This window comes from Sciurus carolinensis, chromosome 12, assembly GCF_902686445.1.
Source record: "Sciurus carolinensis chromosome 12, mSciCar1.2, whole genome shotgun sequence".
Classification (NCBI taxonomy): domain Eukaryota; kingdom Metazoa; phylum Chordata; class Mammalia; order Rodentia; family Sciuridae; genus Sciurus; species Sciurus carolinensis.
In genome coordinates, this window is record NC_062224.1 from 57,068,412 (window position 1) to 58,221,844 (window position 1,153,433).

At 36.3% G+C, this 1,153,433-nt stretch overlaps 4 protein-coding genes, 1 non-coding gene and 1 pseudogene across 12 annotated transcripts; 3 read left to right on the top strand and 3 right to left on the bottom strand.

The window, feature by feature from the left end:
* Nucleotides 1-253,702: 253,702 nt before the first annotated feature.
* On the bottom strand, nt 253,703-385,583 carry Cep170 (centrosomal protein 170). 8 transcript variants are annotated; one of them, XM_047520483.1, is made up of 21 exons: nt 385,249-385,583; nt 353,615-353,760; nt 345,365-345,454; nt 326,177-326,255; nt 318,211-318,269; nt 317,955-318,117; nt 317,054-317,188; nt 311,153-311,629; nt 306,792-306,955; nt 306,312-306,605; nt 297,324-297,473; nt 294,817-294,943; nt 290,280-292,097; nt 284,244-284,478; nt 271,821-271,998; nt 269,086-269,256; nt 264,088-264,176; nt 257,942-258,035; nt 257,168-257,219; nt 255,364-255,489; nt 253,703-254,895 (listed from the first exon to the last, which is right to left on the bottom strand). In XM_047520483.1, the coding sequence occupies exons 2-21, from the start codon at nt 353,717-353,719 to the stop codon at nt 254,885-254,887; spliced, it is 4,617 nt and encodes a 1,538-aa protein (XP_047376439.1). In that variant the 5' UTR covers nt 353,720-353,760; nt 385,249-385,583; the 3' UTR covers nt 253,703-254,884. The 8 variants fall into 8 exon arrangements, with proteins under 8 accessions (XP_047376439.1, XP_047376438.1, XP_047376437.1 ...); XM_047520482.1 differs by lacking the exon at nt 253,703-254,895 and having other exon boundaries at nt 254,902-255,489; nt 284,244-284,370; XM_047520481.1 differs by lacking the exon at nt 253,703-254,895 and having other exon boundaries at nt 254,902-255,489; nt 271,902-271,998; nt 385,249-385,582.
* Nucleotides 280,396-281,019, bottom strand: LOC124961639 (E3 ubiquitin-protein ligase RNF114-like; annotated as a pseudogene).
* Nucleotides 385,584-386,253: 670 nt separating the features above from the next.
* On the top strand, nt 386,254-627,801 carry Sdccag8 (SHH signaling and ciliogenesis regulator SDCCAG8). The gene is given in 19 exon segments (XM_047521464.1): nt 386,254-386,440; nt 397,464-397,616; nt 398,663-398,742; nt 402,696-402,809; nt 409,130-409,211; nt 409,214-409,254; nt 422,102-422,242; nt 431,775-431,839; nt 435,150-435,338; nt 443,413-443,551; nt 468,381-468,533; nt 476,484-476,618; nt 479,564-479,680; nt 510,428-510,570; nt 542,616-542,743; nt 544,878-544,986; nt 554,171-554,302; nt 617,009-617,135; nt 627,398-627,801. Coding segments are annotated over 19 exon segments (2,145 nt in total). The 5' UTR covers nt 386,254-386,373; the 3' UTR covers nt 627,428-627,801.
* Nucleotides 428,931-429,037, top strand: LOC124962515 (U6 spliceosomal RNA). Its single transcript, XR_007104522.1, has one exon. It is a non-coding gene; the product is annotated as a U6 spliceosomal RNA (small nuclear RNA).
* A 1,479-nt stretch (nt 627,802-629,280) lies between the features above and the next one.
* Akt3 (AKT serine/threonine kinase 3) lies at nt 629,281-924,138 on the bottom strand. Its single transcript, XM_047521463.1, is given in 16 exon segments — nt 629,281-633,003; nt 639,715-639,817; nt 663,759-663,846; nt 670,592-670,649; nt 670,652-670,805; nt 681,493-681,621; nt 694,363-694,461; nt 694,463-694,486; nt 727,409-727,477; nt 728,650-728,715; nt 748,313-748,444; nt 755,457-755,601; nt 764,448-764,559; nt 797,304-797,429; nt 912,465-912,622; nt 923,475-924,138. Coding segments are annotated over 15 exon segments (1,437 nt in total). The 5' UTR covers nt 912,511-912,622; nt 923,475-924,138; the 3' UTR covers nt 629,281-632,917.
* Nucleotides 924,139-1,124,895: 200,757 nt separating this feature from the next.
* Nucleotides 1,124,896-1,132,646, top strand: Zbtb18 (zinc finger and BTB domain containing 18). Its single transcript, XM_047521152.1, is given in 5 exon segments — nt 1,124,896-1,124,947; nt 1,125,586-1,125,674; nt 1,127,344-1,127,427; nt 1,129,781-1,130,932; nt 1,130,935-1,132,646. Coding segments are annotated over 3 exon segments (1,593 nt in total). The 5' UTR covers nt 1,124,896-1,124,947; nt 1,125,586-1,125,674; nt 1,127,344-1,127,414; the 3' UTR covers nt 1,131,363-1,132,646.
* The last annotated feature ends 20,787 nt before the right edge of the window (nt 1,132,647-1,153,433 follow it).

The following is a 1,153,433-nucleotide window of genomic DNA, read 5'->3' on the forward strand; positions in this document are numbered from 1 at the left end:
AGCATTTGTGCAATGCGATCCCCTGGAGAGATGACCATAATTCCTTTTGGTGAAGAGACCAAGGCTTTTATTTGTCCAGTGAAATCAGGATCAATAACCCCTGGGTGTACTATAAGTCCTTTTAGTGTTGAGGAACCTCTACCTAGTAATAGTCCTACACTCTTCTGTGGGATTTTTTCATGCCAATCAGTATCAATCATCTGCACCCCCATATCTGGGGTTAGTATAAGTCTGGAGGTGGCACAGATGTCCAATCCGGCACTTCCTGAGGTGGCTCTGCACTCCCCTTCTCTGTGGGAGGATACCACCGTCGGGGAACTTGTTGAATTACCCCGTATATTTGTTGCGGGCCCCAGGGAGGGCCCTGTCTCCCGTTTTTTTGAAGTTCAGGATTCGACCCTAGGAAATTATCCTCCCTATCTCTAATAGGCTGACAGGCACTATTCCGATGACTTCCTCTTCTGCATCTTGGACATAGCCCAGGTCCAGTTCCCAGGTTATTCTTTGTATAGATGTTCCCACCCCGGGCAAAAGGTGGCCTTTTGTTTGGACAAGTGGCTTTTAGATGTCCCTTCTGTCCGCACACAAAACATGATCCTAAAGACTCTTTATTAGTTCTTGAAGGGAACCTCCCCTGGGCTTGTGCAAGTGCAGCAGACAGCAAGGTGGTTTGTCTGTCTATGGCTGCTACAAAGGCACTGCTCTGCGCCGAAGTATCATTTACATCTCTACACACTTTTAAGTAGGCGGACAAGTCTTTGTTTCTCCATGGTCTTATGGCCTCCCTACACCACCTGTTAGCTTGTTCGTAAGCCAACTGTTTTACTAGGGGCATGGCTTGCTCTGCATCTCCAAAGATGCGTGATGCTGTCTGAATTAGCCTATCGACAAAATCCGCATAGGGCTCACTAGTCCCTTGAGTTACCTTTGACAACTGACCCTGCAAATCTCCTGCTCCTTGTAATGTTTTCCAGGCCTTGGTTGCAGCCACGGCAATTTGCGCATAGACTGCTGGATGATAATTAAGCTGTGCCTGAAGGGTTTCATAAGGTCCTACGCCCATAAGCATGTCCCTATCGATTTGGGGATTCCCCGCTGCTGCATTTCGGCGGGCGGTGTCCGTAGATATTTCTTGCCATGATGTTTTCCACATAAGGTACTGTCCCCCAGACAGAGTGGCCCTAGCAAGATTAGTCCAGTCCTGAGGCACTAAGTTTAATGATGTCAAGGTATCTAACAAGGCTATAGTAAAAGCTGACTGAGGACCATATGTGCTAACTGCTTCTTTTAACTGTTTCACTATTTTAAAGTCTAAGGGTTGGTGGAATCTTTGATTTTGAGCATCCTCAAAAACAGGATATGCTACAGATCCAAGATGACTCCATTCTGAGCGTAACCCGAAGCCGGACGCTTCATGAGGGGGTTCCCTATTTATGGGAGGTGCACTAGGCAACACGGACACTAGAGGGGGCTTTTTATCTAGTCTTAATCTTTGTACTCTTTTTTCCAATTCCTCTCCCGATAATTCCCCTTCCGATAGTTCCTCATCTGAGTTAGTTCCTTTTTCTGAATTTTGAGAAAGATATGAACGTTCCTCTTTTATTTCTTCCAAAACCTGTCTTCCCTCAGCTAAAGTTTCGATGAGTGAAGGTTTTTTGTTTTTATCTTGCAGACAGGATTTAATAAGAGACCAAATAGCCATAGTGCCTACTGGCAAAGGATTTTGCCTATCCGCTATACGAAGGTCTTTCCCCAGCTGTTCCCACTGTAGGGTATTCAAAAGGCCCTCATCCAAAAACCAAGGGGAAATCCTTTCCACAGTATCAAGAAATACTTTAGCTGTTTTTTTCCTTTAATGGCGTCCCATGGTTTTTTAATAACTCCCTAAGGGGTTGCTGCATTCTGAATTTAGACGTTTCAGACCCCATTGTTACTAATTTGAATAGCTTTAGTTATGGTAATTACAATAACAAACAGTAGCCTAGCCGCCAGGAGCAACAAAATTACTGAAGGGAAAACTATCAAGTGCGCATTAGAATTTTTATACCGGCTTTTCACGTACTACCTAATTGGATCGCTTCAAACGTGTTTCTACTTTCACTTTAATTAGACCGCGTTCCACGCGTCAGGACCGCTGATGGCGTGTCCCGATACCCCCCGACCCGCGTTCTACGCGTCAGGATCCCGATACCCTTCAACCCGCGTTCTACGCATCAGGACCGCTGATGGCGCGTCCCGATACCCGCGTTCTACGCGTCAGGATCCCGATACCTTTCAACCGGACCGCACTCCGTGTGTCCCCAGGACCGCCGATGGCGCATCCTGACACCCTTTTTTTTATAACCGGTTTAACTTGTATACAAAAAAAAAATTTTTTTTTTTTCAAATATCTTACCTTGTTTTCTTTTATAAGGCCTTCATCTTTCCTTCATGTCCCGGGTTTCGGCACCAGTTATCGCGTCCCCTCTGGCCGCAGAGAGAGACACGACAAATGTCTGAAGCTTTGGAAGTTTATTGTGCACAGTCCCTCTCCTACGCTTCTCTTACTCCTAGCTTCTGCGCACTCCCAGCTTCCAGCTTGGCTTCAACCTCCGCCTTCGCCGCTTCTTCCGCTTCTTCCTCTTCTTCAGCCCCCGCCGCTTCTGCCGCTTCCTCAGCTTCTCCCTACTCTCCCACCCACCAGGCTTATATACACTTCAACCAATCAGGGGAGAGTACACGAGATAAACGCGGACAGCTGCAAGCATAGGATGGGTACACGAGGGGGGCATGCTCTAGTCACATCGTTAACTAGCCAATCATTGGAATTCGCTGGTTGTTTACTGTATAGCTGGCCGCTTTTGGCTCAGCGTCAGGCGCCATCTTGACCATGCCTAAGGCTGGGGGTCTCAGAAACCCCGACAATAAAATATGGTCTATTTTAGAGAAGGATCCATGTGTTGCTGAGAAGAAAGTGTATTCATTCTTTGTTGGATGGTATATTCTATATATGTCCGTTAAGTCTAAATTGTTGATTGTGTTGTTGAGATCTATAGTTTCTTTATTCAATTTTTGTTTGGACGATCTATCCAGTGGTGAGAGAGGTGTGTTAAAATCGCCTAGTATTATTGTGTTGTGGTCTATTTGATTTCTGGAATTGAGAAGGATTTGTTTGACGTACGTGGATGAGCCAATGTTCGGGGCATAGATGTTTATGATTGTTATGTCTTGCTGATTTATGCTTCCCTTAAGCAGCATGTAATGTCCTTCTTTATCCCTTCTGACTAGTTTTGGTATGAAGTCCACATTATCTGAAATGAGGATGGATACTCCAGCTTTTTTGCTGTGTCCATGTGCATGGTATGTTTTTCCCCATCCTTTCACCTTTAGTCTATGGGTGTCTCTTTCTATGAGATGAGTCTCTTGCAGGCAGCATATTGTTGGATTTTTCTTTTTAATCCAATCTGCCAGTCTATGTCTTTTGATTGATGAGTTCAGGTCATTAACATTCAGGGTTATTATTGTATATGATTTGTATTCCCAGTCAATTGACTCATATTTGTTTTTTGACATGATTTGGTTTCTCCTTTATTTGGCTATTCCTTTAGGCTAGCGCCTCCTGTTACTGATTTGCATCGTTGTTTTTCATCTCTTCCTCATGGAATATTTTGCTGAGAATGTTCTGTAATGCTGGCTTTCTTTTTGTAAATTCCTTTAGCTTTTGTTTATCATGGAAGGATCTTATTTCATCGTCAAATTTGAAGGTAAGTTTTGCTGGGTATAAGATTCTTGGTTGGCATCCATTTTCTTTCAGGGCTTGGTAAATGTTGTTCCAGGCCTTTCTAGCTTTTAGGGTCTGGATTGAAAAATCTGCTGATATTCTTATTGGTTTCCCTCTGAATGTAATTTGATTCTTTTCTCTCGCGGCCTTTAAAATTCTGTCTTTGTTTTGTATGTTAGGTGTTTTCATAATAATGTGCCTTGGTGTGGGTCTGTTGTAATTTTGTATGTTTGGAGTTCTATAAGCCTCTTGTACTTGGTTTTCCATTCCATTCTTCAGATTTAGGAAATTTTCTGATATTATTTCATTGAATAGATTGTTCATTCCTTTGGTTTGTTTCTCTAAGCCTTCCTCAATCCCAATAATTCTTAAATTTGGCCTTTTCATAATATCCCATAATTCTTGTAGATTCTGTTCATGATTTCTTACCATCTTCTCTGTTTGGCCAACTTTGTTTTCAAGATTAAATAATTTGTCTTCAATATCTGAGGTTCTGTCTTCCAGATGTTCTATCCTATTGGTTATGCTTTCTATGCAGTTTTTAACTTGGTTTATTATTTCCTTCATTTCAAGTATTTCAGTTTGTTTTTTTTCAGTATCTCTAACTCTTTATTGAAATGATCTCTTGCTTCCTGTATTTGGTCTTTTAACTGTTGATTGGTGCGATCATTTAATGCCTGCATTTGCTCTTTCATCTCCTCATTTGCTTCCCTGATCGTTTTAATTATGTACATTCTGAACTCCCTTTCTGACATTTCTTCTGCTGTGCTGTCATTGGGTTTTATTGATGTAGTATCTAGGTTTGTTTGGGACATTTTCTTCCCTTGTTTTCTCATATTGGTCAGCTGTCAGTGGGACCCTGAGATATTGCAGATTTCCGCTATTGGCTTATAATGTCCTGGTAGATTTCCAGTGTATCACCTCCCAGCCTTCAGTAGCCTGATTTCTTGGAGGAATTTGATAATGCAGTGCATCCGAAGAAAGCTGCCCCTAGTCCCCTACTGGTTCCAGGGTTTGGAGCTGGCTCTGTGCGGAAAGGCTCTCCCTGGGGGCCTGCACCGTGCAACTGGTTGTGTGGGAGGAGCCCACTGCCGGAGTGTGGAAGGCTACCTGGGGAAGACTCTAGCTGCCCTGCCCTGCTCTGATAAGCCACCTCTATCTGTGCCTGCCACCCGGGCCGAGCTTTATCCAGTGGGCAGACTCACCCATGGCTCTATTTCAGTCCGAGTCTCTCAATGCCTCCCCTTCTTAACTCCTGGGTTCTGGAGCGACTGGGGGTGCAGTCACCCTCTAGGCCGCCATCTTGGATTGCCCCGTGGAAAGAGCCTGCGGCCGGAGTGGGCAGAGCCTCCTGAAGAGGTCTCTGGCTGCACTGCCCTGATCCCAGAGGCTGCTTGCGGATCGAAGCTCTCCGTTGGTTCAGGGACTTGTGGCTGGTTCTATTTAGAAAGCCTCTCACTGGGCGGTCTGGTCCGAGAAGCTAGCCTTGAAAGGCACCTCCCACTGCAGGGGTCCAGGCTGCTTGGGGAAGTCTCTGGCTGCCCTATCCTGGTCCCTGAAGCTGCTTGCATGTCGGAGTATGCTGGGAGTACGCTGCGCTGGCTCCGGGACTTGGAGCTTGTTCTGGTCAGAAAGGCTCTCACTAGGGGACCCGCTCCGAGAACCTGGAGAAGCTGGCTGTGTGGGCAGGGCCCACCGCCGGAGTGTGCAGGGCTGCCTGTGGAAGACTCTAGCTGCCCTGCCCTGCTCCGATAAGCCACCTCTATCTGGGCCTGCCACCTGGGCAGAGCTTTACCCAGTGGGCAGACTCACCCGTGGCTCTATTTCAGTCCGAGTCTCTCAATGCCTCCCCTTCTTAACTCCTGGGTTCTGGAGCGACTGGGGGTGCAGTCACCCTCTAGGCCACCATCTTGGATCCTCACATTTTCTTGATGTGAATTATCATTTCTTCTGGACCGGTGTTCTTTGACTATGCTCTTTATTTCCTGAAGCAGTGCTTGTTCAAAAATCAAATGTGCATTAAGATCACATGGGCAGCTACTTAGACTTGTTATTGCCAAGGCTCAGTGGACTCTGATGCAGGAGGTTTGAGAACTCTGCCTTGAATATATTGTCCCTCGCTGTCACATGATTGGGCTCAGGAGTCTGTATTGGAATCATCTTTAAATTTTAAAATTTTTAGGAAGAGAAACCAAGGTCACAACCTCAAATGTAGCTATGAAAGAAATGCATGGCAGCAGGAACAGATAGCAGGTGTTGTTTTGTTCTATGGCACCAGAGTACAATTAAGTGGTTTTGTCAGTTAAAACATGACTGAACATCATGAAGGTTAAAGGTGAGACTACTCCACTTAGTAATAATCTATGTTGCCATGGTATGCTTATAAATTGTTACTGATTCAGAGGACTCTAAAATATATCTTCCATTATATGACAATAAGGTTAGAGGAGCTATTTTACTTTTTACTTCATAAACAACCTTCCTTTGGAACTCAGTAAATGAAAAGTCAGGAGTTCATGACCAGCTGATCATGGATCAAAACCTCTAAACCTGTGAACCAAAACAAACCTTTTCTCTTTTTGAATTGATTATCTCAAGTTTCCATTACAGCAATAAAAAATTGACTAATACACTTAGCAAATGTGCTAAGGAACACTTTATATACAGGAAAAACGGACCAGTATTCAGAGTTGGTTAGTCAAGCATAAAAGTGAAAATAAGAATACAGTGGTTCTTTAATCACCTGGTGCTGGTTTTTGCATTGCACTCTAAGTTTTCATTCAGAATCTTTTTTTTCCCCTGAGGTACAATGCAATAAATAATGTGATATTAATTGGGCATAATGATAGCCGAGGGAGTGGATTTCCATTTTCTCTTATCAAGCAAGTGATATCTCCTATGGGCAGTAAGTAATCAACCCCAACATATCATTAGCTTCATCATTTTAGCAAATCAGTTCTGGCTAATAGCTGAAAATTGGTTAAATGGGATGTTCTATGACAGACAGCCCTGGGAGTGATGAGAAAATAATGGGTCTCTTCTTTAGGCAAAAACATAATTAGCAATAAGGAGTTGTCCAAGTTCAATTAAGTAATGATTTGCCAACACAGTGAATGATACATTGGAATATAGAGTGTCCAGGTCAGGATTGATCTGAAGCAAAATGAATAAGCAAACGCAAACACAAGGACACTCATTAGCTGTTTCTTTTTATTCTGTTTAGTCTGACCTCAAGGCATTTGTCAATCAAAATCTTATCTACCTGAGAGAGCAATAATGAAAATTTTCCTCTGATGTAAGCTATTTCTTAAGATCTTTAGGCCTTTATAGAGTTTGCAAATTTCACAGATTTATTACTAATTCCCCAAATATTATATCCCTCAAATCCACCCTATAAATCCTGGATCAGGAGGCATATAATTTCAGGTGTTAGTTAACTGGTAAAGAAGCTGCCTCCTGCTGGGAATACTCCCCAGTTAAGAGTATTCTATCCACCAAGGTCATGAGAACTGACTTTGGAGAATGCCAGAGTTGACCACAGAAACTTGATCAAATGCCACCAGTATCTCACAAACTTACCATTTCCTTCGTGTGCATGTAAATGTGACCTCCTTATTTTCACACAGGGGATATAAGTGGGCAAAAGAAGCTGTATTGAAGATTAATAGGACATATGCCAATATTTGGACTTCCTGGATGAAAGACGCTTTTGGTAAGTTATCCTTCAGTCTGGCTCATTGTTAAGACCACTGGGGAGCTTCTTAAAAATAAGTTTCCCAGCCCATGTTTCTCAAACTTTATTATGCATAATAACCCCAGGGGATTTTTGTTACATTTCAGATTCTGCTTCTGCAGGTCTGGGTTGGAGCCTCCAATTATATGCTTCTGACAAGCTCCCAGGCAATGCTGATGCTGCTGATCCATGGTTTTGGAAGTATCACTGTAAGTTTATTTTGAAATACAATAATTCTTGTGAACATGCTTTATAAATGATAATTTGCATTATGTAAATCAAAGTCTTTCAATAAATAGGGCTTGTATTATTAAATAACCAAACGAAAGTCTATTTTACATGTGATGTAATATGGGCTTCAAAACATTTCATTTTCTCTCTTAATTGCCTGGTATTTTTTAATACATTCTATTCGGTCAACAGTGTTTTCTCTTTATTTGAATTATTTTTTAGTTATCAAAGGACTTTATTTATTATAAGTGGTGCTGAGACTCAAACCCAATGCTTCACATATGCTGGGCAAGCACTCTACCACTGAGCCACAACCCCAGCCCCTCAACACTACGACATGCCTCTTTAATTCAATAATGTTGTAAGACTCATGTTGTGCATAGCTACAGTTAATTCATGGAAAAACTGTGTTTTGATATAAACAATATAAATTTATATCTCAAAAGGCCACATTCTACTAAACTCAGATTGGGGAAAATTATTAGTAGAAAATATAGAAAAATATTTTTATAGATCCAGAATTGGAAAGGGTTATTCCACAATATCAAATGTACAAGTTTCAAAAGTAAACATTTATAGAATTGATTGTATAATGATTTAATTTTGCAGCCATTTTTTGGATCTCCAACCCTTTTTATATCTTTATTTTGAGACAGGATCTTTCTAAGTTACTTAGGGCCTTGATTAGTTGCTGAGGCTGGCCTCAAATTTGCAATCCTCCTGCCTCAGCCTCCCAAGTCACTGGAATTACAGTCACATACCACGTGCCATGGAGTTATGATTATTTTAAAAAGCACAGTTGAGATGATCAACAATAGTTACAGTGTGTACCTTATTGCAAAAGATTAATGTTCACAATTCATAAAGGAATCATAGACATTCATAAGAAAATGGTAAATGATATCCTAGAAAAGGAGTTCAAGAGCAGGCAAGTCATATATGAGAAAAATTACTGAATTTCTAATTATGTTAGTCAGATTTCTGCCACTGTAACAAAGTACCTGACATCATCTAATTATGAAGTAAAGAGAGGCTTATTTTGCCTCCTGGTTTTGGAGTTTCAAGTATAGGACTGAGTGGTCTCCTTGGTTTGAGCCTCCTTTGCATGAGGCAAGACATCATGATGGAAGTACATGTCAGAGCAAGTGCTCACATCTCAAGCCAGGAAGCAGAGAGAGGAACAATGTCCCAATCCCCTTAAAGGGCACAGCCCCAATGACATAAGGATCTCCTATCAGGCACAAAGAGTAAAACATTTAGCTACCCATACTCATCAGATTGGCAAAAATATAAAAATAAAAAAAAATAAAGACTGTAAATTGGAAATGCCATTTCGTAGAGCAATCTAGCAATTTCTAACAAGCCTATATTCCTTTCCACTCCCAGATAAGAAGACATATAAAATGTTCATTTCAGTATTGTTTATATTAATATAAGATAATGACCACTAAACTGATCGATAAAGAGCTTATTTGCTTGCCAGATAAGAGCAGGTTTGTAAATCAAGAAATTCAATTCAATGAATTGTTCTGGGGAGTGGAGGTGGGGAGAATGAAGACGATTCATGGAGGCTGTGCAGGTTATGGATTAGTGCTTCCACTCTGGAAAAAGTTAAATGGTTCTATAAATCCTTGCATAGTTGATTAAAATAAGTTGGTAGTTCATGTTAAAAGAGGAATACAACACTCAACATCTGAAACCAAGAAGCTGAACTTACTGTTACTTAAATAAGGAGCAGTTATGCTGGCCAGATATAAATAAGCAAAGCATCTCATTTAGAAGGTTGCTTGAGAAGAGTTCATTTTGGGAATTGATGGTGCAGATGCAGGAGTAGGTTGGTGTTAGTTGAGAAGCATGGGTCATGCTGGCTATAGAAGCAAAGCGTGTGTTAGTTATAGAAGTGAAATGGATTGACGCCGGTCTTAGAAACATGTTAGCTGGAGTATGTCTAGTGCCAGCTGGCTGCCTTTCCAAGCATGAGTCTGTCACGGATTGACACGTTTCAGGTGTTCCTTCATTGAAGTGAGTTGCCATTGACCTAGTAGAGTGATTTAAAACCAATTCTGGTGTTTACTTGTTTTCATAGCTGTAGACCTATCGTTGATTGACTAAATAGATTTGAACCAGTTCTGATGTTTACTTAGTACTTCTAAGAATACAGACTTCTGTTTTCCTTATCATCAGGTAAGAGCTTTTAGTTAAGCCACTGAAATTTTGATATACCAAGGTAGCTCTAAGTTACAGCAATCAATCAGTTTCAGACAGAACCAACTGCAGTGAAACAGCATCTGGTATGTTATCTCCTAAGCAAGGTTTTCTGGAAGTGTAAAGTTCTTTCATATTTGCAATAGGAAAAAACTAGAGATCAAATGTGTGCTTTTCAATAGAAGAGTAGATAAATTATAGACTACACCTATGAAATACTCTACAGTCATTAAATGAAATACCCTGATGTTGTTAAAAATGAACTGCATCCAAATATACCAACATAAATAAATATTTAAAATAGATTGTCTGGTCAAGAAAGGAAACTACAAAATATTACCTATAATATTTGTGTAATTTTAAAAAAAGTGTATAACATTGTGTTTGTATGTGTGTGTGTTGCATACAGTAAAATAAGAAAAATCAGACTATATACACTCTAAATTCATATTTTGTCTAACTCTGGGGACAGTGGAAAATATATAGACTCAGGGAAGGAAACAAAGACTTTTGAATGTGATAATATTTAATGTTATGGTTGATGTATTTTGTGTGTTTTTGTATATTTCACATATCTCTAAAACGAAATAAAATATAGGGTTTAATTGTTCTGCTTTCTAAATAACTGCACAGATAATAATATTAATTTTTTTCTAAAATTATGGCTTGTTGTGCCTGTAATACAAACATACAACTGGAATTAAATCTGTACCACTAATTTAAAATTGTGACGGGTTGACATATTTTACTCCATGGAAATGTTATAGGCCAGGCTATATGGGCGATGACTAAACAGACCCCATTTTATCCTAAGACTCCATGTTATGTAGGAAATGCTTCTCCCATGGGAACGCCCCACCTCTAAACCCGTCAACAGTTGCTTAGTATGACTCTTTTGGCAATACAAAATGATAAAATGGCAATTCTTGTATAATGAAAAATTCTTCTCTTTTTGAGTCCCAGTTTCCTAAAAAATGTACTATGTTAACGGTGATGTCAACAGTGACTGTTTAGATATTAGTAACCATTCTTTAGTTTGTACCTAAGTAAGGTCATTTTGACCCACTTCCCTCTCTGCTAATTGTTTCAGATCCCGTGATGTTAGTTTGTAATTTTGAATCATAGCAACAGACACTTATGATTGATGTACTGATTTATGGTATAAAACCCCCTGCAACCCTATGGTCGGGGCTGTTCTCCCAATAGCCATTTTTGGGACATTGTGTGAGACAGTCGGCTGGCTTAATAAAGACTCCCAAATTTAGACTTCTCAGTGGTGATTGGTCTGTTCTTAAATTGCACCCCACAACAAAGTCACAGGCAAAAAAAGTTTTAAGTAGAAGGAGAACCTCCTTTCCCTAGAGCTTTATTCTAGCTCTGTTGAATTCTGGCTGTGCCATTCTCAGTTTCTGTGATTTCCAGTTTAATAGGGGTAAACATGGTCTTCTCTGAAAGTTTCCCTTACAGGTTTTTTCCTTTACAAACAAACAAACAAACCTGAATCTTCTAAAGGAAAAATATTAGGAGCATAAATAACCCCCCACCATGCTATTAAAAATTTATTGAGATAATTACAGAATAGATTTATAGGAAGGTAGAAAAATAGTACATTGAGATCCCCTATAAACTTGAAGCAGATTTCCTTGATGGAAATTTTGTAAATCTCTAGTATGCAAATGTCCACCATATTGACATTGATATAATGCACCTATTTCATTCAAATTGCCCCAGTTTTACTTGTGTTTGTGAATGTGTATGAGAGGCAGGCAGACAGAAAAAGAGAGGAGAGTTAGGTGCTTTCCACCTCCATCACACATAGCCTTCTGCATCACCACAGCAGTCAAGACACTGAATAATTCCACCACCACATAATTCTCTGGAGATTCATTTAAGTTGCTCTGTACATCAATAGTTTCTTCCTCTTTATTGCTGACTTATTCCATGAATGTGCTAGTTTGTTTAACCACTTACCTACTGAAGGATCTCTAGAATTTGTCCAGTTCTGGCTAGTATGAAAAAAAAATGCTGCTATCAACATGTGTATAAAGGTTTTTGTGTGGACATAAAATTTTATTTCTTTGGGATAATTAAATGAGTGACACGGTGAGAAATAGCACTGAACATACATTATTCCTAGAAAAAAACAGTATTTTAAGTCCAAGTGGTTAAAGTTCTTGAAAAACATTTAGAGGAGAGGCAAATAGAAAAGTGATGAAAAAAAAATGAGCTTTGAAATCTAACAGTCTTGAATTTGAAATCCTTGCTCTACATTATAATATTTCCAACTGTTTATAGAGTTCTTACCAGGGTCTGGGTACTAGTCAGAATTATTTGTATTAAATCTTTTTTGTGTGTGGGGGGGAGTGTACCAGGGATTAAACTCAGGGGCACTCAACCACTGAGCCACATCCCCAGCCCTACTTTGTATTTTATTTAGAGACAGGATCTCATTGAGTTGTTTAGTACCTCACTTTTGCTGAGGCTGGCTTTGAACTTGGGGTCCTCCTGTCTCAGTCTCCCAAGTAGCTGGGATACCAGGCATGCACCACAGTGCCCAGAAAATTATTAAATCTTTATGACAAACGCTGGGGGGCAAGCATGAGATACACATGATTATTTGTTCTTAGTCGCACAGTGAGTGCCCAAGTAGGGGTAGGAATTCAGACAGTCCAATTCCAGAATCAGCACTCTTAGCCGTCAGCTTTTTCTGCCAGGTTACCCATGAGACTGGGAAAGGTACACTCTCTCAAGACTCCACCTTCCCATATCTAGTGATCCTACCTCATACAGTTATGTTAAACACAAATGAACTAATATGGGTAACACTGAGTACAGTGCCTAAAGTTTTATAAGTACTCAATGGATCAAAGTTCTACTTAATGTTACAATTATTTTCTTTTGTAAAGGTGTATTCAGTATTAAGAGGGGAAGGCTAATATGAGTGAAGTAAAAATAGGTCACATCCAGCCCTCTGTGTGCATGATATCTGACATCTCAATACCTCAAGGTTTTAGATTTATAGATGTTCATGTTCCCATTTCAAGAACATCTTGCCTTATCCATCAAAATCTTGTGGCAGAATAACTGAGTGTGAATGATCTATAACAAACAGAATCTGGAGCTATAAACTAGAAGCAAAAGTGAGAAATAAGTTGCTAAATTGTGAAAAGCATTTAGATAATCTAATATGCTATTCAATGCAGCAATGTCGAGGAAAAATGTCTCACTGATAGCTATCTTTCTTGCGACGCAATACTTGCTCATTGCATGCAAATACTCATCTGCATTTAAATACCCACCCTGGGTAAATATATTAAGCCTAATTTTAGATACAACAGCAATGTTAAGCAAGCATGTTTCTTCCTAACTTGTAGAATATTTTTATGGATTTTCTGAATTATGAATATATCAGAGCCAATCTTTTCTTACCCTGAAAAACAACCAATTGGCGCAATCAGTTTGAAAAACTCTTTGGCAAAATTTAGTAATGTTAAAAATGCTCACACTATATATCCATAATTTTCCCTTAAGATCCTGTCTGCCCCTCAGGACCCATGGACTTTTTTTTTTTTTTTTCATGATATTACTCTTACTGAAGGGCACTAACTTATCCCCAAATAAACAGATTCCCTCCTGGGGAAGCCTATATCCAACATGGAAGTATGAAGACTAAATCTTCTTGCTCTACTTTGGGACAACTTAGAGCACCACCTCAGTTACAGAACTTTATAACTACATCATGGTTTAATTTCTCCCTCTCTTCAATCCTGTTTCATTCAGTTCCTCACAGGTGATATTTCAAAGAGCACTACCTGTTAAATATCCTATATATATGCAAAGCTCATAACCCTCCCAAGGAACAAAATCTAGATAAATTCCTAGTAAAATGCATCCATCTTGCAAAAAGGTTCATATACATAGTCATTGCAACAACAGCAAAAACTCAGGAACAACAAAAAGCATCATTATCAAGAAAATGGGCTGGGTATAGTGGCATATGCCTGTAATCCCAGCTGCTCAGTAGGCTGAGACAGGAGGATCCCAAGTTCAAAGCCAGCCTCAGCAACAGGGAGGCACTAAACAACTCAGTGATATCCTGTCTCTAAATAAAATACAAAATTGGGCTGGAGATGTGGCTCAGTGGTTGAGTGCCCCTGAGTTCAATCACTGGTACCACCAACAACAACTACAAAAGAAAATGGCTAAATAAACAAAATATTTATATAATGTAACAAAGCGAAATGTTATTAAGCTCATATTAAGTGTTCACTTCTAAGTGTACTTCAGTGAACAAAATAAAACCTTACCCTGATGGAACTTACTTCTAGTGAGAGAGAAAAAGAGACAGAGATGGCAGACAGGTAGATACAGGTAGGAAGGGAGGGAGGTAGATGATAGATAAAGAGGGAGAATGTTAAGATTCTAAGTGCTTAAGAGGAAAAAGAGTAAAGATAAGGGTTATAGTTTTAAGTAATGTAGTCAGGACAGGCCTCACTAAGAAGTTAATATTTGAGCAAAATAATGAAAGTAAGAGATGGGGCATAAGGCTATCAAGGGAAAGAGTAGTCTACACAGAATGAATATCCAGTGCAAACAACCTGAGGAGGAATACTTCCTGGCAACTTTGAAGAACAGTATGGATAGAGTGGCAGAGTAGAGTAGGTGAGGGGGCAAGGAATAGAAGCTGGGGGAGGACGAGACCATTTAAGGATTTTGGCTTTGCCCTGAGGGAGATGAGAACCAGTGTAAGAGTTTTGAGGGGATGAGTAGCATGAGGCAACTTAGTTTTTGAAAAAGATCATTCTCTCCACTGGGCTATGAATACACCATAAGACATGATGTAAGTCAAACTAGGAGGTTCTTGCAAAAATTCAGGCAAGAGTCCATGATGCAATAATTAGACCGGTGGAAGTGGAAAGGAAGAGAAGTGGTTATATTTGGCGCACAATAAACCTCAGGGTTTCAACTAACTGATGTGGTGTTTCAGTCATCTTCTTCCCCAGTGTGACCAAAACACCTGAAATGAACAATTTTATAGGAGGAAAATTTTATTTGGTGCTCACAGTTTCAGAGGTCTTGGTCCACAGACTGCTGACTCCTCTCTGCTCTGGGTGACCGTGAAGCAGCATGTGTGTGGAGAAGGAAAGCAGTCCAGGATATAGTGATCAAGAAGCAGAGAGAGAGCTCCACTCATCAAGGACAAAATATGTACCCCAAAGCCTCACCCCAGTTACCCACCTCCTCCAGTCACACCCTACCTGCCAATAGTCACTGTGCAGTTAAGCCCTGTGGGTGGATTAGGTAAGGCTCTTGTAACCCAATCATTTCACTTCTGAGTGTTTCCTGCATTGTCTCACACATGAGCTTTTGGGACCCCTCATATCTAACCCATAACATGTGGCAAGCAATGAAAAAGACTGGGGAAATGACACTGAGGTGGTCAGCCTGGTGAGCTAAAAGTCTAGGGTTGTCATTAACTATAGTTGCAATCACAGTGGGGGCACAGAATAATAAGGAAAAAAATCAGAAGTTTGACTTTGAACTTGGAAAATTTGAGATACCCATTATACATCCAAGGATATGTGTTTAATATGCAATTGAATATATGAGTCTGAAGTTCAAGGAGAAATCTGGGCTAGAGAAATAAATTGAGTTTTCATTGATATGTAGATGGCATTTAAAGGCAGATGAGCTCATCAAGATAATTAGTTTAGGTAAAGAAAAGAAATACAGGACTGAGCTCTCTCTCTCTCTCTCTCTCTCTCTCTCTCTCTCTCTCTCTGTATATATACATATATATACATATATACACAAATATATGGTGGTTTGTAAACCACCATACACGTTGAAGTATACATAAAGGGAACCTAGATTAATTGGAAGTGTTCTGATTAATAAAGTTTACTCAAGTATTAATTAGAACCAATAAGACCAAAAATATGTAGAAAATTTAAAAAAACATGATTCCATGGGACTACAGAATCAGATCACAACAAAGAGTGAGTAATATTGTCAAATATTACATTGGTTCAAAATAAAAATTGAAAATGTCCCTTCGAATTAGAAAACTAGAAGTCATAGATCATCTCAGCAAGCAAAATTTTCAAACGAATAAATGAGAACCCATCAGGGTAAACTAAAATGGTTGTGAATGTGAAGAGAAAACTCAAGTTGTGGCTAGATATGAAAAATACAGATCATGTGACTGATGGAAAGGAAGTAGGAGAGAGGACAATAACATCCAAAGACAGGGAGTAATTGATCCAACTACTGATTGTTGATGTGAGAGGGGAAAGATTCAGGTGAGACTTGCTTTAGCTCAGAGAAGGAAATAATGAGTTATAAAGGTATGTTCAGGAATATTTCTTCAAAGAGATGATCAGGAACTTAGACTGCATTTTTCTATACGAATTAGGAGACGGTCTTTAAAGAATGTTATGGTTTAGATATGAAGTGTTCCCCAGAAGCTCATATGGCAATGCAAGAATGTCCAGAGGTAAAATTATTAGATTATGAGAGCAGTAACATAGTAGGTGTGTTAATCCTTTTGTTGGATTCATAATTTGAATGAATAACTGGGTGGTAACTGTAGAAAGGTAGGGTGTGGCTGGAGGAAGTAGGTCCCTGGGGGCATGCCCTTAGGAAATAAATTATCTCTTAATCCTTCTCCCCCACTCTTTCTCCCTCTCCTTCTCCCCTTCCCTCTCCTTCCCAGCTGCCATGATTTGAGCAGTTTTCTTCCACCTCATCCTTCTGTCACAATGTTCTACCTCATTTCAGTTCCACAGTAACAAATTGACTGATTATGGACTTACCATCTGAAACCATTTGCAATAGTACACTTTTCTTCCTCTAAAGTTGCTTTTGTCATGTATTTTGGTCAAATGATGAAAATCTAACTAGCAGAAATTGGTACTGAGAAGTGAGATTGTTGCTGTGACTAATCTGACTATGTAGTTCAGAAGATTTTGAAACTGATTTGCTCAGGAGTTTGGAAAAGTTTGGAGATGCAAGGTGGATAAACCTTAATATATTGAAAGGAGAGTTTAATGGGTGATTCATGTGGAAACTTCAAAGACCAGAATATTGATAGGAATGCAGACAGTAAAGACAATGCTCATAAGGTTTCAGAGGAAAATGAGGACTGCACTGGGAAACTGACCTAGGAGGCATTCATACAACCTTCTGGCAAAGAACTTATCCACATTTTGTCCATGTCCTGAGACTTTCTGTAAGGCTGAATGTGTGGACCAATTAATCTGGCAGAGGAAATTTCAAGTCAGCCCAGCTGGTCAAGTCATCCCAGTTGGTGATATAGGTATTGCTGATAACTTTTAGTAAGATTTACTGTGAGAATTGGGAGGAAAGAGCAGAGAAGAAAGATTTGAAAAACTTGTAGTTTATACAGAAAGTATGAGCATGTAAAACTGGGGCTAAGGAAGATGTGTTGTTGAAGATTACTGCCACTAAAGAGAAGCTAAGTACTTTTCACAGAGACATTAGGAATGGTACCTTGAGGATATCTCAGGAATCATTTCTTCAGGAATGCAGGATACTGGAATGAGGGGGATTACAGAAGCTTACACTAAGATTTCAAAGGAAGGCCTGGTGAGCCAGGCAGAGTGCAGCAGAGTCAGAATTCCTGTGGGCAGCCCATGAAAGGGCAGTGAAGAAAGTCAAAGCTGTAGTAGAGCCCCCCAAGAATAGGAGATGCCTGCATTGTCAAATATATGCTGCCAACTGCAGACAGAACCTGCTTAAAAGAGAGGCCATGTGGGCTGCAACCAGCAAGGCCAAAAGAATGGGACTTCCCAAACTCTTTAGAGATTCCATCATGCCACCATGTGCTCCAGATGTCAGACATAGAACTATAGGACTTGTTTGCCCTGCTGGGTTTCAGTCTTGTTTTGGTACCTTCCCTTCTTTTAATGCCCCTATTTCTCACTTTTGGCATGAGAATGTTTACTCTGTGCCACTACATATTTTACCTATGTAACTTATTTTGAATTTTACAGGGGTTAACAGGCAAGAGTTTGCCTTGTATCTTGAAAGAGACTTTGAATTTGGATTTTTGGCCAGTGCTGAAACTGTTTAGACTATGGGGACTCTTGAAGATGGATTGAATGCATTTGTATTATAAGGTAGACATGAGTTTGGGGGGACTAGGGTAAGAATATTATTATGGTTTGAATATGAAGTGTTCTTCAAAAAGCTCACATGGCAATGCAGGAATGTTTGGAGATGAAATTGTTGTATTATGAGGGCAGTAACCTAATCAATGTACTAATTCATGGATTGGATTAATAACTTGAGTGAATAACTGGGTGGTAACTTTAGACATGTGGGGTGTGGAAGGAGGAAATAAGCTTCTAGGGACTTGCCTTTGCCAATTATATTTTTCCCTAATTCCTGAATTCACCCTCTGTTTCCTGTCTGCCATGAACTGAGCAACTTTCCTCCACCGCAACCTTTGATCATCTCTGGTCAATAGCAATGGAGTTGGACAACCACGGATTGACACTCTGAAACCATGAGCCCAAACTCAACTTTTCTACCTGCAAGTCATTCTTGTCAGGTATTTTAATCAGAGAACAAAAAGCTGATTAACATAAAGAGTATGATTAATATTTTCAGCATATTTCAGCTCCCCTGAGAGTCAGAAGGCTTTGCTGAGGTTTATCTGAGATCAGAGACAGTGACGTTATGGTGACATCAATTGGAATAGTTTTGTGATTTTCATCAGAAATCCTTCGTAATGTGGATATAGAAGCAGAGGTGAAAATTGATTGTAACAGTTCTCAGGGTTGGGGATTAAGCCAAGAATGGGGGAAAATCAAAGGGATGAGAGAGTAGTTGAACTGATAAGCTATTAGACCAGGAAAAATGTGAATATTTAAAAGTATCTATTACATAGAAGAAAATGGGGAATTATAGGATTGAAATTTGTATGAAATTAAAGAGTGGATAGGACTGAAAATATAATTGAAAGATTTGGAAATCTGAGATTATTTTCAGAAAGAGTGACATTGCAGTTCAGAGTTTGAGACATAGATAGGTTCTGGACAATGAGAGAATACAGGGAGTTCCCAGGTGTGTGTGGGTATGTATTAGAGATGAAGGATATTGATGCCAAAGGAGTCAAATATCTGCAAGGATATTTGATGAGCAATTCAGTTCCAATACCCAGATTCACAAGAGTAATGGCAGAACCAGAAGGATGGAGGAAACTATTGCTAGAGAAGACATTAGTAGAAGAATGAGTCAGGGATCAGGAATTTTCAAGTTCTTTGGGAATGCCCATAAAGAGAGAGAAGTTTGCAAGTCTAATATAGTCAGGAATGTAAGCATATCAAGTCATCTGGCCTCAAAGATCAAGATGAATCTCATGTAAAGTTATTCATTACTAGCACATGCCTCTCATTCTTGGTTTCCCATCTACCCACTCTGATAACATTTCAAGATTCTCCAGGTAGTTGCCATGGTTTGAATCCAGTTTATTCCCCTCCAAAACTCAAGTGAAATTTAATAATAATAATCATTATTATGAGATATTAAGAGTGGGACAATGTGGGACCTTTAAGAGTTAATTTGGACTCTAGATTAATGAGTCAGTGGGTTATTTCCAGAGTGGGTCTGCTATAAAAGCCAGTTTAGCTAGGTCTTTCAAGTGTTCTCAGTCTCTGGACATGTGATGCCCTATACTGTGTCAGGACTCTGCCAACAAAAAGGCCATTACCGGATGTGGCTCCTTGACATAGGATCAGAACCATGAGCCTAATTATTTTCTTTATAACTTACATAGACTGTGGTATTATGTCATTAGCAGTAGATAATGGACAAGACAGTAGTTCTACTAGTCCTCTCATTTTCCTCTACAGCAAGGTCCTCCTCCCTTGACACTCTTGAAATACTCATGAGTCAAACCAAGATGAGTTCAGGGGTTTCTCCTTGGCCCTGAGTTGACTCTAGTTGACTTGAGTTCATCACACAGATGTACAGGTGGCTTATTTATAATAATAATGACAATAATAAAGCTAATACATGGAATAGGGTTCAAAAGTTAGCTTCATGTGATGCAAAACGTGCTTAAGTATATTTTGGCAATATTACATTTTAAAAGGAAGAGGGAAAGGCAAGAGAAATGGAAATTTCTGCAGAAGAATAATGTTTTAATCTTGTATGATTTGTCTTTTAAAAATAGATAAGCTATAAAATGTTTTTAGATATTCTAAATATTTTATCACTATTGAGATTGTCTGTAAATATAGAAATGGACCTATCCAAAATAGAAAAATCACAAAACTGTTCTGAGTATTTTGTACGGATAGTTTTGCATATGTGGTGTTAAGGATGGAACCCAGGGATTTGTGCATGCATGGAAAACTCTCTACCTCTGATCTACATCCCCAAACCTGTTATGAATTCTTCTGTAACCTGTTAGGCAATCAGAATGTGTGCTATGCCTCAGCTGTTTAGTTCATAGATTAAAAGATTCAGTCCTTCTTCCAAACTTCTTTAGAATATAATGAAGAATTGGGTCTGAACTTCATATAACCTTTAGCAATGAAAGAATTATGAAAACAGAGAAAGAATTCCATAGTGACTCAGGATCTACTCGGCAGGTAGGAGGTGGAGATGATGTGATTCTAAGGAGGTAAAACTGAAACTACTATTTGAAGGAGGGGGTTTTCTTTTGACAAACAAAAGAAAGATATTTGAACCATCTGTCACCTTGAGGGGTAGGTCCAACAGTCTTAGAAGTGAAGGCAGAACTGGAGCTTACTGCCCAGTCTCATGCTACAGCTCATCCTATCATCCAACTTGCACCACTCTGACATCAAGCATCTTTTCCTACTGCCCAGAAGGCCATCTTGAACTCCACCCTGGCCCCTGGACAACTGTTCCATCCAGACGTCCTCTCAGGCAATGTGGAAGAGGCATCCTACAGGTAAAAAATTGGTAATAGCCCCAAAGCAATGACAATTAGTAATATAAGTATTTATGCATTTAGTAAAGACAGTGATGTAATGATTTGGATAATGAAGTACCTGGAGGGAATGACAGGACCAATCTTCAAAATGGGGTTCCTCAGAGGTTCACAAAGAAAGAGATGTGCCCCAACCCTGCTGACAACAGGTTACATGAAATAAACCAACTGGGAATGGGGAGCTATCTATTTTTATCATCCGTATCACTTATGGTATGGTGTGAGAGTTTCATCACAGAATTCTGATGAATCATTTCCCCAAGACATAGTTCTAAAGTGAACATTCTCATTCACATGTGTACCAGATAGAAATTTCATTAGCTGTTTATCCTCAGGTGTGTGCTTTGGACCAATATTCCTTACAGACACAGATCTGAAGCCAGAACCCTGAGTTCTGGTCCCTGCCTCACCTCCCACTGGCTTATAAAAGAGCCATGTGTGATTCTTTCCCCAGACAGCAAGAGCATATGTTCCTCTCCAAAGAGCATCAGCAGATCTAGAAAAAAAGGAACATTTCTCTCTCATTATATAGGGAAAAGGAACAATGTTTTTCTCTCTCATTATACATATCTTCACATATTTAAACATTTATAAAGTGCACACACATACACATGCACACACATCAACAACAACAACAACAAAAAACAAAACAGACCTAAATCTAATAAAGCATTACTAAAACTGTGGCAATGCACTTCCATTTTATTGCCCAGAAGATGTGTTATGGGTTTTGAACTCTAATGATTCTATGCTGATTGAGATGCCTATTGCCCTGGGAGACTAGACAAAAAATATGTATATATATAATAAATCACTTCACCTTTTATTTAAAATATCTATTGAACAATTACAACCTTCACAAAATGTCTTCAAAGCATGTTGTTAGCTTTGCAAATGCTCGTTTTTTAGGTAAAATGCCTTTAGACAGCACTAGCTCAGCTCCTATGCTAATACCATCATCAAAGTCTGCAGAAAAAAAAATTCAAATGGCAATCTTGACTTTGTCTATAGCAAATAGTCTTGTTGCCACAGATAAAGTCTCAGCAATGATTTGATGTGTCAATTTTCAAAATAAATTAAAAATGAATATTGCCATCCTCTGATCTCCATGTCATGTTTATTTTCTGGGTTTTGTTATAACATACCTACAACTCAGAACAATACAGGAGAGATATGGACAGGAATGAAGAGTATTTCTAGATGTAGATATGTATGCCTAGACAAAGAAAGAATAGATGGCAAAATATTAATCACTGGATTATCACTAGGGTATCTCTGGATGTTTGTGATCAATTTGTTTTCTACCCCTGCTTCTTCTATTTTGGCATATTTGAAGTAAACACAATCAAGTAAGTGTCATTAAAATGTCTGAAGTACTTCCTCTTTTCCTTTCTTCCTCATTCCTTCCTGAATAACTCATGCTCAAATTATGAGGTAAAGCAGAAGAAAAAGGGTTGATAGAGATGGGATGGGTCACAGAGCCTCAAATCAGGGTATCAAATCCCCCTGGCAGGAGGAGAGCATCCACATAGGAGGGATGTCTGATTTGGAACACCAGCATCCAAGCAAGGTGAGGATGTCCATGAGGTGTGTTGGCACAAGTCAGAGCCCAGGGAGGTGAGTAGGGCATATCTGCAGAGGGTAGCCTGGTATTGGGAGTCAAGAGACAAGCAGGGAAAGGAAGATGTTCACACCAGGGAGCCAGACCTGTGCAGGTGAGGAGACCAAGCTGGGTTAGGAGGACATCCATACAAAGAGGCAGCCTGGCATGCAGTGTCAGAGTCGAAGCAGAGTGAAAAGGTGTACACAAATGGTTAAAGATTGACACCGTATATCAAGGCCTGACAGGTGAGGCAAGTGCCATGTAGGCAGGTAGACATGGAAAGGAGGGTTGGAAGCATAAAACTGGGTGACAGAAACCAAGTGGGGTCGAGAGGGCTAAACATAAGTTGTTTTGTTTGTCCCCATAAACCAGAGTGTCTCCCCCACTGCTGATATTTTGCATCTCAATTATATCTCCCAAAGACAGGAAAAGGAGACATGGATGTATGTCAATGTGACAGTGATGACATAGAAAAAGAAGAAAATCCACCACAAAAGTCACTTGATGGCATTAAATATGCTAAGTGAAATAAGCCAATCCCCCCCAAAAACAAAGGCCAAATGTTCTCTCTGATATGTGGATGCTGATCCACAATAGGGGGGTGGGAGAGATGAATGGAGGAACTTTGGGTTGGGCTGAGGGCAATGAGGAGAGAGGATGGGGCAGGGGCATGAGAAAGATGGTGGAATGAGACTGATATCATTAACCTAGGTACTTGTGTGACTGCACAAACGGTACAACCAGAGAAATGAATGGTTGTGCTCCATTCATGTACAATGAATCGAAATGCATTCTGCTGTCATGTATAACTAACTAGAACAAATAAAAAGAAAAAAGAAAAAAAAATTCTGTCACTTTTCATCTGAGTTTTTGATCAGTCTCTTTCAGTTTCCCTAAGGCTTGAAGGGAAGACTCCCCAGCTGCAGCTACTCTGTCAGGCTTGTGAGCTCAGATGTATTACACTTGGCATTCACACTCAGGCAGAATAAAGGCAATTATGATGCTTGATTCAACCCACAGGGCTCTGATAAAGGAGAAGGGCTTTGGAAATTGGTAAACAATCAGTTGACACAAGACAAACATGCTATCCCACCTTGGTATATAGATAAAGTATCAGGTGTATAATAGATAATGATAATTGGGAAAATATGCTTTACCACTAGGAACTAATGCCTCGGAGTCTTTTTCAACACAGGACACCAGTTTTCATGACCAGTTAATAGAAGTTGGTACAAAAGGTAAAATTTATTTGCCAACCTTAGAATAAAAATAATTGAAGATCTTGTTTTACATGATCAGTGTCCTACATTGAGGCAACTAAACTCTAGCAAGAGATCAAAATTTGCTCCAAGATTTGTGTGGAAGGGCAAGATGGGGACTAACAACTGTGGAAACATTTTTAAAATCTAGAATTTGTAAGGTGCAATTCTTGTCAAATTAAACATTAGCTTTACCCAGCCCAAGGAACTCTTTAAGTGCCCATTTAGCCTACATGGAAGGGATATAATAATCAGATGAATCACAATCATCTGAAAGTTTCACATCCATCAAGAGCAAAGCCCACACCACTTTCCCAGAGGCACACTGGTCTTTTCTAAAACCAACAATTCAATAGCCATGCAACATCCAAGGAATCAGCTCCTTCTAAGCACAACCATTTGTTTCAAAGCCCTTGAGAGGCAATGAAGAATGCAGGAGGTTGGGAGAAAGGAAAGGTATAAAATTACATGATGACTCTCTTTGTGAAATGCAAGAGAATGTATGTTAATAACATTAAAGCTTTGAGTGATAATGGTAATAGCTAACATTTATGGAGAACTTCTAATGGACTGGGCACTTTAGAAACATCGTGTCATTTAATACACAATCAACCCTTTGAGGTAGGTAGTTTTAGGTCCATTTTTACAAATAATGTACTTCAGCTTACGGGGATAAATAATTGCTCAAGGTCACAGAACTGGAATTCAAACTCAGGCTTGTCTGGCTTGAAGCCTGAGTTTTTAACCATTTGTAAAATCACTCCTCTACCCTATGCAAAAATGAAGAGGAGGGATTTTTAGAGAAGGCAATTGCAAATGCCATTTGGCATATTAAACCTCCATTGCTCACAAAACTGGGCATTTCCCTGGCAGACTTTTTACCTCCTATTGGAAATTAAATATTAATCCATGTGAAACTGTCATTTGGGCAAAAGAGAATTATAAACATTGTCTCCAAGAAGGAAAATGTTTTCATGGGGGAATGGGAAGAGTTTGTTGCTATCACCTAAGAGGTAGGGGAAGAAACGAAGCAAGGTTTAGGAAACACTGCAATCCTCTTTTGACTAAGCCAGATAGAGGCAGACCTGTAACCAGAGTTCCTCAGACCTATGGGACAAGTCACCAGCACCAGTTCTCTGACTGGCTTATAACTATCCAACAGAGGGAGCAAAAGGGGAATAAAACTACCTGTTGAAAAGAATGAAGGAATAAGTATCTCTCTAAACATTATTTAACTTGCAATGGATATAAACGAAAGGTTACCCAGTTATTCCAAAAGAAGGGGGGTTTAAACTGCATTATGTTTAAAGTGGATTCTCATCTTAAATTATGAAAACAGAAAAATGTAAGTATAGGGAAGAGGAATGAGCACAAGTATGAAGAAGGGAGCCAGGAGGGGCAATCATGAAGGATTCCAGAGTGGGACCATGAGAGGTAACAATGGTAAATAATGAGAAGGGAAGTGCTATGGTCTGAGTGTAGCCATACATTAGAGTTGGTACTTTACAAATACTGATTTAATCCTTATAATAATTCAACGTTTAAGATAGGAAGTATTGTTAACCCAATGAACAATTGAGAAAATTGAAACACAGAGAGCTGAAATACCCTGCCAAGTTTACACAGGTGGTACATGGTAAAGACTGGAGTCACACATTGGCAGTAAGATTCCAGAATACCCACCCAGTAGTCTTAACTACTCTCCTTTTTGGCCTTCCTGGTATATTATATATCAAAAATAGACAAGACACATTATTTGGTATGAAGGGTTACATGTAACATGAAACTTTTTTGTTATGATTTATAACCATCTATCAAACACAGAGAGTATGCATTAAAAGCTGAATTACATCCTCCCCCAAGATTCATATTTTGAATTCTTATCCCTAATAACTCAGAATATGTCTGTATTTGGAGACAGAATCTTTAAAAAGATGATTAAGTTTAAAATGAGTTTTAATCCAATACTACTTGTGACCTTATTAAAAGAGGAGATGCATACAAAGAGAATACCATGTGGAAATATAGGGAGAAGAGAGCCATCTGCTAGCCAAGAAGCCTCAGGAGAAACCAACCCTGCCAACATCTTGATCTCAGACTTCTTGCCTCCAGAACTGTGAGAAAACACATTTCTGTTGTTTAAGCCACTCAATCTATGATGCTTTATTGTGACAGCCCTAACAAACTAAAACCATGTCTAACTATCTACACTAATCTCTGATATTCTTAACTGCTCATAAAAGGGTCTCTGAAAAAGGTAAATGAATAAAGTGCAATATAGATTCAGACATATTCAGACATATTTATAGTTACAAGAAGACTAATTACTCTTTTTATTTATGAACTTCCATAAGCTAGCCCAGAGACAGAGGATGAACTGAATTCAACTGTTATAATAATGTTACATTGTCTAGGAAATGAAAAAAGTAGTAACTGAAAGTTTATGAAATTAAGTCGCAGATGCATATTATAATCTAGTTACTGCTAAAGGATAATACAAAAAAAGCCAACAAGTAAATGATACAAAATTACAAAAAGGAAAAAAAAAACTGCTTATTACTTAAAAAAAAAAAAGAAGAAGAAGAAGAAGCAAATGAAAAGAAAAAGAGCAACAAAGGAGAAAAGAACAAATGGGATAAATAAAAATTAAGTAGCAATGTGGTAGACCTAAACACAACTATACCAGTAATTACAATCACATTGAAATGCACTATATAAAATCAAACAAAAAAAAAAATCTCGAATGAGCGAAACACACACATACCCACCCACCCACCCACACAGAGAGAGAGAGAGAGAAAGTTTACAAGATATCCTTTAATTAATTGAAAAATAAGGATACAATTCAATAAAAGAATAAAATTAAACCATTAAAAAAGTAGCCCAAAGACAGCTAGTGTGACTATACTAATGACAAAAGTATACTTTAAGTCAATATGCACTACAGAAAAGATGGATGTGTGATAGTGATAAAAGAACCATGATAGGAATCTATGATCCTAAATTATTTGCACATAATAATGTAGATTCAAATATATGAAGTAAAAATTGACAAAAAGTAGAAAGAAGCAAACTCAAAATGACAGGTGGAAATTCAAATATACCTTTCTCAAAAACATACATATGGAGGTTTCAAGATGGCGAACTGGAGGGTGGCTGCATTTCATGTTGCTCCAGGACTCAGGATTCAAAAGAGGAGATATTGAGAGACTTGGGACCAACTCAAAGCCGCCGGGTGAGTCTCTCCCGTTGGGGAGGCTTCACGGATGGGGCGGTAGTCCCAGAACGCAGGGAACTTTGTGAAGTAGAGGTGCCCAGCGAGACACCCCTCCCCCTGCTGGAGCAGTGAACACGGACAACTGGGAGCCTCGTAGAGGAGGTGGCTCAGCACAGTGCTTGGACTCGGAGCAACCACTGGGGCTACAGGCCACTGCCCAGAGGAGGAGCTGCACGGCAAGCTGTTTGGACTCAGAGCGACCGCACCTGAACACGCGCAGAGGAGGAGGAGGAGGAGCGCGGCGGGTCACTTGGACTTGGAGCGGCTACACCAGAGCTCCAGGCCACTGCCCAGAGGAGGAGGCGAGTGGTGAGTTGTTTGGACTCAAAGCGACCACTCCTGAACACCGGGGGCCTGGCCAGAGGAGGAGGAGGAGCGCAGCGGGTCACTTGGACTCGGAGTGACTGCCCAGGGCTACGAGCAGTTGGCGGGAGGAGGAGGCACGCAGCGAGTTGCATGGACTCCTACCAACGCACCGGAACACCTGGCGGCTGCCAGGTGGAAGAGGCATGCAGTGGGTTGCTGGGACTCAGACTGTACAGGGTTCCAGGGGGCTGCTCAGAGGAAGGGGCCACATAGCCAGGCGATTAGGTGCAGAGCAGGGTCCCAGGACCTAGGTGGCTTCTTGATGGAAGAGCCACACAGAGTCAAGCTGAGAGGTGGAGCGAAGTTTCCAGGACTGTGGGCAGATTCTCTGAGGAGAGGCAGCCTAAGGAGACTCGTCTGCAAAGGGTGAGACTCCCAGGCCCAGGAGGTAGGTACGGGCCCCTGGGAACATTGCAGATGAAGGCAGCCCAGCTCAGGCGGTAGTTGTGGATTGAGGGGAACCTCTAGGAGGGGAACTGACCAGTGAGACCTCCCCACCGCTTGAGTCTTCCCTGCCGGGTGAGGTTTTCCCACAAGGACGGTAAAACCAGAGACACAGGCCCAAACAGGCCTTGCCCCAGCCCGCAGCCTAGTTCCCCTTTGGATGAACATTGGTCAACAAGTGGAGGCACCTTTGCCCACTAGCAGGGAATATACCCCACCTGAAGGCCACCACCCCTAGAGAGACAGCTTCCTTGTGGAGCACCGCACTATCAACTTCCTCCAAGACTTCAGGCTTCTGAAGGCTAAGAAGGGATATACTAGAAATCTTCAGGGATATTATAAGTCAATAGAGGAAATCTGCAATATCTTAGCAGTCCACTGTTACCAGAACAATATGAGAAAACAAGGGAAGAAAATGCCCCAAACAAATCTAGATTGTTACATCAATAAAATCCAACAACACCATGGCAGAAGAAATGACAGAAAGGGAGTTCAGAATGTCCATAATTAAAATGATCAGGGAAGCAAACGATGAGATGAAAGAGCAAATGCAGGCATTGAATGATGAGATGAAACAGCAAATGCAGGCATTGAATGATTGCACCAAGCAACAGTTCAAAGAGCAAATACAGGAAACAAAAGATCATTTCAATAAAGAGTTTTAGATATTGTAAAAGAACCAAACAGAAAACCTTGAAATGAAGGAAACAATAAACCAAACTAAGAACTCGATAGAAAGCATAACCAAAAGGATAGAACACCTGGAAGACAGAACCTCAGATATTGAAGACAAAATATTTAACCTTGAAAACAAAGTTGAACAAACAGAGAAGATGGTAAGAAATCATGAACAGAATCTCCAAGAACTATGTTAGATCATGAAAAGGCCAAATTTAAGAATTACTGGGATTGAGGAAGGCTTAGAGAAACAAACCAAAGGAATGAACAATCTATTCCATGAAATAATATCAGAAAATTTCCCAAATCTGAAGAATGAAATGGAAAATCAAGTTCAAGAGACTTATAGGACTCCAAATACACAAAATTACAACAGACCCACACCAAGGCACATTATAATGAAAATACCTAACATACAAAATAAAGACAGAATTTTAAAGGCTGTGAGAGAAAAGAACCAAATTATATTCAGGGGGAAACCAATAGGGATATCAGCAGATTTCTCAATCCAGACCCTCAAAGTTAGAAGGGCCTGGAACAACATTTTTCAAGCCCTGAAAGAAAAGGGATGCCAACCAAGAATCTTACACCCAGCAAAACTTACCTTCAAATTAGAGGATGAAATAAAATCCTTCTATGATAAACAAAAGCTAAAAGAATTTACAAAAGAAAGCCAGCAAAATATTCCATGAGGAAGAGATGAAAAACAAAGAAGCAAATCAGCAAAGGGAGGAATATTCCTAAAGGAACTGTCAAATAAAGGAGGAACCAAGTCGTGTCAAAAAATAAATAAATAAATAAATAAATAAAATTTTAAAAAAGTGAACCAAATGACCAGGAATACAAATCATATCTCAATAATAACCCTGAATGTTAATGGCCTGAATTCATCAATCAAAAGACATAGACTGGCAGATTGGATTAAAAAGAAAGATCCAACAATATGTTGCCTGCAAGAGACTCACCTCATAGAAAAAGATAACCATAGACTAAAGGTGAAAGGATGGGGAAAAACATACCATGCACATGGACTCAGCAAAAAAGCTGGGGTATCCATCCTCATTTCAGATAATGTAAACTTCAAGCCAAAGTTAGTCAGAAGGGATAAAGAAGGACATTTCATACTGCTTAAGGGAAGCATAAATCAGCCAGACATAACAATCATAAACATCTATGCCCCAAACAGTGGCTCATTCATGTATGTCAAACAAATCCTTCTCAATTTCAGAAACCAAATAGACCATAACACAATAATACTAAGTGATTTTAACACGCCTCTCTCACCACTGGACAGATCTTCCAAACAAAATTGAACAAAGAAACCATAGATCTCAATAACACAATCAATAATTTAGACTTAACAGACATTTATAGAATATACCATCCAACCAAGAGCGAATACACTTTCTTCTCAGCAGCACATGGATCCTTCTCTAAAATAGACCATATATTATGCCACAAAGCTACTGTTAGCAAATACAAGAAGATAGAGACACTACCTTGTATTCTATTGGATCATAATGGATTGAAATTAGAAATAAATGAAAGAGTAAAAAACAGAAACTACTCCAACACCTAGAGATTAAACAATATGCTATTATATGATGAATGGATAACAAAAGATATTAGGGAGGAAATTAAAAAATTTTTAGAGGTAAATGAGAACAAAGAAACATTATATCAAAATCTCTGGGACACTATGAAAGCAGTTCTTAGAGGAAAATTTATTTCATGGAGCATATTCAATAAAAGAAGTAAAACTCAACAAATAAATACCCTAACACTACAGCTCAGAGCCCTAGAAAAAGAAGAACAGACCAACACCAAAAGTAGTAGAAGACAGGAAATAGTTAAACTCAGAGCTGAAATCAAGGAAATTGAAACAAAAAAAAAAAAAATACAAAAAATTGACAAAATAAATAGTTGGTTCTTCGAAAAAATCAACAAAATTGATAAACCTTTAGCCACACTAACAAAGAGAAGACGAGAGAAAACCCAAATCACAAAAATTCGGAATGAACAAGGTAATATCACAAAAGACATGATTGAAATACAAAACATAATTAGAAACTATTTTGAAAATCTATACTCCAACAAAATAGAAAATTTCGAAAACATCAACAGGTTTCTAGAGACATATGAATTGCCTAAACTGAACGAGGAAGACATACACAATATAAATAGACCAATTTCAAGTAATGAAATAGAAGAAGTCATCAAAAGCCTACCAACAAAGAAAAGTCCGGGACTAGATGGGTTCTCAGCCGAGTTCTACAAAACCTTTAAAGAAGAGCTCATTCCAATACTTCTCAAAGTATTCCATAAAATAGAAGAGGAGAGAACTCTCCCAAACTCATTGCATGAAGCCAATATTACCCTGATTCCTAAACCAGACAGAGACACATCGAGGAAAGAAAATTTCAGACCAACATCCTTAATGAACATCAACGCAAAAATTCTCAACAAAATTTTAGCAAATCGCATACAGAAACATATTAAAAAGATAGTGCACCATGATCAAGTGGGTTTCATCCCAGGGATGCAAGGTTGGTTCAACATCAGGAAATCAAAAAACGTAATTCACCATATCAACAGACTTAAAGTCAAGAATCACACGATTATTTCAATAGATGCAGAAAAAGCATTTGATCAAATACAGCACCCCTTCATGCTCAAAACACTAGAAAAAATAGGGATAATGGGAACATTCCTTAACATTGTAAAGGCCATCTATGCTAAGCCCATGGCCAATAGCATTCTAAATGGTGAAAAACTGAAAGCATTCCCCCTAAAAACTGGAACAAGGCAGGGATGCCCTCTTTCACCACTTGTATTCAATATCGTCCTTGAAACTCTAGCCAGAGCAATTAGACAGACCAAAGAAATTAAAGGGATACGAATAGGAAAAGAAGAACTCAAACTATCCCTATTTGCTGATGATATGATTATATACTTAGAGGAACCAGGAAATTCCACCAGAAAACTGTTAGATCTCATAAGTGAATTCAGTAAAGTAGTGGGATATAAGATCAATGCACATAAATCTAAGGCATTTTTATACATAAGCGATGAATCTTCAGAAAGAGAAATTAGGAAAACTACCCCATTCACAATAGCATTGAAAAAAATAAAATACTTGTGAATCAATCTCACAAAAGAGGTGAAAGACCTCTACAATGAGAACTACAGAACACTAAAGAAAGAAATTAAAGAAAACCTTAGAAGATGGAAAGATCTCCCATGTTCTTGGATAGGAAGAATTAAATATTGTCAAAATGGCCATACTACGAAAAGTGCTATACAGATTCAATGCAATTCCAATTAAAATCCCAATGACGTACCTTACAGAAATAGAGCAAGCAATTATGAAATTCATCTGGAAGAATAAGAAACCCAGAATAGCTAAAGCAATCCTTAGCCGAAAGAGCAAAGCAGGGGGTATTGCAATACCAGATCTTCAACTCTACTACAAAGCAATAGTAACAAAAACGGCATGGTATTGGTACCAAAATAGAAAGGTAGATCAATGGTACAGAATAGAGGACATGAACACAAACCCAAATAAATACAAAGAGGCCAAAAATATGCAGTGGAGAAAAGATAGCCTCTTCAACAAATGGTGCTGGGAGAATTGGAAATCCATATGCAACAGAATGAAATTAAACCCATATCTCTCACCATGCACGAAACTAAACTCAAAATGGATTAAGGACCTCAGAATCAGACCAGAGACCCTGCAGATTATAGAAGAAAAAGTAGGTCCAGATCTTCAACATGTAGGCTTAGGAGCAGACTTCCTCAACAGAACTCCCATAGCAGAAGATATAAAAGCAAGAATCAACAACTGGGATAGATTCAAACTAAAAAGCTTTCTCTCAGCAAAGGAAACTATCATCGATGCGAAGAAAGAGCCTACAGAGTGGGAGAAAATCTTTGCCAATCATACTTCAGATAGAGCACTAATCTCCAGAATCTATAAAGAACTCAAAAAACTCTACACCAAGAATGCAAATAATCCAATCGACAAATGGGCTAAGGAAATGAATAGACACTTCGCAGAAGAAGATCTACAAGCAATCAACAAACATATGGAAAAATGTTCAACATATCTAGTAATAAGAGAAACGCAAATCAAAACCACCCTAAGATTTCATCTCACCCCAATTAGAATGGCGATTATCAAAAATACAAGCAACAACAGGTGTTGGCGAGGATGTGGGGAGAAAGGTACACTCATACATTGCTGGTGGGGATGCAAATTAGTGCAGCCACTCTGGAAAGCAGTGTGGAGATTCCATAGAAAACTTGGAATGGAACCACCATTTGACCCAGCTATCCCACTCCTTGGCCTAAACCCTAAGGACTTAAAATCAGCATACTACAGAGATACAGCCACATCAATGTTCATAGTTGCTCAATTTACAATAGCCAGATTGTGGAACCAACCTAGATGTCCTTCAATTGATGAATGGATAAAGAAACTGTGGTATATATATATATACAATGAAATATTACTCAGCCATAAATAATGATAAAATTATGGCATTTGCAAGCAAATGGATGAAATTGGAGAATATCATGCTAAGTGAAATAAGCCAATCTCAAAAAAACCAAAGGATGAATGATATCGCTAATAAGTGGATGATGACACATAATACGGGTTGGAAGGGGTTAGTGTTAGGGTTAGAGTTAGGGTTAGGGAGGAGGGCAAGAATGGAGGAAGGAAGGACTGTATGGAGGGAAAAGAGGGGTGGGAGGGGTGGGGGGAAGGGAAAAAATAACAGAATGAATCAAACAGCATTACCCTATGTAAATTTATGATTATACAAATGGTATGCCTTTACGCCATGTACAAACAGAGAAACAACATGTATCCCATTTGTTTACAATTAAAAAAAAATTTTTAAAAAAACCATACATACATGCATATAAATACAAAGCACAGACAAAATACCAGTAAGGATACAAGAGATTTCAACAATAAAAATAGTCAAAATCACAGAACTGAAATTTATAAAATGCCATAGCCAACAAAAGCAGAGCAGATATCCTTTTCAAGTACATGAGGAATATACAACAAAATCCAAAGTATGGATTAAAATTCCATAAATGAAGTCTCAAGAAATTTCAAAGGATAAATATCATGCAGGGTATCTTTTGTGACCAAAATAGAATTAAATTAAAAATCAATACCAAGATAACTTTAAAAAATCCCTATATATTTGGAAATAAAACAATACTCTTAAAAATAATCCATGGGTCATGAACATATCACAAAGGAAATTAGTAAATGTTCTGAAATAAGTGATAATGAAAATTCAATATGTCAAAACTAGTGACAAAAATAAATACATACACAAAAACTCATCAACAAATGGAAAAAATAACCAAGCAGGCATTTTTCAAAAGAAGAAATACTAATGGCCAACAAATATATGGAAAAAATGTTTAACATTCCTATCAATAAGGGACATACAAATCAAAACTACATTTCATCTCACTTCATTAAAATGGCAATCATCAAGAATACAAACATAAATGCTGGTGAGGATGTGGGGGAAAAGTACACTCATATATTGTTGGTAGGACTGCAAATTAGTACAAATACTTTGGAAAGTAGTATGGAGTTTTCTCAAAACTCTAGGAATGGAACGACCACATAGGCTCCAGCTATTCCACTTCTGAGTGTTTATCCAAAAGAACTAAAATCAATATACTATATTGATACAGACACATCAATGTTTATAGCAATGCAATTCACAATAGCCAAGTTGTGGAACCAGCCCAGGTACCCATCAACTAATGAAAGGATAAAGAAAATGTGATTTGGAACTTTACTCAGCTCTAAAGAAGAATGAAATCATGGCATTTGCTGGTAAGTGAATGGGACTGGAGAATGTCATCATCATGTTAAGTAAAATAAACTGATAAACTTGACTCAGAAAGTCAAGGACCAAATGTTTCTTTCATATGTGGAAGTTAAAGCAAAATAAAGGTAAAAGGTGGGGAAATCCCATGAGAATAGAAGGTAGATCAGTGGAGTAGAAGAAAGTGTTTCAGGAAGATGGAAGAGGAATGGGAAAAGGAAGGAACTATGGAATGAAATTGACCAAATTATTCTATGTACATATGTGAATATCCCACAATGCATTTCACCTTTATATATATCTATAAAGCACCAGTTAAAATAAACAATAAGTAGAAGGAAGATTAGTTGAGTAGAGGAAGGAAATCAGGGGGAGGAGAAAGAGAGAGGGTAAAGGAGGTACTGGAGAACTGAAATGCAGCACATTATATTTCGTGCATATGTGATTGTGTCAAAATGAATGCCGTGGTTATGTATAATAATGTACTAATACAACATTTTACAAAACTAGTTACAAACAAGACAGTACTTACAGAGAAATGCATAGATTTAAATCATATATTTAAGATGAAGTAAGGTTTAAAATCAAAGATCTAACCTTTTATCATTAGAATGAACAAGGAAAAATCAATGAACTAAGCCCAAAGAAAATACCAGGACAAAAGTTACACGAGATAAATGAATGAAGTAGAAAGTTCAATAGAGAATTTTTAGGTTGGTTTTTTAAAATATTAATAAAATTGATAAATGGTAAGACTTATCAAGGCTTCATGTCATAATCCTTTTTATCATAATCACATATCCCTCTTTCCTGTAGTACTTAGCAGTATTAAGTCAAACAGTTCTCTACAAAACTCATAAACATTAGAAAAAACAAAATATCGAGAATAATTTATGCCAATAAATTTGCCCACCTACATGAAATGGACAAATCTCTTGAAACACAACTTATGAAATTAGCACATACTCCAAAAATTGAATTGTATTAACATTAAAGAAATTTAATCTATTATTAAAATCCTCCCCACAGAGAAAACTCCAGGTTCAAATGAATTCAATTGCAAATTCTACCAAATTCTTAATGAAAAAATGATACCAAGTGTACACAAACTCTTTTCAGAAAACAGATAAAAAAAACTTCCCAGTTCATTTTGAGACCAGTTATAGAAAAAAAATTACATAATAATAAAAACTCTGAGCAAACTGTTAAAAAATTAAATCCATGAACACATAAAATGCATGAATTTTTGCTAATTTATATCATTTCAGGCATATGAGTTTAGTTTAACACTTGAAAATAAATATAATGAATTTTGTTAATTAAATAAATGTAAAAATTATGATCATCTCAGTATATGAAAAATAAGTAGTTATTAAATTTAAGATCCATGCAAGGTAAAAAAACTTCTGAAGAATGGAAAATAGAAAAATTTATTAATTTAATAACAGTTAAAATATTGTGTTAGCTGTCCATTGCTGTGACAAAATACCTGAAAATAATCAATTTATAAGGAAAAAAGATTTATTTGGGCTCATGGTATCAGGGATTTCAGTCCATGGTCACTTGGCCCCATAGATTTGGGACTGTGGTGAGGCAGAACGTCATGTCAGGAAGCATGGGGTAGAACAGAACTACTCACTCACGGCAACTGGGAAGCAGAGAGACAGAGAAGAAGGGGTTAGGGCCGATATCCTCCTCAAGGGCACTTCCCTTGTAACCTCACTTCCTTCTAGTAGGTTCCACCACCTCACAATAGTGCCACAAACTGTCAACCAAGACTTTATAGAACTTGGTCTTGGTATTCAAACTATAATAAATATTGTACACATTCTCCCCATAGTCAGGAATAAGACGACGGTCTTCTATTCAACTTTCCTCATTATTATTCCAAAATAGTGCAATAAAAAGAGAAATCAAAAGAATAAATCTAAAAAGTATAATGGATTGAATACCGAACATTCAAATATATTGACTTCTAATCCCTGGAACTTGAAGATGTTATCTTATTTGGAAAAAGGATATTTGAAGATGTTGAGGGTCTTGAGATGCAGAAATTATCCCGGTTATCCAGATGGTCCCAAAAATGCCATCACAGAGGGAAAGGAAGGGTTAACACTGGCACTACTAAGAGGAGGTGGCCAGACGGGTGGAGATGGCAGCGATAAGGTTGTGTGCCAAAGAATGCCAGGAAAAAAAAAAAGGTGCAAGTTAAAAGTAACAAGTTCTTCCCTGTAGCCTCCAGAGGGAGTGTGACCTTGCCAATACCTCAATTTCAAACTCGTAATCTGCAATTGTGAGAAAATGAACTTCTGTTGTTTTAAGTCACCCAATTTTTGGTAATTTGTCACAGCATCCATAAGGTACTTATAAGATAAATAACAAGCTAAACTGTTTTTACTTGAAAATGGCAAGGGTCATATGTTTTGTCTTATATGCAGAAGCTAGAGAGGAAAAAGGAAAAAATGGAGACAGATCTCATGAAAATCAAAGGGAGATCAGTAGAGGAAAGGGACTAAAGGGTAAGAGGAGAGAAGAGAAGTGGGGAAGTGCTGGGGTGTGACATAAGCCAAGTGATATTGTTCTATTGTGTGCATGTACAGATATGTAATAACAAATCCCATCCAACTATAGTGCACCAGTAAAAAGTGTGGGAAAAAAGGAAGTATGTATATGTAAACATCCAAAAATATCTACAAAAAAACCCTATTTGAATTAATAAGTGAATTTAACAAGGATATTGAGTATAAAGTTAATATGAATAAATCAATTGGGTTTTATATACTTTACACATTAAAAAATTTGGAGAACTGAAATTTAAAATAATACTATTTATGCTAGCATCAAGAATTGCCAAATTTCTAGAAATAAATCTAACAAAATATGCACAAGATCTCTACACTGAAAATTTTAAAAAAATATTGCTAAGAGAAATTAATGAAAATATGGAGAGGCATACCACATTTTAAATTGGATGACTCAATATTATTAAGATTTAAATCTCCCCAAAATTGATCTATAATTTTAATGAAACCCCAATCAGAATTCTAGTAGTTATATTTTTCATGAAAACTGAGAAACTGATTTTAAAATACACTTGGCCATGCAAAGAAACTAGAATAGCTAAGATGATTTGGAAAAGAAAGATCAAAGTTGAGGGCTTAAATTGCCAGATTTCAAGACTTACTAAAAAAACAATAGTAAATACAACAATATATTGCCTCAAAATAATTGAACAGGATAAAAAAGACCAGAAATACAGAAATATACACATGGTCCTAAGAGCTGGGATTATAGGCATGTGCCACTGCACCGAGCTTCAGCAAAAAAAATTTAAGACACCAAATCCCTAACCATCAAAGAAACTTTTGCTGAATAGAACATTAATTTTAAAAAGTATGTCTACAGTGATACATGCATACCCATGTTTATGGTAGCATAATTCACAACAGCCTGATTATGGAACCAGCTGAGGTGTCCATCAAAGGACGAATGGAGAAGGAAGATGTGGTATATATACACAATGAAGTTTTATTCAGTCATAAAGAAAAATGAAATTATGTCATTTTCAGGAAAATGGATGGAGTTAGAGACCATCATGTTAAGCAAAGTAAGTCAAACTTAGAAGGTCAAGGGTCATATGTTTTGTCTTATATGCAGAAGCTAGAGAGGAAAAAGGAAAAAATGGAGACAGATCTCATGAAAATCAAAGGGAGATCAGTAGAGGAAAGGGACTAAAGGGTAAGAGGAGAGAAGAGAAGTGGGGAAGTGCTGGGGTGTGACATAAGCCAAGTGATATTGTTCTATTGTGTGCATGTACAGATATGTAATAACAAATCCCATCCAACTATAGTGCACCAGTAAAAAGTGTGGGAAAAAAGGACGTATGTATATTTATACATTTAAAACTTTATTAAGAAAGTAAATAGGCAAGAAAGAGGCTGGGAAATGTGTACATATAAAAAAAATCCTGTTTTCATATATACATGTATATTTATATGTATATATAAAATACCCACTTATTATCTTATATTTTGTATATCTTTATATTATATATCCTCACATGTTCTTTATTCTATATGTACACCCACACACTCACACACACACACACACACACACACGCACACAAAACCCAATTTTTAAAAATAGGCAAAAGACATGGATAGGCACTTTATACACAGAAAAGATTATCCCAATAATAAATAGGCATTAAAAATTTGCCCAAATCAATCCTCACTGGGTAAAAGCAAATCAAAATCACAATGCCTCCCCATCAGAATTGCTAACATGAAAAAAGAAAACAGAAAACATCAAAGTGGAAGAAAATGTGAAATGACACTTTTAAATATTTCTGCTGTCAACAAAATTGGTTTAACAACTTTGGAAAATTCTTCACATTATTTACATATGACTGAGCAGTGAAAATTCTAGATATATGACTGAGAAGAGCGTGTTTGTCCACCAAAAAAGTATTCATAGAAAATTAACTGTCCAACAACAGAATGGATAAATGAATTCCAATGGGACTTTGCACTGCAAATTAACCAAATGGATGAACCACTGATTGATGATTCTCACAGACACAATGATGAGCAAAAGAAGTCAGCCACACAGGACTATACAGAATCATTGCACTTACATAATAGTCAAAAATAGTAAAATCCATTGATAGTGATAGAAACCAGGAGAGTACTCCCATCTGGTTAAGCAATAATACCCTGGGAAGTGGCACGGGGAATCTCCAGGGTTCAAAAAATACCTGCCCTTGTGGAAGGTGGTCATATGGATGTAAAGATATACATGTAAAATGCACCAAATTGTACATTTAAGTTGTAAATATTCGTGTATTTTACTATTTATCATACATATTTAATGTATTGGTTTTAAAAGTTTAAAAATGCAGTCAATTGAATGTCTTCAGTGTCTTCAACCTTTCATTTTTCTCTCTTTAGCCTTTCTTTATATTTACTTTCCTCCTTTATGGGTACTTACAGCCTAAGGATTTTTTTTTTTACCCAAGCTTCCTAGAATTGAAACATTAATCAGTGACACAAAGAAATGAGCTATCAAATCACAGAAAGATATGAAGGAACTTCAAATGCATATTGCTAATTTTTTTTTTAAAAAATGACCATTCAGAAAGGGCTACATACTGTAGAATTCCAACAATTAGACATTTTGGAAAATATAACAAACACTACAAAGACAGTACAAAGATCAGCAGTTACGGAGGTTCAGAACAGGGAAGGAGAAATAGAGCTCAGAGGGTTTTTAGAAGCGAGAAACTATTCTGTATGATGCTGTAGTGACAGGCACACATCATTTCACGTTTGTTAAAGGACACAGAAGATACAAAACAAAAGCGAACCTTAAATTGTGAACATTAATTAATAATAATGTATCAATATTGGTAGATCAATGTAACAAATGTACCACACTAATACAAATATAAATAATGTAAATAAGCCGCTTGGTGGGGAAGGAGGTTAATGTGAAAACTCTGTACTGTCTGTTCAACATTTTTGTAAACCTAAAATTGTTTCAAAAAAAACAAAAAGTCTATTACATTTTTAACTGCCTACTATAGTAAATTGCAGTACTGGGGATCGAACTCAGGGCCTTGCGCTTGCGAGGCAAGCACTCTACCAGCTGAGCTATCTCCCCAGTCCTAGAGTAAATTTTGACAGCAGTCACTGGTAGGTATTTTCTGCCATACAGAGGGACACTGCTATTATTCAGTGCCTCTTACCATCCTGTGCCCCTGGCTAGTGGTTTTGGGAGATTTTGGAAAGCTCCTCCTCTCCACCACCTCTTGGGAGTTGCTTAAAGCCCCTGCTCCTCCAGCAGCAGGCCATGTCCCTGGAAGGAATAAGTATTCTTAAATGGGTGGGAAAGCCTGTCTAGGTCTTGTGTTCAGGATTAGAAAGACACATTTCCCAATATCACCTTTATCAGTTAAAAAAAGATATTTTGGTTTCCCATTGACCTTACACTATTTAAATAACAACAAAAAATGTTTCTATCAAAGCAGAAGTGAGGCTAGGAATAGAGCAACTCTTTATTGGGTCCCTTTGAAACTCAGCGTGGATTTAAAATCCTTATAATCTTCTCATTGTTCCATTTGAATTTTAATTCATATTTCTAATTGTGAGACGAAAGTCTTAACTCCCATTGAAGTCATCTTGTGATGTTTCTAAATGTGGTAGAGATGTCAGGGGAGGTATATGTTCCTGTCAAGCATCAGGTTCACTCAGAGACTTTTGTGCAAGAAATTTATTGAGCATATTCTCAGGAACATCACCTAGTGGCAGTGTTGGGGGTATGTAGAAATCCCTTCAGGATCAGGGAGAGGAAAACGTTAAATGTGATGCAGTTGCAAAAAGGATCTCAGTCCATCCCACATGGAGGTCTGGAGATGATGTGAGCCTTCAAAATAGTCCCAAATTGGGGTAAGGGAAGTAGAGCTCATACTTCAATATCCTCCAGTCATTGGATGGGGCTGATTTTAGAAGGGCTGTGACCGTGGACAGAATGACTTTCTTCAACTAAGGACAATTCCCTCAAAAGGACTCAGCTGAGAGCTGTAGTTCTGGAGAGTGGACCACAATACCCACTACATTCCCTCCAGGTCAGACTCGGACTATGAGCTATACCTAGAAGACCCTAGAAATCTGTCAAGTTGTTCACAAAAATAATGTTTACATATATGATATAAATATATATCATTCCACATATATCTAACATTAAAAATATAAAAATTAATTTACTTTAATTTTTGTTTTTATACTAATGGTTGTATTCTTCAATGATATTTATATACTTGAAATATTAAGTAAATCAGATTATCTTGGTATACATTCCTAGATCCAAGATACCTTGGCCAATGTATTTTCATGTGGCATATAATGTTTTCTGTTATTCCTTCTATATTTTTTCTCATTATTGTTTTGATGTATTACATTCCCAAGTGATAAAAAAAGATTGCTGGCTCAAACATGGTGCACTGATGCATAAAAGTAATGATGAAAACAAAATCTAAATATGACAACTCAGAAAAACACTATAAACATGAAGAATGAAAAGTATTCCAGTACATTGAATGTTCTGAGACAAACGAGGATTTTACAGTAGCTGATAATGAACGTGTGAGTTGGAAGTAAAATAATGTATACACAAAGACAGCATTTATTGGATATTTGCCTCTACTGCATCTGGTATATTTTCTGTTATAATGCTTTGTCAAGTATTGGTTAAAAAAAAAAAAACTACCAAAGAATTTTGCATCATTTGCAAAGACAGTCTCCTAATTCATAAACCAATTAAGATGCCCCAGAATGACAATAAAATAATGCTTTTTAGTACAAAAATAATGAGTTCAGTCTCTAAAAGTAAAGAAGAAACAAAAAAAAACCACAGCATCATCATCAAATTTGCATTCCTTATAGCAAAAACAGGGCAAGTTACGTGACTGCTAAACATCTTATAAAAGAGGAGCAGGGTTTATGAAATGATGCTCAAAAGGAACACAGAACAGGCACAGCTGCTATTGGCACAAATCCTTTCTGAAATGAACCTTCAAGAGAAGTGATGGACTTCAGTATGGAGAAACTGTGGATATCACACATGTGTGTGCAAGAAAATAGTTTGCTTTGGGAATGAAAGGTGCCCATAATGCATGAATAAAACATGAATCAGCACTTGACAAAAGAGTACTCTATAGAGGACACTTTCATCAGCTTATTAGCAAAACCCAATGTTATTCAAATGAACAACAATTTTTTATTGGCCTGGGTTTTAGATTGGAATGTGTTTGTAGGCATCTTACTAAGGGAGTCCCAGTTCCCAGCAAGGAAGAGTGAATTTCCTGAATAGAAGTTGTCTCTAAATCCAAGTCCTATACTGCTACAACAGGCAGTAGTCGGTGATCAATAATGTGCCCCCGTGACCTCGAGTCTGTGTTGAAGAAAATAGAATTGTTAAAATATCTGATTTTCCCAAGTCTACATGTTTGAACATGCTGAACAAAGAAATATAAGAATAAGACCGAGCTAACTACCAAGAAAAAAATGCTCATGTGAGCTTCTGAAATGGGAGAAATAGGAAAACATTTCTTTTTTAAAATTTTTTATGCTTTTTTTAAGACTGCATTTTGATTCATTGTACACAAATGGGGTACGACTTTTCATTTCTATGGTTGTACACAATGTAGATTCACACCATTCATGTAATCATACATGTACATAGCAATTGCAAGTAAAGACTATTTCTGTGATATCAAGTGGCTTAATTGAAAAAATTAACTCAGCATTATATGAAGGGTCATAAATAACCTGTACATGTCACATTAAAATTCAAGTATCACGATTTTAATCAGGATTCATAAGTTCATCTAGTGAATTAAATAACTCAATTGCAAAGAATTCAACACTGCCCCAAATTTGCTATTTTCTTTTACTCATTGGAGGAATAAGTTAGTCATGTACCATGAGAAAATGTAAAACCACAATCAAATATTTGATTAAATATTTTGTAATATTTTGTAATATCCAGGACAGCATGCAGTCAATGAGTTAATAAGTAATCTAGGTGACCAACCCCCCCCCCACTGCTTCCAGTCTTGCACCCCGCCCACCCCATGTGGACTTGGCATCTGTGCTGTGTCTCCCAGCTTGTTTGGAGGCTGGTGCAGACATTTTGAATTATTCCTGAGTGTATGGTCACCGTCATTGGGAGGGGTGGATCCCTTTCTTAGACACCTACAGGAGACTGGAGGCCCTTTGACAGGTACCCTCTCGCATCCAGATACTGAGGACTGGGAGGTTTGAGTGGTGCATGACTGTGAACCATAGATCCTTTTTTTGTTTTGTTTTTAATTTTTAATTTTTTATTTCTTTTTTTTTTTCTCACTCTATTTTCCTTTTATTTACCTGCAGGGTCAAAATAAGCCTACAATGGGGGAGCTGCAGTACCTCAGATCTTCACTGCTAGAGGAGAATATACAGAAACAATATGAAAAAACAGGGGAAGAAAGTGTCCTTAACAAACCAAGCTGCTATTTTGATAGAATCCAATGACAGCATGGCAGTAGAAATGACAGAAAAGGAGTTTAGAATCTACATAATTAAAATGATTCATGAAGCAAAAGATGAGAAAAGAGAGCAAATGCAGGCAATGTATGATCACTCCAATAAACAGTTAAAAGAGCAAATGCAGGAAGCAAAAGAGCACTTCATTAAAGAGATAGAGATTCTGAAAAAAAAATAAAACAAACAGAAATACTTGAAATGAAAGAAACAATAGATCAAGTTAAAAACTCAATAGAAAGCATCACCAACATAATAGATCTCAAGGAAGACAGAATCTCAGACAATGAAGACAAAATATTTAATCTTGAAAATAAAATTTACTAAACAGAGAAGATGGAAAGAAATCATGAATAGAACCACCAAGAATTGTGGGATATCATGAAAACACTTAATTTAAGAATCACTGGGATTGAGGAAGGTACCGAGATTAAAACCAAAGGAATGAACAATCTGTTCAACAAAACAATATTAGAAAACTTCCCAAACCTGAAGAATGAAATGGAAAATCAAACACAAGAGGCTTACAGAACATCAAATGCACAAAATTACAAGAGATTCACACCAAGGCACATTATAGTGAAAATACCTAACATACAAAATAAAGATAGGATTTTAAAGGCTGTGAGAGAAAAGCGTCAGATTACATATAAGGGGAAACCAATACAGGTATTATCAGATTTCTTGGCCCAGACCCTAAGAGTTAGAAGGGCCTGGAACAATATATTTCAAGCTCTGAAAGAATATGGATGCCAACTGAGAATCTTATACCCAGCAAAACTAACCTTCAGATTTGATGATGAAATAAAATGTTTCCATGATAAACAAAAGTTAAAAAAAAATTTTGCAAATAGAAAACTCGTGCTACAGAACATTGTCAGCAAAATATTTCATGAGGAGGAAGTGAAAAACAACAATACAAGTTGGCAAAGGGAGGAACTACCCTAAAGGAAAAGTCAATCAAAGGAGAAACCAAGTCAAGTTAAAAACCAAAAATAAACCAAAATGACTGGGAATACAAATCATACCACAATAATAACCTTGAATGTTATGACCTAAATTCATTAATCAAAATACATAGACTGGCAGATTGGATTAAAAAGAAAGACCCAACAATATGCTACAAGAGACTCATCTCATAGAAAAAGACATCCACAGACTAAAGGTAAAAGAATGGGAAAAAACATACCAGCACATGGACTCAGTAAAAAAGCAGGGGTCTCCATCCTCATATCAGATAAAGTGGACTTCAAATCTCAGTTAATCAGAAGGGATAAAGAAGGGCATTTCATACTGCTTCAGAGAACCATAAACCAGCAAGACTTAATGATCATAAATATTATGCCCCAAACAATGGAGCATTTATGTACATTAAACAAACCCTTCTCAATTACAAGAATCAAATAGACCACAACACAACAATACTGGGTGACTTTAACACACTATTCTCACTACTAAATAGATCCTCCAAACAAAAACTGAACAAAGAAACTACAGAATTAAATAATACAATGATATAGACTTAACAGACATGTATAGAATATTTCATTCATCATTGAGTGAATACACTCTTTCCTCAGCAGCTGATGGATCCTTCTCCAAAATAGACCATGCTATGCCACAAAGAAGCCATTAGTAAATACAAAAAAATAGTGATACTACCTTGTATTCTATCATACCACAATGGAACACAATTAGAAATCAATGATAAAATAAAAAACAAAAACTACTCCTACATCTGGAGACTAAATAATATGCTATTGAATGATGCAATGATAACAGAAGACATCAGGGAGGAAATTAAAAAATTCTGAGAGGTAAACAAGAACAGCAACACAACATATCAAAATCTCTGGGACACTCTGAAAGCAGTACTAAGAGGAAAGTTCATTGCATTGAGCTCATACATTAAAAGAATAAAAAGTCACCAACTAAGTGACCTAACATTACATCTCAAAGCCCTAGAAAAAGAAGAACAGATCAACACCAAAAGTAGTAGAAGACAGGAAACAATTAAAATCAGAGGTGAAATCAATAAAATTGAAACAAAAGAAACAATTCAAAAAATTGACAAAACAAAAAGTCAGTTCTTTGAAAAAGTAAACAAAATTAATAAATCCTTTGCCACACTAATGAAGAGAAGGAGAGAGAAAACTCAAATTACTAGAATTCATGATGAAAAAGGAAAGTTTATGACAGACACCATGAAATATAAAACATAATTAGAAACTTACTTTGAAAATCTATACTCCAACAAAATAGAAAATATCAAAGACATTGACAAATTTTTAGAGACATATGATCCTCCCAAACTGAATCAGGAAGACATATATAATTCAAACAGATCAATTTCAAACTCTGAAATAGAAGAAGCCATCAAAAGACTACCAACTAAGAAAAGTCCAAGACCAGATGGATTCTTAGTAGAATTCTATAAGACCTTTAAAGAAGAGCTAATACCAATACTCCTCCAAGTATTCCAGGAAATAGAAAAGGAGGGAACCCTTCTAAACTCATTCTATGAAGCTAGTATCACTCTGATACCAAAACCAGACAAAGACACATCAAGGAAAGAAAACTTTAGGACAATATCCCTGATGAACATAGATGCAAAAATTCTTAACAAAATTCTGGCAAATCACATAAAAAACACATTTAAAAAGATAGTGTACCATGATCAATTGGGTTTATCTCAGGGATGCAAGGTTGGTTCAACATCCAGAAATCAATAAACATAATTCATCACATCAATAGACTTAAAGTTAAGAATCATATGATTATTTCAATAGATTCTGAGAAAGCATTTGATAAAATACAGCACCTCTTCATGCTTAAAACAGTAGAAAAAATAGAAATAGTAGGAACATATCTCAGCATTGTAAAGGCTATCTATGCTAAGCCCACGGCCAACATCATTCTAAATGTAGAAAACTGAAAGCATTACCTCTAAAAACTGGAACATGCAGGTATGCCCTCTTTCACCATTTATATTCAACATCATTCTTGAAACACTAGCCAGAGCAATTAGACAGACCAAAGAATTTAAGGGGATATGAATAGGATAAAAGAACTCAAGCTATCACTATTTGCTGATGACATGATTCTATATTTAGAGGACCCAAAAAAATTCCACTAGAAAACTTCTAGAACTAATAAATGAATTCAGCAAAGTAGCAGGATATAAAATCAATTTGCATAAATATAATGCACTTCTATTTATGAGTGATGAATCTTCTGAAAGAGAAAAGACCTCTACAATGAGAACTACAGAACACTAAAGAAAGAAATTAAAGAAAACATTAGAAGATGCAACGATCTCCCATGTTCTTGGATAGGCAGAATTCATATTGTCAAAATGGTCATTCTACCAAAAGTGCTATTCAATGCAAATCCAATTTAAATCCCAATGGTGTTCCTCATAGAATTAGAGAAAGTAATCATGAACTTCATCTGGGAGAACAAGAGAACTTGAATATCCAAAGCAACCCTGAGTAGAAAGAGTGAAGCAAAAGGTATTGCAATTCCAGACCTTAAACTATGCTACAGAGCAATAGTAACAAAAACAGTATGGTATTGGCACCAAAATAGACAGGTAGACCAATGGTACAGAATAGAAAACAGAGAGACAAACCCACAAAAATACAGTTACCTCATACCACACAAAGGAGCCAAAAACATGCAATGGAGAAAAGATAGCCTGTTCAACAAATGGTGCTGGGAAAACTGGAAATCCATATACAATAAAAGGAAATTAAACCTTCATCTCTCACCCTGCCCAACACTCAATTCAAAATGGATCAAGGACTTAGGAACTAGACTAGAGACCCTACACCAAATAGAAGAAAAAGTAGATCTGAATCTTCATCATGTTGTCTGAGGATCAGACTTTCTTAACAATACTCCCAAAGCACAAGAAATAAAATCAAGAACCAATAGGTGGGATGAATTTAAACTAAAAAGCTTTTTCTCAGCAAAGGATACAATCAGTAATATGAAAAGAGAGCCTACAGAGTGGGAGAAAATCTTTTCCCACTTTAGGTAGAGTACTAATCTCCAAAATTTATAAAGAACTTACAAAACTTTACACCAAAAAAAAAAAAGTATAGGTGATTAATAAATATATGGAAAGGTGTTCAAAATCTCTAGCAATTAGCGAAATGCAAATTAAAGCAACTCTAAGATTTCATCTTACTCCAATTAAAATGACTATTAACAAGAACACAAAATGTAATAGGAGTTGGTGTGGATGTGGGGGAAAAGGCACACTTGTACATTGTTGGTGGAGTTGCAAATTGGTGCAGCCATTCTGGAAAGCAATATGGAGATTCCTCAGAAAACTTGGAATGGACCCACCTTTTGACCCAGTTATCACTCTTCAGTTTATACCCAAAGGACTTAAAATTAGCATACTACAGTAATGCAGCCACATCAATGTTTATAGCAGCTCAAGTCACCTTAGCTAGATTGTGAAACCAACCTAGATACCCTTCAACAGATGAATGGATAAAGAAACTGTGGTATACATACACAATGGAATATTATTCAGCCATTAAGAAGAATAAAATTATGGTATTTGTAGGTAAATATAAGGAATTTGAGAATATCATGCTAAGTGAAAAAAGCAAGTCCAAAAAACCAAAGGCCAAATGTTTTCCTTAATAAGTGGATGATGATACATAATGGGGGTTGGGAGGTGGAAGGTGATAGAAAAATGGAGGAACTTTAGAGTACATAGAGGGAAATGAGAGGGAAGACAGGGAGGGAGTATGAAAGATGGTGGAATGATACAGACATCATTACCCTATGTACATGTATGATTACATGAATGGTGTGACTCTACATAATGCACAATCACAGAAAGGAAAGTTGTACCCCATTTGAGTACAATGAATCAAAAAGCAGTCTGTAAATTAAAAAAATAAAATAATAAAAAAATTATATACATGAACAATCTTTCATGGACAAATAGACTATCATGAATGCAGCATCTAACTAATTGAACTCATGCATGGATGTTCAGAAAAAGACAAATTTATAAATTTACAATAAAATTAGTGGTTTGGGTAAAAAAAAAAAAAAAAAGTAATGCACTTTCTGCTATCTCCCAAGTTCTACTTTTGAATCTTCAGCATTTCATTGTGTCCAATTCTGAGCACTGACAGGGCCACCAAGCAATTGCAACCATTCTAGATGATATATTGATGTGAATTAGGCATTTCTAATTGGGTGAAAATGTACAATAAGAAAAGAAAAGCTGATTTATGACTCAAATTATCTGCCTTCCAGGTGGTGAAAGTTGAATATATTGTCCCACTCACTGAATGAGATCTTATTTCTTATATTTTTATGCTTTTTAAATATTTTAAACACTATAATTTAGTTTTTATTATTTTACTATTATTTAATTTTAAAATTCAAATTTTATAATTTACATATATTCCAAATTTGTGATGGTTTAAAAAAATATTTTTACCTGAAGTAATGACCAATATTTGCTTTTAATTGGTTTGTGGTTACCAAATATTTGACAGACACTGTTGAAGGTGATTCTGAAATTATGACACAAAACCATTTCCAAAAGATCAATCTTGACCAAGAATAAAAACCAGAACAATTTCCTCCCCTCTTGTGCAAGTTCAGCTACAAAAGTCCCATAGTACTGGGCACAGAGTTAGTGCTAAAAAGAAATCTGCATCTTCTACCTCCTCTCACCGCTGACACCAACTATTTATCTGATTTTATTATACTACAAGTGAGATAATAGAGAACATGCCTGAAATTCTCTGCCAAGCAGAGATCTTTTCAAAAATCAAACATGATCGAATTCAATATTCAATAGGCAACACTTGCCCATTAAACTGTCCTTTGTTGTCTTCCCATTGCTCCTAGATAGAGATCCAAAACCTTCACATTAGAAAACGCCTGACTAAATCCCCCTCTGCTGTCTGCACCAGCCAGAGTCTTTTTCTTTGCTTTATTTTTCTCCAAAAGCCTTGCTTCCTCATGCAACAGACATTTTTATACAACATTTAGCCTGCCTAACAGGCTGTCACACCTATTACCCCTCCACCTGGCTTAATCCTCAGGATCATCAATCCCTGATGAAATCAGTTCCTTTGATGTGTTATGATAGCCCATGTGCATCTCCTTGGCATTTGTGCCTGTTGTAATTTTCCATTTTATGAAATTTACATGATTCTTTGATTAACGTCTTTCCTCTTCCATTCCTACTCCCTACTTCCAGCCTAAGCTCCATGGAGTCAAGGACTGTGCTATTGTCTTTCTTCTCCCTGGCTCCTGACAGCATAGGAACTGAATAAATGCTTGACTGAACCAACAGATGCAACTGAACTGGGTTTGGGATCTGGAGGAAAGTGGGATGCAACCAGGTTTATTTGGGCTTCAGTGTATTGGAAGGCTCAGAATATAGCGAGAAGGAATGAAGGGAGTGCGTTTAGGATGTTATTACTATCCTAAAAGTGAGAAATTGTGATGTTTGCTGGGAAGAGGGTGGCAGCAGTCAGAAGTGTATGGATTTGATAGCACTTAAGGTACAAAAAAAAAAGAGAGAGAGACAGAACATGGTAATGACTTGGCTATGACAGAGTGTGAGAGGATGATTCCAAGGCTTCTGAAGAATTTGATGGATGGAGTGTCAACCTTTAGACACAAAACCTTGGAAGAGGTAGTGTAAAGATATGTGTTTCCTTGAGAAGAGGGCCTGAGGAAACTCCTTGAGTTTGTTTGTGGATTTACTGAAGTACTTGGAGAGGCAGGTTTAATGTTGTACAGGAGAGAGTTTTTCAAGTCCCAGCATGAGGGGCCTAAAAATTCCTTGTGCAGTGACTGACTTGTTTTTAAGCTCCCAAAGATTTGCAAAACTGCCAAGAGTCTTAGAAAACAATGCAAATAAGCCTTCAGCTCAGGGTGCCAGCATTTATTGCCTTAACTACTTTTGCATGGAAATTGGTAATTAGAAATGTATTCATCTTGCACCAACTTATTTGAACTGCTGGCTGTTGTCAAGGTCTGTTTTCTCAACTCATTCCCCAATTTAAGATTAGGAATATTAAATGACTAAGAAATTTCTGATCCTCCTGTTCCCTTGATATTATGGCAATCATAATAATAATAATACCTGCTTCTGAAAAGAATAAGCTAAGGTGACCTTATTTATACAGTATTCTGAGCCCATTGTGAACCAACTCAGTTTCATCTAATAAGCTCTCAGGACTTATTAGAAACCCATTTGGATTTCTCCTTGGTTCTCCCAGTTCATTTTAGAGATGGAGAAAAAAAAATATTATGATGCTTTGTTGATAATCCAAGGAGGAATTTATGAGACATGTACTCTATATTCCCACAAGAATTTGGAGATCACACTGACGACTTAGAGTGAAGCTAATAAACAAACAAGAATAACAACAAAAAATCCTGATGAATGAGGTAATATGCTGGAAAAAATAATCACAGAGATGAGCTACCAGTGTGCAATTGATAAAGCCTGGGACTAATCCCAGAGATGGAATGTGGAATTAGTTTCCTAGGGCTGTCATAGCAAAGTTCCACAAACTGTATTGTAGCTTAAACCACTGAACCATTTTCTCTGCTGATTCTGGAGATGGAGGTGTCGGCAGGATCACTTCTTTCTAAGGGTTGTGAGTGAGAATTTGTCCCAGCCCCTACTCCTAGCTGCTGAGGTTTCGCTGGCACTCTTTGGTGTTCCTGGTATGTAGATGCATCATCCCCATTCCTGCCTTCATCTCCACGCAGTGTTCTCCCTGTGGGCATGTTTGATTCTGTGTCCAAATTTCACTTTTTTTTTTAATACAGACATAGTTATTCTGCATTAGAATGATCATCTTAACTTGAGTATCTGCCAAGACCCTATTTCCAAATAAGTCCACCACCCCTGGGACACTGGAGGTTATGTCTTCAGCATCTTGTGTGGGGAACACAATGCAACTCTAGCAGGGCAATAAAGTTTAGGAAGTTAAAGGTCACATTGATTGTATCCGCAGGGCTTTGTCTGGAGGAGGCTGTTGTGACTAAGGCAGGACTCAGCCTGGCGCTCTAGGGAACGGCCAGGCAGTCAAGAAGCACTGTCAGTGTGGAAAGGAAAGGCCAAGGTCAGTGGGTTACATAGAGAATTTTATAACTTTGTAAATAGTAGAACCATTTTTCCACTGATGTAATCTTAGACAAAACCCAGTGACTAAAACCAATAAAAGTATAGCTGTCCTAGTGGCACCTTGGGTGGAGGGTTTGGAATTCTATCCACTGAGTCTCTCCCTCACGCATCAAGGGTATCCTGGCCCTTTGAAAAGTATATTTAATTACTAGTGGACCCACAGACAGAAACATCTCATGGAAGATGCCTCTGGAATAGTCAACTCCCTTTCTCTAATTATTCCCTTAGAATCCATAGGACACTGTTTCTAGGACCAAAATTCTCAGATGCTCAAATTTCTTATAGAAAAATGCGTAGTATCCACACATAACCTAAGTGCACCCTAATGTATATTTTAAATGATCACTAGATTACTTATAATATCTACAATGTAAATGCAATGTGAATAGTTGTTATACTGTATTATTGAGAGGAAAATGACAAGAAAAAAGTCTGTATGTGTTCACAGACACGGTTTTATTTTTAAATATTGTTGATACAAGACTGGTTGAATCTGGGGATTCACAGATAGGGAGGGCTGACTACATGTGCTCAAAAAGAAATTTTCTAATTACTACATGCTTACCCCTATCAGTGTCCCTGCAGGAAGATATTATCCTGATGATTCAAGGGTCCAGTCTTTCCAACAATTATATTTTTAGTTATAAGACAAAATATTGGCATTCTGGTTTATACATAAATTTCACATGAGTTTTTTTATCTTGGTGTCAGTACCACCAGAGCTATAACTCTTAATGCTGTGCCCACATATGATATCAGGACCTGCAAAGCATAGAAACAGATTCTGAAGTCCATGAGGCAACGGCAGCTCAGGAAGTCTGGCTTCAGTTGTCACCCAGCCCCTAACCCTGGTCTCATTGCTCCCCACCAACTTCCTCCAATTATTAGAACATATATGCGTGAAGCTTCCCAATATTGGCTCCAGTGCCCTTTCATTTCAAACCTTTGTTGTTCTGAATGAGAGATTCTCAAATTCAGCACTATTGACATTTTGAATCAGATACTTTTTTGTTAGAAGAGAGGATTATTTGTGCATTGTAGTATGCTTAGCAACATCCTTATCCCTACTTACATAATTGGAACTTTGAGTACCATCTCCCCATTTCTCTCCTCCCCACTGAGTCCCTGGCATCTGCAGTTCTACTCTCTATTTCTATGAGTCTGGCCACTTTAAAATCCATGTGTAAGTTGAATTATATAGCACTTTTCATCTCCATGTGTCTGGCTCATTCCACTTAGCATAATGTCCTCCTTGTCAGTCCAAGTTGTTACCAATAGCAGAATTTCCTTCTTTTTTTAAAACTGAATAATATCCCATTATGTGTACAGAACACATTTTCTTTACCCTTTTATCTACTGATGGACATTTATGTTGTTACCATATCTTGGTTATTGTAAATAGTTTTGCAATACAAATGCAAATGTAAATATTTCTTTAAGATTCTAATTTCAGTTCCTTTAAATATGTACCCATCAGTAGGGTTGCAGAATCATATGGTAGTCCTATTTAATTATTTTTAAGGAACCTCCATACTATTTTCCATAAAGCCTATACCAACTTACATCCCACCAAGAGTGTACCAAGATTTCCTTTTCTTCACATCCTCACAGTTTTAATAATAACCATTCTAACAGATGGGAGGTGAATCTCATGGTGCTTTTCACTTGTGTTTTCCTGATTATTAGTGATGTTGAGCATTTTTTCACATACCAGTTCACCATTTGTGTCTATTTAGATCCTTCACTCATTTTTTCATAGGGTTACTTGTTTTTATGCTTTTAAGTAGTAGAAGTTCTTTATATATTTTGGATATTAATACTTTCTCAGGAAACATTTTCAACAACTTTATTAATGCTGACTTGTTTTCTTCCTTAATGTAATTGACCTTACTGCTTATTCAAAGTATTTGCAATCATTCATTGTGATCTTAATATGGTATAAAGGAATCTCATTATTTTTTACAATAAAAATCATGGTCAAAGATAAATGAACTTTCCCCTACAATTCAATAACAGAGTTTAAATGACTAGCATCTGCAGTAATGTATGCTTGGGGAGCTGGCAATCAAAATAGGACTTTATATATGACAACAATGACTATGTGCCAGTAATAATGTATATGAACTGTTTTGTCATAAATTCCCTATTTTGGGCTGCAAATGACTGGTATTCATTTTCCAGACTTCTAGAACACATATAAGAAACACTAAAATCTCAGAGCCTGATGTGGTGACCCACTGCTCTCTTATTCCTCCATTCTGGTGGCACTTTGCTGCCAGACACACACGCAGCAGAACCTGATCCTACAGACCTGGCACCAGTTCAGAGAGCTGGGTTCAAATACTGTCACTGGTCAGCTGTGAGGGTCTTCATGACAGGACTCCTTTTGCCAATCAGGATGGAAAAGGCACAGTCAAGGAGGATATTGGGAAACCAGAGTAATTAAATCTATCTTTTGTTTCCCTATCACATATCAGTAAGAAGGGTGAGAGAATGCAGGCAAACATTGCTCAGGCAACTAGGGCTTTTGAGCACATCACGATTTATGAACTTTATACATATACTCCTGATTTTTCTGGCTCAGCACTTTTCTAGGAGGAGAAAGAGCTAAAATGCCATAGTTCCATGTCCGAGAGGAATGAGGTTCCTTAAATCTTTGTCAATGATAGATATAGACTTTATAGGTCCCATATCTTTCATAAAATAAACAAAACTTAATTTAGTTGAAATTAAAGAGAAACTGTAAAACTCAAGTTCTTTTATTAGTTGATGAAAAACTTAGAGCAAAAAACGAGGTTGAACCAAGGTAATTTGATAATGCATTAATGAGACAGTCATTTTGTCTCATACAAATTAAGGGAAAAGAAGGCTGGAGAGTACCCAAAGTGAACTTGAAGTGCAAAAGCTAAAGATCATCCTAATGGAGAAGCTTGGTCCTATCACAACTCTGAAGTATGGAGCTCTGTACATGTTGAAGCATGAAGTCATATTACAACACTCCAGCTCCAACCCACCAATTAATTCAGATAAAATATCAAAAGTAAAAAACAAATTGTTTTATTCCTTACAGAAAAAATAACTAAATCACTGAATATTTCATATTAGCCAGTGGCAGGTATATAGTTCTATGCTTGGATCCTCTTCAGATTTGCTGATGATCATGATGTCACCTAGGGTACCTTTTTAGATACCCTTCAGAATTTTTCCCAATGACAAAGACTCTTCTGACATCCAGAACTTGACAGATTGTTTCCAGTTCCAAACTGAGGACACAATACATCCTGTTCTGAATCCCACTGTGTGTTCAAATGGCCTAGTCAGTGTATGTGCATTTCCCTTCTACTAAAAATTTAATTAATCCAGATGCTCAGAGTATTTTGGCTAATTTAATGTTCCGATTAACTCTGGAATAACCAGAGAATTGCTTTTCTTTTCTTTCCACCTGTGTTGTTTAAAATATATCTAAACTGTGTTGATTCACACTCTTCCTTAAATATCAAGATTTACAAAAGCCCCTGTTGAAAATGAATTTTCTTTCTGGTATTTCAAAAGGAGAAAGTTCCAGTTCAGGCTTCTACTCTGAAGTCCTATTTTTTAATAGGAGAGCTGTCCAGTGCTGAAATCTTGGAAGCCATCACCTAAGATGTAAATTGGTTTTCAATAGAAATTTAAAATTTATTAATTTAATCTTTCACTACCACCCCTACATTATACCCTGGTCACTTTTCCTATTCTTGTCTCTTCTCATTCTATGTATTTAGTAATGTGGCCTTAAATAATGTTTATATGAAAAATGTAAGTCAGCCTGGTGCAATGGCTCACACCTGTAATCCCAACTACTCAGGATATAGAGGCAAGAAGACTGCAAGTTTGAGGCCAGCCTAGGAAACTTAGAAAAACCCCATCTCAAAATTTTAAAAAATTAAAAGGGCTTTAGATATAACTCAGAGAAAAAAGAAAGGAATAGAAAGAAGAAAAAATTAAGTCAGACAAATTTGGTCTTTTGAACGTTTTGCCTTTATATCCCATCCATAGCATAGGCTTAGGTTTATCGTTTGATGTGTAAGTGAGAGAACAGAAGTTTCTGAACTTCTTGTGGATGCAAATTATCCTATTCTAAGTGAAATAAAAGACTGGTGGAAGATGGTTCCTATTAAAGTAGGAGACTTTGTTTCTGTATCAGCTACTCATTAGATGTAGGATCCTGGAGAACTTATGTAACCTCATGGAAGTGTTCTGACTTACAAAAAAAAAAAAGGTTAGGGTTAGGGTTAGGGTTAGAGCTATGATTGTCTTTAAGATTCTTTCTTGCTCTACCTTTTTATGAACCCTTGTACTTCTTCAGCACCATTCTTTCAAATAGGAGGATACTGATTGCTGATTGAGACAAATTTCTGAGAATAATTTCAATCTCTTAAAAATCAGTATCTTAACTGACACACAGAACACATTATGATTTGTAGTTCTCTCTTAGAATCTTACTTGAACCAGTGGCATTTTGTCAGCCAAACTTTATGGGAAGTAACTTCACAAATCCTAATGATCAGAGAGATAATTTTTTCTGGAAAGAAAAATTTGGACCATTTTATCCCTCATGTATGAAACACCCCACAAATTTTACAAAAGTATAATTGCATTTGAAAGGAGGCTGTTTGGCAGATTCCACTGAACTAAAAATCTTAAATAATTTATATCCTAATCTACCATCTGAATTTGAAAGAATCAATTGAAAAAATGAAAGCTCCATTTTTAAACTACTGATGAGAAAAGATCATTAGAAATTGTTCTGAATCAAAGATACAATGTCACTATTTTTCAGTCTCACCTACATGTTAAGAAAAATTATAAATCAGAAGAAAATAAGAAACAATTATTATGCACTTTGTATATATGATATTTAGCATTGATTCCTTGGGAAAATAATTTTATGATTACTTTCTTCTTTTAAATTATCAGATTTGAATCTCAGTTGATTTGTTATTAGTTAACTACAATAATAATACCACCAAAAAATATATCTACCACAGAGAGTGCAATGAGTAAATGCTAGAAAGTCAAAGTCTTTGCAATCATGATTTTCTAGTTGTTATTTTGGGTCTTTTTTGCTTTCAATCCCCAAATTTAATAGTGTTTTGGGATGTGGTCATCTTCACAATATTATATGATGATTTGTTGGTCAGAACTCAGCATCATGCTCTTCTTAAGTGTGTTAATACTTTTTTCAAAGAAAATTCCTAAAAATAAAATCTCTTTCTAGTTCTAACCTCCCCCCATACACACACAATTTATCAGTTTCATATCCACCCCTCAATGTATGACTAAAAGTGAAGTTTATCTGAAGGAAAATATCACTGGAATATGATTCCCAGTCTCTCCACTAAGCAAAAAATAGGATGAAATTTCTTTAAGGTGACTTTCATTGATAACCAACTTTCATCTTTAGAATTTTTTCTTTCTTCTAAAAAGAAAGTTGGATATAAACCCAACATCATCTCATTTTGTTTTTCAACTCCCTTAATATATTTTAAAATGAAAAACTCAAATCTCCTTTTCCATTAATAGATATTTCTTCATTTAGAAATCACCTGGTTTTTTTTCTTCACCCTCAAATAGGATCTTTTATATAAAAGTGGGTCATAGAAAACTGTTAATGTCAAGTCATTCAAGAGCCATTAATCCACCTTCCAGGGATTCAGAAGTAACATATGACATTACCAGGAAGCAATTTCAGACGAAAACACCAGCAATTCTAGTACACTTCCCTAAGGATATGTCTTTGTTAAAAGAAAATGGGTAATTTAAAATGTTGCATTTTTTTCAAAGGTTTAATAAAAAATTATCAGACAAGCTGGGAGTGGTAGTGCACATCTGTCATCCCAGCAACTCAGGAGGCTGAAACAGGTAGATTGCAAGTTCAAGGCCAATCTCAGAAAGGTAGCAAGACCCTGTCTCAAAATAAAAAAGGGAAGGGGGTGTAGTTGAGGGTTTCTGGGTTAAATTACCAGGAACATAGTAAATGCTGATCCACTGAACCCCATCTCCCCCACACACACCAAAAAAGAAAAATAAGACCCAGAGCAGGATAAGGAAACACAACGTGCCCCTGAGCTTAGAATCAGAAAATTAAGGTTCGATCGCTGATTTGCCACCAACAAACTGTGGCAAGTCACATACTATTTACTGAATGTACTTCTCTGCAATATGTGGAATATCAACTCAGGTTATTAAGGTCCTATGTAACTTTTTGCCATTTCTATACTTCTCACCAAATCATTCAGTCCATACAGGTTTACTGAAGTCTGATCTTATGCCAGATTCTATTCCAGGGCTGAAAGCAATAGATGGCAAAGTACAGCCTTGGTTACCCAAGACCCCAATGGGACAGACCAGCCAGCAGGTGAATCAATATGAGCGTACTCTAAAATATGACTGTGACTGCCATGTACTATCATCACACCCAGCTCCTATCACTCTCCTTGCCTTCTTCCCATACACATATGTACCTCCATCCACACGCACGTATAAACACACTCAGTTTCCCACAACAAAAAGATAGCTATTAATCCAAGTCAATGGATCAGCATCCAGTATATTTTTTTTCTGTTAACATGCATTGAATACAAATTAATGGGTTTCACTGTGGCATTTCCATACATGCATATATCTTGTATTGATCATGTCCACTCTCTCTTCTATTCTCTCTCATTCTCCCCTCCCTCTTTCCTCCATGCAGCCCCTTTCCCAATCCCTAATAGTCCCCTTTCTACTTTTAAATTTCCATACTTGTCTTTTTTTTGTCTGACTCATTTTTTTATCATTACGACTTCTACTTTTATTCATTTTTCTGCAACTGACAAGATTTCATTCTTCTTTATGACTGAATAATACTTCATTGTGTGTATTTATACCATATTTTCTTTATCCATTCATCTGTTTATGGGCACCTAGGCTGATTACGTATCTTGGCTATTGTGAATAGTGCTGTAATAAACTTATGTATGCAGGTGTCTCTTTTGTATACTGACTTCATTCTCTTCAGATATACCAGGAGTGATAGAGCTGAATCATGTAATATTTCTATTTTTTAGTTTTTTAAGGAATCTCCACAATTTTCCACAGTGGCTATTCTAATTTACATTCCCACCAATGATGAACAAGTGTTTGTTTTTTTCCACATCCCTGTCAACAGCTGTTATTATTTTTTATAATAGCTCTTCTAATTGGGGTGAGATGAAATCCCAGTGTAGTTTTGATGGCTAAAGATGTCAAACATTTTTTTCTCATATTTATTGGCTATTTGAAGCTCTCCTTTTGAGAAGTGTCTATTCAGGTCATTTGCCCATTTTTTTATTGGATCACTTATTTTTTGTGGTTTTTAAGTCTTTTGAGTTCTTTATATATGCTGGATATTAAACCTCTGCAAAACTTTTCTCCCATTCTGCAGGTTGTCTCTTTATTCTGTTGGTCATTTTAATTTCTTGTTATCCCATTTGTAACATCCACCATATTCTAACTTCACTTGTCTGTTTGAATGGCTGAATTCTTTGGTTTAACACGGTTGTTAGATATGTGTATAATTACTCAAAACTCTTCACTATGACTGCAGAAAAGAAAGTAACTTTAAATTAAGGCCAGATGTATGTGAAAAAGTAAAGACAAACCAGTTGTGACCAAGTCTAGAAGAAGTTAACCACCTTGCACTAACATGCACACTCTATTAACTGTTCACACCATCTGAAATTCAACTGTAAAATAGTTATTGCTTTGGTTTAAAGTATCAGTTCCTATTGAAAGGTAAATCTTCATATATAAATTACATGCTCTGCCTTTTCCAGTCATTAAAGGTTTGGTGCAACTTAACTTTTTTTTTTTTTTAAACAAACTAAAAGCAAAGTACAACTGAAATTGTTCAAACCTCTGTTATAGGTGGAAACTAGATGTTGATGCTGGCAGAGGTTCTGGGAAGGGGCTGAACTTAGGACTGGAATAGGAAGACAGGTATAAAGGGTGGAGCTGAGAAAGAAGAAAAGATGTATCTAGAGACAAAGTCATAGCTGAGACTCAAGAATTCAGCCTTAGCTGGACAAAGTGGTGTATACCTGTGATCTCAGTGGCTCAAGAGATTGAGGCAAGAGGATTGCATATTCAAAGTCAGCCTTGGAAGCTCAATGAGGCCCTAAGCAACTTAGCAAGATCCTGTGTCAAAATAAAAAAGGGGTTGGAGTGGTTTAACACCCCTGGGTTCAATCCCTGGTATCAAAAAAAAAAAAAAAAAAAAAAAGATTCAGCCTTAATGAAATATTAATCCAAAAGGACAGGAAACCATGAGACCAGACTAAGGACCAATAATAAGACACCTAACACAGGAAAAGTGGGATAAACTCTTCTAGAAAGTTACTAAAATTCTGTACTATAAAGTCACAGGAAATATTTATAGAAAGCTGCAGGAGGGCCAAATCCAGAAAGAAATACAGCATAGAAGAAATAAATTAAAATTAAGGGAGGGGGGAGAAGTTATCCCAAAGCATATGAGAATGTCTAGAAGATGAATTACAAAATCTTTAAATGATCTTTGAGCTCTTTGGAAGGACATGAAAAGAAGAAATATGTCAGCAAAGTCTTGCTTTTAGCTGTCAGCTGGACTAGTGCCAAAATCATATTACCTCTCACTGACAGCGCAAGGAGAACACCAGCTATTTTCCTTTGGTCTCATTTCTTTCCAGTGCTAGATTTCCACCTTTCATACATATCCTCCAAGGAAACTAGTCAGGATGAGGACATTGGTTTTAGAGACTACTAGAGACAATGAATTTGTTAAAATGGCATTTTCTTTCCACTAGTTTATCCCCAAACATTTGAGAAGCTGCTCAATCAGATCTCCATCAGTGTTGGACTCTTGCTTTCTTTCCCAGATGGGTCCCTTTACACTAGCAGTGCACTCATGAGATGCAATTACTCCTCTTACCTTCACCTCTAAACAAAATGTTCCATTAGAACAGGGATCATTCATTCTGACCTAGCCAACCCCATGTCTATCAGAATCTGGTCCTTAATTCATATATGTTGAGTAAATTAATGAAAGGATGAACATCCAAGTTCATTCTACAGATCACTACACATAAAATTTGATCTATAATAATCACCCAAATCTCTCCAAACCTTGTCCTGAAGCCACTTTGCCAAGATTGGATACAAGCTCAGGATAAAGACATTTGCTTAATAAAATCTCTTTGCAACTAGAAACACACAACCATTTGGGGTACCAGAGATTTTCTTTGCTAGAGGATAATTGCTTTTTGTTTTCCTGCCCTTCATAAGCACACAGCTTCTAGACTCCCTTTCTGTTTACACTCCTTTCTATCTTAGGATGCAGCTTTTTAAGGGAAGAAAAGATAAGGGAAACAGAGGTCTAAAAGGATTATGAGAAAGCAGTTTTGCCTTGTACTTTAACTGCTCAGATGGCATTAGACACTTCAGTTTAAATTCTACTTGGAAATTTAAGCTCATTAGTGTTCCTTAAAGCCAAGGAGACCCTAAATGAGGTGATGAAAACTAAAGCTGGTGAAAATGAGTTATAGAGAAAAAGAATGCAAGGACTTTCTTCCTCTAGAAATGTATCTCAGAAATCTGAGACAAAGGTGTTCTCCATTATCATTTAGAAGAATTTCAATAAAAATTTTAATTATTTTAAAGTTTTATGGTATACAGTTTTAAATGCTCAACCACCTTGAGAAACTCACTATTCAGAATAATCTAATTCCCAGAGGTTGCAGATTGTGAGCGGACCACCTAATTAAAATGCCCTTCCACTTCCTTTCTTACAATACCAACAATGGCCACCAAAAGTAAGAATTGCAGAAGGGGCGTGGAGTGCTCCTTATATATATAATGGTGTAGCCCCAGTGAGTTGGAACAAGAACTCCCAGAGCTCTAGTTCTGTGTTCACTGGGAAGGAGAGCAAGCAGGTTGCCAGGCATTACAAGATAAGACAGAGTGTTGACTGCAATTTCACCTAAAATGCTATGATCAATCTATGCAAAGGCGATTTTTCCAATGCTTCCATTTCCCCCCAATCCTATAGAATACAGCATCTTCTCTTACCCTCACCAGGAGATCCAAAGAGCCATCCAGGTTGCCATATTAGAGTGGACACCTACAAAGGGCAGATGATGAGTGGAGTCCTCACTCTGGCCTATCCATAGTGGTCATTTTCCCAGTTCTCAAGTGAATAGTCCTGTGGATGGACACACTTTGCATGAGGCAAAGTCCTCATATTGGTTCCTTGACCTGTGAAATAAGAGCTATCATTAGGAAAAGCTAAAAAGAAGCCCCTGAAACTGCCTCTTCTCCTCTACCCCCAAGATTGTATATAAAACCAATACTCAGTGGAAGAGCAGATTCATGCCACTTTTAAAGACATAAAGCTTCCAGTGGTGGTAAACTTCATGGTATCTCCCACTTATAATTTCACCATTTAAATAAACAGATGAGCGTTGGTGAATGATTAGAATATTACAAACTTAAGAAGTGACCCAATTGTGGCATTTGGGTTGGAAGTGTTATCCTTGCTAAAACAGATCAACACAGCTTCTCACATGGGATGTGGCTGTTGATTGTATAAGACCACATGAGAAAGGAGGACTGGGAAATGTTCACATTCACCCAGGATAAATAGAAATACATATTTACAGTCTTATCCCAAGACTGCTAACACTTTTTTCTTTATAATATTGTCTGAACAGAACTTTATTTTCCACAAACTCCACAGAATCAGTGACTCACTGTGTTGCTGACAACATATTAATTAGGCCTGATAGGCAGGAAGTGGCTGGTCCTCTGGATGTCCTGTCAAGACACATGCAATATAAGGAGTGGAAGATAAATCCTACAAAGATTAAGGGACCTACCATGTTGGTTAAGCTTTAGGGAAATGCCAGGATATCTTTTTCTCCAGTATATTTTTTACCTGGATAAAATAAACCAAGTAAAATATCTTGTAATTTTTACCACCAAGATAGAAGCACTGCCCTTGGTAAAGCTCTTCAGACTTTGGGAAAACAAATATGAAATTTAAGAATACTTCTCCCAATCATTGATTAGTAGATTCAGAAAACTGACAGTTTTGAATGGAGCCCAGAGCAAGAAGAAGCTTTGCAACAAGTCTGGCAGATCCCATGGTACTAGTGGTATCTGTGGTAAAGACCACTAGATTGGATATCTGGCAAGATCCCATAGGAGAGTTTTGGAAAAGACTCTGGATTTTAAAGAAAGAGCATTTGAGAATAATCTCCCAGTAGACTACTGGGTCCAGATGAGACTAAGCCCATCTCAGTGAGCCCACTCTGATAGCCTGGCTCCTATCAGGCCCACCAAATCAAATAGCCCCACAGAAGCAATCCATTGGACAAGAAAGAAGATATATCTGTGATTGAGCATGATCAGGGCCATCAGGCACAAGTAAACTGCATAAATGAGTGGTCAGGTTCCAACATAACCTACCGTGTTGTACCAGTGCCTCTCCCTCAATTCACAACTGTGGCCTAACACTGAATTCTCTATCACCAGTTGTCAAAGATAGAAAAATTCTGTGATTTGTTTCCAAAAATTTAGCTCAAAATAATTGGGTGAGCTGGGAAAAAAGCTTGGGCCTGAAACCCAGTTCATCACTAGGTTGAACATTGAGAGGAAGTCTTCTCAATGGACAGAGCCTCAGGAAATTCCTCTGGTCAACCACTGTGTTGAGAGAAAGAATGGACATACATGGATTTCTGCCTATGGGGAAAATACCTAGCTGGTTTGTCAGAGGTCTGTCATGAGCTAAATTGCAAGATCAGAGACAAAGAAGGTCTGGAGAAAAACACATGGATGCAATTTTGTGGACACAAAGTATGATACTTGATGTACTGCACATAAATACCAACCAGAATGTATTCACTGCAGGAGGGGCATTCAAATAAGAAGATGGTCAGGATGATTCATCCACTAGATGTCAGTGAGACTTAGTCTTTAGCTACCCCAGTGCTTGCAAAATGGGCTGATGCGGAGTATGACCATGATGTCACAGAGGCCATACATAGGCCCAACACTCAGGGTTTCTTCTCATGAAAGTTAATATAGCCACTGCCACTGCTGCAGATACAACCTGTAGCAGTATGTTTTGGTCAGCTCTTTCACCACCATGACCAAAAACCTGACAAGAACAATTTTAGAGGAGAAAAGGTTTATTTGAAGCTCACATTTCAGAGGTCTGAGCACAGATGGCCAACTCCATTGCTCTGTACTACAGGAGGTAGAATATCTCATAAAAAGGGTGTAGCAGGGGAAAGCAGCTCAGGACATGACAATTGGAAAGCAGAGAGAGAGTGTTCTACTCAACAGGGACAAAATATAAGCCCCAAAGCCATACCCCTAATTATCCACCTCTACCAGCACACCTTACCTGCCTATAGTTGCTATCCAGTTAATCCATTCAAATGGATTAATGCACTGATTAGATTAAGGCTCTCATAACCCAATCGTTTCATCTCTGAACTTTCTTGCATTGTCTCATATTTAAACCATAACATAGCACAAGTTAACACAAATGTAGTACCATACATTTCTGTGATTGCCAGAACAGGATCTTGCAGAATACCACCTCAGACCAAGGGACCCACTTTTCACAAGAGCACATGCAGAAATGGAGACTGATGACAGAATTCAGAGTTCTACAACATCAGTACTATTCCACACAGAAGCCACCAACCTGACAGAGTGTGAAATAGTCACTTGCAGGTGCAGTTTGGAAAGTAACCTAGAAATGATACCCTGAAATACTGACACATTGCCCTTCAGGATATGGAAGGGCATATCCTAGAAGGGCATATTCTAGAATATCTAGAATCAGTGACATTTACATTGTTCTGTGTCCTTGATGTATAGAATACCTGAGTCCAGCAACCAAGCAGTGGAAGGAGAAGTGGCCCCTCTCACCACCATTGGTAGTGTCCCCCTAAAGAAAACTTTACTTTCTGTCTCCACAAATTGGTTCTTAAGGACCAGAGAACCTTGTACATATACTGAAGGACACAATATAAGTCTTTCTATTTCTGAAGTACGGCTACCTTCAGGCCATTTATTGTTTTATTCTGATAGATCAGCAGGCAAAGAAGTTATAACATTTGCAGGGTTAACTGAGTGGTAGCAAGGTCACTGCTACAAACAGAGGCATATCTTGTCCACTTTTCACTATGGACAGACAATAAATGAACTGTCAAGGCAATGGTAACTGGGGTTCAGAAACTTCAAGAATGAAGTTCTGCATCATCCAAGCCAAGTAATCTGTCTACACCAGCACAAGGGTTAACTACAATGTGTAATATGGAATGAGTGGTAGATAAAGGAAGTGATTTCTGAATTACAGCACTATGGACAATTATAACAGGTGACTAACTGCAGTCATTTGTCCCACCATTATGGAATGAATTACGATACCTCCAAATTCATATATTCAAACCCTAACCTCCAGTACCTTTTAGGCCTTTAAAGAGATGATGTGTTAGTGAACTTTCCATCAGTGTAACAAAATACCTAATAATCAGCTTATAAACAGAAAAGGTTTATTTGGCTCATACTTCAGAGGTTTCAGTCCAAGATCAACAATGGAGTTGGTGGGAGCAGGAGGGAGGCTTTGGCAGGAGATGTAGAGGAGCAAATCTGCTCATATCACAAGCCAAGGAACAAAGTGGAAGAGGAAGGGACCAGGGTCCTACAATCCCCTTCAAGGGCATGACCCCAGTGACTTCAGAACCTCCCACAAGGTTCTACCTTCTTCCTACCACCACCAAAGGCACTACCTGGGGACCAATTCTTTAACATTGGGACTTTGCGGAACATTGATGATCCAAGCCATAGCAGGTACTAAAGATAAAATCTGGCTGTTAGACTCTGATCTGACAAGTATCCTTATAAGAAGGAGAGATTTAGACACAGAGAGCGAGAGAGAGAGCAGAGATATGTGCATAAGAGAAAGACCATGTAAAGACAAAGCAAGCAGGCAGTCATCTGCAAGTGCAAGAGACAGGCCTCAGAAGAACCAACCTGACCAACACCTTGATTTTCAGACTTTGGGCTATGAGAAAATAATTTTTTGTTGTTTAAGTCACCCAGTCAGTGGTATCTTGTCATGACAATCCTAGCAACTAATATACCTAATAAAATTTTGTGTGTAAATTTCTCCACTGAAACTGTGTCCAAAGCCATCTTAGAATATTTGTAACAGGATGGAATGAATTTATTGTTGATAGGTGAGTGATGGATATAACCATAAGAGGTGGATGCTGATGGACAATGTCAGTGTTCAACCCATACCCCTTAATCCCCTTTGCTATCTTCGTGCATCTGTCATCCCTCCTGCTTCAGTGTGCTTTGCTTCCGGCAACTCACACATTCAGCACATTGTCTTTGGATGCTCGCAAATGCAAAGAACTGGGAATTCTCCTCCCCCAGTTCCACACCTTCTAATTTAGAAGGTGGATCCATAAGACAACATTGAACCCTATGACAAGACCAGGAAAACTCAAGGGCAAAAGTTCCCATTCCTGACCCCCATATGGACCCAATTTGAACTGATGCACTCCCTCCCCCCCCAAAAAAAAAAAAATATATATATATATATTAACTGTTCAAGAAATGGAAACACAAGTTTAAGTTTCCTTTGAAAAAGATGTGCCTTAGAAAAAGAAACTCTTTCATATATCAATACACTCTGATTGTTGCCAAAGAGAATAACTAGCCCAAAATATACCTTTCTAGAGATTTAACTGTCAAAGACAATAAGATGTGTGTGGAGTAGGCACCAGCAAGTTTTTGGTTCAACAGATCTGATTTAAAAAAAAAAAAAAAAAAAAAAAAAAGCAGAAGGGCAAACAAGGGGACCCTTTTATGTCAGATTCAGTGGTAGTTCTTCTTTGTCCTAGAGGTAAACTGGCAAAGGCTGTTTTGTTTTAAATCCTTCCTTTTCAGTGCCAAGAACCTGTGGGCTTTCTATGAACATTGATCTCGCTCTGCGGAAGGTCTAATAGTTATCTTCAATTTGGTCACTTCTCTTTCCTCAAAATCTTTTCATTTCTTATCTCTAGAATAAACCATCCTGGCTATTTTCTATTTTGGAAGAAGGAGAAGGGAAGATGGCTTATCTTTACTTATTGAAAAGAAGGGACTGGAGCCAGCTCAGTTTTAACACATAACACAAAGGACAGAAAGGATTCCATGGAAAGGGAAAGGACAGAGTCGGTGCTCTTAGATGCCACAGTGGAACACATGACTACACTTGGCAATGATTATGGTTCTAGTTTTCCTAGTCACTAAAAGCTTAAGAAAAACAGGTCTTTGTTGCCTGGCTTAGGTTTTATAAAACCAAGAAGCTCGTAAATTTCTCATTGGAAATGTAATTATCCTTGAAACAACAGAGATCCCACTGGAAACAGTGCTTCCATAACTCAAAGTACTGAATCTGGAAAGGTCCAAATCATTTTTGGAGAGAGAACAAAGTTGGGTTGGAGGGATGATGGTGGCTGGAGCTACCCTCCCTGTACTGTCCTGAGACAGCCTGCTTGCTCAGAGCCAGGGGAAGAGAAACCCACACCTCCAATATGTGGCCACCTCAGTGGAGAAGATTGCTCACCAAAACCAAGAAAAGGAGAGAGAGACTGGCAGAGACAGAGAAGAAACACTAAAACACAGGCATAGACTTCCTATAGTTTTCTAAGTAGCTAACTTAGCAAAGTTTCTGACATCTGTGTCACTGAAACTCACCTTCCATTCATTGACTTAGTACCAAAAGCAGTAAATGCTTCTTGGAATGGCTGCCACAAATGGACACAAAAACCAATGGAGCAGAAAAGAGAACCCAGAAGTAAACCTGTAAATCTATTGCTAATGGATTTTCTTTCTTTTTTTATTTGTTCTTTTTAGATAGAGATGACAGTAGAGTGTATTTTGACATATTATACATACATGGAGCATAACTTATTAGGATCCCATTCTTCTGCTTGTATATGATGTGGAGTTTCACTGTGGTATATTCAAATGTGAACATAGGAAAGTTATGTCCAATTTATTCTACTGTCTTTCCTATTCCCTCCCTTCTCTTCCTTCCCCTTTGTCTAATCCAATGAACTTCTATCCTCCCCCACAACTCCTGCACTCTTATTGTGTATTAGCATCAGCATATCAGAGAGAACATTCAGTCTTTGGTTTTGGGGGAAACTGGCTTATTTAACTCAGCATGATAATCTCCAGTTCCATCCATTTGCTGGCAAATGCCATAATTTCATTCTTTATGGCTGAGTAATATTCCATTGTGTATATATACCACATTTTCTTTATCCATTCATGGGTTGAATAGCATCTAGGTTGGTTCCATAGCTTGGCTGTTGTGAATTGAACTGCTATAAACATTGATGTTAGCTAATTGATTTTCAACAAAGATGTTAAGAACATGCATTGGAGGCAGGCATAGTAGTGCACACCTGTAGCCCAGCTATTTAGGGACTGAGGCAGAAAGATCAATTGAGCTCACCATTTAGAGATCATCCTGGACAATATAATGAGACTCTGTCTCAAAGTTAAAAAAAGGAAAAAATAAAAGAAACATACATTGGATAAAGGACAGTCTTCAAAGAATGGTAAAGGGAAAACTGAATATTCACAGAAAAATGGAATTAGTTTCTCCCTCTTCTAAATGGATAAAAACTTTAAGACCCTAAACTATGAAACTATTAGGAAAAAAAAAAAAAAAAAAAAACAGGAAAAGTATTCCAGGCCTTAGGAACGGGCAAGTATTTTTTTTTTCAACAAGACAGCAAAAACAGAGGAAATAAAAGCAAAAATGAGATTACATCAACTAAAAGGCTTATGCATAGGAAAGAAAACAAAGTGAAGAGACAACCCACAGTATGAGAAAAAACATCTACAAACTCTATTTCTCACAAGAAGTTAATATTCAGGATATATAAGGGACTCCAACAACTCAATAGTAAAACAACAAATAACTCAATTAAAAGAAATAGGCACTAGATCTAAGTAGACATTTCTCAAGAGAGGACACACAAGTAGCAGACAGGTACATGAAAAAAATGCACAACATCACTAGTCATCAGCAAAATGTAAATCAAAACCACAATGAGATATCACCTTATTTCAGAAAGACATTTTTAAAAAAAGACTTGTCTAAAAGACAATTCTGGTGAGGATGTGGAGAAAGGGGAACTATTGCACACTGTTCATTGAAATGTAAATTAGTACAGCCTTTATAGAAAATAGTACCCAGTTTCTTCAAAAAATTTTTAAAAACAGAACTACTATACGACCTAACTGCCCCTGTGACTTGATGGACTTAGCTACATCTAGTTCATGGTGAACAATCACAGATACATGATCATTTTGTGTCCATGGTTAGGGTCAATAATCTGTGTGTATCCACCAGAGCCCAGCAACATGATAGGATTTTTTTTCCACAAAAATGTGCTGCAGATAATGTAGCCATATTCCAGAACTCCAAGAGCCTGATTGTGATTCTTTCTCTGAGGCTTGCCACAAACTCTACTCAGCAACTACTTCCATACCTGATACATCTATGGCCCCATCAACAGAGCTACTTGATCCCAACCTAGAGCAGCTACAGAGCTCTTTCCTGCCCCAGGTGCTATACTCAGAACTGCCAGCTTTGGCATCACCAGTGTGGCATGGATTGTGCACTTTCAGAGGACACAAGATCCTCCAGGCATTGTGCTCATTTCTTCTAGATAGGAGGTACCAGACTCAATTATTTGTCTTTTAGTTTAAAGAGTGTATCAGTCAAGGATCTCCAGAGAAACAGAACCAATAGAATTGTATAAAATTATAAGAGGACATTTATTAAGATTAGCTCACAGGATCACAGAGATTGAAAAGTTCTACAATGGCCATCTACAAGCTAGAGGGCCTTTAGTTGCTCAGTTCAAGAAGTTGAAGCCTCAGAATGAAGAAAACAATGATGTAACCCAAGTGCAAGACCAAGGTCCTCAAAGCCACCCAGAAGACCATGAGGACAAGTCTGCATGCAAAGACTGAAGAACTTGGAGTCCAATCTAAGTGTAATAGCTGCAGAAAATGTACTTGATAGAAGGGAGAGAGAGAGAAAGGGAGAGATAGACAATGTTTCTCTCTCTTCCGTTTTTTCATTCATCTGAGCCCCCAGTCTATTGGATGGTGCTGCCCACATTCCGAGAGGATTTTTCTCACTCAGTTCTCTGACCCACAAGCCAATCTTTTGTGGAAACACGCTAATGAACTCACCCAGAATTGTCCTAGTTCTTTAACATCTCTCAATCTAAAATTAATCACAAAAGGGAGATATAACATATACCTGTGAATGTTAGACACCTAAAAATGATACAGGTATCACCATCCCCTGCATCTTCTTAGGATTTCTTTCTCACTCTTTGGAGTACATGTATCTTACCAAGGCCTCCAGTCAGTTAGCCACTCCTTCAGACTCACTTTCATAGTCTTCTTGATGTAATGGATATTGAGATGAACAAGATTGCTCTTTTTTTAAAATTTATTTTTATTGTAAACAAATGGGATACATGTTATTTCTCTGTTTGTACATGGAGTAAAGGCATACCATTTGTGTAATCATACATTTACATAGGGTAATGTTGTTTGATTCATTCTGTTATTTTTTTCCCTTCCTGCCACCCCTCCCACCCCTCTTTTCCCTCTATACAGTCCCTCCTCCCTTCTTTCCCCCTCCCACCCCCATTATGTGTCATCATCCACTTATCAGCAAGATCATTCGTCCTTTGAACTATATTGAGAAACATATATGTGTGTGTATTTATATATAATATATAATATTTATATATAATGTTTATATGTAAACATTAAAAAGTTATAGAATATATAGTATGTGTGTCTATTATATATGTGTATATATTATACATGTATACATAATATACATATGTATATAATATGTACAATACATAGAAACATGTATACATATATGTGTATATATATGTGTGTGTGTGTTTTTGCTCATTCTATTAGATTTGAAACTGTTTCTGATTCTCTTTCAAACTTATGATAAGTAAACTTTGCATTCCAAAATGCATTAACCAAATCAAAAGCCACAGAGGAAGTACTTGAGGCTGTACAGATCTACTCTAAGGAAGATCCCACATTCAGAAGGGCAGCTTGGGTTGGGGCTACTATTTGGTTGAACCACAGGGTTCATCTAGTTTCTTCAGGGTCTTACTAATGACTTGGAGAGAGAAATGATAGGGCCCATCCTTCCTGCTTCCTTTACATCCTTGGGGTCGGTACTAATCTCTTCCATCCCTCCAGGATTTTGTTTTCTTAGCCAAATACAGGAGTTTCAAAGGACTCCTTTTGGCTTTGGCCATTAAGAAAGCACTTAGTGCAGATCAAATAAGGGTTCACCTAATAGCTCCAGAGCTAGCAGTGCCCATCAAAATAGTTTCATGTTGGACTAAAAAGGCATATATACCCTCATGTCATTCAGCCACCAGAGGCAGACTGTCTTGAAAAGAGGTAATCTCAGGCAAGGCAAGTCTTTGTGATGAGCAGACCCTGAAGGAGCTGAAAATTAACCACATCCCCACCACTGGGACATCAGTCACTACTGGAAGGGGAATCTGGGCAAAGTGGTTCTCTGCCTGCCTCACATGCTATAAACCATGGTGCTCTGGAATCCAAGTACCACATTGTGAGTTGAGGGAGTTGCTGTTCGTGGCTGTGGAGCATGATGGTTGGAGAGCCACTTGCAAATCTCATTCCAAACAACTGCTACAACTCTTGCTAGCAGCAGCATTCACTCACTGAGCTCTGTTGAATGAACTGTGAACCAGACACTGTTCTGAGTACTGTGCATGAGTTCTTTCATTTGATTTCCACAAGGGATGAGTACCTTCACTATCTCCATGTTACACACAAAAGAGAGTGGGGCTTAGAAAGAGGACATAAATTGCCCAAGTTCATGTGGTTAATAAAAATAGAGCTGGGACACCTATACTATTTTAAAACATCATATAAAATGATTAAATTTTGCTGTGAAGCCCAAAAGAAATAAGCAGATACATGGTGATATATTTCTATAACTTTATATTTCTTTGTATGTGCTTACTGATTGGTAATGGGGACAGCCAGTTCTGCTTTATCATTTTCATTATTTTTATTATCAGTTAATTATTCTTCATACTTTCTAAGGTTTGTGAATGGCCCTGAATCTTTTCTTATTATCATTATTCAATTAGAAACTGTGCCCCAGTTTCTATCCTCCAGTAAATCCTGGAGTTGGGTCTGTCAGTGTATGTGTAAGAGAATGATAAGACAGTCTCTTATTCTAAAAATACATTGAAGCAGGAGAAATAGGCAGTAGGTTAATTTTTTTCTAAAAATCCTCAAAAATGACATCTTTCTCAGCTCATTAATTCTCAAACCATTTCTGTGAAGATGGCTACCAAGGAACTTTCCTATATTTCAGAATGAAGGGGAAATAAGTGGAAGGAAGGAGAAGAAATAAAAATGACAGAATGAGCTTATCTGATTAAAAACTAAATATCTTCCAGTGCAGGAGCTAAAGTCAGATCTCAATTCAAAACAGGAGAGGAGTTCGCTCTTTGGGGGGACAGGTGGGAAAAGGAATGGAAAAAAGCATTTTAAGATAACTTGTTTACAATCCAGAGAGGAGTTTTGTGACTACATGAGAATTCATTTTATTATCAATTATTATACTCCTGTATATTTTTTTTTTACTCCTGTATATTTTTAAACTTTTTAATAGCAAAAAAAAAAAAAAACTCTTTAGAAAAATCTGAAAGCTGTAAAAAGAAAGAAATACAGATTTCTTTTTCTGTATACACAGATATGTTTTCTTCCTGAAAAGAAAACCTTCAGAATCAATTTACAAAAATAACCAACTCAGCTTTTCTTTCTCTATGATATTCCAAATAGAAAAACAAACATGAAAGACAATATCTCCAAATGCAGAGCAATATGCTCTAAGAAAACCCTTGAGCCGGACATGGTGGTACATATACATCTGTAATCCCAGCAACCTGGGAGGCTGAGACAGGAGGATCATAAGTTTGAGGCCAACCTCAACAACTTAGTGAGACCCTGTCTCAAAATAAAAAATAAAAAAAGCTGGGGGTGTCGCTTAGATTAAACCTTGGGTTTAATCTCAAGGAAGGAAGGAAGGAAGGGAGGGAGCGAGGGAGGGAGGGAGGAAGGAAGGAAGGAAGGAAGGAAGGAAGGAAGGAAGGAAGAGATGGAGGAAAAGAGGAAACACTTGACCTTCTTACTAAAATGACTGACTACAAAGCACTGGGAAATATTGTGCATTTGATCAGTATGTTAACATCCATGAAGAAGCAAAGGTAGATGATGATGATAAGAATATTACTAGTGGTGGGACTTGGGCAAGTCATTAAATTTTGGTTCCTTACTTTTTTAATCTGCATTTTGAGCATTAGAAAACAGCTCAACAGCTCCCAGATTTTTCTTAGGACTAAATGCAATGATTTCCATGTAGTCCCTGACTTGAATTTACAAACATTAAAGCCTTCCTGCCTACCCACTCCTTTATTTAACTGTCTTATAAGGAAGATTTCTCCGTGTGAGAAACTGAGCTCTTGATCATGTTCACATGAGCCCTTCTCTGCAAATGAGCCACAATGGCTTGTTTCCATCAGTCTTGTTGATCATCAACGGAGGGCAGGTCTCCTCACAGGTGCTGTTGGGAGAGGCGGAGTACACCCTGTGACCTGACTCTCTAATAAGTCTACTTGGCTAACACTGTTTATTGATGGTCCCCGAAGCTGCTATAATGAGGCATCCCCACCCTGCAGACTTCTGGGATTAAGGAGCCAGGCAGGTAAACAAAAGGAGGGAAGGAATGGAAAAGGGAGAGAAAAGAGGCATATTTAGGGACTAGAATGACAAGGGAAAGGCATCAATCAGGGAGTGTAATGAGAAATTGCCTTCCCTGAGGTCTAACTCCACCCTGTGAATTTTCCTTCTGACAGCACTTTGCATACTCTGTAGGAAGGAAGCTTGCCATGGACAGGATTGGAGGCAGTGAGTTCCAATATGTGAAGGGAGGGCAGAAAAAGAAATTTTCTTGTTGTTGAGAGGCTTTGTTACATAGGCTGCCTCGTTAGACCCTTTTGGCCATGAATGGCCTCTGCTCTGCATGCAAAGTAGAAAAGCAGCTCCACAGAAACCTCTGCTCCTGTGGCTCCCCCAGCTCCTCCCTGCCTAGAAATTAAGCACAAGTGGATAACCTCATCCAATATGTTCCCAGTTCTCTTTTCAACCTAGCCTCCAACCAAGATCCTCTTTCTAAAACTACATGAGATGCCCCTATTATTTACCCTTCTTCATAAAAATTATGAGATCAAAACCATTTTCATAATCATATTGTTTTAATTGACTTAAACACTTTCTTCCTCTTACAAGTACACAGAGGAATTTTCCAGATATAAAATGATGTATTTGTGATTATCTGATAATGCTATTCGAATACTCCTTCCTTTTCCAACTACATGTCTCTGTGTGGTTGAACTTTTTTACTATCCTCAACCAAAACAATATAGTGCAATTCCTTGTACAATTATTTGTTTAATGCATGTTTAACCAATGCGCTGATCAGGCAAATTTATCTTTATTTCCCACTAGTTAAGCCTTTAAATTTTTCTAAGGGTGTCTTTTTCTCTCTTTCTCTCTCTCTCCAGTCTCTAAACAAAAAATTCAGACAAGCATCAAGTCTTATATGATCACTCTAGGTAACAAAAGAAAGATCCTCTGGGAGATCTTTAGCATTAACTAAAAATGCTAAATTTAAAAGGTCAATCGTTAAGCAAAGGTTTCTCCTCCTTCCCTCTCCCCATCTTAGAGCTGTTATGGGCAGGAAGGCTACCACTGGGAAGGGATGTTTGTCTTTTTCCTTTCTTCTATTCCTCACCACCCCCCATTTGATAACCTCTGTTTCCAATTCTCTCAGGGTTGGAGCTTCAGGATCAGAAATGTTGTTCTTATGTAAATAGAAGCACTTTCCAGACTTGGAAGATTTGTCTTCAGAGACCTCCATCACCACTAAGAATCTCTCAGGGGAGAACAGATACATCTCTGTTCTGGTGATGAGTCACACCTGCCTTTAGCTCACTGCTAAAGGTGGAGTCCAGGGTCCCGAGAAATTCTTGAGATGCTTTTAGAGTCTGCAAGGTTAAAACCATTTTCATAATGGTAGTAAAATATACTTTGTCTTTTGCACATTCTTTCTATCATAAGTATACGGTCCTAAGTTTCCGGAGACTAAATAATGTGTTCAAAGTTATCTGAAAAAGCTTTTCAAATACTCCTCCCCTTTTCAATTACCTATCTGCATGAGGTTGAACTTTCCTTCCTATACTTCAACTGAACAAAGCACGTATTGCAAAAGATTGAATGCAGAAGCAGAATCCTACGATCTTGTATTGTTAGACATGAATAAAATTGCAAAAGTGTAAAATACTCTCCTCTCTGAATTCTTATTTTTGAATTCTTATTTTGGAACATTCACTATTTTTCATTTCAGATTTTTGTGTTACTGTATAATGAGTTTATTGCTGCTATTTTTAAATGGATTAACTAATGAATATCTTGAACTTTTTCCAGTTTGTTTTCTAATAGATTAAGAATTGATAACTATACACCATACAAACAAAAATTGTTCAATTAATTTTAAAGGTATAAAATTCTAGATTAAAAAAAAAAAGCCCCAAGAACCATTTCTCTAACCCCAAATATCCAGCACCTCCATATTTTGTCTGTTGATTTAGTTCCCTTCTAGACAGCCCTCTTTAACTACCTTCCTGGTGTGACTACATCTGGTCGTCAATAACACTTTACACCAACCAGTCAGTAATGCAGGTCACACTTAGGAGACTTTTTTCTTCTTTCTACAACTGGAGAGAAGCCAGTCTGCCTAGCTTTCTGTCTCTTTAGACTTGGGGAATTAAGATACTAATTTACTGTTGCCTCAAATGGCTTGAGACACATCAAGCTCACAGTTTAAAGGAGAAAGCCCCAGCCCCAGCTTTCCCATAGGTAGGGGATGGTAATAGGCCAACAGTCCTCTTCCCAAATTCTCTCTTCTTTTCCAACATCACTCAATTCTTTCATATCCATAAGGTGATTAAAGATTTAAAAACACTGTGGATTATCAACCCTAGAAATCTCCCCATCTGAAACCCTATAAGACATTGCTTATCTTCCTCTTATGGTTACAAAGTCTGATTTGTTTAGTTGACCGTATTCATGTATAAACCTTTACCAATTAGATTGCAAGCTACCTGAGAATTTGATTTATTCATCTTTTACTCTTCAGCACTCAAAAGAGTAATGCTGATTACATATTGATGGAATTTATAGAGGGTTGTTCTAATTTCCTGAAGGAGATAATCAGATGGGCAAATCATTGTCAGAATGAATTTATTGTTCTGGCATCTGGTCTTTTAGATTTCTTCCATATTATTGGTGAGGAAAGTGAATCGATGCCACAGGAAAGATAAATCAGAAGAGTGCCAATCCTCACAGCTTAAGAGAGGCTTTGCTATGAGCTATGGTGATTTCAGAGCATCATGAGCCTGTTCCAGGGGAGGCAGAGGCAAGTTCAAGACAAATTTTCAACTGCAGCCATTTATGGAATCCTTCAAAGCACCCTCAGAAACAGTGACACCCTTATCTCCCATATTGCACACAGATGTGGCTAAGCCATTGAATCATAGAATGTTTGTGTGAACAGGAACTTCAGACATCTCTGGTCCAGCTCCTCATTTGCAAATGAGTTATGTATGTTGCTCAAGTCTTCTGGGCTAAGGGTGGAGCATCCTATGACTCCTCCACCACTCCCAGGCCATCATCCTCTCAACTGATTATGCTGATTATAAATGTGTCCACTTACCATTTAATAATATATCCTCACAGAAACCCAGTGATCAAATCTGGTTAGGAAGGAGAAACTTCAAAGGGAAATTTGTAGAGGGAAATAGAGAAGCAAGAAGAAAATGAGAGTAGAAAATAGAAAAAATGGGAGGAAGAAGAAAAAGAATACAGCTGTGGACACTAAAACTAAAAGCTATGTTTACTTTTCTAAAAGAAGCAAAACGAAAACCCTTCCATTTCCCATTGTTCTTCCAGGTGATGATTGTATGCTCATTTTCCATTGTTGCCTAGCAAATTACGACAAAAGCAGCTCTATGTATCCCTATTTTTTATTGTTTGTTCTATTTAGTTATGCATGACAGCAGAATGCATTTTGATTCATTATACACAAATGGAGTACAACCTTTGTTTCTCTGGTTGTACATGATTTAGAGTCACACCGTTCATATCATCATACATGTACATAGGGTAATGATGTCTGTCTCATTCCTCCATCTTTCTGTGCCCCCGCCCTCCCCTTCCCTACTTATCAGAGAAAACATTTGCCCTTTGGTTTTTGGGGATTGGCTTATTTCACTTAGCATAATATTCTCCAACTCTGTCCATTTACCTGCAAATGTCATAATTTTATTCTTCTTTATCAGAGTGTTTTAGTCAGCTTTTTTGCTGCTGTCACTAAAAGGATCTGACCAGCACAATTGTAGAGGAGAAAAGGTTTATTTGAGGGCTCACAGTTTCAGAGGTCTTAGTCCATAGAAGGCTGGCTCCATTCCTTGGGGCTTTAGGTGAGGATGAAAAGTGTGGCAGAGGGAAGCAGCTCACATGATTTCAGGAAACAGAGAGAGACTAAACTCTCCAGATATAAAATATATACACCATAGCCATGCCCTAATTCCTACCTCCTCCAGCCACACCCTACCACTTCAGGGATTAATTCACTTTTATAACTTTTAAAGACTTTCACAACCCAATCACTTCTCCTTTGAAACTTTCTGCATTGTCTCAAATGTGAGGTTTTGGGGAACACCTCACATTCAAGCCATAACACTGAGTAATATTCCATTGTGTATATATACCAGTTTCTTTATCTGTTCATCTGTTGAAGGGTATCTAGGCTGGTTCCATAATCTAGCTATTGTGAATTGAGCTGCTATAAACATTGATGTGGCTGTGTCTCTGTCAATGCAGATTTTATTTTTGATTCATTGTTTTGCAGTTTAGTAGGTCAGAAGTCTAGCAGTGTTCCACCTACTTCTCAGCTCAGGTCTCACAAGTCCAAATTCAAGGTAGTGTTCCACCACTTCTCAACTCAGGTCTCAAAAGTCCAAAGTCAAGGTGCGAGTTGAATGCAGTTATCTGGAATCAGCATCTTTTCCTAGCTCATTTGGAATTCAGCTCACTGTGACAATAAAATTCATGGCAATTTGTTTATTCAAAATCAGTAAAAGAAGTCTCTACTGCTTTGACTTTGAGAAGCATCCCATATTACCCGACTAAAGGACTCAATTAGGTCAGGTCCACCTAGGAAAATTTTCTTTTTAATTAATTTAAATATACTTATTAATAACCTAATCAAAGAATAATATACCATAATTTTGTTAGCTCCACCCACACTCAAAGACAGGGGGCTCTACAGGATGCATAGGATTTGGGGGATCCATAGTAAAATCCTGCCTGCCATAGTCCACCCTCTGGGTATTCCATGCTTATGTGACTGAGCCTCAGTAAAAGCCCTGGATGCTAAGACTCCAGTGAGAAACACACTATTGCTGTCTGTGACTCTACTGGGAAGAGTCCAAACTTGCTATGGTTTCTCTTAAACTTCATCCTCTGTTCCTTTTTCCTTTGCTGATTTTAATCTGTATACATTCGCTATTCTAAACATTTGATGGATTAATAGTTTGAAAGGATTAATGGCTGGTAACTGTAGGCAGGTAGGGCATGGCTAGAGGAAGTAGGGAAGGGAACTTGGAGCATGCCCTTGGGGATTATGTTGTCCTTGGATCCTTGCACTTGAGCTCTTTTTGCTTCCAGGCTGTTACAAACTCAGCAGTTTTCCTCCACCACACCCTTTCCACCATGATGTTCTGCCTCACCTCAGGCCCAGAGCTATGGAGTTGGTCAGCCATTGGTTGAACCTCTGAAACCAAAAGCCAAAATAAACTTTTCCTCCTTTAAGTTGTTCCTGTTGGGTCTTTTGGTTGCAGCAACAAAAAGCTGACTAATTAGAACTACAATATTTCTTTTCTACTTCTTATTTATGCATATTTCAGATTTGTCTCTTTTTAAGTTTAGACTAAGAGTTGCTTTAATCACTTTTGTGTATGCTCTGTTTTATTCTGAAATCTGTAGATTGTTTCATAATTCATTAATTTCTTCATTTATCTAAATTATTTTTTTCCTCCTACTTTATTAAAGTTCTGTGAGCAAGCTATGCCACTAACATACACCCAACACATTCACATGCTTCCACAATTTCAGAATTTATTCAATAACAATAAATGCACAAACTATACCGCTTTCAGTGGTGACAATTCATGGAATACTTGTGAGTTACCTGATAGACATAAATTGGGCAATCAAAAGTTCTTTTAATCCATTCCAATCTTAATTAACATATATGTGTGTATATGATCACATTTATATAACATTATTTAACATTTAACATGTAACATTAACATATATGATATGTGATATATATATATATATATATATATATATATATATATCACAGAAAGACTAAGAAAGGGTTGAGGGCAGCCCATAGGGTAATAGGATGCTGCGCCAAGGGCACAAGCAGAGAGAGAGAAATGCATGCACAGAGTCAGGGACTGAGGCCAGTCTCCGTTTCAGAGTGTTAGTTCGAAGTGTCAGCTTGGAGTGGATTACAGGCAAGGGAAAGAATACTGTGCTGACGCCCAAAGAAACAGAGAATCAGGTTCAAATCTATGGTGATTTTCCTGGACAAGATGCATGGCAAGTGACCATTGACAGGGTCAGGATGGTGCTGTGTCCAGTCTTGGGGGTCTCTTCCTTTATGGGTCTTGGATAAGGGAGTTGTGTCTGGTGAGGTTGATAAGCTTCTGTGTCTGGTGTTCCTGATATGATTTGGGATGTCTATGTGTTTGGGTTCTCCTGATTTAGCATGATAAATTGGCAGGTGTAAGTTGTTTATCAATTTGTGCCTTATGGTTGGGCTAAGCAGAGGGTTCTTATTTACTTACACAAACAAGGTGCAGAGTCATTCTATCTTGGCACTTAGTCGCAATGGTAAGTAGTAGTTTATGGCAACTACTGCTTTACAAAATAGAATAACTCAGAGTTAGGCACAGCCTGAAAGCTACTGCTCTATACATCATGGAGTAACTCAGAGCAGGGCACAGCCTGCTCTCCCTGTTATGTTTCTTAGTCTTTATCTAAATTTGTGAATTGTTACTTAATTGACTTATACTCTCTTTTAAAGAAGAAAGAGGAGGAAGAGGAAGGTGCTTACTCTTTCCTTTAAAAAAAAAGGAAGAAAGAAAGTGTTCAAGGCCATGAATTCTCTTCTTTTTATACCTATGGTCACATCTATAAGTTTTGATATTCAATAATCTCATTATGATTATTTTCCAGCTCTTTTGGAATTGAAATATTTATTTCTTCTTTGAGTCAAGAGTTATTCAGGAAAGCAAGATTAAATTTGTGTTTGGGGATGTGAATTCAACTTTCATTATTTATTTTTAATTTCCATGAATTAAAATCAAGTTATGCACCAAAAAAACAAACAACCCAAACAATAAATGGGCCAAGGAACTGAACAGACACTTCACAGAAGAAGAAATACAATCCACCAACAAATATATAAAAATAGTTCATTTCTTGCAATTAGAGAAATGCAAATCAAAACTAATATTTCGCCTCATTCCAGTCAGAATGGCAATTATCAAGAATATAAGCAATAATAATTGTTGGTGAGGATATGGGGGAAAAGGTACACTCATACATTGTTGGTGGAACTTCAGATTTGTGCAACCACTTTGGAAAGCAGTATGAAATTCCTAAGAAAACTTGGAATGAAACCACCATTCGACCCAGCTATCCCATTCCTCCGTTTATACCCAAAGGACTTAAAATCAGCATACTACAGTGATGCAGTCACATCAGTGTTTATAGCAGTTCAATTCACAATAGCTATATTATGGAACAACCTAGATGCCCCTCAACAGATGAATAAATAAAGAAAATGTGGTATATATACACAATGGAATATTACTCTGCCTTAAAGAAGAATGAAATGATGGCATTTGCAGGTAAATGGATGGAACTAGAGAATATCATGCTAAGTGAAATAAGCCAATCCCACAAAACCAAAGGCCAAATGTTTTCTCTGATAAGCAGATGCTGATCCATAGTGGGGGGTGGGTAAGGAAGAATGAAGGGACTTTGGATTATGCAGAGGGGAGTGAGGAGAATGGTGGGGTGGTGGAGATGGGAAAGATGGTAGAATGAAACAGACATTATTACCCTATATACATATATGAAAAAAAATTTTTTTAAATAAAAAAATCAAGTTATGTAGCCTATACTATTTTTACTTTGAAGAACTTAACTTGTTTCTTCTAATATATGGTCAATGTTTGTACAAAATTATGGAGGAATATTAATATCTGACACAATTTTTACGCTAATATCAATTTTACTTATATTTCCAAAGACATTTCAGAAGTCCATTATTTGGTTTGTATAATTTCATTATTTTAATAACCTCATTGAAGACTGAATGCCTTATCTTTAGCAGCCCTCTTAACTATTTGGTATCTTTACTTCTTCATTTTTGTCTGGCAAACTTTTGTTCATTATTTTCAAAGTCTTTGAGCTACTTCATTTTAGCTACATCTACTTTGGGTGGCATATAGCTAGATGCTTATTTTTAAGTCCATCATGAGAAACTTTTTCTTTTAGTAGGTTAGTTCAAATAAGTTTAGTTTTGCCATTCATTTCATTTTATCATTTCTAATGCCTCTTGTTTTCTTCATATTTTATTATTGTTTACATTGTTCTGTTTTTCTTGGTTTCTCTCTTTAGAATTTTGGTAGGTATTATAGGCTCTTGCATCCTTTATGGTTTAGCTTTATAAATTTAAGTTATATGCCCTAAGCTGCATTGCTCAGTACCTCAACTTCAGAAAATGTGAGCAAAACAAAGGAAAAATTTACACAAAATTCAGAAGAATGGTGACATTTTAAGGAAGGGAAATTAGTAAGTGTAGTGTTATTGTGTAGATATGAGGTGTCCCACACAAGTGCATGTGAAAGATAATGCCAAAACGTTCAGAGATAAATGATTATATTAAGGGAGTTGTGACCTAATCAGTGAATTAATCCACCTATATGGATTAATCAGGTGTTAACTGCAAGCAGATAGGGTGAGGTTGGAGGAAGTAGGTCACTGGGGGCATGACTTTGGGGTTTCTGTTTTGTATCTGGTGAGCAGAGCTCTCTGCTTCCTGGCTGCCACGTCCTGAGCTACTTCCCTCTGCCAGGCTCTTTTGCCATGATGTCCTGCCTCACCTGAACCCAGAGCTATGGAGTCCACCAACTGTGGACTGAATCTCTCTGAAATCATGAGCCAAAATAAACTTATCCTCCTCTAAGTTGTTCTTGCTAGATCTTTTGGTCAGTGACACAAAGATGACTAAAACATATAGCATAAAAGAGGAGCACATTGTTAGATATAAATTATGAATATTTGTTCAAGATCCCAGGTTGGGCGGTAGGCTCAAGGTATTCATTATACTGTTATGCTTTAAACCTTACATAAAGATCATTCTAATTGTCATTTATGCCAAATGTTATCTTAAGAATAAAAGTATATTTATCAAAAGAAAGATTGACTTCTTCCATCCCCTTTTGATTCTTTCATCCCCGCATCGGCACTTCCTATCCAATTCTTAGCATACAAGCTTTTATTGTTATACTTATTTTGGTTTGGATCTGGAATGTTCCCCCAAAGTCTCATGTGTTCTGAGGTGGGGGTTTGAGGAAGTGATTCAATCACAGGGGCTCTGATCTCATCAGTGGATTAATCCATTGATGACTAAATGGACTTCTAGAAGGTGGAAACTAGTTGCAGGAAGTAGATCACTGGGGGTATGCTCTGGAAGGGCTGATCTTCTCTCCGATCTCTTCTTTGCATATTCCCCCGCTCTCTCCCTCCCTCCCTTCTCCCATGATTTTCTGCCTCGTCTCAAGCCTAAAGCAATGGAGTCAATTGAACACATACTCAATCCTCTGAAACTGTGAGTCAAATTAAATCTTTCCTCCTCTGAGTGGTTCTTGTCAATATTTTGGTCACGATGATGAAAAGCTGACTAACACAATATTCTTGACTTCTTACCTATTGGAGATAAACTACTATTTTGGTAGTAGGTGACTTTTTCCTTTAGCTAAAGAACCAAAATGGCATGCACACAATTATCTCAACAATACTAAAAATTCATTTTAAAACTTGTAAAGCTTGTAAACTAGAACTGTAAAATAAGAAACAAAATTTTTGAAAAATTTAGTTCTGTGAGACTACATACAATGATTGTAATCTTGAGTTGTTCTTTGTTACCTCATCATTTGAATTAAAATGCCAAAAATAATAAGAATATAGCCTCCTTGCATTGCCATGATAAAGATATCATCCTACATAATTTTATACATTTTATATATTGTGTTCTTATCAGAAGAACTTTAAATCTTCAGAAGAAAGTAGCAAATAGTATCTTTAGATTAATTGTTTTAGCATTTTTGGAAAGCCTAAAATTGTTGGCAAATTGTTATAGTCAGCTTTTCACTGCTGTGACCAAAAGACCTACAAGAACAACTAGAGGAGGAAAAGTTTATTCACTGATCATAGTTTCAGAGGTCTCAGTCCATTGAAAGTCAGTTGCATTGCTCTGGGCCCTAGGTGAGGTAGAACATCATGGCAGAAGAATATGGCAGAGGAAAACAGCTCAGAACATGGCACCAGAAAGCAGAAAGAGACACTACATTCTCCAGGGACAAAATATATACCCCAAAGTCACATGCCCAGTGTCCCAGTTCCTCCAGTCACACCCTATTTGCCTACAGTTACCGCTCAGTCAATCCCTATGGCGGACTAATGCACTGATTATGTTAAGACTCTCATAACCCCATCATTCACCTCTAAACTTGCATTTTCTCACATATGAGTTTTTGAGGGACATAATTAAACCATAACACAAACTTTCACCTAAAAAATTATTAGATGCTAATTAGCTATTTAAATATGTGGAAGGTAAGTTGAGTGAGAGAAAGGAATAGAAGAGAGCCAGCCCTATCTAAATAGTAACAACACCCAGGAATACAGAATACTTCAGAGATTAAGAATTAAAATATTCCGGGCTGGGGAGATAGCTCAGTTGGTAGAGTGCTTGCCTTGCAAGCACAAGGCCCTGGGTTCGATCCCCAGCACCGCAAAAAAAAAAAAAAAAAAAAAAAAAAAAGAATTAAAATATTCCTCCATTTACCCACAAAACAAAAGGGAGCAAATACTCTTTAATTCTTTGTTCCAATAGCATAGAAAGAGCTTATCTACCAAAGAAATTGCATTTTATTTAGTTTATATTTTACCAATCAGCTACATATTAGCATTAGAGTGTTCCTAGATGGATAAAACCCAATTCCAGTATAAAGTAAAAGTACCTGACATTTTAGTTAGCCTGAGCAGCCTGTCGTGGGTAAATGTGTACCTTTAGAATTTTAGAGATGTGAAAAACAGTCCTAGACCCCAGAGTCTGAACTTGAAACAGCTGAAGGTGGACTTTGCAAATTCAACCTCCATCAGCAATAGCAAATGTTACACAGACCTTGAGACCATTGGAAGAGTTGAGTGCAAATGGCTGACATTATTTTTATCTGAACTCCCTCTCCAAATACCAGAGGCTCCCTGGGGTTGCCAAAATAACTTAAATGCTCTTTATAAGAAAAGCTTAGGTCATTCTTGTCAATGTGCTCACATAAGAAATGTAAAACTCTCATGCTGAACTTCTTCCCCCTCCTTGCAATTCAGGGTCACATTCTTGGTCTTCCCAGAATATCTCTGTTCCAGAATGAGGCACAATAGAGCAGAACATCAGGATCTCACTCTGTCTCCTTCTCAGATGTTTCTCTCCCTCCCAGAGTGTCCCATCCCCGAAGTTCCTAATGCAATCTCTTGTTTTGACTCAGCGCTTTTTCTTCCAGACCTCAGGTGTGGAAATGCTGCTTCAATTGACATCCCTCATGCCTCTGTGAGTGCTCCCTTAGTCCCAGGTTTCAGTCTCTTCCACACTGAGTGTCTCTTTTGGTATGTTCCATGTCTGCCAGAACCATGCACATTTGCTGCATTCACTCATCAGTGTCTGAGGGAACCTTTTGGCCAAGGCACAGGCAGGGAATTTTAGAAGTGTGGAACACACCAAATAAATCATCTCAGCATAAAGTAGATAATGAAGAAGGATTAAAAAGAGTTCAGTGGGCTTAGAGAGGCAGGAAGAGATCACTTCATAGGAAAACAATACAGCTTGTAGGAAGCTGTATTTTAGAATGGAGATTCAGAAATAAAATGCTGACAGATGTTTTCCAAGGAGAGGCAACCATGTGGATTCAAAAGCATAAAAATGAGAATTCTAAGAGTATGGTTGGGAAAAAAAAAGAGTTGTTCAAGCTAGCTAATGTGTAGAGAGTATGATAAGAAAAAAAATGGTAACCAGTGTAGTATAAATGTTGCAGAAACATGTGTTTTCTACCTCTTCCAAGGAATACATTTAAGCAGTTGGTTCCAAAGAAATTAGAAGCTAGTTTTCCCCTTTAAACAATGCCATTTTTCTAGTGTTGAATTTTGTTTTTTCCCTTCAAAAAAATGACAAATGTGCTGGTCACTCTGTAAGAGTACTGCACAAATCTCTCTCTCTCTCTCTCTCTCTGTCTCTCTCTCTCTCTCTCTCTCTCTGGACTTGACCTAATTTGACTTGGCACTCTTTTCTCCAGTCATTTTCCAGCTCAGATGTATTAAATTGACCCCTTTCCAGGAGATAATGCAATGTGCAGGACTATACCCCAGAATGATTGTATTATTAACTGATGTTACAACCAAAGTCAAAAGACAGTCCAGTCATGAAGAGCTACAGTGCAAGTGTATCTGTGAAAACATTCAACAAGTAGGAGACTAGAATATCATTTAATGTGAAGGCAAATTGTGTGCTGGAAAAACCATTGGCCCTGCAATAACAGTGAAGATTACTTCCATAAAGGGGAAAATAACTGTTGCTTGGGGTGCACTTGGTAATGGGAGCTAAAAGGGTGATGCAGAAATGGGAAGTAATAAAAGTGGCTGTTTGGAAAATGGTAGACTGGTTTAAAATGAGATCTATGAACAGACCCCAAATCTATAAGCATTCAAGTGACATAGAGAAAAATATGGTGTGTTTATTATCCTGTGGAAATGGAATTAGGAAGGAATTTTTCATCCAAAATATTTCAAAAGAAGCCACTTGTATTACACTAATTTCCTCTCTTTTTCTTAAAAGATTACATTATAGAAACTGCTCAAACCCTTTCTACGTATTTATCTACTTTGTATTTATAAAATATTAATAGCAGTGCAACTTTTCCAATATTCTTTACAGAAAGATAAGAGGAATGCCAACATTTTAAAAACATTTTCTATTATAAGGATAGTGGTGACTCATTAATTTATTTATTCCACAAGGATTTATCGAGACTACATTTTGTTAGGTATTAAAAACATAAAATTAAAAGATATCTCTTCTCTACCATATAGAGGGAACACTCATATAAATAAAAGATTGAACAATGCAAAGTGCTAATCACATGACAAAATTATGTACAAGGTCCTCTGGGAGCACAGAAACTCTTTAATCTAGGGTGGAGAGGAACTGGTGTGAGTTCCAAAAGAGACATGTCCTATGCCAGCATTCAGTGGTGAGTAGAAGTTATCCAAGTAAAGATGAAGGTACTTTTCAGGCAAATGGTTAGAAAAGATCCCCAACACACTTTTGCAAAACTGCCAGTAATTGATTCAGCTTGGGAAACTGAGCAAGGAGAGAGCTGAGCCTGGTGATGCTAAAAAGCCCTCCTATGTCACAACCAGAATGTGAACTTTGGAGGACACAAGAAGGACCCAAGGGGCAACTGAGAAGAGGTGAACATCAGGTTAATTACGGAATGTGAAGAATGAACTAGAGAAAATCAGATGCATACTGGGAAAACAGGGTAGAAAGCACTATTGTAATTTTAACAGGGGATGATGAATAAAGTTAATGGCAATGAGGATACAGAGAGTGTTCCCTCAAGAAATATCAAGGGGCCAGGGAGAGGGAACACAGGGAATAGAGGAAAGGCTTTGGGGATTAGGGAAATAATTGATGGTGGTGACAAGATTCAGGATAAGTTAGCCCAAAATATGACACATTGGCATTCAAGCAAACAGCAGAAGTGGAAAAGTCATTCTCACCTCTCACTCACCTTCTTCCCCAAAGCAAGTCATAAAACCTAGGAAGGTTACACTCCAGCTTCAAGTCATAAAATTTGCCTTCAAGTGGTGCCCTCCCTGTGCCTGGAGGAAAAGGGTATCTATGAAGACATGAAAGCACAGAGAAGAGTCTGAAAAAATAGGACTGTTAGGTCCCCCTAGTTCACTGCCATCAGATCATACATTTTCATTTAATCATACTTCTCCATGACTACCCACTTACTCATCAAACTTAGCATAAACATGCTATGGTTTACCTGTATCTTTGGTGTTCATTTCCTTACCATGTCTCCTGTAAAATTTATATTAATTAAACTTGTTTGCTTTCCTCCTGTTGATGTATCTTTTGTTATAGAAACCTTGGCTGTTAAGCTGGTGATGGGTAAGAAGAAAGTATTTCTTTTCTTTTCCCCTGCAGTGGTACAAGGAATTCTCAATGAGATTATCATCAATGGATAAATAATATGTAGTGTGTATATACAATGGAATACTATATAGCATTATAAAGGAAGCAAATTTCTGTCTTTTGCAACATGGATGGGCTTGGAGAACATCCTGTAGAGTGAAACAAATCTGGAACAGAAAGATAAATATTTATAATCTCATTTCTGTAATAGCTAAAAAAGTCAATCTTATATAAACAGAGTAGAAAGATTACAGAGTCTGGGAGTGGAGGTGGGAGGGATAAGAAAAGGGGAGATGTTGCTGAAAGGGTACAAAGCTTGTTAGACTGGAGAAGTAAGTTTTAGTGGTCTATTAGACTACATGATAACCACAGTTAATAAGGATGCATTATATATTACAAAATTGCTAAAAGAAAACATTTTTAACATTTTCACCACAAAAAGAATAAAGGGATTGATTAATCAAGAAAACATCTTTTAAAAATGTACAAGAAACTACACATCGCCACAAAATGTTGGGAGAAATTCTAGTTCTTGGCTGGCAGCAGTGAATGTCTCAAGTGTGTAAGGAAAACTTGCAGGGAGGAGCATTCCATTTCAGCCACCTAGGGAAGTAAACAACTGCCCCAAGTTGACCTAGTGTTACCAAGGGAACCCGTATAGGAGCCTGAAGGTCTGATCCCCCATGGCACATTGTGATTGGGCAAGAAACCTATAAAATGTATAGCTATTCCCACAATAAGTGAGTTTGCAGGCTGCTCGCCACAAGCCTGCTTCCACCCAACTCCCAGAGTCTGGGTCTTGACTCTGCACCCTTACCCCGCATATGAGCTAGCCTGGCACAAGAGAGACTACACCAAAATATGCAATAAATATTCACAGAATTGAAGACAGAAATAGTTCTACAATAATAGTTGGAGACTTCAATACACCTCTTTGAGCAATAGATAGAATGACCAGACAGAGGAGCAATAAAAATACAGAAGACTTCCATGGCAACAGAAACTAACTGAAGCTAACAGAAATATTCTACTCAACAACAGATTACATATTTTTTTTCAACATGCAACGTTTTACCAGGACAGACTCCAAACAAGTCAATAAATTTAAAAAAAAATGAAATCATAAAAAAAATCTTTTTCTACTCACAATGGACTATAATTAGAAATCAATAACAGACAGTAATCTAAAGAGTTTAAAAATATGTAGAAAAGAAACAACACTCTCTTAAGCAATGAGTCAGTCACAGAAGAAATCAAAAGGGAACTAAGATTCTTTGAAGCAAATGAAAATAAAAATACAAACTATTAAAACTTATGGAATGCAATGAAAACAGTGTTAAAAGGGAAATTACAGCTATAAATTAAAATACATATTAAAATAGAAGAAAGATTTCAACTCATAACTTAACTTTATATGTTAAGGAACTAAAAAAGGAAGAGCAAACTTCACTCAGAGCTAGTAAAAGAAAAAATAATAAAGAATAGAGTGAGATAAATAAAGTAGAAAATACAACATTGAAAGAGGAAATTAACAAAGCCCCAAGATGTTCCTTTGTAATGATTAATATAATTTTATCAAACTTTAAGCTAGATTGACTAATAAAAAATTACTCTGGGGTTGGAGGTGTAGCTCAGTGAAAGAGCATTTGCCTAGTATGTACAAGGCCCTGGGTTCCATCCAAATACCACCATTACCAACAACAACAAAATAATTAGTCAAATTACCAAAAGCAAAAATTAAAGTGGGACATTACTAACAACCATACAGAAATAAAAAGATTATAAGAGAATGCTTTAAATATATATCTATACATATCTATATATATATATAGATATATACCAACAAATTAAGTAACCGCAGTAAAATGGGCAAATTTCTAGATGTATACAATCTGCCAAAACTGAATCACAAAGAAACAAAATTTGAATAGATCCATAACTTGTAAATAAATTGTCAGTATTCAGAAACTTCTCAACAAAGAAAATCCCTGGACCAGATGGCTTCACTAGTGAATCCTATCAAATAAGAATTAAAATTAATCCTTCTCAAACTCTTACAAAAAATTGAAGAGGAGAGTTAATTTCTAACTTTTTCTGAGACCAGCATTACTCTGATACCAAAGTTAGAGAAAAACACAAGAAAAGAAAATGATAGATCAATATCCCTAATGAATTTTGATGCAAAAATCCTCAACAAAACTCCATCAAACAGAATTCAGAAGCATATCCAAGTATTACATGCCATGGTCAAGTCTAGGAATGCAGGAATGTTTAATATCTGAAAATCAATCTGTGAAATATACCAAATTAACAAGAGGAGAAGGGAGGAAGCATATGATCAACTCAACTGATGTAGGAAAAGCATTTGACAAAATTCAACATCACTTCATGATTTAAAAAAATCAATAAACTGGGAATAAAAGGAGTCTTCCTCAATACAATAAAGGTTACATATTAAAAACTCAGAACCAACATCATACTCAATGCTAAAATTTTGAAATCTCTGTTAAATCACGAGAAAACAAGGATACATGCTTTTACCACTGATGTTCCACACGATTCTGAGAGTTTTAGAAAGCACAATTGGAGAAGGGGAGAAGAAATAAAAAGCATCAAAATTGGAAAAGTAGAAGTAAATAAACAAATTCAGCAAAGTTGCTAAAATTAGTGTGTAAGTGTTTTAGTCAACTATTCTTCGCTGCTGTGACTAAATGATGGGACCAAGACAATTTTAAGGGAGGAAAAGTTAATTTGAGGGCTCACAGTTTCAGAGGTCTTAGTCCATAGAAGGCTGGCTCCATTCCTCAGGGCTCAGGGTGAGGCAGCTTACATGATCAGAAAGCAGAGAGAAACTCCACTCACCAGATACACTCGCCAGATACAAATACATACCCAATAGCCACGCCCCCAATTGACCACTTCCTCCAGCCACACCCAACCTTCCTCCAGTTAACACTCAGTTAGTCCCATGAGGGATCAGTTTACTGATTGGGTTAAGACTCTCAAAACCCAATCATATCTCCTCTGAACCTTCTTGCATTGTCTCACATGTGAGTTTTGGGGGGACATCTCTTATCTAAACCATAATAGTAAGCAGGGCTGCATTCCTTTTCTGGAGGTTCTAACAGGGGAATCGGGTCCCTTGCCATTTTGGCTTCTGGAGGCCACCAGCACTGCTTTGTCTATCTGAGTAGTAGTGGGGACTGAGGGTTCTCACAGCTCATCATTTTGACCCTCTCTTCTGCCTCCCTCTCCCACTTTTAAGGACAATTGTGATTACATTGAACCATCTAAATCATTCAGAATCATCTTCTCATCCTTAACTCAATCACATATGCAAAGTTCTTTTTGCCACAAGTTCCAGGAATTCCAAGCTATTACAATAGTGTAGGTGACTGTTGCATGAATAATCATGTCAAGACCATTGTTCTTAATAATGCACACTTTGCACTTTGCATGTATTACTTCATTTAAATTTTATAAAAATATTCCAGCAGTGTATCATCATCAGCCCTGTTTTATAGCCGAAGGATCTGAGAGTCACAGCTTGCCCCAAATCCCATGGCTCATATGCCAAAGAATTGGGTCACTTGACACATGTCCCCATGTTTCTTCTACTGCACTATATTGCTATATTAGTAGACTGAAGGACAAGAGGTAATCATTTGTTTAAAGGTTTTTTTAACCCTGTTGGATTTGAGAAGTATAGGAGGTACCCATGCTGAGGAGCAGGAAAACCTGGAATACATCCCAGATGAGCAGATTTTTCAGCAAGGATTTGAAGGACAATGTAAAGATCCCTGTAAAGAATTCAGCTCAACTTCCAGCACACTACTCTTTCTGGCAATTCTGCCATGTTAAAAAGCCATTGTCGGCAAAATATCATTGTTACTTGTACTAAATCTCCAATGGTAATAGACCACAGAATTAAAGCTTTCTGGATAGCAAAGTGGACACAATAGATGGAGAATGAATATATAAATATATATATATTCCCTTGACCTATTTCTAACAAGCTACCTCAATAGAAAATTCATTAAGGATTTTTCCTCCCTGACAAGTTTTTTCCATTTCTTTCTTTCTGGTTAAACTGCCCTTTTACTCTAATTCACCTTTATTTAATGTGTTCTGGCTTTAGAATACAGTGTTACCCAAATCAGATCAAATAATGCCTCAATCACTCATTTTCAGAGCCTCCCTAATGAGGACACTTATCTCCTCTCCACAGAAATGCACCATTAGTGTGCTTGTTTCTCTTCCCATCAAGGAAGCCACACAGGTGAGCTTGTGGGCCGCCTGGCCAGATCTTCCATAGGGATGGCTCCCAGGTGCACAGCTAAGCAGTATTGCATTGTTTAGGGGTCTGAGGGAGACAAGATTTTGTTTTGTTTTGCTTTCTGCATTGCATGACATTGCTTATGCTATAGATATAGAGCAAATTTTAAAGGAAGATCCACCTGACCCTCTTCATTTACATATTTCCACCCTAAAGCAAGTTTGGGATGAGCAAAGAATGAAGTAGATACCCACGTCTCAGTGACAGTTAATCCATAGTTTGAAAAATCACTATAGATGATCCTGAGAGTCTTCTACTCCTGCTATAGAGTAATTATCACTCTTGGAAATTCAAGGCCTACCATACTGAATTCATGGGGAGAGGTTCTTTAGGGAAAGAAGGGATCATAATTCAGCATCCTCCTCAATATCCTCATGGGAGGACAACTTGCAAAATTTCCCAGTCACAGACAGTTAGGCAAAGTGATCCCCAAACTAGACTGGAACGGCCAAGCAGAGGTCTGCTGCTCTGACCCTGTGCTGCTTCCTACTTTGGACACAGAAGATACCTCTGGTGCTCCTGGTGGATAGGAACATTACACTTCACTATCTTCTCCCCACAGGAAACTCAGTATTAAAACAGAGATCAGTCTTCCAAGTTTGACTCAGATCAAACTATATACAAACACTTCCAAAAGGTCTCTGCTCACTTCCAAGGTCGGAACCTAACAGAGATGGAAGAGCAGAGAAGCTCAATTGTATGTGTCTTAAAAGAAGACTTACACACACAGTCATTGGAATAGAGTGGACTTTTTCTGATTTTCTCTTTTCTGATCCCTGGATAGAAAGAGTGAAAAAGGGTGGTGGGCGGGGAACTGCTTATGGAGACTGTGCTTTAAAGGACAGATCTATATCACCTTAGGTGTGTTAGGAGCCTGTGCGGGCTACATCTATTAATATATTTTAGTTAATATGTTGAGGAGTTCCTTCCTAGAGAGAGAGCCAGGAGAAAGCTGTTTTAACTTTTCATTTTTAATGCATTACCAGTTTCCATGGAGACCAAGGTAAAGTTGCTGCATGAATTTTTCTTGTAGAAGCCAGAGTGACATCTTTATGCCTCAGGAGGTACTCTGCCTCTTCTTCCTGCCTTCCTTTTCAGGCTACTGTCCTCAGGGGCAACGGGCACTGTGCTGGAAGCTTTGGGATACAGATGCCACAAGAGCCAGAGTCAAGACCAACAACGTCATTTATTGGACCCAGGGCAAAATGAAAATGTAGGCTTCTTATTCAAAAAGCAGGACAAAAGTGCAGCTAAAATATAAAGGTTTACTCTCCCCTTCACAGTCTCTCCCTGTATCAAGTTATCATGGTGCTTTTTATTTGCAATTTAATGTTGTTTTAAGCAAAGCAAAATAGAAATTTTAAATTTATACAATGAATTTCACTGTTCACTTTCATACCATTCATCTTCAGAATAGCAGTTTTAAATGCAAACCTAGGAGCATTTAACTAAGGCAGAACCACAGAAATCATACAATTTCCATTTCAGAGCTCTTAGGAATTTTATTACTGGAAGAGTGGAAATGCTTCTCAAAACTAACTCAACATCTCTCTTTTACCTCTTGATATGTGCATATTTGATGCCACAGGTGGGACCTTCTTGTCCAGTGGCAATAAAAATGTTTTAAATTGGACCAAGTCATCCAAACACACAGACAGAGCTTTAATTGGGGGGTTTAACCTCAAGGAGAGGGGTGAGAGAATACTGGTAGAGCAAGATCAGGCAGGCTCCTGGAACAAAGGAGACTTTTTTTTTTTTTTAATTGTTTTTAGTTGCCAAGGAACCTTTATTTTTTATTTATTTATATGCGGTACTGAGAGTTAAACCCTGTGCCTCACACGTGCTAGGCAAGTGCTCTACCACTGAGCTACAACCCCAGCCCAGGAAACACTTTTTATTCCTGTGGAGGGGAGGGTTAGAGTTTAGGAATTTTTATTGACTTAAGGTACATTTCAAAGGTGTTTTTCTTTTCCTGTATAAGCGCTTCCACCTTCAGGGAGGGGCAGTCGGTCAGTCTGGAGTCAAACATTGCATCTTTCCTACTGATGCATCTGTCGGTATAATCATCTTTGCTCTGTGATAAGGATGAGTCACTGTAGCTGTTAAGAGGACACACAGGTGAGGGGGAGGGGAGAAAGCATGCATCAAGCAAGGGACAAGGTAGGGTCCAGGAGTTTGTCTTTAGCCCTTTGTGGGGATCCTGCAACAATGTCATTCTCTTATCTAGTTTATCCTTGGAAATTTAAGACAAAGGCATCCTGGCTTTAGTGATGCACCTGGCTTTTGAAGTTGATAAGACTATTTGAGAGTGTGGGGGTAGGGAAGAACACATACCATACCTTTTCATGGATAACAGGCTATAAGTTAAGGGTTGAGAACAGGAAAAAGCACATATCATACTTTCAATGACTGACAGCTATGAGTTAAGTCCTGAGAGCACATCTGCCCTTTTTCAGAGGGTGGGATCTGAGTGTCTCATTCCCCCCTCAGAGGTTTTATTGCCTTCATCTTAAGGGGTGCTATTTTCCATAGGGGCCCCTTACATACTATCAGCATGCTCTACTTCCAACTCCCTGATGTACAAGGAAGGACCAAGAGGAAAAGGAATAATAGGTTTTGCTTTCTTTTTCTTCCAATATTATCATTTTTAGTGTTGGTGTCTAGTTAACCCAGGGAAGTCATGTAAACAAGAAAAGATAGGATAGGGCTCCTTCTTCAGGCGTATTTCTTAATATGCCATTTCTTTTCTATATTGGAAGCAAATTTTGTTTCAAATGGACCTCTGGGGCTCTCATTCACAGACTTCTATTCACACTTACCCTGTACCCACCTTGAGTCTCATGAACTCCAGTACTTCATGGGTCTGCCAGAATTCTGTGCTTGTGGGGTATTGCAGATACCACCTGCTCATGGAGTGGCAGAGACAGTGCACAGGCATGTCATACATCTCTCCTCTGCTCATCCACATGTTCCATTGTCCCACGGAGTTCCCTTACAACGTGTAAGCTCAAAGATAAAATTAATAGGAACTTCAAGATGGCAGGAGCAGAGCATTAGCACTCCCAGCCCCACAGAGTTTTAAGAAGGCAGGGCCTTGTGTGGCTACACAAACCAATGAAATTGGCCCTGAATTGGGTAATCTGGCTTTATAGAGCATGTGTTGAAGACTCAATTTTCTCCTTGTAAAATTAGGGCCGAGAAAGAAGGTGACTTTCAATTGTGCTTCTGGACTTAAAATTTACACAAGCCTTGAGAACTGGTTTAGGTTGCCCAGCACGGAGGATTTGGGGGAGCCACTTCCCAGGAATATCCTTCAGAAGTGTACCAACCATACTTGTGTCTGTGCTTTCTCCTCCCCATCCAACTCTAGGACAACTCTGATCAACATGCTTGACACACCCCTCCAGGAAAGTTCTTTAAAATGGGATCCTGAACTGCTTTCCCCACTTTCCTCATAACCCTAGAATCACATTCAAGAGCTATTCTTGTCTTCAGATGAGTTTCAGAAGCCTGGTCTTCTAATTTAAAAATTCTTGCAGTGAATAATTGGAAATTCTTAAAAGATGACCATTTTAACCAAAAACTGACATCTCCTCTAACCAAGAGACCAATAATTCAGTTTGACATTCGTGAAGCCCCCATGATCTGTGTAATAATTACATGGTACAAAAGGAGGTGGATGCAAGGTAGACAAAGACACTGTAGCAGAGAAAAGTACAGCTGATTAACAGGCTAATAAGGAGGCCATCTGCTTAAAGAGAAGTCTCAGTCAACTTTCCTTCACTGTGATGAAATACCTGAGATAATCAGTTTATAAAGAGGAAAGGTTTATTTGGGCTCACACTTTTAGAGGTTTCAGTCCATGCTTGGTTGGTCCATTGCTTTTGGGCCTATGGTGAGGCAGCATATAACAGTGGAGAGCAGGTGGCAGAGCAAAGATGCTTACCACATGAGGCCAGGAAACAGAGAGACAAGAAGATGTGACCCTAATATCTACTTCATTCACTCTGAGAGCATGCTCCCAATGACCTAAGACGTCTCACTTGGCCCCATCTCTTAAAGGTTCCATCAGTTCCCAATAGTAGGAAGCTGAGTACCAAACCTTTAATACATGGGTCTTTGGGGGATGTTAAGATTTAAACCATAGCCAGACATAGTGACACACACCTGTAATCCCAGCAACTTGGGAGGCCGAGGCAAAAGGATTGCAAGTTCAAGGCCAGCCTGAGCATCTTAGCAAGACCCTGTTTCAAAATAAAAAATTAAAAGGGTTGAGGATGTGGCTTAGCTGTAGAGTATCCCTGGGTTCAATTCCCAGGATTACACACACACACACACACACACACAAACATAGCAAAGAGGCTCAAGGTGAAGAATAACCTCAATGTGCAGTCACAAACAACATATCAAATCATGCTATCACCCAAACTGGCCTCAGTAATTAGCAGCAGAAGAGCCTGGAAGAATTTTTACTTTCAAATAAAAACTCAAATGACATTTCTTATAGGTAAACCTGTTATACAATCTAATTGCTCAATTTCTTTTCCCCTTTCTTTGATTTGCAATGTAGGCAAAAGCTACTCTGTCTTAAACTGTCTGGTCAATTCTGGCAAAATTTAAGTTTCTCAGTGGAGCAAAGTCAGTAAATTGGGTTGCTCGGTTCCCTCATTGAAAGATAGAGGCAGATTGACTGTTTCACTTCGAAAGCAATTGTAGAGCCCTCACGTAGATACAGCTTAAAATTGTTCTTTGCTAATGTCCTTTCTCAGCTGGTAATGCTTCCAGAATACTGAAACCTACTTCTGAGAAATCAATATAGAAAAATGAAAAGAACAGTGTTAGAGTAGAATGTGCTACCCTTGTATGGTGCCTGATCGAAGGACAGATAACACTTGCAACTTGATCAGTGCCTTAAACAGGACCTGTGGCCACCTGGCTTACCCATATAATGATTCACTCTGAAGTCATTTCACAGAAACCACTGTAAGAACACTCCTTACCAGTTTGGCAGTAGACATATTATCCATTCCCTGGACAAAATGGAGCTAGTCTGTCTGCTCAGTGTGTGTAGTTACCTGAGTTAAGGAATGCGGGGTGGTGGGGGGCGATCATTAAAAAATTGCAAATAAGAGGAAAATAGACTCCTTCAGCAAATGTCTTGTGTGTGTGCTTTGTGAAGATAAAACTCATGAAGATAAAATTTACCTGATGGAATTCTAATTACTTTATTATTAGCAGAACATTGTCTTTGACATAGAATGGTAATTCCTTTTGCACTTCTGTGCTTTTTCTTAGAGAAGAGAAAATCAGTAGTTTGCTGTCAAAACAATAGCTATAGTAGTTTTGGTAATTTATACTACAAGCTTTGACCTTCATTCAGCTAACTACTTACTGACCAAGAGCAGAAATTTATGGGAAACAGGAATTCAGAAGGAAAAAAATAAAAAATAAAAAAAGGAGAAGCTTATTTCTGTAGCTTGGTTTTACTCTATTCCCCAAAGGATGAAAGTTATTGTCTCAGTAAATTTCTGATGTTTTGTTTTAGTATTAAATATTAAATAAATATTATGAATTTACAAATACTGATTTTGGCAGAAACTTCCACAGCCTCAGACTTAACCTATATTCAAATCTGCTGATTTTGCTCTGACTTTGTTCTTTGGAAGAATAAAATTACAAAATTGCATTGATTCTATTTCTAGGCTTACAGTAGCAGCAGGATCATTTCACCAACTTGATGCTTGACTTTCTCCTCAAGAACTAACTCAGTGTCCTATCCCCACCAAGAGAGAGGCTTATCATTTTAACAAATAAATATGAGCACCTACTGTGTGGCAGGTGCTATTTGAAACACTGTAGGGTATATAAGGATGAACAGAATAAATTCTTTCAGTGAAGGGAGATGAAATAAACAAATAAATGAAATGATGAATTCCCAATAGTCATACATGCTTGTGGAAAAAGTAATTCAAGGTGATTCTAGTAATGATTCCCAAATACGTTCATGTGATGCTATGCATAAAAACTGAGGTATCTGCAGAACACTGGAGTAAAGACAAGGTTGAGCATAGCTGAAGGACTCTGGCTCCAGCGCCACTAGTCTTTTCCAGGACTGAGGGGTCACTATGGCAACATTCTTTTCATCCCATTAACACCACACCAGTGTACTGAGGTGCTCAGGCTGGGAAGTTCTGTTGCAATGAGAGAGTAAGATGGGGTGGGGTGCTCAGTTACATAGGAGATTCGAGAAAGGCCTTTCTGAGGAGGTGACATTTCAGCTGAGACCCAAATAATAAGAAGGAGCTTGTCATACATGAATCTGGAGGAAGAACATCCCAAGCAAACAGTACATGCCAAGGCTCTGAGGCAGGAAAGTGCTTGATATATTTAGAAAATGAAAGATATATGAACCTGAAGGACAATGAACTCTCCCTTTTGGCCTCCAGAGGATTGGTCACCCAGGGACCTATAAGCCATTGCAAGGACTTGGGGGTTGATTGGAATTACAATGAGAAACCACTGGAGAAGGGTGGATGATCTGATTACAGTTTTAAGGGGTCACTTTGCTGCTGCATGGAGACCAAATTGAAGGAAGTCAAAAATGGAAGCTGGAAGACTAGTTAGTGAAAAATAATACTCAAGTTGGATTCCTTGGCTTTCAATCCTGCCTTCTTGGCAAAACTTGTCCAAGTTATTTAACTTCCAGGTATGTGTTTTATAATCTGTAGAATGGGGATAACAACAATAAACTTATATATCTGCAAGAGTTATTTTTAGAATCAAATAAGATCATGCCAGTGAGAAGACTGAAAAATACCAAGTATTTTATGCTTAAAAGGATCAAGGCACCCATTTCCAATTCTTGAAAAACCACACTTCACACTATTTCTTATTCTATTACCTTTTAGCTCCTTGAACATTAATTCTTTTGGAGCTGCCAAGATGTACTGTAATAGAAAAAATAGTTTATAGTACATAGTATTATGCTGAAAATACACAATCACAAAACATAGTCCCAGTTTGCATTGTTTGAAATGCATGCCTCTATGAAAGCTGGTATTTGGTGACTGTTCAAATGAAACTACATGAAAATGCCATTCTGGAAAATATACGCACTCACACACATTCATACACATACCCTATCTATACACACACATACATACATTATATGTGCAGTAATCTCTTCACCAGAAAAATGAACTTTTTTTTTTTAACTTGGGATTTAACCCAAGGGCACTAGACCACTAAGCCACATCCCCAGCTTTTTTTATTTTTAATTTGAGACAGGGTCTTTAAGTTGCTTTAGGGCCTCAGTAAGTTGCTAAGGCTGGCTTTGAACATGCCATCCAACCTCAGCCCCTAGAGCTGCTGGGATTATAGGCATGTACCACCATTCCTGGCAATGTTTTGATTAAGAATTCAGATAAATTGAGAATTCAGGAGAGAAGGAGGAACGGGGAAAATTGATCATTTGTAATAAGTTATAGATAGATAGGAGTCAGAAGTTCTGATGTGTTCTTGCACTGTATGATGACTATAGGTAATGATTGTGTACTAGAATAAATGATTTTGAATGTTTTTGCTATAAAGGAATGATGAATGTTTAAGGAGATAGATGTGTTTAATCTGATTGCACAATGTAAACATGTATCAAAACATCATATTATCTCATTCATATGTCAATTTTTATGTCTTCATGTATCAGATAAAATATATTTATATTTAAAAAAAAAAGAATTCTCTTAACATCCTAAAATCCACCTATGTAAAGAAAAACAATCTGGCAATCAGAAAGAAGTCCATAACTTGCCCTGATTGTGCTGAAAGTTCACACATTTACAAATCCATTCATTCAACCAATATTTAGGTTACTTTGTGCAGTGTTTTCTCATTTTAACTTTCAGATGACCCTATGAAGTAACTGCCTGCCATTTCCCCCATTTTACAGATGGAAAAACTAAGGCCTGAGGAGACAAATGAGTTACCATAAATTGCTAATTAACAGAAGCACAGAATACCTGACACCTAACTCTAGCATAAAACCCCCTCTATGGTCTAGACAATGCATCTGTTGTTTCTAACTGCAGCTTGTGGGAGGAGGAGGCCGCAGGTGGGAAGCAAGGGATGCAAAAATGAATTTTGAAGCAAAGGAAGGATTCAGATCAGAGGAGAACCAAGATAAAGATTTAGCCTTTAAAAAAACCACTGTTGTACCCTGCATGGTGGATCACACCTATAATCACAGTCACTTGGGGGGCTGAGGCAGCAGGATCACAAGTTGGAGGACAAGCTAAGCAACTCAGTGAGATCCTGTCTCAAAATGAAAAATGAAAAGGACTTGGGATGAAGCTCCGTGGCAAGGTGCCCCTGGGTTCAATCCCCTGTACCGAAAAAGAAAGAAACATTGTTGTATATTTCTTTTCCAATGTGCAGAGGTAAATGTAAGACTCTTAAAATGAATCAAACACAACACACTTGCTCAGCAACAAAGAAAATGTAATTTACTTTATATTTCCTGCACTCTCATTTCCAAGTGAGTGGGCATGGGGAGCAGCTTAGCAAAGCAATCCAGTACAATTCAGCTTGAAAAAGTGGGTGGATATTAACACAACCCTGTCAGGATGAAGGAGATGCTGCCAGCACAGCAAACACACACACACACACACACACACACACACACACACACACACCACGGCATCTTAATCCCCAAACTACCTCACCTTCTACATACATCCAGAGTGAGAAGCCCATAGGCACAGACAAAAAGAGAAGTAAGTGAAGTTCAACTTCCATAGCTCTGCCTGCCCTTGCCCAGTCACATCCTCAACCCTCTTCAGGGACCCGGGGCTTTCCATATTCAACTTGATCACAGGAAAGGATTAGAAATTCATTCAAATAAAGGCATTCTTATGGCTTAGAATATGAGGTCTCAGCAATGCACCATTCTCCACAGTCTTTCACTCCCCAACGTAAGGACAAGGATTTCCGTGTATCACAGAACAATGAGCATGGCTACAACACCCAGGTTTAGGCAGCTTTAGAAGATGACTTTGACCTAGCCTTCTAATAACCCACAAACCAGTTGCCCATAAACCAGCCCTGCTGGTTCCTATTCAGGAAGACAATTCCAGGATTATACAATCCTCACAGTTCTTCTTAACATCTGCCTAAATCTGCCGCCAATATAGTTTCCTCCCTCCATAATTATTTAAAAAAAAAAAAAAATGACTCCGCATGGTGGCCCATACCTGTAATCCCAGCAGCTTGGGTGACTGAGGCAGGAAGAACACCAGTTCAAAACCAGCATTAGCAATTCAGGGAGACCCTAAGCCACTTAGCAAGAGCCTAAACAAAATGTAAATAAATAAATAAAATGTACAAAAGGACTGAGGATGTGGTTCCGTGGGTTCGATCCCTGGTACCAAAAAACAAAAAGATCTCCTCCTCTTTCCTCCTCACTTCCCTTCCCTACTCACAGTCACAGGGGTTACAAAATTCTCAGTCTGTCCTTCTCCAAATTCAAGACATCTAATTAAATTTCTTCAAAGATGAGGAGAAAAGGAGCGATAAGTCATCTCCATTTACTTTCCTCACACTTGGATGGCACACAGACACCTCTTAAACCCACATGCCCTGGAAGACAGCACTCAACACTCTGGGTCTGCTATAAGAATTTTCAGCCTTTAAGGACGCTGGGTCAAAGCCATCTTCTAAAAGTCACTGCACAAAGTTTTTATTTCTGACCCACCCTTTATCACTCAAACTTAAAGGAGCAATTTAATGTAAAAGTAACCCTAAAGACTCAAGAGATTGATAATGTTGCTCTTTTGCAGTTATGTGTTAGCCTGGAGACTAACTCTAATTCTTGCCCAGGTAATTTAAGAGGATACATCTCTCAATGAGAAAACATCATCACTTCTGTTTCCTAAGACAACCTCAAGAGGGCAGTGAGCCCTGAGTGTTTTTCTCCCTCATGTGACAACACTTTTGGATAATAGATATGAGGCCTGATATTCCTTCCCCCTCTCTCACTCTATTCAGCATGGTAGAATTACATCTGACACATCCACAAAAGTCCTGAGTTTAACGTGTTCTTGAGTTGCTTTCTCTCTCTCATTGATCCATAAGAGCCCATTCTCTTCTCCTCCCAGTTCAAAGATGTTATTTTTCAAAAAGTTTCAGCCAGAATGACATACCCCTCACTACCTGGACACTGTTCCTTCAAGTACACCTGTATACCTTCACCTTCACCCAGTTGGCCTGTCCCTTCCGTTCATTTAGCCAGTCTTCCCCAAAAGCACTTTATGGGCATCTCTCATGTGGTAGACACTGGGGAGTCCTTGGGCCATGAGGATGAATCATCTCTGCCCACCAGAAGCCCAGAGTCTCACTGGGGAGGCAGACAGGAAACAACCGTAACAACACAACAGCTGTGAAAGAGGAAGTTATCTTGGGATGCTATGGGAACAGGATGTGGGAGCATTAACTCAGCCTGAGTGAATCAGGGAAGGCCTCTAGAGAAGGCGGTAAGAGATTGGGACTGAGAAAAGCATGAATGTTTACCAGATGGGGTACAGGGAACTGACACTGATCAATAACTATAGGAGCTAGACAGTGGGCATTCTCACCCATGATTCCAGCATCAGGCCAAGCTCTGGGTGGTCCACCCTGAGCCTCTACACATGGCTTAGTCTCTGTATATTGAGAATCATGCATCTGCCCTTTCAGGAAACCCTTCCTTTGAGCAGGTATAGTGAGCATGTTAGAAAGTGTTAGGCCAGCCTGGTGTTTGAACAGGGCATGCTTATCTATCTACTCCTATGCTGGACACCATGGACACCGTGGGTGTGGTTGAAGGGCAAACCAAGGCTAGGCCCGGCTCATCTGACACACCAGATAGGTGTAACCATGGGGTGGAAATCCACAACCAGAACTTATAAACTGCACTGAACCCCAAAGCCTTTGGAGTAGCAGAACCGGAGCAGAACTGGAGGACATCAAAGAGAACGCCTGACACTACGGTCCCCAGTGACCCCTGCCACGGCCGACGAGAAACCTGACTATAGCTCCTCGACTAAGACATGTCATGGTATGTGTGCTCTGGGTTCAGCACTAGGAGAAATAGGATAGGTTTAGGACAGGCTTGAAGTGATGTGTGATATCTTGTACGAGGCATAATAAAATGAGTTAACTCACCAACTTACTCCTAGTCAATAAGGCACTCATGACAGCAAGAAAAGACTGATTCTTATTGCCTGTCCTCCCTAACTCCACCTCAAAAGAAAACAAAACCTTCCTGAGAACACCCTGATTCTATTCTCTAAAGTTTACCTTGTGGAAAGAAAAACACCTGAACATCAACGAATCGCAGGAAACAATAGAAACATCACCACAACTAGTAGTGTGTATAAGCCATCACTAACCTTCACAGCAGCAATTACACTAGCACAGATGAAAATAAATAAAATATAAATGTAATGAATATGACTCTTGTTAAATTCGGAATTGCTAGTATGTAGTAGGCAACTAATATCATTTAGAAAACCATAGCATAGAAAACCCCACCCATGGTTGGAAAGCCAAGATCTAGGACAGTACTTCTCAAGGTTGGAAAGGCACTCCATGGAATGATAGTATATGAACCATTCCTCTCTGCCAAGTCCTGGTTCCTGGTTTGTAACATGGGGATAACCTGGTTATTTACAAAGTTACTGTCTGAGTCATGGGAGAGAGTTTGGGTAGAAGTACTTTATAACTATCAAGACTCCTGTAGAGAAAGAAAATGGCATCAGTCAGTAGCAACCCTTATAATGTATTAGGCTATGGAGACATGAATTGTAGGTTGCTGGTTCTATTTCTGGTAGAATGGTCTCTGATTTATTATTGTTTGCTTTTTTTTTTTTTTTTTTTAACTTTGCAATGGTGGGAAAGTGGTACACAATTCAGTAGAAACCATACTACAAATTTTTGAATTTTGATCATTATTTCCCAGACTACTGAGATGTAACACACTCTCCCTATGCTGGGCAGTAGCAACTGGCCACACTCCCAGTCAGCCACATTAACAGGAGAGTAAACAACAGGTACTCTACAGAATACTGTGTTGCTAAGCTAAGATATAAATACAGCTGCCATTTTGTAAAACCTCAGAGCACACTCTCAAGAGTGTTTCTCCAGATTACAATGCTAATTAGCCCCAAATAAGTGTAATTTACTTTGTTCTCAACTCCATTTATTATAGGTTGATGATCTTCACAACAAACCCATTTTATAGAAGAGGAAACAATGTTAGAGAGTAGGTGCTTCCCCCAAGTTGTTGAATGGACTCAGATCCCTCCAACAACTGTAGCCTCACCTCTGCTCTCAATGGTATGCTGGTAAATATTTAACAACTAGCTCTACAAAGGAAAATTTTTGCTTTGTACAATATACCAATTTATACCATGAAAATAGACCCAACAAGGCTAATTCCAAGCTACCATCACTGGACATTGAGTAGGGAAGAGACAGACAGTAGCATATCATTATATATTAATTCCACCATATCAATACAGTAGACAATTCCAAGAATACAGATAAATAGGATGTAAAAGGTTTTACATATTTATTATTTGTTTTTAAATGTCATTTAATTCTAAGGGTTAAGCAATTTTAATTTGTTTAATGGCTGTTTCATGAATAATCAACCTGCAAAAGTCCTGTAACAATTGGCACTAGCAAGCTAGCATAAGCCACTCCATCAAACACACAACTGTTTCATGAATGTTCTTAAATATAATCCAGATTTAGAGGAATCAGAAAAACAACATCAAGCTGTAAAAAAGGCAAAAAATTTCAAGAAGCTGGGGCTGAAGATTAGAGAGACAACCCTTTCTGGTAAACATTTTGATAAAGTCTGGAGTTCAGATATACTTGTCATGAGTTTCAGAATTTGGTTCAATAGACAAAATGATTAGGCGGAACCATGCGGTTGCTTATTTATTGATCACTGTGACATAAACAAAATATGAGCCTAATGACTTCTTATACAGGAAAGAAACATAAAACAATAATACATGTCATTACTGTGGATTTGGGAAATGTTTGACTTGGTTTGGAGAAATAGATATCTAATCAATGCCAAATATTTTTCAATTCAGTATCTACTCTTAAACATTTATATTGGAACATTCATAGGAAGATTTCAGGGACTAAAAACAATAATTCCCCCAAACTGTTTGCATCAGTGCCTTCTGCTATGAGGAGCTGGAACAAAGCACCCTCTACTGAGTAGATGGGGAACCAGAGACCAAGAGAAGCCAGGACGGTCTTGTAGAATAAGCACAGGCTTAGAGACATGAGCCCTGGGTTCTGATCTGTTTCACACTTACTGGCTTATTAATTTGGGGATGAGTAAGTTTTTCCAGCCTCAGTTTACATGAATGGCCCTCCACCCTGTGTCACCCAAATTCTGATAATCACACCTGACCTATCCGGTTACTTAGTCGTGTGATAGTGATTACAATGGCAATCGAAGCCAGTGTTCCAGGAGTCCAATTCACCTTGAGAAATTGACTGAGCATTTAACTTTTTGTCAGGCACTGGGGCTACAATAAGGAGCAAGACAGACTAGGTCCCTGTCCATGAGGAATGTTCAGTCTACTGTAAAGCACAGGGTGTTTAGAGAAGTGAAAATCTGTATACAGTGTGTGAATTTCTGTTGTCACATCCCGTTCAAAGAACATTCATTGGCAAAATTGAGAATTGAAAAAGAATTCCTGAACATCTGGAACTTGTAGGATTTTCGACAGATTCCTGAAATTCATTTAATTTTATACCATCAGGCTGGATGAGCTGGGTTTATGTAATTAAAAGAAAGGGACAGAGTTACACTGAGATAATGATCTTCATAATTAAAAAAAAAAAAAAAACATCATTAGCACCAGCCCCAAAGCCAAGATAACCCCTACTTCTTGATAATTTTTTTTTTATTTTAAGAAACTAAATGGGTAGTTTCATTAGAAATAGCATACAGAAGATGATTACATGGTTAAAAAAAAAAAAAAAAAAAAAGTCAAGATAAATGTCTGAAAGCCTTTTCCAAATTCCCTTACATGGTTAGTGCTGGTGACAAGGTTAGTTTTAAGTAGGATCTTGGGTATTTAACCTTGAATGTCTGGTTTTCCTTTGCATAGCAATAAGTACTGGCCATTGTACACTCTGTCCAGAAACTCTAAAAATCTATTATTACTTGGCTTAATGGTCTGTGTAACCTAATTTAAAAGAGAAAAGAGAACTTCAGGTTTTCTCTCTTCAGTTTACTTTGAAGTAGATATTAGCATATCATTGTCTCTAGCTGTCATTTATAACTTATGGTTTCTTCCAGTGAAAAGAATCTGCCACATCATGGGTTTGGTTCAAAAAACAAAACAAAACAAAAAAGGTTCAAAAATTTCTGACTGAAATGACCCAGAAAGACACAAGGGAACATGATAGGCAGTAAATGGAGAGATCATGGACTTTAAAAGGCACAGAAATTTACATTTCCATCTAGGTTCTACTTTTCATTTATGACTCAATGTGACCTTGTGACCCTTAGTTGCCTCATCTATGAAATGGGAATAGCGGCTACAGTAGACGACTCCTGGGGTGGGGCTGCCTTCTCTGCAAACAGTGGTGTGAATCCCCATGGGGTGGGGTGGAGCACTCATGGATGGGGTTAGCACCCTTATAAAAGAGGCGCCAGAGAGCCCCCTGTCGTCTTCCACTATGTGGGTACCCAGGGGAAAGGAACCTGGAAGGGTGCCCTCCTCATCAGGCACTGAATCTGCTAACACTCTGATCCTGGACTTCTCACCTTCCAGAACCATAAGAAATACATTTCTGCTGTTTATATGCCACCTAGTTTAATGTATTTTTGTTATGACAGTACAAACAGACCAAGACACCCCACTGCACCTTACCTCTTTAACCACGTAAGATGGATCTTCTTGGCATGAGAACTGGGCAGGTGTGTTCCATTTCCTCTACCAAATGAGGCCCTCAAGTGCAGAAATATTGTATACATCTGTTCCTGTTCCTCTCCTTACCCACCCCCCACCGACACACAACTTACTACCACAAGGACAGTGCCTTGCACTTAGCACCCAGGAAACAGGCATTGAGGAAGGCTGACATTCAGAGGTTTTAAACAACCAAAGACACACTACAGCCTGGGAGAAAATATCAGAGGCAAGCATCCAGTGCTCCAGCTCTATCCCTAAGGCCAGAAGGCCTGGGTGAGCCTGTGAATGCACCAGTTTCAGGAAGCTTTTTCCTAAGACAGGGACATGGCATCATATGAATATGTTACCCGTTGGTTCTTTCTACACAAATAGTTCATTCGTTGTCTAATTTAAAGGAACAAGAGACCAGAAGGAGGTTCCCGTGGTGGAATCATAGATTCACCACATTTACTCAGGTAATTTCCCCTGGTGCCAGTTTGGTCAGGAAATGCTTTCCTAATCAAGAGCTTCCCAGCTTCCTGTCCCAGGGGCAGCAGTGTCCAGCTCCCCCTCAGGGTAAAGCAGCTAGTATCCCTTCCCTGAGAGGCCACCTGTCCTGCTGCTGCAGGATGTCACTGCAGCTCAGGATGTTGCCACTTCCTGAGCATCAGGCCCCCTGAGGACAATCTACCTGGTGTGGAGGCATAATGTCTTACAGAAGGATTGTGGAAGAAAGAAGGACATTATAAGTGAGGACCAGATTAGAATCTGTTAACTCGAATCACCACAGATTAGTGTCAATGAGCTGTGAGGATGGTGCCTCTGAGAGAAACTGTCCCACAAAACCTGCCGGAAAACAAGATGTGGAAGCAGCCTCAGCTTCCGCTGGCACGTTTAATTGTGTTGATGGTACATTTACATAACCCATTTGTGGGGGTAATTAGCAAAATAAGAGAGAAATTAAGAAGAGGTGTGAGACTTTTACTACAAAAGGGATTTCCAGGGCTAAGTCAGGACTGTTTTGATGGTCAGGGGGATTCTTCCTTCTTGTCCTGTAAACCTTCCAGCCACAGTGTAAACATGAAAGACCTGCCCTTCTTCACGTTGTTTTCTAAGAGCTTGATGGAACATTTCTGTGTTGGATTGCAGTATTTTACTCTTCTCCACTTACTTTACAGCTCTCTTGGCTTCTTAGGTGCTTGGGGACTTCAACTTCAGGAGGTAAGCTTCCTTCTTTAACTCACATGGGACTTAGTCTGTGGCTAATCCACCAGTTCCAAATAAACCAGCTGCCTGTTTCATATTTTTTGAGCTCTAGCCAAAAGATTAAAAAACAAACAAACAAAAAAAAAACCCATAGTTGGAATTCTACTTCCTTAAAGCAGCATTTTATTTATTTATTTATTTATTTTTGGCTCATCTTAGCATCCCTCAGAAACCACCCCACCCCCACATGGAGGATTACCTGCATGATGGTTATGAGTAAACACCCTAAAACACATATTTTTTTTGGCTCTATTGTATATCTGCCTTGTGCCCAGCCCTTTGCTGAGAAAGAAGGCAAACCTACGTGCAATAGTGATTCCTTAGTACAAGGAGGTACTAAGCTGCAGGATCTAGGAGCTGCAGGATTCAGAGGAAAAAGGGGGGAAAATGAAGTTGACAAATGAATGGAGACTGAACTTGAGATGAAATCAGAAGAATGAATAGGATGTTAATCAGCAAAACTGCATGAGGGAAGAAAATTCTAGAAAAGGGGAAGACAGGAAGGTGGGAATGAGCCCAGTGAGCTCACGCTCTGTGAATCCTGAAGGAGAACATAGCTCTCCTGGGGAATGAGTTTTGGAAAAGGAACAAGATTGTGGAGGATGTTGAAAGGACCTTGAAAATGGGCTTGGTGATTTAAGGTTGAAATGTGGACTTCACAAAGCCTCCTCACCTCTCTACCCAAGTGGACTAGCTGCAGTTTACATTTTTAAATATGATTTTCACTTAAATACTCAAACATTTATTTGTTAACTCTGCCAGGTGCCCTACCTGGGGCTGGAGGTGTTGATCACACCCTCAAGGAGCCCTCAAGTTTAGGAAGAGGCCAGCCTTCACCCAGTCAGAAGGCGCGACTATTCTTAGGCAATGGAATTATGGGTGGCTTTTATTTTCTTATTCGTAATTTTCTATTTTTTTCTAATTTTCTGCACAGAGGAAAGATTATATCTTTATGCAAATAATAATGTCTATACAAATAGCTGATATGATAAATAATCTGATAGAGTTAAATAGTGTATTTGAGGAAAAGGGATGAGATTTCCCTTGTATCAAGAAAAACATAAAAGCTGAAAAACATAAACCAAACTACTTTTGGAATGAGATTATTTTTAAATGTATTCATAGAGATACACTGCAAAGGAATGGCTCTGAATTTACCCAGAAAAAAATTATGAGGGAGGGTATTCTAAATAGACTAAGGTTACTATTTGACAGTGCCCTAGGGATCAGCCATTTGAAAGGCACAAGTCTTTAGGTCTCTCATCTCACTCTGAGTAGGTGGTGTTTGAAGCCAGGAACTCAGTTCTAGTTCCCTTTCTTCTCTTAGTTGCTCTGCAAGTGTCTGTCAAGAACAACTTGAACCATGGCTTCCTCCATTCATCTGCTGTCCTCCAGCAGTATGTGAGTAGAGTTCTTTGGCTCTTTTTTTTTCTTTCTTTCTTTCTTTCAGTGCTGGGGGTTAAACCCAGGGCCTTACCCAGGCTATGCAAGTGCTCTACCACTGAGCTCCATCCCAGCCCTGCAGAGAATTCTTTAAATCATGTCTGTCACAATGTCCCACAGGCAACACCTAGAGTCTCAAAGAACATCTATTGTCCCCTCATGTCTGTTGCTCACTCCCTTCTCCCTGCTCTTCACTTTCTTTTCTAAAGGCAGCAACGAGTGACCAAGTGCTTGGGGTTCAGAGTTGGATTGTTTTGGTTTGCTTTCTGGCTTTTCCCTCTGCTGACTGTGACCTTGGGCTACTTATTAACCTCTCAAAGCCTCCTCAGCCTCATTTTCATCTTTTGTAAAGTTAATATGTGCTCGGATTGATGGGTGGATAAATAGATGAAGATAGATACATAGATAGATAGATGGTAGATAGATAAACTCGTCTTCCTAACTAGTCTCCCCTTCTATCCCAAAACTCATTTTAACTTTAATCAAAATTAGACTTGCATGTGCATATATCTCTACAAGTCTTCTCACAAAAAATGGCAATTCCCAATCATTCTTTTACCATTCCATTTCCTCCTCCTCCCTGAAAGCAACAACTTTCAACTCTTTTAATTTATCTATTATATTTACTTCCATATCTCTGAATGGATCATGATTAGTCAGTTTGGGATATTATCTGTGGAATTCCCACAGTGGAGAATGAAGATATGGCTCTCAGTGACTACCTCCCCTCCTAATCCTATGAACTCCTCATCACCCTATCTTTAGAATCCATTAATTTTGATTAGATTAATGATCGGGGTTTATATTATTAGTACTCTATACACCACTGGTTTTCAACCTGGTTCAGTAATATCTTTTAAGAAGAAATTTGAGGTGTGGAGTGATATTTGGTTTGTCAGAGTACTGGAAAGAAGGGGAACTATCTCAGTGGCATTTAGTTCATGAGAGCTAAGGACACTACAAGTTCTGTGATGTGCAAGACATTGCTGTACAACAAATGCCCCAAATGTCAATAAGTCCTTCTGAGAAACAACACTTATTTACTGCTAAGCCATGCTATATTCCATGATTATTTTTTTCTTTCTTGAACAGCTTTTTTGTTTTCCCTGGAGTTGACAATGACTTGATGCTTTTGTTTTTCTCCTCCGGAAATTAACACAGTCATCTCTTTGTCCCTCTGTATTCTGATATTTCACAATGATGTGTCTTAGTATGCTTTAATCCTTGATGTTAGTGTCTAGAGGACCCATTGAATCTGAAGATTTATGACTGTACCTCTTGATTTTTCTAAAATTGTTTCTTGAATGACTTTTTTCCCTTAAGTTCCCCTGGCTTATTTTATTAATTTATGTTATTTAAGTTTCAGAATTTCTAGTTTTCTAATTTTCTTAATTTCTTAAATTTTTAAATCTTTTTGCTTGCTCTATTTCCAGGAAAATTTCCTCAAATTTTTTCTTCCAGTCCTTCAACTGAATGGCTTTTCGTTTTGTTGTGTTGGGTTTTTATCACATCTATTGATTGTTTTTAGCTCCCAGGTTCCAAGATTTTTTGTTTTCTAAACGATTGTTGTATAGCATTCTATTCCTGGTTCATGGATGGCTTATCTACATTTATCCATTTAGAAAATTAATCATCAAGAACTTTTTGCTTGATTTTACATTTTCTTTTTCTTACATGGAAATATCCATGCTGCTTTATTCTGTTAGTGCATTTGTCTGGTTTTTATAGTTTATATTACAATATAAAAATGTAGAACCCAAATGTCTGATGATTCTTGGCAGTCTGTGAATATTTTAGTGGTGTGTTAGTCAGCTTTTTGTCACTGAGACAAAATTCCTGAACAAAGCAACTTAAAGGAGGAAAGATTTATTTTGGTTCATGGTTTCAGAGGCTTCAGTCTGTGATCTGCCAGCTCCATTGCTTTGAGCCTGAGGCAGGGCAGAACATCATGGCAGAATGGTATGGTGGAAGAAAACTGTTTACCTAATGGCAACCAGAAAGCAGAGAAGGGTTGGGAGGGGGCCAGGGACAACATTATAGTGTCCAGCAGCACATCCCCATGAACTTACTTCTTCAACTAAGTCCCACCTCTTAGGGTTTCCACCGCCTCCCAATAATGCATTCAAATTATCAATCCACGGATAAGGTCAGAGTCCTCATGATCCAATTACTCCCCCAAATCCCCACCCCTGATCATTGCTGTTCTGGAGACCAAGCCTTCAACATATGAACCCAAAGAGGACATTTTGGATCCAAAACTATAACAAGTGGGTGCTAAAATCTGATTAAGAGCTGTTGGCACAAAGATGAAGATGTAACTATGCATATAACTAATGTACTTGTTCACAACATGATTTATCAGGGTTATTCCCTTAGGAATCCCCATATTTCTTTTGTTAGACTAGCAAAACTTCTCTGGGAAGAGTTTTTTCGATATCCTGCTTGAGGGACATAAGTTTGATTATCTAACTTTCTATGTATTCATGTAATATGTAATAATTTTTCTATTTTTATCCTGGCTTCTCTTCTTTCAACTCTACATAGGTAGCCTTAGCCCAGAGACCCTCAGTTATTTCCCTTTACATGGAATGAAACATCGGTCCTCTGTGGGGTTCAGGTGGGCAGTCACCAACAGTATGGAACAGAAGAGTCAATTTGGAGGTGTATTTTCTTCTTTAGCTGACCCTCAACAACCACGGTTTTTTATTTATTTGTTTGTTTATTTATTTTTCTTTTTCTTTAAGTACTGAGGATCGAACCCAGGGGGCTCAATCATTGAGCCACATCCCAGACCTTGATTTTTATTTCTTTTTTTGAGACAGAGTCTCACTGAGTTGCTTAAGGCCTAATTAAGTTGCTGAGACTGGTCTTAAACGTACAATCTTCCTGCCTCAGCCTCCCAAACTGAGGGAGGATTACAAGCACACACCACTGCTTCTATATTAACTTTTCACCTTGACCTTACTTACAGAGGCAACTTATTCTGGTGATTCCTGAATCTCTGCAGGGACATTAGAGAGGATAGGTTTGCAATATAAATTTGATGTTTTTCTGCTTCCTCTATTGTCACCTTGTACCTGACAAATCAGGCACATTCTCATAGCTGACAAATCAGATATCACACATCCTTGTGGGTTTTAGCTTCCAAATTTATGTTGCTATTATGTCCTCTTTCATTCGTTTTGTTATTTACCTATTTATTTAAATTACCTTATAGTCATTTTAGTGATATTTGGGAAAAGCAGAAATTAGTGGGTAAAATGGAATCCATTCTCATTTTGGAAGCTCTGTGATTTATTCTTTACACAGAGGCCAGAATAACCTTTTTAAAATTCAAATCAGATCCCATTACTACCTGGAACCCAAATTGTCAATGACTTTTCATTTTAATTATGAAAATATCAGACTTTTTCTCTGCTCACAGTTCACAAAGCCCTACCTTGCCTGGGCTCTGACAAATCTTTGGCTGAATCTTTTACCTTCTTGGTCTTTTTGTTATGTAACATATCTGTTCCCTCCTTTGTACTAACTGTTCTCTCTGTTGAGAAGATTTTTCCCCCCTAGGTCTTCTATTAGGCTATTTTTTGTCACCCAAATTTCAGCTTAAATGTCACCTCCTTAGAAAGACCTTCCATGACTTTCTAATCTGAAAGAGCTATCTAGTCACTTACACTGCATTATCTTGTTTTGATTCTCTGCACAGGCTTGAGTTCTTGTTCACCATTTTATCTTGTATTAGTGCAGGTTCTCCAGAAAACAGAACTGATAGTCTGGAATAGTGGAACACACACACACACACGCACATACACACACACACACACACACACACACACACAGACCTGTTGCACATCCCTAATTTGAAAAAACAAAAATGCTCCAAAAACCAAATCTTTTTGAGCACCTACATAATGCTTGAAAAGTTTCAGATTTGGGATTTTTAAATTAGAGATGTTCAACTGGTAAAGCCCAGGCAAATATGGTAAAATCTAAAAAACTCCAAAACCTGAAGCACTTCTGGTCTCAAGCATTTCAGATAAGATATACTCAAGATAATCGTGTGCATGTGTAAAGGAGGGGAGGCAGAGACAGACTACAGAGACTGAGAATTATTATGAGAAATTGATTCACATGATTATGGAGGCTGAGAAGTTCAGACCTAGGAGAGCAAATGATGTAAGTTTTGTTCAAAGTCTGAGTCTGAAGAAAGGAAAAGACCAATGTCCCAGCTCAAAGACAAACAGAGAGAAAGAAATCTTTTTTTTTTCTTCTTTTACTTTTTTATTAGAGCTTTATAATTATACATAGTAGTTGGGTTCATCCCGACAAACTCTACAGGCATAGAATTCGATTTCCATTCATGATCCCCCTCTTTTTCCTCTTGTCCTCCCCCCTTTTTCTTTCTCTAGTCTACTAGACTTCCTTTCACTCATTTATTAATTTGTATTTGGTTCCTTATGTAATTTCATCCTTCCCTCCCCTTCCCTTTGTTTTACTCTAGCTTCTGCATATGAGATAGGACATTCAATCTTTGAGTTTCTGAGTTTGGCTAATTTAGCATGATATTCTCCATTTCCTTCCATTTACTAACCAAGGTCATAATTTTATTCTTTTTAATAGCTGAATAGAACCCCATTGTACAGATATACCACAATTTCTTAATCCATTCATCTATTGATGGATGTCTGGGTATTTTCCTAAAAGAACTAAAATTGGCATTCTACAGAGACACAGCCATATCAATGTTTATAGAAGCACAATTTACAATAGCTAAATTATGGAAGAACTCTTTCTTACTCAGGCTTTTGTTCCCTGTAGATTGCGTAGGGATTAGAAAAGCCCTACCCTGATAAGGCTACTCAGATTGCCTATTTATATGTAAATCTTACCCCAAAACACCTCACAAACACATCCAAAATAGCATTTAACCAAATACTTAACACCATGTGACTAGTCAAGTTGACAGGAAATTAACTAACACAATGCTTGGCCTTGTTCAGTAAATATCTGTTGAAAAAACAAATAAATAAATAATCTGATCTTAACAGAGAGACACTTGCCCAGCATACTTGGAAGTTAGTAGAACACAACTTCTTGTGCCACAGTGCTCCGCAATTAGTTGTCTCTTCCACACCCCCACCCCCATTTCTGACTGACTAGCTCCCAAGGAACATGCTGTGCCTAAATCATCACTATATCCCAAACAAATGTCTAAGAATTAATTATTATTCAATGACCATGGGGAATGCAGGCAATAACCATAATGAAACTGGGAGTAATACAATTTGGGGCAATTTAGAAAATAATAGTATGTAGAGTCACCTTTTTTACTCAATCTTAGCAATATTAAATGGCTATTAAATAACATTAACAGATGTGCTAACCACAGAATGGAATATGGAAAGCAATTTTCAGAAACAGTACCTTTCCTTGAAAATCACTTTAGAATATTCAGGAACCACCTATGACTATGGAAATAGGAAATATACTGGGGCAGTTCCTGGTTACAGGGAGGCTTTGCTCCTCTGAACCAATCTCCCCAATAGAATCCCTGTATTCATTTGAACCACAGTAAAGAACCACACATAGGAAAGGCCTTCAGTCGTTTTATTATCTTCCTACCTTTTCCCCTTTTGTTCCAAAACGAACTAATTTGAAGGGGTAATTCTCACCTTAATAATATCAGATATTATGCAATGATTACAGCATGACTTGTGATGACCACGTGGCTCATATCCTGCTGGATGCAGAAAGATTTGGGTGCAACCTCCCCTAGGTAACTCCCTAATTCAGAGCACACTTTGTCCCCTTGCCAGAAGTAATGCTTTTTATTTTTAAAAAATGGTTTCTTCTTTTAGAATCTTCACATTTTATAATTTTTTTAAAAAATTAAAATTTTTAATGGTTAATTTAAAAATTGATAACCATTCAAATTTTTTTTTCTATTTTCCCAGCATTGTATCCTACAAACCCTTTTACAGACATGAAGTCTCAGTGCCATTCATTTATTAGATGCATACCAATCAAGTTCAAAATCCATGGCAGTGTCAGAAACATTTGGGACATATACCAGCTCTTACCTTGGGGTTTTAAGTTTACAAATATATAGACTCTTATCTTGTTAAGGCAGCTAGCTGAGAAATTTCAAAGGAATGATTGAACTTGATATCCAGTCTGTAGTTGTGAATCCTGTCTAACAAGACAGCCTCTCCTGGATTGTAGATAAGACTTTGCCTTCTATTTTGACAAGAAAACAAGACTAGCAAACTTGAATGGAAAAAGGGGTAGGGAGAGACTTCCAGCTCAAAAAATCAGCTTCGGTGGAACATGCCATCCTAAAGTCAGCCAAGGCCAAGGGTGCATTACAACTTACAAAGAATGGATTTGGAACCTCCAGGCACAAGAGATGCCGCAGGAGCACGAAGCCAGTCAGAATGTACATGGTGGCTCTCATCTCCATGAGGGGGAGTCAGATTTCTTGATCTTACTGCTTGTCCCTGCTCATCATTTCCCATCCATAAAGCACAGAAGTCACAGTTATGTATTTTTTTAATACTCTGCCATTGTTTGAAATCAGACTACCCAGAACATTTCACCTGCTATGACTAAGCAATTCTTTTCCTCTCCCTTAACCTTTACTCACTGTGAGTAGCAAATTCAAAAATAGCCCAAAAGTGGACTGAGAGAAAATAATTGAAGGAAAAAGTAGTTCAAATGAGAATAACTCACCCTGTTCCCCTAAAAGAAGTTATTCTCTCAATTAGTATAGATGGCAAATGCATCTTACCTGGGATCATCCCTCAGAGTACTCAATTAACATTTCATATCCACATATTTGCATAGGATTCCTATTGTTGCCATTTCTCAGATAAAAATACCAAGGTGGAAAGAGATCTCTTATGCATCATAAGAGTTAGAGGGCAGATAAGAAAATCATCTTCAATCAAATGAACCTTCTAAAGTCAGTCTACATTGTCCCAGAATGGATTTCAAATATGACTGAAATTTTCTTACCAATCTAGAGGGAAATAATCAGGGGAACCAAGTAGAACAGTCTGCCTCTTCTATTTGTGTAAAATTAGAGCACCAATCTCTTTAATTCTTGTGTAAAGTCATCCAAAATGCCTTGGAACTCCCAGAAGGAGTTCATTTGCTGAGAAAGATATACTTGCCTTGACCAAGAGTGAGAGAGGGTTCTCTGTGAGGAACACGCAATTTAAAGGCTAATTTGGTGCTTGATACACAGAGGACCATCACTCAATAAATGCTATTGATTGGCAGATAACTTCAAAAGCAATTTGAATACTCCTGGAATTGATGATTTCTTAACCCCTTTCAGCCTGTTTACAGGTTAGCATTTGAAGCATCATCCTCAGTGTTTCTGTTTTAAAGAAGAGGATCAGTTGGGATTCTTTTAGACCTTCACGATGACTTAGTATTCCGTTGACCTCAACACTTTAGGGTCAGTACTTCTGAGATGCCTGATGTGAGTGTAGAAGACTTGCCTGCTGAGATTTAAAACAATCTTCCTTCAAATTGGATTGTCAGTCATCCAGTATACAGACACCTAAGCCATTTCCCCCCTACTTTTAACTGATGTTCTGGCGGCCCTGGTAAGTACAGGATTCCAGAAAGCACAGAATGATGTCCACTTTTTCTCACAAATGCCACTACACCTCCAGTCTGAACCTGTCACCTCTGATTTTTAGATGTGTTGGGCGATGTGACCAGAAAAAACAGCATTACAACTCTTCTCTTATCTTTTTAAAGTGAATTCTGTCATTGTGACCTCTCTTGGTTGTGTAGAAATGAGGTAAAGAGTAAAGAGGGGAATTTTAAAAGGCATCCAAATGAGCTGAATTGATTTCCCTTGAAAATGACAGAGAATTCTGGGTCAATGAGTGGAGACACAGAAGATGAGATGGCATGGAAAAAAACAGATGCCATCAGGGTAGGGGAGTTTTAGGAAGGAGTTTTAGGGGGAAGAAGAAAGATGAGTTTAGCTATGGAAGAAGAGAGCTGCAAGGGTAACTATCATGTTCATAAGATGCCAACAAAGAGAGGCAAGTGGGAGAAAGATTTTAATAAGCTTGCACTGTATTCAGAATGATCTAGGGAATCATTCATAGTATTGAAATTGCTTTTCAGATATTGTCAAATGTCAGGTTGCTGTTCCAGTGAATGCTACATTGCACTAAGCGTAGGTCACCAGGGAACTCAGCTTTAAAAGAATTAAGGAGGTTGTCACAGTTTTGCCCAAGTCTACTCTGGCAAATTGGAAATGTATTTAAATGCATCATGTCATCTTACTCATCCCAACATTGGCTCTTCCTTAAAACTTAGTTCCACAGAAACTGAAAGTTGGGTAAGACTTCAGAATAAATCTAATACAATTCTAATGAAATGGATTTTTCCAAATGAATGTGAAAACTTTGGTGATTTCTACAGGTTTCATTAATTAATTTTAGAACTTAGAAGATAAACTTTATATAATCATTTACAACCTCAAAACACCAAAGTTATTAACATTCCTCTTTTGTAATTCGAATAGTCACCCATTTAAAGTGTACAATTAAATGTTTTTAAATATATTCACAGTCGTATAACCATTACCACAATCAATTTTAGAATATTTTATAACTCCAAAAAGAAATCTCATACTCTTTAGCTGTCACCTTTCAACCCCCCCATCACCCTCACCCTTAAGCAACCACTGAGGGTCTCTGTAGAGATACCCATTCTAGTTATTTCATACAAAGAGAATGCTAACATTTGGTCCTTTGAAACTGACTTCTTCCAATTGGCATATTATTTTCAAAGTCCATTCTTGTAATAGCTTGTGTCAATAATTTCCTTGTACATCTTTGACCAAATAATATTCCTTTGTGTGGATATACTACATTTTGTTTATTCATTCATCAACTGATGGGCATTTGTTTTCACATTTTGACTATTTCAGCTATTATAAATAATGTTGCTATGGTGTTCACTATAAGTTTTTGTGTGTTCATTGCTTTTAGGTAAAAACCTAGAACTGGAGTTGCCGAATCGTATGATAACTCTATGTTTAACTTTCTGAGGAGACAGTAGATTGTTTTCCAAAATGGCTGTATCATTCACATTTCTGCCAGCAGCGCCTGAAGTTTTGAATTTCCCCATATCTATCTCACCACCACTTTTTTTCTGACTTTTTAGATTATAGCCATACTAGTGTGTATGAAGTGGTATTTCATTGGGATTTTGATTTGTAGTCCCATAATGACTAATAGTGTCAAGTATTTTTTCATATGCTAATAGTCATTTGTATCCCTTCTTTGGAGAAATGTAGCTGGGAGAAATGTACCCTGTCCATTTTTTAATTGGGTTATCAATATTTTAACTTTTGAATTATAAGAGTTCTTTATATATTCTAGACACAACTTCCTTATCAGATATATGATTTGCAAAAATTTTCTCCCTTATGCTCATGGTCTTTTCAGTTTCTTGATAGTGCCCTTTAGAACACAAATTTCTTGATTTTGATAGAGTCTGATTTATCTCTTTTTTTCTTTGGTTGCTTAATGCTTTTGGCCTGTTTAAGAAACCAAGGTAAAATTCAAGGTCTTAAAGATTTACCTCTATAATCCCTTCTAAGAGTTTTACATTTTAACTCTTAAGATTAGGTTTCTGGCCCATTTTGATTTAATGTTTGTATATAGTGTGAGACAGGAGTCTAACTTCACAACTTTACATATGGATGTCAAACTGCCCCAGTATCATTTATTGTAAAACTATTCTTTCTTCTCAAATCTACTGGACACTCTTATTAAAAATAAATTTACCATAAGATGCATGGGTTTATTTCTGGACTTTCAATTCTATTTCATTGATTTCTATATCTATGATTATGCTAGTACTTTCTTTTTTTAATGTGCTTTTTAGATATACATGATAGTAGAGTACATTTTGACATTATGTATACATGGAGTATAACTTGTTGTAACTAGGATCTCATTCTTGTGGTTGTACATGATGTGGAGTTTCACTGTGGTATATTCATATGTGAACATAGGAAAGTTATGTCCAATCCACTCCACTGTCTTTAATATGCCTATCATCCTTCTCTTCCCATCATTCCCCTTTATCTAATCCTTCTATTTTTCCCCTAACCTGCTCCCCAACCTGCCTTTGTTGTCTGTTAGCATCCGCATATCAAAGAGAACATTCAACCTTTGGTTTTTGGGGAATTGGCTTATTTCACTTAGCAGGATAGTCTCCAGATCCATCCATTTACAGGCAAAAGTCATAAAGTCATTATTTTTTATGGATGAGTAAAAATGGAATACACGATATTCCATTGTGTATATATACCACATTTTCTTTATCCATTCATCTGTTGAAGGGCAATTGGGTTGGTTCCATAGCTTAGCTATTGTGAATTGAGCTGCTATAAACATTGATATGGCTGCATCACTGTAGTATGCTGATTTAAAATCCTTTGGATATACCCTAGGAGTGGTATAACTGGGTGAAATGGTGGTTCCTTTCCTAGTTTTTTGAGGAATCTCTGCTTTCCAGTGTAGTTGCACCACTTTGCAGTCCTACCAGCAACATATGAATGTATCCTTTTCCTCACATCCTTGTCAACATTTATTGTTGCTTGTATTCTTGATTGTTGCCATTCTGACTGTAATGAGATGAAATTAATTTGCATTTCTCTAATTGCTAGAGATGTTGAACAAATTTTCCATATATTTGTTGACTGTTTGGTCATTACTCTCTTGATTACCATTGGTTTATGATTTTGAAACCAAGAAATTGAGTTGTTTTAATCTGTTCTTTTTTAAGATTGTTGTAGCTCTTCTGGGTCCCTTACAATTCTATATGAAGTTGGTCAGAATCAGCTTGTCAAATTTCCCAAAAACTAGGTAAGATTTGGAAAGCAATGTTGTTAATTTCTAGGCAACACAGCATTCAGGCAGAGTCATGGGTTTTGCTGGCAGCTTTTAACCAAGTTTATTGTGATAATTAGGAGCAGAGAGCAGACTTGCAGTTTTGGCCAGAAAAACCGTGAATAAAACCGGGGCTAAGGTAACATAGTTGTTAAAGGGATTGTAGTCATTAATGAAATGCTAATTATTTCACCCAGAAACAATAGGAAAGATAACTTTATGGCATCTCAGGAATTGACAAGACCAGATTATTTAGTCCATCACTTTTAAAATCTCACAGAAAGTCTGAGGACATGGAGAAAATGTAGACATCTTCTTAGCCAGAATGTAACATGAATGGTCTCAAGTCCAAATTCTAATAGAGTCCTCATTTTCCTCAGAAACCCATGAACTTACTTTTTACTGTCCACAGCCCTATCCGTATTCTAATCCTCTGAGCTCCTACTAGATCACCCACTAATCTCCACTTATAACAATCTCAAACTTTTCCAGCTTGCATCACTAAACTTTTAAAAATTCCTCCCACAAATTCCAAAAAGTTCCAAAAGCTTCTGAACCACATGGTCAGGTAGGCACAGCAACAACCCCACTTCTCGTTACCAATTTCTGTTTTAGTCAAATTTTTCACTGCTAAGAACTAAAGACCTGACAAGAATAATTTTAGAGGAGAAACTTATTTGGCATTTGTGATATCGGAGTTCTCAGTCCATAGATGGCCAACTCCATTCCTCAGGGTCCTAGGTAAAGCAGGACATCATGACAGAAGAATGTGGTAGAAGAAAGCAGTTCAGGACATGACACCAAGAAGCAGAAAGTCTTCTCTCACCAAACAAAATATACACCACAAAGGCACATCCCATTGATCCACCTCCTCCAGTGACACCCTATCTGCCTGTAGTTACCAGCCAGTTAATCCCTATCAGGAGGGTTAATACACTGATTAGATTAAAACTTTTCTAACCCAATCATTTGACCTCTAAACTTTATTGCATTGTCTCACACATGAGGTTTTGGGGAAACCTAATATCTAAATCCTAACAGTGAGCTATTCATGTTTTTATTCATAGCTATTTGTCCAGGGCCTACTAGTTACAAGGCAGTGTCCCAGGAACTAGTGTTAAATAAGTTATTATCTTCAAAAGGCTAACGTTTTCATCAATTTTGAGGTGTTTTGTTTAGTTAACTGGAATTTGAATTTGTAGTTTATTGGTGCCCTTCCTCATGTTAAGATTTAACAATAAAAGAGATTTAACAATTAAAGAGTATGAGACAAGGACCTAATTCTAAGCTCTATTCCCTGATTATTACTCTGCTTCCCTGTTGACCCTCACTTTCTCAATCCAATACAGGATTTTAACATTCATGATTTTAAGTTCCTTACCTGAAATAATTCCAGCTGCTGTGTTTACTATTAAATGTGTCATCTTCTTTGAATTTCTTTCCTTGATCTTCTCTATCTTTGAGAAATGATAGGAATTGCAGGCTGTTGGTATGGTGAGGTATTCCTGGATGTGCGGTGAGTGTCAAGGGCTTTCTTTATCATTCTAATCACAGCATTTTGACAGTTCCTACTACAAACATGACTTTTTCTGGCCTTGCCTATGAAGCTGTCCCTCAAGGGTTATAGGAACTTGTTTGTATTCAAAGTGAGACTGCTAAATGTCTGCCACAGATTCTGGGACTGGACTAGGCTACCTGAGAGCATTGAGGCAATAAGGAAACTTTCAAACTTTACTCCCAGCAGAACATGATTTGTCTGTATCCAAAAAAGTGAAGAGAGTTCAACCCTAGTCAGCAACATGATCCCCTTTGACAGGAAGATTAAATGCTTTAAGTCAAGATTCTTCCAAACAGTCTTATTGTCAGTGACCAACAGCAGTACTGATCATGGCTTCCTTAGGGGCTGACTCTAAGGAATAAGCCAGTTTCTACACAGGTGACCGATATTCCTCCATTGATTCAGTGATCATATCACTGAATCAGTACAACCTCTTCTTTTCTCTGCACTCATTCATGGCTTTCCACAGATATTTGTTGGACACTTACTCTATTGCAAGGACTGTGCTGAATAATTGTGAAGATAAGAAGAGATTCTGTTCTCCAAGTTTTCTGACTTAGGATGGAACCCTCAGTCAGAGTTTAGAACCCTCATAGTTTAGAACATAGAATGGAGTATGTGCTTTCAATTTAAATTCCTTATGCCTCTAGGGCACCTAGGCAGGAAGACCTTGTGATAGCATCAAGTCATAAGTTACATTTAAAGTTTCAATACCATGTACCAAAGTATAGTGTTATAAATAATATAAACAGGACCATTTCTGGGAAGCTTCCACAAATCCTGGTATCTACATATTCCATAATAAAGTGAATAAATATCTATGAGCACCTCTATGTGCCAGAGCGTTGGAATACAACATTGAATATGTGTTTTTCCTTAAAATAGGTTTAATGTAATTGGTAACTCAAATAAGGCAACAAGTGAGAACTTTCTGAAAGAACCAAAGAAAACTTTAAACCAAAACAATTATTATTACAAAACATGCTAAGCCCCTGTGTAAAATACAACTTAATAGTTAACAGTTCCAAAGACTCAACCATTTCAGGCAGTCTCCAAACCAAGTGTCAGGTTACTCCCTTAATCAATCTACTTCTTTTAAAGCAAAAAGCATGACTAGAAAGTCACCTTCTCCAGGTCCCCAAAGCTCGAAACATGCAGTATCTTTAATGAGGCAGAAAACATTGTAACATGAAACCTCCTCCAGGACAAAACACATGCTTCACCTAGTTTTGTGTGTCTATTTCTGATTTGTACTATTAGCCCCAATATTTGCCTTGTGTGCACTCTGTGGAGATGTAGGCAGAACAGAGTGATTGGTGAGAGTGAGAGAAACAGCCAAGGGATGAGGTCTCTGCCTTAGGAGGCCGGGCTTATGTGCTGGGTATGAATCAGTCCTGGATCCTGCCCCAGAAGCTTAGGATCTAGAAAAGGAATGAAGACATAGACATACTTTAGGTAGAAAATGAAGTTCTGATTAACTCTGTTAGGGCAGGGAACTTGACGAAGGAAGAAATAGGTGTGACCCAAACTGTAATACTGATTTTCTCAGGGTTGTAAGTATATTCTTCTTGACAGAGAATTCCAACCCCTATATGAGAAGGCTATGTGGAAAAAAAAGAAAAAGATAGAAGGACATGCAAGATAAGCTACTAGAGGATACATATACAAGTTCTTACAGCTGCTAGAAGGGTTGTCCCAATAAGTTTAATCCAGGCACAAGCTTGGCAGGAGGAACTCAAAAAAGACACCTGAACGAGAAACCACATTCTCTATGGAGGAATAGCTTAAATTAAGGGAAAAAAAATCCATAATACTAATGAATTTAAAATGCATCAAGTCTTGCTGCTAACCATTTTTGATCAATCAAGGAAGTCTTGCCTTCCCCAACTTTATTGGTTGTCTTCTGGTTCCTGGTGACTATTCCAATGAAATATTCTTTCCCCTTCTTTCCTCTTATTCATGGTCTTGGTTTAACTATCAACTTTTCAAACTCCTTTCCATGAGTCTTCATTCTTTTTTTTTTTTTATTGTATACAAATGGGATACATGTTGTTTCTATATTTGTACATAGAGTCAAGCCATACCATTTGTGTAATCATACGTTTACATAGGGCAATGATGTTTGATTTTTTTTCCCTTCCCCCCAACCACTCCCACCCCTCTTTTCCTTCTATACAGTCCTTTCCTTCATTCTTACAGCTCTCCTTATCCCTAACCCTAAACCTAACCCTAAACCTAATGCTAACCCCTCCCACCCCCCATTATATGTCCTCATCTGCTTATCAGCAAGATCATTGTCCTTTAGTTTTTTGAGATTGGCTTATCTCACTTAGCATGATATTCTCCAATTTCATCCATTTGCCTGCAAATGCCATAATTTTATCATTCTTCATTGTGGAGTAATATTCCATTGTATATATATGCCACAGTTTCTTTATCCATTCATCAACTGAAGGGCATCTAGGTTGGTTCCACAATCTGGCTATGGTGAATTGAGCAGCAATGAACATTGATGTGGCTGTATCTCTGTAGTATGCTGATTTTAAGTCCTTTGGGTATAGGCCAAGGAGTGGGAGAGCTGGGTCAAATGGTGGTTCCATTCCAAGCTTTCTGAGGAATCTCCACACTGCTTTCCAGAGTGGCTGCACTAATTTGCAACCCCACCAGCAATGTATGAGTGTACCTTTTTCACCACATCCTTGCCAACACCTATTATTGCTTGTGTTCTTGATAATCGCCATTCCACTTGGGGTCAGATGAAATCTTAGGGTGGTTTTGATTTGCATTTCCCTTATTACTAGGGATGTTGAACATTTTTTCATATATCTGTTGATTACTTGTACATCTTCTTCTGTGAAGTGTCTGTTCATTTCCTTAGCCCATTTGTTGATTCGGTTATTTGCATTCTTGGTGTAGATTTTTTGAGTTCTTTATAGATTCTGGAAATTAGCGCTCTATCTGAAGTATGGTTGATAAAGATATTCTCCCACTCTGTAGGCTCTCTCTTCACATTGCTGATAGTTTCCTTTGCTGAGAGAAAGCTTTTTAGTTTGAATCTATCCCAGTTGTTGATTCTTGCTTTTATTTCTTGGGCTATGGGAATCCTGTTAAGGAAGTCTGATCCTAAGCCAACAAGTTGAAGATTTGGACCTACTTTTTCTTCTGTAAGATGCAGGGTCTCTGGTCTGATTCCGAGGTCCTTGATCCATTTTGAGTTGAGTTTTGTGTAGGGTGAGAGATAGGGGTTTAATTTCATTCTGTTGCATATGGTTTTCCAGTTTTCCCAGCACCATTTGTTGAAGAGGCTATCTTTTCTCCATTGCATATTTTTGGAACCTTTGTCTAGTATGAGAATATTGTATTTATTTGGGTTTGTGTCCATGTCCTCTATTCTGTACCATTGATCTACCTGTCTATTTTGGTACCAATACCATGCCGTTTTTGTTACTATTGCTTTGTAGTAGAGTTGAAGATCTGGTATTGCAATACCCCCTGCTTCGCTCTTGCTACTGAGGATTGCTTTAGCTATTCTAGGTTTTTTATTCTTCCAGATGAATTTTATAATTGCTTGCTCTATTTCTGCAAGGTACATCATTGGGATTTTAATTGGAATTGCATTGAATCTGTATAGCACTTTAGGTAGTATAGCCATTTTGACAATATTAATTCTGCCTATCCAGGAACATGGGAGATCTTTCCATCTTCTAAGGTTTTCTTTAATTTCTTTCTTTAGTGTTCTGTAGTTCTCATTGTAGAGGTCTTTCACCTCTTTTGTGAGATTGATTCCCAAGTATTTTATTTTTTTCGATGCTATTGTGAATGGGGTAGTTTTCCTAAATTCTCTTTCTGAAGATTCATCACTTATGTATAAAAATGCATTGGATTTATGAGCATTGATCTTGTAAACTGCTACTTTACTGAATTCACTTATGAGTTCTAAAAGTTTTCTGGTGGAATTTCCAGGTTCCTCTAAATATATAATCATGTCATCAGCCAACAGGGATAGTTTGAGTTCTTCTTTTCCTATTCGTATCCCTTTAATTTCTTTGGTTTGTCTAATTGCTCTGGCTAGAGTCTCAAGGATGATGTTGAATAGAAGTGGTGAAAGAGGGCATCCCTGCCTTGTTCCAGTTTTTAGGGGGAACGCTTTCAGTTTTTCACCATTTAGAATGATATTGGCCATGGGCATAGCGTAGATGGCCTTTATAATGTTAAGGAATGTTCCCACTACCCCAATTTTTTCTAGTGTTTTGAGCATGAAGGGATGCTGTATTTTATTGAATGCTTTCTCTGCATCTATTGAAATAATCATGTGATTCTCAACTTTAAGTCTGTTGATATGGTGAATGACATTTATTGATTTCCGAATGTTGACCAACCTTGCATCCCTGGGATAAAACCCACTTGATCGTGGTGCACTATCTTTTTAATATATATTTGTATGCGATTTGCTAAAATTTTGTTGAGAATTTTTGCGTCAATGTTCATTAAGGATATTGGTCTGAAATTTTCTTTTCTCGATGTGTCTCTGTCTGGTTTAGGTATCAGGGTGATATTGGCTTCATAAAACGAGTTTGGGAGGGTTCCCTCCTCTTCTATTTCATGGAATAGTTTGAGGAGTATTGGAATGAGTTCTTCTTTAAAGGTTTTGTAGAACTCCGCTGAGAACCCATCGGTCCTGGACTTTTCTTTGTTGGTAGGCTTTTGATGACCTCTGCTATTCCATTGCTTGAAATTGATTTATTTAAATTGTGTATGTCCTCCTTGTTCAGTTTAGGTAATTCATATGTCTCTAGAAATTTGTTGATGTCTTCGAGGTTTTCTGTTTTGTTGGAGTATAGATTTTCAAAATAGCTTCTAATTATGTTTTGTATTTCAGTCATGTCTGTTGTGATGTTTCCTTGTTCATTCCGAATTTTAATAATTTGAGTTTTCTCCCTCTTTCTCTTTGTTAGTTTGGCTAAGGGTTTATCAATTTTATTTATTTTTTCAAAGAACCAACTGTTTATTTTGTTAAATTTTGCAGTTGTTTCTTTTGTTTCAATTTCGTTGATTTCAGCTCTGATTTTAACTATTTCCTGTCTTCTACTACTTTTGGTATTGGTCTGCTCTTCTTTTTCTAGCACTTTGAGCTGTAGTGTTAAGTCGTTTATTTGTTGATTTCTACTTCTTTTTTTGAATGCACCCCATGAAATAAATCTTCCTCTAAGTACTGCTTTCATAGTGTCCCAGAGATTTTGATATGATGTGTCTTTGTTCTCGTTTACTTCTAAGAATATTTTTATTTCCCTCCTGATGTCTTCTGTTATCCATTCATTATATAATAGTGTATTATTTAATCTCCAGGTATTGGAGAAGGTTCTGTTTTTTTATTCTGTCATTTATTTCTAATTTCAATCCATTATGATCTGATAGAGTACAAGGTAGTATCTCTATCTTCTTGTATTTGCTAACAGTAGCTTTGTGGCATAAAATATGGTCTATTTTAGAGAAGGATCCATGTGCTGCTGAGAAGAAAGTGTATTCGCTCTTGGTTGGATGGTATATTCTATATAGTTCCATTAAGTCTAAATTGTTGATTGTGTTGTTGAGATCTATAGTTTCTTTATTCAATTTTTGTTTGGACGATCTATCCAGTGGTGAGAGAGGTGTGTTAAAATCGCCTAGTATTATTGTGTTGTGGTCTATTTGATTTCTGGAATTGAGAAGGATTTGTTTGACGTATGTGGATGAGCCAATGTTCGGGGCATAGATATTTATGATTGATATGTCTTGCTGATTTATGCTTCCCTTAAGCAGCATGTAATGTCCTTCTTTATCCCTTCTGACTAGTTTTGGTTTGAAGTCCACATTATCTGAGATGAGGATGGATACTCCAGCTTTTTTACTGTGTCCGTGTGCATGGTATGTTTTTCCCCACCCTTCACCTTTAGTCCATGGGTATCTCTTTCTATGAGATGAGTCTCTTGCAGGCAGCATATTGTTGGATTTTTCTTTTTAATCCAATCTGCCAGTCTATGTCTTTTGATTGATGAGTTCAGGCCATTAACATTCAGGGTTATTATTGTGATATGATTTGTATTCCCAGTCATTTGACTCATATTTGTTTTTGACATGATTTGGTTTCTCCTTTATTTGGCTATTCCTTTAGGCTAGCGCCTCCTGTTGCTGATTTGCATCGTTGTTTTTCATCTCTTCCTCATGGAATATTTTGCTGAGAATGTTCTGTAATGCTGGCTTTCTTTTTGTAAATTCCTTTAGCTTTTGTTTATCATGGAAGGATCTTATTTCATCGTCAAATTTGAAGGTAAGTTTTGCTGGGTATAAGATTCTTGGTTGGCATCCATTTTCTTTACAGGCTTGGTAAATGTTGTTCCAGGCCCTTCCAGCTTTTAGGGTATGGATTGAAAAATCTGCTGATATTCTTATTGGTTTCCCTCTGAATGTAATTTGATTCTTTTCTCTTGCGGCCTTTAAAATTCTGTCTTTATTTTGTATGTTAGGTATTTTCATAATAATATGCCTTAGTGTGGGTCTGTTTTAATTTTGTATGTTTGGAGTTCTATAAGCCTCTTGAACTTGATTTTCCATTTCATTCTTCAGATTTGGGAAATTTTCTGTTATTATTTCATTGAATAGATTGTTCATTCCTTTGGTTTGTTTCTCTAAGCCTTCCTCAATCCCAATAATTCTTAAATTTGGCCTTTTCATGATATCCTATAATTCTTGTAGATTCTGTTCATGATTTCTTACCATCTTCTCTGTTTGGCCAACTTTGTTTTCAAGATTAAATAATTTGTCTTCAATGTCTGAGGTTCTGTCTTCCAGGTGTTTTATCCTATTGGTTATGCTTTCTATGGAGTTTTTTACTTGGTTTCTTATTTCCTTCATTTCAAGTATTTCAGTTTGTTTTTTTTTTCAGTATCTCTAACTCTTTATTGAAATGATCTCTTGCTTCCCATATTTGGTCTTTTAACTGTTGATTGGTGCGATCATTTAATGCCTGCATTTGCTCTTTCATCTCCTCCTTCAATGCCTGCATTTGCTCTTTCATCTCTTCATTTGCTTCTCTGATCGTTTAATGATGTACATTCTGAACTCCCTTTCTGACATTTCTTCTGCTGTCCTGTCATTGAGTTTTATTGATGTAGTATCTAGGTTTGTTTGGGACATTTTCTTCCCTTGTTTTCTCATATTGGTCAACTGTCAGTGGAACCTTGATATATTGCAAATTTCCTCTATTGGCTTATAGTGTCCCGGTAGATTTCCAGTGTATCACCTCCCAGCCTTCAGTAGCCTGATTCTTGGAGGAATTTGATAATGCAGTGCATCCGAAGAAAGCTACCCCTAGCCCCCTACTGGTTCCAGGGTTTGGAACTGGCTCTGTGCAGAAAGGCTCTCACTGGGGACCTGCACAAGTGGTCCTGAACACAAGGGGGGCTGCCCGGAGGAGGAGGAGGAGGGCGGCGGGTCACCTGGACTTGGAGTGACTGTACCAGGGCTACGGGTGGTTGTCAGGAGGAGGAGGTGTGCAGTGAGTTGCTTGGAATCCTAGCAACTGCACCAGAACACCAGGTGGCTGCCCAGAGGAAGAGGACTGTAGCGGGTCAATGGGACTCAGAGTAACTGTACAGGGCTCCAGGTGGCTGCTCAGAAGAGAGGAGGCATAGCCAGGTGATTAGGTGCAGAGCAGGGTCCCAGGTCCTAGGCGGCTTCTTGGTGGAAGAGCCACACAGAGACAACCTGAGAGGCGGAGCGAAGTTTCCAGGACTGCGTGCAGATGCTCTGAGGAGAGGCAGCCTAAGGAGACTCGTCTGCAAAGGGTGAGGCTCCCAGGCCCAGGAGGTAGGTCTGGGCCCCTGGGAACGTTGCAGAGGAAGACAGCCCAGCCCAGGCGGTAGTTGTAGATTGAGGGGAACCTCTAGGAGGGGAACTGACCAGCGAGACCTCCCCACTGGGTGAGTCTTCCCTGCTGGGTGAGGTTTTCCCACAAGGATGGTAAAACCAGAGACACAGGCACAAACAGGCCTTGCCTCAGCCCGCAGCCTAGTTCCCCTTTGGATGACCATTGGTCAACAAGTGGAGGCACCTCTGCCCACTATCTGGTAATATACCCCACCTGAACATCAGCACCACTAGAGAGGCAGCTTCTTTGTGGAGCACCGCATTATCAACTTCCTCCAAGACTTCAGGCTACTGAAGGATAAGAGGGGATATACTAGCAGTCTTCAGGGACATTATAAGTCAATAGAGGAAATCTGCAATATCTTAGCAGTCCACTGATACCTGAACAACATGAGAAAACAAGGGAAGAAAATGCCCCAAACAAATCTAGATGTTACATCAATAAAATCCAATGACAGCATGGCAGAAGAAATGACAGAAAGGGAGTTCAGAATGTACATAATTAAAATGATCAGAGAAGCAAACGATGAGATGAAAGAGCAAATGCAGGCATTGAATGATCACACCCAATCTACAGTTAAAAGAGCAAATACAGGAAGCAAAAGACCATTTCAATGAAGAGTTAGAGATATTGAAAAAAAAACCAAACAGATATCCTTGAAATGAAGGAAACAATAAACCAAATTAAGAACTCCATAGAAAGCACAACCAATAGGATAGAATACCTAGAAGACAGAACCTCAGATATTGAAGCCAAAATATTTGACCTTGAAAACAAAGTTGAAGAAACAGAGAAGATGGTAAGAAATCATGAACAGAATCTCCAAGAACTATGGGATATCATGAAAAGGCCAAATTTAAGAATTATTGGGATTGAGGAAGGCTTAGAGAAACCAACCAAAGGAATGAACAATCTATTCAATGAAATAATATCAGAAAATTTCTTTGCCACTCATACTTCAGATAGAGCGCTAATTTCCAGAATCTATAAAGAACTCAAAAAACTCTACACCAAGAATACAAATAATCCAATCACCAAATGGGCTAAGGAAATAAACAGACACTTCACGGAAGATCTACAAGCAGTCAACAAACATATGGAAAAATGTTCAACATCTCTAGTAATAAGAGAAATGCAAATCAAAACTACCCTAAGATTTCATCTGACCCCAAGTGGAATGGCGATTATCAAGAACACAGCAATAATAGGTTTTGGCGAGGATGTGGGGAAAATGGTACACTCATACATTGCTGGTGGGGTTGCAAATTAGTGTAGCCACTCTGGAAAGCAGTATGGAGATTCCTCAGAAAGCTTGGAATGGAACCACCATTTGACCCAGCTATCCCACTCCTTGGCCTATACCCAAAGGACTTAAAATCAGCATACTACAGAGATACAGCCACATCAATGTTCACTGCTGCTCAATTCACCATAGACAGATTGTGGAACCAACCTAGATACCCTTCAATTGATGAATGGATAAAGAAACTGTGGCATATATATACAATGGAATATTATTCTGCCATTAAGAATGATAAAACTATAGCATTTGTAGGTAAATGGATGAAATTGGAGAATATCATGCTAAGTGAGATAAGCCAATCTCAAAAAACTTAAGGACGAATGATCTCGCTGATAAGCGGATGAGGATATATAATGGGGGGTGGGAGGGGTTAGCGTTAGTGTTAGGGTTAGGTTTAGGGTTAGGGATAAGGAGGGTGGTAAGAATGGAGGAAGAAAAGACTGTATAGAAGGAAAAGAGGGGTGGGAGGGGTGGGGAGCAAGGGAAAAAAAGTAACAGAATGAATCAAACAACATTGCCCTATGTAAATTTATGATTACACAAATGGTATGCCTTGACTCCATGTACAAATAAGAAACAACATGTAGCCCATTTGTTTACAATAATAAAAAAAAAAAAAAGAAATTTCCCAAATCTGAAGAATGAAATGGAAAATCTAGTTCAAGAGGCTTATAGGACTCCAAATACACAAAATTACAACAGAACCACACCAAGGCACATTATAATGAAAATACCTAACATACAAAATAAAGACAGAATTTTAAAGGCTGTGAGAGAAAAGAACCAAATTACATTCAGGGGGAAACCAATACGGATATCAGCAGATTTTTCAATCCAGACCCTAAAAGCTAGAGGGGCCTGGAACAACATTTTTCAAGCCCTGAAAGAAAATGGATGCCAACCAAGAATCTTATACCCAGAAAAACTTACCTTCAAATTTGACGATGAAATAAAATCCTTCCATGATAAACAAAAGCTAAAGGAATTTACAAAAAGAAAGCCAGCATTACAGAACATTCTCAGCAAAATATTCCATGAGGAAGAGATGAAAAACAAAGAGGCAATTCAGCAAAGGGAGGAATTATCCTAAAGGAATTGTCAAATAAAGGAGGAACCAAGTTGTGTCAAAAAAAAAATAAATAAATAAAATTTAAAAAATGAACCAAATGACCGGGAATACAAATCATATCTCAATAATAACCCTGAATGTTAATGGCCTGAATTCATCAATCAAAAGACATAGACTGGCAGATTGGATTAAAAAGAAAGATCCAACAATATGTTGCCTGCAAGAGACTCACCTCATAGAAAGAGATACCCATAGACTAAAGGTGAAAGGATGGGGAAAAACATACCATGCACACGGACACAGTAAAAAAGCTGGAGTATCCATCCTCATTTCAGATAATGTGGACTTCAAGCCAAAGTTAGTCAGAAGGGATAAAGAAGGACATTTCATACTGCTTAAGGGAAGCATAAATCAGCAAGATATAACAATCATAAACATCTATGCCCCAAACATTGGCTCATCCATGGATGCCAAACAAATCCTTCTCAATTCCTGAAACCAAATAGACCATAACACAATAATACTAGGTGATTTTAACACGCCTCTCTCACCACTGGAGAGATCTTCCAATCAAAAATTAAACAAAGAAACCATAGATTTCAATAACACAATCAATAATTTAGACTTAACAGACATTTATAGAATATACCATCCAACCAAGAGCGAATACACTTTCTTCTCAGCAGCACATGGATCCTTCTCTAAAATAGACCATATATTATGCCACAAAGCTAATGTTAGCAAATACAAGAAGATAGAGACACTACCTTGTATTTTATCAGATCATAATGGATTGAAATAAGAAATAAATGAAAGAGTAATAAACAGAAACTACTCCAATACCTGGAGATTAAACAATATGCTATTATATGATGAATGGATAACAGAAGATATTAGGAAGGAAATTTAAAAATTCTTAGAGGTAAATGAGAACAAAAAAACATCATATCAAAATCTCTGGGACACTATGAAAGCAGTACTTAGAGAAAAATTTATTTCATGGAGCGCATTCAATAAAAGAAGTAAAACTCAACAAATAAACGACCTAACACTACAGCTCAAAGCCCTAGAAAAAGAAGAACAGACCAACACCAAAAGTAGTAGAAGATAGGAAATAAACTCAGAGCTGAAATCAACAAAATTGAAACAAAAGAAACAATGCAAACAATTGACAAACAAATAGTTGGTTCTTTGAAAAAATAAACAAATTTGATAAACCTTTAGCCACACTAACAAAGAGAAGATAAGAGAAAACCCAAATCACTAAAATTCGGAATGAACAAGGAAATATCACAACAGACACGAGTGAAATACAAAACATAATTAGAAGCTATTTTGAAAATCTATACTCCAACAAAACAGAAAACCTCAAAGACATCAACAGGTTTCTAGAGACATATGAATTGCCTAAACTGAACGAGGAGGACATACACAATTTAAATAGACCAATTTCAAGTAATGAAATAGAAGAAGTTATCAAAAGCCTACCAACAAAGAAAAGTCCAGGACCAGATGGGTTCTCAGCCAAGTTCTACAAAACCTTTAAAGAAGAGCTCATTCCAATACTCCTTAAAGTATTCCATGAAACAGAAGAGGAGGGAACCCTCCCAAACTCATTCTATGAAGCCAATATCACCCTGATACCTAAGCCAGACAGAGACACATCGAGAAAAGAAAATTTCAGACCAATATCCTTAATGAACATCGACGCAAAAATTCTCAACAAAATTTTAGCAAATCACATACAAAAACATATTAAAAAGATAGTACATCCTTGATCAAGTGGGTTTCATCCCAGGGATGCAAGGTTGGTTCAACATCAGGAAATCAATAAATGTCATTCACCATATCAATAGACTTAAAGTCAAGAATCACATGATTATTTCAATAGATGCAGAAAAAGTATTTGATCAAAACAGCACCCCTTCATGCTCAAAACACTAGAAAAAATAGGGATAGTTGGAACATTCCTTAACATTGTAAAGGCCATCTATGCTAAGCCCATGGCTAATATCATTCTAAATGGTGAAAAACTGAAAACATTCCCCTAAAAACTGGAACAAGGCAGGGATGCCCTCTTTCACCACTTCTATTCATTATCGTCCTTGAAACTCTAGCCAGAGCAATTAGACAGACCAAAGAAATTAAAGGAATATGAATAGGAAAAGAAGAACTCAAACTATCCCTATTTGCTGATGATATGATTATATATTTAGAGGAACCTGGAAATTCCACCAGAAATCTTTTAGAACTCATAAGTGAATTCAGTAAAGTAGCAGGATATAAGATTTATCAATGCACATAAATTGATAGATTTATCAGTGCACATAAATCTAATGCATTTTTATACATAAGTGATGAATCTTTGGAAAGAATAATTAGGAAAATTACCCCATTCACAATAGCCTTGAAAAAAAAATAAAATACTTGGGAATCAATCTAACAAAAGAGGTGAAAGACCTCTACAATGAGAACTACAGAACACTAAGGAAAGAAATTAAAGAAAACCTTAGAAGGTGGAAAGATCTCTCATGTTCTTGGATAGGAAGAATTAATATTGTCAAAATGGCCATACTACCAAAAGTGCTATACAGATTCAATGCAATTCCAATTAAAATCCCAATGACGTAACTTACAGAAATAGAGCAAGCAATTATGAAATTCATCTGGAAGAATAAGAAACCCAGAATAGCTAAAGCAATCCTTAGCCGAAAGAGCGAAGCAGCAGGTATTGCAATACCAGATCTTCAACTCTACTACAAAGCAATAGTAACAAAAACGGCATGGTATTGGTACCAAAATAGAAAGGTAAATCAATGGTACAGAATAGAGGACACGGACACAAACCCAAATAAATACAATTTTCTCATACTAGACAAAGGTGCCAAAAACATGCAAAGGAGAAAAGTTAGCCTCTTCAACAAATGGTGCTGGGAGAATTGGAAATCCATATGCAACAGAATGAAACTAAACCCATATCTCTCACCATGCACGAAACTAAACTCAAAATGGATTAAGGACCTCGGAATCAGACCAGAGACCCTGCATCTTATAGAAGAAAGAGTAGATCCAGATCTTCGACATGTCGCCTTAGGACCAGACTTCCTCAACAGTACTCCCATAGCACACGAAATAAAAGCAAGAATCAATAACTGGGATAGATTCAAACTAAAAAGCTTTCTCTCAGCAAAGGAAACTACCAGCAATGCGAAGAAAGAGCCTACAGAGTGGGAGAAAATCTTTGCCAATCATACTTCAGATAGAGCACTAATCTCCAGAATCTATAAAGAACTCAAAAAACTCTACACCAAGAATGCAAATAACCGAATCAACAAATGGGCTAAGGAAATGAACAGACACTTCACAGAAGATGTACAAGCAGTCAACAAACATATGGAAAAATGTTCAACATCTCTAGTAATAAGAGAAACGCAAATCAAAACTACCCTAAGATTTCATCTCACCCCAATTAGAATGGCGATTATTAAGAATACAAGCAACAATAGGTGTTGGCGAGGATGTGGGGAGAAAGGTACACTCATACATTGCCGGTGGGGCTGCAAATTAGTGTAGCCACTCTGGAAAGCAGTTGGGAGATTCCTTAGAAAACTTGGATGGAACCACCATTTGACCCAGCTCTCCCACTCCTTGGCCTATACCCAAAGGACTTAAAATCAGCATATTACAGAGATACAGCCACATCAATGTCATAACTGCTCAATTCAAGATTGTGGAACCAACCTAGATGCCCTTCAGTTGATGAATGGATAAAGAAACTGTGGCATATACATATATTGGAATATTACTCAGTCATATAGAATGATAAAATTATGGCATTTGCAGGCAAATGGATGAAATTAGAGAATATCATGCTAAGTGAGATAAGCCAATCTCAAAAAACCAAAGGTGGAATGATCTTGCTGATAAGTGGATGATGACACATAATGGGGGGTGGGAGGGGTTAGTGTTAGGGTTACAGTTAGGGTTAGGGAGAGGGGCAACAATGGAGGAAGGAAGGACTGTATCGAGGGAAAATAGGGATGAAAGGGGTGGGGGGAAGGGAAAAATAACAGAATGAATCAAACAACATTACCCTATGTAAATTTATGATTCCACAAGTGGTATGCCTCAACTCCATGTACAAATAGAGAAACAACATGTATCCCATTTGTTTACAATAAAATAAAAGAATATTTAAAAAAAAGAATTTACACTCATCAATTCAGTATTTGTGATAGTCATTAGTTTATCAATTGTTGGTAAGTACTTACTGCATGCCAAATTCGGTGCTCGGTGCTAGGTATGGAGTGGTGGACACAGTGTGGTCCCTGACTCTTGTCCCCCTCTTATGTATTTTTCTGCATAAAGTCCCATGCCTGAGTGTAATGCTGGGATTATTTAGCTCCTGCAATAGTCTTAGGTTAAAACCAGTTTTTGAATCCCAAAGTGAGAAAGTTATTTATTGACAGGGTGGGGTGGGACCTTTTCTCAAGTGTTACATTCCAATTGGAAAGCCAGTCACAAATCATGTTCAGGTTGATAGTGCTCTTAAGAAATAAATTATCTCCTGATCATATGTGGCTGCCTAGTATTATCAAAAAGGACATTAATCCTATGATCACTTTAATCACATGCCATAGCTGCCTACAATCCAAATGGGACAGTAATGTGCCTATGCAACTAGACATAGCAAACTGTTTAAATGACAGTTCTGACTCAAGTAGTTTTTTTGGGATTTTCTTTTTTTCAATGCTTGCTGACATCTGGGACCCATTTCCAACTCAGGTCTAATGGTAACCAATAGGCCCAGTCTGTTGGCCTAAGACTAGTAGCAATAGTACAGCATTTAACCAAACTTCCTTCCCCTGCTGGATTTCCTCTCCAGTGTCCAGCTGATTTTCTCCTTTCTCCATGATTAGCAGGTTAAGTACAATCATGCCAACAGATAAGGACACTAAGATAGTCTTGATCCTTAAAGACACCAAGCAGGTACTGAACAGATAATGAGGTACTAATGAACCTCATCTGGGGTATTATTCTTCAGAGACCCGTCCCCTTAGGGAGTTGAGTGGGTGTGGATTGCCTCATGGTTTGAGGCTTGTTATGCAGTCTAGCTAGAGCCCACAATAAGGGTTTGCCACTAACCAAAGAGGACTTAACGCTTATCATGGCCTCATGTTTATTCCTCAGCTATTCCCTAGTCACAGAAGTAGATCCTATTTTTCTAGGACTATATAACCAATTCCCTCTGCTTTAGAACTTGCTAAGTCTCTCCCCTCTCCTCTCCATCCTTGAAATATTATTTTCCTTGCCTCTTTAATGCACAAACTCTTTCAATTACATGACTGCACCAAAAAATAAAATGTACTTAGTCTTAAGCCAGTGACTCCAGATGATAATAAACACTGAAAGTGCTAAGTCTCTCCTTGCATTGACCAACAGCTCTTAATTTTTGAATATTCAATGGACCACACAAAATGGATTTCCACTCAAGCTTAGAAGAATATGACTATAGTTAATTGATGATTTGTTCTCAGTGAGAGGTTTAGTCTTATTTCTCCCACCCCATTTTTAAAAACTTTTTTATTTGTTCTTTTTACTTACACATGACAGAATGTATTTTGACATGTTATATATATATGGAGTATAACTTCCGTCCTTTCTCCCACCCCACTTTGATTCAAATACTTTCATGCTGTAGTTCAACAGTTCAATGACTATAAGTTCCCCAGATCTAGGGGAAGAATTGGATCCTGACATAGGCTGGAATATTCAGCTCTCAACTTACCTCTGCAAGTTCTGACAACAGTGTATTATCAGACTTAAAACTCCCACTAAATTCTCTGCAGAACCTAACTCTCAACCGAAAATTATAGGAATAAAAAGCTCTCCTCTTAAGATAGGAAACAGAGGATTAATAACAAGTGGAGAGCATACTTATTAATTAAATTTATTTATTTTTAATCTAAGTGTTCTTCTCAGAAAAGTAAGAAGGTCAAAGAGGTAAAGAGAGTGCATGTGACTGAGATTATATAAAACCACTCTTACAAAGTAATAAAACTATGCAATAAATGTCCTGGCATTTAATATCCAGAAGGACAGCTAGCAATCTCCAGGACTAAACAGCTGGGAAATTTCCTTTAGAGAGGGTGAGTATGTCCTCTATCAAAAACTGTGGACTTAGGCACTCATTCACATTTTATTGTGACATAGGATGGTGTGCTCACACATCAAGGAAAATAAACCATATCCATATGTGCCAGCCACAGGGTAAAACTGGGAAAGCAAATCTATGCACCTTTGCAATTTTAAGTCAAATGAAATCTTTAGGGTCTTTCTTTGTTTAATCACAAAGAAATGAGAAAGAGAAAGATGGAAAGCAAAGCCCATTGTTCTTTGAGAGATGGACCTCAAGGACCTCATTTTTCTCTTGGATACATCCAATTTCATACAACTAACACTCCTGGATTCATTTCCTACCAGGAAATGTATCCAGCAACCTGGTCTCTAGCCAGAAACTATAGAGCGAATGGTTAAGAACTTGACCTATATATTTTCAAGGTATCTTTAAAAGACATTTCTTTAAAGACACTCGGTTCTCCTGGTGATTCACGTAGCTGGGCAATGGTCCAATTTAGCTGTCTAATACCTTTCCATGAACCATCTCCCAGCAGTGGTCAGGGGAGTAGCATTCAGTAATGTTGAAGAGAGCCCTAAAGGGTCTGTACTTGGGTTTAGGATGTAAAAAGTTGCAAATGAATGTCACTCCCATCCCAATAACCAGAACAAGGGAAAGACCCTACAAAAGTATAGCATTTTTCAGTCCCTCAGAGAGCTGAGGCTGTAAAGCAACCTAATGAATCAAAATCATGTGGCTTCAAGGATAAAGGAACACTCAGCTATTTCATCTCTGACTGATAGAACAGAAGTGAAGATAATTTTCAAAGGAGAAAGAAGAGACCCCAACAAGTTTAATCAACATTTCAAAATCTCCTACCAAGCTAAATCACTTTTTGAAAGATCTATTAGTCACTTGACAATCATTCACTGATAATAACAATGGCTAAGACTTATCAGGGTAGATGCTAAACTTTACATATTTTGCACTGTTTAATTCTTGAATAAACTACTGCAGAAGATTTTTATTTTACAGATAAAGAAACCAAAGCTTAGCAAAAGCAAAGTAATTCCCAAAGTAAAAACTTGTATACAAAACTTTTATCGCAGGCCTTGTCATTCTTCCACTACTATTAATGATCTGAATAAAAATCAGGGGCAATTGCATTGCTAAAATTTTTCCGAATATCTGGGGCTAGATTTAAGAAATCGTTGTGACAATTTCAGGGAAATTAAAAAACATAAAGTTTTAAAACACATCTCTGCTCCCAATTAAACTGTCTAAAGTCATCTGAACCATTTGAATTCTTAAAGGAATTGTACAGAAAAAAATGAAAGGTACATGAAGACTAAATGTTCCTTAAAAGAATTATTTGGATGCCTCATTGCATCAGCCCTCTTGACTTTTCTTTTTCCTAAGGTTGTCTATTTCCAAAATTATTGTTAAAGTCATTATAAACATTAGCAGAATTCAATATGTAAATATTCACTCCACAAGCGATTTTTCCAGGAATGTTACAAATGTTTAAAACAAGGTTGATCTAGATTAGCAATGAAATTTAATATGCCACTGACAAAGATTTAATATTTAGGATTTAACCCATTTTCTGTTCAATAAACTAAATTGAGGTGGTAACATTTGCACTTCTTATTTAAACAATAAACACTGTTTTAAAAAGGAAGACATATTTCTTAGATATGAAAATATTTTAATAAAATGAATAGTTTTATTTTAATGACAGAAGAAAATATATATTTCATACTTTCTATACTAAATAAAATATATATTCTATTAAATTCTATATGTATATTCTATATACTTATAGAATATATGTTATATATAACTATATATTATATATAACTATATATTAACATATTCTATATAATATATATTACATATTTAAAAATATATTAGGTACAATACATATAATCTACTTAATGTATATTTAAATATATTTATTTATTCTACATTAAATAAAATCTGCAGAAACAAATCAATCCAAACACTGCCCAAATGTTTTGAGAAAGGTGTCAATATTCAGAGACATAAATCTACATTTATGAACACAAAACAGTGTTTTTGTTTTGGAGTTCTTACGAGAACTCCAATTTTTTTCCATTTTGACCAAAAGAATATTCTTCTAAGTTTCATTCCACATAGAAATCTCTCCTGATGGTGGCATTTAAAGAAGACCAGCTGTTCTTCCTCAGTGTAAGAGAACATCATACTTTCTGTGTCATGAAATGTAGGCAATCTTTCTATATTCCAAAGAGCTCATACCATAATGAAAATGTTAAGGTGTTTGGATTTCTAGAGATACAAAAGTATTTTTTACCTCTTTTAAACCATTGAGATTGTTTAGCAGCTACATATTTCCATTAATTTTATAACTGCTTCTTATTCTTTGCTGGAAAACAAGGGTCCAAAGGACTCAACTGGGAGTCATTTAGAATGTGATCCCTGCCACTAACTAGCCAGGAAGAGGATATGGATCATAATGATGATGATTATAGGTGATTAGTAAATAGTCATTAGTACTGTATATTACATGATTTCACTTAATAGCCACAACAGCTCTATTATGAGATTATTTTTACAGGTAGTGGTACTGTGGTTTCATAGGTGAGGAAAGAGCAAAAGAACTTAAAAGGTTTGTTCAAGATCATCCAACTAGGGAATGGTGACCGAGAGGCAAATCCAGTCATCTGACTCCAGAGCCACATCCTTGGCTCCATGGTGCTTCTGAGCCCCTATAGTTCACCATGATGCACAGAGTCTCTGGAACTCCATGTTGTAACTTGTTAAATAAGATCTCGAGGCTTCTAGTTTAAGATTCTAGAATCCTGACAAGTCCCATCCATGGAAATAAGGTGTGTGAATAAGTGAGATGCATTTGAATACCCCTTGCTTCTCCACCATGTCAATGTATGTTATAGTTTGGATATGGAATATCTCACAAAGATCCATGTGTTAAAATCTGGTTCCCAGCTGGTTGGCACTGTTGGGAAGAGGTGGAAACTTAAGGAGGTAAGGCCTAGTTGGAAGAGGTATGTCACCATGGGTATGCTTTTAAAGGTTATATTTTGTCCCTGGACATTTCTTCTCTTTCTCTCTCTTTCTGCTTCCTGTCCACCATGAGTGAGATGCTTTGTTCCACCACATGCTCCCCACCATGACGATGTTCTTCCTCACCACAGGACCAGAATCAATAGAGCCAAGTGATCATGGACTGAAACCTCTGAAATAAATCTTTCCTCCTTTTAAGTTGACTTATTTCAGGCATTTTATCACAGCAACAGAAAACTAACACAATATATGAATCAGCAACTGTTTATTGCATGGTGGCAGGCTTGATCTGGGTGCTGAAGAATACTCCTAGTTCAGGTCTTTAGTATCTGCTTAGGAATAACCATCTAACTACCATTATATAAATTAGAAGTTACTTGGAGATACTTTCTGAAGTAAGTTTGTGTCATCAAAACAATACTCAAGCATTCAGACCTCCAATGTTAAAAATTTTAAAACATGCCCATGTCCTTTAAAAAAGAAAAACACACTTGATTTATCAGCTAATGTCCAATCTCAAATCATGTAACCAACTACTCCAAGCTGCCCCACTCTGAATTATTTTAAAGTACACACCATACATTAACTCATTCTATTTCTGAATATTTCCAGCATGCATTAGTCAAGGAAAGAAACCCACAGAACCAGAACCTCATTATTACACTTTAAAAATTAATATAACTTCATAGCAAATATTCAATCTGCACTCAAATTACCGATTGTCTCCTAAATTTTTGTACTTTGTTTAATACCACTTTCTTCTCTGTGGTAATTATAGGTCATAATTTTCTTAAGTAGCTAACCTGAGATAGTAATTGATTTTATGCAATTTTTAAAGGGCATCATAAAGGTCAATAGATTCAGAGAACACTGAATTCAACAGCGTTAAACAGATTTCTTTACTGGAGATCTTTCCTAAGTCTTTACTGTGTTGGTGTGCATTCAGGCCCTCACAGAGAGACCTGCTTTAAAGTTTTTCCCAAATCTGTTTGAACATGATTTTTCATTTTCTGAATCAAGGAAATATTGCTATAAACAAGCAACTTAATTTTTGTCAAATTTTTTTGCCCCTGAAATTCAATAGTGTTGATTCTGTCCTCTTAGAAATTTTAATGAAGATCGGTTTCATCTCTACAAGGCCTGAATACTGTTCAGGGGCCATTTGAGAACAATGGTTGCAGCGTTAGCATTGGGTAGAGCAAGGAGTGCCACATTTTTGGAAATGAAAGTTTAGTATATGTTGAACTGATGCATGGTTTGAATATGTAATAGAACAAATGCAGAGTATTGAAATCAGAACCATTCTTAGAATGCACAACCTGTGGTCAAACTTTTGGATAAAAATAAAACTGTTCTACATTAGGGAACGACTTTTTGGTGACTGTTTAAAAAAAACTGATAGAATCTATTGTATGCAAAAGGACTTTTGTGTCACAAGGAGCAGGAAATAAGTGATCCAAGAGATATAAAGTGAGAAATAAAGTGCTATTCAGGACATTTTATCAGTCTATAGGAATAACAAAGCAGAACATTTGAAATTAGGAGTCTCCAAGAGATTGGAGAAGTGTTATCTTTGAATGAGGAATGACTTCATGGTCTTATCTAGTTCCAGTACTGAACTTTCAGTGTTTCCAAGAGTACATGTTATATTTCTAGAATTTACTCCATCATTCTAAAATGAATTATGTAGAGAAAAAGTGATTCAATTTGTGTTTCGAAATGAAGAAAGTTGTATTGGCAGAAGACAAGAAGACAATCCTTCCTCCTTTCTAGTAATGAGGGTCAAAGAGGAAATGGAATACTAAAAAGTAATATTGTGTTAGGATTGCTTTTAATTGACTCAGGTGACCCTGGGTATTTTGAAAAATCTCAGTAACTTCCCCTCCACCAGGGCTAGTCTTTGAAATACACCCTGTGTAATGGGATGGTGCATATCTGCCAAGAACCTTTCCAAAGTCTCTATCTTTTAGGACAATAGTAAGAGTTCAGTACCCTGGGGTTATGTGTTGTTGCAAGATTTTACTTAGCTGACTTTTCTTCAGCTTGGGCAGGAATAGCAATCAACTTGAGTGATACTAATTGGTAGGCTGGTTGATTTCTATTTTCTTTTGCATCAACTGCTCTGGGAGCAAAGTTAGAAAAGTTTGTTTTTGCTGGCAGGCATCAGGAACATGACTGCAATTACCACCCTTTCATTATCCAAGCTAGGACTATAAAGAGTGAAGAATGTCAAGGCTCCTTCCACTCCAGCAACACTTTTGGAATTGCTAGTCTGTGTGAGTTTCTGTACTACCTTTGGTTAATGATGGGGCACCTGTGTTGAGGCAATAGTACCTGAAACCTGGGAGGCACTGGGCACTGGCCTTGGTACTGGGGCTACAGAAGTACAAAGAGGGCACTTGAACTACAGGGGTTTGCAGTCTTATTGGGGGAACAAAATTATTTATCATGGAGCTTGTCATCTCTTTTCTTTCCTACTTTTTTTTTCTTTTAAATTTGAACTTTTTTATTGTAAACAAATGGGATACATGTTGTTTCTCTATTTGTACATGGCGTAAAGGCATACCATTTGTGTAATCATAAATTTACATAGGGTAATGTTGTTTGATTCATTCTGTTATTTTTTCCCTTCCCCCCCACCCCTCCCACCCCTCTTTTCCCTCTATACAGTCCTTCCTTCCTCCATTCTTGCCCCCCTCCCTAACCCTAACTCTAACCCTAACACTAACCCCTCCCACCCCCCCATTATGTGTCATCATCCACTTATTAGCGATATCATTTGTCCTTTGGTTTTTTGAGATTGGCTTATCTCACTTAGCATGATATTCTCCAATTTCATCCATTTGCCTGCAAATGCCATAATTTTATCATTCTTTATGGCTGAGTAATACTCCATTGTATATATATACCACAGTTTCTTTATCCATTCATCAATTGAAGGACATCTAGGTTGGTTCCACAATCTGGCTATTGTGAACTGAGCAGCTATGAACATTGATGTGGCTATATATCTCTGAAATATGCTGATTTTAAGTCCTTTGTGTATAGGCCAAGGAGTGGGATAGCTGGGTCAAATGGTGGTTCCATTCCAAGTTTTCTAAGGAGTCTCCACACTGCTTTCCAGAGTGGCTGCACTAATTTGCAGCCCCACCAGCAATGTATGAGTGTACCTTTCTCCCCACATCCTCGCCAACACCTGTTGTTGCTTGTATTCTTGATAATCGCCATTCTAATTGGGGTGAGATGGAATCTTAGCGTGGTTTTGATTTGCATTTCTCTTATTACTAGAGATGTTGAACATTTTTCCATATGTTTGTTGATTGCTTGTAGATCTTCTTCTGTGAAGTATCTATTCATTTCCTTAGCCCATTTGTCAATTGGATTATTTGCATTCTTGGTGTAGAGTTTATTATGAAAAGCACTAACAGTGAGAAAAAATGGATAATATATACTGAGCACTCAACTCAATCCAAACACCGATGGCTGTCATCTAATTTATTATTCTGCATGTGTGTGATATTATTGAACACCTTGAAAGCAAGCTAAAGATATCATGACACTTAAATCCCCTAATTCAGCCATATTGCTTAAAATAAGAACATTCTCCTATTTAGCTGCAATTCTAGTATCATATCTGAGAAAAGTACAAAAGTTCTCTAATATCATCTTATATCCCATTTTTATCTCAACTTGACCCAAAAATGTCTTTTAGAACAGTTATGTTCTAACCACAGTCCAATTAAAGTCTACACATTAGATTATTTAGCATCGTTTAATCTAAAATAATCACCATCACCCCCACACACTTTTTTTTCAGGACATTGGCTCACTGAGGCCTTGAAGAGCTCATGTGGGTTACAGACTGCCCTGCATTCTGGTTCTGACTACTTCCTCCTGGTGTCCATTAACTTATTTCTCTGTCAATATTTCCTATAAACTGAAAATTGGGACTAAAAGCTTCATTAATCAGATTAAACATGTTTGACAAGAAAATTTGATACTTTCTTACATTGCTAGTGTGAATATAAGATAATGCGGTGATTTTAGAAAACAGTCTGGCAGTTCATCAGAATAGAAACGGAATTACCACATTATCCATCAATTCTACTCCAAGGTATATACCCAAGAAAAATTAAAACACATGTCAAAATAAAAATATGTACACAAGTGTTCATAGCAACATTCTTAAAATAACCAAAAAGTAGAAACAACCCATGTGTCTATTAACTGATGGATAAATAAGTCTGTTATTTCATAAATGGAATATTATAAAGAAGGAATGAAGTACTGATACATGGATGAACCTTGAAAACATAATAGGTGAAAGAAGCCAGTCACAAAGGACCACATGTTGTCTGATTCCATTTATATGAAATGTCAACAATAGGAAAATATATAGACAAAGAGAGTGGATTAGTGGTTGCCTAGGTCTGAGGGCAGGAAGAGGACAAGTGAGTGACTGCATATGGGTATGGGGTGACGAAAATGTCCCAAATTAGACTGATGACAATTATACAACTCTGTGAATATATTTTTAAAAAAGTGAAATTATATACTTTAAAAGGGTGACTTGTATTATGTGAATTATATTTCAATAGAGCTGTTGGGAAAAAAGGGAAAAACCTCACAAGATGGTGCTGTGCATTTTATATTGTGTTGCGTGATGACACTCAGTTTGACTTCCTGGTGAAGGGAGTGTCCTTGGGTCTCTCTGGAGGAAAGACTGATTTCTGTTCAGATGTTGTGAGCATTCTGTGGGGGTGATAGATTAGTGTACCTTGAGGAACCTTGCCTGAATCAGTCATTTCACTAGGGTGTACAGAATGGCCAATACTTCTTTTTACATGCTTAAAAATCTCAGACGGTTTGACAGGGCTTCCAGAATAATCAGACAAATTGGTGACAGAATATGGACTAGGATCCAGGGCTCTCTTTTCTAGGAGCATGGACATGCATATGCCATTGGGTGGCATTCATCTATATATAAAAAGAGGAATGAAAAATTATTGAATGGAAAATAAGATTCTAGAAGTAAAATTACTGCCTCATTGCCTTGCCAGAATCCAAGGAGGTTTCCTTAAAGAGGTTGAACCATTGTAAGTCCCTAAGAGTAACTAGGAACACAGGGCAATTCCAGGTGTAGCATAAACCAAGAATCCCACCTTCAAAAGTAGCCTAAACTCAGAGGGAAAACACTGTTGGTGAGCAGGAGAATTACAATTCCTTATAACCTACAGCTGAGGAGGATGAGCTCCAGAACCAGATTGCCAGGATCTGAACACCATGGCTAACACTTATTACCTAGTCAACTTTGAGTGAGTTATATAACTTCTCAGTGCCTGAATTCCTTGACTGTAAAAGAGGAAAAATACTAATAGCAACCTCATGGGGATTTTTGTAAGAATTAAATGGGTTGGAGACTAGTTCCTGGCAATAGCAAGTCTTTATTGGCTATCATTACATTCCAAAAAAAGTTTGGATAGCAATTGCAAAGAATAAGAGTGCTGCAGAGGCCAACAACCAACTGCCTTTTCCTCTGAAAACAGGGCATTGTTCCTGCTCAGCAGACACCCTTGGTATCTGCTGCTGCAAGAGGTGAAGTGGACTCCAGAGAAGTCAAGATTGGAATCAGGAGAGGCAGGTTGCAATCTCATATCTGCTATCAACCACCGAGTGACCCAGAATAAATCCCTTTCATTCTCTAAGCTTCAATCTCTACAATGCAAAATGGAGAAGCTGGACTAATTCATGTTGAAGCACCCTTCCATTTCTGTCCGCAGGCAGTCTGTTCTGCCTGAAGGCTCCTTGTGTGATACAGAACCAGCCCCTAGAACCATTGCTTTCCTGAGGTCAGAGTTGGCACATGTCAGAGAACCCAAGGTTACTCAAGGTCACCTTCATTTACCTATTTTTCAGAGGGAGTAGTGTAAAGGGAATTCCATGAATTAGTCAATCCCACGCGTGTGTAAATTTTTAGATAATATCACTGTTATTATGAGTCATATGTAGTAATGTCATGAAAGTTATATCAACTTTCCTTAATTTGCTCTCTGCTTCTCAGTCTACTTTCAACTTATTGGTTAGCATGTTGCCCAGAAAAGAAAATTTGTGGGGGAAAAACTGTAAATTTTTGTTTTCATGAAGTTCTCTTTGATGCTCATAAAAACACAATATGAAGCACATCTAAGTGTGTCTATTATTTTTATGAATGAGAAAAACCAGATGGAAAACACTAAGCCTGTGTGTCTTCAGCTAGATATTTCATATATGATATTTTCCTTTTTTGCATTATTTGAGATATAGTAAACACTCAATTGGGAAAAATAACTGATTGTCTAATATTATGGCCTACCATGGGAAAAGAGAGCTGGAAAATGTCTCCCAGCTGACCCGTAGTATCAGTTGCTAAAGCTCACGGCAGCTACTCTGATGACATACTCATTCTTCACTCGTGCTTTCTTAAATTTCTTGCTCTAGGGGAAGAGAGCTGACATGTGAGCATCCTTGTGAGGAGGCCCACACAATGAGGAACTGAGGCCTCCAGCCAACAGATCCCCTATACCCAGTCCAACCTTCACATGGCTGCAGTCCTAGCCAACATCATGACTACAACCTCTTAAAGACCCTGAGTCAGAACTACCCAAGGAAGTCATTCCCACATTCCTACCTCTCAAAAACCTTACTTGATAATGAATGCTTGACAATGTTAGCACAAAATTTTGGAGCAATTTGTTATGCAGCATTAGGTAACCGATACAAATTTATAAATTAATGATTATAAAAATGTGTTTACTACATAGGTACTCAAGGAATGTCAATATCCAAACATTGTTCTTTTTTTTTTTTCCTTTTAAATTCTACAGTTTATTACTTTTTTATTGTGTTGAAAACACAGAAGTCCATGAGTTATTTTGTGGCAGAACTGTCAAAAATAAAAATGAAAATATAAGGAAATATGACGTGATCTGATTAAGATCAAGTTAGAGAAATGTAAAGTCTAGCTAATTGGAGAAGAAGCCCTGAAACATCACAGACAGAGACAAAACACTCCTCCTTCTTTGTCTTTTCCACACACAACAAGCTGTCAGTCCTCTTTTCCTTTTCTTTGCAGAGGGTAAAGTTGCTTTCCTTCCTTTTTCACTAAGGAACAAAAAAAAAAAAAAAAGCAGACTGTTAGCAGCAGCGAAAGGCCGTAGAGTAAGCTGGGTTATCTAGGAGAAACAGAAACATTTCAATCCAGGCTAAGATGATTTCTTTAAGGATAAAGGTCCAAATATATCTCAAATGGAATTTTCCAGGAGAGGAACATATTTTGAGTTTAGCTTGAATTAGTTCATTGGTGAGACAACAAAGAAGCCAGGATTAATGGTTGTATCTTTTTCAGACTATCTTGACTAGTTTGATTTATTTCCATATGGAGTAAATAAATCCAAACTACTAGATTCAGTAATTGCAATACTAAAAATAGGATGGACTGCTTTAATAACAAAAATTTAACCCCCAAACCATAGAATGGCTCAATCATAAAAACTTAATTCTCACATATAATAAGGCCAAAACATGCTTTGATCAGCAAACTACATGTTTTGATGCTGAGGGAAACATGTGTTTTCATCTTATGTCTCCACCCTTGTTAGTCAGTTTTGCATTACTATAACAAAATACCTGACATAATCAACTTTCAAAAAGAGAAATGGTTTATTTTTGCTCATGGTTTTAAAGGTTTCAGTCCATAGTTGGTAGGTCCCATTGCTTTTCAGCCTGTGACAAGGCAGCACATCATGGTGGGAATGTATACTGAAACAAACACCTCATGGTGACTGGGAAGCAAAGAGAGAAAGCAAAATTCTGGCATCCCATAATCCCCTTCAAGGGCACATGCCCAATAACCTAAGACCACACTAGGCACCTTTTAAAGATCTCCATCACCTTCTAATAGTGCCAATCCAAGGACCAAGGCTTTAATACATGGGACATTAGGAGACACTCCAGATCCAAACTATAACACCCATCTTCCACACACGTCTTCTAGGTTGCTGCCTTGTCTGCATCATGCCTGTAAGGAAAGGACACAAAGCATTTGGGGTTAGATAATTAATAGATCAGGCCTTGAAGTAGCATGTGTCACTTCTGCCCAGAATTCATTGACTAAAACTCAGTCACTTGACCTCCTGACCACAAAAAGTGCTCAGGAAGAAGGGGAGACAGGTTCTTGAACACATAGCCAGTTTCTGCCACAGTAATAGCAACATTTACCTCTGGTGGACCATAGATCATCTCCTCCATTGCCTCCCTTACTGAGTCCACTTCCACCCCAACCTATGCCCCCACCAAAGACAGATTCCTCTCTGCTTCCAGAGAACTTAACACCCATCTTTTTTCTGTTGTATAATAACCTGGTTATTATTGTTTTTGATTCTCTTCCTCGTTGCTCTAGAACATCTAGAGGGCATAGAACATATGTTTTTGTATGTGTACTACAGTATCCCATCCAGCAAAGATTAGGGACTCATTTTGAGAAACAAATAGATTCAAGGATGAATAACATGTTATTCACAACAAGATATGAAGTGTCCCCCCAAAAAACATGTAGTGGCTTTGTTCCCAGTGCAATAATGTTCAGAGGAGGGACTTTTAGAAAATAGCGTTATGACTTCATCAGGATTAATTCATTGATGGATTAGTAATTTGATGATATTTTTGGGAAGTGGTGGGAACTGTAAGAAGTGGGACTTAGTTGGGGGAAGTAGGTCACAGGGACATGTCCTGGAATGGTATATCTCAGCCCCAGCCCTTCCTCCCTCTCTTTCTCTCTGCTTCCCAACTGCCAAGCTTCACTCTACCCTTCCACCATGATGTTCTGCCTCACCTCAGATCCAAAGCAATGGAACTGGCTGACTGTGACTGAAACCTCTAAAACCCTGAGCCAAAACAAATCTCTCCTCCTCTAAGTTTATTTTCTCAGGTATTTGTGCCACAACAATGGAAAGCTAACACACCAGATAAGAGAATATGAATAATTGTTTTGGGACCCCTTTTAATAGAATGTGAAAAAGGAAATATAACAAATAGAAGAGCCATGCCATGTTCACAAAGAGCAGTCTTGGGGCTCTATAACCTATCTGTGGTATATGCACAAGTGCCAAGAAAAAAAAACAATTCTAGCATTTACTGCAATCTGATCATGGATAATATGAACTCCCATTTCAACACTCAAGTTTTTTAAAGTATACAATATATACTGCCAGGAACCCTGACAGGGAGAAATTTAGACCCACAGAGAAAAATGACATCAGGGCAGACTTGGACAAAACTTTAAGAAAGAAAAAAAGACTGAACTAAACATCAGATGCACTGAAATCCTTCTGGTGTTCATCCTGTCCTTGTGTCCTTGAATAAATCTTTGTGTCTCAAATTTCTTGCCTCTGAAATAATGAAATTGGACTAATTGGTCTCTCACATCTAGAATTCTAAGATTCCTTGAACCAGAGCTTTCCAATAATTCACTTTCTGAGATAGTTTCCTCCCCATTATTGAAAGTATTTGAGCAAAGATGAGATGGGTTTAAGAACCCTAAGAACTGCATTTATTGAGTGCTTAGTGTGTTCCTGGCGGTACACTAAGCACTTATTTGCATATGAAGAAGATTGTAATATCCTCATCTTATAGGCAGTGAAACTGGTGCCTACAGAGTTCAATAACTTCTTATAAGTCATCTTGCTGCCAAATGGGTGGGCCAGAATTGGGGCATGGGCAAATGTTTTGCCCTGTATGTTGCATTTTTGAGCTTGGATTAGCAATATATGACCAGCTGACCTAGTATGAACACTTCTTACTCCAGAGTTTATACATTAAGAAATTGAGCCAGGCACGCTGGCACATGCCTGTAATTCCAACAGCTCAGGAGGCTGAGATAGGAGGATTGCAAGTTCAAAGCCAGCCTCAGCAAAAGCGAGGTGCTAAGCACATCAGTGAGATCCTGTCTCTAAATAAAATTTAAAAATAGGGCTGGGATGTGCTCAGTGGTTAAGTAGCCCTGAGTTCAATCCCCAGTACCCTGCCCCACCCTCCCCCCCAAAAAAAAAATTGAGTGACTGGCCTGGGAAGGATATTAAACTCTGACATTTTTAGGACCTCAGAATTTATACAACAGCCTCTCGTTATCCATGGAGGATACATTTCAAGACCCTCCAGTGGATGTGTGAAACCATGACTAATAATAAGCCATCCATATACTGTGGGGGTTTTTCTTATACACACATATTTATGATAAAGTTTAATTACAAATTAGGCACAATATAAGATTCAAACAATAATAATAAAGTTTAAAAATTAGAACAATATACTATAAAAAAATGCCACCATCTCTGCTTTTGCACTTTGTAACCATTATTAAGTAAAATAAGGGTGACTTGAACATAAGCACTGTGACGCTGCAACAGTTGATCTGATAATCAGAAGGCTACCAAGTAATTAATGGGAGGGTAATGTATATAACGTAGGTAAGCTGGACAAGCGATGAGCCATGTCTCTGCTGGAACCAGATTTCATTACACTACTAAGAAAGGAACACAATTTAAAATTTATGAATTGTTTATTTCTGGAATTTTTCATTTAGTATTTTTGAGCCTTGTTTGGCTGTAGATAACTGCAATCATGAAAACAAAATTGCAGGTAAGAGGAGACTACTGCAGTTGCATTTCAGTTTTCATGTTGAGTACTTATGCATCCAAGAAAGTTTTCTGAGCTGGGAGGAGGTGCTTGTTCTGTCTCAGCCAAAGAAAATCACAAGGACTTTGTAAAGTTTTTGACCAGCTTGGGTGTGTAGAAAAAAACCAAGATTTAATTGAACTGATATGAAACACAGAGGAGACTTGAGACAGGTTTACTTCAGCAGAAATCTGTTTAGCTTTAGGTTTTTTAGTTAATAAAACTGACTTTTGAGGGAGCTACAGAAAGGGAATGTTATGGTTTGGATGTGGTATTCTCCAAAAGCTCACATGTGAGACAAAGCAAGAAGGTTCAGAGAAGAAATGATTGGGTTACAAGAGTCTTAACCCAATCAGTGAATTAATCACCTGATGTTATTAATTGAGTGGTAACTAAAGGCAGGTGGGATGTAGCTGGAGGAGGCAGGGCATTGGGGGCATGACTTTGGGGTATGTATTTGTATCTGATGAGTGGAGTCTCTCTCTGCTTTCTGATCATCATGTGAACTGCTTCCCTTTGCCACACTCTTCCACCATTATGTCCTGCCTCACCTTGAACCCAGAGGAATGAAGCCTGCTGTCTATGGACTGAGATCTCTGAAGCCATGAGCCCCCAAATAAACTTTCCCTCCCCTACAATTGTTCTGGTCAGGTCTTTCAGTTACAGCAGAAAAAAAGCTGACTAAAACAGGCAACGTAACAGTTTGTATAAAAGAAATTTCCTTGATTCTGCATGTCTAAAGTTCTCAGACAAGTTATACCCAACTTCTTCTAAGGGAGGTAGTAGCAAGGGCTTCTGAAGAGCCATGTTATACCACCTGGACTCATGCTTTTGGACAGGTGACCTATCCTCTCACTACCTCACCTTCCTCACCTGCAAAGTAGAAATGGTGACAGGTGCCACCTTATTGAGGTTAAGGGAATGATATGAGTTAAAATATGTGAGATGTCAACAAGAGTGGCTATCCCATAATGAATACTTAAGGTGGACATTCTCATGCTAATGACGGTCTTTTATTCATTTTTTATAACTTGGGACCAAAGATTCAGGAAAAACTTTATCCCAAATTTACCCAGTGAAAGAGTGACAAAGGTGAACAGACTAGAACTAATTCAGCAACATACAACTGGGCCCTGAAACCAGAATCTTTTCTGGCTCATTTGAACTTGGTTTCATGGGCATCACCAGACTGGCCAATCTTGCTTGTGGCTGAGCCCTAATATTGGGAGGCCCTTGACAAACAGTTTACAATTTAGCAGAGGGTGTTCGTTTTCTAAAGATACATCCAACTAGATATATAGTATCACCACTGAAACTGTTTTTATCATCTTACAGAATCACAAAAAAGCCTAGGGATGTATTAATAAATATAGGCTGACAGCACATACTATAAAGTAATATCAGGCATTATCCATAGATATTAATGGAGGCAGGATTCCAGGGACAGACGAAATCTTCCCATAGGGACCTGACCTACTTTATTATTTTTATGTAGGTTCAGATGTTAGTTACTTCATAATATAAATGCTTTATTCCATCAACTGGAACCCCAGCACACAGGGTTGCCCTATTTCCCAGGGGAATACAAGCAAATAAACATTCAGGCATTTTCTCTTCTTTCTCTGCCTTCTTTTGTGGAACAGAATTAGTTTTTCCTTAACAGCAGGCTCTGCTCTTTCAGAACACATCTAGATCCCCAAGGAGAACATTGTAAGATCAACTCCCACAGATATTTCAAAGTTGGGGACACCTGTGGTTTACAAAGTGTCCCATATTGGTCCATGTGTTAAAGGCTTGGCCCAGAACACTTGGCACTGTTGGGTGGTGGAACATTTAAGAGGTGGGGCCTAGGGGTCTCTCAGGCCACTGGGAATATGACCTTAAAGGGGATAGTGGGACCTTGGTCTCTTCCTCTTCCTTTCTCTTCTACTCCCAGCCATGAGATGAATGACTTAGCTTCACCACATGCTTCAGCCATAATGTGCTCACACAGACCTACAGCAACCAGGCAAATCAGTCATGGATTAAAACCTCCAAAACTCTGAGCCAGGGGCTGGGTTGTAGCTCGGCGCAAGAGCACTTGCCTAGTATGTATGAGGCACTGGGCACAACATTAAAATAATAAACAAATAAAATAAAGCAAAAAAATAATACTTATTTAAAATAAAAAGAAACTTTGAGTCAAAGTAAACATTTCTTCTTTATAAGCTGTTTATCTCAAGTATTTCATTACAGAAATGGAAAAATAATACAGGGGCCCTTTCATTCATTAAAATTTAATAGGAGGAAAAAATGATTTATTAGGAGGACTCAATAGAAGTTGTGCTGACATGACAGCAAACTACTCAATTCTTTCAAGACTTAGTGGAGATGGTAATTTTGTGTGATGTAACTAAACATCCTGATGACTGACTTAATTATTTAAGTGTCGGTCTGTTTGCTTTTGATGTTGTAAATGCAGAGCCTCAGCTCAAAATACCAACTTATCTTGGAGTAATACATTACAGGTAGGGAAGAGCTTCTGGAGGTAGCCTAACTTATTGTACCCTCAAATCAGGAAAGAGAGAAGCAATGATGTGACATCTATGGAAACTCCATTGTGACCTGGATTATTGGAATTTTTTCCAGTTTTATAAAACTCATTTGATCCTATTTTTGATTGAAAATAAAAGTCATGTATAGATTCAAGAAAACAAATGATTCTCCACACTGCTTTCCAGAGTGGCTACACCAATTTACAACTCCTCTAGCAATGTAAAGTGTGCCTTTTCCCCCTCATCCACACCAACATCTATTATTGTTTGTGTTCTTGATAATAGCCAGGTGATTATATGAAAAAGTGTTCAACATCTCTAGTAATTAGAGAATTGCAAATTAAAACCACTCTAACATTTCCTCTTACTCCAATTTGAATGACTATTATCAAGAACACAAACAATAATAGATGCTGGCCTGGATGTGGGGAAAAAGGCATATTTTACATTGCTGCAAATTGGCAGCCACTCTAGAAAGCAATGTGGAGATTCCTCAGAGAACTTGGAATGGACCCTCCTTTCGACACAGTTATCCCCTCATCAGTTTATACCCAAGGACTTAAAATTAGCATACTACAGTAACACAACCACATCAATGTTTATAGCAGCTTAAGTCACAATAGCTAGATTATGGAACCCCCTAGATGCCCTTCAACAGATGAATGGATAAAGAAACTGTGGTATATATACACAATGTAATATTATTCAGTCATAAAGACGAATAATATTATGGCATTCGCAGATAAATGGATGGAATTAGAGAATATCATGCTAAGTGAGATATGCCAATCCCAAAAAACCAAAGACCGAATGTTTTCCCTGATAAGTGGATGATGATATATAATGGGGGTGAGGGGGTTGGGGTGATAGAAGAATGGAGGAACTTTAGATTATGTAGAGGGAAATGAGAGGGAGGAGGGTAATGAAAAATGGTGGAATGAGACAGATGTCATTACCCTATGTACACGTATGATTACACAAATGGTGTGACTCTCCATTGTGCACAATCACAGAAAGGAAAGTTGTGCCCCATTTGTGTACAATGAATCAAAATGCAGTCTGTAAAAATAAAAAAATAATTTAAAAAAAAAGAAAAGAAATGATGTCCCTTATGGGAGTGTAGATCAGGACCAGAAGCAAACATGGAGTTTCAATCTCTTTCTCATTTCATCACCCAAGCAAAATCAGAAACAACAAAACAAAATAATATGATAACCCATGTCAAGTACTGTGCTCCCACAAGGATGCCAAGAAATTTAACATGCCCTCCCTACCCGTACACTTTTCACTAGCTCAGACCTCAGATGTCTTCCTCTGATGGCAACCTCGGCTAATGCATTTTAAATGATTGAATCAATAATTTGATGTGTTATTTCTCTAAGACTCTAAGATGGTCCACAAAATACTATTTAAAAATTCATATTTCTACACACCAGATGTGTCCCTATTGTTCACTATCAATATTGATTCTCTGGCAGGAGGACCAAAGGCAGCTCTACAAAAGATTCCTCATTGGTATTCCTACAACTTTCAGCAGATAGAGAGATGTGAGTAGGAAGCGAAGCTGGGACCCTGCCTCCAGGATCTTGGTGCCATCAAAGTGCCACTGCTGACAGATTCCTGAGCACCATCTGGTACCATCCCCATGGTGGGGTTGAAGCAGGCTAGCCAGAAGAACTGTCGCCCTCTTCTTCCCTGACTGCCCAAGTAAATTTCTATCCATGCTAAATTGGACCTTCAACTGGGGCTGGAAACTCCCAGAATGCAGAGTTGAAAAGCCAATAGCTCCAATGTTCCCATTGTTCCTGTTCTACAAGTCCCTGGGCAAATCTTCTGGACCCTGAGAAACTTCAATTTAGCTTCAATCTATCCCAGAAGGAGGATAGAAAACATGCTGTTGGCAACAAGTCCCATTAGGTCCTAAAGTTTGGGAGACGAACTCATATTTTGCCTTCTTTACTGTCATTCCAGCTCCTCAATTACTTGAAACAATTCAAATTTCAAGCAACACAGACCTTCTTCCACGGACTCAATATGAGGCAATTCCAGAGTCCAGGCTCCTTATCTGCTAAGGGGGAAAGAGTGAAGTCAACTATGGGCTCTGGATGCATCTCACTCCAGCCTCAGCTCAGTCCAGACCTAATGCAGGAAGGCAGGCAGGGATGATTCCTCAGCTCCTGTCCCTGAATATCAGATGTGTCAAACCTGAGCACCAGTCTGGAGTTTGCATCTCATTTGAGTTTCAGAGCTTTGTTTTTCTGGTCTAATTACATTTTCCCTGTGAGGAATAGCTCCTGTCTAGTGGGTATGCCTCTGTGGAAATCTATCTCAGTTTAAATGCAGGTGAGAGCAGTGAGCAGCTAATCTCGGTCCAAGCAGTGAGGTGCAGACACTTTGGAACCCTCTCGCTGCCCCAGGTCCGTTCCAACTCAGGCATGGGGTCCAGAGAACAAAGGCTGGTCCCTGACCCTGGTTCCCTCTCAGCTTCCTCCCTTTCATTATCTCCTCTGGTGTCAGCTGTCAGGTTGCTTTGTCACCTCCAGCAGGATGGGGAATGCTTTCTCCTGTGAAAATGAAATGCAGCTTCTTTCTCACAATCCATTTCTGTGTGCTGGGCCTTCCAGCCCTACCCTAGCAGTGTGGCCTGGTGGGAGGTGAATTATCCTGAGCTTTTAAGAGCTTGAGTGAAATTACCTCTGACAGAGGCAAAGTGCTTCAGTAAAAGAGGTTTCCACACCCCTGGTTATATCTCAGTTCAACTGATCATCTCCCACTCTGAATTTCAAACAAAATTTCTGTTTTGCTTCTGGATTTAGAGTATGAGTATTAATGGGATGTCTATTGAAGCAGCTGACCTTTAGAGGGCCACAGCTGGGAGCAGGACAAGGCATGGAATCCACCAGGACTGCATGAACCAGGGTGTCTCCAACATAGGAACTGACCCACTGGGTCAGGACAGAAGGTAGAGTACTGCTGACAGGAGTCACCATCATCTCTGTACAGTGTCTAAAGATAATTGCATATTTGCTGTCTGAGGACTCTCAACATCCACACACCGCACTTCTAGAAAAAAGCCACAATTTTCATTTGGGAATGTACCACCAACCCAAATCTCAGTCTAAGTGTATTTGACAGAGCTAAAACTACACCCCCATTGATCAAAGCCATTCATTTTTCTGACTAACTGGTGTGCAAGTGACCCCATCAGAGCCAGGCAGAGTCCATGAGACCTTAATGGAAACTCTGGATTGAATTTTTTACCAGATTTAAATCTGATCATAGCCCCTGTTGTTCTGTTACCACAAGGTCAGTGCTGTCTGAAATGGAACAGACAGAGCAGAGTACAGCCCAGAAAGGAGGCAGAAAGAAACTACTTTCTGGTAACAGAATATATGCCTCTGGACCTTTTTACTTAATCATTTTGGATTGGATTGTTGTTCACATATAAGCAAAAGTGTACTATTAATACAAAGAAAGGTAAAACAAGTATCTGAGACCAGAAATAAGGAGGACCCAGCACCAGAACCAAATAGTCAGGGAGGCAAAGAAGCAGAAGCATTGGAGAAGCCTAAGCCTGACCTTCAGACCACACCAAGAGCTTTATAAATTCCCAGGCATTTCCACAACCGGTTTGGATCCTTGAGTCTAGAATGAGAACCAGGGATCTGGTATCCAGGAAATTTGGAGGCAGATGATGCAGAAATTCACTTGGAGACACACTTCCCTGCACTCTGAGCTTAGGGTTAACAGAGTTTTGTCCCTTGGGGTGGGGGACAGGGCAGTGGCAAGGACCAGGAAAAGAGGAGAATATTAGGCCACAGTTTAGAACCAGACTGCAGAATAGCAGTGAAAACTCAGCAGGTAACTGTGACACCCAGGGAGCCCTGTGGCTCACAAGCAATGATTTTAGGGCTGGAACATGACTCAGCAGTTTGGAGGCGCAGGCACAATGACTTGATAAACTAACTCTCATAGGTTGATCTAAGTTGTTCCTACCAACCAGCCTCTCTGGCAACCAGAGTTTAGGAACTAAAACTCAGAACATCTAAATAGCTGTGCACAAAGGCACATAGTTAACTTGTCCAATAACCCAAGTTCCTGTCTATCTGATGCCGAACCCCACACTTCTCAAATAATTCCCATTTCCGCTGGCAAAAGGGCTGGACTCACAAAGTTCAGCCTCCTTGCTTTGAACAAAAGAAGGGTCACAGAGGGTAGGACTTGGTGAGAAGACTTCTCAGCAGGACCCAGATGAGGGAAGGGACCACTCCTCCTGACAGAGCAGGAAGGCAGGACCATTTTAACACCTGGAGTTTCCTCAACTCGTTTTGCCTAAAATATCCTGCCCCAGCCTGGGATGGAGAGTAAGGCAAAGGAACACCATTGGATGCAATGGAAATGATTATCTTTTATAACCAAGTCAGCCCCTGACTTGGGGCCACCTGTGCTCCTGGCTCTGCCCTTAAAATAAGAGAGGTGGAGTCTAGTCACAATAGGGTTGTAAGTCACCTCAGTCCCCAACAGCACGGTGCAGCCAGCCTTATCTGCATGTTGATTCAGTTCAGGACAAGATTTTATGGGGTACTTACCCTGTGGCAGGTATTGTGCCAGATCAGTGGGCTATTTGAGAAGAAATAGAGATTGCTCCTTCCTGCCTTTGAAGGTATGATTCCATGGAAGAAGTAGGAGCATGAAAAGTAAGGTGAGGTAAAGTTATAAGGTAGGAGGAGCATACAGTCCAGCTAGGAGGTTCCAGAATGCTCCTGGAAGTAAATCCCAATGCTAACTATTAGAGAGATATATAGGTAATGGAGGAAGCCCGGAATAAGAAAGAGTCTATTTGTGGTCAGAATTCCCTGCAGGGTCATAAGAAGGGTTGACTACTGATGAGGTCATTTCATCCTTCTTTGAAATGCAACTTAGAACTATACAAGCTCACCAGATAAGACCAATAGTGACCCCCTACAGACCTCACTGCAGAACGAGCAGATGTCCTAGCCAAACTTTGTCCCCAGATCCTACATGGCACCTCAAAACAGGGCACCTCTTGCCTCTTATTGGTAAAACATTGATAAGTGACAATGAAATAGGACTGCGTACTTATAACAGGCTTATCTGAATTTATTTTCTTTTTATATAAAAATAATATACAACTAATATAAAAATAAATATTTCCCAATATTTCATTGGAAATATTGATAAGATTAACTGTTATCAATATTTTGATGCAAATCCTTCTAGGTAATCTTTAAAGAGAAGTTAGCTGGGCATGGTGGCATATGCCTGTAATCCCAGTGACTCAGTAGGCTGAGGCAGGAGGATCACAATTTCCAGGACAATCTTGGCAACTCTCTCTTAAAATAAAATAGGTCTGGGGATGGAGATCAGTGGTAAAGCACCCCTAGGTTCAATCCCCAGTAAACCAGACCCCTCAAAAAAAAGTGTGAACATACTATATATGTTGTTTTTCTGAACTGCCATTTATTATAAACATCTTTTCATATCAGATATTTAAATGCAATAATCATTAGTGTTTAAGTAACATTTCCTGTATAATTAACCAATTCCTGTTATTAAATGTTTAGATTTGTTTCAATTTTTTACTACTGAATGTGCCTTTAATTAAATCCTTAAAAGAAATTTCTAGAAATGTTATCTCAGAGTCACATGACTTGGATATTTTTTAAACTCTTGATTCATGTTGGAAAATTGCCTTGGAGGAAGATTACAACAATTTATCTTGTTCTCAGGGGTAACATACTTTGAAAAGTACATAGCATTTAATATTTAACTCTGATAAATGTAAACTTCTACCTTCTTTTTCACTCCAAATGTTGTATGTACCACCCACTTCTTAGTGTCTCTTCACACTGACAAGACAATTGGCAAATGCTAACACTTCACAGTTTGCAAAGCACTTTGACACACTTTCAATGCTTCTAACAACTGTGAGGGAAAGGACTCACTATTATTATCCCCATTTGCAAATGAGGTCCAGAGAATTCAAGAGATTTCTCCAAGGCCTCATGGGGAAGAGACATTGAAAATGAAATAAAAACCAAGTTCATTTATCTCCTAGTCCTAGTTGTCCTTCCACATAGGTGATTCTCTACCCAGGTTGCTCCTTAGAATTTACCATCTTCTGGATTCTTATTTAATTCTCCCAGTATGGATGTCTGTGATGAGTGAACACTCTCGGACCTATTTGAGAATCTGATGGAAATGATAGCTCTACTTCCCAGAAAAAGAAACATACATATGCACACACACAAAATAAACTCAATTCAGGAGGAAAAAATCTGAAAGACCTGCAAATGGGCCCAGAATATAAAGATCTCAAATTAAGATTCAGTTAGTGCATTATGGATTAACATGGGTAGTAGGTAGAATTCTAAGACAACCCCAATGAATCTTGCTCTTATATAATCCTTTCCCCCTTTGAATGTGGGTAGAACCATTGTCAATCCCAGGATAATGTATGGCAAAACATACCACAAAACAGATATTTCTTGGGCAGGTCCAATATAATCATATGAGCCCTTTAAATCTGGGTCTAGGGATTAGAGGTTGTGAAAGTTAGAGATGCAAAATAAAAAAAAGATTCAATGCAATTCTTCTGCTGACTTTGAAGATGAATGAGATCCTATGGCAAGAACCTGAGAGTGGCCTTTATGAGCTGAAAGCACACGTGTGCACACACACACACACACACACACACACCAGCAACATGAATATGGGAATCACAGTCCAACAACCTCAGGAACTGAATTTCATCAACTATCAGAGGAGTTAGAATTAGAGGAGGATCTCCAGTTTTTCCTAGTGGTCCAAGTAAGGAACACCAGGGTAACACACCACTGCCAACCAAAGGGGACAGATCTCCGTGGATGAGAAGCAACCTTGTCTGCTACCTGATTTCAGTCCTGTGAGATCCCAGTTAGAGAATCCAGCCATATGGTACCCAAACTTCTGTCCTACAAAACCTGGGAAACAATAGTATTGTTCTAAGTCACCAAGTTTGTGGTCATTGTTATGCAGCAATAGGAAATTAATCAATCTGAGACATCTGAATACCTGATAAGTTATCATTAAGATTACTCTTATAAAGGATATAAGTAGTTTGGCTTTCCATCCTGCCCTGCCTTTCATGAGCATCTGGTGATGGATGTACACACGTACCTGAAGAAAGCCTGTGTTGAATGCTATGTATGAACAGGGGTGGAAATTGATCTGCTTTAGGAATCCAAAGAAAGGATGTTTCAGTGGAACAGGGGCACTGTCAGAAGACCACTGACAAACAGGAGGACCACGAACTGTGCTTTGGGGAAGCCGTGGTGTGGACAACAGCCTTGGGTGAGGGCATTCTGGAAGTAGAGGAACCAGGCCTGGAGCAGGGACATCAGAGCACTTCCAGGAAACAGTGATTAGATTCAATTTTCTAAAGCCCAGGATCAGTGGTGGATCAACAGGAAATAAATCCAGAAAGGTAGGAAACATCAAATTGTGTATAGGATGAACCTTTTGGTCCTGGGCCTGTTCATCACTTTATGTGCTGTGGAAAGCCATGGGAGATGTACAAGTAAGAGTGACTTCCTGGGAGACAGGCTTTAGGGAGGGTGATCAGGGATCTAGTGATAGACCCATTTCTGAATGTTCTCCTTAATGTGTCCCTGTGTTTTTCTTGCCTGAGGAAGGAGAATGTGGTGAGCAAGACAACTGTGGATCCTTGCTCCTGCCCCATCCTGCTCACCACCATCGTGGGTTTGCTGGCTCATCTTTACTGCCTGAGCTCCTCTCCCCTGGTGCTAATAATCCAAGTGAGGAACACCAGGTAACACACCGCTGCCACCCAAAGGGGACAGATCTCCCCTCTGGTCAGCACAGCCCATGTGACATCCCTTTTCTCTTCTTTTTCTCAATTCTCATGGCCCCCTGCTTTGCTGAGTGAGAAAAGATACTTTATCAGGACTTGATAAATGGTATGATCTCCTCTTTCTCAGACGGAGAAGGTAAATATGGTATATATGGTGACTTTTAAGAGATGCTACTGCTTTTCAATATTTCATGTCTTGTGCCAGACCATCAACAACTACAGCCAATCAAAGTCAATACAGAAAGAGGGAAATTTCTTTTAGCAGTTTTGAGAGCTTAAAACTAATATCACACAGCTCCAGAGCTATGAAAAAACAATGGAAATTGGCCTCATGATTTGGTGTTGGCTCTTATAAGTAGAAATTCAATGCAAAAGCTTTAATGTGTTGGCCATAAAGGGTTAGCTTTGTCAAATCATTCATTTACACAGAGTTAAATTCATTACTGGTTTATCTCCACAGTATAGTGCTCAGCACCCTACACACTATTCTGCCCTCTTTCTGTAGATTGAAACAGGGGACTGTGCTTATCCTCTGACCCTCAGTTTCCTCCTCTGTAAAATGTGAATAAAAACATGATCCAGGGTACTGCTGGTTTATGCTAGGCCACAGATTGAAGCTATCTCACTTGGGATATGCCATGTTATTTACTCATAACCAGTAAGGTAAATGTTCATTGCACAAAAATTTAAATGTGTTCCTACCACAGGCTGGCCACTGTGTGAGGTTTACTTCCATCTGTGTTAATGGATTTGTGAGAGCAGCCCTTTCTCTCAGACTGTTAGTGGTGCTTCAGCTTTTATGAACATTGGAATCACCTAGGGAAAATTTTCAAATTACTAATTCGAGGTTGTACCTCACCATTCAGATTCTGATTTCATTGGTCTGGGTGCATCCTGGTCTTTGGGATTTTTGAACTTTTCCTAGGCAATTCCAGTATATACCCAAGTTTGAGAGTACACAGAGCCAAGTCAGCAGTGCAGTCAGGGACTACGAAATGATCAAGCCAGAGGTAACCAGACATGGGCTTCATCCACATCTGCTGAATCCATTGGCACACAAGAAGGGCAAGGAGCTGACTCAGGGGATGCCACTGGAGGAAGCAGGAGAAAATGAAGAAGCAGGAGCCCAGCCTTGAGCCTTAGATCCAAGATTTCAGGACACAGACCATGGCATTAGCCATCCGGATCTTTCCTTCAGAGAAGCGAGAGAGCAGGGCCATCCTGAAGGACCATGTGAGGCAGCCTGTCCATCTCATCTTTCTGTTTCGTTCCTCTTTGGGAACTGCTTTTGCTGAAATGCTCTAGCCCTTTGTTCAACAATCCCTGATCTTTTATCCTCCTTTAAAGCAGTCAAAATATAAAGTTGATATTTAGAGGCCTCATTAATGAAACAATGATCTAACACAAAGTCCCAGATACTTTAAACAGAAAACAACAACAATACAGATGCTTTCCAAGGCAAGAACCTCCCAATTGTCAATGCCCCAGTAGTTTCTGGAATCTTCTTTGTGTGCAAGTGCTTCTTGTTGTTGATGTTGTTTATTTGGAGATACTATGGGTCAAAACTTTTATCTTGCTTGATGATGCATTACAACCACAAATCCTAAAACCAAATGAAGCAGCAACCATAGGGTGGGCTGATGTTTTAGTCAGTTATTTTATCACTGTGACCGAAAGACCTGATGAGAGCAATTAGAGGAGGAAATATTTATTTGGCTCACAGTTTTAGCGGTCTCAGTCAATAGATAGCTGACTCCATGACTGTGAGCCCATCATGTCAGAAAGGCGTGGTAGATGAAAGCAGTTCAGGACATGGCGATCAGAAAGCAAAGACAGCTCTCATTCACCAGAGACAAAATATAAACCCTAAAGCAAGGTCCCAGTGACCCACCTCCTTCAGTCATACCCTACCTGCCTACAGTTACCACCCAGTTAATCTCTATCAGGGGATTAATGCACTGATTTGATTATGCATCTCATAACCCAATCATTTCACCTCTGAACTTTCTTGCATTGTCTTACACAGGAGCTTTTTTTTTTTTTTGTCTTATTTGTATATTTTTTTTTATTGTAAACAAATGGGATACATGTTGTTTATGTTGTTTCTCTGTTCGTACATGGTGTAAAGGCATACCATTTGTGCAATCATAAATTTACATAGGGTAATGTTGTTTGATTCATTCTGTTATTTTTTCCCTTCCCCCCCATCCCTCTCACCCCTCTTTTCCCTCTATACAGTCCTTCCTTCCTCCATTCTTGCCCCCCTCCCTAACCCTAACTCTAACCCTAACACTAACCCCTCCCACCCTACACAGGAGCTTTTGGGGGACACCTCGCAGTTAAATCATAACAGCTAATTACTCAGATTTGACATATGTTTTAATTACGGCCTTGCCATCTTCACTAAGATCCTGAATATGCTCATTTCTTTTTTTAATTTTTTTAAATTTTTATATTTTTACAGACTGCATTTTGATTCATTGTACACAAATGGGGTAAAACTTTTCATTTCTTTGGTTTTACATGATGTAGATTCACACCATTCATGTAATCATAGGGTAATAATGTCTGTCTCGGTCCACTATCTTTCCTTCCCCCACCCTCTCCAGCCCCATTTCCCTCTACACAATCCAAAGTTCCTCTATTCTTCGCTTGCCCCCCCGCACCACCCACACTCATTATGTGTCATCATCCACTTATCAGAGAAAACATTCAGCCTTTGGTTTTTTGGGATTGGCTTATTTCACTTAGCATGATATTCTCTAATTCCATCCATTTACCAGCAAGTGCCATAATTTTATTTTTCTTTATGGCTGAGTAATATTCCATTGTATATATATACCAAAGTTTCTTTATCCATTCATCAATTGAAGGGCATCTAAGTTGGTTCCACAATCTAGCTATTGTGAATTGAGCAGTTATGAACATTGATGTGGCTGCTTTACTGTAGTATGCTGATTTTAAGTCCTTTGGGTATAAACCAAGCAGTGGGATAGCTGGGTCAAATGGTGGGCCCATTCCAAGTTTTCTGAGGAATCTCCATACTGCTTTCCAGAGTGGCTGCATCATTTTGCAACTCCATCAGCAATGTATGAGTGTGCCTTTTCCCCCACATCCATGCCAACACTTACTATTGCTTGTGTTCTTGATAACCGGCATTCTAATTGGAATTAGATGAAATCTTAGGGTGGTTTTAATTTGCATTTCTCTAATTACTAGAGATGATGAGCATTTTTTCATGTATTTGTTGATCACCTGTATATCTTCTTCAGTGAAGTGTCTGCCCAGTTCCTTAGCCCATGTATTGATTGATTTCTTTGTATTTTGGTGTAAATTTTTTAAAGTTGTTTTATAACTTTTGGAGATGAGTGCTCTGTCTGAAGTGTGTGTGGAAAAGATTTTCTCCATCTCTGTAGGCTCTCTCTTCATGTTTTTGGTTGTTTCCTTTGCTGCAAAAAAGCTTTCTAGTGTGAATCCATCCCATTTATTTATTTGTGCTTTTATTTCTTGCACTTTGCGTGTCTTGTTAAGGAAGTCTGGTCCTAAGCCAACATGATGAAAATTTGGGCCTACATTTTCTTGTATTTGGTCAAGGGTCTCAGGTCTAATTCCTAGATCCTTAATCCATTTTGAGTTGAGTTTTGTACAGGGTGAGAGTTAGGGGTTTAATTTCATTTTACTACACATGAATTTCCAGTTTTCCCAGCACCATTTGTTGAACAGGCTATCTTTTCTCCATTGTATGTTTTTGATATCTTTATCTAGTTTGAGATAACTGTATTTATGTGGGTTTGTCTCTGTGTCTTCTACTCTGTACCATTGGTCTACCTATCTATTTTGATGCCAATATCACGCCATTTTTGTTACTATTATTCTGTAGTAGAGTTTACTTTCTGGTGTTGTGATACCTCCTGTATCACTCTTCCTGCCCAGGATTGCTTTGAGCGATTCTGGGTCTTTTGTTCTTCCAGATAAATTTCATGATTGCTTTCTCTATTTCTATGAGGAATTTCATTGGAATTTTAATTGGAATTGCGTTAAATCTGTGTAGCGCCTTTGGAAGTATGACCATTTTGATAATATTAATTCTGCCTATCCAAGAACACAGGAGATCTTTTCATCTTCTAAGGTTTTCTTTAACTTCTTTCTTTAGTGTTCTGTAGCTTTCATTGTAGAGGTCTTTAACCTCTTTTGTTAGGTTGATTCCCAAGTTTTGTTTTTTTTTTTTTTTTTTTTTGAGGCTATTGTGAATGGAGTAGTTTTTCTAATTTCTCTTTCAGAGGATTCATCACTTATGAATAAAAATGCATTTGATTTATGTGTGTTGATTTTATATCCTGCTATTTTGCTGAATTCATTTATTAGTTCTAGAAGTTTTCTAGTGGAGTTTTTCAGATCCTCTAAATATAGAATCATGTCATCACCAAATAGTGATAGACTGAGTTCTTCTTTTCTTATTCGTATCCCTTTAATTTCTTTGGTCTGTCTAATTGCTCTGGCTAGTATTTCAAGAATGATGTTGAATAGAAGGGGTGAAAGAGGGCATCCCTGACTCGTTCCAGTTTTTAGAGGGAATGTTTTCAGTTTTTCTCCATTATGAATGATGTTGGCCTTGGGGTTAGCATAGATAGTCTTTACAATGTTGAGGTATGTTCCTACTACCCCTATTTATTTTTGATGTTAGGCATTTTCATTATAACGTGCCTTGGTGTGGATCTGTTGTAATTTTGTACATTTGGTGTTCTGTAATCCTCTTGTATTTGATTATCCATTTCATTCTTCAGGTTTGGGAAATTTTCTGATACTATATCATTGAATAGGTTATTCATTCTTTTGGTTTGGATCTCTGTGCCTTCCTCAATCCCAATAATTCTTAAATTTGGTCTTTTGATGATATCCCATAGTTCTTGGAGATTCCATTCATGATTTCTTGCCGTCTTCTCTGTTTGGTCAACTTTATTTTCAAGATTAAATATTTTGTCTTCATTGTCTGAAGGTCTGTCTTCCAAATGATCTAGTCTGTTGGTGCTGCTTCCATTGAACTTTTTATTTGGTTTATTGTTTCTTTCATTTCAAGGATTTGGTTTTTTTTTTTTTTTCAGAGTCTCTATTGCTTTGTTGAAATTATCTTTTGCTTCCTGCAGTTGCTCTTTTAACTGTTTATTGAAGTGATTGTTCATTGCCTATATTTGCTCTCTTATCTCATCCTTTGCTTCATGAATCATTTTAATTATGTGTATTCTGAACTTCTTTTCTGACATTTCTTCTACCATGCTATCATTGGATTCTATTAATATAGAATCTTGATTTGTTTGGAACAATTTCTTCCCTTGTTTTTTCATGTTGTTCACATAACTTCCCCTCTAGCAGTGCAGATCTGGGGTATTGCAGTTTCCCCCCTATAGGCTTATAGTGACCCTATAGGTTTCCAATTCCTTTTCTTTAAGGGAGAGATTAATATTAGCAACAGCCAGTACAGCCCTAAACCAAATAACCTCTATGAAGATGTTAGCAGTATTGTCATAATAAACAGAGAGGATGAGTTCGATTATTATCTGTAGTATAACCAATAGATTTGCAATGAGGTCTATAGTTTCTAATGATGGACAAAGAGAATGGGGGGGTTAGGATGTAATTGTTAATGGGATAAGAAAAGAGTGTATAGAAGTACTAGATTGTGGGAAGAGTGAAAGTGGAATCAAAAGAAGTTGGTTGTTAGCATGAGAAAAGGGAGAAAGAGACTCTGAGGAAACAGGTAAACAAAAGGAAAATAAAGAAAGTGAGAAAAATAAATAAAAACTTAAAATTTTTCAAAAAGGAGAAAAAAAATCTACACTATAACAGTCATATACTATTCAAACCTCCCAGTCTTCAGTAGCCTGATGCATGAGAGGTACCTGACAATGAGCTTCTAGTCTCTAGTAGGTGTCTCAGGATGGAATTAGACCCACCTAAAGATGGCAGCTTCTGCTTCCAGAATAATCCAATATGGCTGCACTGACTTCCAAACATGTTGACAAATGAGGCTCTGCAGTGTAAGGCTTGGTCAGTTGAACTGGGGGTCCTGGAGGCAGGGTATGGTCAGTTGGGATGATCCTGCAGGTCCTGCTATTATCCCAAAATGGCAGCAGCCGCATGTAACCAAACCTGTGGGTACTGTGACAATGGACTTTCTGGCAACAGTGGACAGCAGGCAATCCACTGGCGGTCTGCAGGCAGTCTGCAGGCTATCTGCAGATGATCAGCAGGTGGACCTTGGGCCGTGAGTGATGGGTAGGTAAAAAGCAGGCAATGCTCAGGCAAGAGGCAGGTATATGGGCAATTAGCGGATGATAGGCGGCAGACAGCGAGCAATCTGCACTCAAAAAGTAGGTGATATGCTGGCAGACAGAAGGTGATCGTGGTGGAGAAATGGGGTAAACAGCAGGGAATCAATGAGCAGCAAAGACTGCCTCACAGAGAAACAAAACTTTCTTCTGTTTGAAACCCGAGTTACAGAGTGACACAGAACACAGCCTCCTTCTAGTCCACCTTCTTGGATCTCCCTGATTTCTTAACATAAATGTTTTCCTTTTTAGATATACATATTTTGACATATTAAATATACATGGAGTATAATTTATTCTAATTAGGATCCCATTCTTGTTGTTGTACATGATGTAGAGTTTCACTGATAGCGTATTCCTATATTAACATAGGAAAGTTATGTCTGATTCATTCTACTGTTTTTTCCTATGCCCACCCGGGCTCCCTTCCCTTCATTCCCCTTTGTCTGATCCACTGGACTTCTATTCTTTGCTCCCCCTCCCCTTGTTGTGTGTTATCATCCACATATCAGAGAGAACATAAATTTTTAACTAAACTGCTGGTCATGCATGATTATTCCTGATTTATATCCAAGTGGGCAATCCCTTCCCAATCTCTGTGGTCACTCCTCTGAAGCTGCTCAGGTGTGTACCCCTGGGAGCCAAGACACTGACCCTGACTACTAAGGAGCTGACCTCTGCCACCTGCCTTTCTAGGTCAGGATAGTGACCTCACACTTGCTGCCTTTGGAACATGTGATTAAGTTTTGGCTACCAGCGGCAAGACTGCTTCCAGCAGGTTTATGTACCACCGGGTCCGTTTCTCTGTGCCAAAGGCCGTGGAACAAAGGAACTGCAGATGTTGCTATGATATCCTCTCAATTCTCCAGGCCAAAGTAAAGCCCTGCATGAGGCGGGGTGAGATAGTATGAGAAAACTGAATGACCGATGGGTGTGAAATAATAAATTTAAAAAAAAACTGTGTTTTTCATAGCATTTGCTGCCACTGGAAATTCTTATTTTTATTTTTTTTGTCCTTCTTATTGGAATATAAAAATCCCTGAGGGGATGGGGAGATAGCTCAGACGGTAGAGTGCTTGCCTTGTAAGCACAAGGCCCTGGGTTCGATCCCCAGCACCCAAAAAAAAAAAAAAAAAAAAAATTCCTGAAAGTGAGGACTTTGTTCATTGCTGTATCCCAAGAGTCTAACACAGTGCCTGTCACACAGCAGACATTTAAGATATGAAGGGAAGGAAAGAGTAAAAGAGGGAAGGCAGACAGGCAGTCAGGAAGGGACAAGTGACAAGTGACATAGACTATGTAATTAGAAAAACTTAGGTTTAAAATCTTCCTGTAGCAATTCTAACTGTGCAAAATTCATGGATTAATTACTTAATTTTTCTGAGTCTTTCTCTTTACCAAATTACCTTCCAACATTAGGGCTGGAGTAAAGAATATACAAATATGTATATATATATATATATATATATGGCAAATAGCACTAATCAGCAATCAAAACATGACAGCAAATTACTTCAATTATTGGAAATATTATTAATAATAACTGAAGTAAGCGGTTTAATTTTTTCTATTCACTTTCACTCTTCTTATTATGTTTTCATGAACAGAGGCTCATCCTTCCTTGTGACATGAGTATCTCCACAATTGAACTCACTTCAACCCCATATTTGACCCTAGTCCAGGACCCTCCTATTTGAGACTGAGCCTCAAGTCAGTCATGATAGAGTAGAGCCTGGATCTACCCAACAATTCTCAGAATTTTCCACAGTCTGTTTGGTTGAATGGTCAAAGTACAATTTTCAAAAAGTGCAAACATGTTTCTCACGTAAGTACACAGGGAGATTTATTTACTTCATAAAGGAGAGAACCAGGGGATGGTAAAACTGTTTCAAGGGATAATTGAAGAACAAAGATTTAGATAGATGATCAGGAACAGCATGCTGAAGTAAGTTTGCTAATTTAGAGACCACATTGGTTAATGTACTATAGGGCAATAAAATCCTTTTACAGGAAGAAATCATTTGCATCTCTAGGAGACAAAAATTATCATGCAACTTCAGGCAGTTTGGTCCTTAATCAATAATAAATAGTAAGTCATCAAAACTATATTTCCCTAGAGAAGTAAAAATCTTTAGGGGTTTGTTAGGCAATGTTCCAGTATAGCACTGGAAAAGCAGTCATCCTTTTTTATTAGTTTTGGATAATTTTTCTTAGTAGAATTGGTTCCCCCAGCCTAATAGATGTTACTGCAATATGTAAAAATACTATTGTGTTCTAGGTGCCTGGAATTGTTCCCTACTTCTCAATTGTCTGAAGAGAGTACCTACCCAGAACAGTGAACAGTGTCTATCCCAGGGATAGCTGAACAGGCACACAGGGTTATTCCCTCTCTGCTGTTGGTAGAGCAGTTATTCTTTGTTAGCTTTCTGTCACTATAACAAAATACCTGAGATAATCAACTTATAAAGAGAACAGTTTATTGTGGTTCACAGTTTTGGAGATTACAGTCCATGATCAGTTAGTTCCATTGTTAAGGGGCCTATGGAAAGACAGCAACATCATGGAAGGAGCACATAATGGAGCAAAGTCATCATGGCTAGCATATCAATGAGAGGAAGAGAAAGGGCTAGGTCCCACTGTCCCCTTCAAGGCACACACCCAGTGACCTAAAGACCTCCCTCTAGGCCCCACATCACAAAGGCTTTACCATTTCCCAGTAGCATCCCCATGGAAACTAAACTTTAACACATGACCCTCAGGGAGAATCCAATATCCAAACTACCCAAGAAGGGGTGTAGGAGAGAACAGAACAGTATAAAGAGGAAGGAACCACAACAGAAAGAGAATTGCCTCCCCTTCAGTCATGGGGAGCAGTCTGGAGAGAGCTCTAGTTTAATGCCTCCTCTTTTCCAGTTGTTCTCAGCAAAGGAAGGATTTGAGCTGAATGACAGAAAACCTAGGGTATCCTCCTTGGTGTTTCTTGGCAGTCAGGAGACCTGGTCCCTAAATCACACTTATAGGGTTACAACAAGTGGTATTTTCTAGGACAAAGACCAGGGAATGGAGCTAAGCCCATTTAACTCTCTCCTACGGGCTTCAGTAGCCAACACTTTATCAGTAACCTTTTTATCTTAGTATATCTAATGGGTCTATTCTGAGTAAGGACATGTAAAAATCATTTTGTGATTCCAGGAAATGAGAAGTGCAACATATAATTATAGGATTATCATTGTCACCAATGTGTCCAATTGGTGCATCATTCATACAGACATTTCTAAAAGTTTTGTGTATTATCTCTAGTGCAAATATAGGGCTACCCTAATTCTCAACTGTCTATTTTAATTCAGTACCCTAGTTCTCAATGGTCCTTTTTAGGATTTAGGATTATGGATTATGGATGCAGATCACCATCTAGACCCTAGGTCTCCTGGAGAAGGCAGGGAGTACCATTCCTATTTGCTGGATAAAAATAAATGGAAATGCCATGTAAGGAGGCTAAGGCACTGACTCACTGTTCATGAGACAACCAGTCAATTCAGAGTCAAGGAAAAACTTAATCAGCTTAGGTGTCTACGGTCAACACACAAAATACTGAGAGCCACAGAAAGAACACAGAACAAAAGGAGGAGATAGTTTAGTTCCTATAAGAGTCCTTTTCATACTTAGGCATTGTTTAATCCAGACAACTGACTTTTCAAAGGATCTTTCCATTTCTGATTTTGAAACATTAAAAATAGGTGGCTACTTCACCTATTCCTTTGACTCTGGGCTCCTCTTGGGCGATCTGCCTGTTCATAGATCAGAAATGGCATGGGGGAGGCCATGGTAAAGTGGAAAAGACCAGGGAATTGGGGGTCAAGCAAATCTGAGATAACATCCAGATTTTGCCATTTACTAGCCATGTGGGGAAAATCCTTCACTATTGTGAGTCTTGTCCTTATTTGTGTAAAAAAAAAAAAAAAAAAAAAAAAAAAAAAAAAAAAATTAAAAACTCTTTGTTATTTTGAAGATCCAGTGAGACTAAGTGACATAGTATACATAAGGCATAGCAAGAGCCTGGCAGACAATATGCAGTTAGTAAGTGGTAGGTAACACTGTAGCCAACCCAAGTGAAGAATAAATGTTCACTCTCAAGAAAAATTTTGCAGGAAGGGTCACTTTCAGTCTACCATTTTCTCAAGTTTCTTCATCATGATTTAAGAGAAGGATGATAAAAAGGGTGATGAATAAAAAGGGAAAGTGGGCAGAAATGCTATAAATCCTGCAAACAATAAAGTCTCTAATGTGTTTGCTCATTTCAATTAGTTGTATTTTCAGCATTCACAAGATGTGCTCTTTATTAGTATGTATGTGTGTCAGAGGACAGAGGAGAGAGACAGTATCTTATTCATCTTCGCTCCCCAGCTTAGTACCTGGATATTAAGTGTCTGTTGAGTGAATGGACTAAAAAAAAAAAAAAAAAAAAAAAAAAAAAAGATAAGAAAGATCCCAAGTAGTAGAAACCTCAACCATTTTGCCTAAATCCCTGGTCATCTCTCTGATTAGGCCATCAGGATAAAGCCAAACTCCTAGAGTGTCAAGCTTCTTTGAGGCTTGACTTTGCACATCAGACATGACATAAGTCTGGATACTCCAGGAAATCAGATGAGCTGAGTAACAGGCCTAGGGACTGCCTCTCTCCCCTGCTTGCTTCCAAGATTGGTTAGTTCCTCCTCTGAAATATCATGTGATGTTCAGAAGTGAGTTGAAAGAACCATGACTTTCAAATCTGTTACAAAGAAGCTGAAGTGACTCAGAGAGACTGGGATCAGAATCCTCCACCCCCAATCCACTCCACTCCTTACCTCCTTCCCACCCAACCTCCCAGCCTTGGCTCCAGTCTCAGGCATTGCAGCTCTATCCTATGGATCATAAATTCTGGTCATTTGTCTATGATTTCTTTAGGAAAAGAGTAGTGTTATTTTTATTTTTTTAAAATCACTGCATGAAAAGAATGTCATCTCACAGTCTGTAGTGGACTGAAACCTGCAGATTCAAGAACGCTCAGAACAAGAGCTTCTATTCATTGTTCTTTTACTTTGCTTTGTTTCCCTTAGCCATCAGAGATAGGTAGGCATATTCCCATTTCCAGGTGAGAAATCAGGCTAAGGGTATACATAGCTAAGGGTCAAGCATTTGTCAAACATAAATAAAACCCTAGGTCTGATCCTCAACATAGAAAATATTTTTTTTTTTCAAGTGAGAAGCCTGTACTTAGGCAGAGCTAAGATTGGGCAATTCAAAGTCTCCCCACAACTTTCCCTCCTCTGGTCAATCCACAAAGTCAAGATCTAAGCAGAGATCCTGGTGAGAAGCCAATGATGAAGAACAGGGATCAAGTCAGCAGATTGAAGGAATAGTCTCGGACTAGAAGTGGTGCCTTGATATCCCAGGCACTGAGACTCTAGGACACCAGGGTCTGATTTGTGTTGGTGGGCGAAATCCAGGTCAGTTGTTTTATTATAGTGATAGAAAGTCAATTAACACAGGATTGCAGCAAATACTTAGTGGTCCCCTAATGTACATCAAGCACCATTGTAGGTACTAGGACAACAAGTGAATGTAACCAGAAAAGTCCCTGCCCTCTCATAGCTTCCTTTCAAATTAAGGAACAATTTAAAAATATGGAGTGCAACACAACATCAGATAGAAATAAACACTTTGAGGGAAAATAAAGCAGGGTAAGAAGATGGAGATTGCCATAAGATGCTCTGCTGGAACATCTCTGCTGATGTTCCAGCAGAGAAGCAGCAGCAAACAGGAGACTTTAGGAGGAAGATCATGTGGACCATCTCAACCTCAGGGTACACTGCCAGCCTAGTGCCTGGCTCAGCACTGCCGTCTGGAGGGTTGGCACAGGCTGGTACAGAGTCTGAGAGGGGGCCCAAGGCTGGAGGCAGTGAGAAGAGAGACTGAACTATCACTTCTCCGCTTGGGAGAGAGGCAGGGAAGATGGAGGGGGTTTCACAGTGGAATCAGATCTCAGGCTGAGCTCCATTTGATCTTTTAACTCCTGCATTGTTGTCAGCTTCCACACTCTTCTTTGCTGGATTGGCCTCAGAGTCAGGTTACCCTATCTTGAGGCCTGAAGGCACCCCACTGGCTTGACCACCTTGAGCAAGTTGCTTAAGCTCTCTGATCATCAGCCTTTTCACTCTAAAATAAAAAGAGATAGTGAGGGTTAAATGAGCTAATAGGTATAAGCCATTTAGAAGAAGTACCTGATGCACAAAAAGCTTTTATTAATATTTTATGTGTTTGCATCTGTGTGTCTTAGTCACCTTTGGGTCACTGTGACAAAACATCTGACATAATCAACTTGAAAAAAGGAAAGGTTTATTTTGGATCATGGTTTCAGTCTGTGGTCACTGGTCCCATTGCTTTCTGGCCTGTGATGAGGCAGCACATCATGGCCAGAGTGCAAGGTGGGACAAGCTTTCTCCCCATCACAGCCAGGAAATGAAAAAAGGAAGAGAAAGAGCAGGGACCAGGGTCCTTTTATCCCCTTTAAGAGCACACCCCCTGTGACCTAAAATTTCTCACTAGGCTCTACGTCATGAAGGGTTTCACCATCTACCAATAGTTCTACCCTGGAGACCAAGTCTTTCACACATGGGCCTTGGGGGCACATTTCAGATCCAAACTATAGGAGCATGTATACATAAGGAAGGGGATGGGGAAACAATCTCTAAAGTTTCTTTTTTACTACATTTTGTCTGCTCTTTTACATGGATAGCAGTCAAGGGGGTGATCAATACCTATTAGTAGGCTGTAGTCCCATTTTCCTATTTGATCTTAAAAGAGAGAAAATTGAGGCAAGGGTAGACTGACTGACTTCTCAGGAAATTAACACTATGTTGGTAATCACTGTGAATATTTGAATAACTGCATCAGGGCAAATTTGAAATCACCTGAAGTACAGAAGTGTGATTCCCCACAGTTAAAATGAAGCTCTCTTTATTTGCTTCTGCTAATTAAAAAATCAGAGTTAAAGATACTTAAACACTACAGTTAAAATGGCATGGCTCTATATTGGCTTTATGAATTCTCCTATGAAATCAGCTCTAAAATGTTACCCACCCTGAATTATGAAACCCAGTCTTCCTTATTCTCTTTTGAGCTTTACAGTTAATTTTTAAAAAATCAATGTTTACATTCAGTTCTGTAGGTTGTGCAATAACCTTTGGTCAGAAGAAACAAAATTGACTTTCTAACTTTCCTTTTCATCAAAAAGGAAAATATGTTTTATTTAAAATTGACAATTGTTCATCACCTCAGTTTCACTCTAAGCTCCCCAAGGTCCTCCTTAGATGGAGTCCTCTCTATAAAGCTGCTCATCAGAATTCTCCATCTGAATGCCTCCTTCACAAACAACATTTTAAAAAACTAAACTCATTTCTCTCCTTCCAAATTTGCTGTCTCCCTTCTCCCCCAGGATTCTCCATCTCTGGAACTGACACCATTCTCTATTCACTTTCCTCATTCAAGCAACAGCGAATTCCACCAAGTTTGCCTTTTTATTCTCTCTCCACCCTTCAAATCCATTTTCTTCTCTCCCAAACTTTCCCAATGCCCAACTCATAATCAGCTCTTAAGTACCTTATTACATTTACCTCCCAAAGGATGTTCTGGCTCCAACCTTATCACCTTCAAATTTACTCTCCACAGAGTAACTTTCCAAAATGAATATCAGACTGTGTTACTGTCTTGCTTAAACCCTTTTATGGCTACTTTTAGGATTAAGTCAAACTTCTGACCCAAGACCTTGAATTCTGGGTCCTGCTCACCTACCCCACTCCCAATCAATGCCACTCCAGCACCCATATTCTGCTAATCATGTGTCTATGTGAGCAAGATGTGGGTGTTTCAGTCCCCAAAATTATCAATTTCTGTGTAATAACCACCTCAAAACTAACCACACAATATTTTCATTTGTTTGTTTGTTTTGTTTGGGTTTTTTTTGTTGTTTTTTGTTTTGTTTTGTTTTTTTGTTTTGTTTTGTTTTTGTTTTTTGGCCTGGGCTCCCTCTTTTGGCTGTGTCCAGTACAAAGTTTATTGGGCTGACAGATCTGTAATAAGCCTTACTCACGTGACTGGCTGTTGGCTGGGAGCCCAGTTCTCTTCAACTGACTTCTCATCCTCCAGCAGGCTAGTCCATCTTGTTACAGTGGTCTTAGGCAGCACTTTAAGACAATAAAAGCAGTGCTACTAGGCTTTTTATGATCTAGTTTTGAGAGTCCCATGACATTGCTTCTTCCACATTTGTTTAATGTTGTTTTGCAAATTATATTTCAAGGCCTGCCCAGATTCCAGGGTAAATAGTCTCCTCTCTATGGGAGGAATGGCAAAGTCACATTTGCATGCCCTTGCAAAGGGACATGCATACCATGTTAGGAGGACTGTGTGACTGTATTTTGCAATCTGTTATATGGAAATAAAATAAATACTTTGCAAAGGGGATATGGAAAAACAAAAGATGTTTTGGTCATTCTTTCAGCCCTGATGAAATTCAGGAAACCTTAGAGATATACTAAACTCAAGCAGGGAGGGCCCTGCTCTAGATTAAAGAGGGACATGGATGCACCACTTACAAGAATTTACTGTGGTTTTATTAATAATCACCATTCCCAAAGTGCAGTGAGCCTGGACAACTACCAAGAAGAAGACAAAGGAAGTATCAGGACACTCATCCACTCTCTGAACCTGTTAACTTAATCATAGGAAACAGTGTTTAAAATTCCCAAGGATTAAAAAACAAGAATGCTTATGAAGTATATACTCTTTACATTACTTGAGATGTTAGGCCTAGATTTTTTCTATTAGAAACAATGCCATCAATAACAGCAACATGATGATGAGGCAGTTTGTGAACAGCACCATGTATTTTATTGATGCATGTTCACTGTAGAAAGTGCAGGTGAATCTAAAGAAGAAAATAAATGTGTTCCACAATCCCAGAGCCACAAAATGACTGCTGTAAAGAGTCTGGCATGGTTTTAACTAATAGACCAAAAGACATATTCATTGGAGGTTATGCACCTGCTTGAGCCTCAATGTGGAACCCCCAGCACCTCAGTCTCCTCACATCTGCAGAAGTCTTTGCAGCAGTCTGCTCTAGGTCAGGTCCAGAGTTCACATGGGAGCCAAGCCCAAGAATCAGGATGTCAAGGGACACTGGGCAAGAAGAGAGCAAACTCATCCAAGGACTATCAAGGGAAAGTCAAGCGAATGAGTTCAGGGTAGACTGGAAGGTGCAGAGTGAGATCAAGCAGGTTGCTGATGGGAGTCCTCCATCAGAGCCTAAGAGTGATCTGCTGCCCAAAGACTCTGGAGAAGGACAGTCAGAATTTAGCCAAGCCTCCCAGCTAGATTGCAGGTCTACTCAGTCTTCAGTCTGGTGACAAGACAACTTCACAAAGAAGCCAACATCAAACAAGGAAGTTTAATAAACTCTGGGAGAACCTCACAATGATCTTATCTTGATGAGAGTCATTTTCTGCCTGGAAATTGAGGTTTCCTTGGGGAGGATATGATTATAGGATTGATGGCAGTGAAAGGGAGTCAGCCCCTGAAGGCAGTCCTCCATTCAGCCGCAGCAAGGAGAGCATGAGGCAGATGTCTGTGTGTGCTGGGTTGGAAGGCAGAAGCAGTTCTTCAAGATGTTTACATTTTGTCCTCATTAGAGAATAACAAATGGGTGACTTCCCTAGTCACCACAGTGTAAGAAAATCCACAAAAGCAATTTCCCCATACCATTACAGGATAGGTGGAAAACACATAAGGCGTAACCACAGTCAGTTATTAGAAAAATGGCTTTTCCAGGTGAGCAGTAAATTATTTCAAGCCGTCATTCTGAAGGGCAAATATGGACTTGATACTTCAGAGAACCAACCAGCATTCCTCTTGCAGTGGGTTGAGAATAATTCATTAAGGCCACCACTATGAGCTCAAGGCATATATTTTTAAAAAATTAACACTAAACCACAGACTTAAGGAGTCAATGAGCTTACTTGTTTTTGTTTTGGTTTTGGTTTGTTTTGGTTTATTATTTTCAACATTACTGTAACAAATAGGTCCCGATAGGCTAAGTGAATTGAAATGAGTGTGGATTTACTTAGTGTCTCTAATAAAAAAAAAATCATTTTGTTAGACTAATCCTTAAGAAAAACAAGGTACCTTTGATTGAAATTGTGTGGGCTGCTTTGTGTGTGAGAGAGAAAGAGATAAAGAAGGACAGAAAAGAGAAAGACTGGGTGGTAAGAAAATGGGTTTAAAAAATAAGAATGTTCACTCCAATGTCTTCCATTTAACAGTGAACTATAAGAAATATTAATTCCACTTTAGACAAAAAAACTTTCCAGCCTATCTTAGTGTACTTTCTGTTGCTATAAGTGAATAATGGGTAATTCATGAAGAAAAGAAATCTATTTCTTACAGTTTTAGCATCTGAGAAGTCCAGAGTGGAGGGGCCATATCTGGAGAGGGCCTTCTTATTGATAGGAACTCTGCAGAATCATGAGATGTCACAGGGTTCACATGGTAAGGGGTATGCATCCAAGAAACAGCCCAACTGGCTTTTACAGCAAACTTACCATAAAGATAACCTATTAATCCATTAATCCATTCAGGAGGACAGAGCACTCATGACCCAATCACTCCCCAAAGGTCCCAACACTATCATTAGCATATGAACTCAGGGATTAAATTTCCAATACATGAATTCTGGAGACAAACATTTAAGTCATAGTATATAGCCCAAAGGGATAGTTTCATGACATCTTGTGCTTGCTTTGTGTCACCTTCTATGTTCTTCCTAGATGAGCTCAGAATCTGCAAAAACTAACCTCATACCCTGTTTTCAGTTATAATGCTACCAGCAGCCAATTTTCTAAATATACATTGGCCATGTCCATATGATACCTAAACTAGAGCTTTATTTTCTCAGTTTAGCAACAAGTCAGACCAAATAGTGGTTTAGTGCTATATTGACTTGGCTATCAACTTGTTTTTACTTCTCTTCCAATTACTTAATACATAATTAAACTATATCAATGAGAAAATTGTTCTTGTCTCAATTATTCTAAAAGTTTAATCACATTTCTTGATATTGCATGCTATTGAGGAGACTGAGTTCATCAATAAGGACTCCATTGTGTTTCACCATGCCAGATATGCAAAGCAGATTTTTTAAAGGAAATTTACAATTTTTCCAGGTGTTTCCTCTCTATTTGGGCACATAGGAAAATCATCCAAAGAGAATACAGTAAATCCTGTGAAATAAGTTGTAAATATGTACTATGGTTGTTACTAGGGCTGATTCTCCTTCCAAAAAAATTATATGATTGCATTCCACACTATCCTTGAAGTTAAGCAAAGTTACATGACTTGTCTGGCCAATGAAATATGAGCAGAAGTGGCATGTCATTCCCAGAAGAACTTTAAAGAGCCCCCCAAAAAATTCTTGCTTTTTTCTGCCTGACACCCAGAAACCTTGTCCCAAATGACCATGATGAGAAGAGCTCCCTGTGTTAAATCAAGAAGATTTGGGGGATGTTTGTTAACACAATATAAGCTAGCCCATCCTAACTCATTCAATAGTAAAATACAAAATAAAGAAGTCTGTCAATGCTGAGTGAAGGAACTTCAGTTAGGATTCTAGGTTGCAAGTCTCAGAACTTCTCCTAAGGATTCTAGATAGGAAATTAGGTAAATTCTAAATCTTAACGTTTCTAATATCCTACCATTCCATCCTGTATGACAGAAGCAACTACTGAGTTACTTCTGAAGCCAGGGATTTCCCCCAGAACACTGAGCCTGCCACCTGTCTTTCTGTACAGACCTCACATACTTTTCTCCTTCTGTTATTGTTGCTGACTCATTCCAGGTTTTAAAAATTCTTTATGGAGGAATCTCACTTCTAGAAAAATCATATAGATACTCTCAGGAGACTACATGAGTACCTGTAATCCTCCACCTACTATCAGGAGGCCTAGTGCAGCAGAAAAGGAAAGTTGCAAATGATTATTATGAAATGGCAGGTTAGGGTGTCAATTGAAGGTATTTGTCAATTGTGATTTTCTTTTTGTGTTCACTTCCGCTTTACTGGCATTTAGTATACAATATTGATGAACTAATTAATGCATGCGAGCTTTTGACTTCATAAAGAAATGATCTCCTGCCGGGTGCAGTGGTGCAAACCTGTAATCCCAGCAGCTCTGGAGGGTGAGGCAGAAGGATTGCAAGTTCAAAGCCAGCCTCAGCAAAAGTGAGGTGCTAAGCAATTCAGTGAGGCTCTGTCTTTAAATAAAATACAAAATATTCTGGGATGTGGCTCAGTGGCTGAGTGCCCCAGAGTTCAAACCTCAGTACCCCCCAAAATGAAATGATCTCCTTAAAAACTAGGGGATGCCTTTTTCTGGCATTTCATACATAATAAATTACCCTAGAAAGAAAGCAGACCTGCATTAATTACTATTCATATAGGTGAAATAAATGCATTGGTGTGGCTTCTTAGTAAGAGATTTTTTAAAGTCAAATATAAATAAACTTCTGTGAAACAGGGGGAAGAGAGAACCAAGTTTATAAAGCTGTATTCAGAGGGAAAATGTCCCAAAGTGCCATTTCCATCAATCTCATTGGCCTCCAGTTTGCTTTTATAGCCATTCCTCAAGTGCCTGATATAAACACAATGTCATTTAGCTCTTGGGATTATTTTGTGGTAAATCTGGATAATAATGACATATATTTAACACGGATTTTCTCCACTAAAAACAACAATTAGTAAATTCCTCTTCTTTAGTCAAATACAAATATTTGTTTAAAAATACTTTTCACTAACTAAAACTTTGCTCCCAAGAAATAGACGATAAATACCCACATTGCTGTTTGAACCTCACACTCTTTGATCATGCAAGGCACCCAGATCTCATTACAGAGTGTCATGTGATAGTAAGTGTTGTTAAAAAGTCAATGTGAGCCAGAAGTGGAGATTTTGGTGAAGTGCCACAGGATCCTCCCTCTCATCACACATGGTTCATGCTTTTTATGGAAGAGTGTACCATGATGTCAGAATGCTCCAGGGTGAGGCTAATTGGAATATTTCCATCAAAGGCAATGTCTAAATGAATGTTAAAAGAATTCATGAAGTTTAAGTTCTAGTTCTCAACCTTGTAAATGCAAAAGCTGATTTATCAACATCTGAAAAATGATGAGTATTATTGGAGGCAAAGTGATCATACTAACTAAGCATACAGAAAATAATATAGAACCATTCGTGGGACTGGTTGCAGTCATGTGAGCTGAAATTTAGTGCTGTTATGTCTTGTACATTCTCTCCCTGCAGATGGAATTATATGGGATTATGATTATAAGACGACTGTTTGGTGAGGAAGGAACCACAACTACATGAGTAAAGTAGATAAGATTGTAGAAGTATGCCTCTGTCTAAATAGCACAAGGTAGTCTCCTTCATCATAAGGATAATCTTGCCCAATGGGACAGTAATATTGAATACACTAGGAATAACTCCTCTACTTTGGACATTTCCTGAACTTGCATGGTTCATTAAGTTCATAAAGTTTCATACAAAACCGAAAATCAATTCATCATTTGAAGGTGATCCATTATGTATCCATTTAAATTCTGATTCAAATGGCTCAAGACACAGAAATAGATAAAATAAATAAATAAATAGTTTTTTTTTTTTTTTAAAAAAGACATAGAAATAGTGTGTTAAGGTTCTCTCTGGGGTCGGGGAGCTGTCCATTGTCCTGAACCATTGCTCACAAACTTGACATCCTGTTGAGTCCTACTCAGACTCCCTGGAATTTTAAACCTGTGTTGTTAACACCAGGTAGATCGACTTTAAGTGGGAGACAAAAGTTATTTATCAAGGGTAAAATCCAAAATGCTAAGTACAAAAGCAAAAAGTATGCACAAGATTTTATACATAAAAGTTCAAGATAAAATATCAGGAAATGCAAGCCAATATAGAGAGGAAAATGATTATAAAATAAAGGTTTAATTTACTCTTCTAATCTCATAATATAGCAAAAAAGGTAAGCAAAAATATAAATGAGTCCCTAATGCATACACATATAATTATGGAGCAGAACCTATAACAAAGAAAAGGAAACACGTTTTTATATAAAATGTTTCCAAAATTGAATGCATATTAGATCCCCCCAAATCTTATTACAGAACATAAATATGCTACCAATAATAGTCTCTGATTTTATCACAATAAAACTAGGAATTACTCATGAACAGTTAAAAGCTCTTCCTTAATTTTTTGTCAAAAAACCACAAAAACAATTTGCAGAATATCTAGAAAATAGTGACAAAAATATTGCATATGAAAAATAGCTATAGCAGAAGGAAAGTAAATGTATTAAGTAGTAAAAAAACTGGTAGAAGATGAACTACTCCTAGGAAAGCAAAAATAATGTATTAATAAATATGAAAGAAGGAACTACTAAATTAGAAAACCACCACAGAACTAATTCATAAATCAAAGCACTATACCTTGGCAAAGGGAGGAAGAATTCTGAATTAAAGTGCGTGGGAAGAGAAGATTAGAGAAGAGAAAGCTCAAAGAACAAAGGCAGCTGGAGAAGCGAAGCCACCAAAAGATAACTTGGAATCAGAAAGAAATGTTCAATTTGCCATCTTTTCAAGTGTTTGTGATTCCCAATGAAATTATGTCTCCCCTCTCTGAAATTTTGAGGGGCAATTCTATCATCTTCTCCCTGCCCCCTGCAAACACACATACACTCATAGATAGTCCATGTTCTTCTCATTCTCAAATGACATTCTTATTTTCATTTTGTCACTTTGAAATAGTTTGCATTCCCTTCCTGTGTACAAAGTCACCATTTATCAAATACTTGTCATGGGCCAAGTAAGGCACAAGGGCTGTACAGACATATATTTGCTAAACTCATGCCAAAATTTTCAATCATTGTGCTTATCTTGTAAAGAAATTGAAGCTCATCCAGTTAAAGTAACTTTTCTAATGTCACAAGGCTAGTAATTCAAACCTAATTCTATCTACGCTAAAGTTGAGTTTTCCTTGTGATACTATACTGCCTCTCCATGGATAGAGATGGAGATCACATATTAATAAAAACTGCACACAGCTGACAAATTGTTTGGAGGGATCGCTAAGATGATTACTAAAATAAAGAGTCCAAAAATCTCAACAACTGGAAATTATGGGCCAACACCAACTGGAATAATTCCTGAGTGTTAATATCTAAATACTATGTTGGGGAGTTTCAAACAATAGTTTACAGCCAGGCACAGTGGCTCATACCTATAATCCTAGTGACTCAAGACACTGAGGCAGGGTTATCACAATAATAATTTGGTGAGACCCTGTCTCAAAATAAAAAAATAAAAAGGTCTAGGGTTGTAGCTCAGTGATGAAGTACCCTGGACTAAAAAAATAAACATATAAAATATATAAAATAAGATATGTGTGTTTATGATATATAAATATATATTTACACGTTGGGAATTAAGGAGATCTGTTCTTGTGCAGTTCATGTGAAAAACTGCTCAGTACTTTAGTGGTCTATATGTTTCCTTTATCTGTCAAGGTCCAAGCAGGAAATAGTGTAGTCTCCACGTGCTAACTAGGAAGAATTTAATAAAGAGTCAGTGAACTAGAAGTTACAGAAGCAAACTAGAAGTGGTGAGGCACCCAGGAACTGTTACTGTTGTTTACAAATAGCAGCTGAGGTCATGGGTAGAAGGATACGCCCATCGCTGTTTTTTTGGTTTTTTTTTTTTAATGGTTCAATACCTCTTTATTCTTACTCTCAAAATTTCTGCAGGGGCCTCCCATTGGCCAACTTGAAATAAAATCTGTCAGGGAAACCTGAATATTTCATTCAGTAGAGCTCAGCCTCCTAGAGACTCTTGCAGGGAGGACAAAGGTAGAGAATCTAATAGATAGGGAAGCAAATGAATATCACTTTCACTCTCCTCCAACAAGCAAACTCAGATGCTAAAATAACAACACTAATTCAGTTGCAGAGTCTATTCATATATATTCTATGATTTGATCATCAGAAATCATAGTCCTGTTATCTTCCCAAAGACCAAAGCACACTTGGAAGTTGCTCAACTTGCATACCTCGCACAGAAGGAAATTTACACAGATGAAGTACATCCCGAGAAGGCTGACTGGTATCTCAACTGTTACAAAAACTAGTATGTTTAGGGTAGAAAAGACTCAGGATCAATGAGGACCAATTTGAGGAGATCCAGAAAACAGATATTAGACACATGCAATAGTTACTGGGAAGCATAATTTATCTCATTATAAGCAATAAGTTCTGATCTCTAGAACTATCCATCAGTGACATTCATTGCAATTGGAAAGAATAATCCCCAGTCACTTACAGAATTCAACCATAGACTAGGCTGCCACCTACTGTTGGGGCTGCTGCAGAAGGAGTGCCAGCATTGGGCAGACATTGAATGGGAGAGCACATCCTTTCCCTTTTTGCTCTAAGATTCTGACTCAGTGATCTGATGCCAGTATGATATCCAACAAGACCCACTTAAACAAATGACTGTCTTTCACACTAAGCTCTGACAAGAACCAAAATTTGTTTATATGTCTTCTCAGCTACTGACTCATAGGCATTAAACTATTAATTACTTCATGCTATAGTTTGGATCTTGAATGTCCCCCAAAGACCCATGTGCTAAAGGTATGGCCCCCAAGGTGGCATTATAGGGACATAGCGGATCTTTTAAAAGATGGGACCTGGTAGAAGGAAGTTAAGACATTAAGGCTATATACCCTTGAAGGATATATTATGACCACAGTCCCTTCCTGTCTCTCTATCTTTTGATTCCCAACCACATGAGGTGACTGACCTCCTGTGTCACAAACTCCCACCATGATGTACTATGCTGTACTACCACAGGCACAAGCAACAGGGCCAGATGAGCATAGACTGAAACCTCTGAATCCATGAACCAAAACAAACCTTTCCTCCCTGTAAGTTGGTTATCTCAGCTATTGTGTCACAGTGATAGAAAGCTGACTAACACAATCCAAAAACAATCTTTGAATGTTGCCACTTCTAATTCCCAGAAGCTCAGAATGCTTCTAAGTCCTCTCTAAACAACAGTATATTAAGCAAAACAGAATGGTTCTGCACTTAAATTTAGGTCAAATCTTGTACCTCATTACTTGTCAAGAACTATGGCTAGAGTAGATCTTTCCATGGACAGAGGAAAAGCCTATTGGTGTCTCCAGATAAAAAAGCAAATGCCTCATTCTAGAAGGTCTTCCAGGAAAAAAAAAAAGTTATAGTGGTAACATAGATAACTTTTCATAATCTATCCATTTAAAAATTCATGAAATTGTGTGTATATAGGTGTCATCTATATATTATATATATTATTTATATACATGTAAATACATATAAAAAAAAAATATATATATATATATATATATATATATATATATATATATATATATATATAAAATGGGGGCTAGGATGCAACTCGGTGATAGAGCACTTGCCTAACACATTGAAACATGGGTTCAAACCCAGTACTACAAAAAAAAAAAAAGGAAGAAAGGAAGGGAGGGAGGGAAAGAAACAATGAACAATGGTTATTTCTAACTCAGGAAATTATAGTTACTTCTATTTCCTTCTTTTTGCCTAAGATATTTTCTACAATCAACATGTATTTTAACAAGAAAAATTATTTCTGTTGTGTTTTTAATTTTTTTTTGTTGTCTTTTGTTTTTGTTTAAGAGAGTTCCATAATTCCCTGGCTAGGTATATTCAGAAAACTTGACTGTTTTAGAAAGTTGACATATCCTTATTTCTTCCACAGTTTGGACTCTGACCTAGAGGGGGACATAAAAATGTTGATTTGAACCCTGGCTTGGGAGTACCATTTTTACTGCTGGAGCAGTTTCACGGATCATGAACTAAGAAATGACTTTAGTAATACCAGCATTAAAAAACAGAATGCACAAGTGATCCAAGACAGGTAATGGAAAACAAAGAGCAAGTCAGGGAAAGCAGTGGCCTTTAAAAAACACAGGATTAATTACTTTCTGAAATGAAGAAGCACTCAGCTCTGCTCCCTAACTCCTTTGTACCATTACAACTGAAAATAGTTTGTTTTATAGAACCTGAGGATGCCAAGTGACGAACCAGGGGCAGAGTGGAGGGAGTAGTCAGCCCCCTTGGAAGCAATAGGTATTGTCTAAAGAGATTATTAAAATAATAATAAGGGCTGGAGGTGTAACTCAGTGGCAGAGTACTTGCCTATCATGTGCTAGGCCCTGGGTTTGATCCCTAGTACTACAAAAATAAAAATAAGGGCTGCAGTGTGGCTTAATAAAAGAATACCTGTTAGCATACGCAAAGTCCTGTGTTCAATTCCCAGCACCATAAAACAGAAATAGTAAAATGAATAAAAAGTGTATCTGCTTTTAAAAATCACTAAGCATCAGCAATGCCACCTACCCTTGGTATATTGCCAAGGACATCATAAACACCCCAGTGGAAACTCCATGAGGATAGGACAAGGACTTTCTTCTCCATTTGTGAAGAAAGTAAGATTTTATGATCTTTCACACTTATGTCATTCCCCTCTCACTTTTGTGTTTCTCTCCTTCTGTTAATATCTCTTCTTGTCAGGGTTCCTCAGTGATAGAGCACTTGCCTAGAGTGCTCAAGACCCTGGGTTCAAACCCCAGCACCACAGAGAAAAAGAAAGAGAGAAAGAAAGAAAGAAAGAAAGAAAGAAAGAAAGAAAGAAAGAAAGAAAGAAAGAAAGAAAGAAAGGAAAGGAATGAAAGAAAAAAGAAAAAACACACAAACCTCTTTTTCTCTTTCTCTTTGCATTTGTTTGTTGTTAGAGTAATATACGTATTCCTTTAAAATTAAGTCAATGCGTCATCTGTATTCCAAAACCCAGGCAAGAAACACGCCTGTAATCCCAGCAGCTCAGGAGGCTAACGAAGGAGGATCGAGAATTCAAAGCCAACCTCAGCAAAAGTGAGGCACTAAGCAACTCAGTGAGACCCTGTCTCTAAATAAAATGCAAAATAGGACTCGGGATGTGGCTCAGTGGTGGAGTGCCCCTGAGTTCAATCCCTGGTACCAACAAAAAAGAAAGAAAGAGACAGATTTTGACATAGGACAATTTCTATTTATTTTTTTCTTTAAATTAGCATTTTATCTTAGCTAGATTTTAGAGCCATATTGCTTTTTCTTCATTTACAACATCTGCACTGGAAGAAAGATGGCAGACTAGAGGAAGGCTGTGTGCTTTGTGACCTGGGATTCAAGCAGTGAGAATATTGCTTCTCTGCAAAGTGGGTAAAAGAGGGATCTCACTAAAACTCAATACTGCGTAGTCTGAGTGTCTTAGAGACTCAGAAATTTGGGTACATTAAAAAAAGGGGGGGCTGGGTAGATAGCTCAGCTGGTAGAGTGCTTGCCTCACAAGCACAAGGCCCTGAGTTCAATCCCCAGTACCGGAAAAAAAAAGGAGGGGGGAGGGGGAGTATACACTGGAGCCAAGCTGTCAGCAGCAACAGCAATAGTACTGCCATGGCATAGAGAGGATGGGGAAAATGTAGAGTAACACAACAGACAGATTCAGTGTGGAAAATCCTGAGATTGGAGGGGCAGGCTGCCCTTGACTAATCCGGAGGCTGCATTGCACTCTACATTGGTGCATGGATGCCCCATGCTTCCCACCTATTCCTTGAGAACTGAGGCAGGAGCCTGCTGGAACTGGGAGCTGGGAGATCTGAGCAGGGATGGATAGATGGTCCTGACAGGCACCTGCCTCATGACCTAGATTGTGCCTAGCAGAGCTAGAGCAAAACAGGCACAGAGTATTTTACCCAGGGCAACTCAAATCTGAGAGGTGAAGGAGAGCCAAGCTCCCTTCCCCTTTTGAGTCTGGCAGTTCACAGAACCAACTGAAGCAGGTCATTTGAATGGGTATATGTGAATACAGTTCAGGGACTAAGCCTGGAAAGTCTGGAAAAGCTGCATCTGCAGGCAGCAAAGGGAGTGAAGGATTGGCTCCCCTGCTCCAGGAGTGGAATCCTGGGGAGACTCCTGGGATATAGACTCCCAGCAGAGATTGGCAACTGCCAAACCTTAGGGCTGAACTGATTTACTCTCTCCAGAGCAATCACCTCCCAGCAAAGCCCCTAGGACTTGATTGGACCTAAGCCCCACCTATGAGAACTCCACTCTCAGAGCTCTGCAAGCGACCCCACCCTGGTAGTGCAGGGTGTCTGTGCAGACAAAATTCCAGCTGACAGTACTTCCCATTCCATCCTATCATACTGGTGAGAAGGGAATCTGAGAATTTTTGAACTCCAACCGGCAATTTGGTGAGACACAAAAAGAGGAAGCATTTAACAACCCTCAGCCCTTATCTTTGTGCTCAGTACATAACTCAAGAAGAAATGGAAAGAAAGACACTTGGACATAGGCAGTGAACATGTATTCTCATTGTCTATTTTGACAACCTCAATGGAAATGAATCCTTAAGTTTTAATTAAGAATGTCCTTTTTTTCCTTCTTTTTTTCTGGGTGTTTTCTTTGTGTATGTGTACTTTTTGTATGTTCATGGACATATACACATATACATATTTGGGTTTTTTTCTCATTTGTAGCACTTTTCAAGAGGTAGTTACTTTTCCTTGCCTTGTCTTTTGAGGGTTAGTGTTTCTGATTAGTATATTTGGTTTTGTTTTATATTGTTTTGCATTTGTTTGTTTCTCTTGTTTCTCTCTTTGCTTCTGCTAACAGCAAAATTCTATTGTTCCCTCTTTGACACTTCCTTTAATTTATTACTTCTGTTTTCTCCTCTGTCCTCATAACCTTCACATCCTACATCTCTTCTGCATTCTCTCTGTTCACCTTTTGAAATTGTAAACTCCTTTTTACTTTCCTGTCACATATTCTTTTCTCTTAAATAAGTGTATTATTACCATCTTTTAGCACTAATTGGTTCATATAGTGCCTGCATCCACCATTAATGTCATTACAATTATTACTGCTATGGATGCCATATATGACACATGTTGTTTGATTAAATGCCAAATATAATACATGATTACTTATTTTTACTGATGGCAATTACTTGATCCTATGATTTCTGGGTACTGTGCCAATTACCATTGCAGATATCATAGTAGGAACCAAATATTTAGTCTAAAGCTGTATATCATTTGCATTGGTTGTTACTATTATCCCCTAATCTGTGAGGTACTAAAAACCTACAGGAACACTACAAATTCACAAGGTAGAAACTATGCTACTTCAGAGCCCTACTGATAAATGGGTAGACATACAAACAATATAAAAAAGCAAAGCACCAACCATCCCAAACAGCACATAATGCTTCAACAACAGAATTCATTGGCACCAGCGGAGGAAACATCAGAGAAGAAACTGAGAAAGTTCATGGTTAAATTGTTCTATGAGCTACAATAAGATGTAAGCAGGACTCCCATAGCACAAGAAATAAAAGCAAGAATCAACAACTGGGATAGATTCAAACTAAAAAGCTTTCTCTCAGCAAAGGAAACTATCAGAAATGTGAAGAGAGAGCCTACAGAGTGGGAGAATATCTTTGCCAACCATACCTCAGATAGAGCGCTAATTTCCAGAATCTATAAAGAACTCAAAAAACTCTACACCAAGAATACAAATAATCCAATCAACAAATGGGCTAAGGAAATGAACAGACACTTCACAGAAGATGTACAAGTAATCAACAGATATATGAAAAAATGTTCAACATCCCTAGTAATAAGGGAAATGCAAATCAAAACTACCCTAAGATTTCATCTCACCCCAATTAGAATGGCGATTATCAAGAATACAAGCAACAATAGGTGTTGGCGAGGATGTGGTGAAAAAGGAACACTCATACATTGCTGGTGGGGTTGCAAATTAGTGCAGCCACTCTGGAAAGCAGTGTGGAGATTCCTCAGAAAGCTTGGAATGGAAACACCATTTGACCCAGCTATCCCACTCCTTGGCCTATACCCAAAGGACTTAAAATCAGCATACTACAGAGATACAGCCACATCAATGTTCATTGCTGCTCAATTCACCATAGCCAGATTGTGGAACCAACCTAGATGCCCTTCAGTTGATGAATGGATAAAGAAACTGTAGCATATTTATACAATGGAATATTACTCCGCAATGAAGAATGATAAAATTATGGCATTTGTAGGCAAATGGTCGAAATTGGAGAATATCATGCTAAGTGAGATAAGCCAATCTCAAAAAACTAAAGGACGAATGATCTCGCTGATAAGCGGATGAGGACATATAATGGGGGGTGGGAGGGGCTAGCATTAGGTTTAGGGTTAGGTTTAGAGTTAGGCTAAGGAGAGCGGTAAGAATGAAGGAAAGAAGGACTGTGTAGAGGGAAAAGAGGGGTGGGAGGGGTGGGGGGGAGGGGAAAAATAAAATAAACATCATTACCCTATGTAAATGTAAAAAAAAAATAAAATAAATAAAAAATAAAAAATAAATAAAAAAAAGAGAGGCGTTGAGAGAAGTGGTACTCAGATAAAGAGATAAGTAAGCAAAAATGATGAAGACTGAAATTCAGAATATACTGAAGGGAAGTTGAATAAACATCTTTGCCTAAGTGTTTTCAACAATAGTTACTGCTACTAAAGAGGGTACAGAGAAAATAAGCCAATAATCAGATGATTCCATCACTGATTGGTCTTCTTATCATCCAACAAATATAAAAGATTAAATGATTTTTGCTACCAGATCTAAATATGAGTAAAAATGCCCTAACAGTAATCATGTACTTATCACAAATATTAGTATTATGGAATCACTGGTAACACTTTCCCTCTGAAAGTATCACGTCATATCTGTTAATGTTGTGAGTCATCCAAAGGAAAGAAAAATATCTTAATATCAGTAAGCAGTGATACTGAGAATAATTATTGTTCTTAGTAGAAATTGGGAAAGTATCTAGTATTAATTTACTGTGCAAGATGGCACCATCATAAAACAGTTTTATAAACACCTTCAGAAATAAATTTATTTTTATATCATAAAAAAAATTTAAAAAAATAAAAAAATAAAATAAGATGTAAGGAATGAAGTCTGAGAGAAAATAGGAGAAGTGAAAGATCACTTTAATAAAAAGATAGATTCTGCACCAAACATAGATCTATAAAATAAAATGATCAACAAACCAAATTAAAAATTCAATGGAAAGAATCACCAATAGATTAGATCACTTTGAAGACAGATTTTCAGGCCTTGAAGACAAATCTTGAAAATAAAACTGACCATAGAGAAAAGATATTAAGAGACCATAAATAGAATACTCAAGAAATCTGGGACATTAAAAGGGCAAAATTAAAATTCATTGGATAGATTAAGGCTCTGAAATTCAAACTAAAGGAATGTGTGATCTTTTCAATGAAATAATATCCGAAATTCTACCAAACCTTAAGAGTGACATGTAAATTCAAATACAGGAGGCATACAGCCTTCATTATACAAAATCACAAGATCCATTCCAAGACACATTATAAAAATGTCTAACATTAAAGAATAAGGTTAAATTTTTAAAAGCTTGTAGAGAAGAATGACTGGTCACACTTAGAGGAAAACCAGTCTATATCTCAACTGGTTTCTCAATTCAGACCCTAAAAGCTAGGAACTCTGCAATCATATATTCCAAGTTCTGGAAGAAAGTGGATGCCACCAAAAGTGCTATACAGATTCAATGCAATTCCAATTAAAATTCCAATGACGTACCTTACAGAAATAGAGCAAGCAATCATGAAATTCTTCTGGAAGAATAAGAAACCCAGAATAGCTAAAGCAATCCTTAGCAGAAAGAGTGAAGCAGGGGGTATCGCAATACCAGATCTTCAACTCTACTACAAAGCAATAGTAACAAAAATAGCATGGTATTGGTACCTAATAGACAGGTAGATCAATGGTACAGAATAGAGGACATGGACACAAACCCAAATAAATACAATTTTCTCATACTAGACAAAGGGGCCAAAAATATGCAATGGAGAAAAGATAGCCTCTTCAACAAATGGTGCTGGGAGAATTGGAAATCCATATGCAACAGAATGAAACTAAACCCACATCTCTCACCATGCACGAAACTAAACTCAAAATGGATTAAGGACCTCGGAATCAGACCAGAGACCTTGCATCTTATAGAAGAAAAAGTAGGTCCAGAGCTTCAACATGTCGGCTTAGGACCAGACTTCCTCAACAGGACTCCCATAGCATAAGAAATAAAAGCAAGAATCAATAACTGGGATAGATTCAAACTAAAAAGCTTTCCCTCAGCAAAGGAAACTATCAGCAATGCAAAGAAAGAGCCTACAGAGTGGGAGAAAATCTTTGCCAATCATACTTCAGATAGAGCACTAATCTCCAGAATCTATAAAGAACTCAAAAAACTCTACACCAAGAATGCAAATAACCCAATCAACAAATGGGCTAAGGAAATGAACAGACACTTCGCAGAAGATCTACAAGCAGTCAACAAACATAAGGAAAAATGTTCAACATCTCTAGTAATAAGAGAAATGCAAATCAAAACCACCCTAAGATTCCATTTCACTCCAATTAGAATGGCGATTATCAAAAATACAAGCAACAACAGGTGTTGGGAGGATGTGGGGAGAAAGGTACACTCATACATTGCTGGTGGGGCTGCAAACTAGTGCAGCCACTCTGGAAAGCAGTGTGGAGACTCCTCAGAAAACTTGGAATGGAACCACCATTTGACCCAGCTATCCCACTCCTTGGCCTATACCCAAAGGACTTAAAATCAGCATATTACAGAGATACAGCCACATCAATGTTCATAGCTGCTCAGTTCACAATAGCCAGATTGTGGAACCAACCTAGATGTCCTTCAATTGATGAATGGATAAAGAAAATGTGGTATATATATACAATGGAATATTACTCAGCCATAAAGAATGATAAAATTATGGCATTTGCAGGCAAATGGATGAAATTGGAGAATCTCAAAAAACCAAAGGAAGAATGATATCGCTAATAAGTGGATGATGACACATAATGGGGGTGGGAGGGGTTAGTGTTAGGGTTAGAGTTAGGGTTAGGGAGGGGGGCAAGAATGGAGGAAGGAAGGACTGTATAGAGGGAAAAGAGGGGTGGGAGGGGTGGGGGGAAGGGAAAAATAACAGAATGAATCAAACAACATTACCCTATCTAAATTTATGATTACACAAATGGTATGCCTTTACACCATGTACAAACAGAGAAACAACATGTATCCCATTTGTTTACAATAAAAAAAAAAAGAAAAAGGAAAGGACTATTAAAGAAAAAAAAAAAGAAAGAAAGTGGATACCAACCAAGAATACTATACCTAGAAAAATTAAGCTTCAGAATTGAAGATGAAATAAACACCTTCCATGATTAAAAAAATAAAAAAGTAAAAGAATTCACAGCTAGAAAACCTATACTACAAAACATACTCAATAAAATATTTTATGAAGAAGAAATGAAAAATAAAAATGAAAACCAGGAAAGGGAGAAACTCAATAGAAGAATACAGAATCAAAGAAGATGGAATTCAACTTAAACATTAGAAATAGATCGAAAGACAGTAAATAAAAATCATCACTCAATAATAACATTGAATGTAAATGGTCTAAATTCATTGATTGAAAGATATAGGTAGGAATATTGGATTAAAATACAAGACCCATAAACATTCTGTCTCGAAGAGATTCACCTCTAGGCTAAGACATCCACAGACAAAAGGTAAAAGGATGGGAAAAAACATATCATTCATATGAACCTCATAAACAAGCAGGGGTTACTATTCCCATATCAGATAAAATGGAATTCAAGCCAAAATTAATCAAAAAGGACAAAGAAGTTCATTTCAAACTACTTAAGAGAATCATACAACAACAGAAGTAAATAGTTGTAAATATTTATGCCCCAAACAATGGAGCATCTATGTACTTCAAACAAACCTTTCTCAACATCAGGAATCAAATAGACCACAACACAATAATACTGGATGATTTTAACATGACTCTCTCATCACTGGATAGATCCTCCAAACAAAAGCTAAATAAAGAAACCATAGAACTAAAAAATAAAATCAATAATTTAAACTTAATAGACATTTCATCCATCAGTGATTAAATACTTTCTTCTCAGCAGCACATGGAACATTTTCTAAAATAGACCATTTTTAAGTCATAAAGCAAATCTTAGCAAATACAAAAAGATAGAATAATGCCTTATATTCTAATGCAATGAATGATCATAAATTAGAAATTAAATTAGAAATCAACAATAAAAAAATAGAAACCATTCTAACATCTGCAGTCTAAATAATACACTTGTGAATGATTAATGGATAGCAGAAGAAATCAGGGGAGAAATAAAAGTAATTAGAAATAAATGAGAATAATAATGTAATATATTAAAATCTCTGAGACATTATGAAGGTGGTCCTTAAAATCTATAGCATTAAGCTCATACATTAAAAGAATATAAGAATACCAAATAAATAACAACATTATATCTCAAGGCCCTAGAAAAAGAACAAACTAACACCAAAATCAGTAAAGACAGAAAGTAATTAAAATCAGAGTTGAAATCAATGAAATTAAGATTTAAAAAATTCAAAAAATCAAAAAAACAAGGAGTTGGTTCTTTGAAAGAATAAACAAAATTGGAAAACCCTAGCCAAGTTAACCAAAAGAAAGACTCAAATTATTAAAATCCAGATTGAAAAAGGAAATATCATGATGGACACTACTGAAATAAAGAGGATAATCAGAAACTGTTTTGAAAATTTAAACTCCAATAAGCTAGAAAATCTTGAAGACATCAACAAAATCCTAGAGATATATGACCTACCCAAATGTAGATGTAGAAAATTTAAACAGACCAATTTCAAGTAAGTAAATTAAAGAAGCCATGAAAAGATTTCCACCAAAGAAAAGCCCAGGACCAGATGGATTGTCAGTCAAGTTCAAACAGGTCTTTAAAGAAAAAAGAATGCCAATCTTCCTCAAACTATTTCATGAAATAGAAAAAGAGGGAACCCTTACAAACTCATTCTATGAATTTAGTATCACCCTGATACCAAAATCAGACACATAAAGGAAAGAAAACTTCAAGTCAATATTCCTGACGAACATAGTTGCAAAAATTCTTAACAAAATTCTGGTAAAATCCATACAAAAACATAATAAAAGATAGCGTACCATGATCAAGTGGGATTCATCTCAGGAATGCAAAGTTCAACCTACAGAAATCAATAAATGTAATCCATCACATAAATAGACTTAGAGACAAGAATCACATGATTATCTCAATCAATTCAAATGCAGAAAAATCATTTGACAAAATATAGCACACATTCATGTTTAAAATGCTAGAAAAATTGTGGCAGAAGAAACATACCTCAACACTGTAAAAGCTATATATGACAAACCCAATGTCAACATCATGCTAGATGAAGAAAACTGAAAGCATTCCCTCTAAAAACAGGAACAAGACAGGGATGCCCACTTTCACCTTTTATATTCAACATAGTCCTTGAAACTCCAGCCAGAGCAATTAGGCAAAAGAAAAAAATTAAAGAGATGTAAACAGGAAAATGAGAACTCAAACTATCTCTATTTGCTGATGACATGATTCTATATTTAGAAGGCCCAAAAACAATTCACAAGAAAAATTCTAGGACTCATTGAGTAAATTCAGCAAAGTAGCAGGATGCAAATTAACACCCAGAAATAAACTGTGTACCTATACTCCAATGATGATCCCCCTGAAAGAGAAATTAGGAAAACCATTCCATTCACAATAGCCTCAAAAAATATATATATTTTTTGGAATAAATCTAACAAAGAGGTGAAGGATTCTACAATTAAAACCATGGAACACTTAAGAAATTGAGGAAGACATTAGAAGATAGAAAGATCTCTCATATTCTTGGAAGGCAGAATTAATATTGTCAAAATGGTCATACAACCAAAAATACTATACAAATTTATACATTTCTATTAAAATTTCAATGATGTTCTTCAGAGAAATAGAAAAGGCAGTCTTGAAATTCATTTGGAAAAATAAGAGACCCAGAATAGCCAAACCAAATCCTTAGTCAGACAAGTGAAGCTGGAGACATCAAAATACAGACCTTAAATTATACTACAGAGTTATAATAACAAAAAGAGAATGATATTGGCACCAAAACAGGCATGAAGACCAATAGAATAGAATGGAAGACAGATATACCCACAAGAATATAGTGATCTCATACTAGACAAAGGTGCCAAAAACATACATTGAAGAAAAGATAACTTCTCCAACTATTGGTGCCGAGAAAACTGAAAATCCATGTGTAAAAAAATGAAATGTAATCCCTATCTCTCACCCTGCACAAAACTCAAGTCAAAGTGGATCAAAGACCTAGGAATTAGACCAGAAACTGCTAGAAGAAAACATTGGCCCAACACTTTAACATATTGGCTCAGGAACTGACTTTCTTAACAAGACTCCTGAAGTGCAATAAGTGAAATAAAAAATCAATACATGGAATGGCATCAAACTAAAAAGCTTCCTCACAGTGAAGGAAACCATCAAGAATGTGAAGTAAGAGCGTACAGAATGGGAGAAAATCTTTCCCACGTGTACCTTAGATAGGGTGCTAATATCCAGGATATACAAAGAACTCAAAAAACAGCAAAAGAAAAAGAAAACAGCAATAAATGGACAAAGAACTAAACAGACACTACTCAAAAAAAAGAAATACAAATAATCAACAAATACACAAAACATGTTCAACATCTCTAGCAATTAGAGAAATGCAAATTAAAACTACACTGAGATTTTATCTCACTCTAGTCAAAATGGCAACTATCAAGAAAACAGTAACAATAAATGTCGGCAAGGATGTGGAGGAAAGGATATACTCATACATTGCTGTGGGACTGCAAATTGGTGCAAACTCTCTGGAAAGCAGTATGAAGATTCCTCAAAAAACTAGGAAGGGAACCATTATTTGACCCACTTATCCCACTCCTCAGGATTTAAAAATCAGCATACTACAATTTTGCAGCCACATCAATGTTTATAGCAGCTCAATTCATAATAGCTAAGCTATAGAGCCAGCCTAGGTGCCCTTCAACAGAAGAAAATGTGGTGTATATCCATGTTGGAGTATTACTGATCCATAAGGAAGAATGACTTTATGGCATTTGCCAGTAAAATGGATAAATCTGGAGACTAACATGTTAAGTGAAATAAGCCAAACCCAAAAAACCAAAGGTTGAATGTTTTCACTGATATATGGAAGCTAACACACAATAAGTGGGGTGGATTGTAAGTTCAGTGGAGAAGACAAAGGGTAATGAAGGGAAGGGAGGGGGAATAGGAAAAGGAAAGACAGTGGAACAAATCTGACATAACCTTCCTATGTATATATAAGACTATACCTCAGTGAATCTCACCATTGTGTCATATGAAATTAATTTTAAAAATAACTATTGTAAATGACAGAAAGATCAATAGAGGTAAGGGACCAGGGTGAGAAGAAAGAGAAGGGGAAGGAAAGGTACTGGGGTCTAAATTTGAACAAGATATATTGCATGTTTGTATAATTATGTCAAAATGGATTCTACTGTCATGTATAACTAAAAAGAACCAATAAAAAATAAGAAATATCACCATGTCATGGAAAAAAAAGTATTTGTGCCCTATATTTTCTTAGTTCTTTGAAGAACTAAGTGTTTTCTTCTTCTACTCCTTCGTCAACATGCAAATTTACTGCAAATGTTAAGACTTGATCATACAAGGACAAACTGACAAGACAAGATAAATCTTATTTCTCATATACAGAATGTTATTTCTAGGTGTCTTAAAATAGTTCTATGTCATTGTGCTATTAGAATTGTGTCATCTTGACATTGCCAAGCTAAGCACTTTCTGTATTATACCCCTGATGCTATAAGGTTAACATACCTAAAGATTCACAGGACTGGAAATACCTTCAAAAATGTTTGCTCTCCATTTTCATTCATGTGACTTTCAGGTAAGGTTAAATCCCAGATATAGGGAAAACACCAAGAATAACAATACTATTATTACATTCCTATTATTCTAGCTTAATGGGATTTATCTCGTTTTAACCACAATGAAATCTAAACAGAAAGAGCATTTTTCTTTTAGAGTATTTTAGAGAATTTTATCAACTTCAGAATTCCAACACTACATAACTAGCTGAGAAAGACCATGACAATGAAAATACTAGAATATGAGTTCCAATAGAACCCAGTTGTCTCATTTAAAAAGTAAACTTTTAAACTATTTTTTTTCTTTCTGTGATTCCTAGATTACGAATCAGAACCTCCCCATCGCTGAATGCCTTATCAGGTAGTAGAGGAAGTTACCAAGAGAGACTCAGTCACACCATGGGTTCCAAGGTTTCTGAAGATACCTCTTTTATCTTAGCTTACTTATGAAAACTTGCTGCACAGTAGGATCCATATTTTTTTTTCAAAAAGTTATTAGCATAGTTCCATTTTGTGAATTGTTTTCAGATAAGTGAATCCCTTAACATACATGGCCAACACCTCAAAGTAAGCACAAAAGCAAAAGAGTTTCAAAAATAATCCCCCTTTTGATACCACTGTATTTCTTTATACAGACCTACTGTATACAAGTCCCTGCAATAAAATCTATTGTACATGATGGTGACTAGAGGTAATAATAATATATTGGACACTTGAAAACTGCTGAGAGAATTGACTTTAAGTATTCTTACCACAAAAAAGTAAGGTGATATATATGCAAATTGCTTGATGTAGTCATTTGACGGTGTACCCACTCATCAAAATGTCATGTTGCACACCGTAAGTTTGAACAATTTTTGTCAATTTAGAAAATAAATAAAATATTTATATTATTATAAAATTAACAAATGATACTTTTTAGGTATAAACTCTGTGCCAGGCACATTTTATAAACTATCATATTTAATTCTTAAACTAATTCTGAGAGGTAGGCATTATTGAGTCATTTAATGATTAAGGAAAATGAGACATTTTTATCCAGAGAACATGCTTTAATAATAAATGTTAGTATTTGCTTTACCAAAAAGAAATGTCCAGTATTGAGTCTATTTTATGTAATTTGACAAGGCTACTTATCACTGTACATAACTTAGTGACCTGAAAAAAATTGGAATGTTTATAATACATAGGTGCTGAGAGAGTTCCCTCTGCCCTCTGGAGGAGTTTTCTGATGCCTCTTCTAGACTTACCAAAGGTTCCTTAAGTAAGCCCTCTGTTAATCATTAGTTAAAGAGACAGCCAGGCAGGCATTTAATTGACTTTTCCAAATGTTACAGAGCCAATCAATAACCAATATTGGAAGACGAGAACATTTCCTTACCTCTTACTCAATTCTGCAAGCACTCAAAGAAGTACTGTTTATTTGAAAAATGTTTAAGTACAAAAAGCATTTAGAACTTAGTACCTTAAAATTGTGCTTGAGATGAGTATCTCTGCTCCTTTCAAAAATATGACTGAGAAATAATATTCCAGAACATGGTAAGAAATCTTCACATAGTTTTTTTAAAGTCACAATGGCAGAGTCCTTCCCAAAGTCCTCCCCAAAGTCCTTCCCCTGTGTTTCTTTCTAACAGAATCCTGAGTTTTGCTGGGCACATAGACACTGATCCTAATTTCCTAGGATTCCTTTACAGCCAGATGAGGTCATGTAAATAACTTCTTACTAAAGACACATAAGTAGAAGTGTTATGAAGGATTTCTAGGAAATCTACATTAGAAGTCTGATTTATCTGAGAGGAGTATTCCTTTGTCCTTTAAGTTTTTCTCCTCCTTTCAGTCTGCAACACAGGTGTGATGGCTGGAGCCCAGTAGATATCAAGAACCCTGAGGTTCCCACAGAAGGGAAGCCATATGCTAGGGTCAGAAGATACACACACATACACACACAAATATATATACATATATATATATACATATATATATGTATATATATTAGACTTCTTTTATAAGACCCAGAAATAATAATCTATTCAGGGGGTCAAGACAGGAATTGTTATATGCAGCCTAACAGATACAATCACCACCCAAGTATCTTTCCCTACCCTACCACGAGAGGACAAGAGAACTGATAGACTAGACTCATAGAAGTTCCCATGCTAAAAACTGAAAAACAGAAAATTGAAGAGTCAGAAATTCACATTAGCATAATCAAAAGCCATCAGTAGACAATTATCAAACTGGTATAGAAATCCTCTCTCTGACTAACAACTAAAACTCCTGGATAAAACATTTTTTGAAAAAAGCAATTGTTTGAAAGGCTTAGAAATTTATGAAGACAGTAAGAAAGTAGAGGTGCAGAGATCCAGATCAGGAAGGAATCCCAAAAGGCAAGTCAAGTATCTGGGGCCACTTCTACCCTCATTGTAACTACTGATTCCAAAAGCAAAAGCAGCCACCAGGAGACTGAAAAACAGAGTAAGAGCTACTAGAAATTTCATAGTGCTACAGAGACAAGAATCAGGGTTCAGGGTCCTCCAATAAAGAGAATCCTGGTAAACACCCAAGCACTTTTAATGGAACCAAAAAAAAAAAAAAATCCTGGAAATATGTCAGCTCTCACAGGGAATAAGACCCAGTCTCAAATCACCTGCATTCCTAGCCTAGAGAATTTGATTGCTACTGAAAAAGTAAATCATTTGTGAGTTGGGCATTGTGTCGCACACCTATAATCTCAGCAATTTGGGAGGCTGATGCAGGAGGATTGCAATTAGAGGTCAGCCTTGGAAATTTAGCAAGACAAACTCAAAAATAATCAATTAATTAATTATAAATAAATAGCAAATCCTATGAGGAACCTAAAGACTGTTGACCTAAAAGTAAATGAGTGCTTACTAGTGATTAGAAAGGGAGGAGAATTTGAATTTGATCAGTGCTTACTGTATGAATGTATGAAAATATCACACCAAACCCCATTAATATGTACAATCAATACTTGTTAATAAACGCAGTAATAAATTTTAAAAGAACATTATTGGGACTATTGATGATATTTGAATGGGATTTGAGGATTACATCATAATAATAAACTGATTTCCTGATTTTTGTAGTTTTGTTGTGATTTTGTAGAATGTTCTTGTTTAGAGATAATATGAACTCATCAAGGCTAATAGGGCATTCTATCAGCAACTTATCCCTAAATGGTTCAGAGAAAAAAATTCTATGTATTATCATAGCAATTTTCTGTAATTTTGAATTTGCTGCTTCCTGAAACAGTAAGAATTTTCCAGCAACTGAAAGATAACCTGCCACAGGTTCAAAAAGTGCTATAAAACCCAAACATGATGAGCACATTTAAAAAAAAAATCTAGGAACATCATGATAAAACCTGAGCAAGCAACTTTTCATCTTGCTGATAACCTTCTTTGTTGGCTTGGGATTTTTGATGAAAGGGATATTCACTTCATTCAGAGTACCTCTGAACAGTCCTGAGGTCCAGACAACTCAAAAAATCCTCTGTGGTTATGTGTTGTGGTTTGGATATGAGATGCCCCCTGCCCAAAGCTCATCTGGCAATGTAGGAATGTTCAGAGGTGAGAAGATAAGCTCAGGAAAGCTGTGACCTAATCGATGGATCGATCCACTTGATGGATTAATCATTTGAATGGATTTTTAAGTGGTAACTGTAGGCAGGTGGGCCATGGCTGGAGAAGGTAGGTCACTGGGGACAGGCTCTTGGAGATTATATTTTGTCCCTGATTCCTCCCACTCTCTCTGTTTCCTGGCTACCATGAGCTAAGGCACTTTCCTCTACTACACCCTTCTGCCATGACGTTCTGCCTTACCTTGAGCCAAGAACAACGGAGTTGGTCAACCATGGACTAAATCTCTGAAACCATGAGCCCCAAATAAACTTTTCCTCCTCTAAGTTGTCCTTGTCAGATATTTTGGTCACAGTGACAAAAAGCTAACACATTTTCCAAAGAAAACCATGTTCAGTCTTCAACATTTCTATCTTTATGATTCCCAGTCAGGATGGAGCTGCACCAAATTTAATGCCATATCCCAGGGACTTTTTTTTCCCACCTTGAATTAAAGAGAAATATTATACAAACTTCTTGCTATATTTCAGCATGCTCTTGTAACCATGAACAAAGTCTTAAGTAAGACAGACTCACCATTACATTTCACTCTCATATATCCCTGGCTTAGCTATAAGTAACATGGTGAGTCAGAATAGTACAGATTAATAAAAAACTTTGAGAGAAAATTCTATGTAGAGAGGACAATCGTTACTTGAAGCTCACTGGTTGATTGATTGGTGGTAGTTGTCTTGCCCAGAATCTGAAACCCATTCTGTTTGGAAAAGTCACTGTGTGAATCTTGGAGCAAAACAAGGCATGGACAGTTAATTATGCATATGAATTAAGCTTGAAAAATTATGGAACACTTATTAGAGCTTTGAATTGGGAGCAAGTAACAAGGAAGCTTTATTAGAACTTATTTTGGTTGAGAGAGGGGAAACCTCCACTGACTGCATTCCAGAGTGATAAGGGCAGCTCTGCAGTAGACATGCCCATGGGTAGCAGTGGCTTCCTAAGCTGGTGTTTCTGTGCAATGGCCTGTCTATGAAGTCAACTACATAACTTCCCTTAATCCCTGGATATTTATTTTCCAAACATAGTTCTCCAGTCTTTTCATCAATCCCCTGAGTCACCTGCTGTTTTTCTAGTAAATTCCTTTTTTACTGATGTTCACAATGCTTGGCTTCTACTGTTTGTAACCAAGAAAGCAAATACAACCAATTTCAATATTAAACAGAATTCATATCTTTTTTTTTTTAAGTCTGTCCCAGAGTTGAATCAAATCCTCCACTTCAGTATGTAACACTGAGAGAAACTTTCCAATTTGGATTTTTTTTTTTAAATCTCATTCTCAGTCAAGCACCCAATTTCACAAACAACATCTGAGAACTGCTCATGGTTGCAATATATGCCACACAAGACAGGGGAGTTGACTTTTTTTTGCTTTGTTATCTGATTGCATGTACTTTATGTTCCTTGTTTGAGTCTTTAATAAAACTTCCTGAGAAAAAAAGAAAACAAATCTTTCAATTTAAAGGCATAAAAGAAATAGAGCAACTGCTCCTACCTACCTACACACACATGGGCATGCATATGCACATATCCAGGAAAACTTTTAAAGATAGTCCAATTACGTATCTCTGTTTAGGCAGAAGCTAATATTTTTCTGGGCTGAAATTCTCTTCTGAGGCAACTATACATTCTTCCCACAGAACATAGAATGTCAAAAGAGCAGAGGGTTTTGTCTCAAATAAAAAATTATCACCCCTCTATCAGGATATTCTGAGGCCAACATGAACAGGGCAGGCATTCTTTATGAGGTAGCATTCCTTCACTGCCAAAGACTTAACCTGATAACTCTCTTCCTGAATTAATGTTCTGAGACCAATTGGCTGTCAGAGCCCACTTGGTTAATCAAATTCCTCTCACCCTCTCCACTGGTTCCTGGCCTGTGGAAGATGCCCTGACCATTTCTCACTTGTCAATTACTAAGGAAAGCTAGGTTCACTTTGAAATATGGAACTCTGCCATCTTTGAATGTTCATGACATTTGGAAAACTCTAAAGACAATGCCCTTTCTCCACATTTTATTTAGGTTTATCATCTGTCTCCATACTTGCATCATGCCTACTGACAGCCCATTAGAGCCCATATGTGATGCTTCATCTCTTGATGTCCTGTCATGCAGTGCTGTGGGGTTGCACTATTTCCTGACAGTTGGTCCAAGAAACAGTTTCTTTTTGTATCTTTTAAAATTTTTTTAAAATTTTTTTTTATTTTTACAGACTGCATTTTGATTCATTGTACACAAATGGGGTACATCATTTTGTTTCTATGGGTGTACATGATGTAGAGTCATACCATTCATTCATGTAATCATACATGTACATAGGGTAATGATGTCTGTCTCATTCCACCATTTTTCATAACCCCCTCTCATTTTCTTCTACATAATCCAGAGTTCCTCCATTCTTCTCTCACTCCCCACCACCCCACCCCCATTATATATCATCATCATCCACTTCTCAGGGAAAATATTCAGCCTTTGCTTTTTTTTGGCATTGGCTTATTTCACTTAGCATGATATTCTCCAATTCCATCCATTTATTTGCAAATGCCATAATATTATTCTTCTTTATCTTGATTCCAGAGTATCTTCCACGGCTCAATCTCTTTCTGCCTAGCAGAAAATAGATAAAATTAAGAAGGAAGGAAGACAAAGGAAGGCAGCTCATATACCCTCAATATTCACCAGATGTCAGATTTCTTATGTCTGCTATGTGTAATAGTACAGTAACAGATGTAACATTATTATTTATTTAGTAACTACTCCATGCCATGCACTCTATACTTTTGTATATATATTATGTAATTTAATTTTAACTTCTTAACAACTCTGTGAAATAGATATTATTACCATGCGCATGTAACTAAGTTTGCTTATCAGCAGACTTTAAAGTTCAGAGATTATCCTGTCTTTTCTGGATGGGCAAAATCTAATCACAATAGTTCTTTAAAAATGGAAAAGGGACACAGAATTTCAGAGTCAAAGAAATATTTGAAAATACTATACCATTGACTTTGAAAAGCTCCTTTTCCACATTTCTTACTTGACCAGGGAGACAAAGGAAGATAAAGAAAGGGAGCCATAAGCCACAGGGATGCAAAACCTCTAAAAACTGAGCAAAGCAAAGAAAGATATTTTCCCCTCAAAACTTCAGAAGGTGCACAGCCTATCAAAACTTGGCTTTAGCCCAGATAGACTTGTTTTGGACTTTTCGGATTTGTGACCTCCAGTGTAGAGGTAATAAATTTGTATTGTTTTAAGTCACCAACTTTTTAGAAATTTGATATGTCTGTAGGAAAAGACTAATACAAGTGCCTTGTCCTGGGTGGTCAGGGAAAGACAGAAAGTGATACATGGGAGAGTAGGGAGGGATGGGTAGATGTTCCCTGGGCAAATGAGAAATGTGGAAAAGAGACTTCTCAGTAGGAGGAGGAACAAGCACCAAGGCTCATGAAAGACAGCATGACAGAAGGAAACCTGGGTATCCTGGCAGGACGGGGCATGGAGCACAAGCTGGGAAAGGAAGGAAATGACTCTAGATGGGTCTGATGTATGGGCACAAAGAGCAGAGATTTTATCTTGCAAGAAAGGGTAACAATGAAAGGATTTTATAGCAGAGATCAGTGGCATTAGACAAATTTTCATTTTAAGGAAAAGCACTCCTATTTCATTTTTCATCAACAACTTTCATCAGTTTATTTATTTATTGAATATGGAATATTAATTGAGAATGGAAAATGGGCTGGAGGAGGGTTGTCCTAAAAACAAGAAGACTGTGGTCACCTAAGGAAGAGACAAAAACAAAAAACAAACTAGAGACAGCAAATTGGAGGACATCACAGATTTGAAAGATATTTAGGAGATACAATGCATGAGATTTGGCAATTTGTTTGATGTCAACATGCTTTATGGTTTGAACAGATATTATTGCTGCTAGCCACAATTTTAAAAAAATAGTGAAGGAGAAAAAAATAATAATGATATAGTCAATATTTAAAAGGGCAACATTATTTTGGTTTTGAGCAAATTATAGAGACAAATATAATTTATTAAATGCCTGTTACATGCTACTCTTAACATACATTTTTCTCTTTGGAGTTATACATTTAAGGTGTACAACAGGCTATTGTTGTACTAAACGTGTAAATAGTGAAAGGGTTACTAGAGTTAAGCAAATTTAGTTATTCATGACCTTCCATAGTTACTGTGTGTGTGAAATCTATTCTATCAGCAAATTTTCAGTATACAATACAACATTATTAACTGTAGTCCTACTAAAATAAACTAAAAGGGAGACCAAGCCTGAAGAATCCAAGAGCAAACAAAGCCAAATAGTCTTCATAAGTGACCTTAACTTTGCTTGATTTGCAAACATAAGTGAAATTTAACTTGGGTAATTTCTTGTAAATGTCTGTTTTTAAAAAACTAAAATAAAATAAAACTTAAGGCTAACCAATCAGAAACCACCAAATAACTTATATAACTAGCAACTTTCCAGCAAGGTAGACCAAATAAGACAACTGCATAACTGCTACTGAGCAAATATTTTCTTTGGTTTAGTCTCTTGTTTGCCATAATAGTCTTCCCCTTACATTCCATCTGGGGTTGAGCCCCCAAACCACTTCTGATTTAGAGCTGCATAAACCAGGATTACCATCTGTTCAAATAAACTCCTTAAAATTGCATTGTGCCTCGGTTTACTTTTTAACAGTCTTCATACTGTAAGTTAGAAATCCAGATTTACCCATTTCATATCACTGCAAGTTTGTGTACTTTGATGTATTTCTCCCCATTTTCTCCCCATCCTTGTTCAAGTTTCCACTGTTCTACTGTTTCTATACACCCTACCTCTTTAAAGATTTCACATATGAGATCATGTGGCTTATTTCACTTAACACAATGTCCAGATTTATCCATATTATCATGAATGACAGCATCTTCTTTTTAAAAGTTGAATAATATTCCATATACACACATACCACAATTTCTTGATCCCTTCAACCGTTAATGGATGCTTAAGTTGTTTCTATATCTTGGCTATTGTTAATAAAGCTTCAATAAACATGGAAATGCAGCTATTTCTTTGAGGTACTGATTTAGTTTCTTTTGGAAATACACCCAGAAGAGGGATTACTGGGTCTTGTGGTAGTTATATTTTTAATTTTTTTTATTGTAAACAAATGGGATACATGTTGTTTCTCTGGTTGTACAAGAAGTAAAGGAGGAAAAAATAACAGAATGAACCTATTTTGAATTTTTTGAAGAACCTCCATAATGTTTTTCATAATGACTGAACCAATTTACATCCCCTCCAACAATGCACTAAGATTTCCTTTTCTTTATACCTTCCCCAACACTGGTAATCTCTTGTATTTTTGATACTAGTTAATTTAAAAGGTATGAGGCAGTGTCTCATTGAAGTTTTGATTTCATCTATCTGATAATTAATGATGTTGAGCATATTTTCAACACCTGTTCACCATTTGTCTGTTTTCTTTAGAAAAACGTTTAATTCCTTTGTCCATTTTTAAGTAAGATTATTTTTATTGTTTTTTTCTATTGAGTTACGTGAGTCCCTTAGATATTTTAGATATCAAACCCTTATCAGTTTTGTGGTTTTCAAATATTTTCTCTGGGCCATAGGCTGCCTTTTCATTTCATGGATTATTTCCTTTGCTTTTCAGCTTGATAACGTTCCACTTACTTATTTTTGCTTTTGTTGCCTGAACTTTTGGAATGATAGTAAAAGAAAAAATCATTGCCAAGGTCAGTATCAAGGAGTTTCTTCTTATGTTTTCTTCTAGGAGTTTTATTGTTTCAGATCTTTAACGTATTTTCAGTTGGTTTTTATGTGTGGTCTAAGATAGTGTTATACAGTGACAACCGATGCTGCCACATCTTCTTAATTGAAGACAAGTTATTGTTTATCTTGAGAACATATATGTAATGGATTGTATCTCCTTAGCCTAGAAGACTGGAATTTCTTTGTGTCATTTCTCATTGTGGATTTCTTATCCTGTGGTGCATATTATGTTTTGGTTTAAAGATTATTAACTTATAAACTGTTTTATTTCTCTATTTTCTTTGTGGAGATAATATGTAGGTAGGAAGAATATTTCGTATTTAACATATTTCACTAACATATGCTTGGGAAGGTGACTTGCATAGATGATATTTCCCTCCAACTCTGTGACATCACTCTGCACTTTCATCCTGGGACTCTGGCACACACTGGCTTCTCACTCTGGTTTACCATCTTTGCCCCCCCCCTCCACAATACATCCTCCAGATCTCTGGTCAAGTTCTAGTCTCTTGTTTTGTTTTGTTTTGTTTTGTTTTAATTTAGGATTTTTAAAAAAATTTTGTTCTATTTAATTATACATGATAGTAGAATGCATTTTGATTCATTGTACCCAAATGGGATACAACTTTTCATTTCTCTGGATGTGCATGAGGTAGAGTCCCACCATTCATGTAATCTTACATGTCCATAGGGTAATGATGTTTGTCACATTCCACCCTTTTTCCTTCCCCCTGCCTTCTCCCCTCCCCTCATTTTCTTCTACACAATTCAACATTCCTCCATTCTTCACTAACCTCTTCTTAATCTGAAAAAGTTCAGCCTGGTGGTCAGAGTGACCATCTATGTTAGTTCATTGATTCTATACAAAGGACCAGAGGTAATTTTGAAACTCAGAGCAAAGTGCTTACCACCAGGTCAGACTTCTACTTGTCATTAAGCCTGGGAACTAGGGGTGCTCTCACCCTTGATGATCACATTCCAAAGAGATGGCTTCCAGGTCCTCGAGAAAGATATTTGCCACAAACCTGTCCATAGTACTATCTAGCCAACAAAAGGATTTACACACATTTCAACTGAAACTTAATTACAAGTTTTTAAAGTAAACACTCTAAGAAAAAGGATGGGGAAGGAGTCCCTTCTTTGTTTTTAGCAGGAAGAATTAAGTTGCTTATTTCCAATTTGTATTTGTCGTTAAGTATGAAGGGTACTTCCGAGTATTCAAACAAGGTATGAACTTAAGGTTGTTTTTGCTATTGTTTTGCTTTTTTAAAGATTTAGTAGCACAGTGGGTTGAGGAGTAAAGATGTAGTTGACGTACTTTGGAAGAAATTTGGGAAGAAAACTTGGGAGATCAGACTTCTTTCAGAGGATAAGGTTTGTGGCAAAGATCCAATCCAGGTGTATTTGCTAAGTATTGGTTTCAATGAAAAGGACCAGGAGAAAGAAAGAGTATAAATAGGATCCAAAATTTTGAAGAAAGTGAGAAGAAGGATAAGGAAAAGACAGGTAGAGGGGTTTATGTGGCCATGGGGAGAAACAGAGGGTTCTTCTTCCAAGTCCAGACGATAGGAAAAGGGGGAAGAAAGGATGGGAAGATTCAAACTTAAAGGACAGGTGAAGGATAGTTTCTTTATCCATTCATCTGCTGGAGGGCATCTAGGGGGTTCCACAATCTATTGTGAATTGAACTGCTATAACATTGATGTGGCTGCATTACTGAAGTATGCTAATTTTAAGTCCTTCGGGTATAAACCAAGGAGTGGGATAACTGGGTCAAAAGGTGGGTCCATTCCAAGTTTTCTGAGGAATCTGCACACTGCTTTCCAGAGTGACTGTACCAATTTGCAACACTACCAGCATTGTACAAGTGTGTCTTATTCCCCACATCCGTGCCAACATCTATTATTGTTTGTGTTCTTGATAATAGTCATTCAAATTGGAGTAAGATGAAATTTTAGGGTGGTTTTAATTTGCATTTCTCTAATTACTAGAGATGTTGAGCACATTTTCACATATTTGTTAATCATCTGTATATTTTCTTCTGTAAAGTGTCTGTCCAGTTCCTTGGCCCATTTATTGATTAGGTTCTTTGGGAATCAATCTAACAAAAGAGGCAAAAGACCTCTACAATGAAAACTACAGAACACTAAAGAAAGAAATTGAAGAAACCCTTAGAAGATGGAAAGATCTCCCATGTTCTTGGATAAGCAGAATTAATATTGTCAAAATGGCCATTCTACCAGAGGTACTATACAGATTCAATGCAATTCCATTTAAAATCCCAATGACATTCCTCATAGAAATAGAGAAAGTAATCATGAATTTCATTTGAAAGAATACGAGAACTTTATTATAGCCAAAATAATCCTGAGAAGAAAAAGTGAAGCAGGAAATATCACAATACCAGACCTTAAACTATAATACAGAGCAATAGTAACAAAAACGGCATGGTATTGGCACCAAAATAGACAGGCAGACCAATGGAAGAATAGAAGACACAGAGACAAACCCACATAAATACAGTTACCTCATACTAGACAAAGGAGTCAAAAACATACAACATACAATGGAGAAAAGATGACCTGTTCAACAAATGGTGCTGGGATAACTGGAAATCCATATGCAGTAAAATGAAATTAAACCTCTATCTCTCACCCTACACAAAACTTAACTCAAAATGGATCAAGGACTTAGGAATTAGACCAGAGACCCTGCACCAAATAGAAGAAAAAGTAGGCCCAAATCTTCATCATGTTGGCTTAGGATCAGACTTCCTGAACAAGACTCCCAAAGCACAAGAAATCAAAGCAAGAATCAATAAATGGGATGTACTCAAACTAAAAAGTTTTTTCTCAGCAAAGGATACAATCAATAATGTGAAAAGAGAGCCCACAGAGTGGGAGAAAATCTTCTCCACACACCCTTCAGATACAGCACTTATCTCCAAAATGTATAAAGAACTTACAAAACTTTACACCAAAAATACAAAGAACCCGATCAATAAATGGGTCAAGGAACTGGACAGAAACTTTACAGAAGAAGACACACAGTTGATTAATGAAAATTTATTTTTTAAAAAAGGAGGATCATAATTGAAGAAACTTAAGGGAAAGTAAAGAGATTGAGTATTGAGATTTAAAAGCCAAAGAGATGGATGAGTCCCAAATTGACCTCATAGGGCTGAATGGAAATGACACTCAAACTCTGCAGCCTTAGTGTTTCTGCTGCTATCACAATGAAATATCATGAAATGGGGAACTTAAAAGGAAATTCATCCACAATAATCACCAACTATATTCAGGAACTGTTCTGGGAACTTTGTACACATTATTCCATTTGAACCCTTTAGGTATCTAGGTTAGACTTTATTATACTCATTTAACAGATGAATAAACTGAGGCCCAAAAATAATACAATTTTCCTAAAATCACATGGCTATTACAAGAGAGCCAGAATTCAAATCCAGATATATGTGACTCCAGAATGCATGATACTTTTACCTCTTTGCCCCCAGAAAGCTCCTTAACTAGTGCCTGAGGAAAAATCAATCACTCATAGACAAGGTCAAATTAGAGCTTGTAGGTGACTCCAGAAAGTAGAAAAACACCTGTAGTAGGTAAATCTTGTAACACATTCAACTGTAAGATAACGAGAGAAAGATCGGAATTTAGTGGGCCTCTTAAGTGTCTCATCCATCAGGGTCATTCCTACCTTTCATTGTGTCTGACCAGACCATTGTACAAAACTTTGGAAATAGAAATTACATGTTAAAACCTAAGAGCAATCAATAATTTCTGACATAGAAAGGTAAATTCTGTCCAAAAAGAAATTCATTTGGCTTCCCTCCCCCATGTGGAAGAACCCATTCTATTTTTAAAATATTTTCTAATTTGCTTAATGTAAATATATTGCATCATTCCTTTTTGTTGTTTTTTAGATATACATAACAGTAGAGTATATTCTGACATATTACACATACATGAAGTACGACTTATTCTAACTAGGATCCCATTCTTGTGGTGGTACATGATGTGGAGTTACACTGGTCATGTATTCATATATGAACACAGGAAAGTTATGTCTGATTCATTCTACCCTCATCCCCCGCATTCCCCTTTGTCTAATGCAATGAACTTCTATTCTCCCACTGGCCCCCATTGTAGGTTAGCATCCATATATCAGAGAGAATATTCAGCCTTTTATTTTGGGTGATTGACCTATTTCACTTAGTATGTGTTTCTTCAAGAATTAATGAGTTTCTGGGCACAGTGGCACACACCTGTAATCCCAGTGGCTTGGGAGGCAAAGGCAGGAGGATCTCAAGTGCAAGGCTAGCCTCAGCAAAACTGAGGTGCTAAGCAACTCAGTGAGACCCTGACTCTAAATAAAATACAAAATAGAGCTGGGGATGTGGCTCAGAGGTCAAGTGCACCCTGGTACACCCCCCCCAAAAAAAAGAATTAATGAGTTAAGTAAAATCTTTGATGTGTGCTCATTTCATATTTGTAAAAGTCATGACTTTATCTTCTTTTTAAAGCAACATATTTTCATCCTTGTTTGTTCCTAATTTCAAATTGTCCCACAATGAGCATTATATCTAGACTACAGAGGACATCATTTTTTAATAACATTGCAGAGAGTAGACTGCCTGCCCTTAAGACTAAGCCATGGGGCTTAGTCTTAGTCTTAAATCCTTGGGAAGAAGAGAAGATGGAAGCAAGCTGGCCCTTCCTCACTGATAGAACGGGAAAGGATACAGGAAATGAGAGTGAACAAGGTCAGATATAAGCATCCTCTTTTCTCTACACTCCTAAGAATTGACCTCATGTAGGAACAGGGTTGAGAATCAATAAGGAATGTGCCCAAGAAAGATAAGTCAATGAGTCACCACACTGGCCTGTGAGGGGATGCAGAATACTGTGGGATCATCAGATAAAATACAGAATGCTTAGGTAAGGTGGAATTTCAGATAAAAATAATAATTGTTACATATTTTCTTTACCTGCCTCCATATTCTAAAAGTTATTTGTCATTAATCTGAAATTCAAATTTAACTCAGTTTCCTGTTTTTTGTTGTTGTTTGTTTTGCTTTGTTTGTTTTGTTTTTCTTCTAAACTTGACAACCTCCAAAAGTGGATTCATAGCTTTCTCCTGCTCCACCACGGAATTGTCCCAGAAGCACACACCTAGACACTGTTCTGAAGAGAGACAAAGGCAGGGTGTGGTGGTGTGCATTTGTAATCCCAGCAACTCAGGAGACTGAGGCGGAGGATCACAAGTTCTTGAGCAATTTAGTGAGACCCTGTCCCAAAAAATAAAAAATGTGTGGCATTCTGCAGAAGTAGGCCAATGATAGAGCACCCCTGGGTTCAATCTCCAGAACTTCAACAAAATAAGGAGGAGGAGAAGGAAGGGAAAGGGAGAGGGAGAGGAAGGGAAGGGAAGGGAAGGGAAGGGAACAGATGGGAAGGGAAGGGAAGGGGGGGGGAAGGGAAAGGGAAGGGAGGAAGACTGATGGATGAAAGCCAGTATTATCTGGTCTTTACCTAAAATGGAAAAAAAAAAATTTACCATCAATTAGCAGGTTTAAAGTTGTTCTCACTCTGCCTCCTGTAGATAGGGACTCCTCTAAATTAATACTTAGATTAGTTATAGAGAAGCAAAGAACCTGTATTTTCCTCTGCACATCTAAATAATATTGATGTTCAAGTTTTAGAAGCTAAACCACAAAAAAGAGGGGAGGGGAAAGAAGAGAAATTCAGTATATTAAACAATGGGGAATGAAAGGAGAAAAGGGGTGATAGGAATAAAAAAAGAATAGAAAAAATCGAACATAATTTTCCTATGTACACATAGAAAAATACCTAAGTGAATTCCACCATCATGCTCACCCACAAGAAAGGGGTCCTAATTAGAATAAGATATATTCCATGCTTGTATAATTTTATCAAAATAGATTCTAATGTCATGTATAACTAGGAAGAACCAATTTTAAAAAATTGTGATACTGCCCTGCTGGCTGAAACAGATGCTTGGATTAGGATTATGGACAATTCCTAACACAAAGAAAGGAGGAGAATTCCTGTCCCCTCTTAAGAGAGGCACTCAAAGTTTCTGCTACACATGAGATCTGGGGCAAATGCCACAGGGCCATCTGTATCTATAGCAGTAAGGGAATCCAGAAAGCATGTGGCTCCCTCACTTTTTATTATAAAGTGGTAATTATTGAAGCACCAGTTTTAAAACCTCACTACATCTCTTTGTAGTCCATGCAGGAACACAGGGAACTTCTGCAAATTACTAGTGGAGCAATTAAGTTTAACTCAGCAACTAAAATTTCCCTTTAATGAAAACACCGGAGGTCCTCTCTCCAGGAAGGCATTATGCTTTCTACTTCACAAAGCTTTTATGAAGATTAATAAATTGATGTTTTCAAAGGTGATTTAGGACTCTGGATAAGTGTGTCTACATTGTATGTTTCAGAAATTTATGAAGATTTGCATTATTGAGGCATTTACTTGAGACTACAACAAACAAACAAACAAAAATAAAAATCAGAGGAGTCCTGTGCTACATGATAGCCCCTTACTAAAAGTGTGGTTAATATGACTAAGGAACTAAACTTTAAATTTTATTAACTTTAATTAAATTTAAGCTTAAATAGCCACATGTGGCTAGTGATTACATACTACAAAAGCACAGCATTAGAACAATTCCCAAGTAGAAACATTTAATATTTAAAGGGTACAGTCCATAGTAAGATCCTAATAATCATCACAATTATAATGAACATTATGAATATCTTTTAGCATCTAGGACAGATTCCCAAACCTATTTCTCAAATGGCACTTTTCCCTCAGGAAATATTAATGTTTTTTTTTTTTTTTTTTTTAAATGATGTAAGATTTTTATTTTAAAACATCAATAATTATAAGATATTAGAAATTACATAATTTGCAATACAGATTTATGAAAAATTAGATGCCAACTAAAAATTCTGTGAAGGGTTTACAGTCTTCAAAATTTGTTTGAGGGTATCAAAGCACAACTTTAAAGAGCATTGAACTAGCTCTGGTATAGTCATAGAATGCCTCTTATCCACATTAGAAGGAAATTTATTCAACTAATAAAAATTAGAACAGAAATGAATTTTAATGTAAATATAGGGAACCTCACGTGACCTTCTGGTCCCATTTTTAGGTGGCTGTCCAGATGACATTTTTTTCTAGAATTTTAGCTGAGACTTATTTACTATATAAACTAATAATTGTTGTTTCGACACATGGAATTGTTATGGGGCAAAAAAGTCTGCAGTGAATAGGAATCTGAATTTAATTACATTCAATGTTTATTGAAAATTAATAACTGCTCAGCCTATAGAAAACTGAAAATATAGTTATCTAAATGTGTTCCAGTTCAAAAAGTGTTTACACACATGAACAGATATATAGAGTATACATATATTATATACTATTTTAAAATATTGTATATGTAGGTTATTAAAAGTTATTAACATACATTATATACTATTTTAAAAAACAGTATATGTATATAATTAAAAGTTATTGTTATAAAGATGTATATTACAAACAAATTGTTTCCAACTTAAATTCCTTTTTTTTTTTTTTTTTTTTTTTTTTATCTTGGGGTGTTTTATTATGGATAATAGTTTTGTATATAAATATATAGTAGACTACAGGACAGCTATTATATTTGTTATGGATTCTATAGCACACATCTTCTATCAATATCCAAGGTTTACAGAACCATTATATTAATATTAAATGATGTACTATGGATAATGTGAAAGTATCAAAACCTTAGGGCAATTATTATACTAGTTGTACTTCCTATAGTATGAATATTACATCAATATTAAAAGGCAGCTATTATATCAGTTTGACATGTCATAGTCTGGATATCATAATATTATTAAAAATCACAGATAACCTTTACTTCATTTTTAGAAACACAAGTATGCATATCATGTTGTTTAAAATCAACATGTTAGTTAATGCATTAATTTAAATATCTCATAAATCTTATTTACTGTCAAAAATACAGATATTTTATTAGCATAAGGTTGTATAATATAAATATACTAAGGTTTTTTTTTTTTTTTTTTTTTTACATTTACATAGGGTAATGATGTTTATTATATTTTTCCCCTCCCCCCCCCCCCCCCCCCCCGTCCCACCCCTCCCACCCCTCTTTTCCCTCTACACAGTCCTTCTTTCCTTCATTCTTACTGCTCTCCTTAGCCTAACTCTAAACCTAACCCTAAACCTAATGCTAGCCCGTCCCACCCCCCATTATATGTCCTCATCCGCTTATCAGCGAGATCATTCGTCCTTTAGTTTTTTGAGATTGGCTTATCTCACTTAGCATGATATTCTCCAATTTCGACCATTTGCCTACAAATGCCATAATTTTATCATTCTTCATTGTGGAGTAATATTCCATTGTATAAATATGCCACAGTTTCTTTATCCATTCATCAACTGAAGGGCATCTAGGTTGGTTCCACAATCTGGCTATGGTGAATTGAGCAGCAATGAACATTGATGTGGCTGTATCTCTGTAGTATGCTGATTTTAAGTCCTTTGGGTATAGGCCAAGGAGTGGGATAGCTGGGTCAAATGGTGTTTCCATTCCAAGCTTTCTGAGGAATCTCCACACTGCTTTCCAGAGTGGCTGCACTAATTTGCAACCCCACCAGCAATGTATGAGTGTTCCTTTTTCACCACATCCTCGCCAACACCTATTGTTGCTTGTATTCTTGATAATCGCCATTCTAATTGGGGTGAGATGAAATCTTAGGGTAATTTTGATTTGCATTTCCCTTATTACTAGGGATGTTGAACATTTTTTCATATATCTGGTGATTACTTGTACATCTTCTTCTGTGAAGTGTCTGTTCATTTCCTTAGCCCATTTGTTGATTGGATTATTTGTATTCTTCGTGTAGAGTTTTTTGAGTTCTTTATAGATTCTGGAAATTAGCGCTCTATCTGAGGTATGGTTGGCAAAGATATTCTCCCACTCTGTAGGCTCTCTCTTCACATTTCTGATAGTTTCCTTTGCTGAGAGAAAGCTTTTAAGTTTGAATCTATCCCAGTTGTTGATTCTTGCTTTTATTTCTTGTGCTATGGGAGTCCTGTTAAGGAAATCTGATCCTGAGCCAACAAGTTGAAGATTTGGACCTACTTTTTCTTCTATAAGATGCAGGGTCTCTGGTCTGATTCCGAGGTCCTTCATCCATTTTGAGTTGAGTTTTGTGTAGGGTGAGAGATAGGGGTTTAATTTCATTCTATTGCATATGGTTTTCCAGTTTTCCCAGCACCATTTGTTGAAGAGGCTATCTTTTCTCCATTGCATATTGTTGGAACCTTTGTCTAGTATGAGAAAATTGTATTTATTTGGGTTTGTGTCCATGTCCTCTATTCTGTACCATTGATCTACCTGTCTATTTTGGTACCAATACCATGCCGTTTTTGTTACTATTGCTTTGTAGTAGAGTTGAAGATCTGGTATTGCAATACCCCCTGCTTCGCTCTTGCTACTGAGGATTGCTTTAGCTATTCTAGGTTTTTTATTCTTCCAGATGAATTTCATAATTGCTTGCTCTATTTCTGCAAGGTACATCATTGGGATTTTAATTGGAATTGCATTGAATCTGTATAGCACTTTAGGTAGTATAGCCATTTTGACGATATTAATTCTGCCTATCCAGGAACATGGGAGATCTTTCCATCTTCTAAGGTTTTCTTGAATTTCTTTCTTTAGTGTTCTGTAGTTCTCATTGTAGAGGTCTTTCACCTCTTTTGTGAGATTGATTCCCAAGTATTTTATTTTTTTCGATGCTATTGTGAATGGGGTAGTTTTCCTAATTTCTCTTTCTGAAGATTCATCACTTATGTATAAAAATGCATTGGATTTATGAGCATTGATCTTGTAACCTGCTACTTTACTGAATTCACTTATGAGTTCTAAAAGTTTTCTGGTAGAATTTCCAGGTTCCTCTAAATATATAATCATGTCATCAGCCAACAGGGATAGTTTGAGTTCTTCTTTTCCTATTCGTATCCCTTTAATTTCTTTGGTTTGTCTGATTGCTCTGGCTAGAGTCTCAAGGACGATGTTGAATAGAAGCGGTGAAAGAGGGCATCCCTGCCTTGTTCCAGTTTTTAGGGGGAACGCTTTTCAGTTTTTCACCATTTAGAATGATATTAGCCATGGGCTTAGCGTAGATGGCCTTTATAATGTTTAGGAATGTTCCCATTACCCCAATTTTTTCTAGTGTTTTGAGCATGAAGGGATGCTGTATTTTATCGAATGCTTTTTCTGCATCTATTGAAATAATCATGTGATTCTTAACTTTAAGTCTGTTGATATGGTGAATGACATTTATTGATTTCCGAATGTTGAACCAACCTTGCATCCCTGGGATAAAACCCACTTGATCGTGGTGCACTATCTTTTTAATATATATTTGTATGCGATTTGCTAAAATTTTGTTGAGAATTTTTGCATCGATGTTCATTAAGGATATTGGTCTGAAATTTTCTTTCCTTGATGTGTCTCTGTCTGGTTTAGGTATCAGGGTGATATTGGCTTCATAGAACGAGTTTGGTAGGGTTCCCTCCTCTTCTATTTCATGGAATAGTTTGAGGAGTATTGGAATGAGCTCTTCTTTAAAGGTTTTGTAGAACTCGGCTGAGAACCCATCTGGTCCTGGACTTTTCTTTGTTGGTAGGCTTTTGATGACCTCTTCTATTTCATTGCTTGAAATTGGTTTATTTAAGTTGTATATGTCCTCCTCGTTCAGTTTAGGTAGTTCATATGTCTCTAGACATTTGTTGATGTCTTCAAGGTTTTCTGTTTTGTTGGAGTATAGATTTTCAAAATAGCTTCTAATTATGTTTTGTATTTCACTCGTGTCTGTTGTGATGTTTCCTTGTTCATTCCGAATTTTAGTAATTTGAGTTTTCTCCCTCTTTCTCTTTGTTAGTGTGGCTAAGGGTTTATCAATTTTATTTATTTTTCAAAGAACCAACTATTTATTTTATTAATTTTTCCGATTGTTTCTTTTGTTTCGATTTCGTTGATTTCGGCTCTGATTTTAACTATTTCCTGTCTTCTACTACTTTTGGTATTGGTCTGCTCTTCTTTTTCTAGTGCTTTGAGCTGTAGTGTTAAGTCGTTTATTTGTTGATTTCTACTTCTTTTTTTGAATGCACCCCATGAAATAAATCTTCCTCTAAGTACTGCTTTCATAGTGTCCCAGAGATTTTGATATGATGTGTCTTTGTTCTCGTTTACTTCTAAGAATTTTTTTATTTACCTCCTGATGTCTTCTGTTATCCATTCATCATATAATAGTGTATTATTTAGTCTCCAGGTATTGGAGAAGTTTCTGTTTTTTATTCTGTCATTTATTTCTAATTTCAATCCATTATGATCTGATAGAGTACAAGGTAGTATCTCTATCTTCTTGTATTTACTAACAGTAGCTTTGTGGCATAAAATATGGTCTATTTTAGAGAAGGATCCATGTGCTGCTGAGAAGAAAGTGTATTCATTCTTTGTTGGATGGTATATTCTATATATGTCCGTTAAGTCTAAATTGCTGATTGTGTTGTGAGATCTATAGTTTCTTTATTCAATTTTTGTTTGGACGATCTATCCAGTGGTGAGAGAGGTGTGTTAAAATCGCCTAGTATTATTGTGTTGTGGTCTATTTGATTTCTGGAATTGAGAAGGATTTGTTTGACGTACGTGGATGAGCCAATGTTCGGGGCATAGATATTTATGATTGTTATGTCTTGCTGATTTATGCTTCCCTTAAGCAGCATGTAATGTCCTTCTTTATCCCTTCTGACTAGTTTTGGTTTGAAGTCCACATTATCTGAGATGAGGATGGATACTCCAGCTTTTTTGCTGTGTCCGTGTGCATGGTATGTTTTTCCCCATCCTTTCACCTTTAGTCTATGGGTGTCTCTTTCTATGAGATGAGTCTCTTGCAGGCAGCATATTGTTGGATTTTTCTTTTTAATCCCATCTGCCAGTCTGTGTCTTTTGATTGATGAATTCAGGCCATTAACATTCAGGGTTATTATTGTGATATGATTTGTATTCCCAGTCAATTGACTCATATTTGTTTTTGACATGATTTGGTTTCTCCTTTATTTGGCTATCCTTTAGGCTAGCGCCTCCTGTTGCTGATTTGCATCGTTGTTTTTCATCTCTTCCTCATGGAATATTTTGCTGAGAATGTTCTGTAATGCTGGCTTTCTTTTTGTAAATTCCTTTAGCTTTTGTTTATCATGGAAGGATCTTATTTCATCGTCAAATTTGAAGGTAAGTTTTGCTGGGTATAAGATTCTTGGTTGGCATCCATTTTCTTTCAGGGCTTGGTATATGTTGTTCCAGGCCCTTCTAGCTTTTAGGGTCTGGATTGAAAAATCTGCTGATATTCTTATTGGTTTCCCTCTGAATGTAATTTGATTCTTTTCTCTCGCGGCCTTTAAAATTCTGTCTTTATTTTGTATGTTAGGTATTTTCATAATAATGTGCCTTGGTGTGGGTCTGTTGTAATTTTGTATGTTTGGAGTTCTATAAGCCTCTTGTACTTGGTTTTCCATTTCATTCTTCAGATTTGGGAAATTTTCTGTTATTATTTCATTGAATAGATTGTTCATTCCTTTGGTTTGTTTCTCTAAGCCTTCCTCAATCCCAATAATTCTCAAATTTGGCCTTTTCATGATATCCCATAGTTCTTGGAGATTCTGTTCATGATTTCTTACCATCTTCTCTGTTTGTTCAACTTTGTTTTCAAGGTTAAATATTTTGTCTTCAATGTCTGAGGTTCTGTCTTCCAGGTGTTCTATCCTATTGGTTATGCTTTCTATGGAGTTTTTAACTTGGTTTATTGTTTCCTTCATTTCAAGTATTTCAGTTTATTTTTTTTTCAGTATCTCTAACTCTTTATTGAAATGATCTCTTGCTTCCCGTATTTGGTCTTTTAACTGTTGATTGGTGTGATCATTTAATGCCTGCATTTGCTCTTTCATCTCCTCCTTCAATGCCTGCATTTGCTCTTTCATCTCCTCATTAGCTTCCCTGATCGTTTTTAATTACGTACATTCTGAACTCCCTTTCTGACATTTCTTCTGCTGTGCTGTCATTGGGTTTTATTGATGTAGTATCTAGGTTTGTTTGGGACATTTTCTTCCCTTGTTTTCTCATATTGGTCAGCTGTCAGTGGGACCCTGAGATCTTGCAGTTTTCCACTATTGGCTTATAGTGTCCCAGTAGATTTCCAGTGTATCACCTCCCAGCCTTCAGTAGCCTGATGTCTTGGAGGAATCTGATAAAGCAGCTCATTCGAAGAATACTGCCCCTAGCCCCCTACTGGTTCCACGTTTTGGAACTGGCTCTGTGCGGAAATGCTCTCACTGTGGGCCTGCACCGTGCAGCTGGCCGTGTGGGAAGAGCCCACTGCCGGAGTGTGGAAGACTACCTTGGGAAGACTCAAGCTGCCCTGCCCAGCTCTGCTAAGCCACCTCTATCTGGGCCTGCCACCCGGGCTGAGCTTTACCCAGTGGGCAGACTCACCTGTGGCTCTATTTCAGTCCGAGTCTCTCTATGCCTCCCCCTCTTAGCTCCTGGGTTCTGGAGCGACCGGGGGTGCAGTCTTCCTCTAGGCCACCATCTTGGATCTCCCTGTGAAGAGAGCCCGCAGCCGGAGTGGGCAGAGACGCCTGAAGAGGTCTCTGGCTGCCCTGTCCTTATCCCTGAGGCTGATTGCAGATCGAGGCTCTCCGCTGGTTCTTTGCAGGAGTACACTGCACTGCAGCGGCTCCGGGACTCGGAGCCTGCTCTGTTCAGAAAGGCTCTCACTAGCGGGCCAGTTCCGTTCCGAGAACCTGGAGAAGCTGGCTGTGTGGGCGGGGCCCACCGCCGGAGTGCGCAGGGCTGCCTGTGGATGACTCTAGCTGCCCTGCCCGGCTCCGATAAGCCACCTCTATCTGGGCCTGCCACCCGGGCTGAGCTTTACCCAGTGGGCAGACTCACCCATGGCTCCACTTCAGTCCGAGTCTCTCAATGCCTCCCCTTCTTAACTCCTGGGTTCTGGAGCGACTGGGGGTGCAGTCTCCCTCTAGGCCGCCATCTTGGATCTCCCCGTGAAGAGAGCCCGCAGCTGGAGTGGGCAGAGCCGCCTGAAGAGGTCTCCAGCTGCCCTGCCCTTATCCCTGAGGCTGATTGCAGATCGAGGCTCTCCGCTGGTTCTTTGCAGGAGTACACTGCACTGCAGCGGCTCCGGGACTCGGAGCCTGCTCTGTTCAGAAAGGGTCTCACTCAGGAAATATTAATGTTAATAAAATGTTTCACTAAACAAAACTAAGCATTACTTATCAGGTGCTTTAACATTAATATACATTTTACATATCCAAAAATAGGACATTATATGAGGATTTTCTTGATATTTCTCCCAAACTTATTTATTCGCTGAGCCTCTTTTGTCCACATAATATCTACTAACATATCTTGATAATGTGTTAGGAAATATCCTGAAACACAGTTTGGGAAATATTGGTGTGGAAAAAATTAAAAATAAAATCTTGAAGTACTACTTTTGAAATGATCCTATATTGGGATACAGCATTAGGACTCCATCCATGTTATTCAACATTTGAGTGGTTGATGTCCTTTTTTTTCTATCACAATTCTTATATCATTCCTTATCCCTTAAATTTCCCACCCTACTTTATTTTGCGGCAGCCCTTAAGAAATGATTACCATGAAAGAATCTAAAACAGTTGCTTTAAACTATTTTCAGGCAGAGGAACATGTATGTTTTAAGGAATTCTTGTAAAAAAAAAACTTCATAATCTTCACATATGACAAAAAGTGTCTTGTTACTATAAATGTGTTTTATTGACTCATACTAATGGTAATTAATGAAAACAATAAAAATAAATATTTCCAATTGGGGAGTACAGACATTAAAAGTCATCTGGCATCTTTCTCAGCATGTAATTGATCTTTGTGCTTTGTTTTAGTTATAAAAGTATTAAAAGGGCATAATTTACATATTTAAGTAATTGTATAGAGTAGCTTTTTTGTTTATTTTTATTTTTTTCTTTTAGTAGATGACTTTCAATTACAGGATACTTTCAGATTAAACATATTTACCATGAAACACTTTATCCCCAAGCTAATTGACCTAAAAAACATACAAAACAGATGAAACATTGGTTTACAGACTTGGACATCAGGGTCTACAGGAGAGGGATAGCTAAAAAGACTCATACAAGCTATGTCCTACAATTGCCCCAACCTGTTACCTGAAGAAGCTTCCAGGATGCATCCTGAAAAGGGACCTCAAGTGGGACCTAGCAGACTCCCAGACGTAAGGAGAAAGAACTGGGGGTGCAGGCTGGCCAAAGCGTTTAAGGTTCACAGGGTAGAGTACCAAATAATAGAGAATTGAATGGAGAAAGAGTTGAAGGAAACTGTAGAGGGTTATCCCCTGGTTTTTTAGCCCAGTATTAATCAAAACATATGTGTGAAAAAAGCACCTCAGGTGTTTGTATGGGTCTGGATATAGTTTGTTTCTCTGTTATTCAGCTTCCTGACACTGTGAGGTCCTACTGTGTGGTAACCAAAATACCAAGATAATCAGCTTAAAAAGAAGAAACCAAGACTTTAAAGGGTCATGGTTTAAGAGGTTTCAGAAAAATGATTGGCACTGTTTGGTGGCCTGTAGCAAGGTAGAACATCATAGCAGTGAGCATGTGGTAGAGCAAAGTTGCTCAATTCATGGTGGCCAAGAAGGGGAGAGAAAGAGAGAGAGAGAGAGAGAGAGAGAGAGAGAGAGAGAGAGACAGAGACAGAGACAGAGACAGAGACAGAAAGAGACAGAGAGACAGAGTGAGACAGAGAGAGAGAGAGTCCAGGGACCCAATATCCCCCTCAAGGGAATACCCCTGTAACCTAACTTACTTCCATTAGGTCAAATCTCCTAAAGTTTCCACTACTTCCAAATAGAACCAAGGGCAGAGAACCAAACCTTTAGCATATGGGCTTTTGGGTGACATTCCAGATCCAAACCATAACACTTCAACCAGAATAGAAAAAAACTATAATTCATAAGACATTGGATAAATTGATAGAAGCCTCAATGGAGGGGTGAAATTAGCCCTAAAGACTGCTCTGATCCCCAGTAATGAAAGTGAACTTCAAAAGAAACCAGTTTCGAAGTAACTGAGTCCAAGAACAAAGCTCAAGAATGTTATAGAAATACAAAAATATCCAGCACTCATGAAGGTAAAAATTAAAAATGTTTAGCAACCAATCAAAAATTGCAAACAGAGAAGAGAAAAGTGTGACCCATAATGAGGAGGAAAATTAATCAATAGAAATAAATCCAAAATAACAAAGGTGATAGAATTCGTGGACAAGGGACATCATGACTATTATTAACACTACGTTCCATGTATTGAAGAACACAGAAGAAAAATGAAGCATGTTAGGTAGTCATGAAAGCTATAAAGAGATTTTTTAAAAAATAACCTAGATCAAACTACAACATCTAAGATGAAAAATAAGCTAGACGGGAGACTGGTAGTTGCAGTCTGATCTCTGTCTCCCGCTAACAAAGTCAGCCAACAGATAAGTAACAAGTTGTATGAGCTACAAGGTGGCTCCAATTTTACTCATTCCCCACAAATTTCCCATTTAAAAAAAATCTGTTTTGTGGCCCATTCTACCTAGAAACGAATAGGAAAGGGAATTTGGGGAAATATGTTTCAATCAAGCTAAGATTATACAATATAAAAGCCACCACAGCAACTATAATAACATTTGTGGGATAGCAGATGCTCTCTCCAGTTCCAGGTAGCATTGACAATCAAAAATGTGACTGTGGGTGGTCTATCCAAGCTTCTCACAAAAATGAAGTGTTTTGTAATCACCTTTCCCTATTTTTAGAAATCACGCCTGAATGCTGTCATAGATTCATCATGTACAAGTGCCCCAAGCTACTTTTGAATGGAAAGGCCACACAAGGGGTCAGATTTGCTGGAGAATACAAACACACTAAATAATGCAAAAGTAAGATTCCATCTGTAGAAAATCCCCCCTACCCTTGCTGCTTAAGTTCATAAGGAAAGTGATACAGGTATCTTCTCTTAGAAAAGACATTGACAAACTGCAGAATGAGCCAGAAGAGCATTAAGTAGTTAAATGAACTTGAATTTCAGTTTCATTAAAAGAATGTTTAAGCTGATACAGAAAATAGCTCAATGATGACAAAACAAGAGAGAATAAAATCTTTTCCGAGTGTGGCCCACAGGTCATTTTCCCTAGTGAGAAGAAGATCTGGAACCCGCTTATTAGAATCTCAAAGTGTTTCCATGGTGCTAAAAACTGATAAGAGTGGTGACCAGAGTTCTTCACAGATATAGTGGCAAAGGGTCCCAATTGGTGAGAGCCAAACCAATCTCAAATTATCTGCAGTGGATGCAAGTATAAAGCCATCCTTGGTGGTCCAAGAGAGGAATTCAGCACCTGATAAAGGAACACCTGATGAAAACAGCCTACAGTAAAGAGCAGTTGGCATCAGAAGCAGGGCTCAGGGATGGGGACTTCTCTTTAGGAACAGGGTCTCTGGGGAACAAGTAAGAAGCCATATACACCACTGCCATCATTCCATCTGTGAAAGAATTTAAAGGGCACTATATCAATAAGGGCTTCAAGTTCTAAGTGTTGAAAAGATAAAAAGCTAAAAAGATTGAGCAAAGATCTATTAGGTCATTCCAGGGCCATTGAGTTCTCAATAGTTCTGTGTTGGTAAGCTTCCATTACTACAACAAATTCCTGAGATAATCAACTTATAAAGAGAAAAGATTTATTTTGGTTCATGGTTTTAGAAGTCCCAGTTCATAATCAGGTAGACCCATTGCCTTTAAGCTTCTGCTGGTGAGATCAGATGGCAATGGCAGGGAGCACATGGCAGAGCAAAACTGCTTACCTTATAGCCGGGGAGCAGAGAGGGAGAAAAAAAAATGGAAGCCTACAATCTCTTTTAAGGACACTCTCATGCTAAAGACCTCCCACTAGGCCCCTCCTCTTAAAGATCTCACTACCTCCCAATAGTGCCATTCTGGGGACCAAGCCTTCAAAACATGGGCCTTAGGAACATTCTAGATCCAAACTACATTTTGGGGAGTTTTTGTGCTACCAGACTGAAGTGCAGTTTTATCTTATACACTCGAAATTTCAAATACATATGCATTTTCAATTTCTTATTTCCAAGGGACTCAGTAACATAGATTTTTGTGCCAGCTTTCTGTTGCCTGTAATAATTTCAGACATACCTATTTCATTCTTGTGACACTCCTCTGAAATATTCACAGACTAGCATTTTCAGAAGGCTCAGCTTTTAAAAGCAGCATAGGGATGGAGACTGGCTGAGGATCATTGCATGATGGAATAAGCCCAGGTCATCAGCTAGCATCAATCAAGATGCAGGCAGCCCTCCTCTTAAACACCATTATGGATTGAAGACGTGCACTTAAGATATGCAGTGAGCTTTCTGCCTGTTGACATAATTACCTTTGCCCAGAAAAGGCTAAGGGTTTCTCAGGATGTGAAAACTATGGTAAGATGAGAGGTTCCTGTTTGTGGCTAGTTGAAGATTAATGAGATTTTAGTGCCATTCACCAAATGTTAAATCACAAACAGGTAATTCCTGGGCATAATGACATGAGTACTTGAATTTCACTTCAATTCTTCAGGGGAGATGAACAATTAAGGGTGGCCATAGTTTTTCTTTTCTCAGACAAATTCCAGAGAGCTGCAAAATGTGAGAACTAAGAATATGCTTTATTTTTTTCTTTGCTTAAAATTACAATTGGACCTTGATGTTCTTATATTTGCCTCGTTAAAGAATGTTAAATGTTGTAAAGTATCAGTAGCAGTCTTCATCAAGCGCATAAATAAAGATCATAGTCTTGTACTAAACTTCCTAATGAATCCATATGATACAAGTAATTCACTGTCACATTGAAATGCTCGTTTCCCCATTTTCACAATTCTCCACTCTAGCAAACATGAAAATTTGCTCTTGCACATACATTCACAAACCATTGTTAATTGAATTACTGGCCCTGATTATTTATCCCTCCCTGGATCTATACTTTTTACCATACAAGTTTCTAGTTGGGCTTGGCTATGTATCTTCCTTTGGCTAATTAAATAGGCCCAAAAGTTATAGTTTGTTAATTTTGTGCATGAGACTACTTGTATTTTCCTTTTCCCTCTTGGGCTTCTGACATTGTCAGAACATGCCTCAGCTGGCCTGCTAGTCCAAGGAGGATGAAAGACATGTGGGACAGTACTGGACCCAACCTGCAGTTCAAAGTCAAGCTCAGCCAAGCTGAGAGTTGAGCAGCTCACCCTCAGGTGGCTCCTGAGCAAGAGTGAGAGAGTCCTTTCAAGCTGCTGAAATTGGGGATGGTATGTGAAGCAGGCAAAGATAAACTGGTCATCATTTATTGAGCCTCTGTGATATTACAGACATGGGTTAGGAGCATGGAAAGCATGGTCCTTGTCTTCCAGAATAGTCCAAGCTCACCTGAAGGTTCTATCTTTTCACAATAGGATACTACTGCCTCTGAGGAGGGTGCAAAGTCCCAGGCTCTCAGACTCCTACTTCAAGGTCATCTTATTTCATGGTTTCAGCAGCATTCTTGTCCATGATGATGACCGCAATGCCAATAGAGAAAGCTAGCTAAAAGGATTATGGGAACTCTTTTTAAAGTTTGGGCAGTCAGATTTTCAAAGATTTTTAAATTTTTTTCCAAATAAAACAAAGTTATTTAAAGATACCTTTAAATCTGAGGTTCTTAAAAACTTCTCTATGAGAAGTCAATGTTTCTGATTCAGTATGTCTGAGTTTGTCTGCATCTGTGTTGTTCATTTCCACCCTCTTCTCTCTTTGACCCACAAAATTATTTTTTTTTTTATTTTTACAGACTACATTTTGATTCATTGCACACAAATGGCGTACATCATTTCATTTCTACTACAGTTGTGCAAGATCCACGAAATTATGAAATCACCAGTCTACAGGCCATGAGTTGAGGCACCCTACTCAAAATGGCAAATTTAGTTAGGCATGATAGTATGTGCCTATAGTCTCATCTACTTGGGAGCCTGAGGCAAGAGGCTTGCTTAAGATCAGAAGATCAGTTTGAGACTACTGGGCAATATAGTGAAATCCTGTCTCAAAAAAAAAATTTTAAAACAACCTATGCTAGCCTTTTAAGATGCATTTTAACATGAATTTACATGGATCTCATACTCTGCAACTTTTCACCATAACTCTTTGGTTCCTAAACTTCTGCAATTTTTCCTTGCTCCATTTTTTGACAGCATTTCACCTTATTTCCTGATCCCTGACCCTTGACCTGGCCTGCCTGGAATCTGGATATTGCCTTGCACTTTGCAGGTGCTCAACAAATGATTTTTTTAATGGACTGACAAGCTCGTCATGACCTGGATCTAGACCCCCTGCCAGTTCTTTCTGGTCTACATATTGCTCAATCTGCAGGATTATAGGAGCCAGCTTCATTTACCTATCTTTATCTAGGTTCTGAGTCCTCCTCATTCCTTCTTCCTCCACAAATATCCACCCCACTTCCCTCTCTGGTCCACCAATACTCAGAGCTGACATTCTGTGCTTTTACTTCATTGGTCTACAGTCAATGAGAAATCAGACCCCAGGTCAGCCTCTTTGCTATTGCTAAGACTGGTCTGAACTCATAGCTTCAATACATCTTAAGGAAGAAGGAAAGTGGAAGAAACTGAAAACTGGTTTCTATCTGTAAATAATAACTGCCTACCTATGAATAGATCAATGCAAAACAGAATCAAATGCCATCCCAGAAATGTCAACAATCACAGTGTGGCATGCATGATTATAATACTATTCTAAACCATTCAGAATTATTAAAGCACAGTCCAGAATATAGAGCTGTGGCTCTTTAACAGGGATCAATAAATAATTTTAGCATATGACCAAATTAAAACTCTGCATTGTCATCTGGAACTTGGTGTTCACATGCTGATTCAAAACCAGACCTGATGTAATTATATTTCTCCCTTGCCTATTGTAAAAAGAATTTCATGATATCCCAGAAGCACAAAAGAATTCTTTAAAAAAATACATATTAAGAAATAAATACATACTAAGAAAGAACATGCCATCTAATCCGTATGTTTAGGAGTTAGTCTTCTAAGGGACTGTGTCCTTTTTTTTGGTATCAGGGATTGAACCCAGGGGCACTTAACCACTGAGTAACATTCCCAGCCCTTTTTTATATTTCATTTAGAGACAGGGTCTTACTGAGTTGCTAAATGCCTCACTAATCTGCTGAGGCTGATTTTGAACTTACGATTCTCCTGCCTTATCCTCCCCAGTTTCTGGGATTACAGGTGTGCGCCACCTGGCTCTGCTGGCCTTGAACTTTTAATCCTCTTGCCTCAGGCTCCTGAGACACTGGGAATATAGGTGTGTGCTGAGGTTTGGAGGCTTGAAAGAACAAATGGAGGGCTGACGCCTGGTCACAGGCTGAGTTGCAGGATTTGGGTAAAATGAGAATAAGCAGAACATAGTTGTGAAGGACAGTGGGGGGTCTCCACGTCCCTCATGGATGAGGGCAAGAGTTTCTGTCAGAGGACGATGGTGCCAGCAATAAATCAATTAATTACTAATAAATTTATCTAATCAATAAACAAGAGCCAATACTCTTTTCAAATGGAAGGGCGTGTTGCAGATCGGGCCATGCCAGATCTGGCCTCCAACAAGATGGAGAACCCCACCTCTTCACCTTTATTTATAGTCACACAGGTAAAGGGGTCTAGACTCAGAGGGTCTTCTTCTGTGAGGAATAGGATGGGATGAAGTTAGGGAAGTCCTTTGCTTAGGGAATTAGCACAACCTTAGGCTGTGAGCCATTCCATACAGGGCCACTTACTCCCTAACAGTCTGAAACAGTCTCCCATGACCACCAGTTCCTGGGATTCAGACCTCTGTATCCCATGGCTCAGCCAAGTCTGATTCTGCTAGACATGGATGACTTCCCACAAAGGACCCTGTTTGTATGTTCAGAAATCTGTACTCTAGACCTCAGGAAATGGGTAGACAGGAGGTCTGTAGGCAGGAGACAGAAGTAAGGAGAGATGAGTCCAGATCTGAGGTTAAGAAAGATACATGTGGTCTCTGTTATGGACTGAATGTATGTGTTCCTCCCAAATCCAAATGTTGAAGCCTTAACCCCCGAAGTGATGGTATTTGGACATGGAGTCTTGGAGAGGTAATTAAAGTTAGGTAAAATCATGAGGTTGATCTCTCATTAATGAGATTAGTGCCCTTATAAGAAGAGACACCATATAAACTATTCTCTCCTCTTTTCTCTTCCTACCACCCATCCATATCTCTTCCCCCCACCTCTCTCTCTCTCTCTCTCTCTCTCTCTCTCTCTCTCTCTCTACCCCCCTCCCCCTTTCTCTTTCTCTCTCTTTCTCTGTCTTCCATGAAAGGACACAGCAAGAAGGCAATGTTCTCTGCAAGCCAGAAAGAGGGCCTTCACAAGAACCTACCCATGCTAGTCCCCTGATCTCAGACGTCCAGCCTCCAGAACTGTGAGAAATAAATTTGTCAGCTACCCAGTCTATATATATTTTTATGGCACCTCACATTGACACTTTGAGACTTAAATACTTATCCATTATTTGAGTAAATCTTATACTGCATAAAATCTAAGGTGCTCTGTTTTTCCAAATGGGGCAGGTAACATGGATTATAACCCATGTATACAATATGTATTTTTAAAAAAACTATTGTTAAATTGATGATAACTTATGAGTAGAGTCAACACAAACTAGATATCATCTTAACATAATAATGTTATCAGATAATTCAATTTGGATAGTACTTAGTTATAATTTACCCTAAAGACTACTTTTATATGACCTTTTAAGGATATATACATTACCAAAAACTCATTTGTATAAAAGGCCACTGAGATAAAACAGATGGCGAGGACTTGACAAGGGACTCATGCACGCAAAGACAATTTTCCCTCAACCATCTCACTATTGCTACTAAAATACGATTTAAGAAACCCATCTTGTGGTAAGCTTATAAAGATGTCTATTTGACTTCTGATCCTAATTTTATATCCATGCCACATTCTGTTTTCAAATTCAACAATAGCAACATGAAAAATGCTCAGAATCACTAGTTATCAGGGAAATGAAAATGAAAATCATAAGAGCTGTAAAATAACCACAATGATATATGTCTACCCAGCTACTAGAATGTCTAATCAATCCTACACCTTGGTATCTCCCATTATTCAGAATAGTAAAAAATTATAAACAAAAGCAAGGATGCTTACTTTCACCACTTCTATTCAACATCGTGTTGGAAGTTCTAGTCCGAGAAATCAGGAAAAAAAATGAGATAAAAGGTGTCCTAAGAGGAAAGGATGATGCCAAAATTTCTCTGCTAGATGACATGATCTAATATGGAGAAAATTTTTAAAACTTTACACACATTTAGAGCTAATATACAAATTTTTTAAAAGTTCCAGAATACAAAAGCAACACATAAAAATCAGTTGCATTTGTATACACCACCAATGATAAACTATCAAAAAAGAAATTTTAAATAAGATCCTTTTAGAATGGCTTCAAAAAGAATAAAATATTTAGCAATAAAGAAGGCAAAAGATTTGCAGACTGAAAACTACAAAGCATTGCTGAAAGAAATTTTAAGACATAAATAAATGGAAAAACATCTTGCATTCATGAATTAGAAGACTTAATATTGTTATGATAACAATTTTAATCAAAGTGATCTACATAGTTTTCACAGGATTCAATGAAATTCTAACCAAAATTCCAATGGAGTTTTTTTTGGGGGGAGGGGTTATTGTTGTTGTTGTTGTTTTTCAGGAATAGAAAAAGTCATACTAAAATGTATATGGAGGGCTGGGGAGATAGCTCAGTCAGTAGAGTGCTTGCCTTGCAAGCACAAGGCCCTGGGTTTAATCCCCAGCACCAAAAAAAAAAAAAAAAAAAAAAAAAAAAAAAAAATGCATATGGAATATCAAGGGACCTGAATAATCCCTTTGAACTCACATAAGAAAAAAACATAGGGACCAATAAAACTTCAAGCCCAGAAATAACCCCAAATACATGGTCTGTCATTTTTGACAAGGGTGCCAAGATCATTCAATGAGGGAAGGAAAATGTTTCCAACAAATGATGCTAGAAAAACTGAGTATCTACATGCAAAATAATGAAGTTGGATCCTTACATTATACTATCTATAAAAATTAATTCATAATAGATCAAAGACACAAATGCAAGGATTAAAACTATAAAAACTCTTAGAAGAAAATGGGGAAATTTTCATGATAATGGATTTATGTACCAATTTGGTATGTAAACACAATGGGATACTCTTCAGTCTTAACAAGGAAAGGAAATCCTGCCATTTGCAAGATGGATGAAACTGGAGGACATTAAGTGAAATAATTCAGACACAGAAAGACAAACTGCATGATCTCACTTGTATGTGGAATCTAAGAGTCAAACTCATAGAAGCAAAAAATAGAAAGGTGGTTGCCAGGGTCTGGGAGGTGAGGTGGGAGATATGAGGAGATGTGAGTCAAATGGTATAAACTTTCAGACATAAGATAAATTCTGGGAATCTAATGTACAGCACAGTGACTACTGTTATAATAATATATATACACCATTGAAGTTTGGTAAGGTGCAATGATCTTCAATATTCTCAACGCATACAGCACAAATACTCAAAGGCAACAATGAAAGTCATGGATATGCTAACCAGGTCATGGTTGTCATTTCACAATATATACATATATCAACTCATTATGTTGTATACCTTAATATAATTTTACTTATCAATATACCTCAATAAAGCTGAGTAGGGAGAATCTCTAACAGATTTGTCAAAAAGACACACAAAAAAAGAGAAAGAAAAGAATTATGTTGCTTTCACTGAAATGAGAGACTACACATGGAACAGATTTGGTATTAGGTGGGAAATTAGGGATTAAATTTAAAACTTGCTCAGTTTGAAAAGCCTATGGGACATATAGACAGATTCCCCATCCACCTCAGGTTTTCTGGCCTCACAGACTGCCCAATGGAGCCAGAATCAATGGATCCAGCTGACAATGCTGGCCTTACCACTTAGAAGCTCTTTGACCTTGGGAGATCACTAGTAAACTTCATTTTTTCTCATCTGGTCAGTGGGGCAATAAGACATGCCTACAGAGCACATTCAGTGACATGACATATTCAACGGAGCTTCACAAACTGTAACATGGGGTAGAAAAGGAATGTGCTGCTACAATTCACTGTGGCCTCCACAAAGAGGACAGCTGGATGCCTTAGGATGAAACACAACAAATAAGTGGGCTGCATTATACCAGAATCTCATGATTCCAAGAATTTGGAAACACTAAAATTACTGAATATTTTTCTTCCTTTGATAGGCTAATGCTTCATTCTAACCTATGGCATTCTGAATAAATCCCTGCAGAATTCCTTGAGCAACACAAGTTGTTTTGGTGACTCAGATAAAATAAAAAATTGCATCATGTCCTGTGACCATTGTCAGGAAGCTGTCCCATACCAGCCAACTGCTGGAGATGAGTCCCAGACCCTCAGGACAAGGATGACACTGGTCCAGTTACTGCTGGCTCCCTGTTCCATGCCTGGAGAACAACAGGGCACAGATTCATCCAGGCGTGGTTGTGTGAGCCAGTAGTTCCAGCTACTCAGGAAGCTTGGGAAAGTTGCTCACCTTCTTGAGACTCAGTTCCACCTCTGTACAATGACAATGATGACTTTCACCTGACTAAGCTTGGGGAGTATTCAGTGAAATATGGTGAGCAAGTGCCTGGCCCATAGTGGGTTCTCAAAAACTATTATTTTCCCTTCTCCCTGGTTCCAGCCTCTGGCTTAGATACATGCTCAGTCCAGTTCTGCCAAATCTCTCTGATTTTGGGTCTTTGGAATATATTTTGGGAGCAGTTTAAGGTTATCTTCTTAGGTGTCAATCTCAACATGCCTCAAAGCATCTTCATTTCTCTCCTAAAATCATCTGACTCTGATATCTATGGGAAACCTGGATTCCTTTAACAGGCTATATTTCCATTCTATATATCCTCTTGGTGAAGTGATGCCCACACATTTCCTATTGAAGCACACATTAATTCTGCTAGTTATTTTGTCTGAAGACTACCTTTCTCAATCTCTGGGAATTTCCCTTTGTCCAAGGAATCTGGAGTTTGGTGAGCTCCCTGGCTTTCTGCACTTTGGGGAGAGTTCTTTCTTGCTCTTTCCAAGTGTGTAGCCAATAGTTCTCACCAATATGCAAGTGCAGATATACCCAGCATATTGATGTTTCTAATAGGTTGCCTCAGCTATTTATAAAAGACCCTTAATTATAATTTCTACATTATGTTCTTGGGGTCTAAGAGAAAAAACATTTTCAGATTTTTTTTCCATTATCCAAACCCACTAAGAGTGAATCTTGACTACTGTCATAATTTGAATCTTGAATGTCCCCCAAAGGCCCAAATGTTAAAGACGCCTGGTATCCAGAGTGGCACTATTGAGAGGTGGTGGGAATTGGGAGGTAGAGTTTATAGGAAACCTTTAGGTAATTGCAGGTGTGTCCTTCAGAGGAATGTGGATTCCCAGTATAGAAAAATAAAATAAAATAAAAAGAAAGGAAGGCAAGGGGAGGAATGAAGATTGGTTGTGGAATATACCCCATCTCTTCCTCTTTCTTTTTGCTTTCTGGCTATGAGGTGAGTGGGTTTGTTCCACCACACGTTCTACAGGTTGTGTGTCTTGCCACAGGCCCAAAACAATAAGACCAGCCAACTGTGGACTGGAACCTCAAAAAATCTTAGCCCCCCAAAATATTTTCTCCTTATAAGTTGATTATCTTAGGTATTTTCTTACTGTGATGGAGAGTTGACTACCAGCCACTTAGAAAATCCAAAGTTGAAAATTGAGATACATAATGCAGGTTAGGCAATATATTGCCCCAATGAATCCCTTGTCATTATTACTCTTATAACATATCCTTGTAACATAAAAATATGAAAGATATTTTCTTCTTTATTACTTTAAGAATGAAGTGACTCCAATGGTCAATAGTAAATAGTATTTTTCTCCAAAAGGCATTTCATCATGGATTCTGGAATAGATTTACTGTTTTCTCTGAATATCAGTGATTGACCTATTTCACACCATTGTTTTGATTCAAACACACAGTAATGAAAAACAGTAATTTCCAATACTAAAAGCCAGCAACTTTTATACACAATTTTGTTACCTGAGAGATGAGAGGGGAACAATGCATGGCTTCATTCAGTATTGTCTTTTGTGTAACTGAAGAAGAGTAGATGCGTTTTAACTTCTTACAACCCAGGAAACTGAAATTTTCCAGTAACGACCTATATAGTACAAAACTTTCAGCTTGCCTCATATTCTCTTGATGTAGCTCTTGCTCCAGCCATTGCTACAGACAAATGTAACCTGGTGACATTTCTGTCTATGCAGCCTCTCTCTTGCTTTTTGACACACCTGCAGGAACCAGCACAGCACTGACACAAATATCACCTGAACGTACAAGATAATTAATATCCCAAGAAGAAAATGTTTAAAAGATGGTAACTTTCTTTTAGGAAATCAGTTCTGAAGTGCATTCTTCATGGTTCATTAGTTGGTCCAGGTAGAATCATGCCCCAGTTGCCTACAAGAGTGACTACATTGAGAACACACTCTATTAGTCTCCCTCCAGTCCTGTGTCACTCTCCCCATTCCTTCACTCTTTTTTTCTGGGAACACTTACCCAAATTAGAAAATTCTGGAACCCAATTAAGTAAATAAGGAGGATGAATGTGTTCAGTAAGTAACCCCATGATGTGAGAGACACGCTTGGAGAAGTCCACCCTCTGAATCTAGGTAGAACTGCAGTTAAATTCATTGACCTAAGAGCTTTGTATTTAAAAACTAAGACTCAGAAACATGAGATTTAAAAATCTGCTTTAGTCATTTCATTAGGTATTCACTTATGTATAAACTATAAATTTTCCTGAATAGAAGACAAAAGATACAGAGATTTGAATGTTGTATGTAAGTACTAGCATCTATAATTGCAAGAGACAATGATTGAACTTAATGGGTCTGTGGTCTGTGATTTTGCTGTTTTCAGCAGTGCTAACTCAGGACTTCCAGAGAGAAGTTCAGTGCCATTAAAAAAATAAACATTTTATTTTTAGTAAGTGCATAAGAAATAGATGCAATGAATTACTCTTCTTGTTAAAAATGTATTTAATCCTTTGATTGACATTTTTCAAACATAAATTGAATGAGGAGAAAATGGAATTATCTTAAAACTTTTTATAATGCAAAATACTTCAGGCATACAAAAAAGTATAGAAAATAATAAATTCTATGGCATTCTAACAAGATGAAGCAGCTATCACTATTGTATCTTAATGACTTTGAACTTATCTTTAAATAAACAAAAATGCTATTTTTAATGAACAAAATATTATATGAAATAGTATAGTCTAGCAAATGCCAAACTCAATGTTCATCTCTTTCCTTTTCCCTCTGTTCCTGGGTATAACTCTATTCAGAAATTAGCATGTGTAACTACCACATACACTTTTATACTTCTGCAAAGGTTTGCATTCATAAACAATAAATTTTTCATCCAGTGCACTCTAACTTCTTTTGTTGCTATTTAAAAATCTAGTTGTAAACCAAGTGTTGGTGTACATAACTATAATCACTGTAGGAGGCTGAGGCAGGAGACTGCAACTTCACTGCCAACCTGAGCAACTCAGCAAGAATCCCATCTCAAAAAAAAAAAAAAGTCTAATATTGTAGTTCTTGGTAAATAATCTCTCTTCTCTCTGGTCGTTTTTAAGATTTTCCCTTTGATGTTCTAAAATTTTACCAGTGTAACTAGGTCTTTCAGGAAAATGGATCCTAGTCGAGGCTTATCGTGATTTTCTACATCTGGAGGATCCATGTCAGTATATATTTCCAGGAGAAGACCTATTTTCTCTTCAAACATTGCCCTTTCACATTCCAGGTCACTCTTCCCCTGGCGTGGCTCATGTGACAACATAAGTTCTGATTGCCTATCACGTGCAGACCTAAGGCCCATTTCCTCTCACTGCATGAAGTAAAAGCCTAAGTTCCCTGCTCAGTAAGAACTAGTGACCTTCAATCTCTCAGGACCAGTTTGGTATTTCAGTTTCCTTATTGTTTATTCATATTTTATCTTTTAATGTAAAAGTAATTATAAATATTTTTGTGTATGAGATTTTATTTTGAAATACACATCAATGTGACTAAATCAAACTATTTAACATGCATTGCCTCACGTACTCACCATTATATTTTTATAGTGAGAAAACTCTAAATCTACTCTTCTAGCAAAATATACTATTTTCTTTTTGATCCTAACCCTAAGATTCTTTGAATTGTTATGCTATTAAAATGTGTTCATTACATTTTATCCATTATTTCTAGATGTTAGGAGAGAGAGGGATTTCCTACTTGGCTGATATTGCTGGAGGTAGAAGTATAGGAAAACATACACTAAAATATTTCCTCTTAGGGATTCCTCTCTCTCAGGACATAGTGATGACCCTACCACAGTCTTAATAAAATGCAATAGATTAAAAGTTAGAAGTCATCATGTTTAGGAGCACCCTGAGAACAAGATGTGCATACATCTTATAAAATGAATATAAAATGTGGGCATTTCAGGTCAAAGCCTCTATCACTCACCTTTGTGAAGATTTCAAAAAGGAAATTTCCCTACAGTAAACTTAAGACCATGCCTAGAGATGATACAAGGTTTGATTCTAAAAGTTGTCAAGTGATTGTTTGGGGGCCAGAGACCCCTGACAAGCAGAAATTCCTCTCTAGTCCACACCCCTCTACCCTGAGATGATGTGTGGGCTCTGACAATTTTGAGTCAAGACATGCTAGGCTAGGAAACCATCTTCAACGTTAGCAACCCAGATAGTTCCGGAAGGTCAGGAAGTTTTCTGACTTCCTTATTGGTGGACCCCACTGCCAATCACAGTGTCTAGAATAAGTAGACACTCAGTATTTGAATGTATAATCTAGTACATTCTTACAGGCTGAAGTGCTCTGAATAGAGAGGCATCAGGAAAAATAAAACACAAGAGTAAGTTCATTTACAGTGAATTCAAAGAAACCTTTATTTCCAAGGCCCTTCACTTGAGCCTCCCAAAGCTCTAGATAGACCTGTTTCTGTATAGGTCATTGTTTTGTGTAAGATTTGAAAATTGGTTGAAGTTACTCTTTTTTTTCTGAGTCATCCCCCCAAACACACTCTTTCCCTCAATCAGGTGGTACTGGAATGGTCACGACATTTTCGGATCCAACTAAGGGGAATTTGAATTGAGGATATATTTTGTTGGGGTTTAGAAGAATATATTTATGAGGTTCAGTCTCATCCCTGTAGTGTTAAGCTATTGCTATCTGTTCCAGTGTGAGAATAGTTCCAGAAATCTTCCTCCTAGTCATTGTGACAACTCAACTTGAAAAGTGTGACATGGTGGTATAGAAATGATTTGAGCCACACGCGGTGGCACATGCCTGTAATCCCAGTGGCTTCAGAGGACCAGGCAGGAGGATCAGGAGTTCAAAGTCAGCCTCAGCAAAAGTGAGGCACTAAGCAACTCAGTGAGATCCTGTCTCTAAATAAAATACAAAATAGGGCTGGTGACGTGATTCAGCGGTCAAGTGCCCTTGAGTTCAATCCCCAGTACCTGCAACCTCCCTCAAAAGAAAAGAAATGATCTGAATGTGCTCTCTGGTGCTGAACAAAGGCAGTGTGACTGGTAGAGGAGAAACAAGATATAAAATGCTGAAAATCGGCATGTAGGACATTATTTCAATGATCTCATATGTAATATAGTAAGCAGAAACAGAATTTTATTAATACCTATTCAAAGATAAGTTCTCTGCCACCAGAAGCATGCTTGTGAATGGAACATAAACATTTACAAATGTACCATTAACTGATTTTATTTTTTGATAGGAATAGCAAAGATATAGAATTCATCAGATTTCTTATGGCACAAACTTATAACACTATTATAAACAGCAAGTAAATCTATGTGTGACTTTATGCCATGTACTCCAGCCTCTTATGGTTTAGATATGAAGTGTCCCTGAAAAGCTCATGTGAGACAATGAAGAAGGTTTTGATTTGAAATAATTGTTTATGAGATCCTTAATCTGATCAGTCCATTATCCTCCCATAGGGATTAACTGGGTGGTGACTCAGGTGATTAGGATGTGACTGGAGGAAGTGATGCCTTTCTGGTATATATTTTGGGAGTTGGGCTTAGTCTTTCTGTTTCCTGGCACAATGTCCTGAGCTGCTTTCCTTCTCCATGCTCTTCTGCCATTTGTCCTGCCTCACCTTAGGCAATGGGTTGGTCATCTATGGATTGAGACCTCCAAAACTGTAAGCACCAAATAGACTTTCCTCCTCTAAAATTATTTTTTAAGGTCTTTTGGTCACAGCAGTGAAATGCTGACTAAAATACCAAGTATGAAAACAAAACATGGTGGTGTAGCTCAAAGACAGAGAGCTTGTTTAGCATGCACAAGCCCCTGAAATATATGTAAATTTGATCAACCACATACATAATTCTTCTTACATAATATTGTAATAAATTTGCTAGTGTTCTGTAGTGGGGAAAAAACTTGATCAACCATGTAGGAGAACACTGAAATATCTTTCTATTCATTCTATAGAAAATGATATTCAAAATTGTCATCATATTTAGAAGGCAGCAAAGAGAAAGCAGTACAAAAATGTAGGGCATGACATTTCTCAAAAGGAGACACACATAGACTAACAGATATATGGGAAAAAAATGCTAAATGTCACTAATTATCAGGTAAATGAAAATTAAAACCATGTGAGATATCACCTTATATCTGCTAGGATAACTATAGTAGGAAAGACAAAAAACAAGTGTTAGAGAGGATATTGGGGAAAAAGGGAACCCTCACATACTGTTGCTGGAATATAAATGAGTACACCCATTTTTATCAAGTATCCCTAAAAAATTAAAAATAGAGCTACCTCACTACTGAGTATATATACAAAGGAAATCAGTATGTCAAAGAGATACCTGCACCCTCATGTTTGTTGGCACATCATTCACAATCACCAAGTGTCTGTTAATTGATAAATGGATAAAGAAAATGTGGTATATATACACAATGGAATATTATTCAGCCTTAAAAAGAATGAAGTGTGCTATTTACAACATATATGGACCTGGAAGACATTATGTTAAGTGAAATAAGCAAAGCACAGAAAGACAAGAAAGACTCACTATACATGGAATCTAAAAGCACTGAACTCCAAAGGAGTAAAGAGCAGAATGGTGGTCACCAGGATTGGGGGAGGGGTGTTGAGGAGATGGTCAAAGGTAGACGGGAGAAGTAAGTTCAACAACATGATGACTACAGTTAAACACAACTATATTAGGTATTAATAAAAGTCTATTTCTCTGTTTTCAATATTACACAGATAACTGAAAGAATGTTTTATTTACCAATTTCCAGCTCTGAACACATCAAATCTTGTTTTTCCTCCATTAGCCACATACTGCCTCTGTGGAGCACCAAACAACACATTCTATCATTTATACACCATTCTTCTTCAAAACTGCTGAGAAATATTTTTTTTAAAATCCCACTCTGTTTATACCCAAAGAACTTAAAATCAACATACTACAGTGATGTAGCCACTTCAATGTTTATAGCAGCTCAATTCACCATAACTAAAATATGGAACCAATCTAAATGCTCTTCAACAGATGAATGGATAAAGAAAATGTGATATATATATATATATATATATATATATATTCTGTTATATATATATATAACAGAATATTATTCAGTTTTAAAAAAGAGCTACCTCACTCATAATGCAATTATGGCATTTGTTGGTAAATGGATGGAGTTAGAGAATATCAAGCTAAGTGAAATAAGCCAAACCCAAAAAACCAAATGTTCTCTCTGATATGTGGATGCTAATTCACAAGGGGAAGAACAGTGTTCCTTTACATTAGGTAGAGAGGAGTGAAGAGAGGGAAAGGCGTATGGGAGTAGGAAGGATAGCAGAGTGAAACAGAGATTATTAACATAATATATGACTGTATGACTGATGTGATCTTACAATATGTATAATCAGAAAAATGAGAGATTATACTCATTTGTGTATGGTCTATCAAAATGTATAAATACATTCTACTGTCATGTACAAGAAATTAGAACAAATTAAAAAAATTTTTAAAAAACATGAAAGAAGAAAGAAAAGACAAGTAGGGGAGATTCAAATGGTAGATTAGAGGAAAGCTGCATTCCTAGATGTTCCATGGTTTGGGATTCAAGCAGTAGAGTACTGCTTCTCAGTGGGGTGAATGAAAAAGGGAGTTAACTAAAATTCAATATTGGAAAGTCAGAGTGTCTTAGAGACTTAGAAATTTGGGTATATCGAACAAAGAAAAAAAGTACATTGGAGACAAGCCAGTTGCAGCTGAAGCAGTGGGAGCAACCTAGTTCACCACAGAGGGAAGAGATAACACAGAGAGAAACACAATGGACAGATTTGGTACAGAAAACCCTGAGATCGGAAAAGCAATCTAACTTAACTGATTTGGAGGCTGCACTGTGAACTTGTGTTTGAAAAGTACTCTGTTTCTCAACTGGCCAGAGAGCTGAGGCAGGAGCCACCTTGAGGCCACCAAGATGCAGCTGCTACTTCAGGAACCAGAAGATCAAACACTGCCATGCTGCTCTGACAAGTGCCTGCCACATGGCCTAGGGTATACCCAGAATAACATAACACAAAAAGGCACAGAGAATCCCAGGGGGATCCTTGCTTTTCCTTTGAGTCTTGTGGCTCATGTGATCAGCTGAAGTGGGTTAGAAATCTGAACAGGTGGGCATGAATACACTTGGGGACTAAGCCAGGAAAGGCTGTGTTTCTGGGCAGTAGAGTGTGTGGAGGATTGTCCCCTTGCCCCACAAGTAGAATTCTTGGGAGGCTTCTGATCTATACTCCCCACAGACATAGGCAAATGCCAGGCTCTAAGGTGTGTTGACCTACTGTCTCCAGAGCAGATGCCACCCATAAAGCTCCTGAAGCCAGATTAGACTTAAACCCCAGTCACTGGAACGCCTCGCATAGAAATCTGCAGCAGCCCCAGCCTGGGTGTATATCCAAGTGGTCTGTGCAGACAAACCTTCAACACAGTACTTCTCATTCTACCCTATCTTATACTGGTAAGAAGGGAAGCTGAGAGTTATTTCTACCATCTTCAGGCTAAGTCCTCTCCAATTGGGAGCTTGGGGATCAACAACAAAAAAAAAAAAAAAAAAAAAAGAAAGAGGAAGGGGTAAACAACCCCCAGATCTTAAGCACAGCTCCCCCTGCTCTATCTCTCTCTCTCTCTCCCTCCCTGCATAGCCCAAGAAAAATGGAAAGAAAGTTGGGCAAAGATAGAGACCATCCATTCTTCCTGACTATTTTGACCACCTCGGTGAAGATGATTCCACAAAGCAACTCTTAGCAAATCCAAAAAATTATGTAATTCCTTATATCTTATCAGATCATAATGGAATGAAATTAGAAGTAAACACAATAAAACCCTACAGAAACTATATAAATATACAGAGACTGAAGAATACACTTTTGAATGATGAATGGATGGTAGAAGAAATCAAGAAAGAAGTTTAAAAATACTTAGACTCAAATGAAAATAGTGATACAACATACCAGAATTCTTGGGACACTTTATGAAGGTAGTTCTAAAAGGACAGTTTAGAGCTATGAGTGCCTACATAAGAAAATTAGAAAGATCCCAAATAAACAACCTAATGATGAATTCTCAACACCCTTGAAAAAGAAGAAGAAACCAATTTCAAAACCAGTAGAAGGGGATCCAAGATGGCGGCCTAGAGGGAGACTGCACCCCCAGTCGCTCCAGAACCCAGGAGTTAAGAAGGGGAGGCATTGAGAGACTCGGACTGAAATAGAGCCACAGGTGAGTCTGCCCACTGGGTAAAGCTCGGCCCGGGTGGCAGGCCCAGATAGAGGTGGCTTATCGGAGCCGGGCAGGGCAGCTAGAGTCTTCCACAGGCAGCCCTGCGCACTCCAGCGGTGGGCCCCGCCCACACAGCCAGCTTCTCCAGGTTCTCAGAACGGAACTGGCCCGCTAGTGAGAGCCTTTCTGACCAGAACAAGCTCCGAGTCCCGGAGCCACTGCAGCGCAACGTACTCCGGCACACAAGCAGCTTCAGGGACCAGGATAGGGCAGCCAGAGACCTCCCCAAGTAGCCTGGACCCCTGCGGTGGGAGGTGCCTTTCAAGGCTAGCTTCTCAGACCAGACCGCCCAGTGAGAGGTTTTCTACATAGAACCAGCCACAAGTCCCCGAACCAACGGAGAGCTTCGATCCGCAAGCAGCCTCTGGGATCAGGGCAGGGCAGCCAGAGAACTCTTCAGGCAGCTCTGCCCACTCCGGTTGCAGGCTCTCTTCACAGGGCGATCCAAGATGGCGGCCTAGAGGGTGACTGCACCCCCAGTCGCTCCAGAACCCAGGAGTTAAGAAGGGGAGGCATTGAGAGACTGGACTGAAATAGAACCACAGGTGAGTCTGCCCACTGGGTAAAGCTCGGCTCAGGTGGCAGGCCCAGATAGTGGTGGCTTATCGGAGCCAGGCAGGGCAGCTAGAGTCTTCCCAAGGTAGCCTTCCACACTCCGGCAGTGGGCTCCTCCCACACGGCCAGCTGCACGGCTCAGGCCCACAGTGAGAGCATTTCCGCACAGAACCAGTTCCAAACCGTGGAACCAGTAGGGGGCTAGGGGCAGATTTCTTCGGATGCGCTGCTTTATCAGATTCCTCCAAGACATCAGGCTACTGAAGGCTGGGAGGTGATACACTGGAAATCTACCGGGACACTATAAGCCAATAGCGGAAAACTGCAAGATCTCAGGGTCCCACTGACAGCTGACCAATATGAGAAAACAAGGGAAGAAAATGTCCCAAACAAACCTAGATACTACATCAATAAAACCCAATGACAGCACAGCAGAAGAAATGTCAGAAAGGGAGTTCAGAATGTACATAATTAAAACGATCAGGGAAGCAAATGAGGAGATGAAAGAGCAAATGCAGGCACTGAAGGAGGAGATGAAAGAGCAAATGCAGGCATTAAATGATCGCACCAATCAACAGTTAAAAGACCAAATACGGGAAGCAAGAGATCATTTCAATAAAGAGTTAGAGATACTGAAAAAAAAACAAACTGAAATACTTGAAATGAAGGAAACAATAAACCAAGTTAAAAACTCCATAGAAAGAATAACCAATAGGATAGAACACCTGGAAGACAGAACCTCAGACATTGAAGACAAATTATTTAACCTTGAAAACAAAGTTGGCCAAACAGAGAAGATGGTAAGAAATCATGAACAGAATCTACAAGAATTATGGGATATCATGAAAAGGCCAAATTTGAGAATTATTGGGATTGAGGAAGGCTTAGAAAAACAAACCAAAGGAATGAACAATCTATTCAATGAAATAATAACAGAAAATTTCCCAAATCTGAAGAATGAAATGGAAAACCAAGTACAAGAGGCTTATAGAACTCCAAACATACAAAATTACAACAGACCCACACCAAGGCACATTATTATGAAAATTCCTAACATACAAAATAAAGACAGAATTTTAAAGGCCGCGAGAGAAAAGAATCAAATTACATTCAGAGGGAAACCAATAAGAATATCAGCAGATTTTTCAATCCAGACCCTAAAAGCTAGAAGGGCCTGGAACAACATATACCAAGCCCTGAAAGAAAACGGATGCCAACCAAGAATCTTATACCCAGCAAAACTTACCTTCAAATTTGACGATGAAATAAGATCCTTCCATGATAAACAAAAGCTAAAGGAATTTACAAAAAGAAAGCCAGCATTACAGAACATTCTCAGCAAAATATTCCATGAGGAAGAGATGAAAAACAACGATGCAAATCAGCAACAGGAGGCGCTAGCCTAAAGGAATAGCCAAATAAAGGAGAAACCAAATCATGTCAAAAACAAATATGAGTCAATTGACTGGGAATACAAATCATATCACAATAATAACCCTGAATGTCAATGGCCTGAATTCATCAATCAAAAGACACAGACTGGCAGACTGGATTAAAAAGAAAAATCCAACAATATGCTGCCTGCAAGAGACTCACCTCATAGAAAGAGACACCCATAGACTAAAGGTGAAAGGATGGGGAAAAACATACCATGCACATGGACACAGCAAAAAAGCTGGAGTATCCATCCTCATCTCAGATAATGTGGACTTCAAACCAAAACTAGTCAGAAGGGATAAAGAAGGACATTACATGCTGCTTAAGGGAAGCATAAATCAGCAAGACTTAACAATCATAAATATCTATGCCCCGAACATTGGCTCATCCACATACGTCAAACAAATCCTTCTCAATTCCAGAAATCAAATAGACCACAACACAATAATACTAGGCGATTTTAACACACCTCTCTCACCACTGGATAGATCGTCCAAACAAAAATTGAATAAAGAAACTATAGATCTCAACAACACAATCAACAATTTAGACTTAACCGACATATATAGAATATACCATCCAACAAAGAACGAATACACTTTCTTCTCAGCAGCACATGGATCCTTCTCTAAAATAGACCATATTTTATGCCACAAAGCTACTGTTAGCAAATACAAGAAGATAGAGATACTACCTTGTACTCTATCAGATCATAATGGATTGAAATTAGAAATAAATGACAGAATAAAAAACAGAAACTTCTCCAATACCTGGAGATTAAATAATACACTATTATATGATGAATGGATAACAGAAGACATCAGGAGGGAAATTAAAAAATTCTTAGAAGTAAACGAGAACAAAGACACATCATATCAAAATCTCTGGGACACTATGAAAGCAGTACTTAGAGGAAGATTTATTTCATGGGGTACATTCAAAAAAAGAAGTAGAAATCAACAAATAAACGACTTAACACTACAGCTCAAAGCACTAGAAAAAGAAGAGCAGACCAATACCAAAAGTAGTAGAAGACAGGAAATAGTTAAAATCAGAGCCGAAATCAACGAAATCGAAACAAAAGAAACAATCGGAAAAATTAACAAAATAAATAGTTGGTTCTTTGAAAAAATAAATAAAATTGATAAACCCTTAGCCACACTAACAAAGAGAAAGAGGGAGAAAACTCAAATTACTAAAATTCGGAATGAACAAGGAAACATCACAACAGACACGAGTGAAATACAAAACATAATTAGAAGCTATTTCGAAAATCTATACTCCAACAAAACAGAAAACCTTGAAGACATCAACAAATTTCTAGAGACATATGAATTACCTAAACTGAACGAGGAGGACATACACAACTTAAATAAACCAATTTCAAGCAATGAAATAGAAGAGGTCATCAAAAGCCTACCAACAAAGAAAAGTCCGGGACCAGATGGGTTCTCAGCCGAGTTCTACAAAACCTTTAAAGAAGAGCTCATTCCAATACTCCTCAAACTATTCCATGAAATAGAAGAGGAGGGAACCCTTCCAAACTCATTTTATGAAGCCAATATCACCCTGATACCTAAACCAGACAGAGACACATCAAGAAAAGAAAATTTCAGACCAATATCCTTAATGAACATCGACGCAAAAATTCTCAACAAAATTTTAGCAAATCGCATACAAATATATATTAAAAAGATAGTGCACCACGATCAAGTGGGTTTTATCCCAGGGATGCAAGGTTGGTTCAACATTCGGAAATCAATAAATGTCATTCACCATATCAACAGACTTAAAGTTAAGAATCACATGATTATTTCAATAGATGCAGAAAAAGCATTCGATAAAATACAGCATCCCTTCATGCTCAAAACACTAGAAAAAATTGGGGTAGTGGGAACATTCCTTAACATTATAAAGGCCATCTACGCTAAGCCCATGGCTAATATCATTCTAAATGGTGAAAAACTGAAAGCGTTCCCCCTAAAAACTGGAACAAGGCAGGGATGCCCTCTTTCACTGCTTCTATTCAACATTGTCCTTGAGACTCTAGCCAGAGCAATCAGACAAACCAAAGAAATTAAAGGGATACGAATAGGAAAAGAAGAACTCAAACTATCCCTGTTGGCTGATGACATGATTATATATTTAGAGGAACCTGGAAATTCCACCAGAAAACTTTTAGAACTCATAAGTGAATTCAGTAAAGTAGCAGGTTACAAGATCAATGCTCATAAATTCAATGCATTTTTATACATAAGTGATGAATCTTCAGAAAGAGAAATTAGGAAAACTACTCCATTCACAATAGCCTCAAAAAAAATAAAATACTTGGGAATCAATCTCACAAAAGAGGTGAAAGACCTCTACAATGAGAACTACAGAACACTAAAGAAAGAAATTCAAGAAAACCTTAGAAAATGGAAAGATCTCCCATGTTCCTGGATAGGCAGAATTAATATTGTCAAAATGGCTATACTACCTAAAGTGCTATACAGATTCAATGCAATTCCAATTAAAATCCCAATGATGTACCTTGCAGAAATAGAGCAAGCAATTATGAAATTCATCTGGAAGAATAAAAAACCTAGAATAGCTAAAGCAATCCTCAGTAGCAAGAGCGAAGCAGGGGGTATTGCAATACCAGATCTTCAAGTCTACTACAAAGCAATAGTAACAAAAACGGCATGGTATTGGTACCAAAATAGACAGGTAGATCAATGGTATAGAATAGAGGACATGGACATAAACCCAAATAAATACAATTTTCTCATACTAGACAAAGGTTCCAAAAATATGCAATGGAGAAAAGATAGCCTCTTCAACAAATGGTGCTGGGAAAAGTGGAAAACCATATGCAATAGAATGAAATTAAACCCCTATCTCTCACCCTACACAAAACTCAACTCAAAATGGATCAAGGATCTCGGAATCAGACCAGAGACCTTGCATCTTATAGAAGAAAAAGTAGGTCCAGAGCTTCAACATGTCGGCTTAGGACCAGACTTCCTCAACAGGACTCCCATAGCATAAGAAATAAAAGCAAGAATCAACAACTGGGATAGATTCAAACTAAAAAGCTTTCTCTCAGCAAAGGAAACTATCAGAAATGTGAAGAGAGAGCCTACGGAGTGGGAGAATATCTTTGCCAACCATACCTCAGATAGAGCGCTAATTTCCAGAATCTATAAAGAACTCAAAAAACTCTACACGAAGAATACAAATAATCCAATCAACAAATGGGCTAAAGAAATGAACAGACACTTCACAGAAGAAGATGTACAAGTAATCAACAGATATATGAAGAATTGTTCAACATCCCTAGTAATAAGGGAAATGCAAATCAAAACTACCCTAAGATTTCATCTCACCCCAATTAGAATGGCGATTATCAAGAATACAAGCAACAATAGGTGTTGGCGAGGATGTGGTGAAAAAGGAACACTCATACATTGCTGGTGGGGTTGCAAATTAGTGCAGCCACTCTGGAAAGCAGTGTGGAGATTCCTCAGAAAGCTTGGAATGGAAACACCATTTGACCCAGCTATCCCACTCCTTGGCCTATACCCAAAGGACTTAAAATCAGCATACTACAGAGATACAGCCACATCAATGTTCATTGCTGCTCAATTCACCATAGCCAGATTGTGGAACCAACCTAGATGCCCTTCAGTTGATGAATGGATAAAGAAACTGTGGCATATTTATACAATGGAATATTACTCCGCAATGAAGAATGATAAAATTATGGCATTTGTAGGCAAATGGACGAAATTGGAGAATATCATGCTAAGTGAGATAAGCCAATCTCAAAAAACTAAAGGACGAATGATCTCGCTGATAAGCGGATAAGGACATATAATGGGGGGTGGGAGGGGTTAGCGTTAGGGTTAGAGTGAGGGTTAGGATAAGGGTTAAGGAGGGTGGTAAGAATGGAGGAAGGAAGGGCTGTATAGAGGGAAAAGAGGGGTGGGAGGGGTGGGGGGAAGGGAAAAAAATAACAGAATGAATCAAACAACATTACCCTATGTAAATTTATGATTACACAAATGGTATGCCTTTACGCCATGTACAAACAGAGAAACAACATGCATCCCATTTGTTTACAAAAAAAAAAAGCATGACCCCACATATTTATCAGGACAAACGAGGTAGAGTGCAGCAAGAACTATTTTCTCCTTTGGGAGAAATGGGGTATTTCCTTTTCTCCATTTTAATTTGCCTTGCTCACAAACAAGTATTGAAACACACAGCACGGGAAGCAACACACTGCTGTGTTGTAATAGCTCTGATGTGGACTCACATTTTTTATTTTTTCCATACCAGGGATTGAACCCAGGGGCTCTTTTTAATATTTTATTTAGAAACAGGGTCTTGCTGAGTTGCTAAGGCTGGCTTTGAACTCATGATACTCTTGCTTCAGCTTCTTAAACCACTAGGATTACAAGTGTGTTACACAATGCCCAGCTGTACTCACCATTTTCAAATCTGCAGATCTGGCGTTTCAGCTCTGTAGTATAGCCAGTTCACAAACTGACAGCGTTCTTGGCAGCATTCTCCCTGAAGCACTCAACATTCAGATGTCTAGGAATTAGTTCATTCTCTCAAGGGATCTGAGTTCCACACAAGTTAGACATTCCTAACATTTGGTTATTACTTGTCACCACGAGAGAAGTTTAGTAGGAGAAATGGCAGGCTTTTCGGCTCAAGCTCTATTCAAAAGCAGAGGAAGGATAGAAAAACCTCTTTAGGTCTGTAGTCACTGTTAAAGTCAGCTGAGTGAAGAGTGGGTACTTGTCTAGGCTCTACCAGTTGTTTGCCAGGTGAGAAGTAGTGAAGGGTGGATACAAAGAATTCAGACTTCCAAATCATTTAGATCTTGATTAAATCCCGCCTGGGCAGTTGAATAAGTTCCTTAGCCTCAGGAAGCCTCAGCTCCTTCATCGCTAACATATAAACAATAACAGCTTATTTTCTATAACTGAGTTGTGAGAATTAAGAGACAATCACATAAAATATTTAACATAACTGCTTAACAATAAATAACCCTCCACTCCTTGTTCTATTTATGCCTCAATTACCTCAAATATAAAAGAAGTCTTAACAGCCTGAAAATTAAAAGAATCCTTTATCCTTTAGTTCAAGATGAGACCTTATAGCATTAGTAGTACAGTAACGTTACAGTGGTAATAACAACTAAAATATTTCAATGCTTGTAATATTGCCATATATACAAGGGCAAAAAACAGTATTAGACATCCAACGAATATCAGGTTCAGGTGGTGAAGTGTTGTGCTAGACAGAAGGGCAGCAAGGAGCTTTGATCTCATGGTCAAGAAGTAGAAAAGAAGGAAAAAGGGGAAGTATGAGGCTGATAAAAACTATACATGGAGAAAAGAAGAGAGCTCGGAACTCATTTAAGAGTTCAAGGAGATTAAACAAAGCTTCAATTTAGTTAGAGCCCAGATATTCCTGCTGGACTTCCATTGTACTGGCATCCTAACATTCAAATAATGCAAAAATAGATTTCCTCAAAGCTGGAAAGTTCCTTGGAGATGATCATTTCTTGGAGAATTAGCATGTAACTCAAGGGAGAAATCAGCTGCCCAATGAGTCTCTCAGGGATCAGGGCAGCAGTACAGAACAGGAAAATCCTCCTCAACCTCAATTAAAATCTAGTGTTAAACTGTGCAGTTAAGTGGAAGTGGCTTTCAGGTCTAACTAGAGCAAGGAGAGGAGCTCAGAGAAAAAGGCTTGAAAGTCAGACCACAGAAAGTTCTTGGAAACTAGAATAAAATTGTACATAATTGAATCAGCATTTATTAAGTAGCAATGCACTTACTTTCTAAGAGCTTAATCTACTAAGAGATAGCTACATAAACAATTTACTCTAACATAGGTAGAATATGGTCTTTCTAATTTTACCCAATTAACCTTTAGTTTTTACTGTCTGCCTCCCTATTCTAGAATCTAAGGTTTGAGAGAGCAACAGTTTGTTTCTGTTCACTACTAGGATCCCTCTATGATGAGAATACTGCCTGATATGTGACAGGCACTTAGTACTACAATTATTGGTTCGGATCAGATCTGAGTCATAGTTGAGCCCAAGGGGTCATGAGAACACAATGAGAGTATGATTTTGTAAGAATCAGAGGTTTATTTGAAGGAGAATCATTTCACAGTCCCTTGAACTAGACCTGGATAATAAGACTGATTATTTTGCAGATAAGAATATGGAGGAGGGCATTTACAACTAACAGGCAATGGTAATGGACCTGGATCTTAAATATCCAAGTCTAGTTTCTTTTCCCAGTGTTAGAATCCTGTCACACAGAGATATGGCAAGTAAACACAAGGGCATGAAGGAAGCAAGTTTGAAAGTACATGGTCTTATCAAGGAAATGAGGAGTATTTTAGTGATCAGAAGAGAAGACTATGTGTATATGTCATGGGGGAAGGGAAGAGAAAATAAAAGTTCGTGGTGCAGTCACCCGAGGAGAGCTTTCTTTTTTGCTGTACTGGAGATTGAACCCAACAGTGCTCTGCCACTGAGCTACATCCCCAGTTTTTTTTTTTTTTTTTTTTGACACAGAATCTCATTAAGTTGCCCAGGCTGATCTTGAAATTGTAATCCTCCTGCCTCAGCCTCCGGGGATTATAGGCATGCACCACTAAGCCCAACCTGAAGGAAGCTTTACGAAGAGGTCAGGGGGGCCTGGAAGAACAGAAGGGTTGCAGATAAACAGAAAAGGGGAAGAAGAGGCAAATGTACAGAGGGATGAAAAGCTAAAGATAGTCAAGAGTCTTATGAATTGTGGTCGAGATTATACTGGGGTATACAGATACATAAGACAAGGGATTACGGAAAGTCTCAAAAGGTCAGGCTGTGAAACAGAATGTTGATTAGTAATAGGCAGAGACATTCAAATTCTTGAGCTTAAATGATATGATGCAAGAAACTGAGTCCCAACTGACAGTTCTCAAACTGATGATGTCCAAGATATTTTAAATTTCTACTTTGCCCCCAAAATATATCATAAATTTTCTGATGATCCAATGCTGATTAAAAATAAAGACCTCTGTATGTACAAATTACATATTATATTTACTATAATTTGCTAAGAAAATATTTTTTCTTTAGTCAAAATAATATGATTCAAAATGATCATGTATTAATTAGAACTGGAAGATTCTTTCTTTTGCTAATATGACTTGGAAAATGGCTTGTAAATAGTTATTTGGTAAATTGATTATTAGTAAATGATTATTAGTAAATCAAATGGTAGGAGAAATAAAATATATAATCATTAAAGTTCCAGAAACACTTTATTTAAAAATGGAGTTGTAAATGCATAACAAAATAACATAAGTAATAAATGTAACAAAAATAAATAAGGAGAATAATGTATTCATACAAAATAAAAATAACATAGTAAAAGGCCAATGTTTATAATTGAACAAAACTGTGTAAACAAACAATAATGTAAGTAGAGTAAATGCTAATATTTTTCTAAACTCCTTACCTTCTACTTCCATGTGGATATGATCAGTACCAAACAGTAAACAAAAGAGGGAACAATGATGATTATTTTGTTCAACTTTTTCTTCAAATGAACTGACCCTGTTTGAATGTTTTATTTATTCCTTCAGTGCATTTTTTTCTTTTCTTTTATGTACTTTAAAACCTTTCTCCAGTCTTCCTTTATTAGACAGAATGGGCAATTAGCTTTAGAAGGAGACTAGTTCCTTTACCTTTTTTGTTTGTTTGTTTAAAGAAAAATATGAAATTCAGTATATAATAACAGACTTGTTTTTACGACTCTACAAAAAAGATACTGCATTTTTATTAACTGATCCAACACTACAGGATTTTTAAAATCCTATAAAGTTTTGAAGTGTACAGTTACTTTGTTTCTTTAAACAAGGTAGAACAGGTTATTGCTGAAATAAAAATTAAAGACTTTCACAAAAGTTGCAAAAGTTGCAGTTTAAATGTTAGGGGCTGTTGGAATCAAGGGGGAAATCCAAGACTAACAATATTTAACTTAACTAAGATTCACCCAAATTATAGTGTTCTGGAAACACGAAGATGATTATTTTTAAAATCACCCAAATGTGAACTTACTGGAAGGAAAGAAAAAAACAACAAGTTTATTGAAGATGTTTTTCATAGGCTTTCTGTTTAGTAGCATAAGTCAAAAGCCTTTGTCATTGTTGACTTGCAGGGTCCTCATAAATGTGTTTAAGACTGAGACAGGATTTACTAGGGTCCTACAGGGAAACACACAGAAGCAATTCACTGCTTGGGAGTGAAACTATCAACTAATCTTACAACTACTGGTTCTCCAAGTTTCCTAATGAAGAAAATTTTAACCTCATGATCATTTCAGGGGGAAGTTTTTTTCAACTGTCACATATAAACTTGGTAACACAGGACCAATATACATGTTCTTAGTTTTAAAAATATACTCCACCTAAACTGTCTAGTTTGATCTTTCTAGTTATTTAACCTAAAATGAGAGACAAAAATCTTATTTCCATTTAAAAAATTGAAAAAAAGTGCCAAATTGATCTTTTTGAAAGTGGAGTAAAACACTGTGGGGTTAAAACAAATACAGTATTATCAATTTCCTATGTACAAAAAAGACGGTTAGTCCTTATTGATATATAGATATGTCCACCTACCACTCCCAGTAAATCTTAGTGCAAACATAATAGTTAATCTCCATAAACCCCAAGACAAGTCATGTAGCAACAAAGTTATATAAATCACATCTAGGCTGGAAAATTTTAGGACACAGAATGACTGTTGTAAAAGGTCTGCTTTACTATGGAGAACAATGTCATTGTGTCCAATGGTAATGAGTACTAATATAAACCTAACATTAAGAAGCAAACAGAATGGTTTAACAAATCTGTACAGATGAAGAGGAAGTCCATATCAGGGAGCAGCTTGGCACAGGAGACATGGGGGTTCAGAAATGTTGGATATTTAGTTTGCTTGCAGGTCACAGCATGGCTTAAAAAAAAAAACAAAGATCTATGAAGGGAAAGGATGCAATAATTCAATTTGAAAATCATAAACCACAAAAGGTAAATCTGCCACAATCTGCTTTTCCCTACATGTGCATCAAGTGGTTATCTAAGTGGTTTGAAAGCACTAATATGATACTTCAATTTAGGTAAAAAATAAATAAAATTAAGAAGACAGCGATAACAAGATTGTAGTTGACCAAACTGTCTTGTTTTGTATGTCAATATTATGCTGCTTCCAATAATTCCTAGTCATTCCATAGGTAATTGTGTTAACAATCAAGAGAAAGTCATTCATGTACTGTGACATCTTCCTCTTCCCCATCGGGGTTGAACCTATTGAAATGTATACTGAAATCAGCCTCAGATTCGGCATTCTCAAATTCAGCTGAGACTGAGGCAGCAGCAGGATGAAGAACCCTAGCTTCTGGCTGGCAAAGTGTTGGTGTCTGACCCGGGCTGCTGTGGTTATTCACAGGACTGGATTTCTGTTTTGGTGGCGATGGCAAGATAGCACTGGGAAATCCCAAGTTGTTGAGAGCCTCCAAAGTTCCATCTGGGTCAATCATAGTATTGATTGCTAAAGGGGAAAAAGAAAAAAAGAGCAGTAGGGGAAAAAGATATAATTCTAGATACAGTCAAGTTTGGATAGTAACTTTTTTTTATGACCTGGATAATATTTCAGTTATCAGTGTGGATATCATCTTAATTGTCCCTAATCTTTGCAATACTATATTTAAACCCCTTCTCTTTTTTAATTCTGTAGCTAATCTATGTTGTAGATTACACAGACCTGAATGTTTTTTCTGGGTCCCTTGAAGAATCACTATGGGCATTTCAGAAACTGTTACATAACTGCTATTTGGAGATGCAGAATTCAAGACTTCTCTGAAATTTGCTTTCATTATTGTGAGAGGATAGTAAAAATATTGGTTATGGGTTTTAATAAACACCCTGAGCCCAATTTAGCACTTGGAAAATTGGGATTCAGAGTCACTTCAAGGCTACAGAAGAACATCAACATTTTGAGTGCTACCAGAGCATGTTATCATTTACACTGGCTGCCTGCCAGGATATCAGCTGTGCAGAGGTTTTCTCTCAGAGAAGACTAAGCATTTTCTTAGGGCCTAGATACTAATACCTAGCAGGGCAAACAAACCTTGCTAACTCCACAGAAGGGGCCATTGAAAGACCAACTTTCCCAAAAGATCTTTGGGTAGACAAGGGTAGCTCCTAAGCAGTGATTTTTCAACTTAATATCAAGCAGAGTAAGGAGTTGGGAGAAGGAAGCATCATATATAAGAATATCTTAGAAGCCTGTTCAAAAATATATCCCTAATCTACCCTGTGAAACTGTAGAACTTAGGAGATATATCATAATACTTAGATGTGATAAACCTGAATAAAGGTTACGAATCTTTAGGTAGGTCCAACATATTATGCTCATGATTAGTCAATCAATAAAGACTGAGTAGGATTAGTAGGGGGCCCTAGAACTTGCTTGTTGTACCACTGGAGACACTTCTAGGTCAAGACAAGTATTAATTCATGATCTAGATTTGACACGAATAAAACAACATCTCTGTCAAAGTTCAGGAGGCAAACAGAGTCACTTTCATTTTCTTTTTTTCCTTTCTCTTCTAGTGCCTATAGCCAATATGCATTCATATTTTGTGATTCATTCAAGCAAATTTTTTCCACATTAAAACATAAATTCATTTGAAGTTATGCCAACAATATAATTAAAACTGTCAAATTAAATAATTCCAATGACCAATAAGCATTTTCAGCTGTATTAATATATTACTTTAAATATTGTTATTTGTACCTTGAATATAACATTGAAATTAGTTTATAACATCTAACCTATTTTCACATCTAAGCACTAATACAAGCTTAAGATTTAATTTTACTATATTTTAAACTTTCTTTTTCTTGATACCAGAAATACTATACACCTTTACCCCTTTTTATTTTTTAAATTTGAGACAGGGTCCTGCTAAGTTTCTAAGGCTGGTCTTGAACTTGTGATCCTCTTGCCTCAGCCTCCTGAGTCACTGGGATTACAGGAGTGGCCCATTACACTCAGCTATTTTTAACTTTTTCATCAAGTTTTAAAATTTCCTTTTTATGGGTAATTTGAATATGTAGAGAAAGCTAATCAAACATTGTCAACAAGAATATTTTGAGAAGTATCTCTTAGAATGTACTTATTCTTAGCTATTAGCTCTTTAAACCTAATCCAGTAGTAAATTTACCTTGTAACTGCTTTTCGACTCTTTTCAGTTCCTGCAAAATAGAAGAAATCTCCTGCAGGGAAAGCAATAACAAAAATCAGCTTACTATAAATAAAACATTTTCAAATGATAAGCAATGACTTTTAATTTAATGAACATTAGTAGCAACATGATATGAAATAATTATGACATCCAGTAAATAAGATTCAAATTTTGAATCTTTAAAAACAAAATTGAGTAATTTTTTTCAATGAGATAATGACAGAAGATAAAAAGTTCAAGGTAATTTGTCATTAAAGAAGCAAAGATTTTGAAAAATTTGTATTGCTTGACTTTATAATAACTCTAACAAAGTGCCTAAGAGTTTTCTTATGTATATATATAAACTGCAGTTTCGACATCAGAATTATACTCTGTAGTGGAAATCTATACAGACTATTTTAAAAGGAGACAAGTACTGAATTAAGTAAATGAAAATAACATCAACTTAATATTTGGTTCTTATTTAAAATTGCTTACTTTAACATACAATTATTATTAGAACAAGATATATTAATAGTGAAAAACATGAAACATTCCTCCCTCACACCCTCTGTATCTTTGAAATAATCAACCTGTTATTTTAAATACCCTTGTGATAGCCAGATGAAGGAAAATATTTTTTCAAATTTGTACACTTACATCTTCTTTTTCAAATGTAAACTAACAAATAACACAAAAAATAGGCAAGTTATCTTTCCTTAAAATAAAACCAAACTATTAAAATGTTTTAATCTTCAATAAAAATTGCCATACCATGCTTGAGGTTTTCACAATAGGGACCTCACTTTCAGCTCTTAATTTGCTTTCTATTTCATCCCAGTTCCGATCTTTGTCTTTAAATAATATTCTAAAAATAAAAAAGAAATAAACGTTTTACATTCACGTTTTAAAAAAACTATCATGTTTTTATTGTAATGATAATACCCAAAACAATATATCTTTTCAAAGCTGGGCGGGGGACTGCATGAACTGAGAATTAAATACTAAGCCAACAGGACCAAGTAATTCACGAATATGAAAAATCTGTATTAAAAATGAAACTAGATGGCATCAATACATGAATAAACTCTTTAAGGTTTATCATCTTTTTTTGAAAAACAAATATAAAACAAATATAGATATGATATAATCCCCAAAATTTAACTACTATTTATAATTAACAACATAACTGTTACTATCTGGGTGGGGTGCCTATAATCCCAGCTACTAGGGAGGTGGGGGCAGGAAGATTACAAGTTTGAATATGATCTGGGTAACAGCGAGAACCTGACTCAAAACAAAACAAACCAAAGCAAAACAAAATAATGTAAAACAAAACAACCAATACTCATAATGAACACACAACTTAGCTCTGATAGAATACGTGCAGTATTAAGTAAAATAAAAGTAAGATGAAAACAGGCTGAATCAGGTACTGTGTCTGTTAAAACCTCTATATAGGAATAGGAGAGTTTATTGATGGAGCAAAGTGTAAACATTATTTTATAGACTGAAAACTGAAGAACTTACTGTGTTATTTTTGAAAATCTTAATTCATGTTACTATGTGTGTGTATGTGTGTGTGTGTGTGTGTGTATGTATATATATATATATATATTTTTTTTTGTTTGTTTGTTTTTTGGTACCAGGGATTAAACCCAGGTGTGCTTAACCACTGAGTCACATCACCAGCCCTTTTTATATTTTATTTTGAGACAAGGTCTTGCTAAATTGCTGAGTGCTGAGGCTGGCTTTGAACTTGCAATCCTCCTGCCTCAGCTTCCTGGGATTACAGGGATGTGCCACTGCACCCAGCTTATTTTACTATATTTATATCTATTAGGATTTAAGAAACTATGTCTTTTTGGTAAAAAAATCATATTATTTCAAAGATAATTATCCTATATTGGAAACTAACTTCAAATCATATAAAGTATCACCAAACTTTGATTTGTCTTTCAAATGTGATATATTCTTTTATATTCAATACTTTATCATCTATGAGAAATGATTCAGCAGTTTTAGAAAAATGTAACTACTAACCACCATTTTTACTTTCTTTTAAAATTTCTTCATTGAGTCAGTCTTGAAATCTAGGTTACCTATCTTATGTAAAACTCAATACTGTACAACATTAAGTAAGTTATTATTACTAGTAGCTAATTAATGTTTAAGTAGTAAATTAATATCCTTACTGGTATTCCTTCAAAGATCAATGTACCATGAAATTCATTAAAATACAATCAAGTCTGGAACATTTGCAATTACATATAACCATACTTAAGAAGGTAGAATCTGTTATAAGAATACTCTTCTGATCTATTATTAAATTTTCTAAACTCAAAAGACTAAACTTCCTTGCCAGTCATCTTTAAAGAGCTGTTATGCTAATGACTATGATACTAAGGGATACACAAAGTATTATGTTCTTTTGAGAGTCCTTGCTGCACTAACACTGGAAATTAAGAAAATAACCACTGTTTTATGAGCCAACTTAGAATTATAATGGGCTTGTACAATTGGAAAAGTCTACATTTGGCCAAACAGTGCTAAGAATTCAGAGAAGTTCTAAAATTATTAAACCACAGACATTTCACTTTGATGAAAATGGCTTAGAATGCTTGTTTCCTGATTCACTCAAAAAAAAAAAAAAAAAAAAAGCCCCCTTTAAAGGGATAAAAAGCTTGTTTTAAAAGATAATTCCTAGCATTGTCCCTCAATACATGGAAACTGTTATTGCAAAGTGACAGTCTACCAATGCAGGGCCATATTAAGCAACTTGAGTGGGTCACTTTCATTTGGAATACAAAGAGAATGCTGCAAAACAGGAGTTCTAGCATAAAAACTTTCAAATTGAATCCACAGGAAGTATTCAAATAATTTAAATACGCATACCTTTAGAATGCCCTCAGTAGGATTTGAGTTTATATGTTTTGGTACAAAGCTTAAAGCTCAGGCATTCCCTAAGGGACCGGATCCGTGCAGAAGAACTGTGGCTCTATCCTTTAGATTTGGTTATAAAAAAATGATGCTGACCTTTGAATATTATTCCACAAAGTCTTCTCTGATTATCCCAGGGAAATGATCCTTCCTTTGCTTTTTACTCTAACTGGGCGCTACAGTATCATATGCTGGCTGGTATAATTTGTTACATATGTAATTACACATGTGCTTCACCTTGCCACTTGATTATAAATTTAATAATACTCAAAATGATGTTTGATTTTTCTTATTATCTTCTTCCACAAAATCTGTCAAAGTGCTTTACACATAGTAAAACTCAATATTCAAACTGAAGGTAACTCAAATATATGGCACATTCAATATTCAAATATAATGTTGTTGACACATTTTTATACATATTAAAATTTTTTTTCCCAAACTGTCAAATTTCTAAGAAAAATCAATTGGTCAATCGATCAATCAATCAATATGCTCTTTGGTGTCAATTTTATTTAAATGCCAAAGCTACACAAAACATTTTTTTTAGGGGGAGACTAAGGGTGAGTTCAGAGCAGACTGAGAAAGATGCTCTGTTGTAAGAGACAGTCAAAAGAATGGTACTAGGCAAGAAGTCTATGAAAATCTGGTAAATAAGTGGATAAGGATCCAGTTATTAGGGTTATTATAGTTGGGATGAAATAACATGACATATTCATTTATAGGTAAAATGTTTTACAGCAACAAGTCACACAACCACACAATAAGACTCTTATGATATTTTTATGGATATCAGTGTATCAAAAGCAATGATTTGATATATTAGCTTTCTGTGGCTTTTTTCTTTTTATGATAAAGGATAAACTCCTTAACAAAATCTGCCTAAATTGATCCATCCTAATCTCTCCAGTGTCATATCATGATCCCCCAGCCCTTTACTTTTCACCTAACTCCCCTCCCCTCCCCATCCTTCAGGACTTAAATTGTATAGCAATCTCTCCTAGAACCCTTCTCTAAATTTCCCCCAAAACCTCACTAGTGGATGGATCTCATGGTATCTTATTCTGTAATTTCCTTTCTATACTTCCCACACTGCATTATAATTACCTATCTGCCTGCCTTCTGCACTCAATTGTGAGGGCAGTAAAAACAGTGCTGGATAAATAACATCCAGTCAAATACCACTCAATCAATGAATAAATTTGGAGACTATTTCTATATGTGGTTTTTTTTTTTTTTTTTTTTCAGTGCTAGGGACTAACCTTGGGCTAGTCAACTACTTGTACATGGCCAGGCAAGTGCTCTACCACTGAGTTATATTTCCAGTCCAATTTCTATGTAAGATTATTTTAATCAATGTTTATTTCATTTCTTTATTTCTTGGTTAATAATTCTTCCATAATGCCCCAATTTTAGAATATAGTTTTAGTGGAATGAAATTCAAAATTGTAATAACCTTGAACTACACTGAATACTTGACTCAAACTTGAGGATTTGATTCTTGGTATTAATAAGCAGGCATGTGACTGGGACCTGGAAATTTGTTAAATCATTTGCAACAACTGATTAGTTTAATTTTTCTTTGCTACAAATTCCAGTTGGGCTCATCCCAGGGAATAGTAAACTACATTTGTCTCTGGCCACACACTGGATGAGTACATCACATGTGGATTGGCTATCACCGTGAAGGAAAGTTCTTACGTGTGAAAGAAAATGGGCTCATGTGATTAGTAAGGGAAAACAAACCTCATCTAAGATAGCATTAGTGTTAATTGCTTAATCAGTGTGTGTTAAATAAAAGAAAAACAATGGAATCATTTATAAGTTCAGACTTCACAAAATGCATTATTTCTAAATAGCATACAATTAATCTCTGAAATCAATTATGAACCTTAACTTTTAAAAAACTTAATAGTTTTGATTTACTTAAGTAAAATTAGTATTGTTATATTTTTATTATCACTGCCATATAATTACTAGTGATTTTACTAATGGAAAAAGGAAAAGAGGATGATTGGGCTTCTGTGGGAACAGAAATTGTGATAATTAAACTACAAATAATAGTAAAGTGAAATAATGAGTCTAAGACAAATCAGGTAGGAGAAATAGCTAACTTAATCCAGGTTGACTCATTTAAATAAATGTTCTAGAATGTAAATTCCACAATAGCAAGGGTCTTTGTTTTGTTAATGTCTAATTATAAAGTGCCTAGAATGTACTTTATGACTGTTAGTGAATGCATATTAAATTATTATTCTGTGGAAAGTTAACTTTATTTATTTAAAACTCATAGGGATATGTGAGAATTGATAAAGAGTAAATTATCTGGAAAAAACAATGAATGGCAAAATAGGGTATAGAAAAAGTCAAATAGTCAACTGCTTTTCTAACAATAAAGGCAGCAAGTCTCATATTCCAACCCATTTTGGAGAGACAGTTATGTCAATATACTTCAGTGATACTACTGAAAAAATATATTGTTGATTGAAAAGACAAAGGTATGGAAAAATATATTTGTGTAGTCATACATATAAACATACAGATAAAAGATATTATATGTATAATATATATAATATTTTTCTGAAATATTCATATTTTTAAACCATTCTCATGTATTACTTCTGTTAAGATACTCTATTTAAAAATAAAGATGAAAAAAGGACAAGACAGTGCAGATTACACCATTCTTGTGAACAAAACAAATTTTAGGTTACTTTTCTTCTAGAAGACAATGAAGTGAAGAGATGATCTTTATGGACTCAAGATACAAAAGAAAGCTCAATCCATTTCTTAACATGTCAAATAAAATTTCTATGTTTTACCGGAAGATGATGTAAACTTTTAATAGTGAACATTTTAGAACATTTAAAATGTTTTTTAAAAATACATTAAACACATTTGATATGATACTTATGAAATAGTTTTTGAAAAAATATCTTAATAGTTTCTTTTAAACTAGGTAATTTGCCTTAAAATTCAATGAAAATAATGTTCTATGTGTTTTCCATGCTGGTGTTTATCAAACAATGATGAAATGTATTAATATACAAGCCACACAAAATTATATATTTGTGTGGAATTTACAATTCACAAATCATTTGAATAAATAGTTTTATTATATTTAAAACTTTTAATTATATGAATTCAAAACAAATTAAGCTACAGTGTCAATGATTTCTGAAGTATTACACAGAATCTAGAAGTCTCTGTTTTGAATTGGTAATGAATTTAAAGTTATAAAATAATACCTGATAAGTATTTACTTTGGGACAAAGTTTTCCTAAGATGAACACATTCATTCTAAAGATGGGAAATGTGAATTTAAGAGAAAAAGCAATGAAAAGCAGAGGGGTGATATTAAAGTTTAAAAAAATAAATGTTTTGTATGGTGTTCATGTATGAGACTTGTATTTTCTTCTCCATACTATGAGTGGTCAGTGAAAGTATACATATTTCTCTACAAGATGATGAAACAGGCCAGATTAAACAACAAGGGATTGGGTTCAAGGTCTCAGTAAGTGGCAAAGATGAACTGTTCTCAAACTATGTGCCTGTTAGACTAGTCTTATCTTGTGCCTTTATTACATACATTTCCTGAGTCAAATACTGTCCAATGAGGAAAATGAAACTAAAGTCTAAAGTCTGAGACCTTCAAAAGAACCATTAAGTCTGTTAATTTAAAATATTTACTATTATTTTTGTGGAAAAGAAAAATGTTTCTGGTTATTAATAAAATGAATCATTATTAATAAAATGAATCCGTGATTATAGTTATTAATTCTCAATTATAAAGGGGTTGATTATAGAAGGCATTTTTTACCTACAGTCATTACTTATATTTTCAAACTAAATAAGATGGTAAAGGCAGCAGTAAGATTCAGTTTCAATGACTTCATTAATTCCTCATAGTTATGGTATCAGGTTTGAAAAAATGGAAGAGGTAACTGTTAAGGAAAGGAGGTTCAGGTAACCACAAGTACCTGATTTTTCCAGCTGTTTTATCTATAGATTGTCTTATCTTTTTAGAGAACTGGAAGACAGATGACAGCAGCAGATTATCTCCCATGACCTGAAACATTCAAAGAAAAAAATCAATATTAAAATATTACCACTGAATTGTACAACTACTAAGAACACTAACCAGTCACAACTTACTATAGAGGCATGAAGTATTTATGCAAATTTTAATGAAAAAACAAGGAAGAATGTAATTAGAGTAACATGTAAGGAAATTGAGAAAGAACAAGAACACTATAAATAAAGGCATTTCTTTTGTCAAGTTTCCATATTGTTTTGGTCACTATCATTTTGAAAAAAAAGTCTAATTTAGCCTATCTTCAATACTATCACAATTCTCATACTTCTATTCAAATTACTGTAAAAGGGAAGATATGAGTAACTTAGAGCACTAAATGTATTATTTATTCTTTCACCAAGTAATATGAACACAAAGATCAAGAAGAGTACAATTCTTCCTCTCCTGACAGAATCTAATGGGAGAGATACAGTTTTCAAAATTTACTCTAAATATTAAGTTTTTGTGATGGGGTGAGTACAATCCCAGTTGAGATTCATGGGTAAAACCAGGGTTTGACAAACTTCTATAAGTGCCACAGTGAAGATTTTGAGGGCCATGTGGTCTCTGCCCAAACTCAGCTCTCTTGTTCCAAGTGAAAGCAGCCATAGAAGATATGAAAACAAATGAACATTATATTGTTGTAATAAAACATTACTTACAAAATAGGTGACAGGCTAGATTTGGACTAAGGGCTATAATTTGTCAAGCAATGGGATAACTCAAGAAAGCAAAGCTAGTACAGTTCACTAGTAAAAATACTGAATATGAGTCCAGATGTCAGTTCCAAAATCAGCCCCTTTATATTGTCAGACCTGTACCCATACTTTGAAGAAAACCCAGAAAATCAGATATGGTCTTGGATGTCAATATGCTTTGAAGACCCGTGAAAGGTGGGAATAATAGTCATATATAGAAAATATTATTACATATATTATAAAAAAGCATGTAAATATATGCTAAATTCTTACAGTGTTGTATAAATTCCAATGAAAGTGAGTTTCGTGAGGGTGACATAAATAGGACGTGGTCATGGAAAAACTGGAACTTAAAAATGACAAGGATGTTAAGTCAGTGGAGGATAAAGCTACATAGGATGTGAAAAGCAACATAAAGGCAAGGAGGATAAATAGGAATGAGATGTATGGGCACTGAAGAATTAAGTCATATTAAAGTGGAAGAAATACACAAATAAGGAAGGAATGAGAAAAGGTAGGACAGTCTAAGGAAAGATTATTACACAGAAGAGGTTCTCTGTTTTCTACCCATAAAGTGTAGTTCAGTATATTAAACAAATTTTTGATATCAACCTTGAGATATTTCCTAGGAATCTCTACCCTCTCTTATAAATAAACTCTTCTTGCACATTGTTTTATTACACTTAGAGGAATTTGTCATTTAGAGGAATTTAAATGATTCTCCTGCCTCAGTCCCCTGGGTAGCTGGGACTACAGGCATGTGCCACTGCTCTAATGTTATTCATTTTTTAAAATAATAATTTAAAAATTTTTTATAAACATCAGTCTGCAGGTTCACAGAACCAACCATAATTATTGGTTCATTACATACATCATTGGTCCAACTTCGGCAACTTTTTGTATCCTTTTAGTAATCTAATAATGAATCTACCACCAGCCCCAAATAACTAGGATCTACCAAGAATCAATATGGCAGAGTAGATATCATTCAAAAATGTTCACACCCTCCACTGTCTCCACCACCACTGGAGGAAGATATTTCTCAGGCTTTGACTTCAACCATATTACATGCTTTGGCCAATGAGATGTTCAGAGATAGGACATAAGCAAAAGCTTGAATGCTTGTATGTTGAGGCTTCCTCTCTGATAGTACCATAACAAGAACAAGCCCTAGCAAGCCTACTGGCCCAAGTACTATAAAAGATACATGGAGCAAATGTAGATCCAACTTGCAACTTTCAATTGTATAGCTAAGCCCCCTTGTTAACTTTGAGTTAATCTCTCTGCCACAGAGACTTTTTCAATTGTCTGTTATGCTGATTGATATATCTACCTCTATTCAGATGGTATCCTCCATCCCCTCTCTCTGCCTCCCTGTTAAGGTAAACAATATCCTAAATCCCATTCATCATTCTCTTACTTTACTTTTTGTAACATTTGTTAGATCTATTTATGTTCTAGGCATATGTTTTCATTTTTCAATATATGAAAAGATAGCAACAATTAATAAATGACAAAGAAACATTTAATTAGTAAAACTAAGTCATTCTCTCCTATACCAGGGCAGAGTTTAGCTTCTTCCACTATTCCTAAATCAGTATGTTAATTCTTGGTGAAGAGTATGAAGAAAGAAATGTACTTTTTTAAAAAGTTTAAAACTATGTAACAAAGCAAGAGTTAAAAATATGAAAGTGGTATGATCATAAAACCTTAACATTATTTATTGTTAACAAAATGATAACATTATATAGACTAGAGATGTATCCTGCATCATGCATTGAAACTGTTGTCATTTTAACTGTTTATTTATGTAGAATTTTGGCAGTATATCCTAAGTCACAAGTATTATTGTAGATAAAGATGTATGATTATTTGGATTTAGTGTTATGTTTATCACTTAATAAATTTTTGTTAATATGCTGATTATTTACTTGACCAATCATTATGCTAAATGGTTGCTCTTCTGTGTTTCAGTTCTATTATTTGAGTGTAATGGAGCATTTTCATAAAGTACTTATTCTACATGATCTTTAACAAATGCCTTAAGCATTAGGAAAGGTAGCATGTGACTTATTAAATACTGAAGTTCCAACATTATTTATAGTGTTTATAAGTTTGCAATATTGTATAATTAGTAAACATTTCAGAGGCAGAGTTTTGTTTCTTTTCAGATGAATGGTTGCAGCTTATTATCACTGGGAAGTACATTCTTACTGTTTGAAATTAATACTGGAGTATTAAGTGTAAAAATTGACTTAAAATGATAAAAATTGCATGCTAACAAAAATATATGTCACATTATATATAACCTTTTGAGACTTTTTTCATTTAATATTATATTGCTAAATTTTGAACGTATCATTGCACAATTCTGTAGTTTGTTTTTATTACAACTGTTCAATGTGTAAACATATCAGTTTATATATCTACTTTTTAGCCAAGATAAACACTTGGTTTCCAAGTTTTTGTTATTATCAGTATGATAATAACAATAGTAGTATCAATAGTAGTCTCCCATTATCTGTGGTTTTGAAGTCATGGTTCCAGTTACTTGCAGTCAACTATGGCCTGAAAATGTTAAAAAGGAAAATCCAGAAATAAACCATTCATAAGATTTAAACTGTACATTGTCCTGATTAGCATGATAAAATCTGTCATTCTGTTCTGTCCCACTTGGGACATGAATCACCCCTTTATCCAGTTTATTCATGCTACATACACTACCTGCCCACAAGTCACTTAGTAGCCATGGATTATCAGATCAACCAACCACTGATGTTCCAATGCATGTGTGAAACTAATTCTTACACAGTAACCTAATAGTAGGTCACAATGCTTATGTTATTAATCTTACTTTATCTTATCACATAGGCACTGTATCATCTGACATCAATATAAGAAGAATGAGGAAAGTACAATAAAGTATTTTGAGAGAGACATCATATTCAAATGAACTTTATTACAGTATATTGTTATAACTGCTCTATTTCATTATTATTGTTAATCTCTCACTATACCTAATTTATAAATTAAACTTTATCATAGGTATGTAGATAAAGGAAAAAACTAGTCTTTATAAGAGGGTTCAGGACCACCTAGTTTCAGATATCCACTGGGGGTCTTGGAACTTATCAAACCAAGGATAAGGAAAGGATCTACTAAATAAATATGCTTGTGCATATTTATTATGCCTTGTTTGGTCAATGAGAAAAAGTTTCTCTTAGGTACATAGTAGCAAGAAAACTGTAAGATCATGCTACATATTTATGTTCAAATGTAGGAAATAACTATTTTCTAGAGTGACTGCACTGATTTAAGCTCCACCAGCAACATGTAAGAAAGTCTATGTATTCACATTCTCTTCAACACTTAACACTTCAAGATTTTTAAATTTGTCATCAATTATTTATAATCTCACTGTAGTCTCAAAATACATTTCTCTGAATACTCAAGAAGTTAAACATATCTTCATATTTTGTATGTCTCTGGTATTTTCTCTTTAGTAAAATGTTTGTTCATATCTTTTGGGCTTTTTGTTTTGTTTTGTTTTGTGTTTGGGTACTAGGAACTGAACCTAGGAGCACTTAACAACTGAGCCACATTCCCAGCCATTTTTAAATTTTTTTGCATTTTATTTAGAGACAGAGTCTCTAAGTTGCTGAGTGCTGACTTTGAACTTGAAATCCTCCTGCCACAGCCTCCGGAGCTGCTGAGATTATAGACATGTGCCACCATGCCCAGCTGTTCATCTTTTGAAGATGTTCTATTGAGTTGATTGTGTTTTTTACTGATCAGATGGAATTCTTTATATATTTTGTATATTCATCTTTTGTACTATATGCTGCACAAGTTTGTAACTTGTCTTCTTACATTCCTTGAAATACTTTTAAATACATAAAAGTCCTAAATTTTAATATACTCAAATTTATCAATCTTTTAAAGTCAAAATGTTTTCTCTTTTAAGAAATCAATCCTTACTATAATGTTTACCCACTTTTTTATGAAAAGGTATTGTAATTTTGCTTTTGCCATTTAAGAAATTACTTCATTTGGAGTTAATTATTTGGATATGATGTGATGTTAGGATGAAATTTCATTCTACCTAGGAAAACCATGTTTTCCTCAGCCCTATTAATTAATTTCTCCTTTTCCCACTTAAAGGGCCTGCCTCCTCTGTTGTATGTCAAAGTTCATGGTTCACTTACTTCATCCCTGCTCCAAGTTCTCCGTCTTGTAATTGTTAGGTGATCAGGAGGCTCCGTTGGTTGAGGTCTTGGATCCCCAGACCGACCATTGTTTCCTTCTGGAGTTTTAGAATGAACTAATGGAGGGATCTTTCGGAAGTTGAGACTTTCATCAAAAACACGATCAACCAACTAATAGAACAAAAGCAAACCCTTATGAGAACAGAACAATTTAGAAAAGGCTAGGCATAAGTTTTATGATTAGACACAAGTTATTTCATTCTCAGGTAGTAACAGAAGCATGACATCTTCAATAAACCAATTACTTTTTAAATAATCACTTCAAAAGTATTTTTTATGAAATAGATGTTCATCTACATAGATTTTATTTTCAAAATCTAAAATATGTAACTATGCTAAATTCAATTAGTCTATGAATAAGATTTCTCCAAATGAAAAACAAATAGAAAAAAAAACTGAGCTATGTAGATGGACAATGAGTTCATTTTACTCATATTGCCTTACCAGTATAAAATAATGTTTCTTTTTCTTTTAGTTTTCTATCTTGTTTTTTTTTCCTTTTTTCCTCCCCAAATCCAAGTGACAAATTTCTTCATAAGATACATAAATTGCAAATTCCAATTAAATTTACAAGAGAAAAAAAATTTAAATCCACATAAGTATTTTAATCTTAGTCAAATAAACATTTAACAATGCTATAGAAATTATATATTCTAGTAAGAATGATATACTGCCATCTACAGTGCAAATTACAGACATTCAATACTACCTAATTTGGGTTTACTGAAGAGGGAATAAACTCTAGTACAATAATTCTGAAATAAAACAAAAAGGAAAATGAAAGTCTATTCAATGAAATGTTTGAGTAATTCTACAAGCTTTGAGTGATGCATAATCATGTTAGGTAAATTTTAGTTATAAAGCTGGAAAAAAAACAATATTATCATTATAAATGTACCAGAGAAATGTGTATGTCTTGCCACCAAGAAGATCCTTTTATTTTATACCAATAAAGATGATTTCTTATATAGTTACAATATAAAATTGATCAATGTGGTAACAAAACTCTACACAGATTGATGAAATATCATTTATTAAATCAGACAATAAAGGAAAAACAAACAAATAAAAAGTGACCATTAAAGAACTAAAGAAGGAATATGACAAAAAGTAACTGAAGAAAATATTAGCACAGATTATCAAAATTAAATTTGTCAGAAAGGTTAGCCATTTTTGGCTACTATTTAGAACATTATATTATAAAATTAAGGAAGTGGAGTCATTGGTATTAGGGGCTGGCAAACTTATTCTGTAAGGGGACAGATAATAAATATTTCAGGATTTGCAGTCTACTGTAGCACAGAAATAGCCATACACAATAGTACAATGAGTATGTCTACACTGTGAAAAAATTTTGCAGACACTTAAATGTAAATTTCATGTTATGTTATTTCAATTTTCAAGTTATGAATTATTATATATCTTTGGATTTTTTTTCAATTATTTAAAAATGTGAAAAATATGCTTAGTTTTTAGATCATATAAAAACAGTCAGGAAGTCAATAGTTTACCAACCCCTGAACTATACAAATCATTCTTTTAAATGCTGATCCTTTGCTTGCATTTCTGTCCTTGATCAAAATAGCCAACATGGCCAGAGAATACAGTAGACCCTACACATCCAGGGATTTCATCAGTTAAATACTGAAAATATTCTTTAAAAATCAAAACAAACAAAAACCTGTGTTTGTACTGAACATGTAGACTTTTTCCCTTGTCATTATTCTCCAAATAATCCAGTTTAACAACTACTTATGTAACATTCGTATTATAAGTAACATTATGTAACATTAGGTATTATAAGTAATCAAGAAGTGATTCAAAGTACACAAGAGGATATGCATAGGTTATATGAAAATACTATACCATTTTACATAAGGGACAGATTTTAATATGTACAGGGGGAAGAAGGAAAGATCCTGGAACCAATTCCCCACTGATACTGAGGAACAAAAGACAATAGTACTATTAATTTTATAGATTAAAAGCACCTTCTAGAACCTGTTGTGCAAAATGGTACCTCCTGGATTTGTGTTGTAGGGGGCCCTGGGTTTTTTTTATGGATGGGAAATAGTCTACATAGGCTAACTTACATTTCAGAGTTTATACAAATACTTTGAAAATCTATACATGTATATATGTGTGTATATATATACACACACACATACATACATTCATATATAGAGTGTGTGTACATATGTATACATAATATACATTTTCAGTTTTCAAAATATCCTGGTGTATATAACTGTGTGTGAATCCATCAACATAATTATTACTTAAGGCTGTAAAATCTGTAGAGTTTTTATCTTTCTTTGCTATTAGAGATACTGACTCATTATTTAGCAGTGAAAACAGGTATCTATCATATCAAATTTTGGTTTGATACCAAAATTTATATTCACATTTCATGTAAAGCTATGGAGCAAGAATTTGCAGGCAAAGTTCTTATTCTAAATTATTTTCCAACTCCATCTTAATAGTAGACCAAATGTTAACCTTTACTATTTTACTACAAAAACATAAAAGAAATTTGTTAAAGCAAAGTTGGAAAATGCAGAGCTTCATGCAAACAGGGAGGGTGGACATACCAAAACAAAACAAAACAAAACAAAACAAAACAAAAAAAACTAAGCAAAAAGCTAAAAGCAAAAGAAATAAAGAAAAGAAAGAACCTTATGCATTTCTCCATGAAGATCTCCTACCTCTTCTCTAGTGTCTATGGCAGAGCCAGGGGTGGTGGCAGCAGTGCTTACTGTGGTACTAGGGGCAGTGCCTGATGAAGTCACTGAATCTATCTCTCCTGCTACATCGTTGATCTCCCGAGCAATGAGTGCAAGATCTTGGCTGATCCTGGTAATAATTTTAAGAAAAGAAATTTAATTGCTTTTAAATAGAAGCTCTAGAAACAATCACTTATGATAGAATCAGTTATATAAGTTACATATTTAATTAAAGATTTGTACTCCAAACTTCTTTGGAAATGCAACAAAATATTTTGATATCAAAAGTCTTAGACTTTAAACTTGCATAAGAAGAAACAGTTACATTAATTTCACTAACTTCTAACTGATGCTTGAAATTTCTTTCAAATACAGGCAACAAACACAATGTTATTAGCAACACTGATGTGATTTTTGTTAACCAACAGAAATCACATTAGAGTTGCTATAAGAATCTCAAAACATCACTTATGTTTATCACTTCTTCAAAATTACTAGTTATTAAATTCACAACTCTTTCATTAAAGAACCATATGCTACCATATCACTGCAAAATACTTTGATAACTGTATTTCAATATAATTGAAATTCTTTGTTATTCTAAGTATTGTATAGTTATACATTCAGAACACACTGAAAGAGCTCCATAAACTTCACCAGCTGTCATTTGAAGATAAACTCTTGCAAGGTAAAACTTATCTGCTTTTATTAATTAGGACACACTCTCAGAGAAGCTGAATTACTTGATCATGGCCACACAACTTAGAAGTACCTAAGGTAGGATCAGATCCCAGGTTTAGTACTCATATCCATAACATCATTTGTGTTTTCAACCACATGGACTGATGAATTAAGTAACTGTTACTGGTGATAATCAAAAGAGAAAATGGACATTTTTCTTTTAGCCTTTTTTTTTCCAAGAGAAAGAAACACAAAAACCTACCATTTATAGTCCCTCACGTCTCAAGAAAGATCCATTTCAATTCAGTAAGGCAAGCAATTTTCCCATGTTGTGCATCTGTTGCACACAAAACTCAATTTTGATACTTCCACAGGGAAGGTTTCAGAATGACAGAATATTCTTAAAAGTCTATGTGAAAGCTTCAGCAACTTCAGAATCCAAAGTAAGTACAAAATAACATTTTTTTAAAACTTGTGCAAAATGAGTTTGAGAGACTTTCAAAGGATGCAGTAATTGCATAAAGAAAAGTTTTAAAAAGAGATGCTTAGTTGAAGTTATGGACCAACAGAGACAATTTATGGTAAACTAATGTATAAGCTTTACAAGAAATGACAGTCAATTTTTCTTTTATTTACCAATGTGAAAAGATAGGAAAAGCAACAACAAATATTTACTGACCCCTTATTATTTGTCAGGCACTGTGTTAGTTCCTAAGAGCTACAATGGTGAAGAACTGGACAGGAGTCCCTCAGGGAGCTTAGAATAAACAGTGAGCACCATTATAATCAGTAAATTATAATAAACTTTACATTTATTAACTCATTTAATTCTCGCAACCCACCCTGTAAAAGAGGTTCTAATCACTTGCTTTAGAGATAAGGAAAACAAAGCTTAGAAGTCATGTGATCATTTTTAGGTTAAAGTCACAAAAAGAGGCATAACTAGATCTTTCCATTATGTGATACTACGTCTCATGTTACTGCTCTGAATATAATTTTTTCAAAAAATTATGTTGATGTGCTATTTTGAAAACAGGTTTAAGGTGTTCTGTTAGATAATAAGGTTAACTGCATCTCAGTTGGAAAATCAAGAATATGAAAGGTTTCAAACCCATAACTTTGAGCACCAATGTGGAAAATGCTATACTTGACCCCATGTGACAAGTCACAGTCAAAAGACAGGCACACTAAAAATACTGCATAAAATTACCTCCAGGATATAAGGTAGTAAATGAATCTTGAGTTTAGACTTGGGTCCCATACCCAAGATATCCCATCATTTATACACAAATATTCTAAAATCCTAAAAAGCTCAAAATGTGAAACACTTTTAGTTCCAAGCACATTGCATAGGGGATATTCAACCTGCATAGTCAATTCTTTCCTAAAAGAACTAGAATGAGAAATACAATAACCAAACTTACTGAGAGTTTTTAAAAGATAAGCATTAGTTTATCTGAAATTTTACTTTTCTTTGAATTTTTTTTCCTGCAGTCATTTGTACAATGAATCTTCTGATATTTGTGGAAAGCAGTATGAATTAATTACAAAAGATATTGATAACAGTCATCTCCACATTATGGAGTAAAAATTGTATTAAAATGAACAGTTCTTTATGTATACATAACATACATTGTTCAGGCAATAAGCATTCAAAGTATTATTTTCATTTGCTGGTATGTTGTATGTATCTATTTCTTTGCATGACAATTTCTATCTTATACTTGACTCAGTAATGTATACTATTAAAATTTAAATTAAGTTTAAATTAATTGCTTAAAAATTTCAGGATCTATTGAAACCAGTGTAAGGAATTCTAAAAGGCAAATAAAATTATTAGGAAAAAACAAAGTTATGGACATCCTCCAAACAGAAACAGGGTATTTATCATTCATTCTAGGGTATGGCTCTATTCATATGGTTGCTAAGTCTAAACTTTCCAATTAATTTTATAATACTCCTTAGATTATACCTACTGGAATATATTATCATATATTTCTTTACATCTCTTGTATCTGTTCCCTGATTTAAACAAGAAGCCTAAAAGCCCCTCTTCTACACTCATTCTCCATTCCTTTCAAATCTGCTACAGGAAGAAATTCTTAAAGATAACAAATGTTTTATTTGGGGTTTTATAATCTATCTGCTTCCTCTGCAATATTAATAAAAATTTAAACTTACCACTTATAAAAATTAATATATAATTCAAATTTAAGTCCATTTTCCTTCTTATGAATTTTGAACAGGACAACAGTCTCAAAGGAACAAAATGTAAATTAAGTAGTAAGATCTTTCATGCTAATATTTCTTGAGTGCCAGAATCAATTTTTAAAATTCTGTAAAAATAAGCATGCATTATTCATAAAAAAGAAAATTTTAAAATAGATGCATCTGAAGTCATGAAGTTTATTATTTTATCTCAGTAATAGCATTTTTCTAACTTAAGTAAAAGCTATTTTCTACTGATGGTTTGTATGCTGGAAAAAATATTAATTATAGACAATGGGTATATTGGAAGTTCAAATGAAATATTGAAATTTTAAACTTTTAAACATTTGAAAACTATTTTTTAAAATTTTTAAAAATTAAATTGAAATTTTAAAAAACCCTAACACAATGTATCCCCAATTAAATATGCAATTTTTGCAAGTGTGACATAATAAATACCATAAAAACTGTCAGAAGTTCATTTGAGCTGCCAATATAAACATTTAAGGTTTTCTATTAACTATAAAAATGTTCTTTATTATTTTAATAACATTAAGTTTAAAAATTTTTTTTGTATGTAACCAGTGTTCCAAAGGATATACATGTAATTCATAAATTCCTTTAATAGTACTGGAAGAAAGAAATTGATGGGATATTAATAGAGTCTACTAGCTTTAGAATCCTAACACTGAATCTAATGACAATTAAACCTCAGGTTACCTTAACATAAGTGAAAAGATAACTCTAATGACTTAGTTTTTAAGAAATAATTTAGTCTAGTTTTTAAATGACAAGAATGTTAACATACAACATTAGTTTAGAGAGAGAGACAATAGTCATTCTAGAAGAGCTTATGATTTCCATACTATTTAGAAAAAAAAAAAACAGAACTTTTATAAGAGAAAAGGAAGAGACCTCAGCTGAAGGATACTCAGGAAAACCGGAAAAAGAAAATACAAAGATATGTATGTACTATGGTTTGGATTTAAGGTGTCTCCCAAAAGCTCACATGTGAGATAAGGCAAGAAGGTTCAGAAGAGAAATGATTTGGTTATGAGAATCAAACCAATCAGTAAACTAATCTGATAGGATGAACTGAGTGGTGGGGAAGGCAGGGAGGGTGTGCTAGAGGAGGTGGGCATTGGGGTGTGGCTTTGGGGGTACGTATTTTGTATCTGGCAGTGCAGTCTCTTTCTGCTTTCTGTTCATCATGTGAGCTGCTTCCCTCTGCCACTCTCTTATGCCATGATGTTCTGCCTCACCTTGACAAGCTCTAAGGAATGGAGCCTGCTGTCTATGAACAGAGACCTCTGAAACTGTGAGAGCCCCTAAATAAGGTTTTTCTCCTCTACAATTGTTCTGGTCAGATCTTTTAGTCACAGCAGTGAAACAGCTGACTAAAACAGTATGTATTTATACTATCTTTAGAATATGTGACATATCTCACAATATACTTTTCTCTGCCCAGAATAATGGTGTTCCTGAATCCATGATTAATTCCTTTGTTTTACTTTACTTTACAGTCTTATTTCTATATATCTATGGCTTAAAAATATATTGTTTGGTCTATTTTTAAATTAACTTTTGTATGTGTGTGGTACTGGGAATTGAACCCAGGCCCTAGGCAAGTGCTGTGCCACTGAGCTATATCCCTAGCCCTTGGCCTGTTTTTAATATCAGTAATATTGTTCAATTTTATAACTTTCATAAAACAAGACTTGTTTATATAAAGACTCCAAAAAATATGAAGAAAAAAAGACTAAGGTCAGCCTAAATATCAATTTGAAATAAACCGTGCACTACAGGCCACATCATGGTTTTCTTGAAACTTAAAAGAGAGGATAGAAAGGACAAAACTTTGTTTTCTTCTTGAATGGTTTTAAAAGTTTCTTTAAGGAACTTAAAAGACATATAATAGAAGATTCAAAGCATTTTCTTTTTTTTTGTAGCAGGGATTGAATCCGGGGTCACTTAACCACTGAGCCACATCCCCAGGCCTTTTATATTTTATTTTTATATTTTTTATTTTGAGATAGGGTCTAGCTAAACTGATTTGGGCCTTGCTAAGTTGCTGAGGCTGGCTTTGAATCTGTGATCCTCCTGCCTCAGCCTCCTATGCTTCCAAGATTATAGGCACTGGACACAGCCTGGCCAAAGAAAGAAAAGTGTTCTAAAAAGTCAGATTTGCTAACACAGGTGTGACTAAAAGATTTTTCTTTTTTGTTTTTTTTAACTAAGGTATGTGTGTGGTTTATTAAGTGGATTCTTTTATTTATTTATTTTTATTTTTACAGACTAAATTTTGATTCATAGTACACACATCTTTTTAATTCATCTACAGGTGTTCAATCCTTTTTAATTGCCCAGGCACCGAGTTCTATCAATTTTTTCTTCACTGTGTTCCCTTATCAATTTTTCCAGAAAGTGCTTGCCATCTTTCCCCATGTTCTCAATTGCCTGTGAATCTATCAGTGCAACATTCTTGTGGAAAGAGTAAAGCCTAGTTGAATATTTTATAAATTTTAAGGACTTAATATTGATTCTGAAACTCCAGTTCTATGTGGATTCGCATAAATTTATGAGATGACCAGAAAACTGAAAACTCAAAATAAGGTTCTAAATATAATCATATATCACTATTTTCTCTGCATCACCCCTCACTTAAATATAACTAACATTATTCATAGTTTATTATATGTCAAGCACCATGTCAAGTACATGTATCTGTCACCTCTCTCACACTGATACTATAATTATGACCATTTTTGGACATTATTGGAGCATAGTTCATTAACTTATCCAGAGTTCACACAGACTTTGTGGTAAAAAATGGGCTTGGATCCAAATGGTCTGATTCCAGACTCCATACTTTTGAACATTTGACTATAGTATTGCTATAGTATCCCTATAATGTGGGTTCTCTCTTAGTTCAGCAACATTCACAGTCCACTCACTATTCCCTTACCTCATGATATAACCTACTACCACACTTCATTTTCTCTTTGTGAATGACTTCTATAAATGCTATTATAGGTTTCATTGGCATCCTATATTTTAAAGCCATAGTCTGCTAGACTTTTTTCACATGGCTATCATTTAAGTACCTTAGGTTAGTATATCCAAAATGCAATGTTTCCTTTTCCTTGTCTTTAATGCTCCTTACTCTTAACCAATCTCCCATTTGAACAACCATGGAATTATTTTAAATTCTGCCTTACCATCCTGGAAATCATCAAATGTTGTAAATTATTATATTTACATATCTCTCATTCATTAATTCATTTGTGCTAACACTATCATATTTTAGGTCTTCAACATCTTGCACATTAACCTTTTCAAAAAAATTTTTATTTTATTTGTTCTAATTAGTTGTACGTGACAGTAGAATTTATACATTTTGATAGATCATACATAAATGGAGTATAATCTCTCATTTTTCTGATTATACATATTGTAGGATCACATCGGTCATGCAGTCATATATATACATGAGGTAATAATGTCTGTTTCACTCTCTATCCTTCCTACCCCCATACCCCTATCCCCTCCCTTCACTCCCCTCTACCTAATATAAAGTAACTCCATTCTTCCCTATCCCCCGCCCACTTATTGTGAATTAGCATCTGCCTATCAGAGAAAACATTCGGTCTTTGGTTTTTGGGGTTTGGTTTATTTCACTTAGCATGATATTCTCTAACTCCATTCATTTATCAACAAATGCCATAATTTCATTCTTCTTTAAAGCTGAGCAATATTCCATCATGTACACACACACACACACACACACACACACACACACACACACCACATTTTCTTTATCCATTCATCTGTTGAAGGGCATCTCTCTTTTTTTAATAAACTATAAATGTATTTATATTTCACCTTTTGAAAGCTAGAGCATAACAAATTTCACTTTCTGGAAAGTCATCTTAATAGAAAAACATGAAGTACACTAAATACAAAATAATACATTTCTTGGTTCCACCAATGAGATATACATGCTCTTCTCAGATCCCTCAAATGAAGGTTTTATCAAACTTCCCTCCAAACTTGTACTGAGATGATTTCAATTCACGGAGGTCTGAGTTAATTTTTTCCAGAAGTTATAGTCAAGAAGCTGATCTTAACATGTAGATCCTTCCAAGTAATAACACATTAGAAAAACAAAAATTAGACTGCCCCAAATGGACTCTGTCTTTGTTAGTTACTAGGCAACTACAGCTAGCTCTTTCATGCTGGGCAGCAAGAGGCCCACAGCAGCAGTATACAGGTCCAAAGATATTTGCAACCTCAACCACTGACCAGAAAAAACCTACTATATTCAAACTAGGAATGTGTGACATGAATGAATGAACCTAATAAATTCTGTTCCTATATACTAGGGCTGACAGCTCTTAGCCTTATAACTAATATTTATGAAATATGTTCAACTTTGTTTCTTGAGTTGCTACTAAACTGAGTTCACAGTATACATAGCTCTTATTAACCATTTATCAGAGAATGTGCTGTGCCCTGCAATCGTGTGTCTTGTTGGAAGAGACAACAGATGGAACACAGCCTCTCTCTCTGAATTGAAAGGAAGGATTTTAAAACAGCAATTTTTATGCTAAAACGAGTGTCATAAGGAAACTATTTGTGACAGTAAAATTAATGCCCAGTTTAATCTAAGTTACCAACTAAAAAGAACTAGTAGCCACCAGAGCTCTCCTTTTTAATCATTGGAGGACTCCTTTTCATGCTTCAGGACAAGAATGTAAGCAGGTTCTCAAAGAAAGGTAAATGTGACCCAGTCATCTGAAAACTTTTTGTTAGATTGAAATTCAAACCAAAAAGCTATGGTCCTCCTACCTCTCTTAGTTGACCCCTCCACCTTATGGAAAAATGCACTTTAACTTTTCTAACCTAGAAATACCCCCACTAAAAAAAAGCAATTGTACCTTATCCTAAAAAGGCACCCTGTAGGCATTTAAGATTGAACCCATTAATTCAAAGCATTTGCAGGAGGCATAGCAAAATATCACTAATAAAACTTCCAACATCAGATCATGCAAAATCCAGAACTTTTACCCACAAAAGCTTCCTGAAATGTTTCTAGGAATACAAACTGCAGCTTCTGGCAGCCACTGCCCACATCTACTGACAAGCAGCTCCACAGCACAGATGAGTTTCAGCCCTGGTCAGCTGTACTGCTGCCAGAGTTCACACACCTCCCAGGCAAGGAAAGAAGACACATGTTTTATTGTGCTATTTGTGACCCAGAAAAGGTCACAGATGGCTCACAGGATCTGAGAGATGAACACTGAACAAAAAGAACAAGTGGGAAATAAGAATATGTGGAGATTAAAAAGGTGGATTTTCTTCCAGAAGAGGAGGTAGAAGCTCTAGGAAGTTACTGAGAATCAATGGCACTAGACCAAGTAACAAACAAGGTTAACAGTAGGGAAAACAACTTTGACAAGAGCCCAAAGGAAAAGAGGGCTCTGATCTGGAGACCCATTTTCCCCATCAGAAGTGACCCTGTTCCAGTTCCATGACTCACTTCCAGGTCTGTTGTACAGTAAAGGTGTAGGAGTCAAAGGTTTCACACTTAACATGTCACAGAAGCTCTAGATCATGAGTCCGACAGCAAGGACTCTGCTCACTCATCAATAATGGAGTACAGTAACACCAAGTTCATCATGTCCTCTTCATCAACACTGTAATCCACAGAAAACTGGTGCCAGCACTGGATGTTTTCTATGAGGTTGGTGCTGTAGTAGTTGAGGTCTCCCCAGGGCACTGAGGCACATATTGAACAAACCAGAGATCTGGTATCTGTGCTGAGATAATTTGCAGTACTCCTTCCACAGAGTCCTCCCTTCCACAAAATTCTTCTCAAGACAGTAAGGACAAGGAAAGGTATAAGATTTGGGATATTCCTTGGCTGAAGTGATGCATCCTTAGTGGTGGCCTTTATACCTTCCATGTTGTAGTTCTTGTATTTGGAACAGAGGTAGACATGTGGGCTTGAATCTTAAAACAGGGAGAAATTCTTGTGGCAGTCATGGCAAGAAGTCTCTGCTCTTGATCTGCTGCTCTGGCTTTGCAACTTGTGTAACGGGTAACGCATCCCACAGACGGGTTTCTTCAGCTTCAGACATTCCTGCAGGCATGCAGAGCAAAAGATGTGCCCACAGGGCATCTGCGCCAGCTTCTTGGACACCTACCTTTAAGCACCCAGGACACTTGGAAGTGGCCCAGGGGGTCTGCCTGTGTTGGGGGCCACAGGTAATTCTCTCACAGGACTGCTGTCGTGCTGCCATCTGGCTGCAGCAGCACATTAACTTCTGATACGAATAAGCTCTTCTCTCACATTCTATACAGTGCCTTCAGAGTTATCTAGATTTGCAGTTACCCTCCTGTTCAAGTACCTTCAAAGTTTTGAAGAACATAAAACAACGATTTCTTGGCTGGCATCCAAAGTTTCCCATTATTTGGCAAAGTTTGCCCTGTCTTCAGTTTGGTCATTCCCTAACTATATATCTTACATTTGAGTAAAACTTCATATTTATTTTTTATCATAGCATTCATACTTATATTAGATATACACACTTTTGCTTTCCTCAACTCTAATCAAAGTCATCTTCATAGTCCCCTTAAACACTCCTATTATGCTAATAGGAGTGCTGACTTGATGGGAACTGTATGTATATATAATATTAAAAAAATCTAAATTTGTGTAAATTTGATCCAAAACAGAACTGGAAAGGCAGATACAAAAATAAGACACCATCTTTGCAAATAATACTCTCAGTTGACATTAGGATAAAATATTACATTGGTTTTATCTTTCAGTCTTCCTGTGTAACATACCTAATAGTGAACTGTCATCAATTCTTAAAATGAAATACTGTTAACCACAATTCTTTCCAAAAAATGTAATTTAATGATACAATGGTATATGTAATGAATCTAAAACAATGAAATATCTTTTTTTTTTTTTTTTTTGTGGTACTGAGGATTGAACTCAGGACCTTGTGCTTGCAAAGCAAGCACTCTACCAGCTGAGCTGTCTCCCCAGCCCTAAAACAATGAAATATCTTTGAGTACCTTGTGATTCAAATGGAAATGATATGATCGTCTAATATAATTTTCAAGTCATCTATAAAAGCACTCTTGGAGCTGTTTACCCTAATATTCATAAAACTATATAATCAAATGAATTCTTACTATCTGAAATCTACATCCCTATCATCACAGAGAAATTGAGGTAGGGGCTACCAAAATACATGTATCAGGGGTACCTGGAAGAAGAGTTCCCTATTCTAAAAGAAAAACTAAATGGCACTATATTTAATACATTTTATATCCTAGATTGACCTTGCTTATGTGCTTTAAATTTAAATGCAGGCAAAGAATTAACTACATAGAGATTTACAAAGTGCTGGTTAAAGTGAAATAGCCTGCATTCTAAACAAAATTATATGCCAAGCAAAAACCACTTTTTTTAATCAGTTAAAATTATCAATTACGCTTTTCAGTTAAAGTATGTGTACTTATTACTCATCAATAATCAGCAGGTGAAGTTTCTTCAAGTGACAGTAGTTGTCCCTTTTAAAAAATGTATTTCTTATATCCTGTTTAGTTTGTCATTCATAGCCTTTTGAATACAATTTTCTCATATTAAGCTAATTTGTCACTACCCTACTGGAAGATTAAATATCAACCTTAGTTTTCTTCCATACCTTCTATCTTTCCTTCCTTGCCTTTGAAAATTTTCATAAAAAACAAAAACAAACAAACAAAAAACTGTTCTCTGAGGTATGTGGCTGGAAAATACACCTTGAAAAATTAAAACCCCAAAAATGAGTTTTATAGCACAGTGCCACTAACAAAATTTCAGAGGGAAAAGGCATGAGAAATTATTAGAGGCTGAATACCTTGGCCTGTTATAGATGACAAAATACACAGAGACAATAGTAATACAATGCACCTAACAAAACAGAACCAAGTGAAAATGCACATTACAGTCAATATTCCCACTTCTCCTTTTTATCAAAAATCTATTTGGGAGAACAAATGGGTTAGGCCCAGAAAAGGAGGGTTGTCAGTCTTTCTAGTTTGGAGAGAGCTGAGGGGAGGCCTCTTGAGGGGAAAAGGACATATATTTTAGTTCCTTTAGGCACCATCTGACCTTCGGCAGCTGGATATTTCCTTGTGGGATGAGGGAAATGATGAAACAAGAACAAGACCTGCTGTTACCAGCTGTGCAGAGAAGAACAGAAAATGCATCAAGATTTTCTTACTACCAGCATTTTGTGGGCCCATAATGACTCATAGATCCCAAAGCATATAAATGCCTTTCTTCTAATGAGAACAACTGGCTTAAAATACTTCAATAATTAGTTTCATAAAAAGTTATTAGTATAGCAAAACAAAAATGTTTCAAACAGCCCAACAAGATTAGGTCATATTCTCCAAATATAAAAGTAATTACAAGTGAATAGTCACTAAAACAAAAACCTAAACAGCACATTAAACTAATGAGCCAGGAAAAACACAATTCATAGACATCAACAAGGACCAAAAAAAAAAAAAAAAAAAAAAAAAAAAAAAAAAGAGATAACCACCAACAAATTATGGTAAACATTTCTTGCTGTTTTAAAAGCATCTATGAACTATTAGATAAATATATGTCCTTTAATAATGTTGCCAAATATAAAACTTGAAAATTAACTTCTTATATAGGGTAGAAATAATTTTAGCAAGTAAATGATGAAGATGTTTGGGTAACATATGGTATGCTGCAGTAAAATTTAACCTTACAATCTTTAAACAAAAAACCTTGTATTTTTAATTGCTATCACATCTGTTTGAGTAGAACCTCTCTTTGGCACTCATCCAGAGTAAATAACCAATCATACACAGCATGAGATTTGTTTTTTGTACATGATCTAAAGGTTAGAGCAATAAGTTTTAATATTTACTTATTTTATATTCAAAATGATCATAATTTTTTATGTATTTAAGGGTTGAAATAATTATACTTAGTGAATTCATTAAGGAAAAATGTGCCTACTAATTCTCCCCAGAGAACATTAACAATGTGTTAATGTTAAAAGGTAGACTATTACCTCTTTGGAGAATAAAAGGACCCTGATTAGTAAATTGCCTAAACAATTTGTAATTATGAAGAGCTCATACTTTACTATCTTTCAAAATTCATACTTATTTATCTGCATTTCTACTTGAAATTAAAAAAGGAGGAGATCAAAATAATTCTACAATACCTTCTACAAAATGTTAGTACCACTGGCATTACAAAAATTAAAAATAAAAGGAAAAAAGCTGATGGATAGCAATTCTGCTGACAACAGAGTTCATCATCACCAATGGATTTCATTTCTTCAGACTACTAGTACAAATCAAGCAAAAGCTAAATTTTGTTAGCAAGCTGAAATGTTGATAACAATCCTCAACTCTTAAAGATAGATCTTTAAAACCAACCTGGCTATTTCTTCTCGATGAGCAGTCCAGTCTCGGATGTAGTCTTCCTGTTCTTTAATCCGGTGCTTGAAAGAAGAACTAGTAGGCATTGCTGATCCAGTGCTCTGCAAGCGAGTGGTTTTCAGGGCTGGAGAAGTACGTAGACGGGTATGTTTAGGGGAATTACGGTTTGATCCAAATTCATCTTCTGAGGTGGAAGCATAATCAGTAGGAAAGCGCCTCCATCTTGAATTTACTAAATTAGTTTAATTATTAAAAAAAGAATTATTATGTTATCATTTGAAGGAGATAAAATAAAAATGATTTCAAAAACACCATGAGAGCGCACACACAGCACAATTTTCAATAACTGACACACATACCTCACAAAAACCATAAGTCTACTACTCCTTAATATAGAAACATTACACTTTGGTGAATTAAAAACAATGAATAATAAAAAACAATCGAAAGAAGGCATTTTCTGTAGTGAATAAACATTCAGATGAAAAATTTCATTAATGATAAAAAACTAAGCAAGCTCTATTCATACATGTTTGAGTATTTTTCAGTTTCAAATATTTCTTATTAAAGATATGGATTTTTAAAAATGACAGCAACAACACCAACAACAAAAATAAAAATAAAAACAAGGGAAAAGATTTCCTCATGCCACATGGACTTTCAACACGGAGATGATAAGAAACCCTCTTTTCCCAACATACAAATGTGCATAATTCCTGCTGTGGAAATTATGCCTTTATGGCAGAAAAAAAAAACATTACCTCTGTCATTCAACATCCTGTTATGCTATGGTTGGAAAAAATCTTTTTACATGGTAAAAAACACAACAAAGCATCTTCAGTACAACTCTGCCGCTTTGACACTGAAAGCATATGGTGAAAATAGACAATGGCATAAAATCTACAAAGAGCAAAACTACAAGCTATTCTCACAACAATTGACATTTAAGGCACAGGAGATACCGTGAATCGTCACATTAAAGAAAGTGGCAATCACTTTCTTATTCAAGGTTAGTAAAGACGTTTAAAAATGGTATTGCTGACACATTTGAGAAAACCAGAAGACAAATTAATGCACACACTTCACTACTACTGTTAATATGAAAATCAAACATACAAGTAACTTTGTGAAGCATAAATAGAGGATAAAAAAAAAAAAAGCAGGTAATGGTTTACTTAGGGTAAATTTCACAAAGGTAGGAACCATGTCTTTTCAATCCACTGTACCTAGTACTTAGCAATGTGTCTGGCTAGTAAATATTTAATAAATATTTTTGAAGAAATGAATAAATTCCTAGATGGAAACCATTTTCTTTGCTCAAAACTAGTAAAAAGCACGAGATAATTTTGGTATTTAAAATGACAAAACCCTAGGACCTGCTATAAGTTTCAGTTGTCACTAATACTGGAAGAGTTTTTCTTTTTCTTCTCTAATCTCTTTGTCCCTATCTCTAATAGAAACAGATACTAAACTGTGTAGATTAGTAAGACCCAAAATTCCCTCATCCCTCTCCACTAGAATTTTTAACTTTCGTGTATTTTCTTCCAAAACTCTGCTTTTGCCTGGGGCTTTTTAAGGTTGAGCTGGTTCTTAGATAAAACTAACATACACTGCCACCAGCATTGGCTTTCAATACAAAAATCTATAGTAAGAAATATGGCATAAATTAGAGCCTACTCATTTGTCCTGATTCATACTCTATTTGAAACTCTTAGGGTTTGGATGTAGATTCATGAATACAAGAGAATGATTATAGGCAGAAAGCTTATGGTTTTATGTAAAAGTGTACACAAATACATATATAGAACTTTAGGTAATTAGTAACAGATTCCTTGAAGGGAACCTTAGACACAATTTCTATATGGCAATTTATTAACATAGACAATACTTTTACCATGATAGAAATTCACTCATTTCTAGGCATATGCAAACTCCCACAAATTAAAGTTACTCTGAGACTTTTTGAAAACAATTTTATAAAAAGTTTGGAAATAAGAGCAAAGAGATTTTAGACATGGCAAAAAAAAAAAAAATCAGAACTATATGGGAACCAATTTGTACTTTTCAATAAAGGCATTTCATTAAATGGTAAATGTGAATTTATATTGCTATCTCATTATAGTATTCATACATAAAAAAAAGATCATATTATGTTAGTTCAAATTTCCTGTTTTATTATTGGGAAACCACTGTCAACATACCTATAATTGAAAATGTGTTTAAAAGAAAACCAGTAACAAATAGTTTTAATAAACTGCAGAATAAATGAAAAATAAATAAGTATCATGAAACTAAATTACTTAGAATACTAAGTACTTAGAATAGTATCAATAGCTGATATATTTCATAAGTGGCATAGTATATGAAATCAGAATGAGAAACTGAGACCAAGTGCTATTAATGTTTGCTAAATATCAAGTTAAATTATATAAGTAGAGTCACATTAAAATTAACTTTTGTTGGGCACAGTAGTGCATGCCTGTAATCCAGCTACTCAGGAAGCTAAGGCAGTAGGGATGACAAGTTCCAGATTTGCCAACTTGCCAACTTGTCTCAAAATAAAAAATGAAAAGGGCTGAGGGTATAGTTAAATGGTAGAGCACCCCTGTTCAATCCCCAGCACAGCAAATAATCACCATTAACAACACCATCGTCAATAAGATACACTTTAAATTTTTTGAGTCTCAAGATTATAAAACAATTACATTTTAAGGAAAAACAATAAAAGGAAAAAAATCCCTGTTCACAAACTTTCCACCTATTTTTAAAGGTCTAAGTAAAAGGTAAGAATACTAAAGCATCTAAGATTATCTTTAAAAAGCAACCAAAAGAATAAGATATATTTTAAAAATTGAGAGATAACACCTTTAGGTTTGTTCTAATAAAATTAAAGGCAAAATGGGAGAATAAATGAGTATGGTAAAACAGAAAAAAGAAAACATGATTAATAAATCTTCAAGTAATTAGAGATTATCTTTATAAATGGAAAATGTATCATACAGGGTATACTACAAAGAAAAGCTCAAGTTGCCTCTGCATACCACTTTGTATAATAACAAAGAGAACAGACTGAGTGAGATGGAAACTATTGGGAAAGGGACTGGGAAAGGGAGTTCAATACCAGAACCTCTAACCTGTTATTTTTCAATTAACTTTCAAAACTTTCTGCTTTCCTTAATCTTTGCTTCTAAACTATTAGCAGCTATCCATTTTACCTGAAGAAAATTTCTCACAACTTAATGAATACAGAAGAAACTTCAAGTTAAAATATTTTGAACTTTCCCCTAAACCTTATTTCATAAAATTTTAGAACTAAATGATCTCACATATTATACAGTCTAAATTTACTTTATAGATTAAAAATAATGGGTTCAAAATAATTGCTTATGTCAAAGTACAGGGCAGTCTACCAACTCCTATAGTTCAAAACTCACTCTTTGCTAGTCCAACTATCTTCCAATTAAATGTTAGAAGAGTCTTTTTTTTTCATTTCTAATAAAACTAACTTTTAAAAAGTACATTTTCAACTTCTCATGGAATGAAAGCTTTTCTGATATCTACTTATGTTGAAGAAAAATTTTACATCGTGAATTTGATTCAGCTTAAGTAACCAATTTATGGAAATAAATTTAATTTTATATGATTAGGCTTATCTGATAGCTCTATATTACTAAAGCACTTAATGATAGATCATTCAACTGAATATTTGTACTGAAATGTCAATGTCTAAGAGGTTTATAGGTTAGTGAACATAAATTGAAATGAGAGAAAATTCAAGAAGGTCTTAATTCTGAAACTCACTTTAAACTTATTTTAGTTACAATATTTATTATGAAATTTATTTTACTTCTACAATGTGTAAAACTCCCTTTTTGTGGAAGTAATAAACTACTATATTCATTATGAAAACATACTACCATCCATGATGTTTAGAGATTTAAAAAGGAAAAGAGTGTTATTAGTATCATATATCTGTGAATGCTCTGATTTCTTTTAATGTATCTAAACTTTGTTTACCCTAAAACATATTACAATTACAGATTTAGCAAATACACTTCAGAAAATATAGCCAAATGTGATGGAGAATTCCTGTAATCACAGCAATTTGGGAGACTGAGACAGAACAGTAAGTTAGCAACTCAGCAAGACCCTGTATCAAAATAAAAAAATTAAAAGGGGTTGGAGATGCTGCTCAGTGGTAGAGTGCCCCCTTGGGTTCAATCCTGAGTAACAAAGGCGGGGGGGGGGGGCAGAAACCACACATTGCTTCTTCATACTATATCAGAATATTTTAAAGATATACTAAATCACAAACATGTTTTGCATGTATATTTATGACTATATAACAAAGTTTGGGGGGGAAATCTGATAAATGCTCTGTTTTAGCTTTTAACTTGGAGGAAGAATTAACTTAAGCCATGCATGCTCTATGTTTATGCTTTTTGATAACACAGAACTTATGTTAGCTTATATTATGATGGAAGTATACTTAAATATTCTGATGTACTTAAGGGAGATCAGGTGATAAAGCAAGCAGTGTAGCAGAAGAAATTTTATCAGGTACTCATCATAAAAGGCAGTATAAAGGAGATATGAATTGAAGAGGTAGAGCCATAAGAACAGAACAAACAATACTGGATAAACACAAACAAAAGATAGTAGTTAGTTTTCAAATACTTGACAATAAATTCATAAACAACCAACCAATGCTTGAAGTGTGGAAACAAGGTCTTGAGTAAGAAGGAAAATGCCATCTATTCTTTTTGGAACAATAACTGTATGTTCTCTAGCTTCAGCCTATATCCATTCCTACCACAGACTATGACTGTCATTATCAAAACCCCTGACCAGCAGAGATTTAATGGTAAATAGATGGAGGAAAGCAGCAAAGGGGACGATTAGAAGGTGAAAAATGTATATATTTAAATTTATATATATATATATATATATGTATATAAAGTACCGTTAACTTGGGGTCTTGTAGGAGATATTGTGGTAGATGTAAAGCAAACAATTAAAAAGATAAAATTGCACACCAACTTTTCTTCCACTCTCAACTCAAAACTTAGGGCTCACTTAGATGCTTGTTGACTGACAATAATCATAAATCTTCTAGTCTTTTAACAGCTTGTCTCCCCAGCTGGCCTTTTCAGCCACACCCGTATATGAGGCTCATTATGAAGTAATAAGACCATGCTTACAAGATACACACATAACTCTAGTCACCATGTATTCTCAGTGGCTTTAGCTCTGAATATGATATGCATAAAAAGACAAAAATGCCCAAAGCAGTTAAATTCTGGTGAGGAATAAGAAATTTTGTAGTTACTACATTCAATTATAGATAATTACTATAGCTAAATGCCATAATAGCACTTTATGAAATAATGCTCACAATTAGCTAAATTTCTACAGCCTACTTTGACCAACATGTACTTAGTGATTGCCCCATGAATCCATCCTCTTCTACTGAAATAAATTAAGAGTTAGTTTTCACTGGTTTCAACCACAAACAAATGTAACTTCAAAATGTACAAGTACATGAGACATTTCAAAGTGGACAAAAAAAAAGGAGAAAAAAAATACTGATTATTTCATTTAGCTCTAAAAGAACTAATAAATGGCATCCTATTTTTCTTCAGGTTCATAAGGACTTTGGAGTAAGTGAGGATATTTAAAAGTTAAACACATGCTTTTAAAAGTACAATACTAATTCCTATTATTTAAGCCAGACAGTAATTCCCTATGTAATCCTCCTGATACACGAATCCAACTGTCACCAACTGAAAAATTAAAATGCCTAAATCATTCCCATGTATAATTTTTAAATCATTATTTTTCCCCAGGACTTTAATTGGAAGTATATTAACTTTTGATCTTTCCATTTATTAAACTAAATGCAATTATTTTTATAGGAAAACAAAACCTGTCTCTTGAATATTTTGGAAAGACAACAACTAGTAATCCAATTCTTAAAAGATGAGCTCCCAAACAGAACATGCTAATGTTATTAAAAATCTGGACTCAATTTACCTGAAGGAGAGCCATGAGTTGAGGTCATACTTTTGACCTTGGAGTCCGACAGTCGAGAGATACTGTTAGCTCTAATTCTAGGAGAAAATTTATCTGATGGTACTAATCTGGCTCCACTTCTAATGATGGCTTCTGCAGTACGTGAAGAGGCACTACTTCTAGATATTGTTGCTTCAGAGTCACTACGAGCTGATAATGAGCCAAGCCGTGTTCTACGAGGCTGAGCCAATAAATCAATCCTAGAAATATTGCGCCTTCCTGTGGGTGGCTTAGATGTAGAACTTGTTGTGGATACTTCAGAAGCAACAGATGCTTTGTCGGCATCAGCAAGTTCACTGTCTGAAGCTTCACCAAGTCGTGCTCTGCGCAAGAGGGAAGTCCTGGTAGGTCGTGGCCTTGGAAGAGTAGTTGACTTACTGGATGAACCAGATGCTACAGGAGAAGTCTTAGATTTTGTTCCTTTACCTCCTTCCAGTTTGGAATGTACATGCTCATCAGTTGAGGTAAGTGGAGTCCTTCCATGAGATTTACAGGAATAAGTTTCTTGATCAGATGACATAATATCAGAGATAGCAGAATGAGGTACACTGGAGGTTTGGTCATCATCCGTTAAGTCTACTGAAGGCTGTCTTATTCTTCCACTGGACTGTACAAATTTACGACCATCTGATCTTGAACCTACATCCGAGGAACGACTTTTTGTTTTCTTTTCTATTTTCTCCCTAGCACCCGAAGATGATGATTTAGTTACATCTTTGGAAGGAGAATTTGTGGAACATCTATCTTTATAGAGGCTAGTGAAACTCTTTCGCTTTTGGGTTGACTTTCTTTCAGTCTCTCCAGTAACCAGACTGATTGTACTAGCTGTATCCACATCAGATTCTGGTGAAATAGAATTGTCTCTATTATAACTGGGAGTATCTGGGCCTTCATCAGTTTTATTATCTTCACGCAATTTAGCTTCTAGAAAAGCCATTACTGCTTCTGTGTCTTTTAAAATAAGGGTTGTGTCCATACTAGAATCAGTATCCAAAGAGTCACTTCTTTCTCGTAGTCTATTTACAGATGTTAATGCTAAAGAAGGGGGAGTAGATGAAGTCTGTTTATTTATATGAGGAATAAGTTCTATAGGTATATTTGGGCTAGGTTTTTCTATAGTGAAGCTCCCTTGTCGCACTAAAGACTTGGAGGATTCTTTCTTGTCTCCTCCCTTTGAAGTCTGACTTTTCAGAATTTCCTCAGCTTTTCTTCTCTTGCTCTCATTTTGTATCGCCCTTTCTCCTTTGCTTGTAGAATGTCCTGGAATTTTGTCTGGAGGTTGGGACTCTTGTTTAGAAGTTTCTTCCCTGCATTTATCTATCTGACCTGAAACATTTTTTGAAGCTAATTTAGCAGGTGTCCACTGGGCCTGCTCCTTCTGTTCTTGTTGCTGCTGAATTTTTGCTAATGTCTGCTTTACTAAAGAAGCTTCCTTATCAGTTTCACTCCTCTCCTTCCCAGGAGAAGAGCTGCCTATGTGAGGCAGGACTTTATTATCTCCACCATTTACTGTCCTGTTCACTTTATTCAGAGCTCTGTCAGCATCTTGTTTATCTTTCTGGTGTACCACTGTTGGTGTTTCTTTCTCCTGCAGTTCTGTGTCTTGCTTTTCTCCTATTTCTGACCTCTGTGCTATAATCTTTGCTCTAGAGCTGTCAAGAGACTTGTCTTCATTTGGAAGTTGGGGAAGAGTTCGTCTCCTTCTTTCTCCCTGCCCAGCCAAGGAAGCTACAGATCCAGTTCTTTTCAGTGAAATGCCAGATTCACCAATATCTGTCTCTGTAAAATAAAAATCACAATGAAGAAATGAGAGTGAAAAATAAAAATCAAAGTGTTATCATATTACATTTGATTTTGAACTGTAAGTTTAAAAATGACAAGTATAAAATAGATGAACCATCATTGTGACTAAATAGTTTTAAAAGAAGTATAATTCCAAGCTGCACAGACTAATAATCTGCCTATGTACAGAAGATTCAGGAAAGCAAATGTATAAAATGAAAATCAGAACCATCAGGTTCTTTTTCTCCTTCCAATATATTTTTTTAATTGTCAAAAACTGTATATATATTTATGGTATACAACATGATGTTCTGAATATATGCATGCGTTACAATGTATGCCATTGTAAACGGCATTGTAATGTATGTTAAATCAAGCTGATTTACATATCCATTACCTCTCATTAAACTTATTCTTTTTTGTGTGGTAAGATTATTTAGAGTCTACTCTCTTAGCAATTTTCTAGTATATAATACATTTTCATTAACCAGAACCAGGGTGTGCAAGAATCATCCCTATATCTGTAAGAAGTTCACTATGGTCATTCTTTCTTTTGTGACTTTCCATCCTTAAGTATGATAAAAATAAAAAAAAAACAGAATCTGTTATGTTACAGAATTACACAGAGAATGCCTGATAAATATTGTTTATTATCTATACATTCAATTACATAGCAAAAAATAACAATATACCTTTTAATGTGCATTATTATCTACTTGAAATGAAAGCTTAGATTTTCTAAGTAAATGAGAAATACTAACCTTAACAACATTTGTTTTTTTTAAATCCAAAGCTAATTAAAATAATTTTTAAATTATGAGAAAAGGACAGGATGTGTCACAATTTTACAAACTGAGGGATTTTTAAACCATAGTTTTCTGGTAGATTAAAACCACTCACAGAAATACACAACTGCTTTCTTTTATTCAAATAAGCAGAAGTTAATAATAAATATATACTTGGATATTTGGGAGAATTTGAGAATACTTAAGGAAAATGTTAATGTTAAAAATAGAATGTATCTCTGACAAAAAAGGCAGGTTTTTCTGAGAAATATAAATCAACATATAAAGCATTCTAATTTTTTAGGAATAAATGGGGTGAAAATCATAAAGCTTCTGTGGGTCTTTTTTCTTCTTTATAACCCTAAAAGGGCAGCATTTAAATTTCATAGCAATACAGTGGTTATGATGTAGAAAACTACTTGTCAAACTGACCAATTTAACTTTAATCATGCTATAATTAATCATGCTATATCTTATTTTGTTTATTCTTGCATGTTTACATGTCTCACCTCCTTTGTGCTAACTACCAAATCTAAAACGCAATGATGATTTTATATTTTTGTATTTTCTCTAATATTTACCACACTATCCTGCTCCTAAAACACACTCAGTATAGGCTTATGAGGAATATTTTAGGATTTAAGTGAATTTATCACCTTATCTAAAGAAATTCACTTAAAACATGATAAAATAGAAATAAGATCATGAAAGCTAAGTTGTCTGTTATTTTTTATAAGGATAGAATTTTGCTTTTCACAGCTAATACGCAATAATTTTACTATAGGTTCCTTGGTAAATTTATCTAGTCCTTCTTTTCTCCCCCCAAATGGTGACCAGTTTATGTGAATCAATTTGCAGATGACTCTGCTCTCTTCAAAGAATTTTGGTAATACTACCAATTACTTCTAGTTTCTATGATAAATGTTAGTTTTTCTAGTACACTGTTATGTAGCTTTTTTAAATACTGAATTAAATAACGTTTAAAAAATTCTTAAAATAGGTTTTTGGGATGCCATAAGCCAGAGGGAGGAAAAATTGCATTTCCAAGAAGAACAAATTTATAAATACAGACTAAAAAAAAGCCACATATTAGTTTTCCTTGAGCGTAATTTCTTAAAAGGTTTCTTTCTTAACCCTAAGTATGTCTTCACCTTGGATAATTTTTTAAAATTTTAATTGTTTAAATTGTAAAATGACAGTTTATATTTGTGCATACTTAAGGCATAAGTGATATTATAATTTATAAATAAAATGTGAAACAAATCATCATTTAAAAATATGTATATGTAATATAGATAAGTTCATATATGTAATGCTTCATCTATGAATTATTATCTTCATTTAGGTTTATACTTTAATGATATTTGTATCATTAATCAAAATAAAATTATATTATCCCTAAAATATTGACTTATCAAGGGTAGGAAGAACTTTTACTTAAAAGTAAAAACACAAACTTTTAAAACCATAATTTAATAGCAGAAATTTATAACTAAAAAAATTTCCTCAGAATAAACTATTAAATTCTAACCAGTATCCATCTGTCTTTAGAAGTTTTAACTTATGAAGGACACAAAATGTTTAAAATAAATACTTCTGGGGCTGGGGTTGTAACTCAGTGGTTGAGTGCTTGCCTAACGTAGCAGGTGTGAGGCTCTGCATTCTATCCCCATCATTATTATTACTATTTGGAAATTTTCCACTGCTTCAAACCCCTTAAAATACAAGGTATCTAATAAAAATCAGTTTTTTACTTGTTAGAGAAATCATATTTGCAATACAAGCATAGATTATGTGAATGCTTACTTAGATTTATTTCTTGCTATATAAATTTAGCTCTTTTTAAAAAACTGATATATGACTCACAAAAATAGAAAGAGGCAAGAAAAAAGAAAACAAAGGGGAGGAAGAGGAGGAAGAAAGGAAAATACCATTTTCTAAAGGAACAGGTGCAGATAATTCCATTATTCTTTCTTCTTGATCATGTCTTGTATGATTAGCAGCCAAACTAGCCCACTGTGAAACCCAACGTTTGCTTCCAGATGAAGATATGCCTTCCTGAAAAGAGAATAAAAAACAAGGCAATGAAATAATACAGTATGGTCAAATCTGATTCTCTTGAAAGTGTTTTATTTAGTCACAGGAACGTTTTTTATAGCCATACAAAGTCATAAACCTCACCTTATTTTATTATCATTTATTAAATTTTCTCATATATAGAATGAAAGTTCTCTAGGTATCTCTTTTAACTACAATATTTTATTATTTACTGCAAATGGAGTATAATTTTTGTTACTTCTGAAATACTAGCAACAGCATCAAAATAATTTTTGGAGTTTGAAATTTACTGGGTTGCTAGATCAGCATCGATATATACCATAGCTTTATGGACAGATATGTGATTAGTCCTGAATCCATTGGAGAGAACAGGGAGTCTAAAGACCTGTTCCCAACTTCTTATCTTGCCCTCCAAATATCTCTAAAATTCAGATTGGCTCTAGGTCTCAGGAAGTATTAAAACTATTAGGTCATGTCCTCAGTGATTTCAAAACCCAAACCTTTAGACTTCTCTATACAAAACTTTAAGATTACCAAAAAAAACTAGAAACTTCAGTCTTTACTAATTATTTTATACCACTCTGAACCTAGACCTGCCTATGTTTAGATCTTTTCTTAAGTGATTTTTGAAAACTTAAGTGTGAAACAGAACTTAATTCATTATATGGTTCCATAGACTAATGGACGTATGTTGCTAATTCTTAGGAACAGGGTAATTTGGACAATTTGGAAGATCTAGGGGACATATGTAAAAAATATATAAATCCTAAATATAATACTTTTCGCTAAAAAAAAATCCAAGCCAGGGCTTCATGTTGAATTACATGATAACTAGGGAATGGAATGCTATGACAAAAAGTTTATTTTGAACTATTTGAAATAAATATTTTATTCAAAGTATCAGATTTACTATATGTTTAATGATGAATAAGCTACATAGTGATGAAGTTAAAGATTTCATACATTGTATGATTGATCTTAAGAAAGTAGGTTAAAATAGTTATATAGACAATAACATACATATAGTGTAACCTAAGGATACCAAAGCCTGATGAAACTTTGAATTTCCTTCTACGTTTTTGTGGTGCATACCCACATTTATGAGTACCAAAGGCAGTACCAAGCTAAGTGCACCAAGCTAAGAATGTCCACAACAGGGGAGGAGAATCCACTTATGCAGAACCATTCTGGGAAGAATTCTAATGGCCAAATAGGTGACTCCTACAAAGGCAGAAACATACTGGGGCTATATAAATTTTATTTGGCATGCATAGAGGGGATAGAGAAGAGAGTAAGGAGTCTATTTAAAGTTATATTCACGAAAACCCTTCCTGAATTAATCAAAATATTAGCATATTGCCTTAAATAACAATCACCTGCTTTTAATAAATAAATTAAACCTTATAAATAAGAAACCAAAATAAAAATTCTTTCAAAGGGAAATAAAGAATACTAAAATGCAGTAATTGTTTTGACAGTTTTAAGGAAATAATAAATCACACAGATAATTTTAACACTGATAAGCAAACATGCAAGTTTATTTACCTGTCTCTAAAATATTTTACTTACATTTCATGCAAATATAAATAAAATGTTATGCCTTATACTTTCCTTTTATTTATTCTTTATATTTCTTTACTATTCATATATCATAAATTAGTTCTTGTCCTAAGAAATAATACAGCATAATACATAAACGAATGAATGAAGAAAACAAAGTTGTTTAAGGTTCAAACTCTAGCTCCACAAACTATTAGTCGTAAGACCCTGGCTAAGTAAATTTCTTTGTTACTTCAATTTCCTTACTTGTAAAATGGCAAATTGCAGGCTCTGCTGAATGTTAGGCTCTTATTATCTGAATAATAATAAATAATACTTTAGATTTATAGAGATGTTTTACATTTCTTTTTGAAATACCAAATTTTAATGAAATTTTGATACCAAATCATTCTTAATTAATCTCACATTCTAACTACAATCCAGGCTATACTGCACTTACTAAGCTCTATAAGATGTATTTATCAGATAGTACCTTTCACGTTTCCTGACATGGTGAGTCTTTCAATTACAAACACAAACTTCCTAGAAAGTATAAGGTGCACATTTCATATTTTGTCTCAGAATGCCAATTAGAACAGTGAGCATATAGCTTGTTAATGGCTTACTAAAATATTTTCCTCCCTTAAAAAAATACTAATTTAAAAGAACATAATAAACACTAAGCTATGGTGTTAAGGTTTTCATTGGAAATGAAAAATGTGTGAAATTTTAGTTTTTGTAAGTTTCACAAGGCAAATAAATCAATTACTTAAAATTTACAAATGATGAAAGTTTATACTTTATGTATATAAAGAACTAAGTACCCAAGAGAGATGCATACCTCTGAGTTATGAAATACAGATGTACTCAGTGGTTTTCGTTCTTCCATTACTACTGAAGCAGAACTAAGAGCCCACTCTTTTATCAGATCTTTATGCTTTTCATTGATAATAGGTCTATTATAATCCTGATTGTCATCTACTCCAAACACCTAGAAGGAAAAAATAATTACGCAAGTGAAAATGAAAGTCTGAGCAATATATTAACAAGTGAATTTCATATTAACTGCAGAGGCAAATAAAACATATTATAAATGAACTTTGACTTCAATTTTAATAACAAGGAAAACTTTTTGTAATAATAACATCCACTGGAGTGTAGCTGAAGAAGAAAAGAGGCCATTGTAGTTTATGTTATTGTGACTATACTTTCTTAACATTTAGTAAATTTCTGGTTGATAAAAATCAGAAACATTCAGGATCTTATATTTGTTGTTAAAATACCTGAATAATTTTGTTAAACATTGCAATAAGGCAGAGTTAGGAAAGAGTACCTCTTCAACTTGTTTCTTTACTTTTTTTTTTTTTTTGGTACCAGGGACTGAACTCAGTGGCACTCGATCACTGAGCCACATCCCCAGCCCTATTTTGTATTTTACTTAGAGACAGGGTCTCACTGAATTGCTTAGTGCCTTGCTTCTGCTGAGGCTGGCTTTGAACTCATGTTCCTCCTGCCTCAGTCTTCCAGGCCTCTGGGATTGTAGGTGTGTGCCACCATGCCCAGCTGGTCTATTTTTTTCAAGAAGCATGTAGAAAAACTATAAACATGATTCTTTTTGTCTTTTCCTTCCTTATTAAGTGTTTAATATTTACATATGGGTTAAATGTATACATATTATTTTCTCTGATGCCAGTAACAGATTTTATTGTATGATCGTGGCACAGAGTTTAGCATTATTCTCAAACTTTATTCGCCTAACAATTACTTAAGACCTTTGTGTGAAATGGAGGTCCCTAGGCCTATTCACAGAGATCAGCCTTTTCAATAATCGGTTGTCAATGGTCAACACCTTTGAAAAGTTCTAAATGTGGAAACAAATATTCATGTGCTTTTTATTGGTGGGAATGAGTTTTACTTATTTCCTGGCACATGAAAGGTCATGGATATTGCCAAACTAGAAAAAGTTTTGGTCATATCAACTTTAACATTTCATTTTATTAAGTACCCACTTTGTTCCCAATGCTTATTCTTTGCAGCTATTATTTGTGGCTCTGATTATTACAATAAAGAAAAATAGGGCTGGGGGTGTAACTCAGTGTTAGAGTTTTGTATAGCACGTGTAAAGTCCCAGGTTCCAAAAATTATGCAGTTGAATCAGCACCCCCAAAATTATGCATCTGAATCAGCAATTTGTAGAAAGGACATTTTGAACTAGCCAAAGATAGCCTTTGTTATCTAAAAGAAGGTGAAAATACCTTACACTAAAATATTTTCTAGAAAAAATTAAAAGTCATAAAGTACAGCTATTTGATAAAAATTCTAAAGTTCATATTGTAAATAGGTACCAGATTTCAGATTCACTAAAACTTAGAAATTTTACCATGAGATGGCCTTATTACTTAATATTTAAGTATAACCATGTTGTTCTGTTCAAGAATTATTTAATATTCTGTTGAACTACTCAATATTTAAATTATCTTTGAGCAAATTGTAAATTATTAACTTTAAATCAATATGAATTTCAATAATACATGGAAGCACAGTGAACAAAAGAAAAAAATTCTTCGTTCTGCTAAACATTAAAATTAATTAAGTTTAAAAACAGCAGTAAAAAAAACTGAGTATACTTGAGTATACTTGGGTTGCCTTTAGACCATTTGTAAAGAAAGCAAACTTGAGCTATTCAAGTGATTCATGTGTTTTAAAACATTAAAAATCACATCACAAAAATCTCTGAACTTAAAATTTACTGAATTTTTAAAATTTTTATAATTTCTAGAAAAAAGCTGACAAGTTTGGAAATAGAAAGTAAAATTAATCACATAAGAGTACTTAACATTTTTATATCTCTTTGGCATGTTAATTTAGAAACACTCAGTGATTTTCTGATTTGGTGAAATTTAGTTTTAATCCATACTCAAAACTTGATTTCTTTAAACTCCTAAGCACCAGTATTTTCAAATAATATATAATCACTTTTGACACTATTTTGAAATACAACAAAAGACACACAAAGAACTAATGCTTTGAAGAATGGGAGTTCTCCAAGTTGGACAGAGTACTCAGATGACTTTGTACAAACTCCTTTTAAAGCATTATAGACAGCTATACATATATTAAGAAAGTAACAATTATTTCTTTTCAAAACAAATGGTAGGGCAGGAACTACTACTATGTAGGGAAAGAAGTTTTCAGATTTCACACATATTTTGTAGCATTTTGAAAAATTTATGATAGTAATGACTGAACAATCCATCTTGAAATTTGTACCTGTTCACTTCTGTACACTTGTGTACTTCAGGTACACAAACATTGACTTGTGACAAGTTTTATGTGAAAACAAAGAAGAAATAAAGAATTTATATTGTCTATGTACTTTAAAGCTAATGTACTTTACACATTTAAAAAAGCACACACAATTTGACCCATATCTAACAATAGAACTCCTTGGAGCAAGGCCAAGTTTGCCAGGTTTCTTCATCTTTTATTCTAGATTCTGTCCCTAGGTAAGTTCTAATGTTTCACTTCATTTACCAACTTTATAGACTGCTGCTTACCTGTCATCTTCCCTCCTAAGTGGTTCAAGGTATTTCAAATGCTATATGTTAGCCCCAGGTTCATGAGTCTCTTCCCTTTTCAATCAAAATCCCAAACTTATTTAGTATAAAATCTGGATCTCTTATCCAGTCAGGGACTTCTCAGGCTAGAGTTCTATAGTAGGGGAAAGGATGAATCTAGATACCTAATTTTTATGCTTCCTCTCTATTGGAATCTTGCATTCCATGTTACCACTCAGTTTCTAATTCTTTTAGGGTAGGAACAGAAGGAATGAGGAGTAGGGTACAAGAATAAAAAACTTCTTTGAGAACTAGGGTTATAGCTCAGTGATAGAACACTTGCCTAGCACATACAGTGCCTGGGTTTGATCCCCAGGACTGTAAGAGAAATTAAAAATAACATTTATTTTGGAGGTGAGGAATGGCTTTAATGTCCTCCATAGCACCTCCCTCCCCATCCTATCCTAGATCACAGAGCATATTCTCAATCTTTACCTCTGAACGTATGCATATTATATATAGTCTCAGTTTGGGATTTTATATTTATATATTAGTGGCTATCCTAAACAAATGGGATTCTTAAAGCATTAGAGACAGCTATACATATGTTAAGCAACTGTGGTATGGTATTTACTAACTATAGGCTACTGAGCTAACTGCTACAGGGGATTTAGATATCTGTATGACTTAGTCCTTACTCTTTTTTTGCTTGTTTGTTTTGTTTTCTTTTAATACCAGGGATTGAACTCACAGACACTTAACCGCTGAGCCACATCCCCAGTCCATTTTTTGTTTAATTTTGAGACAGGGTCTTGCTAAGTTTCTCAGGGCCTCACTAAGTTGCTGAGGGTGGCTTTGGATTTGCAATTCTCCTGCCTCAACCTCCCAAGTCACTGGGATTACAGGCATGCCCCACTGTGCCCAGCATTTAGTCCTTACTCTTAAAGACATGTCTAATGAACAAGCTTATGAATAAACAGGAAAATTCACATGAAAGAACCATGCAGCATTCTTAAGAACTATATTTAAAACTAACGTTTTGTAAAAAACAGACTATATTTTAGATTTAGTTTTAAATTTAAAGAAAGTAAACATTCTGCAGACGATAAAAGCATGTACAATACAAACCAAGCCTATGAGAAAGTTTCAGTTCAATTTTTTTCACTACTATATTATCATTATTGCCATTGTCCTTGAAAAGTTAAAGCTATATAGAAAAAGTCCAAACTTTCCAATTCTAAAATAAGAACAGTGGGGAGAGGAAATGTGGCATATCAAATCTTTCATAGATTAAATACTCATTCATGTTGTTATATTCAACAACCTCAGATATAGGCAACTTGCTTATTGTGACAGGAAGTAGAGACCACGGAAAGGGGAAAGATTTATGCAAATAAATATGGTAATATAGTATAGACCAAAATGATAATTTAATAGCCATAGTACCTTATGTATTAGAGTAAAAAACTCAAATATCAGTTAGAATTCAGAAAACCTTCCCATAGAAATGAAAAGGATAATGGTAAGTGACGTGTCAAGTTTTTTTTTAGGTTTACTTTGATATAGTAAGTGAGGAGTCAAAATAAAAATTTAATTAGGTTTTAACTGAGATGACCAGTACATCTATCACCTCAAGGAACAAGGACCTCCTAGATAAGAAAGCAAGGTCTCTATCAGTTCAAATCAATATAAAGGTTCCCACATCCTTCAGAAGAACAAAGAATTCTCACTTCTGGTGTCAAGGAATTCAATCAAGATGATTTAAGAGAGGACTTTTAAAAATTTGTAACTTTGATAAAAATCTAATTTCACTTTTAAAGAGAAAAAATCCCTTAAATTATATGGAATAAATGATTTTGAATGTTTGGCACTGATTTTATATTTGTAATCAACTTTTAAATTTAAAATTCAGAAAGAAATATTAGAAGAGCTCAGTAAGGGGTTAGGAGAGATGTTTATCATGGTTCCCCTGGTTCTGACTTGGGTCTAATCTAATTAATTATGCCAGCATCCAGATTCTCAGCATGGACTTTCTTGACTCACTCCCTAGACATTCTTCATATTGTGTTTCTGATCTTGTTATCGTTCTTCTAGTTCTGGATTCTGTCCTACAACCTGCTGCTACAGAACCAGCACTGAACAGGTTCCATGAGGAAAGAGAAAGTATGCTATCAATAGCCTTTTAGGAGGAGATACATTAATACAATGAACAGTTTATAAAAGTCAGGTCGGAAAAGCATTTGATTGAGTTGATTATGGTATAAAATTTAAGAGGAGGAGAAATACTTCAGAAGCACAGAGCCTCAAACTGCCTATAATGACTGATATTTTTTCTTGATCAATGTTAGTTTTCTGTTCTCACTTTTAGGTTTTTCTCCTTTAGCTTAAAAATAGTTGTCCTGGTCAGCATAGTGGTGCATGCTTGTGATCCCAGAGGACTGGGAAGGTGAGGTAGGAAGATCACAAGTTCAAGGCCAGCCTCAGCAACTTAGTAAGGCCCTAAGCAATTTAGCAAGACCCTGTCTTAAATTAAAAAGTTAAAAAAAGGTAGGGTTGGGGATGTAGTTCGGTGGTTAAGCACCTCTGGGTTTAATTCCCAGTATTTAAAAAAAAAAAAAAAAGTGTAGCCTAGCAGCCTGACAAGATCTTTCTCTTCCTTTTCCCTTAGTAGTATCTGTTTGAATGTAGGAGAAGGAAGAAGAAACTGTCACTGTGATGGGTTCTCTGGAACCCATTTTTAATTCAGGCAGTTAATAGCACTTTCTTATTATAGTGCATTTTCCTGTAAGCTTAGATGAAAAATTTTAGAGGTCTTTATAAATATGAGGCATGTGTCACCCTCATAAACAGTGAACTTTGGGACATGCATAAAAATAAGGACATCATTAACAGACACAGCCCCAGAATACCAACCAAACTGCTTAATTTGGGGGTTGGGAAAAAGGTTCTCTCTCAGCGTCTTTTAACCACCACCAAAACAGAAAAACAACGATAGGGCATTTTGGCCCAGTCATTTCTTTAAAGAGATCCTATTTTAATTATATACAATTTCTTCTTCTAAAGTAAGATGCAAATAACTTTTCTGCTCATCTTTAGTCCCAGGTAGACAATGTATTTCTGGAAGAACTAAAAAGGCATTTCAGTGCTTGTGATACTTAACATCAGTGTATCTTGTTACAGTACTGCTTACTTCTTTATCACTCTGCTTTTGATTCCCAGATGCTATTTTCTCTTGGTTTTCTCTTAATTCCTGTCTGATCCTCTTCAGTTTCTTTTGTTCACTCTTAATACTGTGTCCACCAACGTTGGTACTGACAAGAATTTCACACTTTGTCCCCTTACTCTATATAGCTTCTCTGGTTAATTTCATCTCTTAATTCTACATTCAAATGTCCTGTATTCTCGATATTCTCAAATATGTATTTTTAGGATCTCGACAGTTATAACTGACTGCTGGACATGACAGCAACTTTTAAATTGCCTTTTCAACTTTTAATCCTTTCTTTCTTTCTTTCTTTCTGAACTGGGAATTAAACCCAGGGGTGCTTAACCACTGAGCCACATCTCCAGTCCCTTTAATTTTTTATTGAGACTAGGTCTCACTACCCTTTAACTTGCCATCCTCCTGCTTCAGCCTATTGAGTACCTGGGATGACAGGCATATGCCTCCACACCTGGCTTTAATTCATTTATCTATCCCACTAAGCATTCAATTTCTTGAGGGAAAGACTCAGTCTTTTCTATTTGAATCACTGTCCTCTAACACAAAACCTGGCACATTATCAATGAAATAAACTAGTTCCCAAATAATAGAATGAAATAGGAGACACCACTTGAAAGTTTTCAGAACCATTCGGATTCATATGGACAGCAGCTGATGGCCCCAACTCCTGTTCCACACACCAAAATTTTGAAAGGGAGAAAACAGATGACAGTTCATCCAAGCAATCTGATGTGATACCTATATCTACTCCCATCATCCCAAAGTGATTCTTACATCGTTCGTTAGGTTCGCTATTCTTGGCCTTTGTCTTCTCAACGCCCACAGGTTTCTTCAACTTTTTCAGACATTTGATTCCTGATTCCCTGCTTTCGTTTTCCTGGAGCCTGACTTCAATTAGCCTGAATTTGGTTTTTAGCTAATGGAATGTGAGCTCTTTTATTACTTTGGTAGTCACAAGATAATGCAGTGATCCTTGTTTTCCTGCAGTAGAGTCTCAGCTTTTTTCAAGAATAAGTGAATTATTTATTCAGTCACATAATACCATTACTCTATTAAATGAATTGTTTTATAATTACAGATTTCTCTCTCTGTAGTGTGACCATATATATAATTTCTTGTCAAAACTGGAACTGTCTCTTAGCATGAAATAAGGATGCTTACAGTAATTGCAGATAACAGGTATAAACCAGATTTTGTGATACCCTCTGTAGTCAGCAATTTCCTAAACAGGATCATCTGTTTGTTTGTTTGTTTTTTAAATATTTTGTTTTAGTTGTAGTTGGACACAATACCTTCTTTTATTTTAATGTGGTGCTGAGGATCAAACTCAGGGCCTCACACATGCTAGGCGAGCGCTCTACCACTGAGCCACAACCTCAGCCCCAACAGCCTCATCTTCAACCATGACTTCTTTCTTGGTTTTCTTTTGTCCTGGCCAACCTAGTCCCTTGCACAGTGCTGAAAGAACTCGCCAAGATTTGTCAATACCTTATGTAGAGATTCATATGTGGAAACTCTTAATAGGGTAATAATAAACAGAGCCAACCTTTATAAGGCTCTCATAAGACAGACATGGTAAGTCTTTTATATGTTTTATTGAATTATTTTTAAAACCTAATAAAATTTCCTCCATTTTGGAGATAAATGAAACTTAGGCTTAAAGGGGTTCATTTACCCAAGTGTACATACTAGTACATGCAGAGTTTATATGTAATCCCAGATCTGTTACCCTTTAAGGGTCCATGTTCTTAAATACTAAAAAATATATAACCACTGACTGCAAAATAATATTTTAAAGGAAAAAAATCAATCACTATGAATGTCTAGTGCTTCTTAAGCCCTATATTTCTCTTATTAACAACCACAATAATATTGCTTACATAACAAATATTCCCCAGGCAAATGGTTCTTCAAAAGTATGGAGCTGTGCATTCCCACAGTAAAAAATTTTGACCATGTACCCTTCGATAAATATATATTTAGAAATTCTATATGTGTATTAATTTAGTAACAGATTGTATACACTGGAAAAAACAATGCAAAGTAGACAAAAATATATAAAACAGTGAGCATAATTCCTAATATTTTTCCTGCATCCCACAGGGTTAGACATCTTGTCCACTACCTCAGACACCATTCTGAAAATTCATCATCTAAACTAGTGCATCTCAATTGTTAATGTGTATATGAATTACTGGGTAATCTTGTTTTAAATGCAGATTCTAATTAAGTATGTCTGGGGTGGGTCTCCTAAGTGATATTAATATTGCTTATTTAAGAAGCACTCAATTTTTGAGAAACAAGAATTTAAAAAAGAAATTAATGTTTAGCCAAACTTATGCTGCTACTTTCCAGGAGTTAAAACAAACAGCTGATTTGAAAGCTGATTTTCTATTACCATAGGCATAATTAAGAAAAACTATCTTTTAAGGCAAACAATAATCATTATACACATGAATCAGAATCATCAAAGAATATATCTGAAATATAGATAATCATCATGACTAGGCATAAACTGCTAAAATGAACATAATATAAAAAAACTTGATTTTGTTTTCATACATTGCTTTTCTATCACCAAAGATAGCAGTGAATAGAAATAAAGAAAACAGGACATATTAATTAAAATGTATGTATTTTCATCTGCTTCCAATATGAACTTAGTAGACAGGAAACCTGTGGTTAACACATTTATGTTAACAGATCTAGCAATCTGTGTGTTTAGTTGTGACACAAATAAATGCAAAGTGAGAATGTCTAAAGTGTACTATTTTTAAAGTCTATTTTAAATTTATGTAGCCTTAAAAGGTCCAAACAGTTTAAATATATAGGACCTTACACATGAAGCTCAGGCAAATTCAGAATGTAAGTAGGAAAAATTAATTAAGAAAACATTTTGGTCTTATTATTAGTCTTGCATCTCCCTAACAAAACCCTGAAGTTCCAGTAACACTGACTGCATGAGAACATTTCAGTGTTGACTCTCCATTAATTTCCAACAGTCAAAATACACCACACAACTAACATTATACTCAATTCAGTTATTTACCTTGTCAATCATTTTTCTTGCTTCCACTTCCTCACTGTTGGGATTCTCTAACTCAATGGTATAAGTACCCTTGTCACTTTGGTCATCATCATTATCCTTTTCAGAAGTAGCAGAAGTAGCTTGATTTTTTAACATTTTATCCATCTCCTGGCTTGGTCTGTGCCCAAGACTCCCTGAACTTCTTAATAATGCAGTTTGTAGGAAGGGTATTGACACCGAAGGCTCCTCTGATTTCTGTTTTAACAATTTCCCATGTGGAACACCATGCCCCCCTCTGTGATGCGCAGAGCTAGTCTGTAAAGACAAAGAAACCACTTTGGCATCTGCTGTTGGAGATTTTGCTTTTTCAAGTTTTGTATGTAGTGTTGAGTAAGTAGTTTCCTGACACAAGATTCCTGTACTTTGAGTAAAAGTATATGACCCTATTTTTCTGGGATGGTCTTCATTAAAGAACGCAATCATAAAAGCAGTTTCACTTACAACAGCCTGGTCTTGATGCTTTTCAGGAGCCTGCACCTTCTGTAGCTTTTTCTGTTCTGAATGGTGGCGCCTTATGTGTTCCTCAAGAGTTGCACGTTTGCTACAGCGCCTGTGAGCCCCAGCATTCTCTGAGTCACTTTGTGTACCATCATCATGTTTGTTTCCTACACAGAAAAAGAGAAATCACATAATAGAGAAGAAAATAATCCCATGTAGAAAGTTAGAAGCGTATACAAAAGTGCTATTTGTTTTGACCCCTTCCCCCCTTTCGTCCAAAGTCATATGTTCTTTTCAGTAACAGGCTCTGCAAACTTCCCTCAATTGCAATGGTTATATTCAAATTTTATCAACAAACAATGAGGGCCTTTATAAACAACTGAATAGGATTGCTTTTCTTTCTCTAAATCTCAACTTTATAATGATTAATTAATGCCTTCGTAGATAAGTAATAATATCATCTGTCATAGTTTGTACTCATAATGTCAATAAACACTAATTCTGCCTTCAGATCTTAAAAGTTTTTAAAAATTAAAAATTTGAGTTTTGTATTAGAGAGGTAGAAATGAAAAAGATGATACCACCAAAATACTTATGATTATAAAGAGAACATAAATACCATAAAAATGTGATGTGATGATCAATACTTTCCATACTTTCAGTATGTCTTTCCTTTTTAATAAAGATTCAAATTTATAATTCCCACAAATTTTTCCCATAATTTTTGCAAATGTTGTTCTAATTATGAGAATATTTGAAAACCGCATTTGTGCTCTAAACTCTGGTGGCTTACCAAGTTAAATAAAAGATGCTAGCAAAGAACAGAATAGTTGATCAAGTCCTTAAGTAAATCTAAGCTCATATTGGGCAAATACTCAAGGGATAATAACTATATTATAATAGCATGAAATTATTAGGAAGTCAAGAGCTATTCTATACATATTTTATAAATCAGGGCTTAAATGAAAACTTCTTTGAAAGCTATAAATGAATCCAGTACAATGGAATGCACATTGGTATATTCCAATACTTCCAGGACAAAATCTGATTTTTAAATTTCCCTGGGTTACAAATTTTAATGTGAATACAAACTGAATAATGTGGTACTTAACAAAATAATGATGAGAAATGAAAGACTGGAGGGATGGGAGGAGCAAAAGACATGGTTAGGGAAAAGGTGGAGTATCAATGCACATGAATAAATTTAGATGTTACCAATTAGAGGTAATAATTTAACATAAGAGGACTTGTTATAAAAATGGAGTGTATAAAAAGGAATGAGAAAACTGAGAAGAGAGAATGGCAGTACACACAGAAAAGGGCAATGTTTTGGAAAAGTAATAGCCAAGAGAAACTAAGGGGATGAATAAGGTTTTTTAAAAAGTGGGGATTTGGGGGTTTGAGGAGTATTCCCACTAAATGAATAGTAAATTAATATTAAAAATAAAATGTGACAAATTTGAAACTCTTTCATCAAATTATTAACTATTTAAAATGAAACCTGAAAAGAAAAAAAAAAAAAAAAAACTTAATCAATGGAATTCCTGCCTCAGATAATGAATCCAGAGGTTATGGATAGCAGGTGGAACAGAAAACTCAAATAAAACTATTAGTTCAAGTACAAAATTCATTAAAAACATTATATACATTTCAAACCTATTTCACTGAAAAGGAATCCAGTTTGTAAGAGCTGGAAATAATAAAACTTCAATATTTCTTGTATAAGACCAAATAACCCTTAACAAATGTGCATGAAAATATTTTAATGAGAATATCATCTTTACAGACTTTAATTTTTATTTCAATATATAAAATTTGGAACCCAGTGGTATAAGGCCCTTTCAAATATCTTTCTCTTATAGCTTAAGATTAACCATTTTCTTTTTTCTGAAAATTATTATTCATTCTTGTATTTAGTGTTACCCAAGGTAAAATATCTATTCCGCGCTCCAATCTTCTTTTTCTTACTTAACAAAAAGTCACTAGGAAACTCTCCTCACCAGCTTTTTTTCCCCCCTTTCTGCCTGTCATTAACAATGCCTAAAGACACTGAAATTTAAAAATACTTCTTAGGGTAAGTCAGCTGTACCTCAATCTCTATAGCCAAAGAAGGTGCAACTCTCCTAAAGGGTGAAAGTGTATGGGCTTTGTGAACATTATTTTCCTCACTGTCCCAAAGCGCGTGCACTTTACTCTTGTAGGAGCAAGGTATTTTTGTTTTGTTTTGCCTACTTTGAATTTTTGGACTGATTTAAGCAGTTGTTAAAAGCCTAATTTTTGTACAATTGTAACTCACTGCTGTATATTTGCATTTAGAGTCTCAGTGTATCATCCTGATATCCTGAACTGTACAAAACTGTTACCTAATGAAGCAGCTAAGACTTTTGAAGAAAGTCAAATGTCATTTTTAAATTAAATCTAGAGAAATAAAATGGGTCTATCTTGAATCAAAAATGAGTTAAGACTTGGAAAAAGCATGTTCTGTGATGACTTATAAAAGAGCCTAAAGGCAAATCCAAAAGGTTTCCCAGCAGCAGCATCATACTGAAATATATGTCTACCTATTTAATTGTCTAATTTCTAGTAAAGTTTAAAAATATCTAATGATTAATGTAGTGATACAGATAATATGGTCCTTAATGACTCTGGAATTAGGCTCACAAAAGGATCTTGTTCAAAAGCAGAGAATGTCTTTAAATAATAGCTTAAAAAACTGGATGTACAATAGGGTAGGGGAAGAGGAAAAGACAGATGGAAGGAGGAGGGAAAAGAAAGGTATTGAGGAATGAGACTGACCAAATTTTGTCATGTGCATGTTCAAATATGTAACAAAAAAATCTCACTATTATTTATAACTATAATGTACCCATTAAAAAAGAGCTAAAAGAAAAGTTATAATGACTTTAAAAAGTTACAAAAGGATTTAACAGACACATTTTTAAATGGTACCCTTTTATCAATTTAGATCATTTTGTATATTTAGTTAGAATAACTTTTTTAAAAAAACTAAATTTTCAAGGCTTGAACTACATTTTATAGTAAAATATCAGTATTGTTTCATTCATATAAATGGTCAGCTTACAAATGTGTGGCTCTTATTTATAAGATTTAACCTATATATGCATACACAGGTCTCATTTATGTATAATAAAGTCTAGTAGAAGTAAAAGGTTACATACAATCACATCTCAAAAGTACATATGTCAGGTAATTGATAATGACTACAGTGCTGTAATAGGCACCAACGAAGAATTAATCACATCATCTCACTGTCCTGAAAAGTCTTAGAAGCAAATTCAAAATAAGGGTAAGAGTATGATTTCTTCATTACTTGATCACAATCTCAGGGCATAAAGTATGGATTAAGCCAGGGTTAGTCTTCTCACTGAGAGTGAATTCATTCACTGTTTATTTGAATTACTCAGTACCTATCATATGCTCAAGTCCCATATAAAATGTTAATGATACAAGTAAGTAATACATGGTCTCTGGCCTCAAAGAACCATTTTTAAAAACTTATTAACTTCTAATATACAAAAGAATGAACACTAGCATACAATCACAATTTATTCAAAATCATTCCTTTATATATACCTTATATAAATAAATATGTGAAAGTAATACAGATCTGTATTCAATTAATCGCTGAATAAATGAACTGGCAAAATCAATAGGGAAAACTGATCAGCTGATTCCATCAGTGTTCAGGTATAAAGATTTTAATAATTTTGGCCAAGTATACTAATAAAGCATATGTACCAGTTTCACAAATGAACATTCAACTGTGAGTCTCATAATGTTTAAATACTGAAAAAATTTTAAATTAGATTAATAAATATCTAGCGAATTTTTCTAAACTTCAAAGTGTTTCTTTTATAAGTAACCACTAAGAACAATTTGAAGTACTCCATCAACAAGGTGATTATATTATCTAAGTAGAACTCTTAGCCCATACCTAATGGCTTAAAATTTCATTCAAAATCTAGATATTGATATATTACTAGAAGCATAATAAAAAAATACAGCTGTATATATCTTTTCCTTAAACCAAAAAAATAAGATGGAAATTGTCTTTTAGGAAATTCAACTGATGTACTAAATAAATTTTAAGTTTTCACAGGGGGAAAACATTTAATGGCATATTTAAAAATTCACAATATGGTTTTGGGAAGAAATAAAGAAAGACTATTGTGAATAAGTTAGATATGAGCAGGGTGATTTGCTTTTGAGCTTTAAAGTTAAATATAACCTTGAAAAAGCAGTTGTATTCTACCACATAATTACTTAACAGTAGTTTGCTAACTGTGAAAACTGAGTTTTCTTAATTATACAATAGGAAGTTCTGAAATGATCATTCACTTTACCTTTCAACCTTTTCAAGTACACTGGAACATCGCTTTTTATACTTTTGGAATCCTCTTCTGTTCTTTCCCATACCATTTGAGGAGGATTGTTTTGTGCTAGCCAGTCAGCTACTTTGTTTTCTGGAGCCATCATTCCTGTTTGAATTCCTGGCAAGTCTTGAGTTCCAGGAGAAGACTTCTTTGACTTGTGGCGCTGATCAGAAGTAAATTTTGTCACATGGTCTCTAATAGTTACCTTCCCTGGGGTACTGTCATCAAATTCAATGGTAAATGAAGCATGCCCTGCACCTGTTGTATGGGAACTTGGTGTGTCTTTTGTTGGGATTTCATGAATAGTGCTCTCTGTTATTTGTGATGGTTGCTGGAATTCTTTTGTAGGGATTTCAAAATAACTTGGTTCCCTACAGAAAGGAAAAAGTACATCTTCATTTGCAGCTGCAGACTGTTCCTCAACTTGCTTGGCATCTATGCTGCACCCTAATGAGAAAAATAAGAGAGAATTCAAAATATTTGGGGGTTTCCAGCATTTGAGGAAGACTGGTAATGACCAGTGCATTATTTTTTAAGGATCAGAAGGCAGATCATAGTCTGGATGAAAAACAATGGTATTTCTATCCATAGGGAAAAAAGTAACAGAGAAGAAAGAACTTGATTATAAGCATGCCATTCAACTACTAACAGGAGATGCAAGACAAGCAGCAGTAACAGCAAAGGATAATGAAGCAGTTAAGAGATGGACCTTTCAGGGCTAGGTCCAAGCTTTTCCAACTTGGATCTAGAAATCATCAAGGTCCAAAAGAAGTGAAATCAAATGGAGCTACAGATGCAGGTTCTAAAGAAAAAGAGAAAACAAAAAAATATGTATAAAAGGCATGAATTTCCTTATCAAGTTAGCAGGATGAGGGGTCTGAAACATCTTTAAATGAATGTAGAGCTCCAATGGAAAACAGTTACTCAAATGAGGATACAAAGTAAATATGTAAGTCATGTTCTCAAAATAATGACTCCACTTACTATTCTTTACAATTACTTTTAGAGACATGACTTTTAGAATGACAAAAATATTACTGATGTGAGATTCCTGGAAGAACATAGACACATAAAGACTAAAAGAGTAAAGATAAAATATGCAGTTTGCATGCAGCATAGCAATCCAAGCAGCAATATGCAAGAAAAAAAGGAAAAATAGAAATTCAGCTGCCTGCTAGTAACTCTAGAGGAAAATTAGTTTACACTAATTTTACACTAATTTTTTAGTTTACATACTTATCTAGCTAAGTATGTATAAGTGTCAAAAATATTTGAAGGAAAGCTGAATTGTAACTATTAACAAGATGGCAGGCAAAAGGAACAACCAACTCTGGAACACCCATTATTCTTCTATTGCCTCAGAAACTAATATGAAAAGAGATGCTTTATAAATAAAATCCATAAAGGTATATAAAAGAAAATGACAACTAAAATGCTTATTTTAAGTATTTATTAGATAAAGCAAATGCAAAAGAAAAAAATTTAAAAGATTAAACTGCCCCGTTGTTGAGATGGTCTATTACCAAGAAACTTCAAATGAAAATCTTTCTCTACTGCTTAAAAAGTCATTGTTTTTAAACAGGTTGATAGAAAAGTTATGTATGTACAGAAATTTTATTAGGAAGGAAAGGCAATCCAAGGAAATTATGTTGTTTCCAATTCTTCAGTGAATTGATTGGTCTTTTGAAATGCATTTAAAAATTTTAAATCCCAGTATAATTCATCAAATGTTATAATTGACTTCTTAACAATACTCTGAATAAGAAATAATCATAAAAACATATGCTTTTAGGTTAAAGAAGAATGGGACATTAACATCTTCATGTGCAAATGTGTGGGATAGAAAAACATAAAGCTCTGATTCCAACATAATAGTAGTAAATTGTCAAAAAAATTTAAACAGAAGGTAAAAGAAATATCTAAGAATAATAATTTTCAGTGTAAAATTATTTTTTTCCAAAAACTACTCAATTTTGCTTACTACTGAAAATGAAAGGATGATATTGGGGAAAACCCTACATTATCAGAGCAAGGGACAAAAATAAGATGAAAACAGTCAAGAGCAGACAAATGGTCTTAAAAACAGTATTACAGTACCACTCAGTATATATTGGGCAGTCTTACATATTTCCAACACTTCTGAAGACATATTGTAAGATACCATAATTCAACAATTGATATAAATAATGATGATTCTAAGTTGAAAGAAAAAAAAATCACACTGTACTCAGACTTCTCTGCTTAAGTGATACATTTAACAGAAATTTAGGAAGTGGTTAAGCTTATTAAAAACCATCAGCTGTAAAAGTGAAGTTTGATCATCTGGAAAATTCATTATATGAAGGCAGATTCATTTCCCTGAAGATGATAAAAACAGATAAAGTATGGCCCTATTAGAAGTGCCTACTAGAAAAATTAATAGGGCTTTCAAATTAAGATAGAAAAATAAAACATCTTTCTTCTCTTGGAACACTGACAAACATATTCTGAAACTTATGAATTTAGCATTCATTTATCTTCAAAAGTCATTTTTGTTATACCAAATTAAACTACATAATTTACTAAATATTTGTTTATATTAATATTTTAGCATTAACCTCAGCTACTAGATTTTAAAAAATTATTTAATAAATGACTATGCTAAAATTAATCCTGTATATCTAAATCAGAAGAACAACTGGTGGTATAACTTCCTTATATTCTGAGGGTATTTTATGACTGTGTGATCTATCAGGGATACTTATAACTTATTCTGTCCTAAATATTCAACTAATTTAAAATTATAGACTATAATTATCATGGCTCATTCTGCCTAAGACATCCCTCCAATCTAGCTTAGTGAAGCATTTAAAATTATGATTTCTGTGAAACTCCTTTTGCTAAAAATGAATTACAACTTAAAACCTTCTGAATTTAGTTTGACCAGATTAAAAAAAAAATCAATGAAAAAAGAGTCAAGAATCTACTACATATAGCTTACATGCCTTTTCAAAATGTACACAATATTTAAAGAGCCTTAGTTGTAAATTAATTTTGAAAACAAATTAACAGGTTGAAGAACACAGCTATAACTAAATTGAAGACAAATTTTCCTTATTAAGATTGAAAATATTCATAGAATTTCAAGAGAACTGGATTGTTCTAATGTACATATTTGCTTCTAAGTTTTTTTTAGGTTATATGCCAACTTGTTAGGAGATTCTAGACACATGGTCCCACAGAGGGGGACATAAAAAATGATTAGTAACACACAGGTTTTAATCCTTTCTGGAATATTCACCTTCTGTAGTAAGTACCAAGTTTTTAAATTCTAAAAATTGGTAACAAAAAAGAAACCACTTTTTGTTTTTACTGAAAGAGTACACTTGGAGCATAAATTATTAAACTGATTATTTATATTTTATAATTTGAAACATTTTAAAATATTTAAATTCTTAAGAATAATTTCAAAATGATCAAATTTAGTAATATTTGATATACATTTCTTTTCTGATTTTATAATTTCTGATGGATTCATAGATTATTCCAGGTAAGTAAACTTTCCCCTCATTCTATCTTTTAATAAACTGCAAATGACAAATATGAAATGGTAATATCCTCATACTAAAATGACAAAGAAAGTAAGAATCTCACTAAACTATTAATTAGCAGAATCTGATAAAGCATAAGACATTAAAAAAAAAATTCCCCTCTCTCTACCAGGTGGCTGTAGTGCACAATGATAGCATAATATGTGTGATACTTGAGAAGTAAGGAATTTGGAGATTAGTTGTAGAGAGAAGGCTTACTCAAAAATAGTGAATGAAACAGTGTCAAATGTTAGCAATACATATATACAAATGCATCATTTAGAATTTTATATCATTCAATATCTGTGTGTATAGATCCCTGAAGAAGAAAAGAACAGGCAGGAATTAACATAATTTATTCTCTCCCAAATTGGGAGAGAACACTGTAACAACTGATAATGGGAAATAAGGCCCACTAGAGAAAGTAGGACAAAACTAGAAAGTCCTGACATGTAAGACTTAAAAACATTAAAACCTATTTGGTAAGCAAATGGGAGTCAGTGTAGTTTTTTGAAAAAAATGAAATAAAGACTAATTTAAATTTTTATGCAAAACAGAATGAAAGAGGGTCAAAACTGAAGTTCAGTTATGACTTGGTGGTGACAAAAAGGCAAGAGAAGTAGGTAATATATTAGATCAAAAAGGGAAGGAAAGGGAAGACAAAAATTTTTCAAATAAAGTAAACATCCTTGATGGTCTTCCAGTATCTTTTTCCTGTTCCTTCTTTCTAAAAGAACTCCAGCATTCTCTGGTATCCACTGTTCCCTGACACAGCTCATGTGCCTTAGGGAAAACGAACTCCAACACTCAACTTCAAAGTGAGCAAGAGTGGTATACAGGTAATCTCCTATGTCTCACCAGGGACAGGTTCATTAATAAGCAGGTGACCTACTTTTGAACCTATGACAGGCCAATGAGAAGACAGATGTATTGAGAACTTTTGGGAATGTTCTTCTTCCACATTCTGGGAGGTCTTCGTTTGTTCTTTTCTGCTGGATATGATCAAAGTAAGGTAGCATGTACCTTCGACTGTTGCTGGCAGGCAACCTATGAGTATGAGGGGAAACTCCCTCAGTATGCAACCACTGTGGACTGTTAAGACTGAGAGATGGAGAAACTAGCTAGAGGATAAAAATGTTGAGATGCTGTACTGACTAACCCTGGCAGGATTCAGTCATATGATCTAGTAAGTCCTTCTTGTTTAGTATCAGGACACAGTTCTGGTATTCACATCTGAAGACATGTTAAATTCTAAATAATAATACTTCATGGTTGGGTATGAAGTAAACTGTGTTGGTGAAAGAAACAAGGAAGCTATGATGGATATTTACTTGCAAAGCTGACAAATTTGGTTTGGGGCATGGTAAGATTGAGTTGATAATGCCAGCTTTCTTAAGACTTTCTTGTCCTGGCCTAATAAGAGCATAGCTAAAGAAACAGCATTCTTAATTTTCCAGCTAAGAAAACTGTCTTACTTATCTTGTAGAACTATGGTCAAAGGTGAAGCACTGAGAAAAGTTCTGATGAAATTTATCCTTGTCTCTGTCAGACTAAGTCTTCCATACTGATCTCTGGTGTCAGTTCTGGATCTTAATCTGCTGTTATCACAGAAATTGGCTGTTCCATCCTTCTGTTCTGATGTCTTGTCAATGTCCAAATGATACCGCCATTTATTTCCTGGAAATCTTGATCTGGTTTATGAACACTTAGTTCACCACTGAACCATCAACAAAAGAATATGTTCCTTGGTTACTATTCTGAAAATCTGACCCAGAACTATTTCTTCATTCTGGCTTCTGAACATAGTAACTGTGTTGCAACTATAATCCCAACAAACTGAGAATAGTGAAGCTTTAAAGAAGTTATAATTTCATATCACTTTTCTGAACACAGTAGAAACTGTTTACTTCAAAATATGATTATATGCTTGTGAATCTAATGAAAAGATAAAATCCATTTGTACCTACTACCTTGGTTAAAATTCATTTTAATAATTACTTTAAAATATGTAAAATGTCCAGCTATGAATCTGTCACCAGTTTTAACAATGTCATAAACTGAAAAAATACTTTAAATAAAACTACTTTTACAAAGATTGATGTTAATACTTTATGTGAGAATCACACATAATAAAGAAATTTATATTAAAATAATAAAGACATTAAAAGTCATCAACTTTTATGTTTTAAATCGAGCTTTAGCATAGCAGATCACGTTTTTTCAGAGTAGACAGATTTTTGCTTAGACTACAGATGATTCCAAAAATATCCATGTAATGTCATAATCATTGAGAGATTTTTACCTGATGTTCCAGTTTCATGATTTTTTTCTTCAGTCTTGCCATTTGATTTGAAATCTCTTTTTTCATCCACCTCATCATCCCCCCACCATGATGGCTGTCCATATAATGGAGTACCACGGGGCATAGTAGAAATATCTGGAAAGAAGTAGGAAAAATCTGTCTCAAGTAGAAATGAAAATTTGCACTGACTGATATATATCTAAGCAACACAATCTGCTATGTGTCTATATCTGTAGCTATATTATCTTGGTCGCAACAGCTTTTTGTTAAAGTGTTGAATTCTTTGGTATACGAATGAACCACTTAAAACCAATGGCCTTTGACTTGAACATTTAGACAAGAAATGGTTCCAGAATAAGAAATTTGTTGAAACTATGCAAAAGCCAACTAGGGTACAATAAAACCGGCCTCATCAGAAATGTCACAGATGTTAAATACAAAAGATGAAACTAGAGTAAATTCTGTCATGAGTAGCCATTTTCTATTTTTTTTTAAGCCTAATGGGAATAGCACAGTAATTATATTTAGTTTTTAACGAAATATATTTTTTAATTTGGGCAAATATAATGTCCATCAATTTCAATAATTGTTTGTTTAATTGGAATTATTTATACAAAGCAGTTTTATAGTTTTAGATCTGTAAATTATATGATATTATAAGGATGGAACATCACTAGATTAAAATTTTCCTTCTCTTTCAGTTGATATAATTCAGAAAAATTGCAAACATTAAATAATAAAAATATTATTATAAACTACAATTAAATGTGGCACTGGCTGCATTAAGAGGAACTCTGAAAGTATCATTTTTATAAATCATTTTGATAAACATATGGCCAAGCTTTTGAGAACAAAACATAATTTCTTCAAAATCAAGAGACTTCCAAAGAGGTTAGCTTACCTGTGGCTTTCTCCTCAGTTTTCAGTGCTTCTGTAGGCTTGTGCTGTACTTCTGTAGGTACATCTGCTACCTTTGAATCTACGCTTTTAGCACTTGCAGATTTTGATAATTCTGATTCTGAAGATTTCTGGGACAACTGAAGCTGAATGGTAAACTTCTCATGCTACAAAATACATTTAAAAATGGAATTGAAACATCCATGAATGAAATCAACACTAGTGAATGGAAGATTGACAAAAGAAGGAAAAACTTTTACCTTAAGGGCTTCTTCAGGGACCCTCATTTCTCCTCGAACAACAGTAAAAAGATTTGTATGTAAACGGGGCTAAGGAAGAAAAGAATTTCAAAATTCCTGTAATCAAGTTTAAAATGGCCACCAAATGTGTCCTATTTTAAGGAGTAGTTAGAGAATTCTCTTTAATATTAAATGTTAAAATATAAAATTTTCATTTTTAAATGCTAAAAATCTTAAAATTCAGTAAGTACTTCTTACATTAGGCAGTACTGGCCTTCAAGAAAACAATAACTGGGTAATTATTAATCAGAGCACAAAGACATTTTTAATTTTCACAAATAATATGACACGATTACAATGAAGAAAAAAACACCTGGATCAAATTATATTGAAACCAAGTCACAAAAATGTAAAAGTGTCTCATGAGTGGTTACCCAACAGCAAATCCTAAAGTAATTTGATTACTCTTTTATAAGCATGATAAAAGTGAAGTTCACTTTGCAAGTGCAAAAGAAATGCTATAATGACAGATCATAGAGCAACCACAACCACCTCTTTTCCCCATGTATTGCATCAGGATCATATTATATTATCAAACAACTGATTGTATACAAATTAGACCCAAGTGCTAGAAAAAAATGAATGCTTTCATTATGATGCCAAAAGAACAATGCTTCTGTATATTAAAAAGATCTATTCACTAGAGTGTAGAGGTCACATTTCCCAACATTACTTAACCCTGTAATGAAAGAACCTTTATACCATGTACTAAATTCTATTCTTTTTTTTTTTTAACCAATTCAAAGCAATCACTCCAAGGGTAGAAAACTGTAATTACCATTGATTACTTGGGGGAAAAGACTTCCTAAGCATAATGGAAGCTGTAAACTTTTTAATACATAATCTATAAAGTGAAAACTCTCAAATTTTTATAATTGTGAAGAGTTTGGAAAATATCCTCCTTAATTTATTGATCCTTCTTCCCGTTCTGTAGATAAAGAACTGGAGACAGAACCTAAAACAAGAATCTAGTCCAGAACTTTCCTTTCATTTTATATTTCTTCCTAGAGGTTTGCAATTTTTTTAAAAAAATTCCTTTTCTATCATGTACCTAAGCTGAAGCATATGCAAATATATATCTTATAACTAAGTATTTTCAATAAAAAATGTTGAGTAACTTTGTTTTAACCTCAGGAAATCCATGAGCAGCTATAGAATATTCATAGCACTCCTATTTTTTCAATGGAAAGATAGCATTTTAAAAAGTTTGACAGTCATTTCTATTTATTCAAAAGATTTAGCTTGTTATCAGGACTTTCAGGTATTTTAGGTCCTATGAATGCTTGAAAGTTTTCCTATAGGGCTCCTCTGGGGTATACCTTAGGCCTAGACACATTTTTGGTCAGGGAGAACTTGGGGGACCATCTTTAAGTTCAAATACTTTCCTTCCAAAAATGGTTCCTGTGTGAAAATGAAGATAACCTCAAGACGCCTCTTGTTTACATTATGTATTCTCCTGAGAACTGTGTGGTAAACTACTTTTGAGACTGCTTTAGCCCCAGTTTTTATCTCCAAAGCTACTATCTTCTTAGTGATGCAAACCTGAGAAAGTTGTTTCTTAACTTGCTAATCAAGAAATATGACAAACTGAGGCACAATTACTTGTGATATCAAAAAGTTTAAAGGCTTATTTAATAATAATCATAATTATTATAATTATTTCACCACTTCTTAATATAAGACTATAATTGCTAGTCTAAACCATCCCATACTCAATTTATTTAAGAAAAGTTTAACTAAAAGTAAGACCATGGAAATTTATCTGCATACTGGTAATGTTCTCTTAAGATATTATTTTATTTTAATGACAAGACTAAAAGTAGAGCAAATTTTTAAACAGTTTTAGTTATTCCTAGGGATATGTCTTTAAAACATGGAATGTCAGATATCATTGTGAACACATCTTTCAAAAAAGTCATTAGACTGTTCCATTAGGGAGTTACCAGTCACTTAGAATAAAAAGGGAACAAATTTTATTTTAACTTTCCTAATATTACATAATGAGCTCTTATCAATGAGGACAAGATTTTCAGTAAGAAAAGTTTCAAAATGTGTTGTATTCACATATAATTTACATGAATATTAAGGTAATATTTCTGAAAAACTATCACTAAAAGTGTGATTCTAATAAGTTGAAGACAAGATAAATGAGAATACATGAATAAAATTACACAAGAATGGAAATATGCATTTTTATAAATTATTATATATAACATTAAAATATTAAAAAATATAACAAGGTAATCTTAAAACTTCTCATTAAAAGTTTCCAAAAACCTTTTTCTTTGTATCTTCTCATAGTAATATAGGAGATTTCTTTTATTTAACTGTAACTGATAAGGAAATAAGGCAGATCCAAGTAAATGCTGAAGGTTTAAAAAGCACTAATGGTAGAAGGGAGATATTTTTCTTTTTGTTTAATTTTGTCATACTTTCAGAAAAAAAGTCTTTTAATTTTTGTACATGTACACCTTTCCAACTTTAGAAGACCCTGTTCTACAGGAACACAGTTTTCAAAGACCTAATTTTAACTTTTCTTCCACCACTTTATTCTTTTATTCAATACCTAATCTCAATTAATTTATTAAATTCTGTTATTTTAAGCTTTGAGAAATGTTTATTTTTGAAATTTGTAAAGTGTGTTCATAATCTGTTGTGGATGTCGACCATATTAATCAGGAAAACTTTTAATATCTTTGAATGAAAATGCTTTAATATTTAATTATGATAATTTTAGCAGCTATTATCTGAATTGTTCAACAGTGCTACATGCAATGCTTTAATAATGTTTTGTTTTTATTTTTACCATGTTTCTAGCATGATTAACTTAATCATTTTGTGGGTTATTATGCAGCAATAGACAACTTCTTTGGGAAAAGATATGATTCCCAATTTAAAAGAAATTTTAATGACACAGAATGAGGATAATGATAGGGAAGGATCTTGCAATTTAACATTTTTAACCAATGTCTACATAATTTCCACTAAATGTGAAAACTATACCATACTTTGATTTTCCTCCTTACTCCGTAATAGTTCCTTCATAGTTCTTTTGTTTGTTTTGGTTTGGTTTTGGTTCCTTATCTCATCTACCTCTTAACATTGGATGTATCAGGTTTAAGTCCTTGGACCTCTTACCAATTTATATTTACTCTGAATGATCTCATTTGGTCTAAAGGTTTTAAATATTATTCATAAAATGAAAATTTCCAAATTTTCGTTAGCCAGCACTTCTCCTGGATTCAACTTGTATAGCCAACATGTCTAAAATCAATCTCTTAAGACTTTTAGAGAAAACGAAGTAAAAGGAACCAGATTTACTCTTCTGCCTGAAAGTACCAAAAATTGGCAAAATGTATGGTTTACTAGACAACTGACATCAGATTACAAGACAATGATCCATGAATGAAGGGTAACAAATCAAAGTGGATTGCCCATTAACTGCATTAACAAAACATCCTGAGAATTTCTAGGTCACACTGCAAGAAGTAGTAAGCCAGGATGAGAGAGGGGCAGATCTCCTAAGTGGTAGAGGAAATGAAGCTGAGGGGTTGAATACTTAGAAGAAGCTGCATAGAGAGGGAATTCCATAGACCTTCAGAGAATTTCACTCGAGTACTAAGCTGAATACTGATCAGCTTATAGGAAATCTACCTAGGGCTAGGGCAAGAAAATATTAGTGGTAATAATGCCAAGTGCTCACACAGGAATAGAAATAATAGCTCCAGGTACTATTCAACAGCAAGGCTGGAAAACCTCATGACTCATGAGCCTCTGCACAGAGGTCAGCAAACTTTTTCTGTAAGGGGTCAGATAAAAAGCAATTTCAGTTTTTCAGGCCATCTAATCTCTGTTATAACTATTCAACTCTGCAGCTATACAAATATGTAAATTAGGGGACATGGCTGTGTTCCAATAAAACAGGTTCAGGACCAGATTTTGGTCAACAGTTGACTTCTACAGTACATAAACTATACAGAAAGGTCTTGATGCAGTATTGGGGAATAAACGGCCCAGACTAATCTTAGAAGCCCAACAAATCTTAAAAGAAGAGCCAAAGTTAAAGACCCAGCAATAATAATCCAAATCAAAACACAGAGGAAAAATATAGCTTTAAAAAAATAAATATTAGTGAGCTAGGGGAAGACTTCAAGTGGTTAAACATACATTTAACTGAAGACCTTGAGGGAAAGTGTGAAGGGCAGAATAAAGTATCTGAAGAAATAAAGGAGAAAAAGTTTCTAAATTTCATTAAAAATATAATCTCAAAGATTCAAGGATCTCAACAAACCCCACACAAAAAAAACATAAAGAAAACCATGGTACATCAATATCAAATGGCTCAAAACCAGGAATGAAGGGAAACAATGAAAGCAAGAATTAGTGAAGCAAAATTTAAATGTACTAAAAGAAATGTTAACCTAAAATTCTATATCCAGCAATAATAACTTTCAGTGACTAAGGTGAAATGCTTATGCGGACATATAAAAAGTAAAAGAACACATCAGCAGCAGAAAAATGCTGAAGGAAAAATGCTGAAAGAGAATGAAACCAAATGAAAACATGAAGATACACAAAAATAATAATAAAGAACACAAGAAATGGCAGCTTCACAAGTGTAAGATATGAGGTACAAGTTTAAAAATAGGTAATTTTCAAATTATTTAAATCTCTTTAAAAGACAATTGACTTTTTAATAATAAAAATATAGTGTGAGTTTTGTGACATAAATAAGATTTATAACAAAGTCAGGACAAAAGATACAAAAATCTATAATACTGTAATTTTCTTATACAATATATGAAATGGTATATAAACTGAAGATATAACTTCAAAATAAAGATATAAACCTAAAGCTACCACTAAAATAACCTTAAAGGGGTGATTAAGAAACAATAAGCTATTAAAGAAGTAAAATTGAATAAAAAAATAATCTAAAAGAAATTACAGAATAGACCATGAATGTCAAAATGATAGATTTAAATCTAACCATATCAATTACCACATTAAATGTGAATGATCTATACTGTGTACAGTGGAGCACGCCTGTAATCCCAGTGGCCCAGGAGGCTGAGGCAGAAGGATCACGAGTTCAAAGCCAGGCTCAGAAACAGCAAGGCACTAAGTAACTCAATGAGACCCTGTCTCTAAATAAAATACAAAATAGGGCTGGGGATGTGGCTCAGTGGCCGAGTGCTCCGGAGTTCAATTCCCAGTATCCCCAAAAAAAGTTAATGATCTAGACTGCCAAGAAAGAAATTACATAAATAAATAAATAATCAACCAACTGTATGTTACCTACTATAAATGTAAAGAGATAAACAGGTTAGTAGTAGAAGAATAGAAAAACATATTACACCAATCAAAAGAAAGCTGGAGCAATTATACCAAAATTAAAGGCAAACCAGATTTCAGAACAAAGAATATTATCATGAATAAAGCAGGTCATTTTATAACGACAAAGGAGATGAATTTATCAAGAGGAAACAGTAATCCTAAATGTCTATATACCTAAAAACAGAGCTTCAAATTACCCAAAGCAAAACTTGTGCAAGGAAGAAAAGACAATCCACAGATCCTGAAATTAATTTTTTCCTTCTTTCCTTCCTTCCTTCTTTCCTCCTTCCCTCTCTCCTTCTCTTCTCTCTCTCTTCTTTCTTTTTCTTCTTTTCAGTACCAGGGATTGAACCTAGGGGCACATAACCATGGAGCTACATCCTCAGCACCCACCACTCCTTTGTAAAAATTATTCTGAGACAGGGTCTCATTAAGTTGCTTAGGACCTCACTAAATTGCTGAGGCTGGCTTTAAATTTGCAATTCTCCAGGCTCTCAGCCTCCTGCGCTACTGGGATTATAGGCATGCACCACCATACCTGACCAAGTCTGAGATTTCAACACCTCTTCCTCTATAATTTATAGAAAATGAACATATTACTATATAGAAAACCTTAACAACACTACTGAGTCAACTTGGTCTAATGAACATTTATGGAGCATCTACTCCCAAAAGAGCAGAATGCACATTCTTTTCAAGTACCTATGGAACATTTACCAATATAGACCAAATCTAGGCCACAGAACAAGTCTGAATAAATTCAAAAGGATTTGAGGCCACATCAAGTCTGTTCACTAATCACAACAGAATTAAATTAGAAATCAATAATAGAATTCTGGGAAACTCCCCAAATATTTGGAAATGAAATAACATATAGATAACGAGTCTCAAGAAATCAAAAGGGAAATTAGAAAGTATTCAGAATATTAAAGAAGTACTTAGTGGAAATTTTATAGCACTAAGTGATATTATAAGAAAAGAAAAAAGGTATCAAATGACCTTAGCTTTCACCCAGAAAAAGGGAACAATAAAGTTAGCAGAATTACAAAGAGAAAACAGAAAAATAATAAACTCAATTAAATCTAAAACTGGTTTCTTGAGACAATTCTGATTCTTCCCATTTTTTTCCATAAAATCTGTTCTACTCACAGACTCACAGAATTCCATCACTTAATATTAAATTCACTTTTCCAACCACTTAGGCCAAAATCTTGGATTCACCCTCAATTCTTCCTCACATTACATCCAACCTAATCAGGAAATCTTACTGACTCCCTCTTTAAAATACACACAAAATACTACCATTTTCTCACTACCTTCATATCTACTACCCAGGTTCAAATCTCCTTTCAAAGAAAAAAAAATGTTAGTTTGCTGTTAATACTGTACAATCAGTAAAGCCTGAGTTATTTCTTAATAGTTAATACCACAGGTATGTGACATCATGCCTAGCTTAACAGTTTATTCTTGACATAAAATTCAAAGTTAACTTCATAGCATTTTATTAAAACCCAAACTTCTTAGTATTTTCTCAAGTTTTGAAACAACTGATATCAAAGGAATTAGGGATACTTAAATACAAACTATACTTGCATATGTTTTTTGAAAACTGATGGAAAATTACCCATTCGCCAAAGTTTTAATGCTAATACTTAATCATTTTATGTGATAAAGATTTAAAATATACAATAAATAAGTTCATATTTAATGGTTTGACCTTTTATGTGGTTCTTTGGCTCTTCAAGTGTAAACATTGTTAAGACAAGCTATAAAACATTTTCATATTTTAAATATGAATTTCATAAATTTTAAATGATAGTACACCATTTTATACTGTTAGTACATTTTCCTTAAGCATCTACTCTAGTTGAGACTACAATTTCTTTGCTAAAGTGATAAGTAAGTCCATCCAGATTGCCAATGTTTAATATATTCTTTATTATTGAAGATCAGATAAAAGTAATAATTCAAAACACTAAAACTCAAGAAAACATTCGACATAATGTGGAGAATCTACAATTTTAATTAAATATAAGTAAGTCCTTTATACAAAGTTTTTGCCTTATATGAACAGAAATCTTTTTCTTCTTCAGTCATATTCCTTCTCTTCTTTAGGGATTCTTTATGTTGTCCTATGTAGTGTAATAGAGTCCTGTTCCTGTTCATTTATTAGACTATAATTTTTTAAACAAAAGAATTTTAAATTCTATTCATCTTCCTCCTGGGTAGTTGATTTATGCCATCATGATCCACCTGAAAAGAATTCCTTGGCTGTACAAAAATTAAACATTCCCCCATCCTGTTCTCTCCAGTTACATTCTTTGATACCCAAATTACATGTGCAATGGCAAAACTATTGAAGTATTGGGTTCATTAACTATTCCAGGATTATTTTTAGGAAAAAAAAATAATAAGCAAAAATATATATTTTTTAAACATCTAGTACTTTATTTAGTATGGAAAGTGACTGAATAAATAAATTTCTAGCATATTTATACTGTGAATTTCTATGTCTCAAGAAATGTTAATTTATACCAGGATAAATATTGTTAAATAAATTTAATAAATGCATAAAATCATATAAGGATATCATATCCAAATCTCAGCTTATCTTCAAGTTTCAGGGTAATATAAGTCTGTTCTGGAATCCTTACATCATTCACAAAAGTCTGCAAGGAAAAGAGAAAGATGTTAAGTTACATCTGAAGTATTATTTCTCATATTCCAGAAAATCAAACTCTCAAACCCGATACTGAAAAAGTACATATTCTATGGTGTCTGACACAACTTATATATCATTAAGATATGCCATGCATCCCACAGCATGATAAAATTATTTCATACTAAGCTCTTTTTCACTATTTCAGATAACCATACAAAGAACATAGTGCTGCCAAGATGAATTTAGGCACTAAGAATCATTCCTAATGACGATGCCAAGAAAGATTCTGAATCTTTAGCTGGCAAAATGTAAAGGGTGAAATATTTAATATATCATCTGGGTTTATGTATCCAATTTTGGCTGTTTTGATTTGAATTTGTGAGGTCTGACATTTCATTACTTTTATTCTTAGAATTATTCCAAAAAACAAAAAGAAAATTTACTCTTCTAAAAATAACTGTATAAAACTCCTATTTTACAATTTTCACATGGGTCCTTTGATTCTTTAATGAACCTAAGATATATTCTGGGATCTTAGTGAAAAACCTTTCCCATACACTGAAATATTGACATTTCATCACCATGGTAATTATTGTTTTCTCTTACTTCTAATTATGATAAAAATGACCAAAATAATAAGACAGAAGAGTAACAGAAAATAATCACTCTAAGGACAAAAAGAAAATACATTTCTTATATAGTTAATCATTCAATTAGAAGAATCATGTACTATATTCCAGAAACAACCTGAACCAATTTGCATTTTACAAGAAATTTTAACCATATACTTTGTTATTCTTTTTTTTTTTTTTTAATGTTTCGGTTCCAATGCTCATTTGGTACAGTTTGTAAATGGACATATACTCAAGACAAGTCTCTACAAAGATGATTAGAAGGAAAAAGATGATACAGAAATAAAACCGGTGGATTGAATTACTAATAAATGTTTTGCTATTACAGAAGAAGATGGGCATCCTCTCAAAATTATAAGGTATTATACTCTTAAATATACCCTTTGAGGGGGTTTACAAGATAGCGGAATAGAGGGTGGCTGCATTTCATGTTGCTCCAGGACTCAGGATTCAAAAGAGGAGATACTGAGAGACTTGGGACCAACTCGAAGCCGCCGGTTAAGTCACTCCCGTTGGGGAGGCGTCTCAGATGGGGCGGTAGTCCTGGAACGCAGGGAACTTTGTGAAGTAGACTTACCCAACCAGACACCCCTCCCTGCGCTGGAGCAGTGAACTTGGACAACTGGGAGCTTAATAGAGGAGCCCGCTCGGCACAACGCTTGGACTCGGAGCAACCACTGGGGCTCCGGGCGGCTGCCCAGAGGAGGAGCTGCGCTGCGAGCTGTTTGGACTCAGAGCAACTGCTCCTGAACACTGTGCGGGGGTACTGCCCGGAGGAGGAGGAGGAGCGTGGTGGTTCACTTGGACTCAGAGGGAATGCACCAGGGCTATGGGTGGCTGCCCAGAGGAGGAGCTGTGCGGCGAGCTGTTTGGACTCAGAGTGACCACTCCTGAACACCGAGGGGCTGCCCGGAGGAGGGGGAGGAGCGCAGCGGGTCGGTTGGACTCGGAGTGACTGCACCACAGCTCCTGGCGGCTTCTCAGAGGAGGAGAAGTGGTGGGTCGCTTGGACTCAGAGGGAATGCACCAGGGCTATGGGTGGCTGCCCAGAGGAGGAGCTGTGCGGCGAGCTGTTTGGACTCAGAGTGACCGCTCCTGAACACCGAGGGGCTGCCCGGAGGAGGAGGAGGAGCGCGGCGGGTCACTTGGACTCGGAGTGACTGCCCAGGGCTACAGGCAGTTGGTGGGAGGAGGAGGTGTGCAGTGATTTGCTTGGACTCCTAGCGACCGCACCAGAACACTGGGCGGCTACCCGGATGAAGAGGTGTGTGGCGGGTCGCTGGGACTTGGAGCAACTGTACGGGGCTCCAGGTGGCAGCTCAGAGGAGGGCCGGATAGCCAGGCGATTAGGTGCAGAGCAGGGTCCCAGGACCTAGAAGGCTTCTTGGTGGAAGAGCCACACAGAGACACACTTAGAGGCAGAGCAAAGGTTCCAGGACTGCGGGCAGATTCTCTGAGGAGAGGCAGCCTAAGGAGACTCGTCTGCGAAGGGTGAGGCTCCCAGGCACAGGAGGTAGGTCCAGGTCCCTGTGAACGTTGCAGAGGAAGACAGCCCAGCCCAGGTGGTAGTTGTGGATTAAGGGGAACCTCTAGGAGGGGAACTGACCAGTGAGAACTCCCCACCGGGTGAGTCTTCCCTGCCGGGTGAGGTTTTCCCACAAGGACGGTAAAACCAGAGACACAGGCCCAAACAGGCCTTGCCTCAGCCCGCAGCCTAGTTCCCCTTTGGATGATCATTGGTCAACAAGTGGATGAACCTCTGCCCACTAGCAGGGAATATACCCCACCTGAAGGTCACCACCCCTAGAGAGGCAGCTTCCGTGTGGAGTACCGCATTACCAACTTCCTCCAAAACTTCAGGCTAATGAAGGATAAGAGGGGATATACTAGAAATCTTCAGGGACATCATAAGTCAATAGAGGAAATCTGCAATATCTCAGCGGTCCACTGATACCTGAACAATATGAGAAAACAAGGGAATAAAATGCCCCAAACAAATCTAGATGTTACATCAATAAAATCCAATGACAGCATGGCAGAAGAGATGACAGAGAGGGAGTTCAGAATGTACATAATTAAAATGATCAGAGAAGCAAATGATGAGATGAAAGAGCAAGTGCAGGCATTGAATGAAGAGATGAAAGAGCAAATGCGGGCATTGAATGATTGCACCAATCGACAATTAAAAGAGCAAATACAGGAAGCAAAAGATCATTTCAATAAAGAGTTAGAGATATTGAAAAAAAACCAAACAGAAATCCTTGAAATGAAGGAAACAATAAACCAAATTAAGAACTCCATAGAAAGCATAACCAATAGGATAGAACACCTGGAAGACAGAACCTCAGATATTGAAGAAAAAATATTTAACCTTGAAAACAAAGTTGACCAAACAGAGAAGATAGTAAGAAAGCATGAACAGAATCTCCAAGAACTATGGGATATCATGAAAAGGTCAAATTTAAGAACTATTGGGATTGAGGAAGGCTTAGACAAACAAACCAAAGGAATGAACAATCTATTCAATGAAATAATATCAGAAAATTTCCCAAATCTGAAGAATGGAATGGAAAATCAAGTTCAAGAGGCTTATAGGACTCCAAACATACAAAATTACAACAGACCCACACCAAGGCACATTATAATGAAAATACCTAACATACAAAATAAAGACAATTTTAAAGGCTGTGAGAGAAAAGAACCAAATTACACTCAGGGGGAAACCAATACGGATATCAGATTTTTTAATCCAGACCCAAAAAGCTAGAAGGGCCTGGAACAACATTTTACAAGCCCTGAAAGAAAATGGATGCCAACCAAGAATCTTATACCCAGCAAAGCTTACCTTCAAATTTGACGATGAAATAAAATCATTCCATGATAAACAAAAGTTAAAAGAATTTACAAAAAGAAAGCCAGCATTACAGAACATTCTCAGCAAAGTATTCCATGAGGAAGAGATGAAAAACAAAGAAGCAAATCAGCAAAGGGAGGAATTATCCTAAAGAAATTGTCAAATAAAGGAGGAACCAAGTGGTGTCAAAAAATAAATAAAATTTAAAAAATGAACCAAATGACTGGGAATACAAATCATAACTCAATAATAACCCTGCATGTTAATGACCTGAATTCATCAATCAAAAGACATAGACGGCCAGATTGGATTAAAAAGAAAGATCCCACAATAGGTTGCCTGCAAAAGACTCACCTCATAGAAAAAGATACCCACAGACTAAAGGTGAAAGGATGGAGGAAAAACATACCATGCACATGGACTCAGCAAAAAAGCTGGGGTATCCATCCTCATTTCAGATAATGTGGACTTCAAGCCAAAGTTAGTCAGAAGGTATAAAGAAGGACATATCATTCTGCTTAAGGGAAGCATAAATCAGCAAGACATAACAATCATAAACATCTATGCCCCAAACAGTGGCTCACCCATGTATGTCAAACAAATCCTTCTCAATTTCAGAAACCAAATAGACCATGACACAATAATACTAGGTGATTTTAACACGCTTCTCTCACCACTGGACAGATCTTCCAAACAAAAATTAAACAAAGAAACCATAGATCTCAATACACAATCAATAATTTAGACTTAACGAACATTTATAGAATGTACCATCCAACCAAGAGCGAATACACTTTCTTCTCAGCAGCACATGGATCCTTCTCTAAAATAGATCATATATTATGCCACAAAGCTAATGTTAGCAAATACAAGAAGATAGAGACACTACCTTGTATTCTATCAGATCATAATGGATTGAAGTTAGAAATAAATCAATGAGTAAAAAACAGAAAGTACTCCAACACCTGGAGATTAAACAATATGCTATTATATGATGAATGGATAACAGAAGATATTAGGAAGGAAATTTAAAAATTCTTAGAGGTAAATAAAAACAATGAAACATCATATCAAAATCTCTGGGACACTATGAAACCAGTACTTAGATGAAAACTTATTTCATGGAGCACATTCAATAAAAGAAGTAAAACTCAACAAATAAATGACCTAACACTACAGCTCAAAGCCCTAGAAAAAGAAGAACAGACCAACACCAAAAGTAGTAGAAGACAGGAAACAGTTAAACTCAGAGCTGAAATCAACGAAATTGAAACAAAAGAAACAATACAAAAAATTGACAAAATAAATAGTTGGTTCTTCGAAAAAATAAACAAAATTGATAAACCTTTAGCTACACTAACAAAGAGAAGTGGAGAGAAAACCCAAATCACTAAAATTCAGAATGAACAAGAAAATATCACAACAGACACAACTGAAATACAAACATAATTAGAAGCTATTTTGAAAATCTGTACTCCAACAAAATAGAAAATTTCAAAGACATCAACAGGTTTCTAGAGACATATGAATTGCCTAAAATGAACGAGGAGGACATACACAATTTAAATAGACCAATTTCAAGTAATGAAATAGAAGTCATCAAAAGCCTACCAACAAAGAAGTCCGGGACCAGATGGGTTCTCAGCCGAGTTCTACAAAACCTTTAAAGAGTTCATTCCAATACTTCTCAAAGTATTCCATAAAATAGAAGAGGAGGGAACCCTCCCAAACTCATTCTATGAAACCAATATTACCCTGATACCTAAACCAGACAGAGACACATCGAGGAAAGAAAATTTCAGACCAATATCCTTAATGAACATCGACGCAAAAATTCTCAACAAAATTTTAGCAAATTGCATCGAAAAATATATTAAAAAGATAATGTACCACGATCAAGTGGGTTTTATCCCAGGGATGCAAGGTTGGTTCAACATCAGGAAATCAATAAATGTAATTCACCATATCAACAGACTTAAAGTCAAGAATCACATGATTATTTCAATAGATGCAGAAAAAGCATTTGATCAAATACAGCATCCCTTCATGCTCACAACACTAGAAAAAATAGGGATAGTGGGAACATTCCTTAACATTGTAAAGGCCATCTATGCTAAGCCCATGGCTAATATCATTCTAAATGGTGAAAAACTGAAAGCATTCCCCCTAAAAACTGGAACAAGGCAGGGATGCCCTCTTTCACCACTTGTATTCAATATCGTCCTTGAAACTCTAGCCAGGGCAATTAGACAGTACAAAGAAATTAAAGGGATACGAATAGGAAAAGAAGAACTCAAACTACCCCTATTTGCTGATGATATGATTATATACTAAGAGGAACCAGAAAATTGCACCAGAAATCTTTTAGAACTCATAAGTGAATTCAGTAAAGCAGCGGGATATAAGATCAATGCACATAAATCTAATGCACTTTTATACATAAATATGAATCTTTGGAAAGAATAATTAGGAAAACTACCCCATTCACAATAGCTTCGAAAAAAATAAAGTATTTGGGAATCAATCTCACAAAAGAGGTGAAAGACCTCTACAATGAGAACTACAGAACACTAAAGAAAGAAATTAAAGAAAACCTTAGAAGATGGAAAGATCTCCCATGTTCTTGAATAGGAATAATGAATATTGTCAAAATGGCCATACTACCAAAAGTTCTATACAGATTCAATGCAATTCCAATTAAAATCCCAATGACGTACCTTACAGAAATAGAGCAAGCAATTATGAAATTCATCTGGAAGAATAAGAAACCCAGAATAGCTAAAGCAATCCTTAGCAGAAAGAGTGAAGCAGGGGTTATTGCAATACCAGATCTTCAACTCTACTACAAAGCAATAGTAACAAAAACGGCATGGTATTGGTACCAAAATAGACAGGTAGATCAATGGTACAGAATAGAGGACACGGACACAAACCCAAATAAATACAATATTCTCATACTAGACAAAGGGGCCAAAAATATGCAATGGATAAAAGATAGCCTCTTCAACAAATGGTGCTGGGAGAATTGGAAATTCATATGCAACAGAATGAAACTAAACCCATATCTCTCACCATGCACGAAACTAAACTCAAAATGGATTAAGGATCTCGGAATCAGACCAGAGACCTTGCATCTTATAGAAGAAAAAGTAGGTCCAGAGCTTCAACATGTCGGCTTAGGACCAGACTTCCTCAACCGGACTCCAATAGCACAAGAAATAAAAGCAAGAATCAGTAACTGGGATAGATTCAAACTAAAAAGCTTTCTCTCAGCAAAGGAAACTATCAGCAATGCAAAGAAAGAGCCTACAGAGTGGGAGAAAATCTTTGCCAATCATACTTCAGATAGAGCACTAATTTCCAGAATCTATAAAGAACTCAAAAAACTCTACACCAAGAACGCAAATAATCCAATCGACAAATGGGCTAAGGAAATGAATAGACACTTCACAGAAGAAGATCTACAAGCAATCAACAAACATATGGAAAAATGTTCAACATCTCTAGGAATAAGAGAAATGCAAATCAAAACCACCCTAAGATTCCATCTCACCCCAATTAGAATGGCGATTATCAAGAATACAAGCAACAACAGGTGTTGGCGAGGATATGGGGAGAAAGGTACACTCATACATTGCTGGTGGGGATGAAAATTAGTGCAGCCACTCTGGAAAGCAGTGTGGAGATTCCTCAGAAAGCTTGGAATGGAAACACCATTTGACCCAGCTATCCCACTCCTTGGCCTATACCCAAAGGACTTAAAATCAGCATATTACAGAGATACAGCCACATCAATGTTCATAGCTGCTCAGTTCACAATAGCCAGATTGTGGAACCAACCTAGATGTCCTTCAATTGATAAATGGATAAAAAAACTGTGGTATATATATACAATGGAATATTACTCAGCTATATAGAATGATAAGATTATGGCATTTGCAGGCAAGTGGATAAATTGGAGAATATCATGCTAAGTGAGATAAGCCAATCTCAAAAAAACCAAAGGACAAATGATATCGCTAATAAGTGATTGATGACACCTAATGGGGGGTGGGAGGGGTTAGTGTTAGGGTTAGAGTTAGGGTTAGGGAGTGGGGCAAGAATGGAGGAAGGAAGGACTGTATAGAGGGAAAAGAGGGGTGGGAGGGGTGGGGGGGAAGGGAAAAAAATAACAGAATGAATCAAACAACATTACCCTATGTAAATTTATGATTACACAAATGGTATGCCTTTACGCCATGTACAAACAGAGAAACAACCTGTATCCCATTTGTTTACAATAAAAAAATAATAAACTAAAATAAATTTCAGTCAGGGGAAAAAAAAAATACCCTTTGACCATGCAAAAGCAAGAACCACCAGAATAATAAGGTAGAATCAACCAGAAATGGACGTGACATCTGGATTCAACGTTTTAAAAAGAGATATATATTCCAGGTGAATATATGACAAGTGATGACCAGTTAGCTACATTCTAAGAACATTACCCATTTTGTCTAGTATGTACCTTTAAAACCCAGGAAAATAAGGAATATAAGTTTGAGTTTATTGTGCGTAATTATTTATTGGAATTTCAAGTTGTTTTTATTATCCTTTACTTATACTTGTAAATTATTTGTTAAAAGACTTGAAAAAATATACATAAAATAAAGGGTCCACTGGACATAGATGCTAAACAGTGAAGATTACTTTTCCTAGCATCCTGCGAGTTGAAGACCTAGAATTTGTTAAAATTATAGAGCACAGAACAAATGTAATACTCAATGGCCTAGAGTGTAGACACCATATAATCACTCAACAAGGTTCTTTAGTAAACTAAAACAAAGTTACTGTGTTCTTTCCTTTTTAATTCTACTTTTTTCCCCCCTATTCTAATTTATTTGAGATGGCCATATAGTTTTTTTTGGAAGGTTCCCTCCATAGTGAATAAGCCTAGAAGTGCCCTGAGTGATACACAGAAAAGTACATAAAAGGATTATGTTATGTTATTATGGTCATATTTTTAAATTTCTACGTATAACTAGCTCTTTGTAACATCATAAAATTATTTTTTTATTTCTATCAAAAAATTAGAAAAGGTAGCAATTTAAATTCCAATCACAGATATATGGAAACAAGTGAATACCACTAAAACTAGATCACACATTAGCATGATTTACAAATAATCTCAAATCAGAAGCTCCCAATACTACAGACAGAAAGGTTAAAATGGTAACACAAAGAAAATTCAAAGGTTTTGGGGATTTATAAATTCTAATTTTAGGCTCATTTCCAAAATAAACATTTCAGAGTGTTTTAAAACTCACATTTTGAGTTTACCAAAATAAGATATAATTATAAACTAGAAAAGCTGTGGGAAATGAAGTAAAATAAAAGAAAATATTAATAAATGAAAACATTAATTTACTGATATTTGGTATGTAGGTAATAACTAGGTACATTTTGTAAAAGAATGGAAATTAATGAGCCAATTTTATTGATCACTGCCTCTAATAACATAAAATACCATATTTACTCAAAAGGCATAAGATGACCTATCAAACCCTTTTAAAGTTTAAGACTGTTCAATTTTCTTAAATATAAAGCACCTACAATGTGTTTAACATAGGTATTGAACAATTTTCAGAGATCATGAAACACAATTTTAACATGCAATGATTTATGATAGAAATATTCCTTAAGGTCTAAAAAAACTTAGGAAAGAAGTCAGACACAAGTTTCATTTCCCAGAAGTGCAGGTGAAAACATCTGGGAAAAAATAGTCTCCTGAAGGTCTAACATTACAAAAGAGAAATTTTCAAAGACAATGGGGAAAATCATTTTAGTATATGAGGTAAGAAGCATAGTAATACATTTCATATGGAAAAAATAAGTCTTGTTTCTGTGTCAACATCATTTGATCACATCACCATGTACTATAATAATATTCTGGGAAACTGAATGTAGTGGCCAGAAGCACAATCCACACCTCAGTCACTTTGCTGAGCCTTCTTCTACACATTCTAGTGCGAACCATTCTCTACTCTATATCACATTGGTCTAATGTTGGGCAGAAACTCCAGTGTAAAAAGGGGACATAGCAAGATCTGGAACATTTAGGGGAATGAGGGACAAGAGTAACAAAGGGCAGGGCTGGAATGCACAGGAAGGATAGGGTAGAAACCATGACATCTAGCAAAGAGGTGAGTGGTCCAGTGGAAGAAGGTAGGAAAAACTGATTGCAAACAAGGGTTCCGACAGAAAGAGAGGCTTTATCAGAATTGCAGAAAAATGATCCACTAAAACATTAGCAAAAGAACCAGTTTCAGCTTCCTCTCACTTATTAATGACTATATTTTTGGTGAAATGTGGCAATAACAAATTATAATTTTAGGTCCCTTGGGAGTAGGATGGGGGATAGCATAAAAGGGTGCAGGAGTGGAAGTGAACAGTTTTAAGTTGAGATAATTGGTAAGTATTTTTCTTTAAAATATAACTGTGTTTAATAAAAAGTACATAGGCTATATGCCAAATCTGTCTTAGTTGCTTTCTAAAATAATAGCAATAACTTTTACATATTAAATGTTTTCTATGTACTGTTCTAAGTATTTAAAACGAACTTATTTACATCTTTACAACAAAGTCTGAGGTACCATTTTATTGCTTCTATTTTTTATAACTGAGGAACAGAGAAATTAGTTTGTCTAAGGTTACATCACTAGTAAAAATTAATACTGGGCTCATAACCACTTACCATGCACCCCCACATACACTTCTGAAATTACTTTTTCTTTTTATTTATTTATTTATTTATTTATTTTTTACATTTACATAGGGTAATGACGTTTATTTTATTTTTCCCCTCCTCCCACCTCTCCCACCCCTCTTTTCCCTCTACACAGTCCTTCTTTCCTTCATTCTTGCCGCTCTCCTTATCCCTAACCCTAAACCTAACCCTAAACCTAATGCTAGCCCCTCCCACCCCCCATTATATGTCGTCATCCGCTTATCAGCGAGATCATTCGTCCTTTAGTTTTTTGAGATTGGCTTATCTCACTTAGCATGATAATCTCCAATTTCGACCATTTGCCTACAAATGCCATAATTTTATCATTCTTCATTGCGGAGTAATATTCCATTGTATAAATATGCCACAGTTTCTTTATCCATTCATCAACTGAAGGGCATCTAGGTTGGTTCCACAATCTGGCTATGGTGAATTGAGCAGCAATGAACATTGATGTGGCTGTATCTCTGTAGTATGCTGATTTTAACTCCTTTGGGTATAGGCCAAGGAGTGGGATAGCTGGGTCAAATGGTGTTTCCATTCCAAGCTTTCTGAGGAATCTCCACACTGCTTTCCAGAGTGGCTGCACTAATTTGCAACCCAACCAGCAATGTATGAGTGTTCCTTTTTCACCACATCCTCGCCAACACCTATTGTTGCTTGTATTCTTGATAATCGCCATTCTAATTGGGGTGAGATGAAATCTTAGGGTAGTTTTTGATTTGCATTTCCCTTATTACTAGGGATGTTGAACATTTTTTCATATATCTGTTGATTACTTGTACATCTTCTTCTGTGAAGTGTCTGTTCATTTCCTTAGCCCATTTGTTGATTGGATTATTTGTATTCTTCGTGTAGAGCTTTTTGAGTTCTTTATAGATTCTGGAAATTAGCGCTCTATCTGAGGTATGGTTGGCAAAGATATTCTCCCACTCTGTAGGCTCTCTCTTCACATTTCTGATAGTTTCCTTTGCTGAGAGAAAGCTTTTAAGTTTGAATCTATCCCAGTTGTTGATTCTTGCTTTTATTTCTTGTGCTATGGGAGTCCTGTTAAGGAAGTCTGATCCTAAGCCAACAAGTTGAAGATTTGGACCTACTTTTTCTTCTATAAGATGCAGGGTCTCTGGTCTGATTCCGAGGTCCTTGATCCATTTTGAGTTGAGTTTTGTGTAGGGTGAGAGATAGGGGTTTAATTTCATTCTATTGCATATGGTTTTCCAGTTTTCCCAGCACCATTTGTTGAAGAGGCTATCTTTTCTCCATTGCATACTGTTGGAACCTTTGTCTAGTATGAGAAAATTGTATTTATTTGGGTTTGTGTCCGTGTCCTCTATTCTGTACCATTGATCTACCTGTCTATTTTGGTACCAATACCATGCCGTTTTGTTACTATTGCTTTGTAGTAGAGTTGAAGATCTGGTATTGCAATACCCCCTGCTTTGCTCTTGCTACTGAGGATTGCTTTAGCTATTCTAGGTTTTTTATTCTTCCAGATGAATTTCATAATTGCTTGCTCTATTTCTGCAAGGTACATCATTGGGATTTTAATTGGAATTGCATTGAATCTGTATAGCACTTTAGGTAGTATAGCCATTTTGACGATATTAATTCTGCCTATCCAGGAACATGGGAGATCTTTCCATCTTCTAAGGTTTTCTTGAATTTCTTTCTTTAGTGTTCTGTAGTTCTCATTGTAGAGGTCTTTCACCTCTTTTGTGAGATTGATTCCCAAGTATTTTATTTTTTTCGATGCTATTGTGAATGGGGTAGTTTTCCTAATTTCTCTTTCTGAAGATTCATCACTTATGTATAAAAATGCATTGGATTTATGAGCATTGATCTTGTAACCTGCTACTTTACTGAATTCACTTATGAGTTCTAAAAGTTTTCTGGTGGAATTTCCAGGTTCCTCTAAATATATAATCATGTCATCAGCGAACAGGGATAGTTTGAGTTCTTCTTTTCCTATTCGTATACCTTTAATTTCTTTGGTTTGTCTGATTGCTCTGGCTAGAGTCTCAAGGACGATGTTGAATAGAAGCGGTGAAAGAGGGCATCCCTGCCTTGTTCCAGTTTTTAGGGGGAACGCTTTCAGTTTTTCACCATTTAGAATGATATTAGCCATGGGCTTAGCGTAGATGGCCTTTATAATGTTAAGGAATGTTCCCACTACCCCAATTTTTTCTAGTGTTTTGAGCATGAAGGGATGCTGTATTTGATCAAATGCTTTTTCTGCATCTATTGAAATAATCATGTGATTCTTAACTTTAAGTCTGTTGATATGGTGAATGACATTTATTGATTTCCGAATGTTGAACCAACCTTGCATCCCTGGGATAAAACCCACTTGATCGTGGTGCACTATCTTTTTAATATATATTTGTATGCGATTTGCTAAAATTTTGTTGAGAATTTTTGCATCAATATTCATTAAGGATATTGGTCTGAAATTTTCTTTCCTCGATGTGTCTCTGTCTGGTTTAGGTATCAGGGTGATATTGGCTTCATAGAACGAGTTTGGTAGGGTTCCCTCCTCTTCTATTTCATGGAATAGTTTGAGATGTATTGGAATGAGCTCTTCTTTAAAGGTTTTGTAGAACTCGGCTGAGAACCCATCTGGTCCTGGACTTTTCTTTGTTGGTAGGCTTTTGATGACCTCTTCTATTTCATTGCTTGAAATTGGTTTATTTAAGTTGTTTATGTCCTCCTCTTTCAGTTTAGGTAATTCATATGTCTCTAGAAATTTGTTGATGTCTTCGAGGTTTTCTGTTTTGTTGGAGTATAGATTTTCGAAATAGCTTCTAATTATGTTTTGTATTTCACTCGTGTCTGTTGTGATGTTTCCTTGTTCATTCCGAATTTTAGTAATTTGAGTTTTCTCCCTCTTTCTCTTTGTTAGTGTGGCTAAGGGTTTATCAATTTTATTTATTTTTTCAAAGAACCAACTATTTATTTTGTTAATTTTTCCGATTGTTTCTTTTGTTTCGATTTCGTTGATTTCGGCTCTGATTTTAACTATTTCCTGTCTTCTACTACTTTTGGTATTGGTCTGCTCTTCTTTTTCTAGTGCTTTGAGCTGTAGTGTTAAGTCGTTTATTTGTTGATTTCTACTTCTTTTTTTGAATGTACCCCATGAAATAAATCTTCCTCTAAGTACTGCTTTCATAGTGTCCCAGAGATTTTGATATGATGTGTCTTTGTTCTCGTTTACTTCTAAGAATTTTTTAATTTCCCTCCTGATGTCTTCTGTTATCCATTCATTATATAATAGTGTATTATTTAGTCTCCAGGTATTGGAGAAGTTTCTGTTTTTTATTCTGTCATTTATTTCTAATTTCAATCCATTATGATCTGATAGAGTACAAGGTAGTATCTCTATCTTCTTGTATTTACTAACAGTAGCTTTGTGGCATAAAATATGGTCTATTTTAGAGAAGGATCCATGTGCTGCTGAGAAGAAAGTGTATTCGTTCTTTGTTGGATGGTATATTCTATATATGTCCGTTAAGTCTAAATTGTTGATTGTGTTGTTGAGATCTATAGTTTCTTTATTCAATTTTTGTTTGGATGATCTATCAAGTGGTGAGAGAGGTGTGTTAAAATCGCCTAGTATTATTGTGTTGTGGTCTATTTGATTTCTGGAATTGAGAAGGATTTGTTTGACGTACGTGGATGAGCCAATGTTCGGGGCATAGATATTTATGATTGTTATGTCTTGCTGATTTATGCTTCCCTTAAGCAGCATGTAATGTCCTTCTTTATCCCTTCTGACTAGTTTTGGTTTGAAGTCCACATTATCTGAGATGAGGATGGATACTCCAGCTTTTTTGCTGTGTCCGTGTGCATGGTATGTTTTTCCCCATCCTTTCACCTTTAGTCTATGGGTGTCTCTTTCTATGAGGTGAGTCTCTTGCAGGCAGCATATTGTTGGATTTTTCTTTTTAATCCAATCTGCCAGTCTGTGTCTTTTGATTGATGAATTCAGGCCATTAACATTCAGGGTTATTATTGTGATATGATTTGTATTCCCAGTCAATTGACTCATATTTGTTTTTGACATGATTTGGTTTCTCCTTTATTTGGCTATTCCTTTAGGCTAGCGCCTCCTGTTGCTGATTTGCATCGTTGTTTTTCATCTCTTCCTCATGGAATATTTTGCTGAGAATGTTCTGTAATGCTGGCTTTCTTTTTGTAAATTCCTTTAGCTTTTGTTTATCATGGAAGGATCTTATTTCTTCGTCAAATTTGAAGGTAAGTTTTGCTGGGTATAAGATTCTTGGTTGGCATCCGTTTTCTTTCAGGGCTTGGTATATGTTGTTCCAGGCCCTTCTAGCTTTTAGGGTCTGGATTGAAAAATCTGCTGATATTCTTATTGGTTTCCCTCTGAATGTAATTTGATTCTTTTCTCTCGCGGCCTTTAAAATTCTGTCTTTATTTTGTATGTTAGGTATTTTCATAATAATGTGCCTTGGTGTGGGTCTGTTGTAATTTTGTATGTTTGGAGTTCTATAAGCCTCTTGTACTTGGTTTTCCATTTCATTCTTCAGATTTGGGAAATTTTCTGTTATTATTTCATTGAATAGATTGTTCATTCCTTTGGTTTGTTTCTCTAAGCCTTCCTCAATCCCAATAATTCTTAAATTTGGCCTTTTCATGATATCCCATAATTCTTGTAGATTCTGTTCATGATTTCTTACCATCTTTTCTGTTTGCCCAACTTTGCTTTCAAGATTAAATAATTTGTCTTCAATGTCTGAGGTTCTGTCTTCCAGGTGTTCTATCCTATTGGTTATGCTTTCTATGGAGTTTTTAACTTGGTTTATTGTTTCCTTCATTTCAAGTATTTCAGTTTGTTTTTTTTTCAGTATCTCTAACTCTTTATTGAAATGATCACTTGCTTCCCGTATTTGGTCTTTTAACTGTTGATTGGTGCGATCATTTAATGCCTGCATTTGCTCTTTCATCTCCTCCTTCAATGCCTGCATTTGCTCTTTCATCTCCTCATTAGCTTCCCTGATCATTTCAATTACGTACATTCTGAACTCCCTTTCTGACATTTCTTCTGCTGTGCTGTCATTGGGTTTTATTGATGTAGTATCTAGGTTTGTTTGGGACATTTTCTTCCCTTGTTTTCTCATATTGGTCAGTTGTCAGTGGGACCCTGAGATATTGCAGTTTTCCGCTACTGGCTTATAGTGTCCCGGTAGATTTCCAGTGTATCACCTCCCAGCCTTCAGTAGCCTGATGTCTTGGAGGAATCTGATAAAGCAGCTCATCCGAAGAAAACTGCCCCTAGCCCCCTACTGGTTCCACGGTTTGGAACTGGCTCTGTGCGGAAATGCTCTCACTGTGGGCCTGCGCCGTGCAGCTGGCCGTGTGGGAGGAGCCCACTGCCGGAGTGTGGAAGGCTACCTTGGGAAGACTCTAGCTGCCCTGCCCGGCTCCAATAAGCCACCTCTATCTGGGCCTGCCACCCGGGCCGAGCTTTACCCAGTGGGCAGACTCACCTGTGGCTCTATTTCAGTCCGAGTCTCTCAATGCCTCCCCTTCTTAACTCCTGGGTTCTGGAGCGACTAGGGGTGCAGTCTCCCTCTAGGCCGCCATCTTGGATTGCCCCGTGAAGAGAGCCTGCCGCCAGAGTGGGCAGAGCCGCCTGAAGAGGTCTCTGGCTGCCCTGCCCTAATCCCAGAGGCTGCTTGCTGATCGCGGCTCTCCGCTGGTTCGTTGCCGGAGTACGCTGTGCTGCAGGGGCTCCGGGACTCGGAGCTTGTTCTGGTCAGAAAGGCTCTCACTAGCGGGCCAGTTCCGTTCTGAGAACCTGGAGAAGCTGGCTGTGTGGGCGGGGCCCACCGCTGGAGTGCGCAGGGCTGCCTGTGGAAGACTCTAGCTGCCCTGCCCGGCTCCGATAAGCCACCTCTATCTGGGCCTGCCACCCGGGCCGAGCTTTACCCAGTGGGCAGACTCACCTGTGGCTCTATTTCAGTCCGAGTCTCTCAATGCCTCCCCTTCTTAACTCCAGGGTTCTGGAGCGACTGGGGGTGCAGTCTCCCTCTAGCTGAAATTACTTTTTCTAACCTGATGCTCAAAATTCCAGAATTAAACGAGTAAACAGGCTATAAATGGTATTCTACATGTTTTATGAATAAAATGAATGATAGCTAGTAGTTGATAGAATTCTGACATTGTTTGTCTACCAAAGTCCTTTCTGGCATGTTTCTTGGCTGTCAATTAGGTAAGAGTAAATTTATCATTTGTTTAATGCTTTAAGATTCTATAATAAGCACACACATGTACTATCACATTTAATCCTTGTGACAATACTACAGAGTAGGAATTATCATTTCACTATTTTAGAACTGAAAAAAGATAAATTTTGTATTACATCTTCACTTTTCATAAATTTCAATTCTACATTTTACACACTTTAGGATACAATACCAATTTACATGAGGAAATTTTGAAGACATTAACTCCTTTGTTCCAAGTAATACAACTGAAAAACTACACACCTGAGATTCAAATCCAAGTCCTTTCTAATTCAAGTTTAAAATACAAAAGTTGCTCTCTATGAGTGATTCTTTCATAAAATTGAGTATAATCAAATTATAGAAATGTCAGTCTAGAAGTTCATATTTCATCTGATTTTTAAACAACCAACACTAAATAATTTTCATATTTGATCATAACATTTTTTAAAGACAAAAGACTATTGATATAATTCTCCTATTTTATTTCACAAAATAATAATATAAAGACACATAAGAACAGCCTTGTAGTCAAGATGAAACTTTTTAGCCTTAAAGACAGAAGTTATAACATTAGGGGCTGGGTTTGTGACTCAGTGGTAAGAGCGCTTGACTAACATGTGAGGCACTGAGTTCAATCCTCAGCATCACATAAAAATAAATAAATAAATGTATTGTGCCCATCTACAACTAAATATATACATAGAAAGAATTTATAACACTGATAAAATATTTAAATATTCCACTTATAGAAGTAGATTAAAATTTTGTGCCACTTTTTTTTTTTTTTTTTCTGATGCTAGGGTTTCAAACCCAGGTCCTCACACATGTGAGGCAAATACTCTACTATTGAGCTCAATTCCCAGCCCAAAAGTAGATTAAATTTTTTCTCTCTAAAGTCCTTTGGATACAAAATTAATTCAATTTCATAGAAAAAACACTGAGTTTGCATGCCATGCAAGCCCTATGCTAGGCACTGAGTTTGTAATTACAGGAGCAAAAGGCACATGAACTATTCAGGAGTTTATAATTCAATACAGAAACAGAGATATAAAAGCAGATTTAACACCAAGCTGATGAGACACTCAGAATAAGAGATTAAAACAAAAGTTTATGGATATACAGAGGGAAAAAAGAGATTTTAACAAATAGCAGTTGGGAATCAAACTTGGTAACATACATGCCTCATATTTTAACAGTGTCTACATTTGTCCGTCCCTATTTTAATATTTAAGCATGTCAGCAACATCAGAAGTTAATATTCATAAATATAAGAGCCCCCACTTTGATCCTTTCAGGAAGAAGTAGAATTTGAGCTTATCTTCTAAAAATAAGTAAAACTTTTATAAATGGGCAAGACAGGAAAACTACTTGGCTGAAGAAAATCTAACAATCCATTTGGAAATCTATTTGAAGAATGAAAGAGTTATAGTAAAACAAACAAACAAAACTACTGTTTTGGAGGTATGACAAGGGAAAGTATGGAACCACAAATCTGAAACGATGACTAATGCCAAATGTGAGCAATTTCAGGGCAGAGTTGAGGAATGCTGACTTAATTCTATGTGCTATGATGAAGTTAACAAAGGTTTGAATAAACCAACAGAACGTGCTTATAAAAAAATGTGTCTCAAAGAAAAAATAGAAAAATCCTTTAATAGTAGACCAATTTAAGACCAGGAAAAATATGTTTTACCTCATTTGCCAAATGTTTGCATATGTTTACTCATATAATGTTTAATGCATATTTTGAAAAGTAGTAGCAGTTTGAAGTAGTTGAGATTTAGTTTCTGTTAAATTTATTTTAAGAATTTCGAGGGGCTGGGATGCAGTTTAGTGGCAGAGTGCTTGCCCAGCATACCTGAAACCCTGGGTTCAATCCCCAGCACCACAAATACAAAAAAGAATTTCAAAAACACAGATATGAACAATATTATATTTGCTTATGTTAGCAAATGCATAAAAAATTAAGAAATTAAAATAATTCAATACTTCAGCATTCACTTATATTCTGTGGCTATTTACATTCTGCCAAATGAAGTAAGATCAAATGAAGAAATGAGAAAAAAAATTAATTGCAGTAACACAAAAGTATCTTTCTTAAAAGTATAAAGCCAAAGAAGCTGGTACTTAGATAATATTCTACATTTGTTAAGATAAATGGGTGTGTTTCACTTTGTTTTTAACCCTAGTATAGAAGGTTCTATACGATCTGTCACCATACCACCCTTCCATTTTTATTTTCTAAAAAGTGAACCCATATAATGTTTTCTGCATCCTTACTGACATGACTTTATAATGTTTTCCCACATAAAGTGCAGCTATACAGTAAGGTAAAGCTTAGTTCCCATCTTCTTAATGAAATCTTTAATCATTATAGATAGGACAATTAACCACTTTCTTAATTCCTATATGTATGGCTTAATTTCTTAGGAAAATGTGCTAATTTCATATTCTGTTACATGGCCCCCCAAATGTGATGTGTCCAGCAAGCATTTAAAAGTTAAATTCAAACTAAAGAATAAGAAAATTTAATAAAAATAGGAAATGAAATTCAACTGTCTTCTTATAATATTAAATAAATATTCAAACATAACAAATATAAACCTGTTAACTTACCCCATTTAGGCTGCCTAAATCTTTCACCAAATGCTCATCTGTAGAGGCATCATAATTGATTACAGCATGTTGCTTATCCACACTGCGAGACTGAAAGAAAATTTTAAAGTTAATAAATACAAAAAATACTAGCATAAATACCAAACAAGAGATATTTGGCTAATATCTAATGTTAATAGGACAATAGGTAAAACAGGAAAACACTGAAGTAAAAGTGGCTTAGGTGTTACTATACAACACAAATTTGACATCACTCCCTGAAGAGAAAAATGGCCAAAGTTTTAAAATATTCTTTCTACTATATTCACATTAGAAGTCTGAAAAAAATTAAATCAGCTGACTTTATTGGATATATCAAATTATAATCTTTTTATAATTTTTTTAAAAAAATTTTTTAGATGTTGATGGATTTTTTTTTAATTCATTTATTTGTATGTTGTGCTCAGAATCAAACCCAGGGCCTCACACATGCTAGGCAAGCACTCTATCACTGAGCCACAACCTTAGCCCCTCTTTTTATAATTTGAAAATACTATATGGAAATCATGTGTATTATTGTTTTTTATGTATCTTACTGCTAAAAGGTTTACTCTTTAAAATTTTTTACATTCATTACTAAAAATTATAAATTATATAAGGAATTGAAAGAAAAAGGAACATAAAGGGTAATTTTCTGAATAAAATAATTTTCACTTAAAATGAGGGTTCTAAAACTGATTGAGTGAGCTCTAAGAGCAAAAAAAACTGAAAAAGAGAGGAATTGCAATGACAAACTATGCTTTTTGAAAGTTGCTTTGAAGTGTCTTTTAAAGTATATATATACACAGACATACTCCAAAGCTTGGTGAGTTGTCTACAGATGAAAGTATCTAAACAATGTACTACAAGCCTATGAAAACTGTAATTGAAAGAAGTTATCAGTATCCTCACAGGAAGAGAACCAATGAATCTGAACTCAATAACCATTATAGAGCAACTGTGCGAACCTTTGCATATAAAAGCAAAGGCAGTATCAAAAATGTGGAAATGTGACTTCCAGTTTCTAGTCTGATATGCAAAGAACTCGGAAGCCATATCTTCAACCCTCACGAATGAAAAATGAATAAAGTAAAAATCAAAATTAATCCTAAACCAGGCACAGAGTCACACACCTGTAATCCCAGTGACTCAGGAGGCTGAGGCAAGAGGACCACAGTTCAAAGTCAGCCTTAGCAACTTAGGCCCTAAGCAATTTAGTGAGAAACTGTCCCCCCAAAATAAATAAATACATAAAAATAAAAGTTTTAAAAAATGGTTGGGGATATGGCTAGGTAATTAAGCACCCTGGGTTCAATTCCTGGTACAAAAAAAAAAAAATTTTTCTTAGAAGCTGCAGTAGTGGCACATAGTAAGTAGTCCCAGCTACTGAGGGGGCTGAGGTGGAAGGATAACTTGAGTTCATGAGTTCAAGACCAGTTTGTGTAACACAGTAAGATCCTCATCTCAAACAAATGACTAAATAAAACAAAACAAAAATCACTTTAGTTTCATCAGAGGGCAAATTGCCAGTAGACAGACAAGCAAATGCAGAGAAAAATAGCTTGCCAGGAGGAGAACTCACAGTTGGAGTCAATAACTACTAAGAAAACTTAAAAGGTTAAGGAATTAATTGTTCAGGATGAATGTGGAACAGTTTGAGATACAAAATTTTCTGGGAGCACAGCCTTAGTGAGGTCATCACTTACCTAAATCATACACTTCCCAAAGTCCCATAGGATCTTGAGGTAAAGATAGTAAAAAAATCTTATGCTTCCAACAGGGTGACAGACAAAACAACCAATCTGGAATACCCCCAAAGCATTCTGTTCCAATCAAAACCCTATGCTCAAGGAAAGAACTATTTTATCAGAGTCTAATCAACATGGGAGGATGGAAATACCCAACTCCAAATTCCCTCTATCTTTTCTATTTCACTTTAGGATGCAGAGAAAAGATCACAACCTCACTGAAAGACTAAAAGCTAATCATAGCATTATAGAATGCCTCCCCTTCCCCTCCCTCCAAACCTTAGCATCACTTCAACAGGGATTCAAAAACACACTTATAAAAATTAAGAAGTATTGCAAATTAGTGCAGTCACTCTGGAAAGCAGTGTGGAGACTCCTTAGAAAACTTGGAATGGACCCACCATTTGACCCAGCTATCCCATTCCTTGGTCTATACCCAAAGGACTTAAAATCAGCATACTACAGAGATGCAGCCACATCAATGTTCATAGCTGCTCAATGCACAATAGCCAGATTGTGGAATCAACCTAGATGCCCTTCAATTGATGAATGGATAAAGAAACTGTGATATATATATATACACACACACATACACACACACACACACACACACACACACACACACACAATGGAATATTACTCAGCCATAAAGAATAATAAAATAATGGCATTTGCAGGCAAATGGATGAAGTTGGAGAATATCATGCTAAGTGAGATAAGCCAATTCCAAAAAACCAAAGAATGAATGATCTCGCTGATAAGCAGATGATGATACATAATGGAGGGGTGGGAGAGGGAGGTAAAAATGGAGGAAGGAGGGATTTTATAGAGGGAAAAGAGGGGTGGGAGGGGTGGGGGGAAGGAAAAATAACAGAATGAATCAAACATCATTAACTTCTATAAATGTATGATTATACAAACAGTACACCTCTACTTCAAGTACAACCAGAGAAACAAGTTGTACACCATTTGTTTACAATTGAAAAAAAAAAAGGATTATAAAACAACTGCAAAGTTCAGACTCTAACAAGAAGTGTCTGAAAACTCAAAGACAACAAGAGAGGCAAAAACTAAACATTACAGAAAATGTTAGCCTCTACCACCTCAACTACAGCAAACAATAGTCTAACTTCTAGCCAAGATTTTAAAAAATGAAGTCAGAAGTGGATTAAAATAACAAAGGCAAATCTTAATTGAAAATGATACCCTTTTATAACCATTTTGTTATAAAATTTAAAAAGTCCCTTCCTCAGTTGGCTTACCATTTGATATTGACCCAGTTTTAGTCTTTCTTTTTAGAATATAAAACTCTGTATTAAATTATCTTTAAGAAAGAATGAATGTTATCTAAAACAACCTGTCAAGAAAATGTACATATTCATCATACATGCTTGTTCTTGAAAGCTTTAAAGGTACATTTTGGCTTGGTTAGGTTTTCTCTAGAATCCCAATGCTCTAGAACAAATAAGTAATTTTAGAATTAAAAGAAATTCTATGAATAGTGGTCTTACTGCTACTTCCCTACAGTTTAGTTAAAAAAAACACATACTATGGAAAACTACAATTAACTATAAAATGTTCCTATTTATAGATAACCAGAGTAAAATAAATTAAATCTAAAAACCATCCAAACCTCAATTTAGTTTTCATTGTTGTATTTAAAAATTTTGCTCTATGTAAACTAATAAAGTGCTAAATTCAGTTCTTACGGTGATAAGAAGCAATGTACCATCCAACAAAATAATTTCACCTTACTGTAGATTGAAGAAGTTGTTCTAGCCTAAGTTTTAAGAGGAGTGAGAGTTAAGTATATGCAGTGCAATGATTTGGGTATGGCTTGAGTGTGTTCCCCAAGGGTTCCTATACTGGGAGACTGACTGGGTCATTAGAACATCACCATCAAAAGAGATTAAGTAGTTCTTGTGGGATCTCAGTTACTTCGCCATGAGAGTAGGTTGTTATAAAAGAGCAAGAGTGGCTTCTCCTTGTTCTCTGGTTTCCTTTTTCACCATGTGATCTCTCCTTCTCTCTTAACGTACTCCTCTATTAATGGCCCTCACCAGAGCCAAGTTAAGTATCAGGATCATGCTCTTGAACCTCCAAAACTGAGTTAAATAAGTTTCTTTTCTCCATTCATTACCCAATTTCAGATATTTTATTTTATTTATATTTTATTATAGGTACAGAGAAAGGACTAATAAATATAGGCTAGGCTCTAAATAAATAGACCAAATCATCACAAAGAATCTCTCTCTGAAGAAGAGAGTACACAGGAACAGTAGAAGTTCTTTGAACACTATACTGAAATTCAAGGGAAGAAATTTTAATTATAGTTGAGAAAAGGAAAATTCTCAGGGAAAGTTTAAAGTTATTGTTAGATGTGGGAATAAAGGATCTAAGTAGCTACTCACAGAGCCAGGAGATGACAGCAGGGAGTGGTCAAACATGGATTGAGATAAAAATGTCGTTGAGGAAAAAATGGTTGAGAGGAAATCATTTAGGAATACTTTCTTCACAAAGCTCAAAACTAGCTTGAAACCTGAAACTCTGCACTTTATTCTACCATTTCTTACTATGATAGTAAATAAACGAACACCTACACAAAAGAAAACACTTAACACATAAGAGAACAGAGGCCACTGAGTCAAGATAGCTTTCCAACTCTGGGTATTATGAAGTGAGGAAGATGTGACGTAGGATCAGGAAAAAAAAGACTTCTTTATTGAACAAATAAAGTGGCAATTTTTCAAGAGTAGTCTTCTGAATTCACCTGTGTAACTGTTAAAAAATAATAGCCAATTTAAAGAAAGTCAAAATCTTTTCAGTTATCAAATTTATTCAAATTATCAATGTGGTTCAGTATCCACAATAGGAATTAAGGCAAAAAGCAAGATTGTATAACATTCTAGTCTAGTAAGTAGTCAAGAAAAACTGAGAATGTAGGAAGGATATGTTATTGATATCTAACCACATAAGCAATAAAACCATTTTTATTTATGGATGATCATGTTCACAATTCCTCTTTAAACTAAATTGAGAGAAGGTACATTACAATTTTCACAGGCCATTTAGATATTTCAATAAATATTTAATAATCAGTCAGAAACATAATTTAAATTTTAACAAAAACTGCTTACTTCATCAAGTAATGGAAAAACCTTAGCTGATCCAATCTTAAATCACAGACAGTCTTTTGACAGGGCTTTTATTCCTGTCACCTAAAGCTTCTACTAAGAATGTAAGGCTATCCATTCACTGTCCACTTGCCATACTTTTCTCTACAAGAGTCTAGGCCTCCTTCCTCTTGACTTTTACTTCTTATGAAGACCTTCTTCCCAAGGCTGTGCACTGCACTCTGTAGAGTATGCCTTACTTGAAAGAGAAATGCAAATCAAAACCACCCTAAGATTCCATCTCACCCCAATTAGAATGGCGATTATCAAGAATACAAGCAACAACAGGTGTTGGCGAGGATGTGGGGAGAAAGGTACACTCATACATTGCTGGTGGGGCTGCAAATTAGTGCAGCCACTCTGGAAAGCAGTGTGGAGACTCCTTAGAAAACTTGGAATGGAACCACCATTTGACCCAGCTATCCCATTCCTTGGCCTATACCCAAAGGACTTAAAATCAGCATATTTCAGAGATATATAGCCACATCAATGTTCATAGCTGCTCAGTTCACAATAGCCAGATTGTGGAACCAACCTAGATGTCCTTCAATTGATGAATGGATAAAGAAACTGTGGTATATATATATACAATGGAGTATTACTCAGCCATAAAGAATGATAAAATTATGGCATTTGCAGGCAAATGGATGAAATTGGAGAATATCATGCTAAGTGAGATAAGTCAATCTCAAAAAACCAAAGGACGAATGATATCTCTAATAAGTGGATGATGACACATAATGGGGGGTGGGAGGGGTTAGTGTTAGGGTTAGAGTTAGGGTTAGGGAGGTGGGCAAGAATGGAGGAAGGAAGGACTGTATAGAGGGAAAAGAGGGGTGAGAGGGGTGGGGGGGAGGGAAAAATAACAGAATGAATCAAACATTACCCTATGTAAATTTATGATAACACAAATGGTATGCCTTTACGCCATGTACAAACAGAGAAACAACATGTATCCCATTTGTTTACAATAAAAAAAAAAAAAAGAAACTACTCTTTGTTCCAAAGTTCTTCATAGATGGTTTATCTTCCACTTCCTTCTTTTAAGTAAAATTTGGCTTTCCCTCTGAGAATAGTAATTCCACTACATTCTTTTAACATGAATGATACCTTCTCCCAAATCCCACATCCTCTTTAAAAAAAAAGGGAAGGGGGAGTCTAAAGTATTCCAGTTTAATATTGTGGCTTCCAGATCGTGACTTATCCTAAGTAATGCTTTACTTTTTTGTAATATAAGGGTCCAATTATATTAAAAAGCTAGTGAGTGCTCAAGAAAAACTGAGGAAATAGTATACAGATACGTTGACTAGTGGAACAGAATGGAGAGCCCGGAATAAATCTAAGCATATATGGTCAACTAGTTTTTAAGAATGGTACCAATAGGACACAATTGGGAAAGGATAGTGACTTCAACAAATGGTGCTGGGAAAGCGGATTTCTACACACAAAAGAATGAACTGCACCCTACTGTACATCATATGCAAAAATCAAACAGACTTAAATGTAAGTCAAGAAACTATAAAATTCTTAGAAGAGAATATAGGGAAGATGCTCCTGGACATTCACTTTGGCAATAATTTTTTTGAATATCCTAACAAAAACTCAGGTCACAAAAGTAAAAATAAATCAATGGAACCACAACAAATAAAAGTCTTCTGCACAGCAAAGTAAACAATCAACAAAATGAGATGGAAGCCTACGGATTAGGAAATAATATTTACAAATCAAGTATCCGTCAAGGGGTTCATATCCAAACTTTATAAAGAACTCATATAACCCAAAGTAGAAATAGAACCCAATTAAAAAACAGGCTAAGGGCTGGGGAAATAGCTAGTTGGTAGAGTGCTTGCCTCGCATGCACAAGGCCCTGGGTTCAATCCCCAGCACCAAAAACAAACAAACAAACAAACAACAATAACAAAAAAAACGGGCTAAAGACTGGAATACACATTTTTCCAAAAAAGACATAAAAATGGCCAACAAATATATGAAAAGGTGTTCAACATCATTAATCATTACAGAAATGTAAATCAAAACCACTAAGATCACCATCTCATATTCTTTAGGATGCTACCAAGGATGTGGAAAAGGAATCTAAATGTTGTTGGTAGAAATGTAGACTGCTATAGCCACATGGAAAACAGTATGGAGGTTTCAAAGAAATTAAAAATAGAACTACCATATGACCCAGCAATTCTTCTGGGCTTATGCCCAAAAGAAATGAAATCACCACTTTGCAAAAATATCTGCATGCTCATGTACATATACATAATAAAAAAGAATGAGCTCTTGATATTTGTCCCAACACAGATGATGAGTCTGGAGGATACTATTCTAAGTGAAATAAGGCAGATACAGAAAGAATATTACATGACTTTTACTCATATATGGAAACACACACACACACACACACACACACACACACACACACAAAACAAACAAAAAACACAGTGGTTACCAGGGGCTGAGGAAAGGGGTTAAAAGATGGGAAGACACAGGTCAGAGAATACAAAATAGTACACGTGTAAAACAAACAAGTCTAGAGACCTAATGCACAATATGAGGACTACTGGTAATTAAACTGTACTGTATATGGAATTCATAAAAAATAAGTAGATTTTAGTTGCCCTTATAAAAACAGAAATATGACTATATGAGAGGATGGATATATTAATTACTATCTGTAAGTATCCCACATCATGTTTTAAAACAAATATACATAATAGAACTTAATTTTTTAAAAATATCAACAATCTCATGGGCTGGGGTTATGGCTCAGTGGTGGAATGCTTGCCTAGCATGTGTGAGGCACTGGGTTTGAGTCTCAGCACTAAACATAAATAAATGAATAAAATAAAAGTTCATCAACAGTTAAAATTATATATAAAAATAACATTTAAAAAATCAACAATCTGTAAAACTATTAGTAGGTATCATAATAAGCATCTTTAAAAGAAGCAGTAAAACTAGTATCACAGAAATATGCATGATTAAAATTCAGATTTACTAGGTTAGGTAGGTTAATTTTACAAATTATTTAGAAGTCTTATTTTTAAAGTGTATAATATGAAACCTTCTACTTAGAAATAAACTCTATTTTGAGCTTTCAGTTTTCAAAATACAATCCTCAAGATTTAGAACTTATTTTTAGATAATTCGATGATGAAAAAATAATTGTACTGATAGCTAGAGTTGAGAGAGCGAGAAAGTTCAAATCTAAATACTATTGTTCTCCAAAATAGAGTAGGAAAATATTTTATGTTAATTCCAAGTTCTGAGTAGACACATATAGTAAAGGCTGACACAATTACCTGCAACATAAGTTCACAGTCATCTCTTCCAACAAAAATCATTTCTCGTGGCAGCCTGTGGCGAGTGCCTCCACTGCTCACCAAAAACCAGGATGTTAAGCTCATTTTCTGCTTAGCTTCTGAGTCTTTGGCAAAGCTACGTCATCCTGCAGAGACAAGAAGAAAAACACACATTTAGATATTTTTAGCTTTAGTATCTATTCACCAAAGCCTATTATAAGCCTAAGAACAGAACTGCATTCATAAATAATACATACCAAATTTTCATCAGTGAAGTAAGCCCACAAACTCCACAAAGAGTTGAATTAAAAACAGAGATTAAGCCAGGCCTGGAGGGACAAGTATGTAGTCTCAGATGGTCAGGAGATTAAGACAGGAAGATTGCTTGAGCCCAAGAGTTCAAAACCAGCCTGGCAAACACAGTCAGATCATTGTCTCTTAAAGAGGGCAGTGGTTGGAGGGTGAGGCGTAGAGAGAAAGAGGGCCATTAAGTAGGTGGTCAACTAATAAACATTTAAACTCCTTGTTTAAGTCAGCTTTTTCATTGCTGCAACCAAAAGGCTTGACAAGAACAATTGTGAGGAAAACTTTATTTTGGTGCTCACAGTTTCAGAGGTCTCAGTAGACTCCATTCCTCAGGGCTCAAGGCAAGGCAAAACCTCATATTAGAAGAGTGACAGAGGAAAACAGCTGGTGACATGGTTCCAGGAAGCAGAGAAAAACCCCATTTGCCAGATACAATATATATACCTCGAAGGCATAATCCCAATGACCTACCTCCTCTAGCCACACTTCACCAGCCTTCAGTTACCACTACTAGGGGAATAATTCGCTGATTGGTGTAAGGTTCTCATAAATCAATCATTTTACCTCTAAATCTTCTATCATTGTCTCAGACATAAGCTTTTGGGGAACCTCATATCTAAACCATAACTCTCCTGAAAGGCTTTTAGAATAGCTTATAAAGGTCTATAACTCTCATATGTTAATCTTAGTATAATGCTAACATCAGAAATCAGCAATACTGTACAAATAAATGTATTACCTAAGAATGATTCCTTTTAATATGCCTGTTTTTTTTCTTTTTTAGTACCCTAGAATGAGTACATAACTATTGGCCTCATTTATGTAGCATTTTAAAACTGTTCTTCCTTGAAAATGCAGTATGCAAGTTATATACTATATGCAGAAGATCAGTAATTTTTCTCTGGTACAATTTTTATTCTCTATTGATCCAGGGAGAGTATGTTCTTCTTAATGTTTTTCTGTTGGTTTATATAAATGTACATAATAGTGGGATTCATTATGCCATATTTATATCTGCACATAAGTTAATCAGTACCTTTCATTCCTTTCCCTCCCCTCTTACTCCTGAATGACTTGCTCTGCTCTATTAATCTTCTATTATTATTATTATTATTTTAAATTGTTGTTAGTTAGCATTTTGGTACTGTGACTAAAAAGATCTGACTGGATCTGACAATTTCAGAGTAGGAAATGTTTATTTGGGGGCTCACACAGTTTCAGAGTTCTCATTCCACAAACAGCAGGCTCCATTCCTTGGGTTTCAAGGTGAGGCAGGACATCATGGTGCAAGAGTGTGGTAGAAGGGAAGCAGCTCACATGATGATCAGAAAGCAGAGAGAGCTCTCCACTCGACAGATACAAACTATATATCCCATAGCCACACCCCCAATGAACCACTTCCTCCAGTCACAACCCACTTGCCTCCAGTAACCACTCAGTTAATCCCATCAGGGATTAATTCACTGATTCAGTTAAGGATACAACCCAATTGTCTCTCCTCCAAACCTTCTTGCATTGTCTCACATGTGAGTTTTGGGGGGACACCTCATATCCAAACCATAACAATTGTGCATTATCCTTGTGTTGTATTCATCCTTACATAGCATAATTTGGTAATTTGGAGAGAATATATTCTGAAATAGGGAATGGAATGCTAAAAACTATTCTGACAGAAAGTACGCAGAAGGTTAACATTTGCATTCAGGACTTGGGTAAATGGGAGACTTAATAATTCTACATACAGTTGGGTGCAGAGGTACACATCTATAATCCCAGCAGCTCAGGAGGCTGAGGCAAAAAGATCACGAGTTCAAAGTCAGCCTCGACAATGGGGAGGAGCTAAGCAACTCAGTGAGACACTGTCTTTAAATAAAACACAAAATAGGGCTGGGGATGTGGCTCAGTGGCCGAGTGCCCCTGAGTTCAGTTTCTGGTATCCCTCTCCCCACAAAATTATTCTATATAAATTGATCATATCAATTATGTACACTGAAAAGGAAGTAAGATTTGATTGTTTTAACTTTATTCAAAATTACTGGCATGTTTTGGCGAAATCTATTTGCTTTGTCTACGTGTAGAATAGCTCTATATTTTACAGGATTTTCCTTTAGTGTATAGGTATATTTCTTATTGAAGAATATTTCACTGTAGTATAGCTTTTTTCCCTTTTTATTGGTTCTTTCTAATTATACATAACATTAAGATTCATTTGACATAATTATAAAAGCATGGAATATAAATTCTAATTCAGTTCTCAGTACTCCCCCTTTCCTTCCCCTAAGGGGCTTCCAAACTTACAAGATGCAGGAATAGCAGTGGTAACAGGGAAACTTATAGCCATAAATCATACATTAAAACAGAAGATGCAGAAGAGACATTTGATAAAATTCAGGATACCTTCATGAAAAAAAATTTAAACAAATCTCTTTCTCAGATTTGGATCATGTCAAGGATTCCCACATTCACTGTTTGCAGGTCACATTATCTTCTATAAAGAAAACACCAAAGACACCACCAAAAAAACCTAACAGAACTCATGAATATATTACAAAACTGACAAACACATATCAGTGGCATTTTAATATAGTAAATGGTCTGAACTAGAAATCAAGAATGTAAACTCACTTATAAAAAATAGCTACAAAAAATACCTAATAAATGTAGCCAAAAAAGTGAAAAGAAATGCAAATCAAAACTATACTGAGATCCCATCTCATTCCAGAAGGAATGACAATTATCAAGAAAACAAGCAATAATAAATGTTAGTGAGGATGTGGGGGAAAAGGTACACTCATACTTTGTAAGTGCGACTGAAAATTGATGAAATCACTCTGGAAAGCAGTACGGAGATTCCTCAGAAAACCTGGAACCACCATATGACCTGGTTATATCAGTCCTCAGCGTATAGCCAAAGGTCTTAAAATCAACACACTACAGTGATGCAGCCACGTCAATGTTTATAGCAGCTGAATTCAAAAATAAACAACAGAACTAACCTAGGTGCCCTTCAACAGAAGAACAGATAAAGAAAATATGGCATATAAACACAATGGAATATGACTCATCCATAAGAATAACGAAATTATGGCATTTACTGGTAAATGGATGGAATTGGAGACCATTATGCTAAGCGAAATAAGCCAAAAAAAAAAAAAAAAAACCCAAAGGCCAAATGTTCTCTCTCATATGCAGATATTAATACACAATAAGCAGCAAGAAGAGAAGAACAGAAGTTCACTGGATTAGACAAAGGGGACTGAAGGGAAGGGAGTGGGGATGGAAATAGGGAACACAGTAGAATGAATTGGACATAACTTTCATATATCAGTGTGATATATGAAAGTGTGATGACACACCATGTATAATCATAAGAATGGGAAGTTATATTCCATGTATTTATACTATGTCAGAATACACTCTACTGTCATGTATATCTAAAAAGAAAATCAATAAATACAATACATAAAACATGATGATCTCAATGGATGCAGAAGAAGCATTTGATTCAAAGCCTTAATGTTAAAAAACAATCAATAAACAATATACAGAAGGGAACTTCCCCAACATGATTCAGGGCATGTATGGAAAGCCCACAGCTAACATAATACTCAATTATGAAAGACTGAAAATTTATCACTCACACCAGGAATAAGACAAGAAGGCCTGTTTTAAGCACTTTTACTTAACATAGAAATAAAGGTCCTAGTCTTAGCAATTAGTCAATAAAGGAAAATAAATCCAATTTGGATAGGAAGAAGTAAATAATTCTATTCACAGATGATATGATCTTATATGTAGAAAATCCTAAAGATTCTATAGGAAAAAATTATTTAGAGCTAATAAACGTAAGTGCTGTTATAATAGCACAAATGAACTAATAAATGAAAAATCTACTCAAAGAAATCTATAGATTGAATGCAATCCCTACCAAAATATCAACAGTACTGACTTCAGACCTAGAAAAATTAATCCAAAAATTCAAATAGAATCTCAAGGAATCCTTAATAATCAAAATGGTCTTGAAAAGAAAAACTCAGTTGAAAACTTACTTTTCCTGATTCTAAACTTTCTACAAAACAAAAACAAAAACAAACCTACAATAGAGCAGAACTATTTTAAGAACAGACATAAAACAATGTAATAAAAAGCCCAGAAATAAACCCTCACTGACTGATTTTCAACAAAGGTACAAACACCACTTAAAAGGGCAAAGGCTGGTCATTTAAACAAAGTGTTAAGAAAAGTAGCTATAGTCATGCTAAAGACTGAAGGTACACCCTTTACCTACAAAAGTCAAAAAGGATCAAAGATTTCTTCTATTTCATTACTTGAAATTGGTCTATTTAAATTGTGTATGTCCTCCTCGTTCAGTTTAGGCAATTCATATGTCTCTAGAAACCTGTTGATGTCTTTGAAATTTTCTATTTTGTTGGAGTATAGATTTTCAAAATAGCTTCTAATTATGTTTTGTATTTCACTCGTGTCTGTTGTGATATTTCCTTGTTCATTCCGAATTTTAGTGATTTGGGTTTTCTCTCGTCTTCTCTGTTAGTGTGGCTAAAGGTTTATCAATTTTGTTTATTTTTTCGAAGAACCAACTATTTGTTTTATCAATTTTTTGCATTGTTTCTTTTGTTTCAATTTCGTTGATTTCAGCTCTCAGTTTAACTATTTCCTGTCTTCTTCTACTTTTGGTGTTGCTGTTCTTCTTTTTCTAGGGCTTTGAGCTGTAGTGTTAGGTCGTTTATTTGTTGAGTTTTACTTCTTTTATTAAATGCGCTCCATGAAATAAATTTTTCTCTAAGTACTGCTTTCATAGTGTCCCAGAGATTTTGATATGATGTTTCTTTGTTCTCATTTACCTCTAAGAATTTTTAAATTTCCTTCCTAATATCTTCTGTTATCCATTCATCATATAATAGCATATTGTTTAATCTCCAGGTGTTGGAGTAGTTTTTTTTTTTACTCATTGATTTATTTCTAACTTCAATCCATTATGATCTGATAGAATACAAGGTAGTGTCTCTATCTTCTTGTATTTGCTAACTAGCTTTGTGGCATAATATATGGTCTATTTTAGAGAAGGATCCATATGCTGCTGAGAAGAAAGTGTATTCACTCTTGGTTGGATGGTATATTCTATAAATGTCTGTTAAGTCTAAATTATTGATTGCATTATTGAGATCTATGGTTTCTTTGTTCAATTTTTGTTTGGAAGATCTGTCCAGTGGTGAGAGAGGCGTGTTAAAATCACCTAGTATTATTGTGTCATGGTCTATTTGGTTTCTAAAATTGAGAAGGATTTGTTTGACATACATGGATGAGCCACTGTTTGGGGCATAGATGTTTATGATTGTTATATCTTGCTGATTTATGCTTCCCTTAAGCAGTATGAAATGTCCTTCTTTATACCTTCTGACTAACTTTGGCTTGAAGTCCACATTATCTGAAATGAGGATGGATACTCCAGCTTTTTTGCCGAGTCCATGTGCATGGTATGTTTTTCCCCATCCTTTCACCTTTAGTCTATGGGTATCTTTTTCTATGAGGTGAGTCTCTTGCAGGCAACATATTGTTGGATCTTTCTTTTTAATCCAATCTGCCAGTGTATGTCTTTTGATTGATGAACTCAGGCCATTAACATTCAGGGTTATTATTGAGATATGATTTGTATTCCCGGTCATTTGGTTCATTTTTAAAATTTTATTTATTTATTTATTTTTTTGACACAACTTGGTTCCTCCTTTATTTGACAGTTCCTTTAGGATAATTCCTCCCTTTGCTGATTTGCTTCTTTGTGTTTTATTTCTTCCTCATGGAATATTTTGCTGAGAATGTTCTGTAATGCTGGCTTTCTTTTTGTAAATTCTTTTAGCTTTTGTTTATCATGGAATGATTTTATTTCATCATCAAATTTGAAGGTAGAAACTATCAGCAATGCGAAGAAAAAGCCTACAGAGTGGGAGAAAATCTTTGCCAATCATACTTCAGATAGAGCACTAATCTCCAGAATCTATAAAGAACTCAAAAAACTCTACACCAAGAATGCAAATAATCCAATCGACAAATGGGCTAAGGAAATGAATAGACACTTCACAGAAGAAGATCTACAAGCAATCAACAAACATATGGAAAAATGTTCAACATCTCTAGGAATAAGAGAAATGCAAATCAAAACCACCCTAAGATTCCATCTCACCCCAATTAGAATGGCGATTATCAAGAATACAAGCAACAACAGGTGTTGGCGAGGATGTGGGGAGAAAGGTACACTCATACATTGCTGGTGGGGTTGCAAATTAGTGCAGCCACTCTGGAAAGCAGTGTGGAGACTCCTTAGAAAACTTGGAATGGAACCACCATTTGACCCAGCTATCCCACTCCTTGGCCTATACCCAAAGGACTTAAAATCAGCATATTACAGAGATACAGCCACATCAATGTTCATAGCTGCTCAGTTCACAATAGCCAGATTGTGGAACCAACCTAGATGTCCTTCAATTGATGAATGGATAAAGAAACTGTGGTGTGTATATATATATATATATATATATATATATATATATATATACACACACACACACACACACACACAGTGGAATATTACTCAGCCATAAAGAATGATAAAATTATGGCATTTGCAGGCAAATGGATGAAATTGGAGAATATCATGCTAAGTGAGATAAGCCAATCTCCAAAAACCAAAGGACAAATGATATCGCTAATAAGTGATTGATGACACATAATGGGGGGTGGGAGGGGTTCATGTTAGGGTTAGAGTTAGGGTTAGGGAGGGGGGCAAGAATGGAGGAAGGAAGGACTGTATAGAGGGAAAAGAGGGGTGGGGAGGGGTGGGGGGAAGGGAAAAAATAACAGAATGAATCAAACAACATTACCCTATGTAAATGTATGATTACACAAATGGTATGCCTTTACGCCATGTACATAGAAACAACATGTATCCCACTTGTTTACAATAAAAAAAATAAAAAAATAAATCAAAGAACTAAACATAAAGCTAAAGCTAAATAATAAAACTCACAATTAAAAAAAAAATCAGAAAATCTGCATGAGCTTGTATTTGGCAATGGTTTCTTTTTAAAAAGATTTTTAAGTTGTAGATGAACACAATATCTTTATTTATTTATTTATTTTTGTATGGTGCTGAGGATTGAACCAAGTGCCTCACACACGCAAGGTAAGCACTCTGCCACTGAGCTATACTCCCAGTCCTGGCAATGGTTTCTTAAAGATGACATCAAAGCACAGGCAACAAAAGAAAAAAAAGATAAATAGGACTCTACAAAAATTAAAAACTTTTATGAAACAACAGACACTATCAAGACAGTCAAAAGACAACTCTCAGGTGATAAAATATTTTCAAATAATTTATTTGACAAGGAATTAATATCTAGAATATTAATCATTAGAGAAATGCAAAACAAAACCATAGTGAAAGACCATCTTAATAAGTATTAAGATGGCTGCTCTGAAAAAAATAAAACAGGGCTAGGAATGTAGCTCAGTGGTAGAGTGCTTACTTAGTATGCATAAGGCTCTAGGTTCAATTCCCAGTATGGGGCGGGGAAAAGGTGGGGGAAATGACAAGTGTTGGCAAGAATATGGAAAAAGAACTCTTGTTAATTAATGGTGAAGATGCAAAATGGTGCAGTCACTGTGGTTTCTCAAAAATTGAAAACAGAATTTATATGTGATCCTCCAATTCCACTTCTAGGTCTATACGCAAAAGAACTAAAAGCATAGAGGCAAACAGATGTTGTTACACCAATGTTCATAACTATAAACAAACTATGGCATATATGTGTAATGGGATATTATTTGATCATAAAAGGAAATGAAACTCTGATACAGGCTAAACTTGGATAAACACTGAAAACAAACATTGTGCTAAGTGAAAAAAGCCAGGTATAAAAAGACAAATATTACATAATTCCACTTATATGAGGTACCAAAAGTAGGGAAATTCACTGAGAGAGCAAGTATAATAAAGGTTACAATTGAATGCAGCAGGAAGGGGATAGACAGTTACTGTTTAAAGAGTAGAGTATTTCTGTTTGGGAAGATGAAAAATTCTAGAAATAGGGGTGTTGGTTTCACAATGTGAACGTACTTGAAATTACTGTCATATAGTTTTGATAAATTTCATGGTAAAGTATTCAGTAGTTTACCCTTTCTAAGGTTTCACTTTACAAAGATTTTGTTTACCTGCAGTTTGACTGCAGAAAATTCCAGTAAATCATGTTTTAATTGGGAACAGTTCTTCATAGTATGATGAAATCTTGTATCCTCCCCTCCATCTAGCCCACTGCCTAACTTGCCCCATGAAAACAAGTTATATATCCTATATCATCAAAAAGGTACTGTATCAAGGTGCTAAAATATATACTGGAGAAGACAGTCTTTTTAACAAATGGTGCTGGGAAAATTGGAAATACATATGTAGAAAAATGAAACTAGAACCTTGTACAAAAATCAACTCAAAATGGATAAAAGACCTAGGAATTAGACTAGAAACAATACATCACCTAGAATAAAACATAGGGTCAACACTCCAACATATAGGCACAGGCAATAACTTTCTCAATAGAACTCCTAAAGTGCAAAAAATATCCCAAGAATAAGTAGGAGAAAATCTTTGCTAGCTACTCTTCTAACAGAGGATTGATATTGAGAATTTATAAAGAACTCAAAAAACTTAACACAAAAAACCAAATAACCCAATTAATAAATGGGAAAGTGAATTAAATAGACACTTCTCAAAAGAATACAAATGGCCAATAAATAAATGAAAAAAATGTTCAACATCATTAGCAATTAGGGAAATACAAATGAAAATGACACTGAAATTTTATCTCACACCAGTCAGAATGGCTGTCATCCAGAATACAAATAATAAATGCTAGAGAGCACATGGGAAAAAAAAATGACCACGTTTACACTGTTGGTGGTATTGTAAATTAATACAACCACTATGGAAATCAGAATGGAGGTTCTTCAAAAGTCTGGGCATAGAACCACCATATGACCCAGTTATACCACTCCTCGGTATTTATCCTAAAGAATTAAAGTCATCATACCACAGTGATACAAGCATACTCATGTTTATAGTAGCCTAATTCATAAGCACCAAACTATGAAATCAGCCTAGCTGTCCATCAATGGATAAATGGATAAAGAAAATATGGCGTATACATACAATGAGTTTTCAGCCATAAAGAAAAATGAAATTATATTGTTTGCAGGAAAATGAACAGAACTAGAGACCATTATGTTCAGTGAAATAAGTCAAACTCAGAAGATCAAGGGTCATATGTTTTCTCGCACACGGGGTGGGGAAGGTAGGAGTGGATCTCATGGAAATCAAGGGAACATCAGTAGAGGAAAGGGACCAAGGTGATCAAGGTGTGAGAAGTGGGGAGGGAGAGGAAAATGCTAGGGAATGATATTGACCAAATTACAATGTTATATTATGTGCATGTACAGATATATGTAACAACAAATTCTACCATATGTCCAACTATAATGCACCAATAAAAAATGAGGAAAAAATAAAATAAAAATTTGGGCTGTAGTTATGGCTCAGTGAAAAAGAGCTTGCCTGGCACGTGTGAGGCACTGGGTTCGATGCTCGGCACCACATAAAATAGATAAATAGGGGCTGTGACTGTAGCTCAGTGATAGAGCACTTCCCTAGCACATGTCAGGCACTGGGTTTGATCCTCAGCACCATGTAAAAATAAATAAATAAGACAAAGGTATTGTGTCTATCCACAACTTAAAAAAAGAAATTAAAAAAAAAAGATAAATAAAGGTATTGTGTCCATCTACAAAAATATATATAGTTTTTAAAAGTTTATTAAAATAAAAGTTCAATTCTAGGCTGCAGTGCTGCTGCTGGCTGCCTCAGTTCCAGATGGAACCACCTCCATCTTGGGAAACCACTGCTGCCACCATCACCATCTTGAGATGCAGCAGCCTCTATCTTGGGACATCAGCAGGGACCTAGAGGTCCCCTGCTGGGGTGCCTGCAGGTTTTCCAGCACCACTTATGTCTCGGGACACAGAAGCTTCTGTTTGGTGGTACTAATAAGGACCTGAAAGTACATTATCGTAAGGTGTCTGCAGGTTTGGTGGCACCTGAGACCTTATTGCTGGGTGTGCTATTAAGCACCATCTTGAGGAAAAGGTGAGAGAGACAGGCTGTCTCCAGCTCCATGAGTCCTAAAGCGCACAGGAACAGATGGAGCTGGCTACAGTAGGTTGGAAGGTAGGAAGAAAGTATGAGGGCATCTTGTTCTCAGTTGGCCCAATCAGCCAGTCTGGCACCCACTGGGTTCCAAGATCCACTCAGGGCAATACTCGCTGGGACATGGCACCAGATGGGTCCAAAACTCCCTCCCACATCTACCATCAACAGATCCCCTGGTCCTGACGGGTATGGTATCAGTCCAGCAACCAACAGGACCCTCTAACTCCCCAGTTCCCAGTCTCCCAGGCCCTCCCTAGCCACCAACCTGGCCCAGCACTCACAGCAATATGGCTGACCTCTGCTTTCAGCGCTTAGTCCCAACTTAACAAATACAGAGCAGATCTCCATGACAGGCACACAAGTCCAAGCACTCAGCCCTCAGGACTGCCTGGGAGAGAAGTGCCTAATGTCTTCATAAGGCTGTGCATTGTTTGCATTGGGTGCTATTAATATTGATCTCCCCCCTTAAACACAAGGTACTGGAAACCTTCAGAACGCTATAAGTCTACAGGGTAGAAACTGTGCTGCCTCAGATCCACACTGCTAGATGGAAAGACACATGTACAATATGAAAAAATAAGGCAACAAAGTGTCCCAAACAAACCAAGATGCTTCAATGATAGAGTTCAATGAAAACACAACAGAAGAGATGTCAGAGAAGGAATTCAGAATGCACACAGTTAAACTGATCCATGACATAAAAGAGGAGTGAGATCAGACATAAATATCAGAAGGCAAAAGATCACTTCAAATAAGAGATAGAAATGATCAAGCAGAAACCCTCCTAATGAAGAAATCAAAAAACAAATTAAAAATTCAATGGAAAATATCACCAACAGACTAGACAACCTGGAAGACAGAACTTCAAAGACATATAATCTTGAAAATAAAGTTGACCACACAGAGAAGTGGTAAGAAACCACAAAGAGAACTTCCAAGAAATATGGGATATATAAAAAGACCAAATTTAAGATTTATTGGGATAGAGGAAGGCACGGAGATACAAACCAAAGAAATACACAATCTTTTCAATGAAATAACATCAGGCAATTTCCCAAACCTGGAGAATGAAATAGAAAATCAAATACAAGAAGCTGATGGAACCTCAAGTGTACAAAATTAAAGAAGAACACAGTAGGCATTATAATGAAAATGCCTAGTATATCAAATTAGGATAGAATTTGAAAGGCCGCAAGAAAATAGTATCAGAATACATATGGGGGAAACCAATTTCAATCTTAGTTGATTTCTCCACCCAGACCCTCGGTACCAAGAGATCCCAGAAAACTATATACCAAGCTCTGACAGAAAATGGATGCTGAGAATTTTATATTCAGCAAAATTAAGCTTCAGATTTGAAGATGAAATAAAAACCTTCTATGATAAAAAAAAAAGTTAAAAGAATTCATAATTAGAAAGCCCACAGTACAAAACATTCTCAGCAAAATAGTTCATGAGGAGGAAATTAAAAAAAAAAAAATGAAAACCAGCAAACAGGGGAACTGCACTAAAGAAAAGGTCAATCAAAGGAGAAACTAAGTCAAGTTAAAAACCAAAAGTAAACCCAAATGACCAGGAATACAAATCATATCTCAATAACCTTGAATGTTAATGACCTCAACTCATCAATCAAAAGACACAGACTGGCAGATTAGATTTTTTAAAAAGACCAAACAATATGCTGTCTTCAAGAAACTCATCTCCTAGGAAAAGACATCCAAAGACTGAAGGTGAAGGTTCAGGAAAAAACATACCACTCACATGGATTGTGTAAACAAGCAGGGGTTTCCATCATCATATCAGACAAACTGGCCTTCAAACCAAGTTAGTCAGAAGGGATAAAGAAGGACATTTCATACTGCTTAAGGGAATCATACACCAATAAGTCATGACAACTGTAAATACATATGCGCCAAACAATGGAACATCTACGTACATCAACAAAACCTCAATTTCAAGAATCAAATAGACCACAACACAATAATACTGGGTAACTTTAACACACCTCTCTCACCACTGGATAGATCTTCCAAACAAAAACTAAACAAAGAAACTATAGAATTAAATAATACAATCAATGATTTAGACTTCAAGGACATATATAGAGTATCTCATTCATCATCAAGCGAATACACTTTCTTCTCAGTAGCACATGAATCCTTCCCTAAAATAGACCATATTTTAAGTCACAAAACAACTCTCAGCAAATACAAAGGAACAGAAATACTGTCCCTCATTTTATCAGACCACAAAAGGATGAAACTAGAAATCAACAATAAAATAAAAAATAGAAGCTACTCCAACACCTGGAGACTAAGTAGCATGCTATTGAATGATGAATGAATAAAAGAAGAAATCAAGATCAAGGAGGATATAAAAAATAGAGGTAAATGAGAACAGAAATACAATATATCAAAATCTCTGTGATGCTATGAAGGCAGTGCTAAGAGGAAAGTTCACTGCATTAAAAGAACAAAAAGTCAAAAAAAAAAAAAAAAAATGACCTAACATTACATCTCAAAGCCCTAGAAAAAGAAGAACAAATCAACACCAAAAGCAGCAGAAGACAGGAAAATGATTAAAATCAGAGCTGAAATCAATAAAACTGAAACAAAAGAAACAATTCAAAAAACTGACAAAACAAAGAGTTGTTTCTTTTTAAAAAAAATTGATAAACCCTTAGCCACATTAACAAAGAGAGAAAACACAAATTACTAAAATTCATGATGAAAAGGAAATATCACGACAGATACTACTGAAATATAGAAGATAATTAGAAACTATTTTGAAAAAATATACTCCAACAAAATAGAAAATGTTGAAGACACTGACAAATTTCTAGAGGCACATGATCTATCCAAACCGATACAGGAGGACCTACACAATTTAAACAAATCAATTTCAAGCAGTGAAGTAGAAGAAGGCATCAAAAGCCTAACAACCAAGAAAAGCCTGGGACCAGACAACCAAGTTCTACAAGACCTTCAATGAAGAACTAATACTAATACTTTTCAAATTGTTCCATGAAATAGAAAAGGAGGGGACCCTTCCAAACTCATTCTATCAAGTTAGTATCACCCTGATAGCAGAAGCAGACAAACACATCAAGGAAAGAAAACTTCAGAACAATATCCCTCATGAACGTAGATGCAAAAATTCTTAACAAAATTCTGGTAAATTGCATACAAAAACATTAAAAATATACAGCACCATTATCAAGTGGGGTTCATTCCAGGGATGTAAGCTTGGTTCAACATACAGAAATCAATAAATGTAATACATCACATCAATAGACTTAAAGGCAAGAATCATATGATTATCTTGTTAGATATAGAAAAGCATTTGACAAAATACAGAATCCCTTCATGCTCAAAACACTAGAAAAACTAGGGATAGTAGGATCATACCTCAACATCGTAAAGACTATCCATGCTAAGCCCAAGACCAATACCACTCTCAATGGAGAAAAGCTGAAAGCATTCCCTCTAAAAACTGAAACAAGGCAGGGAAGCTCTCTTTCACCACTTCTATTCAACATCATCCTTGAAACTCTAGCCAGAGCAATTAGACAGAAAGAAATTAAAGGGATATGAACAGGAAAAGAACTCAAACTATCACTATTTGCCAACAACAGGATTCTATATTTAGAGGATCCAAAAAATTCCACCAGAAAACTTCTAGAACTATTAAATGAATTCATCAAAGTAGCAGGATAAAAAGTCAACACTTATAAATCTAATGCATTTCTATTCATAGGTCATGAATCCTCTGAAAGAGAAAATTAGCCTCAAAAAGAAAATAACTTGGGAATCAATCTAACAAAAGAGGTGAAAGACCTCTACAATGAAAACTAGAGAGCACTAAAGAAAGACATTAAAGAAAACCTTAGAAGATGGAAAGATCTCCCATGTTCTTGGACAGACAGAATTAATATTGTCAAAATGGCCATACTACCAAAAGTGCTATATAGATTCAATGCAATTACAATTAAGATCCCAATGATGTACTTCATAGAAAAAGAGAAAGAATCATGAAATTCATTTGGAAAAATAAGAGGCCCAGAATAGCCAAAGCAATCTTTAGCAGGAAGAGTGAAGGAGGAGGTATCATAATACCAGACCTTAAATTATACTACAGAGCAACAGGAACAACAACAGCATGGTTTTGGCACCAAAATTGACATGTAGACCAATGGTACAGAATATAAGACACAGAGAAAAACCCACATAAGTACAGTTATCTCATACTAGACAAAAGTGCCAAAACATACAATGGAGAAAAGATAGCCTTCTTCAACAAATGATCCTAAGAAAATTGGAAATCCATATGCACCAAAATGAAATTATACCCCATCTCTCATCCTGCATAACACTTAACTCAAAATGCATCAAGGACATAGGAATTAGACCTGAGACCCTTCACCAAATAAGAGAAAAAGCAGGTCCAAATCTTCACCATGTCAGTTTAAGACCAGAATTCCTTAACAGGACTCCCAAAGCACAAGAAATAAAATCAAGAATCAATAAATGGGATGGATTCTAACTAAAAAATTTTTCTCAGCAAAGGAAACAATCAATAATGTGAAGAGAGAGCCTACAGAGAGGAAGAACACCTTTAACACACATACTTCAGCTAGAGCACTAATCTCCACAATTGATAAAGAGCTCAAAAAACTTAACAGCAAAGATACAAATAACCTAATCAATAAGTGGGCTAAGGAACTGAGCAGACACTTCACAGAAGATATACAACTGGTCAACAAATATATGAAAAAAACTTCAACATCTCTAGTAATTAGAGAAATGCAAACCAAAACTACCCTAAGATTTCATTTCACTCTGATTAGAATGGCAATTATCAAGAATATTAGCAACAATAGGTATTGGCGAAGGTGTGGGGAAAAGGTATACTGATACATTGCTGATGGGACTGAAAATTGGTGCTACCACTCTGGAAAACAGTGCGGAGATACCTCAGAAAACTTGGAATGGAACCACCACTTGACCCAGCTATTCCACTCATTGGTTTATACCCAAAGGACTTCAAATCAGAATACTGTCACATCAATGTTTACAGTCACATCAATGTTTACAGCAGCTCAATTCATAATAACTAAACTGTGGAACCAACCTAGATGCCCTTCAACAGATGAATGGATAAAGAAAATATGGTATATCTACATAATGGAATATTACTTAGCCATGAATAAGAATAAAATTATGGCATTTGTATGTAAATGCATGGAGCTGGAGAATATCACGCTAAGTGAAATAAGTCAATTCCAAAAAAAGCAAAGGCCAAATGTTTTCTCATGAATGCTGATACATAACGGGGAGGGGCAGTAAGGAAAGTATGGAGAAACATTGAACTGTGATGAGAGGAGGGGAGGAGGGGTCGGGTGAGAGGAAAGATGATGGAATGAGACAAACATCATTACCCTGTACATGTATGATTACACAAATGGTGTGACTCTTCATTGTGTACAACCAGAGAAATGAAAAGTTGTACTCCATTTGTGTACAATGATTAAAAGGGCATTCTGCTGTCATATATAACTAAATAGAACAAACAATAAAAAAAGAAAACCCCAGAAATCTTCAGGGGCAGGAGGTAAGAAATTAATCATCTAAATTTTGCTAGCAATTAAATGTAGCAATTAAATCCTAGTCATGACTCTCCTTCAGACATCTCTTTCTTAAACAAAAACAAAAATATATACAACCAAAAGAAACAAACAAACAAAACCCTCAGTTAAGCAGAGCTCAGAGCTTTACTAAGGTCTAGTTCTTCATACCATGTATGTTTTACTCCTTTTGTTTATGTTTAAAAACATTAGTTCTGGTCATTTTAAAGGAAGAATGATGGCAAGAGGGGTCTGAGTGATTTTAATTACTTTAATACTAAGGTTGTGAGATTGAGTGAACTTGATATATAGTAACAAAAAAAAAAACAGATTATCATGTTTGTGGGGAAAAACTATTATATAATCAGTATATGTATTTACTTGAGATAAAACACATGTGTCAAAACACATGTGTACCCATAAGCTCTGGAAATTAGCTGGCTGATTCAAAAGCAGAAGGTTTTACAGAGAATAAATCTCCTTTTGCCCCGCAACTCCTCTTCTGCAAAAAAACTAACTGTTCTCACATAAGGGCTACCAATCCACACTGTGGAAAATGCTTTCCACTAACCTGTGCATTTCTTATTTTAATAAAACATTGTCTACCTCTGCATCCATATGACACTTTTCTTTTGTTACTGTGAGGAATTTAAGAATGATAATGATCTCTATGGGCTTGACCTAATGCACAGCTGCTTTCTGAAGGATGTAATTTCTTTCTGATTAAAAGAATAAAAATTTTTAAAAAGGCAAATGTGTTAGTCAGTTTTTCATTGCTGTAACTAAACTACCTGACAATAACAATTTAGAAAGATGGGTGTAGTGGCACACACCTGTAATTCAAGTGATTCAAAAGACTGAAAGAGTTGGAAGCTAACCTCAGCAGCTTAGCAAGACCCAATCTCAAACAATAAGAAGGGCTAGGATATATAAAGTTCAGTGGTAAAGCACCAATGGGTTCAATCCCTAGTACCAAAGAATAAAAAAAAAAAAATAACTAAAAGTTTATTTAAAGTTCATGGTTTCAGAAGTTTAGTCCACAGTCAGGCAACTCCATCACTCTGGGCCCGAGATGAAGAGAACATCATGGCAGAGAGGCATGGCAAAAGAAAGCTGCTCACCTTATGGTAGCCAGAAAGCAGAAAGAGAGAGGGAAGAGCTAGGAGGACAAGATATAATTCCCAAGGGCATATCCCCAGTGACCTACTTCCTCCAGCTATGACCCCCCCACCGCCTACAGTTACCATCCAGTACAGAAGTCCTTTTGAATTATTAATCCATCAAATGGATTAATCCACTGATGAAGTAATAGCTCTTATACTCTCATAATCTCACCTCTAAATATTCCTGCATTATCTATCCCATGAGCTTACTGGGGAATATTGCATATTGAAACCACAACAGAAAATAAAGTGATAAACTTCACCTTTTGAAATTGTAAGTAGTAAGTTTGTAAACTAAAATGAACTCACTAAGCCACTGCATGTAAGAGCAATAGGTTTTTGTAATTTGTACCAAGACTTTTTAGATCACACCAACAACCTAAGAGGATAAAAGAAATTTTAAAACAAATGTATAAATTCAAGATTCCTATTCATATTTTTCCCTAAGTATCTAATAGGAATATTTCTAAAAACCTGTCTTTATGAAACAGAATAGAAGGGCCCATTACTCCTGAGCAGTCCATTTTCTTTTCTTTTTTTCTCTCATCTCTGACAGCCACATATGGCCCCCAAATCCTGTGGCTGCTAGAAGATTTTTGCTGTGGCAGCATCAGCCTCAGTAGCAGGTTCATCCCACAAGACTCCACCATCACAGGCTCTGTGGATGAGTCTACCATTCTGCAGTCCACCATCTATCCTCAATCTATTCTGTAAGAAGCCCCTCCCCAATCCATGACTAAGTAGAAAGTCTGCAATTAGCTGGCAAAACACTGTGCAATATATTGGGTCTGAGTCTACCTTCTGGTCTGTATAAGCAGGTTTCCCATACACTTTCTAGAACAGGTCAAGTACTGTTTCCCCTCATGCTGCAACGTAAATTCTAATGAAGCATCTCTGGGATGGTTATATTTTGCCTATTCAAGATGTCTACATCAAGTACAGATGTCTGAACTGGTTACACTAAGAGCAGGTAACATTATGAAAGTGGCCTGGGCTAGCATTACCAAAGGTAACTAGCATTCAAACAACAGAGAGCGACAAAGAGCAATGGAGAGCTGTTAGCTGTGGCTCCTGGAAGAGCTCCAGAAAACTAAGAGCTGCTAGAATTTAAGGGTCTGAGTTACTAACACTCAAGGGAGCTGTAGTTCACTTACTATGAGTTCTATCTGAATTTAGCAATCTAACTCTCAGTCAATTGGTAACATTTAGACACCATGTATTTCTGAAAATTAAAAAAAATTAAGGTTGCATTTCAGCTAAGAACTGTATCTCTTTACTGTAGTCTTATTTATAACAGAAAGCATTTATTGACCACGTACTATATATTAGACATTATTTAAAGAACTTCATATATATGAATAGAATTCACATACACACACATAAATTGTTTTCAACAACAAAAATTTTGTAAGTTCGGGCTGGGGAGATAGCTCAGCTGGTAGAGTGCTTGTCTTGCAAGCACAAGGCCCTGAGTTCGATCCCCAGTACCGCAAAAATAAATAAATAAATAAACTTTTGTAAGTTCTACGAAAGAGAACATAAACATTATGCCCCCAATTATAGAAGATTCCCATTTTATAGATTATAAAATTACTTAGTCCATTTTTTAATTCCTTCACATGTAACTATGCACTGCAGATATGAGAAAGTGGGAAAAAAGACAAAAAGTTCCTAATCTCAAAGAAGCAAAAACAGATAAATAAGACAACGTCACTGACAATGAGATGAAAAAACAAAAAGAAAAGCTTTATGGAACAGTTTTAGGGTGGGTTCTTTAGGATGGGTGGTAAAGGGAAATATCTCAGAAGGTGACATATGCTTAAAACATATTCAAAAATTCAACCCTGCTGTGTAATTAACTTGATCTGGAACAAATAATGAAATATACTCAGAAAAAAAATTTATATATTTTAAATCTCCACCCTCATTTGTATTGTTACTACAAAATAATAAATCCACAGCTGTGCTTTTCTTGGATTCCTACCAAAATACTTATTCCATGCTCATGGAACAAACTAAATATTGAGAAAATTTTTGCTCTCATATACTCATGATTATTTTGGAATGAGTGCTCCAAATTTCACCTTTACCATCTGCTACATTCATTATGAATTCTTTTTTAAAAGTAGTTGAATATGTATCAATAACAAATATAATTTACAACTCTAACCTGACATAGCATTAAAATACAAAAACACACTTTTCATAAAAACAAGTGAAGATGACATTCCAAATACTGAGCCATGTATTCTGTATCCGATTTTACTATATATTTTCACAAAAGATATGAATTTGATGAGAAAAGCAACAATTTAATAAGACATTCCTTCATAAAAATCATTTTATAACATGCTCAAAGAAAATAAGAGAAAACAAGTGATACTTTTACATAGATTATTTAGGTATTAAATGCTCTTGCCATTTTTTCTCTGCAAGTTTATAAAAAATGTAAAGTAAGACTTGCTTTCTTTTATCAAACTGTACAACTCTTGTTGGGCACAGTGGCACATGCCTATAATCCCAGAGACTTAGGAGGCTAAGGCAGGAGGATCACAAGTTGGAGCAGTTTAGCAGTTTGGCAAGGTCCTAACAAGCAATTTAGTGAGACTCTGTCTCAAAATACAAAATAAAAATAAAAAGGGCTGGGGATGTGGGTCAGTGGCAAAGCACCTCTGGATTCAATCCCCAGGTACTGGAAAACAAACAAACAAAAAACCAATATTGTACAACTTATTAAAACATAATTTTGTTGTTTTACACAACAAACCAATTAAGACTTAAATTCAAACAGGTACCTTCTCTGCACACTTTACTAGGTTCTTACATTTTCATTCTTCTGTTTAATTATTAATATTAAAACAAGTATGTAAGAAATTTTTCCCTTATGAAATCCAAAGTAAAAATCTCTAATCATGAATCTAGTACTAGTAAATAAGAACAATCTATATTCAAACCTGGGACTCTAGCTACTGAGAATTAGGCTTTTTCCACAACCATTATATCCTTTATCTCTTTCCTAATTATACTTTAAAATGATATGGGTGATAATAATTCCTAAGTCTCATATTTGGCTGACGAGTTTGAGAATGACTGAAAAGCAATATATTTCTACCTAACAACATTTTCCAATGCTCTTTTTTGAGCAATAAATGCTGACAATTTCATGCAAAATTCAGTCTTTCAATGTACCTCTTAGCCTCCTGATTGGACACCAGCATGCCCCAAGATTCTGTGACAAATCCACAGAATTTTAATCAGTAATTAAAACCACAGACCAAAAATCAGTTAATTTAGAAGAATAAGGCAAATTTGCTAAGTTAGGGTACAGCAAGAATTATAAACATCAGATCTGAAGATTTATAAACTATTTCTAGGTTCACTGAACAATGATGAACCTGAACAACCTTGTCAGGTCACAAAGCACTAGAAGCAAGAAAAAGTGCACTAAGCTATCTCAAAAGAATAGGAAACAAACTACAGGAAGGAGTGACAATGTGAAGAAAGCAGTATGAGTTCTGAAAGTCAAATGTTTTTTATTTACCCTTCTTAGTTCTGTATGACAACAATTTTTATTTCTGCCAGATTTCTACAACTGATTTTAGCATATCCCATCTCACCTGCCCTTTAAAAATGTTTCTGTTTATTTTTGATACATTTTCTCATGCACTATACATCAACTGTTTGGGAGGTCAGTATAAATAATTTTCATTAGAGTATCAATGATACAGAAGAAAATTGAAATGAAACTTCAAAGTGTAGAAAAACTAAAGTCTAAAGAGTATGTTTTAAGCAAGAATGTACTTTATGGCTGTCAAATTCATTTTATAATAATACCATACTAATCACTAGTCTAAATTATGCAATTTTTCTGTTTTACCCTCACAATAAATTATCATGCTTGTAAATATAAGCAGCACTGTGTAACAATACTGTGATAGTGGAAATGTTCAACATCTAAAATGTCTAGTTCACTAGGCAAATTGGGTACTTCAATATAACTAATGCAAACTGAGAAGATTAATTTTTATTTTATTTAACTTTAATTTTCATTCTAATATTCACACATGGCATGTAGCTATTTTAGCTACTCCAGTTCTACAAACAAATCTCATGAGTATCTATATTAAGGAGGGCATATAAACCTGGAAAATAAGCTGATAAAATAATTTATGTTGGAAAGAAAATGCAATCTTACCAAATAAGCACAAAGAGCTTTATGCTTTCATTTACAAAGGAAGCATTACTATGATTTTCAAATAAATTAGTAAAGTCTTGGTTAAAAGCTTTCAATAAACATTTCAACTGTCACTGAATTTTTAAGTCTATTCTTTCATATATTATAATTCTTTAGGTTAACCATGCTTAAAGTAATTATGTTCATCATTACCAGGATACCATGAGGTACATAAATAGTTCACCAGAGGTATTTTGTACTGTGATAATCTCTGAGCAAATTAATACAAAATTTTTGTTAAGAGAGGAACTCTCCAGGCACAGTTAGCCTAAAGAATTTTGACATTATTTCATTTGAAGAAGAGCTTCTGCAGTTTTGAGATTTAAAAAAAGCAGCTAAAATAAATAAAAGATGATTGGTGTTAACTGTTAATAGAAAGAAGCATCCCAAGTGTCCATGGACAGATGAATGGATAAGCACAATATAGTATGAACAGAAAATAATATTCATTCTTAAAAGGAAGGAAATTCTGACCCGCCCCATAACATGGATCAATCTCAAGGACATTAAGTGAAGTAAAATTAGTCAGTCACAAAAAGATAAGTACTATATGATTTCACTTATATGAGGTACAAGAAGATTATTTTAGCTTTATCATGAAAATATGTATGTATTTTCTAATCCCTCACCTGGCTGCCTTCAGTTTAGATTGAATGGGTTGACAACATGATAGTATATAGGGACAAGGAGAGTGGGCTCCAACTTTGAAGATTAAAGATTCAAACTAGAACAGATATCAGAGCACAAGAAAAACAGGTATAAGACCCAGAGAATTTAGAATGATTTAGAATGTAAATATTTGACTGGATTACAAATTGGGCTCAAGAAGAAAGGAAAGGACATGTCAGATATCAAATTCTAATCACAAAAGGAACCAGAGAGAGGGAGGAGGGGCAGGGGAGAGAAATACTTGGGAATGATATTGACCAAATTATTTTGTTATATTGTGTACACGTACAAATATGTAACAAAACCTACCATTAAGTACAACTATAAAGAAACAATTTTAAAAATGTGAAAAAAATTCTATTTATAAAAACTGACCCTAGAGAAGTAAATAAATGGTTGACAAGATAGTACTCTTTGATGAAATATTCCTATCCCTCACATTATATATTTGAGGGGTAGAAGATGTTAACTCGGAATTAACCTACGACATTAGCAAAAAGATTTCAGACTCCTTAATGAATTACATTCTGAATATTATTCACAATCATTACTAGACCTGCTTCTGGGGCCACTAAACAGTCTTTCCCATCTCTGGTCCCAGGCCACACTCCCCAAAGTTCTAAATTTAATTTTATTTACCCTTTGCTTAACTACATTCTAGTTCTTCCTCTATTTATAAATTTTGAATCCTTAATTTATAACAGTAGATCCTGATCATTCTGGAATTGTTATTCACTCCTTAAAATCACAGGGAAAAATCATGTTCTCTCACCTCAACCACAGACTATTATATTTATTGAATCAAGCCCAATTTGGAATTCATAGATAAAGGATAGGGAATAGTGAAAGCATAAGGTAATGAAATGTAAAATTTAAAATAAATAGCTCACTCCTGGATTTGCTACTAAGGGAAATAACAGAACTTCTTGATTAGAGAAACAGTATGTTTCTTTAAATAGTTCTTCAGCTTAAAATATTTTTTAAAAAAATCAATTTTCCATTTTTTCTTTAAAATTAGACACAGACACAAAGAGTCACACACACACACACACCTGTCCCAAAGAAGGTTTCCCTTCTCAGTGTCATCAGTGTCAACTTTGTTGGCAAGCTATTTATAGAAACACTGAATGCAGCATTACTACTGAAATAGAAAACAGAAAAATTCATTTTTTTAACTGTCATTTGTTTTATGTAACGGGTTGCTTGGAAAATATTTCAACAACACTGCTGTTGAAAAAAACTTGCAACTTGAAACAATCTCAAATAAGAGCAAATACTGGTATCTACAATTTACCTTCAAATATGTAAAACAAGAGACTGATAACTAAAATGATATGGATAAATAACAAAACAGGTGATAAATCTTTATGATAGAATCAAGATAGTAGGCATATAAATAGTCACTATGAAAGTTTTTCAATTTTCCTACATGTTTGAGAATTTCATTTTTAAAAATGTAGAACATGTAAAAATCACCGCCCCTGTATAAAAAAAATTCAATATCTTATTTCCCAAATTAACGCCACTGAAAAGAGAATGAAACAAATAACTTAAAAAGTAAAAATGCTAAGAACACTAAAATCTAATGGATGTGCACAAAGCTACACTGAGAAAAAAATTTTATAGCCTTACAGACATTCTCTACCAAACTGAAAAATAAACTTACTAGTCATCAAATAGTAAAATATTAGAGATTTTTAAAACAAATTAATGAATTAAAAATATTAACCCAAAAATGATAAATCAAAAAAGTTCATTGGAGAAAAAGTATTATAAATTTTGGGGAGGTTTTACTGTTCTTTCTATACTCATCTTTAGCTTAAAATGAAATAAGCACCCAAAAGATATAAGCCTCTCATCGTTCTTTTCCTAACATCATGACCTTTTCTCTATTCCCCCAGGAATACTGTAAAATTATGTGCAAGTTGCCTAAGGTGCTAGAATCCAATAAGTTTTTTTTTTTTCTTTTAAAAAGCTATTCCTATAGAGTTAAAATGAAAAGTATTTTTGTCACCTGTAACCCCAGCTAATACATTTCCTTTCTTACCACATTTGGGATAATAAGGAAAGAAGATCCCTACCTATGGTTTTATCTTTGATCTGATTTTACATCTAATTTATTTGATCATGACAATAAACCTATGAGGTTATGAGGTTAGAGTTGGTCTATAACTAGCTTTATTTTAGAGATGAAGAAACTGAGTTTCTGATATTGAGTGACAAACTTCTTATCTCACATTAGTGACACTGAGGCAATTCCTGAAAAGTTCTTCTTACTGCATCTCCTGTTGAAACCTCAACTGCAGCAATGACCTACTGATGAATAAAACTTTTTTCAGGGCTTCAGATTTAGTAGTTTCCAGGGGAGAATAATTATGAACATTTCTGCATTCCTGTTGACAAACCAGAAAGAAGAAAGTGCTACTGAAACTGTTTTCTCAGAGACTGTTGACAAGAGGACACTATTTGATTTCTTAAGAAGTAGTCAGGATACTAAGGGTGATATAGGTGATGGATCATTCCTTATCTCTAAAATACTCTTTGGCTTCTGGGGCAACATACTCCACTAGTTTACTCATACCTGGTCACATCTTTTAATCTTTCCTGATGGCTCCTTCTCTTTTACTAAGCTTCAGTGTTCAGAGTATCAGGACTCAGTTTTGGGCCTCTTCTCAATCTGTTTAACTAACTCTTTAAGTCATCTCTTCCAGTCTACTGGTGACGGTTAAAATTTAATATTTAGGTATTCATAATCCAAATCTCTTCTCTGAACTCCTGATCTATATGTCCCCTTGTCTACTTATTATTCCTAACTTTTTGAGTCCAAAATTCTTAACTTCTTAAACCATAAACTGATTCACTTTCACTAACACCAACACTCTCAAATCTAAATAACATTCTTGGTCTAGATCATACCAATTATATTTCCTAGTTCATCTTGCTGTTCCCATACTTGTTCCCCTTTAGCCTATTAGTTACAAAATAGCCAAAGTCATCCTTTAAAACTAAAATACAATTTTTTGGGTCATTTTCCTACTCAAAATCCTCCAATGTACTCCCTTAACACCTAAACAAAACAAACCAATAAAACCTCTATCCAATCTCGATTCCTCCTACTTTTCCCTTTGCTCATTCAACTCCAGTCCCAGTGGCCTCTTTGGTCTTTGAATTCACTCACCCCATTTCTTCCTCAGAATCACTGCACTGGAATAGAAAATCCTCTACCCAAATACCTACATGGCTTGCTTCTTTAACTAATGCAAGTCAGCTAAGGTTACCTTCTCAGAGAAAGAAAGTGAGAATTCCCCGTCCACTCAAAAATAGCTGCCCTCATGATGTACAGCACTGTGTAAAGAGGCTATCTTTTGTGTTGGAAAGGGAAGCAGGCCTAAGAACACATATTTGTATTTGCTTGAATTGAAGGATAAGGAAGAACTTATTTACTAGATTGGGGAAAGTGGCAACTGAGCACACAAAGAAAATGGGGTAAAAGGAATTTTCATATGTTCTTTTTTCAAATACTAGAAGAGGCCAAGTTGTTGTCCTAACTTCATTTTTGTCCTTCTAACATGTCCCCTGACCCCTTCAATTTAGTCCAAATTCCATGAACAGTCAGCACTTACAGGTATACAACCTATGATAGGAACTGAGGCTGCCCCTGCCACAGCCTCAAGCAATAGCAATCATTTCATGACAAGCTGACCCCAACAAGCAATAGTTGTCATCTCATAACAGGAACATAACTCCCACTCCTCAGGCAATAATGATTTGCCTGGCATCAGCCAGAACCTCCCAGAACCAGATGAGATAATGATCAACCAGACCACAGTTTGATCAAGGCTGCTTGCCTAGGCATACTTCTTGCCCCCTGGTTTTTGTCCTTCCCCTGTAAAAACCTAAAGCTCTTGTCAGTAAAGATAGGGCTTAGGACACTGGTCTACACCCTCATATTCCCATTCTTCCCAGCAGGGCCATACTGAAAAATAAATTCCATTCTGACTTCACCACCATTTGGTGCTCTGATTGAACTCTTGAGGCAGCAGGTGGCCAAATCTGGCCTGTTGGTACCTCCAGAGTCAGGCCTCTGGCTTAGGACTCCAATAATAATATTATTTGATTTTTTTTTTTTGGGGGGGGGGGTGCTAGGGATTGAACCCAGGGCCTTGTGCAAGCTAGGCAAGCACTCAACCAACTGAGCTATATCCCCAGCCCATGATTTGATTTTTTGAATGATGTGAATTACCGATTCCTTGAAAATTAAAAAAAAAAAAAAAGTACCAGTCTTCCATGATTCACTGTTTACCCTGATTTTCCTCATAGCACTATCCTAACTTTATATCATTTTATTATAAAATTATCCCAATTCTTAGATTCACCCAATTCCTTTACTACTGGTGGATATAACTATTTTCTCAATAATAATAATAATACTATCCAGGTGGATTTCATTGCCTTTGACACCTTTTCCCCCCAGTATATTTTGTTTATGTAACATTTATTCTATTTATAAATCTGCATAGCTTTGTCCTTGGCTACATCCAGTACATGACCAGGATGAAAATTATTAGAGATCTGGCTTGTTAAGTTTATAAATGTCAAAAAGCCAGGAAGGGAAACTAATCCCTTGGATAACATGATTCAAGGAGATCTCAACAAGTTTTAACTATGGCTACACTCAAGTAGATGAAATTTAATATGGGGAAAAGTAAAACAGGGCTTCAAAAACATCATCATGTGTGTATACAGAAAGACAGATCTAGCTAAATGTAAAGATGTTGGTTTATGTTGACTATGTCAGTGATTTCCAGACAAATTTTTTCTAAAATGTAAATAAATATATAGAGAACCAACATAAGGCTGATAATATTTTATTGGTTATTTAAGAACACTAAAAGAAAACAAAAATCTACAACAAATAGCAAAATTACCCTATCTTACCTACTAAAAATATCATTTCATAAAAGATGTTATCATTTCATTTTAGAAAGGCAGAAGTACAGAATTTCTAAAATAATCCCTTGAGTTACATAAATATAACTTGAAAAGCTATCTAACATTTTTCTCCATGTGTTTTGCTTAGAACTGGAGGGAAATTAATGTTGTCAAAGAGTTGACAAAACTTTAGACTGTAAACACAAGTGTATGGCTTGAAATAAGGAAAAGCATAGTTTTACTACACTCTGCATTCAGACCATAACTGCAGAATTAAATATGGAAACTAGATCCGGAGAAAATAGCACTAACAGAATTCAGTTGACAGAGGAGAAAAGTGAAACTACATAATATGAAGTTGTAAGTTGTGGAACATGTAATTCAGAATAAAAGAAAATTGAGCAGAGAGCTAATAAATTTGAGAAAAAATTACAGTATCTTACTCCACAAGTTAAACTGTAACAAATGGGAAGAAGTTGGATAACAAAGAAGATACTGGCTCAATTTTTGTAAAATCTTTCCATATATCTTCTGAAGGTTAAATTGGCTCTCTTCTTTGTTCAGGGAAGATTCATGGAGGGTTAGATTCATTAGCATCTAAGGAATATTAGTAGTGGGTGGCACATTGTATGGATGACTGGTAAAGCTCCAATTCAAAAAGATGGGCAAAAACAAAAGCCAAAAGTTCATTTATAGGCTCTACCCCTTAGTAATTTGTAACACAAAACGGTCATTTGATAATTCTGTCCCTCGAATCTCCTTCACTTTAAATGTGGAATTACGGTTATTTTATAATACCTTTAGTAAGACTGTTTCGTAAATTAAATGCAAATTCACACATAAGCATGCACACAGCCTGGCATTTAGCAGGTGTTCCATACATGACAGGTATTATTCACGTAATAAATTTTATGTCCCAAAGAACAATATTTCTATGCAACTTATTAATTATTGATACACTTAAATAATAATTTGTTCTTTGCTATGTATCGTATGCTATTCAAATCTAAGCAATGCATTCTTGGGATTCTTTTCCACTTCTCTACAATCCCTATTTGCTTTTAATTTTTATGAGGTTTTTTTAAACCATTTGTTGGTTTCATTTCTTTTTTTTTTTTTTTTTTTTTTTTTTTTTTTTTTTTTGGGTGCTGGGGATTGAACCCAGGGCCTTGTGCTTACAAGGCAAGCACTCTACCGACTGAGCTATCTCTCCAGCCCCCTGTTGGTTTCATTTCTACCTTTGCTTACATAAAAGTAGCTTTATAAATACAGACTATGTTATTCACTCTGGCTAAAAAAAAAAAAAAAAAAAATTATACTGTTGCACAATCATTTCAACTAACTGGACAATATACCCAGTTTAATCAATCACAGATGTTTTCTTATCCTCTTTATATTCCAAAATGGCTAACTCATCGTTAAACACATTCCTCATGAAATAATTGAGTAAATAAATCAAAACCCATTTCAGCATGGGTAGCTATTATTAGAAATCTTCATTATTAACAAAATATTAATGAAAAAAGATGATCTGAGATTTCCTTCCATTAAAATGAAACCTATTTCTTATACTTAATTCTCAGATTCATACATATTATCTACTCACTAAGCATTTTCGGATAGTATGTAACTGATCTTTTGTTATACTTCCAGAATAATTTGCAACTATATACACACTTGAGTTTCCAATTAAGTATCATCCTGTTAGATACTTACTAGCAATGCTTAACAACCCAGTGTTTAAAATAAAGAGCTGGATGTGATAGCACATGCCTGTAATCCCACATACTCAGAAGGCTAAGGCTGGAAAATTGCAAGTTCCAGGACAGTCTTGGCAATTTAGTAAGACCCTTTCTCAAAAAAACAAAAGAACTAAGTATCAACAAAAATAAATACATAAGAATTAAAATTAAAGAAGAAAAAATACACATTAATTATAACAGTAAAAAAATATTTTCCTGGAAAAGAATTTTGCTGAATAAAAAACATTTTGATGAGCTTAAACATACTAGTAGTACTTAGTACTATGTGGGCATTCATCTGATTGCTATCAGATGCAAAATAAAACATTTTTCCAGTAGAATAAGAATCACACAAGGAACAAACAAACCACTAAACATAGAATTTTAAAAAGCATCTTGATATCTGCCAATATCAATGATGCCAATGTTCACATTGTAAATTTAATTATTCTAATGCTAACATAGGAAACATGCAAATTACTTATTTCCATGTAAAATAATTTTAGAACACCACAAGTTACCAATAAATACATTGAAAGTTTGATTGAATATAATGCCACATACTGAGTTTAAATATGGATTATCTTCTAAAGTGTGATTAAGTTTGTGGGAAATAAATTCCAAAAAAATGCCTACTAAATACAGTGTAGAATTAAACAATTAAAATTGAAAAGCAACCAAAAGCAATGTGCAATAAAAATTAACCCCCCCCCCCCAAAGAGCTAATGTTTCTTAAAAGGTAAGTTCTAGTTTAAGTTGAAAATAATTATAATTGACTAATCAAAGAAAAATAAACTTCATAAATTTGTGAAATTTTATTTTTACAGTTTATTGACTTGATCAAGCTATTAGCAAATCCTACTGAATTTCAAGAGATAATATTAAAATATGTTATAATAAAGAATTAGAAAAACCTTCCAACACTTTTATGAAAAGCACGTTAGGGCATCTTTACACAGTAAGTTACTTTATGAAACTGAAGTTACATTTCAGTAGAATTACTATTTTTACATCATGAAGAGAAGATTAAATTAACACAACTGTGAAAATCAAATTCATTCAAAGAGCATGTAGAGAAGATTTTCATAAGTTTGTACAGGGTGAGAGGCCTAGGGGGTACCAGAGAAACCACACAGCAGAAAAAAGATCTTGGTTTTATTTGGCTCTGTTTTCCACTAGTTTGGGCAGACAAGTCAGTTACCTCTTTGAATTTGTGTCTTCCCGAATCTGTCAAGTGTACTCAGACTCTTCTGTTTTATACCACCAAAATTCTACAGTACCTACAAAGTCAGGAAAAACTAAAAGCAGCCCTGATTTTTTTTTTTAAATAATGGCAAAATATATATATATACATACAAAATGATATGTAACTTGCTATTCATCAACACACTATTCCCAGAGATGGGTTCTAAGTTTTTGAAGCATAAGGTAGGGTAATATCAGCGAAGATCTAGATACTGCAATTAATAAGGTAACTATTACTTCACATGCTCCTCCCCATCCTGCTTCATCCTGTCTTCTGTTTGTTTAAGCTTAAGATTCAAATCATTTTAAAAGATGCATTTTCATCCAAATGTATCGTCTGCTTCAACAAATTCCTTTCAAATAGCTGAATTTTCATTTAACAGAATAAGAGATAAAACAATTTCAGAAACAACATACTAAGCCTTTGTTTTAATTGTTAAAAAAAAAAAAAAGTAAAACGGAAAGATTATCCTAATCTATTCCCTTAGGAACATGAATGCATTACCCACCCAATGAAAAAACAATTCTGCTGGTTCATTTCCCTGCTACACAACAGCTTCCTTGTCAGGCCCTTCCTAGCCCAACCTTCATCGTTACCTAGTAATTTTATATTGATCATTTTGACACACTTGGACTCCAGCGGATATAGTCTGTCTTTATATTCGGGGAGAGGGGATAAGCAAAATCCTATTGAACGCCAGAAAACAGATTATGTGATACATATATGTGTGATATATAAATTCCATATTTTCCCGCCCTGTGTTTGGCAGCTGCTAATATCCTCCCACCCCCTTGTAGAAAATGTAAGCGAACCACACCAAAATCCTGCAACTTAATCTTAGGACAATGAAGTCGACGGGAAGCTACTTTCTCCTTCCACGGGTTTACTACAGAGCCTCAGCCTACGCGAGGTGCAGTCGCCTGGCTGGGTGCGTGACACCACGTCTTCCACGCCCTCCCGACGCGTCCAAAAGGCTGCTCGTACGACCTCCCCTAGCCGCCTCACACCCCGAAACCAACCATACAAAAGGGATGGGCACACAGGAAAAATCCCTTCTCCAGCGGCAGCGCAGCCATTGCCTACAGTGCTCCCCCCACACCCTTCACAAACTGCTACGACGGAGGGGAGGGCTGCACAAAGCCGGGAGGGACCTGAAAATGATTGGATACACTCAGGGGAAGCGGGGACGGTGGCGACCGGCCAGGGAAGGCCCCGGGCCGCAGAATGGAGGCCGGGGGCGTCGGCGGGATGGGGGATGGGAGCCCCAGGTCGGGGGCGGTGGTGCTGCGCGGAGCATCCGGGAAGCACCCTCTTGGCCGGCGGTCCCGCACCCGGCTCAGCCGCGGGCCGCGCCCCGAGCCCCTGTCGCGTACACGAGGAGCGGGAGGAGGAAAGCCGCTGTGGCGGCTTTGGCGGAGCCGACACCCAGTAGCCCGACGCATCACTTACCCCTCACCGTGGAGAGAGGGACCGGACGGGGGAGGCGGGGCGCGTTGCGTCCCGTGAGTCGCTAGCACGCCGTCCTCCCCCCACCCCGTCGTCGTCGCCGCCGCTGTCGTCGTCGTCGCTGCTGCAGCGGTCGAGCTCAAGGCCCCTCAGCTCCGCTGGGCAATAACGTTATTCTACACACGCCCCACACATAGCGGTAACGGCAAGAGCGGGCGCTTAATGCGCAGGCGCCTCGGGAAAGGGCGAGGAGCCAAGCCCTATCCCCTCCAGCCGGGTCCCAACGATTTTTTTACTGCGCAGGCGCCAAGCCCAGACAATGAAAAAGGGTTGTGCAGAGGGTCTCACCCACACGCTTTCCTGACTGCCCAGTGCGCAGGCGTGCCCCCAAGACCAGCTGGAACAATGAAGAAGACCCTGGCAAGAGCCAGAGCTGCAACCTACAAGGACTACAGTTCCCAGCCGGCGGTGCGCCAACTCCAAGTGGCGGTCGCGCTGCTAGGCATGCTAGGAGATGTAGTGTTGGCTGCCAGAACAGAGAATGGGCTGGAAGATTTTTGAGGTTCCCTTTCTTGAGGATGTGTTTGATTTTTCGAAAATATAGCAAATGAATGGTGCCCAGAGCTTGTTATTTGCGTCCTTGAGAAGGCTGAGGAATCGACTGCATGACAGCGCATGTTGAGGTGTCAAGGCCTCAGAGGGCCTTTTCAATCCGTTGGATGTTCCGGACCTCAGAAGGATGGGAAGGAGGAGGGACTAAACAAGGCAGGGCCAGAAGAAAGGGGCGGAACCTCCGAGTCGGTTTCTTGGCAACCAACTCGGGCAGCCAAACCACTGAGCCCGGCGCCCATAGAGCAGTGCCCTCTGGGAGTTGTAGTGTAGTTGGAAGGCTCCTTGGGTTCTTAAGGCGGGAGACCCTGAGCCTGGGAACTACAATTCCCGACGTTCGCTATGAGGGCCAGTGGGTAGGAAGAGCCCCCTCGAGCTCCGTCCGGGGGTTCTAAGACTCCCCAGTGACAGCAGCGGCAGGAAGCAGGCGGCCGTTCAGCAGGCGCTAGGCCTGTTCTCGGAGGGGAGTGTGCTGCATATTTCCCTGCGTAACTCCTATCTCTGGCCCAGAGTCTGTGCATGGCGAACTCCCCAGGGAACTCTACCCTGGAGGAAATTCTGGGGCAATATCAACGGAGTCTCAGGGGTGAGTTGCTCCGAACCTCTGTGCCTAGCCCCTAGGTACCCAGGTCCTTAGTGGGCGGGAGCAGACCAGGTGCCTTTCCTAACACCTCCTGTGGGCTCCAGCCAGGCTGCAGAGGAAGAAGACGGATGTTGCTCTGATCTTTGTGGAGAATGAAATAGTTTGACATTGTTTTTACGGCTAAGCAACCTTGTTTCTTTTGATTCCTGTAGTTACCTGAACAAACAAGATGGACTGATCTTGACTTGGGCGTCTTTCACAATCAGTGCCAGCAAAACCTCTTGGACGGCTCAGTGCCATTTTTGCCCAGTTTCCATATTTCGGTGGTTAATCCAATATATTCCTGATTCACACTTTTACACATTCAAATATTGATATAGTGGGTTGACTATTAGTTATGGGACCAAGGAGAAAACACCAAACGTTATTTTAATCACAGTAGCTTCTATTTTTTGGTCTAGCCCACTTGCATACAGTATCGTTTAAAACTTAAAATAATCTTATCTGTTTATCCTTATTTACACATAGAGAAATCAAAACTCAAAAAGTTTAAATTATAGGCCAAAGCCCACACAGATGGTTAGTGGCAGAGCCACATATTAAATTTAGACCTGTCTGCTTACAAGGCTTATATTTTTCTTTATTAATCAAGTCATAATTACTGTTATTGAAACCATATTTAGCTAATGTACATTTTCTTAGTACAGTACCTTATGAGCAAATTACCTGTGAAGTGTTGTCCATATTTGCAGTCTGTGATCTTGCACGATATCTGCAACCTTTGGAATCTCAGTTCTGTTATTTGGAAGTTATAATATATCTGCAAGGTTATTATGAGAAGCAAATGAAATAATCCATATAAAGCAGTGATTTTCAGCCTTTTTTTTTTTTTTTTTTTTTTTTTTTTTTTTTTTTTTTGCGGTGCTGGAGGTTGAACCCAGGGCCTTATGCTTGCAAGGCAAGCACTCTACCAACTGAGCTGTATCCCCAGCCCAGTTTTAAGCCTTTTTAAAAATTGTTGCCCATAGCAAGGAATACATTTTCAGGGTTGGGCATGTGGTTTGGTGGTGGAGTGCTCGTCTGGTATGCATGAGGCCTTTTGTTCCATCCCCGCACACACACACACACACAATTATGTGGGTCATACATGTAAATGAAAAGAATCTTACTAAAGAATTTTTATTCTATTAGATGTAATACACTATTTTCTATTCTATTGAATTTCCATAACCTCCTAGGTCATGACTAACATTTACAAAGGTATTTAAGGCATTTAGGACCTAATTTACTCTGCAAATATTAATCCAGTGCCCCACTATTTGTTAGGCATATTAGGAACAAGATCAAGTCACTATCTCTATGAAGTCTCTGAATTAGTGGGAAAGAAAATAATTATAGATTATTACAATTGAAGTTATACATATTATATATATTTCAGTTATAATTGAAAATACATTAAGGATCAGTGTTTGGCATCTTAGCTGCTATTTATACTTGATACTTGCAGTAAAATGAAGATTTTTCAAGATTAGAAAGTTAATCTCATGACTCTAAGCTTTATAGGGCTATTGTCCACATCTGTCAATAGTGCAACAAACTGTCAACATTCTCAGTATTCAGACTGAGGAGTAAAGAAATTGGTCTTAATAGAAATTTTCCTCAGCCTACTAGTAGTTTGAAGAGGTGTTAGATATAGAATAACATTTCAATTGGAAGCAAGAAAAATTTTGTGCACAATGATGAGTGATTTTATTTAATTTTTTTAGATTAGTAAACATTTTCTGTTTCCCATTATGTTTCTTTTAATGATTCTTCTACTTTGACCTTATTTTAAACCTTTATGCAACCACAGGGGATTATTTAATATAAGACATTTTGATGCAGTAAAGAGGTTAATTTCAAGTTAATTTTATAATAATATTTATATTACCACTGGTATGTCTTTAAATAATTATACAATGAAGAGTTTTCATTCAAAGATAATACTTCTGTGTGTGTGTGTGTGTGTGTGTGTGTGTGTGTGTGTTGGGGATTTAACCCAGGGGCACTTTGCTATTTTACTATTACTATCCCAATTTTATTTTATTTTTTTGTTTTACCTTTTGTGTTTATTTTCTATTTGTTCTTTTTAGACATACATGAAGTAGAATGTATTTAACATAATGAATGGAATATAACCTTTTTTTCTTTTGAGAAAATCTCTCGATAAGTTGCTGAGGACAGCATCAAACTTGGGTTTTCCTGTCTCAGCCTTCCTAGTGACTAAGATTACAGTTGTGTACTATTGTTATTAAAATTTAAATGTATTTAAATATGTACTATCTTTGACAGCTGGACCTGAATTTAAGCACATTCAAAAATTCTCTAGGGCTGGGGAGATAGCTCAGAGTGCTTGCGAGGCCCTGAGTTCGATCCCCAGTACCGCAAAAAAAAAAAAAAAAAAAAAAAAAAAAAAAAAAAAAAAAAATTCTTTAGAAGTATAAATTACCATTTTTAAGCAGAACAATTCTCTTTAAAATAAAAATTTATGTTTCTGAATAATCAAAGTGTGGTACATTCAGCATATGGAACTTCATTATGTTGAGTGTGCCCAATAATTTAAAAATTGTGTTCCCAAAATGTCTTGTCTAGTTCATCTTAATGGAAGGCTAATAATAGAATGTTGGGCTTTTCTTACTGCTTATTCCTATGATTTTGAAATAATTATATATAATCATTACTAGTATATCTTCATTTTTATTCAGCCAGGAAGTACATAAAAATGCAACAGGCTTTTACAATTTTCCATGATATTACCTCCATTTTCTTATACCTTGCCCTCATTTCTTTATTTTAAATATAATTTTGGCACTATTATTGTATATTAAGTGTTTGAAGTACTGATGTGAAAAAGCAGAGATAAAATTGACTTTCTGACTTTTAAAACGTTAGTGGGATTCTTACCTTTCCTTGACTCCAGTGATGCTGAAGCAATCATGGAAATAGGAAGCCCATGTGCAGACTCCACTTTTACCTTTCATCCCTTTCCTTACACTTTTCAGATGCTTTCACTGTTTGATCCTTCCAAAGATCTCTTTTTTGCTTTTGTTGTTGTTGTTTGTTTGTTTAAAGATCTTAATTGACTTTTAATTCTAAAATCAGGCAACACTCCATTCCATAAAATAGATTGTGTTCCCAGATCTCTCTTGCTTTGGTTTGCCTATGACCTCTGTGCAAGAAATTAGAGAAAAGAAGTTGACTCTCCTTCAAAATGGAAGTTCTGGTAGAAAAACTGGAAAGCTTCATTTCCTGGCAGATGTGTATTATTACTCCCACACATTCATTTTAGTTGTGGTCCAATGTGGTACAAAAGTGCACATATTCCTGGCATCCTAGCAGCCACAGAGTTTAATCCAGAACTAGAAGTAATTTGGGATGTCTTCTGGCAGTATGGTCATGTGTTCATTTACTCTCTAGGTAGCCATAATTCAAGACCCACAGAACAACTTTAATATATTTGTAACTAGGGAGGATAGCAAATGCCCTTCTTCCAATTTAAATTCAAAGCATCATTGTATAAAGTCATTCAGTATAAAATATACTAGTTTATAGTCAAGAAAAGGCGAGGAAAAACCAGAATAAAAGACAACCCACATTCTGATTTAAGTTCTGTACATTTGAGCATAGGAAACTGATATTAGAAATAATAGAAATTCCTAGAAATGCAGTATTCTAGCCTTAATAATAGAATCATGTCTTATCTATTGCTGCAGTGTTGGGTAGTGAATATAGTTTTATCAACACCTACATTCATGACTCACCTGTTCAGGTAGTACCTAGCCACATGTGATTGGTTAGGTAGGCATAAATTGAAATGAAACAAATTTGTAGTGTAACAGGAACACATAGTTTTTATATACATTCTGTATACTAATTCTTCCTTTTTCTTTCAACACTTTGAGGTTTCTGCCTCTAGATGAATTTGTGGCAAAAAGTATGATGGATTCTGAGAAGAGACTGCAGCAAGAAATCAAGTCACTTAACTTACTGTTAGTTTGCTGATAACCATCTGTATGACCTTAATCTATTTGATCCCATCATCCTAAATGTGGAATACTATATAAAAACTTACATCAAGCAACAAATATACCACTTATGGGAATTTTGAAGTAATTATTATGTTCACCCAATCGAAAACTTGGAACTTAATGGGTTAAACAAGATAATAAACTGTTCTTCAATTCCTGTTTTCTCATCTGTAAAATGAAAAGTTTAAACTAGATGTAAGAATTATTGCCTTTAGGAACCAAGCAGGTGACAAAGCATGTGATGGAATCAGTGGAAGACACTAGGGAAAAGTGAGGCTTATGGCCAAACTGAACAGTTTATGCTTTTTCTAAAAACATTCCAATTTCTTTTTTGCTTTCTTCCCTTATTCTTCTTCCTTCCTCCCTCCCTTTTCTCAAGAAGATATTCAAGCAAAACACACCTAAGAGCCTGTTTCCCCCTCCAGGGACTACTCTGACCCCTGAATCACTTTTGTCCCTTCCATCAACCCTGGGTTGGACTATTTCTCTCTTATGAAGATGAGAATAAGGAGGTATATTGAAAGGGGGTGAATAGTGCATAATCTTGGGGAGTATCCTTTTCTTTGTAATTTGCTCTAGTTCAAGAAAACTGGAGAAATGTTGGTATTCTGTGTTTTACCTGTATCTGATTGGCACATATCTCCAGATCCTGCAAAGTGTTTTCCTCCTGCCAGAGAAGGACTTATTTTGTAGAAAGATTGTGTTAATCTTACTAGCCAAGAATTTGGCTAGTGTATTAACCTGCAGTGATATCATCTGGACTTTTAGCAGACTTAGAAAACAGGTCTAACTTAAGTAAAAGTACTTTTTCTGACATTTATGCTTAGAATTTATATTTCTCTTTTCTCAATATTTATATTTTATCAGATATTTGAGTATTTATATATTCCTTGCCACATAAGTATATACACATGTATATATGAACATTAGAATTTTTTGTTTATAAAGCTTAAATTTGCATATTCTTTTTATTCATGTATTCATGTGACTTTTTGGTAGTTTAATTTTATGACCTTTTATTTTACTAGAACAAAAATAAAAGAATCCCAATTTTCTTTTTCCACTACTAATGAGGTAAAATAACCAAAAGACAGGGTTTATCAGCCAGAAAAGAGTGTTTTACAAGTAAGCATTCCTTTCTGGAATAATCTAGAACCAAAATTCTGGCAAAGTGTTATGATATTATAAAGACATTTTCACATGTTTTTGGATATAAATATGCACAAGCTTTTGAGATACTGAGAATAATTATATTCTCCCTTGGAATGTGTAAAGACTTGTGCTTCAAATACATCCCCAATTTGTACTAAGGGTTTCACCTTTTCGCTTCGTGATAACTCTTTTTGGAGGTAAAGAAGGTAACTCAAAATGCACATATGCATGTGTCAAAGCAACCTTATAATTATGGAACTTCATTAAGGCCCACAGGAATGTTTAAAGCAATGGTCACAGAGCAAATATTGCATCATGTTTTAGACCTTCAAACAAAATTAATATGAATTCTGAGCTCTTGATTATGGCATATATAACTTCTAGCCCTGACACCTATATAAGAAGTATCTCATCATGACAGTGGTGGTCTGGGTTGTGTCCTTCCCACCACCCCTACTATGGTGGAATAACTCATTACTCTGCCTGTTTTTTCAAGAAGAGGCAGCTACAGTTACAATATAATAGTGTAGTGACTGTAATGAAATTATCTTCTCAAGTCTGAACACTAGCTATCCTGTTTTATTGATCTCAACCAATAAATCTCAGCCAGGGTCAATTTTTCTGCCAAGCAAACATTTAGTAATTTCCAGAAACATCACTGTTTCTGTTTTGTTTTGTTGTTTTGCTTTGTTTTAGTTTGGTTTTGGTTACTATTGCTGGTAGAGGTCAGTGCTACTGGCATCCAGTGATTAATAGCCATGGATACTGCTAATCATGTATAACCCAGTCACTTACAACAATTATCAAAATGTCAATAGGACTGAGATTGAGAAACCATGATGTAGAAGTAGTAAGGCTTTGCTCATAGCCATTGATCTTCAAAGAGTTATAGTTGGGAGTAATTACAATTAAGGTCTCTTTAATTGTATCCTTGGCTAGTGATATTATCCACATTCTTCTGCCAGTCTTCCTAGAATTCTTTATCAATGGAAATAACAGGTGCATAAGTTTTCTCAGTTGGTGCCAAAGAAATGCCAGGTGCCAATCGCTTGGATTTGCCAACTCCCCTACATCATTAATGATCTTCTAGGCACTACTTTTTAAAGATTTTATATTCTTCAGATTATCTTTTACTCCTGGTGCCAACTACTTGAAGCACATTTTCATCCATTAAAGTCTTATGGTAGTATTTTCTTTGAGTTTTTTTTTCCTTTCATTTCTTTTTAGTACTTTATTCTCTTTCACTAATGCTGTTTACACAGCTGACTTATGTCTAACTTTGAATTGTGCTGTTTTTACCTTGGTTTTGCTGTCAATCCCTTAGAAAACTATAACGGCTACCTTCTGAACTAGGCTGTGGCCCAGTCAAGTGTGGACAGACACATGTTCCTCTTATCTAGCTGTGGTTTCACTTTTCTGCTGTCTGCCCTTGTCTAAGCTTATGCTGGGAACTGCTCTGTATCTTATATCTCAGCGTAGGGAATGGTTCATTGTGTGTTTCCTCAGAGACAGCTGGGCATTTCACAGGGGTGGTTTCCCCTCCCTGTCACTAGGGTAATTCTCTTACACATCTTCCAAGACAGATGGAGAATGCAAAAATTAATAATTCATAATATGTATGTAGTTGGTGATCCTTCTCAGACTGAGACATATTTGTATTTTGTTTGAAAACATCTTGAAGAGAAGCTCAATGGTGATCTGTGGGTTAGAACATAGGAATAGGGAAATTGGACTAAGAAAGGTAAGACATTAAATTTGCAATCATCAGCTCAAGAACCTTTTCATTGTTCTGATTCATGTTTGGATAATGGACTAGCAGAAATATTATTTGCATTTATGTTCATGTGACTTGTAAGACTCAGAGGTTTGTTTGTATTTTTATTTATAATTAAGTTTATATTCAACCTGTGGTTGATGCTGGAGAGAAGAAATCAGGATGCATTTGGAAATACCCTATTGTCCTCTCAGGAGAGAAGAGGAAGTCAATGTTCTTTCTATTTCAGTTAGATAAAGCTGTGCCCCATTAGCAGTGGGATAGGAAATTATAACTGGAACCTCTTGTCTAATCTGATTTCCTAAAGTCTAAGCGGCAGATAGCTGCATCTGGGAATAGTGTTCATAATAAGTGTCACTGGCTCTTTGAGGTACCAAATCCACGGATATTTGTCACCGCCTGCAACAACAATTTACGCGGGTCTTTATGGGTGGTGGACTGGAAACTGGGCTACTTCTATTTCTGAGCTACTTCCTTACTTGCTTGCTTATTTATGGAGGATAGAGGAAATGAGGTTTACTTGCTTTGAGAGGGGAGGGAGAGAGAGGGAGACTACACTTTCAGAGATTCCATATCTTCTTAGTTCTGCGCTTCTTGAAGGTGCCTACGGCATCCTGTGAACTAAGGGTGCGTCTATCTGAGGTGCTTCTTAGTGATGCGTCCTGCATACTGCGGTCTACCTATCTGTGATCTAGAGGTGTGTTCTCAATTCTCTGCTCTGTGATCTGCCTTCCCCCATTGCCTGCTGCCTCTCTCTGCCAGCTGAGACTATCTGCTTGCCGCTTCTTCTTTCTTTCTGGTTTTTTTTTGTTTGTTTGTTTGCGGTACTGGGGATCGAACTCAGGGCCTTGTGCTGGTGAGGCAAGCACTCTACCAGCTGAGCTATCTCCCCAGCCCTTCTTCTTCCTTTCTGCCAGTGGCTTCTCTCCGCCTCTTGCTAGCTGCTACTGCTAGCTGCTGCTGCTTGCTGCTGCTGCTGCTGCTGCTGCTGCTAGCTGCTGCTGCTAGCTGCTGCTGCTGCTAGCTGCTGCTGCTGCTGCTGCTGCTGCTGCTGCTGCTGCTAGCTGCTGCTGCTGCTGCTGCTGCTAGCTGCTGCTGCTGCTGCTGCTGCTGCTAGCTGCTGCTGCTGCTGCTGCTAGCTGCTGCTAGCTGTCACTCCCGGCCCACCGCCTGCTTATATCCAGGAGGCGGAGGGCAGGGTCACACCAGTTGCGATCAGGCGAGGAGCCAGCTGCCCCATCACAGCAAAGGTTAAAACGAGCAGGCCGGAGCAGGCACGCTGGGGAACACCTGTGCACGCGTTGTGCGCGTGGACTTAACTGAATATGGCCAGTGATAAATCACCTGAGTGCACTTATGTCAATTAACGTCCTCACTGCCAATGTGATCAGGCGCCGTTCTGGCTGGCACAGCCCCCAACAATAAGGATTATGAGGGCTTCAGACAAAATGGTTCTGGTCAACAAGCAATGGAATTTCATCCATCTTGAATCATCTGAGAGTTACAGTTCTTCAGAATTAACTATGTGTCATACTTTATAATTATGTTGATGTTGCTCTGTATATGTTTGAAAAATGTATTAAAATATATACGTTTTAAAATGTTGTATTTAAATAATTTAAAAGTGTCATTTACATCTTAGTTTTAGGACGTGGTTCTTTGCATGTTCTGTTTCTTCTCTGACCCTCATAACTGAGTCAATAGTTGCAAAAAACCCCAAAGCTTTGTGTATCACTTTTCTTTGGGATAGCTGTTGAATTCCATATCTCATTATTTTACATAATATTGTTTTCATAGTAAAATATGGGATGTTATCTTTGAATATTATGAATTTCAAAATAGAAAAGAGATTTTAAAGGGGCCTTAAAACAATGCCATCATTGTAATTTGATGAAAGAGATCTACCTATAGGGATTTTTAATTCTGTTATTTTTATTTCTGATTTTCTTTCTTTTTCCTAATATAGTTTATTAGCTTTTAGTTAGAACAGGTATAAATAAATAATTATCCTTTGTTTTAGAAGTGAAGTCATTTGATGGCTCCATGGAACATACTTTTAATGTTCATCACACCCTCTGTTTCCTTTCTAATAGATGCAATAAAAACAAGATTTAAGGGCATGAATTGAAAGCCCCATGAAATATATTGCTTTTCATTGTTAGCACTTCAGTTTTCCTTTTCCATTGACAAATCTCCTTAGAAAATTCTGAGGTACTGGAAAGCTATTGCTGTTTCTTATATTGCCAAAACCAGGAATACTTCTTATCTGGACTTCTTTAAATTCAGAATAAGCAAGAAGAGACAAGGTCTGGTTAGTAATCAGCACCAAGTTCACGTTAAAGAAATATCTTTATGTAAATAGGATTCGTGTGAAGAAAAATGTAATGATAAATTCACTGGGTCTCTCGTGTAATCAATAAATAGAATTTCATGGTTTAACCTAGATCTGAAACACCTGTTCTCTTTAGTTTAATCAAGGTAGAAAATGACTTGCTGTAAGTCAAGAAACTCTATTACTTCTCCATTAAGTAGTATGGTTATGGTTTTTCATTTTAAACTTGGAAATGAATGAGCTTGGAGAAAATGAAATTTGTTTTTCAAGGTCCTGTAAGAGATATATTTATAACTGTGCATTCATACACAAATTAGTTCTTTTTTCCTGCCATTTTACTTAAATGGTCCTCCAGCAGTTACACTGGGCTGTTGTGATGGAAGAGATGAGTAGGGTGATGGTGGTAAAGGGCAGCTCTCCTCCATGTAGTCTCAGAGGCTTTTCTCTCCATGTGGCCTCATCTCAGGTCTCTTTAGCAAGATGAACAGCTCCTAAAATTAAACATTTCAAGATAGAGGCAACAGCAGCTGCATGTCCTTTTTAAAAATGGGGCCTGGGGCTTCCGTGGCATAACTTGTGCTGGTTAATACAGTTATAGGCCTACTCATTTTCAGACTATAAGGGCACAGGAAGTGAGGCTGAGTCCTTGAGGGAGATGAATTACCACATAAATAAACCTTACAGTACTTCATATTAGACAATTTATGTTATCTCTGTGCTACTATGTTTAAACTTCAATTCGAGGGTTGATTAGTTGCACTAACCAACCATCTATACATGAGATGTAGTCAGCCAGCAGTACATAAGAAACACTACACAGTATGAACTGCCACCATAATCACTTCAGCTGTTCAAATCTTGATTTAAATTGGGAAACTGGGATAAGCAATTCAATGTCTTTTTTTTTTTTTTTTTTTTTTTGGTGATGGGTTTGGGGATTAAACCCAGGGTCACTCTATCACAGAGTTACATCCCCAGCCCTTTTAAATTTTATTTTGAGGCAGGGTCTCACTAAATTGCCCAAGTTGGCCTTGAAACATGTGATCCTCCTTCCTTGGCCTCTCAAGTAGCTTAGAATATAGGTGTGTGCCACCATGCCCAGATAGTTTAATGTCTCTTAGAGACACAATGGTATCAGGTCCTCATGGATAGTGGGGCTTTCCTAGGTTAGAACTTGGTGTTACTGAGTCCCTCTGGCTAGTTCTGCCCACTCACCCTTCTATCTCCAGCTAGGGTAGGGGAGTCTTAAGCAGAGAGGAAGGAAAATGACATCTCCAGAACCAAGGTTGGTTATTGTTGAGAGTGGGGGAAGTTTTTGCCATTTGACCCTCCTTGCTGGGAGTGTTATATATAGTGCATATCAGGGGGTGCTGGAAGCTCACTGATAGAGCACTTGCCAAACATGCATGAGACCCTGGGTTCAATCCCCAGAACCAAAAAAAAATTAAAAAAAAAAAAAACAAAAAACGGAGATCAACAATTGCAGTGACAGGTATCATTAAGTCTAATCTCTAACCCATGAACTTAATCTTCTCTTTTCTCCTCTGGCACAATCTTCAGCAAGCTAGAAACAAAACTCTTCTCTTTCCATTAGGTACCAGAAATAATTGATTCTCCTTTCAAGACTGCCATCTTGAACAAGTGTCCATGTGACTGCTCACATTTTATTGGCCTTGACTTTCATCAGATTTTTGTTTGCAGAACGGGCCAGCAGAAGCATTCACCAGCTGAAATTTGCCCTGAAAGAAGGTGATATCACCATTGAAGAAGCAGCACTGGATCCTTCCTTTAGCATCAATGTAGGAAATGAGAGCACTGAGGCAGCCTGGCATGAACTGCAACATAGCCATGCTGGTAAGTAAGAATGTCAGTCCTAGCCTAAATGACACATAGTGAGTACTTTAAACTCCATAGAATACTGACTCCATACCATCCTCCACTCTGCTGCTAGGATGTTATTCCTGAAACACAAATCTTTCACTAATTTTTTTTCTTTTGACTTCCTAATGCCCAGAAGTTAAAATTCAAATTTCTTAAGATGATATAACAATATTTTGCTTATAGAGCTGCAACCTACATTTCCAGTCTCATTTTTTTTTCCTCCCATCCTAACCATCCTTCTCATAAACCATATTCTAGGCATACCAACCTCCTGGTTATGCCTCTATCTTTTACACATGTAATACTTCCTAACTGGAACTTTTCTCCCCATTTCTTGCTTGGTGAACTCCTGTTCATCTGGGGCAGTGTTAGCTTCTCTGAGAAAACAGGCACAATTATGTGTTTCCTTTTCTTGTAACACTATGCATAGCTCTAAGTCCATATCCACACTTGTTTTATTGTTTATGTCTATTAGTGTATTTCTTTTACTCACTGAATGGGTATGTTTGTCTTTGTATTCTCCGTCAATAGCCCAGTTTTTGATGCATAATCGAAGTTTAAGCAATATTTGTTAGATGAATGAAAGGATGGATGGGTGATAATAAACTGTTAACTTTCCATTACTATGACAAATACCTAAGATAAACCAACTTATAAAGTGAATAGGTTTATTGTGGCTCACAGTTTTGTAAGTTTCAGCCATGACAAATTGGCCCCATAGTTTTGGGGACTTTGAGGTGGAAGTCTGTGGAGGAGCAAAATCTGCTTGCCTCATGGCAGGGAAGTGAAAAAGAGAGAAAGGAGTTTGAATCCCACTATCCTCTTCAAGGGTAGGCCTTCAGTGATAGAAGACTTCCTACTAAGCCCCGCCTCTTAAAGGTTCCACTACTTCCAGGAGCACTGAGCTCAGGACTATGCTTTTAACACATGGGACTTTGGGGGACGTATAAGATCTAAACTGTAGCATAAAACATAGATCTCAAACAAAGTCAATAAATCCATTTGCTTTTGCTCTGTAGTTAACCAGCTCAAAGCTTTGTTGCATCAGCAAGCAAGGAAGGAAAGTGAGAGATCTCCATCAAGAAGACTTACCCTTTTGGTAAGTATCAACTTTTGCAACCTGACAATAGTTTTCTAAATTGGTTTTATTTCAGTGTCATTTTTGTAGCATATGCTATAAGCAGTTTTGATCATGCTTAAAGTATATAGCATTTGAATAAATTATTTCCCATCTGACTATTTTGACTAAAGAAAAGAGACTTACATATCAGAGGGAAACTTAAGATTTTTAATTTATTATTGCTTAAAAAATGTGAACACCCAGGTGCATTGGTGCATCCCTGTAATCCCAGAAACTTAGGCTGAGGCAGGAGGATCACAAGTTTGAAGCTACCCTGGGCAACTTAACAAGACCCTGTCTCAAAATTAAAATTAAAAAATGTGAGGATATAGCTCAGTGAAAATGCCTCTGGGTTCAATCCCAAGAAGAAAAATGAGAAGAAGAAGAAGGAGGAGGAGGAGGAGGAGGAGGAGGAAGAGGAAGAGGTGGAGAAGGAAAGAAGGAAGGAAGGAAAGAAAGGATGTGAGTAAGAGAACAGTTTAGAAAAATGTATTTTGCAACTGTTAGCATATATGTATGTATATATATATACATGAATATATAAATGTGTCTACATATGAAAAATGTCTAATGTTTTAGTTATTTCTTCTTTAGAGAATCATGTCTGTATTTGATCATTTAAGATGTTACTTAATCCTGATCTCAATCCCCTTTTGTGATACTTTCACTTTTAATATCAAAAGTAAAATATGTTAGCCTACGTGTTAAAATATATGGTTATAAGAGTATGATATGAGAAGTCATGCTCTATTCTGAAATTGATTCTATTTTTTTGATACAGTGTATTAATCCTGATGAAAATATTTTATATGCTAAGGCTGAGATAGGTGTGAGGGAAGGATGAAGATTAGACCAAAATAGTGTCTAGGCCTTAGATCTAAATAGGGTCTATCACATACTCTCTATAAGGATATTGTACCTATTTCACAGATTTTTGGAATAATAACAAGATTACGTAGTTAGAATTCTTTAGAAATGTTGAAGTATGAAATATAACATAAATGCAGTAATAACCACCTTGCTTCCCACCGCCCCCAACTGCCCGATGGTACTGGGGCATTCCACTACCGAGCTGTAGTACCAGCTTAGGAAGTTGTCAGAGCTGGTTGTGAACTTTCAATGCTTCTGCCTCATCCTCCCAAATAGCTGGGGTTACAGCTATGTGCCACCACTCCTGGCCCAACTTGAATTTTCAATTTGCATAACATTTGAATACAAAACCTGCATACTGGAAACTGTAGAGACATGTTATTTGCAGCTGAAAATGTCATAATAGTACCCCATATTAGCACTTCATTTCACCTGATACATACTTTTATGCTTAATTCCTACTTTAGAGAAATGTATTTCATATACATATTCAGCATAATTTATAGGTAGAGATTATAATTTTAATAAAACATTTTATCATTCATTGAATTTATTACTGTTAACATCTGGTTTGTAGAATGTTCTTAAGCACAAGTGGGTAGGATGCTTTTAAATCTATTAGATGAATTTGCTGTATCTGTTGAATGTTCAGACATGTTTATTTCCTTTTTAAAGATAAAGTCGAACAGTGATATTATGGAGTTTATTGAATCAGGATAGGCAGAGACATTAACCAAGAGAATCCATTTAGTATACAAACTGTTTACAAATACACCTGTCTCTATATATGAAGATATATAAAAGAATGAAACTTGGACTCTAATCGTATTCAGTCTACATGTAATGATGATAAGCCATAATAGTAATGATAATAATAACAATAATATACTTTTTAAGATTATAGCTTCAGAATGCAATTTCATAGCCAGTACAATGTATCAGAAATATATGGGTGTATTGAGAGTAAACTGAGGCATTGTTGAGATGGAAAGTATATTTATTATTATTATTACTTATTATTTTTAATACATGGACATCCAAACTAATAGCCCTTAACGGATGTACAAATTGTGAACATTTTCCATACAAGTATTAGCTTGAGTTTTTAAAAATTTTTCACACTGACTTTCTCCTATGTACACTTAAGAATGCAGTTGTCCCTCAATATCCTTAGGGATTAGATCCAGGACCCCTCTTCGGATATCAAAATCCATGGTTGCCCAAGTACTTATATAAAATGGCATAATATTTTCATATAACATATGCACATCTGCCCATATACTTGAATTGCCTATAATGACTGAAATAATGTAATGCTATGTAAATAACTTTTATGCTAATTGTTTAGGGAATAATGACAAGAAAAAAGCTCTGCACATCTTCATGACAGACTAAGTATTTTTTCAAATATTTTTGATATGCAATCAGTTGAATACTCCATGGGTGTGGAACCCATAAACATGGAGGACTAACTGTACTTAATTCATATTTGCCTACATTCTGAACCTGTTTCTATTATTATAAAATGATTATATGAATGTATATATATGATAAATGTAAAGTATAATGTTTTCATTATTTAGCTTTCTACTCATCACAGATAGTTCATTTAATTAATGTTACTTGGCTGGGCATGATGGTACACACCAATTCCAGTGACTCAGGAAGTTAAGTCAGGAGGCTCACAGGTTGAAGCCAGCCTGAGCTGGCTGTGAGACCCCGTCTCATAATATAGAGAAATGAACTGGGGATGTAGCTCAGTGGTAGAACACCCCTCAGTTCAATCCCCAATGCTAGAAGGAAGGAAGGAAGGGAAGGGGAGGGGTGGGGAGGGGAGGGGAGGAGAAAGGAAAGAAGAAAGGAAGAAAAAGAAAGAGGAAGGAAGGAAGGAAGGAAGGAAGGAAGGAAGGAAGGAAGGAAGGGAAGAAAGAAGGAAGGAAGAAAGAAAGAAAGAAAGAAAGGGAGAGGGAAGGAGAGGAGGGGAGAAGAAGGATAGAAGGAAGGAAGAAAAGAAAGAAAAAGTTACTTTGGGGCAGGAGGTATAGCTCAATGGCAGAGCTTATACTTAGCATTCGTGAGACCCTGAGTTCTGTCTGTGGAACCACAATACATATGTAGGCACATGCATACATACACGCATAAATAAAGTTACTTTGGTTTTTAAATTCTTAAATGTACCCAAAGTAAAGCTCCTTTTAACTGTCTGCCTTGAGAACTGGTATTTCATTGTTTATAATTTTTGTTGGACTGAAAAACAGAATGATTGAGAAATAGAGACTGTTTCATCTCAAACTTGCCTCTGGTTTAACTGGTTAAACTTAATTTTTCCCCCCTGGTTTCTTCTTTTAAAAATTATTATTTATAAACTATCTAATAGTCACTTTAAAATAAGCTAAGATATATATTAAAAATCAGTGTCTGGGATGCTGCAGAGCTAAATGATATTAGAACTTTTTCAGGATCTCTTCACTGGACTCCTCAGTGCAGTTGTCACCACTTTGTGTCTCTACTTTAGGGTTCTAGTCTTGGTGGTTTTGTATTCCAAAAAAGCACAGCTTAGAATTGCCTGAGTACAGAGTGAATAATTTTTAAAAACAAAATGTTCTACTGAATTACCCTTTTTGAAATAGAATTTCACTTTATTGACACACATTTGACATCAAAACTTATCTGAAGATTCTCTTTCTTCAGTGAGCTAATCCACAGTTTCAACTAGCAATTCTCTTTCATGGCAGTTTCTTGGAGAGAGTTGTCCCTTATATCACAGCATTACTGAAGGGGATGTTGAGCTGTCAGTTCAAATAGGCAGTTCATTCCAAGACAGTTCACTCCTACCCCAGCATCTTTCCATTTTCCATGCTTTTTATAACAATCTTTACTTCTGTCTGCAAAAAATGATATTCATATCTCCAAGTCTTGTATATTTAATTTATAGGATAGACAAATAAATACTATTAGTTACACTTTGATATATATTTATATCATATCAGTGCTGAATTGAATCTGGAAAACTTATTTTTTGCAAAATCCAAACATGTTTAATTTAACTTTTTTTGTTTTAGAGGGCATCAGAACATGAAGAAACTAATATGCCTACTGTACACAACCTTGTTCCTATTATTTATGACCAGTCTCAATACATTCACCATTTGGAGGCTGAAGTCAAGTTCTGCAAAGTAAGTTTCTCATTAGGAATTTAATCTTACATAACTTAAAGTTTATGTGAATTATGCCGTAAATAAGAAATTGTTGTCATTAGTTTTCATGTTTGTAGCAGTTCTTTGACAATTGTTGTTCTTATATTATTGAAAGACTAATGTGGTACAGGAACTTGACAGACTTGGGGATGATATTCTTCACCATGCCATTTCTGATTGCTTAATTTCCCAGTAGTCCATTACTTTGTCTAATGATTTCACAATATGCCCTTATGTTTCAGAATTCTTCCTTTCCACTCCATTTACTTTAGCCTACCAGATGGCAAATGCTTTGGAATACTAATACCAATCATTCTCCCACACTTGTCAAGTTATTGAAGCTGTGGTACAATAATTGTGGATTCTAAGCTGGGAGACTAAATCTGTTCCACTGTCAGTCTAAAGGCTCTTACCTTGAATTTGAAAAAGAGTGACTCAGGGAATACTGAATAATGATTAAGAAATTGAATGCATTACCCCATAGCTTGTGACTCTGAAAGGTTATATAGCTGACTATATGCAATTTGCTAAGGTTATTAATGAAATTAGAACCCTTCTACTTTCTCAAAGTATGTTAGTGTTTTAGTTTTGTTTTCATTCTTTTTACTTTTCATTTTTGTATTATTTGTGCATCAGATGATGATTTTTATATGTATGTAAAATATCTATTAAATATATACCATAGTTTTTTGGATTTTGTCTGTTTCAGTGCTAGGGATTGAATTATGTGACCTTTTATGGGAATTACTAATTTTTTTATATCATGAATTATATTTTTAACATTTTGATACAAGACCAATATGTAACTTTTTATTATTTATTTTATATATTTTTTGAACTGGGAATTGAACCCAGGGCTGCTTTACCACTAAGCTACATCCCAGCCCTTTTATTTTCATTTTGAGTCTCACTAAGTTGCTGAGGATCTAAGTTACTGAGGCTGGCCTTGAATTTGGCATTCCTCCTGCCTCAGCCTCCCAACTAGCTGGGATTACAGGCATATACCATCATGCCCTGTAAGACCAGTATGTAACTTAAGGAGGCTTTAGATGTTTCATGATCTTGATTTTACAAAGGAGTTCCTGATCTTAACATTAGTTTTCTCTTGGAGGACACAATCATTAAAATTCAGGTACTCTTGGATTATCAGTAAAACCAAAATAATATCATAATAATTATTCCATTAGCAAGAATCTCTTGATCCCTAAAGATGCTATGGATGAAATTTAAAATAAATAATAAATTTACCATCTAGTTGAGAAGACAAAACTATTGCCCATGAGCACCATAGCTGCATAATAGAGAATATATGTAGTCCTTTACTTCATGGTATAAACTTCATGGTATAGAATGTTGCAAAAAGCTCATGTCTTTGGGAATGTTTTTCATGGGAGAGGTAGATCTTGAATCATTCGTTAAAGGAAACCATGTAGATCAGCAGAAGGGAAAAGAAAAAGTTTTGTAAAGAACAATAACAATTATATATTTGGGATTAATGTGGTTTGTTGTAGGCCCCATGAGATAGCTCTTCTGTCTTCCTACCATGGAGTGTGTCTCATAGAAATAATGAAAATAATGATGAACTGTTAATATGGAAGATTGCAGAAGACTTGAAAGTCAGACAAAGAATATTTTAATAAAGGAGGAACAAATGAAAATAACATTTAAAGGTTTAAAAAGAAGTTGTTAAAACTTTGGGTCTTTTTTTAAAGATCAGTTTAGATTTGTAGAAAAATTGAAGAAAATACAGAGTTTCCATATACTTCTCTCAATCAACACTCTACCGCACAGTTTTCCTGGTTATTAACATCTTGTCTCAGTGTAGTACATTTGTTACAACTGATGAACCAATAGTTATATTATTATTAACTGAATTTTCCAGTTTACATTAAAATTCAAGCATTATATTTATATTCTATGAGTTTTAAGAAATGTATAATGACACAGATCCACCATTACAGTACTATACGTAGTAGTTTACATTCCTTGTGCTTCACCTATTCCTTCCTCCTTCCCTTCCCACTCTAGAGGTTTTTAGTCTGTGAGGGACAGGAATGCCTAAGGGGATCCACTGATGCCTCCTGCAGGGAGGAGGGAGGAATTGGACCACTGAGTTCTTTGCTGGAGGAGGTTTTGCAGGAACCCAGTGATCTACTACCTTGAATCATGACACCTTCCAAACCTGGTCCCTACATGACCACATTCCACTGGTGTCACTCTAAGTGACAAGAGTGTGGGCTCCCTGAGCCACTGATTCCAGAGGGCTGTGCTCTCTACTTCTTTCCTCTTTGCAGCCCATGCTCGCTGCAGCATAAATTCTCATCATGGGGTTTGTGTCAAGAGATGCTCCCACTAGCCAAGATTGTCTCAGGTGGCTGCTGCCTGTTCATTCATTGGGGCTGAATGTCCACAAAGACCCAGAGATGTGATTATGCCCTCTGGCTCCTGGCTATAGCATTCTGAGAATTTGCTGCAAGATACAGTGCATTTCTTCTCTACAGCCACCTTGCTGTGCAGACTTTAGGTCACTTATGTATTTAATGTGTTTGTCTGCAGAGTATAGCCTTCTGCAGAAGGCTCCACCCTGTGATTGTGACTCTTCCTCTTTCACCTGAACCCCCTTGAGGAGTACCCTGCCCCTGATGGAGGTACTGGACACCAAGTCCTGGGATATTGTTTCTCTTGTTTTGTTGTTTTCCCCAGTCTCTGGATTTCAGCAGGTTTTGTTTTTTTCTGCTGTCAAGTTCCAGTACTTATCCATGGCCACCCACCTCCACATGCAGTTACACACCTGTTGCGACGGTTCTATCCTGTGGAGGAGCAGAGGTACCTCTGCTGGGCTCCTCTATTCCGCCATCTACCAGTCCTTGTCTTTGTATTTACATTGGACTTCTTGAAGGCAATATGTAGTTAAGGACTGTTTAAAAAATATCTTCTGATATGTCTATCTTTAAATTGTTATATCTAGACCATTGAGGTTTAAAATAATTATTGATATAGTTAGGTTCATATCTAACATTTGTTGCTGCTCTCTTAAATGCCCTTCTTTGTTTCTTTTTTCAATCCTTTTCATGTCTTCGTTGTTTGTAATTGCTTATTTAATATGATTGCCTTTTTAAATCTTGTCTTTGTAAATCTATCAATTATACATTTTTTTCCTTTTTATTTTTTAAGTGGTTGCCATAGAGTTTGAAATATGTACTTGCAAATAATCCATGTTACCTCATAGGTAGTGTAAGTCCCTGATAACTAAATAGTCCCAATTTCTCCCTCCTATCCTTTATAACATTGCTTTCATTAATTTCAGTTATATATAAGGTATGATTACCACATGCACTGTTGCCTCCTGATGCTGAACACTGTTATATGAAAAATTAATGAGAAACTAAAATATTTACATCATCTCCACTTATTTCTTCTCTAACGCTTTTTCTCTATATATAGATGATAGGTTTCTGACCTATATCATTTTTCATTTTTCTGAAGAATGTCTTTTAACATTTCATGGAAGGCAGGTGTATTATTAACAAACTCCCTCACAGTTGTCTGAGAAAGTCTATTTTTCCTTCCCTTTTGAAGGTTAACTTTGTTGAATACAAATTATAAGTTAGAGGACTTTTTTTCTTTTAACACTTTGAAAATTTCATCCTACTCTTTTCTTGTTTGCATATATAATTCTTATTCCTCCTTCTCTATAGGTAAAGGTTTATTGTTGCCAGTAGTGGTGGTGGTGCTGTTTGTTTTGCATTTTTATTTTAGTTTCTTTTAAGATCTCTCTTTGCCTTTGATTTTCTACAGTTTGAATATGATATTCCTCCTAGATGTAGATATTTTTGGTGTTTATCCTACTTGATGTTCTCTGAGCTTCCTGGGTCTATGGTATGGTGCCTATTGTTAATTTAGGAAAATTCTCAGTCATTGTTGATACAAATATTTCTTCCATCCATTTTTCTCTTTCTTCTCTTTTGTATTCCCATTACATATATATTATACCTTTTATAATTGCACAGCAGTTTTTGGATATTCTTTTCTGTCTTTGGGGAGTTTTTGTTTTTAATTTTTCTCTTTCTCTCTTCATTTTTGTTTGGGATTTTCTGTTGCCAGTTCTACCAGGTTAGTAATTGTCTTCCTTGGCAATGTCTAGTCCATTGATTGGCAGTGAAAGGCAATTCTTCATGTCTGTTAGTGTTTTTAATTTCTAACATTACTTATAATTCTTAAAGTTTCCATCATCACACTAACATCACCCATCTATTCTTGCATGTAGTCAACTTTTCCCATTAAAGATCTTAGCAACCAGGTATGGTGGCACATACCTGTAATCTCAGTGATTTGGGAGGGTGAGGCAGGAGGATCACAAGTTTAAGGCCAGCCTCAGTAACTTAGCAAGACCCTCAGCAACTTCATGAGACTCCATCTCAAAAGAAAAAGAAAAAGAAAAAGGATTGGGGATGTAGCTCAGTGCCCCAGGGTTCAATCCCCAGTATAAAAAAGAAAGAAAAAGGATCTTAGCATATTAATCTTAATTATTTTGAAATTCTGACCTGATAATTCTAGCATCTCTGCCATATTTGAGACTGGACTGTTTCTGATGCTTATTCAGTTTCTTCAAACTGTATTTTAAGTCCTTAGGATGCCTTGAAATTTTTATTTGAATATCAGACATGATGTACTAGGTAATAGGAACTGAGTTAAGTACAACTTAATGTGAAGTTTCATATTTATTGTCCAGAAATTAGGCTCTTTTGACTGTGTTTTGCTATACATGTCAGAGGTTAAGATTTCTTCCAGTGTCCTGGTTTTTGTTTCCTTGTAGTCTTTGAGTTTCCTTAGAGGATTCTTCTTAAATACAGTCTAAGATATGCAGTTCTTTCAGCTGAATTCCTCTGCTATAGTCTTACAAGATTAGGCCTCAGTTCTTTAATAAGCCTGTGCCCTTCCACAAGCGCAGAGAGTTTCACAAGTGCTTCTCAGTTTCCTACTTCCCTTTAAGTTAGAGGGAAGGGTGGCACGGGACTGGAATTAGGCATTTCTTATTTCCCACATCATTTAAGTTGCAATAAAACCATCGTTCATTAGACTTTGGTAAAATGATTTCCCTTAAGATGCCTTGTTACAGATCAGAATCTAGGCATATTTCAAAATGGCTACTTTTCCCTTCCCCAGCATAAAAGGATTTTTCCCCCCCTCTGGTCTTTAAGTGAGAACCTGGTAGAGTCCTAGAGATAAAATTCATAAAAGTGTGTGTAGTGTGCGTGTCTGTGTGTGTGTGTCTGTGCGTGTGTGTGTGTATGTAGGGGAGGGTCCTCCTGAGACTGGTTCTCACTGGAATGGTTAACCCTTAAACTTGTGTACATCTAGCTTTGAACATTTCATTAATTTTAGCTTGGTTTTTCCTACCCAAGCATTTGTTTCTTCTCGTAGATTTCTGCTTAGTTTTTGCCTGTTTCTCCAATGGGACATCAGTTTTCCCTGTGACTTCAATTCTCAGATGGGTTTAAGAAAAGTTCACATTTTTAGGGTGTTCAACATTTTTTTTAAAGATGGGATTGATGTCTTCTATATTCATTGCCTGTAAGAATGAAAATTGGAAGTCTAAAAATGTTATTTTAATTACAGCTTTGCTTTTTCTGAATAAAATAATTGAAAGGAATTCACATATTTTATATATTAGTTTTTGATTATACTAGTTATGAATATTATTAGGATAAGTATTACCCCACTGATAGGGAAATGATTTTGACATATTTTTTCAGAGACTGAGGTGCTATTCAAGAGCTACTCTATTTTCATTTATCTGTAATTCCTTATATTATACCCTGCAAGACCAAGGAAACCCTATCACACTGCTTTACTCACAATTCATTTCCATATGGCTACCAGTTCATAATCATTGCATCTTTCTATCTCTTTATCTCCAAGTCTCCCCCTTTTAGTCTGCACAAGTTATTGACATTTTATTATTAATAATATCTTATATTTTCAGCAGTGTATGTCATTATTAAAATTTCTTTGATAACTATTTTAATTAAGGCCTATAAGCCTGGATCCCTTGGGAGAAAAATATTATCAGAAACTACACGTTTGTGATATGGCCATCAACAGGCCTTCAGCTATACATTCCCAATCTTCTCTTTGTTAGCTAATGTTTGGGTTACCGTTATTGTCTAAATATAATTGTAGTGTTTCAGGAAATTAAGAGAACATAAATCTTCTATATTTTATATCATTCTGGATCCTTTAGTAATCAATAAATATTATCATTTGTTTAAAAATGCTCAATCTGTTTCTGTTTATAGGAGGAACTCTCTGGAATGAAAAATAGGGTACAAGTAGTTGTACTTGAAAATGAAAGACTCCAGCAAGAGCTGAAATTTCAAAGACAGAGGAGACGGTAAGGGAACAAACACTTCTGGATGCATCTGTGAGAATTTTTTAAAAATCATAAATTTTATTTTAGAATGTTCTCTTCTACCCTCCACCTTAGCCTTCTTCCCTGCTTAGATTCTTTCCTTGAAGTTTGGCCAAAGTTCTATACTGGTATTTGCTTGATGTCACAAAATTAGAATTTACTGAGATGGAAGGTGTCCTCAAATGAAAAAATGTAGCAGTGCCTAATATTTACTCTAGTACTTCTTTGAGCATACCATTTATGCTTTTTCCATATGGAAAGAGTGGATCTAAAAGCAGAAAGTATGTTATACAGGAAGGACTTTGTTAAATCTAGAAACTGTTCATAATCTGACCTTAGATCTTTATTGGATTACCATGAATTTTTCTTGAACTCTAAAATCTAAGAAATCTACTTAACAATGTGGTATTATTAATTAAGGGCCCAAGAATCAAAATTATTCTTTCCATCATCACTTAGGAACCACATATTTAGCAAGTAGTTTTATAGGACTTTGCCTGACTTAACTTCATGGGTATTTCCTTTATTGATAATTTGAGAAGATTTACCTTTATTAAGAGTTGAGAATTCAGTTTCCTGGGTTCTATCCCCTGAGATTCTGATAGTTGGTCCTGTTGGGTCCTAGGAATATGAATTTTTATCAAGTTACCTAAATGATTCTAATATCAATGACCCACAGTTTAAAGAACAATGGATCAGATGATTTCTATACTTCTGTGACAAAAGTCTTATGATATTTAATGTTTAAAATTAATATCTCCTTATGACTTAGAGGTACATTTGCACTAAAAATGTTTTTTCACTCTTTTGTTTTAGAACATAGTCACTGCTTGTTCTGTTTTTTAAGACAATTTCAACTTTCCATGGGGGAGTTTTAATGCTTGCCTATTTCAGCTTTGATGGTTTTGACTTAGTTGTCATTTGTAAATCAGTTCTGTTAAGAGAAAAAATGAGAGGCTTGATGTTTTACCTACGTATTCTTTTGTTTTTGAAATTTTATTTTGTTTTTTGGTATTTCATTTCTAATCCTTCAGATGTATATGTTAGAATTTGCTCTGGAGAAATATCTGATTATGTTAATTCTGAAAAATGAAGTAGACTGCTTAGTATTTCAGTTAGTACTTTTTAAATTTGTTCTATTTAGTTATACATGACAGTAGAATGCATTTCAATTCATTGTACACAAATGGAGCACAACTTTTTATTTCTCTGGTTGCACATGATGTCTAGTCATACCATTTGTGCAATCATGCATGTACAGGGTAATGATGTCTGTTTACACCATCTTTCTCACTCACTGCCTCCTCCTCTTCCCTCATTTCCATCTGTACAATCCAAAGTTCTTCCATTCTATCCTTACCCACCCCCCTGTTATGTATCAGCATCCACTTATCAGAGAAAACATTTGGCCTTTGATTTTTTGGGATTGTCTTTTCTCACTTAGCATGATATTATTCTCCAACTCTATCCATTTACCTGAAATGCCCTAATTTTATTCTTCTTTAAGGCTGAGTAATATTCCATTGTATATATATCATAGTTTCTTTATCCTTTCATCTATGGAAGGGCTTCTAAGGTGTTTCCACAATTTAGTTATTGTGAATTGAGCTGCTGTAAACATTGATGTGATTATATCACTATAGTATGCTGATTTGAAGTCCTTTGGGGATAAACCAAGGAGTGGGATAGCTGGGTCAAATGGTGGTTCCATTCCAAGTTTTCTAAGGAATTTCCATACTGTTTCCCAGAGTGGTTGCACCAATTTGCAATCCCACCAGCAATATATGAGTGTGCCTTTTTCCCCACGTCCTCGCCAACACTTATGTTACTTATATTCTTCATAATTGCCATTCTAATTGGAGTGAGATGAAATCTTAGAATAGTTTTTATTTACATTTCATAATTACTAGAGATTTTGAACATTTTCTCATATATTTGTTGATCAATTGTATATCTTCTGTGAAGTGTCTGCTCAGTTCCTTACCCCACTTATTGATTGGGTTATTTGTATTTTTGGTGTTAAGTTCTTTGAGCTCTTTATCAATTGTGGAGATTAGTGCTGTATCTGAAGTATGTGTAGTAAAGATTTTCTCCCTCTCTGTAGGCTCTCTGTTCACATTATTGTTTCCTTTGCTAAGAATACTTTTTAGTTTGAATCCATTCCATTTATTAATTCTTGATTTTATTTCTTGTGCTTTGGGAGTCTTAAGAATTCTGGTTCTAAGCCAATATGATGAAGATTTGGGCCTACTTTTTCTTCTGTTTTGTTCAGGATCTCTGGTCTAATTCCTAGGTCCTTGATCCATTTTGAGTTGAGTTTTGTGCAGGGTAAGAGATAGGGGTTCAGTTTCATTTTACTGCATTTGGATTTCCAATTTTCCCAGCACCATTTGTTGAAGAGGCTATCTTTTAAACTCAGTATCATTAATAATAATATTAAATAGTTCATATTAGTATTGTTTCTGCAATTATATTTAAGTTTGTGAACAGTTATTTTTCCCTCATACTTAACTCTTCTGAAGATTTATATAATTGCTAATATTAGTGTTAAAAAATTCCATCTTAGTTGCTTACTATTTGAATATCAATTTGAAAACGATATCACCACACAAAAAGAACTTAGAAGTAGCTCATATAAAAAATAAATGTATTCTTTTGCTTTCCTTCTAAATATGTAGTCACTTAGCAGGCAATGAGTCAATTATTCATAGTCTTCAATATTTATATAATGGCAAAGAAAGGGAAGTGTACTGAGAAAGGAAATTAGACAGACCAGTGAATCAGAAGGCAAGAGAAGTGAGTAATGCAAAAGGGGAAGGAAATGATGGTGAAAGAACACATGCCTTTCAGTGTAAGCAAAGGCGATTTGCTCAAGAAAACTAGAGGCATAATCACAGAACAGGCAAGGTTATAAAGGAATTTTGTCATCGTCTTTAAACATTCTCACGAACCAATATGTAAAGCAAATATTAAAATGATTGTTACAGATGTATGTAGTAACCTCCATATCTATTTTAATACCATACTTTTGTGCTATTTATTGTTATAAAATTGTTGCACTACTTTTCACTTGTGTGGATGAATTGAGGCATTTCAGCAATGTATGTGTGGTATTGCCCTGGGAGTTTTAATATTAATAATACTTTTTAGAATTGCTTAAATGTAAACAGATCAAGAAATATTATCTTCTTTGGCAGGGAGGAAAATTTTATTAGTAAGTGAATTAAAATGTTGATGCTAGGTTTTTCCAACACAATTGGCTGGTTTGGCTATTGATTTTCAGTGTTTGATACTGCCTTCTTTTGAAAAATAATTCAGTTACATATTAATAACTAATATATAATGATCACTACATTATTATAATGTGCTGGCCATTGTATCAAGCACTTTATTTTATTTTTTTTTTTTTTACGTTTACATAGGGTAATGATGTTTATTTTATTTTCCCCTCCCCCCCAACCCCTCCCACCCCTCTTACCCCTCTTTTCCCTCTACACAGTCCTTCTTTCCTTCATTCTTACCGCTCTCCTTAGCCTAACTCTAAACCTAACCCTAAACCTAATGCTAGCCCCTCCCACCCCCCATTATATGTCCTCATCCGCTTATCAGCGAGATCATTCGTCCTTTAGTTTTTTGAGATTGGCTTATCTCACTTAGCATGATATTCTCCAATTTCGACCATTTGCCTACAAATGCCATAATTTTATCATTCTTCATTGCGGAGTAATATTCCATTGTATATATATGCCAAAGTTTCTTTATCCATTCATCAACTGAAGGGCATCTAGGTTGGTTCCACAATCTGGCTATGGTGAATTGAGCAGCAATGAACATTGATGTGGCTGTATCTCTGTAGTATGCTGATTTTAAGTCCTTTGGGTATAGGCCAAGGAGTGGGATAGCTGGGTCAAATGGTGTTTCCATTCCAAGCTTTCTGAGGAATCTCCACACTGCTTTCCAGAGTGGCTGCACTAATTTGCAACCCCACCAGCAATGTATGAGTGTTCCTTTTTCACCACATCCTCGCCAACACCTATTGTTGCTTGTGTTCTTGATAATCGCCATTCTAATTGGGGTGAGATGAAATCTTAGGGTAGTTTTGATTTGCATTTCCCTTATTACTAGGGATGTTGAACATTTTTTCATATATCTGTTGATTACTTGTACATCTTCTTCTGTGAAGTGTCTGTTCATTTCCTTAGCCCATTTGTTGATTGGATTATTTGTATTCTTCGTGTAGAGTTTTTGAGTTCTTTATAGATTCTGGAAATTAGCGCTCTATCTGAGGTATGGTTGGCAAAGATATTCTCCCACTCTGTAGGCTCTCTCTTCACATTTCTGATAGTTTCCTTTGCTGAGAGAAAGCTTTTTAGTTTGAATCTATCCCAGTTGTTGATTCTTGCTTTATTTCTTGTGCTATGGGAGTCCTGTTAAGGAAGTCTGATCCTAAGCCAACAAGTTGAAGATTTGGACCTACTTTTTCTTCTATAAGATGCAGGGTCTCTGGTCTGATTCCGAGGTCCTTGATCCATTTTGAGTTGAGTTTTGTGTAGGGTGAGAGATAGGGGTTTAATTTCATTCTATTGCATATGGTTTTCCAGTTTTCCCAACACCATTTGTTGAAGAGGCTATCTTTTCTCCATTGCATATTTTTGGAACCTTTGTCTAGTATGAGAAAATTGTATTTATTTGGGTTTGTGTCCATGTCCTCTATTCTGTACCATTGATCTACCTGTCTATTTTGGTACCAATACCATGCCGTTTTGTTACTATTGCTTTGTAGTAGAGTTGAAGATCTGGTATTGCAATACCCCCTGCTTCGCTCTTGCTACTGAGGATTGCTTTAGCTATTCTAGGTTTTTATTCTTCCAGATGAATTTCATAATTGCTTGCTCTATTTCTGCAAGGTACATCATTGGGATTTTAATTGAATCTGTATAGCACTTTAGGTAGTATAGCCATTTTGACAATATTAATTCTGCCTATCCAGGAACATGGGAGATCTTTCCATCTTCTAAGGTTTTCTTGAATTTCTTTCTTTAGTGTTCTGTAGTTCTCATTGTAGAGGTCTTTCACCTCTTTTGTGAGATTGATTCCCAAGTATTTTATTTTTTTCGAAGCTATTGTGAATGGGGTAGTTTTCCTAATTTCTCTTTCTGAAGATTCATCACTTATGTATAAAAATGCATTGGATTTATGAGCATTGATCTTGTAACCTGCTACTTTACTGAATTCACTTATGAGTTCTAAAAGTTTTCTGGTGGAATTTCCAGGTTCCTCTAAATATATAATCATGTCATCAGCGAACAGGGATAGTTTGAGTTCTTCTTTTCCTATTCGTATCCCTTTAATTTCTTTGGTTTGTCTGATTGCTCTGGCTAGAGTCTCAAGGACGATGTTGAATAGAAGCGGTGAAAGAGGGCATCCCTGCCTTGTTCCAGGTTTTAGGGGGAACGCTTTCAGTTTTTCACCATTTAGAATGATATTAGCCATGGGCTTAGCGTAGATTGCCTTTATAATGTTTAGGAATGTTCCCACTACCCCAATTTTTTCTAGTGTTTTGAGCATGAAGGGATGCTGTATTTTATCAAATGCTTTTTCTGCATCTATTGAAATAATCATGTGATTCTTAACTTTAAGTCTGTTGATATGGTGAATGACATTTATTGATTTCCGAATGTTGAACCAACCTTGCATCCCTGGGATAAAACCCACTTGATCGTGGTGCACTATCTTTTTAATATATATTTGTATGCGATTTGCTAAAATTTTGTTGAGAATTTTTGCATTGATGTTCATTAAGGATATTGGTCTGAAATTTTCTTTCCTCGATGTGTCTCTGTCTGGTTTAGGTATCAGGGTGATATTGGCTTCATAGAACGAGTTTGGTAGGGTTCCCTCCTCTTCTATTTCATGGAATAGTTTGAGGAGTATTGGAATGAGCTCTTCTTTAAAGTTCTTGTAGAACTCGGCTGAGAACCCATCTGGTCCTGGACTTTTCTTTGTTGGTAGGCTTTTGATGACCTCTTCTATTTCATTGCTTGAAATTGGTTTATTTAAGTTGTGTATGTCTTCCTCGTTCAGTTTAGGTAGTTCATATGTCTCTAGAAATTTGTTGATGTCTTCGAGGTTTTCTGTTTTGTTGGAGTATAGATTTCGAAATAGCTTCTAATTATGTTTTGTATTTCACTCGTGTCTGTTGTGATGTTTCCTTGTTCATTCCGAATTTTAGTAATTTGAGTTTTCTCCCTCTTTCTCTTTGTTAGTGTGGCTAAGGGTTTATCAATTTTATTTATTTTTTCAAAGAACCAACTATTTATTTTGTTAATTTTTCCGATTGTTTCTTTTGTTTCGATTTCGTTGATTTCGGCTCTGATTTTAACTATTTCCTGTCTTCTACTACTTTTGGTATTGGTCTGCTCTTCTTTTTCTAGTGCTTTGAGCTGTAGTGTTAAGTCGTTTATTTGTTGATTTCTACTTCTTTTTTGAATGCACCCCATGAAATAAATCTTCCTCTAAGTACTGCTTTCATAGTGTCCCAGAGATTTTGATATGATGTGTCTTTGTTCTCGTTTACTTCTAAGAATTTTTTTATTTCCCTCCTGATGTCTTCTGTTATCCATTCATCATATAATAGTGTATTATTTAGTCTCCAGGTATTGGAGAAATTTCCGTTTTTTATTCTGTCATTTATTTCTAATTTCAATCCATTATGATCTGATAGAGTACAAGGTAGTATCTCTTATCTTCTTGTATTGCTAACAGTAGCTTTGTGGCATAAAATATGGTCTATTTTAGAGAAGGATCCATGAGCTGCTGAGAAGAAAGTGTATTCATTCTTTGTTGGATGGTATATTCTATATATGTCCGTTAAGTCTTTAAATTGCTGATTGTGTTGTTGAGATCTATAGTTTCTTTATTCAATTTTTGTTTGGACGATCTATCCAGTGGTGAGAGAGGTGTGTTAAAATTGCCTAGTATTATTGTGTTGTGGTCTATTTGATTTCTGGAATTGAGAAGGATTTGTTTGACGTACGTGGATGAGCCAATGTTCGGGGCATAGATATTTATGATTGTTATGTCTTGCTGATTTATGCTTCCCTTAAGCAGCATGTAATGTCCTTCTTTATCCCTTCTGACTAGTTTTGGTTTGAAGTCCACATTATCTGAGAAGAGGATGGATACTCCAGCTTTTTTGCTGTGTCCGTGTGCATGGTATGTTTTTCCCCATCCTTTCACCTTTAGTCTATGGGTGTCTCTTTCTATGAGATGAGTCTCTTGCAGGCAGCATATTGTTGGATTTTTCTTTTTAATCCAATCTGCCAGTCTGTGTCTTTTGATTGATGAATTCAGGCCATTAACATTCAGGGTTATTATTGTGATATGATTTGTATTCCCAGTCAATTGACTCATATTTGTTTTTGACACAATTTGGTTTCTCCTTTATTTGGCTATTCCTTTAGGCTGTTGCTGATTTGCATCGTTGTTTTTCATCTCTTCCTCATGGAATATTTTGCTGAGAATGTTCTGTAATGCTGGCTTTCTTTTTGTAAATTCCTTTAGCTTTTGTTTATCATGGAAGGATCTTATTTCTTCGTCAAATTTGAAGGTAAGTTTTGCTGGGTATAAGATTCTTGGTTGGCATCCGTTTTCTTTCAGGGCTTGGTATATGTTGTTCCAGGCCCTTCTAGCTTTTAGGGTCTGGATTGAAAAATCTGCTGATATTCTTATTGGTTTCCCTCTGAATGTAATTTGATTCTTTTCTCTCGCGGCCTTTAAAATTCTGTCTTTATTTTGTATGTTAGGTATTTTCATAATAATGTGCCTTGGTGTGGGTCTGTTGTAATTTTGTATTTTTGGAGTTCTATAAGCCTCTTGTACTTGGTTTTCCATTTCATTCTTCAGATTTGGGAAATTTTCTGTTATTATTTCATTGAATAGATTGTTCATTCCTTTGGTTTGTTTTTCTAAGCCTTCCTCAATCCCAATAATTCTTAAATTTGGCCTTTTCATGATATCCCATAATTCTTGTAGATTCTGTTCATGATTTCTTACCATCTTTTCTGTTTGGCCAACTTTGCTTTCAAGATTAAATAATTTGTCTTCAATGTCTGAGATTCTGTCTTCCAGGTGTTCTATCCTATTGGTTATGCTTTCTATGGAGTTTTTAACTTGGTTTATTGTTTCCTTCATTTCAAGGATTTCAGTTTGTTTTTTTTTCAGTATCTCTAACTCTTTATTGAAATGATCACTTGCTTCCCGTATTTGGTCTTTTAACTGTTGATTGGTGCGATCATTTAATGCCTGCATTTGCTCTTTCATCTCCTCCTTCAGTGCCTGCATTTGCTCTTTCATCTCCTTATTAGCTTCCCTGATCATTTTAATTACGTACATTCTGAACTCCCTTTCTGACATTTCTTCTGCTGTGCTGTCATTGGGTTTTATTGATGTAGTATCTAGGTTTGTTTGGGACATTTTCTTCCCTTGTTTTCTCATATCGGTCAGCTGTCAGTGGGACCCTGAGATATTGCAGTTTTCCGCTATTGGCTTATAGTGTCCCGGTAGATTTCCAGTGTATCACCTCCCAGCCTTCAGTAGCCTAATGTCTTGGAGGAATCTGATAAAGCAGCTCATCCGAAGAAAACTGCCCCTAGCCCCCTACTGGTTCCACGGTTTGGAGCTGGCTCTGTGCGGAAAGGCTCTCACTGTGGGCCTGCACCGTGCAGCTGGCCGTGTGGGAGGAGCCCACTGCCGGAGTGTGGAAGGCTACCTTGGGAAGATTCTAGCTGCCCTGCCCTGCTCTGCTAAGCCACCTCTATCTGGGCCTGCCACCCGGGCCGAGCTTTACCCAGTGGGCAGACTCACCCGTGGCTCTATTTCAGTCCGAGTCTCTCAATGCCTCCCCTTCTTAACTCCTGGGTTCTGGAGCGACTGGGGGTGCAGTCTCCCTCTAGGCTGCCATCTTGGATCGCCCCGTGAAGAGAGTCTGCAGCCAGAGTAGGCAGAGCCGCCTGAAGAGGTCTCTGGCTTCCCTGCCCTGATCCCAGAGGCTGCTTGCGGATCGAGGCTCTCCGCTGGTTCGTTGCCGGAGTACGCTGCGCTGCAGTGGCTCCGGGACTCGGAGCTTGTTCTGGTCAGAAAGGCTCTCACTAGCGGGCCAGTTCCATTCCGAGAACCTGGAGAAGCTGGCTGTGTGGGTGGGGCCCACCGCCGGAGTGCGCAGGGCTGCCTGTGGATGACTCTAGCTGCCCTGCCCGTCTCCGATAAGCCACCTCTATCTGGGCCTGCCACCCGGGCCGAGCTTTACCCAGTGGGCAGACTCACCCGTGGCTCTATTTCAGTCCCAGTCTCTCAATGCCTCCCCTTCTTAACTCCTGGGTTCTGGAGCGACTGGGGGTGCAGTCTCCCTCTAGGCCGCCATCTTGGATCGCCCCCTATCAAGCACTTTATATGATTGTATTTTCACAACAGTCACACAAGGCAGGTGCTATTTTATTTTCAGAGGATAAGATTAAAGTATGCTGTGGTTAAGTAAGTAGCTGATCTAACATTAGAGTTATGAAATAGAAAAGCAAGGATTTAAACCCAGGACTTTCTAATTTCTAAAATTCATTTAGTTAACCCCCAATTATGCTACTTTTCTATATAATTTTGAACCAAACCATTTTTGTTTGTAGAAACTAGAAGTTTCTCCTTTACAGGGTCTCTTACTTTTTGTCTCTTGACTTGAGTTGTAGCCAAGACTTAGCTTTTCACCTAGTTTATGACCTAGATGCTGAAGAAGGAACATCTAGTAAATAATACTAAAACTATTTAAAGTATATTTTATTTCTACTTTTGTTTTCCTTCATTTTTTACTCTCATAAACTTTCTCTTCCTGGAAAGCTTTCTCTAGAGTTCCAAAATTATAATGATATTAAAATATGCTACTTATTAGAAATTTTGGCATCTGTACTCAAAGATCTAGCAGTTTTTTTAATGGAAATTTTCTGAGACATTTTTTTCTATGTTTGTTCTCATCTTCTCCAATATCAACACTCCCCTCAATTAAGAAATAAAAGGTTTTAAATGATGATCAGGGATTTAATATATGGAGATGTTTTTAAATCTTGGTTAAATACCTTTCAAGTTTTTAAAATATTTATGTTAGTTTAATTCGACAAATGATTATTGAATTCTTGCTAAGGGCCAAAGGATTTGGTACTCATATATTGCAATGCTGTATCATGCCAGACTGTGGTAAACTGCATTCTTACAGAGTAGCATTCTAAGATTCTATTCCATATTCCTCTGGAAGTTCATGTTAGTGTAGACATTTGCATAGCACCTACTACGTTCAGACACTGTCCTAAGGGCTTGGAAGACAAAAAATGGACACAACTAAATTTTAGCTCTGAGGAATTTATAGTCTAATGAGGGATACAAACACCAAACAGATAATTTCAATTTAATAAGGTGAGTACTAAGCTAGAGGTGTGCTTGGGGAACTATGCCAAAACAGAGGAAGGATATTATGAGGAAAACATAAATTTAAAGATTTTCTGCAAAAGTTTAGCCATAGTGTGATATCTAAATGAGAAAGGCATAGAATGGAAGAGGGAACCTCATGAGAAAAGTTACAGATGTGGGAAGAAGCCTGGTGCGTGCAGAGGAGTTCATAGGAAATTCACAAGTACTAATGGTAAAGGTAAAAGATGATGCATGAACAGAAGATGAAGTTAGAAAATCAAATAAGGGTCTTGTGCATAGTATAGCATGCCATGCTATTGAGCTTATACTCGATTCTGTAGATAAGTCCAACTCTCTGAAGATTTGACTGCATTCAAAGTTGTTTTTGAGATCAATGAAGGAAGGAAGGAGAGCGGCACTTAATTCCCTATGGAGAAATGGGAGGAAGCATGTGGACCACAGATTGCTTGCTCATGTTATAAAATACCATCATTCTTCAGAAATAAGTGCTGGTCTAAAGGACACTTTTTTCTTCCAGAGATAGCTTTTAAAAACTTGAATGGTATTCTCAGATAAATTTCTGAGATCTTTGTGTTGCTAATTTAATTCAATGTTAGAGAGGGACAGATATTTCAAACTTTTGATAGTATGCTAGATATAACCCACAAATATGTTTCATGGGTTTGGTAAACTTTGAGTTTATATTTTACAATGTTTCAAAGAACCAGAATCTGGCTAATCTTTTAAAAGAAAATCTGAAGATTTTCTAGTAATATGAATTTGATTCCCATATGGCAGAGGTTGAGTGGGACTTGTAATGCCTGTGTTCTTTGCATGGGACACATTTCTATGGTTTATCATCATCCCTACCACTCCTTTTTGAATCCCTGACATGCAGACTGCATATCACTTTTGTTTATAACCACATGTGCATTCTTTTTCTTTTGAGGATTTTTTTTTTAAAGAGATATGAGCATAATGGCTTGGGGTACAAAATGAAAAAAATATATATTTTATTTTTTCCCCCGTAACATATTTGACACTAAATGTTTGGGATTTTTTTCTCTACACCAGATTATTCTCCATTTTGTGGTTACCAACTAGGTGTCCAGTACCTCAATTAAATTCTGACCCTAGCTCCCAAAAGGTCTTATCATACCCATAGGTATTTTCATACTCATAGGTTAAGGGCTCTATCCCACAAGACTACCCATATTTCAGAAGCCAATCACAAGTAGTGGATCTCTAGATCATCTATAATTTTCTCTGACCTCTTCCTCATGTTTGACATTTGTTATAATAGCTTAAATATCTTAATGAACACTTTACTTGTTATTACTAGTTTATTATATAGGATATAACAAAAGATTCAAATGAACAACCAGATGAAGTCTGTAAGACAAGGTCCAGAATGGCCCCAAGTGCAGGAATGTCTGTCCCCATGGAGTTGGGGTGTGCCACCCTCTTGGCACACATGTATTAATCAACCTAGAAATTCTCTGAATCCCATATGTAGGATTTTATTGAGGCTTCATTATATAGTTATGATTGATCACATCATTGACCATTGGTGATTAAATCAATCTTACTCTCCTCATAGATCTGGGTTGGGGCTAAAAGTTCCAGCCCTCTAATCCTGCCTTGGTCTTTCAGGTGACCAGCCCCCATCCTAAAACTATCTAGGGACCCCAGCCACCAATCCTCTCATTAGCATACAAATACTTTTATTATTTGGGGGATACTAAAGGTCTTAGATGCTCTTATTCAGCAACCAGAGCCTAAAACCAAATATATCAAAAGATGCTCCTACCACTCCATCACTCAGACAATTATGAGAATTTTCAGAATTCTGTGTCAAGAACCAGGTCAGATCAAATATATATTTCTTACTATGACAGGCATAGACTCTGGAGCTAGACTGCCAAGGTTCAGATCCTGGTTTTGCCACTTATTAGCTGTTTTCTATCTCAGTGACCATTAACAAGTCATATGAAACCCATAAAATTGTGTCTGACACGTAGTGAATACCACATGGGTTTGCAATAATTATTGCAATAATTACAGTCATGCATCTGTGAAGTATGGAAAATTAACAAACCCAGAGAGGTCTATATGTTTCAAGAGTATATGTCTTCTGATAAGTGAGGGATAATTCCATTTGCTAAATATACTGACATCTTGGTCTCTTTGCTCACATTTGGATTATTGCCAATACCTATAGGATTTTGACTTTGTAACACCTTTTGTGGAATATGACCCTAATAGCTTGAAGAGGTTAGACGATTCTTGACTTGTAGTTTAAAAGCATGTTTTCCCCTTTTCATCATGAATACGTATCAATATTTATAAAGTATATATGCTTACTTAATAGTTGAATGCCAATTGCAATTATTGACACATTTTATTTTAGGGAAACATGCAGAATTCTTGGGTTGCGACAGGTGATGATTCCGGGGTGAATGAAGCTGCCAAGAGACCATTTTCCCATGGTGATGCAGATATTGGCAAAGCTGCAACTGTTGGAGAGGCTGAAAAATGGAGGCTAGAACTGGTGAGTATTTAGGTGCTTTTCTCTTATTTATCTGCTTTTGTTTTTCCTTTTTGTACTTTTGAAAAAATTTTAAATTTGTCATTTAAACACTTTTTAAAACCATTTGTCTGCATTAAATACATTCACAATGTTGAACAACCTTCAATACTATCCATTTCCAGAACTTTTTCATCATCTCAAACAAAAACTCTGTGCCCTATTTCCCTCTTCCTCCCTATAGTCTTCTGTCTTTCTCAATTTGCCTGTTCTGTGTATCTCACATTTGTGAAATCAAACAACATTTATTTTTTGTGTCTGGCTTATTTCATTTAGCATAATTTTTTCAAGGTTCATTAATATTGTAAAATGTATCAGATTTTCACTTCTTTTTAGGTTTGCCTATTTCATTATATGTGTGTACCACACTTTGTTTTGCTTCTACCTTTTGGCTATTGTGAATAATTTTGTTATGAACAGTGGTGAATAAACATCTTTTCAAGTCGCTACTTTTAATTCTTGTGAGTATATACCCAAAATGAACTTTTTGGATCATACAATAATTCTTTTTCATTCTGTTTTTCAGACTTGATAATTTGATATTGTCCTGTCTTCAAATTAAAGAACTTTTTTTGCCTGCTCACATCTGCTCCTGAACCCCTCTAATGATTTTTTTGAAGTCAGTTATTGTACTTTTTCTGCTCCAGAGTTTCCATGTGATTTCTTATTATAATTCGTTTTCCTGATTTTCTTTAGTTCCTTGTCCATGTTTTTCTCTTTTCTCTTTGAGTGTACTTAAAACATTTTAAAGTCTTTACCTGGCAAGTCTGCTATCTATGGTTTCTTAAGCATAGTTCTGTCAGTTTATCTTGTTCGTAACCTTACATTCCCTTCCAACTATCACCCTACATCTTTGCTGTCCCTCACAACCAAATTTCTCCCAACAGTTGTCTGTATTCATGTCTCTATTCCTTATTTTCCTTCTTGTTTCAACATGCTTCAATTGAACTTCAGTTCCTCAATTTTTTTTTTTTTTTTTTTTGCGGTACTGGGGATCGAACTCAGGGCCTTGCACTTGCGAGGCAAGCACTCTACCAGCTGAGCTATCTCCCCAGCCCGAACTTCAGTTACTGATTGTCCTTTCAGTCTCGTCTTTTTTTTTCCCCCAGTTCTGGGGATTGAACCCAGAGTTGCTTACCACTGAGCGGCATTTTTTGAGACAGGGTCTTACTAAGGCTGGACTTGAATTTGAGATCTTCTTCAGCCTCCTGAGCTGCTGGGATTACAGTGTCCCACCACACCTAGCTCAGTCTGCTCTTCTTAAGTTTGTCAATGACCTATCATACAGCAGCCTTCTATAATATGTACATTAGTTGATAAGGCCCTCTTGATCATGTTGACATATTCAATAAAGTGCACAAAACAAAGATTAGATGTATCTCTAAAAGAACATGCATGTGTTTTTTCTCTGGACTAAAATGTATAACATTATCATGTTCCATAATCTTTGTATCCCTTCCCAATCACTGTTCTTTCATTCCCTTAAAGCTAATAACTATCCTGATTTTTATGAAAGCTTTGCAAGCATGTATCCTAAACATTCTTTTTGAATTATGTCTTTAAAATATAAGTGGAATCATATAATAGTATGTATTTTGTGTGTCTATATTCTTTTATTCACTTGTATTTGTTACATTCATCTGTTACTGCATGTGGTAGAAGTTTATGCATTTTCATTGATGGGTTTTCTGTATGTATACCATAGCTTATTTATTCATCTACTGTTAATGTTTATGTTATTTCAAGTTTGGAGCCAATGTGAACATTGATGCAGTGAACATTCTTTTTTTATGTCTACTGGTGTGTATTGCATACATTTGTATTGTGTATATCCTTTGGTGGAATGGAATGCTTGATCTTAGAATATGTCCTTAAATAGGTAATGACAACTTTTCAAGGTAGTTTTTATCAGTTTACATTCCTGCCAGAGCATATGATCGATACTGTTGCCCCATGTCCTTGCAACATGTGGTTTTGTCTTTTTTTCTAATGGACTTGTAGTACTATCATGTGATTTTTGTTTGCATTTTTCCTGATTCCTGATGTGTTTGAATATCTTTTCATATGTTTCTTAGGCATTTGATATCCTCTTTTGTGAATGCCTGTTCAAATATTCTGTTCATTTTTCTTTTCTTTTCTTTTTTTTTTTTTTGCAGTACTGAGGATTGAACTCAGGGCCTTGTGCTTGCAATGCAAGCCCTCTACCAGCTGAGCTATCTCCCCAGCCCTTGTTCATTTTTATTTAGGTATCTGACATGTTGATTTTGGGGGTTCTTTATATATATTCTGGGTACAAGTTCTTTATCAGGACATATAATACAATACATATACAAATATATTTATATTTATGTTGTAAGTATATAGTGCCACTCAGTGACTTGTCTTATAATTCTCATGATAGTTTACTTGCTTCCTTGGTTTCATTACTAGAATTTCAGTTATAATTCCTTGATTGTGTAGCATTTTTGTGTCCTATTTAAAATGTGTTTTCCTATCCCAAAATCATGATGATGTTCTAAAGTATTTTCCAGAAAATGTAGTTTTGCTTTTTATATTTAGATTTACTGTCTACCTAGAATCAATTTTTGTTTATGATGTGAGGTATAAGGGTCAGATTTTGTTCTTTTTTCCTATGTTTATCTATATATCCAAGCGCCATTTGTTGGAAAGATAACCCTCTGCCTTTGTCATAAATTAGTTGTGGGTCTGTTTCTGAATCTGTTTTCTTTAATTGTACTCATACAGTACCATCTTGATTGTTCTACTAGACCATTACTTCTAGAACATCATACTTTGTCCTTAAGAATGTCTTGACTCTTCTTGGTCTTTTGCATTTCCCTAATACATTTTGAAATTACTAAATTACAAAATGTCATTGTGGGATTTTGATTTTAAATTGCATTTAAATTATAGATCATTCAAGAATTAAGATCTTTATGATATTTTATCATTTAATCCATGTAAACTGCATATCACACTTTAAGTCATCCTATTGTCAATAATCTTTTGTAGTTTTCTGAGTAAAAATGTTAAAATATTGCTTCCTTCCTTTTTTGGGGTTGCGGGGATGGGAGGCTGGGATTGAACCTGGGATTACTTTACTACCAAGCTACATCCCCAGTCATTTTTACTTTTTTATTTTTTTGGTTATAGATGGACATGATACTATTTACTTACTTATTTTTATGTTGTGCCAAGGATCGAACCAGTGCCTCACACATGTTAGTCAAGCCCTCCACCACTGAGCTACAACTCCAGCCTGCATTTTTATTTTTGAGACAGGGTTTTACTACATTGTTAAGACTCTTGCCATGTTGCTAAGTCTTGCAATCCTCCTGCCTCAGCCTTCTGAGTCACTGGGATTACAGGCATGCACCACCATGCCCAACTTCTTGTATATCATTCTTTAGAATTATTCCTAGCTTGTCCTTTTTAATGCTATCATGATGACATGTTTTTTGAATTTTAATTTTCTAACTCATTACTGGTATAGAGAAGAACATTTGATTTTTGTATTTTGACTAAACCCCACTTCTTTTAACTAGAGTTAACATGATTTATTTATTTTTTCTATTCTTTTACTTTTAACGTGTTTTTTGTACCTTTATTATTTGAAGTGGATTTCTTTTTGAAAGCACATGTTGAGTTTTGCTTTTTCATCTATGCTGAAAATATTTGCATTTTAAATTGGGTGTCTACATGATTGACATTTAATGTGATTATATAGTTTAACTAAATGTAATCAGCTTGCTATTTGACTTCTTTTGGGTTAAGCTTTTCCCTTCTTTTGAGTTAATTATTTGTATGATATCCCTTTATCTTCTTTAATTGATCTGATACTCTTTAGCACCAGCATTCAGTTGGTTCCTGAATTCAGAAACCTGAGATTATTTTAAGTGTCTCTTTCCCTCCCATGTCAAATATGTCAATTTAAATCTTAAATACCTCATACAAATCTTTCTTTTTTTTCTTTTTTTTCTTTTTTTTTAATTTGTTCTAATTGGTTATACATGACCGTAGAATGCATTTTGACATATCATATATATATTAAATATAACTTCTCCTTCTGGTTGTACATGATGTAGAATCATATCTGTTATGTAATCATATATATACAGATACAAATAATGTCTGATTCATTCTAGTCTCCTTCCTTCCCCCTTACCCTCTTCCCCTTCCTTCACTCCTTCCTGCCTAATCCAAACTACCTCTATTATTCCCTAGCCCTACACCTGTTAATGTGAGTTAGCATTTGCATCAGGGAAAACATTTGGTCTTTAATTTGGGGGCATTGTCTTATTTCACTGAGCATGATATTCTCCAACTCCGTCCTTTTACCTGCAAGTGCCATAATTTCATTCTTCTTTAAGGCTGAGTAATATTCCATTGTGTATATATGCCACATTTTCTTTATCCATTCATCTGTTAACTTTATTTGTTGACTTTCTATTCTTTTAATGAATGAGTTCAGTGCAATGAACTTTCCTCTTAGTACTGCCTTCATACTGTCCCAGATATTTTGATATATTGTACTGGTGTGCTCATTTACCTCCAAGTATTTTTTTATTTCATCCCTGATTTCTTCTGCCATCCATTTGTCATTCAATAGCATATTATTTAGTCTCCAGGTGTTGAAGTAGCTTCTATTTTTTATTTTATCACTGATTTCTAATTTAATTCCATTATCATCTGATAGAATGCAGGGTGGTATTTCTGTTTTTTGTATTCACTAAGAGTTGCTTTGTGGCATAAGATATGGTCTGTTTTAGAGAAGGATCCATGTGTTGCTGAGAAGAAAGTGTATTCGCTCATTGTTGGATGAAATATTCTAGTCCAAATCATTGATTGTATTATTTAGTTTAATAATTTGTTTAGTTTTTGCTTAGAAGATCTACCCAGTAGTGAGAGAGGTGTGTTAAAGTCAACCAGTATTATTTTGGTGTGGTCTATTTGATTCTTGAAATTGAAAAGGGTTTGATGTATATAGATGCTCCATTGTTTGGGGCATAAATGTTTACAATTGTTATTGTATTATTCCCTTAAGTAGTCTGAAATGTCATTCTTTGCCCCTTCTGACTAACTTTGGTTTGAAGTCCACTTTATCTGATATGAGGATAGAAACCCCTGCTTGTTTACACAATCCATGTGAGTAATACATTTTCTCCCATCCCTTCACCTTCAGTCTGTGGATATCTTTGCCTATGAGGTAAGCCTCTTGAAGACAGCATATTGTTGGGTCTTTTTTAAAAAATTCATTCTGCCAGTCTATGTTTTTTGATTGATGAGTTTAGGCCATTAACATTCAGAGTTATTATTGAGATATGATTTATATTCCCATTCATTTTGGTTTTTAATTTGACTTAGTTTCTCCTTTGATTGTCTTTCCTTTAGTGTAGCTCCTTTCTTTACTGGTTTCACTTTTTTTTTTTTTTCATTGCCTCCTCATGAATATTTTGCTGAGAATGTTCTGAAGTGCAGGCTTCCTAATTGTGAATTCTTTTAACTTTTGTTTATCATGGAAGGTTTTTATTTCATCTTCAAATCTGTAGCTTAATTTTGCTGGATATAAAATTTTTGGTTTGCATCCATTTTATTCCAGAGGTTGGTATATGTTGTTCCAAGGCCTCCTTGAATGATTTGGAAAAAGACAACTCCCAGGACAGAGAAATGACAACCCCCAAAACTGTCTGACTTGAGGAAACAGAGAAGGAAGGCAATCATTAATCCTCTCCCAGTAAATGCTTTCCAGTAACAGTGGACTCAAGGGGAAAGAAACACACTTTCATCCCAGGTTCATCCCCAGCATCTTCACCAAAAGCGAACATTCATCCTTCCCAATCACAATAGGTCTTGAAGGGAGGAGGCAGATAGTGAAATGCTGGGCCCTGGATTTTTACCTTTTCCCATTGCTGATGAGTCCTTGAGGGAGAAGAGCAAATAGTGAAGTTCTGGGTAACAATGGATCCCAGAGGAAGAAGATAAGCAGTGAACACTGAGTTCTGAGCTTTCCCAGTGACCCTGAGTTTGGGACTTTTTACAGCTTCTTTTCTGACTGTCCAAATCATTGTACGCTATAAAACTCTGAGCCCCTCTAACTGGCAGCCATTTTCCTACCCAGAAAACGAGCTCCTCCACCCCTGCCGATTCCAGTGCTGATTGACTCCACTGCGGAATAAAGAAAAACTTGCAGTTTGAGGTCTGCTTCTGTCCCAGTTATTTATGTTTTCATAATAGTGCCAAAATAGTGCTTTGAGGGTATGGGTTGAGAAATCAGCTGAGATCTGAATTGGTTCCCCTTATATGTAATCGGATACTTTTTTCTTGGATCCTTTCAAATTCTATCCTCATTCAGTACGCTAGGCATTTTCATTATAATGTGCCTCAGTGTGGGTATATTGTAATTTTGTACATTTGAGATCCCCTCAGCTTCTTGTATTTGATTTTCCATTTCATTCTTCAGGTTTGAGAAATTTTCTGATATTATTTCATTGAAAAGATTGTGCATTCCTTTGGTTTGTATCTCCACACCTTCCTCTATCCCAGTAAATCTTAAATTTGGTCTTTTCATGTTATCCCATAATTCTTGGAAGTTCTGTTTATGATTTCTTACCATCTCTGTGTGGTCAACATTATTTTCAAGATTACATATTTTGTGCTCGCTTCGGCAGCACATATACTAAAATTGGAACGATACAGAGAAGATTAGCATGGCCCCTGCGCAAGGATGACACGCAAATTCGTGAAGCGTTCCATATTTTTAATCTCAAAAAACCAAAGGAAGAATGATATCGCTAATAAGTGGAGGATGACACATAATGGGGGTGGGAAGGGTTAGTGTTGGGGTTGGAGTTGGGTTTAGGGAGGGGGGCAGGAATGGAGGAAGGAAGGACTGTATAGATGGAGGGGAAGGGTGGGAGGGGAGGGGGGGAAGGGAAAAAATGGCAGAATGAATCAAACAACATTACCCTATGTGAATTTATGATTACACAAATGGTATGCCTTTACGCCATGTACAAATAGAGAAACAACATGTATCCCATTTGTTTACAATAAAAAGAAAAAAAAAAAAAAAAAAAAAAAAAAAGATTACATATTTTGTCTGCAAAGTTCTGTCTTCCAAGTGATCTAGTTTATTGGTGATACTTTCCATTGAATTTTTAATTTGATTTATTGATTTCTTCAGGTGAAAGATTTTTACTTGATTTCTTTTCATAGTCTCTATCTCTTTATTGAAGTGATTTTTCACCTCCTGAAATTTAAGTCTGATTTCACTTCTTACATCATCCTTTATGTCATGAATCAGTTTAACTACGTGCATTCTGAACTCCTCTGACATCTCTTCTACTGTGTTGTCAATGGATTCTATTGTTAGAGCATCTTGGTTGTTTGGGGTGCTTTGTTCCCTTGTTTTTTCATATTGTACATGTGTCTTTCCATCTAGCAATATTGATCTGAGGACATACAGTTTCTGCCCTGTGAATTTATAGTGTCCTAAAGGTTTCCAGTAACCTTGTGTTTAAAGGGGAGATCAATATTCACAGCACACAATGCAATCAATATACAGCCTTAAACCAAATGCTCTTATTAAGACATCAGGCATTTCTTTCCCAGCAGATCCTGGGGGCTGAATGCTGGGATTTGTGCGCCTGTCATGGAGATCTGCTCTATATCGGGTAGGTCAGGACTAGGCACTGAGAGCAGTGGTCAGCCACATTGCTGTGAGTGCTGCATCAGGTTGGTGGCTCGAGAAGGGCTGGGAGTTGGAGGCCCTGTTTTGTGCCAGACTGATTCTCGATCTGGCAGAACCAGGAAATCTGTGGATGCTAGACTTGGGAGGGAGTCATGTAGGGGGCTGGTGCCAGGGCCCAGCGAGTGCTGGCCCACATTGGACCCAGAAATCCATCGGGCTCTTGGTGAACCTAGAGCAAGATGTCCTCACACCCAGTTCCAACCTTCCAACCTGCTGTAGTCAGCCCTGTGTCCCAATATGGTTCAGGACTCCCATTGCTGGAGAGAACCCAGCTCTCTCCTGCCTCTACAACAAGATGGTGGTTATTAGCACACCCAGCAGTGTGGCCTCATGTGTCACTGAATTTTTAGGCACCTTCCATGCTCTGGACCAGTTTTGCTAGATTGAGGTGGCAGCAGCAGTGGCATACCTGCAGGCATCTTGATATTGGGCTTCCAGGCCCTGGCCAGTGTCCCCAGATGGAGGTGGCTGCATTCGTGAGGCAGTGGCGGGCTTAAATCCTTTTCTTTTTTCGGGAGGGAGAGCAGCGGTCCAGGGATTGAACTCAGCACACTTGACCACTGACCCACATCTCCAGTCCTATTTTGCATTTTATTTAGAGACAGGGTCTCACTGAGTTGCTTAGCACCTCTCTTTTGCTGAGGCTGGCTTTGAACTCATGATCTTCCTGCCTCAGCCTCCCAAATCCCTGGAAACACAGGTGTATGTGTCACTGCAACCAGCTAAATCCTTTCTTTTTCATCCTTACAGCTTGATTGCTTTTGTTCATGTGCTAATCTCTCACCTGTGGATTCACAATGACTTCCTTACTGCTCTCTCTTTCTCCATACTTCTGACTTAAGATTCAATGTAATAAAAAGTTTTCAAAAACTATCCAGTGCCTTGACTACACAAATTGTGTAAATCAAGGTCTTCGTATTTTTATTCTTCTTATGGTCCAACTTACCTATTTAGCCCTTCTTCAACCAGTCCTCCACCTGACATTTTACATTCTGGTCATAAATGATCTGTACATCATCTGAAGTTGAAGTGTGTTTTCTTTAGCCTCTGTGGCTTTTGCTTTACTGGAAATTATATTTCTAGCTTAACACCTCCTCTGTGAAAACGTCTTTATTTTTGGCTAAATTAGAAGGTCTTGCCTCTTCCATTTTACCTTCTGTGTACCTCACTAAAACAATTACATACAATTCAGATTGATTATCTATTACTTCCTAGAGCATAAGGTCCTTGAGGTTTGAGGCACCTTCTTCTTAGACTTCCAATAAATACTCATTAGATGAAAGAACAATTGGATACCAACCAAAGCTTATAGATAGTGTACCATTTGGCCAATCATCATGTGATTTCTAACATTACTTTTTATCCTTCATCCAACACACTTTTATTGTATGTCAAATATACTTGAGTCAGAATAAGGATTTTTCCAATAAGAATTGAACTTTGTCCTCATGGCTCTAATAATTTTACAATTTAGTTTTCTCAGAGTCACATTTAGAAGGGTGTGATCTGATGTGTGCAGTATTGAAAGAAAATAAAAGTGTCAATATTAGCCATTTTTGACTCAGTACTTTTTTGGATGCATTTATCCACCAAAAATTTAAAAATTGGGTGAGCTAAAGAAAATGTTTTCTAAGAGGAAACAGTTATTTGTGTTTGTAAAGAAAGAAAATATTGTTTAATATTAATATTTTAAATGTACTTGTAAAACACAAGACATGGAAAAATGTTCTTTTTCTTTTTCTGTAGGAGAGGTTAAAACTTACATATGAGGCAAAGAGTGAAATGCTGGAATCTGATTTGACATTTGTGAGGTAAAGTGAAATAGTCCATTTATAGTAACAGCTAAAGAATAACAATCTTAAAATACATTTGAGTATTTGATGAACTACATGTTTTACTCAATATCAGAATTACTTGATAACATTTTATATACAATATAAAACATTCTGTATACAATGATTTATGTGCAATTTTTCCTCATATTATTAAAGGTGAAAAGGCATAAAATTGTGAGTCCTTTTCCAAACTCCTTTTCTGTGAGCTAAATTATGAATTTTTCCCCTTCATCACTTGTAACATATTTGTGTTTTCTTGTAGAAATAAGGATTCCTGGGTGTTCTTATAAATTATGCTTTTATAAATAGTGAAAATAAACACTCAAGTTTTGAAATTATAAGCAAGCAATTTTTCTCTGTAGATCATACTCATCTAATTTTTAAAGTTGTAACAATAATATAATAATGTGAATATTTGTATGCATGATGAATTTCAGTATATTTGATGAGTGCTTATGTACTTTTTATGAAGTCTGTATGTTATAGATCCTATTAAAACTCTATGACTTATAGATTAACCATTACTGATTTATGTATGAGTAGAAAAAGACATCATCAGGAATTAACTTTTGATAAAAAGATTACTTGAAATAGTGGTAATAAGTGTTTTCAAATTGAATGAATTTTAAAACATTTTTATAATTTTATTTTACTAAGGCCAACTTGAAATAAATTGGAAAATCTTCTAGCTCATGTACCAACCAGTTGTAACTAGAGCAATACTAAGTACCAGAACTCATGGTTTTCACTGTACCTGCTATTGTTTATTTTTAATTTACTCATAGGCTTTTCATAACTTACCTGGGTGAGTTTTAGGATTTCTATAGAGATTTTTACGTTTTCACAAAGAGCCCTAACATTTAAAAAATACTCTAATATCTGCTTTCCTGCTTTTTAATCTTACTTTGTTGTAGTTTGATTTCTATCATGATTTGATTCTTCATTTTATTAAGTAATATATTTCTAGGTATTATACTTATGGGACTGTGACTTATTTAGTCTCACTCAGAATTCAATTATGCCATCTTGAATTACATTAAAATACCAACTTGCAATGAATTAGATTTTGTTTTCTGCATTCTTCTGTTTCTTAATTTTCTTTTAGCCTAATTTTAAATTATTTAAGGAGGGATTTTTCTGAAACAAATAAAATCACTTTTCAGAAATTCCTTTTAAATTTTCTCTTTTGCCATTTCCAGTAACCAAATCTACTTGAGTATTTTGAGCCTGAACCTGACAGAAGTTAGTAATGGAGCCCTTTGACTTTAGAGTATGCTTCCAAAATTCTTTTTATAAAGCCGTTGAAATTCAAACTTTCTCTGTGTGATACTGAAAATTAAACATTATATTAGAGATGCTATCTTGGAGAGAGGGCATAAACAGCTCCTTTTCTTCCCTCCCAATTTTAGACTACCATTAGATTAACTTTTTTTTTAATCCTTAGACATTCTATAAATTTCTCCACCTCCTTTGGGCTGCTTGAGAGTCCCCAAATCTCAAGAGTTGAAGAAGTATATTTCAGCCGGGTGGAATGGTTGTTGGCGTTTCCTCTGCAACAGTGAGTTTATTAGTCAGCTTCTCATTGCAATGATAAACCACCCGATATGAACAACTTAAAAGCCAGAAAGATTTATTTTGGCTTATAGTTTTACAGTTCAATTGAAGGTCTGCTGGCTCCAATGCTGTAGGCCTAAGGCCAAGCAGAATATCATGGTGGAAGGGTGTAGCAAAGCTCCTCACCTCATGGCAGTAGGGACTCAGAGAGAAAAAGGGAAAGAGATACACAGAGAGAGGAAGGACAGAACCATGATATACTGTTCCAGGGCCTACCCTCAAGTGACCTGCTTCCATCAACTGGACCTCACCTCCTACAGTTTCCACCCCTTCCCAATAATGTCATTAGCTATGAACTGATCAATGGATTAATCCATTGATAAGGTCAATCCCTCATGACCCAATCACTTCCCAAGAACCCCACAGCTGCTGCACTGGAGACCAAGCCTTTAACACAACCTTTGGGAGACATTCGAGATCCAAACCATACATTGAGCAAGTTACGATAATTATCGTCCCCAAGCATAGAAACGCCAACAACAGGGAGTAGACTGATCAGGAGACAGCAGTAGACTGAGTGTATACTTTTGGTAGTCCAGGACTGAGCAGGAGATTGTAGCAGACTGAGTGCATACCTTCAGTAGTCCAAGAACTTATGGCATTGTCTCCTTTCTAAGCTTGGGAGTTGACTTTAAAAATATATATGATAGGATGGCATAAGCCTATATTCAGTCACTTGGGAGGCTAAGGCAGGAGGATTGCAAATTTGAGACTAGCCTGAGCAATACAACGAGATCCATATGTGTTTGTGTGTGTGTGTGTGTGTGTGTGTGTGTGTGTGTGTGTACGTGTGTGTGTACATATACATACAGTAGGAAAAGGACATCTGGACAATGAAGTTCAGCTGCTCAGTTGACTTTACCAAAGCTTTACTCGAAATGGGGACGAAATTGGGATTATGTTATCCATATACTAGTCACTTAATTCTTAAAATGCCAACTTAGAGAAAAACCTCATCCAGGAGTGAGCCCATAAAGTAAAAGCAAACAAAAATCTCCCCCCGACACATACACAAAATTCCCTAGCTCTTTCTTTAGCAAGCTGCATATTTCCAGCTAATAGTTGCTACTTTAATATTCTTGACTGGCAATTTCTCTGTAGTTTTTTCTGTGACCCACTTTCTTTTGAAACAACTCTTTGACAAACTTTCTGGTTAGATAATCTTTTTATGTTTTCCTCTTAAAGAGAATAGACAAGATAAATTAGTCATGGATAAAATCCAGGTTTTTTATTGAACTTTTGAGATATTCTCTATAAATTTTATGAACCTAACACCTGAAATAGGGTATTTCCCTTACTTCAAGGATGTTGTGTTATGTCACCCAACCTTTATTAAAAGAAACTAGGGTTTATATTTAGAGTTTTATTTGTGTTTTGTTTATTTTGTTTTGTTAGTGGAAGTGAAATTCTAATCTGAGGGTATATTCTAATCTGTACTAAAATCTCACAAGAACTTGAGCTAATTAATATATTCAAGTCTAATGATTAATCACTGCATCAGAATAATCATACCTACATTTCAGGGTTGTGGTAAGAACATGCAAAGCACCTTGTAAGGTAAACACCCATAAATGATCATAATAATTCATAATGATGACTGATTTGAAAGAAGTGTACTTTTTCCAGGCCATTTCCTAGAATTTTTTCCCTTTTTTTTTTTTTTTTTTTTTAGGAAAAACTTAGCTGAATATCGGAAAAACTATGAAGATGTTAAAGAGCAACTAAAGCATAAAGAGTCTCTTCTTGCTGCTAATATTTCCCACCATGTTAGTGGTCTTTGTTTGAAGTGTGCTCAGCATGAAGCTGTTCTTTCCCAAACCCATAATAATGTACACATCCAAACCATCGAAAGACTGACTAAGTAAGTATGCTTCTATGTGCAAAGTCTTTGGCAACAGAAAATTATGTGTGTTTTTAATCCCCATGCTAAATCACACGTGATCAGTGTTAAGCCTCAAATACAGTGGATTTGAAAAGATTCCTTCATTGTAGCTTTCTTGAAGAAAGAATGGGAAGTTCTGCCAACTATGAGTAACCATGTCACTTTGAAGAAATAATTTGATCTTTGGATTTCAGTCTCATCTTGAATGAACTAGATAATCTTTACAATGCTGTCCAGGTCTGTGACTCTATAATTAAAAAGCCTAGCACTATTCTTAATGAAACCAAGTATGATAGGAATTCCTTTGTTTTTGCCACAACTTGGATTATCCAAGTATAGTTTAGGTAGAATGAATTATTACCACATGTTCCTCATGTTCCTGTTGTGAAGAATATTATGAGCATAATGGAAATATATTGTAGTATTAATATTTGAGAGTTGACTAAGAACAAATTACAAATGAGCTTAATGTTGTCAAAGTTTGTATCGAGGCTGAAATTCTATAATTCTCTGTGTGTATCTCTTTAATCCCATATTCACTCTTTCAGAGGAAGCCCTTTCCTGTGAAAATTTTATTCCTTGGAAGCTGAAAATTATTATTTATCATAGAATTCAGTGTTGGTTTGAAGAATGTGTTTTCTCACACTCCCTTCTTTTTCTCTTTTCAAAGATACCTCTCTGCTCTGCTCATTTTGGTAGCCCAAGCCTTCACTTCCTTTTAGAAGCATTCTTTCACTAGTCCTGTCCCATTTTCATCCTCAGCTGTCTTAAATTCCTTTCTTCTGTGATTTTATAGTATATTGCATATACCTAGAGGTAGCAATCAGCAGGTGAGACATCAGCTACCAGATGTATTGAATGTTCTTAGAATCTGGAAGGTAAAGAGGGACTTCAGTATTTTTTGAGCATTTACTGTAGGTCAGTAAAATATTCTGATACCTGGGCCTAAGTAGACACCTAAATGTTTGCTGTTCATGTGACAAGGCATTTACTGTTTAGCCGTCACATTTCCTGCAGTTGCAAATGGTGTGGAAGAGTGGAATGATTATGATCATTAAAGTCAGATTGATCTTGCTGTATGTCTTGACCTTTAGACAAACTAGTTCTCTGAATCTGGATTCTTCTGCTGCTTGAAGATATAATACCTCTTGCTATTTTACTGAGTCAGCTTAACCTTGTGACCAGTAGTATTGACTTTTGAAGCATACTGCTTGGGTTCATATTCTAGTTCTATCACTAAATTACTATATACTTTCACTAAAGTTACTCAACCTCTTTGTGTCTCAGTTCCCTCATTTAAAAAATGGTGATAAATGTACCTAACATATAGGACATTTTGAGGGGTAATTGAGAGTTAGTTAACTGTATAGTGTTTAAAACATTTCCCGACCTACAGTAAATGCTTAGTAAATATTGAAATCATTTTGTACCTTCCAGACTTCAAGGACATTCAACATACCTGGAAGCTGTGGTTTCTACACATGACTAACCTAGTAATTGCTATATAAAAACTGAGTCTCCAATACGGACTGACTGATAGATTTTGTAATCTACCTGATGGTTCTGTTTTTGTTGTTGTTGTTAAATATTATATTAGCAAACATGTTATTAAATTATTCATACATATTCAATGTAAGTTTTACAGATATTAAATCTATTTACACATCCACTTAACAAGTGGTAAACATTATTACCTGAAAGGGCTGTACCAGGCAATTTTAAAACATAATCTTTTCTCATCTTTTTTTTTTTATATTTTTAGTCATAGATGAACACAATATCTTTTTTTTTAATTTTTCTTTTATGTGGTGCTAAGATCAAACCCAGTGCCTCACATGTGCTAGGCAAGCGCTCTACCACTGAGCTACCCCAACCCTCTTCTAATATTAATATGACATTTTGTGAGATAGTTAAATTTCCCACACTTTATACCAACAGAAACTCAAAGAAGATAAAATTTTGTCTGTTTGAAAAAAAAAAAAAAAAAAAGAGAGAGTAGAATACTACCTTCCAAAATTCAGGATAGTTAAAAAACCAGATATAATTCAAACTATAAAGATATTAAAAGTAAATATAGAAAAATATTTTAATGTTCTTAGACTTGTTATAGTGTTATGCATAACATGAAAAGTGGAAGTCATTAAAAAATACATTTGTCTTAATTAAAGAATAATTTCCCTTATGATAAAGTATTTAAAATTAGTTAAAAGACTGGGAAAATGTTTGCCATTTTTAACAAAAGAGTGGTACAATAAAAGAATTTGCTTTGAAACAAACAAAAACAACAAACTGCCCAGTTGCACAGTGAGTAAAGGAATTAGCAAGCAACAAAAGAGGAAGATGTCAGTACATGAGAAGATATTCATTTTGTTTGTATTCAAGGAAATTGAATCTAAGGAAATAACTAACCCATCAGGCAAAAATTAAAGAAGATTGATCATTCCAAGAGGTGGTAAGGTTCATAAGTATTTTTCTATCTTGCTGATGGAACTATAAGTTGGTACAGCTACTTTGGAGGGCAATTTAGCACTATCCATTAATATTTAAATTATGCATGACACTTTTTAAAATCAACCTTAGAGAAAAAGCTCATGCACATACATAATGTGCACTTTCAGCATTTAGTGTGTTTTACAGCACTGTTTATAATAGAGTGAACAACCTAAGTATCTTCGAAAGACACTAATTACCAGAAAGAGAGAGAGAGAAAGAGAGAGAGAGACTGAGACTAAACTAATATTTTATGGACAAAACAAAAAATGAATTAAAGTAGATCTATGTGTACTAATGTGGGTCTAATTCCAACATATATTATTAAAACAAAACAAAATAACTGAAGATAAAACCAGTATGGAATCATTTGTATTTTCTAGGTCTGTGTACAACCATTATACATATTTTCTCTATCTTCATACTATTCATAATAAAAGATTTGAAAGAATAAACACCAAATATTTAACAGTGATTGCTTCTATAGTTGTGGAAAAAGGAAATGGTATTGAAAACTTGTGTCACATAGGTTTTTACCATATGGTAACTAATTTAGCAAGGAGAATGTACTGAAAAAAAACTTTTTAAAACGAAAAAGCAGCTTGGCACAGTGGCACAGGCCTTTAATTCCAGTGATTCGGGAGGCTGCAGAGGATCTTGAGTTCAAAGCCAGCCCCAGCAATAGCAAGGTGCTAAGCAACTCAGTGAGACCCTGTCTCTAATAAAATACAAAATAGAGCTGGGTATGTGGCTCAGTAGTTGAGTATCAACCCCCAGTACCCAAAAAATAAACAGGAGAAAGCGTGTTCTATGTTATACAGATAGAAAGAGGCAAAAGTTAAAACCAATCTAGCAAAACCAACAAATAAAATATAGGGGTTTCCCCCCTTTTTATACTGCCATTCATATTATCCTTTTGTGAAAAATACTTTAAAAGGAAGCTGCAATGTTTACATTGATTCTAAGCCTGGTAGTCATTTATAAATTAGATCCTTGCTCAGTTGTGTGTTCCTTTGTCTCTATCCTAAATTTGATCTCAGCCTCTTCAAGTAAACATTAACCTACTTATTTCAATCTTCTGTTTTGTCAGCATATTATCATCTCATGTTATGTTTTAATAATAGAATAGAGTGAAAGGTTTCTGCTTTTACTGTCAATGAAAAATTTGACCTATATGATTCCCTAAACCTGGCATTCAACTTCTTCAAACTTATTAATGCAGAATGTTTACTACATGCTGATTTTGTAGCAAGGTCAAGACTTTTAACGTTTGGATTTTTAGTTTTAAGTGGTTAAAAGTCTGACCTCTCAATAATCTGATATAGTAGTATTTCCTGTATGGTTTTCACATGGAATTTTTAAAAATTATTACTTAAATATGATAAACTGAAAAAGTTTGCTGACCTCTTTTGGTGGCATTGTGACACCATCTTTACACCACCTTGTTTCATTGTTGAGCATGTACTCTTTTGAATATATGACAGAATGACTTGTGAGCTGGAGGTGTTGCTCATTGGTAAAATATACACTTAACATGCACTAGGCCCTGGGTTCAGTTCCCAGTACTGACAAAAAAAAAAAAAAAAAAGATTTATGCAGTTATTAAGGAGAGTATCAGGCACAATTTGGAAACCAGACCATTTATATATTTGTGTTATTTTGTTAGGACCTCAGGGATTTTTTTTGGAGAGTATGCTAAACAAGTGTTAACATTGCAAACATTTTTAAAGTTGATTTGAAATCTTTGTAATGTTTCTGAACTACCTTTTCCTCAGACTTCTTTATGATATAAGTCAGATAAAAGTAACTTCTTTTTCTATTTTTTTATTTTTAGTTTTTGGTATCAGGAATTGAACCCAGGTGAGCTTTACTACTGAGCTATATTCCTAGCCCTAGCCCTTTTTTTTTTGAGACGGGGTCTTACTAAGTTGCTGATGGCCTCACTACTTGCTGAGGCTGGCCTTGAACTTGGAATCTTGTCTTAAACCTCCCAAGTCACTGGGATTACAGGAATGAGCCACTGTACCCAGCTTGTTTTTTTTTTGTTGTTGTTTGTTTGTTTGTTTTCATTTTTTTGTTTTGTTTTGTTTTGTTTTTGTTTGTTGCTGAAGAATAAAATACCTTCAATGGTAATAAAGATGGAACTGCTTTATATTAAATTCCTTTCTTTAGCTCAAAGGCCCTGGAAGAAGGCTCAGTGTGCTTTTTTTTTTTTTAGAAAAAGAGAAATGATTACCATAGTAGTATCCTAGGACATTAGTCTAGCTTGTGATTTTGGGGCAGATCATTGGCAGTGTTCTGAATAGTTGACTTTGAGAGACTGCAACAGGAACTTCTTAGAAATGAGGAACAAAAGAAATGTCATAGTCAGCCTTCTAGACTTTCTTTTTAAAAATACTAGTAATAATGCTTAAAATTGATATCCGTGCAATGGTTTAAGAATTATAAGGCATTTGTTAGGCACTTCCTGCTTCAAGATGAAACTCATATATATGCATCAGATCAACTCTTTCCTTTGCTTATTTTAAAAACTTGGCTGAGATTATTAAGAGATTTTCTCAGTTACTCTGCTCTGATTTTTGCGCTAAGATCCTTAAAATTTACATGCTAGTTAGTGCGTGCAACTATATACTTTTCAACCCCTGAACTGACACTCATGCTCTTTCTGCCTTAGCTACCTTTCATCAGGGTCATGGAATGTTGCAAAGTTAATGCTATGTTGCTTGCTTTGCTTTGAGATACTCCTTAATCACTTAAATCAAAACATTCACATGATGTTTTTAAGCAGTCACTGAACTTTTGCCTGGGAGAATGGTAATTTGGAGTTTCTTCCCTCTCACACTCACGTGGATGTATCACATGTATCTATACTACTTCCCATTGTGAAAGCTTCTCTCATGCCTGGCCCCAGGCTGACCCTGCAGACTTGGAGTTCTGGAGCAGGACTGCAACTGATGGATAGTTATTCTCCAAAGAGTAAGATAACCAGTAGCACTGTTAGATCCAAGGGATGAATGTGGGGCTGAAAAATGGTAGATCAATCAGGAAGGCTATAGTCAGATGAACATAGAAATGGAGCAGGAAACAAGGCCTAGTATTGATGAGAGGTCACAGCCAGCCCAAAGCTTTGCTTTTGTTTGTTTGTTTGTTTTTTGATGCTTGCTATTTGGTATATGGGCTGACTTAATTAAAACAAAACCAAAGCCAAAATGTAGCAACTGAGTTGACAATATTAAATTGCCAAAGCAGCTCCCTGCAAGTTTCCCAGATGATCTGAGGGCCACCTTGAAGCTCATGGTGCATTTGTTTTACAGAAAAATTTGAGTGTCAGTCATAATCATTTTGCGGTCTGTTGCATGATAAACTTAACAAGACATCTGTATTTTGGGATTTATTTGTAACAATTTTCTGTGGTTCAGTAGTCTAAAGTTGGTGAGTTTTTATTCTGAAATGTTTTTGAATCAGAGCAACTAAACTGTTTACTTTCCAAATGTAAATAGTCAGATGACTTTTTCAGTTTACCTGAAATAATAGAACTGGGAAGGAACTTTACTTCACCTGTTTTGATGCCATTCTATAGCATTTATTCATTCATTTATTATTTTGTCATTTATTTTTTTGAGCATCCATTGTGTGATAAATAGTATTCAAAACAAAAAGTTATCCTAGAAATAAATTAAGTAGATTAAATGTAGGTCTCCCATAAAAAGCAAATCTGTTAGATTTTGACCTGTTGTGATCTATTAACACGCATATAAACACTGAATTTTTTTTAATCCATTCTTATTATATGGAACTTTTTCTTTGATGATGGCCTGTTATCATGAACAAATAAATCATTGAAGAGTAACTTTTACTTTTCAGTAAAATTTTGCTTTTCTTAAAATTTAAGACAGATGATTATCTGACTCTTATATTGACTTGCTATCTTTAAAGAATGAATTTTTATATTCTTCTAGAATCATAAATCCTATTAGATTACATATCCACAAAGAACCTAATCCGATTTTGTTACATGGATTTTTTTGAAATGCAAATAACAAATTAAATTTTGCTTATATTGAATTTTTTTGCTTATAATGGAAAATTTTAATCTCTCTTTAATTCTTTCACTTTTTCATGTAGTTATTGTGCTTATTATATTCAATCAAAACAATTACTCCTTTTTAAATTTCCTTTAGAATAAAAATTTAAAATAACTTTTATCACTTTCAAGCAAATAAATCAAGAAATTCTAAAGTGAAGATCACCATGTTCCCATGAATGTTATAGTATTTATAGCAATTTATTATTTTTTAATAAAAAGAACCTGTATGAAACTGTTAATAATTCTTTATTCAATAAAATGCTTTAAAAACATGTCTTCTTTCTAAATACAACAAATAGTTAAATTATTTTATCTTCAAGAAATTTTTTAACACAGAGCCATTGGTTAATTCAGAAGCAATTCAAACTCAGCATTTACAATCTTCTGTGACTCTTTTAATGTTTGCTATATAAGAAAAAAATCACAGTTCTGATAGCTCAGAACTTGGCAATAAAAAGGAAACTGCAAACATTTCAACTGAACTTGAAACCACAGCTTAAAACCTGAGCTCTTTAGAAAACATAAAATCGCATATATGTAACAGTCCAACATACTTTTTTTTTTTCTTTTTGTGTATAGAAAGTTTCCCACTTCACTTTGTCTTTGCCTTTTGTCTTACTGGGCATTTTAATTCATTCTGTAAGTTCCAAATATCCTGGATATTTGATATGGGATTTATTTAACCAATGAGATTGCAACTTTCTATTTTCTATGCCAAAGCATTTGGCATTCTGTTCACTTCTATCCCCAATAAATGGCTTTGCCCAGGACACTTCTGAGAATTGCTGAGGAAGAGGTAGGTGTGGCCATGATCAGACCCAGTGAGATAGTTTTGTTAAATCGTGTAGTGTGTGTGATCAGGAGGGTTGAGAGTTTCCACAGTACTACTCATTGAAATAATGTATTTGTAGATAGGTTAATGGATTGTATTGAAGAAAGGGTGAAAAGGAAGATGGGGAGGAAGATGAAAGGGAAAACATATTTGTTCAAGTGAATGAGAAGAATCAGTGATGCAAATAGGCTTAGTTTTTTTTCCTTTTTATTTGTTTTTTTAAGAAACCATATGGCATAAGTCTTTTACACTTAGTCCTTTTTTAAAAATCTTGATCCCTATTTTAAGATACAATATCTATCTTCCCTACTTTGTTCTTTTCCTTTTCAGCTGTACTACCTTTCCCTAACTAATTTGCTCTTTGGGGGGCAGTCCTTAGTGTGCCAGCCCTTTCCACAATAGGTTATTGTCCTACGCAGATGCAGTCCTGCCAGGAATGCTCTCAGCTCCTCTGGTTGCTCTGCCTGCCACTTGCCAAGTGAGGACAAAGGGCAAGAAGTTCTCTGGGGAGTGCTTCAATATGTACTGAGCTGGCCTTCCCTGGCTCTTCGTCTAATACATACTAATGCTGTTTTTCCTCTTGACTTGGGAATACAAGCTTATTTGATCATTTCTTGTTTTGTTTGTTCTTTTTGGGTTAACAGAGAAAGAGATGACTTAATGTCTGCACTGGTTTCTGTAAGGAACAACTTGGGAGATGTGCAGCAAAAAGAAGCAAGTGCCTATGAACAGGTGAAACAAGCTCTGCATATGACTGAGGAAGCCACTTTTGAAAAGACCAAGGCAAGTCTAATAAGATGAAAATAAAAGCAATGCAGAATTGCTCCTGTTTTTTTTTTTTTTTTTCCTATTTCTTTGGTTACTCTTTCATAACTAAACTCTTTCCAATCACAAAATGAATCTGTTAATGTTGACTTTTCTTTTTCTAAATTAAACAGATTTGCTATTTGAAAGATTCATTTTCCCTCTGCAAATGATCTTGTTGTATCACTATTCAGAGATTGTAATGCAGTATGGTTAAGTACTTTGAGAGACTTGTTTGCTTAATTTTTTATTTGTTGATAGTTTTCAATGGTGTGGAAAATCTTAACACCTATGGTCACTCATTTGTATATGTTCACATTTATTCTTCTAGACTTGGAAAAATTTTATAATGTGAATAGGCCCAAGATAATAATGTTTTGTAGCATCTTTAGCCATGAGTTAGGATCCATTGTAAGCAAAACAAGCATATTTAATCATAATAATAATGACAGTAGTAAATACTTAGTGACCAGACAATGTTCATATCTAGAAGCTTTGAATATAGGAAGTTACTGTTGTTTCTTTGTTGTATTTGGGGGCCACACCTTACTCTATCAAAGTTACTATGTATTTTCTTTATATACACAAGTCCTTTCAAGTGCTTTCAAGTGCTTAATAGCCATGTGTAGTCATTGATTACCTGTAGTGGACAGTGCAGATACAGAACATTTCCATCATCACCAAAAGTTGTATTAGGAATCTAGAGGGACAGAGTGCTTCCTAGCATGTGTGAGGCCCTGGATTCTATCCCCAGCACCAGGGAGGGAGAAAAGGTTGCACTGGATAGCATTAGTCTAAACCATGAACAGATTGAACATCCCTAACCTGAAATTCTCTGAAATCTGATTTTTTTAAAGTACTTAACATGTTGCTCAAGAAGTGTTCAATTTTGAAACATTTTTGATTTGAGATTTTTGGATTCATGTATTCACCCAGAATCTGAAACTCTTCTGGCCAGGCATTTTGAATATGGGATTCTCAACATGTAGTAATATCATTGTTTTATTAAACTACCAGAGCTAACATTTGCAATCCTAGTTACTTAGGAGTTTGAGGCAGGCACAATTTTGAGACTAGCCTGGGCAATTTAGTGAGACCCTGTCTCAATATAAAATAAAAAGGGTTGGGAGTGAAGTTCAATGGTAGAGTATTTGCCTTGTATGTGTGAGGCAATTCCTAATACCCCCCACAAAAATACACGCGTGTGCGCACACACACACACATACACGCACACACACACACCTGTTCAATTGACCCACATTCATTGCTGATTTCATTACCAGTGCTTCTCCTCTGCCTTTGAAACTCAGGTTCAGTTTTGATAAAATCCCTCACATATTTTGTTTCCTTAGACACTCTTATTTCTTCATCTGCTCTGTGCTCCGTCATGACCCTTAAAATCTCTAATGAAGGTTCTTTTTTTTTTTTATTCTTAGTATGTATCAGTTTCATTTAGGAATAGGAAAAATGTGAATAGTTCAGAGTAATCTTAGTAAAGTAATATGTGGTATTGAAATTTTTTTATTATCTTTTTTTATGACAACAATAAATATTTACAATTTTTTTTATTTTTACAGACTGCATTTTGATTTACTATACACAAATGGGATACAACTTTTCATTTCTTGGTTGTGCACGATGTAGATTCATACCATTCATATAATCATACATGTACATAGGGTAATGATGTTTGTCTCATTCCACTATTTTTCATACCACCCACCCTCCCTCTCATTTCCCTCTATGTAATCTAAAGTTCCTCCATTCTTCTCTTACCCCCCGACCCCCATTATATAGCATCATCCACTTATCAGGGAAAACATTTGGTCTTTGGTTTTTTGGGATTGGCTTATTTCACTTAGCATGATATTCTCCAATTCCATCCATTTATCTGCAAATACCATAATATTATTATTCTTTATGGCTGAATAATATACCATTGTGTATACATACCACAGTTTCTATATCCATTCATCTGTTGAAGGGCATCTAGGTTGGTACCTTAGCTTGACTGTTTTGAATTGAGCTGCTATAAACATTGATAGGGCTGCATCACTGTAGTAGGCTGATTTGAAGTCCTTTAGATATAAACCGAGAAGGGGATAGCTGGGTTACATGGTAGTTCCATTCGAAGTTTTCTTAGGAATCTCCATACTGCTTTCCAAAGTCGTTGCACCAATCTGCAGTCCCACCAACCATGTATAAGTATACCTTTTTCCCCACATCCTCATTGACACTTATTGTGGCTTGTATTCTTCATAATTGCCTTTCTGACTGGAGTGAGATAAAATCTTAGAGCAGTTTTGATTTGCATTTCTCTTATTGTATGAAATGATGAACAGTTTTTCATATGTTTGTTGATTGATTGTATATCTTCTGTGAAGTGTCTGCTCAGTTCTTAGCCTCTTAGCCCAATTATTGATTGGGTTATTTGTTTTTTTGGTGTTCAGTTTTTTGAGTTCTTTACATATCCTGGAGATTAGTGCAAGTACATGTGGTGAAGATTTTTTTCCCATTCTGTAGTCTCTCTCTTCACATTATTGGTTGTTTCCTTTGCTGAGAAAAACTTTTTAGTTTGAATCCATCCCATTTATTGATTCTTAATTTTACTTCTTGCGCTTTATGAGTCTTATTAACAAGTCAGGTCATAAACTGACGTGATAAAGATTTGGGCCTACTTTTTTTTCTATTAGGCACAGGGTGTCTATTCTAGTGCCTAAGTCTTTTATCCACTTTGAGTTTATTTTTGTGCAGAGTGAGAGATAGAGGTTTAATTTCATTTTGTTACATATAGATTTCCAGTTTTCCCAGTACTGTTTGTTGAATAGGCTATCTTTTCTCCAATGTATATTTTTTGCACCTTTGTCTAGTATGAGATAATTGTATTTATGTGGGTTTGTCTCTGTGTCTTCTATTTTGTACCATTGGTCTACCTGTCTATTTTGGTGCCAATACCATGCTGGTTTAATTACTGTTGCTTTGTAGTATAGTTTAAGGTCTCACTGTGATGCCCCCTACTTCATTACTAAGGATTTCCTTGGCTATTCTGGGTCTCTTATTTTTCCAAATGAATTTCATGATTGCTTTTTCTGTTTCTATGAAGAAAGTCATTGGAATTTTAATACGAATTGCATTGAATCTGTGTAACACTTTTGGTAGTATGGTCATTTTGACAATATTAATTCCAAGAGCCTGGGCGATTCATCTCTAATGTATAGAAATGCATTTGATTTATGGATGTTGATTTTATATTCTGCTACTTTACTGAATTCGTTAATGAGTTCTAGAAGTTTTCTGGTAGAATTTTTCAGATCTTCTAAATATAGAATCATGTTGTCAGCAAATAGTGATAGTTTGAGTTCTTTTTCTATTCATATCCCTTTAATTTCTTTCATCTGTCTGACTGCTCTGGCTAGAGTTTCCAGGATGATGTTGAATAGAAGTGGTAAAAGAGAGCTTCCCTGTGTTGTTCCAGTTCTTAGAGGAAATGCTTTCAATTTTTCTCCATTTAGAATGTTAGCCATGGGTTTAGCATAGATAGCTTTTACAATGTTGAAGTATTGTTCCTACTGTCCCTAGTTTTTCTAGCGTTTTGAACATGAAGAGGTGCTGTATTTTGTCAAATGCTTTCTCTTCATCTGTTGAGATAATCATGATTCTTGTCTTTAAGTCTACTGATGTGATGTTTTATGTTTATTGATTTCCATATGTTGAACCAACCTTGCATTCCAGGGATAAACCCCACTTGATCACACTGCACTATCTTTTTTATTGCAGTGCTGGAGATTTGAACTCAGGTCCTTGTGCTTACAAGGCAAGCACTCTACCAACTGAGATATATCCCCAGCCCTAGTGCACTATCTTTTTATATGTTTTTGTATGCAATTTGCCAGGATTTTGTTAAGAATTTTTGCATCTATGTTCATGAGGAATATTGGTCTGAAGTTTTCTTTCCTTGATGTGTCTTTGTCTGCTTTTAGTATCAGGGTGATAAAGCTTCATAGAATGAGTTTGGAAGGGTTCTCTCCTTTTCTATTTCATGGAATACTTTGCGAAGTATTGGTGTTAATTCTTCTTTGAAGGTCTTGTAGAACTTGGCTGAGAATTCATCTGGTCCTGGGCTTTTCTTGGTTGGTAGGCTTTTGATGGCTTCTTCTATTTCATTGCTTGAAATTGATCTATTTTAATTGATCCTGATTCAATTTTGGTAGATCGTATGTCTCTAGAAATTTGTCGATGTCTTCAATATTTTCTATTTTGTCAAAGTATATATTTTCAAATTAGCTTCTAATTATATTTTGTATTTCAATAGTGTCTGTCATGATATTTCTTTTTTCATCATGAATTTTAGTAATTTAAGTTTTCTCTCTTTGTTAGTGTGGCTAAGGGTTTATCAATTTTATTTATTTTTTCAAAGAAACAACTTTCTGTTTTGTCAATTATTTGAATTGTTTCTTTTGTTTCAGTTTCATTGATTTCAGCTGTGATTTTAAGTATTTCTTGTCTTCTGCTGCTTTTGGTGTTGATTTGTTCTTTTTCTAGGGCTGTGAGATGTAATGTTCGGCCATTTATTTTTTGACTTTTTATTCTTTTAATGCAGTGAACTTTCCTCTTAGCACTGCTTTCATAGCGTCCAGAGATTTTGATACGTTGTATCGGTGTTCTCATTTACCTCTAAGTATTTTTTTTGTTTCATCCCTGATTTCTTCTGCTATCCATTCGTTATTCAATAGTCTATTGTTTAATTTCCAGGTGTTGGAGTAGCTTTTATTTTTATTTTATTGTTGATTTCCAGTTTCATTCCATTATAATCTGATAGAATGCAGGGTAGTATTTCTATTTTTTTGTATTTGCTGAGAGTTGTTTTGTGGCATAAAATATGGTCTATTTTAGAGAAGGATGCATGTGCTGCTGAGAAGAAAGTGTATTTGCTCAATGATGGATGAAATATTCTATATGTGTCTGTGAAATCTAAATCATTGTATTATTTGATTCTATAGTTTTTGTTTAGTTTTTGTTTGGAAGTTCTATCCAGTGGTGAGAAAGGTGTGTTAAAGTCACCCAGTATTATTGTGTTGTGGTCTATTTGATTCTTGAAATTGAGAGGGGTTTGTTTGATGTATGTAGATATTCCATGGTTTGGGGCATATATATTTATGATTGTTATGTCTTGTTGGTGTATGATTCCCTTAAGCAGTATGAAATGTCTTATTTATCTCTTCTGACTAACTTTGGTTTGAAGTCTACTTTGTCTGATATGAGGATGGAAATCCCTGCTTGTTTATGCAATTCGTGTGGTGATGTGTTTTTTCCCAACCTTTCACCTTCAGTCTGTGGATATTTTTCCTAGGCAGTGAGTCTCTTATAGACAGCATATTTGGGGGGGGGGGTCTTTGTTTTTAATCTAATCTTTCAGTCTACATCTTTTGATTGAAGAGTTTTAACCATTAATATTCAGGGTTATTTTTGAGATCTGATCTGTATTTCTGGTTATTTTGGTTTATTTTTGGTTTTTAACTTGACTTAGTTTCTGCTTTGATTGATCTTAGTAGTTCCTCCTTTTGCTGTTTTTCTTTTTTTTTTTTTTTTTTTTTCATTTCCTCCTCATGGACTATTTTGCTGAGAGTGTTCTGTAGTGCAGGCTTTCTAATTGTGAATTCTTTCAACTTTTTTATCATGGAAGTTTTTATTTCATCTTCAAGTCTGAAGTTTAATTTTTATGGATATAAAATTCTCAGTTGGCATCCATTTTCTTTCAGAGCTTGATATATGTTATTTTAGGACATTCTGGCATTGAGGGTCTGGTTTGAGAAATCAACTGAGATTCAAATTGGTTTCCCCCTATATGTAATTTGATTTTTTTCCCCTCTTGCAGCCTTTAAAATTCTGTCCTTGTTCTGTATTTAGTCATTCTCATTATAATATCCCTTGGTGTGGGTCTGCTGTAATTTTGTACATTTGGGGTCCTGTAAGCCTCTTGTAGTTGATTTGCCATTTCATTCTTTAGATTTGGGAAGTTTTCTGTTATTATGTCATTGAAAAGATTGTACATTCCTTTGGTTTGAATCTCCATGCCTTCATCTATTCTGATAAATTTTAAATTTGGTCTTTTCATGTTATCCCATATTTCTTCCCAAGTTCTGTTCATGGTTTCTTACCATCTTCCCTGTGTGTTAAACTTTATTTTCAAGAGTATATATTTTTTTGACTTGGGGGGGCGATCCAAGATGGCGGCCTAGAGGGTGACTGCACCCCCAGTCGCTCCAGAACCCAGGAGTTAAGAAGGGGAGGCATTGAGAGACTCGGACTGAAATAGAGCCACGGGTGAGTCTGCCCACTGGGTAAAGCTCGGCCCGGGTGGCAGGCCCAGATAGAGGTGGCTTATCGGAGCAGGGCAGGGCAGCTAGAGTCTTCCACAGGCAGCCCTGCACACTCTGGCGGTGGGCCCGGCCCACACAGCCAGCTTCTCCAGGTTCTCGGAATGGAACAAGCCCGCTAGTGAGAGCCTTTCTGACCAGAACAAGCTCCAAGTCCCGGAGCCAGCGCAGGGCAGCATACTCCGGCACGCAAGCAGCTTCAGGGACCAGGATAGGGCAGCCAGAGACTTCCCCAAGTAGCCTGGACCCCTGCGGTGGGAGGTGCCTTTCAAGGCTAGCTTCTCAGACCAGACCGCCCAGTGAGAGGTTTTCTACATAGAACCAGCCACAAGCCCCCGAACCAAGGGAGAGCTTCGATCCGCAAGCAGCCTCTGGGATTAGGGCAGGGCAGCCAGAGACCTCTTCAGGCAGCTCTGCCCACTCCGGCTGCAGGTTCTCTTCACGGGGCGATCCAAGATGGCGGCCTAGAGAGTGACTGCACCCCCAGTCACTCCAGAACTCAGGAGTTAAGAAGGGGAGGCATTGAGAGACTCGGACTGAAATAGAGCCACAGGTGAGTCTGCCCACTGGGTAAAGCTCGGCCCGGGTGGCAGGCCCAGATAGAGGTGGCTTATCAGAGCAGGGCAGGGCAACTAGAGTCTTCCCAAGGTAGCCTTCCACACTCCGGCAGTGGGCTCCTCCCACACGGCCAGCTGCACGGCTCAGGCCCACAGTGAGAGCCTTTCCGCACAGAGCCAGCTCCAAACCGTGGAACCAGTAGGGGGCTAGGGGCAGTTTTCTTCGGATGCACTGCATTATCAGATTCCTCCAAGACATCAGGCTACTGAAGGCTGGGAGGTGATACACTGGAAATCTACCGGGACACTAAAAGCCAGTAGCGGAAAACTGCAATATCTCAGGGTCCCACTGACAACTGACCAATATGAGAAAACAAGGGAAGAAAATGTCCCAAACAAACCTAGATACTACATCAATAAAACCCAATGACAGCACAGCAGAAGAGATGTCAGAAAGGGCGTTCAGAATGTACGTAATTAAAACGATCAGGGAAGCTAATGAGGAGATGAAAGAGCAAATGCAGGCACTGAAGGAGGAGATGACAGAGCAAATGCAGGCATTAAATGATCGCACCAATCAACAGTTAAAAGACCAAATACGGGAAGCAAGTGATCATTTCAATAAAGAGTTAGAGATACTGAAAAAAAAACAAACTGAAATACTTGAAATGAAGGAAACAATAAACCAAGTTAAAAACTCCATAGAAAGCATAACCAATAGGATAGAACACCTGGAAGACAGAACCTCAGACATTGAAGACAAATTATTTAATCTTGAAAACAAAGTTGGGCAAACAGAAAAGATGGTAAGAAATCATGAACAGAATCTACAAGAATTATGGGATATCATGAAAAGGCCAAATTTGAGAATTATTGGGATTGAGGAAGGCTTAGAGAAACAAACCAAAGGAATGAACAATCTATTCAATGAAATAATATCAGAAAATTTCCCAAATCTGAAGAATGAAATGGAAAACCAAGTACAAGAGGCTTATAGAACTCCAAACATACAAAATTACAACAGACCCACACCAAGGCACATTATTATGAAAATACCTAACATACAAAATAAAGACAGAATTTTAAAGGCCGCGAGAGAAAAGAATCAAATTACATTCAGAGGGAAACCAACAAGAATATCAGCAGATTTTTCAATCCAGACCCTAAAAGCTAGAAGGGCCTGGAACAACATATACCAAGCCCTGAAAGAAAACGGATGCCAACCAAGAATCTTATACCCAGCAAAACTTACCTTCAAATTTGACGAAGAAATAAGATCCTTCCATGATAAACAAAAGCTAAAGGAATTTACAAAAAGAAAGCCAGCATTACAGAACATTCTCAGCAAAATATTCCATGAGGAAGAGATGAAAAACAACGATGCAAATCAGCAACAGGAGGCGCTAGCCTAAAGGAATAGCCAAATAAAGGAGAAACCAAATCGTGTCAAAAACAAATATGAGTCAATTGACTGGGAATACAAATCATATCACAATAATAACCCTGAATGTTAATGGCCTGAATTCATCAATCAAAAGACACAGACTGGCAGATTGGATTAAAAAGAAAAATCCAACAATATGCTGCCTGCAAGAGACTCATCTCATAGAAAGAGACACCCATAGACTAAAGGTGAAAGGATGGGGAAAAACATACCATGCACACGGACACAGCAAAAAAGCTGGAGTATCCATCCTCATCTCAGATAATGTGGACTTCAAACCAAAACTAGTCAGAAGGGATAAAGAAGGACATTACATGCTGCTTAAGGGAAGCATAAATCAGCAAGACATAACAATCATAAATATCTATGCCCCGAACATTGGCTCATCCACGTACGTCAAACAAATCCTTCTCAATTCCAGAAATCAAATAGACCACAACACAATAATACTAGGCGATTTTAACACACCTCTCTCACCACTGGATAGATCGTCCAAACAAAAATTGAATAAAGAAACTATAGATCTCAACAACACAATCAGCAATTTAGACTTAACGGACATATATAGAATATACCATCCAACAAAGAATGAATACACTTTCTTCTCAGCAGCTCATGGATCCTTCTCTAAAATAGACCATATTTTATGCCACAAAGCTACTGTTAGCAAATACAAGAAGATAAGAGATACTACCTTGTACTCTATCAGATCATAATGGATTGAAATTAGAAATAAATGACAAAATAAAAAACAAACTTCTCCAATACCTGGAGATTAAATAATACACTATTATATGATGAATGGATAACAGAAGACATCAGGAGGGAAATAAAAAAATTCTTAGAAGTAAACGAGAACAAAGACACATCATATCAAAATCTCTGGGACACTATGAAAGCAGTACTTAGAGGAAGATTTATTTCATGGGGTGCATTCAAAAAAAGAAGTAGAAATCAACAAATAAACGACTTAACACTACAGCTCAAAGCGCTAGAAAAAGAAGAGCAGACCAATACCAAAAGTAGTAGAAGACAGGAAATAGTTAAAATCAGAGCCGAAATCAACGAAATCGAAACAAAAGAAACAATTGGAAAAATTAACAAAATAAATAGTTGGTTCTTTGAAAAAATAAATAAAATTGATAAACCCTTAGCCACACTAACAAAGAGAAAGAGGGAGAAAACTCAAATTACTAAAATTCGGAATGATCAAGGAAATATCACAACAGACACGAGTGAAATACAAAATATAATTAGAAGCTATTTTGAAAATCTATACTCCAACAAAACAGAAAACCTCGAAGACATCAACAAATTTCTAGAGACATATGAATTACCTAAACTGAACGAGGAGGACATACACAACTTAAATAAACCAATTTCAAGCAATGAAATAGAAGAGGTCATCAAAAGCCTACCAACAAAAAAAGTCCAGGACCAGATGGGTTCTCAGCCGAGTTCTACAAAACCTTTAAAGAAGAGCTCATTCCAATACTCCTCAAAGTATCCCATGAAATAGAAGAGGAGGGAACCCTCCCAAACTCGTTCTATGAAGCCAATATCACCCTGATACCTAAACCAGACAGAGACACATCGAGGAAAGAAAATTTCAGACCAATATCCTTAATGAACATCAATGCAAAAATTCTCAACAAAATTTTAGCAAATCGCATACAAATATATATTAAAAAGATAGTACACCACGATCAAGTGGGTTTTATCCCAGGGATGCAAGGTTGGTTCAACATTCGGAAATCAATAAATGTCATTCACCATATCAACAGACTTAAAGTTAAGAATCACATGATTATTTCAATAGATGCAGAAAAAGCATTCGATAAAATACAGCATGCTCAAAACACTAGAAAAAATTGGGGTAGTGGGAACATTCCTTAACATTATAAAGGCCATCTACGCTAAGCCCATGGCTAATATCATTCTAAATGGTGAAAAACTGAAAGCGTTCCCCCTAAAAACTGGAACAAGGCAGGGATGCCCTCTTTCACCGCTTCTATTCAACATCATCCTTGAGACTCTAGCCAGAGCAATCAGACAAACCAAAGAAATTAAAGGGATACGAATAGGAAAAGAAGAACCCAAACTATCCCTGTTCGCTGATGACATGATTATATATTTAGAGGAACCTGGAAATTCCACCAGAAAACTTTTAGAACTCATAAGTGAATTCAGTAAAGTAGCAGGTTACAAGATCAATGCTCATAAATCCAATGCATTTTTATACATAAGTGATGAATCTTCAGAAAGAGAAATTAGGAAAACTACCCCATTCACAATAGCTTCGAAAAAAATAAAATACTTGGGAATCAATCTCACAAAAGAGGTGAAAGACCTCTACAATGAGAACTACAGAACACTAAAGAAAGAAATTCAAGAAAACCTTAGAAGATGGAAAGATCTCCCATGTTCCTGGATAGGCAGAATTAATATTGTCAAAATGGCTATACTACCTAAAGTGCTATACAGATTCAATGCAATTCCAATTAAAATCCCAATGATGTACCTTGCAGAAATAGAGCAAGCAATTATGAAATTCATCTGGAAGAATAAAAAACCTAGAATAGCTAAAGCAATCCTCAGTAGCAAGAGCGAAGCAGGGGGTATTGCAATACCAGATCTTCAACTCTACTACAAAGCAATAGTAACAAAAACGGCATGGTATTGGTACCAAAATAGACAGGTAGATCAATGGTACAGAATAGAGGACACGGACACAAACCCAAATAAATACAATTTTCTCATACTAGACAAAGGTTCCAAAAATATGCAATGGAAAAAAGATAGCCTCTTCAACAAATGGTGCTGGGAAAACTGGAAAACCATATGCAATAGAATGAAATTAAACCCCTATCTCTCACCCTACACAAAACTCAACTCAAAATGGACGAAGGACCTCGGAATCAGACCAGAGACCCTGCATCTTATAGAAGAAAAAGTAGGTCCAAATCTTCAACTTGTTGGCTTAGGATCAGACTTCCTTAACAGGACTCCCATAGCACAAGAAATAAAAGCAAGAATCAACAACTGGGATAGATTCAAACTAAAAAGCTTTCTCTCAGCAAAGGAAACTATCAGAAATGTGAAGAGAGAGCCTACAGAGTGGGAGAATATCTTTGCCAACCATACCTCAGATAGAGCGCTAATTTCCAGAATCTATAAAGAACTCAAAAAACTCTACACGAAGAATACAAATAATCCAATCAACAAATGGGCTAAGGAAATGAACAGACACTTCACAGAAGAAGATGTACAAGTAATCAACAGATATATGAAAAATGTTCAACATCCCTAGTAATAAGGGAAATGCAAATCAAAACTACCCTAAGATTTCATCTCACCCCAATTAGAATGGCGATTATCAAGAATACAAGCAACAATAGGTGTTGGCGAGGATGTGGTGAAAAAGGAACACTCATACATTGCTGGTGGGGTTGCAAATTAGTGCAGCCACTCTGGAAAGCAGTGTGGAGATTCCTCAGAAAGCTTGGAATGGAAACACCATTTGACCCAGCTATCCCACTCCTTGACCTATACCCAAAGGACTTAAAATCAGCATACTACAGAGATACAGCCACATCAATGTTCATTGCTGCTCAATTCACCATAGCCAGATTGTGGAACCAACCTAGATGCCCTTCAGTTGATGAATGGATAAAGAAACTTTGGCATATATATACAATGGAATATTACTCCGCAATGAAGAATGATAAAATTATGGCATTTGTAGGCAAATGGATGAAATTGGAGAATATCATGCTAAGTGAGATAAGCCAATCTCAAAAACTAAAGGACGAATGATCTCGCTGATAAGCGGATGAGGACATATAATGGGGGGTGGGAGGGGCTAGCATTAGGTTTAGGGTTAGGTTTAGGGTTAGGGATAAGGAGAGCAGCAAGAATGAAGGAAAGAAGGACTGTATAGAGGGAAAAGAGGGGTGGGAGGGGTGGGGGGGAGGAAAAAAAATAAACATCATTGCCCTATGTAAAAAAAAAAAAAAAAAAAAAAGAGCAACAACCTAGTATAAAAATGCCTTCTTAGATACGAAGCATTTATTTTTCCCAGTGAAATCTTTCAACAATTAAATTGTGCTTCACACATGCTATCTCAGAATACAAAAAAAAAAAAAGTATATATTTTCTCTTCATTGTCTGAGGTTCTATCTTCCAAGTGGTCTGGTCTGTTGGTAAGACTTTTCATTGGATTTTTAATTTGGTTTATTTTTTCCTTAATTTTGAGGATTTCTGCTTGATTCTCTTTTATAATCTCTGCCTCTTTATTGAAGTGATCTTTCACCTCCATAATTTTCTATCCAATAACCTCATTTATTTCAAAGACCAATCTAACTTTCTATTTTCTAAACTCCTCTTTGATATTTCTTCTACTGTATTATCTATGGATTCTATTGTTGGAACATCTTGGTTTGTCTTAGGCACTTTGTTTCCCTTTTTTTCATGTTTGTTTGTCTTCTTATCTAGCAGTATTGAGTTGAGGCAGTACAGATTCTACCCTGTAGTCTTCTAGTGTCCCTGAAGGCTACCAGTACCTTAACTTTAAGAGAGGAGACGAATATTAACAGCACCCAATGCAAATGGTATATCGCCTTAAACCAAATGACTCCTATTAAGGTGTTTACAATTTTGTCACAATATACAGAAATGAAGTGTTCAGTTATTGTCTACAGTATAAACAGTAAGTTTGCTAAAAGGCTTTACCATTTCAAACGATGGACCATGAGGGAACAGAAGCAGTGTAAGATGTGATACTTATGATGGAGAGAGAGAGAAGATAGAGGTAAAAATTCCATAGTATGAGAGAAGTGAGAAAGAGAATCCAGGGAGACAGGTAGGTGAGAGAAAAAATATGTACAGATTTTTTTAAAAAGTAAAAATATAAGAATACACAACAAAACCATCATATACTATTCCAATATCCTATTCCTCAATAAATAGATGCATGAAAAATATTTGGATTCAAAGATGGTAGAGGTGTGACAGAGAGGGTGAAGAAAAAAAAAGGAGGAAAGTCTCAATGGAAAATTGAATGATTGCTTCTGTTGGCATTCAAAAATTTTTTCAGCTTCCCTTCTCCACTGATAGGTGGGGTTGTCTAAAGTTTGATGTTAGCTCTAGTCCAGTGGGTGCCAGACCAGTTAGGTGGTCAAGCTGATAGCAAGATGCCTTCACACCCTCTTACAGTCTTCCCACCATTATAGCTGACCCCATTCCTCCCTGCACACTTCAGGACTCACTGAACTGGAGAGAGACGAATTTTCTCCAGTTTCTTCAAACTCTGCTCATCCCCAGGGAACTGCCCCCTAGACTCTGGCTTTCCACAGGCTTGCCAGACCCAGACTGGCCTACACAAACCCAGCTGCAAGCTGATGGACCTGGGCTTCAGCATCTCCAGGCCCTGTTCTAATGCAGTCCCAAGATCTCAATGGCTATCCAACTTGCACAGAGACCACCAGGGATGCACTCACACAAAGGAGTGACCCTGCAAAGAGGCAGCCAGAAAGCAGCCACTACCATACTGAGCAGAAAAACCTCACATGCAACCAGACCTGCAGGTACCCCAGTATATCTCCAGGCCATGGCCTGAGTCCCCAGACCGAGGTGGCCATGCCCCAAGATGGTTGCAGCCATGGTGGCAAACCATCAGGCCCTGGCTGTTGTCCCCAAATAATGGCAACCAGGTGTAACCAAATCTGCGTGTACTGTGACAATGGACTTTGAGGCAACAGCAGGCAGTTGGCGATCCACTCGAGGTCTGTAGATGATCTGCAGGCTAACGGCAGACAACCAACGTGAACATCGGGCAGTGGGCGATGGGTAGCTGAAAGGTGGGTGATGGTCAGGTAAGAGGCAGGCAAGTGGGCAAATGGTGGATAATAGGCAGTAGTCAGTGAGTAATCCACACTCAAAAGGCAGGTGGTATGCTGGCAGATGGCTGGTGATCACAGTGGATGAATGAGGTAAAGAGCCAGGGATTGGTGGGCAGCCATGACTGCCTCACAGAGAAACAGTAGTTCCTCTGCTTGAATCCCGGGTGATGGAGTGAGGAGGAATGCAGCTTCCCTCTAGTCTGCCATCTTCTCTTCTCCTGGAGGTCCTTTTGTCATTCATTTCATCTCATGTGGCTCTGATGGACTAGTCAGCATTTATTTTCATCATTTCTTACTGCCATGTACAGGCCTTTGTTTTGATGTCTGCTTAGGTTACTATTCCTCTTTGAAATCAGCATTGTTGCTGAACACAGTAATGCAGGCCTGTAATCCCTGCAACTGGGAGGCTGAGGCAGGAGTATTGGGAGCTTGAAGTCAGCAGCATAGCAAGACCCCTATCCCATAAAATAAAATTAAATTAAAAAATATAAAATAAATAGTATAAAATAAAATATAAAAAATAAAAATCAGTGTTGTCATATTGTCTCTCTTCTCCCTTACTGTAATCAATAGAAACTCTCAATCTAGAAGACACTCTGACACTTTTTAAAATCTTTAGCACCTGACCCTTTCCTCTTCCATCCTATCTCTTTTCATCACCCTTACAGCTTTCAACATTTATGTTGTTAACATGTATAACACCAACCCCTTTCATCCTCCTCAACTCTAGTACTTTCCCCACTAGGCTGCTATAACTCATAAACTGAAGTGTCCCTAAGAAACCACTCTTTCTAATCAAAAACTTTTCTTCCCTTCCTATCCCAGTTAAATTTGCTTCATGGTCTTGCTCATTCCTGCCTCAAGTTCTTCAGCTTTTTCTGTTTTTCGTTTTGTTTGACATTTTTTGATTATTTATTTATTTATTTATTGGCAGTGCTGAGATTCAAACCTGGGGTTTTCTGCATGCTACGCAAGCACTCAGCCACTGAGCCAAACCTCCAAGGTATCCTCCAAACGTCCCTGTGTTAATATTCAAAGGTGAAACAATTAGATTATGAAAGCTATAACCTAATCAGTGGATTAATCCACTTGATGGATTAATAATTTGAAAGAGCTACTGTATTAGGTAGTAACTCTAGGCAGGTGGGGCTTGGCTAGAGGAATTAAATCTCTGGGAACATGCCCATGGGGGTTATATCTTGTCACCCTGGTTCCTCCTTCCGTCTGTCTCTTTCCCCCCTCCCTTTCCTTCCTGGTTGCCATGAACTGATCAGTTTTCTTCCACCACCATGCCCTTCTGCCATGCTTTGGACCCAGAGCAGTGGAGTTGACCAAACATGGACTGAAACTGTGAGCCAAAAATAAATAAACTTTTCCTCCTTTAATTTGTTCTTATCAGGTATTTTGGTCACAGTAACAAAAAAACTGAACTGTAGAGTAACACTGGTCACCATCAGTGGTTATAAGTACTTGTCAACCTTTCTTGTCTCTGCCATTGACTGTGTTATGAATTCTACACTGGAGGTCCCCTTTCCTACCTCCTCCTAGCACCTCACTCTCGACTGATGACCTTTTCACTTTATAGAGATTAAGGTCAGTGTTCAAGAGCGATCTCAGTTTGTTTGTTTGTTTTTTTTAAGTTGTAGACAGACACAATACCTTTATTTTATTTATTCATTTTATGTGGTGCTGAGGGTCAAACTCAGTGACTCACACAATGAGGCAAGCGCTCTGCCACTGAGCCACAATTCCAGCCCTCGACCTCATTTTTTTTTTAATCTCTCAAATGTCTCTTCTACTTTTTTTTCTTTTTAATTTTTAAAAATTTGTTAAATTTTTTTTTTCTTTACCAGCCCTCCTATTTCCAAAGATGAATCTCTTTCTCTAAGTTCTTGATGTCTTTTATTTCTGGGGTTTCTGATAGGACCTTGACCCACTGCTCATCAGTTGTATCTTACTTGCATCCCCCTTCTGTCCCTCACCACTGTTCCTCCACCCCATTCTATAAACAGCTGTCATTCTTGAAACAAAATGAACAAAACGCAGGCTTCTACATGATCAGTTTCCACTTACGTTTTTTTTTTAGGGGGTGGGTACTGGGGATTGAACTCAGGGGCACTGGACCGCTGAGCCACATCCCCAGTCCTATTTTGTATTTTATTTAGAGACAGGGTCTCACTGAATTGCTTATCACCTCACTTTTGCTGAGAGTGGCTTTGAACTCACCATCCTCCTGCCTCAGCCTCCCAAGTCACTGGAATTACAGGTGTGCACCACCAAGTTCAGTTCCACCTAATTTTTTTACCCTCACTCCATCATTTTACTGGTGGACTTTTCAGAAAAGTTGTCTTTCCTGGTAGTTTTCCTTTTATTTCTCATCACATTGTAGTCAGGCTTTCAACAAATTGTAGTTTGATTTCATACTACTGAACTACTCACTTAATGATCACTAATGACTTCCTGATTATCAAATCCAGTGACTTCATCTCAGTCCTCATGCCACTTACTTAGACCTTGAAGTTTTGGAAGCCATTAACTATCCTAACATGACATAATCTCTTTCCTTTGATTTAGCTTACATTTCACTCTCATGAATTCCCCTTGTGTAACTCTTACTTACTCTTTCTGAATCTAGTTTAGCTTATTTTCCACAACCCTTAAATATAGAATTATTTTTTTAAGTGGTTCTTAAAAGAGCCTTTGAGGTTAGGTGCCAAGACACTTACATAGCCCGTTTACTTGGTGCCGGTGTATTTGGTGACTGCCTTAATGCCCTCTGACACTGCATGGCTTGGCCAGCACCCCATACAGCAGCAGGCCCATAGCCATCTGGATCTCCCCTTATGTGATGATGGGGCATTTGTTGTAGTCTACCAGGTGTGACGCCTTGCCCTCGATGCACTGGAAGATGTTGTTACGAAAGAGTTCATGACACCCATGACTTTGGAAGAGATACCCCTGTTGGGGTACGTCTGTTTTAGCATGTCTTACACACACAGAGTAACTCTTCTTGCAGCTGTGCTTGCACTTCTTGCAGTTGTTCTGCACCTTAGTTACCTCCTTCCTGGAGCCCTTCTTTGAGTTGGAAGAAGACTTCGCTGGTTCAGGCATGGTCAGTGAGCAAAACTGCAGAACAGCTAAATGTACACATTATTCAGAACTAGTTCCTAGCTCTCCTCCCATGTTGCCCTGATTTCCTGGGTTTCATATCTCCTCTCATGGTCAAAATTTATCTTGGTTTGAACTACCCCCACTTTGTATTTTTAGCTCTACCTGCTCTCTTGAGCCCCATACCTACATTTCTTGCTTCTACTAGACCTTTTTATATGGATGATATTCCACTGGCATCTACTACAAAACCAAGTTATTAATTCTTTCCACCTTCCCATCTATTACTTCTTTTCCTTCTATGATTTTCTGTATTTTTTTTCAAATAATCATATTACTATCCTACCAATAGCTCTGTGTTAGATTCTTTAAAATATTTTGCTCTTCCTCATATTTACTCTTTTTTTCTTGTTTGTTTATGGTAACTAGGGTTTGAATCCAGTGATGTTCCACTACTGAGCTACATCCCCAAGCCCTTTTTTATTTTTTATTTTTAGACAAGACCTGGAAGTTGTTGAGGCTGTCCTCAAACTTGTGATGACCTGCCTCAGTCTCCTGAGTTGCTGGGATTACAGTCATGCATCACTGTTGCCAGCATAGTCACTTATTCTTTACATCCAGTCATTTGCCAAGCTTTATATCACTCTTAAGTCCCCTATTTACAGACTGTTGCAATAGTTGGTTTTTCTCAGGTTTCTTCTAGTTTCAGTATGTCTTTCAGATGACTGTCTTAGGCTTCCTGACTTGTAAATCTCCCTGTTCAGCTAGCTCCCCTGTTGCCATAGAATTAAAGATCATTCTTTAGCATGACCCTCTAGATTTTTCATGGTCTTGGCCTTCTTTAACTTTTCTAAGCTTATTTTTCACTACAGTCTTTCATATAAGCTATGCTTTTTCCAGAACACACACAACGAATGAACATTTTCACAAATTTGCTTATGTTAATACTTTTCTACCCTGTGTTCATCTGTGAAATATCTATTCAAAAGATGAGGTTCAACTCAGGTGGCAGCTTTCCCAGAAGTTTTCTCCAGCCTCTTATTTGGATTAATCCCTTCCTTGTCTATTTTTCTTGTCTATTTTATATGTTGTATAAAGTTTTGTTGGATGTTTGCATTCTTGCTCCACCAAAAGACCATGAAACTCAAGTCTGTAATGTTTATCATTGTATTCCTTACGTATTTCTCATATTAATTGCACAATTTACATTTGTTGAAGTCAGAAGTCTTAAATATTAATGTGAAGTTTTATAATTAGTGTTTTTTTTATAAAATTTAACAGTTAAGAAGTTGTATATGTTATGAATCCAGCATTTTCACTGAATTAGTAATAATGAATACAGATGGATTACTAAGTAATTGCTAAAATATAATGTGGATCTAGGAGTTCTTTGCCTAAAAAGTATATTAGAACATATTAATTTAGCTTTCTGAGAATATTAAAAAGTCAGAGGCCATAGACATTTTAATTTTAAAACAACTACTTTTATTAAGGATTTTGTTCTTTAGTTTCTTGACCTTTGTTGCCATCTAGTGTACTATTTGTGTATTTCGTGCTAAGTATGTAGAAGGAGTTATTTTACATATCATACTGTTTATTTACACTTAGAATGGCAGTGAAAATCCCTGAGGAAAGAAAATAAACGTATAACATGAGGAGATTACAATCCCAATAACCTTGAATCAAATCACTTACCTCTTGCTAAGTCTGTGATTAGGACAAGTTATTCAATGTCTGAAAACCCCAGTTTCTTCAACTGAGTAATAAGAATCCATATAAGCAATTTAGTAAAGTATCTGGCAAATAGTAAGTGCTTTCTGAATATTTTTATTTGAAAATTGCAAATTATTACAACTAGGGATAATTTTAAAACAGAAAAAAAAATTTGCCTGGGAATAAACAAGGGTATAAGAATAGAGGCTCTCACAATGTAAAGCTTGTCTGAAAAGCTACAAGAAGCAGATACAAAGATTAACAGGTCCTAGATCTGCCTGCTTGTCTTAGAAAGGGAATTGTTAAAACGTGTGTATTGGAGGGCCTGGAAGCTTTGGAATGAAGTTGCCTCAAGCATATCTGAAATGAGGTTCCCCCACCTTTTTTCCCCAGCCCTGTTTAGTTTATATTACTTATTTATTTTGAGAGAGAGGTTTACAAAGTTGCTTAGGGCCTCACTAAATTGCTGAGGCTGGCCTTGAACTTGTGATCCTCCTGCCTCAGCCTCTCAAGTCCCTGGGATTATAGGCATATACCACTGTGCTGGGCCAAGATAACTCTATAAAAAATTTAAAAATAAAAAAATAAAAAAAGATTTTTTTTAAATACCATCCCAGTTGCTTGAATAAATGTGTCTACAAACTTTGTTTTTCCCTTTTCAAATGTCTAGATCATTCTGCTTCTTGGATTATAGTAGAATCAGAAAGGCAAGAATTAGAAACCTGAATAAAACAAAAATTAGAAAAGCGTTGAGCATTTGATTGAAGTCACAGGCATAGAAAATAACACTTCTTGATATACACATTTTCTGCTGCATAACAAAAACAAATTATAGTCATATGCTGCATAATGACATTTCAGTCAGGGATGGCCCTGATATATGACATTGACTTTATAGGATTTATAATGGAACTGAAAAATTCCCTGTGGCCAATGTCATTGTCATTGTAAAAGACATAGTATAACAAGTTATTCATGTGTTTGTGGTGATACAGGTGTAAGTTTACTATGCTGCTGGTCATATAAAGGTGTATCACATCATAATTATGTTGAATACATAATACTTGATAATGATAATAAATGAGTGTTATTCACTTATCTATTAACTCTACCATATTATTTATCATTATTTTAGAGTATATTCCTTCTACTTACAAAAAACATTTACTGTAAAACAGTGTGTCCTGTTACGCTAACAGCAGCCTCATACATCTCATGTTTTATGTGTCTTTTGATTGCATCAAGATCTATGTCACATGATTGACCTATAACATCTAGGTTTATGTAAGTACACTTTATAATGTTTTCATGATGAAATTGCCAAATGATGCATTTCTCAGAAGGTGTCCTGGTCATAAAACTATGCTACACTATCTTGAAGACTGAGGATAGGGACTGATTAATGTTTCTGATAAATAAGTGTTTCTACATTAAAATCAATAGTTTGCATTATTTACAAGTTATATGCTTGAAATGTGTTGAAAATCACTTTTATTTTATGGGCTTCCTTTCCTTTTTTTGTGGGTTTTTTGTTGTTGTTTTGTTTTGTTTTGTGTTTTTGGTACTGGGGATTGAACGCAAGGGTGAATAACCACTGAAATTAACCACTGAGTTACATTCCCAGCCCTTTTTATTTTTTATTTTGAGGCAGAGTCTTGCTAAGTTGCTTAGGGCTTTGCTAAATTGTTGAGGTACGTCTCAAACTTGCAATCCTCCTACCTCAGGCTCCCCAGTCGCTGGATTACAGGATTGCACCACCATGCCCAGCTATGGGCTTTATTTCATAAAAATAAAAACACATTAATAAGTTCTAAAATTTGTTCATATAACTGTACATTTCGTTTAGCAGATTAGTTCTTTAGTCATGAATTGTTCTATCATTAGAATTTCTAGGAAACCAACCCTAGCAGTTAGGAAGGACTTATTATATCCTAAAATAGCTTTCTTACTTTCAAAATTAGTTAAGCAGATACAAATTTCATTGTGAAAAAATATTTTGACTCTAAGATAGTAATGCATATACTTTGGTTTAATAAAATTAGACTAGAAATATCAATCCTAATAAATTATGTTTTGAAACAAGTGTTGACAGGGACATCATAGTACAACCACAAATAAGGAAATTTCCTAGAAAAGAAAAGGGCCCTTGAGGATTGAATCTGCTGGTAGGAAGAAAGTATAATTCCCCTCCTTAAGACCTGAATCATTTCCATCAAGGACCAGAAAGGGAGAAGCCACTCCCTTAAGGATTCCTGGAAGAAATGGCAGTGCAGGCCCCACATGAACTTGATCATCTGTGAAGATCTGTCATTTAACTTTAATTGCCAGTTTACTGACCTATCCTTTGAGAAATTACTTCTTATGTCTTTATTGAATTGTTAGATGAGTGTAATCAGGGGGTACAAAGTACACTAGGGTTCTGGAAAATAAGTGAGGGACCCCCAGAATTAAAAGAGAACTTCAGTGAAAACATCTATAAATATTTGTTTAGAAGATCCAAGTCTTTTGATGAGGTACATTATTAGAAAGATATTTTAAGAAAGATGACTTCCAAGTGTTATTAACTCTTAATATTTTCTTCATTGTGACCAGGCATAAATTTTAAAGTCAAAGCAAATAAAATTAAAAGCTGTTTTATAATGTGAATCATGGGTTAGACACCAATAAAGATCAATAACCAGTTTTCAACCTTTTTATTCAATATTTCATTGCTCCTTTCATTCTTACTCATCATGACCCATCATGATTAGTGTTGGCTCATCCTTAAAAGAAAGAGGCCATTCCCAAACAAGACTTCGGCAATGGTTTTATTTATTTGATTTACAACATTGTACTTTTTGCTAAATCACCCTGTCTTGGTATTTGACCTCTTATCCTATAAGGATCATTTGTTCTTCCTAGTTCCTGAACTTATTGAATTCTTTCTTTAGTTGATCTTCAGGTTACCCTGGGTTTTAGATTTTCAGCAATCTACTCTACTGTTCTTGTATTTAGTTTTTATTCAATTGAAAACCTTCTGATTGTGTCACCAGAGGGGGTCTGAGGAGGCCCCTTCCAAAGAGGAAAGGGAGATCTCAACTTGGCTCACCTAGGTTCTTCATGTTTTTCACAGAAAAGAATTTCAGGATTTGTCAGATAGGAAGGCACTGACAGATTTATTTAGTGAAAGAAAGCAAGGAAGAAAGGGTGTGGGTGTTCAAAGTGAGATGCACTTTGGGGGTTTAGGGCTCTTCTTTTAAAGCAAACTGTGTGAGGGGTGGGCATGGGATGACATGGAGGAATGACACCAGCCTAGTAAACTCAGTTCTTTGATCACAGATCACAAGAAGTTTACGGTGGTCTGGTCCTCCTCTCTGGGATCTTCAGGTTGGCATTGTGTCCTCTATCTGGTTAACAAATAACATTTGGAATGTGCCTATTTTATAGGTTCCTAAAATATATTTTATAGGTTCTTAAAATATATCTCTCTTTGTTTTATCTAATCTTAAAACATGTTGTGTAGGCTTACAGTGCACATAAGCTTAAATCAAAATAAGGCAATTTTCATAGATTAGTGAATTTATAGTGACACTAAGATTTGTAGATTTCTTAGGAATTTGGGAGTGACCAGCTTAGTGGAAAAACAGATCTGGGGAGTGAGTCTAATCATGTTGCTTTTAGATTTGCAGCTGAGGTCTCTTTTTCCTTCCCTTTTGTCTCTCTCTTTTTTTTTTTTTTTTTTGTCTCTTCCATCCTACCTCAATTGGATATACTTATTTATATTCAATAATTATTAACTCATACCAGTAATATTTATTATATCAATAAAAGTTATAGACATTTTTATTTCATTCATATAAAATATTTTTATAAACAATTGCATTTCGAAGCACAAAAGTCACTAATTCATATTTCAAGCTCCAAGTGCTTCAGTTATGGAAAAATTATGTTTTTTCATTTCAAATTTCCTTTCCAAGGCATTCTTATCTAGAATTTAGCTTGGGACTAACTCTCTAGGAGAATCATTTTTTAATCATTGATTTTTTTGGGTTTTTTTTTTTTTTCTTTTTGGGTTAATCTGACACTATTGAATTGCTCTCATACTTTATACCTACTAGTACAGAAATGTTCAATAAAAGACCCCCTCCTTCCCAAAAAAAGTGCTTAATGCTTTCTGGATGAAGAAAGAAAAATTCACATATCCTAGATATTTATTTATTTATTTAGCAGTTGTGGGAACAGAACCCAGGGACATTCTACCACTGAGCTATTATTGCCCCAGCTCTTTTAAAAAAAATTTATTTTAAGATAGGTTCTTACTGTATTGCCCAGGCTAGTCTGAAACTTGAAATCCTCCTGCCTCACCTCCTGAGTAACTGGGATTACCAGTGTGAGCCACTGCCTCCAGGTCCTAGTTATTTATTGTTAGTATTTATTATAGATAGCTTTTACCAGAGGGAAGTATAATAGCATAAAGCTATTATGCTACAACTATTTCTATTTCCAATACCAACAAATGTTGACTATTAAATTTCTTTCTTTCTTTTTTTTTTTTTTTTTTAGTTTTTGGTTTTTTTTTTTCTTTTTTTTTTCTTGTAAACAAATGGGATACATGTTTCTCTGTTTGTACATGGAGTCAAGGCATACCATTTGTGTAATCATAAATTTACATAGGGAAATGGTGTTTGATTCATTCTGTTATTTTTTCCCTTCCCCCCCACCCCTCCCACCCCTCGTTTCCCTCTATTCAGTCCTTCCTTCCTCCATTCTTACCACCCTCCTTAGCCCTAATTCTAAACCTAACCCTAACCCTAACACTAACCCCTCCCACCCCCCATTATATGTCCTCATCCGCTTATCAGCAAGATCATTCGTCCTTTAGTTTTTTGAGATTGGCTTATCTCACTTAGCATGATATTCTCCAGTTTCATCCATTTGCCTGCAAATGCCATAATTTTATCATTCTTTATGGCTGAGTAATATTCCATTGGACTATTAAATTTCTAATCACCCAGTAATCATAAAAAACTTGGGTTTCTTTTTACAAATTCCAGGGGTAAGGAAATTAGAAACTATTTCTGGAAATACAGAATGAGAAATTTAGAGTAAAGGACAATTATGATGAAAATCATCATAAAATGAGGCAGTGAATTCTGTTTTGATTTTTTCCCTATTTTAACTTTTGATTATTACCTAATGTTTATACTAGTTGTATGTTTAAGGGTAATCAACTAAATTTTAGTTATAGTTAAGGAAACTTCATTAATATAGTGTTAAACAGTAGATGTGTGTCAATACAGTATTTAACATCTCATTTAAAATTGTATATCCATTTGTCATTTAAAATATTCAAAATTTTAACAAGGAAATGAGAAATTAGTAAAATTTATGTAATCATATAGTATTAACATGATATATAATTTTAAATACTAAAACACTTTGTTTTTCTGACCCATGTTTTCAAATTCTGACTATCTGTGGCCCTCATCAAGGTCTATTACCTGAATTTTCTAGTTGATTAGCCTTAATTGTGAATATTGAAATATGTGAGTACATGTAACATTTGCATACTATTTTAGATCAATAAGTGGTATCAATAAACACAAAATTATTCTAGTGGACTTTCTAGTGAATTTTAACTACTATAAGTAAAAGTAAAGCTTAATTGACTCATTTTTTCCGTATTTTTTTCCTAAATGCTAACCTTCCATATTACTCTCATTCTGGCAGGCTCTAATCCAGTGTGAACAGTTGAAGAATGAACTGGAGAGGCAGACAGAAAGACTTGAAAAAGAACTTGCATCTCAGCAAGAGAAAAGGGCTTTTGAGAAAGAGATGATGAAAAAAGAAATGACAAAAGAAAGGGAGGACATGGAATCAAAGGTACTTAAGGACTTAAGTTGTATGCTCACTGCTGAAGAAATGTTTGTGTTGATGTACCTATAAGCTGCCGTTCTCGAATGGACTTTAAATTTTAAAATCTTTATAAGTAAATTTCTTATAATTTAAGAGTTCATTAAAATGTTCTTTTTTTATATTTCTCAATGAAGTTTTTTCTCTGACCTTTTTGAATAAAATAATCAATTTACTTCCATATTCTCAAATTAGGAATTTACTTTGATCCTGCCATTCAGTTTGATATTCTCTCTCTTCCTCCCTCCTCCCTCCTTCCCCCTCCTCCTCCCTCCTCCTCCTCCTCCTTCTTCTTCTCTATCTCTTTCATGTTTTTAAAAAGAGATCAAGTGCTCTGCAAATTCCAGATTTTATTTCAACTTTACCTAAATTAAAGACAAATGACTCCCTCATTTATCCCCTACTCCAAATTAAAAATGCATAAGATAAAACATTTGTAAGAAACAGAGTAACCAAGAAAAAGTGATTATACACATTGTATGAAATCAGTTTTGACAAACTACATGACCAGTAATGACCATAACCAGATGAATAACTGGAAGGGAGAAATTATAGGCAAAGGAACAAATAGGGCTGGAGTTGTAGCTCAGTGATAGAGCACTTTCTTAGCATGTGTGAGGCACTGGGTTCAATCCTCAACACCACACATAAATAAATAAAATAAAGGTATTGTGTCCATCTACAACTAAAAACTATATAGAAAATAAAAATAAAGAAACAAATAACATGAAATGATGTGCAGTATTTGAAAAACAGTAACAAATTGGAATACAGAGTTGAGTGGAACCTAACTTTAAAGTTGCTATAATAATAAAATTGAGCAAGAAGTAACTGAAACAACTGTTTTACATGTTTATTTTTTTAAAGTGGACTCAAAGTTTGTGCTCCAAATACTGTAATACTCCAGTGTGTGACATTTAACTCATATAGCAAATACATACTGTGTATCTGCTATGTGCAAGGCAATGTGCAACTGTCTGCATTTAAAAGAAAAAAAGTCACAACTTCTGCCCAGTGAGTTTTAAGTCTTCTGTGTAAACTGAAACATTTATTATAAACTCCATTCTCTTCTTATCCTTTTTGAAAGAAAAAAATGTGTCTGTTAAAACCTTACTGTAGGTCAGTCTGACTGACTACCTCTCTGCCTTGGATTGGTGATCTCAGCAGGTGAGAATCCTACTATAGAAGGCACCTTCGTACATTTGGGGTCTAGCAGTGCTCCTATGCATTCCTTTCTCTCCCATTCTTTCAGCAATCAACAGATATTAGAGAGACTGGGGATATGGTAGTCTCAGGACCAATGAAATTCCCTCATGAAGCTAGCAGACTCTTAGGAGAAGTAAGCATTAAACAAATATTTTCATAAATTATTTTTTAATTATGATTGTTATAAAGCATTAAAGGCTCAATATAGAGTACTATGGGAATGTACAACAGGAGAATCTAACCTAGTCTACGCAGTCATGAGACTTTTCATAAGAAAGAGATTTTAAAATGAGACCTGAAAAGATTAAGAAGGAATGGTCGAGTAAAGAGTTGATGGGAAGAGTTTCAGGTCCAGGAAAATAATATACCCAGACTGTGAAGCTAAAATACATTGGACTTTTTAGGAATTTAAAGAATGCCCAGATGGCTAGAATATAAGGAGTGAGGGGCAGAATAGTGGAATAGTGGAGTTTGGAGAAGTGTGCAGGGGCCAAATCCTGAATGACCTTAAATTCCTTGTGAAAGATTTTAAATTTTATCCAAAAAGTAATGTAAAACCACTGAATAGCTTTAAATTGGACAGTATTGTGATGCCATTTATATTAGAGATAAATCATTTTGTCAATAGATTGGAAAGAGAACCGGAAAAGATATGGAGAGATCGGGTGGAAGGTAAATATAGTAGTCCAGGTGGGAAATGATGATAACTTGGACCCATTTTTCCATGATCATTCCACATCACTTTTGTTCTCCTCAAATTCTCTGCCATACCACTTTGTCCTTCATTCTCAGCAGAGAACCTTAATAAAGAATGATAAAGAAAATAATAAAGAAAATTGAAACCACTAGGTAATATCCATCACAACTACTTATCCCCTCACCTCTGCCATTAAAAAAATTTTCACCTACAGCCCAATCATGTTAGGATGGGCAAGCCTTTAATCCTATCACTCATCTGTTCACCTAGATCCCAGCCCCTTTCCCACATCAAAAAGTTTATCTCATTTGTTACCCTCTCCCTTCTGAGTCTTCAAAATTTCTTCCCTACATTCTTTCTTAACAATAGGAAAATACTCTTAAATTTCTCTCACCTGTTGGAAAAAAAAAAAATCTGTTCTCAATCTTTACTACACTAAAAATTCTAAAAATCTCATTGCCCAAAATATATCAAACCAATTCCTTGAAAGATTGTCCAAACATATCTTTATTTTCTTACTTTCCATTTACTCTTTAGCCCTCTCCAATTCAGCTTCTGGACCCACAGTCAGTGAGATTACTCTTGCTATGCTTACTGAAGACTTCTCTGTACTATATTTACTGAACATGTTTTGTTCATATATTTAAAAGATACTCTTTCCTGGATTTCTTTGAATCCATGTTTTATTTGGGAAAATCATGTCTTCACTTTTGAGTGAAGAAGACACATTCAGAAAGCTGCTTAATAGAAGGTTCTAGGGTTTAGTAAAGAGGTATGGATTGAGGAATCTTTGGCACTATTGTGGCTTTAATTCCACATATAGTATTGATTTCTAAATCTTTAATTTTTTACTGAGCTCCCAAATCAGACTTATTTCCCATCTTCCTTGTTTCAGTGGAACCACTATTCATATAGTTGCACACCACATAAATCTTGTTTTCATCCTTGTCTCTGCCCTCACCCTTACACTATCCATCTCATCACCAAGTTCTAGAGATTCAGGGTCCTAAGCATTTTAAATTGCCATGTTTCTCTATCCCATCGTTACTGGTATCTCACCCTTAGATTGTTCCTACAGCCTCTTGTTTCTCTGCCTTCAGTCTCACCTCCTTCCCATCTTCTCTATATCACAGCTTAGATGATCTTTCTAAAATGAACTTCTCAATATGACGGTCTTTTGCTTTAAAATCTTTATGTCTCCCTGCAAGCCTGGATAAAATTTAGGTTCCCTTAAGCATAACATAAAAACTTTAAGTTTTTCTCTCCAGTCTCATCTCCCTTCAATTTTCTTCTTTGCATCCCCACCATTCGGACCTCCTAACACTTCCCCAACGTGAATACATGCCAAACTGTCATAATGTTTGTTGTTTCAGAATTTTGCATGTATTTTGTTCCTTGCCTTCAGGAATCTTCTTTTGCCCTCTTTGATCCTTCAGAGTTCTTGACACTACCTCCTTTCAGAACCTCCCAAAGCTTTATTGTCATCTTCTACATTGGTTCCTATAACTCAATTTATTACAAATTCTATTTGAATTTTTTGCTGTCCCTAATTTACTGAGTCCCGTTCATGTATGATACTCATTGTTTAATTTATTCCTGTCACATTAAAATGTGATTAAATATATATTTGTTAAATGAATGGCATGTAACAGGGGTGGGGTCCCATGCAATTGGAAAGATAGAATTAAAATGCTAGGGGGCTGGGGAGATAGCTCAGTCAGTAGAGTGCTTGCCTTGTAAGCACAAGGCCCTGGGTTCGATCCCCAGCACCCAAAAAAAAAAAAAAAAAAATGCTAGTCTGTCACAAGGTGTGGAGGAAGGTAAAGTTGTGAATTGACCTTTGTGTTGAACACTAGCAAAAAACAGCTAGTGTTCATACTAGGCGATTTTTATTTGGAGGATTGTTTACTGGAAAACATTTGCCTTATTAAGTAGTTCTACTTACTATACAAAAAAATACATTGATTTGATAATAATTTCTGATAAGAAAGGAAGAAGGAAGGCTGAAATGTGTCTGGCAGTATGCCAACTGTGTTCCTATGTAAGAGAACTTTTCACTAAGACTAACAATTATTTCATGAATAGAAATGGTGAAAGAAATACAGTGCATTTTGGAACCTGAGCCATTTAAGCTTATTTTCCCCCAATAAACTTTTGCCAACCTTTGATATCAAGATCCTATCCTAAGATAGTGGTCTGAGACAGACATTATTATTCTATGGACATGTATGATTACACGAATAGTGTGAATCCACATTGTGTACAACCATAGAAATGAAAAGTTGTATCCCATTTGTGTACAATGAATCAAAATGCACTCTGTAAAAATTAAAAAGAAAAAAAAAAAAAGAAAAAGAAAAAAAAAAGATCCTATCCCAAAGAAAGCTGTATGACTAAAGAGCCAACATTGATCCTAACACTGATATTAAGTACTCTTAGCAGGGAAAGTAGCTTTGGAGAAAAAAGGATTTAGGGTTGAATTCAATTTGACCTTTCTGTGACTTGAATCCAATTTTACCTTTTTCTGACCTTGGCAATTTTTTAACCTTCTACATTTCAGGAATAAAGAATAAGGTTGATATTGCTTTCCTTAAACACTTGACAGGATTAAATGAGATGAAATTTTGAAAAAATCATAATACCTATTTATGGTAGGAATTGAATAAAGTTTAGTTTATGGCTATTATACTTACTTTAGAGAGAGAAGTAGACTTATTGAATAGCTTTCTTGGACCTTCATGTTAGTAAAAGTAGATATACTTGTTTTAAAGTTTATCTTTACTAGCCAGGTGTGGTGGTGCATACTGGTAATCTCTGTGACTCAGGAACCTGAGGCAGGAGGATCCCAAGTTCAAGGCCAGCTTCAGCAATTTAGTGAGACCCTCAGCAACTTAGCAATACCTGTCTCAAAATAAAAAATAAAAAGGTTGGGGATGTTGTTCATTGTAAAGCAACCCTAGGGTCAATTCCCAGTATGAAAAAAAAATTTTTTTTTAATAAAAAACATCCAGGTTTACCTTCTTCTCTTGAATGAACTTTGGTAAGTTACTTATGTTTTTAATCTCATTTTAGCTGAACTAAAAAAACAATAAAATTTCTTCTCCAAAAATAAAAAAAAAAAAGAAAATAATGATTTCTTCTCTAAAGGAATTTAAAGGAAAGAGAACAGTGTATGACAGTGCTTAGCAGAGGAACATAATGTAGTAGGACAACTAAACATAACATTGTAAGTGCTGGGTAGTTAAAGTTAGTACTATAGCAACCCTCCCTGCTTTCCTAACAGTATGAATACTTGAGACTTTCAGAGACTTTCTTTCTTTATATGTTTTTCTTTTTTCTTTTCTCTTTCTTTTTTAAATTCCATTGTGTTGGAAACTCTAGCAGAGCAGGTGTCTTCTGTGTAGACAGGTTTAAATCATTCTCCTATGAACATTACTTTCTGTGAGTGTTTGTTACCTTCAGTAACAGTCCTTGGTTGCACTGAGCCTCTCAGGTTTGTTAGTTCATTCAATCATTCATCATGTATTTATTGGAGCAAACCCCATGGTCCACACATTTTCTCAATTGGTTCCCTTGATTATATCCCATTGCCAGAATTCTTAATTCTTGTATCTCCTGTATGGGAATTTCTACTTCATACCTTACTCAATACATGAGGAACTGCTTTGCAGAAATTTTTGTTGAGTTCTCCCAAACCTGGGTGTCCTTGTCTCTTCCTTGCCCCTGTCAAAGTTTAAAGGACTTACCTGATGTCAATGCCTTGGACATCCAGCAGTGTTGCAGCTGTGTCTGTGTTACTTCTGACTCTGCAACAGATGTGGATGGAGAAGCTCCTGCAGTGTAATGCTGACTTCCAGATGGTGGGCATGGGGAAAAAGAAGGTGTGACAACAGGAGGGGAAACCTCAGGAAGTGGGTGACAGGAGGCAGAAGACAGGTAGTGGGCAGAAGAAAGAAGTGATGGGTGGCAGAGGGAGATGAGTCCTAAGGAAGAGGAGAGATTTGTTAACATGCTTTATAAAAGAAACTGACTGAGAATTTAGTTGGCAAAAATAAATGTCTACATATTTGCTTTAAAACTATACAATGTTAATGTGTTTACCATCAGATTTATCTCCACATAAATATATAATATGTGTTTTTAAATAGTGGGTCATTGAAATTTGTTGCTGTTACATGGTCCCAGAAAACCTGTCATTACATATTTCATGATATAGATAGTCATGAACTTGAATTCTTAAATTAAATTAGATTGATACTTTTGTTCTATTTATCTGCTTTTGACCTTTAATTTTAGGTTCAGATTATAATATGCTCAATATACTTTGTAGTTTGCTATTAGTGAAGCTAGTTTTATGTGTAAATTAGATTTGTAGACTATCTTTTGATGATAAGGACATGTAAACAATCATAAATCAAATATATAATTCTCCACAGTCTTCAGAAAAGTTAATGAATTCATCTACCTAAATTAGAAAATAACTACCAGGGTTCATTATTTTCATAAGGGTCAACTTTAGCTATTTATTATAATAATGCAAAGGCAGACACCTGTCTTAGTTTTTATTGCAGTAAGGTCTGTATCAAAACTCTGGTTCAACGTTGATTTTTTTTTAAATATTTTTTTAGTTGTAGATGAACACAATACCTTTATTTTATTTATTCATTTTTATGTAGTACTAAGGATAGAACCCAGTGCTTTATGCGTGCCAGGAACCACTCTAGCACTGAGCTACAACCCCAGCCCCTCAATGTTTAGTTTTAATTTTAAGATTTTACTTATTGATTTCATTTTTATAACTGAATTCACGTGTCAGTGTACAATGTTAAATTTCAAGTATCATTGTTTCTAATTCATTACCAGTTTTTGTTTTTACCACATTAAACTCATAGGTTCCCCATATATTTTGCTGGAGTTAAGGTAGCATTTCTTCATTTTAAAACTGTTAATTCAACTAAGACCTAGAGAAGTTTGACTCACTGGAGCAGAATAAAACATAATTATAAACAAATATCTGTAATTTAAAGTTTAAACTCTAGAAAGCATTTTTTAATCCTGAGAATAAAATCTAAGACCAATGTTCACAGGGTCTCTTGCAAGAGGCATTTATTCTCATTAATTTCTTACCCTTTCATCTAATATTTGGTTCTTTTTAATGAACATGCTCTTGAGGAACTTCTATTCTACTGAGGAAACAAGGAGATGACTAAAAACAATGTAATTAAAGTATTGAGATAGATGTATACAGAGGTTGGGGTGATGAAGGTGCATATACTGAGATTCTGAGATTATTGTAGGAGTACATACCAGAGTGACTTTCAAAATATTACACAAATGCAGCACAGGCAGTAGTCACTGAGGTCAAAAACAAGAGGCACGAGCACCCCAGTGCACATTGACTACACATCAGCCCTAAGCATGTGAAGGATTGCTTGTTTTGTGCTGGGAACTGGAGGTCAAGGAAGGCTTCCAGAAGGCATGGAGATAATGGGTGAACTGAATACTTTGGGAAGGTTAGGGGAGTGCTAGAAAATGGGAGGGCAGGTGGAGTTTTACCAACAAAAGAAACTGCAAAAAGCCTCTTCTTTGTTGGTTTTGGGAGAGAGAAGTGGAAGTCATCTTCTCTGAAGTTATCTTTCTCTTTAACTCTCCGGGTCAATCCTTTTATGCCTTCCCTGTGGGAGAAGGACTAAGAATTGCCTGATTTCTCCATACCACCTCTGAATCTGTTTATGGAAGTCTGTTCCATAACTGACTTGTGTGTCTGATATCTGTCATCTTGGGATTTTAACCAAAATTGTTTTTATCATCTTTCACATCTTACAAAATAAGATTAGAGGTCAGAGACATGAATAGGAAGGAAATGCAGGATAAGCTGAAGAGGTAGGGAAGTGGATGTACCCTATCCATAGGGAAATAACTTAAACAGAGAGCTCTGTGGCTATGCTGAGATTCTATTAATAAAATATTATTTTATCAAGTGATTTTATTATAAGAATTTTTATTTCTTCTTACAGATGTTGATCCTGTCTCAGAATATTGCCCAACTTGAGGCCCAGCTGGAAAAGGTTACAAGGGAGAAGATTTCAGCTATTAATCAGCTAGAAGAAATTCAAACCCAGTTTGCTTCTCAGGAAATGGATGTCACTAAGGTACAAAAAGAGATTTTAGTTTAATGATTACAGAAGTAAATATTTTCTTTGAAATTTTTTTTTCCTAATGTGCAAAGTTCTTTGTGTTCTTAGGAAGAAGTCTTGAAATTTTGTTATTTCGAGAATATTAAAAGTCTACTTAATGGTCATTTGGCGAACATTTATTTACTATGTTCAACCCCTTTGCTGGTACTGCAAATACCAAGATGAATTAGATATAACTAATATCCTCAAAGAGGTTCAGAGTTAGGAGTAAATAAAGTTATATTACTTTATTAAATATAAATAAGAGTTATGTTAATTTAATTATTAAATATTTCATAAAACTTGTATTAATTAAAAGTGTTTGTTTTTTGTCTAGAGACCATAAAGTTTATTTTCACAATAATTTTCAAAGATATCCATTTATAACCTGAAAAGTGTACTTAACATAAAACTTCTATTCCCCCGCCTCCAAAATTAAGGTTCTGAATCACAAGTTCTTATTTTATTGATGTTTAAGTTTATACATTCAGATTTCACAGCATCTGTGCTATGGGCTTCATAAACTTATGAACCCAGTACTAAAATGCATAGTGGTCTTAACTAGCTAAGGTTAGCAAGATCCCTATTTTAAGAACCGCTAGCAGTTCATATAGATTTCAAGTCATTTTCTTTCAAACTAAGAAACTACATATGGACATGCATAATATAATAAATCAACTTATTGTTAACAAAATACACAGATAAATTATTTAAAATGCATAACCTTTGTATATTTTCCTTAGTTGTTGATACATTGTTATGCCATTGTTGCTTTATAATTCACTAATTAGAATTTATTGTAATTTATATATTTAAAAGAGAGCCATTTTCCCCTTTTTTCTTTAATTTCTGTAATTCTCCATTTGCTTTCTAGAATTCAAACTAGCTTATATAGAAATTTAAGGAGCTCATATTTGCCAGTATACCCCATGTGTTTGTATGGAGATAGGAGTGGAGGTAAAGCAATTGATGTAGAGGCATAGAAATAATGAAAAAACTTAATTTATAAATTAGATTTATGGGTGAAATCTATGGTGATTGTTTTCAGTTCCTTATAAGGAAAGAACTTTCTATAGAAATATGGTAATGTAAAGAATTAGTTCTTGGCTCTAGAACTATCCAAAAGGATAAACCTAAGAAGTGATTAGAATAAATGGACTTGAGATTGCTTTGAACACTGAGGTAATATAACTCTGGTTCAGTTTAATTTGTTGATTTATTTAGATGAAATTTAAGTGTTATGGATAAACATAGCAAATGCTAAACTGAAAGTAATAAGGGAACTTTTAAAAGAAACATTAAGGAATAAAATAATTTTAAATAGGACCTGATGCTTAAACACTTATTACATATTAAGCTATACTGGTGTTGGATTGTAAACACTATGGTTGTATAATTATTATTTTCTGATATTATCAGTTTGAGATTTTCCCACTTCATTCATAGACATAAACCAAATAGATTGGAATAGTGAAGAATTTAAAGAGAAAATAAATTTGCACCTCTGTAATTTTTTTCTGTCACTCACCATTAATTTTTAAATTTTATTTAGTTTTATAGTTAAAAGCTTTTTGTAAATTTATAAATTTTTGAAGTAGAAAGAGGTAACTCACATATTGAAAAGCAGCTGAATTTCTAGTAGGTTATTTTTTTTTTTTTTAGTAATTTCCTTTCTATTATATTTTTCTGAGTGCCACAGGGGAAAAGCTTATTTACTTTTTTTTGTCTTATTAGTATAAATTTGAACTTATATCAGTTTATTTTTGAAATTTTTAAATATATTTTTTAGTTGTAGGTGGACACAATACATTTATTTTATTTTATTTTTTTATGTGGTGCTGAGGATCAAACCCAGGGCCTCACGTGTGCTAGGCAAGTGCACTACCACTGAGCCACAACCTCAGCCCTGAAATATTTTAAATTTGAATACAGGAAACATATATTTTATACTTTAATACATTCTAATAACTCAATAGTGATGAAATTAATTTCTGAAGTTTCCAAAATCATTATTTTCGGAGAAAAACCAAAATGGAAGTTTCAGGCAAGGATTTCTATTAGATAATATATGATCATTAAAAACCTGTATTTGTATATTAGACTCAGATTTGTGATTTAATCTACACTAACTACAGGTTCTCAGTTATCTCAAAAGGCCTATAATTTCTTTAGATTTATCTACTAATTTCATTTTCTAAATATATTTCTATGTAGAGACCTTGAATTAGGGAAAAATAGTAATTATATAAAGAACGATACACAGCACCTTTAAGATACTCTGCATGTTCATTATTTGTCAATATATTAAAGTTACTTCGTTTAAATGTACAGTCTGATTTTTGACAGAAAATATTCCTTAAGTAACATTGTGCAATTACTACACTGAGATTGAATTATATAAAAAGTTTAAATACTGGGTATTTTATACCTAAAAATAATATATCTTATCATCAGAGAGAAAAAAATTCTTTATACATGTTCTTAAATAAAAGCTTGATGAAAACTTTAAAGGAAATTTTTATAATATAAAGGAATATTTAACCAGAAATGTTTGAGTAAATAATATAACTCAATGTTTTAATTACTTATTTTACCTAATTAAAAGTTAGATGATAGTGCACTTGAATTTATAATATTCCATTAAAACTGTTATTTTAACTAAAATAATCTTGAGCACATTATTTAAATTTATTATTTATATGCTTATATTTCTTTAATTTTAAACTGTCAAACTGAATGATGCCTGATATTGTCTCTAAATCTTAACAGGATATACTGGATATTCTAATAGAAAATGTCGTTTTTAGAAAAGTTCTACTGCAGTTTATCTTTTTGGCCTCTAGGGGGCACCAAAAGATCTAATTGCAGGCATTGCCTGGAAGATCCCAACAGCTATTGATCTAGGTTTTACAATCTAACAGGTGTGTGGAGAAATGCGTTTTCAGTTGAATAAAACCAAAATGGAGAAAGATGAGGCAGAAAAGGAGCACAGAGAGTACAGAGCAAAAACTAAAAGGGATCTTGAAATTAAAGATCAGGTAAGAGATGACACAAGCATAAGCAGCAATTAAAGATAAAACTAACATTCTTTCTGAAGTTGATGGGTGTTATCCCTAAATTATTTATTTCTGTTATATTGTTTCTAACTAATGCAATGATTCAGTTTATCCTATTAAAAGAATTTCATTTATAGTTGCCTAAAATTATCACCTTTCACATGAAGTGGTGAGAATACAACTACATGCATATAAAATTCCAATCTGACAGGTCATAAATATACATTTGGATATGTGTATCTATTACTTACAAAAGTTAAGAAAATGTTCTAATGCACAGTTTGAACCTAAAATATACGTACATAAAGTTCTTGAAAGATGCCAACTTGCATCCAATTTTAAATGAAAAAGTTTAAAATTTGTAAGATGAGATGAGTTGATATGTAAATATGTCAATCAAATTGATTGTTGGCAGAGCAGATCCAGTTTTAACTAAGATAACCATGAATACGTTTGCTCAGGAAACCTAAATACGGTGAAATTAGAAATGTTGGGCGGGGGTGCCACTTACTTCAATTTCAATTTGAACAGATGTTTTATGTTATAACTTTGTTAAGATCATACAGAGACTCCAATTTTAATTGACAATGTGGATACAGCTTTTAGAGAGATAGTTCTAATATACTGGCTTTTGATTTTCTATTTGTATTTTATAGTATAGGGCATTGAAGACTTTTATTCCTTATATCCAATGAGAGCAGGCTTAATTTATTCTATTAAAATAAATCTGAGTTCTTGCTGTCAATATCTTAAATCACTATAATTTAGAAGTATGTAACTCCAAGTAAGTTTTTTTCGAATATATTTTTTAACTCAAGCCTTTTATAATATTTTCCCTTTCAGCCCAATTAACTGTGACAAATGACACAAAGACAATTGAGCATTGAAATGAAAGTGATAATGAAATTTAGTACAAAAGTTTTTCAAGTCATGACTGAAATTCTTAGTAATACATTAAAGTGCAAACAACCAAAATCAAATTCTTTTTTTTTACCACTATATTCAAAGTGTTAAAACAAGTTTTACATGTCCAGAAGATTTTTCATTATTAACATGTACAAATAAAGCAACTATTTTATTTCATCCAGTTGGGGGCGTGCCTGATAATGGAATGGAAAATACTTTCTATTAGGTACTGAAAGCCTTGGGTTACTGAGTCAGAAAAAGAGAACTTTCTTTCCTAATATACTATAATTTTTAAGTTATATTAACATACTCAGTGGCATTATGAAATACCTTTTATATTATAGAACATTCTGCCAGTATAACATTTTGAACTAACTGGGAAAATAAAGGCAAAAAGTCTGAGCTATTTAAAATTGCATTATAATGTTTTAGAGGGGAAAAAAAAGGAGTAATTCAAGCTAAATATTACCTGTACATGAATAACCTGTTCAAAAGTATTTGTAATATTGATCTTTTAGCACTATATCTCTTTCTAATTAACCAGTAATACTATAAAGGCTAAAGTTGTAGGATTTTATAGGAGTTTTCATTTTTAGATATTTTCTGATAATAGTGAACTATTAACAGTTTTCATAATGATTTTTAGTGATACATTTTTAGATGGAGATATACCTTTTTGGAAGGTCTTTGAGTTTGGAATAAAACCTGTGAACAGTTATATTTGTGATGTGATGCACTTGTTACACTTTTTCTGGGACAGAATGTGAGGAAATTTTATAGGTACTCTTTGTAACTATTTTGTATTGAACAGACAGTTTCAGAAAAGAGAGTAGTGGTGTCTCATTCCATGGATGATTTGGAGTAGCAAAGCAGCAATTGTTCTTTGGTCTTTCAGCCATGACCTGACCTTCTGTCTGTAAGACCAAAGAGCTATTTTGCTTGGCCACCATCTGCACTCAAGAGAGAAATTTACATTTAACTTTTAAAAGCTGGACATGTTGAGCATTTACTTGAAATATGGAGAATAATATAAAATATATTTAACTTTAAAATATTATATAATTCAGCATAATAAGAAGACCATCTTTTGCTAACAGGTGTCTTCATAATTTAGTCATTTTATTCATATTTTAGTTAATCTGACCACTTGATAGGTTTTTAAAGTAGGTGGGAAACTGTGAGATTGGAATGTAGTGAGAACAAGAACTTTTTTTTTGATGTCTACAAAATAGGACAAATGGTTGACTACCAAAATAATTTTCCTCATGACCTGAGTCTTGACTCTGGCATAATTAGAGGGAAAGGTTAGGAGAGTAACAATGACAGTTTCTTCCACTCACTTACTTTTCTTTTCTATATTGTATCACAAACCATGGGCAGATTATCCTTCTTATCATCTCCTTTGTATCTCTGCAGCTTAGAGAACTGTCAGACTCAGATGATGTTTCTTACACCAAAAACCAAACAGACACACACACACACACACACACACACACACACACACACAAAATACACCCTCAACACCAATAAGAAAACATTTGGTATGTTGGTATGGAGGAAAATGAGAATCTGTGACTTGGTTTTTATCAGAACTTTTTATAGGCAGTAGGTATACATACATATACCTTCGTGAGAATTTTAAAACCAATGAGGGCAAAGGAAATATTAGAATGAATCCCTGGATTTCCATCACCTGTGTATATCATTTACCAACCCCATTCCATCTTTTCAGATTTTTTTCTCTTAATTCCTTTGTGTTTATTGTTGCCACCTTCATCTTTTATCATCATCATTTTCTTTCCATCTTCTCTTCCTCTTCTTCCCTGTCTTCTTTCTGCACCCCTTCTCTCCTTTTGTAGAAATATTTAAAGTGGATCTCAGATACTGAATTTCTTATTTCATCCACAAATACTTTAGTGTACATTAATTAAAGATTTTTTTTTATATAAACACTGGCATTATTATAGCAAATTAACAAAAATCCCTTCATATCAAATAATGTCTAGTTCATATTTAAATTTATTTGCTTCAAAAAGGTTTTATAGTTGTTGTTATTCAAATCAGGAAAACAGGCATGTTTTTCTATATGTGAATACCACAGTACTATCCTCTTTAAAGGGAATTAAAGGGAGCTGTGAGTAAAACTTTTAACTTTCTTTGTTGTTTATTCTCTTTCATATGTAACATTTGATTTTGCTTTATATTTATAAAATGACTTCTTATTATTCTTAAGGAATTCTTAATTCACTAGCAATTTGAGGAAATGGCTACCATGCAGTATTCATGATCATGTCCCAAAAGGAGCTCCTTGGAGTCTAAAACCCAAAGTACATAATTTCAATGTCTTTATAGTTAAGATTTAGAAATGTTGCAGGAAACCAAGGCATCGTAGGGGTTGACTGATCTGAAATGAGGGATATGGAAGTTTCCATTTAGGTAGATGAATCTCAAAGATGATCTTTTATAGCCCCAAATCTTTTATCAGGGCCTAATGCAAAGTGAAAATACAACACACTCTTCAGAAAGCAGGAAAAAGTGATGAAGTCACTAAAATATAAAACTTTTTTCTTTCTTCTTCTTCCTCCCCAACCTTTTTAGTTTTTTATGTGGTATTTAATTTCAGGCTTTCTCCAGTATACACATACACATAGGGGAGTGCAGACTCTTGCAGATGCCCTGTGACTAGGAGGCATGCATGTGGGCAATAAGTTTCTGGGTTCTGCTTTGCTGTAGCCATAGGACCTACACATCATACCCTAATGTGGAGTGCGAGAAGTCAATTTCCCTATTACAGGGAGGTCAGACAGGCAACCCCCAACAGACTGCAACCTCCACACTGGAACACATGTAGTTCCTGGATCAAGGATAGGCAAAAGGTTCTGCATTGAGTCCACTAATTGTGTGTGGTGCTGCCAGGCTGGGACAGGATAGCGTGCTAGTGTGTGCACACTCAAACTGTTACCCTGCAGCAGTGGGAGGCTCAAATCCAGACTGCTGCCAGGGGCAACAACAGAACATATGCCTCGCCCACTGACATGACCCAGTCCCACCCTGGATGGAGGGCAGCATCAGTATCAAGGCAGAGGCAGGAAAGGAAGGAAACTGGAGGGAACACATTTCTAAGGTCTGCCCTGGGCTACAGTGAGGCAGAGGAAAGAGAACACACATGTGAGCTGAGGTTCCATTTTCCCATCAGACTGTGCTGATAAAACACAAATTCCAAGATAAAATCACAATAATTTCAAGACATTGACCACAGAGACTTAAGCTGCAAGTATAGAGCCCTTCTAAACAGTGCCAGTATGATGGCATCAATCATGTGCCCGGGAAGCTGTCATAACTACAGGGAGAGGCAGATTTGGTATAGTAATGCTCTTAGTTATACTCCTATTTACATATTTAGACATCTATATCTATTTAACATGCCCATGCATCCTAAAGGAGGGTGAGTTAACTACAGCCCACAGGCCAAATCTGGCTTGCTGCCTGTTTTTACAAACAGGTTTTATTAGAACAGTTACATTGTTTACATAGTGCCTATTGCTGCTTTCCTGATAGAACAGCAGAGTTAAGGAGGTGTGGCAGAGACCATACAGCCCACAAAGCCTGAAACATTTATTATCCAATCATTTACAAAAAAAACTTTGCTAACCCCTTCTCTAGGTATAGAAATACAAGTATTTTTAAATTTTTCTCTGCCTTACTAGAATGCCAAGCTTTGAGTTTGAATACCCATCAGTCTTAAATTATAACTTGATGGTTTTAGAATGTGTTGTAGTACAACAAATGTGCCACATCCCTGAACTCTTAATTATCTTATGGCATTACCAACTCAGTGTATCACTGACTGTCATGTCATTATTTTATTAGCGACACATGGCTTAATGTGTACATGGTTTAGAAAAAGTTATAAAGTACATTATTGTTTTTGATTTACAATTTCATTTTTAGGTTATCAACTTTATTTTTCAGAGAAAAGGAGACTGATATAGCTTTTCTTACTAGTGTCATATATGTTATAACCTGGAGATGCAGCAATCATTGAGTAGGATGCATTTAAGTTCAACATTATCTTCATAGAGTAGTCAGAGAAAATATTTAAGAGTTGAGCACATATAGAATAGAAAGAGAGCAGAAAAATTTTCCTGGAAAAATTAGGACCTAAAAGGATTTGAGAGTTGCTTCATATCTGTATTAGTATGATGCAGCATTCTAATACTGACTTCAAGTATGTTATGTATCAACACAGGAATTATTGCCTGAATTCATTTGACTTAATTAAACTTTTGGAAGAAGTACATCTATTTTGTATGGTTTTTTGTAAAGATGAGAGGAAACCCTAACCCTGCAAATTCTAAAAGTTAGTCTTATTTAGGTCAGAGAAATAAAATGAATAAAGTTGAAGAATTGTACCCTTTTAGCTTAGAAAAGACTGAAACACTGCTTCACTGTCTTCAAGGATATGACAGATTCTTTCAAGGAGAAAAATACCTGATCTTGATCTTCAATATGGAAAGAACAAGAACAAAGCAATTTAATCACAGCAACTGGAAACCACAATAGTCTGAAATAAACCTTTTCTGACAGTGAGAAGATTGAAATAAATTGCTTCAACAGGCCATGGGACTTTCTTCCCTGAAATTTTTAGTTCTAAATATTAGCAACAGTATGATTTACCTAAAGACCCAGCTAATGGCTTTCTAATGTCCATTGTCTTCTATTTGATTCTAGAAATATTCTGGCAATAGATCATCCTGTTAAACTTGGATAATAGCAGTGTTAGTCTTTTCTACTTGTAACTAGCACCTACAGATTAGAGTAAAATCTTATTCAGTTTTCTTGTCTGCTTTGTGTCTGTAAAGCTATATCCTCTTTTCAGAAGGCTGAGATAATGGATGGATTCTCAAGAGCTAGACTTCAGACTTATCCAGCTACCACCTGCAGTCTCACTTCTCTCTCTATAAAATGACTGGGGGAGGGGGGCACTTGGGCATGCCTTTGGCACATGTAATCACTCGGTCCTGGTGATGACAGAGCTGCTCTCCAGTGTTCTTCACACCCTCTTTCAATGCTGTAGGCTTAGCATATTCCTGTCCCTGCTCCTCACTCAGATTACAGCAGTTCCCAAGGGCCTGGCTTTCTCAGACCAACATTCTAGACACTGGGACAGGGATGGAGGGTAATAACAAGAAGACCAGGTCCTGTCCTTAGGGAGTTTATATTCTACTTGAAGAGTCAGAATACACATTTGAACATGTCTTAAGAATACTTGTAAAACAGCATATCGACAAGTGCAAATTAATGTAGTGTGAACTTCATGCTGGATACAGCCCATGAGAGGGAGAATCTGGTTCCATGTGTGTGATGCAATAAAGCTTTTTTTTTTTTTTTTTAGCATCTTCTCTAAGTATGCCCTGAAGCATTGTTCAGCATACTTAGATAAATTTATGTTCTTATCACAGCCTAACCAAGAATTCTAAGAAATTTCTTCAGCTTGGCGTATGTCTAATAAATCAGCTTCTTTTGTTCCTGTCTTGGGTGATGCTTGAGTGACAAAATAGAATTTATTGGATTATGAAAATAATTTTTAATATCTCCACTTAACAAAAGTCTTAAATTATCAAACTTGTAATTTTTCTTAAACACCTTGCCAAATTAGTTTCTTCATTTTAAATCATTATTATGTTGGTAAAGTCACAAAATTTAGCAGTAAAAAAGTGAGTTTAATTTTTTTTTTAGTGCAAGGGGATAGTTCCAAATCAATCCAGTGAATGATGTCAAATTGGATCATTAGGGCATCTAGCATTTAGTAAGTTGTTAATGATTTGGTCAGCTGGTTTTGGTGAGAGTGTATATATGTATTCATAGAAACATTACATATAAGTTCATATGTTCAAAAAAGAGATTGCTGATTTTTTACTTGTAATTTGATTTTCAAGGAAAGATGATAATTCTATTCACCATAATAATATATTTTTTAAAATGAAGTGGATAAGCGGAAACAATATATCTTAAAATATCAATTTACGTCTATTTACAGGATAAAGACACAAATAGGAAACAAATATGCCCATTTATAAATAATATGCTTATGGAATAAACTTTTGGAAATGTTTGCCTTTGGATAGAAATATGAAACTGTGAACTCACAGAAAAGTTTTGTATTTTAAGGAACATAAGTTTCTATTGCTAGCCCTAAAGAAATATATTTTTTTGCTATGCTTTCAATTTCAGTGAATGATAAAATGATAAAATTTTCAATCTTTTGAAAAAATTTTACATACTTATTTTGACTTATCAGGCTAACCTTCAGTCTTATAAAGTACCAAGTCTCCAATTCTTATTACTGGCACAAGTTCTTTGAAGGTGACCATGAAACTCAGGGCACTGAAAGGCACTAGACATAGGACAGCTACATATGCTTTTCATATAGCCCAGAAATATTAGTACCAATATTCAGTATGAATATTCTAATTATTACATGTGTACACATTTTTAAACAATGTTTATTATGCAAACATAAGCACATAACGGAAGCCAATAATTTTATCATGCAGTAGAGCAAATTGTTTTCATCTTTCTCTATTACCTTCCACTTTTTGTCCATATGTATGTGTAATATTTGTAAGTAGTAAATATAGCCTAGGAGTAATTTTGGCTTTTGGCTTTTTTTCCTTATAATATTATCTTAAGCATTTTTCTGTGTTGCTTCTTATTCTTCATAGTGATCATTTTAGTATGGTCATTTACATGCACATTTAAAGGAAAATTATAATAGGTGAGATTTTGAAGAAAACAAACATTATAAAATTTGAAACCTTTTGCCCTAAACTTCACTTGTTGCTTTAATTCAACAACAACATATTGTGTGCATTGTGAGGCTTATACTGAATTTCTGTCAGAAGGGAGTATACAACAGAGATATGCAACTAAATATATGTCAAAGGGAAAATAGTAACTGTCAGCAAACTACAAAAGGGTCTGGGGATTTAGAAGAGGGAAAGATGATGTCCTTGCAGGTGATTATGACGTAGTCCAGCCTAGATGGGAGAGGAAGGCATTTGTTTAGAAGGTCCAACATGGGAGTTTAAGCAAAGGAATAGGGAACAATGATGAAGGAGGATGCTTTCAAAGGACATTTGTACCTTTCAGTTCTTTAGTGTTCTTTTATAACTGACTTTAATATCTCAAGTGTCACATCTCTGTTATAATAGATTTTCCATAGAAAATGAGTTTCTACAATGCTCAGAATCTCAGTATCATTGCCTGTTTATAACATATTCTGTGCTTTGCAGTTAGGCACAGAAGTCATATTACATTTTGGGAATGTTTGCATTTATTTTTCATTTTCTTTATATTATTTTCTGGGGGAAAAGAGTTGTTTTGTTGTTGTTTTTTGTTTGTTTTTATTCCCAGGGCCTCATGTGTGCTGGGCAAGCACTGTACCACTGAGCTATACTCTCAGAAAATACCCCTCCCCTTTTCTTGAGGAGTCTAACCTATGTTGTCCAAACTAATCTCTAACTCTTGTGCTCAAGTGACTTTCCTGCTTTAACCTCCCAAATAGCTAGGACTATAAGTGCACACCACCACATCTGGTGGAAAATTTAAAATTTTTAAAATTCTAGATAACTTTCAGTAAAATATCATTTTATTAGTAGTGTTAGAGTCAAGTAGGATTAGTTTCCTACATGTAGAGAATTGACAATTACCTTGATTCATGGAGGACTAACTATCACATGACTCATAATATAAGATGAAACACAGATTTTACTGGGTACTTCGTTACCTATGGATCATGGTCCAAAGACTTGACTTTTCTTTCCTTTTTGGTGCTAGTGATCAAATGCAGGACCAGCACATGCCAAACACATATTCTACCATTGAGCTATACCCTCAACCCAAAGACTTGACTTCTTCCTTTGGCTTCTCAACTACCTGAGCATAACTCACAGAGCCTCAGTTTCTTTCCCAGTGATCTAAGAAGCTTGGACAAATGATGGCTAAGGTTTTTTCCTAGTTCTGAATTCTTATATTTCTAGAAATATAGGAACTATTTCTCTGCCACTCTTAATTATGAATTATTAATAAAATCAATAAAATTACATGGAGTATCAAGTGTCATTCCATGTGTTCCAGTTCTTCACTCTCATTTTATAAAAGTAAGTCTTCTGCTAAGATTATAAAAATGCATTTTTACTGTTGTCATCAATTACATATTTTGACTATTATTAATGAAACAATAAAATGTCTAACCTTTGAAACAATCAAATTTAATTACAAGACAGACATCATTTAATTTTCAATAGGAATTGAAGCCCCACTCTAAATTAATGATTCAATTCTACTGGAAAGATAAGCACCAGCAAGCTACCAATGGTAGAATTTGGGGGGAGTAGGCAGCTTTTGCAAAACTTATGAAATTAATTATCCTTGATCAGAGTATCTTATGTGTGTGAACTCATGGTTATAGGGAATATATCAGTGGACTTCTATTTTTAAAATGCATCGTTAATAGGTATTGCTTTCACTTTCTGTTCTCACTTTGTACCCTCATAAATACAACCATGGAATGAAATGCTGTGGCAGTTCTAGACACAAATGAGCCAGAATATGATCATATTAAGTTTTTTTTTAATAATCAGAAGGAAAAAAACAGATTTTAATTCCCTTACAGATTTGTCACATTCTCAGCACATTTCCCTGACCCTCACAGGAGTCCAACGTGAGACACACTGCCTTAGACAGAGATTCTAGATACATCTCTAGGATGCTCACGATTATTAATAAATTGCAATGTGTTTAGATTTTCATAGTACTCTTATTAACAGATGGCCAAGTTGTGTAACCCTTTTTGGTATTAGCATCTCTACTTAATTAGAGAAGTTATACTACTGTTTAGGGAAAAGACAGGAAAGCTGCAAGTTCTTTATTTCTGGCCTGCCTTCTTCCATCCCTAAAACTTTCTGGAGATCCCTATGAAGAGTGGAAAATTCTTCTTTGTGTGGTATCTGTCCACTTACAACTGAATTTCTATGATCTCTCTCTCCCTCCATGATGATAAGTCATGCAAATAGTAGAATTAGCCATCTTCACAAGTCAAGGTGTAATTGGAAGTTCCTGTCAAAGTACCAAGGAATACTCATATCTTTTTAAAGAGAGTAGCAGCCAAGGAAAAGAGGAAGGTGGAAATAAACTTTTAGGGAGACTGGAAGAAGATGGAGGAGAAAGATTTGTCCCACTTGAAAAGATTGTTCCTTCATTGAAAATACTACCTTTTCTGTTGGACTCTTCTTTAGCTTGTCACAATTTTCTGCATAGAAATTCAGATTTTTCTCATATTGAGAGGCAGTTGTCATTTCTTTGTTTGTATTAGTAGAAACTTTAGAGTGTCTTTTTCAACTTATCTTTCCACCTAAATTTATATAGAATAAAATCTGTCAGATGTGCATAGCAATTTAAGCCATACAAGTGTTTATTTAACAAGAACCAGACATGTGTTAGCCTAAAAAAGGAGTCAAGTGTTTCATCAGCTTTCCTTTACTATAATATATACCTGAGATAATGAGCTTATACAAAGAAAAGATTGTGAATCCATTTTAGAGGTTTCCACCCATGATTGGTTGGTCCCACTGCTTTAGGCCTGTAGCAAGGCAGCACATTATGATGGAAGCACATAGCAGGAAAAAAAATCACTCACCTCATGTCAGGAAGAGAAAAAGAGGGAGAGGATGGGGTCCTAGTATCCCCTTCAAGGACACACCCCTAATGACCAAAAGACATCTCACCAAGCCTTGCGTCTTAAAAGTTCCACCACCTCTCACTAGCACCACGATGGAGACTAAGCCTTTAACACATGGGCCTTTGGGGGATACTTAAGATACAAATCACAACATCAAGACAGACTAATGGATAGATAAAATATCTATATCTATACTTTATAACATACATGTTAATATACACCTTCTACTAATCTGTAACCAAAAAGTATGGCTGACTTATGATTGTTCTTGGTTCTTGGGCAGAGACTAAAGTTTGCAGTATCTAAATGCTGAATTTGAAATACCTTAGACTTACTCAACAGCCAAGAGAGCAAGAAGGACCCTATGATTGCCTAGTTATAAAATCAAGAAGAGAATAGTAGAGGAAAAGGAAAATAGCAGGGAGGAGAAAATGTGAAAGATTTTAGAAGAAGGCATCCTAAAGATATTTACACTAAAAAGAATTAGACCTGTGCTTCTATATATGCTTCTTCACAATCAGCTGTAACTCAGAAGAGGCAACCATGACCCCAGATCCATCAGTATAATCCATCAGTATTTTCAGAAGGGAAGCTCAACAATAGACTTCTTTTTAAAAAAAATATTTATTTTTAATTTTTTTCATTGTAGATGGACACAATACCTTTAATTAATTTATTTTTTTGTGTGTGATGCTGAGGATTGAACCCAGTGCCTCATCCATGCAAGGCAAGCACTCTACCACTGAGCTACAACACCAGCCCAACAATGGACTTCTTAAAACTATGATTTAGGTATAACCCCTTCTGTCCTACAGTCATTGATGGTTGTTAAGAGTAACTTCATGTAGCTTGGCATTTTTCAGGGGCTGCTTTTTAACCACAGCGATAAAATCTATGAGGTGGGTTGGAGATGTATCTCAGTGACAGACCACTTGTCTAAAATGGGAGAGGCCCTGGGTTCAATCCCAGCACTGCATCCTATTTTGATGGCCATATATAAAGGATTGAAGAGACAGCCTCAGAGAATAAAGAGCGATGGCTTGGTGTATAAGAGCCCAAAATATACCAATCACTTAGTTCACCTCCTCATTTTAAAGATGATTCAACTGTGGGTAAGCTGAGGGTAATTACCTTATTTCTATGCATTTATTTATTTGTTTATTTGTTTTAAATATTTTTGGTTGTAAATGAGCACAATGCCTTTATTTTATTTATTTTTATGTGGTGCTGAGGATCAAGCCCAGGGCGCCCCACATGCTAGGCAAGTGCTCAATCACTGAACTACAACCCCAGCCCTGCATTCATTTATTTAACTAATAGGCATTGATAATCTTCTGTGTCACATACAAATAGGCACAAGGATTGCAAATGAGAAATAAAATATATTTATTTCTCTCACAATTTTTATAAACTGGTGAGGAGGTTAAATGCAGTGAAGGCTAAGTGGAGAGGGTGACCTACTCTGATAGGAGAGGGTTCAAAAAGATTCTAAACATTTCTAGTCAATTGATTTTTCAACAATGATAATAAGAAAACTCAATAAGGAATGTATATTCTTTTCAATAAATGACACTGGGAATACTAGATACCCACTAAAAAATGAAGTTTGGGGACCTGGCTCTTTGGCAGAGTACATGCTCAACCCTTGATTCAATCCCCAGCACAAAAAAAAAAAAAAAAAAGGAGAAAAGATGAAATTGGATGTTGGATCCTCACCTCATATTATATACAAATTTAATTCAAAATTAATGAAAGAATATAAGTGTTAAAAGACTCATTAAAAAAACATAGATATTACTCTTTGTGACCTTGGATTAGCAATGGTTTCTTAGATATAACACCAAAAACCCAATACCCAAAAGAAAAAAATAAATTGAACATTATCCCCAAAATTCTAAGTTTTAAAGGACACTGTCAAGACAATGAAAAGACAACCCACAGGATGGGAAAAAATTTTTTATAAATCATATATCTGATAAGGAACTTGTATCAAGGACATATAAAATAAGTTTACAATTTAGTAATAAAAACCCAATTTTAAAACAGGCAAAGAATCAATATTCACATTTCTTCAGAGAAGACATATAGATGGTGAATAAACACATGAAAAGATGCTCAATATCATTATCAGAGAAAATATACACTAAGACCAAAATGGGATGACTTTAATCAAAAAGAGATTAATTGTTGAAAATTATGTAGAGAAATTAGAACTCTCAAGCATTGCTGGTAGGATGGTAAAGTGGGGCAGGTGCTTTGGAAAATGGTCTGTCAGAAACGTTCTACACAGAGTTATGCTATGACTCAGCAATTCCATTACTAGGTATATACCCAAGAGAAATGAAAATTGAGGGGATTAGGGTCAAATTAGAGTGACTGCTAATGGGACAGTATTTCCTTTGGGGTAATAAAATGTTCCAGAATTGATAGTTGTAATGTTTGCCCAACTTTGTGTATAAAAAAACCATTCAACTCTCAACTTTTGATGAATAAATTCTATCGTATTTGAATTATATCAATAAAGCTGCTATTTTAGAAAAAATATTGTATTAGAAAAAATGTTGTATGATAAAAGTCACATATTAGCCTAGTATGGAGGAGCAGAGACAGTGGAAAGGGAAGACCACTTTTGCAAAAGAGAGACTAGGAAAAGGCACTGTTGTTTCTCCAACAGTGAGCATTTGGAAAAAGGAAGGACAGCAGATGAGGATGAAAAGATGGAGCCCCAGAAAATTAAAATTACTTGCCAGAAGTGACTGTAAAGTACTTATTATTCACTATCTGTAGTACTCAGCAAAAAGAAGACCAATATTGTTCCTCAAAAAATCTTCACAGATCACTAGACTAATGCCTTCAAGCGTAATTTCTGTGAGTCTAGAACTCTCCTCTTCATGTTTCAAATTTCTCCCTAACTCATTTACTTGGCTTATCATCTGTCTTACCCCATAACAATATTAACTTCATGAAGGTCCATTCTTGACATCTTAACAAAAGCAAAATGTGAATTGAATCATGTTGTTCTTCCTTTAAACAACTTGCAGTAGCTTCTCATTTACATTTAGAAACATAAATTCAAACTCTTTATCATAGCTTATATGATCTGACATAATCTGACCATTGCTGTCCTTCCACCCTCTTCTCCTCCACTCTTCCTCTCTCCATTCAGTGGCACCTGAGTGGTTTTCCATTAGCTTCTCAGACCTGCTAAAGCCTTTGGACAAACATCTACTTTGTATGTTCTCCAACTCTTCCAAGCTCTTTCTCTTTGAGTCCCATTTAGAAGTCTCTACTTCTGTACTACTGATATATATTTCATCTCTGTTATTCTCTCATAGTACTCTGTTTCCTTCCTTTATTGAACACATTATAATTTGTATCTAATTATTTGTTTACTTTTTAAAAATCTCATCTCTTCCACTGGAATATAAATTGATGGCAGAAAATCTTACCTGTTCTTCACATGTATATTCCTTACTTCAGTGCCTCGCATTGCAATTAGGGCTAAGGTAATTGTATGGATGGAGAGGCAGATAAGTGACCAAGAGTTCAGGGCCCCAAAGTAGACTGCCTGAAGTAAAATTCTCATTTTACTTACTATTTGATGAGCGTGGACAAGTTACTTAATATGTCTGTTTTCTTATCTATAAAATGAAGATAAATATAATTCCTGTTTATAGGATTTTGTAAAATTTAATAAGTAATATATGTTAACCTCATAGCACTATGCATTGTGTATAATAATTTCTCAACAAATATTAGTAATTGCTATTTTACTGGTGTTATAGGATTCTTATTCATAGTCTCTGTCTTCATCTCTCTAGCCTTGCTATGTTCCATTTTATCTAGTTCCTTTCTCAAGTCACAATGATAACTGATGATACTTTTGGTATGGCTTGATCAGTGCATGGAAGTGCAGCTATCATCTAAACTCACATTAATCTCCCTTCAGGACCAGATATCGCCTGGATTGTGTGTTTATCATTGTTATATGTTAACACATAAGAGTTCTCACTGTGAACTCTTACTGAACTTAAATTCAATTAAAACCCCTAATATCACATATCTGCTGCCCTACTATTGGGCAATAAGTACAGTCATCTATATTTCTTTTCTAAAACTTGCTCATTTTAATTAGGTCTGTTGACAAAACTCTTTTGGATTCTGTTTTAGACATATCATCATAGTAAAATTATTCCTCACAAGTTTATATCATAGGCAAATTTGATCAGCATATTCTTGGTGTCCTTGTTACAGTCAGAGGTTTAAGCTATATATTGTATGAAGAACAGGGCAGAGTCCTGTGACCTATAGTAAAGATGTCTTATAGCTTAATATATATTCTAATCTGTTCTACATATGATTTGTTTTAACTGATATTTAAGAACCAACCTCTATTTGCTCTCCTGTTTAAGAACCAGATTATTTGCTTTCTTCAAATGATATTAGTCAAATCAAAAACTTTTTTTAACCTAGTGTGTATAATTAGTGTGCTTAGGTACTATTGAGGCACATGATAGATTACATCGATGGTGGACAATGCAGAAATTAGGTGTGGATGACTATAAAATTAAAGTGCCTTTGTAAATATAAAGCATTTTGGAGCATGGTAGGATTCAAATGTACTGGGAAATTCTCAGGGGAAAGAAAAAATAGGAATTGGCCTACCTAAAATTCTAGTAATTTATCTAATTAACCTGAATAAATGAGCTAAATGGGAAATTAGAGGAATTAGAATCTGTAAAATTGGTTTTTGAGATTTTTCCTATTCATTCTTTTGACCTACTCTCCAGTTAAAAGTATTTTGTCCAATAGGCTTAAATCTACTTATTTGATGCCTATTTTGTTTATCTTTGTGAAAATGAGTAAAAGAATTATTTTTCTAATTATCATGACATATAAGTTCAGTAATATATATGAAAGTATTTTCTAAACTATGAAAAGTTGTTATATATTGGAGTATTATGATCGAATACATTGTCAATAAGTTGAATGAATGAATTTATCCTTTGTGGAGGCAATTAATTTAAAATAACTATGCTCAAAATATTTATTAACTAAAGCATCTACTTCATGTTTGGGAGCCACTTGCTAAATTTAGCTAGAAAATATAGATTATTTTTGAGTTAAGACCAAGTACAATAAATTCTTAAGTTCCTCAAATAGAATTTTACAGAAATATTTATATAACCCGCAGCTAACGTGAATATTCTAAAAACTCCCCATAAGGTGAGATCACATACACCATGTTTCAGTACAGAAGGATTTTTTTTTCAATCAGTTATGTCTCTATAAATAAACCCAGTTTTGTTGTTAAAAGTTGCTATTTCCTCTTCACATAAGAACATCTCATTAATTTTAGCGAAAACCTTCTAACAAAATAAGGTTAAATTGTCCAGTTTTCCAGTGGAAGAGGATCCATTTATGTCACCAGCAAGCAGACCAACAGCTAAGAGGTAAGTTGAACACAGACATGCTGTTAATGGTCAGAATATTATGCTTCTAAGAAACAGTGTTCAGATTAGCGCCTGTCAATTTGAGTGCTTTGGATATGCATTCAGTAATACTCTGCCTCTTCTACTCTATTTAGGGTTTTTGAGTCAGAGCATTGATTTTGATGCTGTCTATAATCAGTTACACCAAGGAGTAAAAGAAACTTGCTAGGGAGAAAGGGAGGTGAATTCAGGTACAGTATATCTGTATAGGGAAGAAGAGGTGTTGCATTCCATTGTCAGTACTGTCAAGTGACCTAGACTACATAAAAGGGGTTTCCTTTACTCAGCTGTGTGAAGTTGATTTCATGAAAACTTAAAATGTGATTTCCTATAAAATAAAATCATTCCGTTTAAAGTGAAAGACTGAGAGATCGTCAATGGATAAAATGTTGAAGGTTTCTTGTTTTGGGAGAAGAGAAATATTTTATTTTGCCCCAGCACTGGCACCAAGTAGTAATATTATAAAAATTAAACACAAGAAAAAAGTTTTGATTAAGAAATAATGTGCATTATGAAACTTATTTTAAAAATAAAAGGAGGCTGAATCTTAAATTTGACTCTTAAATCAGATTGGAAGTGATTGACAGAATTTAACCAAGAGAATACACAGAGCAAAAAGAAAAAGTTCTTGTTGAATAACACTTGTCAGGAGAGAAACAGATGATGTGTTTTCTTTATTGCATTTTAAAATTAATTATTGCCAATAGAAACTTGTTTATGCTTGTAATTGAGCATTGTGATATGACTTTAATCCACATCTGAAAGAAAATGAATATAAGCAAAGAGTTTGGAGCTTGGGTTCTAGTTCAATTGAGTAGACTTTAGTAGGTAGTTTAATTTCCTTAAACCCCAGAGTTCTCATCTGTAAGTAAGAGGATACATTAAGATGATGACTGAGGAATCATCTGTCCCTAAGTGTGATTTATTCCTTACCTTTCCTCTCCTTTCCGCTTTCCCCTTCCCTTCCCTTCCCTTTCCTTCCCTTCCCTTTTATTCTCTTTTTTTTTTTTCTTTCTGTTTGTGGTGCCAGGGATCAAACCCAAGGCCATATGCATACTAGGCAATGTATGGTTTTTATTTAACAAACAAACTCTTGATGTAAATAGGGGAGTTCATTCCCAAATATTTTAGAACCCTTTTAGTAGGAATACACTTTAGAAAAAAATATAAACCACACAATATTTAAGGAAGAGGTATTTTTGTCATATTAAAAAATAAATATTAAAGTCTGGAAAGTTAGGTACTATACAACCCCAATGTTTCCTAATATATTCCCTTTAGGAATCAGAATATTTAACTAATATTTTCCAGATGATTCCTATGAAAGTTACACTGAGTTATTAAAGATTAACACTCTTCTGAGTTCTAATCTGTAGTAATAGAAAAGCAATAAAAGTTTATGCGTTTTCTAAGAGATAATATAGTTTTGCCAGAATAGCCTGATTTTCTGCTTAAGAGTAAATTGACTGTTTTTTAATAATAAATTTTAATAGCTGATACCATAACTGAAAAACTATAGTTACTATTGGAATGACATTCTTTTTAGCTTTCTTTACAAATTGGGATTTTTGTAGTTGTCAGTACTTTTATAAGTACACTAATTTTTTTTTACTTTGAGAGCATTCCTATATATTATATTGATATAACTATAATTATAGTATCTATGAAAATATTACATTTGATGCATATATGAAAAATATAGTAAAGGGTTGAAATTCCACATTGCATTAAACTTTAGGCTGATATTCATTTGAGGTAATAGTATCAATTTTGAACAATTTTTTCCAAAAACTATTTGATTTAGAATTATGAAGACTAGTCTTATTATCTTTAAAGATTTTTCATCTCTTAATGAGAAACAATTAATACAATCAATAATAAAAAGATTTTTATGAACTGGAAAGAAGTAATAAACTTTATATGTTTAAATTTACTTGTAAAATTTTCCTGTGGCAAAATCAGATATGAGTTCAGGAAGAGCAATATTTGTAGTTTATTTATTTTAATTTTGTGGATATAGTATCTTATTTGAGATGTCTTTTTTCTCTTGTTTATTAAATTGTTTTAACGTGGTTTTATATTGAGTCTTGTTTTTCACATTTAGTCTTATTTCTACACATGGGGATGCTGCAGTAGCAACACTGGTTAGTATACAATGTGAACAATTTTTTATTTTATTGTATTTGCAATTGAATTTTTCTATTGGAAAGCATTAATATTTTCAATTAAATTATTCTATTGAAAAGTACTAGGAGCTTTAATATAAAGATATAAAATGAATAAATTCCAAAATATAGTAATATCATGCGAAAATGATGGTTAGGCTTAATTTAACATGAATCCTAGAGGTTTAATATTAATTGTCTTAGTAGACAATTTCCACTATAAATTTTTACAAGAACTAGAGTATTGCAACAATTTTTGTTATTTACTGTAGTCTAGATGATTGTAAGATTGAGGGGGGATTGATATGATATATTGCATGTATTATTGGATCTGCTTTTATATCAAAATAGTAGGGAATTGGTTTGTATTTTAATAATGTAGCACAGTGAGAAGGGTGAGACAGTTTGAATATTGTACATATATGTGCATGTAAATGTGTGTATATATGTATGTATATATTGATTATCTGGAATTTATATGTGTGTCTATAAAATGCACATAGTGGGCATATTATAGTATTTATGCAAATACATTTTTTGTATTTAACTGAGGGCTTGAGAAGGAAATTTTTTTCTTAAGATAAGGAATTTTTAAGGGAATAAATTAATAGTTTGCTTTCCTAAATTGAATCATTTTATATTTGCTTTAGATGATTTTATCAATTGACGATAAAACTAGTTTCAACAACTAAAGTGGACATTCCCTTTATGACTCTGATATGTTTTCTGATTTGGGGGTAACTATAGATTGCTTTTCTTTAGTAACTTTTATCTACCAGCTTTTGTACTTAATAGATTGTTCCTTAAAAGGAGAGAAAAAAGAATGAAAAATAATGTCTTAAACTTTGAAAACACCATTCTTTTTATATGGGAATGTCCCATCAGAAAAGAAAATTTCCTGTTTTTATTATAGTTCATTTTAAGAGAAACAACTCCAGCATTTTTTTTCTTTTTCGTGTAGTTATTGTAGTAAAGTACCTTTTGTTGTTGTTGTTGTTGTTGTTTTTAAACAGGAAGTAAATTAAAGTTGCTATTTAAAAAAAAAAATGTGTTAATGCATTAACAAACACAGGTCAAAGACACCTTTGCATCAGTGACTCTCACATTGCAAACAGTGAGGTTGTTACTAGCCACCCCCTGCTGCCTCTCTGCCAAAGGATTATGGATGGCCCTTCTTAAGGAAGAGTGGGAGGAGTCACATTTTCTCCTTGCCTCATTTATTTAAACTAATATTACAAAGGTTACAATTATATAACACAAGTTAATTTAAATATATTACATATAGTTCATCTGTGCACATATGATATATTATGTGTAATATATATTTTAAAATCTGTACATTTTAGATGTTAAATGTAAATGTATGTATGTAAAATTAATTTTATATATTGGCATTTTAAGGTGAAAACGGTATCTCCTTTTATTAAATTGGAATGTTGAGTACATTTTCAACATAAACTTCCTACTAGAAAGTGGGAACCAAAATCGTTATTTGTTTTGAGACTTTCTTTTAAAAGTTGTAACATGGAGAGTTCCTTTATATGTATATCAAGCAAACAAACATAGACTTATATTAATCTTAGTTCTATTTTCTCCGCAGACATAAAATTACTATATTTAAATGTCTCAATATAGTATTTTATGGTATGCAAAGTAGCATATATGTCATAGGATTACCAGCATTGTAAACAAGGAACTGCCAAAGAGCCAAAGTACTTTGAGTTTATTAACTCCATTAACTTGGTTCTTGTGACACAGCTATGAACAAAATGTAAAAATGTTCTCTTGGATGATAGTTCAATTAGGTGGATTTGTAAGTGACTGAGCAACATGCCCAGAATGTATTTATTTGTAGAATGTTTATATTTACTTGTAGTAGTCCTCCAGTAGTCAGATATCACCAATGCAGTAAACTCGCAGCTGGGAGTTGGGGGTGTTAGGAAGCTGTTATCTTTGCCATTTCAGCAGACTCTTGATATTTGTAGAGACAAATCCCAAGATCTTCACAAATGTTAACAAAACAATTAATTCTTCCCATTAAATGCAGTGAAGTATAACTGACCCCTTCAACCTCTATAATGTTTATAAACATAGAACAAAAATTATTGGTGAGAGTGTTGAAATAATTCCTACTAACTAAAATAAACAAATGTATTTCATTATAGTGAAGTGTCAGCTCAGGAAGAAGTTATCTTTTAAATTCAGCTTGAAAAGTAAATACTCCTTATGATCAAAATTAACTATCAAAAATCTCATACATTGCTCATAATTTGATCATCTCAATGGATTTGTGACAGTTGATTTTTTTGTGTTTGGTGCCATGAATTTCTGCCACATTGGAATATTCATACTGTCTCAAATTTTTTAATTCACATAGCTTTACTTCTATTGTTGGTATACATTGCTGTTTATTTAGACTAATCATACAAACAAGTTGACTTATGTTTGGGGATCCTTTGATATAAAAAGGTATACCTGCTTCTTAGATGAAATTACATATGGTCTGGCAGAATGCTCCTCCTATGAGACTGACCTGCAGCTCAGTGGATTCACTTCTCACAGTTAAAACCCACTTACTAAGTTGAATGGTTCACCTACATTCTGCCATTTCCCTTTTACCATTACTCATCGTTACTCCAATATTCTTATGACAGTAACATTAAATGGGAACCATCTCAATCTAGAATAAGAATGAATGAAGATAAGGATGAAATGTACCACATAATAGGGTGATAGTGAGATTGTATCCACTGAAGATCATTGGCGTCAAACTCTAGAGCAGAATAGAGACCTTTAAAGTAGAGAACAAAGGATTCAACCTGGGTAGCAGGCAGGTGTGTTTCTGAAGTGATGAATTGACTATCTTTTTATAGTTCTGCTCTGAATGCATTTTCTGGTATCAAACCAAGGCAATATCTATTCTCAGATAATTTTAAAACTCCACATCATTGATAGATGATAAATAGTATGACCAACAATTAGGAGATTTATAAATTAGACTCCTTCATTATTTTAAGAATTTTCCAGGGGCTGGGACTGTAGCTTAGTGGTAGAGTGCTTGCCTAACATGTGTGAGGCACTGGGTTCAATCCTCAGCACCAAATAAAAATAAATAAAGTAAAGGCATTGTGTACATACACAACTAAAGATATATAAAAAATGAATTTTCCATTCATTTCAACATTGTCTTCTTTAATGTCATCTTTTAATCCACAATTTTGGGTCATCCTTACCCATTTTAATTCAATTCTCCCAATCACTTCTAGTCATGTTCATAGTACCTTATCCATTCTTTTGCAGTGCATCATTTGAAAATGTTATTGCTTTTTTTCTTTTATAGTTTTCTAACAGTCACATCTGTTTTAAGCTTGTAGCTCATCTTGGGTTATCTTATTGTTCCTTTATATTGCCAACAATTCTAAAACATCAACAGACATAAAAGGTCAAGGTCACTCTATCTGTGGTGTTTATAATGTGAATGTCTAAGCAACCAATGCCTGGAATATTGTTCACATTTTACCCTTTTGATCATAATAGAATTAATACCTCAGCATTTTAAAGAAAAAAGCTATGGACTTTATAAATGGCAAGCACTTTCTCTACTTGTAGCATGCATAAAGCATTCACTGACCCAGTCCAAAAGAGTAGAGCTATCATCTGAACTCTTATGTAAACTGACCACAGAACTGCACTCATTCTTATTTGTACCACCAAATCTTCCAGCATGACAGAACAGTGCTGTACACTTGACTTAATCAAAAAGTCTGTTGGATTGTAACAATGTAATCAATTGATTTCATATTAAATATCTTCAATTATTCTCTTCTTTAGACACAGTTTTAGAAAGGCATTTCTTTCCTTCAACAAGTCCCATCTCATCTGTTTTGAACACATGTTTTAACTGAGAGCTACTTTAACTCTGAGGAAATGCTTTTGATTTTAAGTATTTTAAATGCTCAGTTAATACTCCTTCTTTTAATATTATGCAAAGTAAAAACCTGTTTTTTAAAATTCTTCAAAAGATGTTTGCTTAGAGTATGGGTTGATTCAATAATTCCATTGGAAGCAATTAGAAAACTGCAAATTTTCACAAAAATGTTACATATTTGGGAAGATTAAAAGGTCAAGTCCCATATTGACTCATGCTGGTTTAGAGTCATGATATAAAAGATGTTGACTATGAGACCTGAGGCTGACCTCCATAATTTCTTCAAACCATTAACCCTAAAGTGTCATGGAAAAATGCTTCTTCAAAGTGAACTATGACCAGTGCTTTACAAATTGAAATCCTTGTGTTAAGTAGCATAATATTTGATCCAGACCATCTGAGGTATATTGTTCCCCTGTATCTCTATGTTATTTGTGTCTTCTTCTTTGGCAAATTGTTGACACAATATTTTAGAAAGCAGACTGCATGTATTCCTCCTTATTTTCTATTATATCTAGGTTTGTTTAGGGAGAGAATATGGTAGTGGAAAGATTATGGGACTTGAAATCAGCCTAACCCAGTTTTGAATCCCTGCTCTGACACTGTATCATCTTATGTAAGTTACTTAACATCTGTGAGCTTCAGTTTTCTCATCTGTAAAACAGAAATAGGATACTTATTTTTACAAGGTTGTCATGAACACAAAATGAGATTTTAAAATACAAAATTCAAGACAGTGCCTGGAATATAGTAAGTACTCAAAAATGATAGCTGGTATCATTGTTTCTTCTACGTCACCAATAAAAACATATTAAATTAGTGTTGCATACCACCAACAATGATAGCTGTGAGCAGGATTTCTAGAATGGTTATCTGCATCCTTCTCCATCTGCTATAGTTACAGAGGACAATCACTTTTGGTGATTTCTAAGATGACTACTACTTACAATATCCTCCCCTGCCCCCACATTGACCAAGGGTCTAGTATGAAGAGTAAGTCTTAGAAATAGTTTTTCTATATTCTATACCCATGCTATCCAATAGAATATTCTGTGATGATGAAAATATTTTTATACTTGTACTATCCAATGTAGTAGCCATGATCATCACATGGCTATTCATATTATGATTAATGCAACTAAAGAAACATATTCTTTTTTATTAAGCTGAAATGTAAATAGCCACAGGTAGCTAGTGCATCTCTAGACAAAAAAAAATGATTTGATAAAAATCAATTTTAACATCCACAAGTTAATTAAAATGTCAACTGGTATATTATAAATTTCCAATGCTTACATTCTTTTATTCACAGAGAACTTGATAGAAACTGTTATCTTTCCCAAGTGATAGATTATTATTATTATTCATTTTTCAATATCATATACTACCTTACTTTTAAAATATATTCTATTAATATGTCCATTGGTTTCTGAGTGATAAATTTACATTGTCAGAATTTTCCAACTTCAAAACCACAAGTTCTTCCCTATAATTGTGCAAGGACTTTTGCTCTCCAGTCTTCTTAGACTCCCTTAATTTTTTCTTTTATCCTCATTCCCATCTTCTCTTATACAAGTAAGTCACCCTATATAAAGATGGCAAATGATTTTTAAGTCACATAATGTTTAGTAGCAGGGATAAATAACTATGTTTGGAGTCTTGTAATTATTCTGTGCTTCTTTTTCTTTCCAGGCAAAGTTATCCTTTAGGTTTATGGTAATATATGATTTTTCAAATGACTTTTACAGTTACTTCTTTGGATATTTTTTCCTAGGAAGTCAGGAGAAATGTGTAGTAGACATCCTCTTAATGAAACTCTTTCCTTCTATTTAGTTTATGTAAAAAAGCATATATTTTAAGTTATACATAGTGCAGAATGCTTTTCAAATTGCAGGACTATGGAAACATTTTTATGAATTGAAGCCAGAAACTTTTAAAGAAGACTAGAATAAGAAGAAATAGACACTGAGTTCATCACACATAGTAAGGATCAGTATTTCTTCATGAAATGAAATGCTTGTTGCATTTATACATGTGAGTGTATGTGTGTCTCTGAATAGTGATGTAAAATTGATTTATTACTATTGATCTTGGTAAAAAAAATTGAAAGTCATTGCATAATTCATGTTATGGTTTGGTAGAGGCAATAAAGTTAAAAGATTTGGTTCAAAGTTTGGATATGCTTTTTTGGATAATCATTCAGTATATTTGACCCCAAATTTCATATATATATAAACAGGTACATTTACTTCATGTATCTCATGCAGTTGTTTCAAAGACCAAATAAAATTCCAAGATGATGTGTAGTTGTAACATTTCTATTTATTTAAGGTCAAAATTTTATATTGACAAAACCCAGTGGCTTACGTTAGCAATCATTTATACTCATGTTTATGAGCCTACAGGACAACTGAGATTTGGCCTATCTAGGCTGTGTTTACCTGCTTTAGGTCTTGGGTCATGGGTTATCTGGACCATGGTTTGAATTGGTTTCTTTCCACATCTATTCTCTCTGTGATCCAAGCTGAAGGAGCAGCAACTACAAGGCATGTTTCTCTCATAGAATAGTAAAACCAAGTCAAACCACATCACATCTCTGACTTCTGCTTACATTATAGCCTTGAAAATTCCATTGGACAAGTAAAATCATAAGTCTAAGCCCAAAGTCATTGGGGGAAAGATACTGTATTCTGCCTTCAGTGGAAGGGTGATAAAAATGAATATTTAATGAACAATAATCCAAACTATCATATTACCCCAAACTGACTACATCCACTCTTTTGTTCACTGCTTGCTTTTCAAATATGAAAGTACAGTCAAGAATCATCAAGTAGTTGAGGAATCATCATGTATTTGAGGAAAGTCTACAACATAATAGAGTGCCTAAAGTAGACACAGAGGGAAGAAATAAACGGCATCTTTCTGTGTTTTGAGTGTGTCCCCCAAAAGTTTATGTTTTGGAACCTTGATTCCTTGATGCAGCAGTATGGGGATACAGAGTTAGTGGGAGGTAGGAGCTCTTCCCCCATGAAAAGACAAATGCTTTTCTCACATGAATTCTCACTTTCATGGGACTGGACTAATTACAAGCATGGGATGATAAAAAGAAAAGTTGCCCCCCCGTGTTCTCTCCCTTCTTGTATGCCCCTGCTTCCCTTTCCACGTCTCACCATGAGTTGACACGGCACATAGGCCCTGACCAGATGCCACTGTCCAATCTTGGATTTCCATCCAGAACCAAGAGTTATAATAATCCCCTTACCTTTATAAATTACTTAGTTTTGGTATTCCATTTTAGCAACAGAAAATGAACTAAGATAAACCTGGAGGAAACAAAGGCAACATGTAATGAATAGAAAACATTTTAAATGCTGTATATTCTAATAGGGAAGTAAGATATTCTATCTATATCATAAAATAGTGTGCTATGTAAAAGGATCAGTGAAAACAATAAATAGTTAATGGTAATGAAAAAATATGGTATTTTTTTTCTTAAATTTAATAGTCAGTTGGAAAGGTGAAGTAAATGAAGTCTTCCAAAAGTTAGAATCCAAAGAGTTAGAAAATGTAACTAAGTTAGATAATCAGTCCAATAAGGCCAACGACTAATATTTAGGAGTTATAGAAGAGGAAATATTAAAGTTTATGGTATCAAAACTTAACTTTAAAATAGTAATACAAGATAGTTCTTCATAATAAGGAAATAAGCCTCCAGATTGACAAGGACCCATTGAAATAACACATGAAGAATGAAAAAGAGCCTATTCCAGGGTCTAACATAGTAAAAATTTTAAATGATGGGAAAAGAGATAATTATGAAAGTTTTTAGGAAGAAAAGAAGCAAATCATAGACCAAATATTAAGGATCAGAATGATATGGTGCTTTTAAATTGTAATATTGAAGACAGTGGAATATTTCTTAAAATCCTTAGTGAACATTAATTTAAAATAGAACTTTATACTCAGCCAAATTATTGCATATATGCATACAATAAGAGCATTTTGAAGCATACACATATACCAAAAAATGTATTATTATATACCCTTTCTTATGAAAGCTATCTTGAGAATGTAGTTCAATCTGTCTTTCTATCATACATGCACACACACACACACACACAAACAAAAAACACACACACAATACTTGACACAAGCCAGAGATCAAAAAGACTAGACATAAAGCACCAAGATACATGGGGATGGATTTAAAGGAACGTACAGTTTATCTTATATTTGATCATTTGAAAAATATTGATGCATATTTGGCAATACGTTTTGAATACTTAGGGGGAAATATCAGTTACCTAAAAAAGTAAACTATTAAAAATCTAGGCAGTCAGATGTGGTGACACATACTTGTAGTCCCAGCTACCTGGGAGACCAAGGGAGGACAAGCAGTTGAGACCAGGATTTCAAGGACAGCATCAGCAGCATAGCAAGACCCCTTCTCAAAATAAAACAAAAATGTAGGCAGTTAATTTCAGAAATAATAAAATAACATATAGGAAAATAAAATAATGCTCATCTCAATAGTGAGCAAATTGTCCATAATCATAATGTAAATGAACTACTGACTAATGATTAACCAAAATTACTATATGGGAGTATAAGTTGGATATGTAGCTGGTATAAGGGACCTAAATGTTTCCTCCTCCTTTTCTTTTTCTTTTTTTTTTTAAGGTAGGGTCTCATTATGTTGCCCAGACTGACCTCAAATTCTTCCTAGACTTAAGGTGTTTTCCTGCCTCAGCCTCCAGAGTAGCTGGGACTACAAGCACATACTGAAGTTAACTGCGTCCACTTTAACATAGGAAATTGATGAATAATGTCTAATATCACAAAATCAAAAAATAGCAATAGATGTCATTTAAAAATATGGAGATATATAACAGAAGAGTTGATAATGTGCCACTGGAGATTAGGTTTGGAGATAGACCAAAGGTAGAATATAGACACTACTCTTCTTTGCTATGAGCAATTGAGTACTATTTGACTCATGTTAGGTATATTATTTGATAAGAAAATTTAATCAGTAATAAAAATAAAGTTGCATATGTACATGATTGAGAAAAAACTTCCCACAGTGTGGAGAAATATAAACAGTAATGAGTCTCCATTTTTTCATGTCCCATTCCTAGTGCTCTTCTCCTAACCAATTTTTACAGTTCCTACTTTAAGCTATTCTGGTGGTTATGGTCATGCATTTTTTTTTTTTTATATGAGGTACTGGGGATTGAACCCAGATCCTTGGACATGCTAGGCAAGAACTTTACCAATAAGCTATGTCTTCAGTCCCTCTATATTCATGATTTGAAGAATACCTTTTGGTAAGATATAGAGCTATCTGGACCTCTCTTGCCCAGTTGGCAAAAAGATAATGACATCAAACTGAGTGTAGACATGCAGGTTAATAGTGTACTTTGAGAGTCATATACAATTGGCCTATGACGGTTGTTGGTTTTTCATTCCATATACAGCCAAGGAAGTAGCCCTGACCTAGTTGGGTGAGGCAAAGGGTTATCCTGCCAGTGGGAGCATGGCATTTCTGGCAAGAGATTTCTCTTCTAACTGTTGGAGTTGATGCCATGGCAGATTTTCCTGACACAGGGACTAAGTGTTGAGACCCAGTCCAGCTGGTTAGATTATTTGTTGGTTTTGATTATCTGCACCAATAAGCTGCTTTGCTGGCATTGATAATCAGAAGCAGGTAGTAATTTTCCATCTTCCTAACAAAAATTTTTTTGCATTTTAAAATAATTAAAGTTTTCTTCATTTTTTTTACCAAAATACTACTTTGTAGAGGAAACAAAGGGGAAATTTTATTGAATTAAATCAGTGACTTATTAGAGATAGTTGGACACTGTTAGGTTATTTTTTCTACTTGTACCTTTACTGGTCTTGAAAGATATTTTAAATAGGGAGAGAAATCAGTGATAATAATGATACTAGCTGTCTCTTACTCATCTCTTATGTACTCAGCACTCTGCTAAGTACTCATCATCCCATTCAGTCTTCATAACATCTTTGGAGCTTGCTACAGTTATCAGTTTCATTTTCTGCTGAAGAATGTATGATAGTTGAGTGACTTGTCTAAGGTCACAGAACTAAAAAGTGTAGGAGCTGTCTGAGCCCTGATTTGTTGTTGGTTCTTGGACCTATATTCTTTATTTCTGTTTGTATTTCAGTGTAGCCTCTGACTTTTTATTACATGAGAATAAGAAAGCAGCTAATTTATACTTAAAACCTAATTACCACTGTAAGGTATATATGTTATTGTTATTGCACAATGATTTCAAAACTTATTGTACTTATTCTTTTTAAGAAATCTCAAGATTTTATGTTTTCTATTTCTATCATTCTTTTGTATCCTCTCCATTCAAAATTCTAAAGTCATCTTTGGTCTCTTTTGCATTTTGTTTTCATAAAATCACCATAGTCTCTTTAAATTTCTGTTTAAAGTTTCTCTACTTCTATCTGGAATATAGAACTATATCTACCATTATTTGACCCACCTTAAACTAATCATATATATTGATCCAATTTGTAAGCTCAGCTCAATATATGTATATTGTACGGGGGATTGAACCCAGGGTCACCTTACCACTGAACTTACCCCTAGGTCCTTTTTAATTTTTTATTTTGAGGCAATGATTCCTTAAGTTGCTGAATCTGTTCTTGTACTTGCAACATTCCTGCCTCAGCCTCCCAAGTCACTGGGATTATGGGTGTGTGCCACCATACCCAGCATTATTTCTATTATTTGTTAGAAAACTATAACACTATTAATCTCTTATTCAAGACCTTTCATTCCATGAGTTCTGGTGCCCTTACTTGTTCACTTTTCCTGCCCATGCAAATTTATCCCTCATTTAGCATTCATTTGTTGTTTTCCTCTATGACCTGTATTTTGATAGTCTTTTGTGTATATAGATCCCATTTATCCATGTGAAATGTTAAATCCTAAGTATAGAGATTGGAACTGAGTTCATCATAGTATTAGCACAGTTTCTTTTATATTGAACTGTGTAAAAAAAAATTAATGGTGGACTTTTGAAGTTTTAAAGTCAACATGTGATTCAGATTTTACACTTCTTTGCTTTTTTAATTTCATGTTAGGCAAGTAAAAGTAGACTTTTCTGTTTTCATATCTTTAATTATATTTAATTATGAGATTAGAAATGTATTAGTATTAACTTTAATAATTTAAAATATTTTAAAGAAATAAATCAGTTTCATTTGGCATTCTGGTTTGAAAGATATAGGAAATCTACTCTGAATGAAAGTGACATATTCATTACTACATAGGTTTTTAAAAATAAAACAATATTTGAGAACATGTAATAAGCAATTGTTGGATTGTTGGTAATATATAGTTATGATGGGGATAAACTGAATATAGTATTATAAATGTAAGGAAAAATACAAATGAATTGTTTAGTTTATCTTACATGATGTATTATATTGGGAGGTCATTCAGAATAATGAGCAATAACAGATTTTTTTTTAAATGTATTTGAACACTAAGTTTAAAATACTTTGCTTAAGCATAATTTTGTTTTCCAAAAGGACATTTCTTATGTGTATCAAATTTGCTCCTTGCTTTTTGCTGAACTCGAAAATGTTTCTGCTCCTTTTTTTTTTTTTTTTTTTGGTTTTCTTGTTATACAGTCTGAATATTTTTAAATGCTCAACTCTATTTTCTTTTCCTTAATTTTATACATGTTCTGTGATAAATATTTCTGCTTAAATATATAAATTAAAACTATGTTGTATTTGAAATATATTAGTTTTAGTAGGATAAGGTTAATTCTTCATGAAACCAAATAATAAGCTATCATAAATTTTCATATACTTATGTCATTTATTAGTCTTTAGAGTGTTTTGTTGCCTTTTAAATGCAAATTTTATTATAATATTTTAACTCTGAAATATCATATTCTTATAAGCTAAAGATTCTCATGCTGAATTATTTCTTCCAAATAATATTGAGTATCATGATGCCTTCTTTTATACCTCATGTTTTCCTAAAATATACCTAAAATATTTTAACATTTAATTTGTTTTTTATAACATCTAAATGAAACCATAAATCTATCTTTCAGAGTGAAAAGCATTTATCCGATGTAAACCATGATATGTATCTGATCAAATCTCTTAAGCAAAAATGTTGCTTTTTAAAGACAGTGACTTTTTAAGTTCCAAAGACTTTTTAAAGGGAACAAGCTTTAAAAGGAAAATGATGATTATCCATTTTGACTACTCTTGTTTAAACATTTTATCTTAAAAATCATTCATAATCTTACAATCAAAAAACCTCACTAACGTGAATTTTTGGATGTGCAAATTCCCTTTGTCATAAAACAGAAGCTAGCCTACATTTTCTAATAATTTTTTATCACATTAAAATTCATGGTAAAAATAAAAATGATCTAATTTTGAATTCAAGTGCATATATTTGATATGGATGCTTTCCCCAATCCTTTCTCTTTACCTAAGGAAATGGAGAAATTGAGACTAGAACTGAGTGAAAGCAAGCAGCACATGGAACAGGAGCAGCAGAAGGCAGCCCGGGCCAGAGAGGAGTGCCTGAAACTAACAGAACTGCTGGGCGAATCCGAGCACCAACTGCACCTCACCAGGTACTCCCTAATCCCATTATGCACCCCAGCACTGATTTCATTCCACTGATTTTGCCACAGGCTTCCAACAGTTGTTAGAGTTAGTCTTAGTCATTCAATTCACACACAGCTTTCAAGCATATTAAGAAAAGTGGAGATGTGGTAAGCAAAACACCCAGACATGTGAATGATAAGTGTGGCAGGGATTTACTGATAGATTACAAAACCTTTCATTTACCATGCTCAAATATTTAGGTGATTCTCTATCAATATAAGCAAAATGACATTTTTTCTACCACCACCGCTCCTCTCCCGATAATCCTGTGTCTAATAAAAATTTTGAAATGAAGGATCTGAGGAATATATTTAGGAAAATAATGAGAGACTGTCAGCAGTGAAAGAGACACAGTAAAAGAAATCCTAAGATGCAAATTGAAATGGAGCTGATAAAAATAAGGATCTGCATCCTAAGGAGGTATAAAATTTATAGATGGAATTGATTGGCACTGTTCATGTTCAAATCATTATTGCAATCATATTTACACCATCAAGGTTTCAAATTGCATTGTTTCCACCACAAGAATTGCAATGTGATCATCATTGTCATAAACTTTAGTAAACATATAGCTCAGCCCTAAATTAAAATAAGATTGCAAGCTTTGGGAGTTTGCTGTATTGGAAGCACACAATCGCATATACAAACATAAATACACAAAGGGAAAAATTCAAATCTTGTCAATATATCACTTTACCATATAAGTGGTTTCTTCTCACTTTGAGTTTTAGTACAGTTTTTCAGTTTTCAGATCAAGCCTTTGGGTTTATTCAGTTCTTAGAGTTTTTCAGTTTGCAGAGAGAATTTTGTCTAAATACACTTGTAAGTTTGTGATATTTGATTTAGTTTATAAAATAGAAAAACACTGGTCTTCCAATTATAGTACTGTGTTGAATTTAAACTATGAAAGGGGACTGATCCCTTTTACATTAAATATGACAATGTAATTCTGAGCACGGTATGATAACAGATGGAGAAAAGCACCACTTGAACAGCCTGCATTTGGAGAAAAAATATTCTAGAGGTTGGTGAACCTCCCAAAGTTTTGGGTTAGTGTTAAGATGCCTCTAGTTCTGTTAAAATCAAACTTTGTGAAAACATTTTGTTATGATAATAATCCAAATGTTTGACACTTTCCTATTTAAACAGTGAAAAGAAAAAGAGATGAAAGGAAGAAAGAGAGAGATAAAAAATCATTATACATGTATGATATCTGGGGAAAAAATCCAATAGATAAAACATTTTTCTGAGTAAACATTGCTTAATACTACAGAATAGATTCTTTTAATGCCTACTTAAATTATTATCAGTGTGAAACTGAAAACATAATATTAACATAGTTCCTGTGGTTATTTAATCTTAGAAGTTTCAGAATTTAGCTTCATCATGATAATGTTGATAGCTTTTCTTTTCTGTCAGACTTCAACTGAGAACCAATCATTTGTGTGCTAAGCACTACTGACCCACAGAAATAGGACAGCTTTTAATGTCTCAGTGAGGCTGAGCTTCAGTAAATAAATATTAATGCTGGTTTTGCCCCTTTTGTCATTCTGTCTTATTCAGAGAGTTAATTTCTGAAGTCAAAGTCCGTAGAGAGTTTTTCTGAGCAGTATCAATTTGTACTGTTTGACAAGATCAATTTCTTCCAAGTAGAGCATATTGAGATGCAGCAACTGCTGAAAATGGACGAGTGGTAACTAATTCCTTTGTTCTTAAGAAAAACTGTTTTGCTTTGGTTCTGTAGAAAGCTCTTTTCTGTTGTGCTTTATTTATACCATTTTTACTAAAATTTACACAGTTTTATAGGAAATAAAACACAATTACCAATTTTCTAAGTGCAATACTCCTTTTTGTAAGCATGTTATATTTAATGTTTATGGTTTGTAAAATCCACATTCAGAAATTTAAAGATGACAATTTAAAATGTAAGGAATTGTATATATCTGTCCTTAGAACTGAAAATGGGACTTGATTATTGGGTTAAATATTTCTGAAATGCTTTTATATTGGTTTCTAGCCCTCACCATTCTTTATTGATTCAGCATACCCAGGTGTGTAAATGAGAAATATTACATCTTTTTTCTTCAGTGTAGACCAGCTGAAATATATAACACCCACACAAATAGTACCTTGCCAGTCAGTTTCAAACATTTTAAATAGCATATTCTAAACAAAGTTTAAAATTGAATATGAAAACCATATTATAAAGTAATGATGAAATAAGGATCCAGATCTTTAGGGGTAAAGAAAAATTTTAAACTGTAGTGGAAATTTCTATATCAATCTAAAAGAAAAAAACAATATACTTTGCAATGTTTCTCCTTTTGTGAACGTAAATTGGATCAATAAGGGAAAATAGAAATTCAGCATTTATTGCAGGACCCAGTTGGTGCCTATTACTTTCACTTAAATAATGAATATTTATTAAGCACCTATGATCTTTTAAGTACTTTGACCCTTGGCCTAAAGAGAATAAGAAGACTCAGTTTCTACCCTTATATTGTTCTCATTCAACAAAAGGAGGCAGTTAATAATGCAGTTATAACAGAATGTGACAATAGTGAAATTCTAGAAGTAAGGATTACCCCATGAACATATAGAAAGGAGAATTGACTTTTTCTGCATTGGAAGCAAAGGTGACAGTCAGGGAAAGCTGATAATGAAAGGTGATAGGAAGGGGGAGATGTTTGGTAACAATCTTGATAAATGTGTTCATTGGTAGAAGTTCTCAAAATGGAAAAAAGTGAGGTGGATGTCACCATAGACGATGCAAAGACATAAAAGTGGGAAGGAACATAAACTCTATAATCAGCTTAGGTGTTTGGTAAGAGAAAAGACTGAAAAGAGAGCCAGTGACAAGAGGTCTTGTAGGTCATACTCTGAAGATTTGGCCATTCTGACAGTAAGTAATTGGTTGCTCTTGATGCATTCTAAGCAGACTGTTAATATGATAAACTTTTTTGTGTTGTGATCCTCACTTAGACAGTAGTGTGGAGGGTGACTTTGGAGAGTTGATATAGGAAATGAGAAGATGGTCAGCAGCTATAGCCTTTAGACCAAATCCTGGACCATTGTCTGTTTTTCTATGACCCAGGGGCTAAGGATTGTTTTTATGTTTTTTAATAGTTGGGGAAAAAATGAAAATAATGTTTTGTTCTGAATGCAGTGGCATTCTTCTCTAGTCCCAGCAGCTATTTGGGAAGCTGAGGCAAGAGAATCACTTGAGCGTAGGAGTTTAAGGCCAGCTGGGTAACTTAGTGAGACTCCACGTCAAAAGAAAAAAAAAAAACAAAACAGTATTTTCTAACACATTAAAATAATACATCCTATATATGAAGTTTTATTTGGACACAGCTATAATTATTCATTATGTTTGATGTGTGACACTACCACAGCAGAATTGAGCCTGGTCCCCAAAACCTAAAATATTTACTGTTCGGTCATTTATAGAGAAATTTAACCATTCCCTCAGTTAGGAGGCTGTTTAGTTTAAGTAAGAAATCAAGAGAGCCTGACAGGTTCAAATATGTAGTTTTAGAAGGTAATTGAAAGGCACTGTGAAACTACACTGGTTGAGGAAAAGATGTTTAACAGGGACCCAAATAGAATAAAACCACGATAGTTCAATCAAAAGGAAAGGAAATCATTTCAGGAGGCATCTAGAGTAGCAAGTAGGAGAGGACGGAATTAAAGGAAACTATTGTTTCTGACCTAAGTTGAGTAGATGATTCTTTAATCCAACTAGGGAACTTGAAAGAGGTAGCGGAGAATAATAAACATTTTTGGGGGGAACTTGGGTGGAAATGTCCAATGTAGGTTTGGTGTGGGAAGAAAGGTCATGACTAGAGTCTTAGATCTGGATGCTTTTACTTAGAAGTATGAGTTGTAGCCAAGGGAGCAGATGAAAGCACATAGCGAGAACCCTTTCTGTTTGATTTTGCTTTTGTTTTCTTTCTTTCTTTCTTTCTTTTTTTTTTTTGTGTGTGTGGTGGTGGTGGTGGGGATGGAACCCAGGACTTCATATGCGCTAGGCAAACTACCACTGAAATACATCCCTAGCTCGAGAACCATGTTTTTTAAATTCACTGAAAAAAGAGCCTCCAGCTGAGGAGATTGAAATGGGGCCTTCGGATATATAAAAAAAAGAATAAAGAAAAATGATTCAAAGGATGTTTTGGTGAAGTAATCAAATACTGTTAAAACCATATGCTATTTAGGTATGGTCCCTAGGCAGCCTAAGGTTTAGGAAACCTGCATTGCAGTGTCCTACCTAGGCATTCAGCATCTTTGCATCTTTTTGATGGATTACTTAGCTCTTTAGACCTGCTTACTAACCTGTAAAATGAAGTGAGAATAGATGATTTCTAAATTTCTTTTTAACCCTGGTCCCCAAAACCCAAAATATTTACTGTTTGGTCATTTATAGAGAAATTTAACCAATCCCTCAGTTAGGAGGCTGTTTAGTTTAAGTAAGAAATCAAGAGGGTCAAAGATTCAAAGTCAAAGATTCTAACAATGATTTAAAACAACCCATTCTTAAGTCCCTATTATCATGAAGCATTTAGATTGCTTGGACTATCCTTTGTACAAGGTATTTCCTTAGTATGAACTTCAGCAAGATTTCAAGAAATGTCATTCATATCTACCACTCATGTGTGTCACTTAGCCTCTGCTGATTTCTCACAAGAACTCTGAGAGTAGCCTCCTCATACCCTTTCAGCCTCTTTCACTAACCACTGCCCAGTGAATATTCCTATACCATTTGCCTTGACTGTAGGCCCTACTCTCAAAACCTTTCATGGTGCCACACTATACCAGAAGGTCCAAATCACTGAGCATGGCATTTTAGGTCATCCTATAGACTCCAACCTTCCTGCCTTATTTCATCCCTGCCAATCCTCTCATGTGCTGAATTTTAGCCAAATGTAAGCACATGTAGCTCCTCTTGTAGTTTTAGACTTTTCTTTTGCTGTTCTGTATACCTGGAATCCTCTTTTGTCCTTCTCTGGAACTATTCTAATCTTACCTTTGTTTTTCTAAGAGCTTCCTGAAATCCTAATTTTTCTACCAAAGCCCTCTCTGATAACTCTTGCTGGAGGGAAACACTGCTGCCTCGGAATCCTTCAGCCCACTTTGAGGGAAGTCTCTGAGGTTAATATATTCATCTTAGTATCTCCCTGATACAGTGCTACACATAGTAGCTCTTGAAAAATAATAAAAGTAGTAGCTAACAGCAGTGACTGACATTTACAGAGCCTCAGTGTTGGGTTCCAGGAACTGAGCTAAGTGCTTTTCATTTAGTCTTTCTAATAGTTCCATTAGATGCACACTCTTCTTTTTTCTATTTTACAGCTGAGGCAACTAAGGCACAGAAAAGTAAAATGAGTCATCTAAGGTCACATAGCTGATATGTTATAGAAGTAGGTTTCGAACACCAGTAATTTGCCTGCAAAGCATATATCCCTTATCCATTAGTCTATAATTCTATGTAAATTACCAGGAAAATGGATTAATGTGATTGTCTCCAGAAAGACAACTGAAAAATCAGAAACATAAATTTGCAATAGAAATGTGTTAGCTGTTCCTTTATACACTAGTATAAGTACATGTCAGTGAATTTTAGTGTTGACTTGGGCTTTTCCTAAGAAACAGATTGCTTTGGCCCATTATTTGCCTTAATCATTTAATGTATTATAATACAACTGTCATTCTCCTTTACTTCTTAATTTTTACCAAGAGGAAAATGTCCATTTTAAAAAAGTGAAAATTTCTTCATGGTTTTCTTTTTAACATATCCCAACATCTTTGGGACTGCAGGATTTGAATTTCTCAAATTTCTCAAGACTTCAATTTGCATACATGTGGGCAGGTTAATTTATGATATAACCTGCACAAGCAACCATTTCTGAAAGTCTGCGTGACTGGTATTAACTGCTTATGGAGGCAGATATTCTTCCAAGTATCTATTGTACCTGTGTTGAAAAACGTTTTTTCAAATCCTGCATCTTTTTATTGTATCTGATCTGGCAGGAACTTCTGTAGGAAATTGTCTTTTGTTTAATTGTAAGAGGATTTAAAACTTTAATTGCCCTACTTGCAAAAGAGAGACTAGAACTGACATTAACCTGCAGGCTTTCTCTTCTATCAGAATGACTACCTTTAACATTCTTATTTCTCCTTTTATATGTTTTGAATGAGAATATACTTCAAAGAATTTCTCAGGGCAGGAATCTAAGTGAAAAACCACAAAATGAATATTATTCTGTGACCTACTTTTGTGATCCTAATAGGAAGACCTGACCTCTGACCTACAAAACTAGGAAATAAGTATTTATATCTTTTTGAAAGGGAGAAAAGAGTATAGCAGAGGAGTCACAGGCTATCCTGTTATGGGCAGATTAACTGGGGAGAGGTCATTAAAGCTTCTTTCCAAAACTTTCAGCACATTTAGCTTTCACGTGGTAATTATAGTAAATTCTTTCATTCTGTTTCTCCCTCCCTCCCCTCTTTCTCATCTGCCCCTCCTTTCTTTCTTTTGTGGTTCAGGGGATGGAACTAAGGACCTTCTACATGCTAGGCAAGAGCTCTACCACTGAGCTATGCTCCCAGCCCTGTAAAAGCTCTCTTGAATTTAATTGTTTGATGTTTCTGACTACCAGTATGAGTCAGAACTTTTTGGCTGAGGTGTCAGAAACTTCCTGCAAAACTGGGAATTGATTATTTTTTAATAATTAGACTCCATACAGATCAGGTACACCAGACCTTAGAATTTCTTGTTCCAGAGACTCAACTATGCTGTCAAATTCTAATTTTCCATAGCAAAACTCTTCTTCTGTCTGAATGTTGGCCCATTCCTTCAGATTCTTCCACACTATCCAGTCTGAAATTGAAGATAGAGGAGATGCCTTTGATTTCAAACTAAAATGTGACTTCCTAGGTCCTGTTCTTCTAATTTCAAAACCATCAGTTCCAGGATCACCCCTTGGAAGCAATTTGAGCCACATATACACAATGGCCTTTTGGTTGCTGGGGCCAGCAGCCTGAGTGAACTTCAGTGAGCAAGGGGACAATCACACTAAGGTAGGGGAGTTGCTCTTACTAGGGAAAGGGTGTCAGATGTCATGTGTCTGCTCTTTTACCTCTGTTGTTTTTAAAAATACAAATCCCTGGCTGACTGTGGTGGCACATGCCTGTATAACAGCAATTCAGGAGGCTGAGGGAGAACGATCACCAAGCTCAAGACCAGCCTGGGCAACTTAGCAACTTAGCAATACCCTGTCTCAAAGTAAAAACTAAAAAGGGGTGGGGATACAGCTCCGTGGCCAAGTGCCCCCGGGTTCAATCCCTAGTACCACAAAAAAAAAAAAAAAAAAAAAAAAAAAAAAAGTCTCTGTTCATGTTATTTCAGCCTGTATTCCCCATTACCAACATGTTTGAAGTCTAAGGAGGCATAGTTGATTCTTCTCAGGGGCATTTTTTTTAAAACTCTCTGAATATAAAAAGTGGGAGGTAAAGGATGCATAGATAAATATTGAGCACATGCTACACACTGTGCCTAGTTCCCTTCAGCAGTACTATATGAAATATGGTTCATGACAGTTTAATCTGTGACAAGATACATACAAAAGTTGAAACTAAGTGTTTGGAAACTTTTATATCAATTTTATTTTTTGAATATTTTTTTTCTTTTTGGTGTTGGAGATTGAGCCCAGGGCCATGATCATAGTAATCACACATTTTACCACTGAGCAAAACCCCTAGCTCCTATATCAATTTTAGATCACAGCAAGTTCTAAGCTTTATCAGTGAACCTTTCTTGAGGAGTACCTTTTTAGATTTTTCTAGTATATAATTCATTCGTATTGTATTTTACAAAACTGATGCTTTGCAAAGGATTCAAAATTAAAACAAATGAACAAACTGACCTTTGACTACAAGAAGTTTGAGATGCTGTGCTTCTCAGTCCTAACATGGAGCCCTTTATGGCTGAGGAATTTGAGTGTTACAAGGTGAAGCTTGAAACCACGCAGTAGGGAGGCAGGAGAGAAGGCTGGGCTGGAACTGGGTTATCAGATGCCACAGTCACAAAGAAGTGTAAAAACATATTTCAAAGCTACATGGAAAGACTTCTGGGGTTGTAAAATCTTAGTTCATAGGTCAGGAAGCAGGCCTTTTTAATCTCTGTGTCCCCAGCACCAAGTATGGTATCAGGCATTTAGCAGGTTCTCAGTAAATGTGGAATAAATTTGCCTCTGCTCTTCATTGTTGGGGAAAATTAAGAAGGATCTGCACTCATCAATTAGTTTAGGTCAAAATGCAAACTTTCACTCTGTTCATTTGAAGAGCATAGAATAACATTGGCATGTATTCTTGCTCTTCCACAGTGAACTTTATCTTTTTTCCCCCGAGTTTTATTCAAGAATTTTTAGCCTAAAGTTTCCATTTAAAAGTTAAGCTTATTTTTTCTTGTACTCCTTTCATGAATAAATTAAGCAGAAAATGTGTCAAAAATAATTTTAAATGGATATATGTGCAACCAACATCTTCAAGGCTCAAAATAGATGGCCTTGGTGCTGTTATAAATTGCATCCTCTTTTCCTTCCCCCACCCAGTATCAGAGAAAACAGACTGTCAGACAGCCAGGAAAGAAAAAGCATTTCATTTTGCTCTGGTGGACACCACACTGCCTGAGCCGGCTCTGCTCCACCTGTTTGACAGGCTAGGCACCCTGGTCTCAGTGAGGCCTGGGGCAGGAGAGGTTAGAATCAGAGGCTGCCAGGAAATGTGTGTCTGCAGGTTCTGCTTAACGTTCTCTGGCTCATTCCTCTCAGTTCTGCAAAGCCCAAATGTGTGTGCAATGAAAATCTACGCTGGGGATGCGCTCTTCTCCCCTGCCACACAGGCCCATAGCCTGGAGCATGGTGACAGTGGCAGCCAAGTCATTTTCTGAAGAAGCCCAGAGGAAACTGAGAAAGTATTGACCACACCCACTTCCTGACTCAACAACAATGAGCATCAAGTTCAAAGAAACTAGAAGGGAAAAAAATAAGGCTAAAATCTAGAATTGTTACATAGTAACCCTAAGTCCTAATATTTTCCTGAAAGTCCTGGTCTCCAATCTAATTTTAAGGTAAAAGGAATATGAGAAAACCTCATCAATTTTAATGATGGTTAATTTCTTCTTAACCACTGCTTCCTAATTGGATGTGATCACTAGGTCAGTTATTAGGCATTCCTCATTTGTTATTCAGTGTTTCCCTGGTACCCCCAAGTATGTTATACAGTGAATCACTCACTGCTTGATAAATCAAAGTTCATTAAGGATCCCGAGAAAGTAAGAGACTTGGAGAATATTACATCTCCTCAATGATCCATCTGATGGCAGGTCTCATGGGAACTGGGGCAGAGTTGAAGTAAATGTGATTTTCTTAATGCTACTATTCTGTTGGGTAAAATAAGCAGGAATACAGTCAAACTAGGAAATTGGAGGCACTAAATAGGGTAGGAAATGTTTGGACACAGCCTGGAAAGTCTACATCAAACTAAGAGAAAATCTCTTCTCCACCTTGGCTCTGTGTGACCTCTCCCTAGCAGGCATGAGGTCACCTGGAAGAGCATTGAGCAACTCCCACCTTGAACAAGCCTAGGGATGGAGAGGGGAGCCACACAGGCTGCTTAGGTCTCAGAGAGATTCTATCTCCAGAGAAAGCTTCAGTAAAGAAGCAGTGTGTCCCTCTGAACCCTTTATTGTGTTTACCTTAAAGAAACCTGTTTCTGACCAGAATATTTAGCAAGAGTATACTCAGAAGAATAATTATTATATATATAGCTCTACCAACAAAAGAAATATACAAAATAAAGTAACAAGTCACCATTAAAATATACATAGGGGTGGAGGTGAGGATGTCCAAGATGGGTCATTAATTGTGGGTTTCGTTACCTTCCCATTTTCTAGTAACTGATCTGAAGTGTGTTTCGTCAACCTAGGCATTTCTTGCTCTTCATACTTGTCCTCATTCTGTTTCTGATTATCTTCTGTCACCTTGGGGAAAACTCCCTACCATACTTTATTTCCTACAAATTTTAACTGTGTTTTGGGGGATTTATAATAAGTATGTAAAATCGTTTTAACACACTAAGGGTTCTATAAATCTGAGGTGTTGCTTATCTATCCAGGGACTCCAGTGTTTCTAATATGAATTCATGTAAATAATATGAATTTAATATGCATTCATATAAAAAATAGAGTCACAGTGTGTTGATTAATCTAGAAAACTTCAGGGAAATTGAAAGATGATCAAATTATTTCAGCCCTTTTTGGGAAAGTTATGGTTTTGACAAATTAGGGACATGGAGTATATTGTTAAATATATTGCTTCCTATTTTCTAAATCTTAAGTGGTCTTCTTTATCTTGAGAGGGAAAACCATCTTGTCATTCCTGATATTAACTCTGTCAAAACAATATCTAATGGAAGCAGCTCTTGCAACCTAGGGGCTCTTTAAGTTCTGCTTTGTTGCACTGATGGCAATTCTCTATTCTTAACCTATTTCTGAAACCAGGCATTTATTCAGATTCATTCACTATTGAATTAGTCAACAATTTTTGGGCCAAGGAAAGATGATAATTATATTATGGAATAATAAAATTCATCTACAGTGAAAAGAGAACCCATGTCAGAACTGAAAAGGAGTCCAAATTCAGATACTGCACCCAGAGCAATTTGCACAAAGAATTATCTGTTAAAAGTAGAAGGAAGAATGACAGCATGAGACAACTTGTGTAACTAATAAACTTTTTAGATGCTGTTTCATATGTTTGCTTTTCATTAAATTCAGGAATGGTTGTGACTATGTTGTTGTGATTCAGTCAACATTTATTCCTATCTGTTTTTCATATACAAAGGCTTAGGGATGCCAGAAAATAAACTGTTAACGGAGAATTAACTTCTTTGGCATGCTTTCATACTTATCTTCCAAATTAAAGAAAATGAAATGGGCAGAAACAGAGTGTAGATTACCTCCTTTTTGTCAAAAATGGTGGGAATTTGAAAATTAATAATAAAAAAGGGAACAGATGCAGTAACATGCCAGAGGGAGATTAATGTGGAGAGTAAAATCTGTGAGCAACAAAACTGAAGCAAACTGAATCAGTGGGAGGTGGTTGTACAATCAAAATCAGGATAAAAGAGAAATTACAAACAACCCTGCACTTGTCAAAGTAGTAGTAATGAAATCCTGACTCTGCCAGCAGTGAGAACCTGTGTTAGCACTTTGGGGTAAGGATGGTAGCCGGGTGCCAGGTAGGAGGGCAGTGTGAGGTTGCTGGGCAGCAGCCATCTTGTGTAGAACAGATGGCACCGAAAGCTGGCAGGGGAGGGGCTCCTTAGCAGAACTAATCAGACAGTAACAGATAGGGCAGCTGGGAAGACTGACCACAGAGAGGGAGTCTGCGGGGTAGCCGAGTGCCATGATGTTTGCAGTGGTGTGCCCATTGGTCTGAGATAAGACCTTGCAATGCCTTTCCCATCTACAGAAGAACTGAAACTTTTGTTCGGAAAGGAAAATTGAGTTGAATTGTGTCAAACTTGGGGGAGTTGGCGTTGGGAGTCAGCGGGGATATCCAAAAAGGAACAGTTGTCCATCTCAAATTTGTTGCATGAGTTCAATCCCAGCTTTGAACTTTGATTTTTGCTGTTTGTATGACTTTGCTGTTCTTGTATGTAGTGTGGCACATGGAATGATCACTTTATATATTTTATGCATCAAGGAGTTTGCAGTATGAAGGCTATAGTTAAAATTAGAAAAGACTTTTGATATGATTTCTACCACATATGTCCTCCACAAATGAAAGCTAAAAGCAACCATATGATACATGCATTTCTACTTAATAATCTTTATAACCTAATTTAAGCTATGTTTGATTCAGAGCCATTTGCCCTTTTATCCCCACTTTAACTATGGATGGAACATCAAAATACAAGCACAATTTAAAGCCCAAAAAAATCCTTAAAACAAAAAGTAAATTAAATCATTCCATAAGAAATGAAAAATTGACCTGTTAAATTAAGGAGTTGTCGCTTTTTACCTATGGAGTTGGGATATTCTAGCTAAAACTGTGACTTTAACAAAGAAATCCAGATCTCCTACATCTGTTTTTGAACTTGTGTATTTCTCTTTTTCTGCAGAAGGTTTTATAGCTTGGCTCAATTTATTCATTTTGGAGGGGGAGGGGGAAACATTACCAGGATTTGAAATAGGTGGTATAACATAGCCATATGCTATTTATGCAGCAGTTTCTGCAATAAATCTAATTTGGTGCTGTCAAAAAATTAGACTTATTTGATATAGCAGCACATTAGTAAATGATTGTGGCAGATTTAAAGTTGTCAGTTAGTCTCTTCTTACTCTTAACAGAATCTCGCAAATCTATTTCCCCCTTGATCAACCCTGTGAAAATGTCTCAGTTCTTTGTCCTGCAGTCCTGCAAATATTTCCACATCTGAAAGAAGGTCTTATCTTAAGGTAACTGAGGAAGGGGGTGGAAAAATGAATATCCTCTTTTGTTAAAAGACATCATAAATTTTTCTGCAGACCAAAACCAATAAACCAGAGAAAAATGATAGTATTTTCATCATTTTCAACTCTTAGAAAAGCGAGCTGCTAGTCTCATTCAGAATGTAGAAAAATTAAGGTCAGTTCTTTATTAAGGAGTTTAGATGTTTTACCTTCCATCCTACATCCATATGCTGTTTTAGGAAAACTGGTATCAAAGAACGTGAACGACATCAGCTCTTGTCTTTACCTAGCAGTGCCCTTAGAGACGACTTTGCTCCTCTGTGGGGTAACCTGGCAACATTACTTCAATGTCTTCCCCACCTCCCGTAAAATTTGTGTTTCAGGTGTTTTTGTCAAACTATACATTTTTCTATTTAAAAGATAAAATAAGCATGTTATGCATTAAGTGAATATTTGTATTCTATAAATTCCTAAATTATTTCATCTATAAAAGTAGTCATGATACTGTTTCCCTTTTCTTTTTCTTATGTATTTATGGAAGGGAAAATGTGTGTGTGTGTGTGTGTGTGTGTGTGTGTGTGTGTGTGTGTTCATGCATCCGTGTGTGACTGTAAGTGATGTTAAAACTGAGTGTTTTTTCATTTGTTTATGTCCTTATCATACCAATTTTCCAAAATAAGACTACCGGTGCGTTTTGGAAATGTTTCTTCTTTATTTTACTAATAACGGAGCATTCCTTCGTGGTGATTTGAGCAACCTCTATTAAACTAGCATTTTTGCTAATGCTCCTTTTTTTCATAATAGCAAATCAGACCTTGGAAGTGATCAAATTACCAGCACACTCTCAATGACATTGAGAAGCAGGGATCCAGGTAACTAAACTATCAAGCACAGATTACATTACAGGAAAAAAAAATCCAGAAAAATAGTAGCAAATTTGCTGGGTAAATTAGCTGACATTTTTAGAATTTTCTACACATGAAGAGAAATTACTTAGAAATTATATTTTAGAAAGGTGAAAAGAATATGCATATTTTAAGTTCAAAATCCATAGATTAAATTATAGTATGCATTACATAAGAAGGATTTATATGATATGCAGTATTTTGAAGGTTAGTAAAAAAAAAAAAAGAAGGAAATTACAGCTAAAAGAGTGTTTCTGTACTTGAATTTTAAGCTGTCATTTTTCATTTTGTTTTTATGTTTAGCTCACAATAATTTTCTTTAACATGTCCAAAAGCTGCCTTCATAGAATTTTTTTAATAAATTATAACTGTCAACCAAATTGAACTTTAAGTTCAAATTTTAAATTCCATGTTTTCTAGACTGCTTTTATTAATAAAATCTGTCTCAATTTTATGTCAACATAAAAGCTTTAATTTTTATTTTATCTAAAAAAATTTTAGAAAAATTTAGACTTAATTTTATTTAACATAAACATTTAGTAAGATTAAATCTCAGGATATGTCTACAAAATATAAAAGCAGCCTTATGAATGAAATCCCACTTATGTTCACATTTAGGTTCACATTTATGGCAGTGCATTTGATTAAAATTTTGACGCATTTTTCTCCTACAGAATAATCTTTCCCTTTTTTATAAGAATTATAATTGAGCCATTGGTTTTTCCTTCTCCTAATGATTATGATTTTCTAAACTATTGGTAAATAATTCAACTTAAAATGATTTCATCTCTGATTTATGAAAGGAAAAATGAGTACTTGATTGCTATACATGACAGAAAATATGATCAATTGAGAATAAAATTTTCACCTAATTTCTATATGTTGATTTTTTTCACAGAATTTATCTATTAATATAACTTAAATTTCTTTAGATGGATTATATGTTTGCTTGGCAGCATATATTTGAACATTATTTAAGCAGAACTTTATTTTTTAAATGATGGAATTTAAAATATACATGAATTGATTTGTATATTATGGTTTGAGTCTTTCAAAGCTGTAATGGAGCTGTGTGTTAATCTATAGCTTATAATTGAAATGGTACATATTTGTACATTTTAAGTCTTTCAGTGTAAAATTTCTTAATTGGAATACTCTCTCCCTTGGCTAATTCATTAGTGAAAATATTTATCCCTCAAGTTAATGCTGTATAGTATGAAGCAATTTTTACATAGTGTAAACTTGTTTGTGATATTTTGATTTCACTTTAAAACTTTTATTTTGCTGCTTATGCATATAGTTCATGCTCAATATAATAAGAAGTGCAGACACACATGAAGAAAATACATATCAGCTGTCTGGTTTTACAAATGATCATTAAAACACCATGTCTTACTACTTTGACTCCAAATTATTGTCTTCCCGAACCCAAAAGTAATTTTCACAAGTACATTACACAACAGAACTTCATCTTCTGCTGGTTAGCAGTAGAGGATTTAAATCCATGCCGACAGTTCATTTGACAATGACCTTGAGGGGCTTTGCTTCTTGAAGAAGAAAGCAGAAGCTTGCGGTAAACAAAGTTCACTTCTGACAGATGGATTGAATGACAGAAAGGTTGCGAGTGCCAGAATAGCCCTGGCAGAGGAGGAAATGTTCAGTGGAATCCAACAGGAGAGGAGGTGTGAACAGGTGCAGGGTTGCTGACGGAAGGGGAACCAGATGGAAGGAGCCAGAGCCAGTTTATTTAAAGGAAAAGGCAGAAAACATTGAAAGGCTGTGCGATCAGTGGCTAAAAGTGTTCATAGAGGAAGGTAAAAATTCACAAAGCAAAACTGCACAGTGGGGTAGCTAACACTTAGCATAATGGTAGTAATTTGTGAGTTTAGTTTGGAAGTTGCAATTGAAATACATTCATCTTGGCTCTTGACACCATCAAGTATAGATATTTGAAAGTTGTTTATTTTTTTTTAAGTTTCTAAGCTCTTTTTTATCCATCCATTAATTTAATTTTTTTCCAGCCAGAAGCTCCGTTGTGATAATACTAAAATTGTGTCGTCAGCTAGGGAAAGAAAAAAAATTTAAAGTGAAGGTTAACATTCCATTCAAATTTATCTTGTGATGCCTCAGTTTTGTTCACATATGGGAAGCAAATGCATGCACTGTTGGGTGACATCTGTAATATCTAAGAAATTTGCAGTGTTAGAATAGATGCTGTTAGTTGCTTTTGTTGTTTTCAGTCTCTGTTCATTTTGTGAAGTCCGGTGTGGTTATTTCAGTGGAAAGAATGCTCTTTAAAATATATGTCTGCCTGCCATGATCTTGCAGATTAATTTCTGCTGCTGAGGTTGGCCTGATTTTCACTGACTTTCAGTGACCTGCCCTCAGGCAGACACCTGCAAACTGAAGTACAATTTGCAACAGGAACAGTGTACAGTAGGGCAAGAAAAGAGGACTTTCTCATTTTCTTAGACCCATTAAAATGAAATTTTCACTGGGTACCTTAGCATACGCTTGTAGTCCCATAACTCAGAAAGCTGAGGCAGGAGGATCCAAAGTTCGAGGCCAGCCTCAGCAATAGCGAGGTGCTAAGAAACTCAGTGAGACCCTGTCTCTAAATAAAATACAAAATAGGACTGGGGATGTAGTTCAGTGATCAGAGTGCCCCTGAGTTCAGTCCTCAGTACCCACCCTGACAACAAAAGAATCTTTCTGCCCTGCAAACAGAAGACATCCTTGCTAATACTCTGTCTGGGCACATCATGTGTGCCACTTATGTGGACCTTTGTCTTCCACACTATCCTTGAAAAGTTTCCTGCATTACCAACAAGGAGATGCCATTGGAGGAGGAGGTGTTAGGAGGTAATCACTGAGAAAACAAATAATTGTCCTGATATTTTAAATATCTATTAACTTATCCACAAAAGTTTCTTCACATTTTTACAATTATTAAATACACGGAATAAATTAAATTAGTACTGTACTCACATTCTCCGTTTCAGAGCAGCCTGAATGAAATAAATTACTTTCAATCAAAGCTGGATGTTTTGGGACATTTCAAGTTTAAAGAGAAAAATCTATGATGTATGGCATGCTTTTGTCAGTGAATATTAAGAATTGGAATTTGGTTAATGGAATATATGGTGTTTATTCCTGCCTCTCATTGATGGAGATAAACACTTTTAGTCATTTTTGTTTGTTTGAGTAGGGTTATATGCAGCTACATTCTGGAGGAAAAATAGTAAATTATTTCTTCTAAGGAGAGGAACTTAGTAAGCCATATACTGTCTTCAAAATATACCTCTTTCTCATTTGCTTAGAAGTTTTCATCCAATAACTATTCTTATTCATCTAAAATTTTACTTCAAATTGATTGGAGTATACTTACTTCAGTTGTAATGAATTGATTTTGTCATTGATTCTGTCATAGTTACTGAATAGCTCTATATAATAATGTTACTAGCATGATGCTGCTGTGTAAAATAAGAACAAAATTCACCTGAACTATAAAATTCAAATTGAAAGATAGTTTTTTAAAAACTCAATAATTAGTGTCATTTGATATTCATACCACAGATTAAATTGCAGGTTCTTTATAAGTAGAACTAATAGCCTCCCCCAAATATGTAAGGTTTATTTACCCAGAATAGTGTTTTATATTTTTGAAGTCTTGAGTGGTTTTTGAATGAAGGCACAATCATTTGGTTACTATTGAATAGGTATTAATTTAACATTTATTGAGCACATGTTCTGTTCCAGCTGCACTAGGCACTGTTTACATTTTTTTAAATGAAGAGGACATGATCCTTAGTTACAGGTATCTTACAACCTAACAGGTAAAGTTTATATTTTACACACATACATGCATGTGTATCTATAATATCTACAAAACAGCATATAGATTTTTAAATTTACCTTGACTCAAGATTCCACAAATGAATTAATGAGATTGTTCATACAATCCAAAACTGGTTGTAATATGTAAGAGATGAGAGGCAGAGAAGCTAAGTGACTTGTCCTAGACCAACAGTTGTTTAGTGGCAGCAAGAGGTAGAATCTTGATCTCCTTGCTCTAAGTCTGGTGCTCTTCCTATATTCCACATAATACTCCTTTGGACTCGTTGATAATATGGCTTGTCTGAATGAACCCATTAAAATCCTCAGTATAAGTCTTTCACAACCTGTTGCAGCAAGGAAAATTATTTTCTTTTTCAACTTTGCATTAGTTCTTGAAACAAACCAACCAAAAAACACCAACAATAACAAAAAATAAAAAACAGAAACTTTAGCTCACAAATAGCAATTACCAAAATGCATTCCTTGAAACACTTCCAAGAGTGGTAATGAAGACAGCCCCCCCCCAAGCACACTGTTTACTCATTGACAAACACATTACTCTCATTAACTCAAATTCTACCAAATAAGTTCTGCCATAATCCCTATTTTACATATAAGGAAATTGAGGTATACTGATATTAATACCTTGACTTCACAGCACTACTAAGTTGTGGAGTTGGGATTCAAACCTAGGCTGTTAGGCTCCAGACTACATCCATCATTTTTTATTTCCTCTTAGGGTGGATATTGTAGAAAATAGTTTCTGTGGTCAATTCCTTTTGGAAAGTTTTTTTTACAAGCTAATCAATTCTTCACTGTAGTGCTTCAGAGACTTTAACATGTTATGCACATTTACAATCTCTCAAAAAGGAATTTAGTTTGCAGTGTTTCCTGTATTTATATCATGTATGATAATTTTTCCATTAAATTTCTGCACATCTCTGAGGAGTCAGGTTTTTGGGAATAAAGTATCAGAAAAAACTGATCTACACTAACTGTGGTAGGACCAGAAAATTGTCATGGAGAAATCCCGTTTCCCTCTCCCCACTTTACACCACATGTGGTTTATAGGAATAACAAGGAGGTAGGTAACATTCCATTTAGAGTTAATCTGCACCCTAAAATGAGGCTGTAGGGTGGGGAAACATCTTTGACCTAAAGAGTAACTGATAGTTCCCAGAGTTACCTTACAATATATTTTTTTCCATATTGGTCCCAACTTAACTTTCATGTGCTAATAGTGCTTGAAAATAAATTTGACATTTAAATAATTAGAGACCAGTCTATTAACTGAATTTAGATATCTTTCAAAGTATGATTCTTTGAATAAGATTTCATGGAGTAAGATTTTAGTATAGAAATTTGTATATATAAACCCTTTTAGATAATCTTCTGCCAGGAATTATTGGCACAAATTTAAAGTATGGGCCCCTAAATCAGACTTTGTAATAGATTTTACTTTCCTTCAACCCTCAGCATGCCAATCTTCCTCCCTTCTGTGGATTCTTTCCCATACTTTGAAGAAATGGAGCAACTCATGGGCAGTGAGCTCTTCAAGTTGAGAAGTTTAGCGCTCTAATGTGTTAATTTTTCTGCAAATACACTTGGAGGTGCCTATAATTTATAACCATTTCAAACAGCTTCTACCAGTGAGTTCTATAAATAACCATCTTGTAATGATAATGATGACTGGAATTGGGATTCTTAAGAGGACTTACTGTCTATGGCCCTGGCTTTTCCACTCACCGTCCTTCCTCAAATTATATTTCTTCTGACAAGTGAACTCCAGCAATTTTTATAGGAGTTTGAAACCATTCACTGACTTATTTGTATTCCTTCAGGTGCAGATAATGTTTAGCAAGAAGTGAAAACTACAAAGGCAGCACATTAACTCACCAGGTAGTGGGATAGTTTACTAAACCAACTGGTAGGTTGATTGACCAATATTGACTACCTGGTCATATAGATGAAGTTTGAAAGTGTTAGTTTCTTACCAAAAATAAATAATGAATGATAGGAGGATGATTACACTAGAGGTGGAGGAAAGAAATCCATGGGGAATAATCTCTCAGAGAATCTGTTATTTCCCAGTTAAAAATTATAGGCTATCAAAAGGTAAAAGGTTTTCCAACTATGTTTATATTCACTTTTTAGTAGTACACAACTGGATAATTTTCTATAATTTACCAACTTGACTGTATGGAATAACTTTTCCATGTTTTATAATTTAATTTTAAATATGAATATGCATTTTGAGAGTTGTTTCAAGCAAGATTGGATGGGGGGTAGCATTTACTTTGTGTGTATGTGTATGTGTGTGCATATATGCGTGTGTGTGTGAGAGAGAGAGAGAGAGATAACCCAGGGTATCACAAATCCTAGGTAAACACTCTGCCACTCTGGCACTGAGCTATACCCCCAGTGGTATTATTTACTTTTGCATAATATGGTAACGACTTCAATGTTATCTAGTCTCAGTATTCTATCAGAATTATTCTCCTTTGTTTCTCCTTTCAAATAATGAGATTTGGCTGACTTAAATGAGAAACTTACCAAGGTTTAAAAATGTCATTTTACTAGTTTTTGCTTTTCATTAAAATTTTGAACTTTGATTTCTTCATGAAGCATTTAAATTTTGCAGTTTGGGACAATATGGCTGTTTGTATTTGTGAAACATCAGGATTAAAAATGATACTTTACTATAGGGAAATAGGCAAAGGAGTTGTGCTTAAATCAGTGCTAAGAGAAATGTAATGTAAACCACAAAATGCAAACCATATATGGAATTTAAAATTTTCAAGTAGCCATATTTTTAAAAGTAAGAGGAAACAGATAAAATTAATTTTAATAACATAATGTATTTAACCCAGTATGTAGAATATAGTACTATTTCAACATGTAATCAATGGAACAACTTATTAGAGATATTTTTTACTCTTTTTTTCCATAATTCTTCACACTTTAGAATGCATTTCACATTTACAGCTCATCTCAATTCAATCTAGCCAATTTCAAGTGCTCAATAACCACATGTGGCCAATGCCTGCTGTGCTAGCTATCACAGCCATAGACTTTTGTTACTCAGTTTTCCTACCATACCCAATGTAGATGCGGTCAAATTCTCATGAATTTAAATCCTGAATTCTAGTTTTACAACAATAGGAATAATTTAATAAGAGAAGAGAAGCATGTCAGCTTTTTCTTTAATGTTAGAGGCGATAGCCAGAACTCACTTTGATTAGTCCTTTTCTGATGAACCTACCACTTTGAGGAGAAAAAGAGGAAGATAGAGAAAGCTGTCACTTTCTGGCCGTTACTTGAAGAGCAGATGAACAATTAACTGAAATGGCATTATAGTATAAGAAATTTTATATCTTACCACCCCATCCTTGACATTCTAAGAGTTGTTGAAAATAAAATTGACAAATAAATAGTTAGGTGTCAATTTATTAATTGACTTTAGACACTTTTCAGATGGTGATCTAGATTAGACATTGCAGATTACTTTATATGGAACATTTCACATAATTCTGATAATATTTAATGAATGTGAAAATTGAGACTGTGACTGAGATAAAGTTCTGCTTTGACATCACATAGCTAGTACGTGGTGAAGTCGGAGCTGAAGCCTGGGCCTGTGTGTATGCAAAGCCCACACTCGTCCAGTGTGCAATACTATCTCCTCCCCCACCCCATGTAGCTTTTACCAGTAAACTGAGGAAAAATTTTCTTCTTTCCTCAAGGCTGTTCATCTTTGAGATTACAATATTGATTATTTCTCTTTGGATTCTCATTTTCTAGGAAATATTAATGATAAATTTAATAAGGTACTATTTTTGAACTTACTATGTGCCAGTGTCACACTAAGAAAACTTTATATACAATATCCTCATAGTCCTATAAGGAGAGATATCATATTGACCCTATTTTTCTTTCAAGAAAACTGGGTCATAGGGTATTTGACTCACTTAAGGCATACAGCTAGTGATTGGAAGAGTTGGAGCTTCCATGCCAGACTGGTAGACACCAGTGCCTGTTCTCTCAATTTCTTCCTCCTCGTGTCAAAATAAGTGACCCAGTCCTATTGACAGTAGTGGGATAAAGGGATAATGGCTGAAAGTATGCCATCAATTTTAGAGGTATTTTGGGATTCCAGTTTGTATTCCTTCTCTTAGAGCATGACTTCCTCTGATTTGGGTAAGCTCAGGGCAGGTACCTTGTAGAAGTGAGTTTGAAGATAGATTTAGAAGAAGGAAAAGGCAGTTCATCAGGAAATAAAAGGTCATCTCTGTAGGAATGGTGAGGACAAAGACTGAGAAATGGCTAGACGAAGAATAAAATCCAACAAATTCATGTCACTGAAGCAAAGGAAATAGTTAAGAATTTTTACAAGCAAGTGTTCCAAAGCCAAATAGAAATAATGTTAAATCATAAAAGACTAAAGGTAAAAATGCTTTAATAAAGAATGTGACCTAACTACCATGGCAGAAATAATAGTTTTCTTATTTAGAAGGGTAAGAATACTGAAGTAGGAATCTGAAAATGGACTCTGCTCAGTTTTCTCATCTGTAAACATAGTACTTTACAGTTCCAGAGTTGTGTGCAAAGATGAAGAGGTTACAGAGATGTCAATCAAGTTTTAAAAATGAGCTACTGTTATTGTTATCAATCTATAGAAAACACAATTCCTATATGCCAAATGGTTGAAAGTTTGACCAAAGCATTTTATCTCAGAAATAATGAAAAGTCTGCTTTATTACAAGTCTTCACATAGTCAAACTTAGACTTCTGTCTAATTTAGTCATTTGAAACATAGCTATAAATTGAGATATAAATTAAAATGCCCTTTAAAGAAACAAATAACTATCACTAAGTCCATCAGCTTTTCTGTGCAGGATCAATGGTACTACTCCAAGGCATTACTTTTTAATATTAAAAAACAAAACAAAAGGTGACAAAAAATCATAACAAAACAACCAATAGAAAATTATAAGCAGATCATTATGCTGCTTTATGTTTTTTTTTGGTTCTTTAGAAAAGTATCTGAGACATTTCTTGCAATGAAAATGTTATCAGGTGCTTTCTATTTCTAGTTACTATGTTAGGAACTTAAATACACAGTGAACTGAAAACTAAGAACTTGCTAGCAGAGGAAATAGCAGCAGGAAGAGGGACCATCTTATTTTAAATTGGAAACCTTCAGTACCAAAAAGAGTTTGGTGTATTTGGTGTAGTTTTCATAAGAAAGCAAAGACATAGTTAATGTATTTTAGATATATTTCTACTGCAAATGGTCAGAATTCTATGGATCTAATACCTGAAAAATTCTCTCATTTAGAACACCTCACTCCCAGCATTCCAAATAAATAAAACATTACTCTGTCATACTTGAGAAATAAGATATTATAAAAATATACATGATAATCATAATTCCCACAGTATATTTCTCAAGAAATTTGATAGCCCACAAAAGAACCAATCTATTCAGATCCTATAAATCCAATCCTACAGTAACAGACCCTATAAGTTAATTTCTAAAACTTTTAAATAATAGAATAGAAGCTCTTCAATCATCTGTACAATTTGATAAGATTGCATATCTATCGACAGGTAATAGAAATGCCATTATGATACATATCGTATCTACTGATCTGATTTGACAGATAGGATCTGATTTGACATTACTCCTCATTATGACTATGAATATGTAGATAAGCTGATAGTTTTCAGAGAAGAAAGGCAAGAATGGATCAAAGTCATTCATTTACACAAACAAACCAGAAATGGAAAATTTAAACTTTGGGCAATATGAAGGTGCAAAGGCAGAGTTGTGATCTAATTTATTTTATGTAATAGCATATTCATTCTTATTCTTTAGTCTGTAGAATTGGGCACATGGTACTGTAAAATAGAATATAGGAGTGCTTTACTAGCTCACAGAAATTTTGCCTCCTACAATCACTTAATGATTGCCTCAGGTACCCCTGAGCTATTGAAAAAAAATTGAGGCTGAAAATTAGTGAAATATGTGTTTGATGGCTGTTCAGTCTCAGTATCTACCTGTGGTATCTACCATATCTAAAGAAACCATTATAGAAATTGCTCTTACTATTGCTGTAGTAATAAGTGCTTTCCCTGCTTCTAATGTTGTCCCTTCCCCATCTGTTCCCCACACTGCCGCCAGAGTGATCTTTCTCAAGCATGAGTGTGATCACAACATTCCCCTGCTTAAAACCTTACATTGGCTCCCTATTTCCCTCGGGATAAGGACCTTAAAAATAGCTTCAAGTTCTGGCTCCTGCCTCCATCTCCAGTCTCATTTTTCTTCAATAATCTCCCCTCCACCAACTGCTCACTGCTGCCCTACAACATATATACTCCAGTCTCCAATCATGGCAGAACTGTTGCAGTTTTCCAAAGGCACCTAGCTATCTCTCCTCTCTGGGTCTTTGCACATGCTGTCCACTTCACTTGTCACAATTTTTTTTTTCACATTTTTGTTTGGCAGATTACTTCTCATATTTTAATCCTTGAAATGTTTATGCTCCCTGAATTCCTCCCTCACTGTTCTTAGCTACTCCTTTAATCCTTTGCTGCCTACCTGTGTGACAGCAGGAATTTAGCCATTTTTTAATATTTATCATACTCTTATAGCTGTCCTTTTTTAAAAAAAACTTGTTCATTGTATTCACCTGATCATAAACCTTTTGGGGGCATGCTCTGTGTCTTGCATTCATATAGACCCCCTTACTTTTGTGTTTGGCACAAAGTAGTTGCTTAAGTATTTGTTGAATGAATGAGCATCACACTGTTTGATTAAACAGACCCCTCGTATGATGCTGTGCCATGGAATGGAAAGAACACTGGACTGGGAGTGAGAAGACAGGTTCTGGTTCCAGCTCTGACACTTGGTAGCTGTGTGACTTTGAGCAAATCTCTTAATTCCCTGAGCTTAAAATGTTTTCTCTGTTAAACAGGGATATCTGCTCCATCTTCCTGCCTCCAAGAATTGTTAGGAAGAAAAGAGGTCAATGCATTTGAATGCCTTGTAAAACAGAAATCACAGACATGTGAGGAAGAGGCAATAATATGAGTCTGTGGTTTTGTTTTAAGCAAGAACCAGGGATGTAACTCAGTGGTAGAGCGCTTGCCTAGCCCTGGGTTCAATTTCTAGTACCACAAAAAATAAAAAATAAAAAAAGTTGTAAATAAATGTATATTGAACAAGAATAATGGAAGTGGGCAAAATCTAATCAAGTGTCTGTCTCTTCCTTTGCCTTGAAGGTAAGTGTTCCAATTATTTTAGAGATACATCAGAACTTTTGAAGGGAAAATTATTTTTAGGGATGTTTCTGTTAAATATTTATTTTCCTTTTTATGTATTCATTTGAAAGCAACTGACCTCTTTTCAGTTTCTGTTTTCTTTCCTAGAAGTGACTCATGTTCTGATTTGATAACTCATGTTACCACATTGCATTTAAAGTTCTGACATACTTTGCATTGAAGGAAATAGAAGTAATTTGCTCTAGGAAATATGAATGATGCTATTACATTTTGCCTACTTGAGGAGGTAGGGATTACAAAACTCAAATCCCCTGTAGTTTCATTCATTGTATATAGTTTTGACCATACAACTGTATAACAGGCTCTTGGGATACATTAGTAATCAGAAGAAAGGTCCCAGTTCTCCATGTGTTTACATTCCATATAGATGCCCATATTTTTCCTAGGAGTCTATGACCAGCTTGAGGCAGATGTGTTTGTGGTAGCTTTCATATTTTTATAAAGGTTAATATCTTTCTTTGAGGAGGATACAGCTAGTTGATAGTGCCTTTGTAGAAAGAAGTGATCTATTAGCATACAGGACAAATGGGAAAGGAAAAAATAGGAACTAGCTTGGGATTTCACTGGATACTGTGAGTATTAGATGATACACATATGGATAATTGAAATAAGAGTTTTGTTATTTTTTTTACATTCTTTTATTTCTCTGCATCTCTGATAAGTTAGAGATCGAAGCACAGTAATTCATTCTGGGCTTTAGAATCAGATAGCCCTGGATTTCAACTATACCCTACAATAATTTGGGAATTCAACTCAAATTTTATAGTTTCTCTAGGCCTTAGTTTCATCATGTGTAAAGTGAAAATAGTAAGGGAATCTACCTTGTAGAGTTGGTGGAAGGATTAAATAAAAGAATACATGAAAAGAACTTAGTTTATGGTAAACCTTAATTAATAGTTTACTAAAATGATTAATTCTTTAAGAGGATTTTTTTTTCCTTGTTTGAATGAAGAAGCCCAGGATTAAAGGAATAAAGTTACTTGTCTGTGGTCACATAGATAATAAGGATGTAGTTTCCTTGCTCAAACCCTCTAACTCTATGAGCCTTTTACAGTTCTCCACTGTCTCTCAAGACATAATTTTTCTCGAACACAAACAGAACCAACTGTAAATGTTATACTTTTTTAAAAAGAATGAAGAAAAACAAAACAAAACTGTATGCAAATATTTAATTTAGATTACTAGATTTAATTACTAGTAGATTTTCTTCCATAGACTAGCAATTTTAAAAATACTTTCTGTATATTCTGAATTTGAACAAATGAGTAAATATGTTGAAGATAATAGGAGCCAAATTTCTTACTATTGAGGAAGAGGAAAATCACAATTATGGAAATAAGGGAGACTAGGTTCTATCTATGATGTATTATAGTTGGAAATATCAGTATGAATGTGTATATATATATATATATATATATTCATATAAATACACATGTACAAATATATATACTTATATTCATGCCCATACACTTATTTGTATATAAGTGTGATATACCTTATAGCCTTATAGCCTTATAGCCTGATTTTGTCTACTACTAAGGTGACCTAGAAGCATCATAGTAGCAATGAGCACCATCTGGTGATGGATCTTGGTTTCTAAATACCATTCTCCACGAAAACGTACAAAAAGTGCTTCTTGGACAAGCTGCATCTTGGAATCAGGGACAGGACACAATAAGCCTACAAACTATCTTGTGAGGATGGAAATCTACAAAGTGCACAAAAATAATTGAGATGTATCACATCAGGACCAGCTTGAAGGGTACCCCACTGATCAAATCAGGGATAAGTTGAACTTAAATAATGATCATAATGAATTTTGTAACCCACTAAATAAAAGAAGAATTCAAAACTCCATGCCAATATCACTAAATTAATAAATTAAAGGAAAGCTTTTCCTTACAGGACAATGTTAACTAATATAAATAGAAAACAAGAGTAGAAAAACTACTACTCCTGGATGTAAAACTACTAAGTGATAGTTTATTGAGGAATAAGATATTTCCATAGTTTCAGCATCCTCAAACAAGGTACTTTTTAATTACAAAAGGGAAAGCAGTAACTCTACAATGGAGAAGTCTGGGAAAGTTCACCTAACCAGTGGTGTATTGGGACTGGCTTCTTCTAGCTCACAAGAGCTGATTGTGAGGATGTCTTCCCAATTTGATGTTCACTTTGGTAGTTTGAAACAGGCTGTGGTTGGGAAATCTCTATGCTGAAACCTGATGAATACGACATATGAGGGATTTCTCTGCCCACTCCTGAGACTAGTTATTAAATACTTTTCAGCATATTGATGGTGTAAAACAAGTGATCAAAGCTAACCAGTGTTGGGAAAAGTGGACAGCTAGGAGATCCTCCCTGTTGTTTCTCTCTATTCCTTCAAGTATGATTTTTAGTTCATAAGCATGTTATAAATCTTCTCCAAATGTCTTTGGTATTTTGTTTTGTTATGTTTTTTAAAGTGTGTGGTGCTGGTAATCAAATATAGGGCCTCACATGTATTAGACAAGCACTGTACCACTGAGCTACACCCCCATACCCCTCTCACAAGTTTTGTCATGCAGATAGGCTACTGTCACAAAGTACCCTGTATTGTACTTTAAAAACGAAATGCCTTGTAGCCCAAAGTGTTGTATGTCTGATACTAGGACTTCAGACTTCAGTAAAAAGGTGAATAGAGACAGCAGATGGGAGGGGTGTCTTAGTCACTGCCACTGTAAGGTCTTGGTTCTCAGACTTGATGCTGTCATTGTTCCTAACCTGGGCTTATTATTTAATTTTTTTTTTTTTTTTTTTTTTTTTTTTTACAGTGCTGGGGATTGAACCCAGGGCCTTGTGCTTGTAAGGTGAGCACTCTACCAACCGAGCTATCTCCCCAGCCCTTATTATTGAATTTTGAGATCATCAGAAAATCTTGGTCCTTCAGTCTTAACTGTTAAATTCAAACTGCATTTTTCACAATCTATCATTTTTGCTCTTTGATGTACATTTCTAAATGGAAAAATTTAAAACAATAAATTATGTGGAAATGGGATGGTAAATATTATTGTAGCCATTTTTAGAAAATACAGTTAGTGAAAACTATAAATAGAAAAAAAGACTAAGTAATTGTGCACTTAGTATATGTTTGAGGCCTGACCAGTGCTTGTTCATTCCTTTTAATTCTGAACTTTTGCCAATACAACATTGTCATGACTAGTACATGCATGGACTACAGGTAATATGAATAACTTGAATAATAGAGGTGGATGTTTCTATGCTAGAACGTTTACTCCTTTTTAAAATCAGCTTTGTCAAGGAAAATTTAAATACAATAGAAGCCACAAATTTTAAGTGTGCAGTTAAATGTGTTTTGACAAGTGATATAGTCATGGAACCATCATAATCATGATGCAGAACATTTCTATTAATTCAAAAAGTCTCTGTGTGCCCCTCCCCTTCCTCCGGGACCTGGCAATACTGATCTTCTTTCTGTTACTCCAGTACTTTTCTAGAGTGTTATGCAAATGAAATCATAAAGTACATCTTTGGAGCCTGACTCCTTTAAGCATACTGCTTTTGAGGCTCATTTCAGTGTTGTATGTAAGAGCAACTTGTTTCTTTTATTACTAGTATTCCTAGCATGCTACTATAAGGCTGTACCATAGTCTATTTATCCATTTATCAAGGGATAGACATTTAGATTGTTTCTAGTTTTCAGACATTATGAATAAATACTTTAGCCCATTGTAATAACTACCAAGAAAGTCATCTTTACTGCCATTGCTTTTATTTTGATTGGTAAAATAGGCTAACCACAAGTTTGGTTAAACGAAGTCATCACAGTGCATGGTGGTGCACACCTGTAATCCCAACTATTGAGGAGGCTGAGGCAGGACAATCCCAAATTCAAGGCCAGCCTACGCAATTTAGCAAGACTGTGGTTTAAAATCAAAAATAAAAAGGATTGAAGATGTCCCTCAGTAGTAGAGTACCCCTGGGTTCATTCCCTAGTACCACAAAAGTAAATCATCAATGTTTTAAGTCAGAACTGAAAGAAAACAAGTTGGGGGTGACTGGATTAGCTGTCCTTCCCAAGGCTCCCATGCCCAGCTAAAATTATCTCTCATTTTTCTATGCTCTGATAGTTTTTTTTTCCTCTTGTACTACATTTCTTAGTGACTATTTCACCATCTGCTATTTAATATCATATGTGTGTGTGTGTGTGTGTGTGTGTATACATATATATCTTCATTTTGAACTCCCTCTTAAGGACAAGAACTAGGTCTTGTGGTCTTATTTATCTTTATTTGACCCAATGTCCTGCAGAGTGTGTTTCACATAATAGTCATGATAAGTATTTATTGGATTGATTTGAATACATCTTTAGTCCTTTCCTTGGATACCCAAGTGGTTTTTACTAATTCTTTCAGTTCATTATTGCATTATCTCTAAGGTGTTATAAAATAGGTTTCCTTGATTCATTTCTACCTTTGTGTTCACTGTGTAACCTATGAGTGGATTTCAAATTCTTTGTGGCCCTCAGGGGTTTTACTGTGGGTCATTTATGATGGTGGTGGTTGTTTTTGAGCTATAGAGTGAGAGTATTTGATGAAACAAATTTGAAATTCCTTTCATTTCTAATGTTCTGAAGTTTTATTTAAAGCTTACCAAGTGAGAGGGCAACATAGGAGGGAAGGGGTAGAAGGAAGGAGGTAGGAAATTAAAAATATATCGTGTTTGTATCTCATGAAAAATAACTGTGTAGTGTATCAGCTAGTGTGAAAGTTGGGTAAGGATTCAAGAAACACAAGTTGTGGGGCTGGGACTGTTGCTCAGTGGTAGAGCACTTGCCTAGCACATGTGAGGCACTGGGTTTGATTTTCAGCACCACATAAAACTAAATAAACAAAGACATGTGTCTGTCTACAACTAAAAAAAAAAAGAAACACAAGGTGTAAAAACATTTGTTGGTAGAGGGGTCTTTTACATTGTTTTATTTTATAAAGAGAACTACACTTATGACAGTTCTTTTAATAATGCTCCTTTTCACTCTTAAATGTGTATTGATTTTGAACAGTGCATTTTATGGTCACCCAATTATTAGGGATTTAAGAGCCTCAAGTCTCCCTACCTGTAGCCCCTGCTCTAGCTGGGGTTTGACTTGGGCATGGCCAAGAGACCATAGGGGGTACTTTTAAAAAAATTCTTTCTAAATTGTAGATGAACACAATATCTTTATTTTGTTTATTTATTTTAATGTGGTGCTGAGAATGGAACCCAGTGCCTCACACAAGCACTCTACCACTGAGCTACAACCCCAGCCCCGACAGAGTACTTTTAAAACTGATTCCTTTAGCAGGACCATCTCCATTTGGCAAAGCCATTCTCATCCAGTCACTCTTTTCTAACATCTCTGAAAAGTGTTTGCCTTCTCATCAGAGATTTAGACAGATTCTTCAGTTTCATTTAAAGATCGCACTCTTCCTTCTCCCCCCATGGCAAGGGTATAAAAACATCCAATTTTTAAACATTCACTGCCCACTTCCTATGTGCCAAGCACTAAGCTGGGCTCAGGGTACAGCATGACAAAAGGAAACAGACATATAAACCAGTAATTAAAGGGTGATGAGTGCCAGGATGTATACAACATATATTGAGGTCATGGAGGGAAGAATAGTTTATTTAGGAGAAAGAGAGGGAAGAGGAGGGAAGAATTTTGAACTAAGCCCTAAAGGAATAGTATGCATCATGCAGGGGGATTGAATGGGTGGGCGGGGGACATTCCAGGAAGAGGAGGAAACATGTGCAATAATCCATAGCCAGAAAATGCGTGGTGTGATGGAGAAGGCAAAAAGTAGCCTTGTCTGACTATCCATTTGTTGCAATATACTACTTTGGAACTGAGTGTGAGACAAGACCTTGGACCACATCCAGGGGGGTGTTGTTGTTAGAAGTACCAGACGGGACCTTATTTCACATTTAGCATGGACCCCTGATGATTCCATTTGAGTGAGGTGTGGGTGTATTTTCATTCTGGAATTTTACACTACAACATTACCACATGCATTGACCAATTTCAATACAGGCTTTCCTTATGTTACTTTATAATTAGAAGCCAGTGAATTGAAGTTCCACAGCGGTACATAGACTGGTAGTGATAGCTTTATGGAATTGTTTATTTTTAGTTTGGCAAAGGCTAGGCAGTAAATATCTCAATTAGTAAACTAAAGCAGCATGGATGAGAAATGCCCACAAGGAGATCAGGAGATAGAAATAACTAAGTCACTTAATTGAAGGAAACCCTCATAACACTCATATTTAGAGTTTGAAGAACCAATGTAGTATAATGCGTGTATATGTGTGTGTGTGGACACACATGCATGGTACATATGCACAGTGTCAGTCTCAGCAGTGTTGCAGTAATGAGGTTCTTTGCACTGCTTAGGTTCTAATTGTTCAGGAAGTTTGTTTATGTAGGAGCCAATGAGATTGGATGTTGACCCAATAGGATAGGTCAATATCTTATCACAGTGAGATGGGATATTGTTTTTGATTATAGAAGGTTTTCATCCTGCAGTTTCATTGAGTGCGACCCGAAAGAAATTTTATTATGAAGTGCTGAGGAAAGTTATTCATTTTTATATTCATATTTATATTCACATTATACAGCCCAATGTGTGAAAATATTTAAAGAAAACATGCGTGCGGTGCTACAGAATCATTTACTGGCCTCTAGTCTCCTGCATTATATTTGAGATTCCATTTTAAGTTTTGGAGGAAAACAAGAAGTGGCCTACAAATCTTAGTTTAAGAATTTAGATTTTGATTGTCAAGCATGGTGGCACTTGCCTGTCATCCCAGCAATTTGGGCGGCTAAGGCAGGAGGATTACAAATTCAAGGCTAGCTTGGGCAATTTGGTGGGAGACACTGTCTCAAAATAAATAAAAAAGACTGGGGATGTGGCTTACTGGTAAAGCACTCCTGGGTTCAATCCCCAGTAACGCAATATTTAAAAGAAGGAATTTAAGTTTTGTTTAAACTAAAACTTAAGTCATTACTGTTGCTAGAATTCCAAGATCTTTAGGAAATACTGACCATTCAGAAGATTAAAAATTGACAGTGCAAAACAGTAAGATTGTTACAGAAAAAAAAAAAAAAAGGTATGTGTACTTTAAAGTTACAGAATATCTTTATTCATTTGTCATGTGTCCTTTTGTGCACAAGAACTTATGGCATGTATTCATATTGTATGATAGGTCCTTTGAATTGCCCCCCTTTTGGAGTCGGGGTTCTGTGGAAAGATCATTGTCCTCTTGTGCTTCACAATTTACTGCCTATGAGCTCTCTGTGGTCCATAGGGGAGTGATGGAAGTCCATTGATCTGCAGATTACATTTCTATATGTCTCCTCTCTGTTTTGCAGACTGGAAAAAGATAGCATTCAGCAGAGCTTTAGCAACGAAGCAAAGGCCCAAGCCCTTCAGGCCCAGCAAAGAGAGCAGGAGCTGACACAGAAGATACAGCAAATGGAGGCCCAGCATGACAAAACTGGTAGGTGGTAGGGAAAGATTAGAGCCTGGGCACTCGCTCACAAGCCAGGCCCACGCCTTACTGTGAAATGACATCAGGAACACCTGTAACCTTTGGCTGGCCGAAGGGAGCAGATGCTAACTACACCGGAGATTCCGAATTACATATTAGTTAGCGTTTAAAAGAGAAAATGGAAAGTATTGCCCACTGTCTGTTGATTTCAGAGTGCTGCTCTCACATCTGTTGCACCATCTGGATTATGAGTTTATTTACCTGTGTTCAAGAAACGTAAAGCTGAGAGAGACCACAACAAAGTAGAAAAACAAAGGGCTTGTTTTTGGCTGGGTTTTCAGGCACACATGTTATATAAAGAAAATAGCATCAGAAGCTCTGCGGGAAATGCTCTGAGCTTACAGTTAGAGTCTCCTGAATAGCATTGAACAGTTCCCACAGTACACACATTATAGCTACTCTAAAAGCCTAATGAGTTTGCTTCAGCATCCAAACTGGAGAAAAGCTTTAGCCATTAATCGGTTCTTAATTCACTGTCGCAGCTGGATGTAATTCAGTGGCTCCAAATTGATATGTTCCTTTATTTAATCTTTGCAGCTTCGAACATTTTTAGCATTTGTATGATTTCCCCACCTCCCCCAATCCAATCTAGAGTGATGTTTAATCCTTTGCATTCTTCAAGTTCTCACAACTGCTGTTAAAATTCACTAATACAAGGCATTGACCACAGCTGGCAGCTTGGCTAAAAATTGCCATCTTTCATCACATTGGCACTATTCTGCAAACTGAGTTGGCCAGTAACTCTTTACCTTTAATTTGAAAGTAAAATGCACTTTGAAAATAGGCAGTTTGATTTGTTCAGTTGGAGCATTATGTAGTTCCTTTCACTTTTGAGTTGTGTGTTCACAGACAGTGTTAGTCAAAACAAGACAGTGTCAGTCATTATAATTCCACACCACATACTCCATGCTGATTGTACTATTAAAACAAAAGTTTAATTGATCCTGTCTCTTCCAAAAAAATGTTGCTTAATTTTAGTGCCTTGATTTATTTTGCTTTCTATGCTATATGCTTTTTGCCAATCATTAGCTAAAATTAAAAAGGAATAAAAGACCTTTTAAAACTTACACTTAGAGGTAATTTTCATAGGGTAGTATATATCGTATTTGATGACATGGTAGAAAATTCCTGTCTCAGGTGGAAAACCATTATCATGAAATTTATTAACTTCATTTACTTTATTAAACTTATTAACTTATTAATTTTATTTACTTATAAAGAGGTGAATTTCATATTGACTCACAAAATTCCCTCCAGTACTTTCAGTAGAGATTTTCTTCTTACCACATTTGGCCAGAAGAAATGAAAATTCACCAGATTCAGTACATCTTGTTACTGAAAACAGAGGAAATTATAGGATAAATTATTGTTGGCCCCCACTGCTAGCAGACTCCTAGTGATTAAAGAGTCTTGGGCAGAAACTGAGATAAATAAAGAGTTTTTAACTGTTAAAACCACCTTAAGAACACGCCCATTTATTTTGCACACTCAGTTTCTTTGACCAAATCTTCATTGGAGCACATACTGTTGAGAAGAAAATCAACATTCTAACGAAAATCACACAGTTTACCTTCATAATTAGAGAACTATATCCAAGATTCAGGGGGGAGGGTGGGAGTAGTAAACTATGTGCATAAATATGAAACATCAAGCACGAGTTTCAGTGTAAAAGAGAATTCCTCGATGATTTTAGTTTTGAATTATCTGGTTTCGAGAATTTTGACACTGTTTGTGGTAGCATTGTCAAAATAAAAATATAATATCTTGCATATTACAAAGATATAAGCATCTATGACTCCACTTGAGGTATTTGACAATTTATGAACATGCTAAAATGTTACCACTAAGCTGATATGATCAAAAATGTTACTGGTGTATAATTTTATTATGAAAATAAATGTCTCACAAGATTCAGTGTCTTACCAGATGACAGGTCCTTTAATTTAGGACATTGAAAATATTCTAGTGACTTCTAGGAAATATGTAGTGAGCTAAAGCATTTTTACCACTCTACATATGGAAAGCCCTGCAGAGCTACAACCATAAACATCTTATGTTGGTGGGGATTTATTGTTATTTCTAGAAAATGAACAGTATTCATTGCTGACCTCCCAGAATACATTTTTGACAAAGTTAAAGGAAGAGTGCTGTACATTAGCCAAGAAACTGGAACAAATCTCTCAAAAAAGCAGGTAGGTAATGTTATACAGTATTTTCAGAGCACTGTTTGATTACTGTAATTTTTCCTAAAAAATAGCATTTCTACTGTTATAATCTAATATTAAAATTAGTTATCCATTGATAAATTTTCTGTGAAAATATTTTTATATGTGTTTTCTTACTTGTTCATGTAAAGCACTTTAATATTTTTTCATTATTGTATATACATATTATTATTTGACTTTTTTAAGGTTTAGAATGAAAACTATGAAATTTCAGAAAACAAAGCTCAAGACAGTAATTATTCTAATAAAGAATGCAGATAAATCAAGCAGTTTAAAAATCTTATGTTGATGTAACTAATGAATTTTAATCTATTACTGTGATTCTGCATGCATGCACAAAAACTATCTTTAGGTCAAATAATTAGGGAAATTGAAAAAACAAAAGTGCTTGATGTACATTCTTTAATTCTCACAACAGCTTGAGACAGGAATTATTATCTTCTTTTATGGATAAGAAAACCAAAACTGTTTAAATAAGTGGTAAATGGGAGAGATAAAGTTCTAACCTAGGTCTTTCTGGTTCTAAAGTCTTTATTGCAACAATTACAATATTTGACATCTGCTACTTGAGACACCTCAGAACCAGTGGGTGTGGTGGTTCTCCCCTATAGTCATAGCTATTCCAGAGGCCAAGACACAGGAGGATTACTTGAGCCCAGGAGTTTGAGACCAGCCTGGACAACATAGCAAGGCCCTGGTTCTTAGAAAAAAAGAGAAGAAAGAAAATTAGACCACAGTTGTGATGGGGAAGATTAGAAAGGAAGAGATGACCTTTAAATACCCTCGGAGAATTGCTACCTTCCCAGCCAAGTTTAACCTGTATTCTGTGCCTGTGGGCCCTATTTTTCCTCCTCTAGATTAATTTACTCTCTACAAGTTTAGTGAATTTAAACCTTGGCACTTCACTCCTCTTGCTTCTTCCAACTCCTGACCTGAAGTGTGTTCCTCTGTATCTGACACATAGATGGCACCCAATACATATGAATGAATGAACAAATGAATGAATGAATTTAAAAAATAGGTGTGTTGTTATCCCCCACACCCTAATATGATTTCTGATGTCAACCTATTCCTTTGTGGATGGCAAGCACGGTGTAGGAAAGAACAATTTGGAATTCAGAAAGAACTAGGTTTGAGTCTTGGTTTGTCACTTAGCTGTGCAACCTTGGATATGTTGCCAAATCTCCCCTAAGCTCAGTTTCTCCATCTGTAAAAACATTTCCAAAAATCATGTTGCAGGATTGTTGTGGGAATTCAGACAATATATATAGAAAAGCAAACATACATGCATATATACATACACTGTCATCCCTCAGTATCCAAGGGGGATTGGTTCCAGGACCCCTGTGGATACCAAAATCTGCAGATGCTCAAGTCCCTTATATAAAAAGACATAGTATTTGCATACAACCCACATAGCATTCTCCCATGTACTTCATTCCTTTTTTTTTTTTTTTTTTAATTTTTCAGTGTTGGGGATCAAACCCAGAGCCTCACACATGCAAGGCAAACACTCATCTCTGAGATATTATTGCAAGTATTATAAAGCTGATTCAAAGTATACAGGAGCGAGAGAGAGGGTGTGGCCCTCTCCAGTATACTTTGAATTAGCTGTATAATATTTGCAATACATAATACATAATATATAAATGTAATGCTATGTAAATAATCATTACACTGTATTGTCTAGAAAATAATGACAAGAAAAATTGTGTCTTCAGTACAGACCCAACATTTTGACTTGTAGCTGGTAGAATTTGTGGATGTAGAATCCTCAGGTAAGGAGGGCTTGGCACATGGCAATACATACTATCTGCTATTGTTGTCACTGGCAACATTGTTTTAAGGGTTGACTGGTAAATTCAGTAACATGTCACTAGCTCTTATCCTTGCCAGAGAAGATCTGACTACCTTTTCTGACAGACATAATTTCAGAATCACAGTGAAACCCTTTTTAAGGGCCAAGCAGCATTAGTAAAAAGTGAATCTGGTTGTGTGCAGGTCATGCTCTAGCATCTGGTTTGCTAAAATTGTTGAATTAAAATAGGCACCTATTTGTAACTTCACAAGTTAATTAAAAAATTAAGGCCTGGAAGTTAGGAAACACTTGATAAATTGCTATGTAGTCTTATTTAAATTTTTAACGGCGCCTAAAGTTACAAAAGGTACATTTTGTGTGTTTCACAAGAAAGTAGTGTGTAGGATAAATTGTGATTTGAGGTTTATTTGTTTGTTTGCTCTTAAGTTCTTATCAATCCAGTCTCATTTCTCCCTGGATTCCTACTATGACATTTTCAAGGATTTGTTCTTGCCAAATTTAACATTCCATTTTGGTGTTACCTTCTGCTTTAAAACCTTCTGCAGAACTTGAAGGCTCAGAGTATTTCTTTTTAAATAAAAATTATAAGTGTAGTAAGCACTGAAGAAGCCCTCAATGAATGTTTTATACACCCTGTCCCAAACTTTTGGGATAAATAATTTTCACTGAACTTTGAGTTGAGGAAAAGCCTGGAATATCTGAAGTTTGGTCATTGTGGAGACTTAGTCTTCAAAATAAATATCCAGCCCCTGTGGTAATTTTGATCCCAATTTTCCTCAGAGTACCACAGTAAACTTTTTTCTAAAAGTAGATATATTTATTTTGTATTGAACAATAATTTAAAACACATCTTTTTTTAACCCTCCTTTCCTTACAGCAACATTTTTCTAAGAGGTTTATGTTATTCAAAATGCCATACTAAACAAATGGATTTCTACCATTTAAATAAGCTTTTTTACTCAGAGATCTCATCATTTAACCAGAGCCCATGCAGGATCGCTAGAAAAGCTGACAATCTGGACTCCTTGTGCCGGTAAACTCTTACTCTCTGCCCAGCCTCATGCTGAGCTGCTCTGTGAAAATGTTTTGAAATGGTACCTTCGTGTGTGTGTCTGTTGTATGTGGTTTCTCCCCAAGTAGACCGAAAGTCGCATTATGACAGTGACGATTTGCTTCTGTTCTCTGGAAGCCTCCATAGCGATTTGCACAGTACTTTCTGCACTGTGTATATTCCACACTGTGCACGTAGTGGTGTCTGCAACCCAGGGTTTGTGAATGGCACATCCCATTTTAAAACTAAAAATGAAATGCTGATTCTGTGCATTTTTTATAGCTTGTTTTTGACCATCAGGCAAGAGGATTAATTCCACTTTGCTTTTAATTGGCACCAGCCAGACATTCTGGCTGATTTTAGTTGAAGCTCTACATAAACTTTAGCTACTCCTTCCGTCTGTATTCCCCAGTACTGCGAGAGCTTCTTACAGTTATGGGGTTGTTTTTGAAGGAGGTAAAGGGAGATATTTAAATATCTTTGGTAAAACTGTGATCTTTCTTTATCAAAGTGAAGGGAGTGTTCCTTCTCCCCAGGCAGGCACTTAGATGAATCAGCAGTAAAATGTTAACAGTGTGATTTGCATTGCGATTTAAAACCTGGCCAGGGAAGAGCTCAGAAAGGTGGACACTGGCTGGGAGTGAGCCTCTGCCAGCCTTGGAGTGCATGTGATATGTGTTGGAGGTCAGCTGTGTGCTTAGAGCTCAGCCTTTCTCCACTTTCACGCTGAGAAGGACTAAATAGGGCACAGAACCGGCATCTATGCGGTTTTGCCTCTCTTCTTTCTTTTCCGTCATTGTCACTTTCTGGGTTGCTAAGCTTGTGGATTGATGTCTAACACTGCCCATTGTGTATTTGTGATTTGCGTTTTGTAATTAAGAGGAACAATGGGAGTCCATGGGGTCTCGTTATATATAATGGTTGGTTTAATTTGTTTCACTTCTATCTTGTTAATTGTAAATTGATCATTAAGATTTGAATTCTAATCTGTCACCAGGGTTGTGAGTATTGAGACTAGAGCAATGATCCTGGTTTTAATCACTGATGATGAGAAACAAATTTTATAATTTTGGTACATATTGCAGTTCATATATTTTAACACTATATTTTATGGTGTTATAAATATTGTTAAATGACTTTTAGTGTAGTTTTACTGTGTGGACTATAATGTATAAATTATATTACTGTTTTGGCAACAGTAGGTATCCAACTGTGTGAGTTTAATTGAAGTGAAGAACACACACCCGATTGAACTGTTTTTTTCCTCTTGCATGTTTAGATGATGTTAGGTTGGGATACTACAAAAATTATGTTCTACAGGAGGAGACTGATAGTGGCCTTCTGCTGATTATTACCAAAAGTCAAAACAGAGTCTGAAAAAATAAAAAATGAAGGTGTCATATTTTCCCTTTAAAAGCAATTGTCCTTGTAATCAGAATTATAGTAGTAAAATATCTTATATTTCATGCAATGCACTTACATAATATAAATGGTATGTAAAAATGCAGGGGAAAGTTTATGCTTCTATAAGGCTAAAAATTACCTAAATTTTCTATGAAAATGGATTGAGTCAATTAAACTTTGATATGAGACTAGGATAATCACACCACAAATGTATCTCTAAATTAAAATAGAAATTTGTATGTTTATTCTTTGAACTTTGCAGATTAGTAGTTATATGGCTATATGATGATCACTAAATAGGTAAAGGATACACACACATGCACATATACCAAATTTTTATTGAACAATAGAAGTTAGTAGGCAAATTAACATTTTTTATTTTTATGATTACATAACACACTTTCAATGTAGGGAATTTTGAAAGTACAAAGAAGAATTAAGGGGAAAAATTCCTGTGCCATTAGCATCCAGAAATAACTATTATATCCTTTTGACATATTCCTTTTAATCATTTTCCATGTGTATGTAAATGTGTTATGTGCATGTACATTTATATTGTGATTGAGATTATGCTACATGTGCATTTTGCATCTGCTTTTTACTTAATATTATCTCATTAATGAACATTTTCCTACATCAGTAAATACTCTGGAAACAAAATTTTAATTGAATCATTTGTATGCATAATAATTCATTAGACATTTAAGATGTTTCCAATTTTTAGCAATTCTGAATAATAATATGACAATAACTTTGTACATAAATCTGGATTTTTGATGATTCCCTTAGTAGAGATGCCTAAAAGGGATTGCTGGTCCAAAGACTATGTATGAATCCTTCAATGTGTGTTATTTGGCTTAAATATTACACTGAATTCTGCTCAGTGTATATATATATATACCCATTTGAGTATGTGACATTAAAAAGTGAGAGATTAAAAAAAAAAGAAGACCGAGAGGCAATAGAGCACAGTGGGTAGAACTACCTACCTCTTTAGAGTTGGATAGATTATTAGTCTGGCTAGTCGCCATTTGGGTAAACTTAGGCAAATCATTAAATTTCATATTTACCTCATGGAGAACCGGAAACCAACATTTACCTTGTAGATTAATTAAGATCTTTAAAGTAAAGAATGGATTTCATTATCTGGTATAGAATAGTCATATAATTAATATTTTATAGTAGTATCTGGTTTTTATTATGAATTTCTTTGAATAAAAGTGAAAGTGAATATTTTATAAATATTTATTGACCATTTTTTTCTTCTGTAAATATTTTTCATATTCCTTGTACTTTCCTAAATTGTAATTTTGTTGGAGTGACATTAGCACCTTATCTAATTATGCTTCATCTTCATTTGTCTTGTTTTTTGTAAATATTCTTTATACATTTTTAAATTAATAGACTTTAGTTCATAGAGCAGTTTTAGGTTCACAGCAAAATTGAGCAGAAAGTACAGAAAATTCTCAGATATGCCCTGTCCACCTCCCAATACACAACTTTCCCCACTATGGAATTTTTATGTTTTTGTATTTTTACAATTTTTTTTCAAAATCAAAATAACTTTAAAAAAGACATTATTATAAAAAGTCATAAAATATGGAATGAGATAGATTTTTAGAAAGGGCACTTATTCCTAATCCTATCACCCAGAAATAATTGATATTAATATTTGGTATACATGTCAAAATGTTTTTTAATTATAAAATGAAATCATCTTATAAATACTAATTTCTCAATATTTTTCCTTTCTTACCATAATGTCATATTTTGAGGTCTGTAAATAACACTGATAAATAGTCACAGTCTCAGAACAGTATCTTGATCTCCTTTTATATAAGTAATATAATCAATCTTCTATTAATAGATTTTCAGATATTATTGATAAGTTTCCAGATATTGGATTGCAGAGCAAGATTTTTTTCTAGAAACAATGCTACTATAAATATTCTCACACCAACATATATTTTTTCAAGTGTATGATTTTTATTTGTAAAGATTTTATATTTTATATTATAAAATCTATTTTTTCTTTTGTTCTTCTTTTAAAAAGTACTTGGAAAGCATCTGTGAATAGATCATTTTTTCTTATCTGTTTAAAGATCTTTTTTTCCTTTTGGAATTTATTTTATGAAGTGATAAGAGATACTAATTTTGGAAGGAGTACTAAATTAAAACCTTACAACTGCCTTCTAAATTATTTTATATAATATGTGATTTTGAAGGAGAAAAATGTCATTATTAACTCATTTAGACTATTTCAAATCTGAGTAAATTCTTATTTGAAAAAGCAAATGTAGATTGAGTACTTGATATGAGCTTGAAGATGAGATAATCTATGGTCTCACCTGTAATCTAGTAAGAAAGATGAGGCATAGAGCACAATTCAAAAGCATAAATTGCAAGCTAATGTATGCGTAAAGGCTCGAGGTGGTTTCAAAAAATATGCTGACATATTGAGAACTGGAAGGTATTAATCTGGGCAAATTTCCTTTGGGATGACATTTGAACCAGGATGAAAGCAAAGTGAGAATGAGGTGAATTATAAGTGAGAGATTGCTTTATACATGTGAGATGAACGATTTAAGGTAAGATTTCCCTTAGCGAATCCAAATCCTTTCCTGACCAGAAAGAAAAGCCTATTTTACCTAATGGAGGAATCCTTCCTTTAGAAGAAATTAATTTTGCCTCAAAAGTCTGTAAACTTCAGGAAACAAACTAATTGTTAACCTGGAAACTACTCATAATATAGGAGAATTTTGAAATTTCAGTTCTAACTGATGAGGTAGTAGGTGTGAGAAGATGGTGGCTGTGGGTAGTGACTTAGAGTTTAATAAAAGAAGGACAAGGATATAATTCTCCTTGAATATATATCTTTCTGATCTTCAAATTTTGAGACATGAGATTGTCATCTAAGATGCTAAAAACAGCCTATTTCCAGAAGTACATCAGCCATCACCAGATGAGATATCTGTGATCCCAAATGAAATTCTTAAACACAGAAAGGAAATTAGGATAATGGCACCTGACTTAGCAGGGTGGAGAAAGGTGAATCTTAAGTCTTTACAGAGGGTGATCCATATGTACAAAACAAATGGATCTGCTCTCAATTTCAGGAAAACTTGGAAGACAGGGTCTGAAACCAAAATTGACAATTCCACCTTCTCTATGTGCAGCCAGGTGACTGCCCCTCCTCCACACAGAAGACGAGGGGTTTCCTCTTTGAAGAGATTAAGCTCAAAAGCTCTGGTTACAATAGGGCACTGAAGTTAGAATAGAGAGATTGAGAGAAAGTTTGCATTCTGAAAGAGGAGATCTTCACCCCATTTTTCACTCAGTTCCCAGGCCACAGACCATCAGGGTTGTACACAAGAGCAGGAAATTGGAAGTTCCTTCTCTTGAGAATCAAAATGGCCATAGTGAAAAGAATGACATATTAACTGATGGCTTGACACTCAATCAGCCTATACTGAAAGTATTCTCTATTGAAGAAAACAAATGTGCACAAGTGTATATGTAATTGTAATTTACTACTTGAATAGCAAAGACCAATATTTAAGTAGTATTTATAATGTTGATACTGATATTAAACACATTGGAAGCTAGGAATGGAAGAAGAGGAAGGAGGCATGTAAAGAGTTTAATCTTCATTTGCCATAGGTCACTAGAAATTTTTCTTTACTGATGAAAAAAGAGTTAGTGGTATGAACACACCTAAAAATATAGAGATAAATACCAGAAAAAAACAGTTTTTAAAAGATTAACAGTATTCATCACTGCTTAGCTTGATTGGGAGGTTTCAGGGCAGAAGACTACTGTTTCTCATTTAGAACTTGTATTAATCATGGTTCTTCAGAAACAGAACCCACAAGATATCTACTGATCTTCCAATCAATAGATCAATCTTAATCTAGGTCAGTCTAAGATTAGAAAAAAAGAAAGAAAGAAAAAACAGAAAGATTGATTTAAGGAACTTTTACTGCAACAGTGGAGGCTAGGTAAGATTGCAATTTTCAGGGTAGGCAGGCAGGCTGGACGGCCCAGGAAGAGATGTGGTTCAGGTCTAGAGGCCATCTGCTGGCCAAATTCCCTCTTGCTCATGGAAGGTCACTCTTTAGAGGAGTCCTTTCCACATTATGAAGAATAATCTGCTTTATTCAAAATCCACTGATTTAAATGTTAATCTTATCCTCAAAATACCTTCACAGAATATCCAGAATAATGTTTGGCCATATATCTGGGTACTATGGCACAGCCTAGTACATACATAAAATGAACCATTACAGAACTAGTTGATTTTTAACCACATACCATTAAATTGACTGTGTTAACTATAAGAAACTTTTATAGAAATGAGGTATGGGATTATTTCTGGAAGAGCTTGGTGGCTGGCCTATAGAAAGCACTCAATAAATATTTGTTCAATGAAGTCTAGTATTTTTTCAAAAAGTATTTTTAATTGTAGATGGATACAATGCCTTTATTTTATTTTTATGTGGTGCTGAGGATCAAACCCAGTGCTCACAGGTGCTAGGCAAGCACTCTACCACTAAGCTACAACCCCAGCCCTGAATTCTAGTCTTTTTATAAAGAGAGTTGATTATCATCACTTTTCCCTTGTTCCTTAGAGAAGCTATTTTATTGGAGTAAGTTGTATTATCTCTGTAGAGACTTGAGTCTGTACATCTAGTATCCCTCTACTAACATTTTGAAATTTCTGAAATATTTATTTTGCATCAAATAATTTTAATTACATTGTTACATTTAAGTATGAATTTTAAGATATTAAGGTTATACAATAAAAATATGCCTTAGTAATAAACTTTAACCTTTAAATAATAATAACATCTATTATTTCTGTGTTTTCACCTCTTTAGATCTGAAATAGCTCAACTCAGTCAAGAAAAGAGGTATACATACGTCAAACTAGAAAAGTTACAGAGAAGAAATAATGAATTGGAGGAACAGTGTGTCCAGCATGGGATAGTACATGAGACAATGAAGCAGAGGTAATAAAAGTTTAATAATAACTAATGTGCTATATTTTGAATGTGTTTGATTCACAACAGAGGGGACTTTTGGAATATGGCTCAAAATCTAATACTTCTGTGTATTTATGCTCCCTTAATATAAGTTCCTCTTATAGAGAAGAGGAAACAGTTCCTTATTATTCTCTAAATACATAGAATTAGATTTAATATAGAATAGTGGAGAAAAACCATCTACCTTGAAGGTCTAAGTTGGTAATATTGTAATTTAGAGAAAATTCAAAACTTTTCTTTTAAAAAGTAAGTTTTATTTGCTTTAAGACAAAGCATTTAGTAGCCCTAAAGACATTAAATATTTTATCAGAGGTTGTGTTGATAGTACTAGAATCAGGATTTGACTCTAAACCCTTTGATGCTTTTTTTTTTTCACCCCTATATTGGTGCTAATAATGCTCACTTTGATAAAAAGTTCAGGTAAAGTACCTTACTCATAATAGCCACAAGTAAATGTCATCAGCAATTGTTTTCTTTTTCTGGGTGAAAAAAAAAAAAAAAAAAAAAAAAACCCCAGCTCAGAGCAATTAATGGATTTACTCAAAGTCACAGGAGGAATAAGTGATAGACCTCAAACTTGAATCTTGATCTTTTGACTCCAAATTTCTTTTTTTGTGTGTGTGTGTGTGCAGTATTGAAGTTTTGTTTGTTTCCTTTTGTTTTTGGTAGCAAACACAGATCCTTATTATTTTTTTATGATGCCATTTCTAATTTCTGTGTGATACTTGAATTCTCAAGAATAAAATTCTGAGTATTCCATAGCCAACAATGAGTTGGTTTCTGCAGATTTGGGCTTTTATACAACAATCAAATAATAACAAATAGCCTTCCAGTAGAGATCATTTTCTAAGTTTCTAGTTCCCCATCCCTACCCCATCCCCCAGCCACCCCATGCCTTTTCAAAAATAGTTGATGTAATTGAGAGAAAATTAAAATGTTCATAAACTCCTCTTATTTTTTAATTTAAAGTAAACATAGCATGTAGGGGTAGAATAATTTTGTAACTTTAATTGTTATTGAATAAATGAAAAGCAGTCAGAAAATAGTACTGCTTTCAGTCACTAAAATATTAAAGTACAAGTATATCTGCAAATAATCATTCATTCTTTTACTTGTTAAAATAATCACTGAAGCCTAGCCCCTGTTCTAGGCCAGGAGTCAGCAAACTTCCTGTAAAGGTAGAGAGAGTAAATATTTTAGACTTTGTAGGTCACTTGAGGTTTCTGTAATAATAGTGTTCTTTGTTTTGTTTTTTAGGAGCCTTTAAAAGGTAAAGACTATTCTTAGCTAGAGGGCCAACAGAACAAGCCAGACAATGGACCTGTGGGCCTTAGTTTTGCTCCTGTACGAGGCAACTAAGGCATTTTTCTAGTATTTCTTTTTAAAATTGGTATCTTGCTTTAGAGTTCTCAAAATGTACTAATGTATACTATCTTACGTACCTTGAGGCAAACCTGGAAAGGAGCTGTTTTTATCATCTCAATTTCCAGATGGAGAACTAATGTTCAGAAAGATAAATTTGCAAGTAAAGGTCAGAGAGCAAATTAATGACTCATTCCTTCAACAAATATTTATTGATTGCTATGTATCATGTTCTCTATCATGTGCCTGTACTGAAATAGCAAAGTAGATATGAATCCTATTCTGGTGGAGCTTACATCTTTACAGGGAAGGTGAATATTGACAGAAGAATTTTATGAATATCTAATTAATTATAACAATGATCAGTTTCATAACAGAGCAATATGCTATGTGGTACAAGAATATTTAATAAGGGGCCTTTTCCTGATTAGGCAAATTTTCAGTGAGAAAATAACACTTCCATATATAAAGGATGGGGTAGGGAGTATTAGTCTTCTAAAGAGGAATTGACAAACTTTGCCCCAGCCCATAGCCCATTTTTATGGCTCAGGAACATATGGCTCAGGGTTAAAGTAGTTCAGTCAGTGAGTCTTCTTGGCCCACAAAACCTAATATATTTAGTTATCTGGTCCTCTCCTAAGAGAACTTGCCAATTAAAGACAACTATAAAACTGAAGATTCTGAAGATTCTGACATAGGAAAACATGGTACTTTTGAGAAAGAATTTTGAGTATATTATAAAGAAGCATGGAAAGGGTAACATGTCATGAGGTTGGATAGGTTGGCTTTGAGTTTTTGTTGTAGACCTTTTATTTTATCCTATTACTAATAGGAAGAAATTTAAAAAAAAAAATTTTTTTTTTTAAATAGAGGGGAATGATGTAATCAGATAATAGCCCAGAGCAGATAATGGATTAGAGTAGAACCATAGTATTTATCCAAAAGCAATTAGGGAGTTATTGGAGTTGTCAAGTGATGATGGTGGTGGTGGTGGCTTGGACTTGATAATAATGGGGATAAAGAGAAGCAAATAGATTGGGTAATTACATAGGAGATAGAATCCACAGGACTTAATTGATTGGCTCTTGGTTTTAGATAGAGAAGGGGAGCATGTCAAGAACCCATGTTTCTGGCATGAGCCGGGGGGGGGGGGGTCTAGTGATGTTACTGAGAACTAGAGAACACTTCAAAGAAGTATGTTTTTGGCTGAGATTGCCTAGGTTTGGAATGAGACCAAGCGTTAAATTTTCACTATGTTGAATTTAATGTTCGAATACATTGTTCAAATAGGTATGTTGAATAAGCAGGTGAACATAAGGGGAAAACTAAGGATATAGGCCTGGGCTGGAGATAGAAATCTCCTTTAATCTCTGAAGGATATTTCAAACTTTGGTAATAAATAAGGTCACCAGAAAGAAACATAATAGGAAGAAAGAAGAATTTACCGATCCTAAGAAATACCAACACTTTTAAAGGTAAAGGTAAACATTAGCAGAAGATTGAGACAAAGCAACCTGAAAAATAATTAAAAACTAAAAGAACCTGTTATTACACATATGAAAGTATGGAAATGCCTAAGGGAAGAGGAAGTGATCAACCAGATGCTGCTCAGTAAGATTAAATAAGACTGAAAAATATCTATTGGCTTTGGTGACAAGCACATCACTGGTTATGTTAACCAAAGCAGTTTTAGTTAAAGAGTAGGTAGATTAGAAACCAGACTAGAATGAGTTGAAAAATTAGTTGGAGTTGAAAATCTGAGCGTGAGTTGAAAATCTGAAATAGCAAATTTAAGCCACTTTTTCATGAGGTTTAGCTGCAAAGGAAGACAGAAAGCAAGAGAAAAAAGAGGGACCAACTATTAGTGGGGGATATTTTGGAAGGGTCATTTTAAAACGGAATTTTTTTGGTTTTAAGTTGGAGTAAATGTAAATGCATTAATGTCTGATTGTAAAGATCACTAAAGTTGTAAAAATCAAGAAGATTTAATTTTCCAGCAGGTGATAAGGAACCTCTTGTGTCCAAATAGACAGTCTAGGGAACTCATGATAAAGATGACTTACCCTCCCATTTCTGTTTTAAAATAATTATTGATTCACATATTTCTCCCTGGAAAATAGAACCCAATGAGAGCCCCTCAGTCTATTAGTAAACAAGGCCCCACGTCAGTGCACTCCATTGAACACTAGTGTTGTCTCATCTGCTCTGTACTGTGTCACCAACACCCAGCAATTCTGTGTTCTGTCAGTTATATGTTCTACATAGTTTTTTTCCTTTCACGTAGTAATGCATTCTTTAAATGATATATATATAAACCATTGTCTAAAGACTTAAAGCTTCTGATTGATATGTAGCAAACTAGTAATGAATTTAAATTTGAAAATTCTCCTGTAAACTAGCCTCAGAATACTCTTTACCAAATCTACACATTCTATTTTTCTAATGGATTTTTTATTCTTTTTTAAAAATATATTTTTTAGCTGTCAATGAACCTTATATTTATTTATATGTGGTGCTGAGAATCGAAACCAGTGACTCACACATGCTAGGCATGCGCTCTACCACTGAACTACAACCTCAGCCCTAATAATTTATTCTTCAAAAGCCAGTATTAAATACAAAATACATATTCACTTTTTATAATTTGACATTTTAATTTTGAGATTAGGACTTCACTTAGTTTCAAAAGAAATACTTGAAAATAGAAGCCTGAAAATTTAGAAAAAATATATATTTTTTTTGTTTTAAATGGACAGTATGCCTTGATTTTATTTGCTTATTTTTGTATGCGGTGCTGAGGATCAAACCCAGTGCCTGACACATGGTAAGCACTTGTTCTGCCACTGAGCCCCAGCCCCAGCCCAAAGCTTGAACTTTTCTTTAAATTTTTATTTGTATGTATTCTAATTAGTTATACATTAAAGTAGAATGAATTTCAATTCATTGTACATGAATGGAGCACAAATATTCATTTCTCTGGTTGTACATGTAGAGTCCATATCATTCACATGATCATACAAGTACCTCGGTTATTGATGTCAATCTCATTTCATCATATTTCCCACTCCTCTGCCCACTTCTCTCCTCTCACTCCCCTCTGCCCAATCTAAAGTTCATCTACCCGCCCCCTACCATCCCTTCCTGAAAACAGAGATGGGTTGGGACAACAAGCATTGAGCAGGGATTAATCTTGGAATGGGGGAGGGACATCTCATACTGCAGCAGGCAAAAAAGAGAATGAGTTCATAAATGCACACATCTGGGGCTATGGTGCTTATAATGTGAGCGGAAACCAAAGGTAGCTTATTCTGTGTTTAGCAGGCATCTGTTTGGTGCCTGCTTGGCCAGGGGATTCAAAGATGAAAAGATTCTACTCTGCCTCACTACCATGGTTACAGATAGCCTCTCTATCTGGCTTGGTGTGTTAACTTTCTGTCACTATAACAAATACCTCTGTTAATTGGCTCACATAGAGAAAGGGTTTATTTGCGCTCCTAGTTTTAAGAGGTTTCAGTCCATGATAGATTGACCCTATTGCTTTGGGCCTGTTGTGACTCATCAAAGGAGAGAATGCATGACAGAGCAAAACTGTTCATCTTATGACTGGAAAATGAAGAAAGAGAGGGGAAGAGAAAGAGACTTGGGGACCTAATTTCCCCTTCATAGATACATCCCAGTGACCTGACAACCTCTTACCAGGTCCCACCTTTTAAAGTTCCACCACCCCCCAAGCTGATGGACCAAGCTGAGGACCAAGCCTTTAACACATGTACCTCTGGGGAGACACTTAGCCAAACCATAGCAGATGGTCAAGGAATTGTAAGTTGGTAATGCAGAGTAGCTGTGACAGTACCTGCTGTCTTCTGGGAAGTCACTCTGGGCTGTTCCCATGCCTCCAGAAACCCCAGAGGCAAGGAGAAAGAATGTCCTTAGGGAACACCCTCCCGTAGTAGCTTGGGCAAGAATTGGTTGTCCTGGATTTTTTTTTTTCTCTTCTCTCCAGTTTATATAAACCAAAATTATTGCTTATTCTAGATTTGGATATAAGGTTTCAAAACTTGCCCCATCCTTGGGGAATTTTATTGAGTTGGACATTTCTCATTTAGAAGAGTCATCAAAGCTTCCTGGGTAGTGACAACCCGATGACATACCTAAAATTACAGGTCTTGTCATCAATTCTTATGGACAGTTTAAAAGCCTATTAATTGATTATTAAGTAATGAAATTTAGTTTTTATGAATCAAAACAACTTACTGAGAATGCTAATATATTATTCTGCTGACTGCCTCCTTTCCTTGTAAAGCTCCTGGGATATAGCACAAGCTCTGATAGTTTGACTTCCAGTAATCTGAGGAAAAGGGCATTTACTTATTACTATGTTATCACTGTTGTACTGAGGTCAAATTTTGATTTTCAAATGGTACTATTCTTGCTTTTAATTATAAATTGTTGATTTAGCTTCAACATAATAATTTAGTGTGGGGCTGTTTTGTTAACCCCCTCCAGTGCAGTGCTCCATACTTGCATCAGCATTGTAATGCTTTCCCACAAACTTCAAGTACTCTATGAATTGTAATTCAGAAGTAAATTTTCTGTATCTTTTTTGCTAAAGCAGATGACTGTATAATCCTCACCTCCTATCTCCCACATCATCACCGATTTTCTGTAGAAAGGGACTCCTTTGGTCCTCCTTTGTTGCTGTTTGCAAATCTGTGTGTTTTGTTTTTGTTGTTTAATAAATGACATACTATTCAAAGTAAATTAACAAAATTCCTGGATAATTTTAGATTTATGTGCCATTATTTATAATATAAAATTGTTATTTTTTTATTAACAAAATGGTAATGATTCATATATAGCTAGAAAAGGAGCTTCTTACAATTTGTTTATTTTGAAAATATTATTTGTTATCAGTGGAGTTTGTTTCACTGACCTTGGAAATGTGTGGATTAGGTAGGCTGCATCACCTATAGGGTCTAACAATAGGTGAATATTATGCAGAGGAAAGGAGGAAGCTATTAAAACCAGCAACAGCTTAGCAAACTTTCACCTGTTCACCCAAAGTATACCAATATTATAAACTAGTTGGGGTTAACAAGTATTCCCTTTAAAGTTCATTGTTCTATACATTACTGATAAATCCCCAAGAGGACTTGAAGCCACATTTTATTTTATTGGGAAACCTGAAGTCAGATTGCTGCCCTCCAAATAACGCAGAAGGTTTCCACCCTTTGGGAGTTAGAATTTTGATCTGGAAGTAGATAGTGAGTTCTTTAAAACAGCCTATGCAGTTACCATAGATAGAACAAGGCAGATGCTGTAATAACTGATCACCTGAGAAAATATTAAATGGAAAAGTGACCCAATAAAAGAAACTTAGGAAAATGTCAAAAACTTATTTATGTAATTTATGCTTTTGCCCACGATATACCAATACTCAGGAAAAAGAAAAAGACTGCCTTTCACTTTAATCAAATATTTCTCGAGCACTTATTTGTGTTATTCAGCTCTCTGCCTCTATAATGAAATACCTGAAATAATTAACTTATAAAGAGAAAAAGTTCATTTTGGCTCACATTTTTGGAGGTTCCAGTCCATAATTAATTGGACCCATTGCTCTGGGTCCCTGGCAAGGCAGCAATTATGAGAGAAGCACGTGGTGGAACAGAACCACTTTGTGCATGGCCAGGAAGCAAAAGAGAAGAGTGTCCCAGGATTCCATAGTTCCCTTCACAGGTACCCCCAATAACCTCCCAATAGGCTGTACCTCCTAAAGGTTCCATCATCTTCCAATAGTGCCACCCTGGGGTCCAAGCCTTCAACACATGGGCCTTCGGGTTCCTTCAAGATCCAATCTGAAAGCACCCAGAAAACCACTCCAGATGCAGGAACTCGCACAAGAGATTTTATTAAGCAGACGAACAGAATGTCTGCCCTTAAGGGTGAGAGAGAAAGAGAAAGAGAGAGAAGAGAGGAGTGGGGAGAGAGGGGGCAGAAGAGGGAAAGAGAGGGGGCATGGAGAGAGCAAATGGCAGAGGAACTCTTAAGTAGTGGAAGTTTGAGGGCTAATCGGATCAATGACTGATGAAGAAGTTAACAATCTAGATTGTAAAATGGTGTGTGGGGGGTGCCTAATCAGGGAGAAATGACTGCAGCCTTGTTCCCTTCACAAACTATGGCATTATTATATGCCACTTGATGTGCCTGTGATACATCCAAGATCAAGCAAAAATCCCTCCCCTCACATTCTTCAAGCTACCTTCAGGTTTGAGTCCTTTGCTTTTTTTTTTTTTTTTTTTCTTTTTTTGGTACCAGGGATTGAACTCAGGGACACTCATCCACTGAGTCACATTCCTAACCCTTTTTGTATTTTATTTAGAGACAAGGTCTCACTGAGTTGCTTAGTGCCTCACTGTTGCATGTTCATAACCAACAAGTGGTTATGCAAACCTCCTGCCTCAACCTCTGGAAGAGTCCTCTGCTTTTAAGACCTAAAATACAAAATAGAGTATGCATCATGGTTAAGAGCATGCACCCTAGAACCGGAGTCTGTGGGTTTTCCTCTGTTTACTACTTTCTAGCCATCTGATCATGAGCAGATTTCTTCATCTTAAACTTCATTTCCTCACTTTTTTTTTCTGTGAAATGCTACCTTGTAAGGTTGTGAAAATTGCCTAAAATAACCCATAAAAGTCTTTAACACTGTTATTGGCACAGAGTTAGTGCTCACCCAGTGTTTTATGTGATTCATTCAGTATCCTTCATTCAATAGTTATCAGGCCCTTAATACACGCTGGGCTCTGTTCTCCATTCTAGGGATGTGGTAGGCTTTGGAGGCTTGCATTCTAGAAAGTTGTTTATTTACATTATGGGTTAAATTGGCTCTCGTGAATTTGTGAACCAAAATACCATGTTTACATAATGTTATTTCTAAGGGAAAATGCCTTCTGAATTTTTAACAGCTGATTTATGGAACAACATTTTGGACCATAACTTGGGATATGCCTGTGATGTTCTTAGTGAGATTGTGTGTATGCGTCTATGTGTATTCTGTTTGTATTCTGTGTTCAGTTCTCTGTATAAGCCCCAAATAAAATTTCAAGGGGATGATATACCTAGTTGTTTTTTTTTAATCATATTTTTAGCGTAGTTGGGAATTAAGAGCATTTTTTAAAGACCTTTATTTTTTTTAGAGCAGTTTTGTGTTCACAGCAAAATTGTTGGAAAGGTACAAAGGTTTCCCATATCCCTCCAGTCCTCACACATGCATAACCTTTCCCATGGTCCGTGTTCCCCAATTATACAACTACTGCAATTGGCAAAACTACATGGCACAATATAATCACCCCAAGTCCATGATTTACTTTAGGTTTCACCCTTGGTTTTTTGTTTTGTTTTGTTTTGTTTTGTTTTTTGGTTTTTTTTTTTTGTTTTTTATTCTCTGGGTTTAGACAAATGTAGAATGACATAATCTACCATTGTAGTATCATCCAAAATATTTTCACTGTTCTGTAAATTCTCTGTGCACAGCCTTTTCATCCCCTGTCAAACACTGATCTTTCTACTGCCTCCATAGTTTTGCCTTTTAAAGAATGTCATATGGTTGGAATCATATAGTCTTATAGCCTTTTTAGATTGGTTACTTTCTCTTAGTAATATGCATTTCAGTGTCCTTTTCATGACTTGATACCATGTTTCTTTTCAGCACTGAATAAAATTTCATTGTTTGGATATACTACTGCTTATTTAGAGATTTACCTATTTAAGGACATCTTAATTGCTTCCAAGTTTTAGTAATTATGAATAAAATTGCTATAAATCTCCATGTGTAAGTTTTGATCTGGATATACATTTTTAATTCCTTCACGTAAATACCAGAGTATGATTGCTAAATTGTATAATAAGAAAATGTTTTTTGTTACACATCACTAAACCGACTTCCGATGTGATTGTACCTTTTTTCATTCCCACTAACAATGAATGAGAATTTCGATGCTCCACGTCAGCATTTGATGTCGTCATTATTGTGGATTTTAACTGTTACAATAGGTATGTACTGGTATTTTATTGTTGTTTTAATTTGCATTTCCCGATGGCATATGATATGGAATATATTTTCATGTGATTTTTTTGCCATCTGTGTATGTTCTGAGTTGTCTTTTAAGGTTTTTGACCATTTTAAAATGAAATTGTTTTCTTACTGTTGACTTTTAAGAGTTCTTGGGTAGTTTAGATAACAGTCCTTTAATTAGATGTGTCCTGAGACTAAATGTATAGATCAGTAGACGAGCATGAGGCCCTGAGTCCAATCCCTACCACTATCACCCACAAAAACCTATAAATATTTGCAAATATTTCTTCCCAGTTTTCTCATTGTCTTGACAGTGTCTTTTGCAGTACAGAAATTTTTAATTTTAATGAAATCCAGCTCAACAATTGTTTCTATCATGGACCATCATCCTTTGGTGTTATAGGGTGTCATAGTTACAATATCATTGCCTTACCCAGGGTCATGTAGGTTTTCTCAAATGTTGTGCTTAGGAGTTCTACAGCTTTATGTTTTACATTTGAGTCTATGATCCATTTTCAGTTAATATGAGGGGTGTGAAGTCTGTATCTAGATTCACATTAGTTATCTTTTTGACATGTGGATGGTCAGTTGTTCTAGCAATATTTGTTCAAGACTTTCCTTGGTCCATTTACCTTATCTGTTTGATAAATCAGTTCACTATCTTTATCTGGAAGGAGCATTCTTCTGACATCCTCAATTATAACTTCATTTATTAGATTATTTTCTTTCAAAACAGGGGAAAAAGAAAAAAAGACTAACAGTTTAACTTCCATTCTTGAAAGGGAAAGTATAATAACACTTAAAATGAAAAAAAAAAAAAACTGTGAGAACACATAATACTAAAAAATTATTAATGCCTGGTTGGAGGCAAAAATGCAGACAAACCATCTATAATCAACCAATTTAAAAAATTGTGTGATATCTGTGATTTTTGCTTTTTAAAAAATTATCTGGATAATAAACAATGTTCAATTAATAATAACTGTTAAACACATGTTAGAATTGTATAAAGAATCACAAGAGGCTATGAGCATTAAATACCTATCTGTAGACAGACCATTTAGTTGAAAGTCAAACTTCTCCCATATAGCCAATATACACCTCTTCCAGTCAGTTAACCCTTTAAGGCAGCATTTATCTCTTTATTTTATCTTTTAGGTAGATTGAGAACTTCTGATTAGAATTTTTATTGTCTCCACCCTTAATATTTAAATTTGAGTGGGGTGCAGTAGCACAGTCCTGTAATCCTGGTAACTGGGGAGTCTGAGGCAGGAGGACGGGAAATTTGAGGTCAGCCTGGGCAATTTAGCCTGTCTCAAAATTAAAAAGATAAATAAAAAGAGTTGGAGAATTTAGCTTAGAGATAGTGCTCTCAGTATAAAAATTTAAAAAAAGAAAAGATTTAAAATTTAAGTTAGCACTTTTCAATATAAATAGGATTTGTTTTTAATTTCTCTAGTCATGTTTATTGCTTTGCCTTAAACCCTTTATAATTTTAAAAATTAAATATTAAATGTCAAAACTTAAAGCTGATGAACTGGTGTATACTCTCTTTTTTGCATCTTCTAGTTTATAAATATGCCCCTATATTTATTAAGCACTGGGCACAAAAGCAAAAGTACACGGTATCTACTGTTTAGAAGCTTCCAATCGAGTGGGGAGGCACAGACAAATCATGAGGGTACAATATGCTGTTGTTATCATCAGGGTGTCCAGTGTAGGTCCAGGTCATTGGTGTCTTGAACAAAGAAGTGAGCAAGACACACACAAGTAACAGGCGAAGTACAGATTTATTAAACGTGAAGGAGGAAGTAGCACTCTGTAAAGTAGAGTGGCCCTGTGAGAGAGGTAGGCTCAAGGTCCCACTGTCCGGAAATTTAGTGTTTTACATGCTGAGCTGTGAGGCATTCTTTTTCCAACCAGATTAAAGACATTGCCACATTGCTGTCATTGGTTACCTTATGATACTGGATTAGAATGTTGTCCAATTTCCCCCATTGATTATTTAGAAAAACCTAATTAGTATACTGCCCTATTTACCCACCTTTGTCATTTTTAAAATACTGAACCTTTGCCATTTTGGTGTCCCTGAACTCCTACCTAACACTATGATAACAGTAAAACCAGAGTACTCTGGGGGCATAGACTGGCAATTAGCCCAGGTTTAGAGGAAAAGGATACAGTTCATTAGAGAAAGGACACCTAACCTTATCCTAAAAAGAAGTTAAAGTACTCTTTTTTTGGTACCGGGGATTGAACCCAAGGGCACTTCACCACTGAGCCACACCCTGAGCCCTTTTTTTTTTTTTTAAAGTTTATTTTTATTGTAAACAAATGGGATACATGTTGTTTCTCTGTTTGTACATGGAGTAAAGGCATACCATTTGTGTAATCATACATTTACATAGTGTAATGTTGTTTGATTCATTCTGTTATGTTTTCCCTTCCCCCCACCCCCCTACCCCTCTTTTCCCTCTATACAGTCCCTCCTTCCTCTATTCTTGTCCCCCCTCCATTATGTGTCATCATCCGCTTATCAGCAAAATCATTCTTCCTTTGGCTTTTTGAGATTGGCTTATCTCACTTAGCATGGTATTCTCCAATTTCATCCATTTGCCTGCAAATGCCATAATTTTATTATTCTTTATGGCTGAGTAATATTCCGTTGTATAAATATACCACAGTTTCTTTATCCATTCATCAATTGAAGGGCATCTAGGTTGGTTCCACAATCTGGCTATTGTAAATTGAGCAGCTGTGAACATTGATGTGGCTGCATCTTTGTAGTATGCTGATTTTAAGTCCTTTGGGTATAGGCCGAGGAGTGGGATAGCTGTGTCAAACAGTGGTTCCATTCCAAGCTTTCTGAGGAATCTCCACACTGCTTTCCAGATTGGCTGCACTAATTTGCAACCCCACTAGCAATGTATGAGTGTACCTTTTTCCCCACATCCTCGCCAACACCTATTGTTGCTTGTATTCTTGATGATCACCATTCTAATTGGGATGAGGTGGAATCTTAGGGTAGTTTGGATTTGCATTTCTCTTATTACTAGAGAAGTTGAACATTTTTCATATGTCTGTTGATTGCTTGTAGATCTTCTTCTGTGAAGTGTCTGTTCATTTCCTTAGCCCATTTGTTGATTGGATTATTTGTATTCTTGGTGTAGAGTTTTTCACATTCTTTATAGATTCTGGAGATTAGTGGTCTATCTGAAGTATGAGTGGAAAAGATTTTCTCCCACTCTTTAGGCTCTCTCTTCACATTGCTGATAGTTTCCTTTGCTGAGAGAAAGCTTTTTAGTTTGAATCTATCCAAGTTGTTGTTTCTTGCTTTTATTTCTTGTGCTATGGGAGTCCTGTTAAGGAAGTCTGATCCTGGACCGACAAATGTTGAAGATTTGGACCTACTTTTTCTTCTATAAGATGAGGGGTCTCTGTCTGATTCTGAGGGCCTTTGAGTTGAGTTTCGTGCAGGGTGAGAGATAGGGGGTTAGTTTCATTCTGCTGCATATGGATTTCCAGTTTTCCCAGCACCATTTGTTGAAGAGACTATCTTTTCTCCATTGCATATTTTTGGCCCCTTTGTCTAGTATGAGAAAATTGTATTTATTTGGGTTTGTGTCCTTGTCCTCTATTCTGTACCATTGATCTACCTGTCTATTTTGGTGCCAATACCATGCCATTTTTGTTACTATTGTTTTGTAGTATAGTTGAAGATCTGGTATTGTGATACCCCCTGCTTCACTCTTCCTGCGAAGGATTGCTTTAGCTATTCTGGGTTTCTTATTCTTCCAGATGAATTTCATAATTGCTTGCTCTATTTTCTGTAAGGTACATCATTGGGATTTTAATTAGAATTGCATTGAATCTGTATAGCACTTTTGGTAGTATGGCCATTTTGACAATATTAATTCTGCCTATCCAAGAACATGGGAGATCTTTCCATCTTCTAAGGTTTTCTTGAATTTCTTTCTTTAGTGTTCTGTAGTTCTCATTGTAGAGGTCTTTCACCTCTTTTGTTAGATCGATTCCCAAGTATTTTATTTTTTTCAAGGTTATTGTGAATGGGGTAGTTTTCCTAACTTCTCTTTCTGAAGATTCATCACTTATGTATAAAAATGCATTGGATTTATGAGCATTGATCTTATATCCTGCTACTTTACTGAATTCACTTATGAGTTCTAAAATTTTTCTGGTGGAATTTCCCAGTTCCTCTAAATATATAATCATGTCATCAGCAAATAGGGATAGTTTGAGATCTTCTTTTCCTATTCGTATCCCTTTAATTTCCTGAGCCCTTTTTGCTTTTATTTTGATACAGGGTCTCACTAGGTTGCCTACAGCCTGGTTATGACTGACTTCAAACCTGTGATCCTCCAGTGTCAGCCTCCCAAGCCACTGGAATTATAGTCATGCACCACGCACCCGGCTAAAAGTACTCTTAACAGAGAGAAAGGACTCTAAATTTGAAGGGGGTGAAGTAGAGTGTGATTTTTCAAGAACTGACATTGGTCTTAAGCTATAAAGGGAAATTGGCAGTAGATGAAGCAGAGGCAGTAGGCAAGAGCTCCATTCTCTTTCTCTTCTTCTAGGATTTCAGACACACATTGGTTAGGTCCTTTGCTATTGTCCTGCCCCTCTTCTCCTCAGTATATACTGCCCTATGCTCTTCTCCATGCCCACCCAAGTCCCGTTTTTATTTCAGTTTGGATAATTTCTGTTGACCAATCTTCAAATTTAGTGATCCCCCCACCCCGTGCATGCCAGGGCCTATCTGAGTTCATTCTGCAGGTAGACCCATATGAGGAGTTCTTTATTGCTAGTGTTGTGGTTTTTGATTTTTATTTCTAGGATTTTCTCTGGACTCTCACTATGGCTTATGATGGGATAAAGATGGGGATGGTGATGGGAATGGGAGTGGGGTTTTCTGCTGCTTTCTCAGTGTTAGATGCAATGGTTTGCTGGAACTGATTATTAAATTTTTAGAAACATGAAAGCCATTTGACATCACATTGACAGTTTAAAATTAGCCATGGTAGAAGTATTTACATCCCAGACATCAGCAAACACTCTGAATCAGGACTTCTTTTTCCCCAGTGAGCTAGTTTTTAAACATTTACCATCATACCACTGATTGATTTTGCTTTCACCCCACTTTCAATGACTAGGACCAGAGGCAAGAGATTTCCCCCATCCCCCAGAGGAAGATATTATTTTGCTTCTCACCTTTTCCTAGGACTGTTTCCTGCCTCTCCTCTAGAAGTATGAGGCTTTTGGTTTATATATTAGAGTCTAAATGGATAGGATTCTGTGCTTGTGCCCCACCCAGGAGAAGATGACTGCTCTCAAGTCTGTTGCCCTCCCCCCAGTCTTTCTTATGAGCATCCAGTGGAGGGAATCCCATGGAAAAGTGCTTGCAAATGAGTGCAAACTCCTCTTGTCGTCTTGTGTCTGGGGCTCCCTGGGTTTCTAGACTGTCACACTGACCCACATTCTTAAGAATCTATTGAAATCTTGGCTACTTTCCTCCTATCTATTTTGTAGTGGCCATTTTATCTTTCCATGCTCTGTTGAAAATAAAATGGTTCCATTGTTTTGTCTCTCTTCAGAGAGGCACGTTACCTTTTTGGAATTAGTTCACATGGTTATCAGGCAACCTTGGTTCTCTGGCTCATGAAAAAACAATTTTGGAGATTATTTCAACTTTTTCTCATTATTAGAGTGGGAGTGGTGTGTATGTGTGGCTTCCACATCCTAAGAGGAGTTAGATGTGGAAGAGCCTTTCTCTTGAATTGTAAAAATGTTTAGAGTTTATTCTGAGTACTAGAGGAAGGGTATCTTTGAAGGGATTTCCCTAATAGCTTTATGCTTATCATGTCCCATCCTTAACTTTTTAATTTGTTTCAGATATCTGAATTTAATTACTCTTTATTAGTAAAGAATATGGAGCAGAAAAGCACTTGAAATTTAATAATTATAATAATTATTTGGGGGCAGTATTATTGTCTTGTTTTCAGAGGGGGAAACTGAAACTCCAAGAGGTTTCATAACTTACCCAAGTCACATAGCTAATACTGGTTATTGCAAGTTTAGGAATGCAGCATCAAATGAAGTCAGAACTCACACTTTTAAACCCAGTACTTCAGTACCTGTTCCAGTTTCCCCGCAAGCCAGCATCTGACATGGTCTTAGACTCCAGGTCCCCAGAGTTTCAGTCCACAAAGCTGCCTGGCAGATTTCCCATTCCGACTTGCTAGTGACCATGTTACCTCTAAGTTAGATTCTCTGCTAGGGGCTCTTCAGGCTAATGTGTCTTAGAGATCTCCCCAGGTTCCACCAAGATTAAATGAGCTTTTAAAATGACTTTTTAATTACTAATGAAGCATATAGTGTCTAGTGGTTGAAAATATGCAATTTCTGGAGACTTTCTGCCTGGGTTCTGATCCCAGCCCTGCCACGAATCTGTTGTTGCCCTTGGGCAAGTTACTTCACCTCACAGAGTCAGCCACCTGGTCTATATGAAGGGGAAAGAGTAGTCCCCACCATGTAGGGTTGTTATAAGGCTGAAACAAACTCAAGAGTTTGTATGGCACATACAATGTGCTTTGGTTAAATAAAATAATAAATTCTTAGGTTTTATTTTGCAGTTCCAACTTAGTATCATATCATTATTGAATTTAAGAAAAGCCAAAGGAAAATATAACACGTCTTCCTTTGAAACCAAGCTTCACTAATAGAATTCAAAACCCTCACTTTTCTCAGGAAATATTCAATTTTAAGCCATTTTGTGGCATTTTGTTCCAAGAATGACCATTTTTGCCTGACCTGGAAAGGGCAGTACTGAATGCCTATCAGTGAGCCTGTGGAAGAACTATTGGGATCCCACAGGCAGCTAGAAGGCCATTGACTTGGACTTAACACTATGAGTGCTGCCCATTATGCAGTAGTGCCCCACTGTGTTCTTTTAGCTCTTTGATTTGCATAAAAGATTGAAATCTAGACTCTCAATAACATAATGAATTAACTGCTTTGTGGGATACCAAGTTTTTATGACATTTCTTTGGTAATTTTGAACAAAATAACTTTGGAGAGGATTACACAAGAACCAAACCTTTAGTGCTTATAAAAAATGTTTTCCCTTTGTTTAGTTAAATGAATATGTTTAGGGGGAAAGGCATTTTTATGTATTACTTTGACCATGTATAACATACAGTCTGCTGGTGATGGAAGTATAACAAAGAGAATGTTTGGTTGTGTGATAATATCTAAATGATATACAGTGATATTTTCTGGGCTTTTGTTTTTTATAATTAATTGACTTTAAATAACTATTATCTATAAAATAATTTTTTTGTATATGAATATGGGCAGAGACATTTTCTCCTCATCATCCACAGAAAATATACAGTATTTAAAAAGCAGGTAATTTAAAGACATTCTATAGAAATATCCAAAGCATCATTAAAGTAGCTTTTGCCTTACTATTTTCCACTAAATGTAAATTTTAATGTTTATATGCGAGGTAAATGTGTCATTAAAAGAAAGTAGGCATCCATCTAGCTGATGTGTTGCTGACTCGCTGGTAAGTGAAGCTCGTCCGGTCTGCTGTAAATGGGGGAGTGGGGGTGGGTGAGTATTAAGATGCCAAACATGCTGCTCATGCTGAATTATTTCCTGACCAACCAGTGCTACTTATCTGCTATTTTTTTCCCTTCCCTTTCTTTGTCTGATACTTCCCTCGTATGATTTTCCTTCCTTCTTTTCATGGTTCAGTTGCTTTGGCTTTTGGTTTCTAGAATACCCATTTCATTTCTAGAATGAAATCTGTGGTCAGATTTTGTCATTGATAATAACCTATGGCCCCCTTTAGACTTTCTAAATCTTGGTATGGAAAGAAATATTCAGTTTATTCTTTAAAAATTCAATCAAGAAAGTTTAACAATCACAGAATAAATCTTACTCAGTGGCCCAAATCTTAAGGTATACTCTGTATTTAACATCTATATGTATGGCTATATTAATACTTCAAGTTTTTTATGATAAAAAGAGGTTCTTGAAAGACAGAAATCATTAAAACCTTGTCCCTTCAATTCTTCAAATATCCCAGTTTGACAGCAATTAAATCCACTATGGTTAATAGCTGAGGTATAAATGTGGCGGTATAGTAAATTGTTTATCACTTTATACCCAGAGATGATTTTTACACCCATATGAACAGTGTTTCTTGATGCTAAGGGTTTGTGAAAAAGATCTTAGAAGGCTGGCAATCTGGGGCAGATGTGTACCTCTACCTCTGGCATCTTTGGCTGTAATTTAACTATAAAAATGTTGCAACCATCTGCATAGCACAGCAACTGAGGCCTGCCTGTGCCTGTGATTACAAATATGGAGGGAATCTGTTTGACTTCATACACACTGGATTTATACAAAGGAGATATGTCAAGCAGTAACTATGTGGCATGTGGCTGGGATGTGTCTGCAGCCAACTTCCTGGGGTGGCCTTCCCTTAGACATTAAGTGTAGCATTCAAGTGTGTCACAGTGCCACTAGATTTTATGTTTGTTCTATTTTCAGGGTAAAGCCCAGATTTCTGTAGACAATCTAATTTGTAAAAAGAAAGAATATTAAAAAAAAAAAAAGTGGAACCACCAAAGTCCTTTCTGATAACGTGTGAATCTTGCCTTTCTTTTTTTTTCAGAGAAAAGCAAGTCAAATAATATTTTAATATGGAAAGTGAAAGCTGATTTCCTCTATTTGAAAAAAAGTTTACTAACCTTTTCAGACCATTGCAGGATCAATTCTTAAGACTACAGCATCTTCCTCATTTATATAAATGTTTGGCTGTTACCTCCAGTTAAGCCCTTAGAGTTTTTGCTGATTTATTTGGCATTTCTCCAGCAAGATAGTCCATTAGAATTCAAATCCTTTCCCAATAATTGAGACAATCAATTTACATTCAACAAGGCACAATTATAATTTTATGTACAATTTAAATTCTATAGAAAATAATCAGTGTTAGATAAGAGGGACACTTACTTCGATGTAAGGGGATGTTTTTATAGACTGCATTAAACAAATCTTTCATATTTTCAAAATAATTCCCTCATTAACTTTGGTGTAGAGCATCTTTGGTATAGATCCTATCTTGATATATAATCAAGGGTGTATCCCTACTGCATGTTTGATAAGCAATGTGACTTTCTCTTAGAGGCATTTAAATTGAATGAGTCCAAGTAGATAAGGTAGGACCTGTTTTCTACTTAAGGTGGAATACTTCTTACAAGAAGGGCAAGCAAAGCAGATGTCAAGTTTATTGCTTTTGTGCAATAAACTTAAATCAAATCTTAGAAACAGACATCATTCTTTCATCTTCACCTTTCTGTAATATTCTGTGTACCTATTGCACTGCCAGGGACTGCTTATTGGATCCTAAGAAAACCATTCAGAGGGGTTTGGGAAGGATGCATAGGATGGGGGTGAAGTTGCTATTGTTGTGTGCCTTTGTGCTGAAAAGTTGCTGGGAAAGCTTCAGATCCCTAGTGAGAAGCCTTGCAAGGCAGCCTGGTTCTATGAATGTGCCGAATCCTCCCCATTTATCTGTTGTAGGCTCTTAATGAGACTGGTATTGTTGGTCAGGAAATTTGGAACATTGGAGAAATATTATTAGGAAGAATACAGTAAAAATAATGACAAGATAGAAAACAAATCCTGTCAGAGCCTGAGAATATATTTGGCTTCCGCTTGCTGTGTCTGTCTGTTTCCATAAACGGTCCAGAATAGAAACCGGATGTTTAAAATCGCTCTCCCTTTCACATGCTCTCCTCCCCTCCTGTCATCCTTCCTCTTCAGTATTAGTAGACTTACTATTTTTATTATTTTATATTTATATTCCTAGTTTTCAATATTTGCCATTTGTGTGGATAACACATTAATTTTTAATGAAATATTTTCAGATTCTTGGAACTCTTGGAATAGCTGAATCATAAAAGAAAACTTGAAATTGATATAGACTCCAAAGCAGCTTATAAACTGAATATTACACTTGTGTTACTTTTCCCACTCACAAATGGCACATGGTTATTTTAGAAGTTGATGTGTACTTTGATTTAGATCTCTTGTCTTTGTACATGAATCTAGTTTGTATAATTTTTGTGTCACCTAAGGTAATTCAGGTAATAAGGTAATTATTCCCTTAATAATTAAAAGGAAGAAATATCAAAATAATGTTATTCAGTGTGCTCTAATAATTTTCTTTTTATCTAATTTCCTTTTTATCTATTTTTGACAGACCACATTGCTGGTAAAGCAATTCAGATGTGACTTAAATCAAATCTTAGATTTAACTTTATTTTAGTTCTATTGCAAGACTAAAGATTTTAAAGAAGGTGGCACTTGTTTCTGCAAAGAACTGCAACTTTTTTTGTAATCTGCTTTGGAACTATAATTTAGAAGAATATTTTTTTCCAAAAATTTATTATTATTATTTTAGAAAGATGGGCATTTAAGATGTAATATGGATATTTTCTTATTACCAACTTATAAGGATATCAGTATTAACTTTATGTTGGTAACTTAAATCTTATTTTAATCATTTATATAAATGTGATTCATTTTGATTTTTCTTTTTAAAGTTTTCAAAAGATTTTATTTTTCTCAAGTAAATGTACGTATTCTTGACATTAAGAGTGAATTTATATATTCTTTTCAAAATACTTTTATCTATTATATCCCTAATAGATGTTTTAAGGCATCTTGCGTATCATATATGAGCCAAATTGCACAGGATGGCATTTTTAAGAATCAGAAAATACCAAAAGCATTATCTCGTCCAACTTCTCTAGTCATCTACACCCACTCTCTATCCCATTCCCAAAACATACACTTTATAGATGAGAAAACAGAGGGTCAAAGAAACAAGATGACCTCCAAAACATAATCCAGGTAATGACTATAATCTTTGTTTTCTGAATACTGGTCTAGTGTTTTCTACTGTACCCACTCAATAATTTCAATGTTCCCAGGAGTAAGAAGGTGGGCTAATACTAATAATCAAAAGGAAAATACTGAATGGCCATGAGGCAGCTTTAACAGAAGCTGACTAATGCAGTAAACTTGAGATCAGAAGTTGGATGTCAGGAAATCATGACAAACTCTTTTCTTTGTTTATGGATCACCTGATTTAGAGTGCCACACTGTTTTCTTGTATACACACATTACATCTTTTGTTATACCCAATTTTTTTTTTTTTTTTTGGGGCAGTGCTGGGGATTGAACCCAGGACCTCATGCCTCATGCTTAAAAGTCAAGCACTCTGCCAACTGAGCTATATCCCCATCCCCCAATTTTGGTTTTCTTAAACCAACTGAGAATATAAAAATACTTGAAAAACAACATCCACACAGAATTTTTTCTTTCTTTTTTTTTTTTTTTTTTTTTTTTTTTTTTTTTTTGCGGTGCTGGGGATTGAACCCAGGGCCTTATGAATGCAAGGCAAGCACTCTACCAACTGAGCTATATCCAAAACCTCAGAATTTGCTATTTTAATGACCCTTTCCCACCACGTCTTTTATGTTTATTTCTTGCACACCTAATTAGTCAGACTTACTTTGTTGGGGGAAATTCAGCTTTGTTAAGTCTTTCTAAATCATTCTATTTTGTTTTTAGAGAATTCATCTCCCTACCTCCCCCCTCCCCTTTAACAATTATACTTCTGAGTTCACCAAACATTTAATTGCATTTAAGCAGCATAAACAAGACTTGGGAAGAAACACAGCTGAATTTGGGAAGTATAACTGGTGGGGATTAATATAACTATTACTCATTTTCTAAAGTTTAATTAGTTTTAGTTAAATAATAATATAAGTAAAATATATGTAAGTTATAAATATTACAGATAAGAGTAAGAGAACATGCACAAAAGGCTCCCCAATGCCCTGTGGAGCTGTTGTTGGAGACATGTCACCAACCTATGTATGCACATGGACCCTCCCTGGCAGTTCATGGAGGGCCTGATTAGTTTGGGCCTGGATTTGTGATCCTCAGTCACTCTTCCTATCCAAACCCTGGTTTTTGTTTTCACTTTATTTCCTTCATACTCTGGGGTATGGTATGATTACCCTTGCTTTCCATGCCATGGACTGAAAAAACTTCTTATGCTATAGCCGTTGCATACACTCTCACTGCCAAACCATGGGAGCTGTTGTCCACAGGCAAAGCTCGAGGTGTAATTCATCCAGGACACTGGATCTGTGTCAAGGAATAGATTTAGTCAGAAATAGGTCCTGGAGGACTTGGTTATCTCTTTTACTACCCATCTGCTTATGATGAGCAAAGAGGGTAAGCACTTTTTTCCCCCCAAAAGTTTATGGACTGTAAAAGGGGTTTCTTTGTTTTTGTTCTAGTTGGTGTTGTTTGTTTTAAATTCTTCTGTCTCATGAATCTAGAATCATTTCTGAATAGCAAGTGAGAGAACACTACTGTTGTTCATTCATTTTTCTTTACTTGCCATTTATACATACACTGTATTTATTGAGTTTCAACTGTGATAACAGGAATCTGTAGTAGTTGTAAGGATCAGAAAGATGCACTTACCCTTGTTTCAGAATTCACTGTTCATGTCTCTTGTCCATGTCCCTAGCCTAGAATGCCTTTCCCTTCACTGCCTAGAGACCTCTTATTTCTCAAGACCCATGTCAGCTGTTGTCTCTCCATCACAGCCTTAACTCCACTCTTTGCATTATTCAAAACTTTGTTCAAACAACAGTGTGTTTAAATATACAGGCTATCATAATTATTCCTTGAATATCTGACTCATTAGAATGTGAACTTCTTAAGAAAAGAAATCGTATCTCAGATATTTTTGTATCTCTCGCACACATAGCACAGTGCCTGGCACTTAGGAAATCTTTTTTATCTTCTTTTTTTACATCATTTTTCTAGTTGACCAATATTGAAGAAAAGATAAAATGAGACAAAAGCAGGACCTGATGTGTATATATCACATTATATATATTTGGAAAATCTTACTATGTGTGTTTAATTACTATCATTAAGTAATATAAATCTAAAGTTTAATTGTATCATGATGTACACCCAGTAGATTTAATACATATTAATCACAACTACTAAATATGCTTTGAACTCATTAAAACAAGAATGATTCCCTCTGTCTATTTAGGCCATGTAACAACTGATTGTGTTATTGGTTGGTCCTTATTTTTGAAGTTCTGTAGGTCATGGGGATTGTTAGCAATTACATAAATGTCTTTGACTTTACAAATTTTATGACGGTCATTTGGAATGAGTTATATATTTTCCAAGTTTTTACTTTCCCAAGCGGCCTGATATCTTAAAACATGATTGTTAAGTTGCAAATTTTGAGGGTTTTTTTTTCAAATCAGCTAAATTTGGCTTTTTATATAATGCTAGTGATTTCTGTATCATAGATGAAGGAGATAATATAGAACTGAGGCTTGGAAGCAGTTCTTCTTTCACATGACCAAGCAGAACAGCTCTTGGAAGACAATCCTTGGAAAGAGTTTATCATTTCCTATTCAAACCAAATATACCTAAATTCTGTATCTCTTCTATTTTAAAATAATTATTTTTGTGACCTATGTCTGGAAGTACTCCATTTTTTTCCATGTGACCCTTAACACATAGTGTTAGTCTTGCATTTCGTAGTTTTCATTTGATTATGCTACTGTGTTCTTGGGCAGGGATGTCTCCTGCAGGATCATGGAGCCCTGCAGACTTTCTAGCTTTTTCCCAAAAAGGGCAAACCTAAGTAACTAAAGGGGGACTTCCCAGGCAGTTGCCTTTGACCCTTTTCCATGTGCCCATCTTGGAATTCCAGATCTGTCCGCTGTGATTCACAGAGTAAATGACTTCAAGAAAAGGCTTAAAAATGTGTTTGAACCAGATCTCCAGATATTTCACGAGACAACTACTTTATCAGGGTGAGGTTTTTGAGGTTAGGTGGGGATAGGGTTAATAAACCTTGAGCTCTCACTGGAAGCCAACATTCCCTAACTCTAGGCAGATTGCTGCTCCCTCTTGTTTCTTTAGTAAATGTTTCCATTTTCTAATACTGTATTCATGGCTTCTTTTGTCCTTTCTTCAGCTGGTTGTAAGGTCTTTTGGAGGAGTTCTGGGGACTGAACCCAGGGGTATTCTACCACTGATCTACATCACCAGCCTTTTTAATATTATTTTTGAGACAGGGTTTCTGAAGCTGACCTTGAATTTGTGATCCTCGGACCTCAGCCTCTCTGGAGCATCTGTGATAACCGACCTGTACCACTGTACTCAGCAGATTGTGAGGTGTTTAATATGAACCATGTGTTACTACTCTCTGAAGTCCCAATATATAGAACTATTTTGAATTAATTAATAATTCTCTAAGAACTAAGTTGTTTTGATTTAAAAAATTGTCAGATAATGGTTAGGACTGATATAGTCTGATTCACACTTGTCCTCTATTCCTTCCATCATGCCTTAGGATTTGAATTCACTTGGCTTCATTAGTTGTTTTCCACTCATTTTAAATTACAATATAATTTGGTCCTTTCAAAACAAAAAATGAGCCAAAACAAACCTGTTGTTTGGTAGGAACTCTGAAGATCTTAAATCATTGACTTCCAGAGATTCTTGTTCTAATAGGAGAAAAAGAGGTGTAAAGCCTTCGCTCCAGCTCTGTTGGCACCTACTTTAGTAGAGATATGTGTATAGCATAGGTACAAACCCAGCCTGGGAGAAGTTGGGGGGAATCTTCTTGGAGGAGGGGTTGCCAGAATTTGACCCTAGAGGATATGAATGAGGTATGCCAGGCAGAGAGGAAAACTGGAGAAAAGCTTGAGGGAGAGAACTGACATCACATAGGGGAGGACAACAAACAGGTCAGTTGGTACAGGGGAAGGCAAGAAGGCACTGGCATTCAATAGTGGGGATCTGCTTTTTCTCCTGCAGATTCTGGGGAGCTGATAAAGGATTTTAAGTGAGACATAATAACAGATTTATATTTTGAATACCACGCTCTGGCATCAGCATGAAGATTTAGGGAGCCAGATTTGAGGGAGCCAGACAGGGAAACTAGATAGGACATGATGACTGCCTGATAAAAGGATGAAGAGAAGGGAACTGGAGAAATTTTAGGAAGTGAAATTGTCTCTCTAAAATTGATGGGATGTGAGAGGTGAGAAAAGAAAGGAATCAAGTGACATATTTGCTGTTACTATTAGCCCCTATATCTTTGGTCTAATTTCCAGTGATATTTTTTATAATCCTGGCAACAAAGCTGCAGAATACTTTAAAAGTTAATGACTTAAAAATGATATTTGTTGATCATGGATTATTTAATGCAAATTTTTCTGAAGCAAGGCTTCATTTTTACATTTAAACTTACATATCTCTTATGTCTGTAACCAAACTCAATTTATGCTTTTTACAAGAAGTATTTTAAATTTCAAGAAATAAGTGTCAAGAATTGTATCAGAAGAGAGATGGCATCTGATTTACTGGCAATTCTATCTCTAACTCTAAACCAAATATGACCTTCTCTCACCACCCAGGCAGACTGATTTCTCCTCCCTGCACTGTGATGGTATTTTTACCTGTGCATTTCATTATACTGTACACTTACAATATACCTAGCATGGTCCTTGGTACTATGTAAAAGAGTTCTACTTTACAGGACAGACACCTAAAAAGATAACAATATTTAGTAGACAGTATAACAATATTTTTTTAGCCAGTTCTATTAATTATGACTCTAAGCCATAGTGTTATTTCTAAGGTTAGAACATAGAAAATATTCAAATCAATGTATTAAAACAAATAATTAAAAATATCTAACATCAAGAGATGAGTTACATAAACAGGTTATATGAATTCCCTACAATGGAATTCTAAAATGCAAGAAAATCACTTGTGTGTGTGTGTGTGTGTGTGTGTGTGTGTGTGTGTGTGTGTAGAATTCCATTTTTGCACACACAAATGTAGATAGGTGGATACAATATATATCTAGAATGTCATAGCTTCATAATCTAGCTTTCATACCTCATATGTGTGGATTTAAATTTGACCCTGTGCCAGTTTATACATAAAACTCTGCATCTCTTTGAGTTCTTCAGACTTCATATGCATAAAAGCACTGGTGATCAACATGGATTTTTCTGAAAGTACAGTAAGAAGATGGAGAACATTTACACTGAAAATTTCTTAGAAACAATGTAGCAACATGCATTAATACTGAGTTCTCTATTCCATAGTCCTTTCCAGGCTGAATTCCCACCCTGGAAATTTTTTTGTTTCTCCTGCTCACCTTTCCCCTACTTTAACTTATTAATTCTTTGCCTTCTCATTTTCCTGGGACTCACAAATCTTTACCCCTCTATGATGAAGAATAATTCAACTGTATCCCAGGTCTTGTCTAAAAGTTATTTATTGAGACATATAAACTTTCCTGGGGCTCAAATAAAAAGTAAATTTAATATTAGAACCTTGTACACATGTGTGCACATACACACACATATAAATACACAAACATATATATGGTAAAAGAAAGTTTCATAAAGTAGTATTTAAACCTGTACAATGGACTGTAAAATACATATTTTCTAGCTTTTCTCTTATATTTTTTAAAAAGGTTGATTGTGGCCTGCTAAATTAATTTTGTGGCCTACTCTTGATGGATCATGGCCCGGAGTTTGAGAAACTGCCATAGAAGGCAATCTGATAACCTTTGGTATATCCCTTTAGAATCTTACTTTTCAGATTATCAAATTATTTCTTCCAAACAACTGGTGAATAAAATGTTCTCTATCTCATTATACCTGAGTGTGCATGTGCGTGTGGGCCCACGCACACACACACACAATAGGCCACACATTAGAATGTCTAGGCAGTGGAATTATTGGCATATTTCCTTCCATTGCACTTTCCAGTAATTGCTATTTTTTCTGCACTGAGCATGTGTTACTTTTGTGAAAGAAATTGTAACAGTAAAAACAGGCTTGTTTCATGTTTTGTCTTCTAGGAGTCCTTCCCTGACTATCCCCTCAAACAGGAGAGGGTGATGGTTTTTTCCATTGCCCTTTCAATTTCTCTCTAGTCCTCAATTTATATTGTTACTTTTTGATTATCTTTTTTTATTATGCTTTCTTACTGGTTCTTTGTGGGAGTGAGGAGGCAGGGGTGCTGGGAATTGAACCCAAGGCAGCATGCATGCTGGGCAAACATTCTACCACTAATCTACATCTTGAGCACTTTTTAAAATTTTTGCTTTGAGACAGAGCCTCTAAGTTGCCAAGGCTATGATATTACTGCCTCAGGCTCCCAAGTGACTGGGATTATAGGTTTGCACCTCTGTATTCAGCTCTGCAATGGGATTCTTAAGTTGAAATTTGTATATGGGCTCTGAACCTTTAGAAAATGTATTCAGAGTTTCGTGTTTATTCATTTCTTTCCTTGGAAGTAGATCCAATTATTGTTGAATAGCTCCATTGTAAAAGGCAAGGTTTGAGGTCTGACCCTTCACAGTCTCTCAAAACATTTAAGAACTTGAGTCAGGTATATTGGCACACACCTGTGATTCCAGGGTCTTAGGAGGCTTAGGCAGAAGCATCATGAGTTCAAAGCCAGCCTCAGCAATGATGAGGCACTAAGCAATTCAATGAGACCCTGTCTGTAAATTAAATACAAAATAGGGCTGGGGATGTGGCTCAGTGGTTGAGTACCCCTGAGTTCAATCCCTGGTACTCCCCTGCAAAAAAAAAAAAAAAAAGCGCTTAAGAACTCCTGAACCACTGTTTTCTAAATTCACCCCATTTTCTACAAGTGTTAGTGCTACAAGGCAAGGACCTTGTCTATCTTGCTCATCACTGATTTCCAACTGCATAAAACAGAATCTGAAATATACTAGGCACAAAAAGTGTAGTGTTTTGAATATTTGGACACAATGATACAGAAAAGGTATTTATTTTATTTCTTTCTCTCCTTCTGGTACTGATGACTGAAGCCAGGAGCAACACTGAGCAACATCACCAGCCCTTTTTACTTTTTAATTTGAAAAAGGGTCTTACTAAGTTGCCTTGGTTGGCCTCAAACTTGTGATCCTCCTGCTTTTCAGGCTCCTAAGTCACTGATATTTTAGGTGTGCACCACAGGGCCTGGCTATTATTCTCATTTTTCACAACATCATGCCTGGCAATTATTCTCATTTTTCAGAGTCGATTAAATACCATTATGTTCCTTGAGGAAGCAGGGAACAGTCAAAAGCATTCTAAGACTCTGGGGGAATCACAAAATTGGTCTTAGAGCAGAGTTTGATTTGACACCTGAGTGACCTCTATAGCCTTGTCCCATAGGCTGTACTGTGTGGTCACCCAGACCCTTTCAGACTCCAAATTACACTGTTCTTAGTTGGTTCAAGGTTTTAGCTCAAGTGTGCAGGGTCAGTTCAGCATAAAACCTCAGGTTTAATGATTCTTGGATTAGAAAATATGGCAGCACTCCTGAGTGTGATTTTTCCTTCAGCTTCGTTTAATGTGGTTCATTTTGTTTTTGAAGGTAGTTTGTTCCATAGAAACCAGACAGGGTGTTGTTTAAATAGTAGGCTGATGTCTCAATGTAGCATATTGGCCCACTGAGATCTACAAGAGTGTGAATCACAAACCCGCCTCTGTACATTTCTGATATAGTGTGAATGTTCTGGATGTAAGAAAATCCTGTTAGGAATGATCAGGTTATCTCATTTTGCCATCAACGTATTTTGAAATGTTAAGTTGGTAGAATAACTGCTGTTTCTGGCTAAATAGCTTCTCTCAACTATAGCAGTATATTTTTAAAATCAGGTATTTCAGCCTCTACTCCAAATTATACTTGGTTTATTTTCTTCAGACTATACATATACATATACATATATATATATATATATATGTATATATATTTATATATGTATATGACTGGGATTGTGTGTTTAAAGTTCAACTTTGTGTGGGGTATTCCCGTGATTATTTCAGTACATAAAGAAAGAAGTTTATAAAAGCCAACCTGAAACCGATACTATACAGCAGTTTAGCAGCAAATTCCTACTCTGGGTATTTAACAATAATTGGGATCTTTCTATTGGCTTTACATAAACTCAGATTAGTAGTAAAATCTAAGTACCATCCCATTTGGCAAACTCTTACACTTCAAGCAGTCACAAATTTGCTTCTGATTGTGCTTTTCATTCGCACCTAGCTCAGATTTTTGCCTGATCCTTTTTTAAATCCTCCAATTTACATACTGTGGTAAATTTAAAATGAGGACAGATGAATGCTGCTAAACTTTGCTATTTCACTGATGAATATGGTATTTTGCTTCAACTATCTAGCTGTTATATATTCAATGACCTTTAAAACATGAAATAGATACTTCTTTTCATATATTCTATGCAAGATGGATTATTAGTATTGTCTTGCTTTTGAAACTGTGATTCTGAGACACAGAGGCCAAGCAGAGCATCTGGGAACTAATTCTCACAGTAGTGAATTTCAGTCTGCTGTTCATGAGCCTCATACCTAGTCAACTGGGCAGAGAGGCCTCTTTTGTGTTTGGTAATTCTGGAGCTGTGGGAGGTGATATGTCCACCCATAGCACAAGGTCACAGTAGTGCACAATCTGTGTTACTGTACCCATTGCAGGGTGAGGGAGCTTGATTTGGATAATTGTCCCCCAGAGGCCATGTATTAAAGGCTTAATCCCCAGACTGTGGAGCTATTGGAAGGTGGTGGAACCTTTAGGAAGTGAGGCCTTTAGGACTAATGTAGGTCATTTAGAGGCATACCCTTAAAGGGGACTGTGGGATCCCAGCTCCCCCCCTTCCTTACTTTGCTTCCCAGATGCTAGGAAGGGTTTTGCTTCACCATGTGCTTTCTGCCATGATGTGCTGATTCATCACAGGTCCAAAGCAACAGAACCAATGGATCATGGACTACAACCTCTACAACTGTGAGCCAAAATAAACCTTTCCTAGTTGATTATCTCAGATATGACTAAAAGCTGATTAACCCTTATTGTATTAGAACAAGTATGAACAAGAAAAGAGATGGCATTTTTTGAGTGGCTAATGTGAATTTGGCTCCAGCTAAGTGCCATATGTTATCTCATTTATTATTATTAATAATAATAATAATCTTGTCCTCCAAAAGAACAAACTGAGATTTGGAGAAATTAAATCGATTTAACAACCAAGATACCTAAACGCCATGCTCTTTGGGTAACCCACACCCACTTTCTGGTTGCACACTTATGTTCCCCACTTGATTCCAGAGAGAATTATTTTATTTGTCCCAGCATCTTCCACTTCACAATGTATGGACCATTCACCTAGTCAGAATTTCAATACACATAGTAAATGTGCCATCCACAGTGCTGGGTATCTGGGTAGTCAGAGAAAACTTCTTAGATGAGGTAGAAATGAAATGCTTAATGAAGTAAACAGAATCCACCATCACATAATATCATAACAGTGTTCATTTTGATTTTAATAACCAAAATAAGTATTAATTTTAAAGTTATCTATACTACTTAGGGCAAAAATGCCACAATTCATTAGACAAAAATCTAGGGCACATTTTTAAAGAGAAGTATAACAATTTTAAAAGAAAGAAAATTTTCTTCCTCAGAATGGAGGAATGAAAACTTTCAAAGCTTTAGCAAAAATTCCTAGGGAATTTTGAGATTTTATTTTACTCTACCACGAAAAAATGGGCCAGTTGCTAAACATTTTAATTGCTTTGGTTCTGTCATCTTGATCACACTCAATTGCTCTACGAGACTAGAGGCTTTGAAATTTAATAAATGACCCTAATTCAAAGTGTCTGACTCCAAATTCAACTTGATAGAAAGCCAAGCTGTTGCCACTACATCACACTTTAAGCAAACCCAATATATTAAATCCAAACTTACAAAATGGATGAGTTAAGTGGTCATTCTTCACTTCGTACCATAATACATTGTAGTAAGTTTCCCTTTTAATGCTTATAAATGTGAGTCAGTTTATTACGACCTTCTGTATTTGTCACATTTCAAGTGCAAAGTACATTTAATAATGTTACCCAACAAGCCAGCAGTTTCTCATTTATGCAGTACTTCCTGGGAAGTAAATAAATGGGTCAGAATGATCTCTGCACTCAAGGCACCCAGGTGATCTGTGTGCCAGGAAGGTAGGTGAACTCAGAGCTCAGGCACCCTTCTTTTGCATTTATCATCCTATTTTTTTTTTAAATCTTCCAACTGCTTATCCATTGGTTGAACCAGGAGTGTGCCAAGTTTATCATGTTAGAAAGCCCTTCTCAGCCTTCTCTCCTTGGTTTGTTTCACTAATAAGGAAAGCCTGACATGATTAGGTCTGAGAAGAGTCATCAGGTTCTGTTTTCATCCTTAATCCTGCTCTGGACAGTGGGGAAATTAGCATAATTAGTTCTGTGTCTATCCTGGATCATGTAGGTGACCCTAGGTCACTGGACTGGTTAGGTTATTGGAAGCTAGAAGATGTGGGACACTTCAGAGGATTACTTTAAGGAACCTGCTGAAGTAAAGTCAGATGATAAATCTGGGGATACCATGTCAGAGTAAATAGTATTCTTAAATAATGGATGCCTCCAATCATACTGATCTAAACCATTTGATAAACTAGTATGGGAAATGTGATAGGGGAAATTAGAATGAATTCTTTGCTCTCCCCATAATTATTATCATGTAAATACATAAAGAAAACTAGTCTTTAGTTTTAATTTTTATATGCTTAGTTCAAATAGATCACTCCCAGCATTTGAGGAGGTTGGGGGCAGTAGTGTGCTTACTTGGTTTTGTTGGTGGGAATGGGTTATTTTATTCTTTACTTGAGGCAATCTTGATTTGTTCTTTCTTGTGCTTTTCCTGGACCTTGTGTTAATCATGATTAACTTTCTATTGGCGAATTAGGCTGGAATAGCCAGAGTTCTGCCTGAAGGTCCTCAGGTAAATGCTATATTTTAAGTAAATGTTAAATATCCTCATCACACTGTCTTGTTAAAGCACATTTGTTTTTGAGGCTCTTTGTGCATTCATCTGGGGAGTAAAAAGCAACCAAATCTGTTTTATTCAAATTCCAAATTCTAGAGGAGCAGATTGTCACAGAATATACAGTGGTGATCTTCCAAAAAAGAAAATGGATGAGGAAAGCTTTAGGTACTTATCACACATGTTAGGAAAATTAATACTTTGTAATAAGTGGACCTTCTTTTTTATTTTGGTCAGATATAGCCTACTTTGTGACAATGAGTTTATTGATTGTCTTATAATTTTTCTCTATGGAAAAATATTATAAATATTTAGATTAAGCATGTCTGTTCTGTCGATCATGAAGACATAAGTTTCACCAGCAGTCATTTCAACAGTGAAAATTATCATAAAACAAAAAATAATTCATTTAAGTGTCTCCATTGTTTAATAATTGGATTTAGATCCAAAGCACAGTTCCTTCTTTTTGGAGGAGGAGGGGTATACTGGGGATTGAACTCAGGGGTGCTCAACCACTGAGCCACATTGAACCCTATTTTGTGTTTTATTTAGAGACAAGGTCTCACTGAGTGGCTCAGCACCTCACTTTTGCTAAGGCTAGCTTTGAGCGTGCAATCCTCCTGCCTCAGTCTCCCAAACTGCTAGGATTACAAGTGTGAGTCACGGGTGCCTGACCAGTTCTTTCTTTTTAAATCCATCCTTCAGAGCTGATCATTTAAAATGATATGGGGGCCCTGTAAAAAATATACAGAAAGAATCCATTCTTTAAGTAAAAATGTATTTGCTTTGCTTGGCCTGTCAGTTTCCATATTTTGCAGTGACTTCCCATTATTGAGTGGCATCATGCCTTAAGAAATAGTTTTTCAAGTACCTTATTTATTTCTGAACTTAACTGCTGGTAGCAGTCCTTCTGCAAACATGACATTTTAATGATAAGTAATGATAAGTCTACTTTTCATTTTATAAAGCCTTTATCCTTAATACATTCATTTAAGTCACTCAGAATTTATTCTTTTTTTTTTTTTTTTTGTGCCAGGGATTGAACCCAGGGGTTCTTAACCATTGAGCCACATTCCCAGCCCTTTTTTTATATTTTTATTTAGAGACATGGTCTCACTGAATTGCTTAGGGCCTCACTACATTGCTGAGGCTGGCATTGAACTCACAATCCTCATGTCTCAGCCTCCTAGCTGCTGGGATTATAGGCGTGCGCCACCCCAACCAGCAGAATTGATTCTTAAAAGAGAAATCATCTCTGTATTTCCATAATTCAACTTCAAGTTTGTTTATAAATTTCAGTTGGCACCCTCTGACCACTCTGCTAAATAGTTATCAAGGGTGGCTATTACTGTTCACAATAGAAGGAAACCAAGAGAGAGATTTTATTGACTTACACTGTAAGGCAGCATTGCTGTTAGTCTGTTGTTTTCTTTTCTAAGTAGATAACAAAATTTAGTTGCATTGCCCAGGGTGTATCCTGTCAGAACTATAATCATTAAGTATCTTGGTATGGTTAGAGAGCTCCCTCTAGAAACCTTTGGAAGCCATCCTGAAATGAAGACCCAAGAAGTATAAGACAAAGTTCTAGCTCAGCTTGATTCTGTGGGGGTCAGAGGAAATTACTAGTTGTAGGAACAATCTTATGAAGACATCTGGCTCTTCGGCACACATAATCTTAAGATATGTGCTATAAGAGAAGCTCAGCCATGCCTTTAACTTCCCTAGTGCAGGACCGTGACTCCTCTCTCATTTTGTGCTTCAAGGCTTCTTGGTTTCTGAATCTCTTTTTAATTCCCCAATTTCCATAGTTTGGTAGCACTGGACATTGCTTACACCTCTTGTATACCTTAAATGTTTTCCTGAGACTCTTATAATAACAATTATATAATGTATAATTATATAAAATAGTAAAATTATAATTATCACTATAATTATTATAACAAAAGGTAACTTCAGATAGTGCTTACTGTGTATCAGCCACTATTCTAAGCATCTACTTCTATAAACCCATTTAATTCTTATAACAACCCTATGAGGCAAGTACTACCATTATTCACATTTTACTAATGAGGAAACTGAGGCACAAAGAAATAGTGACTCAAGGTCACACAGCTACTACATGACAGAAACCAAATTTGAACCCAGGTAGTGTTGTTCCTCACTCTATGAAGAAGTGCTGACATGAAGAATCTCAGGAATATTTTTGTTCCCATTATAGCAAATTTTTCATAGTTTTTCCCATTGTTCTAATCAGATGCCACATTGTTTTATGTTCCCATCCTCTGTCCCCTTTGAACAGTTTTCCTGCCATTAAACTGCTACCATTGTCCAACAAAACAGCATCCAATCAGTTTTGGAATTGCATCCCAACATACATGCCTTAGGCTGCTACCTTAAGTATGAGTATCCTCTGTGAATTATTTTTCTTCTCTCTCTCTCCCTCTTCTTCTCCTTCTCCTTCTCCTTCCTCTTCTTTTTTTCTTCTTTTCAGTGCCAGAATACAACCTAGGGTCTTGTGCATGCTAGGCAACTCTTCTACCACTGATCTATGTCCCCAGCACTATGTATGAAATTCTTATGTTGTGATAGATGGAATAAAATGTAATAAAAATATTAACATTTCAAATGTGTTTCATATTACTTTAAATTTGAGGCAGATTTTTGAATAGCAAGAACTAAAAGAAGGGAAGCCATCATTTGTCATAAAAAATGGCAGGAATAATAAAAGAAGAAATTCTTAGTTATTGGCCATTTGCTTTAACATTTGCATTACTGCGTTTTACAGTAGTTGTCCAAGTTTACTTCAATTTATAATCAAGGAACCTGAGGCTTAGAGGAAGGAAGATGATCACAGTTGTACAATCTACAGAGGCAATGGTAAAGTACTATACAGGCTTGCCTGACTTCAAAACTTGTGCTTCATTCCAAAACCATACTAGCTTTCTGTTTCTAAAAAGAAGATGGTCCAACTGGACCTGTAAAATCAGTGGCTGTGTTGTGGCTTGTCCAGATGCATTCAGATGGAGACCTGAGGCCCAGCAGGTGCTGCCAGGAACAAAAGTCACTGAAGAATTAAAGGAGAATTACAGAAAGGCTAAGGGGAGATAAGAATTGCACATAAAAGGAAATAAATTATGCCATCTTTTGAAAGAGTGGGAATGGCAGGTGATCGTAAAATATTTAAGAAGCTAATAATTTTCTAGTCAGTTTGCTTGTGCCTTTGAGTATGCTGTTGTTTTTCATTTATTTCATGGTCCATGGTAATGTGGTGATTCAGAACTTTTTAGGAAAACTTTGTGCTAACACACATCACTACCTCACTAGAGTCTATCACATGTATATCTTATTTTGTTTGTTCTTTTTTTAAAAAATAACTTCGTTTTATTTATTTATTATTATGTGGTACTGAAGACCAAACCCAGTGCCTCACATGTGCAAGGCAAACACTCTAACACTGAGCCACTACCCCAGCCCTGTTTGTTCTTTTTTAAGTCTTTCTCCTTTCTGTCACCATGGCAATATTAATGATGTAGATTAAGAAATGTTAAATGTGATTTTATTCTCCAGTGTGGCAAAAATTAGATTTATAAAGAATCTTTTTAGAAGAGCAATTTATCAGGTGTTGGTGTTATGCATACATTTTATTATTGTTATTTTTATTTTTGATAACACAATACAGAGGACTCTAGTTAAAGTAGGTAATAAAGAAGCACAATTTTTTTCCCATAGAATGGATGGTGTCTCATTTTCAACATAAAATATGTGTAGTGAACATTGCTTCATCTAGGAGGATGTGTGGGAGGATGTGCAGCAGTGCACTTGTCAGTTTTTCCTGACGACCTGTGATAATGGACCCAGAGCCTGCCAGGAATGGTCACTCAGAATGTGCTCCACTCACAATGCAAATGATCACCTCAACACTATAGGAACTAGACATTTCCAGTACTCAGAAAGTTGAAACAGGTCAGTCTTGAAGAACATGGTCAATCATGGATGGCGATGACTCAGGCTAGCATGTCTCATTTCCCATTTTTGTAGGCTAAGGTATTACTTTGAGGTAAAGTGTGAATGATGCCTGTACATTGTGAAGAAAGAGGCGCAAATACTGCAGGTGGGAGCTTTCTTAACTCTTTTTCAGTAATGTCAAGGTCACCCAGATAAATCCCCAACTTCCAACTTCCCCATAGGTATTTCTCCTTTTTCCTACCAGTGCCACCCCCACCAACAGTGCGTGGGGCTTGTACTATTTCTCAGGTGGGTGAAGCCTGTGGCCCCTTCGCCTGTGCCTCCCAGCACACCTGAAAGGGAGCCACCATTCTCAGCAAGGCATGCCTGTTGTGTCTTATTGCTTAATTATTATACCTATTTAATGCTACTTAGAACATTGTCAGCTGTTGAGAAAAGGTAATTATCACTAGTCAAATGAAAAACACTTTTTTGGCTGCCTTATGGATACACATTTTACTGGTACCTTGATACATAATGAAGCCTGATAGCAAAACTTTTGCTTGTCTCTTCTTCAAGCCACAGCTGTTTCCCTGCTAAATTCATCCCATCTGTCTTCCCTTCCGTAAAGCTGTAGGCAGTATAGCATAAGTACAGAAGCAGTTCAGTGCTATTTTGGATAAACATAGCTGAAATTTGAATCTTTGCCATTTGCGATGCACACATTTTGTTTTACTGCTGTAAAGAGAGCTGTCAAAATACAACTACATGGATAATTTACTAAAATACAGTCAAATATAAGGTTGATTAAAGGAAAAGTACATCAGGTCAGTCTGACTATTCCAGTGTATACTCTGAAAAGTATTCCTGACCTCAGGGTCCCCATGAAATCTGGCTGGGGCATGCAGAATCAGAAGTCTGCTTTAATCCTAAAAACTGGTTTTCTGGAGTTACTATTTCTTTCTGTCTGTGGTATGATTTGCAGAGACTTTAAGAGTCCCTGGAAGTCCACTTTCATAGTCTCCAAAATCATTTACATTAGAGAGAAACATTTTCTCGTTCTTGGCACAGCCCAGCAGATTTGAGCTCCGTTACCATTCAATTTTGAAATTTATTGCATTGACATGTTTGTTACCAATGAGACAGTCTACTTAATTCCCATCCCATTGCTTATTTCTGGGTTATTGGTGTATGTAAGTATACTATTGTGTGTATTTTTTAAGGTGTGAAACAAACAATGCTTTGGAGTCATTGTAAATGTGAATTTACACTTAGGTGAATTCCTTTTGTGAACTCTAAGACCCTTCACTTCCACTAAGACTGCTCCCCCTCACACACATATTTCCTTTTGGGCAAAAGTCTTTTCTAGGCCCAAATGGGTTGTGACTTCTTTTGAAGGGAAAGACCAATATTTAATATGTTTCTGTTGCCACTATGGCCAAAGCTCATAAAATGTATTTGCACTTCTGTTTAAACATATGTGACACATACAACATCTTCTGGTTGAGGTCTCCTCCCATTAAGTGATTACTTTGCCTGAGGTTTAGATTAGCTTACCTCCTTACAACCACTTTTCAAATCTACAACAGTGTAACAGAGAGGAAATGAAGAGGATGGAGGCCAGGTCACTGTGTGGGGCACCCCTTGTTGGCCCTTACTCCATTTGCCAGAATTCAGTCTTGTACCTCCACCCAATTGCAAGGAGCTGGGACATAATCTAGAAGAAGTCAGACCTGCATTGGAGTGAGCTCTAGCATTCTCTGCCCCACCACCCCTGCCTCCAAAAATAACCCTCAATACACAAATGACAGCAAAAGGCAACTCAGGCATATAGAGATGTGATGGGGAGCAATATCTTTTTAGGAAAAGGGCTGTATGGCTCTGAAGGTGAGGACTTTCACAGATATATCTTTGCAGAGTTCTCACAAATGTGGATCCTGTTAACAACTATACAACCTCCTTGGAGTGAAATCTTGTCTTGTGCTACATTATATTCTAATAGCCAGTAGAGAAGACATTGTAGGTGCTTGGAAACATTTGCTGAACAAATGAATAAGTGAAAATCACAACACATTAATATTGTATTTTCTTCAAATTTGCCTTAAAGTTCATGCCTTTTGGTCAGTTAGAAAACACCATCATCTGTATTGTATATTGCATTTGCACAGCGTTAACAAAATCATAGTGCTGCTGCGTCCCCAGTTCTGCCAATGAAATTGTTTTCCTGGAAAATTCCCAAGATTTTTTTTGCACCAAGACATTACCCTCTTTCATCTAGTTTTCTTTTAGAGGAAAAGGAAAAAAAAAAAAAAGTCCGGGTTTTTTGAAAGGCAAAAGTAACATGACTGTCACAAATGCCAGTGACTCTACTTCAATGGAAGGTGGAAATGGTAAGTTTTCACCAATGGTTCTTTGAAAGTCATCTACATAAAAACAATAAATTTGTACATTTACTTCATGGTGCCCTTTGATCCAGGGCCAGCAGATGCTTTAGAAGCATAGTTAAGTGAGATGGGGTTGTGGCTCAGTGGTAGCGCACTTGCCTAGCACATGTGAGGCACTGGGTTCAATCCTCAGCACCACATATAAATAAATAAAATAAAGGTATTGTGTCCATCTGTAACTAAAAATATTTTTTAAAAAAGCATAGTTAAGTCTACTGTGATGCTGTCCTTCAAATTCATTCTTTCATGCAATACCCATATGTGTCAGGCACTGTGAGTACCAAATTTAGTGCAGTCTCCTGCCCTAAAAGATTCAAGGAGATAACACCTTAGTGCAGGATATAGGCCATCATGGTGCCCTGTGATAAGAGCCATGATGTAGAACATGGAGGAAAGAACAAGAGTAGTCACACTTGGCGCCTAAGGAAATGCAGAGATGTAGAATAGGGTACTTTCTGTGAACTTCACACTTTAGGAAGTCATTTTAGGTTTAAAACTAAGATGAGAATAAGCATGAATTCTGGCCAGTTGCCCTTGTATCCCCGATATCATGACATTCATCTGTACTTTGTTGGATCTCCTGACTGCCTAGCCAGCCAGCCTGGTGTATGCCTGTGGCTGTCCAGCTCTAAAACCATCCTGACTCATCCACTTCTTATAATGCCTATATGGCACAATCCAATCACAGTGTGGGTCCATAGGCAGGTTTTTATGTTGGGAGGGAACAAGTAATATACATGACAGGCAATGGTATCTGTGGTAATGTTCACTCCTTGAACTCACCACTTGATTAGTGGGGTTTTTTTGTTTGTTTGTTTTTCCAGTAATCCATTGTCATCTTCTCCCCATCTTTTAAAAAAGTAGAGCTTATGCCTTTGACTTGATTTGCATGGAAAGTATTCTCTGCCATCTCTGATAGGAAGGATAATGAGACCTTTCCATCATATGGGCACATGCCTACACAGGCTATTTAAATAATGATTCTCCTGGAAATACCTGTCCAAGTAATTGATGTGAATTCTGTGTTCTTATGAGAGTCAGCAGGTATAGATGCCTACTGGCTAGACAGAGGACGAAAACACTCGTTTATTCATAGTCTTGTATAGAAAGTTGAGTTGAGTTGAGTCAGTCCTCTTGAACCAAAATTGTTAACATGATTGGACAAGATTGTTTTCCTGGAGGGGAACAAAGGTAGCTTTTGAGCACTCATGGTCCTGAGTGACACTTGATCCTCAGAGTAATATTTATTTTTATAAATCCCAATTTAAAGTGTGTAGTGGTATTGGTAGTGCTTTTTAATTTTTTTAAATGCTGTTCACTTAGGCTTTTCAGTTATGCTAATTGTTTATGGAAGTTTACACACTCCATCCCATTCTCTGGGATGGGCCAGTTGCTATGTCATAAACTTTAACCTTCCCATCTGCCTCTATTACTATTCATGCAAGGTCATAATTTAGTGATTCTGTCTACTATTCAAGCAAATTATCACAAGTGCTTAGTGGACTTATCTAGCAAGAGTTTGATTTGAAAGGGACAAAGACTAGTGAGTAGCTATCTGAGCTTATACTTAATATTTCATTATGCAAATAAGGCTGTACCACTTAGTCAACTGGGATACCAAGGAGTTACTAAAAAAAATCAAATTAATACACATTATTAAACATATTTACACACACCAAACTATTTCAAACCAGTAATGCTGGAATAAAGACAAAATAATACTGTGTATTTACATAACACCATAACACCTTTCATTAGAAAAATCTCAAGCCTTCACTAACTAACTAAACTGTGCAGCACCCTGTGAGGTGTGTAGGAAGTAAGGTAGAACAATAAACAAGAAATTGAAAAGGAGAATGACAAACATGCTTGCAGAGGGTTGAGCAAGACTGGGTAACCCTGTGGCATTCAAATTCAGGTCACCTTATAGCAAGGAAGCAGAATGAGAAAATCTATAAATGTTCCGATGACTATAGACTTTAATATGCTTCTGGATGTTTGTCTAATCTAAAGTCTATATTTTACTTTTCATTGAATGAACTAAACAAAGTTCAGAATTAAATCTGCACTGGACTGTAACAGTGACTCCTAATCTGATCATTTTAATCCATTGTTTAACTTTCCCTAGAATCAACTAAATGCAGTTTCTGTCTTTCCTTTCTTTCTCTTAGCCAGAATTTTTTTTTACAAAAGCGTAACTGTCTATTTTCTGGAAATGACTAGAGATAGTCAGGCACATGCCAGTCAATGGGAAAGGTGAGCCCTGGTGTCTTCTGGGAGGGACAGGGCTAATGGGAACAAATCTGAGTTCAGGCCTGCATCAGTGCCTGCCATGCCCAGCACCTTGCATGATAGGCCTATACCAGCATAGTGAGCACAGATATCTTAACAGAATTTCTGGGGAACACCCAAACAGGCCTGGAGCTTGATGCAGTAAAGGCCAAAAGATTTAGTGTGAAGGGCTGGGGTTATAGCCCAGTTGGTAGAGTGCTTGCCTTGTGTGCACAAGGCCCTGGGTTCATTCCCTAGCACCACAAAAACAAAACAAAACAAAAACTAGTGTGAACCCAAAAGTATCAGCAGACCAATGGAAGTAGTGGATTTTGCTTTTCAATTTTTAAAGTACCATTTAATAACACATTTTAATAGATTTTGAATTTATTATTCTAATGGATTTCCAAAAAGTTTGGTCTTGGAACCATTCAGTTATCCTACCCATCAGATTTATTCACCTGTTTCCTTGAGGGGAAAAAAGAACTTTCTCTCTGTAAGCCTTGCTCACAATAAAGTCCCTATTTTGGCTTAACCTCTCAAATTTTCAGATAATTTAAGTGTCACAGATATCTAGGGTAGGATAGTTTTCAGACACTATAATTTAAACGTCTCTGAAGTGTAATAAATAGAGCTTTGTCTAGGTTTTGGAAATAATGTTTTCTTCTCAAACAGCTGTTCATTTGTATTAACAATTTTCTCTGTCTCTAGAAGATAGGCAGTATTTCTTTTTTATATATAATTCCATCCCACATCTCATCCTGTTAGTTGTATTCAGTTTGTTGCTGTGGTATTTATTTTTAATATCCCTGTGCACCACACATAGATACCTAACCTGACTTTTAGGCACTTCCAAGAAGAAAAGATGCCAATTGTTTGGCCCTGGCCTGTGAGGCCGGGCCAACTCTTGCTATCTCTGTGGGGCTGACTAATTTCACAGTCTTTTCAGATCATCAGAGGCTACTTTGGTGAAGAAAGTTATATGACAAATACAGTATGTACAAGTCTTTGCCCTGTCTTTAACTGACCAAGCTGAGGATCCTTCGATTTTTATTTCTAATTAGCACCCAAATAATGACAATTTATGAGGTTATGATGAAGTTGGTGATTACTGATATTTGGCATGCATCAATATTTGATATTTATGATGTCTTATCAACCTTGTAAGATCAGTGGGAGAAGTATTTATTAAAATTCATTATACTTTGAACAAATTCAGGCTCAGAGAGGCTAAATGTCACAAATTCCCATGACTAATAGGCTGGCCTTGTACCTTTTATCACTTAATGCCTCCAAGATTTATCATAAGGAAAAGTAGTTAAGAGTGTAGGGTCTGCGACCAGACAACTTGGGTTCAAATCCTGAATTTATCACTTCTGTGCTGTGTCACTTGGGGCAAGCTACTCAATGCAGGCCTAAACTTCCTCATCTGTAAATTTTAAAAAATTGTGTTTTCTACCTCCCAGGGTTCCTAAGAATAAGTCATAAAACAGAATAGTGTTCAGAGCAGTGTCTGGCATATGGTAAATTCTCAACAAACATTAATTGTGAGTTGCTCAACTGCTCAGCACAGGAAACAGTGTGTAATAGGAAATTTGGGTTTGTATTATGTTCCAGGAGGTGAATGTGAAATGTTAATACAGGTCCTCTTCAGAGTGGACAAGCTGGCTAAGGAAAGTATACTCAAGTCTAATGGAGAAGTCCATCCTACCCATACCATTAGCAAAGTTAGAATGAAACAGTTCTAAAGAACTCCTGGAACATCCCAGCCTATGAAATTAATGAAAGATGAATAATTTAAACTGCCTCTGGAAAACAGTGTGACTCTCAGTGGGACAGGCAATATGAAGGTCTCCAATCTTGATAGAGGGGAGTACCCTTTCATGACATGTTCCATAATACTCTATAAAAGACTTAAGTTTGAAAAGGTATGAGGTACCTTGTGCTTAAAGAGCAGTAAAGTTCAAGTAACACATCTCCATTCACAATCTTTTGTGCTCAGATGCTCCTGGAAGTTGCTGTTGGTGGTCTGATAATGGGATCAAAGATTTATGAATTTGGAAGCATTGGAAAGACAGCAGAGGTTTTCATTTGTTTGAAATCCTATTTCATTTTGAACTGAATTGAAGGCAGCAGTGAAATTAGGAGTCTGGAAGCTGTGGTCCTAAAGGAGATAATCAGTGAGAGGGACTCAGTTGACAGAAATCAGTCCAGCCCCGATCAGCTAAAAGAGATGCAGGGAGGGAGAGGACAGAGTGATAGAGAAAAATGTACCTGAGATTACAGTATCTTTGTTTCCGTCCACCAGAAACAAAAGAAGACTTCAAGAGAGAAACTCAGTGGTTTTATTTGGAGAGAGCTGTCTGGTTAAGCACATATGTGCACCATAAATCCAGATTTCAGTTACACCCGCTTACATTTCTTCAAGTCAGCATCTGATCAGCAACCTCCAAATGTTATAGCATCCCTTGCAAATAATTTTGATTTGGAAGCCTTCTATTGATACTTAACTTTTATTGAAAGATTATTCTCTCAATAAGAAATTTCTGACAATATAATGACAAACAGCTTTGTTGGTGTGTGTTTATGTGTGTGATGCATTCAAATGCATATGTCATGTCCTGCTGTCTTTTAAAGAACACCATCTTAATTTTTAACTAGCACTCAGCATTTGGCCTATAGATGAGTATATACAAACATACATAGGATGCCTGACCCAAGAACTTACTAGAATTTGGGAGCATACACGGAAATTTGTTAAGGACAAGGATTTTTGTGCTATGAAACTTTCTTGTCAAAAAAATACCCAGTAGCTTTATGTAAGTTCAACCCAAGGACAATGTGGTATAGACAAAAGGGCATACAGGATTTTAAACAGAAATCTGCCTCTTCTTCCTGTCTTCACTAATTTATAGCTACTGTTAGGGTCACAGCTTTAGGAAACAGACCTAAGGTTGTGTTCCATCTTTGCCACTGGCTACATAAGTTAACTTAGGTAAGATATTGGTAACATCTCTCAACCTCAGTTTCCTTACCCATAATGTGAGGATTATAATAATATCAATACCTTCTTCAAAGAGTTGATGTTAAGATTTAAAATGGCTGGGGTGGAAAGGGCTTAATACTATTATTTATTGCTTTAGTTATTTTTAATCTCAATTACCTCATTCATTAGATAGAAGAAACATCTCTTACATTACAGAGTTGTTTTCAGAATTGAAAGAGCTAATGTATGTGAAAAGAACATCGTATGACTGTGAAGCACTATGAAAATAATAATAATGATAATTTTCTGTTGAATATCTACTAAGTGCAAGTTACTGAATATGTTATCTCTAATTCAGCAATCCTATGTGATAGGTAATATTGTTTTATATTACATATGAAGAAACAGGCTTATAAAAATTTATCTAGGATCATGCTCAGATTTCAACCCAGATCTGTTTTATTTTAAATTCAAACTTGTCATTCTGCATAGCCATATCTCAATGATAATAATCCTGGGAATTGTTAGTAATAGTTGGTTGTTGGTATTGATGATAGAATTTGGTGCTTACTATGTAATCTGGGCTGATGCTCGAGGAGTATGGCATCCACTGCATGCATTTATGTTAAAATATATAATTTTGATAAAATCTACTTAATACATCCTATTCACAAACTTGTATATGTATTCACCCATAAAAGGCAGATATTTGCACTGCTAAGCCCTAGGCTGTGAAGGCAGTGCCCAAAAAAGAACATTTCACCAACATCCTAGGCAGTGGCATTGCATTTGAAATACATGTGCTATCCTCAAGGTGAACATTCTGAAGGGCATATTTTTTATATGAATAAATTCTGATTTTGATTATAATGTTTGATGCTTTTTAAGTCATTTCTCATGTTTTTACATTTCAGTTACATGAATTTTCATTCACATTTTAGATTACAAGTAAACTGAATTTACAATTTGATGCCCCTGCCTGCATACTAATGATAGATAGCTTATTGCTCACCAGATAACAAATGATCTGCTCAGATTGACATACTGGCCCCAGGCGTAGCTGTGAGGTGATATGTCTGTTTGCAAGTATCCCTACTACCTGGAAACTAGTATACTATAGACAGTGGCTTTTGAGTCTGGTCCCTTAGTGTCTGCATAGCTTTGCTAAAGTTGTTTTTAACCTTCTAACCCTCAGTCTACTCATCTGTTAAGTTGGAATAATAATGACTATCTCATAGTTTCTGGGCATAAAAGAGATTGCAGATAATGTGGACAGCACTCAAAATATGCAACTTCCCTATTCACCTTTGTCTTTTTTTTTTAAAGAAAAAAAGGTCTACTTATGCAACAGTGAACTATTTGTATTCTGACTGTATCATAGTTCCACAGGCATGAAAAACTATGTCTGGTTAACCAACACAAGATCCAAACAAATCTACAAGGAGATCAGACACTTAGCTTTTCAGCCATGAGAGATGATAGCACCTGTGGGGACTGTCCCTACTGCACAGTGCCATTCACCCAGAGGCATATGCGGTGTTCCAGGCACCCTGATGTGGCTGAGGCAATAATAAGCTTCCTCACTCCCACTTTTCAGGTTTTGGGCCCTCAAGTCTGGCCTTCAATACTCGGATGTGTATACCAGGTTTAACTTTTAGTTCGGAAGAAACCCATAATTTTCACCTGTGTCTTTTTGACCCTGAGCCTAAAGGAATATTTTACTAGAGCTCCCCGGCCCCCAACTGTTCAAAGTTACAAATGGCCAGATTTCAGTCATCAGGAGAGTAGAATGTATTATTTTTTGCAGCCTGTCTCACGGGGGCCAGATTCCAAGGAGACAGCCCATGCACTCACAGGCCAGGAGAGCCAGGATTTCAACAGTGTCAACAATCTTTGCTCATCATACCAAAAAACCCTGTGTCGGTGCCGACTCATTAGCATACAGCCGTGCTGTGCTTGCTAACAAAGCAGGCTCGGTATCTGCTAGTTTCTCAGCTTGTCTGTCTTCCTTGACCAAAAAAGAAGAGAATAGCTGAGGCGAGCATGCTGTCCTCCTCTAATAGAAGAAAGTATCACAAGGATTCTCAGAGAAAGTGCTTTGAAGTGGTTTTAAGTAAGCATTCTTTGAAGAAATGTGACCATCCATCCTTTGTTTTTCTAAGCTTGTTTCAAATCAACAGGCAAAACAAAAATTGACATGTTGTCTATTTAAAACCGATTGAGCCCAGAATAATTCCTGGTCATCTCTTTAGTAGTTTTATTTTTTAGAGTGCTTAAAAGGAACTGTCCGTCTAGGCAGGGTATACCAGCATGCCCTCCTCTCGGGCTGTCTCTCTATCCCTCTTTTGTTGGGGGATGGAGGGAAGAAGAAACGTACAAGCAGATGTGCTGCTAGATCTACAGGCTTCTGCCAACCATATGGCATCTTAAAGAAAGATGGTTGGAGCGTCTGGATTAGCAAAGAGTCGGGATGGGAAGCCATGTGTCGTGTTGGTACAGGCAGTTGTTTGAGCTCTCTCTAAATGGCTTCAGGAGATTGTGTAATGGAACAAATGGTCCTGCGAGCCCAGGAACAGCCTTGCCGCTGCTGGAGAGGCAATTGGCCCTCAGGCGGGTACTGCTTCTCTTTTCTCCCCCAGTATTATGTATTCTTCTTTTAACATTCTTCGAACTCTAAGAATTGAGGAGAACTTTTCAACTTATAATTACATGCATTCTCCCAGCCTCTAGGTTCTGCCAGAACTCTCCTGTCTCGCCCTAATTTGGTAATTCATAATGCTGCTGTCATCCTGGTGTCCTCTCCCCTTGGCCCTCCACAGTGGGGTACACAGACTTGAAGCACCAGTTTTCAGTCCCTCCTGGCAATTACCTTTTCCAGGAGCTTATCTAGCTATCAGGGAAGGGAGCCATGTGTCCTCCCACCAGCATTCCCAGAAACCCTAGGAAATGGATAATCAGAGAGTTTTATGTGGTCCAAGGTGCTGAAAGATGTGTCCCTTTGCAGTTTTGGTTCTTGTGTGGCATTTAAAAAAACATTAAATTAATTCCATAATAGTGAACTCATTGAACTGTTAGATCCCAGGTGCTATTTACTCAGCAGTTTGAACCTGATACAAAGCTTTTAAATAGAGGTTTAAGAAGTGAGACACTTTGATCCTGGTAACACATAGCAGTATTTCAATTATGTTCAAGTTCTCAGACCATTGTTTCCTCTGGGAAGCCGGAGGCACGAGAAGCCCAAGACCCTCTAGCTAGAGCAGATCTGGTGTGTTCTAGTGAGTGTGTTCTTAGCCAAGCTCTTTGGACATTTCAGGGCAAACAGATTTATTTTGTTGTAGCTTCAGGGTCATTGCACTTTCAATGCTCTGGCTTAAGCTACTGGAAAAGTCAGGTCCACTTCCTCACTGTCTGAGGCTACAGGTGTATCATGAATCTGACTGATGGAAGGTCAAATCACTGGTTTATTAAAAAGTCAATTTATCAGATCAAAGCATCAAACAACTTTGCATTAAGTGGCCCACTTGGGTCATTGCCTGGCTTATGCTATACACCAAGGAGCAGAGTGCACTGAATCTTGACCTCTCCTATTATTTCTGAGTCACCACCTCCTTTTTCACAGGTAGTGACCCTAACTGCACAGGTGCCTCAAAATGAGATCAAGTAGGAAGTAAAGCATCCAGGTTAAAAATGAATAATCTGTGATCCACTGTGGGAAATAGGAAGAAATGGTGTCTGTTACAACTTGGAGCAATGAAAATACATTCTTACTAATTTACTATGTGACAATGCTGTAAAGTCTTCCTCAAAAAAATAAATGAGGGCTGGGATTGTGGCTCAGTGGTAGAGTACTTGCCTTGCACGTGTGAGGCACTGGGTTCAATCCTCAGCACCACATAAAATGAATAAATAAAACAAAGGTATTGTGTCCATCTACAACTAAAATAAAATAAATAAATAAATAAAACCTAAGGAATATGTGACTGGGTTCCACTCGGAGAAGAGGACACAGTCTAGAAATCTGAAGGTGTCTTCAAACTGTTATGATTTTTATGTACTTGTGGCTCAGTCAAACAATTTCTACTTTCTTAAAGAAGTTCATCTGAAAATCATTTGCAGACTCTTACCAACTTCCTTTACAAATAAGTATGTTCTACAAGGATAAAATGTTACTCGGAAATTTCAGATAGTGTACTATTTCATTTTTGTGAATATTTTGTATTTAAAATTGTATTCTTACATTTATAGGTTTACAACACTTTTTTTGTTCAGAGCTCATTGCTTGCTGAACACGTTATGTATTAAGGCTATTATTACTTTGTCTTCTGAGTTTAGGATCTGTGAAGGGGTCCGTGTGTCTCTGTGGAAAGTGTGATTTTTATTGTTACCTATCAACTGGAAGAAATTACCACTTTAATCCCTTTTACCTTCCAAATGTACATGGTCCCAAATTTGTCAGCCTTGGAGTTTCTTGAAACAATGCAATTAAACTGCAACATATTTCCTAACATTCTTAATTAAGACAGTGACTGAAAAATGTAGATTAACAGAAGTTACTGTTTTTATCAACATATTTTCTCTCTTTCCCGCCACCCTCACATCTCCCTCCCCCCACTCCTTTTTGCTTTAAATGTCTGATGTCAGTTTCGTCCACATGTACATTATGCACATGGCACTGAAGAAACAAAGTAAAAAATTCTCTTTTAATTCTGAGCTGCATGCCCAGCGCCACATGCACTGTCTGTTACATGTCGCTTCTTATGAGGTTCATGCTGGGAGTTTCTTTTTAAAGGCAAAGTGTTTCTGAAGGAAAGAGTTCAGGTTGGGCAGATTGTGTTAGAGAAATCTCACTGTCTCTGAGTGGAATTAATATACTGATTATTCTGTGCAGGCTCAAACTGGCAGCGTGTGCAAAAGTTCAAGTGTCTGGGAATTGAAATATGGAGGAGAATTCGGGAGAGTGAGCAGAGACAAAGAATTGGAAGTAGGGCTTAGAAGTGAAAATAATGGTAACTTTGTAAAGAGAGGGAGGGAAATCAAGAATGAACAACTGTGTCATAAAGCACTACTCACTGAAAATACTTTTATGGTATCAGAAGTCCTGTTTTCCATGACACATGATAAGACTGATCTTAAAAATCAGTATAGTTATTGGATAGCGAGTGGGGAGGGGAGCATATCCAGCACCTTTTAATTTCACTTCTTTGAGTTCTTATGATACTTGCCAATTTCAATTAAGTCACTTAAGAAGCTTAATCACCATATAGAAATTTAAACGGGTTGTAATATTTCTTTGACCTATTAGCCAAGATTTTTTTCCCTGTGTAATTAAAATTTGGGTCTTTTATGATCATCAACAAACAATGATTCATTTATTTGTTTACAAGTAAGGAATTAGAAAGTAAGAAAAGCAAATAAAATCACCCGTCACAGGGAAATCAACATATTTTTCTCATTGCTTCTCAGGGGAAAGAAATTGGGGCGTGAGCTCGGAGTTAATGAAGCTTTCACCCATCTCCTTTCCTCAAACTGCCATCTCGCTTTAATCCTCTCCTTCTGCCAGAGTCCAGAGGCCCAGTGCGCCCCTGCGGAGACACGGGAGCCAGACGCTCCACACCCAGCCCGCCTGCTCCCCAGCCCGCTGCTCTCCAGGTGTGGGGCTCAGCTCCGGCCCCTCCCTTGGGCAAGGGATGCTCTGCGGAGCGGCACCGGCATCCAGAGGCGAAGCAAACTGGGGTCGGGTGGGCTGGAGACCAGGAGGATGCGGGGGCCCAGAGCTGGAGCCTTAGGCCACCCTGCCACCCAGGAAGAGGGGCACCTCCGTCTCTCCTGCTGGAGAGCGCTCCCTTGTAGCGCAAGAGCAGGTGCTGGTTGTGCGGGAGGCACTTGTGGAACCCAGTGGACTGTTCCATCTGTAGAAGCACAACTGCCCAGCATGGGGTGGTGTTCCCCTTGCTTGACATTCCTGGACGCAGAGCGGCACTGTGCTTTCCACCGACTAGCAGAATACTGAGGGAGGCTCTTGCACCGCCGCTCCCCAACTCCATCAAACTCTAAGACTGAAACGTTTTACTGGCAGCATTTAGAATGGGGGGGGGGGGGGGAATCTACCTTCTGTTTGGCAGTTGCTCTTTTGTGAAGCAGAAAATTATCTCTAGGGATGACTTTGTGCATAGGGTACGCCCCTTGCCTTGTGGGTCAGGGATTGGGAGAATATCAGAATCCTGCCCACACACCTCCAAAAATGGTGGCACTCAGTCTGAGGAGGGGAGCTGACAGGGAAAGACCAACCACAGGTCCTCATGTCTCTGTCCTGTAGCCCTTTCCTGTTGTAATTTGCTGTCAGGCCTTGCCCAACACAACCACCAAGGAACTGGCAGATAGGGATTATATACTGTATGGGTGATTTAGCTTGTCAGGGGCTTTTATTTTTAAAATTCAGGCATTGTTGTCTTTAGGGTTTTCCTGGTGTACATAGCAGGAGTAGGGGCCATGACTGGGCACAGTCTTGGCTAGTGTGTTAGGGGCTGGGCTCCAGGGGTGGCTTCTGTGTGCAGCTGTCACCCAGAGCAGCCCCCAAGGAAGGTGCTTATTTACCTTTTCTCTTCTGCCCCCTTTTCAGGACCTCTTAGGAAAGATGCATATTTTGCTCTTTAAGGAACACTGACCAAGGCCTGTTGCAAGAGAAAGCCCCTGCTTCTCTCTCAGGCCATGCTGCCTGATACTCCTGGCCCCCTATCAGTTGAATTCCAGGTCTCCTTACTACCTCAAGGACTGCACAGCCTGTGCACACATGGCACCTGGTTGAGTTGGGACATGTATAAGTCTATTGATGACAAAGAGATGGTGCTAATGTGGAATATTCCACAGCAGTCTTAATATTTTTCTTTGCAACTTTCCTCAAGTCTGCAGTGGTTTTCTGGGCTACGTAGGCATTGTGTTAACTTTTTAACTTGTGCCATGTTAAAACAAAAACAAAAAGCAGAAGCCTAGGTGGACTTTCTTGCCACTCCCTAAAAATCCAAAAATTTGCAGGCTGATTATTAAAAAATTAGACTTAGCTAGTTCCTTCTCCCCCACCGTGGCACTTAACTGGGCAGGATCTGGCTCTTCTGCTGCTGGAGCCCACTAGAAACCAAATGAGCCCTCCAGCAGGCCTAATCACTCTGATCTGTCATGGACCTTCTAGCTGGAAGAGTTATGCCATCATATTATCCCAACACTCATCACCGTGTGGAGGACCCCCTTTTACTAAATGATTTATTACTCTTAGCAGAATTCCTTTGGCTGCAGATTTTATTTCTGAGTCACTCTGTTCAGCTCAATTGGTCGCCTTCAGTTACCGTGGCAACCAGCAGATGGGGTTCTTTGACAAGGGTCAGCGGGGAGGCTGCCTCAGTATAGAGGGAAGAGAAACTAAATAAAAAGCTTTCGGCATTGACAGTTCTGTAGTGGATGGCCAGGAGTTGTTATCAAATTACTTGCATTAAAACCTAATTAAGATGTGTGCCAGTAAGTGCATGTAGTGACTGAATCTGGTTACTTAGCTGCTGAGGGCTCACTCTTACTCTCTCACAATTCTGTGACCAATTTGGGCACCCCAAGGATGGTCAAATATGAAGGAAATTGAGGAGGACTCACTTGATATACTCCAGGAGGGCTGTAGTCTCTGGGAGCAGCAGGAAGACCTCATTAGAGCTAAATCTTCCTGAAAACACAGTACTGAGCCCCTAAAACCTGAGATGGCAACTAAGCAGGACCCTCAGATGTCTGATAGTTCCATGTCTTCCTTTGAGACTGTCCTTGCTTTAACTGCAAAAAACATTCACCAAAATAAAGCTTTTTTTAAGAATTTTAAGATCTTCATATATATATTTATATATATATATATATATTTTTTTTTTTTTTTAAGTTGTCAGTGGACCTTTATTTTATTTATTTGCATGCAGTGCTGAGGATCGAACCTAGGGCCTCACACATGCCAGGCAAGTACTCTACCACTGAGCCACAACCCCAGTTCCAAGGTAATTTTTTTAAGTGTTCCAGATTAAAGTGCAACTAAGTGCAAAGGCTCTTTTCTGGAGAGGACAAAAGAGACAGTGTTAGGTCAGTTGACAAAATTGGAATTCAGGAGATTAGGTAATGTTTTATATCAATGTTAAATTTATGATACTTGATGATATACTATGATTCTATAAGAGAATAGCTTTATCTTTAATTGAGCCTGATGCAGCCTGGATTCTACTGTGTACAAATTCTGATTTTCAGTGGTTCTCATTTTTCTTCCCTGTTTTCTTTGTACAGTGGGGCTGTTCTCACTGTCATTCTGCTTTTGGTTCAAAGAACTAATGCTTGAAATAACTGACCTCTTTTTTTCTTCAAATTAAATTATTATTATTATTACTATTATTATTATTTTGGCAGTATGAGAATCAAACCCAGGGCTTCATGCTTGCTATGCAAACACAACACTCTACCATTGAGCTATATCCTCAGCTCCAGAGTCCAAAATTCTTGACATGTCATCTCCTTTCCCTGTTTTGTCATGGTGTCAGGATTGTGCATTCTCACCCAGTCCTCCCTGGGCATTACAAGCTCAGCCTGGGTCAGATATCACTTATACTTTAAGAAAGTGACAAGAGAGAAATGTAGCACATGTTCCTAACTGCCTTGAGGTCAAGCTCTTTCTTGTTTCTGGTAGAAGCACGATTTTAAGCAGTTGGTCTCTGAAAAAGCCCCAGTGACTGTCAGAGGCTTCAGGGACCTGCTGGAGGCAGTGGTGATACAGCCAGAATTGCTCAATATCTCACCTTATCCATTTGTCCATTCACTGCATGGTCAGTGTGGCTTCTGAGCCTGTGGCCTCCTGTATTTGTGTTTTCATGTTAATGCCACTCTGTGGACTCAGTCCGTGCTACCCAAAATATGCTTTCCAGGCCAAGACCTGTCCTCAAACTTATCAGTCTGTGAAAAGATAAGAACTGAAATTCAGAGTGTTTAATAACTTTTATAGCAATTAGAAAATGCTACTTTATTTTTATTATAGTACACAAAGCCATCAAACTACAACTGATTAGAAATTTAAAAAGAACAAAATATAAACCAAAACTGGTTCTCTTCACTGAACTTGTTGTAGAAGGTCTAGGGATTTCTTCCTCTTTTCTTATGCCCCCAGGCCTCAGAAAATAAGCCTAGATCAGTCAATTCCCAGAAAGTAGTCCAGTGTGTTACCTTCCTCGGGATCCTTCCCTCAAATCCTTATGTCTTTGTATGGAATAGAATACTTAGTGAGTCCTTTTACATGTATGTATGTGTGTGTGTGTGTGTGTGTGTGTGTGTGTGTGTGTGGTGTAGCACTGGGAATGGAACCTAGGGCCTCATGTGTTCTAGGTACTGAGCCACATCCCCACCACTAAAAATTCATTTCTGAAAGGCTGGATTGATGACTGGAATTGGAGTTCCAGTCCTAGATTTCCCACAGATAGGCTGCTGTGCAAGTCACTTGTACTTTCTGGGCCTTGGTGTCATCATAGTGGGCTGAACTGAATGATCTCTAGGTGCCTCTCAGCTTTAACATGACATGATTAATTTGGAGAGAAAAGCAGGGGGGTCTATCCCCACTGCATTGCTCCCAAGCAGCACCTGTAGGCAGTAGGCTAATTGGGAATTTATAAGAATGAAAAATTAAAAGGGGAGTAAAGGAACATAAATTCTCTTTATTGAAGGTGTAAACACTCCCCAGAATTGCATGATCCTCGGGATGAATTACTCTGTTGAAATCATTGTTGAACAGGGTGGATTTGGGCAAAGGCAATTGAAACAGTAAAGTGGCCATTGAAAGGACCTTAACTTTCTGAGTGAGAATAAAGGCTTAGAATGAGTTCCAGTTTCCTCAGAACACTGCTTAGCACACTGCTTCTGTATGATCACATTAATGAGGTGAAATTATGTAAAATGCAGCAGCAATTTTTAAGTATTGAAATAAAGTATACAACTTGAAATTAGCATGGTTGAGTCGCCAAAATTAATTACCTAGAGTGGTAATTAGGGTAATTGGATTTTCGAAACTTCAACTTGGTGTATTATCATGACTGTGTAGCTGGTGATAGTTGAAGATGGGAATGTAGCAAAATTCTGTAAAGTCATAATATTGTAGAAATGTGGAGCTGGAAGAGAATTTGGTTATCTTCTAGCCCTAAGGTTGGCAAACTTTTTCTCTAAAAGATCAGGTAATAAATATTTTAGGCTCTGTGGCCACACAGTCTCTGTTGCATATGGTTTTAGAGCAAAAGCAGACCTAGATAATAAATGAATGAATGAGCACTGCTGCATTTTAATAAAAGTTTATGTTAGGGCCACTGTCTCTTGAATTTCATACAATGTTCACATATTAGTCTCTTTTTGACTGTTTTTCCCAAACATTTGAAAATATAAAACATTCTCAACAGGCAGATGATACAAAAATAGATAGTGGGCCAGGTTGGATTTGGTCTATGGTCTGAAGTTTGCTGAATCTCAGTAAGAGTTTATCCCCTCGTTTCATGTGAGGGTCCTGAGATTCAAACTGATCCCAGGAGTTGCTAGCTTCTCATGTCTGATGCCAAAACATTTTAGGAACAGACTAAGATAGTTTTCATTCAATAGTTGTTTTGATCAAAACTGAAGCCACACAAATATTATTTTCCAGATAACTCATTTTGTATGTGTGATTAATACCGCAAATTATGACATCCCAGTGGTTCTCGCATCGAGAATTCACTTGTCACCCTAGGAGGCTTATAGAAATATATGCAGCTGGACCCTCCCCAGCATTTCTGATTCAGGTGGCCAGGGGATGTTATGACCTCAGTTTTACATATGGAGAACCTGAAATTGAGAGAGTTCAAGTCTCTGGACTAAGGTAAAATAGCTAGTTTGTGATAGAATTTTTGAATTCATGTCCCTTGTTTCCAAGTCCCACACTCATTTACCTAATCTTTTGATTAAGTGACAAATTCCATACTGTGTGCACATATGAATATGTAGCAACAAATCTCATCATTATACGCAACTGTAATGTACCAATAAAAATGTATAAAGAAAAAAATGGTAAATTCTACTAGTGTATTAAAATCATTTATTTGTTAGACTTTTTCTGGAACAAAATTGTTGCATTTTAGAGCATACTTGTACTATAGATGAAGTCACAGGTCTTTTATTTGGTATACATATGATGCATTGGAAAATCTCTTGCTTATTCTAGCAGCTTAAATGTCAGGTACCTTTTCTAACTACTGGAGAGGGACAGCTGAACAAGATCCTGTTCCTGTTCTTAAGAAATTCATAGTTCAGTGGGAGAGACAGACAGGCAATAACTGTATCAAGGGTGGAAGTGTTTTCTAATTGAAAGATGTGTAAAGTCACATGGAAGTACAGAGGATGGCCTGGGGAAACTTTGTAATAATATTTTAAAGGACCAGGAGCATGAGGAATTAGTCACAAGGATTAGGATAGAAGGCATTCTAAGCAGAGGACACAGCATGATCATGATGGCAGGAAGCAAATGGGCATTTCTGCAAAATGGTTAAGAGTGACTGGGATACCTGTGTAGGAGTAGAGGAGATTGTGGCTGGGGTCAGGTAATAAAGGTCCTGGTCACCATTGCAGAGGACTCAGTCCTTACACTTAGAGCTACAGACAGCCAACAACAATGTGACATAATGAAAGTTTTGTTTCAGAAAGATCCTTCTAGTTTAGCTATTATGGGTACTATGGATTTGAGAGGCAAAGTAGAAGAAAGCGTCACAGGGATCTGGATGAAGAAGACTGATAGGCAGTCCAACTTGAGGGAGTGAAGGTGGGATGCATGGGTTGGCACAGGCCAGGGAGAGGTATATAAGGTTCAGAGGGCTCATCTACCAAAGTGGGCAACTGAGTTATGTGGGCAGTGAGGGAGAAGGAGGCTGCTGTGGGACTGCCCCACCCATAAGACAGTGTATCATGTGATGAGTTTGTGGTGGGTTGAATTTCAGGCTGGGAGCCAGCTCAGGTGGGCATCAGGTACTGAGGACCCTCATCCTCTCCACGTGGAACCATAAGTGTAGACTTAAAAAAACACTATATCGGGCAGGCAGAATGTTTCCAATGAGGATGTAGCTGGGCCCAGCCCTCCACTAGCACTTGCAGGTATGATGGAGGAGGAGGGAATGTCAAAGGGATAGGGCAGTGGGAACAGGAGAGAGTCCAAGGAGGAAAGGGAGACTAGCTCCCTTACAGACTGGTGTCCTTGGTGGCTTTAGCAATTGTGCATCTACCCCTTTAGTTCTGTGAGCCTGAGCAGATGATTCACTTTTCTCATGCACAAAATGTAGATGATGATAATACCCACTGTGCAGTATTGTCATGAAAATTAAATTAGGTAATGAATGCAAAATTCTTACAATACTGGGCTTTTAGGAAATGCTCAGTAAAGACTAGAGTGTGCTACTGGGAATAGTAGAAAACTAAGTGCATATTTTACAGGTAAAATATTTGTACCTTTTAAATTCATATGTTGTTTGGAAATGTCCTTCATTTCCACAAGGAGGTCCCCTCTCCCAGGAAAATTGTGGATCTTAGCACTTTGAGAACAGTATCTAAGAAGAGGAAGGAAAATCTTTGCTATTGTCAGAGTGAAGGGGCAGGGGCTCTGGTCTTTAGAACAACAGACATTACCACAACCAAAAAAATCCCCAAACAAAAACCCCACAGTAAGTAGTCTGTAGGAAGCTCCCAGGTAAAATTGGTGCATGCAACTGACACCACCTTTAAAAAACAGTCATGCCTGAGGATATTTGCCACCCAGGGGTATGAATGGAGGGCTGGCCTGGAGAAGACCTGGGTAGTGGCCCTGTGACACTGTCCTAGGGTCCCAAGTGTTCATTTGGTTATTATATCTCATAACTTACTTATACACTGCATATATTTTGTATGTATGACATACAACATAAAAAATTTAAATATATGTATTCACTTGCTTTCACAGTATTCATAGCAAATGAATGTCTGAAGCCTAAGACCAGAGCTGGCAGCTTGCACTGCTTCTGTTTTGCATAAGATATTTTCCCCAGCCCACTCAGCTCTATAAAGTTGTTTTGTATTTCACCACTTGCTCCATCTTATCTTGAAGTCTTGCATATATTTTTTTAAATGCTGGTTCTGATAATGCGTGTGGGGTGCGGCTGACAGGATCACTGTTGGACCAATAGATATCTGCCCCAGCCCAGCACATGTGTCTCCTGTGATTTTATCTGCATTTGTACCTTTAGAAACCTGGGCCTTTTTACCTCCATGGTAAGTGCCCTCTTCCCCTTAGTGCCTTAAATTCTTAGAGGTGGTTTGGCACAGAAGGGGAGCCTATACTGACAAGCCTGGGCAGCTGCTCTTCTCTCTCAAGAGCCCCCCACTTCTTGCCCAGGGTTCGCATTTGTATACCTACAGGTCCTGAAGGCATGACCCTATGCCCTAGATTAGGTCAGCAACCCAGCCTGGGTGTGTAGCTGCCTGAAGTGTCCTTTCTTCCTCATGGACCAGCTGACTCCACCATGCCCTGTGAGGTTGGAAGAGGACAGGTGCTTTATGGAGGAGGGGATGAGTCCTGGGTCAGGGACAGAAGAAGTAGCCACAGCTGCTCTGGGTGCCTTGAGAGCATAGTGCAGATTCACGCACATCCTTGGTGGGGAGGAGCTTAGGACAGGATGGACTCCCTGTCCGTTGTAGAGATGAGATACAAGCCTGGGGAACGGGGCTGGGGGAGGCCTAAATTAGAAGTTGAGCTCCGAAGTCTATGATTCTCTTTCCTACCACATGGAGCCTGGTTGTGGTTTGCAGGCTGTGGGGGGCTCCTTGCCCATATTCCTGCAGGCCCCAAGATGGCAGCCCAACTTGCTCTGTCCACTGTCTTATGCCTTATAGAGGAAGTGGCTAAAAACAAGAGACCCAAACAGAACAAAGGAAAGTGTAATCTCCCAAAATGACAATTACGCTAAGTCCCAACCATTGAAAAGAAGTTTCCAGTCCTGTGAAGACCAAGAGGAGTGACACTTGGGAGGACCGGAAGGTTAGGGTAGGAGAAGGGCTGATATCCAAAGGCTAAGTCAGGACACCTGTGCCTTTCCAAGACACTTTCTCAGCCTAACAGATATATCCCTGCCCCTGGCCAGTGCCCTTTTCCTCTGTAGCAGCTCCCCAGCTGCCTAACCCTGCCTTTCCTTTCTTAGCGAACAGCCCTGCCCTTGACCTGGAAGCTGCTGAGCATAAGCTCTGGCCACAGCTGTCCCCTTCCTGCCTTCCTTCTTTCCTCAGGGAGGAGGGTGCCAGTCTCCAGGCCTAGGCACCTTCTTCCCTGGGAGGCCTGTCATCTTCTGCTTTGAGGATTTCCCCTCTCTTCTCCAGAGAAGCCTCCCCACCCGTTCAGGTCGCTTCCATTCTCTGCTCCTGTTCTTACTACCTTCCCCTCAGCCCAGCTCACTAGAATATCTCCCCTTCTCTCCCCAGCCAGACAACTCCACATGGTACTCTGCCATTGGGTGGCATTTTACACAAACCAGCCACTCCTCAACAGCTTCTCCTCCCTGGACCTCCAGGATCCACTTCTCTATGGTTTTCTCTTACTTCCTAGGTTATCTATCTCTTTGTCTTGCCAGCTTCTTAGATTTTGCCAGCCCTCGGCCATCCTGTGTTCTCAGCCAGGAGGTCATGGGGGCTTTGAGCTCTGCAGTTTGTTAAAAATACAGGCATATCTTTCCCAGGCATATCTCGCCCCACAATCACGGTCTCACTTCCCAGGAGGCTTGGTTTGCACAGCCAGAGCTTTGGCTGGGCCATTCCTGGGCCTTAAGCTGCATAACTGTGTCCCACAGGTATCTAAGACTTGCTCTGGCCTCCGATCTTCTCTTCTACCCCAGGCTTGTCCCTCCTCCCACCCTCTTCTGGTAAATGGCACCACCACTGCCTGCAAGACAGGGTTCATATTTGCTACCAACCTCCACTAAACCCAGTGTTACCTTCCTCTGAGCAGCCCACAACCTCTGGTTCACCCGCATGGAACAGTTTGAACTTTTCAGACACTCCATAGCCTTTACAGTGCCTCCCCATGCGGGAAGGCCCTGTGCCTGGCCCTGGAAGACAGCATCCATTTTCTCACATCCCACTTGCCAGCCTAGTGACTTTGGACTAGACACATATCCTTTCTGTACCTTAGTTTCCTTATCCTTAAAATAGGGATAATACTTAGCTGCTCCCTCACAGAATTCTTATAAACACTAAGGCTTAAAAAGTTTGTAAGCACTTAACACACTGCCCTACACATAGGGACTGTTCAGTGTGTGATGATAAGTTCTCTCCTCAGCAGGCAAGAGCCTTCCTCATACCTCTCCTTTGCTGTATGTTCTGTTTGAAGTCAGCATCTATTTCAGCACCTGTTATTCTCTTCTCAAATGGCTGAGAATCCCTTGAGGGCAGGGACCATTTGTAATTCTTTGCGGATTCCCAGTGTCTACATTAGTACTTGTTATTGTTGGTTCCCAAATGTTCCCCGTAGGCCATGTGATGAAGGCTTGGTCTTCTGTCTTTAGCACCATTGGAACATGATAAATCCTTTAAAAGGTGGGGCTAGTTGCAGGAAGTTAGATAATCGGGGGTGTGTCCTTGAAGGGGAGAGTGGGACCCTTGGCCCCTTCCTGTGTTTCTGTCTTTGCATCCCAGCTGCCATGGTGGGCAGTTTCCTCTGCCATGCTCTCCCACCATGATTGCTGCCTTGCTGCAAGCCCAAAAGCAAGAGGACCAAGCAATCATGGATTGAAGCCTCTGAAACTGTGAGCCAAAATAAACCTTTCCTTCTTTTAAGTTGTTTATCTCAGGTATTTGTCAGCCAACATGGTACTTAACCTATAAAAGGAGTGTTTACCAAGGGTGGTTTGGTTTATAGTGAATTACCTCAGGGACTTAATCAACTGGGCACTGCCTATATTTGACTCCAGGCTCTACCAATAACCTGTGTGACTTTGTGCAAGTTAACCTGTCAGCTTCAGTTTCCTCATCTGTAAAATGGGGATGGTAATACTACCCCCAGAGTCCTCAGAGAACTGTAATGAACTTGAAATTGAATAATCAAGGTGGAGCAGTAAGTAATCAGCAAATGTTGATTGTGCCAGTAGTGGGAGCTGCAGCTATGACTGACATACGCTGTGGACTCAGGACATGAAAACTGAGAGTAATCACCGTGGAAAATAAAGGACAGCTTGTTAGTCTACAGTATAGACTCCAGAAATCTTTTCTAACTGATGATAGTGAAACATCCATTACCAGAGTATACGCCGGGTTGGGCAATATTGGGGGTTTTTCCAAAAATAACTTTTTGATTAAAAAAAACTGTCCCCAGTGTTTTATTGGGCCTTCAAAAAGCTGCCACAGAAGTGTTTCCTTAACAAACTCCCTTTTATCAAAAAACATTTTAACAAATGTGGGTTTGGTGGTGTTTTCACCTTTTCTGAGTTTGTGATTGACTTCACTGCTGTATGTGGAATGAGGGAATAGAGGCTGCCCCCAAAGGGAAGGCACAGAATAAAGAGCGAGACAGGGTGCGGGGTACTCCTGAGGTGAACTGGAGTTGTTCAAGTTGGTTTTAAAAATAAGTCAAGCTGGGTGGTGGGCATGGGCCTGCAGTCTCAGCTACCCTGGAGACTGAGGCAGGAGGATTCCTCCAGTCCGGGAGTTCCAAGCCAACATAATGAAACACCATGTCCATAAAGAAACAACAACAAAAACCCAGTTTGTTTCTGCCCTTAGCTCTTGGGCTTTAGTGAGGGTGTACCTCCTGGAGGAGGGGTGGTTTCTCAGAATCTGACCCCTCATGCAGCCCTGCCTGGTAGGAAATCTCAGCAGCCGGTTTTCTGCGCTGCTGCAGCTCATACCCAACCATGTGATTCATCTGGTCTGGGCCGGGTTCCCCACACCCCGACCCTGTAACTGCTAGGCTGTCCCAGGCCACAGTTCGCAAAATACTCCCCATCTGAGCCTTGTCTAAGTTCTGAAGGCTGCACAGGAGAAAGGTCTAGGCCAGACCTGGCCCCTCTTCCGTGGCAGCTTGCCCATGGCCAGCTTTTTTGTGCTGGGAGAACAGGCTTTGGCTCTGCCTATAGCACTGGATGGGGCAGCCATCCCTTTTCAGGAGCCCAAAACTACATACTGAACCCATCAGTCCACAGGACCATTTTCCCATTGGATCCAAGCACAGGGCAAGGGACCACATGGAGAATGGCCACTCCTGGCGCTTTCCTGCAGTTGAACCATAATGGTGCCATTTGTTTATCACAAGCTTCTGTTCCATTCCTTTTGGAGCAAGCAGGAAGCCAAAGGGCTACTACCTCAGTAGCTCTAGCCTGCGGCTCTCTCCACACCCAGAACATACTTGGAGGGGAAAAGCCACATTAGGGGTTAGGGAGCTCAATTGTTAAAGATGTTTTTCGCCTGATTTTAATGTGAAAGTAGTACATTTTCTGCTCCTTAAGTACAATGGCAGTTAGCCTCTCTGCAACTGCAACCGGAGCCAGGACTCCACAGCAAGCAGGGGCTCTAGTAAAAGGTGGCCTGTGCAGGTCCTCGCTGCTGCTCCCTGCCAGGACCCCAGGCAGTGCAGGAAAGCTGCTGTCTGGTCTGCCCCCCGTGGGGTGGCTTTGAGACCATCTCTCAGGATGATCTGCCCCCACCCCCCTAACTGCATGATGGGGTGGGGTCGGATGAGCTTCCCCAAGCAGAGATGCCCTGGCTTCACCAGAGGGAAACTTAGGTTTTCTTCTCCAAGATCAGAGGAAGGATAGGGCGCAGTTGCAGGCAGACTCTCGTCTTGGACAGAAGGTCTTTGCCCAGGGCTGACAGAGCACCTGGAACGAAGAGCTAAGCCGAGTCCGCCTCCTCCAGACTCAGGAAGCTCAGGAGCCCCGGCAACTCCTGGGCCTCCTGTCCCCATGCCGCCATGCGGACCTGCGAGCATGCGCAGTGTGGTCTCTGACCCACCGCCCCATCCGTCACCCCTCGTGAGCAGCTTCCAGAGGTGGTGTGATTGGGAACGAGGAGCCCACCGAGTATTCGCGGGTGGGGGAGTGGGGGCAAGGCGGCCCGTTGCGCAAAGACTTGCCAAGTCCATTTGAGGCTGAGAATAGCGGGAGTCGGCAGGGGACCTGGAGAGGGTTGTATTGTGCTGTGCAGAAGAGTCCGGGGAGAGGGTGAGTAAAGTGCTAGACCTGTGCCACCTTTGCCAGAATGCATTTTACCCGTCATTGGTAGATGTGAACTTACCCCAATCCTAAGGCCCAAATCTCTGGCTTTGTAAATGTTTAGTTGTGCTCAGAGCCTACCAGAAACACTGACCCAGGAGATCTTGAGCTGAGGACTGCCCCAGGCCAGTCTCTGTCGAGCAGGTCTTTGACTTGGTAACCTGGAGTTTGAAATGTACCAGGAGCTATCCTTTGCTTGTGAAAATACAATTTAATTGCTCTGTGGGAGCTTTTGATTAGTGAGAGCCGAGGAACAGCACACTACTTTCCAGAACAGTTCTGGGTAATGGTTCAGCTCTAAATTTAATCCAAAGCCTACATTGTCATGGGTGAGTGTACCCTCGGCTGTAGGAAGCTGTCTGTGGACAGATGAGGATAATGGTTTGAGTGAATTAGCAAGTTGGGAGAGGAGAGCCCATCAGCAGAATGACAAATTTAGGATCTTTAAAGACATCTGGTCAGCAATGCTGGAACTTGTGATTGACTGAATGATTAATAATGGAAAACCCTTAGTTCAGTGTTTCCATCGTCCCTCACCCTCTTCCCCAGTGAGGGCCAGCAGTCTGCTTAGCTTGCCAGAGAGGGTTCCAGCTGAACAGTGGAGCATTTGGGTTCCTCACCTTTGACCTCTGCTTGTGAATTTGACTTTTGTTTTTTCTTCTACTTACCCATCTTATCTCTGTGATTCTAACTGACATCATACTGACAAGTTCCCTTGCACATTTGCTGCCACACCATTCAACAAATGCTCACCAAGGGCCTGCTGCTGGCCAGAGCCTCAACCTCAGGGTCGCCCTTGACTTCCAGTTCCTAGTTCACTATCAGGAGCGTCCCTCAGATCTTGGATGTCCTCCAGAGCCTCGAGTGTTGAAGGCTTGGTCCCTAGCACATAGCTCTCTTAGGAAGTGGGGTGTAGTTGGAATAAGTTAGGACATGGGGGGTGTGCCCATAAAGGGAATACTGGGACCCTAGCTTCTCTTCTCTCACCTTCTGGCCTCCATGAAGCGAGGGCTCCTTCCGCTACACACTTCCACCATATTGTGCTGCAACCATCAACTAAAAATTCTGAAAGTGAGCAGAATTAAATCATTTCCTCCTTATAAGTTGATTATTTCAGGTATTTTGTCACAGCAACAGAAAGCTGACTAAAACACAGAGTAAGGGAACCCTGAAGTGTGTACCATTGTCCCTTCTGATCTCCCAAGTGCCTCTTCTCCGAACCCATCTCTAATTCTGTGGTGGCTTCTTTTCCAGGCTCGGGCAGCTGGATAAGCACAGTCAGGCCACAGCCCGGCAGCTGGTGCAGCTGCTCAACAAGCAGAACCAGCTTCTCCTAGAGAGACAGAGCCTGTCAGAAGAGGTGGACCGGTTGAGATCCCAGGTACTGGGCAGACCCCAGCACAGGGTGGGAGCCCTGGGGCAGCCCACCCACCACAGAACATACAGGGGTGTGATAGGGAGAACGTGCACCTGGGTCTCTTGTTTCTTTTTACAGGGCTTCACCTTCATAGGCCCAAATTCCCACTGGTCTCCTTGGTCAGCTCATAAGCTGGGAGGGAGATCCTGAAGACTGTGCCAGGCATAGCGGGGCACAGAGGAGTGGAGCTGAGGCCTGTCCTTAAGCAGACCCAGGTCCATGGATTCCCCCAGCAACAGAGTGCTGAGTCCCACCAAGCAGGCAGCACTGCCAGGGTGTAAGGGGAGGGAGAGAGGGAGGCTGCACTGGTAGAGCAGGCATCTTGGACAAGGGTGGCCTTGGTCTGCCCCTGAAGGACTGAACGGCTTGAACTGGTTGAGGAAAGACGTGTTCCCAATTAGGAAGTCTCATGAGCATATGCAGAAGGTATCTAGTCCTAAATTAGCAGAGGATAATTGGGGCTAGGATCTTGAGTGCTAAAGAGCACCTGGGAGTCTTACACACTGAACATGCACTCTCTCTCTTTACCCTTGAACAAGCCAGGAAGATTGACATTATTAGCCTCCATTTTGTAGATATGGAAACTGAGGCTGAAACAAGTGTATACAGCTAGCAAGTAGGGATACGGCAAATGGAACCTCAGCCTGACTTCACACCCAGGCTTTGCCCTTCAGGTTAGGTAATGGAGGTAAGAGAGTCCAGGTGAGTTTGGAGTATGGAATGAGATCTCTTTCCTTCTAAATAGCTTTTCCTGTCAGAAAGCCTCTGCTTTTTGCCCTATCAAGTGGTTTGTTAGTATAAGGAGTTGGTCTGTGGGCTGGCAGTGGCCTCTGCCTTTAATTAGACTGCACCCAGGTGCTCCGTGAATGCCCGGGGGACTTCGTGAAGCAAGTGCTTAGAATGATTAATGGGAAAAAAGCATCTGGAAATGATAAATGATGAGGAATTGTTTCTCATTCCCCTTTCAAAATGCCCATGTGCTGAAGGGTTATAAGGAAACCGTAAAGACAGATTTCCCACTTAACCCACCAGATCTCCCACAAAGCCAGTCACCAAGCCAAGGCTGCAGGTAGCAACTCACCTCCACTGTCCTCCAGGATGCTGAGGTCACTCACAGGGAAGAAGAAGCTGCACGGAGTCTGAGCCACATGCTACACCACCACAGTTGTTTGGGATGTGTGCAAAAAATAAAAGAAACATATTCACTCCAGGGCTGCAGTGACACACCTGGGCAGCATGTCTTGGAGTGGGACCCAGGAACCTGCATTTTGATAAGCTGTTGGGGTGATTCTGAGGGTCACTAAAGTCTGAAAATCTCCACAATGTTTGGAGCCAGAACAGACAGGATGATTCCAGTCTGTGTCACTTTTGTAAGGACTTTGCCAAATCCATTGTCTCATGAACCTCAGTTTCCCCATCTGTACTGTGGGAACTGGAAAAAAAGATACTGGAGTATTAAGCGAGTGTCACTGCAGGGTGCTCAAGGGGACCTTAGGTACTTAGTAGGCTGGAGAAATGTCAGGGCTTTTCTTTCTTTTTTCTTTGAGATGGGGTCTCACTAAGTTGCCCAAGCTGGCCTCAAACTTGCCAGCCTCCTGCCTCAGCCTCCCTAGTAGCTGAGTTTACAGATATGCACTACCCAACCCAGTAGGGTTTTTCTCTTATTTCCCTGCATCTTGAGAAGGTCCCGGGAGATGACCGAGGAGACAGAAGCACAGGGAAGGCAGAAACCCTGTGGAGCCAGCAGCAACAGGACCAATGTCCTCTTCTCTGCCCTATTTCTCATGTGTGCTCAGTGCCAAGTCCCTCATCCTTCATCAAGTCAAAACCCAACTCACTGGACAGGTCTTGATGGAGTCCCTGGCAATGCCAGCTTTGGGCCTGGCAATCAAGGACACTGGAGCTGCTGGATTTCTAGGTTCCTGTCATCCATGATGGAGGGACCATGACTCATGGCATGAGTGTCTTTTTTTTTTTTTTTTTGCTGTGCTGGGGACTGAACCCAGGGCCTTGTGCTTGTGAGGCAAGCACTCTGCCAACTGAGCTATATCCCCAGCCCATGAGTGAGTCTTTTGACCTCTAAGAGGCAAGAACTATTTCAGAACTCAGATCGTGGGGAGGCTTTAAGGAAACTCAGAGTACCAGTACTTTCCTCTGGATTCAGCTCATCATTACAATGTGGGCTTCACCTTTTTACTCCCCTTTGCCTGATTTATAACACACTTAGGTCTTAGTGTGGACCATCAATGTTTAGAAGACTCTTCCAGGGCTTTTAAAAACTGGTAAATAGTAAATAAATTGCAAAATTTGCACAAAATGCTTTAAAAAAACACAAAGCCAAAACTGAAAAAAAAAAAAAAAAAAAACAGAAAAATTAGCAGGTCTTTCTTCCCGTGCTTAAAGCAGTAGCATGATTTGCCTGTGCAGTCTGCCTAATGCTGGCCCATTTGGCTCATCTCCAAAAGGGCCTTTCAGGTGCAAGAATCCACTTGGAGTTATTTTAAGATGAATGTGACAAAAGAGTCTTGATAGTGGAAATTTTGATTTTCAGTAGCAAATACCTAGTAGTGGTCAAAGAGGAGGGTGAGGTCTAGTTTTGCAAGCTCTCTGCTGAGTTTCTAAACTGGAACCTGCTCTTTACATCCAGGTGTTGGAGTGGCCTCTAAACAGTGGCTGTCAGTGGCCCTTACCACTGTGTTTTGTTTTTTCCATAGAAAAAACATGAATTGTGAGTTAAGTCCAAATGAGCCCTTTGAGAAGATAGGGCTGCTCTTTGACTCTGTCCAGGTATTCAGAGGAAGCTGCCTTCTTGGGTCTGGAGCAATCAGCACAGTTTTCCTGGAGAGAGTCCTCTGGGCACAGTGCTTGGGCATCTGATGTCCACAGCTGCCTTCATCTCCGGTTTGGGGATAGTTTAGCTAAAGGCTTCCATTTTCTCACACTGCATGAATTAAGCATAATAGCTTAATTTTGCATGTCAAACTCTAAAAATCTCTGTTCAGTCAATACCCAAAAGAGAATGGATATTTTCTGGCCTGGGCAGCTGCTCTGAAGCTGAGTCATGTCCCCCCATTAGCTCCCGCGTCCTGAGCCTGCTGCCCTGAGCAGAGACCATTGGTGGGACTCAGGCTTGGCCTGTGGCCTCCGACAGGAAATGTCTAGCTTGTTTAGAAGACTTGATTATTCTAAATGGCTTCTGCTTAAATTCTGAAACATGTAAAACCACATGTCTGGCAGAGGGAGCTAGCCCTGGTGGTAACTGTGTCACAGTGACACTTTGGGCCCCAGCTTTCCTTGGTGCAGTGTACACTGTAGAGAGCTCAGGGCTCAGACTAAGCCTGAGGCCCATTTTATGGCTTTATGTTCTTAGTTCAGGACTGACTAAAACCAATGGCTTTATTAATCTTCTGCTTCACAATGAGGGAAAGAACTTTCATAAAACGGCTTTTAAAAGATCATGAAATGGCCAGGCGAGGTGGCACGCACCTGTAATCTCAGAAATTTGAGAGGCTGAGAGGCAGGAGGATTGAAAGTTCAGGGCCAGCCTGGGCAACTTAGTGAGACCCTGTCTCAAAATGAAAAATAAAAAGGCTTAAGGATGTAACTCAGTGGCAGAGCACCCCTGGGTTCAATCCCCAGCACCAAAAGCACAAAACCAAAAACAAACCATGAAATGGCTTTATTCATGGAGAAAAAGACATCAAAGCACTAACCTAACGTCACCCAACTGTGATTCCCCTTTTACTTGGTCACAGCAGAGCCTCGAGTCTCTGGGCAGATACCCTGACTGCCCTTTGATTGAGGGCCAGGCTGGGCAGGAGCACTTCTCGTCTTGGGAGGCAGGTCCTGGCTGGGGGAGCCTGAAACCTCTGTAGTGGTGGCATGGGGATGGCATCTGGGTTGAGGGACGTGGGTCCCAGGGGTGCTGGGCAAGGCCCGACAGCTTGGAGCTGGGTCAGGGGTCTGCAGCCCAGAGCCTGGGCGTTTTAACATCTGTCCAGGAAGGGTGAAGCCAGCTGGTGAGGACATAGTCTGTTTAGGGAAGAACGTCGAAGAACAAATTATCTGTCCACTGAGAGGATTATCTTAAACATGGAGATGAGTTTATGTGTTTATGTATTTATTTGGTAACGTCTCTTTCAGCTGCCTGGTGTGTTCAGTAGCTGTTGCCCTGGACAGGCTGTTTGGTTTGGTCCTCAGTGTTCAGTCTGGGGAGGGGATTCCCTTTCAGTCCCTTGGTATGAATCACTTACAGTTTAGAAAACAGAGTAGGAAACTGACTTGTCAGTGGTTAATCAGTTGGCCCTATGACTTTTAAGCATTCTTGGCAGTGAATTTACTTTCTAATTTGATTTAAACTTGTGCATGGATCCAGCAGCCATATGTGATTATATCCAAGATCATCGACATCCTCTCATTGCACCAAAGGACTCACAGGGTAGAGCTGGAACACAAGCAGGAGAAGCAGACACAGACTTGAGGAGGGAGGAGAGGCCTATTTGTGACCAGAAGCAAGGGGAGGAAGAACTTTGGAGATGGGGCAGCCTGGGTGAGGGTGAGCAAGGTTTGGGTCTGGCTGAGGAAGGACACATGCAAGAGCTGGGCAGTGTGTGTGTCCCAAGTGGGACCTGGAAGTGGCCACCTAGTCTGGTCCTTCCTGGAGTCCAAGGGCTTTGCCCAGCTGACTTAAGGCTCCCACATAGTTAGCTACCTGCCGGACAGATGGTGCTTGAATAAAACAGCAAATACACTGAATAAAATAAATTACAAAGCCTTCTCCTGAACCAAGATTTTTTTGGAAAGAATTCTAAATAGATGAAAACAAACAATTTGATTTCAACCAAATTGTTTTTTTGTTTTTATCCTGATTTTCACCCGAATTGTCAGTCTCAAAAATAAACACTGATACATTCCCAGAAAATATTTTTCAAATAAAAACTGACTCTGTTAAAGTTTGCCCTGATTCTTTCAAAACTGTGTACAAGACACTGTCAACCAAAGTGACTTGCATATTTTTTTAAATAAACTTGAACATATGCAGCTAAAATGTCATTAACTCCCTGCTGCCTGAGTGTTTTTAAAGAGTGACATAAGACCCTGGGTGCTGTGTTTCTAACATGAGGGTCTTTGTGACCCTCAGAGAAACTTCCTCAAGCGATTCAAAGAGTGACTTTGTCTTTTCCACTGAGTACCCTGGGCATAACACTGAAAAGCGCACAGGGTTTCATTTAAGCCAGGCTTGCTCTTCTGTTAACAGTTCACTTTGTCCAAGAGTGAATACTTTCAGAATAAGAATCATGGAAGAAAAATAAGTTAAATTTTATGTTGCTTCAGATGCATTTGCTCCACTTATTGCTTCCTGAGTCAGACATTACATTTTGCAATATAAATTCACAATCAAGATTTTAAAGGGAGCTAAATATTTTAATCCAATTAGACAAGTGAACAAAACACTGAATATTACATGTAGTGTAGATAAGTGGTTCTTGCCTTTAAAAGACTGTAATTCCGTCACATTACAACCCCAAATGTCAATGTTGTCTTCATTTTTAACGCTTTCAAACATGAGGCAGCCAGAGGCTCTACTCTCTGCTGTTGGTGACACTGTCTGTCCTTTGGAAATTCTTAAAATCTATTCACCATGGAAACATGGTTCACATAAAACACAAACACCTGCCTGTGCTCACAGAAAGTGCTCCTGACTTAAAGGACTCAAGAGCCAGAAGATGACAAACTCAGACCCCACACGCTGTGGAAGTGTGCTCTGGGAGGGGGTGACACAGTGGACGCTGGGCCCTGACACTGACCCCTTCTGTGTGTGCACAGGCATCCCTGGCCTGTGTGGGGGCTGCCTCCCCACCGTGACACAAGTCCCAAGTCCAGCCCAGACACTGTTTTACAGGAAGTGTCATCTGTCTGCAAGACAATCTTTCCTGCGTCTGCTTTTTCCTTGCTGTGGCACCTACAGTTCTGTGCCTTTCTTGGAGACCTACTATCAAGGGGAAACGGGCCCTGAGCTCTGACTGCTGCCACACTGCTGTAAAGGAAGGGTGGATGCTGGCCTGTGCTGACCTTGCTGTGAACCGCTGCCCTGCTTTGCAGCTGGCAACAGCTGGATTCCCAGAAAGGCTCTGCAGAGCCCAGCTGGTGGGGATGAGCCCTCTCTGCAGGAGCTCTGGTTACTTGTGCTAGGGAAGCTGGACTGCGGGGACCTGGAAGCCCAGTGCCACTGACTTGGTGGAGCAGCGCCACCTTCAAACAGGTGAACCATCCTGCTCTAAAGCCACACTTCCACTACGTTCTACAGAGCGCGGGTGAGGACACTTTTCCTTCCAACAGATGGATGGCACCAAATGCTCACGTGGCTGGTTGATTCCACGTGGCCCTCCACGTTGGCCCTTCTTAATTCCACTAACAGCAGGGTGGTTGTTCTGGTGTCCCTGCACTAATCTGCAGGGGCAGGTGGGAGAGTCCAGCAGTAGAGTCTGGACTTGGAGGGCACACTTCTGGGTCCAAAGCTTAGCGCTGCACCCCTTCAGGAAAACAAACTGTTTAGCTTGATTTCTGGCAAAAAAAAACAAAAAACAAACAAACAAAAAAAACCCGAAAAACCCAGCTTCCCTTTTAGAGGGAGATTTGCAGATTTGCATGTTACCCAGAGCTTAGAAAAGATGACCATGACATCAACAGGTTAGTATGCTTGAAGGGGCCTTTTGAGACAAATCATTTTAAGATCCTTTTTGTATAGATCGAAGAATAAAGCCCACAGAGATGGGGTGAATGGGACTGGGAAATAAAAGGATAAGGAAAGGAACTTCTGAACTTCTCCAGTGACCTGGGCCACAGAATGAATGGCAGGAGTTGGGTATCCTGATGGGTAAGCAGGGGAGGGCTAGAACCCAGAGCAGCACCAGGATCCAGCCCTTGGCCACACAGAGGCAGGACCTGGGACTGCCCGGGGGCTGTCAACTCAGGGCCAGCTTAGAAATGCCCAGAAGGAGGTGAGGGTCTGCCCTCTCTAGTAAAAATAGACCCCTAGGGGCTGGAGTTGTAGCTCTGTGGTAGAGCGCTTGCCTAGCACATGTGAGGCACTAGATTCAATCCTCAGCACCACATAAAATAAATAAAGGTATTGTGTCCATCTACAACCAAAATTAAAAAAAAAAAACAACAGATGCCTAATTTCCAGAGGCGTAGGGAACAGACCCATATTTTGACCTGGCCACATACAGAATGTACGAACAATAGAGTGCAGAGTAGAGAGCAAGATGTGGCCTGCAGGGAATTTGCCTTTGGAAGGGCTGCTAAAAGGCTGGGCAGAGAAGCCCAGACAAGAGACCAAGGCAGCAGGGGAGGCTGAGGCTGCAGTGTGGAACAGCTTCCTTAAGCACCTCCCCAGGCTGCCACCACTGCCCTTTCAGGCCAGCTTGGAAATAAAGCAGCAGAAAAGGCTGGGGTGTGGGGGTTCGGCCCACAGCATGGTTGCCTGAGGAACAATTCAGATCACCCAGAGTAGCCCATTTCTTGAACTCTAAAGTCAAACTTAAGAAATAGAAAGTCAGGGTGTTGTGTGGAGAGAAAGCTCTGAGGATTCAAAGTGAGAAGAGAAGTGAATGGGCTAGCAATGGCGGGCTAGCAGATGGGGCATTTCTGTTGCCTGAAGGCAGTACTTCAGAGAGCAGCTGCCAAGGCCCTGGTGCTCTCCTCTGATCCAGAGGCAGCCACAGACCCCCTGCAGATGTGACCTCACACCCTGGAGGGGCATAGCAGGAGCCTTGATGACAAGCTGAAAGGCAGGAGGACCGGAAGATGGTGGTTGGGTGGCTTGAGCCACAGTTCCGACTGGCTCACTCCCTACAGGCACACACACTTTCCTCCAGGGCCATGAGACCGTGTTCACAGGGTGTGGACAGAGGAACCAGCTTTGGGAACACATATTACTGGCGCCCTCAGAAGGGGTGGTGGGGAAGCTGGTTCTGTTAGGGACTCCTGTCTTAGTGGCTCCAGACAAGTGCAGGGTGAGGGGAACACTGAGAAGCGTCACTAAGGATTCAGCGGAGTGATACAGAGTGCCTTCAGCAGATAAAACAGTGAGGTGACAAAAATTATTCACTCAGGTAAATGCAAACTGGAGGCTTCTTAGGGGTCCAGCCTGCTGTAGGCACTTCTGTGAACCGGAAGTGCTATGATGTGAAAGTGAGGCTGCATATGGGGCTTCCCACCAAAACCAGATGCAATGTAAAACACAATGACAGGGACAGCCGGTTTGCTCCAGGGGGAGAATTCGGGTCGATGTCCACGTGCTCCTGTTGAGGACCTCACATCTGTCGCCTTTTGCAGCCATGGCAGCAGGCAGCCACCAGTTTCAGCAGAGCAGTCTGAGTGGCAGCAGGGGACAGATCAGCCGATGATGAATTACTAGGTGGCCCCGGAGCCCATGGGCATTACAAAGGCTTGTTATGAGACGTGATGCCAGTTTCCTGGGGCTTAGTTGAAAAAACAATTCTACAACACATTTTACTTCTACTTCAGGTCTTTACCATGTTCTGTATTGTGTGTATGGGGTGAAGTGTGCTTTCTACCCAGCGAATTCACATTTTTCTTTTTGAAATATACCAGTGGGTTATGCTTATCCTAGTTACAAAGTCATTCTAGAATTTGTAAGGTCAGGAAATGAGCCACTGTGTGGAGGTATCCAGGCCACCAGGCACTGCCTTCCTTGGCCAACCCACAAAGCAGGGATGTTCAGACCCCACTAATCAGCTCTAGGTGAAGACACTGGCTGTGGTCAGCTGGAGTCCATGGCAGGCTCTGTGCTGCCCAGGAGAGAAGGGAGCCCCTCTGCAATTGGCAGGGTTCTGGGGCATGGTAGACTCCTGGTGGCCCCCTCAGGAAGGGCCCAGGAAGCCTAAGAGGGCCCACCCACCATCCATCTCCCTAACTTGAAGTGTGTCATGATGTCAGCTCACTCTGGTGGACAGAGGGAGTCCTGATGTGCAACACCTGCATGTCCTTTGCAGCCTGACTGCACATGGGCCTCGGCCCTGTGTAGAGACCCTTCTACTCAGACTTACCCATTGTAAGTCATCATCGGCGTCTCTCATACATTGCAAAACCTATGTGAAATGTAAACACAATCTTTTCTTGCTTTTGAAAAAAGGCAAGACACGAGTTTCCTATATTTCCCTTGGGTAAATTCTGATTTTGATTTCACTGTGCCAACTTGGAGATCCCCAACACTTAATTATGGTTTACACTGGGTTGACATAGCTGTTCCTGGAATTCTAGCAATGCTGGTCCACCACTGTTGCTTGATGTTCACAGTTACACAGACCAGGCTGGGCCCCTGGTCCTGCAGTACCATTACCAGGCACCTTTTCAAGTGTAAACTGGAATTTGGAAAACACCTGGACTTCACACTCCTGGAGGCAGGACTGTGTTGTTACTCATCCTATACCCCTTAGGGCACAGTTGGGACTCAAAGATTGTTTTGTGAAAGGTTACCACTCTAGTGCTTTCTGATGCTATTTCCTGGTACATTTTAAACTAATGTGAACAGCCGTATCAGTAGAGGCAGATAACAGTACTCAGCACTATGTGGTTCTCCCTTCAACCCAATTTACATGAAGTGGTTTCAAAATGTTTACTGCTTTTGTTTAAAACCAGGAGACCCCAACACCCCAGATTCCCTCTCCTAGCACGTGGGAGGTTTCCATGCAAAAGTGCCTCTGTACATTGCAATAAACTCTGCAGCTAAAAATGGGAGGGTTCAGTTTGTATTGTTTCACCAGGAATTTTTTAGGGGCTTTTGGCTCACACCATGTTTTTCATCCTTCTTTACCCACTGTAATGTCAGATCAATTTTAGCACATATTAGTGTCTCTTTCCCTGGAGATGGGGAGAGATGGCTTTCTGGACATGTCCTAACATCAGATATCCGTATTTGGAGGAACAATGTTCTGTAGTAAAGGTGGCCTTCGGATTGAAAGCATTAAAATGAAATTGTTAAGCTTACATTTACATGCAACAAGGGATTTGATCTGTGGTCAGTATGAGACGCAAAGGTTTCATCAACTGGTTATATATAATTTTCTCATTTTTACCAAGAGAATTTTTTGTCTCTAGAAATTTAGTAATAAAGGGTGACTAAACCAGCAAATGAGAAGACAAATCACATTGAGGAACATGATCTATTTAAACTTACTTTTTATTATCATTTTTTCCAGTTACCCAGCATGCCACAATCTGATTGCTGACCTGGATGAAACAGAGTGAAATAAATGGTTTACAAAGAGATATTTACATTCATCTGATTTGTACTTAATATGCCACAACACACCGCACCTTCCCAGGGTAACACCACCTTGGACTGCTATGGGGCTGGTCCTCATGCCAAGTACTTTGTCCCTGCGCTAGGAACCGGCTAGAATTGAAGTCTGAACCTGGATGAGGAGACTCCCGGCGTGAGTTCTCAGAAATGGCTTGAAGTTACTGTTTTTAAATATGCTCATTTTAAATATGCTAGGTTATACATAGGAATTTCAATAAATGACCTTTTTTAAAGACTTAAATTGTAACGTTTCCTTTTTATCTTGCAGTAATGAACACAACACACCAAAAAGGCACATATTTTAACTAGGCCAGATGTATTAAAGGACCAGACTTTTGCTGCCATTATTCTTTCCCTTTTCCTGATCTGTATCGTCCTTTGTCTTTCTTTGCTTTTAATCAACATCCATTATTTGTCATCCTATTAATATGTGCACATTCAGGAGACACCAGGAAGCACTGTGTATTACTCTTTCCATTCTGTAAACAACAAAAACTGACAAAAAGAAAAGCATCTTTGGCTCGGTGGTGTCAGATTTTATTCTTCAACAGCAGTACTTGAGCCTATTAGAAAATTTCTTAGAGTATATCAAATATCTGTACACAGATTATTATTTTTGGCCTAAAATAGTATTTCTACTATACACAGTCAAGCCCTCAAATGTTTGAAAGGAATAAAAGTGGACACTGAGGCTTCAGTTGGGACGAGCCCCTGACCTTACGCTGTTCTCCCTGGCCAGCAACCCGTCATCAGCATTATCACAGATCTGATGGCACTAGATGCTCAGCCTTGCCACTCAGAATTTCATGGATTAGACTTTGGAGGTGGTGGCATGATCTACAGAGACCGCTCTAGCCTCTGGAGCATGTCAAAGGCTGAAGCCTGAAACAGCAGTACTTCTATTCAGAGTCAGAAGTGTTTGATTCCATCGAATGTGCTAGACATAAAGGCTGTCACAAGATATTTTAACTGTCCTTGATTCTGTTTTAGGTATACCATGAATAAATTATACAATATTCTAAAAATAGCACCTTTAAAGAATGTTAGAGGTCACTTTATTTCAGCCTCCTGGATCCATCAACTTCAGTGATTCTGAGAGAAGAGCACATGTAAGAATGTCCCCAAATTTGGCTGTGTGACATACATACATGCCTGACTCTGGTCCCTAAGCTTTTCCTCTCTCTGGCTGAGTCACAGGAGCAAAGCCAAGTTCTACAATAGTAGCTTTATGAGGTAAAATCAGAAAAAGGCCCCATCCGAAATGATTCAACGTAAATCAGATTGTAGTCCAGCCCTCCTACCCAAATATGACCATGTCCAAGTTCATTAATTGCCATGAAGTATTAAAATCACACTCTTAAGAAAGTAGTATGTAGAGCAGTACATTATCAGGAAGACATTACTGATGAACTACACTCCCTAAATTCTGGGTTCAAATCATTGGTTGTGAAGATTATCAGGGTCTGAATAAGTCTTCACGTTCTGGCCCTCTTCCAGCCCTGGCTTCACAGGTCTTAATCCCAGTGCTGAGAGGCCAGCATCTCCCCTTTGGAAATAGCCCTTCATCAAAGTTTGTACAACCACACTATTGCCATTTTACTGACATAAATATAATTCCCTGTGTTGTGTTTAGAGCTAGGAGGAATTTACATACGTTTCCTGTCACATCTTATAAAGATTAGGTTAATACCAGGTGGGGCTATTATATTTTTTCTTTCAGAAAAGAATATTAATTTTCTGAGATTACAGAACCACATCCAACAACAACAAACAGAGAAGTAGCAGATTGACATAGTGCTTTATTTAAGCTGTCTGTACGAAGGAAAATAATGTGCATCCCTATCATATACGTGTAAAAATACTAAGGATGTACAGTGTACAAAAACAGTTTCTTGTAGTTATTTCACATCCTTGTGGGTCATATACTTAAGGAAATAAACAGTTTTAGTATGACCAACAGTAATAGTAATACAGTTTCTTGGGTTCATAGTTGCGTCTGCTTAAAATCCTTAACCAGATGACTAGATCTTGCGCGGATCTAATGAAAGAACTAGCAAGGTCAAGAAATGTCACAAACTATAAAGCTACAGGGAGGTAATTCAATTACCAATTTAGAGGTTTTCTTTTTATTTAAATAAATACTTTACATTTCATGCTTGCCTGTAATGCACTACCAGGAGCAAGATAAGGAAATTCTACTGTAGACAGTACAAACGGTAGCAGCAAAGTGTGTACATTGAGGTGTAGTATATAGACCCTGCAGTTAGTAAGGAAGGCCCTTACTTTTGTACTCTAGGAGAAGCAAGTGGCCCCTGCAAGAACAGTCAGCTTTAAGAAGCCGGAAATCAGATATGGGAAATGGAAAACAATACTGGAATAATGCTGTGTAATTAGTATAGAAAGCAAAGCTGTGAGCAACCCTGCCAACAATCCAAGCAGAAGTGGCCAATTTCCTCCAAGATGGCTGCATTATGACAAGAGGTCGCACTTCATGACAGTTAGTATGAGCTGGAATTCACAAAGTTGGAACTGTATTCCAACAGGATGATTCTAGGTGTCAGGCTGTTCCACCTGCCAAAATACAAAACTACAGCTATGGGCAACACAGGGATGCTTCATAATCTCCCTCTGCACACCCTTCTGTGTTCCATCATGCCTCCATGCCAGATGACTTGAGATCTGGGAGTAAAAGGAAAGGATCCTAGAAATCAAAGCCAAGAACACACCTCGTTTGACACTGACGAGGCCATGAAGGGGAGACTGAGCACTGCACATGGTGGGGACTGAGGGCCAGCTGTGAGAGCAGTGGCCAGCCTGGGGCATTATCAACGCCTGTCATTGATCTTTAGGAAGTACCCTTGGCCAATGTCATGGAAATCACCTTAAGATTTGGGGGCAAAAACCAAAACAAAAGCTATGTGCTTAGTGTACAGTGTCACGCTTTCCCTCTGAAGGACCAAATGCTCTGAACATCAGCCAGTCTCAGTTTCCTTGTCTTCCTCTCACCAGTTTCTTTCTTATATATTGGATGCAAGACAACTTAAAGGACAAACCTTCTAGTCTACTTTCTTGTCAATGTGGAACATTCAATGTAATTCCAAGTGAAAAAAAAAATAAGCTATAGATGTAAATAAGAATAAACTACCATTTACTGTAACTTCCTACTTAATACTAAGAATGAACTTCACTCAAGTAGAAATATGAAAAATTAGGATAAAGTCTATGTCTGAATATGTCTTAGCTGCCTTAGTAAAATGCCCTTTAACCCCCATCAGTCCCAGTGGCCTGCCCACCGCCAGCAGTGGCTTAAGAGCTATAATCCACACTTCCAGAGCCAAGAGGCTAAGACATCTGCACATGAACATGATTCATCCTACTTAGAAAGTCACTTGCTCTTTCATACAATGCAATCATAATACTACATCATTCTGTAGTCTTCCATTTGGGAGCTGTCAGTTTATCTAGTACACATTTCCATAATCACTCCATGGGATGGGATGCCCTCATGCTTGCTGCAAGAAGGGACCCTGCCCCTGGACTTCATAGGCTGCTTTGGAAAATGTCAGCTCCTAGCACCAAAGGGTTTAATCTGAAGGTCATCATTAATGAAGGAGAAAGATGAGGTTTGCATACATGTCCCCTCTCAGTGAAAAATGTTGGGATTTGGAGACATGAATATGTACAGAAAAAGAAAAGCTAGAGGTGTTCTTTTTTGTTTTGTTTTGTTTTCCCTGATGGCTTAATTCAGTGATAAATGTACCTTGATCAGAGTAAACACACCAGGTTCTTATCCTTTACTGCCTACTTCATAAATACTTGCGATATGTTCATTTTTCTGAGTAAATGTCATTTCTTATCATCATTTGGGTCTCAATTTTCTTCCTTATGTTATGCTGCCAGGCCCTCCTAATATTTCAGTTCTCAAGTGAGCAAACACCAATATCTGTTTCATTAACCCCTTGGCACAAACAGTTGAGGATTTTCGCATTTTCAGCACCAAGGGGTTAAATGATAGCATCTCTTCTCCAAAAGCCAAATTCTAATCAATCTGTACAATTTCAGAACCTTATCAAATTTTTTTACATAGGAGAAAAAGTGCATGGTTCTCATCAGCATGTATATTTCTTGCACATGGGTCAAAAGAAACTGCAGTAAGTCTATTTCATGTAAGTTGGAGCTGCATTTGCTAACATGACATATACTTCTCATCACTAAAAATAAATACTACTGCAATATAAACAAAACCATAAAAGGACATTCAAAGTTGTAACATCTGAGAAAAAGCTAATTCACCTAGAACTGAAAGTAAAAAATTAAAACTAATAAGGCAAACACCTGTTTACCTTGGTGTACAAATTTTGGTGAAAGCAGGATCATTATACCTGTCTACATTCTTCAGCCATCAGAGGTGATAAATATCAAGAAGGGAAAAGGGTTGCCAAGCACAGGGGAAAATGCCCTCTGGCACAAAGTGTATCATGAGACCCTTTAAGTGACTGTGATTCTGTGCATATGCCTTCATTTCTTGGTAGAACAATATCCATTTGCCCATGATTGCCCGTGAAGTCTGGATGTCCACGTGTGGTACCGGGCTTCCTCTGCAGTATCCAGTAAGAATTTAAAAAAAAAAAATACACACACACACACACACACGTATATTTATATTTATATACATGTATATATATATATATGTGTATATTTATATTTATACACATGTATACATATATATTTATGTATGTGTGTGTGTATATCTATATACACACACACAGACGTGTGTGTGTAGTGTGTGTGTGTGTGTGTGTGTGTGTAATACTCAGTTCTCTCTCAAGTGCTTCCTAATAAATTCCAGCCAAACCTTAGTGATACAGACTTACTTTATGCACTGATTGGACATCCTTAACTAAATTTGTGCATATGCACATCACCATCCTTCCACAATTGCTTGTTCTGAAGTGTAGACTAAATCTTCTTAGTCTAATTAGTTTTTGATTTATCTTCTAGAAAGTTAAAAAATGTACCTAGAATCAGTGTATCTCATTTAGCCTTCACTGTTAGGGAAAAACAAAAACTAAAAGACCAAAAGATGACAACTGGTGCACAAATGAACAATGGTGGGCTCATGACTTCCAAAGATTGTAAAATTACTTCTTAAAGTTGCTATAATAGTAAGACAGTAGCAGCAACAGCATGAGACCTTAGACTGAGATACAATTTCATGCAAAAACAAAAACTGGAGTGTGTCTGTGTATATATGTGTTTTCATGTGAGTGAAAGGTGGCGAGGGGTGAAGACCCTTGGCTGGTCTGGGATGTCGGAGGAGCCCCTGCTATCTGTAAGAGCTAGGACTGGTGATGATGCCCAGGAATCATTTTCAGGAATAAATCTAAGATGATAGTGAAGTAGCAGAATGAAAGACTTATTCTCGTCCACTTGCAGAGTAGGAGAACTGAGGGAAATGCGGCCGCCTCTCATTGTCCATGCAGTCCATACCATCCTCGTCATCTGCGGGCAGGAAACAGCTGTCTTAATTTCACATTTATTTTTTGCAACATTATTTCTGGTCTATGTTTTTTATCTTCTAACATAAGAAGGATTAACAGAGACAAGAGCTCCCATAAACTTGTGTTATCACTAAAACACACAGTAATTATACTTTTAAAATTACCCAATTTTCATAAACCCATGGTCTGTGCAGAAATAATACTATAAAATCATCTCCAAGGCATCAAAATCTCATGACTCAATGAAACTGAGGGGGAAAAAAAAAAACTACCACTGAAGAAAACTGAATTTTTAAAGGAATAATCTTTAATAATCTTTTATTTCAAAAAACCATGTATGTCCAAATTACAGAAACCAATGAATTATACAGCACCCAAAATGATCTATAAAGGATCCATTATCATGACTTCAAGTGCTCACATTTTTTTCTTTCTGGTGCTTAATTGTGATTGCAAAATAAAGCTTCCTATGCAGTTTTATTCAACATCTAACATCTGCCTTAACTCACTGTTCTCAATTTTCCTACACTAAAATTTTAAACTAGAACAAAAGACTAAGACAAAGAAAAAAAGGAAAAGATGGCAGCATCCACGACCTAATTCATCAGAAAACTGATCAGGAGAAAAGATTTAAAAGTCACCAAAAAAGGCTGCTTATGCTAAGATGCTCCTTCTGTTCTCCTGTATTTACAAGATCACGAATGATCACACCTCCTCTTCTCATGACTGTTGTGTGATTACAATCCTGCACTAGCAGGAAGCTCTTCCTTGGATGTGGCCACACACTTGGTTACTCTGTCAACATGTGTTCCCTGTGCAACTGTTTGGGGCTGAGTGCTATGCAGACCCCATCAATGGAGCTCAGAACAAAGTTCTTGTGGTCCCTGAGCTCACCATCCACTGGGGAAAGTCCTCCATTTAAAGCCTCTCCTGCTCTATTCTAAGCTCATTTAATTGAATGCTGTCTTATAACCAACCAAAATAAAAACCTTTTTTCTTCAAACAAAATAACTCTATTTCTTCAAATCCATATCAAAGGTACATTACAAATTCCTTTCACTTTTCAGCCTCTCCAGGGAGTACTAACCAACTTTGTAAGGAGAGCAAGAAAAGAGGCCAGACTCGCTGTAATGCACACTAATCCTGTCACCCCACCAAGGGTACTTTGCCTTCATCTGAAGAACAAACATCTCTGTTTTTTCTTTTCTTACTGGTCTTGTTTTCTGTAGTCTGTTCTTAATGTAGAAGGTTCTCAGAAATGGAACCAAGGTGGTAGTAACCAAAATTTGCAACTTCCAATGTACCATAAAAATATTACTGTATAATCAACTGGGGAACTAAAATATCAGTCAGTATCTGTGGATCCCTGCTCCATGTGGGGCAAGGAACTCTGAGGGCCTCACTATGCAAACAGAGTATAGCCAGCATTTCGACAGTGCTGCAGCTTAGGGAAATCTCAACCTCTTTATAAAAATTCTGGTTCAGTACCAATCAAATCATGTGCATCTTTCAGATCAAATACCTTAAGCAGTATTTTCTCCTGCATGAAAGCCAGGAGGATCTAGGGGACCATGACATATGTACTACTGAGATGCACAATATAAAAACTCTCTAAGAAAAAGCAGCTGACATCTTAAGTATTCAGATGCTGACATGTGACAATCACATTTCAAAGAACAGTTTTTTCCCACTAACAGCTTTGTTTTGCTGAGTGTTTCTGCACTCAGCAAATGTGCAGTGAGCCCTGGACAGCATGTGTGGGGAAGTTTAGAGCTTATACTCCTCAGCCACTGAGGGGCAGAGGCTTTGCTGGCTCCCTGGGCTATGACCAGGCCTCATCTTAGGCTGGCAGTGTTCAGCACTGGGTGAGTCGGTTACTCCGCATGGGCAGGTACTGCATTTCCTTTTGAGGATGAATTTTTGCTGGATGTAAGCTGAGAATTAACACAGTTTTTGCTTTGTCGCTTCAGTAACAAGTTTGCCACATTTCTGAATATGAAGAAATCTAAATTTCACAGATTACCTTTGAGGGTCCTACACCTTGATATTCTTTAAAGCCACTCATCACTTGATCACTCCTGCTCCCTTCTGTTTTCTCAGGCTTGGTAACAGTGAAGGTTGAGGATCTGATCATGGCCCAACTGGGCATCAGCTTGGGAAGGAAGGCAGGGGCATCCCCTGGGCCCTCAGTGCTGCTGGGGCAGGTGGGGCTGTAGTGGGAGGGAGGTGGGGGAAGGGACACTAAGTCATCTGACATGAATACTTTACTGCTACAAAAGGACCTCCACAGGTACAACGATGATTAGGAACATGAACTACATAAACAAACACACACCTGGAAAAAGAAAACAGGATGATCAACTCTTAACTATGTCTGGATCCTTGGATCCAAGGAGCATCAGGTCTCTAATTTTTTTTTAGAGCATTTAACAAATGTAATTATATAGCAGTAAAAGTGACCAAATCTCAAAGAATTTCTTTTTCTGTAAAAGGAAGGCAGAGGACCATTAATGGATGTAACGAAAGACGACACATTCTAAAATCTGTTCAATTAATTAACACTAGTGAGGACAATCTGGCATGTTACTGCAGCTGTTTGTAGAAAATGGAACATTTTGCCTTTCCTAACTGCTGATTTGTTCTAAAAAAATAACTTCATTCTGTTTAATGGAAGCAAAATGGCAAATGGAAAGACAGTTGCTGTCGAATGGCACTGCTGTGGACCTCCGTGAACAAAACCTCAGTGTGCTAGCTTTTAGGGTTGCTAGAATTCCTTACCTAGCACTACTGAGAGCTGCTCAAAGAAAAGATTATGTTCAAATGTGATCCCAGTTAGGGTTTCACTAATTCTCCTTTTATCTGTCCCTTAAGGGAATAATCCAGGGGACTATCAAACTAAAAACATTATTCTAGCCCTACTGGAACTTGGGGTGGCAGGGGAGGCATGACGAGCCAGCCTTGGGCAATAGGAGAGGTATCCGCTGTGCAGAGGTGTACTCCACAGAGCACCTTCATCTGCCAACATCCCTAAAGATTCTCAATAGGAGAGTAAGTCCACAAGTCTACTGTTGCTCTCCCTTCCTGGACTGTGGTACCCTTCAGATTCAGGGGACACTGCTGGGCTCCTGTTTCTATATTGTCCAGAACCTCACCCTACTTCTGACGTCCAAAGAGACAGGCTTCCATAGGCCTACTTGCAGAGTGCTGATACCCACCATGGAAGTCAGTATAATGTATGGGCTTCCTGTCTCTCCCTGTCTCCATATAGAAACAAATAAAAAATCCCTTAAAGACACTGAGGCTTATTTAGCATGACCCACATCCAAAATGACATATATTCATTCCTTTCAGAAAAGAGTTGCTGAGTGATTAAACGTGACAAATCAGGAAAAACATTCTTGATGGCTTTTATATTGCATCACCATTTAATGAAGCTGAGGAACTAGGTTCATATTATGTTCTAGAAACAGTGCTGAGGGCCTTAAGGTACATTTTAATATTTTAATCTCGTTTCAGAAGTTCTAGAAACAGCAATAAAATGCATACAAGTGACAAATTCTCTTCAGGACAATGCCACAAGTGCTTGGAGTTAGGGATAAAGTAGATAAGACAAACAATTTAGATTTTCTGTTCTTTGACAGCTAGGGCTTTAAAACTCAAGGCAATCATGAAATAACAACTGATTAGTTGGAGATACTAATAACAGTTTTTATTTGACTTATTTGTAACCAAGCAGACTTTTAAACTTTTCTTGTGGTCTTTGTAGCCTTACATTCCCTAGCATCAGTCTTCCCCACAGTCCTCCACTCATGCCTACCCCTTTTAGCTACCTGTTTATTGTATTGGGCCTATTGTCACTTTTCAGGTAGAAGAAAAAGTATCATTATGGAGTGGTTAATCTAGCAGTTGAGTAACACCAAAATTAGGGTTATTCACACTTGGAGAAGTGTTTTTTCTAAAGAGATGGCTTCTTAGGCACATAGCAGAGCAAACACAGGGCTCCTAGAGATTATACATTCCTCTACTTACCTTTCCCAAAACACAAAATGACCTGTCACATTCTAGAGCTAGTAAAGACAGAACATAAGGTGATTCCTCAGGTCTGAGCCCAGGGTTTTTTCATCTTTACTTGTCTCCCAAACTTTCACTTTTAAATTTCGGAAATAAAATATCTACTCATGATTTTGCATTTATAAAGCCTACTTATTTCTATGACTTCCAAAATAATATATTTAACTGTCCTGAAAAAGTGTCCACAAATGCCAACAGTTCTGTTTAAGAATGGAAACAGTCTCAAAGAGGCTAAGGCCAAGGACATGTCAAAACCTTCCTTTCCCAATGCCCGCTATGGATATGGAGTAGGGAGACAAGCTAAGCACCCATGGCAAACAGCTCCAAGCCCTAAGGCCACCCCCAGGAACTTGCCACAGTCTGTGAATTCACACCTCTCTTAAATATTCATTGAGTACCTACACTAGAGCCAGGCATCTAGCCAAGAGCTGGGGCAAGGAATGATTAAGAGACACTAGATCCTTCCTCTCAGAGCTATTGTGTCCCAGTGGCATAAATACAAACAAACAAAAAAATCAATCAGAAAAATACCAGCAAGTGAAGGTGCCAACATAGAGAATAAGAGTATGAGGGGGTGGGGTCAGACAGCCTGTTCCTTGTGCTGGGAGGTTAAAGGTAGCTTTCTGATGCAGTAATGTAAGTGTTCTCAGATTATGATCTGAAGAACAAGAGGGAGCCATTTATACAAATATCTGGGACACAGAGAATCCTAGGCAGAAAGAACAATAAGGACCAAAGTCCCAAAGGCATAGTGAACCGTGGCACATTCCAGTTATGGCTGGATCATGGGGATCGAGGAAGAAGATGGAACTAGAAGAGGCCCGAGAGGTGGAAGGCCCAGATCTGACAGGACTGTGTGGGCGAGGATGACTAATTTGGATATACAGTGCAATGGGAACCATTGGAAGGATTATGTTAAGGAACGATGGTCTGATTTACAACTAGGGCTATATCCAAATGATGGGACTCAGCAAATGCTCTATGGTGGTAATTGTCCATGGGTTGCTCCAGACACTCATTGATGTTGCCCAGCATTTTGAACAATTATATTGCCACATTCCATGCTGGGGCCAGAGCCAAGAATGTCCCGTTATTTCTATTTAGACAGCCCTTAAGTTACTTGCCCATGATTCCATAGGCTTCTTTCTAACATTGTCTTTGGCTCTTAATGATATTAAAATTCTAGTAATGGCACATAGAGTCCACTTTCACACACTAATATTTTACAACTTAACCTGGGCATCAGATGAGTTGGTGAGCTATGCTGCGGCTGTGACTGACACTAACTATGGGGCCTTAAGAAGCTCAACTTCTCCTTGCATTCCAACTTCTTCATTTTTAAAATCAAGATTAAGAGGTTCTTAACTTCTTGAAAATTGAAAGAAAGAGAGAAGTGTACATATGCACAGCACACATAATTATATCTTTCATTTTAGGGTGCTCACAATCTCCTTGTTGCCAGGCCGTGAACTCCAGATTAAGAAGTTTTGGACCAAATGACTCCTAGTTTGTCTTTCAACATTAAAACCAGTTGACTATAGCCACTGCTAGAAAGCATTTCACTTCAGTCTTTCCCTCTAATGGGCATTCAGTGTACATGAGCACTACCAACTAAGGGAAGAGGAGAAATGTGGGAAACAGAGGACAAGGAGAGAAACACTAACATGATGTCACTGTGTGAGCCTCATATGTGTTCCTTGAAGAATTTTTTTTAGCTGTCCAAGTATCACCCCAACAATCAATCCTACCCTCATTCTGAAATTGATGATCGACAGACCTTTGTTAGCATGAAAAGGTTTGCAAGTTATACCTGATAACCTTTGCTTCCATTAAAGTTCACTTATTTATGGTATTTCTCTAAGTGTGGAGCATACCCTAATGTATGCGAAATGATTTGAGGTGATACATGGACATATAGCTTAAGAAATATATGTAGGTATGAAAATTAATAGCAATTTGTATGTTTAAAAATTAATAGCAAACTAAATTATGTCTTCACAGATATTACTGCTTAAGAGAATGCTAATTGAAAAGGAGTGTCTGACCAGTAAATAATGGTCAGATGAGAATTGTCACATTTGAATGTAGTATGTGTATGAGCAAGCTCTAGGAAATGGAGGGTATCTCTTTTTTTAGGATTCTTCTAGGTGGCATCAAAAGAATCCACTGGAGAATAGTGAGGAAGGGCTAATTAGTCTGTAATTTCATTTACAATAATTATACATGTCATTTTTCTTTCCCAGAAAAGCTTTTCTTGCAGTCACCTTTGGTATTCCACAAAGGGAAACCCACAATCTTAAATGGAATAGAATACAAGTCACGATGGAATTTGATCTTAAAATTATTAAATGAGGCAGGCATGGTGGTGCAAGTCTATAATCCCAGTAATTTGGGAAGTTGAGGCAGGAGGATTTTAAGTTTGAGGTTAGCCTCAGCAACTTAACAAGACCCTGTCTCAGAATTAAAAAATAAAAAAAGACTACGAGACTAGGGGTATCTAGGGGCATAGCTCAGTGGTAAAGAATCCCTGGTTCAATTGCCAGTCAAAACAACAACAACAAACCAAATGATCTTTTTAAAAAAAGGGCTATTTTCTTCAATTATTTTAGACTGTTATCAGTTACCTTCTAAATTTACTTACATTTTTCAGGTGGTGTTATTGTAATAGTCTGAGCTGTGAATTCTTCATCAAAATATCTGGTATCTGTCTCAGATGTTACTTGAGGCTTAAAAGGAGGTACAAGCTGAAAGAAGAAAAGGAAGAAACAAAGAGTACTGTTAACCAATTTCAATTTAGGAAAATTCATTTCAAAGATAAAATTAGAGAGCAAAGAGTAAAAGGAACAGTACAAAAGACTGAGTCACAGACGGCATGTGTGGCTTCCCTGTCAACAGTCTGAAGACAGAACGGTGAGTTCTTGGCTGTTCTGTATAAAATTTGAGATATTATGTGAAACAGAACAACGGGGACCTATAAAATAGGGTGGGAGGAAGATATTGAAAAAATTATCCTAATTGTGTTTTTGTTAACAAATATATGTGCAAAGTCATATTTATGTTGACTTCTGTGACAAAATGTGGCTCTTCCTAGTGCAGCAAAAGGACAACCTTGTGGTTTTCTCCTCCTCTCCCCCTGGTGCTTGGCTGAAGAGGTCAGTATTAGAAATATGGCAGTAGAGCTATTCACTATGTCACAGGTACTGTGCTGAACTTCACAAAGAACTCTGATTATTTGACAGAGGCATTCATGCCTGTCCCTGCCCTGGACTAGGGACTTATGCAATCCCTAAAATTGAATGTTAAATTCTGTTCATAGTTTTTACTGGATACTCAATGGGGTCAGTGCCAGAAAAGAGATTCAGAGTAACTTCTCTAGAACTGACAGAGCTGGGCTTAGTGGGCCCTGCAGCAGACATAGGGGTGGGGAAAAAAAAAACCAGGCTGTTAAAGGTTATAAAAGCCAGATCCATGTGAAACCGGCCAGGAGGTAGCTGGGTTATCACAGGGTTCCTAATTATCAGGGCTCTGACTCCAGGGACAGGGAAGGCCTAAGGGTTGTTTTTGTTTTGAAACAGGATGCCTAGTTTCTCGGTCTGGAGTCAGACTGTATCATTCATTCAACGTCATTAAGAACAGAATACAATTCTCACAGCAATGGAAATGGCAAACAAGAATGAGAGACATTAGTATACTTCATAAAAATTTTACAGAAACAAACACACAATTGGTTTTAGAGCAATACATTTTCCCACTCTCACTGTCACCAAATTTGTATTAAATCATAAGGCAAAAACCTTTAAATTATTCTCTAGACAGATTACATTTTTGAAGTATTGGGGGATGAGCAAAGCTGAAAGCACGTTTTCAAAATAGAGAACCACATTTCAGTTTACAGCACATGTTACAAAGCATATCATTCTTTCTGTTTGCTCACAGTACACAGGAATTCTAAGGTCTCATTTTTAGCAAGCACTCATTTGGGGATGGAACCAAATTCAGATTCTATTCATTAGCTACTAATGACTACTAAGAACAATATGATTTTCTTTTCAGCACCCTTTAACCCCCCAGAACACATTTCCTTCTTCCTGCTCTGTTAAGGAGACTGGACATTAGAAATTCGGCCACTCCACTGATAAAAACTTTACTTTTTCCATTCATCGATCAGTGTATTCTCTTCACCAGCATAACATATGCACACAAGAACACCACAGATGATACATACTTGAGAAGTTCTGGTTTTCTTCATAGAAAACTGAGGGGTAATTGCCCCTACCTGGCAGGAAACTGGGAGACCAGGCTTCTGATTGTGAGAATGAGTCCTTCTAACTCACCATGAATGTGCACCAAAGAGATCTTCCATTCTAAAGATAACCACAATACATTCTTTTGGCAGAAATGGGCTTCTCTAGGGCAGTGGAACCAGGTTTTACACACTTCTGATCCACGTTTAATATCTCCATCCTTCTGAAGTAAAAAACCAAAATGTGCCTTCAAGTTGGAGGAAAACTGCTGCCCTTTTAGATGAGAGAATGATTACCTCTACCTTTAAAAAGCTGAAACATGGCCTGGGGTTGTGGCTCAGTGGTAGAGCACTAGCCTAGCATTCGTGAGGCACTGGGTTCGATCCCCAGCACCACATAAAAAAATAATAAATAAATAAAGTAAAAGTACTGTATCCATCCACAACTAAAATATTTTTAAAAAGTTGAAGCACAGTTTCCAAGAGTACAGAGGAGCTTAACAGTCTGTTCAAATGTTAAGTTACTAGCAAGGACTTTAGTAACCACATATATCAAATACTTTCTCCATTACTTTCTATCTTCACACTGCTATAATTTTCTTCAAAAGTCATTTCAACATCTGATGCACATGCATGTACACACACACACACACAGTACATACATGTATTTGTTTTCCTTCATCATCACATCACACTCCCAATAAAATACAAGTTCTATAATAGCTGGGACTTAAATTTTTAAAAAAAGGTTCTTACGCATAATTAACACACGATAATTGGCACATATGAAGAGCACACAATTTATATTGACATACCTAAGTACCCATGAAACCGTCACCATAATCAAGATAGTGAACATGTCAATCACTTGTGAATGTCTTTTTGTCCCCTGTGCAATTGTGTCCTCTTTTCAATCCCTCTTCAGGCAATGACTGATAAGTTTTATCATGATAGATTTGTATTGTCTAGAATTTTTATAAACAGAATCACATAGGATGTACTCCTTGCATTCTTGTCATTCAACATGGTACTTTGACATCCATCCATATTACCACATATATCAAGGGTTCACCCATATTATTGCTGGGTAATATTCCATTGTATAGACATAATACAATTTAGCATTCACCTGTTGATGAACATCTTCCAGTTTGGGGTTATTACAAATAAACTGCTATGGAGATTTTATGTCCAAGTCTTTGTATGGGCATTCAAATAAATTTTGGACAAATATCAAGGGGTAGAATGGCTGGGTCTAACAGTAGGTGTGTACATTTGACTTTTTTAAGAAACTGTCTGTTTCCCCAGGTGGTAGTATGATTTTACATTGATACCAACAGTGTATGAGAGTTCCAGTTGCTTCGTGTTCTTACCAACACTGATTTAGTAAAACTTTTCAAATATTAAACATTTTAATATGTGGTGGTACTTCACTGTGTGTGTGTGTGGCACCAGGGATTGAACCACGTGCACTTAGAAACTGAGCCACATCCCCAGTTCTTTTTAAAATTTTTTATTTTGAGACAGGGTCTCGACAAGTTGCTGAGGCTGCAATCCTCCTGCCTCAGCCTCCTGAGTTGCTAGGATTACAGGCTTCATTGTGGTTTCAAATTCACATTTCCCGACTGAATAATAATGCCTAGCATTTTTTTTTTGGTAATTTTTATTTCTTCTTTGGGTAAGTGTCTGTTCTATTATTTAGACCTTCCTGTCATCAGATCTCCAGAGTTCTTTACATACCCATATGCATGTCCTTTTATGACATTTTTAATTTACAACTATTCTTCCTTTTTGTGTTTTCTCCTTTCATTCTATTTATAGTATTTTGAGGAAAATTAAGTTCTTTATTTTGATGAAGTTTGATTTATAACTTTTTAAAAATTGTCTTTTAGTTGTAGATGGACTTATGAACCTTTATTTTATTTATTTATTTCTATGTGGTGCTGAGGATGGAACCCAGTGCCTCACACATGCCAGGCAAGTGCTCTACCGCTGAGCCACAACCCAGCACCCATAAACTACATCACAATTATTCAAAGAGTTTCTCCTGTGTTTTCCTGCAGAGATTTTACCTTAGAGCTATGATCCATTTTCAGTTAATTTTATATTTGGTGCAATTTTTTAAAATATCAATGATTAATTAATTGAACTGAATTGTCCTTTTACTTTCATTGATAGTCAGTTGACCATATAGGCATAGGTGTATTTCCAGATTCTCTGTTCTTTTGCCTTGATCTCTTTGCCCACCTTTATGCCAATAATAAACTGCTTTGATTACTGTGACTGAACGTGGAGTGTTGAAGTCAGGAAGTATTGGTGCTCCAACTTTATAATAGATGTCAAAGTTGCTTTGTCTATTCTCAGACCTTTGATTTTAGAATTAATCTGTTAATTTCTACAAAATAGGCCTGGATTAGGATTGTTGAATTTATGTATAAATTTAGAGATAACTAACATCTAAAACATACTGATTCTTCTAATCCATGAACATTGACATTTAAATCATTTTTAATTTCTCTCAAGAGTATGTCAGTTTTCACTATGAAGGTTTTTCATATCTTTTGACAAAAGTATTAATTACCTTATATTTCTTTGCTACTGAAAATGATATTTATATGAATTTTCCTCTTGATTGTCTACTGCTACTGTATGAAATCCCATTTGTTTTTGTATCCTGAAAACTAATGTATACTTATTTGTATCAAGAATCCTAGATTAAACTTCAGTAGCTTTTCATAGATTGTTAGATTTTTCACATAATCTTATTGTCTATGAATAAAGACAGGTTTACTACTTTCTTTTTGATGTGTACATATTTTCTTTCTCTTGATTTATTATACTGACTTAAATTTCCAGCACAATGTTGAACAGCAGTGAAAAATTTTTCCTTAAAAGAGCATTCAGTCTTTCCCCATCAGCTATGAATTTTTCTTAGATGCAACTAATCAAGTTGTAGAACATTCCTGTTCCTAAATTACTGAGAATATTTAATTTTGTTTTGTTTTAAAATCAGAAGTAGATGTTGGACTTTATTGAGTGCTTTTTTTTTCATCTAGTAAAACAATAATTTCTTCGTTTGTTGATATGCTTAGTAGAGTGACTGACTTTTGAATGTGAAATCAACCTTATATTCCTAAATCTAACATAACTTTCCTACGTAGATATACGAATACACCACAGTGAATCTCAACATCCTGTACAACCACAAGACTGGGATCCTAATTAGAATAAAACATACTCCGTATTTGTAAAAACATGTCAAAATAGACTCTATTGTCATGTTTAACTAAAAAGGACAACAAAAAATAAAACTAGGAAAAAACCCACTTAGTGATGATGCTAATCTTTGTATATATTACTGAATTTGATTTGTTAAAATTATATTAAGAATTTTTGCATGTAAAAATGACTGCATATATTTTCATTAAGAAAATTGTTCTACCAAAAAGAAAAAAGAAAAAAGCTGGGCACAGTACGAGAAAAAAAAAAAACCTTTGACTGCTTTTGGAATCAGGCTAATGCTGATCTCACAGAATGAAGTAGAAAATATCCCTTCATCTCGATTTTCTGTAATAATTCACACATGATTGATGCTATTCCTTAAATGTTTGGTATAATTCATTGGTGAAGTCAAATAGGTCTGAAGTCTTCTTTGTGAGCAGAAGTTCAACTATAAACGTTAACAGACTTACAACTCCCTCTGTCATCCATTTCTTCTTGGTAATTTGTGTCTTTCAAGGAATTTACTCATTTCAGGGATTGTTGAATTTATTTATTTAAAAAAATTTTTTTAGTTGTAGATGGACACAATACCTTTATTTTATTTATTTATGTGGTGCTGAAGATCGAACACAGTGCCCCATGCATGTGAGTAAGTGCTCTACCACTGAGTCACAACCCCAACCCTAATGCTGAATTTAATGCCATAAAAGTGATACATAATATTTCTGTTTAGAAATACATTGGAGCAAAGTTGCTTCTCTGATTCAAGATATTAAAAATTTGTTGTCTCACTTTCTGTTCTATCAGGTTAGAAAAGTATCAATTATAATGATCTTATCAAAGAACCAGTTTTGCTTTTCATTAACTTTTTTCCATTATTTTCAGTTTTCTATTTCTTGGATAGCTATTCTAATTCTTATTATTTCCTTTTTCTACACTGAATTTGTTGTTTCCTTTTCTAGTTTCTTAATATAGAAACTAAGATTATTGAACACATACAGTACTATAAATTTCCCTGAAGTATTGACTCATACATTGTTTAAAATTATGTTTCATTTCCAAATATTTGGAAATTTTCCATGTATCTTTCTAATTTAATTTCATTTAATTCAATAATTAAATTATTTGAATCCTTTATACTTATAGAGTCCTTATCTTTAAAACATGGTATATTGCAGTAAATATTCTGTAGGACCTTGAAAAGAATGAGTGTTACCTTGTTATTAGGCAGAATATTCTATAAATATCAATTAGATCACGTTGGTTGAGAGTACTGTTCAAATTCCCTTTACTTATTCTAGCAATTAGTTGAAGGTGGGTATTGAAATTTCTGTTAATTGTGAGTTTGTCTATTTTTCCTTATAGTTCTATAAGGTTATTAGGTTTTTGAAATTTTATAATTTTGTTATTAGATGTGTAACATTAAAATTGTCTTTTTTTTTTGTACTGGAAATTGAACCCGGGGGTACTTTACCACTGAGTCATATCTCTAGACCTTTTTATTTTATGACAGGATCTCACTATGTTGCTGACAATCTCACTAAATGCTGAGGTTGGCCTTAAACTTGTGATCCTCCTGCTTCAGTCTCCTGAATTGTTGGTATTATAGACAAGTGCCACTGTGCCCAGATATGATAAAATGATCCCTTTTTTATTATTAAATGATCTTCCTTTTCTCCAGTAACACTACTTGCTTTGAAATTCACTTCATGTAATATTAATGTAGCCACTCCAGTTTTTTTTGGATTAATGTAGCATGACATGTAATTTTTCTTTCCTTTCATTTACTTGTATCTTACATTTAATATAGATTGTTCTTGCTTTTTACTAGTCTGGTAATCAGTTGTCTTTTAATTATGTTATTTAGTTTATTTATATTTAATGTGAAGACTGATATGACTGGGATTACATCTATCACCTTCCCATGTGTATTCCATTTGTCTCATCTGTTTTGCACTAATGCTAATCCCCAAATTCCTAAAACATAGGTTGCCACAAAGTAGCATTAACAATATTTGCTGAGTAAATGAAGAAATAATTCAATCTTGGAGCTGAGTGGAATGTCAGAGAGCATATAGTCTGCCATTTTAGAGATAAGGAAATTAATGTAGATGCTGGCAAATAACAACTAAAGCAACAAAAACCTCATCTCTTGATCTCAAGGGTTTTCTTCTATAGTTCTTATTATACAGAAGGAAGACATTAGATGAAAACTGCTTTTGCTTTTGAATACTTCTTTAGACATTAAAGTCAAGATACCCATGTTGGGACATAGGCCCTCTCACCCCTCACCATGAAGAGAAGCAGATTGAACTAAGTTGTATCCTCCCCAGATGCATGTGTCAAAGTCATAACCCCCAAACCAAAGAGTGAAACTGAATTTGGAGACAAGGCCTTTAAAGAGGTGAGGCATTAAAAAAAGGTGTCAGAGTGGTCCCCAATCTAACCTGACTGACATTCTTATAAGAAGAGGGAATCTGGACACACAGGGGATACCAGGGTACATATGAACTGAAGAAAGACCATATAAAGCTATAAGGAAGAGATGGCCATTCCTAAACCAAGGACAGAAGTCTCAGAAGAAATCACGCCTTCTGGTACCTAATCTTCCAGCCACCAGAAATGTGAGAAAATGAATTCCCTTTTTAAACTACACATGCTCTGATACTTTTTTATGGCAGTCTTAGCACATCAATACATTAATTTCCTATTTTGGCTTTCAACCAATATTTTCATTTCTTCTTTGTTTTCCTTTGGACACCAGTCTCAAAATACTTTTATCAAATGATACAATATAAACTTTCACTTAGAAGTAGTACAGTATTGATAAATAAGAGTGTTTAACTGTAAATCAGCTTTTATATGCTAACTCAACAGTTAGCTATATCATTAACTGCAAGCTTGACCTATTTTCCTGACAAATGCATTAAATTTGGAACAGATCCTTTCTTTAAAAAATAATTAGTTTTCAGAAAATGTAGTTTTTAATGATTTAACAATACAATCAAGGTTCTGGGTTCAAGATATCAATTTTTCATTTACTGAAAAGGCATATTTAGAGTTGGTTTACTTGTACAATCTTAAGTTCTTTTAGATGTGGCTTCCAAAATCCTTTTCACACTGATCCTCTAATAAATTTTAAATGCTACCAAATTATTCTACCATTTACTGTATTTCTAGAAGTAAATATTTGTGTGTTCTTTGCAGTGTTAGTGAAAGAATAGAAAGATTTTTCTTAAAACTTGTCACAAAAACTCACTTTTGATGTTTCTGGTCTGACTGGAATGCCAACATGGGTGTATGAACACCGAAGTCTTTGAACATATCTTCCCAGACCTTTCTTAAGAAGAAATCACTTGCTACTACTAGGTATGTATAGTCTTTCTTGTACTTTCAGTTTTAGGTGCTTAAGAAATATAGAGCAGAACTTAAAATTTTCTGGGAAAGCTGATATACACAGCAATCATGGTACCTTTAAGTGCCTTAGGAACTGTGGCTATACCCAAAATTCAGTGTTGGCATACATGGATCAAAAATACTTGGAACATAGATATTTTCAGTAAAGAATGCTAACACTATTGAATGCTTTGACTGTTCCACAGATAGCAACCTGGTACTGCTTTTTGAGAGAGCAGCTAAGCTTTGCCGTGGGTGGGGGTGTTCTGCTTTATTTAATCTCCATTGCTCCTGAAAAACTGGCTTCCTTCTCTGTGTGTTTTTATATGTATGTATGCATAAAAGAATATGGAAAGAGAAAAAAAACCAATATACCTACAACATATATTATTAATTATGTTATATATTAAGCTTTGCCAAACCAACGAATCCTTAAAGTATGAATTCAAATGCCAATATTTCATTTTTGCAAAACTACATAATTGTAATTGAAGTTCATAGTGCTGATATTAATTCTTCAAAAAGATATACCAAAGGATTCAAGGTATACGCATTTATATACAAATATACTGTGTCATAAATTAAACCATCAAAGGAGTATTATAGCTATATTAATACTAAATATTAAGATTTGCTTTTCCTATGGAAATTTTGAAGGACTTGTTAATACACAACATGGGTGATTTGCACTACTTTAAAAGTAATCCCCAGAATTTTAAACTCATATTTTCCTTTTTTGATAAATTTTCACTTCTAAAAAGAACTTCATAAGCACTCATCCATAGGTCTATGGATGGGTAAGTACTAGATAAACACTGAAAGGTACATTAAATTATCTGAAGACTTCAGTTATGTTTGGAGAAGATTCACTTATTAAAAAGGGCTCTCATGAGTAAAGCAAAGGGAGCCATTTTGAAAGGCAGGTGTTAGAGTCTACTACTACTTTGATGGCAGTGTTTACGGACAAGGTGCATGTATTTTAACTTCAGGACTTAATAACACCTAGTGAAATATCTCTCCCTACTCCAGCTGATTTCATAGGCACTGTCCAGCATCAGCAATGCAGCAGCCACTAATCATTGTTTCTGATTAGAAATGTTCAAGAACATGAGCAAAAGTTTAATTAGTATGTAAACTAAGGGGAAATGACATACGCACACTACTGACCACTGCTATATGGCATTGTGATGCACTGATGGATAACAATATGAAGGAGCTACAAAGCAGCTGCTGCTTTTACCCTCCAAATCTCCTAAGAGAATCTCACAAAGCAAATATTCCAATTCTGGGAAATGTGGCTCAGTCTAGTCAAATTACATATTACAAAAGCCATCGCACAAACAAAAATATCTTGAAAACCGCTAGTGAAATGTTAACATAAAACTTCCAAGGGAATAAATATTTAAATACATACTCACTAAACTATCAACTCACAATTTTATATTCAGTGAAAATATCCTTCAAGAATGAAGGTAAAATAAAGACATAATTTGATAAAAGCAAACAATTTTTTTTTGCCAGCTGCACTGTAAGAAATGATTAAGGAAATTCTTTAGGTTGAAAGGAAATGATACCAGAAAAATGCTTGAATCTTCAAGAAAGAATAAAGAAACAAAAGTGTTCTGAAATTAGTGGTGGTGGTTGCAAAAGTCTACGAATAACCTGAACACTATTGTATGATATGTGTATATACTTTAAAAGTGAATTATATCTCAATAAAGTAAAAGGTTAAGTTTTAAAAATCAAGAGCATTGGAAATGGTAAATATAAAGAAAAGAATAAATAATAAAATTTCTAACAGACTCTGGGACATAGATGAAGATAATGTTCAAATAGGATCAGAGATAATAAAAATAACTGAAAGACAAAATTAATATAGTGAAAACTAGAAGATTCACTTACAGAATGAGAGGAAATGTTGACAAACTATTCATCTGACATAGGATTAATATCCAGAATATAGAAGAAACTTAAAAAACTCAACAAGAGCAGCAATAAAACATGTAACTTAATTTTTAAAAAGTAGGCAAATAATCTGAATAGACATTTTTCAAAATAAAATATACAAATGGTCAAAAAGTATATGAAAAAGTGTTCAACGTCACTAGCCATTAGGGAAATCAAATAAAAACCATAACATGATATCATTGATATTGGCTGATGTCAAAAAATAAAAAAATATTACAAATGATGGCAAGGATGCAGAGAAAGAGGAAACTTTAGACACTTTGCTGGCAATGTAAATTAGTACAGTCATTAAGAAAGCAGTACTGAAGTTCCTCAAGAAATTAAAAATAGAACTACCATATGATCCAGCTATATCCCACTTGTGAATATATATATCCAAAGGAAATGAATCAAGTTGTCCAAGCACTTACCTTCATGCTCATGTTTACTGAAGCACTATTCACAATAGCCATGATATGGAATCAAAGTGTCTACCAGTAGATGAATGAATGCATAAAGAAAATGTGATATATGTACATAATGAAATATTATTCAACCACAAAGAAGAATGAAATCCTTGTCATTTGCAACAAAATGGATGGAAATTGAGGATATTATATTAAGAAAAATAGTCAGGCACAGAAAAACAAATACCACAAGCTCTCAATTGTATATGGGAACTAAAGTTCATCTCAAACACTAGAGTAGAATAGTGATGACTAGAGCAGAGAGAGGAGAAGAGGGAAGTTGGAGAATGGGTACCAAAATATAGTGAGCTAGGAGGAATAAGTTCTAGTGTTCTAAGGTCCAATAGGGTAACTTTCATTTATAACAACCAATAATTCAAAGACTTCAACACAAAGAAATGATAAATGTATGGAGACAGAAATGCTGATTACTCTGATTTGTCATTACATTGTATCAATTGAATTATCACACTGTATCCTATAAATATGAAAATAAAAAGATACAGGGTACTTCCATCACCCCTTAACAAGAATAAAGTAAAATAATGCTATTTTTTCATATACTTAATCAATCTAACATATCAGTTAATTCATAATAACAGCAGCAATAATGTATTCAGTGATCATAGCTTATGGATAACTAAAACTAATGACAATAATATTAAAAGGGATAGGAGGAAGGAACTGGAACATTGTTACATAGTACTTGTACTATTTGTAAAGTGGTATAGTGCTAACTGAAAACGGATTTGGAATGTATACTTTAAACTCAAGGGCAAGATGTGAAAATAAAGTTAAAAAAAAGTACAAGTAATTCATTGATATTTCTATGAGGAGGGAAATGCTGTCTTATAAAAAATGCTTAATTCAACCTGAGAAGGTAGAAAAAGAATGGAACATACACATAAAGAAACAGAGCAAGGACAATGAAACAGAAGAGTTATAAATATTGGGAGATATTAATACAACTGTATGGATATTTACTTAAATGTAATGGGCTATATATACCAGCTTTTAAGAGACATCAGGGTGAATAAAAAAGAAGACCCAACTACTCTTTGTTTAAGACCAAGATTAAAAGCTAAAGAGTGGAAAAAAGATATGACATGCTCACAGTAATTATAAGAAAGTTTAGGACCAGCTCAGTTTAGAACACTTGCCTAGCATGTACATGATGAGGTCGTGGGCTCGATCACTAGCACTGTCAAAAACAAGCAAACAAACAAACAAACAAACAAAAAAAGGAAAGGGAAACAAAAAACCTGGGATGGCTACATTAATCATTAATTTAAGATGAATTTTAAGCCTAAGCAGACTTGAGAGCAAGGAAAAATTCTGAACAACAAAGAGGAACATTATATAATGATAAAGAGGTCAATTCTCCAAGAAGGCATAATAATCCCAAATACAATATGTGTAACTGCAGAGTCAAAACAACTGAGGCAAAAAATAATAGAATTACAGGGAGAAACTGATTATTGTATTTGGAAATCAGTAACAGATCAAGCAGGATGAAAAATCAGTTAATATAACTAAACTGAACAGCAGCATCAATCAGATATAATCAAGTTATATAGAATATTTAATCCAACAACAGCAAAATGCATAATCCTCAAGCCCACATAGAACACTCACCCCTGCAGACTATGTTGTGGACCATTAAACACACCTTAATGCATTAAAGAATGGAATCATATAAATGTAGGTTCTCACACCACAATGGAATTAAACTGCAAATAGGTAAGAGAAAGCTGGAGAACTCTAAATACATATAGATTAAACAATTTTCTAAATAACATATGAGTTAAAGAAGTCTCAAGAAAATTTAAAGAATATTTTTAAGTGAACATGAAAATACAACTTGTTAAAATTTATGTGATGCAATGAAAGCAGTGCTTACAGAAAAATTTACAGCAGTGTATTCATACATTCAAGAATAAAAGAAAAAAAACCTTAAAACAAAAACCAAAGTTGAATCTTTGCAAGTTCAATAAAAGTGATGAATATCTAGATGTAAACTATACCAAAACTTTGAATTTTCAAGTATTGTTTTTGCATGTAGATGCTGTTATTTGGTACAAGGATTTAGTTTTTCATAGATGATTACATTAGTGTCATTTATACCAAAACAATTCACTACACATTCAGTATTTTTGTACTGAACTCTATTTTAGACCCAAATTATTATTGTCTACTTTTTTCAAAAAAATGAAGTTTGACCATTAAATTTCTGTTCATCATTATTTTCTCTGATTTTCAGTGTAATTTTGTTTAGGTGAGATTCTTACAGGGAATAATCTAGGTATATTTTGTACTTAATCTAATTTGAGGGCTCTTAAAGCTTTAAGTATTTATATCTCATGTTACAACTAATATTCGTTTTGATGGCCATCTATTTTATATCCTCAGTACAACGTCTCATGACCCAAAGAAAACAGCAGCTATAATGTTAACAACAGACTATCTAGATGTTTGAAAGACCTTTTCTTTGACTCAAGTTTAAAAATAAGCCACCATATGAGTGTGATAAGAAAACCTCACTGTGAAACTACCTAGCAACTATTTTTAGCCTTCGTCTCTGTTAGTGTTCCTGTTATATGAAAACAATAATAATCACTACCATCTGCATAGCTGCCATTTGTCAGCAGCTGCACTCTTAAGGCCAAAATATGTAACCAGAAAATAGTGAGACTTGAATCAACAAAGTTCTACTGTGACATTTCACAAAAGACTGATAACATTTTGCAAAAATGGATCCTCAATCAACTACATTTCTGATTATGGGTATTTCCAATACTGATCCCAACCTTCTGTGTTCTTATACTCCCTCCCAAACTCTATCTTCCCTCTCTTCCATCCATTTTCTCATCCCTCTCCTTATAGACGTAATCCATTTCCACAAATTCAATTAACTCTGAATTCCCAGTATTCACATTCATTCTTTTTCTCACTCTCAAATTTTAGGGCCATATTTCTAGGCCTTATGGAAAAATTCATTTGGAATTATGTATTACTAAAGCCAGCTATAATCTTCACTTTACACTTTCTTCCAGGACTTCTCCCAGTATTGTCAGATATTAAAATACCAGTTACCATTTTTTTGTAGTACCTATAGAATTCACATTTTCTTTCCTTGTTTTCTTTATTTCTACTTCAGTAAAGTCTCTGTCATTTAACACTCATATCATTGCAGTAGTTTCTCAATGAGATTCTTTTTCTCCAGGTTCTTTTCCCAAAAGTCTATTATCAACAAAATTCAAAAAGATCCAATTACTTTATGCCATTTCCTTACTTCAGGAATTATAATTCTGCTAAGGGAACCAAATAAACACCAGAGATGTACTACATTAGCAGGGCACCTCTCTGGTATTTTTTGTTTGTTTTGTTTTGTTTTGCATTTAGTTTCCATTTACCTTAGATTCCTGATTCTTCCACTCAGTATAACTCCATGTACTTCATTCATCACTACCTCTCACGTTATTCTCCATTTCTTAAAAGTCATATTTCCATTATTTCCAATCCTGTATTTCCCTCAAATGCATTTCTTTTCCATGAATCTTTCCAAACCAGATAAAGGTATGGGCCCATATTAAAGGAATGGTAAATAATGTAGCATTTTTAGCCACTTTAAAATATAATTATTTAAAGCAAAATATAATTACCATGTATTATGATATTTATTAACATGTGTGAAGAAAATGACAGCACGAAGAATGGAAGGGGGAAACGAAACCATGCTACTACATATGATATGATTATAACTGAAGGTAGACTGTGATAAATTAAACAAGTATACTGCAAACTCAAAAAACAACTCAACAGTAAAACAAAGACATATAGCTAGTAAGATGACAGCAGAGTTAAAATGTCATAAAAATATGCAGTCACAAAAACGTAGTGAAACAAAAAAATTAGCAAGATAGTGTATTTGAATTCCACTATGTCAATAAATGTATTAAATGAAAATGAGCTATAATAAACACTTCATTAAGTCATATATTGTCTAATAGATAAGAAAAAATAAGGATAAACTACATACTATCTAACAGAAATCCCACTTAAATATAACTGATATAGATAGGTTAAATGTAAAATGATAGAAAAGATACAATTACACAAAATCAAAAGAAAGCTTAGTACTTAATAGCAAGACAAACTAGGTTTCAGAAAATATATCATGGATATAGTGGAATACATAATGACAACAAGGTAGATTTAACAAAAACATATAATAATCCTAAATCTAAATGTATATGCAGCTGTCACTGAAGCTTTAAATATATGAAATGGGGTAGGGATGTACAGCTCAGTGGTAGAGTGTTTCCCTAGCATGTGGAGGGCCCTGGATTAATTCCCAATATTGAAAATAAGAAGCAGCAACACTGAACAAACCACTATTTTGCGGTATTGAGGATTGAACCCCAGGGCATTGTACCAATAGAGCTGTTATCTCCAGCCCACAAACCCACTATTATAGTAGAAGAGTACAAGAATCCTTTGTCAGCAACCAACAACATGAGTAGACAGAAACTCAGAAAGTGTATGGAAGACAGGAAGAGCATTATCAGCCATCCTGACAGCACATGTGTTCAGTCTTGACAGAACCATCTTGTTCAAAACATGTTACAGAGCAGAATCTAGATTCTCTTGAGGGTATACAGAGCAAAGTAATCTCAAAAGCAGCAGTATAAAGACAAAATAAAAGGAAAATCAATGAATTCAGTATAGAAAAGTAGAGAAAATCAGTAAGACCAAAAGTTGGTTCCTTGGGGCAGGGCAGAAGAAAGAAAAGAAAAAGAAAATCTCAGTAACGCTGATAACCTCTAACCAGACTGATAAAGACACTAATTACCAGTTATCAGGAATAACAGAGAGACCCTCATTATAGCTACTGCAAACATTAAAAAAATAGTAAGAGAACAGACATTTTTCAAGCTGATACATTAAAAACTTAGAGGAAAGATTCTTAAAAGCCACAAAATACCAAAAACCTGCTCCAGAAAATCAGATAACCATGAGAGCCCCACAACTATTAAAGAAATTACAACTTATAGCTAAAAACCTTTCCAACAAAATCAAAACTCCAGGCCTAATTAGCTTCACTGGTAAATTCTACCAAATAATTAATTAATAAATAATACAAATTCTACACACACAATTCCATAAAATGGAAAAGAAGGGAAACTTCCAACCTTTTTTTTTTTCTTCTTTCTTTCACTTTTTTTTAAATTAGAGTCCACCCTGCTTTTAAAGCAAACATGATCCTGAAATGAAAATCACACTAAAATATTTTGGAAAAAGTTGACACACCAATATTATTCATGATTCAGAGATGCCAAATAATTATAAAATGCACTGTACCAAATCTAGCAATATATAATCAGGTAACACATCATGAACATACGGATTTTTGCCCAGGAACGCATGGCTCACTCAACACTGAGAAAATCAATTAATCAATGTTAATTCACCATCTTAATAGAAATGAAGGAGAAAAGTCATATGATCATTGCAATACATGAAGAAAACATTTAATAAAATTCAACACCCCACTCATGGTAGAAGCACTCAGGAAACTAGAGATAAAAGAACTTCTTCAACCTAATCCAGGAGGAATAAAGAAAACTTACACTAACATCATATTTTAAAATATTACACTGAAATAATTTTAAGCTTAGAGAACACTTCTAAAAATGGCGTAGTTACCATATATTACCCACCTTCCTCTACTGTTAACATCTTACATGGCCATATCAAAACAAACATCAATACAATACTATTAGCTATATTACCCACTTTATTTAGATTCCACCCCCTTTTTAAATGAAGATTACTTTTCTGTTCCAGGATTTAATCCAAGATCCACATGGCATTTAGTCATCATGCCACATTATTTCCCCCCAATCTGTGAGAATTCTACCACTGTTCTTTGCCTATTATATAAAGTTGATAATTTTGAAGTTATCTGGCCAGGTATTTTGAGGAATATCCCTCCCATATGGGTTCCTCAGATTTTCTCATGTTTATACTGAGATTATGAATTTGGGGGAGGACTCCTATAAAAATGTTATATTCTTCTCAGAGCATCACTGATGGGTTATATCAAATCTTATCATTGATTAAGACACTGTCTGCCAAATCTATTATAAAATCATTTTTTAACCTTTATAAATAATTGAGTGGTGGAGATAATTTGAGAATATGTAAATTTCTCTTAAATCTTGGTCCACTAATTTTAGCATTAATTGTGGGTTTTATGTGTGGCAATTTATACTCTGGTGTTCTAGAAGTGATTTTATATTTCTATCAATCCTTCTACATTTATTAATTAGAATTAGTTATAAGGAAAACATGCCTTTTCTCAGCACTTAATTTATTTAATCATTCATTTATGTAATACACATTCAGTCTCATGAATGTGTATTTTATTCTCTGGGTCATTATCTAATACTGTATTTATTTTGTTAACTGAATTATTCCAGCTTTTGTCACAGGGAAATATTCAGGATTAGCTCCTTTCTGTCTTTTTTAAAGTACCTATGTAATTTCTGGAATCACAAAATACTCCAGGCTTGTTTTTTATTTTCCCCCTACTAGCCCCCAAACCAACTGCTTCTCCAAGGAACCTTGGTTTCTTTTATTGGCAAATGATATTTAGAAAACTACATGTGGCTGCTAGATGTTCTCATTAACATCATATTTAATCATAAAAGATGTTCTTCTCCCTAAGATCAGAAACAAAGGCAGGATGTTCCACTTTCACACTTCTATTCATATTGTAGTGGAGGCTCTAATCAATACAATAAGGCAAAAGAAGATATAAATAAAATGCATCCAAATTAGAAACGAAGCTGTTTTATTTACAAAGCTGTTTAAAACTGTTTTTATTTATAAAGGATATGATCATGTATGTGGAGAATCATAAGTGATTTACAACGAAAGCTACTACACCTAAGAAGTGATTTTTTTTAACTGAGCTCCATTTTAATTATTTATAATTTGTACAAACTTCCTCAAGAAAAAAAATTCCACTTCAAACACAGTAGTATTGAAAGTCAACTTTAAAAAGATTAGCTCAGTGGTTTACTGGTAGTGGGGGACGGGTCGTGGTGGGGAGGGGGAGAAATTTTAATTCATCTTTTCTTTCGTTGAAGGACTTAAGACATGTAATGTAGGAGTATACAATCTTTAACAATTAAAAGAATCGACAAACAAAAAGCTAGTTCTTTGAAAAAAATAATAAATGAACAAACCCTTAGCCAGGCTAACAAAGAGAAAGAGAACAAAATCTCAAATTACTAAAATTCATGATAAAAAAGGAAATATCAACATGGACACCACTGAAATACAGATGATAATAGAAACTACCTTGAAAATCTATATTCCAATAAAATAGAAAACATAAAGACATCAACAAATTTCTAGAGAAATATGACCTACCCAAATTGAATCAGGATGATATATAAAATTTGAACACATCAATTTAAGCAATTAAACTGAAGATGCTGTCAAAAGCCTACCAACAAAGAAAAGGCCAGGACCAGATGGCTTCTCAGCTGAGTTCTACAAGAACTTCAAAGAGCTTATGCCGATACTACTCAAATTATTCCATGAAATAGAAAAGGAGGGAACCATTACAAATTTTTTTAAATCCCAAATCTAACACATATACCCCAGTTTCCCCTTATACATGCATGTACCCTCACTTTTCTAAAATTAAAGAAGTGATCAAATAATAAATGAAAGCTTCCATCTATATCATTGCATTACCCAATTTCAGGTGGTAAAATTTATAGTTTATTTTCTGGTGTGATGACTCTGGAATTTGACAACATGGTGGTTAGCTTTGGGCCCTGTTATGTCAGGACAAATTATTGGGGAAATCAATTTTTTTTTTTAAGAATAATGATGCCTTATAATGGGCCAAGGAACTGAAGACTTACAGAAAAAGATATACAGGTGATTAACAAATATATGAAAAACGTTCAACATCTCTAGCATTAGAGAAATGCAAATTAAAACAACTCTAAAAATTCATCTCACTCGAATTAGAATGGCTATTATTAAGAAACCAGCAATAATAGGTGTTGGCTTGGATGTGGGGAAAAAGGAAACACTTGTACATTGCTGGTGGAGTTGCAAATTGGTGCAGCTACTCTAGAAAGCAGTGTGGAAATTCCTCAGAAAACATGGAATGGACCCATCTTTTGAACCAGTTATCCCACTCCTTGGTTTATACCAAAGGACTTAAAATTAGCATACTACAGTAACACAACCATGACAATGGTTATAGCAGCTCAATTCACAAAAGTCAGATTGTGCAACCAACCTAGATGCCTTCAACAGATGAATGGATAAAGAAACTGTGGTATATATATGCAATGGGATATTATTCAGCCATAAAGAAGAATAAATTATGGCATTTGCAGGTAAATGGATGGAATTGGGGAATATCACACTAGAAGAAATAAGCCAATCCAAAAAACCAAAGGCCAAAATGTTTTCCCTGTTAAGTGGATGATGATACATAATGGGGGTGGAAGGAGAAGGGTAAGAGAAGAATGGAGGAACTTTAGATTATGTAGAGAGAAATGAGATGGGGGTATGAAAGATGGCAGAATGAGACAGACATCATTACCCTATGTACATGTATGATTACACGAATGGTGTGAATCTACAATGTACACAACCAAGAAATGAATAGTTTTACCCCATTTGTGTACAGTGAACCAAAATGCAGTCTGTAAAAATAAAAAAATTTATAAAAAGAATGATGCCTTTCATTATACTAAGACTCTTTGAAAAACTAATTGAAGTATTTAAGTCCTGAAAAAGGCTTTTTCACAGTTCAACAACAAAGACCATTCAAAATTGATTCTCTGTAATTTTGAGAATTTCATCATGAATAACGAGCTCAATTATAATCTATTTATTTAACACTTCTATTCAACAAGAACTGTATCTTCCTTCTGGCTTTGTCAGAAAATTTTTGAGATGATTTTTTTTTTTTTTTTTTAGTACAGTGCTGGAGGTTGAACCCAGAGCTAGCACATTTAATATAATTTTAATTAAATATTAAGAAATAACACAGAATGTTAAAGTCAGGTAATAAAATGAGTAAACAGAAATATTTGGAGGAAGAATAATTTATACTATGGGACAATGATGTAAGAGTTATTATCCCAAGATAAAAAGATATCTTAGCTCTAAGAAGCAACTTTACAAGGTTACAGAATACAAAGTTCAATATAAAAAATCAATTCTATTTTCTATATTGGTAGCAAAGTGAAAATGAAATTGTAAAATTCTGCTTGCATCAGAAGACATTAAATACTTAAGAATATATCTAGGACTGGGTATGATATAGCCTCAGCTGGTTGAGTGTTTGCATCAAATGCACAAGGTTCTGGGTTCAAACCCCAGCACCAAAAAAATAAAAATAAAAAAATTATATATAAGAATATATATATATATATATATAATGGGAGGTGGGAAGGGGGCAAGAATGGAGGAAGGAGGGACTGTATAGAGGGAAAAAGAGAGGTGGGGGTGTGGGGGGGAAGGAAAAAATAACAGAATGAATCAAACATCATTACCCTATGTAAATGTATGAATATGCAAATGGTATGCTGTTACTCCATGTACAAACAGAAACAACATGTATCCCATTTCTTTACAATAAAAATAAATTTAAAAATATAATGAATATATATATATATATTCATATATATATATATATATATATATATATATATATATAACAAAATGTGTAAAACCTAAACATAAAATTACAAAACATTACTGAAAGAAATTAAAGATCATGTAATAAATGGAGTGGTACACTGGGTTTCTGGATCTGAAAATCATTGTTAAGATGACATTTCTCCCCAATTCTGAAATTAAATACAATCTCACATAAATCCTAGCAGACCAACAAACTGAACATTGAAATCACCTAGAAGTTAATTTAGAAATTTATCTAGAGAAATTCATACTAGAAAATGTCCTACCAGAGAATCTTAAAGCTTTTAAGGTACTGAAATGATCTGTGTCTTATGTGTTAGTCTATAAGATGAACTTGTCTATTTCCCACAACGGAAATGAGAAGCAAACCCAGGACTACGAACAGCTCTTCTGCACTTTTCAGTCCTATACTCTTTCAAATTATCAAATTATGTATCATACAACTTCTAATTAAGGTTAAGGTTAACTGACTTTCTGTTTTGCTCAGACTTAGTTTTCCCCTAAAATACCAGCAACTCTAGATGTGTCTTCATCTCTGGATTTGCTGTAATATTTAGAAAAATAGCCATAATCATGCAATAAGAAATATATAAAAATAATAAATCTCTAAAGCTTATTAATAAAACACACCTCATCTTGGAGATGAATTGATCACTTATAAATAAGTTATACATTTCAAAGATATAAGGACCCCATCAAAATGTTTAAATTTATAAATAATTTCATAGTTTATACTGTCCCCCATGCCACAATTTTAAGTGAATTCATAAAATAGCTAATAGTGTTAGACTGCTTCCTTTAAAATTAATTTCCTGTTTATGTGTGTTATGATGCAAACCCAAATAGAACAAATTACCTTCATAGCTTTTACAAAAGAGACTCAAATTTTTTTTTACTTCTTTTTTATATGATGGGATATTACTCAGCCTTAAAGAAGAATGTAATTATGGCATTTGCCGGTAAATGAATGGAACTGGAGAATATAAACGAAATAAGACAATCCCAAAAAACCAAAAGCTGAATGTTTTCTCTCATATGCGGATGCTGATTCATAATGGGGGGGTGGGAGCAGTTAGGGAAGAATACAGTTACTTCAGATTAGGTAGAAGGGATTGAAGGGAGGGGAGGGGGTCTGGAGAATAGAAGGATAGTACAATGAATTAGACATTATTACCCTATGTACATATATAACTGTATGACTGGTAAGATTCTACATCATGTATAACCAGAAGAATGAGAAATTATACTCCACTATATGTGATGTATCAAAGTGTATTCTACTGTCATGTATAACTAATTAAAACGAACAAAAAACTTTTTAAAAGAGAGACTGAAAATTTGAGGGTGATGTTATAATGTTGTAGTTACAGAGTATCTGAGTAAACATTAATTGCCTCATCTGATAGGCAGGACACATGAGTAAGCCTGTTGGAAGGTAACTAATCTGATCATGGAAACTTTACTTTGTGGTTGTGTTTCTGTGCAAAATGCTGTAATCTTTGCTCAAATTGTGTCTTTTTTTTTTTTTTTTTAGCAATTAAAACATTTTAATTTCTCTCTGTACATCATCTAAACTTCTTTTAGCATCTCCTTTTCCCTGCCCATCTTGTTGGCACCTTAATTCCGTTCCCACAAGCCTGGTTATCCTAATCTTAATATTTTCACTCTGGGCAGGCCTATCCCAGTGGGCAAGCCTTGCTTCTTCACTGGTTCTCAGAGCATTCTCCAGCTGAGGTCAAATTGAATTTAACATGAAAAGCTGAACATTGATAAGGAAATCACTGAAGCATCACTTAAGTCTCCTCATTAGATTGAAAAGGTTCATGTTTTGTCCCTTCTTAGCAATGCCACACTGGTGCTGTAATCACTGCCTCTTAAAAAAAAAAAAAGTTTTCTTCCTTTTTCAAATGAGTTCTCCCTGGACAGGGTATACTGAAGGAATGATATTTAGTTGTATCTTACAGTTTTGTGTGCCAAAGAAAACTTCTGACTATATATTACTTGTGGGAGACACAGTAAGATCCTGATCTTTTCCAGATTCCTTTGTAGTGTGCTGAGATGATAAAAACAGTATATATCTCATAGAAGCCTTCCTACATATGTATGTAACTCATAAGGCTCATCATCAGTGATCTAAAGTAGATATAAAATTGTCCATATGAGATTCATAAACATTTAGGGCATTTAGGAATGGTCATCTGCTTCATGTAAGGGTTGTGAAGGAACCAATATTTGCCACAGTGCTTTATACATGATAGAAACTCAAAATACATGAGTTTGGTTGAGTTTAAACTTTGAGTAAAAGGTGTTTAACATGGTGCAAGTATTTTAAATTTACAGTTACAAGAAATGAGGAGAGGGGCTGGGGTGTAGCTCAGTGGTAGAGCACTTGCCTATGTGAAATACTGGTTCAATCCTCAACAACACATAAAAATAAGTAAATAAAGATATTGTATTCATCTACAACTAAAAAATATTTTTAAAAAGAAATAGGCAGAAAAATCACCACACTCCCTTTTACCAACAACATATTCCAGAAATGAAATACTGTATTATTTCCTCATAGCTCATTTCTCATTCCATCTCTGTTTCAGGGGTTAATGGAGAAGAATACTCAGCATAAAACAAACCTATATAAATGTTTATTGATAAATGTTCCAGAGAAAAATATGGAAAGCTGGAATAAACTGAAATGGGTAGACTAATGAAAAAAACAGACAAGAAATCTATATAAATTAATGAATTAGATAAAATTTCCATATAAAAATTTTATAAAAGTATTTGAAAAACAAATATCAAATCAATGTCTATAGTAACAGGAGATGAGTAGTAAAAAATAAAAATGAAACAGACACAGTGATTTTTCCTGTTCCTGAACTCAAGTAAAAATTGCAATATTGAAAAATACACAATAAGCAGATTACAAAAAATAAAAAAGATACATAACTGTGGGCAATAAAATTATGTTTCAAACAACAGAATAGTTCCAAATAAGAAATAATTATTATTTTATATTGGGGGGGGCACTTGGGAATTGAATTCAGGGGTGGTTAACTACTGAGCTACATCCCTGGATTCTTATTAATTCTTATTTTTATTTATTCTTTTGGGACAGGTTCTAAGTAAGTTGTTTAGGGTCTTGCTAAGTGACTGAGACTGACCATGAACCTCCTACCTCAGTCTCCCAAATTGCTGGGATTATAGGCATGTGCCACTGTGCCTGGTCTACTTGTTAAATATGAAATATTACAACTACATTTCTTTAAATTCTTTTTAAGTAAGGATTTACATAAATGAATTGGAAGAATTTACTTTAAAATTAAAAATGTAAGAGCAAAATTTAAAGTTATAATTTTTCCCTTCATTTTCCTAAAGAAAAACATAACATTGTATATATTTTTTTCCTAGAGAAAAAACTAACAAATTATTATGGAAACAAAAAGAGAAAAATAAATTTTTGTCAACTCTGAATAAAATTTCAAGAGATATTTGGGGAGTCCAAATTATAAATAAAACATACTAAGAAGTACAATAATCACTTAAATGTCAGAGAAAATGGAAAATATCATTACATCATTGGATTTATTTGCTTAATTTTTATGCTATAAAATTCATTTTAGCAGAGTAGTCAAAGTATAAATACACTATGCCAGGAAGATATCCTACCTTTTTATCATACACATCTTGCCAGTTTACTCCAGAAAAGAAGCTGTGTCTCATAATTTCTTTTGCATCATCTGGTCCTCCACCAAGGCTACAGAACAGAAATTTTAATTAAATGAATATAAAACATTTACAGAAGCCCACTGCATTAAAAAACTTTTTGTGAAAAAGCAATTTTCTGTGTGAGAAACAGTTCTTGGGATAAACACTTATAAAATTAAAAAGCTTTCACTATAAATCTAATTTCCTAATATGCTATTAACAATTACTAGCTTCAGAACAATATGGTAATGGCAAAGAGCAGAGGTTTGGGAGACAAACTGGAAAGAGGTAAGCATTTATGGCACTTCTGCAATGTGCAGCAATGAAAAAAATGCTTAACCTCATTTTCCCACCTGTAGAGTGGGATAAAAACCCTTCCTGGGGGGTTTTATAAGGATTAGAAATAACATAAGTAGCACCTGGCACAATAAATCATAGTTACTATCACTGTCAATTCTCTAACCAAGTTCCTTTTGAATGACTCAGTAAAAATGTATCCCTTATTAATAAAATTCTGAAATTATTAACTGGTTAGAAAATCAACAATGCTATTGACAGAAATTCATGGTTATTTTCATATCTCAAAGGAATTCCACAGAAAACAGTATTATTAATTCACAAAATATCATTACAATGTAAATGTGCTATAAAAACTTGTAGTATGAACTAAAAATTATAAAACATACACCCCCTTTTCTATAGGTATTCTCATTTAAACAATTTCTGACACAATAAAAAATTCAGGTGTTTTCTGGCTTCCTCAGTTTAATATAGTGTACATGAGTCACTAAGAAAAAAGAGAAAAGTGAGAGAGAGGAAAGAAACAGAGGGAAAAAACAAAACAGAACAATTACCGGTAACAATTTAATTAAGTCTTTGGGGGAACTTACACATACAAAAATAAGTGTATTATAAATATAGTACAAAGGATGTGAAGCACAAAATTTATAAATGATACTAAAATATACAACATTCCTATTGTAAATTAGTCATAAAATTCTCATAAACTGGGCATGCTGGTGCATGCCTATAATCCCAGCATTTTGGGAGGCTGAGGCAGGAGGTTCACTAGTTCAAGCCAATCTCAGCAACTTAGCAAGGCCCTAAGCAACTTAGTGAGGCCCTGTCTCAAAAAAAAAAAAAAAATTAAAGTAAAAAGGGTGGGTTATGTGGTTCAGTGTTAAGTGCCCCTGGTATCTCCCCAAAAGAATTCTCATAAAAAACTTTTGTTAATTTTTGCTGAACTCCCAAACTCCAAAAGCCAACTATGGATGATTTCTGAGTAGTTCTGATACAAATATTGATTGATATTATTGTTTATGTTAAAATCAAGGATGAAGGTGATACTACAGACATCAAACTTCAGTTGTCAAACTTGTCAGTAATGTGAATGACTTCTTATTGAATGAATGGTTAATAGTTTTAGAACAGTGGAAAATATTTAAACTATTTCTGTGCTATCTGAAATGTAATATATACAGAAACAACATACTTTTAAGCTTAATCTGCACTGTTAGCTTTTTCTCATTTTTTTATTGTAAACAAATGGGATACATGTTGTTTCTCTGTTTGTACATAGAGTAAAGGCATACCATTTGTGTAATCATAAATTTACATAGTGTAATGTTGTTTGATTCATTCTGTTATTTTTCCCTTCCCCACCCCTCCCACCACTCTTTTCCCTCTATACAGTCCTTCCTTCTTCCATTCTTGCCCCCCTCCCTAACCTAACCCTAAACCTAACCCTAACCCTAACACTAACCCCTCCCACCCCCCCATTATGTGTCATCATCCACTTATCAGCGAGATCATTCGTCCTTTGTTTTTTTGAGATTGGCCTATCTCACTTAGCATGATATTCTCCAATTTTATCCATTTGCCTGCAAATGCCATAATTTTATCATTTTTATGGCTGAGTAATATTCCACTGTATATATATATATACCACAGTTTCTTTATTCATTCATCAACTGAAGGACATCTAGGTTGGTTCCACAATCTGGCTATTGTGAATTGAGCAGCTATGAACATTGATGTGGCTGTATCTCTGTAGTATGCTGATTTTAAGTCCTTTGGATACAGGCCAAGGAGTGGGATAGCTGGGTCAAATGGTGGTTCCATTCCAAGCTTTCTGAGGAATCTCCATACTGCTTTCCAGAGTGGCTGCACTAATTTGCAACCCCACCAGCAATGTATGAGTGTACCTTTTCCCCCACATCCTCGCCAACACCTATTGTTGCTTGTGTTCTTGATAATCACCATTCTAATTGGGGTGAGATGGAATTTTAGAGTAGTTTTGATTTGCATTTCTCTTATTACTAGATTTCTCCATCATTTTTAAGGTCTACATAATCAAAACGAATCAAACCCTGACTTAAAATATTGGCAAGTTTTGGTAGTGTGAATATTCCCATCAAGGCTAATTTCAAGCTACTGTACTAGCAAACCATTATACATTATTTCCATATATTACATAACTTCAAAAATACAGAAAAGTAAAATGTAAAAAAATTATTAAGGAGTGACAGATTTTGAGTACTTATTACTTTTTGCTTTTGCTATTATTGATTTAATTTGCAAATTTATGTTAATTTTAAAGAATGGATGCTTTGAACATTTAGTTCATACAATTCCTGGAAAGTTAACAATTGGTTCTTGTCAGCTGGTACTTAGGAATTCCCTCACAACACTATGTAGAAAGAAAACCAAATAGGTCACAGAAATCAAATAATCATATAAATCTAACAAATTCTGGTTATGAGGTATAAGACTCACACAATTGGATCTTCTGTCACATTGTCAGAATGGAAAATAAAGCAATCAGCTGATATCTGAGTATCTTTGATTAAGTGGTTCCCATAAATAAGCTTGTGCACCTCCTACTCCCAGATATATATAGGTTTTCTAAATAAATCACACCCCAAGACAGGACTTTTAGATTGAATCATCTCAGAATAGTGATGTTCACATCTGGAACCTCAGCCTGGTCATTCTGTATTTAGTTAATACTTAGCATTCTGGTTCCTGCCCTAATTCTATTTTATTCTACTTCAAGTTCTGTATGACAGTACCCATTGAGACATAAAGTTCCTTGGGAGGCAGAGATCAGTACTGGATTATCCAAAAGGCCTTCTAACTTTCTGGATAAGCAATCAGAAAAGCAGATACATGTTTCTGAAAGAATTTAATGTATCAAAGTAGTCTGCATGAAAAAAAATCAGAACTCTATTGTGTTCTTTTATATTAGTTATAGTTTACTTACTCTTTAAAGTTGAACTGTTTATAGTTTATGATACTGTTTGTATCTGAAGTGTACCTGAGATAGTACATGAGATGGGAGCTGGACTGAAGAATCATAATAATTTTGTAGGTTTTAATCCAGCTTCTGTTGTTATTCATTTTGAAGTAAAACCTCAGTTCTTTAGCAACAATTTGACTTTGGACACAGCTAGTACAGTTATCAAATATATATAAAATATATACGGTCATGAATACTATGCAAAAGTGTATTACAATCTCAGACTGTCATTTTAGAAGCTGAAATTCTTTAACATAAACTTCCTCAAAGTGTAAACTGTAAAATGTCAAGGTCAATTGCTCTCTGATACACAATTTAACACTTCAAAATATGCTTTGATATGAGTTATCCATGCCTAAGTATATTAAACTCCAATGTTAGAATGTTAAATACTTAGGTCCTATGAATTCTTTACTATTAGGAACATCACAGAATTCCCATTTTCTTAGTACACTGAATGGAACATGAGACCATGCTTCTCCGATGAACTCTCCATAGGATGACAAAGGTGGACTAAAAGAATGATACTAAGGTAATGGAAAATAAGAAATAGCAAAATGATAGTTGACTTGATCAAACTGATGGCAGTTTAGTAAAGAATACAGGGGGGGGACGGAAATCAGGCAGTATTTAAAGTAGCTGAATAGGAAAAATAAAGAGGTATGCTATGATAATATCTGAATGTGTTTACAAAGACTTTTCAGGGTCCTTTGGCCTTCTATCTTTTTTCTACCTGTAAAGCATTTCCCAGGATTCAGTCCTAGGTCCTCTCCACTATTTCTTGCCTTTTGCTACTTCCTAGATGTCCATGCCTCCCAAACCCATATACTCAGTTACTATGTTTCTTTTTAAGTTCTGTTTTCATTATTTCCAGTTGCTTACTTGACATTTCCATCTATATTTTCTATAAATAAAATATATATAAAAACCTCAGGCTTGTTATACCCCAAATTAATACCAACATTCACCCCAGCAAGCCTCTTCCTTTGCTTGGGCTCTCTGTCTGTCGAACCACACATTCTTTAAATCAGTCATGCTAGCTGGAAACCTCCAATACATCCCTGGGATCTGCCCAATGTCTACTTCCTCACTATTTCAACTGCCCTTTTTGGAGGGAGGGGTTGCTGGGTATTGAATAGAGGGTCTCCAACCTGTAGTTTCTATTAATCATTCACAAAACTCTTTACTACTTCAGGAAGAATTTCATCTTCTACCTAGATAATTTCAGAAGCATTCTTACCTGCTCTGCCTTCCTGCCCCTCACTTTCCTAAATGCATCCACCCCAAAACTGCCAGAATTACCTTTTCATAACCCAAATCCATGTATGCTATCTCGTTTTAAATACTCCCATGGGTTCTCATTCCTTTCTGAATAAAGATGAAGTATTTTCTAAGAAACATCAGGTCCTTATCAAAAATATTAGCTTCGTCTCCCAGTATTACCCAACTCATGTTCCATATGCAAGTCACCGAACTTCTCAACTGCCATGTTCATTTGCAAGTCTAGCTGAGTTACTTTACATGTAAATTTCTCTGCTTGAATTCCACTACAAACTCCAATTCCTCCCTAAGCCAGCACAGGTTCTCCAATCCCCTAAACAGAGCTAATAATTACAATATTAATTTGTACATGGTTGGCCTGAATAAATTTTGTTATATGTTTTGTGGCCCTTATCATTCTATAGATTCCAGAGCAGAGACTTGTTTATCTTATTCTCCTTTATGTTTCCAATACTTTAATGAAGTAGTGGAGGGCCTTGAAGAAAATACCAGGTTGATTCATAATATTGCATCTTCTCTTGAGAACACCACCAACCTCTGGGTAGAGAAACTGCATATTAGACCACTAACATTCTAGAAATGGACCTCACGCTTATTCAACAGTTCTTAAGTACCTACTACATGCTCTCCATGGAATAGGGGTGGCTGACATAGACAAACAAGTGAGATATAGACACAAAAACCACAATACAATTTTTGTTCTAGCAGTCAATTACAGGAAATACAACAAAGGAAAGAGTGGCCAAAGTGCCTGAAGAACTCAGAAAAGCAGAAGATAAATGTTTATTTTTCTTAAGATCAAGCCAAATATTTGATTCCCAAACCAAAGATACAAAATGGGAGTCACAGCTCTACCTACCACCAGATACCTGATTGCTATGTAATTGGGAAATAACCATATTAAAAGGAATACATTTCAAAACCTGAATTAAGAAATGAATACATTGTAAATAATCTATCTAAGAAACACCAAACAGGCACAAAGAAACTTGCTTTCTACTCATGTTCTGCATGAATTTTTCCTTGAGACCCTGGGTAAATCACTTTACTCTCTCGTGTACCTTCATTTTCTACTCAAATAGAAATGTGAATAGTATCTACCCTAAGGGTACTATAAAAAGGGCAGAGCAGAGCTGTGAAAATACCCTGAAAAAGAAAACAAAATGACTTTACAATTACAAGTTACCTCAGTTCTTAAGATTACCAAACAAATTTTTGAGTGGTTCCTCACAAAAGAGAACAACAAAAAGGTATCTCCTATGTTTGCTCATTTCTGCTGAAGTTAAAACCACATTCCTTATAAATTTAAAAGCTAGACGCATGCAATGGAAACCATTTCTAGAAAAAGTAGACGAAGTTCAAATTTTAGGATTCATTTATTCTTTTACTCATTAATCCAGTCTGTCAATAAATATATGTTGATCATTGATCTTAAATAAAATGGTAGAACAAAACATTACATGAAGTGTTATGGATCAATACAACAACATATGAAATCATCTATCTCCAGACACCTAAGATTTAATACTTTCAGAGAAATACTGATAAGTATACATATCTAGATGTGAGGATGAATGTATATGCATATAAAGGCATGTATTAAGAAACATTAAACAATAGATGATTTATAGAAGATGTGAATGAACATATATGTGTGAATAAATAATACTGTGAGCAAAGCAGCAAGGACAACAGAACTCTTTGATATTATAACTCTTTGATATTAAAACAGAAATACAGTATGTCAAGTGTAATTTTTTTTTCAGTGCCATCAATCCTTTCACCCACACATGGAAAAAATATTTTCAAATAACAATAGGTTGGGGGTGGGAGGAAAGAATAAAAACAGGGCTTTCCCCCACCCTATAAATGTAAATCATCAGAAATATAAAGGACTAGAAGAAGAAAAGGAATCTTCCTATTCCCACAAGATCAAGCAATAGGGAAATTAAAAACTTATTTACTCATAATATGGATAATGAAATCTCAAAATCCTTGTTTGAGAAATCTGCATAAAATTTCCAAGTGAGTAAAGAGTTGATGAAAATTTTTGAGTTTTCTATATTATGCAGTTAAAAATAAGTCAGTATCTCAGTGGGAAGATGTATATAGCAAATACATTGCTTCTTGGAATTAGTTTTATATGAATTAATTTCCATATCACAATCTCTAAACACATTCATCAGTAACTCACAGAGCATTATTTGAGGCTTACCGTTTATTTGGATCCTTTATCAAGAGCCCTGAAAGCAATGATTTTGCATCTGAAGAAGAGTTCGAGGAAACTTAATATCCTCCATTAGTATTAGTTCAAAGAGTTTTTCATGATCCTGGTTGTAGAAAGGTAACCTTCCACACATCATTTCATACATGACAACTCCTAGGCCCCACCAGTCTACTGCTCGGCCGTAGTCATTATCTTCTAACACCTAAAAGTGAAATCAGTGAAATGATTAATTACTACACATTAACTTTCAAAGCATTTTTCATAAAATATAAGAGTCTAACATAAAAATGAATTCCAACTTTCAAAGCCTAGGTAGTCTATTCTGAGTTCTTGACCTCAAAATGATGAAGCATAAATGAAAAGTATAAATTACACCAAATATGTGAAATATTCCATATATTTGTATGCATACATATATACATACATATACACATACACCCATAAAATGGTCAGTGTATAAAAAATGGGACAGGACAAGTCATAAAAAAGAATACCAGTAAATGAATATATTTGAAGGATCAAATGAAAAACATAAGCTAGCATTTTTTACGTGTTTTCTCTTAGGTCTACTTAGTTTTTCATCGTGAATTCACTAATGTGAACTTTAATAACTTAAAGTTAGGCTATGCTGATTATAGACAATAAAATGTGCCTTGCCCGTTGTTGCTTTAAGAACCAAGTTAAAAAGAAAAAGAATTTAGTAAGTAACAGAAATAAAGCAGTGAAAACTAGGAGTTTTAAACAAGCACAATATAACAATGGGGAGCACAGAACATGGCAACCACTAAAATAAATTTGAAAAATTCTTGGGGTTCCCTCTGTGTTTCAGAAAATATTTAATTAATGAATTGCATATAAAAGCTTATTGTTTGGGTTATAATAAACTTTACTATACAAAGCCTCAGTAACTGACAAAAATTTTTGTTAAACAAAAATTATGAACTCAATACCTAGGTGGTATATATCCTTACATTTGTTTCCCAAAATACCTTAGATGCAAAATAAATTTAGTAAGAAATAATATGAAAATATCCTTTTGGTTATGTTCGAACAACTTGTTCAAATCAGACATGAAAACCTACCATCTGCTTCAGATAAAATTTGTTTTCACCTTTTTATCAGATTTGTTTCTCATTCAACAGAATATTCCTCATCTACATATGACTACTGACATTTTATTAAATAACTATATTTGAATCATCTTAAAACTTACTTTAACTTGGACTCTCAAGCTTTAGAAAAACCAGATCAAGAAAGCCACAGACATGAATTTCATTAATTTAAAAAAAAACCTTACCAACTGATGATCTAAGAGAAAAATTATAAAAACAAAGTAGTACTTTGTTTCAAATTCTCTTGGCTTGAATTAAATACATTGTTGAACATGAATGATTTTTATTTAAAATTTACCAGTAACTTTACAGCACTGAGGATAATATTTTTGACAGTTATATTATAGTTACCTATAAATACTATGCAAGGTTCTTTGGTAGAGTACTTAAAGATGAAGGATAAAATTTAAAGAAAAAGTTGTAAGCATTTTTGTAATACCATGAAAATTTTTTTAATTCAAGTGGATCAATGTTGTTTCATAACTAAAGAAGCCTAGTTGGAACTGTTTTGTAAGTTTCAAACATAAGTCCAGTTGTTTTTTCAGAAATCTTGTGTAAATCACAAACTAAGGAAAATATTTTCTGAAAGAACAAATTATAGTTTTCATCATTAGCCAAAACATATTTCTACTTGTTTAAAATGAGTAATTTGAGAATAAACTGATAATAAGAAATAACCTAAGGAATTCTATTTATGTTCTAAAGTTAAAGGAAAAGCTGTATATATCACTTAAAACCAGTGACTTTTGATGATTCAAGGATCTATTCTTATGGCCAATTAGTAGAATGTTCTATTTGTGGGCCTCTATCTAATTGATACAGGGTTTTAAAACAAAACAAAAAAATTTTAAATCTAAGTAATCTTTAACTGCATTCTGACAACACCAACAAAACAGTGGCATACAAGAAGAGGAGCCAAATGTGGTTTTTAACCTCTTTTTTCATAAAACCATAAAAAGCATAAAAGCTGGATTAACTGCCTCCCGAACCCACATTTCACCAGCCGGGTTCTCATCCCCAGCTGGCAAAACTGGCAATCCTTTATTTTGTTTAAATACCTGGTTTGCAGCCAGAAGGGAAAGTGAGTGCATAAAAAAAGAGGGCTTTTATTTTTGAAGAGAAATAAGCAACTGAAAAATAAAACTGCATTGTAAAACAATCTGTTTGATAAAATCAATTTTATTTAGCTTTGTAAAATGAATACCGATTCTCAAAAGTAGTGGTTTTACTTCTGAACTTTGATGATTTAACTGATGTGCAGACACATGATGCTGTGATTAGAACTGTGTGCCATTAACACTTTGTATTGAATAATACTGATATTACATATTGTCTTGACATACAAACTTTTAAGCAAAGCTGAGGAGGAAAAACCCCTGACAACTCACTCACCCTCTCTACTTAAAAAACTTTGCTATCAATTAAAAAGATTTCTGTTGAATTCCTATTGCCAAACAGCTATAAGGTAAAACACAAGAAATGAGTGATTATAATATTCTGCATGTAGATATATAATATAAAACATGTTCTCATTATTCATATTATATCTTTTTTCTTCAATCTAAATGATTTAAAAACAAAATACTGTCTGGAAATTCCAAAGTCAAATTAATTATTCTGAATTCAAATAGCCTCTCATATTATTTTTAGAAGATTTTTTTCTCCCTAACTCACAGTGCTTCTCTTTCTAAAATTACAGTAACATTTCAATTCCATTAAACATAGTTTATCATATAATTTGGAGATAGATATTGATCAAAACATAGTGATAGAGAAATAATCCAGCAAAAACTTGGCTAATTAATCTAAAATATCTACTTTTTTCCATAAAATCAATATTACTGACCTGAGTGTGTGTGTGTGTGTGTGTGTGTGTGTGTGTGTGATGCTGGGATGAAACCCAGAGCCTTGCATAGGCTAGGTAAGCACTCTTACACTGAATTACATCCCCAGCCCTTGTGACTGACTTTTAAATGAAACTCAAAGTGTAAACATGAATGTGGGCATTTGGTATATCCTTCTATCCCTACTGTCCTTTGTACTTAGATACAGCTGTACTTTATGTATTTAACACAAATGCCCAGATAAAGGGTGAGAATTTAGAACACTAAACATAAATGTTAAAAAGTGATAAGAAGTCACTTTGAATCAAAATTCAAACAGAGCACACACTATAGGAAATGAGGCTTAGTTTTCAATTTTTTCTACCAGGAGTCAAGAAATTCTTTACTTTCATTTATAATAAACCTAAAAATCAAACAGGCATAGCAGGTATCAATTAATCTTAAATATTCTGGTAATATTTGATGAGGACACATCCATTAATAAAACAATCCTGTAAAGGGAAAAAAATACTCCATGATTGTTCTTAATCACTAATTAAAAAGGAAGATTTTAAATAACAAACTATATATTTTAAAATGAGAGCATCATTTAAAGTTCACAATGTAAATATATATTTGGCTAATAGGCATTTAAAAAAATACTCATTCTAATACTGGGAGTTGAAGGTATACCTCTTTCGCTTATTAGTCAAGCTACACAATGCACCCAGGGCAAGCAATTATAAGGAGACCATATATGCCCTGGAGTGGCTTACTGCTCTATCAATAATCCTGACAGAACAGATGGGGGAAAAAATTAAACATCTAAACAGACTGTCTGTACACCTATGTTGTGAAAGTAAACTGCGAACTTGGATGAACCAATTTACCACTAATTCAAAAAAATTTATTTTTTTCTGGTAACCTTAAAATCTCAGGTAATTGGTATGTGTATGTCTTATATATAAACAGCTCTCTTTATATTATCATTTATAAAAGCCCTTTATATATTCTTAAAATTACAGGTATTTGCTAAAAAATTATGACTAGTAAACATATATTCATATACATTATCATTTATGAAAGGCCTTTATATAGTCTTAACATCACAGGAGTTTGCTAAAAAATAATGACTAAATCAGATTTTAAAATTGATTGCAATTTCAAGAGAAGTACACCTTTCAATTCATAAGAACTATGAATTCCAAGGTTTCTCCATCTTTTCTTCATAAATATATTTAATAACTATCTCTCAACTGCTCTAATAATTCTTAAGAGACATCACCTGATGCCAGTTGCTATGAATTGGAATGTTGTAAGTATTACAGCCAACTCCTAGCATGTGCACACAAATCCTTTTGCAGAGCATTTTAAAAAGCAGACTCAGAATAAAACAGCAAAAATTCTAGAAGAGAAAAGCTAAATGAATACAGTAATGGTGATCAAATCACAATTACATGTATCTTCACACAGAATTCTACACTTCCTTTTTATCCTGAAGCAGTATACATTACGGGATTCCAAGAAACTGGGTCACTGTAACTCAACTAAAAACAAATATAATAAAATAATATAGGTCATCATTAATGTTCCCAGTTCACATTAGTTTTATATATGTTCTCATGCTTCAGAGAATTTAAACTTTGTGCTTTAAATAATTAATTTAATTAAAGTCAAAGATTATAAAACACTGAAAAGAAGTTTATGTGAAAAAATTGCTACAAGAATTGACCTCTAAATAAGTAACAACCACTCTGTATGAACACCAAGAGGCATTAATTGCACTGTAGTTCACATTTCAACAATATTCAATTCTAGCATAAAACGGGAAGACTTTGTTAATGTTACCCAGAAACAGTATAAAATAGCACCAAAGAAGAAAATTAAACATATTGAAATATTAAGCCAACTCATATAACCGAGTTCTTAAATATGAATCCTAACTATAAAGCAAATAACTCTTATTTGAACTAATTGCTGTGCTCCTATAGAAATTAAGTAAATTTAATTTTCTCCTTAATATTGATGATGATACCTTTTCAGAACTAATGGAAGATGAAGGTTTTCAAAGGTACCTCAGGAGGACAGGTATAACATGAATCATTAATAATTAAATAAAATGTAAGGTGAGTTAGAAAAAGCTAGTAAATAAGTTTTCTCAAAAGCATATAAATTCTAAGACTAGTTTTATAATCTGTAGGAATACAGAGCGTCAAAGAACAATCAAAATGCAACTGCATACTACTACTTTTACCTGCAGGTGAAACATGCAAACTATGTAACTTTAGCTTCATTCATTTCTGCTAAGATTTCCTAAAGATCTTACTGAAAGAGACCACAAAATGACACCTTTCCTATTTATTCTGTGCTGGATTTAAAATAAATAAGTAAAATTCTACTTAGTATACTTCAATCAAATTAGATTTTAACTTCCTGCCTCCACCTGCATTACTCCATGCTAGCATTTACTATTTCTTTTGCCAACTTCTTAAGAAATTAATGTGTATTTCTAATTTTTTATATAGAATTTAATTTGCATTGTGCCATGATTATCACAATAAAATAAATCTTTGTATCAAATAGTCTGACATATTTCAAATCTTTTCAATGTTATGTATGAGATATTAAACAGGTTTAAAAGAAAAATGAATACAATAAAGGCCAAGTGAATGCTTTCTAAAACTGGAGCTCTGAAAACTAAAAAAGAATGTATCAAAAATTATATTTTCAGTCACTGGAAAAAATCATTTTGCACTTAGACAAATTATGTATTTTCCTCTTAATATAAGTAACCACAGCTAGATATTATATATTTCCCAACAATCTAGTCATTTTCACAATCTTTTGTTAGTTCTAACTTGATATCAAATAATTTTTATTTTTACACTATTACAGAAGTGCATTTCTCTAGGTTTCCAAAACCACCTATTCAACCTTCCCCATCTGTCACCATCTGCTTCTTTTTAGCATGTACTTTTTGTGTGATCACATAAGCATGTGAAAAATAACTAACATTCAGATGATTATCTGCTGGTACATTTGAGGACTGGGCATAATAAAAGTGAACTGCCAAAACGTACTTAACACTTTTAATTTTGTTGGGTCTTGCATGTAAGCTACATTTGATTTTCAAACTGTTTTACAGTTGGAAAGTTGATCAGGTACTGCTAACTCAAGAGCAAAACTGAGACTCTAAATAATTAGCACTGCATAAAATGGTTTGGATTCAATAGGAGCCAAACCAAATAATAAAATTTAACAGTAAGAGTCTATATATGATTCTAATTTCTTTTATAATTTCTAGGTGTGAATATACAGTATAGATTATAAAAAACAAAAACTCCTGAAGATATTTTATGACCCCTGATTTATTACAGAACCAGTTTTATTTCATTCTAACATAAGAGTAAAAACATTCTCATTATACATATAAATGCATTTTTAGAAATATTCCATACTAAATGCATAGTTTATATGCCTCCAAGGACTGAATCTCTGTAACCTCTTAAAAAAACTAATAACCAAAACAATTCCTAATATTTTTCTCTAACAACAACAACAAAAACAATGCTTCCCAAGTTGGAAATTGTATGATAAGCCCCATTCTTCATTGAAAGAGCTTAAGAGAATAATACATTTTAAAAAATACTCTTTTCTTCAACAAAGAGCATACTTATATCATAGGACTTTTCTAGTGGTCTTTGACACAGAAGCAAGTTGAGTTCATTTAAAACTTAAGTTTATTTACAATGTTGAGTCTGACATATAAAACATTTAACAAACTGGCTTGGAACTGATTCTAACACTCTTTTTGAAGTATCTTTGAAATAGCTTCATTTACCTGTATACAGCAAATCATTTCTACCAGATTAAAACAATTTAAAAGGTAAAGAAAGGAATACCAATGCTAAATGAAACAGAGGTTGCAGCAAGAAGGGAAAATACTGACCATGAAGTCATTCACAAGAGATTCAAGAATGTGTTCCGAATCTGAAACATGGATACTACTTACATTATTATCAAGAAAAAACTAGGATTAATAATGGTATATACTAGAAATTTCAAGGTTCAAAAAAGTTAAGAGACTTCATCTGAAAATAAGAGGAAAAGGCTCATTTCAGTTCTTACTAAGCCCTCCCTAACACTGACCATGTGAATTCCAACACATTAGCTCCTTTCCTACAATTCACCAAGTGACTTTCCCTTACCAACATTATCTAATCTGAACTCCTCTGCATTCCAATTCCTAACTATGTGTCCAACCTCCTCCTATCTTCTCTTCCTGCTTCCCCTTTAAAACTGCCAGAACTTCCCAGCAGGCTTAAGCATTCCTTCCTTTCCTTTTCACTCCACTGTAATACTAATAAAGCAGTTACTTTCTTGCACAGCAAGATATTTTCCATATCTTATTACCTTAGTAGACAGGAAGCCATAGAGAATAAAACCTTTTCTTACTGTATGTGTATTTCTATCACCTAACAGAACGTGCAACACTAATGTATATTCAATAAATATTCTTTATCGAATGATTGAGTGGTTCTTCAGTGAAATGGTCCATGCTAGAAAACAGAATTAAGGAATAAAATTTTTACTTTTCAAATGAATGTAAATACATTCCAATTATTCTGACTTAACAAAAATGTAGTATATGATAAAATATTTATTTAACATATAAGAATTAAAATTACAGGAGAGCTGGCGTTGGAGCTCAGTGGTAGCAGTCTTGCCCAGCATGTGTGAGGCACTGGGTTTGATTCTCAGCACTGCATATAAATAAATAAAAAACAAAGGTCCATCGACAACTAAAAAAATTTTTTTTAAAAATTACATGAGAAATTAGTTTTGAAGTTTGTCCTCCACAAACAGTACCTATAATGATCATCACTCTTCTACAAAAATAAGATGTTGAGATTTTAATTGTAAACCAACATATATCAACCATCGATGATTATATAAGCCACTTTTAAAAGCCAGACCTTTGTTATATTTTCAAAAAGGTAGACAGAAATGTTTTCTTACAATTCACAAGAAATGAATTGTAAACTTTCTGTTTAGAACAATTGAACCCTTCTTGTATTAAACTCTTGGTTTTGTTCTTCACTTGATGACACTTGCATAGAAAACAGCATCTTTGTTCTTACTAGATCATGCACTTCTGAAATGAGACACATTTATCTTCTTCAGAAATAATTTCTCCTAATTGTGACACAACTAATTTTGGTATTCTAAATATGGGGTATCATCATTCATGGCAAATGTATAGCAAGGGTAATTGAGCGCCACAGAAACAAAGAATTTGTTTTCATAACATTCACAAAAACAATCCTATTCTAGAAAATATGATCTTGTCTTTGAATAAACAAAGAACAGTCTTTCTAAAATTTTACCTAATTCAACTACAAAAATATATGATCTTAAACTTCAGACTTTGTAACAAAGAAAACAGTACTTTTAGTAAGAATAGTTGGAAATTGTTTAAATGTCAGCACTATTTACAATAACTCAACATTTTTTAAATGTAAATTTAATTCCCCAATATTTTTGAAATGTAAATTTGATAAACCAGCATGAGTTGCCATATCTATCTTCTCTATATCATATGTAAATATGATATAGTCATGCCAGCATCACTGTAAACTTAATTCTACTTCCTATTTTACCCTGTCTTGTCGAAAACTTACAAAGCATCTATTTTAAAAATTATATCTGTAAGTAGCCTTGAAATTGTGATTTTTCTTGGGTTATTAAGCACAGAGTAAAGAAAGTAAAAGTGGTCTTTCTGGTCAAACCTAGTTAGAATCCTGATTATACCTATACCACCTCCCAGTGTGCACAGGTTACATTAAAAAAAAAAATGGATTCTTTTCCCTCACCTTTAAAAAAAACAGTTTTGCTATGTATCATAAAAGGTTAGTCAAATTAAGTGATAGTTGTAATGCAAGTATACAGAATGTGGCACATAGTAGATGCTCAATAAATAGAAATTCTGACCATCAAAGATTAACACCTCTGTAATTGGCTCTAGCCACACTAACTTGGTGTTTGAGGGGAAAATTGAACTGTTCTTACCTCGGGATTTTCATACTAGCTGCTCTCTCTGCAAAGCTATTCCCCTGTATCTCTGCAAAGGCTGCCTCTTCCTTATTTAGATCTCTGAGCAAACATCATTTTCCCTGATCATCCAATCTGTGGAAGATTTTATTTTCCAAAGATGGCTTGGAACAATATCTTCCATCTCATATGATCCTTTATAATGGAAAGTAGTGTCAATGTCTCTAGACTTGAAATCTATACAGGCTACAACTGCTTCAAGGAATAAGCACGACAGAAATGATGTTGTGTAAGTTCTACAACAAGGCCATAAAAAGGAGAATATTCCTAGCCACATTACTATAATAGTAAAAAATTAGAAAAAAACTCAAAATCTGTCAACTGCTGAATTAATAATTCACAATATGTATTATAGTCATGCAATAGTAGTCATAAGAAGGAACAAAGTGTCAGTAACACACTACAACGTGGACGAACCTTGAAAACAATTTGCTAAGTGAAAGAAGTCAGACACATAAGAATCAATACTATACAATTTCATTTATATATAATGTCCAGAATAGGTGACTCAATAGTGACAGAAAGTAGATTAGTGATTGCCTGAGGGAAAGGAAGAATGGAGAGCTGATGAGTATAAGAGGTTTCTTTTGGGGTGACGAAAATATTCTGGAATTAGACAGCAGTAATTGTTGTACAACTATGTAAACAGTTTTTTTTAAAAAAGGCCACTGAATCATACTTTAAAAGAACAAATATTACAATATGTGAATTTCATTCCAATTACAGAAAAGATATTTCAAAAATACACTTTTGAAAAGTTAAAACTTCTGATGGTTTGTTAGGTATAAACAAAATAAATAAATGAAGAGCAAGGCAGCTTCCTAACTTGTTACTAGGATATCCTCTGTTAGAACTCAAGAGTCAAAACACTCTGACCCCACATGAAGGGGCTATATATCAATAGCCCTAAAAGGTGAGAGTTGACACAGAAGCACTGTCAGATATACGACTGAATACACTTCTAGGTGATTCTAGTCCCTAGCCAGAGTCTAGGCTGAGGCCACCTATACAAGTGAAGAAGAATCCTTGCTGATCTGCTCTGCGTTCCTGATTCAGAAAAATTCATGATCACATAAATTGCTTTTTTCACCAACCAGTATTGGGGGAGTTTGTTATACAGCAATAGCAACTGGAGGACATCTTCAATAGCTACCATATTACACCACATTTTTTCCCTTATCTTGCCTTTTTTTTTTCTTTTTATGGAACTTATTTATTTATTTTTATTCTGTCTCTCTCCATTACAAGTAAGAGAGTAAGATTCTTGTCTTGTTCCTGTAACCATATTACCCAGAAAATACCTAATAAATATTTGAATAAACTGACGAAATTATTGTGGAACCCTTAGCACAAGGAAGTCAGCAGTTTGGAGTTCCTATTGACATGAACTCCAATGTAGGTAGTAATTTTCACTAGCTTTCCCAGTAATTTCTAGTGGTTAAGTATGAAAATTCAAAATACTACAAATCCAATAATCACTATAATTTTTTGTTTTAAGTAAAATCCAAGATGGATTATGAAACTGTTAAACATTCTTGCTTAAGTCCTTCAATTTCAATATTGTGGTAAATGAACCAAAATGAATTAATAAATGCATAGCCAAGAAATAAAATTGATTTAATCCAATTTATTTAGGGCATTTGTGCTGATAAACTTAATTTTTATAAAATCTTGACCCTAAAATATCTCATTTTAAACATAAAGCAAAATACATTTGATTCAGTTGACATCCAGGTAAAAGAAGTACTATAATTTTTAAGAATTAAAAAAAAAAATCTACATAGTTTCCTTTATGAAACTTTCTATCAATGTTATTTTTCCTATGAATGGAACTTAAGCCTACCTCTGGTGCCAGATATTCTGGAGTACCACAGAATGTCTTCATAGTGGCTGCATCTGTGATCCCTTCTTTGCAAAGGCCGAAATCTGTAATTTTTATGTGTCCATCTTTGTCCAACATCAAATTCTCCAACTGGGTATTAAGAAATAGACATAAATGATTTTATAGACTTCAATAATAGGAAAATACAATCTTGAAAAATTATTGAATAGAGTATTTTGGAAAGAACATAGTAGCAGTTAATAGAACTTTCAGTACTTACACTGTTCCTTCATAAGTAAAAAGAAACACTTTTTCAAACACTTCACGATGACAAAAGTATTGATTTTTAAACCAATGGAAAGAGTGGTACAGTTTTAAGGTCTAATCAACTTTTCAAAGAAAATATTAATCTTTTTTTTTTTTTAATAAAGGTGATTTAAACAATCCCAAAGAGACATGCATCTTCTGGATACATACAAATGGGTTTCAACAATTTCTCTTGGCAATTTATCGCTATTACAAACTCTTCACTTACACAGAAATGTTTTTTGGTGGTGGCTGTAAATCAAACCTAAATCTTATTTTGTAAGTTAAGGTGATATCCTTTTTTTCATTTTTTTTTTGTAATAAAGAAATACCAATCCTTTTAAACATAAGAAGAATGTCAAAGTGAAACATTCAATAGCTAATAAAAATATGTAGCATTAATATAAAGTTTGAATCTCTTTTTATCCATTAACTCAAAAACACGAAAGAGGGTCTTAAAGATTTAACCAACTAGCAAGGACTATATGCCTCAACTGAAAATTATAAAATGCAAGGGGGGCAGGAGTATGAATCCAACACAACTAAAAATAATAATATAACTGACCAATTTCCCCTTCAACTTTAACTCAAACTATGATTATCATCATTATTATGGTTTAGATCTGACTTATCCCCCAAAGGCTCATATGCAAGACAATGCAAGTAAGTCCAGAGGTGAAATGATTGGGTCATGAGAGCCTTTACCTAATCAGTGAATTAATCAGCTAATCAATTAACTGTGTGGTAACTACAGGCAGGGAGGTAATGGCTGGAGGAAGTAAATTACTGGAGGTGGGGATATCTTTGGGGTTGATATTTGTCAGTGGTGAGGAGAACTCTCTGCTTCCTGATTGTCAGGTCTTGAGCTGCTTTCCTACTCTACATTCTTTTACCATAATGTTCTGCCTCACTTTGGGCTCAGAGCAATGGAGGCAGCCATCTATGGACTGAGACCTCCAAAATAGTAAGCCCCAAATAAACTTTTTCTCTTCCAAAATTGTTCTTGTCAGGCCTTTTGGTCACAATGGTGAAAAAGCTGACTAAAACAATCACACAAAGAAATATGAGTTTTAAACTGTGAACATAAATCCTCATACAGTAGTAGTACACAAAATCTGAAAAATATATTAGCAGGATGAATGATAATTAAGTTTTTTTAAGGGAGGTGTTTATTTTACTCCTTAATGTGATGACATTTCAAGATGTTTACCTGAAATCTGAAGTCAATATTAAATTTAAAAGAGCCCTCTACATAAGGACATGAACAGTTTATACCAATCATATAAAATATAAAGACATCATACTTGATGACATATTATCAAATGTCTTATTGAGCAGACACTCAGTATAGGTAAGCAAACTGTGTTCAATGAAGCAAAGATCAGAACAGTTGTACATCCTTTTTTAGTCATGTGCTACTCAACTGAGTAAATATTCAATACACATTCGAGTATATCACACTTTTTAGAAAGGCAAGTCTTTCCTTGTCTACAGAAAACTGAATAAACCCTAAATATACGGTTGAACTTTTCTTAAAATAAAAATCATTTATGCAAATCCAAATATCTTACATCTGTTTTATTCCTCTCTACCAACCAGAACTTAGAAATCAAGCCTAACTTACTAAATCTACTCAAAAAGTATCAAGAGTTTCTCTACTTTTATTTTCTCCTATTTAATCTTCTTTTTCTTCCTCCTGTCTCTGATTTCTCTCCTTTCACCATCTCTTTCAAACAACACCCTTCATCTTCCTTCCCCTAACTTGCCATAAGACAGATGTATATACTGAAGCTTCTGTTGCTTTGTGGAATAAAATTTTGCCTCATTCTTTAATTTTTTAAATATGCTGATTGTCTAAATGTATGAGTAATATTTTAAAATGCTGCAATAAGAGCTTCAAAAAATTACTCCACTTATTAACACAATACATAATTCTTATTTAAAAAACTTCAAATAATATATAATATTAGACAAGATGTGAATGAATTTTCTAACCATTTCATTCACACTCACATCTCCTTTAGTGGGTATTGTCAATCTTCATATGCTTTATATACCTGAGAAAACATTCACAGAAACATGACAGCATGCATTATTTCTCTACATTCTGACAAAGCTATTTTGAATCATTGCATACAGAAGAATCACAATATAAGAATACTGTTTTTCTAAGAGCATTATAGTTATTCATAGTAGCTGGGTTCATCCTGACAAATCATACATGCATGGAATATGACCCAGTTCATTTCAGTGCAGGTTCCTCCCCAACTCCACCCACTCCACTAATCCTCCCTTTGCTCATCCATTCATCCATCCTAGATTGGTGCTTTCCATCCATACCTATAGGTGAAATTCCCTGTGATATAGTTATATATGCACATATGTGATTTTGTTAAATTTATTCCACCTTTCCTCTCCTTTCCCACTTCTCTTCACTCCCTATCTCCTTTCTTCACTTTCCCTTTATATGCATGATATTACACCCCCCCCACACACACACACATTCACCTTCTTTTCCTTATTTACTCTAGCTTCCACATAAGAGAAAACATTCAACCTTTGATTTTCTCAATATGGCTTATTTCACTTAGTATGGTGTTCTACATCTCCATCCATTTGCTGGCAAATGCCATAATTTCATTCTTCTTCATGGCTGAGTAAAACTCCACTGGGTGTATATACCACATTTTCTTAATGTGTGCATCTATTGATGGGCATCTGGACTGATTCCATAATTTGGCTATTGTAAATTGTGCTGCTATAAACAGTCAGGTGGCTGTCCTCCTGTAGATGCTGATTTAAACTCTTTGGATAAATACTAAGGAGTGGGATAGCTGGATCATATGGCGGTTCATTCCTAGTTTTCTGAGGAATTTCCACACTGCTTTCCATAGGGTTTATACTATTTTGCAGTTCCACCAACAGTGTATGAGTGTTATTTTTTCCCTAATATCCTCACTAGCATTTATTATTATTGTATTCTTGATAACTGTCATTCTGACTGGAATGAGATGAAATCTTAGTGTAGTTTTGATCTGTATTTCCCTGATTGCTAGAGATGCAACATTTTTTCATGTATTTGTTAACCATTTGTGGTTTTCTTTTGATAAATGTCTGTTTAATTCTTTTGCCCATTTATTAATTGGCTTATTTAATTTTTGGTGGTAAGATCTTGAGTTCTTTATGTATTATGGATATTAATCCCCTATCAGAGGAGAAGCTGGCAAAGATTTTCTCCCATTCTGTAGGTTTTTTATGCTCTTGTTTCCTTTGGTGTGTAAAAGCTCTTTAATTTGATGATATCCCACTTATTGATTCTTGTATTTATTTATTGAGCTTTAAGGATCTTATTAAGAAAGTCAGTGCCTACACCAATATGCTGGAGTGCTGACCCTATGTTTTCTTCTAGCAGCTGAAAAATTTCTGGTTTAATTTTCAAGTCTTGGATCCATTTTTATTTGATGTTTGTGTAGGATCAGAGTTAGGGATCCAGCTTCATTCTTCCATATGTGGATATCCAGTTTTCTCTGTACCATTTGCTTAAAAGGCTATCTTTTCTTCAAAACATATCTTTGGCACCTTTGTCAAGTATCAGATGACTTCATGGGCTCGTCTCTTTGTCTTCTATTCCTTTGGTCTTCATGTCTATTTTTTTAAAATTTATTTTATTGTACACAAATGGGATACATACTGTTTCTCTGTACATGAAGTAAGGCATACCATTTGTGTAGTCATACATTTACATATTTTGATGCCAATACCATGCTGTTTTTGTTACTATACCTCTGCAGTATAATTTGAGATCAGGTATTATGATGCTTCCTGCATCACTCTTCTTGCTCAGGGTTGGTTTGGCTATTCTAGGTCACTTATTCTTCCAAATGAATTTTAGAACTATTTTTCTTTGTTCTGTGAAGAATGTTATTGGCATTTTGATGGGAATTGCATTGAATCTGTATATAAATTTTGGTAATATGGACATTTTGACAATATTAATTTTGCCTATCCAAGAGTAGGGGAGGTCTTTCCAAATTCTGAGGTCTTCTTCAATTTCTTTCTTTGATGTTCTAGAATTTTCATTACAGATATCTTTCACCTTCTTAGATTAATTTCCAATAAATTTTGTGAGGTTATTGTGAATGGGATGGTTTCCTGATTTCTCTGAAAAATTACAATTGAGTATAGGAGAGATATGCATTTATGAATATTGGTCTTCTACACTGCTATTTTGCTGAATTTGTTTCTCAGATCTAGAAGTCTTCTGGTAGAGTTTTCTGGGTCTTCTTGATATAGGATGCCATCAGCAAACAGGGATAGTTGATGACTTCTTTTTCTACTTGTATCCATTAAATTTCTTCTCTTGCCTGATTGCTCTTGCTAGAGTTTTGAGAGCTATACTAAATAGAAATGGTGAGAGAGTACATCCTTGTCTTGTTCCTGTTTTTAGAGGAAATGCTTTCAGTTTTTCTCCATTTAATATGATATTGGCTTTGGGTCTCTCATATACAGCCTTTATAATGTTGAGGTAAGTTCCTTCTAATCCTAGTTTCTCCAGTGTTTATAACACAAATGGGTGCTGGATTTTATCATGGGTCTTTTCGCTTTTATTGAGATAATCATAGGATTCTTGTCCTTAATGCTAGTTACATGGTGGAATACATTTAATGATTTGTACATGCTGAACCAACCCTGCTTCCCTAGGATGAAACCAACTTGATTATGGTAAATTATCTTGAGGTATTTTTTAATGCAGTTTATTAATACTTTATTAAGAATTTTGCATCTATGTTCATCAGGGATATTAATCTGTAGTTTCCTTTCCTTGATGTGTCTTTGTCTGGTTAAGGTGGCTTTACAGATGTTTTGGGTAGTGTTCCCTCCCTTTCAATTTCATGGAATAATTTGTTCTTCTTTAAAGGTCTGGTAGAACTCAGTTGAGAATTCATCTGGTCCTGGGTTTTTCTTTATTAGAAGGCTTTTAATTGCTATTTCAGTTTCACTGGTTGGTTTTGATCTGTTTAGGTTTCTGTATCTTCTTGCTTCAATTGGGAAGGTCATAGGTCTTTAGAAATTTATTAATGTCTTCTAGATTTTCCAGTTTATTGGAGTATGAATTTCAAAATAGCTTCTAATGATTCTCTGCATTTCAGAAATAAACACCATTTTTTAATATTAAGCAAAATTTTAAAAATCTTGACTTGCACCTAATTTTCTACCCTGGTATGTTTCAGCTCTGAACTTCACACCAAGGGTTAAGGGATAAGAAATAAAATGAGATAGTGTTGTGTGAGGGTTATCAATTGCCCCTGATCAGCCCAGAACTGAAGGGTTCCCAGAACACAGAACTTGAAAGTACAGTCCTGGACAACAAGATACTTGGTCACCGTACTTGCTTTAGAAATCAGATTTTTTAAAATCAATAATGCAATAAGATGTAAGGTAAGCAAAAGAATGATGGTGAGAGATGGAGTAACAGTTATGGCAGTGGGGCAAAGTCTCACAGTGAATGAGAGGCAGTAGGAACAAAACAGATAAGAATATGGCTTCAAGTTCAAGGGCTTTACATTAATTCAAGCTTTACCCTTTCTTCATATGTGATCTTGGACATGTTAATTTCTATGTGCCTTAACTTCATCTATAAAACAGAGGAAAACAATAAAAGCAATCCAATGTAATATTCTGAGAATTCAAAGAAATTTTTAAAGGAAAACTTAAATTGTAAGCATTCAATAAACAATAATTTTTAAATACGGAGAGTTCAGAAGTCATTTTTAAGTTGTCAAAGTGTGGACACTTCTAGATAACATACTGTATTTTAAAAGAAAGACCAAAGTTCAGGAATACAACTCCACCAAAACGTTTTGTCAGCTCAATGACTTCATTAAAAATACTTTCATGGGCTGAAAACTTTTCACTATGCAATTTCTTTTGAATAGAATAATAAATATTCCATAATTTAAGTAATTTCTTTTACAAATGTCTACTTTCTTCCATATCTCACTATCCTGAAATGTCATTTTGCTGAATGACAAAAACAACTTGTCATTAAAAGCAGGAATCAATACAGATGCATCACCTAAAAAATATCCCTCCCCAAAAAATCACCAAATGCACTCGTGTATAAAAGTAAGCCATGAAAGCAAGTGAATGTCCACTCTTGTTACAAAGTAAATGATTATTTCACAGAAGATGTATTAACAAAATTTCAGGAAAGTACAGATGCAAGAACCATTAGTGGTGTAATTTATCAAGTTGCAGAAATGCACAGAATCACCTAAAAATCTTTTCAAAGTAGATCAATGGCTGAGATATAACAAAAACATCTGTAAATTACTTCCTCTGCATCTAACACTAACATAACTCAAGTGCTTAGTTAGACATTTTTAGGATCCCCTCTACTATTATGAATGATCTTTTGGTTCTTTCTTCTATATCTCATGACTTTCCTTCTTCCCTTCAATAGCCATAAAATGCAAAGAGAATTGACTGTTGAAACACTATTTCTAAATTTTAAATACATCAGTTTAAGTATATAGTTAGTATTAGTTTCAAAGACTGAAGAGAATAGTAGGTTTATGATTAATGGGTGCATCCAATGATAAAAGCAGGGATGAAATAAAATAGGTTATGAGGAAAAGATTATATATTAAAAATCTGAATAAAACTTACTATCTGTATGAGTTGGAGAGTTGTTATCTAAAAGTTCACTCTGAGGGCTGGGGGTGTAGCCAAGTTGGAGGGTTGTTATCAAAATGTTCACTTTCAGGGCTAGGGGTGTAGCTAAGTTGGAGGGTTGTCATCTAAAAGTTCACTTTGAGGGATGGGGGTATAGCTAAGTGATAAGAGCCTTTGCCTCATGTGAACAATGTTGAGTTTGAGTCCCAGCACTGCACAAATAAATAAAATAAACCCTAAATAAAAATACCAAAAATATGCAATATAAAATTTGATGCTTCTTAGAAGAGACTACACAATTCCTCACTGAATTTCAACAAAAAAGGGACATATTTTGCTTAGTTAAAATGAGCAGTCATTTTTTTAAAGTTTTTTTGTTTTTTTTGTTCTTATTGGTGCATTATAATTGTACATACTAGGTGGATTCATTTGGATATAATCATATATGCACGGAATTTAATTTACTCCACTTCAGTCCCTGGTGGCCTTCCTTTACCTCCTTTCCTTCCTCCCTCTATTCCTCTTTTTCTACTCTACTGGTCTACATTCCACTCATTTATTTGTATATTTTAATCGGTGTTTTATAGATTCACATAAAGGTGGAATGCACTGTGGTATATATGCACATGTAGTATTTTGTCAATTCATTCTGGGCAGGCATTATTTGACAGAGGTCTTGATTCAGTATGTATATGAAGAAATGGTAGACTTTGAGATCTTTTTTACCTTTGTTCTTTACGGACCAAAAAACCCTCACAAAGTAATAAGCTTCTTCCTGCTTTTGCTGGTGCCTAGAATAAAATTAAACCTAAAAATCTAGCTATCTTAGTGCTTCCCAATATTTTATATTTCACAGTACAATAAAAATAAAATTTGTGGGGGCACACTCAGATCAGCTGACAGGCTGTCTGAGGTTGGAACTGATGACCTAGAGGTGCCTCTGAAAACTGTGCAAGCTGAGGGAAACTATAGCTTGGGCACACTTGTAGTCTATTTGTGGCACACAGACAGGGAGGCTGTGTCTTATACAGCCCAGGCTATTAGAAAATTTAAAATATAAATGGTATCATTTATTTAAATGACTGACACTGTGAATAAACAAAGAACAAAAATAGTTCCTACAGGCACCACCTGTTAAAGCAATATCAGTAAACGATACTCATGACTTACACTTAAATCAGATTTTGGCAGAGATATATCAAACTGTTATAGGCATCAAGCCTCAGGCCCATGAAGGTAGTAAGGAATTCCTGCTTTGCGCATTGCAGATTTAGGTTTATGGGTATCCAAGTGCCAAAATGTCACAAGTTGATCTGGAGGGATTGAATGACGATGGAATTGAGTATGCTGAAATAATGAAAGAACATTTCTTCACTTTCCACCTTCCTAATCTAGAAAGTTTAATAATATACAATAGTGGAGACCTTCTCCTCACTCTCAATTGCTAAGTTATTTAAAAATTTGCTACAAATAAGGGATATAGCACAATAGCACAATTTGACTTCAGAGGTAGAGGCAGTTCTTAACAGCAGTGGATTAAAATTTCTAGAAAAGAGAAAATATAGGGTGACAGTTTCATTACAAGTGGGAATTGAGGAATGTGACTTGAGACTTTGCATGTAAAGAAGCATGCTTTTTTCATTGACTGTGTGTTATTTGAGATGAAGATTAGGGGGGCAGTGGTAAAAGACTCTGAAACCATCCCTTGTGCTACCAAAAAGTCTTAGAAATGATCTGACTCTTGTTTGGTGGTTCTTTTAGTCAGTTATTCTGCAGCTGTGACTAAAGGATCTGACCAGAACAATTTTAAAGGAGGAAAAGTTTATTTGAGGGCTCACAGTTTCAGAGGTCTTAGTCCATAGGAGGCCGGCTCCATTCCTTAGGGCTTTAGGTGAGGCTGAACATGGAAGAGTGTGGCAGAGGGAAGCAGCTCACATGATTTCAGGAAGCAGAGAGAGACTCCACTCTCCAGATACAAAATATATACCTCATATCCATACCCCAATCCCACCTCCTCCAGTCATACCCTACCACTTCAACTAATCCCATCAGGGATTAATTCACTGATTAGGTTTAGGCTCTACAACCCAATCATTTCTCCTCTAAACCTTTCTGCATTGTCTCACATGTGAGCTTTTGGGGGACACCTCACATCTAAACCATAACAGTGGTTTCTATATTAATGATGGAATAGTTAAATATTCTCTGATTAGGTAGAAAATAGATCAGCTATACCAGCTATTTATGAATTATCCATTCCCCTATAACTCTTGGAGAAATTAATTCTTAATTCCAAGATCATTTTCTTGTTTAGTCTTGTTTAGTCTCAACTGTACTTGGATGGCAGGATCACTGAAAATAAAGGTTTTACTTGCAAAATAAACAGTAGGCAGAAAAAAAATTTAATATAGTTTGCACCACTGAAGAAGTCTTAGAAGAGGATTTCTACGAAATTTTATGCTATCATGAACAGCATTAATTTTTGCCACCTAATCATCAGGAACATTATTAAGAAGCTCTTGGATAAAACACAGTTTTGTATCATGATGTATTAATAAATTAAGCAAACATATCTTCTAAAGAATGGCAAAGGTTTCAATAATATACCTGCTGCTATCAACACCAGGTATTAGGAAATAGGAACCAATAAAATATCTTAAGCTACCCTGCACATGAAATAAACCTTTGCTTCCAATGCTAAATTGGGAAGGAGCAAACAGGCATTGATTAGAGAAGTGCAGCTACCATAGGCATCTCAAATAGATCATCACCTCATTAGAAATAAAACCAGAGACAAATCTGAGACTGAATAAACCAGGTACCTAAATCAGTTTTGGATAACATCTTCTAGAGTTAATCCAATGCATTCCCCTATCCAGATTTCACTTCAACATTAGAAGAATGCTATATAAAAAGAATATTAGAGTAGGAATTAGGATTCATGATATGATAGTTTGGATCCTGAATATCTCCAAAAGGCCCATATGTTAATGGACTGATCCCCAGGATGGTGCTATTGGTAAGTGGTAGAATCTTTAGGAGGTGGAGTCCAAGAGAAGCCCTGAGTCGCTGAGGTCATTCTCTTGAGGTGCAAAAAGAAATACAGTCTGCTTTTTCGTCCTCTCTTTGCTTCCCAACTAATACAATGTGCTCTACCACACACTCCCCATCATTGCTATATAGCACCCACACTCAAAGCAATGGGTCCTTTCAACTTGGGACAGAAATTTTTCCAAACTTTGAGCCAAAATAAACCTATTCTCTTTAATTATCTCAGGTATTTCCTATAGTAACAGAAAACTGACAAAACACAAATGTGTTCCAATAATCTTGATTGTGTCACCACCTTATTCCATTATTTAGTAACTCACCACTAGACTGAACATCACCTGTAAAACATGAACTAGATCTAACTTTCTATGAGCCTACCTGAATGATCTCATCTATTTGTACATACTATGGATACAATTAACACTTGTATATGTTTTTTTTCTTGCACTGTATTTTTCTTGGTTATATATTCATATAGTTTCTATGCTATGCTATACATTTACTTATATCTTTAAGTTAAGGCAAGATTTTTAAGAAAACTTTGGGCTGGTGATACAACTCAGTGACAGAGAGCTTGGTTAGCATGCATAAGGCCCTAAGTTTGATTCTCATTGCTACAAAAATCAATCAACTTAAGAGATCAGAAATCACTTAACTGTGTAGTAAAGTCAGTGGTCTGTACATGTGGTAAAACGGGTACTTCTTGTTTTAATTTAATAAATTTAGTCTAACTTCATCATCACAAAGGATACAGTAACAAAACATATTTAATGAATTTCAATATAATATACTGATTTATTTGATTAGAAATGACTAATGGAGACTATTGATAAGACTGTTCAAATTATAACATTCCATAATGAATGCTAGCAATCAAATGAACATACTTTTCTTAGATTTCTTTAAGTTAATGGTTCTTTCTTCTGCTTTTGAGTATTTTGGATATGTTACCCATTATTTCAAAAACTATTCTCATTTATCTAAATCCAGGTCTCTCCTGCTCTTCCTCCCTACAAATTGGATTCAAAAAAACATGAAGTGGGAACACAGGGAATGGAATTAGAGAGAGCTATTTCTAAATATATTTGGAAAACAAATGTACATTTTGTAATATCATATAACTAATTTATTTGAAAGCATCTATACTCAAGACATTTAAAAAAGATTATAGAATCATTTGGTTATAGAGATACCAATAAGGTTGTTGAATTATATACATAATTATATATACAATTCTTAGTTATAAAGAAAGATACAAACTGAACACAATTATATGATTGACTCATCTCTAGTTCATTTTGGCACTTATCAAAGATAATCATCCTTGAACTAGATGTTTAATAGTTGCATAGTTCATTTACCCCTTTTTAAAATTTTAATAAGTAATTATACAAATGTACATACTATACATTCTATAAAATAATATTTTACAGGACAGTTACTCCCTAAGTCACCCATACATAAATGAACATGCTAGATTATCTTGAAATAACTTAGACAACAGTTCAAATATTAGGTAACTTAACAATCACAGGTTATTTTTTTAAAAGTGAGGTGGGAGTAAGGAGATAACTCTGATTTCTTTAGTTAAACACATACTTCCTTTATACAACATAGAATTTCATAAAAAAAATCTCACCTAACTTCTAATTCTATAAATCAAATCATATCTTAAATGAACTAGTTCTTGATCAACAAAGCAATTATGTCCCAAGTTTTCATAGGCCAAGATTATTAGATGATATACTTCCTTAAAAAATATTTTTTGTTTAGATGGACATGATACCTTTATTTATTTATTTTTATGTGGTGCTGAGGACGAACCCAGTGTCCCACATGTGCTAGATGAGAACTCTACCACCAAGTTACAACCCCAGTCCAGGTGATTTACTTTCTAAAACAGTAGGGGCTGGAGTTGTAGCTCAGTGGTAAAGTGGTAGAGTTTACACTGGGTTCAATCCTCAGCACCACATAAAAATAAATAAATAAAATAAAAAGATAGTAACATTTAGAATTTTTTAAAAATATGCCATAGTACAAATTTCAATATAGCCACCCTTACTTATAACAGTATTATGAGAATTATTATTACCATATAATTATTACTTTGGAATCAGTAAACTATGGTATGTGGACCAATCTAGACCACTACCTCTTTCAGCAATAGTCTTATGGAACACACCTAAACATACTCATTTTAAACTACAATGGCAAAGTTGAATAGTTGCAACAAAGACTTTATAAGCAGAAAGGATAAAGTATTTACTGTTCGGTCTTTACAGAATGTTTTCCATCTTGAGCTATTCTAAGGGTCTTATCATTAAAGAACCTTAAAAAGGCAAGGCTCTACTACCAACAAAACAAATACTGTGCTTTTATAAATAAAATATTAAGCAAACTAATAAAAGGTTAGGTTAAAATGTTTCAGTTAGTTAAACCCACCAAAAAGTCAATACTAAAGCTGTAATAAAAGTTTTACTGTTTCCTTCTAATATTCTTATTATAAAAGTTTTTTCATCAATAAATAATGAAACAATTTACAATGTCACTTGTAAGTTATTTGACTTTGACTTGAGTTTTTAACATTTCTCTAATTATAACATTGATAAGAACATTATTAATAGATCATAGTTGATTAGTCACACAAATTATTTTGCACACCAAACAGACATAAAGCAATATCATACACACTTGTGACTGAGATTTCCTGTCAAATGTAGTAAACTATATTCCTAAAAATTGCTTTTTTCCCAACTAAATTTGCTTTTCTAAAATGATGTAACTTTATAATTACTTTGTTTGTCCCTACAGTCTTTGAGAAACAAATTTTGATTACTTTTTTTTTTTTTTTTTTATTACCTTGAGATCACGGTACACAATCTTTCCGGAATGTAGATAGTCCAAAGCAGAGACAATTTCTGCACCATAGAAACGTGTGCGGTCCTCAGAGAACACCCGCTTCTCTCGACAAATGGAAAAACAGCTGCAGGGTAAACAGCAGGGACGGATTGTAATAATTACTGATTTAGTGGGGGAAATTAACACAACATAAAACACCTCTCATCACCATATTGTGATGATAGATAGTGTACTCTCAGTGGACACTGAGCACTCTTAGACAGCAGCTGGCTTATCTTTTCCAGGTTTCCAAGGGGGGAAACTGCGAGCTGTTAAATCAGCGTTTTAATCAATATACCAATCTTGTTTAAGGCATTCTGCTTGCTACCCATTTAACCTTCAGTTACCAGAGGAAAAAGTTTGTATTACTAGATTGCATTTGCTCATCACTATACTGTTCTTCACTCTTCTAAGGACTAGGTATTGAGACATTATTCAAATAAATGCACACAAGTATAGATGTGGTATTTTTGTTTATTTTATTTATATTTGATTTAAAAGAAAGGTTGATTGTCTAAAACTGATTTATATGAACTTGATAAGTTCTCCAACTATTGATTCATCTTCTCTCTAGAAATAACTTCAAAGTTTGAATCAATATTTTCTGTGGTGAGAAACTTTAAGGCACTAAGTTTTTAATTCATTTTAATAATACCCAAATGGACTGAGAAGTTTTCATTATTCTTATTACAGAATTCAATGTACATTCCTTTTGTTTACAATGATTCTCAATAATGAGCCAATCTTTTCTCAACATGATTACTTAAAACTATAAGCCCATTCATTTCCTAGTTAACCATTTAAAAGACAAACCATTCAACAGTCAACAAATGTCTACTGGGTGCTGTAAATAAGCACTCAGTGCTTTCCATTTAGGACAGCTATTCATTAAGAATGTAATCTCATCTCTCAGTTCAACAATATGTATGAAGAAGGAGAAGGTTTTAGGAACTATGAATATCAATCTTTGTTGTATATTTTACATTTCTTAATATGCCAAGGAGAATGAAAGATTATTTACAGTGCTGAATATATATCCAGGTATCCTGTCAAAGTAATGTCAATACATGTAATCCTGTCAACACATGGCTGTGATTAAGGAAAAATACAGAAGTCATTGTACCCTAGTCTGCAAGATCAGAAATTATGCCTTCTCATGATCACTGACTTCTAACTTTTCTATGATCTTGGTAAGAATTACAATCAACAAAGATTTGTTCCATTGACAGCAAATCATAAGCTCTAGTAACAAAACCAGTTGGCCTAAAGCGTCCTTCTCTTTTCTCACCCAAACCTAACCCAAACATTCTATTATGGTTTTTGTCTGTTTTGGATCATACAGGGAACTGAACTGAGGGCTCTGCATATGCTCCGCAAGCTCTAACACTAGAGCTACACCCCTAGCCCTTTAAATTATTTTAAAATTTCATTTTGAGATGATTTCATCATTAAGTTGCCCAGGCTGACCTAGAACTTAAGATCCTCCTGCCTCAGCCTCCTGAGTAGCTGGGATTACAGGTATGTGCCACCAAGGTTGGTTCTATAACCATTTTAAGATAAACTTTGTGCCTGACCCACTGGCCCAGGGGGTGAGGGAAGGAGGGAAGGGGAGAGAGAGAGAGAGAAGGAGAGAAAAAATACATCATCAATTGCCCAAAATTTTTTTCAAAGACTGAAACAATATTAATATATTAAAACTAAAGTATCTGCATCACTACCCTATGTATACATATGATTAAATGAATGGTATGAATCTACATCATGTACAACCACAGAAACGAAAAGTTGTACCCCATGCGTGTACAATGAATCAAAATGCAATCTGTGAAAATAAAATTAAATAAAATTTGAAAAAAACTGAAGTATTTGGCAGGTATTCTCTAAACTTGAATGCTCCCTACTATATTGTCATATTTTATTTATCATGTTTACATTAACGGAGGTTGTATCATCATTTTGTATGATACTGAAGAAAAAAATGATATCAATTAAAACTATGACATACTATGTACTTTTTAAATTTTTTTGTGGTACTGGGGATTGAACCTAGGGCCTTGTGCATATCCCCCAGCCCCTATGTACTACTTTCTGATTACAGAAATGTTAAACATATCTTACAAATGATTGAATGATTGCCAAAAGTGAAGCCAATTTATATAATTGCTTAGGGATATTGTTAAAAATTCATTTATCTCATATAGGCAGATACATATTATTAATGCATTACTACTATCCAAACAAGAACAGGGAGTACAAAGAAGCATGAATCATCAATAAAACCATTCTGAATATTTTCCAAGTTTAAATAAGGCTTGCCATGCTTTATACAGAACATCACTATCTTAGACAAAGGGAGTCCTATGATGTCTAAATAGAGTTATAGTAGTTTTTTAATGGGATGAAGATACTGATTAGAATTCTAAATTTTCTAAAAAGAATATCAAGTCTAACCATTTGTCTACTTTACTAAAGAGCTACAGATCCTCCCTAAATTAATGTAATATATTCAGGATTCTAGATCTTTATTTGGATCATATATCTTCAATTTGTCTGCCAGCCAATTTCTATAAAAATATGAGCTAAAAACTTATATGTAAGGGGAAGAATTCTATTTATTTCTCAATCCACTGCCATCTGATGTCTACCCTTGCTACTTTATGGAACTTATTCTTGTTAAGATAACCAAAACCGCTTAATTGTCTAATCCAATAACCTATTCACAGTCTGTACCCCTTCTTGCTCTTTGGGAGTACAGGACATCACTTACTATCCTCTCTCATTCTTGCAACATGCTTTTTGGCTTTGGTTAATGCAATTGTCCTGATTTCTCTTCTACTGTCTGGTTCATCCTTCTCAACTTCCATTATGGCTTTGAACCACCTTTAAATTCAGTATTCATTTATCAACCATCAAGTATTTTTAAATCACTGTGCCAGGCAGGGGAAGGGAAGAAGAGGGGAATCAAAGATGATGAAGACATTTTCTTATGTTTTCAGCACTGATTGTGGTTACAGTCTTACAAGGGCATACTAATTTCCAAATTTAAGTTGTAGAAATGAAGTACGTACTATTTTTGAACATGACTCATACCTTGATAAAGTAGTTTAAAAAGCACACAAAATCCCTGCCATTAATGAATTTGAACCTAATGAAGGATCTGCATGCATAGATATAAACTAGAAGGTTGTGATAAATTTCATGATTAAAATATTAACAAAGCTTTGGAGCTGGAGTTGCGGCTCAGTGGTAGAGTGCTTGCCTGGCATGTGTGAGGCCCTGGGTTCGATACTCAGCAACCCATATAAATAAATAAAAATAAAAGATCCATTGACAACTAAAAAATATATTTTAAAAAACATATTAACAAAACTTTGGAGGCAAGGTATTTAATCTATACTGAGAAATTCTGTGGAGATATCACAGATTAAAGTAAATGAAATGTAAAGAAAGACTTAAAAATGCTACTACTCAAGATTTATCTATCTTTGTACTTTTAACATAGCCTAGCATGGTACTTACACACAATAGATAAATAATGTTTATAGAAAATTAATAATTTTAAAAAGAACAAAATCCCACCAATGTCAGGTAATAATATATATGTCAGAGAACAATATATATGCAGGAAACATACATGCAGGGAATAAATAGAGCTGAAGAATAATATATATTCAGGGTAATGATATAACTTCAACAATAAAAAGATAAAGACAGATTATTTAGGATCTTGACTGCTGTGAAATAAGTTTAAATTTTATTCTTTAAATTAGAAGTATCAAAAGGTTTTGAACTTAAATCATTTTCATTTGAAAACGACAACTGTGACAGAAACTGAAGAACAAAAGAATCAGAGACTACAGTCAGTTTTATAATTTATAAAACAATAAATGTTATTGATCACCTTTTAATATTAGCTGTTGTGTAAATCTGCAAATACAAAGAGTGGAAATGGTACCAATCCACACGGGCATCACAATCTGTAGAAAACAAGCATATATAAAAACTATTCTACTAAAAATATAGTAATTATTATAAAACAGAACATATTAAAGAATGGGAATGGGCTGGGGATACAGCTCAGGGCTGGGGATAAAGCTCAGTTGGTAGAGTGCTTGCCTGTCAAGTACAAGGCCCTGGGTTCAATCTCCAGCACCCCAAAAAAAAAAAAAAAAAAAAAAAAAAAAAGAGTGGGAGCATCAGAAGTTACAATTGAGCTGGATGAGAGCTTCTAAGGGACATTAGCTACAGTGATAACATAGATTTTATTTCAGAGGGATCTAGCTTATATCTATTTGGGCTAAGGGACAGATAAAAAACTGTAGTTTTCCTATAACTGAATGAGTAGATGCTGCTGTCAACAATATAAAAGAAAAGAATGGAAATAGAAATAGTAGCAATGAGTTTTATTTTGACCTGCTGAAATTCAAAGAAGCATTTGATACAAGTTTTCAAACTACAGGTCCCAAGGTTGCAGAAGTAGGTATGGGAGTAATTTATATACAGGAAATTGGTCAAACCAAAGAAGCAGAGTATAGCCCAGGAATTCAGTAAAATTTGAAAAAGGAGTTAAAGGCAGGATCTTAGGCTACTGCTATATATAAGGACAGGAAAAGGAAGAAAAATAGGATATTGAGATGGAATACTAAAAAAAAATACAAAGGAAGCAAGAATACACTATCTGAAGAAGGGAAAAGAAGGTTTCAGGAAGAGTTAGATTTAGGCATTAGGCCATCAGTTACCCTTCAGAGAAGACATGTCATATTTCAGTGGGTTGAGAAGAGAATGTGAATTAAAGGTTAAAAAAAAAAAGGTACATGATTCCTTCAGAAAAAAAAAGCCAAGATATTACTGAAACTGAAGATTAATGGTGCAATATATTAATGCTCTCAGGACTCTTGTGCCCTACAAACTGCCCTACTTCTATCTGAGGAAACTTTCTGGAACACTACTGAGGAAGGAAAATCCCAAGCATAACTCTGAGGTTTCAATGCTGAAGAGAAAAAGATCAGATTCTGAGGAAGGCGAAGTGGATGGCATTTGCAAGACAGAACACCAGTGAGCAGGAAGCTATATACAGAATCTACATGGTTAAGTCGGTCACTGAATACTAAGCAATGTACTGCAGAGAAGAACTAGGGAACTGTATATCTACTAATTCCTAGAGCATGCACACAGCTAAGAGATATTCAGTTTCTAAGCAATCATAGAGAGAGAGCAAGATGGATAGACAGACACACACACACACACACACATACACTACCAAACACTCAGTTATCTGGGAAAGAGAATAAAAAAGCTAACCATATAATAAAAGTCAAACAAACCAGATTGGAAAATATCAATCACATTTTCAAATAAGAAATTAAACCAATGTCTAACACTCTTTTAAGGAAGACGTGAAATTGAGAAATTCACACAAAATTCAAATTACCTAACCAGTGGAACAGAATTAAAAAACCCAGAAATAAATCCATGCATGTGTGATGAAAAGGCAACTTACAAAATAGAGGCAAATATCTGCCACCACATACTGATAAGTTATCTAAAATATGTGATATCTAAAATATTTAAGTAACTCCCAGAACTCAACAAGAAAAAAGAATCCTAAATAAACTGATTTAAAAATGAACAAAGAATCTGAATAGACACTTCCACTAAAGAAAAAAAAAGGCCAATAGGTACATGGAAAGTGTTAAAGATCACCAATAAGGAAGCAAATAAATATAAAACTATAATGAGATATTAACTCACACTGTTAACAACAGGATATGAGGCAGTAAAGATGTGAAGAAAGGGGACCCTTGACTGCTTTGGTGGGTATGTATATTGTGAGTGTGTGTGTGTGTGTGTGTGTGTTTTGTACTGGGGATTGAACCCAGGTGTATTTTACCACTGAATTACATCCCCAATTCTTTTTATTTTTTTTTATTTTGAGAGAGGGTCTCACTAAGTTGCTTAGGCTGGCTTTGAACTTGTGATCCTTTTGTCTCAGCCTCACAAGTCTCTGGGATTACAAACATGGGTCACTGTGCCTGGTTGTAAATTGTTAATTTTGGAAAACAATATAGAGGTTCCTAAAAAAGTTAAAAATAGAACCATCATATGATTCAGCAATTCTACTTCTGGGTTTGTATCAAAAGGAAATGAAGTCAGTATCTCAAAGAGATATTTGTACTCCCATATTTGTTGTAGTATTACTCAGAGAAATGAAGGTAGCTATTCAGATGAATCTAAGAGGTGGAAGTACCTTAAACATCCAGCAACAGATTAATGGGGAAAATGCATGTATACAAACATACACAGTGCAATATTATTCCATCATTAAAAAATAATACCATTTGTGAACAATAGGCATGAACCATGAGAACACTGTGCTGAAAGGATTGAGTCAGACAGAGAAAGTCAAATGCTGTATGATCTTATTTACATGTGGAATCTGAAAAAGTCAACTCACAGAAACAGATTAAAATGGTTATTGTCAGGGCTTGGAAGTATTGATGAAACAGAGAAATGGTGACCAAAAGGTACAAACTTGTCCTTACGAAGAGTATATCTAACGGACAGCATGATGACTACATATTAATAACATTGTACTGTATACTTGAAATTTGCTGAAAGTAGATTTTAAGTATTTTCATCTCTCTCACACACACAGATGCACACCTCTGAGGTGACTGATAGTTAACTAATTTGATGGTAGTAATCTTTTCACTATATGTGTATCAAATCATCACATTGCATACATTAAATCTATATAATTTTATTTGTTCATTATAACTCAATAAACCAGGGTAAAAGTAAATTTTTAAAAAATCCTCAAAACAGAATTGATCTAGAATCAAATCAACAATTACTAGACATGAGAAGATGGAAGAAAACATGACCCACAACCAAGAGAAAAAAACCAGTCATTGTAAACATCCTACAAATGACAGAAATGATGAATTAACAGACAATATTAAACCAGGACCTGAACATACAGAAAGAATAAAGGAAAGTGAAGTAACAAATGAGATTTTAGAGATAAAACAAATAAGATTTGATATAAAAAAATTCACTAAATGGGATTAAAAGCAGATAAGAAACTACAAGAAAAAAAATACCAAAAGGAACATGAAATCTTAGCAAAATAAAGTATGTAAATCAGAACTGAAAAAAAAAAAAAAAGCCTCAGTGACCTAATGGACAGTATCAAGGAGCCTAATAAATAGGTAATGGAAGGCACTGAAAGGGGGCAGGGAGGCATTTGCAAAATAATGCCCAAAAGTTTACAAAATTAAAGAAAAGCTAAAAATGCACAAATCTAAGAATCTCAATGAATCCCAATAAGATGAAAATTCACACACATGTATGAATATTCAATACATTAAGAAGTTGGAGCACATCGAAGTTGCTGAATAATATTCCATTATTCATATATACCACAGTTTCTTTTTTTTTTTTTGATTTTTTTTTTATTTTTTTACGTTTACATAGGGTAATGATGTTTCTTTTTTTTCCCCCTTCCCCCCACCCCTCCCACCCTTTTCCCTTTATACAGTCCTTCTTTCCTTCATTCTTACCACTCTCCTTAGCCTAACTCTAAACCTAACCCTAAACCTAATGCTAACCCCTCCCACCCCCATTATATGTCCTCATCCGCTTATCAGCGAGATCATTCGTCCTTTAGTTTTTTGAGATTGGCTTATCTCACTTAGCATGATATTCTCCAATTTCGACCATTTGCCTACAAATGCCATAATTTTATCATTCTTCATTGCAGAGTAATATTCCATTGTATAATATGCCACAGTTTCTTTATCCATTCATCAACTGAAGGGCATCTAGGTTGGTTCCACAATCTGGCTATGGTGAATTGAGCAGCAATGAACATTGATGTGGCTGTATCTCTGTAGTATGCTGATTTTAAGTCCTTTGGGTATAGACCAAGGAGTGGGATAGCTGGGTCAAATGGTGTTTCCATTCCAAGCTTTCTGAGGAATCTCCACACTGCTTTCCAGAGTGGCTGCACTAATTTGCAACCCCACCAGCAATGTATGAGTGTTCCTTTTTCACCACATCCTCGTCAACACCTATTGTTGCTTGTGTTCTTGATAATCGCCATTCTAATTGGGGTGAGATGAAATCTTAGGGTAGTTTTGATTTGCATTTCCCTTATTACTAGGGATGTTGAACCACAGTTTCTTTATCCATTCATCTATCAAAGGGTACCTAGGTTGGTCCCACAATCTAGCTATTGTGAATTGAGTTACTATAAACATTGATGTGGCTGTGTTACTGTAGTATGCTGATTTTAAGTCCTTTGGATATAAACCAAGGAGTTGATAACGTATTTCTTGCACTTTAGGAGCCTTGCGCCTGTGTTAATACGTTGGGAGTGTTGAGCCTACATTTTCCTGTAGCAGGACAAATTTTTTCCACAAGGGTGCAAGGTCATTCAATGGGACAAAGGACAGTCTTTTCAACAAAAGGTATTGGAATAACCAAATACATACATGAGCAATTAAAAAAAAAAAAAAGAACCTTAAACCTTTTAGTTTAAGCATATGTAAAGTTAAAATGGTTCACAGATCCAGGTTAGTAGGAACTACTAAAAAGTCAAGAATAAAATGTAGGAGAAAATATTTGTGATCTACAATAAATAACTACTTCTTAAAGAACACAAAAAAGTAAAAGCAATAGGAGATAAAAGTGATAAAAGGGTCTTCAACACAAAAAATTCACCTTTATAAAAGATATCACTAAGAAAATGAAGGCAAGTTACAGTACAGGAGAAGCTGTTTATAATATAATTATTTGTCAACTACCTGTAACTAGAATAGAAAGAACTGTTATAATTAAATAAGAAAAATAAATGCCCAATTAATAAATAGGCAAACTACATGAACAGTTATGTCACAAAAATTATGCAAATGGCTATATTTGAAAAGAAATTTGTTATCATTAGTCATTAGAGAAATTCAATATAAAATCAAAACAATACTCACTAGATTGTCTATAATTAAAAAGACTTCTCACACTAGTGTTGGTGAGGATTTGGAATGATCATAATTTAAAGCATTTAGGTGGGGTTGGGGCTGTGGCTCAGTGGTAGAGCACTTGTCTAGCATGTGTGAGGCACTAGGTTCAATTCTAAGTACCACATTAAAAAGAAAACCTAAATAATTCAAAACATTGATGATTGGGAATGTAAAATGATAAAGTTACTTTGGAAAATAGTTTTGTTGAAGTTTCTTAAAATATAAACATATGCTTGCCATAAACACAACAATCATATTCCTCAATATTTATTCAAAAGAAAACTTGTACATAAATACGCATGTAAGCCTTATTCCTATCATGCAGTGATTGGAAACAATCCAAGTATACATCTCTAGTGGAAAAAACTAACAAACGATGGCATAGGTATATAATGAATAATGATTTTCAGCAATAAAAAGCTACTAAGAAATGCAATAAAATGGATAATCTCAAAAATATATTAAGCAAAAGTAGTAAACAAAAAAGGGTATATATTGTGTAATTTCATTTCTATGACATTCTAGAAAAGGTAAAACAATTAGTGTCAAAAAGCAGCTCAATTGTTGTCTACAGTCATTTATGGATAAAGAAAGGGAACAGGGAAGACTGACTATAGAGAGGGATGGCCAAATTTTTGAGGCAGGAAGGGTGTTCAATATTACTGTGATGGGGGCTACATGCTTACAATTGTCAAGACATCTAATACTATCATGTTAACCAAGTTCATTTTATCATATGTAAATTATACCTTAGTGTAGCTGATTTAAACCATGGAACAATCTAAATGTTCACCCCACACACACTCCAGCTGGTCCTGTCAGATCTCACCCCTAGAACCCATTGTTTGGCCTGCCAGTCCCACTGCCAGGCTCACTACTTGGGAGGCTCCATGACTGACCCCTGGCAGAAAGGGCAGTATCTGAGAGAGACAGAACTGGCCAAAGACAAGCTCCCCAAACCCAAGGGAGTAGAACTGACAGCTCTTCCCATTCCACCCCACACCAATCCCCCAAAAAGGGAAGGTGAGAAGTCTTAAACCCCAACTGTAAATTCAGTGAGCAACACAATAAAAAGGAAGGACCCAGCAGGCCAACGTGCATACTCCTCGTTCAGTTCAAACTTCAAGAAGAAACAAAAAGAAAATCAGCTGGACACAGAGCCTGAACGCATATACTCACTATTTTGTCCACCATAATGAAAACAACTCATTAACTTTTCACCAAGATTTTTCACTTTTTTGTGCGTGTTTTTTGTTTGAATGTGTGCTGACTGATTCAAGAACATCTTTACATATACATATTTGTTTCTCCTCATTTCTAGCCTTAAAATTTTTTTTTTTTACTTGAACACACATTTTATTTATTTTTATGTGGTGCTGAGAATTGAACCCAATGCCTCGCATGTGCTAATGCTCTACTGGCTAAACCACAACTCCAGCCCTCTGGCCCTTTTATTAAGGTTGTTATTTTTCCATGCTGTTCTGTGAGGGTGAGGGTTTTTGGTTAGCATATTTGGATTGTTTTGTATTGTCTTTGACACTACTCTATTTCCCTTGTCTCCCCCTCTTTTTTTTCTATAGCTAGCAGTCAAATTCTGTTTTCTCTTTCACTCTTCCCTTATATTTATTTATTATTTATTATTTTTTATTTACTTATTTTTGTGGTGCTGGGATTGAACCCAGGGCCTTGTGCATGCGAGGCAAGCACTCTACCAACTGAGCTATATCCTAGCCCTTAAATTTTTTTTTCTATTTTTTACTTCCCACTCATTACTAACACATCCTCTGTTACCACTTCATTTGCTCTACTAACCCTTTGAAACTGCAAAAACTTTTCTACGCTCCTCTGTCTTCTTTTTCACTCTTACTCAACCCTATCCTTAACACCTCTTAACACTAATTGATTTATATAACATCTGCCCCCACCACTAATATTACAGCAATAATTAATGTGGCAGAAGTCACAGACAACACCTATTGTTTGATTTTATGCCAGACATAATTTATGATTATTTACTGTTTTTACTGATGGAAAACTGCTGATCTTACTATTTCTGCTTATTGTAGGAACTAATTACCTAGTCTTCTACTATGTACTGTTTGCATAGGTTATTGTTATCAGTGGGCTCCCCTGCATCTATGAGGTATAATAACATACAGGGAGACTATATCACTAACCTTTCTCTATTCCCAGCCCCTCCCCAAATAGTCCTATACTCTCAAGTGTTTACTTCCATGAGATCAACTTTTTTAGCTTCCACACATAAATGAGAACATGACCAATTGTACCTCTGTGCTTGAATTATATCACTTAACACAATATCCTCTAGATTCTTTCATGTTGTTGTACAAGACAGGATCTCATTTTTTTTTTATGTCTGAGTAATATTCTATTGTGTGCATTTACACTACATTTTCTTTTCTCTTATCTTCTTTTTTGAAGTGAGGTCTCACTATGTTGCCAAGGTTGGTCTCAAACTTGTAGCCTAAAGCAATCTTTCACCTCAGTCTTCAGTCTTATCCTCAGCCTGCATCTTTAGTTTTCTGAGTATACTCCAAAAGGTTTGCATAATAGCTCTTACTTAAATTCCTCCAAATCTTCACCAGCATTTGTTACTTCTGGTTTTTTTGATAATAGCCATTCTTACTGGGTTTTGATACAACATGCATTTCTCTGATTAGTCACAATGCTGAGCATTTTCTCATATCCTTGACAGTCATCTGTATATCATCTTTTGAGAAATTTCTATGGATAGACATTTGCCCATTTAATTGGATTATTTTTGTTGTTGTTGAGTTCTTTATATATTTGGGATATTAATCTCTTGTCAAATGAAGAGTATGCACATATTTTCTCCCATTTGTCTATTTTTGCTTTTGTTTCCTGTGCTTTTGGGGTTTTAACTAAAATGTCTTTGCCTATTACAACTTTCTGAAGTGTTTCCCCTGTTTTGTTCCAGCACTGTCAAATTTGCATGTCTAATATTTAAGTCTTTGATCCATTTTGTTAATTTTTATATATAGTGAGAGGGTTCTAGTTTAGTTCTTCATATGGATATCCAGTTTTTCCAACACCATTTATTGAGAGACTGTTACTTCTCTAATGTATTATCTTGTTTTATACCTCAACAATTATTTATAATGACTTAATACCCACTCCCCAGAAGACTATGCTCTCATTACATGCAGAAACAATCTATCTTGTTTATGTAGCAGTTACTGACTTTAAGCAAGTCTCAAAAAATATTTTTTCAACTAAATTAAAATAACCTTTTGGTTTTTCAAAATTCTCTGCATTGAACATGGTTTGGTAACTTTATAATCATAAAAAAGTTACTTTAAATACATGTGAAGATAGAAAGATCCCCCATGTTCTTGGATAGGCAGAACTAATATTATCAAAATGGCCATGCTTCCAAAGGCGTTATATAGATTTAACACAATTCCAATTAAAATTGCAACATTTCTCATAGAAATGAAAAAAGCAATCATGAAATTCATCTGGAAGAACAAAAGACCCAGAATAGCCAAAGCAATCCTGGGCAGGAAGACTAATGCAGGAGGTATCACAATACCAGACCTTCAACTCTACTACAGAGCAATAGTAACAAAAACAGCATGGTATGAGCACCAAAATAGACAGGTAGACCAATGGTACAGGATATAAGACATGGAGACCTACCCATATAAGTACAGTTATCTCATACTAGACAAAAGTGCCAAAAACTTACAATGGAAAAAAGATAGCCTCTTCAACAAATGGTGCTGGCAAAACTGGAAATCCATATGCAGTAAAATGAAATTAAACCCCTATCTCTCACCCTCTACAAAACTCAACTCAAAATGGATCAAGGATCTAGGTATCAGATCTGAGACCCTTCACCAAACAGAAGAAACAGTGGGCCCGAATCTCCATCACATTGGCTTAGGACCAGACTTCCTTAACAAGACCCCCATAGCATAAGAAATAAAAACAAGAATCAATAAATGGGATAGATTCAAACTTAAAAGTGTTTTCTCAGCACAGGAAATGATCAATAATGTGAAAAGAGAGCCTACAGAGCGGGAGAAAATCTTTTCTACACACACTTCAGACAGAGCACTCATCTCCAAAGTTCATAAAAAACTTTAAAAACTTTACAGCCAAAATACATGTATTTTTCAATATGTACTAGTTTTGCTTTATGACAAATTTAAATGCTATATTAGCTTTTTTGCCCTTGGCAGAAGCATAGGGAAGAGGGACTATGCAATATTCTATATCATTTCTCCTTAACATAATGCCTAGTAAATGACATATCATCTGCTTAATAAATATGCAGAGCAAAAAATAAGTTAAATTACAAATACATTCCAAAAGTTATTTATGAGCAAAGTTAGGTTTAAAGTTTTAAAGGGAATATTTTTTAGAAGAATCAAATTTTATAAATATGACGTATATATTTGAATAACAATGCTTTTGTTAAAAAGAAAAATGAGTTCTTTGGTACTCAAGAAGCACATTTTTAAAAATTTAAGCTACTTTAGGCAAAGACTACATATTTATTTTTTCTGCTATGCTTAGCTAACTATAGGAAAAAAAATAATATATTTAGGTGAATGCAAACTACTAAACATATAAATGTATTTCATCACAAATCCAGAATATTTATTGAAAGTTATATATTGAATGCAACAAGCCTTCCAACAACAACAACAACAACCAAAATCAGGAATTTTAAAAATCCTGAGAATTACTGCTGCAACATAAAAGTTTTAAATTCAACTATCTTTTTTCCTAGTTAATACTGCTTTTATTATTTTTAGTCATCCTTTGTAATAACAAAAGATTAACTATATAGAATTAAAATATTCTTCACATAGGTCTATTAATTTCAATGATCACATACATTATCATAGTATTGACTGAGCTTGTAACCTAAGAATTCTAAAGACAACTAATTAATTAAGCAATAATGGTGGTCTATGTAGTAATGCTGATTAATACATCCTTTGATGTCTGAAAAAACCCCAGAGGAAAAGAATGGCTCTAGCTCACCTACAGGGAAATGAATTTAAAAAACCACTATACTACCCAATACTAATAGTATTATTTATACTACAAGAGGAATATTAAAATGCTTAAAAGTAATTCCTATTAATCATCTTCCAGATAATGCTTCCCTTTTTCACAATTTGCACTCAGAGTTTACATGCATTTTATACACAAAAAATGCAAAAATAATGCAAAGATAAATACATTTAGTATTTGATGTAAGGTTGTTTCAGAAAGGATAGCAATATACATGAGATATAAATATAAAATAGCTCTATCTTAACATAGTTCAATAAAAATTTCTTTAAAACATAAACAAAACCTCTTGAGATGATACAGCAGAACTGATAGGTCAGTTTTATGGTAGTATCTGTGTTAGCTATAATTGTAATCTAAATGCCTTAAGTCTTATCCCTTCCACTTCTCTTTCTACAACTTTGAAAATGTAACCAGAATTACAGCTCATTAACTAGGTCCTTAATAACGGAAAAACTAATGTGTATACTGACAGTTTTTAAATAACTAATGCAAAGCAAGGAAAGTTAAGTAAATTTTCTGGGATTACAAAGTCACCGGACTGTTACAATCCTACTTAGAATAAGATACATTCCATGCTTGTATAAATGTATCAAAATACATTCTATAGTCATATGTAACTAACAAGAATAAAAAAAGCCATCTAATGCAAGACAAAATTTTAAAAAGAAAAAGTCACCCAATGATAATATTTAAATAATGTGATAAGCATAAAAATAGTTGCTTTAAAGAAAATGATCTTAAATTTCTGATCTAGTTCTACAATTAAGATATTTCATTAAAACTTAATCTTGTTAAAGATTAAAACACTGCTTAGTTATACCACATGAAACATTAACAGATTATACATTTGGAGAATAAAACATACTTTTAATAAAAGGGCAAAAATTCTCAGGGGAGGGCTGGGGATATAGCTCAGTTGGTCGAGTGTTTGCCTAGCATGCACAAGGCCCTGGGTTCCATCCAGCCTTGGAAAAAGTGAGCACAGCTTCGATTCAGCTGGGTGCTCATGATCATTCTCAGTGGGTTAATCTCAGCAGCATCTCTGCACACACAGTTCTTTTCCCTCTTCCCCATACTCCTTGCCATGAAATCTCAAACTAAATGCTACTTCCTCAAAAAGATAATTCAATTTATAATAGGTTCTCCACTACTCTCTTATATCAAGGCACTATTTTCATTGCTAAATAACCCATTTATTTGGTTCATTTTTGCTTTATTAATTTATAATATGCACCTCCTTCTAAGAGTCACAAATGTTTCATTCACTCTAGTGAACTCTATGACTGTGACATAACAGTATTTCTGAATGAATAAACTAATCTTGGAAAATGTACCTACCCTTAAAGATTTAGTTCAAATGTTCCTCTGTACCTAAAATCTTCTATATAACAGAAAACTTATGGGGATGATATACAGGACCACTATCTTTATTGTGGTATGATCTAATGGGGCAAATTATCAAGTAGTATACTTTCAGTATGTGCAAGTTTATTGGTAATTTATCATTATACTTCAGTAAAGTTAAAAAGAAGATTGATTCAAACAAACAAAAGCTAAGGAAAGTTATTGCTGTCATCTCACTACATCAAAATGTTAAAGGAAGTTCTTCATGTGAAGAAAAATGTAATGGAAGTATGCATCTATATGCAGTACTAAAGAACACTTGAAATGACTTTGTGATAAATACAAAACATTTTTTCTCATTTAAATTTGTTTGTTTGAAATATAATTGCATTAAAAAATCAGTGTGCTAAAAAGGCTAAAACAGAATAGAAGTAAAATAGAGGAAAGAAAACAGATGTGTGCTCTTTTAAGTCTTACAGTAAGTGAAGTGATATTACATGCTTTGAAAGTCAACTATTATGGAAAAAAAACATATATTCTAAACCCTAAACCCACCACCATACCAATAAAACAAATAAGCAGAGGTAATTTAATAGTGAATATAAGTGACTAAAAAAATAGTCAATACAAAAGAGGGCAGAAAGACATTTTTAAAAAAGAACAAAGAACAGCTGGGACAAATAAAAGAAATAGTAACGTTTGATCCAAAGTACACATATGGTAAATGCTCTAAGCCCTCCAAATTAAAAAGCAGAAATTATCAGATCTAATTTTGAAAGTATAACCTAACTACAAACTACCTGTAAGAAACGAAACTGAGAAATAGATAAATCCATAGCTGTGGTTAGGGATTTCAACTCTACTCTCCTAATATTTACTTAAGTAGACAGAAAATTAGTACAGAAATAGACCACTTGAATGACATTAAGTTGTCTAACAACTTGATCAAATTGGTAGTCACAGAACACATCTCCCAACACAGTCTATATATCAGTACATACAGTACATACACCACATAGAACACATTTGGGCCAAAAAGCATTTTTAATAAATTTTGTAAAGCACATAGGATAAACTCTAACAACAGGTAAATCAACTATAAATTAAAGAAGAAAGATATATGGAAATCCTCAACTATTTGGAAATTAAACTACACACCTTTGGTCAAAGAAAACATGACAAGAGAATCAGTACATCTGGGAAAATAATAAGATTTAAGAGACATAAAATAGTATGTGAAAACATAAATAACATTTAAAGTGTTACAAATTCTAAAATTTAAAATAATATAAAAATTGGTGTCAAGAAGGAAGTTTATAACATTAAATACACATGAAAAGGGAAAAAAGGTTTAAATAAATGCTATAAATTTTTACTTTAAGAAACCAGGAAAGGAAGACCAAATGAAATTCAAAGTAGTCAGAAGGAAGGAAATATAAAGAACAAAAATAAATGAAACAGACAATTCAAAATCAACATAGGAAAAATAAATCAGTGAAACCTATAGCTGGTTCTTTTGAAAATTCCAATAAAAATGATTACTCTTTAAATGGAGTGACTGTCAATACCAGTAATAAAAGAGAAGATAACCACAGATCATGCAGACATTAACAGGATAGAAGGGAACATTATTTACAATAAAAATTGCAAATAAATTTGAAAGTAGATGAAATAGACAAATTCCTGGACATATACAAACTACCAAAAGTAAGTTGAGAAGAAGGTAGAGAACATAACTCAGTTAATACATTGTTTAAAACCTTTCCACAAAGAAACTTCTTAGTACACAACTTTAAATGGTAGGCTAAGATGTAGCTGAGTGGAAGACTGCTTGCCTAGCATACATGAGGTCCTGAGTTCAATTCCCAGAAACCCTACCCAAATGGCAAAATTTCTCATAAAACAGAAGTTGCAATGCTTCCACAACTCATTTTAAGAAGTCAGCATTACCTTCAATCCAAGTAGAAGGATAGGGGAAAGATACCTAAAGAATGATATTCCTAATGACCATAAGACTTAGAATTCTTAATAAAATTTTAAACTAAATCTAACAATCTATCAAGGATAATAAATTATAATCCAGTTTGAGGTTTACTCAAGAAATGCAAAATTACTTTATCATTCAATAATCAAAATCAGTGAAATTCCAGACACTAGCAGACTAAACCATGAAAAACCATATGACCAGCTAGGTATAGAAAGCACCTTTGGGGCTGGGGTTGTGGCTCAGTGGTAGAGTGCATGCATGAGGCACTGGGTTCAATTCTCAGCACCACATATAAATAAATAAATAAATAAATAAATAAACATATTTATTTATTTTAGGTCTATCAACAACTAAAAAATATTTTTAAAAAAAGAAAAAGAAAAAGCCTTTGACAAAATTTAATATTCTATCATGACTTTCTCTGGAAGCATCATGACTTTTTAAAAAGTTCAGAAAACTAGGAATATAAAGGAACTTCTTCACCTTGATAAAGGGCAATCTATGAAAAACTATAGTTAATACACTTAATGGTGAAAGTATGGATGCTTTCACTGTAAAATCAGGTACAAGCAAAGATATCTTATGTTACCATGTTATTTAACACTGTTCTGAGGTTGGGGTGTCAGAAATGTTCTATACTGTGACTGTGGTGATGTAAAGTACATTTAATTGGTCAAAATTCACTGAATTGCATACTAAAAATAAGGAAAACATTGATTAAAATATATTTAAACAAAAATATACACAGGAAAAAAATTCTTCATTACAAAATGAAAAGGCAATCCACACAGAACAGGAGAAAATACTTGGGAGACATATTATGAGACAGCACTGATATCTAAAATTCATAAAGTCTGACAATTCAGTATGAAAAGGAAAGCCCAGTTAAAAAACTACACCAAAGATTTCAATAGCTATTTCAAAAAGACACACAAATTACCACAGAGAAAAGATGTTTAGTATTATTAGTTTTGTGGGAAATTAAAACTACAGGATACCACTACATATTTACTAGATTTAGTAAAATTTGAGAAGATAATATATGAAATGTGGATGATATTTAAGTATAATCCTGGAACAGCAAAAGAGTACAGTGCAGCAGTTTCTTAAATTGAACATAGCAATGACAAAGAAGTTGCACTTATAGGTAGGGATTTGCCCAAGATATCTAATACATGTTCACATAAAGATCTGTACAAAAATATTCATAAGATCCACTTTACCTAAGGGCCCAAAACTGCAAAGAACTCAAATGTATATATAGTGGTGAATGTGTAATATATTATAGTACATATATACAGTAAAGTCACAAAAAGAAATAAATTACTGATAGATGCAATGATTAGGATGAATTTTAAAAGTATTAAGGTAAGTGAAAAATACAGAACGCAAATCTATATACTGTGTTTTTGGACTACAATTTTTAATATTTAAAAATTATTTTGTGTCACAGTCCTGTTTTTCTTCTGGGGTCTCCAATTACACATGGTGCTTTTTCAGTGTTCACCTTCTTGAAGTGTTCATTCTGGCATAAGTCAACCTTTCTTTTAAGAGTCTGATACCATGAAACTGCCATTCTGTGCCACAAGCACGTGGAGAGAAATCATGAAAACAGACAGATGTCTGGACAGTTCCTGAGTTACGCAACCAACTCAGCTGAGATTCTAAATTTTAAGGCTAGTCAAGTCTTCTGATGTTTATGTTAAATGCAGCCAGATCTTGGTTTAATGATTCATTTTACAAAACTGGCCTTGAAATATGAAATCATGTATTAAAAATGGTATATAAAACAAAGTTTCAGTTTTATTTGCCTTGAACTTTAGATGCTAATGCAGATATTGTAATGTATCTTTTTTGGCTTGGGAATCTTTAAAAAAGATTTGGGTGAAAGCAATAGGTGTAACCTACATAAAATTTAGTAACTAAGACTCCTGACAATGAAGATATTTATGCATCTGTAAGCTTAATAAAAATTTTAAAAATCATTATCATCAATATGAAATGATACTTTTAATTTAAAAATCACCCAAATCACAACTCCATAAATCAGTAATTGGAACTGGAATGCTGACTGCCGGCACTTCTCACTTATGACCATTTAAAATGAGATGATTTTGGTTCAATGAAGACAAAATGCCAGTCAAATAATGAAAAACCTGAATGTGTATGAGGATTTCAGGAATGACATGAAAATGAAAGTTATATGCAAAAATATGAATTTTATTTTATCAAAGAAATTAATACAGTTTGCAATGAGCTATGGTATAGATAAGAATAATAAATAATTTAAGTTATTAAATTCATTAGTATCTATATAAAGAATGTAAAGGACTGTGAAGAATTTGTCAGATAAATAACGTGACTACTTTCCTGTATTGCAACTTCCAAGAAATTCCAGCTTTGTGAGAGTTATCATAAAAGTCCAACTTACAGGCCTGAAAGAGATGAAGTTTGAAAAAGGATGTTTGGGAAGAGTCCTAAGTGGAAACTTCCAAACCAAACTCAACACCATCATCACAGTTTTCAGTTTATTATTTTCTGCCCAGGATATTTTTCTGCTTCTCATGTAAATTTAGAATACCTAACCTTTTGAAAGAGTGGCTTGAACATGTCAGCAGCAGTGTAGTTGATTACATTATTAGAGATATGATTAATTCTACAGATGCTGATTTACTGTACATCAACAATGCAATGAATTCATTTTCAAAACTTTGTTCTGGTGGGTTCCAAATATTCTGTATGAGATTCTGGGTTCCATACATTCTGTATGTTATTAAAGAACCAACTCAAAAACAAAAGAGTCTATGTTATTCTGTTTAAGAACAACTAGATGTCTAATCCAACGGACATTTGTCAGTGGTTATTTTATAGAATTGAATATACTGTTGATACACTCTTTTTAATTTCTAAGGCTTCTCTTGTCTGGTTCCTCCAGCTCACAGTCTTCCTTAGGCCATCACCAAAATGTCTTACTGTGATATCCCCAGGCACCATTCTTGACCATTGATACTCAAACTCTACATACTTTTTCCATACTGAACATTTCTTTACTTCCTTTGTTTTGGCGCTGCTGACGACACCTGTTTGTATCTCTGACCTAACTCATCCACCTCCTTGATGTCTCCATTAGGTACCTCAAATACAGGATGATTCCCAATGGAATTCATTTCTTTTCCCATGTTTCCTATTGTATAATCAGTCCAGTAGCCACAAAATTTCCCAAGCAGTAAATTGGAAATTGTGTTATATATTTTTCTATATTTAGTACTTACATCCAGGCAATTTTGTAGCTAGATAACACTATACTGTGATTCATTCTCACACTGCCTCAACTAATGACCTTATTAATTTCATAAACACATTGCTGAAAACCTCCTGATTGTATCAGCCTCCCAAGTATTTTCCCTGCTTCCACTTCTGTCCTCTCCAATTTAAGCTTTGTACTTTTATGAAGTATTCTTTCTAAATATTTCCTCTTAGACAGTTTTCTATGATGCACCACTGCCTTCAGGACAAAATCTAAATGAAATGGGAGAGAAGATCTATTCCAAAGCGACCCTGACTTCCTGTTCAGGCTCTCCTGGCTTTCCCCTGCAAAACTTCATGCATAGTTACACTGTACTGTATTGGAGGCAGAGAGAGGTGGGAGACACCTACACGTTCCTGCCATTCTATACATTCTATCTGTGTAAGAATGTCATTCTTCTCATTCTTATTGATATAATTCAGTTATCCTTAAGTTGTAATGGAGCGACCACTTTAAGAATTGTTTCTTACCCTGGCATCCTCTATCTTCCTTTTCTCTCTTCCTTCTAGATTAATTCAAGTGTACATTCTCTGTAATCTCATAGTAACTGGTACTATCAAGGCAATAATGACACTATAAAGTCTACATGTATTCTTTTGTTCCTAGTCAGATACCCACCTTTGTAAAAAAGAAACATACTACACTTTCCTTATCTGTGAATTTTCTCAAGTCCTGCCCAGAGAAGTTTCTCATAAAAGATTTAATAGGGGGGCTGAGATGTAGTTCTGTGGTACCACATATGCTTAGCATGTATAAGGAGTTGGGTTCAATCCCCAGAACTTGGGAAAAAAAGATTTATTAGAAGCATGGACAATAATGGGATAGGTTCTAAAATAAACATGTGAATCATCAAAACCACTGTTGAAATTCCTGGAAGGTATGACCCTGGGGTTATGGTTTAGATATGAGATGTCCCCCAAAAGTTCTTGTGTGATACAAGAGGGTTTAGAGGCAAAATAATTGGGTGAGGAGTGCCTTAACCCAATCAGTGCATTAATCCACTGAGAGAGATTAAATGGGTGGTAACTGAAGGCAGGTAGGATGTGGCTGGAGGAGACCATCACTGTTGACATGCCTTTGTGGTTTATACTGTGTTGAGCAGATGAGACTCTCTCTGCTTCCTGGTGCTATGATTAAATGGCTTTTCTCTGCCTACCCTTCACCAATCCTTCCATCATGATATGCTGCCTCACCTACAGCTCAGAGCAATGGAATCAGCCATCTATAGACTGAGACCTCTGAAACCACGAGCCTCCAAATAAACTATTCCTCCTCTAATTGTTCTTGTCAGGTCTTCTGTTCACATTAGCCAAAAAAGAAAAAGTGACTCAAACACCTGGAGACTAACATTTTATCATCTTTCAAAATAATTATGCCCAGCAATTTTCTATCACTGGAACATGAATATAGTTTTTTTAGATGAATACCTGTAGTTGCAATGCACTTAATGACACTGTTTTACAAAACTATGTTATTTAAGCACCAAAATTTGTATCTCATGAAAATCTTAAAAATACTAAGTAGGGCGATCCAAGATGGCGGCCTAGAGGGTGACTGCACCCCCAGTCGCTCCAGAACCCAGGAGTTAAGAAGGGGAGGCATTGAGAGACTCGGACTGAAATAGAGCCACGGGTGAGTCTGCCCACTGGGTAAAGCTCGGCCCGGGTGGCAGGCCCAGATAGAGGTGGCTTATCGGAGCCGGGCAGGGCAGCTAGAGTCTTCCACAGGCAGCCCTGCGCACTCCGGCGGTGGGCCCCGCCCACACAGCCAGCTTCTCCAGGTTCTCGGAGCAGGCCCCCTAGTGAGAGCCTTTCTGACCAGAACAAGCTCCAAGTCCCGGAGCCAGCGCAGCGCACCGTACTCCGGCACACAAGCAGCTTCAGGGACCAGGATAGGGCAGCCAGAGACTTCCCCAAGTAGCCTGGACCCCTGCAGTGGGAGGTGCCTTTCAAGGCTAGCTTCTCGGAGCAGACCGCCCAGTGAGAGGCTTTCTACATAGAGCCAGCCACAAGTACCCGAACCAATGGAGAGCTTCGATCCGCAAGCAGCCTCTGGGATCAGGGCAGGGCAGCCAGAGACCTCTTCAGGCGGCTCTGCCCACTCTGGCCGCAGGCTCTTTCCACGGGGCGATCCAAGATGGCGGCCTAGAGGGTGACTGCATACCCAGTTGCTCCAGAACCCAGGAGTTAAGAAGGGGAGGCATTGAGAGACTCGGACTGAAATAGAGCCACGGGTGAGTCTGCCCACTGGGTAAAGCTCGGCCCTGGTGGCAGGCACAGATAGGGGTGGCTTATCAGAGCAGGGCAGGGCAGCTAGAGTCTTCCCCAGGTAGCCTTCCACACTCTGGCAGTGGGCTCCTCCCACACGGCCAGCTGCACGGTGCAGGCCCCCAGTGAGAGCCTTGCTGCACAGAGCCAGCTCCAAACCCTGGAACCAGTAGGGGGCTAGGGGCAGCTTTCTTCGGATGCACTGCATTATCAGATTCCTCCAAGACATCAGGCTACTGAAGGCTGGGAGGTGATACACTGGAAATCTACCGGGACACTATAAGCCAATAGCAGAAATCTGCAATATCTCAGGGTCCCACTGACAGCTGACCAATATGAGAAAACAAGGGAAGAAAATGTCCCAAACAAACCTAGATACTACATCAATAAAACCCAATGACAGCACAGCAGAAGAAATGTCAGAAAGGGAGTTCAGAATGTACGTAATTAAAACGATCAGGGAAGCAAATGAGGAGATGAAAGAGCAAATGCAGGCATTGAAGGAGGAGATGAAAGAGCAAATGCAGGCATTAAATGATCGCACCAATCAACAGTTAAAAGACCAAATACGGGAAGCAAGAGATCATTTCAATAAAGAGTTAGAGATACTGAAAAAAAAAACAAACTGAAATACTTGAAATGAAGGAAACAATAAACCAAGTTAAAAACTCCATAGAAAGCATAACCAATAGGATAGAACACCTGGAACACAGAACCTCAGACATTGAAGACAAATTATTTAATCTTGAAAACAAAGTTGGCCAAACAGAGAAGATGGTAAGAAATCATGAACAGACTCTACAAGAATTACGGGATATCATGAAAAGGCCAAATTTAAGAATTATTGGGATTGAGGAAGGCTTAGAGAAACCAACCAAAGGAATGAACAATCTATTCAATGAAATAATATCAGAAAATTTTCAAAATCTGAAGAATGAAATGGAAAACCAAGTACAAGAGGCTTATAGAACTCCAAACATACAAAATTGCAACAGACCCACACCAAGGCACATTATTATGAAAATACCTAACATACAAAATAAAGACAGAATTTTAAAGGCCGCGAGAGAAAAGAATCAAATTACATTCAGAGGGAAACCAATAAGAATATCAGCAGATTTTTCAACCCAGACCCTAAAAGCTAGAAGGGCCTGGAACAACATATACCAAGCCCTGAAAGAAAACGGATGCCAACCAAGAATCTTATACCCAGCAAAACTTACCTTCAAATTTGATGATGAAATAAGATCCTTCCATGATAAACAAAAGCTAAAGGAATTTACAAAAAGAAAGCCAGCATTACAGAACATTCTCAGCAAAATATTCCATGAGGAAGAGATGAAAAACAATGATGCAAATCAGCAACAGGAGGCGCTAGCCTAAAGGAATAGCCAAATAAAGGAGAAACCAAACCGTGTCAAAAACAAATATGAGTCAATTGACTGGGAATACAAATCATATCACAATAATAACCCTGAATGTTAATGGCCTGAACTCATCAGTCAAAAGACATAGACTGGCAGATTGGATTAAAAAGAAAAATCCAACAATATGCTGCCTGCAAGAGACTCATCTCATAGAAAGAGACACCCATAGACTAAAGGTGAAAGGATGGGGAAAAACATACCATGCACACGGACACAGCAAAAAAGCTGGAGTATCCATCCTCATTTCAGATAATGTGGACTTCAAACCAAAACTAGTCAGAAGGGATAAAGAAGGACATTACATGCTGCTTAAGGGAAGCATAAATCAGCAAGACATAACAATCATAAATATCTATGCCCCGAACATTGGCTCATCCACGTATGTCAAACAAGTCCTTCTCAATTCCAGAAATCAAATAGACCACAACACAATAATACTAGGCGATTTAAACACACCTCTCTCACCACTGGATAGATCGTCCAAACAAAAATTGAATAAAGAAACTATAGATCTCAACAACACAATCAACAATTTAGATTTAACGGACATATATAGAATATATCATCCAACAAAGAACGAATACACTTTCTTCTCAGCAGCACATGGATCCTTCTCTAAAATAGACTAAAAGCTACTGTTAGCAAATACAAGAAGATAGAGATACTACCTTGTACTCTATCAGATCATAAGTGATTGAAATTAGAAATAAATGACAGAATAAAAAACAGAAACTTCTCCAATACCTGGAGATTAAATAATACACTATTATATGATGAATGGATAACAGAAGACATCAGGAGGGAAATAAAAGAATTCTTAGAAGTAAACGAGAACAAAGACACATCATATCAAAATCTCTGGGACACTATGAAAGCAGTACTTAGAGGAAGATTTATTTCATGGGGTGCATTCAAAAAAAGAAGTAGAAATCAACAAATAAACGACTTAACACTACAGCTCAAAGCGCTAGAAAAAGAAGAGCAGACCAATACCAAAAGTAGTAGAAGACAGGAAATAGTTAAAATCAAAGCCAAAATCAATGAAATCGAAACAAAAGAAACAATTGGAAAAATTAACAAAATAAATAGTTGGTTCTTTGAAAAAATAAATAAAATTGATAAACCCTTAGCCACACTAACAAAGAGAAAGAGGGAGAAAACTCAAATTACTAAAATTCGGAATGAAAAAGGAAACATCACAACAGACACGAGAGAAATACAAAACATAATTAGAAGCTATTTCGAAAATCTATACTCCAACAAAACAGAAAACCTCAAAGACATCAACAAATTTCTAGAGACATATGAATTACATAAACTGAACGAGGAGGACATACACAACTTAAATAAACCAATTTCAAGCAATGAAATAGAAGAGGTCATCAAAGGCCTACCAACAAAGAAAAGTCCAGGACCAGATGGGTTCTCAGCCGAGTTCTACAAAACCTTTAAAGAAGAGCTCATTCCAATACTCCTCAAAGTATCCCATGAAATAGAAGAGGAGGGAACCCTCCCAAACTCGTTCTATGAAGCCAATATCACCCTGATACCTAAACCAGACAGAGACACATCGAGGAAAGAAAATTTCAGACCAATATCCTTAATGAACATCGACGCAAACATTCTCAACAAAATTTTAGCAAATCGCATACAAATATATATTAAAAAGATAGTGCACCACGATCAAGTGGGTTTTATCCCAGGGATGCAAGGTTGGTTCAACATTCGGAAATCAATAAATGTCATTCACCATATCAACAGACTTAAAGTTAAGAATCACATGATTATTTCAATAGATGCAGAAAAAGCATTTGATAAAATACAGCATCCCTTCATGCTCAAAACACTAGAAAAAATTGGGGTAGTGGGAACATTCCTTAACATTATAAAGGCCATCTACGCTAAGCCCATGGCTAATATCATTCTAAATGGTGAAAAACTGAAAGCGTTCCCCCTAAAAACTGGAACAAGGAAGGCAGGGATGCCCTCTTTCACCGCTTCTATTCAACATCGTCCTTGAGACTCTAGCCAGAGCAATCAGACAAATCAAAGAAATTAAAGGGATACGAATAGGAAAAGAAGAACTCAAACTATCCCTGTTCGCTGATGACATGATTATATATTTAGAGGAACCTGGAAAATCCACCAGAAAACTTTTAGAACTCATAAGTGAATTCAGTAAAGTAGCAGGTTACAAGATCAATGCTCATAAATCCAATGCATTTTTATACATAAGTGATGAATCTTCAGAAAGAGAAATTAGGAAAACTACCCCATTCACAATAGCATTGAAAAAAATAAAATACTTGGGAATCAATCTCACAAAAGAGGAGAAAGACCTCTACAATGAGAACTACAGAACACTAAAGAAAGAAATGAAAGAAAACCTTAGAAGATGGAAAGATCTCCCATGTTCCTGGATAGGCAGAATTAATATTTTCAAAATGGCTATACTACCTAAAGTGCTATACAGATTCAATGCAATTCCAATTAAAATCCCAATGATGTACCTTGCAGAAATAGAGCAAGCAATTATGAAATTCATCTGGAAGAATAAAAAACCTAGAATAGCTAAAGCAATCCTCAGTAGCAAGAGCGAAGCAGGGGGTATTGCAATACCAGATCTTCAACTCTACTACAAAGCAATAGTAACAAAAACGGCATGGTATTGGTACCAAAATAGACAAGTAGATCAATGGTACAGAATAGAGGACATGGACACAAACCCAAATAAATACAATTTTCTCATACTAGACAAAGGGGCCAAAAATATGCAATGGAGAAAAGATAGCCTCTTCAACAAATGGTGCTGGGAAAACTGGAAAACCATATGCAATAGAATGAAATTAAACCCCTATCTCTCACCCTACACAAAACTCAACTCAAAATGGATCAAGGACCTCGGAATCAGACCAGAGACCCTGCATCTTATAGAAGAAAAAGTAGGTCCAAATCTTCAACTTGTTGGCTTAGGATCAGACTTCCTTAACAGGACTCCCATAGCACAAGAAATAAAAGCAAGAATCAGCAAAGGAAACTATCAGTAATGTGAAGAGAGAGCCTACAGAGTGGGAGAATATCTTTGCCAACCATACTTCAGATAGAGCACTAATTTCCAGAATCTATAAAGAACTCAAAAAGCTCTACACGAAGAATACAAATAGTCCAATCAACAAATGGGCTAAGGAAATGAACAGACACTTCACAGAAGATGTACAAGTAATCAACAGATATATGAAAAAATGTTCAACATCCCTAGTAATAAGGGAAATGCAAATCAAAACTACCCTAAGATTTCATCTCACCCCAATCAGAATGGCGATTATCAAGAACACAAGCAACAATAGGTGTTGGCGAGGATATGGTGAAAAAGGAACACTCATACATTGCTGGTGGGGTTGCAAATTAGTGCAGCCACTCTGGAAAGCAGTGTGGAGATTCCTCAGAAAGCTTGGAATGGAAACACCATTTGACCCAGCTATCCCACTCCTTGGCCTATACCCAAAGGACTTAAAATCAGCATACTACAGAGATACAGCCACATCAATGTTCATTGCTGCTCAATTCACCATAGCCAGATTGTGGAACCAACCTAGATGCCCTTCAGTTGATGAATGGATAAAGAAACTGTGGCATATATATACAATGGAATATTACTCTGCAATGAAGAATGATAAAATTATGACATTTACAGGCAAATGGATGAAATTGGAGAATATCATACTAAGTGAGATAAGCCAATCTCAAAAAACTAAAGGACGAATGATCTCGCTGATAAGCGGATGAGGACATATAATGGGGGGTGGGAGGGGTTAGCATTAGGTTTAGGGTTAGGTTTAGGGTTAGGGATAAGGAGAGCGGTAAGAATGAAGGAAAGAAGGACTGTATAGAGGGGAAAGAGGGGTGGGAGGGGTGGGGGGAAGGAAAAAAAAATCAAACATCATTGCCCTATGTAAACGTATGATTACACAAATGGTATGCCTTGACTCTATGTACAAATAGAGAAACAACATGTATCCCATTTGTACACAATAAAAAAAAAATACTAAGTAGGGGTTAGGGTTGTGGCTCAATGGTAGAGTGCTTGCCTAGCATGTGTGAGGCACTGTGTTTGAGTCTCAGCACCACAAATAAATAAATGAATAAAATAAAGGTCAACATCTAAAAACTATTTTTAAAAAAACGAAATAAACAAAATAAAGGTATTGTGTCCATCTACAATTAAAAATATTTTTTAAAAAAGATGCTAAATAGGAACTCACATGCAATAAAAGAAATGCAAATTTGTATCTTGCAATGTGAGGTCACTCTGTAAATATACTTATCAAGGAGATTGACAGTTACCACATTATTCAAATCTACCTACCTCTCTAAGCTGTATCTTGCTGAGTGAATTTCTTTGAATATAAAATATATGCTATTATGATATAATTCTTTTATAATGATATAAGAAGCCACAGTTGATTTTTTATAGTCAGAATTTCTCTCATAATCTACTTCCATCAAGTCTTTTTAGGACTTGAATACTACTAGCCAACATTATACTAGTGTTCATTATAGCCATGAACATGCTAAGCTCCTACATAGTCTATTAGGCTGAAGGAAGTGCAGATACTCCACAAACTTGGAAAGAACATATAAGGCAAAGGAATGTTTCAATGGCTCTATTTATGTTTCAAGATAAACATTCTAGAACCTGGCTAAAAGAATGCTGTTGCTAAATAAAAATTTATAGACAGCAAGTGTAATTAAGATTAGACTGGTTACTTTAATGAACCCATTATAAAAGCTTACTGCAGGACAAAAATTGAATATAAAGTGAGCTGAGGATGCTGCCATTTCTGTAAGCACCATTAATTAATCAGACCTCACTTTTCAACAGGTCAGTATTCTCCAGATCACATCTCCTAGATAATACACATATAATTCTCATTGGGTTAGTCATTGTGCATGCTCAACTGCTGGTACAGATTTTTATAGTTTCCATTACTTTAATCCTATTTCTGGGATGTAATAATCTGTTATTTTTCTATAGCAATTAAGTTTTTTGCATCTCTAGGAAATATCCCTGAGAACAATAAGCTAAATGAACCTAAAACAAAACCAAAATTAATGCTACTGTAAGGATATACTGAACACAGATTTCTTACATGGCCCCAAGAAACAAATAACTGAAGTACACTTGATATAATCACTTTTTGTGGGAGTCATTAAGGATTGAACCCAGGACCTTGTGCATGCTATGTATGCAATCTACCACTGAACTATACTCCCACCCATTAAATACATTTGATAATCTAAAAGAAGAAATGATTGAGGAGATACAAACTCAAAATTCCACTTTCACTAAACTGCTAAATATAATTAAAATTTTTTCTCTTTATATTGGGCAATGTCAAAATTATTACCTATGTACATTTAAAATTATGTATCATGTACAGAATCATATCACCTGCTTCAAATATTAAATAATTTAGCCCTTACCTATAGTCTAAAACCCGAACAGGCTAAGGCAGAGGGATAGCAAGTTCAAGGTCAGCCCGTGTGACTGGAACCATGTCTCCAAATGAAAAATAAAAGTGCTGGGGATGTAATTCAGTGGTAGAGCACACCTGGGTTCAATACCCAGCATGGAGAAGGAAAAAAAAAAAAGAAGAAAAGACTACCAAACAAGAAAAATAAGATAGAAATGGTTCGTCTGAAAATCTGCTTTTGTGTGTAAATTTTTTCAACAATCATCAGTTAATCTCATAAATACTCTAGGTTTAGAATAAAAGTACAAGTACAAGGTAGTTCCCTTTAAGAAGCTCTTCTTTTCCACCACACAGAAGTCTCTTCTACTGGGAAGTTCTACATCCCTTTAACTGTGTTCTGATACAAGTTCTGATACCCTCTGAAGATCTATGTTTTCATGCCCACAATACCTACCAGAGTGTGCCTTGTACAAAAATTCAATATATATGTATTTTATATACCCAGATAGTCTCTCCTACATTTACATTTTTCAGTTTTTCCAAAATAAATGATATATAATATAATACTTTCCATTTTTTTTTCTTCCTAGTTCTAAACAGTTCTTATTTTCTTTCTCTTTCTCTTTTTTTTTTTGGGGGGGGAGGGGGCAGGGGGTAGGGAGTACTAGAAGTACAGAAGCATTCTACCTCTGAGCAACATACCAGACCTTTTTATTATTTACTTTGAGAGAGGGTCTCCCTAAGTCATCCATGCTGGCCTTGAACCTGTGATTCTCCTGCCTCGATCTCCTGGGTTGCTAGGATTACAGGCATGTGCATAGCACTGGGCCTATTTTTTCTCTTTTGCTAACTTCTCTTCTCCCTATTTCCTGAGGTAATCTGTTCATCTATTTATTCATTCATTCAAATAATCCAGTAAATATTCTTCAAGTATGTACTATGTGCTAGGTAGTATGTAAGGTGCTGAGCTTATATCAGGGAACAAACCCCTGAAGAAACTAAAGGAACTATGGGAATAGATAAGTAAATAGGTAATTACAAAACATTGTGATAAGTATTACAGTAGATGTGAATAGAGGAGACTATATAAAAAAAGTAAGAGAAACATTTACATTTTTCTCCAAGTTTTTGTTTTGCAGTTTAACATTTTCTCAATATTTCTCCCCTGGTCATCCATCCATCCATTTTACATTATTCTATATACAACATAAGTATGTGGTACAAAAATACAAAAACAGTAGAAGAATACATAATTGATACAAGCCTTCCTTCTACACTGTCCCAGGTAACCAGTTTATCTCCCAATGGCAAGCTCTAATATCCAATGCATAATTACAGAGATATTTTAATGCATACACAAACATATGTACACATGTATATGGTCTTATTTTCCTTTGGTACAAAGGTAGCATGCTTTATACTCTGCTTCTTGCTTTTTTCAGTCTAGATTGGGCAGCTTCATCTTTTTAATGGTATAGCAATTCCACTGCATGGATATAACACTATTTATTTAAGCAGTCTTACTTAATGCTCATTTAAATACTACAATGCTACAGTGAATATATTTACTCATATATCATTTGGTGGTATATATCTATTGTCTGTAGGATAAATTCCTGGAAGTGAAACTGCTGAGTCCAAGAAAATGTGCACTTTTAATTCTGACAGATACCGACATGAGGTTTCACTAATTTCAATTCCAATTCCACTCCATAAGTTAAATTATAATCTTTATGGTGCCCAAATCTATATCCACAGTTCTGAAATCTTATTTATTCTATGACATTTCCATATGCATTTTTCTTCAGAACTTTAGGGAAAACATTTTCAAAATCATATTTATAATCTTGGCCTAAAAATGTTATTTATAACTTCATAGTAACTTAATTTCCCCTGATTTCAGCCAAAAATCACCTTGATTCTTCTTTGTTTCCACCCACATTCAACAAACTGGTTAAGATGTGCCAATCCTACAGTTCCATGACATTATCTTCTTATTTTCTTAGATATCTGATTGCAAACACTCAGTTCTGCATGTCTCTGTTATTACCCAACTACCCAAGTTCTTGCCCTAAGCTCACCCACTCCTCCCACAAGTAACTCTGCTCACACCATCTTCTCTGCCTGAAATACCATGTTAAATCAGTCCCTATGCTGAAGTCTCATTAAGTCTACCTTAAATGCCAAATCATCCATAATGCATATTCTTTTATGAGCTTATTAACACTTAGGTCTTAGTTTAATTTATAATGTACTTAAAAGAGAAATTATAAATTCCCTCATAGCAAGGATAATGTCTTAACACATTTAGATAAACCCACACTGCCTTATGTACTAAAAACATGTTCACCAAATAAATGAAGTTTTACAATGAACTAATTCCGACATATGAAATATTCCATAGGATAAAATATTCTATAGAGAATATTTATTTATAGATTTAGGAAAATAAGAATCTTTTAAAGTTTGTGAGAAATAAACCTCTATTTAATAATTAAATCTATTTCAGAAATCTTACAATGTAAATATTTCTAGTTAATTATTCCTGTAAATTAAATTTTTTTTCTCAGATTGATTTTGTTCAAAAAGGAGAAAGAATAAGGAATAAAAGGTGAAATGTACTACTTAAAGTAACAGTATTTCTCTTCAGAACTGTATAAGATCTCTTAATTCCATCATGGTTACTCTGTTACACAGAAGAAGAGAAAGCTAAGCCACAGTATGCCTGTGGATTATTGTTCAATTTAGTTTAATAACTTTTTTTTACATGTTTTACATGAAGATCAGCTGAGAAAAAACTTTGTACAACATAATAAATCCAGTACTACTGGTTCTCAAAATTTAATAACATGATTTCAAAAATCATACTGTTAAAACTTTCTGCTTTAAAAAAAAGGAAAAAGAATATGCTTTCTGGTATATAAACATAGTTATATAAAAACAAATAAATATTAACATTTCATTAGAAGTTATTCAGCCCTCTACTCAATTTTAGAAAGAGCTATGCAATCTACATCAGGTAGAGAACTTCATAACTTGTATTTCAAGTAATGTTTTTAAATCATGAAAATACTACCATACAAATGCTAGATTAACTTCTTGACTCACCTCTCCCCCATTAACATATTCCATCACAAAACACAAACGGTCTTTTGTCTGGAAGGAATATTTCAAGGACTTGAAATGAAAAAGAAAAGAATGTTATATTATAATCCTATATTCTTATTATAATGGTACCCAATATAGAACACTTAAAATAAGTAAGCAAGATTAATGAAATGAACTGTTATTGTTCCTTAAGAGTCTACTTCTTAAGAGTGCTCAAGTTAGAGTCTATATGAAACATCATACAAATTTTGTTCAGTTCAGCAACAGGTATTGTTAAGGGGAAAATAAAAAGTAAAAGTAAACCGAGTAATTGCAATAAGTATTTTTCACTCTATCGTGCCATCCATTTGAAATTATGTTGTTCCTTAAAGTTCTCATCAGTGCAATCTCAAAGTATGGCCTACAAATTACTCTAGTGGAAGTTCCTCAAGAATTACAGTTACAGTTGTTATATTCAAGTTTATATTAGAATTTTAAAATCACTTTGTGCATACTACAAGTATAATGACTGATCCCAACAAAGATGGTTCATGTAATTTTTACAGGTTATAAAAGGATATTAAAAGCTCTGTCCTATTTTACTGGACAAGAAAACACATAAAACTGAAACAAAGTAAATTTGGCTATCTAATGATATCCTTGGAAAGTTTTAGATAAACCTAAAACTTTAATAAAAGCTTCCACTTCTGAAAATGTTATTTTTAATCTTAATATATCAGAATATATCCTAGGTTTAATGCGGTCAGTATTCCTGTAGTTCTTAAAAATACTCTATCCCTAAAGCAAGTCTCATTTCTAAGAAATATATTGAGATTTTTGCCTTTTATATCTGAAAACCATGCTGTTTGATCATTATCTGAAGCCATAGCAAAAGAAGCATAAACTCTACATCTAATATTAAAAAACAATTTTAAAGTCTGCCATTTTCTCAGTTAACTCCTTAAAATGCCATAGACTCTATAGTTTGAGTTTTTAATGACAAGGAGATTCTTGGAAGGAAAAAGAGGTTTCAGAAAATAATAAGTAGATAATGGGAAGAATCATAAATGCCTACAAACTATAAACGTTACTATGCATTCCAATAATTTTGAAGAAATATGACTTATAATCTTTCAACAAAGAAAATGCCATACTTAAATAAATGTTATTTAAAATGCAATTTTTCGTAGTTTGGTTTCTGTAACAAAATTCTCTTAAATTTAAAATGTTATGACCATGACATCTATCCTCTAGATACTTACTGTTAAAAATGGATGTCTAGTGTTCTTTAATACTCTACTTTCAGTTAGAGTGTGTGCTACTTCATCCTACAAAATAAAAAAAAAAGCAAACTTAATATATATTCTAAGAACTGATTATATGAAACTCAACTATTTATCCAAAATCCAAAGAGAGTTAGAAAAGGATTTAAAACACGTTGTCATGCTTCCTTTATTGCTCAGTTTCCCCTCCGCCCAAAGAAAAAAAATAATTGAATTAATGATTTAAATCGGATGGTTGTAATTCGTATTTGATCAGAATAATCAGTAATGATATAACAATAACAATGATAATAATCAAAAATGATATAAAAATCAGAGAAAAAAGTATTATACCTTTCCCCTCAAAAAGAGTGCCTTTATCAGCTAATATTTTAGCACAGGTTAATATTTCTATTTGGGGAGACATAAAAGTTATATTTCAATAAGGATTGTGAAATCAAGTCTCCTATTCTTAATTTTTTAAAACTTTTGTTGGTACCAGGATTAAATTCAGGGATGATTTCCCACTAAGCCACATCCCTAGACCTTCAATTTTTTTTTTTTTAAATCTAGAGACAGGGTCTCTCGAAGTTTCTCAGAACTTCACTAAATTGCTGAGGCTGACTTTGAACTTGCAATCCTCCTGCCTCAGCCTCCCAAGTCAGTGGGATTACAGGAGTGCAGCACTGCACCCTGCTCAAGTCTCCTATTTAAAAGAAAGATCAATCACTGAAAAAGGGAACACATAATAATATTTTCTAGATTATACAATTTAGAAATATAAATTAATAGCATAAAAGTTTATCTTTTGTCTGCAGTTTTTAAATGTGCTTCTTTTAAAAATATGTCACAACTCTTCTACTGTAGGTGACAAGTTTAAAAAGTTTAAAATGAGAGTATATTTAAAGCCAAAAATACAGTAAAAATATATTTCCCCTATTTTTTCATAAATCTCATCCTGACGTCAAAAGTGAACCTGGAGAGATTTTCTTCAACATATGGAGAACTGGAAAAATGTTTCATGTTTCAAAAGTAACAATATATTAAAGAAGAAAGAAAAGGTGGATAACTGCTAAAAAGCTAACACAGCATCTCTGTTTTTCGCTTCTGGCAAGATCTTAAACAAAATCTTTGCTGGATCAATTTAACAATGTCAGTAAATCAAAATTAGATTATGAGGAAAACCATGGAGAAAAAAACATCAGAACATTGAATTACATTTATTATCTTTACAGAAGCATTTGACCTTAGTTTGACTTAGAAGATAAATGAGAAACAGATTGATCAAAGAAGCTAGTAAGATCCTAAAGCCATTCCAGGAAGGTGAGACCAATTAAATCTGAACAGAAAGTGTAACTAACAATAGAATATTTAAAAACCAGTGAAGCTACACATAAGCATGAAACCATTCAGTCTTATTTATTTTATAGGAGTCAGGCATAAGTGCTCAATTTGAAAGTTACTGTTATATCATACTGTAATTCCTAAATTAATTATAACATTTTAATATAAACCAGAAACAGAAATGACACAGAACTTACAGATTTTTTAAGCCACAGTGCTAGTATAATGATTAGCATACAGCACATACTCAATGTTTGTTGAACCGAACTGCTTACCATAGGTATAAATTCAAAGATGACATGTATATGGAAACTTGTTCATTGAGTCATTCATTCATCCACTTATTACTTCAACAAATGTGCAAAACTATGTTCTAAGCACTGTTCTATACAAAGACAGAGCACTGAAAAAGAGACAAAAGTCCCTGCTTTCATGGAGCTTTCATTCGGGTTAGTCAGATGGTAATCGGGAATTAAAAAACACATACACATAACACACACGCAAAGCAGAAGAGGGGACACTACAGCTAATGAGCATCATATAGTGACTCTGAAATATATAACTGAGCATTATGCAAGTGGATATTTTAGGATATTCCGAACCAAATCCCATTCATTAAAAACAAAAACAAAATCCTGCTGGGCACAGTGGTATAGTCCTGTAATTCCAGCAATTCAAGAGGTTGAGGAGGACTTCCAAGTTCCAGGTCAGCCTGGGCAATTTGGCAAGAGCTTATCTCAAGGGAGGCGGGGGAGGACAAAGGATGTAGCTCAGTGGTAAAGTGCCCCTAAGTTCAATCTTCAGTATACCACCCCACCAAAATCCCTGAGTTGCATTTATTAAGTGCTAACAAGGACAGTGCAGGTTTACAAGTCAGTGCAGGTATTAAGTGGTAAAATAAAAAAAGGTAAGAACTCTTTGCTCACAGAACTCACGGACCAGGGAGAAGACAAGTAAGCGACCAATTTAATAAACAGTTAAGTGATTCTGACAAATGGTATTAAGGGAAAATGAAGGTTATATGCTATTGTAAATGGGGTAGAGAAGGAGAACCAACAACAACGGAAGAGTGAAAGCTAGATAAGATGATGGGATGGGAGGAGTAATGGTACAATTTATGTCTTAAAATGGTTACTAATGCTTCTTTGATAAAGACAGCAAAAACAGGAGGGATCAATTAAGAAATTATTATAGTATTCCAAGAGAGAAACAAGATGCCTTGAACTACTATGATGGGAATAGGAACAGGAAAAATAGGGATATTTTGAGATACCTGCCTCTAACATAAGGGTGAACCAAAAGAAGTATGTCTTTATGAGCAATGAGAAAGCGATTCATAGAAGAGAGAACATTTACTGTTATGGTTTAAGATGTTAAGTAATTTGAATCACTAATTTGGGGGAAGACTGAAAATTAGTAAGTATGAAGCCCATTTGAAACCAGTAAAGATACAGTAGTGCTTTAGAAAATATTTCTAAATATTTCATTTTACTTTGGTAAAACAGGCCCATCACTTATAAGAGTTATTTTTCTAAGTCACTTGGTTTCATGAGACAAGAACATTTTTTCCTAAATTCTATAATCTGTCTAAACTACATGATAGGATCCAAGTAAAGATGCAGGGCGAAAAAAGCTAAAACAATATTTTTATACGAATGGAATTAGAATTAATATAACATACATATAATTCATAAATTAAAATGCATTTTCTACCATATTTTACATCTGATTACTTTAGAATTTTCCCCACTAATGCAAATTCAATGGTACTGTATTCCACATACTAATTAGTTTCTGCTATGAAGGTATGCACAAGCTAAAAAGTAAACACAGATGCCAATAATTTTTAATTACAGCTAAAAGCAACATGTCAAAACAAGATGTTAAAAATAGTGATTAAAAACTTAGTGACTAAAACAATGTGAGGCTCTTTAAAAATCCATTCGTTGATCATAATTTTAAATGAAGAGTTCTAGAAATGCTTGGATATACAATATAAGTGTAATAATGCTTTCATGAAAACACTCTTGAAATACAGATTCCTATATATTCAACCATGGTAAAAAGACTAAATAATAACTTTTAAACCTAATTTCTTTCACAGAAAGAAGGTTTAGGGGAATAGGATTTCATTTCTTGAGGACATGAGCAGAAGAACAGTCCCCTGTCTCCTATTTATTTTCCCAAATCCTCTTCAGTTTATCACTCACCTTCCACTGGACACAATCTAACTCACCCTTAATTTGCCCTACTCACTGTTTTTTTGAAGGAGACAAGGAATAGGAGATGCAAAGAGAGAAAAACTTCACTCCATTATCAAGGATAACAATAGTGTATCTGCCTTTCATCAAGTTATGTTTTATTATTCTCATTTGTATGAATAAACTGAGGCCGACAGAGATTAACTGCTCAAGTTGCAGGTGAAAAAGTCAATATTAATCCCATAACTTAGTCCAAAGTGAAGGGTCATTTCTATTTCACAACTGTTTTCAAACAGCTTACTTCGTATCAACTTTAAACTAGAGTCTTTTACTCTGTTCTTATTATCTTCTCCATCTTGAATTTGAGTCTATAATGACTGTGAGAAGACAACTAAAATCAGGATACATTTATTTCCTTCATCTTTCCAGAGCAATAAATGAGATGTAGAGGAGGTGATGGAGTAGGTGGGGGAGACAGGAAGAAGGTAGAGAAGCATTACCATGAAACCCTTATTTTTAAATTAAACCACAATGACTGCCAGTGATCATTATTTACTTGCTCATTGTCTTTATAAACCATATATTATTCTCCTCTCTTGAAAACATGAGCACTGGTGGAGATGCCACCTTCTAAGACATCTTCCACTCTCCACTTGTCAGAATATATTGTTACTTAATTTCTATTTTAAACATTTTTAATTTCTATTCTAAAGATTTTTTTTACCTCTAAAGAAAATGAAAGCACAATTTTTCTGTTATCTATAAATATTATATGACCTTCCTCAAGTACTTTATTTGATAAGTTGTTCTTGGTGCTCCTGTTCCAAACATTACTTGGATGGAGGGTGACATACTTCCTTTAACTTTCATCCTGATACAATCACTTAGACCTGAGTCTTTCTTAAACTGCAGTGTGTGCCATTGGTCTGTTCTGCTCTTTCCTTCTGCCCCTTCAATTCCCAGTATTGAGACAAATAAATCCCTACTCTCTCACCTCTGTATTCCATGTCTGAAAAAAAACCTCACATAAACATATGACTAGCACCATATATAGAGCCACCCTCCAATCTCAGCTGAGTCTCCTGAGACTTCTTTCAACACCACTAGTTAGGCCACTATTCCATTCCTCAAATGGCTGTTTCAAATATTTCCTAGGCCTCCTTTCATACCTGGTATGTATGCTGAAATATTATACACTGACCTTGCCAAGCAAGTTACCTTACCTCGTTAAGCTACTGAGCTGGAATTGGAACCCCATTTGATCTGGCCTTTCAAGTCCAGAAGTCTTTAAGTTGTTTCTCATTATCACAACCTCATTCCCTCACAGTTTCAAAATGTGATCTTAATTCCTATTCTGAAGAAAAGCCATGAATAACATGTAACACATTTGATGACTCCCTCCTCCTGAAAACATGTTCTTTTTGTTTCCAGGACATCATGATCTCTTAATTTTCCTGTTTTGGGGATTTCCTTTTCTTTGTCTCATGCTGGTTCCTTTTTATGAACCCTTGTATGAGAAGTGTCCTCTGGCACTGAGACCACTTCTTTTCACCAGGTATACCTATTCTCTGAGTAAATTCATTCAGACTTTTGGCTCTAAATACCTCAAACCTAGAACTTGTTCCCGACTCAAGAAGTGCCTATTTGACATGAAAGTCTAATGTATGATTTAAACTTGGATATCTAGTAGTAATACCAAATCTGTCATGTCCAAAACCTATTTTCCCATTTGCCCTCAAATGAGTTTCTCTCTCCCACAATTATTGCTATCACAGTGAATGTAAACAGCATCCTTTCAGTTGCTCAGGTCAAAACCATCCCATGACTTTACATCCTTTATTTCTCTCATACTCTACATTCAATCTGTCAAAAAAATTCTGTTGATTCTTCAACAAAATATACCCAGGGTCTGACTGCCTCACCACCTCCATTGCTACTACCATAGTACAAATCACTGTCACCAATTATTATTGCAGTTAACTCCTAACAAGTTCCTTCTTTCTAATCCATAGTCTATTCTCAACACTGCTGTTACAGAAATACCATTGAAATGAAAACCAGATCACGTTACTATACTATTTAAAATTTTCCAAAAATCATCCTATTTTATTTAAAGTAAAAACCAACAACCTTACAATATCTGCAAGTATTAAAACAATCTTACACAATTCTTGCTCCGCACTAGCTGTAACAGACTACTGGCTATTCAAATAACTTACTAGGTATGCTACTTCCTCAGGGCTTTCTCAATTATCATTGCCCACATTTAAAATAGTATTTCTTTAAAATCTATGAAAGGCTTGCTTCCTCAACCTCCTTCAATTGCTTGTTGAAATTTTACCTTTTCAGTAAGGTCCTCCATGAGTATTCTACTAAAAACTGAAAAAGCCACAGGAATCACTACCACCACTACTTCTTATTCCCATACCCTACTTCATTGAGTTTCTTATTTATTATATGATTTACTTATGTATTATGTGTAATGCTTATTGTCTATCTCTTGAATCAAATGTAATTTACAAAAGGGTAGTTTTTGTTCATTGTATTAATTTATTCTTAAGTGCCAAGAGCAATACCTAGCAAATAACTAGATGTTCATTATGTATTTATTGGAAGAATAAGTGAATGAACTAGTAAATAAAGAATGATTGGTAGCCTCAGTACATGTTGCTGAAAAAGGATGGAAGCTTCAAGAACTGAAAGACGTATCTCAAGAACCCCAATCAATGTATCCCCCAATTGCACAATAACAGCTGAAAAGGTATAGTGGATCCAACCATTATCTGTTTCCTACAATAAACCAAATCACTGACACAATGTTTAATACAGAGGTTAAAAAGAATTTTGAAGAATAGACGAAAGAGGTTGGTAGATGATGTTAAGAGTTCTGGCAGAGATGCCAATGACTAAGCCAAGGCACTGGGTTGATATTTTAATGGGTGTATGTGTAAAAAAGGGTTTACCCAACAGGATTGGGCTGCTTAAACCCTACACATTCCCAAAAAAGGTTAATCTTCAGGAATGGTCTTTAGTTAGCTATGACCCCTTAGGATTCTACCTTAGTCTTTGTTGCTATACCAAAAATACCTAAAACTGAGTATATTAAAACAGAGGTTTATTCGGCTCACAATTCTGAAGTCTGGAAAGTTAAGACCATGGTTCCAGCGACCTGGAAAGAAGCCCCCAGATCACATCACAACATGGCAGTTATGTGGGTATATGCAGAAGGAACATGTGTGAGAAAGCTGTCACATGCAGAGAGAAGCAGCGAGAGCAAACAAGCCAAGAAAGGTAAACTTGCTTAATAACAATATATTCTCATGGAAATTAACCCAGTCCTATGAGACCTCACTCACTCCAAGAGAGCATTAATCCATCCATGAGGACCTGATTACTTTTGAGCAGGCCCTATCTTTTAAGGATTCCACCTCCTATACACTGCCACACTGGGGACCAAGCTTCCAGTTCAGAACCTTTGAGGGAACAAACCATAACATTCTTTCTGATAAGTATATTCTCATATGCCAGAGATCTTGGGCCATATGGTACCAGTTTGACTAGACAGTTTATGCGACCAACTACAAATGATGAATGCTATGTGCCTGTAACGCTTCACAAGTATTTTCACATATAGTTGCTGGAATAATTAAGTGCTTCCATGCAACTCTACCTGGAAAACCTAGAATCTTGTACTTGGTTCCTCCTGTAGTCTTCCCTTTCCTGACTGTAATCAGGATCATTTCATTATAATAAACCATAATCATATGTACATGAGAATTTCTCAATCTTAGAAGTCTTCAACCACTGAGTCTGAGGTAAGTGGTCTCATGGAATCTTGACACAGGTGGTACCAGAAGTAGGATTTTTTAGAACAATTGTGATTCCTTTGAACATGGCAAAAACACTGTTGAGAAAAAGAAAGGTTGGCAAGACAAGTGATTATAGACCTTTGATGCCTAAATGGGCACACCAAGTCCCCCATGGTATGAGAACAGTTGTTCTACAATAAGTTACTATACATAAAATAGAATTTAGAAATGACAGTCCCAAATCTCAGGGAGTGGCTCACTGGATACACAAAACATGTAAAATAATGAGAAATAAGCAAAATGCCCAATTCATTGGTAATTTTTGTAACTTTGATAGATAAAATGAAAACAAAGTGTTGGCATCAATATGGGTGCTTTTCAAAAAGTTCAAATTTCAGACCATCTGAGTTACACTGAAAAATCAGATCACATTTCTAAGGTTTCTGTTCACCAATAAGGTAGTCCATGCAGGTGGTGGAGTGCTAAAACCAGGGGTTATAGTATAAAGTAATTTTCCCAATTTGTGGATTAGTATCATCAGGTTCCTCAAAACTTTTACTAAAATGGATTATGAAAGTGACTAATTTAGGGACAGTATATTTGGTTTTGAATCCTACAGAAGGAGATGGCTGCATGGGTTGGTGCAGGACTCACGATGCACCAATGAACAATCATAGAGGATTGCAAATAATCCAAACATACAACAGGTTGTCCCCAAGGGGTCAGCTAGCCTGGTGGACTGGGTAAAAGCCACTGTAAAGTTTGTGTAGCCTGCAAACGGGACCTGTCTTGCCTCCCCCTTTAAATGTCAAGTGGCACTCCCTAGATGAAGTGGTTGATATGTTGCATATGCTGGCCATGCTGGATTGGATTTAGGATCATCAGGATAATCACATGTCTCTTACTTAAGTCATGGAAAATATGCTGAGTAATGGGGCACACCTGTTATAATCAAACTGGTGCAAAATCAAAGATTTCAAGAAGTTCTGTCAGATATGTTGTCAGCTTCTTCCTATGCATCTTACAGATCCTTCTAAGAAAATCAGAGTGATTAACTCAGAACAGTAAAAGACCAAAAGGACAGCTAAGGAAGTTATTTGAGGAAAGTAATGTTTTAAATGGTCACTAAGGAATTGGATAAATAAAGTGGACACTGTGAAGTTGACACAAAGATCTTAAAACAGCACTATCAAAAGTTGTGCGAACCAGTGGGAGTCCTTGCTGGTCCCCCAATACTGAAGAGGTCCAAACAAATATGTATACCCTAATTTGAAAGAACACAAAAAACTGAGAGGTAAAGCTGACAACAAGGAACTTCACTTTTCAGGAAAATTAAATGAGAATAGGATTGACAGAAGAGCCAGGGTTTCTCGGACCAATTCTTGGGTTAGGGAATGAAAGTCATATGTACAACTATGGAGAAAATAGGGAGTAAAGAAGAAAACTTACAGGAGTTCTCTGACATAGGAGTTCAATGCACTGTGATTCCAAAAACTGTTGATGAAGTCCTAACAGGGGCTACAATTAAAATGGGAAAATATGAAGATGATCGATGAGATTAAAGTTTAAAAATCTGGATGGTACCAAGAATTGAAACCAGAGGTGCTTTACCACTTGAGCTATTTTCCCTGTCCTTTTTATTTTGAGACAGGGTCTCAGTAAGTTGCTGAGGGTCTCACTAAATTGCTGAGATTGGTCTCAAACTTGTGTTCCTCCTACCTCAGCCTCTCATTCGCTGGAATTATAGGGCTGTACTACCACGCTAGGCAAAAATTAAAATGTTTGAAATGGAGTACATTAAGTTGTTGCCTCCTCTTTACCTGAACATCATGCTGGGAAGGATGTTGTCAGCTGAGGGAACATTTCAGCTACTGTACTGTAGAAATCATCTGGTTTGCCCTTGTATTAATTAGATATGTTAAATAATAAACTCCAGAATTTCCTAAGCCACACGGATTGTCAACTCAAAACAGTATCAAGATGGATGAAAAGAGATTATTAAATGAATTAATAACACTTTAGAAGTTGGAATACTGTTACCAACAAACTCTCTGTACCATAGCTCTCTATATCCCACAAAAAAGGTGATGGCTAAGGAAGACTAACAGATTATCAAAGCCAAAATAAAGTAGTGCCATCTACAATATTGGCAGTACCTGGTATGGTCTGAACAGTGCCCAAAATACAAAGAGCTAAAGGAGTCTGATACTCAAGTGTCTGATCTTGATAATGCTTTTTTTTTAATCCTAATTTCAGAAAACAAAACAAAACAAAAACCTGTAATCTCTTCAAGTGGGAATGATCCCAATTTACATTTACTGTACTTCTTCAGGGTTGTTAAGAATTCAACATCTTGCTGTCATAACTGCTAAGAATAGATTTTAACTAGATCCAGGTTCATAAAATTATAATATCAGAAACTTACAAACAAGCTTAGAACTTACCATATAGTGGCGACACACAAGAAAACCTTAAGCTACATGATAAATCCAGCAAAATATGCAAGGGCCTACCTAAACTTTAAATCTTATGAATAACCTAGGCATAAGCCATCTATGACATTCCATAGGAAATAAAAAATAAACTCTTCTAATTCCTTATTCCTGGAAGTAAGCAAGAAACACCATACCTGCTCAGGTTATTTGGGTTTTGGAGGACACAAATTCCACATCCAGAATTAGTGCTAACTTTAATTCACAAAACTACTTGAAAGATGAACATATTTAAATAGAAGCTGAAACACTAGCAGGCTATATATGAATTGCAGCAGATCAGTCAGTGCCTTTGGGTCCTTCTCCACGCTCAGCTATGATTTTTAGAAGTATCTGCAAATTGCACAGACTGGAACTTATGGTAATAAGCTTATAAAAGTTGCCTAAGGTATTGGACAAGAAAAATTCCAGACACAAGTATAGTACACATCATTGAAGAGACAATTACTGGGTATTAACTATGACTAACAGATATCTTTTTTTTTTTTTGGTACTGGGGATTGAACCCAGAATTGCTTTACCACTGAGCCATGTCACCAGTCCTTTATATTTTTTATTTTGAGACAGAGTCAAACTGACCACAGACAAGTTGCGTTGGGCCTTACTACATTACTGAGGCTGGCTTTGAACTTGTGATCCTCCTGCCACAGCCTCCCAAGTTTCTGGGAGTACAGGCAGGTACTCAAAACATCCAGATATCTTGGATAATGTCCCTCCAAACCCCCCCCCCAAAAAAAAAAACAAAAAAAACAAAAACACTAAGAAGGAAGGCAGTGTCCATAAGAATTCCAAAATAAAATGGAAATGGTTTAACAGGAATTTGCTACTGAAGGAATGCAAGGAAGTCCTCACCATATTCAGAAGCAGGTAGTCTCTCTTCTAGTTCCTTCCAACTTTGGGGTCATCTTAGCAGCTGCCAGATACCACTGATACATTCTGTTGTTCATAAGGCAATGCCCTATAAAGAGCTCTCAAGTGACCAACCAAAAAGTGACTTTCATTTATGCGTGTGGCAGTTTTATGGTGGATAGCATATTTGAAGGTCAAAGCACAATGATTCAATGATGTAAAACTGACTTGAATAAGGTAAGAACACATCAGCTCAGGGGGCTCAATTGCATGTTGTTCTCCTTGCAGTGATGACAGAACTGAAGAACAAAAAAGACCTGAAACTTGAGTATTATACTGATAAATGGGCAGTGACCATTTTCCTTGGCTATATTGTAAGGCTGATGGGCAATGGGAAAGTAGACTATTAACGGGATGGACTATTAATGAGGCATGTCCCATGGAAATCACTGTGGGAATATAAAGGACACACTGAAGCAGGATACATCAATGCCTATCTGAAGAATCACCTTCAGGATCACAAGATAATTGGAGCTAAAAGATAGTGGCCACCAGCATTCCTGAAATGAGTACATATGGGGAGCTGCAGCAACACAGAGATGGAATAATCACTGACATATTCCTCTTTCACTATGATGCACAAAATGGCCACTGTCCTATCTGCCAAAGGGAGAGAGAAGACTACAGATGACTATGGAGCATATTACTCAGGAGGAAGCCCCTCAACCTCAACATAGTTGGCAAGTACACTACACTGGACCATTACCAGTATCCTTAGGAAGCTATAAATGGGCCTAGATAGGAATGGACATTTAAGTATGGATTGAGTTTTACACACCCAATAATAGAGGCAAAAATGTAAACATTATAGAATGACTGGAACAGAAGATACTGTACACCACCCAGTTACATGTCATTAGATGAAAAATACGCTTTATAGACCACAGTATTCAAAAATGAGTAAAGAAACATATCATGTTAAATATCATCCTTAGAGTGATAAAGAGTTAGGATGGGAAAGTGAAACACTTGTTATCTAAAATGGGAAGAGATAAAGACATGAAGGACTGGCACACATGGCTTCATGAATGTGGACTCCTGGGAGTCCAGTTTGAATAATTCCTCTATTTTTCTGAGAACATATAGAAAAGGGAGTGAGAGAGAATGTTGTTTGGACTATTAAATTCTTCCCCACACACCTCAACTCCTTTTTTCACAACTCATGCAGTGGTCCTGGGATCAGGGCCATGACTATTATGGGTGCCAGAAGCAAGGATAACTCCTAAGCAAGAAATTATAATTATACTTTTAAATCATTATGCCATTATTAGTCTTAAAGGACTAATGAACTGTGCCTTCACTCTATCTAGAAAAGCTGAGGTTGACAGAGAATGTAAGCTGTTTTGCCTAGTGGCCAAGATAGCTTTGTAACTATGTAAATCAATCTGTAACCCATTCCCTGTAATGGGAATGGACTGAAGGGGAACTATCTGGCAGTTTCTAAGATCTCCAAAGCTAGAAGGAACTAGAAGAGAGACTACCTGCTCCTGAATATGGTGAGAACCTCCTTGCATTCTTCCAATAGCACATTCCTGTTAAATCATTTCCATTTTACTTTGAACTCTTATAGATACTGCCTTCCTTCTTAGTGTTTTCTATTTTGAGGGTGGGGAGAATTATCCAGTATTCTGCTGCAAGTTTATCTCATTCAGTGTATTCCTTCCAGAGATAAGTTTGTACTCTGGGTACCTGAATCCATTAGCTACCTGTGATTGATACAAAAAATTACTACAGGGCTGGGGAATAGCTCAGCTGGTAGAGTGTTTGCCTCGCAAGCATAAGGCCCTGGGTTCCATCCCCAGGAACAGCAAAAAAAAAAAAAAAAAAAAAAAAAAAAAAAATTACTACAAACTTGATGATTGAAAGCAAACAAAATTTATTCCTCATAGTTCTAGAGGCCAGGAGCCCAAAATAAAGAAAAGCAGAGCTGTGTTCCATCAGAGGCTCAGGGGTATACTGTTCCATGACTTTCTGCTAGCTTTGGCCTGCAGTCCTTAGCATTTCTTGGTTTGGAGCCACATCAGTCCAATCTCTGCCTGTATGTGTGTATGAATATATGTGTATGTGTATGTGTATGTGTGTGTGTGTGTATGTCTGTGTGCGCATGTGGTGTTTGTGACGGAATCCAGGACCTCACACATATTAGGCAAGCACTCTACCACTGAGCTACACTCCCTATCCCTCTGCCTCCATCTTTATTTCGCCTTCTTGATGTGGGGCAAATCTTCCTTGGCCTCACTTCAATAACACTTGTCACTGGATTTAGGGCACAATCAGAGTTCATTAGCTGAATGCCGTGTCTATTTCCTGCCACTCTGACACTTGACACAGTCTGTTGAAGTAGAGGATCCGACACTTGACACGGTCTGTTGGAATAAAGGACTCAACACTTGACATGGTTCTGGTGATTGTCCTCCCTTTTGGGGGCCATAGGTGTGGCATGTCTCCATGTGTAGTTGCTTTTTAATATTAATAATCAATATATCATTTAGAAATTTATTGGAAAAACATTGGGAAGGTTTACTGTATTGGGACACAAAATAGTGCACAATAAAAATTTGGCAGTAGTACATAGATAAAATATATGAAAATAAACAATTGTGGCTGTGCTTGAGTTTAAAGGAGCCTGTGATTGCTTTAATATTATAATAGATGGATAAAGAGGCATTCCTCTGAGCCTGGATGCAGTGTTTAGCCTTTGCTGCTTTCTTAGTTTCAATAGTTGATTCTAGAGATAGCTTACATAATAAAAACATTTAAGTTAGTCATAAGTATAATTTGTACTTTTCCTATGATTTAGTCTAATTCTTTAAGAATCAGAATAAGATTGTACTCTGCTATTTTATGAAATTAGAAAAGACTAAATATTAATTATAAGTTGATTTCTTTGCCCTTTAATAATAGTAAAAACTTTTCACTGTTAAACACTGGAGTTCATGATGGGGGTGGTTTCTCAGAAAATCTAGTAACATGTTTGTTCTGAAGGTTAAAGGCTGGGAGATCATGGTGCCCTCAGTTTAGCTGGGAGACAAGGTTGTTTTACTCTAGCTGGGAAATAAGATTGTTTTGGTCTGGACCGTCATACAGAGAGAATGTGTACTTTGAGAAGAAGCATAGATTATACTTTTGAAGGTTTTTCTTTTTTTAAACTAACCAAAAATGATATAATCATTACTAATGAAAAATATCTATAAAAAGGCTAGCAGAAAAAATAAAGACAGATTCAGCCTCAGAACACTTGGTGTCCTGTGTGCTGTTTCTCTACCGCACCGATGCCTCCCATCCACCTAGGACCCCTGACCCCTGTTAGGGCTAGACCCCGGCAGCTGAAGATCCTTAAATTACTTATATCTGCAAACATCTTCCTCCTCTCCCCAAATAAGGCAACATATAGCTCTAGGGATTAGGATATGGACATAATGTTTTGATCCACTAGAATTCATTCCCTAGGTACCAAAATTTACTTGTGTCCTACATGAAAAGTGTACTTATCCCATCTCAATGTCCCCTAAAATTGTGACCCTTAAAATATCAACTCTTTTTTTTTTTTTTTTTTGTGGTGCTGGGGATCGAACCCAGGGCTTTGGGCTTACAAGGCAAGCACTCTACCAACTGAGCTATCTCCCCAGCCCAAATATCAACTCTTAAGTCCAAAAATCCTTTAACTATCATCTGCTCAAAAGTCCCAAATCCCATCATCTAAATAAGAAATAAATGAGACTCTGGATATGGTCCAGGTCCTAGGATGAAATTCCTCTGTATCTGTGTACCCCTTAAACTAGAAAACAAGTTATCAGCTTCCAAAATACAATGGTGGGACAGGCATGGGTTAGGCATTCCCATTCTGAAAGGGAGAAATTAAAGGGAATAAAAAGGTCACTGATTCAAGGCAAATTTGAAAACTGAGTATGGAAAATTCTGCTAGATTTCAAGGTTTGAGACTAACCCTCTATAACTTGCATTCCTATCCTCTAGACCCACGGTGGCTCCATAGGCCTACGTTTATGGTGACTTAGTCAACCTCTGCCTGTGCCTCTGGCCTCAAAGTTCTTCTTTCTTTTGTTTTTCAGCAGCAGTCCATCAACTATACCATTTCTTTTACACTAACAGGGTTTCAAATATTTGCAATATGTTCTATAAGCTTTGTGTGCTTTATCTGCTGATTGATTCTACAAACTGAGCACCAATTTTGGTGTTTGCAAAAATATAAGTAAATATCATTCACAATAGACCTGTAATGAAGGAATGGTTACTCTACTTCAGTAAACCAGGGTTTTTCAAAGGACAATGCTCCAAGTATTTGAGCCAAATAGTCATTTTCTTTATATTCCATTTGCTGGTTGTGATCATTCCATATTTCGCTTTGCTTCACATCCAGGCAATGTTTTTCTTGCAGTTCTAAGTGCTGCCTCCCCTTCTTTCTTAATATCATTAGGGTCAATCTAAGTTAAATAATCTAGTAAGAATGGACTAGCTATTTATATATGCCAGCTTGGGATTTCTTATTGCACTGTGTTCTAAGCACTAACATTTTATGGATTTCATCTCTGACTTTTAAATTTCCTTCTAAATTTTGCTAAAGAAAGAAGGAAGGAAGGAAAGAAGGGAAGGAGGGAAAGAGGGATGGAGGGAGGGAGGGAGAGACAAATTGGTTATTATTTCTTTGTTGGGAGGTATTACATTTCTCAAATTCTGAAAGCATTCAGAAAATTTCTGAACATGTAAAACTGTGTAGAAGGTCCTTTTATTTGCTCAGTACTCAGTAGAACCCTTTTGGTCTGGAAACTTACACAGTTCTTGCAAATTTTATTTTAGTTTTTCTAATTTAAAAAAAAAATCCTTTAAATTCTTATAGCTACTGAGTTCCCTTGGTTGAGTCTTCATGTTGTAATTATTCTTTCAGTATTTTCCATTTCTTTATTTCTGGTTCTTTATTCCTAGTCTCCAAAATTTGTTTCAAACCCTTCTATTAATTTTTTTTTTAATTTTAGAAACCATACATTAAATATACAATTAAGCCTTTTCAGCCTATTTTTGTTTTCCTATTTGCAGTATATTTCTTCTATGTCTTTAAAAATAATAATTAGTGATTGTTAACTTATCTTCTGTTCTATTTTATTTGTTTCTGCTAGGATCACTGTTCTTCTGTTCCTCTGGCGTATTCTATTTGAAGAGCCATATCCTCTGGCTCTTCAAATTTTTTCTGTTTGATTATCCTCAGTAAATTGTTCATATTCTTGAAGGATAAATGAGGTAAACTTACAAAACATGGGTTTCCTCGCTAAATAAGAAAATTGACCATCAATTCTCCTACACAGATTAGGAAGCATGCTCACATATTTCATTTTAAAAGTACGAGGTGGGAAACTAGAATGTCACTCTAATGTCCAGGAACATCCAACAAAAGAGGGTATCAACTGACAACTAGGAACCTACCATTTCCAAAATAAACTACTGAACAACAAAAATAAAGGAAGTTCTATTTTTATCTTGATAAAAAAACACTATATCCAATTGTCCTTGAACATGAATGGGATTATATTTACCCAGATGTTATAATCAAAGTAAGTCAAAGCCCATGTAATGCTTTATACTCCTACTCTCAGAACTTGTCCAAAAGTTTCAAAAAAATTGAGACTCTCTGTGGGACTCTACCAAGTAGAATGGCTCTCACCTCATACGCCTTCCTTTCTTTTTTCCTTTCCAGACTGTGATACCCTCTACTCAATTTATGTTACTACTATAACAACTATTTTCCATGTCCATAATTTTATACCATTTTCTTATACTGTAAACATAATGGATTCAAACCAGGGATCCTTGGAGAAATTGCTGATTCCAAGGCTGGTAAGTGGGAAATACAAGAGGAGCATGGAGAATCTTGTGGTGCCAAGATATACTAAAGTTAAGGATAAGCATATGTCAAAATGGCACAGAAACAAACAAAATGAGTTCCCAATAAGCTAAAGGTAGAATAACTGAAATAACTGAAACAAAAAATTCACCAAAAGGGATTCAAAAGATTTAATCAGGCAACAGAAACTATCAGTAAGCCTGCAACAAGACAGTTAAGAAAACACAACCCAAGTGATGGTGTCTATGAAATATCATCAAGTGGACCAACCAAGTGTGTTGGTTGGTCCACTTGATGGAAGGTCACAGAAGAAGTTAGGGCAAATAATGGCTGAAACCTTTCCAAATGTGATGAAAGACATGCATATAAATATCCAAGAAGGAGAGCAGGCACCTTGTGGCTGTCGTGCACTTGAGCCCCACAGGGCCGGGGAGGCACCAGCAGTCCCAAGGGGAGGAGGCCGAGGCCACAGCTTGAGGGAGGCCCTGGCCCCTCTGTGCCTGTGTCTAGCACAGCCCGTGTGAGAAAAAGACAATCTTTCCCCACCCCAACAATAATTTATCATCCAAATATTAACAGTAATGGTAGCATTTGTCTCAATATTTCTAAAATCACAATGGTCTCCTGCTTGAACTATTTCTAAAGTTCTTTTATTCATTTGTTCACTGCTATGTGATCCAAACCCAGATGACCCTTTAGTGCCAGAGATTGTATAGATCTATAAAGTAGACAGAGATAAGTACAACAGAATACCTCGGGAATGAACTCAGAAGTATGCCATGTGATGCTACCTTAAAGTCAGAATAACCTGCATTATAGCTGGAATAAACTTAAAAAAAAAAGTTCAAAAATAAATCCAAGTCAATGAATACCAAACAAAATAAACTTGACCTCCAGTGAGGCACATTTTAATCAAATCATTGGAAGATAACCTTGAAAGCCTCAAGAGAGAAATAATTTATCACATATACAAGGGTTTGTCAATAAGCAGATTTCTCATCGGAAACTTGGGAGCCCAGAAGGCAGTCGGTTGATATACTCAAGAGTGCTAAAGAAAAAATAATGGTCAACTAAGAATCCCATGTCTCACAAAACTGTTCTTCAGGAAAGGGACAGAAATTAAGATACTCTCAGAGAAAAAGAAGGTGAAGGAGTTCATTTACCACTAGATCTGCTTGCAAGAAATGATAGAGAGGCCCTTCTGGTTGACATTAGACAGTAACTTGAAGCTGTATAAAAAAATAAAGATCTTTAGCAAACTTAAATACATAGGCAATTATAAAAGTTATTATTGTAACCTTGTAACGCTTTTTGTTTTACTACACAATTTAAGAAACTAATGCACTTAAAAATCAGTAGTCTCTGATTTTTGAACACATATTTTCTTTCAAAAAATTGATAAACAGATTTGTTGGGGAAAACAAGAAGAAACTATGTTGATCAAGATATCCTAACTATAATTTGTCAAATATACCCAAATTTGTACAAATACTCAGAAAACTACAAGAGGTTAGTGATAACATATAGTGTCTAGTAGGATATTTTCAAGTCTAATAAATAGAAATTAAATAATGGAATCCACAAATGGCCAGTACATAAAAGAAAAACAAAACAGAAGTGATACTGATTATTGTTTGATATATAGCAGGCAGTGATAATAACAGCAGATATTTATAATAATATCTTTATCTTAATACTATTTTAATACAATATAATTTAATTGATAAAATGTATTTATGACAGAAAATATTATTATGTTTATTGATTAATTTATGCCTGACAACAATCCTAAGATGTGGGTACTATTATTTTTGTCATTTTGCAGATAAGGAAATGAAGGCATAAAAAGTTGAGTATTTGGGAATCACTTAGTAAGTGGAAGAGCCTACTACTACATTATACTACCTCACAGAAAATATCAGTTTCAAGTACTGCACTAAATACTTATATGTGCCAATCCTCATAATAGTCCCAAGCAGTAGGTTTATCCTACCAATTTTACAAATAAAGAAACTAAGACTCTAATGGGCTGAAGGATATTTAGCCATTTACTTGGTGACTGTCAGAAATATTCTTCTTCCCAACTGAGATAAGCAAATATGACCCTACCCACCCCCAAAAAACCCCAAACATTTCTAACTGCTACTTAGGGAGAAGTATTCTCCTCCAAATTGGTTGTTAAAGGTTATTAAATGGGATGTAAACCTAGGTCTGTGCATCTCCAAAGTAAATGGTCTTCAAAATAGGAGACATTGACTTATGAAGAGTTTGAAGCAAATATTCAACAATGGGGAGTTATTGTTTCATGAAGGATAGGGAACAATACATTCTAGATGAGGTCTATAGTTGCAAATACTTGAAAGTAGTCTATAAAGTATAATACAGTATAGCACATAATATTACATATGTCATTTGTTGAATTGACATAAATCATGGACCAGTTTATAAAATGATTCAAATTTGTCTTTTGAGGGAACTGTGGTTCATTGTATAACTCTGAGTGAGAAATGAATCACTAACATGTTAATTATTTGTAAGGGTCTAAAATGAATAAACCTGGGAGGGCCAAATTAAGCCATTCTAAAGAAATACCAAAGGTTTGTTCATTTAAGTTTCACCATTCTAGTGTTTTCAAATCTATTAGAATGCTTTTCCATCCAATTTATATAATCTCTAAGTTATGAGTACAAAACCATTAATACTAGCTTAATAAATCTTTCATTTAGTAAGAAATTCAGAATATTGGGGGAATATTCAACACCACCACTATTAACATTAGTAATACAGATCACAAATATATAGTAAAAACACTCTCCCAAACATATCATTAACACCTCCATTTCCTTACAGAAATAAAATACCTTCAGTAGAATTTAGATTAACATTATTAATTTCTGAAAATATGTGGTTAACCGATATTACTGTAGCAGTAACCAACAATCAATATTTTGGTTGTTCAATGGAATTTCTACACCTTAGCACGTCTAAGAATGAGCATAGGCTTGTGTGTTCATTGCAAAAAATATTCAGTCATCAACTCTTCTAATCAATTACCTTTGCAATAATGACTTCTTTCTTCAGAATCTTCATAGCATAGTATTTCCCACTTGCCTTCTCACGAACCAAAATAACTTTCCCAAAAGTGCCTTTTCCTAGTAGTTTCAAATAGTCAAAATCATTCATTGTCTGAAAAACACAAATTTAAAAATCTAGTATTAAATACTTGAAATAATTTGTTAGTATGAATGTATATACCTGCAATATCCACTCGAAAACAAATTTAGCCAATTTCGAAGCACCCCTAAATGAAAAAGGATCAGATAGACTGGCATTGGCTGTCTTATCTGAAATCATGGATATTGAAAAAAATATAAGTAGTTCTCTGACACTAGAGAAAATGATTTTGAACCTAGGCTTTCTTAGCCAATCAAATTATCAGTTAAGTGAAAGGGCATAGGGAGAAAGATGATTTCATTAATTTTCAAGGACTCGAGGCTTCAAGGACTTAGTAGTGTTGCTACCCTCAGACAATGGGATAATCTGAAAATGTCCTACACAAATACTTCCAATATGCCTAAGGAAGCAGCACTTTTGAATAAATTATTTGAGAATGTACTTCATCAAAATAAGGATGGAATCTAAGAAATATTTAGAAGAAATGGTGAGAACAACCCTGGAGCTCAGTGAAAAGAAATCTAAGACAATAGTTGTGACTTCTGTAAAAGTAACTGGTACAATTAAGAACATGAAGGTAGAGAGCTAGAAGAAGCGCTGATAAATCTTCTTGTTTCCAATTTCATTTCTCATTCCTATTTCTAAGTCAGGTGACTTTCAAGATTTTACCAGGCAGACCTACTACTTACACTGTATAGTCTCCTCTATGTGTACTTGTATATTTGACATTCTTCCATAAACTTCCAAGTTTTTAAAAACTGTTTGTCTTCTTCACTCAGCTTGTCATTTTTGTGGACTTGTCTCCATTAGAAATTACTATTATTTTAATGGGCTTTTGGATGGAAGAGAAGGTTACTGGGTATGCTAAATTTACTTTCTTAAATTTAAACTCAGTTTAGAGGGTTATGAATAACAAGTTAAGCACTTAGGTTCTATCCTAAAATCAAAAGTCATTGAATATTTTAGTGCCTTTTATAACTTTTTTTTTTCCTATTTACTATCCATCAGAAGGAAATGTGAGAAATGTTTCAAATCAATGTCTTCAGCTTCCATCTTAGGAAACAAAGAATAAAGTAAATTAAACCCAAAATAATAAGAAGAAAGGAAATTATAAAGATCAGAGGGCAATAATGAATTAAATTTTAAAAATAACAATAATTGAGAAAATTCAATGAAACCAAACATTCTTTGAGAAGATCAATAAAAATTGATAACCTCCAGCGAGACTGGTCAGCAAAACAAAGAGAATACACAAATTACCAATATCAGGGATGAGAGAAGTAATATCACTACAGATTCTACAGGTATCAAAGGGAACACGAGAACGTAACAGTGAGAGAAAATGAACAAATTCCCTGAAAGTCTCAATTACCAAACTCCAATTGGAGAAAAAACAGGTAATTTGAATAGCTCTATATTTATGAAGGAACTGAATTTGTGCTCAGAAAACTTTTCAATAAAGAAACTCCAGGTCTAGATGGTTTCACTGGTGACTTTTAGAAACATTTAAAGAAAAAAAAAAAATGGTACCAATTCTATACAAATTCTTCCTGAAAACTGAAATGAAGAAATACTTCTCAGTTCATTCTGAGACATCAGACTGATACCAAAACTAGACAAAGATATTTTAGGAAAACTATAGACCAATAACCTTCATGTACATACATGTTAACGCTCAAAAACATTAAAAACTGAACACCTACATTCATTTTCAAACTAATTTGCTGTCTACAATTTTGATAATTTCCCCCAAATGTTAGGTTACAATGTCTTAACTATTCAATATCTCTAGTACAAAGGAAAAGATGAACAGCAAAGAGACAGCAGGGGAAAACAACAAAATACACTTATTCAACTACGAAGCAAACATGTGACTCTAAATATCTAGAAAATAGTAACAAAGTTAGTGCACTTGAACAATAATAGGTAATCTGAGGTAGATTTAACTTCATTAATAAATTTTTTAAAATCAGGGAATAACCACCAAACAGTTTGTGCTAAGTAATCCCCAAAGAGTTTCCTTCTTCCATGAAAACATGAGATCAGCTCTCTCCCTGGGCAAGCCTTGTATCCTGCCAAATTGAACACAGACTATGATCAAAGGTATACTTTGCCAGTTCCAAACCCAGCCTCTAAGTCTAGCAACTTATGCTTCCTCCACTTGGAAAAATTCAGAAAGCTAGCTCTACTGCTATAAGGAAGCCCATGTTATTCTACTGAAAGAGAGAAGCCATGTGAAAAGTTCCTGGAAGATAAGATACGACAGACAGAAATCATGTGGAGAACCAGCAATGTCTCAGTTAAGTCACTATCAAGCCCCCTGGTGTGTAAGAAACTTTTTCTTGGATTTTCTAGCCCAGTCCATGTGCCACCTGAAGGTAGCCACTTGAGAGCTCTATACAAGACAGGCCAAACAACAAAATCATGAGAAATAACACATTGCTATTTTTTAAAACATTAAAGTTGGGGTAATTTGTTCCATGACAATAAACCTCTGAAAAATAGTATTCTCATTAACCATAATGTACATCTCAAGGTTTCTTTTTAGCAAAAAAGTAAGTAAAAGCGGAGGACTTTCATGAAGTTTGCCCTTCTGCCCACTACCCCACTTCCTCTGGTGCTCTTTCAACTTCTACAACACTTAACTAGATATTTTTCCCCCCTTAGTGCCTACCAAAAAATAAGCACATAATAAATGCTAATATATGAAAATAAGAAAAGGGGATGAATTATATGACTGTCTACACTGATAATTGTGAAAAGGGGAAATATATTATGCCTTTCTTGTCATTTAAAGCCAGATTTAACAAAAAAAATATATAATAAGCTGGGCATGGTGAGTGCATGCCTATAAATCCCAGCAGCTTGGAAAGACGAGGCAGGAGGATTGCAAATTCAAAGTCAGACTCAGCAACTTAGCAAGGCCCTAAGCAACTCAGTGAGACTCTGTCTCAAAATAAAAAATAAAAAGGACTGGGGATGTGGCTCCGTGGTTAAGCACCCGAGGGTTCAATCCCTGGTACCATATCATCATCATCATCATCATCATCACAATAAAATCCTCATATTTTTGCACTTTTATCTCTTTCAAATTTTTTTCTCTTTGAAATTTTTCTTGTAAATTTTCATATTCATGTGAAAAGTCATTCCATCCACTAGACATAGAACTTGAAGTTAGGGTGTTACAAATTCTCCATTTTCAATAAGATATTTTAATATCTTATAATAATATATAATATATAATATAATAATAATAAGATATTCTGAACAATATCTTATTAACATGTTAACCAGATTTTCAAGTATTTCAGAGAATTAAACTGGGTATAGCTGGTATATCTTGTTTTTGAATGGGGTAGTCTATAATTTAAAAGATGAGATTAACTGAGACTTGACTTTAAATTTAACAGCATAGTCAAATGTCAAGCTAACTGTGTAGATGCACTTACACACATGAAATTTTTTTTAAAAAATCTCTGAATAAGTTGATAAACCTAGATTGTGTTTTTCTTTTTGACTGAAGAAAAAGTGAGCCAAACTAACTTAAAGAGATATTCAGTTCAATCAAAAATAGAAATAAAAGACAGAAAAGGTTCACAGACATTTGGTTAAGATCAAGTGCAGGGTATTGTTTTAATTAAATCGAAGTTTCACATAAGGATAAACTCTAAGTTGTGCAGTATAACTTCACCAAGTTCACACATTTAGAACATGGAAGGAGAAGGACTGTTGTTGTTGTTGTTTGTTTTACTGTGGTACTAGGGATTGAGCCTAGAGGCTTGTGCATGCTAGGCAAACTATCACTAAGTTATATCCCTTTTTTAAAATTTCTGGAGTCAGGGTCTTACTAATATTGCCCAGGCTGGTCTTCAACTCAGACATCCTCCCAACTCAGCCTATTGAGTGCCTGGGATTATAAGTGTAGGCCATCTCTCCTAGCTCAAGAGTGAGGATTCTAATTCATAAACTCTAACCCCAAAGAATTCTTAATCACTGTTCTAATACCAAATTCTGGGGTGGAGGTGGCCCTTACCTAGCATACATAAGGGTTCAGTTCAAGCCACAAAACTGTCAAAACAATAACAAACAAAACAAAAAAACATACCCACATATAAACCAAATCTCACGGAAAATATCTTTAATATTTGTGTTTTCCTCATTCTGTTATTTTTCCTTCTCCCCATCACCCTCCCCACCCCTCATTTTCCTCTATATAATCCACCTTTCTTCCATTCTTGCCTCCCTCCCACCCCCCAATTATGTATTATCATCCACTATCAGAGAAATCATTCAGCCTTTGGTTTTTTGGGATTGCCTTATCTCACTTAGTATGATATTCTCCAACTCCATTCATTTACCGGCAAATGCCGTATTTTTATCCTTCTTTATGGCTGAATAATATTCCATTGTGTATATATACCACAATTTCTTTATCCATTCATCTACTGAAGGGCATCTAGGTTGGTTCCACAATCTAGCTATTGTGAATTGAGCTGCTATGAACATTGATGTAGCTGTGTCACTGTAGCATGCTGATTTTAAGTCCTTTGAGTATAGGCCAAGGAGTGGGATAGTTGGGTCAAATGGTGGTTCCATTCCAAGCTTTCTGAGGAATCTCCATACTACTTTCCAGAGTGGCTGCACCAATGTGCAACCCCACCAGCAATGTATGAGTGTACCTTTTTCCCCACATCCTCACCAACACCTATTATTGCTTGTATTGTTGATAACAGACATTCTAATTGGGGTGAGCTGAAATCTTAGGGTAGTTTTGATATGCATTTCCCTTATTACTAGAGATGTTGAATATATTTTCATATATCTGTTGACTGCTTGTAGATCTTCTACATACACGTATGATTATGCAAATGGTGAGTGAGTTTGCTTTGTGTACAACCAGAGAAACAATTGTTGTACCCCATTTGTGTAAAATGAATAAAAATAAAAATTAAATTAAATTTAAAAAAACCATAAATTTTATTTAAAAAAAATTTATTATTTAAAAAAATTTTTTTTAATTTAAAAAAAAGTATTGTGTCCATGTACAACTAAAAATAAAAAATAACCTATTATATCAAACATATTCTAAAATGTATTTAGAGAAATGACATGTTAGACTCTTTTCAATACCTAGATCTTTAGATTCACCTTAACCTACCATTGTTTTTGTATTAGTCCCAGGGATTGACCCCAGGGGCACTTAATCACTGACTTATCCGAGCCCTTTTCTTATTTGAGACAGTCCTACTAAGTTGCTTAGGGCCTTGCTAAGTTGCTGAGGCTGGCTTTGAACTTGTGACCCTCCTGCCTCAGCCTACTGAACTGCTGAGATTACAGGAATGTGCCACCATATCTGGCTTTAACCTACCATTTTTAAATAAGGAAGTTGCATTTCAACTGTCTATAGTAGTAAAACATTATTTACAATTCCCATAAAAATATAAACTGCTATTATTCTGAAGCACTAAGGAAAGGAAGACACTGTTTTCCTCATTAGCTCAGGAGCTGCCATTTAGAAAAAAAAAAAAAAGCTATTATTATTTTCAAGATTGTTCTCCCCAGTTGACTTTAGAGAAGTTGAGGGTACCATGCAGGAAATATACCCAGAGCCATGTATGTTTTGGCTTTCAGGACAACTTCAAATGCCAAATGGAAAAGGACTAAACCTTGAGAGAAAACTTTTCATTTCCAAGGTTCTAAAACATTAAAAACACAGGAAAATGCAATTCATAAAATCACATAAGGGTAGATCATTCACATCTCCCTCATGAGCCCTCATTCAGTGCCAAAGTGCTGGTCACTTATTGGTTTTAAATAACAAATGTTTCATATTTGTGTTAATAAAAAACATCCATATACATACATACAAAACATCACTGACATCTCCCTGCAAATGGCAGTTTTCAGCATTCTTTCTTTCTTTTTTGTACCTTTCTAGTAAGAACTGTTATTTTAGGATGATCAATTTGATTCCACTGATTAGAAACTTAACAGAATAATGTAGAATTTGAAAATCATTATTTTATAAACCTTAACAAATTACTGATTCAGGCAAGGATTGTTAATTAGTTTAAAACCATCAGGAAAATGAGCAGGTGGGAACTGAACATTTATGTGATGCCAAAGTAACAACACACAAATTACTTTCAGTTACAAGGGGAAATATAATTTATGGGATTTAGGTTGTCTTCAGACCTGAATGAACCATGACCAATTGTGTTGTCACAATTGTTCCCTCCCTCCCTCCCTCCCTTTCTTTCTTTCATTCATTCATTCATTCATTCATTCATTCATTCGTTCATTTTTGTGGTACTGGGGATTGGAACCAGGAGCACTTTACCATTAAGATTAATCCCTAGGCCTTTTAGGTTTCTATTTTGAGATAAGGTCTCTCCAAGTTGCTGAGGGTCTCACAAAGTTTCTGAGGCTTGAACTTACAATTGTCCTGCCCTGGCCTCCGGAGTCACTGGCATTACAGGCATGCACCACCAATGCCCAGCTAAATAGTGTGTTTCATGTGAGCTGCAATATGAAATATACATCATCATCTACCCTATGTGCTATCGTCTGAATGTAGGAATCCTCGACCCCAAATTCATGTATTAAAACCTAACTTCCAAAGTGATGGTCTTAGGAAGTGAGAACTTTGGGGAAGAGATTAAGTAACAAGGGCTCTACCCTCAGGAATGGGACTGTTGAAGGCCAGGCGTAGTGGCACATGGCTGTACTCCCAGTGCTCAGGAGGCTGAGGCAGGAAGATCGCAAGTTCAAGGCTAGCCTCAGCAACTTAGCAAGACCCTAAGCAACTCAGAGAGACCCTGTCCCCCAAAATGAAAAAAGCACTGGCGATATGGCTAAGTGGTTAAGTACCCCTGGGTTCAATCCAAACAAAACAAACAAAAAACATCTAATCAGGTTCTTTCAGAGAATTAGTATCATGAAAAAGAAGACAATTTCCAGCACTATTTCTTTCAAAGAAATAAATATTGTGCTAACAGGAGAATAACCTTATACTATTTTCTACCTTTCTTTTATGGTGGGTTGTAGAAGCATCCATTTCTTCTTCTCCTATATTATCAATTTGTGAAGTTGGACTACAATTCATTCTCTCTTCTTCTTGCCTCTGTAGTCTGTCTGCAACAGCCTGAATAGCCTCTGTCCATTCTTCCCTATAACAATGAGTAAAAGTTCTCATTAAAGATGATGATGATGCTTTAAATATTTCACAAAATATGATATCAACACAAATATAGTATATTCCTGGATAGCCCTCTGCTGCTTTTTACCATCACCCCAAGGTGAAAATACTTCTATAAGTATTTTAATTGTTTGCCTAATGTCAGAAGTAGCAATTACTTGGAGATATTGAAAAAAAGGAATTTAAAATCCACTTAAAATATTTAAAACTACTGTTAAATTTTAATTGTTTTTATACATTCTACCTATTAAGTAAACTGACCCTCAAAAATTTGCTGCTGTTTTTTGTTAATGTTTTGTTTAGCCACTGCAAGTCCATCACAAACAGACTCAAGATCTTTAAGTAGTTCAACATTTTAGCACAAGGTTTTCAAAACCAAAACTTTTAAACTGTTTCTAGATCATGTGAGTTTCTTGAAATAGGGAAGAAAGGAAGGAAGGAAGGAAGGGAGGGCGGGAGGAAAGAGAGAAGGGGAGGGAGGGAGGGAGGAAGAAAGAAAAGGCAGTTTGTTCTTAAAAACTAGTCTCAGGGGCTGGGATATAGCTCAGTGGCAGAGTGCTTGCCTAGTATGCAGGAGGCCCTGAGTTTCATTCCCAGTACTGAGGAAAAAAAAAAAAAAAAAAGTCTCAGGCTCACCTTTATCAAGCTTTACAGGATCAGTGTTTTAAAATCAACTGATTTCTTAAAGTCCATTAGAATTTTAGAATTTTGAATGGAACTGCATTAAATTCACAGCTAAATTTTCATAGAAGTATTACATTAATTAATTAATTAAGGTTTTGAATCCATTAACATGGTATAGTTCTCCATATACTTAGGTCTTTAATTTTCCAATGTAATGCTTCTAATTCTCTGTTAAATGTTTTAAAAAAACATTTAACAGTAAATAATTTGAGGTGCATTCATTGAAGTTATTGTTCATTTTTAACTGAATTTATTCCTAGGTACACTTTTATACTATTATGGATGTTTTTAAAAATATTTAATTTCTAATTTTTTGAGACAGTTTTTTGTGTGGGGGGGTGGTTTGGTGTCCGCGCGTGCGTGTGTGTGGGGGGGGGGTGCGGGAGAATAAACCTATGCCCTTGTGCATGCTAGACAAGCACTCTACCAAATTTTTTTTGTCCAGCTTTTGTAATTAAACTACTGACCCTAATTACTAATCAATCATAATTCACAGTAACCAAACCAAAACTTTACACCATATTGGGGGCAGGGAGTCTGCAAAGCATACTGGGCCAAAGTAGCTCATTAACTGAAATAGAGTATCCAATCTTCGAGGTAATGCTGGAAAAAGCAATCAATTTAAAATACAGAATGAGACCCCTATGAAGCATGCACATTCTTTTTAAAGTACTACTTACAAAAATTACCAAATTTCACAAGCTGCTCATTTATTTACTAATGAATGTTCAATAAAACATCTAATACATGTATGCTATTAATGCTCAGATAAGTAATGGCTTATGAAGTTTAATACAGGAAATCTTGGCATTATGAATATGTATAGTATTTATATACAAAATGAAATAAAATACACATTAATATAGTAGTGCTCTAATAAAGACAATGTAAATATGTGATGAAAACCCAGGAGAAAGGCAATTCTTGAATGGAGATGTACAAGATAAGCTGGTACAGAGAAACAGACAAGCAAAGGAGATTAGGTATTGCTGATAGTAGGGGCAAAGGGGCAAGGATAAATTACAGAAATGTAAAAGCATGGTATAGAATCAATACTTGGGAAACCAGAAGTAGTTCAATACAGCTGGAACATGGGGTGAGCATATATGTGCACAGGGAGATGTGGCTCTGTATGAGGTGTAAGTGTAGCAGTCATGATTGCAACACTGATAGTGACTACTGTAAGAAGGAGAAATAACCTCAGTCCATAATGTTGGTGGTCATACATGACACAATAAAATACATGTTTTAAAAAAACATTTAACAGTAAATAATTTGAAGTGCATTCATTGAAGGCAAAGAAAAAAACAGTGCATTTGCTAACATGGAAATTGTTCAATCTTATTTTAAACAGAGCTATAACAGATAAAACTATCAGAAAGGAAGAAACAAAACTGTTATTATCACAGATGCTAGATCTGCAAAAGAATAATTGTTTACGCCTACATAATATTAAAGGTAATGGTACTAGGGGAGGTAGGGTCTTTGGTCAGGTCAGGATGGTAAGGTACTCATGAATGGGATTGGTGCCCCTATTAAAGAGATCACAGAGGGCTCCTTTGCCCCTTCTACTATGCAATAACAGAGAGAAAGATATCTTCAAAGAACCATGAAGAAGGCCCTCATCAGACAATGACTCTGGCAGCACCTTAACGTTGGCCTTCCCAGTCTCCAGAACCATGACAATTGTTTCTATTATTCATAAGCTACCTAGTTTAGAGTATCGTGAAAACTATGTGAATGAAGTAAAACAAATCCCATTCACAAGAGCATTGAAAAGAGCAAAACACTTAGGAATAAGCTTACCAAAGAAGGCAAACAATTTATACACCGAAAACTATAAAATATTGCTGAAAGAAGTTAAAAGCAAGAATAAATGGAAAGACATCCCATGTTCATGAATTAGAAGAATTATTATTGTTAAATGTTAATACTACCTAAAGTGTCAATAGATTCAATTCAATCTCTGTCAAAATCAAAGTGCCATTTTGGCAGAAACAGTAAAAAGCAATCCTAAGACTCATATGGAACCATAATGAATCCCAAATAGCCAAAAGAATCTTGTAAAGAACAAAGCTGAAGACTTCAGACTTCCTGACGTTAAAACACATTTGAAAAGTATAATAATTGAAACATAGTATGGTGCTGGCATAAAGACAGAAAAAGAACAATGGGACAAAAGGTAGTCCAGAAATGAAAATCATATATAGTCAAACAATCTTCCACAACAATGCCATAACTGAATAAAGCAGAATAGATAGTCTCTTTAACAAATGGTGCTAGGGCAATTCACAATAGCCAAATTAGGGACTCAGCTCAGATGCTGTCAAAAGATAACAGATTAAGAAAATGTGGTATATATACACAATGGAATTTTACTCCATCATCAAGAAGAATGAAATTATGGCATTTGCCAGTAAATGGATGGAAATGGAGGACATCATGCTAAATTAAATAAGCCAGACTCAGAAAATCAGGATCAAATGTTAGTTCTTTTTTATATGAAAGCTACAGCAAAATAAGGAAAAGAAGGTGGGGATTAAATATCATAAAAATGTAGGGAAGCTCAGTGGAGCAGAAGGAGAAAGAGAGAGGAAAAGAGGGATGAGAAAGGGGAGGAAATGTGGAATTAATTTAACAAAATCATATTATGCGCATATATAGATATACCTTATGTAGAAAGCACCAATCCAAAATAAACAAATGAGGGGTTGGGGTTGTAGCTCAGTGGTAGAGCACGTAACTAGCATATGTGAGGCACCACATATAAATAAACCAAATCAAGTTCTATCAACATCTAAAAATATTTTTTTAAATTTGTGTAAAAAATAAATAAATGTGGGAAAGGAAGTTCAGTAGGGTAGAGGAAGAACAGGGGTAGGGAGTAGAGGAGAGAAAGAGCAGGGGACATGGGAACTGAAATGAAGTAAATCAAATTCTATGAATGTGTGGTTTTGCCAAAATGAACCCAACTACTATGTATAACTATAATCTAATGAAAAAAAAATGCTGGGACAACTGGATATCAACATGCAAACGAATGAAATTTGAGCCTTATCTATACAAAAACAACCAACTCAAAATGGAATAATCACTTAAATAAGCCTTATCCTGAGACTACAGAACTCCTAAGAAAATATAGAGGACTTCTTCATGACTTTGGTCTTGGTGATTATCTCTTGATTTTAACACTAAAGGCATGGGCAACAAAAACAAATACAGACAGGTGAAGCTAACAACAATCAGAAAGCTTCTGTGAAGCAAAGCAAACAAGCAAAGTAATGTGAGCAAAATATCTGAAAAACATATATCTGAAAAGGGTGTGTATGTTTGTGTGTGTGTGTTCCACAATTCAATAGCAAAATAAAAACAACCTACCCAAACAACCCAACTTAAGTGACCCACAGATATATGACAAGATACATGTCATTACTATCATCAGGGAAATCCAAGACATGAGATAACATCTCATACTTGCTAAGATAGTCACTATAAAAACAATAATAACAGGTGTTAGTAGGGATGTGGAGAAACTGGAATCCTATGCACTTGGGAATGTATAATGCAGCAGTCACACTGTAGAAACAATATGGAGATTTCTTTAAAAATTAAAAATAGAACTACCATATGATCTAGCAGTCCAAATCCAGGGTATTTATCCAAAAGAACTGAAATGAGGAACTCAAAGAGACATACGCTCTCCTATGTTCAGTGCAGCATTATTCACAATAACAAAGAGGTGGAAACAACTTAAGCCCCTACCAACTGAGGAATGGATAAAGAAAATGTGATATACATATAAAATGGAATATTCTTCAGTCTTAAAAAGAAAAGGAATCCCATTATTTAGGACAATCCAATTATTTGGAACTGGGGATCATTATGTTAAGTGAATTAAGCCATGCACAGAAAGTATCACATGATCTCATGCATATGAGGTCTAAAGAAATTAATCTCATAGAAATTGAGAGTAGAATGGTTATCACCAGAGAACAGGGACAGTATTGGATAGGAAGAAAAGGATAGGGAAAGGCTGATCAATAAGTACTAGGTTACTATTAGATATAAGCAAGAAGCTGTGGTATAACTAAAGACAACAATAATCAATTGGACATTTCAAAAAGGTAGAGCACATCATTTTGAAAGTTTTTAACTTTAAAAAATGATAAATGTTTGAGGAGATAGGTAAGTTAAACCTGATTTAAATATCATACAATTTATATATATATATATATATATCAAAATATTACATGGTATCCCATTAATACATATAATTTTTATGTTTTTATGCATTAGTTAAAAATAAACTTTAAACAATGAATGCAGTAGCTCAATTCACAACAGCTAAGCTATGGAATCAACTTAAGTATCCTTCAACCATTGAATGAATAAAGAAAATGTGGTATATATACAAATTTATTACTCAGCCATAAAAAGAATGACTTTATGACTTTCGCCAGTAAAAGTATGAACCTGGAGACTATCATACTAAATGAAATAAGCCAATCCCCCCAAACCAAAGGCTGAATGTCCTCTCTAATATGTGGTTGCTAATACACAATAAGGTGGGGGGAATGAACAGAAGTTCAGTGGATTTGACAAAGGGGAATGAAGGAAAAGGGAGGGGGAATGGGAATAGGAAAGACAATGGGACATAACTTTCCAATGCTAATATATGAATACACCACCAGCGAAACTCCATACTATGTACAAACACAAGAATGAGATCCTAATTAGAATAAGTTATATTCCATGTATATATAGTATGTCAAAATATACTCTACTGTCATGTATATCTAAAAAGAACAAATTTTTAAAAAATGAATGCAGAATAGCTAAGAACATTTTGGTTTAAAAATAATATGGGAAGTGTTATTTTATTAGAAATTACAAGTTTTAAAAAGTTTCTCTAATTAAAGTCATGCAATGTTGGTACTAGAATGATAGAAAGATCAAGGAGAAATTACATCTAAAAGCCCAAGTATTTATGTCTATGTGCTATCTTCCATCTGAGATAAAAGAATGGCTTACTTATTAAGAGCTAATAGGCTCAATATTTAGAACAATAAGTCCAATCTTATATCATGGACAATCTAATATCGTGCACAAATAAGGTTAGAGACATACACTTCATTTACATTTAGACTGGTGAGAATACTGAAACCAGTTTTCTAACTTTGAGGCCTCCCTAAATAATCTTTACTGACATAAAAGTTATATCAGAATCTAAATGAATATAGAGAAGCATACAGATTCAATGCAATTTCAATTAAAATCACAAGGACGTACCTTACAGAAATAGAGCAAGCGATCATAATATTCATCGGGAAGAATAAGAAACCCAGAATAGTTAAAGCAATCCTTAGCAGGAGGTATCGCAATACCAGAACTGCAACTATACTACAAAGTAATAGTAACAAAAACGGCATGGTATTGATACCAAAATAGACAGGTAGATCAATGGTACAGAATAGAGGACATAGACACAAACCCAAATAAATACAATTTTCTCATACTAGACAAAGGGGCCAAAAATATGCAACGGAGAAAAGATAGCCTCTTCAACAAATGGTGCTGGGAAAACTGGAAATCCATATGCAGCAGAATGAAACTAAACCCCTATCTCTCACCCTGCATAAAACTCAACTCAAAATGGATCAAAGACCTCAGAATCAGACCAGAGACCCTGCATCTTATAGAAGAAATAGTAGGACCAAATCTTCAACATGTTGGCTTAGGATCAGACTTCCTCAACAGGACTCCCATAGCACAAGAAATAAAAGCAAGAATCAATAACTAGGATAGATTCAAACTAAAAAGCTTTCTATCAGCAAAGGAAACTATCAGCAATGTGAACAGAGAATCTACAGAGTGGGAGGAAGTCTTTGCCACTCATACTTCAGATAGAACACTAATTTCCAGAATCTATAAAGAACTCAAAACATTCTACACCAAGAATACAAATAACCCAATCAACAAATGGGCTAAGGAAATGAACAGACACTTCACAGAAGATGATCTACAAGCAATCAACAAATATATGAAAAATGTTCAACATCTCTAGTAATAAGAGAAATGCAAATCAAAACTACCCTAAAATTCCATCTCACCCCAATTAGAATGGCGATTATCAAGAATACAAGCAACAATAGGTGTTGGCGAGGATGTGGGGAGAAAGGTACACTCATACATTGCTGGTGGGGTTGCAAATTAGTGCAACCACTCTGGAAAGCAGTGTGGAGATTCCTCAGAAAGCTTGGAATGGAAACACCATTTGACCCAGCTATCCCACTCCTTGGCCTATACCCAAAGGACTTAAAATCAGCATACTACAGAGATACACTCACATCAATGTTCATAGCTGCTCAGTTCACAATAGCCAGATTGTGGAACCAACCTAGATGCCCTTCAATTGATGAATGGAAAAAGAAACTGTGGTACATATATACAATGGAATATTACTCAACCATAAAGAATGATAAAATTATGGCATTTGCAGGCAAATGGATGAAACTGGAGAATGTCATGCTAAGTGAGATAAGCCAATCTCAAAAAACCAAAGGATGAATGATCTCGCTGATATGTGGATGATGACACATAACGGGGAGTAGGAGGGGGGCAAGAATGGAGGAAGGAGGGACTGTATAGAGGGGAAAGAGAGGTGGGAGGTGTGGGGGTAAGGGAAAAATAACAGAATGAATCAAACAACATTACCCTATGTAAATTTATGATTACACAAATGGTATGCCTTTACTCCATGTACAGAGAAACAACATGTATCCCATTTGTTTACAATAAAAAAAAAGATTAAATAAAAAAAAAAAAAAAAAAAAAAAAAAACAAAAGAAAGTGAAGAATTCATGATTCTTACTGTCAAGAAGCTTACAGTCTAGTGAGGAAAGCAAAAAAGATTATAGTCATGATGTAATCGGTATAAAAGGTATCAAGAGATAATATAAGTGTATAGCTAGGGGACTCACCTAGTCCACAAAAGAAAGACAACTGTGTGTACATTAAAACTTAAATACATCAGCAAAGAATAATATTGGAAGTGTAGAAAATAAAATATCAGTATTAAAATACTAACTACGGAAGTATGAGTAATTTCCTCTACTCTTCTTTCTTTTTAGTATTTCCTAAAGAAATCATACATCATAATTTACTCTATTGATCAAAAGGCATTATTAAAGTAACACTTGAGGACTGAGTTTGTAGCTTAGTGGTAGAGTGTTTGTCTAGCGTATGCAAGGACCTGGGTTTAATCCTCAGCACTTACTGCACAAAATGCAACAAAAAAAAACTCCTTTATCTTTTATAAGGATTTTTTTTTAAGGTTGTTTTTGTTTTTGTAAAAATCTTAAGAGAAACCTGTTTTAACAAAACTTATTTTATTCATTTGGAAAAGAAGGCTAAGAATACTTGACTTCACAAAGTTGCTACCTAGGATCAAATATGTTAATATACGTGTAGGAAATTTTGTCATGTGTTTGCCAGACCTTACTTGTTTATCAGACCACCAAATAAAAAGAGTATCAAGACAAAACTAGGAGGCAGGAAGGTGGTTGTAAAACTTGACTACAGATGAGGACAATGGAAATATGGTCCTGATGAAGTTGATGAGCCAGTTTCTAATGTGTTGCTGCTCCTTGCTTTGGCAAAGACGACAGCAATACTACTAATCCAAGTATAACACCCATCCCACACCTGCACCACTGAGCTTAGAACAGATATTAAAACCTTCTCAATGAATTCTCCAGGCAGTTACTTGGAATTAATCTTTAAGCACATGCTACTTAAAACCTTTTACTATCACTTGTATGTCAGAATTTCAAATACGAATACAATTAATTCTATAATTTTTTTAAAAACAGAGCTTGATTATAAAATACATATTAAGTTATTTTAATCTTTAAATATTCTGTATTCTCTGAAGTCGTACATCTTCTAGCATGCCTACAGGTTCTGTTTAGAATTGTGAACCAATTATTCATGTATTATTCCAGAACCTAAATAGACTATAGCGTTTTGCAAATATATTTAATAAATGTATTTACAAATGATGATGTCAGCCACAAACACACTTTTAAGACTGTTTGTTTCTTTTTCATAAAATGAAGAAAACAAGTTATTTACCTTTCCTCTGGAGTATCTACATGAAATGTTCTCTCTATAACGGTGGTCCACTGGAGACATCTGATAATAAATGTGTTTGGCTTTGGTCGTTCTGTTTTCATTAACTGGCATTCTAGAAAGAAAATAAAATATTTCTTTAATATATACATATATATTTACATCATGAAGTAAATAGAACTACAGAGTTCTATTTTAAACAAAACCTAGTATAAACTCACAGCTTTCCATGGATCTCTGCTCAAGGTTATTATTGACAACCTGACATTGGTATTCCTTTTTAATCCACTGCCATTCTGGTCAATTCAGTCAGCTAAACTGTATTATTCAATTTTCCCAAAACACGACTTGTTTTCTCCTATATTTATACCTTTGCTCTAGCTGTTATTACTGTCTATAGTATATTCCAATTTTTTATCCCATTCATATGTAATTACCAATAGTCAAAGTAATACCCATTCTTTAAGGTCCAGATCAAATTTTACTCCTTCCATGAGGTTTTTGACTGACCATTTCCTCATTTATGTTCTCATTATTTATTACTATACCCCTCATTTTTCACTAAGCTTAGTCTTATGGCATTTTTTATCAATTTAATTAGATTTCATTGTATCCCTACATTGATTATAAGCCTTCTGATAAGCTACACTACCTACAACTGTTAGGTATCCAGTGGGTAGAGCCAGTCAGTTCAAGAAGCTAAGAAGATTTTCGAGATAATGAGGTAGGGCTGACTATGCTTTTGAAAGAAATTAATCTATCCCTAGTTGACAAATTCATCAGTGCTTATCTCCATTGCTGTAAACTCCATCATTAACTACCAAGACATTCTTTGTTTTTAAGGTCCAAGTCATTACTCACAATAAACTAATTCTCTACTGACACTTTAAACTGGAAGAAAAATCATTCGCCCAAGGTTCTCTGCTTAAGTTTTATTCTCTTTTCTAATAACCTTTCATGGTTTTAGCCATCACTTTTTAGTACACCAATATCAAAATCCAAACTTTACTCCATATTGGAACTCCACTTTAAGACACACATCAGAAGCTAGGGGCATAGCTTAGTGGCAGATCATGTTCTTATCTTGACTGAGCCCCTGGGTTCAATCCTGCCCCACCCCCAAAAAGACAAACATGTCTACCTATATTGAGAACATTTCTACCTTGTTGAATTACTAGTACCACATCTGAAACCTAACTCATTATCTTTCCCCTTAAATCCATTTTTCCTGGCTCTCCTAATTTTTCCATCAACTAGACTGAAACATGGAGTGACCTTCCTTTTTGATGGTGGTAATACTTGCCTTTACCTGGTTTTCCTGCTGGTGAAATTCTACTTCAAATTCTCACTGCCCAATGCCTAAACCTCTCTCACTGACATAAAACTAGAATCTTCCTACTCAGATATTGAAAATCTACATGTGTTACTTAAAAATAGCAATTGTGTTTTAAGAGATATCTGACATGTCCAAATATGAACTCCTGATCACTCCAACCCTGCTCTCTCTGCCAACCTCCATGATGACTTTCTCTATTTCAGATGATGACATCTCCATCTTTTCGGTAACTAAAGCCAAAAATCTTAGAACCCCTTGGAGTCCTCTCTTCTCTCATATCACATTCATTCCTTCCAGCTATCCTTCTGGCTCTACTTGGAAAACATATCCAGTTTCTGATCACTTGTCATTACTTGCACTACCTCAGACGAAGTCATCATTCTCTATCAAAACCTCAGACTAGCTCTTCCTTGCTTCTCATTTCAATTCATCCTCAACAGGACAACCAGAAATCTTAAAATGAACATCTATATGGTCTGGCCCTCCTACTTGCTCCACTAAATTTTTAACCTGCTTCCCTCTTACTCTTTCACACCCCTCTGCCAGTTACCCTGGCTTCAATTGTGCATTTTTTCAACAATGTGCTGTACTCTCTGCTGAGGGCTTTCTGTTAAGTTGTTCCCTCTGCCTGGCATTCTTTTCCCTCACACAGATGACTCCCTTCCCTCCCTCAAGTCTTGGATCAATTTTAATCTTTCTATTGAAGCCTACCTTGGCCATCTTTTTAATACTACAATTTGTACCCCATATACATGACTCCCCAATTTCTTTTATCTGCTTTTTATTTTACATAGCATATTACCATCTAACATGAGATGACTAACTTAGTATATTTCTTTTTTATTGTCTGTCTCCTCAACTAAAATGTAAGCTCCACTGACATACACTTAATGCCTGACACACAGTGAACACTCGATAAATATTTTCCAAATGAATGAATTATCGTAGTAAAATATCCAACAACTTAATTTTGATGATACAGGAAAGGAGAGAATTTCTGGGGCAATTGTCTTACATAGACAGGGAGGAATGGAATTTACTGAACAAGTAGAGGATGCTCTTGCCAGAAGTATAGACAGTTTAGTAGGAGCAGGAGAGAAGATAGGATAAAAGGATCCAAATGTAGTTGAGGGTACAGACGCAAGTGGGAACTGATAAAAGTTATTTTCTCATTGCTTCTATTTTTTTTAGTGAATTAGGATACAAAGTCATCCACTAAGAACAGAACTGAAAGAGGATGCATTGGGGCTTTGAGAAAAAAAGAAGATATGAAATAGCATTCTAGGAAATGGAAGAGCAAAAATATGAGGGACATTAAGGGACAGTTTGGATTTAATGATCAAGAATTTAAAGTAATACCAGAGATCATAGCTGTACATTGTTTCCCAGATATACTCAGCTGTATGGGTGCAGGTGGGGAGCACTGAGAACAGAATTTAAGCCAGGCTGTATTTTAAACAGTAAAGTTTGTCAAAACAAAAACATGGAACAAAGTGGAGGAAGCAAGGCAAGAGAATGATTATCAACCAAGGAATTTAAGATGGGTTTGGAGGGAAAGGAAAATTTTGACCTGTATAAGGTAACAAAAAGGTAATGAAATTAATAGACCATAAAAATTCATTCTATCATAATTAAAACTTGTACAATAAACAATGTTACACATTTTTTGAACTATGAAAGTTCAAAAAATACCAAATACAGTATGCTAGTTTGTGGTGTTTGAAATATCAAATTGTTTAAATACTGGACACTATCCCTGTTTATACCAATAAAGAGCCACCAAAATTCCTATGACTTATTCTGCCCATAGACTTACTCTTTGAAACCCAGTATTACTTCTCATCCCCCCACTTTGTAAAGAACTATTAAATTTTGGTTTTGAACTGGGATTAAATCTGGGGGTCCTTTACCACTGAGTTACATTCCTAGTCCTTCATTATTATTGTATTAAATTTCAAGACAGGGTCTAAGTTGATGAGGCTGGCCTCAAACTTGTGATTCTCCTGCCTCAGTCTCCCAAGTGACGTACAAGTGTGAAGAAGCTTTTAGTTTGATACCCTCCCATTTACTGACTCTTGATTTTACTCCTTGTGCTTTAGAAGTCATGTTGAGGAAGGTGGTTCCTAAGATGACAGGATGCAGAGTTGGGCCTACTTTTTTTTTCTATTAGGTGTAGGGTCTCTGATCTAATGCCTAGGTCCTTACTCCACTCTAAGTTTTGTGCAGGGTGAGAGACACAGGTTTAATTTCTTTTTGCTAAATATGGATTTCCATTTTTCCCACCACCATTTGTTGAAGAGGCTATCTTTGCTCCAATGTATGTTTATGATGCCTTTGTCTAGTATGAGATAACTATTTATTTGAGTCTATCTCTGCGTCTTCTATTTTGTACCATTTGTCTTATCATACACCATCAGCTGTGCTTTCCTAGTCAAAGAACTTTATATCTCTAAGTTCTTATCTTTAAAAGCACTCTCAGGAATTAAAGTAAAACTTCAAAGGAAGTATATTTTCAACATCATACCTAAGTGAAGTTTAAGTGCTATAAGTTAAAAAACTTCGCAACACTAGAATTGTAAAAGATGTTTACAATACTATCAGATTCCAAGTGAATATCAATTATTATTTTAAAGCTGCTAAAACTGATGGTAAAAGTTATTTTAATTATCATTCTCAATAGACCACTAAAATACACGTCTAGAAAAGAATATTTGTATGTATATATGGGGTGGTTTGAAAAAATATTAAAATAAATAATATAATGACTGAGGTAGCAATGCACAAATAAAATGTTTTAACTAAATTCACTAAGTATTTCTTTGCAGACTCAACAACATATGAAATGCTACTCCTGAACCAAACATTATCCAAGAATTTGGGAATATAAAAATGAGGAAGAAACTATGAGCCAACACATCTATTATTAATCATTCTACTCATGTCAATATAAAGTGGTATTTCACTAATACCATGAAGGCCTTAATCAGTTCCTTGTAAAGTCCCCAGTCTAACAAAAATATTATGCATAATTACAAATAGTGTAATAGAAATAACCTATATTTTTATAGGTCTCAGCATAAAATAATCTACAATCAATTGAATTTCTAAATAATGCTCATGAGATTGAGACTACAGAAAAGGGAAGTGGCTACCAAGATATTCAACTGCTAACTGGATCATACAAATAGCAGAGAATATTCTATTACAGTGTCCTAGGGTATGCTGCTATACATAAACAAGGGTAATCAGTAAAGCTGCATACAACATAGTTGAAATCTTAAATTACCATGTTAAAACAAATGACTAGTATATAGAAAAAGGTTGACATTTTGTTTGTAAATCATAATAAGAATTATGAAAATATTACATAGCTCTGTAAAATGAAGAAAAAGATGCCATGGAAGTTCTAAGTTTTCAGATCATGTTGATTTCTGATCTAAATATTCCTATTTTTAAAAGGTACTACTTATTCTTTAAACAGATTCTTAAAGGGCATGGTGGTTAAAAAATAGATTAGACAATACTACTTATAGAAGACCATTTTCCTTTTGGTTACATAAAGATTCCCAAATCAAACTAGACCACTTTAAAACTTTGAAGTTGGAAGCTTTGGACAGAGATTCTAAAATGCTATTAATCAAATACTTGTGAATTCTGGAATCGTGTGATATACATCAAAAGGTATTCTTACATATAATGCAAAATAGCTTTTATTGTATCAACATGATATTTTGGGTTATTTGTCCCAATGGTACTTTGATAGTTATATTAGTTACATAGTTACACAAGTTGCTCTCCTGAGCAAGTTGAAAAACAAGCTGAATTTCAAATGTTCTGCTTACTTTACACCATTTTCAATCAAAGATGACAAAATGTGTTCAAAGCTAAAATTACTCTGCGAACTTGAAAGTCAATTAGTGGGACTGCAACACAGCAGATCAAAAAATAGACACACCCAAAAGAAAGTTATGGAGATTATCTGTTTAGATTTTATTAAAAAGTTTAAGATTTTATTTCAACCTTTAATCTTTTTAATACTAATTTTATTCTTCAAAAATAAATTCTACCAATATTCGATGTAAAAAAAATGTTTAACAATAGTCCATTAAACCCATCATGAAATAATGTCCACTGTCAGTTATAATGACCAAAAATCAAAATAATACTGAATATTCACTAATGGGGGCAAAAACTTTCTCTTTCTTCTGTTTTCACTATCTAGAGACAAAAAGAGATGCTGCACAAGGTGCCTTATGTAAGGTAAATGCCCTGGCAGAAAGTAATTCCAGCAGGAGATGAGGTGAGTAATCACTATGTTCAAGGTACTGCACCCACTAAGTGGTTCCTAAACATTGATCATGCAAACCAAAGGACAAACCTAGAAAGTGTTGTTATTATCCTCCATTCTATAAATAAGTAAAATTATAAGACTAAAATCTGCTAAATAACTTGCTCCCAACAAGCAACTTATGAGAAATTATATAAGGATTTATCCCAGGTCTATCTGAATTTAAATCTGAAAAGAATATAGTGCTAGGTAAAGTGCCTTTAAAAATCAGTACTCCTTGGGCTGCATATGTAGCTCAGAGGTAGAGTGCTTGCTTGCCTAGCATGTACAAAGTGCCAGGTTTAATCCCCATTATGGCAAAATAAATAAGTACACAAATAAAATCAGTAATTTTTGTGAAATGGGAAAGTCTGGTCCCTCTTCTACCTCTTCCCCATACTATCTCTTTATGTGGCTGTTCTCCCATCTCCGACATCTTTTCCCCACAATGAGAAAATCCAGGACAATCATCGCCTGGTAACAATTTAAAGGAAAAGAGAGCCCCCAGTGTGCTTGCTCCTAGATCTGACCACTGAGTAGGGATAGACAGGGATATGGATTATCCCCTATCAGGATTCTATTCCATGGTGTTCCTTACTTCTTTAGTTAGGGATGTAGAAAAAAGTTGGTTAAGAACAAGTTGTTGAAGGGAACAAGTTGTTGAATTCTACAGAGCCTCTGGGGTCTTTCACTGCTGGGTCATATACCCTGCAATACCAATGAGGTTAACACCAATAAAAATGATCGATTACTAATGATGAAAAACTGATTCCCAAAACTTATTGTATGAATCCAGTTCTACATTTTTAGTTACTTTGTCTGAATCTATTACACTGAGACAATGTATCTTTTTCCAAATGAGGAAAAAGGAGAGAAAACAAGTAAGTTCTTACATTTTATAACAGAAGGGATTCAATAAGGGTAGGATCAGTGTTCTAATACTATATTCTACACTAGAAGATGTTTCTCACTTATGACCCATATTCCAAATTCTAAACTTTTATTTATCATAAACCTTACTACTTTGGTATATATACAGGATACTATTTGTGGATTTAAACTGAATTTGAAATCATGACATGCAAATAAAACTTAATACATATTTCTTTGATGAATATGGTCACCACAGATACCACTATTTGCTAAAAGCACATTTTCAGAGACAGCATTATCCCCATTACTATTTGTGATGGTCTGGATGTGGTGTGTCCCCCAAAGGTCCTGTTAATACAGGAACAGTCATAGGTAAAATGATTAGATTATGAGAGCTGTGACCTAAATGGACCATACTAGCTTAAACGGGTGGTAACTGCAGACAGACTGGAGAAGGTGGGTCACTGGAGGGTGCATCTTTCCTGGAGCCCTTCCCTCTCCCCCCTCATCATGAGGGAAGCAACTTCTCTTCACCAAGTCTTTCTACCATGATGTGCTGCTTCACCTCGGGCCCAGAGCAATACTCAGCATCTGTGAACTGAAACCTTTGAAGCAGTGAGCTGCAAATAAACTTTTCCTCCTTTAAGTTGTACTTGTCATGTATTTTGATCACAGTAATTTGAAAGCTAACTAAACACTATTTTTCTATGTGGTCTACCTACCAAATTCTGCATCTCATGAAACAAGCACAATCTTAAGAGTCTTTGAATAACTCCTCTCTGCATACCCTCTGCAGAGCTGAAATTTCAAGTAGTCACTTTGGAACAATAAATAAAATGCAAAAATGACATGAAGCATTCACTGAGAGAATTTTAAGAGGCATACACACATTTAGTGGACTCAAATATGGGATTAAGCTATTGGTTTCTTGTGTTTTATATTTTTTTGCAATATTATTGTCATGGCCTTTTATAAAGTGTATAACAAATACATGTAACATACATACATACATACACACCACACAATTTACCACTTCAACCATTTTTAAATACATGTTTATAACACTAATAAATTCATTGTTTTGTAGACTACTTATTTTTGAACTCATTTCCTTATGTACTTCCATTATAAAATTTGTCCAGGATTAATATAAAACAATTCATGAATAAGGCAAAAAATATTAACCATAATCCTACCAAATATAACTATTGTTAATGTTTTTAATGCATATTATTTCAGATCTGTTCAAAGTATTTTTTAAAATAAAAATGAGACCATAATTGACTATATTACATATTGTGGATATTTTGCATTTCAATAAATACAGATTTATATCATCATATTTAATGGTGGTAAAAAACTTCACTGGACAACAAATGGGAAACTTGACTTTGAATTCATATTAGCTAATGCTGAAGACATCTAAGCTTTATTGGGTATGACTGTGGTAATGTTAATTACATAAGAAATGTCCTCCTATTTTAGACATTCACACTCAAGAACTCTGGGGTTAAAGATGTTATGACATTATAATTTAAATATCTTAATAAAAAGATAATGCAAGGGTAGTAACATGCAAACAATGTTAATAGTTAAATCTAGACAAGAGTACATAAGATTCAATGACCTATTTTCTCTACTTATTTATATTTATATATTTGCAATTTTTCATTATTGAAAAGTCAGCAGAAACCTTCTAAATATTAAATTCTTTCCCCAATGTTTATACCAAAACTAGCTAAAGAAGTCTCAAATTGTTGAACATAGGACCCCGCTTGACCCCTGCACCAAGGATGGGTGCCATCACTGGTCAGTGGCAGTCGCTGAGCAAGCTGGCGGGTAAGCCAGCCTGCCTGCATCGTGGAGCTAGCCAGACTTCTTTATAGGCTGGTGCAGGCATTTTGAATTATTCCTGAGGGCATGGCCATCATCATTGGAAGGGCAGCTCCCTTCCAGAGACACCTACAGGAGGCTAGAGGAACTTTGTCAAGACCCAGGAGTCAAGAAGAGGAGGTATTGAGAGACTTGGGACCAACTCAGAGCCACCTGGTGAGTCTCTCCCACTGGTCAGGCTCCCCGGATGCGGCAGTAGTCCCGAAACACAGGGAACTCCGTGGAGTAGTGGCCCAGTAAGACTCCCCTTCTAGAGCCGAGAACCCGGTCAACTGGGAGCATTGCAGAGGAGGGCTGCACAGCGAGAGGCTTCAACCCAAGACTGAAGGACCGAGGCCCAGGCAGTACCTCCGGTCCCCAGGGAATGTAGCAGAAGAGGGTCGCTCAGCGAGGAGTCCCTGGCAGGGTCAGGCTCCCCAGCCCAGACGGTAGGTCAGGACTCCTGGGAATGTCACAGAGGAGGGCTTCCCAGTCCAGGTGGTAGTCTGGACTGAAGGGAACTTTGTCGGAGAAGAACTGCCCAGCGAAACTTCCCCACTGGGTGAGTCTTCCCCGCTGGGTGAAGCTTTCCCACCAGGGCAGTAGAACCAGAGACACAGGCACAGATCAGACGTGCCCCAGTCTGCAGTCTAGTCCCCCTTTGGCTGACCATCAGTCAACAAGTGGAGGCACCTCTGCCCACTGATAGGGAATATACCCCACCTGAAGGCCACCACCCAATGAGGGACAGTTTCTTAGTGGAGCACCGCATTATCAAGTTCCTCCAAGACTTCAGGCTACAGAAGGCTAAGAGGTAAGTTATCGTAAATCTACAGAGACAATATTAGTCAATAGAGGAAATCTGCAATATCTCAGAATTTCACTACTAGAGGGGTAGATACCTGAGCAATATGAGAAAACAAGGGAAGAAAATGTCCCAAACAAACCTAGATGCTATAGCAATAAAATCCAATGACAGCATGGTAGAAGAAATGTCAGAAAGGAAGTTCAGAATGTACATAATTAAATGATCAGAGAAGCAAACGATGAGATAAAAGAGCAAATGCAGGCATTGAATGATTGCACCAATCAACAGTTAAAAGAGCAAATACAGGAAGCAAAAGATCATTTCAATAAAGAGTTAGAGATACTGAAAAAAAAAAAAAAAAAACCAGACAGAAATCCTTGAAATGAAGGAAACAATAAACCAAATTAAGAACTCCAATGAAAGAATAACCAATAGGATAGAACACCTAGAAGACAGAACCTCAGAAATTGAAGACAAAATATATAACCTTGAAAACAAAGTTGACCAAACAGAGAAGATGAACAGAATCTACAAGAATTATGGGATATCATAAAAAGGCCAAATTTAAGAATTATTGGAATTGAGGAAGGCTTAGAGAAACAAACCAAAGGAATGAACAATCTATTCAATAAAATAATATCCGAAAATTTCCCAAATCTGAAGAATGAAATGGAAAACCAAATAAAAGAGGCTTATAGGACTACAAATACACAAAATTACAATAGACCCATTCCAAGGCACATTATAATGAAAATATCTAACATAATAATTAAAGACAGAATTTTAAAGGCTGCGAGAGAGAAAAATCAAATTACATTCAGGGGGAAACCAATACGGATATCAGCAGATTTTTCAACCCAGACCCTAAAAGCTAGAAGTGCCTGGAACACCATTTTTCAAACTCTGAAAGAAAATGGATGCCAAACAAGAATCTTATACCCAGCAAAACTTACCTTCATATTTGACAACGAAATAAAATCCTTCCATGATAAACAAAAGCTAAAAGAATTTACAAAAAGAAAGCTGGCGCTACAGAACATTCTCAGCAAAATATTCCATGAGGAAGAGATGAAAAACAATGATGTAAATCAGCAAAGGGAGGATATGCCCTAAAGGAACAGCCAAATAAAGGAGAAACCAAGTCATGTCAAAAAACAAAAATGAGCCACATGACCGGGAATACAAATTATATCTCAATAATAACCCTGAATGTTAAAGGCCTGAACTCATCAATCAAAAGACACAGACTGGCAGACTGGATTAAAAAGAAAAATCCAACAGTTTGCTATCTGCAAGAGACTCACCTCATAGAAAGAGATACCCACAGAATAAAGGTGAAAGGATGGGAAAAACATACCATGCACATGGACACAGGAAAAAAGCTGGAGTATCCATCCTCATATCAGATAATGTGGACTTCAAGCCAAAACTATCAGAAGGGATAAAGAAGGACATTTCATACTGCTTAAGGGAAGCATAAATCAAAAGACATAACAATCATAAATATCTATGCCCCAAACAGTGGCTCATTCATATACATCAAACAAATCCTTCTCAATGCCAGAAATCAAATAGACCACAACACAATAATACTAGGTGATTTTAACACACCTCTCTCACCACTGGACAGATCCTCCAAACAAAAACTGAACAAAGAAACCATAGATCTCAATAACACAATCAACAATTTAGACTTAACAGACATTTATAGAATATACCATCCAACAAAGAGTGAATACACTTTCTTCTCAGCAGCACATGGATCCTTCTCTAAAATAGACCATATATTATGCCACAAAGCTAATGTTAGCAAATACAAGAAGATAGAGATAATACCTTGTATTCTATCAGATCATAATGGATTGAAATTAGAAATAAATGACAGAGTAAAAATCAGAAACTACTCCAACACCTGGAGATTAAATAATATGCTATTGTATAATGAATGGAAAACAGAAGACATCAGGAAGGAAATTAAAAAATTCTTATAGGTAAATGAGAACAAAGAAACATCATATCAAAATTCTGGGACACTACGAAAGCAGTACTTAGAGGAAAATTTATTTCATGAAGTGCATTCAATAAAAGAAGAAAGAATCAACAAACAAATGACCTAACACTACAGCTCAAAGCCCTAGAAAAAGAACAGAGCAACACCGAAAGTAGTAGAAGACAGGAAATAGTTAAAATCAGAGATGAAATCAATGAAATTGAAATAAAAGAAACAATGGAAAATATTGACAAAATAAATAGTTGGTTCTTTGAAACAAAAAAATGATAAACCATTAGTCACACTAACAAAAAGGAGGAGAGAGAAAACTCAAATTACTAAAATTAGGAATGAACAAGGAAATATCATAACAGACACGAGTGAAATACAAAACATAATTAGATGCTATTTTGAAAATCTATACTCCAACAAAACAGAAAATCTGGAAGACATCAACAGGTTTCTAGAGACATGAATTACCTAAACTGAACCAGGAGGACATACACAATTTAAATAGATCAATTATGAAATAGAACAAGTCATCAAAAGCCTACCAACAAAGAAAAGTCCGGGACCAGATGGATTCTCAGCCTAGTTCTACAAAACCTTTAAAGAAGAGCTCATTCCAATACTTCTCAAAGTATTTCATGAAATAGAAGAGGAGGGAACCCTCCCAAACTCATTCTATGAAGCCAATATTACCCTGATACCTAAACCAGACAGAGACACATCGAGGAAAGAAAATTGCAGACCAATATCCTTAATGAACATTGATGCAAAAATTCTCAACAAAATCTTAGCAAATCACATACAAAAATATATTAAAAAGATAGTGCACCACAATCAAGTGGCTTTTATCGCAGGGATGCAAGGTTGGCTCAACATCCGGAAATCAATAAATGTAATTCACCATATCAACAGACTTGTGATAGAAGCAGAAAAATCATTTGATAAAATACAGCATCCCTTCATGCTCAAAACACTAGAAAAAATTGGGATAGTGGGGATATTCCTTACCATCGTAAAGGCAATCTATGACAGGCCTATGGCCAATATCATTCTAAATGGTGAAAAACTGAAAGTATTCCCCCTAAAAACTGGAACGAGGCAGGGATGCCCTCTTTCACCACTTCTATTCAACACTGTCCTCGAAACTCTAGCCAGAGCAATTAGACAGACTAAGGAAATTAAAGATATGAATAGGAAAAGAAGAATTCAAACTATTCCTATTTGCTGATGACATGATTATTCCACCAAAACACTTTTAGAACTCGTAAGTGAATTCAGTAAAGTAGCAGGATATAAGATCAATGCTCATAAATCTAATGCATTTTTATACATAAGTGATGAATCCTTAGAAAGAGAAGTTAGGAAAACTACCCCATTCACAATAGCTTCAAAAAAAATAAAATACTTTCACTAAAGAGGTGAAAGACCTCTACAATGAGAACTACAGAACACTAAAGAAAGAAATTAAAGAAAACCTTAGAAGATGGAAAGATCTCCCATGTTCTTGGATAGGCAGAATTAATATTGTCAAAATGGCCATACTACCAAAAGTGCTATACAGATTCAATGCAATTCCAATTAAAATCCCAATGATGTACCTTACAGAAATAGAGCAAGTGATCATAAAAATCATCGGGAAGAATAAGAAATCCAGAATAGCTAAAGCAATCCTTAGCAGGAAGAGTGAAGCAGGGGGTATCACAATACCAGAACTTCAACTATATTACAAAGCAATAGTAACAATAACAGTATGGTATTGGCACCAAAATAGGTAGATCAGTGGTACAAAATAGAGGACATAGACACAAACCCAAATAAATACAATTTTCTCATACTAGACAAAGGTGCCAAAAATATGCAATGGAGAAAAGATAGCCTTTTCAACAAATGGTGCTGGGAAAACTGGAAATCCATATGCAACAGAATGAAATTAAACCCCTATCTCTCACCCTGCACAAAACTCAGCTCAAAATGGATCAAGGACCTTGGAATCAGACCACAGACTCTGCATCTTATAGAAAAAGTAGGTCCAAATCTTCAACATGTTGGCTTAGGATCAGACTTCCTCAACAGGACTCCCATAGCACAAGAAATAAAAACAAGAATCAATAACTGGGATAGATTCAAATTAAAAAGCTTTCACTCAGCAAAGGAAACTATCAGCAATGGGAAGAGAGAATCTACAAGAGTGGGAGAAAATCTTTGCTACTCGTACTTCAGATAAAGCACTAATTTCCAGAATATATAAAGAACTAAAAAACTCTACACCAAGAATACAAATAATCTAATCAACAAATGGGCTAAGGAAATGAACAGACATTTCACAGAAGATGATCTACAAGCAATCAACAGATATATGAAAAACTGTTGAACATCTTTAGTAATAAGAGAAATACAAATCAAAACTACCCTAAAATTCCATCTCACCCCAATTAGAATGGTGATTATCAAGAATACTAGCAACAATAGGTGTTGGCGAGGATGTGGGGAAAAAGGTACACTCATACACTGCTGGTGGCTGTAAATCAGTGCAGCCACTCTGGAAAGCAGTGTAGAGATTCCTTAGAAAACTTGGAATGGAATCACCATTTGACCCAGTTATCCCACTCCTTGGCCTATACCCAAAGAACTTAAAATCAGCATACTACAGAGATACAGCCATAACAATCTTCATAGCTGCTCAATTCACAATAGCCAGATTGTTGAACCAACCTAGATGTCCTTCAATTGATGAATGGATAAAGAAACTGTGATATATATACAAAGAACTTGAAATCAGCATACTACAGAGATACAGCCACAACAATGTTCATAGCTGCTCAATTCACAATAGCCAGATTGTGGAACCAACCTAGATGTCCTTCAATTGATGAATGGATAAAGAAACTGTGATACACACACACACAATGGAATATTACTCAGCCATAAAGAATAATAAAATTATGACATTTGCAGGCAAATGGATGAAATTGGAGAATATCATGCTAAGGGAGATAAGACAATCTGAAAAAAACAAAAGATGAATGATCTTGCTAGTAAGTGGATGATGACACATAATGGGGGGTAGGAGGGGGCAACAATGGAGGAAGGAGGGACTATAGAGAGGGAAAAGAGGTGGGAGGGGTGGGGGAGGGGTGGGGGGAGGGAAAAATTAACAGAATGAATCAAAAACTATTACCCTATGTAAATGTATGATTACACAAATGGTATGCCTCTGCTTCATGTACAGAGAAACAAGATGTACCCCATTTGTTTACAATACAAATAAATTAAAAATAAATTAAAAAATAACAAAAAATAAAAAAGTTGTTGAATGTAGAAAAAGAAATATTTTGAAAATAAAATATATAAACTAATATCTTAAAAAGAGATGCTTCTCATTATAAAGTACCCAGAATATTGCACTGGGCACTGGAATTTACTCATATTACTGCTGAAGAACCAGTTTATCAGTTTAATTTACAACTTAAATTCCTCATTTCTATTTGTATCAATGGGAGGGCTTCTACTTACATATTTTCAAAGATGCATGTCAAAAGATACTAGAGTGAAATAGTAAATAACTATACAAAGTAGACCAAGATAAAGACTCAAATTTGTTATCTACAAGATACGCTTTTTGTTACCCATTCCTTAACCAATGAACTAAACTGTTTTATACCATTCTCTTTCTCATCAAGTATTTTTCCTTATTCTCAGTTTCATTTCTCTGCTGCATTTGATTTTCTGTGATCACTACTCTTTGAGTCACTCTCCCTTGATTCAAATAACATTGACTTGCCTGTTTTATACTACCAATTCTGACCATTTGTTATGGTTCAGATTTAAGGTAGTCCCTCAAAAGCGTATGTGTTAGACAACACAAGAATTCTCAGAGGTGAAACTATTAGATTATGAGAGTATTAACATAATCAGTGGATTAACCCACTGATATGGATTAACCAATTTGTAACTGTAGACAAGTAGGGTGTGGTTGGAGAAGGTTAGGTCACTGGGGGTGTGTCTTAGGGGTTAATATTTTGTCCTGTTGAGTAGATCCCTCTCTGTTTCGTGATTGCCATGTCCTGAGCTTGTTTTCTTCTACCGTACTCTTCAGTCATTATGTTCGGTTTCACCTTGGGCCCAAACCTATGCAGTTGGCCATCTATGAACTGAGACCTCTGAAACTATGAGCCAAATAAACCTTTCATCCTATAATTGTTCTTGTCAAGTGTTTGGGTCACAGCAATAAAAAGCTGAGTAAAATAACATTCAATAGTCCTTCTTAGGCATTCTTCTTATAAATGGAGCTGCTCCCTTAGGCTTACACTTTGGTGTTACGCTTTTACTTAAGGATATTTCACCCTTAGTAAACTTTGAAATTCATTAAGCAAGTATATTGTCAGGCAACAATCCAAGAATTGGGGATAGAGCAATGAACAAAGTAAGACCCTCTTTTTCATAAAGCTTGTATTTCATTGAGGGGATGGTCAGGCAATAAACAAAACAATTTGTAACATAATAGGTACTTGTGATTACTGTATGATGAAGAAAAACAAATTAGAGTGAAAAGAAAGTAGGTCTATTTTAGAAAAAGAGTTAGAAAGGATGCCTTTTAACAAAATTAAAGGCCAATGCAGATCCCTGTGGGAAAAGTTATCTGGATGAAAGAAACAAGGGCAATGACTTAAATATATTTGTATTGTTGATGGACCTTTATTTTTTATTTACTTATATGTGGTGCTGAGAATCAAACCCAGTGCCTCATACATGCTAGGCAAGCGCTCTACACTGAGCCACAACCCCAGTCTCGAGATTTTTATTTATTTTTTATTATTTATTTTGTGTATGTGTGTGTGCTTGGGATCTAATCCAGGGTCTTGCATATGCTAAGCAAGCTCTCTGACACAGATATACATCTCCAGCCCCGACTAAGATCTGTAAACCAAGGGTAGGAAAGATGAGAAGTAGAAAAGAAAGATCTTCAATAAGTTGGTAAGGACTTTGAATTTGATATAAGAAGGGTCTCTGGTGGCTTTCACAGCCCTTCTGATTAAGCTCCATCCAGATGTGGCAAAAGTGGTGTCTCTCTTTGGAGGCCCTACTTATTATTCTCAATCGAGCTGAAAGGGTAAGGGGGTGTGTGTGTTGGGGGGGGGAGGGCTTCTTCTCAAATCTTCCAAGCTGAAATTACTTTGACACTAGTTTTTCTATTCATTTGTTTCATTTTCCTAATCATCCAAAAAATCTGACTCATCTCTTTCGATCTGCATGGCCAAGCTATCAACATTCATGTTAACAGTTCTTTCATTTCTCTTGCAACCATCCCTTCATTTCAGAGCTGACAACCAACCCGGGAACTTATAACCAAAATTTGGATCACTGAAATGGCCTCCCAGATGGTCCCCTTCTCTAGCTGTCTGCCTCTCAAGTTGTCCTACATACTACTAGTCAGATTAGTCTTCTTCAGATTCTTATTCCATATATTATTATCTTCAGGACAGAATTCAATTCAAATTCCTTAGCCTGACTTTCAAACTATTCACAATTAAATATCCTTCTTAAAAGTTTGAAATTTTATTCCTTAATACCAAAAACTATGAGTAATTTCTGTGGATAAATGTCTCTTTGCTAAACCCTAAACATTCCCCCCCTTTTTTTTTTGTACCTCATATGAATCTCCTTACCTATTTTGTACACTTCACGGAATTTGGAATGCTTCTTTATTCACACAATCTAAGTATATTTAGACTGAATCTAAAACCAAAGTTTCAAACTAGGGAATATTTCAAACAACATAATTTATCACATCTAATTGTTTTTTTACTCACAAAATACCTTCAATACTTTAAAGTTTGCACTCTTTTAGAAACAAAATTTATCTTATAATCTTTTCACCCCAAATCTTTTGTATTTCTTCAAAACCTAAATGTTCCACTTTGACTACCTTTGAAAACATTAGTAATAGATCTCCTAGAAGAAAAATACACGCATTAAGCTTATGTATGTATACAAGTTTAAATAAGTCTCAATAAACATAATTTGAAAATATATACATATATTTTTTAAAACAGATAACTTTATTTTAACTGGGGGGGGGCTTGTGTATACACCAAGGCATGTATATTTTCATTGTAAAAAAACAACTTAAATTTTGTCATGTTAATAGTTTAAAATTGTTCCAGAGCCCAAGAAGATGCTTTAAAGAAGTTGTTACTTCCAAAGAACAAAGGTTAATGACATTTTGTTCCACATGATATATTTTTGGAGTTGTGCCTTTTCTACGACACTGGATTAAATAAACTTGTCAAAAATATGGTTTTGTCACATTCTGGGATACCTTGTAATTTTCTATTTTTTTTTTCTTCCATGTTCCTATATATTCATTAGGAGTTGATAAGTAAAGACAGTTGACATTTTTCTATCAGTTTCCCATTAAAAAAAAAAAAAGCATGTAAAATAGCAGCTATTTGATCCTACAACAGCATTAAAAAATATTTAAGCCCTAATCACATTCTTGGTTTCAGAGCAACAGCTCTAACATTAAGAATACCCATACTTCCCAGGGAAAATAGTAGAACATTAGAGTCAAAGAATTTTTAAAAAATTTTTGTCCCTTTGGAGAAAAACAGAAAGTCAAAGGCCTACCTATAAAGAACTGCCAAAATAAATAATGAATTTTGGAAGATTATATTCAACCAAATAATTTCATTAAAGTCATTCATAAAGATGGCCCATCATTACTTGATTCTGACCTTTCAGGAAAATACTCTCTTACTGTTTGAAACATAAAGGAGATGGTATAAGTATTTTTTGTTTTCATTCCAGGAATTCTAATTCTAAATAAAGTAGCATTACTTTAAAAGGTTTCAGTCACAACCATAAAGAAATGTTTAGGTCTTTACTGTACTTTAAAAAAAAAGTATAGTATAGTTTTTTAAAAAAACTTTATTTTAAAATTGATTTAACTAAGACACAGCATGCTAAGTAACAGACCCATTAGAATCAGCTCACTCAGTCATCTCTAGAAGAACAGTGAAAGAAATCTTACATCTTTGGCAGTTTAGGCCAGTAAACAAAGTTTATATTATACCCTTCACAAAAATTATTTTAATATATATGAGTTGTTTTACCACATTTAAAATTTTATATAATTACTTCTCACTTAATCTTCTCAATAAAATTCTAAAGTATTTTCATCATTTCCAGTTCATGAATCAAAAAGAAAAAAAAAACTGTTTGATTTTAAGTCACCTATTCAAAGTCATCAAACCATTTAAGAGGTACAACTTGTGCTTCAAATCCAGGTCTTCCAGTTCTACATTTCTGACTCTTCTTTTCATAAACATGCTATCTTGGGCATGCTGGTTGCTTTTAAGACAAGAAGTGAAGTTTTATTTATTTATAATAAGTTTTATATATTTATCTTGCTGGTTTTGGACAAATAAATTGTTAAAAACAGGTAACTACAGAGTACTGATATATGTTTTCCCTAGAGAAAATCAACCAAACTTGTTATTTAGTATTCATGCACTAAAAATAATTGCCGCCAACATTGAGAATATGACATTTTAAAACATCAATGATTATAAAATAGGAAGTTCTAAGTAATAGACAAACTGTCAAGAAACAATACTATTTTAGGATTTCTTCATAGAAATTACATTTGGAAAATGTCTTCTGTCATAAGATTAGTTGAATAAGGCTGAGAGCACATTTGAAATATAATTGACCAAAATCTTAAAAACCTTGCATAAATTAATGTGGTGGAGAGTTGCCTAGAGTTTAACTTCAGAACTTATTCAGACTTGTCACTCTAAGTCAACTTTTTTATTCCTTAGTCATAAGAAAATCTGTAAGAATAAAGAGTCATTGATAGGAAAAGAACAGAGATACAACTAAGTTCAAAGGAAACAATGCTTATAAAGTAATGCTATAAAGAAAACAGTATATGTTTATTTTAAATTATCTTATAAGAACGCCCTGGGGGCTGGGGTTGTGGCTCAGAGGTAGAGCACTCGCCTAGCACAAGTGAGGTCCTGGGTTCAATCCTCAGCACCACATAAAAAAATAAAATAAAGGTATCGTGTCCACCTACAATTAAAAAAATACATACTAAAAAAAAAAAAAAAAAAAAAAGAATGCCCTATAGAAATAGAAACCTTTTCAGTGTGCTTTTGGAAGCAATAACTGTTGCTGGTTGGATGATTCAATTATCATGAACTATTCTGGCATGTTTCAAAAGCATTACCATTTTAAAACATAAAAAATGTCTAAAACTGCAACCATAGTAATAAATTCCAAGTGCATGGGTTGGGGGGTGAGGGAGAAAGACAATGACAAATTGGTCCAAAAGGACACTGAGACTTCATAGTTGGAAGACTATTGTGCTGACAATTAGTAACAGAGGAAGCAGAACACAAAACAAATGAATGAAAAAGGCTGAACTTGCAATGAAAGACCTTATTATAGTGCAGAAACATTATTGTAATAAAGGGGCAATGTACTCTCCTCTATAAAACTTCCAAACAGGCACCCTAGTCTCTGTTATCTTCTCCTGCATTTCATTTTTTCATTAGCATCTGCTTGATTATGTATTATTTAAAATCCAAAAGAATTCCTCTATATCTTTTCTAAATTCCAAGGTTAAAGGTCCTTCCTTCCTCTCTGGCCTTACGCCTCATTTAACTTTACTCAAAATATAATAAATGCTCTAAAATTAACATAAAGAAGGGAGGACCAGAAAAGCAGTGATTTATAATTAACAACTCAGAGGAAGTAAAAAGGAAAAATAAAAAAAAAAGAAAGAGAAAGAAAAACATGTGTCCCTAAAGTCCAATTTGTTTAAAATATTTAGCTGGAACTGGTGGTACACACCTATAATCCCAGCAACTCGGGAGCTGAGGCAAGAGAAGTTCAAGGCCAGCCTAGGCAACTTATAGGAGACACTGTCTCAAAACAAAAAAACAAAAACAAAAAACGAAAAGGACTGGGGAACTAGCTCAGTGGTAGAGCAGCATTCCCGAGATCAAACTCCAATAACACACGCACCACATCACACACAAAGCAATGATTACATAATTTATCACAAATATCTAAATCATCCTCCCTCTGAAGATTGTTTACCCCAAGAATTCTTTGACATAATTAGAAGAGCAATGGTGAAATCTTCGCATCTAGTGATTCCACTGAAGTAAGCCTTAATTTGCTCCAATGAAAAGTACCCAAAAGTTCTGAAATACATCTTCATATACTAATTGAGAATAACAAGATTTGATTCATGATACTGACATATAAACTAGTCTAGAGCCATGGAAATTCCATACCTTTTGCACTGCCCACACTAGAAAAACATCTCACTCCAAGGCCCTAAGGTGGTCAGAGATGCTTTTGATAGGTGGGTAAGATGGAAAAGGCATTGGTCTTGAAATGTGAAATCTGTGGGTTTAGTCCCTAATTCCACACTTAAGACACCTGGGAAATTCTGTGAGTCAAGTTTCTCCAGGTATAAAATAGAAAAAAGATTATCTTGTAAGAATGTTAAAAAGAATTAATGTAAGTGTACAATATAGCACACAGATGCTCAACAAATGGTAATTTATTATTATTACTGCTCAATGGACTAGCTGATTTAAGAAATTATTATCTACTGCTGATAGACAAAATCATTGGACTTTAGAAAAAAGGACTTCTGAGATCCTTCAGTGAAACTTCTTCACTCTACATATGAGAAAATTCTGAGTCACAGGATGGTTAAGTGATCAGTTTAAATTTATATAATAAATTTCTATCAAATAATCATCCGTCACATCTATATTTGTCCTTCTGCTCTGGCAATAGTCTCACTATATACAAAATAAACCTTGAGAATGGTAAGAGAGAGTCCATTATTAACCCACTGTGTATAATACTTGACATACTAGTAAGCTTCAATGGGTGATGAAAAGAGGGCTGTCATCCCTTAACTCCAGAGATGATTGAATGCATTCAAAGCTAGACCACAGTTCAAATCATAGTTCTGTTATTTGCTTGCTTTTAGACTCTGGGAAAGAGTTTAAATATCTCTAGGTCTGTTTTATTATTTATTTTCAAAATAAAATAATAAATATTTATTTCAGGTTGTTCTTATGATGTCAAATGTGATTAGAAAAAAAAAGTACCTGATACATAATAGGCTTTAAAAAATATTTCTCTTCCCTTACTTCTACAAAACCCTCTGAATTCCCTATGTATTAAGATGGGATCAAAGCATTAAATTTAATCATAATTCTAATTACAATTTCAAAAACTACACACAATCCTCTATAGAAACTAAAAATCTTAAGTTAAAAAAATGATATACTAAAAATAAACTTCAACAAATAAGTTAAGAAGGTAGCTACACTTAACCAAAAATTATAAATTTAACCAGGTCATAAATAAGTACTGTTCAGAAAGGCAAGCAAACAATTGTTTTTACCCTTCATATATGAAAGGGTATCATGAAGGAAAATGCTGGGATCAGTAATAAGATAAAAATAATACAGGGATCCTCAGCTCAGTACCAAGTGCTGCCTGATGTTGAAGGGTTTTATACCTGAAAATTTTTAGCTGAAAATCAGATATATTGACCTAATAATAAATAATTTAATACAAAAAAAGTCTACAGTAAATCCACCACAACCACCCTGTCACACAGACTGCAGTTTGTGATCATCAATCCATTCCTCACCACATCACCCTATCCCTCGAACAGAAAAGAGGAGAGTTTTAAAATATAAGCAGAGAGAAACAATATGGACTTTTCCAAGCTAAAAGCTAGCATTTAAAACTGTTAGCTAAAATTTTTTTTTTAAATTGCCCCTTAAGGCAGGATTTTAAGATGGAATATTTACCTGTGTCTATAAATTTATTGTGTATGCTACTAAAAGATTAACAGTAATACCACTTTAGAAACTGTACATAAAATACCAGGTAAACTATAAAGTCTTGTGGTGCGTATCAACTTGGGAAAACAAAGTGTCTAGTATGATGGATTCATTCTGTTAAATATTTCCTATTTCCTATTTATTTCTATCAATTATCCTTCTTTCTCCTTTGTTATTTTTCATTCTATAAATGGACAGGGAAATAATATCATCTGGAGCTTTCACTCACTCATAAGGATTTCATACCCATTTAATTCAAAAAGACGACATTTAGCCAAAGTTTCTCAGAAACAATTTTTCAAATTAATTCTATTCTTTTTACCTGGAATCTACCTTACCTTTTGAAATTTTAGTATTTCTCCAAATAATTTCAATTTCTGAAGAAGCTTTTCTTGATGAACCAATCTTTAATAACACTTCCCTTTCCTAAACTCTAACTACATATTTTAATAGTAAAACTTACTTTAGAACTTAACTTTAAAATCTGTCTAAGTATCAATTTCAAGTGTTTGGGGCAGTTTTTTGCTACTATACTTCAAATTCTTCAAAGTGAAAGGCTATACTATGTATCAGTGGAACACTAAACACAGGATTTGACGTTAACATTATCTTAATCATGGGTTTAAATTCTGGCTCTTCCAGTTGTCAGATAAGTGACCTAAAAAGCATATCACAGCCTCTCTGAATGTCTTTAAAATGGAGAACAAAATACTTACCTCACAGTGTTGTGAAGATTAAAAGAGATAACATATGTAAAAGGACTTGGTACATAGTAACTCTCAAAGAAAGGTTGGTTTCCTTCCTTATTTCCTTTTTTCCCTCAGTACCTGGTACAATGTTGAGAACATAAAAACCCTCAATAAAAACTTTCTAAAATATTCATCAGAAGTAACTTCCCAATACACACACACACACACACACCTGCACACACATGGTAGGAAATGTCAAACCACAGTAAGTATGTAAGATTGTTACCTGGAAGAACTAGGTAAGGACACCAAGGAAGGAGTATGATATAAAAGTACTTAAAAATAGCTCAGTGATAATAATTATGGATAGGGTGTTCCTTTACATAAGCAGCTAATGGAAGAGATAGTTCAACATTGACCTCAAGAAAAATTAAGTGACAGAGAGGGGGAGGGGCAAGGAGAAAGGAAGGGTAGGGAGTGGGTTATTGGAAGAAGGGGGAAGGAAAGGAATATAGGAGGAAAAGATGGAACACTGGTTACACTTTTATGTCCTGATATCACCTGATGTAAGCTATTGAAACTGATCATTCCTTGCCTACCTTCCCCTAAAAACAATACCCACTGCATCCTCTACCTTTCAAAAAAAAAGTAGCAACTTAAGAGCCACATTAACTTAAATTATCCCCCCAATGGGGATAAGGGATCCTCTTAGAACAGCCAAAAAGACTTGAAGATTTTATTGCCTTTATTAAAAAACAAAACAACTTTTGATTAAAAGCCATAACAATAGTTATGGGTCCTCCTCAGCCTGCAAAAGCTTTGTCTTCCAAAGGCTGGAGTTTAAAGGATTTGGTCCTCATTCAGTTGCTCTAGATCTCATCCAAAGCACTGAGGCAGAGCCAATGGTAATGCCCTTTTGGCTATAGTAATTTTTAGTTATAACAAGGATTAGCCCCTAGGATCGAAGACCCTGACATTAAATAAAACTGGGATCTTCCCTGACCTCCTCCTCCATTGGTTCAATCAAGCAGTAGCAACTGGCCTTAACTGCAAGGGATTGCTGTTTAGGATTCTCCTTAAAACCTATAATGGTATTCAAAGAAAACTCAACAAAGTTTCCTTTTCATGCCAATGAAATTTAGTTAAAGGGAGAAAAATGACTGTCATTTAACTCAATTCAGCAAATATTACAGAGTATCTTCTCATGTTAATACTTCTATTTTGGTAGCACCTTTAAAATTCACAGTGTTTTCACATACATCATTTCATTTACTCTTAATTGCACTCATGAGAAATACATTATTATTATCCCTGCTGTTCAAAGATGAGAAGAATGAAGATCAAAATGGTTACAAGATTTGTCGAAGGTCACAAAGCTACTGAAGAAGTTTAAAAAGATCAAGTTAAAGTCTTCAAACTCCCAATCCAATGATCTTCCACTATACCAGAAACTGAAACAAATGCTATAGAAAAAGTTTTAAATGTGTATATACAAGTCATTGCCTTCTAAAAGTGTAATGCTCTCTTTGATTCTACATAAGCCTCCATATTCCTTTATATTTTAAGAAATAGGATTCAGAAGATAGAGCCTACTGATGATTTTGGAGTCTATTAGGAACCAAAGGTGAGAGATTAAAGAAGATACAAGAGAAAACACTGGATATAAAACAAATCTAAGCAGGTCACCTACAGTGTTATAATTAGGGAAGGATTAAAATAGTGAAACTATATAATGGGAAACTCAAATAGCATACAAATTATGCTTACAAACCTTTCAGAGATGCAGTAGGTTTCTCTCTTACCCCTGAAGACTAGATATGGAATGCAAGACTGTCATAACCATTTCTGATAAAACAGGATTACACTTTTTCTTGTCAAACTGTAGAGTAATTTGAATGAAAGGAAGGAAACAAGTGACTCTGTATGACACTATTACCTTGTAGTTAAAAGAAGAAGAAAAAAAAAAAAAACCTCCTTTTAAAGTGATTTTTATAAAGGTTTTACCCATTTTCGATTTTAAATTCAGTTAATGAGTTAAGTTTTGCAAACATATAAACATAACATCATTTATGATAATGAAGTCTGGGGGCAAATTTAATTAAATTTACAATAAGACGCTTTATGATAAATATTTAAGTATTTACTCCTTACACTGAGATACCTACTGCTAGATTTAACTTTCCAATTACCTCACAATTTGGTCACAAGCAAGGATAAGAAAGCACCAAATTGTCAAATGATCAAGTACATAAAAATGGTCTAATAAATCACTGAAAATAAAAACAAAGAAATTCCCTATCTTATCGTACCTAAAAGAACATAGCAATTTGCTTCAAAAATAGCATGTGTCGAACATTAAGGAGTAACAGAAGAAAAAAGAATACTTAAAAGATATAGGGTATATGAATATAGTTATGAATTTTGGCAAGGGTCTGTGGATATAAGATATACCATGTGGATACATAACATATAAAATAATTACAATTCAGTTTCTCTTGTGAAGAATGGAGAATATCTGATTTTTTTTCTGAGCAAGAAGATGGGATTTGCAAATAACTTTTTAAGAAGATGAATCTATACTATGCATTACATCTAAATATTTCAGAGAAGAGAATATTTGAAGGCAAGAAAACAATTAGGAGGCTGTTAAAACAATTCAGAGGGAACTGCTGAACTAAGCTAGGTAGGTAGTAGTGAAGTGTGGAAAGGAAGCAGTACTGGACAATAAGTTGATGAATGACTCATGGCCTGTTTGTCCACTGCATACTGTAACTAGATAGGTCCTTCCCTCCCCACCAATTTTTTTTAAGTCAAATACTGATTTGGGCACTCAGTAACTCCAAAGTTTTTTATCGTTTCTAACTGGTTTTCATTAAAAGTATCAAAATGTTTTTCAAGATCTTTTACTATCTGAATACATACTATTTAATCTTAATTTTTATTCCCCTCCAAAATGAGTTCTCTATCCATCTAGGATATTGCCTATATTATTCACAAAACAAGCAACTAAAATTCTCTCCTTATGTGTGCTTATGTTGCTAAATTTGCTAGCAATATTCCTCTTCCAAAAACCTACCCTTCAGGACTCATGTTAACCTTATCTCATGAACAAATTCTTACTAAGTCATCCTTGCTTACCTGACATATTGCTTCTCTCAACTTCTGCATTTATTTAAAAAAAAAATTCACTGAGGCAATTATTCCCATTTTCCCTCCCACTGCTACAAGTTCTGTGTCAATGTCATCCATTCCTGCTTATAAAAGCTATGTAAGATTATTATATAAAGATCAATAAACCTTTAAAAGTAAATTAATATATTATCTCATGGTCCACAAAAATTTATGTAATTTTCAATATTTCTAGGTTGAATTACGTATTGATAAGACTAAGAATCAACTCATAAGTTTTTTCCTTCTTCCCATGTATTTCCATGAAAGCATTAAGGAAAATGAACTGATTTTTCTGCATATTTCAAAATTTATTCAGAGATAAAGATACTTATGTTAGGTTTAAGCCCCATAAAGTCCTTACTTTTTTTCAAGGAGAACGAGAGAAGAGAGAAATGGGTGGAGAATAAACATTTCATTTAATTTCTAAAATTGGCCTAAGAAATGCAGACTAACCCATTTTTTATAGAAGGGATTGAGGAAAGTTTACAGAGAAGAAAAAGATATGTTCAGGGTATGCCAGTACATAGAGTACAGAATAAGGCAGAACTCTAGAGGAGCTTGTTGGGACAAGGGCTGGCACTCCTCCCTTACACAGGAGAGTGAAAAGAAACCTTTTAGAAATAGGATGAGCCCCAAAGACATATGTGCAAATATTCAAGTTCTCCATAAAGGAATTCTTTCCACTTTGGAATTGAGCAAACTAGGAATTCAGGGAGAAGTTGATAACTCTCAAATTGTTAGAGACTATAATTACTGAACATAAAAGCTATTTTGCTTAAAATGCCTTCAAACAATGCCTTGTGACAATATGTGTATCTTACTCTTCGTTCAATGATGTGAGTTTCCTGTGCGCAGATGATCTCAATTGTCCATCATTAGAAATCCATCACACTACAAGTCTAGCTAGAGATGTACTTTGCTTAGAAAAATGCCTTTTTCAAATTTACATCCCTATAGTACTATATTTAGAAGGTACCTTCACATGTAGTTCATATTTGATCCATTCAAAGAAAGATGAAGGTCAAATTACCCTTCATTACCCACATTCTATAGGACTTGGAGAGTTTCCATTCTATATGTCAAAAGATACCTCATTACTTTTAAATCTATAGAAAATGTCTTCTGTACTTTGGATCTCAAATTGTCCTCCAAAGGCCCATGCATTAAAGTAAAGTCCTGGTCCCCAGTTTGGCACTCTCGAGAGGTGGTAGGTGGAGCCTAGTAGGAGGCCTTTAGGTCATAGAAGCTGTGCTCTTGAAGGGAATTACGGGACCCTGGTTCTTTCTTTTCTTCGCCACCTCGCCATGATGTGAGCGGTTTTGCTCAGCCACACGATCCCACCCTGATACTTCACCGAAGGCCCCAAAACAACAGGGTCAACCAATCATGAATGGGAACATCCAAAACTATGAGCCAAGATAAATCTTTTCTCTTTTCAAGTTGATTATCTCTATTTATTACAGTAATAGAAAGCTGACTTAGCACAATGTCATGGTATGGGGATGGGGGAGGGAAATAAAATTTAAATTATAGTGGAATAATATCAGTTTTAGTCTTGATGTTTAACTACCACTGCGTGGTAAGGTAGCCTTAAAAAGATCACTGACTTCCAAAGGCTTCATTTTTCTCATCTAAAAAAAAAAGGAGACATTTGAATGAAATGTTTTCAGATATTTACTCAAAAGAAGTCAGTAACTCATGGACTAGGGTTGTGGCTCAGTGGTAGAGCACTTGCCTAGCATGTGTGAAGCACTGAGTTCGATCCTCAGCACCACATATAAATAAGTAAAATAAAGGCCCATGACGACTAAAAAATATTAAAAAAAAAAAAAGAAGTCAGTAAGTCATTATATGTAGGCACTGGAAGCTATATATAAAAAAATAAGACTACACTGTTTCCCCTAAAATAATTTGGACTATAAGATGAGGTATATACATGAACTAAACAACCAAGAAACAAAGTAATAACAAAAAAAGATAGTAGCTTGATGAAGGACAAAGAGTATATATAAGGAGAGGAATATAAATCTGAATTAAATCTTAGATAAAAGCAAATTATACAAGCAAATAGAGGGTAGAAGAAAATTTAACCAGAGGGAAGACCTAAACAAAGGCTAAGAGGAGAAAAGCAGCAAACCTTAAATAGGGAATTATGAACAGTTCAGTGTTACTGAAACACAATTGCAGAACAGAAGAGACATGCAGTAAGAATTGAAAGGAAAGGCCAGATTAAAGACATCCTTGTATGATATATTAAGAAAGTTGGATGTTATTCAGTAGGCAATGAAGATCCAAGGTAGGGCTTTCACAGGGGAATGGCATAGTTAGGGTGTAATTTCAGAAAGATCATTTTGACAGTCATGTGAAGGAAGAATATGAGTGGTACAAACTAGAGGCAGAGAATCTAGTTAAAACTCTATAGTAGGAAAAAAAAAGAATATATAGCAGAGATGATGATGGCTCATTCTAGGGTAATTACAGAAAAAGACATAACAGGTTAAAGAAATAAGCAAATAATCAGGACTAGAAAGGGACTGGGATTTGGGTAAAGATGTAAAGGGAAAGATAATGATGGAATGGATCCAAATTTCTGCTCAGGCAAAGAAGGAACTATGAGATGTGAGGGAAGAAGTAGACAAAATCATCTTGAGTTTAGCTTAGGACATGTAATATACAAAAAGTATTTAGAGATGTCCTAAAAGTCAAGAGACTTAAGTAACATAATGCTCAGGAAAGCAGCCTGCCCTAAAGAGATATAAGGGTAAGATTAAGTTGCATACTGGTTTTAATAGAAACCCTGAAACTTTAAGAGTCAATGTATCTCACTCAAGGAAGAGGTACAAAGTGTCCTTAACCAGAATTTTGTTAAATACCAAAATTATACATTATGCAAAGAAAGAAAAATCAGGAGATAGATCAGAACATTATACAATGCCAGAGATCATCACAAGAAGGAGATAGTAATCAACAGAATAAAATGAAGGCCAGATGAAAATCCAGAAAAAATAAGAACTAAAAAATGTCTACTAGACTTAATGATGGGGACCAGCACATACTTCCCTAAAATAACACTGAGGCATCTGAGAAAACAGTAGAAGTAGGAAGGACACCCTTACCCTTCAGCAGAAGCAGATCATAAAAACCTAGGAAGAATTATCTGATTTTCCTTTGAAGGAGTTTGTCTTAAGATCCGCACTGGAGAGAGAGCCTCCCTATACCTGAAGTAAAGAAATATCCTCATCTCTAAAAACACAGGGACAAAGAGAAGAATATGAACAAACAGGCCTTGATAAGATACTCCCATTTATTACTAATAGAGTATCCCCTTTTTCCAATCATAGTTCCTCATCAAACCTAAGCATAGAAATACACAAGTTTATATGTTTCTTTGGGTCTTCATATCCAAAGGGTCCCAAGTCATGTAAAAGTCACATTAATTAAGCTCATATGTTTTTCTCTTGTTAATCTGTCTTGTTAGAGGGACCTAAGCCATTACACTAATTGGAAAAGAAAAAATCTCTTTTCCTCTATATCAGAAATTAAGTGGTCACTGGAGAATTCATGATAAGCAGTTTCATTGATGATGATACATGACATGGGAACAGGGGTGGGGGTGGTAAGGAAAGAATGGAAGAAAGATGGATTATGTAGAGGAAAATGAGGGGTGGGGAGGGGGCTGGGGAAGGAAAGATAACAGAATGAGACAAACATCACTACCCTATGTATGATTACACAAACAGTGTGACTCTACTTCAGGCATAACCAGAGAAATGAAAGTTATACCCCATTTGGGTACAATGAATCAAAATTATAATAATAATAATAAAGAAAAGTAGTTTAAATCAAGTAGATAAGGGAGGAAACTACACTGTAGGGTTAAGAAGTGGAAATCATGAGTGTAGACTACATTTGTGCAAAATTTTAATCAGATGGGAAGGAATTCAAAATTTAATGAAGATTAAAAAGACCAATTCTAAAATCCCTTCCAGTTCTCATGCTTCACTTTACTCATATGGATAAAATGCTTAGTTTAGTAATATTCTATTAAAACCCACATAAATCTGAATTAGAATTTTAATTATCAGAAAAATAGGGAACTCAGATTATAGCTATCACAGGGACATAACACTTTCCAACATACCTTAGAAATACCTTGTAAAACTATTTTTTAATTTTTCTTTCTAGATATACATGACAGTAGAGTGTATTTTGACATATTATACATACATAGTCTAAGTATAACTTATTCCAATTATGATCCCATTCTTGTATTTGTATCATATATATGGATAGGAAAGATATGTTCAATTTATTCTACTATCTTTTCTATTCCCATTCCCATCCCCCCTTCCCTTCATTCCCCTTTGTCTGGTCCATGAACTTCTAAATCCTTCCCTCCCTTGTTGTGAGAGGGAAGTGGGGAAGGAAAGATAATAGAATGAGACAAACATCACTACCCTATGTACATGTATGATTACACAAATGATTTATCAGAGAGAACGTTGTGCCTTTGGATTTGGGGGATTGGGTTATTTCACTCAGCATGATATTCTCCAGTTCCATCCATTTACCAGTAAATGCCATAATTTCATTCTTCTTTATACTTGAGTAATATTCCATTGTATATACTACATTTTCTTTATCCATTCATCTGTTGTAGGGTTATTGTGAACTGAGTTGCTATAAACATTGAAGTGGCTGCATCATTGTACTATGCTGATTTTAAGTCCTTTGGTTATAAACTGAGGAGTGGGATAACTGGGTCAAATGGTGGTTCCAATCCAAGTTTTCTAAAGAATCTCCATACTGCTTTCCAGAGTGTCTTTTTTAAAAAATATATTAAAGGGTGCTAGGGCAAAAGGAAGATAGGGCAAAAGGAAACTACTGGTGAAAGAAACTTCTTGTTTCAACTATGCCTTCTTTTAATGCCTCATAAAAACATTCTTTGTCACCTCTGCCTGGAATATTCTTCTATAAATAATTTGCTTAACTTCTCCATAATCTTCAGAGACCTATTCAAAGTCCATCTTATAGAATCATAAACTGTGAGGGATCAAAAGACCCTTAATCCATTGAATTCAGTTTGTTTCCACTATGCCCAAGGTCACACTCATAGGTTGTACCAAAGTTGAAATGTGAACCATTTCCTCAACTAGTGCCCATTTCAGTAATTATTTCCTTAGGTAATCATTATTTATAAAATTTAAGATTAGAGCAAGTCAGAATATCAAATCAAAATAATTCATTTATTGTAAGGCCCAAGTTAATAATATTCCTAAAAACTAAGGAGCTAGTTCATAAATTCATTATTTTGAGTCAAGTACCAATAACTACTTGGTTATACACATAAAGATTACAGATGTCAACTAATATTTATTTCATAGTTGACTGTCAGTCACTAAATAGGATTTTTCCCCAAGAATGCAGCATTTATTTCAGCCTCTGCCAGTGGAAGTGTTGGAGCAGATGTTGGCAGACCGTGACATACAGTATGTCTTTAAAACTTGTTGGGGTGTGAAATTTCATAAGGTCAAAAAATGCTGCATTTTGATCAGCAGATAAAGGAATTCTGCACTTTCCAAATTATTTCAGACAAACCAATATAATTACTAGCAAAATGGACAAACTAAGAAAACTATACTACTTTAGGTGGGACATGGTAATACATACTGCTAATGGTTTAAAAGATAATTTCTATGTCTTTAAAGCAAATGTTCACCCAAAAGATCTTCAGAATGAAAATATGTTCTTAAGTCAACACAAAATATTAAGTGGCAAAAGAATTTAAAATATAATTTCCTACTGAAACAAATACTTAATATCTAGTGAGCATTTTGGTGGGGAAAAATGTTTTTCTTAACTAATATAGATAGATATGTGATAGTGGTCTTATTTTTGTAGAAGTAAAATCACTATATAAGAATCCACTGACATAAATGGAGAAGGATTTTATTATAAGCTGATATCTTTATCAGTTGAATGATTCCACAAGTCCTTTGGTTTATCTTTTCTTTAAAAAAATGAAATAAAGAAGGATAAAGAAGACTAAGACTATTATAATGGTAAGATGAACATTAACATTCAGGAACTATTGTTTTCTTGAATTTATTTTAAACTGTTATTTAACTGAATTTTTTAGCTTCAATTTTTCCTTATGTTTTTCAAGTATGATTGAAATTAACAGAACCAAAATAAAAATTAAGGAGACTGTCCAATTAAAAGTTTTATTTCCATGATTCAGATTCTAGCAAGCTCTCATGAAAGCTGATTTCAACTTAACTTTAAAATGTTGTATTTCTGAATTAACACAAATATCCTTTCACTGATGAATCAGCAAGTATATAGAGACTAAAGAGCCTGATCATGACACATTATTGTCATTTTTCAGTTTATTTGTGCCATGTTCAAACACAAAATTTCTAAATAAATCATGAACATTTTTGTTTATAGGAAGAAAAACAACTATGAACATAAAATCCCCTCAAAATTATTTCTAATGTAAATAACTTATTTTTCACCATGCAATCAATCAAATTATCTAAGATTTTAACAGGAAACTTTGATAAGATACTCAAGTACTGGAACATCTTACAAACCAAGTTCAATCTAGCAACAAAGTTCAAAAGTATTCTTAAACATCTTCTAAAGAAAAACTTGGGGCACATATCTGGAAATTGTATTTATCACATTCAAATTCTAAATATGAAAAATATTAAACCCTATTACACTGCATAAAATTATATGCTTAATCACTATGAATTGAAATTTTTATCAAAGCTGAAATTTTCTTTGCTATTTAATATAGACCCAAACTTTCCCATAGGCTTCTTATATATCTTAAAATGTTAAAATCATACAAATAAATAAAAACAAGGTGAATCAACAACAATTAACTTACTTGCCACTGAAAAGTTGTTGAGGGGATAAGGTAAATCCACATCTTGAGGTTTCTCTTTGTATCCTATGAATGAGCCATCTGTCTTCAAAAGGAAATATCTTGGCCTCCAGTTTTTTATATATTCTCCTACATGAGGAAAGCATGCATGTTAATGCTGCAAAAAATGAAAAGCAGCCTTTATACGAAAAATAAATTACGGTACAATATATGTTCTACAACACTGGCCTTCAAAAATTTAGTTAGACAATTTTCTTTTAACTTAGCTTACAAAAGAAAATACATAGGCCTACAATTAACACTCAAATACAACCCAAACATGTTTTGTTTTTCATGATTTCACACTTTGATAATTCATTTGCACCATTATTCCTTCAGAGAATCATTCATCTGAGTACACATTTTGTTCAATTTTTCATTTTATCAGTTGGTCGTTAGAGCGTATTACCAGTCAGTTTAAAAAGCCTTGGTAAATCAACCACACGGTATCTATGAATTTCGATGAAAACCACTTATAAAAGGAATATGAAATAGATTTCTCTTCCATGTGCCACAAACTAATAACATAATTCGTAAGAAAAAAAAGAAAAGAAAAAACAGCTAAGTTTTCATTATTAAATCATGACTATAACTTTCTTTTTGGAGGAAAATAACCTTTCACACAGTGCTGTAAATAAATCAAGAAAACAAAAGATGAATTAATAGCACTTAAACCATACACCAACTCACACATATGTATACACAAACATAATTGTAAAGAACATATGGTACCCTGCCATTACATAACCCTCAATAAATATATACTTAAGTAGATTTATGTATAAGCTTCTACCTAACCACAAAATAGTTTCTTCCTAGTTACAAGCAATAGAGGTGCTCCATGACACCTCAAGAGCTAGATGGCTGTCTGGTCTCATTTTCCAGCTCTCTACTGGGTATTTCTATCTTGTTATTTACTTTCAAATGCTGAATCACAGAACTACAAAAATAAAAATAAAAATAGTTCAATTTTTGTTACAAATCAGCTGCTTCTCTTGTCCCAGGCTCAAATCTAGCATCTGACTTCTCTGACTCCTTATCCTATCAGTAACTAGGTCAATCTGGACTTCATATATCATAAAATATAATCTCTTGCCAACATGTATTTCAGATGTGGATCATTTCTCTGAATCAGCAATTACCAGACTTATTTTTCTCTTTACACACTTAAATATTACTGAGAATCCAAACAGTATATACACATGTTATATTTGTGTTAACTGTGTTAGAAATTAAAACTTAAAAAATTTTATTACTTTCTTTAAAAGTAACAATAAACACATTACATGAAACATTATATAAAAATTAACTTTTCCCAAAAAAAAAAAAAAAAAGAAGAGGAGTACTGCTCTGCATTTCTGCAAATCTCTTTAATGTCTGGTTTAATAGAAATAGATTCTCTGCTATTGCATTCACTTTGCTGCACTACATTGTTTTGGTTGAAATACAGGGGGGAAAACTGGTTCAAACAAATTACATATATTTCTTTGATACTATCAGATTTCAACAAGGAATAGATTCTAAAAGGTTAGTTGCAATCAACTTATCAATGAACTTTCTTTATATTTTGTGAAAAAATGTTGATCTACATTACGCTTTGAATGAATGTTTTACACTGTGCATGCTATTTGAAACGTCATGCACTGGTCCTACAGAAAACATGTTTACTGACTTATGCTGAACTTCCAAATGTCAACACATTCTCATACATTTATATTTGTTATCAATATCACCACATCACCAAAAAAGTGAGTGCTGGTAAGCTATCAGTCTCATAGTGTTAGATATATTTTCCAAAATTCTATTATTTGTTTAAAAGTTCAATTTTCATCATTGCAGCAAATGATGTCAGGTTTTTTCCCTTGTGTGATATACTGTTTAAGTGTTCAACCTAGTGTCACTCTTGACTGATGTGCAATAATTCATTAAATAAATGGAGGAGATATAGGAACATCCTTCTCACAAATATGTAAGTGCATAAAAAAAAAAAAGAAACCTGACGTCCTTCCACTGTTTTAATGAAAAAATACGGTACTAATGACAACAGTCTCGTAACTTAAGCTAAATTCGTAAAACCAAAATAATTTAATTCAGTTCCCAATTTAAAAATGAAATAGTTCCTGTTAGTTACCTTGTTATTTTATTTTTCCATTTTTACTTATGTATTCCTATATAAAATTTAAAATCACTAGGCCTTAATACTCCAATGAATGATACAAAAGCTAGATTTCAAATATCGTTGTAAAATAGTAATGTAGAAGAGTTGGACACGATGGTGCACGCCTGTAATCCCAGTGGCTCAGAAGGTTAAGGCAGGAGGATAGAGAGTTCAAGGCCAGCCTCAGCAAAAGCAAGGCACTAAGCCACTCAGTGAGACCTGTCTCTAAATAAAATACAAAATAGAATTGGGAATGTGGCTCAGCGTTTAAGTGACCCTGAATTCAATCCCTGGTACCAAGAAAAAAAGTAATGTAGCTTTATATTTGTACAATACGTAAGTCTATTGAGTTAAGTAACAATAGTTTAATAATTACAACACATAAAATGAAACATTCATTTGAAAAACATAATATCAAAAAAATATGGTAACATCATATTTTTATTTTGAAAAGAATAAAATACACCTAATCAGGAAACGTGACGTTAAAAGAAATAAAAATCATATTTTTATTTCTAAGTCTACTTTCCTTTTAGTCACAAAGTATACCTTCAAATGGCAGAAAGGAAAATATCACCATATAAATTTCATAACTGTTAAATTACATTTTAGAAATTTGAAATATTTTATGTGGTCTATAATAGGACTTCTGGTTGCCAAAAAATTCTTTTAAATATCTCACTGGATATATTGTATTCATCCCTTAAAAATAATACATTATATCCAGAGAGATATTCATTCACACAGAAGAAATATTGAAGTGTCATAATTTCCCTTCTTCCTAAAATAAAAATAAGCATTACTTCTACGTTTTTTAAGTGATTTTAAGTTGACCTACTGAATTATGGTATGATACAAAGTTAAAAGTGGATCTCAAACTTTCAATGAAGATTCCTATATCTGTTTTTTGGTTTTCTTATCATTGTTCATCTACAATATGAATGGACTTATTGAGAAGGTGCTTAGAGTATATTTATTTATTTATTGATTTGTTCTAGATACTTGGAATGCACACCCCACCCCAACCCCTGCCAAAATAGGGACGAGGTCTCTAACTTCATGGGGCAGTGTTTCACCAGATTTCAGGTGCCCCCTAAATGCTTGGAGAAGGGTGCTATGTATTTCCTGAAAAAAAGAATCTCTCTTATATGTTCCCAATAAAATGCTGCAATAAAGTTCACATAATAGTATGGTTTGTTGGTCTAGTTAAATATTCATTGTCTGATTCCAAACATGGAATGAAGAGGTTCTTTACTTACAAAGAAATGGGCCTTACGGAGGGACACAGACTCAACAGATAGGAATTAAAACAGAAACAAAATAAGCAAGCTTTTTTGTCATATACTAGACCCATCATGGAGGACAAGATCACTAGCCTAAAAAGAGTATAAAAAATTATGGCTTTTCATAATGTCCTGGCAAGACATGTGTAGAGTAAGGATTAAGTAAGGGGGAAGAACTGTTCTGGCAGGCTAGAGGTCCCAATTGGGTCTTGTCCAGTTGGTCAAGGAAAAGGAACTAAACACTTTCATCCCTAGCTCAGTAGCTGAGACAATCAATGTTATAATAAGAAACATGTTCTCAGACTATTCTAAAAAATACGGACAAAAAGTTCTGACTTTTATGAGGCTAAGTGCCCAGAACAAAGATACCCTCCTTGCAACCAATCCTTTTAAGATGAACTGCTAAAAGTCAGCCACAATTTTACTTTTAAATATCGAATTTTCACCTCAGTTCATACTGGATGGAGTAACTAAGTTTTCATTATACTTTCATAATTATGGTTTACAGGTTTCAATTTGAGATAGCTTGATTAAAATAGCAAGTCTTATTTTAAAAAAAGGATTCTGGTGGTACCAAGTATTCTGAACAAATTTTTCTAAGGACACTCACCTGTGTACATCTACAATTTGTGTGCACCATCATGATTAACCTTCAGTAAGCACTGCAGTCACAACTGGACAAAATTTTCAATACAACCTCTTCTCAACTTTTTCTATCTACTTTAATGGATACTTTTCATCCTCTTTGCTGAAGGTTATATCTATTTTGAAATACATTGTTAATCAATACCAAAACATAGTCATGCATTGCTTAGTGACAGAGATACATTCTGAGAAACACATTTTCTCATCAAGCAAACTTCATAGTTTACTTATATAATCCTAGATATATAGCTTACTACCTAGGATATAGGGTGTGGGTGTGTGTGTATTAAGCGTGTAACCTATTGCTCCTAGAGTCAGAATGAACAAAGCAACACAAGACTGAATCAAGCCTAAGAGAAAATAATGCAATAAAGAGATAAGGTAAACAAGAGATACATGAGGCTGCTGCTGGCCATACATAGTAGAGTATATAATGTTTTACAGTAGACACTTTATTTCAATTAAGTAGGAGGTAACTCTAAAATAATGATTAAAATGTATAGTATAGTAAATAAAGCAGTAAAGTAGTTATTTATTATTGTCATATACTGTTAATAGGTTTATGTGCTATACTTTTTTTTTTTTTTTTTTTTTTTTTTGGTGGTGGTGGTGGTGCTGGGAATTGCACTCGAGGCAAGCACTCTACCAACTGAGCTATATCCTCAGCCCTGTGCTATACTTTTGTATGGTTGGCAGCCCAGGTTTATACTAGCAGCATTATAAACACATGAACAATGTGCTGGCCTATGGCAAGGGCTTCGTTAGGTAACAGGAATTTTCAGCTCTATTATAATTTTATGGAACCACTCACCAAATCCAGTTATGACTGTATTTCCCAAAAAGGATCCTGGTATTTTGGCTTTAACAGTGAACTGAATGATGGAGCCTCAAAATATACATATACAACCTAATCCCTGGAACATGCGAATATTACCTTATATGTAAGAATATATATATATATATATATATATATATATAAACTTTTTTAATAAAAAATGTGACTGAGTCAAGGATTCTGAGAAGCTTTTCCTGGATTATCCAGGTAATTCCTAAATCCAACTACAAATATTAGTTTAAGTACAGTTTTGACACATAAGAAAAAAAGGAGTCAAAGTAACCACAGAGGCAGATTGGAATGACATACCACAAGCCAAGGAATTCCTGGAGCCACCAGAAACAAGAAGAAACAAAGAATGCATTCTCCCCTCCAGCTTTCAAAGGGAATATGGCCATACCCACAATACCTTATTTTCTAACTTCTGGCCTCCCAAACATCAAAGAGTAAATTTCTATTGTTTTAAGACATCTGCTTTGCTGCAATTTCTTAAAACAAGCCCTACGCAACTAATACAGTTTCTAATCACTGTTACAAAGGACTTGTTTACTGAAACAAAAACCAAAAAAAAAACCTGATTCTTTAAATTTCTGGCACAATAGGTATACAGATTCAGTTAATACCTTCTAAATTCAAATGAAAAATCCATATTCTCTAAATGGTGAAGAATCCTATTTATGAGCTATGGAACTGGAAGAGGTTGCTTTTTAGAGTTCATTTTTACCTAGTTATGACTCCAGATTTTAGACCTTCACAAACTTCATTTTACTTAATAATTTATTTCTATTATTATTAAAACAAATCAACAATTTCATTTTGAGTGGTTAATTATAGAAAACAAGGTACAAATATGATTAATTTGGCTCCCAGGTTTTGTCTTTAACAACCTGAGATGGGATACGAGTTTAGATTCATACTTACCATCTAAAAACTTTGATATGACACTCAAAATGATCATTATTTATTGGGATTATATGCATTTGACTCATTCCACCCCCCCAAAATTAACAGGACTCATTTCTTATTTCTCACCTAATGTCATACTGAAATTTTAATTTAGTAATTTTCAACCTAAATTAGTCCACACATGCAGATGTTATTTCATTATTTATTAACACTTCACTGAGAATCAAATTTGAATTTTTAAAAGCTGAAGACATCAGAAAGTGCCAAAGCACAAGTTAGGGATATGTCTCTGGACTAAAAATGGATTAATTAAAATATGCAAATGGTCAGTCTTCATCTAGAAAAACTAGAGAATTTCTACATTTGTTCAGATATGCAAATGGAAATAAACATTCAGATATACGTTCTCACAAATGGACTGAGTTAATAGAATATGCTTCCATTTTGAGGCCAAACCTGTATTCAGGAACCTGGTCCTGACTAATTTCAAGAATGGTAGAATGTTAGATGTGTGCTACACATCTAACAAACTGAAATTAAAAATTTTTAAGGTTTTTTTTTTTTTTTTCTCTTTTGCTGAATCTTTCAAATGTTCTTTCCTTGCTCTTGGGAAAATTAAAAATGTGAAATTCTATTGTGACATCTATGTAATATCTTTGAACAACTGTTATTAACCAGCATTGGATTTGTGTTAGTTTGAACAAACTCTGAAATTTGGGAGATATGTATGAAACACACCCAAAGCATTTCAGGTTCCTTCTCAGAGTGCTCACTCGAAGAAGCTGCTCAATGAACATCATAGATTATTACACACCTTGTAAAACACTTATTTAGAATTGGGGGAAAATGGTCTTCGGTTATCTTTATTTATTTATTCACAAATACTTAAAAGTGTCAAAATACATACAAGCACTAAGAATGCAGCAATGAATGACACAGAAAGTCACCTCTCTTAAGTTTTAAGTCTAGTAAGCAGCTGGGAGAATGGAACAGAGGAAAAGGGGCTGGACTAAGTGATTTTTAACTCAACATGAAACTGGTGGCTTATGCCTACAGCCTCAGCTACCAAGGAAGCTGAATCAGATCACCCAAGTCCAGGAGTTCACGGCCAGCCTGGATAACATATAGAAAATCTCATTTTAAAAAAACAAAAAACTCCAAATGAAAATTTATCCCACTTTTTTATTCATTTTCGATGATCAGAATGTCACCATAAGTGATGGCAATATCTCTTATTCCTTGGCATTTCCAAATAGCATCCTATGTGTCTTCCAAAAAAGGTGCTCAGTATTTGTTTATCTAATGCATTACTGTAGCAGAAGGTATTGGGAGGATATCAGCACATAATTCTTCAATATTTCATAAAAGATCTCTGGTTTGCTGCGATGATGATTCCAAGCAGAGGCACTGCACCCACTCCTCTTTGAGAGGTTTGTTTGTCTGCTCTCCAACTGGTCAATGTCACCACTGCAACTGGCCACATGAGGCTGTTTACATTTTGGTGATTTTGTGTTGTATTTTCAAAATGCCTTAAAAGTTTTCATGATGTATCCACATTCCTCTGCTTCATCACAAATGTTCCTTCACGATTATTTTGAAAAGTATATTACAGTCAAGAATTTCTGCTTCCACTGCATTATACATGAACTTTTCATTTTTATATTAAGTATAGTTTTCATATCTACTTCCTAAACAAGGCTGATGTCCACGTTTTGCTTTGAAGCTAAAGCAATGATGAGAAAAACACCTATGCAACAAATAACATAAGATGTTAGCCAACTTCTCTAAGATCCTGGTATGGCTGATCTGTCATTCTTTATCTGCCTTATAATTTTCTTTTGTTTTCTAGAAACTACAAAATTTCCATCTACCTTTAAGCATTCTGGTATTTGTTTCATGACATTCTATCAATTAGTTAATCAAATCCTGGTTCCCTATTATAGAAAACATTATACTTTAAGTCTAAAAATGATACTTTTTAATTATTCTTTTAAACACAAGAACATCCTAATAGAACTTCAGTATTAAACTTTACTGAGAGTAAATAAGCAAGATGAATGGTGGCAGGGTTGCGGGGAGAAAGAAACACAAAGCATTTCCACACACTAGCCAACAGAAAATAACATCTTAGCAATTTAATGAAGAATAAACTGTTAGATTAGTTTACATAGCAGTAGATATGTTGTACAGAATTACTCAATCTGTACTCTGCTTCCTGCTGGGTTAAATGTAAGCTAAATTATTATTTTGCTTACATTTACACCCTTGTAAATTGTGAAAGCAGAGCTTTCTTTTTAATCTGTTTCTGCACTATAGTAAAAAGTCTCCAGTTGTACACACCACACTGTATAGAACACAAAGTTAAGTAATAACTATTTTAACAAAGTGTAGTGATGGAATTTTAAACTACTGCAAAGAAAGGGATCAATTTAAGAAGATAACTTCATCAGAAATTTTATAACTTCCTTACTATAAGTATTTTCCATTTTATTATACCATACTCTTTAAATATTTAAAACAATGTAATATCCCACATTGTATATACACTGTGTAAATAACCTTAATGAATATCAAATATGGAAGTAAAATGTCCATAGGGTAAATCTACTCACCATGTATGTCTAGCACCTACCACTGAGCAGGTTAGCAATAACCATTAATGAATAAATAAATAAAACTCATCTCTTAATCAAAATAAGGATTAAATTTATAGAGGAAAAGTTCTCCCAAACACAGAAATCTCACTATGATATAATTCTATATGGTTCAATTCATTTTAAAGTTAGAAAAACCTCATGGATATGGTATACAATAATGGCCTCTCACTATGGCAGTAACTGGGAACTGGCCAACAAGGCAGTAGTGCTTGCCTATCAGGAAAAGGCCTGTGCGATGTGAGAAAACTTAAGTGATTCAACCCACCAATCCCATCCCTATATTAAAATCACTGTCTTATGGAATAAAAATTAATGAAACAGGATGAATTCTTGCCAGTAGTCTCTCCTGTAATAAATGTCTAGTAGTACGGGATCCTAAAATGACACTGCATCAAATCCATGAATTCTATTATTCTGAGGGTGAATCCATGCCCTTCATAACTCTTCTCTTTCTTCCTTTGTTTTTCTTAGACAATATACTTAGCTTTGTATCAGAGCAAGTTAAATGGTAGGAGGAAGTGTTGAGAAAAAAAAGAGAAGGAAACTTCAAAGTTCTTAGCCAACCACTGTCCCCAGGCTTCACCCATAAAAGTTCTCTTCTCATTAACACTGAGAGAAGAATGCTATAGTATCTTCACTTCACAGAGACACAGAGAGGTGCTGAGATACAGGAAGCAGTAGCATAGGGCAGAGTTGAGACTTGATTGAAGAGCTACTTAAACCAACAAAATTCTACTCTACCACCCTGTTCACACTTTCAAAATTAACTGGTTTTATACAGTAGTTAAGAGCACATACTCTGAAGTTGAACCTCTCAGGTTCGAATGTCAGTTCTGTAACTCACTACTTACTGAATGACAGATAAGGAATGTCACTTAATATCTCTGCACAGTAGCTTCCTCTTCTGGAAAATGGGAATACTAATTAAATTAGTTTTATAAAGCACATACAGTAACATCTGGCTCATAGTAAACAATCACATAACATTCATTAACCGAATAAAACATCTTATAGTAAAGTGAAGAAAAGCAATCAAAAGACATTTTGTGAGAGCCTAAGATGTACATACAATTCATGAGACTACACAAAATTAAGTTTTTAAAATAAAATGGAGTTGTCTAAAATTATCCATGTTCCACATAAGTTGAGCAAATTAGGTGCTGGTTTTGGGTGCATAAAATTTCAATTTTTGTATTCACCTTCCTTTAGTCCTGTTGTCACCCCCATTATTACTGATAACAATGAACTGCATATCATTTATGCTTATCCCATTGAAATCTCTAGTCAAAAACTGATAATACCGTCATAGAAATCCTCTTTCTTAATTTAATACAAAGTATCTCCAGGGTTGGGGGGATTCAAAAACACTTCACTGAATTTAGAACTAAATATTTCAATGTTTCTTTCAAAATATCCCATAAGAAACTTACTACACAGAAAAAGAAAAAGGACACATTTCATTGTTTTGACATAAGGCCTTTCCCACTCTTCCTTTTTTATTGCACAATTTAATCATTTCATCTCAAATACTCTGAATAATGTATTCAGATGTATTAAGATGCATTAATTTTAGGCTTTAAAAGCGGTTTAGGAACAATAATATACTTCAACTTTTGATACCAAGAAATTATTCTTGATTTATATTTTATTATTTCTATTTATACTGTTGTTATTTGGTAATGGAACTGAACCCAGTGATACTTTACCCCTGAACCACAACCTCATTCCTTTTTGTTTTTTGAGACTTGCTAAGTTGCCCAGGCAGACAGTAAGTAAACTGGTGATCCTCCCGCCTCAACCTCCCAAGTTGCTGAGATTACAGGCATGCCCCACCACATCCAGATTGATTTATATTTTAAAGGTGTGTTTATGCTTAAGTATACAAAACTGAAGGATATGTATGCTTTCATTTCAGTGACTGCTGCTATATACTCAAAAGTACTGCTGTAAATAATTCTGAACATTAAATATCTACTATCAAAGACACATTAAAAGTAAAACGTAACCAAGTAAAATTATCTTAACTTTCTCAGGTTATTTTCCTATTTTCTTTGTAATGTTACAATTTGTAACCAGTCATCTATTATCACTCTCTCAGGAAAAAACTAAATATGCTTAAACTTCTCAACTGAAGTATACAGATATATTTAAAAAACAAAAGAAATGTAATCACAAATCAAAAACTATTCCATTACGCAAACAAGCTCTTTCTGTTCCTCTAAACAAGCTTATAGATGAGATAAATACCAGAGAAGCTGTTGCTCAATGTTAAAAATGAATTTACTTACCTTGGCCCTCTGAGGGCAGTATTACCTAAGACACAGCCAGAATTTTCAGAAAAATAATCTTTACCTACCATTCTAATAAAATACAAAAATTTTAAAATGAAATGGTTAAAATTTGCTCATTTTACTTAAGTTTTACATCTTCATCATTATTTATCTCTCTGTAGGCATAATAATGCTTGTTTTCAAAAATTTCTAGTAACTTTAAGAGGAAATTTTCTTAAAAGCAAGACATCAGGAAAGAAAACCCCTTGAAGTCTCGTATCATTGAAGTCACTCAAAATGCTATAAAATAAAAAAGTTATATAAATAATTCTGCACTGTGTAAACACTTTATTAAATTCCTTCAGTAACATTCTCTATAGAACAGTTTTTTTAAAGACTATGGAACACCAGAATATGCAATCATTCAGTAAAGATATAGTAATTTCAAAGACATTATATCTAGTTCCAAAGTTTCTTCTCAAAAGTAGCCCAAAGTCAATTGGTTCATTTGTTACAAAATCATTCATTTATAACTAAAAGATAAGTACAAAGGGCAAATTGACAAGGTAGGGTCAAAGAACGCACTTAAATGTTCATAATTGATTCTGAAAAGTGTAAAAAATCTTTACATGGAATAAGGATTATCAATTTACTTTCTAGAATCTAAGTCAATGCACATTGGATGTTTCACTCCTTTTTCTTAGAAATTACCTATTTTCAAAAAGTAGGAAAAAAAGTTTTCTCCAATTCAGTCTCACTTATCAAGACTTTTGCAAAAACACTAAATAACTCTTGAATAATTCAGTGGTCTGACAGACCTTTAATTTAAGAACTTAAAAGTCCTAATCTTCATATCAGAGTTTTATTAAGTGTTGATTATCCAAGACTAAACTTCCCACCACTGACCCTACAAACAAAAACAAACAAAAAAGTTAGTTTAAAGAAACTGACCCACTGAAGAGAGAGAAAAATAGGTAAACAAAAAATTTACTTTTGGGGCTCGGGAGATAGCTCAGTTGGTAGAGTGCTTGCCTTGTAAGCACAAGGCCCTGGGTTTGATCCCAGCACCCAAAAAAAAAAAAAAAAATTTACTTTTCACAGGGCAAATCACCTGATACATGGTGGCCATTTAGTGGAAAGGTACTTTTATTTGGATACTTTTAAGGAAAGTCTTTGCTTCTGTAACTTAAGGTATAATTCTCCACTCAGGATCTATGTCATTATCTAGCATAATTTGAGTAAATGGGATTTTAAAATTTATAGTACTAGTTAAACAGTTTTATACTTCTTTTATATATATATATATATATATATATATACACACACACACACACACACATATATATGTTTAGTTGCCAATGAACCTTTAATTTTTTATATGCGGTGCTGAGAACCAAACCCAGTGCCTCACACATGCTAGGCAAGCAATCTACTACTGAGTCATAACTCCAACCCCAGTTTTATACTTCTTAAGGTATAAAATATCATTGTATGATCAAAAGAAAAAATTAAAATTAAATTACAAATCCTTTTGTACTGAAATAAAATATAGATGAGCTATTTTAATAAAGTCAGATGAATATTCAGGAAATGCGAGAAGGGAAAGGTCATTTTATATTTTTTCTGTAATAAATATATATACACTTAAGTCTAAATATCTCTTCAGAAAGATGCCAGGAAACAACAGCTGCTGTTCTATCGTTTTCACTTAAAAGTATAAAATTATGAACTTCAATGCTGTGTTCTACTCTCAAACAAATAAGTGACATGCTGGGCCGAAAAAAAAAAATACATGAACTTCATGGTTTATGCCTTTCCCACCTTTATATCTTGATCATGGTCTGTTCTAAAAAGTCCTACCAAGTTTACCAACAACTTTAATCAGATTTCTTAAAACTAAAACACATTAAAAATTTTAAGCCAAAACACTTTGCAAGATGCCTTAAAGAACATGTCAGACAGTGAAATACTCCTCTGTTTTTAACATACTGGTCAATATTTTAAAAATTACTATTCATGCAGGATTTTTCTAAGCAAATTTCAAATATATCTGTATACCACTGAAGATAAAGGTTCTTAAAGGTCTCTTTTTTTGTGCTGTTTTTCTGAAAATATATTAAGAACAGTTTTATTGATTTGTGAAAATGTCCTCAGTATTTTAAAATAATTTTATCCTCATCTATGGCACAAGTCTATAAGCTACAGAATATTCCCACTTGGTTACCTAAGTTGTTTTTGGTAAACATACCACTATTCTGTTTCAAAATTAGACTGTAACAATTATCTCTGTGTGAATATTGGCATCAATCGCATGTGCTGTTAAACATTAAATTATTCTTAAATGAAACTAGCACTACATTCAAAGTGAGGTGTATTTTCCCAGTATAAGCAATTAATTCTTTAAAACCAAAACAGAACTTCTTAGGCACCACACCCAGTACTGTGAACCATTCTTAGATACTGAATTAGGCAGTTTTCCCAGGTACAACATCCCTTGACTTGCCATTCAAACTTACTGAGTAATACATAGTGGAGGGAATGCTTGACAGAAACAATTTGAAAAGACCTTAAAGAATCACTACCTACATCTCCGAGAGAATTAATCATACTCTACTGAATTTACTGTCTCAGGCCAACCAAAGTCATTTCCCTTTATTCCTCCACGAAAACACTTCTGTTTATCCCAGCACTTTCATCCCTATGGAAACTTGATCTGTTTCTCCATCTGCAAAATAAAGAGTCCTGACAATCAAATAATGCTTTAAAATGCCACAAGGACATGAGATGTTATTTTTTATTGTTTGTTCACTATAATAACTACATTTTTAAACTGTAATGTGTTCTACAATCTTACTTTAAAAATAATTATATCCCAAACGCAGCTTAAATATTGGCCACAACAGAGAAAACGTAGCTCCAAAACAATTTGAGATGAGAGTTTACCAAAAATCAGAGTAAACAATCTTTAATTATCCACACATCTTTTTGGTTAATATAAGTCCAAATGGGAAAAAAAGAAAATTAAGAGAAAAAGAAAAGTGAAATAAAAAATAAAAATCAGAGCTTCTCCTTTTGTTTTCTAGTTATTTTCATTAATACTGTGATTGGTTTTGAAATTTCACAAAAATTTGAGGGATTCTAGAAATTATCTTTGAAAAATTCAACCTAACAGCACCATGTCCTCTCAATTATTTAAGGCCCAAGTGATAAAACAAACATTTAAGTAAATATACTTATTTGTACCTACATATAAATGTTATTACAGCATTTAGAAGCATCCCAGATAAATCAAATTTCTAACACCTAATGATAAAAATGAATCAGAGGGAAATATACAATCAACTCATTAATGCCTAATGAAAATGCAGGTCTGTCATTTATAGAATGAAGAACAACCAAGAAAAAAATATTAACCAAACAGGCCAGGTTATTATACAACTCTTTCACAATTAGGAACATCTAAAATCAAAAGCATTATGGAAATACTTAGTAAAATAAATTTGGTACTAACTCACCCCTAGTGGAAGGCAGTAAAAAAAATCCATTCTTAAATAACAGTTTAAATACTGACTAGTGTTAAACTGTTAATGTATGAATTAAGAGCACAGCAATTCAACTGATTACTTAATCAAAAGCTCCTGTTATCTGTTAGCAGTTCATTCCTAAAGTTAACCAAATGGGCTTGCTACCATCTATATGAAGAAATAAGAAAGTTTGTATTGCCATTTAAAGAAGTTGCTTTCTAAAACTAGACATGAATAAGGGAGGGAAGAGGAAGTATTAAACCCCTAAACTAATTAACAAAATAAGGGGAGGGGGGAGGCAGGAAAACAATGATAATTAGTATGTACCCTTGGTTAACCAAATCCACACATACATTCATTCTGTATATGCACAAACATCAGCAGCATCATAAACCGTCTCAAGTTCTAGCCATTATTCAGTTCGACATCTGCACATGTTTATGCGTCTCTCCAAACAACCTCTTGAACACCCTGCTGGAGCTGTCATTTTTTTCTTCTCCCTATCTGGCAGATGGCAAGTCAACAATCGGCATCAACAGCAGCCGAATATCTCCCCCTCCATCCTACCCCCCTAAACAGACACAATAATAACTTCTTTGTGCTTCCCTACAATGCAGCTGCTTAAACCATTTCGCTACAAGGCTGCTTTGCCTTAATAAAAAAAAAAAAAAAAAATCCCTTCTGTCAAGTCTAAAAAGCAGCATAATGTTAAGCAAGCTAAAGCCACAGCACAGCTGCAAACGGGCAGACACATTGACAGCTCCTCCCTTAACAAAGCCCTGTGAATTGAAGGGGGTTCATCTGAGGCTCACACAGTAATTAGTATAAAAAAGTCCGACAGCCTCTATTATGCTAAGGGAGAAAAAAAAAAACTGGACAGAACTGGGCTGCTGTTTTGCGTCAAGAGTTCTGCTGCGGAGTAGATAAATCATGTTGGGTTTTTTCCTCTCTTTTTAAAGACAGTAATAAGGAGGATGAGAGAAGCTAATTTGAAAACTTGGACACAGTAATTGTACCATATGGTGAGCATTTATCCTTTCTGAAATGCACGCTAACAGTCACTTACATGCACACTGCTTTGTTTTACAGTTGTTATTCTCTCTACCATATTCATAAAATGGATTTGAATATCTGATACTCAAGAGAAGTTGTATGTAATTAGTAACAGAACTGCCTAGGTTTAATTTACTGGCCTTACACTACAATCTAGTAAAATGCAAAACAAAATTAAACAATGTGTCCACTTTATAAAATGATTTTTCCTTAACGCAATAAAAAAAAACATAAATATGGGTTCATTGGAGGGTTTCTAAGTGTATTTTGAAAATTCAACCAAATAAAGTATGGTTCTTGGTAAGATTTCTACAGACAAATTTCTAAGATACTATGTCACCATGAGAATGAGAATGACCTTTCATTAAGATCATCTGTTTAATTTCACCAAAGCACATGTAACTCTGATTCATATATCTATAGATAGATAAATAATTAGTAAATCCAGAAGTAACATAATTTTCGTGTAAGTGTAGTCAATTTTTTTCAAGGAATTCTGTCACTTATTAAAAAGCTATTAAGTAGGAGGTGCCAAACATTTGTGCTAGGCACAGAAAGTAAAATATGATATAGAAAAGTTTTCATATTTATAAAGTAAATCTAAACAAACTGACAATATTTTTTGTCTACTTCAAAATTCTATAAAAATCTGCCTACTCTTGGAAAAAAGACTTAAATAGTATTAATGCATTATTTGTCAAGGTCCTATATTCAAAATAATATTTTTCTGACATAAAAACTGAAAAAAAAATACGTTTAAACAGAAGTAAATTGATTTTAATACTAGGCTGTATGTCCCTTTAGATAAAAATGTTGTGTTTACCTAATATAAACTATGTTCTAAACACTCTGACACTTACTAGAACTCATAGGAACCCCTTGATATTAGAGTAAAAGCATTGGTCTGAATTACAACAATTCACCTGTGAAAGTACCCTTCTAATTAATATTTTTTAGACATTAAAAGTAAAATATTTAAAATATTTTAATTTCTACTTCAGCCCAGAACTCAGGGGTCCCCAATTAAGCCTGAAGTAATGTGTGTTTTTAAAATACATACATCAGCAGTAATTTCCCAATATTGCTTTGTAGCATCGTGGCCCCACAGAGGAAATTAAACATAATTACATTCAGAAAAAACAAGGAATCCTGTATGAGACACTGATAATTTTTTTTAATAATAAATATCTACTTTGCACCGCCCCAAAAGAAATCACCACCCACAATGGGTATAGTAGCTTCCCTTAATGCTACTAGTACTATGCCACAAAATCAATTTACCTCAAAGAGAAATACTTCAATTTTGTGACAGTTTACTAAATATTTTCAAATATTAATGGGTCTTAAAAGTTCATAAAGCTGGATCAGGAATGGTTTGACATATGCGGTTGTTTTGTTTGGAAAACATTTGACCAGCAACACATGTCTGGTTCTGTATAGTTCAAACCAGGTGAACACTACAGTATTGACAAGGTCATGACATTGGTGTTAAAAAAAAAAAGAGAGAGATCAATCTACACAGAGGGTAAAATCTTTCCTTTTCTAGAAATGTACAAACATCATATAATAACTATTCTAGATAATTAAATGAGAAAATACAGCATTTTTATAAAAATAGGTTAAAGAATATGACCAAAGATACTCTTGAAATGTTTGTAAGCTGAAACCTCTATCTAGTTATAATACAAATGAGAAATACAGCATTTTTATAAAATAGGTTAAAGAATATGACCATAGATACTCTTGATATGTTTGTAAGCTGAAACCTCTATTTAGTTATAATACTCAAGGTGAATACAGATCTGAAAATGTACTGGAATAATCGACGGGCTTGACTTCTAAAAAGTAGTTGTTACAGCATCTGGTCAACAGTTTTTCTTAGTTAAACCTAACAATTTCCAAACTATTTGAAAGCATTTTGCATTACGTTACTGACATAAGTACAAAAAAATTATTTGCTTATAGTGATAAATTTAGAATATTTTAAAAGCTTCTTCTAATAAGAAGTATTTGCCAAGAGGATAAATAATTTTTAAGAACAACTTCTCCTTCATGTAATCATAACTCGCACACCCTTTCCCTAAGGGGAGAACTAAACTGAGACAGGATAAAGAGGTTAAGAAAATGTTCAGTGATACTAAGTGTAGAAGGCATTCTCTTTGATTTACCTATAATGTATTTAAAAGCTCATATATGTCACAAAAGTAACGAGTTGATGCTTTCTTGTTAAATATCAATAACTGAAGCTCTCAAAAGAAATTTAACAAGTACCAAGCACAATCTTCAAAGATTGTAACACACCACCCAGAAAATAATGTGGTAGTCTACTGATATACAAACAATGATGGAAAACCCTGATCCAAAAATGAGATACAAGAAAACGAGCATATTCATACAGGATTTCTTAGTAGAAATTCCAGTAATGCATTAGGTTACAACAAATTTCATTTCTATAATAAAAGCAAAACAAGCAGTAAGAATACCTATCTCAGAATTTCAAATTGAGAGCGTTCAGAATTTAGAAAAGGAATAACTACTTAATATTTTATAAGAATGATGTATAAAGAATGGGGAGGAGAGATCATATCTAGAATGGTACTCAAATACATGAGTATGTGTCTATGATATAACCCCGATACCTATCTTTAACCTTAGTGCTCTATTAGAGTTCTTTCAGTTCCACGGGGGGAAAACCCGATTCAAACTAATAATAAATGGGTTACAATAAAGTGGGTTATTATTGTAAGAATACAAATATTTCATCCAAGAAAAGGAGCTGTAAACATACACCCTGTCCAAGTTAGATCTGGAAAGTGATGGACCCACACTGCTTTGTCTTCCTCAGACATTCTAGGAGGTCTGTTGTCTTGCCTCTATCTTTCTCTCCAATTCCCCCTCTCACCCTAGATTCATCGCCTGTCTGCTGCATTTTCACTCTCTACCCACCAGCGCTTCAGCTTACAGGTGTTGTTCCCTTATAAGCTCAGCTTGCCTAGCTCTTACTGGAATTCTACCCCTGACAGTGTTATAGCTTCACTTCATCTCTTAGCTGCTTCTGCATTTTACCTCCCCAATTCCTTCCTGGAGTTCTTGGGTCAAGTATATACCAATTGGCTTGACTAAGGGCAGGAATGTCTACTCCAAACAATAGGAAGGGTAGGTAGAACAGCTTCCCTTAGAAAGGGCTAAGGATGAATGAAGCAATAAAGTCACTGGCATCACTGGTGGGGGTGGGTACAGATATGGAAGAAGAGAGATATTAAACAGGCTTCTTGTTGGCTGAATTAGTCTTAGCAGTTAGAAAAACAACTAAAATTAAAGGTTTTAAAGACTAAATCACCAAATATGTTAAGAAAATAAAAACAACAAAAAACTGATTTTTGTTTGACCACTAGACAGAAACACTAAGGAATCCAGATAGGAGTCATTTGAGTATGCTCTTTACTCTTAGTACATAAAATGTGGGATATTTTTATACTGTTGAATAGTTTTCATATATTAAAGAGTAACTCTGTGGCAAAAGGATACAAGTTACTTGCATATAATTGCAATCTATTTTATTAACTTTTAGTTACTAATATACATTTTTAAGAATCCTGTCTAGTGATTTTTAAATTGTGTGTCAAGTTTTTAAAATATTCAAAGACTAGGTAGTATCAAAATACCTGAAGTGCTGGCAACTGCATGTGAAAGACAGTTAAGGTTCCAAATATTTATTTACTTTGTATACTTTGGTTTACCATTTATTTTGCCAGAGATTGAAAGTTTAGCTGATCCTAGAAAATTATTAATACCAAAGGTAGTTAATTCCTTCATAAGATATTAGTTGTAAAAGCACTACACAGGTTAAAATAATGGCTTCTCTTCAGCAGACAGCACACAACAAGAAGATGTTAAGCTCAAGAGTTTCAAAGGTAGAAATATCTGATGACAAAAGAGAGGTACTGAGCTTCCTATTATTGGATGCTCATATGTTAAAGATAGTATAAAAGAAATTTCAGTTTTGAGTGATAGATTGTACTAAATTGCTATTTAGACCACTAAGATTCTAGGCTATTCTGGGTTTATAATGTATTAGGAAACCATTTAGATTTAGAGCTAAATTTAGAGCTGTTAGGAGACATACCACCTATGAACCAGTTCCTTTGACTTCAAATCCATTGTTGCTCCAACTAATTTATATAATAAAGCATGCATTCTGCATTATACTTGTAAAAAAATTTTGGAATCTCAAACCTTTAGTAGTATTTCTATTTTTAAAATAAACTATAAATTAGAATCTATTTCTTCTAAACATACAACAAAAAATGAGCCTCTGCACTACTAAAACACAAGTAAATGTAGGGTAAAAAAGAAAGCGCCAATATCTTTTTATACTGCAATGCCCTACACAAGAAAAAGAGGAACTTTCCCCTTCAATTACAGGTAGCATTTGCTTCCCTTTCTATACCCAAGGCTCAACTGCTGGTTTTAAAAGAGTTTCATCTGTATCTAAAGCAGCTATCAACAGTGGGTATAAAAATCCATACATCTTCTAGTCATTGCCACCATGCATACAACTTGGGATGCCAGTGCTAGTAAGGCAATGACTGCACATACTCCTTTTGCATCATTTACGTGGAAGATGAAAATTTAAAACATGTCAAATAGTATATTTTTAATTTCTAGCTATTGAGTCTTCACTTTAAAGCTTTTTTTTTTTAAAAAAAACTGTTTAAGCCACATTTTAGTTATGTGTTTTACTGTTTGATTAAATTCATTTTGAGGCTCAAATGGTTAAATTTTATCTGCTGCAAATATGAAAAGTGTTAGTAAAATGAATTGATGAGGTTTTCCTTTTTAAATATTCTATCCAATATTTCACATACCCAAAACAAGGTAATTTTCACCTATATTTAGGTGTTGTAAAAATACAATACATTGAATTTTGTATGTAAATAAAATAGTAATACAACTATTTTCATGTACATAAAAGAATGGCTCAGCTGGGCGTAGTGGCTGTAATTATAATGTCTATAATCCTGGCAGCTCAGGAGGCTGACGCAGGAGGATCCAGAGTTCAAAGCCAGTCTCAGCAACTTAGTGAGGCCCTAAGCAACTCAGTAAGACCCTGTCTCTAAATATGAAAAAGGGGATAGGGATATGGTTAAGCACCCCTGGGTTCAATCCCAGTACCAAAAGAGAAAAAAAGAAGAAAAAAGAGAGAGAAAGAGAGAGAATGGCTCATTAGAGAAATAGTTCAAGTAAAAGGAATCTAAATCCCAGCACATAGGACATATATGTTTGCAACACTGTTCATTCAAATACTATTACCTTCCTCTGGATATCATGCATGTCAAGATAATCATTGCAATAAACAAAAAATACACTAGCAAAATGCATATGGAATGTGGCAAAAAATCCCAGTGGCCCAGGAGGCTGAGGCAGGAGGATTACAAATTCAAGAACAGTTTCAGCAACTTATCAAGACCCTGTCCAAAATTAGAAAATAAAAAGGGCTGGGAATGTGGTTCAGTGGCTAAGTGCCCCTGGGTTCTATCCCTTGTGTGTATGAGTGTGTGTGTGTGTGTGTGTGTGTGTGTATATAAAAACACGAAAAACAAACAAAAACCAATAGTGTTTAAAATCCTATCCAATTCCCAGAGACTGATTTTCTTATTCTCTAAGGTCCCCTACTCCAGCTCCCAAGGATTGCTCTCATTTGTTTATACTGCAACTATCCACTATCTCTAAGGTTTTTTTTTTTTTAATCACTTCCTCATCACAATATTTCAAATTATTTTCATTATCCTCTATTCATCTTTCATTGAATTCAACACTTGACTCCTCCTCCAAATGGAGTCACACCCGATTTCTCATTCCCCAGAACAACTCTGTTTTCTTAACTGCCAATTTCAATTTCTAACAAATAATAAATTTTGAAAGAACTATTTACTCTAACCAACACTAAATTTGTTGATGAAGGTAATGTTGGCTACTTAAAGAGATAAATCATGAGATTTTAGTGGTTTAACCCATGAAAGTTTTACTTCAAGTTCATGTAAAGTCAAAATAAATGTTCCATTTCCTTGAGTGTTTCTCCTCCAGATAGTGATTCAGGGACCCAAATTTTTGTCCTTCTAGAGGCTCTACCATCTCCTTGGTTTTAGGATTGCCGTCAGAAAAGACTAACAGGATTGAACATAGGAGATGTTTATGAGTCAAGTCTGTAAGTGTCATGAATCAACTGTGTTCATATTTGACTAGTCAGAACTCCGTCTTAGGGCTACAACTAACTTCAAGGAAGCTAGGAAATACAGTCTAGATTTGCACTAATGCAGCAATGGGGGTAGAAGTGGTAAGTGCAATTTAGAGAACAACTATATTGAACATCAATTCTAAGTACGTACATAAATTCTTACTTAACTGCCCTGTTGTTATGAGAGACACATAAGAAAAAAAGAAACCATATATCTAAAGATGGTTAAAATAGTAAATTTAATAAAACAGGAAAGAAGGGAAAGGGAGGGAAGGAAAGCAATCTCTGCTTCTAAACCTTAGTTTTACTAGGACTTCATAGGAATATAATAGTAAAGAACACTTCAATATATATAGTACTAAATCAAAGTTAAGCTAGTGTCAAAATACACAAAAGACAAGTAGAATCATTATATGCTTTACAATGTTACATAATTGTGTGATTTTTATCCCAAATAGGGTCTCATTCTGACTTAGCCTGGTCTAAAGATGTAAAGAAAAAAAAAAAAAAATAAGACTTGATAATGTAACAATATTGTCTTAATTCAAGAGTGAAACTAATTAAAAAGTTATTCTCAAATATAAGTATCTTTTAAAATTATAAAGTAGATAATTTTAAATAATTTAACTAAGGCTTAATGCAATTTGGGGTCAATCAAAATGTCAACTCTTCCTTTTCTCCTTTTATTTTTTATATCTTCCCAAATATTCCAAAGGTTCACAGTATATCTCGCACAAAATAAACACCTAACGACCATTCTTTTGAAGTATATGCTACAACACATTCCACTAGTAAATAGCACTACCAAATATAAATAAGTAGTACCCTTACAATTCTTAAATTTTAAAATTTTTACCTCATGTGAAGATAAGAGGGTTAATAACCCTGGGAAATGTATTATATCACACAATCCTATCATTCTGATACATTCTATTCACACAATCAAAGAATGTCAGTACTAGAAGAAACAGATATTAGTATAACATTAGATAAAGCTTTCAGTTGCTCCTGGACCAGGTAAATTGGAGGTAAGATTACCCTTCAGATAAATTTTTATAAAAGTAGGCAAATTATAATAATTTTCAATATTATACCAGACTTAAATTTCTATATATTGTATAATAAAAATCTCTAAAAGAGCCAAGCATAAAACATTCCAAACAATTTCCAAACACATTTTGTATATGAATACATTTTAATTATACAGTTTTACACAGCACAAAAGGTCAAGACAGGTGTTATGTTACTCTCATGATCCAAATGTTTAACATTAAGAACAATTTATATATTTTGACACATCTTCTATATTAATGTTACAAGTATTAGAAGGCTTAAGTTTTTGTATTTTGATTATATTTAAACTGGTTATTATTAGAACTACATAATTCAGAGAAAATTCAATACATTACAACAGCAACAATTAAATTTTATTTTGTAATATAAAATAATTCCATTAAAGCAGATCCATCTGAATTTTATATCTAAACATACTCTTACACATGTTCATGAGTAAAAAGCATATAAATGAGATAATAAGGAGAAAACAATTACCTAAATTTGTTTTACAAAAGGTATTCTCTCATCACATAGTTTCACCATTTTTGGTGACCATCACACCTCCAGAACAGAGCCTAAGTAAAGTCAAAGAAGGCTCTGACATTACACATTGAAAATCAACAAATTCTTTCAGACTAACAAGAAAAATAAATTCCAAGCAGAACCACCCTGGATATTCGAATGACCTGACCAACTCTCACTAGAAAAAGAGGGAAATTTTCCTTTTAAAGGCAAAGAAATAATGTAAAGAATCAGGTTTTCAATAAAATATCAACTCAGAAAATGAAAAGTGACAAATTATACCTCAAACTGTGTATTTTATTATACATGAGCAATATTAAAACAAAATCATGATAGATACCTTGTATAGGAAGTAATCTTTCTCAAGAAATAAGTCTGGGCACCCACTTTCAAAATTATCAAAGTCACTTTTCATTCAGTGTTATTTTCAGTTAAAATGTTCATGGTGAAACTGTTGATATACATGTGTTCTCTCCTTTTTAAACACATCAGTTTACAAGTAATAAAAAATTTGAAAACAATTTATAAAAATGACTAGATGTTGTTATGTTCAAAATAAACCATAAATATTTACCCAGCTCTTACTAGGTTCTTTATCAAGAAGTATTATTAAAAGAAGCTAAAAACTCAATTCCAATATGATGAAAATAATGTCGGCTGGCATAGGAGAGTGTTTTGAAGTGCTTTCTGAATACCTCAGTCTCACACTCAAATCAGGAGCATCTGTCCACCAACTGTCAAGATAATGTCTAGCCTAGGAGTTTTCCTGAATTCATCACTATTCATAGATGCCTGTCACTACTCAAAAAGAAGGAAAGAAAGAAAGAAAGAAAAAGAAAGAAAGAGAAAGAAAGCAAGCAAAGGAAAGGAAGGAAAAGAAAAGAGAGAGAGAAAAGCAAAGCCAAGTCATACTTTCAAAGTTATTTTCTTTTTCTATGTCCTAGAGATATGAATATAGAATTTATCACTGTGACACCAGTCTGCTCCAAATCAACTGCCCCTCCAACTCTAGATCTGAGAATATAAGTCAAATTTTTTCTAGAAATTATATAGCTCACTCACTAGCTATAATACTTCTCACCTTATATTACTACTAACAATCCCATCCCTATACTCAAAGTACTATCCAGCCATCAACCTCTATGAAAAATGGCACAAAAGAGAATAAAAATTGTTCTTACTGGCTGCTTTTTATGAAACATTACAAAATTCAAATTAAATAGTATCTCTCAAGAAAATTCATTTAAAATTGAATCCTACAAAATATAGGATTTTTTAAACCTTATTTCCCAAGTCAGATATAACGTATTCCATTTTATAACATATAAGTAATCTCAAATTACTATACCTAGAAATCCATTTCTGAGTCAATGTAACAATGCTGTAACAATGGGAACAGAAGACAGGGCCCTAGTTTCTGAAGTCCTCAAAGGCAAAAGTCCATACCCAGTAAACAACTGAGAAAGCTGAGGATGTAACTCAATGAGAGAGTTCTTGCCTAGCATGCATAAGGCCCTAGGTTTGGCACCTAGCACTGAAGAAAAGGAAAGAGCAGAGCTGAGACAATATTAGACAAAACAAAAAATATTTAAAAATTAAGATGGGGTTACATGAACAATTAAGAGAATGTAAGACTACCCCTTTACTGAATGTGCAAATGTACTGTTTTCTGCTTTACAAAGTAACAAATTTTGTTAGTTGTATCTTTCTTTTTAGTTTTTATAAAAGACAGTAGAGAACTACTAGGTAAGCAAATCAGTAATCAAGATAAATAAAACTAGTAAGTTAGTTTCCAAAGATTTTTTTTTTTCAAATAGAAGAGGAATATTTTTCTACACTATAAAAATTATGGTACCTTAGTATTATTTACATTTTTGACAAAATTATATGTATACACCCTAAGCTCAAACACATTAATTTCAATCACATGAGAATAGGTCTTAAACTTTAGTGAAAATATGACTTTACTAGGAGTACTTAATGCAAATACACCCATCTTCCAGGATACCAACTCTAAACATTTTAATTGCACTTTTAACAAGCATTCCAGAGCATTCTAAGTTAGATGAATTATAGCTTACTTACTTAAGAACTAAATTTCCTGTGTGAGAAAAAACTTGAATTTTAAATTAAAAATCCATACTTTCATTCAGCAAACATCTGGTCAACAAAATACTTAAAAGGTACCAGAGGCAGGTAAATAAAAGTCAACTAATGGAAGGATATGGGGAAAAGGTATCCTCACATATTCCTTGTACAACTGCCAATTAGAGCAACCACTCTGGAAAGCAGTATGGAGACTGCTCAAAAAACTAGGAATGGAACCACCATTTGACCTGGTTTATCACTTCTAGGTATATATCCAAAGGCGTTAAAATCAGCATCCTGCAGTTATGCAGCCACATCAATGTTTAACGATTGTGAGCTCAATTCACAATTGTTAAGCTATGGAACCAACCTAGGTGCCCTTCAACAGATCAATGAACAAAGAAAATGTGCTATATATAAACAATGGAATATTATTCAATCATAAAAGAATGACTTAATGACTTTTGACTTTTGCCAATAAATGGATGGATCTGGAGACTATCACATGCTAAGTTAAATAACTCAATCCCCCAAAACCAAAGGTCAAATATTCTCTAATATGTGCATGCTAACAAACAACAAGTGGCGTGGTGGGGGGACAGAAGTTCAGTGGAGTAGATAAAGGTGAATGAAGGGAAGGTAGGGGATAGGAATAAGAAAGATAGTGGAATGAATGTGACATAACTTTCCTATGTACATATGTGAATACACCATATGACTATATCATATACATTCATATATGAATCTCAGCATTGTATACATCCAGAAGACTGGGATCCTAATTAGAATATGCTATACTCCATGTTTGTATAAATATGTCAAAATATACTCTACTGTCATGTATAACTAAAAAGAGTAAAAAGTTCAACTATTATCCTAAGATATTTTAAAAGAGAATAAATCACGTACATAAGTAACAAAACTACCATAAGTACTCCAGCAGTGATGTTGCTTATTGCACATAGAGATTTGTAAGAGTCGAAGGTGGAGACATGACAACATACCAGCTCTTCAGTGGCAACTAAAGAAATTAAATGTTTAATACAATGGAGAAATGATAGCCTGTTCAACAAATGATGCTGGCAAAACTGGAAAGCCATATACAGTAAAATGAAATTAAACCTCTCTCTCTCAACCTGCACAAAATTCAACTCAAAATGGATCAAGGACTTAGGAATTAGACCAGAGACCCTGCACCTAATAGAAGACAAAGTAGGCCCAAATCTTCATCATATTGGTTTAGGATCAGACTTCCTCAACAAAACTCCCAAAGCACAAGAAATCAAAGCGAGAATCAATAAATGGGATGGACTCAAACTAAAAATAAAAAGCTTTTTCTCAGCAAAGGATACAATCAAGAATATGAAGAGAGAGCCTACAGAGTGGGAGAAAATCTTTTCCACACACACTTCAGATAGAGCACTTATCTCCAAAATTTATTAAGAACTTACAAACTCTACACCAAAAATACAAAGAACCCAATCAATAAATGGGCCAAGGAACTGGACAGACACGTTACAGAAGAAGACATACAGGCAATTAATAAATATATGAAAAAGTGTTCAACATCTCTAGTAATTAGAGAAATGCAAATTAAAACAACTCCATGATTTCATATTACTCCAATTAGAATGGCTATTATCAAGAACACAAACAATGATAGATGTTGGTGTGGATGTGGGGAAAAAGCACACTTTTACATTGCTGGTGAAGTTGCAAATTGGTGCAGCCACTCTGGAAAGCAGTGTGGAGAATACTCAGAAAACTTGGAATGGACCCACCTTTTGACCCAGTTATCCCGATCCTCAGTTTATATCCAAAGGACTTAAAATCAGCATACTACAGTAATGCAGCCACATCAATGTTTATAGCAGCTCAGTTCACAGTAGCTAGATTGTGCAACCAACCTAGATGCCATTCAACAGATGAATGGATAAAGAAACTTGTGGTATATATACATAATGGAATATTATTCAGCCATAAAGAACAATAATATTATGGCATTTGCAGATAAATGGATGGAACTGGAGAATATCATGCTAAGTGAAATAAGCCAATCCCCAAAAACCAAAGGCCAAATGTTTTCCCTGATAAGTGGAGAATGATATATAATGGGGGTGGGGATATGGGGAGTGAGAGAAGAATGGAGGAACTTTGGATTATGTAAAGGGAAATGAGAGGGAGGGGGTATGAAAATGGTGGAATGAGACAGACACCATTACCCTACGTACATGTTTGATTACATGAATAGTATAAATCTACATCATGTACAACAATAGAAACGAAATGATGTACCCCATTTGTGTATAATGAATCAAAATGCAGACTGTAAAAAATTAAAAAATAGATAATTTTTAAAAAAGAAATTAAATGTTTAAGAGATAAGGTACCTTTACCTTTCTTTTGAAATGTACTATTTAAATATATTTAATTCTTTCAAAACACTACTGCCATGAAAAATGAGTAAAAGTAGTATCTGGCTTATTTAATGAAAAAGATATATATGCCACATATAATGTGGCCAAATCACAACTAATTCAAAGCAAATAATCAATATGCTTATTTTCAAATAAATGGAATACTTTTCAAAATTTAAATACTTTTACAAATACTAAGTCTCTAGATCAACCATTACAGGGAAGTCTTGGTGTTGAGCAACATCAATGTGTCTATTATGATGTGGGTGCTAATGGTCTTTCCAAAACTATTTTGATTGTTCTGTTGCTTGGACTCTCTAACAGATCTTCAGTTTGATGAATCTGGAGTTCCAATGTGAGGATAACCCACTCTCCAATACGATAGCCAAATTCATTTCAATTCTTTACAAAAGGTAGATAATAACAGATCAGGTCTGATTATGTATGTGTTAGAGGATTCTTGAGTAAATTTCAGTGGTAGAAATTTTTCAATCTGTGAAAAGTAAAGTGAGGTTAGTATCATTTGAATATTAAATGATAAAATGAACTCAGATGAAAAGAACTCAGTTTATGTAGGTAACAACCTAAAAATATAGCAAATGTGGTCTTTGGTAATATCTAAGTTCAGTTTCTATAATAACAACTTACAACAGTAATTTCTCAAAATAGCAGATATCAATTTTCCCAAAAAACTAGAGTATGGCTGCTTACCTTATTAATGAACATTCTCTTTCTGTAATCCCAGTGACCTGGGAGGCTAAAGCAGAAGGATCACAAGTAGCAACTTATCAAGGTCCTAAGTAATTTAGTGAAACCCTGTCTCAAATAAAAATAAAATGAAAGAGCTGGGACTGTGGTTCAGTGGTTGAGTGCCCCTGGGTTCAATTCCTGGTACAAGAAAAGAAAGTAAGTTCTTTCTCTGTGAATAAGCATTCAGTCCCATGACCACAGAGATGTTGTCAAAATAACAAAGGAAGAAATATGAACCAAGGATATGAGGTTGAAAATAGACCAGAATGTCCAGTAAGAGTAAAATTTGTCTTCTTTCTTGTTCTCACAGCCCTTGAGAGGCAGGAACATACTCATGAAAAACAAGGTAAGGACTTGGTAGGGATCGGGACATAAAACAAAAAGAACCTAGACACAGGGCAACAAATTCTAGCAATATAAAGTAAAAGAAAAGCAGACATGATTCTACCAATCATGTCTGTTTAAGCAGTTGCATAAGTAGACTAGTCAAGGCTCTCTGAGCAAAACATAGAGATGTCAGTATTGTGATAAAACATGCCTCCTCAGTTTTCCAACAGATTCCTTCCATATCCCGAGGTTATTATAGAAAATGATCACTGCATACAAGTATAAATTTGAACATATTAACATTTAAAAGGAGCCCAAACCTACATAATACTGCATAACACTGAAGTCAAAGTCAAGACAAGGCAGACCTGACATCTGTTAAGGGAATAAAAATAAAGGGCAGATAAAGAAAATTTAACCCCAGGGTCAGATTGCATAAATCAGTCTACAATACCAAAAGTTTATTTGAATAAGGATTCCTAACTGTAACCCATAGGTTGAAATGTGTAAAGTGGGAAAACCTATTTTTTGAAACAACAATTTAGGGGGACTTGGAACTCATGAAGCCAAATTCATGTCCTCTGAGCCTACAAAGAGAACCTCCACCTTGGCAATTCAAAGTATTTCTAGAAAACAATCAAAAAGAGAACCAAGATAATGAATCATAACTATTTTAGAAGCTTCAAACTGAAAAAAAAATTAACAGATCTGACCTGATCTGAGTAGTTTAAAAAAAAAAAAAGATAAGAGAATTACATTACTGATTTGATGGTTAACTATGGGTAGATGTTGACATTTTATAAAAACTGACTTAACTACATGAAACTCAGCTATACGTCTCTAAAATAAGTGGAAAACTGCCATTCCAACAGCTTGAAATAAAATGTTGTAATGCTATGACATTAATAGCTTAAAAGAAACCACATGCAACTTGATCACTGAAGACTGATAATAAATAACTTACTGTCTACAGTAACATGACTTTTTACTATTTCAGGAGACCTGGCCCTGGCAAATGTTTTGATTGTACATTAGAACAACTTCTGGAAATACCCATCAACCAAACACTTCAATGGTTTTTAAGATTCTCTGAATCTCTTACTTCCTAAGGATCTTGTATTGTGATCCTTATACACACGCACACACACGCACACACACACACACACACACACACTCCTGTATTGATCTACCTTAAACCAAACTTTGGTTCTCAGTATATACTGGATTTTGAATATATAAAAATATGTGTATGCAGAAATGATGAAGGATATACAACATATTAATAATTTTTCTTAATTACTCCAATGAAAATGGTCATTTATAATACCAGAATACAATTTACTTTCATCTTGCCTGTATTTTCAATGACGACCTCTCTACTGACTTCTTCCTAAGAGCATTACATATTTATGTGTTTCAGAAATACCTTTGGATTATTTCTTTGTATAAGCATAAAAATTTATATTTAAGTATCTGGAACATTAAAGGCTATCCGCAAGCCAAAATGAAAGCAAAAGAATGGAATGCCCTGCTGTAGTTTAATATTATGTTGTCACAGCAGTTCACTCATGTTTTCTACCACCCATATTTTTAAGTTAAATGGCATGAAAATATCAGCCATAACAAGGCAACAGAGAATAATCTGTAAGAATTTAGAGAACACTTACTTTCATATAACAACAAGAAGAACTGAGGGCTCAAGAAGAGATACTGAGAAAGACTCCAGTCACTTTTTTTGGAAGATCTCAGAAGAGCAATAATAACAAGGGTGAGCTAATGTTTCCTCTACACACAGTAAGGCCAACTTCAAACAAGGAAGTACATAGCCACAGACTTGCAATTATCAGCCACAGATATTAAAAGTCAATGGAGAGATTATGAGCCCTCTTTATCCAAAAAAAAAGAGTGTTTTGTGAAGAAAAAGAAAAAAGAAGGCACCAGAAGTGGAACACTGAAAGATAATTTTTATAGAGCCAAATATCTCAGTTCTTGGAATTATCCCAATTGTTAACAAAGAGTTCCTGCCTCTTATTAGAGGAACATCTTTTGTGTCAGACAGGGCTGGATTAGAATTCTAGTACTACAGTTTATCATAGTACAACCATGAACCAATTACATTCCTATTCCTCAGGATCTTCATTTTAAATTTTAGGATTATAACATCTTTCTTGTAGAGCTGTTAAGAGGATGAAATAAAATTGGAAGACAGAGAAATGCCTGATAAACAATTATAACTGAACAGTTTTTAGTTTCTTGCCCTGAACGTCATTCATCTATCACCTTTACATTTGTTATATCCACATGCTGCTTTTATTATTCACTTAGTATTCTTCTTTATATAGGTTTACATATTTTTCCTAAATTCAGCTTCATCTTAACAATTTCTCAATGAGAGGTTTAAAATAAAAGCAGAACTCTGACCCACAACAAGCCCAGAACCAATGTGAGAAGTCAAACCACAAACTCTGTAGCAAAAATCCCAGAACAGTCCAGTCTTAGGCAATGACTACCAGCTTCCCTAATATTTGCTCCAGTTTCCATCTCAGGACCAACCAAAGAAAAGCTAAAGATGCTCCCCAAACCAATCACATAAAATGCCAAACTCCAACTTCACCATGACAACAGTCAAAGCACACCTGAAGTCTTCTCTTTGTCATTCCTTGGCTTGCCTTTGAGTCTCCTCAAAAAGGAAGTGATGGTGGCTAACTCCCTTGTTATGTAAGCTCTGAATAAATTTTAGTCTTTGTCCTCATCTGAGTGGTCTGTGTTGATTTCTACACCAGAAAAGAACAGATCTGACAGGCTAGTTATATTCTTCCAATATATGAAAATAAATATCTGATAAAATTTTTAAGATGTTCCCCCATGTGCCGTCTAAAATAATCCAAAATGTTACACTTTGGGCAATGCTGTATTGCACCTGGGTTATACACAAGACTGCTGGCCAGCCACCTGTAAGAGTCTCAGTTAAATAAGTCAACAACATAGCCTCCGAGGGAGATAAAGGCAATAAGCTTCTTTTCTAATCTATACAAAAAGCATCTTCTCTATTAATACTTCAATCACAATTTCTGAAGTCTGGCAGTGGTATCAGAATTTTTTTTAGAGGCAGGAAAACCACACTTAGACCTATAGAATGCCACATTAGTGAGTGACCATCTGTCCACAACTTTATTAGGATCACATGGAAGTCTGAATGATCTGAGAGTGGTGGGAGTGGGAAAGGAAAACAATTACCATAGCCTAATGGTTTTTTTAGAAGGCCTATGACCGTTGTTTGCACCCATATTTCAAAACACAAAGTTTAAAGTTCCAAATTTATTCCTAGAAAGGGGTCATTTAGCAACCAGATGCAAAGTTAAAACATGAGGAAATAAAGATAATGTATTTTGTCTCTCTGCTTACAGGATAGGTCCATGTCTTAAACCTACAGAGTTTATCGCTGCTTTTATTTTTTATTTTTTTTGCTTTTATTTTTAATTAGTCTGAAAATCCTCTAATGTGGATTGAGTTGAGCTAGTCAACAAGCCTGGATATTTCTCAATCTTTGCAATTGCTAAATATGTCAAATGTGTTTTTAAATAATAACCTCAGATCCTAGTCTAGAAATTTGAGAGATCACTTGGTGGTGGTGACTTTAAAGAGTTGCTACATAACTGAGACTGGTTCATTAAAAAGAATAAGAACAGAGTTTGTATACTGATAATAACAAGCTCAGAAAATTATAGAATAAATACCAACAAACAAATAAGAAGCACTCTCAACAAGTATATGGTGACAAATACACTGTTATGTACATTCGTCAATCAGTACTGTTATGGTTCTACAAAGACTCCAGTGCACCAGACTGTAGCTAATTATGTATATCCAAGTGATTAGTAAGCACTTGTTGCCTCTTTCACACCACCCTCCAAACAGCAGTCTTTAAGAGGAGAATAGACTGCAAATTTATTGAGAGAACACTGTTAATCCTTTGGGGAGAATGTAAATGTAAACAGGACTACTCTACATCAAGGTGCTTTGACAACAACAATCATCTGCATAAACACATGCTCAACAACAAACAGGTGTTCTATTTCACAACTAGCACCCATTTGATGCTTTCAAGTAAGCATTTGCACAAACTGTTAGAACTACTTTGAAACCAGCTGTAATTACTATAATTAGCTGCTTTCCTACACTTTGTTTCCTTTTACCTGTTCAGTACTATGTTATGCCAATTTATACAGTCCAAGTAAAATGACCAATTCAGGACTTTCCCTTTTAAGCTATGGAAGAAAACAATTTAAAGTACTTCAAACCAAAACCTTCTGCGAAACAATCTATCCAACAATCCTAAAAGCAAAACTTAGGACTTCTGTTTTAAATCATACATCAATGAAACAAAAGTTCTTTTAAGTTCTGAAAAGCTCAAATTATTTTAAGAATAAGTTAAACAGAATGCTGCTAATTCAAATGGAATACTATACAGCAGTTAAAAGGCATGACCTATCAATAGTTATAACTGTTACTAAAATGCATGAACAGAGCACAGAAATATAATGTTGAGTAGAATAAATTTCAGAATGCCCAGATATAAAAGCTAACCATCATAGAAAATATATAACACCATAATCACAAGCATAAATTCTAAAGTCAGGATTTTCAAATACCTTAATACCAAGCTCAGAAGATACAAAAGACAAATATGGCAGAACCTCTTAACAGGAAAAATTTGGCAGAGTTGATCCTCCTAAATCCCAATCCAGTGATACATACATGTCAAATCCATGAGGTTCAAGAATGTGTCAGCCCTGTGTGTCACTGTATCACCTTGACTTAACTATTACCTGTAGTACATAATGTATCTAATCAATAAAGAATTCATGAATGAATGTATGACTGAGAGAATGGGTTCATAAATGAAAGCTGACAAATGAACCAAAACCCTGGAATATTATTTATAAAATAGTGTGAACTATGAAAAGGAAAAAAATTCCAGGCTTATGTTATAGAATATCTATAAAGCAATTAGCATACTATCTAGCACTTACTATAATGAGCATTCATTATATGTTGAAAATAAGAATTACCATCATTATTGGCTTACTTAATAATCAGTCTTCAGATTCCAAAATACTCAGATCAAAGGAAAAACAAAAGGCATCAAAGCCTATACCTGATGCCCACTTTTAATGGAAATTAGTAGGTAAAAAAGTACTAAAAAAGGCTGAAGCAAGTCATCCTTCAAAAAAATGAAAAGCAAGAATTAGGAAGAAAATGACAGATAAAGATTGAAGCCTGGAAAACAACAGTTATAGAGCTATTTTGTGCTTACATGTATTTCAAAGGAAAAACAAAATAAGGATGGGGCATACAGTATTACAGGGCAATCTTTTATATTTGGTACCAGGGACTGAATCCAGGGTGTTTTACCACTGTGCTACATCCCCAACCCTTTTGTTTTCTACTTTGAGACAGCGTCTCAATAAGTTGCTTAGGGACTAAGTTGCTGAGGCTGGCCCTGAACTTGAAAGATCCTCCTGTCTCAGCCTTCCAAGTCACTAGGATTACTGGTGTGTGACCATGCCTGGCTTCAGGACAATCTTAAATAATTTAGGAAACTTCAGAAAGTACTAAGTGCTATGAAAAAGAAATGGCAAACTACCTGCAAAAAAGACAGGGCATATGCCAGTTTGAAACAAACAAAACCAAGACCACTCAAAATACATCTACTTTAAAAATTTTTTTCAGATAAAGTCAAATTCCATTAGGATAAATGCCACTCATATTTTATTGTTATTCCCCATCTTTTAAACATTTAATACTCATGTAACTGACACTTTCATAGATACGAGTATTTGCCAAGTAAATGAACTATGAGACATTTAAATAGTACATGTAAAATATTATCTGAGTATACACTGATTATCTTCACAAGATCATTTCCTTCTAGTCCCTTCCTTATACATTACTTCTAGCCTTACATATCTACTTTCACTTCCACTAAGGTTTGAGATTTCTTCCTGTCACACTTTTGTTGGTTTCTCATCCCATAACCTGCATCTGTTCATACTGTACTACTCTTCTTCAGGTCTCAGTTCACTAACTTCACAAGCTCTTCAAAGTCTCTCTTGGCTCATGGCATAAATACAATGTATGAACTTAGGCAAGTCACTTTATTTTTCTTTGCCTTGGTACACCAACGTGCAAAAAATGGGGATAATATTTTTTATACCTCAATGTTGTAGTGAGAATTAAATGAGAGAATTCATGTAAAGCACCTTAAGGTGTACGGGTCACAAGATTAACTACTACCCTCAAAGCACAGACATTATTGCTATTTCCTGACCCTAAGTCCAATTTAAGAACTCCTTTTACTATGAATATTCTTATTATGTTTATCCTTTCCATACCATAGCATTTACCCAAGTGTAGATTCCACTGTATTTTTCTAAGGAAGATAAAAAAATTTAAAAAATTTTTTTAAAAAAAGTAGAAACTAAGAAGTAAAAAGCAAAAGGAAAAGTGGATACTCAAGATAGGGACAGAGAGTGAAAAAGAAAAATGGGTAAATTTCCTTCAGATATTAGTAACATAAAATTTAGCTCTTGTCATAAAGATTTTAATACTTTTCTTCTTGGCCTGCAAAATTCTACACTAAATATAAGACAAACTATGAGAGACCGCAGGGAGAAATTATTGGATGTCAGTGATGAAAATAATATTTACCATGAATCAGACAAAAAAAAAAAAAAAAAAAGAGCAAAAAAGATTCCCTATCCTAATAAAACACATAAAACTGATCTGTAAAGTAGGGCACACGTGTAAATTATGAAGATTCCATAACACTGAATACTGTGGTGTCTTCCCGCAAATTAATAGTTCATTTTAAAGTAGTGTAAAGTAGCATTATGACCAGAGATTGAGATAAACTAGTACACTCAAATTGCGCCAACTACATCTATGGCCCATAGAAGTTAAACATAAGAAAGCAACAATGAATGGACTCTTCACCAAAAAAGAAATGTTTGTTTTTGCAGGTTAGCTCCACCATTTTTTTCACATTTGCATCCTAATGGTTCTACTTGGTCTCCCTATTATGCAACAGTTCTTTACAATACAGCCAGCTACCCTGACAACTGGGTTCCTATGCCAGAGTGGCTTTGTCTAAATCCTAAAGCTGTGCTTGGCTTTGCGTTGAGCCCAGTGGCTGCCTGTGATCTGAATGCCAATGAAGAGTACAGACCCTGTTGTCTAACAAGCCAGAGACTAAAAGGTCTCTTTGGGGTCAACAAACTGTCTCGACTACTTTCATAAGCTTAAGAGACTGGAAAATAAAGCTAGAAATGCATCTTATTTCTTAGGAGGACAAAAGAGGAAAAGTATTAAATGTTTAATAGGCACCTGATACTTCATTCAGCACTTCAACTTTAAATTAAGGAGGAGTCTAGTAATTCTTCACATATAAACAAAGTATATGTTCTTTAAACACACACAAAAAAACAAAACAATCAATGTAAATAAATTTCATAGTATCAAATTTAAAAATGGTTAGACAATTTATATGCTCAAAGGAATGTAACAGCCTTGGGCCCCTCTTCCCACTTCGTAATTGGTTGAGGAAATGAATAGATAATGACGAATAATAAATCAATACATTGTAAAATGGGATGGTTGGCTACTATTGAAGAAATATAAAATTATAGAACTCTAAAGTACCAATTAGTGGGTTGTATCTACTAAACAACATTAAAAACTCTAAAAATTCACAGGTAAAAGTAGAATAATACTGTTTTAACAACATAATTTTAGTTAAATTGTTAGTGAAAAATAACATGCACTATTTTTGTTTGTTTACACACATGAATTTGCTATTTAGCAATTCTACATTTCCTTATATTTTTGTATTTGGAGATTCTCTTTTTCTTACAACTAATTCTCCATCTCTCTTATTTGATCAAATGCCAAATCCTATGTGTTTTGTCTTCTAGGTGGCTATCAAATTTATCCACTTTACCCTGCTGCCACCACCTAGCTCAGATCCTATTGATCTTCTTACCTCAATTCTTGGCCGAAACTCCTGACTTCTGGCCAGAGTAATTCACGAATACAGTATGAGATATTCATGTGTGTGATTTAAAATTTTCTAAAAGTCATACTTTAAATAGTAAAAAGAACTGGGTAAAATTAATTTGAGTTGTATGTTTTATTTCACCAAATATATCCAAAATATAATAATTTCAATATGTAATCAACAGAAAAATTGCACGCATTTTTTCTCTCTTTTCTACATGAAGTCAAAGTCCAGTGTGCATTTTATATGAGCACAGCTCAATTCAGATCAAAATTTCCAACAACTTAACTGAAATATAGTCCTACCAAGATAATAACCTTAATTTTAGAATTTAACAATCATTCTTCAGTCTTACTAGCTACATTCCGAGTTCAAGAGACTCATGGTATCTTTTCAGACGATCAGCTCTAGATCTTCAGTATTTGCATCTCCTAACCTAAACTCAACCTACTCAAAAATGCAAATCATTGACATCATCTTAAGGTTTAAAAGTCCTTCCATCACTTCTCAATAATCTACTGGCAAAACCCAACCTCTTAAAAAGGGTAACACTCTCCTAAGACTAGGTTCCTCTTCCTTTTCCAGCCTTGTCTAGTTCCACATTCCTTTTTCATACAGTGCTTCTTCCAGATTCTGAAACATGCTTGACTATGTTCCCTTTGGATCCTGTGGCATGTGTTGTTAGTTGCATTGCAACTCTCTTCTTCCTTCTCCCTCTCAATATGCCACCTCCAGTTCATCCATCAGTCTTCAATTTAGAGATCGTTTTCTCAGAGATATTTCTGTCACACCACATTAGATCTTGAGGCAGCAGGAACTGTTATTCTTGCTTATTAGTGTTCCTCCTACTTTTACCAAACTGCTTGGCACTTTGTAGGCACTCAATAAATATGAATCAACCCACAGAGTAGTCTAAGCTACCTTAAGTGTGTTGAAAACATGTCCCCATGTGTTCACAGGTGTCAAGATAAGGGACCATCTAGGAGTTCATTGCATGGCTTTACTATCACTAACCAAAATCAGAGAGACCATAAGGGCAACTGCCAAAACTAGCACTGAAATACCAAGACTTTCAAAGTTGGAACATGCAATATTCCAACTTAATGATTAATATAATGGTTTATGTTCATATTCTTGTAAGTCCACTAGAAGGGCAGCACACCTAAAGATCAGAGTAAATTCTCGGGTCAAGGGGCTAGTAAGGAAAGCTTTCTCCCCACGTCTAATATGGGGAGTTCATTATACTTCCAGGTTTCTTTCTGTCTTTCTTTCTTTCTGTGTTTCTTTCTGCTGAGATGGAGTATTAGATCTGCTGAAGAAATTTGGGGGAAATAAAGAATTCAGATCAGATCCTTTTCTTTCTTTTAAAGTCAGTGGGAGGTTGGGGAGATAGCTCAGTTGGTAGAGTGCTTATCTTGCAAGCACAGGGCCCTGGGTTCCATTCCCAGTACCAAAAAAAAAAAAACAGAATATAAAGTCAGTGGGATACAAAAAATGCAAATTTGCCTATGTTGCTCTATGCAAGAGATCAGCAAACTACACAGGGCTAGAAGCCTTTATTTCTAAATAAAGTTTTATTGGAACATAGCCAGACGCACTAGTTTACATGTTGTCTATGGCTCTTTTTGCACTACAATCACAGAGATGACTAGCTGCAAAAAACATATCTGCAAAGACATATACTGTCTAGGTGAACCTTCACAGAAAGAGACCTCTGCGCTTTAGCATTACCTTACTTGCACACCCTGAAATGTGCTAAGGAAAGTCTGCCTAATTTGGCAATTCAATCACACTCAGACCTCTAATTTAACCTTTATCAATTGTATAGTAGATTCCCCTACCCTCATTTCATTTTCCATGGTGACTTCATTTGCCCATGGTCAACAGCAGTCCAACAACATTAAAAGAAAATTTTCTGAAATAAACAATTTATAAGTTTTTAAATGTGCACTACTCTGAGTAATATGAAATTTGGCATATGCTTCATCCATCCAGGACTTGAATCATCCCTTTGACCAATGTATCCATATTATATACACTATCCACCCACTATTCAATTAGTAGCCATCTTAGTTATCAGACCTACTGTCGCTTTATCACAATGCTTATGTTCAAGTAACCCTTACAAGTAGCCTAATGCTATGCCACAATTTCTAAGTCATTTACCTGCTTTTATTTCATCACTGAAACATTGTATCATCTCCCATTATCACAAAATATTTTGAGAGATACCACGTTCACCATAACTATTAACCATAATGTTAGAACTGTTCCTTTTTATTACTAGTTATTGTTATTAATCTCTTATCATGCCTAATTTCTTAAATTAGACTTTAACATAGGTAGGTATGCACAGAAAAAAGCAGAGTGTATATTTAGGGTTAAGGATTATTCTTGGTTTTAAGTATGCTCTGGGGGATCTTGGAATATTATCCACTACAAATAAGGGGGTAACTACTGTAGATATATTTTTACTTCATATTTTATTTGTTTATCTAATATTAGAAGGACACGTAGGAAAGAGGAAGTATTTATATCATGTGCTCTAGAAACCCAAAATTCTACCTATATAACCTTTCCACACATATTTAAGTTCTAAAGTTTGAAATTTGAAGGGAAGTATCTCAACCAATATTTATTCAAACTATGAAGTGCCTGGAGATCAATTTTTTGAAGGAAGTGTTAACCTTTCATCTGAGCAATTTACATCACTAATGCTAACTGATTTCAACATGCATATTTGTATGTTCCTTATGCCGTCAATAAAGAAAACTAAGGGCATAAACTCCAGCCTAGTTCTTCAAAGACTTCTGTGTTTTCATATTAGGTCCTTTGTTTCATGAAAATATGTACCTGTATTTTCTGCAGAAATTTTGTTAGTCTTTGGACATTAGTGATTTGTTTCCTAGAATGCTTCCTTGGGTCTTTCCATCAAAACATACTAGACCAATACTATACAAAAAGTGGCATTATTTGTAACACTAATAAATTACAAAAAAAATTTTAATGAGCATTTATCTTTTTATGCTAATGTTCTTTAAACTAAGACCAGTGAAAATTCTATCATATGCTTATAAAAATTTACATGCAAAAACACAAATCTTAATAATGATTACAGAGAAGCTGAACAGAGGAGATCAAGATTTTCCATTAGTAAGTTTACAGAACATTGTCCACAATGATCCTATACATTTAATTAGGTCAATGAGAATGTTGTATATTTCAATCAGATAGGCTGGAAGCTGGGACAGAACCTAAGGCCTTACACATGCTAAACACACTGAACTCTACCGATAAGAAACAAATAAATCACAACTTTAAAAAAAAATTACTTTGTGCAAAGAATGATAAAGCAAGAAACTTGAAGATGAAAATGGCTCTACTTTGCTAAATATTTTTATTCCAATTAGGCTGTACTTTATGCTCACAGTATTCAAAAAAATACCTGCAGACTACAACATTTTTAGTAGGCCTCAGAATAGTCAGTGTCATATACTGCCCTGTGATACTTCCTAAAATGAAAAAGAATTTTTAAGAAAGCAAATTCAATAGTTAAATCATTTCTAATGTTTTTAAAACTCTGAGATTTTGTATAGATAACAAATATGACTTCTTTAGTAATCAGAAATTTTAAACATTTGTTTTTGTTATTTCTCCTCATTTGGTAGTACAACCAACAAACTTCTGTCCTTTTTTATTTTCCTATCATAAACCTATTTCTCCTCATCAGTATATTCTCCTAATCCTGGTCTCGAAGAAAACAGCAAGTGTTCTGCTCACAAAAATCAAAGCCACAAAATATTTCAAGGGCTCCAGGGAAATCTCAAAAAAAACAAAAAATGCATATGCTATTTACTGAAATGAAACTATATAAAATCACCTAACAATTAATGCTACAACAGACAAATATTAGCTAAAATATAAACTCTAGAGCATAAACATGTTTGCCACAACAAGAGAACTGGTTATAAAGAAGCAATGCTCTAAAATATTGTTCAAGAAAATCCAAACTGTGTTAAAAGCTAAGTTTGTAATAGACTACCCTAAAATTAAAATTTGTTAGGCCTATCAACTTTAAATTATACTCTACAATGTCTGGCAATTTTCTCCTACTAGGGCAAAACTTCCACTATTTGTTTAAATGATTTGATCTGGGCAGTTTTTTTTTTTTTTTTTCAAAAATAGTATAAATAACTAGTCTCAATCATAATTAACATAAGCACTTGAAATTATTTTGTTTGAAATACTGAGTAGTTTCAAATCAGAAAAGACTTTCAAAGAATTTCACAATTTATCAAATACAGAGATAAACCAAGTGACTATGCTAAATGTTTTCAACAATATCTAATTTACAATGTCCCTTCTTAAGATAATGATTTTTTAAATGCAAGTGTCATAAAATTATCTTAGTAATCCAAATAAATAGCATATATGAAAAAGTGATCAACTTCATCAGTTAGTAAGGCAATGCAAATTAAAATCACTATGACATAACACTACGCAACAAATAAATAAAACGAAAAAGAAATCTTAAGGGTTGATAAAGAACAAATGAAAGACATAAGCTGCAGGTAAGAATGCAAATAAACAAACAACAGGAAGTTATCTAGCAAAAACTAAAAAGCTGAATGCATGTACATATGTAAATTCTATAACCCAGCGGTCCCCCTTCTAGATATACCCAACAAAAATGTATATGTACGCACAACAGAAGACATATAGACCAAAAGTAAAATCAACCCAAATACCCAACAGATAAATAAATCGTGGTCTAACCCTATGGCGGAAATATTATTTAGCAATGGCATGAATTAACCAAGTACACAAACAACTTGGAAAAATCTCAAAATATGGAAAAAAATCTCACAAAATATAATGTTGAAAAGAAGGAAGCCATGATTTCATGCTGAAATGCAGGCAAAATTAATTGTATGGTAGAACTCATTCTGTTAGCTTGGTGGGGCACAGCAACTGGAGGAGTAGGAAATGCTAGCTTATAAAATATCAGTAATACTTCTTATTTTTTTTTTTAAAAAGCGCCAAGGAGCTACAAGCATCACGCATGTGCAAGACTGTGGGTGTTGAGGACAGAGCCCAAGGGAGTAGTGATTCTGACTGACAGTGCGCACCTGATCCTAGACTTCCTCCCCAACTCCACCACCTTTTTTATGCACTGTGGATTGAACTCACATGGTGCTTTACCACTTAACCACATCCCCAGGCCTCTTTTTTTTAATTTTGAGACAAAGTCTCTTGCTAAACTGCTGAGGCTGGCCTAGAATTTAGTATCCTCCTGTCTCAGCCTCTGGAGTTGTGGGGGATTACAGGTGGGCACCACAATGCCCTGCTTTACTGTCTCTTTTAAACAAGTTTTAGTTACACGGTGTGCTCACTTTGTAAAAATTCACAAGGCTGTATTCATAGGATTCTTTTACTTTTTTTCTACGTATCTCATATTTTAAGAAAAAGTTTACCTTAAAAAATTATTACTGGTAAAGAAAAACAATCTCTTAGTTTACCTTATTTTTGTACCACCGTTTTATTAGTTCTAATATTCCTTACTGCATTCAGAGATCATTTTTTAAATAATTATTCTCATCACCATGTAGGAATCTCATTTGTAATCAGTACTCAGGAGTCCCTCAATCATTAAAAATAGAATTTTGATAATTTCTCAAAGATGTGTTTACAAGTAATGGAAGTTTAAGATTTTATTATAGTGATCTTATTGATGGCCTCAGTTCTAAAACAGAAATATGGGCAATGTTAACTTTTAAGAAAATATGACACCAAAAAACTGACTTTAAAATAATGCAGCATATACTAAATCATGAAGGGATTTTAGAGACAAATCAGTCTCTCTTACTTTACAAAAACAAGAACAAACAAACAAGCAGCAACAACAAACAAAAATGATCTGCCCAGGGTCACAAAAGTATCTGGTATTAGATATTAGTACTCAGTTCTGCAGAATGAGAATTTATCACTCTTTCTTCTAGACCATCCTACTGTCATTTAATCACTGGCACTAAGAATGGAAGTTTTAGCCTGCATGAATTTCCCATAGCTTGCCTTTGAAGTTGGATTTAATCAATTCTGTCACATAATTATTATATAAAGTGAGCACCTACAGTACCAGTGGTATTCACCTTGAAAATAATTTTCACACAAAATCCCCAAGCAAAATGAAAATGAAAAAAAACCTTTTAAATTATTATTGTTTTTTTTAACTTCACTTTGTCTCTATTTCCATTTAGCCCTACTCTGAGGTTTGTTTTACTAACTTCGCATTCAGGCAATACTTCATATTCTAAAGTATTCTTTTCTGTGTGTGTGTGTGTATACATACATAAACAAAACTTAATTTTCATATATATAATTTGTCACTCATCTAAGTTGACCTATCAGTTTACATCTTTCTTAATTATGGTTGTTATATATTTTTATAATATCTAAATCATATCCTATTTAATAGATAAATTCAAATGTATTCCATCTTTACACATCCATAAGCTAAACATGCTTTATTTTGAGTAATGTTTTTTCCTCTAAATACCAATGCGGGCCAATATTTGATAAAGTCGGTTAAAACACAAACTTCAGAGACAATTTCTTTTAAAAACAAATGTGTCATTAAGTTAATAAATCATTAATTGCCACTTGCTTGGGTTATTTTACCCTCATTTTAGTCAAAAGAGAACATGGTAAGAGATGAAGAAACTTCCAAGTTTGAGGAATTAGGTCATAGTCAGAACTGCAGTTTGAACTTCTGATTTCTGGCCTATTTCAAACTAACATACTATGTAGAAAATATTAGGAGTTCCATGATCTCTACACACTTAATGACTTAATATTCAATAGCTACTTTTAAGAAATGAGAAGCTTATTATAGCAGTGAAGGGAAGATATCTTTTCTTTGATAATCTCCTATAAACTTTATGAATATGCTTAATACTTAGAATGAAAATGAATTAGGAGAAACAGAAGACAAAGAAGGCATCAGAAATTTTCAGCCCTGTATTTTACCTCTGGAGAATTCTTACTGTCATAAAGAACATGAACATGAGGGTGGGATGGGCCAATACAGGAAAGGAACAACTGCAAGCTGCCATGCTGAGTTTAACAACAATCATCAAAAGGGGCTTTGGGAGTTCACCAGCTGCAAAGTTTTTGTATTAGGCTGTGATCCCATTGGGAGGATGGGAGCCCCTAAATAATGATGTCAAAGGGGTTTTTACATGCCCAGGAAGCTATTTCAAGCAAACAAAATCTACATTTGTTCTTAATGGAGGTTAAGGCCTTTGGGGATTAGAGAGATAGAGGGTAGAGATGGCTATTATCTAAAAAAAACTTATAGTTCCTGGCACAAGAAAAGAGTACAACCCTAAAAAAGGAATATATAATATTTTCATTGTAAAACTCCAAAGAAATAAAATGAACCATTGTCCCTTGTACAAACAAAAAATTTCAGAAAGATGCTTCATTCTGAAAGTTACATGGCAAAGTGAATTCAAGAATAAAAAGAAAATTGCAAAATTCCAAGAATAATTTCATCAATGGGGCATTTTTGCATTATTAATGCTTTTTCATAGTCTGTGATTAATATGAGTGCTTCAACAACTTTAGGAAAGAAGAATTAAGATGTCACTGTTGGAAGTTTTTACTGACCTCCTCTCTTGCTGCAGCATTCTGCCCAATACAGATCAGAAAATGTAGTATGTTCATATTCATTTATCCAAAAAGAAAAATTATTCTTTTTCCAAGAAAGAATGAATGAAGAGATTAAAGGAAGATATAGCCCCTACAAGATGTAATACAGACCAAATTATTACCTAATATTTAATCTTAAAACGCAATGAAAACCTAAGTTCCAAGGCAAAGGAGAGTCTTATATACAATCTCAAAGCAAGTTGCAATAGCATTTTCTGCCTATTTTCAGTTATTCCAAATAATGCATTTTTCCCCTTCATTGCGGCTTATCTGTCTATGCCACAGGATCTTTCTTGATTCAAAAGTCTTTTTTGATTAATATTTGTTTTTATATAGATTTTAGCAAATGAACACCTTTCCAAATGAAAGGACTAGTATTACTCTGGCAGGTACCACAGAAAACTGCATTAAATAAAACTGACTTTGTTCATAAACACAATATAGGGATAAACTCTGAACAATTTACTTAGTAGACATAGTACAGATGTTTCGCTGACATTACTAAAAATGATTTAAGATCATAATGGATCCCAGTTTAAGGCAGGAGTCAGCAATGAAGTCTGCAGAAAATACTGCAATATCTGAACATGGTGGAACATGCCTGTAAATCCCAAGGGCTCAGGAGACTCAAGCAGGAGGATCATAAGTTCAAGGCGAGCCTGGGGAACTTAATGAGACTATCTCAAAATAAAAATTAAAAATGGAAAAGCACCCCTGGGTTCAGTCTCCAATATCACTCAGAAATAAGCACTTTCCTTATTAGCGCTTATAAACACTAGAACCAATTTAACAGAAGAAAACAACATTAAAGAAAGAAAGTAACTTTAAAAGCTTTAATGTACAATTTCAGAAAATTTTAAAGTTTACTGAAGGAATACTACTATTTAAAGGGTGATTAGCATAATAAAAGAAAATCAACTATGGAGAGTATTAATCATGTCAACTTTTCAAACTTGACAGTTTCTTTTTGTTCTAGAGGAGGAATTCTCTCAAAGGTAGTTATTTGAATAAGATACCTGGATAATAAGAAATTGATCTATCTGCATAGGCCCACAGATTACCTGGATATGCTGTATACTTCTAACTTCAAAAACCCTGAACCTTAAGGAGTATGCATCAAGGCTAGCCTTACCATATGAGTCAGAGTGACATCTAGTGGCAAGTCTATTAAAAAGTTATATATCTTATGTTTCATTCCTTGCAAATACAAATGAAGTTACCTAGCACATGGTAGACACTTTAAAATTGTTGCATGAATACTCTACCTTTGGCATTTTAACTAATATTCCAATTTCTTCACATCTACTGAACTTCCTCTTTTCCTTTACTACTTCTAGTCCTCTATTCTCTACCTATTTTCCTAGTACCTAAGTTCCCTTCCATTTGTCTCATTCTCTATGGAATCCACGATCAATCTATATATTTTTTTAATTTTTCTCTCCCTGTACACATTTTATTGATCTCCACACTAGGTATACTGCATAATATATTTTCTGTGTAACTCTTCCGAGTATTGCTATACTAAATCATGAACCTAAGTCAAATGAATCCATCATAACTCATGTATGCCTGGGAAATGATTTTGCTCATTTCTGGTTGACATGGAGTACATGAAATTTCCCAAGGCAATCATACCACATCTTCTTTCCCTTATTCAAAATTATCTTACCTGAACCTCATCTCTCTCATTAAAATAACGTCACCTCTCAGGAAACATGGAATTAACTAAATGTGAATAATCTCAATGCTCCAACTATCCATTTGAAATACTCTATTTAGAATGCGCCTTCTTTCCCTACGTCAGAGGAAAATAGATATCACCTTCTTTTTAAGGACTAATTCCTTTTCTTGTGTCCCATTTTTGAAGTTATCTTTCTCTAAAATTTAGTTATGCCTTTGCATAATCTCTTGAAACTTAGATCTTGGTAAATGTATTGATTAAGGCTAATTTTTAACTGGTCAATTAATTAAAAAGAAGAAATAAAATATTTTTAAAACAAAATTGACTTCCTTTGTTTTAGCTGTTGGTACTGACACTATAAGGCTATACATACATATAGGAAGTGAGATAATGCTTTGAAAAAAATATAAATTTTCTAATTCTCAGCTATCTGGCCCAATTTTACTCATGGAAACTGATCTGTCACAAGTTCAATTTATACCAAACAAGACACAAAAAATTTTAATGCTTCTTTTAAAAAAAGACTACAAAAGGGAAGGACTTCTAGAAAATTATGAGCATATTTTAAATTATCTATAAACATTTTAAGTGCCCATACAATTTTTTAATATGAAGACTTTTTCCACAAGGTAAGTTGTACTATGTGCAAAAATCCATTCACATAATTATGGAAGACTGTTTATACCCAAGGAAATGAAAAATAAAGGGCACATTCTTGCCAAATACTAGGATTTGAATTTCAGTATCCAGAAAGTTTGAGTAAAAATACTGTAAGAAATGCAATTGCATCTAATAGTCTCCCACATCTATTCTTTTTAAATAACAAAGTCGTTTTGTTTTGTTGTTTTCTTTATCCCCTTAGTCTAGTGAAGATGGTCAGGATATTTTGCAATTTAGTCCTGGCAAACACAGTCCACTGTAATGGGGAGAAGTGCATTAGGGAGATACTCCAGAAATACAAAATGTGGAAGGCATAAACATTTATTACTGAATAAACCTTCTTCTAAAGGAACAGGTCTGAGACATTCATGGAAGAGATGAAATAGGAACCAGTCCATTGGGTGGGAGCAGAAAAAGCAGCATGTGGCTATTAAGGTTGAGTTCTTAGGTATCAAGGCAGGTTCAGGAGGTTGGCTGGCCTCCAGGAACCTCAGCTTGGGGTCTGTATCTGTTTAAAACCACTCACTCTGCTACTTACATTGATATCTTACCCATTCCAAACTCTCCTAACTCCAGGGAAAAGTCTGGCTAACCAGCTACTGAGCTAAGTTAATGCTGTCTGTATACATGGTCTGAAACAGCCTGTTGGAAAACCTCTTTTATTCTTTAATATAACTGAAAGTTTCTTTACTTTTGGTTCAAACCAAAAATAATATGGTTGAGAGGACATTTTTTAAGAAAAAAATCTCCATTCTGAAAAGTACAAAAAACATGTACATGTTAAAAACCAAGCATACATGCCCCCAAAAAGGTTTATCTATTAAAGTGATATGGCATAGCAATTTTCAGTTATGCGAGAAAAACTGAATTAATTATGGTAGCCATGAGCAGAGCTTTCCGAACAGCTTTGATTCTGAAATGAACACTCTTTGTATTTGATGACACTAATTCAGCCTTTTTTTTGTGGTCAAGGCTATAAATGTTACGGAAATTATGTACTGACCATGTTCATTACCTAAATTTCACATAATAATAGGTTTGTTAAATTAATTTTTCCCGAAAATAGATAAAACAATTACTCCTTATTAAGGATTAATCACTTGCCAAATTTAATTTTCTAAAACAACTTCATTTCAATTACACACATGTCTCAGATCTGGTATTTTCAACTTTTATTTCTTCAAAATCAAACAGACTTTAAAATTTTAAATAATGGAACCACTTTGCAGGTAGTCCCTTGGTGTATATAAATGGTCTGTACTCTGAATGTTTTGTTCTAGAAAATAATGCTGTTAAGTAATTGCTAAATTTGAGGATGTTATTACAAAGATCTATTTAACAGTACTAGTCAGTATTAGTTACTTCAACCCTAAAATCTAGGTCCTTCAAATGGAAAGATGGGGAGGAATGAAATTCAAGCATCTGTTCCAGGATGGGGTTATAGCTCAATGGCAGAGCATTTCCTTAGCACATGTGAGGTATTGGGTTCAATCCTTAGTTCCACAAAAAAAATGAATAAAATAAAGGCATTCTGCCCATATACAACTATAAAACAAACTTAAAAAAAAAAAAAAAAAAGCTTCCATCCCTCTTCCTAGGCACAGAATTGATCCTAAGCAGATATCTTATATAGGAAAATGGACCTTTCCCAACACACCCTCTTCTTCCATATTCTTTTTTACTTCCATCAGTTTTAAGGTCTCTATACTTCTTTCACTGTTATTCCCTTTGATCAACCCAAATGTTCCTTATTTCAAAATGTACAATGAACCCTCCACCACCATTTGATCTCAATAGGCCATAAGAATGCAAACTGCTTCAAAGAAGTGAAAGAACATGCCCAAGCCTTTAAGAAGGTAAATCAAAATTCTTAAAAATTTATATTTTATAGGGCCTTAAGTAGTATAAAAAATAAAAATGAAAACAACATTCAAAAGAAGAAGAAACAGGGAATAAAAAGATAGGTATTTATACTCAAAGTTCCTACATAAGCCGACTAACACTACATGAAAGCACTGTTTTTCACTTTCCTAGTTTCTTCTTTTCCTTTTTCCTAAATATGCTGATTCTCAGTATCTTCTATCATCTTTATAATTACCCTAAAACTTTAAGAGAACAAGGGCAATAATACCCACTTATGCATATAAAGTAGAAATCTATATTTTATAAGAGACATAGATATTTGGTTTTATTTAAAGCATAATTTTCCATTAATTATGTACACAATTCACAATTGCATAATAAAGTTCTTTCATATAGAGGTTGAAAAAGAAATGATTTCTTTCAGGATATGCAAACATTTTATCACATTATATACCTAATCAAGACTCCTCGGTGATCCTCTATTGTTTGCGACCTGAAGTTTAAACTCTTCAACAGGTTAGGGGTTTAAACAATACAGTGTGGTAACTGATTCAGAAGATCGAAATGTATTACTGAGAACCTCCAGAATTAAGCTGAAAAGCTGACTCCAGGAAGCCCTCTATAAAGTCAAGATGGAGAAGTAACAAAGAATCTCCTCTTATACTAATAATATAACCAGTTTAGCACTTAATTTACATATTACCTTGAATTATTCTCTCCATTTTATATATTTGCCTATGCTAAAAGTAAAAGACAATGTCAAGTTTCTGTTTTCACATCAAATACCTACTGCTCAATAAAAACTTTCATCTGTCTTAACTCTAAATTCACTATAGCGTCATTATTTCCTGGGCTATAATCTCATGGCTCTTGTACTTTTCTTAATTAATATTTTTCACAGATGATAATTTTATATATATGAATAATTAGTTACTGAATGTCTATCTGCACTTGATTTTATTGTGAGCAGTGGTACTCAATCAGAAGTGATGATTTTGCTCCCTACCTCCAGTGGACATTTGGCAATATTTGGAGATATTTTTGGTTTCTGCAGGTGGGTAGCAGGATGATGCTACTAAACATTTTACAATGCACAGAACAGCTTCCTAAAACAAAGAAGAATTATCTGGGTCAAAAGTTTAATAGTAAGAAACTCCATTCCACAAGGGCAAGAACCCTGTCTAGTTAGACTCACAATCTTCCCAGCAGAATAGTTTGATGTATATGAAACTGTCAAGAAATACTTGCCAAATTAATGAATAAATAAATCATTCAAGATCATTCATTAATTTTTCTCATACTGGCTTTTTCTTGCTCTTTGACTGCATTTAGTCACATATACGGATCCAACTGAAAGACTGGAAATTAAGGGTTAAAAGCATAACTACATCTTTGAAACTCTTAATTACTAGTATACTGACAGATTAGTTGATAAGAGGGCAAAACTATTTGCTAAATAAGTTTCATGATAATCATGTTCTCTATTAACATTTAAATTAAATCAAAACAATTCTCAGGATTCTCCAAACTTTTTTATGTAGTATAAATTTTATTATGGGCACTGTTTTAAATTTATCATTAGATTAAGTTCTGAACACAGCAAATTATTTTCATGCAGACCAGAGTAAGACTAATACCTATCAACATTACCAAAGATAGATTCTTACTAAAACACTAAAAAGTACCCTTTATTATAGCATGAGAATTCAGAATCTCAATGTATGCAATATATATGAAGGTGCTTCTCTTCTCCCTTAAGTTAACAGGCATGGCCAAAGGACTTAGGAAGCAGCAGGCACTGCAGAGGGCAGCAAGGGGAAAGAGGTTAAAGCCAAATCAAGAAAGTGGTCACAAAGCTTTGCCCAGTGTGATTTAGCGCTTGGTTACATGCAGGAGTCTGATCACATAATATCACATAAATATACTGAGATAATTGATCCCAGGATCTCAGTGGAAGTTACAAATATGGAAAGGGGGAAGCTAAAATAAACACTTTGGGGCTAGTCAGGAATGAAGATATTGATGCTAACCCAGTTTTCAATATATAGATGCAGAAATTAATGTGTAAATATGCACATATATACATTAACTCCTAATTCCACTTACTAAAAGAGCCTGAAAGCAGTGGCACTCAATACAAGGAACACAACTAGTGCTCAGATTTGGGGTTATAAATATTTTCTACAAAAAGATATTAGGGTTCCCTGGAAAATAACTGTTTCCAGGGCCCAGGCAGGGATTTTGCAAGGTGAATCTGGAACACCTTACTGTACCAGAGAATAGAAGGTGCTCAAAGAAGGAAACATGCTAAAGTACACAGAAGTTTGAAGGACCTCCCAATGGCCAAATGTAAGGCAATTTGCACATCAAAATTAGTAACAATAAAAAATTAGAACTCATCAAGAATTCATGAGCCCATAATGACACAAATAAATGAATGAATTAGCAGTAAAATTCGCTATAGCAGAATGTTGACTAATGAATATAGAAAAAGAATAAGAAAACAAAAAATAAAAGAAAAAGATTAAGAAATTAGAAAACCACCACTTGATTACATGATTACCTCAGGCAAGAAACATCAATAAATGCTAAAATTTATGGGCAAAAGTTTGATGGGAACACGGTATTTACAGTCTCATATTATCTTCTTACAAAGTAGTAACAGGAGGAAGGACCACCATTACAGTGGAAAAACTGTCAGCCATACCTTCATTAAGTAATCAAAGTTAACATCATAGTAATGGGATTATAAAAGAGCATAGAATATAATAAGAATAAAGTATATTTCAGTGATATTAACTGCCAAAGATGTACAACTTACAGTTAATCAGGAAAAAATATCAGACAAACCCAAATTGTAGGGCATTCTACAAAATAACTGGCATGTAATCTTGAAAAAGCAATCAAGGTCATAAAAGTAGATTGTGGAATCATTCTAGCTTAAAAAAAAAAAAAAAGAAAGAAAAGAAATACTAAAGAGCCCTGACAACCAAATTCAATCTGGATTAGAATTTTGCAATAAAAGACATTATTGAAAGAACTGTCAAAATCTGAATTGGCTCTAGAAAGTAGGTGGTAGTGAATGATTGACTGATGTATCTACATTAATTTAATGATGTATTAACATTAATTTACTGACTTAGTAACTATAGTAATTATTAACATTAATTTATTGACTTAGTAACTATACTCTTTTTATATGAGTATTAAGAAAATGTGCTAAAATATTCAGAGGAGATGGGGCATCTTACTCTCAAATGAAACATGGAAAAAAGCATTATTCTTACAGCTTTTCTTAAGTTTGAAATTAGTTCAAAACATAGAATGTAAATAAAAATGTAAATGTTTTATACTTCCATTTAAAAAAATTTTTTTTTAGTTGCAGACAGATACAAAACCTTTATTTATTTTTATGCGGTGCTAAGGATCAAATGCAGGGCCTCACACCTGCTAAGTGAGCACTCTGCCACTGAGCCACGACCCCAGTCCATATACTTCCATTTTATATAGATTTATCTAACAAATTAGAGCTCCTGATTAAATAGGTTCTGGTAATAAATTTCATGCACTCATTATCAAGTCAACAAATACTGAGTGCCTTTTTCTTTGACAGACACTGGGAATACTGTAAGAAAAAAGTAGACAAATATCACTGCTTCCAGGAATTTATATTTTGATGGAAGAGAAATAGAGTATATGGTATGATAAGTGCTAAGGAGGAAAACAGAAAACAGAAAAGGAGTGAATATAAAGCTTTGGAAGAAGGAATAAGTTGAAGATTACAAGGTAATTGAGCACAGCCTCATTGGGGAGGTAAAATGATTAATTCTTTTTTTTTTTTTTTGGTACCAGGGATTGAACTCAGGCACTCGACCACTAAGCCACATCCCCAACCCTTTTTTGTATTTTATTTAGAGACAGGGTCTCATACTGAGTTGCTTACCACCTCACTTTTGCTGAGGCTGGCTCTGAACTAGGAATCCTTCTGTCTCAGCCTCCCAAGTCGCTGGGATTACAGTTATTAATCATCATGATGATTAATAGTAGGAAAAGCTTTCTTAGCAGAGAATGGCAAGGTCTTGAGATAAGAAAATGCCTGATATGTTCCAGGAACATAAAATAACTAAAATGGTTTGAACCATGAAGAACAGAGGGGAGGTTTGTGAGCACAGCAGCCACATCTTCTGACTTAAGCTTTAATAGGATCATTAAGGTTGTTAACTGGAAAATAGAATAAAGGGGTCAACAATCAAATGATAAAAGGGCAACAACAATAAAATTTAACTTCTCATGATAGACAGTCCTATATTATAAAATACAATAAAAACAAGGGCCACAAATATAGTTTAGGTAGACTGCTTACCTAGTATGTACAATGCCCTGGGTTTCATCCCCTGCATCACAAACAAAAACAAACTTAAGTGGAAGCTAAATAAAGAAATCATGTTTTATGTTATGCCTTTCCAAAATAATATTATGGCTTAAAGATAAACTTTATGAATTAAAAAGGATTAAAAAAAAACAGTAAAAATTCAGGGTCTTATTCCAACTTCCAGGTTTCATTTTTAAAAATAATCAGTGAATTTATTTCTCACATTATTAATCTGAAGGTCACATCTTAGTGTAAGTCTAAGAAAGGCATCTAAATGAGAAAATTCACTCTTAAACACTTCAAAAACCAAAGGAAAAGAGTAAGAGGGGAGATAGTAATGTGAAAATCATGAGAAGGCAGGAAAAATTCAAATTAACAAGAAGGGGGAAAGGAGGTTCTACCTCTGTAAATGTCAAATGAGGCAATTCAGATAGATACTCCACTGACAACAATTTAAAATGTTAGGCAAAGGGAACTCTGAAAAACAACTTACACATTAAGCTTGAATAACAAATAGCTATTCTCTAATGGTAAAGGGTAACAAAAAATAAACTAGATCTTGCATGTATATTCATGTCATTTGTGGGACCAGGAAACGCTATAAACAATGTCCTTTGTGCAGTATATTTAGTGCCATGTTTTTCATATTTTTGTACTTTCTGTTGATGACTTTGTTGTTTAAAATAGTCCCCATATGTAATGCTTAAGTCCTGTCCTTAGCACAAGGATATGATGTGTCTCACAGATAAATATGTATTGTTTAAATAAGCTTAATTCAGTCATGAGTTACAGTGCTTATGGCCATAAATTCACTATTACTAAATCAATATATTTAGTAGGTAGGGTGTCATTAAGTAGAAGCAAACATGAAACAAGGTTATGGATGGATTCATTGATGAAAATGTGACCAGAGACAGAAATCTAAACCTGTGCTTGCCCTAAAAGCAATGGTTCCATATTCATGCCAGCCTTATACAACAGAGCTACTATGAATAATAAAAATCAACAATACTTACCTACAGTAAGTAAGTAAGTAACAATACCTGGTAAGCCAGGATACCAGAAACAAGAACCAATAAACAACTTAAAGAAACAAACCTACAGGACTTAAGTATTTGAAAGTATCAGACACACACTATAATTAAAACAACTATACTCATTATGTGTTCAAGGAGATAAAAGTCAAACTTGAAATTTTCATCAGTGAAGTATAAAACTGTAACAAATGACATGGCTAATACAAAAAGAGAGAAACAAAAAAGATATCTGAAACTTGAAAATATAATCCTGAGAAACAAGAACCCAACAGACAAATTTAATATCAAATTAAACACAAAGAAAAATAGAAATAGCAAACTACAATACTATCAGAATAAACTCCTTAAAATGAAGCACAGTACAATGGAAAACAGAAAGGGATAAGATAAATAAAGTACACATACAGAAGATTTTACAAGGTTTAATTGATATTCTAGACGACCAGAAAGCACACAGGTCAGAATTATTATTTTGAGAGTAAATAGCTAAAAATTTTCCTGAACTGATGAAAGACATTAATCTCTATATTCAAGATAGCTAATGAATACTGAGCAAGAATGAAAAAAAAGATGACAACATCAAAGAGAAAGAAAAAAAAAACACAGCTTGGCAAAAAACCAAAAAATTATTAAAAGTAATTAGAGAAAAAGGAGTTTACCTCAAAAAGTTCAAAAGTTACACTAACAGCTAGTATTTCGGTAATCATGGTAGAAGCTCAAAGACAGAGGAATGTTATCTTCAATTAATACAATAATATAAATCCCAATCTAGAACTAACTACTCAGTAAAAATCTCATTCAAAAATATAGGCAAAATAAATATATTTTCATACCAATAAAAACAAAAAGATATCAATGTATGAATAAGGGAAAATGTGGTATATTATATACATGACAACATCATTCAGTCTTAAATCGGAAATTCTAACACATCTTACAACATGGGTGAATTTTGAAGACATGCTAAGTGACATAGGCCACTCACAAAAGGACCAATACTACATGATCACACTAAACCATTTAAATACAACTGCATGTAAAGCAACAGCTCTATGCCCGATGAAAGGTAAGGACTGAATATTAGCTTGAAGATCAGCAACAAACCTAAAGACATTAATTTTTCTAAAGAAAACCACATGAATGTACTTTGAGGAATACAGTATGTATACATTTTAAGAAATACAGGGCTGGGGATATAGCTGGATAATAGAGCACTTGCCTAGAGTGCAGAGGCTCTAGGTTTGATCCCCAGCACTGCCCACGCTGTAAAAGGAAAGAAATAAAAAACACTTTGTTGTTGAAGCATAAATGCACAGAATTTTGATTCCTTTATCCTGGAATCTTCTTGTCTCAACTACTGACACTAATCCAAATCCCAAGTCTTATAAGAAACAAAGATTCTTGGACAATTTCTAAAAGTCAAACAAACATTTTTCAGAATACCTGGCAACTATAAACCATCTTAAGTTACCCCCCAATTTTTTGAGTGGTAAGTTTAATACCTTCATAGTAATTCTGAGATTTTAGGAAATTTTGTCAAGTATTTAGTAATTAAATTATGTGAAATGAATAGATTTTAAATGTTTATTAAAATTAAACTTTCATTCCTAGAGGGAACAAATAATCATTTATTCTCTGTTGGCTCTTAAATCTTTCATGTCAACAGTAAACACTAAAATAAAATCATAAGATAATAAATTTACTGTGTAATATGGTTTTTAATTGCCTCCTTTGGAATTCCTTTGTAATGATTTGATCAAGCTAATATAATATTTTACAGAAGCAAGGTATTTAAGGAAGGAAAGATAATGTCAAATTATCTTTTTTATCTGAATGATGTATAATCAATGATCCACCCTCTACAGATGGCTAAGAAAGCATCCAAAAACCTGCTTCTATGTGACAGAGTGCATCATGCTCCACACAAAATGGACTGTTTTCTATGCTATTAATAATACTGTTAATATATTTTTGCTCAAACACTTTTCAATCATAAGTCCCTCTAATACTAAATTACAGAAAATAATTTGGTTATGAACAATTAATATATTGACTTTGGCACATGTGGCAAGGTAAATTATGCATGGCAAGGTAAAGATTGTTGACACTGTACTTAAAATGTAAATCTTCTAATCTTCCAAAATCATTTACTCACTGTTCCAGAAACATTTCTAGAATGAACCATAGCTATCAGGAATGGGGCCAAGTATTTTAAAGTGATTTTTTTAAATGTTGGCTTATCAATCTAATATCTGTCATTTACTTAATTTATAACATAAAGACAGACTTATCAGAACAGAAAATATTTTAACAACTTATGAAAGCAAAGATATTCCTAAGTATAATTACTCAACTATGAAATCAAATCAAATATTCAGTTTTCCTACCAAGTGAGAAATTATCATCTTCCCATTCTTCATTAAATACTGCCTACTAGCCACACAAAATTATATTCCTCATTATTCTAAAAGAAAAATGATACAATTTAAAGTTTACATTATTACTTTTCATAATTAAACTCACAACAATTTCTAAGTCATTTTACTCCATTGAAACTCCTAAAAGTTCTTTGAAATAAATAAGCCCATTCAAGATTTTTGCTTTTGAAGATTCTAATCATTATAACAATCTTTCCAAGTAAATGTTATTTAAAATTTATAGCCAAAGAATAAATCCCAAAAGTCATTTTTCAAACTGGTAAGCTAAATTTCAGAGAATTCTGCTATTTTTAAAACAGAGTTTACAGATAATTAGGTAATAATTAACTTTTACAAATTTTATTATTAAAATAATGAGAAGCTAATGCTTTACTTCATTTGAAAGGTCATCACGTTGTTTACCTTAATACCCGAGTTACAGCCCTCTCAGGCCAAAAATATTCCACCAGACCCTCATGAACATTTGTATTTATCTCCATTGGCTAAAAGTATACTGATTGATATGTGAAATTTTGCAACAGATTTAGAAAAAGTAGGATTTACAAAACACATGTCCACACCAAAATTCTTCACAGGATACTCAAATTTAAATGAAAACAATGATAATATCGAGATGGTTAGTAAATCAATGTGGGACATTTCTAGACTTGTTAGAACCTCATAACTCTGCAGACATTTTTAAGTAAATAAATTTTAAAATACAGAAATATTCTATCCAGTGTTTTAAGGCAGAAGCCAGAGTAATGTCATTCTTATTAATTCCAGAATCTACCCATCTTCTTCCTTTAAGGTTTAAAATTATTCCAATTTAAAACTAATTAAATTAAAATCAGTCTAAAATTCTTAAGGTTTGCAGCTGGGAATATAACTCAGTTGGTAGAGTGCTTGCCTTGCAAGCACAAGGCCCTGGGTTCAATCCCCAACACCACACAAAAAAAAAAATTATTAAGGTTTAAAATTATTTCCATTTATTTCAATTTTAGACATAAACACTATTTTTGTTTTAATTCAATTTCAAAAAACTTACAAATGCAGGGTGGTCTTCAAATACTTTTCATTTCCTCAATCCAATCAGCAGAATATTGGGACAGAGAAGCTAACAGTAACACCCTCCAGTGGCTGGCTCTGCAGCACAACAGAAACTCAACTCTTATTTCACCTTGAACTCTTTATTTCATTCGCTATGTGTTTCTCTGAAAGAAAATTTAACACTTACATACTATATTACAATCACAAATTCTGGTAAAATCCCAATCCTTTAAAAGTGAAAATATAAACTGTAACTCACTATGTTAAACTGACTTTATTTGCAAAAATTCTTACTTAAAATTTTCTCTAACAGGGTATCAGATACTACTTTTAAAACAACAGAATGGTATAAAAATAATTTCAATTCCTTTTTAAACTGTCATACTTATCAAGCAATATTTAAAAACTAAGCTTGTTATAAAACAAAAGGAATCAGAAGGAAATTACTGTAGTCAAAAAATGCAAGCAGTAAATCCTTAAGAAAGAAAAAAATACAACCATGTTGCATATCTAAGGTAACATATTTTTATCCTCATTCAAGGACAAGGAAAATGATATGAACTAATAGTATAATTCCTCATTTATTTATTTGTGTAATACACAATTACTGTATGGGGGGCATTTTTAAGAAAACTTTCACCAGAATTGATGCCAATTTAGAAGAGAATTACATATTCACATTAATATTTTAAATATAAATTGTTAAATCCTGAGTACTGACCTCTAGAAAACATGAATTTTAGTATAAAAATACACAGTAACAAAGAATGGTAATGAAAGAAACCAAAAAGTCTATATTTAACTGGCTGCTCAGTCATTAGAAAGGTGCCCCATAACTACCATATGTTACTCAAATATGTTATCACACCTACAATTTCATCATATGTCTCCCAAGAAATTAATTAGCTCTAACTTTTTCAACTTTGACAAAAACGTCTGCATCAGTCAGATTACTAGCTGTTGCAAACATTTCAAAATTCAAAGCTTTCTTCAGCTTGTATTTAACCTTTTAATTACTATTAATCATTTAGCAACATTTTAGAACAGCATTCATTAGACAGATGTCTAATTCTAGAAGTCTGAATATTGTAAATTCATTTACACATATATTTAGTGATTTTAAAACAGAAAACTAAGGTCTAAAACCACTTACTGATACATCATTTCACAGCAGTAGTTAGGTTAAAGAAAAAAATACTTAAAATTTTTTTAACTTCCTCTAAAAATCTAAAAAATCATTAGATCATATGACAAGTCAAATTAATTCAATGACTATAAAACTTATTTAAATTTAAAATGAGAAATCTAAGAACATGACAATTTAAAAACTTTACAAGATAGTAGAAAGGAAAAAAAAAATCGACTAAGAAGACTCTTTCATAAATATCCTGTTGATGACTGAACTTTCATCCCAAGCCTGATTCTGTTTTGATTCTTAATCACTCAGGCTACCCTCAATCATGTAAACCAGGTTCCACCTCCACTGTTTTATTTAAAATACTCTAAGGCTACCAATAATTCATTCCATAGATATTTACTGAGCAATGAACAAATCAGATAAAACTCCTATTCTTATAAAGCTTACAGTCTATTGAAAATCAAAAAGAAAAAAATGACAAATAAGTAAATTACATAGAGTATTAGTAGTACTAACATCTCCTGATACCCTTGTTAACCAAAGACCATAAAAAAAAAACCTTGTTCTGGCTTCAATTAGGCCATGTAGAACACTACTGAATTGTCCTTTCAATTATCTCAAGTAATGAAATAATGGATGATATACAAATAATATCTAGCAAGGAATTGGATGTAAATTTCAAAGTTATTACTCTGGATGAAGTAAATGTTCAAGTTAATCAGAATGAGGGCGGCCTCAGGAATAACCAAAAATTTTCTGATGGGCAGCTATCCAGGTTTTGGCTACTGCCATGAAAAACAGCACCTATGACAGATACAATCCATGATATTTAAAATATGCACAAAGCTGTACAACTATCCCCATTAATTTCAGAACTTTTCATTACTTCAAAAAGAAACCCTGAAATAATTAGCAGTCACACCCAATTCCCTCTACCCTTTAGCCCCTGGCAACCACTAAATCATTTTCTATCTCTATGAATTTGCTTAATTTGGATAATTCATATAAATAAATCGTAGAATATGTGGACTTTTGTGTGTTATTTTTCCCACTTAGCATAAGGTTTTTAAGGTTACAAGTTAGAGCAGGTGTCTGTACCTCATTCCTTTTCTGGCTGTGTAATATTTCATTTTATGCATATACTATACTTTGCTTCTTCACACAATAGTTGACTGGACATCTGCATTGTTTTGGACTATTATGAGTAATGCTACTATGAGCATTCAGACATGCTTTATACAAACACACAATTTCCAATTATCTTGGATATATGCCTAGGTGTGCAATTGCTGAGTCATGAAATTCTATATTTCAGTTTTCAAGGAACTGCCAGACTATTTTCCAAACTGCCATACCATTCTGTAACCTCACCAGCATTGTATGAGAGTCTAATTTCTTCATATCCTCACCAGCATTTTATTTGACTCTTTGATTACAGATTTCCTAATGATCATGAAGTAACATCTCATGAAATTTTTATTTGCATTTCTCTGATAGCTAATGATGTTGAACATTTTTTCACTTATTACTTAGCATTTATGTATCTTCTCTGGAGAAATGTGTATTCAGATCCTTCGGATTATTTAAACTAAATTGGGTTGTCTTTTTATTGTTGAATTTTAAGAATTTTTTATATACTCTAGATATTAAACTTTACATGTTCTGTATTTTCTGCCATTGTTGTGGGCATTCTTTTCACTTTCTTGATAGTGTCTTTTGACAAATTTTTATTTTTTATGAAATACATTTTATTTTTCATTGCTTATATTTTTAATGACAAATCTAATAAAGAAAGCATTTGCCCAATCCAAGCTCACAAAGATCTACCTAATTGTTTATTTCTGAGCTTTATAGTTTTAGCTATCATAGTTAGGTCCATGACCCATTTTAGGTCAATTTTTGTACACAGTGTACAACAGGGTCCCAATTCATTCTTTTGCATATGGAAACGCAGTTATCCCCTCATCATTTGTTGCAAAGACTATTCTTCCCCACTGGTCTTGCCATTCTTTTTGAAAATCTTTTGATCACAGATATATACATTTATTTCTAGACTTTCAATTCTATTCCATTGATTTATGTCTCTTCGATTTCTCTTTTTTGACCACAGGTATCAGACATGAAAAGTGGTAAGCACTCAACAAATATTTGGTAGCTGAATAACCAACCCTGTCAATAATAAAATGATAGAATTTTTTAACTCAGAAAGACCCTAGAGAACAATATTCTACTTAATAATTTATTTTCCCAATTTTTTTTTTTTTTTTTTTTTTTGGTGGTGCTGGGGATCGAACCCAGGACCTTATACATGTGAGACAAGCACTCTACCAACTGAGCTATATCCCCAGCCCTACTCAATATTTAATAAATGAGAAAAGTAGGGCCTAAGAGAGATTAATTGATTGATTAGCTCAATGGCAAAGAACAAATTAATTACAGACCAAAACAGAACCAGAATTCAGTTTTCCTCATTCCACTGCAGGCTCTTGCCTTATATATCAGCTCTTGCTGATTTTCAAGTGAAACTAATTGCTTTAACATTCATTATATGAGCAGACAGAGATAGGTATATGTTTACAGGTACTTAAACAAAGTGGAACCCTTTGTAAGTACATAATTCACAAAAAAGCCTTTAACAACCAAAATGGGCCAAAAATATACCACAAAATATGCTTTCCTCCAGACAACTCTTCTCTAACTTCATTTTCAACTCGAGAACCTAGTTAGTTTCTCTTTCAATCTTCAGATAGTTCTACATAAAAAAAAAAAAAACTGTCTGTGATGGTAGAAAATGAAAATTATCAGGTACCTCGTTTCATTATCCTGTCCTCTTCTACATTTCCCACAATTATCTATCATTCACTACATGTTCTAAGAATTAAGAATTTGCCTACTTCCAAAAACCAGAAGAAGAAAAAAACATTCTATGATGTACTGCAGGGAGGAAGATATACATGATTATGTATGATTGGGGAAAATGAAGAGAGGCTAAATGTTCAACCCTAACACTGCATTTGTATGTACATGTGAGGAAAATTCAATTATGTACAGATGTTGTATATGTAGTATGTGCAAGTATATCATAAATTCTCTTGTAGTCAAGAAAACACTTAAGCTTTAAACTCTAACCTCTTCTCTGAATCTTTTCAAGTCCTTCAAGCTCAGTTAAGTATTCCTTTTCCACTATATTTCCTTCTACACACCTCTAATGCTATAATTATCATAATGTTTTCTAACAGTTACTTCATGTTTGTCTCAGTTCATTGAGAACAGAGACCATGTGTTTCTCATGTTGTATTCAGTGCATAATCTAGAATAGCCCTGGCACATGATAAGCACTTTATAACTTTTTGTTGAATGAATATTATCAAACTGTAAAACTGAATACATCTGTTTAAGAGTGTCACAACAAGAAATTTGTTAATCTTGCTAAAATGAAGTTCACATATAACTCACCAAACTTTGCTTACACTGAGCATAAACTTCAGAGTTAGCTAATCTGCTTAGAAAAGTAAACAATTAACCCAATATATTTAGAACTGAATTTTATAATTCTTCGTCGTCTCTGCTAATAATTTTATATTCCTAACCAAAAATACAAAGAAAAATTCAAGCAATACTAATCAAGTTATAAGCAGCAGGTTCTAGTAGAGCGATTCACAAAGGAACTGGGGAACTATTTCTCTATAGTCATGTAAAGGAACTCTTTTTTTTTTTTTTAATTGTAAACAAATGGGATAAAGGAACTCTTGAGAGTATGCAAAGAGATTGTCATGTTTGCAAAGTATGGGTAAAACAAAGGTATAAAATGACTATGAAACAATGACTTAGTGGAAAAGACAAAGCTTTGTAATCTTAAGTCCTGATTTTAACATAAGTCTTCACTGTGACCTCTTCTAGGAAGACCACTGCATCTTTTTGTACCTTTTTTAGTTCATCTTTTATAAAAATGTGAATAAGAATATTGACCCCACAAGCTCACTCTGAGAATCACATGACAATGTAAAGGCCTAAAACAGTCAGACACCAGCATATACAGGAATGAATTATCTTCATACCTGGAAACAGGTTGTGATATAAGGGGCAGATTCAAAAAACTCCTCTCTAAAAATGTCTCCCTGCAACATATAACAGTGTTTGAGATTTTGCCATCAGGAAATTCTATCTGGATTTGCAAGTTCCCCAATTAAATGTAAAACAATCCATTCATGGATTATTTTAATATCCATTTAGTGTCTACTCATCATCTTAAAGATAACTTATCAAGGCTGGAGAACTCTTTTGATAGTGATAAAACAGGAAAAGGCCTATGGTTCATGACTATTACATGAGGAGACTGAAGAAACAAGGAAAAGAAAAGGCTGGAAAAGGGTTTTGAGGCCACCTTTTCTTACCTATTTTATTTTTTAAGATGTTGTTAGACCTTTATTTTATCCCTTTTTTTATATGTGGTGCTGAGGATTGAACCCAGTGCCTCACACATGCTAGGCAAACGCTCTACCACTGAGCCACAACCCTGACCTTCTTATTTTATAGCATACTCATAATAATCATAATATAAATTAATCAAAAAATCATAAATTCACTAGTAAACCCAGTATATCAATTTAAGTTTGTTTATATAACATGAAACATAACTACCTGCCAGACTTCAAACTTTTCTCCTTTCATATATGGCTCCACTTTTATAGGTTCCTCTCCTTTCAAGACTATGATTTACTGTCTTTTTGTTAAAAAAAAAAAAAAAAAAAGTACCAATTTGTAGTTAAAACAAAACAAAAAAAATCACAACTTTGAGTTTATATAATGTATACTATAATGAAGTTGATCTTGGGCATGGGTCATTTTTCTTCTGAATAAAAAAATGTTATATCTGACATTCATATTAACCAGAGATTGTAATTCTTATTTTCTCTCAAGTTTCCTTTCTATGGTTCTGGAAGCACATTTGCTTAAAATAGCATTTATGGTTAAGAATTAAAATTTTTATTATTAAAAGAAAGAAAATTCCCAAACTACAATTTAGTAATACATCTTTCACAGTTATCACCAAAGAAAAGATCTACTTTGGTATATACCATTTGCTCTACATTTCCCCAAAGTGCCAACTATGTGCTGAGTTACTGTGAAAGTTGACAAAATCAAATATAAATGGCATGATAGGTATGCCATATAAATTATTTTAAAATTTATATTATATCAAAACCACTATATTGTTTTTATAGACCTCACCAAGAGGTCATGTCCAAACTTATACTTCACATTTTATTCCTGTTAAGGGGCAACCACTCCTTTTTTTTTTTTTTTTTTTTCCAAAGTTCTACCCCAAATTCTCAGTCACTCACCCGCCCGCCATCTTATGAATCCTGTGCTTCCTCTCCGCCTGTGGGCTCCACCAAAGAGGACTCTAAAAGTAAATGTGGAGACAATTATTGCGAAAAATGAAAGCATAGAGATTCTTAATAGTTCCAGAAAGGCTAAAAAAATTAGTCCCAACTTTGAACTTAGAGAGGAGAGTGTCTAAATCCTAAAGAATAGGAACAGATTATATGTACTCTAACTTTAAAATATCAAAATATGTTTGGGATTCAAAATGTTTGAAACATAACTTTTCAAAGTCCAGCAAAGATAATTTAGGTAAAGATCTAAATGGCATTCCTGCTTTCCAAGGCTTACAGAAAAACGCAATGAAATTTAAAAAATTTTTTGAATAAAAATAAATTTTAAAACTGTATTTCAAAGGTCATGGATGTATGAAGAACATTAAGCTTTTCTTTTCTTCTACTCTTTGCATAGTGAAAATACATCTACAAACCTGACATTCATACCCAGCTTCTTTGCTATTGATACAATGAAGAAAACATTGTTCAACAGCCTGCCTGTAACCTTGCTCTTCTTCCACCATTACTTTTCTTAATTCATGTTATGTTTCCATCAAGGAAGAGCAGTTATTCTACAATACCCCATATATAAAATTTATTCCAAGATGATGATGATGATATAGTAAATAAATCACTTTTTGATAGAGACAAAATGCTGAATGTCTTCCATAAATTATCATAACTGCAATACGAAATATTGTTGTAAAATGAATGTTTATGTTCTCCAAAAGTTCTTGTGTTAAAGTTCTAACCGCCAGTGTAATGTATCTGGAAATGGGGACTTTGGGAGGAGATTAGGATTAGATGAGGCCATGAGGGTGAGGTCCTCATAATGGGATTAGTATCCTTATAAGAAGGTCCCAAGAGAGCTTGCTTTCTTGCAATCTCCCCAACATGTGAGAACACAGCACCAAGCCAAAGAGTTCCACATGCTGGTACCCTCAAACAACCATTCCCCAGAATTGTGAGAGAATAAATTTCTGTTGTTTCAGCTACCCAGTCTATCATGTTTTCATGACAGCCTGAACAGACTAGTATGAACAGATACTATTATTTCTCCATCTTTAGATGAGAAAATTATAGCTCAGACAAGCTAAATAACATCTCTATAATGGATTCAGAAGATAGTGGTAGAACCAGGATTTAAACCCAACTTTTAACCAACACTGTTCCACTGATGTCTCTTACATGATTAAGTGCTTAATATGTATCATCAACTTAGCAAAATACATGAAATAAAAATAAGGTTGCCCACAGGAGCTCATATTTAATCTTATAGCAAAGACAAACACATAAACTGCCAAAGAATGAGTTCTCTGGGGCATGGAACCCAAGAAATTTTTATTGAAATAAACAAAAAGCTACCAAGCAATAATATAATGTGATAAGTGTCTTATGAGTAATCAAATAAAGCAAAACAAGGGTTTTCAGGAAGGAGCAACTGTGGGGATGGTTAAGGCAACCAGCATAAAAGAAACAGAGTAGGAAAAAATATTGTAAATGCAACTCACTCAGAATAAGGTAAGTCAACTACATTTGGAAGGGAATTTATCAGGCCTGCTAGTGGAAATAACATATAAAATGTTTTTGCAAAGATGAACAGACTCTCACTGTTGGAATGAGAGAATTCTAGGTTGAAGGGACTATATGCACAAAAACATGCAATTTGAAAATATGGCCAGCTGTTTCATTTTTTATTACATATTCAACACTGTAGTTTATAATATATGTTAATACATCTCCATCTCTTATCTCCTTCTTTTTCAAAAGACCCTACACAAAACATGAAAATAATCATCTTGCTCAGATCTGACCTTATTAATTCCTAGTTCAAACACATTCAACAGTCCCACTCTGTCTACAGTATCTAAATTCCTTAGACCTCTTACAATCTGTCCCTGTTTTTCTCCATGATTCACCCTGAGTCATAAATCCTCTATTATGGTTTAGATATTAGGTGTCCACGAAAAGCTCATATGAGAGACAATGCAAGAATATTAAGAGGTGAAATGATTTGGTCATAAAAGCCTTCACCCAATCAGGAATGAATCTTCTGATGGGGATTAACTGAATGGTAACTAAGGACAGGCAGGGTATGGCTATAGGAGATGGGCAATGGGGCGAGCCTCTGAATATATATTTTGTATCTGATGAGTGAAATCTCTTTCTGCTTTCTGATCATCATGTGAGCCCCTTCCCTCCACCATACCCTTGTGCCATGATATTCAGTCTTTCCTCCAGCACTAAGGAATGGAGCTGGCTGTCTATGGACTTAGACCTCTAAAACTATGAGCCCCCAAATAAACTTTTCCTCCTCTAAAATTGTTCTTGTCAGGTCTTTTAGTCATACCAGTGGAAAAGCTGATGAAAACATTCTGTACGCTAAAGCTATCCCAGATAATTTGCTGCTTTAAAACAGGTTCTGATAAAATGTTTCTATTTCGACTCGGGGGCCCATCTTCAAGAATCATGCCAATAACTTCTAAAAGTATAACCCTACCTATGATCTCATTCATTATACTATATGTTAGTTGCATTCCTGAATTTATGTCTCCATTAAAGACTATAGGCTATTTGAGATATAATATCTACACTACAGGCAAAAATATCAAACAAAATAGATTAAAGCAAACATTATGTGTAGATACAATAAATAAGCTAATCATTACAATGCAATATGATAAAGAGCAATGATAGACAAATACACAGAGTATGATGAGAGTATCAATTAAGCCTTGTAGAGGTTCAGACAGAGAAGATAACACAAAATGGTTCTTTGAAGATGAATGTGAAGAAGATACAGGTAAAACATACACAAGTATGAAAGTCTGTGAGGTGGAGAAAAACTAAGAAATTCACAGTCACTAGAATACAAAGTATGAAGCTGGGCTGGCAAAATATGATCCAATGAGACAGACACTGGCTATACATACTGTGCTGAGAAAATGGTGATAGCCAGGCATGGTGGTACATGCTATAATCCCAGCTACTCAGTAAACTGAGGCAGAAGAATCCTAAGTTTGAGGACAGTTTGGGAAATTTAATAAGAACTTGTTTCTAAATTTAAAAACAAGGGGGGCAGGGCTGAGGATGTAGCTCAGTGGAAAAGCACTGGGTTCAATTCCCATAACTGGAGGGAAAACAAACAAATGAACAAACATGTTACAGGTTAGTGATCTGGAACCACAAAACATAAATATGTACCGAGTCAAAACTAGGTTTAAGTTATACTGCAAATCATTTTAAAAATTTAAATAGGTAATATATATTCACATGTCAAAAGTCAAACATTAAAAAGGTTCAGCACAACCAGTCTGGCATCTGCTCAATTCATATCCTATTTAATTTTTCAAATATTTTTAGTTGTAGATGGTCACAATACCTTTATTTTATTTATTTTTATGTGGTCTAAGGATTGGACCCAGTGCCCCATACCTGTGAGGCAAGTGCTCTACCACTGAACCATAACCCCAGTCCCATATCCTGATTCTTGTTTTTCCTTCCCGAGTTCCTTCATGACAATATAAGAAAATACAACTAAATATTTTATTCCCTTTCCTTTAAAGACAAAAAGATTTTTACAACATCAAATCTTGAAGGATTCCTAATGCCAATAACAGTAATGTTTAGATAGTGGGACTATGGGCACTTTTTAAAAAATATTTTAAGATGTTGATAGACCTTCATTTTACTCATTTATTTATATGTGGTGCTGAGAATTGAATCCAGTGCCTCACACATGATAGGCAAGTGCTCCAACACTGAGCCACAACCCCAGCCCTGGATATTTTTTAAAAATATATATTTCACAAGTCTTCAGTGGGCATCTAATACTTTTTTTTTAATGAAAAAGGGTCATATTCTTATTTTCCTTAAAATAAGCAAGATTCCAACATTAATTTTATCAGTGTCTGGTAAGGGCCTGTTCCTCAGAAGGCAGAAGGAGCTAGCTAGCTCCCTGGGGTCTCCTTTATAATAACACTGATTTCATTCATGAGGGTTCTGCCCTCATGATCCAATTATCTCCTCGAAGCCCTAACTCAATACTATTACATTATTAAATCAAATATGGTTTCAACATATGGATGTGGGGTAAAGGGAAACAAACATTCAGACCATAGAGGAGAAGTAGAGACTCCAGAAGCAAACCCACACACAAATGGAATAATGATAGATCATTCAATAAAGAGATCTAGGACAATTGTTATACCTTTGGAAGAATATTTAGATTCCCTTCCTAACAGCACACACATAAAAACATGCATACATGCAGCATTCCAAGTGAATTAAGGACCTAAATATGAAAGAACTTTAGGAAAATATGAGACTCTAGTAGTTAAGCCTCCAGGATGGTCTCCAATGGTATTGAATGAAGCTTGTGATAAAATAAGAAAAGCATATTTGGTCTTTGTTCCTAGGTTCTGCGTTCCTGGCACAAAGTTCCTAAAGCCTCTATAATTTCCTGAGTAAAGGGTGTATTTTTTGTTAGGATAATTAGTCTTAGTCCCATGTTCCTAATACAAGAGAGACTGAGGTGGTAAATTGAGTTATCATCAACAACCTGTGTATATGAACATCTAAACTGCAATGTTTAGAGAGATTCCAGGTTGGTGAAGACATCCAAATGCTTAAGAGAGCAGCATATCCAAATCCTACAGGACAGAAGTTTCTGTGTTCAGGAAACCTTCTGGATCTTACCCTATGTCTTCATCTGGCTATTCATCTGTATTCAGAAATATCCTTTATAATAAACTGATAACTGTAAGTGAGGTGCTTTCTGGATACTGTGAGCCATTCCAGAAATGTTCCTCAGAAGGCAGAAGGAGGGAATGGTAGGAACCCCCAATTTATAATCAGTAGGCCAAAGGACATGTGGATCAGATTTGCAATAGAAAAAAAGTGGGAGAGGGGCACTTTTGTGGAATTTAGCCCTTAATTTGTAGAGTATGCACAAACTGTAGGTAGTTAGTGCCAAAATTGAATTGAACTGTAAGTCACCCAGTTGGTGCCCAGAGAATTGGGGGAACAGGTTGGTGTGGAGAAAAAATAAACACCTATTTGGTATCAGAAATACTCCATGTGGAGAAACAATAAGATCCAATGTAGTCTGCTCCCACATGAACAGGGCTGAATGGCAATGTGTGACTTCAAAGGATCAGTCATAAAAGATAAGTTTCTGCCTTATTTTCTTGGATCACTCATTTAGGAAATGCCAGCCTTCATATTAGGACAATCAAGCAGTCCTAGAAAAGGGCCATAAGAACTGAGGCCTTCTGCCAAAAGGTAGCAAGTCCTCCAACAATACTTAAATTAAAATGTCTTGACTTCACCCTCTCTGATATCTTGACTGCAACCTCACAAAAGACCAGAACCAGAACCACTCAGTCAGTGTTGCTGTTTTGTAACCCACAGAAACTAAGAATTAATAAGAAATGATTTTGCTTATTTTCATGAAATGCATTTTGGTGGTAATTTGTCATACAGCAATAGATGATTTATAAAGTGATAATCATTACAACCTCAATGTAGGGAATAAGGTTCTCAAGTATGATACCAGAAGCAAAACATGAAAAACAAGTAAATGTGTCTATGTTAAAGGGAAAATTTTGAGACAAACTAAGTACATATGTAATGAAAAAGAAAAGCCACAAACTGAAAGATAATTCCCATTCAAATAACAAATTATTAATATATAAAATACCTGAAGGACTCCTAAAAATCAGTAAAAAGAAAGACAAATCACATAGTATAAAAAGGGAATGAAGCTGGAGGACAAATGAGAGAAAAGGCAATCTACAAGAGAAATTAAATGGCAATAATCATAAGAAAAGAAGAAGCACCAACAGAAACGAAAGAAATGCAAATTTAAACCACTAAGTATTTTCTCACATATTCAATTTTTTTAATTATGTAGGAAAAACAAAATGAAGGTGAAGGATGAAGAAATTACAAGTCTTAATCAACTACTGGTAGAAGTAGACTGTTAATCCCTTTAGAAAACAAGATAGAAAATCCGGTAAAGGTGAAGGATGAGCCTGTCCTCGTACTTAGAAATTTTCCATTCACAATTGTTAAGTTCTAGAAAAAATTTCACAATAACTGATCCTAGAAAAAAGTTCACATATGGGCCACATACAGATTCACTGTACTACTGGAACAGGAAAAAATGGCAACCACACCCAAAGGCCTTTGACAGAATAAGAGTTGGGTATTATATATAAGTTTATTTGGTCAACACCACACAGCAGTTAAAATGAAGAGATCAGAATTTCATGTATCAACATTAGCACATCTTGAAAACATAACATTTTTTAAAAAGAACTGCAGAGGATATGTGCAGTATACCATTTACATTAAGTCTGAAAACATTTCAGTTCTATTGTTCTGTTTTTATATATGCATCTATACAAAAGAAAATTTTTAAAATATAAGTGTGTGAGAATGAGAAACATTGAACTAGGTATACCTCCAGATAAGGAAAGAAAAAGGGAAGGGACTAAGATTAAAGAGTGATACATACACTTCAAATATATCTTGATTTAGAAAAGAAAGGTTTGATGGTAAAAAACAAGCGGGCTAGGGAATGGGTTCCTGGGCACTTATATCTATAGTTTTCTGATTATTTGAATATTCTACAACAAAAAAAAATTTTTACAAAAAGTTCCTAATCAAAATAAATGGTAGATTATAGACAACCAACATTTGCAACAGAAAAGGATCAAAAGCATTTATACAGTGCTGGAGTATAAAAGCTCAGGGGTAGACACTAGCAGAGCATGTAAGAGGCCTTGGATTTGATTCACCCAGCACTACAAAAATAAAAAAGCATTTACACAAACAGAGAAAACAAATCATAATCACAGAAAATGAACAAAGAAATTTCACTAGTAAATAAATACATAGCAAAAGGTACAAGCACAAGTTCATTAATAACTCCCTTGTAATTTTTCATTCAACAAGTCTGTTGAGTGCCTAGCATGGTCCAGGCACTATTCTATGATCTGTGAGTACAGCAGTAAAAATATTGCTCTCATACATTGAGCTTATATTCCAAAAGGCTGAGGCATTCAATAAGAATGCAAACAAAAAGGATGTTGGTAAATGCTATGAAAACAAAATGGGTGATGTGGTACAAACCAGAGAAGAAAAGGATAATTTAGATTGAATATTCAAAAATGGTCTGAAAAGAAATCTGTTCTAAGAAGTGAAAAATGAACAGTCTCTCAAAAAGTAGAAAGTGCCAAAGACCTGACACAAGAACAAACATAATCCATTTGAGTAAGTGAATGAGGTAAGTATGTAAGACAAAGTTAATGAGAGAGACAAAAGGAAGTTCGGGGGTGAATTCAGATTTTAGTGGAGCTATAATCTAATGCAAAAGGAAGGTCTCTCTTAAGAAAAGGAGTACAAAATTATGAAAACAAAATTAGATCCTAAATTCAATATTTATTTAAAATGAAAAAGGGAACTACATCAAATAACCAATTTTCTACAGTTGCCAACCACATAAAAAATCCTAAATATCGCAGTATTTTCAATAATTAATTCCCTGGTTTACTTTTATAGTGTCTTTTTCCTACCTGTACTGTGGCTTTATAGTAGTTGACTACCTTTTCACATGACAACAACTTTGTAATATTTTCTAGACACTAAAAAAAAAAAAAACAACAGTTTGGACTTTCATTTGGGATGAGACAAAATGTATTTTTTCCTGACCGTATCTAAATTTTTATAGTTTCTTTCAATTTCATAACTGACTATTGGTGATACACTGTAAATGTTTAAGACTACTGAATTTGTAAAAACTTTTCACATCTCTTTCAAACATGAGTTATAAGATTAAAAAATGTTCAACCCATTGGCAAATGGTAACACTCTTCTCACATCAGCTTAGTATCACAGGAAATATTCATATCACTCTGGTCCTGAACTTTCATGTGACAAGGCCAACTTAGTTGGCAAAGTAGACAGTCATAATGTTCCTGGGAGATATTCTTATACTGGGTCAGCTAGCAAGAATTAAAGTGTACATAAAAGTAATCACAAATCATATAAATATATCCCACTCATCCTCTCCTTAGGATTCCAAAAGTACCCATGTCCATTCCAATGCAATCTAAAAGGATGGGACAGGAAAGATAGCAAAGTGAGAAATGACAGAGTTCTTAATCAGTTTAGGCCCAGCTTCAGAATGGTCTTACATGAAAGGCCTTAAGCTTTATTAGCTTCATGGGAAATCGTACCTCTATCCAGATAATTCTGAGCTATAAAGAACATCAAGAAAAGTTTGGAATTTTTTCTTCTACATGGGTGGAGTGTTTTAATCAAGGGATTTGAATTGTTTTATTTAGAACACACTGAGAAATGCATTAACATAAAGCTATCCTCTAATCCTACTCACACAGAGGTGTCAATCACAAAGTACAACAAAGTTTACAATTTCATCTCCTGAATATTGGAATTTATTTTTCTCCCTGCCTCCAGTTTAAAATCCCAAACTGTACAAATCCTGTGGTCCCACCATTCATCCCTACCCACCAATAACTTCTACTTAAAGACAAAAGCAAGAATTTCTCAACCTATCTGTTTACTGCTTAAGAGTATAATAGCTAAATAATGTAATAAAGAACCACAAACTTCAAAAGCAGGGTACTCCAGTTACTGAGTAGAATTCTACAGTTATTTTAGGAATAGAAACACTGGTCTTAGTGGTGCAGCCCCAATCTCAATAGCTTAGCCTTTCCATTGGTTGAGGGAGACCTTCAATATCTTCAATAAATCCCTTTCTGCTTAAACTAGCAGAATTTAACTAGTAACAAAGTTTTTAAAAACAAGAACTTTGAAGTAACAGATAAATGTGTAATAAACTAGTATATCATGAATCCCTGAAAGGACTGAAAGTGGAGATGGCAAAAATGATTAGAAGCTGTTGAAACAGAAATGCTGGTGGGTGATGGCACTGCTCAGCCCTTGCAACTCACCCATAGGTCCCCTGTTCTGCCCTTGGATCTATGCTTGAGGAGAAACATTAGAAGAGAAATCCAGCAGTTTTTCATCACACAAAGTTGCCCCTGCTATGGAGAAGCTAAAGAAAAGAAGCCATGAAGGATAGAAAATTAAAGAATGCAAAGAAAGACAGGTCCATACAAAAACTGATTTGAGAACACACCATAATGTAAAACACACAAAGAGCCTAACACAGAATATCTAATTTGAAGAGTGGGACAAACAAAAGCACTAAAGGATTAGGTTATCTAGTAAACCCTGGTTCCACAGTGGTTCGTGTGAAGAACTGCCAGGCATCTGATGTCAACTGTAAGTTAGATTTTCATAGCTAAAACAATAAAGACAAGGGCAATGTGAATTTACATGTTTCAAATTCTGATTACACATTACCCAAAACTTTAACCTAATAAGAAAACACTTAAGGAACTAAAACAAAAAATTCTGATCTTGAAAAAGTCTGCAGAAGAGAAAAATAAATGTTATACATGCACAGTTTTTAAAGTTCAACTGGTTCTACAAGGTTTTTTAAGAAAAACTATTCTGCCCCAGTGGCTCAGGAGGCCAGGGCAGGAGGATCACAAGTTAAAGACCAGTCTAAGCAACTTAGCTAGACCCTGTCTTAAAATTTAAAAAAGGTCTGGGGATATAGCTCAGTGGTTCAATGGCCCTGGGTTCAATCCCCAGTATTAAAATAAAAAGAAAAGAAAACAAACAAAATAGGGGGGAATTAGTCTGTAGCTTCATCTCCAACATTTACATTCCCAAAAGCTTTAATTTATCCAGAAATTACCTGTAGAGGGAGTTTAAGATTTAGATGTTTCCTAGTCCTGACCCCTCCACACTTCCCAACTCCATGATCGCAATATGGTTTCATCCTAACCTTTTAAATCAATACTTAAGGGTTATATATCATTACAATCAGAGTTAAGCCAGGCAGTAAACAATAATTACCTTTTACTGCCTAACATTTTGGCTTTTTGGAATTAATAACTGGTTTCTCATATACCTAGCTTTTTATCTTCATATATTTATTTACTATGTATTTATCCCTAGTTCACTGAGACTCTCCAGTCTAAGAAATTTCCTTTGAATATATCATTTCCATCAGATTTCTGTTAATTTCATCTTCTGGAAGAAATATTTCCCTGTCATCTGATGTATTCCTGTCTGGACTGGGGACCATGGGCCAGGTGCACAGTTATCATCCTGGGTATTCTTCTTATCCCTGTCCTGGGTCTGTACTGCTCTTGCCTCTTTTTCAGGTCCTCCTCTTCCTCGATATATTCCCTTGTTTTGATGGGCTACATTAACCAGGTTCCTGAGGAAGGATTTGTGGGTGATGAATCTGAGACCTTTTCTCTCTGAAAGTATCTTTATTCTATTTTCAAATATAATTAATAGTTATACTAGTTCTGGTCAAGTTTCTTTGGAATTTTGAAGATCCTCCTGCTCCACTGTTTCTCTACTGTTACTCAGTCTAAAGTCATTCTGATTCCTGATCCTTTACATGTGGGTCTATTTCTTAAATTTCACAATGATGTGCCTTCGTGTGGGTTTTATCAATAGCCACTGTGCAGGGAGTTTATTGGAGCCTTTCAATCTGGGAAAAAAAAAACATGTTCTTCAGTTCTAAAATATTGATTCATTAAAATTTTCACATTTCTTTCTGAGAAAAGTCTATAATTCTGATACTGGCAACTTTTATACTTGTCTTTTAATACTGTTTAGTTGTTTTCTTCCTATTTTCCATCTCCTTCTTTTTATCTCTTGCAAAATTTTCCTACTTTTATCTCTTATCCTGTCTAAAAGTATTGTTCATTCTTCTTTCTAAAGTATATTTATGACATGTGCTCAATTTGGTTAAGAATAATAGAATTAAGGATAGCATAGCTTATAAGTTCTGATATAGATGAACTCTTGATAGTTTTCATCATGATTTTTTTGGTGGGGGGGTGGGTATTTGGAATTGAACCCAGGAGCTCTTCACCACTGAGCCACACCCTGATTCCTTTTAATTTTTTTATTTTACCAAGTTACAGAGGCTGCCCTTGACCTTGCAATCCTCTTGTCTCAGCCTCTCAAGTCACTGGGATAGAGGCATATGCCACTAAGCCCAGTTAACTGTAACAACATTAACTAAAGAAAAGGAATTAAGACACAAACTCCTTAAACCAGTCATATTTGAAAACATTTAACATTTATTTAATAGGCATCTAAGCAAAAAAGGTACAAGATATGTTGCCGTGGATAATGACAATTAAAACTTGAGGAATTACTAAGTACCAAACATTCTGCTTTCATTATTACTTAAATGTTACAGAGGAGAAGATTAGTAACTTGTCCAGGATCATCTCTGATAAGTAATACAGCCAGAATTAGAATCCAGGTTCGTCTGACTTCAAGCACAACCTTTTAAACACTCTTACAAACTGCCACAAGTTCACAAAAAACTATTCATAAGCATATTTTGTCCAGTTTCATTTACAGTCAAATATGGCCATTTAAGTGAGTTCCAACTGATGAAATGTGGTGATCCAGAGGTACCACTTTAAAGTCTGGCACCCTAAAATATCTCCTCCGGATGATCTGCTGGTTCCTTTTCTGGCTTCATGCAGATGAGCACATGTTGACAGGCGCCTATTTACTGAAGATGGTGCAGTCACAAGGCATAACACCTCTACCAATCAGGAATACTAGTTTTTTATTTTGCTAAGCAAGAAATAAAATTCAAATTATACTAATTCACTGACATTGGGAGATTACAGTAGTCAATCTCAACACCCTATTGCCTCAAGAAACATAAAAAATTTTATAATAAATGTCAGGTAGATTAATAACCATAACACGTGAACAGCACCAAAAAATAGTAGTGCAGAGTTGTATTTACAGAGAAAAGTTATATGTTCAGAGAAAAAAAAATAACCACTCTTAGCCAGAGATATTGTGGAGGTATTAATATTGAAAGTGAACTCAGTTGATGGGATAACTTTAGTAATTAATTCTGTGGCCCCAAAAGGCATTAAAAGTAGAAAGAATGACATATGTCACCATACAGAAGATAGAAAAGTAAAAACCTCCTAAGAATATGGTGTACAGTAGCATCATTTGGAGGAGGTATATGCTATAAATCAAAAAGCAGTGAGGTCTAAGGCTAGAAAGGTAGACAGATGCCAGTCATTTTTGGACCACTTTCCCAAGCAACAGAGTTATCAAAAATTGAACAGCAAAAATTATACATAAATCATACAGTGCAAAACAAATACAGTGGTACAAGACCAAAGAGCAGGGAGATAGGGAGAGCCTGAAGCAAATATCACATAGTACAGATTTAAACATTTAAAAAATACTTACTGATCACCTTCTTCATGTGAATCTAAACTAAATGATCAGGAGAGGGAATGGGAGAAAAACTGGTGAACTATTAAGGAAAAATTAGACAGTAGTTGGTTATAGGAGTTGAAGATAGCATTGGGTAAGAGAAAGGAAAAGGTCAGTAATGACTGTGTTTTCAAGGCCAAGTGCCTAGAGAAGAAGTAAGACAACATTAACTACATTAACTAGAAAAGCTAGAAGACAAAACTGCTTTGGAAGAGACTTTTTTTGGGGGGGACGAGAAACTATTAATCTGTTTTGCTTTGAGACAGGCCAAGGAAGAGGTAACAGGTTCCATTTCTCATATTTACTGATCTGTTTTCAATTTACTAATTTAATCAAATGATCTGAGGCCCTCATTTTACCTATAAAGGATTAAAAAGCACAGAGATTCTGCAGCAAATGCTACACTTTTGAGATAGCATTCGAAGTTATAAGTTAGATAAGAATATTACATTAGTTCCAGGAAACAAAACAAAAAACTGTCAATGTAATTTGGAAAATCTTGCAAAGTATAATCTCTTTTTGGAATTTCACAATGTACATTTTTGAGATTTCTATACCAAAGAACCTTTCAATTTTCTTCAGTCCAAGTATTTCCCAAATTTAGTTGAAGATAATAATCTATTTTTGAGGAAACCTTCCTATTAATGATATACAATTTGGAAATGTTACACAGACAGTAAGATACTTGAGAGAAAGAAAATTCCTTATTAGTCTTTGCAAATTTATGGCAGAGTTATGTTAACAATAGATGTCATATTATCTTAATCACATCTAAAAGCTATCCCAAAATACCAAGGATCATCCTAGGTTTACAACAATTCTACACATCATAAAATCTCTCCCCACAAATTCATTGTAGGTATTTCTATAATCCTAACTCCACTGGATAAAGCAGAGTACTCTTTGCTTCCCAAACTAAGTTCATCCTCAAAATGCAATACAATTGAAAACACTTCAGTCTTTTAAAATCTTTAAAAAACAGATTGCTCAAAACAAAGCATTAAGTAAATTATTTTGTAAAAACTATGAAATATATGACAATAAGTTATTATTCAACACGGATATTACAGTATGAGCACAGGATGAGAGGCAAATCTTTGCTAATGACAAAAATTTAAATTTAAAAAAGGTTTAAGTGGTGAAAAAATTTTCCCCTTTCCTCTTCAACAATTCAGGTGAACCTAAATAAGCAGAGTCACTTATTCCAGTCCCCTTCCCTCAATAGGTACAAGAGGAAGAAAAACATTCTGCCACTGGGTGGGGTACAGAACAAATTGTGCCCCTCCAGGCTTCATTCACTAGCTGTGGGCTGAATGAATCAACATGTTTATCTGCTAATACAGCTGAGCTCATTTTAAAGTACTATGCACTTGAAAGCCAATGTTTTAAAAATAGAACTAATAAAAGAAAGTTTCTGGCTTTTTTATCAAGTTTTCTTAGGTCCTTTGTTTTAGAAGACCAAAAGTTAATGAAATAATTCTTCCATTGTGTCAAAATATGGATTCTCAACAGAAGAAGATTTAAGGAAACTTGGCTCTAAAACATTTGTTCTAAGGGTCAAGGACAATCTGACTTCTTAGTTCTGCCAGCAATTTTTAAAAGTTGCTTCCTGTACTAGGGAATGTTCACTGCTCTTACACAAACAATAATAAAAGTCATTTATACAACCATCTTGATTAGTCTTTCCTTTTCAACTCAGTTTGGTAATAGCAAAAGTTACAATCATAATCCTAATAAGCAGTTTACTTGCCATTATATTTCTACTCAATCATCATTTGTGGGGAAATGATGTTGATCTATTTTGTGGGGGGGGTGGGTAACTGGGGCTCAAACTCAGGGGCAACCAGTCACTGAGCCACATCTCCAGCCTTACTTTATATTTTATTTAGAGACAGGGTTTCACTGAGTTGCTTAGCACCTTGCTTTGGTTGAGGATGGCTTTGGACTCGCAACTCTCCTGCCTCAGACTCCCAAGCTGCTGAGATTACAAGTGTGCAGCGACCACACAGGCTATTCATTTAAAAATATATCCTGAATACCAATTATGTGCCAGACATAATAGGTTTTTTTTAAAAAAAGGTCCACAAAAGAGATGTTGTCACTGTCTTCACTGAGTTTTAGGTCTGGCTGAAATTGTGAAGCTATATATGATCCAGGCTATGAAAAGGTAAAGATATCATGAAAGCAAATATTGTGATGTAGCCCAAGAGTCAGAGGACTCTTCTGGTAGTGACAAAGGAACTATGATTAGCTTTACAAACAATAACCATAATTTAAAGTGCACACATACCCACACTCCCTATCATTCTAGGAATAAAAATGTTCACAACTACAAGGGAAGAGAAGGGTTAACAAGAGCAAGGGTAAAATTTAGATGACTCTTAAAGGTGACAGCTTCATGTGAACATCAAGAAATCATTCATCTCTGTAGGAAGAAAAGCAATGGCCACTCCTTGTATATTTCCATTCAAAAATAGGTTTCATAGCTAGGGCTGATTTCCAATGATAAAGCCAACATCAGCTATCAGTCTAGTAATCTCCAATCATCTCAAATCCTCCACACACAGTAAGTTGAGCTTGTAATATAGTAAATATATCACAAGCCTTAACACCATATAACTCAGGTCACAAAAAAAGATGTCTTCAGTTTCACAGAGCACAGGATTAGAGAATGTTAGAAGAGAAACAAACTTAAAAATCACCTTATAATAAAATACTTTCAGTTTGAAAATCAGGAATAAGATCCAAAGTGTGGAAGTAGCACACCCAACATCATACATTTAGTTCAGAACAGGAGGTTAGCTAGAGTCTGGGTGGCCTGAGTTTACTCCCTATGCTCTTCAGCAATGCAATGGTAAATATATCAAATGATATACCTGTTGCAAGTAAGACAGATTTTAATAAGATAGGAATTACATTTCAAAAATTTTATATACTTTCCACTGACCTACACTTGTCTTAGGCTCTAAAAAAAATGTTTTCATTTTACCACATACCACAGAAAGGTTAAGGTGAAAAAACTAACATTTTTTTTACCCCATAGGGTACAGGAGGTAGGTTGAGTGCTTTAACTCAATCGCACCTAATCATCACAACTACTCTCTGATGAGATATTATGCTTTTTTACTGAGACTCAGAAACAATTTATTTGAGGTGATTAAAAGAAAAAAACAGGTCCTTTATTACAGAGAGTTTAGGAAGCTGTCTACTAAAGTAGTACTTCTGGAGGGACAACTGAAGAAGCATAAAGAACAGAAAGGAAAGAAAATGGTAAATATTTGGGTAGATAAAATCATTACTGACATAAACAATAATAATAATGTATTGTGGGGATTTTAAAATTTGTTCTAATTATACATGACAGTAGAATGCATTTTGACACATCATAGATGGAGTATATCTTATTCTTCTGGTTGCACATGATGTAGACTTACACCAATTGTGTAATCATATATGTACATAGGGTAATAATGTCAGATTCATTCTACTATCATTTCTACCCACATATCCCCTCCCTTCCCTTCACTCCCCACTACTTAATATAAAGTAACTCTGTTCTTCCCTAGCCCCTCCCCCTTACTATGAATTAGTACCCACATATCAGAGAAAACATTCAGCCTTTGGTTTTCTGGGTTTGGCTTATTTCACTTAGCATGATATTCTCCAATACCAGCCATTCACCAGCAAATACCATAATTTCATTCTTCTTTAAAGCTGAGTAATATTCCATCGTATATATACACCACATTTTCTTCATCCATTCCTCTGTTGAAGGGCACCAAGGTTAGTTCCTAGTTATTGTGAGTTGAGCTGCTATAAACACTGATGTGGCTATGTCACTGCAGTATGTCAATTTTAAGTCCTTCAGGCATAAACTGAGGAGTGGGATAACTGGGTCAAATGCTGATTCCATTCCAAGTTTTCTGAGGAATCTCTGTACTGCTTTCCATAATGGTTGCAACACTTTGCATTTCCACACAGTGTATGAGTGTACCTTTTTTCCCCACATTCTTACAAACATTTATTGTTGCTTGTATTCTTGATAATTGAAATTCTAATTGGAGTGAAATGAAATCTTAGAGTAGTTTTGATTTGCATTTTTCTAATTGCTAGAGATGTTGAACATTTTTTTCAGAAATATCATTTTAAACAAGTACTTTAACAAACAAAATTCAGAATATACTCTTAAATCGTATACTGTTTGTATTTCCAGCATTCTTTTCAATACCAGAGTCACCCAGAAAAGCATTAATATCTATTCACTCCTGTGAAATACTGACTCATTCACAAGAAGCAGTCTGAAATACTTAGGAGAACCATGAGAAAATAAGGACTACATTTTAATAATTCTGACTTCTCCACTAGTGAAAAGTCTATTAACAATTTCAACCGAAAATATACTACTCAAAATATAAAAGCTGGTAACATAAATAGAACAAATTAAATCATTAATTAAAGAAAGGCCAATTTTTTATTGCACAACTACCCTACACTAAATTGGACTAAGCTGTTGCTTTCTCATCTTTGCTAAATTAGTTAACACTCATGCATCATTTCCTGGTTTCAAATACTTAGTTAACATTGTTCATCTGCTGTCATCTCTCAGCAAGTTCTCTCGACCCTCATGGATTTATGCTTTTGTGTTCTCATTATCATTTCAGTAGAGAGAGAAATGTGTGTTTTCTCTGATATTAGAGGGATTGTTTGCTGTGTTTTCTTTTGATCTTTGTGTAGACTGTTTTCTTCCAATGCTGCAAGTACAATGCTGCACTCCCTCCTCCACATATTTGTTTTGAAATCTCTTTTTTACATTGTTATTTTCCCCAAAATGTCCAATGGTCTTGGATTATTAGTTCATCTTTAAGAATAAGATCCTGAAAAGAACTTATTGCAAGACCTGTGGTAGGTGAACAAGGCTTGAGAGCTTGCAGAGCTCACAAGGGGCTCTCAGTGGTAAGCTATCAGTATCTTTAGATGCAGATATCCTCAGACTTCTGCAAGGGGTAGTCAGGGCAGGTTTAACTGAAGTTCTAGGACAGCAGAGAAAGAGAGCCAAGAATTCCATAGTTCAGATGTATATTTCCCTTGGTCTCCCAGTTTTAAACCAGTCAGTCACCCACATCCCTGGTTTTCAGAGGCCAGGTATCGCTTCTTCAATTGTACAAAAAAGAAACCTTGGTCCGAAGCCCAGGGGTTAGCGTGGAAGTGGCTATTCATTCATGAGGGTACATGGTGGGGAACCTGAGGATTCCACCTGCTAGTGTACACAGATTTTCCAGTTAAACCCACAGTTTTCAGTGCCACTTTTGACTCTGACCTTCCTTAGTATCTGCTGCCTTCAAATGCTGTTCCTCTCAGGAACTTAACGTCATATGAGTATTACTGTACACCTTTACAGGTACTATGACATTATCTTTGCTGAGTCAGTCACTACTTGTCCATTTGCTTTATTATTTCAAAAAAGTATCAGAACTTCTGTTTTCTGTTGTACTCTCTCCCCATTCATTGTTATTTTTTCCATTTTGGTGGGGACTAGGTAGGGAGAAGAGATAAAAGTGTAACCAGTCTCCCATTTTTTGTAAGAAATCCTGATAGAGCTATTTTGAGATCAGCCACCTCAGGATACAGACTATAGGACTCATCTCAAGGACTAAATTAATACTTCTCAAAGTATGATCACAGAGCTGCACCAAAATCCACTGGGTGGTTTTTTGCCTTTTTTTTTTTTTTTTTTTTTTTTTTTTTTGCAGTGCTGGGGATCCAACCCAGGGCCTTGTGCATGCAAAGCAAGCACTCTACCGACTGAGCTATCACCCCAGCCCTGCTTTGTTGTTAAATGAAAATCAGACTGAGTCATACTCCTGCTCAAAACTTTGTAATAAACAGTTTCCAACTATCCAAGTTCTTTCAAAGTTTGAAATGATATGGCCTATATGTACCTACCTCTGATCCCAATTAATACCCTTTTCTCCCGCCCTTTAACCCTATCCTAGCTATACTGGCCTTCTGTTTATTCCTTGACCACCACCAAGTTTACTGGTGGTGCCAGGATAATTCTCTAGCACATACATGGTTTACTTTCTTCACAGCACTTTTCACTATATGAAATTATTCTATTTATTTAATGACATGCTTATTATCACTATCCTCCATTTAAACAGCAGGCAGCTGGGACACCTTCTAATACTACTTACACAAATCAAAATTACAATATGATAGGAAGGCACTCAATAAGTATTTGGCAGATAAATGAATTCTTTGGTTCTAGATTCCAACCCAGACCTACTGAGTGAGAATCCTGGAATTTCCAGAAACAATTTTATAAAAACCCAAAATTTCCTATTTATGATGCAATAACACCTTGTTCACCCCCATAGCTAATCTAGGCCATATGATACAACTAAAACTAACCCTTAAAATGGATATTTTCTGCTCTTACCATTGAAGGTCTATTTGTTTTTGATTGGAGGGTTGAACAGTGGAAAAGATACGGCTAAAAGAGGAGTTTCTAATATTTTCATAAAGAAATACCCCATGACAGGCAATAAAGTTGCTTTAATTTAACATACAACTATCTGAGCTTTCACATCATAAATATGCTTAATGATATATTTATTAAGTAATTCAACAATTATGGTAGTAAAAAAATTGTTTTCATTTATGTACTTGAATTATATAATTTCCTATAGAATTTTGTTCTATTATCTTCTATTTATTTTTCTCAACCATACTAGACAATTCTCTAGCTCATTTCTAGACAGCAAACAGAGGTATTAGCTCCCTATTCTTTAAAAAAAAAAAGTCACTTGCTTTTACTTTACATACTCAATCTTCAATTCACTCTACTTCCTCTCACCACATCAAATTTCGTGGATGTCTATTTCCTCATTCACTCAATCTTCAATTCCATGATAACTAACACAGCTGTCAATCCTTTACCCCAACAATTGTTCTCTAGTCACCAATGAGCTCCTTTATTCATACTTCCCCACCTGCTTTAACTTTTGCTCCTCTTTGCACATGACTTAATTTCTGTTCATCCTTGAAGGATGAGTGGAGAGGGTAGCACAGATCTAGACAGGGCTCAGTGGGAAGCTAGCTTCAACAGTGATTACATTTTTCTGAACTGGTTGACTCAGGGACTGGTCTATCTTCCAAAGATTTGAGTAAACTAGGGCAGGTTCTATTCTCAATCATCTTTATCTTCCGAAGCACATGTACTCTGCCGTTTGCAGCAGAAAACAAAGAGGTAAGGGAAAAGGAGAAGGGAAGAGAGGAAGAAAATACAGAAAGTAGTTCTACTCAGTTTTTATCTCAAAATACAAAGCAGAAATGCTAACCACAATGGAATTTCAATTAATGTTTGGTGACTCTAACTGAATATATGCCTATTTTCAAGGGGTTTTGTTTTGATAAATTTCATTTAATATTTACATTTAAATTTCTAAGAACTGTACCTTTACATTAAAGTTTTGATTGTAAGAGGTATACTGTCAACTACAATTACATCTGCTGACTAACAAGCAAACTCAAAGTTTTAGAAAGTACTAGGCAATGAAGAAGTAATATACTTCAGCATTCTTCAAATTCCTAGTGAGGGAGTAGAGCTGGGAAAGGGGTGGAAAGAAAATATGGTAAGTTGGAGTCAACACAAATGAAATGGAAATAAAAAGAACAAAAGAATAATACTCAAGACTGAAGAGAGGGTAGTAAAACAGCTCCAAAATTTTCCTACAACTAACTTTGAACTCTATGAAGAAATTGTCAAAAATGTGTTAGGTAAATTTTTAAAAATTTTTAAGCTTGATTTGTTGCTTAAGATAAAAAGAGATGGCTGGGGAGATAGCTCAGCTGGCAGAGTGCTTGCCTGACAAGCACGAGGCCCTGGGTTCAGTTCCCAGCACTGCAAAAAAAAAACAAAACGAAACCAAGAAAAAAAAAAGAAAATATTAAATTTAATAACAAAGTGGGCAAAACAAATTGCTTTAAATCAGTGCTTGCATATAATATTTTAGTAAAAATCTAACTAGCACTTGGACACTTAGCAGAAAAAAGGAAAGTATTCTTTTTAATTAAAAGAGGTCAAGGATAATTCCTGGAGAGAAAAAAAATCAAAACACCAAACTATTTTATATAACTTAGAGTTCATTCTTTTTAGCTCCTATTCTCTGCCTTATTCCCAGGTTTCTATTACCTTTTATTGCTTTGAAATGTCAGTATTCACCTAGGTTCTATCCTCATCTTTTCTTAAGCATGTTCACTAAGCAATCCCATCAATCCCAAAACAATACAATGGTAAAGAGCATATCTTCCAGAATCAGATGTGCAAGTTTGATCCTAACTTACCAAGTGTGTAACCTTAAGCAAGTTACTGAACCTCTCTGTGTCTCAGTTTCTTCATCAGAAAAGCAAGAACAGTACAGTACCAACCTTACACAGCTGTTGCAAGGCCTTAGTTAAATATATAGTAGTCCCCCTTAATCTGCAGGGAATACACACATACATACACACACACACACACACCTATACTTGTTTCTAGGCACAGTAAAGACTAGAAACAATAACTAATAATATTTATAATAATATACTATAATAAAATTGCCAGCATCACTACCCTTGGGTTTGGAACCATTATTGAGTAAAATAAGGATTACTTGACAAGCACTGCAGTTGATCTGATAACTAAGAGAGGTACTAAGTGACTAATGGTAGGAAGCATAGTGTTGATGTGCCAGACAACAGAATGATTCCAGTCCCATGTAGAAAAGAATGAGGGTCTGTAATTTACCACACTGCTCAAAATGAACCATTTATTTCTGGAATTTTCCATTTGGTATTTTCAGTCTATGGTTGACCACAGGTAACTGAAACTGCAGACAAGTGGGAACTACTCTACTGGTCAGATAACTCTTTTCATCAGTGTTTAACAGAAAATATATTCATGAATATTCTTGATTTTACACCTTTTTCCAATGACATATAGTCATTCCATGATCCTAACACTTTATAACCTTTGAAATCAGGTATCTTATTTTTCCTTTCTAGTAAATGTTCTCCCCTACTTTCTACCACCTGCCATCATTGAAGGGTTGTCATCTTAGCCTTCCAAACTCAACTAATTATCACCACACTAATCATCTACCACTGGATAACAGATTACTATAAAACGTACTGTAAAATAACAATAAACCTTTACTATCTCATAGTTCCTGTTAGTCAAATATTCAGGATCAGTGGTACAAAAGGCATAGGAAAATTATAATCAGCATTTCTGTTCCAACAAGGCAGTCATTGGGCCATAGTAATTCTGAAATCCATCAGGTCACAGGCAATTCATGATTAGAATAAAGGCCTGATTCTGTCCTCTAGGCTCTTTACTCTGCTTTGTGACTCATCATTTCTTTTCCTTTGTTTGAAGCTGTATGATTTATTTCAACAAGCTTAAAGATCAGAGATACATTACTGCTTTTAATTTGAAGAGGGAAGGAGGGAACAAAGGAAGGAGTGAGAAATAGGGAGGAAGGGAAGAAAAATGTGTTTGACAAAACCCTTCTATGAGGCCTTGGATCTTTCTGAGGTCTTCGAGGAGTTTAAAGTCAAACCCTCAGCTTCACCTATAGACCACATTTTCCCCAAAGTGTCCTGGATTTGATCCTTCTCAGTAAGCATTCCTAACTTTATTATTGCGCTTAGGAAGAGCATGGGAATTTTCTAACTCAATAGTTCCTTGCTTCTTTTTAATGGCCTTTCCCTTTTAGTTTATCTAGTTCATTTTACATTCTACATATAAACAAAGAGAAACCAGGTGGCATCTTCAACATTCTGCTTGAAATCTCCTTAGGTACATTATTTAGTTCATTCTGTACATTTTTCCAATTCCCACGTTATTATAGGTAACAAAGCTGCTGAACTTTCCGCCACAAGAATTTCCTTTCATCTAATTTCTAGTAATATTTTTCTTACCATATCCAAAGCCTTCTCAAAGGACAAACTTTTAGTAATAATCAATGCAATGTTCTTCGGGCTTTCACTAATGCCTGAAAAGTCTGTTCCTACTTCTGAATTTCAAAGACAGCCCTACACTTTTATTACAGGAAAATAAAACCATTCTGATACCAAATTCTATACTGAATAGCTAATGCTGTGTAACAGATTATCCCCCAAAGTTAGCACCTTATGTACAATGAACTTCTATTGTCCAGTTTCTGTGGGGTAACAAAAGCTAAGCTGGTTAGTTCTAGACCAGAGACTGCACACAATATACTGGCTAGGTCTATAGTCATCAAAAGGCCCTACTTGGGTTTGGGTCTGTTTCCAAGAAGCCTTGTTCACATGGCTAAAAAGCTCATGATGGCCTTTGGCTTATAACTGCATTCTTAATAAGAAAAGGAGCCACTATAGCTTTATATAGCCACTACACCTATACATGGCTTAAGATGATGTTTTTCCAAATTTTACACGGTGTTGATTGTTTCTGAACTAGCTAGCGTATCAACAGCTTATTATAACAAAGCTGCTTATAGGTAACAAAGCTGCTAAACTTTCTGCCACAAGAATCCCCTTTCATCAAATTTCTAGTATTATTTTTCTTACCGCATCCAAAGTGGTAAGAATTTAAATTACGAAATATAAGCAATCAGTAGTTTCACTGCAATTGTATGGATAGCCTGCCAAAAGCAGTTTTACAACATGTAAATACTCAGTAACAACTATCAAAAGATTAAGATATCTCAGAGAGGGATAATCTATAATTTGATCATCTTCCACTAGATATTTAAAGACCCTACTGTTTTTGACACTTATCTTTAATCCTACTATCAAACCCATGCTTTGCATTTTGAATGAAAAAAATTAACAGATTCCATAAAAGTAGATATAAAACAAAAATGGTGTCTAAAAGGTAGGCTACATGAAAAGAAAAACAAACTAGAAAAGATAAAAAAAAGCATACAAGTAAAGTAAAAACACAAGAGAAGAACCATTCTCTACGGGTTTAAAATTTTCCTGCCTACCAGGTACTAAAAAATAATTTTTAAAGAATTCCAATAAATTTCTGAGTGTCAATAACAGACAAAATATGAAGTATTAAAGATTAACAATAAAGAAATCTTAGGTATTTTCCTGCCTCTGTCCCTATCTTGAAAAATTACCTCAATTTTTTAAATCTGTAAAATAGATGGATCTAACATTAAGCAACTTTCAGTCTCTTCTAGCTAAAAATTCTAAATGCACTTGAAAAGAAATTCCAACTATTTTTCCAGATAAGTGATTGGAACTCAGCTGATTTAAATCATTAGTTTGAGTGTAGAATGAATTGGACATAATGTTCCTATGTTCATATATTAACATAGGACTAGTGTAACTCCACATCATGCACAACCACAAGAATGGGAAGTTATACTGCATCTATGCCAAAATACTCTACTGTCATGTATTTCTAAAAAAAACAAATAAAAATTTAGGTTCAAATTCTCATAATTTGTACTCCTCATACACCTCTCATAAATTTCATAAATTGTTTTCCTACTCTGAAATTAATAGATAACAGATAGCACTACTGAATTATAGACCTTACTAATTCTGTATCTATACAATATAATAAAACATTTACTCAGCAGAGTTCCATTTCCAGTTGTAATAACTTATATCAGACTAATCCTCCTATGTATGAAATTTTAAAATGTGCACAAAATCTGAAAAACAACTACTTGAAAGGACTAGAAACCAGCAAAAAATTGACAAAAACTGGAAGAAAACTGGTCCTGAAAGAGGAGTGCTACACAAAGTGAAATGAGCACTTACTCACATGGCTTTTCATTTGAGGGGCTCTCCCACTCCACGGGATTAGGGTAGAACTGCTAGAAGTCAGAAGGCAACAAGCTTACTAGCTTGGAGGTCAGATGATGACATTTAGAGCTGCCATGATGGCAAGAAAGTGACAGACATATCCTCCAAAACAGACACACTTAGAGACAGGCCCCTGAAGTACACACATGAACTCTGATCAAATCTTGACTAATCACTGAACTGTGAATGTATGGGGAAGACTACAGTGAGTTGAAACAGAAGGAAAAATATGGTGAAAAGCAGAGATTTAAGTTGTTCTTCATAACAGGCATAATGAAGTGTAAAGTTTTAATAGAAACGAGATAAATAACAGCTAGGAAATAAACCACAAGTCTTCAGAAGAAAATAAGTCTATGCAATACCATAATAAAAACAGGAAAATATAATCATAGGCAAAGGAATAAAAGCAGTAACAGAAACTAACTTCAACAAAATCCTATTGCTGACACTAGCAACAAAGACTTTAAAGCAGTTATCATAAAAATACTAAAGGACTTAACAAAAAATGATGGCCATAATAAATGAACAGATACAGATTATGAACCGAGAACAGCAGAAACAACCTATAAAGAAGCGAGTGGAAAAATTCACAATATAAAGTACAAACATAGCATAACTTAACACATTAAAAAAAATTATTCAGGCAGAAGAACAAGGGAAAAAAGACTAAAAAAAAAATAGACACAACGTTATTAACCTGTGACACATATATTGAGTAATATACATAGGTGTAACAGGAATTCTAGAAGAAGACACAATAGAGCAAAAAATGTTTCTGACACAATCAATAATTTAGACTAACAGACATTTATAGAATATACCATCCAACCAAGAGCGAATACACTTTCTTCTCAGCAGCACAAGGATCCTTCTCTAAAATAGACCATATATTATGCCACAAAGCTAATGTCAGCAAATACAAGAAGATAGAGACACTACCTTGTATTCTACCATATCATAATGGATTGAGGTTAGAAATAAATGAAAGAGTAAAAAAAGAAACGACTCCAACACCTGGAGATTAAACAATATGCGATTATATGATGAATGGATAACAGAAGATATTAGGAAGGAAATTAAAAAATTCTTGGAGGTAAACGAGAACAAAGACACATCATATCAAAATCTCTGGGACACTATGAAAGCAGTACTTAGAGGAAGATTTATTTCATGGAGCGCATTTAATAAAAGAAGTAAAACTCAAAAAATAAACGACCTAACACTACAGCTCAAAGCCCTAGAAAAAGAAGAACAGACCAACACCAAAAGTAGTAGAAGACAGGAAATAGTTAAACTCAGAGCTGAAATCAACGAAATTGAAACAAAAGAAACAATACAAAAAATTGACAAAATAAATAGTTGGTTCTTCGAAAAAATAAACAAAATTGATAAACCTTTAGCCACACTAACAAAGAGAAGACGAGAGAAAACACAAATCACTAAAATTCGGAATGAACAAGGAAATATCACAACAGACACGACTGAAATACAAAACATGATTAGAAGCTATTTTGAAAACCTATACTCCAACAAAATAGAAAATTTTGAAGACATCAACAGGTTTCTAGAGACATATGAATTGCCTAAACTGAACGAGAAGGACATACACAATTTAAATAGACCAATTTCAAGTAATGAAATAGAAGAAGTCATCAAAAGCCTACCAACAAAGAAAAGTCCAGTACCAGATGGATTCTCAGCCAAGTTCTACAAAACCTTTAAAGAAGAGCTCATTCCAATACTTCTCAAAGTATTCCATAAAATAGAAGAGGAGGGAACCCTCCCAAACTCATTCTATGAAGCCAATATTACCCTGATACCTAAACCAGACAGAGACACATCGAGGAAAGAAAATTTCAGACCAATATCCTTAATGAACATCGACGCAAACATTCTCAACAAAATTTTAGCAAATCGCATACAAATATATATTAAAAAGATAGTGCACCATGATCAAGTGGGTTTCATCCCAGGGATGCAAGGTTGGTTCAACATCAGGAAATCAATAAATGTAATTCACCAAATCAATAGGCTTAAAGTCAAGAATCACATGATTATTTCGATAGATGCAGAAAAAGCATTTGATAAAATACAGCACCCCCTCATGCTCAAAACACTAGAAATAATAGGGATAGTGGGAACATTCCTTAACATTGTAAAGGCCATCTACGCTAAACCCATGGCTAATATCATTCTAAATGGTGAAAAACTGAAAGTATTCCCCCTAAAAACTGGAACAAGGCAGGGATGCCCTCTTTCACCACTTCTATTCAATATCGTCCTTGAAACTCTAGCCAGAGCAATTAGACAGACCAAAGAAATTAAAGGGATACGAATTGGAAAAGAAGAACTCAAACTATCCCTATTTACTGATGATATGATTGTATACTTAGAGGAACCAGGAAATTCCACCAGAAAACTTTTAGAACTCATAAGTGAATTCAGTAAAGTAGCGGGATATAAGATCAATGCACATAAATCTAAGGCATTTTTATACATAAGCGATGAATCTTCAGAAAGAGAAATTAGGAAAACTACCCCATTCACAATAGCTTCGAAAAAAATAAAATACTTGGGAATCAACCTCACAAAAGAGGTGAAAGACCTCTACAATGAGAACTAGAGAACACTAAAGAAAGAAATTAAAGAAAACCTTACAAGATGAAAAGATCTCCCATGTTCTTGGATAGGAAGAATTAATATTGTCAAAATGGCCATACTACCAAAAGTGCTCTACAGATTCAATGCATTCCGATAAAAATCCCAAGGATGTACCTTACAGAAATAGAGCAAGAAATTATGAAATTCATCTGGAAGAATAAAAAACCCAGAATAGCTAAAGCAATCCTTGGCAGAAAGAGTGAGGCAGGGGGTATCGCAATACCAGATCTTCAACTCTACTACAAAGCAATAGTAACAAAAACGGCATGGTATTGGTACCAAAATAGAAAGGTGGATCAATGGTACAGAATAGAGGACATGGACACAAGCCCAAATAAATACAATTTTCTCATACTAGACAAAGGGGCCAAAAATATGCAATGGAGAAAAGATAGCCTCATCAACAAATGGTGCTGGGAGAATTGGAAATCCATATGCAACAGAATGAAACTAAACCCATATCTCTCACCATGCACAAAACTAAACTCAAAATGGATTAAGGATCTCGGAATCAGACCAGAGACCTTGCATCTTATAGAAGAAAAAGTAGGTCCAGAGCTTCAACATGTCAGCTTAGGACCAGACTTCTTCAACAGGACTCCCATAGCGCAAGAAATAAAAGCAAGAATTAATAACTGGGATAGATTCAAACTAAAGAGCTTTCTCTCAGCAAAGGAAACTATCAGCAATGCAAAGAAAGAGCCTACAGAGTGGGAGAAAATCTTTGCCAATCATGCTTCAGACAGAGCACTAATCTCCAGAATCTATAAAGAACTCAAAAAACTCTACACCAAGAATGCAAATAATCCAATCGACAGATGGGCTAAGGAAATGAATAGACACTTCACAGAAGAAGATCTACAAGCAATCAACAAACATATGGAAAAAATGTTCAACATCTCTAGTAATAAGAGAAATGCAAATCAAAACTACCCTAAGATTCCATCTCACCCCAATTAGAATGGCAATTATCAAGAATACAAGCAACAACAGGTGTTGGCAAGGATGTGGGGAGAAAGGTACACTCATACATTGCTGGTGGGGTTGCAAATTAGTGCAACCACTCTGGAAAGCAGTGTGGAGATTCCTTAGAAAACTTGGAATGGAACCACCATTTGCCCAGCTATCCCACTCCTTGGCCTATACCCAAAGGACTTAAAATCAGCATATTACAGAGATACAGCCACATCAATGTTCATAGCTGCTCAGTTCACAATAGCCAGATTGTGGAACCAACCTAGATGTCCTTCAATTGATGAATGGATAAAGAAACTGTGGTATATATATATATATATACAATGGAATATTACTCAGCCATAAAGAATGATAAAATTATGGCATTTGCAGGCAAATGGATGAAACTGGAGAATATCATGAAAAGTGAGATAAGTCAATCTCAAAAAACCAAAGGAAGAATGATATCGCTAATAAGTGGATGATGACACATAATGGGGGGTGGGAGGGGTTAGTGTTAGCGTTAGAGTTAGGTTTAGGGAGGGGGACAAGAATGGAGGAAGGAAGGACTGTATAGAGGGAAAAGAGGGGTGGGAGGGGTGGGGGGGAAGGGAAAAAAATAACAGAATGAATCAAACAACATTACCCTATGTAAATTTATGATTACACAAATGGTATGCCTTTACGCCATGTACAAACAGAGAAACAACATGTATCCCATTTGTTTACAATAAAAAAATAAATAAATAAATAAATAAAATTTTAAATAGACACAAGGTAAACAAGTAAAACAGGAAAGAGTAGGTGATAGCTATGAAGGAGGAGTGAAAATAAAAGAAATAACAAGAAAGAGCACATTTGAAGAGAAGAAACATTAGTGAAACAAAAACAAGAACTAAAATAAACACAGCAAAATGTGGGAACAAAACAAATAAAAATGCCTTCTCAAAAGTCAAAACAAGGCAAAACAACAGATGAATGGGGAAAGGAAAAAAAGAGGAGAAAAAATGGTAAAAAAAAAAAGAAAAATGAATTTGTAAAAAAAAAAAAAAAGTTTCTGAAGAAATAATAGGTAACAACTTCCCAAGTTTGATGAAAAACATTAGATTGATCAAGAGAGTTCTATAAAGTCCAAACAAAGAAAACGGTGCCTAGGTATATCACAGGAAAAGTGCCAAAAAATATTTAAAACATTCAGAGAAAAATGACATAGGGAAACAAGAATATTAAAATAACAGCTGACTTCTCATCAGAAACAATGGCAGCCAAAAGAAAATGAAATGACATCTTTAAAGTGAGGAAAGAACACTATCAAATTAAAATTCTATATACAACGAAAAAAACCTTCAAAAACAAAGACGAAGACATTTCAAAAATGAGTACACTGGTCACCAATAAATATGCTCTAAGAGAAATATTAAGAAGTTCTTAAGGCAGAAAAAAAAATCTCAGATAAAAATGAAATTCTGGAGGAAGAAATTTTTAAAACTGCAAATAAGTAAATAAATATGAAAGGTCATATTTCCCATGCTTTTCTTGAAGACATATATTATTATTATTATATCATGGAGATATAATATGTATGAGAACAACAGCACAAGGTACTCAGTGGTAGGAGTAAAAGCAAGTACAGTATTGCATGGGTCTTATATTTTACCTAAAATAGTAAAATATTAATCCAGTAAAGAATGTGATAAATTAAGGATGTGTAACATTGTAATCCCAAGAGAAGGGTTTCTCAACCTCAGCACAGTAACATTTTTCAACTGGAAATTTTTTTGTTGTGAGAGACTGTCCTGTGAATTATAGAATATTTAACAGCATGTTCTAACCTCTACCTACTACATGCCAGTAGCAACCTCACTTCCTATCCTATATCATGTCAATCAAAAATATCTCTAGGAATTGTCAAATGTCCCTGGGGATGAAAATCACAGTGGTTGAAAATCACTACACTAGAACAGTCACTAAATAATAAATACAAGTTAAAAGAACAGAACATCATTTCTCAGTTTTTTCCTTGGTTCACACCCAAGGACCTCTTCAGACTTTCTCTCCCTAATCACAGTAACCCTTCTCTGATCTATTTATATAATATGACCCACTAGAGAGCCACAAACAATTATACCACCTAACTTTTCTTTTGTACCCTACTCCAAGAACCAATTATGACCATTGAGGGAATTCTGACACTGAAAATACTGACATAGGAACATAAACAGAATACTAAAAAAAAACCCAACTTCAACTAACACAAAAGAAGGCACAAAGTTATGACTGAAGGCATTTTTTTCCTAAAGTGATCAACAAAAAAAAAAATTATACAACAGAAGACTAGTTATGGTTTGGATCTGAAATGACCCTAAAGGTCATGCACTAAAGGTTTGGTTGTCAGCCTGTGGTGCTATTGCAAAGTGGGTGAAATTTTAGGAAGTCCGGTCTAATAGAAGGAAGTTACATCACTGGGGATTGCCCTTGAAGGGAATATGGGGACCTTGCACTCCCAAACCAAACACCCTACCCCACCCTCCCTCACTCTCTTCTGTCTAGACCTCCATGTGTAGCTTCCTGCACCATGCATCCCCCACCATGATGGACTGTCTCACCCTGGCCCAAAGGCAACAGGGTAAAGCAGTCATAGCCTGAAACCTCTTACACCATGAACCAAAAGTTTTTCCTCCTTTTAAGTTATTTTCTCATATATTTTGTTGTAGCAATAGAAATCTAACAAAGATCTGTCTTCAACTATATCAATAACAACATTAACTATAAATTTTTAAAAATTTTTAGTAAGGGCAATCCAAGATGACGGACTAGAGGGTGCCTGCATCTCCTGTCGCTCCAGAACCCAGGATTCAAGAAGGGGAGGCATTGAGAGACTCGGACTAACATAGAGCCACGGGGTGAGTCTCCCCCACCAGGTGAAGTTCGGCCCGGGCGGCAGGCCCCAACAGGGGCGGCTTCTCAGAGCAGGGCAGGGCAGCTAGAGTCTTCCCCAGACAGCACTGCTCCCTCTGGCGGCGGGCTCCTTCCACGGCCAGCTTCTCGGAACAGGCCTCCCAGTGAGAGCCTTTCCGCAAAGAGCCAGCTCCAAGCCCTGGAACCAGTAGCGGGCTAGGGGCAGCTTTCTTCAGAAGCACTGCATTATCAAGTTCCTCCAAGACTTAAGGCTACTGAAGGCTGGGAGGTGATATACTGGAAATCTACAGGGACACTATAAGCCAATAGAGGAAATCTGCAATATCTCAGAGTCCCACTGACATCTGACCAATATGAGAAAACAAGTAAAGAAAATGTCCCAAACAAACCTAGATACTATATCAATAAAACCCAATGACAGCACAGCAGAAGAAATGTCAGAAAGGGAGTTCAGAATGCACATAATTAAAACAATCAGAGAAGCAAACGAGGAGATGAAAGAGAAATGCAGGCATTGAAGGAGGAGATGAAAGAGCAAATGCAGGCATTAAATGATTGCACCAATCAACAGTTAAAAGAGGAAATACAGGAAGCAAGAGATCATTTCAATAAAGAGTTAGAGATACTGAAAAACAAAACAAACAGAAATCCTTGAAATGAAGGAAACAATAAACCAAGTTAAAAACTCCATAGAAAGCATAACCAATAGGATAGAACACCTGGAACACAGAACCTCAGACATTGAAGACAAAATATTTAAGCTTGAAAACAAAGTGGAACAAACAGAGAAGATGGTAAGAAATCATGAACAGAATCTACAAGAATTATGGGATATCATGAAAAGGCCAAATTTAAGAGTTATTGGGATTGAAGAAGGCTTAGAGAAACAAACCAAAGGAATGAACAATCTATTCAATGAAATAATATCAGAAAATTTCCCAAATCTGAAGAATAAAATGGAAAACCAAGTACAAGAGGCTTATAGGACACCAAATATACAAAATTACAACAGATACACACCAAGGCACATTATTATGAAAATACCTAACATACAAAATAAAAACAGAAATTTAAAGGCCGCAAGAGAAAAGAATCAAATTACATTCAGGGGGAAACCAATAAGAATATCAGCAGATATTTCAATTCAGACCCTAAAAGCTAGAAGGGCCTGGAACAACATTTACCAAGCCCTGAAGGAAAACGGATGCCAACCAAGAATCTTATTCCCAGCAAAACTTACCTTCAGATTTGACGACAAAATAAGATCCTTCCATGATAAACAAAAGCTAAAGGAATTTACAAAAAGAAAGCCGGCATTACAGAACGTTCTCAGCAAAATATTCCATGAGGAAGAGATGAAAAACAATGATGCAACTCAGCAACAGGAGGTGCTAGCCTAAATGAGTCAAATGACTGGAAATACAAATCATTAATGTTAATGGCCTGAACTCATCAATCAAAAGACATAGACTGGCAGATTGGATTAAAAAGAAAAATCCAACAATATGCTGCCTGCGAGAGACTCATTTCATAGAAAGAGGTACCCATAGACTAAAGGTGAAAGGATGGGAAAAAAACATACCATGCACATGGACACAGCAAAAAAGCTGGAGTATCCATCCTCTTTTCAGATAATGTGGACTTCAAGCCAAAACTATCAGAAGGGATAAAGAAGGACATTACATACTGCTTAAGGGAACATTAATCAGCAAGACATAACAATCATAAATATCTATGCCCCAAACATTGGCTCATCCATGTATGTCAAACAAATCCTTCTCAATTCCAGAAATCAAATAGACCACAACACAATAATACTAGGTGATTTTAACACACCTCTCTCACCACTGGATAGATCTTCCAAACAAAAATTGAATAAAGAAACCACAGATCTCAATAACACAATCAACAATTTAGACTTAACGGACATATATAGAATATACCATCCAACAAAGAACGAATACACTTTCTTCTCAGCAGCACATGGATCCTTCTCTAAAATAGACCATATTTTATGCCACAAAGCTACTGTTAGCAAATACAAGAAGATATACTACCTTGTATTCTATCAGATCATAATGGATTGAAATTAGACATAAATGACAGAATAAAAAACAGAAACTACTCCAACACCTAGAGATTAAACAATATGCGATTATATGATGAATGGATAACAGAAGAGACATCAGGAGGGAAATAAAAAAATTCTTAGAAGTAAACGAGAACAAAGACACATCATATCAAAATCTCTGGGACACTATGAAAGCAGTACTTAGAGGAAGATTTATTTCATGGGGCACATTCAAAAAAAGAAGTAGAAATCAACAAATAAACGACTTAACACTACAGCTGAAAGCCCTAAAAAAGAAGAGCAGACCAACACCAAAAGTAGTAGAAGACAGCTGAAATAGTTAAAATCAGAGCCAAAATCAATGAAATTGAAACAAAAGAAACAATCGGAAAAATTAACAAAATAAAGAGTTGGTTCTTTGAAAAAAACAAACAAAATTGATAAACCCTTAGCCACACTAACAAAGAGAAAGAGGGAGAAAACTCAAATTACTAAAATTCGAAATGAACAAGGAAATATCACAACAGACATGAGTGAAAGACAAAACATAATTAGAAGCTATTCTGAAAATCTATATTCCAACAAAACAGAAAACCTCGAAGACATCAACAAGTTTCTAGAGACATATGAATTACCTAAACTGAACTTAAATAAATCAATTTCAAGCAATGAAATAGAAGAGGTCATCAAAAGCCTACCAACAGGGGGCGATCCAAGATGGCGGCCTAGAGGGAGACTGCACCCCCAGTCGCTCCAGAACCCAGGAGTTAAGAAGGGGAGGCATTGAGAGACTCGGACTGAAGTGGAGCCACGGGTGAGTCTGCCCACTGGGTAAAGCTCGGCCCGGGTGGCAGGCCCAGATAGAGGTGGCTTATCGGAGCCGGGCAGGGCAGCTAGAGTCATCCACAGGCAGTCCTGCGCACTCCGGCGGTGGGCCCCGCCCACACAGCCAGCTTCTCCAGGTTCTCGGAACGGAACTGGCCCACTAGTGAGAGCCTTTCTGAACAGAGCAGGCTCCGAGTCCCGGAGCCGCTGCAGTGCAGTGTACTCCTGCAAAGAACCAGCGGAGAGCCTCGATCTGCAAGCAGCCTCAGGGATAAGGGCAGGGCAGCCGGAGACCTCTTCAGGCGGCTCTGCCCACTCCGGCTGCGGGTTCTCTTCACGGGGCGATCCAAGATGGCGGCCTAGAGGGAGACTGCACCCCCATTCGCTCCAGAACCCAGGAGTTAAGAAGGGGAAGCATTGAGAGACTCGGACTGAAGTGGAGCCACGGGTGAGTCTGCCCACTGGGTAAAGCTCGGCCCGGGTGGCAGGCCCAGATAGAGGTGGCTTATCGGAGCCGGGCAGGGCAGCTAGAGTCATCCACAGGCAGCCCTGCGCACTCCGGCGGTGGGCCCCGCCCACACAGCCAGCTTCTCCAGGTTCTCGGAACGGAACTGGCCCACTAGTGAGAGCCTTTCTGAACAGAGCAGGCTCCGAGTCCCGGAGCCGCTGCAGCGCAGTGTACTCCTGCAACGAACCAGCGGAGAGCCTCGATCTGCAAGCAGCCTCAGGGATAAGGGCAGGGCAGCCAGAGACCTCTTCAGGCGGCTCTGCCCACTCCGGCTGCGAGCTCTCTTCACGGGGAGATCCAAGATGGCGGCCTAGAGGGAGACTGCACCCCCGGTCGCTCCAGAACCCAGGAGCTAAGAGGGGGAGGCATAGAGAGACTCGGACTGAAATAGAGCCACGGGTGGCAGGCCCAGATAGAGGTGGCTTAGCAGAGCCGGGCAGGGCAGCTTGAGTCTTCCCAAGGTAGTCTTCCACACTCCGGCAGTGGGCTCTTCCCACACGGCCAGCTGCACGGTGCAGGCCCACAGTGAGAGCATTTCCGCACAGAGCCAGTTCCAAAACGTGGAACCAGTAGGGGGCTAGGGGCAGTATTCTTCGAATGAGCTGCTTTATCAGATTCCTCCAAGACATCAGGCTACTGAAGGCTGGGAGGTGATACACTGGAAATCTACCGGGACACTATAAGCCAATAGTGGAAAACTGCAATATCTCAGGGTCCCACTGACAACTGACTATTATGAGAAAACAAGGGAAGAAAATGTCCCAAACAAACCTAGATACTACATCAATAAAACCCAATGAAAGCACAGCAGAAGAAATGTCAGAAAGGGAGTTCAGAATGTACGTAATTAAAACGATCAGGGAAGCTAATGAGGAGATGAAAGAGCAAATGCAGGCATTGAAGGAGGAGATGAAAGAGCAAATGCAGGCATTAAATGATCGCACCAATCAACAGTTAAAAGACCAAATACGGGAAGCAAGAGATCATTTCAATAAAGAGTTAGAGATACTGAAAAAAAAACCAAACTGAAATCCTTGAAATGAAGGAAACAATAAACCAAGTTAAAAACTCCATAGAAAGCATAACCAATAGGATAGAACACCTGGAAGACAGAACCTCAGACATTGAAGACAAAATATTTAACCTTGAAAACAAAGTGGAACAAACAGAGAAGATGGTAAGAAATCATGAACAGAATCTCCAAGAACTATGGGATATCATGAAAAGGCCAAATTTGAGAATTATTGGGATTGAGGAAGGCTTAGAGAAACAAACCAAAGGAATGAACAATCTATTCAATGAAATAATAACAGAAAATTTCCCAAATCTGAAGAATGAAATGGAAAACCAAGTACAAGAGGCTTATAGAACTCCAAACATACAAAATTACAACAGATACACACCAAGGCACATTATAATGAAAATACCTAACATACAAAATAAAGACAGAATTTTAAAGGCCGCGAGAGAAAAGAATCAAATTACATTCAGAGGGAAACCAATAAGAATATCAGTAGATTTTTCAATCCAGACCCTAAAAGCTAGAAGGGCCTGGAACAACATATACCAAGCCCTGAAAGAAAATGGATGCCAACCAAGAATCTTATACCCAGCAAAACTTACCTTCAAATTTGACGATGAAATAAGATCCTTCCATGATAAACAAAAGCTAAAGGAATTTACAAAAAGAAAGCCAGCATTACAGAACATTCTCAGCAAAATATTCCATGAGGAAGAGATGAAAAACAACGATGCAAATCAGCAACAGGAGGCGCTAGCCTAAAGGAATAGCCAAATAAAGGAGAAACCAAATCATGTCAAAAACAAATATGAGTCAACTGACTGGGAATACAAATCATATCACAATAATAACCCTGAATGTTAATGGCCTGAATTCATCAATCAAAAGACACAGACTGGCAGATTGGATTAAAAAGAAAAATCCAACAATATGCTGCCTGCGAGAGACTCACCTCATAGAAAGAGACACCCATAGACTAAAGGTGAAAGGATGGGGAAAAACATACCATGCACACGGACACAGCAAAAAAGCTGGAGTATCCATCCTCATCTCAGATAATGTGGACTTCAAACCAAAACTAGTCAGAAGGGATAAAGAAGGACATTACATGCTGCTTAAGGGAAGCATAAATCAGCAAGACATAACAATCATAAATATCTATGCCCCGAACATTGGCTCATCCACGTACGTCAAACAAATCCTTCTCAATTCCAGAAATCAAATAGACCACAACACAATAATACTAGGCGATTTTAACACACCTCTCTCACCACTGGATAGATCATCCAAACAAAAATTGAATAAAGAAACTATAGATCTCAACAACACAATCAGCAATTTAGACTTAACGGACATATATAGAATATACCATCCAACAAAGAATGAATACACTTTCTTCTCAGCAGCACATGGATCCTTCTCTAAAATAGACCATATTTTATGCCACAAAGCTACTGTTAGTAAATACAAGAAGATAGAGATACTACCTTGTACTCTATCAGATCATAATGGATTGAAATTAGAAATAAATGACAGAATAAAAAACAGAAACTTCTCCAATACCTGGAGACTAAATAATACACTATTATATGATGAATGGATAACAGAAGACATCAGGAGGGAAATAAAAGAATTCTTAGAAGTAAACGAGAACAAAGACACATCATATCAAAATCTTTGGGACACTATGAAAGCAGTACTTAGAGGAAGATTTATTTCATGGGGTGCATTCAAAAAAAGAAGTAGAAATCAACAAATAAACGAGTTAACACTACAGCTCAAAGCACTAGAAAAAGAAGAGCAGACCAATACCAAAAGTAGTAGAAGACAGGAAATAGTTAAATCAGAGCCGAAATCAACGAAATCGAAACAAAAGAAACAATCGGAAAAATTAACAAAATAAATAGTTGGTTCTTTGAAAAAATAAATAAAATTGATAAACCCTTAGCCACACTAACAAAGAGAAAGAGGGAGAAAACTCAAATTACTAAAATTCGGAATGAACAAGGAAACATCACAACAGACACGAGTGAAATACAAAACATAATTAGAAGCTATTTCGAAAATCTATACTCCAACAAAACAGAAAACCTCAAAGACATCAACAAATTTCTAGAGACATACGAACTACCTAAATTGAATGAGGAGGACATACACAACTTAAATAAACCAATTTCAAGCAATGAAATAGAAGAGGTCATCAAAGCCTACCAACAAAGAAAAGTCCAGGACCAGATGGGTTCTCAGCCGAGTTCTACAAAACCTTTAAAGAAGAGCTCATTCCAATACTCCTCAAACTATTCCATGAAATAGAAGAGGAGGGAACCCTACCAAACTCGTTCTATGAAGCCAATATCACCCTGATACCTAAACCAGACAGAGACACATCAAGGAAAGAAAATTTCAGACCAATATCCTTAATGAACATCGACACAAAAATTCTCAACAAAATTTTAGCAAATTGCATACAAAAATATATTCAAAAGATAGTGCACCACGATCAAGTTGGTTTTATCCCAGGGATGCAAGGTTGGTTCAACATTTGGAAATCAATAAATGTCATTCACCATATCAACAGACTTAAAGTTAAGAATCACATGATGATTTTGATAGATGCAGAAAAAGCATTCGATAAAATACAGCATCCCTTCATGCTCAAAACACTAGAAAAAAATGGGATAGTGAGAACATTCCTTAACATTATAAAGGCCATCTACGCTAAGCCCAAGGCCAATATCATTCTAAATGGTGAAAAACTGAAAGCATTCCCCCTAAAAACTGGAACAAGGCAGGACGCCCTCTTTCAACACTACTATTCAACATCGTCCTTGAAACTCTAGCCAGAGCAATTAGACAAACCAAAGAAATTAAAGGGATACGAATTGGAAAAGAAGAACTCAAACTATCCCTGTTCGCTGATGACATGATTATATATTTAGAGGAACCTGGAAATTCCACCAGAAAACTTTTAGAACTCATATGTGAATTCAGTAAAGTAGCAGGTTACAAGATCAATGCTCAGAAATCCAATGCATTTTTATACATACGTGATGAATCTTCAGAAAGAGAAGTTAGGAAAACTACCCCATTCACAATAGCATCGAAAAAAATAAAATACTTGGGAATCAATCTCACAAAAGAGGTGAAAGACCTCTACAATGAGAACTACAGAACACTAAAGAAAGAAATTAAAGAAAACCTTACAAGATGGAAAGATCTCCCATGTTCTTGGATAGGAAGAATTAATATTGTCAAAATGGCCATACTACAAAAATGTGCTATACAGATTCAAAGCAATTCCAATTAAAATCCCAATGATGTACCTTACAGAAATAGAGCAAGAAATTATGAAATTCATCTGGAAGAATAAGAAATCCAGAATAGCTAAAGCAATCCTCAGTAGAAAGAGCGAAGCAGGGGGTATCGCAATACCAGATCTTCAACTCTACTACAAAGCAATAGTAACAAAAACGGCATGGTATTGGTACCAATACAGACAGGTAGATCAATAGTACAGAATAGAGGACATGGACACAAACCCAAATAAATACAATTTTCTCATACTAGACAAAGGTGCCAAAAATATGCAATGGAGAAAAGATAGCCTCTTCAACAAATGGTGCTGGGAAAAATGGAAAACCATATGCAACAGAATGAAACTAACCCCCTATCTCTCACCTTGCACAAAACTCAACTCAAAATGGATCAAGGATCTCGGAATCAGACCAGAGACCTTGCATCTTATAGAAGAAAAAGTAGGTCCAAACCTTCAACTTGTTGGCTTAGGATCAGACTTCCTTAACAGGACTCCCATAGCACAAGAAATAAAAGCAAGAATCAACAACTGGGATAGATTCAAACTAAAAAGCTTTCTCTCAGCAAAGGGAACTATCAGTAATGCCAAGAGAAAGCCTACAGAGTGGGAGAATATCTTTGCCAACCATACTTCAGATAGAGCACTAATTTCCAGAATCTATAAAGAACTCAAAAAACTCTACACGAAGAATACAAATAATCCAATCAACAAATGGGCTAAGGAAATGAACAGACACTTCACAGAAGATGATCTACAAGCAATCAACAAATATATGAAAAATGTTCAACATCTCTAGTAATAAGAGAAATGCAAATCAAAACTACCCTAAAATTCCATCTCACCCCAATTAGAACGTCGATTACCAAGAACACAAGCAACAATAGGTGTTGGCGAGGATGTGGGGAAAAAGGTACACTCATACATTGCTGGTGGGGTTGCAAATTAGTGCAGCCACTCTGGAAAGCAATATGGAGATTCCTCAGAAAACTTGGAATGGAACCACCATTTGACCCAGTTATCCCACTCTTTGGCCAAAGGACTTAAAATCAGCATACTACAGAGATACAGCCACATCAATGTTCAGTGCTGCTCAATTCACCACAGCCAGATTGTGGAACCAACCTAGATGTCCTTCAATTGATGAATGGATAAAGAAAATGTGGTGTATATATATATATATATATATATATATATATATATATATATAATGGAATATTACTCTGCCATAAAGAATGACAAAATAATGGCATTCGCAGGCAAATGGATGAAATTGGAGAATATCATGCTAAGTGAGATAAGCCAATCTCAAAAAACTAAAGGACGGATGATCTTGCTGATAAGCGGATGATGACATATAATGCAGGGCGGGAGGGGATAGCATTAGGGTTAGGGTTAGGTTTAGGGTTAGGGTTAAGAAGTGGGGCAAGAATGGAGGAAGGAAGGACTGTATAGAGGGAAAAGAGGGGTGGGATGGATGGGGGGGAAGGAAAAAATAACAGAATGAATCAAACAACATTACCCTATGTAAATTTATGATTACACAAATGGTATGCCTTGACTCCATGTACAAACTGAGAAACAACATGTATCCCATTTGTTACAATAAAAAAAAATTTTTTAGTAAGAAGCATAATTAACAAGCCAATTGTGGAGATAAAAGGAATATTTAAATTTAAATATTTACTAAATATTTATGAATAGTATTAACAATGCCCAATTAAAAGGTAAAGACTATAAAATTAAATTAAAAAACAAAAAAAAGCAAGACCCAAACATGCCATCTATAAGACAGACAGCTTAACACAAAATGATGATAGGCTGAATATAAGAAGACATTTGAAAAAGATTTGTCACAAAAAGTCTGGAGTGGTTATATTAATATCAGACATATTGAATTTCAAAACAAAGCATATTACCAAAGATCAAGAAAGACATAAGCAGCAAAAAAGCAATATAGCAGTAACATCTAATAAATAAAGATGCACCTACTAACACAGTTTCAAAATATATAAAGCAAAAAGGCAGAAATAGAAAAACAAACTCTGAATCATAGTTGGAGATTTAGAACCCTCTCAATAAGTGATTAAACTAGAGGGGAAAATAAATAAATCTGTCAGAAATTATATAGAAGACATGACCCACTAGCAACCATCTTGACCACACTTTTAAAAACAAAACACCACACCCAAAATAACAGAACATTTAGACATATCTCCAGTGGTGGACCACTGGACAAGGAGTAGAGTCCAAATGACTGAAATCCTACAAAGTAATTTCTAGAATTATAACCAAATACAGAAATCAGTAACACCTAGATATCCAAAATCCCCTACATCTCTGAAATTAAAAAACACTATTTAAATACCCATGTGTCAAAGAAAAAAGCAAAAGGTATGTTAGAAAACTTCTTGCACTCAATAATAATGAAAATACAATATATCAGTCAGGCACATTGGCATACTCCTATAATCCCAGTTACCCAAGAGGCTGAAGCAGCAGGATTTCAAGTTTTAGGCCAGCCTGGGCAACTCAGTGAGACCTTGTCTTAAAATAAAAAGGGCTGGAAACATAGCTCAGTGTTAAAGTGCCCCTGGGTTTAATCTCCAGAATGAGGAAAAAAAAGAAAATATAATATATCAAAATGTTATGCAATACAGTAAAATTAATCTGTAGCTTTAAGTGTTTATATTTTTTGAAAAAGTTTTAAAATAAATAACTTTCTACTTTAAGAAGCCATAAATAAACAAATTAAAATGATAAAGAGCAAAAGTAATGACATAGGGAAAAAATAATAAAGTTAACAGCAAAAAGTTGGCTCTTTGAAAAGACTAATAAAATGGATAAGCTCCTACTAAAATGATCAAAAGATTACATAATTTGCCAACATCAGAATTTATTAAGGTGATTTTATAGACACTGTAAACATTAAAAACATGAGGGAATATTAAGAAAATCTTTTTTAAAAATAGCTTTATGTTCAATAAAGATAAACAACTTGGATGAAATAACAATCCCTGAAAAATACAGATTTACTGAATGAACACAAAGATGAAATAATTTATAAATACTCCCATGCCTACTAAAAAATTTATTATAAAAACTCCTCCCACAAAGAAAGCTCTAATGGAGTCAGATTGACCAATAAATTTTATCAAACATTTAAGGAAGAAATACAATCTATCTTGTGCAAATTCCTTCAAAAATAAAGGAGGTAAGACTATTTTCCAGGTTATTTGAAAACTACAGATCAATACTCATAAATGGATGGGGGGAAAAAACAGGATCCTTAGCAAGATATCAGTAAATCCAAACTAGCAATATGTTTTTTTAAATATATGTCAGGGGCTAAGAATGTTGCTCAGTGGTAGAGCACTTGCCCTAACACGCACAAGACCTCAGGTTCAACCCCCAGCACCACAAAAAACAAAATTTAACAAATAAGCAAAAAGTACACTACCGCCAAGGTGGCACATGCCTACAATCCTAGCAACTCAGGATTATGAGGCAAGAGGATCTCAAGTTCCAAGCCAGTCTCAGCAATTTAGCAAGACCCTGTGTCAAAATAAAAAGTTAAGCACTTGCCTAGCATATACAAAGCCCTGGGGTCAACCCCTGGGGTGGGGGGTTGGGGGGACACATAACCAGATAGGATTTATTCCAGCAAAATAACCACAATGTTCCATGTTAACATATTAACATAGAAAAAAAATCAAATGCTTATTTAAACAGATGAACTAAAATCTTCTGGGAAAAAACTGAACAGTCATTAATGATAAACAAACAGCAACCCACCCAAAACAACAACTATCAGCAAACCAGGAATAGAAGAGACTTTGTCAACCTAATGTCAGCAATGTAAAAGTAACAAAGTAATAGCTAATGTGATACTGAGTGGTAAAATAAATGTTATCACAATACAAAAAAAGACAAATGAAAAAAAAAATTCACTCTCACTACTTTCACTGAACATTACATCAGAGTCCTACCCAGAGGATAAAATTAGAAAAGGAAATTAAAGGTATAAACATGGATCTTCACAGATGACTTGACCATCTATGTAGAAAATTTTGAAAGTAACTTACGTTAAGGGCTGGGGGTATACCTCAGTGGTAAACTGCTGGCCTAGCATGCAAAAAGCCCTGGGTACCAACCCCAGCACAGTCAAAAATAAAAAATGTAACTAACATTAATAAGTGAGTTAAATGAAGCTGCAAGTTATTAAGTCAACACAAAAGACTCAAGTGAATGGGAAGAGCTAAGTATGTGTCTGTAACAGCAACTTTACAATTCTATAATTAACTCCAGACTGCATATAAAAGCTTTTCACTTGGTGGTTTTCTCCATTTGGCTCTCCAGGTTAAAATTTTCACAATGAATATATGGAAACTAAAAGAAAAATAAATTTCATATGACTGTAAATACATTAGTTAAATCTCAGAATTTCAATGCCATTAGAAAATAAATTTAATTTTCCTATGTTTACCCTCCTTTTATAACCTCAACAGTCAGAGTGAGCTTCTCTAATTTACTATGTGGTTTATACAGTCACTATCACAGCTCTTTACACTTAATGGAAAAAGCTTGCTGATGGGTAGTAAACAGGAAACCATACTGTCATTTTCTTTTCCCTTAATCACTTTATAATTTATTTCTAATCACTTTGAGAATAAAACATGAACAAAAGGAACACAAGTACGTACACAGAAAAGGAGAAGGAAAGGCCCTCAGACTTAGATAAGCATCCCAAAAGTGTTTTGTTTTCCACTACCTACTAAATTTTACTAGACCACAACAATCACACATTACAATAATTCAGTTCACAATCTATGTTGCTAATGTATATTTTGCATGGCAGAACTGTTATCTTGTGAGACAATTTATAAGCATAAAAAACTTCTAACTTAGAACTGCCAAGTACTAAGCTTGGTACTTAGAACTACCAAGTACTAATATTGTGCTTCATCTAAATAAAATATTTCATAGACTATAAGACAAACAGCATTCAAAGGACAAACTTTATAGACATCCCTGAACTGGAAATCACAACTACAAGATAAAACAGGAAGAAATTTGTTTGAAAGCACAAACTGGTTACATACAGAAAACACAATAGTTCAATTTGTTTTATATTATTACAACAAAAAGTATACATGATTAACACATACATGCAGCATTTTCATCAATCAACATGAAGCTACTAGGGAGGCTGAGGCAAGAAGATCACTTGAGCCCAAAACTAGCCTGGGCAACACAGAGAGACCCAGTCGCAAAACATAAATTTGTGTTTTGTTTTTGGCTTTTTAAAGCTAAAAATAAACCACCTCTTATATCTGTACCAATTTCAAATCAGTCACATCTTGAATTGATTTATAAATAATACATTAGATTTTAATTAGTTATCAAGGAATTGACTTTCCACATTTGTAACAGACTACATAATGCTATGGTTTGGGTGTGATCTGAATGTCCTCCATTCACCTACTGTGACTGGAAATTTGGTCACCAAGGTGGCACTTTGCCAAGGTAATAGAAATTTTGGAACTGGGTCCTCAGGAGAACATCCTTGGAAGGTAGTTTACATAGAACCCCTTTAGTTCTTTCAAGAGGATTGTTACAGAGGGAATAAGTTCATCTTCTCCCATCCTTCCTCTGATCCTGGTTCCAGACGTGATGGTCTGTGTGGCCCACCATTACCATCTGCCATCCACCATGAGACCTTTACCAAAAATGAGTTCTTGTAGATGCTATGCCACTGAACCTCCAAAATTTGTGAGCTAAATAAACCTTTCTCTTTGTAAAGTAGTCCAGGTACTTCATTATAGTATTGAAAAACTATTTCTAAGGTTTTAAAGAAACAGTATTATTAAGCAAATAAAATTTTATAAATTATAAGTCTGATTAATAGTATTACAATTTACTTAATTTTGTGATTAAAGCTTTAGCATTAAAAAGGTTAACTTTCCTACTTTATTAAGGAACTTTTTCCACAGCAAATACTACCACTGGTCATAATGCAACTAAGCAAATAGAAAAAGCAAAACTTCTCACATGGTCATCTAGAACAGATCTACAGATCTACAGGCTAATCTCTGAACAAGATAATTTAATAAGGCGGCTATTTGTGTGTGTGTGTGTGTGTGTGTGTGTGTGTGCGCGCAGATGCCTCCTATGCTAATGGGCCACCAAGTTGTAAGGTGCTCTCCTAGGTCTACCAAGGAGGAAAATGCAGACAATACTTTTTTTTTTCATACCAGGGATTGAACCCAAGGGCACTTTACCACTGAGCTAAATTCTCAGCCCTTCTTATTTTTATATTTTGAGACACAGCCTCGCTAAGTTGTTGAGGCTGGTTTTGAACTTGCAATCCTCCTGACTCAGCCTCCCAAGTCACTGGGATTACAGGTGTGCACTACCACACCCAGTACAACAATACATGATGTTTTTTATTGTTATTTCTATCACCAACAATACTGTGTTCATATATTATCTCAACAAATACCATTTTTTCAACTGCTCCAGAAAAATACAGAGAAAAAAGTTTCATTATTGACATATTACTAATAACCAAGATTAGGAAAGAATTTATCTTACATAATAACAATATTTAAGACTTTTTTCTTTTTCCAAGAAGGTATTTACTGAAAAGCAACTTATTCACTTAAAGTACAAATAAAATCAGACTATATCTAGAAAGGAGCTAACTAAAAAGAACTGATTCAAAAACCTTTGCCACTTGCTCCTCAAGGCATTAAGGTCCAAGATATACAAAGAGCTCAAAAAACCTAATACCAAAAAAAAAAAAAAAAAAAAAAAAAACCCAATTAATAAGTGGGCAAAAGAACTAAAAAGGCACTTCTCAAGAGAAGAAATATGACCAAACAAATATATGAAAAAATGTTCAACATCTCTAGCAAATAGAAAAATGCAAAGTAAAATCACACTGCAACTTCATCTGACTCCAGTCAGAATACAAGTAACAATAAATGTTGTTGAGGATGTGGGGAAGGGATACACTCATACATGGTTAGTGGGACTGCAAATGAGTACAACCACTCAGGAGAGCAGTACAGAAAGTCCTCAGAAAACTAGCAGTAGAACCACATGCCCCAGCTAACCCACTCCTCACTATATATCCAAAGGATTTAAAATCAGCATGCTACACTCTACAGTGATACAGACACATCAACATTTATAGCTGCAGAATTCACAATCGTTAAGCTATGGAACCAATCCAGATGCCCCTCAACAGATGAATGGATAAAGAAAATGTGGTATATATACACAATGGAGTATTACTCACCTATAAAGGAGAACAACTTTATGGCATTTGTTGGAAAATGAATGGTACTGGGGACTATAATACTAAGTAAAATAAGTCAGTCCCCCCCAAAAAAATCGAAGGTCAAATGTTTTCTCTGATATATAGGAGCTAATCCATAATTGGTGGCGGGGGAATAAAAAAAAGAAGTAAGATCAGAGGAGTAAACAAAGGGCAATGAAAGGGAGGGAGGAGGGATGGGATAAGGAAAAATTGGTGGAATGAATCTGACTTAGTTTTACTATGTACATATATGAATACACCACAAAGAACCTCACCATCATTTACATCCAGACACTAATTAAAAAAAAAAGAAAAGAAAAACTATAATAACAAAAAGATCAACAGAAGCCAGGTGCAGTGGTGTATACCTATAATGCCAGCAGCTCAGGAGGCTGAGACAGTAGAATCACAAGTTCAAGGCCAGGCTCAGCAACCTAGTGACACCCTATGCAACTTAATGAGAACCTATCTTAAAAATAACAAATAAAAAAGGCAAGGGTGTAATTCAAGGGTTAGGCACTCTGGGTTCAATCCCCAGTACCAAAAAAAAAAAAAGAAAAAGAAAAATCAATGAAGTAGAGGAAAGGGAAATACTAGGGACTGAATTAGAACAAATATTCCATGCTTTTATAATCATGTCACAATATCTTAATGTCATATGCTAAAATACATATATATACACATATATATATATATAATATTTACCAAAAAATAGGGCTTGAGAAAAAGTACTAATATTCAAAGTAAGGACTACAATTATAACTTCCCCCCCCCCTTTGGGTTCTGGAAATCAAACCCAGGGCTTCAAGTATGCTAAGCATATGCTCTATCAATGAGCTACATACTCAGTCACAAATTTTATTATAGCTTTTCCATATCATTCTCCTTTATTAATAAAATAAATAATTTTAAAACACTTCTCTACACAAATTATCTTATAGTGCTTACAACCATACTGTGAGGTAGAGAAAGGCAGATACTATATTTATTTTCAAATAAGTTCACAAAAATGCAGGTGATAATCATCTGCCTGGGGTAAATAGGCAGTAAATATTATAATGCTATTTTAGGAAGAAATTCTTCAAACCAAAATTGAACCAAACAACAAGAGGTTCTTCCAAGAAATTTATTTGACTAAAACACAAAATACTGAAAAGTATATTAAAATAATACTGAAAAAATCTAAAGGAATAAATTAAGAATGGTAGAGAGAAGGAAAATGTTAAATTTAATTTCCCCTAGCACTTCACCTAATGCTTTCAAGAGTACAGTTCAATATTACCTTACCATCACAAATTCTAATTCAGTCAATCTAACTTGTCATAAATACAGAAGAAAGCTATAAAAATAGAGGACACTATCAGTAAACACTCTCCCTGACTCAGAATTATACAGGCAAACAAGTATCATCAGATACCAGAAGAAAACTAATATCACCAAAAAAGAATCACAATAAACAAACTGAAAGTTACTCAAAGTGGAGGAAAATCTCCAAAATAAAACTTAATGAGCCCAGCATGGTGACTCAGTTGTGGAGCCTGAGACAGGAGGATCACAAGTTTAAAGCCAGCCTCAGCAACTCAGTGAGGCTCTAAGCAACTCAGTGAGACCTTGTCTTCAAATAAAATATTAAAAATGGCTGGGGATGTGGCTCAGTGGTTAAGCACCCCAGGGTTCAATCCCTAGTACCAATAAATAAATAAACAAACACATACATACATAAATACATACATATATACATATATAAATAAAAATAAAAAATAAAACCTAATGAGTATCCTAAGATTAAAGATGATAGCTGTTATAAACACAGGTGACTATGAAGTGCAAGGAGTTCCCAGATACATAAATAGCTGAAATCAATAATTTAATAGGGATAGAAGAAACAGTCAAGGAAATTGTCCAGAGCAAAAGTTTCTTTCTTTAAAAAGAAAAAAATTAAAACATGGAAAATCAAAATTTCAAAATAATAGAATGATTCAAATCTCAGAAAATAAATAAGTAAATAAATACAGACACTATACAAGGGAAGAAATTAAAAAAGATATAAAAGATTTCCCAGAACAAAGAAACTTCATATTCAAAGGTTCCACCAAATTTTTTACAGGATGAATAAAATAAGGACATATTCCTTAAATTTCCCAATTCCAATGATGAAAAGGCATCAGAGAACATAAACAGATTACCTACCTAGAGATAAAACTTCTTATTAGTAAAACTGGCCATTGAATGCAACCTTCAAAATTCTGAAAGAAAGTAACTTTAAACTTGAATTGCACACCCAATCAAGGTCTGTATCAGGTGTGAAAGCAAAAAGGATGTTTTCAAACATTTTGCTAAAAAGCACTCACACACAGTCCTTCTGAAAAATTAATTCAGAAGGACCTCTAGAAAAATAAACCCAAAACAAAAAGACATGAGGTTCAAGAAAGCAAAGAACTTAATGGAGAAATAAATTAAATAATGTGACATTAACTGAGCATGATATCCAGAAAAGTCAATTCATATTAGAACTTCAATGAATAGTATGATTAAAAAGCTAACTAAACAAATTATTATGATGAAGTCATGCACTCTTCTACCAAAAAGGGGAAAATATGGCAATTAGAAAGTCAAGGAAAAAAGTGTTATGGTTCAAACTAGAAGCAAAACTAAATTTAGAAAGGCACAATTTTGAGTACCAAGAGAGTATAAGAAACCCCTTCTTTCTCTAGGATCCTATCGTACCACTTTTTTAACAATATGTATTATTTACATAATTGTATTATTTACTACTTTTCACAATCAATGAATATAACTATAGTAAATCTTGACAAAATATATGTCATAGTTGAATTGAGAAAGAAATATGAGGAATTCAAGGGAAAGATGTTCAAGGGTTCCTAATTTTTCACAACTTGTAAAGTGTAAATTTAGACATAATATCTAAATATTTTCTAAAATGGTCCAACAGCTTGACATTTAACCACAGTCAACAAAAATTTAAAAGGGGGTGAACAGGTGTAATAGGTATTAAAAGTTCTTCATTTTTCAGACTGAAAACACACAAGATTATGTAAGAATGGTTAGCCACAAATAAAGTTCAATGTATTATGTACCAATTAGGATAATGATCAGGAGAAGAACTGTAAAAAGTTTAAAATGATTACCTCTGAGAAGAAAAACTAAATGAAAGAGGTAGAAGGATCTTCACTTTTCAATCTACATCCTTCAGTACTATTCGAAATCTCGTGTTTATATAACTATTCTCAAAATAAACAGACACACACACCACAGAATCCCACTTCTCGGACCAGTGCAGAAAAAACAGTAAGAAATTCTTATTCATTTTTTTCTATATTCCAAGCACTAAATATGAACCTTGTATAAGTTAGTTCAGACAAGATGCAATTAATTAAATAGACTCAAGAACCACCCTAAACCCTTAAAAAACATACATACATAGTAACAGATTTACATTTGTGTTAGGATTGTCAAATACATCATATTCATTATCTCATTTAATCTTCACAACATAAATTTTAGAGGTAAGCAAAACTTTAAAAGGTTTGTTATTTGCCACCCCCTAAAAACAAGGTATGAAAATTAATATAATAAAAATCTTATATATTTTTTTAATTTTAAAATAAAAAATTTTAAAACTTTCATAAAGCACTAAAATCTGAAAATCTGAAAATGCTTTCCAAATTTATGAGAATAACAGTAAAGAAAATTTTAAGAACAAATGGTCAGCCACTTCGGAAAACAGTTTGGCAGTTTTTATAAAGTTAAACACATACTTCTTACAAACACACACTTACTTACCATATGACTCAGCACTCTCATTTCTAGTTTACTGCACAAGACAAATGAGAACATCATACAAAGACATGCATTCAAATATTCATAAGCAGCTATATCATAACAGACAAAAACTAGAAAAAGCCAAAATGTCCATCAACTTAAACATGTTACAGATAAAGAGTGATATTTCCAACCTTGGAATACTACTCAACAGTAAAAAAGAACAAACTAATAATATTTACAATAAAATCTTGAAAGTAGTCTGTCATGTGAAAGAAAACACAAAAAACTGCATGATTCCATTTAATCAAAATTCTAGAAAAGCAAAATCATAGTAAGAAAGCAGATTAGTGGTTGCCAGGGTTGAGGGAATGAATGAGAATTATTAACTACAAAAGGACATGAAGGAACTTTTTAGGGTGATAGATATGTTCTACATCTTGAATGTCTGTTACACTACATTTGCCAAACTTACCAAAGTGTAACTTAAAATTGTTTAATTTTATTGTATTGAAAATCATCTTAATACAGCTGATTTAAAAGTTCAATAATATATAATCACATTTAACTATTGACAATGGCTTTTCAGCATAGGTATTAACTACATATTCAAAGAATATGAAAATCAGTATTTAAAAGGTATCTTTAACCAGAAAACAGGCATACAAGAACAAAAAAGTCCTAAGAATGGAACAGTCCTCATCCTACTCAACTTAGCCATGTGGGTAAACAGTAGTTGATTAGCACCCAATCTAAACTCTACATTTCTAGTACACAATGACTACATAAGCAGGTAATCTCACAGATAATAAACTAGGCTTTACATGAGAGTTCTTTAATAATAAAAATAGTAATGTACTCTTCACCTAGAGTGAACAGTAAATACAAAAAATAAATGAAAAATAAAAATATAAAATTAAAAAGTAAAATTTAAAGAAAACGTCTCTCATTTGGCCTTTTACCTCAGGACTTTACAAATCTAACTTATGGGACTGTTTATCCCATGAGTTTGTTGGTGACCCCTTCCTGTGCCACCATCCAAATTGGTTTAATGAATACTTTTATTTGTATATTTACATGTCATTAAATAATGTAAGAAAGACCTTACCTACATATTAAATGACTTTAAAGCTATCTGTGGCCACCACAGAAAAATAAAGCACTAATATACATGCACATAATGTACCAGAAAGTTAAATCTAGTTTTATAACTAGACTATAAATTATCAAAGTCAAGAATTACAAAGAAATCCCTAAATAAGAAGCAAAATCCTTACATACATATCATTTCTCTCTTACTAGACAGAGCATGTCACAGTTTGCTTTAACAGTTTCAGGGAAAAAAAATCAACTTCCAAGACACCACTCACTGTTTAGCATGCTTACCAACCATATCATTTTCGATTCTGTTCAGCACTTACCCCTCTTCTGAACCCAACCTTCTTTCACAATGGTAACATCGCTCATGATGGCTCCCCTCTGAGCCCCAAACTTGGAGAAATGGTACTTTGTGGTATCAGCTTTAGGGTTTGGATTCTCTGCTGCTGCTGCCCTTCCCACTCTCTAGTGATGACTCAGCCTGGAAGGAAGTATTGAAGAAAGAATTTCTTTTTTTTTCCATTCTTGCAACTCACATAGCAATAACAAACAACTAATTCTTTGTAAATGTCTTCAACTGGCCTGACCTCACATAAAAGTCTAGCTCTTCAAACTGGAAAGCTTATTTAAATATTTCTATAATGAATGCACTTCTCTGGTCTTATGACAGATTTCAAATGATAGTGAAACTTCCAAATCTAAGAGGTTACAATAAAATACATCTTAAGAAAAACACTGTCACACCTGTACAAACACATAACATAGAAAATTTATGATGTGTCTGAGGTGAAGAAGGGAGAAAATGAAAGTTAAGTGGCTTAAATCTGTTAATTCCAGAAAATTAAGGCAAACAATCATGAATTTTTTTTGTTTTGTTTTGTTTTTTGTTTTTTTGGGTGCTGGGGATCGAACCCAGGGCCTTATGCTTGCAAGGCAAGCACTCTACTGACTGAGTTATCTCCCCAGCCCCATGAATATTTTTAATTGCTGTACTTTAAGAAAATACAATGTGCCAAGAAACCAACATTTATATATATGTGTGTTCTTATTCTGCCTAATTCTAAGAAATATTTTAGAGGGATTACAATGAGTACATAATATAAATCATTTGTTTTTTAAAGAACACGGAGAAAGTGAAACAAGAGGATATGAAAGTAACAAAAACTTGAGTATTCAAGATGTACCAAAGCATTGTTATTGGTGCTTACATTTATCATTCTCGATAATCTCCACAAAAACCCTCTTATGGTACTATTAACTACATTTCATGATGGGGAAACTGAGGTTGACAAGGATTAAAAAGCTTTCTGGAGTTCAACAGATCTACTAAGTGATGGGAGTCAAGATGTGAACACAAGCTGACTGACTTCAGAGTTTGTGTTCTTTTTAAATATATTTTTAGATGTTGCTAGACCTTTATTTTATTCACTTATTCATTTGTGGGGCTGAGAATTGAACCTAGTACCTCACACATGCTAGGCAAGCGCTCTACCACTGAGCCACAATCCCAGTCTAGAGTATGCATTTTTAACTGAAAACTACATAGCCTTAAAATTAAAAAAAAAAAATCAGGAGTAAAAGTCTTTATGTTTATGAAAGATGAGCCACAAATTTAAGGAAACTGCAAAGGGAATACAATAGGTTTAAATATTTACAATTAAAAAAAGAAAAGTTGCCTAGAAGGAATATAATGCCTCCAAGGACAAAATCAGAAATTCATTCCATGGGTCTTCATAAGATACCAAACAATGAAATAATTAAAGTCCTTAAAAACATCCTTATATATAGTGATGAGTTTACAGGACTATTTCTTATTATCCTTTCAAACTAAAAAGGAGTTAAAGGACAAAACTGAGTTAGAGCATTTCCACATTTCCAAAGAAATGGTTCAAGCACACTGATGTTTATAGTGGTTCAAGAACAAAAGTATAAATCTTAGATAACAAGCAAAATGAATGTTCAGACTATATAACCATACTATTCTGCTAACTTGGGTTTTGATAAACAGAACATAGTAGTTAAGTTTAAGATGAGCTCCCTAACTAGTTACAGGTTTTTCTCCACTGCAAATTAAGTGCTGAGCCAAATCATTTAGCAATCAAGACTCAAGACTAAACATCCTCTGAACTGCCTGACTAGCCTAACAAAGGCTCTACAGCTTAACAGAAGACAACTTCTTGTGCCATGGTACTGAAGGCAATACCTACAGGTAAGACAAGGACTACTCAAAATCATCATAGGTATCTGCTCTTGTAGAGTCAAAAAAGGTATTACAATGTAGGTTTATTTTCCCAAAATATGTTTAATAGAATACTACATTACAGAAATTCTGGAAAATAAAAAAGAAGTTGGTCAAATAAGTTTAGGAAATTCTACAAACCACATCCTTCTCAAAATATCACTATCAACATATTAAACGTTCTAAATAAATATGTATAACTTCTTTACTCCAGCAAAGCCTAAATTGAATACCACTATACAAAATGTTCACCTAATTCAAGACAAGACCCATTTACCACTAAAAAAGGCACCTCCCCCCCAAAAAAAATCTCCAGCAAGGAATCCAATCATTATTTTGACTGCCTTAACACCCTAAAGAACCCAATGTGGCTACCTGGTTACATAATACAGTGCTAGGTAACTGAAAGGATTAACTCATTATACTACATAAATAATAAGCTAAATACTGGGGACACTCCAGCAAAATGATGTCTCCAAAAGAGTTGTACTCTGGTCTTTGGCAGTACTTGTAGCAAGGGTTCCCACATCTAAGACCATTCTTTGTGACTATAAAATTGTATAATCTGAGTTAAAGACAATTTCACATCTTATTCTTGACAGTGAAAGTAGACAAGAGATCAGGGAAATAATTATTAATAACAAAAAATGCATATCCAATAAACATACTTCCTATTAAAATAATCTACATTATGATATCCTTATAAAGAATACAAAAAAGTATTTTCAAAATTAATTATTTTAAGTGGACATTTTATAATCAGAATCCTAAAGCTGGAGAGATTTGTACTTTACAGCTGAAGAAAGGGAAACCATTTATATAATGTGATTTGCCCAAGCTCACACAGCCACTATATGGGAGTACCAAGAGCAGAAAACCAGCTAGGCATGGTGGCAGAACGCCTGTAATCCCATTGGCTCAGAAGGCTGAGGCAGGGGGATCCAGAGTTCAAAGCAGCCTCAGAAACGGGAGGTATTAAGCAACTCAGTGATATCCTGTCTCTCAATAAAACACAAAATAGGGCTGGGGATGTGGCTCAGTAGCTGAGTGCCCCTGAGCTCAATCCCTGGTACCAAAAAAAAAAAAGTAGACAACCAACCATACATACGCTTTTTCCACTGGCATGGACTCTGCTTCTTCAAAACAGTACACTGCAAAACCCAGATCAACCTAAATTGACAAATTTTGTTTGTAATGAAGTAGTTTCTAAAAACTAATTTTTTAGATGTTTTTTATTAGTGCTTATGAGATTTAAGCTGCTAAAAATGTACATTAAATATTCAATCTTCATCACCAAGCATTAGAGAGATGGCTTTATCCATTTGCATCTAAACTGTTAACCAAATTTGGTCCATAATCATAATATTCAGCTTTAAAAATTGCTTCTGGATATTTATTGGCTAAAATAATACCTTCTTTAAACATAACTTAAAAGATGAACATAACTTAAAAGATGTCATAGGTCCCACTACTATGATCAATAGGTCAGAAATAAATCCTTTCACATATAAAAACAATGCTACTGACTCAATAAGCAATAAAATATGCTCTCACCACAAGTCATCTGTCCTTTCATGTTACTAAAAACACTAGCCTATAAGATGAGCTGGAACTTTGTCATCTGTTTCCTAGGGTACAGCAAACTTCAACTCCTTCCTACACACCTGATTTCTATAGAAATGTGTTCTATCCAGTGAGTTAGACAAAATTGGTTATTGTTCTTTTCAAGTCTATTGCATTAAACATTTTACTGTGGATAATCTAATTTTTCCTATTATAAAATTCACATAAAATTCACAGCAGATTCAATATAGAATTGATACAAAGCATTTACATTACAGGTATCTTCATTCAGGACTATCTGGAGAATTGAATAATAATTATTATATTTGAATATTTATAATGTACAAAACAGTTCACATTTTTAATTTCACTTAATCACAACAGAAATTAGTAAAGCGATTTGACAATGTCAAGGACTTAGATTTTCAACAACTATGGAAAAAATGAAATAAGTGAAAGAATGAACAAAAAGGCTGTTTTAGATAAATAATTAAAAACAGAGGCTAGCTAGGCATAGTGGTGCACACCTGTAATTCCAGAGACTCAGGAGGTTGAGACAGGATCAGGAGTTCAAGGCCAGCCTCAGCAACTTACTGAAGCCCTAACCAACTTAGTGAGACCATGTGTCAAAATAAAAAATTAAAAGAACTGGGGATGTGGTTCAGTGGTTAAGTGCCTCTGGGTTCAATTCCCATTACCCAAAAAAAAAAAAAAAAAAAAAAAAAAAAGAAAAGAAAATTCCACAGTTTAAGCAAATAAATACTGCAAATCAACAGAGAGAATGGTATTATGCTATCTTAAAAACAAAACTGAATTCAAAACATCATGGAATTTTAATATGAATTTACACTATTTACATCTATGTAAATAATTCAAATTATAATATTTTCTCCTATCCATTAAAGTATGTTTCCTGCGAGATGAGCTGGTATCAGAATGAACCCAACTACCATGAATAACTATAAAGCTCTAACAAAATAAAAATAAAAATAAACAAAAAAGATGAGCTGGAACCTTGCCATCTGTTTTCTAGGTTAGAACAAACTTCACTTCTCTCCTACAATCCTAACTTTTGTAGAAATGTGTTCTATCCAATGAGTCATAAAAGATAATTTTGAATTTTTCTTTTAAGCCTATTGCATTTAAGCCTATGCCTAGTCCATTAATTGCAAGGACTAGAACATATTAAAATTGTTCTCTTTTACTTGACATTTTTTGGACAATTTTTGTTTTGATCATCAAGCTTCAACTCCAAACAAAATAAAAATCAATACTACCCAAAAATTATCATGGGAAAAAAAAAAAAGGAAAGAACAGCATATTTGCTTAGTGATATTTAAAATATTTTAAAGAATATGTTTACATATAGCAATCAACCATGCAGTTAAGCAATAAACTTCAACCATGTTTTAGAATATGATTCACTCAAAAAATGTAATATACATTTACTCAAATATATATTGATTTTTCTACTCTGTGACAAGAATGATATTGAGTTAAGGTAATTATTTAAATATTTTCCAAACCTACAATAAAATTTGGCATCAAAGAGCTTTCACTTATATCATCTCATCTGATTCTACAAATAATCTGTGCAGTAGCTAATGCATCCACTAATGAATCTAAGAAAACTGTGACCAATAATGCTGACATTATTTCCCCTCAGTTATCATAACAAGCTAGTAACACAAGTAACAGAAGTGACTACCTGCAAGTGAGGTCACCTGTCAGTTTAGTATACTTTCTACCCATTAACAACATATGAACTCTCAAACATACATAATTAACATCTGCAGATAGTTCTGAACAATTTTTATATCACATCATCTTCCAAAAATCCAAGAAAGCAAAACATTTTAAACTACATGAAAAATTTAATAACTGAAGTATCACAAATAACACAAGACTAAAAGTAAGTTGACATACAGTTAAAAGGTCCCCCAGCAATTCTCTTTCATACAAATAAGAACAAACTTCATAGGATACTAATTTCCTATATGTTAATTTCTAAGTTAACTTTCAGAATAAAATCAGTAGCTTTCTTTAAAGTATAATTCTTCAACTTTGGCTATAATACTGTGTGGAATGTACTTATTCCTATCACAGTTTCTATATACTATATATATGGTAACCAAACTCAATAAGGACAACTAATGTTCAAATACCATGAAATATGCTATTTTTAAATACAAATGATGGTCAAGGATATCCACAATATAATTCTATGTTTTTTTCTGATTTCCAGAAGTAGGTGAAATTAATATATGCCATAATACATGAGGATATCAAACGTCTAATTCTAAGATAGTCTTTTCCTTTTGAGTTGTTACCTATTAAAAAAAACATCATATTCAGCCAGATGCCTGGTGGCACATGCCTGTAATCCCATAAAAACAGGATCACAAGAGTTTGAGGCCGGTCTCAGCAATTTTGTAAGGTTCTAAGTAGCTTAGTAAGACCCTGCCTCAAAATAAAAAAATAAATAAATTAAGGGCTGGGCTGGGGGAGTAGCTCAGTGATAAAGGACCCGAGTTCAATACCTAGTACAAAACAAAACAAACAAAACAAAACACAGTATCACATTCAAAAGTGAGTTACATAAACCATATATTATATTTTGGATTTGTTTCCTCAGAGTACAATAACACACTTTGTGGAATTTTCTTAAAGCCCTCTGTCTTCCAGAAATTCAGATTATGATGGTAAAATACCTGAATAGATCTAACTTTCAGACATAATTATCAGTTCTTTCAAAATGTCACTTCTTAAAGACTATAACTTCATAAACTCTAAAATACATCTACAAAACTATGAAGCATTTTCTCCTTTTTAGGGCATTTGAGTGAGTGCCATTTTAACCAATACATCCATTATTAAATTATCAGCTTGTGCCTAGGTGATTTATTTATATTCTAATTTGAAACAATTAGGAAAATGCTCATCAGATTCCTCTGCTTCATGAACTAAACCACTAAACAAGCTACTGAGCCAGGTGCTGTGGCACACACCTGTAAACCCGCTACTCAGGAGGCTGAGGCAGGAAGATCCCAAATTTGAAGCCAGTTTGGGCAACTCAGAGATGCCTGTCTGAAAATAAAAACCTAAAAAGGGCTGGTGATGTAGCTCAATGATAGAATGCCCCTGAGTTCAATCCCCAGTTCCACAAAAAATAAATAAATAAAAAATAAACAAGCTTTTGATAAATTATCCTCCCCCCATTTCTCATATAAAAAGTGTTGCTTGTCTCTGTGTGAAGGCACCTTGATAACACAGGTTGAGAACTACTAAAAGAACTTTAGTTATAGCTGGCCATATATTTCTAACATACATGTAAAATCATTCTAAAATCTGATTTGGAGACCATCCTAATCATAAAATAAAATCTATATATACACATTAATACAATTAATCTATGCTCCAGTAAATGCCAAGAATCATCTTTACAACTTTACCCCAGGTTAAACTGAGAGTTAACCACTGAAGTCTGATATCCTAAAACAAAGTCCCATCACAATGGCACATTAGACAGAGCACTGGACTAGCCAAGAAACTTGGTTCCCTGTTCCCAACTCTGCCCCACCCACAGTAATGCTGTATAAGGTCCCTTTAATTCTTTAATTTCCTTAATAATGAAGTGTTGCATTAGATGAGCTCTAAATAGCTTTATAATTCTTCCAAAACTAATATCTAATTTCTCAAAATTTGCTAAAAATCTACTTCATCATAAGTGACAGTATCATGATTATATATAGTCCTGTCCTCAAAAGTTGAATAAATAATTGGGAAGATAAAGCATCAAACAGCAATTCAGACAAAATTTGGTCTAAATTCCATTATTGGCAAAACACTATTTTCCTTTCCTCTCATCCAACAGCCACACAAATATGGTCAGAGGCTTTCTTAATATAGGGGAGAAAAAAAAAATATCATTTGAACATTCTGTTTTCTTTCAGTAAATCTATTTTCTCTGAAAATTAGCAAAATATACTTACTTAGAAATGTGAAATATCTGTGTTTGGTGATAAATATAAGCAAAGTATTGAAAAGAAGCAAAACTAAAAAAAAAAAGGACCTATAGTTCAAGAAGAATATATTAAATGTATTCACCAAATACTATTTGTAGATTACCTGGCAGGAGAAATGAGTTTACATCTAATTTGATGAAAGACTACAAGGCTACAATAAAATATGTAAGCAGTAGAGGCATTCAATTTGGCATTTAAAACAACTGAAATGAAAAAGAATGTTAATGGGTCAGTCAACACACATTTTTTTAAACTATATTAACTTGATTCTGTGAAACTTACTGTACATCATTCAAATTTAACACTGTAAGTGTGAACTCAAAAAGCTAAAGAAAAAGTGATCCAGAATCAGGAAAATTAGAACAGATTTTTATGCCACAATAAGTATTTTTCTCACATGAAAATCACTTTCAAGAATGCAACAAGGGTTGCTGTGAAGACAAAGTGAATTAATCCATGAAATGTACAGATAGCAGTGCCTGGCACATGACAAATACCCACCAAATACTGGCTAGTATTAAACGGAAATTGAATCCAGACCATGACAAAACATATGTTAACATCAGAAAATTCAGGCTACCCTTCCAGAAAAGGGTATGCTGTGTGAAACCAGGATTTTTAGAATACTAATACACATACTGAAATCTGGAGTTAAGGAATAATTTTAAATGATTTAAATATTTTAACACAAATCTACAGAAATCACGTGTACTAATTTCATATTATCTTAAAAATGCAAGCCAAAGTTCAAGATTGATTTGGTCAAAGCAAAATGAAAATGGTTTTCCTCTTCTTGCATGTTGTTGTCTCGATCGAAATGGTTTTAAATTATTTAATGCTTCGAACTTACTCATACTTTAAAAACCAGCTCCTATCAAATCATGGTAAAGATCCAATTAACATATTGTAAACAGCAGTTGCTTAATCATTTCAAGGACAAATTCCTGAACTAACAGGTATATCAACCAAGCAAAGTGTAACTACCTATCTTCACAAAAATATGCAGTTTAAAAGCTAAACTTCCACAAAAACAATTCATAAAACAGGTTCCTCTTTTTAAAGAAGCCCCAATGGTTGGAAATTTTCATGTTTAAATCAAAAGCTAGAGTTTAAAAAAATCTTAAATTTTTCCTTTGCACAGACTTCATTTCCCATAAGTTTAACCAACACTTTTTTAAGATTTGCAATGATTCTGAAAACAAATTCTTTCTCACCATAGCAATCTTCTGAATGAAATGTAAATATTTAAAGTTTTTACTCAAACCAGCCCCCAGCACACAGTCCACTCTAGTAATTTGTTAAACGAATAAAACCTTAAACTATTTCACAACTGTAAAATACATAACCAAAAAATCCAAAGCAGACCTTTAAATGTTCTGACATACACAACAACTATGGATCAATGTCAAGATTATTAAGCTAAAAATTAACTTTAAGTTGGAAGACAATTCACTAATCATTAAAGAAAGGCTAAGCATGGAAGACAAAAATGAATATAATTAGCAGTGTCAAATTTTTTGCATAATTAGCATGTACTTTTTAATTTTAAAATATTGTAGGAAAACATAGTATAGAAAATACACAATACAACTGAAAACTAATCACTACCTGCAGTTCATCTAAATTCCAATGTTGTTTCATTCACATAATGTATGCTTCCCCTGATTTTAAAATTTGAAACTCAAACCAAAGATATTGGGGCAAACCAAAGATGTTGGGGTCAACCCAAGTATGAAAAACAAAAAGATCTTCAAAGGCAGTCAGGCTTATATCTTGACAAAGAAAACAGTTACATTATGTCTTCCCTATAATTGTATATTCAGTCGGATGTTAAGGAAAAACTAGAAATTTATGAAGTAGCCACTTTCTAATAAAAAAATTCACTTTAGTCAACCACCTCCTAAATATACATATTCACTTATACATATTTTTCAAATGATACTCATTATAAAAACGAATCTTCATTTCTTAAATCATTTTTATTGAACTATTCCACCTTTAGTTTTTCCAACTTTTTCCTAAGTAAACATATATAATGAGTTTCTACTCAAAACAAAATGCGGTGGTTGTCTGGAGATTTATGGTTCTAATATAGAACACATGTCTAAGGAGATGATTAGAAGGTAATCATCAATGTATTAACTATGAATGAAAAGGCACATATCCTGTAGCTTCAAAAGTTTCTAAAAAGAATGTGAATATTTTATTAGTGCTAGAAATTATTATAAATGCATAGGTTTCATTGTCGAGTTTCTGTTTGGAAAGTATCAATTACAACCCATTGGATTTTCAACCAAAATACCTCCCTGGCAAAATGAGTTTTATTCTTATAACATTTTTTGATGGAGAAATGTGAGCATCCTAGCTTTGGACTTATGGGTAAGCATTTCCTCTGCTTTCAGAGGATAAACAACCAGTAAATAAAAGCACTGGAAAAAACCTAGCCCCAGAGTTTCAGTATCTCTAGCCTAACCATAGATTCCCCGGAAATCCCAAACAAGGGGTGACCCCGCCTCAGCGTCAGGGTTATCACAGCAACCAGCGAGGCTTCAAGTTTGGGCTCAGAAGGGCCCCACCAGCATCATGGCTGATGCAGACCGATGCGCAGGAGGAGGTGGTGGACGAGGAAGAGGCTGGTTTGTTTACTTGCAGCCAGAGCCGCCGCCGCCGCCGCCGCCGCCGCCGCCGCCGCCGCCAGCAGCGACAGCATCAGTGTATCAGCCAAACCCAGCATCTTCCGCACATTTCTATTCTTAGCACACAACTCCCAAGCGTATCAAAACCCCACTACTATTAAAAACAGAGACAAGTACGTTACCCACCTCCCACACCCACACCCACCCACACACACACACACACACAAACACACACACACACCATCAGCGCCGTCTTTTCCTGCGCGCCTGCGGCGGAGTAGGGTGGGAGAGGAAGGGGACCCCGGGGGACGCCGGTGCATCCTTGCCTTCACCCCACCCTATGCGCACAGACCGCCCCAGCGCCAGGGCACGCGGCAGACAGCCCCCTCCCCCCAAACCCAAACACACTGACACCCGGCGCTACGTGTTATATAACCTCACCGCCGCCCCCGGCCAAGCGGGCGCCCCCTCCCCACGCCCCGCGGCCCGGACTGGGAGGGCCGAAGGGAAGGAGCGAGAGTTGCGCAGAGACAGGAGGCGCCGGGCCGGGGCAGCCCAGACACAGACAGTACCGCTAGGCCGGGAACACCCCTCCCCCGACCCCCTGCGCACCACCGCCCCCCAGCTTCCCCCGGAAAGTAAGGGGGTGTCGGTGTCATCCGCGCCGAGCATCCCCCGGCCTCCACACCCACACCCAAAGCGTCGGGTGACCCAGCCCCCGCCCACGCCCCCGGCGCGGTGACAACCCAGACACCCCCGCCTCACGCTACCCGGCCGCCACCCCCCGCCCGTGGCCGGCAGTGAGAAGGAACCCGGCCTGTGGGCCCGCGGGAGTGGAGGGGGGCAAGAGTGGGGGGCGGTGGCTGTTACCTGCAAAGGCGGCGGCGGCGGCCCCGCAGCTGTTCGGGCGGTGGCGGATGATGGAGCTGGGGGGGGGCGGGGGGAGGAGAGGGGGCGACTCGGGGGTCCCCCCTCCCTCCTCCACCCCTCCTGTCCTCCCCCCACCCCGCAGAGCTTCTGGCCCCCTGGAGCCCGGTGCGGCCGGCGGGAGGGCAGGCGAAGGGCTGTAGGGGAGGGAGGGAGGGAGCCGGCCGGGCCGGGCGGCGGAGCTGGAGCGGGTGGCGGCGGCGGCGGGAGGAGGCGGGAGGAGGGCGGGCGGCGGGGGGGGGGAGGAGGAGGCGGAGACTCTACATGGGAATCGGATATCGGCTACAAATTCAATTCATCACCAGAAAACACCGCTGGGCGGGGGCCGGGTCGCGCCGGCGGGGAGGCTACAGGCGGAGGCTCTGGGTCCCTGGGCGCGACCCGCACGGGGCTGGGGTCTGCGGCCTCGTCCGCAGGGCCGCGCCGCGCCTAAGGGACCCTGCCGCCACCTCCCCGCCCCCTCCTTCCTCCCTCGCGGGGCCGCAGTCGATCGGTTTTCGCCGCCGCCGCGGGGCTTGTTGTTGACTTTGAGGAAAACTCCTGACGTCAGGGGCTGGCTCTCGGCGACTGGCGGGAGCGGCTTCCCCGCGTCCCCGGCACTGCCCGCCGCCTCCCTACCGGGCCCTCGTCCTCAGGCTTCCCCGTGCCCCCCAAACCCGCGGCGCGCCCCCTCTCCTCTCGCGAGATCATCCCCCCCAGCCAGCCAGCGCCGCGAGCGGGGGCAGTCATTCCCGAGCGGGAAGTTCTGGGTTTCCCCGCGCCCGCGTGGCTCTCGGCCGACACCCGAGGACCGGCTGCAGAGGCTCCCCTCGCGCCGGCGTTCTTCCCATGCCCATCAGCCGTGGCTAGGGCGTGCGCAACCGGGCCTAGGAGTCTCAGTGGCTTCTTAGGGAGGTTGGGCCTGGCGCCAGGCCGAACCTGGAAGCCCCCTGGTGGGCGGGGCCCGACGGGGTGGGGGAGACCTGACGCGGGGGAATGGACCCCACCCCCTGCACTCTGGGAATGGGGTCTCCGGATCTGTCCCGGATGCCAAACTGGTATGACTGTCCTAGCAGATATTACCAAGAATAACTTTCCGGAAAAAAAAATTTACCACACGTTGTATACAGGTTGTAGTTGAATCTTAATTCGCTCTTAAAATCACTAGGAAGGGTTTCTTAGGGATATTTGTTTCATTGACTTCTAGGCAGCTATTACATTTACTAGGAAGATACCATTTCTTTTAAAGTTCATTGCCTAAGGATATGTGCAGTGGAGACACTGATTTTGAAAATGGTCATACATCATACTCCAGAAAGTTATGAAAGAAGTTTACTTTTTCTGAGACCGTGTTTCATCCTTTCCGGAAATACCTGCCACATAATTGACTATCTGGTTCTATCCTTGTTAAGGTATCCATGATTTTCTCCCACTGCAAAATTCTTGTTAATGTCTTTGGTTTCTTTTTGTCGAAGAGCTTCTCCGACTCTGAACTTCCTTCTACTCCCTGTCCATTCTTTTATACTAAATCCCTGGATATTTATATGGTGAGTTGTATTCGAACATCTAGGACACAAATTTTCTCTTAGGAAATGCATGTCTGTTGGGATTGTGGACCGAACTAGGAAACCTAATAAGAAAGAAAACGTGTTTTCTCCTTTAATAAGTGAAACTTATTTTGCTTGAGCATTCTAGAACAAAATTTGCCATTTTAAGATCAAGTTTTGAACTGGGGATGTAGCTCCGGTAGAGCACTTGCCCAGTATGCGCGATGCCAGTTCTCATCTCTGCCAAAAGAAAGAGAAAAAGAAAAATCCATATCAGAGTAAAGTACTCCATTGTTGCCTTTCCCCTTTTCTCCTATTTCCCAGCAGACCATGAACTGATTAATAAACATAGGCTGAGTCCTAATTCTATTCAATTTATGTATAAAATAAACATGACTTATTCCCATAATTACCAATTCTAATACTCACACTTGGCAAAGTGGTATGGTTGCACTTTTCTTCCCAAATGGGTCTGGTTTTTATTATATTGTAGACCAATCCACTTTTTATTTTTAAGAATATGGTCCCGTATGACACAAGCACTAGAAAGAGTCAAACTCTTAAATATTTAACTGAGAGTTGTATTTGGAATTACTGAATTATTAGATACCTCTTATCAATGAGATTTTCACTTGTTTCCACTTTTAACATCAACGTTGAAGAGAACTAAATATGCTTTATGAGCCAGACTTCCTCAATATATTTTTCCTGGTCCTATCAGATTGTGTTAAATCTTGGGTGGATTGAATCATCTTTAAAATTAAGTGTTGCATGAACTAGAATGGATTGTATGCTCTGGACTTCATGTATTTGAAAAAACTTAGGCTTCTATTTCTGCTGTGTTTTTTGTTTTAGTACTATGGTAATTTCCTAAATCTCTATGATAAAAATTTTATTATAAAATTATTAATTAAAACTATAGCATTATTCTTCTTACACTTCAGCATTATGAATTTGACAGAATCTGCCAATTTTGTATGATGATGCTCTGGTACAAAGCATATACTAGATTTCTCCTCTTCCTTGCCATCACATCCCAATAATGTGGTGTGCAACAGTGTGTTCATCCATGGGAAGAAAATCCTCATGTGTTATTAAGCTAGATTTTCTTAGAGTTAGCATTTCTCAGTAGTAGTTATTTGTTGTAATGAATAAGTTAGATACCAAGAGCTATTTCTTTAGTACTTATACCTTTTCTTGAGAATAATTTAAATTAGAAACACATTTAGAATTTCATGATACCAGGTGTTTCTCTTAATTCAGACTATAATGAAATACCTTAAACCCTGGATCGCTTATGAAATAACAGGTATTTTTTGCTCACAGTTCTGGAGGCTGGAAAGTCCAAAATCAAGACACCGGTAAATTTGGTATCTTTTATCTTGTGAGGGCTCAATTTCCTGTGTCACAGATGGTAACTTCTCACTGTGTCATATGTTGGAAGGAATAAGGGAACTCTCTTTGGTCTCAAAGTCACTAATCTTATTCCTTGAGGGACCCACCATCATGACTTAATTACCTCCCAAAGGCCTTACCTCCTAAAACCATCACCTTAGGATTAGGATCTCAACTTATAAATTGGGGCGGCAGGAGTATAAATATTCAGATCAGATCATCAGATTACAAAATGACTACTTTTCTGTCTTTTATTAAAAAGGATATCTTAGCTGTGTGCAGTTGCGCACACCTATGAATCCCAGTGGCTCGGGAGACTGAGGCAGGAGGATCACAAATTCAAAACCAGCCTCAGCAACCTAGCAAGGCCCCTAAGCAATTCAGCAAGACCCTGTCTCTAAATAAAATATTAAAAAGCTGGGGATGTGGTTCAGTGGTTAAGCGCCCCTTAATTCAATCCCCTTTATTGGAAAAAAAAAAGGGGGGGGGATATCTTGTCCTAAGATAGAATGTGGCAAACAGCACAGAATAAGTATTGAATAAGTTAATGAATGGACAAATATGTGCACTATATGTAGTTTGTGTAATATTTTCCTCTTGAGATGCAAAATGGTTTATTGAAAAGCATATAATATGCTTTGGAGATTTGCAGATTTGAGTTCAGATACTCTCTGTGTTGTGTTCTTTCCAGCAACTTGCTTAATTTTTCTAAGACTTTAATTTCCTCATTTGAGAAATGGCAGTTTCAACTGCTTCAACAACTTATGTGAAATATTAGTGCCCAAAACATAGTAAGTGGTCAGCAAGCTAAAATTCCTTTACCATAAATGTGAATATATTCATATTAATGTAATTCTGACTGCTACAACAAACACAAAAATCTGTATGATCACATATCAATAGAAGTACATTCACATCATACTTGTAACGTTCTGGACGACAGGCAAGTCTCCACTGAGCATTTGTTCATGGCCACAAGTTTTTTCCACATTAGAGTTCTGATGTGTTCAACAGGTAATCACAACATAAGTTGATAGAAAAGTGAAGCATGGAACATGGCTCAAGGGAGGTTTTATGTACATCACTTCTATCCACATTCCACTAGTAAGAAATCTCCCACGCCATCATAATACAAGGCATACCACAAAATGGAGCCTGGCTCAGAAAGAAAAAGAAAAGATTCAAGGAAGAGTCATCCAGTTTCTGCCATGGTTGGTTTCTGAAATAACCATGTTGCATCATTAGTGAATATCCTAGAGTATTAATAGAGAAATTTCCACAAGAGCATAACTTAAATAAAGGTATGAATAATATGTTATGGACTGAATATTTGTGTCTTTCCAACGTTTACATATTGAAATCTTAATGATCAATGTGATGATATTAGGAGATGGAGCATTTGTGAGGTAGCTAGCTCATTAGGATAGAGCCCTTGTGACTGGAATTAATACCATTTAAGAAAAGACACAGAACTTACATCTTTTATCTCTACTCTCCACCATGACAGAATACAATAAAAAGATGACTGTCTACAGACCAGGAAGCAACCCTTCACCAGCCAGTAGGTGAGCCAGGGACTTGATCTTAGAATTCCCATCCTCCAGCACTATGAGAAATAAATTTCTGTTGATTAAGCTACCAGTCTGTAGGATTTTTGTTACAGTAACATTAACTAAGCCATAATAGAAGAATCCATTGCAGTAGTTATCTGTACTAATTGTCTTCTCTTTTGTATGGATGTTTTTCTTAAAGCATAGGTCAAATGCTTTGTAGGAACATGAACATTCCTGAGGACAGGATATATCACTAACCTGGTGTCATGTGAAACAGATACATAAAGAAAGCCCTGTGGAAACCTCCCTTTTAATTTGTAGTCAGTTTTTTTCTCTGCTATGCTACTGGAATATGAAGAAATTTTTTTCATTTATATTTTCACTCTCTAACTTAGACAACTGAGTCTATTTGCAACTTAAACCATCCCTAGGCATTATAATTTATATTTCAAGATGCTTGAGTCACAGAAAGTTACTGACCACAATTAAACAACTGCTGATGGAGCTTAGAGCTAGAGTTCATGTTCTAACTCCAAAGCAAAAAGCATACTAATTATTGTTCCTGATTGTGTAGGAGACCCATGGTTTGCAATAAAACTAATACATATACAGTGTAATTCCAAAACCTCATTTAGGTATATATATTTTTCTTTCTGAAATGGAACAACATTTCTAGCTGTTTCAGAGTCCGCTCTGTTGGGATTGAACTTTCCAACACAACAACTAGCAATGAAATAGTATCTTTCCAAACTTCACCTCAGTAACTCAACTCTTTGTTATCTCATGTAAATACTTTCCTGGCCCACCTGTTCCAGAAAGTTTCCCATCCATTAAAAAAAACAAATTCTTCTACCAATAATCAACTGGAAAGTTTCAAGTCCTTTTTTTTTTTTTTTTAAATCCATAAGAAGACTTTCAGTTTTTGATTCTTTACTTTCTCATTAAATAATACTGGTTTGTTTCTTTTGGTAGAAAGAAATTCAGTATCAGAATTTTTCTGTTGACATTTAGTTATTAGACAGAACTATGGCTGTTTTAAATTGCAAACAGTGTCTCAATTCAATAATAATATTTTAACCAAAACTCTGAATTTGGTTTGCAACTCAATTCTTCTCTAGACTAAAAGGCTAAGAGGGGAAAGCAGATAGGCTCAGTTTCTCTTTTTCTCTCTTATTCTCTTCCACCCCAAAGTCAGTCTGTGGGTAAAGGACAAAACAGTTCTCATCCAGCGGGTACCATTGCTAGCCAGCTTTGCAATCTCAAACTGGCTTGCAGGACTGGCTACACGATTTGCAGGTCCTGGTACAAAATGAAAATGCCAAGGTTCTTATTGGAGAAGAATTAAAAATTTCAAAACAGTGACAACGAAACATTAAACCAAGTGCAGGAGGACCCTGTACATTGCATGTTCATAAAACCACTAGTGTGTGCTTAAGGCTTGTTATCCAGAGGTTCATTGGAGTTTTGCTCCTGGCTCCTCTACCTATAATCCCTGTGACATTGGTGATCAACCTTTTCTTTCAGCTATCTGCTCCTGATCATTCCTCAGCTTCCACTTCCTCAACTTATCAGAGTTCTTTTGACCCCTGGCAGAAGGTCCTATGCAGGATTCAAAATAGTTCCAGGTGGGTTCTCTCTCTTCCATGGAACTATATCAGAGCCACAAGAAACAATTAATCTTTGCGCCAGCATCCATTCTCTCCCTCTTGGTTCTGAATGGATGCAGCTGGGCAGCCTATTTCCCAATTTCCTGAATGGAAGTCATATCCCAATCTGTGGAATCCTTGCAGTGGACACATTTTGTGCTTTCTACACAATGCCGTGGAAGTCCGTGAAGGCCCCCAAGCATTTGCTGAAGAAGTATCTTCCACCTCCTTTCCACAGGAAATGGAGAGACGGTGAACATAACTCTCCTCAGTATAATCCCATCATGGATCTCCTCTCTCTGGAATTGTCTCCACTATTTTATATTTTAAAATGGAGCAGTTGGGTCATAAACTAGGTTTTGCACTATTTTCTTCATAATAGTGATCTAACTTGAAATTTCATTTTTTCATATCTTGAGATCTCAGTTGAAACTTAAGTTTTAAATTTCTATTAAAAAGCATATTCTTGGGGGTGGGGTTGTACTTCAGTGATAGAGTGCTTGCCTAGCACATGTGAGGCACTGGGTTCGATCCTTAGCACCACATAAAAATAAATAAACAAAATGAAGGTATTGTGTCCACCTACAACTAAAAATATTTTTAAAAAATATTCTCTCTGCAGCATATTTATTTTCTCTGTTTCTTATTTGAGTTTGTGCTCATATGTATGAAAAAATTATCAACTACTACTGAATAAAATATATTTAGGTTAACAGGTGTTCAAGGCACAAAATTAATTAAAATAGTATCTTTTCTATGTATTTCTGTTTGACAAATATGTGTGAACAAATTGCTTTTTCATACATTATTACCTACGTTAATATTATTAAATATTTTTGGAGCTTCTTGCCCTTGGTTAATTCCTGAAATTTTTGTCTTAAAAGACTTAAAGTTGAACACGATGAAATTTGATCTCTGAAGATCCTATGATATGGATGCCACAAAATGAGGAATAAAATATAGAAATACACTTGTTAGGTGTTTTAGTCAGACTTGTCATCACTATGACCAAAAGACCTGGCAAGAACAAAGTAGAGGAGGAAAATTTATTTTGGCCCACAGATTCAGAGGTTTGGTTCATGGTCAGCAAACTCTACAAGGTGAGGCAGAATGCCAAGGTGAAAGGGCATGACTGAGGAAAGCCACTCAGAGAATGGTCGGAAGCAGAGAGTGCTCCACTCCTCAGGGACAAACTATAAAGCCCAAAGGCATGCCCCCAGTGACCTACTTCCTCCAGCCCATCCTACTTGCCTACAGTTACCACCCAGTTAATCCATAGCAGAGAATTAATCTACTAATTAGGTTAAAGCACTCATAATCCAATAGTTACACCTCTGAAACTTGTATTGTCTCACACATGAGCTTTTGGAGGGCACCTCATATCTTAGCCATGAAAGTAGGAGAGTTGGTCACTTGGGCAAAGGTTATATTGAGCCATTAAAACCTCTAGATACAAGCATGAATCATAAGTTGCTTTAAAAAAAAATAGTGTAAGACTACCTTGACCTCCTTTTAATGTTTGTTATTACCAAAGAGAAGTTACCATCCTTTGTTCTATATTTAGGTATTTTTTAAAAAATCAGAAAATCTTTGAACTTCAATGTCTAATTTAAAGTCCATAACTTTCTCTTGCTCCATCCGAAGTGCTACTGTGAATCTTGATGTAGTATACAAGGATCAGAGAACTTGAGTTTACTAAACCTACCTCATGCTTCCTCACATAAGGTCCCTTTTCGCCTTTTCAACTTCTGAAAAGTTACTTTCCTATAGTAGATAGCTGTTTACTTCTTGCAAATATCTGAGAATGTCCTTGAGTTAATGACATCTAGAAAGCTTATTTATGAGCAGAAGCTTCTTTCAGTAATCCACAAGGGACAATTTAGAAAGGGTGAGGAAAAGGGCAAAGTCTCCCACTTTTGTTATTCATCACGTACCTTCTCCCTGATGACGAGTTGCCATATCTTTTTCTTAAATCCCCAGTTAGGGTTTCATAAAACTTACTTGCTCTGTTAGTCAACTTTTCATTGTTGTGACCAAAATACCCAATAGAAACAACTTAGAGGAAAAGTTTAGAAACAACTTAGAGGAAAAGTTTAGTTGTGGTTCATGGTTTCAAAGGTCTCACAGTCCACAGAGGGTCCATTGCTCTGGGTGCAAAGTGAGGCAGCACATCTTGGCTGAAGGGTGTGGTGGAAAAACTGCTCCATTAATGGCAGCCAGGTGGCAGCAGGTGAAGGGGCTGAAGGAAGATGAACCCTACCAGGGCACACCCCCAGTGACCCACCATTACCAGCCATACTGCTAACAATTTGCCTACAGTTACCACCTAGTTAGTCCAAACTAGGATAGATTAGGTTTCAGCTCTCAAAATCCAGTCATTTTACCTCTGAACATTCCTGCAGTAACAGGAGCATTTGGGGGACACTTCATATCCAAACCATAACGCTTGCATATTGACCTAATGAAATGTTTTTAAATCTCAGACCACAAGGTTCACATGTTAATATTCACTCTAACTTAATTTCATAAATACTTATTCACCCTCTACACAAAGGTCTAGAGAGCTACAATATGGAGCGTATTCAAGATGCTCCATCTATGTGGAATACCAACATAAATAAGTAATTCTAATACAATACAAGTGTTACAATAGAAATATGTATAGAGGTGATAAGAACAAACTATGGGGAACAATTAAGAGTGGGTTGACACAGAATGAACTGGTCACCTAAAGAGAGACTATGACATTTAAATTGAGCATTCGAATGAGGACAGAAGTTGATCAGGCCCCCAAAAAGTCAAGAATAAGTAACATTAGAGATTCCCAAGAAAAGAAAATAGGTTTGGGGGAGTTTTCATTGACTTGAAGACATTTGAATTGGAGAATAAGAGGAAAAAAGAAACTACATAAATGTAGAGTCAGTAGAAAGGGAAAAGGGCTTCCAGAATAATTTATGTCATAGGACCCAGTGATCAGATGACATGCTAAGGGGTAGGAAAAGGAGGAATGAAGGATGATACACAGAATACTCCTTTGCTATCATTGTGAGGACGCATGGAGAAAGAGAGAGAGAGAGAGAGAGAGAGAGAGAGAGTGTGTGTGTGTGTATGTGTGTAGGACCATGTTATTTAATGCTGTTACTGTTAACAGACAAGATTATGAACTGAAAAGAGAAAGTGAGCCATTTTGTTAAAATGGAAGTATGATTGAGACTTCCAGGTAGATATAGTAATTACTATAATATGAATCTTAAGTATCCCCCAATAACCATGTCCATGGGAGGTGGTGGACCTTCAGGAGGTGGGGCCTACTGGGAAGTGCTTAGGTCACTAGGGGCATGCCCTAGAAGGGGATTGTGGAACCTCCAATCCCATCTTCTATGTTTCCTTTCCTGGACACTATGATAGTGGTTTTGCTCCACCAAGGTCTCCTGCTAAGATATCCTGCCTCACCCTAAGCAAGAGGACCACTCAATCAATCACAGACTAAAATCTCTAAAACTGTCAGGATCAGTATTTTTATATGTTTATGATCAGAAGTTTGCACACTTGCCAGAAGGTTGGTTAACAGTAATAAACACAATAGTTGACATGACAAAGTGCTCACCCTGTACCAAATACTCTAAGACCTCTACCAGAATTACCCAGTTTAACATCAGAGGCATTTCGGGATTGAAATTATGGAGGTCTACTACAAGACTTGGTCTGAAAAGAGAAGCCTGCATTAGTGTGGCGTAAGTGGCACCAAGCAACACACAAAGCCTTGAGAAGCACTAACCCTAGAGGGCAAAAGGGAAGAAGAGAAACTGGAGTCATGAAAGTCAAGGTAGGAGAGAGTCATGAAAACTGGAGTCATAAAAGTCAAGGTAGGAGAGAGTTTCGAAAAGAGGGCAGTGTGAATGCTACAAGGAGGTCAAATAAAAGATTAATACTGATAAGTGTTAAATTATTGGCTTCCTATATTGAAGTAATCTCATGGTATAATGCAGCTGAAACCTTCAATGAACTGAGAGAGAAAATAGCAAATGAGGAAAAGCAGATAGTGGAGAGATGTGGGGAGGAACTGATATTTATTGAAATATACATGGAGACAAATTCTGTGCCAGCACTTTGCTTATGCATAGGAGGACAATACAGACGGTCCCTGACTTATGATTTTTCTCGACTTTATGATGGTGTGAAAACAATACACATTTAGTAGAAACCATACTTGGAATTTTGAATTTTGATCTTTTCCCAGCCAAAGAGACATGCAGTACAACATTCTCATGCCATGCTGGGCAGGGCAGTGGCAGTGAACCACAGCTTCCAGTCAGCTGACACAGGGTCCACAACCAACACTCTACAGTGTATTCTGTGTTGCTAAGCTAGGACATTCAGTCAGATTTTTTTCAATGCGCTTTTGACTTACAGTATTTTTTCAACTTGTGATGAGTATATTTGGATGTAGTCCCATCCTAAGGCCCAGCACAACCTGGGCTACAACACAAGACTTCTGTGTGACCAGGGTTTCTAAGTCTGCACACATCTGTAGACAGGCTTTTGAGATTCCCATGCTCTACTCTATTAGAGAATCAGCATCATAATGCCAGTAAACCACCACATGGGGACAAAGGGACTGAGACAGCTCAGATGTAATTTTCAAGGACTAAAATCCAAAGGGCAATTGGGATGACTTACATCTCAAAGAACACCAGACAATCAAGACCAATAGTCTCTGTGTCCAGATGAATTGCTACCATGTGGGCTATTCTTCCAACTGCTTTCCCTCCAAAACATCATTAAAACCCTAAGTGGAAAGGAAGTTTTGCACCACCCAGCAAAGTGGAGGCTCAAAATAGAAATGAAATTGAATTCTAGAAACAATGTTACATTTCCCACATTCCTGAATTTGGGAAATTAATTCATGCCCGTTGTATCTTTTCTATTTAATTCTCATTACAACTTCATAAAATAAGAATTACCATTCCCACATTACAGATGATGAAATGAGTTCAGAGAGGTTAAGGAACCAGGCTAGCAAGTGACAAAACCAGAAACCCCCACCAAGGTTTGTCTTCCATTGCAGCTGGTGTTCTTTACATTTTGCTCTTGGAAAAACTTTAGCAGAGAAGAGGAGTGATAGTCAACAGGGATCCAAGGTAATGAAACTTTTGTTATTATTATTAACAATGAGAGAAATTAGATAATATAAATGGGAAAAGGGAAGGAGCTCATCATTTATCTTGGAATGAAGGAAAAAGCAGATCGTTTATCAGGGAATGATTCGTAAGAATATGGGGGAAAAATAAACAAAGGGATAAACTTTGAAAGGAAGGTGGGTACTGCTCCAAGGTAAGAGTAAATGTAAGAGCTGAGGATGTACACACTGACAGAGCACTTGAGTAGCATGCACCAGAGCCTGGTTCCATCGCCAGCACCACAAAAAAAAAAAAAAGGTTAATGAAGATTTGCATAGTTAAAATGCAGTTAGTAGACAGTGGGAGAAATTTGACAGTGATCATGCTTCATGGCTTGAAGGAGGAAGGGACCAGTGACAATGCCTGTTGGACACATGCAGGATGAAGGCTGGCCCATAATGCCTTACCTTTTACTTCCTTGAACACAAGTGATATATGCCTTGCATTTCAGTTCTTTCAACATATTAGTGGATGCTGCTGTCGCTGCCCAGATCTACAATCCCCTCCTTTCAGGACTAAAGAAGGCATTTCTCCAGCTGCTGGGAATGTTGGTTGCCGATAGCTCTTAATTAAGTCTCTTTTCCAGGAATCACCCTCTACCAAGAAAGCCACTTTACAGCAACAGATTGCATTCTCATCCCAACAACAGTACAGTCTAAAGAGAAAGTTCCAACCCCCTGCCTCAGTTCAGGATGAGACTATAGGTCTGTATGTACCCCCACCCTGCCCCACCCACCTCCAGTGAGCCAGCTAAGGCCTTTGTTGTGATGTACCTTATTTTTCCATCCATCTAATCCTGCTTACTTTTCTCCTCTATTTATCTTGAAAACACTCCCCACAAATTTTCTGTAGGCTAAGCTCCATCTCACAGTGTCTCACTGGGAATCCAACAGGAGAAAACATGTAACCCCACAGAAAAGTGCCAGTTCCTTGGGAAATTAGTCAACACTGTAGAAAGGAAACCAAAGTTCAATAAATGGACAACTCTGGTGGAACAACCTGATCTGATTGGTGCGCTTGATAGGCAAGTACCTGGGCACTCTACCCATTCTGGGGTTTTCCCCATTTGAAGGACAAGTTGACCCATATTCTATGCTTGTACCAAGAAGTCTATCCCTTGAGAGTGGCCTGTTCTATCATGAAGTTAGCTAGACAAACTCACTTATCTGCAGGCACACATGCACAGTCTCTGTTCTAGCTTTTATTAACATAAAGCTGACATTTTCTTCTTCAGTGCCCCTTTTTGTATTGTATTTCTCAACTGGGATCCACATTCACACAGGAGAAAGAGGGGATTTATTTTACCCTCTGCAACCTTTGTTCTTGTATTCTTGGAAGGGTAGGAAAACATTATTTAGAATTTGGGTATTTTTTTTAGGGTTAGAAATGGCAAGTAAAGAGTATCAAGGAATGTAAAAATATGATGTGGCGTATAAAGAAATATATGATAGTTTCAACATTTAGAAAATGTCCATGAACTCTGGTCCTATATGCAAAGCAGTTCCTGCCTGAGAAGGAATGAATCACAGACAGAAACTACCCAGGCTCCCAGTCATTAGATTTAAATTATTGTTCCTTTATTCTCCAAATTTTTGGCTTAATTCAAAAGATTCATAAAGAACCAAAAGTGTTGGCTCTGTTACAAGAAGAACTGCATCAGCGTTTTGCTAAAATCAGTTTTACCATTAACTTAATTACATTTTATTACCAAAAGATAAGTATGCTAAATGAATCCTCATATCAAAACATCTATTATAGGTTTGCAGAAATGACGGTAAGGATGACATTATTTTTATTAATGTCTATTTTAAAATTACTTTAATTTGACCTCATTTTATACCCAAATTACCCTTTGAAATAATGTTTCAGGCTTAGTCCCAATTTAAGGATGGCTCTGAAATTTTTCTGTATTAAGAAACTAAATAATAAAACAAACTAAATTGGTTTGTTTTGAAAATAAACAGGAGGGAAAAAATTTACGTCTTAGACCAGTCGAATGCTGTAGGTGTTACCTTTCACAGATTTTACATTCATAATTCTACTTCTGGTATTCATTTTTTTTTTTAACCAGAAGTAATAAGGTTTCAGAAGCTAGAAAACATGTATTTGGCTTTTCTCATCTGTTTGGGTCAAAGTCAGAATTTTTAAGGTGTCATTAAGAATCAATGGAATTAATTCATCTATCATTTGTTGCTTGGTTATCAATAATTTTATCATCGGTTTCCTCTAATGCATGCAGATTTCATATAAAAGGGAAGCTATGAAACTGTAACTTTTCACCTTTTAAAATAAGACGGTGTAGTGCAGGAAATGGGAGGAGACAGAGGGGCCTTTGACTTCCACATTCCACTATAATGTTCTCTGGCATGTCTGAGGTGAAGGATGTTTGAGATAACAGGGTGGCCCAGCTCACAGAGGTGATGATGGGTTCGCGCTGAGCTATCGACACTCATACCTAAGGCCTCTTGTGATCAATGACACTCCATTTGGAGACGACTGACTGGGGTTAATGGTGCAATCTGTGGCTTTGGAACAGAATTCTTCTCTATGTGAAACTAATTGGCCCATATGGGGATTAAACTGTAACAGTGTCCTCATTTGTCAACCCATCTACTGAGCATTGACTCTGGTTGTGTTTAAGGACTGTCTCAGATTCAATCAATGTCTTTTCAAATCATACTAGCATAACTTCAGAAAGAGGAAGAGGCAATTTTTTATCAACCCAAATCGCTGAAAAAAAAGTCATTATAAATTAAATAATGAATATTCTATTGCCAATTATTCTTAAATGAATATCCCTGTGATGTGGGAAACAACAGGAGGCTGGTCTGTTCCCATTAAGCACCTTATTCCACTGAAAATTCTGGAATTGCTTCCAAAATTGTAAAACATACCTTCAGACCCCCAGTCCTGACTGCCCAGACACTATTTGGAGGATTACCATCTTAACTTCCCAGTTCTTTCTCAAAACACCAGATTAAAACTGGGACTGGATCTTCTTTCCCTCACTTCATCTTTCTCTGTTTCTATGTTCACCAGAAGTCTTTCTTTAATCTTCACCCCAGAGTATATTTTCAAATCCATTTACCAAGTACACGATTAATGCCCTGATTTTCAGAAAAAAAAAAAAAAGGTCAAAATATTATGTTTGCCACAAAATAGAAGACCATTCTTTAGTTCAGACTTATAGGACAGATCTCGATAATACAACAGAATTAGTCAGGCTTGGTGGTGTAACCTATAATCCCAGCAACTTGGGAGGCTGAGGCAGGAAGATCTCAAGTTTGAGGCCAGTCACTGCAATTTAGCATGACCCTGTCTCAAAGAAAGGAGGGGACTTGGGATTTAGTTCAGTGGTAAAGTGACCTTGAGAGTCAATCTCCAGTACTTCAAAAAAAAGCTAAACTAAAACAAACAAGCGAGCAAACAAAAACCCCCAAATGCAATATAATTGAAATTCAAGACTTCTTTTTATATTAACTTTTGTTTTCCCTTTTAATTTTTCATGATTAACACAATACCTTTCTCCAGTTCAATCAGTCTAAAATTGTCAGTAAAGTGTGCTGTGGTGGAGCCTACAGTATAGTGGAAATGAAAGGATTAAATAGGAGGGGTTGTGGTTGTAGTTCAGTGGTGGGATGCTTGCCTAGCCCGTGTGAGGCACTGGGTTTGATTCTCAGCACCACATAAAAATTAATAAATAAAATGAAAGTACTGTGTCCACCTACAACTAAAAATATTTTAAAAAAAGATTAAATAGGAGATGTATCATGATAAGGGTGACATGGTGACCACATTTATATTCAAAAGAAAAGCATTTTCTTCACCTAAATCCCCAGTTAGAAGACATTTGTTTTCCTATAAGAAAAAATTTTTAAAGAAGTGATCTTTGAGCAGTTACAGGTATGGGGAGTGTGTCCCACAAATAGTAATAAAGACTCAAATGTATGAAAGTGAGAAGCTTAGTGATGTAGCTCAGAGGTAGAACAGGAACTTTTCATGGTAAAGGAAACTGCTTACTTAATGAGCCAGGAAATAAACAAACAAAACCAAACAAACAAAACAAAAAAAGAGTACAGGAAGTACAGGAAGGGGCTAGGATCTCATAATCCCCTTCATGTCCCTTATGACATGAAGACTTTCCAGTAGGCCCCACCTCCTAAAGGTTCTACCACCTCCCATAGTAGTACCCTGTGAACCTAGCCTTTAACACATGGATCCTTGGGAGACATTGAACCTACAAACTATAGCAATTGTCTTTGTGAATTTTTAACTTAAAGGACTGTCTTCCCTAGATCAATATATGTATAAGACATATGTTTCCTTATTATGGAAAAATTCCAATTTTGAGTGCTGACAAAATCAGCTCAACTGCTATGGTAATTAATTTTAGGTGTCATCTTGACTGGATTATGGGATGCCCAGATATCTAGCTAAAACTGTATATTGTCTGTAAAGGTCTTCTGGAAGAGATTAGCATTTGAGTCAGTAGACTGTAAAGGATTGGTCCTCGTCAATGCGAGTGATATCAGGTGTGTTGAAGATCTGAGTAAAACAAAAAGGTAAAGGAAGGGAAGTTTCTGTCACTCTCTCTTTCTAATTGATGAGTTGACACTACCCTCTCATTCCTGGTTCTCAGACCTTCATATTGGGACTGGAATCTACACCATTGGCTCTCTCCTCTCAGGCCTTCATACTATACTGCTGACTTTCTTGTCTCCAGCTTGCGAAGTGTATATTATGGGACATCTCAGTCTCCATAATTGCATGATCCAATGCCTTAGAAAAGGATGATTTATTTAATTATAATATGCAATTTATTATAGTTGCCTGTGCGAGAGTGAGCTAATATGTGTGAAATGAAGAACGCACACATGACCTTCTATGGCCCTGTATTTATTTTCATCTTCATTTTTTAAAAAAATTATAAAATATTTTATTTATGCAGAAAGTATATAAAACATATGTGGACTGACCAATAATTTTAAAATAAACACCCATGTAACTGCCATATTTTGAGAAACTCAGGCATACAATTCTAAGAAAGAATCATAACACAAACATTATTTTGAACTAAAAGATAATGAAAACATGATCTCTCAGAATATATGAAATGTCACAAGAGAAGAAGCATCAGCTTCATCCAAGGTAAAAAAAAACAAAGCATTAGCTTCACCCCAGAATCCACTGTGCTCTTCCCCAGTGGTGGTTCCCCTTCCTCAAGAGTAACCACAGCCCTGTCTTTCGGGATAAACATTTCCTTGGTTTTCATTATGGTATTTCCTCCACTATATCAGCACATAAATAAATTTATTTTTGTTCGACTTTCTCCTTGTTCTCCATGTTATGTATTTAAGATTCACCCATAGTAGTTTTAGTTTTGTTTTACTGTTGTGTGATATTCCATTTTATAAATATATCATGATTATTGTAGAATTGGTCCATTTCATCTAAACTCAAATTTATTGACATAATGGTTTTTTTTGGGGGGACAATATCTCTTGCTTCTTTTTAATGTCTAAGAATCTGTAATATGTTCATTTAAATCCTTGATATTAGTTATTTATGCCTGCTTTTCTTCCCTTCTCTTTCCTGGTTCATTCACACCAGAGGTTTGTCAATTTTACCAATGTTTTTAAAAATACAACTTTGGAGTTAGTTGGTATATTTAATACTTGTTTTTTAATGTGTTCATTGCTGATATCCTTACTATTTCTCTTCTTCTTTCTTTAGTTTTATTTGACTGTTCTTTTTCTAACTTCTTAAGATGAATGACAAGTACATTCATTTCCAGCCTTCCTTTTTTCCATTGCATTTATGTAAGGCTGTACATTTTTCTCTAATGACTTCTTTCATGACATATCATATATTTTGAGAGGTCATGTTTTAGTTCAAATTAATGTTTGTGTTATGATTCTTCTTAGAATTGTATGTCTCAATTTTCCAAAATACAGGAATATTCCTCACATGATAGTGAAGAATATTATTAAAAATTTATTGAGGCTTACATCAATGATTTAAACAGCTCGATTCACAATAGCTAAGCCATGGAACCAACCTAGGTACCCTTAAACAGATGAATGGATAAAGAAAATGTGTTATATATACCCAATGGAATATTACTCAGTCTTAAGAATGAAATTATGGCATTTGCCAGTGAATGGATGGAACTGGAGAATAAAATGCTAAGTGAAATAAGTCAATACAAAAGAACCAAAACCAAACGTTTTCTCTGATATTCAGATGCTAATTCACAATAATGAGAAGTGACTAGGAAAGAACAGAAGTACTTTGGATTAGACAAAGGGGAGTGAAGGGACGGGAGGGAATATGTGGGTAGAAATGACAGTAGAATGAATCCGACATTATTACCCTATGTACATATATGATTACAGGATCAGTGTAACTCTACATCATGTGCAACCAGAAGAATGAGAAGATATACTCCATCTATGTATGATGTGTCAAAATGCATTCCACTGCCCTGTATAATTAATTAGAACAAGTTTAAAAATCCCCATAATACATTATTATTAATGTTTATAAGTCAGTAATTATTTTATCTACTCAAATACATTTTCTTTCCATTCTATTCTTTGTGCATCTTCAGTTGTCCCTCCAAGCCCTCTTTTAATAGAGAGCTTCCTAAAATTATCTGTAGTAAAGGACCTGTTTTTTTCTTTTAATCATCACAGACTAATTTTTTTAAAAAAAATAAAACAACATGAATTATTAGGAAAATTAAATGAAAAATCCAATTATGTACAAAATACAAACCCCACATGTTCATTATTGGACTCAATAGACATAAAAGAACTCCGTCAAATGGCTACAAAATGTCCTGAATGCTTACTCTCTCTCTCTCATCTGGACTGGTAGCAAAAACTCACAGACTGGCATTAGATAGTGGAACTCACTTTGTTTTTTTGCCTTTTTTTTTTTTTTTTTTTTTTTTTGAGCCAAAATAAGCCTTTTATCTTTATTTATTTATTTACTTTTAATTATTTTTAAAAATTTTTACAGACTGCATTTTGATTCATTGTACACAAATGGGGTATATCTTTTCGTTTCTGTTTGTGCACAATGTAGATTCACACCATTTGTGTAATCATACATGCACATAGGGTAATGATGCCTGTCTCATTTCACCATCTTTCACACCCCTGCCCCTCCTCCCTCTCATTTCCCTCTACGTAATCTAAAGTTCCTCCATTCTTCTCTCACTGCCCCCCATTATATATCATCATCCTTTTATTAGGGAAAACATTCAGTCTTTGGTTTTGGGGATTAACTTACTTCATTTAGCAGATAGTCTACAATTCCATCCATTTATCTGCAAGTTAGTAGCACTGTTAAACTTTTCTTTAGTGAGTATCTACTACTAGTAATGTATTCTCAATGTGTTTGAAAATGCCATTTTCACAAACTATCCCTGTTCGCTGATGACATGATTATATATTTAGAGGAACCTGGAAATTCCACCAGAAAACTTTTAGAACTCATAAGTGAATTCAGTAAAGTAGCAGGTTACAAGATCAATGCTCATAAATCCAATGCATTTTTATACATAAGTGATGAATCTTCAGAAAGAGAAATTAGGAAAACTACCCCATTCACAATAGCATCGAAAAAAATAAAATACTTGGGAATCAATCTCACAAAAGAGGTGAAAGACCTCTACAATGAGAACTACAGAACACTAAATAAAGAAATTCAAGAAAACCTTAGAAGATGGAAAGATCTCCCATGTTCCTGGATAGGCAGAATTAATATCGTCAAAATGGCTATACTATCTAAAGTGCTATACAGATTCAATGCAATTCCAATTAAAATCCCAATGATGTACCTTGCAGAAATAGAGCAAGCAATTATGAAATTCATCTGGAAGAATAAAAAACCTAGAATAGCTAAAGCAATCCTCAGTAGCAAGAGCGAAGCAGGGGTATTGCAATACCAGATCTTCAAGTCTACTACAAAGCAATAGTAAACAAAAACGGCATGGTATTGGTACCAAAATAGACAGGTAGATCAATGGTACAGAATAGAGGACATGGACACAAACCCAAATAAATACATTTTCTCATACTAGACAAAGGTTCCAACAATATGCAATGGAGAAAAGATAGCCTCTTCAACAAATGGTGCTGGGAAAACTGGAAAACTATATGCAATAGAATGAAATTAAACCCCTATCTCTCACCCTACACAAAACTCAACTCAAAATGGATCAAGGACCTCGGAATCAGACCAGAGACCCTGCATCTTATAGAAGAAAAAGTAGGTCCAAATCTTCAACTTGTTGGCTCAGGATCAGATTTCCTTAACAGGACTCCCATAGCACAAGAAATAAAAGCAAGAATCAACAACTGGGATAGATTCAAACTAAAAAGCTTTCTCTCAGCAAAGGAAACTATCAGAAATGTGAAGAGAGAGCCTACAGAGTGGGAGAATATCTTTGCCAACCATACCTCAGATAGAGCACTAATTTCCAGAATCTATAAAGAACTCAAAAACTCTACACGAAGAATACAAATAATCCAATCAACAAATGGGCTAAGGAAATGAACAGACACTTCACAGAAGAAGATGTACAAGTAATCACCAGACATATGAAAAAATGTTCAACATCCCTAGTAATAAGGGAAATGCAAATCAAAACTACCCTAAGATTTCATCTCACCCCAATTAGAATGGCGATTATCAAGAATACAAGCAACAATAGGTGTTGGCGAGGATGTGGTGAAAAAGGAACACTCATACATTGCTGGTGGGGTTGCAAATTAGTGCAGCCACTCTGGAAAGCAGTGTGGAGATTCCTCAGAAAGCTGGAATGGAAACACCATTTGACCCAGCTATCCCACTCCTTGGCCTATACCCAAAGGACTTAAAATCAGCATACTACAGAGATACAGCCACATCAATGTTCATTGCTGCTCAATTCACCATAGCCAGATTGTGGAACCAACCTAGATGCCCATCAGTTGATGAATGGATAAAGAAACTGTGGCATATTATACAATGGAATATTACTCCGCAATGAAGAATGATAAAATTATGGCATTTGTAGGCAAATGGTCGAAATTGGAGAATATCATGCTAAGTGAGATAAGCCAATCTCAAAAAACTAAAGGACGAATGATCTCGCTGATAAGCGGATGAGGACATATAATGGGGGGTGGGACGGGCTAGCATTAGGTTTAGGGTTAGGTTTAGAGTTAGGCTAAGGAGAGCGGTAAGAATGAAGGAAAGAAGGACTGTGTAGAGGGAAAAGAGGGGTGGGAGGGGTGGGAGGGGTGGGGGGGAGGGGAAAAATAAAATAAACATCATTACCCTATGTAAACGTAAAAAAATAAAAAAAATAAATAAAAAAAAAATAAAAAAAAAAGAATGATTTGCTGTCTTCACCAGAATTTTACAACATACAAAATTTTTTATGTCATAAGCAAGCCTGTAATTCCAGCAACTGGGGAGCCTGAGGCAGGAGAATCACAAGTTCAAAGCTAGCCTTAGGAACTTAGCAAGGCCCTAAGCAATTTGGCAAGACTGTCACAAAATAAAAATTAATAGGACTGGGATGTGGCTGTACCCAAAATCATAATTATAATTTTGAAATTAAATACAAATATTTTTCCAGCTATTAAAAAAAAAAAAAAAAAAAAAAAGAAAATGCCATTTTCAGACCCTCATTTTTTTAAATAACATTTCTTGTGAGTGGTAATAGCAGTAGTACTAATAGTGAGAGATGCACATATCATAAGTGTACTGATGCTATAATTTGGATCTGTAGTGTCCCCCAAAGGCCTGTGTGTTAAAGGCTTGGTCTCCAACCCATAGCGAGGAGGTAGAAGCTTTAGGAGGTGGGGGCCTAGTGGAAGGAACTTATATACCTGGAAGCAGGCCCCCCCCCCCCCCCCCCCCCCCCCCCCCCCCGCCTCTCTCTGCTTTCTGGCTACGATGAGGTGAACAGTTCCTCTGCCAAGTACTCTCCACCATGATGTACTGTGCTTCTGTAGGCCCAAAGCAAAAGGGCCACGCAACCATTTACTGAAACCTTTGAAACTGATCTAAAATCAACCTTCAAGTTAATTTTCTCAGGTATTTTACCACAGTGACAGAAAGCTGACTAATAACAGCTGCTCAATAAATTTGACAAAGCAAACCTATTCAAGTAATTATCATCTAGGTAATATAAAAACTGGTAGCACTCCTAGATTCCCCTCAGACCTCTCTCATCCATCACTTTTCTCCCTAAAGATAGCCATTCTCCTGACTACTAATGTCATAAATTAGTTTTGTCTGTTTTTAAGTTTATGAAACTGGAATCATACTGTGTGTATTTTTTAAACTCTGGCTTATTTCTCTCATTATTATGTCTGAAATTTGTGTGTCACATTGCCTATAGCAGTATTTTGTTTGTTGCCATTGCCATATGGGATTACTCTGTATAAATATGGCACATTTAAAATATAAAATCCATCCTATTGTGAACACCCATTTGGATTGTTTTCACTTTGGGACTGTTATAAGTACTGCTTCTCTGAATACTTTGGTATGCCATTTGATATACATAAGTATGCATTTGTTTAGAGCAAATACCTAAGAATGAAAATGTTGGGTCATAAAATATGGGCATGCTCAACTTTGGGGCCCAAAAGTTTCCTTGTGCAGAAATCCACCTTTACTGGAAACCAGAATTTCTGTTATTACTTTGTATTTTATGGCAGGAGAATCTTGATCTTTTTCTAGTTTGAGTAAATCCTCACTTAGAAATATAATCAGAACTTCAATATTAATTTTGTTAAATTCAAAATTTGTTTTGAGTATAGTAACACTGCAGCACATATGTGTATGTTTATAAGCATAACATTTATAGATGAATTGTTATATTTGTCTTATTAATGAATATTATTTTGCAATTTGACAAGTAAATTCTTTTGCAGTAACTTATCCTCAATTGGTGTACTATGAAGGAGCAGAGTTTCATTCTAAAGCTAAGATATTAATTAATTACATAATATTTTATGTTTCTTATTCTTTAGATAGATCAGGGAGGTTAGAATCTTGGATGCCAAGTTACTCTTGTTAACAATATGTGGTATAGAAGAGTAAGAAATTCACTATTCACAGTAGCCAAGAAATAGAAGCAGCTTAAATGTCCATTTACTAATGAATGAGTAAAGAAAATGTGATACATATAAACCATGGAATACTATTCTGTCATGAAACCCTGACAACAAGGATGGAACTGGAGATCATTATATTAAATGAAATGAGCAGGTACAGAAAGACAAATTGCACGTGATTCCATTCATGTGAAATCTTAAAAAAATAAAAATTCATCTTATAGAAGTTGAGAGCAGGATGGGGATTACCAGAGGCTGGGGAGAATAGGAGTAAGGGAGGGAGGTAAGGTGAAAGGTCCATCGATGTGTGGTAAGTTATAGTTAGATAGGAGTAAGAAATTCTGATGGGCTATTATTGATAACAGTAACGTGCTAATATCTTGAAAAGCTAGAGGAAAGAATTTTTAAGTTTTTAACATAAAAAATGATAAATGAGGAGATATTGAATATGATTTAAACATTACAAAAGGTATATGAATATAAAACCATCACATATTACCCATTAATATGTATAATATTTATGCTTTTATATACCAGTTAAATAGCAAATTTAGTCTAAAAAATAAAATTAAATTTTTGAAATGAATAAGAGATGAATGAATCCTGTGAGTATGATATGAGAGAAATTATAGGAGATTCTTAACCTGTGAAACTTGGATTGGGGAAGGATATATTCTGAAAGGAAATTGTTTGTTGGATATATGAATTCTAATATTTGCTTCCAGTTAGCATTATCACCTGTCTTTTCCTTTCTTTCTTTTTAAGTACTAGGGATTGAAGCCAGGGACACTTTATGACTAAGCTAAATCCCTAGCCCTTTTTATTTATCTATTTATTTTTGCCCTGAGGATTGAACCCAGGGGTGCTTAAATACTGAACCACATCCCAGCCCTTTTTGTTTTTTATTTTAAGATAAGAGTCTCACTAAGTTGTTTAGGGCCTCACTAAGTTGTTGAGGCTGGCATTGAATTTGCAGTCCTCCTGCCTCAGCCTTCCCAACCACTACAATTATAGGTATGAGCCACCGCACCCGGAGTTATTTTTTACTTTGAGTCAAGATCTCCCAAGCTGCCCAGGATGGGCTCAAACTTGCAATTCACCTTCCTCAGCCTCCCAATTTGCTGGGATTACAGGCATGTGCCACTGTACCCAAATGCCCTTTTAAAAAACTTTTTAAATTTGTTCTTGTTAGGTGTTAGTCATACATGATGTGAAATTTCACTGGTGGTATATTCATACATGATCATAGGAAAGTTATGACTGATTCATTCTACTGTCTTTCCTATTCCCATCCTCCCTCCCTCCCTTCCCTTCATTCTTCTTTGTATAATCCACTGAACTTCTATCCCCCAACCTTTATTGTGTGTTAGCATCTGCATATCAGAGACAACATTCAGTCTTTGTTTTTTTAGGAGTGGCTTATTTCACTTAGCATTGTAGTCTCCAGATCCATCCATTTACTGGCAAAAAGTCATAAAGTCTTTCTTTTTGATGCCTGAGTAATATTTCATTGGGTATATATTCCACATTTTCTTTATCCATTTACCTGTTGAAGATCACCTAGATTGGTTCCATAGCTTAGCTATTAGGAATTGAGCTGCTATAAACATTGATGTAGCTTCATAACTGTAGTATGCTTTAAGTCCTTGGGTATAAACCAAGAAGTGGGAGAGCTGGGTCAAATGGTTGTTCCATTCCAAGTTTTCTAAGGAATCTCCATATGGCTTTCAGGATTGGTTGCACCAATTTTCAATCCCACCAGTAATGTATGAGTGTATCTTTTTCCCACATCCTAACCAACAATTATTGTTAGTTGTATTCTTAGTAATTGCCATCCTGAGTGGAGTGACATGGAATCTCAGTGTAGTTTTAATTTGCATTTCTCTAATTGCTAGAGATGTTGAACAACTTTTCATGTGTTTGTTGACCATTCATATTTCTTCTGTGAAGTACCTGTTCCTTTTCCCACTTATTGATTGGGTTATTTATTTATTTATTTTTTTGGTGTTAAGTTTTTTGAGTTCTTTGTATATCCTGGAGATTAATGCTTTCTCTGAGGTGTTGGTGGCAAAGATTTTCTCCCATTCTGTAGGTTCTCTATTCACACTCTTGATTGTTTCCCTTGCTGTGAAGAACATTTTTAGTTTGATACCATCCCATTTATTGATTCTTGATTTTACTTCTTGTCCTTTAGGAGTCTTGCTGAGGAAGTCAGTTCCTAACCTGACAAGATGGAGAGTTGGGCCTCCATCTTTCTTCTAGAAGGTGCAGTGTCTCTGGTCTAATACCTAAATCTTTGATCTGATGTGAATTGAGTTTTATGCAGGTTGAAAGAGAAGGGTTTAATTTCATTCTGCTATATATGTGGATTTCCAGTTTTTCCAGCACCATTTGTTGAAGATGCTATCTTTTCTCCAATGAATGTTTCTGGTGCCTTTGTCTAATATGAGACAACTGTATATGTGGGTTTGTCTCTGTGTTTTCTATCCTGTTCCATTGGTCTTCATGTATGTTTTGATGCCAGTATCAGGCTGTTTTGTTACTATAGCCCTGTAATATAATATAAGGTCTGGTATTGTGATGCCTCCTGCTTTACTTTTCTCACTAAGCATTGCTTTGACTGTTCTGAGCCTCTTAGTTTTCCAAATGAATTTCATGTCTGCATTTTCTATTTCTATGAAAAATGTCATTAGAATTTTAATAGGATTTGCATTATAGCACTTTTGGTAGTATGGTGAGTTCGACAATATTAATTCTGCCTATCCAAGAACATGGGAGCTGTTTACATCTTCTAAGGTCTTCTTCAATTTCTTTCTTTAGTGTTCCATAGTTTTCATTGTAGAGCTCTTTCACCTCTTTTTTTATGTCATGCCCAATTTGTTGTGTTTTTGTTTTTGTTTTTTTATTGAGGCTATTGCAAATGGGATAGTTTTCCTAATTTCTCTTTCAGCTGATTCATCATTGGTGTATAGGAATGCAATTGATTTATGGGTGTAAATTTTATATCCTGCTACTTTGCTGAATTTGTTTGTGAGTTCTAGAAGTTTTCTGATGGAGTTTTTTGGGTCTTCTAAATATAGAATCATGTCAGCAAATAGGGTTAGTTGGAATTTTTCTTTTCCTATTCATATTCCTTTAATTTCTTCCTTTTGCCTAATTGCTCTGGATAGAGTTTCAGGAACTATGTTGAATAGGAGTGGTTAAAGAGGGCATCCGTGTCTTGTTCCAGTTTTTAGAGGTAATGTTTTAATTTTTCTCTGTTTAGAATGATGTTGACCTTGGATTAACATGTATAGCTTTTACAATATTAAGGTATATTCCTACTATTCTAGTTTTTCTAGAGTTTTGAACATGAATGGATGCTGCTTTGTGTCAAATGCTTTTCTCTGTATCTAATGAGATAATCATGTGATTCTTGTCTTTAGGTCTATTTATGTGGTGAATTACATTTATTGATTTCTGTATGTTGAACCAACCTTGCATTACTGGGATGAAACCCACCTGATCATGGTGCACTGTCTTTTTAATGTGTTTTTGTGTATGATTTGCCAGTATTTTATTATCAGGGATATTGGTCTGAAGTTTTCTTTCCTTGATGTATCTTTGTATAGTTTTGCTATCAGGGCAACACTAGCTTCACAGAATGAGTTTATGTTCCCTCCTTCTCTATTTCAAGGAATAATTTGAGAAGGATTGGTGTTAGCTCTTATTTGAAGGTCTAGTAGGACTCAGCTGAGAATTCATCTGGTCCTTGTTATTTGTTGATAGGCTTTTGATGGCGTCTTCAATTTCATTACTTGAAATTGATCTGTTTAAATTTTCTATTTCCTCCTGACTCAATTTGGGCAGGTCATGTGTCTCTAGAAATTTACCAATGTATTCAGAATTTTCTAGTTATTGGAGTATAAATTTTCAAATTAGTTTCTGATTATCACCTGTATTTTGGTAGTGTCCTTGGGTGATATTTCCTTTTTTCATCACAAATTTTGGAATTTGAATTTTTCTCTCTTTCTCTTGGTTATCTTGGCTAAGGGATTATCAATTTTATTTATTTATTTCAAAAACCCAACTTTTTTGTTAAGTTCTTGAAAATTGTTAATTTCAATTTCATTGATTTTGACTTTGATTTTAATTATTTTCTGTCTTTTGATTTTGGTGTTGATTTGTGCTTCTTTTTCTAGGGCTTTGAGAAGAAATGTTAGGTTATTTATTGGGTGATTTTTCTATTCTTTTAATGAATAATCTCAATGCAATGAACTTTCCTCTTAGAACTGCCTTCCTAGTGTCTCAGAGATTTTGATATGTTGTGTCTCTATTTTTATTTACCTTTAAGTATTTTTTAATTTCACCCCTGATTTCTTCTGCTATTCATTTGTCACTCAATAACATATTATTTAGTCTCTAGGTGTTAGAGTAGCTTCTATTTTTTATTCTCTTGTTGATTTCTAATTTCATTGCATTGAGATACGATAGAATGCAGAGGTATTATCTGTATGTTTTTAAATTTGCTAAGAGTTGGTTTGAGGCCTTAAGATATGGTCTATTTTAGATTAGGATCCATGTGCTGCTGAGAAGAAAGTGTATTCAGTCACTGATGGATGAAATATTCTATATATGTCTGTTAAATCTAAATTATTAATTACATTTTTTAGTTCTATAGCTTCTTTCTTTATTTTTTTGTTTGTAAGATCTATCCAATGATGAGAAAGCATGTTAAAGTCACCCAGTATCATTGTGTTGTGATCTATTTGATATTTGAAGTTGAGAAGAGTTTGTTCAATGTGTGTAGATGCTCCATTGTTTGTGGCATAAATATTTACAATTGTTATATTTTGTTGATGTATAATTCCCTTAAGCAGGATGAAATGACCTTCTTCATCCCCTCTGATTAACTTTCGCTTGAAGTCCACTTTATCTGATATGAAGAAAGAAAGCCCTGCTTGTTTACGAGATCCATGTGAATGATATTTTTTCCACCATCCTTTTACCTTCAGTCTGTGGATATTTTTGCCTATGAGGCAATCTCTCAGAGAGATTATATTGTTGGGTCTTGTTTTTCAATCCAATCTGCCAGTCTATGTCTTTTTTTAATTTTTAAAATTTGTTTTAATTAGTTATTCATGAAAGTAGGATGCATTTATGCACTTTGATATTATCATACATAAATGGGGTATAACTTCTCATTTTTCTGATTGTACAAGTTGTAGAATCACATCAGTCATGCAGCCATTATGTCTGTGTCTTTTGATTGATGAGTTTAGGCCATTTACATTCAAGGTTATTATTGGGAAATGATTTTTATTCCCTATCATTTTGAGTTATTTTTGTTTTTTAACTTGAATTAGTTTCTCTTTGATTGACTATTTTTCCAGTGTAGTTCCTCCCTTCCCTGGTTTCCCTTTTATTTTTCAATTTTTCTTCATGAAATAGTTTATTGAGTATGTTTTTAGTGCAAACTTTGTAGTTGTGAACTCTTTTAACTTTTGTTTATCATGGAAGGTTTTTATTTCATTATTAATTCTTAAGCTTAATTTTTCTGGGTATAGTGTTCTTGGCTAGCATCCATTTTCTTTCAGATCTTGATATATATTATTCCAAGACCTCCTACTTTGAGAAATCATCTGCGATCTGGATTGGCTTCCCTCTAAATGTGACCTGTTATCTTTCTCTGGCAGCCTTTAAAATTCTATCCTTATTCTGTATGTTAGGCATTTTCATAATAATGTACCTTGGTGTGGGTCTGTTGTAATTTTGTATATTTGGAATCCTGTGAACCTCCTATTTAATTTAATGTTCTATTTAATTCTTAAGGTTTGGGAAATTTTCTGGTGTTCTTTCATTGAAAAGATTGTGCATTCTTTAATTTGTATCTCTGAACCTTCTTCTATCCTGGTAAGTCTTATATTTGGTCTTTTCAGCCTATCCCATATTTCTCATAAATTCTATTCATGGTCTCTTGACCTCTTCTCTCCATAGTCAATTTTATTTTCATGGTTATATATTTTGTCTTCATTGTCTGAAACTCTATCTTCCAAGTGTTCTAGTCTACTGGTGATGCTTTCCAATGAATTTTTAATATGGCTTATTGATTCCTTCATTTTGAGGATTTCTGCTTGATTTCTTTTCAGAATCTCTATCTCTTCATTGAAGTGATCTTTCACTTCCTGTATTGTCTCTCTGATGTCACTCCTTACATCATTCTTTATCTCACAGATCAATTTAACTATGAACATTCTAACCTCCTTCTCTGACACTTCTTCCACTGTGTCATCTATGGATTGTTACTGAAGTATTTTGGTTTGTTTGGGGTGATTTGTTCCCTTGCTTTTCCAAGTTGTTTGTGTGTCTACTCATCTAACAGTGTGGATCTGAAGCAGTAGAATTTCTATCCTATGGACTTCTCATGTCCCTGAAGGTTTCCAATGTCTTACAGTTTAGGGGGAGACAAATAATAACAATAACCAATGCAAACAATATACAGCATTGAACCATAGTTTCTGCTATGACATCTACTGTGTTAAATGTCATAATAAGAAAATTATGTGATCAGTTATTGCCCACAGTGAAAACAGTAAGTTTACAAAAGGGCTTACAATTTCAAATGGTGAACAGGGAGAGAACAGAAGTGATGTTGGATGTGATGATTATGAGAGAGGAGGAGAGAAAATAAAAGGGAAAAATTAAGAAGAGTGAAGGAGAGAACAATAGAGTTTAGTGTTAGCCAAAGAAAAGTGAGAAAGAGAATCAAGTGAAATAGATAAGTGAGAGAAAAAAATATATAAAATTTTTAAAAATAAAAAAATGCAAATCAAAATTGAAATATACTAATCAAACTTCCTAGTCTTCAAAATACTAATCTATGAAAAATAACTGCTCTCAAAATATGCTAGAAATTAGAAAAAAGAAACAAATATGTTTATGTATAAGTAAGTATCTATGAACCATTCAGTTCACAATTAAACAGAGAGAAGAAAAAGGAAAGGAAAGAAAAAAAAATCTCGATGAAAAGTTAAAGAATTGTTTCCTTTGGAGGTCAAAAAATGTTTGCCTTCTCTTCTCAGCTGAGATAGGTGGAATGGGTTGGAGTGTGATGTCTGCTCCACCTTCAGGGTGCTGTTGCTGGAGAGTGAAGGAGTTCTGACATGTGAAGCTCCCAGAGGCAGGGTTTAGGCTTAGGTAGGTCCTAGGTTCTTCCTTAAATGGTGTTTTGTCTGAAGATTTTAAATCAGTGCAGCTCCAGGGCCCAGAATTTGCTGGTCCACACTGGAAGACTGCACCCCAGGGATCTCCCCTAGGTTTTATTTATGTGACAGAAAAGCCATCCTTAATCTCATCCATCATCTGCAGACCACACATTTCCTAGTCTCTCAGGTTCATTCTCCAAACTCATTCATGCCTGCCCCTGCCCTTTCAAATTCCCAGCACATCTCTCCTAGCCTGTCCTGCAAGGCACTGGACTCAAAGTTGGGGGGACTTGATTCTCCCTACGTAAAACCCTTTCCATGTTTGATTTTCTCCTCGTCACTAAGACACTATGTTGTGTAGTGGGGGTTTGCCAGCCTTGTATTTCAGCCCTAGTTTGAGTTTGCAAGGAATCACCCCCTCTACTGCCAGTCCCCATGCTGTGACTGCAAAATGTCTCTTACCTCTGCCTTCCGTGGGCAGCCAGGAGAGATGCAGCTTTTTCCTGTACAGGGATATTATACAGCATGTCTTTCAGGTTAGACCAGCAGTGTCTTTGATCTCTGATCTCTCTGTACCCAGACATGCCACAGACCTCCTAAAAATGCAGGTTCCTTTACTGTCCTTATCCCTCCACTTTGCTCAGGGAGGGAGTGCTCCTGCTGGTGCCCCTGGCAGTGGCAACAGTGGTGGCAGTAGTGCTGAGGATTTCTTTCTTATTTTATTATATTCAACCTCCTGAGTCCCTGATCTGCTTTGAATGTCTAGTATTAATTCCCAGTAAAGTCCCCCCCTGCCCACACATACATTTTTTTCACCCATCTCGTTGATAAGCTGCCTATCTACTCTTTGATTTTACACCATGAAGCAGCTAAGAAAGTGACCACCTCTATTCCTCCATCTGGACATCCTTACATTTCTTTTTTAAAGAGGAGACTTCTTAATTTTAATGTGATTCAATTTATTGGTATTTTCTTTATGCTTTTTGGGTCATAGCTAAGAAATCTTTACATGAAGATTTTCTCTTAGGTTTTTTTCCTACATGTTTTGTGGTTTTGTGTAGTGCATTTTTATCTATGAAACATTTGAGGTAAATTTTTTTTCTGTATAGTGTGAGGCAAAGGTTAAAGTTCATTTATTTCCATGTGGATAGTAAGTTTTCCTAGTATATTTTATTGAAAAGACTATTGTCATCACACTTTTGTCAAAATGTCTGTGTCTATATGGGTCCATTTCTGGATTCTCTATTCCATTCCATTAATTTATATATCTTTTCTTAAGTCAATACCATACTCTGTTTATTATGGGTAGTTTTATAGTAAGTCTCAAAATTAGGTAGCTGTAAGTCTTCCAACAGTTTTCCTTTTCTTCAAGTTTATTTAGTCTATTTTAAGTTATTTTCATATCCATAAAAATTTTATAGTGAACTTGTCAACTCAACAACAACAACAAAAAAAACTTGCTAGCCTATTGATTGGGATTGCATAGAAACACTAAATCAATTCGTGGAGAGTTAACATTTTAAAAATACTGAGTTTTCCAGTACATGACCATGGCAATATGGTACAATTTAAATATGCAAAGTTTATGTGTTAGAAACTTAGTCCCCAGTACAATAGTGATGAGAGATGGTACCCTTAAGAGGTGACCAGATCATAAATGCTCACCATTATGATTGGATTAATGCCATTATCATAGGAGTGTGTTAGTTATTACTGAAATAGTTTCTGATAAAAGAACAAGTTCAGCCCCTTTTCTCTCTCCCTCTCCCTTTCCCTCCTCTGCCTCTTTTTTTTCTCTCTCTCCCTAGCCTCTCTTACCCTTCAGCCCTCTACCATAAGGTGATGCAGCAAGAAGTCCCTTGGTGTTCGCCTCTTGATCTTGGACTTCCAAGCTTCTAAAACTTTAAGAAATTAGTCTTGGTTCTTTATAAAACTACCAAAGTCAAGTATTTTGTTACAGTAGCACAAAATGAAGAGAGATAGCTTATCTCCCTCTTTCTCAAAATTTTTTTTATAAAAAAAATTTTTGTGCTTGTAGATGATCAGAATACCTTTATTTTATTTGCTTAGTTTTATGTGGTGCTGAGGATCAAACCCAGTGTCTCACACATGCTAGGCAAGTACTCTGCCACTGAGGTACAGCCCCAACCCTCAACAATGTTTTTAGTTTTGTTTTTTTCAATGCTGGGATTGAATTGAAGGCCTTTTACATGTACTCTACCACTGAACTACGTTCCCAGTCCTGCTTTTTAGTTTTTAATGTACGGTTCTTACATACATTTGTTAATTTTATTCTCAAGTCTCATGGTCTTTGAAGCTTTGTACATTTTTATAAAAGTGATTTTCTAATCAGTTGTTGAAAGTATTTTTAATTTATCCATTTAGAAATAAACTGATTTGTATATTGATTCTGTCATAAGACTTTGCTATATTAATTATTAATTTCTAGTAGCTTTTATGTAAACTCCCTATGAATATGATCATCTCACTTTCAGTAAAGATACTTTGATTTTTCTTTCAAATCTGTGTGATTTTTATTTGTATCCTTTTCCTTATTACACTGGTTAAAACTTGTAGTAGGCTGAGCTTGGTGGTGCACACCTATAATCCCAGTGGCTTGGGAGACTGAGGAAGGAGGATTGCAAGTTCAAAGCCAGCTTCAGGAACTTAGTGAGGCTCTCCGCAACTTAACAAGACCCTGTCTCTAAATAAAATATAAAAAGATCTGGGATGTGGCTCAGTGGTTGAGTGCCCCTGGATTCAATCCCCAGTACCAAAAAGCAAAAAACAAACAAAAAAATTCTAGTACAACAATGATAGAAGTGGTGGGACAGAGTAGTTCACTATCAAATACAATATTAGCTGTAGTATTTTCAAGGCTGCATTTTATGAGGTTGAGAAAATTTATTTCTATTCCTAGTTTGCTAAGAATTTTTATCATATGGGCTGGGAGTATAACTCAGTGGTAGAGAACTTGCCTAATATGCACGGAGTCCTAGATTTGCTTCTCAGCCCTGAAAATAAATAAATTGATAGATATTTTTGTTACAAGTTTATTTTCAATTTTGTTAAAATATTTGTACTGTGCCTATTGGGATAATTATTTGACTTTACTCCTTTGTTCTGTTAATATGATAAATTACCTTAGGGGATTTTTGAATGTTAAACTAACCTTGCATTCCTTGGATCAATCCCTCTTGGATATGTTGTTTTATCTTTTTTTTTTTTTTTTGTAATATTGCTGAATTTGATTTGTTTGTTTGTTTTTGGTACTGGGGATTTAGTCCAGGGATGTTTTATCATGAACTACATCCCCAGTCCTTTTCATTTTTTATTTTGAAACAGGATCTCACTGGGTTGCTTAGGTCCTTGCAAAGTTGCTGAGACTTGTCTCCAACTTGTGATCCTCCTGCTTCAGCCTCTGGAGTTGTTGGGATTACAGGCACATGCTACTAAACCCTATAATTTGTTATTCTTTAAAAGGATTTTGCATCTCTGTTGATAATAGATATTGGTCTGTGCTATCATTTTCTTGTAAGGTCATGTTTTCAGTGTTATGTTGTCTTCATAAAACAAATTAAAGCACTCCCTTTACCTTTATTTTCTGATAGAGTTCATATAGAATTGGTATTATTTCTACCTTAGATGTTTGATAGAATTTATTTGTGAAGTTCTCTGAGTCTGAAGATTTTTCTGTGAGAAGTATTTTAAACACTTGATTTCTTTAATGATATGGGAATATTCAGACTTTATATTTCATCTTGTGTCACTTTGGGCATTTCATGTCTTTTAATTAATTTTTCCATTTGATGTAAATTGTTGGATTTATTGGCATAAAGTTAATCATAATATTCTTTTGCTCCCCTCTTAAATTCTGTATGCTTATAGTGATGGTAGCACTCCTTTCATTCATGAGAGTGATAATTTGAGTCTTACTTTTGATCAATCACCCTAGATGTTTATTAATTTTAAATAAAAATCTTTTATCTTCTTAAAGATAAAAGTAAAATCTTTATCTTTTTAAAGAATAAGTTTTTGTTTTTATTCCATTTCTCCATTGTTTCTCTTTTCTATTTTATTGATTTCTGTTCTTTATTATTTCCTTTTTTTTTTATTGCTTGAGGTTCAATTTGTTTTAGTTTGTTAAGATGGAAGTTAAGTCATTAATTTAGACCATACCCCCACCCTGGGTACTGGGGATTGAAACCCCGGGCGCTCTTCCTCCCCAGTCCCTTATAAACTTTAATTTGAGACAGGTCTCAATAAGTTGCCCAGGATGTCCTTGAACTTGCAATGTTCCTGCCTCAGCCTCCCAAGTCTCAGAGATAATACGTGTGCACCATGTGCCTGGCTAGATACACTCATTTTTCCTCAAGTAAGCATTTAAATTTCCATCTAAGCACCACATCAAACACATTTTGGTGTGTTATGTTTTCAATATCAATTAAAAATTTTCTAATTTCTGTTATGTTTCCTTTTTGAGCATGATTTATTTAAATATGTTGGTTAATTTGCATGTCTTTTAGTTATTTAAATATTTTCTATTGATTTGTAATTTAAATTCTCTTTGAGTACATATCATAAACTGTATGATTTCAGTCCTTTTAAATGAATTGGTTATTGTTTCATGATTTAGCATATGATCTATTTTGTTGAAGATTCCATATTGTCTTAAAAAGAATGTACATTTTGCTGCACTTGAAAATATTTTGTAAATGTCAGTTAGGTCAAGTTTGTTGTTATTTTCATTCAATATCCTTACCAATTTTATGTCAACTTATTTTATTAGTTGTTGAAAGTAAAGTGTTAAATTTTCCAGGTGCAACTTGACTCAACCATTTCTCCCTTTTTTTTTTTTCCCTGAAATCTTCTGTAGCTTTGTTATTGAGCACATACACATTCAGGATTATAATGGCTTCTTAAATCAGCTATATTTTTATTATTCATCCATTTAACCATTTTATATTTTTATATTTAGTGTGTTTCTTGTAGACAGCATATAGTTTTGTCATTCTTTTTTTTAACCCAGTCCGATATTCTCTACTTTTCAGTTGGAGAGCTGAGACCATTCATTTATGTATAATCCATGAATCCCAGAAGTATCCCAAGGCTCTTTAAGGGTTGTTTGTATATCAACACTATTTTCGTAACAATACTAGGGTTTCCCCTCCCCCCTTTTCACTGTGGGGACATTTGCACTGATTGTGCAAAAGCCAGCATGAATCAAGGCAGTGACAAGAAACTGCACTGTAGTCATTGGCATTCAATACGTAGTTGAAAGACAAAACAATTTTTTAAAATATCAAGTTTCACTTAAGAACCTCTTTTATCAAAGAGTAGAATGTGTTAACTTTATTAAGCTCATATCATTTAAATATTCCATTTACTAAATTGGAAATATACATAAAGAACTTCTGCTACATATGGAAATATAATATCCTGACTAAAAGCACCTGGGATTACTTTAGTTGCAAGCTGAACTAACCACTTTTTACTTGAAAGAACAATTCACAAAATATGGTATTTCAAACTTGGATATTTGGCAATGATTTTCTCAAAAAATAAATGTAATGATCCTGTCACTTAAAGGAAAACTACTGCTATAGTTTTGCCAATTTAGTGTAGTATCCAACATGAGTATCCATAATTATATGAAAAAACTATTAACATACTCCTTCCTTTTCCATCTAGATAACTGTGTAGAGCCAGATTCCCTTCATACATTTCAACTAAAATGACATGTTGCAACAGATTGAATGCAGAAATAGACAGGAATATCTAGCTCTCTCCTATTAAGTCAGACATTTAAAAACTTTACAAAAATGCAAAACAATGGTACTCTTCTTATTAAATGTTTTTGTTTTGAAAATGTAGTTTTTTGTCTAAAAAGTATATTATTTATATTATTTCCATTGAATGAATGTATTCAGAATTTATTGCAGTTTAATAATTAATACATATTAACATATTTGCATATGTAATTTTCCACATGAATAAAAAATCTGTGAAATCCTCAATACTTTTTTTGTAGGACAAAGATTATAACACCACAAGTTTGATAATTGCTTGTTTTGACTTTACATTTAATGTAATTATATGGTTGTATTTAAGATTAACTTTTTCTTTTTATTTTTTTTTTTGAGGTGGGTACTGGGGCCTTTCTATAGATAACAAAATTTAGTATTTAATTTTTTCTATTATTGTTTTATTACTTATTATATTTTATTGTTTGTCAATGGCATCTACCCCTTGTAGATGAGTGACTGTCCTCTTCAAAAGGGTCACAGTTCCTCAATTTGTCACAGTCTCTATGCACATATATTACCTGTCATCTCCTATAGGTAATTGAATTTGGAACCCTTGTTACAGAGTCTTATACTAATGTTAGTTTAGGAACCAGAGTTAATAATGGTAATAATTAGATCATCAATGTTTTTTCCTCCTGCACTAAATCGCTGTTACAGGTAGAATCCCTCTATTGCCTGAGTGTTCCTTTAGGGCTTAGGAACTTTTTAACAGTTTTAATATTAAGCAGATTTATGGAGAATTCCCTCCCCCACCTTTTTTTTTTTTTTTTTTTTTGGTACTAGGGATTTATCCCTGGGGTGCTTAACCACTGAGCCACATTCCCAGCCCTTTTTATTTTTTATTTTGAGACAGGTTCTTGCTAAGTTGCTTAGGATCTCAAACTTGTAATCCTCCTGCCTAGCCTCATGACTTGCTGGGATTATAGGCTTGTGCCACTACTTTGGGTTTATTAATAGATTTTATACATATTCATTAGATTCATCTTAACCAGTTCAGGAAAGAAGAGCAAAACTGGCATGGACAGCCATCTTATGAAAATATACCTGATTTATTCAACCAAGATTTATTAACTTTTTACTTCATAATAGACACTTGTGTGTGCCCTGGAACTACAAATAAGATACAAATCCTGCCTTCAAGGGTCCTGTGGTCTAGAAATAGAAGAAAAATATGTACAACAGATTTTAAGCTGACATGCTGGAAGCACATTGGATGGAATGATCAAACAATAGAGGAAATGTTTTCTCTCAGGGGAAGTAGAGAACGGCTTCCTGGGCTCTGTGTAAAGATCTGACTAAGAATTTTCCAAATTGAAAACTGGCGTGTTTGGGGAACTACAAGCTGTTGTATATGGCCATTGCACTATGCCAATAGAGGGAGGCAAATGTTAGTGTTAAGTGGTATGGCTGAGTGGTGGTGAGGCACAAGAAACAATGAAGACAGCATTTCATACTAAGAAATTTGAAGGGTTACAAGTGCCAGGATCTTAGCAGAGAAGGATCAAAGAGTCTTTTGTTTGGGAGCCATGAGATTGAGATTGAGATAGAGATCTAGAAGCAGTGCAGAAGATGGAATGAAGAGCAACAGGAATGAGAGATAAGTAACTTAGGATACTGTTGCTTTTCCTAAAGATGCATTAATTCAGAGATGGAGACTGAGATTTTAATGCTCTTTTGGTGATCCCATTGCAAAACAAGGGTGAGAGCCATTTGCAGACTCTTGATACCGATTAATTCCTCTTTCATACCCACTTTGATCCTATACTACTTCTCCAACTACTTCTCATTCACTCATTTAACAAATATTTTATGCCTACTCTGTGGCAAGCAATTATGCAAGCTCTACAGTTATACACAGTCTTTGCTCTCATAGAGTTTATAATCAGAAGATTAAGAAACTATTAGAAATTTAAGGATGTCTGTGAATGTTTTCTTCTTGTCAAATGCCTGTTTTTCTCCTCTCCCTCTCAAAATTCCACTAAGATGATAGTAAATAAATAAAAGAGATCCAACCTAACAAAAGGAAATGAAGAGGAGGGGAAACTGGCATATGAGAGACAATTTATTCAATGTTTGCAGGGTTGAAACATAGCTACCTGAGTTAGTGAAGCAGTCACTAACTCATAAGGGCCAAAGGATCATGTTATGCTTTGGAAAAAGCTCACACTTGAGACCATGCAAGAAGGTTCAGAGGAGAAATGATTGGGTTGCGAGATCCTTAACCCAATCAGTGAATTAATACCCTGATAAGGATTAACTGAGTAGTAACTGAAGTGTTACAGTATGGCTGGAGGGGGTGGGGATTGGGGGCATGGATTTGGGGTATGTATTTATATCTGGCAAGTGGGATCTCTCTGTCTCTCTGTGTCTATCTCTCTGGAGATGTCTCTGTCTCTCTCTCTGCTTTCTGATCACCATGTGAGCTGCTTCCCTCTATCACACACTCTGTCAGGATGTTCACCCTCAACTCCAGTCCTGAGGAATGGAGCCTGCTGTCTGTTAATTGGGATTTCTGAAACTGTGAGCCCCTAAATAAACCTTTCTCCTCTACAACTGTGCTGGTCAGGTCTCTCAGTTATAGCAGCGATAAAGTTGACTAAAACAAAAGGGAATACCAAGGCACCAGGGAGCAGATACTCTTCTAAACCTTGAGATGACTCTTAGCCTGACGCCTTTATTGTAGCACATGAGAGTTTCTGAACTAAAGGCACCTAGTTAAGTCATGCCTGAATTACAGACCCACAGGCTGTGAAACAATATATGTTGGTTTCTTAAGCTTCTAAGTTTTGGGGAAATTTGTTCCATAGCCATTGATAACTAACACCTATTTTGTGAAAAATTTTTTTTTTTTTGCTTGATTACAGAACCATTTTCTGGCTTTGTTTTTCTACTTTTTTTTTTTTTTACATTTCTATTTCTATTTTTATTAATTCCTTCTTTCTGCTATACCCCAACAATTTTTATAACTTTTTGAATTGAATTTTCACTTATGTTTTTAAACTTTTTTATTGGTATAGATATTAATTTCTACTGAGGACTCTATTAACTGTATCCTAGATTTTGATATCTTTGAATAATCATTACTATTTTAAAATATTTATGCAACTTCTTTCTGTAATTCCCTTTGAAACCAAGTATTATTTATTGCCGTTTTTCAGGAGGAAAGAACTTTCTGGTTTTTAATTTTATTAGTTTTTACTTGAATTGCATTATTGTCAGATAATTCTTTGGGATTTATTGAGATTTTCTTTATGGTGTAGGATGTGACTGTTCACAGGTGTTGATGAGAACTTGAGAAGTAGGTATAGTCTCTAGTATTGGGCTTGAAGGTTCAAAATATACTAATGAATCTGCCTCATAGATTTTGTTATTTAGTTCTTCTGTGTCCTTAAAATTTTATCCTTTTGATCTTCCTGGGTTGAGATGTGTGTTAAATTCTAATATTCGCATGTATTTTGTCTTTGTTGTCCTTTTATATCCTATGGTTTCTGCTCTACGAAAATTCTTACTGTTTTATTGGATATTTAAATATTAATAAATGTTGTATATTCATTGAAATTATAAAGTGTTTTCTTATTTATTTTATGCTTTTGAGCTGAATCTGAGGGTTGTGAACCCTCTCGTGTTAGTCAGCTTTTTGTCAGTGTGACCAAAACAAAACAAAACAACAACAACAACAAAAACCTGACAAGAACAACTTAGAGGAGGAAAAGTTTATTTGGGATTCAAGGTTTCAGAGGTTTTAGTCCATAGTCAGCTGACTCCATTGCTCTGAGCCTGAGGTGAGGCAGAGCATCATTGTGGGAGAGCATAGCAGAGGAAAGCAGCCCAGGACCTGGCAACCAGGAAACAAAGAGAGAGGGACAAGCCAGGAGGACAAGATACGATCCCCAATGGCACACCCCTGGTGTCACTCCTCCTCCAGTCATGCCCCTCCTGCTTACAGTTATCTCCCAGTACAGAAGTCCTTTCAGATTATTAATTCATTGGATGGATTAATCCACTGATTAGGTAATAGCTCTCATAATCTAATCATTTATTGCTGAACATTCCTGCATTAATACAGAAGTTTGGGGAGACACCTCATATCTAAGTCATAACACTCATCGTTTAGTCTTAGTTCTTTGCGCAAATATTTATTAATGTAGTGCCCAGAGCTGGTCCTTGTTTTGATGTCTCTATAGTCTTTTTGATTCTATGAAGCTCTGGTAGATTTTTCTGGAAGCCTTTATGGTCACAGTATTACGTGAATACTTGCATGTTTGTAACAGTTTATCTGTCACCTTCCTATTGAAATTGATTTTTCCCAGATTTTAAATCCACAATTTACATTTTCTCAAGTGTCTTAAATATGTAACTTGACTGTCTTCTGGCATAAAGCACTGCTATAGTCTGATGACAATTTATTGTTCCTTAAAAGAGTTTTAGTTTCTCCCTAGATATATAAAGATTCTTTTTCTTTTTCTTTTTAAAGTTTAACATTTTTACTAGACTGTATTTTAGAGTGCCATTAGGGGTTGCTTTTCCTAGCAGATAATGTGCCCTTTCAATATAGTTTCAAGTTATGGTTTCTTTCAAGATAGTTTTCTTGAGTTATAGTATTTAATATTTGTCCTATTCTGTTGCTTTGGATTTTCTCCTTTGGGTTCCTATTATATGTATGTCGGCTATTTTTTCCTTTTCTTTCTTTCTTTCTTCCTATCTATCTCTCTATTATCTGTCTATCTATCTATCTATCTATCTATCTATCTATCTATCATCTAATGTTTCTTTCAAGTCCTTATTGTCTTGGACTTGACAATAATGACAATAAGGACTCCCTTATTACTTTTTAAAAACACAGTTTTAAACTTTCACTTTTCTATCTTCTACTTCTCTTAAAGCATCATTCATTCTGTGTTTCTTCTAGTTTTGTTTTTATTTCTAAAAATAATTTTATTTTTCTAATACTTGATTTTTCTTATCTGTTTTTAAAAAATATTTGTTTTCAACAATCACCTTATTTATGAATTTTTTTTGCCTTACGTTCTTTTTTTGTCTTTTGTTTCAAAAGGACTTAAAATTAGCATACTACAGAGATACAGCCACATCAATGTTCATAGCTGCTCAGTTCACAATAGCCAGATTGTGGAACCAACCTAGATGTCCTTCAATTGATGAATGGATAAAGAAACTGTGGTATATATATATATATATATATATATATACAATGGAATATTACTCAGCCATAAAGAATGATAAATTTATGGCATTTGCAGGCAAATGGATGAAATTGGAGAATATCATGCTAAGAGAGATAAGCCAATCTCAAAAAACCAAAGGATGAATGATATCGCTAATAAGTGGATGATGACACATAAAGGGGGTGGGAGGGGTTAGTGTTAGGGTTAGAGTTAGGGTTAGGGAGGGGGGCAAGAATGGAGGAAGGAAGGACTGTATAGAGGGAAAAGAGGGGTGGGAGGGGTGGAGGGGAAGGAGAAAAGTAACAGAATGAATCAAACAACATTACCCTATGTAAATTTATGATTACACAAATGGTATGCCTTTACTCCATGTACAAATAGAGAAACAACATGTATCCCATTTGTTTGCAATAAAAAATTTAAAAAAAATTTTTGATAAATGTTGTTTTCTCATAATTTCTATCAGTTTTAAAATTTTTTAGTTTTTTTTAATATTAAATTATAGTTTTCATATTGTCTTATTTTTCTGACTTTATTTTATTATATATAGGGATGTTATTTTATTCTCTTTTATCTCTTTATGAGATTCAACTATAATCTCCTTTCTTGTGTTTATTTTTTAATGAAATAAACTTTCCTGTGTTTTTATGAGCAGAATAGATTTCCTTTCTTTATAGATCTAGAAAATATGTATGGGTTTTAAAATTTTTTTCCTCCCAAAGTTAATAAAATTAATTTCTGAAAATTGTCTTACTTTCTTGCTTCCCTTCCCAACTTTTAATTAGACCTTGTCTTTATTTGCCCTTACTGTTTGTTTCCTGCTCGTTTGGGATTCTCCTTTTAGAATTTTATCCTCAATGTGGGACTTAGTATTAAAGGGATATTTGGTTTGTCTATTTTGAGAGTTGCTATGGTTTAGATGAGGTGTTCCCCAAAAGCTCACATGTGAGGCAATGCAAGAAGGTTTGGAGGAGAAAGATTGGGTTATAGCCTTAACCTAATCGGTTAATTAATTCCCTGATAGGGATTAACTGAGGGTAAGTGAAGTGGTAGGATGTGGCCGGAAGAGGTGGAAATTGAGGTGTGACTGTGGGATATACATTCTGTACCTGGCAAGTGGAATCCTTTCTCTCTGCTTCCTGATCACCACACCACACTCTTCTGCCATGATGTTCAGTCAAACCTCAAACCCAGAAGAATGGAGCCGGCCTTCTAGGGACTAAGACCTCTGAAAGTATGAGACTCTAAATAAACTTTTCCTTTTCTATGATTGTTCTGATCAGGTCCTTTTAGTCACAGCAGCAAAAAAGCTGAGTAAAACAAGAGTTTATGAAATCCAGACTGCTCCATTTGACCTTATTATAACATGATTCCTGGACCTTACCCATTAATTTTGTCCTCTAAAACTTCCTACTTCAGCTATTATTCTCAGATTGGCCCATGCTTTGCACTGAGTACCACACAGTGATGTGTGTTTGTGTGTGTGTGTGTGTGTGTGTGTGTGTGTGTGTGTTTAACCTCAGGACTACTAGAAGATCGTTTGTCATTGATCTCTCCTCCAGTACAAATGCTGATGTGCTCAGATCTCATTGCTGAGGGTGCTGTGTACTTGGGGGATACCTATCATCTAAGATTTATTGTAGAGATCACTCATGGGTCTTTTGTTTTGCTATCCTAGTTGCTCTTTATGCTTGTAGGTAAACTTAGGGAGATTAAAACTATACTGCTTCTGCTACCACCTTCTCAAACGTTCTTTCTGATGCTGAATTCATGTATCTTAGCCCTGTGGAAGTAATTCAATTAGGTTTGTTTCCTTTAGACATCATCCCATTAGTTCTTGATAGTTTTCTTACTTTATGGCACAAAAGACATCTAAGGTGTATAAACATTCCTGACCCAGAGTTTGAATGTGTTTCTACAAAGAACTTTTAATTCCTTTTATTTATAGGATTTTTACATTGTTTATCTACCTGAGCTGTGAAGTATTTTCTTTTCTTTTCTTTTGGTACTGGGAATTGAACTCAAGGGCACTCAATCACTGAGCCACATCCCCAGCCCTATTTTGTGTTTTATTTAGAGACAGGGTCTCATTGAGTTGCTTAGCGCCTTGCAGTTGCTGAGTTGCCTTTGAACTCAGCAATCCTCCTGCCTCAGCTTCCCGAGTGCTGAGATTATAGGCTTGCACCTTGAAAATCCAAGCAAGTCGTCTCAAAGAAGATTCACGATGGTATAAATGGTCTCCATTAAGGCTGTATCTTGACCAAAGAGATATGTTGTATCAAAGATAAGGGGGAAAGTATGATATAATGGAGCCATAATTGCACTTGAAACCCAATTGGAAATAAGGATTCATCAAGTAGTGCAGTACAAAATGAAAGAAAAGCAAAATGAAGGAAAATAATGAATGTTTACTGAGTGTCTAACTTTTCAGGAAGAGGACTGGGACTTTTGCATGCTACCTTATTCAACTGACCCTTTGAAAAACCTAGTGGGCATGCAGAGTAAGTATAATTATTCCAATATTACAACTATGGAAACAGAGGTTCAAAGAACTTACTTAGGTCATCCCAGCAATATACAGACTGGGTAATATAATAGGTATATGGAAATATTTTTGTCCTTAATTAATAGCTTTAACATATATATATATATATATATATATACATATATGTATATATATATATATATATATATACACACACACACACACATAATTTGGGGTTTGCTTAGCTTTTTGAATCTTTTGCCAAATTTCAGAAGTCTTTATACATTATTTTTTAAAAATTTTTTTAGTGTAAACAAATGGGATACATGTTGTTTCTGTTTGTACATGAAGTAATGGCATACCATTTGCGTAATCATACATTTACATAGGGTAATGGTGTTTGATTCATTCTGTTATTTTTTCCTTCCCCCCCACCCCTCCCACCCCTCTTTTCCCTCTATACAGTCCCTCCTTCCTCCATTCTTGCCCCATTCCCACCCCTCCATTATGTGTCATCATTTGCTTATCAGCAAGAACATTCGTCCTTTGGTTTTTTGAGATTGGCTTATCTCACTTAGCATGATATTCTCAAATTTCATCCACTTGCCTGCAAATGCCATAATTTTATTATTCTTTATAGCTGAGTAATATTCCATTGTATATATATATATATATATATATATATATATATATACCACAGTTTCTTTATACATTCATCAATTGAAGGACATCTAGGTTGTGAATTGAGCAGCTATGAACATTGATGTGGCTGTATCTCTGTAGTATGCTGATTTTAAGTCCTTTGGGTATAGGCCGAGGAGTGGGATAGCTGGGTCAAATGGTGGGTCCATTCCAAGTTGTCTAAGGAATCTCCACACTGCTTTCCAGAGTGGCTGCACTAATTTGCAGCCCCACCAGCAATGTATGAGTGTACCTTTTTCTCCACATCCTCTCCAACACCTATTGTTGCTTGTATTCTTGATGATCGCCATTCTAATTGGGGTGAGATGGAATCTTAGGGTGGTTTTGATTTGCATTTCTCTTATTACTAAAGATGGTGAACATTTTTTCATATGTTTGTTGATTGCTTGTAGATCTTCTTCTGTGAAGTGTCTGTTCATATCCTTAGCCCATTTGTTGATTGGGTTATTTGTATTCTTCGTGTAGAGTTTTTTGAGTTCTTTATATATTCTGGAAATTAGTGCTCTATCTGAAGTATGAGTGGCAAAGATTTTCTCCCACTCCGTAGGCTCTCTCTTCGCATTGCTGATAGTTTCCTTTGCTGAGAGAAAGCTATTTAGTTTGAATCTGTCCCAGTTATTGATTCTTGCTTTTATTTCTTGTGCTATGGGAGTCCTGTTAAGGAAGTCTGATCCTAAGCCAACTATTTGAAGATTTAGATTTTCTTCTATAAGATGCAGGGTCTCTGGTGTGATTTCAAGGTCCTTGATCCATTGTGAGTGAATTTTTGTGCATGGTGAGAGATAGGGGTTTAGTTTCCTTCTGTTGCATATGAATTTCCAGTTTTCCAAGCACCATTTGTTGAAGAGGCTATCTTTTCTCCATTGCATATTTCTGGCACCTTTGTCTAGTATGAGAAAATTGTATTTATTTGGGTTTGTGTCCATGTCCTCTATTCTGTACCATTGATCTACCTGTCTATTTTGGTGCCAATACCATGCCGTTTTTGTTACTATTGCTTTGTAGTATTATGCATTATTTTTTAAAAATATTTTTTAGTTGTTGATGGACTTTTATTTTATTCCCTTATTTATATGTGGTGCTGAGAATCGAACCCAGTGCCTCATACGTGCTAGGCAAGTGCTCCACCATTGAACCACAACCTCAGCCCTTCTAGGCAAGTGCTCTACTACTGAGCTACAATCCCAGTCCTTCAGGCATTATTTCTTTGTAAAACTTTTCTTCTCTTCTTTAAACTCCAAAAGCATGAATATTATGTCTTTTATTTTAATCTTAATGTCCCTGGGGTAGTGTTCAGTTTTAAAATTTTTCAGTATATTTTATCTTCATTACCAGATGGTTTAATTTCATTGGTTTCATGTTCAATTTCATTAATTCTTGTTTCTGTCCCTCCATTTTGTTATTAAACTCATCAGTTGACTCTTTTCAGTTGTTATATTTTTCTGTTCAAAAAATCTCTATTTTAAACTTCTTAGTTGAGATTTTTAATGTCTTTGCCAAGACTTTTAATTTTTTTCATTGACTGAAGAATGGGCTCTTCATTACTCATGAGTGAGGGTGAGAGTTCTAGCTCCCTACTGGAATCCTCTGGTCCACATGGGTAGGTGGGATAGGGGTATCTCACTATGTTCCTCAAAGGGTCTCCACTGACAGCACAGGGGTGGGGCAGTCGCCCTTGTTACTAGTGTATCTTAACTTGGAATACCATAACAAAATAGAATAGACTGAGCAGCTTAAACAACAAAAATTAATTTTCTTACAGTTCTGGAGGCTATAAATCCAAGATGGAAATTCTGACAGGGTTCAGTTTCTGGTGGGGACTCTTTTTGGCTTATAGATGGCTACTTTATCATTTTGTCATCAGATGGTAGGGGTGAGGAGAAAGAGAAAGAGAGAGAGAACTCTCTTACAGGGACACTGATCATCTCCTACTAGAGGCCCACCTTTATTATCTTCTTAAGCTTCGATTACCACCTTATAGTCTCTGTCTCCAAAAATAGACACATTGGCGATTTTGACTTCAACACATAAATTGGGGTAGAGGGACACCATCCAGTTCATAGTGCAGTGGATGCTCAGGAAGTCCTGAGTCTCCTCTAGGCCTCCTCTGATATGCCTGCAGAGGGGAGAGGGAGAAGCATCTAATTGCGACTAAGTGGGCTGGTCTCCTTTGACTGCTAGTGTCATGGAGGTAATGGGGACAGTTACTTTTGTGATTATGTCAGAATATGAAGAGCTTGTCTTAGAATGAATAAGACTCTCCTTGATGAGAGGCAAGCTGTCATGTTGCGAGTGGGGCCACCTGGCAAGGAATTGTAAGTGACCTCTAGGTGTCCAAAGCAGCCCTGATGATGCCAGCAAGAAAATGGAGACCTCAGTCCTACAGCTCCAAGGAGTAGAATTCTACTAGCTACTACGTGAAATTGGGGATGGTGCCCCCAAAAAGGAAGGCATCTCTGCTGCAACCTTGGTTGCAGCCCTGAAGAGACTCTGAGACAAGGACTCAACTAAGCTATGCCTGGACTCCTGACCTATAAAAACTGTGGGATAATAAATATATGTTATTTTAAACCACTGTTGTTTTGTTGTGATGCAATAGAAAACAAATACAACACTCCAATTTCCAAGTCTTTCCTTCATATATATATAACCTACCTGTCCCCTACCCTACAACCTGCATCAATGACATAAACAAAGAGTAAATATAAGCATTTTGGGGCATGTTTAATGATTTGTCTATAGAAAAATCTGACAAAAACTTGATGTGTTTCTTGCCATATGAAATAAGTGGGTTTATTGGAGAGTAGTCTCCTCTGCCAAAAGTTGGAGGAAACAACAAAGGGTAATAAAATTTAATATCAGAGGAGATGGTAACAGATGGACTGTAGGCTTTAAAAAAAAAAGAATACTGAAATCTCTAAGGTGAATGAATCTTTTATGACTAAATATGGAAGACAGGTTTTACAAGTATACAGAAAAAAAAAGCGAAGTTGAACTATCATGAAAAAGATTGAAAATAAAAAGTTAAAAGGCACAAATCTATGATTAGCATCAAAAAGTACATTTGTGCCAAGAAGTTAATCAAAGAATAAAATAAAACAATTTTAATAAGGAAGATAGTAGCAATGAAATGTCTCATATTAAGAAACATGAAAGGCAAAGAGAAATCACTGTGGAGCAAATCATGATAATGCTGGCATGGGTGCTAAAATATCATCAAAGAAACAAGTTTTCAATCCAGAAGCACAAACTTATCAGTCACTTCTTGCCCGTTTCAAAATTCCAAAGAAGTTGCGTCCAAGATACAGCATGAGTCTCATGCTAGCCAAACATCATATTATTTTCTCCTCAATTAAATCTTCTTGGTGAGCTACAAATGTTTTTTTGTCACTAACCACTCCAGGTGGGCCTTGTTAGCTCTCAGTTTATTGCCAGATTGTTAAGCCCACTGCTCAACTGAGTGCTGTCATTTCCTCCTCTTCCCACATTTGCTACCTCCACTCTCTTAAATCACAACTGCTTAGCACTCCCACTCTTGCCTTATAACTTCCGCCTCCTCATGTGCTTCCACATGGCCCTACATGGTGGAACAAAATTCTCTTACCCATCTGACATCACCTTTTTCCTACATATTCCCCCCCAAAAGCTCTGCTCCTCTGGGAAAGCGATTCTGAAACTATTTTAATGCAAAATTGAAGGAGCACAGAATCCACTAATCAAAAGAATCTCTCTGATCTTAAAGACATCCATAGTTCCTCCTTTCTATAGGTCCCTGGGTCTTATCTTGCAAAACAGGTACAAATTATGAACCTGAGAGGCAAAGGCTATGTTAGTGGGCCCAAGTCTGTCCAATTGCCACTGGAGAGTCAATACTCAGCAGATGAGAATTGGTGAACTGAAAGAAATCAGGTTTATTCAAAGGCTGGCTCCCAGAAAAGACCATCTTGGGGAACTCAGGTACATGATTGGGCTTTTATAGGGAGGGAACCGAAGTGCAGTGGGATAATGGTCCTGGAGCTGTGTGAGGTCTTTGTCATTCTGGGTGCCTGCCTCTTTTTGGGTCTGGAACATCACAATTGACCTTGACCTGAGGCTAGTTCCTGTTAAATTTTTAGACAGAGCACATTACTTTTCTGCAAGTTAGGCATCATTTCATAATTCTGATACAATCTGGAGGTCATCAGATGGTCTGGGTCCTGTAAAATTAAAGAAAGGTTATTTAGCAACTAGTTTCTTAATCATTTAGGTGAGAATTTTCCTTTGAATTTAGGATGTGAGCAAAGGGAGGGGAAGTAATCTTGTAAAGCATTGGCCACTGTTACAACTAAGCCCTTGAGAATATATTATAGGTGGTATCTCTCCTGTTTTCAGTGATAAACAAATAATTCTTGGCTGGTTAAAAACGTTATTGAGAACTTGGCCTCCAGTTCTAAAATTATAGTATTTAATTAATTGATTCAATAATTGCATCTTGCTTGCTGATTATATACTGACATTGCTTAGTGCTATATATGTACTTTGGAGGAGGACAGACTTTCTGAGAGAATATCAGGATCAATAATAAAGGAGGGTGCCTGGGGTTGTAACTCAATAGTACAGTGCTTGCCTAGCTGGGTTTGATCCTCAGCATCACATAAAAATAAATAAATAAATAAAAGACATTTTGTCCATCTACAACTATAAAAATAAAAAATAAATTAAAAAATAAAGGAGTGCTGGGGGTGTAGCTTAATGGTAGAGCACTTGACTAGCATGTGCAAGGCCCTGGAGTCCATCCCCAGTACCACCAAAACAAACAAAATGAAAAAAAAATTTTAAAGGTTAAAAATAAAGGGAAAATAAAGAGTTTGGGTGGATGTTTTGAAGGAAATGAAGAGAGTTCAAGCATGGGGAATGAGATGAGGGGAGCTAGGTGCTCAGAGAATGTAATGGCTAATTTTATATATATATATCTACTTGACTGGGCTAAAGAATGCTCAGATAACTGGTAACTTTATTTCTGTGGTGTGACTTGAGGGTGTTTTCTGGATGAAATTAGCGCATGAATTGGAGGACCAAATCAAGATTGGCTTCAGTGTGGGTGGGCATCACCCAATTCACTGAGGACCCTGATAGAATGAAAAGGTAGAGGAAAGGTAAATTTGTGTTTTCTTCTTGAGTGGAGACATCCATCTTTTCCTGTCCTTGGACATTGATTCTCTTGATTCTCTGGCCTTTGACTTGGACTGGGACTTACAAACATTGGCTCTTCAGGTTCGCAGGCCTTTGGGCTTGGACAGGCACTATACCACTGTCTCCAACTTGCAGAGGGTAGATTGTGAGACTTGTAGGCCTCCATAATCACATGATCAGATCCCTCATAATAAAGACCTACTTATAGATTAAAAAGATAAACAGACAAATTTGTAATGTGTGATGTCTGACAGAGTGGATTCTGGGGTCAGATCTCTTCTGGCTGGAAATTCCGATTCTGCTATTGTCAACTATGTAAATTTGTGCAAATTTCTTCTTGGTTTCTTCAAATATAAGATGGTATAGCTCAATGGTAGAGCATGTGCCTAGCATGCTGAAGGTCCAGGGATCATTCCCAGTGTGTGCACATGCACACACACACATACACATACATATGACACAAGGAATGATTATGGTTCTTAGATGATTATGGTTCTAAGGTAGTTGAGAGAATTAATTAAAATACAACATGCAAAATAGTTAATATAGCGCCTGCTGTATAGGAAAGATCAATGGATGTTAGTTGTTGCTGTTATTTCATCTTGCCTGCATTTAAGATAAGTTGCCTTTCTAGGAATATAGCGTGGAGGGGTTGCTGATTTAGGCTTCTTCAGCCTCCAAGAAGTCAAGTATCCCATCAACATAATTAATTGAGTTTAAAAGATCATTGGTTTCTACCAGGTGTGGTGGTGTGCCCCTGAAGTTCCAACTACCTAGGAGGCTGAGGCAGTGAGATCACTTGAGCCCAGAGGTTTGAGGCTTGAGCCCAGCAATTTGAAGTCAGTCAGGCAGCTTATGGAGACCTGGTGTCTTAAATTTTTTTTTTAGTTTCAATCACATATATTCTTGTACAAAGTTAATTCTTTATTGCAATGCCTTTGTACACTTTTTAAGGTAATCATAGTCAGACCATACTATGGTAAATTTAAAGATATCTAAGTACCCAGGCAAATATACTACCTTTACAATCTATTTGTAATCCCTATTTTTCCCAGCCCCAAATTTCCTTTAGAATTCAGTAACAACCCATAGGAAGAACATAACACTCATCCTAATCTCTTTTGGAGTCAGACTGTTTCTCTGAGAGTTCTGAGACTTATGGCCAGATTGGTGTTTAAAGGTTTCTGAGCTACAAGAGTTAGCTACCCTCATTAAAAGATGCCCTTCAACAGATGAATGGATAAAGAAACTCTGGTTCTTGGAATACTATTCAGCCATAAAGAAGAATAATATTATGGCACTTGCAAATAAATGGATAGAATTGGAGAATATCATGCTAAGTGAAATAAGCCAAGCCCAAAAAACCAAAGGCCGAATGCTTTCCCTGATAAGTGGAGAATGATATATACTGGGGGTGGGGGGTGGGGAATGAGAGAATAATGGGGGAACTTTAGTATATATAGAAGGAAATGAGAGGGAAGGGGTATGAAAAATGGTGACATGAGACAGACATCATTACCCTATATACATGTATGATTACATGAATGGTATGAATCTGCATTGTGTACAACCATAGAAATGAAATGATGTACCCCATTTGTGTACAATGAATCAAAATGCAGTCTGTAAAAAATTAAAAGCTGAATAAAAATAATAATAATAATAATAATTAAAAAGGTGACTTCTTTATTCTCTCTGATTCCACTGTGCCCAACGACTTCAGTTTGTGTTAAACAGACTTGGGTGACTACATGACTCTGAACTTTGGTGGTTGAGTCCCAAGACTCCTTTATAGCACTTCTTACTGCCTCAGTCTCTACACAACTGCTACTAAAGTGATTTCCTGAAGAATTTTAGCATTTTGCCCTTCAAACCTCAATTTTTTCTTTGAGAAAAGATTATGTTCTCACTGTTACTTCCATATGTTGGTCCTAAGAATTTTAGTGAGGGTTTTTTTTTTCTTTTTTTTCAATTCAAAGGACATTCATCATTGGCCCAACTTTCTTTCTTTATTTCTTTTTTAAAAAAACAGTCTCCCTAGTTGCTGAGGCTGGCCTTGAACTTGCAATCCTCCTGCCTCGTCCTCCTCAGTATTGGGATTACAGGAGTGTGCCACCGTGTGCCTGGGTCCAACTTCCTTTCTTGGAAGGGCAAAAGACACTTTTGTCCTTTAAAACTTGAACTTTATAATTTCAGTTTGTGCATAATTCATTCAGTGGCTGCTCTTTCATACTCTTAGAAAATCTTTAATACAATGCTCCCATATCACATGTGTTTGTTGACAAGGCCATCTCTATATAATGAATGTACTTCCTTGAAGGCAAAGACTGTGACTTTTTCTTCAGTCACCATAGCATGTAAAACTGTTGGACATGTTGTAGGTGCTCAATAAGTTTAGCTGAATCAATAAACAGTATTTAAGTCTATTTATCTACTTGCTGCCATATATAAAATTATTTCTAAACATTGAATAAGACCAGCTACACACTTACATGTGAAATTTGAAAAGGTCTGAAAAAATAGCCATAAAGATGGTCTTAACACTATTTATAGTTTAGTAGATGGCAGAACTATTTTCTATCCTCAAAGGTCTTGTTAAATATTGATATGGGCTAGGCAAGGTGGCACATGCCTGTAATCGCAGCCACTTGGGAGGCTGAGGCAGGAGAATCTGGAGTTCAAACCCAGCCTCAGCAACTTGCTGAGACTCTAAGCAACTCAGCAAGACCCTGTCTCTAAAAAAATATAAAGAAAGGGCTTGGGATGTGGCCTGGTGGTTAAGCTACCCCTGGTTCAATCCCTGGTAACAAAACAAAACAATATATGTAAATATATATAGATAGGTAGGTATGTTTCCTATGTATGGCAATAGTCAGTGGTGGTTCTGAGTGAATTAGAATACTATATGTATATCTATGTTATCTAAGTCCATTCCATGTTTATGACTCAATATTAGACGGTGCATGTATAAACACTATAACATACTGAAATGTTGAAACACATATGGAGATCATCTATTAGCAAAATTTAGGCACAAAACTAATAAGCTTTAATAAATATTTCAAAAATAAAATACAGTCCATCTGGGAGAAGCATAAAATTTATTTTCATTCATTAGGGTGATCCACTCACTGACTCATAGTTCCAACTTCCTTTACTAATTTGGAAAAATTAGTCACTCTATGTGGTGATGCAAACATTGCAACTAAAGGTCTCATAATTTTGATTTGCATAATTTGTGAATACTATCTATAAATACTAGTATTTTCCTCAAAGTTGGAAGTTACATAATGATAAAAGAAAACTCAACAAAACTACTTGTGCAATGTGTAGACTTTATTTTCCAAGATCTTAAACAGAGAGCTCTATTTGAAACAAATTCAAGAAAATTTTAGACTAAGTGGTGTTTTCCTTAACAACATTTGATATAAATATCCACTCATTTAGTAACCCTTATACCTATACCCCACTTACATATCCTTCCTAAAATAGACTTAATAGAGAAAAGGATGTTCTAAAAAAAAACTTGGCTGTTTTCAAACTTTCCAAGGGTTTCTATCTTCTCTTCTGATTATAAACCTATTTAAACTGCCAAAACAGAAGTGGCTGTTCCCATATACTTATTTTGATTATGAACAGATATTTCCTTTAAGTAACCTTATTTGGGAGTGAGGTGTGGTAAGGTGGTGTGGGGTCTTATTAAACTCTTCATATGGATTTTTTTTTTTTTTTAAATGGGGTGACGTTCTCTTTCCAAGGCTAGCCTCAAACTCCTGGGCTTAATCAATCCTACTGCCTCAGCCTTCTGAGTAGCTGGGAATGCAGCAGATACCAATGTTCCTGGATCATATAGAAAGTTTTAATCATCAAAATATTTTTCCTAACTTGCATTCATAAAATTTTCAGAATAATCTTCTTGAACAATATACTAGAGCTATTCAATGCTATTGCCCCTCAGAAGAAGTCACCATCCAGAATATCATTATGGAAGGGAATACAGAGGAAAAAGGGCAGAAGGGCGAGTTTCACTGAGCAATCGGTGACCTGGAGATTGGGTTTTGGGCAGAAAAAGGAAGAGATAAAAATCCTACACATGACATTGCATTGTGTCTGAGAATTCAGTTCAATATGTAAGAGATTGTCTGGGGCAGCTCATTCTATCCATTAGGCCTAAAGGAAGAATGCTTTTTTTTTTTTTTTTTTTAATTTATAGAGGTACACAATACCTTTATTTTTTTTTAACCTGTGGTGCTGAGAATCGAACCCAAGGTCTCATACATCCTAAGCAAGTGCTCTACCTCTGAGTTATAACCCCAGCCCTGAAGAATGCTTTTTTGACCCTGCATGTACAGTGGTAGTATTGTGAAGTCTGCAGCCAAGGGCCTTACAAGCCTTCTTTTGATGATACTCTGGATTTGCAGTGAGCCTCATTGTAATTTTCCTTTGAGGAACTTGAAGAAGGGGAAACTGAACTCCCGAGTGAATTCTTCAGTGATAACTGCCTTCCTCTGTGAGCAGAGGAAATACATTGCACAGCCATGATATGAGTTACAGTAGCTGAAAAGTCAATTGCCAAGAGGTAGCCTGCTGCAAATTTCCTGGAATCATATTTTAGGACAGAGAGGAATGCTTTAGAAGACATGAGTCATGATGTGTTCTTAGCAATTTTGCTAGAACATCAGGGAAGAGGTGCTTGGTATTGCACACTGCACACATCTGGATGGAATTAGAGCTTTTAGTTTTTCCCCCAAAAGGACTTATTAATAGCTAAGGACTAGAGTAATAAGGGCGTGCCATGAATAGCATTTGAGGAAGTGAGCAATGCCAGAGAAGGGTTATCAGGACTTGCTGTTTGTTCTTTCTCAGCCCCTGGGGAAACACATGTATTGATCAGATCTTTTGAGAACAGCCTGAAATGAGTTTACTGTGCCGAGATATCACGTAGCAGGAATGTCTTTTATGATAGCCCAGGAAATATTCAGTCAGAAGACTTGCAGGGTGCTGACCTGTATGGCAAAGTTGGAAGGCTGTGACACACAGGGAACATAAAAGATGTCAGGGTTTGTTTCTAGTTTAAAATGTTACCTTAGTCTCTTCAGGTAACATTGCTGACTTTCGGTATATGTTATCCAAAATCACATTCTAAAGTTAAGGGGTAACTGATGAAAATAGTCTTAAGAATAATCAACTTTTCTTTCCCTGTCCTACAACAAAATCCCCAGCTATAAAAAGACACCAAAAACTTAAAAAACACTTTGTGTAGGTATGAAATTGAAATGTACAAATAATTAAAAATAGCAAACTAAAACTTAATGACAAGGTAAGTGGGCATAATATAAACCGCACTGTATTTGTATGTATATAAGCCATAACATTTCCTGCTGTTTCTTCTTGTTGATTGACTCTATACATATGGAAACACACTTAAGTGGATATAAATCCAAAAAATGAATTTACTGGCTCATATAACTGAAAAATCCAGGTAGCTGACTTCAGGCTGACGTGAATCTAGCTACTCAAATGATGTCATCAGAATTTTCTTTCTCTGTCTTTCAGCTTTGTCTTACTCTAGATTGGATTCCCCATCTGATGGTTCCCAGCAGTTACAGGTTTATATTCTTAACTTGGTAATCCTCAAAGAAAGCAAATTTCTCTCTTTATGGCTTCAGAGTTCTGAAATTAAATCTCATTAGCCTGGGTTGGCTCTGGGGCCTATCCCTGAACCAATTACTGGAACCATGATAATGAACTTGTGCCTCACTGATCAAGTTCAAGTTGCACACCCTCCCCAGGACTCCTGGGCTAAGAGTGGATAAAGGGCTGTTCCCCATAGGAAATCCGTGAACTATTCTCAGAAGAGAGAAGGATAGGTGCTGAGTAGAAAAAAGAATGGGTTCACACTTCAATTGGTAAATATGCTGGATTATTTTTTCCTTTGTGGTGCTGAGGATTGAACCCAGAGCCTTGTACATGCTAAGTGCATGCTCTACCACTGAGTCACATTGCCAGTCCTATGTTGGGTTTGTTTAAGGACAGGAGATTTTTAAATTTTTTTTAAAGCAGTTCTTTATACTCAAACATGAGCAACCCCCTCAGAAAGCTATATGATTATTCAAATCATGTTGTCTTTGACTCAACATGTTTTTGGAACTCCCTTTTTGAATTGCCTCCTGAGTCAGTTTAAAAACCATAAAACAAAATTTGTCTCATTAGTTTACAGTTACATAACATTTTTGCATGAAACATCCAACCCTATTAAATAGACTAAGATTCTATTCCCCTGTCTGAGAATGAATATGCAAAACAATGCAGAAGGAAATTCCAAAAAGGGAACTTTAAAGATGATCTGAATAGAAGAATTACTGGATTAAGAATAGAACCTCCACAGCACCCATTTTGAAAGAGATTCATTTGTGTAAATAAGCCATTTTAACATGGTCCTTGCCCTCAGAGAAAGCTTGGCTTTACCGTGTTTCTGACGGTACGTGCAGCAGGAGCCAGAACTTTTTTGAGCTTGTTGCTGAGACTGAGTTTCTTCCTGTGTATTTGGAAGATGGAAGAGTGAAATATCAAGGAGCAACTTGTCTACCAGCATAAGCATCAAAAGTACTGAGCTCCCCCATCCTCAATAATGCCAAGATTTGAGAAGGGTGCTCCTGAGCAGATGGTTTGACAGACTAAAGCATTAGTTTGCTGAGCCTCCGTGCTTGCTAATTAATTCTTCAGTTTACTAGGGTTTAAAATGATTGTTCAAAACAAGACATCCCTTAAAATAAATGCTAGGTGGAAGTCTCAACACGGTATTGATTATTGAGATGGTTATTTCAAACAGCTGAGGGTCGTCATTAAATAACAGAATTGCCTTACCTGCTCCATTGGTTTAATTAAGCTGTTTTCAGTTTGTAAAAAGATTATCTACAGTTTTAATATTCATGTGCTTCTGGATTGTGTTTTCCAATTTTCTAGCTAAAACAGTAAACAGAATTTTCTAGTAGATTTCACCTTATAATTCAGATATATAATGTAGTTGAGATTTATTAATGGGAGAGCAGACTTTGACTTAAATGCCCTGGGTACTGGGAATTAAAAGTCTTAAATTCTAGTTTTGACTCAGTTACTTATTATGTTACCACATATCACCTAACTTCTGTGTATTCCTTTCTCCCTGGAAAACAGAACTTACTGCTGATCTATCTCATGTAGAACAATGAGAGTTAACAATCTATTACAGAGGATGTTGTGATCATATAATATTTTCACCCAGTAAAAGATTATGAAAGCTAAGGCAACCGATTTTTATTGTATTAAATTCTTAAAATTTATTAAAGGGGCTTTGGGGTGGGCTCTTTTTATATTAGAATCTTGATATTGAAACCAGGTATGTGCCAGTGTGAATCATACATCTATTTATTTAGAATAATCAAGGGAATCTCAAGAGCATCTTTTTAATAAGACGGGCTCTCCAAGTGCATATTATTCCCTTAGAATAATGAGCACATTTTGAAAGATGTAATACTTTGGACAGGTTGCTAGGCTATTGTCATTTGGAAAAAGGAGCACTATAATCTAAAGCCTTGAGCTCTAAAATAATTCAGAGCACAATCAACTAAAAAAATGGCATCAGATATATATGATAACAGGTGAGTGAGGTGGGGGAATAAGGAGCCATTGGTCAAGGGCACAAAGTTCCAGTTAGGAGAATAAGTTCTGGAGATTTATTGTTCAGCATGGTGACTCTACTTAATAATTATGTATCATATACTTTAAAATTACTACAAAAGTAAATTTTAAATGTCATCACTACAAAAATATGATGTCTATAAAATGATGGATATTAGTTTGATTTAATCATTCCACAGTATATACATATATCAAAACATCATATTGTACACCATAAATATTTACAATGTTTATCAACTTAAAAAACAAATTATAATAGGTAAATATAGTGAGTATAAATGAAGTCAAGAAACACAATCCTCTTCCTACTCCTTTCATTCATTGTCATGAGTGAGTGACTCTGTTTGCTATTCTTTAAAAGTAAAGAATAGAGCTAACCACTGTCTACCTCTCCCACCTCATTACCTTTGGATACTCTAAGCTCCACAGTAATTATTTCTTCTGTGAAACTATCAAGCTTTCTTTTACCTTCTTTTTCTACTACCATTTTCTTTCATCTTTCCCATTTTCTCCTTCCATCCAAATTTTCTCCTACTGAGTCCTGTTCCTCACTTAGGTATCAAGTGAATATCACGACATTACAAAGGCCTTCCCCAGCTTCACTGTCACCTCCTGTGGTCCTTATCTGCCCTTGACATAACAGGCAACACATTGTCTTAGTGAGTAGTGATCTTCCCTGTGAAGCCATACAGCCTAAGAGGCCAAGGACTGTTACAGTCTTGTTTACAGTTGTGTCTTCAAAGACTCATACATGTTGAGATCCAATAAGTTGTTGCTTAATAAGGGAACAACGGAGACGGCTAGGAATTACCAAGTAAAGCCCTGTCTTCCCATTCAATGTGAAAATAGACTACGTACAGACTTCTAAAAATTTATGCTTTTATGGAAATTTGTAGGAGACAGAAAGGCATTGCTGAGAGAAAAGTATGTGAGTGGACACTTGAAAAATTAGGAAGTTTATTAAGGGTACGGGAGGGTGGGATTGAGGGTAGGGTTCATATAGAACCAGGAATGTGAGAGAGCCCAGAGTAGGCTACAGTTACCTGGGCTGGTGAGTGCAGTGGCTGAGACCCTGGGAGAGAGGGCAGGGATGAATGTCATATCATGCTCAGAACTTGAGATTTTTATCCTATATGGAAGGTGAAACCTTAAAGACTTACGAGATAGAAATGCACATCAGATTTGCATTTTGGAGAAGCATTTGTAACCATGTAGGAAGTGGACTGGAAAGGGTAAGTAGTGTTAGGCCCTTTAGAGTTTTTAGCAATACACTTGCTTAATTCATCTTGGATGGTTGGAAATATTCCTGGAAGAGCAGGGAATGGAACCATGTTGAGCATTGTGCAGTCAGACCTCATGAAAATGAGAACAATTGTTGCTCCTGGTTCTACACAGCTCTGGCCCCTGCACTATCTCATTGCCTATTCAGCTTTAGATAATCTCTGAGGCCTCCCCATTCAGAGACAGCAGCTGCCTTCTGCAGCCTGCCTTTGTATCTTAGCTCCGCAGAGGGAGGTTTTGATTGGCAACAATCAAATCTTTAAATCCAGTGCAGAGCACCTCCATCCCTACCACTCTTTGGGTAGGCAGTACCCCTGGATCTTCTAGGTCTGCAATGAGCAGCCTTTGGGTTAGATTCTTTCATCAGTTATGGCCAGGTGTGGGACTTGTGGTAACCATAAGCAATTTGGCCTGATAATCCCCAGGAAGAGAGCTGTAGACATTACAAGGCTTCTCAAAAGTAGGACTCAAAGACTCTGCTATGGTTTGAGGGTGTCCCTCCAAATTCACTATTAGAACCTTAATTCCTTAATGCAGCTGTGGTGGGAGGTAGGGCCTAGTAGGAGGGTCTTGAGCCATGGGTGTGGAGCTTTCATGACTGGATTAATGCCATCTGCTAGGAGGGAGCAAGTTCTCTCCCTGTCCTAGGACTAGATTAGTTACCTGAGAGCAGGTTATGATAAAGCAAGGATGCCCTTTGTGTTTTCCTCTTCCACACATACCTGCTTGCCCTTCTGTTTGTTTCCACCATATTATGAAGCATCACGAGGCTCTCACCAGATTGGCTACCCTCTCCCTCCCATCTTGAACTTCCCAACTTCTAAGACTATGAGTAAAATAAGCCTCTTTATAAATTTCACAGTCTCTGGCATTCTGTTATAGTAACAGAAAATGGACTAAAACAATCTCCTCACCTAAGCCTGAGTGGTTAGGGGCTTTGGCCAGAGGCAGTTGAAAGACTTTTTGTACAGTGTAAGGTGGTGAGGTTCAGAACAAAGACAGAAGTGATGTATTGAAGAGAGGATGAATTGAAACACATGTTAAGGAAGTAAAATCTGCAGAACTTGGCCACATGTTCAGTTGGGTTTAGGACAAGAGAAAGCATGACTCCCAAGAAGAAATAGGCTAGTAGTGTTTAGTAAATTAGGAAGCATCAGAGAAGAAGCAGCTGATTTATCATGGAAGAGGGAAGTTTGTTTATGGATATATTTGTTTTTCCATAGCTATAGGACCTCCAGGATTGAGCCAATAGGTAGTTGACTAATAGTTCTGGAGGAGATCTGGATTGGTGCCACAGTCCTCTGCATTCAACAGAAAGCTCAAAGCCAGAGAATGCATGCAAAGACCTAAAGAGAACACAGAATGAAAAGAGAAGCAACCTGGGGTGGAAGTTCAGGTAGACAAGCCAATGAGACTGAGATGAAATAACTAGGCAGTTATAAAACATATACAGTTAAAGCACTAATATTGTAGACATATGGGAACTACTTTATCAGTTATTCCCTGAATATATTTAATGATTAGTACACTTACATCTAAGATTTTTCTCTGCTACTTCTTGCAAGATTTGGAGAACTATATCAAATACTTGTATCACCTTCACCATATCTTTAGACTGTAAAAAATGGAGTGTGCAAGTGTAGAAGTAGAACAGATTAAATTTAAGAAATTTTTATCTGTTCATTTCCCCCCATATTTATTACCACTTGACACACAATCAAGTTCTTAAATTTACTACCACTTACTTAGTACCCTGGATAAAGTGCTACTTCATTAATTCTAAACTTACCACTTCCAAGTAAAAGCATGCCCCATGTTTTCTGATGTGCAATATCTTTCTTTAGATAAATTAGTGTAAGTGCTTTAACATTATCTATTACATTAATAATGTATTTTGTTTTTATTTCCAGGATATTTCATGACACCTTGCTTGATATTTTTAACTGCATGCTGAGCTATAACAGAAGATTCCCAGACCACTGTTTTTCAAATTGCAAATTGTGACCCATTGTGAAATCAGTTTAGGTAGTCATGGTGGATTATGAAATTAGTTTAGGTGGTCATGTCAGTCTTTTAAAAACTTAAATGAAATAGACTAGAAAATATTCAGTGCATCACATCTATATGTTAGATTGCTTTGTAAAAATTTTGTTTCAGTAGAGTGTTGGATGCATGACTGTATACAAATGTGTCCATGAATGTGTGTGTATATGAGTACATGGTTGGGAAATAGTCTATTTGTTACTGTAGATTGAAATAAAAAGTTTTGATTTTTGAGAAACACTGGCTCAATCACTTCAGGGTTGATATGTGCTGAGATCCCATCACACTGAAAATCTTTTTTTGATCTTGATAATCCCAGAATTAAGCATAGTGCTTTGCATGGGGTAGACATTGAGCAAAGGCTTGTAGAATAAATGAGTGAATGGTCAGACGAATGTTAGTAGAGCATGGGTTAATTTGTTATCCTACATTTACTGATGTTCAGGATAGTCTGTGATACAGTGAGAAAATAAGGACAAGAAATCAACTCAGTCCCTCCAGGAGCTTTAAAAAAGGAAACCTGATTTAGACAGAAACGATTATTATGCATTTCAGCCACTCTACTGGGCAGAGAAAGCCTGAAATGCTAAATGGAAATGCTATGTATAGCATATTTATAAAGTTTTAAAATATTATTGTACAGTCACAATCTTGTTCATTCCATTTATAGGAAATACATCACTTGTTTTTTTTAAAAAAATTCTTTGTTTTGTTAAGAAATCATTTATCCTGATTCTTGAACTTCCGTATAAAATGGAGGCAAATATCTGATGTTAGCTAGGAAAAACAAAGACAGTTATTATATATTTTTTTCTCCTTCATGATGAGCAAAACTGCAGAGCTATATTTCTCAGATACTTAGGTCATGCGACTTTATCCAGTGACACCTTCCCAGTGGGAGCTGTTCTGTCTGGAATGAGCTAAGTTTAGTCAGGTTCTCAGATGGAACTTGAGTACAGAGAAACTCACAGCTAATAGAAATAGAAAACAGCAGATGAATCCCACACTCTGGCAAAGAGCAACTGAAATCACTGGTGCAACATCCTGAGAAATGGAACCTGCCACCTCCTTACACCTGGGGAAAAATGTCGAACATCCTGTGTTCCAATATCTGAGCAACTTGTGCAATTTTATCAACAGGAAAAATCTGCAATCACATTTTTTTCTTAGTTCATTTCCCCATCCCCCCACTTTCCTACTTCATTTTCTTTTCCTATTTTTCTGCTAACTGTTCAAGTGAAATCACTGCATGATAGAGAGGGACCAGAATTAAGTGATGAAAAGTTAAACCATTTTTTTCTCCGAAATGCTAAACGATGGCAGAGGCTCTCAAAATATGAAATTATCCATAGACTGCTCATATACTCCAGCTGAAAGGTATTATTTTGGACCAGAAGGATAATAAATAATTTTGTTTAAATACATTTATGTAATGATAGTATCTCCAGGTCGAAAGGACTTAGTGATTACCATGAATTATTTGCCCAATAACTGGTGCTGGCCTCAGAGGAAGTTTATCTGATTTACAGTAAATTGAGAACTCTAAGGACAACATAGTTTTAAAATAAGCTAAATGATTGTGACTTTTCTTTGTTATGAGGAATTCTAGCTATCCTACTTTGAGTGTGTGTGTATGTGTTGCCCAGTGTGCTCGGCGGGTGTTCTACCACTGAGTTACAGCCCCAGTCAGTCTCACTTTGTTGGTATTAGAACTCTCTTCATTTTTTTAAAAAAATGAAATTATGATGATAGTTCATGATTTTTTTAACTTGGGAAAAAGTTGGCAATCCTCAAATGAGGACTACTGATCTTTTCCAAGCGTCTGGCATTTGAATGTCCTTCCCAGTTCTTAGGTTAAGTTCATTTAGCCTTTGCCAAAAACAGGGTATGTGCCATCCCTGGAGAGCATGCATCTGGAAGGAACATTCTCAGAATGCTCTTTGATGTCTCTTAGGACACTTGAATACTCTTTCTTCATTGAGGCTGTATCTCTCTAAATGTCCACCCTAATGGTCCTATTGTGAATTTGGTACCTGGGAAGAGGTAATAAGGAAATATTCAGAACTGTTTCATTTTTGGGGGAAGGTTTTTTCAGATATATTCTAGATTATTTTTAATGATTATCTTTACAGTATATGCATTATAAAGAATATTGTTGAAATGAAAAGATCTTTTTGGACCAGATTACTTCCTGCCTCTACTAATGATTTTTTCAGTTTTGAATAATTCGTCCAATAAATTGAAATCCTGCAGGAGAAAACTGAAGCATATTTTGAATTTATTATAATAGTATTAACTTGTACTTGGAAAAATAGGTTGATATTAATTTCAAATGGTCATCCTCTGTACTGTCATCCCTAATCCTGACAGCTTGTATCATTTCATAGCCACAGTGTTAAATTATTATCATAGTTATTAATTTCTCACACTGTAGAGTCTTTTATGGTTTACAAAGCTATTTCACATTATGATCTCATTTAATCCTCATGATAGTTCTGTGACACAGGTAGGGTAGGATTGTTTTCTTTCTTTTATAGATGGTAAACTGAAGCCAAAAGATAGTAAATGAACTTCTTATGCTCTGGTAACTTGTAAGTAGTAGAGCCGGGGTTCCATATTTGGTCTTCTGACTCCAAATGCAGAGTTTTCCCACCAAATCAGAGAAACCTCCATTCAGGTATGAGGATTAATACTTTTTCTCTTATCTTCAACTTTGCTAATGTTTGATATTAAGTCTACTAAAGAGAAGGTACATCAAAGAAAACATGATCAATAGTGATTCTCTGGTAAACAGACTGCTGGGTCAATTTGTTCTATCTAAATACAGTCAAACAAACAAAAAGATCAGGTTTCTACTCTTCTGTGTACAAATGAGCACTCAGTAAATATTGTGGACAGACTGCTGTGATAAAGTTAACACACAAAACTTAAATAACTAGAAAGTCGCGATATTTCTTACTTGGTACCAACCCAAAAACATCTCAGAGAAAATTCTGTGTGTGTGTGTGTGTGTGTGTGTGTGTGTGTATGCATATGTACATATTTATGTGTGTGTACATATATTTATGTATATATGCATATACATAAATATATATACACATATACATACATGGTACATAGAATTTCTCCCAACTGAGCTTATAATTTTTGAGTGACCAACCCAAAATAAGCTTTTCTCTCATATTTTTTTTTCACAAGAAAGATCAGTTCAGAATAGTAATAGCAATTAGTATTCTGTAAGCAGCAAACCATCTTCAGCTGCAATGGCAGGATCCAAACAGCCGAAGCCAGAATCCATATGACAGGAGCTCCGTTCTTTTTATTTATTTATTCTGAACGCATGTGGTCTCTGCAACTCAGTGGCTTGGGATTGTGGTTGTAAGGGCAGGATGACAATTTCTACCAGGGATAATGGCTATTTGCTTAGCTGCAGTTCAAGGCTGCTAAACAGACTATGATGAAATATAGAATTAGCTTATACTTTTACCGGCCGGTTCTAGCAAGTCAGCTATGTTCAACAGTTTCTCAAGGACAAGGGAGAATTCGTGCTGGCTTTATATCAAGAAGCTAACTCCACATAGACAAGAGAAACAAAAGCAAGAGCAGGACCAATAGATAAAAGAGCCCTTGTTAGTGGACTAAAGCGGTTGCTACAAATAGGACAGCGGAAGGAGAGTTGGGAGGGGGAAGAGTGAAGCAAGGTCAAAGAAGGATGATATCAATAGAATATCTCCAAATAGCACAGAATGCAGCAAGAAGTAGCAGCAGATGTCAGTCCAGCCCAATGTCAACCCCCGTGGAGCTATGAAGAAAGACTTGGAAAGAAACAGCTTCGCTGCAGTTGGTATTAAGAGTAAAGTGCAGTAAATGATACCTTTCTCCCCATGAATTGAAAGCCATGACTTGCCACTGGCCACAGCCTCATCTCCTTTCTCACTGGCCCCATTCAAGCTTTTCAGTTTTTCTTTTGATTTCAGATCTTTACTCCCCTCCTTTCCTTTTGATTTCCTTTCTTCTTCCAGACTCTCTGCCAATTCTAACTCTGATCCTCACCCCACTTGCTGTTTCTTTCCTATGCCACCAGGTACCTGCTTCCAGATGCTTACCCTGGCCTCAGCCACGTTCCAGGACTGACGACGTGTATCTAGGAGAATATATTTACTGCAGCTCTCACAAAATTCCCATCGTGATTTTAGACATTACTGGCATGGATTGACTTTCATAACTGTGGAGGAAAGCCAAAAATGTATAAAGGAAGTCTGTTTTCAGAGTTCATATCCCTTAATTTTAGTGAATGGATGTGGGTGTGTTGAAAACTTCGTTTCTTAAGAACTGCCTAAATTTCATAATTATTTCATTTTCATCCGCTCACAGATGGCTTTGCCCTGGGTGTAAAAATTGAAGAGCCAATATAAAATGATGCTACCTTTACTCTGGCAGTTAAATTTTAAATTTCAAACACTGGTTTTCAGAACCTTGGAGAGCATCAAGCTCAGCCCTCCATTTTCCTTACTGGAGCCAGCTCAAGTGTAGGCTGGTTTCTCCTGTAAAAATGTGAAATAGGAAATAATGAGGTAAGTTGACAGTGAAGTTTGTGAATTCTGCAACACAAATGCCTTCCACAATGACCTACTTTTATGATTTAGGTTTATAAATTATGTTGTGTAGTGTTGTGTAATGCTTAAGATGGTGGATAGTCAGTAAGATATGAATTCAAAGCCAGATTGAGGTAATTCCTAGCAATAAAACCATGGGCAAGTCAATCTCCCTAAGCCTAAGCTCTTCTTGTCTGTAAAATGGAGATACAAATAGTAGTTATTTGCCCTTTCCTTCCTTCTACTTTTGTTCCTCCCTCCCTCCCTTCCATTAGATCATACATTCATTTATTCTTTCAGTTATCCATCATCCATCTCTCCACCCAGGCAGTGCTCCAGTGGTTTTCCCTTCTCTCCACACAGGACCTGCAGTAGGAGAGGAGCCAAAGAGAAACAAGACGTAGTTGCTGCCTGCAGAAGAGTCTACTTCTCACAAAGGGTGTGAAAGTATCCATCTGAGTTAGAATATGATTTGAAAACTTAAGATGCTGTGTCCCTTCTGCATTTGGGGACTCAGAGAAACTTCACAGTTGTTCTGTTCCTTAATCTGTAAGATACTCCAAGTTCGTTCAGGGCTATTATCTTCCTCCATTGGAAATGAGGAGACTAAGGTCCCTGGAGGAAGAAATGGATGTATAGAGAGGCAAATGACTGATCTAAGACCACACAGCTAAGAGATGGGAGAGTTAGGGTATGAAATCAGGTCTGTCTGACCCATAGTACTTATTTCCAATAAATATGCTGCCCTTTAAAAAACAGTAGCTATTTCAACAGGGTTCTGATATCTGTAAAAACTTTAGCATCTAGCAGGCACTCACTGCTTTCTCCATGTTTTCAAATGAATTGTTTCTGACCTAGCTGGCAACAGCTATAGTTACCAATACAAAGGATTTGGCGTCTTCAGATTTGCTCTCTTTCTGGGGGAGGTGGGGTTCTGGAACCCCAGGAGAGAAGATGTATCCTGGAAGTAATGAAGAAACCCAGTATCAGCCTTCTCAGTTTTGGTTTTATATTTGAGAATAGAGGTTTCTTTCTAATTCATATGCTACCTAGAACTTTCACTTGAGAGTGGTTTGTTTGTTTGCCCATGTCCATGGTGTTATCAACTCTCCATAGTATTTCCTACTTTTCCTGTGCCCTTCCCAGAGACAGCTGGATCATACATTCATTTGTTCATTCTGCACTTATTTATTGGACACCTACTTAGTGCTAAGTATTGTGCTAAATGCTTGAGATAGCATGATGAACAAAAGAATATGGCCATTCTCTTCTAAGGTGAAATTTCTCACCTTAGAAAACTACAATGGCAAAACTACTCATTCCTTGCTGCTGGGGCCCAGGCACATGACCTAAGTTCAATCAATTAAACTTGACTGCTAATGAGGATGTAGTGATCTGAAAGAGCAGATAGAATCCAAGTCTTTCTGGTGGCAGCAAGAGTAGTTGCAAAACCCCGATTTCCAAGAGGAATGGTGCTGGCAATCAACATTCACTGCAAATGATTGCACTGCGGGCTGCAAGACTCAGGATGATTTGACTTCACAGTGGTACCAACTAGGCTGGTTTAGTGGTAGGATTTTGTCTGGAGTTCTGCCTGTATAACCTTCCTTTGTACCTGCCCATTTTTCTCATGGCTATTTCTATAGCCCTCCTAGAACTTCCAAAAGAAACCTATTATTTTTCTAATAATATTTTCCTTTCACTAATGCCAGCTAGTTAGTTTCTATCTTGAGTTTAGGAATTTTGACTGTCTCACCAGATGCTCAAATCCCAGATCTGTCCTTGAAAGCTAGGTGAACTTGGGCAAGTAACTTATTCTCTATAAGCTTCTGGTTTCTTATCTGTTACCAGGCAGGTGAAAGGGTGTACATAAAGTACTTCTTACATCATATTTGAAATATAAGTAATTCTGTTAAAATATTTCAAAATTCTGTAAGAGCTATGACTTTGGGTAAAATGACTGGAGTGTTCATTAGTCTGGAAGCATCCCGAAGGATATCTTTCTTACTGGGTATTCAATGGTCTACATTCAAATTAATCTCTTTTGTAACTAGCCTCCAAACCAAAAGAACTTAACTAATAAAAGTCTTAAGATGGATAAACAAAACTGGAATATGAATATTTGAACATCTGCAGGAACAGGGTGCTTGGATCAAAAACTTTAGCTATATTGCAAGTATAAGGGTATTTCTACTAGTAAAGATAAGTTATTCTTTAGGATGGGGAGATGGAATGTGGAACAGAATTTGCAACAGAAACAAACAAACATTGAGTATAATGGTAGGTGATTGTAAAACAAAACAAAACAGAGAGAGACTTCAGGATAGAGTCATACGAACTAGTGAAGTGTTGCTAAGAAATAAATTCATGGGGAAAGTGGTTTCTAATTAATCAAGAAACTGGACTCAAAGGCTTTGGTTAATGAGGAACTCCCTTCTAAGGTGAACAGCTAGCTGTTTTTTTTTTTTTTTTTTTCTTTTCTTTTCTTTTTCTTTTTCCTACAAAATTCTATTATCAAGGAAGCTGCAGGTCAAACTTGTGTGGGAATAATTGTGGTGGGGCCTACATTTTTTTCTTTTTCAGACAAGTTCCCACTGTATTGCTCAGACTGGCCTAAACTTCTGGGCTCTAGCAGTGCTCCCACCTCAGTCACCCCAGTAGCTGGGAACACAGGAATGCACCACCATGAAAGGCATATGGGCTTTCGGTTTTCACCTTTGAGCACCAAAAAATTATCTGGTACTTCACTGAATAGAATGCCTTAGTTGATTCACATTTTGGTAGAGTTAGGGTTAGACTGTAACTTAATCTCTTATTTAGATTTGTTTGAAGCGGAAATAATTTTTATTAAAATTATCAATGAAAAATCACCTATAGTGAAGGAACTGTGTCTATTAACTCTAGCAATTGGCTCTCATGATTTTGAAATTCTAAAAAAAAAAAAAAAAGTTTTTCAAAGGATGAAGTTACTGGTTTGAAATATCACTTTTCCTGTTTCATTAGCATTCATGTCATTTAATGATCTCACAACTGAGTAAGAATGCAGTTACACTTTTATTTTCTATTTCTAAGAAATGTTTAGACTACTGTTTTCCCTTTTGTGTTATTGGCTCTTGATCTTTTTATTCTTTCTACTTTGAGATTTCTTTGATTCAGGTGCTATCTCTTTTACTCAAAAGCTGATTTCTTCCTTATTCCTGTTATTTGACTTTTTTTTTTGAAGTGTGCTTTGAACATACCCTCTTCTTTAGATAAATTAGTTTTCTCAAATACAAAAACTTCTTTGGGATGGTATTTGTCAAAATAGTGTGCAGGAGGCTGTTATTTATTAATGGGAACTGTATGTTGACTTGTGTATAAAGATTTGAAAATTACCCCTAAAGAACAGTTGGAGCCTAAGATGAATAAAGATACGAATCCATGTCAGCATGATCACTGGGGAGAGAATTCATTCAAATGCAATGTTAGCAAAAAAAAAAAAAAAAAAAAAAAAAAAGAAAGAAAAGAAAAAAAACTACTCGGTAAATTCTCCTTGTTTGCAACAGTCTATTTTGTGAAAGGTATGGATTAAAACAAAACAAAAACTTAACTTGGTCTGACACTAAATACCATAAGACAAAATAGTAGCTCTGTAAAATACCTTGAAACTCTCAGTGCTTTTTTTTTTTTTGGCAGAGGGCAGGGGATTGCTTCAGGCGGCAAATAAAAATGATAATACAAAGGGTACTGCAATGTGTCTTGTATTGTCACCCAGCTTTCATAACCTGTAAGGCAGATATTGTTAGCTTTGTGTATAGCCCAGAGACACTGAGTAAGTTGCCAACACACAATGTTGGGAAGGGACTTGAACCTCCCTCCAAAGTTCATACTCTTTCTGGGTTGCATTTATTGGAATAAATGAACTCTGCATTTTTCATTTCCCCTAAACTCATCTCTATTTGTGCATGTAATGTTCTCTTCTGTGATTTATTTAAATCAAGTTACCACTTTGTGCTTGAGTCCTCAGGAGAACATATTGGATCATTGTCAGGTAGTGATGTTATGAGAAAGTGAATGCCTGGTTGTGGGGAAACCCAGCACTCCCCACATGGAAGAATGAATATGATGGATAAATTTGTGTTATTTTAATTAATCTTTAGAAGAACTACATATGACATAGTTGATTAAGCATTTATTCATTCACTGTATTGTTTTTCATCTATTATGTGATCATTGAATGAGACAGACAAGATCCTTGTCCTCACTCGACTCATATTCTGGTGGGGGAGACAGAAAAGAAACAAACAAGAAATATAGATGAATGAGTACAAGTTAGAAAATATGCTTTTGATGACATTGGAGCTAAGGCTGCAAGGAAAAAGAAGTGGAAGCCACATGAGGATCTGGAGAGGCCAATGCAAGACACAGTGAATGTAAGGGCCCTGAGAGGGGAGCAAGCCTAGAGTGCTTCAGGATGGAAAGAAGTTCTGAAAGGCTGAGTGTAGGGATGAGGGTAGAGCAGGATGCCTGGAGGTGGGAGTAGGGGTGGAGGGTCGGGAGATGGACCAAGAAGTCAGCAGGTTAACTTACAGAACTGGGTAATGGGAGTTCAGAGAAAGGGACAAAGGAATAAGACGCACACCTAGGCTTGGGTGTAAATACCTAGTGGTTGATGGAGTCATCTACTGAGAAGTGGGTGATGAAGGCAGAAATAGATTTGGGGAGAAAGATCGAAATCTCTATTTTGAATATTGTAACTGTGAGATATATATTAGATAGTCAACTAGGATGACTGGAGGCAGTTAGCTCTTTGATTCTGGAGCTTGGGCAAGGAAGTCAATAGGAAAAATTGTAGAGAGAGAGAGAAATCCATTATATAGCAATATGTGTGGGTCTAATAACTACTATAATTTTGAAGTTAAAGCATAAATGCTATTTGAAGATATCTGCAAAACTAATGAAATATCAAAACATTGATGATTTCTGTTGCTAATAAAGATAAAACTTTTGCTACTATGAATGGTTTGTTTCATTAATGAAAAATGAGGTGTAATATTTTTCCTGAGTTTATAAAATTCCTGAATTCTTTTCATGAATGTTTTGTGGGTCTATGGACCCCAGGTTAAAATCCTAGGTTTTAATAAGAGCCAGGAAAGATACTTCTCCCACTATATCCAGGCAATGGAAAAGATAAGTACTGACAAATACAGGTTTATAGATTTGGTGACTTCTTGTTTCTCTAGGAAGGGAAGGTCACCAACTGAGAGTATGGATATAGAAAGAGGGTTGGGGGATGTGAGGAATTAAATACTCAGGTCAGATAGAAGGAAGCTAACATTCAGGAAAGTGTAATAAGCTCTCTGGAACTGTACAGAGCTGCCACTAGACATATGGCTCACAAGGTAGTCATTTGTGGTTTGATTCCAGGCTCTGCCGTTCATTCATTGCATGACCCTGAGAATCTTATGTAATGTCCATATCCCTCTGTCTTATCTTGAGAATCAGAATAATAATTGTGTCTACCATATATTGTTGCAGTCAGAATTGAAAGTTAATATTAATAAAGAGTTTAAATTGTACCTGAGATAAATGAATGCTCACAAAATGCAAATCTTTAATTTTAATTTTTAATTTTGAGGGTAGGGGATGGTTCTGGGGATCAAATCTAGGGCATCATAAAGGCTAAGCAACTCTACCACTGAACTACAGCCCCAGCCCACAAATCTATTTTTAAACTAGGCTTGTAGCAATGGTTATGTAAATAAGCATGTGAGTTCAAAAGATGCTCAATAGGTAGAACTGATAAGTCTTGGAGATTAATTTGATAAGCAATGAATCAAGATTGATTTGTCTAAGTAATCTAGTGTGATTTTTTTTTTTTTTTAAGTCAAGGAGAATAATGGAATTGCAGGTTTGTGGTAGTAAATGGAGAGGATGTAGAGTGAGCTCTACACAGACAGATAGGCCTGGGACTGCGAGGATGATGAGTATTCAAAATGATGAGCTCACAATCCTGGGATTCCTCACCTCTGTGCTCCTAGTTGTCTTTGGCGTTTGTTTTAGTGGATTTATTGGAGGTATGCCCTCTTCCCGTGCTTCCTCTTCTCCATCTTTTCCTTCTTCATCCCCTTTTCCCTTCTTCCTTCCTCCCTTCCTTTGAATCCAAAGATGGATTCAAAGAGGAAAGATTCCCCTCTTTTCTCTTTGAATCCATCTTTGTTCAGATTAGACATGAGGAAACCAAACATTGATTTCTAAGGATTAACAATTTGAGGATGCTAATTATTGTTCATCAGTAATCCCTTATTAAATTGTTCCCTGCTTTTCATAATTTCTTCTAATGGTTTCTCTCTCATTGCTTCTTTTGCACTAATTATTCTGCTTCTCAACTGAATTAAAGGCAATTTTCAATAAAATTACAGGATACTCCACAGGTGAAGGAAACCTGTTTATTCACTACTATTTCTCCTTGCACAATATTTTTGTACTCATAGTAGGCTCCCAATAAATTGGGTCCCTTGAAAAGATGAAAAAGTGAAAATCAAGTAGAATGGGAAGAATCTACATACTAAGATACTAGACCAAGAATCCAGGATTACTCTCACACTTAAAAAAAAAAAATGTTTGAATTCTTTTTTAAAGTGAAATTGTCACCTGGAAACTCAATGTGTATTACAATGAAGGGATCTTGAGCAAATAAAATAGAATATTAATATGAATAAATGCTTTTCCAGCTCTCAATTATTAAAAAAAATTATGGTATTCAAAAATCTTTAAATGAGTTTTTAATATAAGTATTGCTATAGCTTTGTTTGGAATGTCCCCCAAAGGCTTTTGTTTTAAAGGCTTAGACACAGAATAGCCCTATTAGGAGACAGTAGAAAAGTAAGAGGTGGGGCCTAGTGAGGGTCTTCCAGTCAATGGGGGCTTGCCCTTGAAGGGGATATAGACCCTTGCCCCTTCCTCATCTTCTCTTTACTTCCTGGCCACCATGAGGTTAGAAGCTTCCATGTTTTCCATCATGATGTACTGTCTTGCCACAAGGCCAAAAACAACAAGTTAACTGACCCTGGACTGGAATCTCTGAAACTATGAGCCAAAATAAACCTTTTCTCTTATTAAATTGACTTATCTCAGGTATTTGTTTGCTTAACAGAAAGATGAACTAACACAACTGTCATCATTCAATTGAACTGCTTTTTGAATCATCTACAACATTTTTAAAAAGATAATTTTGTCTTCCTATCTAATCTATTTGAGATATGCAGTTTTTGACTATGTATGATGCAGGCATTGGAATTTTATCTCAATACACAATATCATTTACACGGACCACACAGCTTTAAAAAATTACTTCTGTAGCTATATGTTATGGTTGAATTGTGCCCCCCCCCAAAAAAAAAAGATATGCCAAAGTCCTACAGGTCATTTGTTACAAATAACCTAGGAAGCTAATATAGAAAAGAAGCACCAAGCTTACAAATGGAAGAAAAAATGCCCAGAGAAGTACAAGAGGCATTCCTGAACACCTCCCTCCCAAAAAAGACTTTGGAAGAAAGAAACATAAATATTTTCAGGGGAATGAGGGAAGATACCCATGAAATAAGAACAGGCTCCTAAGAAATAAGAACAATTACCCTAAAACTAAATATAATTGATAGTTCACAATTATAGTTAGAATTTGACCTTTTAGAAATAGGGTCATTACAGATATAATTAAGATGAATCATGCTGGAGCAGGATGGGCCCTTAACCCAATATGACTGGAGTCCTTATAAAAAAAATCAGAGAGACACATGGGAAAAAGATGGCTATGTGATGACAGAGGCAGAGATAAGAATGATGCATCTTTGAGCCACAGAGTGCAAACAAACAGCAGAAGCTAGAAGAGGTAAAGAGGATCCTCCCTTAAAGCCTTAAAGGAAGCATGACCCTTCAGAAACCTCATCGGATTTCTAGTTTCCAGAATCATGAGACAATAAATTTCTGTTGTTTTAAGTCAGTACTTGTTGCAGTACTTTGAAATAACAGTCCTGGGAAAAAAATGCAGTTTATATTTGTGGTCTTTACAACATGATCATTTATTTTATTACTTAAAAAACAACCTTTAAAAGCCTTGTTTCAGTGGCATACAGAAACTTCTAATTGTGAGGTACACCTCCAGAAAGACAACTTAAAACTCTGTTGAATTTCTTTGCCTTCTTTGAAAGCATTCAAAACTAGGATGAGGGTGGTATCAAAGTATTTCTTTCCTAAACAATACTTTGTGGTTAAGAAAAACTGGTTCTTATAATATGAGAGTTAAGGGCTCAAATACAAGAGGACTTTCTCTTTTCCAATGGTTCATTTTGGAGGAGAATGAAATCATAATGTATTTGACCTCTGCACTAAAAATAAAAGTAGAGTCTTCTACTAGAAGAGGGGCTTGGTTCCTCATCCCTCACAGAAGCTCCTGCAAGCTAGTTTAAACACACTGCTCTGCAGGGATTTTTATCAAGAGAGTCAATACACAGATAAAATGTACAACATAAAAACCATAAATAGCAAAGGACTTATAAAGAAGATATTCCTCAAATGACCATTTCATTTTGAGCTCAAATAGAAGCCAAGGGTAAAACATGAAAATATAACTCAGGAAAGACATTTCTGTAGAATGCTAATCTAATGAGGTCTGTGTGCAGAGGTAGTGATCTAACTGTGTGCAATAATATTTTCTTAAGTCTTACTACAGGAACTGCAGGCCTCTTGGACTATCTTTTTTGAGTATCACTTCTCTTGGATGGGCATTTACCAAACATTGGATGGCAATACAATACTTTACAGTTAAATTACCTTGTGAGAACCTAAGACCACACATTCTATGATGTTCATTGGAGGATGTTCTTATGCTTGGGTAACAGACACTCACATGGCAAGACCCACGTTCCATTGAAAGTCCTAAAACCCAATGAGTATTCTCATGTACTTGGAGGACTGTCCTATCTTTGATTTTATGATTATAAAATAAACAAATGTATTTTCTTTTTAAAAGTTTTAACTGGGTGAGGTGGCATGTACCCAATTACTCTGGAGGTTGAGGTGGGAGGATCACTTAAGTTCAGGCCATTGGAGGTCAACCTGGCAACATAATGAGACCTCACCTCAAAGAGAAAAATAAAGTTTTGTTAGACGACACAGAAACCATGAAGGAGAAAATAAAATTCACAATTTTTGGGCATTAAACACAGTTAACATTTTGTATGACCTTCCAGACCTATTTCTATATACATTTTTTTTCAAAATATATTGCATACAGTTTTCCTTTGGCTTATCATGGATCGTTTAAGATGTACTTTATTGATGGACATCAAGATCTGTTTCATTCCTCTGGTATTATGAACATTTCATTAACACTCTATCTAAAATATTTGGTACATTTTAATTATTACTTTAAGATAAAACTCCATAGCCAGAATTGATGGGTTAAAATATACATATTTTAAGTTTTTTGACAAGTATTTCTAAATTATCTCTTGAGGTATGTCTATTTATGTGTTTCCACAGCAATACATGAGATGGCACACTCTATCATTGGTATTATCCCACCACTCCCAGTTCAAGATGTAAAATTTGATGTCTTCTTGCTGTTTAATTTTGTGTGTGTGCTTGAGAAGAACCCAGGGCCTCCTGCATGCTAAGCACAGGTTTAACCTTGAAGCTAAGCCCCTGACACCAAATTTCATTTCCTCAATCACGAATGAAGATGAACCCCCACCCATTCCCCCAAACATATCCAGCACAGTTTTCTTACTAACTTGCTTCAAAACTAACAAATCTACCTGGACTTTCAGGATTTTGTTTACTGTCTTGCTGTTTTCTGAATTATCAAAGTATTCCTGGGCATGTAGTATACTTCTTCAGGTATTTTCCAGGACACCAAGAGGATCTCTTGTCACCAATTAAAAACCTCTGTAGAATTCCCTCTTCCTCTTTTTTTTTTTTTTTGTAGTGTGTGTGCCCACCATGGTGCCCCTGAGAGAGTGTGTGTGTGCGTGTGTGTTAAGGTGGTGCTGCAGGCGGGGACAGAGGCCTCAGGTGTGGCTGTGGGATGATAAAACAGTTTATGGAGTCCTGCTTCTGCCTCCACATGCTCATTGCTGCCCCATATGGTAACTCAGATTCCAGCACTGGCTTCTTGAAAGGTCAAGCCCAGGAAGTGAGTAAACTGCTTGCATGTAGGTAATTGAGAATGATGTCCTGGGGTGTAATCTAAGCAGTGTATCTTCCTTTTTTATTTTTTTTTATATTGAAGCACTATAATTATATATAGTATTTAGGTTCATTTTTGACAAATTCATAAGTGAAAGAAATTTATTTCAATCCCCATTCCCTATCCCCACTTTCCTCCCCTCCTCCCTCCCCCTATTCTCCCTCTTCTATTCTACTAAATTTCCTTTCTTCTATATGTATATAAAGGTGAAATTCCTTTCAGTACCTTTATATATGAATATAACGTGATTTTGTTAAATTAATTCCATACTTCTTCCCCTTTCCCTTCCTTCCTCTCACTCTCATTCTTCTTCTGCTCCACTGATCTTTCCTGTATTTTTAGATATCCAATCCCAAATAGCTACCTTATTTGCTCTAGCTTCCACATATGAGAGAAAACATTCAATCCTTGGTTTTCTGAGTCTGGCTTTTTCACTTAGCATGATCTTCTCTATTTCCATCCATTTACAAGTAAATGCCATCATTTCATTCTTTATGCCTGAGTAAAAACTCCACTATGTGTGTGTGTGTGTGTATATATATATATATATATCACATTTTCTTAATCTATTCATCTATCGAAGGGTATCTGGGTTGTATCCATAATTTGGCTATCATGGATGGTGCTGCTATAAACATTAAGGTGGTTGTATCACTACAGTATGGTGATTTAAGATCATTTTGGAAAAATACTGAGAAGTGAGATAGTTGGGTCAAATGGTGGTTCCATTCCTAATTTTTTAAGGAATCTCCCTACTGCTTTCCAGAGTGGTTGTACTAATTTGCAGTCCCACCAACAATGTAAGAGTATATCTTTCCCCCCACATCCTTGCCAGCATTTATTATTATTCATGCACTTGATAATTGCCATTCTGACTGAAGTGGGATGAAATCTTAGTTTTGATTTGCATCTCTCTAATTGCTTGAGATGCTGAACCATTTTCATATATTTCTTGGCCATTGGGAACACCCTCCTTTCATCCAACCAAAGGCCAATGGTTCATGCTTTCTGTAACTTGGCTATTTTGTTTTGTTTGAGAGGGGTCTTCCTGTATTGCCTAGGCTAGCTTTAAACCCTTGGACTCAAAACAATTCTTCTGCCTCAGGCTCTGGAGTAGCTAGGACCACGGGGGCAGGCCACCATTGGCTACCGTGTGGCTTTTAAACCTCCTCACTGAGGGAAAGAGCTGGTAGAGGTGGAAGCTCTGTTGAACCAACAACCCTTATAGAAACAAGAGAACATCTGTCCCAGCTAGACTTTACTGATGAAAATGTTTTTCTTTTTTATGCATTTTGGTGAAAATGTTTTGATGAGCTGTGACCTGTCTCTGTCTGTCCTCCATTCGACTGGCTCGTGACCTGGCATTCTCTCTAAAAGAGGCAGTTGAGATGGAAACAGATGTGTTTGAGTCAGGGCGACTCCCAGAGCAGATTACAGAGGGGTTCTGTTCTAGTGACAGCAGGAGCAACTTCTGTAAATTAGCAGTGAAGAAGATGAGCCCCGGAAGCCTGATTCCACCTCCACAACCCACTGGACTAATTTGTGCCTCCGTTTCCTCATCTGTATTAGGTTCTTACTTTACAGAATGGTCATGAGGATTCAGTCGCTCCCTGAAAAGTTTCTTAGCGCTTGGCACATTGAAAGTGCTAAAGGAGGACTGGGAATGTGACTTGATGATAGCAATCATGGGACCACGGTTCAATCCCCAGCTCTCATTTAAAGAAAGAAAGAAGGAAAGTGCTAAGTGAGCCAAGGGAGTGGGGAAAAGGAAGAATGATTAGGTATAGAAGGTGAGGGGAATCCGGGTAGAATCAAAAAGTGAGCAAGAACTGGTTGGAGGGACAGGACCAAACTGATCTATCTTGTTTTTCTCCTTGCAGCCAGCACTTTTTTCTTTCTGATTTTCCCACACAGTCCTCCCACCCCCTTCTGCACTGAGTGCCTCGAGGCGGCGCCCGCACGTGGAGGTGAAGCAAGGGGCCCAGCGAGGACCCGGCGGAGGAGCAACGGTCTGGAGCTCAGCGAGCGCATTGTGCCGAAGCGCTGAATGGAGCTGGGATGTGTGCGCGCTGGCTTGCACGGATTAGCCGTGCTTTCCCATGAACTACAAAAGAATGCCCGAATCTGGGACGTTTGTCATCAAGGGGCAGGCTGCTCAGGATGCAAGGTAACCAGAGCTTTTCCCGGACTGCTTCAGTCTTTTGGGACGTGGGTCACTCTAATCCTTCCTGTTTATATTGTGAATGCGTAGGCAGCAAGGCTTAAGCTCTGCAATGGTAAATAAGAATCGCAATGCAGGCATTCCTAAACAGCTACGTCCTCTGGTTGCTTTTGCTTTTTCTTTCTTTCCTTTTATTTTTTTATTTTTTTTTTGAAGGGGCACTGTTGCCTCCCATTTATTCAGTCCTTCACAGCAGCGAGACTGCGGGATTGCTGCAGAAGCGCGCACCCAAGGCTGTCTTTCTGCCCACCAAAACCCGATTTAGCCCCTGGATAGTGTTCTTGTTTACACATTTATTTCCCTGTTTTATTTCTTCATTCTTCATGCAACCACTTTGCCCTCCTATTATTTGAGGAGCTCAAGAATGTCTGTGCAAAATTGTCCAGACACATCTATTGAAACAGTTAATTCTCAGAAAAGCAAGTTTCTTATGGTGTTTGTGGAAGCTAGGAGATAAATTTATTGGTAGCACCCTGTTAAAACTACACTTTTCTCTTTCATTCAAATTTCATGTCTTTCAGAACCTGGAATTTCAAGTCTATGATTTTGTGTTTGTGCAATTAAATGTTTGTGGGTGGTGAAGTCTAATATCACAGAAAAAAAGATCCTAGAGCTAAGCTTGAAATCTGAGCTCATAGAAGGGCCATTCCTGTCCGGCTGTGAAGAAGTGATCTGCTCCTGGAGATGAGTGTCCACCTGGAAGGAGGAGCACAGAGTATTCTCCAAGACGTACCAGGACCAAAAGGCCAGCCCCATCTTAACCTTTTTATCTTAAAAAACTAGTGAACATATCTTTTCCTGACTTGTGCATTTATTGATTCATTCCACGACTATGTACAAATGATTAAAAGAGTTTGAGTGTTGCACTAGAAATAGGAAGAGTAATATGATGGACATTTGACTTTGGAGAGGAGGGAAGGGAGAGGCAGAAGCCAGGAAACATGGTTACTGTGTGCTAAGTGCTTAGTGCAGGTTAGAGTGGAGCTGAAAGGATGAGGCAGGACTTTCAAGAAAATGTGGCATTTGGAAAGGGTGTTAGCAAGTGTTCATGCTTCGGGGTGAATTAGGAAGGGCCCTGACAAAAACCCATATTCCCTCCCCACTCCCACCTACTGAGTTAGAATCTCTGAGGGTTGGGTAGAGAACCTTTATTTATTTTATTACTATTTCCTCCCACCATAGCTGGGGATAGAACCCAGAGCTTCGTGCATGCTACCACTGAGCTACACTCCCCAGGGCAGATCCTGCATTTGAAAACCACTTAGGGGATTCCATGAAACTCATCTGAGTCTTCAGTCCCATTTAAAGCATGAATGAAGGTGGTGATTGGAGGGAAATGATTTGGGGCTAATGGAACAGACATCTGCAAATAAAGCAGAGGTGACTCAGACCTTATTTAGCCAATGATGAGCAGCATTTATCCCAAAAGCATGTAGTTGGTATTTCTGCAATACCTATGTAGAAAACCTTTACTTCTAGAATTTTTTTGTTCCTTAGCTTGACATTTTTATTACTGTACTAGAAATCACTGAAAAAAAAAATCAATATCACAGTACTTGACTTAGGGACCCTCTCTAATAATACATACTGAATTGAGCACATGACAAACATACACACACACTCTGCTGGAATGTATCTAGTTAATATAGTGGAAGTTATCTGTTTTTCTAGAATTGTGAAATATTTCATACAAAGTCTTGGATAAAAGGTTAATTCTTACTTTAAGAATCTAGACTAATATGTGAATATTCATTTTATAAGCAAATGATTATTTTGCAGGTATATTATAAAAAGATGTAGCCATGAGACTTTTTGTATAATCAGCAGTAACAGCAAAAGCCTTCTTTTAGTTTGTGGGAAAAAGTTACTGTGCAGGTCTGAATTGTGAGCTGTGCCCCTTTCTATTTAAGCCCAGACAATGGTTTGGAGTCTTGAAGTATTAGAATGGAGATATTTATTAATTTTCTCAACTAAGTAGATATTCAAACTTGATTTTTTTGTTGTTTGTGTTTCAAAATTAAGGCTTTAAGTCCTCTGACAAATACTACTGCAATACATGTTACCTTTGGTTTTTTTTCTTTTCTTTATCTTTAATTCATTGTTGAATGTTTTAAAGAAGTCACTTTTTTTTTTTGGTCTGCATTGATATTTGACTCCACACCTGAATGTGAAGATTTCCTTAAATCTGTGCTGGGGGTGTAGCTTAGTGGAAGAGCATGTGCTTAGTGTGCAGGAGGCCCTGGGTTTGATACCCAGCACTTAAAAAAAATTTTTTTTTTTTTAAATCTAACCTTCCAGTTGTATTGTTTTCTAACTAAATTAAAGGAAGTTCAACTCCCTGCTCAGCTCTTGGGTTATATACCCTTCCTCAGTAAAGTCTTTTCTGATCCCTAACCAGCTAGGCTCTCTCAGATTCTGACCCCTATTAATACTTGCAATTCATCTCTTGAATTACCCACCAAGATACTGTTTATTTGTTTAATGCCTGTGTTTTTCACTCCCTTAAACTCCTGAGGACAGGAGTTTATCAAGTTCAACAATCCCCAGAAGCTAGCACATAGTAATTGTTCAATAATATTTTTCAAATTAGTGAACAAAATGGATTTTCATAAATCAAAAATACCTTCTTTCCACAGACCAATAACTTTTGACATTAAAATTTCTGAATTAGGACTGGGAGTGTAGCTCAGAAGTAGAGCATGAATAAGGCCCCAGGTTCAATTCCCCACATACATATACATGTTAAATATATGTACAATTTCTTCATATGGTTGCCCAGAAAATGATCCAATTATCTTCTTTTTTTTAGATCATCTTCTTCCATGAAGTCAGGAGACATGCTTTTATTTATTTATTTAATTTTTTAAATTATTTTTTATCTTTACAGACTGCATTTTGATTCATTGTACACAAATGGGGTACATCTTTTCGTTTCTATGGTTGTGCACAATGTAGATCCATACCGTTTGTGTAATCATACATGTACATAGGGTAATGATGTCTGTCTCATTCCACCATTTTTCATACCTCTGCTCTCATTTCCCTCTACGTAATCTAAAGTTCCTCCATTCTTCTCTCACCTCCCACCCTGCTACCCCCATTGTATACATTTTCCACTTAACAGGGAAAACATTCGGCCTTTGGTTTTTTGGGATTGGCTTATTTCACTTAGCATGATATTCTCCAACTTCATCCATTTATCTGCAAATGCCATAATATTATTCTTCTTTATGGCTGAATAATATTCCGTTGTGTATATATATCAGAGTTTCTTTATTCATTCATCTGTTGAAGGGCATGTAGGTTGGTTCCACAATTTAGCTATTGTGAATTGAGCTGTTATAAATTATTAATATGGCTGCATTAATGTAGTATGCTAATTTTAAGTCCTTTGGATATAAACTGAGGAGTGGGATAACTGGGTCAAAAGGTGGGTCCATTCCAAGTTTTCTGAGAATTCTCCACACTGCTTTCCAGAGTGGCTGCATCAATTTGCAACTCCACCAGCAATGTAAAAGTGTGCCTTTTCCCCCACATCCATGCCAACATCTATTATTGTTTGTGTTCTTGATAATAGTCATTCTAGTTGGAGTAAGATGAAATCATAGTTGTTTTAATTTGCATTTCTCTAATTACTAGAGATGTTGAACACTTTTTCATATATTTATTAATCCCCTGTATATCTTCTTATGAGACATGCTTTATACCAGAGGGTTGAGTGGGAAGAGCTTAGCAGCCATTTGTTCTCAGTCATTAGTAAGCAGAGATATATCTGTGCTTTGAAACTCCTTTATGTCAGAGACTGTTGTTCTTGCATAGCTCTATGCATGGTTATTTCAACTGAGCACTTGTCTATTGAGTGTATATTAAGTGCTCAGCCCTGTGCCAGGCAAAAAATACCATTAGATTTAATCTCTGCTCTCAAGAAACTTATGATCTATTTGAACAAACAGTAGAGGGTCAAGTAGTAAAGATCAATGGTACAGACAGTGCATTTAGGAAGACTTCAGAGAAAAGGTAAAAATTCTGATATGAAAAGTAAACAGAAAAGACATTTTTAAGGATGTGGGATTTACACTGAAGAATATATAAGACCAGGTTATACTGTGAGACAGGACCAGCCTAAGAAGTGCAGAATAAGAAATGACAGCATGTGACTGGACATTGTTGAGTCCATTGGAGAATTTGCCCATTTGCCCATTTGGGGAATTTAGGGAGAGCAAAGTCATTGGAAGTTGTTGCTTTCATGCACTTTGCTTTGAAAAGGCTCAAAGGAAGAAGGCAAACAAGACCTGTTCAAAACACCTGGCCTCAGAATTATGGTTACTGAGCAGATAATGTAATTATCAAAAAATATGGTAAAACACAAATAATACCACCAACAGAAATTTGAGGATAGGGAGGAAACTAATTACCTCATCTATCAATCTTTACTAAAATTAAATGTATATTTAAAAAACTAAAAACTAACTTCTTAAACATTTAGATTTTTTTCTAAAAAAAATCTTAGATATCTTAGGACGTAATCTATCTGTGATCAAGGAATATTGGCTTAAAATTCAGTGACACTTTCACTTCAAATTATGTTTCCTGATTAAAATCCAGTAAAATTAAATTTAAGACTTTAAATAATTCAGAGCATAAGTATCACATCATTCTTATTAACTTATTTCTATCTAGTGCTTCATCTCTGTATCCTTTCATATGCACTGTGTGGTCTTCAATGGTGCTGATCAAGTGTTACCATCACTTAGTTCTGGGCAGGGGATTTGTAGTGATTTTTTGCCTTTTTTCTTCTTTCCTTTTGAAATTACTGATTTAAAAAATACGATACATCATTTTGACAAAACACTTAATTACTTAAATGCATATCTGACCAAAATGAGACAGAAACATGGGGAGAAGAGCTATCCAAAAGAAACCAAAGTAACTAACTTTTCTAATGGTCAGTTTGCTACTTCAAGCCCACTTCTTCTTACTCTATTGCTATTTATAACTCTACACTACATATTTTATTTACCCATGAACTTTACGGAGCTCTAATAATGTTTCAGCCTGGAGATAATATTTTGGATGGTGTAGTGACACAATTGTCTACTGTTCTCTGATATTGTTATACTTATGGAAGACATCCTCCTGGGATGAATTGTGATTGGTCCAAGGCATTTCTGCTGATCTCATTCCCAGTGATTGGTTAAATATGGAAAAATGGTACAATTTTGGCCAATTAGATGTGAATGAAAGATTGCCAAGGAGTGACCTATTGTGGAAAAGAAAAAAAAAAAAAAAATATATATATATATATATATATATATATATATATATATTGCTTTTCAAAACAAGCAAGTGAGTGGGGAAAAAAAAAAAAAAAAAGCCATGGCAGAAACTCCTTATTTTCCTAACTCTATGAAGTGTAAGGATATGTGTAAGGATAAAATAAATGCTTGGAGCTACTGTATCCATCTTGTGACTGTGAGACTACAAACATTAAGACAAAAGTCACTATACTGAGAATGAGAGAGCAGAAAGAAGAAAGATTTGGATCCTTGATTACATAAATATGGGTCCACTTGCTGATAAACTGTGAGTTACCAGTGTTTTGTCTATAGTTCTGTTATGTGAGTTAATAAATGCTATTGGGTTTAAGGTACATTTAGCTGAATTTTCTGTTCTTGTTAAGTGAAAGCATCCTAATAGATATATGTAGTCCTGGGAAGCACTGTGACTTGTACTTTGGGCTGGTTATAGGAAAAGAAAGAGTCTCACTATTGTTTTCCATAATAAGAGCCTAGGTGGAATTAGAAAAAAAGTTCTGTTTGTTACGATTCTATAGGTTCCATTTTAGGCCACATCTACATGCCCAGAAAACTGCCATTTATGGAAAACCTATTCCCGTGCTAAGTGCTTTATCTCATGAATCCCCATAACAACTGTAGGCCTACTTGACAGATGAAAAACATGAAGCACAAAGATTTCAAGGGCAAGGCCCCACTAATAAGTGATAGAACCAGGATTTGAAACCAGATCAAAGTTCTTTTTACTAACTGGCATTTGTTCTCAATGGTCAAATTGTTGATACCCATTATGTAGCAGTTTAGTACTAATAATGAAGCAGCAAAAGTTTTAAAAATTGCAGATTCAAGGCTATGCTTACATAAAGTCACTCTAATAAACTTTTATGCCCGTGTGCTCACTTTACAATTTGTGAAGGAAAATGGTAGAGCTCTCGCCCACTCCCAGGAAATTTTGTCTACCCACAGCCGACCTTATCTGTGTTCTGGCCATTAGTGTGGGAACAGAGAGTAATAATTACAAGAAGTACTGTAGTTTTGATATTAAATGTCCTTCAATAGCCCAGTGTGTTGCTACTGGGAAGTGGTAGAAACTTTAAGAGGTGGAGTCCAGTGGGAGGTCTTTAGGTAATTGGGGGAGTGTGGAGAGTGTGCTTTCAAGGGGATATCGAGACCCTCTTTCTCTGTATTTTCGTATTTTCCAGCCATGAGGTGAGTGGTTTTGCCACTTACATGCTTCCACCATGATGTGCCACCACAGAACAGAGCAATAGCCAATTGATTGCAGACTAAAACTTCCAAAATTGTGAGCCCAAATAAATCTTTTCTCTGTATAAGTTGTTTATCTCAGGCATTTGTCATAGTAAAGGAAAGGTGACTAGCACAGCAGGCAATGAGTTTTGAGCTTGAATGTGTTGGAGGAAGAATGTTGGAAATTGACACTGTGTTGGAGGAAAAATTTGGAAATTGACACTGTAGGAATGATTTACAGGCTCTTCTTTCTCCTTATAAGTTGGACATTCTTCTTGTTTCCTGACCTCACAATTATTGGGGGTTCTGGTGTTATTGTGATTTCCAAAGTAAAATTGTCCCATGTGCTAAAAATCATAGACCAGTGCATCCTCCTCCCCAAAAACATTAATTTTACTTTTTGTTAATTTAAGGAGAAAACTGGGTCACCACAATGGTGCCTGTACTATGTTACTAGCTTACTAAGCTATCAAGAACACAGTCACCCTGCTAAGTCCAGAGAGCAAGCCCTCAGTCCTAGGAAAAGGAATGTTTTCCCCACCTCCTTAGTTGCACACTACAAGTTGGAGGCTGGTAGCAAAGTGACACTTAGAGTATGGGATATTGTCAAGTGCCAGGGAGTTAAAGAAGAGTAGCTGACTTATTAGTTATGTTGGAACTTCTCAAGATGCAGGTAGAAATTGATTTCATTTTTTTCCCTATTGACCCCGGTTAAACATACTCTGGCCTCCTTTCCCTTTGGAAGGAATCTTGGTCAGATCATATAAACTTGATAGTTATATTTTTTTGTTCACTTCCAGTGTTTCTTTAATGTATGGTAAAAAATGATTAACATATAAGTGATCATTTTAACCATTTCTAAGTATTGATTAGGAGTTCTAAGTTCACTCACTTGTCCAATCAATATCATTATCCATCTCCAGAACTTTTCCATCATCCCAAAGTGAAACCCAGTATCCATTAAATAGTAACTTTCCATTCCCCTCAGCACCAGACAACCACCATTCTTTCTGTCTGTATAAATTTAACTACTCTATGTACCTTATGTAATGAGAGTCATACAGTATTGGTCCTTTTGTGTTTGACTTATTTCACTTAGCATGACATCCTCCAGGTTCATCTATGTTGTAGCATGTGTCAGAATTTCCTCCCTTTTCAAGACTGAATAACATTCCATTGTGTGTAGAGTCCACATTTTGTTTATCCTTTGATCTGTCAATGGACTCTTCAGTTACTTCCACCTTTTGGCTAGTGTGAATAATGCTGCTATGAACATGGGTGTACAAATACCTGTTTGAGTTCCTGTTTTCAATTATTTTGAGTATACCCATAAGTTAAAGTTCCACATATGGATCATATGGTTATTCTATTTTAAAATTCCTGACAAACTGCTGTAACCATTTTCTATGGTGGCTGTACCATTTTACCTCCCTTGATAATTATGCTTAGATAACCACAGTCCCAGTCCAGTCAAACAATCATGTCTCTAGTTAAGTTTGGTGTCAATTTCAAAATGTTAGATTTTTATCCTACAACAGTCTTTGTCCTATGCAGCTTGGGCCTCCCTCCTTCTTAGAAGGTCACTGGAGAAGGGCATGGCTGGCTAGTTCTCCTTTTCCTCACTTCTCCTCTTCTCACACTCTTTGGCTGCTGCTGTGGTTCCCTGGGTTTGTACACTGAGCGTGATGTAGAGAGCTAGTAGATACCATGGATATCTGCATTGTTCCCGTCTAGGTGGGACTTATGTTCTCTCACAGAGTCCTTTATGGGCTTCTCAGAAATTCCCTCTCAGAACCTGTCTCTGGCAATGCCTTTCCCCTGGGTGCCTGTTTGTAGGCCATGCCCAACCCCTGGATCCCCACCAGTCTGTCCTCGGGCAGGAGTGAGTCTGTTCCACTAAAGGATCCTTATAAGTAGGTTTTTTTGTTTTGTTTTGTTTTTGTTTTTAATATGACAACCCAGGCTGGCCTTTTTATGCTGTTGGAAGTGTAGCGTCCTTCTTCTGCAGCCCTTCTCTTGGCTTTGCCAGCTCTCGTCAACCTCCTGTGCTTAGATTTGCACCTCTGGAGAGCCAGACTCAGTTCATGTTTCTTCTTTAATTCAAGCAGATGGGGTGGGTTTCATGAAGTCTCCTCTTACTCAGTCTTAAAGTAGAGGGGAACATTCCTCCCTCTCTGCAGAGATCATCAATGATTTTCCAATAGATAGTCCTTTATGTCTCTCTCCCGCTCCTCATAAGCCTTCAGGTTGGTGATGGACGAATGCTGGCAGAACCAGGTCCACAGCCCCTGTTCTTCCTTCAAAGGTAGGCTAGTGTATTCCTCTAGGGTTGGGTTTGTTAGCCACAGCACCATGACATTTTGGGCCAATTAATTCCTTGCTGAGAGACCTGTGTTGTGCCTTGCCATATATTTGACATCACCCTTAGCCTCTACTTACTAGATTCCAGTGGTACCTCCTTTCCCAGTTGTGACACCAAAGATGTCTTTAGACATTGCCACATGTCCCCTGGTGGACAAAATCACCCCTGACAAAGATGGACTGCTTTAGAGTCTTGAGTTGCTCTCAGCCCTTGGCACTCCAGAGAGCCCTCTTGATCATTCTGTTGTAGATGTTTTCTGATATAAGAAGTTGAGCTTAAGCCAGACTGAAGCAGACCCCAAGAAGATTTATGATAAGCTGAACTTCAGTCATTTTGGTTTATTTCCTTCTTCTTGTCTCTTGGAAAAATCTTGTTCATGTGTTGTAACCTGGCCTCAGCTGTAGCCCAGGAGATCAAGAGGAAGGTGGAGGTGGACACACTTAAGCCTAGGGGAGGGAGTGCAGCCCCCTCCACTGACCTGTCCCAGCAAGGTCAGCCTTGGTTGTGGGGAGGTTGATCATCAGTGAGCATTCACAGAGAACAATTCTGGCTTCAAGATCCTGTTACCTCTTCCCTACAGAGAGAATCTCCCCTCTCTTGTCAAGCCAGGTACATCTGGATTTCTTTCTTTCTTTCTTTCTTTCTCTTTTTCTTTTTAGGAAATTAGAAGTTTCTTTATAAATATTCTGTAAAGATTGGACAAACAGCTAGAGCTAGGGAGTGGGAGTAGAGCTAGTTAAGCATGTCCTGCCTTAGGTCAAGTTTGTCCCTGAGACATGATGCAGAACTGGACTCTACCTGCTGGGGACTGGGGGTGGAAATAGCTGTTGACGACTGAATGCTCCAATAAGAAATCTTCTTTCAAAGAAGATTGCTCACCCCCACCAACTGAATGCATCTGGTAACCGCTCATGGAAGATAAATGGAAGAAGGCACACTGGTGACCAAAGGGCTTACAGACTGCACAGCCCAGTCACGAGCCCTCAGAGACTCCTGATCTCTGGCCTTCTGCCTAACCTCCGTTGTTATCGGGAAAATTGTCCAGGGAGCTTGCCTTGCTGTTGACAGCTCTGATCCCAGAGACTGAAGTCAGAGCTTCAATACTGTTAACGTCAATGTAGGAACTATAAACAGACTCGCTTGAGTTTTAAAATTTTTAGTGAAATAAAATTGGATGAGTAGATGTACAATTGCTAAGTTATTCAAACATGGGAGGTAATAGGAGAGAAGGCTCAGAGACAAACATAAGAGTAACAGACAGATGCTGTCAGAAGAAAGAAAAATTACATACATAGAACACTAGAAGAATGAAAAATAATAGAGAAATGCTTGGAAAGACATAAAAGAAACAGATTTTGAATATAATATCCCATCTGGTGTGCAGCTATTTTACATAGGCCATTTTTTATAAAGTTCAAGGAAATTCCATGGGATGGTGGAGGTTTTGGAGAACAGGGAGGATATTGGGATACTGTTCCTCACCTCTCCATTAACCATTTGCCCATTAATCCCCACCACCCTCCTGCCGCAGCTGTTGGGCAGAGATTTCATTCCAGGAGTGAATCATAATTGGCCCAAACTTGTTTTAATTTCACTAGTGATTGATCTTGGGATGGATGTGAAACAGCACTGTCAATAAGATACGAGGGGATGTCTAAGGGAGCTTCCCTTCCTGAATAAAAAGGAAGTGTAGTAAGGACAAAACTTTTACCTGTGTCTCTTCCTTGCTTACTGGGATGCTAGTGGAAGAATATGATACCTGAAGCTTTGTTAGCCAACTTTGGACCTTGAGCTGACACATACTGGTATGAAAAACCAATACCCAGAACTTGGTGGATTAGAGGAATGGGAAGAGTTTGGGCCCATGAGGGTACCCGTGAGCTGCTGACCTACCCTGAAGCCATCTTCCCCTCCAGATTTGTGAGAGGGCAATAGTGAATAATATTTTTTTTTTCTGCCTTTCTTTTCCTTTTTCTTTTTGGTGCTGGGTCTGGATCCCAGGACTTTGCACTTTTTGCCAAGTCAGTGCTCTATCACTGAGCCCTTCTCCCAGCTCAATAATCTTTATGATTTAAGCCACGATGAGTTGTTTTATTCCTCATGATTTAACACATGCTAAGGGAATACACCAACCAACTCCTATGTGTTGTGTTCTTAAATACTTATTTTTTAAATTGATACATAAATATATATACTTATGGGATACAGTGTGATATTTCAATAGATGTGTGTACTATGTGTGATGATCAGATCAGGTTATTTGACATATCCATCACCTCAGACATACATCATTCTTTGTATTAGGAACATTAAAAACCCTCTACTAGATATTTTGAAATATTCCATTAATTGTTGTCAACCACAGTTATCCTACTGTGCTATAGAATGTTTCTTTAAATGGCCTATTAAACCAAGTTCTTTGGAAATAACTTACATTAAAAGACATAAAAAAAAGGCCTGAGAGCTAAGTAAAAGGTTATGAAAAAATAGAATTCTTTGGAAAAATAACATACGGCATACATGTTTGCTTGATATTGTGAGAACCACTTAGGCTTAGAGAAACATTTTATAACGTCTGCTGGTGTTGATCTTGGACATGGTTATCTTACTCTCTGTCCAATGACAGATTCCCACTGAGAAGCAGCCGCTTACTTTTCTCCCTTTTTGTTCTGATGATGCTAACGATCCCTTGTATGACAGACACAGAAAAGAATGCAGGAGACAAATGGGGAAATGCATTCAATTCACATACAGATTTAATGAGTCAATCTATATTACAAACCCCTGACTGGCAAGGTTATATCTTTGTAGCAATTTGTTCTCACCTACTTCTATTATTGCGTACTTTCTCTATGCCAACAACAGTAGTCACCAAGTTTAGAGTGACTATTGCAGTTTGTCAATAGAGGTTTAGTGCCCTGAGGTTTTGATCTGTGGCTTTTGTTCCAGCTAGATATTTTCATGTAGTTTAAATTAATAAAACATGAAGGAATTTCTAATATAATGCATGTGCTCTGCTTTGCTCTTTGAGTGCATATTAATTATATGCATACATCTTCCTTCTAAGAAAATAGAATCATGCAACAGTAAGCTTTAACTTGCTCTCTGGGTTCCTGTTGATTCTTTCTCTCTCTCTCTCTCTTTTTTTTAGGAGAAAATATGCAATAAAAATATGGACAAGCACTTTGTTTTTTGTTGTTGCTAATAACAAAATGATTAGAGCTGCTCTTTCTCTCATCCTTCATCATGGGAAAGGGCGATGCTGGCAACGCCTGGGACTGAAGGTCATGCTGCCTGGCTTTGTGGGGACAGATGGCCATTGCTCATCATGTTAGCAAGAAGCTTGATGCTCACTTCTCGACATCAGCTGCTCACTATGTATATTAAGTGATAATTTAGCTTCAGGTGGCATCAGCCCTGGTGCTGTCTGATCTCCTGCCACCTTAATGGAAAATATTTGGACAGCAATACTTACTTTCCTGTCCTCCACTGTGAAACAAAAGCAAACTCTTCAAAATAGTGAATAAGGATGATTATAAGTTTTACTGCATCTGATCATTGGGATTTTGTTTCACCAGCTAAGTATTTTGAATTTAAAATCCCAGGGGACAATTTTGTAAGTTATCTGAAAAAAAAAAAAATCTGACAAACCTGAAACAACCTTGTGAATAAAGAAATGGGAGCCCCAGGGCTGGGGTGGGTGGGAAGGAGCAAAGCAGGCAGGGTTTAGGGTTCATCAAGAGTCAGACAATTACATGGTTTCAGAAGAGTATTAACATCCTTGGTTGTTGTGGCTATTATTGATAAATTCTGTGCTTCTGAAGTAGCTTAAAGTTCTCTGGAGCAGCTACATCGTTAATTCTTATTGAATTCCTATAAGTCAGTGTCTTTACAAAAAAATAGAAGAGCCGTCTCAGAGTACCAGGAAGCTCTTCCTTAGTTATTTGTGAAGGCATGGGTCCCAGTTAGAGGATTTCAGAAACATGTATTTATTTTATTTTATTTCTTTATATAGTCCACAGTGGATTGGGTACAGTATGTAGAATATATATATAGTAACAGAAACTATTGAATCAGTGTTTCAGAAGATATGGATAGCATTGAAAGATCACAATCCACCATTGCATGGAGATGCATGGCTCATAAAACTGCTCAAAACTGATCAATTTGGATGTAAGTTTCCTATTTCCCAGAGCAAAATGGGAAAGGCAAATTGTAAAATTAAAGGAAATTGTCTCAATTTCAGAATTCATTTTTTTTTTTCAGTGCTGTGGTTTGAATCCAGAGCCTCACACATATTAGGCAGGTACTCTACCACTGAGCTACACCCCTAACTCCTTTTATTTTTTTCTGATACAGCATTTCATAAGTTGCCCAGACTGTCCTCAAATTTGTAATCCTCCTATCTCAGCCTCCCAAAATAGCTGGGATTATAGGCATGTACGATCATACCTAGCAAGAATTCACATTTTCATTCACATTCACATGCCTATGAATGCAAGTTTTTCCTGATTTTTGGGCCAGTCAAAGCCCAACTTAGCATCTTCATTGGTTGAGGCTATTTGCATAATAGACATCAGACAGGTATTAGTCAGTGCTGTTGTTTGGATCTGAAGTGTCCCCCAAAGACTCATGTGCTGAAGTTTGGTCCCTAATGCAGCAATATCCAGAAGTGGGACTTTTGGGAAGTGAGTGGATCATGAGGGCACTGAGCTCATCAGTGGATTAATCCATTGCTAGTAGAACAGAGTATTAGTGATGGAAACTGTAGGAGGTGGAACCTAATTGGAGGAAGTAGGTCACTGTGCCATGAGCTGAGCAGCTTTCTTCTGCTGCGTACTTCTGCCATGATTCTGTACCCCACCTCAGGTCCAAAGCAGTGGAGCTGGCCAACCACGGATCAAAATAAATCTTCCCCCGTTTAAGTTGTTCTTACCAGATATTTTGGCCATAGCATCAAAAATGTGACTAAGACAGTCAACTTTCTGTCACTGTGACAAAATACCTGACATAAACAATTTGTAAAGAAGAAAAGTTTATTTTGGCTCATTGTTTCAGAAGTAGCAGTCCATGGTTGATTGACTCTATTGCATTGGTCCTGTGGCAGCATAGTACATAAAGGCAGGAACAAGTGGTGAAAAAGGCTACTTACCATATGGTGACAGTGAGGCAGAGAGGAATAGGACCAAGGTTCTACAATCCCCTTCAAGGGCATGTCCCCAGTGACTTAACTTCCTTTCAGAAGGTCCTAAAGGTTCTGCAACCTTCCAGTAGTACAACAGTCTGGTGACTAAGCCTTTAGTATATGAGCCTTTTGGTGATATTACAGATCCAAACTATAGCAAGGCAAAAACCTTAACTAATACAAGAACAGGCTTCCTACTGTGCAAAGAGCAATATCCACAAGTGACTGAGGCGGACCTCTGAGTCTATGCGACAGCGTGCCTTGTGGAAGGCATTTCTCCTAGAAGAATTCCTTTGTATGGAAGCAGGTCTTTGTATGCCAGTTCTAGAGTTTTAGGGAAACATTTGCTTTCGCCTGTGTTGCAGAGGACACACTGCATTTCCAGGCCTGCTCTGTGCAGCATTTGATGTGCTCCCTTTTCCTTTGCAGAAGTTTCTCCACCAGGTATTCCTGACTGATTTTCTCAGACACTCCCTCATACAGGGTTTCAAAAGCAGGGGTCAACCTGAGAAAATCCCAACACAGTAATTGTAGAGCCATGACGTGGGCAGTGAATGCAGAGATAGCTGGTGGCTTCTCCACGCTTAAAAAAGGAATAACCTTTTACCTCTCTCCTAGACCAGATATTAACCATAGGACCAAGATAATGCTCAGTAATTTGTTCCTAAGTTACAAGGTAATACCTGTGGGAAGCAACCTAAATTCAGTAGTATATCTAATATATTGAGGAAATAATTTTTTAAAGGACAAGGAATCCTCCTTAGAATAGGGGTTTTCCATTATCTGTATAACAAATAGCAGATGTAGCAGTTTCTCTGAGGAGTGATAAGGCACACTGGGGCCTTTCTCAGAAGATAGATTTAAGGTCTCTACTCCAGGAATGGGGTAGGACAAAGGGAAACTATTTTGTATTTGGTGTTTTCTACTTTGTAAAGCACTCACAAACACATTTGATTTCCACAGCATTCCTGAAAAGTCAACAATGAGCGCCCTCATTCCTGATAAAGAAACTGGGTCTCAGATTAAAACTCTTGTCTAAGGGGTGGAGCTAGAATTTACCTAAAACCAGGTAAATTCCCAAGGGCCAGCTACCTAGCCTGGTTTTATTGACCCGAAAAGGAGCAGTACTCAGGGGAGTTTCTTCATCCATTTGAAAGTTTAATACCTCTGTGCCCTTGGTGTCCTCGTCTGCAAAATGGGAATAATAAACACGTATTTTATGCTCAGAAAATTGTGTGAGATTAAATGCTATATTACATTTGAGCAGTTTAGAACCAGACCTGATATCTAGGTTTTCTTAGGGAAGGTAAGTTATTATTTTTCCTGATGGGTTGAGAACCCCCACCCTCCTCTTTCTTTCTCCTTCTCTTTTTCAGACCTTACTGTAAATTTTACCCTCTAACGTTCTATGGAACGTTTCAGAATAGTCTTGGGGAGCCGGGTGTAGAAAATTCAATTCCAGCTTGGCTATTCTACTCTTACCCTGGGAATTTTGGACCAATTCCTGGCATTCTGAGCAATAAGTAAATCTGAAAGAGAGAGCTAATTCTTTCCCTTGGAACCTCTTAGCATGGATTCAGGGTTTTTGTAGTTATTGTTTGTGTGAGCAGAGCCACTTTCACTTTTAATAGTCCCAAACGTGTTTTCGTTTAAGGACTCCGGCGGGAGGTGTTAGTCCCCCTCTCAGGCCCCAGGACCTGGCTGGGCCACTTCCTCCCCTCATCAGAATGCATCACCAGCCCCAGGCTACAGAGTGTGGGAAGAGCTGCCCAGAGCTCTGTGGGCCGAGGAACTCGCTGGAAGCTCTCGCCACCGACCCAGAGCTACCTCTTGTACGACAGCGAGGCTGGTCTCCCGAGCGTCTTTGAACCTGGAAAAGGGAGAGGAATTACAGATGGCTCCGTGCTTGCCTAGAACACAAAGAGGGGATTATGGCCATGGTGGTGAGAGGGGGCTAGCCGCCTACTACTGCGCTTGCTGGAACCCCGGCTCATTCCTCTCAGTGCCTTTGAAGATTTTCGCGCAGCCAGAGGTGCAGGGAAACAACTCCGATCAAGGGACCGGCGCGAAGCTGCCCCAAGCAGGCTCCACCTGCTGCCGCTGCCCGGGCTTGGAGCCACGTGTCCCGGCCTCCTGCCGCAGCGCACAGGGCCCTCAGCGCCCCGCAGCTCTCCATTTCAGCTGCCTTAGGCTTTCGGTGATTCCGGAGAGGGAGTGCTGTGTTTCTTCCTCCTTGCTTTTGAAAGCTTAGGGCACCGGCCAGCCAAGGCCACACTGCTGGGGTTTAGACTGTATCTGAAAAAGGTCCATCGAGATGTGCCAGTATCAATTCCAAGTATATGTTTGAATTTTCTTAAAAGGCAAATTCAGATCGGGTGGGATGGTGGCTGTACAGTCCTGCAGATCTTTCAATGAGAATGTTAGCAACGTTTGGTGTTAGGCCTTGTATGCACATTATTTGTCATTTTACAGGTAAGAGGACTGGTTTGAAAAAATAAATAAGCATAACTAGGATTATGATCTGGGTCTCTGGCTTGCTGTCACACCTAAGAAAATGGACAAGGGGAGGGCTGTTCAACTCTCTCTCTTTTTCTGGTCTCTGTGTTGCCCAGGTTGACCCTGAACTCCTGAGCTTAGGGGATCCTTCTGCCTCAGCCTCCTGAGAAGCTGAAACTGCAGGCCTACCTGTCATCAGAACCTTTTGTTCCCTCAGTCAAGGTAGCCTTTGACCATTCAGAATGTTGGTGTAGGATAGTGCCCCTGGTGGGAGTGGATGAGAGAGAGATAAGGAGGTGTCTGAGGAATGTGGTTCTTAGCTTAATATTTTCAGTGTTATTTCAATAGTAACCAATGGTATTGTTTCCTGCAAAACAAGCAGACGGACCAAACAAAAGACAAAAAGTCATTCATTAGGTTTTGCAGATATGAAAATAAAGTGCTATTTTGTGGAAGCTTCTTTTTCTAATTAACTTTGCCTTATTGATGACTAATGTAGAAGACTCAGCAAAAAACCAACTTTCAAACCTTAGTCCTGCCTTTTTCTTCTACCTTTGACAAACACCAACCCCTCTAATCTTGACTTCTTTATATGCAAAAATCCATTAAAAATTATTGGGTACCTACAACGTAGTAGTTACTAAGCTAGTCACTGGAAATATAGAGCTCACATGGAATTTATATTCAAAGTGGAGTGGGGGTAGATTTAAAGGAGAAACAAAAGAAAGCATGGCATATAATGGTAAGTATAATATTAGAGGTGATCAGGTCAATAAGACAGAGCTACAAGCAATCCTTGGTAGGTAGTGGGGATGGAGGCTGAGTTCACAAGTCAATTTTCATATTGACACGAAGATGTTATTTTCCATTTTTCATTGTGTAGTAGATCCCCCTTTATCCACAGTTTCACTTTCTGTGGCTTCAGTTACTCGAAGCCAACTCTGGTCCAAAAATATTAAGTGGAAATTCCAGAAATAAACATTTCTCAAGTTTTAAGTTGCCACCATCTTAAGTAGCATGATGAAATCTCATGCTGTCCTGTTCTATCCTGCTGAGGATTTGAATCATTCCTTTGTCCAGAATATCCATGCTATATAGATGCTACTCTCCCATTAGTCACTCAGTAGCCATCTTAGTTATAAGATCAACTGTCACAGTACTGCAGTGTTCCAGTTCTGTACCCTTAAAGGGTAGCCTAATGCTGTCATAACACTTATGCAATTCACCTCATTTCATCTCATCATGAAATCATTGTATCATCTCACATCATCCCAAGAAGGGTGAGTACAGCACAATAAGGTATTTTGAGATACACATACACTACATGCACAAAATTTTGTTAAGATATATTATTATAATTATTCTATTTATTTCTCCTTGCTACTAAGCTCTTATTGCCTAATTTAAAACCAAACTTTATTATAAGTGTGTATGTACAGAAAAAAATCAAGTATGGATAAGGTTTGGTTCAATTTGCAACTTCTAGTTTCTGTTAGGGATCTTAAAATATATTCTCTTTGGATAAGGGGGGACTACTATATTGACTTTTGCATCAATGAGGTAAAAGCTATGGTGGATAAAACTGCTTGCATCTCAGCAAGTATCAAGTAAGGGCATCAAACTATAGTAGTAATAATTGTATTCTTCATCACCACGCACTTATTGTTAAAATAAACAAATAAATTGCTAGTTTCACTTTAGTATTCTTGATGAAACTGTAAAAAAGTTATTAATTTTAATCAAATTTCAACCACTGAATACACATTTAAAAATATTTTATGTGAAAACAGGAAGTGAGTTAGTCAGATTTCCATTCTTATAGTGAATACCTAATGCAATCAACTTATAAAGATATAAGCTTTGTTTTAGTTCACAGTCTCAGAGATTTAAGTCTATGATCAATTTGTGGCCTGTGGCTTATGGTGAGATAGCATATCGAATTGAGAAATGCACGGCAGAGCAAGTCTCCTCTTCTTATGGCCAGGATATAAAACAGTGAGGAAGAGGAAGAGGCTGGGGTCTTACCTTCCCCTCTAAAGGCACCACCCCAGTGACCTAAGACCTCCCAGTACTCCTTGCCTCTTAAAGGGTCAACCACCTACCAATAGTGCCATAGGATGGGGACCCAGACATGAGTCTGCAAAGGGGGACGTTCCAGATCTAAACTATAGGGGAACCATGTATAAAGTATTTGTACTACATACCATAGTAGTATAGCTATTTTGAGGAAAAGCACTTATGCAGTTGTTGGAGTTGCTAGCTAAACTAGCTGCGGTTTTCATGGAATACCACTTTTACTTAAATATGATTGACAGGAAAATTATTATTATACACACTTGGATAATTGGTAGACATTTTCTCAGGAAAAAAATGAAGTGAGCCTGTCATTTAAAGGAAAATAACTGACATATTTGTTACCAATAATAATTCAAGCTTTCAAGTAAAATTTAAAATTTTGGAAAACTTGTATCTTCCACTTGATCTTGACAAATTCCCAGTACTTAAGCCCTTTTATGATGACATCAATGTTGATATTAATGATAGTGATTTTTTGACTTTGTTTAGTGAAATGTGTCAACATTTGAGAGCTCTGCATAACTTAGTGAACTACTATTATCTGAATGATTGATGTACAGTGTTACTGAATTGTGAATGGGAAAAAGATTCATTTTAAGTACAGTGTGCCAATGAATTTTAATGTGATAGGGTAGAAAAATGCATTGATATAATTTCAGATTCCATATTGCCACTAAGCTTTCAGAAACTACTACATATTAAATATTGGTATAATAGCAAATAAGAATATACATACCATCTGAAAAGGTTATTACCATATCACTCCTTTTTCCAACCTCATAACTGTACAAGACCAAATTTTTTTATATACGTCAACCAAAACAATATACTCCAACAGAATGAAAGAAAAATGGGAATCTAGCTATTTTCTCTTAGGCCAGACATTAAAGACAATTGCAAAAGTATAAATCAATGTCACTCTTCTCATAAATTGTTTTACACAAATGTAGTCTTTCTCCATTAAAATATATGATTTAAATTAGCATGTAATGAATTTGTTATCATTATTTTAAATGAATTAACAATTTTTAAAAGTTTTCTCTTTTAATTCCTAGTACAGAGAAATATAACCCATATAAACAAATTCTCTCTCTCTCTCAGTATAAAGGTCCTAAAGAATATTCAAAATATTTGAGAACCCTGAAATAGGGTGTTCAGGCGTGGCCTTTCTGAGGAGGTAATATCTCTGTTGAGACCCTGAGTAAGAGTAGTCCCTGACAGGGAACATGAGAACAAAGGGGGAAAAGGTGTGAAAGTGTTTGACAGATGCAAAGAAAAGTAGGGAAAATCACACAGGTTTACAGGGATTATCAACTTAAATGAAAAATTGCACATGAAACTCCTTGGCCTTATGCCTGGCACATAGTATGTGGTGAACTACTAATTAGAATCAGATTCTGAAGAGCTGCTTGGCTAATGGCTGGATGCCTGCAGTGGGTACACATACATATCGGACTCATTGGAAACTCTTCTGGGTCGCTGAATAAACTGGACCACTTAAGCACATTTCTGTGTTCTTTGATTTTTCTTCCACCATTGGATTGTGTGTCAAAGATTCACCTTTCAATCGTGGCTCTACAGAGTTAACTTTTGGACAAAATTGTTAACCTTGCTGGACTTCAGTTCGCTCTTGAAAATCTGATGCTATTAACCCATGCTTCCTTCACAGAATTTTATGATGATCACATGAAAAGCCACATGTGAAAGCAATGCAGAAAACACAGAGGCAGAATGCTCAGCATTGTACTTGTACTACCTAAAGACTTAATAAGCTTTTGCCAAATGAATTGTGTTCGAACAAAATACAGTCTACTTTGTTCTGTTAAGGAAATGTGTTCAAAACCACAGTCTCATGAATGAAAAGTCAACCATGCTGCACAGTATAGGATTGGGGAAAAATTCTTTCTTGGGCTCATCGAGTGTCCTCAGGGTTCAGAATGGCTTTCTAGAGCCCATATACTTGTAATTGTAAATAATCATTGCCCTCAAATATGATTTGACTTCTAACAAATCAGATGAATAAGATCTTTATTACTTACTGGGGTTTTATGCTACCTACCAAATGTATTCTTATATTCTTATATATACAGTCTTATAAAAGTGCTAAATTGTTTCTATTTAATTTCTTAAAAAAAAAAAACACACACATATGGATTGTCTACTGTGTCTGAGGCAATTTCTCCTTTGGCTCTCTTATGTGTGGAGGACATTTTGAGGAATTGGCCTTTGTTCTGTGTTTTGAGATTAGGAGGGCAAAACTCCAAGATGCTGTCCATTTTCATATTTATACCCTTACTATAACCTCTTGCTTTATTTATTAAATGTCTCTTTACAATTATTCACATGTAGTGCCATATATAGGAGTGAGTTCAGAACATCTCAAGTTTTAGTAATACTTGAGGGAAAAGGCATTTTGCTAGAAGCTAACATCAGTGTGTTAAAAAAATTGTCCACCAAGCAGAAGACTCATGGGCTGTTCAAATATGTATTCTCTCTTGCTACATAGCAGAACAATAGAGGAGGAATGGATGTCAAAGAGAGTAAAGAGAGTAGTGCTATTTTTCTTAGAATATGCTATCTTAAGAAATCTTATTTTTATTTATTTATTTTGCAGTGCTGGGGATAGAACTCATGGTCTTGCACATGCTAGGCTTGAGCTCTACCACTGAACTACACTGCCATTCCTTCTTTTATGTTTTACAATAACACTGTTGTCCCCTATCCAAGCTCTAAAATTTACTTAATGAATTGCTCATCCTACTTCTTACACAGTTTGTTTTCCTCTTTCTAGACATTTATTACAATTTAATTTTTGTTTTGCTATAGTATTTTCTTTAGTGTGTTTTTCAAAGAATAAAGTAGAATAATTTTTTATAATGCAGAATATTTTTGCAAGGATTCTCATATAATAAAATATTTTTAGTTTTCCCTTACATATAAATAATTTAATGTCAGGTATAGAAATGTTGAATCAGATCAATTTTTTTTTCTTAGAAAGTCTGAAAACATTACTTGCTGGTTTTAGGTTGAGTATAGGGTGGTACCAGAATAATTTTCTTTGATTTTAAATAGAATAGCTGACTGAGAATGTAGCTCCATGGAAGAGCTCTTGCCTAGCATGCTCAAGGTCCTATGTTTGATTCCCAGCACTGCTGTAAATAAATAAACAAATAAATAAACAAATAAATAAACACACACATACACACGTATGTACAAATAAAAGAGCTCTCTCTTGTCTGAGAGTTTTAAGACTTTTCACTCTAAAGGATAAATTCCCAAACCTGGTCTGGAGAACTTTTTATATGACATATTTTCTCATTTTCCTTCTAGGAAGAAGTTAATATTGCTGATAAAATGTCGAAACAACTTAAAAATAAACTTTAATGAACTTAAAAAGAGTCTGGGTCTGGGAAATTAGCTTCTCACTGCTCAGCTGACCATCAGTCAAAAATCTAATGATTTTTGAACAAATCTCTTTCATTTCCTCCTCTTTTTGATACATGTGTTTACCAAGAGAAAAATCTTTAAACTGATCTGTTTCTGCTTCTAGAATCTACCTTTGATTTTGACAAATGTTTATAAGTCAAATTTTTGTTTGTTTGTTTTAGTATGAGGGATTGTACCCAGGGGAGCTTAGTCACTGAGCCACTTCCCCAGCTCTTTTTATTTTTTATTTTGAGATAGGGTCTTGCTAAGTTGCTTAGAACCTCGCTAAATTGCTGAGACTGACCTTGAACTTGAAATCCTCCTACCTCAACCTCTGCAGTCACTGGGATTACAGGTGTGTGTCACCAAGCCTGGTTTATAAATCAATTTTCTAAAAAGTTTTATTTCTTCTTTTTAATCTTTATTTTTGAAAGCCAGAAATTTCCTTGTACATGTCTAAGTGTGAAAGATGGCACTGTTGTTGATGAATCAGAAAGAATGGAGGCATGAGAAAACCTTTAATTTGTTTCAGAATTTTTAACTTGCAAGTAATGGAGAAACCATTAAGGTTGTGAAGGAGAAGACTTTGGGATGATAGTTCTGGTGGTGGTGGCAGATAGAAAAGCAGAGACTTATTTGTATTATTGAGTTAGTCAACTTTTTATTACTGGAACAAAATATCTGAAAAATCATCTTATATAGAGAAAAAATTATTTTGGCTCAGAGTTTTGGAGGTTGCAGTCTATAATTGGTTGCTCCCATTGCTTTTTGGGCCTGTGGTGAGCAGCATATCATGAGTCAGTGTGTGACAAAACCATTCCCCTCATGGCCAAGATGCAAAAGAAGAAGGAAGAGGAGGGGCTTTCATCCCACAGTCCCCTTCAAGTGAAGCCCGCAATGACAGGGAGACCTCCTAGTAGTCCTCATCTCTTAAAGGTTCTACCACCTCCTGGTAGTATCAAACTGTGATTCTTTTCAGGACACTTATCCAAACCATAGCAATTGTAAAAAGCACCTTATCACCTGTTAAAACTGTGCACTTGAAGAATCAAGGCCGGTTTTAACCTTCTTTACCCTCCTTCAGTGGTTCCAAACTTGAGCCTCACTGCAAATCAACTGAATTAAAGTTTCTTGGGACAGAGTCAAGCATCATGGCTGTTATTTTTTAACTTCTCCAGGTGATTCCAAGGGCAAAGTGAGCTGAGAACCAGTATAAATATTTGACTGCTATGTTGCACCCATCTCTTTCTTTGTTCAATTTCCCTATACCTTGTTGCCATGAAGTATATTCACTTAGATATAATTCCCCCCAATTTAGTCATCAATCCAGCAACTCTGGGTAGAACTTGTTTTTATACCTGAACTATGCTATAGGATAGAGGACCTCCATAGGGGATGCCAGACTGTGTTAATAAGCACCCCCTTCCCTTCCTGATTTGGATCCCAAGGACTTAACTCCCAAGCTCTCACTGCCATCACTACCTGGGACATAGAATGACTTGCTTGTCTCTGGGTTCTCAGGAATAATACTCCCCTGTGCTCATTCCCAAATTGACAGTCACTCAATTACTTATGTTCATGATTCCTTCCCTGCAACCAGGCAGGGTTGTTCTGTGCTTGTATTTCCAACTTCTCAGGAGGCTGAGGCAGAAAGATCATTTGAGTTGGAGGCCAGCCTGGGTGACACAGTGAGACCCTGTCTCTTAAAAAAAGAAAAATAAATGATTCCTTTACTGTATCCCTGTCTTGTTGGAGGCAGTAGTTATGTAGGAACAGCAATTGGACAATTCTTTACTGGGTCAATACTACTAGGAACTGAATCAGTCTGAAGTCATTGCCAGCACACAGTAACCAGAGACTCAAAATGAGCAAAACATTCATAAGAATGTGGAAGGGCGGGGGGAGCCTCTAAGATGAACTCTCAGAGCCTCTTGACCCATATAACATTCTTTCTTTCTCTGATCATTCCCGTGCTTTCTACTGTCCTTTTTCTCATGACTCAGGCATTGGGACCCTTTCTCCTTATATTCTTTGGCTATGCAGAGCCAGGAGGCACAATGGAGTGATTGAGAATTTAGTGTATATTTGACTGACTATGAAAGGGAATATATGATTTTTGCGGTCAATTTATTTTCACCTCATTCATTCTCAGGCATACATGGTTTTCACCTCATTGATTTTCTGTGTTCATTGACTTGAAGCCTGCTGTTTATGGGAGGTTGCTTCATGTCTTCTCAAGCCATCTTTTTACTGCCTTGGCAACTCTCTGCTTTCAGCTTGAAGTAGTTTGAACTCATCTCAGTGTCTTATCTTACTCAATATGACATTTGCAGGGGGAAGGAAAGATGGTGGAAAGAGATAAACATCATTATAATTTGTACATGTATTATTACACGAATGGTGTGACTCTACAGCATGTACAACCAGAGAAATGAAAAGTTGTACTCTATTTATGTACAATAAGTCAAAATGCTGTCATGTATAACTAAATAGAACAAACAATAAAAAAATTTAAAAATGACATTTGTCTTTTTAGTAAAAAGTATACAATCTTTCTACAATCAATATTAAAATTTGAAGGGATCTTACAGATTATTGTAGTTTAGCTCTTTCATTAAATATGAGTACCCCAAAGATCAGGGAGGTAGGAGAATTTTCCTAAGGAGGTAGACTGCCTCCACGTAAAGAAAGGGAGAAAAGGGGAAGTGGAGAAGAGACTGACTGAAGATGTATCATATATCAGTTAGGAGGCTTTGGGCTGCAAGTAACAACATTTGATTCAAACTAGCTTAAATAATAAGGGCATTTATCATCTCACATACCAAGGAGTCTTGAGGTAGGGCAGACACCATTTGGAGAATGATTAGGGCTTTGGTTCCACTTCTGCATGATGCTTTACCTGACCTTTCTCTGTGTGATGGCTTTGTTCTCCTGATGACTTCCTTCATGGTCCTGAGATGACTACCACTAGCAACAGGGGTAATATGCTTCTTTGTTTGCATCCAAATGGAGAGAGAGGGAGAGAAAACATGGATTGGAAGTTCTCCTTTCCAGGTTGAGCGGACTGACTTAGGTCACAGGCATGCCCCTTGCTAGGAAGTTGTTAGAGGATGGCCATAAACTTGTGCCTGTGCTCCTAAACCCATCCCCAGCAAGCTCTGTGATTCATTTAGATCCATCAGCTCCTACCTCTGGAGATGGCGATGAGATCAATTTCCTGTGTCACTTGAGTTTCGTGAAGGAGTGGTTGTTCAGAGTTTCCTTAGGGAAAATGAAAGGAGGAGTGGATGGGTTGGGTAAGCAACCAAATGCATTCTCCACACCAGAAACCATTAGCAGTCACTTTCATTCGTAAAGCATGTGGCACAGAGCTCCCATGAGTAAATGCTGTAGAGGTAAATTGTAGAGGGAGAAGAAGAAATGGAAAGGGGACTGACCATGCCTTCTCCTGCCTCTAGAAACTCCATTCTATGATGAGAGTGACCAGGAGAGAAGAAAAATAAGGAAGCTTCTCATTTGATTTGTAGAAGGGCTGTGTATGTCAGGGTTGGGGTAGAATATGGTGCCTAACTTAGGGTATGGGCTGGGTGGAAACTACATTCTGACCAGGCATCCTTATTGCCTGAAAGGGATTTTTGAGTTAGAACAAAACTGAAGGAAGATTAGAAGCTTCACCTGAAATTTCTCTCTTGGATGAACTATAATCCTTTCTTGTCAAAAGATGACCCTTTCAGAAGGGGTTGGCAGTATGTGTCACCTCTCAGAGTTATGATGAGATTTCCAAGCAGCTCTGTGATTGCTCTTTTCCTACATTGTATGTTTCCTTTTTTCTGAACATTTATTTATTACCATCCATGAAGGCTGGTCTCAGGGCAGGATTCTCTCCCCACTATGATACATTGTTTTGACTTTAGACCATTCCCAGAATTTTTTACTATTCTTAACACTACTCATTTCAATTTATTGTCCTGGCCTTCCATGCTGCTCCATTGGGTGTATTTGATAGGGAGTGCTTTAACATTTGTGAAAAGCGTTTTCAAGAAACTGGCAGTTAGATAACATCCCTGGGTCTCAGTGATCCTTTTTTAAGCATCACCACCATCTACATTAATCATCCTGTTTTTGATGCATAGACAAAAGATGTGGAGCTGTTTCTGTAGGGCTTGGGGAGGGGGTTGTTTCTAGGAGCTGTTTCTTCCAGTCTGGAGAGGCGGCTTCAGTCTGAGTTGTGGGGGTGGTGTGGAAAAGCTTTTGGCTCCTGAATTACAATAAGGATTTGAATCAAGAGAGCCCACAAAGATTCTGCCCATAAAGCTGTTTCACTCTCATTTTCTTTTTTTGGAAGTGAAGCCCCAAGTATTAATGTTTTCCCCCACTGAATGCAACTTTACATGTGGAGTGCAAAAAGAGGGGAGGCTCAGAAAGAATTCCATGGAGATCCTCATCCCCCTCTTTCTGAGTAACTTACTTGAGTTCTTAGAATCTTAGGGAGTGTGTGCTGATATGTTTGGAGTCTATGTGAAATTGTTTTAAGAGCTGGGAGTTTCATTTTCTCGGGCTTATCTGTAGCACTAGGTTGCCTCTGATGCTTCTGTCTTCATCTCCCTAGCTGAAAGTTCTGATGTCTCCGTGGGCTGGTTTGGTCTGGCCCCAGATCCTAAAATCAATCCAGAAGATAGAAAGATGTCTGCAATCCCAGCCTTACCCACCATGAGAATTAAATCAAATGCCCCTGCAGACTCAGGATATCATGTTGTGCCATGTTTGCTAATTTTCCTTGCTCACTAATGTCCTTTACTGCCAACCAGCTCTAAGGGTAAGCCATGTTCTCCTGTATGCCACATGAGCTGCTTTATTCCACCAAGCCCTTTGATTCTTTCTCCATTCTCCAATGACCATTTACCATCTTCTAGCACCCCTACCTCTAACAGCCTCTATTAAATGGAATCCTTTCTTGAGCCCCAGCCTGCTGGACAGATTTCTTTCTACCATATGTGACTCTTGTTAGCCTTCCTCCTTGAAGTGGATCCATACCCTGTACTTCATCCCACTGGGTCAGTGGTCTCAGCCTTTGCCTGGTTTTGGAATCTTGAGGGTGTGACTACTGCCTGGGTTTGTCACCACATTGAACAAATCATATTGATGACTGTCTGCATCCTGTCTGAAGGGCCAGGCCCTTTGGCACAATATCTTAAACCAATCGTTAGAATATGAAGGCTGTAGATGCCTGGACAGTTCTGGAGTGTTGCAAGGAATCCAGGCATCCATATGTCCTCCAAGCCTTGTCTGGAGACTGAATGTAGAATGTCTTATATAAATATACTCATTATGTTTTGGAAATGTGTGTAGATGCTTCTGTATCTAATTAGACATAGATCTATTTAAAAGCATGACTGAATTCATAACATCTTTTTGTCATTGTGTATCTTCTCAATCAATCAACAGATACCAAAAATACAAGTGCAACACAGTATGATGTTGAAGTCCGAGAAAGGCTGCTTTTGCAGTCATTTTCTTCATTAGCCTGCTCTTGCCGATCTGCTAACTCCCTTGGATTTCAGTACTCTGCCTGCAGTGGCAAAACTCCTAAGAAACAGTTCATTCTGCATTAAATGTGAATCTTGGCTAGAAGTTTTTCCCTGCTAGCTACAAAAGGTAGGGGAGTCAGAATTAATCCCTTCTGAACTCTCTCCGTAGCTATCTCCAGGCAAATTGACTACCATGTTGTACTGACCTCAGAACAACTAATAGTCATGACTGACTCATGGTTAATGTTAAAGGGGAAAATGATCCCTGTTTCCGAACTGCTAAGGTGTGGAAGTATCCCCCAAAGGCCCTTGTGTTAAAATAATTTGTTGTCATCCTTTGGCACTGTTGGAAAGTGGGGAGATCTTAGGGAGGTAGAGCCTAGTGGGAGGCAGTTAGGTTATTAGGGGACATGCCCTTGAAGAGGATAGTGGGACCCTGGCCTCTTCCTCTTGCTCTGTTTGCTTCCTGTCCAGCATAAGGTTAATAGGTCTCCTCAGTCATGTACTCCTGCTGTGACATGCTATGCTGCCACAGGCCCAAAGTGATAGGATTGAGCAACCATGAGCCAAATCCTCTGAAACTGTGAGCCAAAATTAATCATTTCTTCCATTTAAGTCGAGTTTCTTAGGTATTTCATCACAATGTCTAAAATCTAACACACAAACCTGTTTTGACTTCAAGAATCTAAAGATGTCCATATCCTTAAAGGTTAGTGGAGGACTGGGGTCCTAGAGATTTTTAAGATGTATATGAGAACACTGCTTTGTTCACATTAATTGTAGAAGCAAACTCTGGTTTCTAAGACAATATGAGTTAGCATCATAAAAATACCTCATTCTGTAGGAACAAACAGGAAAAAGCAGTCAGAACATATAATTTACAAGTTAATATTTTGCCAAGACTAACCCAGATTGGACCAGACTACAAATTCATGATGGAAGCTAGAATCCCCTTCCTCCATCCCCATCCTCTTTATTTCCCACTTCTATCCTGTGTCCAGGTATAAATCTGAGATACTGGATACCAAGGGAAGACCCTGAATTCTGGGACTGAGTGAACTCAATACAAGTTTTTAATGGCTCTCTGAACCTCTGAGGTTATTGTGTGGCTCCAAGTTGTGTCAGAGGAGGGAACAGAACCCCAGAACCAGAAAGTTGTGTCAGAGGAGGGAACAGAATCCCAGAACCAGAAAGCTTACTTAGCACTAGAGTGGAAGAAGTCTCCTTGCCTCCCTCAGGTCCAGAGGAGCTATCCCTTGTATTAAAGCAGAGCATTCACTTTCTGTCTCCTCTATGGGGGAGAGTTATAGAAATAGAGCCGTGTCTGCAAACACCCTTGTCCGAAATGAAAGGGAGTTGCAGAGGCAATTTGATAAGACTGTTCAGTCTGATGTGGTGTGCGTTGCCCTTAATCCACCCTTTCTGAGTCAGTAAGCAAGCCTGGGAGAGTCAGTCTGTTTGGGGAAGTTTAGGTAGGAGAGAAAGTAGAAACGTTAGAAGTGACATACATCACCTGTAACTCCACAAAGGAAAACTGAGCTCTGAAAGAGGTATAATGATAACCAAGTTCCCTTACTCCCGCCTGCCCTACTACAAGCCTAGGGCAAACATTCTATGTCTCTCTTGTCTGGACTATGAGATCTGGTCCCCTGAAATGGCAATAACAACAATCTGTCAGGTATCAAGAGGGAGTGCTTACACAGGGCTATGGATGGCACTTGTGCTGTGACACAAATAGAAAAAATGATCATAGTTCTTACCTTCATGGAGCTTGTGATTTTAAGGAAAGCACAGGATAAAAGAAGTAAATAAACAAATACATATAAAATTATTTATTCTGAGAAGGAAACAAAATGTGCTTAGAAAATGACAGTGGATTTCCTTTAGATAGTCAGGGAAGACTGTTTATAATACTGAGTTATAAAGGATGAGAAGGAATCAGTCTACTTATTAGTAGGATGAGTGGGATAAGAGTACTTTGGGTAGAGAGGAAAGTGTTCAAATGCCCTGGAAAGGGATAGAGCATAGCTTTCTATCAGATGAGATCAGAAGAGTTACCTCCCTAACATCACCCAATGGCAGGAGAAATACCCATTTAAAGATGAACTAATTGAGTAACTAAAGCTAACCAGTAACCTGGAGTTTACTCCAAAATTGTCATTTGCAAGGGAGATAGAAATGCTCAGAAATCTCTCAACAGACTGACCTTGAATTCTACTGCTTAGTTTTCATTAAGACTTTTAATAGTGCTGTGATTTTTTTTTTCTACTACCAAATGGAATTCTATTTTGTATCATGACATGTGACTTTAAAAACAGGAGAGAGCTGTATTCTCAGTGGGGGAAAAATGACTAGAAAGAGGATGTCTTAGAGAAAACAAAGACGCAAGCCAAGGCAGAGACCAGGCTCTTATCTGCACAACCCCAGATTCTGGTCAAGAAAAGCTCAGAGAGATCAGAGACGAGTCTTAATCTGTGATAAACAGATGGGGGGACATAGAAGGCTATTGTCCATGATGGGGCTGGGACAAGCCTGAGGGACTGGATTTGGGGAACAGAATTTTCTAGGCCAGGTCAGGCTGCCTGACTGTGTAGTTAGTCTGAGAAGGGCTCTGACTGTGTAGAACTTTTATTCAAGACCAGGGACAGACACTGGTGTTAGAGTCCAAGTTTATGGAATGTATTTTTATATGTATATGTCTCTACATGCAAACATGTGAAGAACATCGCACACAAAGTATTTTAAATTGCTAAGGAAACTTTCATAGCCTCAGAAGAGTTCCAGGCAAGTGACCTCATTTACTTCACAGTCCCTCTGCTTGTGTGCAAGACCCCTCATGTAAGGTTATATGACCTAACATTACTCAACAAAGAAAAAAAAAGGCAACAAACAGAGATCAAATGGTGACTCTTTGCTGTGGTGGCAGTGTGGGGTAGAGAGACACAAGTAAAAAAGAATCAAATAGGCTAGAGTTCATTGCCAGAGAGGCCATCAGAGCAAAACTGGAATATGGTTGTGGCAGGGAAAGGAAGAATAGAGTGAATCAAGTCAGACAGGTGGCAGGTCATCTGCCTCTGCAATGATGTTTGTGTGACTTTGGTTAGCTTCATCCATAAAAAGGAACCATTATCACTGTTGGTAATTAGCATGTGATAGGAATAGCTTAGCCTACACAAAGTACAGTGTATGTTAAAATCCCTTTGGCCTAAAATATAAAGGAAATCCCTTCACCTTTGACTTAGACTGATCTGCTAAAAAGCCCAATAGTGAGAACAGCCTTAAGTCACTTACGAAAGAGGAGGAGTACTAATTTCCAGGGTCCCACCTTTGCAGGTTCCCAGCGGCCTTTCCCTGCCAGGGATTTATCCCCAGTGTAACACTGACTGGGATTTGCTTTCAAACCTATAATTTTCCTAAATAGAAAATTCCTAAACTTTAATCCCATTCTTCCTGCTACCCTCTGGAAGCACATAGGCACAAATCATATCTCATTCCCATGGTGACTTGTGAAGTAACTTCTTCAATAAACTTCAACACAATACATTTATACCCAGATAGGAAAGGCAGGTTTCATGTACTGACTGTCTTTTTAGGAATACTTTTTCATTGAGCAAAAGCTTACTGAGAATTTACCATGCATTGGACGCTGCATTAGACCCTGGGAATACGAGGGACAACTAAGAGAAGGTCTCATCTTGGAGATCTGTCCATCACCCAGTTGGGGTGGGGAGCACTTGGTGATCCACATAGTAAGATTTGTGCTGCGCAGAGCACTATGAGGGCATTTGGAAAGAGGATCCTGGAGAAGGAAAGCAAGGAATGACTTAAAAATAGAAAATCTCAAATGCTGGTTCCAGCTGACAGGAGATACACTCAAGGACATGCTGAGCAGCATATCTTTCACATGGCAGCCTGTGGGACGTCTCCTAGTGCAGTTTGACCAATCAAGGTGACAGTCATTGACTTGGGAAGCTTGGTTTAGAAGGCTTGAGTGTTTTCTTATCTGGATCAGATAATCTCTGAAGTCTTGCTACATTTTGGTTTATTTTTATTTTTAATTTTACTTTATTTCATTTTTTTTGAGAATAATACTTGTATGAGAACTTAGACCTATTATCTTGCACAGAAGAACATGACATTTTAACCGTATATATGTCAAGTACTCCCTGGGAGTAACTTAAACACCCAGTAAAAGTTCATCAACTCTTTCAGATCACTTGAAATAACATTTACAACACAAGTGAGGAGTGTTGAATAATTAGTTTAATTGCCTTTTCTAGGAGCATATACAAAACTTGCAGTTAATTTTCGCTTGTCAGGACATATCTTATTATTGTGATTTATCATGATGCCATTCAATAAGCAGTGTTTCATGGACTTAATTGGGTAGAACCTCGATTGGAACTATTTTGCAGGATCCCAAATAATGTTAGAAAAAGTGACTACCAATTATTTGTATAGGTGTGTGTGTGTGTGTGTGTGTTACTGGGTATTGGAACACACACATACACACGCACACACACACAAACACAAACAGATAATTGAATGATTGAACTCAGGACCTTGCACATGCTAGGCAAATTCTCTATCACTGAGTTACATCCCCAGACCTCCAATTTATTCTTGAACCCTACCTTGATGGAGAACAATGCGTAGAGAGGCTAACTTTGAGAAAGTCAAAGGCAGACTGGTTTGGTATTGTCAGTTTTGCTTTTGGACAATCTGGCTGCCCTCTATATTTGTAGTGATTTGTAAATATCAAGCTGAAGTGTTAGAGCATACCTGCAATTTTAGAGTGTCTATAAATTCATTTGTATGAGATTGCATAAAGCTCCATAAGAAAAGGAGGACTGGAAATGTGGCTTTTTGGGCAGGGTGTAGTTTAAAATGCAATGCTGCAGATTACTTTGAAAGTATTTTATTATGGGGATCTGAATTGAAGGGTGATTGAGAAATTTGGTTTTGCTGAAAGAGATGATTGTATAAAAGTATAATTCTTTTCAAATGACTGGAGTGCTATCTTTGCTAATTAATTAATTCTGTGGTACCAGGGATTGAACCCAGGGCCACTAAAGCTACATTCCCAGCCGTTTCTAAATTTTATTTTGAAGGAGGGTCTCTCTTAGTTACCTAGGCTGTCCTTGAGCTTGTAATCCTCCTGCTTCTGCCTCCTGTATGCTAATTTGGATCACAGTGCTTGACACTAGGACAGTTACGAGGTTGCAACTATGTATATAACCTTAGTGTTTTGACTCTCAGTGCCATGTTTCTACAAAGGTTGAAATAACTGATGGTCTATGGAGGTGCTAAAAGCAGCGCTGTCAATGGCTAATCTTTAGGGACTCAAAGAATTGTTTTTACTTCCACTTTCATGTCTGCAGTTATCTACTCAACTGCTACCATATGGCGTTTCTGTCTTCATCAATCCTATTAGCATGTTTGATTCACATGTTAAAAGTTCAAAAATAGGACTGAGGCTTTAGCTCAGTGATGCAGCACTTGCCTTGTATGTGTGCAACCCTGGATTTGAACCCTAGCATTGCAAAAAACAAGATAAAACAAAACCTCAAAATAAAATTAAATAATTCTGGTGTCAAATATTTAGAACTTTTAATTTTTTAGAAGGACCCGCCTTAAAATTATAATAAAATACCTCTCTCACATAACTTTAAAACATTTTTTTCTTAAGAAAATTTGTAGCATCTTGGATTTATTAGAAACACATATACACACACATTTTTATGTCTCCTTTTATTACAAAGAACAAAACCAAAAAAGCTGCATTTCCTTTATTGAGGGTTGAAATGTCCCCCCAAAAAAGATGTTCCTAATCTCTGCTACCTGTGAATGTGAACTTATTTAGAAATAGAGGAGTTGGGGATGCAGCTTGGTGGTAGATTGTGTGCTTAGCCTATGTGAGACCCTGGGTTCAATCCCCAGCAGCCCACTCCACCCCTAAAAACCCTAACCCTAAAAGAAAAGAATGAAAAAATCTTTGTAAATGTAATAAAATTAATATGATGCTATAATGGATTAGGGTGGGTATTAATCTAATAATTAGTGTTCTTATAAGAAGAAGGAATTGAACACAGAAACACAGTGCTACAAAATCAAGAAATAATAAGGATTGCTGAAAATCGCTAGAAGCTAGGAAGGTCAGGGATGATCCTCCCTTAGAGCCTGAGAAGGAACAAGGCCCTGCAAATACTTGAAATGGGACTTTTAGCTTCCAGAATTATGAAAAAACAAATCAAACAGTTTGTTGTAGTTCTTTGCAACCCTAAGAAACTAACACATCTTCCTTCTCTTAAACTTGCATAGTAAATATTAAGTCCCTGTGAAAATTGTCAGAATCAAAATGGAGCTATTTGTATCAAGTCTTAGGAAATCAATCAAGCAAACAAGCAAGCTGGGAGTCTTATGAAGAAAGTGATCTCACACATGTATGTTTGATTGAAAGAACTATCACAAAAGATTCTTCTAGAACCACAACAGCCTTGCACAAAGGCCACCACAACCTTACACAGAAAGTGCTTCTGCAAGGGTATCTGCCCAGCAACTGCCTATCCAACCTTGGACTGGTGTCACCCTTGTTATTGATCCTTTTATCCAAGGACGATTGATTTGAAACAACTTATCTAATCTCATTTCACCTTTAAAAGCTTCCCCTTGCCTCAGCCTCTATATGTGCACTCTTCTTTTACTGTGTCACCTATATTCCCATCGAGTTGTTCTGCTCTTCCTAAAAAAGCTAACGTTTGGAGAATCTCTTTCCATTTGTTCTTTAAATCAATAGTTCCTAACACAGTGTTCCCCCTCGACACACATTTTTTTTTGTACTGGGGATTGAGCCCAGGGCCACTCAACCCACTGAGCCACATCCCCAGCCCTTTTTATATTTTATTTAGAGACAGGGTCTCCCTAAGTTGCTAGAACCCTGCTAAGTTGCTGAGACTGATTTTGAACTTGTGATTCTCCTGCCTCAGCCTCCTGAGTCACTGAGATTTCAGGTGTGCACCACTGCACCCAGCTAGCATTTACCTTATAAAGAGTTTATGGTTACCTATGCATATTTCTAAACTAGGCAAGTTGGATCATACAAATGACTTCTTATCTTATGGGGCTCACAGAATCCCAGAGGAGTATCAACAGCAAAAACTGAAGTCTCACTTAACTGGACCTTTGTGACACAGCCAGGGAGGATTACAATGTTATTACCAAAACTGGGAAATCAGACTCACAGAGTTGTGCTACTGCGTTGTTAATAATTTAGGGATTTCCATTACAAGATGTTTGGTCCTCCTGGGGTATCAGTGAAAGATTTGAGTTCGATTAAGTCATGACAACAAAGGTTGTCTGCTTTATCTTCAACAAATGTAGTTCCTTCGTTTGACCATTGGTTAGATGAGTTCTATAAAAGATGAGGTAGGTTGTGATATAATTTTATTGTTTTGTACTTTGTGGTTTGCAAGTTTCACCAATAGGGAGACTTATGTGTCTCCCTCCCTGCCCAACTGAGAACCTTCCCTGAAGTTAGGATAGGATACACACAATGGCTAGTGGTGTCTGGTCTCATGATTGAAATGATAACCTATGTTTGGACTGGTGGTGTAACCTAGTGGTAGAACATGTGTGTAGCATGCACAAGGCCCTGGGTTCAATCCCCACAATGAAAAAAGAAATATAAATAGGAAGAAATGATTATCTATGTGTTCTGTCAAAGATCTAATTGACAACCACATTTTATTCTTTTTTATTTTATTCTGCAAAATTAGTCATTATTAAAACAGACAAATATATTGGCCATAAAATAGCAGAGTGAATATTCTTATAGTGGGTGATAAGAAAATAAGCAGTTCTGTATAGTTCAATTTTTTAATATATCAGATTCCTAAACTTTATACTGTATGTAGTCTCAATATTGTGCTCACACTTTTTTTTCCTAGCCTGTAATGAATCTGGGGACTATAGACTGGGATGGTAGGATGCCTCTAGAACTCAGAACATCAACTATAATAATAAAACGCAGCTTTCTCCCTGGCCCACAGAACATGGACTACACTGTGAATAAAGATGCTAAAAAAATACACAATAATTCAGCTACAAAGACAATGTGTCCACAGAAAGGATATGGTCAAAACAGAAAGTAAGATTTAATTAGCAGATTATATCCCAGGAGGACGCCGGTGACATCTAAATGGATACCTCCATCCTCACTTGATCTTTTGAACTTGATTCATGTTTAAAATGAGTTAAATTAACATTTCATCTAGGTATTCTAGAGGCACCTCAAAATCAATGTCCCAGATTAGCACAGTTCCCAGCATACAGCAGGTGCTGAAGAAATATTTTTGAAAGAGATGAATAAGTAGTTCAGGTGCTTCTCTCACAAACCCAATTGCTCAGAATTTTCTTTATGAGTGGATGGCACAAACATTTAGATGTTAATGCCATCTAAAACCTCTGAGTCAATTGATTCTTTTTCCTGACACTGCCCATATCTCATTGATCACCATCTCAAGCCAGTTATCTACTTACTTTTCCCTGAAAAAAGCACTCACCTGCTCTCCCTGACAGGTGAAGGTGGGGTGGTTTCTAACTGCTTGGCCTACTAGGTGAAGTTTTATCTGCCTCCTCCAGGAAGCTTGAATGTCTCCCTTTATTAAGACACAACTCTCTCCCTTATTTATTTATATTTCCCCTTAACCACACTGTGTTACACGTCTCTGAATATTCAATTCCCAGTCTCCATCCTGTTGAGATTCAGTGGATGATGAAGACATGGGATGTGATGAATGGAAGGACACTATGCTGGGTCAAAGGGGAGGACAATAGACACATGAAGAGTGATCTCTACCACCTCTGGTTGACCCTTGTCTGAGAAGCAACCACAGAGGCCATGAAGAAGCAAGCCCCAGGTTGAGGGATGGTACCAAGCAGATGCAGGAGCATCTGACTGGAAGTAGAGTAACTGAGGTGAGCAGTGTCTGTTGTAATCCACAAGTCCTTTTATAGAAGCAGATGAGTGTCCATTGAGAACAAATTGGGTTGGGTTGTGGCTTAGTGGTACAGGGCCTAGTGTCTAATATGCAGGAAGTCCTGGGTTCCATCCCCAGCACTGCAGAATAAAAGAAAAGAGAAAGAAAGAAATTGATGTGTGAAGGATGATATTTGGTGTGCACTGCCCTTGTCATGTTGGTCGTCCCCTACACTCATCACCAGGGTGGAGGTGTAGGCTCAGGAGGGGAATGTAGTGACCAGCCATTACAATAGAGGGGGCTGCAACTCCTCTTTCTTCTTGGTTACTAAATGCACCTCGTAGGGTGAAGGAAATGCTCCAGGGAGAATGGAGAGTAGCACCCCCCACCACACAGACACAGAGGAAGACAATTGGCACCCTGAAAAAGTCTGGTAGCTGGCCTGGAGTCTGTCCTTGCTCTGGGTTCTGTGGTCATGTACTTTCATCTTAATCAATGTAACTGAAAGAGTTCTTTGATACAAGCCAGGGCACCATGATAGAGCTTGGATCATGGTTGAATGTGTGTCTATTCTATTCAACACATAGGGTATGTGGTGACTGGTATACTCCTGGCATTGAGCAAGCTCTTGAGGCAGCAGGTGGGCAGGCACAAGGTGAGGTTCTGCACCCTGCTTCATCTGCAAACCACATTCCAGTCTTCAGTCCTCAAGCATCCTGGGTGCTTTGGGACATCATTAAAGCAAGGGACTCTTCAATAAGCCAGTGGGGGCTCTGACAGTCTCTCTCTGTAAATGGTTTAGTAAACCTTGAGCCACACCGCTGTTTACTTTGATCACAGACAATATCCAAGGTCAGAGAAGATCATTCACCTAACAGATTTTTTTGGAAGGAGCCATGGCTCTAGGGTCTGTATAAACAAATCCTGGCAGAAACTTAGACCACTTCACTAAGACCTGGGGTCTTTTTCCAGTGACACCATTGGTTAGTAGTTAGAGATGGTGGATTTATTTTTATTGTCTAGGATGGTGATTCCCTGATGCTGACCTGTGGAAAGAGTCATCCTGTGACTAAGTTATTTACACTCCATCAGGAAGAAAATGGAGACTATGGAGGGAAGTTCCCCACTTAATTCAATGTATTCAGTTAATCTGAGATTATATCTTTATATTCCAGAGTTAAAAAAAAAAAACTTTCTTGCTGAAAGCATGAGTAAACAAACAAATTCAGAATGTAGATTTCAAAAAAGAATCTTCTAAAGAATCAGTAGCATGAAAAACAATTTTTTGGGGGGGTTGGAGTACTGGAGATTTAATTCAGAGGTGCTTTTTCACTGAGCTGCATCCTTATCTGTTTTTGGTTTTTGTTTTGAGACAGGGTCTCACTAAGTTTGCTTAGGGTCTTACAAGTTGCTGAGGCTGGTCTTTAACTTGCCATCCTCCTGCCTCAGCCTCCTGACCTGCTGGGATTACACGCATGCTTCATCATGCCCATCAACATTTTTTTAAAATAAGATCTTAATTGACTTTATTTTCCATTATAGAGTTGGGCAACATTTCATTCCATAAAACAGGTGTTCCCCCCCCCTTTTTTTGGTGCTGGGGGATTGAACCCCATGTTCCCCTTTTTTTAAAAAAAAGTGTAGCAGTGGGCTGGGGTTGTGGCTCAGTGGTAGAGCGCTTGCCTGGCATGTGTGAGGCACTGGGTTTGATTCTCAGTACCACATAGAAATAAATGAATAAAATAAAAGGTCTACCAACAATAAAAAAAAAAAAAAGGTGTAGCAGGACTACTCTTGATTAAAAATACAAAAGAGACATAGATAGACAAGTATGGAACTGGATTAAGTCTTGGATGGAAAACAAATTTATAAAGGACATTTCTGAAACAATGGTGAAAATTGAATATGAACTGTTTTTTAGGTTTTTATAATTCATGCTAATTTTCCTTCTTGCCAGATGTTGTACTCGGCTTTTCACTGCTGTGACTAAATGATCTGACCAGCACAATTATAGAGGAGGAAAGGTTTATTTGAGGGCTGATGGTTTCAGAGGTCTTAGTTAGTAGAAGGTCAGCTCCATTGTTTGGGGCTCCAGGTGAGGCAAGATATCATGGTGGAAGAGCGTGGCAGAGGGAAGCTTCTCACATCACCAGGAAGGAGAGGGAGAAGGAGAAGGAGAAGGAGAGGGAGAGGGAGAAGGAGAGAAGGAAAGGGAGAGGGAGAGGGAGAGGGAGAGGGAGAGGGAGAGGGAAAGAGAGAGGGAGAGGGAGAAGGAGAGGGAGAGGGAGAGGGAGAGGGAGAGGGATACATGAAAGAGTATTTAGGGAGGAAATAGTTAAAATTATACAACTTTCAAGTGGTCTGTAAAAAGAAAAGTTAAATAAAGAAAATGTGGCCAAATGGAAACACTTTGTGAATATAGATGAAGGGAAAATTTATATTTATTATGATATTAATTCAGCTTTTCAGTAAGAAATTTTTCAAAAAAAAGTGTGAAATTTTTTTGTGAATTTTTTTTCTTAAGATAAAGATTTTTCAAAACAAATTGAAAAATTTCAGGATAAAACCAAGAAGAAAAGCTTTTCCTCTTAATAAATATTATAATGGTATGACATATTTGGGTTGTACTCTCTTAACTGACATAAACTACTTTCTTTTCTTCTTTGAGACAGGGTCTTGCTATGTTGCACAAACTGTCTCGAACTCTTGGGCTCAAGTGATCTTCTGACTTCACTCCCAAGTAGCTGGAACTACAGGTGCATGTCTCTACTTGACCAGCTTTGAACTATTTTCTTTTCAAATAATTTTTTAATGTTTGTAGACCTTTATTTTATTCATTTATTTATATGCGGTGCTGAGAATAGAACCCAGTGCCTCACACATGCTGGACAAGTGCTCTACCACTGAGTCACAACCCAGCCCTTTGAACTATTTTAAAATAAAGCATTTTAAAAACAAATAATGCAACAATATCCCATATTTCTGAAATTGTACTCATATGGAATAATTGTTTTATAATAAAATAAAATAAAAATTTGAGAATACAATTTTGATTCTTCTTCTTTAACTGTTATGGGTCCAGAAATTCTGAATGTCTACTGAGTGCTGCTCCAGTGCTTGGCTTGTGCTATGCAGTGTTCTCCAGCATTCTTTATGACATGGCACACACAGAAGATGGTGATATTTTTATGGTCAATGGGTGAGGCTGCTAATATCTGAAGGCGACCAGCCCAGAATCTCTGGCTGTCTCCAGGATGAAGGGTCACTATCTTGGCACCCTCAGGAACCATCTGGGCCACACAAATGTGCCATGGTCCACAGGTTGGGTAACTATGCTTCCATGCACAAAAGTGCTGTGTTGCTTTCAAGATGATTTGAAACATTAGATTGAAAAAAATCTCTCTAGTCCAATATGCTATGGATTCATACCTAGGATAGTATGACTAAGGTTAGATATCAGTGTGTATTTGTGATTGCACTAAATACCAGTGCAGGGACCCATCTCTCTAACATGTTCCATCTGTATCATCATTCATCCCAACACTTGTTAAGATGTATCTTGAGTTGTAACAAGGTTCACAATGAGGCAGACTCCTCCAGGAGCATATGGATCAATCTCAGGAGCTAATGTTCTATCTCTAGCTTTTGTGATTCAGTCCAACTTGAATGGATTGAGATGAGGCAAAGAAATACTCTAGAAACAAAAGCCTTGATAAGGAAAGTTAACCCAGTTTAATTTAAACCTTTTAAATGAGGTATCATCTCCTGTTTAAAGCTCAAAATTCTTAAGGTCTATGTGACTAATTTAAATATACTGAAGTTTTTCTGTTAGTGGTCTGTTGGTTTCTTTCTTTCTTTTTGCTTCTTTTTTTTTTTTTTTTTTTGCAGTTTTGGGGTAGAGCTCAACAGCCTCACACATACTAGGCAAGTGCTCTACCACTGAGCTGCACCCACCAGCTAAGAGGCTGTTACAATGAAGAGGAATGAGTACTGTCTGGGCTTAGAAAAGTGTTTTTTAAATCCTTCCTGGTGCATCAGAATAGCCTGGTGAGCACAGATACTTTGTGTGTGTGTGTGTGTGTGTGTGTGTGTATATATATATATATATATATATATATATATATATATATATATATTTTTTTTTTTTTTTGGTGAGTGGGGAGGTCTTGGATCTAAACAAGAGCCACATACACTAGTCATGCCCACACTCCAACCCTGGAAATCCTATTTTTCAAAAGCACCATACCAAGTTGATCCTAATGTGTTACCAATGACTAAGGCCTAGTTAGTCAGGAGATGTTAGTAAAATACTGAGAAGTATAAAAAGTTTTGCCGGAGCTGACAGTGTAGCTCAAATGTAGAGCGTGTGCTAAGCATGTTGGAGGGGCTGGGTTCCATTTCCAATATCACCTATGAAAAACCTACAAGAAAGTGTTTAATGTGAAACATCAGTTTTATGAAATAACTACTGCAGGTTCCTTTCTGGCTTCTCCTAATTTCCCAACATGGTTAACTCATTCTGAAGTTTCTGTTGTCTCATTTTTTTTTTCTGTTGCTCAGTAAGAACCTACATGCCTATGACTGGCACAAAAGAAGTATCTGGATGGTACCTCTGTAAGAATGTGTGAGGGTGCTATTGACAGAGAATGTGCTTTCTTTTTAAAGCCAAATACTACTGCTTTTTTTTTTTTATCATTTATCAGTAGAGATTAATCATGCCTTGCTTCCTCCTGTGAACTTGGGCAACTTGGAGTTCCCTGCATTGACTGACCATCTGGATTGTGTGCCAGAGAGTAGCCAGAAAATAAAATCATTGAACCATTGCTTAATTCCAGATTCATATTCAACTTCTTTTTTCATAATGTGAATTTGATGATCAAAATAAAAACAAGGAAACAAACATCATCCCAAAGTCCAGAATAAAAGTGCAAATTTGATGCTGAGGTCTGCAGGATTCAATTAGCTTGATCTTGGAGAAGTGAAAATCATGAGGTTCAGGTATCCTAATAAGGATGACAATGACAAGAATGGTGATAGCTAACACTATGCCTATCAGGATCTAACTGAAGGTATCTGTTAGACTCCATTCTAAGTGCCTCATACCCACTCACTTATCTAATTTTCTCTACTACTGTAGGAGTTAAGTATGATTATCATTCCCATTTTATAGATGAGGAAGCTGAAACACGGAGAGGTGGGTTCTAGACTTGATTTTGCCTTTAATCATCCATGTGAGTGTATCTATAACACTTGGCCTCTTGACTTCTCAAATTTCTGGTTGGATTGGTGAATCTTCATGAGTGTTTTCTACTTGATGGTTCAGTAACTTTGTGAGTCATTAATGCTCTCTGATCTTCTGTTTCATTTCCCCAAGACTATCCATTTCTTATCGATTTAGTGACTTACTCTTTTTTTATCCTTGCCCTCCTTGTTTTCTATCAGTCTCTCTTCCCATTCCTTCAAGCTCTTCCACATTTTGACAAACTTCTCTTCTAGATATAGATGGCTTGTCTACATACATCAACACTGGAGTTGAGGGCTGCCATTTAGGACCCAAATTCAAGTCTTGGAACATTAGTGAGTCAAGTAATACCATTTTCTTGAAAATAACTTGGTCTTGGAATGAGTGAGAAAAGGATGAAATGACAACAGGAACTGAAGTACCACTTGAGCCAAGACACCACAGTGTAAGTTACTGCCTCCTCTTAGACTATCTTAATGAATATTGATCATATAACTGCTACTGTAATTCTTGGGATAGAAAGAATGATAATCATAGCATACTAACACATGAATAATGATGCAACTAAGAAAGTCAAAGTTTCCATTCTCTAAAAGGGTTGACAATGAAATTGGGAAAGTAGGAGGACAAATACTCAAGAAACTTCAGAGGACTGAGGTTTTCTGTTTATTCTAAAGAGCTAAGGGAAACAATGGACAATGATTTATCCCAGAAAAACAACTGTTTTAAATCTAAACATACAATAGCAGATTTCTGAATAACTAAGATCTTTTTCTCTGCTTTCAGAACCTTGAAATGTGTACTTTTCTATTCTCCATCTGCAAATATGAGGGTTCGCATGGTCATTATATTAAGAAATTACATAAAAAGTTCAGATAGATAAGGGAAAATATTCTCAGCTATGTAGGCCCACCTGGCAAGTCTAACACTCAATTCTCTATTTTACATGAGACCATAAAGTTTGTGGATTCCTCCAAGTATTCAAGTGACTCACATCAATGAAGGCGGTAAAGATGTTGGGCCAAAACACCATCGGAAACGTCTTTGTCAGCAGGGAGCAGAAGTTATATTAATTAAAATGTACTGAGAAGGTACAGGGTGCACTCCCAACGAGTCACAAAGCTATTTTAATCCTAATTAAGGATGTTCCTTCCTGGCATTTTGCAACATAGGGAATTAGAATAAAAAAGTTCGTGGCATTTCTAGAAGTAAGGTCAACAGACTCAGATTGGATCCCTTTCACTAAGTGGGCATATTTTGATAGACAGCTACCATTTTAATGAATTGGTGTTTATTCAATCTCCTCTCTAGGTTAGGAAAAGGTTCAGAGTGAAAGGATCTTGGGATATTGTGAAACAGTCACTGACCCTATAAAGGAAGAGTATGTGGAATGGAGGAGTCCTCTCCATTCGGGAACACTGCCATGCTCTGGGACCATTGCCCTGGAGGTCTGGTAGCTCAGCACAGAGACCCTTGATAATATATCAACATATCCTTTCCCAGAAACATAAGATACCATCAGGAATTTTATCCTTAGATAAGCTCATTAACCAGGGTACTTTGGTGATTCATTATAGAAACTTAGTGTTTTCTATATAGATTTTGAAAAATCTCATGAAACCATTGAGAAATTTCCTCACTGTTATCTCATCACATATAGACTGATGGCAAATCTTTGGACATGACTGTGAGCTGACATTTTATTCCTTGTCAAGAATTTTATCCATGAACACTTTCAAGCATTAGTGAATGGATACAACTTTCATCATTGGAAAGAGCAAGTTAAATAATTCAGGGCAAATAAATAAGAGGTAGCCTCACGTCCTCTGGATTTTACATTCTTCGTAAATCACTGATTTTCAAATGACAGATACTGTGCTTATCTTCCCTGTCCAAAAACGACTTCAGAGTAAAGAATTGGGGTAAAACTCAGATTAAGTGTCAGAGCTCCTTAAAAAGACTTTCCTGAATGAGAAAATAAAAGAGAAAAACATAATTTTTCAAGATGATGATGTAGAATGTTGAGGTTGTGAGTATGAAAATACATTTTTTTTTTCAAAGCTGGAAGAGCATGTGAATAAGAATGGTTTGTGTTGGCACCAGCAGAATTGACATTTGGGAGAGAAGAGAGTAGCTAGATTTTATCTGGAGAACTAGATCCTGAGCTTGCTTAGTTTTACCAGGAAGCAGCAAATGTAATAGGTCTCACCCTACCACCCATGTGTACCTTTGGTTAATACTTTCTAGACCAGAACCCAGGAAATAGTAATATGTGACATAAACATTAATTTGTATGTATAACTCTATCCATTAAAAGACCAATAAACAGGCAGCTGAATAGGACATTATGCCACAGATTACTTTAATAAGGCTCACCATATTGATTTCTGAGCATTCTCAGTTTGTTTATCAGAACAAAGTTTCATTTTTTTTCTAATTACTTGGACAATTTGTTGCTATGTTCCATGGCTTTTGCAACATATAGTTTACATTGTAGGAAAATCTCTGCCACAATTAATATCAAATTGGTTATCATGAACCAGTTTAATATGATCAAAACAACACTGACCAACTTCACATTGGCAGAAAAAAATTAGAGATGCGAAAAGATGGATAGATAGATGTAATATCATTGTAAGAGGGATTTTTGCCTGGATTCAATCTAAATACATCTCAAAAAATTGTAAAATAGAATCTACCAGCTAAAACTAATGAGCACAAAACTGCATTGATTTGGCCCAGGGTGGACAAATAGAACATCTGGCATATTTGGCACCAATGACACAGCTGGCATTGTTGGAAACGTTTCTGCAGAAGGTACAGATGCAGAAATGGGAGAATTGGTACAAACAGTGCAGATGGAACAGTTGGAACAGATGACAGTGGGCAGAGCTGGCGATGCTGGCACAGGTGTCATAACCTCAACAGCTGGCACAAGTTGTGACAATCCTGGGATTTCTTAGTACAAGGCACATGTTCATTTTGGCTTTGGCTGCAGAGAGATAAGAGCATTTTATAATTAGTAAATGTGCCATTTAAAAAAGAACTTTTTTCCCCTCCATCCTTAAGGACATCCACCTCCAACTGTTAAAGCTTGGAATGTAGAGCATTTTTGCAAATTAGAATTTCCCCGAGAAAGTCATAATTGATAAATACAGATTTCGTAGAAGAAGCAATTAGATATTTTTGTTCTGGTATAGATAAAATTCATGAATGGGCTTTCTCCATAGGAGTTTTGTGGGAAATAAAGGTCAGATTTTTAGAAGTGAAAGTACACTTTGCATTTAAACAAAATTTATTTGTTATCACATTAGAGGGTTGTTTATTTCTGAAGTATAGTGAATATTTCTCATTTATATGAAATTTCTGTAGAATCACACTTGAAGATATGGCACAGAATTAGAAACCTGTCTATGGAACAGGTTGGGAAAAGAGAAAAAATACTGGAGTATAAAATATGGAGAAATCATGATATTACCACTTTCAAATACCAATGGGACTTGGCTCCAATTTCATCTAAAATGCTTAAATTTGGGGAGTGAATTAAAAATACAATACAGTATAATCCTTTAGGTAATGACATTTAATACCAGATGAAAAGTTGAAAGAACAAGCAACTTGTTTCTCAGTAGCTAGAAATTATCATTTTCTTATAATGTTTTTTATTGTAACTAAAGTATATTCTTATGATGGGGAAACCAAAAATCAATATTTAATTATAAAATAAGAAAAGTCTAACAAGAGATTAAGTAATAGGTTCTTAATTTTTAAAGTCCTTTGCGTTTTTTCTTTCTTTTTCTTGTAATTTTTTTTTCTTTTTAATCCTAGGGTGCTTTACCACTGAGTCACATCCACACCCCTTTTTACTTTTTATTTTGAGACAGGGTCTCATTAAGTTGCTGAGGTTGGTTTTGAGCTTCTGATCCTCCTGCCTCAGCCTCCCAAGGCATTGGGATTACAGGCCTGGATTCTTAATTTTTAAGCACATTCTCTTGAACACAGTAGGTGCTCCATAATCTTGTTGAATAAATGAACCTATAGTCTTAAAAAAATTAATATTTATAATTTTAAATCATCGATCATCACCCTTGGTATTAATGACTAATCTTCTGTTGGGAAGAAACAAAGTGAATCAGGCCTCAGTCTTCCTTAAGGCCTCAAATTTTATACATACAAAAAAATAATAATTTACACACACATTTTAGCTGTCTTCTTTCCCCCAAAGGACATCATAGATGAGAAAAGCCAGTTGGATGTTATCAACTTTATGTCCCCAAGAAAGTTCTAAATTCTTTAAGTTTTCAAGTTTATTATGAACTAAAATGAGCAAAATAAATCAGCTTCCATTCGTGATCAATGCGAAACAGTGAATGTTTTATGTTTTCTGAGACTTTTGGGAAACCACTACAATAAGGGTTAAGTATTTCTTACCAGATGTCAAGTCCATGACCATTAAAAACATGCTGTCTTTGTCTCCAGATGGCCCTGCATATTGTTACCTATATTTAATAAAAACAACTGCTTAAAATCACTTAAACATATCTGATTTCAATTTCTCTGTCACTTCTATTTTGTTGTAACCTCATGTTGAACCCAACTAAACTATTCTTGTTATTCATAACTTTTACCTTGTTATTCATCACTTACCTTTTATTTTTTAACTGAGCTCACAAAAATGTTTTTGCTTAAAACAGATAAAATACATTAATGTGTTAACTATATTTTTGCGACGTAGAGCAAGGAGGAGATAGAGGAGTAGGCAAGAAGGCTTACTCTTCCCTCTGGGCACAAAGATGATGACAGATGGGTCAGTTCACAGGAACAGGCTGAAAATGTCCATCTTCACTTGGTTGAAACACCACTTCATGGCTGAGACTCAGATGAACATTGCTTCTAATCAATAAGTACTTTATGAAAAATGATCAATTCAGGGGTCTAACAAATAGGGGTACTTTCAGGCTGTGGCATTTGAGAGGCCAGCAAAAGTTTTTCTGAAGGATGAGAATGAGGGTGAATCATTCCTTTGAGCCTCTGCCTTCTTTAGGAATTAAATGAAAATTAAACATGAAAGATGCAATCTGCTGCAGCAATTTGATTCCTCTATCATTGTCCCAGCCACTGTCTATTTCTAAGCACACTGAACTTTCCAATTTATTGGCATCTCATCTTATGAAAATATCCTTTTCCTTCTCTTAGCTCCAAGACATCAGGATGTGCTTTTATTCCACCCTTCAAACAGTTGCTCCACATTATGCCTCTCCGCTGTCCCTGGAGGGCTTTGAAGAGCTATGTGAGCTGGGATTTATGGGGGTAGGGTGTGAGCGGGGTTCTTTCATGTGGAGCAGCTTCTCATCTCTGCACATGGTAACTTGGGATACATATTTTTCCTGAGCTTAAAAAAATATGTTATGTATATCTGTTATGTTGGAGAGGTAGTGAACAAAAATAAAGTATAACCATCTGAAATAAAACCATTTACAAAAGCAAAACAAAAATCCAAGGGAAATTTCAGAACTTGAGAAAATTTGATATTCAGACATCATCTCCTTCTATCTTCCCTGCATTCTCCTGATGTATCAACCACAGTCCCTAAGACTCCAGTCCCAGCTCCTCTTTGGATTCAAGCACATTAGCTCATGCATCAGGTGTAGCACCAAGGTGTGTTAGCAGTGAGCTCCTTCATGTGAAGTTTCCTTTGTGCTTCACCGTGGAAGACTGTGTGACAATGATCAAGATGCAACGATAGGGGCTGGGGGTGTAGCCCAGTGGTAGAGCACTTGCCTAACATGCAGGGAGCCCTGGGTTCAATCCCCAGCACACACACATAAACACACAAAAGATGCAGTGACTCAGCTATAAAGGGAGATGCTTTCATTGGAAGTGGGAAAGGAGGGAGGGAGATACAGGTAGACACTAGATGGAGATATATATATTCATATATATATATAAATAATATATATATTATATATATATATATTCATTTAATGGAATCAGAGTCGTCCTATAAGGAGGTTATTGTGCTCTTGTTTCATTGAAGCTTACTCTTGAGCTTATTATTGGTGATCTGTGGTTTAGAATTTGCAGATAAGAAGATTTATTCTCCAAAAATGTTGTGCTGATATCTATCATTGTGTTGTGTGAATAAACAATGAAATACAGTGTGAATACATTTACTCTTTTAAAAATGTTTCACCGTGAAAAAATGTAAAACATACAAAAGAAGTAGATAGGGTGTTGACTAAGGTACTCATCACCTCATTTAACAATTACTAATGTTTTGCTAATTTTGTTTCGTCTTTCCCCCACTTTCTCCTCCTTTCCTAGAGCATTTAAAGCAAATTCCAAATGAATTTCACCCTGAGATACTATACTATTCATTCTGAACAAACAAGGGCAACTTTTCAGAACTACAATAACCAAAAATAACAGTCCAGTGTTCCTTCAACATGAACTCATTTCTAATCCATCTCTGGAGTCCCCTGCTTTTCTCAGAGGTGGTTTTTACAGTTGGTTTGTTCAAATCAGGACCCAAACAAGGTCCTGGTTATGTTTTAGTTTCATTTTCAGACTTTTTTCATTGTGTTGATTAGTTAGATAAAACAAATCCTTAGACCTGTTACATTCTAAGTCTGGCCAACAGCTTGCATATAATGACATTTATAGCCTAACCCCCTAGCCACTGGATCTCCTATAAACTGGCATTTAAATCTCTAGATTTGACTAGTTTCAGGTGAAAGTTTTAGATAAGAACACTGCATAGTTGGTGCTGTGTACTTCTTGTTGCATCACTTTATGGGGCACATATTATCTGATTATTACATTTTTAGTGGTGTTGAGTTTGTTCAGTGAGTTCACATGGTATATACTCTTGATCTTGAAGACTGTATTCATCTGTTCTCAAGCTTCTTTCCACATATGAATATCGCTAATTTTATCTCAATATCTTTGTACTGAGATAAAAAGTCCAGTTGTTTTAGGAATTGTCTTGTCTAAATGAATTTAACTAATTTGTTTTCATTATAAACAAATATTCTTTGATAGTCATTTTATTAGCAAACTGTCAATGGACAAATCAACTTTAAATATACATACACACTCACTCCTGGCGTTTTTCCATAGCATGTTTTACGTGGACTTTTCTTGTCTATATATCCTTGGAGAGTAAATCGAAATAATAACATGCTTTGTGTGTCCAAATGCACAGGCCATTTGTAGGTTGACCAATGAATAATAGATTAGAGTACTGAATGATCAGTTAGCAATTGAAGAACTCAGAGTGAATATTTGTAGTCTGGTTAATTCCAGCTATTTTGCAGGGAAAAAAACTAGGTCAACTATTCACTGATATGATCATTTCAATATGATAGGTGGTACATGACTTGCTTTTTACTTCTAATCATTGGTAAAGAAATAGAATACATGGAAATATAGCAAAATATTTAGGAGTGATTAAATGACAGAATAATTCCAAAATAAACATTTCGAGGTTGGAATCCTATGGAAAACTATATACTAAATTTGATTATTTGAAATAGATTATTGCTGAATTGATAAAAATCAAGAGTTTATGTAACTAGTTATTTAATAGTCATTTCAAATATTTAAAAAAAATTTTAGTTGTAGATGGAAACAATACCTTTATTTAATTAATTTTTTTTTATGTGGTGCTGAGGATTGAACTTATGACCTCACATGTGCCAGGCAAGCACTCTGCCACTGAGCCCCAGCCCCAGACCCCTCAAATATTTTAATATTTAAAATTCTTAGTGTTTCTTTAAAAATGAAAGTGTTAATATTACTGGAATAAGATTAATGAACACAAAATTGAATGTTTTTCTAGTGATGATTAATAGTAATTGTAGACAATCTCAGTAAACCATTTCAAGTTTTTATGAAATATTAATTAGGAAAAAATGTCTTATTTTTGTATGAGGATTAAAATTTCATTTTTATCATTTCATTTGGTCACTACTATAACCTGATGGGAAAAGACATTCGAACAGATGAGAAAGACAAGAGAGGGAGACATCAAATACCTTATGCAAGGTCATAGAACCAATAAAAGACAAAGCTAGTTAGGATTAATGCTCAATTCGATTTGGACTTACTTCATTTTGTGTTAGAGAAAACATTTACCTTACTTTTACCTGCAGATGTTCTGGAGCTGGGCCTGTCCAAGGCATTGTGGAAGATTCCAGTTTGAGCTTTGGCGTCAAAAGCTCTCCATGGTCTATTTCCAATTTATCTGAAAGAGGACATTTGTTTACCTTTATTATTCTCGTCCTTCTAAGATGTCTCCATTTCTAACCCCTTCCCCTTTATTTACTGACAGGAAAGCTGGAATTTTATGTGGTCTTCTCCTTTCCTTTGCCTCATTTATAAGAACAGAAAAAGGGTTGTACCTTGGAGAGAGGCAAGGTAAAACACTTTTGTAAAATATAAGATCCTCTAATGGGATTCTCTCCCTCCAAAATATGAAAGTCTTCCCTGGCAGCCATCTTTTTATTATAGTTTGTTTCTTTTTCCTTCCTAATGTTTGTACAACCTGTGTTGGAAAGGATTTCTACATTAAGCTCCACAAATTTTTAACATGACTTCTGGCAGATTTGATTTAACAAAACAAAACAAAAAACTACTGTCTTTCATGTTCTCCTGAAATGTAAAAAAATACATTTAATTAGAAATCATTCTGGTTAAGTATGTTTAAGTGTAGATATACATTGTTTCTCTTAAGAGGTTTTCCTAATCTTATGATAAGAAACATGACTGTTAAAATTGGGAATTAATATTTCCTCATTGATTAGTATCTCATTTTGGGGTCTTTTTACTGGACATGAAGAAAGTATATGGTACTTTTGAGACAATTGCAAAAGTGGACATAGGGAAAAATTTAAAATTTGGAATTACTAAGCCCTCCCCCCGCCAAAAGAAACAGTTTTAAAAAATAAACAGAAAAACCTCTTCAAAGTTCTATGGTTCATAATCATTACAAAAAAGATTTTTCTAGTCATTTCATTCACTTAAAAAACAAAGCGGAGCTGGAGGATGACTCAGAGGTAGAACTCTTGCCTATCATGCCTGAGGTCCTCGTTTCCATCTCTAGCACTGGGAAAAACAAAGCAGAACAAAACAAAACAAAACAAAAAAAAAAACAAAGTGAATTATATTTTAAATATGACAACAACAAAAAAATCAGAGATATAAGGAAAAATCTTAAGAGTTGTTGCTTAAGAGTAGTTGCTTAGCTATTAGAGTGTGATTTGAAGAAACTTTTGGAATCTTTAAGAACAGCAAAATTTACAAAAAACAATCATTGATCTTTGATGACTAGAACATTGAGAAGCTAGGCTGCATTTCAACTTCCCTGAATCTAGAACTCTTTTTTGTTTTTTAGCATCCCCTGTTTGGGTCCACTTCCTCAATAAAGTTAAGTTCCTAAATTTGAGCCATTTCTTCTTTCCTCTTCCTCTTCTTAATCTCCATCTTCACAATGACAGACTGCATTCAATAATTGCTGTCTTTTGTAATTGTTCTATCTCCAAATTGGCTGATTAGGGGAGAGACACAGCTGTCCATCAAAATGGTATAAAGTGGCTGAAACAGCCGTCCCCTGAGCTGGAGAAAGTTAATTGCACTTTTTGAGGCTATCCTAGCAGGACAGGCACTGAGAAGGGCCCGGGGAATCCCTGTTAGTGCTATATTTTTCCCTGAGCATGTCCATTTGTAACCTGGAAAAAAATGTAGTAAACAGCATGTTAATTAGATTTTCAGATGAAATTAAATCAGGAAGCTCTGGAAACACACCAGTGAATAAAGAGGAGTGCTATACAGGTTTTCTGAGGTTAAAAATACGGAAAGAACCAAATGAAATGAGAATTAAGTCAGACAGGTATAACTCCAGTGCTCTGGAGGGGGGGAAAACTGCAAAAGTTAGCAGCAAGAAGGGAAAATCCGGAAAATAGAAATGCCAGAAAAACCAGGGGGAGAGGGAAAGACAAATTAGATGTGTTTGCAATATGCCATGGAAGCTAATGTGATTTGGGGCTGTATGTGTGGAGACATCACATCGTGGGAGAGGTAGAGTAATTTAGTGAATTTGGCAAAAACACACCTGGAATATTGTGCTCGGGTCCTCGTATCTTGGGAGCAGACAGACATAGAAGAGCTAGAGGGAAATCAGCATAAAGCAACAAAAGTGATTAGTGTGTGATGGTCTGATTTATGAGAAAAATGGACTGGGTGATTTGGCGAAAAAAAAAAAAAGAGTGACAAGAATGGAGCATTTGAATTTAACAGTATTTTCCTGATTTTTTTTTTTGTTTGCTTTAATACTACCCAAGAATTATTAAAGTATAATTAGAATAAAAGTATGTACTGGAGTTTAAATTGGAGGACTAAAATTTATAAGAAACAAAACTTCTTGAGAATAAAACCAGGAGATGATTAAAGTATCTCTTTAGGGGAGTGAAAGGAAAAAGGAAGGTCATGGCTGAAAAATATGAGTTTACATTGTTATCATACTTTTCATTCCAAAGCTATTAAGTTTGCACTGACCCTGACCCTTCAACACTGAAGAATTAAATGGAACTGCCATCTATCAAAACTTCAGAAATCTTCTTGGATGCCTATTTCTTTACAAAGTTCCTCTCTGAAGTGGTCATTTTTAAAAAAAATATTTGGTTTTAGTACATTTCCTATGCAATTGCTTGTGTTAGGTGTCTTGGGCTTTCCTTCTTTTTTGGTACCCCTGATATCTGCAAAGGCAGTGACCAAATGTAACAACTGATCTGCCATAGTATCTCTATGTGTGGCTGGTGGCTGTCATTTACTCTGACAGTTGACTTCTGGTAGCACAGGAAAGATAAATGTAATTTTTTAAAAAATCTCAGAATGATAGCTGGAGGAGCAGCATTTTGTACTAGCTAATGAGGCTAATTTGTTCTTAAAATACAAGTTGCTGTGCTTCTAAATTAAAATTCACTTCTGATGTAAATACAGAAGATATAAAAACGGAGAAGCAATGTATGCTGTATTTTTTTTAAGTTTTGCAATTTGGAGCCCATTCTGAGAGGAACTGTTAGAAGATGATTTTATTCTGGAAATTTGGGGAGATTGGTACGTCTTGGCTTCAAAGACTTGGAAGGATTAACATTAGTTTTATAAGAAAGAGGAGTTGGTGAGATGATTTCTTCCTAACTATAGATGGTAAAGGACATTGTCCTAGAGATTATTTTGTAAATCATGATTCTCAACTTTCTCATCTGGAAAATGAACTTGGGGGAGTGCATTACTTTCAAAGTAATTAAATAGTGCACCGACAAATGGTTTATTAACATTTTGACATTTAATTAAATCTGCCTGAAAGAAAGTTCTTATTCCTAAATCAAAGGGGTTCTCTTCTTCCTCTTCACGGTGGTGGGGAAGGTCATTATTCTCATGAGGTCTTCCTATAGAAGAAGGTTTTCTTATTGTTTTTTGACTGCTACAAAAACCAGAGCAGAGTCTTTAGACAAATTAAAGCAAACAATAAAAGGGAAGACCTTAAACTAAATGACATTAATTTTCCAAATACTCTTCCATCAGCTATGTAAAATAACAGTTTGGACCACATTTTAGAAGAGATTGATACTCTCTTAAAATGGGGCAATAACATTTAATGTCTAAGCTAACAGATTATACAGAGCAGTTATCTGCAGTCTCGTTTAACATCTAGTTCATCTAAGGAATTTATGCTACCCTTTTACCCCAGGCTAGGCTCTGATTTTTTAGTATATAACAGAAAAACTAGCTTTCCTAGCCTTATTTCAATAGAAATTCTGATCACTGTATGAGGAAAAAACTGTGCTATTTATGTGACAGAATTGATGAGTTTTCTCTGAATTTGAATGCATCCCCAATATATAAACTTTTCCCTACTCGATACCAATAATTCATGTTAAAACAATTAAAATCGTTACTCAAAGAAACTTAATTTGCTCTTCACTGACAAATCTTTGTCTCTGTAGCAGACCAGATGAAAGCCACCACACTTTTAAAAATAGGAGTACCGGAACTAAAGATTTATTTTTTCCCTTTCCATTTAGCTTTGGCAGTTTCTTTAAAATTTGCTTCCTTCCTCTACTTTTTCTTCTTTACTTTAACATTGTTGGAAAATGCTGGAGTAGCCAATAAAGTTGGAGGAAGTGTCTGCCATAGGAAAGTAAGGAAAGATATTTGTGCAGAGTCTAGCCTGCATTTGAAGGTACTCATGTGTTAGATATGTTTTCATCACCAAATGAAAACTCCTTATGACAACCCCCCAGACCCTGCCTGCTATGGCAGCTGTCCACATCCCCAATTGTGTGAGGTACCACTGTCCTCCTGAGTCCACTCTGCCTGGCATGAACATCGTGCTCTTTTTCTGCCTAGGGGACTTTGCACATACTGTTCCTTCTACATCCTTCTCCTAACTCAAGTGCAGAGTTCTTTCCCTTATTTCGGTGTTAAAATCACTACTCCAGAAAGCATGTTCCCATGTATCCAGTCTCAAATAGCTCCAGGGTGCTACCTTCACAATATGTTCTCTAGCACACCACCCTGCTCCTGTTCCCTGCTATCTACTCCTCCTCCTTTTTCTCCACACCCCTCAGCACAAATGAGCCACTTGCTTTGTCACCTGTTTATTGACTGTTCCCTCCCCTAAAATGCACATTCCATAAGAGCAGAGGACTCATTTGCTTTGTTCTTGGCATTTTCTCCAGTGCTGAGAATAATGCTTTTCCCCTAAAGTTGGGCCAATGTTCCTTAAATGGTGGACAAAATTTTCAAGAAATATCTCACCAGACATTTTAAAAACCATTTCTATTTGTAGAAAGGAAGGGGGAAAGAGACATTAAAAACTGATCTTAGAATATACTCAAGATGTGTGTTTGTTGTTTGTTTGGTTGGTTTGATTTTGGTTTTGGTGCTGGGAATTGAACCTGGGGCCTCTTGCAGGGTAAGCATTGGCTCTGTTACTGAGCTACACCCCCCAGTCCTAAGGTGTGTATATTAACCGCAGCTACACTGAGGTATCATGACATAACAGATGGCCAACTTGAGTAAACTCAGCTGACTATACACATGGATGCCAGGGTACTACCATGAAAAAGGCAATAGATCAACAGGTTGAGTTCTTGTAGATATGAAGGAGTTGGAGAACTAACAAAACGATATGAGCTCCAAGGTCCTTGAGGCCAAGAACCTTTGTTTCAGTGATTCTTGGGGATCCTCTGAAACCACTTAGGACATAGAACACATTTGTAACCTGTGAGATGGGGTGTTAGGTAAGCATAATAACCACTACACTACAGAAACTCGTGAACAGAGTGAAATGTAATAAAGTACAGATGTCAGAGAGAAATGCCAATGGGAAAGATGTGACATAGGTTTCATTCTCAAAGAGCATAACCAGCACCAGGCTCCAGAAAATGTCCCTTGGCCTTCCCAAATCAGTGAAGTCTGAAAGGAGAAATTAATTTGTGGATACAAATTAAAGAATCTAGGCATGTTTCAAGTGCATACAGAAAACAAAAACTGCATTCCCCTAGCCCAGTAAGTCTAAATGCTCATAAGGACTCCTGATCAGCCATGCTATGAATACAGAGGAAATCTTGACCAGGTTCATTACCACAGGGGCAAGGAGAAAATCTGTCTAAACAGTAGCAATGGCTAAAAGGTCCTTTCTAAGGGACAAGTGTCATCTAAGTGCTGTACAAATATTAACTCCTGAAATCCCCATCACTACCCTCTGAAGTATGTATTGTTATTATCTTCGGTTTTGCAGATAGGGAGACTAAGACACAGAAAGGAGGAGCAATTTCCTCAAGATTATTCAGGAAGTAGCCTATGTTTGAACCTTGATATGTGGCTCTAGGGCCAGTAGAGGCTGATATCTCTCATCTCTGACATTATTATTTGCCCTTTACTTTCAACACTGTGGATTGAATCTGAGGCTTCAGGAATGCTAGGCAAGTGCTCTGTCATTGAGTGGAATCCCCAGTCCCTGAGATCTTAGCTTTAAGGAGAGAGGCTTTTGCAGCCTTCTCAACTATATCCTGTTATCTCGAAAAGTAAGAAAACTAAAGTCAAATATTAGTGAGTAATTTAAGGCCCAGGGCCTTAAAGTGCTTGAGAATTATGATAGGAAGTGTAGGGACTGGGGGTTTAGCTCAGTGGTAAAGCATTACAAGGTCCTGGGTTTAATCCCCAGCACTGGGGGGCGGGGGGAGATAAATAGTGATTCTGATATGCCTCAGCTGCCTCCAAAGGGGTTTGATAAAAAGGAGCTTCTTTCTGCAGGTGCTGCAATGTTCTGTCCATGTAGGACACAACAAAATGCATTTATGGTGTTCTGAACAGGGTCTACTTGACATCTTTTGCTGCCCTCCAAGTGATGCTTGATCTTGGCACTTGTCCCATGGGTCCTGCACATACTAAGAGAGGTGGCACAGCAGAGCAGAAAGGACATAGACGTTCTCAGTGACAGTCCTGGATGTAAATCCTGGCTCTGCCTTTTGTTAGTTGCATGACGGTTGATAAAGTGCCTCCTTTTTCTCATTCATGAGATAAGGTTAGGAAGACTTATCTTCCAGAGCTATTGTGGGTATTCTTAATGAAATAAGACATGAAAATGTCCACCTCAGGGAAGGCATTCAATAAGTGTTAGCTCTCTCTCCAGCCAAACAGACCAAATCTCTACCTATAAGCAACAGGATTTGTGTTTGAGATCTTGCATTGTGACTGGGCATGGTGGTGTATACCTGCAGTTCTGGCTACTCAGAGACTGAGGCAGGAGGATCTCTTGAGCCCAGGAGTTTGAAGTCAGCCTGAGCAACATAGTAAGGCCACATCCCTTAATAATAATAACAATAATATTAATATTAAAAATAATAATAATAATAATAAGAAGAAGAAGAAGAAGAAGAAGAAGGAAGAGGAGGAGGAGGAGGAACTGGGGGTGTAGCTCAGTGGTAAAACTCTTAGCATGGGTGAGGCACTGAGTTCAATCCCCGGCATCAAAAAAAAAAAAGAAAGAAAGAAAGAAAGAAAAAAGGAAAAGGAGAGAAAGAAAGAAAAGGGAAAGAAAGACAGATCTTACATGGTATCTAAGTTTTTTCAGCAGGAGACATGGAACATGTGAATTTACCAATCTGCATTTGTATGACAGTAATGAAGAGCACAGAGCACAATTTTAAGTCACTAAAATCCATGTCAGTATTATTATTTTCACATCAGAATTGTTGTTAAAGGTACAGCAGATCCAGGTCTAGGAATACAGGCACTTGAAGAGCGATGATAGAGAACAATACTTACTCTGATGGCAGTAAGAGAGTTAAGGCAATTAAACTGGATTTTACCCCTTCAGAGTTCAACATTTGTTTCTCAAAGTACAGTGAGTTTCACAGATAGCACATAATGTACCAATAATGAAAATAACTCTGTGAACAGCACGGAAGTAAGTTGGGGCTACTTCCACCCACACAGAGATGAATTTTATGTGCACAAGCCCAGTGGAATATAAATGAATTGCTGTATATGAGAAATAAGAAACAAGAGCCTGAGACTCTGGGGCATACCTCAAGAAGAAACATGAGCACATTTTCTAATCTCCATCTCTCCAAAGAGCGAGCCTGGAGACAAGGATTCCCTCCTTGCAGGGGTCAAACTGATTGTGATAAATTCTGTGCATGGTGTAAATGAAAGCTTACCTTTGGAGGCCCTCAGTATGGACAGCCTCTGGTTCTCATCACAAACTCTCTTAATGTCCTCCTGTGTGTCCTTATTCAGGGCACGATTCCCTGGCAGCAGGTGTTTGTTCATTTTGATAAATGTCAGCTTCTTAACATTCGCTTTAGAGAGGGAAGGGTGACAGACATTGATCCCGCCCTTGCTGAACTGAAGGGCCTTCCACAGAGCATGCCGGAGGGAGAGCAGCTTATCCACCTCAGAGCCATGTGGGCTGGAGCTGGCCCGGGCCTCCTCTCCCCTCGTCAGTTAGAGACGCCTCAGCACCCGCAGACATGCTCCAGATGTCCTGCCATCATCTGGCTGATGTAGACTCTGGGGAGCCCCCTGTCTCCCAAGATATACAAAGAGACAGGAAGCCTAAGGCTTCCAAGTGATGCCCCAGGGGTTTCGGAAGTGCACTAATGCACTAATTGAGTGTCACTGTTCTCCTGTCTATCACGCTGCTTCCATCCCTGCCTACTTCTCTTTTCTTGGATGCTTGCTTTCTGAGGGCTCACTTAATCAAATATCCCACTCAGTCAATTGAATAAGTGTTGAATCACGCAACGCGCCAAGGCGCTGTCCAAGGTATCAGAGTAAGTTACTGCAAATTGCTGTTTTACGATTAGTGGACATACTCCATTTTTGATTCTGTACAATCTCCCTACAGATGGAAAGGATAATGATGGATAAGAAAAAAAGTGATTAAGTAGTATTAATGGCGAGTTTTAAGACAAAATGCAATTAAAGTTTGACTTTCCATGAAGATGTCTTCCCCATATCTATTTAAGATTTTAAGGGAAGCATCAAATTGAGGTGTGCTTGACAACATGAAGATTCTTCTTAATCAATTGATAGTTGTTGGTTAATGAACTTCTGTGTCACAGAACTGTTATGAGTCTTGACAGAGATTGAGAAGATGTTTAGATGTGGTTCAAGCTTTCAGGAAATTTATTATTAATCTAATTAAGGAGACAATGTACACATGTAAAGCAATCCAAACAATATAAGGTTTAGTGATAATTTTTAAGAGAAAAATAAATCAAAAGGAAAAATAAATAAATGCTTTATTTTTAAGTTCTTTGGACTTAAACATAGTCTTGATTAAAATAAACCAATGCTTTTTCTTCTAATCTTGTTGTGGTGGTGGCAAACACATTTAACATTTGCCATAAAATCTTACCATTTTTAAGGACACAATTCTGTAATATGACTTGTACATTTTGTACAATTTATGCCACAGAATGGATGAAGAAATTGGAAAAGATGGAAAATCAGAGAAATCAATCTCATGCTCTCCATGAAAACTTGAGTTCTTAGTCAAAGACAATGGCTAGAACTGGGATAGGTGAAAGAGTCAAGTGAAGGTACATCCACAGAACACCAACAGGATTTACCTGACTGCCCACATCTAGGTTGAAGTTTATGAGAAATACTTCTTATCTTTTGCGGCTACTCAAATGTGAAATAATAAGTCATAAACCAACAATTCTGGTAAATGTGGAAATTTAGAATAAAATATCTTAAACTGATCAAGAACTTGAGGGTCATTTTGCAATCTGGTTACAGATTTTATTTTAAGACTTGGAATCAAAAAATTTTCCCAGTGACTCTCTCAAAGAACAGCTCATTAAATATTGCTATTCATCAAAAGTGGTTTCAAACTTTTTAGTTTTCTGTTTAATAAATGATTCACTCCTATAAAAGCATTAGCAGAGATGGCAACTTCTGACTCAGTTATGGCAGAAACAAAACTGAGTCAAGTTTTGGGAGCACATAGGCAAGGGCTTGATTGAGACTTCAGTTGAGGGGAAACAGCATCAATCACAGAATCAGGCTACTCCATGAACAAAGGGAAATATAAGCTTTTTCTGATTTCTGGGGTGGGCTAAATTCTGGTAATTTCCACTGGATAGTGACATCACTCCTAAAGATATTTCTTCTTGCACAAGACTCAGACTACTGGGAGGTCATGATCAATTTGTCTCAGGAACTGCTGAATTACTCTTGCAGCTGGCACCATAATCTTATGCAAACATCCTGGCCTTGTGGCTCAATCTGGGCCTTATGATAGGGCTAAAGGACATTAAGTGCTTGGACTTCTATAGCTACTCAAAAAGCCCAAGGGTGAGATAGAAGAACACATATACCAACTCCAATGGGCAATCAACATAGCTACATGCTAAGCAGAGTAGTGTCAGACCCAAAAGTTAAGGCTACAAGGTAGACAGACAAAATATGAAGAAAAGGAAACCAAGCCTTTTCATCTTCTTCCAGTCACCCATCAGACATCTGCAGGACCAAGTGAAGAGTCAGTATTTCCAGTAAAGAGGTCTTCAAATTCCTGCAAATTAACCTAAGCAACCATTATCATCATAACCCACATGTCAGAGGTGTTATCTACAACAAAGTTAGTGGGAAACTAGTACTGTATTGCCCACCTGTATGACCTCAAAAATCAGTGATTTTATGTTGACTAAACGTTAGTTGATTTTATGTTAATAAATGAAGTTAGAGGGTTTATTTAGGTTTTCTCCTGGTAACAATTTCATCTGGTGCAAACATTTTGCTTTTTGGTTTTATCAGGTCTCATGACAGGTCTTGTTAAAAGAGCACTAGAGTAGAAAACAACATACCATGCTTACAAAGGGTAATAGCTTGTTGAACCCAAGGGTTTATTTTATGATCCCAGCCTTTTGTTCTACCATGGTGTTTTCTGACTGTCTCAAAGGTGATAGTTACTTTATCATTTATTTTCAATTGGTATGGTTACTGAAAACTTCTCTTTTTTGTCCAAAACTTAAATTTTCTATAAAGGTTATCTTTTATCCACAAAGTTGATCTACTCAAAAAATATCCAGATATTATGCTGAGGGATATGCAAAGTAAGACAAAATAGAACAAAAATAAAAACAGATTCCATGACCACATTCTGATCAGCGTATTATTGAGAATGCCAGGGCCAAGCACAAGGAACAAGGAATCAGCTCTCCTGGGTTCTAGTCCTGATTATGGCACTTAATCTCCTTGGCAAAGTGACCCTACTGCACTATAGACTCCTTATCTAAACCTGCCACATGAGCTACACCATCCTTGCCATTAAATGTCTGGTGAACTTACAGAAAATAGACACAGTGCCTGCTCTTTCAAGTTTGCAGGATTTTGTTGAGTATCAAAATGAATCATGGCATGAAAAATGTTGTTATTAATACAGAAGCCTTTTAGAGAAAATGGCATCAAGGAAACTAATGAGCAGAATTTAAGAGTTATTAATTTGAAGGGGCTGGATGTGGGATCTCTCTCTGTTGCCTAGGCTGGTCTTGAACTTCTGGGCTCAAGCCATTCTGCTGTATCAGCCTCTCAAGTAGCTAAGAGTAGCTGGAACTATGGACATGCCTTATCACACCCAACTTAAGAATTATTCTTGAGAAGTATTTGGATCACAGAGATGAAGACTGGGCTCTTAGTTTTAATTCTAGGCATGATTTTAAAAATGTCACACATGTGACCTTGGACTTCTTTTTCTATCACCCAGATAAGCTTGTTTCCATTTGTGTTTAACCATGACTCTCCCATTATCTTTCTCCATGCAGAGCCCCTCAGGTGGCATTCATATTGAGTAGAGTGATTTTTGTTTTCAAAAAGGAAAATTTTACAAATAGTGCTTCACTTTTATTTCAGCTTGAGCTGTTTTCTCCTGGGAAAACAGCTTTTTGCTTGGCAAAAATGGATGTGAAGCATTGGCGAAAACGAAAGGCCGTTTTCATTGCAAAGAAAACTGCCTTTTGCTTTTGCCAAAAAAAGCAAAACATATGAGACAAAACCACAAATATTTCCCTGTTTGCAAACCCTGTGAAAACGTGATTTTTCATCAGTGGTGAGAGTATTTTCCCACACTATTTCTTCCCATTTCTAAAAATAATGACTTCAATGGTAAGAGTCATAAGTTACACCTATCCTACCTCGTCACTAGAATTGAGTATCATGAACATTGCTAAACTTGTTAAATATATTTTCTATCAAAAGGAGGAGATAAGACCCTTATTCAGTAATATGCTCTTAACAAAGTAAAATGAAAAATGTATTGAGCCACTGATGTTGGGCAACGATGGTCAAAGGAAAGGTGTTGGGTGTTCAACTTGGATTTAATATAGAGGACATCGCTGAGTAAATAGAGGTTAAAAAAACAACAACAACAATGAAGAAGAATAAGAGGGTAGTAATCACCCAAGTAGTAGAAAGAACACTGATATGGTACTGGAGAGAATGAATTCCCAGTCCTTAGTGCATATGCAACTGACAGTGTTAACTTTGACAATCAGCTCAATTTCCTGGGGTCTCAGATTCCACTCAAAAAAACAAGAGTCAATGAAAAGACCATTCAGATCCTTTCAGATTTAAAAATGTGCAATAAACAGATTGGAGATCCATTTGTAAATGTAGAAAATGTGAATATCCAGGGCTCTCAACTAATCGACTTCCCTGAATCCAAAATAGCCAGTTAAAGTCAGAGGATTACTGTGGCATCTTTAATGATTTGTGTGAAAGTATTCACATAATAAATTTCATTGGGAGTTTCTTTGTGTATGTAACTGTCCTTAATATAAATATGCTTTTCCTTATATCTACACTAAGCTATTCATACTGTAATATAGCTATGCTCATTTTCCCCAGTGAAGTAGTAAACATTCATTCACTGTTTTTATGTTATTAAAATATTTAAGATATTAATACAGATAGGACTCACTCCAAGGACTAGATTTGCTCAGGAAAGTAGAGTGTAAATAAATTTGTGATATGTAAAGTAATATTTTGAAAAAGATTTAGTTTTTAAAGCAATTCTGTGATAAATATATTTATCAAGTGAGGAAATACTTTATCAAAGATATCTGCCCAGATTTTTTTTGGTAAACTTTATTTTCATAGATATTATAGAAAACCCTCAGTAATTCTTTCCTGTTCTTGCCCCTCCTTCTTCAAACCTGAACCTTCTGTTTGTATCTTCCATTGCCTTCAGTTGACTGAAACCAAGAGTCAGACCCTGGACTAGGCACATCAATTATTTACCCATGTATCAGTTGTTTATGTATTACTGACAACATGCTATGCATTTTAAATGTGTTTCTCATTCATTCCTATAGTAAGCCCAGGTAAGAGTCATTATTCGAAGGAAACTGAGGCCTTCTACAGAACTGGAGCTACAGATAAAGTACTGTTTCTGGGTGCCCTGGGACTGTGCTTTATCTGAGTCCCTTCCCCTCTGCAGGCAGATCTCTGTCTCTAAGGATCCTACCCTTTCAGTAGATTTGTTTGGTTGGTTAGTTTCATTTGGTGCTGGGATTGAACCAGGGCCTTGTGCTTGCTAAGCAGGTGCTCTAACACTGAATTACACCCCCAGCCCACCCCTAGGAATTTGTATGTAGCGGCATAGGGGTGGGGATTAGCTATTTAAAAATCAATTTTATAGTGTATAATTAGCAAGTTTTAGTATATTCACCAAGTCATGCAACCATCACCATTATCTAATTCCAGAATATTTTTAATCACCCATACATGTTAGGAGTCACTGCCTACCTACTCTGCTCATTCTCTGGCAATCACTAATCTTTCTTCTGTCTCTGTGGGTTTTCTTATTTAGGACATTTCATATAAATGGAATCGCATAACATGTGGCCTTGTATGTCTACCTTCTTTCACTTAGCATTGTGTTTTCAAGGTTCATATGTATTGTATATCAGCATTTTTTATTTCCTATTATCTTGTTGCTTCTTTCTGGACTAATTCCCTTTTATTGAAGAACTCTTCCAAGAATTCTTCCAAAAGTAATCAAATTGTCACATAAATTTTGCATACATTCAGTATGTTTAATAATGGCTTTATTTCACACTCACACTTAAATAAAATATTGACTGAACATACATGTTTAGACTCGAAACTCAAAGTTCCTTATCTTCACTACTTTGAAGATTATTTCTCCATTGCTATCAAGAATCCTGATATCAATCTGATTCTTGTTTCTTTTAGGGATTCGTGTGCTGGAGATCAAACCCTGGGCTTCACACATATGGACAAGAACTCTACCACTAAGCAACACCTGATTCTTGTTCTTATTAAGATGATCTGCTTCTTCCCTTTGAAAGTTTTGAGAATTTTCTATTTTAATGGTCTTACATTTCATCATCACACATCTAGTTTTTTTTTTTTTTCACTTTCATCCTTTTTGACCTTGTTTAGCACTTCTTATGACCTGTCAATCTGAAGGCTTCTATCTTTCTCTAATTCTGGAAAATTATTTCTTTGAATATTTTTCTATTTACTTTTGTCTGACCTGGGGACACCTATTATGTAGATGGTGATAGTTTTATTTCTGTTTTTCATACCATTTAACTTTTTCTCATCTCTTCCTTTCCTATGCTTTCGTCGAGATTTTTTTTACTTCATCATCCAGCTCCCTAAATATTACTTCATCTGTATTGATTCTAAAATTTAATCTAATAGGTAAATCTTTTCCTTGACTTCTTTTTTTTCTGATACTGGGAATTGGACCAGGGGCACTTTTGCATTGAACTACATCCCTAGCCGCCCCCCCTTTTATTTTGAGTTGAAGTCCCACTAAGTTGCTGAGGCTGGTCTCAAGCTTATGATCCTCCTGCATCAGTCTCCTGAGTTGCTGGAATTACAAGCATGTACCATTGCCCCCAACTCCCGTTACTTTCACTTTCTCAGGAACAGTTATTTTGTTGTTTTGTCTAGTGAGTATATCTTTGCTCCACTGGGACTTTCAACTGCATTGGATCCCAGTGTTTGCTATAGGCGGAGGAAGGGAGAAAACTTTGATTGTGTTTTCCAGGCTAGTGTTAGGTTTGAGGTGAGGGGCTACCTCCTAGGAAAACAGACTCTTGAATTGAAATCTAGCTTAACCATTCCTGTTTTCCTATTTTAGGCATTATTCATTCTCTACGGAACCTCCTAGGATATCTATCCCAGTAAAGTGATTATAGGAGGAGGGAAGGAAAAGATGCTCAGACTTCTGCCAGCCTGTCTACCTCTGCCATGCTTCCTTTTCCAGTGGGTGCTAATGTTGATCTCATGTTTCCTTCTCAGCCCCAACTTTTCTAGGTAATGTGTTCCAGCATGAAATGATCTCCCCAGGCAAGTGCAAGGGAGGGAAAAGGAAATATAAAGAAGGAAAGAATCCAGTGCGGCCATTTCCCACCCTGGACCACCCTCCACACTCTGTTAACTGCTGAGCTCTCAGCTCTGTGGTTTTCCAACCTCAGCTTCTGGTTTCTTTTACCACTCTCCAACCAGGTTAGAATCAGGAGAGGGAGTTAGCATCCCATTCCATTTTGCTATTTTAAATTTGTCTTTACAAATATAAAAGAAATGTTAATTTAACTTAAAACCAAGGTAATTACAACATTTGATTGGTAAGGCATTCATAGTAAAATGTAAAGCCATGGAATTTTAAGTACACTTTAATAGCTTTTATATTAAAAATGAGACAGTTTCAAAATTCAATCAATGATATGATTAATATTTCATCCTAATAGAAGCTCAAACACTGAGCCCAATTGGTAACTCTACTTTCAGTCAGGTAGTATTCAGTTGGTTGTTGTTTAACTCTCAATTTTCAAATTTAAAAAGGAAAAGTGCCTATTAGGATATCTGTCCATAAAATTGCCAACCCTGATTTCAAATGCAACCCATTAATATAACTAATAGAGAGGGTAGTTTTTGTTGGGGGAGTGTAAATTTGAGTCATTTTTTTGTTCAAAAAATATTTATTTGCCACAATCTATGCTAAGGTATTCATAAAACATTCTCTTATGTGAAGGGTACTGAAAATTTTATAGTATAAACTGATGTGTTTCATGACAATGAAACTATAGTCATGAAAGAGTTCTATTTTGTTGTTGTTGTTGTTCTATTAAAACTCTGGCCTGTGATAAAATTTGGACTATGTTATCCGTGCAACTGTAGTTCAATAGTACTTTGATCATTCCAAAAGTACTGTATTAGAGAGGTGGCTATTTCTTTAGGCTATCCCTTTCAGACTATGGTGTGAAAAGGGTGTCATCCTAGCCTACAGATATAGGGAGCTGAGAGGAGCAGAGGTGCAGCAGAGGGCACTCACAAGCAAATATTTGTGTAGGTGCTGTGGCTTAAATGCACCACAACAGAAGATCTAGTTAAGTACAGATTCTGAAATCCTTATAAGAAACCTTGAACTAGTGTTTCTAGGGTTGGGGACATAGACATTGGAAAAGTTCAGGACTTTGGCAATGTGTTGGTCACTCCTGTTAGCCTAGGGAAAATCAGGTCAGGGCTGCCCATATGGGAAGAGGGAAAGGAGGGCCCCAAGAGATGGGTAACAGTGGAAGGGCATAGGGTTCATAGAAGACGATTAAAACATATTCAGAAGACAGCTGATGTCCTAAGTTCTGAGAAATAAGATTATGTAGCAAGATAAATGTAATTAATTAATATTAAGAATAGAATTAAAAAATAAATTCTTATTAAACATGTTCAGCAAGAATTTTTTAAAAATATACATGCATGAAGTTAGAGAATCTTGCTCGAGTAAGTTAGGAAAAGAAAGTCAAGAGTTAGGTATGAGATGGGTAAAAAAAGGTGCTTAGTGACCTGGGATCCAGGACACTGGGCCACAGTAGAGATTGATTTTTAATTAGAACCCTGTGTCACCTTCAAGATTCCACTGATGACTGGAGAGATGATTTTACCAAGTTCTAAGGGGAAGCCCTAAGGCATACTCATTCATGTATTCACTCATTAACTTATTCATAATCACCAGCTAAATGTGGCATATTTGTTATTTACCAAATATTGAGGGTTTCCTCAGTACCAGGCATTGTGCCTGTGGTGAGACTGGAGAGGTGAGCAGAGGCCAAAACCCTATAGTTTGGATCTTAATGTCTGCCAAAGGCCCATGTGTTGAAGACTTGGTCCCTAACCCATGACATGATTGGGATGTAGCATAACCTTTGGGAAGTAGGACCTAGTGAGAGGAAATTAGGATGTTGGATGGAATAGTGAGACCCTTGCTCCTCTTCTCTCTATGCTTCCCAGCCACCATGAGTAAAGAAAAGATAACTACACACAGATCATCCAGCACCAAGTAAAGTTTAATCTTTACCTTAAAAGCAAATGGAAGTCACTGAATGATTTTAAGATGAGAGGGCATACAGAAAAACCCTCTTTTGAGTTAAAATTGGGGTGGGGGGACACTGGTAAGGCAGCAGGCAGTTTCCTGATGAAAGGGTATGACTTGGACAGAGGTGATGGCAGAGTAATTGGAAGTGGGCAGATGTGAGAAATATTTAAATGGTAAAATTGAATTGATAGGACATGATGGGGGATTGAATATGGGGGAGGGCAGGGTTTGAGGAAGAGGAAGGTACCAGAAATGGCTCCTAAAATACTGGCTTGAACAACTGGAGGGATAATGGTGCCATTTACTGTGAGACAGAACCTTGAAAAAGGGAGGTGATGAAGAGTGGTAGTTACAGTCAAACCATTTCTTCTGGTTATTTCTGCCCTCCTGTTGCACTAACAGACAAACCTCTTGGGTTACCTCCCTGTGTCCCGAATAGGCCACTTTGGTTAGTTGCACAGAGCACTGACTCACTGCTCAGGGCCCTCCTCTAGAGAAAGAATATTTTCTAAACTAGTTGGTGACTGGTATGGGTAGCACATTAGGCAATATAACTGGGAAAAACATGGAAGTACCAAGTCCTGCCCCGGCAGCCATGGGAAGGGAAGAACCTGGATGGTTTAGTCCTGAAAATTCCTCAGTATGGTTACTAAGCCACCAGCATCAGCCTTTCTGGCTCTCACAAACCCTTTTCCTCCCCATGCCCCTCCCACGCACTTATCAAAGTTGGCTAACAAGCCTTGCCTGTTTTGAGTGTCCTTTACTTTAGTTCTTTTTTTTTTTTTTTTCCTGATTTATCTGGAGCTTATGAACAAAAAAATGTTGAAAAGGCAGACAGTGACATTTATTAAGCACACAGTGTACAAAACACTGTACGACTACCTTGAAGAGGTAAAAAAATAAATGGTTCCCAAGAAAAGAAGAGTGAAGCAAAAGATTGGTAACCCACGAACCATATAGTTATCTTGTGAGAAGAGGGAAGCATGGTTGATTTTCAGGAGTCTATACATACAGAAGCCCAGAGCCCAGCGGAGGAAGGTAGATGAGGCCCTTGCTTTTCTATTTTGTTATTTTGTTTTTTTTGTGTGTGTGTGATTCTGAGGATCAAACCCAGGGCCTCCCACTTGCTGGGCAAGTGCTCTACACTGAGCTACTTCCCCAGCCCTCTTCCCTGTTTCAGAGGGGAAGGCTGACAGGTACTTGTGGGGGTGTTGAGGCCATGTTTTATAGACATTGGTCACTTTTCACTTTTTCACTGGGAAGGACTATTAAAACTTTCAACCAGGCACATAAGCTGCTGATATAAATCAGAAAAGTTATAAAAATATATCTTTCTGGAAAATATCTCTCTGATTCCCTTTATATATACTTTCAGAGAAAATGAAGTTCAGTCCCTCTGACTGATCAGTGGGTTGATTCCACAAAACTGCTCAAGTAAAGTAGAAAATGTTTTTTCCATTCCCCCCAACCTCGACACGATGTTACGGTATAAACTAAGCAAGTAAGGACTTTCCCTTGCTTTGGGATCAATACATATTTGGGATCAAGTGACCCCAGAGATTTTTTTTTTTGAACAATGTCATGAAACTATATGGGGAACATTTGGGGAAAACAGACTGGAAATACTATTTACTGGCCTGGTACTGTGCACCTGAGTCAGGTGCTGACGTAGATGTTAGTCACTTAATCATCATAACAACCCATTAACTAGGTATTGTCTCTTCAGTTTTAAAGAAAAACAAACGGAGGGCCAGAGGGATTGGTCACACTGCTAGTATAGGACAGAACCAGATTTAAGGGTTCTGCTGGATATCATCATATGTGTTGTCTCCTGTTCTCTGTGTCCTTCCCCTCCACCTTTGTGCTTTATTTTTTAAATTGGGAAAACTTACTCCTGCTGAACTGCAAGAGCTACACAGGTAAGTTCCTACCATGACCAAGGCAGCAGACACTTGGAGCGGTGGTCCTCACTTGCGTTCCCCAGATTGGCAACGTTAGCATTACCTGGAACTTGTTAAATATGCAAATTCTTGGATCCTACCTCAGAACTTCTGTTTTAGTCCATTTTGACTGCTATAACAAAACACCAGAGATTGAGTGCTTATAGACAACAGAAATTTATTTCATAATTCTGGAGGCTGGGAAAACTAAAATCAAGATGTTGCAGATTCAGTGTCTGGTGAGGACCTGTTTCCTGGTTCATAGATGGTGGCTTCTGACTCATCTGGTAGAAGGGGTTAGAGGTTTCTCTCAAGCCTCTTCTATAAGGGCACTAATCCATTTTTGAGGGCTGTACCCTCATGACCTAATCACTTACCAAAAAGTCCCCACCTCCTAATATCAATCCCTGGGCATAGGATTTCAACATTTGAATTGGACATGAATTTGGTGGTGGCAGCACAAACATTCAGTCTGTGGCAGCTACTGAATATGAAACTCTGGGCTGGGGCACAGCAATCTCTCTTACAATAAGTCCTCCAGGTGATTCTTAGGAAACCAGGACTTAGGAGAAGTCCCTGGGATCTTTGTTAGGACAACTCCAAGAAGTACTCTGGAGTAATTCAAGGAAGTGACCCAGTTCTCTCCAGGGTTCAACCATTCACAGCTGATGGGTCATTTCCTAGGAGGTTACAAAGGGACCCATGCTCTGGAGCTTCTACATGAGATGAGGAGCTGGGCTGGTGGGAGCAACCACCACCTACCATGCCTGCAATCTCTGCTGGGCAGCAGAGGAAACTCTCTGGCAGGTTTTCATTTCACAGGTAATCTAGCATTGGCCTCTCTGGGATTGACAAAATAGGACAACCTGGTTTTCCCTTAGCATTGCAGAGTAGTCTAACCTGGGCTTTCTATATCACATTCCTCTTCATGTCCGAGTCCTCTTCCTGGCAGACAGCTGGTGCTGGACAGGAGAGCATGCTGCTCCAGTGAGAGGTCCTGCAGGCCAAGGCTGGCGGTGAGAGGAGGGCCTTGGGTTTGAAGGGGTTTGTGACCCCGCACCTGAGAAGCAGTAGGAAGTAAAGATGACAAGCCAGAGAAGAATCCAAACAGACCCTTAAAGTAGAGGAGGACAGAGACAGATATTACATGATGGCTTCTACCACAGGGAACTGGGCACAGGGAGGCAGCCAACACCTGGGATGAGTGCCATGGTCCAGAAACTGCACAGCAGAATTATCTGGATAAAATGACAAATGTTAGAGCCATTCTGCTGTGGTTTGGATCTTGAATGTCCGCCAAATGCCCCTGTATTAAAGGCCCAATCCTCAGCTTAGTGTTATTGGGAAGTTTTGGAACCTTTAAGACTAGGGCCTAATGGGAGGTCTTTAGGTCTTTGGTAGAGTGCCCTCCATGGGGATTGGGTGACTTTACCTCCTTCCTTCTTCTCTCTTTTTCTTTCTGGCCATTTGGTGAGCAATTTTGCTCCACTATGTGCTTCTGCCATGATGTACTGTCTTACCATGAGTCCAAAAGCAAGGGAGAGAACTGATAATTAACTGGAACTTCCAAAACGGTGAGTCAAAATAAACCGTCTATCTTTATAGATTGATTATCTCAGGTGTTTTGTGATAGTGATGAAAACTGACAAGCATTCCTTCCAAGGTTTACCAATAAAACCTCCCAGAATTGGGAGATACCTAGCCCAATTTTAAAAAGACAATCCAAGATCCACAGACCATCCTTTGGAAACCATTGCTGATACTACATACACTGAAAGCACATCCTTCTGAAAGGCCAGAAATAGGATGGGTCGCCTGGAACTTGTGTGCACTTTCATTACTATTACAGCTTGAACTTCTTTTTTATATTAACTTTTGGTCATTGTAACAAATTCTGAATTGTGCACTCAAGTTCAGTTTAAGGTTATATTCTATTAACCTAAATACCAGCCTAGTTAAATAGTTACCTTGTTTCAAACAAAGGGAAAAATAATTCATGGCTAAGTGATGGCTATATCTTGTTCCATGTGTCCATTTCTCATTAACCTTCGTAACATGCAGATCAGTTGTTAAGGCTGATGGGTTTAAATGATTTGATCAGCCTAATGAAGTGTAGAACAAGTGCTTTGTACAGGGGTAAAGGTTCCTTCCAGCACACGGGCAGACTCACTGAGATCTCACCGTGGACCCAAGACATGTGTTTTCATCTTTCTCTCAAGCTTGCTACAATTTCCCTCTTTTGTCTGGTGATGTTCCTGAATCACATCTAGAACTCCATAGCTCTAGGCTAAGTCTTAGGCAGGACTCTCAGTTGCAAGTGAATGAAATTCCAACTCAGATAACTGAGAAATGAATATCCAATTCAAAAGATGGGGACTCAGGGATCATGTAGGCAGGGGTTCATGTCAGGTCTGAGGGGGCACAGGGCTCAGGTAATCTCTGAAGAATCCCTCTCAAATATCCTGTGGGTCAGCTGAGTTCTGGGGGAACAGTGCTAACTGTGTGGTGACTGTCAATAGTTATGACCTCACCCAGTCTCACCTCTCTGACTTCCCAGCAGGAACAATTTCCCTTTCACAACAGTTTCAATAAATGTCTTAGAGTTGGTCATGATTTTTCTAATTAGTCTTCCCTAGATAGCTAGGCCACCCTGAAGTCATTGTGGTTGTGGCATTTGGTTCTCATGTTCACCTTTGGAAGTCAGTGATGAGGCCAGTCCCACATAACTCAGGTGGACTGAGAGGGACAAAAGAGTATATGTGGGGCAAGAAATTTCATGAATGTCCACTCCAGCACTGAACACAGGCTGAGGCTGAAGCTTTTCGAAGGTCAGGAATATTTACCTCAAGTCTGCCAGATGCTGTGGGTGCCCTTGTATTGCACTGAGTCCTCTCATAGAAACCTTTGCAAAGTTCCCCTTTGGGCATCAGAAAATAAAAGAAAAATTACAACCACACGTAGTAGTGTGTACCTGTAGTCCAGGTACTAGGGAGACTGATTTGGGAGGATCACTTGAGTAGAGGAGTTAAGGGCCAGCCTCGGCAATATAGCGAGGCCCCCATCGCAACAACAACAATAAAGCCCCCACTTTTAAAGTCACAGTGATTCAGAGTTATCTGCACTACCTTCCAAATTGTAATTCCTACCGCCTCAAATAAAGTCCTTTTTACTTCTGCAGTTTCTAAGTTTTCGTGGATTGACACATCTCAACTGCACATTGCCCTCTCAGCCTCAGACCAAGGGCTTTGTTCCCTTGCCGTGTGTGATATTATGATATAAGAAACATATATTTGGTCTTCATACCCAGTTGCTAGCACAGTTCCTAAAACCCTTGGAATTTCCTGAGTGGTAGGGGTGAGAGGAACATCTTTATTCATAGCAAGACTCTTTTAACCACACCTGAGTTTATGTTAATGAAGTCACCTCTAGAAAGCTTCTAAAGGGTGGGACCGTTTGCTAGAGAAACCAACCATGTGATTAAAGAGTTAGCACTTTTAGCCCCACCCTCCCAGGGAAGGAAAGAGAATAGAGATTGACTTAATTGACAGTGGCCCATGACTTCATCAATCATTCCTTAGTAATGTAGATAATGGAACCTAAATAAAATCCCTGGACGATGGGGTTCAGAGACTTTCTGTGTTGGTGAACACATGGAGGTGTTGGGAGGGTGGTGTGACCACAGTGGGCACGGAAGCTCCACGCCCTTTCTCTTGTATTTTGCACTGTGCAGCTCTCCCATTGACCATGCCTTTTTAATAAACCAGTAAATATAATACATGTTTCCCTGAGTTTTGTGAGCTGTTCTGACAAGTTATCTAACCCCAGGAGGAGGGAGAGCACCTTGATTTATAGTCTGTCAGTCACAAGTTTGGGAGGCCCAGAAAAGACTAGCAATTGGTGTATGCAGTAGGGACAGTCTGGCGGGACTGCGCTCTTAACATGTGGTGCCCGTGCTAACTCCAGGAAATTAGTGTCAGAATGAGTTAAATTGTAGGATTTTCACAAGAACTGGAGAGTTGGATGGTATGGGAACCCCTCCCCCACATACACATTAGTGTCAGAAGCGGAATGTGTGAGTATAGGAAACATAATAGTTTTCTTTCTGCCAAGGCCCTCGGATGCCCTCCTGCTCCCCTTTCTAACTGTGGCTTCTATAGTTGCCTTGACTCATGTAACATTCCCCAAGGGTTTCCCATACTACTCCTGACCCACATGCCCAGAGTTTCAAATGTGGCCATCCAACACTTGTGCTGGCAGTGAAGAATATATGATTCTGCTGGTATCCAAATTCTATTCATAGAATGACACCGCACATCAGTATGTAGAGAAAAAGAGAAAGACCAAAATTTGGAGCTTCAGAAAGAACCCAATAGTCCCTGCCCTCCTCTCTCTAGTTCAGTGTAGGCACATCCTGACTCTCCAGAGCCATAATAGAAAGTGTTGTCTTGGTGGCCTTGACCTTCCATTATTTTTAAGTAGCTGTAGCTGAACAAAGGACAAATGAAAACTTTCTCTGCTTGACATTGAAAAAATTACTGGCATGTCATATGGTAATTCATTAAAGAATTCTCATTCATCAAAACAATTCATTTTTGTTTGAAGAGGCTGAATAAGCAGTTTCTTGCTGATTTCACTGTCAGCCTCTCCGGTCACATGTGGCTCCAGTTCATTTGCAGTAATTTTATTCTTAAATTTTAAAAGCTTTTGGGACATATGTGGAATATTTTAAATCTAATTGGATTGTTTTACTTAAACACCTCCACGTAAGCACATCTCCCCCTTTACATTTTTTTCTTTTTAATTCTAATACTGAAGACTTGCAATTTAATCACTTTTTTTTTCATATGGGGAGATAAATACCATGTGGATCCTTTTCTTTTTCAGAAATTGAAATGTACTCAGTTGATTTGAATCCACCCCTGAACTGTGTGCATAGAAAAATGGTCTCAGGGTAATTTTAAGATACTTTTAATAATTGTTGTTTCCAGAGTTTCTTAGAATCCTGAGCCCTAATTAAATTTTGTCAATGTGTGATTTGCAAAATCTTTTACTACAAAGTGCATCTAGTTCACTCCTTATGTTACCTATGTTTAAACACAACAGGAATATAGCTTTGGCATTTTCCCCCATCATTTTTTTTTTCAAAAATCCTTCCCAATATCTAATTTGCCTTATTCATCTAATAGATTTTACCTTTTAAAAGATTCGATTTGCCCTTCTTTAGCCTTTCAACTGTAACCCTGGTTCCCTTGGTCAACTCTTTTGGTACCTTTCTCTTTTATCTCTCCTGATTGGTCTCTTTCCTCTCCTCTGTACTTTTAGTGTTGTCAATTCAAAATGCTAACTGAGGTCAGATGGGTATTTTAAATAGATGAGCAAGTAGGGAACAAGAGGAGGGAAACAGAGCTGTGTATGAGAAACTGGAGACCCCTTGACTAACTGTAACAGTGGTTCGCTTTATGCTTTGAATATAGCCCTTGCTGCTCTGCCACTGCAACTTAGTTTTTAAATGGACATCTTTCTTTCTCTTCCTCTCTAATCTCCCCTCACTCTAACATCAGGGGAAAGAGAATTACCTTTCTTCCCCATCCTAGGCAGAGTTATCTGTCCCTGAGTACATACCCTATAGGAAAGAAGTAATCCAGACTTTGGGGATGGTACCAGAAGATCTCAGGAATGACTATCTCCCAAATAAACAAGTGAATTACAACTCCAACAGAGAACACATGGAATGTAAACTTTTGAGTCACCTATTTAAAAGCCCCCTGTTCCTGCTGATGGGCAGAATCATAGCCTTTGGGACAGAAGTCCCCAGTGTTTCTCCTTTACTAGCAAAGCAATAGAACTTCTTTTTCCTTTTTCTCAAAACTGTGTCCTGGTTATTGGATTGGCATCAGGAACAAGAACCAAGATTTCAGCAACATAAGGGCAAGGTTGCCTCCATTCAACTTCAAGATTTCACAACCAGGATTGCTAGACTGTACACTTCCAAGAGAAACTAGAAACATAGATATTAGTATGAAATACTGCAATTTTAGAAATGGTCAATTCTTTAAGAAATGGTCAATTTTTTAAGACTACCCCTCCCCAAAGCCTGTAAATGACTCATAGCCACTAGAAATTCTTGTATTCATGCTTTAACCAAATTTACTTGTATTAAAATCTATTAAGATGCTTCTATCATTTCTCCCATTTCCTTAGGACTTGGTCTGGGTTTGCAAGTTCTAGTAATAAACTGGTAAACACCTGGTGTGAGGGATCCCAGCTCCTCCCATGATGGTCATTTCAGGCATTGAACCAGAGCACCCTTAGGAAAGGGTGCATTGGGGCAAATTTCCCTTCACCCTAAACTTTGCCACTGGCCTCCAAAAGGTAGTTGGAGATCAGAAAGAGGTGGTTTTGCTTATTAATGGTGGAAAAGAAAGGAGCCACTGAATCCCAATCTCCATCTGTTCATGTCCCCTTATCACTTTTTGCTTTTCCCTCTGCCTCTGTCCATTACCTCCACTGCCACTGCCAACACCAGGAAAGACTGGACATAGACTTGTGCCCTGTTATACACACAAGCACACACCTGCAGACTCACATGCAAAAACAGACACACACATCTACATCCATTCATACGCACACATCCACATACAGACTCACACACAGATACACCTAGTCACACACAAACACAGACACATGCACAGCTGTCATTTCCTGGCTCATTTTCTTCTCATCTGCTCTCAATGTTCATTTTTACTTCACTCTACCTGTACAAAAAAGTATATGATGCATCTGGGATTTCCAATGCTGCAAACAGGATTAAAGAAGTCAAATTATACAACCACCTCGTGGCCTCTTCTGCATTGCTACTTCTCACACAGTCTTTATTCTAAAAACCTCAAAGAAGGCTGGGATTAGATCCATTTCAGGGAATGTTACCCTTGAACCCTGGCTTAAGCGTACATTCCTGACCTGTCTGCTCACCCCAAGGGCCCTTTTGAAGCCTGCTGCTGCCTCTGAGGCTCCTAAGAGGCACCATACTTCCCACTCTGGATTCTGCTCCTGCTTTGCAGTGTCTCAGCTTCCAACATCCTGAGGAAACTCTGTCCAGACTGACCTGGGACTAGGTCCAGGAAACTTCTGTAGCTCAATCAATGACTCTTTAACCATATAAGCGATAGAGTGCTAATAAAGTGTTCTAGGGTGTAGGTGCTTTCTAGGAATAGTAAAAACTCCAAGCAGAGGATGGACAGGTGGGAAGGAGTGGACAAGAAGTGGAGGGTGGGGGGTGAGAGAGAAAGAAAGAGAGAGACAAAAGAAAAGGAAAAAAGGAAGGAAAACCCCTAAATGCTTAATTATATTAATATCCTAATCAGTTCATGGTTTGGATAATCAGGATTTTACTGTATTGTAATAATTATACCTTGGATTTATTTAGTGCCTATGTATTTCATTTGATTTTATTTCATGGCAATAATTAATTGAACAGAGGTGTGTACACATGCTTACACATACTTACGTATTTTAAAGTCTTTTTTCAGCTATCACCTCATTTTTATTTTTACAGATAAACCCTGTGACTCCACTAGTCAGATGCTGTCATCCCCTTTTAACAGATTGGAACTCCTGTCAGAAAGTCTCAGAGACTTGCTTGATGATACTGGAGATCAGACAACATTTTCTCCAAAGGAATTCCGATGTCAAACATTAAAATATGACATTGGTGGGCATGTATTTTCAGTGAACTCCATGTATCTCCTTTTTCTGTGATTTTCTGATTCATTTTAACAAGTGATTCATTTCCAATGATAGCTACACAGTGATTGAAAAGTTACAGTGTGGTTGACTATGATATTACTAATTTGACCATTATATTTGTGACATCACTCAGTTAATAAAAGATCAAAGACTAGTATTGTTTTTTCCTGAGTAGAGATTTTTTTATTTTTTAATTAAATTGAACAAGCAATACAGAAAGAAAGGAAATGTGAGGTATTCGTGCTATGTGCCTATTTGTACATACCTGGCTAAACATTTTTAATAGCAACACATTGCTGACTCATTGCTAACCTCTGATCTAATAAGATCTTCTTTTCAGAAGTTGTGTCAGTTAGGATGTTGAAATATCCTAGAAACAGGAAACCAACTGAATATAGCTTTAAAAAAATGTGTTATCTCCCCCAATGGTGAAAGTTGGAATAATTTTAATAATGAAATAAATAAAATAGTATGGGATTATAGTACAAAGTATAAAACAATTATCTATAAGTCCATATTGCTATAAACAAATGATTGAATCAACAAATAGAGGGAAAATGACAAATCTCCTTAACAGAAGAATTCCAACCACTCTGCCCTTAAGAAAGTGGAACATAACAACCCACTCTTAAGTATGGGCTGCACGTAGTAACTTCTTCCCAAAAAGTACAGTAGAAAAGGGTAGAGTAAATTTACAGTGGAAGAACCTGATAAACATGTCAGTATCAACACTATGAATGGTGTTGAGAATATGTACTAACTGTGGTTTGAATCTTGAGTATCCCCAAAGGTCATGTGTTAGAGGCATAGTCCCCAGCTTGCTGCTACCGGAAGGTGGTGGAACTCTAAGAGGTGGGGCCTAGTGAGAGGTCCTCAGGTATTGCGGGCATGGTCACAAAGGAGATTGTGGGGCCTTGGTCTGTTCCTCTTTCTTTTGCTTCCTGACCATGAGGTAGGTGGCTTTGTTCCACCTTGCACTCTCACCAGGATGTGCTACCTTGCACAGACACAAAAGCAACAGGGCCAACAGATCACAGACTGAAACCTCCAAAACTAAGAGCCAAAACAAATCTTTTCACTTTTTACATCGATTTATCTCAGGTATTTCTTACACTTACAGTGTAACAATGTACACTTGTTACAATGACCAATTAGCTATTGATATGATATGAAGAAAATGGCACTTAACACTTGGGATCTTCAGTCCCCAAACCGTAACACCCTGGTATAATCATAGGAAGAACATCAGACAAATTCTGATTGAGGGGTATCCTGCAAGATACTTTTCCAGCACTCTTCAAGACTGTTAAAGTCATCCAAAGCAAGATAAGTCTGAGAAACTATCAGCTCAGAGGAGCCGGGAGACATGAGGACCAATGTGGTGTTTTGGATGGAATTTCAGAAGAGAAAAAAGGCATTAGGTAAAACTAAGGATATCTGAGTTAACTATGGATTTTATGAAATTAGAAATAATGTATCAATATTGGTTCATTAGTTGTAACAAATATACCATGCTAATGTAAGATATTAACTATAATGGAAACTAGGTGAGGGATATATGGGGATTCTCCATAGGGTCTTCCCAATTTTTCTGTACAGCTAAAAATGTCCTTAAAAAAAGAAAAAAATATATCTTTAAAAGTATCATCTCTCCTAAAAGAGAGGGCAGAAAAGACAGGTCCAGAGTTAGTTGATTTAACAAACCAGTGATATCAGTGGCTTTGGTTCTTTCCATCTGTCTATTCTGCTCCTCTGACATGGACTGACCTCAACTTGCTGGTAGCATGGTGTAAGAAGACTTCTTAGTGCCTGTGATGTAGGCAGACACGACAGCATCTGACAGGAGGATAGGAACTAAGCTCCAGGAGACCTCCCCTATGGATCACTGGCCAGAATTAGTGACATATCTGCTCCTGAACCTACCGCTGCAAGAGAATGCAATGACCACAAAAAACCACAGGGACCAGTACTTCTCCTGCGTCTCATGGCGAGGGCGTCTAAATCAACTGGGTTATTCTATCACCTAAGAAGAAACTGAGCAAATGGCTAAGCTGCTTTACAAGTGGAAGCAAAGTTAATGACCACCTTAATTTGGGTCATGGTTATGTCCGCTTCTCCAGGTTGAAAGTACAATTCTGGTATTATCAAACTACATCCTCTTTGTATATGCATTTTTCCAACTTGTGAAATCAGTTTGAAGGGTGCTCCTTAAGGATTCTATATTAAGATGCGGGTATATCATTTCTCTCTTTTCTGTGGCTGCTTAATGGCTTTACCACTCACTGTAACTTGGTTTCTCTCTCAGAATGAAGAGGGAAAGCTGCTTGGCTCAGTTCCCTGCTTCGGGTTAGTTTGGAAGCACTTATTTGCAATGCTTTCATATCGATACTCCCTTTTCAGTGCTTGTATGGAGCTCTGATAAGGCAAAAACATTCTCCCCCTGCTTTTCATCAGGAAAATGTAGATGACATGTGCATATAACAGATCCTCCTTCAACTTCTCTAAACATTTTTCCAATGCCTCAATCCTATTACACTACTGCATCTTGTCAATTTCAGTTTCTCCAAATGGTGGTAAACATTATTAAGATGCTAGAATGTCTCCTTATAGTAATGTGGTTTCTAATAGGTAATGGAATGATTATTTGTAAATAATTGCAATTGGTAATCTGAGTCCCATGGTATTTTTTCAGAGGCGAGGTGGGAAAAAATTCTTAAAAATAAAACGGGTAAACCTTTTGCATACTCAAGTAGGAACAACGACAGGAACCACGGTTCTCTTTTCTCCTAAAACCAAGAAAAAAAAAAGAGTAAGAGTGAGTTGAAGATCAGATCATGCAAATGTACTTGTCAGAGAGTGATGAGTCCCATCATTAACAGGGATCCACTAGGTATTGAAGCCAGGTTACATTCCTGAGAAAGAGAATTCTATTCAGAGGACTCTGTTCAAGAAGAGGGGAAACTTACGCCAAACAGGAGAAGACATTGAAAATCATATTATTTCCTGGCAAAGAGTGCAAACTGAATTTGGATTTAGGGAAACCACTGGCTAAAGTTAGTTCTTCCCCCTCTGCATCCTACCACCTCTTACTTGTTTTCTTTATTCATCAATGTAGACAATAAGCAATCAATAAAATGTAAAGCAAATAAACTAACAATTAATGGTCATTTCTGAGCCTTCTGTACCTATTTTTCTTGCTCAAATCCCCAGAGAAGCAATGATGAAGGTATTGAGTTTTATGATAGCTGAAGGGACTTGTTCTGAGAGAGGGTGTGTGTATGTGTGTATATGTGTGTGTGTGCATGTGTATGTATTTGTGTGTATTTCTGTTTAGCTGAAGAAGGGACACACACACACATATACACACACACACACACAATGGGACATCTGTACTGATCTGATTTGAAAAGAAAATGTTTTGAACCAGAGAGATTTGATCATCTAAAAGTCACTTCAAAACCCACTAGAGCCTGGATTACCTCCATAAAGGCAAAAATATTAGGACAACTTAAAGAGATAGAAAATGCTGTGAATCCACAGGTGTCTGATTGCCAGGGAGCAGGCAAGACTAAAAGAATCCTACCACCCTTCCCATCCCTCCCAGGTATTATTCTTCAGTCACACCCTGATAAGTTTCTTACATAAAAATATATCTCAGACTTTATTACCTGACTTAAGACAGTGTGGGGGATGCAGGTCTAAGTCTAATACTCTAAAATGGACTATGGGAATTAGATCATCCACAATTCCCTGGCATGGTGTTGTGAGAAGTTATTAAAGTTTTTGCCAATAGTAAATTGGAACATTACCAGGTGTTTTCAGAATTTAGAGAGTGAGGGAGAGTAGTAATTTAAAAGAAAATAATATTGGGTGGTTTTTGCTGAATGCCACCAATGCAATGGATAAAGGTAATGAACATCTATGGGTGAATAGCAACCAGTTTAAGGCAAAGTATGAAAACTGCAGAACCTCTTTGGCAGCATATGAAGACTTCTCATCTTCTGAAGTCAGAGGTAAAGAAATAGAAAATCTAAAAAAAAAATTTAAGCTGAGAATCAGGCTAGTGAGTTAATTATATGGTGAGTAGAGCACCAAAGAAGATGGAATTCTCAATCCCAGCAAGTTTACTATGGTCAAATTATTGCCTTGTTGGGAAGAAGTGAGAACCAGAAACTTGGAAGGAGGACATCTGCATTAACCAACCACTTAAGAGCCCTAAAATCCTAAATTTCCCTGAATCCCTAGAGCCTGCAGAGGTGGATCACTTTTTCCTATTAGAAGTTAGCACTCCTCACTTCCATGAAGTTGATGAAAAGCTTGTTGCTTTGTAAGGCAACATGTGACCACCCCCACCCCAACTCAGGATCTATCTCAGGTCTAATACCTATCAGATCATTAACTAGAATCAAGTCAGAAAATCACTTGGTTGAGGAGGTTTTGGACTTGGTGAAGAAGAGGGTTATATACTGAAGAAGCTGTGGAACTAGAAAACATGCTCCAGTAAATGTTGGGAAAGTATGTAGAGGGCTGGATCCTGAGAGTACTGGATCAAGGAGGACCGAATGTTAAAATTGGATAAGGGAGAGCTAGTTGATACGGGTGCCCTCTCCTATGCTACAGAATTATACATCTTGGCAAAGACACTGGGGAGATTACATCTTGAGAATACACTGTCAGGTTGGCTCCCAGAAGTATGAGAAGAACAATGAGCTATACTAGTGAAACAGAACTACTAGAACTTCTGTGAAAAGTGATGGAGAAAGGGATCAAAAGGGTCTGGTAAGTGGACATGCTAGATTGGTTATCTACATAACAGCTGCCTATGTTACATGGGAGGCCTTGGAGAGTATTCAAAATGGTGACAGATAAATTCCATGAGGATTCAAATCCATATCAGTGAATATGTAGGAATCCAGTACTCTGAGGCATGCCAGGACACCCCCTTCAAACAGCATGGAATACACTGACAAAAGGGGCTCCAATATTGTCAAGAAACTCAGGGTTGGCTATCCGCTGTGGACCATTGCTGATAGTGGCACAAGTTACAGATATGTGCTCCCTAACAGAATTGAGAAGGATAAGATTCCAAAATAATAGTGACCGGATGATAGCATTAACCATCAGAATCAAGGTAGATAGAAATGTTTAGGTGTGTTTGGCACTCCTTGGAGTGGAATAGATAGCAGCTGAAAAAGAATTGTTCAATCTATACATCAAAAGAAATCACAAATGGATGATCAGTGGCCCCAGGGAGTCATCCTAATAAAACCTCATAATCCCTTATCCAGTTTCTATACCTGGGCCAATTGTCAGACTTATAATTCACTAATTGAAAAAGAACTTGGGGCCTTAGGAGGAAAGATCCTGCATCACCACAGCAATTGTATATGATAATGATCCCTCCAGTATTTTCCCAAAAGGAAGCTATAGCCCCTTATTCAGGTAAACATAGAGTGGGAAATAGGGCATACCCAGATAGTTCCAGGATTATTGGACATGAATTCTAAATTCACATTAATACTTGAGGATCTGAAGCACCTTTATGTTCCTCTAGTTGGAATAGGGAACACAGGGGACTAGGTAATAAGCAGAAATCTAAATGGGGACTGATTCACAGTGGACCCATCGGGTTCATGAACTCAGCAAATGGTAATTTTCTTAGTCTTAGATGTACAATTGTAATGGATATACTTGATCTTTAGTAGAACCCCACATTAATTCTCTGGTTTGTGAGTTTGTGGAGTCAAAAACCAAAGTAGAGAAAATCAAATTGGAGCTCCAGACAAGATGAAATTCTCAATCCCAGCAATGATACTATGCCTAAGTCATAGCCCTGGTTAGGATGAGGTAGGAACCCTACTTTGCCAAAAGAATGAATGACAGTGCATACCATATTACATCCTAAGGAAAATGGTCCAGATTAACGCCACCCACAAAAACCTTAAATATCCAGGAATAAGGGTGCTAATCATAACCCTCACTTAACTTACCAATCAGGTTACAAATGCCAGACAGATTCTGGAAGATATTAAGTACTTTAAACTCAAACTCTAGCAAGCATTAGTCCTAATTCCTGCCATTGTTACAGATATGTTTTGTAATTATCATTTTGTCAGAACATAGGAATATGATCTTGGGTATCAGGTATGTGTTCTTTTCCATTCCTGCCAGAAGAGCGGGGCAGAAGAAGTTTACATTGACACAAAATGGACAATAATATACATTTACTTCTTGACCCAGACCTTTGTTAACTCTTTTGCTGTCTGTATAATTTAATCCAAAGGGATCTTGGACTATGTGGACATTTGAAGAAAATCAACATTAGTTCACTAATGATACCAAGTTAATAGGTTCATACGAGTAAGGTGTGGTAAGTAATTAGAGACCCTGCTAATGCATGTTCTCTAGAGGATAAAAGATAAACCCTACAAGGATGCAAAAGTTCATCATATCTGTAATTATTTAGTAAAGGGCATGTTCTTACATTTTATATCTCCCCTAAGAAGAAAGTATGTTGCCTGGTAAGCCTCTTTGAATTCTGGAGGCAGCATTTAGTTCCCTATTTGGAAATGCTATTCTGATGCATTTACCAAGTGACATGGAAGGCCATCACCTTTGAGTGGGATCCAGAATAGGAAAGGGCTTCGTGTCAGGTCTAGGTGATGACTTAAGCAGCCCTGCTGCTTGGACTGTCTGACTAGCAGACCCTCTGTTATTAGAGGTATCTGTGGTGGGAGAAGATGCCATGTGGAGTTTATGGCAAGTCAATAGGAGAATCACAATGAAGACCCCTAGGGTTCTGGAGCAAGGCCATGCCATCTGCAGCAGAGAATTATATACCATTTGAAAGAACAGCTCCTGGCATGCTAATGGGCCCTGGTTGAGATGGAGTGCCTAATCATGGGACATCAAGTGACCATGTGTCCAGAATTGCCCATGATAATCTGAGTTCTGTCCAACCCTTTAAGTCATAAGGTCAGACAGGCCCAGAAGCAATTCATCATAAGATAGAAGTGGTGCATCCAGGATCAGGCCTGAGCAGGGCAAGTAGGCACAAGAAAGCTACATGAGCAGCTGGCCCAGACCCTCATGTCACCCAGCATTGACACATCAACTCCTTTCCCTCAGCTCACATCTGTGATGATCACCTGTATGATAATGAGGGTTGCATACTCTCTTATTGATCAACTAACAGAGAAAGAAAAAGACCAACTGTAGTTTATGGAAGATCCAGATGAATTTGTGGGTGCAAGCCAAAATAGTGACTGCATGATAGTTTCTCCTAGGAGTGACCTTGAAAGACAGGTAAAGGAAAATCCTCCTCTCAACAGGAGGAACTTTGAACTCGGCAATTGATAATCCACTTTAAAAAAAAAGAAGTACATGCAATTGCCAAAGTTCAGGCCAGGGGCCTGGAAGGCGCGAAACTGGAAATATCAAGCACAAAGACTCTAGGGAAGAGGTATGTGTATAGAACTACAGGAATGGGCAAGAAAAGGAGAGATATTTACCAACACTTTTTGCTTGTTTATTTCTTTGGGGATAAAACACAGGTCCCATGCATACGAGGCAAGTACTCTACCACTGTGCTGTACCCCCAACCCTACTGTCACCTTTAATGCCTTCTCTAATGCAGTAGAGAGTATCTACTTCAGAAGAGGCACTGAACATCCAAAGAGACAAAATGATCATAAGCCATCTTCGTGCTGGTACAATTGGTGCATAATCATGGTTTAGCTACTACCTTAAGGATGATAGCTCTGTATGGGCTCATCTGCATGGGTTCCCACTCATCAAGGCTGACTTAGCCTTTATCACTGCTGAAAGTCTGACCTGCAAGCCACAAAGACAAATGCTGAGTCCCAGAGGGAGCAGCATTCCTCAAAGAGACCAAACAGCTACCGAAAGAGAAGTTGATTACATTAAAGCATTTCTACACCAAGAAGAGGAAGTGATTTCTCTTGATTAGAACAAATACATTTTTCAGGTCTGGGCCTAAACTACTGTCAGAATTCTGAGTGTTCGTTGCCCTAATATGGGAGCCCACATACATTGTCTTGCATTAAGCAATCCACAAAGGAAATACAGAAGAAAGCACGGACCATGGACTCTACTACTCCTGTCAGGTGTTGCACTACCTAGAAGCTGCTGGCCTGAAGGAAAGATGAGACAGGCTTGTAAAGGAGCAATTTAAACACCATCATAAAGATGATATGCTGCAAGTATGAAGCATCTTCCTTTAGGACCTTAGGTCAATGATCATTTCACAGTACTGTGTCCCCAGTAGGTAGAATATGCAAATATGGGAATCAAAGAGCAAAAGGAGGCATAGTCTTACTCCCATCACTGGGAATTTATACTTCCCATCACATCTAGCCAGGCACCATCAAGGTAAGAGGGTTTGGTTCCAAGAAGGTGAATGCTTCCACCAGGGGGCAGAACAAGAGTCTCATTAAGGGGTAGCTGCCACCTGTTCTTTCAGAATTCTTGTGCCCAGGGACTATCAGGCAAGGAAAAGAATAAACAATTCTGATCATTAGGAGAGGTTAGGGCTGCTATTTTACAGTGGGGCAGGGGACAATATGCATGCCATTCAAGTGATCTATGTTGGTGTCTGTTGACGCTCTCCTGACAAATTTTGATGATAGACAAGGGCAGCATGCACAACCTGAGAAGTGCAGACCAGGGGCTAAGGCATGAGGCTTGTATTTACTCTTACCAGGTAAGCTGTTTGTCTCAGCAGAGGCGCTATCTGAGTGGGAGGGTGCTAGAGAATGCACAGGGGGTAGGATGGAGGGATGAATAGCAGGTGTAGTACCAAGACCAGATATTGCACTTCATCCTACCAACCTTCCTCTTGCAGTTTCTCCAGGGAAAGAGAAGAGGAGAATCCTGCAGGCATAGTCCCAGATGGGGTGAAGTTATTTAACAAAGTGGATTCAAGTGGGTGTTACTAAAAGTTTGGACCTTGCCCCTGATGCCAACCCAATAACAAGGACATAAGTTTTGAGACATGGGGGAAAAAAGTTTTATTGCTTTGCTAGCAAAGGAGAAACACAGGAGACTTCTGTCCCAGAGGCTGTGATTCTGCCCACCAGGGGAAACAGTGTTTTTAAAGAGGTGAATCAAAGGCTATGTTCCACATGTTCTCTGTCCAGAGTTATAATCACTTGTTAATTGGGGAGATAGTCATTTCTCAGATCTTCTGGTGTCATCCCCAAGTCTGAATTACTTCATTCCTGTGGTGGGTGTGTGCTCAAGGACAGATGATAACTCTGCCTAGGATGGGGAAGAAAAGTAATCCTTCCCCTGAGATTAGGGATGGGGAGAGATTAGAGAGGAAGAGAGAGGGAGGAAGAGAAAGAAGCATGTCTGTTTTAAAAATAAGTTGCAGTAGCAGAGCAGCAAGGGCTATATTCAAAGCATAAAGTACACCACTGTTACATAAGGACCTGACTGGAGTTGATGTGATGATTGCAGATCCTTGCTCAGGACCCAGGCACCATTTCTCCAGACTCCAGGAGTGTCACCAGCAGTCAGCTCACAGATGTCCCCAGCCAAAGAAAACTGCCCCAGTCAAGTCTATGACCCTCTCCAGGAACAAGTCACATCCAATGACTGATTAATGTGGAGTGAAAGGGTCAACTCCTTTGCCTCAATTCAGTCTGACTCTGAAAGGACACTCCAGCTCCAGAGAACCTGTACAGTTGGTTGAGGACACCGTTGCAAATGCACTGAAAGTCAATTTCCCCTTCTGCCCAATCTTGCATACTCGCTCCCTCCCAGGTATGAATCCTCTAGCATTTCCCCATAAATATGCTGCAGACACATCTTTGCCTTGGGTGTCTGTTTCCCAGGGGAACTCTAACCTAAGATGGTCTTACACTGGATCTACAACAGGTAATCAACAGAAACAGAACAATATCTGGCTTAATCAGACAATGACAACAGGTATTTGGGTTGTTTAAGCCCAGACTGGAACACTCGGATGAATGAGGAAGACTGTTTGCAGCTTATTATTTTACAGAGTTCTGCTAACTCAGGCCCTAACATCTCCATCCTGTCTATTCGCAGCAAGCCCGGCTGCCCCACCCACCCCCATCTGTACCACAGTCAATTAGGAGAGCAAATGTTTTTGGTTTAGCAGTTCATTTGCACTGCACCAAAAAATCAAAAGCCAAAACAGGAAGAACAAAAAACAAACCCAAACACCCCCCAAACACTGGTAATACCTTTCCAATTAATCATATGAACATCTATAACTATCTCACTTTTTTAAAAAAAAATTACTGATGTTTGCATTTATACACTGATCATAAAAAAAATGCCAAGTAAAATCTTTAAAAAGTTAAAAGACTCAAATCCCAATTTCAGTAAACTTGTGTGCCATTCAACTTTCTGTGTAGTTTTTTTTTTTTTTTAAACCGAAATTGAATGTTGGAGAGAAGAGGGGAAAAGGACATTATTCCAGTTTACATGATAGGCATAATTGAAACAGGTGTTTAAAATTCACCACTAGGTAAACAAGATTCAATTCAAAACTTTTGTTGGGTGATGAATATTTCAAACTTTTCCTTGTTTTTTTTCTGCTGACAAAACTTTGGTTCCCCCTCACCACCTTTTTTTTTTCCAAGCAGGAAGGCACAATCATTCTGCAATACTGCCAAATATAACAAACATCTACAGATGGGTTGGTCTGCAGCTGGAGGCTTTAACTTTGTAGTATTTATTTGAAATATCCAAGCCAGCAGAGCAAGGCTAAAACACAGTGGGCACAATTCACAATGTTTTGGCTCTGGAGCAAATAGCAGTTGAACTTAGTTTTTGCAACTAAAATGGAATTTATGCAGATGTGCTTTGCACTAAATTCATTAAACAATTACATCCTGGTGCAGTTTTCACATTTTTGTAAAGGATCTGCATAAGCACTAATTAGATCTAAAACAATGTTACTGGGCAAATTACAGTGCCGATTGTTCGCCTCCTCTTGCATTCCGCATCTGCTTTACAATGATGATGATAATTTAGGTGCAAGCCATACAAATGCTGGTTTTTGTTACATTTACTAGAAATATTTATTTAAAACATACTATAGATTAATTGATAATGTAACCATTTTTTAAAAAGGCTGCAAATGTTTTCTCTCAGATATTTAGTGCTAAAATTCAATCTGTGAAAAATACAGTAGCTGAAACTTCTCACAATTGTTAACTGGCGTTTCCTTCAGTGAGGTTTGCTATTGAAAGGCAACTTTGCATTTCATTTGGCTTCAAGCACAAACTGGGTTCGCTGAATTACAGCAGTGCCTTTCAGAGTGCAGCGCTTGACGTAAAGGCATACAGACCCTCCTAAACAGCTCCCAGTCGTGGCAACCCACGCTACCTCTTCTTTGGTCCACCAATTGAAAAGGGTGACTTTGTATTGGAAAATTATTCAATGCTTTAAGTAGTTCAGACATTAGACTATGTTTTCTTTCATCTATGTTCATCTTTTTTTCTGTTTCATATATCATTAAATGCAAGAAGGCATATTAACATTTAAACATAAAACCAATTCCAAAGTGAGGACATTCCAACAGGGTTTCTATGGCAACTTTGAATGTACCAACTTAATTCAGGGCTTGCTCCAGCCCAGGAGTCACCTCCATTATTGCTCTTGTCCTAGACATTCTTTCACTCCTCTGGCCAGCCATGCAGTTGGGAGCCCTGAGAGTAACTATTCTGCTCTCACCCAGGATAACCACTGCTTCAACTAGCTAGCATTATTCCATCCGTGGGAAGGAGGCCAATGCGGTGAATCTGTTTGGCTGCTGGTTTTCTAAAAACCACTCCTGTTGTTGGACTTTTCAAATGGTTACTTTTATTGTTTGGTAGAGCCAGTCATGAAAGGCCAAGCTCAGTGTGAGTGCCAACAAAGATTAAGAGACAAAACTGAACTCCAAATGTAATCAATGCACAAGCCCAAGTCCATGGTACTTGGAAATACCTCCTCTCCATGTGGGAATACTAATTATTAATGCAAAGCACAGTGAGTATTAATGGTGCTCTCAAAATTCAGCATCCAGGTTCATTCACTTTACTGGATGACTTCCCTAACCTTTATGTAGGTCTCTCCATTTCATTTTGTGGTTTTTGCTAGGTAGGAGAGATTGTAACTAGAAGGGTGATAATAATTCCTTCTACAGACTTAATTAGTAAGTCTGAAAATGCTGTGCTCGTTGGATATGAAATTATATCCTTCTTGAAGGAAAACATAACTTAATACCAAGCTTTGTTATTAAACGTAAATGTATTATGCCTGTGGAAAAAAGGTGAAGTATATCTGTAATAAAAACATTATTTTTTAATGTTTAGGAAAAAAAGAACAATTAGTATTTCCACTCCTGTTGATTCGCCTTTAGAAGATATTTGATTCTATACTTTATTTCTTTTTCATGTTTTATTGTAAGGGGGAAATAATGAGGCTTCATTTTTTACCAAATTAAACATAATGTGAGAGTGATTCCTCAAACTTCCAAAAGTCACCTTAGGACTGATGGCAAATAGAGAAAGCTTTAGCAGAAACATTGAAATTTCAGATAGTTATGAACAACTTTAAGAGAGTTATTATGACAACTTTTCAAACATAACAGTTTTAATTGCCCCTGTAGTTGATAAAAAGTCCGCAACTTCTGAAGAGAATTAAATGAAACAACAGAACTCTTGGTAAAACATTTAATTTAGCTGTAGTACCTTTTGGCCAAAGGGAGTTCCATTTGCGGTTTGTTGACATGGACAATACCACTTACTGTTCCTAACTTTCTTTTAAGTCCCTGGGTAGTGTCCACCTATGACCCTACGGGCCTGAGGTGATTATTGGTTCCACTTTATTTCTCTCCTTCTTTCCTGGCCTTCTTGCTTCTTCCATCCAACAAGAATTTCTGGGTTCTTCCTCTGGTCCAAATATCATGTAGGGCCCCAGAGGACCAGACACTAGTAAGCCAGAGGTCCTGCCTTTGTGGAATTTGTACTTTGATGGGGAACACGCACATGTTCTTATCCAACAAAATGCATACTTGTTCCTGATTATCCTAAGCTATTTATTGGGAATAACCCAGAGTTAGGGTGTTATGTGGCTATAGTCATCATGAATAATCTTATCTATTTGTTGGACTAAACTCTTGAATTTTACTAGACAGAATATATGATCTAATAGAGTATTACATATATAAACTGACCCACTAGTGTCATTCAAGAAAAATACAAATTAGCTATAATCAAGGAGGTTGAAAATTTTTTCTGACTCCAAAATGTCTCTCCATATGGCCCTGTAGACATTGCTAGTACTAAAATTCCCTCTTAAATGAATCATTTTAAAGGAGCTTGTCTCTTTAACCAGTTTAACTTCATATTAACCAGAGTAGCTTTAAATTTTCAGGACTCTCAGGCACTTCTGGTAGAAATTTGCCAGTCTAGAAGTTGTTTTTACGTTGCTGCCAAGTGGTTAGTTTTCTACTTGTAGTTGTACCGTCTGTGTGTCCCAGACAGCAAGCACTCTGTTAATCAGTTTTCCATCGCTGTGACAAAGTGCCTGAGGTAAGCAATTTAAAAGAAGAAAAGTGACTCAGGGGTTAAATGTCCCTGGGTTCAATTCTTGGTACCAAATAATAATAACAAATAAAAAATAGAAGAGGCTAGAGATGTGGCTCAGTGGTTAAGCATTCCTGGGTCAAACTGGTACAAAAAAAAAAAAAAAAAGAAGGAAGGTTTGTTTCAGCTCAGTTTTGGAGGTCTTTTGGCCCTGGGGCAGCACAGCACATCATGATGGTAGAGGAGTCCTATTTATATCATGGCAGCCAAGAGGCAAAGAGAGAAAATAGGAATCAACTGAGGTTCCACTATTCCCCTCAAAAACATGTCCCCCACGACCTAATTTCCTCCCACTAGGTCCCTTATCTTAAAGGTTTCAATGCCTACCAAGAGTGCCTTGAACAGAGTATCATGCCTTTAGTACCCAGGCCTTTGTGGGACTCTTCAGATCCAACCATAGCAAGCTCCTTGCTCTATAAAAGGCAGGAGAATATCACATATGAACTTTTGGATTCAGAAAAGTTGACTGTACAGAGAAAGGACCATAAGAAAAATCTAGTATTAAACTAGGTTCTGCTTAATCTAAAGGAATTAATCTAATAAAACCATTTCTACTCATTGATTTGCAATAAAAGGGAGGAAAGATTGTAATGGCAGCCAACTGGTAGCTAAGACAATGCTGGGTTACCGAGGATTGGTGGCCCCAAAAAGTACTAGAGAAAGCTTAAAAGGTAGATGTGAGCCTAAATGACATGACATAATTATACCTGGAATGTCTCCTTCCCATTTGTTCCAATTCTTCTTTTAAAACACTCAACTAAACATATGTGTTAGGAATAGTGGACTAGGTTCTCCTTTCTCTACTAATCAGATTTTGATTAGTTTGACAACATTTTTAAGTACCTACTATGTGCCAAACATGCCCAATGCTTTGAGGATAGAGTAAGAGTCAAGAAATTTGGGCCAGGCACAGTGGCACATGTCTGTAATCCCAGCAACTCAGGAGGCTAAGGCAGTAGGAACACAAATTCAAGAACAACCTCAGCAACTCAGTGAGGCCCTAAGCAACTTAGTGGGACCCTTTTCAAGATCAAAAAAAAAAAAAAAGGAATGGGAGGGTAACTCAGTGGTTCAGCATCCCTGGGTTCAAACCCAGGTACCAAAAACAATGACAACACACACACACACACACACACACACACACACACACACGAAATTTGATCTGTCCCTGCCTCCAGACTCTGCATAGTGGAAGCAGGAAACAAAGATGTCTTTCTTCCTACAAAGCATAAGTCAGGATCTGGCATATAGTAGGTGATATCTGATTGTTGGTTGAGACAGACACCTAAACAGATAATTTCAATATTAATCAGTAGAAGCAATAAAAGTACTAAAAGTAAACAGGACAGGCCCCTAACCCAAACTGTTTCCTAAACTCTTAGAGTCATGAAGTATCAGTATGTTAATTGGGCCAAGAAAACTGGAGAGGGTTCTCAGACAGAGGGAACACCATGAGCAAAGTCATGGAGATATGAAAAGACATGGTGTTTGGGAAAAATGACAATCAGTGTGATGGTGTTGAAGCTAAAGGGCTCAGGGTGCACAGCTGAAACATGCAAGCTGAGCAGTAGACAAAAGGGACTCTGCAGGCAATAAGTCAGGTGAAGGGCAGTAAGCAAAAAACACTCTCAATGCACAGCATCCTCTCCTCTTATCATAATAGTAGCTCCTATGTACTGGATGCCAGTACATGCACTGGCCAGGCTCATGTCTGTGGAATTTACTTACCTTTTCTTACTTTTACTTACCTTTTCTCATTTTATAGAAGAAGCATCCTCAACACAGAGAAATGGAGTCCCTTGTCCAAGGTCATACTTGAAAGTGCCAGACTTGGACTTGAACCTGTGTCTTACTGCATCAGGAGGAAGGAAGAGTCTGCAGGCTTTCACAGAGAAGTACTACAATACCACAGTTTTTGGACATCATTAGTCATGAGGGAAATGCAAATCATAAGCACTGTGATCATCACTAGGATAAACTAGAATTTAAAAAATCAGATAACAACAAGGGTTGGAAAAGATGTGAGAAAGTTGACCCACATGTGTTTCTGTAAAATGGTTCTGCTGCTTTGGAAAACAGTCCAGAAGTTCCTTAACTGCTTCAAAACAGAGTTACCATATGATCCATTTATTCCACTCCTATATGCTCTAGACTGAATATTTATATGTTAAAATTCACTAGTTAAATGTTCAACATGATATTTAGAGGTGGGGCTGTAAGTGGTGATCAGGTCATGAGGACTCTGCTGTCATGGAAGAGATTAGTATCCTTAAAAAAAGGCCTCACAGAAAATCTTTACCACAAGCACATCAGATATAGCACTAATCTCAGGATAGGTAAGGAACTAAAAAAACTTAACACCAAAAACAAACAACCCAATCAATAAAAGGGCTAAGGAACTGAGAAGACACTTCACAGAAGACATATAATTGATCAACAAATATATGAAAAAATGTTCAACATCTCTAGCAATTAGAGAAATGCAAATCAAAACTACTCTAAGATTTCATCTCACCCTAGTCAGAATGGCAATTATCAAGAATACAAGCAATAATAGTGTTGACAAGGATGTGGGGGGAAAGGTACATTCATTCATTGCTGGTGGGACTGCAAATTGGTGCAACCACTCTGGAAAGCAGTATGGAAATTCTTTAGAAAACTTGGAATGGAACCACCATTTGACTCAGCTATCCCACTCCTGAGTTTATACCCAAAGGACTTAAAATCAGCATACTACAGTGATGCAGTCCAATCAATGTTTATAACTTCTCAATTCACAATAGCTAAACTGTGGAACCAACCTGGATTCCCTTCAACAGATGAATGGATAAAGAAACCGTGGTATATATCACGTGGTATATTATTCAGCCTTAAAGAAGACTGAAAATATGACATTTTCAGGTAAATGGATGGAGTTGGAGAATACCATACTAAGTGAGTTAGCCAGTCCCTAAAAACCAAAGGTCAAATGTTTTCTCTGATAGTTGATGCCAATCCACAATGGGGGTGCAGGGCAAGGGAAGGATGGAGGAACTTTTGATTGGGCAGAGGGGAGTGAGGGGAGGGAAGGGGTTGTGAAGGGGGGGAAGATCTCAAATTGCTAGAGATGTTGAACATTATTTTTTAAAATATTTTTTTAGTTGTCAATGGACCTTTATTTTATTATTTATGTGTGGTGCTAAGAATTGAACCCAGTGCCTCACACATGCTCAGCCAAGTGCTCTACCACTGCGCTATAACCCCAGCCCATGAGATGAACATTATTACCCTATGTACATGTATGATTGCACAAATGGTGTGACTCTGCATGGTGTACAACCAGAGAAATGAAAAGTTGTGCTCCATTTGTGTGCAATGAGTTGAAATGCATTCTGCTGTCATGTATAACTAATTAGTACAAATTTTAAAAAAAGGGGGGCTCACAGAGCTGTCTTCCCTCCTACCATGTGAGTTTACAGTGAGAAGACAACTACCTATGAAACAGAAGTGGACCTGCACCAGACATCAAACCTGCCAGTGCTATGATCTTGGACTTTCCAGCCTCTAGGAATATGAGAAATAAATTCTTGCTGTTTATAAGTCATCCAGTATGTGGCATTTTGTTATAACAAAAGCTAGGTGCAAGAAGTCAGTTACCCAAACCCGTATCTATATGATTCCCTTCATATGCAAGTTCAGAACAAGGAAACCAACAGAGATAGGAGGGAGATTAGTGGTTGTTTATGACCGGGGAGGAGCAGGAAGATTAGGGGTGTCGGCTAAAGAGCACAGTGTTTCAAGATGATGAGAATGTTCTAAAATTGATTGTGACAGCATTTGCACATGACTGTGAACACACTAAAAGCTGTTGAATTGTATACTTTATTTTGCAGTGTCAAGGAACTGTACGTTTTAAATGGGTGAATTTTATGGTTGGTGAACTTTATCTCAATAAAGCTATTTGTACCAAGAAACTTTAAAGGTCTCTGAAAGGAATCATATCCAAAAGGTCTTATGATACAACCAATTTTTAATTCCCCACAAATGGGTCAATTTGATTCAGAGTGTCTTTTTCTTATTGAACTCTGCTGAAAGTTAGGGCTGTGTGTAGGACTCAGAATATTTGGGTTTGAATCCAAGCTTCACAAGGTTTGAAACATTGGACAAGTGTTTTAACCTCTTACTAAATATCCTTTTTCTTACAGGGCACAGTGGTTCCTTCCTGTAATCCCAGCGGCTCGGGAGGCTGAGGCAGGAGGATCACAAGTTCAAAGCCAGCCTCTGCAACTTGGCAAGGCCCTTAAGCAACTTAGTGAGACCCTGTCTCTAAATAAAATATCTAAAAAGGGCTGGGGATGTGGCTCAGTGTTTAAGTACCCTGGATTCAATTCCTGGTACCAAAAATAAAACAAAAACAAAAACCCAAAAACCTTTTCTTCATCTGTCACATGGGGACAATACTGGTAAATACCCACTTCCTAAGGCTGAGGACTGAATGAAAGAATGGTTGCCCAGCTCTCAGCACAATGCCTGGCTCTGGTAGGTGCTCAGTACACATTGTTCATTATTACATTTATTAATTATAATAAATAGAGCAAATAACTCCATAAAATAATATCTTCAGAATCCAATTAGTCAAATCCACTTAAAAATCAAACTGTAATGGTATATTTGGTTTCGTCAAGTAGACAGAAAAAGATGGTTTCTCACATCTATTAGAAAGGTTTCTATTAAAACCCAACAGAAAGTAGCAAGTGTTGACAAGGATGTGTAATATTGGAAATGTGGTATAGTTTGTGGGAATGTAAAATGTTGCAGCAGCTGTGAAGAATGGATGGCAGTTCCTTCAAAAAAGAGCTAGGAATTAGACCAGAAACATTGCAACTGCTAGAAGGAAACACAAGGTCAACATGCCAATATATTGGCACAGGCACCAACTTCCTTAAGAAAACCAGGAAAGCTCAAGAAATAAAACCATGAATCAGGAAGTGGAATGGCATTAAATGAAAAAGTTTCTGCACACCAAAGGAAGCAAGTGTGAAGAGAGAGCCTATTGAATATGGAAAATCTTTGCCAACTACTCCTCTCACAAGGGATTAATATTCAGCATATAGAAAGAGCTAAAAAACTTAACACCTATCAGGCATGGTGGCACACACCTGTAATCCCAGAGACTTGGGAGGCCAAGGCAGGAGGATTGCAAGTTCAAAGCCAGCCTCAGTAACTTAGTGAGATCCTGTCTTAAAATAAAACACAGAAAGTGGGGCCGGGGCTATAGCTCAGTGGTAGAGCGCTTGCCTCGCAAACGTGAGGTACTGGGTTTGATCCTCAGCACCACATAAAAATAAATAAACAAATAAATAAAGATATTGTGTTCACCTACAATTAAAAAAAATTAAAAAATAAAATGGAATAAAACACAAAAAAGACCGAGGATGTGGCTTAGTGGTTAAGCCTCCCTGGCTTAACCAGGGGGTACCAAAACAACAACAACAAAACAAAACTTCAGCACCAAAAACACAAAAAACAAAAATCCATGGACTAATCCAATCAGATAATGGGCAAAAGAACTTGTTAAACAGACATTTCTGAAAAGAAGAAATACAAATAAATGGCCCACAAATATTTGAAAAAAAAATGTTCAATATCCCCAGCAGTTAGGGACATGCAAATAAAAACTATGTTGAGATTTCATCTTACTGAAGTTAGAATGACAATCATTAAGAACACAAATTATAATAAAAGTTGGCAAGGGTATGGGGGCAAAGGTACACTTATACATTGTTGGTGGGACTGCAAATTAACACAGCCACTTTGGAAAGCCCTCGGAAGACTAGGAATGGAACCATGATGTGACCTAGCTATCCCACTTCTTGGTATTTATCCAAAAGAACTAAAATCAGCATATTATAATGATAGAGGCATATCAATGTTTATAACAGTGCAATTTACAATAGCCAAGTTATGCCCAGGTGCCCATCAACTGATGCATGGATAAAGAAAATGTGGTATGTATACACAATGGAGTTTAATTCAGTCATAAAGAAGAATGACATTATGACATTTACTGGTAATTGAATGGAACTGGAGAACATTGTGCTAAGTGAAATAAGCCAGACTCAGAGAGTCAAGGGTCAAATGTTTTCTCTCATATGTGGAAACTAGAGCAAATTAAGTTTGGGGGGAATGTTTGTGTAGGATGATCCCATGAAAATAAGAGACATCAGTGGAGTAGAGGAAGGAGATTGACGGGGAGGTAGGAGGGATGGGAAAAAGGAGGAACTATGGAATGAAATTGACAGAATTATGTTACGTACATACATGAATACACCACAGTAAATTCCACCTTAGTGTTTATCTATAAAGAACCAATTAAACAAATAGTAAATAAATAGAAGAAAGACCAGAACAGTAGAGGAAGGGGAATACAGGAAGGAAGAGAAAGAGGAAGTCCTGGGGGGCCGAAATGGAGCAAATTATATTCCATGCTTATATAATTATGTCAAAATGAACCCTGCTATTATGTATAACTATAATATACTAATTAAAAACATCTTAAAAATTAAACATAGAATTACATGATCTGCCAATTCTACTTCTGGGCATTAACCCAAAAGATTTGAAGGCAGGTCTGAACAGATATTTGTACACCCATGCTCACAGCAGTGCTATTCACAATAGCCACAAGTTGGAAGCAACCTAAGTGTTCATCAATGGATAATTGGAAACACAAAAATATGGTATATCTACACAATAGAATACTATTTAGCCTTAAAAAGGAAGGAAACTCTGGAGGCTCAGGGATAGAGTGTTTGCCTACAGAATACTGTATGATTCCATTTATATGAGACACCTAGAGTAGTCAAATTTATAGACAGGAAGAATGGTAATTGCCAGTGAAGAGGAATGGGAAGTTGTTTAATGGATACAGTGTTTGCTTTGTAAGATGAAAAGAGTTCTGAATATAGATTGCACAACAATGTGAGGGTACTTAATGGCTTTACACTGAAAAAATTATTTAGATGGTAAACTTAGTGTTATGTGTATTATACCACAGATGCAAAACAAGAAAGCAATAACTGCCTGCCTTATTAACTGGAGGTCTGGGAGGTGATATAGGGTCAGGATGAAGAAATGACTCTGGACCACCACAGACCTGGGGCTGGATTCTGCTCCACTGCATATTAGCTGAGTGACCCCTGTCAAATTCCTATATACTCCATTTCTGTAAGATGGAAATTGTAAGGGTGGAAAGACCTCTTTACTCAACATTGAAAGAGTAACTAAAGAAGACTGTACCTGAGCAACGTTTTTTTGTTTTTTTTTTAAATGAATGATACTTTTAAAAAGACATTAGTAGTGGGGCATGGTGGTGTATACCTGTAAACCCAGCGGCTCGGGAGACTGAGGCAGGAGGATCGTGAGTTCAAAGCCAGCCACAGCAAAAGCGAGGTGCTAAGCAATTCAGTGACACCCTGTCTCTAAATAAAATACAAAATAGGACTGGGGATGTGGCTCAGTGTTCCAGTGCCCCTGAGTTCAATCCCCAGTACCAAAATAAATAAATAAATAGAAGACATTAGTATACACAAACCCAGAGACCATGTAACTATGATTGCCAACTAAAACACAGGGCACCCAATTAAATTTGAATTTAACCTAGACAACTTTTTTTAATCATAGTTTTTTCATATAAGTATGTGGCTCAGTGGTACAATGCTTGCCTAGTAGCATGCACCAGAAGCCCTGGATTTGATCCCCAGCACTGCAAAAACAAACAAAAGATAAAAACAAAACAAACGAACAAAAAAAAAACAATGTTACATTATGTCTTATGCAGTGTTTAGAACAAAAATATTTTGTTGTTTATCTGAAATTCAGATTTAACTGGGTATTTTATTTGCATCTTTATTTGCTAAATGAAAACTTGACACATAACATTATGGTTTTTTTATCATTCAAATAAGTGACAAAGGTTAGCTCTACAGGGAAGGAAAAACCATTTTCCCAGAACTCTAACGATCCTTCATCCTTGTCCCAGTTCTTGTGTTCGCCTATTACCAAAGGGGCACCCTGGGCATATGGCTTGATGACGAAAATGACAACTGATAATGGGGCTGTTACATTAATCTTGTATTTTGTCTCCTAATTATAGTTGGTTTGAAACAAACAAAAATATGAATGAGTTAACTGCATTATTTTTGCTTTATTTTCTTTTCTGCCTCTTACTTCATTGGGCATTGTGAAATATCCTTTACCATGTGCTGTACTCTGCACCCCATCCCCTGCATTTTTCTCAAAAGCAGTTTTTTAATCTGTGAAAAAAGTGGCCCTAGATCACCTAAAGGGAGTCCCACTTTGATCAAATTAATAACAGTTAAGATAGCCATATAACAAAACTTTAATGAGGGTTCTCCTTCCACCATTGAGCATCAAAGATGTTGAATATGATTTAAACAGGGCTGGCCCTACTTGCACTCACCAGACAGTCTCCTGCTGGGACAGTGCCTTGTCATTAAAATGGAGTCCACTGTGAGAGACAATAGTCACATTCACTGAAGCACAGGAGCCAGGCCTTATATCACATAGTCACGTCACATATGCCTCACCGACTGACTTGACTTGCTGTCTGGGATCCCTCTGCTTCTCCAAGGGAAGTTGGTGTTTGCTTTGAGATGTATGGAGTGTGGTGGTGACAACCTGAAAACCAGTAGGCAGGGAGCATGGAGCTTGGTTCAGGTTCTGTTGCCTGTGCACTTGGGATCTGAGGATGTCACAGACCCTCATGGAGCATCAACCATGGGGGATAATGAGTGTCCTTGATAACAGATGAGGAGGTCCCACCCAGAGTTCTGAGGACAGTACCAAGCATAAGCCGGCGCAGAAAGGACACTTTTGGTAAAAGCCACCTTCTCCAGCCTTGAGGTTGAGGATGCCAAAATTGGGTCGCTGACCTTCCTCTGATCCATCCCCCACTTACCCTGCGTGCCTTCCTGTGCCATCCCCAAGCCACTGTTCCCACAGGAAAGCCTCCTGAGCCATGGTCTTCTCTGACAAACTCAGCAGCACGGAGGCCCAAAAGGACCATCTTGGACTCTAGAAGTGTTGAAAAGCCACACCCCCTGTTTTAGTCAGTTTTGTTGTTGTTGTTGTTGTTGTTGTTGTTTAGCTTTGACCAAAATATCTGACAAAAACAATTTGATGAGAAAAAGTTTATTTGGGGGCTCACGGTTTCAGAGGTCTTATTCATAGAAGGCTGGCTCCATTCCTTGGGGCCTGAGATGAGGCAGAATATCATGGAAGAGTGTGGTGAAGGAAAGCAGCTGGGAACATGGCACCAGGAAGCAGAGAGCTTGTTTTGACAAGAACAAAATACAAATCCCAAAGACACCTCCCAACCCCCATGGCCTATCTCCTCTGCCACACTCTACCTGCCTACAGTTACCACCCAGTTAATCAGTATCAGGGGATTAATGCACTGATTAGGTTAAGGCTCTCATGACCCAATGATTTCACCTCTAAGCTTTCTTGCATTTTCTCACACATGACCTTTTGGGGGCCACCACATAGCTAAATCATAACATCCTTCCCCTTGAAGGGATCCAATAGACTTGAGAGCTTTAATTTTAATTTATTGAAATGACAAATGTAAAAACCCAGTTTCCTAAGGCTTTTCCCTTCCTTCCTTCCTTCCTTCCTTCCTTCCTTCCTTCCTTCCTTCCTTCCTTCCTTTATTCTCCCTCCCTCCCTCCCTTCCTTCCTTCCTTCCTTCCTTCCTTGGTGCTGGGAATGAAACCCAGGACCTTATGCATACCAGGAAACAAGCACTTTACCACTGAGCCACATCCCCAGTCTTTCTTTTTTCTTCTTTTTTTTAAATACTAGGAATTGAACTCATGGCCTTGCACACGCTAATTGGGTGTTCTATCACTGAGCTACACCCACTTCCTAAAATTTTGAAGCTGATATTAAAAATCTAGCTAGTCTATAATCTGGTAAACTTTATGTAAAGTAAGTAGAAACACCTTTGATTAGTTTTTCTTTTTTAAAATTAAATTTATTTTGAACTGACACAAGAAAACTTAAAAATCGTACATATTAGTATGTAGCCTCAATATATGAATACAATGTGTAATTGATTAGTTTTCGATAGTCTCCAGTTGAAAGGACTAAATTTCCCTTAAACCATGAGTGTCATTTACCTGACATATTAGTTTCCTTAGACATATTAGACATATTAGTTTCCTTTCAACATTGAAACTGCAGGGCTAAATTAATACACTTAATTTTTTTTTCTAAACATTCCAAATGGTTTTTAAGTTAATGACCCTAACAAGTGAAACCTTCCAATGGTTTTAAAAGTTTTCTAAAGACGATAAATCTGGAGTTATAAATAGTGTGACTCTCAAATTCTAGAGAGCATTCTAATAGTGTTTACAAGCTGAGTAAAATTATGTCATAAAACTCAATTCATCTGTTATAAGTCTCAAAATTACACTTTTTTGATTGTAGTCAGCAGAGCCTGGAGACTGTCAGATGGAGCCCGAGAGCAGTAGGCAGGAATGAAGGGGACCCAGGTTATGGGTTGACAGAATAAGTATCCTTATTCCTCCAAGGAGCTGGTGTGTGTACACAGCAAGGAGGTTGAAACCAGAGGGGAAAGGCAGTTTTGTTTAAGATGCTTATTTGTAAAGTGGTCTAGAAGGAGCTGACTTTGTGGGACTGAATACTGGGGCAAAATTCCATCACTGGAGAGAGCGAAGGGAGAGAAAAGAGCAAAAGTCCATGGAGGCTGGGACTTTGGTGGCTGATTGAGGCTAATCATGGACTCAGAGGAGAAATCAGGGACTCAAGTCAGCCAGTCTGCAGCTCTGGGCCCCATGATTTGAGCTTTCTGGAGCAGAAAGACCCCGTGGAGGAGCCACAGTCTCCTTGCACTTGGTATGGTTTTATAGTGTGTTTATGAAAAGTCTTCCACTTTTGAGCTCCAGTTTTGCTCTCTGTCAGGTCATGATGATAATAATACTTTTTACTGTAAGAGGAGAAAAGACATTGCCATGGAATGCCCAGCTTACTTCTAAAGAAAGTGACTCTTTTAAAATAAAAGATGAGGCCAGGTTTGTAGCTTAAGTGAATACAGCCTGTTCAGCATACATGGGGCCTGAGTTCAGTCCCCAGCACACACACACAAAAACAAAAAGACCAGAAGTTGACTGAGCAGAAATAGTCACAGGAGAGTATAATTAAGGAGAGTTCAGAGTTGCTTAGGACTGTTTGTGAGGCCCATAAGGAAGTGTTAGGAAGGAAAGTGGGAATGGGGGAAGAACAGGTAAACCAAGGCAGTCATGAACTACAGTTGGCTACTCAACTCCTGAAATGTGTTCAGAAATTATGAAATTTGAAGCTCTTATCAAAAACAAAAAACAATAGCATAAACAAAATCTCTTTGGTTCTCAGAGCCTTTGGATTCCATAGCTGTGGAGGTGTGAGCATCAATTGTACTACCCATGGCAGGACTTAGTCAGTACCCACCCATGCTGGCCTTGGTGGCGGGTAGGGTTTACTTTCACCAGCACTACCCTTTAGGGAACCTGTGAGTCCTGAAAAATCTTTAGTCCCACTTGACGTATTTGAGGGGATAATTTTCTGTCATGTAGTTAATCAGACTCTGAAAATTCTCCGAATTTGAATTCCTCAAACAACCAGTTTGTTTATTTGTTTGTTTGTTTGTTTCTTTTGGTCTGTTTTTAGTGTATCTTATGGGGACAGCCTGGGAAACTTCTCTATTTTGGAATATTGCAGAAGATTAAGGATTAGTATTCTTCTTGGTGTTCTACTTCACACCTAGTTTATGAAATTCATTTTTATTCAACAGACACTGCAGTTGCATGGGCTTTATCAGGTACTGCTTTAAGACAGGGACAATATAATTCTTTCAGAGGTAAGATGAGACCCAGGAGGGTTAAGGTGCTTGCTCAGGGACACACAGCTAGTTCAGTAACAGTGAAGAAATTAAAATCTGTGAGTCAAACTTCAGAGCTTATACTCTGAACCACTGTAGCACAATTCCCTATTAAACACTGCATTTATAGAAGATTATAACATGGTACACACAAGAAGAAAGGCACTTTAATCTTTGAAATAAATATAATTTACTTCTTCTAGAGAATTAAAACATGCCCTGGAACCATTAATTTCCCATCTGTGGTCACTTTTCTTGAACCCAAAGTGAGAGGCAAAATAGTTTTATTTTTAAAGAATTGACAGTTAAATAGGAAGATTGTTGCCCCAACAATTCTATTTTTTAATAGGAGAATTTGAAATTAAGTAATGTTTATAAGGGTAAACTGAATTTCTAGAATTTAGAAATAATTTACATTATAAAGAACTTCCTTACTCTCTTCTGTGCATGAATAGGCTTAAAATATGGTGATGACTATTATTGTTCACAATATGATAGCTTTTACTCTGAACATATAAAGTGCTCTAGAATCACAAATTAATTGTTAATGAGAATATTGCTCTTGAGGAGTTATATTGTTCATAGGGAATATGATTGTCATAATTTTTGGTGGATTAAAAAAACCAGCATCTGGCCAAGTCATGAGTTATTTCAAGTCCCCTATTTTAATTTCAGGTATGTTTTAACTGAACAGATTTAGGACGCAAGGATCAAACAATGTCTTGCTGGGGCTGGGGTTGTACCTCAGTGGTAGAGTGCTTGCCTAGCATGCATGAGGTCCTGGGTTCCATCCCCCAAAAGCAGGAAAAATCTTGCCAATATTATGAAGATCCAATATACTTGTATTAGAAATCTATATTCAGCAAATTTATCTGTTTCTATACACTTGTACTTTTATCTTCATTTTTTAGTGATAAAGTTTCACTTGGAAAATTCTAATATTGTCTTCAGGTGAAATGCCTGAATCCCTGAAGGTATCTAGGTGTTCCAAGAAGTTAGGCAAGAGAAGGGTAGCATCTATCACAGTTTAGCATCTTGGGAAGAGTCAGTATGATAACTACACTGATTGAGAGGAAAAAATACAGTGGGGAGAAGTTGATCTCTCTCCATGGGGAGATTTATCTGTACTGAGTGAATCTATTACTAATCTGTATAACTCCTTTCATCTTTACAGAGTCTATGAATTCTTGTCTCCTCTAAAAGTCTTGAGCACAACAGACACTTGTTAATGATATTAGATGGCCTTGGTTATGTTCTAATACAGTTAAAAAGGAGAAGAACAAGCAGCAGCAGCAGCAGCAGCTGGGCCTGATGGCACAAACCTGTAATCCTGGCTGTTCTGGAGGCTGAGGAAAGAGGATTACAAATTTGAGTCCACTCTGGGCAATTAAGCAAGAACTCAACTCAAAAATAGTCTGGAGATGGGATTAATTGGAGGAGTATTTGCCTAGAATGTGTGAGGCCCTGGTTTCAATCCCCAGTACCACCACATAAAAAAATAAATAAATAAATTTTTAAAAAATCCCATATCTCACTTGCAAATTCCACTGTGGACAGGGTCACCCTCCCAGGCTTCTGTCTTCCATGTTGAAACTCCATAATCAAGGCTGGTCTCACAGCTCAGTCTCCTTGACTGCCTTGGTAAACAGCTGGCGTGTTGGGCCCCACCTCTTCTACATTTCTACCTGTGAGACTCACAGATCCACAGCCCATCAACCAGAACTAGTCCCCAGGCTCCTTCTAAGGTAAAGTGTGATGAGCAACGCTGTCACACCCCACAAAAGTAAGAACCATTTATCCAAAAATGGATAGGTCTCAGTCCCATTCTCTGAGGGTGAACTCAGGGAATTGTATTCTGAGTGTAATATTTGTTTGCATTATTATTATATATATTATTCATGTTTGCACTATTCATAAACGATAAGACTAATGAAAGATCCTAGGACAGTGTCATATGTGTCCTAGTATGGCTCATACGCAGCACAGGAAGAACATGTGGAAGGAGTTCAGCAGAGTTGTGTGGAAGAAGAAGATGAACAAATGAGACATTCTGTATCCTTATCTTCATGAGGCATTTCTTACTGCTGTTCTTTCCCAGCATATCACATCAAAAAGGCATTCTATAAATCTGAAACTACTTCTGACTTGGCTGTAATTCATCTTAATTAGAACTGGAAACTATGGTCTTGCAGCTCTCGCAGCATTTAGGAAACAATAGGAAGTAAATAAGGTGCATTTCTGTCTTAGATGTAATTGCTGCTATTGTTTGTCCCTTACCTGAATCTCTTTTCTAAGAAGCAAATTAGTCTTCAGATAAATTTTGCTTGATAGACCTCCTGGTGGGATATTTAGCCAAACCAATCAATAAGCCATCCTTTGAACAGAAAAATGCTCTGACCACCATCGGCATGTATGCCTCTTGGTTGTTTGTTCATAATAGTAATGGGCCTGTGTAAACCACATACCATCTCTCATCTAGTTCCCTGGCTGGTCAATGGCACTCCTCTTGTGAGGTGGTTTGGCCCTGTCACCACTGTCCAGCTAATGGCCTGTCTTGATATTTTGGCTTTGGACTTCTTAGAACACACTCTCATAAATGAGCAAATGGTCCTTGGCTAGACTCCTAAAAATAACTTGTTTTGCCTGCTGTCTTGACATCTGACAGCAAAGTTGGTGATATGTATTATTAAGTAAATGTGAATTTAACAAAAACGTTGTGGTTTATGCACTGTTAATCTTATGCCGTGGTTTGAAACAATGTCAGGATTTCTACTACTCTTTAGAGGTTACATACTAATTTGAATATATGTGATAATGGGGTTCTTTTTCTTCCCTGAGTCAAATGTTTTATGCAGGCTTTGGTTTTCTCCTCTAGGCCTGGTGTCATGCAACAAAAACTTTGAACGTTCATGGTCATATTTTCATCTGTGTGCAGGCTGCCCCCTTGGGGTTTGAACATTAGTATTTGCTGATTTTTCCTGCCATATACATTTAAATGCAAAGAGTTTCATTTTGATGCAGAAGGCCTGGAGGTGTGAGGGGGTATAATTTTTCAGTAATGAGCTTAGTATGTATCAAAAGGTAATGGGCAGTTTAATATGAACTATTCATACACTACTGAAGGAGAAAAAAAAGGCACACTTCATTCTTGTTACTAGGATAAGGCAAACTAGATAAAAAGACTGTGTTCAAGTTTAACTGATTTATACCAAAAGATCCAACAGATTGAAATTGGTATTTCAAAAAGAGCAGGCTGAATAAAAAATACTATACAACATTAATCCCAAGTAGTCATTTTTTTCATTTCTGTCTGCATTTTATTAGAGTACTTGCAAGAATAAAAGAAACTGAAAAATGATGATCCCATTTTTGAATTATTGATCGTCTCAAAGCTGCAATCTAATATTTTGATTTTGGCCTCTTGTTTGAAAGCATCTTCGGTTATAGACCAGATTGTTCTTAATTGGATATGAACTACTTTTTGGGTTTTCAAAATGAAAAAAACAAAAAACAAAAAAATTTTAATCACATTTCATCATACTCTAGCCACTTGTTTACCAAGAAATACAGTAATTCTTTTAATGGTATTAAATGAGTAACCAGACTGTTGGTTACAGTCTTTTAATTGTTAATAGTCCACCTGCACTTATCCAATCTTTCTCTTTTTCAGTGCTCATATGTTCACAGGAACTCAGTCCAAATGCTCAGGAGTTGGATAAGTTGTTTAATACAATGACACATTATAAAGACACCCAGACTATCCCCTGCCTCTGAGAGGTGGGGGGAGACTTCAGTGAGGTTAAGCATTTTCCTTCACTTTCTGATCACTTTCTGGAGCTGACCTGTTTACCCTCCTCTTCTTCCAGTCCCTTGGGGTCCTGGTCATTCACACTCATCATTTAAAAACTTATTTGAGTGGCTGTTGTGTGCAGACTTGTTAGACAAATAGTCCTAGAATCCTAAACCCAATAATAATAGAAAAAGACCGGAGGGGGGCAGGGGGCTTCCTTAAAACATACAGAAATCAAATGAAAGTCTTTTATTTTCTTAGCCTAAAATTCTTCCTGGTTTTAAAAAAGTATTTTTTTGTACAATCTCTTTTTTTTTTACTGAATATAAATATCAATACTTCAGATTTCTCTAGTTAATATAAAAATTTTAAATTCATTTCCAGTGAAAAAAAGCTAAACTGTTAAAATTTGCTTTATACTTCATTTAAGAAATAGACAAATCTCTGATCATTGATCTACCTATCATAAGCCTTAAACTTCTGGAAGAGAGCTGAACTTCAAAACAAAACAAAGCAAATATCAGTTAACAATAACAACGTCTAGATAGTTCTGAAAATAGAGGTTGTAAAATTTTATGAAAATTCAGGAATCTCATCATAAAATGTGATAAAATGTAACTTATTTTATGATGCAGGCCACAAACTCATTATTAAGCTGCAATGGCACCTTGAATCTATTATTTTTTATCCCAATCATGCTTCCTCAAATGATTGTCTTGATATTTTGTCCAGCATTTGAAGGAAATGTTTGTCAATAAAACCATCATGACTGATTTCTGGAGGAAAATAGAGATCAATAAATGAATCAGTGGATTGATCCATTCATTTATCTATCATCTATCTGTCTGTTTTTGGAATGCCTAACCTTGTTAAAATATCCTAAATGATCATATTTTGTGTGAGTATCAGATATCTCATAATTATAATAGCCTATAAAATATATAACACTGGTATAAGAGAAAATGAAAAACATTCTACCTGCCTCAATGATTGATTATCACTCCCAAACCTCTACTTAAATGCATTTTGAATGATAGAAAGCCCTATGGAACCTTTACTTAACATCTTTCTAGATGTTAAAAAATTGCCCCTCATCATGGGAAAAAAACATATGAACAAGGAGAGAAAGAGAAACAGCAGGAACCCAAAGTATAGTAGTTGGCCAGAGCTTGTGAATGAAGCCACACCATTTTGCCAATGCCAGAAATGTTTGAGAAATAATGATTTCTTTTAAAGAATTAAAAAAGAAAAATGTTTGAGTCCTAGTTGTTGCAATATTAAAATGACCTAGGAAGAATATTTTGCCACACAATGAACTGTATCCTTGAACTTGTGGCTCTGGTTAAGTGGGCCTTTAGAAAATAAGCTAAAAACAGAGATATTGAAAACTATATTTTTCTGCTTACTTTGGATAAGAGAAAACTAGTACTCTGTTTATCTATTCTTTTTGGAAACACAGCTAAATCAAATTTCCCAGGTTCACTTGCAGTTAGTTTGGGGTCCTGTGACTGAGTTCTAGCCAATAGAATTTTAATAATTTTAGTGGAAGCATCAAAAGAATCACTGGAGATCTGTACCATGTAAAATATTCCATATACAATCCTCATTCTATTTTGTGAGATCTTGAAGGGCAGATGGAAAATAATCTGAGTTTCTGATGACCAAAACAGAAAAACCCTTGATCCCTGAATTACTGCATGGAATAGAGACTCCCACACAGTCCTTTACATCAGAAAAAGCCACTGAGGTTGAGGTTTACTTCTCCAACAGCTAATATTACTTACTGTTATGGCTGGTGGTTAATTGTCCCTCAAAGACCCATGTGCTAAGGGCTTGTCTCCAGCCTGTGGTGCTGTTGAGGCCTAGTGGAAAGAAGTTCAGTCACTAAGGGCCCACCCCTTAGTGATGGGAATAGTGGGACCTTGGTACCTTCCTCCCTCTCTTTTTCTTCCCAGCTGCCATGAGGTAAGCAGTCTCCTCTAGCACACACTTGATACTGCCATAATATATTGTCTTGTCATAGGTTCCAAAGCATTGGGTCAAGTGGCCAGAGAGTTAAACCTCTGAATAAGGTTTGCTCCTTATAAGTCAAAATAAATCTTTTCTCCTTATAAGTCAATTATCTCAGGTATTTTGTTACAGTGATAGAAAACTGACTACTTAATACTTTTACATGTAGTGAATATGTTTTTGTGTATCTTAGAATCTGCTACTTAAATATAGCCTTTGTTATGTTACTATACTTAAATGATATTATATTCCATTTAAAGGTACAAACTTTGACAATGATCAATATAATACCTCTGCTTGTGTTTTAGAAGGTGTATGTAAACCCTTGTTAGAATTATTCAGCTACATGTGAAAAAACATCTAACAATAAGACTTTAAACAAGATATACATGATTTCTTTTTTCTCTTAAGACAACAACGAATATGTTTTTATTTTTCAAATGCAGAAAAGTAGAAAGAAAACCAAAAATCACCCATATTCCCATGACCTAGAACTAATAAGTTGGCATGATTACTTCTTGTTTTTTGTTCTTCACTATTTAACTTTAATTTTTAAATGAAAATCATATATATTTAAAAGGCACAAAGTGATGTGTGTGTGTGTGTGTGTGTGTGTGTATATATATATATATATATATATATATATATGTACTCAACTGCTTACTACAGTCAAGCTAGTGAACATATCTATCTCTTCTCACGGTTATCATTTGTGTGTATGTGTGGTGACAACACTTAAGATTTACTCTCTTAGCAAATGTCAAGTATGTCCATGCTGTACATTGAATCTGCAGAACTTATTTATCCTACACAATTACACTGTCATGCCCTTTGACCAAGAGCTCCCCATAGGCCCCACCTCTGGTTATTCCTATTCTACTTTCTGCTTCTGTGAACTTGACTTTTCCTCCTTCCTTCTTTCCCTCCATCCTTTCTTTCTTTCTGCATGAATTTTGTTATAGTTCACATAAAAGAGAGATCATGTGGTAATTTTCTCTGTGTTTGACTTATTTCACTTAGTATATTGTCTTCCAGTTTCATCCTTGTTACAAATGACAGGATTTCCTTCTTTTCAAAGACTGATTAATATTCCAGTATGTGTATACCACATTTTCTTTATCCACCTCTTGATAGACACTTAGATTGCTTCTATGTCTTAACTATTGTGAATAATGCTGCAATGAACATGGCAGTGCAGATATCTCTTGGACATACTGATTTAATTTCCTTTGGCTATATATGCAGAAGTGAGATTGCTCAATCGTATGGTAGTTCTGTTTTTAACCTTCTGAGGAACCCCCATACTGTTTTACATAATGACTATACCAATTTACATTTCCACCAACATGATTTATTTATTATAGAAACAAAGCTGGGAAGTAGGCAGTCCTGGTAAGATTACTTTAGGAAGTCATTAAATTCAGAAACTTCTTCCAGTTCACCTCACCAGCTCCCTATAGTATGGCTCTCATCCTTGTGGTCCATTATGTCTGCCCAAGCTCCAGTCATCACATGCATATTTCAGTCAGTAAAGAGCAACAAGAAAGGGGCCAAAAGGCATATAAACTATCCTTTAGTGAGGCTTCCTGCAAACTGTATAAAACCACATCCACTTCCAGAATTTGTCACATGGATATATCTAGCTGCAAAGGAAGTTGGGAAATGTAGTTTTTATTTTGGGGCAATCATGTACTTGGTGAAAGTTTAGCTTTATTATTAAAGAAGAGAGAAACTGCCATTGGACTAGATGACTAGAAAAATTTACTCTGATTTAATAAATGCAAACTTCTTTTTAAAAAATTTTTTTAGTTGTAGATGGACACAATGTCTATTTTACTTGTTTATGTGGTGCTAAGGATCCAACCCAGTGCCCCACACATGCGAGGTAAGCGCTCTACCACTGAGCCACACCCCAGCAAACTTCTTAATGTAAAGGAAAAATCAGCTTATGTAAAATACAGTTTTAGACCTGCACAGTTTTAGACCTGATTTGTGTACATATATACACTTTCTTATTTATATTGAAAAGATGTGGGCTGGGCATGGAGCTCAGTGGTAAAGCACTTACCTAGCATATGTGAGGCCTTGGGTTCCATCCCCAGTGCTGTCAAAAATGAAGATGTAATGCATATATCTTACCATTTTCACCCTAGTCTTGGTTCATCAGAATTCCTCTGTGGTCAGTGAATTAACTGTTCTCCAATGTTTTAGGATAAATATAACAGGCTCAGGAAGCAAAGGACACTTCACATTTTGTTCATCAACATGCATAGTAATAATTACATGCACATATGAGTATAAATAACAGACTCTGCAATTGTTTCCATATAAGCAGGGTTGGTACTGTGTTCCTTATATTGATTTGTAGATAGATATTTTCTATTCTGAGTCTGTATATGTCTCTGTGTATTGGTGTGAAGTGCGAAAATGTGTTATATCTTCCATTTCTGTAATGCCTACTAATATATAAAATTATGGAGAAATTCTGGTAAAACAAATATAAAATAGATAACACTGAATTAGACATGTAGTATCAAATTTCCTTTCTATGTACTCTATTTTATATGTTCATAATATATGTATATATACAGCAGATTCCCCCCCTATTTTCTACATTAGTGACATCTCCATGTAATGCTGTTTTATTTGCTTTTTAAACTGTATTTATCCTTCTCCCTCATTTACCACCCACCCATTTACATTCCAACACTATATTTACCCACACTACCCCTAACCAAAGAGAAGATATATTTCATACTAAGGATTTGAGGGCTTGAGTGCTCTTGAGGATCAGGTGTTAGAACATCCCCAAACTACCTTCTATGAAACTAGGGCTAATTAACTGCTTGCCAGGCACTATCTAAATGCTTTATAAAGGACTGTTCCTCTTAATTCCCCCATAACCCTTGATGAAGGTACATGCTATAATTGTCATGCCTGTTTGTACAGAAGTGGAAACTAAGGCTTGGGTATGTTGGTAACTTGGTTACTGTTAGATAGCTAGGGGTAACCTGATGTCTAATGCAGTTGGTCTGCCCCTGAAGTGCATGCTTTTAACCATTAGCGCGTGCTGCCTTCATTGTGGCCCCTTACCATATATAGGATTCCAGTAGGGCTGGGATGTCAACGAGGTGCATTTTTGGACTGCAATCTTACACTGTGTGTTCTGCTCAGAGACATATCCCTTCCTAAGAAAGCCTGCTGTCTCCTCAGAAAAATAACGTAATAATATACAATAACTTAAATATCAAATCCCTTATCCACAGGAACCCAGGCTGAAGTGGCCTCCGGACCAGAGAAGGATTAAGAATCCGGGTGTTCAGCTTTTGGGCTGCTAACATTCTTCTGTGAAACGCCTTGCCTCACAATGACAGACGGACTCGCTTGAGGCAAAGGTGTTGGGGAGATTTTTCTTTATGCAAATCTTGTCTTGCCATGAATTAACCACCAACCATTTTCATATGCACTCACTCATTTCCTACTCTCCACCCCAAGTCATTTATTTGCAATCACGTTCGCATATTTTGGGTGCTGCAAGTTGGTTCAGTTAACTAACGAGGAAGAAGGAAACTGATAAAGATATTGTTAATGGATCTCTTTGTGCATAAAAAGAACTCCCATCTTCCCTCCCACATGCTGTCCTGAATTCCCCTCTTCCTCCTTCTCAAAGTTCTACTTTTTCTCAGAATGTCTGTGTGTGCCATATGACAGTGATTTTCTGCGATAATTGCTTTATTCTTCAATACGAACCTTTACAATAGCGAACTCCTACAATACTTAAGTGTAAATTAGGGTTGTTCCAAGGCAAAAATCGAAACTTGCAGATCGTCGTTTTTGACAATTAAAAAAAAATCCTCTTCAATGTGAGTAGACTTTTCAGCTAGTGCCCCCCCATTTAAAAAAAATAATAATAATTCTTTTTTTTTTTTTTTTTGCAAATACGTTTGGGTTCACGATACGGGATGTCAGAGAAGATAAATCATTAATTCATTTCAGCATAGTCAGCATTCCAAGAAAAAGTACGTTTCATTCTGCTTTATAGCAAAGTCGGGTGGAATTCTATGCTAATGCAATATTGAAATTAAAGTGCTCTCTGGCTGAGTGACAGACTGGCTATGTAGAAGGGGGCTGCATCCCCAAGCAGCAGTGGCCAGAACAAGAGAAAAGTAATACACCTTCTCTAAGAGGCCCCCCAAAAAATGATCGTGGGAGCAGTAGCTTTATTTCACTGCCTTGCAATAGCAACAACAAAATGATGCCACAGACGAAAACTGTCATGTCCCACCCACTCCATCTGTCCTGTGCTGTGCACCCACAGCTCCCCTCATTCTACAAATTAATCTTTCACACATTTTTTAACAAAAAAAGTGTTAATGTTATAAAAGAAAAAAAAACAAGGAAAACAGAAAGGGCTGTGTAGAAAATAAATTAAATTTAAATTTGATGGCAGTTATGACTTTTTTTATTGACTATAAGAGCAAACAGTCACATCAAATTGGTGCCACTGGCATATAATTAAAACTACAGGGCACCCTTAATGATCTCTGACAATGATCGCGTGTGTGTTTTTTTAAATATAGCATGCACATTTTGTCCAATTTAGGCTCTTTTTTCCTGTTGCTTTTGTCCTCTTTCTGAGTGGATATTATTCATGAACTGAGTCTTTATTATCTATTTGGCCATCTGCATAGCATTGGCCATAGTCCCCTGTATTGTAATTTTGAGTGAAAATAAGGACTATTGGAGATTGCAACCCTAAAAATAATAATAATATGCTTTAAGAACTCAAATGTAAAAAGCATGATGAAAAACATTTAGGATGGAGGTGAGGTTTGGAGGCACATGGTATGGAGGTAGGGAAAACATATAAGTCATTCTTTTTACTCATTTGGAAAAATAGAATCTGGGAATTCACTTGGACCAAACTAACCTCTGTTTGAATTGATAAGATAATAGGCAGTTCTGAAAATGATGCTTCTTCGTGCTTGAATGTCTTTGAAAGAATAAGAAAAAAAATCTTTGTTTTCTTACTGAGTTCTTTCTCGCTTCAGAAGTGTACACATCTCATAGTGGAAGGACAGAACCAAACAGTAGCACAGTATCCTTTGGCTTATAAACAAGATTTTGGATATTGAACATCCATGTTTACCAGACATCAGGTCCTTGTCTTCAGTATGGTAAAGGAAAATTATCTGAAATGCTAAAATATTAGAATACATTATTTCTAATTAAAAAAATATATGGGGGATAGAGATATAGCTCAGTGGTAGAGTGCTTGCCCAGCATGCACATGGCCCTAGGTTGATTCCCAGAACAGGAAGAAGAAATTATATATTGGGGGGGGGGCGGAAATGAACTAACTAAAAACTTGTTCTATTTCCTCTTCTTTTGCTCTTCTCTTTCCTTCTGAAATTCTCTTGATCAGGGTTAGGTTACCACTTTTTCTTTCCACTTGTCAGATCTTCCCAGTCACTGGAAGGCCATTGAAATCAGCTGATTAAAACATGAATATGCATTAGCAAAGAAACATCTTCCTGAGAAGAGTAAATACATAAGGCTATAATATATTTAGGACAGTAACATTTTTGTCTCAAACGAAAGTGTATAAAATCTATTTGTTTTTTAATGTTCCTTGATTTTTAGCTTTTAGTTGATTCCTAGCTTTTAGTCGATCCCTATTAAACTAGAAGAATATGCAATTAAAGCTATGCTTACCACACACACACACACACACACACACACACACACACACACAGACTGCTTGGGCTTACTACCAAAGCAAGATGAATTCTGTCAATTATCTCATTATTTGGAAAATGAGTTATTTACTTGCACTTAATAGTGGTTTAAAATAACTTCCTTTTTGTATTTATCTTTCCCTCCAAATTGGTTCATGTATGTGGATATTAACAACCTGAATGATTTAAAATTTTCATATTTGGAAAGTTCAAGATGATCACTTTAGTATCCACACAAAAATCTAAAATTAAGAATGATAACCTGGTTTCAAAAACAGCCACTTGTGTACTTGCTTATGTTGGGAAAAATTTGGGCCATATGTTTTTTATTTATTTTCATAAATAAATAAACTGTTAACAGTTTATTTAACTCCTTAACTTGTATGGAATAAGTATGCTGATCATTCAAAAATGATTAAAAATCATTAAAAATGATATGTTGCTTTTATTTTTAAGACTAGCTAGTTGTAAATATTATAATGAGCCCAAAATATTAAAATTTTCTATCTCATTGAATGACTTGCAATTTTAATTGACATTATAAAATATTTACATAGTAATATTATATGAGATTTTTAAAGAGTAAAAATATATTATTTTACATTCCTATTTCAAGCCAGAGAGTTTCCATTTTCACAAAATCGATATTTTAATCATCGATCTTTTTAACCTCATCCACATATGTATTTAATAATATGGTACAATGTCCAGGAGTGTAACTCAGTGTTAGAGTCCTTGCCTAGTATGTGCAAGGCCCTGGGTTCTATCCTCACCACTGGAAAAAGAAAGGTACACATTTCTCTGACAAATTCAATTTCAGTTCTGCTTGGACCAGCATCACATGCCTCAGCCTTTCTTTTGTATTGTCCCTCTAGGCCCCCCAAAGTATTATCTTTTGCTAAACATCATTTGAATGCTAAACATTATCTCTGAGCCATAGCTTATAACTGCTCTGAGTCTAACTAGAAATTCCAAGGCAGAATAATGAACAGAGTTTCTCTTTACTCACTCTCATTCTGCAAGTTTTAGAGTTGTTTAGAAAAGCGGAATTGGAGGAATTAAGTACTAATGTGCTTGGGTGACGTATGCTCCTTCTCCAATATTTCTATAGTTGTTTCTAAGTGCCAGAGACTGATCATCTTAGAAACTGTGTAAGAAAAAAGGATCTCAATCAAATTTCTGACCAGATCCCTCCTTCTGGCTGTAAGAGTTTAATTTTCATTTAAACAACAATAAATATAGGCATAAGGGTTTGAGATGAATTATGTAAGCCCTTTAGCCATAACCATTACATTCTGCCACCAAATGAGCTGCTGTTCTCACTTTGTTTTATGGGCTCTGTGTAGCTTGTGTTATTATATCTGCCAAATAAAACCCAGCAAACCATGCAAATGAAAATATAATCTTTTATGTCTCATAGTCACAGGATGCACCCATATATAGTTTTATTGATTCCTCAGCATCAGATTTACTACTATTAAGACACTACTGTCTTAAAAGGATCTACAGAAAAGGAAAACATCTCTTGCTTGGAGGCATCTTCATTTATATCCACCGATGGCATATGTCTTTAGTTGAAACTACACTTGAAAAGTCAGGAATAATTCCTTTCATTATATTTTTAGCTTGTCTATGTGGTTCAGTTGAGATCATGGACTTTTTCCTTAAGGATACTCAATCAATTGTATTTTTTTTAAAAAGCATGGCAACTCTAATTGTTTAAAAACAATGGCGTTTTCTTTTTTCTTTTTAAAGAGTCCAGATCTTGCTCTGTTGCCCAGGTTTGGTTCCAAACCTCTGGGCTCAATGGACTCTCTGGCTTTAGCCCCCACCCACACCCTCCCGCCACCCTCGCCCTGCTCTTAGTTGCTGAAACTACAAGTGCACCACCATACCTGGTAGGTTTTTTGCTTTGTTTTGTTTTAATTTCAGAATTGCCTAAATGTCTGAAGAACAATGACTTAGTAAATTGTCGATAAACTAGAATCCTAATTTGGAACCTTTGGACAGTCACTTACCATACCCATTTAACATTTTCCTCCAAATAATGAAAATAACACATCTTATACCTGTAAATTTTGAGGAATGACTTCTCTCTAAAAGATGAAATATTCTTTTTCTTTTTTCTTTCTTTCCTCCTCCTCCTCCTCCTCCTCCTCCTCCTCCTCCTCCTTCTTCTTCTCCTTCTCCCTCTCCTTTTTCTCCTCCTCCTCCTCCTCCTCCTCCTCCTCCTCCTCCTCCTCCTCCTCCTTCTCCTCCTCCTCCTCCTCCTTCTTTTTAAAGAAAGGGTCTAACTCTGTTGCCCAGGCTGGCCCCAAACTCAAGGGCTCAAGGGATCTCTTGCCTTACCTCTGGAGTAGCTGAGACTACAGGCATGTGCTACAGTGCCTAGCTAGATGAGATACTCTTTACATATGATAGAGAATTGCTATGATACTACTAAAAGTAAGAACTCTACTATGTCCATACGAGAAATTTCTGTTGGGTCAGAGTATCCCCAAGAAAGTATAAAGACACTTTTCTGTAGTCTACATAATGAGTTCTCTTTCTCACTTTGTCCCAAGTTTGAAGAGAGTGGTCAACATGTAAAGCACTGCTTTTCCCTCTAGCCTCTGGAAAAAGCAATAGTATAAGTTATCTATTTCTATTTCTCTCTTCTTCCCTTCCCTTCTTTCATCTTTCCCTTCTGTGTCCCTTCCCTTTTCCTCCTCTCTTATTTCCTCCCTCCCTTCCTCCCTATGAAAATTTCTTGAGTGTGTATCATGTGTCAAGCAACATTCTAGGTGCTAAAGATATTGCTGCTCACATCATAGGGAAAGCCCATCCTGAGGGAGCTTATGTCCTACCAAGGAAAATAGGAAACAAAATAATCTAGGGGCGGGTGTGTGAGAGTGTCAGCGGTAGAGTACATGCTTGGCACACACAAGACTCTTGGTTCAATCTCCAGCACCACAAAAAACAAAAACAAAAATAATAGAAAAATGTCTTAGGTCATGACAAATTTCCTGGTTCACTTTATCAAAGTAGTTCAACCTGGTTTCTTTTCAAAGCTAATTTATGTATCTGGTAAGGGCCAGGTTAGATACTTTACTTGGAAGTTGATGTGCTTTATACCTACCAGGCCCTATATATGACAGAGGTTCAGAAATACATTTATTTCTTAAATGTGATTAGTTAGGTTAACAAATAGTTCACATTCCTCAGTGAAATTAATGTCAACACAGCCCCATGTTTTCCCTATGGATCAATCTAAAGTTACTTAATGAGTGTGCTATGAAACTCTGACCCTATATTAAGAAAATCTAGTTTGTATCAAAGTAGGTCCTATCCAAAAAAAGAAGCCTGATGACCTGGGCACATGTTCATGCACACATATCTACAGTTACCCTGATTGTGTCACTTCATGTCTGGGGAGAGTTAAATACCAAGTATGGCCTGACCCAAGTCCCTCTGCTCTCTGCTTGAAAGTTAATACTCAGGAGATGAGGATTGGTGGGAAGGAAATCTGCTTTATATAAGGGCCAACCTTAAAAAATGGAGGGGGATGCAGTCTTCAAAGCACCATCTTGGGAGATTTGCGTACATGAAAGGACTTTTATAAGAAGGGAAAAAGATGGGCTGGGCAATTAGCTCAAGTGGCAGAGCACTCACTTAGCATGTAAGAAGGGAAAAGATGCAGTTGGACAATGGGCATGAGGCAAGGGGCTGAGTGGCTGAGTGGGTCTTCTTCATCCAGAGCACCTGTCTCAGTTTCCTCTCTGGCTATAATATCACGTGAACCTGGAACCCCTGGGGCTGGTTCCTGTATTTTCTTTAGACATATTACTTTTCTGCAAGTTAAACCTCAGCAATTTACATGCTTTGTGTTAGTGGATGCACAGCATTAAAGAATAAGAAGGACGTCATACGTTCTGATGTTATCTGAAGGTCACCAGATGTTCTAGGTTTTGTAAGTTTAAAGAAAGATTATTTCACAGTTAACATCTTAATCATTGAGGCGAGGCTTTTCTTTAGAATTTAGAATGCTGGGCAAAGGGAGGGGAAGCAAAAGTAACTCTGCCAAGGACAACTCCCAAAGGAGCGGCCTCTGTTACACAAGTATTTTCCAGTCCTCTTTATTTTGGGTCTAGCAATTTCATAAAGCATTATTTAAAGGCAATGAGCAAGACATGGTTTAACAAAAAATAGTGGCAGAGATGGGCAGAGCCAGGAAGGTGTGTTGACGTCTTTCCTTTACTTACCTTAATACTGTCACCATTTCTACATGTCATCTCCACTACCGCAGTCGGTTCCACAAACCACTTCCCAATGGGACATTTCCTTCTCTTTGACTCTTTTGTATCATCCTATATTTTCATTATCTTCTCACATCTCTTTAAAACCCTCCTTTCCCCCTATAAAGCTATTATTCCTTATATTACTCCTCTCTGCCTATCACTTATCTCTAAAATGCCCTATGGTGCATGTGTCTTTGTTACTCAGTCTCTTGATGCTGTTCTGCCTTAGAGAGCCTTCTCCCTGCATCTGTCCCATATTCCAAGTGCTAAACCATGGCTTGGCATTGTAGACTGGTTGTCAGTTAGTTGGATTTTTTTTCCTTGCTCCTAATCCAACCTTTCTTTTTTGCTATAATCTTGCTGAACAGCCTCTGTTTTGCAAAACAACTTCAGAGAAATGGGTTCTCAGTTAAATCTGTGCCAACACATTTAACATACACTGAGGGAACAAAGAAAGCTTCAAGTCCTCAAGAAGGAATCTGAAATCTGTTTTCTCTGAGCTCATGTTCAAGAACCACTTTTCCTATTGTCTCCCATAAAGTCATTACTGCAGATTCAATTTAAAATGCTTATTTTTACAGAGTTTAATTTAGATACACATTTGCATTGTAAAATGGGTACTTTAAAAATAATCATTTTAGTCTTAAGCATAAATGCTAGTTCTTTGTGAAGGAAGAAACTTCCTGAGTTGCATGTGATCGCTAAGGGCAAAGTAAATTTCTGGAGTGAGATTTAACCTTCTGTCTGCTCTTATTACTGTGAGTAGTTTGAATTTGGTATGTATTAAGTTTTGTGTTAAATGTATAGAAATTTTTATAACTAAGGATTTTAAGTAAGACAGTTTTGTATTATCACAGTAGGATTGCTACACATTTATTAGGCATCAACAACATATTAACCACTGAAAGAAAAATATTAATTTTGTCCAGTGGGTTCACAATGCTATTTATACATAATGAAGTCACAAACATAAGGGAAAATGACATTATTTCATGTATCGTTGTCATCTAGCACATGGAAGAATTTTACAAGAACCATGATAATGCAGTTCCATATTTCTCTAATGTATAGCAAGTTCTCAGTAAATTTTTGGACATACCATTTTGCTTTCGCCAGCTCAAGACCATGAAGTTACTGCATTCAGGAGTGAAGCAAGCATAAAAGGAAGGGACAGACTTCTTGGAATGCAGACAATGTTTCTATGTTTTGCTCAGAAGCACAGCACTTCCCAAGTAGTAAGTGTGCAAGTCAATATCTACTGGTAATCACTATTCTCTTTATGTGACTCATCCTTCTCCTTCTCCTCCTCCTTCGGTGCTGGGGATTGATCCAAGGTCCTCACAATTGATACTAGGCAAGGACTCTACCACTGAGTTATATCCCCAACCCTGCACTTCATCTTTTTAAAGTTCATTTGCACCCCAAATTTCCACAAAACCCAACTGAATCAACTTGATATAGTTAAAAATATTAGCATTTAAATATTTGGAAGTTTTATTTTGAACAAAACAAATTGTTATTTAGTATATATTTTATAGAATTTTAGAATGATCAATATCCCATAAAGGAAATGATACATACAAGGGAGGAGTATGAATATCATAGGTTCATATTAAATTTTTTTTTAACAAATCTTTTTCTAACAGAACCTACTCATCTGGAAAAGTCGTGTTTATTTAGACTATTTAAAATTTTAAATCTAAAAAAAATCCACGGTGAAATTAATGAATCTTTTAATTATCCAAATTAATGTGAACTTCAACATAAAAGGCAAATTCCAACATCAGTTTTTGGAGGTAGTGTGTGATTGTCAAAGCTCATACACTTGCCAATACAAATTTACTTTCTTCAGGGCAACATTTAAATACATTTTAACCGATTGCTTTTCCATGAACTGATGGGAGGAAGATATTTTCTGTGGCAAAAAAAAGGAGCCAGTTTGCGGGTGGAAAACTGCCCAGGATGGACAGGACATGCAGCTCAGTGGTAGAAAAGTTGCTGAGCATGATGAGGCCCTGGACTCAATCCCCAGGGCTGCAAAAATAAAATAAAATAGTTAAAAAAGAGAAGTTCCCTGGGAGTGTGAATGATAAATATATTGATAGCACATATTTAACTATAAAAAGCACCATTGTATGCATTTCTTAACTTCCATATGCCAAAAGTACAATGCATTTTATGGGGCTGAGAGAGAGAGAGAGAGAGAGAGAGAGAGAGAGAGAGAGAGAGAGAGACGGAGAGAGAAAGGACAGGAGAGAAGCATGGGGAAAAAATTGTGGATTGAATAGCTACTGATATACCTTTTTGCTTTTTTCTAAATTCTCTGAAGTGGTCAGACTTCAACCAAGCCTGAACTATTGGCCTCCTTTAGCCATTACACTATCTATAAAAGCACTGATTTACAGTAAGCAACCGAAAACTGGCTACACAGGAAAAACAGTTCTGGGAAGACTATCTTTTGCTCCTCTTTGCCCTTAACCCTCAACAGGTTTGAATTATCGTATAGGCTCATTCTGTTTTCAGGACAGGTGTAGATCTTAATACCTATGTAAAATTTGAGGATCTTTCCTCAAGAGTTTTTATAATGTGATTTCTGTTTTCAGGGCTAAGAATCAAGCAGAATTATCTCCAATGTAAGGCATATCATAGATCAGGAATTTAATCAATAGCTTCAAGTACCACAGAATTTATAACCCACGGAGTATAATGTGCTCTTCAATAATATGTATGTACCTTACTGTAGAAAATATGTTCTTGTTTATTTCATTATTGTAGTGTCTGTGTTCTTGTTTGTTCATTTACTTTATCAGTGTCTTGGTTGTGTTTCTGTGCCTCCTCCTTCCTTTAGACCAGGAGAGAGATCTAAATAAGTTAATAAAGTACCATGTTATGCTATGCTATAATATGGAAGGCGAGCAGGCTTTAAAAAAAGTTTGAACACACTTTTCATTTTAGTGTATTTTTTCCCCTACAGATTAAAAATCAGAGCTAGGCATGGTGGCTCTTCCCAACTACTTCCAGCTGTTTGGAAGGCTGAAGCAGGAGGGTCACTTGAGCCCAGGAGTTCGAGGTTAGCCTGGGCAAGCAGGGTGGCCTCATCTACTCACATTCTGTTACATTTATACTTGTTATAAACATTATACTTTGGAGTATCTGGTCTTTTATTGTTGTCTACCTCTCTAATTTTTTTAGGAAAAAATTCTAATTATATGTGAAATTAAAAAAAATTATAAAAAGTCAACATTCAAAATTAATTTCATAGAAAAATACTTTCCCAACATGACCTATTGTATAAAGTGTAATAAAAACACACATTTTTCAGAGATTTGACTTGTTCACATTTAAAAGTCAGACATTCATTATATGGAGTTGTTCATCAAATTAAATTTTATCTGGTCTCTCAAAATTTTATACCGTTAAATTATTATTAGTAAAAATGCATGTTATTAAAACAAAATTTGCTCCTTGGCAAGAAATCTAAGCATGGATGGTTAGATTTTCTTGTATCATTTTATATTTCAGAACTCACAGAAAAGTATGAATTATTTGGAATTATACAGGAATGAGATTCCTACAGAGAGAAAGCAATGACATTTTTCCAACAACTTAATGTCAGTACTTTTTGTACTTTTATGTCCCACTGTGTGAGGGAAGAAAAGGTAGATTATTAGCTCTAAAAACAACAACCAATTCAAGTTACTTTTTATTATGGGTAACTTGCTAACCCTATAGTATAGAAGTGAACAGGACATACTTTGAGGAGCTTACTTAAGGGGGATATTTAGACTCTGACCTTTTACCTTCCAAGTTTCCAATGGACGTTGAATAAAAACAGTATAATCATTTCAAACTATGACACCTCGGATACTAGTTCTATTTTGTTTATAATCTATTATGTTGATGATTTTCCAAAGAAGATTAGAAGTATCACTTGCACAGTAAGTTTATAAGACAGTTTAAATTGTCATCGAATAAAAATGTGCAGAGAAGACTGGAGACTGAATAAGATTGTCATAGCAGTTGAAGGGCATCATACTGGCTTCCTTAAATATTCATTTGATCTGTATTTCCTGGCCACACTATTTCACTTACAAAATGGATTCTAGTCATGACTGTTTGGAGAAAAAAGGAAAAACAACGGTCACCACTTTTGATGTATTAATGTCTCTGTCTACCTATCTCTGGGCTATTATTCAGCTTGTAGGTACATTCTATAAAACCTTTTGTTAGAGTTGTGATGTTGCTCTGGATGCCACAGAACTAAGTGTCTAAGATTTTTGTGGATAATCTGAATGTTCTAATTTTCTCATGAATTTATTATTGTTCTAACACAATTACTTTGTGTCCGTTTATTCAAGGATGTGTTACTTTTCTTATTTTTAACTTTTAGTTGTTGAGAAACAGTTTAGAGAATGCAAACATTTCTTTTGACTCTTCCCCCCTCCCTGAATGTGTTGGTGAAACATGTATTCCTTACATCTGTCTCTTCCTCCACGCGCCCCCCCCCCCGTTTTTTAATAGAGAACATTTATACATTTCTCTAACTTGAAACACGTCAAGCTGAAATTAGGCCTTCTAACAAAAGACTTGAAAGACCCAGAATTCATCAAGAGCATGGATGCAACAGTAGACTTCATGGAATTAAAAAATTCTAGGCTTGACCTCACTGATCATTCATCAGGACACAGAAGGTTAAGGAAAGAGTGGAGAACACCAGTACTGTTTCTAACAGGATATTCCAATGTTGTTTCAGTTTCAGGAATTTCATGCGCTCCCGTTTTCACTTCATTAGCAATTCAACATGTCTGATTTGCCCACACAATACTTTCAACTTACTTTACCCATTTGACCTGGAACAAAGTGAAAGCACATTTTGCCCAGTTTAAAGGTCTCCTGGCAAGTTGGTTAGCAACAGGCTTGCCAGTCCTGGTTCAATTAGTAAAGAACAAACATATTTCATTAAGACAATATGTAGTGTATTGACTTCCTCACTATGCGTTTTCTCTTCTATTTTCATGAATCATTTTCCCCACTTGTAAGTTTTTTTTCTCGTAATCTCAACAAATTTCCAATTTCTTGAGAGCAGAAATGTTTACATTTCTTCGTGACTGTAGCAGTGATTAACAGTTTAACTACAAAGAACAGGTACAAGTAAAAGTTTATTTAAAGGGAGTCAAAAGTGACACGATACTCTCATATCTTCCCTTGGTAGTTTAAAAGTTGTGGCTTGTTACATACCAATTAACGAATCAGGCTAAGGCATCTACAAGTACCAATTTTACTGTAATGCTCTGAAATTTGGTCACTTGGTAATAACTTAACTTGTAGCAGTGTAAGTACAGATGGGACACAAAGGTTCTCGGACAAATGCAGGCGGGCGCTCTGCTCTGCCTGTAACTTAACGACTACAAGAGCAGGACGCCCAGAAACTGCCTCTGAGCGCTGCTCTCGTCCCCAGCGCACCATATGCACCTGGACACGGGACAACCAGGACAGAACAGGAACGTTCCTTAACACTACTTTCCAGACAGGACCAAGCAGGAGGAGGCAGAGGAAGCCACCCAATGCCTGACTCGAGTCTTCTGTGTCCCCTGGTGTCCTGCCTCCCGAGGATACCTGCATAACTTAGAGCAGCCAAGCACTAGTGCGTTTTAAAGTATATTTATGGTCGTCACGGTGCACACGAAAAGCTTGCTCCTCTCCCCCAGAGCGCGCGGGGCCTGGGAGCCTGGAAACAAGCCCCTCCCAGCGCAGCTGTCGCTGCCGCCCGCGGGCTCCTTTCACTTTCTCACGGCCAAGTCACCCAGAGGGGCGCCGCTGCCGCCACCGCCGCTGCGCCTGAGGACTCCGCCCCGCGCCGCTTTGCTACCGGCCCCCGCCCGCCAGGGCCCCGCCCACCACAATACTCTTTGCCTGTGATTGGCACGAGCGTGCGGCAGGTCTGGTTTGCCTCTCCCATTGGCTAGAACACCCTGTCAGTCCGACTTTTGCCCACCGTCCCCTCCGCCCTCCTGAAAAGTCGTCCTCCTATTGGGAGAGTCTGCGGGCTGGGGGCGGGCGGGGAGCGCCAGTCCTGCGGCTTTCGGTCAATCGCAGACGCCCATCGCGGGAGGAGGGAGGCGGGGGAGGAGAGGGGCGGGCTGGGGGAACATCTGGCCGGCGCCGCCGCGTGCGTGCGTGGTGCGTCCTCCCGCCCCCTCCCCTCCCCCGCCCCCCCGTGCCCCCCCACCCCCCGGCCGGCGGCTCGCGTTCGCTCCCTCGCTCGCTCCCTCGCTGTGTCTGGCAGGCTGCGGCCGCCGCTGGGCTGCTGCCATGGGGAGCCGTTGAGAGTGGGGCCCTCTTCGCTCCGTCGCGCTCCTCCGGCTGCCAGCGGGGTGGGCGGGAGGGAGGGGCGGGGGGAGCGGGCAACGGAGCCGGGATTGGGGGGTGGGGGGGCCGGGAGGGAGGGGGGCAAGAGGAGGAGGAAGCCCACCAAGTCCGGCGGCGGCGGCGCCCGGGAGGAGGAGGAGGAGGAGGAGGAGGAGGAGGAGGAGGAGGCGGAGGACGCGGCGGCGGCAGGGACGCGGTGACTTAGGGCCGCTCCGTGTGAGTCCGGGTGCCGGCCCCTGGCCCCTGACCCGGCGCCCCCTCCGCACCCTGGCCCCTGGCGGGTGGGGGCGCAGCTGTGCGGCCCCGGCCGGCGGGGCAGTGCGGGCAGAGGGCGGGCCGGGCCGGGGGTGCCCTGTGAGTGGAGTTAGTTTGTGTGGTTGGAGCTGTTGGGGCGGCGGGGGGCGGCGCAGCTGCGGGAGGCTCGGGCGCGGGGACGGGGCCGCTGCAGCTGCGGGGTCGGGCGGGGTGCGGGCTTGCCGGCTCCGCGCCGCGCCCCCGGGCCGGTGCAGCTGCGGCGCGGGGCGGGCTCCCGGCCGGTGCAGCTGCGGTGGCGCCTCTCGGGTGCGGAGGGCGGCGGGCTGGGGGAGGGGGCTTGGGAGCCGCCGCAGCTGCAGTGGCGCCCGGGACGGCCGCGGCTCCGGGGACCGGTGCAGCTGCAGTGGCGCCCGGGGGGAGGGCGCCGACGGGGGAGGGGGCCCCTCCCGGGCTGGTGCAGTTGCCTGGAGGCCCCGGGGGCTCGCGCGCGGTGGCGTCGGGGAAGCGGTGGCAACCACCCTCCTCCCCCCGGCTTCTTCTTACGACTTTTCTTTTGTTGTTGCCGTGACCCGGGTCTGTTTTCTCCGCTGTTGTTTAAGGTGTTTTCCTGCTGCACCGGCTCTACGTCTTCCACCTCCTTCCCTGTGGTTTTAACCTTCCTCTTTCTCCGTGTGCTTTGCACAGAGAAGTACGTAAAGATTTGCATTTCTTCCCCACTACCCCCACTACTCCGCACCCCCGCCTCCACCTCTTTGAAAAACAAAACCCCAATCTCTCAAAACCTATATGGATCCGCCGGTAGCGAGATGTGAAGGGGTTGATTTGTGGAGTGGGAGTCACTGGCCCATTGCGGTGCTTGGGGCTCATTAAACTGTCACTCACCCCCCACCCCACTGGGTAAATGGGGTGATTAATGCCTGATATATTGGAATGGGGCGAGAGCATTTATGGAGAATAGGTTGTGTAGCTGGGAAGGAATTTATCTCCAAAGAGTAGCTCATGAACTTGGTGTTCATAATTGTCATTTACCACGAAGTTAGGGAAAGTTAGGTTTGTGACTTTGGGAAAGGGAGGACAGGAGAGAATGTTGGGGTTTGTTACTCTGCCACGGTTTTCTAAGAAGAACCATGTGGTTATCTCTGCGGGGGTGGGGGGTGGGACACTCGCTCTTCGGGCCCCAGTTCCTTTTCTATTCCTCACCCTCCCAAGAGTCTGTGATGTGTTTGACATTCATAGTTGTCGCAGCACCTTGCACGGCACTGGTCAGCCCAGCTCTGCCGAGCCCAACCCGGGTTACATTACAGTTTCATCAGCCACTAGAAAAGACCCACAAACTCTAACCAAAAAGTTCCCCAACTTAGGAGACCTGGGTTCCTCCCCGCCCCCCTCCCCTGAAAAATTTTCTTGTGCTCATGAACATTACAGAGTGACCCAAAATAAATAAATAAAAAGATTTGTTATGGGACACAGATCAAGGGGAAGACAAGGTTCTGCTTTTCCTGAGCAGACAGATCAGATATGCAGGTGCAGCATTCATTTTAAATAACTATAGCAGGTTGCATTAGTTTATTAATCTTTCTCATTGAACTGAAATACTTTCCAGGATTTCAGAAAGTGCAGTTTCAGCTTTGTTGATACTGAGAATTGAAATTTGCATTAACTCTGGCAGTGTGAGAAATTTTCCTGAGAAGGTGGTTGTAGATAAGGTGTTAAGTAAGAATGAAATAATAAGGTGAACCAGGCTGAAGTAATAGTTCTTAATAAGTCTGCCAACATTTTGGAGATGTATACCATTATCTCTGCAGGGAAAAAAAAAGAGTGCTGTAATAATGTTGAAATGGGACTGGAGATGTCAAATGGGTTGGTTTAAAAATATCCCTAAGCTGCCTTTGAAACTAAACGTTGGAGTTGAATAAAAGTGAATCTGGATTTCCTGAATAGCACCGTGGCTTGAGTGTGCTGTCAGTATGTAAGCCAGTCCACCAACTTAAGACAGAAGTGTTGCTATTCCATAAATACAGTAGAACTCCATATGCTGAGTTTTTCAATTTCTTCTGTTAGAAAGTTTGGAAAAAAAGGAAGACTTTGAAGTATTTTGTTTATACTAACAGAAGAGAAAAGTTCTCCTAAGAAAAAGCTGGTGGCAGGAGTGTAGAGGAGTAGCATATGGCATTAAAAGGAGCACAGCTGGAGGTAGCATTTCCATCTGAACATGATGTCAGAGCAGCTGACAGCCTGCCATCCCTCAGCCTTTTATTCTAACACACAGACAGGGAGTTAGTGTGTGCGGATCTGTGGTGGAGAAGGTATCTCATTCCTCTCTAACATCATCTCCACTTTGCATCTGTCTCTCTTAGTCTGCTTTTTTTCCACCGATGTAACAGACCTGGAGCCAGCAAGACTCAGAGGAAAGGACTTAATCAGGTTTATGTGTCCTAAAGGTAGGAGTAGCAAGAGATTAGATTGAGCATATTTCTGCTTTGGTGTTTTGTTTATTTAATTGTAAAAAGATCACATTACTTTTCTAGCCCATTTAGGAATAATATATGAAATTGAGTATTAAGTGACGATCTTACTGAAGTTGAAAGTCTTGGGCTTGCTTAGTGTTAATTTTTATCCCTTTTACTTGAGCAAGTAAATAACTTTAATACACTGAAATATTTCAAGTTTTGAAATGTTAAGAAAGGCTTTGAAATATTGCTTTTGAGATCACTTTGGATTAAAATGCTTTTTTGTTGTTCCACTGCTCTTTTAGATTCCTTTTGCTTGAGGGGGGGGCAGAAATAGTAAACTGTCTGGAATTCAGCATTCAAACTTATATGAGAAGATTATTCTAGTTAAGAAGCTAGATTGTTGTGTAATTAATTCCACTGTGAAACTTTATTCTTCAAAACATTCAACAGCACTACTGAAACATACAGCTGTAGTGCTTTTGAAACCGGAGGTTTTTTAAGAAGAAGAAGAAGGGGGAAAAAAAAACTTTTGTTCTCAGGAGAATAGTTTGGTTTCCTCATTTCTCTTTCAAATATATATTTAAGAGATCTTTTATTTCAACATAACAATAATTATTTGCAGGAGTTTTTGTGTTAGCGACTAATTTAGAACTTGTAGATTTGAGCTGCCTGAATTGGCCAGACAGCTGTAATCGCACTCCTCTATTCTTAATCTCTTTATCTGGGCAGCAGCTGCCATATGGCCACAGTCAGCTGGATCAGATGTTTATAAGCTTCCTTCTTCGTCCCTCTCTGTCCTCTCAGCCTCCTAATTTGATCACGGCTACCTTGTGAGCTGCCCTCCAATCTTTATTTTTAGCCCTCTCAAGGATTAGGATTGATGTTAGCTGTGGGGCACTTAAAGTGATTGTATTGTAAATCTTGGTTTATTCTAGCGGTGGCATCTTGCAGAATGTATCTGGGGTTAGGATGAAAGTTTTAATCTATATTGAGCAAAGTATAGAAGGAGGAGGAAAGTAATTCGTGAATATAAATTTATCCATATCCATTCCCAAAATGCACTTGCTTAGATGGATGATATGGAACCTTCGTCTGGTCACAGGAAAGGGGAAGTCAGGTTTTTCTTTATTTTTAAGAGTGTGCCCACCACTGTTGAATTTTGACCCTTTGTACATCTCTGTCTTTCTGATCCCTCTCACCCTCCCTCAGCAGATAAAAAGGCAAAGATGCATAGTTGAATAGAAGGGAGTGGGAAAACAAAATATATCCAATTATATTGAAACAAAGTATTTTCTGTTAGCAGAGGTGAGGCAGAGCTAAAAAAAAAAAAAGTTTCTTTTTTCTAGAAAGTCAATTTCAAAAAATGTTTAAATCTGTAAAGCTTTGGGGTCTCATTTGAGTGATATGCCTATATTTTTTAAAGTTTGAATTTTTAATATGATACTTCTTTTGCCTTGTAGCGGATCAAAGTTTAGATGAGAATTTTCACAGTTAAATAAAACCCCTATGGTTCCTAATATTATTGAAGCATAGGTTCTACAAAGAAATAGAACTTTTTTTTCCCCCTCAATTTGTTTTAAAAAAAAATCTTTGGATTTGTTCATAGTAAAGATGATCTTTTCCATCTGTTGGTATAGTTCCTTCTGATCTCGTACATGTGTGCTCTACCTGCAAATCTTAAGGCATTAACATCTGTTTTTATACACAGTGCTTTTGTTGTTGTAACACTCTGACTTTAAAAGTAAGTTGTTTGCTAATTTCTGGACTAATTATGCAATTTCATTTTTTTTCTTGATTCAACCAAATGTGTGTATTCAAACTGTGCCTTCTAAGTGTAGCCAGGTATCAAAAGTAATACAGTAAAAAGAATGGTTGAACAAGTTTTCTTAAATCTTCCAGAATGTATCTGGGACTTTCCTTTGTTTATTATGTGAGTTGTTCCCCTTTGAAATTAAAGTTACCATGTAGGTTTTGTGGGACGTACTTTGATGAGAGTTAGTCAAGTTTCTTTTGAAAGAGATCTGAATTCTTGTTCCCAGTTAAGAGGCTGTGGTTAAATGAAGGTTTTTAAAACTTGACCAAAAGTTCAGGGAAGGTAGAGATGCATCAGAGACCGTTTGGCTGGGATAAGAAAGTTTGGAAAGTGTACGCTTTTCTTCTGGTATTTTGGTCTTGTGTGTGTAATCTGGTAGTGTGTGGGTCATAAGCCTGATTAAAATTCAGGGACATGTACTTCGGCGGCCAAGGCAGATTTTTTTTTTTTTTTTTTTTTTTGGTGGGGGCTAGAGTGCTGAAAAGTTATTCCCGACCATGCTTTAATGAGAAATTCCTCTTTTCCCAGGTTATGAAGACAGTATGGAGTTTCCAGACCATAGTAGACATTTGCTGCAGTGTCTGAGCGAGCAGAGACACCAGGGTTTTCTTTGTGACTGCACTGTTCTGGTGGGAGATGCCCAGTTCCGAGCACACCGAGCTGTACTGGCTTCATGCAGCATGTATTTCCACCTCTTTTACAAGGACCAGCTGGACAAAAGAGACATTGTTCATCTGAACAGCGACATTGTTACAGCCCCAGCTTTCGCTCTCCTGCTTGAATTCATGTATGAAGGGAAACTCCAGTTCAAAGACTTGCCCATTGAAGACGTGCTAGCAGCTGCCAGTTATCTCCACATGTATGACATTGTCAAAGTCTGCAAAAAGAAGCTGAAAGAGAAAGCTACCACGGAGGCAGACAGCACCAAAAAGGAAGAAGATGCTTCAAGTTGTTCGGACAAAGTCGAGAGCCTCTCCGATGGCAGCAGCCACATGGCAGGCGACTTGCCGAGTGATGAAGATGAAGGAGAAGATGAAAAACTGAACATCCTGCCCAGCAAAAGGGACTTGGCGGCCGAGCCTGGGAACATGTGGATGCGATTGCCCTCAGACTCAGCAGGCATCCCTCAGGCTGGCGGAGAGGCAGAGCCACACGCCACAGCAGCTGGAAAAACAGTAGCCAGCCCCTGCAGCTCAACAGAGTCTTTGTCCCAGAGGTCTGTCACCTCCGTGAGGGATTCGGCAGATGTTGACTGTGTGCTGGACCTGTCTGTCAAGTCCAGCCTTTCAGGAGTTGAAAATCTGAACAGCTCTTATTTCTCTTCACAGGACGTGCTGAGAAGCAACCTGGTGCAGGTGAAGGTGGAGAAAGAGGCTTCCTGTGATGAGAGTGATGTTGGCACTAATGACTATGACATGGAACATAGCACTGTGAAAGAAAGTGTGAGCACTAATAACAGGGTACAGTATGAGCCGGCCCATCTGGCTCCTCTGAGGGAGGACTCGGTCTTGAGGGAACTGGATCGGGAGGACAAAGCCAGCGATGATGAAATGATGACCCCGGAGAGCGAGCGTGTCCAGGTGGAAGGGGGCATGGAGAGCAGTCTGCTCCCTTATGTGTCCAACATCCTGAGCCCTGCGGGCCAGATCTTCATGTGCCCCCTCTGCAACAAAGTCTTCCCAGCCCCCACATTCTGCAGATCCACCTGAGCACTCATTTTCGCGAGCAGGACGGCATCCGCAGCAAGCCTGCCGCCGATGTCAATGTGCCCACGTGCTCGCTGTGTGGGAAGACTTTCTCCTGCATGTACACCCTCAAACGCCACGAGAGGACTCACTCGGGAGAGAAGCCCTACACATGTACCCAGTGCGGCAAGAGCTTCCAGTACTCGCACAACCTGAGCCGCCATGCCGTAGTGCACACCCGCGAGAAGCCGCATGCCTGCAAGTGGTGTGAGCGCAGGTTCACGCAGTCTGGAGACCTGTACAGACACATTCGCAAGTTCCACTGTGAGTTGGTGAACTCCTTGTCGGTCAAAAGCGAAGCACTGAGCTTGCCTACTGTCAGAGACTGGACCTTAGAAGATAGCTCTCAAGAACTTTGGAAATAATTTTATATATATATATAAATAATATATATATATACATATATATACATAGATCTCTATATAGTTGTGGTACGGTCTAAAAGCAGTCTTGTTTCCTGGAACTAAAAGTTGGGATCTTAACTTGTTTTTTGCACTTTAGAATAATAGCATGAGAATCTCACTAATTTAGCATTCTGATAAAAGAAACTTTTAGAGCAAGTCTGAGAATAGAGAGGTGTCTTTCCTTTGAGGGGTAGGCAAAGTAAGCCAATAAGAAACTTCTAAACAAATCGTCCTAGCACAAAATGCTTTCATACGGCTTAATTTTGTCAACACGGTGTTGTCTTTTGAGCTCTTTTTGTGCCCCACATTTGCTTTGTTTTGTTTTGGTTTTGTTTTTTAAAGTAAAAAGAAATTCCCTCCAGTTTTATTAGCCTCTGTGTCTCAAATTGCATGAATCTTTTCTGGCTGTTGGAAACCTGAATGCTTTTAGACCCAAATGGAAAATTTCTGAAATGCTGGATTATCTATTTTTAAACAAGCAGTTGACTTAAAACTTTCTGTGGCAACTTCTGGTTTTCTGACGGTTCCCAATGAGAGAAATTCTGCAAGTACACTGGGATCACTGGGACACTGTCTTTGTGAAGGTTTGCTTGGGATGAAAAAGGATATTGCAGCTTCAGCAGTGTTGAACTGTGTGTTTAAAAATGTGAATTACTGTTCTTGTATACTGTAATTGATTACATGGGCTGGGGGGGATGTCAAAGAACTTGACAGGTTGTGTTGATGCTCTTAGTTGAGTCTTGAAAAGTAAATATTAACGCTACAGAAATGCATGAGTTTCAATATATTTTTTGTCTTTGTTTGCATTGTATAACTTTAACGAGTGAGTTTAAAATTATTTAATTTCCTTAGAAAAATAGCACCATTTGGAAAAAAACTGGTGTTATGAAGAACGTAAATGCACTGTTTTTTTTATTTTATATAATTTAAATTGACTTTCCCACTGTCTTTAAGTTGAACTGTTAAGCTGAATAAAAACTTAAGCTGCAAATTGATAACTTTGCTACATAACAAGGAACATATAAATGTTTACAAACGGCTTAAAGATTTGCATGTGCAGTGTGCATTTATAACAAACTTCTAATTGCACAAAACCCATACCAGCTCAAAGTTTAGGTGTACACATTTACCCAGTTGAGCATTTTTAGAATAACTACTGCACAAATTGACAATAGGTCATTTTCTCTGTTTTTTGCTCCCCTTTTCTTTTTCTCCCCTTCTTCCTTACCCCCCCCCCCCAACTCATGAAAAGATTCTATGGACTGAAAAAGCCCCAGGCTGAAAGGACTGGACTGCCTTGATTGACATGGGGAAGGGGGTTAGTAGACTATGTGTATCGGCAGCAGAGGCTGCAGCCCAACGTGTGGTTTTAATCACCAGCACACAGGGCAAAAGCATTTTGCACAGTGTTTGTTTTCCTGTCTTGCACTTACAAATAAGGTCTATGGGAGTAGCATGGAAAACGTTTGCTGTTTTTTCCCTTTTTTTTTTTTTTAATTGCTTTTGTTTAAAATTTGATCGCCTTAACTACTGTAAACATAGCCTATTTTTGTGCTTAAGATACTGAATGGAAAACTCCATTGTGTGTTGCTGGACTGTTTTGGAAATATTTGGTCAAATGTGTGTTAATTTGGCTGTAATGGCATTTAAAGCAAACAAACAAACAAAAAAAGCTGTGAAAATGGCCTTGGAGCATTATCTTTAGTTACTTGAAGAGTTTCTAGTTTTTTTTAAATACAGTTTATGTTAAAATAATTTTTATTAATTTAGAGAAGACAATCAATGTCTGTGAGAAACGGACTTTCTTTGGATTTTCTTTTTGTGGTCATCGTGAGTGATTGCTTTTTTCTTTTCTTAGTTTCACATTCTTCCTTTGTTCTAAAACTTAGACTGACATCTAGCTTTGACAATCATAGTATGTTTTATTTTCCTGAGGGGGGAATAACTTATAATGCTGTTTAGTTTTGTACTATTGGTGTGTTGGTGAATTTTTAAACTGTGTGCTAACTGCAATAAATTATATGAACTGAAAATTTCCTGTGTGTGATTTTGTATTACGATCATGTAGATTCTAAGTATGTATAGTATACGTGGCATCTTTAATATCAGGTCTATTCAGAGCTTATGAAATTATTAAAATGCCTTAGGTCACCCAAATAGATGCGTGCAAATGTTCTAGTCATTTAAGAAGATACGTTACCAAAAAAAAAAAAAGACCCATTTTCTAAAGTCCAGATCAAGCATGTTGAGACAATTCCCTAGAAACTACAAATCCATGAAACTTCAAGTGGCAGCATACACTTTTCATGATACGCCATTACAACTACTAATCCATGCACCATGTAAGTCACTTTTCATGTGTAATTTTATCTTAGGTTGATTGATCAAATCTATTCGGTGTTCTGATTTAAGTGGAAAATTGAAGTAGCCCGGATGTCTTAATTTGGAAAACTGCTTGTCTAATGACTGGAATTCTAGGCAATTGAGTTAGCAGGCATTCAATTGTTCAAGATTAGCTATATACATCTCTTTTTTGTTTGTTTCTGGGAGAATTTGAAAGGCCTCAGGTTTAAATTCTCAAAAGTTTTAATTTAAAATATTTAAAGACACGTACCCTTAAAAGAACTGTTTCCTACTTTTGGGGATCTTGGGTTTCCTTCTTGGGTATTTGTCAGAGTGAAAAACATTGTTGGTTGACCTGGAGAATTGACAACACAGAATTGTCAGTAGACGGCCCTAAATTGCATACAAGCCCAGGCACTGAACTGACAGGTTTTGTAAATCTTAAATCTAATTGTCCATAACTTCCAATCATAAAGATAAACATGAAAACAATAGTTTTACATTACTATTATTGAATAAAATGTGTTTATATTAATTGGCCTATAGTAAGGTCAATAGTTACAGAAATGGAATAGATTTGGAGATTGAAAATGCATCATTTATAAACTTTGACTTTGGATGGGAATCCACAGATTTTATAAAGCAAAAGATAATTTAGAATCCTATATTTTTAATTGAAGAAACAATATCTAATTCATGCAACTCACATTTGATTTTTTACCAGCCAAACATTTCGCATGAAAGGAAATGTACATTTGGCCTCCGTATAATAATTTCTTGAGCAGCTACAAGCTTTAAAAAAGGTGATGGGGAGCCACTTTTTAGTCTCCTGTAGTATCTGGTCAAAGTATCTCAAAGCTTCCTGAAGATGTTGAGAGTTCTCTTTATCATCTGACATCTAATTTTAAATGGGCATTACCTTAAGCTTAACTGGATAAACTCATAAAAACAATATTTTGACATGCAATTTGGAAATAACTTCTAAAACCATTTGCAGAACTAGTACAGAATATTATACCAGTTGCCACATTTGATAAGTGAAATGCAGAAATCAGTTGTTTATATGCTGCTTTTAAGAAAGATAATTAATTTGTCAGGTAATCATGTTGGAAACCATTAAAATTGATCCCTCCTTTGACATCTGGCTGATCCATAAGCACATTTTAAAAATGTGGTTTCACTTACTTTTGAAAACATCTGTTTCTTTTGGATAATCAATTATGCCCTGGATTGCTGTGGACCCAGCATTATGTGCTAGGCATACCCTAGGGAATATCCAAGGAGTATAAAATGTTAAAGATACTGGTTTCAGATTTCCTTTCTAGTTAATTATGCTACCAGATTAATAGGGAATCAGGTGGAGTATTTCTTCAACAAACATCATGAATATCTACATACAAGTTTTTAGAAGATTAGTATTAGGTGGGCACTAAAATTATATAATTGCTCACTAAATTGGCTGAAATATTCATTTTTCTAAGTAAATCTTTTGTTTGAAAAAATAGGGTTTTTTGAGCCAAGAAGTAACTCTACTTAAACAATCCTGAAATTAAAAGTTTTGTAGATAGCACACAAACTATATAAAAACTTGACTTGAAATCTTATTGTATTAGATAAGAATTTTTTGAAAGTTTTTAAAAACCTCAATTTCCTGCATTTCATGATATTTTATTCCTTAAACAGACTAAAATATTCTTTGATTTCTAATGTAACAAGGGCAACAGGCATGCCTCTGGATAAGAAACAGATTAATTGAAAATTTTAATTCATAGATACAAATATAAACTTGTTATCATTTGTTGGAATGTTTGAAACTGCTGTTAAGGTACAGTGAATTTCAAAATGTGGGACAAAAAAGGTTCGTTTTTTTATTAAGTCCTTCGCCACGAAAATGTTACAGATAATATTAAAAATAAAGGAGTTGTTTTAGTTTTAAGAAGGAAATAATTTTTAGGAATTTTATTTTGGCTAAAGTCCAAGTTTATTACACTGACAGAATTCTGTCCCTTATGTTAAATTTTTTTCTACCTTTTGTCTAGAAGAATGGCAAAATATCTTCATACGTAATCCTTCGGTCTAAGATATAAAACTACTTGCCTTTAGACTTCAAGTTAACTTAGTTCCACAAAAGGATACATTTTATGTTTCTTACCCTCCCCACCCCTGTTCAGATTTTCTTAATATGAAAAAATGGCTAAGTAGTTCGATTTTAATGACACTAGAAATTTTTTTAAAATACTAATTTATTTTCAGAGACATTAGAAATTAAATAGCATTTTTGCAAACCAATTTAAAAATCTTTACAGATTAACTCTTGTATTTCTTGAAAGAGGCTGAACTCTAAAACATTATAACAATGGCGAGGACATAGAAGTGAATCAATGGCTTGAAGAACAGTTCCGACCCCCCCCCCCCCCACATATCTGGTTACACCAAATACATTCTTGAACTAATTATCCAAATAATTCAGGCACATATAATAGTTTTTTCCTAAAATATTCAAGTCCTTTAACTTTGTTTTTTTGAGAGGGATGAATTATCCAGTTACCTTTCCTAACTCTATTCTAATATTTACCAATTTGATATTCATCATAAATCCTATCTTTACGTAAAAGTGATACTTTTCTTTGGATGAAGGGCAGTTTAAAATTAAAAAAAAAAAAAACAATCTTCCCAAACTGGAAATTTTGTTGAATTTGTGTCCCCAAATAAGGTGCCTCCTTTTCTAATCTTTAGGAATGGGTTTGTAGTCAAGCCTGCTGTTTGCAAAAGGAAACATTCTCTCTTGTTAGTTTGGCAGGAGAGGAGTGAAAACCCAATTTGGCTTTAAAATGTAGCACATTAGTCAGTAACAGTTTCAGTGAGGATATTTAGAGTGGCTTTGAGAGGCCGTGTGACACCCGTAGAGAGTCCATTCACGGAAATGACTGACTTACAGTTTGTTATGATCTCTGTAGTTAATCATTAAATCAAGTGACTGTTATTAAATGTCAATATGCATGTTTGACTATATAGGAATTTAAAAAAGTCATATTGCCCCCAATATTCAAGTTTGTAAAATGTATATCTGTAGTTAATATGAAATGGTGCATGAAAAAATATATTTGAATATTGGTAAACACATATAAGATAGATTAAATCTGTTATTTTAATATATAATTCATATATAATGGTACCAAACTTGAAAGACACACATCTTATTTATGTGTACTATACCAAACCAGAGCTAACTTTTGATAGGTGACAGAGCTTAAAAGAGTATATCCTAATCATGAATGATTTATAAATTTGTATTACTTAAAACTATCCAAAAAGGACATTCATTACATTTAAAAAATCATATTTCATGCATTTCATCTTACCTTCGAGAGGATTATTAAAGATCCTAATATTTTTGTAAGTCTAATATTTTGAAAGGATTTTTGATCAAAATAAGAATATTTGGATTTTTCATCTGAGTCTTTAAAAAGTCATTTTTAAAACAAATTCAGAATATACATAAACCTTTTCTGTGGATCTTTCCTTTGGAGCGGTATTACATCCATGAACTCTTTGGTAATATTGAAATGCCAATTGCATGTTTACTAGACAGATAGCAATGCCTTGTAACGATGTCTATTTGGACACTTTTTGGAAAAGCACAATAGTACAAAAATGGTTAAAACATTGAACAAAAGTATTCACAGCTTCTGAACCATAGCTACCATAGAATTAGGGTCATTTATTTATATTTAGCATTCAAAAACCTATTTTTCTAATTTGTAATGGATTCTTTCTATGTCACTTAAAATCCTCATCAGATAGAAGAAATTTTTATAAAGTTATTTCTATGACTACCTGGTTCTAAGAAAGCACTTCTCATGCTTATACAGGTGACAGGAAGGAAGAAACACACAGGTTTATATTAAAAATGTAATCATTTTACATTAGCTCTTAGTGTAAAATTTCTCTTCAGAATCCCCAAGATTTTGCAACTGAATAAACTGAAGGAAACCAAAGTCTTGACAGATGGAATGTTCCTTTAGGTTCTGATTTTTTTGTTGAGACTCAAATTCATACTTTGTAGTCTGCTCTCTATTTTTCCTCAATGTCCTTCTATTTACTATAAGAGGGTAAATTTTATGCATCTAGTGATTTTGATGCTGTTGCACAGCTGAATGTTCCAGCCAAGTTGATGTGGTATCTGACTTTCTACGACTTTGAAAAAAATGGAAACAAATTTGAAATGAAAACTACATTTGAGATTGGTCCTATTTACCACCCTGCACCAGCAAGCTACATATAGCCATTGAAGGAGGCTTGAACATACAGGCGAAGGAACTGAGGCATTTCCGGGGGCTCATTACAATAAAAGACTTCAAAGTGCTTGAAATCCTTAGGTTAAAAGAAAAAAAAAAAAGAGAGAGGATTTGTTGGGGCACAAAGAAGTTTTGCTTTTCATAGTAAGTGAGAAGTCTAGGAAATGTGGTGATTTCTCACATTCTATTTATATGTTATTTTACTTGAGGGATGCCTCAAAGCAGTACTAGAATCACTTCTGTGCAAAAGGGGGAGGGAGGGGGTATGCCATCATTTAACCAGTTTGCCTTGTAAAGGTGTTTATCTTGCAGAAAAAATAATACTTTTGTCAAATACGACAGGAGGTTTGTAGGCTTGACCAATATGGAAGGATTTTAAGTAATTGAAGTGTTTCTGTTTAAAAGTCAGTCAAATAACGCCCTCAGAGAATGAGGCCATCAATCCTCACATTGTTATTTTATTTAGTAACACATATATAATTTTTAACATCTCCTAAAATAGCATTTAAGCCTTTTATAAACAAAAACAAGTCCAAGTTTACATCTGTATCCTGATTTTTTTTAACTGAACTTGTTGTCTTTGAAATAATGAGTTTTGTTATCAAATCATAAAAATCTAAGGGGCATAATGACCCATTTATTCTCCATGATTTGAAGACCTATGGTGTGTGTCCGATATTCTGTCAATACAGTTCACTCTATCATCTGCTCTTCTACCCAAAGGCTAATCCACGATCTCAAAAACAACTTCCATGTCATGCATCCTACTAGGGAGAGGGTAGACACAGGGCAAGGCATGAACAGGAGAAGGGGATTCAAGCTTTTTGCAAACACTTTACACATTCCTCAAACCTTTGGTAGCTATCATTCTAGAGGTGTGGTTCTTCTCTCTTTAGAGGCACACAAAGGTTAAACTGCTTGCTTTGAGTACATCTTTGATCAAGTCTAAATTTGAAATTGACATTCTAGTTATGCCTCAGTGATAAAATTTGCATCACACAACCCTGCATTGAACATGGTCTGCTGTGTATATTTACAATTTGAATCTTTAAGATTGGAATGATACTACTTCTTTTCCTGACTTTGACCCTAACAACTATTTAAAAACAAAAAATACATACAGCAGGATGTTCTCTGCTGGTGTCAGAGAGGGATGTTTTGCCCCCTCTCTCTTTCCGACTTATCAAGAGCTGAAAACCCTGGCAAGAGTCTATGACTGACACGCTCTCCCTCAATGCTCCCAGCTATGAAAGGGTTGCTTGGGTTTCCAAAACATGTTATTTGTTCAACCACAACGAGGCACTGCTCCTTGCAGGCTGGGAACTGTAGGGCTCTCAGAACTGCTGCTGGACATGCAGGAGGGAGAGAAGGAACACGGATGTACAGTCAAGGTGGCACTCAAACAGGAACCTTGAAACTTGTTTGCTGCTGAAATGGGAGAATCGAACATGTTTCCACTTAATCTGAAAATTGGCCTTGGTTTCTTGGAATGTTTCTCACCCCCTCTCAGCATCATCTATTGGAAAGCAGGCTCCAGAGAAACTTCGGGAAGATCTATCAATGCAACACTGGAGGAATCCCACCCTGCCAGCTTCATTTCTCCATTTGTAAGGCCAGAATAATAGTACCTATATCACTTCTTCCTTAGAATAATGTGAAGATGAATGTGCAAGCACATTAACATCTCAGAGAAAAGATGCTATGTGAATTCGAAGTGACAACACTATTGTAATAATTTTTATTTTTTACACCAAATTTTTTTTCTTGTTATAAACCCTTCCTACAAATGGGGGTTTATTTTTTTCAATGTGGATTTTTTTGTGTGTGTGATTTAAATTCAATAAGCACTAATAGTTTCAACTTTATTTCAGTTTTAAGCAGGCCCCGAGGAAAGCAATTTCTACATGCAATGTGAAAATTAAAGTGTCATAGTAAAGAAAAAGACTGTACATTTTCAATCTTTTTTTGTAGGTGTGTACATTTTTAGGTGGGCAAACCTAATGAAACTTGTATCATAGTTTTGGTTTCTTTTGGGACCAAATCCCTCTAAGCCTTTTCTGATTTATCTGATTCAGAAGTCTAAGTTGTATTCGGATTTTTTTTTTTCTTTTTCCTTAGGGCTGAAGAAGCCAAGACCGAAAGCTTTGGTTCATGTTCACTTTTGTATCATAAGTATAAAAAATAGTATGATGAATGTATATAGATAGAGATAACAGATACAACTCCCCAGGGGAAGCACACATATTAAAATGATTTGCCCAGAGATTTAAATGATTTACTCCGATCTCACCAGGAGAAGGTGGCACATGCCAGATCGGAGCTCAAGCATCTCAATGTCAGGTTTCATATCATCTGTGTGCTCTTTTATGTGTTGTTAGGGCCACACACACTGTGGCATAATGCAAATCTGTGATCATATTGTATCATAGCAAATCAGCCCACTTGGAGGAAGATGTACCTGGTGAGAGTCCCCAAAGCGATGGAATGTGATGCTGCTGTGCAGTGCTGCTTATCGGTACACTTTGAGTAAATATTGTACGGATCAAAGTTATGATCCAACTTTTCCACGTAACAGGTCCAAGTGTTGGATGGCTTCAGAATCCCCATTCAGTGTGTCCACTTGGCTCTTTGATGCGATGCCACTTCACAAAAGCACTCCAGCCAGTCATTTATTTTTCTTTTCCTCCTTTCTCTCCTTGCCACAATGACACAAACCTTCCTGTTTATTTTCTAATTTCCATAATTTTTTTTAAAAAGGCAATGACAATTATGTTTGGTAAAATAGTTCTTTTGGTTGATATGTTTAATAGTTTAAAAAAGTTAAAAAAAAAGAACCAAAAACAAACAAGCACCCCCCCCAAAAAAAAAAAAAAACCACAAAAAAAACAAAACTTCCCTCTGCTTGAAACCATAGACAAGAGTCCAAAGGACATTAGCTGCTCCATTGCACACATTGGAAGGGAGAGTTTACTGTGAGCTCAGTCCTTCTAATAGACTGGCAATTTTGTAAAAGGTTTAGAGGATTTTGTTTAACCATTTCTGCATGTGTTTTTAATGAGCTCATGATGGTTTATAACAAAGGCCAGGTTGTGTGTTTTGCAGCCTTTTCCGACCTGATCCCTCCCTGCTGATCTGTGGAGTGGGCACCTGTGCTGCTCGCCTGGCTCACCTATGGGAGTCAAGGTGGTGGGGCCATCTCCGGGCCTGTCTTCTTGCCAAGAATGAATCATGCAGTAGGCAGAGCGGAAGGAGTCTCTTTGTTGACAGCTTTCCATCTGGACTTTGGACACGGCTGATCGTTCACGTAGAGTGTTGGTTAGCTGGAAGGGGCTACTCAAGTCAGCTTCTCCATAAGGGATCAGGACTATGTAAAACATCAGCAAAGAACTGTCCAGGATTTCATTTGCAAAGCTCAGAGAAATATTTCCCTTTCTGAGTTCCAGGTACCCAGGTTTGTGAATGTGTATGACGGCTGCTTTGACAAGTAGGTATTTAATAGTCAATAGGATCATTTATAACCTCATTCAGATAATCCGGCTGGAGTACACCTGAATAAATACATCAAGATCAGGTGGCTAAAAGCTAACCCCTTTTGAGTTTCATAATTAAAATTAACAGAGCTATTAAGATGAATTTCAGTTTGTCATGTATAAATGTAAGAAGCTTCATAAAGGATGGTGTTTTGTGATTCATATAGGAATATGATGGATGTATGATACGTTCTCTACAGCTATTTAAGAAAAAAAGATTATCTTAGTCATGGGGTAAAGTTGTGTGATGCATTGCACCATCCAGGCTGTGTCTAGGCCAGTACAGTTTTTTTTTTTTTTTCTTTTTCTTTCTTTCTTTCCTTTTTTTTTTTTTTTGTGAAAGATTACTTCTTGGCAAACTAGATATGCAAACGCCAGAATACAGTAAAACCACATTTAATTGGACCTACTTGCCAACTTCTTGAACACAGCTTGGATTATTCCACTGGAGGCTGCTTCTGTTAAAAGCTGGGGGAGGAGGAAGTGGCATATTGACAAGGCCTCAGATAATTTTTTTTTCACTCGAAGTACAATTATGCAATGAGCCAAGTTTGGAAGTATTTTACTATGTTTAATAATTATTATTAAAGATATTGTAAAACATATGCATTTGTTAAGTGGAATGTAATGGGAGTAATATCATGTCATAAAATTCACTTTGGATTTATTTTCCTATTTGGTGTTTTATTTGACAGACTTCCAAAATGATTCTAGCCAAAACCATGCACTCTAATACATATCATACTTGATATTAAAGTGAGAATATGGATAATTTATAGAACCCAAGTGAGAACAGTTTTCTCCTACTAGCCAGCCTATATGGAATGCCACCTCTGTTCAGGTAACAACTGATAGAGAAACTGTACACAGTGAGGTAATAGGGATTGAGAAATCCTCCACACGTTCTTCCAGATAGAAGCTCCAAAACCTATACATCCTGGGCATGCCTATTGTTCAAAAGAAGATCAGGGGCAAAGAGAAGGATAACTATTTCTGAGTGTGTGAGTGTATGTGTTTGTGTGTGTGACTCCAGAGGAATCAGACTCATCTCGAGATTCAAGGGGGATTCACTGATGAAGTGGGATGCTACTCAGGTGAATCTTGGCTGCTGGTGATGCTAAATTACACCACACCTCTCACCTGGAAAGCTGATATCAGTTTGCTGCACATCTTAAGTTTAAACAAATTTGTATTATCTTTATGATGTCTTTTTTAACGGGGGTGGGGTGGGGTGGGATGGGGGAGGAATGTTCCTGACACTCACTTCTTGAAATTGAACTAAGGCGCCATCTCTAATGATTAGCAAGACACTCTGGGTTGTTTGCGCTGAACTCCACCTGCTCTGTGAAATCCCCATGATTTTCTCACATTCCCACTCAAGCTGCCTAGCAATTGGGCCCTCTCTTCCAAGTGTGGTTAAGTGTTAGTTTGACTTCTGTGTGCCCTGCAATTTCATTGTTTCCTACTGCCTTGCCACAACAAATAACCAGGGGAGGAAACTCCCTGACACCTGACAGGAGGGCAGGTCCCTGAATCCAACTCTCTGCCCTGCGGTGGGCTGCCTTCCCTTTCTGGTGGGAGTTCTCAGCAGCTGCTTTCTAAGGTGTGTTTTGAATGTATTCCCTGGGGCTGAAGGAAGCCTGAGCTGCTGCGTGGGGGGACTGTTGCAGTGTGAATCTTGCATGTAGAGGGGACATGAGGACATCTGGACCGCATCCCTGCAAGCAGAGCTCCTACTGCAGGCCTTTGAATGCCCTGCCGCACCAGTTCCCCAGCTCCTTGGAACTTTCTCCCGGAAGAATATAGAAGAGCCAGTGTCCCTGATTTCTTGGACATCCACAATCTCAACATGTGCAGGGCTGTCCAGGAGCAGAGAGGTTCTGGGAGAGGGCCTAGGAGCTTTTCTGTAAAGACTTTCTTCTTCTTCTTCTTCTTCTTTTTTTTTTTTTTTTTTTTTTTTTTGGTGGGGGAGGTGATAGTAGATATTGGGAATTGAACCCAGGGGTGCTTAACCACTGAGCAACATTCCCAGCTCTTTTTATTTTATTTAGAGACAGGGTCTCACTTAGTTACTTAGGCCCTTGCTAAGTTGCTGAGACTGACCTTGAACTTGTGATCCTCCTGCCTCAGCCTCCTGAGCACCTGGGATTACCTGGGATTATAGGCCTGTGCCACTATGCCTGGAAGCTTGCTTCTTATTTCTCTCTCTCTCTCTCTCTCTCTCTCTCTCTCTCTCTCTCTCTCTCTCTCTCCCCCTCTCTCCACTTGCTGGGGATGGAACCCAGGGTCTGGCACATGCTAGACTAGTGGTCTACCACTGAGCTACATCCCCAGGAAAAGGCTTGATTCTAAGCATCTAGAGCTAGAAGTGAGGGGGATGACATGTATTCTGCTCTGAAGTCCTTGGTTAACTAGCTAGGTAGTCTTGAACAAATGACTTTATCTTTTCATTTTAAAAATAATCCTTCTGGACCAAATAACTCTAAGGTTCTTTGCAACTCTAAATTCTTGGGCATTTTTTTAACCTGTTCAACTGAGGTACTGATTGAACTTGAACAAAGACATATTTTCCAATTAGAGTAGAAATGGTGAGTAATGCATTTCTACTCAGGCTTTTGAGGTACTAGTGATCAGAAGCACACTGGTTCTAATAAGGGAGGGCATGGGGAGCACTGGGGAGCATTTCCATCAGCCTGTGAGATTTTAATACCTAACTACATTTATGATACAAAAGTCAGCACGTGCTAAACATATGCTTCCTTGTCTGTGGTCAAGTCTAGTAATTTTTGTTTTTTAGTAGGACACATTTGAGCACTCCTGAGTAAGTGCAAGAGTTTATCTAGTTCCACACTTTTTTTTTCTTTTCTTTCTTTTTTTTTTTTTTTTTAAGAAAGTGGGTGGTGGGGACAATATTGCCTGTGATGTTCTTTATTTGTTGATTATTTTAACTAGCAATGAGCAAGTAGAGAGGGCTCCTAGCTGAGAAGTCATTTCTATTAGTTCTGCAAAGGGGTTTGCTGTCTATCTCAGCTTCTTCACAGTTTTGTTTGGACAGCTCCTAGCCACCTTCCAAGACAGTTCCTCACATAAGGAAAGGCTAAATCTGGGACAGCTTCAATAGGAAAGGGCACACCAAAGACCATTGCTTGTGGCTGTGGTTGGTAGGATCTGGAGGGTCCAAAGGGATTGCCAATAGGTCTAAAGATCAGAGGTCATTTGAGTTAGGTAAATCATCAAAAGAGAAGACATCACACTTGCAAGTGGATTTTAAAATTAAAGAAGACCAAATTCTTAGTGACAATCATCAAAATACCAAGATACACCAGTGGCAGCCACACTACTGACCCAGTCATTCTCTGTATTTCCAACATGTTTTTAATCCATTCCAGGATGGAGGAAAACTTTACCAGAATCTTTTGTGCATGAACAGTCCAGGAGATTGAATGCAGAGGAATTTATGCAGGAGTCTAACTCAAATATTTTCACTTTTTTTTTCATTCCAAAGTCACCAAGTAAAATGGTGAGGAATTCAAGAGTAGCATGTAATTGAGACTGAAATAGGACTATGCTATCATATTAGTTAAAACTCTTGGTTGCAAGGAAGAGAAATCCAACTTGAGCTAGTTTAAGCCAATTTTTTTTTTTAATCATAAGGCTACTTGGATTCAATGGAATCCAAAAGAGGAATATGGATAGGCCTTGGGAGCAGCTAGAATGAGGAGCTCAAAGGCTGTCTGGATTTGCTCCCCTTCTCTTGCCTCTGATTTTCTTTCTGCTGATTGGCATTTTCTATTCCTCAGTCCACATGGTGGAACAGGGCTGCCAACTGCTTCTGCATTTACATGTCTTCATTTTCAGACACCCAGAGAGAGAGAGAGTGACTTCTTTTTGTCAGTTGCAGTTCCCAAATCCTGGGGGAGGGCTCTGATTGGCCTGTTTGGATCAGGTGCCTACCTCTGGACCAATGGTCCATGCCAAGGGCGAGGCCCATTATATCAACAGGCAGTTCCCTGTGGTGCCGTGTGCATGCTGAGGGCTGTGTATTCAGGGGATGGGGCCAGGAGGGGAGCTACACCCAGGAGACAGGGAGACAGTTCCCTGAAATGAAGCTGGGGCTGAGTTGATAAACAACAGGGGCCCATGACATTTCTAGACTGAATTTAAAGGGAAACTATAAGCAGATATTATCTATTTGAAAGTGAGAATAATATATTCTCCCTTGTGGTTTAACAGCAGTTAAACTCATGACCAAAAACATAAGGTGAAATAATGTATTTCTTTAAGTACTCTAAAGTATTAATGAATTTTCATTTAAGTTAGCTTATCAAAACTGTTTCCTTAAAATCTTACAATCTTGAAGCATGTTCGTATACATCTTTTTGAAGTACTCACCTGGCTCATCCTGCCAAAGCCATTGAGGTTCATTGTTGAGCTTATGTCTCAGCTACTTAATACATATTCATGTGCCCTATGGGTGGGATAGGGGGTGACTGGACAATGGAACATGTGAACAAAGAAGACATTTCCCCCCCTCTGTCCTTGTTTGGAACCTAGGAAAGAGACTGTGTCAATGAAGAACTTTGTATTCACAGAAGTTGCAAAATGCATGGTCTCTACCTGGGGACATGGTATCCGCAGGATGAGAGTATGGAGGGACCAGAAGCAGTGGTGATGGTGCAAGTGAATGAGGCCCTCGGAGCCTGATCTTCAGTCAGTATATTAGCTCCTAACAAGGCTGCACTGCATATTAACGAACTCTCATGTGCTTCCAGTGCCTCGCTCCGGAAATGTGCCTGTCTCTTGGAAGGAGAGACCAACCCCCAGGGAGACCTGGCTCTCTTGAGAACTACACAGATTGTTTTAAATGGCAGACACAGGCTGTTTGGATATGTGGTTCATCACTCCTTAGGTACTCATGGTCCCATTGCTAAAGATGCAAAAATGATCAGAATAAAGATGTGTAAGAGATTGAAAGAAGTTCTTGATTAGAGTTAGATTCTCAAGGTTAAGGTGGAGAAGCATTGATTCGGTATCACAAACTCTGTAGTAACAAAGATGGGTACTTTAGACACCATGGATTTCACTGTTGCTATGTGTGCTCAAATCATTGCAATTTATATTCAGAACTTAAGGGATTGACACAGGTTGTTGCGTCTTTTCCAGCCTTTGTTAATCTTCCCCTTGGCCTGCCTTGTGGACAGGGTTCAGTTCCTGACCTTACCACTTAATAGCTTTGGGAGTTTGGACTTGTGAGTCTCCCTCTAGCCCTGCTTCCTCGTTAAAATAGAAATTTTGGTGACTCCCTCTTTGAAAGACAGTGAGGACTGGTGAGTTGATACTTTTCACTCAACTTTAAGACAGTGTGGACAACATTTTGTTATGGTTATGGTTTGGGTATGAGGTGTCCCCTCAAAGCTCCTGTGTTAAGGCAGGAATATTCAGAGGCTAAATGATTAGATGGTGAGAGCTGTAACTACATCAGTCCGTCCTAGTTTGAATGGACTAACTGGGTGGTAACTACAGGAAGGTGGGGTGTGACTGTAGGAGGTGGATCGTATGCCCTGGAAGGGTTGGACTTCTTGGATCCCCTTCTCTCCCACCCCACCTCCCCACCTGCCCCTGCTTCCTGCCTCTACTATGAACTGAACAGCTTTCCTCCACTGGGCCCTTTCCTCAGGATGCACTGTCTCACCTGTGGGCCCAGAGCAATGGAGTGGGCCATCCATGGACAGAAACCTCTGAAACTGAGAGCCCCTAATACACTTTTTCTCCTCTAAGTTGTTTTTTTTTTGGGTGTTTTGGTTATAGCGACACAAAGCTAACTAAAACAGACTGCTAGGACCTTTACAGTCACTAGAAACAAAAAATGGACTCCGATTCTCTTAAAAAAAAAGAAGGAATTTATTATTAACTCACATAACTGAGAAGTCCAGGGTGACTGGATACAGGGACTCAGATGAAGTTAAGTTCTATCATTCTCTCTTTCCCCACCCACCCCATGTCCTTGAGTTTAATTCCAAGCTCCCAGCTAAAAAACAGAGTTTCCTTGTGTGACAGGGGAACTAGGCAAGGGCAAAAGAAGTGACCCCAGAAGGAAAAGGATGGCATTCTTTGAACATGTGTATTCAACTCCAAAGGGAAGAACTCTCGCCTGGTCCAGTTAATGTGCTTATCTACAAGCCAACAACAGTGACCTGGGAAATGTGGTTCCACGCTTGAGCAACCTTGGGCCACCATTTGAAAGCTTTCATTCGAGCTTTCCAGAGGTGAAAATAAAACTATAAAGTTATAAGGGGCTGAAACAGGAGATTTTACCAGGAAGTCAAGAATAGCCATAGTTCCTATTTGTGAGTTCCTGTCTAGAAAGGCAAATTTGAGTTGAGTGTGGGTGGGTAGGAAAGAACTGATGTAGTAGAAAGCAAATATTTACTAAGTGATTACTGTATCCTTGACTCTGAGAATACAATAGATCCTGCCCTCATGGAATTTACTTTCTGGTTAATGAAATAATTTAACAAAAAATTATCATAAAGTGTCACAAGATTTATGAAAGGCAAAACAAAAAACAAAAACAAAAACCAAAAAACAAAAAGTAAAAAAACCCAAAACAAAAAGCAAAACAACAACAAAGTAGCAAGCAGGAACACAGAGTGAGAGGAGTCTAATCTGACTGATGCTCCGGAGGCTTTTCAGAGGAAGTGACAGGAGGGTACACTTAGCCTGGAAATAATGGGGTAGAAGGATATTTTGGGCAGAAAAGTAAGCGTGTGTGAAGGACCTGAAGGAGAGCAGGCAGCTTTGAGCAGACAGTTAGTTCCTTCTGGGTCCAGTCAGCCTGGCTAGACCCCTGTAGGAATCTAGCCTTAGTTTTTCAGGGCTTCGGAACAAATAACCATAAACATCGTGGCTTAAATTAACAGTCTCAGTTCTGGAGGCCAAAAGTTCAAAATTAAGGCGTTGGCAGGACATACTCCTTGCAGAGACTCTATGAGAGAATCGTCCCCTGTCTCTTAAATTCAAATTTCTCGTGGCTCTAAGAGTTCCTTGTGGCCACATCACTCCATTCTGTCTTGATCTTATGGTGGCTCCTACTCCATGTCTGTCTTCTCCTTGTCTGAGGACACTTGTCTTTGGACTTAGGACCCACCTGGATGATCCAGGATGGTCTTTTCAACATCTTTAATTTAATCACATCTGCAAAGACCCTTTTACCAAATGAGGTCATGTTCACAGGGTCTGAGTGTTAGGAGGTAGTTCTGTCTTTGGGGGAACCACTGCCTAATCCACTATAGAGGAGAGACGAGTGGGAGTACGCTGGGCTGATTGGCTGGGCCAGGTCCTAGGAGAGCTGCTCATTTTAGAGTAGGGCAAAGGCATTTCAATGTATGTTCCAGAAAGAAGACTGGTTATTTCACAGGAGTGGATGCTGAGGTGGAAGCAGCGTGATTGGTCTGACAGGAGACGTTGCCGTGGTGTAGGTGTGAGAGGAGGGAGACTGGGCTAAGGCAGTGACTGAGCCAGGAATGGAAAGAGTGTCTGGATCTTAGATCCACTTGGAAAACAAGTCAACAGGACTTGGGGGCCGATGGGCTGTGGGGTGGCTGGCAGCGGGGTGGAGGCAGAGGCCATGATGAAGGATGATGTGTATCACTTTGATCGGGATCCCCCACGTTACTTTTTCCCGGGAGGCAGGACTAGGAGATGGAAAGAATGTTGGTTTTGGACTTGGTGCAGCCTGGATTCAAATCCTAACGCTTCCACTTTCCAGCTTCTTAACTTTGTTTCCTGTTTTCTCTGAGACTCAGTTTTCTCCTCTATAAAATGAAGATAATATTATCAACTTCACTGAACTCTAAAAAGAATTAAATGATGACATATGTGGGGGACGGGGCCCAGGGTCTGGCGCCATGTGGGCACCTCCAATGTGCTAGCTCCTCCTCCTTTCTCTTGCTTGGTCAACCTCCTTTCCTGCTGGTATTCCCCATGGTTCAGCTGTGCCTACATCCTACTTCTCTCCCATCTGCTTCCGGGGCAGCTGACTCTACCCTACCAGTAGCCTTTCCATCCTGGAATCTATCCAAAGATTGCTCTCTCTATTGTCCTGGAAACAAATATTCTCTCACTTGTGAATCCTAAGTAGCACAGGCTGTAAAAGTATCAGGCTCTGAAATGGGTGGTCAGCACCTTGAAGTGAAGTGCTTACTTAGTTTAGTCCTGATTGCAATTTGTTCCTTCACTCACTTATTCCTGCATATATGCATCCACTCATTCAATACAGTGGGCTAGGTATTGTCTAGCACTGGGAACACCAACCTGAATGCCAACTGTGGCTTCCACCTCATACAGTTTACTAATTCAAGCAACCAACATTACTTCTGCTAATGGATTTTCCAGATACACTGATTTAATGACCTTACTCTTGCTTTAAAATCTCCAGATGTGAAGTGAGGAAGACCTAGGAAGAACATGAGTTTGATTCTTCAAGGGATAAGAGGACATTAGGAAACACAGAGTCCCAGGAGGTGGGACAGAATCTTGAGCTTCCCTACGAAAGTGGATCCTTCCTGACCTCCCTCTCAGACCCATTCCTGTCCTCATTTGCATATTTTTCTCCACCCCATTTCTTGCAACCTCCCTCCTACTCATACAATTGTTCTTAGCCTAGGAAGCTGAGTGGGTAGGACTAAAATTTGTTTTATTTATAAGGATGTTTTAGGAGCATGAGCATGTGATTTCCTGTGACTGGGATGTGCAGAGTGTGAAGGGTCTACTATTTCGTGTCCTGTGTGGGAAGGAGTGACTTGCTCTTTTGGGTCGTGGGGAGACCTCTGTCTCCTACCTCTAGGATGCATGAAGCATCTGGATCCTCAGTGAAGACATTTATGCAAATGTAAGCATTCTCATATGAGATGCAGACTCAAGAATCCTCTTCAGAAAGGGATAATCTCTATGACTTGCAGTGAAGGTTATGAGAGACCTATTTAAATCTACCACTTTAAAGAGATGTTTATTGTGGGAGGGAAACATAATGAAATATGACATGGCATGAACTCTGCAAGGTAGAACCTTAGAGAAAAACAAAACAAACAAAACAAAACCAAGAGTCATTTCACTAATGAATGAATTCATTTATTCCACTAAGTATTGTGTAAGTCACTATAGGATTTGCCAAGAAAAAGTAATTGTCCTTATCCTGGAGGACCTACAAGAAACTAGAGAGAAAAAGGCAGCTACACATGTGCATTGTTTTGCTTTGAGAATATGAAACAGCTGATGTGTATTGGGTGCCTCATGTTTAATGCATCCTGGGTTACTCTACGCAAATTCCTCTAGTCACTCCAACTGGTTTAAGTTGGTATTAATGCCCATTTTATGGATGAGACAACAGAAGTTCAGAGAGTAACTTCCTCTGAAACCAAGATTCTAACCTAGATTTGCCGACTGAAACCTATTAAATATGTCTGTGGAAATTCAAGTTAAAAAGAAAATGAGCAGGGATTGTGGTATTACAAAAGTAGTCTTTCTTTTTTCAAAAGAATTCAATTATTTACTTTTTAAAATTTTGAATGGTTCTAGAAATTTTATAATACAACACAGCTGACCCATCTCTACAATTTCCAGAAGACCATAGTGTACTCCATAAGACTTTGCTTACTGAGGTATTTGGATCCAGTCTAGAAGAGCATGAAGCCGGAGCTTCCTTTGTCCTCATTAGCTGACCCAAAAGTTCATATGCAAAGTCCTGAAGAGGTACTATAGAGCCAGAAAGAGATTTAGATTCTCTCAGCCAAATCTCTCAATATATAGTTATGGAAATCGAGACTCAGAGAGTTAAGTGATTGGCCTGGGGTCACACAGCTGGTTAGTGTAGGGAGCTGAGACTTGGTTTTGCCCTCTGCTCTTTCTGCCATCTGGTGCCATTCAGTGCGGTGAAGGATATGTTTCTACCACAGTCATCTGTGTGGCTCATGGAGGTACTAGGAATGATCACAGTTGCCTCTTAATTGATGGAGCAAACTACAGTGTAATTATTTCCAATTGCTTACAGGTTCTGGGGTACCCACAGCCATTCTATATGTGTTCTTTATCAGGAATCATGTTGCATGTGGACTAAACCCAGTCAGCAACCTCAGTGCCATTTCATTTCCTCTGTGCATGAAGGAATCCGTTGGCATTCAATTGAAGTTTGGCATATTCTGAGCTGAGGTGGTCTTGCTTTTACCTTCTGAAAAAAAGCATGTAGCTTTGGCCAATGAATTTAGATGCATAGAGTAGGTCTGATACCTGAGAGGAACTGGCCTATCATCCTCTGGAGGGTTTCTGAATTGAGCCTAAAAGTCTATATCTTTGCCATCTTCTTTGTTGTTTCCTTCTCAGAAGTGTGTAGTTCCCCAGATTCCAAGAAGGTGTGTCTGGGGGTCGCTGGAGTGGAGACAGATGTGTCTCCACGTCAGCACGTCAACAGGCCCACTGCAGCCTCCCATCCTCAGGGAGCTCTCAGGCCTGGCTATTTTAGCAGAAATCCCTTCCCCCCCCCCCCACTCTCTTGGAGTTGAGGAGGTGGTGAGAAGGGCCTTGACACCATACTTGGCACCCAGTGATCCTCAATAAAAATGCCAGTTATTACTATTGCTATGGCTGTTATTATTCTCACAACTTCTACATCTTCTGTGCCACCCACAGGCTGATCTCCCTTTGAACACAGGAACCTGGAGAAGAAGGAATGAGACAGGGAGATGGGAGCAACCAAGTGTGAAGGTTAGTGAGGGAAAATGAACAGCCCACAGTGCTGCCATGCTCAGCATCTTCTCCCTGTCTGCAAAGACCTCCTCACTGCTCTCATCCTGGAAATCCTGACTGTCCTTCAGAGCCCCACTTTCTCCCTCTGCAGAACCTTTTCTGCACAACCACTGCATTTATTGCCTATAACTTGAGTGGCATTTATTGCCTGTAACTTGAGTGGCTGTTTTCACATGCTACCTTCTCCTTGACCTGCTCACGCCAGTGACTGTTGAGACCCTACTATGAGCCAAGCACTTGGCACTGAACATGTCTATTAAATTCTCAGATTGATCTTAGGAAGTTGGTATTTCCCATGTACTGTGATGAATGAAGAACTAGGACTCTGAGGTTAAGGAACTTGTCCAAAGGCATCATGGAGTTACAGGGCAGAGGCAGGCTCAGGGCTGTCCAGCTCCCAAACCTGTGTTGTGTCCTGGCTGGCACCACAGTAAGCCATGGTCATGGACCTTTATCAGACAATGCTGTTGGGGGACATGGGTGATTTGCTTTCTTATTTATACATTTTTGTGCTTTCCAAATCTTTTTCAATGAGCCCGCCTTACTCACATAATTGACAATAATATCCATGGTTGCTAACAGCACACTGGAGGTGTCTCATATAATTTATTTTTTGCACAATCCTAGGGGAGGATTCTATGACTATTGTCCTTGTTTTCTAGAGGAGGAAACCAAGTGGTCAAAATGTTCAATTATTCACCTACTGTGGTACACACAATAGTTTCAGGGTTGGGGCTTAGACCAGGTGGGCTTGACTCCCAAAGTGTGCTGTTGACCACTGAATTTATAGCTTGCAAGTGCTTCCATGTGCTACTTAAGCTTATAGGAAGTATTCCATTTATATGAAATATCCACAACAGGCAAGTCCATGGAGACAGAAAGCAGATTCATGGCTGTCAAGGCATGGGCTAGGTGGTAGTGAATGGAGTATGACTGGAAATGGGTGTAAGTTTTTCTTTGGGAGTGAAAATATTCTGGAACTAGATCGTGGTGATGATCACACTACATTGTGAGTGTACTATAGGCCACTTGTGGCAAATTTATTATTATTTCTATTTTGC

Bases quoted from the DNA above. Each gene is read 5' to 3' on its own strand.
- Cep170 (XM_047520479.1), bottom strand. From the start codon at position 353,719: ATGAGCTTAACATCCTGGTTTTTGGTGAGCAGTGGAGGCACTCGCCAC. The intron at 318,118-318,210 runs GTAAAAGTTTTT...TGTATTTTGTAG, and splicing joins TCCCTGAAGAAGCCCTTAAG to CATGAGAAGTTTACCATTCA. The intron at 297,474-306,311 runs GTAAATAACTGA...TTTTCCTTCTAG, and splicing joins CAAGAAAAATGATTGACAAG to GTGTTTGGAGTAGATGACAA.